The 1,126,290-nt window shown below is 36.8% G+C and overlaps 130 protein-coding genes, 6 long non-coding RNA genes, 2 other non-coding genes and 1 pseudogene across 231 annotated transcripts; 67 read left to right on the top strand and 72 right to left on the bottom strand.

Annotated features, from left to right (window-relative positions):
* Positions 1-17,286: 17,286 nt before the first annotated feature.
* LOC141914385 (protein PAXX-like) lies at positions 17,287-18,487 on the top strand. Its single transcript, XM_074805604.1, has 2 exons — positions 17,287-17,658; positions 17,841-18,487. Exons 1-2 carry the CDS (start codon positions 17,429-17,431, stop codon positions 18,220-18,222), a joined length of 612 nt encoding a protein of 203 aa, XP_074661705.1. The 5' UTR covers positions 17,287-17,428; the 3' UTR covers positions 18,223-18,487.
* A 436-nt stretch (positions 18,488-18,923) lies between these two features.
* On the bottom strand, positions 18,924-49,320 carry LOC141905624 (MAP/microtubule affinity-regulating kinase 3-like). Of its 2 annotated transcripts, none has more exons than XM_074794588.1 (21): positions 48,715-49,320; positions 48,149-48,298; positions 47,971-48,024; positions 46,637-46,685; positions 46,466-46,531; positions 44,195-44,265; positions 43,897-43,953; positions 42,567-42,702; positions 42,374-42,474; positions 41,717-41,836; positions 40,764-40,863; positions 38,534-38,646; positions 38,077-38,269; positions 36,492-36,655; positions 35,521-35,675; positions 34,771-34,824; positions 34,063-34,077; positions 32,876-33,019; positions 31,887-32,123; positions 23,318-23,398; positions 18,924-22,661 (listed from the first exon to the last, which is right to left on the bottom strand). In XM_074794588.1, the coding sequence occupies exons 1-21, from the start codon at positions 48,805-48,807 to the stop codon at positions 22,346-22,348; spliced, it is 2,469 nt and encodes an 822-aa protein (XP_074650689.1). In that variant the 5' UTR covers positions 48,808-49,320; the 3' UTR covers positions 18,924-22,345. The 2 variants fall into 2 exon arrangements, with proteins under 2 accessions (XP_074650689.1, XP_074650680.1); XM_074794579.1 differs by lacking the exon at positions 40,764-40,863 and adding an exon at positions 39,820-39,919.
* A 2,211-nt stretch (positions 49,321-51,531) lies between these two features.
* On the bottom strand, positions 51,532-54,964 carry LOC141910673 (organic cation transporter protein-like). 4 transcript variants are annotated; one of them, XM_074801397.1, is made up of 11 exons: positions 54,878-54,913; positions 54,487-54,752; positions 54,225-54,409; positions 53,917-54,147; positions 53,645-53,841; positions 53,276-53,524; positions 52,999-53,133; positions 52,576-52,661; positions 52,377-52,497; positions 52,061-52,133; positions 51,532-51,970 (listed from the first exon to the last, which is right to left on the bottom strand). In XM_074801397.1, exons 2-11 carry the CDS (start codon positions 54,611-54,613, stop codon positions 51,683-51,685), a joined length of 1,692 nt encoding a protein of 563 aa, XP_074657498.1. In that variant the 5' UTR covers positions 54,614-54,752; positions 54,878-54,913; the 3' UTR covers positions 51,532-51,682. The 4 variants fall into 4 exon arrangements, with proteins under 4 accessions (XP_074657498.1, XP_074657490.1, XP_074657504.1 ...); XM_074801389.1 differs by having other exon boundaries at positions 54,487-54,964; XM_074801403.1 differs by lacking the exon at positions 54,487-54,752 and having other exon boundaries at positions 54,878-54,932.
* A 103-nt stretch (positions 54,965-55,067) lies between these two features.
* LOC141906916 (activator of 90 kDa heat shock protein ATPase homolog 1-like) lies at positions 55,068-58,169 on the top strand. Its single transcript, XM_074796398.1, has 9 exons — positions 55,068-55,434; positions 55,709-55,788; positions 55,874-55,984; positions 56,071-56,156; positions 56,316-56,436; positions 56,650-56,732; positions 56,826-56,969; positions 57,054-57,158; positions 57,366-58,169. Exons 1-9 carry the CDS (start codon positions 55,355-55,357, stop codon positions 57,588-57,590), a joined length of 1,035 nt encoding a protein of 344 aa, XP_074652499.1. The 5' UTR covers positions 55,068-55,354; the 3' UTR covers positions 57,591-58,169.
* An 8,835-nt stretch (positions 58,170-67,004) lies between these two features.
* LOC141904587 (conserved oligomeric Golgi complex subunit 3-like) lies at positions 67,005-72,601 on the top strand. Its single transcript, XM_074793204.1, has 20 exons — positions 67,005-67,169; positions 67,401-67,603; positions 67,686-67,851; positions 67,921-67,995; positions 68,081-68,173; positions 68,264-68,392; positions 68,484-68,602; positions 68,729-68,855; positions 68,946-69,037; positions 69,390-69,495; positions 70,388-70,421; positions 70,502-70,662; positions 70,747-70,930; positions 71,017-71,129; positions 71,207-71,296; positions 71,475-71,595; positions 71,702-71,919; positions 72,014-72,220; positions 72,313-72,411; positions 72,490-72,601. The coding sequence occupies exons 1-20, from the start codon at positions 67,014-67,016 to the stop codon at positions 72,523-72,525; spliced, it is 2,529 nt and encodes an 842-aa protein (XP_074649305.1). The 5' UTR covers positions 67,005-67,013; the 3' UTR covers positions 72,526-72,601.
* A 799-nt stretch (positions 72,602-73,400) lies between these two features.
* LOC141915024 (uncharacterized) lies at positions 73,401-96,063 on the bottom strand. 11 transcript variants are annotated; one of them, XM_074806389.1, is made up of 33 exons: positions 95,932-96,063; positions 94,625-95,428; positions 93,419-93,552; positions 93,223-93,295; positions 92,850-93,147; positions 92,579-92,753; positions 92,240-92,485; positions 91,893-92,146; positions 91,682-91,793; positions 90,921-91,076; positions 90,260-90,415; positions 88,460-88,615; positions 87,408-87,554; positions 87,079-87,225; positions 86,802-86,957; positions 86,540-86,695; positions 86,245-86,403; positions 84,475-84,570; positions 83,059-83,157; positions 82,906-82,974; positions 82,732-82,827; positions 82,562-82,654; positions 82,415-82,477; positions 82,026-82,091; positions 81,452-81,535; positions 80,833-80,913; positions 80,440-80,463; positions 79,355-79,522; positions 78,792-78,881; positions 77,981-78,055; positions 76,975-77,016; positions 76,805-76,882; positions 73,401-75,454 (listed from the first exon to the last, which is right to left on the bottom strand). In XM_074806389.1, the coding sequence occupies exons 2-33, from the start codon at positions 95,379-95,381 to the stop codon at positions 75,407-75,409; spliced, it is 4,554 nt and encodes a 1,517-aa protein (XP_074662490.1). In that variant the 5' UTR covers positions 95,382-95,428; positions 95,932-96,063; the 3' UTR covers positions 73,401-75,406. The 11 variants fall into 11 exon arrangements, with proteins under 11 accessions (XP_074662490.1, XP_074662493.1, XP_074662494.1 ...); XM_074806392.1 differs by lacking the exon at positions 77,981-78,055; XM_074806393.1 differs by lacking the exon at positions 78,792-78,881.
* A 293-nt stretch (positions 96,064-96,356) lies between these two features.
* On the bottom strand, positions 96,357-110,508 carry LOC141898167 (dnaJ homolog subfamily C member 13-like). Of its 5 annotated transcripts, XM_074784022.1 has the most exons (52): positions 110,369-110,508; positions 110,115-110,194; positions 109,784-109,859; positions 109,555-109,698; positions 109,280-109,468; positions 109,139-109,192; positions 108,907-109,049; positions 108,661-108,820; positions 108,475-108,566; positions 108,290-108,387; positions 108,063-108,214; positions 107,803-107,975; positions 107,627-107,726; positions 107,441-107,548; positions 107,203-107,358; positions 106,923-107,101; positions 106,768-106,843; positions 106,586-106,681; positions 106,362-106,481; positions 106,149-106,271; positions 105,914-106,058; positions 105,764-105,830; positions 105,336-105,558; positions 105,141-105,242; positions 104,947-105,051; positions 104,652-104,854; positions 104,275-104,560; positions 104,039-104,193; positions 103,754-103,955; positions 103,549-103,664; positions 103,381-103,459; positions 103,173-103,305; positions 102,898-103,082; positions 102,625-102,816; positions 102,309-102,488; positions 101,956-102,123; positions 101,748-101,861; positions 101,610-101,657; positions 101,179-101,295; positions 100,809-100,832; positions 100,213-100,266; positions 99,982-100,111; positions 99,809-99,900; positions 99,630-99,729; positions 99,471-99,545; positions 99,182-99,382; positions 99,015-99,096; positions 98,709-98,925; positions 98,434-98,613; positions 98,197-98,337; positions 97,863-98,103; positions 96,357-97,788 (listed from the first exon to the last, which is right to left on the bottom strand). In XM_074784022.1, the coding sequence occupies exons 2-52, from the start codon at positions 110,186-110,188 to the stop codon at positions 97,697-97,699; spliced, it is 6,762 nt and encodes a 2,253-aa protein (XP_074640123.1). In that variant the 5' UTR covers positions 110,189-110,194; positions 110,369-110,508; the 3' UTR covers positions 96,357-97,696. The 5 variants fall into 5 exon arrangements, with proteins under 5 accessions (XP_074640123.1, XP_074640124.1, XP_074640125.1 ...); XM_074784023.1 differs by lacking the exon at positions 100,809-100,832; XM_074784024.1 differs by lacking the exon at positions 101,610-101,657.
* A 125-nt stretch (positions 110,509-110,633) lies between these two features.
* On the top strand, positions 110,634-114,183 carry LOC141913193 (uncharacterized). The gene is made up of 3 exons (XM_074804667.1): positions 110,634-110,721; positions 111,368-113,331; positions 113,417-114,183. Exons 2-3 carry the CDS (start codon positions 111,417-111,419, stop codon positions 113,713-113,715), a joined length of 2,214 nt encoding a protein of 737 aa, XP_074660768.1. The 5' UTR covers positions 110,634-110,721; positions 111,368-111,416; the 3' UTR covers positions 113,716-114,183.
* A 1,056-nt stretch (positions 114,184-115,239) lies between these two features.
* On the bottom strand, positions 115,240-116,094 carry LOC141914814 (NADH dehydrogenase [ubiquinone] 1 beta subcomplex subunit 3-like). The gene is made up of 2 exons (XM_074806123.1): positions 115,892-116,094; positions 115,240-115,553 (listed from the first exon to the last, which is right to left on the bottom strand). Exons 1-2 carry the CDS (start codon positions 116,020-116,022, stop codon positions 115,385-115,387), a joined length of 300 nt encoding a protein of 99 aa, XP_074662224.1. The 5' UTR covers positions 116,023-116,094; the 3' UTR covers positions 115,240-115,384.
* Positions 116,095-117,088: 994 nt separating this feature from the next.
* On the bottom strand, positions 117,089-119,636 carry LOC141913921 (nucleolus and neural progenitor protein-like). Its single transcript, XM_074805144.1, has 10 exons — positions 119,579-119,636; positions 119,004-119,097; positions 118,695-118,846; positions 118,469-118,545; positions 118,247-118,369; positions 118,097-118,174; positions 117,921-118,014; positions 117,761-117,846; positions 117,505-117,662; positions 117,089-117,408 (listed from the first exon to the last, which is right to left on the bottom strand). Exons 2-10 carry the CDS (start codon positions 119,092-119,094, stop codon positions 117,233-117,235), a joined length of 1,035 nt encoding a protein of 344 aa, XP_074661245.1. The 5' UTR covers positions 119,095-119,097; positions 119,579-119,636; the 3' UTR covers positions 117,089-117,232.
* Positions 119,637-119,742: 106 nt separating this feature from the next.
* LOC141910635 (uncharacterized) lies at positions 119,743-140,825 on the top strand. 3 transcript variants are annotated; one of them, XM_074801333.1, is made up of 18 exons: positions 119,743-119,814; positions 126,223-126,508; positions 128,100-128,171; positions 128,821-128,946; positions 129,026-129,097; positions 129,178-129,286; positions 129,490-129,641; positions 129,943-130,110; positions 130,716-130,832; positions 131,232-131,376; positions 131,457-131,717; positions 131,814-131,960; positions 132,295-132,466; positions 132,548-132,624; positions 133,938-134,074; positions 134,184-134,352; positions 134,651-134,740; positions 135,544-140,825. In XM_074801333.1, exons 2-18 carry the CDS (start codon positions 126,278-126,280, stop codon positions 139,146-139,148), a joined length of 5,850 nt encoding a protein of 1,949 aa, XP_074657434.1. In that variant the 5' UTR covers positions 119,743-119,814; positions 126,223-126,277; the 3' UTR covers positions 139,149-140,825. The 3 variants fall into 3 exon arrangements, with proteins under 3 accessions (XP_074657434.1, XP_074657452.1, XP_074657443.1); XM_074801342.1 differs by lacking the exon at positions 119,743-119,814 and adding an exon at positions 123,287-123,310; XM_074801351.1 differs by lacking the exon at positions 134,651-134,740.
* Positions 140,826-141,220: 395 nt separating this feature from the next.
* On the bottom strand, positions 141,221-143,700 carry LOC141909735 (vacuolar protein sorting-associated protein VTA1 homolog). The gene is made up of 7 exons (XM_074800334.1): positions 143,517-143,700; positions 143,257-143,351; positions 142,816-142,943; positions 142,658-142,733; positions 142,430-142,550; positions 142,111-142,350; positions 141,221-141,982 (listed from the first exon to the last, which is right to left on the bottom strand). Exons 1-7 carry the CDS (start codon positions 143,623-143,625, stop codon positions 141,834-141,836), a joined length of 918 nt encoding a protein of 305 aa, XP_074656435.1. The 5' UTR covers positions 143,626-143,700; the 3' UTR covers positions 141,221-141,833.
* A 279-nt stretch (positions 143,701-143,979) lies between these two features.
* LOC141903397 (cryptochrome-1-like) lies at positions 143,980-148,087 on the top strand. The gene is made up of 12 exons (XM_074791511.1): positions 143,980-144,466; positions 144,949-145,105; positions 145,228-145,367; positions 145,464-145,606; positions 145,693-145,868; positions 145,970-146,076; positions 146,149-146,289; positions 146,371-146,538; positions 146,675-146,815; positions 146,902-147,059; positions 147,146-147,339; positions 147,425-148,087. The coding sequence occupies exons 2-12, from the start codon at positions 144,967-144,969 to the stop codon at positions 147,553-147,555; spliced, it is 1,638 nt and encodes a 545-aa protein (XP_074647612.1). The 5' UTR covers positions 143,980-144,466; positions 144,949-144,966; the 3' UTR covers positions 147,556-148,087.
* A 705-nt stretch (positions 148,088-148,792) lies between these two features.
* Positions 148,793-154,288, bottom strand: LOC141903206 (transcriptional adapter 2-beta-like). Of its 3 annotated transcripts, none has more exons than XM_074791265.1 (15): positions 154,065-154,288; positions 153,877-153,936; positions 153,391-153,491; positions 153,252-153,292; positions 152,962-153,012; positions 152,811-152,864; positions 152,387-152,490; positions 152,188-152,260; positions 151,956-152,106; positions 151,788-151,867; positions 151,590-151,661; positions 151,428-151,498; positions 150,719-150,892; positions 150,157-150,219; positions 148,793-150,071 (listed from the first exon to the last, which is right to left on the bottom strand). In XM_074791265.1, the coding sequence occupies exons 1-15, from the start codon at positions 154,170-154,172 to the stop codon at positions 149,949-149,951; spliced, it is 1,326 nt and encodes a 441-aa protein (XP_074647366.1). In that variant the 5' UTR covers positions 154,173-154,288; the 3' UTR covers positions 148,793-149,948. The 3 variants fall into 3 exon arrangements, 2 of the variants coding, with proteins under 2 accessions (XP_074647366.1, XP_074647380.1); XR_012619061.1 differs by having other exon boundaries at positions 149,998-150,071; positions 151,415-151,498; XM_074791279.1 differs by lacking the exons at positions 148,793-150,071; positions 150,157-150,219 and having other exon boundaries at positions 150,639-150,892; positions 151,415-151,498.
* A 263-nt stretch (positions 154,289-154,551) lies between these two features.
* Positions 154,552-157,757, bottom strand: LOC141900135 (dihydrolipoyllysine-residue succinyltransferase component of 2-oxoglutarate dehydrogenase complex, mitochondrial-like). Its single transcript, XM_074786900.1, has 11 exons — positions 157,658-157,757; positions 157,407-157,443; positions 157,215-157,295; positions 157,053-157,124; positions 156,809-156,973; positions 156,484-156,731; positions 156,305-156,402; positions 156,018-156,216; positions 155,852-155,935; positions 155,588-155,755; positions 154,552-155,502 (listed from the first exon to the last, which is right to left on the bottom strand). Exons 1-11 carry the CDS (start codon positions 157,751-157,753, stop codon positions 155,368-155,370), a joined length of 1,383 nt encoding a protein of 460 aa, XP_074643001.1. The 5' UTR covers positions 157,754-157,757; the 3' UTR covers positions 154,552-155,367.
* A 246-nt stretch (positions 157,758-158,003) lies between these two features.
* LOC141900124 (ER membrane protein complex subunit 1-like) lies at positions 158,004-164,361 on the bottom strand. 2 transcript variants are annotated; one of them, XM_074786877.1, is made up of 22 exons: positions 164,245-164,361; positions 163,700-163,827; positions 163,538-163,609; positions 163,231-163,336; positions 163,024-163,149; positions 162,678-162,915; positions 162,362-162,592; positions 162,057-162,155; positions 161,876-161,972; positions 161,677-161,793; positions 161,530-161,585; positions 161,299-161,445; positions 161,028-161,192; positions 160,768-160,932; positions 160,543-160,677; positions 160,362-160,452; positions 160,170-160,283; positions 159,960-160,072; positions 159,664-159,874; positions 159,362-159,446; positions 159,126-159,274; positions 158,004-159,047 (listed from the first exon to the last, which is right to left on the bottom strand). In XM_074786877.1, exons 1-22 carry the CDS (start codon positions 164,352-164,354, stop codon positions 158,887-158,889), a joined length of 2,916 nt encoding a protein of 971 aa, XP_074642978.1. In that variant the 5' UTR covers positions 164,355-164,361; the 3' UTR covers positions 158,004-158,886. The 2 variants fall into 2 exon arrangements, with proteins under 2 accessions (XP_074642978.1, XP_074642987.1); XM_074786886.1 differs by having other exon boundaries at positions 161,299-161,430.
* Positions 164,362-164,458: 97 nt separating this feature from the next.
* Positions 164,459-167,279, top strand: LOC141902032 (polycomb protein eed-B-like). Of its 2 annotated transcripts, XM_074789678.1 has the most exons (12): positions 164,459-164,597; positions 165,008-165,169; positions 165,265-165,357; positions 165,447-165,512; positions 165,584-165,709; positions 165,789-165,870; positions 165,954-166,045; positions 166,161-166,291; positions 166,394-166,502; positions 166,587-166,739; positions 166,831-166,904; positions 167,002-167,279. In XM_074789678.1, exons 1-12 carry the CDS (start codon positions 164,517-164,519, stop codon positions 167,135-167,137), a joined length of 1,305 nt encoding a protein of 434 aa, XP_074645779.1. In that variant the 5' UTR covers positions 164,459-164,516; the 3' UTR covers positions 167,138-167,279. The 2 variants fall into 2 exon arrangements, with proteins under 2 accessions (XP_074645779.1, XP_074645771.1); XM_074789670.1 differs by having other exon boundaries at positions 166,394-166,739.
* A 275-nt stretch (positions 167,280-167,554) lies between these two features.
* Positions 167,555-177,504, top strand: LOC141904109 (tuftelin-interacting protein 11-like). 3 transcript variants are annotated; one of them, XM_074792637.1, is made up of 18 exons: positions 167,555-167,583; positions 172,734-172,781; positions 173,131-173,243; positions 173,330-173,490; positions 173,604-173,692; positions 173,822-173,879; positions 173,962-174,174; positions 174,308-174,461; positions 174,597-174,759; positions 174,842-174,964; positions 175,055-175,202; positions 175,289-175,473; positions 175,563-175,759; positions 175,844-176,062; positions 176,166-176,372; positions 176,444-176,589; positions 176,681-176,752; positions 176,969-177,504. In XM_074792637.1, the coding sequence occupies exons 3-18, from the start codon at positions 173,135-173,137 to the stop codon at positions 177,143-177,145; spliced, it is 2,421 nt and encodes an 806-aa protein (XP_074648738.1). In that variant the 5' UTR covers positions 167,555-167,583; positions 172,734-172,781; positions 173,131-173,134; the 3' UTR covers positions 177,146-177,504. The 3 variants fall into 3 exon arrangements, with proteins under 3 accessions (XP_074648738.1, XP_074648724.1, XP_074648730.1); XM_074792623.1 differs by having other exon boundaries at positions 174,299-174,461; XM_074792629.1 differs by lacking the exon at positions 167,555-167,583 and having other exon boundaries at positions 172,684-172,781; positions 174,299-174,461.
* Positions 177,505-177,776: 272 nt separating this feature from the next.
* LOC141907115 (charged multivesicular body protein 2a-like) lies at positions 177,777-180,123 on the bottom strand. The gene is made up of 6 exons (XM_074796688.1): positions 180,017-180,123; positions 179,617-179,790; positions 179,167-179,346; positions 178,875-179,005; positions 178,447-178,508; positions 177,777-178,355 (listed from the first exon to the last, which is right to left on the bottom strand). The coding sequence occupies exons 2-6, from the start codon at positions 179,788-179,790 to the stop codon at positions 178,207-178,209; spliced, it is 696 nt and encodes a 231-aa protein (XP_074652789.1). The 5' UTR covers positions 180,017-180,123; the 3' UTR covers positions 177,777-178,206.
* A 4,161-nt stretch (positions 180,124-184,284) lies between these two features.
* Positions 184,285-184,810, bottom strand: LOC141909703 (uncharacterized). The gene is made up of 3 exons (XR_012619802.1): positions 184,762-184,810; positions 184,450-184,527; positions 184,285-184,331 (listed from the first exon to the last, which is right to left on the bottom strand). It is a non-coding gene; the product is annotated as an uncharacterized LOC141909703 (long non-coding RNA).
* Positions 184,811-199,061: 14,251 nt separating this feature from the next.
* Positions 199,062-200,053, top strand: LOC141905376 (uncharacterized). The gene is made up of 2 exons (XM_074794223.1): positions 199,062-199,144; positions 199,245-200,053. The coding sequence occupies exons 1-2, from the start codon at positions 199,084-199,086 to the stop codon at positions 200,051-200,053; spliced, it is 870 nt and encodes a 289-aa protein (XP_074650324.1). The 5' UTR covers positions 199,062-199,083.
* A 47-nt stretch (positions 200,054-200,100) lies between these two features.
* On the bottom strand, positions 200,101-202,346 carry LOC141905366 (cystathionine gamma-synthase-like). Its single transcript, XM_074794212.1, has 9 exons — positions 202,206-202,346; positions 201,823-202,027; positions 201,327-201,620; positions 201,081-201,250; positions 200,894-201,005; positions 200,711-200,824; positions 200,498-200,632; positions 200,305-200,420; positions 200,101-200,232 (listed from the first exon to the last, which is right to left on the bottom strand). The coding sequence occupies exons 1-9, from the start codon at positions 202,217-202,219 to the stop codon at positions 200,166-200,168; spliced, it is 1,227 nt and encodes a 408-aa protein (XP_074650313.1). The 5' UTR covers positions 202,220-202,346; the 3' UTR covers positions 200,101-200,165.
* Positions 202,347-203,573: 1,227 nt separating this feature from the next.
* LOC141905670 (kinesin-like protein KIF6) lies at positions 203,574-208,752 on the bottom strand. The gene is made up of 22 exons (XM_074794641.1): positions 208,618-208,752; positions 208,368-208,437; positions 208,071-208,180; positions 207,905-207,979; positions 207,669-207,816; positions 207,473-207,582; positions 207,243-207,372; positions 206,896-207,014; positions 206,713-206,800; positions 206,483-206,626; positions 206,209-206,399; positions 205,988-206,093; positions 205,756-205,897; positions 205,386-205,628; positions 205,139-205,297; positions 205,005-205,055; positions 204,831-204,909; positions 204,609-204,744; positions 204,398-204,523; positions 204,203-204,312; positions 203,996-204,087; positions 203,574-203,894 (listed from the first exon to the last, which is right to left on the bottom strand). The coding sequence occupies exons 2-22, from the start codon at positions 208,425-208,427 to the stop codon at positions 203,878-203,880; spliced, it is 2,436 nt and encodes an 811-aa protein (XP_074650742.1). The 5' UTR covers positions 208,428-208,437; positions 208,618-208,752; the 3' UTR covers positions 203,574-203,877.
* A 223-nt stretch (positions 208,753-208,975) lies between these two features.
* On the top strand, positions 208,976-215,151 carry LOC141909035 (epithelial cell-transforming sequence 2 oncogene-like). The gene is made up of 24 exons (XM_074799369.1): positions 208,976-209,024; positions 209,330-209,525; positions 209,614-209,649; positions 209,752-209,991; positions 210,078-210,215; positions 210,285-210,381; positions 210,478-210,722; positions 211,008-211,141; positions 211,250-211,376; positions 211,452-211,567; positions 211,647-211,831; positions 211,917-212,006; positions 212,138-212,320; positions 212,406-212,509; positions 212,593-212,655; positions 212,785-213,054; positions 213,135-213,271; positions 213,434-213,502; positions 213,594-213,815; positions 213,891-214,047; positions 214,124-214,189; positions 214,293-214,387; positions 214,479-214,651; positions 214,747-215,151. Exons 2-24 carry the CDS (start codon positions 209,412-209,414, stop codon positions 214,875-214,877), a joined length of 3,192 nt encoding a protein of 1,063 aa, XP_074655470.1. The 5' UTR covers positions 208,976-209,024; positions 209,330-209,411; the 3' UTR covers positions 214,878-215,151.
* A 3,896-nt stretch (positions 215,152-219,047) lies between these two features.
* Positions 219,048-266,404, top strand: LOC141914836 (neurexin 1-like). Its single transcript, XM_074806159.1, has 3 exons — positions 219,048-219,474; positions 265,867-266,013; positions 266,316-266,404. The coding sequence occupies exons 1-3, from the start codon at positions 219,048-219,050 to the stop codon at positions 266,402-266,404; spliced, it is 663 nt and encodes a 220-aa protein (XP_074662260.1).
* A 1,833-nt stretch (positions 266,405-268,237) lies between these two features.
* LOC141914830 (neurexin-1-like) lies at positions 268,238-275,760 on the top strand. Its single transcript, XM_074806147.1, has 3 exons — positions 268,238-268,336; positions 274,709-275,498; positions 275,753-275,760. The coding sequence occupies exons 1-3, from the start codon at positions 268,238-268,240 to the stop codon at positions 275,758-275,760; spliced, it is 897 nt and encodes a 298-aa protein (XP_074662248.1).
* A 9,560-nt stretch (positions 275,761-285,320) lies between these two features.
* Positions 285,321-326,272, top strand: LOC141908495 (neurexin-3-like). The gene is made up of 13 exons (XM_074798584.1): positions 285,321-285,428; positions 309,775-309,992; positions 311,332-311,437; positions 316,493-317,263; positions 317,411-317,530; positions 317,663-317,841; positions 318,051-318,222; positions 321,666-321,788; positions 322,444-322,558; positions 322,662-322,764; positions 323,317-323,346; positions 324,383-324,561; positions 324,704-326,272. Exons 1-13 carry the CDS (start codon positions 285,326-285,328, stop codon positions 325,332-325,334), a joined length of 2,850 nt encoding a protein of 949 aa, XP_074654685.1. The 5' UTR covers positions 285,321-285,325; the 3' UTR covers positions 325,335-326,272.
* Positions 289,759-297,610, bottom strand: LOC141908506 (uncharacterized). Of its 3 annotated transcripts, XM_074798594.1 has the most exons (16): positions 297,466-297,610; positions 295,128-295,296; positions 294,876-295,028; positions 294,677-294,780; positions 294,333-294,554; positions 293,447-293,558; positions 293,269-293,358; positions 293,098-293,184; positions 292,927-293,013; positions 292,756-292,842; positions 292,585-292,671; positions 292,407-292,505; positions 292,167-292,330; positions 291,964-292,083; positions 291,200-291,286; positions 289,759-291,051 (listed from the first exon to the last, which is right to left on the bottom strand). In XM_074798594.1, exons 2-16 carry the CDS (start codon positions 295,228-295,230, stop codon positions 290,737-290,739), a joined length of 1,917 nt encoding a protein of 638 aa, XP_074654695.1. In that variant the 5' UTR covers positions 295,231-295,296; positions 297,466-297,610; the 3' UTR covers positions 289,759-290,736. The 3 variants fall into 3 exon arrangements, with proteins under 3 accessions (XP_074654695.1, XP_074654704.1, XP_074654713.1); XM_074798603.1 differs by lacking the exon at positions 297,466-297,610 and having other exon boundaries at positions 292,407-292,490; positions 295,128-297,455; XM_074798612.1 differs by lacking the exon at positions 297,466-297,610 and having other exon boundaries at positions 290,966-291,066; positions 295,128-297,455.
* Positions 297,619-299,187, bottom strand: LOC141908524 (uncharacterized). Its single transcript, XR_012619614.1, has 3 exons — positions 298,953-299,187; positions 298,130-298,380; positions 297,619-297,650 (listed from the first exon to the last, which is right to left on the bottom strand). It is a non-coding gene; the product is annotated as an uncharacterized LOC141908524 (long non-coding RNA).
* Positions 307,501-308,648, bottom strand: LOC141908531 (uncharacterized). The gene is made up of 3 exons (XR_012619615.1): positions 308,619-308,648; positions 307,693-307,776; positions 307,501-307,536 (listed from the first exon to the last, which is right to left on the bottom strand). It is a non-coding gene; the product is annotated as an uncharacterized LOC141908531 (long non-coding RNA).
* A 1,473-nt stretch (positions 326,273-327,745) lies between the features above and the next one.
* On the bottom strand, positions 327,746-334,663 carry LOC141914820 (uncharacterized). The gene is made up of 11 exons (XM_074806134.1): positions 334,657-334,663; positions 331,115-333,220; positions 330,915-331,030; positions 330,774-330,832; positions 330,533-330,687; positions 330,053-330,215; positions 329,229-329,420; positions 328,867-328,954; positions 328,697-328,783; positions 328,519-328,600; positions 327,746-328,431 (listed from the first exon to the last, which is right to left on the bottom strand). Exons 1-11 carry the CDS (start codon positions 334,661-334,663, stop codon positions 328,421-328,423), a joined length of 3,066 nt encoding a protein of 1,021 aa, XP_074662235.1. The 3' UTR covers positions 327,746-328,420.
* A 1,667-nt stretch (positions 334,664-336,330) lies between these two features.
* Positions 336,331-338,205, bottom strand: LOC141914811 (uncharacterized). The gene is made up of 6 exons (XM_074806122.1): positions 338,175-338,205; positions 337,797-337,970; positions 337,487-337,622; positions 337,032-337,195; positions 336,764-336,936; positions 336,331-336,529 (listed from the first exon to the last, which is right to left on the bottom strand). The coding sequence occupies exons 1-6, from the start codon at positions 338,203-338,205 to the stop codon at positions 336,350-336,352; spliced, it is 858 nt and encodes a 285-aa protein (XP_074662223.1). The 3' UTR covers positions 336,331-336,349.
* Positions 338,206-338,264: 59 nt separating this feature from the next.
* LOC141899220 (uncharacterized) lies at positions 338,265-338,813 on the bottom strand. Its single transcript, XR_012618614.1, has 3 exons — positions 338,791-338,813; positions 338,536-338,694; positions 338,265-338,381 (listed from the first exon to the last, which is right to left on the bottom strand). It is a non-coding gene; the product is annotated as an uncharacterized LOC141899220 (long non-coding RNA).
* Positions 338,814-342,431: 3,618 nt separating this feature from the next.
* On the bottom strand, positions 342,432-351,563 carry LOC141914801 (alsin-like). Its single transcript, XM_074806111.1, has 30 exons — positions 351,552-351,563; positions 350,931-351,207; positions 349,235-350,851; positions 348,967-349,154; positions 348,688-348,878; positions 348,562-348,604; positions 348,310-348,481; positions 348,137-348,219; positions 347,881-348,053; positions 347,487-347,652; positions 347,268-347,399; positions 347,040-347,168; positions 346,888-346,958; positions 346,735-346,801; positions 346,468-346,661; positions 346,326-346,391; positions 346,146-346,238; positions 345,889-346,058; positions 345,696-345,805; positions 345,524-345,601; positions 345,290-345,438; positions 345,011-345,202; positions 344,798-344,921; positions 344,567-344,724; positions 344,368-344,490; positions 344,000-344,176; positions 343,805-343,909; positions 343,657-343,720; positions 343,397-343,579; positions 342,432-343,316 (listed from the first exon to the last, which is right to left on the bottom strand). Exons 1-30 carry the CDS (start codon positions 351,561-351,563, stop codon positions 343,275-343,277), a joined length of 5,349 nt encoding a protein of 1,782 aa, XP_074662212.1. The 3' UTR covers positions 342,432-343,274.
* A 623-nt stretch (positions 351,564-352,186) lies between these two features.
* Positions 352,187-353,836, top strand: LOC141914793 (uncharacterized). Its single transcript, XM_074806099.1, has one exon. The coding sequence runs from the start codon at positions 352,187-352,189 to the stop codon at positions 353,765-353,767; it is 1,581 nt and encodes a 526-aa protein (XP_074662200.1). The 3' UTR covers positions 353,768-353,836.
* A 1,842-nt stretch (positions 353,837-355,678) lies between these two features.
* Positions 355,679-361,061, top strand: LOC141899506 (kinesin-like protein KIF9). The gene is made up of 20 exons (XM_074785870.1): positions 355,679-355,836; positions 355,997-356,098; positions 356,203-356,368; positions 356,448-356,601; positions 356,690-356,867; positions 357,007-357,090; positions 357,173-357,265; positions 357,354-357,566; positions 357,843-357,920; positions 358,010-358,078; positions 358,556-358,660; positions 358,809-358,864; positions 358,945-359,196; positions 359,283-359,450; positions 359,542-359,627; positions 359,717-359,839; positions 359,919-360,098; positions 360,198-360,301; positions 360,392-360,496; positions 360,581-361,061. Exons 2-20 carry the CDS (start codon positions 356,003-356,005, stop codon positions 360,689-360,691), a joined length of 2,421 nt encoding a protein of 806 aa, XP_074641971.1. The 5' UTR covers positions 355,679-355,836; positions 355,997-356,002; the 3' UTR covers positions 360,692-361,061.
* A 570-nt stretch (positions 361,062-361,631) lies between these two features.
* On the bottom strand, positions 361,632-364,730 carry LOC141910613 (protein phosphatase 1 regulatory subunit 36-like). The gene is made up of 14 exons (XM_074801310.1): positions 364,572-364,730; positions 364,180-364,244; positions 363,998-364,090; positions 363,776-363,909; positions 363,616-363,679; positions 363,215-363,313; positions 362,999-363,139; positions 362,868-362,910; positions 362,558-362,784; positions 362,441-362,470; positions 362,274-362,354; positions 362,124-362,189; positions 361,904-362,043; positions 361,632-361,779 (listed from the first exon to the last, which is right to left on the bottom strand). Exons 1-14 carry the CDS (start codon positions 364,605-364,607, stop codon positions 361,709-361,711), a joined length of 1,290 nt encoding a protein of 429 aa, XP_074657411.1. The 5' UTR covers positions 364,608-364,730; the 3' UTR covers positions 361,632-361,708.
* Positions 364,731-366,397: 1,667 nt separating this feature from the next.
* LOC141915220 (uncharacterized) lies at positions 366,398-373,495 on the top strand. Its single transcript, XR_012620926.1, has 9 exons — positions 366,398-367,435; positions 367,520-367,688; positions 368,360-368,744; positions 368,824-368,952; positions 369,042-369,253; positions 369,343-369,553; positions 369,643-369,855; positions 369,934-370,091; positions 370,198-373,495. It is a non-coding gene; the product is annotated as an uncharacterized LOC141915220 (long non-coding RNA).
* Positions 373,496-374,518: 1,023 nt separating this feature from the next.
* Positions 374,519-399,216, bottom strand: LOC141915397 (dystrophin-like). Of its 3 annotated transcripts, none has more exons than XM_074806909.1 (26): positions 399,091-399,216; positions 390,726-390,886; positions 388,998-389,154; positions 388,532-388,661; positions 388,073-388,227; positions 387,777-387,911; positions 387,333-387,463; positions 387,147-387,241; positions 386,944-387,004; positions 386,460-386,521; positions 386,270-386,344; positions 385,983-386,187; positions 385,535-385,620; positions 385,293-385,450; positions 385,027-385,199; positions 384,828-384,939; positions 384,506-384,642; positions 381,906-381,974; positions 381,750-381,794; positions 379,789-379,845; positions 378,695-378,761; positions 378,513-378,604; positions 378,145-378,361; positions 377,911-378,049; positions 377,657-377,776; positions 374,519-377,559 (listed from the first exon to the last, which is right to left on the bottom strand). In XM_074806909.1, the coding sequence occupies exons 1-26, from the start codon at positions 399,178-399,180 to the stop codon at positions 377,426-377,428; spliced, it is 3,063 nt and encodes a 1,020-aa protein (XP_074663010.1). In that variant the 5' UTR covers positions 399,181-399,216; the 3' UTR covers positions 374,519-377,425. The 3 variants fall into 3 exon arrangements, with proteins under 3 accessions (XP_074663010.1, XP_074663011.1, XP_074663012.1); XM_074806910.1 differs by having other exon boundaries at positions 388,073-388,221; XM_074806911.1 differs by lacking the exon at positions 379,789-379,845 and having other exon boundaries at positions 399,091-399,215.
* On the bottom strand, positions 399,182-418,021 carry LOC141914785 (dystrophin-like). The gene is made up of 16 exons (XM_074806087.1): positions 417,926-418,021; positions 417,660-417,827; positions 416,331-416,954; positions 416,048-416,220; positions 415,637-415,787; positions 415,374-415,549; positions 414,925-415,069; positions 414,606-414,755; positions 414,361-414,507; positions 413,954-414,161; positions 413,501-413,691; positions 413,135-413,249; positions 401,604-401,815; positions 400,808-400,962; positions 399,218-399,280; positions 399,182-399,185 (listed from the first exon to the last, which is right to left on the bottom strand). The coding sequence occupies exons 1-16, from the start codon at positions 418,019-418,021 to the stop codon at positions 399,182-399,184; spliced, it is 2,778 nt and encodes a 925-aa protein (XP_074662188.1).
* Positions 418,022-418,607: 586 nt separating this feature from the next.
* LOC141915399 (uncharacterized) lies at positions 418,608-420,153 on the top strand. The gene is made up of 4 exons (XM_074806912.1): positions 418,608-418,665; positions 419,055-419,175; positions 419,268-419,342; positions 419,701-420,153. The coding sequence occupies exons 1-4, from the start codon at positions 418,635-418,637 to the stop codon at positions 419,957-419,959; spliced, it is 486 nt and encodes a 161-aa protein (XP_074663013.1). The 5' UTR covers positions 418,608-418,634; the 3' UTR covers positions 419,960-420,153.
* On the bottom strand, positions 419,983-426,695 carry LOC141914778 (dystrophin-like). Its single transcript, XM_074806074.1, has 24 exons — positions 426,523-426,695; positions 425,944-426,179; positions 425,629-425,867; positions 425,323-425,505; positions 424,965-425,210; positions 424,794-424,881; positions 424,460-424,710; positions 424,216-424,369; positions 423,916-424,088; positions 423,466-423,795; positions 423,208-423,383; positions 422,966-423,116; positions 422,702-422,857; positions 422,455-422,619; positions 422,069-422,224; positions 421,830-421,991; positions 421,605-421,733; positions 421,328-421,501; positions 421,056-421,211; positions 420,838-420,975; positions 420,503-420,685; positions 420,243-420,395; positions 420,044-420,146; positions 419,983-420,002 (listed from the first exon to the last, which is right to left on the bottom strand). Exons 1-24 carry the CDS (start codon positions 426,693-426,695, stop codon positions 419,983-419,985), a joined length of 4,095 nt encoding a protein of 1,364 aa, XP_074662175.1.
* Positions 426,696-427,014: 319 nt separating this feature from the next.
* Positions 427,015-431,643, bottom strand: LOC141915400 (uncharacterized). The gene is made up of 3 exons (XR_012620955.1): positions 431,510-431,643; positions 427,794-427,873; positions 427,015-427,154 (listed from the first exon to the last, which is right to left on the bottom strand). It is a non-coding gene; the product is annotated as an uncharacterized LOC141915400 (long non-coding RNA).
* Positions 431,644-432,135: 492 nt separating this feature from the next.
* On the top strand, positions 432,136-439,273 carry LOC141901162 (mitogen-activated protein kinase kinase kinase 2-like). The gene is made up of 16 exons (XM_074788269.1): positions 432,136-432,246; positions 432,602-432,673; positions 432,777-432,883; positions 432,964-433,004; positions 433,110-433,215; positions 433,306-433,470; positions 433,830-433,973; positions 434,155-434,249; positions 434,362-434,438; positions 434,795-434,869; positions 435,230-435,385; positions 435,478-435,626; positions 435,736-435,861; positions 435,945-436,074; positions 436,161-436,335; positions 436,572-439,273. The coding sequence occupies exons 2-16, from the start codon at positions 432,670-432,672 to the stop codon at positions 436,804-436,806; spliced, it is 1,785 nt and encodes a 594-aa protein (XP_074644370.1). The 5' UTR covers positions 432,136-432,246; positions 432,602-432,669; the 3' UTR covers positions 436,807-439,273.
* A 1,713-nt stretch (positions 439,274-440,986) lies between these two features.
* On the bottom strand, positions 440,987-443,034 carry LOC141905876 (death-associated protein 1 homolog). Its single transcript, XM_074794958.1, has 4 exons — positions 442,871-443,034; positions 442,649-442,748; positions 442,462-442,516; positions 440,987-442,365 (listed from the first exon to the last, which is right to left on the bottom strand). The coding sequence occupies exons 1-4, from the start codon at positions 442,932-442,934 to the stop codon at positions 442,240-442,242; spliced, it is 345 nt and encodes a 114-aa protein (XP_074651059.1). The 5' UTR covers positions 442,935-443,034; the 3' UTR covers positions 440,987-442,239.
* Positions 443,035-443,183: 149 nt separating this feature from the next.
* On the bottom strand, positions 443,184-446,397 carry LOC141905460 (rab-like protein 2A). Its single transcript, XM_074794330.1, has 7 exons — positions 446,230-446,397; positions 446,085-446,114; positions 445,257-445,336; positions 444,862-445,053; positions 444,663-444,760; positions 444,421-444,504; positions 443,184-444,332 (listed from the first exon to the last, which is right to left on the bottom strand). The coding sequence occupies exons 1-7, from the start codon at positions 446,331-446,333 to the stop codon at positions 444,249-444,251; spliced, it is 672 nt and encodes a 223-aa protein (XP_074650431.1). The 5' UTR covers positions 446,334-446,397; the 3' UTR covers positions 443,184-444,248.
* A 480-nt stretch (positions 446,398-446,877) lies between these two features.
* LOC141905356 (uncharacterized) lies at positions 446,878-448,925 on the bottom strand. The gene is made up of 3 exons (XM_074794202.1): positions 448,882-448,925; positions 447,337-447,773; positions 446,878-447,126 (listed from the first exon to the last, which is right to left on the bottom strand). The coding sequence occupies exons 2-3, from the start codon at positions 447,654-447,656 to the stop codon at positions 446,946-446,948; spliced, it is 501 nt and encodes a 166-aa protein (XP_074650303.1). The 5' UTR covers positions 447,657-447,773; positions 448,882-448,925; the 3' UTR covers positions 446,878-446,945.
* Positions 448,926-449,514: 589 nt separating this feature from the next.
* On the bottom strand, positions 449,515-463,762 carry LOC141914767 (myosin-IIIb-like). Its single transcript, XM_074806063.1, has 35 exons — positions 463,648-463,762; positions 463,101-463,208; positions 462,009-462,207; positions 461,746-461,921; positions 461,551-461,655; positions 461,376-461,475; positions 461,201-461,277; positions 460,716-460,861; positions 460,571-460,636; positions 460,223-460,313; positions 459,980-460,138; positions 459,545-459,661; positions 459,359-459,463; positions 459,185-459,268; positions 458,881-459,031; positions 458,720-458,771; positions 458,526-458,624; positions 458,272-458,374; positions 458,043-458,169; positions 457,745-457,958; positions 456,620-456,915; positions 456,353-456,441; positions 456,140-456,269; positions 455,949-456,070; positions 455,593-455,858; positions 455,409-455,520; positions 455,169-455,331; positions 454,915-455,073; positions 454,634-454,833; positions 454,345-454,539; positions 451,772-451,812; positions 451,578-451,691; positions 450,271-450,372; positions 449,913-450,023; positions 449,515-449,587 (listed from the first exon to the last, which is right to left on the bottom strand). The coding sequence occupies exons 3-35, from the start codon at positions 462,142-462,144 to the stop codon at positions 449,515-449,517; spliced, it is 4,281 nt and encodes a 1,426-aa protein (XP_074662164.1). The 5' UTR covers positions 462,145-462,207; positions 463,101-463,208; positions 463,648-463,762.
* A 784-nt stretch (positions 463,763-464,546) lies between these two features.
* Positions 464,547-467,358, bottom strand: LOC141909938 (akirin-2-like). The gene is made up of 5 exons (XM_074800626.1): positions 467,275-467,358; positions 466,393-466,624; positions 465,740-466,075; positions 465,443-465,514; positions 464,547-464,865 (listed from the first exon to the last, which is right to left on the bottom strand). The coding sequence occupies exons 2-5, from the start codon at positions 466,571-466,573 to the stop codon at positions 464,855-464,857; spliced, it is 600 nt and encodes a 199-aa protein (XP_074656727.1). The 5' UTR covers positions 466,574-466,624; positions 467,275-467,358; the 3' UTR covers positions 464,547-464,854.
* A 1,564-nt stretch (positions 467,359-468,922) lies between these two features.
* Positions 468,923-469,957, top strand: LOC141914757 (kappa-type opioid receptor-like). Its single transcript, XM_074806051.1, has one exon. The coding sequence runs from the start codon at positions 468,923-468,925 to the stop codon at positions 469,955-469,957; it is 1,035 nt and encodes a 344-aa protein (XP_074662152.1).
* Positions 469,958-472,688: 2,731 nt separating this feature from the next.
* LOC141914749 (extracellular serine/threonine protein kinase four-jointed-like) lies at positions 472,689-473,966 on the top strand. The gene has a single exon (XM_074806039.1). The coding sequence runs from the start codon at positions 472,689-472,691 to the stop codon at positions 473,964-473,966; it is 1,278 nt and encodes a 425-aa protein (XP_074662140.1).
* Positions 473,967-476,836: 2,870 nt separating this feature from the next.
* Positions 476,837-477,534, top strand: LOC141914740 (ciliary microtubule inner protein 1-like). The gene is made up of 3 exons (XM_074806027.1): positions 476,837-476,877; positions 476,994-477,078; positions 477,280-477,534. The coding sequence occupies exons 1-3, from the start codon at positions 476,837-476,839 to the stop codon at positions 477,532-477,534; spliced, it is 381 nt and encodes a 126-aa protein (XP_074662128.1).
* A 1,566-nt stretch (positions 477,535-479,100) lies between these two features.
* On the bottom strand, positions 479,101-481,359 carry LOC141904578 (nuclear migration protein nudC-like). Its single transcript, XM_074793193.1, has 10 exons — positions 481,257-481,359; positions 480,966-481,043; positions 480,526-480,744; positions 480,265-480,315; positions 480,063-480,188; positions 479,919-479,987; positions 479,712-479,837; positions 479,520-479,603; positions 479,318-479,436; positions 479,101-479,211 (listed from the first exon to the last, which is right to left on the bottom strand). The coding sequence occupies exons 1-10, from the start codon at positions 481,326-481,328 to the stop codon at positions 479,160-479,162; spliced, it is 996 nt and encodes a 331-aa protein (XP_074649294.1). The 5' UTR covers positions 481,329-481,359; the 3' UTR covers positions 479,101-479,159.
* Positions 481,360-481,584: 225 nt separating this feature from the next.
* Positions 481,585-487,932, top strand: LOC141915176 (26S proteasome regulatory subunit 10B). The gene is made up of 2 exons (XM_074806644.1): positions 481,585-481,656; positions 486,505-487,932. The coding sequence occupies exon 2, from the start codon at positions 486,571-486,573 to the stop codon at positions 487,747-487,749; it is 1,179 nt and encodes a 392-aa protein (XP_074662745.1). The 5' UTR covers positions 481,585-481,656; positions 486,505-486,570; the 3' UTR covers positions 487,750-487,932.
* A 1,191-nt stretch (positions 487,933-489,123) lies between these two features.
* LOC141915254 (uncharacterized) lies at positions 489,124-491,563 on the top strand. The gene is made up of 10 exons (XM_074806759.1): positions 489,124-489,137; positions 489,214-489,313; positions 489,390-489,506; positions 489,587-489,681; positions 489,771-489,892; positions 489,982-490,205; positions 490,446-490,556; positions 490,637-490,693; positions 490,978-491,090; positions 491,178-491,563. Exons 2-10 carry the CDS (start codon positions 489,262-489,264, stop codon positions 491,334-491,336), a joined length of 1,050 nt encoding a protein of 349 aa, XP_074662860.1. The 5' UTR covers positions 489,124-489,137; positions 489,214-489,261; the 3' UTR covers positions 491,337-491,563.
* A 2,329-nt stretch (positions 491,564-493,892) lies between these two features.
* On the top strand, positions 493,893-497,065 carry LOC141914732 (RAC-gamma serine/threonine-protein kinase-like). The gene is made up of 11 exons (XM_074806015.1): positions 493,893-493,965; positions 494,057-494,182; positions 494,256-494,367; positions 494,454-494,543; positions 494,656-494,791; positions 494,951-495,013; positions 495,082-495,273; positions 495,357-495,482; positions 496,406-496,620; positions 496,732-496,819; positions 496,899-497,065. The coding sequence occupies exons 1-11, from the start codon at positions 493,893-493,895 to the stop codon at positions 496,977-496,979; spliced, it is 1,302 nt and encodes a 433-aa protein (XP_074662116.1). The 3' UTR covers positions 496,980-497,065.
* A 1,839-nt stretch (positions 497,066-498,904) lies between these two features.
* Positions 498,905-501,429, top strand: LOC141905249 (uncharacterized). Its single transcript, XM_074794071.1, has 11 exons — positions 498,905-499,040; positions 499,137-499,310; positions 499,497-499,596; positions 499,691-499,807; positions 499,893-499,987; positions 500,066-500,187; positions 500,297-500,520; positions 500,642-500,752; positions 500,846-500,902; positions 500,978-501,090; positions 501,271-501,429. The coding sequence occupies exons 1-11, from the start codon at positions 498,918-498,920 to the stop codon at positions 501,427-501,429; spliced, it is 1,395 nt and encodes a 464-aa protein (XP_074650172.1). The 5' UTR covers positions 498,905-498,917.
* Positions 501,430-501,738: 309 nt separating this feature from the next.
* On the bottom strand, positions 501,739-504,136 carry LOC141905257 (abscission/NoCut checkpoint regulator-like). The gene is made up of 11 exons (XM_074794085.1): positions 503,994-504,136; positions 503,740-503,861; positions 503,603-503,653; positions 503,343-503,512; positions 503,166-503,263; positions 502,915-503,074; positions 502,534-502,806; positions 502,342-502,439; positions 502,135-502,248; positions 501,954-502,063; positions 501,739-501,872 (listed from the first exon to the last, which is right to left on the bottom strand). Exons 1-11 carry the CDS (start codon positions 504,045-504,047, stop codon positions 501,800-501,802), a joined length of 1,323 nt encoding a protein of 440 aa, XP_074650186.1. The 5' UTR covers positions 504,048-504,136; the 3' UTR covers positions 501,739-501,799.
* A 92-nt stretch (positions 504,137-504,228) lies between these two features.
* LOC141914955 (large ribosomal subunit protein mL49-like) lies at positions 504,229-505,348 on the top strand. The gene is made up of 4 exons (XM_074806306.1): positions 504,229-504,340; positions 504,665-504,845; positions 504,926-505,056; positions 505,147-505,348. Exons 1-4 carry the CDS (start codon positions 504,245-504,247, stop codon positions 505,297-505,299), a joined length of 561 nt encoding a protein of 186 aa, XP_074662407.1. The 5' UTR covers positions 504,229-504,244; the 3' UTR covers positions 505,300-505,348.
* A 421-nt stretch (positions 505,349-505,769) lies between these two features.
* On the bottom strand, positions 505,770-510,411 carry LOC141903820 (polyribonucleotide nucleotidyltransferase 1, mitochondrial-like). Its single transcript, XM_074792156.1, has 23 exons — positions 510,247-510,411; positions 509,883-509,943; positions 509,722-509,799; positions 509,539-509,644; positions 509,291-509,452; positions 508,990-509,103; positions 508,716-508,902; positions 508,572-508,623; positions 508,435-508,492; positions 508,271-508,358; positions 508,096-508,198; positions 507,947-508,017; positions 507,828-507,864; positions 507,648-507,714; positions 507,473-507,562; positions 507,235-507,398; positions 507,088-507,159; positions 506,914-506,977; positions 506,667-506,834; positions 506,477-506,583; positions 506,345-506,400; positions 506,181-506,259; positions 505,770-506,091 (listed from the first exon to the last, which is right to left on the bottom strand). Exons 1-23 carry the CDS (start codon positions 510,387-510,389, stop codon positions 505,930-505,932), a joined length of 2,289 nt encoding a protein of 762 aa, XP_074648257.1. The 5' UTR covers positions 510,390-510,411; the 3' UTR covers positions 505,770-505,929.
* Positions 510,412-510,677: 266 nt separating this feature from the next.
* Positions 510,678-514,973, top strand: LOC141911726 (RAC-gamma serine/threonine-protein kinase-like). Its single transcript, XM_074803139.1, has 12 exons — positions 510,678-510,746; positions 511,177-511,363; positions 511,447-511,572; positions 511,658-511,769; positions 511,851-511,971; positions 512,059-512,190; positions 512,329-512,394; positions 512,477-512,668; positions 512,749-512,877; positions 513,031-513,245; positions 513,338-513,425; positions 513,501-514,973. Exons 2-12 carry the CDS (start codon positions 511,195-511,197, stop codon positions 513,747-513,749), a joined length of 1,599 nt encoding a protein of 532 aa, XP_074659240.1. The 5' UTR covers positions 510,678-510,746; positions 511,177-511,194; the 3' UTR covers positions 513,750-514,973.
* Positions 514,974-515,388: 415 nt separating this feature from the next.
* LOC141911912 (apoptosis-stimulating of p53 protein 2-like) lies at positions 515,389-522,262 on the bottom strand. Of its 2 annotated transcripts, none has more exons than XM_074803021.1 (11): positions 522,248-522,262; positions 521,238-521,391; positions 521,049-521,156; positions 520,763-520,812; positions 520,412-520,685; positions 520,080-520,264; positions 518,602-519,987; positions 518,337-518,470; positions 517,989-518,155; positions 517,543-517,742; positions 515,389-517,411 (listed from the first exon to the last, which is right to left on the bottom strand). In XM_074803021.1, the coding sequence occupies exons 1-11, from the start codon at positions 522,248-522,250 to the stop codon at positions 517,364-517,366; spliced, it is 2,709 nt and encodes a 902-aa protein (XP_074659122.1). In that variant the 5' UTR covers positions 522,251-522,262; the 3' UTR covers positions 515,389-517,363. The 2 variants fall into 2 exon arrangements, with proteins under 2 accessions (XP_074659122.1, XP_074659116.1); XM_074803015.1 differs by lacking the exon at positions 522,248-522,262 and adding an exon at positions 522,119-522,239.
* A 218-nt stretch (positions 522,263-522,480) lies between these two features.
* LOC141901857 (AP-2 complex subunit sigma) lies at positions 522,481-524,139 on the top strand. The gene is made up of 4 exons (XM_074789382.1): positions 522,481-522,618; positions 522,891-523,040; positions 523,123-523,296; positions 523,979-524,139. Exons 1-4 carry the CDS (start codon positions 522,616-522,618, stop codon positions 524,078-524,080), a joined length of 429 nt encoding a protein of 142 aa, XP_074645483.1. The 5' UTR covers positions 522,481-522,615; the 3' UTR covers positions 524,081-524,139.
* A 3,136-nt stretch (positions 524,140-527,275) lies between these two features.
* On the bottom strand, positions 527,276-535,288 carry LOC141914724 (uncharacterized). The gene is made up of 8 exons (XM_074806003.1): positions 535,132-535,288; positions 533,740-533,825; positions 532,548-532,644; positions 531,717-532,272; positions 531,248-531,440; positions 530,909-531,127; positions 530,719-530,800; positions 527,276-530,622 (listed from the first exon to the last, which is right to left on the bottom strand). The coding sequence occupies exons 1-8, from the start codon at positions 535,258-535,260 to the stop codon at positions 528,136-528,138; spliced, it is 3,849 nt and encodes a 1,282-aa protein (XP_074662104.1). The 5' UTR covers positions 535,261-535,288; the 3' UTR covers positions 527,276-528,135.
* Positions 535,289-536,276: 988 nt separating this feature from the next.
* LOC141900390 (ras guanyl-releasing protein 3-like) lies at positions 536,277-561,823 on the top strand. The gene is made up of 18 exons (XM_074787273.1): positions 536,277-536,299; positions 540,815-541,465; positions 550,383-550,538; positions 551,350-551,568; positions 551,887-551,992; positions 554,695-554,805; positions 554,913-555,044; positions 555,401-555,551; positions 555,894-556,067; positions 556,258-556,475; positions 557,400-557,577; positions 557,856-557,936; positions 558,013-558,114; positions 558,223-558,338; positions 558,414-558,552; positions 558,631-558,781; positions 559,222-559,508; positions 559,680-561,823. The coding sequence occupies exons 3-18, from the start codon at positions 550,394-550,396 to the stop codon at positions 559,848-559,850; spliced, it is 2,481 nt and encodes an 826-aa protein (XP_074643374.1). The 5' UTR covers positions 536,277-536,299; positions 540,815-541,465; positions 550,383-550,393; the 3' UTR covers positions 559,851-561,823.
* Positions 561,824-563,732: 1,909 nt separating this feature from the next.
* Positions 563,733-610,206, bottom strand: LOC141914780 (hyccin-like). Of its 2 annotated transcripts, XM_074806072.1 has the most exons (13): positions 610,099-610,206; positions 608,615-608,692; positions 602,791-602,895; positions 601,664-601,690; positions 600,029-600,163; positions 584,061-584,105; positions 571,221-571,301; positions 569,351-569,446; positions 569,128-569,249; positions 568,890-569,045; positions 568,372-568,459; positions 566,663-566,828; positions 563,733-566,474 (listed from the first exon to the last, which is right to left on the bottom strand). In XM_074806072.1, exons 2-13 carry the CDS (start codon positions 608,660-608,662, stop codon positions 565,957-565,959), a joined length of 1,587 nt encoding a protein of 528 aa, XP_074662173.1. In that variant the 5' UTR covers positions 608,663-608,692; positions 610,099-610,206; the 3' UTR covers positions 563,733-565,956. The 2 variants fall into 2 exon arrangements, with proteins under 2 accessions (XP_074662173.1, XP_074662174.1); XM_074806073.1 differs by lacking the exon at positions 601,664-601,690.
* A 223-nt stretch (positions 610,207-610,429) lies between these two features.
* Positions 610,430-612,049, top strand: LOC141914967 (large ribosomal subunit protein uL10m-like). The gene is made up of 5 exons (XM_074806318.1): positions 610,430-610,471; positions 610,706-610,899; positions 611,021-611,190; positions 611,278-611,414; positions 611,680-612,049. The coding sequence occupies exons 1-5, from the start codon at positions 610,450-610,452 to the stop codon at positions 611,898-611,900; spliced, it is 744 nt and encodes a 247-aa protein (XP_074662419.1). The 5' UTR covers positions 610,430-610,449; the 3' UTR covers positions 611,901-612,049.
* Positions 612,050-612,418: 369 nt separating this feature from the next.
* On the bottom strand, positions 612,419-615,328 carry LOC141910286 (death effector domain-containing protein-like). Its single transcript, XM_074801020.1, has 4 exons — positions 614,984-615,328; positions 614,090-614,275; positions 613,758-614,012; positions 612,419-613,629 (listed from the first exon to the last, which is right to left on the bottom strand). The coding sequence occupies exons 1-4, from the start codon at positions 615,249-615,251 to the stop codon at positions 613,472-613,474; spliced, it is 867 nt and encodes a 288-aa protein (XP_074657121.1). The 5' UTR covers positions 615,252-615,328; the 3' UTR covers positions 612,419-613,471.
* A 258-nt stretch (positions 615,329-615,586) lies between these two features.
* On the bottom strand, positions 615,587-623,591 carry LOC141914716 (uncharacterized). The gene is made up of 11 exons (XM_074805992.1): positions 623,456-623,591; positions 619,822-619,904; positions 619,595-619,738; positions 619,313-619,504; positions 618,203-618,267; positions 617,993-618,101; positions 617,682-617,779; positions 617,427-617,602; positions 616,325-617,349; positions 616,138-616,207; positions 615,587-616,042 (listed from the first exon to the last, which is right to left on the bottom strand). Exons 1-11 carry the CDS (start codon positions 623,589-623,591, stop codon positions 615,789-615,791), a joined length of 2,352 nt encoding a protein of 783 aa, XP_074662093.1. The 3' UTR covers positions 615,587-615,788.
* A 234-nt stretch (positions 623,592-623,825) lies between these two features.
* Positions 623,826-630,231, top strand: LOC141902604 (serine/threonine-protein phosphatase 2A 65 kDa regulatory subunit A beta isoform-like). Its single transcript, XM_074790421.1, has 17 exons — positions 623,826-623,915; positions 624,179-624,269; positions 624,445-624,545; positions 624,728-624,869; positions 625,055-625,145; positions 625,248-625,395; positions 625,488-625,643; positions 626,055-626,169; positions 626,339-626,495; positions 626,604-626,703; positions 626,945-627,067; positions 627,152-627,212; positions 627,635-627,789; positions 627,994-628,136; positions 628,628-628,725; positions 629,004-629,050; positions 629,143-630,231. Exons 1-16 carry the CDS (start codon positions 623,832-623,834, stop codon positions 629,030-629,032), a joined length of 1,794 nt encoding a protein of 597 aa, XP_074646522.1. The 5' UTR covers positions 623,826-623,831; the 3' UTR covers positions 629,033-629,050; positions 629,143-630,231.
* A 337-nt stretch (positions 630,232-630,568) lies between these two features.
* Positions 630,569-662,437, top strand: LOC141902516 (uncharacterized). Of its 16 annotated transcripts, none has more exons than XM_074790360.1 (19): positions 630,569-630,671; positions 639,377-639,652; positions 639,915-639,941; positions 640,568-640,597; positions 642,653-642,888; positions 643,184-643,304; positions 645,126-645,248; positions 645,608-645,712; positions 647,160-647,309; positions 648,610-648,792; positions 649,229-649,401; positions 649,525-649,584; positions 650,545-650,583; positions 651,254-651,543; positions 651,638-651,818; positions 651,901-652,005; positions 652,088-652,737; positions 653,160-653,371; positions 659,144-662,437. In XM_074790360.1, the coding sequence occupies exons 1-19, from the start codon at positions 630,620-630,622 to the stop codon at positions 659,155-659,157; spliced, it is 3,027 nt and encodes a 1,008-aa protein (XP_074646461.1). In that variant the 5' UTR covers positions 630,569-630,619; the 3' UTR covers positions 659,158-662,437. The 16 variants fall into 16 exon arrangements, with proteins under 16 accessions (XP_074646461.1, XP_074646398.1, XP_074646413.1 ...); XM_074790297.1 differs by having other exon boundaries at positions 643,184-643,448; XM_074790321.1 differs by lacking the exon at positions 630,569-630,671 and adding an exon at positions 633,620-633,802 and having other exon boundaries at positions 643,184-643,448.
* A 500-nt stretch (positions 662,438-662,937) lies between these two features.
* Positions 662,938-666,032, bottom strand: LOC141905901 (tRNA (uracil-5-)-methyltransferase homolog B-like). 3 transcript variants are annotated; one of them, XM_074795002.1, is made up of 13 exons: positions 665,922-666,032; positions 665,381-665,545; positions 665,216-665,270; positions 664,969-665,130; positions 664,776-664,872; positions 664,614-664,684; positions 664,380-664,529; positions 664,206-664,300; positions 663,916-664,130; positions 663,622-663,723; positions 663,394-663,519; positions 663,194-663,293; positions 662,938-663,072 (listed from the first exon to the last, which is right to left on the bottom strand). In XM_074795002.1, the coding sequence occupies exons 1-13, from the start codon at positions 665,975-665,977 to the stop codon at positions 662,949-662,951; spliced, it is 1,518 nt and encodes a 505-aa protein (XP_074651103.1). In that variant the 5' UTR covers positions 665,978-666,032; the 3' UTR covers positions 662,938-662,948. The 3 variants fall into 3 exon arrangements, with proteins under 3 accessions (XP_074651103.1, XP_074651094.1, XP_074651113.1); XM_074794993.1 differs by having other exon boundaries at positions 664,776-664,879; positions 664,970-665,130; XM_074795012.1 differs by having other exon boundaries at positions 664,776-664,879; positions 664,970-665,130; positions 665,914-666,007.
* Positions 665,994-667,950, top strand: LOC141905917 (chromatin modification-related protein MEAF6-like). The gene is made up of 7 exons (XM_074795024.1): positions 665,994-666,168; positions 666,476-666,591; positions 666,758-666,845; positions 666,930-666,963; positions 667,095-667,347; positions 667,461-667,483; positions 667,580-667,950. The coding sequence occupies exons 1-7, from the start codon at positions 666,082-666,084 to the stop codon at positions 667,582-667,584; spliced, it is 606 nt and encodes a 201-aa protein (XP_074651125.1). The 5' UTR covers positions 665,994-666,081; the 3' UTR covers positions 667,585-667,950.
* Positions 667,951-668,377: 427 nt separating this feature from the next.
* On the bottom strand, positions 668,378-671,198 carry LOC141910732 (osteopetrosis-associated transmembrane protein 1-like). The gene is made up of 6 exons (XM_074801479.1): positions 670,780-671,198; positions 670,278-670,395; positions 670,074-670,192; positions 669,156-669,308; positions 668,912-669,077; positions 668,378-668,818 (listed from the first exon to the last, which is right to left on the bottom strand). The coding sequence occupies exons 1-6, from the start codon at positions 671,113-671,115 to the stop codon at positions 668,622-668,624; spliced, it is 1,089 nt and encodes a 362-aa protein (XP_074657580.1). The 5' UTR covers positions 671,116-671,198; the 3' UTR covers positions 668,378-668,621.
* A 3,407-nt stretch (positions 671,199-674,605) lies between these two features.
* On the top strand, positions 674,606-677,123 carry LOC141914697 (small ribosomal subunit protein mS31-like). Its single transcript, XM_074805980.1, has 8 exons — positions 674,606-674,714; positions 675,154-675,312; positions 675,384-675,575; positions 675,685-675,731; positions 675,817-675,880; positions 675,992-676,062; positions 676,383-676,526; positions 676,879-677,123. The coding sequence occupies exons 1-8, from the start codon at positions 674,635-674,637 to the stop codon at positions 677,121-677,123; spliced, it is 1,002 nt and encodes a 333-aa protein (XP_074662081.1). The 5' UTR covers positions 674,606-674,634.
* Positions 677,124-677,300: 177 nt separating this feature from the next.
* LOC141898650 (baculoviral IAP repeat-containing protein 3-like) lies at positions 677,301-685,958 on the top strand. 4 transcript variants are annotated; one of them, XM_074784682.1, is made up of 9 exons: positions 677,301-677,363; positions 681,411-683,311; positions 683,519-683,697; positions 683,772-683,898; positions 683,988-684,137; positions 684,307-684,450; positions 684,564-684,659; positions 684,756-684,812; positions 684,891-685,958. In XM_074784682.1, the coding sequence occupies exons 2-9, from the start codon at positions 681,415-681,417 to the stop codon at positions 685,070-685,072; spliced, it is 2,832 nt and encodes a 943-aa protein (XP_074640783.1). In that variant the 5' UTR covers positions 677,301-677,363; positions 681,411-681,414; the 3' UTR covers positions 685,073-685,958. The 4 variants fall into 4 exon arrangements, with proteins under 4 accessions (XP_074640783.1, XP_074640800.1, XP_074640776.1 ...); XM_074784699.1 differs by lacking the exon at positions 677,301-677,363 and adding an exon at positions 680,328-680,395; XM_074784675.1 differs by lacking the exon at positions 677,301-677,363 and adding an exon at positions 680,339-680,452.
* On the bottom strand, positions 677,364-681,018 carry LOC141898671 (uncharacterized). 4 transcript variants are annotated; one of them, XM_074784726.1, is made up of 10 exons: positions 681,000-681,018; positions 680,109-680,282; positions 679,446-679,704; positions 679,275-679,334; positions 678,973-679,189; positions 678,780-678,887; positions 678,453-678,669; positions 678,294-678,373; positions 678,046-678,180; positions 677,364-677,737 (listed from the first exon to the last, which is right to left on the bottom strand). In XM_074784726.1, exons 2-10 carry the CDS (start codon positions 680,263-680,265, stop codon positions 677,609-677,611), a joined length of 1,362 nt encoding a protein of 453 aa, XP_074640827.1. In that variant the 5' UTR covers positions 680,266-680,282; positions 681,000-681,018; the 3' UTR covers positions 677,364-677,608. The 4 variants fall into 4 exon arrangements, with proteins under 4 accessions (XP_074640827.1, XP_074640818.1, XP_074640835.1 ...); XM_074784717.1 differs by lacking the exon at positions 681,000-681,018 and having other exon boundaries at positions 678,046-678,195; positions 680,109-680,812; XM_074784734.1 differs by lacking the exon at positions 681,000-681,018 and having other exon boundaries at positions 680,092-680,802.
* Positions 685,959-686,130: 172 nt separating the features above from the next.
* LOC141902468 (beta-1,4-N-acetylgalactosaminyltransferase bre-4-like) lies at positions 686,131-693,674 on the top strand. 4 transcript variants are annotated; one of them, XM_074790205.1, is made up of 8 exons: positions 686,131-686,298; positions 688,090-688,434; positions 689,238-689,295; positions 689,795-690,027; positions 690,350-690,537; positions 690,682-690,804; positions 690,946-691,041; positions 691,705-693,674. In XM_074790205.1, the coding sequence occupies exons 2-8, from the start codon at positions 688,147-688,149 to the stop codon at positions 691,838-691,840; spliced, it is 1,122 nt and encodes a 373-aa protein (XP_074646306.1). In that variant the 5' UTR covers positions 686,131-686,298; positions 688,090-688,146; the 3' UTR covers positions 691,841-693,674. The 4 variants fall into 4 exon arrangements, with proteins under 4 accessions (XP_074646306.1, XP_074646315.1, XP_074646333.1 ...); XM_074790214.1 differs by having other exon boundaries at positions 688,001-688,434; XM_074790232.1 differs by having other exon boundaries at positions 690,960-691,041; positions 691,705-691,842.
* A 194-nt stretch (positions 693,675-693,868) lies between these two features.
* Positions 693,869-699,377, top strand: LOC141902280 (dicarboxylate carrier UCP2-like). Of its 2 annotated transcripts, none has more exons than XM_074789934.1 (7): positions 693,869-693,953; positions 695,449-695,692; positions 695,792-696,008; positions 696,091-696,334; positions 696,441-696,641; positions 696,752-697,034; positions 697,144-699,377. In XM_074789934.1, exons 3-7 carry the CDS (start codon positions 695,883-695,885, stop codon positions 697,277-697,279), a joined length of 990 nt encoding a protein of 329 aa, XP_074646035.1. In that variant the 5' UTR covers positions 693,869-693,953; positions 695,449-695,692; positions 695,792-695,882; the 3' UTR covers positions 697,280-699,377. The 2 variants fall into 2 exon arrangements, with proteins under 2 accessions (XP_074646035.1, XP_074646044.1); XM_074789943.1 differs by lacking the exon at positions 693,869-693,953 and adding an exon at positions 694,559-694,609.
* A 2,255-nt stretch (positions 699,378-701,632) lies between these two features.
* LOC141906092 (glutamine-dependent NAD(+) synthetase-like) lies at positions 701,633-707,126 on the bottom strand. Of its 2 annotated transcripts, XM_074795285.1 has the most exons (18): positions 706,990-707,126; positions 706,754-706,814; positions 706,177-706,293; positions 706,032-706,085; positions 705,812-705,953; positions 705,644-705,732; positions 705,283-705,400; positions 705,078-705,209; positions 704,913-704,987; positions 704,584-704,708; positions 704,355-704,506; positions 703,958-704,262; positions 703,773-703,879; positions 703,553-703,684; positions 703,398-703,467; positions 703,151-703,276; positions 702,521-702,697; positions 701,633-702,302 (listed from the first exon to the last, which is right to left on the bottom strand). In XM_074795285.1, the coding sequence occupies exons 1-18, from the start codon at positions 707,072-707,074 to the stop codon at positions 701,913-701,915; spliced, it is 2,457 nt and encodes an 818-aa protein (XP_074651386.1). In that variant the 5' UTR covers positions 707,075-707,126; the 3' UTR covers positions 701,633-701,912. The 2 variants fall into 2 exon arrangements, with proteins under 2 accessions (XP_074651386.1, XP_074651394.1); XM_074795293.1 differs by lacking the exon at positions 706,754-706,814 and having other exon boundaries at positions 706,990-707,080.
* A 93-nt stretch (positions 707,127-707,219) lies between these two features.
* LOC141911010 (uncharacterized) lies at positions 707,220-710,577 on the top strand. Its single transcript, XM_074801952.1, has 2 exons — positions 707,220-707,282; positions 707,476-710,577. Exon 2 carries the CDS (start codon positions 707,483-707,485, stop codon positions 709,676-709,678), a length of 2,196 nt encoding a protein of 731 aa, XP_074658053.1. The 5' UTR covers positions 707,220-707,282; positions 707,476-707,482; the 3' UTR covers positions 709,679-710,577.
* A 171-nt stretch (positions 710,578-710,748) lies between these two features.
* On the bottom strand, positions 710,749-718,882 carry LOC141914612 (tyrosine 3-monooxygenase-like). The gene is made up of 11 exons (XM_074805893.1): positions 718,808-718,882; positions 714,681-714,980; positions 713,499-713,691; positions 712,755-712,843; positions 712,596-712,663; positions 712,447-712,497; positions 712,216-712,361; positions 712,000-712,135; positions 711,789-711,915; positions 711,477-711,706; positions 710,749-711,308 (listed from the first exon to the last, which is right to left on the bottom strand). The coding sequence occupies exons 1-11, from the start codon at positions 718,880-718,882 to the stop codon at positions 711,095-711,097; spliced, it is 1,629 nt and encodes a 542-aa protein (XP_074661994.1). The 3' UTR covers positions 710,749-711,094.
* An 825-nt stretch (positions 718,883-719,707) lies between these two features.
* Positions 719,708-722,086, top strand: LOC141903058 (dehydrogenase/reductase SDR family member 6-like). The gene is made up of 9 exons (XM_074790938.1): positions 719,708-719,986; positions 720,169-720,247; positions 720,346-720,442; positions 720,533-720,641; positions 720,820-720,880; positions 721,384-721,497; positions 721,575-721,633; positions 721,711-721,803; positions 721,896-722,086. The coding sequence occupies exons 1-9, from the start codon at positions 719,906-719,908 to the stop codon at positions 721,947-721,949; spliced, it is 747 nt and encodes a 248-aa protein (XP_074647039.1). The 5' UTR covers positions 719,708-719,905; the 3' UTR covers positions 721,950-722,086.
* A 315-nt stretch (positions 722,087-722,401) lies between these two features.
* LOC141905290 (annexin A6-like) lies at positions 722,402-730,844 on the bottom strand. Of its 4 annotated transcripts, none has more exons than XM_074794125.1 (25): positions 730,114-730,844; positions 729,494-729,574; positions 728,947-729,065; positions 728,565-728,594; positions 727,895-728,003; positions 727,516-727,653; positions 727,004-727,108; positions 726,851-726,928; positions 726,673-726,736; positions 726,342-726,436; positions 726,096-726,221; positions 725,936-726,020; positions 725,779-725,861; positions 725,574-725,639; positions 725,385-725,486; positions 725,151-725,229; positions 724,931-725,040; positions 724,576-724,722; positions 724,305-724,509; positions 723,887-724,071; positions 723,641-723,799; positions 723,374-723,550; positions 723,080-723,248; positions 722,895-723,004; positions 722,402-722,818 (listed from the first exon to the last, which is right to left on the bottom strand). In XM_074794125.1, exons 1-25 carry the CDS (start codon positions 730,198-730,200, stop codon positions 722,696-722,698), a joined length of 2,832 nt encoding a protein of 943 aa, XP_074650226.1. In that variant the 5' UTR covers positions 730,201-730,844; the 3' UTR covers positions 722,402-722,695. The 4 variants fall into 4 exon arrangements, with proteins under 4 accessions (XP_074650226.1, XP_074650235.1, XP_074650250.1 ...); XM_074794134.1 differs by having other exon boundaries at positions 724,305-724,506; positions 730,114-730,843; XM_074794149.1 differs by lacking the exon at positions 727,516-727,653.
* A 2,325-nt stretch (positions 730,845-733,169) lies between these two features.
* LOC141901136 (fos-related antigen 1-like) lies at positions 733,170-736,372 on the bottom strand. The gene is made up of 4 exons (XM_074788238.1): positions 736,103-736,372; positions 735,445-735,804; positions 735,255-735,362; positions 733,170-735,055 (listed from the first exon to the last, which is right to left on the bottom strand). The coding sequence occupies exons 1-4, from the start codon at positions 736,205-736,207 to the stop codon at positions 734,633-734,635; spliced, it is 996 nt and encodes a 331-aa protein (XP_074644339.1). The 5' UTR covers positions 736,208-736,372; the 3' UTR covers positions 733,170-734,632.
* A 573-nt stretch (positions 736,373-736,945) lies between these two features.
* On the bottom strand, positions 736,946-738,744 carry LOC141907933 (trafficking protein particle complex subunit 3-like). Its single transcript, XM_074797687.1, has 5 exons — positions 738,608-738,744; positions 738,353-738,450; positions 738,040-738,139; positions 737,773-737,955; positions 736,946-737,610 (listed from the first exon to the last, which is right to left on the bottom strand). The coding sequence occupies exons 1-5, from the start codon at positions 738,647-738,649 to the stop codon at positions 737,491-737,493; spliced, it is 543 nt and encodes a 180-aa protein (XP_074653788.1). The 5' UTR covers positions 738,650-738,744; the 3' UTR covers positions 736,946-737,490.
* Positions 738,745-738,984: 240 nt separating this feature from the next.
* On the top strand, positions 738,985-744,343 carry LOC141913751 (lysine-specific histone demethylase 1A-like). Its single transcript, XM_074804976.1, has 17 exons — positions 738,985-739,275; positions 739,375-739,567; positions 739,650-739,783; positions 739,902-739,980; positions 740,204-740,296; positions 740,502-740,608; positions 740,751-740,832; positions 740,918-741,155; positions 741,239-741,329; positions 741,414-741,548; positions 741,769-741,842; positions 741,921-742,069; positions 742,149-742,244; positions 742,360-742,562; positions 742,714-742,956; positions 743,063-743,144; positions 743,241-744,343. Exons 1-17 carry the CDS (start codon positions 739,069-739,071, stop codon positions 743,483-743,485), a joined length of 2,451 nt encoding a protein of 816 aa, XP_074661077.1. The 5' UTR covers positions 738,985-739,068; the 3' UTR covers positions 743,486-744,343.
* Positions 744,344-744,609: 266 nt separating this feature from the next.
* Positions 744,610-768,627, top strand: LOC141907964 (protein F37C4.5-like). 5 transcript variants are annotated; one of them, XM_074797714.1, is made up of 11 exons: positions 744,610-744,838; positions 745,578-745,824; positions 748,372-748,589; positions 751,210-751,339; positions 752,796-752,879; positions 754,770-754,909; positions 755,620-755,667; positions 760,482-760,692; positions 763,601-763,840; positions 764,095-764,328; positions 764,615-768,627. In XM_074797714.1, exons 1-11 carry the CDS (start codon positions 744,618-744,620, stop codon positions 764,822-764,824), a joined length of 1,983 nt encoding a protein of 660 aa, XP_074653815.1. In that variant the 5' UTR covers positions 744,610-744,617; the 3' UTR covers positions 764,825-768,627. The 5 variants fall into 5 exon arrangements, with proteins under 5 accessions (XP_074653815.1, XP_074653797.1, XP_074653805.1 ...); XM_074797696.1 differs by having other exon boundaries at positions 760,482-760,725; XM_074797704.1 differs by lacking the exon at positions 760,482-760,692 and adding an exon at positions 757,867-758,104.
* Positions 768,628-768,849: 222 nt separating this feature from the next.
* Positions 768,850-768,921, bottom strand: Trnaa-cgc (transfer RNA alanine (anticodon CGC)). Its single transcript has one exon. It is a non-coding gene; the product is annotated as a tRNA-Ala (tRNA).
* Positions 768,922-775,260: 6,339 nt separating this feature from the next.
* LOC141914540 (achaete-scute homolog 1a-like) lies at positions 775,261-775,791 on the bottom strand. The gene has a single exon (XM_074805798.1). It carries the CDS (start codon positions 775,789-775,791, stop codon positions 775,261-775,263), a length of 531 nt encoding a protein of 176 aa, XP_074661899.1.
* A 2,108-nt stretch (positions 775,792-777,899) lies between these two features.
* On the bottom strand, positions 777,900-779,210 carry LOC141914455 (achaete-scute homolog 1a-like). The gene is made up of 2 exons (XM_074805700.1): positions 778,439-779,210; positions 777,900-777,956 (listed from the first exon to the last, which is right to left on the bottom strand). The coding sequence occupies exon 1, from the start codon at positions 779,208-779,210 to the stop codon at positions 778,449-778,451; it is 762 nt and encodes a 253-aa protein (XP_074661801.1). The 3' UTR covers positions 777,900-777,956; positions 778,439-778,448.
* A 7,469-nt stretch (positions 779,211-786,679) lies between these two features.
* Positions 786,680-791,673, bottom strand: LOC141914731 (uncharacterized). The gene is made up of 11 exons (XM_074806011.1): positions 791,095-791,673; positions 790,645-790,951; positions 789,253-789,434; positions 789,067-789,174; positions 788,903-788,996; positions 788,742-788,791; positions 788,586-788,667; positions 787,789-787,874; positions 787,511-787,705; positions 787,334-787,429; positions 786,680-787,031 (listed from the first exon to the last, which is right to left on the bottom strand). Exons 1-11 carry the CDS (start codon positions 791,140-791,142, stop codon positions 786,843-786,845), a joined length of 1,437 nt encoding a protein of 478 aa, XP_074662112.1. The 5' UTR covers positions 791,143-791,673; the 3' UTR covers positions 786,680-786,842.
* Positions 791,674-794,682: 3,009 nt separating this feature from the next.
* Positions 794,683-797,530, top strand: LOC141905427 (UDP-N-acetyl-alpha-D-muramoyl-L-alanyl-L-glutamate epimerase-like). Of its 2 annotated transcripts, none has more exons than XM_074794292.1 (2): positions 794,683-794,842; positions 795,555-797,530. In XM_074794292.1, the coding sequence occupies exon 2, from the start codon at positions 795,559-795,561 to the stop codon at positions 796,957-796,959; it is 1,401 nt and encodes a 466-aa protein (XP_074650393.1). In that variant the 5' UTR covers positions 794,683-794,842; positions 795,555-795,558; the 3' UTR covers positions 796,960-797,530. The 2 variants fall into 2 exon arrangements, with proteins under 2 accessions (XP_074650393.1, XP_074650402.1); XM_074794301.1 differs by lacking the exon at positions 794,683-794,842 and adding an exon at positions 794,966-795,375.
* Positions 797,531-797,704: 174 nt separating this feature from the next.
* LOC141914693 (UDP-N-acetyl-alpha-D-muramoyl-L-alanyl-L-glutamate epimerase-like) lies at positions 797,705-800,425 on the top strand. The gene is made up of 2 exons (XM_074805958.1): positions 797,705-797,729; positions 798,657-800,425. The coding sequence occupies exon 2, from the start codon at positions 798,661-798,663 to the stop codon at positions 800,059-800,061; it is 1,401 nt and encodes a 466-aa protein (XP_074662059.1). The 5' UTR covers positions 797,705-797,729; positions 798,657-798,660; the 3' UTR covers positions 800,062-800,425.
* A 383-nt stretch (positions 800,426-800,808) lies between these two features.
* Positions 800,809-804,934, bottom strand: LOC141907672 (protein OSCP1-like). Its single transcript, XM_074797396.1, has 10 exons — positions 804,757-804,934; positions 804,262-804,416; positions 804,019-804,186; positions 803,669-803,749; positions 803,480-803,583; positions 802,904-803,029; positions 802,586-802,664; positions 802,243-802,373; positions 802,027-802,105; positions 800,809-801,887 (listed from the first exon to the last, which is right to left on the bottom strand). The coding sequence occupies exons 1-10, from the start codon at positions 804,866-804,868 to the stop codon at positions 801,783-801,785; spliced, it is 1,140 nt and encodes a 379-aa protein (XP_074653497.1). The 5' UTR covers positions 804,869-804,934; the 3' UTR covers positions 800,809-801,782.
* A 6,717-nt stretch (positions 804,935-811,651) lies between these two features.
* LOC141914328 (small conductance calcium-activated potassium channel protein 2 pseudogene) lies at positions 811,652-813,091 on the bottom strand (annotated as a pseudogene).
* Positions 813,092-830,382: 17,291 nt separating this feature from the next.
* LOC141915006 (protein kintoun-like) lies at positions 830,383-836,957 on the top strand. The gene is made up of 3 exons (XM_074806365.1): positions 830,383-832,129; positions 834,526-834,681; positions 835,010-836,957. The coding sequence occupies exons 1-3, from the start codon at positions 830,426-830,428 to the stop codon at positions 836,003-836,005; spliced, it is 2,856 nt and encodes a 951-aa protein (XP_074662466.1). The 5' UTR covers positions 830,383-830,425; the 3' UTR covers positions 836,006-836,957.
* Positions 836,958-838,283: 1,326 nt separating this feature from the next.
* On the top strand, positions 838,284-852,465 carry LOC141914248 (uncharacterized). The gene is made up of 8 exons (XM_074805545.1): positions 838,284-838,577; positions 847,235-847,292; positions 848,247-848,600; positions 849,408-849,776; positions 849,881-850,162; positions 850,247-850,603; positions 850,797-850,890; positions 852,201-852,465. The coding sequence occupies exons 1-8, from the start codon at positions 838,575-838,577 to the stop codon at positions 852,463-852,465; spliced, it is 1,782 nt and encodes a 593-aa protein (XP_074661646.1). The 5' UTR covers positions 838,284-838,574.
* Positions 852,466-854,283: 1,818 nt separating this feature from the next.
* LOC141912560 (uncharacterized) lies at positions 854,284-856,629 on the bottom strand. The gene is made up of 3 exons (XM_074803840.1): positions 856,248-856,629; positions 855,931-856,024; positions 854,284-855,516 (listed from the first exon to the last, which is right to left on the bottom strand). Exons 1-3 carry the CDS (start codon positions 856,396-856,398, stop codon positions 854,346-854,348), a joined length of 1,416 nt encoding a protein of 471 aa, XP_074659941.1. The 5' UTR covers positions 856,399-856,629; the 3' UTR covers positions 854,284-854,345.
* Positions 856,630-857,494: 865 nt separating this feature from the next.
* LOC141914147 (adenylate cyclase type 10-like) lies at positions 857,495-869,242 on the bottom strand. The gene is made up of 31 exons (XM_074805448.1): positions 869,069-869,242; positions 868,472-868,660; positions 868,225-868,362; positions 867,867-868,013; positions 867,463-867,668; positions 866,971-867,172; positions 866,791-866,841; positions 866,449-866,531; positions 865,978-866,166; positions 865,724-865,842; positions 865,561-865,637; positions 865,084-865,267; positions 864,678-864,902; positions 864,360-864,558; positions 864,168-864,257; positions 863,745-864,028; positions 863,293-863,497; positions 863,017-863,194; positions 862,089-862,751; positions 861,793-862,012; positions 861,317-861,545; positions 860,971-861,114; positions 860,647-860,825; positions 860,236-860,389; positions 860,011-860,102; positions 859,815-859,933; positions 859,572-859,668; positions 858,990-859,105; positions 858,785-858,902; positions 858,492-858,696; positions 857,495-858,159 (listed from the first exon to the last, which is right to left on the bottom strand). Exons 1-31 carry the CDS (start codon positions 869,127-869,129, stop codon positions 857,674-857,676), a joined length of 5,649 nt encoding a protein of 1,882 aa, XP_074661549.1. The 5' UTR covers positions 869,130-869,242; the 3' UTR covers positions 857,495-857,673.
* A 211-nt stretch (positions 869,243-869,453) lies between these two features.
* On the top strand, positions 869,454-871,388 carry LOC141913735 (ubiquitin thioesterase OTUB1-like). The gene is made up of 7 exons (XM_074804975.1): positions 869,454-869,595; positions 869,752-869,804; positions 869,981-870,076; positions 870,152-870,270; positions 870,456-870,540; positions 870,630-870,824; positions 870,941-871,388. Exons 1-7 carry the CDS (start codon positions 869,553-869,555, stop codon positions 871,133-871,135), a joined length of 786 nt encoding a protein of 261 aa, XP_074661076.1. The 5' UTR covers positions 869,454-869,552; the 3' UTR covers positions 871,136-871,388.
* Positions 871,389-871,956: 568 nt separating this feature from the next.
* Positions 871,957-877,410, bottom strand: LOC141915521 (putative lipid scramblase CLPTM1). Its single transcript, XM_074807087.1, has 14 exons — positions 877,230-877,410; positions 876,534-876,749; positions 876,088-876,246; positions 875,861-875,978; positions 875,580-875,662; positions 875,216-875,339; positions 875,008-875,110; positions 874,750-874,897; positions 874,564-874,657; positions 874,282-874,472; positions 874,094-874,189; positions 873,825-873,960; positions 873,283-873,450; positions 871,957-873,154 (listed from the first exon to the last, which is right to left on the bottom strand). The coding sequence occupies exons 1-14, from the start codon at positions 877,317-877,319 to the stop codon at positions 872,955-872,957; spliced, it is 1,926 nt and encodes a 641-aa protein (XP_074663188.1). The 5' UTR covers positions 877,320-877,410; the 3' UTR covers positions 871,957-872,954.
* Positions 877,411-877,767: 357 nt separating this feature from the next.
* LOC141915520 (menin-like) lies at positions 877,768-886,998 on the top strand. The gene is made up of 5 exons (XM_074807086.1): positions 877,768-878,527; positions 879,471-879,623; positions 879,943-880,168; positions 880,590-880,814; positions 881,590-886,998. The coding sequence occupies exons 1-5, from the start codon at positions 878,044-878,046 to the stop codon at positions 882,632-882,634; spliced, it is 2,133 nt and encodes a 710-aa protein (XP_074663187.1). The 5' UTR covers positions 877,768-878,043; the 3' UTR covers positions 882,635-886,998.
* A 205-nt stretch (positions 886,999-887,203) lies between these two features.
* LOC141913314 (uncharacterized) lies at positions 887,204-889,649 on the top strand. The gene is made up of 10 exons (XM_074804813.1): positions 887,204-887,304; positions 887,404-887,706; positions 887,788-887,895; positions 887,973-888,121; positions 888,271-888,441; positions 888,535-888,644; positions 888,738-888,849; positions 889,082-889,209; positions 889,305-889,452; positions 889,556-889,649. The coding sequence occupies exons 2-10, from the start codon at positions 887,413-887,415 to the stop codon at positions 889,578-889,580; spliced, it is 1,245 nt and encodes a 414-aa protein (XP_074660914.1). The 5' UTR covers positions 887,204-887,304; positions 887,404-887,412; the 3' UTR covers positions 889,581-889,649.
* A 534-nt stretch (positions 889,650-890,183) lies between these two features.
* LOC141908030 (histone deacetylase 8-like) lies at positions 890,184-893,321 on the bottom strand. Of its 3 annotated transcripts, none has more exons than XM_074797812.1 (10): positions 893,169-893,321; positions 892,827-892,879; positions 892,599-892,735; positions 892,108-892,249; positions 891,902-892,026; positions 891,676-891,753; positions 891,498-891,606; positions 890,926-891,098; positions 890,650-890,850; positions 890,184-890,487 (listed from the first exon to the last, which is right to left on the bottom strand). In XM_074797812.1, the coding sequence occupies exons 1-10, from the start codon at positions 893,313-893,315 to the stop codon at positions 890,465-890,467; spliced, it is 1,188 nt and encodes a 395-aa protein (XP_074653913.1). In that variant the 5' UTR covers positions 893,316-893,321; the 3' UTR covers positions 890,184-890,464. The 3 variants fall into 3 exon arrangements, with proteins under 3 accessions (XP_074653913.1, XP_074653922.1, XP_074653931.1); XM_074797821.1 differs by having other exon boundaries at positions 891,914-892,026; XM_074797830.1 differs by having other exon boundaries at positions 892,827-892,955; positions 893,169-893,194.
* Positions 893,322-893,400: 79 nt separating this feature from the next.
* On the top strand, positions 893,401-895,060 carry LOC141913113 (PH domain-containing protein DDB_G0274775-like). Its single transcript, XM_074804572.1, has 3 exons — positions 893,401-893,518; positions 894,052-894,311; positions 894,378-895,060. Exons 2-3 carry the CDS (start codon positions 894,114-894,116, stop codon positions 894,591-894,593), a joined length of 414 nt encoding a protein of 137 aa, XP_074660673.1. The 5' UTR covers positions 893,401-893,518; positions 894,052-894,113; the 3' UTR covers positions 894,594-895,060.
* A 31-nt stretch (positions 895,061-895,091) lies between these two features.
* LOC141913099 (tumor susceptibility gene 101 protein-like) lies at positions 895,092-898,897 on the bottom strand. 2 transcript variants are annotated; one of them, XM_074804560.1, is made up of 12 exons: positions 898,792-898,881; positions 898,350-898,401; positions 898,185-898,269; positions 898,011-898,076; positions 897,753-897,916; positions 897,500-897,641; positions 897,182-897,415; positions 896,813-896,940; positions 896,648-896,740; positions 896,432-896,565; positions 896,248-896,350; positions 895,092-896,060 (listed from the first exon to the last, which is right to left on the bottom strand). In XM_074804560.1, exons 2-12 carry the CDS (start codon positions 898,374-898,376, stop codon positions 895,968-895,970), a joined length of 1,269 nt encoding a protein of 422 aa, XP_074660661.1. In that variant the 5' UTR covers positions 898,377-898,401; positions 898,792-898,881; the 3' UTR covers positions 895,092-895,967. The 2 variants fall into 2 exon arrangements, with proteins under 2 accessions (XP_074660661.1, XP_074660654.1); XM_074804553.1 differs by having other exon boundaries at positions 895,095-896,060; positions 898,767-898,897.
* Positions 898,898-899,481: 584 nt separating this feature from the next.
* On the top strand, positions 899,482-907,982 carry LOC141914061 (ubiquitin carboxyl-terminal hydrolase 37-like). Its single transcript, XM_074805365.1, has 23 exons — positions 899,482-899,661; positions 899,750-899,909; positions 900,013-900,232; positions 900,496-900,546; positions 900,676-900,741; positions 900,849-900,929; positions 901,112-901,261; positions 901,370-901,510; positions 901,794-901,931; positions 902,087-902,225; positions 902,395-902,567; positions 902,720-902,785; positions 902,864-903,001; positions 903,173-903,325; positions 903,417-903,513; positions 903,597-903,728; positions 903,989-904,054; positions 904,133-904,228; positions 904,348-904,408; positions 904,488-904,600; positions 904,722-904,791; positions 905,056-905,194; positions 907,180-907,982. Exons 1-23 carry the CDS (start codon positions 899,482-899,484, stop codon positions 907,223-907,225), a joined length of 2,676 nt encoding a protein of 891 aa, XP_074661466.1. The 3' UTR covers positions 907,226-907,982.
* Positions 907,983-909,619: 1,637 nt separating this feature from the next.
* LOC141914747 (uncharacterized) lies at positions 909,620-917,092 on the top strand. Its single transcript, XM_074806032.1, has 2 exons — positions 909,620-909,717; positions 915,493-917,092. The coding sequence occupies exon 2, from the start codon at positions 915,494-915,496 to the stop codon at positions 916,253-916,255; it is 762 nt and encodes a 253-aa protein (XP_074662133.1). The 5' UTR covers positions 909,620-909,717; position 915,493; the 3' UTR covers positions 916,256-917,092.
* Positions 917,093-917,676: 584 nt separating this feature from the next.
* LOC141914748 (uncharacterized) lies at positions 917,677-921,693 on the bottom strand. 3 transcript variants are annotated; one of them, XM_074806033.1, is made up of 4 exons: positions 921,604-921,693; positions 919,272-919,401; positions 919,006-919,123; positions 917,677-918,635 (listed from the first exon to the last, which is right to left on the bottom strand). In XM_074806033.1, exons 1-4 carry the CDS (start codon positions 921,644-921,646, stop codon positions 918,531-918,533), a joined length of 396 nt encoding a protein of 131 aa, XP_074662134.1. In that variant the 5' UTR covers positions 921,647-921,693; the 3' UTR covers positions 917,677-918,530. The 3 variants fall into 3 exon arrangements, with proteins under 3 accessions (XP_074662134.1, XP_074662135.1, XP_074662136.1); XM_074806034.1 differs by lacking the exon at positions 921,604-921,693 and adding an exon at positions 921,019-921,144; XM_074806035.1 differs by lacking the exon at positions 921,604-921,693 and adding an exon at positions 919,632-919,760.
* A 2,148-nt stretch (positions 921,694-923,841) lies between these two features.
* LOC141908942 (uncharacterized) lies at positions 923,842-927,593 on the bottom strand. 2 transcript variants are annotated; one of them, XM_074799252.1, is made up of 10 exons: positions 927,495-927,593; positions 927,042-927,253; positions 926,149-926,273; positions 925,980-926,060; positions 925,809-925,894; positions 925,501-925,725; positions 925,312-925,386; positions 925,078-925,229; positions 924,162-925,003; positions 923,842-923,873 (listed from the first exon to the last, which is right to left on the bottom strand). In XM_074799252.1, the coding sequence occupies exons 2-9, from the start codon at positions 927,236-927,238 to the stop codon at positions 924,208-924,210; spliced, it is 1,737 nt and encodes a 578-aa protein (XP_074655353.1). In that variant the 5' UTR covers positions 927,239-927,253; positions 927,495-927,593; the 3' UTR covers positions 923,842-923,873; positions 924,162-924,207. The 2 variants fall into 2 exon arrangements, with proteins under 2 accessions (XP_074655353.1, XP_074655345.1); XM_074799244.1 differs by having other exon boundaries at positions 923,848-925,003.
* Positions 927,594-930,226: 2,633 nt separating this feature from the next.
* LOC141915152 (uncharacterized) lies at positions 930,227-934,731 on the top strand. Its single transcript, XM_074806568.1, has 5 exons — positions 930,227-930,365; positions 930,550-931,055; positions 933,837-934,047; positions 934,128-934,374; positions 934,486-934,731. The coding sequence occupies exons 2-5, from the start codon at positions 930,550-930,552 to the stop codon at positions 934,500-934,502; spliced, it is 981 nt and encodes a 326-aa protein (XP_074662669.1). The 5' UTR covers positions 930,227-930,365; the 3' UTR covers positions 934,503-934,731.
* Positions 934,732-936,338: 1,607 nt separating this feature from the next.
* LOC141905637 (claspin-like) lies at positions 936,339-943,086 on the top strand. Of its 2 annotated transcripts, none has more exons than XM_074794607.1 (21): positions 936,339-936,472; positions 936,613-937,082; positions 937,176-937,284; positions 937,363-937,474; positions 937,567-938,364; positions 938,447-938,559; positions 938,644-938,873; positions 939,137-939,245; positions 939,419-939,657; positions 939,736-939,887; positions 939,980-940,222; positions 940,385-940,501; positions 940,593-940,707; positions 940,898-941,034; positions 941,127-941,300; positions 941,390-941,511; positions 941,606-941,730; positions 941,901-941,967; positions 942,502-942,548; positions 942,642-942,797; positions 942,882-943,086. In XM_074794607.1, exons 1-21 carry the CDS (start codon positions 936,406-936,408, stop codon positions 942,984-942,986), a joined length of 3,807 nt encoding a protein of 1,268 aa, XP_074650708.1. In that variant the 5' UTR covers positions 936,339-936,405; the 3' UTR covers positions 942,987-943,086. The 2 variants fall into 2 exon arrangements, with proteins under 2 accessions (XP_074650708.1, XP_074650700.1); XM_074794599.1 differs by having other exon boundaries at positions 941,895-941,967.
* Positions 943,087-943,593: 507 nt separating this feature from the next.
* On the bottom strand, positions 943,594-949,966 carry LOC141904687 (armadillo repeat-containing protein 2-like). Its single transcript, XM_074793319.1, has 20 exons — positions 949,871-949,966; positions 949,023-949,308; positions 948,771-948,843; positions 948,519-948,687; positions 948,278-948,398; positions 948,086-948,162; positions 947,795-947,890; positions 947,545-947,717; positions 947,352-947,457; positions 946,977-947,149; positions 946,852-946,902; positions 946,632-946,777; positions 946,426-946,525; positions 946,155-946,295; positions 945,881-946,055; positions 945,676-945,798; positions 945,405-945,518; positions 945,173-945,305; positions 944,933-945,093; positions 943,594-944,836 (listed from the first exon to the last, which is right to left on the bottom strand). The coding sequence occupies exons 2-20, from the start codon at positions 949,238-949,240 to the stop codon at positions 944,667-944,669; spliced, it is 2,520 nt and encodes an 839-aa protein (XP_074649420.1). The 5' UTR covers positions 949,241-949,308; positions 949,871-949,966; the 3' UTR covers positions 943,594-944,666.
* Positions 949,967-950,883: 917 nt separating this feature from the next.
* Positions 950,884-953,187, top strand: LOC141914641 (popeye domain-containing protein 3-like). The gene is made up of 9 exons (XM_074805898.1): positions 950,884-950,970; positions 951,071-951,155; positions 951,319-951,554; positions 951,649-951,838; positions 952,044-952,166; positions 952,264-952,369; positions 952,452-952,604; positions 952,680-952,875; positions 952,966-953,187. The coding sequence occupies exons 3-9, from the start codon at positions 951,329-951,331 to the stop codon at positions 953,046-953,048; spliced, it is 1,077 nt and encodes a 358-aa protein (XP_074661999.1). The 5' UTR covers positions 950,884-950,970; positions 951,071-951,155; positions 951,319-951,328; the 3' UTR covers positions 953,049-953,187.
* A 19,457-nt stretch (positions 953,188-972,644) lies between these two features.
* Positions 972,645-975,955, top strand: LOC141913983 (popeye domain-containing protein 1-like). The gene is made up of 3 exons (XM_074805255.1): positions 972,645-972,955; positions 975,021-975,135; positions 975,455-975,955. The coding sequence occupies exons 1-3, from the start codon at positions 972,645-972,647 to the stop codon at positions 975,953-975,955; spliced, it is 927 nt and encodes a 308-aa protein (XP_074661356.1).
* A 2,911-nt stretch (positions 975,956-978,866) lies between these two features.
* Positions 978,867-979,916, bottom strand: LOC141913902 (FMRFamide receptor-like). Its single transcript, XM_074805148.1, has one exon. The coding sequence runs from the start codon at positions 979,914-979,916 to the stop codon at positions 978,867-978,869; it is 1,050 nt and encodes a 349-aa protein (XP_074661249.1).
* A 531-nt stretch (positions 979,917-980,447) lies between these two features.
* LOC141913825 (FMRFamide receptor-like) lies at positions 980,448-981,638 on the top strand. The gene has a single exon (XM_074805020.1). It carries the CDS (start codon positions 980,448-980,450, stop codon positions 981,636-981,638), a length of 1,191 nt encoding a protein of 396 aa, XP_074661121.1.
* A 1,896-nt stretch (positions 981,639-983,534) lies between these two features.
* On the bottom strand, positions 983,535-988,759 carry LOC141912794 (origin recognition complex subunit 3-like). The gene is made up of 19 exons (XM_074804194.1): positions 988,655-988,759; positions 988,366-988,408; positions 988,187-988,266; positions 987,961-988,102; positions 987,375-987,538; positions 986,845-986,937; positions 986,589-986,749; positions 986,302-986,461; positions 986,109-986,222; positions 985,894-986,027; positions 985,634-985,700; positions 985,429-985,545; positions 985,273-985,352; positions 985,046-985,182; positions 984,866-984,960; positions 984,512-984,745; positions 984,015-984,131; positions 983,853-983,920; positions 983,535-983,720 (listed from the first exon to the last, which is right to left on the bottom strand). Exons 1-19 carry the CDS (start codon positions 988,679-988,681, stop codon positions 983,615-983,617), a joined length of 2,139 nt encoding a protein of 712 aa, XP_074660295.1. The 5' UTR covers positions 988,682-988,759; the 3' UTR covers positions 983,535-983,614.
* Positions 988,760-991,271: 2,512 nt separating this feature from the next.
* On the bottom strand, positions 991,272-1,000,735 carry LOC141915228 (nuclear receptor subfamily 2 group E member 1-like). The gene is made up of 6 exons (XM_074806692.1): positions 1,000,587-1,000,735; positions 997,345-997,425; positions 996,987-997,148; positions 993,186-993,595; positions 991,804-992,050; positions 991,272-991,522 (listed from the first exon to the last, which is right to left on the bottom strand). Exons 1-6 carry the CDS (start codon positions 1,000,732-1,000,734, stop codon positions 991,272-991,274), a joined length of 1,299 nt encoding a protein of 432 aa, XP_074662793.1. The 5' UTR covers position 1,000,735.
* Positions 1,000,736-1,006,803: 6,068 nt separating this feature from the next.
* On the top strand, positions 1,006,804-1,011,777 carry LOC141905070 (coiled-coil domain-containing protein 83-like). 4 transcript variants are annotated; one of them, XM_074793816.1, is made up of 11 exons: positions 1,006,804-1,006,899; positions 1,007,164-1,007,295; positions 1,007,387-1,007,471; positions 1,009,128-1,009,296; positions 1,009,405-1,009,572; positions 1,010,038-1,010,129; positions 1,010,204-1,010,272; positions 1,010,354-1,010,475; positions 1,010,715-1,010,851; positions 1,011,079-1,011,275; positions 1,011,390-1,011,777. In XM_074793816.1, exons 2-11 carry the CDS (start codon positions 1,007,183-1,007,185, stop codon positions 1,011,549-1,011,551), a joined length of 1,314 nt encoding a protein of 437 aa, XP_074649917.1. In that variant the 5' UTR covers positions 1,006,804-1,006,899; positions 1,007,164-1,007,182; the 3' UTR covers positions 1,011,552-1,011,777. The 4 variants fall into 4 exon arrangements, with proteins under 4 accessions (XP_074649917.1, XP_074649934.1, XP_074649925.1 ...); XM_074793833.1 differs by having other exon boundaries at positions 1,006,812-1,006,889; XM_074793824.1 differs by having other exon boundaries at positions 1,006,820-1,006,903.
* A 327-nt stretch (positions 1,011,778-1,012,104) lies between these two features.
* On the bottom strand, positions 1,012,105-1,015,735 carry LOC141908897 (mitochondrial pyruvate carrier 1-like). Its single transcript, XM_074799174.1, has 5 exons — positions 1,015,595-1,015,735; positions 1,014,915-1,014,918; positions 1,014,733-1,014,829; positions 1,014,337-1,014,469; positions 1,012,105-1,014,170 (listed from the first exon to the last, which is right to left on the bottom strand). The coding sequence occupies exons 1-5, from the start codon at positions 1,015,669-1,015,671 to the stop codon at positions 1,014,113-1,014,115; spliced, it is 369 nt and encodes a 122-aa protein (XP_074655275.1). The 5' UTR covers positions 1,015,672-1,015,735; the 3' UTR covers positions 1,012,105-1,014,112.
* Positions 1,015,736-1,015,937: 202 nt separating this feature from the next.
* Positions 1,015,938-1,019,617, top strand: LOC141908890 (cleavage stimulation factor subunit 2-like). Its single transcript, XM_074799161.1, has 11 exons — positions 1,015,938-1,016,058; positions 1,017,206-1,017,284; positions 1,017,556-1,017,725; positions 1,018,097-1,018,131; positions 1,018,218-1,018,325; positions 1,018,416-1,018,535; positions 1,018,620-1,018,688; positions 1,018,764-1,018,962; positions 1,019,038-1,019,174; positions 1,019,266-1,019,343; positions 1,019,438-1,019,617. Exons 1-11 carry the CDS (start codon positions 1,015,968-1,015,970, stop codon positions 1,019,552-1,019,554), a joined length of 1,203 nt encoding a protein of 400 aa, XP_074655262.1. The 5' UTR covers positions 1,015,938-1,015,967; the 3' UTR covers positions 1,019,555-1,019,617.
* A 494-nt stretch (positions 1,019,618-1,020,111) lies between these two features.
* On the bottom strand, positions 1,020,112-1,026,666 carry LOC141902019 (AFG1-like ATPase). 2 transcript variants are annotated; one of them, XM_074789659.1, is made up of 12 exons: positions 1,026,496-1,026,666; positions 1,022,682-1,022,932; positions 1,022,489-1,022,555; positions 1,022,240-1,022,341; positions 1,022,029-1,022,159; positions 1,021,832-1,021,931; positions 1,021,613-1,021,754; positions 1,021,453-1,021,523; positions 1,021,278-1,021,378; positions 1,021,056-1,021,196; positions 1,020,837-1,020,953; positions 1,020,112-1,020,665 (listed from the first exon to the last, which is right to left on the bottom strand). In XM_074789659.1, the coding sequence occupies exons 1-12, from the start codon at positions 1,026,506-1,026,508 to the stop codon at positions 1,020,516-1,020,518; spliced, it is 1,386 nt and encodes a 461-aa protein (XP_074645760.1). In that variant the 5' UTR covers positions 1,026,509-1,026,666; the 3' UTR covers positions 1,020,112-1,020,515. The 2 variants fall into 2 exon arrangements, with proteins under 2 accessions (XP_074645760.1, XP_074645753.1); XM_074789652.1 differs by lacking the exon at positions 1,026,496-1,026,666 and adding an exon at positions 1,023,415-1,023,721.
* On the top strand, positions 1,023,824-1,025,852 carry LOC141904963 (hsc70-interacting protein-like). Its single transcript, XM_074793614.1, has 2 exons — positions 1,023,824-1,023,920; positions 1,024,133-1,025,852. The coding sequence occupies exon 2, from the start codon at positions 1,024,143-1,024,145 to the stop codon at positions 1,025,301-1,025,303; it is 1,161 nt and encodes a 386-aa protein (XP_074649715.1). The 5' UTR covers positions 1,023,824-1,023,920; positions 1,024,133-1,024,142; the 3' UTR covers positions 1,025,304-1,025,852.
* A 1,670-nt stretch (positions 1,026,667-1,028,336) lies between the features above and the next one.
* On the bottom strand, positions 1,028,337-1,035,347 carry LOC141900314 (actin-histidine N-methyltransferase-like). The gene is made up of 15 exons (XM_074787148.1): positions 1,035,198-1,035,347; positions 1,034,934-1,035,026; positions 1,034,578-1,034,720; positions 1,034,392-1,034,464; positions 1,034,194-1,034,304; positions 1,034,018-1,034,098; positions 1,033,628-1,033,692; positions 1,032,611-1,032,669; positions 1,030,955-1,031,069; positions 1,030,628-1,030,802; positions 1,030,478-1,030,544; positions 1,030,219-1,030,304; positions 1,029,970-1,030,133; positions 1,029,649-1,029,867; positions 1,028,337-1,029,575 (listed from the first exon to the last, which is right to left on the bottom strand). Exons 1-14 carry the CDS (start codon positions 1,035,283-1,035,285, stop codon positions 1,029,694-1,029,696), a joined length of 1,494 nt encoding a protein of 497 aa, XP_074643249.1. The 5' UTR covers positions 1,035,286-1,035,347; the 3' UTR covers positions 1,028,337-1,029,575; positions 1,029,649-1,029,693.
* Positions 1,035,348-1,035,445: 98 nt separating this feature from the next.
* LOC141904921 (basal body-orientation factor 1-like) lies at positions 1,035,446-1,040,535 on the top strand. 2 transcript variants are annotated; one of them, XM_074793545.1, is made up of 13 exons: positions 1,035,446-1,035,621; positions 1,035,752-1,035,817; positions 1,036,458-1,036,589; positions 1,036,675-1,036,798; positions 1,036,883-1,036,948; positions 1,037,035-1,037,178; positions 1,037,253-1,037,333; positions 1,037,434-1,037,504; positions 1,037,769-1,037,982; positions 1,038,122-1,038,393; positions 1,039,024-1,039,176; positions 1,039,495-1,039,683; positions 1,039,955-1,040,535. In XM_074793545.1, the coding sequence occupies exons 1-13, from the start codon at positions 1,035,572-1,035,574 to the stop codon at positions 1,040,073-1,040,075; spliced, it is 1,683 nt and encodes a 560-aa protein (XP_074649646.1). In that variant the 5' UTR covers positions 1,035,446-1,035,571; the 3' UTR covers positions 1,040,076-1,040,535. The 2 variants fall into 2 exon arrangements, with proteins under 2 accessions (XP_074649646.1, XP_074649655.1); XM_074793554.1 differs by lacking the exon at positions 1,035,752-1,035,817.
* A 406-nt stretch (positions 1,040,536-1,040,941) lies between these two features.
* Positions 1,040,942-1,048,051, bottom strand: LOC141903772 (equilibrative nucleoside transporter 1-like). 6 transcript variants are annotated; one of them, XM_074792098.1, is made up of 14 exons: positions 1,047,723-1,048,051; positions 1,046,551-1,046,753; positions 1,046,365-1,046,446; positions 1,046,106-1,046,266; positions 1,045,737-1,045,831; positions 1,045,456-1,045,506; positions 1,044,977-1,045,062; positions 1,044,618-1,044,767; positions 1,044,475-1,044,505; positions 1,044,087-1,044,196; positions 1,043,331-1,043,442; positions 1,043,145-1,043,230; positions 1,042,822-1,043,021; positions 1,040,942-1,042,215 (listed from the first exon to the last, which is right to left on the bottom strand). In XM_074792098.1, the coding sequence occupies exons 1-14, from the start codon at positions 1,047,723-1,047,725 to the stop codon at positions 1,042,104-1,042,106; spliced, it is 1,482 nt and encodes a 493-aa protein (XP_074648199.1). In that variant the 5' UTR covers positions 1,047,726-1,048,051; the 3' UTR covers positions 1,040,942-1,042,103. The 6 variants fall into 6 exon arrangements, with proteins under 6 accessions (XP_074648199.1, XP_074648173.1, XP_074648181.1 ...); XM_074792072.1 differs by lacking the exon at positions 1,044,087-1,044,196 and adding an exon at positions 1,043,901-1,044,016; XM_074792080.1 differs by lacking the exon at positions 1,044,087-1,044,196 and adding an exon at positions 1,043,901-1,044,016 and having other exon boundaries at positions 1,040,942-1,042,070.
* A 128-nt stretch (positions 1,048,052-1,048,179) lies between these two features.
* On the top strand, positions 1,048,180-1,053,017 carry LOC141904098 (WD repeat-containing protein 43-like). Its single transcript, XM_074792564.1, has 16 exons — positions 1,048,180-1,048,366; positions 1,048,801-1,048,947; positions 1,049,196-1,049,317; positions 1,049,392-1,049,512; positions 1,049,590-1,049,729; positions 1,049,821-1,049,920; positions 1,050,027-1,050,091; positions 1,050,204-1,050,372; positions 1,050,450-1,050,668; positions 1,050,825-1,050,965; positions 1,051,087-1,051,205; positions 1,051,314-1,051,377; positions 1,051,465-1,051,578; positions 1,051,687-1,051,756; positions 1,051,980-1,052,035; positions 1,052,130-1,053,017. Exons 1-16 carry the CDS (start codon positions 1,048,187-1,048,189, stop codon positions 1,052,280-1,052,282), a joined length of 1,980 nt encoding a protein of 659 aa, XP_074648665.1. The 5' UTR covers positions 1,048,180-1,048,186; the 3' UTR covers positions 1,052,283-1,053,017.
* Positions 1,053,018-1,053,419: 402 nt separating this feature from the next.
* Positions 1,053,420-1,059,217, bottom strand: LOC141906230 (WD repeat and HMG-box DNA-binding protein 1-like). The gene is made up of 25 exons (XM_074795475.1): positions 1,059,079-1,059,217; positions 1,058,784-1,058,895; positions 1,058,511-1,058,662; positions 1,058,311-1,058,419; positions 1,058,128-1,058,225; positions 1,057,948-1,057,996; positions 1,057,764-1,057,856; positions 1,057,548-1,057,654; positions 1,057,387-1,057,471; positions 1,057,245-1,057,301; positions 1,056,968-1,057,175; positions 1,056,673-1,056,839; positions 1,056,413-1,056,597; positions 1,056,248-1,056,329; positions 1,055,877-1,056,163; positions 1,055,666-1,055,774; positions 1,055,408-1,055,584; positions 1,055,181-1,055,318; positions 1,054,867-1,055,102; positions 1,054,673-1,054,791; positions 1,054,436-1,054,515; positions 1,054,187-1,054,327; positions 1,054,015-1,054,100; positions 1,053,802-1,053,937; positions 1,053,420-1,053,717 (listed from the first exon to the last, which is right to left on the bottom strand). The coding sequence occupies exons 1-25, from the start codon at positions 1,059,153-1,059,155 to the stop codon at positions 1,053,502-1,053,504; spliced, it is 3,306 nt and encodes a 1,101-aa protein (XP_074651576.1). The 5' UTR covers positions 1,059,156-1,059,217; the 3' UTR covers positions 1,053,420-1,053,501.
* A 237-nt stretch (positions 1,059,218-1,059,454) lies between these two features.
* LOC141903502 (suppressor of cytokine signaling 5-like) lies at positions 1,059,455-1,066,946 on the top strand. 3 transcript variants are annotated; one of them, XR_012619078.1, is made up of 3 exons: positions 1,059,455-1,059,589; positions 1,059,840-1,061,621; positions 1,064,171-1,066,946. XR_012619078.1 is itself a non-coding variant. In XM_074791626.1 (2 exons), exon 2 carries the CDS (start codon positions 1,059,863-1,059,865, stop codon positions 1,061,270-1,061,272), a length of 1,410 nt encoding a protein of 469 aa, XP_074647727.1. In that variant the 5' UTR covers positions 1,059,455-1,059,589; positions 1,059,840-1,059,862; the 3' UTR covers positions 1,061,273-1,066,946. The 3 variants fall into 3 exon arrangements, 2 of the variants coding, with proteins under 2 accessions (XP_074647727.1, XP_074647735.1); XM_074791626.1 differs by having other exon boundaries at positions 1,059,840-1,066,946; XM_074791634.1 differs by having other exon boundaries at positions 1,059,459-1,059,476; positions 1,059,840-1,066,946.
* A 430-nt stretch (positions 1,066,947-1,067,376) lies between these two features.
* LOC141901481 (kelch domain-containing protein 3-like) lies at positions 1,067,377-1,072,666 on the top strand. Of its 2 annotated transcripts, XM_074788757.1 has the most exons (12): positions 1,067,377-1,067,433; positions 1,067,854-1,067,991; positions 1,068,412-1,068,606; positions 1,068,866-1,069,039; positions 1,069,253-1,069,368; positions 1,069,456-1,069,527; positions 1,069,887-1,070,100; positions 1,070,208-1,070,294; positions 1,070,422-1,070,530; positions 1,070,611-1,070,684; positions 1,070,771-1,070,849; positions 1,071,096-1,072,666. In XM_074788757.1, the coding sequence occupies exons 3-12, from the start codon at positions 1,068,453-1,068,455 to the stop codon at positions 1,071,157-1,071,159; spliced, it is 1,143 nt and encodes a 380-aa protein (XP_074644858.1). In that variant the 5' UTR covers positions 1,067,377-1,067,433; positions 1,067,854-1,067,991; positions 1,068,412-1,068,452; the 3' UTR covers positions 1,071,160-1,072,666. The 2 variants fall into 2 exon arrangements, with proteins under 2 accessions (XP_074644858.1, XP_074644849.1); XM_074788748.1 differs by lacking the exon at positions 1,067,854-1,067,991 and having other exon boundaries at positions 1,067,381-1,067,433.
* Positions 1,072,667-1,073,132: 466 nt separating this feature from the next.
* On the bottom strand, positions 1,073,133-1,075,360 carry LOC141912159 (vesicle transport through interaction with t-SNAREs homolog 1B-like). Its single transcript, XM_074803376.1, has 7 exons — positions 1,075,168-1,075,360; positions 1,075,010-1,075,068; positions 1,074,306-1,074,416; positions 1,074,139-1,074,216; positions 1,073,760-1,073,933; positions 1,073,536-1,073,597; positions 1,073,133-1,073,456 (listed from the first exon to the last, which is right to left on the bottom strand). Exons 1-7 carry the CDS (start codon positions 1,075,265-1,075,267, stop codon positions 1,073,363-1,073,365), a joined length of 678 nt encoding a protein of 225 aa, XP_074659477.1. The 5' UTR covers positions 1,075,268-1,075,360; the 3' UTR covers positions 1,073,133-1,073,362.
* Positions 1,075,361-1,079,077: 3,717 nt separating this feature from the next.
* On the top strand, positions 1,079,078-1,081,746 carry LOC141914788 (trafficking protein particle complex subunit 6b-like). Its single transcript, XM_074806088.1, has 6 exons — positions 1,079,078-1,079,303; positions 1,080,036-1,080,097; positions 1,080,203-1,080,320; positions 1,080,408-1,080,491; positions 1,080,573-1,080,666; positions 1,081,545-1,081,746. Exons 1-6 carry the CDS (start codon positions 1,079,217-1,079,219, stop codon positions 1,081,574-1,081,576), a joined length of 477 nt encoding a protein of 158 aa, XP_074662189.1. The 5' UTR covers positions 1,079,078-1,079,216; the 3' UTR covers positions 1,081,577-1,081,746.
* On the top strand, positions 1,081,213-1,081,285 carry Trnak-uuu (transfer RNA lysine (anticodon UUU)). The gene has a single exon. It is a non-coding gene; the product is annotated as a tRNA-Lys (tRNA).
* A 529-nt stretch (positions 1,081,747-1,082,275) lies between the features above and the next one.
* LOC141914939 (uncharacterized) lies at positions 1,082,276-1,085,190 on the bottom strand. Its single transcript, XM_074806290.1, has 4 exons — positions 1,085,119-1,085,190; positions 1,083,621-1,083,782; positions 1,083,330-1,083,443; positions 1,082,276-1,083,194 (listed from the first exon to the last, which is right to left on the bottom strand). The coding sequence occupies exons 1-4, from the start codon at positions 1,085,163-1,085,165 to the stop codon at positions 1,083,053-1,083,055; spliced, it is 465 nt and encodes a 154-aa protein (XP_074662391.1). The 5' UTR covers positions 1,085,166-1,085,190; the 3' UTR covers positions 1,082,276-1,083,052.
* Positions 1,085,191-1,085,385: 195 nt separating this feature from the next.
* Positions 1,085,386-1,092,499, bottom strand: LOC141903865 (3'(2'),5'-bisphosphate nucleotidase 1-like). Its single transcript, XM_074792221.1, has 8 exons — positions 1,092,321-1,092,499; positions 1,091,823-1,091,924; positions 1,091,443-1,091,550; positions 1,091,255-1,091,303; positions 1,087,974-1,088,120; positions 1,087,385-1,087,399; positions 1,086,699-1,086,844; positions 1,085,386-1,086,608 (listed from the first exon to the last, which is right to left on the bottom strand). The coding sequence occupies exons 1-8, from the start codon at positions 1,092,435-1,092,437 to the stop codon at positions 1,086,336-1,086,338; spliced, it is 957 nt and encodes a 318-aa protein (XP_074648322.1). The 5' UTR covers positions 1,092,438-1,092,499; the 3' UTR covers positions 1,085,386-1,086,335.
* A 3,835-nt stretch (positions 1,092,500-1,096,334) lies between these two features.
* Positions 1,096,335-1,120,311, top strand: LOC141910927 (uncharacterized). 4 transcript variants are annotated; one of them, XM_074801824.1, is made up of 14 exons: positions 1,096,335-1,096,410; positions 1,106,959-1,107,390; positions 1,108,903-1,109,162; positions 1,109,420-1,109,520; positions 1,109,605-1,109,721; positions 1,110,137-1,110,287; positions 1,110,918-1,111,118; positions 1,111,823-1,111,939; positions 1,113,762-1,113,984; positions 1,114,083-1,114,190; positions 1,114,265-1,114,314; positions 1,114,402-1,114,428; positions 1,115,413-1,115,484; positions 1,115,728-1,120,311. In XM_074801824.1, the coding sequence occupies exons 1-14, from the start codon at positions 1,096,341-1,096,343 to the stop codon at positions 1,118,653-1,118,655; spliced, it is 4,857 nt and encodes a 1,618-aa protein (XP_074657925.1). In that variant the 5' UTR covers positions 1,096,335-1,096,340; the 3' UTR covers positions 1,118,656-1,120,311. The 4 variants fall into 4 exon arrangements, with proteins under 4 accessions (XP_074657925.1, XP_074657929.1, XP_074657936.1 ...); XM_074801835.1 differs by lacking the exon at positions 1,096,335-1,096,410 and adding an exon at positions 1,101,901-1,101,936; XM_074801840.1 differs by lacking the exon at positions 1,096,335-1,096,410 and adding an exon at positions 1,104,133-1,104,173.
* A 657-nt stretch (positions 1,120,312-1,120,968) lies between these two features.
* LOC141900059 (mitochondrial ribonuclease P catalytic subunit-like) lies at positions 1,120,969-1,123,622 on the top strand. 3 transcript variants are annotated; one of them, XM_074786773.1, is made up of 8 exons: positions 1,120,969-1,121,072; positions 1,121,241-1,121,997; positions 1,122,145-1,122,334; positions 1,122,425-1,122,469; positions 1,122,582-1,122,822; positions 1,122,902-1,123,038; positions 1,123,196-1,123,388; positions 1,123,473-1,123,622. In XM_074786773.1, the coding sequence occupies exons 2-8, from the start codon at positions 1,121,265-1,121,267 to the stop codon at positions 1,123,608-1,123,610; spliced, it is 1,677 nt and encodes a 558-aa protein (XP_074642874.1). In that variant the 5' UTR covers positions 1,120,969-1,121,072; positions 1,121,241-1,121,264; the 3' UTR covers positions 1,123,611-1,123,622. The 3 variants fall into 3 exon arrangements, with proteins under 3 accessions (XP_074642874.1, XP_074642882.1, XP_074642890.1); XM_074786781.1 differs by having other exon boundaries at positions 1,120,973-1,121,072; positions 1,121,253-1,121,997; XM_074786789.1 differs by having other exon boundaries at positions 1,120,999-1,121,072; positions 1,121,279-1,121,997.
* Positions 1,123,623-1,126,290: the final 2,668 nt, after the last annotated feature.

Raw genomic sequence — 1,126,290 nt, 5'->3', positions numbered from 1 at the left:
GGATATAGAAAGCATTGATATTTTTCAAAGAGAGGAAAATTTCTTGTAGATACTTTTAGACAAAACCATACATATACAACAGACAGAATATGACTTTTGTGGCAGCACAGCACCCTGATGAACAACAATTTAAAAGAGGTGCGTCAAGTACCTTCTTCACAAAGGGCATTAAATGACAAAATTTAGAGACAGTCTGTATATAGGCCTATGGCCTTCTTTGATGGTAGATAATGATATGATATGATATGATATGATATGATATGATATGATATGATATGATAAGTATTTCAGCGCGGTGCAAAAGTGTGTCGATTTAAAGTTCATCGCTCTGACTGAAACTTGAGTGTCCCCAGTCAGTAATACCATACCTATTTCATCATCTGGAGGTGGAAACCGGTGTAACATGAACAGACCCATGCCAGTAAGTGAATTATATCTTTTTTCAGTTTCTATCGGTCCAACCTTGAAAGATAGAAGCAAATCTTTAGATAGACGTATCACATTCAAATGACGTCTTTACAGTGTATGTATATATACAGAATTTTCAGCCGCGTATTTTCTGTTTCAATGAAATTAGGATTTGATGCGGAAAGAAAAAAAGAAATGTGCACTTCTCTTATATTTCACTGAAACTGGCAGAGAAGCTGAAACTTACTCTAAATCCATATTTTTCCCATGGTTCTTTCACCTTCACTCTAAAACTTGTGACATTCTGAATTTGAAAAATAAATATATATGCAATGAATAATGAATATTCGAAATTTCTAAAAATTTCAGGTTTAAATTTCATTGAGTGTTCCTCGCTAATTGTTACTTACCCCACTTAATTTCACCTTTCCTTCCGACGGAGAAACGATGGAAATTATTTTTACGATGTTTGATACTTCTATTTTTCCCCAATCAACGACGTAATAGGCAAGCTGATTATTTCCAAGGTTATCTGGAGGATCCCACCTCAGCTCATATAGGCCAAACTCTATGTGATTCAACGGAATGGCCTTTCCTCTCGTTATGCCATCAGCGGTAACTAATAGACAAACAATAAGAGATGTGAAAGAAAGAAATCATTTTGAAGAACATCAAATAAAAGTATATTTTGTTGTAATTTGAGTACTTACAAGGAGGTTTCGATGGGCAGCCCAAGTTTGGGTATTTTTCTTCACAATCTAGAATTGGAATTTAATCAGGTAGCGATTTCAAAAATAAGCGAAACTAATAAAACACCACAGAGCTTGTGAATAGTTTTTTTTCTAAATTTCAGTTTCAAATACCTGTGAAATTGATGACAAACTTATATGGTTCTCCGACTTTTCCACATTTCGAAAGAAGACGAATCTAAAAAAGATAGATTTTATGGACATTCATCGTAGAGGAAGAAATGAAGATCGGGTTTTGTTTGACCTTTACCTCTCCGGTGTAAGAGCAGTAAAGACCCTTCAGACTTAAAACCATCATTGGCTTTCTAGTTCGCTGAAAAATCATAGAAAGAAAAGTAGAACTCATTCGTAATCATTAGGGGAGATAAAGAAGAAAATAGAGGCAAAAGTCTTCAAAGATGATGTCTACGATTAGAAATGTTTGTTCACTTGGAAATATGTAAGATTGTACCAACCTCTTTTATTTCGACAATTGGGTTTGGAAGCCACGGAGAAAGCGAGCAAAATTCGGTGTTGAACTTCACAAGCGGTTTTGATATGTCCTTGTACTTCCAGCCTAAAGTTATTCAAGAATATTTAGAAATACGTCAGCAAAAGATTTACAACCAATTGAATTGACATCACCTAATGTAACGATATTAGAATGATTACCTTTTGGTAGATCCCAAGTCACCTCTACTTTAAAATCATAATCTAGATATTCCGGTTGTTTTATTTGAACATTTGTAATAGGACCGGGTCTCACTGGATCAAAATGACCTAAATTAGATTTAAACCAATATATAGCATATATAGTTGTTATCATAGATAAATTAGAGATTAATTTGCCATTGATTTGGATTTTATTGTTACCTATCCAAGCTTCCGAAAAATTGGAATAACCATAGCGAGTGACGGCCATTAAGCGTAAACTACTCTCTTTACAACCGTGTATCGGGAAGTTCATTTTGTACGTACCAATAGGCTAGAATTGAGAAAATAAATCTTTTACATTTTGAGATAATTTTTCCGCGGAATAGTGTTATCAGTTACCACCAGATCGAAGCACGAGTGCAAGAATACGTCATCATTGCATCGTGCCAAACACGCTGCGTACATCATGATATGAAACGATTACTATTTCACACTTTTACACAAAACTTACCAAATGAAAAGCATAATATAACTTTTTCTGTGATGGTAACTTCTCTATAATGTACATTATGTAGTCTTGGTGCGTATTATCGACGTTGAAAGTCAGTTCGGCATCTCCATGTGCGTCTTTTATAACTTTGAGGCCATACGGGGATTTTGGAGCTCTCCCTGTGGGAATGATAGATAAATCATTGAAACAAGTTTTTACAGGCGTTTTAATCGTTACGTTAAATGCATCCGAAACAACCAAAGAAAGGACGAGGTGACCTGGTCATATGAACACACGATGAACTCCGAGTTCTCTTGAGACAATCGTATTATCAGCGTTGCCGGGTTGTTTGTATTGTTTTATCCGCAAGAGGGTTGCCTAATATAAATAGTAGCTACTTAGATTTTTAGACACCCTCGATATAGGTGACTCACAACTCGTACTACTCTTTTCAGGTATCGTCGAAATCAAACACTAAAATAATATCCTACTGCGTTTGACTCGGAACCAAGCCAAAGTGAGGCATGTGAAAATTAATCATTTCCAAATGCGAGAAGAGAATTCAAACGGAGTAAACTTTGAAAGAGAATATTCAAAATCAATGTATATGTATATATATTGTTGTATTCAGAATAGATTTAAATCTATATTTTGATGACGGTTTGATATTCTTTTACTTCAACGCAATCTCCGATACTGAGAATCTCAACGTTCTAGAATATCATCGCAACATTAATCAATGAGTGAGATAAGATCATAATACGTAGATATTATTTCACACGACATGCAGGGAGAAGCGAGATAAAGCATGGAGCCATACGCGAAAAACTTTGGATAGATTTATCTCCACTCAAATCTTCCAGCTGTATTCCATATCAATAACAGCAAAAATACCTCTTCATGTATTTTTGATAATAAGGAATATATTCGGGTTTTTCGACATTTATCTTTGACACAAAAATGTTTTATAAAAAAGTATTAAGTAAAGTATGATATCACATATGTACCTGGATCTTTTATTGTAAAGTTACAGCTTTCAATGCAATCTTTAGTTTCCTGAAAATGAAAAATATTCAATACTTAGATATCATTTAGAACTGCATATTGGATACAGAAACGAAGACAACGGCTGCTTGTCTCAGACCAAATTTAAAGAAATTGGCATTTAATTAGTAGAATGACTTTTAGTCTTATGTCATTAGTAGTGGGAAGGATGGGCTCGTCGTCGTAAAATCTATAACTTTAATCCAATCAGCTCCAAAGCTGTTCGCACTGATCTAATTAATGAGAAATTAACCTTTAGGTTAATTACTCACTGAGATACTCATACGAATACGTCACTCACGTGGCACATCGACGGTCTATTGCATCCTTACTTTTTGGAATCGGAAAAATAGTGAAATTTCATTTGTTAATGTTGTATGTACAAAATAAACCCCCTCCCCGAATATACGCTTACAAATCTCGAATATCATAGGTATCAGAGTTTTATCCCGGTAAGGTTTCGGGTTTTCTAAGTACACATAACTTTCAACTGCTGGTATTAATGTAATACATAAGGTACATAATTAATGGGATTTAAAGTCTTTGCTTTTTGTAAATCATTCTTCGCAGATATTCTCTGCGACCCAGCATGCACGGATAACGGACACTTCCGGATATTATTCTAACCCGAATAGCCACAAGGAAGCCGGGATACTTGGCAGTATTGGCAATATAACCCTGGAATGGCCTTCGTGTCAGTCACTGCCTTCATTTACATAAAGAATTGTCTTAGTTTACCACAGTTACGGGAGTGGTAAACTCCACACACAACATTTAATCATCATTTTGTTGTGCACTACTTGATTGATTTCATTCTGATGAACATTGGCATTCCTCAGCGAACACTTTGAGCCAAAATCCACGTCACATTCTGATTGGGATAATACGTTTTGACAGAAATATTCGATGATTCGGAAAAATTATCCTGTACCAAAAAATGATTTCTGCATAAATGTTCTAAGCATAGTGTCTACCTTGATTTACAAAAATGGTTGTACAAACCAGAAGTATCTATCTAAATTTTAGAAACCCAATGCGTTCAAACGCTCATTGAAATACCGGGCCGGCTCCGAAATTCAAAATATCTCCGTGTAGTTCGTTTTTTTAGAAATCCCCATCATAGATACGGTTATAGTTAGTTCAGAAAAATTGGGCAAAATAGATTAACAACAATAATATCTTTCGCAGACTTCTACATTTATTCTGAAGTCGACTGAGGCAAGGAAAGAAAATACTTGTCACTCATTAGTTCATCTGTGGCTGATCAGTTGTATACTGCTGTCGATTTTTTATTTTAACTTCAACGTAACTTCACTTGAAACAGAGCTGTAATCAAACATACAGATTCACTTTGGATTTGAATAACGGCTAACAAAGGTTCAAACGTCTGATAAACTTTCGATAAGTTAATTCTACACTGAGACATAACCCGATCTCTCTATGATTCTACCATCTAAAATGATTCCTTTTGAAAATAATTATACCAGGTGGAATGTTTAAATAGACTAATATTGTCTGTTTTATCTCCCTAGACTTATCAATTGCGGGATTTTTATTCAGTTAAATGCATCAAATTCCTGAGTAAGATTTATACAGGTAAGATGGCGGTAAGGCTTCCTCAGCGGGGATGTGCTATCATCAACTTCAAGAAGAAAAACAGTCAGATTTCCATGAAAAACAAATAGATGGAAAAAAAACGTATAATAAGCAGTATACAATATGCATTAGCGGTTTTCGAGTTTTTGTCGCTTTTTTATTAGTGTAAATCTCTGTGAAAGGAAGAATAGCGTAAGAGTTTCTTAAAGAGATACTTTAAGAAAAAAGGATGGCACTGATTTAAGATTCTCAAACCTTCTTACGGCTTCTCTCTTATTTTCTGATTTCATCCAATTTTATAGGAATAATGCAAAAATATATGTGCATTAAACACGCGAGCATAAAATGGCGTCATGTGAAAAAGGAATTAAAGATAGGGTCAATGATGATGAGTGAACGTATAGGGCTTATCAGAATAAGTACGATAATTCAGAGAGCTCTGGTAACATGACAGTTTTCGTGGTTTGGCATACGTTAGTATCACTAATCTTAACAGCAATGCGGCATCTTCTACAACTTTAACATCGTGTTGCGCTATCAAGTTGTTACAACAAGAATTAGAAAGTAGAGTTTGCCTGGTTGAAACTAACAAAAGGTCTCAAGTGAGCTGTAAACCTGAAGAGAATGCAGACCTGCACCAGTTTATAAGATCAGGGTGTTCCCTCCGCAGTGATCTCAACTAAAAACGATTTCGTCCGCTTTTATATTACTTACACAACGTTTCATCCAATCTTTTTCCAGATTTTTTCGACAATTCTTGAAACAAGCATCGTCCTGAAATTAGAAAGAAGCATATGAAAATATATTCAAATGGGATAAGATGACTACCAGCTTTTATCACCAGTTTTCTCCTCTAATTCATACCATTTATATGGTATAGTAAAGACTTGTTGAATCTATATTCGACGTGATTATTTGGTGCAAAGGAAATACAATGCGACATCCATAGTTTAATCTATTAACAATGCGAACCATCATCTTGTCAGCTCTAACCAAAATATCAGTCGCTGTAAGAATATTAGCGAGAGAGGCTTATTCTCAGGAAGAGTCACTAATGGGCTTATGAACCATGATAATATAATTGCACACTGCCATTGGCGCGATGAACCATTCGATTGAGTTGGATATTTTTCACCTTTATGGAACACGTAGCGACGTGAAAGAGACTGGTATCGCTAATCACATGTTACGTCGTGTACATTGCTAGGGGGTGTTGTACGAGGCCCGAGGGTACGAGCCTAGCTGACAGAATCAGTGTCGTTGCAGTGACATGATTCAACCTGAGCGATTACACACTTAAGCCAAATGATTGAATCACTTAACGAGACACTTGAATACCATCCACAGACGAGACCACTTCACTCTCATACGCCAAAACATCCATCAAATCGGAAGTAATAAACATTATGTATCTTTGATGGATATGAAATTCTATTGTGTATTTTGAAATTTTCATGCAAGGTCGAGAGAGTTGAACAATCATGATTAATAATAGTTCTGTTTTATATCCTAAACAATGGCACAAATAAATGGTATGATTTTCTGATTTATCAAAAGTCGGTACATGTAGAGTATCCGATATTCAGTGAGACAGAAAAGTTGTATTTTTGAACTGAACTGATGAGAGAGAAATTGATATGGATGTGTGATGCATAACTAAAGAGAATGAGGAGATGTGAGCTCGCTCATCCTTCAGACAACAGGCAGTGATTAGATTGTGACTGATTTGATTGTGTGATGAAGATAGTGAACACTGAGATAAATATCACCACGGTCGCTTCTACCAGCGCCCGTCGCGATACCTGGTCCGAGTTGCCGAGTAACGCCGCGCAGTCACTACCGACTCATCGACCCAAGAAAATGAGAAAGCAAGTTGTCACATGAGAATCCTACAGTTAATTACAAATGGTAATGAACGCGGGCTGCCATCACAATAGACAAACCACTGAGAAATTAGTCAAGCAATACCCGACAAAATACAGCTCAAATGATATGTTTATGAAAGCGTAAACAGGCTTTACGTTTGCTTGGCGAACCTGTGCTAATACTGTTTACCCAAAGATTACCAAGATGGGCCCTAAGGGTGGTGAAAAAGACGTGGAATAAACGCCCGACGATATTTTTGTCGATAATTTATATTAATTACTTGCGCGACATAAAAGATAAAAGTACATGAAACAACATTTATGTTGCGTAGATATTTGTGATTGAATGGTTAAAGGAAATTGACACAGGTGTTTGAGAAGTAAAAACCTATTGAAACAACCGGGTAAATACAAAGATTTATCTGTCTATGTCTGGACCACGAAAAAATGAACCGAGGAATAAAACATTCTTTACTCTCTTAAAGCCTTTGACTGCAAATCATTTTCGTAAGAGCTCGGAGTATGCCCGACTGTATAGGCCTTATTACTCAAAGATTTCTACTTCTTCTGATTACTACGAAGATCTTTCAACGTGAGAAAGAACATTTTTAACAGCGGAAATTCCAAAACTTGTGAACTATTTCGTTGTTTACTATACATTTTCCAGGTAACTTGCATGACTTGAAGACAAGACTGACATTGGAGAAGACAACGCAATATTAGTTGCACCTGATACCTAGCAGTTTATCAGAACAGGCTTAAGATTAATTGAGCTACTTGTTTTCTTAGACAGACACGCGTCAGTAGAAACGGCTCTATTCCAATCCGGAGATGGTCAATAGGTGAACAACCGCAACAACTCATAAAAATGATGGATTGAATAGACATCCCCCGAACAGTTACCAAAATATAGAATTACTGTCCTACGTCAGATTAAATAATTCCCTACCATTCCATTCACCGAGACGAACGAAAGGAAATGTCAAAAACTTTTGCAGATGCATCGCATAATGTAAATAACAACCCTCGTTATATTATTCATGGAATTTTTGATCCCGTTTCCAAGAAGAACAATAGATAGCAAAGGCTTTAAATTGGTCACCACCCACGGGATAGGTGGTTATCATTTATAAATATGTTCTTACTAAATGAATTATGAATGAAATGTTAAGAATTCATTATCGAGTGGGAGACAGGAGGGAGCGTATTCAACAATCCTAAAAAACTGCAATCCTACACATCTGGAAAGTGAGACGATATTTCGAGAGATGGAAGACGCAACGCCTCCCAAACAATGCGAAATGATCTTTGTCAATGCTATCTTCACGTTAAGAACACAATTATAAGAACGTATTCGAAAAAAGCGACAAATTAATATCGGAAGGCCAGTAAAGGAGTGTTCTAATCGATACGTTACTAGCATTTTCATGAATTTTTACGCCAGCCGTTTTCTCTGTTAATTAGTCAATGCGCAATAAATGGCCCCCGATGATGAAGGTAGACCAAAGTTAATTTAATTACAACTCTGTGCATTACAAATTCAGTTAGTTAATTACGTTACTTCGGGTAAACTGAAGTCATTCCGAGTAAAGAACCGATAAAACGCATCAAACATCACCGCACTTAAGAAGCGCTTCGTATCAGGCTTTCAAAACCGCCCAGTATTAGTGAACTTGTGACAAAGGTTTCGAGCAAATCAAAGATACGCGGAACTCAATATCAAATTTTGAAAATAAATATCTGTGGAGGTATGCTCGGATGTGATAGCTGATCGGTGACTTCACGACTCACGTGGTCGTTTGGTGACGTCATTCTCAAATTATATGTCTTTACAACTACAAATGATAAACTTTATCTTTATTGCTCATCTGTAACAAATTGTGGTAGAATTTATATTTTGATTACAACATTTCCAGGTTCCTCAACTGTGAAAGCGCAGATGTCGAGGCACCGATATAGTATATGCATATATTGTCGTGTTAAAAACAGTATACGTATATACGTGTGAAAAACTTTATCGTATCGTATATATACATCTTTATTTCGTAGATTAGACAACTCACACATTTCGTCCCTTTCTAAGCTTTTTACGTTGAGATAAATTCTAGCGAATGTTTCATATCAAAAACAGTTCGAGACACTTCGTATTTACCGACAGGTATGGGGGGCTGATCTGAAACGGTAATATAAGCCATTACATGTAGAACCTTTAATCCTTCTGACAAATGATTGATCTATGCCAAAATGATGACGTACACAATATACTATACTCTACTATACTATCGCTAGTAAAAAACGTCGATTTCCCACCGAACCAGAAACAATTCTAAGTATGAAATTAACTTCAATGATATGATTGAAAATCTCTTTCCTTTGTATTCAGGAGTTTTCGACTGATAGAACAATGAACATTCCAAACATAATTTTTCTTCATAAAAAACCTTCTGTATTTATTTTATGAGAGAAATCGATGGAGATTCAGATAGAATTCTTCATTTAGCAATTTGACATTATACGTACTAACCCTAATCTCGATGCATTCTGCCCTGCATCAGTTTGTGGGAATTTTTCCAAACCTTCGACCAAAAAGCCTCTCAGAAAATGAAATGCGGTATCATATCTTAAAAGATATCCAACACTGCAGCTACAATAATACTCTACTCTAGTAGAAGGGAGTAAGAATAAATCAGTATTATGGGCACGATAACTAAAATTAATTCACCACTCAGAAATGTGTTATCCAAACGGAGATAAAACGTAGAACTGCACGAATCCACTGATATGCCGTCGGGCCACCATGTATGTCGGCTTCTCTTGTAGTTTATGTTTGACGAGTGGAAATATACGGAGAAGAAAGATTCGAATTGAAGATTTCTCAGGAAATTGTAGAATTCCCTGAAATCTGACCGAAATTGCGATCAACATATATGCAGAATAAAAGGTCTTATTCTCACTAACGAGTTATCCACCGCTAGTCGGGGTCATAATTCTGATACATGAATAAATGAGAGGATTTTATTAGTGGAGTTAGTACTCCTAATCACATTTTCGTTCCGGTTTTTTTTTCAATCATCTTTAACGTATTTTATCAAGCCATCATGATGCAAGAGAAATACGTTAACTGGAAAACTGGACTGTGGATAAGGGTTGAATGATAAAAACGCCGGTTTTCAGATACCTATTTTAATTTTCCCAGTCATATGATACCGTCTGCAGTTGTTTTATAGAGACTATAATAAAGATCGGTGTCCAAGATATACCGCTGTTTATCCATTTACTTTATCTCAAATTAATTCCCGCCTGACAAATCTGATATACGAGATCTTTCATTTTACAGAGGATATGATATCCCACGTCTGAGGTTTTTTCAGTGAAATTTACAGAAATAAATGTCTGGCATTCGCGTGAAGCTTTTGAACTTCTATTATCTTGAGAGAGGAAGACGGCTGGTTATGGTATATGAAATTGACTTACAACAGCTTATCCTTGTTTCTTGTGATAAATATATACATGTATTAAGTTATTTTTCATCATCATAGATCTCATTACAACACGACTGTCAATGAAAGAAAAGAAGAAACCGATATATGTACGGACGAATAGAAATAAATTTTAGAATATGCTGAAGACCCGACGATGATCCTTAACTTTGGAAAACCACGAGAGACTTGAACATTTCGAAAACCTACGGGAATCTTATGACTCTCAGTTCTAGGTAAGGTTTCACGGTTAACGTGTTTAAATCCATGTGCGCAAGATAGTTGTCTATTCGTAGAGGTGGTGATATCACTAACCCGGTGGAGAAGGCACGGGTATTTTGAGGTAAATACTCAATAGGCCATCATCACATCTCCACATCATCCAATAACACACGTAATACGTTACAGCACAACAGACGATTGTTGCCAAAATAACAACCGAGTTGAAAAATAAAAAGAATAAATTTTTGGAACAAATTTCTGGTATATTCGTATATTTCCTCATGCTTTGCGCCTGATATACGATCTAAATGGTGATCTAAGATTATACAGTTATGCATATGCATGTAAATTCTTATTTTCCGCAGGTATTCTTGAGGTCACATTCTCTAAGGCGAAAAATAGAGTATGTTGTGTATATTTGATGAAACGTTATCGATATTTCAATAAAAAAATTAGGCATCGCAAGATACGATAATCATGTAAACAATATAATGTACCTGGCCCTCGGGAAACTTTACCCAAAACCTCGTGACACAAAAATACCAAGACCATGCTCCATCGAAAGTATCTTGGCATCCGCCAACATGTACAGATATTGACATAAATGTCTAGATAAATATGAATTGCCAAAGTATAGTTCTAGCATAATATTGAGGTTCCCTTTCGATGTAGCGTGGCATACCTGTTGTTTTGCTTACAACTACATACAACTTTGCATCAAAAAGGTACAATAGTACGACATAATCTAATACAATTTGCCTAAGTGTATATATCATGTATAGGCAAACTCGCGTTTTTTTAGGCAAACTCGCGTTTTTTGATTACTGACGCTTGTGTCGCGTGGGCTATTGCATAGCACGTCTTCAATACACAATCGCATTTCTAACGATTATTTCAGATTTCCAAACAAAACTGCTAATTTTCTAAGTTCTAGATTTCCAAACAACATCTCAAATAACAATTATTTTTCTTGGAAAAAATGACGTATTAATTATCGCTATTAATAGATGAAGATTATCCTCGCTATAGTACAGGGTATTTTGTATAACTCGAGACATGTTTTCAATAGATACCCACCGACTTTACCGTCATTAATTAGAGCCGAAGATCGCATTTCAAATATTTTCCGGTGGCGGTTAAAACGTTGCCTATTCGACTATAAAATAATTCAGACAGAGAAAACTCGTAAGAAACAGCGTGGGGTAGTCAAAAGAAATCAGTAGGAGGTGGAAGAGTTCCGCAGCTTCAACAACGTCTGTGATCGTATGCTGGAGACTTGATTAATGAAAAGCCTAAAAATGAGACAGGAGACCGGCTTGTTTCTGATTTCAGATCTGGTAAACTCATTCTTAAAAGTCTACAATACACCACTCAATCAAAACTTCACCAAAAAAACTTCGAATATGTATTCACATATTCTGTTGCAGTAAGCTTTTCTTCAATAAATGTAGGTTAAGCTTAGATAAGCTTGACCACAAGGAAATGTATCGTGTTTTACGCATCCTTTAGTAACCAATAGTTACGGATTCTGCAGTTCTTTGTTGCCGATCTCGCTCCCATCCCGAATTTAGAAAAAAATGGGGAATGTGAAACGCAATGTACAAGAAAATCTCGTCTGATCAGATGACAAGTATAAACCTCATCTTGGTTAATAATTCACGTATAGATAGTTGAAAGGATTTCTGCAGTTTGACTGTAACCACCATGACGCATACTTCATGCGAAACAGTGTTAAACGAAGCCACGCAAATTGTATCGTTAGAATCATTAAACAATCGAGATCATAATTCAGCATTCAGCAATAATATGAAATAGATTAGAATAAGCAACACCTAAACATGTTTTCATGAATTATAGATATTTCTAAGGGCAACGAATGCTTCGGTTTTTCTCTCAAATATATCAGTCTTTTAATTATCATTTTCATAATAACTTATTTGCCCGCCCGGATTGACAGTGATCGGGTACAAATTTGCTACGCGTAAAATCGAGTGCATTACATCGCATTATAATGTAGATCCTGAGTTGTGGTACGGATGCACCTGCTTCATTCAGAGATCGGTTATCGGTGCTATAACTTCTCATCCAGTTTTAGAGGTGTTGACAAAATACTGATACAACTGCCGTGATCAACAACAGAAACACAACTTTCTGTAACTATTCCGGTATGGTAGAGCTAGAACGTATGCCAACAAAGGGGGACCGCTGCATTGGCCTACACTTTGGCCGACAGCATGCCGGGTGGTAGATGATAATATATGGGTGACAATACCGAAAAGCTCTCTTCATCGACATAGCTTTCTTAAATTTTCACGAAATATAGTTGAAATAATCCAGAAATGGGGGTCCGTGGTGGGTTTAGACTAAATTTATTATAAACAATTCCTCACCGACCAGAGGATCCTCATCTATCAATGAATTATTGAAAAATCTGCGCCAAATATAAATATGTTTATCATGGACTGATGATAACACAAATCATTGAAATGATTAGTTTCCTGTTGTATACACACGAAATCCTGATGACTGAATTATGATATCCCGCGATAGGACGTGTTAGCGTATTATTCGGCAAGTTAAAACATAACATGAATCTTCCTCCAGCCAACAGTTATAGAATGATCGTTACACCAATTTGTAAGTTAACATCAGCCAAAAATGTGTAATTTATTAACAAGAACCGGAGTTTACAGAGCGACCCTTTCAAAATGCTTACTGGTTTATAAACCTTTCTTGTGCAAGCATGTCCATGGTATACCGACACAAACCCAGTGACTAGAAATCGACTTTTTATTCCATATATAAAAAAACAGCGCATGAGTTCCGGCGAAACCTACTGCTGAGCAAATCTTAACCGGCAATTTGCACCTTTCGATGTTTTATCAGATTTTCATGCGTGGCCCCAACTCCCTACTAGTATTATACCGGTAGGATAGATTACGCAGAGGCTGTAAACAGCCTATATAACCCTGATAAAAACTCAGACTGGAGCCATACTCATCCAACCTAGCTGATATCGACTTCATTTTATACCACTCACAAACGAAAACCCGAATGACCATAAAACTTTGGCCTCGGTCAAGCAGAATACTAATCCCTATGCCAGAATAACTATTCCAATATATAGATATCTATATAACAAGCCTTATCTATCAGATATTATGAAAGAAGTCTCGAAAATACAGAATGTTTTTTAAAGGTTCGCTTTACGGTGGTGGGAAAGAAAAATGAACCGCCGTTTGATTCATCTCGAGTACAAAAAATAAGAAAAACAAAAATATGAAATTACAGAATCTTACCATAAAAGAGAATCATAGACAATGTATAGAAAATAGCAGTTTTGTGTCTAAGATTTGATTCAAGGTAACTGGCGAATTCTTAGAATGTGGCTATGAGATCTGAAAGTGGGATATATGAGAGAACATATTGTAAAGAATATATGCCCACGTGTGACGACGAAAGAGATATCGCAGTAAAGACGCGGAGGTGAATCTTTCTCTTTTCAAGAAGGATCTTCAGTTCCACATACACTTGATCTCTACTAGACTTGATATTCTAAGAATTTCTACCGCGATAAAGTGTTTAGATCACACTTATTTTTTCCGCGAATCTTTCAAAAATTGTCTTCTTCAAATCATAGACGTTCTCTGCGATCTTCTTAATTAGAATAGTGAAATAGGAGGAAACGTTTTTTAGTTAGGGAAAGAATAAAACCGTAAGTCATATGTTTAGTTTCCTGGTAGTTTTTGTCTGATACTGATGGCCTTCTGGTTTACTCAATAAACAAAAAACTAACGGTGTATCATCTGAAACCATGTTTTTCTATCGGGGTCGGTTGTGCCGGGTAGAATTTTCCGAAAGACTATAGAACGTTAAATTCTGGAAAAATTGTTAAAATGAGATGAATGCTGTGCCGACTGTCACAGACGATGGACGTTATAACGTCAGCAGTGTGAGAAACAGATAAAATGAGCGGTGAAAAATGTTCACACAATTGATTCACGATATTTCACGCCGGAAATGAACGCTTAGCTGATTTCCATCTATATTTGATCAGGTTACAACGTTTAATTGGCGACTTGTCCCATAACCAAAGAAATATAGGCGATGTGAAATATCTCAGGTGTTACATATAGATTACGATCAGATTTGAATTCAGTATAATCTCTTTCTCTTTTTCTCTCTCAAAATCAAATCAGTAGGCTATATACATGCGTTATGGGTTATATAATCAAAGCCATAGTGCTTTTGTTGTCTTCGCGTAGATTTGTGAACTATTTTTTCTTGAAATTACTAGCACGCAAGGAATTTTCAATGAAACCATTCACTTCTTTCAAAAAATATTTTTATTTTTGTATCAATGCATAGGAATATACAAGGGTCTCGAGAATTTTTTTTTTAAATGGAAAATTTCTATTTCTTCGTTGTGAAAACATTCCAACTTTTCGGGTTAGGATCACGCGAAACGTAGAGTCATTTGGTTTAAGTGATTTCATTATTTTCCTATCGGAGCCGCAATATTTCGGGGAGTTTCTGCTGAGTAAGTGTCACGGGAATAAAACGACTAGGCCAGTACATTATCACTCTGACTAACTCAACCTGAAGTAACCACGCGACAATAGAACTAATTATTCAAACTATCAGATTAATGATAACACAATTTCTGTACCTGGCAAAGTCGCTAGAGAATGAATTCATGTGTTTTTACATGAATTCGGATTGATATACAACACCGTCGACGATGACGTAGCTAGTGTCGCGGTTGGTAAAAGGCATAGACAAGAACACTCCTGCCAACCGAAAAACGAAACCCTTCAAATCATTTTCATTGTCAGTCCGTTCATTCGATGACTGTGGGCTTCATCAAAATTTACAAAAACGTTTTTGTTTTAAAACGTCAATTGATTTCATTTTGGAAATGTCAAATGTTACGTATTGAAAATTCATCGGGATTCAACCGTGTTATGTTCTGCGTCTTCTCTTCTCCGTTCGGTGATTTGTGATTTCGTGCAGTCGGACAAACGGTAAGAACCGCCGCAGTTGATCTATTGGTAAACCGATCAGGTATACTTGCAAGGGAAGAATTCTGATGTCATCGAAAAATCAAATCAATATCTGATGAAAGAGAGACAAGCCACGACAAATTATTACAGCAGAACTGAATGAAACAACCAACTCACCTGACCTGTCGAGAATGAATAAGTAGCTTTCTCAAAAAGAGAAAAAGTAAAAAGGTAAACGGTAATCGTCGAAAATGAATTACCAAATTTCCTAACGTATAAATCTGTTTCACAAAGATTGGAGAAAATATCTTTTCAATCAAGTCCGAAATCAATGCTTTGTTCTTGAAAAAGCTAGACTCTTTTTCATACGTCATTTATCAAAGCAATTAAGGAAAACCCATTACGATGCTAGTATACATTGTAGTATATATTGCTTAGCTTCTCTGTTCCGTTTAGAAAATGCCCCATGGTCGAAAGATTGGATGAAACAACTAATGTAACTTTTGTTTCAATTCCTGTTTACCGCGCGTAAATCTGATTGAAAATCAAGGAATAAAGAGTTTAGAGATTAAGCTTAAATCAAGTCAAATCGATCATCTTATCGTCACAATTCTTCAATCATGGCATCATAAATTAACATGTAGACCGACAGTTATTTTTCGCTTTTGGGAATCATAAGTTTGTTTCCTTTATGTTTGACTGCTGTTTGTTGATTTTGTCTTACCTTTTTTAGTTTAAATGGGTGTCCAGAACCCGATGCAGTTTTTGTATCCAAAGTCGTGCAAGCGGCCCGGCATCTTAGCCGACAGATTCTGTTTCGATAGTTCCGGTTCAATCCACCTTTCTGGATTTCCAAACTATCAACGGGTCCATGAAAACTAACAAACAAGACACAAATCCAAAGTGTCAAAACGTTCATCATTGTGTATAGCGGTGTCCATTGTCATCTGTAGAGTCAGGTTTGGTAATTCTGACCATTTTCAGTGTTTTTTCCTTCGAATCAATGCGACAACAAATCGTTTTGCGAGTTATACGGTTTTATTGTGTTAATTCTACACACAGTTGAAACATGTGCGGGACCTGAGAAAATTTCCAGATTTTACAGGAGATAAACACGCATAATATTGTTCATAGATAAAACTCCTGGAAAGTTGCAAACCAAAACTTGCGCGCACCCAGGCGGTGATGCAGAGCTTGTGCGTCATCGGAAAGTTGTAAATTGAGAGTTGGAGGAAGATGCGCACGCGCGTCTACGAGGCTGAATCAACCTTTGATAGTGATTAGAGCGAGATAAATAATCGGCTAATTCAACACAGCAAACTTAAGTTGATTTAGCCATCACGCAAATCATTTTTTAATTCTCATATACAATTTAAGACAATGATCATGACTTATTCGAATAAAGAAAGGCCGATACAAAAATTCGAAGCAAATTAGATGATTGTAGTTGGTCGTCTTATATCTTTATCCTAGTATATATCCTTTACTTGCTGCTGATTAAAAGTGCAAATTAGCATGACTTTTTCTTTGCTATTTGCATATATATATATATATATATATATATATATATATATATATATATATATATATATATATATATATATATATATATATATATATATATATATATATATATATATATATATATATAGATATGTAGTTCACGATAAAAGAGAAAATTTCTTTGTTATGTTCGACATATAATACACTTATTTATTGATTGAATTAAATTTGGATTTGGATTTTGACAGCTTAGGGGCGCCACCAGCTGGTAACGTATTGCGCAATTACAGATAATGGCTGCTGTTTGGTAAACAAAACGGGTCCGACTGAAGTTATTGAAGCAAATCGATTGTTCTTATCGACTCTAAACCGAAAATACCATTGACACTATCGTCTCAGTGTGATACTCTACATCCTCAATTCATATCGATATATAATGGCTTTGAAGGAGTCTTTAAAAGAAGCAAAAGTAGACGATTTAAAATATGTGATTTCTGAACCAGGAAGTAAATATTTAGTCTACTCGAAATCTGATTCAAATCAGTGGATTCTGGGCGTCAGTGACGGGGTTGATGTGTGGAGAACTGAGCTGGACAGTGTGGAAATTGATGCTTATATGGATATGGCGCATATCAATACGAAAGAAGCGTATTTCGATCAGTTCAGGTAGGCTCTTAAGTTCTGAAAGGAATGGCCTATATGACTATGCTATAAAAAGCAACGAATCTGTATCAGTATCGATAGTTAGTTGAGAGTAGTCCTAATTAGGCACCTGGGAGGAAAGGGCTCCAGTTGAGGATGGAACCCCCTGTGAGTTGTTTAGATATATATCTAATTGTCATTTTCAGGCTGTGTTTCACAAATGACAAGGTAGCCATACTACAAGTTGGTGCGAAGATCGTTTTAACAGTTGGAGTTGGGTCATCGGCATTCACGTTTGATCTGTTTGAAATGAAGGCAGCTGATAAGAAAAACGAACTGAAAGATTTACTGTTTCATTACGTCAAAAAATCTAAAGATCTAGAAAAAAATATGGCCAATTTAAATCAACGGATTGATTGTTTGCAACAAGCGGTCGCGGCAGCGAAGAATTCAGGAGCTTCCGGAATGATAGACTTAGACAATAGAAAGGGCAGCCCTGTGAAACCGAAGCCTAAAAAAGTTGGAATGAGTGTTGTTAATCCGAACAGTCGAAAGAGAAAAGCAGCTGGAGGCGTGGCATTCGATTGAATTGACTCATAATTATAATATCAATATTATAATTAACATGTCAATATTTTGATTATGATGAAAATGTAGTTTATTAGAATTCTTAAAAATGTTATTTAATCTACTCTTCGTTTTTACTTTCATAAATGGAACGTTGCAAGGACTGGATTAGCTGGTCAGGGCTAAGCCACCTAATTTTGAAGCCAAATTCAAGCCCCTTGTGAACCTCTTTTTGACACCATAGAAACTGTTACAACAATCTGTTTTAGTTGATGTGCACTATAGTCGTCAATACATGTCACAATTGTGATTTTTTTGTGTTGATTTTGTAATTCAAATAAAAAAAACATATTTCATACATAACTCTTAATTCGTTTTTGATAAATCTTAAGTCATAGTGTGTTATATTGCAACTGTTGGAACCAATGGAAAACATGGCGTTATAAAATATGGTATTTTCATCGAGGTTGGACGAATTTGTTCTCTGAAAAATGTCAGTGTTAAGCGAGTGATGGCATTAAAAACGATGACATGTAATGGACTTAGACTGTAATTATTTTTTAGAGGATGCACAACGTCAATATATTAGGCTAGTATGTTAGACTAGTTGCAAAAGGCTTTCAATACTTTCCTGTTCAAAGATGACATCACTCGAGATGGGTAATTCCACAGAGAAAGAGAGAGAAAAAAACTCTAAGACGAACCGAAATAATCTTATCCAAAGCTTTAATATCTTATTCTGTTTTACACATGTAGTATTTACATATATCAGATTTCATACACAAGAACCCTAGTGAAGTCTGGTTATCATAGAACAATAGTAATTGTTGCGTGATGATTGTTGCAATAGTAAGATATCACAGCAAAAACAATCAATCGCACATGTACCGATTAATAACCTATGTTCGATTGTCCGCAGATCATCTTTCGAGCTTGCACTTTTAACAGAAAATTATGGAAGTATTGCATTATTTTCAGAATTAACTCAAAAAAAAAGTTTTTAAAAGCGAGAAAAAAATACACCAACTTTTTCCACAAGATCAATTATGATGCAGCCTTGTTCAGGGCAAAATAAATCGCAAATCTTAAACTTTCACTACTTGCAATAAAACTATGAAGAACTTAACAATTATGGAGGCATTCTTAAAAGTTTTTTTTTAGAAAACAGATTTCGTTTGATTCGTATTAAATACCTGTACAATATTTAAGGGAACAAAGCAAAAATTACTTTGACACAAGAGATATACATTAGTGTGTTCTATGGACATTGAATGATTTGTGTTTATTCGACTTCAAATTACAGTACACAATTTGCATACAACTGATGATGCATACAAGATATTTTCTTCACTTAAAACACCGATTGGTCAGGTGCTTAGGTAAACTATTAGTTAAACACAGCCTATTCATATGCATACCGGTATATCAACCAAATGAAAGACCAACAACAACTATTCAGATTTTTGCTGATGTATTAAAAAGAAAGGTAGTCTATTTTACGGCATGCTCATAAGATGCTCGGGCTTGTGTAGCTTGTCATCTCATGCGTTAAGCTTTCAGGTATAAAATTTACGTATTTACCCTGATCGAATATGAAATAAACATCATAAACTTTGCTCTCACGTCGTGATATTATATCCTGCTAATGTAACAGTGCTACGAGAAATGTTTAATTATCTTACTGCATTTGAGAATTACATTGTGCCTATCAACTGAAGACACCAATGCACAATATAGCGAGGTATTCAATAGTGCGCATGTATATTCATTTAGTTGCTTACGAAATAATATATAAAATATTTCATTACTTTGAACACATATGAAACAGCTATAAAATAAATAAGTAAATGACATCATATGCCAACTGGCAGAGCTATCTGATGAAGACATAATCAAACTGTTATTACACCGGTCTCCATGAAAATGATTGACCAGATGACATCAGAAAATTGATTAAAACTTTTAACGGATCTGTGTATAAATAATAATTATTCTGCTCCCCAAATATCAGTCACTCCTATCTTAGTCAATCAAGGTTTTGACAAATATACATACAGATAAATATATGTATATACATATATGTATATAGATATATTTATATGAGGGGAATCTTTTAAAATTGAAATATTTACATATATGTATATATTTATATAAATTTAAACATACAGTACACCGATATGCAGAGATGCTTTCTGCTCGGATGAAACAAAAGAGCCCTAATACCAGGTGAGTTAGTAAGGTATCGAGTGGGAAAGGAATGGTCATAATTTTTCATTATCAAACTTCAACAAAACATTTCATAACAGATTATCGTTCAGGGGACAGTTGCTCGAAAAATGGTTAGAGTAAACAAGCGCAGAAAGATCGAGTTAACAGGTAGACGCATAGTACGGTAAAATTGCAATTTCGGTTTCCGCTGCGGTATTTATCTATCAGTTAACTTAATCAACTCGTGAACATCTGTCCCTGAATCTTAAACTAGAAAGCAAGATCAAAGAACGTATCGCTTTAAACTGAATTATGGTTTCTCGAAAAGAAATCTATTGAATTTCAAATTTTCTCTTTATCTACTATCCGACTTTATACATGATCGAGATAAATATTACAATGTATTTACATCATAAACAACTGCGGTGAAACACATACGGAGCAACATCTTATCATCATTCCAGGCAAAAATACATGATTATTATTTCTTTTAAAAACATCGTCTTTATACACTATATGGAAATAAAACGTACGAATGTAGTGAATTTAAAAAATACATGTATCATAGTTGCCATATGTACACTTTGTTCGATGCTGTTCTATCAGATACTGTCAAACATATTTCACCTTCGATTTTTCCATTACAGATCAGTTCTCACATTATCACAAGTAAAGAACTCAACTGTCGTCGCACACCGCTCTCGGATATTGTAGTTGTTTTATAGATAATGTTGCTGAATGAGCCATTTTGATCTAGATTACAGAAAAAGATCTTATGCACAGCATTATCAATCGATCAGATGGAAAATATGAAAGCTAGGGTCTTGTTAGTGCATAACATTCTATGAACTACCGGTACTAGTTAGATCAGTAATCAGTGAGTGACAATCACCTGAAGCTGAAGCTTTCAAAATATGAAACTAATCAGATAGGGTATTCAAGGGACAAACATTACTTTACAATCAAAAGGGCAATAAGGAATTAAGATAACAATGGTATTAGAATTTTTTCTAACTTTAAATTGCAAGGTCTGCCAAATCTATTCATACAACCATGCACTCTTAAAACAATAACTCAAGAGTTGGCTTTTAGAGTACATGAATCCGCCATAGATTTAAGCAGGTAAACTAAATAGGCCATTAAAACTGATCTTAATACCAGAAACACATTCAGGTATCAATAGGAGGGCTAACAGTTGTTCAGTAGATCCAACGAGACACATAAAACATGTGGTATATTAATTGATTTCTCTCCTATCGGCTCCTGAATACAGAAATAAGCCACATTCTTTAAGCATAAAATATGACCGCAATGGAAGAATCATTTTCATTCTCATTGCCATCATCATTTAAATTAAAATAAATTAGATTAGTTGTTTTAATATACTGGTATTTTTCAATTTTTTGTTGAAATTTCGAAATTTCATAACATGTCTCCTCTTCAACGAAAAGTATTTTGCAGAGCTTTTAATTTTTTAGTTTGAACGACAGAGGAGACACAGATATGACTGTTTAAGAATAAATTTCAGCTCCTAATTAAAGCTACAGTCGGTGTTTGAATACTTAATCGAATGAAAATCACGAACACCAAAGATAACCTTACAGGGGCTAAAAATAAATTCATCACACTCCCTACCTGAAAAATTGTACAATTTTTCAAGACACATAAAGAAACACATTTAATAATAATTTATGACTAAAATCATGCGTTTGGTCCAGCAGTCAGTTTACTCAAATGATGATTTATGCAATCAACATTTCACTCAATCCTGTTGTCAGTCCATTCAGTGGTCTACAGCACCATTTTAAGATCACATAAAATTTTCACAACAATAGTCTTCGATTCGTGTTTTGTTCTTGTGTGAATCGGTGCTAAACTGACCCTTAAAAATGGGTTCGAAATAACACGAAATTATCACATGAATGCAATCTCGAGATCATAGTTTCAGTTCGTTGGCTATTTTTGAAGCTATATTCTTGAAACCCATAGAAGTGCCGGAGAGTCTCTTGAATCTAACCCCGTTTAAAGATAATCGAGGCAGTTTACAAACTTCCATTTCCCACTGAACGATATTTTCGCCTTCACCGTGGCAACAGATGAGCAAGAATCTCTCCTGTTGACGAAACTCGACTTTGTTATGTTTGAGAACTTTCTGGATTTCTTTGATCATATCCGACGGCTCCATTGCACTGGTTGTTTTCATACTCCAAGTGAAACGTAACGATCTCGGTTTTGTCTCATCGACGGATGGCCTGCGGAGAAGCAAGACAGGAAAATTCATTAAATGGCATCAAGCGTCCGGGAGTATCAAGGATTTGACCACTGAATAAAACTCTAGTACAAAAGCAACATTCACTATCAATCTACACTACATTAGCAAGCAGATCATTGGCAGAAAGAGGCTGAAACAATAGCTACAAACATAAATATAGTTGGAGAATCTTTAAACATGTCAACTAAGTCGTAGAAAATTATTTTCTATTTTGATTTTGGTTTGATGGATTGTTTATCATTTAGGTGCGAATGATGTTAATTAGCCAGGTTGTCAATTTTCTATTCATTTCCTGAAAGCAGTGATTTGATGAAATTTGATTCGTCTTAAAATTGCAACTACAGCGCTATCAGTGATTGAAAGTCTAATCTATGAAAGGTAGTAGGCCAACCTGAGTAAGTTACTTAGATTTTTTTTATTCAAATTGAAAAATCATTTAAGATGATGCAATTTATTCAGACTGAAGGGTTTTTTGCAGATAGATTGGTATTGAAAAATATGTATTAAGAAGGTAGACACGAAAAAATGAAAAATCAAAAAACGTTTTCGTCAATTGATCAGTTAGTAAATATTAAAGGTTATCACAAGAAATGAACTATTTGCAATGGTGAAATGGTTATATGTTCTCCAACTTACCATTGCTTTTTGAACACTAGTTTACCCTTTTCAACGGTATACTGTATTTCGTCAATACCCTCGTCAGTGTCCGCATAATCCCTAACATGGACAATTGTTTTACATTACCAGATATAAATCATCATATCAGCATTAATTGTTTTGTGCAGCAGAGATCGTACGAGGAACTCATCAAAGCCATGAAGAGGTTCACATTTTGTCAGCAGCAAAAAAAGAACATGCAGTTAGGCAGCGATTGAATGACAGTGAGTCCGAAAGGAAGCGACGTTTAGCGAAATGAATTCAGGCTTTCATGAGAACATCGTACAACATCTAATCTCTCTCTCCAACTATAGAATATTATGGTAATAATTATCAAATCATATACATATGTATCACTTTTAATTATCAAAAATGCATGGTTTTTAATAAAGGATCACATGCTGGTCAATAATGGTGATTCGTGACCATGCAACTTAACATGTATGCCAGTTCACACGTTTGAATTCAAAGAGCAATAGCACTTGGTTCGGTTTCACTGTTAGATAGACTGAGATTCAATGTTCATTAAGTCGACCACCGATTCCTTTATAGTATCATTTAATTGTAACGAATTGAAGTTACGTTTTAGAACGAGAGGTTAAACCGATAGATGCACGTTGAAAAAAGTGAAGAAAGTCAAAAGTTTTGGCATTAATACTTAAGAAATTTGCCATCGTAAGTTAACGCACGAGGACAACAGAATCACTCTCGCAAGTAAAATGGAAAATGTTTACACTAGAACATGCAAAAAACCTGCTGAAAAGAGAATGCCTGAAAATTTGACTTCCATCAACTACTTACCTGTAGTCTCACACAAAAGTGAGTCGACATCTGATGCAACGTGACTGAATAAAATCCTTCCACGAAACCTCAGAATTTAATCCGAAACAAGATGGACCTAAGAAATACTGCACGAATTGTTGAGGCCCTATGTTATCGACTTACCTTCTAAAACTTCTCAGGATCTGGAGATTGAGACTATTGTTTGGGGAGGGATGCGCGAGGAAATCTTTTTGGGACAGAGATGTCATTTGAAGAATAAACAGCAGGCAGCAGACAAAACAAAGCACACAGTCACACATGATGCTATTACGTAGTAATTCCTATTTCTACAGACATTGAACGATGTCTCGTGAAAACATTTGACCACAGTATGGAGCAACCATATGCGTGTATGCAATAATTACAGTAGAGCGCAAAATGCACTATATCACATTCAAAAGTTCAGAAGATACACATACTATATGTTTATCAGTAAAACCATTACAAGCCTAGATAATTGTACTATGGTTTGGGCACAAAGCTCATGTGGTCAAAGTTTTTCTGATTTTTTTTTCAGCTAATGATAGTGCCGGGGTTCGAGATGATCCTTGTAGCAGTCCTCGGTTCTAATAGGTTCAAATAGATTCCGAATAGCAATACAACTCTATATAAGTTCATCATGAATTTCACTTGTCAACAACATCTAGACTAAATTTGTTCTTTTACAACTCAATAACAATTACGTAATGTTTTATAAAGAGTTTCATGTTTTTATTGCGACCAACTCATCATCATCATTATTATCAATATCATATCATAACCATCAAAAGTTGTAGCACTAACTCAAGCCTAATACGTCCCCCAATAATTGGTAAGAAACCGGGGTCTGAACGTGAAGGTATTAATTACCGGCAATATTCATTACCATAATTTTCTTTAATTACTTTTTACTGGCAAGGATTGTATAGTATACGCGCCAAGAAAAAAAAAACTTGCAATATACATATCGCATAATCTGTTTAATATCGAAACAGAGTGAAACATAATACAGAATCTAGGCATTCACAATTAATTACAAGTGCCAGAGAGATGAAATTAAATGGGCAAGCAGCATCAAATACATGGGACATATGTACAAACCTTTGTACAAGTATCTTAAAAGTTTATTTACAACATCGTATTATTACCATATAAACTTAACATCAACAACCTGCACAACTCTAGTACGCGTTCGCACGCACCCGAAGGAACCAAAACTCATGTAGAATACAATCTTTTAAGAACTACCTAGTTGAAATTACTGTATTTTAAATGGTGCCATACCGTAGTGAGTATATATATATATATATATATATATATATATATATATATATATATATATATATATATATATATATATATATATATATATATATATATATATATATATATATATATATATATATACACACACTACATAAGGGGATATCAACAATCACAGTTCATTCATATTATCAAATTGACTTTTGAACCTGCCAGAAACTCCTGAAAATACCTAGATTCCATTTTTCTAATTTAGAATAATTGTCTTTAAAAAAAATAATAATCACAGGCAGAAGCACTAGAATTGATATCGCTCATTGCTTCAATGATTTCATCGAATCATCGGATATTACTGACTAGGAAGAGTTATTCAAACCCTCACAATTCAAGAGTAGATTCTATCTAAATTGTGTCATTCTATAAATCTCAAAAATGTAACAAACTAAGACATGAATATGGCACAAGTAACGGATAACTCTTTCAATTCATTAGCGTTTTTGATATTTCCGAGCATCATTCCGCGATCACCAGAACGAATGAACTTAATGCGTCTACTTGGAAGTAAATTACCGGTACTCGAAAATGAACTAGCCTTACAAAATTACTTCTGAGAGATAACCTCTAGAATACGTCAGTAGTAGATTACAAAGGTAGAGAATTTAAGGAAAATTTGAGGATGCAAACCATCAGTGATTAGACTGCGAAACGTAGGACAAAACTACTTATATATTCGATGTAATTTATGGATGAATCAAGATATCTGAAATAATTACAAAGGTTTCTAATTTAAGACTCGGAATGAGAATGTTTTTACCTTTATATAGTGTACATCTTTTGATTGATAATGCACTACCATCTGAAAGAGGTATGTTTAATACAAGTCAATGGAGACTAAGAATTGTCATTTTCCAGGCAGATGTTTCATCAATAAAGACGGTCATAAATCATCGCAAGAAACAATTCTTTTTTTACAAACGTTCGATAATTTATATATCCTAGTCGAAATGACATTTCTATCGTACACAGTACATTTTGTGCCGTAGCTGCAAAATATTCGCGCACATACTTAAGCTTTTAAATGTTATTCATAATGTTTCCAATAGCTTATAGAGTAAGGATAGAAGGCAAAAATTAACAAACTAAAGCACCATACAGAAGTAGCAAGGACCTACAATTTCCATACAAAATGCTTTATTGAGCAGTTAAGTAGATAAATCAAAGATGGCCAGAGAATCTCCATCCTAAAAATTGTTTGTCTCACCTATAAGAAAATAATGGGGAATTCGATCCTATGCATTTTTTAATGCCTCAGATGATAACTATGTTATTTTACAAGAAACAAATACCAGTAAGGCTTAATTCAATCATAACCACCAAGTAGAGCCATTTAATTTATGTATGGCAACACGCAACGATACATGTATGGAAGATTGCGAGATCTATAATTTGTAGTCGAGGACTATTCAATAAACCCGGCAATTTCTAGATTTTGCAGAAATTCCTCACAGGCTTCATTAATTAAACTTTATACATATACTTATATATAATACAATTGGGAGTTCCTTGAACACCGAGCAATAAGAATTACAATATATCACCTTCATGTTTGTTCAAACACTATATATGACTTCAAGAAGCACATTCACATTCGAATGCTTCTTCATCCTCGCATGATTCGAAAAAAACATTCTCATCAATAAATAATTAAAAACGACTATGGAATTACGGTCGGTAGCGCCATCTGGCACAGCAAATTGTAGAATCATCATTACTATTGATAGTTAGGCGAAATAGAAAACTGATAAAACACTTCTAGAGAGTGTTTGCAATCAACAGTGTACATTATGAACATCATCATAAAAGGCAGTACATTTTTCTTGCTGGCGAAATCCATAAACGAAAATGCACCAGAGCTAGAACTCATACTCGATCGACTGTATATCAATACTCGACATTTCCATCGATTCGTTATAATCACTTATAATAGAAATAAATTAATTCAAACAACTGTCAAGACTGACATGGTATAATATGGTACTCCGAGTACGTAATGTTGATAACTACTAACATTATGCAAATTACAATGATTACTAATATGAATAAAGCCCTGAGCAAGAAAAATGGCCTTTTACAAAACACAAACGTTACTGATGTCACTATATAATATAATATCTACCGTATATAACATATTCATCTATTACAAACATCTCATTAATTCTTTAAAAATAATTGCTATATCTAATCACAGTTTGAGTTCATTCGCGATTTTTGACGCAATATTTTTGAATCCGATCGAAGTTCCAGATATCCGTTTGAATCGAACTCCGTTGAGAGAAAGTCTCGGCAGTTTACAAATTTCCATCTCCCATTGCACTAAACTATCTGTATTAGGGTCACCGTGGACACAGAGTAATAAGAATTTTTCCCTTTGTTCATAATCGCAATTGTTAGCGTCGAGCACCTTTTTAATTTCCTTAGTCATCTCGGTAGGATCCATCGAGCTGGTGGTCTTCATACTCCAGGTAAAGCGCAATGACCTCGGTTTCACTTGATCATCTTGGGCCGACCTGCGGAACAATTTGCTGCAAAGTGAGAACAACGGAACAATAGGAAATGGGATATCATTCTCTCCACAGCGTTTTCAAAAATATGATTAGTAGAACAGAAAAAGAAGGAAGTACCAATGCGTATAATGAAAGATGTCGGTTACTTGAGGTTCAACTATATAGTTTTGTATGGTAGACTCGGTGGTATTGGCGCCGTAAATATTTCCGGATATTGAGTAGGCATTCAAATATGGGATGGGAATTGTCGGGTAATATGTTTGTTAAATTCTCCAACTAACAAGTGAACAAGGCAGAGTCTACTGTACCAGTTGTAAAGCAAGAACGTACTGAAGTACATAAAATATATGGAATATATGTTACCTTTAGTGATATTTGTTTATGACAATTAATAATATGTACATGTATTCTATAATCACAGTAATTCATCGATACATCAACAAAATACACATTATGCGAAAATGGAAAATGATCTACGTTGATTTGAGAACATTAATTTGAAAGGTTTGTTAATCAGTACTTCCCTCTCTTACTGAATGCATGAGACCATCATGTAGAGCCGACCGTGATGGTCACTTGTAGTCAGAAATTTCCATTTGAAAGTGACAATTTTTCAAAGTGTAACAGGCTAATTTCTATATGAAATATTCAATCAATTTGTTTGATTCTAAATGAATATTTCGAACTTTTTTCGAACGTGGAAGTATTTGAATACAGTGAGCTACGTGTATGTATCCGATATGGTTCCCTAGTGAAATAAAGACTGAATCTACGAGACGATGTTTCATGCAGCATGCCGATTAGGAACATTAATTAATACGATGCGGCGAAAATAGAAATTTCTGACACAGTGAGGACGAACACGCTCACATATACGCTCCCCATTTTATGACCCAACTTGATTGGTATGCTTAATCTAATTCAAAAAATTACAACTGTGGAAAGGAAAGATGAACGGGGCAGTGGGATTGGATGACATGAGGCATGCATAATCAAGATGATTACATCACAGGCAGCAGGGATATTACGGTAACTTTTGGACAAAATTCATTTTCACGAATTTGGACGTAAAATGACCTTGCTGCCTGCGACTGTTTGCAAACGAATCACATGAATTCAATACGAAATGTTCAAATCAAACATTCAACGAGTCGAGAACAGACAGAGATGTTTTAATGTTTCTTCGATTTTAAAAAGAGTGTTTAATGGCTATTCCAGAATACTCCCACTGAAAGTAGCATGACATTCTACCTATATAAGCTATATATAACACATAAATATCGGTCACAAGTGAAAAATATCAGAACTCAACAACATTTTCGCCGTACAAAAATTTATTAACGCAAGAAAATCACATCAGCATCGTTGTTGCCGTTGTTAATAATGATACAATACTCTTCATACAAAACCAGTGCTTCAATAAAACGCTACCGCACGCATTACAACTAAAAAATTTCACTCCATAATTCAAACGGAACTCCTAATTTACGCAAAAAACCCCCCCGTTAATCTCCACGCGTCGAGTTGACTAAATGAAACGCCTGTTGCATTATGAACCGAGGACTGCTGCTGGCTGTTTGTAGGTGTAGTAGGGGGCACGGTTGGACAATGATTGACATTCAGATTTTGAGTGAAATTCGACAATATATAGATAATACGCATATATATGTATATGTATATTTATGTATATGACACCGAGATTAGAGTAATATAAAAACACGGAGAAACAAATGGATGTGAGTGGAATTCCTGCATCTGACATTTAAACAATACCTGGTTGTATCTCGTTTCATATTCCGCATGTGATGAGACAAGTTAAGTTGTTGGTCACTGGATGGGCGAGTTTTACCAACTGGACCAACATCCCTAGACCCACCGTTAGCGGTATTAACCCTGCAATTATCATCCACAATACTTTCGCTCACAAAACAAATCATAGAATCATATATACGCACAAAAACGCATGACAGACATTCGATTATTTGAAAAATCGCAAAAAAATGTGTTAATCGTTGTTAAGTGGTGATAAGTCATACCCGATGCAGCTAATAATAGGGAGAGGATCGACATACCAAAATACAGTTCAGGATTTATTTGGACTTCTGTGAGAAAATCTAGAAAGAATAAAGTCAGAGCACCGTATTGGTCAATATTCAGCACATGCCCTCTATTGTATTAATCTAGAACTAAACCAGGGCTACCGTTGTGCAAGGTTTTCCGGTGAAAGAATTGTATATCTGGTTTTGTAGTGACTGCCTGTCAATTTGTGACTTCTAGCACCCAACTGGATCTACTGGAGTCTTTCAAGAGCTGCCATTTAAGCGAAGATGAATGAAAGCCTCTTGTACTTGGATAATCTATGAAATATTGCAAGACACAAGTGACCTATCATACTTCCTCAAAGCTAGCTGCCAGGTAAACTCCTACAGTCACATTCACAATGCAATAATAGATCATATTCGAAACATGGAAAAATAGTTCTAAGTAGTAATAATTCGAAGCCGAAAAAATTGAATTCAGATACAAAATAAAAATCTTCAGCATAACAAAATCCACCGCAGGTGATTTTTTCAAGTGAAGTTCATCATCATCATCAATATCAATTTCATAGTAAAACATCGAGTCGTTCATTATATATTCAAAACTATAAATAACGCATGCAGATGTCTAATATCAAGGCTAACTAAACAACTGTTAATAGATTAATTTGAAATGTCTTTCTGAAAGCTTTCTAATCGTACATAGTTGAACTAAAATGACAAAATGATGGTAATGATGATGGATGGCAGATTTCATTAGTTCGTCTAAATTTCAAATCATTAAACTGAATCGCATACTAATCGTCACATTCCAATCAGCTCTCCGGGTGTTCTCGGAACGATCGCGGCTCGTCGGCGAAACATCTAACCGGACCCGCGTAACATAATAAATAGCGCATGCATGTTCCATGATAAAACGAAGAATTTCAATGATATGAGTGAATGAACGTGCTAAGCAACAGAAGCTCAAGAAACAAACCAACAACTGACTGACCCACAATGCAAAACCATCGTCTGAGCAGAATTTTAAGCAGGCATGCACCGTGGATCACTTCGAAAAAAAAAATGTTACAATATCGTCTTCTACAATGAGAGAATGCATGTGCTTTCATATTCCTACAATACGGTACAATTGACATGCACTTCAGTGGGAGTGCGACTGGAATAGCCTCGACACTTTTTCGGTAAAAGTTACCAAATTTTCTAAAATCATCTATGCAATATTTGCATTTAGTTATCTATAAATATATATATATATATATATATATATATATATATATATATATATATATATATATATATATATATATATATATATATATATATATATATAAATCTACTATATTTACATATACATATCGCTCTGTCCTGGAAAAATGAGGGTCGAACTGATCTTGGAGAGGTGAAGTATCCCCCCAAAATGATAAATCATCATACGTAGCAAAATGAGCCGAAAGAATAATGAATTCAACATGCCAAGAGACCTCTTTGAGCACGAAGCACTAATAGCAAAACTACTACGTCATTAGTTCTTGTATTAGTACTAATAGCTCTTCTTCAGAGTTCCGAGGTTCACAGGCAATGAATACACGAGCTTACTGAAATATGTAGGGAGTTACAATACGACTCAAAACACATTTAACTTCAGCTGAATGTACAATGGAATGAATTTCAATCCCTTAAGGGCCGCATCTACTGTCACCAGACACGTAAAATGTTAGCATGTTAGATATAACTAGTTTCTACAGAACAACTGGACACACAACTCGATCGCGCGTGTGCCGTTTCACGAGAACAAATCTATCCGTGAAAGTGCAACTCGTGTACTTTCCAAGAAAATTTGCTCGCGTAGCCGTTGGAATAAGAGTATAAAATACATACCTGCGAGTTAACCTTTGTGCTATTTTATTGATGATTGATGACCGTGGATTACCCATTGCCGACGTGTCCTGCGTGTGCATGGGTATACTGCTCGGACCGTTAGTCGGTGCTGGACTAGCATGACGCCTCGCCGTCGGTCCGTGGTACGTTTGACGTTCTCGTACATTTCGAGAGAAATTAGGGTTAGTCGTTGGAACAGGCGAGACTTGTAATCCTGAGGTCTTTACCGGTGCCGTCCTGTGTACGAAAGCAATGCATACCATTCAAAGTCAAGCAATAGTGATAGATAACAGTTCAGTTCCGAATCCAAATCAAACATGTTTAAACATCTTTAATCGAATAACTTAACTTGATATGAGGATTGAAACCGAATGACATGTTTGAAATGGAATCAGCAAAAATGTGAAAAGTCAGATCAAATTGTAGATATTGTAAAGCATAAGTGTTTGTGATTTATTATTTGAACTGAATGGCAATAAAAATCCAAAATTACTTTCATTATTCCAAAATCTCATGCACAACGAGAACAAGGAAATGAAATTAGTCAACAATTAATCACGATATACTCTACTTAATATATATGAAATAGTGAATAAAAAAAAACTACTAAAAACAAAACGTAAAAGATTATACCGCTAGTGATAGAAATTAATAATGTACGTGTACAGTTGAAGCCTAGCAAAACCTCATTTGAAATAAGGAATCGTATGAAGGATAACACAGAAGAAAACGGTCACCATAAAAAAAATTTCAAGCAGAAGCTAAACAGTGCAGCTGCCAATTCACACAGTCAGGTCTTTATCATTATGCACCAAAAACTCAAAACTATGCAGATAAAAACCGCGTTTCGAAAAAATGTAAGTTTAATCAATCGAAAAAAATCCAGATATAAAAAACGTATTGAATTTTGTAAAAACGGATTTCAAAGATTTTTTCTGCCATGCAGTTTTGAATGGTAGATATAATTTTTTGTAATACAAGGTACATACGGTGGCCTGAGCGGATCCACAATATCATGCAGGGGTGGTAGGTCTGTTGGACCCGTTTGTGACGTGCTAGCTGATTTAACGTGGCCTTTCCTCATCGGCCTCTCAATAGCAGAACTCGGAGTACTAGTGGTGTGTGGAAGTTGGCTGCGTTGGGGAAAAAAAGAGACGGGTTGAACAATCAGTTTATACAAATTAATAGGGAAGTAAAAGAAAGAAAAGATCGATATTATGAACGTGTAATGTAATGAACCATAGACCTTTCATATATTAGTGTCCCTACAGATCGGTCATTTCTGATATAATGAGTGCCCAAGTTTTGAAGGAGGACATTTCAAATTTCAAGGATGTACCGTTATCACTTTCATATTACAGTTACTACTGTAGACTCCTAAATCGGCACTGTTTATTTCAGTAAACAGGTAATTCAGAGCTTATGTATACTGTTTTTTATCCTTTATACTACCAAACTCCGATTCTAATTTGGTAACCGCCTAATTGGGTAAAGAAAAAATTCTGGTCCCAACTGGATATAATTGCCTATTTCTCAGAATAGAAGGAATGAAAAATAAGTTATAATTAAAAGGAATTTTTGGCATTTTGCTCAAATTAAAGGAGATTCAAGCACCTTTGATTGCTATTTCTGTTTAGAAGGAGTTTTCAAGAATTCAAGCAGTCGTAGGAGTTCATTCTAATCTGAAGCGTTAACGCCAGATTCGAACCAAAAATGAACATTGACACGTATGCAGATAAATATGATAGGTCATTGGTCATTATCATTCAGGAAATCGTATAATATCCATCTATGTACGCCTTCTGCCAGAAACTAATAATCAAACATTATGATCGAATTAATTTCTGCCATCATGCATAAAAGCAAAATGTACGCTATATTACAGACATATGAAATTAATCACAGATATTCATGCTTCATGTCATCTGGATATACGGTTTGTTCCTCAATTATTTCATTTATGAAACCTGTTATGAAACATGCTCCAGACATATTTATTGCGAGTACAGCATTGTTATATACTGTATTCTCATCTCTTCAATGACCATGCATTTTCATAATCTGATGATAATTTTGCTAGCTACTATAAAATGATATAGCTATCCATTAATGTATATCTATGTATATATATGTAAATGAATATATTAGACAGTTAGCTAATAAAATAAAAACGAACCGGGAATTTTTTAATCTGAAATAGTCATTAAAACAGTTGATTAATAAAATGATTTCGTCTGGTCTCCATTGCATTTTGCATTATTACTACTAGAAAGAGTGAGGTTAGTTCGACTAAAAATCAACGATCCATTGATTATTATTGATGAAGTGCCAGGTGTTGTTAAACAATGACGAATGAAACCAAACCAAGGACAACTAAATAGACCAAAAATATTGCCACATATAAAAAGTATCCATTTATCAGCGCAAATCAGACAAGGCTCACATCCCCACAGATTAGCAATCAGCTTAAGGAATATTCAAGGATCTCTTCAATTTCTGTTCGACGCATTGCTGCACGATGAATGAAATGGAACATTCGATGAAACTAAACTAGCCAGAAAATTTCGCTAATTGATTCGAAATCATTGTTTTTCATCATACGCGCAGCAATCCTGTTCGATAAAGGAGCAAAAGCGTCGAAAAGCGTCGAAAAGCGTCACACGGGACAAAATTCTGACGATGCGATATTTGACATATCCACGTACTGGCAACAATTAATGCATGAATATATACATAGTATTAGTAAAATATTCGGCGTGAAAAATAATTGATCACGTCTCATCACAAAACACATTCCATGAAAAAAAATACCCAAACCCGGAAATGAAGTCGTGATGCAGATAGGTTTTTTGTTTTTGTGACGAAATAATGATGGAGAATGTACCTTTCCCTCATATTGACGGGACTGTGCGGGTAGTTTCTGGACCAGTTGCCATGGCTAAAAAAATAAAATTCAACGAATGAAATGGGGCCCACCAATTTCGCAAGTTAAAAAGCCATAGTGTCCATCCCAAAACTGGTCTCTGAATGATTGTTAATCGAGATGAGTAGCATTATGATAGTTACTGTCTACGGTGACAGTCAAATCTACAGAAACTGAAAGGTGAGTGTTTTTTTCGAAATGATAATTCAACTTAAAATTGAGACGATTCTCGTCGCCAAAAAGTGGGACGAACGTCTTCGAAAATATTTGCAAAACTAAGCTTGAGAAAAACTTGAAAATGGAACGAAAACGTGAAAGATTTTTTTACGAATTAAAGTTGAATAAATCATATCGGTCAAGTAAGTATTGGCCATGTATGGATAAGAAAGTCAAGTTAGATGATCTTCGAAATTATGAATCTATTGTTGTTAAACAAATTGAATTCATGCGTTTTAAGAAATGTAATCATGACTCTAGCCATTATCAAAAGGTAAACGGTTAAAACATGACTCGATGAATGATGTTATTTTCGTGATAAGGCGCGGCTAATCACTTCACTTCAATTTGCAGATGAAAATTTTCACTTGGCGTAATAAACAATCAAAATAGATCATGAACTAGATAACGAAGCAAGCTCACTATAGATGAATTAATATACAATAAAAATCGCTAGTTATTTTGCTCTGAAGAGTGACAGTTTTTTTACGATACCTTCTCATATCTTTCGGTTGCGGTGTAACACTAGTTTTAGTCGTCGGTTTCTCCAACGACGACGTTTTGCTGTCCGCCGGTGTAAACGTATTACGACGTGTCGGGTGCTTCTTCGGAATAGATGATTTTCCTGGACTAGCTGCGGATGAGGGTCCCTGTGGGTCAGAGACAGGACTTATAGGATGATGAGGATAATTACTATATGCCTGGAACATGCAGCCGGAAAAAAACTACAACACTGACGTTTCACATACGGAGCACAAATTAAGCACGCACGAGCTGTGTCGCCATCACAGGACATTATTTTAGAATCTATGATACATGGGAAGGAAGGGGTTAATGATAGTTACGGTAACTGTGAAATTAATTCATATCTAAGGAGTTTGAACATACAAAAATATGCTTAACCCCAGACGTTGACTAACTTATACAGGTTTTGTTCAGAAATTGCCCAATTTAGAGTTAGGCCCGCTACACATATTCCTATCTCGGCTATGCAATAATCATTGTATAAATAGTATAAATGGCAGAAATCCAACACTTATATAGATAGAAAACTTATCTCATTCATTCAGATGAATCAATAATTGTTGGGAACAATCTAACAGTACATTTAATTATATCGAACAGTTCACAGGTTATGGGAGATGTAATAAAAAAGGATTCACTTGCAACTAGACAACAATACATATATGAAATGGCTGAGTTCCAGGCTTACTTGAAATAAATGATGTTACATGAAAACCCAGCATCAGATTTAAACAATTTATCAGGGTTTGTTGTGTTTTAAGTAAAAGCCCTATGATAATTCAAATACAATGTCGACAAAAATGAGGAACCAATCATACGCTAAACTTCTTCAGAGCCTCACACTGAGCATAAATTTGTGTAGGAAATGTAGCTTTTCAGAGATATTTGATCATACTTAATCTTCAAATGTTATTACGCATATAATTAAGAATGTTGTGTACCTTAGTAGGATCGTGGCGCCCTGAAGGTGTCGAGGAAGACGACGAACTTCTGTGCTGATGTGACCGTGATGTCATTGAGTTTTCTTTACCAGTATCGATCACAGGTTGTTGCTTCTGGTATTGAGGTGCTGTTGAGGGATGCCGGTGACTGGATGACGACACAGCTGAAATATCCGAACGAACATAAACAAATTAAACAGGATTTTTAATGACATTTTTTATCACGGAGCGACCAACCGGTGGATTTCTGAAGCTAGAATGACGAACAAACAACTTCGTCTTTATAAATGATGATAATTTCAGGAAATTGGAAGAAAGAAATTCTTAGGACAAATATGCGGCGTTCACACGAGATTCTGAATTTACGAAGAACCGTACTTATTTTGTGCCGAATTTGCTACGCTCGTCCCGCATATATTGTTAAAAGTGAGCATCAAATTGTGCAACTACAACTGCCTTTATATCAACTGCCGGGTCATAGACGAGTAAAAATTGCCATGTGTGTGGATAAATGACACTCATGCCCCCCGGTTGAATGTAGAATACTACAATACACGGCTTGCTAAGCCCCGAATCCACATTTACCGTACAGAAAATACGCAGCCAGCTCAGTATTGTACTGAAATCGGGTTTTTGGTACAGAATCACTTTCCGCGCTTTATAAGCCCGGTATTTCAATACGGTACGGAATAAGCCGTTATTAAGACTCAAATAATTCAACAGTGTGACCGCTACGTATCGTACTGAAATCCTCGTATGAATGCCGCTTCATTCATCGTATCGATATCAGATATCATAATTGAGGAAGCGAACTGATCCACACTTTTAAAATGGTTGGTAACTCTGTCACGATGATATCAACTTTTAAGAAATCAATCAATTAACAATGTAGACGTTCGCCCGCAAAGCCAATGTCTTTTAGTCCAGAGCAACCAATCAGAAGAAATAAGACTGAGCAAAGCAGAAGCCATACATCATTCAAATATATACAGTTTGGTGAAAATGTGTAGATTAAATGAACAGATGAAAGCATGATGCCGAGCCTAATAACAATGGTGATTTTATGTAACACGGAATAAATAGTTGGTAGAGAACTATGATTAATTAAACACATGGGCATATCAAAAGATATCATAAACAATGTCGGTTCAAACAGACAGCTTTCAGTAGTGACTGTGTTAGTCTGTGTACTCTTGGGAATTTAAAGTGAATTAGTAACAGTTCTAAAAGTACTTCTCAATAATGACACCTTTGTTCGGATCAAAGTCTATCGAATATCAGATCGAAGAGTAGACTTCAATTACTATAATAATCAAGCTAAAACAATACCCGCAATCATAGCCTCATGTATTATCAGCCAGTGTTTAGAACTATAGATTTTCGCAAATGACATTCCAAACATTTCATGAAAGTTTCGAGCAACAAATAATATGCCATGCAACGCAGGGACTTGTAAAACCCTGTAGCAATTTTCAGCGGATAACTAAGAACCTTTTACCCTTTTACCTCGAATGAAATGGAATCATGGTTGAATGAATGACGGATGGGAGGATAGTGACGAGAAGCAGAAAACCTGATAGCTTACAATTTGACTCACCACTGGCATCACCCGAACTCAACCGACGCGACGGCTTCGGAGCGCCGGAGGACGCACTTCTCGGCACGTGACCTTTACTCGGCGATTGCGTGGAATTTCCAGTTATGTCCGTATTTTGTCTCGGCTGAAGCTGCTTGAGGGATAAATTACTACCTGAACGAGACTCACTTGGCACATCCAACTGAAATAAACCAGTATAATTCTTAAATACAACAAAACCTTCTTCGTGAACACCTCTCTAGAGTGAACAGCTTCCATGCTGAACACCACTTTCTCGAAATCAACCAAACTTTTCTAGATCATTGTCAATTAAGTGAACCCTCTCTACAGTAAACACCTTTTACACTGAAGAACCTTTGCCGGGAACCCAGTTCTCACTGTAGAGAGCAGTAAATTCTAACGAATCGCTAAATTAATGCTATCCATATCGATCTACAAAACAAACCTCGTGATTTCTTCTTCCTAGTAAGAGATAAGTTGCGGTCACATCGTCGTATTTGTTCTGCGTTAACGATTCTTCGATTTCTTTCCTCGAGAAACCCATGCTCACCATTACATCTACAATGCAAAATTTCGTCGTTTACAAATCTTCCGAAGCCCATAAAACACTGCTTCAAAAACCGCAACAATTCATAAAATAGCACAGTTTCTTCTTAAGTGAATGGAATCATTAAGTAAATACAATTTTCATAAATATCTGATTATCGAATGATGCAATTAAGCTTAAGTTTAGAACAAATGACTTCCTCCAAGGATGTCACGATCTAATTAAATTTACAGCTTCCTTTTAGAAGCTAGAAGAAATTGTCGGAGTATAATTAATGTAATTAATCAAGAGATGACAAGAGGTAAATAAAAATGAAATCCCATTAATCTTCTATAAAAAGCATGAAAGTGCGACTAGTCAGTTGAGAAAATTTAAGAAGATTATGACATCTGAGTAATACATTTTCCTTGATATAGGATTTTCTTAATTTTAAAGGTATGGAATCTGCTAATTACAAGATAGCAAATCCAAACCTATCACTGAACAAACATACAATGGTTAGGTGGAAAATAACTTTAACAGATGCAACTACTGAAAGAATGCCATTCAACTTGGGATAAGTATATTGATCTGTTAAAGCTAAGAAGATTAAAAATTGTTTAATGCATATCAAGATCTTGTGTTTTTGGTTAAACTACTACTGATAGTAGTAAAATGTTTGTACACTAGATCAATCTGAATGAAACCAGACCAATGGTTAGAAGTAATAAATAAATTACGAAATGGTTAAAAAATAAAGAAAAAAAAAATAAAAAGGAACTATTATAGAACGCAAAACAGTAAGCATAGTATAACATCAATGATATGAAATCATAGATTAATACGCTGGCCACATTCACTATACCTCATGTGTGCAGCCAATATATCTATATATGAACAGATTTAGGGGTCAGAACTGAGGGTAGTAGTACATTTAATTAAGAAAGGACTGGTTGTAGGTTCGTAGTATTTCCGTGAATATACCAATATAAGGCATAGATCATAATCAATATATAAATATATATATATGTACAGAACCAGAGGACGAATGAGGCAGATTTTTATGGCAGGCTCGAGTAAATATTGACCAACCAATACACCAGACGATATTACCTGATCGGAATCAATGTTAATAGAAGCAAAAAATAGTAGGCCACCCATGATTGGAATACAAACTCTCAATTCACCCATTAGACAGATATTACCTATCCGCTTAGGTTCAAATTGGTTACGTGGCGGCTCTTTGAATGGCTTTAATTCATTATCTTCGCAGCCTAGATTCATCCATCGGTCTTTCATAGATTGCTGGTGGAAAACAAACACTTGCATAAATATATAGGATGATATATTGTATCAACCCTTTTTCTCGGACCATTGTGGATGTACAAAATTCGGCGATTGTGTACAAGACTTGAAATATCAAGAATATTTAGCTCCCACCCCGTCCTTCCAAGAAGTTCTAACTCGAAGATCAAAACTAACCCCCCTCCCACCCATTGTATGGCGTAGAATCCCAAACATGCTTCCACAAATCATCCTACTGTAGAAGTGTTGAAGATAGAAGAAATAAAGGAAGTGTGAGCAAAACAAAATTGACACAGTGAAAGAAGACAGTATCATTATGGTGAAGACATTACATAAGCAAGCGAGTGCACTGGGTGCCCAAAAATACTAAGCATGCTAAGACAATTTGTTCAAACACTGACAATGATTTTTATGATTTTGATACATTGATCGTAAGGATTGATCTACACGCAAATGAATGAATGCTATAAGACAACTGATCTGTTACTATCCACCTGAAATGGCTACAGAAACGATTTTCAATATTCAGAATCAATCAACCAGTGTTAGGGAATGCCTCTCAAAAAACATACTTTCAGCATCACATCAAATACGAATAAAGCAGTGTTTGAACATAAAGCCTTCAGTTAGACAACTACGCACATTAAGAGGTTAGTAATAGCTGAAAATCTTGATTAACAGGTTTCTAAGTGTGAAATTTTCCCTCAAAGTAGGATGTATGGAGGGTACATCATGTTTACACTACAAATGGCAAAATAGTGTACATCCATAATAGTCACACAACAAAAAAAAAAAATACCAAGAAAAACATTCTGCACTGTCTGTGCTATCAATGTGGGGTTACCTATGCGCTGGGGATCGCTAAAATCTTGGGTAGGTTCTATAAATGGTTTTAATTCATCCTCTTCGAACCCTATATTCATCCATTTGTCCTTCATTATATTCTGCACAGAGCGGAGAGAAAGAAAACATTCGGCAGTGTTAATTAACTGCAGTACAGCAGAACAAGCGCACAGGTTTTTTTTTCATTAGCTGATGATGACATCGATGGTTAAACGCACGAACGAGATAAAGAGGAAATGAATTTTTATCGTGAACCGATCAGAAATTGACAATCGCATCACGTCGATGAAGAGTATTAGCTTAAAATATTAATAAAGCTTCAACATGATTAGAAATATGTCGCAGCAGCGAAGTTTGGGTTAAGTGCCATTCGCAATTTGTTACAACTTAATTTTCAAGAGCCGATGCATCGATCTAGCGAAGGTAGAATCAGCGGCTTGTCAAACATCAACCGGTCACTACATTCTTAAGTGATCTCTTCAAATCAATATTCAATCTTTTTTCATGTTAGCAATTAGCAACTGCTGAATGATTAACAGTGAGAAAAAAGTCAGAACACGAAGGTGAGGCGAAAGTAAGAATAATGTGCAGAACAATTTTTTTTGAGCGGTCAAATTTCTCAGCGCAAAGGGGGACAAGGAACGTAGTACTTCTTGAAACAGTAGCAATGTCAATTCCCCATAAATCTCTCAATTCAAACAATAATCATACAACATATATTGTTATAGTAGTAAATCAAGGCGACCCTATATATTCAAAATGAACCTGAAAAAGAATCCGTTGTCACAATATGTTACAACATAAGTCATAATCATGTAAATTCACAAACCATATATTAATCTCACGATACATATTTCGCATGACAGATTTATAGAAAAAAAATTGCAGCTTAAATGTTGGTTCAATTTGAAAATTCGACATATTCTTTACTATATAGAATCAAAATCAACTTACTTCCAAGCTACACCGCCGAGCAGGATTTAAAACTAGAAATTTCTTGAGTAAGTTCTCGCAGTCTGTTGACATATAAAATGGTATTCGATATTTTCCTCGTAATACCCTTTCTCTGAGCTCCTGAAAACAAGAAATAGGAGATTTATCGGACACTGAAAGGTTTGCACGTGTATACTGGCGATGTCAATGAACTAATTCACCCAGCAACTTCAAAAACAGAAATAGGACCTATGAGATTATCGGACATAGAGAGCTTCGCGCATGTGGATACTGGTGATGTTGATTAACTAATTCACCCAGCAACAATTCAAGCCTTAGCTAAATACTTTGTCGAGAGATCGATGATCAGTAACCAGTAACCAGTTGACATGACAATATTGCCTAACTAGAGGCAATCAGATATAGCAAGTATCAAAATTCAAGTATTTACGATGACTGGATGCTAGCACATTGCATCACACGCAATTAGAATCGGGTTTAGTCTAAAATCAATGTGAACAGTCTAGCATATACTGACATGGCTCATATACAATAATGTATGTCACCCACCATAATACATTAATCCATTCATTAAACATACTTCAATATTATGTGAAACCAGAACGACGAACAGCCACTTCATAATTCCAGCAGGAATAATTAACATTACACGTTTACCTTTAAATTTTGCCCATCAAAAGGTAGAGAACCGCTGACTAATGTATATAAAATAACGCCTAAACTCCACACATCCACTTCTGGGCCATCGTATTTTTTGCCTGCAGAGAAAACCACAATAAATTATGCGCGAACTCAAAGGCTATTTAATCGTAAAAACATCTAAGAATATCTCTTTAAGAAAATAACATACCTTGAAATAACTCTGGCGCTGCATATGGAGGACTACCACAGAATGTATCTAATTTGTTCCCTGGAGTAAATTCATTGCTAAATCCGAAATCGGCTATTTTAATATTCATATCTGCGTCTAAGAGTAAGTTCTCAGCCTGGAAAAAGCCACAAATGACGCATTTTTAGACACGATTATCATTGTTACGACAAACACTTCCCTAGAAGGCTCAAAAACAAGGCATTTCTTTGTGCGGTTGTATTTATTTTGCAAATCGGATATAGCAAGTAATTTCGTATTTGTTTGCCTTCGACATTTCAAGCAAATCTGAACAAGCTGTGAAATATATAGGACGTGGGTGATAATAGAATAAACATGATTTTTTCTCAAGTTAAATTAATTCTTTTTTTGTCATTTTAACCACTCTTTCGAAATCGAACTGCCTTTCCGCAAGTAATACGTGCGCTAGACACCTAGTCATATTCATTGATTAGGAGTTTAATGCTCCGGATTTCCATTGTGTGAAATGTCTGGAAGAATCATATAGGCCTATGCATATAGACCAACTGACATTCATACGTATACCCTGTTGTACAGGGAAAAGACAAGTCAAAGCTCGGCGAGTTGATATATAGACTATCGTACATATATATATAGCACCATATTCAAAATGACTTTAAATATATACATTCACAACCAATTTCGACCGAACAATTAGAAATTGGTGATCATTACTGCACGTTCGAGTAGGGAAGTACTGTCCTTGCGAGATTAAAATCAACAGGTCATATCAATAAATACTACACGTATATATATACGACAGCATTAGCTGTATAGGCCGGAGCGCTTTTATAAGTATTCTAATGCAGCTGTAACACACACAACAATCTGCCGATATCGATATCGCGCAATTATTTATTGAATGAAACATACATACAATTTTAAACCCGTTACAAAATGAACCTATAATTTCGATGCCGTGAAAACGTACTTGTGCATAATAAATTTCATTTCACAAATACGCGATAGTCATCCATAACACGATAATCATGATTAGACAAGCCATCTGACTTTATGTATCAGTTGCCATTTCTCTTCTCTAGTAGGAATTTATTACATTGTACACCGAGTCCCTAAAGATCAGTCATTCCTGGATATAAGGAGTTTTAAAGGAGAAAACTTCAAATTTCGAGAAGCGTCTGCATCACTTTCATATCCCAATTAATGTACTCCTCCTGAATTCTCGACACTCACTCAGATATTAATTATTGCTTTCATGGGGATTTTTGCTGTCTTAATCTGACCTGCATCGATTTGATACAATTCTGAATATAAAAAATCTGATTATTACCTTTAAATCTCTATGTACTATATGTTTTTGATGACAATACTGTACAGCTGATACTATCTGTAATAAAGGTAAATAAACAAACAATGTAGACATCAATAGGAATTTCCACTACTGAGAATAGATGCATCAGATGTTCTGACGCATTTCCTGCTAACTCAGTCAGTATAGCTATGTATTATGTTTGTTGCACACGCAAGCCATTTTACATAGAATATCATCTTTGATTCACTTCGGTTTTCATGTTATTGGATAAATGTAGAATAGGGGAAAACAACGTTGTTGTATCAATTCGGCTTACCTGTCTAAATTTGGCCCGAGCTTCCTTTTCTTTCATTCTTCCGTGGGCGACCAAGTAATCAAATACCTCGCCTACAAAACAAGTGCAATTTTCAATTAAATAAACTTGTAATTCTGTTCCTTAATTAATTGACAGTAGAAATACTGGCTATTTTTTAGTAAGAATTGTTTCGTCTTCAGGCAAGATCAATAGATAGAATCATCCGAAGGCAAGATTATCGATCAAATTCATACAGTTTCATCTAAAATTATCATATTTTTGAACAATCAATGACAAAACTTCCTTGTCAGCCAGCTGGTTATTTCAGTACAGTACATAAATAACGAGGGGAGCACAAAGTCAACCATCATTCCACCAATAGAACCCTAGACGTAATTTAGGATAAAAGCCTAGTGCTAATCACACGACTAATTTTTCACCATCAAAGCATTTATAAAATCTGGGTGACACAGCAGCATTTACAAATCAAATGATGATCAATACTTCCATGTGTATGTGCGTGCAATTATATATCTGAAAATGTGGGCTAGATAACTAAGCATTAATTGTATTCTTTGCATTCGATAGCAGGGAAAGCCCATGTCAACAAAACACGATAGGAAGGCGATTTAGAAGCTAGCACGACGTTACTCATTCCGCCAAATAGCGAAGAGATTACTCAATCAAACAGGTTTTATTCTTGTGAGGAACACGGTTCGATATATATCTGTCAGGTTATGAGGAGAGAATCCCACAATGATAATGAAAAGTCCGAAAATGAAACTTCGAGATAGTAGTTTATTCAACGTTTCGACTATATCGGAATCTTAATCAACGCATAAAAGAGCATAAATTAGATGTAAAAAACTTTAAACCTGAAAGCGGAGTTGCTAGTCATGTTTTTCAGACTTCACACAATTTTGATTTTGCTAATGCTGAATTAGTTTACCCTTGCAGCGATAAAACTAGAAGACATATTTTGGAATCTGCATTAATTATTGAAAATTCGAACAACGTTGTAAACCTTAATAATGGTTTTTCACCCCATAATAAACTTATATCAAAATTCCTCTGTAAACTGGTTAAACTCAACACTTGATTTCCACTTTGATTATTTGTTATTTGTTCTCTCATCAATTTCGTCTCTGACTTAACTTGTATTCACCTTTGTTTTAATTTAAGCGCCCCTTAGTTTGTCTTTCTTTTTACTACTGACTTAAAGTTTCATTTATATTTATACTCACTATTGTTGTTTATAATCACCCCTTAGTTTGCTTCCCTTTAATCTATTTTAGCGTGTAACTGTTTCTACGTTAATTTTCCTTTAGTTTGTATCATCTCTGATTACTTGAATTAGTCTCTTTGTCCCTGGATTGTATATATATCTCATAATTTCTGTAGTATCTCATTATTCCTGAAGATGACTATTAGGATATAGTCGAAACGTTGAATAAACTACTATCTCGAAGTTTCATTTTCGGACTTTTCATTATCATTGTGGGATTCTCTCCTCATCGCGTCAACACGGATATAGTGTTCTACCAATCGTGATCTGTCAGGTTATGTCCTAATTGAGAACCCACAGTTCCAGATGCTAGTGAAAATTTGACGCAGGCGATCAACACACCCTAAATAATTTCAACTGTAGTCTTAAACATAACCAACAACTTTCCACCAGACACGCTATTGCAGCAACCTCTCAAGAATGAAGAGGCTATGAGTATCATGACCGCAATATGATTCAACCACTTGGGGAATTATACAGAAATGGTATATAGACAGTGTTCCTGATATGTGAAGGAACATTTCTGGCAATATAATGAGAAACTAACCCCTACGGATCAAGAGATTCAGAAGCAGCTACATCAATAATTGCCTTGAAAATTTAATTACGAGTTAGATATCACATCAAATGAGGCAGTACTAACATTGATACGACACGCGAATGAATGGACTGAAGTGTTTTTTCTCATCAAAATTTCACCAGACACGAGGCAACAACACCTCTCACTCTCTCTCTCACTTTCATTCCATGATTAAATTTAGGGGATACTCGATGGAGCGTTTTATCAAGTAATACCGCCAAATCAATCGACTGATCAATTTTGGTAACGGCAGTGTACGCGAAATACTCATTACGCTCAAACGAGTATATTACCCCAACAGCTAACGGAACGGGATTTAACAATATTCAAGATACACCTCCAGGGTTGAATAAACTCCCACTGTTCATAATCACATGCAGTAATGATAGCGTCGATGATGTGGGTGGAGCTGAATTTAGAGACTTACCCCCACTGGCGTATTCCATAACTAGATATAGCGTTTTCTCTGTCTCGATTACTTCAAATAATTTCACTGTAAATAAAGAATAGATTTCATTACAATACACAGATCTGCCATTGGAAACCGTTATCATAGTTAATCTCTGAATCGTTCTACTAAGAAAGATCATTTTCTTACCTATATTTGGATGGTCTAACAATTTCATAATTCTTACTTCACGGAATAACTGAAAACGAAATCATCAAATCAGTTAATGCTGTTTACTCTTATTTCAAGAATATCAATCATCTGCAGTATACATTCTTATCTTCATTAAAAAAAAAAAAAATATCCACTGAAAGCTTAGTTTTGATAAACCAGCGAGAGCTAGTTTGGCTGATATCAATGATAAGATGTAGCAGAGGTAACCTTGTACAACGGTGTTCCCCTCTAAGGTTAAAGGAAGTCATAAATATTCCCCGATTGCCGATATATAAATCTATATAAAAGTTCTAACAAATCAACTATTTTAGTACACCACCCACCTACTGCACTGTATCGACAGCGAACTGAACCATCATAAATACAACCTATAACAACTGTTGAGGATATTATGTGAAGGCCAATGCACGCCAAGCCAGCGCTGGTAGAATACCTGCTGCAGTCGAAACTGTTTCTATGGTGACCAAAATTAGGATGCCATACTAAGATGTGTAACCATAAATGGAACAGTATAAAATGAATGCTTGGCCTGAAGATTGCTGATAGTTCATTGTACAAATTCACTATGAGAACGATGAAATTAAATAAGATTCAATCATGAATTCGCTTATTTTTCATACGTATGTGTATTTGAGCCTGAACTAAAATTGCACATTAAAAGCATCACCATACAGCTAAATATCCTAACTTATACTCAAAACTCCCCCAGTTCGTTGCCAACTTAGCTGATCGGTCTTGGTGACAAAACCACTGTCTGTTATTACTTCACACCCAAACTATATCAGTGCTCAAATTCAACTGACCTACATTCGTGGCATTTATTTTGTTTTTGTCATAACTTGAATCGTTGGAAAATAATAGCAAATGCTTCAGTTTTAGACCCAAGCCATGCAGCCAGAAGAATCAAAATGCAACCTCAACTACCGAGACCAACACCTGTTGTATGGAAACCTATAGACATTCATATGACTGATATACAACTACGCCTATCTGTAAAGCCTATGTATACCACGATGGGCCGGATAGTGCATGAGTGAGTCATATCACGTAGCAGAAACTCAGAAATTAAACCACTACATCTTATTCTTACGTACTATACAACGACTTTAATATCTGAAGGTCATTCACCTAGATGGCTTTCAAGCCTTAAACTGAACCCACACCAATTAACTGTGTCCCAATTACGAGACCTGAGTCCCAATTATGAGACAGTCTTACAAAATTATTAACGCCAGTAGACTGGCTATCTGGCTGACAAAAATCATTCTTTTGACACCTCAAAAAGGGATTGAAAGAAGACTACAACATACCTTTTGTAAGCTGGAAGGATTTAATTGAGTCTTGTCTATAATTTTGATTGCGACCTGAAATTGGAAAAGAACGTTGCCTTAGAGCCTTATACAGGTTGAACACTGGTTTAGTCGAAGGTATGTTGCCATAGTAGATACCCGACAAATCAAGTAAATTTGGACATTTCAAAACTCCTACCTCTCTTCCAGTAGGGACATGCTTGGCTAATTTTACTTTCGCAAAATTTCCTTTGCCTATCGTCTTGATCAACCTGTACTTGCCAATATGCGGCTCGTCCGTTGTACGTCGAGATGTAATCCTTGGGTTTGCGTTTATATCATCAGTGCCCTGAAAACATCAACATGAATCATTATTCATCGTGGACGAAAAGCATTTCAATTATGAACTAAATTATAACTGTTCGAGTTAAAGCCGACAAATTCTGTAAATGGGTAGGTTTTATTAGCATAACGAGCCGATGAGCAGCTATCACAGCTTTTTCTCAACTGGTCTTAATTTACTGAATGTTTCAGAATATTGCGAAAATGATGAAATTACAAATAACTATTCCTGTTAATACATATGTTAAATCTGGATTACTCATTATAAACTCGATAGATTTCATTGGTCTAAAACAATCAGAATTAAACAGGATTATTTGTATTCCAGGAGATATTTTCTGGAAGCGAAACCAAAATTAGTAGAAGTAGCCTAATTTGAAGAGCTTCAATATAAATAAGTTAATAACGCACTAAACATCTTACCCGTGAACTAACGCGGACTCTGTGATCTGTTAGGGTCTCGTGAACGGTCGTTAAAGGAGCGTGTCCGTGCGCTCGGGTAGTCGCTGATGACATCTCGACAGTCTAAAGTATGTATCACAACTATCTGTGTGTAGAGAATGTCAAATCTTTATCCAAGATGGCCGACACGACGTCAACTGTTGTTAGTCTGTTACGATGCTGCTGTATCGAGTATGGAAGGGTAGATTAACGATGAACATCGATGATCCTGCTTCCGAATTTTTCAAATGAACACTTTAATAATCAACAGACACTGCCGTCCACGAACGACTCGAATAACTGCTCAAACTGATTTGATTAGCGCCGAGTTGACACCCGATTTTTTGAAAAAATTTAGCCCACTCGGGTCGATTCGGCGCCGAAAACTCACGTATTATCTAGCTTTTTATTATATCCGTAGGCTAGATGTGCCTCTTTTCTCCACCCGGTAGTATCCGATGTCATTTAGCTCATTTTCGCTCGCGCAGTACGGCAGGAAAGATGTAAAACTCGGCCGGTTTTTCGAGCTATTCATGAAATTTCTTCATCAAGATGGCGGCCGATCAACACGCCAGGGCACGAGCTGTGCGCAAAGCATTCTGATTGGTCAATATCAATCGGCGTGACGTCATTGATAATGGTAGCACTACACACACTGACCCTTGTAAAAGGTGGACCCGGACCCTAGGTAGAATTTATCAATGTTGCAACCAGTCTTGCAGTTTTGCTCCCATATGCAAAAATAAAGAAAATCATTGATGATGATTTTTGTTGATTTTTAGTAGGAGATTACGCCAAATGCTGATAACCTTGACATTAAATCATAACACCACCTAGCGGATACTTACGCAATTATTTAATAATATTACGCGATCAGCTGATTGTTCATTCCCTCCAAAATGATAAGCATATTTTCTTAACTCGTTGTTTCAGATTTATATTGCAACAATCACTGTTATACCGCCCGACAAAAGTGAATCAGACGAAGAAAAACGAATTTAGAGTCCACAAACTTTTTGTATTGGAAAAATTCATCTATAACCGATTTGGATAAGTAAAATACGCCTGAAAAGATGCATTATTTTTTGCCAAAGCAAATTTTGACTACCGTAGTGTGTTTCTGGTCAACAAGTGCAGTTTTTATAGAATTGGCTGAAAGCATCTAAAACACTTATATTTTCAAAATTTTCTTGGGGTAGCACTTGACCCTCAAACTCCTGGACCATTTTACCGTTCCAATTTGGACCGACCTAAAATACTGATCCGCTGGTCCGTTCTATGGCTTAGTAAGAAATGTGTGTGCGTGCGTGCGTGTGTGTGACAGAAATTGGTTCCATGAGGTCCGTTCTCGACTACGGATAACGCGCTGGCGTCATCGCCTTGAAAAACGCAAAATGCCACTGTGTTTCAGACAAAAATGTTTAGAAAATCGGAAATTTATTCTTAGGTAATTGCATTGATACTGATGCCATGCGGTTATTCAATCTTTCACATTCACTTAGCAAATACTGGAAAATTATTATTGGTCGAGACTGAGAAAGTGGCCATCATCTGATTTAGGTTCCAGCCTTTTTGGCTGATCTGATTCAAGGAATTAATCGTTTTACATCTTCGTATCAGCCTCTCAGTATTGCATATCGTTTTGTCGTTGATTGTTTTCATCTGTTGCGGTCTGTTTGCAGCACATTTGCGTGTGGATGATTTTCTGGTTTTGGATGTCTTGACCTGTTACAGCGGAACCTCGGTTCAACGAACTTCACGGGACTAGAAAATCTGTTCTTTATAACCGATAGTTAGTTATATCCATTATGAAATTAATTACATTTTCTTTCTGGGACGAAATTCTATATTTGTTATATCCGATGAACCGTTGTATCCGAGTTCGTTAAAATGAGGTTCCACTGTAGCCTGGATCATTGCAAGGACTTTGAACTCCGTCCTAGAAATGATTTTAGGCGATACGCATTCGATGTTACAAAAAATTTTTCGATCAATTTTTATGGGTTCACTACCGGTACTGTAGCCGCCAACACCATAACAGAGGATATTCGTTGTCCAGTATTTTCCGAAACGGGCCTGGATCTGACGGACGACGGCTTGGGATTGATTAGTATGCTCGATTCATCGGGATGATCACCATTTCATTGAATAGACTCGGCATAGCTCATGGGGAAGTTACCAACTCACTGCAAGTGAATATGACTCTGAGGAGAGCGGCCAATTTGGCTGCAAAATATGATTCAGGTCTAGTATAAAATATCGTACAACTATGGGGCTCTTAGGATTTTTATTCAAGTTGCTAGTTTCTTTTCCCCACAAAAGAACGTGTATACAAAGGCCGGTAGAACTAACGTGACAAAAAACTAACTTACTAAATAAATTACTAATAACTAAAGTTTATCGACGCCTTGAAAAATGGATCTCCGATCTATAAATAAACAATTTCACAAAAGATGCGTCTGTACGTAATACCTTGATTAATACATCGAGTGTATTAGGGGCTAATGATGCCGCAGGCCCTTGCCAATTGGTCAATGGCGGTAAAAAGTGTCATATCTGGAATATAAAATGCCCTTCTAAATTCGGAATTCAATGGAAAACTGGTGCTGGATCCGCCTCTGTAGCCCCGATATTGATGACGTAGTGCACATTCACTGATGAATTCATCATCAAAAACTGTCATGGAAATTCATTAAATAGAAAATAAGAGTCATGAGATTTTTATTCTATTACAAAATAAACATTAATATTGTTATCCTGAAATGCCAATATTGATGATGTAATAATGTACATTCGACTCACAACGCATACCGGCAATGGTTATTACGGCGTTATCAGTGACTCGAAACACTGGACAAGAAAATGAAAGGAACCAATTAATGACTAACAGTTATATATTCACAGATAATTTTCATCATGGAATTCTTTTTGTCTACAATACGCGTATATGTCACGAATTGGCATCGTACGTTATGTCGGAATTACTTTGATAAGTTGGATTGACGATTTCACTTTCTTGTGTCGCCGTTCCTTTGCTCAATATTGCAGTGGTTTCGGAAGAAACGGAATAACTACTGAAGCAACATAAAAATGGATTTTCTTGTTTCCATTCTATCACTTCCTTTAAAGTTTGTGGCAATGGCGTACGCAAAGTCTCCGGCATATAAAGCGCCAAACCTCCGGCGAAGATGGACGTTGATCCGAACACAACAGCCGGCACCCATGGTATTATTCGAGCCTATGAAATTGGGAATCAATTTACAAAATTACGCACATGATGTAGAATTATTACAAAATTGTTTTCATATTTGTGCGTCAATGTACTTACTATATTTACCGAAAAAGGTGCCAACATTGCACCTACGCGGGCTGCAAGGTTCGACGTCCCCATTCCGAAATTCCTGGAGATAGATGCATTTAAGTACCATACAAGTATAAGTATAAGATAGTTGATTAAATTATTTTAACCATTTACACTTCAATCAAAATAAATTTAGATTTGAATAGATCCTTACTTGTTAGACTTGAGTGATAGGTCTTATATACTCGATGAATATTTTACAGATTGGCATCTTGTGGTTTGTTGGTGGGCCAACATGTACCGATATGTCAGTAATTAACATGTGATCCTTACGAATCCCTACCTAACATTCGTCGGGAATATCTCTGGTGTGTAGATATACATCGTGTCAAAGGATGCAGTGATGAACGTTTTACCAATCATGCTCAGTGTAACCAACAAAGGCTCCAGATTAGTTCCATTACCTGCAGGTTCAAACAAAAAAAGAAAAATGTACGCGCCAATTTTCAAAACTTATTCTAGACGTTGGAAATGACAATTACCGGTTTCCCTTGGCACAAAAACTGAGATTATGAGCACAATGCCAGATATAACGTGGAACGAACATAATGGCACCCGCCTACCAAACCTGATTCAGAAAGAAACGCCATGAAGTTTTAAATCTGGTTTGGAGATTTTGATTAACATTTCAATACAATTGTGTCAATTCATCAATTTGAAAGAATTTCTGTATACATGTATATATATATATATATATATATATATATATATATATATATATATATATATATATATATATATATATATATATATATATATATATATATATATATATATATATATATATATATATATATATATATATATATATATATATATATATATATATATATATATATATATATATATATATATATATATATATATATATATATATATATATATATATATATATATTGAATCACCTCTGTAGGAAAAAAAGGCACACCAAAAGTGCTGGAAGCTCGATCAATGCATTTAAAAAGAAGTTCAGGTATCTATTGCCCGTTAACATCGTTGTCGTGAACGATAAACCAAAGTAAACCAAAGAATTAACAAACCTAAATAAAATGAAAGAAATTTATACATACAGTAAAAAAAATGAAAGAACTTTATAATAAGCTTCTGATAACAATTTCATCTATTTCTTTTAATTCCCCAGAGAAATAATTTTCAACAACTTAACACGTTTAAAGGTCTTACCATAAGATAAACATAATGAATACGTATTTCCTAGAAATTGGATGCCGTAAGACTTGACATATATCGTGATTGGAGGCATCGTCGATCGCCGAACTTGCATCATTCGATCCGGACCGTTTTTTACGAGAATCGGTTAAGGGCGACAAGTCCAAACTGATTCTATTGCATTTTGCAGCTTGATTAAGAACTCTAACGGCTTCTTCCGTTCTATCATTCGCGACTAGCCATGGTATTGATTCCGGGCACAACCTGTAAATTAATTTGATGGCTTTGATCTAGGAATACATTTGAAACGATGATATGATTTTAAGATAAATTCCAAAAATATCACTATATACTATAGATAATAATTTCGACCATTTTCCGTACCAGTAACCTGATAGTGTAACCGCGGGTATGAGACCAAGGGCGAGTTGAAAATGTCTCCAGTTCCTAATACAATACGCCAGAAGTAACATAACCATCATACCCGAGGCAAAGAACACCTGAGATAAAGAGCCAGCAATTGTTCTACGAGATGCAGGAAATAGTTCAAACATCAGTAATATGCCACTGAACAATACACCCTGAAAAAGTTTCATTTTTTAGTCGAATGTCGAATTCCTATTTCGAAAAATCAGAGAGTCAATAATTAAACTTACCGCTGTTGAAATACCCTGCACCATTCTCATTACAGCAAACATAAAATAATTAATCGAAAAGGCTGCAATAACTGAGGCAATCGCAAGAATTAAATGACTTATCAAAAATATCGGTTTCCTTCCGAGTTTATCAGCTAGAAAGGTCAATGTCAGTGAACCAAGAGCCATTCCAAATATGAAAACAGTCTGGGAGAATTCTGCCAACCAGCCATCACTACAAACTAGATTCCACTGAAAAGTTTTAAAAAAATGTTAGTCAGAAAAAGTCGGGAAGACAGGGAAAAATTGAACGTAATCGGGTGTTTTGCCTCAGTAACAATCGAAGTTCCATATGAATAATCGTATTTCCAGCCGTTATTGCACTCTATGGTTGTGTTGTCTTCAGGTGATGAGGAATTATATATTTTACAACTGTCAATAGTCCATTTGCCATTCTTTATCACGAGAGGAAGAAGGCTTGAGTTTACATTACAATGATGTTGCGGCGTGGCTCCTAAAAATTAGCATTACCTAGATTAACCATATCATTTGAGAATTATTGCAACACCTGTTTAAAAATCATACACGTACCTATGAATATAGTCGACAGAATTTGCCAGGTAATCGCGCCAAGTGTGCTAGCCGCAAAGCCACAGTATAACAAAATCTGCCACGGGCCAAACCTCCCAAGATTTTTTAAAACCTCATCAACAACCATTTTACCGCTCGAGTTCCGTGCGCTGTCACGAAAAACTCACTCAACGCGACGCGGTTTTAACCCGGCTAGTATATCTGCCTGTGCAAAGCGACTCGTTCTAATAAAAGGCTCTTTATAGGGCATAAAAACTTCAATGCGCCTATTGTCAAATAACCATAGACTAGTTAGTTCGAGTAATGTATGACCAATGGCAAAAGGCTGGTAGAGAAAAAGTTGTCTAATATGACCGATTATGTTATGATAGATTATACCTAAATTACTCACATTATTGATATTACAGGAATATGTACTGAGCTAATTAGTTAAACCCGAGCCTCCAGTCGTACGGCAATACCAGGCACACATACGCGCCGGCCGGGCGCCGCTAGAATGAACACGAAGTTATCACTGGCATGTGATGTAGACCCGGTAGGTGCTGCCCCCATACGCCTCCACAACGTGCCGAATTCATTTCCGGGTTACAATTTTCTGGAAAATTCATGTAGAATTCCGTAAAATAAGAGTAAGATACGACATCGACTTTTATTTTCGTCATTCCCGACACTCTGGCTGTAGTATCTAAGGAAAGGCCCAGTATATCATCATCATCAAGATCGAGGAAGGAAAGTTGAACTCGTCAGATAAGAACAGGAGAATAATTCCCACCACCTTGTCCTTCTTGGCTTTTATTTTTTCTGTAACCCCGGGCGGTAGCCACATCATCACACTACAAACAAATCCGAGCAGATTACCATTAGTATCATGGCGAAGTGGGGTGAAGGAGATCCACGTTGGATTGTAGAAGATCGGACTGATGGAACGAATGTAAACAATTGGCACTGGTATGTTATTGTATGTTGTCAAGTAATTATACCCTCCTGGTAGTGGTAGAGTAGTGGTAATGCATTCAAAGTCTTAACCTTTTTAACTTGTGCCCTGCTGTTTGAGTTTCTTGACATATCAAACCACCCTCATGATGGCATTAACAAAATTGATACCCCTATTATCAGTAAAAGGGTTATTTCACTAATTCATGAATTAAATCAATTGATTTTAATTGTAGAGTCCAATCTTATATTAGTGATTGACTAGAAACAAGATGTCGTTACTTTTCAGGACTGAAAAAAATGCTTCAGGGTGGTCAAAAGATAAACTCAAATCACTGCTGATGGATCTTATTATAGAGACAAATGAAGGTATAAAAAATCCCATGAAAAATCGGATGTTTTTCCTAACTTTGTCTTAGATGATAACAGCAAGCCTTTTTTTACTCAATTCCAGGTAAATGTAGGATTAATGAAGTAGTCAGCATCGATGGAGAGGCAGTAGCAAATAATAGAAAGGCTAAATTAATATTCTTCTACGAATGGCATATAAAACTAAATTGGGAAGGTAATTTGCGCATAAACTCAGCAGTCACACATTGGATTTAAATGCTGTGGAATACATAAGATAAAAAAATAACTCTCTATTTGCAGGAATGTTGACTGATAGTGATGAAAAGATTAATGGAACCATTGAAATTCCAAATTTAAGTGAAGAAAATTCTGCAGAGGAGATCGATGTAAGTGATACAGAAACAATTGAAATCATGCTGAAAGAATTGACTTGTTAATTCAAAAGCCCCAGAAGCCAATTAGTTTTTGATAGTGGTTGATGATTGCCACATAAGCCATGTGTATTTCACAATACTGGGTCTAACTTCTTTCAATTGATTTAACAGATAAGTGTCTCGACCAAAGACAACAGTGATCCTGCGTATACTCTTAAACAGATCGTTCATCTAAAAGGATCTTTTCTTATCAGAAATCAACTAGCTAAATATATTACTGGGCTTAAAGAAGGTAAAATTTCAATTTACTCTCACAGTGTACCGGTATATACAGAGGCACATCTAGGAAGATTTTAAGGCCACTGTGCATTACACCATTGGTGTTAAGATTTATTCATACCACCCCCTAAATCTGCCCTAGTGTATATTGTACATATGTAATCGTATGGTAGCAGTGCATTCATTTTCTGATAAAATTAGATGAAAGATTGTATTTTATTTATAGAATTTTCGAAGGGAATGATACTTCCATCAAAAGATAAAACAACCAATAGTAATGAACGCAAAGAAGAAAAGGCTCAGGGAAAGGTGAGATGAATCTGCATGTTGGTTCAATGATGTAATTAATGTATGTGCATTTTCTGTAAATTAAAAAACCAATTTCATATTACGGCTACATAGGAAAATGTTGCGAAGAAAATTCTCAATCAAGCAGTTGAATCTAAACCGACTACTGGCGTTAAAATATCGACCAAGAAATTAACCACAAAAGTCGACTTCCAATGTCCACCTCCTCTACTATATAGATCACTTACTGAAGAAGAGGTAAGTAGATTAAATACACAATGGTTGAATCGATATTTTTATGTATATGAGTTTGTGAATGTAATTAGTTACTTATTATTTCAGATGGTTAATGCATTTACGCAAAAGGCTGTCAGTGAATTCAGGTGCGAAAAAGGTGGACGATTTTCATTTTATGGAAACACAATATCTGGTGAATTCACTGAACTTGTAAGTAGAAAACTGAATGCGTCCGAGTTCAAGCAACTGTTCTTCACGTGCGCTGTGCAACTTTTGCTGGAAAATGTATTATGATATAACTGATACCTAAATGAAAGCTCATTGGATAGAACTGCTCGTCATAACTGCTGTATCGAATGGTGGTGCCTAATCATATGCTAGTTGGATATTGAACTGTCGTAAATCTGTCTATTGCAGGTTTTGAACGAGAAAATCAAAATGAAATGGCGTTTGAAAGATTGGCCAGCGGCGCACTACTCGGAGGTGACGCTCACGCTAGACGACCGTGACGGATCAACGCAATTAACTCTCACGCAATCAGGAATACCGGCGACCGATTTCGATCGTACGAAAGACGGCTGGAAAAACTTCTACTGGGATCGCATTCGACAAACATTCGGATACGGAGCTAAATTGTTTTGATCGCGTGAGATTAGTTTACATACTTTTGATCTCAAGCAGATAAATCTGAAAGTAAAATTAACACGATGAACAATGAAACAGTTATGATTGCGTAATACTGCCTGTACTTTTAACTTTATTCATCAATAGATAAATGTGATCAAGGTTTACATACTTTTTCTGTGAACATTTAGTTAAGCTTTTACGGTGTGATGACAGCATGTCTTTACTATGTTATGATCTGAATCTAAGATGATGTCACCTTTACCTGATGTCACCTGGTTTATTATGGATTATGATTGATGCCAGCTGTGACTAAAATAAATGCAGTTCTAGAGTAAGAATATCATACAGTGCACAATAGTGTCCAAATAAACTTAAGCGCTGAATAAGAATTTTACCAGTGTGTGTCAGACTTGAATCTTGGGGTATTTAAAGTCAGGGTATATTGTGCTATGAATTTAGGAATACTTTTTTGAATTCATTCATTAAATCTTGAAAAACGTGTCTAGGAAGTGAATATGAATCGAAATATTGTATTGAGTGAATTTGTTTTGTAAAAGATTATCAGAAAGTACATAGTGAATGAAATAAACAGAAAAGAAGAAATTTATTTTCCGTTGTTGATTCATGTATTGTCGATGGATAAGGAGACGGTTTTGTCTAAATCGAGGACTTTTGCTTACACGTAGTTACCGTACAAGAAGAATTAAAGCCGTTATTCTGCAACAAAGGAAGAAAGTTTCCCGCTAGGGGAAGTGCAAGACAATTGAAGACGCTCTAAAGTCGGCAGACCAACTGCGTAAAACGTTTCGTAACTAATAAAATTGTGTCTGACTATTTTTGGTGAAAAAAAAACTCGTATCGAAAATATCACTAACCGTACACGTCGTAAGAGGTCCACCATCATGAAAATACAAAGGACAGGGATGCGGGCCTGATTTGTCGATCGCGCCTTATTCCACAGTTCTGAATTCAATTTCGACTGCACAGTGAAACTATTGGAAATAACTCTTAATAAGAGTCAAACCACGGAATCCATTTAGAGTCAGTTTCAACTCAGAATTGGGTTTTGAATGATACAACACTCCATTCAAATCAGGCCCGCACCGTAGTGTGAGGAGGAAAGTGGCGGGAGGGTTAGATTTTTATTTGGAACTGAACAGTGTTCTGGAGCCCTCCCCCCAAAAAACGTTGAAAATGTGATGCTCACAGGTATAACTTTTGAGCGATCCCCGTTGATAACGCGCGTGATATCAACGGGAATCAAAATAAATGAAAAATTTGATAGAAAAATGCCAGTCGAAGTGAACTAAAACCGAGTATCTGTACCACTTTAATTCATCGATTCGGGTCGATGGATATTCATGCTTAAATATGTATCATAAATAAGAATTGTGAAGAAATCATATTCCAAGCAATATGATTTTCTGGTTTTCAGTCGTGTCTTAAATTTGTTAGCGAAATATATGTTTAAGGCATTTTATTTGTTTAGACGCAGTGATTTTGAATACTTTCAAAATGCAGACAAGTCCAGAATTATCCTATATTATCAAAACGTTAGCCAGGGTATCAACACGCCATACATGCAATCGGTAAATTTCGCCTCCGCGGCTGGAGCCCCTAGTGACGTCATAGCGTGACGACGGGCGGGCATGCGCGTAGTTTCAGCATCCATAGTAACTATAAAGACTCGCTTCAGTGAAGTTAGTCAAAGTTGCAGCTCGACTAAAGTGCCGTTGTTAGGTGACTTATAGCAGAAAATTAAAGAAAATAGTACTTAATACGAATAAAACAAGACGCATTAGCAAATGTAAGTATGTGGAAATGAAGATCATTAAGTTTTTAAGTTGTAAATCGTGTTTAAATTGATTCAAAATTTCATCGAGAAATCATCTCGCAAGCTTTTTGTAACTTAGTTACGTGTTTGTGGTGGATTATGTGAGCGATTTTAGTGGTGTTTTCGTGGCAGTATCATGCCTGTCTCAGTCTTCTAACCAAATTGTGTATAACTTTTAACAAAGCTTTAATACGTGCAAGTGATTCGGGGGACGCCAAGTCCACTTTCAACATCAAAGATACAAACATCATACATTCCGAATTGTCTTTTGATTTATGTAACTATAAGCTGGAGAAACTTTTTTCAAGTGTTTTCAGAATGTGTTTATGGATTAGGGGCCCTCATCAGATGCAGGTCTAGGCGAAAATTCCTAAATACATATTTTGTCTTTTGATACGAATCCAATTCCTGAGTTGATGAGATAGATAACATACGGTGGAATTGAACTGTTTTGAATGGGATATTTATTACTTAGCTTTTTTTCATCAATATTAACATAAACGACATATAATATCTACTAGATGATACATGTACTTGTAAACTTAATTATTTTTAAGTAAAAACAATTAGAAATGAATAATAAACCTGCCAACTCTTATTTCTATTTAATTATGAGTTATTTCAAGGGTCTCGAGTTTAAGCTATCCGGTTTTCAGAATTGAATATGTACCCCTTACGTCGGTGCTGCAATTATTTAGGCATCCTGATTGGGGTGTCAGCATAAAATATATTATATTTTTCACTGGGTATGAGATCTTCAGTGATCTTCATCTTAAATATTGATTATTGAACATTGAGACGGAAGATTTTTGAGATGAGCATCAAACTAATGACAGAGGAACGGATGCCGTCGCCGGAAGGAATTGTTTTCCCACATTTTTTTTTTAAAGATAACTTACGAAATATTTTTTCTCTTGGCAGTTGAAAATTAATTCGCCCCGTCATTGTTTCATTTAATGCCTAGCCTACCATATTAGGGTGTCAGTTTATAAATATTTGACATCGCGTTGGGGATGCAGTAGGTCTATTTCTATTGAGTGGACGATTTCGAAAGAAATTCGAATACTGTCTTTATCAACCAAACTATTGAAAAACTGGGCATATTTTTTCCGCTTCACCGTCTTCAAAAATGATACGCATGAATATTTCTAGATGCCTGTTACTCGCGTTTTGGTAAAAGAAGCCGAAATCGGCTATGATATTGGCGATGATGGTGTGGTTAGAGTTATCCGCGACGACAAGGGGAAAACATGGACGACAAGTAGAGTATTCTCGCCCGACCAAGTTGTATGGAAAAGCATTGAGGCAGAGCCTAGCCCGGTTACTCCTTCCGATGCTGGTGATGCTGATGTCGCTGATTTCGCTGATGTCGGCGATGAAGACTACAATGCAGATGACGAGCACAGCTTCCATTCTGACAAAACCTACGTGGTAGAAGCTGCTAGTTTGAAGAGTTTCGGAAGCAACATAAGCGATATTTGCAGCGTCATTGATATCTCCTCTTCGACGGAATCTCTCGGCCAGCCAGACGAAATTGCCATGTATGCGCCAGTTGTTCGCCGAATCTGCAGACCTCTGACCCCAACCGTCACGATGATGAGAAGACGACAATTCGAGCGAAGACAATTAGCTTTCGAGATCACGGCCTCCGAAATGATCGCCGAAAATGATGACGAATTTGAGCGATTCTACGACTACGACTACGGACCCGAATACAAAATCACTCCAGTGAATGCATTTGTAATTGAGGAGCCGAGGAGGAGAACCAGCAGATTCAAGAAAATCAAGAAATTCTTCAAGAAGATGTTCGGATGTTGTTTCTCTTCCAACAGCGTAGATATTTTATCATGAATCTGCTCCGCGCGGCGATGGATTGACGGTTCACAGGCCTACTTTATGTAGGTCTAACATAGTCATATTATAGCTAGCTATAATATGTCTATAAAAAGCACTGAACTGATACTTTCCGATTCAACTTTAATATCTCACATCTTTTCGGCCGAAGTTCAGTGCAATGTGCTATGGCTTCTGGTACGCGAAGGATGTAATGTTTTTGGATATTTCAGAATTCTTCCCGGGTTCACTTGACGACTTATCCTGACGATTCATGTGTCCGACTCAATCAGCACCGGTCCTTACTTTGCACGATGGAGTGAGCAGATCAGACGGCTTTTCAAACTTATTCACGGGTGGTTGTACTACTGCACTGACTACATAATACAATTTCCCGTTTATCAGGTCGTTCATGTGCAAATTTCGGCCCAAGGAACGGCTATCATCTTGAGAGTCTTAATTGGGCGAATCTCATCAATGAATTGGGCACACCTGTACCTATGTTGATCGGGTGACTAAAAAATCGCCTGTTTGATTTCGAACATCTTGGACTTGGACGACCAATCAATCGCTCGATCAATATCGTCTGGTATGTCCACTGCATCAATTAGATCTGCCAAATATGGATTCGTGGTAGCCAATCATTGGCACCGAAACTGATACATTGTCGAGCGGGGTCACCGTGGGAATTGCACTATGTAATCTGCGCGGGAGTGCAGCATTCCGGTGAGTGGGCTCGAAAAATCGCCTGATCTACTCACTACATCGTATGACTGGAGGCTCGGTGGCGATTGAGTGGGGCACATGACTCGGCTTGCAAAAATCGTCATGTGTGTTTGGCCTTAGCACAATGGAAATTCCCGACGTAGCCAAATCTGCAAACCAAATCAGATTTTGGTCTATGGATCGCTTTACTGCCCAGTCACGATTCAACCTTCTATCAACATCCAGTGAACGAGCAATTGAACTGACTGGTTCTAGAAAGTGGGTGGAATTTCCTGCTGTGCGCAAAATCAAGAATTCTCACAAATTCTACCAATTCCTTCCCTGTTCGTCTTGAACCTATTTCTAACATCAAATATTTTGGCTTCATCTTTCGCCCCAGAAGCCATTCACCGAAAAATTATATTTCGATTCGCTTCAATTCTGCGAAAAATTCAAAATTCAAAATCAAACAATAACCGTCACTCCATCGCCAAATCGCCAGCAAGATCGTCAACCTGTCCTTACCCATCCAACCGAAATGAACATTTCATTACACTTTTTACTGATCGTTTCAGATTTACAGCTTATTTCTTAGATTCTTGATATTTTGATACCAGTTATTGATGGGTAAGGTACAAAAATTTGCCAAGCCACAAGTGGTATTTCTACTAAGACGCACTGTACATATATTTTCTTCTTTAAAATTCAACTTATCTTCTGATTTTAATCGTCATTCATTGCCGGTACCAGTATACCCCCATATCATATCTCATTACGCCGAACTTCTTCTCATTGTGTTATCTTTATTAATCTGTTGTAACTATTGAAACTACTTGATACTGGTACTACTATTTTAACTGTGAATTTGAAAGTTAATTGTTTCGTATGATATGCAGAGTAATGGCAGCTCTGCATTATATATCATACCCCATGTGTACAGTGCGGACTTAAGTAATTTTTTTTAAATACCAAAAACATTTTAAAACTGTAAAAATTCAAACAAAAAAATCTCTAAAATTCAAATATTTCCAAAAATTAAACTATTTCTCTGATGCACCCTTTTACACTGCATCACCTAGTTTTACTTGTGTTTATATCATAAATAGCTTTTTACACTGCATCTCTACCTATAAGCTATAGTTTTACCTATGTTAGTATCTTTGTTAATATTTTTGTGTTATATCAACAACCACTCCGTGATCCAAACTCCATGTGCATGATAAATATTACATCAAAAACTAGGGCCAGTTTAGGTTGTATTACTTATGTCTAAATGAGAGAAACCGTCCTAAAATCGTTTCCCATAAGTTTGGATCACCGACTCAAATGTCTCAAAATTACAATAAGGCACGAAACATCTATGATTACAGAATAGTATCTTCATTCATTCATTAGATGATTGCCTTTTCTTAGAGCAAAGCTTGGTACCATCAGCCGGGTATCGTTATTTTAATGTCTTATGAACGAGGTGTTCAAAATGAAAACAATTATGTAACGTTTATACATTTGTGTAAAATCTCAGACGACAGAAATACTGAGATGGCCACACGATATTTCATGCAAATGAACAAACATATTTGATGTCACATTGAGATCTAACTATAATTATGTAAAGATCCTACGAAAAGAAGTATTATATGATATGTGAGTACGTAATGTAAAAGGGGTAATTTTTCAAACCACGGGCCGGTTTATTACATATCTACCCGCGATAGTCTCGCGTATCATACATGACTCAGGGATTATGATGCTCCACCATTTGGAGACCATTTTCCTATGTTCCGAAGTGGAAAAAGTCGTCGCCTTGAAAAACTAACTAAAGTGCTATATGTGACGCAACGATCATGTATCAGGAGGAAACTGTCTCAAATTTTCTCGAACTCACGTATCCACGAGTTCAATAATGATACGCAACAAAATGTTTTCCTAATTTTGCAAAGTTCGCAAAGCTTAAGATCATGTATTCGGAATAAGTTGTTCATGAAAGTAATCAAAGTACTAGGGTACCCTATCACACTCTATCAGGAGCGTGACCAATGTTTGTTAACTTGTTTCGGCATCCATCATCACAAATGATGTACAGTACGCAATGTATGTTGGGAGGTGCGAGAGACCTCCCTGGTCTGTCTAAACCGATAATAATGAAATTTCGTACAAACTTACGTATGTGTCCTCGAAAATCTAAACGATCGACTTGTAGAAAAGTATCAGGTGATCCATACATCGATGGTAAAGTCAATACTTATATCTAATGGCCAGTTTTTGTGTTGCTCTCCGAGACAGAGTGGGAACACTCATTCAAGGGTTAAGTATGGATCACAAGCATGGGCATGAACGCAAATACTTAGATTTTCGGGTGATCTCATGCATTATTTATGGTGCAGTGGATTTCACGAATAATGTAAAATATTGCAAATAATTATGTAAATTTGGTGCAGTTATCCTGATGTATTTACATATCTGTACAGATCGCCTGCCAAACGCGTGGTCACTTTCAAATCATTCTCCGAAATAATTTGCAAATAATTAAAATCACAGCTTACAGGTAGCCTTCTTGTCATCATACACGAATAGTGGCAATTTCAAAAGCAACCAATGGATGTTTTTCAGCCACGTTATTTGTACATTGATACCTGATCAGATTACGCCCCATCTCTTTCCAAAATTTCCGGTTTTTTTTCTTACACCCGCCACACCGCTCCTGCTTTATCAAATGCTTCTTGCGCAATCTTTAAATGATTGTTTTTCTTTTTGACTAATCTTAATCAGGTTCATGTAAAAACTAACTGGTAGTCATTTTTGTCATCATCCATGAGCCATTTTGAAACTTTACCAATGGCTGCTTGACGGCCATAATTAAACTTGCAACAAAATTCCCGTATTCAAAATAATACACATTGAAACTTCCCAATCTTCCACCTATCACAATAAATAATCAACTTGTGTCAGAAATTCTCCTATCTAACTTTCCAATCAAACTGAAATGAAACTTTGGCTCACTGATGTTCATTTATCAACATAGGCTACGTAGTGTCTGGTTGTATGTCAGCCTTGCCTTGCAATCTATTGTTTCATATCCATGGTTTTCGTTCTAGATCCCAACAATCCTCTTCCGTCCAAGATTACCCCAATCTATTTATCCCAAATCCGGGATTCGTACATCATCATCCATATAAAACCCACTGCTGGTAGCTATCTGGCCATTCCTAATGCACGGAGGCGTGTGTTTCCATTTAGAAACCTATATCGGACAGTTGATTCCTGTTTGTAGTCAGCCCCTCCCCATCCCCGCATTAACCTCAAGCACTTTATCAATCCCAAACTTCCCATCTTCAAACGATTTCTTGAAATGAACTTTCTTTCTATATACCCTCCCAATCCCATCTTTACTAATACTTCTATACGGGAATCTATCAACTGGTACCCTACCGGTAGTACCAAATCGGCTCGATTGTCTCAAGATCGACGGCAAAATTCTGACACTGCAATTTTAGCCTACACATTGAATGAGGCAAGAAGTTCCCAGGGTTTTTCAGATGCGGGCCGTGGCTCATGCATTTATCATTATAAAAACCCTGGGAACTTAAGCGAACGAGGCGGTTCCCAGGTTTGTCATCAAAGCATTGCAAGCTTTGAGAAACACTGGGAACTGCCCCTCTCCCCCCATTTATTTCTGGTGGGGGGATAAGCTTTCATATAGGATTTTTCAAAGATGCGAGGGCTGAGGCTCACGCATAAATTTCTTGAAAAACCCTTGAACTTGCCCATTCAATGGGTAGGCCGTACCCGGGGCTTAAAGAGAGGCCCTGGGTACTGTTATCCTCACCGCACAGTGGAAAACAATAGGACTGCGGTAATAAACCTCAGTCCAAGCCCAAACTCCTTCCCTCCTACTAATGCGCGTCGTATTTTGTGCACATTGAGAGTTGGGAAGGCGGGACAGCCTTGCAGTGTCAGGAATATATGCCGTCTTAGACTGCGATGACTGCCTAATGGCAATACCAGTAGGACTACTAGTACTGGTACCCAAATCTGCCACCAAATATCACCACCATCCTCCCTCCTCCAATACCCTGATACCACAATCCTCCACATAGCCGATCTACTAATAGCCCGACCTCCCTGACCACAAGATCCTTTACAAGTTACTAGTGTCTCCAGATAATCCGAGATGCATTCGATCCTCAGTTCGGTAACTCGTTCCCGCACGCTACCTGGTCTACCAGATAGACTCACCGACCTCCAAATACCCCGAACCTTCGAAACTTCATGGGTCTCAACCTCCAAATATCGTTTTCCCGGAAATTCCATCCATATTTACGTTTATTATCAAAATTATGACTGTACGTAATTTTATTTGTCCCTCCGATATACGGGATATACGCTTTTTTGAAACCCAACCCATTCCCTTTTTTTCTAAATTCCAAATTCCTCAGCCTATAATTAGTCGACGCGTTTGGTACGGCCCAAGATGATACTTCCCACGCACATGGAAAACTGTACTATCTAGATTCACGAAACCAGTCAATGTTTAGACAGACTTCACTTCGTAAAAAGATATAATACTTTAAAATTGATGGATGTCAACAAAGAGTTGTAATAGGGAAAATACTCTGTAAAAAGAAATGATACTGTAAAACTGACGTCAACAAAGAGAATGGTCAAGAGCACGCTAATCGGGAATCTGCATGATGGTAAGTGATTCAACTTGTGCATTCGCTTTTTTATAATTTTGATTTAAAAAAGATTTTTAAGTATACACTATGAAACATAAATCCAGTCGGTGAGAACTTTGCATTCGCATTTTCGCGCCAATGGTGCGTCAGTCCGTTCTGAGCGATGATTGGCGCAAAGTTTGTGATGTTCAGTTTCGAATCCCGTAATTTGCTATTTACAAAGCAATACATCGAAGGATAAAATTTTCTTAAGTTGGCATCCTATTTCGGCAAGTGATACAAATTTAATAGGTTTTTTTCTAAAGGACGATATTTGCGATGAAAGACAATTAGCCGCAAGCGAATCGAAGTATGCACCGGCAACCGAGTAGGAACCGGGCCCAAACAAAAATGGCTGACACGTTTACAATTTCGAACAAGGTTTTGAGAGAAAAACTCTCCGCCTGGGAAGCCAAATCGTCCCCTAAAGCTCCGTTGACTGAACGACAGAGACACGGAATCTTGGAGCTAACTGGTCACGTTGGAAATAAACAATTACCAATTGAGGTAACATAATGAGGGCATTTAATAGTCGAAAACTGTTAACATATTAATATTTTTACTTCCGGGTTTGCTGGCTGTCAAATGTCATCACAATCTGTAATGTACGTTCTGTACTGTGGCATAGGTCTGGGTCCTGGAAAGTGAATCTTTATTAGTGCTTTATGCTTTCTAACTAATTTTCTATGGAAATCAATCATCCATATCGTACTTGAACTCAGCATATTGTAATTTCAGTTGCCTCTTGATGAATTTCCTGGTGTGCCGAATCTACATTCCAGTACCACCAGTGGTACGACAGGGTCGGAGGACGATATCATAGCAAAGGGATTCGCTGCTTTAGAAATCGAAGAACAAACGATAGAGAATGCCCAACAGTTTTTCCTCTGGTATTCGAAAATTGAGGACAAGGTGAAAACTGAAGATGATTTGCAATACGGGTAGGATCATATATATTTGACCAACAGCTTGTCCTCTATGAACAACAAGTATTTTAATTTGTCTCTTTCCTTTTTCTTGTAGTTTTTATTTGGACCAGTTAGCTGATTACGGAGAGCAGTGCGATCAGATACTGAATGAAGTTACCACTGCATTAGATCATCTGCAAGAACTGATGAATCAATACGTACACGTTTCAACGAAAACGAATGCGCTCCACGAAGCTTGTGAACACTTATTGGATGAACAGGTAAAATGTTAGAAATACTTTTCATAGCATTTTGCGTACCGAGTCTAAACCTTTAATTCTCTGTTTCAGACGAAACTAGTCAACCAAGCTGAGACCATCCAAAACAAGTTGTCATATTTTAATGAATTGGACAAGATTACCAGTGTAAGATATCTTCTCGGTACTTTCCATCATTTTTCACGGCATTTAATAAGAAATAAATTACCAAAAAATGCTGTATTTTTCACAGAGACTGGGTGCACCTACGCTGACTGTGACAAGTGATTCATTTGTACCGACTCTATCCAGGATTGACGAATGCATAGCTTACCTAAACAAAAATGTAAGTCATTGTAACCATCAATGTAAACGACTACAACACCAGAAATGAGATATATTTGGAACCGATCTTTTGTGTGATTCTTACTTTCAGCCTCGTTATAAAGAATCTCCGGTATATTTGGCACGTTTCAAGCAGTCACTGTCGAAAGCATTAACGCTCATTAAGACTCACGTCGTCAACATCCTTCAAAATGCCACTCTAAACGCGATGCCACGGAAGGTAAATTCAATCCTCGATGGCTCAATCTGAGGATGTAGGTACAATCTTGAATTTAACAGTCCTGACAACTGATTTAATCTCGGATTTCTAGGATATAACTGGTACGGATGATAACGCATTCACATTATTTTACGGTAAATTTCGGACAAACGCTCCTCGGGTAAAAGCCCTGATGGAACAAATGGAACAACGTAGAGGTGTCAGCTCAGAGTAAGTAGTTCTATAGTTCTCCACAATCACTCCTTTCATTTTTACTGCCACCTGAAAGGCAGACATCCCTCATAAAATATCTGCTGCCCCTCCCTCGTTACTTATTTCATTGGGCGCTTATTTCAGGTATGAACAGCTATTATCAGATTGTCACCAGTGTTATTTTTCTCAGCGTGAAACATTACTCGGTCCGAGCATTTCTCAAGCCGTCGCTGAATTAGCTACTAAACACAATAGAGATCACTGCGCACTGGTGTGTAGAGTCTTCTTAGAATTTCCAAAAACCCTGTGGAATTGTTCAGCAAAGATACACAGGTTATTTTCTATTCTTTTATCTTGTCAGATGCGAAGTGGCTGCGCATTTTTGGTGCACGTTTGTGAAGACGAATATCAACTTTATAATCAGTTTTTCACGGAACATACCATGCAGCTAGAGTGAGTTAACATCGATATTAATGCAGCTATCAACCTGCTGTCTGTACACACCTCCCTCAGGCGTTCGACAGACATTCACCATTTTACCAAAACATGTTCGTCCAGGCATCGCCCCCTGTGGTAGTACCCCAGACATTTTTCTTTGAAAATGAATAAGGGTGTCATGTCTTAACTATGAATTTTAGACAGACATTCATCATTTGTTAAAAATATGTTCATCTAGACTTTGTCATTCAAATGGGGATCGTCTGAAGGATTGGGTACAGACAGCAGATTGACAACTACATAAAACCAGCGTTTCGGTCCATTATGCATCAAACCATGAATAATCTTTCCTATTATCTGTTTGCAGTCATATGTTACAACGATTGTGTACACTGTTATATGATGTGTTTCGTCCTCTAATTATTCATATAAATCACCTCGAGACTTTATCAGAACTATGCAGCATATTGAAGGTAAGATAATCGTATATGATAAAGTACTCCATATGTAAACGCATTAAATCAGTGATAAACATTTACAATGAAAATGAAATAGCTAAATTTACCTGCAGATAAACTCATTGCTATCTCCCTGTCTATTTGGTGGTTGACATGTAATTGTAGTTCTACATTTCAATTGATAATTCACTTTTAATTTTTTTGTTATAATCACCTATTAGAATTACATGTACATTGATGTAATTTTCAAGTCATTTTATTTGCTTAATTCTTAACACTTCTTGTTTTTCTGTCACTTATATAAAAAGACGTCTTTCTCCAACTTGGAAACTTGATTTTTACCTGATTTTGCTTTACAAATATCTGAGTCTCATCCTTACAGATGCACAGCGAAAGTCAGTCCCCATCTCCAGATCTTTCTAGGGTATTAGTTTTAATCAAAGTTAAGAACAAATGTGTCATAAAATCCAAATAATTTCTAGAGAAATTTCGGAAGTTTCATCAAATTGTCGTCTAGTTAGAGTTTGGAGTTTATAGCACAGAATACCACATGCCCCTGGGTTTACTCGTTCCTGTGAAGTTCAGCATGCTAGCCCTCACTAAATGTTAAATACACTGTTTATGTTTATTGACCACCTCTTTCACTTAATGGTACTGTATGAATGTATCGAGATGTATATGTTCAATATTTATGTCAAGGTTGAATTATTTACCCCACGTAGGTAGTTGAAATATTGGGTTTGTCTTTCTTTTAAGTTATGTACTTCATGTATGGTTACGGTTATAAATTTTTTCAAATAAATGCTTGCCATTCTTTATTCATTGTTGAATAAACGTTTCATTTTGTTATGAAAACCGTATTTGCATTTCAATTGTCAACTGACAGATCCAGAACTTTGTCTTGTAGGTTGAAATGTTAGATGAACATGTTTCTAACAATCGTAAGTGTTCATAAGCGATGAGGTTACGTTCAATGATTTTCAATTGCTATTAGTAAATAGATTCTTCTTGTTATTTCCAGCAAATCAACTGACTTCATTCGAAACGATCTGCTCACAAATGCTCGAAGATGTTCAAGAACGGCTCGTATACAGGACGTACATCTACATCAAAAGTGATATTCTCGGCTACAAACCAGCAGCCGGTGATCTGGCTTATCCTGAAAAACTTGAGATGATGGAAGTCAGTATAGTGGAAGGAATTTGAGAATGAATCTAATTCCCGTGATATTTTTTGTTACTCTGTTAACTGTTTATTTCGTTTAAGAGTATCGCTGAGAGTTTGAAAAAGGACAGGCAGCTTTCGAGAACGAATTCAAACATGTCTCTGAATAGCCAAGAAGTTGCCACGATCAATGCTAATGCAGCTGAAATAATGCCGGAGGTTTTTGAAGAGAATGGTACCAGTAATCTAACGAATGGTCGATCTAGTATAATGTCTCCTGTATCAGGTTAGTACGAATCACTGACTTTGAGTCCGATCTTTGGTTTAGATAAAACCATGCTGAAAATAACCATGTTTTGATTATTTCTGTAGATAGAGGATCTGTGAGTAATATGCCGATGTCACCTGCTGACCTTCACGGCATGTGGTACCCAACTGTTAGAAGAACGCTCGTTTGTCTTTCGAAACTTTCAAGATGCATCGATGTAAGCGATACGATTAAGGCTGCGAACTCGACTTTTTCATCTTTATGTAATATCTATTATCTTATTCTCTTGTGCAGAAAACTACATTCCAAGGTCTGTCTCAGGAGGCTCTTAGTTTATGTGTTCACTCACTAGTCACTGCCAGTCAAACAATCACTAAACAGAAGGTAAGTATCAATACAGTAAACCTCACCTAGCTCGGACAAACTGGGACTGGTAAAATTGGTCTGAGGTTAACGGAGTCCGAGTTAAGGATAGGGGAAGGAAGTCAGAAAAATTAAAATGATTCCATGTATTCCAAAATGATAGCATGTCCGAGTAAGTTGAGATTTGTCATTATTTCAGGCTGTTGTGGATGGGCTGCTATTCCTAATAAAACATTTGCTCATACTGAGAGAACAAATTGCGCCATTTCACATCGACTTCGCCATTAAAGAGACATCTCTAGACTTCAGCAAAATCAAAGGTAACGAATAAATCTTCCGTTTGTTTAAAAGAGCACTTGTCTAGGTTTAATCGAGAATCGTATTATTTTCATATGGCTTATATATGTTTTCAAATTCTAATTGAAGATGCTGCTTTTGGACTGATACAGAAGCGGTCGAAATTATTTGCGATGAATGCGACGAATGCTTTACTGCAGTTTCTGTTAGAAGGAACGCCACAGGTGACTGAACACCTCGTCGACTCGAAACGTGACGTCGACAACCAGCTGAAGAAAAGTTGCGAGGAATTCATTCGAACCTGCACCGATATGTTTATAGGTCCACTGCAGCAGTTTCTCAACAAGGTAAAAACAGCGATCATGTGAGAATAATGCGGTGAGGTTATTGAATTTTATTTTTACTGGTTTTACCGGTATTTGCATTCTTTCGTAATTCTAGGCTGTTGTCATCACGCAAATGGCTAAGGATAAAGATGCGCCTCATGTTTCGTTGAGATCTCAACCTTTCGCCAACCCAGAAAAGCTTCACGATGTCGTAGCTGAAACTTACAAACTGCTGAAAACTAAAGTGCCAATCATTGCTCGTGCGATGAATCTTTACCTAGCCAATAAGGATACAGAATACATCCTGTTCAAGCCAATCAGAGTAGGTTTCGGTTCATCCTGATTCTGAATCAATTGAAGTGCGGTAATTGAAGAACAATATGTAATTATGTTGCCTTTTTAACTCATTTTCAGTTGAATGTCCAACAAAGTTTTCAACAACTCAATACGTTGATAATTGAACAGTATGCAGATGATGATGTTTTAATAATTGCAGCTCCATCAAATGACCAGGTATCTTGTGCTTCATCATGAATTCATGTCTATTGAGCAGTGACAAATTCCTAATTGAAGTCTCTTCTTCCATTACAGATAAACCTTTTGCTGACGACTAAAACCGGGAATTAGGAAAACAATTGATTTGGTGCTCGGGACTGTGCTAATCTAATGCATGATTGATATGTATCTATTGTATATATGGGAATACATCTTTATTTATTAAAAACAATGCCATTGCTGTGCTTTACTTCTTTGTAGTATCTATATACAGAATAGATTATTAACATGTTTGAATGATCGTCTATCTAAGGCATTGACAAAACTTCCACTTTCTAACTTCCATAACATTGTGAGAAAATGATAGTACATCCGTCGCCCTCTCTTAAACAAATCTGGAACAAATTTACTCTTTTAGAACTAATTCTATTATAGATTGTAAGTTGAGTAGTTTCACTGCCGTCCTAAGAGTACGAGAATTTTCTCGGAATCCGGCCCGCAAATCGGTAAATAGTTTGACCAGTAAGCCGTACGGAGACTTTGGCAAGCGAGTATTGTGTTAGTTCACGTTTTCCCCGCTATCGTTATACATAGGGGCAGCACTAGGCGGTCGAGGTATTTTTAATATGTCGGGCTAATATTGTTTCAATTGCCAATTCCATCAATGCTAATGCCTTGTTTAATAATATTTTCCTTTTGACTTTAAAGACACTTCAATGATTCCAATTCATTTCACCCAAAATATTCTTTTGATTTTGGTTAAAAAGTTTAGTATTAAATCATGTGTCGGCTACAAGGTAGGTCAATAGGGATTATTGTGATTATTCATAAGCACATGTCACTGACTTTTTCAGTTCCATACTAAAAGTGTTAATAAGGCCTTACTACTACAAACCACCGGCTGTGGACATTGGGTCAACATTGGCAACAAACTAGACATGTAGACTAATTTCTCCAAGGAAATTGATGAAAGAGATGAAAATATCAAATAAAGGAAAAGAGACAAATTTACTGCAGCAGTATTTTATTGGAGCCACAGTTTTCTTGTGAGGCACCAAGAATCAATACACTAACAATGTATACCCCAGTGTAAACTCAGTCGACAATGGTGTACACAACATAGGTGTGAACACAAGAAAATTAGTATCACCAACACCTTATAACAGAGATAACTTTTAAAGGGGAAATCTTATCACATTTCCTTTCACATGTTGAATTGAAAGTAAAAAATTAAATCTTTAACAATTTGAATGAAATGGCTTCTTTAATGTGAATGGAACTACGATACATGGTTTTTTATAACTATGCGCATAGGTTCGTTCACATAAATGAAAATTGGAACCCAAAAAAGACTTAATTGAAATCAGCCAATGTATACAATTATATTTCAAATTTGGACATTGTAATATAGAGAATTGTAATGAAGAATGCTCAACTATTGCACGTATTGAAGACTTTTCCTTAATATTTTAACCTACATACGCATGAATAAGTTAACACAAAATATGCTTTTGAGCAAAAAACTAGTCACTTCATACTTCTATTAATGACTTGAGAATATCGTTCAGAACAATTAACACAATATCATCGAATACTTAGAATAAATCACTAATAGAGCCTCATGTTATTTTTCATATAGCACGTCTCTGGTGATAGTAACTCAGGCAGGCGTGTACACAAACTAAATGGTACAAATCGCTGTCGTAAATTGCCGCTCAAATATAGCGATGATGGCACATCTACAAACCAGATAATATCAACTGAGTGATACGTTATATTACGAAGAGCATTTCGCACATTATAAATCGACTTAAAAAGCAAAAACATGCAATGCATTGTTATCAACATCATTATCATTATTATAGTAATCACTGTATTGAATAATATTTGAGACCACACATCAATGCATTAATGTAGATATCATATCAATCATCATTTCATCAACGACTAATCGATGTACATGTATTTTCTTATATCATTTAACATACTGTTCAAAATAAATGCGTTTAAATAATAACGGATTCAGCAACACATTTTTAAGTACAGAACTTCGTTTATGTATGTATACACACGTATTTATATATGTATATATCTATATACCACAGAACATTCATATTTCCCCTGACTGATGTAAGGGTACTGCGATCATTCCCTTATTTTACTCAATGCGTAACTTTGAACAACACTAACTTTTCCCAGTGATACATATAACACAATTGAATTCATTTACGTACACTTTCGAGGCTTTAATTAAAAACAGAATTATATACCTGGTTGTACTCTTTAATCTAGCACCAGTAAATCATTTACTTTCCTAAAAGTTTCCACTGCAGCATTAAATACAATCAAATAAGGACAATTTTTTTCAAAGCAAAGTTCATTTCACTGGCTGCTTATGAATTGTCTACAGTATAATATTTCAAATTAGAGTATATATTAGAATTTGTGTTTGCAAAGGTTGAGTTAGATCAAAACGGTGATTATGATTTATCACATCATTATCATATTTCATCACTTCAATGATGTTGGCTTGGTAAATTCGCTGCATCTCGACTTTATGCATAGATTAATTAATACAACAATGTTCTTGAAACATGTTAATTGTGAAATGTGAAAATTTAGAGAGAATATGGGCAAGTCCTAGCTGTTACAGATAGTTTTAGGTAGTAGCCACAATTAAAAGAGCACTTGTCTAGGTTCTAGCGTTAGAATATTATTAACTCATAAGTGAAACTGTATGACTTGTCAATCATTGAGTTGATTATTTCACAACATTACTGAATCAATGACAGTTCAAAAGAATATTAGCATATAGAAACTTAAGGAGTCACAGACAAGTTAGAGGTCTTTTCGTTTTAAAATCTCCATTAAAACATTCTGTAAAATATCCAAGGGAACATCAACGAAGATTTGTCAGTTACTATTGTCAATTTCATGGTCAACAATAATCCCTGATTGGTCCACAGATCTGAACTAGTCAGAGGATGACCTTCACGTATACATGCAGTTAGTTCTACACTGAAGTACCGCTATCATCTTTTTGGGCGCCGGCAGAAACAGCCTGGAAAACAACAATACAAAGAAGAAATATTATCGAATCATGCAGAACAGAACTCATTTAATTTCGATAAGAAATATTATCAACATTCAGCGAGCATTGCAACCTAATCCCTAAAAAAACTTGACGATTTGGCATGCAGTGAACGAAATTATACCATTCTTTGGTACGAATTATGACAAATTCAGGGAAACATCTGTAAATTTCATGATCTGTCACCTGTACAAAACTTTAAAATGTGCAAATAAAAGTAATATTCGTTTTCTTACGACATAATTAGTATAAAATGAAAAGGTTTTTCCTTGAAATTTAAATCAACCATTATCACTGCTCTAAATAGTACGTATTCACTGATAATAATAATCCTCAACCAAAACTTCAGCCTGGCTCATTCTCAATAAATGCATATACACATACACAACAACTACTCCCATAATAATAACATAATATATCTAGATGGCAGTAATACTAAATTTACAATACACCCCAAAAATGTTGTCCCAGAACAGGTAACATGGCTGCGCAGACCAAAGGAAACATCACCGTATAATGCCAAAAACTGCGTGAAAACTCAAGGCGGAAAATTGAACTATGATATTTTAGCCAGGATATAAGTACCTGTCGAAGTCCTTTCATTCTATGTATACATAGGCAATATAATAAAGTATATCATTAAATACTTAAGATTTAGAATCAGCAGATTGATGATAGATTTTGTCTAATCAGCAACCAGTTTGATTGAAAATCAAAATTCAAAAATCTATGCGCGCAAATTTATGTTTGTAGAATAATCAATTCAGGAACCACACGACACCACACAGGCAAATAAATAAATAAAGGTAGACAAACTGTACTAAATACTGTTCATACGAGACTTTGATTCCACATTTACAAACAGAAAATCTACTGAACTTTTCATTCTATTTTTTCTTTCAAAGCCAAGATTCTATCAGGGTTATAAGAAGATATGTAAGATAGAGGAGGTCTATTGCAGTTTCAGACAGTTCAAGGACTTAATGAGCCTGTTCTCCCAGTAAATTCATTCAGTACATTTCCTGTTTAACTTATCAAAAATCTCATTACCCTACGACGCCAATTTACGAAACTGCGGTGACAAAATGACAAAAATACACTTTAAAATCGGGAAAACAAATAAATCACACATGCATCATGACAATTTATGGTTTACCAGCATTCTCTTTATGAAACCAAGAAACAAAGGAGGAATATTAGCAAGGCTTTATGAGTAAATAATTGATCAGAAATTAATAAAATGGTTTATATGCTTTGACGGGGGAAAATGCAAAATCAGGAATTTAAAATTTTCTAATAGAATTCACATATTTTACTTACCAGTTTTTGTGATAAATGTTTATTATTAGCAATTTCTTTTTCTAATTGCTTTTCCTGTTCAGCTAATTTATTCCGTAACTGAAATGAAAAATATTTAGAAATCATTTAAAGAAATGCCAATGAAAGTAGCCTATCATCAGCTTTACTAGTTTTTGAAATTCCTTCCTTACCTCTTGTATTTCTTTTGCTTGGGAATCAGAGGACACTCCATTCTGAAAATCACCGATTGACTTTATTAGACGATTAAAAATCCTCCAAAACATATCTACGGGTACTGTTTGTGACACCTCTCCTAATCAGTTGATATTTATGCATCAATTAGTTCAAAAAGACTTTTGAATGATTTTTCATGAACTTGTTTTTGTCATCACTTATCAGCAATTGTTTATGCTCAGACGCTCAGAGATATGACTGTGACATCATCCCCTATTCATTTGCATAACAAAACACAGTCGGCATGTTCAACATTTCTGTCATGGCAGCCATTTTTCAACATCACGTGAGCATATTTTAGGTAAACAAGCACTGATAGATGAAAATATAAACAAGTTTATGCAAATTCATAGCTTATTTCTCGATGCAAAATCCTTGAACACACTGATGCATAACATAGACAAATCTACTGATAATCAACGAAATAACAGATCGAAAAATCGAATGGAGAGTATGTGTGACATACAGTAGGTTGCTTATCTAATAATAATCTACAATCATCGAGATGACAAAACAACAATAATGTTTTTCTTTGTTAACAGTTTCTAATGCTAAAATCAAGCTTGATATGAAATAAAACGTAACTACAACTCTGTTGGCTAACAAAAAAAAAACTTTCTTTTTTAACTAAATATTTCAGGTTGAAGGAAAGGAAGCAAAGAATAACAATGAATAATGTCCATGAAACTAATGATTCCAAGCAGTTGAAATGAATAGGCATGCATGCTTATATTTTCTCATGAACAACTATTGTTTACAGAAATATGCAGAAAAGATTTTGAGAAGTACTGGTAGAACCAGTTCAACTCAATGAACAAGGTCCTATGTTCTAGATCTCGAGTATAAAACCATGTTTCATTGGTGATGTTAATCAAAATGAAGTTAGGAACAATCACGAAAAAACAACGTTAGTATAATAGGTAATAACTGTCAAATTTGGTTACGTTTCCAATATTCTACTACCTGATCCCCTGCACCTGAAGTTGATGAAGGGTCGACAATTTCCCAATCAGACAGATTCGCAAACTTTTGTATGTCCTAGAGAGAAAATCATGAGAGAATATTGCATCGTATGATAGAAGCAATAATGTGTTGATCAACTCAGCCGTCATTCACCGTTTTGGTGATGATAATGAGAGAAATTTCGACCAATCAGATCTCATTCATTTTCTCTACAGTTCATTACTAATAGACAAATAGATCCAAATAATTCCCCTGACTACCATAGCCTAATGCCAACCCTGCACCCTACAGGTAGTAACTACATGTTACCGATACTGCCTACACAGCTGAGAACCAAAATTAGAGGGAGGCAGACTATTCCCTGCTATTGTATATTGTACCGACCAGTAGATACAGGGCTGAGCAAATCATGGGTCAGTGAAGGTAGCCAAGAGGTTGAAATGATTTGATGATTTGATGATTAAGGTATTCAAGGAGGAAGTTTCTCACTAGACATATGAATATGAATAAATGAATGAATGATTGATTCATTGATTGGTTTCAAAGATGATTAGCACTAGATATATTAGATAAATCAGCATGCTCTAGAAATCCAGTTATAGATTCAAACCACGCTATATATCAAACATCGTATCCGGAGTTTATCATATTATCAAAGGAAACACCAAACAAAGCCAAACAAACTATGTTAAAATCAAAACCGATTACCAGAATTATACCTCGATTACAACATAAACCCCACGTCCAAGGTAACTAATGTCTTAAATGTAAATCTGGGTTTATTTTTAAATAACATTAGATAATACTAAACCTTTTCATCTTTATCTTTGTCTTTAGCTTTTGACCGAAATAGACTGAGTTTTGGAAGCGAATCTCGTTTCTTTTCAGGCTTTTTTTCCGACTGGTAAAGATTACAAACGATATTTTAACATCTACATACATATCTACATTATCAATAAGCGTTAATAGACACCTAAACACACAGAAATGTATTAATCGTAAGCTATCTAAATAAAATATTCAGATAAAAGTTAATTTGAAGCGTATTTGACGAAGCGACATCATTCAAACGGAAGTTAATGTTTATTTTCATTTCCAACAAGGCAAAATTAGAGTAGTCTATATACATAATCAATAAGTGCGAAATGATGGCGAAGCAGTAACTACTAGGGTTAAACACTGAATGTACATTTTTGTTACACCGTACGACGCAATGTTTCATCAATGGAAGTTCAATAGATATTCAATAATTTGATAATGTGGCACGATGCACTGATAAAATGCTATCATGCGTTTAGAACATGATCATACATTGTATGAAGATATATTAGAAATGCGCATTCCTTTTATAGCACGAGATGATTCTATTTTTACCTTCAATTTTTCATCTAGTTGAGCTTGTAATTGCTTGACATTCTCCTGTTCAGCTTTTAGGGCATCTTGCCCAGTAGTTACAATGGAGTTTAATTTAGAAGTTTGACTAGCGAGATCGGCTTTCTCCTTTTTCTCCTTTTCCAACTCAGCTGTTAACTCTCCTAATTTCTGTAAGAAACAAGAATGTAATAAAACATAAGTTACAAGAGGATTTATTTCACAATGAATTTCTTTAGATGAACAGATACAAGGTCATGATAAAACAGATGGTCGATATATTAGATTTAGAAGACACACTGATTAAACACCCAATATCCAGATTAGCAATTATCCTTCACAATAGCATATGTATTTTTCTCGATATACACATAATATAAAAAATATATATAAACTGGTATATATTTATCTATGATCTGATATTTCAGAAGATGAAATGAAAGTGCCACAAACATCTATCATAAACAACACCTATTTCCTGTCTATTTACACAATAAACTTCTCAGATATAAAATTTTATATGCATATTCAAAGAGTGTTTTCTCATAACCAGAACATATCAATAGTGATATCTGTTCCTAAATTATTCTATAGGCCTACAGATTTACTATAATCATTTTTTCTATCTTTTCACGGAATCTTATATGACATCTATCCTTTTTATCATTCTTCGTTTATGTATTCTGTATCATGCTTGTGCGGCTACAATGCTTTAAAACAATGGAGGTGCTAGAATATAATTCAGACTAGGTCTCTAAAGACTCATGCAAGACAAATTTTAAGTTTTTATGTTATTTCTTCTATACATTTTTGGACAGAGGTATAATAATCATGTTTATCTTTTGTTAACACACAAGAAAATAGCAACGATTTCACTGGGGAATTTACAGTATGTTAATAATTGGGAGTCAGTTAATGATGCCTCAAAGGCAACGTTTTAATTCCGCAAAAAGTAGCACAAATGGAAAAGCCAACGCAAGCAGACTTTCTCTACTACTGAGATGAAACATCATCAGCAGAACGAAAGTTAAACTAGAAATAAAACAACAAACAAAATCCCATTTGACTGAACAGCCATCCACCCTTACCCTTTCTGCCCGTATTGTGTCCCGCTGAAAGGCAGATATGACATGATAATGTATGAACAGATAAGAGAGCAAGACTGAGTTAGTTGTAACTAAGAGAGTATATCAAATATACCGATCTGAATTTAGTATTTCACAGAATATGAAATAAGAACGTGATCTAAATATAATCTGTGGGCGAATTAATACTCGTTTAAAAAAAAACAAGGATTATTTATAGATGTCAAGACAGGAACATAACACCCTACAACTAATAACAACGTAACCTTTATAATTGCAACCCACTCCACAAGCACATTTGTCGGACATTCTATCACAAAGCACCGCAACATCATACGTATACAAGTATATTATATAGTAAACCTTCCAAATATATGGCTAAACTTCAGCGCTTACCTTCTTCGTAATTTCTTGACTAGCAAGACTTTCTTTTAATTTTTCTAATTCCAACTTGACGGAGGATAAAATTTCTTGCGACTAAAAAGACGAAGTTGAATTCAATGCTATTAGAACGAAATTCTGACAGTTCATGAATTTCAATCACTTAATTTGGGTATCAGGACAATTGCCCCCCGGACAACTGCCCCCCGCACAATTGCCCCCCAAATTAAATCTTTTTAATCTTAAAGTAACACAGATATTTACTTCAAATTAATTAGACAAAGTGAACTAATTCTAGCTATTTACTCTAGGACTGCTTTAAAATTTTTGATTGGCAGAAGTAACACTAAAACTAATTCCAATAAATTAGCCAACGTTAACTAATGCACTAATAAGTGAACTTACTAAGTTTCCTTTAATTTGGTAAGTGAATAAAAATTACACAAGGACTGATTTAAGGTTTTTGATCTGCACACAAAATCAGTAATTCTATATCTTATAAATCTATATTCAATGATATACAAATGAATTTCTAAGTAAAGTATTTAGGTGGTGTTAATCCAAGTCAAAAGGGATTTTATTCGGGGGGGGGGGGGGGCAATTGTCCTAGAATCCTTAATTTGTTGCCATATACCTCATGTAATTCTACTTGTAACGATTCTTTCTCTTTTTCAGCGGTGGCCAAATCAGTTTCAAGAGTCTGAACTTTCACCTCCATCTGTAAATTCAAAAACGAAAGATAAGATCGAATTATGTCAAAGTCAAGAAAATAAAAAATATCTGAAGAGGAGATATTAACATTATTCAAAACTTGTTTGAACAAATCATGCATTGCGAAAGACTCTAAACATAAAATATTCAGGATGTGAAAAAAACGTAAAATATGTCTTCAAAAAGTCTAAAATGCCATTGTTCATAGCTGTATGAGATATTGGTTTGGAAATATAAAGGAGGTATCACCATATTGGAATAGGGCCTATTATAACAAAGACTTCATAAAAATTCTCATATTTCAAATATACAATAAGCGAAAATGGGAAGTAGTAATCCGAAGAAAAGACACTATGACACTACATACAACAAAGTTGGGACTACAAATGGATTTGCAGGAATTCTTATAAACCGAAGCAGGTTCTAGTGAAAGCATGAAAACAACGATAATTCTTTAGTTCCCGTGATCCATAAATTTGTGAATATGAGTTCATTACCTCATCAACAATATGCGTTAGACTTTTTTCAACGCAGCGATACGCGAAATCCAAATCATTCAAATCCTGAGCGAATCAATCAATCAACAGAATGATTGCAAAAAGCAAAGGCAAACAAAGCAGCTTCTTAGAAAATAGTGAGATTAAGAATTGAATTGGCAAAAAATCAAACTAGCTAAATGCACAGACTATCATTGCGAATTAAAATATCTGTAAGACAGCTTTAAATAAACGAAATTCATTAAGCTTTCTATTCTCCATTATAGAGATTAACAAAAAGAATATTTGTACCGACAATTGATGGTCATGATTGTTTAAAAACAGCAAAATCACAACAATCACAAAATCATAATAATAATGGACTATAAGAATTCATAATGATCACCTACCTCTTCTCCTCCACCCCTGGCTTTTCTAAGTTCATTTGTAAGTTTTTCAAATTGTTCCCTTGTCTGAATAAAAAGAACAAATCAAAATGTCACTTCCAAAATCACATGTGTTATGCATTTCAATGAGCAAGCATTCTTTGAAACTACCTTAGTTAATTCACTCTCCGTGCCTGTTAATTTACTCTGCCATTTTTGCTCTTCTGATTCTACACTGGATTGTAATTTATTCAACATTGACTCCTGAAAAATTATGAGAAGATCAGTTAAATCTAAGCAGATATTCATCGTTCTTTGGAAAATGGACATTATATACTTACTGTATCAGAAAGTACTGATTTATAGTGTTGTACTTGAGATATCAGTTTACCCTGGGCATCTTGAGACTGTGTTAATTCCTGTTCTAACTGTACGCTCTGAACAAAAAGAAAATAATGTTTCGTTAAAATTCTGTACAAAAATATTCAGTATTATATATATGTGGAAGTACTGACTTGTCTTCGAGCATATTGGTTGATATGTTCTTGTGCTTTGGTCTCAAATTCTTCCCACCATTCGTCCTCCTAAATAAAGATGAACGCGATGTGACATATATTGTCTCGTAAACTGAGAAAGGCAGAGCATAACTCAAATCGAAGAGGTCTTACATCATCTTGTTGTAAATCTGTTGATATTGAAGGAAATATTTTTTGTAGTTTATGGCGAATCTTTTTGCTGTCATCAGCTCGAGTGCTCGACGAAGTCTCCTGTAATATCAGAAAAAAATACCATCAAACGTTTCATATCACAATTAGCCCAGTGCTATGGAATGGGCTATCATTTCTTCATAACTTTCATTACAATTGAACTGTATTATATGTAAGATACTTAAAGACCAATTAGAATAAGATCTTATATTTTGCCAGCACTACTAATATATAGACCAAGGACTTAATTCAAAGATCCATAGTATCGGCAAACGGACAGCATGTCATGAAAGCGTGTTCGTGTAACCGCGCGGTATAAAGGGTTAAAGCATGAATTCAATAGAAACAGCTGACACCATAGAAAGCAAGTATAAAACGAGATTATAGTAAAACTGCGTTCTGAAGCAGATGTTTATACCACGGTGTGTTCGGCAGGACGATGACTTGACAAAAATATTTAGCCGCATGATTGATAATATATTTGATGATATAACATATGTATGAAGGTGTATTATACTGAAGCAGTCAGCACTCATGCATGTCTAAGACTTTTCAAAGTTATCAACTTTTTGCTAATCTCACTGAATTAACCCGGGTCATCATATTCAAAATTTACATTCTTCGTTAAAATAGCAACGCACAATGTATAGGTTATTCACTTAAAAACTGGACAGTCGACGAACGATAAGCGGAAATTCTACGAATGAAAATATGATGTATGAATACGTAGTAAGCAGCCGCGTTATATAAGCCAGATATGAATTAATGAAGCCTAACACAGGTTTATAATGAGCCTGTACCTTCACTACTATTTGACCTCGTTTAAGCTGCGAAGAGAGATTGAAGTTGAAATATTCATACAAGTACACTTTAGTTATCGAATCGGCAGCATTTCTTTAAGGAGCGGCAAATTTATCGATGCCGAGTAATTAATTTCTAATCGACAAATGAATTCCTATTCAATATACAACTCGCCACAATATTGATTTACACAAGAATCGAAACAATTAAAAGAACAGTAACTTAAGTGGCTTCTATTAAGTAACTAAATCCATATGAATATTTGCAAAAATACGCTTTGTTCAGTTCACCAAGGTCGGTTTATATATATATATATATATATACATATACTTACTGTTATATTCTAGTAAAGAGAAAGAAGTGAGAGTGCGTTAATTCTCATTAAACAAGAAAAAAAAATAATGATTGCATCTACAGTAAGAGAGAGTGTGAGAAGACCAAGGAATCAACATATTTACCGAGCAAAGTGATGCTCTAGACTGGACATGTTACTGATGGACAGCGTTTGAATGTGATAGTAAAACCCACATAAAGAAATATAGAAATTAGATTGAAATTTGACTGGATCATACTTACTCTTTCTCCTCTCAGCGCATCTTCGACCTGTTGTTGTACGTTTTCATTAGCGCTGTTCAGTTGTCGAGCCAAATTCGTATTTTTATCTTTCAGCTCCTGTAAAATTTCAAGTTAACTTCATAACATATAGACATACATAGTCTTTTAACCCAATAATTATCTATAAAATACAGGCAGCTGATGACATTCACAGGACCACGCAGCGCTATTACAGATAATTCTCGAATCAAGATCATGAATTTCGAAATAGGTAGAAGAGCCGAGTGAGTTTTGTTCTAGACAGAAATACTTTCCATGAACACTTAACTTCTCTACCATCATTCCAGAGAGAATATATTAAGTTAGGAACGATCATGCTCAGAATTTTTCTATGAGCCTGATATCAGAATCAAATTCCTTTTTCCAAATTACTGACCCTGAATTCAGTGGCTTCAGAAAAATTAACATTAGTATAAATCACTAAGTACAAATTGAATTCATCTTGATCAGAGCATGCAAAAGCAATACAATGCGATTAGTAAAATCATGATTATCTGAAAATCACATGCAATCAATTGGAATATGAAAATACAAACTAACAAGGTTATTGAACATCAAACCCACTTAATCGAAGAAATTATTGAAAATGTTTAATCCAGAACAATATTCATTAACTGGTAAAAAATGATACGGATTAAGTGGGCTCTTGGGCTTTATGGATAGAGGGTTACCGGTATCAAAAATAATCAAACACACTTCATCTGAATCATGTCGAATACAATAGACTACGCTTATATCATATGACCAGGACTGGCAATGTCCACACGATATAAGTACAGTATCAGATGTGTAATAGCTAAACTGATATCTATTTCAACCTAATGAAATACGGAATACAATATAAATGTTTCTACGATATACGCAATGATGGTTTAAGCCCGGTCAACTGTATTGATCTAATCAGGACATTCACAGTCTACTTGTTCTTTCAAGAATCTTTAGATCTACGGTAACAGAATTTTTACATCGGTACGATCCAGATAAAGCGGGTTTCATTACGGAATAAATTGATTGCTGAAATAACTGAATTATATTAATGACAATTTGAAACGAAGAGACAGAGCAATCATCATGCATACAGTAAATCAATAAAGCACAGTTTGCGAAGACCCCATCAATTTTTCAATTGAATTACTATCGCCTTAAAGAAGAATTCCATCATCCAAATAATCATTGAGTTCAACCCCGTGATTAATGATAGATGACATATTTATGTGTGTCTATATATAGAGCGTCTTACAGCAGCTTCGAGTTGAGATTTAACCGCGATTAACTGCGAACGAAGATCTTTCACTTCAGCAGTGGTTACTGATAATTCATCGCGTAACCGATTCACGGCCCTGTCGTTATCGCTCGTACTAGACACTGTCTGAGCTTTGAGCAATAGTTCGAGTTCCGCGCTCAATTTGTTAAAACGGCCATGAAACTCCTAAAATTGAATTGATGGCGGTACTTAAATAAGCGGACAGAAAGATGCAAATTATTCTACAGAGAATTGTTCTGTCTGCACAAAAATTCACTTTTCACAAATATATACATTCTGTTAGTAAAAGCTATAGGGTATTTTTCACAGCAGGATATCATGCAAGCTTATCCGAAATCATAACTTGTCTTCAATTTATAATTGACGAATACATCCTAATAATCAAACTGTGAGAAATTATTTCAAGCAAACACTGGCTTTATAAGCAAGTCCGCAATTCAGCAAGCTCTTTTCAAGAAGCGGCTTACTTCATTTTCAGAGGTTTTAGATAAGATTATTTCACTCTGATTATCGAGTTTATCTCGGGACTCTTGCAGTTGAAGCTTTAGTTCAGCTTCCCTATTTTCGCTGTCAGACTTGACTGTATATAATTCTGTGGACAAATTCTGATATTTTGTGCTTAATTCCTAAAAATAACACATTGTTCACAGTCAGTTTCAATTTGCTCTGGGAATCAAACCAGTCAGTTCAACATAATATTTTCATTTTCAATCAAATTCGATCCAATCACGTTCATATCATTGTCTGAATATTGAAGCTTACTTCATTTTCAAGAGATTTCGCTTGAATGGTCTCTTTCACACAAGCCAACTCAGTTTGTGCTTGTTGATACTTCAATTCAATCTCATTCACATCGATTTCCTTTGAATTTATTACATTCAACTCATCCATCAATTTTTTATGTTTCTCTTTCAATTCCTAGTTATCAGAAACATTCATAATTAGACACTGCCAAATACACAACAATATTGAACAGCGTTTGTAGAAAAATCTACGAATCATAATTCGGCCAAATTAATCTTACTTCATTTTCTTCACTTTTCGATGCTATAACTTGTTCTAATTGGGAAATTTTCTCTTCAAACTGAGCGATCTTTTGCTCGCTGTCATTATCAACGGCACTCGTTGATTTAACGGAATTGTATTCAGATAAAAGCTTTTCATATTTTGCATCTAACTCCTAAAATAAAACCATTTTCTTTCAAAGCTATGTGCAGATTCATGCGGTACTTATATAACCGCTTGTATATACACTTTAGGCGTATGATTAATTCTTCATAGTAGCAGTTTTCCTTGCTTACAGATTTTTCCAGGGACGATGCTGAGATTTGTTGCTGAGACATTTCTAATTGAGTATTTATACGATTCAACTCATTAAAAGCTTCACTTTCTCGCTCTTTCATTGTTCCAATGTCAACTGTTAAACCTTGGAATTTGCCTAACAATTCCTACAAGGAATATAAGCCGAAATTCATTCTGAACCAAATGTAGTAAGGACTTAATACTTTTCATACATAAATAGACCTAATCCTAATGCTTATCAAAATCATTGGAATAGAAAATTGTTATGAAGTAAGGTAATATTATATCATGCTTTACGGCAAGTACAGTTAGCATTCAATACTCTTACAGTATTCTCTTCATTCTTAACAGCGAGCTGTTTTTCAACGTCATCGAGTTCGGCTTTGGTTTTATTCAGCAACTCCGAACTTTTCAACTCATTAGTTCTCAACGAATCGAGTTCAGATGAAAGTTTCTGGAATTGGTCCGTTATGTCCTGTAAGAAGAATGCCAACAAATGAATATCTAGGCTAGACTACAGTTGTTATCCAATAGGCCAACAGTAAAAACAAGTATCTGTGAAAAAAGAACTAAGACAAGCTTATATTGAAACTATCAAACATCGAATATTGACCTAAAATATAAAATAGCGAGAATTTTAGACACAAAAACTGAAACTATATTAGAAAAATTATTGCTGAAAATATGTCAACAAAATTATCTTGCATCTAACTACAACAACAATTCAATATCGATGTGAACAGCCAAATTTTCAACCATTTCGTAATCGTAAAAATAACTAAATAAGAGACCTAAAATCAAAATCAAAATCGTTATGTACAGAAAAAGCTCTGTTTGATCATAAGCAGCTGTTGAGAACAGAAACTTAAACTGAAGCCATGTGGATGGAACATAAAACATGCGTATGACACCTATGTCTCACTCTTAATTCATGGCTTTTTCTCTTCGCTTCAACTTGAGCCTTGACGAGGCTTCGTTTCATTTGTTCCAGCTCTTCGACAACCTCGAATGAAGCGCGTTCCGACTTTGTCGAGGCGAGCTCTTCATGTAGATATAAATACTTCTGGTTCAATTCCTACATCATAAATAAATAGTGGCTCTTTTTCGTATCAAGTTCCAATATGACGATAACTATGGTTTGTTGGGGATATGGGCAAACAATGATAGTATACAAAGTTAGTACACAAAGTGCTTTTTAGTATCGGGGTAGTAGCAGGGAATCGACATTAAAATATTATCATAAATCCAAACCTCAACCCACAATCCAGAGGACCGAGAAGTGAAAAAGTACTAAGCACGAACAAGACAAATCAATGGGTCAGCAGTAGAGAGGGTATACTTCTAGAAAATATACATAAATAAATAGGATAGGAGCCTTACATCGCTTTGCATTGTCTTTGTTTCCAGTTCTAATTGCAGTCGAACCAATTCAGACTTGGCCTGAGCTAGATCATGCTGGAGATCTGTCACCTTGTCATGGGACTGGGTCAGAGATGTTAACTGAGCGGATAATTGCTGGAACTTTTCGGACATTTCCTGGAGGATTAGAAATGTTAACTACTAGTCAGAGCAGAGAATTAATTACACATGCACAGAAAAATGTTCTACGCTTTAACAACTACCGTTCACAACCTTATGCATTTTTTAATCTTTTAAATTAAGTTCTTTATCGATAATATTAAATGAATTCCAAATTCATAATTCGTGCGATGAAATTTAATATTCCAACTTAAAATTAATCTAATCATATCACAAATGTGTTTTAATTCTATATGACATGCTAACGTAGGCTATATGTGAATGTACGCTAGTGCTATTGCGTTAACACGTTATGAAAGCTGTTTCAGTGCAGGATACATGCTACATGCTTATCCTTACAAAGCTTTCTTTATCGCAGCAGCCTTGCATGTCTTTTTGGATGTCACGTAATTCAGAATGCGTCTCATCTAGTTCATGTTGCACAGCGTTAACAAGTAAGTGAGTTTTATTTAAACAATCATATTCATCTACGACTAACAATAGCTCCTACAACGGAAAAACAAAATGAAACACCGAATAGCGTGCGACGACAACATTGATACTACTAAACTGAAGCTGAACGGAAGATTTAAGAAATATCCGAGGGTTCCAGCAATTACATGCAGTCAACAGCCACGGCAAGAGGTATCAGATATATGGTACTAGTTTATAATTAAGACTTCAAAGGATTAGGAAGGGAAAGAGCTGCCAACTTATACATGCCGTTTATGTCGAGTTGAATCAGTACCAAGTTGAAATATGGAAGATTCTCAATCGGTAATCAAGGGACAGTCAATCGATTCTTTTCAGTTATACGCTGAACATATAAAATCGATATTCTTCAGGCTAACTGGGAATCAGTTGGCAGCTCTGGATATAGATAGTTTAACTATTATGCAGTTCACCAAAAAAGGGGGAAAAATTATCTACACTACTAAAATGAGAAAATCATCGTCTGTATTAAATGTGTCTGAAAATGTTAGTGGGTGCAACATGTGCATAGACCCATCTGCCACTATTAATGTTGCTCAAAATTCACAATCGATAGAAATATTTACGAAACTAAAATCCATTTTGACAGCTAAAAACTATAGGCGCAATACACTAGGAACAATGTGCATCATCTTCAATCGATAGCTGTTGAATAGGATATCAGTGAATACATGTTAGAAACTGGTAGCTAATCATCCATGAATGAAACGGATTTAATTAGAAATTCATAGATCCATGGACCACATGCCCTTCAGCGAGGCTTCGAATAAATTGAACAATTTTTAAAATAAATTAACTCATATATACATGTATCAAATTAATTGTCTCGGTTAAAACTTCCGACGCGCCAAATATAACGTTAAGCAAGCATTTTAACAATAGAACACTGAAAATAAGCCCGAGATATAATATCATGCGGTTAGTTAGTGGTTCAATACGAGTTTACCCAAGTTTACCAAAATATAAGATAATTGGTGAACCAGCTAACTCATCAATTGAAATATATTACCGTAAGAAGCAAAGCAAACACATACCAATGTTACAACAAAGTTAACCAGCAAATTGGTCATCGATATAGCCAATATTTAATAGTGGAATTCTGATATATGATCGATAAGCTGGGAAACCGAGTTCATAGTTAAAGGAGTGAGTAAAACGATGCCTGCTTACTTCATTTTCTTTATGTTTATTTTCCAGTTCTTGACGTAACTGATCTACGTCTAATTTACTTTTAGCTAATTGCTGTTCCATATCAGTGACTTGTTGGTGAGAACTGGACACTGATTCTAAATCGAGCATGGTTTGACGATGCTGTTCAGACAGCTCCTACAAATAAAATTCCATTTAGAAATAGATATTCAACCATTGTATATATTTACACTTTTTATATCAATTAGGAAATAAAAGTCAGGATGAAGACGACATGCGGGTAATAATGATTCATCTGAAATTGACTGGGCCCTGTTTCAGATCGAAATTTGAAAGGAAGAAATAATTCAATACGGTCAGTAAATAAGAATAAGGTCAAAATTGAAGCCACCAAAACGGACAGAGCGAAGAAAGCCGATACCGAAGCATAAACTGCTCTGAACGAAACATTCATTCATACTACATTCATTCACCAAACCATTCTAGGATATTCTAAGGAGGCTCGTTACTTAATTTACGACATAATAACGATAATATATCCAGTTTAATTGACAAATTCACGCCGTTAACACAGTATCGACACAAATATAACAACAATGAATTTATGATGTCTGCCTGATAATGACAGGATGAATGTGCGACGATGAAAAAGCAAGCAGACAAAACGCAGACGAACTCTTACATTATTTTCACGTTTTAATCTCTGAATGTGCTCCCTTAGCTGGTTAAGATCGCTCTCTTTTTGTTCGAGTTGCTGTTGAATTTTCGGCGATTCTTCAGCGCGTTTTTCAGCCTGCGATAACGCATCCATGGCTTTCCAATTTTTCTCGCGTAATGCCTAAATCAAGAACCGACGGAAGATTGCCAAACAATGGAGAACATTTTACCAAAAAAAAAAGAAATCAGATCGAAACGATGAAAATTGCTTGAAAACAATCTAATTCATTTTTCTTAATATAATATATATCTTATGATTACCGGTATGTAATTTTTTTCTCAAGAAGCTAATAGAAGTAATGGCGGCTAAAGGGTTAAATCTACTGTCTATGTGTGTACATTTCTAAATGATTAACTAGACTATTGTAGTACATAAATACATATAGGAATATTTCATTCATTCATACACTCAACATTCTATACTACACTCAGATCAAAGGGGTTTATTTATTTACATAAACCACCGTGACACCACTGCTGCACTCATTTACCCTCACTTAAGCGTAAACATGAAGTTAATTGCACAGACTGAAAAATTTGGTTAGAATAACAGAATAATTAGCGAATACCAAACTCAAGTCTCGAAGTCTCTTGTCAAGCAATTAGATAAATCCAAACATATCATCTCAAAGTTATGACTTTCGACATTTTCCTTTGTTAATCCGATACTTAACAGAAGACCTGAGAAAAGCGTCATCTCGTTCATCACAATCTACTGGTACTCACATTATTTTTCTTTTTCTGGTTTTCTAGATCGTCTGATAAACGCTTTATTTCTTCTATTTTTGCTGATAAATCTGACTCCAACTTTGAGACCTCTTCCGCTTTCTGACCAACTCTGTCGAAAAATAGAGAATTCATTTATTGATTCCGACTCAAACAACAAGTCGATTACCCCCATCCCTTTAAAAAGAATCTTGGATTTACGCAAACTTACATTTTTTCATGTTCAGTAACTGATACTTTCGGAATATCTTTCTCGTTGGTAACATGACCATTTACAGCGCCAGTAGGTTGATTACTAGGAGCTTCTTGACCTTCGCCAGACTGACGTTCTTTTGTAGTCTGTAACTGAGTTGCCAACAATGTATTCTCCTCTTTCACAGACTTTAATTCTTGATCTCTGCATTCGATATCCTTTGAGATGACAGTAATGCGAGTTTCTAAATCTTGACGTTGCGAGGTTGCCTCCTAATCATACATCAAAATATCATACGTAAACATTTCTAGTCTTTATCGGCACTATGCTCTAATAAACTCTCACTTCAAAACAAATTCAATTACCTGCACTTTAGCTTCCAAAATTTTAATTTGGTTTTCCATTGACTTCACCTGGCCTGATTTATCGGTTGAGGAGTGTTCTAATTGTTGGAACTTATTTTTCAAATTCGCGAACTCAGTTTCAGCCATGTCTTTGCTAGTATTAGCACGGTCATAATCTTTCTTCAAAGCTCCAACCCGAGCCTCAGATTTTCGGAGTTCTTCGCTTACCTCATTCAGTTTGCGGGTCAAAACAGATTCGGAATCTTTCTATAATCAGAATCAGAAATACAAATTTATACTCACCCATCAATATGGATTTTGATTTAAGACATCATAAGTAGAAATTAGAACTAGTTTTACCTTTGTATTATCAAGGCTTCTAATCTGTTCCTCATATCTGTGCAGTTTCTGTTCCATTGACCTTTTCGCGTTTTCGCTAGTGTTCAATTTCATCACGTTGTTAGACAATTCAGTGTTGACAATTTTCAGTTGTTGTTGTAAACTGGCCACGTCTACTGCAGGCATAGCATTCATTCTATAGGAGATCATCGCAAAAGAGATGAGAAAATTAGTTTGTTCGTTTTTTTAATGGTTAGGCTATAATTGAGAGCTAAGATTTTCAAAAACTAACTGTGCTTTGGCAGCGGCTTCTTTCAATTGCTTATTTTCCTCGCTCAGTCTTTGAATGATCTGAGCCTGTCCATCGCCCATCATCTGACCGTCCATTTTGCCCCGAACCTGTGACATTTCCAAACGATGCTGTTCATGAGTTTGTTGCATGCGCGAATGTAAAGCCTGGATCTCTTTCTGTTGGTCAGCGATTTTTTCCTGCGACGATTTCTCTATTTGGCTGTATCGAGATTTCTCTTGGGATAGCTCTTGGCGCAGCTCCTTGATACGAGAATTTGCCGACATGGCCAACTGTTGCTCTGAAAAACAATTTTCCAAATTTGAAACATGATACCTATCAAACACAGACATCAAACAAGCCGCCGGTTATATACCTTCCTGAAGTGACTTTTCTTTGTCTTCCAATTGTTTTTTCAAGATGTAAACTGGATCAGTCTTCTGGGATTTCTGTGAAAAAGACAAAAAGTATGATCTACTGGGTATTTAGCAACACGTAAGAGATATGGAAGTGTTACTGATTCCACTGCTAATAAATTCTATATGTGCGAATGAAAATGTGGGCAAGCTCACCTTATTCCATTCTGCACGTCCTCCTTTAGCCAAAAGAATGTCAATCAGAGTCTGTACTTCCATTTCAGTAAGAGGAGCATTTTTAATGATGTTCAAAAGATCATTTGTATCGGTTGCTTCTTCAACGTTCAAACCTGGAATCATTCGATATGATAATCTGATGACGAAAATGTATAATGAAATGAAATATTTGACATCTATACCCGCTATATGGGATTTTTATAAACATTTCTTCCCGCAAAATATGTTGTTCCATGAATCATTTTCTTCACTCAGTGATAGCAAATTAAAGGGTCATTAAAGGGTAAAATATTATAATATTCAGACCATAGCATAATTTCATATTTCACCAGTTCAGATGAATGAGAAGGGCCGAATGAAACACATCTTATAGAAGTGACTAAATGAAATAAGCATCTGTTAGGTGAAATATCCGTGGACAGTGTTTTATATCTAGATTCGAGGCATTGATCCTCAGAACGAGTGTGGTATCACCAACACCATATGATGACGCTCAGAGGCTATTGATTATTATATATATTCTTTTTTTGTCAATGACTCCAACCAGCTGTTGAATAGCTCTCACACATACATACAGACTAAGCCTATAGGCTATATCAAACTAAAACAAATGAATAGAGCCCCCACACATATCTATGGATCATGTGCAAGTCATTAAAAGATCAAGAAAATATACATTCACCCAATAATTGTCTGAATATAACAACAAGCAAAAAGTCTACGTGTTGAACTTAAGGCCTTATACCCATATCAATATATTTTTCGATGTATCAAGAACTTTATCACAAAGAAATAACTTAAAGTAATGATTACGAAGACAGACAAAAGATACAATTCAATTTATTACTGACATATGATCAATAACTATGAACTCGCTATCTTGTCGTATAACTTGAAATGGGCCGACCAGCGACTGACTATGATCTAAGTGATTGATAGACGGAAGAGCATTGTGTCAAATTTTCAATAGAAAGGAATTGATATCATTAATTGGTGGTCTAGAATGTCAAAACTTGTTTTCTTTCATCGAGGGCCTTGTATAAGTACTACACAAGCTATGGAGATCAGAAAAAAATTGCTATTTTCACCCTTTATCATAAAGCTTAGATTTTGAACTGGTCGTCCCAAAATTTAACTGTGTTTTGAATCAAATAGGCTAAATAGTGAGAAAAAATCATCTCCTACCTTCATTTTTCTTGTTTTTTCTTTTTTCTTTGACTGGTGCTTCCATTTGAGGAGGGGCCTCGGCAGTCGCATAAGTAGATTCAGTAACATGAATTACTTCTTCAACCTCAGCCTCGGCCAATATCTCGGCCTTTGTCTCATGTCTGACCTCCTGGCTGTTGTTAGATGAACCAGATTTATCCTTGCCTTTCTTGCCTTTTCTATGACGGATCGCTGGAGAGGAATCACTTTCACTGGTCGATACGTGACTGTATTTGATTTCCAGCTCGTCCTTCGGCATCTGTTTCGGGTGAAAGGTTTCCGGAACATCAACAGCATCTGTACTCGGCGAACGCTCCGAGCGGTTATGTAAGATGGATTTGGTTTTCTTAGATTTCTTTCCCTTCGGTTGTTTCGGGGGAGCTTCGGAATCGATAATTTCTGGATCAGGTTCGATTTCGAGCATCTTTTCTTCTTTAGCAAGAACTGGTGCTTCTTCGATCTTTTCCACCTTTTCTTCTTTCTCTTCACTTTCCTCTTTGTTCTCTCCTTTCTCGTCCTTAGTCGCAGCCTTTTCCTTCTTCTTGATTTTCTTTTTCACCTTGTCCTTCTTGTCTGTTTTCGTTGGTTTTTTGATTTGAGCCTCTTGCCACCTTCGTTGTTCCGCCATAACTTCCTCATAAGTACGCTCCCGCATACCACAAACAGAAATTAAGTAAATGACAACAGCAGAAATGACAAACACTGCTCCACCTATCGCTAAACTTTGGGTATCCATTTTAGTGTATTATTGATTCTTGGTAGGCCTATAATAATCAAAGGTCCCTGCAATTGAAAAAATATAAATCTTTAAAATAGGCCTAGATTTGTAAGTTTATTGATCACCTTTATTATTCAAATGAAGCAAGATTATCGTTGAAATGATTAGTTTCAATTAACGATGTAATTCATAATAGAAAGATGGGACCAATCTAAACATCTCATTTTAAAATGAGGCTAAACTATTAAGTCTTAAGTACCCGTCCCAGTCTAACCCACTGTCTGTGCACACAACATGTACTTGACTTCGTCTATTGACAAATTCAGGGTCAGGGAGAGTGAAGGGTGGTCGAATGGTAACCGCACTCTTTGAAGCTAACCGCTACTTATACAGACATTGTATAAGTGCTGCTATACCACAATGATGACACACGCTGCCCCCCAGCCCAGACCCAACCAAACCCGGAAGTAAATTTTTAATCATTTTTCACTTTCGATTCACTTCCTAAACATGAATACAGCGGGATTTTATAGATAAGAACTACAGAAATATCGGCCCCGTAACTTACAGATTATATCCACGAGCACTATTCAGCCTTAGCGGCTGCCACCGTGGTTAGATTGGTCTCAAAAGGCAGATGTTCCACTGAAATTCACGATGCAATGGTCGCTGCTATCTACACGTCGTCATATCTGTAAACGCGATTCTGATTGGTCAGTTCGGTGCACTGCAAGGCTGTTCCATCAACTACGCATCATCTTTCAATATTGTTTATTTCACTTGTTGAAAATCATATTTACTCGAAAGCGAGATTAAATCATATTGATGGAATTTCTTAGTCATTTACCAAAACGTAATAATAAACATGGATAAAATTCCAAGTGGAAAGTCGTAAACTTTCGAGCAGTTTACCGATCGACTAGTTCGCCATCTATCGCAATTAAGACTATACAACCACAAGAAAAACAAACATCAAATTATTTTATACTTAATTTATTTGTTATCTCTAGCATTCATTAAAATTATACATATCTGTACATAAGCTCATAGAAGAATCGGTTAAATGTGTTTTAATCATGTGTATTACTTCACTATTTTTACAAATGCTAATTGACAAAGCAACAGTTGAATGGAGTTCTAAAAATCATCTAACTGGTCAGACTTCACCAGCGAATAAGGCATTGAACTATAGATGAATAATTGAAAGCAGTTCTATAATTCAACAATACTATCATAGTACATGTGGGGAGAATGAGGAAAAGATATCTGCTACATTTTCATGGAGAATCGTATCACGTTACAATAGTTACACAATGATTACATCGAGATATGTTGATATATAAGATCAATGTATAAACCAGTACATGTATTACATTCCACCATAATGTCCCACACAAACTGGCATCTATCAATTCGAATCGCCGAGACAAATGGCAAGTCATTGAGCCCTCGGAAAAATGTTTTACATAAAGAGTTAATAGAGGTACTGTTATACTTCTATGAAATGGCAGTAGCACAGATAAGATGAAAAAGCACATATTCAACAATAAATACATCACATGGTATGCACAGATTCATTCATTAATTCTTTCAACACCTCATTATATACATAATTCTGATAAATCTGTGGCAGCTCACTTTGTTTCATATAGACCACTTAGTCCAGCATTTAAGTATCTAATCAGCATTTGATTACTGCTCAACTAATGTCAAAGAGGAGATTTAGTTAATATTTCACTTAGGACGGAATCTACATTTTTCATCCTGGAATTTGAAATTTGAGTATGTCTCATGACTGTCTTCATAGAATTATCAAAGCAAAAGGTTTTTAACCTACAGAATGATAGGTTTAGTGTGATTCCAATGTACTCCATTGATTTGGCACATAAAAGGAAATATCATTCAATCAAAATTGTGATGTATGGGTTAACATTTCCCTTGGTAAGGTATATGGTATAATATTATGCATCGAAATGCACACGTCTAAACACCCTTGAACAAAAACCATTTCATCCTGCATATAGATAGCACGCTATCTTAATACTTACATAATAACAATTACCAAGATGACTAGAAAGAAAATCGAAATATCAAGAACACTTGTCCACTTACAACCTTGGTGTCCAACAATAATCACATCTATACATAAATCACATTAGTAAAGAATCAAATTTCTAAAAGTAAATCTAGACTGTTTTTAGTCATCTGACCTTGAGAACATACATATCACGCTAATTTCCAGTAATCTGACCAATTAGTTGGTGTATGTTATTGTATAGCAGAGTGTAAGCCATTCAATTAAAACTATCTAAACAAATGGTTTTCTAGATTGGTCATTGCATGAATGGATCTGGTGGTGGTTTTTTCGGCATCGCATTAGACGTTGTTCCAGCAGTTAGATAACCAGCTACACCTGGAGTTCCACCTGAAATAACATTCAGTAAATATATCAATTCTGTTTGTCCTGAAGTAGACAGGCTTTTGGTTAATTAGCATTACCTGTTAGATATCCGGCAACTGGTGCGTTTGGAATATACAGATCATGTCGTTGATCTTTATACTCTTTCCAGATTGTTGATTTGCTAAGTATTGAAGTCACTTCTTCACCATGCTGCAGTGAATTCTGCATTGCTTTCAACGCTTTTACTATCTGTGCTTTAATCGCTGCAGGACTATCCAGTCTCTCCAATCCGGTTTCCAGTAAATTCAACAAATACTCTATCATATCACACTGTAAAGCCTGAGAGAGAGAGAGAGAGAGATAAAAATTTCTTAATACAAAAATTAACACCACCCAACCAATGATACATGTATTTAAAGAGAAATTGCTGACCTGGCTGACAAGCTCATCGTCACCGGTGTCAAACATTTTGTGCAAAGCTTCGCAAGCCTTTCCAACCGCATCTTTTCGCATCTTCATGGCTGTTTTCATCGGAGCGATACATTCAGAGGAAGCCATGCTCGAAATGCATGTCTACAGTAGAAAAATGTGAAGAATGAAGCGTCACAGTTCAACTCAATTAAGGGAACTTTTAAGGAATAATGAGCAATAATAACTATTGGGATCTACCTCGTTTTCCACCAACTGCCTGATTAATAGTACAGCCGAGTACGGGATGGCAGTGTTTCGAGCGGTCATGGCTTTAAATATCTGTGGAATGTAACCAAGTTGAGGCACAGAATCCAACATGGTTTGTTGAGCAATAAAGAAACTGACTAGACCCTGCGTGACCATTTCTAAGGTTTCCCCCTATAAAGAAACAAACAGAAATGGATGATAATCAATTGCGACTATACCAATATTTTTCTGACACTCATGATTTAACTGCTCTGGAAATGTCTTACATTAGGGCTTGGAATACTGCAAAGCTGAGACCATCTTTCAAATAGTTCTGACAAAAACTCTTTAGGTCGACGTAGTACCCATCCTGGATTGGCGATGAACAAGCGAAGGAAGACTCCACCTATGATCATTTCTGATTCGTTGTCAGAGTAAATTACCGAGAAATTCTCTTTCAAATTCCAACGGATTTCAGGATTATCCTTCTGTTTCATAAAATGCCTGTAAAAGAAACAAACAATAAATCAAAAGATGTGTATTGCAATTTTATTCGATAATAGATCAATGAAAACTACTGATCAAATACATACGCATCTTTCATAGTTTTTACAGTATTGCATACTTTCTCTCTAGTTTCCTCATTCCAAATTAGTTCAGGGTTTTCATGAGTACCTGAAATCAAAGGCAATTCGTAATTCATCTGCCATACAGATGGCAAATAAAACAAAACAGATATGCATGTTAGCTAAAACTGTACCTTCAAACATATGTACACTAGCCTCAGGGCTATCTCGCATAGCATCCATGAATATGCCTGGAAGGAATTTTGACATGAGGATGCGAATCTTTGGACCAACGAGTTTGTCAGCGAGGACTTTAGCGAACAGTTCGGCAGTCTGTTCCCGTATGTTTGGATTCGTAGCATTGCAGAATAAGTCAAGCAGATAGATGAGAGCACCTGAAAGCAAATATTCGCAAAAGTCATAAATTTCAAAGAGAATAATCAGAGTTGAGACAGCGTAAAATGCAATGCCATATTCTCTTACCTTTATTCATTGCCTCTTTGACAATTTTAGTGTTTGATGTGAGAGGATAAAGAGTTTCAAGAGCAAGTTGTCGACCTGCAATGGAAAAAACACTAATTAAATAAGCAATTGAAAATCAGTGTCAAATAGGCAAAGAATTTCAATCATACATCTACTTACTAGACTGGAGAGTTTCTAAAACTAGCAGCAAATAAGCCAGCACTTCAGATGCAGCAATATCATTCACACATTCCTGATTACAAGTTACACTAGATAGCACCTATAATTTAACCATGATACAGTAATACAATGAGGATCAATTGAAAATTCAGTCGCTTATTCATCAACCTGAAGCTTACCTCTAAGGAATACTGCTGTATCTTATTGCAGCCAGTCAGCCGCAGCAAGGAAAACAACAACTTGAAATGACCAATGCACTGAATCTCAACTCCTGAAAAACAGAAAAAACATTATTTTCATACAAAGATCCAAACATAATCTTATGATATAGTGAATAGTAGTAGGCAAATACCTGAATTGTTTTTAATGACATTTCTCAAGGCTTCCAGCGCCATTTCTACATGAGTGAGACGTTGATTCTGTGATTGTTGTGTGGCTTTGATACAATCCTGTTGACTCAATGCCATAAGGGAATGTAAATACTGGAATAGCATAAAAAAATGCGTGTTCAAATTAACCTTTGATATAACGGCCTAGTTTATGGCAAGTAAAATGACAGATGACTTATGATGCATTAATTTACCTGTGCTTGTGATCCAAGGAAGTCAAGTAAATCAATTGTGAAACCTTTAGCATTCTACAAATACATGTAAAGATATTACAAATGAAAATGATGATATGTTGGACAAGGTTACTCAATCACAGTTCATGGAGGTAGATGAATTCAACGATATGTTAATGAAATGTAAATAACATGCAGTTAATTGTTAATGTATCTGAAATAAAGTATTTTCCGGCATGTATACATGTACAGAAAAATAGTCTGCAACATGCAGGATTAGAGGAACAGTAGAGAATCTACACAATCCTGAACTGGAGTGAATAACAGGAGTTATCAGTTCTATCATGGACATATAAACTCTAGTTTATATGTCCATGGTTCTATCCACCAATGTGTACAAAGCTTAAACAAAGTGACGGGTGATTTATGTACTTTCATCACAACTAAAATGACAAAACAAGTGCATAACCTTTCCTATGAGGAGCCATAACTTGGTTAAATACATCCTCCTTTCATATGAAGGATTAGAAGAAACATCTGCACATTATAATGTGAAAGAATACTGAAAAATATTAGAATATCATTCCACACCAAGAAAAACCTCTATAATACGCTACCTGATTTTCAGATTTCCTATCATTCTAGAAAATAATCAAGTACGATACTGACTTTCTACTATATATACAACAATTATCTCATACGATATCATATATACTATATATACTATATACATCAATAAAACGTCCGAACAAAAGAGAATAATCATCCATTTCTACACAAAGTTCAAAAGGAATCAATACCCAAGAACGAGAATCATAACACGACAACAAATAACAGACCAGAGCTATCTAGTTAGAAGAGAGCGTTTTCTTACTGTAGGAATTTCCAGGTCAGTCTTTAATTAAATGGCATATGAAGTATGGTTATTATAATCCACAACTTCTACGTTGTATTATATAGTAGTACCAGTATAAGGTTTGTTCTTACCTCCAATGGGAATGTAGGTTGTTCGTTGTAAATTCGAACAAAAATTTCTCCGATTATCAGCTCCTTCTTATGAATCGAATATTCAAATTCGGAACCAAATGATGGATCACATTCACCCTGAGGAAAAAGAACATACAAAAGATTGATATCTGAATTAAAACTAAGATCTGCACGGTAAGAATTATATTGGCATGAAAATTATTCTTTAACACAGAAGCAAAATGAAGAGTATCATGCCAGCAGTAATTATTCAAACATAACAATCAATCCTGAAGCAAGAAGTAATAAGTGAAAGTCTTCAACAATAATATTCAATACACTCAAATAGAAAATCCGCATGTTTCAAAACCAAACAATAATAATGAGTATTCCATCTAGAGTATAGTCCAGTTCATCATGCATCTCGTGAAGGTTTGAAAAAATCTAGATACCAATTCTTTTTTAAATTCGGTCATCCAATCCAAGCCGTCATCAAAAATCTGAGAAAATTTCATTGAAATATGAATTCACAACCTATCCCATCGTTCGCGAATCTCTGAATCAGTGGCCACACTACTCATTAAACCTACCGTTCGTATTTTCTGTTGCTGTTGATCAGCGAGAAACTCAGTCAGTTCCATACGAGTCATATTGTCCCAAAGTAAATATGGGTTTTCTGTATTACAATTGAGTATCTTTAACAACTGAAAAACATTAAACATAAACCAACGTAACTAGATGTGCATGAATAATCTTTTGAATATGGTATGCATATATATGCCATTTATGCAGACATACCTCTGTTGGGTCGTCTGCAGACAGTTTTCGTGCGAGATAAGGAGTCAACATAACAGTCAATGACTTCTTCACGGCAGGGTTGTCCGGTGTAGCGTCATTACCTTGTAAATATCCCCCAAGTCGAGCACAGGCTCGTAAACTCAATCGAGCTAATTTATTTGCAACTTCCTGGAAATTAATAATTTTACAATTTCAATCATGTTTCCAATCTTATTCATTAGACGGTATACCCTTTTACTCATTTTAGCTTTTGACTGGTGAGGGATTTTATTTTATTTTTCTCTCTTTCTATCTATCTACTGGTATCTAGAATAAGAATTTTCCTTTTGTCATGTGTTGCATTATGAGTTTACCTGTTGATTAGATTCGTCACTTTTTTCCACACCGCCTTCCTCCAACGTATAATCATAGTTAAACAGAAAGAGTAATAGATGCCACAGAGCTCCAGCTTGGAACAGATGTGTCTGAAGCCAAAAATCAATGCAGAATGCTCCAATGCATTCCGTAACAACTGTGCATAATCGTTGTAGTTGCTGAAGATAGATAATTCAATCATACATTTGAATTAATCATTGTTCTTCCATAACAATTAGACATGTCTTACGAATTTCTAATCAATTTTTGCGCTGCAGCGTTAACTGAGTAACTGGGCCCAGATTACTCCCTTACCTTGAAGTATAAACAGCGACACAGGTCTTTTATGATTGTAGGCAATTCTTGTATACGTTCTCGACAACCTTCAAACTGCGACGCCACAGCATAACATTGAGCAATCTGTATACACACTTGGACTGACGTTTCTTCGTGTTTTGTCGATTGTCCCAGCACTCCTACGCACCGGGCAAATCCTTCTTGTAATAACTACAAGATGGAAACAAAAACATTATTGACTTTCAAGAAATTAAGGAGACGCAGTTAAATTGAAATATGGGTACTATTTACCTCAATACCATCCTCTCTTCTCAGTTCCTCAGCATTGAGTGCCGAGCAATTGACAGTATGATAGCACAGTTCACTACTAGCAGCTAACAGTGACGTCTTTTTAGAAAACAACTCTGAATCATTTGTCTCCATTCTGATAGTTTTAATCAACATCGGATAACCGGCATATTTATACGGTTCCAAAGCTATAATAGAATGAATGCATAAATATTTAGACCACCATGGAAATTTTTCAGAAATTGGCAATCAAATAACAATATACCGGTAATACTTACTATCTTTGTATCGACTAAATAGGATGCTTTGAGCTTGCAGAATCAGCAATATATTCATCGGATCTGGACCATCAGTCAATTTAGCTTTACTACACAGAAATTCATAAGCTTTGTTCACTTTCTCAAAGATATCCTGAAGAAGGCGGAAGAAATTCAAGCTTATATTTTGTTACCGACGTGGCTACACAATGCAAGGAACATTTCTTACCCTGCCATCTGGATTTTTGTCTGGGTGATATTTATGGGCCAAACGGAAGTATGCTTTACGGATTTTACCCTCATCATGACTGAAAGATGTAACATTATATAAAATTAAAATCATAACGAATGAATAGGTTATTATATCGCTGTAGGTGAAACCATAAGAAATACTAACCCTCCAGGAATTTTAGGCAAGTTCAAGGTTTCGTAGGCATCTTCAACAGACATCACTGGTGGTTTCTTTTCAACCTCTTTTTTCCACGATTCCAGAATGTCTTTCAGCAATTGAACCTAAGAAAGACAACAAAAATAACCCACCCAATATGTGTATAGCTGTTAAATCAATCACCATTTCTCTTTCATAATACTAAAGATCTTACCGGTTCTTTGATTGGCCAGTCTGGGAACTTTCTGGTATCGCACAGATGGCGTAGGTAATAAATATTGCAGAACAGTTCATTTTCCAACTGTGGAAAGCTGATAACTGGAATCGGACAGTACTGGTACAATGCGCGAGTATTACTCTGTAAACGTGGGGTAAAGTCACCAATATGCGCCGCGATCTTCTCAATCATTAAACGCCTCAAAGACAGATAATAAAACGATAAATGCACCTGACCAGCTATTCATGTCGTTTTCAGGTTCGTATTCAAATCAGTACATACCTCATTTCACTGCTCCAGATCGCTTCCGGAGTATCGAATTCACCCAGAAATATTTCAGCGAATTTCTCCGCGCTGTAATTCTCTAAGTAGCAAACCATTGCTTCTGGTAAGATATGGCCAAGTATGCTGCGTAACATAATGTCAGAAGATGAATTCTGGAAAAATCAAAAGAATGTATAGCAGAAAAGGACATAGGATATTTGTAACTCTTAAGCAAGCATTTAAGTTATGGGTACCTCATCTGAGCGGAATGCTTGTCGTAGATGGGTATATTTCAAGAAGTGTGCAATGGGCAACACGTTGTGGCCTGTATACATCATAATGAAGTAGAAGATGCCCGTCAGGTAAACTCTTGGCAACGTTGGATTGTCTTGCATGATTAGATTCAACAGTGTCGCCACCTTCTCGACGAGTACCGGGTCGAACGTCAGCAGAAGCTGGACGACGTGCGGAAGATTGATCGAGTCGGAAAGTAATCGTTTACACCGGGGCAAAGGTCTTATCACAGCTCCGTCAGAATCTCTACATCAAAAAATGATGAAATATTGATGAAACCAACAGAATGAATGATAAGAAAAGCATAAACCGAGGCCTAGTGTGCAAAATTACTTACCTACTAGGGTAATATTCGCATATTCTAATGAGCATATTCAATATGAGGGTAGCTAATTCGCTTTCATTCATTACAGCCTGACCAGTAGCCAGGAGACACCATTTCAACTGCGGTACAAGATGCAAAGGTCGCCAGCCATCCATACCTTGAGCCCAACATCGCGTTTTTGCATGGATAGTGCCTTCTGCCCACAATTCTTTCATCTGTTGAACCGATAAGATAGTTACCGGTACCGTTATTGACGAGGGGCAACATATGAATAAAGAGGTCAATTAAGAATAGAAGAGCTGCGTACCTCCTCAAAGCTGTATGGACCGAGCCGTTCTTTTTCCTTGTTTCCATAATACCATTCTTTTTCACTTTCCCGTCTCATATCAGTGCCAGCTTCTATCACATTGGACTGAAAATTAAATTCAATGAACCATTCGTTAAAATGAAAACTTTATATTTAAACCAGTATTTGCATCCAGTATTAATGAAAATAACTACCTGTAGAGGGCTAACAGCTCGTGAAATATGTAAATGAGCGAGACTCAATAAATCAACTAATGTTTTCATACCATTAGCGTCCATCAATTCTTTCACATTTTTCTACAAATGACATTCAGAAATTTGTATAGAAACTGCTAAACAAATACCGGTACAGAAAATACATGACTCTGGTTTGCATTTCCACGTTATTACCTTATTCAGAATAAGCTTGTTGAGGAACATAACTAAACGATCGCGTTCAAGTTTATCCGAACATCTTTCCAGCATACCAACGATATACTTCGTATCATTAAAGGCACCGATTTCCTCATGACATCTACCGTACACAATACCCATCGCGTGGAGACACATACACTTCATATTAACTTTAGGAGTCAGCAAGAAGCGGTGATACAGATCGTTGAAAAATTCATACCTGAAATAATGAATCAGAATAATATGAATCTGATCTGATTTAATGAAGGAATCTCAGCAGAAGGCAATTTCAAATGATTTAAATTTTTTCTAATCATTCAATTTATTTGAGATTAAGTCTTTTAGTATAATTTTATGCCTCGCATATCGCGGAAGTATCATATGCGAGGTAATTTCAAATGATGTTTTGTTCGTTAGCAACTTACGATCGTTTGATGGCACTGGTTTCTTCCGTTTCATCTTCTTCTAACAATAATCTCAAATAGTAATCGCCTGAACAAAGAATTATTCAATTCACAAATGTTTTTCTGAAAGCATGACGGCGTGTTGTAAGTTCGTACATCATTCATACTTACCAATTCTAATTTCCTCTTCAAGACATTTGTATTGCACTTCAAATTCCTGATGATTCCACGATATTTCCGCATTGCCACACAGATCCTTATCGACGTTGAAAGCCCTGATTTCATTTTCTAATGCGTCTTTTAATTCCTCTCTAGTCTGTAACATAATTTCAAAGAAACAATATCGAATTAGTTTGAACACGCAGAAGATGAGGAATCATCTGGAAATGGAAAGAAATTTCATTACCTTGTAATTCCATATAAGATTTGGTTTCGAATGGTCTCTATTCAGCTGATAGTAAAACAACAGCCAGTTAGCTTCTGCTTTTATTCGTTGGCGTCTTTTTCTGAGAACAATTGGCTTCTCTTCCTGTATTTAAGAAATGCAATCAGCAATTTATTGCACATTGGAAAGAATAATTCAACATTTTCAGACCACAACCATAAGTTATAAGAATACCTGTTTCTTTTCCAGGCCCATCCTCGTTCGCCAATGGACCATGACATTTTCAATTTGTTTTTCTAGAGCTTTCTCAATGGCGCGTAGGTGGGGATTGCGTTTGTTTTTGTTCTGATGATCCTGTCAATGAAATTCGATATTGAAATTCTTCTTGACATCTCGAAATAGGGAAAAGATCAAGATCAACAACTCGATCTGACATTGAACAAGATACAGAATCTTACCACAGCCATTTTGAGAGTATCTCGAACTAGTAAGCGATCTTCTTCGTGCTCAGGAACAGGATCAGTGGAGTCGAGATAACTTAGAAGTCCGCTAGGCTATTCAAAATGAGAAGAGCACACATATCTAGAACAAATTCAATAATATCCTATGTTTGAGGTGTATGAAATTGAATCATACATACCAGAATTCGTTTGAGTAAACCTAGAGCAGTAGGATGACCTGTGACCCATAATCCAACCAAGTGACGGCTCAGCTGTCTGAAAAACAAATCAACTAATTAGTTATGAAAACCACGATTGATTATACGATGTTGGTTATTAGCCAGCAGTTACAGACCTGTTTGTTAGCATTCTACTATCAGTGCTTTGCGTAAAGAATGCAGTGTGTAGATGTTTAGGTAAGGCACCTTCAGCAAGCGCTAGTTCCTGCATACGAGCAGCTATCTCAGCATTGCCTTCTTCTATTATAGCTCTCATTACCATACCTGCACCTTTAACAATCGCCATCGATGGGTGCTGAAAATTAACGAAATCAAATGCATATAAACCATGAAATGTGCTTTATTTTTTATTTCTGGTCATAAACCCCACATTGATTATCGGATACGAGATCTCACCTGGAATAATCTAAACATTGCTCGACCATCATCAGCCACCATTTCCAACAATGTATCAAAATATGTACCGTCAGTTGTTTCACTATACGGAGCACATAGAGCGAATGTTAGGAAATCCAACATAGCTGTTATGACCAAGGCTCCAGAACCACGCATCTATCATGAATATAAGCAGTCAATAGTACATCAAGAAATTATGAACAAGTTTTACCCGGATGAAATAGTGTGGATAACTTACGACGTGACCGCGAAACATATCCAAGAGATTTTCAAGGAATTTCTTCGATGACATCAGAGACGATTTGTTCATTTGCTCTTTTCGTAAATCATAGTTGTCATGCATAGGCTGAAATGAATATACATTTAAGTAAGTATAATGCGAAGTTATTAGAAAAGATATTGAGATCATGAGCCGGCAATATACCTGCATTAAAGCATTCAACATATCTATAGCCGCATGGGTAACGCCGTCGTTGTTACGTTTCAAAGCTTTCACAACTTTTACACCAACACTTTCCCGCATTCTAAAAAGAGTCAGACGTATTAATTTCTAGTTTTATACGGTGAAATTGACTATAAAAATTCAGCGCAGAAGTCTACCTCGGCAAAGTAGTAAATGCATTGAATCCAGCTTTAGAAGCTACAAGTCGACGCAGGGCATGAAACTGCGCTTCTAGATCTTCGGAATTGATCGAATTTTGATCTCCTTGCCTCTCGAGCAGTGCTATTAATGTACCGTTGATCAATTTCTCCTTATTTTCAGAGAAGAATCCCTACAATTTCAAGCGGATCGTTAATGAATTAAAAGCCTGAAATAGAAGAAGCTGGGCCTAATATATTTCTCATTAGATGATACGTGCATCTTGAGTGACAGCGTGCAATAATCCACTATACGGTATATTACAGTTAAACCGATGCACGACTTCATTGAAAGTCATATTTTCTGGCAGCTGTTGGAAAAACTTCATATGTTGGCTTTCAACTTCCTCATCGAGCGGTACAGTAAACGGCCCTGAAAGGACAATAGAATTGAATGAAGCATTGGAACTGATAAATGATTTGGTCAGTGTTTCAGTGAACACATTACCTAGTCTGAAACCTCTATTGGTTAACTTCATGACCACACAAACATCCCTATTACCAGAAGCTCTTACACCATCTAAAACTGACGCAATCAAAGCATCCCTGAAAATTGGGAAAAATGTTATGACACGGTCATGGCTATATGAACTGGCACAAAGGTCAAATTTTTCCACTTAACAGTTTACTAACCGATCTGTTGATGTGTATGTACGCACAGCTCCTTTTACATATTCTACACTAAATTGTTGCGGATTATCTTTATCACGGATTATCGCAAATATCTGAAAAACAAACATAAGTTAAGCAAAATCTATTTTGAACAAACAGCTTCAATAACTATAAGTTAAAACTTTCATCACGTTACATAGAACTTACATCACAGAGTGGTTTGACCGTGGTGACGTTATACGTAGCTGGATCTCGCTCGACGAGACAGGTTTCCGATAAACACAACGTACGTCGCACCGGGTCTGAATGTCGTGGGCTGATCTTCTGTACAGTGAATTCAGTATATGATGTCAAAGCTTCATCAGTGCTAGAAACACGCAGTCAATGATAAATGTAACATGAACGTACTTAAGAAATCATACGTACGGAAGGTGCCGAGATTTTAAATGTTACCTGTATTTTCCTAGACGGTGCAACAAAAACTGGTCATGAGAGATCGGATCCCGCCTTTGTTTAATAGATATTCCTACATACGCTCCCGCAGATTCGATGACAGCCTTTATCAACTCATCTCGTTTTTCAAGGGCAAACAAATGCTGGAGGGAAAAAATAGATTTCAATTTCGAGTGACAACCTGGGGAGAGTATAAAATAAAATATAAATGCATTATATTTGATATTCTTACCAAACGACTGAAACCACCGTAGATGACAGCTATACCTCCAGGATAGTCAGACACCTAGAAAAAAATTGTTTTTTTTTCAGCAGAAAGAAGCAAATTGAGTAGGCCTGAATGAAAGTATTTTGGTTTTGAACGAAATCATACCTGAGTCAACCCCTCCATGTCTTTGTAATCATATGAACACAAAAGTCTACCAGTAGATGGGTCTATTTGATCTAAAGAGCCCTGATTTACTTCCAGAATTACGGGAACGCGAGTTTCACTCCAGTGGAATTTGTATGAATTGTAGCGCTTGGATTGGGCGCCTTTCTCCGCAAACTGAGCCCTAAAACGCTGCAAAAACAATTTCACACAATGATATGACGGGAGAGTTTGATGAAATCATTAATCAACTGCAATTTGTTACCTTTCCAACTTACCAAAGCTTCAGTTAAGACATCAGCTCTGTGATCAGTTGAAAATCTCATCTGTTCAACTTTTTTACGTCTCATCGTAATCAGAAATTCATTATTTGCTGGTGCTTTCGTATTGGGCGCTATGTTTATGAATTCGCTGTACGCCCACTGAAATTGAAAATGACACATAAAATATCTGCAATTGCTGCACGCTGATGTGATAATTCTGTTCATGGTTTGACTGTAGACTGACCTGATTTGTGACTTCTAATGTTGAAGGGTTGTACGTGGTAATGCCTTTGGTACCAACGGAGAAAACTCGCTTGTATCTAAAAATAGATTGAAACGCTGTATGATAGAGGGATGTTCATTCGTTATCAAATGTCAGCATAATTGGTTATTCCAATAATATCGAAAATTTTGTCTTTCAACAAGCACATTCTAACAGAAAAATGTGGTCAAGGAGAGCATATCAATCTCAATTTTATTTGCACTTGACTGGACAAATTATTCAATTAATTGACAATAATGAATAATATTCGAATATAATGTAAATAATATTAATATTCAAATCTAATACTTACTTTCCTCGCCATGAATGCTTCGTCACAAAGTAACAAGCCACATCTGTATTATCTTTCAGTGTAACATTCGCCATTTCTTACTAAAACATAGAAACGTCAACGTGTATTAGAAAAAGTAAATTAGTTTTGTTGTCAAAACCAAAACTTCTTTCATGACTTTTACTTTCACTTCCGCATTTGATTGCAGGAAATAACTTTTAATTCCTCGCTTCTTCGACTTTGGAACGAAGTCACTTCTCAAATTTAATGATTACCATTTAATTTAAACACCGCGAACCATTAGTGATAGGTCTTTGTCATCAATCCACTTCGAGGGGATTTATTGTGGAGTTTTATTTCTGACAATTGTCGAGTCTCGAAAATATTTCATACGTTTTTCGCCGCCATATTGGCTATCGACTCCCACTTCTCGCGAGAAATCACGTTACTTGGGTACACCGGGCACCTTGCGCGCACTGAGCAGTACTGAGCGTCGTGTCGCTACGCTACCCAAGTCACATTAGTTTTACAGTGCCGGACTCGCGGGTGTCAGAGGCGGTAGCTAGAATTATTTTTGACTAGTCTCCTATAATATGGATTATTCTCTTTGACACATATTTATCGCGAGGTAAACTCAATATAAACATTATCTCAAATTAAATAAGTAATTAATTGGTCAATCTAGAATTGAAAATGAATTGAGAAAACTAACTAAGCATACACATAAAAAATTGGACAGTTAATTTTGAAAAGTAGTTTTAGCTTATTCCTAAACAACAGATCTAGAGAAATTGTTATAAGAACCTCCATAGACGTGATTTTGTAAAATGTATACATTGTATAGAAAAATACATATTTTTGATTGATTCTGAATTATTACATTCATTTAATTTGAGGAATTATTTTGAGAATGGATCATTAATTCATTTCAAATATATGCCTGAATATATATTAATATAACCCCAAAATATTAGACGAGAGGGCTATTGAATCTGCTTCCTTACTCGCAACGGAAAGATTTCAATTCTTTCAATCTATACAGAGATTATTCCATCTTCAATTGAATAGTCTCTGCAATGGAAAGAACGGCTTTCCGTTCCTCCGAGGCATGGAAAACAGATTGCCTCTACCTTAATTTCAACCGGATCATCTTTACATTTTGTCTTTTATTGCCACGGCACGTCATGCGTAGATTAGGGGCGATTTATGGTCCTGGATATTTTTCACAACTTTCACCTATGACTGACACATATCATATGCTCTGATTATTTCAGCATTAGTGACCGTTAACCGCATAGTCAACTAATTGAACACGCCGTGAAGATGGGTGAATCGGTTGATATTTTCGCGCGTCTATTCCGCATGGACGGAAATATGTATTGCTTGAATCTCGGTGAATGCAACCTATTGACAATGCCGAAAGACATTTTTGATCTTCCTCATTTGGACACGCTTTATTTAAACGATAACTCCATCGAAGAAGTTCCGGATGATATCGGGAAACTGCAGGAACTCGGGATTCTCAGTTTAGCAAACAATCTTCTCACCGAATTGAACCCAGTTATGTGCGATGCGAAAAGATGTACGGCATTGAAATTCCTCCGAACTCTCGATATATCTGGGAACAAAATAACGAGTTTTCCTCGCGACATAAAGAGACTTGAAAATTTACAGCACATATTTGCAGACAACAACAATATATCGGAGTTTCCGGAAACTTTATGCGACTTGGAGAAACTGCAAGTTCTTCTGCTGAACGATAATGATATCAGAGAGTTACCGAAAGAGGTGGCAAAGCTCCAAAGAATTGAAATCTTTGGTTTAGATAATAATCATCTGCAGTTCCTACTACCAGAGATTTGCAAAATTCAAGGTCTCAAAAGATTATTCTTGCGAGGGAATTCTATTACTAATCTACCGAAAGAGTTCGAAAATTTCACACAGTTGGTACAATTACAGCTGGACGACAACGAGTTCGAATTTATACCGATTCAGATATTTTGGTTGGAGAGTTTGGAAGATCTTGGAATATCCAACAATCAAATAAGAGAACTACAACCTGAAGTGAAAATGCTCTCAAATTTAGTAACTCTCGGTCTCAACAACAATTTATTAGAAAACCTACCGAATGAATTGTGCCAGTGCACAAAACTTCAAGTTTTAGGTTTGGAGGGCAATAAAATAAGAAAAATACCTCAAAACATTGCCGAATTATTTGATCTGCAAGAAATCTACATGGGTAGCAATGAAATAAATGAGATTCCAGAAGAGCTAGCTTATTGTTCGGATATCAGTATGCTTTACTTAGGGAAAAACATGTTATCTTCGGTACCACTTGAGCTCAAGAATCTAAAAACAATGACCACGCTTATTTTGAATGACAATAATATCGAGCACTTCCCTATTGCTATCTGCTCATTAAATCAGTTAGAAATACTCCTTCTTCAAAATAACAAATTGTTAGTTCTACCGAATGAATTTTCTGAACTGAAGAAGCTGAAAGAATTGAACATTAGCGGGAATCTATTCGAGGAATTCCCGACGTGTGTGACTAGTTTGAAACACCTTCAAGTACTGGACGCACACGGTAACAAACTGTCAGGAATCCCGATGGAGTTCTCACGATTAGTGTCATTGGAGATTCTGCGACTGAATGAAAATTGCTTCGAAAGTTTCCCGTTCCAAGTATGCGAACTTTCGTCTTTAAATACGCTGGACATGTCGCGTAATAATTTGATGAACGTACAGGATGAAGTGAGATCGATGGTCGGTTTAACTTCTCTAGATTTGTCTCACAATGACTATGAAGAATTCCCGATTCAAGTATGTTTCATACCAAATTTGGAAACGCTTATTTTCGACCAAGAAAATGGTTCAAAAGTTCAATTCTTGCCCGAAGAAATTGGACTTTCGAGCATAAAACATTTACATGTCCAAAACAACAGTATCGAATATCTTCCGAACAACATATCAGAGGTGAAGAACTTGGTTACGTTGGTTGCCCATCATAATTTGTTGCGTTCGATTCCGGAATGCATTTGCACGATGGATAAAATAGAGGTTCTGCAACTGTACTCCAACGAACTAAGAGATTTACCCGAGAACTTTGACAATATGAAAGGTTTGAAAGATTTGCAACTGCAGGACAACCCGCTTCGCAATCCACCGATGGACGTGTGTGTAAGTGGCGTCATGCAACCGATTGGCCTGTTCATTAGAAAGCATGTAGAGCGGGAAGGTAACATATATATATAAGAAGAAACGTATTAGAAACCCAAATTTGTCTATGTCCTTTCATTTATGCCGTTTCTTTTACGTTTTAGATTTATTGCTACAGAAGATGTTCGTAGAAATGTCAACGTTTATCAATAAACACGATCTGCGCCATTTGATGAGAAAGTTTCGCTTTGAAGACGATAAAATCGGTGAATTGGAGGAGAAATATAAAGGAAATGCGAATCTTAAAGAACGGGTGATCCAGGCAATGAATTACTGGAAAAAATCAAAAGGTCACTTGGCATCAGTAGATGAACTGATCCGAATCACTCACATCGTCGGGTTCGAGACTCTTTCAAAGAAACTCTACGCCATCAAGATATTTTCGCAAGCAGTAAAACTTTAGATATAGCCGGTTTAATTGTGTTGAATACGCGTGCATAATTTTGTGCTTTAACTTTATAGAAAGATTATCAACCTTTCCATTCAATGCTTTCGTCGTTCTGTGATTCTTTTTTATGTATTTGCTCAGCAAAAAGCTAAACAAAATCATTGAAGACAGCTTGAAATTTGTGCTAAGCCTCGATTCTTACAACAAAAACCGGCTCGTATGAACTAGTCGATCCGACAACTTGTTTTGAACTGTGAATGACGTTTTGTCATTAATGTCTTTTAAAAGTCTAATAAATACGACCATTCAAGACAGCTCGTCAACTGCAGATTATTATATTTGCTAGCTTCGCTTCGAAGACAAATCACCATACGCGTTAGAACTAATCACGTGCTTCACAGTACGTGCACCTACGGTTGAAATGCTGCAAACGTATATTTGCATGTACTTCTATATAATAAATCTAATGCAAATTTATATATACATGTGAGAAAATAGAGTGATTCTTAATGTTCGAAAGATTGACAAAATTAGTGAAAATTGTGTAGCGAAAAAAAGTAATATATGCAGTTAGATATTCAAACTTTCATGATAATTTGCTTATATGTATTTCACTAAAACATCGTGAAATGTCCTCTAGCTGTGCCTACAAATACTCAATAACATTGTAAAATTACATTTATATATAGGAAATAAAATATTTTTTCTCAGTTATGATGTTGGTTTTCGATGAATGAAAATGTAAACGGGACTTTTATATTGGTTTTATCATAGACTATGTGTCTAGATTGTTTGACTAGTGTTTCTTATGGCTAAGGTCGTAATATATGATATGAAATCGTTTTTAGTTCGCTATGACGGATCTATCATTTCATTCTGGAGAATGTCGTTCGTGACTTAGTGAAAAGACGCGCGCGCGCAGTGTAGTGACACTCAACATGAACATACGTATTTAAGCGCTCGTAGTCATGACAGCATTGCTACGCTACGTGAATTTCATTTCCGCTCCCGACGGGATATTTCTCGATCCATTTATAAATGGATACCAATTTAGGCTGTCTAATCTTTCTTTTATTTCGTAGCGAGCGATATCCCCTAGCGAGGGTTTATGGCGCATCCCGTAACTCCTCACTCGCTCAGCCGTCTATTTTCCTATAAAAGAAAGCGTATCGAACATGATTCCAAAAACCTTTTAGAAATTCCCTGTGTGGTTTTCTCCAGACAATTAATTTTCTATCGGTTGTTTATTTTAAGTGAATTTTCTGTTATTTTTATTCGTGTAAGAAGTTGAAAGAAACAGAACAATTGTTTTCCTATCTGTCTCTGTCCCCGGTTTCTGGAAATATTGAAATAGAGACTTTCTTTCAATGAGATTTGAATACAGAATTGAATATTGAAGTAAGATTTGCAATCATGTCGATATTTTACCGTTTGATTCGGTGAGTCACGATGATTGATAATCTACAGTAAACCTTGCGGTAACAAATCCTTAAGCAAGAAAAAAGAACAATGAAAGATTCTTTTAAACAACAGACTGTATTATTATCAATGCAAAAATTACAGTTTCTACTTCATTGTTGAGAGACACAATGCAACCAACTACATTAGAATGTCATTAAACTACAATATGTTACATTTATCAATATGTACAGGTTTTCATTGATTAAACTATTTCTATTTCGTCCTAGTGATGTCCACTGTGTGGATCCGGATTTCTACGTCGTAGCACTTCCTCAATGGCAATAGTGGCTAAGAATGCTGCGAAACCATAGCGGAATCCTCTGAACACTGATTTGAATGCAGCTCTGTGAGGTGGCATATAGTTTTCCGGCATGTATCGCCAAACTTCATTCCTGAAATTAAAAAAAAGTAACATGAATTGATTGAGTCCTATTACAAGACTTGAGGAGCTGTCCTTTTATGAGCATGGGTCAGAATAACACCCACATCACCATCATCATTGAAAAATATTCCACATAATGTCATTTTATTTCTTTAATTACATAATTAGCCCTATAATCTCAGTACCGTAGATTGTCTGAGAATGTCAATATAAAAGTCAAGGACCATGTCCAGATCCAACTGGCAACCAACAGTCCACACTGCACACTAATCACAACCAGTAGACTGGGCGGACTGTGGCCTAAGTCAAGAGTAGTAACAGTAGTACATGATGTAGGTAGTAACTAACCTTATCCATGGATCTTTCAGTCCTTTTGTGGCTAACAAATTCTGCACATCTTCGAGTTCTTTGATTCCATCAATCTTGTACATTCTCCAATCAGGTATTTTAAATTCATTGTGACCTGATCCCGAGCCCATCTTCTGATATTTTAGACTTAGTATCAATTTTTTTCAGTAAAACAACTTTTTAATAGGAAGTGAAGGGTCAAACTTAATTTGTTTAGGTAAAGCTGTAATAAATTCGGATGAAGGGGAGATCACGATCAAGTAAAGGGTGACTCCTAAAATGAAGTGACACTCGAAGTCGATTGTCCCAAGGTCGTTGCCTTGTAAGAAAGATTGTACAATTCTTATTGTATAATAACACAGAAATGTCTGAAAGGCTGGCTAAAGCAATCCTATATTCTATTGGATTAGCTGGATTGGGGGTCTTCATGTGGAAAACGATACCACCGAGTGAAGATAAAATTAAGAAGGTGAGGTAAAACCCATATCAGTCAGCAGTCCACAATACTAACTGCCATACACCAGCACTCACGAGTCACGACACAGGTACTTGACACAAAAGGATTTGACCCCAGTATCCTAGGTACTATATATAAAAAGTCTTTTTGTATATAGTACCTAGGATACTGGGGTCAAAATCCTTTTGTGTCAAGTCCCTGTGCCAGCACTAGTTACTACTGCACTAGTTTGTACTAACAACTAAGTAGTAGCAGAGTCTACAGCACAGGACGACGACAGACGAGCCATTTACACGGCGGGTATTAAGCACAAATGAGGGATTATTATTCATTGACTTTCAAGATTTGTCCCGTCTCTCTGGCTTGATAGTGTTCGACTCACAATCAAAAGGTTCATTGGGGGTTTGAATCCCTGCGAAACCATGTTATTTGGGCAGGACATCAACTTAATCACAAAACTTGTCTGATTAATCAAATGGAATAAACAATTGACGTGTTGTCCTAATTTCAGGAATATGGCTCTACTGGTACATCAACCTCGCCACAAGAAATAATCAAAATCATGACAAAAAGAGATCTGCAACCAAGACAAACTAAAGACAAGTGAAATTGAATATAGAATCAGTGGCAGTAGCTCAATTCACCTGTGAATGGAAGTGTGGAAGCAGCAGGTTGCAAACCAATAACAAACTGTGATAGCAACATGTTTTCAAAAACAATGGATGAAAATTATAATCGACTTTTATTTCAATAAAAATAACAATATTTCATTTTTCTTGAATTCATTTTTTCCTGCAGAATTTTTTGAGGTCAGCTCAAAAACATGTTTCAACTATGTCAGAATGGAAAGGCACTGATGTATGGCACTGAGTAGATTTTGTTCATCATCGCTTTACAGTTTTCTGAGTCTTTTTCTTTGACTTGTTGGTCACATCAGTTTTCGATGATTTAGTAACTTTAGCCGGCTTCACATGCGTCATATGAATTTGCATATCTTTCTTGCGTTTGTTGCCTTTCACTTTAACAGCACCCCTCTCGGCCATCTTCCGTGAAATAGCAACTACAAAAACAGAAGAAAGGATACATTGTTACAGCGAACAAACCAGATCAAATTGCTAGAGGATTAGATTTAAATAGAAAAAAATACAATTCATACCTCCAAGATCTGTATTTTCTGGTAAAAGATGCAAGTTCAATTTGCTGTTCTTCTGTGTTGCTTCGTTTAATGGTGTTTCCTCCTTTTTGGAATCTTCACCAAATTTCTTCTCCATACGGTCAATGATATCATCAATATCCATATTTTCAACATTAGTCCTAAAAATCAGAGACAATGAAAAAATATGTTCAAACACATTCTATGGCCCTAAAAGTTTGCTGCAATGAGATTTCACTGTGGAAAGATGATAAATTACCTGGTAGAACTTGGTAGTTTTGAAGGATCACAAATTTTCTCCACCCATTTGTCAAGAGTTTTTGGAATGTCTACACCAGTGGGAAGCTTTCAAAACAAAATCATTAGTTAGGAAAACCAGTAGTGGCATGGATGACACATATTTTTGTAAAGTAACTTACCCATTGCGTTGGTTGATTATGGATATTGATAAGTTGATCATGAAGCTGCTTATACAAATTAGATAATTGAAGTGCCAATGCTCGAGTCAAAACCCTACAAATTGAAAGTCATCAATGGAAAGCTTGAAATGAATAACTGAAAAAGTCAAACAACTGAAGTCATTATGGTTTATTACCATATTCTTGCTGTTAAACCACAAAACATTAAATTCTTCAAGATGAAGTGACCGGGATGCAATCTCTGTAGTGAATGTCTAACAATACGTTAAGGGAATTGCTACAAATATTTTCTGAAAATTTGAATGAATTTTTTTTTGTAAGGATACATATAACATCTTTCGCATTGAGAAGATGCTTGAATCAGCACCCTTACTGCCCCCATCATTCGTGTCAGTAAGTATTGAAACATGTGTTTTGATGGTAAATGCACTTCATTTGCATTACTTCCACTAGAAATGAGTTCAATAGTTATTAAATAATCATTTGGCAGTGATCTTTAAAAATTAAGCTTTATTGACCAAATCAACTGTGTTATTTTTCTAACTTACCTGTAAATGCATTCTTTGAAATTTTGAAAGATTCCCTTCAGTTTCAGTCCATTGAAATTGTTAATACATTTCTGAATCTGAAATTAGGACAAAACAAATTTTTCTTGACTGCTCATGACTAATAGATTTGCATGAAGGTTTATTAAATAAACAGTGAAAAGTATTTTTATCACAGGTGTATATCTTATTTTTTGAATTCTTAAGAAATATTCAATTATTTCAGTACCTGTTTAAGAGCTTGAAAGTTTTTTTCCCTTTTCATCTGATTTTGGAGTCTGTACAATATTCGCCCCAATATATACATTTCAGATGCCAAACAAGAATCTTCAGACAAAATTTCAATGCTTTTTTCGATAACATCCAGGATTACATCATAACCTGCAAAAATATGTAATAACAGTAATTCATATATGATTTACTAATAATATTATACTCATAATAAAGATTAATTCACAAAATAAACTAATTGAAAAGCTCATAATACACCCATATAAAAACAAAGTTTCATCGACAAATAAAAATTGAGACCACTCACTTTTTCGAAGTTCATCTTTTTTCTTCAAGTTGTACAGTAATGATATAGTTGCTGGTGCTGGAATAGTATTTCTGTTCCAAAATTCTTCCATGATCTAAAAAAGATAATCAATTTTATTTAGAAATATTAATGTGGAATGGATTTTTATATAATTTTCTCTCCATTTCACGAATATTATCCTAAATGCACTTGAAAATGGTAGTATATACTTAATGACCCGAATGTGTGAGTGGCTTAAGAATCATAGGACCCACAATGCTTAGTGTTTGGCATTGAATTTTTCAAGGTAGTGATTATATTTACACCACACTCCAATAACATCCGAAAAAGTGGCGTTAATTCTAATCCGATCTTTACCCGAATCCTTCGTGAGAATAATGTAGTATCAAGCGGTGTATTTCGGTAATTAGGATGATCAAACAACGCTCGTCAAGGCATGATATCGATTGTAAAATATAAAATAGAAACAACTAAGGCCTAAAATAGTTTAAACAGAATGGCACGTATGGTGCTTATAAATTATGACCGTCGTTAAAATGTGACATTTAATTGTAAAAAAATATTCAACGATTTACCAAATATATTTTATTTTGAGAAAAGTTCTACCACCGTAAAGTAAGCGACCGTTTTCACTTCCGCATTAGGTAAACTAATTACCGAAATAGGTTCAGTAAATCTCTTCTTTCAAAGCGGTCGTTCATTTGATAGCTGTCAAATGTGAGTCAGTTTATGGTTGACACTCGTGTTCAAGGGATAAATTAGCTATTGGATACTCATATATCAATGATTTTGGATGCTACACATGATGTGGGTAAGCAGGCTACGATTTGTGGTTGGTTTGTTGGTAGAGAGGGGGATGTGATCTGTCCCTGTCTTATGGTGCTGTGTAAGCGTGTTATTATAGAATTTCAAATCGGCAGCAGTTACTCGATCCTCCGCGCGTCGTCGTCATCAATTGTTCAAATTTTGTAATCACTACTTGATTTTGTCATTGTTATTCATATCGGTATTCAAAGCAATGCCCAGGCCAGGTGATATCATTTATACTAAGTATTTTGGTTTTTTATTTTAGCGTTGATTTTACACAAATGTTATTAATATATTTTTATTGGTTCTTAACGGATTCTGGGATATCATTTTGGGCTAGATGGCTCACAATGAGAAAAGAAAATGAATAAGGCATAGCAAATATAAATTCTCTTATTAATCTTAAGTGATTTCAGTTTGTTTTGTCATTAGGCCAGTTATCTCTAAAACCTTATATTTGGATCACTCTGGGTCCCTGGCTGCGATATTGATATCAAATAATAATGCATGGACGGGCTAAGATTGATAAGTACTGGTTGTTTTAGTGGTAGAGAAATCAGACAAAAATTTTGCCGCAGACTTATGCTATAGGGCCTCATAGCCCTACAGTAAGCTATAGGTCTAGTCATGTCATTGCTGAAGGATATCTAACAATTTTTTGAATTGTAACAGTTTTACAATTAGCCTATTGCAATCTTACTACTTATCAACAAAAATTCAAGTTTACCAAACCAACTTTACCACCTCTGACTAAGCCTATAGAGAGATGGGACAATTTTATTGCCTGTATCAATTTTTATTCAAATTTAATTTTGATAGATATTGGTTACACTATGTAGAACTGGTAAGAACTGATAAGCACGTGGCTATAAGCTCTTCTTACGAGCTAGACACACCCTTGAATATAACCCTGAACTATTAATAGACTTACCACCACTTCGGTTCATGTAGGTACACTCAAAGGTTATTTGTCGTGCTAAATCATTGATTAGTTCGAATTTCTGAAAAGCCAAGACCTTAGTCAATTTGATATCAAATTATATTTTCCTCAATATATACTGTAGCCTATTATCTTTGGTATTTATTGCTGGGAGGCAGTCAATGCACATTCTATGAATTTACTATTTGTTTTTGTTTCTCCGGGTTGAAGTAATTGTTTACTATGGAATGCAAGTTCTATGTACAGTACACTAAAATATCTGTTTTAGCTGGGAAAATTGATGAGTCTGGCTGTTTCAACATTTCAGCTAAAAATATTTTTCAACTTCTCGGAATTTACTACACATCGTTTAGGCCTTTTCGATGTAACATAGGCCTATTTCACCAAATTTCTTCCCGAGAATTCTGAGGCTACTTTCATGGCAGTCTGGTCTAGACTTGCATTTCTTCTTTACCTTGAGCACAATAGACATTCTTTCTGAATCTTATTCAACTGTTTGTGTCTAGGACAAACGTATTAGAAAAAACATTTCCATCTGTCACATTTGATTTAGTGAATATTGATCAGAAATCATTAGGCGAAAAACATAGACAAAACATTTCCTTGTAATCGGTATAATTTTAATATTGCTGATGTTGTTATGTATCAATTTTTTCTATTTGGGTGTGACAATAGTGAGTTAGCAGTGGAAAAAAAGATTGTTATTGTTAAGAATTTAGACCTAAGGGCATTATCAAGTTTTTCCATAGATATTTTGATGGTACTCGAATCTAATGATTACCAAGATCAATTTGAATTATAGGCTATACCTCGTTGAATAGAATATAGGCTAATGTATCATTGGTTTTGGAAACATGTTTTAAGTCTTAGCTACGTAAATAAAACTGGATTCCGTATTTGGTTTGAAAATTGAATTATGGAGTATAATCAGTGTCTGGAAACCTGTATCTGTTGCACAGTACTGTAACAAGGTGTAGTCTAGACTGCCTCTATAGGCCTAGGTCTATTGTTATCATTCATGTATATAGCTTTGTATTGATTATCTAGTATTATAGGTCTTATTTCTTCATCATTACCGAGTTAACCACTTGATCTGTTGATATCATGAACCTATTGAATATTTTTTCCATGACTAAGAATCCGGAAATTATTCTTGTTTATGAAGAAACAGGGATCGGGTGCAAGATTAAGTAGTTTATGGGAAGAACTAGATTACTACTTTAGGGAGAACAATGCCGCTGGTATTACTACGGATATTACTATTACGGAAAATGACTAAGCTTATATCGAAACATTTTAGATTTGAGAAATAGGTTTTATAATTGAAATGCGAAACCACAACCAGTTTACAGTTTAGTAGAATGTGAACATGCTCAATATATAGATATGTAAAAATAAACAGCTGTTGCCTCCCGAGGCATTAGATAAAATCAATATTCAATATTGACATTTTGACCGCTTTTCAGTTTTGATTAAATGCCGTTCGAGCATTCACCCAATTATACAGATTAATCTCTCAGTTTCTTGACTTGACATTCAATTCAGATGTTTATTGTTTATTCTAGTAATGGCCTGCCTGAATAAGTTATATAATTTTCGCACATATATGTTGGCCTATTATAATATTTCAGTTTAAACATTTCACACTCAGTATTGATAGAGTCATAGAAGTTATTATATAGCTTGTCATTGCATTAGATATAAGTAATTTCAAGTTACCGTAATGAAATGGGTAAGCAGAGTTTAGATGTTGTATTTCTGATCGCTGCCAAAACAGCTGCAATTCTATATATCAATTAATTACTGTACTATTCCATGTTGTTCATGTCAACTGACATACTTTAATAGTGAAACCAGTGTATGAGTGACAGTGTCGGGTTTTAGGAAAGAAAATTATTAAAAGATATCGATACCTTGACATTTTCGTATATTGCTCATTCTGAATACCCCATATAATAACCATCTAGGCTATACATGATATGATGTAGAAGACTTCTACTTCATAGCAGAAACCACTGACAGTTTACAAAGCTCAAAACCTATTCTCTCTTCTAGTCATCGGGAAAAAATTCAGGTTGAGTGGTTGGAATTTGTTAAACAAGAGGATCCTCCTGAACTTTCACGGCTTAGCGTTTTTTTTTAATGTGATTAATCAGCCACGTGCTCGCGCAGAAAAGTCTTCGCGTCGGGTGAATACGGGGTCCTTAGGTCAAGTGATATGTCGCGCTGACTTTTGTCTAGCGATCTGTCATTTCGTTCGTAGTTTACGTTTTTGAAAAGGTGTCTTTATAGTTCGGTTGAACATTTTTTCGCGACTAAAGTGTCGCTGTTGATCAGTTGTGCAGCTAGATGGCAGGTCGAATACCGTACAGAATCAATCACAGACAGAATCATTCGGATCAGTGGGTTACAGGTAAATTACTGATATCGATTCTCCCCGCAATTCAACCGTTATCAAACTAGGCTAAGTGAATATTTCAACAACTGTATAGTCGTTGAATGAATTATTAATCCTAGTGTTTATACAAACCGCGGGTATACCAATACGGCAATCTGATCTGTGAGTATTGTCATATCTTCATTAGTTTCTGTCGGGTTTATTTTGTAATTGCTTCGTGACAATTGCCTTATCGGTATCACGCGACTCGCATGGAAACCAGAATTGCGGAGCGGAAAGAACGGAATGCGGAAAGCGGAATTGATGGGATCAGGGTTAGGGGATGGGTTAGTTAAATTAGAGGTGTGCGAACTGGCTCGCCGGCTAAATCAAGCAAGGCTGTTACATCGATGAAACATACCCATATGGTTTCCATAGGTAATTTTCAAAATTACCTTTTAACGAAAACATGTTTCATATATTTCGCGAGTATGAAATAATACATTAAAGCTATGCATTGAGTATATTCATTTTATGCCGTTTTATAACTGAAAGGTCATTTGAATACCGTTTATATATGAATTTGAGTTTGAACTCTTGACGCTCTAGATATTTAGATTTATTGACATCATGCTCTGTGGGTACTAGGTACTGGGTGACGCTCGTAAAAAATTGATTATCCAGTTTCAAACATCAGTTCACGTGTACGAGGAAAGCGAAGAGAATGTACGAGGAGAGCACACGCGTAATGGATATGAATTGAAAAGCTATTTTTGCACCTACGGCATGTGGAGTCATAGTCCATAAAAATACACCTTGTTTATGCTGCGGTGAATTAGGCGGCTGTGTTTATTAATTACCATGACGACATATTATCCATCTTCGCACTAAAAACAATAACGAACGTCAAACACTTGTCAATTTGAACGTCAAACACTTGTTGATTTGACCACCGGCTTGCATTTGTTTATTGAACCGTGAAATAAAATCGAAAATGCTTTTAGCCGAAGATTCTTAATTGGTATGTGATGGGGCTTCTAGTACAATTGGTTGCTTTGAATTGATAAGGTTGATAATGATTTTTTTCGAGAGCGTGCGCAGAGATGTTTACAGGTTTCCTTTTTAGGCGCGGACACACTACATTAGAATGGTCTAAATTTGACCCATTCAAAATGGACCAAGCGTTCAGACTTACTAGCAAAATGTCTGTTCCAAATTGGTCTGTTCCATTTTAGGCCGTTCCTATTTGGACTGACTCTAAAGACCAATCCAGGTCCGTTCCAAATTTTGGAACGGACTAAAACTTGATCCAGGTCCATTCTAAATGGTAGTATGAACTCAATTGTATTTAACTCGTCATCAAGCTGATTAATATAGTTTTCAGATATCATGGGACATATGATTTCTATATTGCCTAAGAATTAATGTAATGCTAATGGATTATTATTTATCTTAAAATCTGTCAATTGCGTGCATTGCTCGCGGAATACTGGGGTATTCGTTATTTATATAATCATTTTGAAAATGTACTAGAATTAACCATAGATTGATGTGTCCAGATATATGATGAAATGCAGTCATCAAAGTTTTTGAAATAAAAAAACAGCGACTCTTCGCAAAATCTCGCGGGGCCAGTCATAACTGTAGCCAATTCACCTACACGTATGTGAACGCGCATTCTGATTTGGCCCGTTAAAATTTGGTCCGTTCCATTTTAGAACCATTCCATTTCAGTCTAACCATGGACTCTGAGTCCATGGTCAAACTAAGTGATAGTGTGAACGCGGCTATTGAGTCCATGGTTTCAGTACGCGGGGCTAAGTCTGAAATTATTCACTGTACTCTGTGAATGTTTAGTGCAGAATGTGTCGAGGCCTACACCATGTAGAGGATTAGATTTGGTCATTGAATGAAAATACATAAATGTCCTTTAAGCGGAAAATACCTTCGAGCTACGCATACTTTTGTGGCATTCTTTCAATTCGGCATGCCTGTCATTTCATCCGTGTAAATTATTTTCGAGTTGTCTTTTATTTGTTGATACCCGGTACCGGATTTACCCGGAACAGAACTAGATTTGGTAAATTGTAATTATTTGATTTCGCATGAATAGATATTTACACCTTAGATAACATTTTGATGTACGTATTTGCGTTAGAAGTCGTCTTCTTACTATTCACATTGAACATGACATGTATTTTCTCCACGGACAGGTAGGACAAAAAACCTGTTTTTCGAATGAAAAAATTTGTATTCATTTTCATGAATGGGATATGAATATCATGATATACCGGTACTTTTTGAATATTATTCATCAGGGTTATTATTCGGAAAATAATATTTTCCTATTGAAAAAAAATTGTTTTAGATAACCATTCAAGTAGATTTCAGGTTAGTTGTTATTTCTATCAACTGTAGTACAGTATAGCGGTTGAAGCGATTTATCAAATGACGTGTGTGTCATTACTGTTCCCAGGTTATTCTGAAGTTCGGATACATTGGTTAGCTGGTGGTATAAGCCATTTCCATGATTTGGTTGGTGGAATTGAATCCTGCTGATGGCAGAGTTTCTTGGTCAACATTTTCTCTGACTTTTTCCCATAAGGAAAAACTTTTTAAAAAAACTATGGCACTGAGTGGAATGAGTTATCCTAAAATTTCGGAGAAGTATCCAGTGCAATTGATAGCTATTGACAATCTTTAGTTGTGAGATGCTAAATTTAGGCATTTTAGGTAATCTTCGTGACATTTTCTTTATTTGATAGTAATCGCTAATTGTAATCCTTTCATTGCAATTTGAATTGAGCTCTGTTTGCGTTAAATTCTTAATTTAGATCACAGTTTGATTAGATCAGGTAAATGGGGAATGTTGTGCCTTTGGGCGCCTGCTATGTTGTTAATGATAACTAATGAAAGTCTCTCATTCTATGGAAGTGTGAGAAATACTTCAGACTTTCATTCATATCATGCGTTGTAGAAACATGCTGAATCAGGCCCAAGTTTCTCGAAAAGGTTTAACTCATAAATAAACTCTCGAGAACCTAGATCAGAGCCAGCCTGGAAATTTGATTTTTCATACTCTTCTATTTTTCCAGCCTTAACCGTTCGAAGATCGCGCAACAATCTCGGTGAATATCAGAATGAAACTCGATGATGGATCGAAAAGCGAAATTCAGCCTGAGAAGATCCACGTCGGCCGGTCAGCTGAATGGTTTAGAAAAGAAAATCACTTCAAACGGCGATGTAAAGATGACGAATGAAATTAATCAAAATAGTATCGCGATGAGTTGCGAGGGATCGTTCGGATATGAACAACCCGAAGGAGAAGCGGCCCCGGGTACGGTATATATTCGTGTATCTTTACCCGATCATAAAACACAAGTAAGTGAAATTTCAGCCGTTTATTTTCATCAGCTTTTCCCCAAACTACACTTAGAATGGCGCCTGAGTTCACATGATCACAAAATTCACCAGTTTGGAATCAAAAGAGTCAAATTAAGCCTCGTAGCATTGAGACTATAACAATATAATAATACATGTATATTGAATTCGTTCATTAACTCATACGTTCGTTAAATTGCCTAAAGGCCATATCTGAGCATCAGATTTCCAAAATGTTCTTGGGCTAGAGCCCCGGATCCCGTTCAGTTCCAGTCAAATTAAAAACAAAGCCACCCGCTACAGGGGCTTGAAACGTGGAACTCCGTTCTGTATACGGATTGAGCTAAAACAGTGAGCCAGAGCTATTGTTTATGTACATGGTTAAAACAAAAACGATCAATGAAAGGGTGCTGCCAGGTGGAAGTCCTGTAACATTTCCTCGTATAGAAAATGTGCATATCGCTGTAATGTTTCCGGTGAGAGTAAAAGTCTCAATAAGTTTCGAGTATCCACTCATTTACCTGTCACGTACTTCACCTTTTTGAAGTTTTCATGTCGATGTCCAAAAAAGCTTAACACGATATCTGAACCCGGTGATAGTATGTTTACCTACTTCTAGCAATTTGGAAATATCGTTAGGTCACTATAACGATACCATTTCACAAATTTGATTGATAATATTATTGGCATAAATTATCATATTTGTTAAGTGGTTTCTATTTATCCTTGGCAAATACAATTGATATGATAAATTGAAATTGTATCAGAAAGGTAGCTTAACAGCCATACCTTGACGTAATCATTTGTAATGATATTCAGCGACTTAAGAGATTGGATATATCGAATACCCTATATTTTGATATATCCGATAGGTGGTATATATCTTCATTCTATTCCATTAAGTCATTTGGTACATGAAATTACTTTATGTCCTTTTAATGTCTCAAACTGATAGTTGTTTACGCTGATATAATTTCAGTTTGTCTCTGTTCTATTTCGTATGAATAATTGATGCAATTTATTATATCAACATTTATCTGTCGTGTAACTCATAAAATAGTACGATCATTCAATTATACCGATCATGATTTATCTGCCGGGAGTCATAGGCTTGTTTGTTCTTTTCATACGATGGGTTTTTACGATGTTCGGGACCTTTTCGATTTTCCGGAGGGAAACGGAGATGCGTTTCGTAAACATGTTGTAAATTCCAATCCACCTGCAATTCGTTACTAACTGTTGCCAATGATAAACCACCTTGTTACTGGTGGTGGTTGGAATTTATTTTACAAGTTGGCAAATAGCCACTTCTGTGGGAATTGTACCTGGGAACTACCAACTGACCGCACATTTTCCTCCTATATCTGTGAAACCTGCGTAATAAGGATAAGTTTAATCTGGATATTCATATCTAATTCACCATTATTCACAGCCCACTTAAAGCTATATACTAAGCCTATGTATATCTCGGACTCAGATATACATTTCACATTTTTTGCATTTGCATTAATTTCTCATGTCTAACCCTCAAACTGAATCTATGGTAGATGAGTTGTTCCATTACACGGGTGGATGTTTTTCTATTTTTCAGAGATGCATCCAGTTTAAACTCGACGAAACAGTGTGGGTTGCAAAACAAACTATTCTCGCGACACTCGCAAAAGTAAGCATCCAGAAATATTATTGCACCTGATCTATGACAGGTTCATTGTCATACATAATCCCTTTTCATAACAGAAACCTACATGGTACAATGCAACATGTTGCAACTGTATTGAATCCCGAATAATTCGGTAATTTATTCAATTCCCTAGTAAAAATGGTTCATTACACTAAAAATACATACATACAGTACAGTGTATGTTTTGATTTGTGTTTTTTATGCAAAGTGTATATGGATGGTTGGTACGTGGAAAACTGATAAACTGACATTCAAGCCCTTTGTTCAGAAGATTCTTAAGATAGCCAGAAATCAATCGATGATCAATATGACTGGCTGGCATATATTTATAGTTTATTCCGTTATGTACAGAAGCATCATTAGACTTCTTATTTACACCATCAACCAGTCACATAAACTATAGAAATAATGCTATTACAAGGTGCTAACAGAGAACTAATAATGTTTTTAGATGCTGTTTAGAATACGGCTATGATCATTACAATATTAATGATGTATTTTTCCTTCAATTATTACCGGGTAGATACCCTGGAAAACATGTTAAGAGATGACATGATGAAAAAAGATTGGTAACAGGAAACTGCATAATGATCATTACATTCGCCTGTTATGAACTAATTTTCTATCATAGGACCTGAAAGATGGGTTAAACTATGGCCTATATTGCCCTCCGATGAATGGAAAGGCAGGAAAGTTTTTAGATGAAGAAAGAATACTCAGCGAATATCCTTTGCAAGAGCCAATTGGTTTTTTGGAGGTTTGTTATTCGATTATAGAATTACGTACATATTTCATGGGAAAGAAGAATATTCACGTTCTTTATTTGGTAATTTCAGTTCAAATATAAACGAAAGGTGTACCGAGTAATGCATGTGAATCCAAGAAAATTAAAACAACTGCATACAAAGGTAAGCTAATATAATACCATATAGAAGTCATGTGTCTACTGCAGCTGTTGTCATTCGAACGATTCGTCTTATCATTTCAGGCGAATTTGAAGCAATTCATGGACTGCGTACGTCATGCTCAAATTGACAAAATAGTGAAATTTTGTAATAAAGGATTGGACCCAAACATTCATGAGAGTTCGAGTGGAGGTTAGTCCAGTTGTTATGCAGTACTTTTTAAGATACCGCTTTTAGAAGTGAAAACAAGTACACGTGACGTTATAATTTCATGCTGTTGCCTGCGCAGTATGTGACTTTGAATTGTTTTAATCGATTTAACAGCTGGAAACATATTAAATCCATGATGACAGAATTAGTGTTCAATATTGACAGTTAATCGTATATTTTTACAGAGATTCCCTTAACCCTCGCTACCAGCCTTACGAATCCTAAAGACGTAATTGTTGCACTAGTCAATGGCGGGGCTCATCTCGATTTCCGCACGAAAGAAGGCATGACAGCCATGCATAAAGCAGCTATTCGAGGAAATCTAAAAGCATTGAAGGTAGAGATATATATATATATATTCATGCGTAATAACTTGTTGTACATGTACCGATGCATTAGATCTACGGGTATCGTAGATTGATTTTTTCCATATGAAACGATGACAGGCCTGAGTAGGTTACAATGGATATCTATTATTTATTTGCATCAATTAAAATGTTTACGCACTCACTCACTGTAATGACAACACTAGTGAAAGCGCCTATAAACAATCTATCTATCTTTAAAGACAATATCACATGTATTCGTTACTGAAATGATTCGAAATTACATGAATAGTCGTCGTTGAATATTTATAGGCATTATTGGAGTTGGGTAGTTCTCCGAATTATAAGGATAAACGCAATTTAACTCCGACGTATTATGCGGTGAACAATGATACACCTGCGCTGGCGCTTGAATTACTGTTACATGATCACGGCACGGTGGATAGTCAAGATGAACAAGGATGGTCGGAAGTACATCAGGTCAGATTGTCGATAAACACAGCATTGATTATCGATTACTTGTATCCGCAGTTGTTTATCTGTCAGTAACAGCAGATGGTATATTTCACTCCGTAAAACAGAAGCACGCGATGATCTAGAGAGATAGTTCATCTCCCGGAAATAAGCCCTCTCCATACGAAAAGAAATAATCATTCACTTCCTGGGATTAATTCACATGAATTAGAATTAGATTAATAAAACAAAACATAATTGATGTAAAGGCTTTAGATTCGTAACATTAGTCGGTACTTCAACTTGGAAAGCCAAAAGCATATTTCAGGCACATAATTCAGTATAATCTTTAATGTAACAACAAAACTCCTGTATGAAACTCCCATTGCTCAATGGCAAATACCATAACACAAAGTAACAGTCTATGAAACCCTGTAATAGTCTCTAAAACGTGATTTCAAAATCCAATTTCATTCCTTTATACAAAAATAGAATTGAATTTACATCAAATAGCCCTGTATTTCCCGACTCATTGTAGTTTGGAATTTTCAGTTTGATATATATATTTTTTTTTTGACATGTACAGTTTAACGTTTGGTCAATGAATTTTATTTATTCGTATCAAATTATAGGCTTGTCGATTTGGTCGAGTGCAGCATTTGGAGTTACTGTTGTTCTATGGTGCGAATATGAACATGCATAATGCTAGTGGTAATACACCTCTTCATGTTTGTGCTGCCCATAACCAGGTATGTATAGTATCACACTGAGAATGGAAATCATTGACATTCCTGTGCGTTATGTTTGATGGCAAACGGGGACAAACAGAAACTACATTCTTCATCACATGATTTTCGAATTGATTTAATAACACTTCTGCTAACTAAATTTGATTTATTGGTAGTTTAACATTAAACATTGCAATTGAATAACTGCATATGTTATTGTCGATTAATGATTTGACTATGCAAGTGCAAATGTAGCAGATGTCAATAACGTTTTAGTTCGATAAACTTTCATATTTTAAGGGTATAAAAAAGGGTAATCTAGGGGCTTATTTGACTTATCTAATATTATTTAACATATTTTTATCAGTTAGGTATAACTACCAGGTTTTTGATATACTCTTTACTATTTCTATAAACTAGGAGTCTTGTGCCCGGGTGCTTCTTTTTCGTGGTGCTAATAAAGACTATATCAACTTCAGTAATCAAACAGCCTGTCAGGTGGCGGGCGTAGTCGGCAATTTTGAATTGGCCGATATAATTCGAAAACATCAACCCGATGACATTGGTGAGTTTTCATCGGGTAACTCGAACAATAATATCGAATCTGCATAAGTGCGGTGAAATATATTTTATTAATCGTTTCAGTGCCTTTCAAGGAAACGCCTCGATACAATGAAAAACGACGCATGCAACACAATTCAATAGCCTTAATGCGTAGTCGTAGCGAGTCAAGACTTGATGTTCGCATGCTCGCTGATAGTCCTGACAGTCCTGCCTTATCAAACTATAGCCTTCCACAACATTATCGCTCCCTCACTAATTTATCGGATGATAATTCGTCGATGGCATCGTTCCAGATGTCGGAACATCGTCGAGCCAGTATCTGTGGTGCTATGTCGTTATCAGGTAAAGACCCATTCGGTTTTTTTTTTTCAAATAAATTGTAAGGACGTATAAACGAACAAATGCTTGGAATGATTTCATATTGTTAACGAAATTCAGGTATGAATTCTGATACGAATAGTATATATGCTTATCCAAGAAAGCGCCTGTATGCAGCTTTACCTGGGCGGACGTTCGTTTGTGTGAAAGATTACAAACCTACTGAAGATGGTGAACTTACACTCGTGAAAGGGGACCTTGTTGAAGGTGAGGTATTTGTTCTGGGATGTTATTTTAACAATCATCAGCAAGAAGACAATGAAAAGATAGATAACTGGGCTCGCTGAGACATAACAGAAATAATTACTGAGATTACAGAGCCACTGATTAGTGGCTATATGTAAAACATGTAGTCGACAATTACAATGTAATTTGCAGGATTAAGATAATTACATAGATATATTGTTTGATGAACTACTCAGGAAAAACTAGCCCAGTCCTGATCCATTTAGACACGCAAACCATGTAGACATAGAACTGAGCAGTTTGTATGATATCGTAGAAAGTAAGGAAATGTTTTCAAAATTTTTTAAAAATAAAGTGTTAAGCGTCGGTGAACGAGGATTTTGGGAAGGTAAAACAGGCAATCGAGAAGGATGGTTCCCTAGTGAACGTGTAGAAGAGGTGAAGTTGAGAGGAATTAAATCGGAAAATTTAAACACTGATGCCGTTATCACTAGAAGGAATACTGTGGCTACTCTCATGACTGAGGGGTAAGTTTCGAAACACTGTTATCTGTTCTCAAAATTCTACAGTTCACAAGTCGTAAGTATTTTGGTATTTGTGCCTTTCAGATATGGTGATTTCACAAGAACCGTTGTATTACAGAAAGGAAAGCAAGGATATGGATTTGTTTTACGTGGTGCTAAAGGTAAGATTTCCATCTACGATTTTCGGGTTGATTTAAAAATTCAATTAAATGCTCATCAATTCTTAGTTTATTGGATTTAACCTTGCGATTACTGGTTAGTGCATTCAATGCATTTTCATGTGAGTTCAAAAGCTGAAATCGAAAAAATAGACATTGCATTCCAAAAGGGGAGGGGGTAAATTCCCCCATTCACACCTCCCTAGTATTGATCGTTTGTGAGTTATGATAAATCTGTGGAATCTTGTTATCTCATTCATTCGGAACATCCATTGGGAATTATATCAGTGATGAATTATCTCCTGGAATGCGCAGATAATTGAATAAGTACCTCGGTTGAGTTTTATGCATTATTGATTATATGATATATATGCTGTGAAAATAATCCTAAATAGAAATAAAAAACTTAGTCCACAATCAAGAACGATTAGGCCTGGTGGAATTAGTTTAATAATAGATTTGTTTAACACATATATTGCATGCCTTAAAATGTGTACTACATAACCCAGTATGCAACACTAATCTTACTACACATTAAAGTTAGGTTGTCATAAATATGGTTTTTGTATCTATGAATTATGAAAGCAGCAATTCCTATTCGGGTTTGAGCATTTTAATTTCAAACAGCTCGTCATCCCTAAAACACCTATAAACTTTTGTTGGGTGTTTTTTTTACGATGGATTATTGTTCCCTGTGGGGTAAACAATGAACTTGATAGAAAAATTGTTGTTTTCAGTTTACCAAAAAAATCAATGTAAAAAATTACTATCAATAGAATTTTAAAAAATGTTCTCGTAGTTCTGATTTCATATGAACTCGAAGTCTATAACCTGTTCGTTACTACAAATGCTTATAACGTCATTTTAGTTTTGGTGCAAAATAATTTTCTTTTTTTTGAATTGATTACCAGCGTTGTCTGGTCTTCATGCGTTATGATCAAAATAAACTGTGAAAAATATTGCATCGTTATTGATTTATGTGAAACTGATTCTGAGAACGTGCGTAATTTTATTACATCGCTGATGCGTCAGTAATCAATGCTGTTAGTTGCTCTTGATCTCCTACTGAGAAAGTGCTCGTCTGTATTTCACGAAAGCTTTTAGTTTAGTTAAACGAGTTCTATATTATCAAAATAATGGGAAATATTCCATCAGGATTCAATGGAAGGAAAATACTTTTTCGGAATAAGTCTAAAGGAGAATATATATTGCACCCTCCTGTCATTCCTTGTCCTGTGTGCGCAGGTAAATGCTTAAATTGATTTGTCTGCATTGTGTTCCACATTTCATGCAACATTTACGCTTTTTATTTCCAGGTAGTAAATCAGGACAGATGAATATAAGCAACTTTCAGCCGACATCTGATCTTCCTGCTCTTCAATACCTCGATCGCGTGGATAAAAACGGAAATGCTGACAAAGCCGGTTTAAAGCAGGGCGATTTTATTTTGGAGGTATGAGAGTTTAAGAAACGATCACAGGATATATTTATTTGTCATAGCCATATGGATGTACTGAGTACCGTTTTTATTTTGCATCTTCACTGACTATGAATATTTTTAGATTAATGGCGAGAATGTGGTCAGTGCTTCCCATACACGTGTTGTTAGTTTGATTAAAGAATCTGGTGATGTTTTGGCGATGAAAGTTTTGTCGAAAAACAAAGAGAAGAAATCGGAGAAAATCTACGGTTCTACGAAAAGCATGTTTGGCACTTCGAAGAAAACTAGAGGTAGGGCTTGTTTATATCAGCGGTACATACTTTAGATAGAATAGTTTTATTCAAATGACGATATGAAGGATTCCACTGTTTCAACTTAAATGTCGTCTGCAAATCACAGCCATAATGTTGTCTCTTGTAGTCCGTAGATAATTTCTATATGATATAGTTGTACATCAATGAATCAGTAGTAATAGAGGTGGAAGTTAACGTAGAAAGCATTTCGATTAGAATTGGTGGTATCAGTATCTCGGTGGCAAACATGATGGCGCACTGAATTATGGTTCGGTTTATTACATTTTCCTTGTAGCCCCTCTTCCCCCAAAACGAAATCCCGATACACAACTTTCAGTTGGTAGAGCACGCTCAAAATCCATGGTGGAGGGCTTAGCCGAGCTAGGTAAGGATTTCATGTAACATTCAGATTTTCTGCATTAGCGCATTAGATGAATGATATATGCCAAAGATATTCATAGGTATATGTAATTGCATAGTGATTTATGGTGCATTCATGCATGCAAATAACGTAAGATAAAGCACTGTAGACTGTTCTACTTAATCACTATTTTTTATCGTAACTGCATATTTGATGAGTTCACTGAAATAGATAAATGCTTGGTTTTCAATATTGTTTGCATGGTTCATTAACAGCACAAACTAGCTATTCTAAAGTTATGAAGTGGCCATCATTTCAACGGAATTATTCCAAGAGTAAGATAAGCACATTTTGACCAATTCATTTCTGGTTATTTTGGAGATGCATATATTTGATATGCTTTTATTTTCATTATTATCATGGGCTAACTAAAACGGACTGTAGCATTTCATTATTACATTCATTCTGCTCTTGTTTCTGAGACTATTTCTCTAATTTTAAGCATTTTATGGATTTAAGACCTCACTGATATTTTGGTTTTAATCATTTATAGGTGATCCTATCATTCAATTGTTCCTTTGAGGCTTCCTGAAATTTTCTTCTCTGCTTGCTTATTTATAGGCTACAAGTAGTAGTTGACATAATTAGAATAACTGCTGGCTTCTTGTGATTTCTTTGTGAAACTCTGTCCAACTGCTTAGCTATTGATTTAAAATCTTTTAAATCACTTCTAAGCATGCGTTTTAAATGAATTGGAACTTGATAGGGTCTTCATTTGAGTAGAGCTTTTAAATAGAAATGATGAAAGAACCTTCTTCTTTTTTCAGAGGAACTTGATCGTGCTATTGCAGAACATGACGACTCATCACTCTACGCATCGTACGGACTTCAGGATCCAAGTGGAAAAATTGCCTCTATTAAAACTCGTCAAAACCGGAACTCAACTTGCGATGTGACAGAACTATTTTTGCGTAACCAGCCACCCGAGGATGTTGATCTGAATAAGAGCGCAGCAAATCTCGAAAAGCCAGTAATCTCAATGCCACATACATATGCTAGTCCGGCTGAATTGAAAGCTCAATATAAACTCAAACAGGAGTTACTGCAGCGAGCCAGTAGCTCCCCGAATTTACTTAATGATAATGACTCAGGTGTGGAATGTAGCCCCGGTAGTAGTTCAGCCAGTGCTGCTGAACTCGTCGCTAGTCAAAGTGTTGTCCTGGAAGCTATTGGCAGCATCAAGGCTTCTAATGATAGTGTCTTTATTCAAAGCAATGGGCCCATATACGCTGAGGCCCAAATACACGCGACGGAGCGTCGTAGGAACTCTATAACCTTACAATTAACGAATGATTTTAATAGGCGTAATCCATCACCTCCAGTTCCTACCTACTCTGCACCGAACGATGAAGAAATCTCAATTCCTCCACCCCCTTCTCACCCTCCTCCTCCACCACCAACTCGTAAACCTCAAATGGAATTTGTCGAAATCAATACATCTAACACGTCTGATGCAATCTACATGAATGTCGGTGAATTGCGTCTGAAGCATGAACCGAATCCTTATGAGTCTAGTTTTAGGCCTGGCACTAATGCTAAGTTTAACACAGCCCCGGCATTCAAACAGCACCAGTCACATACTAAAGTGAGTGAAGTCCATTATGCAGATCCGCAGGACCTAAAGAGGGACAGTCAAATTCAAAATATGGATAATTCTTCATCGCAATATGCGTCGCCGGCTGAAGCTAATCGATTTGGAAGCGTAAAACTTCAAGGTGAAAAGCTTTCTCATTATTCTTCCTCAGAACTGCAAGGCGTGGCTGATAAACCATCCGTAACATTTGCTGATGCACGTGTTTACGATACAGCATCAGAATTTATGGAAAAACATCCACAGGCAACTTTGTTGATAACTGATTCAAGCTCTGAAGCTGTAGCTCCTAAAAATGTGCAGAATGTGATTGTTCTTGATGACAACAGTGAATCAACCACTGACCAAACTTTACCTTATTATCTCCCTGAGCCTGACTATGATGCAACCGAAAATTCTGATCAAGAACTAAGAAGCAATATAAAAGATAGAAATTATGTTATCCCTGTAGAGAGTGTCACAACAGAATGTAGTTCAACGGACTCATTGAAAAAAACTGATGTCCCATATTACTATTGTTTGAAAAAACGCCGTAATAGCAATGATGACCGGAAAAGTAAAGAAGAGGAAAATACAATGTCAAAGCATTCGATGAATCATAAAGACCAAATTATAAACTCGGTTCATTCTCATCCGCTGTTCAAATCAAAAGATGGAACGCAACATCCAGATTATTATGATAAAATTGTTCAAGAAAAGATTCAGGCAGTGTCTAATCTTCAGCAGGTTAATTCTGTTCATGCAGAAGTTAAGCAAACCAGCAATAATGGATCAATAGTCACTGACAAAGTTCATAGTTTTGAGTTTGAAACTGCTCAGAGAACATCTGACTCATCTTCAGATTCAAGTCCTGTTAACAATCCGAATAAAGTGGTAATGTCTTCAACCAGCAGTTTTGCTGAGCAACTCAAAATAGCAGCTGAAGCACGGGAACGAAGAGCACAGGAACATGAACGGAATATTCTAAGTCAAGCGGAAAAACGAAAGCAATCAGTTACAAATGATGTGACAAATCCCCCTCCAGTCTCCATTAAGCCACCTGGTTCTCCAGCGAAAGATGTCGAAGAAAGTCATAAAATATCAATCAATTCAAAGCCAGATCATGGAAATGAGTTAGCTGCGGCAATCTTAAAGCGGCATCGCAAAATGTCAGCAGATTTTACTGATGGAAATACAATTGAAGCAAAAATTCTGAATAATCGACAGTCGAAGAAACAAGATCATTCAGAAGATCTAAGACATGCTGTTGAACAGAGGCGTGAATCACTTTCACATAAACCTGAAGTAGCAGTTGCTAATCATATTGAAGAGAAATTAGCAAAAAGTGCAGGAGCGACAGTATTCAGCTCTGTCACCATAGCATCTACTCACGCACCTGAAAAACAGACAACAAAAGTCGAAATCATTCCAGTCGTATCATCACCTGAAAGCGAAACTTCCAAATCTAAAATTAGCATTGTTAAAAAAACCAATGAGGAGGGTATTGATAAGAAAAAAGTGGATATTAACGAGTCATTTACAGCACGTGCTGAGCGTTTACGCCAGGAATATCTCATTCGTAAAGGTTTGAAATTACAGAACCAAACAAGCTCAGATAGTGATAGCAGTACAGAAGATCCTGCGCTGCCAAAAACTAAGCCAAAGCGATTTGTCTTACAAAAGAACAGTAATGGAAAAATGAGCTACATAAGTAATGATAGTGATACTGATGCCAAAAAACTACCTGCATCTCCTGATGCACAAGTTATTCATGACAAATCACAGAAGTTGTGTCCTGCAATTGTTCAAAACACTGAACAACAGCCTGGAATATTGTCACAAAAATCTTCTGAGTCTGCTGGCGTGAGGACGCTTATATCGGCATTTCAGGCAATTGAAAATGGTGGTTCCGAAGAAAATATGGTATTGCCTCCTCCATTGGCTTATGAAGATCTAGGGGTTAATATCGTTCCACCACCACCAGATTTCGCACATTCTGGAGAAGATATCAGTGCTTTCTGTGTCCCTCCTCCACCATTAGACTTTGCGAACAGTGATGACTTGAGTATCACTGATGATATGGAAAGCGTTTTATCAACACCATCTTTCTCTAGTGGTGACAGTGTTGACGGACATCTACAAACATGTCAGTCGATAAAAACTGAGAATATTTATTCAAATGAACCAACGGAAGTGAATGTAAATAGCGGTTCTTCCTGTGTTACGAACAATAAGAAACTGTCGCCATATAACGGTAGTGAAATATACGAGGAAATCTATGCACCTCCGCCTCCTGATTTCAAAGATTGCGAAATGCAACATCTATACGAGGAACTCCACACTAATCACGGGGCTTTTATTCCACCGCCTCAAGAATTTGATGTTAAACACAGTGTTAACAGGTTTAGTTGTGATAGCGGAAAAGTGCAAAATAAATCTGAACAAAATTTGTCTGCTCGCGAAAATGTGATAAATGTTGTTAATGTAAATAGAAAACTTTCCCCTGAAATTCCATCCACGAAGCTGTCAAAATCTGACCCAACTCCATCCTATACAAAACCTTTCAGAGTTCGTCCAATTCGAGCGTGGACCACTGCAGACGTCTGCGATTGGCTGGATAGTTTATTTTTATCTGAATACAATCATTTATTTACGTCTAATTCAATAGATGGTAATCATTTAGCAGAAATGACTCGTAATGATTTTATGGATATCGGTGTCACACGTGTTGGTCATAGAATGAATATGGAAAGATCCATCAAAAAAGCGCTTTTACGTCAGGACCAAGATTTTGTAGTGTAATACATTACATTATTGTGGTGTTATGTACATTTCATTTTATTGATAAATGTAAATTGTGTTATTTTCAATCATACGATTCTCATGATGTAGATTATTTCAATATGTATAAGGTATCCTTCTAAAAGTGCTGAGAAAAGAGATCTTTCGCATTCAGAAATATGATTAAGGTTGTTATAGAAAAATGATTATTGTACAAGGTTTTACGTGAAATTGCTGTATCATTTGTCCTACTTAATCTATTTTTGATAAACGCTCATCATGAAATATCTACACATTTTCATGGTGTGTAATAATTTTAGAAAAAAATCTCATGTGAAGAATTTATGATATTTGTATTCACTGATAGCATCTGCTGAATTTTCTACCGATTTATTGAAATTCGATGAATATTTGACGCGAGATAACACGAATATCAATATATGTCTAAACCTGTATATTTCATTATAATTGCATCAATCTAGTCTGATTGTAATTTTTAACCATGGCTTACTCGACGACACGTTTTTATTAAAAATGTGTTAGAATTTGGAAATGTGGAAAGATTTTGTACCTTGGTATTTTGAATATTTTGTGTGTTAGTTCATAATGCCAGTTGCAGCGCAATAAGATTATTCATTAAATTACCATTGACTATTTTCAGGGATTTTCTCTAGTCAGCCATGGACGACTTATAAATCTGATAGATCCATGATTCGAAGAAGTTATACTGAAATACTTTGGTTCCTCATTGTATGTAAAACAATCATCATGTTTGATTTAGGTAGTGCTGCATTTACTGTTCTAAAAATCCATACTAGTGTACATACTTAGTACATGTTTGGTTTGCTTGCCATTTCACACCAGTGCCGTATTTGTTTGTTTTCAATATGTGGCAAGGGGAGTATTATGTTTCACACTTTTATGTAACTCAACTGTAACTCTAAATACACTCTTAATAATTCTGAATACAGTGGAACCGCAACCTTTGATGTTAGGATTGATTGGTTATTACAGACCTAGAATTTCATCCTAAATATGACTATTTTAATAATTTCCTACCCAATATAAACTACAGTAGGCTCGGCTATAGTCAGTTCTTTAGGGCCCGTAAAAATGTGTCTGATTTGAGTTGAATGTTATTTATTTCTTAAATAGTGTTACGAAAAATATTTAAAAAAATATGCAGTTGAATGGTTATCCCAGTTGATTGGATCCCACTTAGGCGGAGTCTACTGTACATGTACATGTTACAATGAACAGATTTGCTGGTCCCCTGACATTTGTAGTAACGAGTTGCCACTGTATTCTATATTTCGAGTTAAAGTAAATGTTTTAATGCTCTTTCTGATAGTTTTTGGTGATGAAATGGATATAAGGACTTGCTCAAAATCATTTGTTTTGGATTAGTTTCTCACTCATAAGATGCAATATTTGAAATCCATCCGATTCCCCAGTCGACAATTCTTATAGAAAGATATAGAGAGCATAATCGATTAATAACTTATTAAACAAAATATTTTAACTAATTTATTCTAATGGTTTTAGGGACTTGTAGTAATGTCATGCATTATTTACAGGATTTTACCAGTATTTTTCGACATAAATGTATGTCCCTTCTGAAGGACCACACTGCAGTGCATTGTAAAAATTGTATAAATGGAAAATTTCTTAAGTTAATTTTATAGAATAAAATGTTGATTTCACAGCATCATAGAAATGAAAGTCCAAGTTTTTCGTTTTAAATTTCAATATCTTCAACATGTAGATGCATCAAAGTTCTAAGTAGTTTCATTAGGTCGGTTTGGCTCAGGACATGATAAATCTTCACCATTCACTTGTTTGCTGTACTGAAGTCCCAAGGCCAGTACCTCTCATTTTAGATGCTTGGCCTGGTAGTGGCCAACTGCCGCAGTGACAGTAACACTGATGATGTTCCAAGGATTAATGGTAAGTACAGTGGAACCTCGTTACAATAAACTTCATCGGACCAGAAAATATGTTCATAATGACCGATATTTTGTTATATCCAGTATGAAATAAATCAAGGACGAAATTCTATATTTGTTATATCTGATGAATCATTATATCAGTTAGTTATATTAATGAGATTCCACTGTAATTACAGTATAATCATACAGGCGACAAATTTCAAAAACCCAATATGTCGACAGACCTGTGTTATAATATGTACATTTATTGATTATCAATTAACTATAATACAAGATCAAAATGATGCTGTACAAATCAAGACAACACTGTGGACTGTGCAAGTTCAATTTATTGTAGTACCAAGATGGAACTTGACAAATTTCACAGGAATTGAAAATCTGTAAGTTACAACTGATACTCATAGAATAATTTGAAACAAAGTCCATATCATTTGGATTTGTAGATGGTTTAAAAGGTATGCCATAGAAAATTGATATGATTCATACAGCCGATAAGAATGACAATCATCTAATGATCTTTACACATTGAAATGTACAAAATCTACAAATACGCTACATACCAACTGAAAGCTCAACAAAGAATGATGAAAAGATAATAGAATTACATTACTGGTAACTGAAAATATAGTCCAATCAGCTTCTTTGTACATTATCGTAGTACATGTAATAATGAGCACAATTTAAAAGTTCTGTAGCTGCTCAAATCAAAATAAGAACGTACATGAAGTATATAACAAATGACTTTTTGTCAAGTTACTCAGCTATCTTGACCAGTAGTAATTAACCGTAGAGCTTTATTTAAATTATCGACAGCAGTAGCAGAATCCTCATATTGTAGAGCGCTGCTAGCATATTTACAGTATTTCATTGCTTGCTGGTACTGATGTGGTGTTAACGAAACATTTCCTACAATACGCAAAATCAAACAAAGAATCAAGATAATTTCCAATTAGCCTTGCTAGCCTTCCCATTCAGTAAGTAAGTCAGGTTTTTACAAAACATGGATCAAGTGTCATCAGTAAAGCATATCTTACCGGCTGCAGGTGTTGGTGTCCATGTTTGTGTACTGGGAACAGAAGAGGCTGCACCAGCTTGCGGTTCTTGTGGCGTAGATGGAGGAGCATGAGCACCAGGTGGTTGAATCTGCCCAGCATTAACATTTACATTTCCCGGTGGAATGAGGTTAAAGCCGTAACTTGCAGGTTGAGTCATATCACTAGGATTTGGCTGGGTTTGACCACTGCTAGTTCCTGGCTGTGGTACACTTAACATAGCTAAAAAGTTTCAATATGAATATAATGAACAGTATACAGTATTTCAACATTTTTCTAAATAAGTACATCACCTACTAACCTTCATCACCCCCAAATTCTTCTTCATTAGCCATTGGACCGGGAATTGGTATCGTATTTTCCTTCAAACATTTATTTATGTACAAGGCTTTCCATTTCGCGTACTTCCTTTTATGTGTAATCTAGAAATAAAATACAAAACATTTGACAGACTGGAAATCAATCAAAAAGTGTAAATATCTTACGATTTAGTCACTTTATTAAAGTGGATCTTCATGCTGCAGTATACCTCTTCACTAAGTTCTCCAAATGTAGATAGAACATCAAAAAGTAAGCCAGCTGTGTAGAATGACTTGACAACATTCCTATTGCAAGAAAATAAATTTATCATTCATTTATTCATAATTAAGATGACAATATAGTAGCCCATATGGATATATTTGTTACCTGCTGAAACGAGATGCTCTGTCTTCATTATCAGCAAATTCGAATACTTTCAAGGCATAGTTTTCGACGTGTACACCGGCAACAACATCATTCTGCATCACTTCCTCACCAGCTAATTCTCCTTTCATCTGAAATTTTTTTGTAACAGGCGAGGTAGCATTCACGCATTTTGAGGTCGAATTAGACAATGCATGGGTTCCCCTAGTCAGTAACCTGACTGTAGTTTAGTTTCAAGATCGGATATTTTCACAAACCACAAGCCCATCGGATTATAAAAAGCTTACCACCAATGATTAGGTAACTAACTAGGGTTCCCCCACAACTGTTAGTTTGCGGACGGAACGATGTCTAGATACTTTACTAATTCAAAGGTACTCTAGACATGAAATTACTCAGCCTATGCTTGTGATTTTTGTTTAAAATTCTGCGCAGTATGAATACCTTTTCTAAGACGTCCATGAGCTGGTAGATAAATTTGCGACATTCTGGTTTCGACTCAGAAATTTTTAATGCTTTCTGTACTGCATAAATACGACCTATAATTAGTAATAAATCCAATGAAATAAGCAACCTTACCACAATCAATCTATGAAATACTAAATTAATTGACAGATCAATTAAGTCAACAAATGTCAAATTTGCATTATTATATAAATTATTTCTTTCACTTCCAGATTATTACTTTTTTAGTATTAACTTACAATAATACGCTACAACTGTTTCTGGTTCTTCTAATTTAAGGAGTTCGTTGGCAGTTTTCAAATAATGGCTTATCGCCTTTAGAGTAGGGGGGACGGCATTGAGGGCCATATTCCTCTGGGATTGGGGCCTGAACTTGTCAAAAGTCGGCTCTCAATTCGTGAATTTCTACTAGGCCTACACGAAGTGCGATCGTAATTCACGAGCTTAACTATTTAACGAAATGAACCGATACAGTAACTTGATCAGTACGGGATAAATCATTACATGTAACATTGATACCACTCTTTCCTAACTTAGTATGGACAATTTGCATATTATTATTGTTTATAATCGTTTTATAAATCTTTGAATACATTTGTTCATCGGGTCAATAAAACTGAATTGAATTGATATCTGATACTGAAGGTCGCAGAATTTTACTTCCGCATTTCTGTCAAATTAAATTTAGGGCCAATCAATAATTTTTTTCTTTGTCCTATTTTGTTAATTCAAAGGTTTGTTCACTGGTACAAACATTTTTTAACCCCCAGTATCGTAATAAGTACAACATGAATAATTATGATAGAAGCTTTTTACAGCATCCCCACGACACTGGATTGATTAATTCGCTTTTTTGTTGATTGTTCAAACTACTGAAAAAAGTAGATAAGATGAAAGTCCTTTAGATCGAGGATAAAGAAACGTGTTACTATGCTTTATTTATTCTTACTCCTATAAATAAATAACCTTGGACTTGGTTGATAAGCACTGACGTCACAAATAAAAACAGATCAACTTGTATCTGATTTGTCAACAGATGTTAAGGCACTAAGGGATGTTTACTTGCTGCTCACCAAGTCAACCCCACATCACCAGTGACCCCTGACAGACATTGTAATATAAGTTACTGTGTCATCAACTTTATCCATTTCTAATCTCTTCGATAGGATATATTCGTTCCAGCAGCAAGGTAAGTCAGTATTTTTTTTAATGAAAAATGAATCAAGAGAAAGTGCACAGATTGTATAATTCTTACAACACAGGTTTTATTAGTCTGAATATGAGGCAATGCATGGGTCTTTCTTTGGGAGCAACAGTGGGATACAAGACTGAGGTTTTATATGAAATAAATTACAAATGTTCACGGGGCCTGACCCCAATTTTTTAAAGAAATTTACATCCATATAAGTTGAATTTTATAAGTCAGAGTAGATATTAACTAAATTTTTTCATTAAATTAACTCTTCATTCATAGTTTTCGGGAAAAAGGCTGGAAATCTGACTAATTCAAAGTCGTACAGATTTTTTGGTCCCAAAAGATCTGACTTACACGAGGTTTACTTTGTATTTTCAACGAAGATATGAAAATTAAGACATTTCAAACATAAATGACAGTGTATTTTGTTTTGTGAAACTTTTGTGAAGCAGTAGTAGTTTTTCTTCATTATTTAGATCAATAAAGCGACTAAGATGAACAATGAAAAGAATGTTATAGCTATACACTGGTTTCGTCATGGCTTACGACTTCATGATAATCCATCTTTGCTCTCATCTCTGAAAGACTGCTCAGAATGTTATCTGATTTTCATTTTCGATGGTTTTGTGGCAGGTAATGGCCGAAATATTTCACAATATATTTTGGATTTAAAATGTTATTCAAAGATAGTTCTAGTTGATTAAGTGTGCAAGATTTTAGTTTGACATGATGATCTCATCTGAATTAACTCACAGGAACAGGAACCTCTGGCTTTAATCGTTTTCGTTTTCTTCACGAATCACTACAAAGTCTTGATGAAAGTCTCAAAAAAGTTGGAGGGCGTCTTTATGTGTTCAAAGGAAACGCAGTAAAGATTCTTAAACAACTCTTTGAGGTAGGCCAATAAGTCAGTAGATATTTTGCATTTGAAGATTATACATGTAGCCACACAGTTGGTTATATATAAGTAATTTACTGTACTTTTTTTAAGGAGTGGGACATCACTCGTTTGACATTTGAACAGGAAACCGAACAAATGTATCGCCAGCGTGATAATGAAGTTAGGCGGCTCTGTAGCGACTGTGGTGTTGAGTGCGTGGAGAAAACAGCACACACCCTCTGGGATCCTTGGAAGTAAGAAAAACATATTGTTGTCATAGCAATATTCGATGTAAGCATTCAGAGGCCCTGGTTAATCTTTTTTTACTCAATCATTTTAGGATAATTGAAGTTAATGGTGGAAAACCACCGCTGACATTTGCTGAATTCAATGATGTTGTTGAGATGATTGGTCCTCCACCAAAACCTGTTGTTGATCCAGACTTCTCTGGCATTTCTTTGCCTGTTCCAGATGACTTTGATAAAAGATTTGTTCTGCCATCCCTCAATGATCTAGGTTTGTAAATTAATTTGTCATTGGATGAATTTTTTTTAATTACGTGCAATGATACCAGTTCTCATATTCTAACCCTCCTAAATTGATTCTATTGGATGTAGGTGTTCAGCCAGAGGATGAGAATCAATTGAATAGAAAATATGTATGGGTTGGTGGTGAGACCAAGGCGCTTGAACTATTAAAATCTAGACTAGCCCATGAAAAAAAGGTAATTATGCCCATGAAAAATTGTTAACTTAGTCTTTTGGCAGTATGGTTAGAGTATTTGATTGACTTTCAGGCATTTGAAGAAGGTGTTTGTCTACCAAATCAGTACAGTCCGGATCTTGTTGGCGCACCGTTGAGTATGAGTGCTCATCTGAGATTTGGATGTTTGTCAGTACGAAAGTTTTATTGGGCAGTTCATAATTTGTTCAGCAAGGTATGTTATCTAGCGTGTGAGTGATTGATTAGGCCCTAGTGAATTTTGCTGTAAAGTTTGGTTTAATTCGATTATTTTCAGGTGACGGATGAGGTTCCACATCTCGGAGTTACTGGTCAGTTGATGTGGAGAGAATACTTTTACACGATGTGCGTCAATAATGAGAACTATTCAGTTATGAAAGATAACCCGATCTGTCTTAATATTGAATGGTCTGACAATAATGAACATTTTGAAAAATGGACACAGGTAAATAGATATTGTACTGTCACACAAAAAAATGTACTGGAAAGCGCCAATCTTTCAACTTCAATTTTCTTGTTAGATAGCAATTTCTCTTTTGGTAACTAGCCAAGATTTCTCGATAACAAGTTTTCCTTAACAGGGTGAGACTGGTTTTCCATGGATTGATGCTCTTATGAAACAACTAAAAGAAGAAGGTTGGATTCATCACGTTGGTCGGCATGCAGTTGCTTGCTTCTTAACAAGGGGAGACCTATGGATCAATTGGGAGAGAGGTCTTGAGGTACTCTTATGTACAATTCATTAATATAATATATTTTTTAGTTTGTCAGCGTAAATGAAATACTTGAATCTATGTATAATTATTAGGTTTTCTTGAAATACATAATTGATGCTGATGTTGCTGTATCTGGAGGTAATTGGATGTGGGTCTCTAGTTCGGCATTTGAGAATGCATTGCAGTGTCCACGTTGTTATTGCCCAGTAAGATACGGTATGGCTATGGATCCCACAGGAGAATTTGTCAGGTATGCAGGTTGATGTTAATTTAACTGTTATTACAAATAAGAAGGAAATTTGATGTCTATTTGTTGACTATATATAACATTTTCAGGCGTTATTTGCCAGTTTTAAAGGATATGCCTCTGAAATACTTATTCCAACCTTGGAGAGCGCCGCGTGCTGTTCAAGAGAAGGCTAACTGTATCGTTGGTGTTGACTATCCACAACCAATGGTCGACCATAAAGCCGTCTCCACAGTTAATATGAAGCGTATGAAAGAGCTAAGAGACTTGCTTCATGAGAAAGGTAAAATGAAGATTCATCTACCAATTGAGGTTTAATGTATCTGGTCATTTATCTTTATTTTAATTAGCTTTATTTTTCTTTTTAGTGCCACCTCATTGTGCCCCATCAGGAGCTCAAGAAATTTCAGAATTTTCATGGCTTGGTAGATCAGAAAATCGAGTTTGTACTGGTGGATTTGATTGTCAAAGAATCCATGTTGACAGCAATCTTGATTAATCTTATTTTTTGTTTTGATGTATACCACATATTTCATTTGTTGTAACTGACCATAACAGTGGCAGGTTTTTGACGGCTCTATATTGATTTCATGTTTGTTGTTCTAATGCTGTAGGACTGTGAATAAACGTTGATGAAAACATATATATGACCAGGGAAGGACTATTAATAGCCAGTGGTATTAATTGTGGTACTTTGCACCTAGTGTGCAACATATTTCTTTATCTTAAACAACACTGTTGGCATTACTTTTAATAAGTGATAAAATTTTTTGTTCAAAATCATATGCTCATGTCCTTAAAATGTTTACAAAAGCTTTTTTAAAAGACCAATATCAAGCATATTCGACAGTCCTTATGTATTTTGCTGTTGTTTTTGTCGAGTCCTATAAATAATTTTGACAATTTTACTCATTAATCAATTATCATGATGACATAATCTCTGGTCAGTGTATTCTCCGTCCCCCTGATCAGTATTGACAATTTGTTGTGAATATTTTCTTGTAATATTCTGATCTCTTATACAAATGAATCTGTGTATCAATCTCTATTGGAAATAGAATTATTTTTTGTTGTCATAATTACGTGTGTTTTCATCACTTTGTGTCGTAATGACAATTGATACAGAGCTGTTTTTGGGAATTGATAGTAGCTTCTTTTTGATTTACTGCTACAGAACACTGAATGCAGAGACTTTTCTTGCCGATCATGTCCAACACATTATGAATTCCAGGGATAAAGCTTGTTTAAAATTACGGTAACAGTTTTTATTGCAACTTCAAGCACCCCTTTGTAGCAACAATGATTTTTTAGCAATTTTACTAGTACTGGCCAGATTTTTAACTTTTGTCCAATGATCGCACTTGCCATCTGGTGGATATGTACCATAGCTAACATCAGTTCAGCTATCAAGAGTACGCATAATTGCCTTTGTGGACCTTTAAGGATGTGACAAGTACTTCAAAATTGGTCACTGGATCTTTCTGTGCTTGATACAGCCTGTGGGTGCTCCGGATGCAGAAGAATAGAGAATGCATACAAAAAAGAATAATTCAGAAATGGAACATCTGAAACTCAATGCCACAGCAAAGCATGCTCTACATTTGAGTACAATTTTTATCACCGAAAGAGCCGACAAAATTTCTAATCTAGAATTGCTGCAAAATATCCAGTAAATTGATAAGACAATATAAACATGGGAGTGATGTATATAATTTTATTATTTATAAATTATTTTCTTCATACAAAAACTCGTACTTACAAAATCTCCATTCACCCGACGATCATACAAATTTTTCAATAATATTCAGGTATGTATTTTATACATTTCTGAGAAAAAAAAACCTAACTGCCATCGACCTGACTGCACACATGTATCATCAATGAATGGGCAGATAATTACTTATTGCTTAAGTATAACTAATAATTAAACAATCAAATCTGCTACAAACACCAAACTACTAGATAAGAATAGTGGCTTAAAATATATATACATGATAAAGCAAGGATGTAAAACTAAAGGAAATTTCTAATAAAGATATTCCAAAATTAAATAAAACCAGATCGTTTTTCTTAACGGATCAAAATCCAATCAGGTAGACTTTAAATCTAAGACTTATGAAATATGCCGTAAAATAAAATCATTGCACAAAAGAACAATTTACGTACATCCAGTCATATATCATCAGCCAGACAATGACAGTCATTCTCGCATGATCTTACTGTACATTCAATTAGTAAGACTAATTCTGTCTATTTACAAAGTATACCCTTTTAATATATATATATATATATAATAATAATTATTATTATTAAATGCATCTCTTTGAAACATAAACAAGATTTTTTTATGTACATGAATACATGTAAACCAATATGTCTGGTCACACGGGAGAGCTGTTTCATTCAAAAACATCAATCAAAATAAAGCTTCCGGTACATAGCATCCTAGACCAGCTGAGGCTCTGTTCTTTAAAATCAATATATCACTGTACAATATAAAACTTTAACAGGTTATTCTCTTCAATCTAGAGATTTCGTTTTCAATCTCAAAGCCTCCGTTAATGTGAAGTACAATAACAAGGGTTCCAATGCCAGACACTGATAACCTCCACACAATCATGAAGGTTTCACTACTACAATACACAGAGGAGATTCACCATGTATTTGGTGGGATACAACATAGGTATTAATCAACAGCTTATAGCCTGTATTAGCTGTAAATGGAATGAATATTTGATCTCACAATCTTCAATCGCTAACAATCACAACTTTCATGTAATATTCAGATCAATTGCTAGTTATGAAGAATAATGATGACAAAACAAGAATGAAAACAAAATCACGAGCAAGACATCGAATACTTATTACGTATTAGATACTATATAGAATAAGCTATGCAGCTCCAATCCAGCCCGCCTCAGTAAGAAAATTGATGATCTTAAGCCTATGAGACTTTTCCAGTCCTGAAGGATAGCGAACTTTAACAGGTACACCCTGGCGTCTTTGGAGGAAGTCCTGTAATAAGGACAAAATGTTGCTGCAAATATGTCCGAGTGATTTTTCTCTCATTTATCAATAAATGTACTGTGAGAAAACTCACCTTTAAAATACACGTCTTAACAGTAACATAACTAGCTGGTTTCATTCCAATGGAGCTACATAGCTGCAAAACAGTGGAAATGCATTGTTTACTTTAATTCTTTTTAATCAACCTAACCTACCCATTGACATTTAAGATGTAAATAAATGGAAGAAAAGAAAAGAATGTCATTACTTGACATTTACACCCTGGAAAACTAAGCTAACTCATTTACACACATATAAACTTTGAAATACTGTGGTACAGACTTTTTCATATAATTCGAGATAACAGTTATCACTAGTACAGTAACAGCACCATTTACAAAATCATTACAGTACAAAGAACATAACAGTAAGTAGAAACCATTAGGTAAACTATACAACATACATATATATTGGTTCGAAATGAACATCCTAAGCAATACAAAGTATCAAATATGTTTATTGACAAATGAACAGAGAGATTCCCCAGGTTCTGTATATACTAATGCTGCAAACATTAAACCAACACAATGAGCTGTAAGTATCGGCCAGACCAATCTCTGCCGCCATCCATATCTCAATGACTGACCACTACTCACCTTATGTTCTCGGGCAGATAACAATTCAAATCCTGGCAATGTAGACGGATCATGAACAAGCTGCATTTCGCTTTTTGGACTTGCGTTTCCTCTTTGTGAAGAAGAGTTTGCGTTTTCTTCGTTTGCGGCTTTTTTTGAAACCATTGATGTGCGTTTCGTAGTTGCCATTGAGACCTACAATGGAATATTGCCATCACAAATTTAGTCTCATTAAAACAACAGAAAAGCAACGATTACTGTAAAACACAGAAACACATCACACAAGAAACCATTCAAATCATGCAACCGATTTGTCCCGTGTAAATTATTTTTTGAACAAACTTTTAAGGTGGAATTTCAATTGGTATTTTTTGCATGACCAGGCATTTGGTTTTAAACACAACAATTTGACATGACTAGACAAAATGAAAGGAAGAAACCCCCTCATATCAATGGAATATATGTACTGGTACATTATAATTAACATTGGAGATACATGATATCTCTATCTGGCTGTTCATACAGGCATACCATGCTACTTCAAATTTAATTAGTTTCATGCAGTTATCCTTCATATCCTCTCTAGGAGATGCACAAAACTTCCTCCGTTAATTAAGAATAACTAAGACGATGCAACTTACTTCACTATTGACAACTTGGGGAGTTTCTTCTTTCATCATATATTTATCGTGCGAAGAGTAAAAAAATAATACCTACTCCCATTACATACCATTTTCTTCTTGTTGGTCGTATCTTTTTTCTTATCACGCATACATCGCTCCACATCATACTCGTGACAATCTGTAAATATACAGCCCGATCAATGAAGGCGATCGATGACAAAAGACAGAGACAGTGGCTGAATGTTTAAGTTATGCAAGAGATGTCTTACCTTCTAATTTTGTAATGCCATTTCTTCGATATTTCTGAAGTTCTTTGATTTTCTGTTTGATCAGTTTCTCTTCTAAAATTTCATAAAAAGATGCTTTCTCTTTAAATGGGAGACGGAAAATTCTTTTATCAAATCTTGAATATTCAAATACATTAGTATTACGTATTGTTTCGAGATCCACTAACAGGATTAACTTACTGTCTAAATTTTCGAAGTATTGTTCTCTTTCTGCAGTTGAGAGAACTTGGGAAAAAACCTGCAATCTTTGATGAAGATCCCTAAGAAATCAAACACCAAATGCTTATGAATAATACGGTTTGTCTTTATGCACATATGAAATATTGGTATGCTCCAAATCAAACTTACTCTTTTCCAGGTTTTTTCTTCGTAATTTTGGTAGTTTGCTGCCTATTTTGGAAGAACTGTGATAAAAGCCCGTGCTCTCTAGCTATAGTTTTTCGTCGCTGTCTCTCTTTTAGACGTTGTCTATATTTATCTACCTGAGCTAACTTGAACACTGCAAAAACGTAATATTTTCGTCAAAATCACGCGCAAATATAATTTTCAATTTAACGTAGCATTGTTATAGCATGTTTACCCGTGTCAATTTCATCATCTTCATGGTGGAGACACAGTCCACTTATTTCACTTTCTGCTGCATTGTCATAATCCTAAAAGGCATAAGATAATCATAAGAATATGCCATAAGAATACCCTTTAAACCAAAACATTCAAAGCATATTTCAGCATCTTTAATGAGATAGGAAGAATCAATTTAATCAAATGCAAGCACTTACTCTTTCAAAATCATCTCTATATGGCATGTAACCCAGTTCATGTTGTTCTTGTACTGTTAAATCAGCCGGCGGAATAGGTTGATTGTGACTAGGAGGTGAGAAACCTGTTTAAAAAATAAATATCATCGGTTAACCCCTGATGCCTGCCTGTCATTGGCTAGAAATGTCTATCTTTGCCTCAGCAAATTCATCGTTTCAGCTAATTATGAATATTATGAAGTAGTACTCATTATGAAGCAATATATTCTCTGAAATAGCATAATTCAGTCGAAACTTCTCAATTTTGATGTCCTATACACCAAACTCAGCACTGACTATTTGATTTTTTATGCCATTGGCACTCAAGAGTTTAAGTAAATAATCCTCGAACACTTTAGAATGATGCAAATAATCAGCTGGCGATATAGGATTGAGTAAACTGTACCTGGTTCGGCTGTGTGGTCTACAATACGTGCTTTGAATGAATCCGGAAATGTCACTAGCAAAATCGAAACAAGAAAGCAATTACTAAACCATAAATTCTCAAGTATTTTCATTACGAATAATTCCAATCTTATTGCAGAGTTATCTCCTACCTTGTCCAATATTCCCATGAATGTAGAGCGCAATGTAATGATTTTTGCATTCTGGCGAACAAGAAAAAGAGATCTTCATACAAGTTTCAGAAACAAGATAATATACAGTTTAAGCTCGTAATAACGCCATCAAATTTGGCTTAATAACGAATACGGCAATATACATAAAGGAATTTTCATTAAATTTGAATGGCATTTGTTCTCAGATTGTTGGCTTTAAGTGAGGACTAGCATTAAAAAGGATGGCGTTATAGCAGATTTTGACTGATGTATTAGTTCATGAAATTTACCTTCAGCACTTTTCGTTTCCACATGACTTGAGATATCATTCCTGAAAATTAAGTTAAGAATTGTAAAACAAATGTCATTACATTAATTCCTAAAGCAAACAATTTAATAGACTACTAATTATATGGGAAAATCACTAACCAATTTCCAAAGCCATATTGTTCAACAGAATCAAGCAGCAGCAGTTCTTCACCAGCAGTCCAATTTATTGATACACCATAAATAGGAAAATCAAGATTGTCCTAAAATTAATATGAAAATCTTTTTTATTATACAAACTTGATACTTTGAACATATCAGGTAAGAGATGAATGTGAGGTTTATCAATGTATCTATTATAGAAATCAAGTGATTCAGTCAATCAATGCTCTGCTGACTGGTGTGGGGAATTCCCACAATCATAAGCACCGTATATAAATCATTATTATCATCTCAAACAAATTCCATTTTCTAAATGATTGAATTAGGAATATACAAATATGACTGAAAGCTCATTGGATATCAAACAAACAGCCATCGTTAGAGTAGTTTTCATTCATGAAAATGAGTTTTGGTAAGGATTTGAACTTCATGATCTATATGGTGGTCGTCGGAGGGAGGCTCAAAACGGGGTAGTAGAAGAATTACCAAAACTATGTAGTCGTGATCCTTTTTATGGCTACCAAATTCTGCACCACACGCGTAACACTGAAAAAGATGATTATATTGCCTTTATATTCTATAAATTCCTGGCAAAACCAAAATACAATCGGATGGCAGGATAAATTATATCATGGGTGCGATGTGAGGCTCACGACGGGGTGGTAAAAACGTACCGGCAAACAAAGATCGATGTCTGGACATTCAGCGCATCGGATCCTTACACCTTCGACAAGATTCTGACAATACGTGCAATAGTTCTTCGTCATTCTCCAATCATTCATAGCATGTTTAATTTCAACAACCGACCATAATTACGAAGGCGAACGCCCGAAAAACGTGCTAAATATCGACATTATTCTAGCGATATATCTTCAGCCATTTCTCTCGCCTCGGCTCGACGCCATGACGTCACTACTACTCCCACAATTCAACTCGCCTACTTCCCGAGATTTAGCGTCAACAAAAGCACGTGGCTAATTTGAATGCCATGCATGAACATTAAACAAAAATTCACCAAATCTCCTGCGTTTAATAAAGATTCCATCAATTAACTGCGATGCGTAGTTAGTTACCCAATCGCCTAGCTATGCAGGTAACGGCACTAAAAATGCAACCAAATGGACTTTAAAAAAAAATAAACAAACAAAACTTTATAGATCAACAAATTTATTATGGTTCTATATGATATATAATACATTAAATTGACATTGTTCGAATGAAACACTCATCACGCAGTACAGGATGTTGAAAAGAGCCTGGAATACTTAATGGTGATAAATAAACTTCAGTAGTTGGAATGCAGACCGATTCATCCAGATTTCATATGCCGGTATTCCAATGCTGCATTTGAATTTTTATATATACATTTTCTGGCACAAACTAGACAGTGCTTGATGGCGACAGGCCCAAAGACTAGACTAGATTATTCATCTTATTTACTGATCGCTTACTGTGTCAAAATATCTGAGCACATTAGTCTGAATTACCCCACGATCTTGTCATCACTCTGGAACAAGGGCTAGATACTTAGACTACAGGAAATTAATGAATTTATTTTAATAGTTAACGATGAGAAAGCAAAGAAATTACCTCCCACAGTCACAAAATATACCACAGAGTTCGGCTAATAAAACCAGGCTCTTGTTCTAAGGATTAAAGGTGAATTCAATAAAGTTCAATGTAATTAAATGCAGCTTTAATTACAAGACATACAGTATATAGACACATTAATAATAAATTATGTTTCACAGTCAACACACCTCTCTGAATCTCTACATAATCTACAGGAACTGCAGATCACAGTTTAAAAACAATCGATCAATTTAACATATAGCGAACACTCAGTTTTTCACGTGGAAGAAAATACAGTCTGAGTGGCGTCCGATTCAGTTCAATTACTGATACGTATTATAAATAATAATTCCAAACATAAAAACATTCTCTCCTAATAATATACGCTTATCGATCGAACTATCTTCAGAGATCCATGAACATTACACGCGGATCCTCGACTGCTGACTTGATTTGTTTTAAAAATGTGACAGCCTCTCGTCCGTCTATTAAACGATGGTCGTAAGTCAGAGCTATGTACATCATTGGTCTAATAACAACCTGTAAATACGAATACAGTAAAATAACACGAATAAGAGTTAATAAACTTGATGAACGAGAAGACAAAATTTACGACTCGACATACCTGCCCTTTCACGGCGACTGGTCTCTCAAATATACCATGCATTCCTAAGATTGCTGATTGTGGAGGGTTAATAATAGGCGTTCCAAACATCGAACCAAACACGCCTCCGTTGCTGATTGTGAAAGTGCCGCCATCCATATCTTCGATGGCTAAACTACCAGTACGAGCCTGAATTAAATATCAATGAATCAATCATTATTCACCAAGAAACAACAAAAACAACCAATGATTCTACACAATGGAAAATGGGTTACGAGTATTTACTTTTTCTCCCAATTCGACGAGTCCTTTTTCTATATCGGCGTAATTCATTGATTCTACATTTCTGAGCACTGGAACAACCAAACCCTTAATCAAGAGAGAATTCATATGAACTAAAGTTTTCAAATACACAAAACAGTCAGTACATGTCGAAGTAGTTATGTTATACCTTAGGCGTAGCTACAGCAACACTGATATCAACATAATCTCTGTAGACAATTTCACTTTCATCTATCACTGCATTTACAACCGGTTGATGTTCAAGGGCGTAAGCCGAGGCTTTCAGAAAAGCAGACATGAAGCCAAGCTTAATGTTGTGTTTCTTCTGGAAACTATCCTTGTATTCACTTCGTAGCTGCATGATATTACTACAAAACAGATGGGTTTGGTTTTACAAATAGTGTTGATATTGTCAAGGAGTTTGTGACAATGACGAGCTGAGCTTTGTAAACTGACCTCATGTCTATTTCGTTGAAAGTCGTTAACATCGCGCATGTATTTTGAGCATCTTTCAAGCGCTGAGCAATTCTCAACCGCATTCTGTTCATCTTCACCTGAAACATCCAGTATACAAACGATCAAAATCAAAGATCATACAGAAGTAATTCGATTTATAAAATGATTTGATAACTCACCCTAGTTTCTGTCCTAGAACCAGAAAGTTGAGTTGGCGCAGCGGCTGGGGTAGGTTTTACAGATGAAGCTGGTTTCGATGCAATGGGTTGCTGGGGTATGGGTGGAACAGGTGGAGGGGTAGTAGGTATTGGCCCGGCAGCAGCAGAGGCAGGTGCAGCTGCTGTTGGAGGCGGGGGTTGGGTTGCAGCTGCAGGCTCTGCAGGGGGAGCTGCTGCCGCTGCCTCCTTGGGTTTAGCAGCCGCTACACCTGAAAGATAATTTCACAAATCTATCTTTACCACATTAATCATTCCATTAAACAAGACTATTTGATAGCTTTTATACCTTCAGTGTTCAGTTTGAACAAATCATATCCAGGTTCAACACGGTCGCCATCTTCTACAAGCAACTCTTCAATAACTCCAGCACTCGGTGCAGGAACGGGGATCGATGTTTTATCGGTCTCAATTTCACAAACAACTTCATCGACTTCTACTGCATCTCCAACTCCTAAATATTCAGAAATAGTCAACTTCAATTCGTAGAAAGTCAGTCATCAAATAAGACTGGAAATTGGTAAATTGCGTACCTTTCTCCCACCTAACATCACCTTCAGTAACAGACTCGGCAAAAGGAGGCGTTTTCACTACATGGACTTCACCTGAAGAAGATTTTTATCAATAGAAATACCGGTATCTAAATTGAAAGTTTTATGAATGAAATTCAGAAAATTTACATAAGTATTACATACATAGCACAATTGATGGATGAAAGTTCCTCTTAAATGATATCATATGATGTCTACCCAAAGTTTCATTACCCTGTCTGACAACTGAAATAAAATTCAAGACCAAAATTCAAATCAATTCTTCATTCACTAGGCAATCCAAATTTAAAGGCAAATCATTTTACTAAATTTTATAGCCTAGTGATTGTTGCATACCTGATGATATTAGCCCTCGCTGTATACCAACATCATTCTAATAAAAGTCAAAATAAGGATATCCTTATAAGATATGTCTGTGACAAGAACGAACAAATATTTCATTTCACTGACGTAACGAACGGATAAAAAACAGACTATTTTTTGTTGAGCGGCATCAAATAACTTGAAATTTAACAATATCAGACACAACAATTAACATTAAAATGATACCAAATTGTTATAACTTTTTGTCTTCATTGCATATTTACCTTTTTCGCCGCCAGCGAAAAGCCTCTTATCGAAAGACGGTTCAAAACACGGGAAAGTTTTCGCGAGGACGAAAGAAGGGCAGCCATGATCACCATGAAGCAATCTGCGCGTGCGCAAACTATGTAGGGTTGGATTAAAACTGTAGCCCCCCAGTTTTGATTAGAGGTTCGAGTCCCGCCTATCATTTCGCTATGTTGTATAGCGTTCATTTTCAGTATCATTTAAAATCATCCTTAAATCTTTTGCGATCTTTCCACTCGCTGAATTCATTCTAATGGGTAATCATTACTTACTCCAAAACAACATCAATCAAGGCTAAAAATATTTTACAAGTACAATTCAGTGAATAATTTATTTCATATAAAAAACATCTGCAATTGGACAGCCCAATCATGTGTAACATTTACACACTCCTGACATCATAATTTACATCAATCATTAAATATACACAAAATTACATGCATCAGAGGAGAAAGTACAGCAAAGTGACCATGTGTATTATCGTCCAGAAAATGAGACATATTATACACAATTCTCTTTTAAGAAATGAAAAAGTTGAGTGAAAAATCATATGTAACTCCTCAGTGAAGAATCCAGTCAATATAGACAACATATACCCGTACCCTTCCACCAATATCATGGATTTAAACTATCGTAAAGCACACACAATGAATGATTATTGAAATTAAACATTCCTTAATTTTGACCCTTGCAATTATAAAAGGATTGTCAAAACTATAACGGGTATATACTCAGCAAGGATGGGACGAAAGATTAGAGCTGCAAAAAGATTATGATTCAATTAAATATTACCCAACACGTGGATATTTCTTTACTTGGGTTTCTTTACAAGTTCTTTCACTAAAAATGGATTTAAAACCAAGAAAAAATGTCCATATTCTGTGGTTATAGAAACCAAACAAATGCACAGACACTGCTTAGCCTAAACAGTTCTAAGGAACATAAAACATGCAGAAGATGTAGTTTTTTTTAAAGAATGAAACAAAAAGTTTATGAATGTTCCATTGAATTCATCATGAAATTAGAGTCTAAATCTAATGTTTAGAAAACTCTTTTTTTCTAAATTTTTTCTAAAACTTTTGACAAATTTTAATAATTAGCAAACAGCTATGAATACATTCCGTCGGACATGGTACACATTATATGTCAGTGGATATAACAAAATTACAAAAGAATCATGACCAAGAAAAAAAATAATTCAAGTACTTCATTTCCAATTTCTGTTTAACGCTTTTCTAACGGCTAGTTTTTGAGTAAGAATGGAAACTATAATCATACTCATTAAAACGCTACTAATAAAGAAATAATCAAAGTCATCCTTTAATACATCATACATTTTTGACGGCGCCACTCTGGTGAAGAATAAATCTGAAACAGAGATAATGAAGATTACCTAATGTTGTAAGATAATAAGATTTGTTTACCACCGGCGAGTTTAACGCTTACCTAAACCACTTGCCAAGACTAGACATGTAGATTCGAGACCTGCTGGTGCTGTGTATATATCCCTAACATTGTACATTGATAAATTATAATTTATTACGTTTTCAGTCATGACTGGTAGTTCTGGAATGTATGGTAGCACGCCTTCTTCCCTGAAACACCCAGAAAAATAAACCATGATTCAAGTGAATTTACATGATGGAATAAGAAAATATAATTTTATTTTTCATTTGTTTTACCTGTGTTCAGGGGTCGGAGTGACAGGCCTCCTGGGGTCTAAAAATGCTTTCGGCATTTGAAGAATTGACCCTATATTCAAAGCCACTGCAATATGAACACAATCAATGATCAAAACTACATTGAAAATGTGTAAATGAATATAAATGTACAGTTGAAACCGGATTTCTCATCATCAGATAATTATTTTTGACTCCCAATTTGCATCATCCAATTCAATTTACTAAGTGTAAATTATTGTCATTGGACGAGTCGTCAATAGAATGACTTTAGTGTTTTTGACTGCATGTACATTCGTACTTACTCAGAATATGTTTGTCAGTAATGCCTTTTTCTGTAATAGTCACTGTCATAGTTGACACTCCTGTTGGTAAAATGTAGGCTTGTCTCATCGTCAGCGGCACTGGTGGTGGACTGAATGACGAAAATGCTGTAGAGTTGCTTTGTTTGTTTCCTTCAAACAACTCCAGCACCGTTATTTCGTTTCGCCTGTTTTTCTGGTTCCAATAATTGTACTGTAAATAATAATGACAAAATGCATCCAAAGCAATCTTTACCATAAAACACAGTTTGTCATTCTGATACTCATAAATAACTTACTATAACAAAGTTTTCAGAGTGAGCTATGTTTATGGGACCCATAACTCTTTTATGATTTACACTGAATACCACATTTCCGTTTACAACATCTACTAAATACAGGTTCAAAAATCCTGAAAATCAGAAAGAAAAATTAATGCAATGTTAACAATAACAGATATGCATAAAGGCCTAGCCTTTTCTACTCTGATTATGGCATTCACACCATACCTTGTTTAGTGCTCTCATCAATGCCTTCAGCTGCGATGACTACTGCATTAGGATTCAGATATTTGTACAAGACACTTCTGTCACCAAGTACTCGTCCAAGAGAATGTACATGCTCTGCAAGAATGAAATACCTGCGGTAGTAAAGATACAGTTTCTTGTGTATTGGAGAGCAAAAGAAATCCATTTAGTTACCTGAAGATCGCTTTGCAACAACGTGTGTTATTTTCTGTCTTTCAGAACCCAGATTCAACCTCCACAGCTCTTCTGCATTTATCTCCTGAATCTATCAGGTTGAAAGAAATAAAGAAATGCCGATGCAAATGGTTTTCTCTATCAACAATGAACGAAATACTTGAAATATTCATCAGCAAACCTTTCTCTTGCTTTTTCTCTTTGGCTTGACGCCGTATCCTACAATCAATCCGGTAGCAGATTCAACAGTGAATAAATAAATAATGTTCGACTGGTCAGCAACTTGACGTTTCATTTCTTCGGGATAAACATGAACCTACGCATGAAAGAAATGAAACTATCATAACGAATCGTCAAATATGAAACAAATATGAAACAAATAGAAATGATTTTCAATAGCACTTACTTTGAGGTTCGTATCTAGAAATATAATTCCTCTGAGGAAATGTTCATCAACTTGCGCAGTCAATGAAACCTGCATAGCTTTAAAATCGAACACCTTCAGACCCTGCTTGTTGATCGATTCACCTGTTATTGGGTCGAACGTGAATACTGCGCTTTTACCGCTCAACTAAAATAAGGAAATATGTTTACATCTTACCAATTAATTCATACATCGAAATACAATAAATTGTCAATAACTGCTAAAGATGGAGAAGTACGTACTTTGTCAATACCAAGGATTGTGGCTTGCGGAGGATGTGGAAAATGGGCCGTAGTTCTCTGTACAAACAGTGGCATAGTCGGCCGTCCATTCCTCTCAAAAGTTCCAAGATATGGGAAAAAATGCCGCCATACAAGTTTTCCAGTTGGACTGTACATGCCATACACCTAAGGCATATGTATTTTATGCAGTATGATATTATGCAAATTCTCATTTAATTCATCTAAAGGCAAATATTCAGCAAAGAATCTACTGGACAGTAGTGAGCTATACCTTTCCTGCTGCGGAGACAAGAATGATCATTTTATGGAGACTGAAATCATCCCGGGTCATATCTAATTCATCATCCTCATCAGTTTCATCAACACCTTCGTGATGTTTGTGACTGTGAATTTTGTGCTGAAGCTGTTGAATAAATGTCTGAAAAAGATGACGACGAATGTATCTAACATCTAGGTTTGCATACTGATAAATGTGATTGATGATTTCAATACCAAATCATACCTTTACTTGTGAAAGTTGGGTACAAATTCTTTTGAAGAACAAACTAAATACATCAGCTAAAGAAACACGTAATAAATACTAAATAAATAGATCTCGTAACGATGCATGACAGTTTTAAAAGTTTAATTAACATGGATTTGAGCAAACCTTCATGAGACCCGAATTCATCTTCCATTTTAGCTTGATTTTCCGATACTGGAAGATCGACCATTTTAGCGCTTATAACAGAAGCTAGACCTTCTTCACGGGTCCATGTAACTTTACCTAAAATAACAAACCAATAGAATTAGGGCGTGATCAGATTAAAATCAACGCTGCTTATATCATATCATGTCGAAAGATTTACCCGATTGTTGTAACATTGTAATAGAATGATCTTTGCATAAGATGAGATACTTATAACCAGTGCTGCCATCTCTTTTACGGAATGACAACGTATGGACCTGAAAAATCAAAAATTGCCTTAGCATAATTTTCATTAAAATGTCGACGTAGGCCTATCAAAAGATGAATTCGATTATCTTCACCTGTTCCGGGTCACCATGGTGACTAGCAACATGCAGCTCTTGATTGAAAGACTTAACATCCTCTCTTGATTCAAAGTCAAATCCAGTCACTTTAACAGACTACAGAACAAACATGAATTAAATGAATGTTACTCCAGGTAATTCAAACTTTACTACAATAGGACCTCCATAAAATGTGACATTATCGTAATTTTGCTATATCAATGGGATCATGATCTGACAAAAAATGAAGTAGATACTGAGATTCTTATACTGAGTTGTGAGTTGGGAAACTGTATTGATGGTTGTAAGAGTAAATAGAAAACCTCGGCTGAAGTCCTGCGAAGTGTAAATATAACATCCGTATCATCCTCCGTCACGACTTGAACCGCTAATGCATCGGGCAGATCTTTAACCAATGTAAGTTTTCCATTGTTCAGCGTAAGAATTGAGATTCCTTTTGACCATTGGATCGTTATCATTATGCTTTGATCCGAAGTCTTTAGCACGTTCAAAGATTTAACTTCATCTTCAGAATGATCGCTGACTCCTAGTTCCTGAAATTCAAAATGAATTGACACATCTTTTCTTTACAGATTTGATACATGATCAATGTCATTGAGAATGATATCAACTGCTCACCTGAAGTGGGGTTCGTACAAATGCGTTATAGAGGATCTGGTTTTCCACGCAAAACATCTCACCCTCAAACATCTTACACTTTGAATTAGCAGTCAACCATGGGTCAGAATGTGGTTTCTGAGATGTAAGTTGCCCTTTTTTATTGTATGTTACAACATACACTTCAGATGCTGAGGAAAACCCAACCACAACAAGATCTTGACTTTTACTGTCAATGAGCTCATATTGTACAGATTCACTGAAAATAACGCGCACATTCAAATTAGATTTTACATTACATTCATTTCTTAGCTGTATACATTAATCGCTAGGAGAAATACATAGTACATGTATAATATGTAAGTACCTTTTTGGAAGGCTAGCATCCCATACTTTGTGTCCATTGGAAAGACCAAGTATAGTAACTTTAGAACCATGCAGAACAGCAACAGAATCATCAAAGCTTTCGACACCGAATAACGCTGCTGAAGATCTGTAAAATATTGCTCAATTGATCAATAACTCATTATTCCAAAATGATCATTGGTGAGTTAATCTCATTCATTTTAGATACCGCTTTTTTGCATTTTCCACTTCAAGACGATATTCCCAATTAATGTGTCCCGTCGTAGTTTGCCAACTCCGTACGAATGTACCGCCTCCATGTACTGTTATCAATGCTATAATAGAATAGATGAAATTGTAACAAATTTAATGCTGTGACCAAAAACTTCAGGAAATCTATTCATTTGTTTATCCGATTTTATCATTGCTGGTTCCTTCATCAGAATTTAAGTCAGGGGCCTTATGGTATTTATCCACCGGTTATTTTTTGAGCAACTGGCCCCTGAGTTTTAGAGTAAAGTAAAGGTTATAGATACCATTGGCATTTTGAACATGAATCATCGCATCAATTCTTCCTTTATCTCCATCTTCAAGTAGAGATCTCCATCCTGTACAATAGCAATTAGAATATAACATTCTGAACTAAACATCAATATTGAAAAAGGATAAGTGATATAATTATTCACATAAGTATTCACCTATTTGTCCATTTCTGGCGTTCAAGGAGGCTAAAACATTTTGTTCGGTAGCTACTAATAGACTTCTTCCTGTTTGACTAGTTTGTTCGAATGTTACAAATGAAACTTTTCCAACATACTGTTGACGCCTATAAATGAAATTTGAAAAATTGCAATTAAAAGTAAGAACAAGCAAAATGGGACAAATTGACGAATCATAATTATTATATCATAAATGCTAAAAAAAAGTGGTGCCAGGCCAAGGGCTAATTAAATTAAGCTCCTTCATCAAATACAAGACTATGCTAAAAAGAACAGACACTGATGCCAGCGGTGGTAATATAGTTGAGTAACAAGATAGGTCGGGCAAGGCTTATATATGGTACGGAATAGTGTCGAATGCCTCGATAATTGCATATTGGAAATAAAGCGCATCTGAATATAAAACGGTTCATTTCGGTACTTAGGAGTTTTCAACGAGAATGACATGCATACTGCTGGTCTTTCGATCGACTCCAGGAGCAAATATTAACTCAAAAAAGCGTCGAATCATATAAATTTCATACCAATCAAATTTCCCAGCTTGATCTTCGTACAAACAGTAACACAGGAGCGGAAATATCGTCAGAATGAGGAGAAATACAGAAGGTAACGTATGCCAGTTGGACGCTGCCATTTCGATTGCAGCTGTACTAATAATTCAATTCCGGTTATCACGGCATCATCGAACTCGCGCGATATCTGAAGCGTGTGGAGCCAAACATTTTTACACGGACAGCCGCTAAATTTAATTTCATTCTTAACTCGGTTTCTGCGCGTTATTTCTATACGATAAAATATGGAATCAGATGAGAACAATCCCGTTAAAAAAGGAAAAATTGAGAATGTTGTAAACCAAGAAATTTCAGGGGATGAAATGGTGAGAGGAAATTCCGATAGTTGCACTAATTATCTACACAAACCGACCGAATCCTTTTTAGGCCCCGAGTTGAAGTTGTTTAAGATAAAGAAAATAAGCAAATGAACATGTCTTGGTTCTGCCCACTTAAACCGTCTATGGATAGAAACTCTGAATAACTCCCGCCCTCGTCTCATATAAGTTATACATGCCACTGAATAATTTTTGGATTTAAAAAGAAGAAACCTACCCTCGTCTCCCTGGATAATATAAAAATACAAGTTTAATGAGGTATTTTTTATTTTAAAATACCTCATTACAAAAAGATTCGCCCGCCTTGTCGTGTCTAGAAAAGAGCTTTGGATGAGAAACAAGGTATCAACGTTGAAGGGCATAATCAAAAGAATTTTACTTATACTTATGATCTGTAGGAAGAGTCTGGTAGCGTTGAAAGTACGTCCAATCTGTCTCAAGATGACACTAGTTCTCGCAGCGGTACTCCTACATTGTTACCTGGTAGATCTAGAAAGCGAGGCAGAGGATTGATTTATAAACAGCCAAAACTTCAATACAAATGCACGAACTATGTGAAGGTATTGCCTAATTCAATCATTAATTCCAAAAGGAAAATATTTATTCTATCTGCTATTTTTCACTTGCATGATTTTGTATTTTTTGTGTCTTTCAGGAAGATCATGGTGCACCATTATTTGGTGTGAAAATCAACTATTACAGCAAACCTGGGGATCCTCTGATTTTCGCCACTGTTGGAAATAACAGGGTATGATTTGAAATCAAATTCTGGAAAAGCAGGGTACCTAGTTAATTGAACATGTGGTTTGCTCATATTTTATTTCATGATATTTTTAGACAACAATTTATGAACTCTTGGAAGGAGGAAAAATGAAGTTATTACAAGCCTATGTGGATCCTGATGTATCCTTTATCATAACCTCTAAAAATGCGCTGAATCTGCTTCTGAATAACAATTGCCTTAACATACAAAGCCAGAAGAAAGTTTTTACACTTGTGCTTGGACATATGACCAAACTACTGGTCAACCTCTTTTAATCATTGCTGGTGCCCGGGGTGCAATACGGGTTATTAGCCCATTAAATATGCGTTGCATAAAGGTTTGTAATCTTAAATCTTTAAAGTTCTGTCAAATGTTCAGTAAAAAATAGTTATCATGACACGTAATTTTTTTTACAGCATTTTGTTGGACATGGAAATGCTGTCAATGAACTAAAGATTCACCCTAATGACCCGAACTTACTCATATCTGTCAGCAAAGGTAATCAGATGAATAATTTCTAATGATTGGAGCTGGGAAATTAAAAAGGAATATTCTTTAGTCAATCAATGTTTTATTTACAGATCACGCCCTGCGTTTATGGAATATCAAAACCAGTATTTGTGTAGCAGTTTTAGGAGGTGTTGATGGACATAGAGCTGAAGTGCTCAGTGCTGTAAGTCTTTGTATAATTCGTGAATCTACATTTGCCGACGGTGCAGTATATCAATTGATATACATTGTATCAATCGTGTTGAATTAAGCTGGAATTATGCTGATTTTCTTTTTAGGACTTTGATCTTGAAGGTGAACGTATTGTTTCATGTGGAATGGATCATTCACTTAGGATATGGCGTCTTGATAAACCAGAAGTGCAGGAAGCCATTGAACATTCTTATACCTATGATCCAAAAAAAGAGGAGTAAGCTCATTATTCGTTAATTATAGATTTTTTTTTGCAACATGTATCAATCAACATCAAAAATATTGCGAAGAATATTGATATATTTGTCTTGCATTTTAGCAAATCATTCAAGACCGTACCGGTTCATTTCCCTGACTTTTCAACCAGAGATGTTCACAGAAATTATGTCGATTGCTGTCGATGGTTTGGAAAATTGATTTTGTCCAAGGTAGTGATACATTTCATTTATCGAGAGATGATTAAGTTCAAAAGTAAGTTTGAAATGCGCTCATGCTTTAGAATGTCTTTCCAGTCTTGTGAAAACAAAATAGTTTGTTGGAAACCGGGGAAGATGTTTCAGGATTCATTGAAACTAACAGATCCGTCTGTTACTGTGCTACATCAGTTCGAATACAAGGAGTGTGAGATCTGGTTCATGAGATTTTCTATGGATTTCTTTCAAAAGGTCTGTTTGACGAAGTTTCCATCATCAATATCTGTGCTTTCTATTAATAGACCTCTGTATGAATCGATATAAGATTTCTGAATTTTTTCAGATTTTAGTTGTTGGGAACCAAGTTGGACGACTTTATGTTTGGGATTTAGATGTAGAGGATCCTACTTTTTCGAGGTAATCTAACATACCGGTTACATATTGATTTAATGATGATCAGCATTAGTCTGCTGTCTGCGTTATTTAGTATCTATATATATATATTTGGTTTCAGATGTACAACATTGATACACAGTAAATGTTTTAGCCCTATTCGTCAAACACACCTCAGTCGCGATGGTAAAATTATCATAGCTGTATGTGATGACTCGACGATATGGAGGTGGGACAGACTAGAAAAACAAAAATAGTCTTCTTTACTAAAGGATGAAGAGTGTTAATAGGAGTCTTCAAACCACCGCCTGTAGAATTTGTCTTTCATTCTAGCATGTCAAATTGATTTAAAATTTTTTGGAATGAACATAGACCATTTGCATTTTTAATGTTTACTTTGATTGCTTTTAATTCGTAAATAAATGTATATTTTTGTAAATATCTTTGTTATTTGTTCGGGATCAAGGATATCATCATCAGATCTCGCTGTGGAACCGCATCAGTTGAATCTATATATGTCGCTAGTTTTGGCGCTGGCCCGACAAATCGGGAACCTGCTAGTAGGATTCGAACCAGAGTTGTCAGTTGTTATACTACCGTACGGTGCTGCCACCAGTTTGTCAGTCAAACATCCCGCTAGGTGGCTGCTCATCGATTATTTACTTCCGCTGTATAAAAAATTAAAATACGTCCAAAAATTATGCATATGAGTTAAACTGCAGCGTCCCGTGAGAGGACCCGGGCCTGTGACGGGACATGGGTCCTCTCACGGGACAAATGTAGAATTCTTACATGAAACGTCGATTCCAATGCTAGCGGTTTCGAGTCTCAATATTCTTATGTATTCTGTCTATAACGGTTATGAATAAATAAATTCAACTATCGATTGTAATTATTACATTTTCCATTTTGATTTCATTTATAAATACATAAAGGCCTACCGAAAAATTCTTATTTACTGCAGGGCCAGGGGGACAATATGGGGATATGAATGCACGTTTTTCACGCAGGATTTTACAACGGAACCCGCGATTCAAGTTACCGTCCCGTGAGAGGACCCGAATCAACACACTGTCCCGTGAGAGGACCCGATTTTAAATGCTGTCCCGTGAGAGGACCCGGTTCAACACACTGTCCCGTGAGAGGACCCGATTTTAAATAATGTCCCGTGAGAGGAGCCACTTTTAAATGCTGTCCCGTGAGAGGACCCGATTCAACACACTGTCCCGTGAGAGGACCCGATTTTAAATAATGTCCCGTGAGAGGACCCTATTTTAAATACTGTCCCGTGAGAGGACCTGGTTCAACATTCTCTCCCGTGAGAGGACCCTATTTTAAATACTGTCCCGTGAGAGGACCCGATTCAACACACTGTCCCGTGAGAGGGCCCGATTCAACACACTGTCCCGTGAGAGGGCCCGATTCAACACACTGTCCCGTGAGAGGACCCTATTTTAAATACTGTCCCGTGAGAGGACCCGATTTTAAATGCTGTCCCGTGAGAGGACCCGGTTCAACAAACTGTCCCGTGAGAGGACCCGATTTTAAATACTGTCCCGTGAGAGGACCCGATTTTGAATACTGTCCCGTGAGAGGACCCGAATCAACTTACTGTCCCGTGAGAGGACCCGGTTCAACACACTGTCCCGAGAGAGGAACCGATTTTAAATAATGTCCCGTGAGAGGACCCGAATCAACTTACTGTCCCGTGAGAGGACCCGGTTCAACACACTGTCCCGTGAGAGGACCCGATTTTAAATACTGTCCCGTGAGAGGACCCGAATCAACTTGCTGTCCCGTGAGAGGGCCCGGTTTCAAATAATGTCCCGTGAGAGGACCCGATTTTAAATACTGTCCCGTGAGAGGACCCGATTCAACACACTGTCCCGTGAGAGGACCCGATTTTAAATAATGTCCCGTGAGAGGACCCTATTTTAAATACTGTCCCGTGAGAGGACCTGGTTCAACATTCTCTCCCGTGAGAGGACCCTATTTTAAATACTGTCCCGTGAGAGGACCCGATTCAACACACTGTCCCGTGAGAGGGCCCGATTCAACACACTGTCCCGTGAGAGGGCCCGATTCAACACACTGTCCCGTGAGAGGACCCTATTTTAAATACTGTCCCGTGAGAGGACCCGATTTTAAATGCTGTCCCGTGAGAGGACCCGGTTCAACAAACTGTCCCGTGAGAGGACCCGATTTTAAATACTGTCCCGTGAGAGGACCCGATTTTGAATACTGTCCCGTGAGAGGACCCGAATCAACTTACTGTCCCGTGAGAGGACCCGGTTCAACACACTGTCCCGAGAGAGGAACCGATTTTAAATAATGTCCCGTGGAGAGGACCCGAATCAACTTACTGTCCCGTGAGAGGACCCGGTTCAACACACTGTCCCGTCAGAGGACCCGATTTTAAATACTGTCCCGTGAGAGGACCCGAATCAACTTGCTGTCCCGTGAGAGGGCCCGGTTTCAAATAATGTCCCGTGAGAGGACCCGATTTTAAATACTGTCCCGTGAGAGGACCCGATTCAACACACTGTCCCGTGAGAGGACCCTATTTTAAATAATGTCCCGTGAGAGGACCCTATTTTAAATACTGTCCCGTGAGAGGACCTGGTTCAACATTCTCTCCCGTGAGAGGACCCTATTTTCAATGCTGTCCCGTGAGAGGACCCGATTCAACACACTGTCCCGTGAGAGGGCCCGATTCAACACACTGTCCCGTGAGAGGGCCCGATTCAACACACTGTCCCGTAAGAGGACCCTATTTTAAATACTGTCCCGTGAGAGGACCCGATTTTAAATGCTGTCCCGTGAGAGGACCCGGTTCAACAAACTGTCCCGTGAGAGGACCCGATTTTAAATACTGTCCCGTGAAGGAACCCAATTTTTAATACTATCTCGTGAAGGAACCCAATTTTAAGTACTGTCCTGCGAGAGGACCCGGTTCAACACACTGTCCCGTGAGAGGACCCGATTTTGAATACTGTCCTGTGAAGGAACCCAATTTTAAATACTGTCCCGCGAGAGGACCCGATTTTAAATACTGTCCCGTGAGAAGACCCGATTTTAAATACTGTCCCGTGAGAGGACAGGTTTCTACCCGGCCCCGATTTAGTTACTTGAGTCCTTCGCCGTTAGTTGGCTGGATCCACTGTTCTAGGATTGGTAGACCTAATGAAATTGTCCACTTTGTCAATGTTGAGTCCCATGTTCATAATGATAATGTATTTTTGCCATATATAAAAATTACAAGAAATTATTATTTCAACAATATGCGTACAATGATGACTGGATGTAAGAAACTGATTTTCCTATTTGAACATTTTGAAGAGGTCTTCGGCATCGATTTAATGGCAGCAACCAGGAATCATTGATCATAAGGCGTCTCAAAAGAAACTGATTTTCCAATTTTTAGAATGGGTTTATATACAAAGTTTCAGGTCGTTTTTAGTTATGGTCGATTAATAAATAGTGATGCATGAATGGAAAAATGAGTGTTAAACTAGTACACATGTAAACATACTCATGAAAGTAACCGCGTAAAATCCCGTCTCCGAGCACAAGTTACAGCTCATTAACAATGGCATATCTATACAATGGCATTTAACAACGGCATATCTATCTAATAGGCATTTATCGGGCTTCTCTTTCGGCGTAACTTTGTAAACAGTACCATTCACAAATCCATCAACGGTGAAATATGTATCTTAATAACCCAGCAACGTCAGTGGGTGAAAACTGTTCAATTCAAAACACATTTATCTAGTCACATAAACTAAACAAGTCGATGAAAGGTAGAAGCACAATCCCGAGTAGTTAAAAACGTTCGAAGTTAATTTCCCGCGATTATGTAATTTAACTCAAGCTTAATGTCAAACTTAACCAAGAACTAGTTTTTGTAGAAATCGTGTTGAAATCGAATCGGGTCCACTCACCAACTTGAATTGGGTCGGTGAATAACCGGGTCCCCTCACGGGACAGAATTTAAAATCGGGTCCTCACGAGACAGTGTGTTGAATCGGGTCCTCTCACGGGACAGTAAGTTGATTCGGGTCCACTCACGGGACAGTATTTAAAAGTGGGTCCTCTCACGGGACAGTATTCAAAATCGGGTCCTCTCACGGGACAGTATTTAAAAGTGGGTCCTCTCACGGGACAGTATTCAAAATCGGGTCCTCTCACGGGACAGTATTTAAAATCGGGTCCTCTCACGGGACAGTGTGTTGAATCGGGTCCTCTCACGGGACAGTATTTAAAATCGGGTCCTCTCACGGGACATTATTTGAAACCAGGCCCTCTCACGGGACAGTATTCAAAATCGGTCCCTCTCACGGGACAGCAAGTTGATTCGGGTCCTCTCACGGGACAGTATTTAAAATCGGGTCCTCTCACGGGACAGTGTGTTGAATCGAGTCCTCTCACGGGACAGTTATTAACTCTCACGGGACAGTTATTAAAATCGGGTCCTCTCACGGGACAGTGTGTTGAATCGAGTCCTCTCACGGGACAGTATTTAAAATCGGGTCCTCTCACGGGACAGTGTGTTGAATAGGGCCCTCTCACGGGACAGCAAGTTGAATCGGGTCCTCTCACGGGACAGTGTGTTGAATCGGGCCCTCTCACGGGACATCATTTGAAACCGGGCCCTCTCACGGGACAGTATTCAAAATCGGGTCCTCTCACGGGACAGTATTTAAAATTGGGTCCTCTCACGGGACAGTGTGTTGAATCGGGTCCTCTCACGGTACAGTATTTAAAATCGGGTCCTCTCACGGGACAGTGTGTTGAACCGGGTCCTCTCACGGGACAGTGTGTTGAACCGGGTCCTCTCACGGGACAGTAAGTTGATTCGGGTCCTCTCACGGGACAGTGTGTTGAATCGGGTCCTTTAACGGGACAGTATCTAAAATCGGGTCTTCTCACGGGATAGTATTAAAAATCGGGTCCTCTCACGGGACAGTGTGTTGATTCGGGTCCTCTCACGGGACAGTGTGTTGAATAGGGCCCTCTCACGGGACAGCAAGTTGAATCGGGTCCTCTCACGGGACAGTGTGTTGAATCGGGCCCTCTCACGGGACATCATTTGAAACCGGGCCCTCTCACGGGACAGTATTCAAAATCGGGTCCTCTCACGGGACAGTATTTAAAATCGGGTCCTCTCACGGGACAGTGTGTTGAATCGAGTCCTCTCACGGGACAGTTATTAACTCTCACGGGACAGTTATTAAAATCGGGTCCTCTCACGGGACAGTGTGTTGAATCGAGTCCTCTCACGGGACAGTATTTAAAATCGGGTCCTCTCAGGGGACAGTGTGTTGAATCGGGTCCTCTCACGGGACAGTGTGTTGAACCGGGTCCTCTCACGGGACAGTGTGTTGAACCGGGTCCTCTCACGGGACAGTAAGTTGATTCGGGTCCTCTCACGGGACAGTGTGTTGAATCGGGTCCTCTCACGAGACGGTATTTAAAATCAGGTCATCTCACGGTACAGTATGTTGAACCGGGTCCTCTCACGGGACGGTATCTAAAATCGGGTCTTCTCACGGGATAGTATTTAAAATCGGGTCCTCTCACGGGACAGTGTTTAATGTTTCGATTTGATGATATCATTGATCTGAAATAATAAAATTACGAACAAATTTCGATTATTAACATGTTCTTAACATTATTTTGAGTGTATATAGTAACCGATCGAGTGCAGTTTCTTTCGACATTTCGTCTATGAAATGCAAAGTTTTCATTTTCCATCGGGACCTGTGACGGGACAGGGATGTCCCGTCACAGGCCCCAGGTCCTCTCACGGGACATGCTGCATAGCTGCAGTTTAACCTGTTTCAAATTATGATATAATGATCATATAAACCCGTGCTTTCGTAGAATATCAGAAATTAGGTATAGCTTAATTTTGTTTTACTTTCAGGAAAAGGATTCATCAAAAACTGCCTCTGGCAAAACCTATCAATTCTGTCTAATAATGTAGCTTAAAAATTCACATCTTCGAACATAAATAATTAACTCTCATGTCTAAAACGTCTCACGTCTTGTAACGAACTTATTTAAAAGCTAATTTTTTTAGACTTAGGTGGAGAGGGCCCAGTAGTACTCAATTGATACAATTGAAGACCGCCTACACAACGTGGTGTGACCCTTTCTCCTTCTAAACCTGTCAAAATTAGTCATTATTCCCTTCAACAATGGTCATTCTTTTTTTTCATTTTGAAAATGATGTGAACTGTTGAAGAATTATGTCATCCCCTGAAGTCGAAAGGTTCGAAATTACTCAAAACGATCTGGACAATGAATTCAACATAAACAGAAGACAATTTCGTCAGACTAAACATCAAGCCACTTACGGTATATACTCATTTTTCTCATAAATAGATGTAATTAGGTCTATAACAATCCGAGAATCATAATTTTAACTTGTCTCTTTATGTCAGGAATTTGGGCTGATGAAGACAGCGATGATGACCGAGTCGGATTCGGAGGCAAGAAACGTGGCGGTAAAGACTTCACAGCGCCGTTAAGCTTCATCAGCGGTGGTTTTAAAGATCAACCGAAAGAAGAGGACGAAGATGAAAAAGAAGACAAACCTAAAAGCGTAAGAAAACATCATCATGATCTCTTTTCTAATGACATAGCTTTAGAATTATCCTCGAGTTCTAATCCATCTTTTCAAGGTTTTTATCTGATAGTTTGAATTTGTGTTTTTAGGATTCTAGCGATGAAGAGAAAGCTTCATTTGGTGGCGCTAAACAGAAACCTGTCAGAAGATCAGCATTCCAACAAGGCAAAGCTGATAAGTAGGAAATCTTTTCTTTTGATCTATGCATTTGCTAATGACCACTTCATTCTGATTACCTTCTTAGTTATTTTATGCAATCTCTTTGAAGGGCCTTCGATTACGGTAAATGAATTTATTTACATTTTAGGGAGTTTGGGCAATGGGAAAAGCACACAAAAGGAATTGGTCAGAAATTGCTCGCAAAGGTAATTTTTCTGAAAATCATTTGATTACTAATGTTAAGTTGTTTCTACGGGAATACAAGGAACCTATTATTTTCTTTTCTAGTGGGGTTTTGAATCGGGTAAAGGTCTCGGGCCGAGTCACCAGGGTATCGCCACTCCGGTAGAAGCCGTTAAAAGGAAGGGTAAAGCGGCAGTTGGATTCTACGGCACGGAACGTTCAGAAAGGTCTCTCATCGATTTTCCTGTCGAAGCAGATTCCGAAGAAGAAGAAGAAAAAGAGTTTAAACAGAAGTTACATCAGTGGAAAAAAGGCGATGTATGTATTTCATAAAATAATCTATTCAGAGCTGACTTTGAAATTTATGCTCAAACTTTCAAATTATTATCCCAATCCTTTAATGATCTCGAGGCTTGATTTTCAAAGTTAATTCTCAACTTAGGGAGATAAGAAGAAAGCAAAGCCAAAGTATAACTATAAAACTGCCGATGAACTTCTTTCCAATGATGGCGTCAGCACTTACAAGAAGAAGCGACCAGTACAAAGTGAACTGTCAAAGGTGAAAGTGATAGATATGACTAAGAAAGAACAGAGGGTTTTATCTGGTATGTTAATTTCTATTTTACTTCCAGAATCCAGTACCACACAACTGCGAGTCTAAAATTGATTCATTCCCTGGGAACTAAAAAACAACTGTATTTCATAATAATTCATTTTGAATTCGCTGATTGTTTTTAAAGGTTATCACGCGATTCATTCAAGACACGACCGACCTGAAGATGAGGAAGAATTGTACAGCGCATTACAGCATGAGCGTAGGGTGTTCGATATGCCTGAACTGTGCCATAATCTGAACATGTTGGTCGACATGTCAGAGGAAGAGATTATTGATAATGATAGGAAGTAAGTTCAGTATGAAAGAATAGATAGTTAATTCGTTAAGTTCATGCCATCTACATAAATATTTGTATTGAATGGGTTTCAGGTTGAAACATGCTAAAGATATGACGGTGAATCTGAAATTTGAACAAGAAAAGTTAGAAAAAGTACTGGATAATGAGTCCCAACAAATCGAAAAATTGCAGAAAATTTTGAACATCGTCGAAGCGTAAGTTTCTCGAGGAGAAATCATGTTTTGTTACATCTTCACAGTTGAAAATGTTTTGCTAATTTTGGAGGTTTTATTTTCAATCATTAGCTGTGAATCGAGAACAAAAGCAGGTTGTGAAAATCCAATGACAATGTCTGAATGTGCGGAACTGTTTAAGGACCTGCAGAACGAATATTATGAGGAATATAAGATTTATAATTTATCCATGTTAGCTACTGCTCTAGTCACACCAATGGTGAGAAATATATGTTCTAAGAATGAAAGTTACAAGCAAAATCTTACAAATTGTTGATTACAGATAGCAATATTTCTATTATTTAGGTGAAACGGGAACTGAAAGACTGGCAGCCATTGGTGAATCCAAGCTGTGGCATGGAAAGTTTTCAGTTATGGAAGGATGTTTTACAAGATGCTAGTGTGACATTTTCACACAGTGCTGAATCTATGGATCCCTACGACCGATTAATGTGGGAAATATGGATGCCTTTTGTCAGACTAAGTATTCGGTAAGACGCTGTTGCGATCAATAGCTCAATATATCTGAGGTATACATACTCTTTTGATAAGTAAGAACTGATGTGTTTTCTATTAAAAGCGAGTGGAATGTCAGAATTTGCGACCCATTAATTGATTTTCTGGAGAAGTGGATACCTTTGCTACCTACGTGGATCATGGAAAACATTCTTGATCAATCAGTATTTCCGAAACTCAATGAAGAAGTTGATAACTGGAATCCACTAACCGACACAATGCCTATTCATGCCTGGCTTCACCCATGGCTTCCACTTATGGGTACGTAAAACATATATATTAAACCATCTGTTTATCATCTATAACGTTCGAAAGAAAAGTATATTATGTATGAATATTTTTCAGGTGATCGACTTGAACCGTTATACGGACCAATCAGACACAAACTCGGCAACGCGCTCACCAACTGGCATCCGTCAGATCCTTCTGCTAAACTTATACTGAAACCTTGGATTCCGGTGTTTGGAAGATGTCATACTGAAGTGTTTGTATTAAAACACATTCTTCCGAAATTAACTCTGTGTATGCAGGAGTTTATCATTAATCCACACCAGCAAATGTTAGGTAAGTAGAACTACCCGGTAAATCCTTTTCGTTACCTGTAAGTTATTTGGTATATATTCTTCTTACATGCTGATATGTATTATCATTATTCTTATTTTCAAAGACCCCTGGAACTGGGTAATGTCATGGGAAGAGATTATTCCAGCCGTGCACATGATACCAATGTTGGAGAAATGCTTCTTCCAGAAGTGGTTGCAAGTTTTAACAACATGGCTTACTAATAATCCAAATTATGACGAAGTAACAAAATGGTATCTTGGCTGGAAATCTATGATACCTGAAGAATACCTTGCACATCCAAATATCAAAGGTAAATGAATTGTCGTTGAGTGAGTTGGTGATATTCTCATTCATACTTAGCATTTATTTATCAATTTACAGAGATGTTTAATAAGGGCCTTATGATAATGAACAGGGCTGTAGGATCAATGAATCAACCAGGTGCTAGAGAGAATATAGCGTACCTGACTCATCAGGAACGAAGACTAGGTTTCGAATATGCTGAAAAATCAAGGGCTGCACCCGAGGTACATTTTCTTATTCTCAAGGGCTTTGTTTCAAATCATTACTGTATACATTTGAATGGTTATCGTTTAAATATTCTATTTATGTTTTCAGCAACCCGCAATGCAGACCACCCCAGTTGTTGAAGTTATTCCAGAGACGTTTAGAGAACTTATTGAGCAAAAGGTACACAAAAATACTTCCAAAATGATTTATTTTCCTATTAGTATTAAGAGTAGGCAATGGTACTATTACCTTTGCCTATCTGGTATATTGATTATCATTTATTTACTTTGATGTGCATTCATTTCCTAGGTGTCTATTTATTTGTATCTGGGCCTCAGTTAAGATTGTAAAACTGATAGAGATTGAAGTATATACCGGTATCTTGTCTCCTTTCAGGCGCATGAACATGATCTGGCATTTTATCCAATACCCAACAAATACTACAAGGCGAAACCAGTATATCAGTTTGGTAGTGTGACAATTAGTATTGATAAGCGCGTTGTGTTCATGAATGATGGTGGAGGACAATGGCTTCCCGTCTCGTTAGGGAATTTGCTGATTCGTGCGAGGTGAACAATTCACTCATAGAGGATTATAGTGCATTTATTCGTTGTTTGTTGTACAATAGTGGTACGCCACACCGCTGAGCAGATTTAGGAACGAAGTACGTGTCAGAACCGTCGCCAGTAAGATGAAGGAAAATCTGATGCTTGAAATTATATTCAACTAATAAACGCTGATATCTAAACCAGGGACTAGGTCCTCATTGAGGAATCGTGTGTACTAGCACAAATCGTGGATCACATATCATTGTTGTTGTCTATTTCATTATAGAAGAATAATGTAGCATCTCGAATCATTCAATGTTAGTTTCCTGGATAGATCATTGATTGTATGATACTTATAGTAATATAGTTATAAAGCGCTGAAAAATAAACTAGTTCATCGAAAACACTGTCCTAGTGTAATTGATGCGTTGAATTCTGAGATGGACAGTAGGATATAAATGTGGACATCTAGTCTGAATACCAGGGGCCAGTTTTATTGACTGGTATTAACTTTAACCTGGGGGCTAACCCTTCGTGTTAAAAGACAATAACAGTCTATAAAACTGGTCCAAGATGATTTGACTAGTGGTACCCAAGAACAGAACAGTAACCACTTGATACTAGACTATCCGAATTGACTAGTCGATATTGCGAAAGTATATGTACATATTTATTATGTTTATCAATTTACAAACTACATGTATTTTCAACATATAAAACGTATGATGCTTGACTTTGCAGCAAACATTTCTTTACAAAGAGATAACTATGAAACAGCCTCAGCAGATAACATTAGACACGAATCATTGCCTTCAATAATGAATAAATATACCATCAACTACATACATGTATTATGTAATCTATTTACAATATATGTATATAAGTTCAAACAAGATCTTCGAGACAATCATCATAACTCTTTCTCTGTGATTCGCCTTACAACAACAGTCATATGGCTGTCACATTATAACTAAACACAAATTGTTAAAAAGCACAGAGATAGTTCCCTTTCAGACAATCTGTGAAGCTTTGATTTTTCATCATGTACGTGAAGAAGAATTGTCTATCGCACTTCCATGGATTAATTCAAAGTCGGCGAAGATTCTCTAATCTCGCCTCCAAATCAGCATCCGCATCGCTTACTCCTCCAGTGGCACCTCCTCCTGCAGCAGCTGCAGCAGCTGCCGGTTGTTTCGATGCTGGGGTCGCAATTGTTCCACCGGTCGTTGGGATATCTATAGTAAACAATATTACCGATAATTACCTAACTTACCAATAAGATACTAATATGAAAGAATTTATTATGACTTAAATGAATGTTTTTACCTGAGAGCTGGTCAGCCATTTGTAGACCTAATTCGTCTAATACTTGTGAGACAATAGCATCGCTAGAATGAAGCATGAAACACATTTAGACTAGTATATCCATTGTTGAAAGACACTCATTGTTGGTAAAAAATATGATTAATGCGAAATCCCACAATTGATGACTAAAATTCAAGAATTAAAAATTCTTTTGAATACATGAAAATTCTGCTGTTTTCTAACAGGTGGAATGATGAAATACATGTACAGTGAAAAAGTTGTGAGTAAGTGAGTAGGTGAGACTCTAGACTCTTATCAATATTCTGGAGCCAGTTACCCTAACTGTTGGTAAGTTTCAAGTAATCTACACTCACAACTCTGTGTAAGTGGTACCGGCATTTTACAGATAATTTTTTCAAAATCTGTCATCGACTAAATCAATCTCTCACCTTTCATCTTCATCATCCTCATCTCCCATTGCATCATCTATCGCGTCATTCATCATTTCCTCTTTCATGTCCATGATCTCCGATTGTTTTTCGAATTCCATCATGATCTTCTGTATCTGCGGTAGTTTCAACTGAAAATTAAAAAAACATAGATGGAAATGAAATTCTGATAGATAAATTCAGATGATAAGGCTTCAACGAAAAGTTTTACCCACACAAGATTTGGTGTCAACCGAATGAAATAACAAAACCATCACATGAAAGTAATGAATCCTCTTGTAGCAATTTTTACCTGTTTATTCATAGTTTGCATAGCCTTTGTGACACCTTTCATAGCCTGGGCCATGGTATTATTTGACCTAAGTGTCTGAATCTTCAATGAAACCGCTTGAATATTAGCTTTCATCAGAATGAATTTTTTCACATAACGTCGAGTTCGCACCAAATCTTTAGCCATGATCTTAACTGCATCCTAATTTAATTAAAATTAAATAATATATAATATAATAATCAAATAATACAATCATTTTGTATATACCATATATGAAACAGAATACAAGAAAAAAATAGAATAAGAGAATTTGATTTTGCTCTTATCTAGAAATGTACTTTCAGTACTGTTTGCTGAATCCCTGGATCTCAAGACACCAATCAATTTTTTCCGAGGCAAGGGGATTCTATGCAGTTGGAGCGACAGTCATCGCACACAATTGTAATTTTCCTTCTTATAATTACTACTTACCATTTGACCTTCTTTTGCCATCTTTTTTATATCATTGATGACCTTTTTCTCTTGTTGTTCCATCTTCGACCGCTCCCGGTCCAGATCTCTCATCGCGCGAGTCAACAACCGCTGGTTCTGCCGAAGCATTTCCTCCGGCGTTTTCTTGCGCCCAAATAACCATTCCAGTGGCATCTTTCCCATTGAAAATAAGCAAAAATATATCAGATCTTGAAAAGAAGTTATTTCAGGAAGCCACCGCACATTGACATGTCAAAAACTTAATTTTTTTAAGTTCGGGCTGGTAAATATATTCAATTCTGTTTACTTCTTTCTGACACGCAAATCAATAGACCCATTTATGGTTTCTAAATCTAATCCTTATTTCTTAACTTTGTAATCTAGAAACTTCTCAATTTACCTTTACGGTTCGAAGAAACCTACAACTACTATAAAATTCAAAAAGGAACTGTCAAAATTTATTTTCAGTGTTGGACTGTTGACACTTCACACTTGGATGAATCATCAATAGGTAGCGCCACGGTCCGGTCATTGAATTGAATTGGTCACGCGAGTGTGACGAGTCTGAGTTGACTGTGGGATGCGAGTAATCTGGCATATGCTCGCATGCCACAGTATACCCTCGCTTGCCAGGGCCAAATTCGGTTTAGTCGACTAGTGGTCGGAACTAATAACCGAATGCCCTTGATTTTCGAACTATTTCCGGAATATAGTTCCGACTAACGGACATTCGATTTCGTTTAGCTCGACTATAGTCGACTAACTCAGAAAACCGAAGGTGGCCCAGGGTTAAGGCAATTAAACTCCTTAGTGGCTCTCGTGGCTTGAGGTTCTGATAAAATGTGAGTTAGTTACCTAATCGTCGGTGGTAAGCTATCTATAATCGGATGAGCTTATACCATTATATTGTCGTTTGTGAAAATATCCGATCGTGAAACTAAACCACAGACAGGTTACTCAGACTAGATAAAATCATGGAATTCATGGAATTCGTCAAGGGTCTCATACGACTTTACGAATTACGACTTACATTTTACGAGTTACTACTTCCTTACATCACTTCGTTTTACGATTTACCGAGTTTTACGAGTTGACTACTCCAAACCTCACGGCCCGGCCGCGTGTGATTCAACCGGGACGGCTTCGTCTTCGATAAGTTTCACAAAAGTTATACTAAGTTCTGTCTGTTCATTTAAACAAGTTTATTGGATTGTGTTATTGAATTTGTAAATCTTTCTACCGTATATATAATAAAATCGATAAATTTTGGTTTTCCCTCTGTGGATCCCGGGTCGCGGTTCGAACCCAGTAAAATTACTGCTCTGAGTGGTCCTGATGATGATGATGACGTACCGGGGTGTCGCGGGTTCGAACCCAGTAATTACTGCCAGATACAGATTCAGAATGACCCTGGAACCAGTAACCGGCTACCGGTTCGGCTCCCGATTCAAAATGCGAAGCTGGCTACTTATTCGATTCTATTGCGGACAGCGGGTAAACATAATTACGTAACTATGTCTGCTGAAATGAGTGCAACCTGACCTCGGCCACCAGGCTAATCGAGACGTCTGAATTAACACCATGCGTAGAACGATTTCCTCCCGATTGAAAATGATTTTCAATCGGGAGCCGAACCGGGAGCCGGCTACTGGTTCCCGGTTCCCGATTCAAAACCATTTTAAATCGGTAGCCGAATCGGGAACCTGGAACCAGTAGCCGGCTACCGGTTCGGCTCCCGATTCAAAATGTTTTTGAATCGGGAGCCGAATCGGGAACCGGGAACCGGTAGCCGGCTTCACAGGGGTAAGATTTCTACGTGATCGCCGTCTATTGGAATTTGGCTAAACCGGCTAGACAGCTTTTGTCTCACCTGACTCTACTTCAATGAATACACGACCTGGAGAATGCGAATACATACGAATACGAATACTTATTACACTCCATTTGCATGGTATGGAGGGCCAGTATTTTAAAACATAACAAACGCATTTACAACATACATTTACATACTACCCGGAGGGATCTAGCCTACGTCCAGACCTAATTTCATGAATTTAGCCAGCTCTTAAAGTTGGATTTTTTAAAACATCAAGGTTCTGAAAGGTATTTGAATTTAAGTAGTTTTTACGGAATTCTGCAAGTAAGTTAGTCAAAAATGAAATGTAGTTCGTCGCCTAAAACGTACAAGTAAAATACTGGTCACTAAGTCGTCATCAGGTCGATGTATATAGTTTTCAAATCTAATATCCTTCTTATATCCTTGCCTAAAGTTAATGTATAAGGGGTTATTATTTAGCCTAAATTCTGTCTCGTGCGTGCTGGTCACGGAATATACGGAATTTCTTTGGAGGTCCTCGAGTTTACCGTGTCAAGATTTACGAAAGGCCGTAGTCATAAAAAATTGTCTAAACAAATAAGTCAGGGCCGCGGCTCTTTCAGAACCTATCATTCAGATACGAATTAAAAAAGATATCTTGGAAAGAATTGAACTAAAATTAATCATTGATAGACGCTTTACGCTAATGTACATATGATAACGTCCTAACATTCATGATAATTTTACAAAATGAACAGTGGAGGTTTTCATATCAATGTGCTGAAATCACACTGATGGTGGATTTCTATGCTACTACAGTTTAAAGATGATTATATCCACCAGATGGCGAGTGTGATTTTAACGGATTAAAGAGAGTCAGTGAGACTGTTCAAGTTGTCTAGTCAGTTCAGCCAAATTCCAATAGATGGCGATCATAGAATCATTGATAAAGTAGGCAGTACCGGGTTCGAATCCAGAAATTACTGCTTTTGATTTCAGTGGTACCGATGCTGAATAGAGGATGAAAAAGGTGCCCCGGGTTCGATCCCTGAAAAGGCGGAGTAGACGTATTCTGGCTTGTTTTTCGACGCAAAAGCGACGTTAAATAACGCACGCAAGACAAACATTTTCTATTTATTCCGCATTGTTTTACAAACTTGTTAACATTAACAATTGCATGCATTTAAATCCAAAATGTAAATAACGTTGGTCGTCATAAAATGCAAGCATTTTCTCTTTTCAGAAGTAAAACGCACCCGCCATTTTGAGAAATTTTTGGCATGGTAAAGCATCAAATTGAAACCCTCGCACCCACAGGGACAAAAGGATTTTGACCCCAGTATCCTAGGTACTATATATAAAAAGACTTTTTTATGTATAGTACCTAGGATACTGGGGTCAAATTTTTTTTTTGTGGCAAGTCCCTGTGTGCCCACCCAGGGCAAGAACCAATGAATCCTCGCATGCCAGGGAAAGAATGATAACTTCGCATGCCAGGATATGAATCCTCACACGAGGCCTACATGAACAACTTTATCTGAGCACTAGCTAGGGGCCAGTTTCACAGATACAATCAACTTTTTAACTAAATTTGTGAAGAAATTAATGCGTTGCGGTCTCGCAAAAGGCCAAGTAGATGATATTTCTTCATTATCTGTTTTGTTGTTCTTTTCAAGTTCATATATCTATGAAACCGTACCCTACTAGGTAGGATTTGGTTCTTGATGCGGAAGGGTTTCAATCAGTTTTAGATGCTGCAGTTTCGCACACTTCATAAAACTTCACTTTGATTCAGACTTTTTTCATAATATATAATGCATGTTTGAACGCAATTGGTATGTGAAGCTGGACCCTCGGTTCAATTTCTTAAAAAAACTTCAGCAACCCAATTCGAGTTTACCGCCCCAATGAATGAATACTTTTTGAGTAAATTATTTCTATGAAACTGAACCAGTGGGATGTGACGCGCTGCGTGTGCGAAACTGCTGGCGTCTGTATTCATAAATAGAACAACACAGAAAATTCATCTTTATTTCAAACAAAACAGCAGTAACGTCAGTTCGCACAAATATTATAGTCCCATAATAAAGAAAACATGTCGATATTTCGACATTTTGGATTCATTGATTGTGGGACTTTACAGTCTTATAAAATATGTCCATTACACACAGATCACACAAATTTATACATTTACAAATCCAAGTTTTGGTTTCATTGATTGACTTAAAATATGTCCATTTACATTATACATGTGTATCATACAAATCTAATACAAAACCAGACCAATGAACCTGGGTCCGGAGGTACAAACAATTACAAACTAATGCAGTTACAGGGAGTGCGTAAATTAAAACCCACTTTACACAAACTTAAAATGATTAGAAGACAACATTTAGGAGTCTCTCTAGAGACCATTGTCAAATCTGAAGAAACAACTAAAACAGAGAAAAATAGAGAGGGGAAAACAAGTTAATTGAGAAAAGTAAAGCTAGCAGGTGTTAAGTGCTTAGGTTGAGAGGTTTTGTTAGGCATAGGTTGTTCTAGTTATTTCTTCATTTACTTTTATTATTTTGATTCTGATTCTTGATAAATAAATTACGCCTTTAATCTTTTGAATTTGCATATAGCGGGGTTTAAATCATATATTCTATGCCCGAGTCAGGCAATTTATTAGCAAAAATTACGCTATTGTTTTTATATATATGTGATACGCAGTCTACGAAACCATCACTAACAGAACAACTGTCGCCTGCCCACGCCAGCACAATATAATGCCGGTAATATATTTGACTTTAAACTTTAAAATTGCAGATCTCGGAAATAAGTGGCAGCATATCGATCTCCAGGTAGATGGCTGGTCACTGTCCATGTAAAATGGCATATTGGTCCCCACTTCTTCCTAAAATAAGAGAGAAAACTTGCATCTGCAAATATTACGTTGAAAGTGTTCGATTGAATTAACAGTCAAATGGGAATTGTTTTCATGAAATATTTCGGAAACTAGAATTTATGATTACCTTATAATTCTAGATAATTCAACACCATTATTCAATCTTTGATCAGTTTTCAAATTGTTCTATTGGATAAATTTCATGCTGCAATAAATTGTTATACTATGAAAAGAATTAGCAACGTATTTAGAAAACTATAGCAGTCAGAAATTGGGGCTAAATTCTATAAGAAAATCAATCATTTTCAAAATTGTGTTCAGCAGAATTGATTGAGGATTCAGCGTCGGCGGCAGAGAATCACACAAAAATTCTGTACAGAATAATTGATTGTTCGAATATTTTCAAATTAAGAGCACAATGGAGTGATGAAAAACTCACCATCTCTAAGCTTGTATCGGATTAGCTCAGTGCCATCTAGCAGGATTTCACTCCCATGAGTCATAATGTCATGAAGTTCAGAGAACTGATCTGAGAAAATAAACATATATAAGTAATTGAACTGTTAAGTTTTATAACAAGCTAGAACCAGGTACAGAGAAAATTACTTTCTTAAAAGAATAGTTTTTTAAAAGAATAGCTGAACTTCTTCACTCTTTGAAGGTGAATATTCTTAATTTCTCCAGCTCCAATAGTGTTGGGTGTATTGCAATCTGGAAGAGAAAATCATGCCAGAAAATGGTTGATGAAATAAATAGAAACTGCAATTTGTTTGTGTTCGATTGACAGAAAACCCACCAGGTTAATGAGTAGTTTATCACAATATTTTGAGTGTATTCAGATTTCTGAAGTGTTTTATGGTAGCTTTAAACTGCGTCCTCTAGTAAAGCGTTGATATCTGCCAACATTGACCGATCAAACACATCATTTTCTGGACTTGATTTGAAGATCACCACAAATTACTGCAATAAAAATTAATATAAAACTCACCACTTCTGACTTGTTTGATTTGTAGAGCGCAATGTTTACTGCAAGTTCAGCTTGATTTTGGGCCCTTGAATACACAAAACTTGTATAATTCTGACGATTTGAAATTTGACCAGAATAGAAGTGATTGAAAATTCGCCTTCTCTGATTGTAGCTTCTAATCAGGAAATGAGTTTATAAATTTACATTCAAACAGACACTAGAATCTGTAGAGATATTTACTGGTACCGTTTTTGTTTTGAGGATCTAAAGTGATGTCCATCTTTAACAAATGTGAAGTGAATTCCCAATGTTTACTGTTCACAGATTCTGTCAAGGGTTCCACTCATTTCAGCTCCTAAAAACAAATGTTAGAAATTGTCAGTTAAGGTGTTATGAAATAAGAGCAGTTTTACACCGAATCAAAAACTTACCATTTTCATCAATGTTTTAAACCAGCGGTATTTGAGATTGACTGTTGGGTCCCAAAACCTCCATAGCTCTGTTCACTGAAAATATGTATGCAAATATAAAGATCTTGATAATTCCAACTTTGATCAGGAAATAAATGAGTTTTAACGATTGAAAACTCACTTCAAACTAAGCTGTGATCTTTGAGTGATTGAATGCTGGAATTAACATAAAGAGATAAACTGCTGCTGCTGCTGCTGCTGCTGCTGCTGCTGCTGCTGCTGCTGCTGCTGCTGCTGCTGCTGCTGCTGCTGCTGCTGCTGCTGCTGCTGCTGCTGCTGCTGCTGCTGCTGCAGTGTGTATCTCATCCTGTAAATAAGTGTAAAACAATAACAGAGACTGTGAAGAATTCTGTAGAGAAATTCATTACCAGTTTTGTACTTAACTTTTAAATGAGCCCGCTTAAATAGTAGATTCTATTGCATTTATTTCATTCTGAAAAGAATAAGAAACAATAATCAGTGACAATAGAGCAGATATGTAACATCTCAAAGTTATTAATCGATCAGACAGAAACAGTACAGGATTTCTGTAGATTAAACTGCTGTACTTATTCCATACTGATTGAACAGTTACAGATACATGTAACATTGTGTACAGATACAGAGTACAGATCACTGCATTACTTCATCCTGTGATTGAACAGTGATTTAATCTTTTCTCATCTTCACTAGATTCCCATCAATCTAACTAAAACATCAGAACATTTCAACTCACCTAACCTCCCAACCCGACCCTCCCGGACCCCATCCCTCCCGCCCTCCCTCCCGCCCTCCCTCACACCTTCCCTCCCGCCCTCCCTCAACCCTTCCCTCCCGCCCTCCCTCACCCCTTCCCTCCTACCCTCCCCAACCCATTCCCTCCCTCAATGCCCTCCCCAACCCATTCCCTCCCTCAATGCCTCCCACCTAGCCCTCCCATCATGACTCCTCAACTTTCTTGTCTCCTCCTCAGACACCGCTCATCTGTAGAATAACTACAAAACGATTTGCCATTTTTCACTATCGTATCAATTTCATATATAAATTGAAATCCTTAATCAATTGCATAATTGACGGGACTCACAGATACTTTTCTACAATTTTGGAGGCATTCAAATGATCATATGCCTAGTGTGGTCTTGAAAATCACATGGCTTGAATTTTAGATGATTTCTTTATCAATTTCATCAAATTCATTCAAATTATTCCTATTATTTCTACTCCCTCCAATAAGTATTCACAATATATCTCAGTTTCACGACAAGTTGCAGCAGTCGTCTGTAAACAGATTTCATTTCATCAAATTATGCGAGTTTGAGTTGTTTCATGTACAAAACATCAAACCAAACCCGAGGAACTTAATTCAAAATGTTGTAAGGAGGGGGAGGTATACGGAGGGTTCACCCGAAAGAAAGCCCGAACCAAACCTCCACACTCACAAAATGTTGTGAGAAGGGCAAACACAAACCAAGGACATGAATGATGGCTGAGATCAAAACAAATTAATGCTATTTATGTTGCTTTACGAATTCAACGTCGTCACTCTTATCATGAAACCGTTGTGGACCAATGACAGTTAGATGAGATATTTCTATACTCTCTACAAGAGCTAAGCAAGTTGTTTTATGGAATCTTATTCATATGATTTATTAATCATTAATTATGAACTGCTGATGTTTACAAAATATATACGTCATAAATAATCCGTTTGATTGTAAATTTGATTTTCTTCAAGTTAACACTTGAACCCAGTGGAACAAATCAAACTCCAGCCATTTTCCTTCATTTGCCATTTGTCATTTTTCGTTTTTACTCTTTTCTCTGGCTTTTAGCGCTTTTAGCTCCTTTAGAGTCGAGGTAGGAATAGACCCCTGTCCGCCCTCTAAGCGTGCAGGACACTAAACCTTCGAATTGCTCTCGGACCCCACTCTTTATATCAGCATTTCATGCTGTTTTATTTTGTTGTTAGAAGCTCACGCATTCGCTTTATATTTTTTCTTTTCATATGGCTTTTCCTTATTTTGTCGTCTCACTATAACTTTCATCAGTTCCGACTGGGATCAAGTTTAATCTTTTAGAGACAAACAGCAAAAGATTGTGTTAGTTGCACAACCAGCAGCAGCTGCAGCAGCTGTACCAGCAGCGGCACTAATACAGATGAATCTTTCATTAACTACGTCATTAGTTCCACATAAATCATTTCATTCTCAAATACAGAGGTGAAGGCAACAGAAATAACTTGTACAACTTTTCATTCATGGCCCTGTTTTGGTGACCAAAGAGTTAAAATTGGTCCACGGCCCTGTTTTGGTGCCCAACGAGTCAAAGTTTGGTCCACCGCCCTGTTTTGGTGCCCATGGTTCTGATTTGGTGACCATGCAAGGTAAATATAGCTCATGGCTTTGGTTTGATAACATGAGAATAAATTTGGCTGATGGCCTTCATTAAAGGTTAAGTCAGTTTTATGGCCCTGGTTTGATAAACAAAGTTTGGTTCATGACCGTAGTTCAGTAATTGTATATAAAGGTTGCACTAGAGATGAATTTTCATACGTGGAGCAGTTTATATGAGCACACATGAGAAATTGAGCGTTGCATATTTTGAATAAGAGAATTGGACTAATCACTCATCACTAAGTTAAGAATTACGTACATACTGAATGTGATAATTCACTAAATTGAGTCTACTGTCAAATAATACATTGATCGAAGTCTAAAAGCTATTATAAACTGACAAATTGATCGAGCACTGATCAAATTTTAAATAACTGCGGAGGATGAAATGACTTTCATAAAATGATAAGATCGTGAAAAATGTCAAAATACACTAGATACCACCAATAAATTGTAAAGTTTATTCTCAGAAAATGTGTCCTATCTTTTTGAAAAGGATTTAACTAATTATTAAGGATATCTATGAATAGTGATATACTGTGCCATGTAAACTGCTGAAGGTAAATGAAGTGTGTCTGAAAATCCATAGTGATTACAAAACCTATTACTATTCTAATGAGTTCTATACTCTTCTTCAAAAAATGAAGAGTAGGTCTCTGTCTAAGAATCTGCAGAAAAGAGAGGAAGCAGCGATGAATGTGACTGCATCTCGACTCTCATCAACAATTTTGTAAGTCGTCCTGTACAGTAGATAAGATAAAAACCCACTATTTACAAATTAAAAGAATTCTAAAACCATCCTATACAGTTGTTTAACTAGAACCAGTATTTACAGCCATTTCTGAAATAGCAAATATGAAAATAGAATACATCTTTCTGCTGGAAATGTATCAGTAAACCACCAGATATCAACAGTAATTATTACGTATGATTGTTGTTTCATTGAATTTTGCATTAAGCCAATATTTGATCGGAGCCAAGGAGCAGAACTTGTGATCATTCAACACATTAAATAATGGCCCTAAAAATTGAAACGTCCCAATTCAAAAATTTGGGGGCAATTATCTCATAACGATTGAGAGAAGTGACGGTGAAATTATGCGCGCACTCACCGGGGATCGAACCCGGGTCTCATAGAAATAACAAGGTCCAGTAAAATAGAACTAGTCCAATTGGCCGATGGTTATACAGCTTGTCACGCATAACAACTGAAACATGACATGTTGCAGTCACTTGTAGCCACACGACTCGTTTCATAATGATCAATCCTTTCTTAGAATAATAAAAAGATGAGACACATTTTCTGAAATATCCTCAACTTCAAGACTATTGACTTAACCACCGTACCCGACACTAAACCACCCCCCACCTACACCCTACACCCTACACTACCTAAACCCCACGCCCATACCCCTCCCTCCAAAGTTCTACCACCACCCATTCTCTCCAGCCAACCTCAGCACTACCACCCCCACCCCTACATCCCACCCTCCCTCACCCGACATTACCAACAATCAGCGACGGAATAGTTCGCCACCCCGCCGCGTGAGCGCTGCGTAATATCTAAAGTGGCAAAAATCTTATGGGGACCATGCCTTTAATTTTTGTGTCAAAATGGAAATTTGCACTAAGATTTATGTAAAAAAGATTGGAATTGTTTTCCTTAGGAAAACTTCTTGATCCAGACGGCATCAATAAGCTGAAAGATACCCTGAAAGTTGCAACTTCAGTGCTAAATGGAAGTGACTCGCGATTTTCTCCCATGGACAAATTTATATCGATCAGCATTCATTTTTTCTAACTAGGGGTGCAAGTAGTATGGTAGTCTTTCATCGAACCGGAATCTATAAAACAAGATAGAGTATGCAATATTCAGTTTCCACAAACTGCAGGCCAGTAATAGGGATTTTTTAATTCCAGCTTCCGTTTTTCAATGAGCCGCATGAAATATTTTAAACGCACGTGTATTGTTGATGTCGCGCATTGTTGGTAATGATCCCTCCCGCCCTCCCTCACCCCATCCCTCCCGCCCTCCCCCACCCCATCCCTCCCGCCCTTCCTCTACCCCTTCCCTCCCCCCATCCCTACGCACCCTCCCCAAACCCCGCAGTTAGATTTGTTGAAATGAAATGATGTTTTAGTTAGACGGATGGGAATCTAGTGAAGATGAGAGAAGATTAAATCACTGTTCAATCACAGGATGAAGTAATGCAGTGATCTGTACTCTGTATCTGTACACAATATTACACATGTATCTGTAACTGTTCAATCAGTATGAAATAAGTACAGCAGTTTAATCTACAGAAATTCTAACTATAGATTGTCACGAAGGAACATGATTGATAACAGTTGTATTATTGACATCAGGAACCAGTTTCATATTGATGAGAAATAACATTTTAGTTGATCGCAATTTAGAAAACCTTGATACCCGCTTACCGAAATAACAATCCCAACCATGAATTAATCCTAGCCAAATATTCACTGATATTAAGAAATATGAAATGATTGAATAAATGCAACAGGTTTCTGTGATCTCATTTCAGAACATGGTTTAGGCCTATATCATTCACTATAAAACTGGTCCCTTAAAATCAAGTCAACAACCGATAAATAAAGATGTAACTTATCTTGAATTTCCACCTATAGTGATTCCTGATGTCATGTGCTGAATCAAAGTCTGATTGTGAAACACTGATTCCTTCTAGTTGTCTTATGCAGGATCCAAGAGTGATTCCTGATGTCATGTGCTGAATCAAAAAAAGTCTGATTGTGAAACACTGATTCCATGTTGTCCTGTGCTGAATCCAAGAGTGATTCCTGATGTCCAGTGCGAAACCAAAAATGTCTGATCGTGAAACACGATTCCTTTTTCAAATTGTTCTATTGGATAAATTTCATGCTGCAATAAATCATTATACTATGAAAAGAATAAGTAACGTATTTAGAAAATTATAGCAATCAGAAATTGGGGCTAAGTTCTATAAGAATATCAATCATTTTCAAAATTGTGTTCAGCAGAATTGATTAAGGATTCAGCGTCGGCGGCGGCAGCAGCAGCAGCAGCAGCTTCAGCCGCACTTCTTTCCGGAGAATCACACAAAAATTCTGTACAGAATAATTGATTGTTCGAATATTTTCAAATTAAGAGCACAATGGAGTGATGAAAAACTCACCATTTCTAAACTTGTATCGGATTAGCTCAGTGCCATCTAGCAGGATTTCACTCCCAAGAGTAATAATGTCATGAAGTTCAGAGAACTGATGACTTTCTGAGAAAATAAACATATATAAATAATTGAACTGTTAAGTTTTATAAAAAGCTAGAACTAGGTATAGAGAAAATTACTTTCTTAAAAGAATAGTTTCTTAAAAGAATAGCGGAGCTTCTTCACTCTTTGAAGGTGAATATTCTTAATTTCTCCAGCTCCAATAGTGTTGGGTGTATTGCATTCTAGAAGAGGTTGATGAAATAAATAGAAACTACAATTTGTTTGTGTTCGATTGACAGAAAACCCACCAGGTTAATAGTAGTTTATCACAATGTGTTGAGTGTATGCAGATTTCTGAAGTGTTTGATGGTAGCTTTAAACTGCGTCCTCTAGTAAAGCGTTGATGCCAACATTGACCGATCAAACACATCATTTTCTGGACTTGATTTGAAGATCACCACAAATTACTGCAATAGAAATTAATATAAAACTCAGCATTTCTGACTTGTTTGATTTGTAAAGCGCAATGTTTGCTGCAAGCTCAGCTTGATTTTGGGCCCTTGAATACACAAAACTTGTATAATTCTGATGATTTGAAATTTGACCAGAATAGAAGTGATTGAAAATTTGCCTTCTCTGATTGTAGCTTCTAATCAGGAAATGAGTTTATAAATTTACAGTCAAACAGAGACTAGAATCTGTAGAGATATTTATTGGTACCGTTTTTGTTTTGAGGATCTTAAGTGATGTCCATCTTTAACAAATGTGAAGTGAATTTCCAAATGTTTACTGTTCACAGATTCTGTAAAGGGTTCCACTCATTTCAGCTCCTAAAAACAAATGGTAGAAATTGTCAGTTAAGTTTTTATGAAATAAGAGCAATTTTACACCGAATCAATAAACAGATAGAATAATTCATACATAAAAAAAGTTCCTGCTGCTGCTGCTGCTGCTGCTGCTGCTGCTGCTGCTGCTGCTGCTGCTGCTGCTGCTGCTGCTGCTGCTGCTGCTGCTGCTGTTGCAGTGTGTATCTCATCCTGTAAATAAGTGTAAAACAATAACAGAGACTGTGAAGAATTCTGTAGAGAAATTCATTACCAGTTTTGTACTTAACTTTTAAATGAGCCCGCTTAAATAGTAGATTCTATTGCATTTATTTCATTCTGAAAAGAATAAGAAACAATAATCAGTGACAATAGAGCAGATATGTAACATCTCAAAGTTATTAATCGATCAGACAGAAACAGTACAGGATTTCTGTAGATTAAACTGCTGTACTTATTCCATACTGATTGAACAGTTACAGATACATGTAACATTGTGTGCAGATACAGAGTACAGACCACTGCATTACTTCTTCCTGTGATTGAACAGTGATTAAATGTTCTATCATCTTCATTAGATTCCCATCTGTCTAACTAAAACATTTCAACTCACCTAACCTCCCGACCCGACCCTCCCAGACCCCTTCCCTCCCGCCCTCCCTCACCCCTTCCCACCCGCCCTCCCAGACCCCTTCCCTCCCGCCCTCCCAGACCCCTTCCCTCCCTCACCCTTTCCCTCCCGCCCTCCCTCACCCCTTCCCTCCCGCCCTCCCTCACCCCTTCCCTCCCACCCTCCCTCGCCCCTTCCCTCCCGCCGTCCTTCGCCCCTTCCCTCCCGCCCTCACTCGCCCCTTACCTCCCGCCCTCCCTCGCCCCTTCCCTCCCACCATCCCGGACCCCTTCCCTTCCTCAATGCCCTCCCACCTAGCCCTCCCTCAATGCCCTCCCACCTAGCCCTCCCTTAATGCCCTCCCACGTAGCCTTCTCCTCAACTCTCTTGTCTCTTCCTCAGACACCTCTCATCTGTGCAATAACTACAAAACGATTTGCCATTTTTCACGATCATATCAATTTCATATATAAATTGAAATCTTAATCAATTGCATCATTGATGGGACTCACAGATACTTTTCTACAATTTTGGAGGCATTCAAATGATCATATGCCTAGTGTGGTCTTGAAAATCACATGGCTTGAATTTTAGATGATTTCTTTATCAATTTCATCAAATTCATTCAAATTATTCCTATTATTTCTACTCCCTCCAATAAGTATTCACAATATATCTCAGTTTCACGAAAAGTTGCAGCAGTCGTCTGTAAACAGATTTCATTTCATCAAATTATGCGAGTTTGAGTTGTTTCATCTACAAAACATCAAACCAAACCCGAGGAACTTAATTCAAAATGTTGTAAGGGAGGGGGAGGTATACGGAGGGTTCACCCGAAAAAAAGCCCGAACCAAACCTCCACACTCACAAAATGTTGTGAGAAGGGCAAACACAAACCAAAGCCAAGAATGATGGCTGAGATCAAAACAAATTAACGCTATTTATGTTGCTTCACGAATTCAACGTCGTCACTCTTATCATGAAACCGGTGTGGACCAATGACAGTTAGATGAGATATTTCCATACTCTCTACAAGAGGTAAACAAGTTGTTTTATGGAATCTTATTAATAAGATTTATTAATCATTGATTATGAACTGCTGATGTTTACAAAATATATACGTCATAAATAATCCGTTTGATTGTAAATTTGATTGTCTTCAAGTTAACACTTGAACCCAGTGGAACAAATCAAACTCCAGCCATTTTCTTTCATTTGCCGTTTTTCGTTTTTACCCTTTTCTCTGACTTTTAGCTCCTTTAGAGTCGAGGTAGGAATAGACCCCTGCCCGCCCGCTAAGCGTGCAGGACACTAAACCTTCGAATTGCTCTCGGACCCCACTCTTTATATAAGCATTTCATGCTGTTTTATTTTGTTGTTAGAAGCTCACGCATTCGCTTTATATTTTTTCTTTTCATATGGCTTTTCCTTATTTTGTCGTCTCACTACAACTTTCATCAGTTCCGACTGGGATCAAGTTTAATCTTTTAGAGACAAACAGCAAAAGTTTGTGTTAGTTGCACCACCAGCAGCAGCTGCAGCAGCTGTACCAGCAGCGGCACTAATACAGATGAATCTTTCATTAACTACGTCATTAGTTCCACATAAATCATTTCATTCTCAAATACAGTGGTGAAGGCAACAGAAATAACTTGCACAACTTTTCATTCATGGCCCTGTTTTGGTGACCAAAGAGTTAAAATTGGTCCACGGCCCTGTTTTGGTGCCCAGAGTCAAAGTTTGGTCCACGGCCCTGTTTTGGTGCCCAAAGAGTCAAAGTTTGGTCCATGGTTCTGATTTGGTGACCATGCAAGGTAAATATAGCTCATGGCTTTGGTTTGATAACATGAGAATAAATTTGGCTGATGGCCTTCATTAAAGGTTAAGTCAGTTTTATGGCCCTGGTTTGATAAACAAAGTTTGGTTCATGACGGTAGTTCAGTAACTGTATATAAAGGTTGCACTAGAGATGAATTTTCATACGTGGAGTAGTTTATATGAGCACACATGAGAAATTGAGCGTTGCATATTTTGAATAAGAGAACTGGACTAATCACTCATCACTAAGTTAAGAATTACGTACACACTGAATGTGATAATTCACTAAATTGAGTCTACTGTCAAATAATACATTGATCGCAGTCTAAAAGCTATTATAAACTGAAAAATTGATCGAGCACTGATCAAATTTTAAATAACTGCGGAGGATTGAAATGACTTTCATAAAATGATAAGATCGTGAAAAATGTCAAAATACACTAGATACCACCAATAAATTGTAAAGTTTATTCTCAGAAAATGTGTCCTATCTTTTTGAAAAGGATTTAACTTATTATTAAGGATATCTATGAATAGTGATATACTGTGCCATGTAAACTGCTGAAGGCAAATGAAGTGTGTCTGAAAATCCATAGTGATTACAAAACCTACCGGTATCACTATTCTAATGAGTTCTATACTCTTCTTCAAAAAATGAAGAGTAGGTCTCTGTCTAAGAATCTGCAGAAAAGAGAGGAAGCAGTGATGAATGTGACTGCATCTCGACTCTCGTCAACAATTTTGTAAGTCGTCCTATATAGTTGATAAGATAAAAACCCACTATTTACAAATTAAAAGAATTCTAAAATCGTCCTATACAGTTGTTTAACTAGAACCAGTATTTACAGCCATTTCTGAAATAGCAAATATGAAAATAGAATACATCTTTCTGCTGGAAATGTATCAGTAAACCACCAGATATCAACAGTAATTATTACATATGATTGTTGTTTCATTGAATTTTGCATTAAGCCATAATTTGATCGGAGCCAAGGAGCAGAACTTGTGATCATTCAACACCTTAAATAATGGCCCTAAAAATTGAAACGTCCCAATTCAAAAATTTGGGGGCAATTATCTCATAACGATTGAGAGAAGTGACGGTGAAATTATGCGCGCACTCACCGGGGATCGAACCCGGGTCTCATAGAAATAACAAGGTCCAGTAAAATAGAACTAGTCCAATGACATGTTGCAGTCACGTGTGGCCACATGACGTGTTTCATAATGATCAATCCTTTCTTAGAATAATAAAAAGATGGGACACATTTTCTGAAATATCCTCAACTTCAAGACCATTGACTTAACCACCGTACCCGACACTAAACCACCCCCCACCTACACCCAACACCCTACACTACCTAAACCCCACGCCCATACCCCTCCCTCCAAAGTTCTACCACCACCCATTCTCTCCAGCCCACCATACGCACTACCACCCCACCCCTACATCCCACCCTCCCTCACCCCACATTACCAACAATGAGCGACGGAATAGTTCGCCACCCGCCGCGTGAGCGCTGCGTAATATCCAAAGTGGCAAAAAATTTTATGGGGACCATGCCTTTAATTTTTGTGCCAAAATGGAAATTTGCACTAAGATTTATGTAAAAAAGATTGGAATTGTTTTCCTTAGGAAAACTTCTTGATCCAGACGGCATCAATAAGCTGAAAGATACCCTGAAAGTTGCAACTTCAGGCGCTAAATGGAAGTGACTCGCGATTTTCTCCTGTGGACAAATTTATATCAATCAGCATTCATTTTTTCTAACTAGGGGTGCAAGTAGTATGGTAGTCTTTCATCTAACCGGAATCTATAAAACAGGATAGAGTATGCAATATTCAGTTTCCACAAACTGCAAGACAGTAATAGGGATTTTTCAAATTTCCAGCTTCTGTGTTTCAATGAGCCGCATGAAATATTTTAAACGCACGTGTATTGTTGAAGTCGCGCATTGTTGGTAATGATCCCTCCCGCCCTCCCTCACCCCATCCCTCCCACCCTCCCTCACCCCATCCCGCCCTCCCTCACCCCATCCCTCCCTCACCGCATCCCTCCCGCCTTCCCTCACCGCATCCCTCCCGCCTTCCCTCACCGCATCCCTCCCGCTCTCCCTCACCCCATCCCTCCCGCCCTCCCTCAACCCATTCCTCCCGCCCTCCCTCACCCCATCCCTCCCGCCCTCCCTCCCCCCATCCCTACCCACCCTCCCCAAACCCCGCGGTTAGATGAGTTGAAATGAAATGATGTTTTAGTTAGACGGATGGGAATCTAGTGAAGATGAGAGAAGATTAAATCACTGTTCAATCACAGGATGAAGTAATGCAGTGATCTGTACTCTGTATCTGTACACAATATTACACATGTATCTGTAACTGTTCAATCAGTATGAAATAAGTACAGCAGTTTAATCTACAGAAATTCTAACTATAGATTGTCACGAAGGAACATGATTGATAACAGTTGTATTATTGACATCAGGAACCAGTTTCATATTGATGAGAAATAACATTTTAGTTGATCGCAATTTAGAAAACCTTGATACCCGCTTACTGAAATAACAATCCCAACCATGAACTAATCCTAGCCAAATATTCATTGATATTAAGAAATATGAAATGATTGAATAAATGTAACAGGTTTCTGTGATCTCATTTCAAAACATGGTTTAGGCCTACATCATTCACTATAAAACTGGTCCCTTAAAATCAAGTCAACAACTGATAAAATAAAGATGTAACTTATCTTGAATTTCCACCTATAGTGATTCCTGATGTCATGTGCTGAATCAAAAAAGTCTGATTGTGAAACACTGATTCCATGTTGTCCTGTGCTGAATCCACGAGTGATTCCTGATGTCCAGTGCGAAACCAAAAAAGTCTGATTGTGAAACACTGATTCCTTGTTGGCCTGTGCTTAATCAAAAATCCCATTGAACAAGTTGAAGTGATACCTACAATAGACAAACCTAGGATTGTTTCCTTCCCTTAAAATAACTGCAGAAATATTGAATTTAAAATTCAAACTTACAAATTTAATTGTTCGCTCCAATCTGCAGTTCATTGATTCACGGGTTTTTCTATCCACACTTTAGGTTTTGCATCCAGAGTTGAACATTAAATATAAACAAGAAAGTAATGAAGAAACATGAACAGTCTAAATATCATATTATTTCAGAAACTGATGAAGAGTACATTTAAAAGATGAAATAAACTTACACTGTTTTTTCACTGTTCGATGTAATCGGTCAATAGAATCATTTAAGAACAAATTCATTACAACACACTGAGGTGAAGCCCATTGTGGTCTAGAAATTAGGATGGAATGACGATATGCTCGACTGAGCGCCAACAGGCAACATGTGCACCGTTCTACAGGATGTGCATCTGAAATGATTACCCACAGTATCTGAGATGGAATATTTTTCGCCATTTAAACAAATGTTTCAAACACTTACCAAATATTGAAATAATGATTTCAGGGGTCTGAAAGTTGGGTGACAATGTTTGTAATTAGGTGAGGTTTTTGCTTTTCGTTTTATGATAAAGCACGCCATTTTGATATTGTATTGCGTCTATCTCAGATTGAGATTGCCGCGCCGCCGCTAGACTGGTCGCCTGTCCAATTACGCCACGGCAACCAGTCTATTGTAGGTCTCGGCAGGGCCAGCCTCGCTTGCCAGGGGTCCGGTATCACTCCCGAACTCGCTTCAATCAGCCCCCTGGCCTAACGAAGCGTGATTTCATTACTGGCGCTGCGGCAGGGCTAGCCACACGGCTTCTTTTTTCGATTAGATTGGATTTTCATAATCCTAGCAATATTTAAAGAATTTATTCTTATGAAAACCACGCTATTTACCAATCTAATCATTTGTTTCGCGTTTTCTTGAATTTTCAAAGTAAAGACTGTGTTAATGTACGAAAAGTCAAAATGATTCTTTAATGAATAATTTCGAAGTGTTTTGGACCGCTAGCGGACTGCTTTGCAAAGGGAAATAAAGGCTTATGCCCCAGTGATGCGAGACGCAGAAAGTGTGGCTGGCGAACCGGGCAGCGGCTTCATCCGGTCTGATTTGTCTTTTCGTGGTCGTTTTCAACCTGGAATGGAATCAAAATCCAGATGAGGTACTTTCAACGCCCCGTATTGATTAAATAGCACCTCACTCAAGTTGCAAACTAGTGAAGAGATGTCTCGATCACTATCCCATCCTATACGCCACGGGGCGGAGGAGCTTAATTTGATATCGTTGATCCCGGTCTTATGTTTTCAACAATTTCGAAATTGAAAACACATCGCTTGGTGTGCATACTGCCATCCATCATATCGTTACAAAATTAGTTGAGAAACTCGGCTAAAACTTCGATTTTAATTTTGCTTTGAAAAGCACATATGTTTTATCATCCAATTAAAAATATCTTTAGATCGTATCGGAAAATTCCCCACATGTTTATTTCACACAATGATTACCGTACATAGATATATGAAACATGGTATCCTTCAGTCTTCGCAAAACAATAGGATCATTGGCTTTATTTTTATTCATATCAGGTAAGTGCGATCTATCTTTCGGGATGATGTCTCAATAAAGGGGTATTTACCAAATTTGTATATCCATCGCTATAACTCCTGCGAACATCCACGATTTCAGGATTAGCTAGAAGGGTTCTTGCATCAGGCGCTACTGATGACATCGAATTGCGTTTAGAACTTGATTCACCTGAAAGTGGTGATCCGTCGACTGACAAAGACAACAAACAAGACAACAACAATCAGGATGATACAGATGATACCGGTGATACTCACGATAAACACAATTCCAACAGTGATTCCGATGCTCATAAAGGAAAAGCCGAAAACGAGAGTGATGAAAGTCCTGATGGTAAAACAAAAGGAAAAGCCAAAAACGAGGATAACGGTTTGAAAAAGACCGATTCCGCTACTCAGAATGGAAAAGGAAAAGACGATAGCGATAGTACTGATGATTCTACAAAAGGAGAAACCGACAATGATAACGACACCGACCAAAAGCACAATCCCAATAACAGTAATTCTAAAATTCACACCGGAAAAGCTAACGGTGGTAATGAAAACGGCAAAAACAATACTTATACCAGTACTGCTCCCCTTATCGGAATTAACAACAATAAGAGCTCGGTAAATTGTACCACCAAAAATGGCACCGCTAAAAACAAAACTGTTTCGAGTAGGCCTACAGCTACTACTCCCCTCGTTGGTATTGGCCGACAACATAATTTGAACACGACGAATTCCACCATCCACGGAAAAATGAAAAATGATACTGGTACCAGAATTACCGCTCCCTTTATCAAAAACGGCCAAAAACACTTGAACTTTACCAATTCTACCATTCAAAAAGGAAAAGTCAATAGTGGACATGGAATAGAAATAAATGTATCTTTGTTCTTATTTTGTTGGATAATTTTCATTTTCAACTGACAAGAAGGAATTCTTATTCTTTATTTTTAACATGACAAATAAAATGATATATGGGAGAACTCAAATTCATGTCAGGCTTTCGTGTTCACTTCAAGTGTGGGTAATATCTTCATTAGTCAACCTTATCAAATGCTTGTATCAAATCGCGTTCCAAATCTACCGGGTCCTCAATTCCGACACTGAAATGATTAGAGACACACATTACCGACGTACTCGGTCACATATTATCAAGGTGTAAACGTCTATCCTACCTGAATCTCAGCAGACCTGGAGGAATACCTGATTCCGGGTGGGTCATTGAAACTGGGTGTTCAATCAGCGATTCCACTCCGCCTAATGAAACAGCCAGGTGTATCAATTTAACGCTCTAGAAAAACGAGGAAAACGCTTATCGTCAATGTAGCGATTGGCGTATTGGTACCACATGTTAATACGGCCACTTACATCCACGACCTTTTCGGCCGCTTTGAATCCTCCTTTCATTTCGAATGAAATCATTCCGCTGAACCCATTCATTTGTTTCTTAGCAGTTTCATGTTGGGGGTTTGTCTCTAGTCCAGGATAGTTTACTTTCGAAATCTTATGAACATAAAGATTTCCGAATATCATTTTGCGCCAACAATGAATGAAAGAAGGAAAGTAGGATTGTCTACTTACTTTTGGATGTTTTTCCAACATTTTTGCGAGGTAAAGAGCATTTGAACTGTGTCGTTCCATACGCAATGGTAAAGTTTTTAAACCCCTTATCAAAAGGTACGCATCAAAAGGGCTCTGAAGTTGAAAAATGGTTATTGGTATCCGGTAAATATTTTTTTAAATGTATTGGATATATATATTTACCAAAACATTTCCCAGACCGATTGATAGTATTTTATTTTGTTTCCAAATTTCCTCAGAAGCGAAAGTTATGCATCCGGCAACTACGTCGCTATGGCCCCCGATGTATTTCGAACTGAAAGACGAGTGGTATTCGGTTAGAGAAAATGTTATCAAGATCTGGATAAAGTTTGTAACTATTCGATATTACCAGCTATGTATCACGATGTCAACTCCATGTTTGATCGGTTGCTGAATGTAAGGTGACGCGAATGTTGCATCAACTGCCGTTAGTATTCCGTGTTCCTTGCCCAAATCAGCAAATTTACCAAGATCAGTGACCGTAACCATCGGATTACACGGGGTCTCTCCGTAAAGAAGCTACAACGTATATTCGCAGTCAGTAACTCAAGAATGGGCTTTTCCCAAGCATCTAATTATTTGAATAGACTTTCACCTTCGTATTTGGTTTTATCTTATTCCTGTAATCCTCTATACTATCGCCTCTCACCCAGTCATACTCGACGCCAATAGATGCCAAAAAGGTTTGGATGAATGATTCGACGCCGCTGTAAATGGGATGGCAGGCTACGAGATGGTCACCAGGTTTCAGACAGTTGAGTAACACGGTGGTAGATGCGGCCATGCCACTCGACACGACCAAACTTCCTGCTCCTCCCTCTATATCGGCGATGATACATTCTACCGTGTCGCACGTTGGATTCCCAAGTCGTGAATATGTGTATCCAGCCTATAGCACAAGAACGTATATAAACCCAATGCCTAGAACCAAAAATTCATAGAGACTAGTCTTTATGAATTTTTGCTAGAACCCATTTTCGCAGTTGTCGGTTTGGAAATAAAGGAATTTGTCTTTCCATCCGTGAACCTCACGGTGATGGTTAATTAACTAATTTAACTAATGAAACTCTTTTTAGATTGATAAGTAAGACCTTATTTGTGAGATCTACGAATTCCTTCGAGCTATTCATTCGGTATGTAGCACTATGGTATATTGGTGTCGCAAGTGAATCAATGGGCTCGGTCTGTCTGATCTTCAACCTGGACGCGACCGCTATCGATTCAAGAGATGCATCGCCTAATTCCCCAGCCTTCACATTTGACTGGGCAGGAAAGAGATCCCAACCGCTCGAACCACTTGAGGAATTAAAAAACTATCGTTAAGTTGATAACTTTGAAAAAAAATTACGATTAATGGTAAAATGCATGGCATATATTCGTATATATCAACGTTTGAATTACCGAAGAATTTTATAAGCCAGAACATGGTATTGTTTTGAATTGGGTTAAATGTTGAATACGAACACTTACTTACCTGTAAAGAGGCATTTTGAACACTAGTAGACTTTGAATACTTGTAAGCCTTATCGTGTGTCTAAAAACCAGTGCCGGTACCCATGCTGATAAGAAATTGTCACATGAGTGAATTCCAAGTAGTTTACGAAATGGCTGCAGTATGTATGTATGGTGTCAAATGCCAGATCAGAATCGGGTTTTATCGAACAAGAATTAGTTCAACAGTTTGCATCAACATTTATATTTTGAATAAATAAATGGAGAAATATGCTTAGGACAAGAGTACTAAAGGGCGTCAAATGTCTATTTCATTTATATATTTAAATAACCTGCACAGAATATGCATTTTAGTAGGAGATGGTATTGTTACAAATAGAGCAGAGCCTCGTTAATAGACGTGTCTACATTAATCATACGTATATACATATAGCATATATACATATAATTGTAAATTGCATTTAATGGGACCCCATTCTTTACGCTCTATCTCGGGATCGAATAATACCTTCTCTATCTGTACATAGCTACTACTACATGGACTCGAGATTGGAGATTGTCTGTACCCGCAGATGTGAACGACCATCGTCAAAATTTTTGTCTTCAATCTTGTACCATTAACAATATCTTATTTCATATTTACAAAGTACATGTATAAACCGGTGTAAGTTAATTTTAAACAAGACCTTTAGAGATCTCATCGTGGAAACTCGTATCATATTTAATTCCCCCTCGTTAAACAACACAGAACGTTCGCCTTAAGAATATTTGTGGCCTTTTCATTCTGCAGATGAAGAAGAATTCTCTAATCGTATTTGCAAGGATTCATTCATGCTCGACGAAGATTATCTAATCTAGCCCGCAAATCGATTCCTCTCCGGCTGCAGTTGATTGTTGTGCGAGCATCATGTATAAGTAAGCATCAAGACCTTTTTAAGTCATGAAAGCTATTTTCCCGAAAACAACTTTTGGTTTGGACCTAAAAGTTGATTTTGGCACGTTGTGAAAACGATTAGTCGATTTCAGCGATTTTTTAGTCATTCATTTCTTACGTACGCATTAGGGGAGGGGGTACGTAAGTGCAATTACGGTATATGAACAATTCAAATTCTATGCGTACGTAATCAATGAATGATCCCTTTTAGCAGAGGTGCTCTAGTCCCAAATTATCTTACTTTGAATACAGTTTTCTCAATTTTCCTGCATTAAACAGGAAGATGTATACTTGAAACTGAGGCTCTTATCTGACACCAAAACATACTTAATAGAAATGACGAACAACAATTTGACATATTTCCATAATTCTTATCCGATGTCAATTTGAAACGATCTTCCTTTTCACGTTTGCATAGAAACAAAACAAAAATAAAGAGATCTGTGTGACGGAAAGAATTGAAGAATTTATTGACAAATTTTCCATGTATAAGTAACATAATAACATTAGTTTTCATTACATGTACATTTTAGCCAATCATATAGCACATCTTATAATCAACTCCGCCTTTGCCTTGAGGAGTTAGTCTAGACCCGCTTCTTTAATGTCTCTTTAACAAATGACTTTTATGCAGTCAGTGACCTTTACCAAGGTCTCTTTTTCATTTACAGTTTCAGTTAATTCCATTTTGTAGAAAAAAAAACAAATGCACTTCGTGCCACACATTTACTTATAGAATACTCTGCATGTAAATCCACAGCTACCTGTTTCCATTAGCTGAAAAGAGAAAAAGTTAGTTTTAGTTTTAATCAAAACTGGTTCGAACTACTACAAGCTTGAAATTGATGAATTTTCTTTGATAAGTTGATATGAAATACCTTGTCTGAGAATGTTCTGTCTGGCTTTAACAAATGCCATGATATCTGCATCAGCACGAGGATCTCCAGTCATCGGAATCGACGACCTTGTACTGGAAAATATCAAAGGTTAAAATCTTTACTTCATTGATTTTTTCTCTCTTCTTTTACTTTCACTCTTCTATACTTTACTTTTTCTATCAAACGAGCACTAATGAAATGCTTTACCTTTCTAAGGAAGGATTTGCTGTATTTCCAGCAGGTTTTGGCAATGGTGGTTTCGATAAGTTCCTGTAGCTGCTTAGACTGTACGTTGATGCCTCACTAGAAATTGATGCCTGAAAATGAATATCTCTTTTCAGTTTTGTTTGTAATTCATCAGAGCCTGTAACAAACATATAATGCATTACAGTGATCACCTACCATTGATGAAGACATAGATAAAGGTTGTGATGGTAATCTAGATTGTTGTGATGGAGTTAAAGGTGGTGTTCTCCAAGCTGATTTACTACGTGCAGGTGGCAATTGACCTGACTTGCTCTGATTAGCCTAGAACGATAGAGAAAGGCTCAGAACAAACTACTTTTATCACGTAGTGTCCTAGTGTATAGTATCTATATTAGCTTCAACGCACCTGGTTTTGAGATACCTGCTCGGCCCACCACATCTCGAAATCTTTCATCATCTTAACCTTCGCTTTTTCTAAGAGGTGCTGTAAATGTTCGATCTCCGTTTTCAAGGTTTTTAAATGTGTAAATCCACTCTTGTATCTGAAAATTCAATGCATAAAATATGAACTACTGGGTATCCTAAGTTTTTTAAGAAGGTATTGACTCAAAATTGATCCCATACTCACGTTTCCTTACACGTCTCAATTTCAGCTCTCATTTGATTTTCATCATCATCTGCTTCATAATTATCCGGATCGACTTGGCCTATAATCAAAGAGGAGTAAAAATGATCATATAAACATTCTCTAGCTTGCTATACGTCTCCATAATGATATCCACACAACTGTATTATTCATTACCTTCCATAATTCTTGACATTCTATGTTGTTCTATCAGTCCTTTTATATGATCTGAATAATAAAAGCCGATCAAATCAAGTATGCAGTGAGGTTTAGAATATCACTATATGCAAATGAATGGATAAATAACTCACTTATGCGTTGTCTTGAATTGTTCACTTTGGCACCAAGTTCCTTAGCTTCAGCATAACGTTGTTTTAAAATGTGTTTCGTATCGGCGATATTTTCATTGTTTTCGTAATCGCGTCTAAATATATCAAATGCTTCTTGACGTCCTTTCGATAAATCCCCCACTGTAAAACATTAACGCCAGTATCAATCCTATACATGAGAAATCAATTTCACAAATGTGTCACCGGTTATCAGGGCACATGCACTTACAAATTCTATTTTTCGTGTGATCATCAAGTTTTGTAAGACTTGAAGTTCTACTAACACCCGTACTTGAACTAGCTGATGATCTTCCATTTTGTTTTCCGAAATCCTCAGCGGACGGCGTTTTTTGTAATTGGTTATCGATGGAATTCTTTCTGACATGTGAATTACCGGGTTGTGTCTGGCCGAGTTGCTGGATGGCATCAGCCGCCCTTTTCTTTTCTTTCTTCAGCATATTTACAAGAATATCTTAGCGGTTATAATCAAGAAATATACAACATTTTCTTTGAGAAGAAAATTTTGATTTCAAAATATTTGCATAGTTTTTCCCATTGCTTATACAAAAGGTTTCTTTAAAAATAAAATCAAAGGATACTGATTTCGTTATCTCGTTGCGTAACGAGCACTTTTAGTTTACTGAGTTCAGCATCATTCAGGTAACTATTGTCTACAGGTTTAGTATCAACAGTCTTTTCAGTATCATCTTTTGAGGGCTCAGGTCTGGTCTTAACCATTCTCTAGAATATGTTATACATGTACATTTCATACAATATTTGTTATTTCAGCTTGCTTCAATAAGCTACTGATCAGTATCATCGACAACAAACCTTGAGAATTTTGTGACAATAACGCATTTTTCTGACATCCATTCCTACGGATACAACAGCTTCAGGGTCATTATCATCTAAATATTGTTTTACAGCATCTTCACAACTGCAAAGGATTTAAGTAAAATTTTACATTAAAATACATTTTGGAGGAACCATTCTAATCCACAACTATAGAGCTGGTTTCTGATTACATATGCCCCTTGGTGGGACTGACTCACAATTTCATATCTTCTTCAGTAAGTTCATCTGTTCTTTGTTCACCGGTGGCGATCGCTAGCTCCTCTTTCAACTGCTGAATCTCTTTTTTCAACCGCACAATTACAAGTTGAGGATCCAATTCTTCATTCAGCAAAGCATCATTCTTAATTAGAGCTACTCGTTGAGCAAAACGACAAGTGGATATTGACTCCTGAGTTGTAAAATGATTCATAGATAATGCCAAGAAGACAAGGCTCAAGTCTCTTAAAAAATTGAATAAAAGCATGTACATACATCAATATTCCGTTTTTCGACAGAACAAGTTGCTATCATAGTAGTCATACAGTTACCACCTAAACTGTCTCTCAGTACTGAAGTCATCATTGAGTTACGATAGGGAATATGAGTTCTGCCCTTCTCGGACAATGCAACAATCACCTATAAACCAAAGAACAATCGATTAACATAATTACTGTAGTGAATAATCATACTTAACTGAACAGATTACATGTGGAGTTACTTACTTGTTCCAGAAAATGAAGAGAAACATTGATATATTTAGCTTCAGTCAGTAATTGTCCTCCAGCTCCCGTCTTAGATACTCTCTCAGATCTAAAAATTATAATTACAAAATGTCTCATTTTTCAAATTGATATTAAAGTTATTGGCCACTTAAAAACATTTAGTTGTACGAAACGTTGTCTTACCCAGCCAAATCAACAAGATGTAGTTTAGACCTTCTTATCGTAGCAGATCCGTGTTCCCTCGAAGATATGTGAATTGTGAATATACAGTGTGACCGGGTGGAGGCTTGATTCATCGGGGTCTGAAATAATTCCAACAAAATTATAAAACAATTGTGGATATGCAACTTATCAGAAATGCAAAGATCATAATGGTACATAGTACAGTTTACATAGCACATAAACCTGATGCAGAAAGTTACATTCATCCCAACGAACTGAATACAAATACTAAACCAGAAACCACAACATGCCAAGTAATGAAAGAATCAACCAACCCAAAGTCTATTGGCGATTTATTCAGATTGTACCTCGGCAATCATTCGGTTTGTGTCACCGGTAAACAGCAAGTTCAGCGCATCTTCTTCATTGTTGGCTTGATGCATGGACATGTTTCGTAAATGAATGTTCTGATCTGAATCTTCCATTAATTTCACTTTCCTGAAATGATCGCACGAAGAGAACGACAAACAAATACATCCCGTTTCACAGTAAGCTAAATGCAAACTCTTTCAACATCGCCTATGCTAATAGAACATACGGTAGATCTTCTAATTTGGTACATTCGTGTTCTGGATTCAGCAGGTCATATCCAAACTCGTTGTAGATCTCCAAATAGGATATTTGAGCCGTGAATTCCCAGTCTGGTTTCTGCATAATCAAATACAAATCACACAGTACTAGTACGGTTTAAAATATAACAATATTAGACCTACTACTACGGTACTAAGACAAACCTTTTGAAACTCTTGATACATATAAGAAAGAACTCGAGGGATGATACCGCGGTCTTCATATTTTTCAGGTCCTCCAGTTATAGTGAATGTTTTACCACTACCTGTCTGACCATACGCAAATATAGTTCCGTTGTAACCAGCAAGCACACTAAAAGTGAATGAGAAAGTGAATGACTGGCAGACATCTTAAAACTGATTCTTTTATTACTCTTCAAATATTGAAAATAAAGTATTACTTGTCTAGCACTGGTTTCGCTACATGTTCAAATATAGAATCTTGTTTTGTGTTTCGATCGAAAACTTTTTCGAAACTGGAAAGAAGACATGAAACATAAGAAAATATGCCGAAGACATAAAATAATTATGGAATAAAAAGTCTGGTTACGTGCTCTGTCTGCCTACCGAAACTTGTACTTTTCCTTCTTGTTGTTAACCAAGCCCTCGGAAGAAACTCTTGGCACGAAAAACTGAAGCCTCGGATTTCCCTCTGAATCTTCATCGAGATCATAAACCTGTACCGGTAATAAAGTTAAATCAAAAATCAAAAAGACGTTACTTAATGGTGCAGTCGGTCATCAAAGGATTATAATGCTTTAATAGTTTGATCAGATAAAGGACAAAAATTAGCTATAACTGGTCTTAAGTCAAGGTACACATGAAACTGTCTACTACAATGATCCAGGTTATATCTGTACATACCCCAGTTTTCTGTTTAGTTGGCTTTAGTCGGGCAAATATCTGAATTGTTTGTTTAACCATCTTTAAATCACTGAAAAATATAGATACGTAAAGTTATACTGCATGACACCTTTTTAGTTGGTCTCATAAGAAATAAAACAAACTTGATACTCAGGAATTACTGACAATAAGACTTCATTGAAATTGGATTGATTTCAGATTTGAATATATTTCCTTTCAAAAAGACATAACAGTTCTCTTTACAACTCACCGATCATTTGATAAATATAGCGATTGAATCACTCTATGAAATATCTTAATCTCAGGGAAGGTAAGATATCAAATAAAACAGTGTAAGCTGAGAATTTAGGATTCGTTTCGATAATTTTTGATTATGTTTACAAGACAGACCTCCATCATTTAAAATTAGGAATGACAGAAACGAAACAAAAGAATGGAATATTTGTCATATGGAACTAAACCTGTAAATTTTATGCGCTATTCATAGTAATATATATTAAGCAATTTTTGATTTTTTTTTAAATATCTAAAAACTACTTAAGTGCTAAAAAATACTGCAAATAACGTGAGCCTCGTTCAGGTAAGAGATTTTCAATTTAGGACTGACTATTGTTTACATGTAACTAACGAAGCTTTCTCACTTTTTTCACTTGAAATGTAAGAATTATCCCATTTTCAAGTATATTTTAAGTTCCATAAATATGTTAATCTGGTGAAATGATAATATATCCATTGATGAATTGCTGTTTATATGGATTGGAGCGCGTTGATATTGCTAAATCCATAAAACGTGCATTTGTTAATTCAATCAAGACCAATATCAATGTATTTTATTTGAGGAACATCTAATGTCAGTAGTCACAGATTCTCGTCATATTTATTGCTAACCCTTTCCGATATCAAAAACAGGATGAACAACCTTACATCATTAATAAAGTAAGATTTATTACAATTTTTTATAGGTGGTACTTAATTTGAACTGGAGGAGGAACGCTGCAAACTTGAATTTGCATTATTCCCATTGGCAAATTGGTGTGGTGAATCATGTCGGCAACTACAAAAAAGAAAATGGCATTGGCACCTCCCAAGCCAGGCCGATTTTTCAAAACACAGTTTAGCACATGGACACCAATTTCTCATAAACCATCAAATGAACAGGTAATGACTTGACTGATTAAAAATGTCTATCTTTGGCCCGCTTAATGATTACAGTTGATTTAGACTCATACTTTATGTACATTTTCAGAGTTTTGTCGAAAGGACTGAGCTGGTTACTCATTGGGTAAGATCTTGATCAAATTTCAGCATTTGTCATGAAGAATGATTTAATTAATTGACACATACATAATAGTATAGGCCTAATGGATATACTTTTGTATTGTAGTTTGATCTGTGGACTGATTCTCAAAGAAAGAGATTTCTTGATACAATCATGCGTCATTGCAGCCGAAGCCAGCTCATCTTCTTAACAAACTGGTTCCAGGAGAGGGTGCCACTTCGTCATTTGGATTTCACGACCGTGTTACCCCAATTTCTGTCCTTGTATATATTTTCGTTTCTTGATCCTCGTAGTTTGTGCCGAGCGTCGATGGTCAGTTGGCATTGGAAGTTTATTACAGAGCAGGTTGGTCTTTCAATTTGAGAAGTTTTTTCTTTGTTAGTTATTTGAAAGTTTGTAATTTACGTACCATATTTCTATTCTTATGAAAGGATAACATTTGGATAGAGAAATGTGTTGTAAGAGGCTGGTATTTACCATATACACCAGGAGTTTGTGAATATAGTGCTTGGAAGAGGCATTACATCGCTTGTGTGCAATCTCTTGATAAACTGGGACCATCAAAAGATGTAAGAATAGAATAAGTGAAATTTCATTCAATAAATATTCACAATTATTATGTAGTATTTTCGTTGTAGATTTCAGCTCTATACGGTCGGGATAATGAAGTAGATGAAAAAATGAATAAGAAAAACAGTAAATTAAAGAAGAAAACCATGAGCAAGAGTGTGAAACGTAAGTAGGCCTACCATTTCAGAAGAGAGTAGAGGCATTTAAGCTTAGATCGGTTTCTATTATTTTCATTCATCGAAAAATTCTTCTGATTTGCAGATTGGATGCAGCAGTCTCGCCCTCCGTGGATGGACCCTGATAAGAAAGCAATGGATATATCTGATCAATCGCTATACCGTGATGCGCAACTGAATGATTCCATACAAATGGATTCAGTGAGAAAATCTGCGACAAAAGATAAATGGACAACAATCTTGAATACGTTACCAGAAAATGATATTGAACATTCGGTGTATTTTGAGATGGAGTCTGCACGTACTCCTAGACCAGCTGTTACACCCAGAGTAAGTTCATTTCAGTAAACAATAGAAGAATATAACATAATCTACTGTGTTTGACCCGGTAACAAGCTAATTTGAAGTATTTAGGCTTAAATGAAATAATTTCTCCTAATCGTCTGGGTCCCTTTTGTAAACTACTATTAAGTTTGTAATCAGTTCATTTCTATAGACTGTTATTGTTTGCTTCATCATGATCTTTAAAAAAGTAATTTACAGTTAATATAGGTGGCCGACCTGATGAGAAACAATGGATCAATTTTTTAGCCTATTAGCCAATATTTCTTTCAGTCTCGGAAGGTGAAAAATATGTCAAAATTGAATTTAAGCCAAATCATGGAGATACAGAATCTTGAAGAGAAACGTTTACAGTGCCTTATGGATCAACCATGGGAACCGCCGAGTAAGAAAATCATTCGTGAAAGGTAAATGGATAAAGAATTAGCATCATGTTTCATATACATGACAAATGTAGAGCTGTACTGTTATTTCATTTCTTACTTTTTACGAAAATGGTGTACATGTATTTCTAGAGCGAGCCTTGCTGGTGGTGTTACCTATGGACATGTACATAACGATGTTTATAATCACGCTAAGAACTTTCCAAATCTGAAAAATCCAAGAATTATTTTCATTTCTACACGTGTTCCTGCTGCAGATGTAAGTGAAGTTGTGATGAGAGGTGTGCTTGTTTTCATATGGAAATCATAAACTTTTTGAAATTGATTATTTCAGTTGCTCATGGAGGCTGTCCTGTCCGGGGTTATACCAATAATGTATGACTATGCTGCTACCACTCTTGAGTCATTACTTACTCGAATGGATATTGCTCTTGATGGAAGATTAGCAAAGTGAGTAATATTGCAATCATGGACAATGTTGAGTCTTTTCTTTTTAAATTTCTATATCATCAAATGCTACTATTTGTAGGAGTGTTGGTATACTGACACATTTCGAGGAACCTGGAGAAATAAGATTAGTGAATGGTCATACATTGGACATAGATACTGTAAAAGATCCTGAGTTACGTGAATTCTTTGAAAACATTACTATGCATACCCTTCCTTCTAATCACGGTGGACAAGTTGATCTTTTCCTGCCATTAGGATGTTGTGGTAAGTATTGGTGACGTTCGCTGTGAATGTTATTCATTTCATGGTAAGAATTGTAATAATGAGACTGAATTTGTTTGATATCTAGAACCAGGCATGGAACTATTGTTACAGCTGCAAAGAATTACAGGTTCTATCTTCACAGTTCCTACTGGATATCTTGGCAACTATAATCACAGTAAGTTCATGCCATTATAGCTTGTCATAATTTCTTGTTGAGATGAGCTAAACTAAAATATTCAATTATGAACAGACCAGCATAGATAGTAACAGAAGTTGCTCACTCAGTTGTTTCACTGATGATTTCAGTAAATACAGAATGGTTGATAAAGCCTGGAGATGTTCCACCGCCAGCTCTATATTTTGCCACCCAAAAGTTGAATTTGTGGTTAAGTTTTGCTGATACTGTCCAAGAAGCAGTGCGAGTTACAAGGAAGAATCTTCAGCCTTATTTCGATCAGAAACACAAAGATCTCTTGTCTAAAGTCGTAGGTATGTCATTATCGTACTGTAATCGTGGAAGTGTTCACAAGGTATTTCTTATGTTCTATTCTATGAAATATTCTATGGTTTTCAGGCCAAGTTGTGTTTGATGTCATGGTTAAAGATAATATGCAAGCTATGAAATCAACAACTGACCTTGTAATAGAAGGTCTTTCAAAATTAAATGACCAGAAAAGAGTAAGAGTATACAGGATTTTTCAGTTTGTAATAGATGCTTTAGAAAATCATTTCTGAAATGTAACGTTCATTGTTTTCCTTAGGTAAAACCAGTTGAATTCCTTGGAAATTATCTGTTGTCAACATCTGGCTCATTTGGATCTCAAGTAAGTCAGAAAATTTACCGGGGTCAATCTTTTTTCTCCGACCCCACTGCAGACACATGAATGCATAGGTGCATCATCCATAAATCCTTGGTAGAGAGTTCAGATAATTGAAAAAAAAAATCATTACAGACTATGGAAAATTCAGCTTCGCTGAGCAAAACAGACAAGAAAAGATACGAAGATGACTTTGATGATGATGATGATGATGATGATGATGATGATGATGATGATGATGCTATAGAGGAAGACTTAGAACAGAGTGAGGATGATGATATTCAAGAAAACATTGAAGAGGACATAGAAGAAGAACCGATGCAAGAAATTCGCAAATCAAAAACACAACGAGTGACCAAAACCATTCCTCCGTCCCCTAAAAAGCAGTCATTTCCGCTTCCTGAGGTAGTATTTACATGTATGATTCAAGTACCGGTAGTTGCTTCACATTAGGAGTGATTTTATATGATTTTCTTTTTATTTAGTTGAATCTGTCTCTGGCTGATCGGCGTAAAGGAGTTGCTTTGGAAATTCATGACAGCGAGCTCGACTATATGAAAACATTGGACGCTCTTCAAGAGGTGTATGTACAGCCCCTCCATACTGCCCTTTCATCAAATAGGTATGTTTCATAAATCATCAGAACTTTTGACCGTATGATTATAATGATAATGATAATAGTAATAATAATAATGATAATTAATTCGCTTATGAAGTAAAATAATGAAAATACAAAAAATTTGTTGAACTTGTGAGTATGATAATTTTCATTCACATGCCACAGGGCCATCATCAGCGCAGCAAATATTCAGACCATATTTGGAAATGCTTTGATCATCCTAGAAATAAGCAGGTAAAGGATTCACTAAATATTCCAATCATTCACATTAATCTTTAGTATACTTTCATTTGTTAATGGCAAAAACTTCCTTTTTACATTCCAGGAAATTTGAAAAGGAATTGTACAACAAAGTAAAAATGTATAGCCCTGCTCAAACACTCGGTGATGTTTTCCTCAAATTTTGTACTCAACTGAAGGCCTACACAAACTATATCAACAACTACCCAACAGTATTAACGACTGTAGAAAGAACTACTGAGCAATCACCTAAATTCCGAGCATTCCTCATGAGAAATGATAAGAGCCCTTCTACAAAGGGTCTCTCGTAAGTGAAAATTCGAATATATTTGATTCTAGTATATAATCAAATTTGTTGTTCATGAATGTGTCAATCTTGCAGATTACAAGACATTTTATTATTGCCAACTCGAAGAATAGCTGAGTATATAGCACTGTTGCTTGCATTCCAAATGCACACACCTTCAGAACACGCAGACAGAGGTGATTTAGATCAAGCCTTAGACTACTTGAGAAAGCTCAACCAATTTATTGCAGATGTAAGTATTGTTATATCGTACATCTACATGTGTTTGTATTTTAAGTTATCAACTCAAATATGTATTTGTATTTCAGAGTAAGGATCGATGTCAAAGAGAACTGCAGATTAAAGAATTGGAGAAAACAGTCCGCAATTGTCCAGTAAGTCTAAAAAACCTAATTTGGACAATCATACCATAATTAAACATCTCATTTATGTAAAGTTTTTTGGGGAAGTTACATAACTTATATGCTCTTCTTTCAGGTTTTATTGGAAGGTAATCGTCATTTGATCCATCATGAAGATGTCGCAAACTTGAGATTACCATCACAAGATTTAGAAATATCTCCAGAACTCAGGTTTGTTTATATCTGCCGGCAAACTGTTATAGATATTTAGTTCATTAATTGATGATCTATTAAGTCAGAAAATCTATTCTCTTTTCTTCAGGGTTTATCAACATACAGAGATGCTTGGACTATTCCTCTTCAATGACGCTTTAATGATCACTAGAAGAACTACCAAACATTTCCCATTCGATCGATCAGTTGAACACTTGTATCATTTCTTAGACAGCGTTCCCCTTACTAGGATAAAAATCTCTGACATTCCTGACTCAAAATGTAAGTACATGTAAATCGTCTTTTCTTTAAAAATTTTTCTTCAAAAGTTTTAAAATGCACTCGGGACTTAACTCTTCATTGATGTGAATTTCTAGATGTGAAAAATGCCTTCCGAATGGCAACTTCAAAGAGAAAATGGTACTGTTCAGCGAACACTTACGAGAATAAATTCAACTGGGTGAATCTAATGGAAAAAGCTATTAGGGCTGCAGTTGATGACAAGTGAGATAGAAAGTAGCAAGGGATACCAACACACTGGTTTAAGAATGACATGTATAAAAACTAGCGTTAAGCCTACTCTGATGTACCGGTATCTGTCCCGATAATCGACTATTGGTACTTATACATAAAAGACTACCTTCATGCTGGTGCACAATTGTTGATATAAGATGTGTTAGGATTATTTCAGATATGATATTTTTTATGCTTGTTACGAAGACTTGTTTATTTGTAGACTAGTACCTATAACTATGTTAATTGTTATTTTGGAGATCTGTTCATTTGAGCCTTTTGGCCTTAAAACAATTTATTTTGAATCTTTTTGAATATTTTCGTTAGCTATATCAAAAACTACTTTGAGTTTTTTCAGCTTCAAAAATATCTGTGATACTATTTTGTAAGTTTATTTTGTTTCGTCCATCCGTTTTTATTGCCAAAATATCTTAAGCCTATATATCATTATGTTTATGTATACATAAAACATTTTATTAGTTTAAAGATTAGTTGTTTATATGATACATTAAAATAATGAGAAATAAAACTGTCAAATATATATTCATTGAGACTTGTTTTCTATTCCGAGGATTTTTTTTAACTTCTATATTTCATTATGAACGCATTTGTCACTGATTTGTCATTTCGACCGGAAGGTGCTGCCGTCATCGGTTTGTATCCGGAAGGGATTCCCCAATGGCGGGAGTCATGAAACGCGAATTCGTTGAACCGTCTCCGTGTCAACAACAATTCTGTGGATCGTGAGTGTCAACACCCCAAACCTCGTGCACGCAATTTGTATTGTACCTGTATTGGTCGATGGGCCTAAAATAGCCTATATCCATCGAAGTAATCGCGAACCGAAGGGGCACCCGACGTGGCGAGCGCCAAAACGGCGTGGAAGCCACCACCGGGGGCAGTGGCACTGGCAGTGGGCCCTCCCCCAGACAATTTTAGTGTTCTCCAAGGCTATTAATTTTCTTTATGAAGAAAGATTTTACTAAATTTTGAGGAAAACTGACGAGGAGGATTCAATGAATCGTGAAACATTTAAATATATCCAATCGATGGCAGCAGGAGCGCAGGATCAGAGAGTCCGACTAGGTACTGCAAAAACGATAATGTGTTAAACCTAAGAAATTGATCAAAATGAAGTTATTTTATATACAACTCTGATACGAGCACCTGTGGTCCGGTGATGGTCAAAGATATCAGTCGTCCGAATTTTTCATTGGGTAGAAAAATATGTGATTTTCTTGAAGAAATGGGCATAAACGAAAGAAAGAACGAGGGAAGCCAAAAGGCAGGCAAAATAGCGTTTACTAAAATAATGCCGCTTTGGCAAAATATCCACTTCCAAAAATTATACTGATTTCTGAGATAAGCTTACCGATACTGTGTGTCAATAATTTAAAAACATTATATATGAAATACTCCACACTTGCAATGATCGCTAAAGTGTAAGGACTAGGGACTAAAGGGTAGAATCCCCTGATATCACCCCCCTCTTTAGATCCAGCCACCCACGATTCAGACTTAAAGTCGTATAGATTTGTCACTTCAGACATCTCTAACTAAACTAATCTGATTCTCTTGAGCTCCTTGTCAATTGATTTTCTATAATTTCTTTTCTGAACTCAATTGTAATTGATCAAATGTCTAAATTGTGTTCGTTGCAAATGAAATTAAAACGATTCCTCGTGACAAGTTTGGTTCATTACTTTCTTAATTTGGTTGTTGTTTATTCGTTATTGATTACCGGGGTCTCTGTGGGACCGTATACTACTCCCCATTCGACATATGTAGGTATATACCGGTGGATATGTTTGAAGAAATAGGGCTTATTGTATTTCTGAAAAATTCATTTAGATTCATTAGAAGTGTCTCGATGCTTTTAGTTACTAAGCTTAATGCATGCTTAATGGACACAAAATTCTAAGAAACTACGACTGTACTCATTCTCTGTACCATGATTCTAATTACAAAAAGCTGATAAAGTATTATTTTTTCGGTGAATCAAAAAGATTGTCATCGTTGTTCGGTATATCCTATCTAGATGGAAATTTATTGAATAATTTTTGGTAAAGCAAAAAATCTAAGTTATATATTACACACGTTGTATTTTATTTTCTATAATAAATTTGATCTTTGAAAACTGATAGTGTTTTTTTCCAGCGCTGGTAGAATTTTTGTTTTTTGTTTTGTTTCTAAAACAGATTATCAAAAGTTAGAAATCCAGATTCACCGCTGCACGTGTTCTAACGTGTTCATTACCTTCGTTATCAATCCATGACTGTAGCATCCATTGCTCACTTGTTAAAGAAAAAGATATCGAATACCCGGAGGCAGTTTTTTAGACGTGGAATGAAATTTCATCGAATTGCTGCCAGGTAAAGGTAATCATTAAAAAAGATAATTGATTTTGACAAAGAGAGTTTGGTGCGAATTGAAGTGAATTTTTCATTTCTAGGTAATCATCGAGCGTCGAACTCTTAAGTCAGTCTGCACGTAATAATAATTTAATCTGAAGTAACGATAGCTGGATACGATTCATTCTACATCTTCGCTCTTTGATCATGGTTGCTCCCAAACGAACAGAAGTTGATTCGACAATTTCGAAAAAAGTCTAAGACTCATTTAGATTGTTGGATATGGCACTTTCGGGAATTTGCTTCAGGCAAGCTATTTGATTTACTTCTACTCCCCTGTATTATCAATACTGCGTTTTATCGATTGATGGTCATCACTTTAAACAACATTGTCTACATGAATATTAAGAAATTTCAGTCTAAATATCAAATGTAGTCTCCCATAAAGAAAAGAAATCTTTCTTTTATATCGATAGAAATCATTCGCATACCGGTACATACGTATATTGTACATTCACGTATATACATATAATGTGCAAAAATGATTTGATGAGCATGACTTTTCTGTATCCAATTTTATCGGTGATGGTTTCATTTTGTTTCATCGATCATGGATTTTATTGTGATTCGCAATGCGTCCGTGTCAACGCTGGCAGCTGATGGCTCATTGCGTCGGGTTTACCGAATGCTGGCGCTACTGTTGTCACCTTATGAAGCTAACAGATGCGACCGCATGTCTGTCATTTAGCCATGATAGCGCGCAGTAAGTGACGACTACTTGTACTACATTTATTTTTCCTAACATCGGAGTAATAATTGGATATATACGAGATTTCGTTAAGAGAATGCAATGATCGTCTTCAGTGTAAATATGAACCTTTAACAATATTTTTATTTCGACCTAGTCTCGGTCTATTCGCGTTAAAACTTTTTTATTTCACATTCATCGCACTTTTTCCATTGTGTTAAATTCTCATTTGATAGTTCATTAAAAATTGATAAGAATATATGAGATTTCCGTAGTTTTAGAATTAGATTTCGTTCGCTGTTTCGGTTATTTTGATTTTTTTCGCAGATGAAAACACTGAGGTAGAATTTGCATCGCGGTTTATCGGTGATTTATTTCCATACCCTCGATTAAACTCGATGACCTAGTAAAGCGAAGTTTAAAACCATACATAATATTTGTTGAAATAATCGTGCGCCTCCGTTTTTGTTTTTGAGCGGATTTGATAACATATACACCGGGGTAGGTCTATGTTATGTGTGGAGGACGCGGTAACACCTGTCACAGATTTAAATTCAGCGGAATGTTTCGATTCCCATATGAAATTGTTCATTTCTCAACTGAAACCCCTCGTGATTTTGCAGACGTTATGTTTACGTCATGAACCTATCAGAATCAAGTAATTGATGTTAGCGTTTACTAGTATACGCATCTAATACTAATCCGAAGGGAGATATGCATGGATGATTTTTCATTTGAAATTGATTATAATGGACTTTTCGTGTACATTTAGTAATTATTACTTTTCGTGATATGAATAGACCGATAGACCGAAAAATATTATCTATGGACGAAGTAGTTTTTCATATTTATACGATGGATTTATTTTCCGATAATCATTATTTACGGTGTTACTTTCTGTTTTCAGATGTTTTCAAGTGGAATTGCTTACAATTGAGTGCTTCTTGAAATGTGACAGATAAAAAGGTACCGTATTCGCCGTTCCCTTCGGATTTATCGCCATTGGATTATCATCAAATGACGAGATAGATTTCTAGGCTGCATTCGGTGCGTAAATTGCAGCAAAATGTGGACTCTGGCATACTTTCTAATTGCTTTCGTCGTACCATTCAGCTATTCCATAGATTTGGAAGGTTCGCAGACTTCGTACGCTAAATATCAAAAATGGAATCCTTGCGCGAATGCTTCTTTGAGTTTAGAATTGAAAACACGCCGCGCGAATGGCTTGATTTTGTACACGGATGATGGCGGAAATTCGGATTTCTTCGAGCTGAAGATGGTACAAGGCAGTATACGCTTACGAGTGAATCTCGCTCGTGGTGCTACTATTTTGTCCGCTGGTTCTAACATGGATGACGATGAATTCCATAAAGTCGCGATCGTTCGAAACGACGACGAAATCACCCTGAAAGTTGGAAAAGGTCACATCGAAAATGAAATAACAAGAACCAAAAAACTCCAGGGCTATAATCGCTACCTTGGAGGAAAGACGCGTAATAGCGATGTCTATGTGGGGGGATTGCCATCTTCTTTCAGCTCCCAACTGTCTAAGCTTTCTCTCCCATCAGCGATATTTGAGCCGCATTTTCAAGGGTCTTTAAGAAATGTACTTTATTCAAATTGTTCGTCGAGGCCACGCATCCCCGTAATGCTGGAGCATGAAGGATTAAGGCGTTATGACGTTGACGATTGCCAAAACATGAACCCCTGCATGAATAAAGGATTATGCATCAGTACTGATAATGGAGCAAAGTGTGATTGTTCTTTAACTGATTATTATGGTGAATACTGCGAAAAAGGTAAATATGTATTTTGATATAAAGACATTTAAAGATTTATTAACTTTTCTAACCTGATTCTCTTTCCACTGTTTTGACGATATACAAACCGTTCATATTGTTTTGAGACGCTCTAACTGTTCGCAAATTAAAGGAAGATTTTTCTCCATTGTTCAAAAAACGAAAAAAGAAAATGACTTAAAAGCTATAGTTGGAAATCTTCCAAGCATGTTTGCTTTTCATAAATGCGAATAAACTTCCCATTTGCGATGACTTGGCAGAAGGACTTTATAGGCAGATGCTGTTCTTTGATATATTTGATCTTCTGTCTTTAATTACTGTACTTCGAAGATTCCCCGGGTATAAAGCTTCCGGATGAGCCCTTTTAGATGCTGATTCATCATTGAACCTTCGTCTTGGAGATTTCTATTGTCTCGATCTGTTGGTTTGATACGACGCGGGCTTCAACTGCTTCACCAGACTCGCTCATCAGAATGGTTCACTAGAATTCGTTACCCTTAAGAGTAATCAGTTGGTAGGTTACTTCTGAAGTCGGACCCTTGGGAAGAAGTGGTGGTGGTGACGTTAGAGGCTCGCTCATCAGAGAACAATCTGGCATCGACAGTTCAGGGATTTGAAGCAATCGATCTTAGTACTGGCAGGTGGATGTGTTGGCGACCAGTTTATTCCATATTGGGTATCGGATTGCGATTTGGCGAGATATTTGCATAATGTTCCGCGACAAGTTTGACGAATTTGATCCAAGTGTGTTAAACAGTATACCCCTATGAAATGTAGTATCTACGTTACAGCCAAGATGTCACATCATCTCAGTATATTCCTCATCAGAAATTCAGGTGAACCTTATCTTTGCCTCGTAATCCGCTTCATACAGGGTTTGACCACTGTTGCATGTAATAACTAACATGCAGTGTTGATTATTGAAACAAGGAAAGCCAATCACTGCAGATAATTGCATTTCCACATGATTCTCTGTCATAGTAATGTAAAGTGCACAACTGCGACAATAGACCGACCAGTATCACGTCTGCCCAGACTTTCCAGTTGCTATTTCAATTGATCGATGATACATATTCATACACTATACAACCATGAGAATGTCAGAGGTCTGAAGGTTGTGACATATTATCAGTTGAAATTTACAAGGATTGTGGTGGAGTCAGTGAAAGCAAATATTTGATATAGGATGATTCGCTGTCTGTTTGGATATGGGATATCAGCGATCAGCGAAAAAAGGATCGAGTCTTAAATCTTCAGCATCGAAGCGATTATACTAATGTTTTCTTTATATATTCTAGCCCTTTAGCCCACAGGGACTTGACACAAAATGATTTTGACCCCAGTATCCTAGGTACTATATATAAAAAGACTTTTTTATATATAGTACCTATAGGATACTGGGGTCAAAATCCTTTTGTGTCAAGTCCCTGTGCTTTAACCCTTTCATCAAAAAGTGTTTCGTTAAGACTTTCGGTGATACCGGTACTTAGATAGATTTATATATCATGAACATATATCCGATAAAAATTCCACATACTCCCTGTATGAAAATAGAAACTATTATGAAGATGCTTTGCATTAATCTCTCAGGAATATATGTATATATGTATGTAGAAGTATGGAGGTTTATACAGGAATCGGATGACAAGGGACGAAAAAGCGGTGACATTTTAAGCAGCTTCACTCCGGTGCAAGGTTACACCAGTTATTGATGGTCGTGCCCTGATTTATCAATTACCTATAATATGATTACTGATCGACTAATTGACCTGTACAGGTTAGTCGCTCATAAATCCTACACAGAATAGCCATTTGCTCGTAAATCACGTCTGTATATTCTTGTACAGCCATCAAATCCGTCAACTGACTAAAAATAACGTTCATTATGTGCGTGGACAATGGACACGTCGCGGTGGCGTTTTAAGAACTCTGGAATCTATGTTTAAAATCATTTCAGTGAAGATTAATGACCAGTCTAGTAATAACATCGTCACAAATCAATTGATATAAATTTCAAACTAGCCGTTTTTCCATTTATTACCATTAGCTATTATATCATGTAATCATATTTAGTCTATAACTTCAGTATATCACCATCATAATGTTGAATGTTTAAATTACACGCGAAAATTTCTCTTTATACCTCTCTTTATATGGGTATTACATAATTGAGGCCAAACCGCAATAAAAGGTTTTTTTTCCTTTTATTTACAACAGTTTCAAACACTCGCCCTTTTTTCTTAACATTTTGAAACATTTAGCATTTCATATCATATAAGACCATCATTTACCATCAAGGCCTAGGTACAGACATAGAAATTTGACCAAATGCTAAATTGACGAGTTGAAGGATCCCATTATTCGATACAGTCTGGCATAAGTTGGTGGTCGGTTCAGTTACATGTATCCATTCCGTCGGGGCCTGAATATAGGATACTGAATTAACTAAGGGTAAAATAAGACCGATATTAATTTTACATGTATCAAAAATAGCTCTTGCGCCGTACATCCTCCACGGCAGTTAAGCGACGAAAAGTCTAATAAAGGATGACGACAAAATAATCTGAAGAGTTCTTGGATAAACAGTTTTTACACATTCTAGTAATGTGCTAGAAATATCGGTCTACACCCGACATCAGTGTTTCATCGTGCATATAAACAAATTGATAACTCTATCGGTAATTGGGTAATGAAATGTAAATTGGCTGTTTTATTGCTGCGCACAGTATAAAGGACGTAATGATTTTTTATTATTCATTATACTCAATATAATTATGGCATCATATCAATTTCATGCTTTTGTTGTTCTTTTCATAGCTTTCCACGCGCTAATTGCGTTATTTCTATCTCCTCGTATCCGTAAAGCTGGGCAGAAAAGAAAGAATGAAACTGATTTGAAGGTCATTTTTGTACAAAGATGAAATTGATGTATTGATGTCTTGTAATCGAAAAAGAGGTTTGGTTATGATAAAAAAAGGAAGAGCAACCTCATCAAAGCGAATTGTGGTATATTCCCAAGTCCAGACAATTAATGTATTTGCTTATTTCTTCAATGCCCAGGTGCTATATTTATATTTAAGAAATGACAGTCGTGTTGTCCGTATGATTGCATTTTCTATATGAAAGTTGACCAGTGCCCGCATGTGGCCAATACTTAGGCGTGTATATCATGTGCAACGGAGATAAAAATTCCATATTTTAGGCTTTATAGTTCCCACTGGTCCAATGTCTGGGCTTTTTATTTCAGATTAATGCGAGCATAAATCAATGGCGTTAGATAGTTAATGGTTGAGATTGGAGATCCTGACCATGTAGTACTTGGGGAGTATCGATTCCGGGTCATGCCGACGCAATGCAATCGTTCTGTAATCATATTTGAGGCTTTCAGTTTTCGTCTTAGTCAATCCTTCCGTGCGAACTAAGAACATTCTCAATGTATTCGTTAACATGAATGCGTAGAAGAGATGTGCCTTTCACAGCACCATATTCACAGTTGTGGATATAATGAATGGGGAGATTTTTATGCGCGACCAAGTTGGTGTATGGGGATAGAATTTTGTTGAACGGAATATTTCAATTGGTGATAACTAGTTGTTGATAAGAATTTTGAAGAACTATTGACTGTACTTTCCGTGATCTTTCTTTTCTGTAAGGCGGTTGGAAAATTGATTTTTCATTTCAGACGGAACCCTTGACAAATAAGATCAAATTACTGGTGAATCTTGCTGTATAACAAAGTGGTTCGTGATATAGTGTATTACAGGGTACTACCGTATGCCTAACTGCGCACAGAGACGCCGTGATTGAAGTTCAGATAATACGTGCATCTTGAATAGTACCCAGAAGAACGTCTCGATAATATTGGAATCGATGAAAAAACCGAGCTGTTCCTTTAATAGATAAATGGCAAGTGGACGCTGTTTTACAAAGAATCTACCAAACACTTCATCAATATCGTTGACTGTGAACATAGTTTTCACATTATTGGTAATTCGTAATGTATTTCTAAAAGTGGCTATCAATTTTCTTTAGTTAGGCTTTACCGTAAAATGAAAAGAAAAGTTTTGCAATTTTGTAGACTTTCCAATTTCAACCTAATCATTTTTGACTTATTCATTCAGATCTGATTCATTGAGCATTGAGGGATGGGAATGAATTTTTTATGGTTTTCAACATACTTGTCACCGTTAAGTATGTTTGAACCGAACTGAAGTGTGCTATCATATATATTCCCGTCACATAGACCAAGGCTCTTAACATTTTCATGTGATGATGCTTTCCGGTGATCATGACAGATAATGACACTAAGCGTGATACCAATATTTCTCGTTCGGATATTGTTGGTTCACCATCTCTAACCGACATTCAGCACTTACTGTAGCGAATAAACAATCGGTAGATTATTTTTAACACGGAACGATTAGTTTTTTGTTTTCGCAGAGTGGGTTAGTTCAGTTCTAAATCATAAGGATTAAGATACATTTTCGAGGACAACAAACCCCGTGAGAATTATACATTTTTAAAATATATTTAAGCTATCATTTGTGAATATCATGACAGTTGTCTGTTGTATATGACGATTTATCGTCTTTATTATTCTGATTCGATTTTCTCTAATCATCCGTCGGTATTTTCTACAAGTTTACACGGCCGATTATATGTCAATCCGTAAGTATGTATGCATGAAAGTATCTGGGGAGACCTCAAGTGTTAAAAGGGTACATGCATTAAGTAGATAATTCTCCGGCAACCCGTCATCAATTATATGTGAAGTACCGAGGTATCATCGTCTGGTCGGATGTTTTATTGATGGTCACTTGATGAGCAGAATTAATCCTAGTAAATCTGTGTGATACTGTCTTTTCTGTATTAACAACGTTTCGTGTTACACCTGTACCTTGTCTCACGAAGTATAAATGATTCATATTTGATTGGAATGAATTATCAACTTCTTTCTTTGTAATCTGACGCCGGATTTCTGAAAATCACAACCTTAAAGCTTTTTTTTCAACTTAATTATACAGTAGCTCCCTTTCGTCGAAATTCCAGATCTTAAAACTCTCAGCTATGATTTAAAACCCAATTTAGCTCGTTCTTCGCTAAAAGATAAGCTGAATTATCAATAATTTGAGGTAAATATCCTACAAGGCAGGAAATGATATTCATCCCTGTGCATATATGAACTTCCAAAAACGAATACAAGTTATACTATATGTTTGTTTTGAAAATAAAGACACACTTCTTCAGTTCATTGTTTCAATTTGTGAAGCCTACAAATTAGGAGCCACCGTCACAGACATCGCGAAATCGATTTTACATCAGAAACTGAATTAACAACAAGACGTCGATTTAGTTGGGATCTGATATGATGTGATATGATTTATTTTCAAGTAAGATTTTTACAAAATTAATGAATAAGGAAATGTATTAAAGATGTAATAACATTAAATGAGGGACTGCTTTGAAGCAACGTTTAGCTTATACAAGAAAGCAGCCCTAGAAAAGAGGAAAAAATATACACAAGATCTCACATATATATCAATTTTGTGTACTATTGGAATAAGCTAATGGCCGCAGACATGTTTGTATCAGTGTAACGTTTTCAGAATATATTATGAACTAGATTAACCGATATTGTCGGATTGCTTTTTGCACCAAACTTACAGCTGTTTCAATTATTCACATACATATATAATATACTACTAAAAATTGGCCACCGAGTTTTGTTTATATCATCTTTTTGCTGAAAGTTATGATATCTTTTTGCTGGAAGTTATGATATTCTACTGTCGCGCATTTTTTTAAATCATATAATCGTACAGTTTTACGGCAAAAATGCATAAATGGGTATGAGAATAGTAAATAGTGGCATAGTGACAGCTTGGCGTTACCGGGGTAGGCTCAGTTTTTCAAATGCATATGATATTTGTTTGCTGCATGGTAAATCGTGTACATTTCTGTATATCTGAAGATTTGGAACAACGTAATTATGACAATCTCTACATCTGTTACCTGGCGCGTTGTGCGTTCATGAAAAACTAGGTATATGAAGCATGTTTAATGATTTTAACCGTACGAAATACAATAGAGGGTACATCAAAGTTACTGCATTGGATATGATACAATTGAGTCGCAGAATATCGATTAGCTACCGGTTTTCAAAAGATGTTAAAGAGCCGTATCCCTTGATGTTTTCGATTTCGAAGCTATGAGTCTGTAACGACCCAAATATCCCGTGTCAAAGTAGTACATATACATATATAACCGAATAGATAATCGGAGTCATATGTACAGTAATTACTTGGATACCGATCTGTTATGTTCAGTAGAAAATCTCCCCGAGATTGCTCAACTTGGTTTTTTCGTGTTCTGCAAAAGAATATCACTCTTGTATCCTTGTTACGGTGAGGAAATGTGCTGTTTAGTGGTATCCATTCATCATTCAACTGCGAGATATCTTGCAGTTGTCTTGATTGAGTACGCTAATTAGTATTCCCGCCGGAGACTGCTTTATCATGTCAGAAGACGAACTTGATCTCTGTCACCGAGTGTATCATCACAACGTTTGCTTCTTGTGATTCTGATTCATTTGCGAGTATTTCAAAATTAAACTTCAATTCACAATGATTCAAGTGGTAATTTGTCTCTACTTCATCGTCTCAGTTTTCTTCCGCGTTTTCAATTACAAGTAAAAGGCATCTTCAAACTCCATTTTAGAAAAAAAATGAATAATCGAAGACTATATGTGGCATAGGAATGCGTGGTTCGATGTTTTGATTCTTGAATGCGAGTATTTCCGCATCAAAAAGTTTCGGAATAAAACAGCGGAAATCAATATCGGATATTGGAGGAGAGACGCGGTGATCATCGGTTTGAATGTGGATTCACTCTGTTATATCCACGCGGAGCCAAGAAGGCCAGTTGATCAGTGAATGTGGGATTTGTGGTCATTTGCATTCAATCTAAGAGTTGAGTTTGCAGCACGCACCGCTAGGATTATAGGTATTCCCAGGGAAGATGGCCATTTCATTGCCTCTGCTTAGATTTTTCACCTGATTAAACAGTGGTGATGGATGTTGGTCACCACTCACGTCAGACCAAACTTTCCGCGGCCATTCCATCTAATCCAGAATTGATCAACAGTTCGCTTGACCTTTTCTTTTTCTAATGATAAAACAACTCAATTATTAGTAAGCGTCGAGCCAAACCAATGCGTTTTGGTAAATATCTCACGGTATCACTGACGAATGTTATGATAAGCATATTTTAGTAGGTAATTAGATAATGGGTATGTATTATAGAAACTGTGCGCGAAGTGCGAGTCGTGCAAACTGAAGTAGTGTTCGGTACACGAGGGAGGATTTATTTTGCAAATTGAAAGTCATGGCGTGAATACGCAATGTTTGTCAAGTAACGTTTTGTACTTCGCTGAGTTATGTTTTCTAAATAGGGAATGATGAAGATAGAAAGTCGTGGTAATCTTGATTCTGGCTCGCCGTGTCGTCATTTATCAAAACTGCAAAAGAAACGAGTAATTTCATTCTTCGCCGTCGCGTATGAATGGGATATACGTATGTCTGTAGTCCCTCGACGCTGATGAAAATTCCGATCGACGAAGCTTTAATCGAATATTTTTCACAATTTTGACACGTGTGTGAACATTTTGAATTGAACGATGAATTTCTCGATATGATTCAGGAGATATTGAAATGAATCCGTGAGCTGCATGCAGCAAATGCTGCAGATTGTATTTCAACTGTCGTTTTTATGAATGGAAAACCGAATCGAATATTCCATCACTGATTACACAAATCATGGACCAAGAAATGAGACAGGTTTTTTTTGTAAATCGCTTTTACAAAAATCGTAAATTACATGTATAGATACTCTACTAAGTCTTGGAAGTATCGTCTTATTCTAGATCGTTAAATCCAGGTTATTTGATGCAATAGCGGTTGGTTATAGCAGATCAAGAATGGCTGTTATTGAATTCGCCTAACGTGTGATTTGTCTGTCCCCATCGCTTGTCTGCGACTCGCTAATTAACATTGGTCACTGCTGGTCCCGAAATAGACAGTAATTATGGTTAAGTGTACACTATACTCCGAGGAAACCTGATTATCGGCCGATCAGTTTCCATATAGGATATCTCCTTCACCTCGTATCCGCTTATCAGTTGTATACGAACGTTCGGTTCATTAAGTGAAAAGCGAAAAAAGATGGAACGGCAAAGATAAAGCTGCCATTTTCTCTCACTGAACAGAAATAAAGTTCTCCATCCTCGGGATTGGATTACCCAACCTCACCGTAAGCTATACGTTGGATTTGGATTATCATTCACAAGTTAAATGAATTTTATTATTTTTTAATTCATCCGAATTTCAAATGGAAATGTCAGGTAAAATAAGATATCATGCCTCCATCCACCGGTAACTCCATCCTAGATTTTCTAAACCTTTTATCTCAATAAATATTTGGGCTAATGTATCATTTTTACTAAATCTGATTAAAATTCTTCACTTTCCGAGGTTCATTCCAGTCGATTAACAGAATGCCAGGCTGCTGTTTCCATGTAGCAATTAGTCATCTTTATTAATTTTGTCATGGGTGAATGATCATTAACATGAACCTAAATCGCATTAAATCTTTTCTGGCGGCCATGGTTTGCTAATCTTCTAAGAGGTTTATGGATTTATGAGACTGGAATGAGAAATGCTGGCCCGAGGCATAGGCTGCGGCGAGCATTTCATGCAAAAATCAGGTATCCAATTGGAAGAAAGGATCAATAGCCAGCATCCAATCGAGCCTCTCCCGGTGGCCAGGTGTATTTTTTACCAAAAGCAAACTACATGTAGTAGGAACATCCTTTGGACATTCAGCTGACAAAATTGATTATCACCGTATAGCTGTGGCTGTACACGCCGATACCAGCAAATGAAATGTGAACTTATTTTTCATCAAGAATCTCACGAATTATTTACATCCGCGTGATATCTGTGTGGTAAAACTGCAATCTCAGATTTCAGTTTTTTTTTTGCTTCGCGGAACATATTCCCAGTGAATGTTGATCTCTAATTGTTGCATCGCATGCTCCGTTGTGACTAAATTGCCAAGTATAGCTATAATGCTGGTAATTTTACTACCGTCTTGTGTTTAACGGCGAGTCGGGCAGAAAGGGTTTCGTTGATTTACGCTGCATGTTGCGACACTGTAGGAGAGTAAAAGATCCTGCTAATAATTCAATTTCCGCCGTGTGTACAGCTCCTTCGCCAGACAATTTTCGTTTGACAGAAGACAAATCTTTACAAACTGTTCATGCAATCCAGCAATTTGTAAAGCCAAGCTTGTTCTATTTCGTATATGTTCTTGCAGTATTTGATACGAACGAATACCTCCATTTTGTCATACATGATAAAATAGCCAAAGGCCTCAACTGATGTTCGCAGACGTGTATTCTCTTAGCGTCGTGACCATATACATGTATTTGGCCATAAATAACTAATGTGGAATCCCCAAAAAAGACTTCATCTTCAGCTTGAAAGCGAAGTATCAGATTTGATTAAGTTCGGTATACTGTGGGGCTATCGAATGAAGCCTCATGTTGTAGGTTGGTTTTCACTTAATGTCTATACACAAATTAGTTTCGACAGTATCTTGTGTCTAAATTAAAAGTCCCTGATGTAATATATATGTCTATGTCGGTAACAAGAATTCGGTTCGAGGTGACTGATTGAGATATGATGTTTTCCATGTTGAAGATGTTGTGTGGTGTGTGTCACCTAGCTTCCCCAATGCCCGTAGGAGAGATCATTCCCTGTTTGCTCAGATGCATCTCGCAGTTAGTAATTCTGTAATTGACATTTCCGTGCATGAATTGATGAATTATTTTCAGTTTAACCCCCATCCCTACAGACCAATTTCATCGCGAGGATCTGACAATCTTCGCCATTTGTCAAAGAAATGATGATTCATTTTATACAATGACTTCAATAGTCCATTCGTCTTTTCTGTGATCCCAATCTAAACCAGATGACGTCTGGCAGAAGACTTATGAAAATTGGATGACTGTTTAAAGTTTATCCATCATTAGGATGCGCTCCCGTTTAGGATATTGTTTGTCTCGAGTCGATTTTACGTGTTGATCAAGTCCGTGCTTTTGTAACTCGGCACCAAACCCCTGGAGATCCTAAACGATTTTTCAGTTTAGATCTGACCCATGGTAATAACGCGACTGAAAAGAACTAGCCCGGGGTAAAGTTAGTGCAAGTCTATAAAAGTTGGCTGAGATGTCTAGTCCTGATGGAATTATTTTCTCCGACCTGATGGCCCACAAATACTATTAGATACAATAATTAGTCCAATAATGGTCAAGCATTATCCGCTAAATGGTGCTTCTTTTCTTAGCTACGTTGATTATCATTCTGCTGTAGGAATGATGGCTGTTCTACCTCAAGGTTGGGTATTCGATTACTGACAAATCTGCTGAATCGATTAGGTCTACAATTGCTGCAGGGGTAATGCGAATTATCTTGCTGTCCTTTCCTCAGCTGAGAAATCTAGATCTGTCATTGAGTAAATAGCATTGCTACCAAACTGTTCAAATATGTCAAGCTAGTGCAGTCGATTCCGGCTGAGAATTCTTGCAAATTCTTCGTTGTCCTGTTCTAGTTGTAAATATATCACTCGAATCAAGGTAACCTCAAAACTGTACATTTTTGGTTAGATACACTTTCTTAACACGGTACGAGTAGAGAGTAAGCAACATGAGTTGTTAGTTTGAGGATACACGATGCTCGATGTTTCATCTAGATGTTTTTCGCCGATATTTCACTACGTACAATGCTACGATGTCACATATTAGTTTCGAAAAACCGCACTGACAGTCTCCCGCAAGTAAAGGATAATCAAGCAAAGTAACTCGAACTCTAATTGTGTCTTATCTTTCGTTGATGACTCTTGTAATACACAGAGGAGTTTTTCTCATCAGGAGAAACCTGGCGTACGCAGGATAACCTGTACAAATAACGAATCCAGTTTACCATCATTACCCATTTTGCCTACACGAAGCGATTCTCAACCCCGAGTTGGAAAATCGTCATTTCCAATCTTAAATCATACAGGACTAGTCCAAGTATTGAAAATGCTCTATTTTTCACACGACACGTTTTCGTAACTTTTTAGCAAGTTGTATGCAAGTTTAGCTTTTTGACGTTGAATGGCTGAAACATTGTACACAAATACTTCAAATGATACGATATGCAGATAATAAGGTTGTATATACTTTTTTGAAAAAATGTGATCATGTATATTTTGATCATAAGGTAATTATTCCCGGCTCGTTGAATTTTATTGGGAAAAAGTCATTCGGTACTGGATCAATATCGTAACGAAAGTGATTGTCTAAAGTACCGGGCAATAAAATTCACGTAAATGGTACCCATCCTGTGTGTTGACTGTTAGCAAGTTAATCTTTCAATCAATTATTGAACCATTAATCAAAGTTGAACACAAGCAGGCTATATACTATACAAACATGCTTAAGACGTTGATAAAGCAGTAGGAGATTTTTGTAACGCAAATGCGTTTATTGATGCCATCGGTTTAGAAAAAGAAGAACATCCCAGAAGGAAAGGATAATATGTCAAGATAGTACAGCCTCTATCCTCCTGGACCACCTTGTTATGGAATGATGTATACACAATCGAAATAGCAATGATAAAAGCATAAGTCTTCTTATATCAGTCTAATGTAAATATCGGGCCATTATTCACAGAGCTAAAGTTCCAAAAAGCTGTCTTATTCCGCAATAAAAGTACCACTAACTAGCTTCCTATGTTGTCTTTAGATTAGTTGCAGAAGCTTTGGTTTATGTCAAAAATAAGCACTTGAACATTGTCATGGAAAAGTCTTAGGTAGGATGACTTTTCCTTGTAATATTTGCATTGCTCTCGTGATGTGTTTATGGAGGACGGCATATGCCATTTAGTATCGTAAGTGGTAATACTGGAGGAATTGCTGTTAAGAACAGATCAAAGAGCACTACGTATGCCATATAGAATCACAGACCTCAGCCTGAAGATGAAAACTACCAGTCACTTAATTTTCACCCAACAAACACGGGCATGTCTTCTGCGCGGACATCACGCCTCGGTAGCAGGTGCTTACACGTTTTTGAAGATGAATATGTATAAAGGCATAGCTGAAAATACATCGGGGTGTGGGCAGTGCCTGATTATTTTTTACAAGCCTCTAGGAGTAACAGTTTTCTGTAGCCAATCAGTAGATGTTGTCTAATGGAAGTGTGGTATCTCCGTGTGATTATGGCGAGGTCTGAGGAAATTAAGTTTGCCTGGTTTCAGGGCATATGTCATTAGCGTCTAACAAACGCCACCGACTGCAGTTGCAGGTGATTGGTATGCATTCGGCATAGTGTGCAAATACATTCAACTGATTATTTTCTATTAAGTTTATCCTTGACACTTCTATTTCTACATATTTGGTGTTCGATTTGAATATACATCTATATCGAAGACGCCGGCAATAACTCTGATGGCTGACAAGGAAGAGGCGAAAGACAATCACCGCAATTCCATTAGTATGGAAACAAGATATCTCTTATTTTTACAGAATTGGTGGCGATGGAGTTCTAATGTCGCTATCCATTTATTTGTGAAAATACTTACTGGCAAATACAAAAATCCGATAAGTTATTCTGCAATGATAGTAATCTAATATGAAATCACCGCGCGTGTATCAGGTTGATGAAATTGTCCCGCTGGATGAACAGCCTACAGAATTCTGTTTCAATTATATTTAATATCAATAACCGATAATTATTTCTTTTAACATGTAACATACTCGTATAATGATGATGATAATCGTCAATAGCATCAATCATATTGTAACCCTGCATCAGTGCCACACCTTGACACGCAATCGGTATTGGAACAGTAGTAGACCAATTTCAAATCGCCTTTTCAAATAAATCTAGGTATAATCATTGTTTTGAATAACTATGTACCGGTATTGTCTTTCGGTGCATTTTACATAATTGATTATTAACGATTTTTGATAATAGTTTCGAAATGAGTTGTATCTGTATTTCACCGCAGGTCATAAAACTAGTTAGCGATCGTATTAGCAAATGTTCACGATCTGATGCAGCTTCAACAATGAGTAAGATGCGCACAAAGAAAATGCTGAAAGCTGAAAGACACATAATAAATTCTTATTCGAACTTTCCTCGCAAAGGATGTATTAATTTTCATTCGTTTCTTATGAGATAGGTTTGAAGATTAACATTACGTGTATTATTGAATAAAGTTAGTCGCTAAAGTAATAATTTTGAACTATCCCTATGAATTTCAATGTTATAAATATCATTCGATTTTGTAAGATGTTGATGAAATCACGTACGTGTGAATAATCTTTACGAATTGATATTTTCGCATAGCGGTGCAGTCTATTTTTAAGAAATAGCAATATGGAAAGCCTGTATAATCTTACCTATCTAGGGGGTTATTGAGCGCATTGATTCTAATTCAACAGCGAAATAGTGTTTCACAGTTTCAATGCTGCGAACTCTTTATTGAATTTTGCGTGAAATGAAGAGCTTAGGCGAACAAATTTTCTATCTAAGGTGTATCAGTCTTCATTTCCGGCCGAAGAAGTAATAAGCTTCCTGTTCATTTCATTCATATATTAATGACTCGAGGCTTTTAGCGCAGCGTTCACACGAGCTCCCATATCGTTCGTGAGATCAAAAAATTCATCGAAGAAAAATAGTTTTTGGCTGTCGCGTATTAATCTACGGTTCATTTGCGTACATAAAACTGTCTTTGAAATTGACGACCTATCTAAGGGGACCTATACTGCGCTTTTTTATTCAGTATGATCTAGTAGCCATTTATGTATCTATCCCGCTTGTGTTTGATGCTTTCAATTATCGAGCGATTTCCTGCAGCTGAAGAATGTGTTTTGTCACTAGAACGTACAGGATGGGAAATGGCGAAAAAACTATGGCACCATCAAATGTTGTCTCGATGCAGAAAATGTCTGAAAGAAATTCTCCATTGATCGATACAGGTACAACGTAGACAACTACTCCCCGTAGATGTATACAGCTCTCCCTCGACGTTGATCGTAATATAATGCGAATAGATTTATTGTTGTAACCGTTACAACAGTTTATCAAAGCCAGATGGCTATAGTGCGCGTGGACCTGGTTACCACCGAGATCCCGTGTGAACTCGCGTTTCATAATCTATAACACGTGTATTATTTTGTTTCTAACTAGTTTAAGACTGTGCCTGTTCTCTCGTTTGTATATTTTAATCCTTTTTATAGTAACATTTTGACAGTTTGTAACATTCTCAACAGATTGTAATCATAATTAGTTCCCAGCCTGATTTTGTATAAAAGCCGCAACAAATATCCTGTAAAATCAGTTCATCTATGCAAGCCTGACTGTACACATCTCTCCGCTAAATAAATCGCTATAGTCTGAAGAAAGTCTTAAAGTTAGTCATTTCATGACGAAAGGAACGGCTGCTTCAAGGGACAGGACGACGACTCTGCCTTGCTGCTTCAACCAGGGAACGTGACTCTGGCCGACTCGCTAAATTTGCTTCTGTCTGGTGACCCGCCTGGCTTTGCTTCTGCCTTGTCGACCCGCCTGGCTTCTGCTTCTGCCCGGCCTTTGCTTTGCTTCTGTCCGAGAACCTATACAGTCCTCCTCGCTCGCTCCCTCACTCCCATCGCCTGTCATTGGAGTGAGCCCGAAACCCCGTGGTGTTGGACCGAGAACTCTCCCAACATTTATTATACCTCGCTATTCTAATGAGTTGCTTACATAAGTTTTCATCATTTTAATTCGAGATCCTGGCATGAAAATAAATTTTCATATCAATAATGTAACCGTTCTGTTTTGAGAATGTCTTCTGCTAAGTTCATCGCGAGAGATAATAAAACTACATTACGAGATCGAATAGCGTGGTTAATAAATAATGAATCTTTGCTTCGGTGATATTCAACTTGGGATTGAAGTATTAAGATGATCCGGTCGAGTTCCACTGCTGTGGTTCAGATTTGAGATTTGTTCGGGGTAAGCCGCTATCAGCATAAATGCGATGGATTTCCAGCCGTCATCACAGGTTTGTTTATTAGGTTATTGAAATTGTGAAACCGTTCCAAACTCGTACGATTGGATTTATCAGTACATGGAGATCAATAACTGGGTGACGTTGCGGTGATTGGTGAGCACTGATACATCTGACTAGAACATGCTAATACATATCAGCGTGTTTAAATTCAGATCTGTTCACTCCTTTTTTTAATATGTAACGATTTTCAAAGTTAGTGTTATGTTTGAGGCGTTTTACAAAGTTTTTAATTTTTTCATACATTATTTATAGGCAATCATTGCGTTACAAAACTCTTGAAAAAACTCCGTTAACTAGTAGTTCCGATTCTGTGGAAAATCTATACATATTACGCCCGGGGATATAGGGGAATAAAAAACCTAGAAAGAAAATTCAGGGGCGTTTCCTGAATATTGTATTTAGTGTACTTGAATGAGTGGAATGTCATTCATGTGGTGGTTGGAGAGAAAGGTTTATTCAGAAGTTACACGAAGCCTGTTATTCAACTGTGCGATGAAACCCACTTATCGCAGTATCAACTGGAATATACTACAGAATGTACTACAGCACTACAAATCATCATGTATCATGTATCATCATGTATCCATACGCGTTACGCACAACGGAAGGAAGCCAAAGCGACTTTGATATCAACCGAGTTTGATATCAATACCTGTAAATACAGAATGAGGTGACAAATCTTGATTTACCACATATATTTACCTCATCAGAAATTTATTTGTACGAGTTGAAATTGACTTTCACAAGCCATTTCAAGACTTTCTGCAAGGACAGCTCCATCTATCAGTTTCAAAACATGAGGGTACACAATGTAGATCCTCACCAATATTTTGTAAATTTCAACCACACTTCAGTAATTCCCAATGCGACTTCTCCATATTATATTTCATCATCGAAGATAATCATAATCATTGAAACTTAAATTAACTGATGATGAATTTCATCCATTCGTTTCAAAGAATATCCACCACACTCACTTACCACTGGTAAGTGCTTTATAGTGAAAAAGCTGTTGTGATTATATGCTACCCGACAACGGATAAGGAAAAGGAATCTACTTTCAATTCCATTACAGAAGTTCTTATTACCTACTGTTCATTTGTCCATCACTTTTCATCAGTTCGACATTGGATCAAAGTTCTCTCCCGAAGACGTTACGGTATTCAAGCTGAAATTAAAGCTACTAATTGGTTCGATGTTTCAGATCTAAGTCTTGAAGAATAATGATCGACAACGTCGGCCGATCAACTCCCACTGGAGTTGCCACTCTAATCACTGCATTTTCCTCAAGTTTTACATTTCATTTTCCCTTTCATTTGTCAATAATTGATGAGATCGATAATTCAAGAAGTGCAATATGCTGTAAGATCAGATCTTGATCATTTCTACACGCCTCGGTCCAACCTCAGCCGAGATGGCATAAACGCCAATATTGATGACGTAGTGCACATCGCCTCATACAGACTCCTACTAGGTATCAATGTACATATACGTTATTGTAACGGTTTTTAGGGCGAGATGAACCAGTTCTCTGATATTATACGTGATGCACTGCCGTCATTATAGACCTCAGGTGTGCTCTATAAAAAAACATGTAATTGTGAAAACCTATTCCGACGAAGGTCATTTCAGTACAGTTATTATCAAACAATGCACCCGTTGATGAGACTTGCGGGCAAATACAGATAGACACCGTATTGGCAAATTGATCACATTCTCAATTCGTCCCGACAATTATCTCTGCCGACATATTTGTATAATTGTTGTAAATATTGAGTTTCAATATACGGCGAACCTCATTTAACAAATCAAGATGGAAAAGATTGCGATTACTATCGGAACGAGGTTAATAAGTTCATCGAACATTCACACGTTTTTGCTCACATCATTGGCGACCTTAGGCGCTCGTTAGACAACTGACACCAAACTGCTTAAGCTCAATTATTCGTCGAGAAAGAACACAAGTCAAAGAGTTTTGCGGGAGTTTATTGCATTTTCCGATTGAAACCAACATCGTAGACGTGCTTCCTCAATTGTAGTTAAAGTCATTAGTTTCGTGTGTGATGTCGAATCACGTGTTCGTTTAGCGATCGCTCGTGGCAGTTTCAAATGTCGTTTGTGCCTTCGCGAGCCGAACTAAAAACCTTAATATAGATTTAATTAGAGGATTAAGGAATGAATTTTTGAAAGTCTTTATCTAATGTCTCTTTCTGTCTCTCTCTCCTCGTAGTGACGTCGTGTCTGATATCGTCACTAACATACAGCGTTTTATTGAGTAGTTGAATTGCATCAGTTTAATTGTAATTACTCTGGTTGTGGACATTGCACCCCGCGGCATTCCATGCAATTAGTTTGAGAGAACATCAATATTCTAAGATGTAAAATGATACCTATGAACAGTAAAGTCCACAGATGGCTGGACGTTTGTGAATATCGTCTATCTGAAATTTTGTCCAAACTCCAGATCGTTGTATTATTGAGTATATGGCGTTCGTTGGGTTGGCATTTTCTGCCAGGCTCGTCAAACCAAACAAGTCACACGAATATTGGAAGTTGGCGATTAATAATATGATAACGGAATATCTATCACGAAGATATCATAATTTTGACGTAGGTAAAATAAAGATCCCAACAAAATATTTATAGAGCTCGTCCAAATATTCTGCGAGACCTTTGAGGCACTCGTCAACAGGATTAGTAATGTGATATAAGGATCACCAATTACAAAATCTTATTGCTGGAAAGCATCTATTGAGATGAATACAGAGTTGTTATTGGCAACTATTCATTCACTGGTGTTTAAGCTATTAATTTTTCAGAGGTTTTTTGAACATTTCTGAATAGAAGAATCGGCCGTTTATCGATGGAGAAAAGTCTATAGAATATACACGCATATCACTCATTAATTAGTCGATTGACTTGAAGTAGCCCTAGATTTCCAGCAGATAATACGTTTGTCATTAAATATCGAGCTGCTTTTTTCTTTATTCAGGTAAGAGGAGGATATCTGTGAATTAATGGCTATTGATAATTGACTAACATAATTTTTTTCTTAGCAATCTGAATGCTTTTTGCCGTCGTTGACACGGATGAGATCATCAGATATAAAATGTGTCTGGATAACATGTATTTCTTTTCTTCACTTGTCATTTACGAGGCCCCTTGAGTTGGTGATATAAATGTTACTGGATGGTTTTATTCAGAGCTCACCCGTGTGCCAATGGGAAATCAATCAAATATACATTTGCTTCCACAGTTGATGTTGTTGCCGTGTTCAGGATTTCTACATGATGAACCCTGTCAGTCGGTTTAACGATTTTTTCCCTAGTTCACCCCGAAAAGGTCTTCTTCGTTCAGATGAAAATAATTATTTTGTTTCATTTCCGTTGAAATCAAATATTGAAAGCTCTGCCATTGCCTAGTCGTTATGTATTTTATCTAATACTATCTATTGAACATGTATATTTTTAAAATCATCTAAAATTGATTCAGTCTCCACTCTTTGAAATGCCTTGATCGCAAAAAGAACATGATATGAAAGATGTTAATGATTTGTTAGTTCAGCGTAACATCGGTTCCTCTTGAAACATTGTAGAATAATTAGTATAATGACTCTGTATGAAGTACATTCCCTGTTATGATAGATGTGATAGTAGAGAAAATGGTAAAACTTTATACTACCATCTCTGTATAGTTAGCTATATGAATATAACCCCTTGAGGATTTGTGTTTGATGAATTTCGATTGAACTAATTCCATCGGAATTATGCAACATCATGTTATCATTGAACTTTCTTCATGGTTGCTTTCTAGTTTTCAGTCGGTGGGCGAGCTAATCTAGATTTGAATTTCATGCTTATCCGAATTCTCGGCAGAGAATTTTACGTTCGACTAAATCCGTCAGATATTTATAAATGCGGGGTATACCTTGCCGTCATACCTTCGCTGAAATTTCATTCACGACGCTTAATCATGTGATGCCATAAAAGTTTTTTTCAATTTTTCAAAAACGAAGGCAATAACGAATCGCTTCACGATTCCAATAGAGAATATTTGACTTGTTGGTATATACGTAATGTGTACTATCGAAGGCCAGTGGTCACAACTACTTCATCATCATGATCATCGCCGACCTGAAAACATCGAGGAACTTATGCATTTTTCAGTGATATCAACTGTAGTAACATTGTCTACTGTAATATAGATAATGCTAGTTACGCAAACACTTTCCGTCTACTTATTGTTATTTTGCGACGGTCTCATAAGTCCCTCAGGTACACAATGCGATTATGTATGTTTGCACTGTGACCGCTTTATTCGCGTTATGTATAAACTAATACCATCAGATGAGGGATATTTCGCTTGATGATGTATTCATCGTTGACAAATGTACCGTTTTCAGGGAATTCTCGGGTGGTGGTGGTCTATCTACGGACGTTAAATCGGCAAACATATCTTTTATCTCTTCTTATTTCCAACCAGTATGTAATTCATCATTTTATCTATTCCAAATGATATTGGCTACTATCTGCGTATATATCATCGAATTGTTGGATGGTATGGAAATATTTTCAAAGACTTGCTATGATCGTGAGACTTATTTTCCTCGTTGACGAACACGCGTATAGCGGTAACTACGCTTCATTATTCAGCTTGAAGCAGCATTATCTCGACTTTTTATACACTCGATATCATAAAACAAAAATCCGCGTAGATCGAGGATTCTAGACAACTGAGACACAGACATGGAAGGTCTATACTAAGCGCTGTATTTCTCGTGTCCGAGAGTGGTGTACTTTATGCCATATTGACTCGCCATTAAGTTACCACGATGTGTCATCTTATTGACAATATGGCCATACTTTCGAGCCAATGATAAGAATGTAACCGCACGACACCCCAGAAAATTGTCATAGCGAGAAGCTATTACAGTTTTTATCGTAACTTGGGGCCCGGTATGTGTTCCGACCATAATTTCATCTGTCAGTCGGGGACAAGTAAATTTCATTATGCCGACTAACACGGTTTGCATTAGATGAAGGTAAAAACCGCTGTCATCAACAGAATGACGTTTTGTGAGCCATGAATGGTTACTACTTGAGTTTGTTGAAGCCTACAGCGATAATTAATCAACAGCGTACGCAGAATTAGCATTAAGTGAGTCTTGATCAGCAAAAAATCGCAGGTCCGAGATATGGCCGGTAGTCACATAAATAACTTCCAACCATCACGACAGGAATGACTAGAGAACTATCATCTCTCGCAAATGCCAGGCATTTTCGCTTGGAGATCGATATGAATTCAATTTTGGATTTATCAAATGTTCATTTTCTTTTTGAAAATCAAACGGTCGATGAATTTTGGGTGTTATACATTTCTGGGTATTGCTCTAGAATATGAAACACTAGCGGGGCGTGATGCGCGCTATTCATCTATATTTCGATTCGAAAAAAAAGTTTCGCTCCGAAGTCAGAAATGCAAGCTGGTCCTCGCGTGCATGCGTAGCACCCTGCTGCTGCTGCGTTCGTAACCGTATTGATCGTGACATATTTTATGTTAAAAAAAGCGATAAATCAAGGACTAGTATTAACTGCCCCGCCAAACATTGTAAAATTCAATTACTCTTCCTGATTCAGAGCCAGTGTTTACTTTATTTAATCCAATATTGCTGCCGTTGCTAGAATTTGAATACGGCGTATATCGTTTCATTGAACTGTTCTCGTTTCATCGTCTGTGAACATTTTGCAATCATTCATGTAAAATCCTGATTGATGATTTTGTTAGATAGTTTTTCGGTGACTGTTCTACTCGAACACGACTGTATTCTTCGAAATGAGGGCGATGTGACTGTGTTTTTTGCGTAATTAAAATTACATCAGCGTGCGCACCGTAACGTCGTTTATCATCGGCAATGATTCCAGTTAAGCATCGCGGAGACAAAAGGAATTAATGACTTAATGAAACAATTCACCTGTCGCGCTAATTCATCGGGTACACCATGCATCAATGATTAGCGAAGACTTAGCGGAATTTAGTCTTCTTTTATTGGATGCTACCGATTCAACGATGCGGAGTTTCCATGGAGATTTTTGCGCCATGCGCCCGTCTTTCGCCCGTGAAAGATCAAGATTTCAACTTCTCGTCGACTCTTAGAAAATACTTAACACTTTTTTCGGCAATGATTACGTCCTCGAAACAGTTTTACACCGATAAAAATCTGTATTGTTTCCGTTCAAATACTTTCGTATAAAACTAGAATCCATCGATTTTAGTTGCAGAGTAGTTGAAAATATTTATCATTTTCATGCTGCTGGCAAATATAACAAAAAAAATAGTTTTGATTATAGCATTAAGCGTATCGAAAACGTTCCCTGCAAATTCAATCGTTTAAAAGCATTAAAGATCTAGAATATCCAGTTGGCATAGCTACAGGGACTGATAAATCGTATGAATTTCACACTTTTACTCTTTTATATTCTAGAGAGCAATATGTCTTTATCTTTTCAACCGTATAATATGCTCTCTTAAAAAGTTGTACTTTCTGGTAGATAGAAAAATAGATTCTACTGTAAGTGCGTTTTATCACAGTTGATTTTCATATCATATGAGCTAACAGCAAACGTTATTCAAAGAAAATCAGGTCTTTTCTACGGTCTTCGGATATATGATTGATATGACAAATAAGACAGATTGTGACACGTAACATGCAATTTAATGCAAAATCATACGGATTCATCTAGAAGAGCCAAAATAACAGTAACATTCACCGGCTTTGGACAAAATCCATCTATTATCTTTAGCCCTTTTATGGAATGTGTTGCTCGGTATTGGAATATTGTGTTGATGATGAGAAATCAACTGTCAGTGACCATAAATCTGATCGACGGGGTTATGCCAAACTGTAACTCGTATTGTTAACGACGATTCCGACTGGACGACAACCAGTAACTTCCCCAAGTATAGCTCTATTCACAGAATTTGTCTGAATACTAAATAGAACCCGTAGAAGCAGTATAAAAGCCTTTTTCGATTGTTTGCAGCGCGTTGTGACATTTTCGAAACTCAATGAATGAAGTTGTATAAATGCGGGAATGAGATGACTTTCGTACAGGGGGGAAACGTTCGAATGACACTTGTGAGATTTCTTCATGTTACGTTGAAACTGATTTTCCATTAGTCTTATGACAATCAACCAACAGACGACATTCACGCCGAGTATTACAGATAATGCTCTTCGTTTAAAACATCTGAAAATTGCCGCTTCCTATTGAAAATGAAGTCAGTTATACTTCGTCAAAAATCACCACTAGGGATTTCTAGTGACGTCATTTGCGATATCTGTTTTGTTGCATTCGTTCAATTCATCATCTTTTATAACGAAAAGGAATCCGCGTGAACCCGGTACACACACTCGCATTCAGCCACCAGTAACGCTTTGTGAAACAACTTACAATAGATGTGTTCGGTTCTGGGTGCATTGGAAAACAGATACGGATGATGATGTTGCTATCATATTCATCGAGAATATTCTAGCTTATCGTGGAGAGATTCAGATTGAAAGTGTCAACCATTAATGTGACGATGCATACAAGAACTGAAAAGCATGCACTCAATAGTGTGCGAATCCAAATGTCTTCGGCGTGCATTTTCGGAAATCCTTCGAGTGAGCGAAAGAGGAGACCCGTCCGAGGGCTAGGAAGATCATTTCTAATGTTCAATATATTATCAGACGGTGCATGAGATCAATGGGTCTTGTCCAGTATACATGCATAACTATGATATTGGCCATTAGTTTCTTCTTTTATGATGCTAATGTCGTTAGATAGTAGTTTCGCGTATATCGTGATCATTGTCCATTGATCATATCAACATAGTTAGATGGAAGGATGGATATGGATGGACATTCTCCAAGGGGTGATTCTTCCAAGGCTTTTCGATCATTTATATCATGATGGGTTTAACTCAGCCACACCATCTCACGCAGAACTAACATAGGGAAATCCATAACATTTCAGTATGTCTTTTGGAAGTATCTAATCGCTGATATCAAAGCTCATTATTTTTAGTTCGGAACTAGAAATTTAACCCAATGACAGTATCTTGATCATACGTGAGATTGACCATTGACATTTTCATCGGGAGACATCCTACTTCAGTAGAACGATTATTTCTAGACAAACAAAGGTCATTATGGGTAATGTTCAGGAGAAGATTCAGAGAATTACTGCCACAGGTTACGTCTGAAACTCGCGCTGTATGAGAATCATATATCTCAATTTGCTTGATTATGGCAACACACCTTTAGCCTTTGCGTAGAAAAAAATGACATACAAGATCACCGAGTTTCTTTTGAATTTTTATCGAAACGTGCAAAAATAAAATGACATACAAGATCACCGAGTTTCTTTTAGATTTTTATCGAAACGGGTGATCATATCGGATTGTCCATATTCAGTGCTTTGAATAATGTATCTTATGAATGAATCTTGGTTCGTTTATGGGATTGTTTGTCGTATTTTTTTGTTGTTGTCGCATCTCTTGATGTGAGCTTTATGTTCGTATGCGCCATCCTGTTCCACGTCGCGTGCGATGTACCATACTCAATCTTCCAGGCGAGTGATCGACAAAAAGCCGCGCTTTGTTGTTCGCCTTCGTTCCTATTGACTCTAGCTATATCTAGGAAGAAGCTTCGCCAACGCGTAGCATTATGGATTAAAACAACAAACCGTAGGGTGAAATTAAACACATAAAAAAAACGACTGGCATACGAATAATGAATAGTGAATGAAAATAATGTATGTTTTTTTCAAACTCAGATTATTGGTTTAATTCGATCATACTCTGAAATACCGCTCCGAGATGCGTAATTTATTCATAGTTACCATGGAGGTAACGTCAACATATTGCCGAACATGGTGTAAATAATATTCTTATGTGCTGGAAATCGTCATTTTCATAATTCGACACAAAGGCGTGAAATCAGAACTTGCTCATGTATACATATTGCAATAAATCATTGGAAAGAAATCGCATTTCCTATACGTCACTAGCGACTGCCAGTGTTGATACTGGCGATCATTACGTCTTTATTGAATTTTGTTGAAATTTACCCAGTGTCTATTTGCCAAATCTCATAAAGTCATCATCTCTGTTTATACAGAACAAATCCTACTAAACAAACGGCATGAAATATGTCCAGAACAACTGATGTCTACTCGATATATGGATTTTGAATATACTATCCGTAAAAAAGAATGACAATGCCGATGAAATAAATAGCAAATGGCCTCTTAAAGCCAATTTTGCTTGGTTTTAGTGAGATTTTGAAAAGGTATTTTTCTTCACTAAGCAGCTTACGGGGCACTGTTGACTTGGGAACCTGAAACCAATCAGAAAATCTACGCTTTATCTTCAGTCAAATTTATCTAGCGCCGTCGTTGTTCTGTATAGAATGTCAAATCTATTTCCGTAGTCAAGTCACTTGATCCTACAATTTTTTCGACCGCGATATTATCTGAATAAGCATAGCTCTAAAGATTCAAAAGCCGCCATTCTGAAGAAAGAACGTCTGAACGTCTAAAAAGTAGATGAGCAAATCACGCAAGGCTGATTATTTGTATGTGAAGTAACCAACTGAGCAGTATTTTGAACGTGTTGTTGTCGATAGTGAGCTGCCATTTTACAATTCATGTATTCATGAAAATTTCTGCTAAAACAAACATCGGACTAGAAAATCGCATCTCGTGACTTAACGTCTGAAGTACGAATCCATTTAAATACATCCAATGGATCGATGAAAATAAGTTTTAAAGAAAAAAATGTTGAATGAAATTTTTCTCGAGTCGCATAATATTTGTCTAATATCTGTGTCTATATGTTTAAAGTTTCTACCGTCCAGGATGATGTCACATGATGAAGTTTAAAAGATTCATCTGCTAATGGTTGTTCGGTATTAGGAATTCACTGAAATTTAGCGCTGTCTTACGTTATCCCGCACGGCATGATGAATGGCACACGTGGTCCATTGAGCGATCTCTTCCTGTACGCTGTTACTGTCGAAGCGCCCACTGGGATGGATAAATTAAACTTCAATTCATGGCATGATGTTCGTGAATGAGCTAGTGATCCTATACGTCTCTTTGGACATCTTTTACTCGGCTTTTTCATTTCGACTTCATCGATGCTAAATGGCAACTCGGTCGCATTACTGAAATCACGAGTTAAAGTATATTGAGACCGAGGAAACTGCGCGCGACTTAAATCAATACAAGCGGAATCAACTCTATATTGTCATGTGTCGCTGATGGCTTAGAGTCGTCGCGATATCTTGTGAATGCAGGTTTGCCGTTTCTACAACGGGAACAAGAATTGATGATCGGTTTCGTTTAAACGTCTCCAAGCGTAGTAGATTTTATGGTCTTATGAAAATGAGATAGACTTCGAGTTTCGTCGAAATGAAACGATCAAGTCATCACTCGATTATTTCACACTATAAATCTTTTCCAGAACCGATGCGAAAATTGTTGTTACAAAATGCTAAAAATAAAATAGACGTAACTTTTAAAAAATATATTATAATCTGTCAATTCTTTTTTAGAACCAAATAACATCGAGTTCAGTATTTTACTATATTGATCATGGTGTCCGGTAATTCACAGCATTATGTAATTTGTCCCTCCCTTCGCAATTGATTTTACTATCTAATCTATATGAGTTTCAAGACTTCAAGACTGTTTTTTTTCCATTGATCAAAAGGTATGGATCTAACAGTTACAAAAAACCATTATAATTTATCGTAGTCTGAATATTCTAGTTCTTTTAACAATTTTTCCAAAAATAAATATTACTCAAATTTTCATAGTAGAGTTCCCACCCATTCGTTCGACCGTTATTTCACTTTGATTGTTAAGTGAATGGTAGCACTTATTTCAGCATTGTCTACCTCTGTTGTGGTTTAACCTTTTACAATCGTTTAAGATTATTATATGATACCATCAAAAGTCAATTTAGAAATCATTGCCACAAATAAGCCTTGGGCGTTCTTTATTTCATTTCGTGCTGCAAGCGATTAATTCAACGCAATTGTGCTATTGATGTAATTTGAACTGGTTTTATCGAAACATTTCTTGTACAAGTTAGCAATCGATGAGGTAATCTCGGGGGGCACGTATAGGCATTATACCCTATTTCACAAATAACCCAAAAAGCAGCGTAAAAAAACTAACAGTTGTCGGACTAATATATGATATTTTATGGTGAAAGTGAACGATTATCTTCGGGCGAACTGAGTAAGTCACATATTTGATTGGAACATAATTATTTTACGATGGGCAATATTGAAATTTGTTGTTAGACGGAAAGTTGAAGTATTTGTTCAGCAGTCATTTTCTAATTTTCAGTTATCGATTGCGCATGTATTATCTCGTTCATTTCTTACCAGAGGCACGACGTCTGCCTAAGACTTCAATTATTTCGGTAAATTATTTCGCGGCAGAAAATTCCCGGCTTTTTAAGTTCGCGTAATAAACACTCAAGGTGCATAAACAGAACAATTCGATGGAGAACCGAAGCTTCTCTGCTAAAATGAGTATCGATTTAAATATACGTCGTCTAAATTATTATCTAATCATTATTACCTAAACACACGAAGAAGGTACAAATTTGAGAAGTTGAGTAGCAATTTGAATTCATCGACTTTGAGATTTATGTAAGTACCTTAAAATTTATCATAATAAATCATTTATTATAAATAATTCATTTATCTTTGTTATAGCTTGTAGCTTGTTGTTTGAGAAGTCATTGAAACCGCTATGCTTTTAGATTCTATTGTCTCAGCAAATGGAGTTATGCGTCGAAAACAAACAAACCAGAAATATTTTGATCTCATCATGGGCGTATTCGGTTTTTCTATCGCACTCGTACTTAATCGAAATGCCTATTTGTTATTATCCTAGCCATCTGAGGGTATCCAGGGGAATGAACTAAAATATCCAAATATTTGTCTGGTTAATATTTCATCATAGTTTCATTATGATGAGCTAAGTACGCTAATACCAGTATAAACAGTATTGTCTAACTAGATTTCAAATATTCCCAAATATAGTATATTATTTTTATCCGACATTATTTATTCAATAAGTTTTTTTCAAATAATTATATACAAGCGAGCTCGATGGGTAGGTTTCTACGTATCCCGTACAGTACTGCCTCTGGTTATTCGTACACACAATTACTTTCCACACCTTGTTTTTATTGAAAAATGACGAATGTGGCTTGCACGTAAATTTGATTTATAGAGATTTTCTGAATAAGTTCTTGTCAACCTCCACAATAACATTGATTTCTGCATAGGTATGACTTTTCACGGGCATCAGTTATTTTGAGCAGTGCGTGATTGCAGACGTTTGCATGTTGGCATGAATAGAGTATTGGATAAGACATTGCATGAGCGTCGCGGGAGTCATTTCTTGAATTTTATTTGTCAGGGATCCATCAGACATTACGCTAGTGTATATGGCTCCTTGTAGTTTCTATCAGTGTGTTCTGATATACAATGTTCTGCAAGATGGACTATGTATCGGAGCTCCCAAGGGCGTACATAATACAAGACGCAATTTGTTTTAGTTGTTTTTGTGTCCGGTCCATGTTTTTATGCTGTGTGATAAATAATCCTCTGTATGTTACGACCGGATCGACTTTGCGTACCCCGATATATGCTATTGCAATTTGGTCTTTGATATTAGTTTTCACAAAAACAAGATATCTTATATTTGGCATTAGTTTTTTATTGATGACAGTTGGACATAACAATGCACCCGACAGTATTCACAGCTTCGGTTTTAGTTGGTATCATAGAGATAATCTCTGTGGGTGGATCGTCTACAACAAACAAATTGTAATCGGTAAATCTGCATGATTCATGGGTTTAGTAAAGAAAGATTTATTGCGGTTGATGAGCAATTTGAGTTATCCCGGCGATATACTGGTCAAACTAAAAATTCTCTATGGATATAGACTAGATATGATTTTGGGCATCGAAACTGTGAACAAAAAATTAGTTCCATAACAAAATGTATTTTCCATTCGTCTCCAATAAATGCACTGTTTTATACATATCTTTCATCGGTTTTTGTGTCGTTCAAACTTATTGTAAAGCGCTACGTTGCAGACGAAAATCTTTTTTTTCTCTGTTGAAGATTGATTAAATGACTCCCTAAGTGACTGGTAGTACTAGATTAGTCCCCACGTGCCTCATTTCCCGTGCATTAAACGTTTCATCATTGCAGCTTATTCAAAGATGAGCCTCAATGATTCACCGCTAGGCAGCGTACTCACCTGTTATGTAACTGTATTTTTCAAATATATATCTAGCTTCAACGGCAAATATTGCCGAAATAAGAGATGAAATGTATGAAGTGTATACGTCACTCTGACTATCGGAAATCCTATAAACTAAATTAATTTTTATAATGATTGACAAACTACTGATGGGGCAGTGAGATACAGGCTGGCATAGCAGCGCATCGAAATCGATTTCTGAAGAAAGTAATCGATGAGTTCTGGTGACGGAATTTGGCAAAATGCAAATTTTAGCGATTTCTTAGTAATTTAATCAAGACCCCTCTTAATCTAATAATTCACCTTGGTTGTAGTGTGGACATAGCTTGTCCTCACAGTGACCGGTTCAGCCTTCTGAGGCTCGTTAGGGTAGGTAACCCTCTGAGTCAGACATGTTAATTCCATCATAATAAAATGGCAAGTAATCTGACAGATTAATCCTTGCATTTGTTTTCGAGCACATGAATCTGACAAATTTTGAGCCGATGATAAAACTTGGTTCTGATCCGCGCGATCTTGATGATCGTCATCTATGTTCTTCGCGTATCGTATTGCGTTCGGTGCCATAATTTAAATGTAAATGAGCCGGGAGCCTAAAGTGGTGTCGTCTTTCCGTGCAACTTTCCTCTCAGTGCAATCATTAGCATCACAAAGTGCGGCTTTGATGTAAAAATGACTGTTATTTGGAAGTCAACACGCCGCGCCGATGTTTTCCGTGCTTCACACCTCCTTACGACGGTGATATCGGAACCAACCTCGGTTCAGGTGACAGTATGTAAGAACTTTAAAAACGCCTTTGAAGTCGTAAATTGGTTAGAATAGTGAAGTCGATGATGCCGTGAGGTTTTAGCATTTCTAATAATTCTCTCCGATGAAAAAATCTGGGAACAAATTTTTTTTCAAAAGAAAAATCGCTGCTTTGAACGGTGCGAGAGTTGTTGATTGGCGTTTGCAGTCGCTCGCACTGGAACCATCGATCTAGATGGAAATATAAGCAGTCTTAATCTTTGAAATAACATATCTGCAGATCTCGCTACTTCTGACTATGAAAAGACCTGGCCACTAAATCATCATCAATATGGAACCGTAATCCTGGCACCTGTCAGCTAGCTGATTTTAAGAAGTAATCAGCGGGCATTATTTATGTGGCAAGATTTAGAGACTTCCCGCTAATGTCACAGGATGAAAAACCCTGGCTTCGAAGATATGACTAAACACGGCTGATGATTTATTGCGTTGCGAGAATGTATTGGTATTTGCCAGTATTTAATTTCGAGAAATTCGCCGCCGAAATTATAGTACCGCGCGAATGAACCAACAGGTTATCATTTCATTGACTTAATTAATAATATGATGAATTTGACGGATAAGACGTAACGATATTTTACTGTTGACTTCTCAGTTAGCTAGATGAAATACAAACAACCGTGTTTAGGGAGTCTGGTTTAATTTGAAGGCTGATTCATTAGTTGGCTAGACAATATATCATAATCAAGCTCTTCTAGTAAGGCCTCGTTTATTTTTGCACAGTGAGAAAAGGAATTTGTACGGTAGCATAGGGTATCAAAAATCACGGATTGTTTCAATTCGTGATATCCGACCGCATGATCCTGATCGATGTACTGTACCAATTTTGTATGTATGAAAACTGTTATCGGGTCGATAACCATTTTTCTTACCAATTAGTCTCGGAGATTGCTATGTGATTTCGTGCACCTTTCGAGAATAGGTGCACGCTGACTTATACAGATTGGTTAATCATTGCCTAGGACTAAGTAGTTCTTATCCCTAAATGCTTTGGACCGTACAGAAAAAAAATCCGGTCAGAACCTGATTAGCACGTTGGGCAGAATTCAGGTTTTCCAGTCGTCGTGATTTTGACCGGACGATAAGTTATAACGATAACGGTATCTAGAGTGGTTTTCCGGGGCTTTCTCCGTCACATTACGGAGACTGAGTGCAACAGCAATGACTGTTTACGCATGAATTGCATGCGATGAACAATTGCGAAATCATGTTTCATACCAATTGCCAGATTGGTCAGTGCTGATTACTCGCGCAGCTTCGAATACCTTATTAAGATGAAGCGCATAAAAATGATACTCGTTTTCTAATGATTTCTATTGAATTCAGTTGCGCTGACACAATTTCAAATGTAGTTGTTAGATTGTATTCGATCATGCGAGCAATTTCACTGATAAATCAGTCGCCAGTTACGGGATAGGTGGCATAAATCACGAGTCATCGATCACGCGGCTGCTCTGCGGATATTCCGCTGAAAACTTTTTCCATATAAATTGTGTCGGAATATTTCTAATCAATTATACAGCACCGACAAACATTACATCCATACACCGAAAACGTATAAAGAGCTGGCTTTGATATATCAAATCGGTATTCAGATGTCGAACTTTCATATTCTGCAATATCTTTGAAAATGTTGTCATCGCTTGTAATAAACCTCTTGTCTAAAGGGTGTTTTTCTTGAAGCGACAATAATCTGTCAGCGTCCTGTAAGGTTGGCCAATAATTAGCTCCTTAGCCATCCGGCAAAGCCCTTTAAGTGGTGTAACTGTCTGTGTACAATGGTTGATATATTGGCTGCATTTCCTGATTATTGATGTACAACCCTCTAGTTATCTTGGCTTGTTAGAACATTCATTAACTCATTTTATTCAAGCGTGAGGACAGACGGGTTTCGTAATTTACGTTGAAATCTATCGTGTGTTGTCCAACGCTGGGTTCCGGCGATTCATTTATATCGATATTTTGGGTGGGTCTAGTTAATAGCTTCGATTTTGCGATTGATATTTGGGAAGATTCTGAAAATGAGCCAGGATATATCGTCAATAATGTCACCTTGTAAGAAGCGTCTTTATATCGTTGCTCGTTACATGATTTCCACGATTGAATGACTGAAAATCAAATTCATTTTTTATCGGATTCAGATAACACCTCTTTTTCCACTTCAATCACCCGAATTCGATATTTGTTTTATTAGTAATAATGATATTTTCAATGATGAAGTCGTTATTTCTTACAAAAGTCCCGACTTGGAAAGAAGAAAGCAAATACAAACACATATGAAAAATCTATATTCACATGGAAAAAAACGCATTTACAATCTGAATAATTGCTGGTTGAATACATTTTTCCTCTATTTGTGTATTTTATCGGAAAGTCATGGCTTTCAATGTATATAGGCTACTTGGATGGGACCTAAATGGCTACATTCTCTTAGAATTTCCAATTGATCTAAATATATTTGATTCCGATCGTTTGAGTAGAATAACATAGTTACGCCCTACATTTTCACGGTATTTTACGTATTCGACAGCATGGACAACTTCTGAAAGATTTTTAATGTTCATCGATGTGGTTTGTGGGTTTGTGGATTTATTCAACTTTGAATATTTAGTAACACTGCTGATATTCACCATGTTACAGAACAATCAATACAGTATGTAATTACAGTGCGGGCGTTTTGTAGCCAACTCCGAGAATTTTCTGGAAATTGTCTCAATATCTTTTGGTTATTTGAATGATAAAGGAAAATCTATTTCTCAAGAAAAAGCTGACAATGTACGTTGGATTGAAGTTGGTCGTTTCTGCTGACAGTCTTCGTTTTGATCGAAACTATTTAGTGGTGCCGTTAAGTCAAGGGTCAATTCCTTACTCATTTTATTCTCCTGGTCGATATTTGGTGGAATTGTTTCTATAGCTAAAGGCAATATCTAACCGACCTTGGAATTTCTAGCTCTTGAATGTCCTCGAATGTCTCATGGATTGTGATAGAAGTTAATGCGAACCTTTGCAGTCGTATTACTTTTCCAAACTAGCCTATCGTATTGGTAATGTATTTTTATTTTCAATCAATATAATTTTAACAAATTTTTTTAAAAGTAGCTGATAGTTCTCTAATAGTAGCTGATAGTTCAGTCGTGATGTGTCATTCAGAGTCCTCAGTGTCAGTGATGTTTGTTTCCTCTTTGCCATTTATAAATCATTATAATGGGTCTGGTATATGAAATCACCTCTATGCAGGACACGCTAATTATCAAGATTACTGCACCAGTCTTCAATGGAACATGTAATGCATGCTGAGTCAGTCTTTGGAGAACTGTCACGTCGTTCCCACAACAACATTCATTTTGATGATAATTGCATGGTTAGTAAGTGGACAGATACGTCGCCATCAAAATAACCAGATTTAATGACTGTAAGATGTCCCCCAACAACGAAATATGAAAAACTTGTCAGCGGGGATTAACCACTATTGCAACTGGGGACAGTCACTGATAGTTATAATGATTAGCAAAAATTGCTGAGGCTGAACCATTGCTTTTACTGTAATTATTTGGAATTTGCACCGCGTCAAATGGTTTCACCGCCTAGTCGCGAAACAAAATTACTTCTATTTAGTGTTTGAAAGTCAATTGCACCTCCAAAATCAGAAAATCCGTCTTTATTTGGAAAAACATCTGTATCACCATGGTTACCTGGGATTCAGTATCGACAGCAGTTCAGTTTGGCCTTTCACTCCACAATCCACAATTACAGAGAATGCCTGAATATGTAAAATTTAGTGGAACCGAAGAATTTGCGGATCGCTAATGACGTCAATACTAATTCATCAAACTCATGTTATACAATGATGGTTGAACTACAGCATTACTTCATCAATAATGGTGCCTCTCAGAGTATTTTCGTCCCTAATTTAGACAATAATCTTTCGAAAGTTCTAATCTATAAAATCTTGGTTGACGCTATTATAGAAAGTTTCTCAACGTGTTATGTTATTCGGTTCTTGTCGGTTAAGACAGTGTCTACTATTTTTCCACGAGATGAAAGCTAACACCTTGGCATTTAAAGCCATTTAAGTTTCTCGCGCAAGTTTTGCCGGCTTTCACTTTAACAAATTAGTGTTAAAGAAGAACTATGCTCTTTCGTTTCCATAGTAACTTGATATATCATCTTTACGGTGGCAATTACCGATGATATTGTACGTATTCACATGTCCCTTTTTTATATACTGATATTTCGTTCCTTTTCTGATAAGAATTTCTGCTCACGAATCATTCATCTGATTTTTACAGTCAACCGCTATTTCTCTTCACTATGTACGTTTCTATGTTAACTTTCTCGAAAACAATAACAGCTTTCAGAAAATCTATATACGTCTCGATATTCGTGTATAGGTTACGCTTGGAAGAGACAGCGGCTGCGGTGATTGTGACGGTGCTGCGCTGCAGCAAGTTTTCATGAAGACAATGTGTCGTCTTCCGATGTACTTGGTGACTACGAGGATGATTTTTCCTCGGCGGGAAACAAAAGCTATATCACGATCTATATTTACAAAGATGACGAAGATGCGATACAGTCGAACATCGATATCACATTTTGTTGTATTTCTTCCATATCCCGGTTGTTTAAGCCGTGTCAACTAGGAAGTCATTACTTTTCCATAGACCTCAGCAGGGCTCGCATCGATATTACAGTACAATAGCGTGGTGAATATTGTGGATTGATCTATCAATCCCTATCGATTCGACTGCATGCGATCAATTGGTGTAAGCATACCTCTAGAGGGGCATTGATCATCGCTTGATCAATGGGATGCTGTTGTCCCGATCTTTGGAAAATTTTTCACCAAGTGAGAATGTTGTCAATTTTCAATTAAAGAGTAGATGTTCCCCGGGATCATCTTTGCCAGCTCTCTTCTTATACCTACATTAGAATTGAGCTTTAGACTGTATCATCGTCAGTACGCGCATTGAAAATAACTCATTTCCGTGAAAACTAAGTGTCTCTATAAAAGTCCATCAAAGTGAAACTTCAAAGGTGGAGATTTCCCGTTTTTGTATATATGTCTTCAACTGCGTCGTCATCTCGTAGCCCTAGATGATAACTTACTTGAGTTGTGGCCATACACGATTGTTTAAACATATCATAGAACAATTTTTTTCAGTAGGTACGTACTCCCTCCGTATACTTATGCGTTACTAATTATTCACCTAATATCCTGAGTGATACTCCTACTTGGCTTTTATAAGCCATTCGATCCATCAAGTCAAAACTTACTTTCTGTTGGTGTCAGCTTTCCAAACAGTTGTAGATAGATAGTCACTTGGGAATTCTTGATTCAATATGCGGTATGATATTTATCATTACAGCCAACAGATTTATTGATAATTTCAATTTTACTATCTTTAATCTTATTGATTTTGTTACCGCTGTGCTATCCGATGCAGAATTTCTAGAATATATTGACTTTGCCCTTGAAAATATATACTCAACCACGTCACTGTTGTTAAAACACCAACAAACTAGGAGAGAAATACTATCAAAGTTTTCCTTTACAACATTATTTGCATGCGATTCGATTTTCTTCAATGGATGAGCAGTTTATAGGCACACCCAAATAACTGATGCCACGCGGTTCATGCCAATGATTGAAACAATAACCGAATGTACCAAAGCCCAATTTTAGAACAAAAAGCGTCGTGCTTCCTCCGGCTACTGTTCGAATTATTTCCTCAGCATCAATCAAAACATTAAGTAAAACGGATAAAAATAATATGTATGAATCTATTAGATAATGAATATATATGTATTTCTATATCATATTATGATAAACTAATACTAGCACAATATTTTACTTGAGCTTACTAAGCAAATTAATTGCTCTGGTAAATATCCAGTAGTCATGATTGTGCTAGCCGACAATGTACATTAGAACGTGGATAAATATATCCTGGACAGATGGCTGTGTATCTGTTGGTTAGATACTTATTACTTGTTTCAGACAAAAATTGCGGACAACCTAAGACGTTCTATTTCCGGTTCATCAAATGCGTTGCAATCTTCGGTAGATCAGATGTTATTGTCTTTAGGTCGGTGGTTGACTAGTGTTTTATTTGACTGGAATCGATTTCTGTTTATGATATGCATGATTTTTTTGTTGATTTCTTTTAAATAATTATATGGTCATTGGCATCAGCTCATTCACTTTAACTGCAGAATAAGTGCGAATTTTCTGGAGTGTTCTGTTTTCAAAGTCAGTTTCTATCTGATCGATCACTGATCAACGTAATCAATCTATTGTCACATGTAGGTATTCTAACCGTTCAAATGCGACAAAGCATTGACATATTGATACAGAAAGATGCTTTGTTTCTTTTTTTCACAAATCAGAAATAGAAACCCGGGTGATTTCAAAGCCACTAATCAGATTCAACTTGCCCTTCAATATTTCTTCTGAATCCATATTGCATTATTGCTATGAACTGCATTCTATGCATGGTCATGCTAGTAACGAACCAAACGCTTAGAAAGCTTCAGGGTTCTTCGAGAAGTTGCTGAAGCATTTGTTTGAATAACAATACGATAACTATCTGAAAAAGAAAGTTAATCAAATATCATATAGGTATCCTGCAGTTGTCAATTGTGATTATGTCTGGGTTTGAGAAATTTCGTCTCTATGTGCTTCAGGCCAGTCATTATCATTGTGTAATTGCCTACAAATATTGCCAGAAACAAATCTCGCTAACAAAAGACATTGCTCGCCACCATTTCTTTATTGATCTCTCTCCTACCAGCACGATAAGTGACACTCTCAGATATACATAGCTGCTTTTACTGGGTGAATCTTGTTAAGAAGTCTTTCGAATCCGATCTAGTAGTTTTAAACAGGATAATATCAATATTCAGCGAAGGGCTAGATGGTGTGATGTGAAGTTCATGGGTATGTGAGCACTCAAAGTTAGATCCACAAAATGTATGGCTAATTTCAGATTTAATTATTACTATACGTATATCGCTACAAAATCCCAGCACTCCTCGTAAAAGTGATCAGGTTAAATGCATTACCAAGATCGAAGGTGTCAGGAAAGAATGTTCACTTTATCGGAAATTAATTTCCACCCCATGCTGAAGGTAATTCTTCCCCTGGAGGTTTTCGTAGCAGCTCATCGGCCTTATGCTTATTTAATTAACAATGACTAGATGGATTCAATTAACATTGCTGCTCAGCCATGCATTAAAAACTGTTGAAATTTGCTACTTTTCCGATGTCTTTCGGATGCAGTTAATTCCACACCCATTCACAATTGTGTAGAATTACGAGTCATATCCTTTGATGTCTGGAAATCTAGTTTCTGCGATGAACCAATCTTCCTACATCTTAAGAAGGTTCATTTCTACTTGGAAGGTATGAAATAACTTACTACATTTGGCATAAGTTTGGGCAACTTCATTTCACATGGGTGTGTGAATCATGTTGTTTATAGATTGAAAAAATGAAGACAAGAAAATTGGAAGTTGTCTGGAGGCAAGTTGATGGTTCGATTCGAACGAAAGACAAATATCTTGAAACTAATATACATACATACATGAACACGGATTCCTCAAACTGTGCACATTGAGGCTGTTGATGAGAATGATAGAACCAAGTTCGTGACAAACGAATGCTGTATTTTACTTGTCTAATATGTCAAAGAATAAATAATGCAGGTATCTTCAGCGATTTGAAATGTCACTTTGTTTCACATCTGTATTCTTCTTATTTGTCAGTGTCTTAGCATAGTTCGGTTCCTTTGCATTAGTAATGCATACCTACGCTTATTCCAGCTTTCAATACCTTTTGTATTATTGCTTCTTCATAAATAGGTAAGTGTTTGTTTCTGTCATAATAGTGAAATCTCGTTGCAGTAATTAACAGTGGGTAATATCCTGAATTAGCCTCGCGTCTCCTTTTCATTATCTTTGTTCATAAGACAATGCTATATCGGGTATCCTTCGCTGGTCGAGGTAGGATTCCTGGTTGCTCTTTGATACACGTATCCTTCGTCGCTGGCATGTCATGTGATTAATCTGTATCATGAATATTTCACCGGATTCTGATACTGTGTCTGATGGTTCCATAATGACTGAAGTAATCTTCGGATAAATTTTCAACATCCAAGACAAACCTTCGGTGCGCGTCGAGATGTTTTATTTCCCCGTTAAACGGCGGGAACGATCCCACCGAGACTTCTTACGCTTGAAAATAAATGTCTCAATAATCTACCGATAGCAACCTATTGTAACCATATTGTCCCAACATACCATTGTCTTTCAATATGTATTCCGATGCGTATCCCTTCATCTATTTCCATAATCCTGGCTGCAACATGATGTACATACCCCTTTGATCCAGATCCTCTTGTACGTTGCGTAGGATGATTCGGCTCATTTTTAAGCTGTTTTTACTCATCGAATCGAATTGGATATTGACGATCAATGCAGGTAATATTGTGTGTACACACGACACAATCGTTATTGACGACGAGGGAATCGGGGTATAAATTGATGCTTAAGTTCACGTATTGTTTTTCTGTGTATAAGCTCGTCGCTTTTGAGCTTTTTAAGAGGCTGAAAAATTTACCGGTACTAGACAACGATGTGAAATCTTACGTTTCATATTGCACACATTGCCTTGAAAGCATCTCGGATAAACTGGATTAGTAACTGAATAGCATTTAACTTGGATTTGTCGACGTAATATTATCATACCTTAAGATGTTTTCCATCTGACACAAATGATGAGTACTTAAGACATGACATTTGATGTTCCGAATGAATAAGAATGAGATAATTCCACAATCAGATGAATGATTTACCAGCCTGTCTAACACAGTTAGCTCTTGAATCTATTTTACTTTCTGATTATCTTTTCAACTAAATCTGATGCTTTGATATCATCGCGTCCCCGGGGTTCTCGAGTCGACTTTGATAAAATCAGTTTTAAAATTCATGTGACACTTCCCCCAGTTGCGTTCTGCTATCAGTGCAGACGTTATTGACTGAAGAAATGGCAAGAATTCTCACACTTGCAATCAATCTGATCGTTTTAGTGCTCTGGATTTATGGCCGCTGGGTTAGATCTTGTCGGAGTAGAGTAGATGTCAGGATGTGCTAATAAATTAATTTGGAATGACATATATCCAGTAAAATAATATACTAGTATCGCTTGTAGGAGCAATTTTGCCGTGGGTACACATCATTTGGAAGTACTGTAATTGCAGATAACTCATGTTTTTATATCTTGATGGTATAAAACGGTGTCATCCTTTATACGCCATATGGAATTTTATGATTTTGTGCTCCAAAACACAAATACAGCTTCTCTCATAATGCCACTAGATTTTCCGAATTCATTGAATGAAATTGAAAAGATGAACGTGGACGAAAAAAGCCGACGAATCTTAATTCATAAGCTGAACTGATAGGTTGCAGATTGTTGTGTTACGCTATCATCTATTGTAGAATCAGGATAATTCGGATAAAGGGGTTTATAAGTTTTATACATTTGCACTATTGATTGCCGTTTGTTTATCCCTGGTTGAATCGAAGGAGATAAGAAGAAAAAAGTTGATGCGAATGGAAGTTGTGTTACGCGCGGAAATCTATTTCCAGCTAATTTCTGATTTGTATGGCTTTATTTACCCCTGTTGCCAGTCACACCTGTCACATTCATCAACATCCAAAGCATGTAATCCATTGCAGTAATCAATTGAACTTCCCGGTGCTTCAACCGGCAGACAATTGAATGAGCCTGGTGCAATAGTACGCCATCGTGCGTCTGAAAGTTATGCGAATTGTGAACAACTGCATCAATTTCCTTGGTCTCCACCATCGTTTATCTGTTGCTTTCATTTATGATTTGGTATTGAATCATCAAGTCTTGCCAATTGATAATCAGGTGTTTTTCAACCGAGGGCTAACTTTGCCACTATCAGATTCTTATGCTTTTAATTTATCAGCTTTCAGCTACATTAACTCTTTTAATCAGAATCTTGAGCGCATCTAGCAGTTTAATGCGATTAAATCGTCTTGTATTTCATGTAATAAAGCTCATTCTGCGATCAAATATGGCTCTCATCAGACTGTACACAACACGCAGACATAACGACTAATCCTACAGCCGTTATTAACTGATTTTCTATTGCGTATGTATCAAACATGATATCTTTGCCTTAAACTTATGACCTTTGGTCGAGAAAAAAAAAACTTTTTTTTTCTGATACTGGTTTGGTTGGTTGTTTTACGGCAATCAATGGCGAATTGGCGGAACCAATTACCAACATGAGACGAAATCTGTGATGTGAATACTATTGAAGCTTAAGAATCTCGTAGCCCTACTGTTGCTTGTTAATTTCCTTCGCGTTAGTTCCATGAGTTTGGCTTTTAAAGTCTTACTGTGTGCAATACAGTAGGTTTTTTCTCCACGAATAGTATGTATAGATTATTTTGTACTTATTGTGCCCAGGGCCCAGTCTTTACAACTTTCTTTTTGATGATTTATACGTATATATAGGGATTTATAGGGGTTAAGGTAATCTTCTATCGGACGATTTTCCCAAGGCTTTATTCAAATCCTCGCTAAATATTTTATGTCATAATGATTAATTCTTTCGTTGAGAAAACAAGCAAATAGAAAGGATGATCTACCTTTCAATTTACAAAATGAAAAAAAATGGCATTTAAATTTTCGCCGCCAGTTTTGTTCATCTGCCATCTGATCATATGTATCTTGAGAGTTTGTGCTTCAGAGCAATTTCATCGTCAGTATTCTCTCATCGGTGATAGATTCATATATAACTATGTTGTATTAATGAGAAGTGGGCATGCCTCGGAAGTAACGACCGGCAAAATTAATATGAAATGTGTTATATTTTTTTCTCGCAATCATTGTTTAATGCATGTCTAGAGACCTGTGTATCATCAGCGATAATTGATCGAGAACCTTATGATTAATAAGTTGGCCTAATGACAATACACTTTTTCGCACGGCAAAACCAGAAAACGTCATGCGAGCTCTCGCTATTTTCCGCGACGTTCTCAATATCATAAGATCGCGTGTTAATTCATCTTTCTAATCTGCCTAATAAATCATAAACCTCGCACTGCCCATGAGGTGTATATTACAATGATCTATTGGACATTGTGGTCGCCGTTTAGAATTTATCGCCCAAATGGCGTATTTATCACCAACGTTAATTAGCGCGCGCAAAGTGCACGCAGTCGCGACGTTCGAACGAGTCTTTCAAAAATTGAGAGAATGATGATGAATTGTGGGAGATTGGTTACCTTGGAAACGAGTGTAAACATCCATCACTTGTCAAACATAGCTATAAAACGGTGTTTAATCAATCATTGTTTTATAATAGATGCGATTGGTTTCCAGTGACCCCGTTCTTGCATTACCTGCACCTATCGCGCGCGATCAGAAAATTTGATTTGGCATAAATGATTAATCACGCATAACTTGCTTTCAGAAACGGCAACGAAGGTGACCGATAGAAACAAAATGAGATTGACTCGTTTTGGGACTCCATTTCAAAAGTATATCATCTACCCTGCAAGCTATGATCTTCATTCAGACTTGTAATTGGTGTCATAAACAACTGGTAGATATTTGGTTTAGATAGAATCTCAGATCGGTGCTGACTAGTGTTTCGTCATCGATTTGTAGGAATCTTATTATTGGATATCAATGTAAATCAACTGAGATGTCATGTTTTTCAATAATGAACGTCTATTAGTTCTTACAATTCACACGGCACTGCCTTCCTTAAGTATTTTTCATTGCATCTGAAGATGCGTGGCAATCCGAATATGATGATCCGTCGAATTTTATAGTGCAGAAAGTGCCGTATAGTTACAACTGAGCTATCGGTTTCTTTTCCCCTTTATGTTATTTCTCGCATCGATAAGTCTCTATTTATCTATAAGTGACGAATATGAGCTTAATAAAGCTAATTTGTGTACTTCTCTGAGCTTGTTTTTTTTTGTCTGTGTCGGCAATCCTGTTTATCCTTCTTGTATAAGGTTATTTCCGAGATTGTATCAGTCATTTCCAGTTGGCTTTACCGAGAGAGCTAATCTCCTTTCTGTATGCTACGGTGACTTAATCGTTTGCCTTATAAAGCTCGGCTCACACGAGATGATTATGTTCGAAAAATCTGTCTACGCATTAAATTCATCTGTTAACACGTAATTGAAAAATGTCTATTGCCTATTAAATTTTGTTATAAATGGTGTTGTTGGCGCAGGTTTGTCATTACACACTCTGTCGTTGCCTAGGTTTTATTAGTCTTTCGACGGTAGCTTGCTCGTCGTTGATTTCAGAGCCAGAATCCATAAAAGATCGAAAGCTATATGTTAGCGTAAAGAAGCTAATTAAAGATAACGATGAAGTTTTAAGTCGTGAGACTTTGATTATCATCAAAAACGCGTAAATTCGATAAAAACAAAGAAAACGAAATCCAATCTTACATTCAAATTTGAACCTTGAAATGAAACACGTTTAGCCACTTGGATTCTCCATGGATGCATCAGATTGATGAATTTATGCAGATCTTATTCATAAGCAAAATCAATTTCAATTTCTAGAGTTTGATTTGCCATTTAAACTAATCATTCTGCAGGAATGGATGTAGCGATTCTTCAATCGAATCATCCCTGAAATTTTCACTTTGACGCGCTTATCTATCAACATTACTATCTTCAAATCTGTACCGTTTCGCTTTACACGAATTGTCCATCCGGTCTAATAATACGTTCGCAAGGTTATTCAAGAAAACTTCTACGAAAATGAACCGCACCGCGAATTGATTTATTTTCATATTTCAAATAGAATCTATTATCGTATGAAATTAAAGCGGAACGAGATAGCCCGGAGTGTGAACTGAATAATGATGCGGAGACTTTTGTTTGTAGTGCGGTTGTTTAGTTATTCATCATCAAAGATTATCTCATCATTGCTTCTTTGATTCCCTACTACATGCAGTGTCGTGTAATCTGAATTGTAGATGGATGACGCTGAATTCAGAATTACCTATCCATTTATATCGCCTTTATGTCGCGATGGCATGATGTGAAAAGTTTCTCTGAACAAATATCGCTGAAGATATTGTTTATTTATCCTACGAGTAGATCCATATAATGAGATACGGTTAATACTAGGTATGTTTAATTACTTTTTTATTGCGAAAATCGCGTGCAGCGTAGGTAGAAATGTTCCATTGCGAGATCAGACTGGAATATACTAATCGATCACCAATCATATCCGGTAGAAGCCGCTGAATCGTACATGATGACGGGATGAATCGAACTGCAAAATTGCGGACTAATCTAATGATCTCGTGTGTGAATGTAGCCTGACAGTAGCTTACTTGTCCCGTTCCATCCGTCTGAAGCGCGATGACCACTGGTCTAAGTAGTAAACCCACTCCTCACGCCATCGCTTGAAAAAACGTCTCGCTCGCAGACCGACTGCGGTAATGCGATAATTCTAACGAGAGAGTAGCCCGCCGCTATGAGAGTGCTTTGAGTTGTATATGAGGATGATCAATTCGTTGATGATAATGTAAGCAATTAATGGATTGAACGCGTGGAATATAGAAAAACCTGCTGAAGCACTTCGACTTCAAAACAATTCGTCTGCTGTCGGTAAACTTCGCCGTCGATCAAGCAACGATATGATAGATTCTGAAGTTGGTGCGCTATCGTTTCTTGTCAAGCTGTGACTTCTGCTAGATTAACGATGAAAATTGTTTGGTGAATGATCCGGTTCTTTATCAGGTTGTTCCTGAATGCCGTCAGCCACAAGTCATCTTTCCACTGTACTGTGGCAGTGATCCCTCGACTGATAAGAAATGAGAAGAAGCCGAATGTCAAACATAAAAGACTTACCCGCCAAGTGCCTTTTCTTTGAGTGATTTTCTAATTAAAGTGTGAATAGGACTCATGTTTTTCTATTCATTGTCTATGTATATTACATCTTTGTTAGTGCGTTAAGAGATGCGTTTGTCAATCCTTATAGAATTCAAGTGCAATTCCCACTAGAATTCATTCACAAAAACATCTGTTTTATGTGATCGCGCACGACATTTTATTAATTTGAAAATGTGGTTTAAAAGACATCTCGACTTACAGCGGTAACTAGTTCTATTCCCATTTGACCGATAACTGAGGAAGATATTTTGTCAAACTGATGCATCAGACAGTGTCGGCATTGACCAAACTATCGCAATCACATCACATTTTTATTCCAACATAGCATTAGCTAGCTCGCTATCAGCTTTATCTCATTTCTCATCTCGGTCCCTGGTCAAACGCTGTCTTTAATTCTTTATAATGATCGATATGTCAAGGTTTCGTGTTCGAGAAATATTAAGCTGACTCAGAAAGGTCAAATGTTCCAATCTTATGTGTGGTTTAACGTTGTAATTGGGTCTTTGCTGAAGCTGCATAAAATACATTCATAGAGGGAAACGAAATTAGAATATGCCTGACTTGTTTTATGGATTACAACGTTATTTCCTTGTCTTGGTCAGACATGATTCAAAATCACACTGCTTAGTTGTTGGCAATGTAATCATTTTCAGTGAGATATGAGTGAGTGATATGAAAGTTTGAGTTAGTTAATAATTACACAGATTTGTACCAATGGTATATGACCAGTATGATCTAATCTCAACAGATTGTTATACATTGCAGTTTTATCCTCACCCTCTAATTGACTTCAGTTGGACTGTCAGTGTTATTTCCTTTGCATATTCTTCGGAGACTTGTCAAGATATTTCATTGCTCGATGATCTGGAAATGACATGGTAGGCTTAATGAGCATTTCATCGTGAACAGAGTTTTTGTGTTACTCAGCTGGAATCTTGTGGAAAACTCAACATTGACAGTTTTCCAGTTGAGTCAATTATATTCGGTGGCTAATGATAACGCTCCCTTCATATCCACGTTCTATTCAAATCAAAAGAAAGAATACGGCGGTGTATGCAAATTGTGTGAAGTTAGCTAAGAACGCTGTAAGGAATGCTGCAAGGTGGAGATTAGACGAAGGAAATTTGTAAATCTCACAGTGTAACTGTTAAAAAGAACGTTAATACGACAAAAACATGCATCGGTTGCCCCCGGAAGCATCGTTATAGTTACTGATGCTCGGTCCAATGTGCTTATTTCAAATGTTAACATTATGTATGTCGAACCATCTACTTAATCCCGGATGAGTACTTGCCAAATATTGCATCTCAGAAGTCATTGGCTCTGAGAGCAGCTTCACCAAATATGACCATTTAAGAATGCTTCGATGACAAAAATGTCAAGTGTTGTTTGCCTCACGGTGTCGAAAATACGACTCTTTACGAAGAAAGGATTGATGGATCATTTTCTTTATGGAAGGAATGCCCATATCTGATCAGCTCTCATGTCCTATTGACTTGGAAAGCAATTTTCTAGGCTGCTGAGCGGCTGTCTTTTGAATGAACATATTGGTGGCCATTGCTACTGGCAAATGATCGTTACTCTGCATCGCGTTGCTCATAAGTCTGATAAGTGTGGCTTATTATGCGTTTTATGTCCATGTCATCTGATTTGTGGGACAACCTCTGCTATGTTGGTCTTTTCATCAACACTGATCAACTTTTTCCAAATGGATGCAATTCGACTGTGTTGAGCCAGCGTTCAATTACATCTGAAATGATTCCCGGCTAGGGGAGGTCTATGATCGAAATTATATGCATCGCCGATTCGCTGACCTCGATGTACACAGTTTTCAATCGGACTAGATCATCTTCCCTGTAAATCTCGGTAATCTCAGCGCTGCAGAAAGACGCTTTGCATTCATCAGCCACTGGCATGTAAGAAAACCCAAAATGGTAGCAATGTATGGCTCGTTAGTACTGTGGATATTTCCGATCGCGAACCCGTTTCTTGCACATGGAAATGTAGAATGTAATGTAGTAGTGTCCATTGGAAATGCACTCGATTGATGCTATCTTTCAAGCAGCACTTACTGCCAGACAAGTCCCCGATCACCCAACATTTATTTTGCTGTCACTAACGCCAAACTGGGAAAAACTGTGGTTGGTAATCAGGTCGTGCTTCGACTATTGATTTACGGATTTTCTCTTGATTTATGGATCTAATTGATTTGTTTCCGAGCTGAGAACAACATTTGATACTGCTGCGCAGGATGATTAAAATATGTTCAGTCATCCGTCGTTTTTGAGGAGATGTATATTAGCAAAGCTGTTGCCAAGTACTGAGCCATAATCTGTCTCTAGTGATGACTAGTTTTGTCTCTATATCCACCTGTCAGATAACTCCTCTACTCCACGTTTTTTCTTAATGTGATCATTACCGTCAATCCGGTCATGTCTTCTCCCGCTGTAGCTCTTAGATAAAGAATTACAGTAAATACGCCCATCATTGAGTTACTGTTTAATCTATTATCGTCAATGATTTCGTTTCGATTTCAGCCTCTCAAACAAATACGAAACGAATTTATTCTTTAAACAACAAATAACTTCTCAGTTTCACTCTTGTGGCTGTCAACAACTGATTGGTGCATTTCTACGCGTTGATTGATCACCCATCATTACTTCTGAGAAAATTTCCAGTTGTCACCTAACCCCAGGGGAAATGTTTCTAGCTGAAAAAAATTGATATTTTTGGATATTATAACATCACGCCGCCGCCGAAATCGTCGATATATCATGAATCATGAATCTATGTATTTTGTATTTTTCAGAACACAATCCAACCGTTGCCACATTTGACGGTGAACAGTACCTTATTTACAATCTTTCAAACAAAGGAGATCCGATACTCAGCACGAAAGATAGAATATCGCTTTATTTCAAAACGCGCCAATCCAGTGGTCTTCTATTTTTCACAGGTAAAAACAATATACGAATAGGACACCTTTTTTGTTTGACTTATCTGGCAGCATTATTTGGTGGGAAGAAAGTTACCGACTGCCTTGACGCATGAAGCTGTTAAGGAAGTAAAAGATAGCCCACTAAAGCATGTGCTTGAATACTAAGTTGTGTCTGCAAACACCACTTCACACTATCAGCATCAGCTAAAGCATTCTCACTTGAATATTTAATCCGAAAGAGTAATGTGACAATTTGCCGATATTCCTATTAGATTTTGCCTGTGCTTTTAGCACAGTTTTGTCATGTATTTTCCTCTTAGATTTATTTCTGCGTAATTTACGCTCATTTAATGAAGATCTCTGTCACATTAACTGTATTTATACCGTTGCATTCGGTTTTAACACTTGAACATCTACGAATCTAGATCCTGATAAGAATTTATTAGATACCTTTATGGAATAGGGAGACCTATCGATTTAACGCGACCAGTATTTTGTCTTATTCTGACAGGGTTTGTCGGAGATTATATAAATTTGGCCCTGAAAGATGGAGCCATCATACTAACCGTGAATCTAGGCTCCGGAGCGATGGAATTGGACGTGTCTCCAAAAAGACGAGCAGATCGATTCGATGATAATAGATGGCATCATCTTTTAGTTACCCGGGAATCGAAAGAGGTAAGTGCTTAAATCCTCAGATCAAAGCAGTAGTTTTTCTACCGATTTAAATATTATATAATGCATTTTCCGGGATAAGAAAATATTTGTCAACGTTTGGTGCAAGTTCTTATAAACAACCTGCATGTCCATCTGGATAACATGCTAAATCGCTTCTGGATAGGGTTTTCACTTGGATTGATTTCTGGTGCATTGCTAATTTCTTTTGGGTTGATATCAACAGTTAACAAAAGGACGTGGGCTCTGTCTTGTAAGTATGGTTTCTTTGATATGAATTTGCTCCTCTATTGGCTTATTTGAATGCATGATCATATAACTAAATCCTTTGCCTTGCGTGTTTTAACGATATTCTCTAAAAGAAGCTTTATTTTCGTCAATGTTTTTATGATGATGTCGTCAATTCTTAGAAAATGATTTGTTGTTTCTCAATGTGCAGTGAATCAGTTTCATGGATGGTACCACCAAATACTTATTGATTTCTAAAGTCGTATTAAGTTCTCCTATTGTTACAAATATATACGTTGCCATTTGTATGTAAAATACATCTCCCCTTATGGGGAATAAGCCCTCCAAACATACCTAAGTGTCTTGGGAAAATTGATACATTGTTCTTAACTCCCATATCGGATTGTGTGCGTTTTATCATGACATCTTATATCCTATTTTCGACAGCCTGCCTCATGAAATATGTCCCCAACAGACCTGATAGAAATCGGGAAAACCTATGATGCATGCAGGTCGTCGCTCTATCGCTTCTGGTGGAATGGTGTGATTGCTTGAATGACTAATAAAAAAAGTAGAAAGTAGATTCGAATGTCCGTGCGAAGTTGTTGGTTGCAAAACATTTTTGAGCGATTGCGTGAATGGAATAACGATATTTTTTTGAATTAACGATGTGGTTCCAAAAAAATCGAGTGATCAGTGTGTTTATGCATGTCGCATGTCGTACGATACTAGATCGTAGTAATTATTATAACTGTAGTACGGTATCGAAGAGTACACACATCATCATCAAAGACGTCTTTGAGGATGTGTTGTAGTGAAGCGTCGTATCATCTGAGTTCAGAATCAAGAACACTAGCCAATTAGCCTCGTGAATAAAGATGGCGGATGACAAATATATAGAGAGCTTTTGATGAGTGGATGTTTTAATTAGGTGTTCACTGAAAGTCTTTACATGCCATGTCACAAATTCCCCAATCAGTTATAAAAATAAGATAATCACCTCGATAAATAAGTGATCATTTCCATGACAACGAGGCTAAATGCGTAAAAACATCTTCGTCTTGTATCTGCATCATAAAAACAAAAAAGACTTGTTCTTACTTCCGGAAGGTTTGACTTTTTTTTCATTCTTCTACATGTGATTATTCTTATCAATGTTCTTTTCCATTCTACACTAAATGCAATGACCTTCGGGTAACTACTATAATATTTGTCCGAATGACTTGACTTACGGTTCGCATTGATTGCTTCTATATGTTTTTATTTGGGTACGTTATAGATCGCTGCCAGCGTGGATGATAAATTTCGAAGTCAAGGCACAACTACCGGGGATTATACAATGTTGTCCAGCAATGTGATGACAGTGGGTGGCTCGGTAAACACTGCAGGATTACCCGGTGCAACAGTGCGAAACAACTTCAAAGGCTGTTTGAAAAAGGTACGTCTTTCAAGTACAGATATTCATCAAGTTCACAGCTTGTTTCTAGTGATAATGTAGAGACACTATACTCTTTTGCAAGTAACCATTGATTCTCAATGTTAGGATGAAATACACAAGTTGATGAAAGACTATAAAGGTACAGATGACATTTGAAAAGACACCAATTGAAAGATGTGTCGATTTCGAAGTATTGTACTTGGAATTCATGCCAGTGTCATCCTTGGCCTCCTTTCTACGTCTAGTGTGTCATTTCATTTCACACATGGAAAATTTAACTTGAGCTTCCTCTATTTCGTCTGTTCATTCTTTACATTGTCTTTTTTCCCATAGCAGCATGTATTACTTGTGCTATAACTGAGAAATATTACTGCGGCAAAAGGATATGATATTGATTTGCTTAATAAAAAGCCCTGCATTGAATGAAATAAGATTCTATTCATACAGGTCCATCCCTAAACTTTTAAAGTACCGATATTTTTTAAGATTCATATGCATAAATAAAACTGAGTGAAATTCGAATAAAAATTTTGAAATAATAAACTTGACGCACAGATATTCTACGTATTTTTCTTAGTAAACTCGAATAAAAATACTTGAAGGAAAGTGGCGTTATTGGCCAAACCGAACTGTTTTATTTGAGATTAGGTTTCGGTTCCAACATCAAATATCCTTCGCGCGGAGAAACCTTTTTATTTGTGCACGATGTTTAATCAACTTTTTCAACTGCTTGCTCAAGGTAGTTTCGTTTCCCAGACAACATTCGATTTTCAATCTCAATTCTTGATTGGTAGAGAACCGTGGCGTGCTACCAGAAGAAACTGAAGAAATTGAAGAAATTTGTCTTTGTATAGCATTGCAAGCAACGTTTAGAAAACATCTCGAGTGTTGGCGCGTGGTAGGCCTATCTAGTTCTCTAACCATCGGTTTGGTGTACGATGCCAATATAGGACTACGGTACGCTCAAGTCTTTTTGAGATGTCAGACATCTTCTGTGAATGCGGAGTCTAAAATGTGATCGTGTTCTATAGTATAGATGGCATCTGTATCTGAGCTGGTCTCATTCAAATCCCTTTCGGTAGATGTCGTAAGCTAGTGATTTGCACAGAAATCACCATGGAAACCAGAAATATTGGGACTGGCCTTCTTCCCTATCTCTACGTAAATGGCGTAAATGGTACTGTCCTAAAGATAGTTTGTAATTAGTACTACGAATGTGTGTGTGTGTGTGTGTGTGTGTGCGTAGGGCAGGGGGTATTCGAAATAGGTTTCAATTTATCATTTTCGCTCACAACCATCATTAAGCCAAGTAATCCCGTGGATAATAAGTTGGTCTACGCGTAACGGTCAATCTCTTTTTTATTCATTCCTAGAGATCTGGTTCGGTTTACAAATCCCTATCGTAAAAGCTGATTATTACAGTAAAACTTGCTCCAAACCTCCTGATGATATCTAACTTGAAGGATACATAACTATGATTAAGCAATTGATTATTTCTATATTCTAGAATTTCATATTACAACAACTTCCGACAGACGCAGAATATCAGACTTCTTTTCAGAGTTCACTTGATTCCTTATTCAACCTAATATATGATGTTTACATGCACTACTATCATATGCATTACTAGTTCAATAACTATAAATAAGAAAAATAAGAAATCTATTCAAATCGAAAGCGGTATGATAGACTCAAATGAAACAATCAACCCAGTTTGCACAGCAGATTTATGGTCGGGTATACCATTTTTTTCTGCAATAAGCAATAGCGCGGATTTCAGTCATGCCCAAAGGATCAAGCGAGCTGAAATCATTGCATTTACAATTTATCGTAGTTTTTCTTTTTTGCCTAAAACCACACAGTAAATTGCCATACACAGATTCTCGCAATCGGAGATCGTATTTAATTTGTGCATGTTACACATGATAAGGTCTTCTATTTCATTCAGTGGTGGCCGTCTGCTAAAGCATGCGCAGAAGAAATTGAGCAACCGAAACAAATGAATGAGAAAATTTATTCTTTCATTTTCTCGAAAGATAATGAATTCCGCGCGGTGCATTTCTGCCGCACTTGATGGTGAAATACTGCTGTGAAGAGTTGCCGTTTTTCACTCATTTCAAAACGCTGGAGTGATGTTATGTCATAAATACTTGAACTAATTTTCACGAGTTATCATTGTCAACACTCTTGAAAATATTCTCGAAAGCTCTATATCGTGTTCTTGTGTTAATTCGATTTACGAGAATTCGTAGCCCGGCGAAACCTCTGAGGTTTAATCGGGTAAATATCGTATTCAGATTTAATAGCATAACAAATTGTTTGCTTCAAGGAACGTCTAGCACTTTCTAATGTCGTGGTAAATACGATACCCTTAGGATGAGTGTTAATGCATCCAAGAACTAACTATTTGCTTTATGGAAGATTGGTTGGCACTAAAATAAACCGGGGAGTTTGTCACGATGCTATATTATTTAGATCATTTTCCAAAATAGAAACCCCAGCTTCATCATTAATTGACTAAATAACGTGAATCATTTTTATGGTACGTCAACATGCTTTTACATGTGTTTCAACGAACACCAGAGAGCAATATGAATTCAAAGATTGATAACGCTTAATACAGTGTGAATATATTCACCTGATGTCGGGCTATTTATTATATTTGAAGTATTAACAGTCATTTCTGAAGAGAGTACCTATTAAGTTGCGCGAGTTCGGTTTTTAAATGCCACTACATTTTTATGATGTTTATCGAATAAATCAAGCATCAATAATACTGCGCACATATTGCCTTTATACCTTATTTCGATGGAAGTGACAGGTTAGAATTGATGATATGACATTTAGCCATGTTCTATTCCTCGACCCGAGGTGTGTAGACCCGGAGACCCTTAAGTAATGTTTTGTTCGTGCGTATCGATGGTTATTGAAATGTCAGTAATTCGTTAAAAAGCAACGCGTTCTTTTGTTTTCTTCTGTTAATGCGCGATCGAATCTTTCACTCATCATTACGCACGTTGGCTAACCATTGGCTCGTTTGAGTCCGTTATTAGATTGTGTCTAACCAACTGGTTCAGAGATCGCCACTCCGCGCAGACTGTTTTGTGGCGGTTATTTTTTTCTATATTGGTCATTTAGTTTGCGCTTAGTGACAGTTACAGGTCATCAATCAGTTTAAAGTCAGAAATCTCGAGCAGCTTCCGGCGATTGCTCAGCACCGAAAAGTTGATACGTCATGTAAACTATTTTTTGATCGAAAGACGCGCATGATGAATATGACACTCATGATATGAATTTTTGTAAAATATACCCATAAGCTACGGGGTTATGGGTGGTTCTCAATGCAATATTGGTTTGATAAAGGAAATATATTTGAAGATCAACATTACAAGGTAATCATTGTTTTGGTTAACAAACAAAAAATGTACAAGTGTATCGATGCGAAGTTTACATAGGGGGTTTATAATGATTTCGTTGTTTGAGCATAAATCTCTGAACAGGTAGTTATGAACAAGATATATTGAAAGCTGTCTATATTAGATGCATACATATTTACATTACATTTTAATGATCACTAATATTGCCATCATATTTTACATACTATAACATAGCACACCTCGAAATGAATTGATTCAAATTGTTGAAGTTGATCATTTCAAATTAAATCGGATGGTAATCCTTTATAAAAATTTTTTATTGATTGATAATCTTATAATTTAGATTAAAGGGGAAATCCGTTTCATTGCCAGTATCGAGTGTTATTGGGTTTTTATTTTCTAGATGCTGACATGAAAAAAACTTGTTTGCTGCTAGGCATACTCAGAGAATACTTTTAATGACAACAATAATTCATTGATAATTCATAGAATTTAAACTGGAGGGAGAAGGAGTAATGTGCAATAAGGTTTTATAGTGTGGTGCATTGACTGAGGCAAGTGACTATTATTTTTGCTAGGATTCTTGCCATAATATATAGTCCGCTACAGCCTGCTATAATTGCAGCGTTTGGTCAGAGACACGCAATCGATCACCAACATGACAGGCTCCGAAATTGAAGGATTTATTGTATTTTGGAAGCAGGGATGACATGGTTTGGGCATTATTCATTTATTGATTTCGAGGCGGAAAATCAAGGCACAAAGCATCGCATTCCTGTTGTATCGATGCCATAATAGCTGTATACATACGTATTATGATAATGAAATGATAATTGGTTCTTATTGAATAGAACAACAGACCTTTCCTGCATGTCAAACCTGACATTGTGTGCATCTCCGAAATCCATATTTTTCATGTTAAATGCATATATGTTGCGTAGGATTTTTTTCAGATGTATCCTGAGAGGGATACAAAAAGATATTCTCAGGTGTTTATGATTGCACAGGGAAAATGGGAAAGAATAAGCGGCCTTGTTCACAGTTAAGACTAAACTCATTGGTACATAAAGATATTTAGCAAACCAATACTATTCAGTCTTAGATTTCGAGTAGGACTGGACCGTGGAACTGGATCCCGGATTACGATATTTCCAATCAGTATTTACCTCACACTTTTCTAAAGGGTTATTGCGTACACATGTTTAGTGACGTTTATTCTAAGAGATATACTCTCAGATGAGGTTTTATTCACCCTTTAGGATCGATAGGATCGTTGCATCTGTGCGATCTATTAATGTAGTTGAGCTAATTTATATGAAAACCTGGTGGTGTATGTATTGTCTGTCTGCCTCTTTTTATCCATAATTACATTATGTATACTTTCGATCAATCGTGCTTTTTCCTTTTATCAATCAGATATGTATCCCGAAGCATGAAATAATCAAGATATTGAGTTTTGAAATACTGATATATCTATCTATCTTAAGGGCTTATGCGGTATAGATGTTTACTTGCAAGTTCCATGCTTTTCGTTCCACATGGAAGTTTGCTGTTCCATCGCCAATATATATCTAATCACGGAGAAGACACGAAGAGAGTCATGTTTATGACATGATAGCGAAAAATAAAAAAAACACTGATCGACTACATGAAAATTGGGCTCAAGAGGAGTGTTCGCAACGGAAAGATTAGTTAGCTTTTATTGAGTGCGTGACCGCATCAATATTTTATTTATGCAGAAATTAATTTCGGTACCAAATTCCACTTAGCATGGTCATGATCGTAGTCTGGGTCAGCTGGTATATGGTCGATATCATAAAGATTCAATAACGAATAGTGACTTACAACGACCATGAGCAGTTTGCTAGACGCGTAATGAACGTTGAAGTGGTCAACTCTTCATCTCAGTGAAGAAGTGCGCGCGGGCAACAAGTACATCTACTACCCAATTTTCGAGCAAAATTCCCTAATGAAACCACGTTTCCTTATGGGATTTCTCAGTCCGATGCTGCGGAGGAAACCATTTAGAAATCTTGAGGAAATCGCCATGTCATCTAGAAGACAGATGTCGACCAGACAGGCATTAATCAGACATTACCATGTGTTGTTTTGTCGACGAATGGCCGTAGAGAATTACGGTCTCATTTCCTGGTGCTAAATAAATCACGGGTTTAAAAACATAACATCTTCCTTTTTAGGAAAGTATGCTTTACACCTGTCAGTTAGACGATGTTCAATTAGATTTAGAAATTTATCATCAGCATCCAGAGCGTGTCGCCTTCCTTTCATTTCCTAGTCTATCGTTTAGATGGTAAAGCAAGGGTTTTGATTGCCACTAGCAATCCGTACTTTTTTTGATAGATCTAAATAATAACGTATGCAGTTCTAATACCGGGAAAGATGATCTATCATTGATGACGTCATCAGTAAAATTAAATGCAAATTCCAGTATGAATGAATGGATTGAAGGTTTCTCCGAGCAGGCTCGGCTCTTGTGGGAAATTTTCATTCACGATCGTGGCCTGCGTAAGATGATGTATGATCGCGTGGAATTTGATGGAATAGTTTTTGAATCGTGAATAATCTAACAGAGAAAAGTTTATCATTGTTGTCAATGAGTACGTTACAACATTAATTACTGTGACGAAATAAGAACAGCGAATGAATTGGCAGAAAGACCGCGATTCCGCTGGGGATTGATTTATTGTGTCGTGCTGTTCGAAGAAGTATCCAGTAACTGATTGATGAACCGAATCAATTTAAATTTGTTTCATTTTTGAAAGCCTAGAAAATGTTTACAGTGCATATCTATCATCATTTCAATCATTTCGTCTATTCGACAGGGTGGGGCAACATTGAAATCATATGAACATATTGATCTGTGGTCTCTGTTTCAAGTAGTATTTGGTCAATATTTATGCACCGCTTTCAGAAATATTTATTGCTTCTTCCCAAATATATTTCTAACATGTTCTTTATATGTATATACTTGCAGGTGATGTACACTGCTGATAGTTTGCAGTTTGACATAACGATGCTCGCTGAGAAAAAACATGATCTCATCCAAACCCACGGCGATATTCAATTCAATACGTGTGTCGAGCAGATTATAGCTCAACCGATAACATTCACTACCCCTGAATCATATATCAAACTCACACCCTGGGAAGCATCCTACTCGGGCACCATCGAGTTCCGCTTCCGTACGAACGAACCAAATTGCCTCCTCATGTACAATAGCGGTGCCGAAAGTTTGTCCGATTTTTTCGCCATGGAGATTTTGGACGGGTATCTGTTCGTTATCTTAGATTTGGGTTCGGGGACGGTTAAAGTGAAGGCTAGTAAGGGCATCGTTAACAACGGCATGTCCCATCACATTCATCTGAGCCATTCAGGAAGACGTGGTACCGTTTTGGTAGACGGCGATGAGGTCATCTATCGCACAAAAGGAAACAATGATCGTTTAGATTTAGGTGGTTATATGTTCGTCGGAGGTGTCGATGATAAAAGTGAGGCATACACCATCCCGCATTCCGTTTGGGCAGCCGTCCTGAAAAACGGCTACGTAGGATGTATCGAAGATTTAGTAATAAACGGGGACAAGGTCGATCTAGCTTTGCACGCTCGGCAACAAAATGTCAACGCGGTCGTCGAATACTGCCGATCCATGGAACCCCAATGTCAGAGTAAGACCTGCAAAAATAAGGGTGTCTGCGCAGAAGGTTGGAATCGATTCATCTGCGATTGTTCGTTGACTGCTTACACCGGAGAGGCTTGTGAAAAAGGTAAGACGAGATGTCTTCGTATTAAAACATTAATTCGTCGGCTTTTTTCCGGCTTATGTATTTAGACTTGATAATGATGATACCTCAAAACCCTCGCAAGAACCGTTCTGAAATGAAACATGTTCTCGGGTAACAGACACACGAGACGCTCTACCTCAACTGGTTTATATCGTACATTATGAATGCCGTCGGGTTTTCGAAAACATGTACTTTGCTGATGGGCATGATAATATATATGATCATATGATATGCAGGAATATAGCGTCTCCCGCAAAGCTGATGGTAGAAGCTATTATCTCTTTTTTCAACGATAGAAAGGTGTTAGTATTACAGGTTCGACGTATAATATCCTACATTCTGCACAAGTGACGAAAGAATGACGTGACACATTACCATCTACAGTAAATGTCAAATATAACTAACCTCTCCTAATCATTCTGATTATAGTTCTCTCAAGAATCTAATGAGAACTTTTCTACATATTTATATATAATGTACTATGTTACATTCGCTGCTTCCATCATAAATTGATTCTCGAGGAAATCTATGGACGCGATCATAAAAAAATTGGCTTTCAATCTGTTGGATTATCTGATAACTAAGACGTTGTACGCTCAGATTCTACCGCAGTCTTTCGCGGAACGACGGTTTGTGACACATTGATTTCTTGTATATAACGCGTGGTACTGAATATGTGGAAGCAAGAGAACCACTTCATGATTTGATCTATGCCTTCATCGAAAACATTTGAGACTCCAAGATACATACGTTTACACTTTGGTCAGTTACAATTACAAACCTATGAATGTTTGGTATTTCTCATTAAGAGAATCATTGGTAGATGAACTTAAATTTCAATCCCTACCACTATTGTTAAGGTTAGCTGTCTTTCGTCAACGACATTCAACTGATATTTCTAGATAACTTGATGATTTGGTTTTTATACAGTTTCAGTTTCAGTTTAGTTAAATTTCTCCACAAGTTATGATAACATTGCACAGGGCACAAAAATAACGCAGAAATTACAGCATGACATTTCGTTGACTCAATTTCATGGACTGTAAAATCTCATTGTTGATGTTGAACGTCCGGAGTTTACGTAAGGCATGTGGTCATTTTGTAAAAACTGAATTGATTTTTACTTTGTCATGATAATCTCTTCCGACTGCCTTTTATGAGATCTGCTTTAACCAGTTGTTTATTTTCCTGATAGTTATCTATAAATGTATCAAGAGTCCGTTAACTGGTCAGTCTCCCATCAGCATTATATCGGACAATCTTGTCTTAGACTAAAACCTTGATAGAATCGACCAGACCTCCCGCTTCATTTAATGTTGTTGGTGATAATTTGGTTACTTGATATGCCTTTGAGAGTTGTACACTAATGTCATTATCCAAAATGTTATGGGTATAATAGCTTTAGAAGTCCCTGTAGCTCAGATAAATGGAATAATCAGTGATTTTGCTCTAGTGCTTTTAGTTCTACCGGTAGTTAATTTTCTTCTCAAAGTTCGACTGATAATGATGTTTTTAACTATTCATATTAGTCTTTTTTTCGATTCAAAATGGTAGAAACGAGATGTGACGATGTCAACCAATTGACACGAGCAGATGCTACTCATGGAGCTGGTCTAGTAAAGATAAGCATCATGGTAACGACAAATTGGAATGGATTAAATGCGCGCATCTGTACTGTTGGGATTCCATTAATTGAACATGGTGTAATGAACTAACGTTGATTACTACGTGTATGTGTTGCTATGTTGAATCCTGAGTCACGTTCAAGTTTATTTAAGAACACCATAGTTGTTCCTTGGAGTAATCATTTCAAATGATTACTCCAAGGTTGTTCCATATGTGGAGAGCGTTAGCAGCTGTGACATTTATAGATAGAATTGTCTGGAGGTTAACTACTTATTCAAAACTTAGTTACATATAGATTTTTCTTATTAAGACAAGATTTTCAAGACTCCACGAGGACTTCAACTATAGCAACCATTAAGTCTTACCACTCGATACATAATCTATACATACTTTGTTTTCTATACATTCTCTTTGAAGTTCAACCTTCAGGGACTCGTTTTCTAGTTGTATATGTACGCTCATGTCGATGTAGCTGTTGCTCCTATGATGTACACTTCATCGTCGATTTCACGAAGCTTTGAAGAAAATAAGAAGTCTTGATCGCCCGGATTTCGTGACTGATTTGTATTCTAATAAAGCCCGCTTGTTGGTTGTATAACAGCAATTACCAGACAACCTGGTATTGTAAGGATCAGGCTGATGGTGTATTACTCAAGTAAAGCCTCATACACTGAATACTTATTGCCTAGTTTGCTCAAATAGGTCTACGAAAATTACCCAGCAAAATCCAAGACATCTTTCTTCAACTAAGTCTCAGATAATCATTATCAATTACGCTTGGATGAAAACCTCACCCAGCATGCCTCAAAAGTTTGGGTTTCTTTTTGGGAATTCAAATCGATACATTTATACAAGGATAGTTGCTTTTTATTTGCCCATCTTTCTCCGAGATCACAGAAAAAGTCAGTTGATGTTGAAAGATATCGATTAAAACAGTTTGACAAAATCAAACCTAAATCAATCAATCAAAATGAACGATTCTTTATTTCAAGATCAAACACAGTCTAACATATACGCGTGATATTCTAAAATTGAAAAATAACATTAGTGCGACAATACACATTCCAGTTGGCTTTATTGTAAGTGGTTTAATGCAGTCACAGAGTTATGCGGCGGATATTTGCTATTAAAAGTTAAAACTCCATTACGTTCTGAAGCAGTCTCCATGGTGTTTTGGTCTCATGAGTGCTAACTAACGTTCACCTTTTAATACAACAGGGCTAATATGCAGGAAATGTTTATTTTCAGCGATATTATTGCGTTATTGACATATCGACATTTACCACGTTCAACATCCCTGGAATATCAGGTATCTGAATCCTTGTCTGAAAAGGGTTCTTATATAGTGCTTACTACTGATCACCGAAAGCTGAAAGCTTTCGAAACCGTATTGGGTAATGCCATTTTCCGCTGTGTTAAAAAAAAACCAATGATTTGTACCATTGGTGGTGGTGAAAATGATTCTTACATATATGGTTAAACCCCTTCCTATTCATACATGCATAAGAAAAAAATTGCGGCCAATTTATTTTTTTGCCCTGAAACGAATACCCTTTCGTTCATCTACAAGTATTGATTGAAACGGATCGTTATATCTGCGCGCATCTTTCATAGAGCCTAACGATGATCTCTAGCCCTCGGTTGTCAATGCGTCGAGTCTCGATAAGAGAAAATCATACCCTAAAACTGTCTACGGAATTAGATTAGATATCAGTGGAGGAATGAATTGAAGTAGTGCACCGTGATTGCTGGTTGTGATCAGTTCAATCAGCGACTCTCTCTTGCTATAAGTGGCTTGTTGTGGCAGTTAATTTTGCACAGTTACAAGTGGTATTCGTTAATGATATAAAAGCGTTCGACGGATGCGCAGCGTTGAAAGTGTTGGTTAAAAAAATTTCAATTTCCTCATTCGCAATATTTTGAAAGACTAGGTCTGGAATATCGAAATAATTTGCAGGCGAAAAACTTTTCGAAATGATGAATTATCTTCACTTTAAAGCCATCAATTCACTTTGACAAATCGGCATCCATAAGACAACCAAAGGATCATATAGAATTAAATCTTCAAATAAAATGATTATTGATAAAACTGGATTTGTGTTTGCAAAGTATTTCACAAGCAACTGACAAGTTCATCGATCAAAAGTGCTGCGAAATCACAGCTAAAAATTTGCGATGTTCATTCGATGTTTATAATAAGCCGTGACTTCGATTGAAAATGTTCTACAAGATTGGCTGAGATTTATTTTAAAGCATTCTCGTGGGAATGTCCTCGTTGCTGCGTTCCTCTTTCGGCGATTTTAGGTTGACAGTTATGTTATGATCAATATAAATGTCTATTTTTCCCGATGATAGAACATTCAATTGGCAAAAACAAAGATGTAACAGTACTCAACAAAATACAAACAGTTGAAAATCTCTCAGTACTGATGCTTGCGTTTTTTTGTAAGCTGGTTGTTAGGAAGTCGTAAATAATAAAATTGATAATGTAGCATTAATTCCAATAGCAATCAAGTCTAGCCTTAGTTTCGTTTTATTATTCTTAGTCAGGTTATACTTGTAATAACCAGTCATAATTGACTGTGTCTAACGGATTTGCATGGTCGTGGTCTAGTATAAAATATTCATTGGCATGAATATTGTTCTCTCTTGGTCTAACGATTTCGATTCGATCCGATGATGGCGATGACGCGGTGACTTTATACTTCAATGGCTCGCTTTTTCATCTGGAGCACATGAACCAGCATTTTTTTCTGGTTTAACATGAAACACTGTGCGTCATCGCCATTTTTTATGTTCTCATCCTCTTATATCGTTACATTTTGCCTCGATACATAGGCGGTTATACGTGTATATTGTATAAAGAATGTAGTTTTGATTTAGAATCGTGCTTCTTGCCCTGTAGACTTCTTAAGGGGATCGGACAAAAATAGGAAACAAATGGTTATTGTAACTTAATATTAACAACCGTAGAAAATTGATTTGGTTTATGGAAATCCTTTTTTATTGATTTCTGAATAAGGTTTCAAATTCCTTCTGATGTTCAATACAGCTGAAAACAATTCGTATAGGGGATAGCGAGGAGGCACGTTCTGCCTGATACCAACAAGTGTGTTCTCTGCATGCATTCCTGCGGTGATAAATTTCCAAACCACGTTTCACAAAGTCATATCAATGGAAACATGATAACTATATTGATAGATTATTTGGAATCATAATAGAAATGCGGATCTATTCTTCAGTAGCTTTGTTGAACCCGTATTTTCGGTCGCGTGATAGAAGCCAGTAATTTCCTATGATGTGCCAGTCTGAGTGTTGGCCATTATGAGTTGCGGTTGATGTACGTTCATTGCGTAGTCGACTCAGTCATTCATATTTCTGCCAATCAAACGATGATGAACTACTACGAAAATGGCTTCACTTTTATACGCACATGACATATTCGCAGTGAAATAAACAGCCGCAAAATATTCGTTCGCTCGATAAAATTTTTAGAACACGACGGCATCATCCATTAGGAGGGAGTCTATTGATTCGCCGCTTCCCTAATGGAAGATGTTAGCAGGAGTATAGTTATAATCGTACTAAACGAACCGCGGTGTTCATTTAAAGAATGGAATTTAAAGCCATACTCAAATAATTTCGAAGCGCATAAATATGAACTATGACGCGTATAATGAATTCCTTTTTCATTTGTTTTGCTAACAAGTGAATATCATCTATTCCAGCTGCGCTTCTGATCGCGCTTCCTAGCAACAACTGCAGCTACTTTGGCAAGTTTAATTGCTGAGCCAATAAATCAATGCTCATTGATACTTGAGTTTCCTCAAGAGTCGTTTGTAAATAATTTTTCACTTGCAACGATTTTTGTAACCGTCGCCAATGTACACGTGGGTGATGACGCAACTTGTATATACTAACTTCGCTGTTGACAGCAGCAATCAGAAAGTTCGCATCAAAACCCGAGTCTTAGGCGCGTGCACTGAATTAGCTGTATTTGCGATGTCCCGGGGGTTGAGGTTCAATGATTTGAGATATTCAACTTTAATTCGTTCATGCAATGACGTTATTGACGAAAAATAAGAATCCAGTTCGTCATTTCGTTGAAATACCCCTGGCAATAGTTCAAACAAATCGATTCATTATCATTTTCCCGTAGTCGATGAAAATAAATCAAATCAAACAGTTGTTTGTGCCGTGGGATAAAAAGATGTCCTTGTAATGAATGATATCCGCGCTAATCCATGTTGCTCTGACCAGTTACTTATGTTATCGAGAAATTGTAATACGATTAGTTTGGTGGTGAATCAGTTAACTTGATATATAACTCAGTGAGAGTGTCTATATAGATCTTGTCGTGTACATGGATCTGTTGCAGTTATGTATGCATCCTTATCAACGACTGAAGCTTCACCCGAATCGATTGAATTGGAAGGACATTACATACTGTCCAACAGATTATCAATAAATTGTCTATTAAGACTCTCGGGCTTTCTTCAAGAGTAGGTGAAATGGAGAGACTTTGCGAGCGTTCGGGATCCAAACATTGCAGTTTTATAAATTCGTAGAATGTCTCCGACTTTTTCGTTCTCATTCACTATGCATCGCTTTTCAAGAGAATCATTCAGTTGGAATCACGTTTTAAGTCGACTTGTCGTCGAAACAAATTTCTGTCTTTTTATCACAGCGCATATATAGGTAATAGAATTAGCGAGCTTCTTAATCATATTAAAGCACATTTCACAGCATAAGAGCTTTACCTGTTTCGTACTAACTTCGGCGCGCTAATGTTATTAGCATATTCTGCAATCGGCTCATTGCATACAACCGACTGGAGACTGATCAATTCCTCAGAGGCAACAACACCGAACTCTCAACAACACATTATATCTACATATGTACTGTATGATATGGATCATGAAGACGCAGTAACCATTTCAAATCCATCAGTAGACGAGTGACCATATATGATTGGCTATTGAGATTGATGGTATTGCTGCCAGTTTCGTCAATTATTATTTTGAATGGTTGGTAGACACTTTTTTAAGCTTGATTGATACCTACAAGCGACGGCCAATGATAATGAACATAAAAAGAGTCACGATTTAAGTGTGTGCTTTACTCTTGTCATGATGAAGTGAATGTCTACTTCAGTAGTGATGAAGGAGGATGTCCATCCGAGTGAAATCCTACTTGTGTTGGGAATATTCTGATAGCCACGATCAGTTTTGATAAAAGCTTCCAGAAGCTGAATAGAGAAAATGCTGCTCGTCTTTCCCTATGTCGAACTTGAAACTTCATCAAAGCCGAGACTGATTTCAAATATTTCCTCCTCGACTTAAATCAAAGATCTTTCTTTGACACATCTCGTTGAAAAAACAATTACAGTTCGTTCCCCGCAGTCGGCTCAAGTGTTAAATCATCAATTCTACCCCCTGCCCTTTCGCATGACTCAATAAAATCATTCTTGATCTCTGACGAGCATTTCCCTTTTCTCGTTACAAAGAACGTATAGAGGCTTTTTTTCGTAATATTCTCCGTGGCAGAGCTATCTGTCTTGAAAGTTCATGATTCAAGTCATGGTTGGCTGACTTTGAAAGATCACCACCACATTTCGCTACTCTACCAAGAGTGGAGTGGCTTCTCAATATACTCCTCATTACTGGCTCTACTGAATTTCCGATGTCTTAGTTCGGTATATCCGACAGTAATGAGCAAATACCATATAGCCAATTTCAGCCTGGTATCAGAAATACGAGACCTAGAACAAATAGTCCGATAACTTTAATGCAACCACTTTTCCTCTCAAACAGATGGAGTTTTATTTCTATTTCACATCTGCTCTGATATTTATGACAATCAGATTCATACGAGTCTGATACACTACACCTATCTGCAGTGTGACGTCTGTAGCTTCCGCCTCCTCAGTCTTCTGCCATCAATTCCAGTCACTTTTTAATTCATGATCAGCTTCGCTATTAATCTCTTCAATATTAATCTGCGTTTTTAATGTAAAATTAATAACAAGCCTTGAAGCCTTTTAAGAAAATCCTCAGGCGGGTGCATGGCGTTTAGAACGACTTTCAATAAACCATTTTACAGTTGCTAGCCGCCATTTTGTTTAGGTATTTTGTTGTCCTGCATTGTTGGATAATTTCTTCTCTTTTCTCAAATCTATTTGTCATGTGTGTTTTATCACATTTCACCAGTCTATAGATGGATTTTGACAACTTTGGCAGCATACCAACCGCGTGAATCTCTAGTTTTCAGTTATGTACAATTCATTTTTAAAATTTGCAATATTGCGAAATGAAATCGATATAGAAAATACTGTGGCCGGTTTTTGCCACACGCTTACTCCTGTAATCAATTTTCCAAGATATTCAAACATTTCAAGAACTGAGCGCATAAATTTGCTGAACGTTGCAAGGACTTATTTCAGTCATTCTACATTGAAATTCTATAAACCAAAATGATTATATCAGTGTGGCAGTTACTTGTGGATTAAGTGGCGTTTTTTACTGGAGATGAATATTTCCTTGTCAGCCGTTGACATTTCGTGCTGCCATGGGATTAGAGGATATGAGTTTCAGTATCACATATCAGTATCTGAAAATAATGAGGATATGATAATTTTCATAGCTATTCAATTCATCCGTGTTGCGTTGTCGATGCTGTTAGTTAGACCTACCGTAGCAGTTACGGTCTCTTTTAAGTATCATTATTCAGGTGAAATCAATAAATAAATGATTTCATCCAACGCGTGCTTAATCTGTGGCAAATGGAATACGCAGGAGTTATTGGATTTCCAGCTACATACATGAACCGACGTAGACCCGTGTCAACCGCGAGCTCAATGGGCTTGCCCTTAAAATTTAATATCGTGGTCTCTACGGATTGCGGGTCATTTGCATTGTCGGGAACTGCGCAAAGGTGATATTTCGCCTGAAATGATTGCAATATATCTTATTTAATTTCAATGCTGGTTTCCTGAAGTAACGCTGCCATGATACTGATCGCTGCGGAACGAGAAGCAATTCGTGTGAAATAAAAACCCATTACTGCGATGTTGATGAGAGAAATAGGACGAGGTTTCAGCGAGACTTTTAGAAACCTGCCATTTGGTACTTCAATTTTTCACTAAAGACCATATGTTAACCAATCGACAAACAGTGAACATTGCCACTACAGTAGCGAATGGCGAACGGTTTTTTCTTATCAAGTATACAATTAAAAATGACGAAAGAATCCTAGAAAATGTTATACATGGTAACATTCAACATTGTTATTCCAGTTCGAACTTCTATTTGACCAGTAACAAGTTATAGACTCTCGCTTTATAAAGAGGAATTCTCAGTCACGTTCCGCAAACCAGACCAAATTGTTATTATGTATACAATTGGTTGAAAATGTATGCTTTTGCAATGGATCCATACTGAGATGTGAGGTTCTAAGGACTAACTTCCAGTTTCGCGTTTGAAATTTATTCAATATATAGAGTCGAAACGTTTTTGAATTGTGTGGATCAGATTTTTGCACACAACTATGGAGATATTTCAGGAATAGTTTATATCACTTGCAATTTGTTGATCTCATTATGGACGATGTTTTTCTTGCTGTAATGAAGTTTGTTTGACAATTGGATAAGTGTCCTGTGCTAGAAGCTGTATCATATGTTTAACTGTCAATTACAAAATTAGCGGACATTTACATGCAAACTATTTTCTAGTGAAACACGTATCTCATTAGTCTAGCCTGTGTGATTCCCTCTTGTCACTGCGCTGTGGAGTAGTTCAGTTGCAGCAGCGTGACTGGTTGGCAGCAACTACTAGGAGACGCGCAGTGTGCCTCGTCCTCCAACGAGTTCCAGATATTTTCGGCGTGGATTTATTATGGAAGCTATGGGAATCTATATTAAAGCCTATTAGGAAAATAGTATCAGATTTTCTCCGGAAATTTGCGCTGCGTTTATGAGATTATTAACAATTTACAAGACAAATATTTTGATTGATGGATAAGACAGTTTCCTGTCTGTATTGAGATAGATATTACGGCTACTAGTTGTTGTCTTTCTCCTAAAACGTTTCATTCAGAATTATGTATACATATACGTATGTGTATTATGGATAAGAACTTTACGCGTCAATTTGTAAATTTGTCGAATTAAACATTATTTCTTCGCGATGAAGATGAATTGCCAGTGGATTTTAGAGGTTAGCATAATTAGCTACCTAATTACAGGAGTACACGGTTGGATGAACACTTTAGATCCACATTACGATCCTGGTAAATATTTACTTTTTTCAATTTAAACCTACTTTACAAGATAGTTGTTCATTGAAACATTCAAGAAGTCGATTTGAAACGCATGTTTTTGTAATAACTTCGCGAAAAATGTCAATGAAGAGTAACAAAAAATACATAGATAAAAGGATTTTCTAGAAAATCATTCACGATAAAGTGAAGAAAAATGACAAATATTGAGCAAACTGTTCTTCATGAGAAAGAGTTTGTTAGCTAATTACGTATGATTTCGGAACAAAATTTGGCAAGGATAGCGTTGAGTACATGACGAAAGTGACTGATGAATTATCAGCGGCAAAATTAAAAAAGGAATTGATAGTTATAGCAATTATATTCCATTACATTCCGGGAAACTGTTATTGGCAACAACGTTTTAATTAACGCGTAAGAAAGCTCTCTGTATGTTGTAGAAATGCTTTGAAGCTTAAAAATAATTGATTCGATTGGAAATTCACAATAAATGAACATACGACGTATTCTTACATCACCTGTTTCTCTATGGCAAATCATTCACTTGTACTCTTAATGTCAAAAGCTAATTTAATTAATAGGAATATAGTGTGTTAGATCGCTGAAGTCCAACATCACAACATTTTATGAACTCGTTTATTCTCGGATATGTATTTTTGTTGTTAGTGTAGGCGGTTTTTTAACGAAATATACGTTTCCTCGTGGTATATTCAACACGAAGAAATAACTCAAATTTGTTTTTAAGCTCTTTGTTGAAATTGAGCTCGTATGAATTATATATGTCACACTTTGATGGAATTTCAATAAATGCAACCTTTATACAAGCAATTAGCGCACTCCTAGTTTCAAATATTCGGTTCAATGATTTTACATCGTTTTGTGTAGTTTTTAGCTAGTTATTAGTTCATGCAGTTTTGAAATATGAATCTATCTTTTATTGCGCGGTAGGTTAGGTTTAAGAATTGTTCTAGTTTTTAGAGAACTTGTTATACGTTGCGTAATCAATCCAGTCTGGTGGGAATGAAATATTCGAGATGCACTCCCAGAAGTGAAGGACTTAGCTAATGATCACTGAAGCTGTCTCAGACCTTCTTGAATGTGACACCTGCTAGACTAAAGGTGCTTCAAGAAAACCGTAGATCTAGAAAAAGATGGCTGCCTCGTGAACCCCTTTATAACATCATCAAACTACCAACTCATAAAAGTTACATATTTGGAAAAATAAGATACTTAAGTAGCTCATGGATAATGACTTTACAACTATGCTTAGTTACAACTGAAGCGATCCTTCTGTAAGCAGTAATGTTACTGGAATAACATGTCTTTTTTAAAGTTTCCTTCTTAGTAATAAATACTTCACCCTCGGGTTAGTATTTGTATTAGTTATGAAAAGTGAAAGGAATTGATTTTCCAATGCAAAATGATATGACGATAATGATGGATTTATTTATATTCGTTGTTGGCTTATGTATGTCTGGTTGTCTGGTTAGCAGAACATGCAATGTGTATTTCCACTTGAATATACTTGATGCGATATTTATCTGTACTTTCAAATGAAATTGGTGAGCAAATATAATCCTGAGCATAAAACTATCAAGTGCTGATGTATAAACTATGCAAACATTTATGCATTAGTAGTTTGCATTAAAAGTATTGTGATTAACCATAATATCTGTCATATATCTACGTTGTCTTCTAATCGAATAAGTATTTAATTAAGGGACGTGTGTTGACTGACAATTTTGATATAAAGCGGTTGGATTCTGTATAATGTATCCAGCGCAGTCGACAGCCATATTTGTATGTATTTATATTATATACTCAGTAAACATGAGATTGCAGGTTTAGGAAAACAACGTTAAATTCAACACTGTCAAAAACCGGTGATGATGAGAACGTGGTATGCATGCCGTTTCTATTAGAAACGTAACTTGTCTATATTCTGGCACCGATCTGCAATGAATATCGTAGTTTGTTTTAGAATAGGCTTCAGGCTTTGTCTGTGTATTGTCACTTGTTTGATTGTGATGAATGATTGAAAGTGAAATAAATTCCAGTGATGGCTTTTTATTTGGGTTTATCGCGATAACTGCTGTCCATTGTGCGCAAAATAGAAGAGGACATCTACGCAAATACTATGTGCTTGGGATTTTATCGTTCATGATATTTCTGCAAACAAGAATGTATAATGTTATGATAAGCCGTCTGTATTAGTACTGTAGTACTGTAGTACTGCAGTACAGTGCTATGGCTATTGAAAATTGAAATTGAATGGCTGATGATTCGAAAAAGCCAATCATAAAGTTAAGTTGACAGCAATTCGGTTGTTATGTAGCCACACCTGAACCATTCGTCTGTGAGTTACGTGTGTAATTAAACCTGAACTCCCCTTTGTGAGTTAACTTGGTGGTAATTGATTGTGAGCAACATGAAATATGCATCATGGTTAGATGTATAAGGATTCGAAAGCTGCTTATAGAGCATGCTGCAACACATTTGAATGTTTTGTCACCATTCCGCAAGTCCATATTGATTACTGCTTCGGTGGTATAATACCTGACTTTTTGATGTGTAAGTTATAACTTATTCATGTAATTTACAAACATACTTGGCCGATATAGATTCCTTCGTAATTGAATATTTAAGCAGGGCTTGCCCAAACGTAACATTAAAATCAACCATCGCGTCGGGTAGCTGAGAAAATAGTGAAACCAGACCTGAGCTGTTAATGGGACTCGGGACTTACTAATCAGACCACCGGGTATTCTCAAGGAGTTCTTTGCAATGTTATGGACGGGAATATTGCTCCTTTGATGGCGTTAGAAGAGGTGCTACTTTTATAGGTCTCTAATATGTACTGCAAGTTCAAGGTTGTGTTCTTGCAGGAAAAGTGTAATTGATCAGTTCTATGATTACTAAGTCCCCCAAGACCTTTCCATTCAATCAGTCACGTCTTGTAGCTTTTCATCCTTTCCTCTATTGATGAAATTCACCACACGGATTTTTCCTACCAGTAATTAAACATGGCGGCCAACTTATTGGCAACAACAGTGTTTGCCGACTCGTTGGAATCTAGTTTTACTGGATCTTTGAGTTGTTATTTATGCATCACAGATATATTTTTTCTTACCGCGAGTGGTTGTTTTGTTTGCTGTAAGAAAAAAGCATCTTCATCTGTGTATTTGTACATTTTTCTCTCTGAATAGCGAGTGTCGACCTTATCGGGCGAATTGGGAGACGAGAGGCATTGTGTTTGTTTGAACGACAGAAAATCTGTCAGTTCTAAGATATTGTAAGTCAATTTTTCCAAAGACTTCAGCCGCACAAAGAGTGTGAAATTCATGGTTTATTTTCAACTAGTCAAGAGTAATGAAAATATTGATAAGGAACGTTGAAGTTTTTAATGTACTGAAGAGAGAATCTTTCAACAGAAGAAGTGCTGTTGGTAATTAGTCAGTAGATCTTATACATTTCCAATGAAAGCTTGTCATAAACTACTAAATCACAAGGTGTCTATGGAATATGACACGTATCCTGTTTATTCGCAGAATACTGAATTATTGATGAGGTTTACTTTAAACCGATAGAAAAAATGGGCCATCCTCTTTATCGCTCCTCTTTAAAACGGTTTTACCGCTCGCATTAGCATTTAACACGTTCTGATGGCTTCAAACGATAAACCCGAAAATCTAGCCGCCATTTGATTTCCGTAACTTGATTTATCGGTTATAATTGGCAGCGACGCATCCTTGCGACCATCCACATCCGGGAGTGAAATGTGACGTGGTTGCCAACTGCTGAAAAGTCAATTGGCGATCGATGTCTGGATGTAAGTTCTTACACACTCTGTCGCCGGAAGACGAACGCGTTACAAATCTAACGACCAAGGGATCGGTTGTAAATGAAACGTAATAGCGATTTGTCACATGATGATATATCATTGAAGTACTTGTTGATGATGATAATCGCGCCGAACGAGTACACACCGGGCGTGTTTCGCGTCGGGATACATTTTTTCCTCGTATTTACTCAACTCGTTGTACGAGTACACTGTAAAAACTAAGAACGTATCTTGAACACTACTTAGAACATTTTCAGTTGAGTAGAGTTTTGGAACACTTAAATCATGGAACACTTGTGGGAACATTACGAGAACTCCTTTTGGGAACATACTCTTAGAACTCTGGAACACCAGTGGGAACACTGCAAGAACACCTTTTGGGAACACACTTGTAGAACTCCGGAACACCTGAGGGAACATTGCAAAACTCAACACATTCCCGGCAGAAAAACCAAAAAGATGAGATTAATCTTGAAATCCAAAATTTTATTATTTTGAATTAAAATTGTCAAAAAGGAAGTATCAAAATTCTTAACCAATGTATTTGGCCACAATAAGCGTAAATCAAATACATACACGCTCTTTTTAAGAGAATGCTGCCTTTTAATAGCTGCATTAGCACATGTCATTCACATGGTAAAATATATATCTGACTATCTCAGTCAGCATCACTAAAAAACATAATAAAATGTATCTGGTTTCTTTGTGCACAAACTCCATTGAATCAAAATCCTTAACCAATGTATTTGGCCACAATAAGCGTAAATCAAATACATACACGCTCTTTTTAAGAGAATGCTGCCTTTTAATAGCTGCATTAGTACATGTCATTCACATGGTAAAATATATATCTGACCATCTCAGTCTGCATCACTAAAAAACATAATATAATATATCTGAACAGTTCAGCCTTAAGCGTGAAATAAAAACACAATCAAAGAAGAGCATATATAGTTCAAGCAAATTCAAAATTCTGCCGATTTTCCAGGTTTATTTCTTTTCTGAATGCGCATTTTCTAGTTCATCTAAATGATAATATCTTCACTCATCCAAGCCAAAGTGGCTAACTTTTCAATCATTGATTCATATCTTTGAGAAAAATCACTTAGAAAATCCCTTACATATCCCCTGAAATGAAATTCCTAACAGTTACCGCCTATACAGAAATGTAGTTTTATAGCATACAGTTTTAGTGAAAAATTATTATTGAAGATGAAATTTGACCCTGAAATTAAAGATCGCCTAAGTGGAGCAAATGTTGTGGCCTTTTAAAGTGAGTAGGGTCAGGATGAATGAATTAATGAATGCCTCGTAGAATCACACTGACCCTTCTCACTTTAAAAGGCCACAAAATCTGCTCCACCAAACTGATCTTTTAAATCTCACTGTCAGATTTCAATTCTAATATTGTATTTTTACTCAAACTACTCATTAGTTTACCAAGGCTGGATTTTCCAGGAATTCAACTACATGTATTATTTAACTACATGTAAAATGGCTGAATAATTTGGCCGTTCTATTGCCTTTACGACAATTTTCTTGAAATAGAACTGCCTGAAAGAATGATAGGGACTCCTTGAAAGGTCTCGGATAGTTCAGGTCAAAAATGTAGTACAATACCAGTGTTGCCAGTAATGCTAACTTGATTCCGGATAGATCTTTGTAGGTGGTACAATCGATAAGCACTGTTCCGATAGAAAGAAAATATTGCGCATACGATACCCCATCACCAACCACAACAATACTTGGGAATGCTGAATTTTCTGAATTGCTGGTCTTTCCAAAGTCCACTTCCTAAAAATACCAATACTGTAACCATAAAAACATTGTATGAGATTTTGACTATCCTTAAATTCAAGTCAGAGAAATGTTTTAAATACCAGAAATATTTTAAGTACCAGATATTTTCATAATTAGCTCAAGCTTAGGCAAATGAACTTACGTCAACAACGGAAATTATACAACGTGAATAATTGTAGCTTGTTTCCTTGTGTACAAACTCAATCAAAGCAATCTGATGCTGATCCTCCTAGAATGATAAATACGTAGGTTTAGAATACATATACTGTATAGGCGCGTTTAGACGACATTATTAAGATGGGTCTAAATTAGGACAGAACTAAATCTGTGTGTGTGCCGTGGAGAGAAACTGGTACTAGGAGCCGGTCTAAATCGTACTCTGCAATATCAATTCAATTGTATCGTCAGCAATTACTTATCAAGCCTATTAATATAGTTTTAAGATTTCATATAATTTCTTTACTACCTAAAATTAATGTGTACGCTAACGGATTATTATTTATCTTAAAATCTCAGCGTATGTTGATAGTTGAATAGATATCCCTATAAATTGTTCTGGAAAATACCTAGAATCTATTATAGGTTGATGTGTCCAGATATATGGTACACTGCGTCAAAATTGTTCAAATAAAAAACTGCCAGGGAATCATAAATCTATGATCATTTACATAAATTTTGGGGTAAAATACTCATGGCGACATCCTGTGGGCCCAGTGCGGACCGATTTAGACCGGTCTAACTAGTTGTCGTGTGAACGCAGCTATATAGATTTAGCCATGTGTTGAAACATGGACAAAATGTTGAAGCTTACAGATGAAAATAGCAGGATTACATTATCCAAGCAGAACTCTTCAAAGTGTACTTCGTAATTTAAAAAATCAACATCAATCGGGCTAGGCGACTTACGCTAATATCTCCATTCATCATAGCCAAAGTGGCTAACTTTTCTAACATTGATTCATATCTCTGAGAAAAATTATGTAGAAAGTCCCTTGCATATCCCATCAAATGAAATTCCTCGAAAATCTAAAAATATCCAAAACAAACTTTACAACCAAATAAATCTTATTTGATGTGGAAATTTCAAAATCAAAGATATTTGCACTCACATAATCTAAATGTTGAAAAAATTTATACTTTTGCATGAAGAAAAGTATATCGCCTGAATTTCTTATTTCCTGTCGACGCTGCGCTAGTGTGGCCTTCATCAGTTTGAATATCTTTGGTCGGTCCAACAATCGCTTTTCTCCTAACATAGCAAGGTCAGCTTGGTCTAAGAGATTAAAGAAAAGAGGCATCTGAACTCAATTCACATTAATACATTTCATATACTTTGGAATCATTCTTACCACTATTTGAGACTTCAGAAGGACTCAGGTCTTCAGCTAAAACACCAACGGGCGACGGAGACTCCTGACTCAAAGCACCGCAAACTAAAAGAGACTCGTCTGTTTTAATATCATACCATAATCTGAATAGAATTTCGTCAATCATATATACAACTAAACCATTATTTCAGATAACTACCCGACGCTTTAACAGCTTCGCAAGAACTCCAGTCTTCGTTTAAAAAACCAACAGGTGACGGAGACTTCTGACTCAAACCACGGCAAGCTAAAAGAGACTCATCTAATTAGATGCGGTAATTGGATTGGAATTTTATCAGGAACAACAACGAACTATTCATTTTATAACTACCTGATGCTTTAACAGCTTCGCAAGAACTCCAGCCTTCGTTTAAAAAACCAACAGGTGACGGAGACTCCCGACTCAAACCACAACGACCTAAAAGAGACACATCTAATTAGATGCGGTAATTTGATTGGAATTTTATCAGGAACAACAACGAACTATTCATTTTATAAATACCTGACGATTTAAGAGCTTCGCAAGAACTCCAGTCTTCGTTTAAAAAAACAATAGGTGACCGAGACTCCCGACTCAAACCACAACGACCTAAAAGAGACTCATCTAATTAGATGCGGTAATTTGATTGGAATTTTATCAGGAACAACAACGAACTATTCATTTTATAACTACCTGATGCTTTAACAGCTTCGCAAGAACTCCAGCCTTCGTTTAAAAAACCAACAGGTGACGGAGACTCCCGACTCAAACCACAACGACCTAAAAGAGACTCATCTAATTAGATGCGGTAATTTGATTGGAATTTTATCAGGAACAACAACGAACTATTCATTTTATAAATACCTGACGCTTTAACAGCTGTGAAAGAACTCCGGTCTTCGTCTAAACCACCAACAGGCGACGACGGAGACTCCCGACTCAAACCACGGCAAGCTAAAACAGATTCATCTGTTTTAATATCATACCATATTTCATTAATAATACATACATGTACGACTAAACTATTATTTCATAAAATTACCTGAAACCTTAACTGCCTTCCTGTAACTACTGCTAGCTGACGTATTATCTCTCTTCTTTCTGTAGTGCCGAATGTGTCTCACTTTCATACTTAACGATTTCTTAAAAGCCACCTTAATCAAACAAAATCTAAGCACAATAGGACAGGTGCTAAGAAGACCTAGTTTGGTCATATGATAGACCCTTCTATTTCACATTCTCATATGAAATATGAAAGATCTACATGGAATATTATATCAGGTAATATCAAAATTGTGCATTTTCAGAAACCAAGATGGTCACCAGGCGGCCATATTGGATGATATGATGACCTTGTTTGGTCATATGATAGACCATTTCATTTCACATTTCAGAAACCAAGATGGCCGCCAATCAGCCATCTTGGATCCAATTAATACAAATATAAAACTCCTCCGAGATGTTTTGGTCATACACAATATATGTGAATTTAAAGCCGATTGGCCAAAAACTGTGGTCTGTAGAGCGTTCACAAGAAATATGACACACGCACGCCAGACCACACTAAGACCCAGGGCCGGTTGCATAGTCACGGCTTAGACTTAAGACCAACTAAGTTCTATAGCCAATCTAACAACCTAAGATCACTTCTAAAATTTAAGACAACTTTTGGACTTAAATCAAAACTGTGCAACCAACCACAGGGACTAACCGAATGGCCTTCGGCCAAGTGGGCTAAAAATTATAACATATATACCGGTATTTAGTCTTTTTCCTTAAAAACATTTCAGGATTTTGCTTCGATGAATCCAACTTGAGATATGAACTATCACTTTTCATTGAAATTCCAAGTTTTAGATTAATATGCAAATAGTTAAAGGTTATAATATAATATAATGTAATTATAATATCATATAATGATTACTTACCCAAGGCTTTGTAACTTTACCAGCTGAGATTCTGGCCAAATTGGGATATCTTTTTATGAGTTCTTGGCATGCCTCTGTATATTGTCTTGATGTCGAGATTCCCTCGGGTCTCTTGAGTAAACCGTATGCCATTTGAGTCACACATTCATCCCAAACGGCGGCAGCAGCTGATGCAGAGGCTGATAGCTTATCCACCACATCAGCGCTTAGTTTTGGTAATTCCTTTAAATATTGGATTTTACAGGCTTGCTACATGACCAATTCTAAATTTGAGGGTTATTCGAGGGATTTGAGGGGCTGTAGGAACCCTGTTATAATTGATAGTATATAAAAGATATACTCACAATTGATGCCGATTCCTCCGAATCAATGAAATCAGACCTTTCTGAGCTGATGTCAGTATCAGTTGACGAAGATAAATCAGGTTGAAGAGTACTCTTATGGACGTCTAATAAAAGTTATAATTGAATTATAATTAGTTAAAACAACTACGATAATTTGATGATTCACCATTTCTAAGAATATATACGCCTATATACTCACCATAATTGATCAGAGTTTCACCAGACTTTAATATGAGGAGAGTCGTATCAGTTTGTGAAATCACCTCAAACACCTCTTCGTCGAAGATCTCAGTTCCATCGCTGGTGTACACTGACGGTGGATCATCTTCACTTGAAGATAACCATTTCGTAGCTAAACAACCAAAAATATTGTTATACAAGATTAAATAAACCAGTATATTTACATGAACTTGAACTTGAACTACATAATACCAAATATCGACTTACATACCTTTATCTTTTAACATTTTTAGTGATGACGCGATCAAGAAAACTTTGTTTCCTGCTGAATTTATGCACCGATGAAGTGTGGTTTTGTTGTCGACCGAACACATATTTTAATAAAGCTGACACTGTCAGTGTGAGATTGAAAACCTTGCTTTTTCAAACGGACAGTTTACCTAAGCAATAAGAAATATTTCCACAAAAATTCTAGCATTAAAGGAGTAGTCAGATAGTTGGATATACATGGAACCTCGTTATAACATCAGATATAACGATTTATCGGTTATTACAAACTGTTCAAAATGGGATAATTTGACCTCCTATAATTTTTCATACTGGATTCAAAATATATCAGTTATAATGAACATATTTTCTGGTCTCATGAAGTAACGAGGTTCCACTGTAGTTTCTGACAGACACACCACATCCAGTGACCTAGCCTTCTATAAAATCTATAAAAACAACAGCAGTTTACAACATTACGAGAGGACTATAGCAAAGTAAAACATATCTCTTATAACCAAAGCATTTTTGGGGCAGTACCCAAGGGAATTGGAGATCCTGAACAGACAAGATCTTATTTCTACTACAAGAGTGATCCTCTCGAAGCTCATAAGCATTGAGAGTGTAATCATACCTCTCGACTAAAAACCTATCAAGTAGCAAGTATTTCTCTTCCTGAACAACTACAATCTTAGTAATCTTACAAAATACGGGATATTCATCTTCATCGAATTCTAAAAGGAGAATGTTGTCAGGCATGTAAATATGACCATGTACGACGATCTTTGGGCTTATCATCAAAGGACCTATCTGCAATCTATGTGTTTCACGTACTAAATATGTCATTATATCATTGAAATGGTCTTCGTCTTCATGCATTATGTGCCCAAATTTTATGTCATCTTCGTCATTTAAGAAACACATGGATCTTTGCCCATCCGTCCCGAGTTGCTGAAGACAAAGCCACTGCTGGTGCTTTGTCGCAATAACTAGAGCAATATTCTTAAAATTGTTCCATTTCATCTTTTTGAAAAAACCATGTTTCCCTTCGAAGCGCATACACCAATGTGTGCGCAGAGGACCATATTTTCGCATCTGATCCCCCAAATGTACCATATAGTGCAATTTGGGCGTATAGCTCTCATCGGGATAAATCTCTACGAATTTTCTGTTGTGTACTGCAACCAATATATCTATAAATGCAATAGTTTCATCAGATATAATAGGGGATAAACTCAGAATAGTTATCTTTTGAAGACGTATCCAGTTACTCCAATACTCATCTCTATCATCTAGTATGTTCATAGCGTTCAAAATGAATGGCAAATGATACATTAATATCCGCATAGATTCAGACGTTTGATTTAGTTTTCCATTACCAAAAAGAGTTTTTCTATCTATGGGTTGAGGTCTATCTTTCATTTCAAGTTCAGAATAGCTGTAATTTGCTATGCAGTTGTTTAGAACACTAACATTCATGTTTTTATCAGATACCATATGTCGAAGACATAATTTGGTCTCATAATTGCAAATTCCTTCCAGTAGTACATGCATGACATCCATAGGAAAACACTTCGTTATCTGGAAATCATTGATACCTTGCAACACAGAATCATTATTTATCCCATACTCACTACTCATTAGAAGCCTATCAGCCCTACTAAGTTCTTTCAGGTAATTACACCTCTCTCTATGTTCAACTTCTTCTCGCATCATGCAGTCAGAGGGACAGAATATAGCATTCATGTCATTCTTATGAATATCACAAAGTCTGCAAGGCTTGCTGGCTCCACCAACCCCTTCTTTAAAGCCAGCAATTTCATTTGCTGCAGGCGTATCTCCAGTGAATGCCAATAAAGTCCCATTAGTACGATATATGCCGGAGGGTAAGATGAATGTGTACCCATCATAGAGAGTGTTTAGATCATCAACAAAATTTTTAAGAAGCTTTTGAAGCCTGTCCCTGTGACCAACAATATACTTTCTCAGTGTAACAGCTACAAGATGAATTACTGGCAATTTTGATCGTAATTCAGGTGGAATGTTGCATACAACTACATAGAATATGATTATTTTATGCAATTTGGCATGAGTTCCAATCGGATTGGCTAGCTCGAAATCATCACAGTATGCAAGAAGGCAAAGTGCATTCGGGTTTTTTTTGAACAGAGGATGGTTTTTGAAATAAGTACCATCGCACATGTCTCGCATGTATTGATCTTCACTAGCATGACTTATATTGGCACAATTCTTTACTTGAGGTATACTCAAAATTGATTTAAGAGTTTCTAATAATGGTATAAAATAGCCAAGAGCAGGGACTTTCTTGAAAATATATCTACCTTTAACCTTGACCTTTTTGAAATAATGACCTAACACTATTTCCACAGGTTCAACCAAAGAGAAATTATCTCTAAAGAACTTGTTCTGCATATAAGTACTTTGAAGCCCAGCAAATACATCCTGTTTTTCAGCAAAGTAATGAGTAATCAAATTCTTTTGTTCTTCATTCAGTCCAGGAACTAATCTAAGAATATTATCACGAGTACACTCAGAAACAATTTCAGTAAACTGGCTGACTGTTTCAAGCATCTCACAGGTTGCTCTTGCACTTATTTTATGGCCAGCTCTCATTTTTAGAATGAATTGCCCAGCACTCATTTTCAGTTGGTCAACTGCTGCAACATTGAGTTCATTTTGATTTTGTTGAATATCATGTTCCACCAGGCCTAAGTCAGGTCTAGGATCATCATTTAGGCCTATTTGGAGATTTTGCGGTTCTGGTAGGTCTATGTCATCGGGTTCATGGTCAACTTCTTCCCTATGGGCATGGTGGCGTTTAAAATGACTACGATATGAAAAATAATTATGATAGGTGGCACCACAGGCATCACACGTTATTTTGAAATGTGGATCATTTCTATGTTTTCTTAAGATGTGATTTTTAAAATCATCATTGCTTATTGAAAAAAAGTTACATAAGTTACAAGTATAGACCATACTTACTCTCTACTGTACTGATTCTACAACGATAATGTTGTATTTATGACTTGATATTCGATCAAATAATAGGCACAAATATTCTGGATCAGGTTGCACTGTCCTATGTTAAAAAAGCATATGGTAAAGTGGCTATCAATCACTTCATCGCTGACGTCAAAATTCAAATAAGAGCAAATTTCCAGTATGCGCGTAAAACTAGTAATATCTTGGAATGCAATATATCGTTGCATGGGCATGGCTGAACGGCAAAGAAACTGAAAAGAAAAATAACACAGTTTCAGTATATCATCATGCCAATAAAATGCACCGCAGCTTTTATCTTTTTATTTAGGCCTACAGAGATGTAAACTATCATACCCGTAAAGGCCTCGAATTATAATTTCTTAAGGCAATGAATGTGGAATTTTGGCGACTGTTCGTTTTTAGCAGACAGCTTAAGCTCAACGACCTTGAGAAAAGTCAAATCAATCAAATTCACTTTCTTGAGCGAGATTGTAGCTTTAGTTCATAGGTTCGATCCCTGCCCTGATTAACAGCGCGGAGTCACCGAGGAAAATATTTTTTGGTATAAAACTTTAATTCACAAGGCAGCGGCCGCTAATAATTGTCTGAAAAAATGTGGCTTCACTTAGCTCGCAGTTATGGTGGAGGCCTCCGCCAAAAGATTTTCTGCCGCATTCATTCATTGCATTTATGGCGCATCGTGGCGCGTATTAGGCCTACGCCGGCTGTGAAATGCACTGTTTGTTTAGGCCTACATGATCTGACATAATTACTTCCAATGAATGCCGATTAATATTATAAGATCAAGAATACAAAAGCTTACTAAAGATGATTCTCCACAGTCAGCGAGGTGCAGTGAAGCGTGCTAGAACGCTTTGAAAAGTCACGTACGCTCTAGTGGAGTGATCGGTGTGTTCTTGCCGTTCCATAGCCGTTCTCAGCGTTCATCAGAACGAGCTTTTGCACTTAAATCAGCTTAGAACACTCGATGATGTTCCAAATTCATTAAAAAGTGTTCGGGAACACCTTATTTCAGTGTTCTCAGTATGTTCACTGCGTTCTTAGTTTTTACAGTGTACCGGCATGTATTTGTATAGAAAATTAAGTGCCAGAAATCAACAAGGTCTTAATGACGAATCGATGGAGGTGCTCCATCATCTGAGTCGATGATGTATTCAATGTCCACATCTTTCAACGCTTATCTCGCTTCTATCGCAATGACGGTTTCCAAAAATTACCAGATTTAGGGCGCTGAATCGTCGATATAACGCGATCAATTTTTTTTCCGACGAAGGCTCTGATTTTCCTGCCAGTGCAAGATCAGCCGATTGTTTCCGATGCGAATGCAGATCCCGAATATTCTCGGCTTACATTCTGTATATGGTACATGGCAAAGTGCTCCAGCCGTGCGCGGATGGTTTAAGCATTACTGTCACAAATTCAATAGAAACCCTTCTCGACCTTATATTCACAAAGTATATTGCTTTCTCATGATGTCATTTCGACAGATTTGCCGCAGCCCTAGGGGATGCAATAGTTTGCTTGATTCATAGATTGATTTTCGGAAGATACACATACATTAAATCTATCAAATCGCTAAGCCCTAAGAAAAGCCTTGAAAGATATTTTTGAAATAGCACGGTTTCATCCGTACAAAATGGATGTATTTTTGCTATCTATTGATCTTCTCACCTACGTAATTTGTATTTTTCTGTTTATGCCGGTGGCTATTACATCTAATTACACCTTATCGTAATATCCAGTTTCTGCTTGTGAAATCGGCGTTTAATTTCATGTAAACATGTATCTGATACAATGGTTGATTGGGAAACTGATCGAATGTTGGCTGTATGAAATTTCTGAATTCCTTCGATTGATTTTGCCATAATTTTCTACAGTTGACGGTAGATCAGTCATTTGAAGTGACATTTAGTAAGATAAACTGGGAACCAACTTCATTTTATGTCTATCTGATATTGCTTCAAGGATGAACCCGTGGAATTTGCCAGTCTCAAAATTACTTACGCCATGAATTTAAGGCCAGATGTGACGTCTGGTGGAATTTGAACTTGTGGATATGCTGTATAACATTTCAGAGTGACAGTCAATTAATTAACTGACCTTTCTAAAATACTTGATCTATCAAATTTACCGCCTCTATCCTGCTCATGGTGCAATTTTGATAGTAATTTTCATGCCAAAATATTTGGACTGAATTGCAATAATTGCAGAAATTTATGATATCTTTCATATGTAATTCTAGTTTGCCATTTGTGTAATCATTCTGGTATTTCATCGAGCTCTTGATCAATGAGCTGTTGCCAATTATCGTATTAATCACAATGGTGGAAAGTCTACAAAAATGAATAATCACAGTTTGACCACTGCGTAGTGAGACACCGTGTACATATATGGACTTGAACAAGCGGCGACACTTATACAAATGTTGTTACGCTGTTGGGGGTCCGGGAAAAGTAAAAATGATCGTTGTTTTGAATAGCAATGAATTTACAAGCAGTGGTAGGCCTTTTCGGCGAGTAATAGAAACTTTAGGTCACAAAAATTGTGGATGTTTCTAGCGTGGAAGAAATGTTTCACGCAGAGGAAAGTCTGATCACAAATAGCGATCATAATATCAGTTAAGTGCCAGGTGATGAGAACGTATTGAAGAAACATATCCAGTCTTACCCGTTATACGTAGTGACACAGAAAAAGGACGGATATTGGACATTATTCTGTTATAGAAGAAAATAGAATCGAAAGACTATGGACAGAATAAATAGAAATTTTCGGAATGCGAAACGAATGACATCCTGTGCTTCCTCTTGGACTGGCTCCCAATAACTGTGTATTTAAAAGTGTCTGAACAGTTATGACTACTTAGAAAGTTCACTTCTCGGGTCCTGAGAACGGAACTACTGTTTAGTCTTTTGCATACATTAATAATCAGTATATTTATTTGTCTCAACAATATGGGCCAGACAATTCGATGTTTTCGTTGTTCATCACATGACACATACTTTTGAGTACATTTTCTTTATATGGCACAGTCAACTACAAGAAGTAACAAAATCACCTCAAAATGTTTAGAATGATTTTGTTTTATTCATTAATCATACCAGTAAAGGCCTGAATTGAATAAGAATCAATGTCTATTTTTTCTTCCATTCGTATTTCAACTTCGTGAATCATACTCAAAACTTTCATATCTCAAATATGGTATTTGGTCAACAATTATCTATGATAAAATCGTTGCCGTCACGACCTCCTGGGTATTCATCAATCATTACCATAAATCATGATATGATGGCCGACTATTTGCTAGCGTGATATACATTAAAAATGTCCGGTTTCATTGGGGCAAATGCATATCATCGCAGCTCTGTTTTGTTGCTATTTACTACTTTCGTAATGATAATGTTTGCATTCGTTATAGAATCGTCGGTGTCAAGTTTCGGTTCGGTAATAACTTTACGTCGAACAGAATTAGTCAGAAAAGGCGACCCATTTGGGAATAATCAAATGATTCATTTTCATATTTCTGAGCTATTCAAAACTGGTCATTTGCGCGCTTATAGTTCGTCCACCTATCGGCCCTTGCTGGTAACTCGGCATGGGTTATTATTACCTTGAAAAGAAAATGGGCTAGATCAAATCTTGGTTCCTGTGCGGCAAGTCTCAAATGTGCTTTGAAGACTATGCCTGCTCACGACGAAAATATCAAGGGAGTACTAATAACTAGTTCCATCATATAATGATCAATACATTCTCATCCCTGATACAAGATGCTACATACTGATAATGGCTGGCAGTGGTTACTGTTTGTATCCATCAATAATGTATCCCATCCGACGATGGAAAAATGTTGAGCTGCGTTCTGCGATTCGCTTCGCAATATGCCGGAGCTCATGTTCTCCCCGATGTCCAGTAAGTCTTTAAAAGCCATTCGAAAAGTCCTTCTGGTGCTGTATCAAAATGGATCCGACGTCTGGTTGAATTATGATATTGCCATCGTCATATCCTGGAAAAATTCGGTATCGATACTATGCGCCTTCGGCAAAAGCATTTGACTGCTGAATTTGTTCACCTATTAATAATATAAATGATGTTCATCCGAGTTCAAATTCGTTCCTATCTTCATTAAATCCATACGTGGAGAGATATAGCGTGACGTAGGGAATATGAGAGGCTTAATTTTTTGGAAAATTTTGATGCAGACCAGGCCCTTCATTTTTGATAAGAAAAAGTCCAGAATCCGTTGTCATATCCAATGGGTTCTTGATTTATTATTGCGTAGCGACTTTATTATCCGGACTCCATTATCGGACATGTACTGAACATACACAACGTTTTATGAACTGACCAAGAATTACTAACTGTAAATGTCATTACGATGTATTTCTCATTGATTGTATACGAGATATAACACTATGCAACCGTACTTGACGTGGTTGGAGAAATTCGTCTGAAGTAGTATGCAGATCACTCGGCCGGTATTGGTTAGCAATCATTCTGTACAAAGTGAACGCGCGGTACCGGTCACGATTTTCACATAATTACACGACCGCAAGAGTGGCTACTTATTGCTGTAATTCCAATCCTGTTGGACGCTTGATTTTTCAAATTACCAGCGAGCTGATTAGTCAACGCACATTATTGTGTGTAAGCTATGATATTCGGGGCATACGGGTGGAGATTGACGAATAAAACAACCGCTCGTGCTCTTCTTCTTTCTGTTCAACTATTAATAGAAAATCAATGCGGCTTCAGATGGTTGCAACTTATTTACAGCGACTTTTAATCATCCGAACTGTGTGCACGACATGGAGGAAAATTGATAAAACTTCATTCATCGTCATGTTATACAGGCCACCATTTGTGATGGAATACACTTTCTAATTGATATCTCTAGTCATGCATCGAGAACTTTGTACCCATAAGGTGCTGCAATGCCACAAAAATGTATCAATCCTATTTCATGCATGGCTAATCACATAGAACAAAATGATATTTGCAGTGAACCTATCGGGACGTCAGTTTTATAATGCCTGACTTAATTTCTTGTCAGTGTCTAGTGTTGTTTGCCACTCTGCCACTAGCAAAAAAGCATGTTTCTTTGCCGCGGTATTCCGGTTTATGGATAAAATTATGCAATAAAAACCGAATGACACGTTGCTTTTTGCTGCAGTTCGGCAAATATCATTTCTCGCATCAAACAAAAAAAACAGATTATATTCATCAGGAAATATGGAACCACTGATCGTTTTGTATATATACTCCATTTACGTATATCCCAACTCTGAAATTGGCTTGTGAAATCGCATTAGAACACAGAGCATGCAAATGATAATGCAATAATCATGCTTTCAGCACTTACAATGCGTTACTTAAAGGATGTTCTTTACGGCTTCTTTTCCTGTTCCTGGCAACTGCCGAGTCGTTCCGCTTTGTTCTTTCAAGGCAAAATCCGCAGCTTCCATCTTAATCTTTCTCCCTCCGTCATCCGATGTTTGGCAGTAATGGGCTGTAATTCGTGTGTAACCTTATATGCAAAGAGCCGCATTCTTTGTCCAAATAGGCTTCGCTGGTCTTGCTTAATGGTTCCGTCAGTAAATGAAACCAGCTTCTTGGTTGTTAAACACGGCTTTATCAATACTTAAAACATCAATTGCCTCCGCAAGATGTTTGTATATTTTGTGAAGATGTATTCGCTTTTAGCTGACTTGGATTATGAAATTAATTAAATGCACTAGCTGTCTTAAGATAAACATGGGCTCTTGTTCTCGGCGGAAATTGAGCCTGAATTGTCGTCGAAGATGAAAATCAATATCTCAAACTTGTTAAGGCGATATTGACTTGGAAACAATTCATCAATTGGCTTACCAAACTTGCTTTCATTAGACAGATTGATATGAATAAACATCCGCCAGGATGTACCATCACTAGACACGTACTTATTAGTTGCGCAGTTGTTGGCAAGGAATATTATAAAGTTGGGGTAAAAGGGTAGTTATCACATAAGAAAATCGCAGTTTTGGCCAATCTGCATTAGGACTGGTTATCCTTGACAATTGTAGCTCAATGGAATTGTTACCAAAGGATATTTGTTGATTTTAGCTGCTCTGTATGAACCATGATTATTATTGGTATGCAGTGACTGTGTGTAATTGCCTTTCGTGAGATGCTGACAGTCCTATCTCGAGATTGTTGAAATACTGCAACTTTATCTTCATCGCATTATTGATCTTCAATTGTCCCTCCCACTGGTCGACCAGTATTCCCTGCCAACACGAATATAATCACTTGTTAGCGGCAATACTTATCGAATACACCGGCTTTCAGATTCTTTCCAAACTACTACTCGGTTATAGCGCAAGGACGATAATACGAACGGTTGGCGTGTCTTGCCGTTGAGGTAGTTTCTTCAGCGTTGTGTACAACTAGCGGAGACAACACCAACATAATTTAATTATCACCTGAAGTAATTCGTGTTAACACACGTTACCGTGTATCTGCAACATTGCGTCACACTTGTCCTATCGATTCATATTACAAGCACAGACATTAATGCTTGTCTTTATATAGACGTCATCTTGTTCTCTACAAAGGGTATAACGTGGATGGAATGCTGATGGCATTTTCCCGCGGTAAGCCCATCTAAGCAGCGTGTCATTAAGTTTGATGAAACTACCTAAACAGCGATAATGTTATCATTCTGCAACAATCCGCCATCATAACGTACCATCATTTATAGTCAACTAATGAGGCGTGAGATTCAAGTTTTGCAACATTGATTTATGAAATAACCACAGATCTGCCTATATCACTTAATGACATTGTAATTATACTCTATTCAGGCGCTGGTTTGATCAAAATGTTGTGCGAAATCTTAGCCTTATTGAATTTTATGGTATCAATATCCTGCAAAGTGCGGTGCACCGTTGTCGGTTTCCCCATAGTGAATTCAATTTTGCTTCGCATGTCCTTAAACTTCAGGCGGTTGATTGAATCAGCTTACGAAAACTAATTTCTTCCAAGTACACGCAGTGGTTGGTAAAAAGCGCCTCCGCCGAACAAACAAATTTCCGTCAAATTGTGAATTTTCTTGAAAAATTTTCTTAAACAAAATGCATCAGCCCTTATATCACGCAACCAAATGAATACTCTGTGCAAGTCAAATTAATCCGCAATTTCCTAAAAAAAAGCCTCTCCCTAGTAAATAATAAAAATTTATGTTTAGTTTGAGGTTATCACATGGGACTTGTTTTAGGCATTGGGGAATGACTGCAGTGATCTCTTTTGATGAATCATTTTTAGAAGATTAGTCTTTGAATTTAGATTAGAAAATGGTCTATGGCGGCTAAAGGATTTATGCGAGCTTTAACGCCATAGCGAATATTGAATATTGTTTTATTGGAATATTCTAAATAAGTAACTAGTTACTGGCTGTCGAAAGTATCCCCGATAATATCCATAGTTACCTCAATAAATGGTACTTCATTCTTATGAATTCTTTATTATATAATGTCCATCGTCGATGGTCAGGTCACTTGTTTTATCAGATATACATGGCCTAATATATAGAACATCCGAGCAACAGCAATTAGTTTTGGGTAGGGAAATTTTGACTGATGAAATTGTCATGGTTTTTGACAAGATGATGTTGAATCGTTACCATGGACTGGCAGGCCAATCACTGATACAGCTGGTGATCCACGTCTAAGACATTTATTGGCTCAGTTATTTGACATTTCATCAAAGGATAAGGAAAGCTATCTGTGCCTCGATCCGCCGGATCGGAAAACTGATTATTTTCATCATAGTGATTAATATGAGCTACTTATCCATAACATCTGTTCCGCTAACCTTTGTGTTGTAGGATTTTCCCAGGTACACCGGTCAGCAGAGAATTAAGAAGCGATCATAAATGAAAGAATTTCCAGGGTTGCTTCCTCTACTTTGTTAGGCTACTACTCCTCTGTGACACAAATCTAGTTTTCGACATTGCGTGATATCGTTGAAATATACTCCTTCACATTCTGTCCGCATAAAACCTTGGCAGCGTGTGAGTTGAGCGCAGCCTGCTTAGTATTCATCGCACAAAAACACAAATTAGATGGTCACTCAATCTATCCCATAACTAGCTTCTTACAGTGTAAATTGCTCTCTGAGGGCTCATATACGTATAGAGAACTGACCAGTAGATGGGACCTGGCGACAAAATGCTATCACTTCATCGACACCAGATCAAGTTGTTGAAAAAGGGGCTCTCAAAAGACATGATAAAATCAATTTTAAGTATCTCGCAGAAGTCTTGACATGTCTTTCATGCGAAAGTGCTTCTCGGCCATGTCAGTTTAAGTGTCATATAGAATATGCCACCCAGTAGACTGGCATATATTTCATGCGTATATTGACGTTGTTTTATAAATCAGTTGCATTAATAACTGTTTGTTTTGAAAATGTACGTATAAATCTGCGCGATCGGATACAGGCTTCTCAAATATTACCTGTCAAAACCAGATTTATTGCATTTGAGCATAGATTACACTGTGTTTTTCCAATAGAAATGAGACCGTATAAATAAATACAGGTCTAATATCGTTTTTTTATTTTTTCTATCTGTATCGATTATTTTGTCATTTTCGTAAACCCGCCAGTGATGAATTGCATTAATTACAAGTTGGTGATTTCGCTTCGGCGTGGAATCATCTGCTTCGAATCGGTGATATCGCGTTTTATAACATCACTCGGCGCTGAATCCTGTTGAGTAATTTGTTGTTGCCGCTGTGGTGGCACTATTTCCAGTGCAAGGCGACCAGTGAGATACGTTCGAAGCAATTTCACCACGAATATTTGATGTAAATCTAACGCGACTCTCTCGTGAAGCTCAGCTGTTTTGAAAAGCAATTTGTTTTAGGCCCGTTGTTATATCTTGGCATCGCTCTGACTCTATTATTTGAGATTGATTTTGTTTTCATTTCGTCAATTTTTTTTGCAGAATAAGTTGTTTCAGATTGTTGTTTTGATATTAGATTTGACATTCTATCATGAATGATGGTATATTGATATGGGGGCCTTAGCGCAACGGAGCACATGTAAATTCAAAAGACATAATGAATAACGAATGAATATCTTATTTTAAGTTACTGAAAATGCGGTTGTCTTCGAATGAATCTTAAGATACAGCGGGGTTTGCACGTGCTGAAATGAAACAAACCAAGAGACAAAACAAATCACATCAAAATATGAAGTGTAGTGAATTATTAAATCCAGTTGAGTTGAAAGATTGGTGATAGTTTTGTCACCTTCTTCCCCGCGGCCAGTAGTTTCATTTCTTGAATCCAAGTCATGATTTAGAGATTTTCCTTCCCCGATAGATTCCATCTGAGCGAACGTATTTTTCTCTTCGATAGTTAAGAAGGCAGACTGACTACATCGGCAGATGTGACTGCTGATGGATATCTTTCGTGTTTCCTTTTGTTTTTGAAAAATGCAGACAGTTCAAGGTCGCGTTATTTCATTATCAATGACTATGATGTAAAGAAATGAAAAAAAGATACGGCGAGATTGACGATGTTGAGTCATTTGTACTTCATTCATTTCGCGGCCTCGAGCATTGTTACGGAACAACGTGATTAAAGAATCTGAAAAGATGAAATTCAGTATTATTGCATCTCGTGAATTTACAAACGATGATGAATTCATATCCCAGCGGTTTAATGAATTCATCGTCACATCTCGTCATCATCGTGGGAATTCTATATTTTAATTACCACGAATATGTCAATTACAGCGCACGTCAGGTGCTAGTGCGTACACCTTACTACGTTACTAATTACTTAATTACCTCCCGTCCTACGAGGGTCTCCCGTAGCTCGCAGTCATGTGCCATCATTAGTTCAAATGAGTTAAGGATGTAATGTGGTTAGTTCTAATGGGAGTAACGTAGTGAAGAATAATCACTAGTTTTTATTCCAACTATGGTTGCGTCACTACTGCAGTAGTTGAGGAATCCACTGGTAGCAATCGAGGATCCCATCCACCAGGTTTGCAAGTCGTAGTTACTTGGACGGCTATGTAGAACCGATAGAGGAGGATTTAGGGGTGATCTCCGGGGTCCGGACTCCTGTCTTCCAATTGGGGTCGTCCGTTTGTAACGACAGAGATCGTTAAAACCTGTAGATTTGACACTCATCCTCACGGAAATTGCAACCTTCCGTATGTATTTCTTCAAAAATATCTAAAACCGAGGGCGGAACCACGCGAAACCCCAATAGAGGCTTATCTGAGAAATGCCTTTTCTTTTCTTCTGGACCTCGGCCTTCCAATTTTCCTCGATCCGCCCCTGAACCGACCATTATTTGCGCAACTTGGTGATTTGTCGGTACCTCATTGTTCGTGGTATTTGAATAGATGATGCTGTCTTAAAAAAATCTTGATGAATTCACGTAATGACAAGTATAGAATTTTTTTATTTACCACTTACGAAAATTTCTCTGTTTCGTTAGAGCGGATACACTTAATGCTACTTGTTTGACACGCTGTGGTAATTGTGAGCTGGTTAGAAAGTTCTTGTGATGTTACGTGAGACATCATTCGTGATAGTCATTATCGGTTGATTTTTTTCTGGCAAGTTGGTTAAACATGGCTGCATGTATATCCGCCGCGTTTGTGTAACGCTTTGCCACAGTGATGTCGAGTGATGAATCACTGAGATTAAGAAAAAAAACAAGATGCAATCTTTCCCACTTCAGATACAACCATCAGTCGTATTAGATGATGCTAAATCCATCAAATGCATCAACCATGCTACAGTGACAAAAAAATCCTCGCGAATAATGAAACGGGTTTTCATAGATGGAGGGATTCCCCGTGTTTCCACGACGATCCTATTAACATATGCACAGATGCGACAACACCGTATAGTACACATGAACGCACAACCTTTAGTTAATTACCATCGTTTGGACTTAGGTGATATTTGTGCAAGGACGCCAAACCGATGGCACCATGGAAAACATATTCAACTGAGGCTGGATAGTAAATGACTTGCCCACATCCATTCCGTTTCACCGAGTACATCATGGCTTGCTGCAATGATCGGCCTTAATATGCCATGGCACGCTACCATCTGAAAGCCATTAGTCCATAATGACAACCTAATGTTGGCCATCAGACCTTCGATATTATTCGCAATTGACAAGGCAAATTTACTCACACTGAATGTGTTCTATTCTTTGTTATAGACCCATGGGTAAAAGTAAAATATTTGCATTACTACTATGACTATTTTACTGTGAAAACACATTTCCACCGATCATCTGTTGCTATTCATTTTGATGGACATTAATAATGGAGAAACTGTTCCGGCATAACGGTGTATAAGCCAATGTTTACAGCGTATAAGCTGGTCCCCTCTACTCATTCACCGTATTTTTTCTAATTGCGAAAAAGATTTGGATATTTGAAGCCATCTACTTTACAACCATCTCGCTAATTTGAAACCGATCACATCACCAAATCATTTCCTATCAAATCTAATGCTAATTTCTCAGCGAGTATGTGCTGGGAATTCTCGATTTCTTTTCATGCGTGAAAACCTATTTTAATTCAAGAATCCATCATCATCTCCTATTTTTCAGCTGCTGCTACTCTAAGCTTTGATGGAACTCAATATGTGCTCATTTCAATGCCAGATGAGTCTCAAACGGAAACTGAAGATGTCATGCTACGATTCCGCACGAAGCGACCGTCTGGCTTGCTTTTCGCGACGACGTCAGAACGTACGAAAGACCGGATGGAATTGAGAATTGATAACAGCAGAGTTTGTCTTGAAATTGATCTGGGAAGTGGAAAGAAGGTAAAATTCATCTCGAGATTGCCTTATACATCCCGTTAAAAATCAGGAATTGAAGTTTCTCAGTAAAGATTGAACTCTACTGATGGTTAAACCCCAGATCCAAAGATAGATATCTAATTAGACGAGAATTTACACAATATCCGTGTATGATGATGACGAGAGAAATCCCACAATAACAAAGCCAAAATTGAAAAATTCTATATCAGAATGATTGTATTTGAGGAGCGACGTTTCGGCTAACAACTGTTAGCCATCATCAGGCGTACTGGATATCTAAGTTTAAGTAGTCCCTATCCTTCTATCTATCCATTTTCTGCCTACTAAGTTCTTATGAAACCTTTACTACATAAAACTACGTGATACTCTATTGTCTGGCGATGAATTTGATGTATTACAATCAAGACAAAATACAGACACAACTTTTTACATTCGATAATAAATAAGGCGCGTTCTCAGTAACCACCTATGAATAACATTTCCTAGGGCATCTCTTCATTTCGGTTATTATCGAATGTTTTTTTTTCTAATTCTTTTCAATTCAGTTTTATTTTCAACGAAGAGAATTGTGTTACATTGCGCTCGAGGCAGTGGCTCCGCATTGATTAGTTAAACATTCGTTTCCCAAGCTAATAGCATATTGTATTCATTTCATGACAAATTACACCATATGATTATCACAAACACGGGAGTTTGTGATTGGAAATGTATCATATTCTATTTCTTTTCGTTATTATCACGTCTAGTCGTCACGAATCGATCTTAATGCGTTTCTAATTGTTCTCCGCATTTTCATCAGTTAACTATAAATCTTACGAGAAACACAGGCGCCGCAGACGAGAAAAGGGCGGACGATCAATCGATGGAAAAATTATTTTTAGATCCATTTCGAATATTGAAATGTTCAAGTAAATACGCCAATTAACCTTCCACCGCGGCGTTGATTAATGAAATCAATCAACAAGGCATGCGCTAAGCTGTCAAGCTATTGGCATCGTAGAAATGAAATTCATTTTCATTTTGGAAACTAATTTAGAAAATTGAGATTTTTAACCAAATGCATTGGTTGAATATCTAGAAGCTATCATCTATCATTTCATGACCGAAATAACTTCACATTTTTTACAGATAAGTGATCATGCGATATAGATTTTTTTTTATCCATGGATGGTGACAGACATGTGTAGAAATAAGAAGTAAAAACAAACATAATCGATGTGATCCTACAGATCACAGCAAATATCGTATTCTTGATCACAGATATAGACGTTCTATAGAGATCAAACTCTATTGATATGTTTGCCTAAGATAGCGTGTACTTAGCTTAAAGAATATTTTACAGGCTATCTGCGTCGGAAACCACGTGAACAACGACAAGTGGCACACTATCAAAATCCTACGTAAAGCGAGGTCCATTAAATTACAACTGGATGGTGAAAACCGTAGAGGTAAGACTTATCTATTCCTCTATATGATACTAACCATTACATACATTACTGATTCGATTCTATTTGGACGTCTCTTAAGTCTATCTTACAGCTGCGCTGCGGATTAAGGAAATGTAGCCCTGGAGGTTTATAAATTATTGTTCTTCATTTCTTTATGGTCGGTATGGAAAACTATCACTATTACAGGCGCATCCGAGAAACTTTATGGCGAGTAATAAATTTCGTGCGCGTCGATGGCGAAAGACTTGCGCCGCAATTTTCTTCCTAAGTTATCTCAGAAATCCATTAATTCTGAATTGAAATTCCAGTGAAAGTTGCATAGAATGTTTGCGTTTTATTAGTTGTGATTTTTATCTGATTATGTCATCACTGTTGCCGCTATGTAAATCGTATTGGATCCTATGGTTTAATATGCCGCGGATCCCCTCTCATAGTGAAATTTATTGCTACGAGAAAAGAACCCTTGATTGAAATTCCCATCGGATGAGAACGTCTCTGGAGCTGGCAATTTAGATTTTTATCGTATTCGCAGTATGCTGGCAATAAGGAAACATCACCTCCCACTTCATTGCTAAAGCCCGGGCCAATAACCTACAATGACACTTGTGATTATCGAGAAAGCCCTTGCGAGATCGGCCAGCTTATTAACTCCTGATGATCTTTGCTTTCAATCATGGTGTGAAAATAACGAGCTACGCCCGTGACGTCTTGGATTGATTGGCCACCTTGGGTCATGACTAATCACATACTTTCTCGGATTTCTGAAAGGAAATCGTTTCGATTGGAATGGATATCGTTTCCGATTTTTTAGTCGTTTGGTATTAATCACTTGTCCGCTCTCGAGTTCCATTCAGTATTTCTACTCATTCGGTCAGTATATGTATGAGAATTGTTGCTCTAATATCAACTTTTAATTTCACCTTTCAGCACAAACTCCCGTCAAATATTTGAATAATGTATATATAAATGCTGGTATATAAGTAGCGCGGGTCTTAAGTCATTCTAGTATTTTTGGTGATGGTATTCTTTTTGGGTTGTGGAGGATGTGATGGTGTGGCCAATTCGGAACAGTTTGGAAAAAGAATATGTTTGATAAAGTTTCTTCTTACGCGTTTGATAATGTGTCTTGTCAGTGTTTAATTGAAGAAGCATTTTCTGTTACACCGATAAAGAACTTTGAAACGAATTATATATTCCTTACTGATGTATTTTATTCACTTTTCATTCTAGCTAAACTGCCGAAGAAAGTTGGCATTTTGATACATATCTCTGCGATACATGTGGGGTCCTATGTTAATGTATCTCCTGGTAAATTCCTTGATATTCTTTCTTTTTCCGCTACTTCTTGTCTGTTTTTGCATGCAAGCCAGCTATCATGGTCACATGGCATGCCTTGGCCAATAAGTTAACGCCACGTTCTTTTTCGAAGTGAAATTGCATGCCAAATTTCCCCAATCTCCGACACCACGACACCACTCAACGATTGCACAGAAGATGTGCCGGTAATATACGCTCATCTCGGGATCTCCAACACCTTCCCCTACCAACCTCTCCTCAATTCATTTTATTTCTTGTTTTATATAACACTTCTTATTTTACCAATTTGCTTGAGAATTAATGTGCTCACCAACTACTATATTGATTGTGTAAAGGTTTTGCCTCCCAGCTTCAAATTCTTGTCTATTTTGTAAAGAATGATTTGAAATTGATTTCTTTTTAATCAAACCATGGCAACCTCCTCTGGTCGATTCGTTTAAAGCTGGGAACTACGAGAGCGCCTACCTGACTTAACTTCTATTATAAATCACGGGTTTCATGGTTTGATTTGACAAGTTTTACGCTTTGAGATCGTTATTTTTGTTCCGTTCGTCGAGTCATATTTGTAGTGAATTTCGTTTTTTTTGTTGCTTATTTTATCCAATTGCATGGCTTTCCGGAATAATAACAACAAAATGGCTGCTCGTGATCATGATAACAGTTGCATGTTTACGTAAAATGCTGCATGATCTTCTGCGCTTGCATGCTGGTTTGCATTATTAACTGACTAATATACATTCTCGCATTAAATATGCAATTGAAGCGTAGGAAAAACTTGACGAAAAAAATTTCAGAACTAATGAAGTTTATTCAGAATATGCGTGATACATTTCGTTGCGATTCTAATGACGCGTCAGTAAAAATTATAGTTTTAATTTTGCACAAAAAAATAAAGTACCCAACAAAAGAAATGGGTTAATTTATTCAAAACATGTTACTGAGTATTTCGGCATTAGATCATTTTCACCACTCGAGGGACTCGATGTATTCGAATGCGTATCGGCTGACAAATTGTAATTCTTGAATGTGTTTATTGACTTTCTCGAACCAATAAATCATTCCAAAGCAAATTATCGGCTAGATGAAAAATTCGTGGATGGGAATCGAAAATAAATGAACCGTGATTGAAGACTAAAAGTGCATCACGTGTACATATATACATATATACACGTAGTTAGTCAAGATTTATTGAAGCGAATGAATCTCAATCTATTATGAAACTGGCTGAAATTGCATATTCTTCGTGTGTTTTCTCTATTCTATTTATGCATGTTGTTTTTCTGAGTGATGTGCGTAGTGCCGTGCATGAGTAAGCATGTAGCATGCGAGTTATTCTTTTATATATTTATCGCATGATCATGGTTGCATTGCAAATTAATTAACGCCTGATCATCTATACATGATATATACATATAAATATATTGCATGCTGGCTGGATGGTGATATGAAAATCATAGGTCATCATTTTTGCGATGATAACGTAGGGTAATGAGTGCTTCTACTAATACGTCTTGCATGTTACTAACTTTAGACGAAACTTCTTCTTGCATCACTACAAAAAAGAGACTGGTTTTCAGTTTGTGCATGGTCAACTGATTTTTGCATGCGTGAATTGCATGCGTTTTGCCTAAAATGAATTGCCTTCGATCTCGGTTTTCGTGCTGAAAATATACTTCATAGGAAACGAAATTCCCTACTCGAAAGAACGCAAAAACCGCCCAAATTATGTCACTAGGTATCACTAAAATTCTATTTCACAGTTTCAGATTAACTGATGCATTTGTCTCCGATGGTGGCGTCATCGTGAATAAACAACCGATTTCTTTTCTTAATATTTCATCAGCTGACAAGGTTTTTCTGATTCTTGAGCTAAAGAACTCGGAATAATAACCATGCGGTGCATTGTTTCTATACATTCTCATCATCAGCGACGTTTACCAGTTGGATGTATACCACGGCATATTTCATTAATTTGTTGAGTGAATCTTCATTAACCTAACGCATCTGCTTTAATTTCCTGTGAATTGAATCCTTATTATTGATTTTCACGGCGTTGTTTTCATCGTCCTTTACATTTTCTTCGATATCGATAAACTCTCGATTCATCATCGATTTAAACTTCGATATCGTCTGTTATTTCGGTCTCTAATCTCACACGAAGTAGTTTATTTTTTCAGGTAAACTCCCATCAGTCGTTGAATGTGAGATGGCCCGTAAATAATGAAAACAAATGCGTGTTGTTTTATCTTTCTTACCCAGAATTTCCAAATCAAGGCAGACGGTGATTTTTATTCCGACGACGCAGTACGATAGACTACCCCAGCTATGTTCGCATCCTGACCATGCAAGTTGACTGTGGGGCGCAAATGATGGATAGTAGGAGCATACAAATTACTCAAAGCTTCCATTACGTGGTGACAAAATGCTGATGTTGGAAGTCGTCCATACTAACTGAAATCTGTTCTCCCATTGACTTTCAGAGATCGGTAGAAGCATGGACTTTAAAAACGAGTTTAGAGTCCACAATAGAAGGCATTTAGGCATCACATTCATATATTGAAATGTTTGTAAATGATGTTAATTTGTTATTGTGAAGTTGTTCAAAATTGATATGTGTAACGCACAATAAGTCTCGAGGCACACACTAAAGTGATAGGTTTTTACGAAAATAAATCATCTACTGCATTACGTATTTTAGCAATAAATTGTCATCGTGCATGCTTAGTCGATGTCTGTGTAGATGAAAAAATGAAATATCATGTTTGAACTATCAATGCAACCATGTCTGATTATAATTACCATCAGTATAACATTGTTATTTTGCTTATTGAATATTCATCAATGTTCTTAGCGTCTTACGAAGTAAAAAGGTACATACACTATCACAGCGAACAATGCTAAACACACTTGCTGAACTATACGAACGTATTAAAGAAATTCTTGCATCCACAAAATTCGGTCTTTTTAGAATTAGAATTACACGACAAACTATCTATAATGAATCTATTTTTCACAAATGTTGTGCTGTAAATTAAGTGAAAATCAGGGTAGTTTTGGTGTTGAAAACAAGACTAATAGATTGTCCCCTGAATATATATGTATTGATTCCACATAAACACCGACAAATTTGAAGATTAAGATCTTTTTATTCTAATAAAACAACGTCGGAAGACTACAATAGTCTAGACATAACTGGTCAGCTTTCTGTAAAACTGGTGTTTCCTTTTATTTTTTCAATGACAACATTTTTGCAGTTGTCTATTCATGCATGGTTAATTCAATAATCTGTGACAACATTGTGCTTTTAGAGTTGTAAAGGCAAATCGATCGAATGGATTTTCAAGTTTTCTAAAGAAAACTTTTCATGCTTTATGTATTCCGGCAGTAATGTATCCTTAAAGGGTATTTGAAAATGGCAGCAGCTCAAATGACTGTATCAAAGGCATTTCCTGATGATCGAAAGTAATGGATCTATTTTAGGTCCTAAAAAATATGTATAAATGTCAGAGTTCGAGAAGAGTTGAAAAACCATTCAGCAGTGTTTTGGAAACTTCTGACTGTTGGAACATATTCAGCATTGTTTCTATAAGAGATTCTTAAGAATTACTTCTCTAGAATGGACATTTATTTCTTCCATTTCATTGTTATGCTAAATGTTCGTTCCAACCAAAAATCAATTGTATGGTTATGAAAATGTCGTGAAGCTCAGTTATTCAGGTGTTGTGAAATATTTTTCAGAAACGATGTCCGGGGATGCACGTATTCTTGAAGCGAAGAATATCAACATCGGAAAAGTAAAAAAAGATCCAAGAGGCAAAAAGTACACGACATTTTTGGGATACATGCAGCAGTTCGTGTTCAACGGTAACCAGTTCTTCGAGTTGGCAAAGGATGGGAAAATAAAGAACATTGAAATGACGGCGAAGTTCGGCAACACTGGAAAATTAGTTCAAATGCCAATCACGTTCAAGTCGGCTACTGCATATGTGAAACTGTCTCAGATCAATATCTATGCAACTTTTTCACTTTATTTTCAATTCAAAACTACTCAGCCAAATGGATTACTGTTTTACAATGCCGGTAAAGGGTATGACTTCATCGCTATTGAGATAGTTAGCGGGATACTTCATTACGTCTTCAATACTGGAAGTGGTACGAATCTGGTGACCTCGGCAAATACACATCGAAGCCCTTTGAACGATAATCAATGGCACGATGTGGCCATCCTACGACCATCACTTTCCAAACAGATATTACGCCTGGATGGCCAGTCGTCGACCTTCACTACCGCAAATGACCTAAGCGCTGTACACTTTGATCTCAGTGGTCCTCTATTTGTCGGTGGTGCTCCCAAATCGATGTTTAATGCCTTGCCCAAAATGGTTGCCTCGAAACAAGGCTTTCAGGGATGTTTAGCGTCGTTGGATTTTACCGGTATAACACCTGATCTTATACAAGATTCTGTCATCCCTCGTGAGTTTCACCAGCTTATAGCCGAAGGTTGTAATGGTAAGTCCTTCATGAAATGACATCAAAAGCGAAATTTTTAAGTTAAATCCATCTTCACCTGACATACATGTGCTAAAGTAAAATGACTGAACTGACTGAAAAGGTAATTTGAAATGTTATAGTTCATTGGCATATATGTATATTCAGGTCCAACCACTCAGTGTAGCCCCAGTGCTTGTGATAATAATGGACGCTGCGTGCAACAATGGAACAGTTTTACTTGTGACTGTGACATGACGTCTTATACTGGCCCAACTTGCTCCGATGGTAAACACTCATTTGAATCATTTCATTCTTACTGTTACGCATTTTTGAAGTTGTTTGGACCATTTTATTATAACGTAACAACCGCATTTAGAAATATCATTCATTTCTTAATTTACTTTGTGTTAATTGCAGAGAGTATTGCTTACAAGTTTGGAAATCGTGGAGGACTGATCATGCTGAATTTTCCACAAAGCCAGCGACCAGACACAAAACGTGACCAACTCGCTCTAGGATTTATTACTGAAGATAAAGATGCTGTTCTGACTCGAATTGATAGCGGCTCTTCTGAAGATTTCATTCAAATGGAAATTGTAAGTTCCTAGTGACGTAGTAAAAATGTTCCCTTAGAAGATTTTTATTTTTCGCTCGATTTTTGCGTAGGTTTCTACGCAGTCGTCGCTGCGAGCTTTATCTTCATAAATACAACTCCGGTTGCAAAAAGGGAAAAATTCGATTCAAAGATTAGTGTTAGTGTTAGTACATAAGAATTTTTGTATACATCCCGATCATCCGATTTTAGGTAAGCGGAGAGATTTTCGTCACGTACAACATGGGAACAAATGACCACCCAATTGGGGAATTTTTCACGAAAGTCGATGATGGAAAATACCACGTAATTCGATTCACTCGTTCTGGTCCAAATGCAACTATCCAAGTGGATAATTTGCCTGTCCAGACAAAGCATCCCACAGGTAAGGATGGTCTTTTTATCCTTTCGTAGAAACAATTTTCTTCAGTGATCCTTTGGGTCTACATTGACGAGATATTTATATGTGATCATCTTTATTTGTAAAGTTGACAACGACATCCACAATCTTATATAAATGATTGAAGCTCAGGCTAAGTATTATTTGTATTCGACATCATTGTAATGACAATTGATATACCTGCTTTTCCAATCATTGTGCCAAATTCCGAGTAACTTCGATTGGCTTGTATTTCTTGAATTAAGAAAACCTTCAAGAAAGCAGTCACCAAATGGTAAGTCCCATATTGAATGTCAACAACCCGCCACCACTCTTCTGACCATTGTTTTACTAAAACTAAATAATCGAAAATCTTTAAAAGTTTTACTAATCAATAACTAAATCAAACTGGACAATTTTGGATATGAAGACGCATGCTCCATGCAATTCACTTTTTGTAAATTAACCTCTATAGAAATTGTGTATTTCGTATAAGAATGAATATCAGACTTGCAATTTGTGATTCTGTGGTTGCATTTTTATGTAACTCAACTAATAATTTCTTTTTTGCTTTTTTGTAAAATAACGCTGGCATTGTAAAATCGGAGAGTAAATTATATAAGTTAAAGGCACCAAGCCTCTTTGAAAGAATCAATATATTCATCAAACCTTCTGAACTATTGAAAATATTCTTCCAAACATCAAAAGATAATATTCATATATTAAGACGACGAAATTTTTGCAGTTGTTATTAGAATTTTTGTTCAATGTTCAATCCAACTTTTTAACACGACATATTTGGAAACCATATCATGTGGTTGGATTTAGCAATATCTATTTACAATCAACTGGCAGTAGCTCTCATCAGCAAGGTGGTTTTTGTGAATTAGTTGATATTTCGGTAGGAGAATTCTAAGACTGTACTCCAGTATACTCATATTTTAGCTGCTGCAACCTATCGTTCTTATTTCGTATTGCTATTCCGAAGAAGGTCTTCCACTTTTATGGATATTTTCGGCCCCTGAAATCGGGAACTTTAGAACAATTGCTGAGCCATAGCAGTCGTATACAGTTTCATGACGATGTTAAAGAAATCTTTTCTGTAATATGAAGTAGTCGTTTAGAATAATGTATAGAATATCATCTATCATGTAGGACTTATGAAAGGCGCCACAGGTTTTTTTCGAGCATATCATCTAAGATTTAGTTAATTGTGGCTTGTTATTAAGATCATTTATTTGGTGACATTTAAGCGATATTTGTAAATCGTAGTTGATGTATGTATCATCTGATGGCTGAACTACTGTTGTGTGAAAACAAGATACCTTCACCCGATAAGCTGAGCTAGTGGGGTTTCCATGACAACCGTCTCCATCAAGGAACTACGAGTATGTCGTCATCACATCGTGGGATCAAGCGGAATTTGCCAGATGATACCATCGCTCTACCTGGTGGAAATTTGTGAATGCCGGATATATCAAGATTGATTCCGCTAATTATTTTACCAATAGAACAATGTAATTCATACCATAATGTAAGACTATCTATGATAGTTATAATATGATAAATAGCTGGTGATGGTGAACTTTTCTCTATTTTGATTTATACGTCATAAGGGTCGTGAGATAAATTAATTTCTGTGTGGTTTATGCTTTTTCTATAGAATTTTGAAATCCTACAGGAGATGCTTACTTAAGCGAGACAATGATTTGATTCATGTGAATTTGAAACTTTGCTATTTCGAAAATGTTCTTTTTGAATCATTCCATTTTGAAAATCGTCCATCATCTATAGTTTCCCATTTGATAGGAACTAATTTGACGCATTCCGCCACGAAACTGAAATGCATTTGATGAAAAAGCCCATCTATCAATGCGCATCTATTTCGTAACATCAACTGAACTGTTGTGATTAAAAAACTGTCAATGGAACACTTTCTTTTTTAACGAACGGATAATGTCTTACCTGGAAATATTTGAACACAAATGGCCTCATTTCGATTCCTCTTGAGACTGTCAAATAATTATGGCTTCAAAGTAAAAGTAGCGTCTGAGGGGTAATTTGTTTTATGGAAAAGATGGGAGAGCATCGTAGTAAAACATTAAATCTGCTCAGCCATTTGGGCAATGTTGCAAAATGTTTTCTCCTTTCATCATTTGATGGGAATTAACTATATTCCATATACTAGCAGGAACTTGAGTGGTATCTGTGATAGATTTCCTGCATTATCGATAACAGACTTTTCAATGAGTTCTGCTGAAAGGGGCGCACAAAAGTTTGACCCTACTTTACTCTCGCATCTTCGTAGATATTGGCTGATTATACGTTTACGGTTCGTTTTAGCTCGATCGAGGAATTTTGAGAGTTACTGCCTGTTGCATAGAATTCTCTCCTGAACATGCAGCTATATATGCGACAATTTTATACACGATGAATTTGAGACTAGTCTGGCGTCATCACGAGTCAAATTTTCAGAAAAAAAAATCATCCGTTTCCAATTCATATTTTCATACCGGTACCTCAAAAATCTGGCTATGCCAACCTACGAAAGAACGATTTTGAAAATGATTTTCTAATTCCTATGTGATATCTGTAAGGGTTAAGCATTTGTTCAGAATGGGATTCTAAATACATATACATTCATATAATTCGAATTATGAAGGTCATATCGTATAATTGATGATCGAATGTGGCTAAGATTTTTCGAGGTAGATTTAACGGCAATAGCTTTGATTGTGAACTGTTTGCTGGCATCAGACTAGTTTGCCCGATAGTTTTGTGTAATTCTTTTTATTTAGTGTTCACGTGGCTGCTGGACGACAGTGTCCAGTCATCAGGTAAAAATAAAACACTTTGCCGAAATACCATCATCAACTTGTATTATCAAAACTCATTATGCTTTACGTCAAATATTTATTTTCTTATCGGATGTATGCTATCAGTACATTCATATATCATTCTTCTATACATAGATTGTATACGTTTATTGCGCACATAAACTTCTAAAAATAATGATGATTTAACAAAGATTTCGTTACGGTATCGTCGATATTAGTCACTAATTCAAATCTAAATTCAATATCAAAGTCACAACTAAACTCATGGGTTGCTCGGGTTTTATTCGTGTTCACAATTATATTTTAATTGCGATTAAGTAAGTATCGCATATTAAATCTTCACTTGGGAGACAGATTTGATCATTCAGTTATCATTTCCGTAATCCACTAGATTGCGACTAACAGGCATGATTTGGCTATTGATTTGACAAAATCACTTTTTTCAACTAAACAGTTACCATCAAAGCAACTAATGCACTCAAAAACATTATAAATGAAGGGCTATTACTTTCATTAGCTATGTTTTTTGTTCGTGAATATTATTCATATTTGTTTACTGAAATATGGCTGGTTTATCAGAGAGTTATATAGATTCTACTCATTTTATTGTAGGTCGTCAATTGAACATATTCAACGATCAAGCGAAAGTGCACATAGGTGGTCTGAAGCCTAAACGAATCGGCCGCAGTGCCCGAAATCCACAGATATCCAGACCCTTCACCGGAACCATCGCTGGTATTTCTTATTTTTCCATCTTTCAGAGATGAGAATGTAAAAAGTTAACTACGAACTGGTTGCAGTTCTGAAGTATTTTTCCTCTTGACTAATGTGTGCATAACAAGATCTCAGTCGTGCTGTTTATCAATTCTTCTATCCTTCCTGACCTTCAATCGCTTTCAACAACTATGAACACCGTTCAATTATTAATGTTCAGTTCCTGGTTTTATGGATAAATAATCATCTAGGATGAAGTGCTGACATTCCCATTAAATTATTTAGTAAACTACTTCACATAATAAGCTTCGAAGCCGGTTCGTTATTTCGTGTAAAAGCTTCAGTTTTTACCGTGTAAATCATTTTGTCTGGTAATGTCAAAAATCCCCCAGAGCGCTCGCCGATGATACCTGTTTCACTTCCTAGCTATTATTCATGTTCTCTCAAGGCATTTTTGATCCTTTTAACGTTGACAACTAATGACAACATTAACAATGAGATGTTATTTTAGCTACGCGCTATTCACATATATGTCACCATGTGTCCTCCGGCTTGACTTTGAAGAATTTACTCTTCACTAAGAAATAATGACATATTTCAGGAAATACTTGATCGACTCAGCTGCAGAGCGTAACATATAAAGAGGCTAATGTCCGTGTGTTTTTTTCTTTTTCAGGACTTGTCCTAAATGGTTTGCGAATATTAGATCTTGCAGCGAAGAAAGATCCGCGAGTGGTGATTGAAGGGGAAGTCGAATTGCAAATGGCCTTACCGGGAGTCTGGTCAACAAAGTATGTCTCCGAGAAATTTGTCAAACAGCTTAATGGCCAAAAAGGTCAAAGCGTTTTAGTATTGAACATGTTATAATAAATCGGGATAAAAAATCTCTTTTAGTGTGACACCCCTGACACCTACAAAACCGGTGATAGCTACTCCCGATCCTAGTCGGGATTCGTCGGCTACAGTCGGAATGCAGAGCACGATGGGACTTCATAAGGTACATGCAAATTCATATCCCTGTTTCGATCTTCAACAATTTATTTACATGTTTGTTGGGAATCTATCATTCGAAAATATGAAACTATTTCTAAATAACCGGCAATGTTAGCATGCTCTTAGTGATGCAAATGTGTTTCATCTTCTGAATTATTATTTAACATAGCACTTTTTACTAGAATTGCAATAGTAAAATTTTAAACAATCCAAAGACTGATTCAGTTATTCAGCTACATGAAGAGTAGATATATACATTATATAGATCCGAGTATGTGATTATGAATGTAACAAAAGAAAATATCTTCTCATTCGGAATCGATTGATTGCTTGCACCCGACTTGGGTATACGAATAGAATGTAGTCGGCTCTGTTTTCGACCAGATGTTTTTTTGAACACTTAATTGCCAATTTCCATCGTGATACGATATTGCAATGAAATATCTCTCCCAAGATGACAATTCTGTTTCTTTGGTGGTGGTAATCTAATTATAACGAACAATGACTTGGCTTGTGTTGCATTGCTCTGCATGATGTATTCTGCTGTGTTTTCAAGGAGGACACCAGTACGGGTTACTTCAGTCAGGTAAAAATGAATTTGGTCGTAAAAACATCATTTCTAATCCATACTGCGCTTTGACAAGCTTCAAAAACTGCTTTGTGTGTGTATTGTCTAAATCGTTCTACCGTGCGATAAACCAGGCTTTCTTACATAATGAATCTTATCGGGTTAGATCATGCATGCATGACTGCCTTCGTCCAACAACGTATACTTGAGAGTTTCGAATTCGATCAGTGAAATTGATCTTTTCAGTAAAAAAACCAATAATAAAGCATACATCTATACATCTGTTCCTTAGACTAGACGAGCTGGCATGATCTTTGTTCTTCGTTCTGCGTAGTTGTTATCTTCTAAACTAGCGAAATTCGTTTTCGTCAAAAGCGGAATATATACGGCAAAGCATGTCCATCATTAGTTCCGCGTTGAAAACCTATCATTTTCCATCGTGGTATTATTCATTTGAGTTGGTTTTAAAACATTAGAAAATAAAGTTTACGATCTAATCCATTAACACGATGAACGCAGTTTGTTTCAGGCATGTCTAATACATACATGCAGTAAAATGTTGGTTTTATTTTTGCCGTAGATTTTGTCAAGAAGTTTTGTAACATCAATGGCGTTATTCAAACCAAACTGATTTAGGATAATACGAATAAATCATCCTTTTAATGGACGATTTATTCATATTATCCCAACCATTTAAATGCAAATTGTGTAGACACAGTATAATTATGTTTCATCTACGCAACAATGATTTTCACATATTATTAGTTAAAACCAACTAGGGTTGTACTGTATTTATGATGATTCACACTTTATGTATACGTGTACACTGCAAGCACAATAATTGCTGCAGATGTCATTTCATCTACACAAACACGGAAATCTAATTTTGGTGCGGTACGTTATATCAGTACACGTCAAAAATTGTGAATCTTTTTTCTACAATCTCGGCGTATCGCTAGAGTTATCCTTGTCAATTAACCTATCTTCCGACATGTTTATGTTCGCGATCAGCTCAGAATGTGATATTAAGAAGTGTTTTTTGATTTACTTGCAGACGACTCCGAAGCAAGATGGAGGCACCGACGATATAATATTCTCCGGCGCAGGCTCTGGTTGCCATGGTGATGACGAAGATGAATGTGACCCAGGATTACCTGGCGATAACATTATAACCCCGATTGTGAAAATCCACACTACTCCAGCCCCACCAACAACCATAAGCACAACCACGAAGTAAGTATTCGTAACGACATCTTAACGATTTTATCCTTTTCTTTGGTCAAGCTTATTCTTAGTTTTCGAGCAGAATGTTTAAAGTGGTTCTCATTTTGTCGATGATGCAATTCAGTAATAACTGATTACCATTCAATCCTAGTGCAACAATTCTGCAAACAACGACACTTGTGAAAGGCTTTGGCTCCGGCCTCGGACCATGCGACGATGAAGAAGATTGCGAAGAGTCCGGCAGCGGTGAAGTACCCATCGATACTTCACCTCAGGGAACTACCGACGATATTTACATTTCGAAAAGCAAAACGACCACCGAACCGCCGGCTCAAAATGGAACGGGTTTTATTTCCACTATTAACATGACCGAAACTCCGCCCAGGAAAAATCCTATCAACGGTATCGTTGAAGAAGATAATTCAAAAAATCCGAACAGACACGAACTAAATATGCCAGTAACCACTGAAAAAACAATCACCCCGACCGCAGGCGACCCGAATGCGGGAGAGACTACCGGTTCTATGCTTTCAAAAATATTTACTTTGCCCGTTATTATCGGGATAGCTGTAGGTAGTTTAGTTATATTACTCATAATCATATACGTGTTTTATAAATGTAAGGGCAGAGACGAGGGCTCGTACAAAATAGACGAAAGTAAAAACTATCGAATAGAAGCGAAGCCGCTAAAAAGTGACGCGCATATTAATGGCGGACTGAAGGCTGGTGTCGCTCCTACGAAACCATCAAAAAAGAAGGATATCAAAGAATGGTATGTGTGATACTGTGTTCAATTCGGTGCTCAATTAGCATTTTAAAATCTCACTAGTTACGGACTAGTGTATACGTGTGTATGGAATAGAAATAAATGCTTGTGCTAGCGCAGCCCACGCCGGACACAGCAAGTGAAACTGCCAGCTTGAAATTTAAAATCTTTTCATTGAAAATTGGTTTCGGTGCTATCGGTGTCAGCTTAGGGTCGAGATAGGCCAAGTTTCATCCAGATGATTACTATATCATAATACTGTGAAATTTATTCATCATTAATTATCGGTAGCTCCTCTTCCATATGGATTTTATGAGACCATTGAAAGATGGAATTGACATCAAGGTCGAGATACATGTATTGCATTTTATGTCAGCTGGTAACATATGGAATACGAATGACGAAATCAACTAGATTATGAAAAATATCACGAATTAACGTGACGATTATCATAATTCATAATAAATCTCGTGAAGTATATGTGTATGAACATAGAACCGAACAAGGTGTACGTCGCTATTGAAGAGCTCTAAACAATTTCGATGAGAATCAATGAATTGCATTTGTTGCACGTTTTTAAAATATTACGTTTTACCGTGAAGTAATGTACTGGATACGGAATATATTAGTCCAAGGTACATGAAGTATGGAGGAATTTGAGAATCAAGCGGTAAAACAGGCGACAGGCAACTTCGGTAGGCAGTTTTTTCGCATTGTATACCAGCAGAAGATATTTTTTTCCGAGTGGCTATGATAATGGATCGAACCCGGATGTCAATTTGAAAAATGTACTTCAAAAAATATGATGACTGTACATACATGATGCGGTGTGTAGTGTGTCTGCGTGTAAGTGGCTCTATAGATAGAAAGAATAAACTCAAAAAATTAAAACAGCGCAGATTGCTTTACATGTTTATTAATAAAATATAATATTACAATACTGAAGACAAACATCATGTCTTACAAAAACATAGGCAATTTGATAAGCATACTGTGAATTTTATGTACATATGTCAGTAATTTAGTGAAAATAATGATTGTAGATCAATGAATTAAGAATTAGATTTCGCTGCAGAGATAAGTCGTGTATACAATGTTTTATTCGTATAAGATCTTATGTATAAATCAGCTCAGCTTCACAGTCCATTTTCACAATGCTGATAAATTTCGCTGTATATTGCTCCTTATCAGAAGAAGTGTATAGAATATTCGTTTGTTAAGTTTGCAACACTACGCAGATTAAGTATATTGTTTTACAGACTTTTCGTTAGATTTTTTATTTCCATTACGGCATCGGAATATGGCTGTATAAACATGCGTATATATTGGTAGTTTTTCTAAATTTCTTACCGACCTAGTTTGCTGCATGCTACATTGCAAAGAAAAGTCCTCCAAACTTTACCAGGAAAAATATTCATGAAATAGTGAGGACATAAACAATATATCTATATTACACATTTGATCACAATGTTATTCCTGTAAGTTTGTTCCAATAAAGTTAGGAGTGATTTGTACTAATAATCAAATTACTACTTTGCTGCTTTATCACCTTTTTGTTTCGTTGATAAGATTTTTTGTTACCGGTAGCTTGTAAAATGTAAAATATGGTTATCTTTTCTATTTTACCAAAGTTATTTTTACAGAAGTTTTGATGTCTTGTAAATATATATCTAATATTATAGTTACGCTATTGACGAAATGTTGTAATTACGAAACGCAGAATGATAAGATAAGAACGTGATTCTGAAATCAAACATAGGTATACTGAAGAGCTGAAATAAATTCAACTCCCATTGTAATATTTGTTATAACATAGGGAATCGACTCCCGTAACAACAGCCTAAATTAAATGGGAGCAGGAATTTCTCAGATGAATTTGAAATTTCCTTTTTTCATTAAAATCCTCGCCTTAGATGTTTGACATGATGGTAAAATTGTAAAAAAAGGTGGCGATGCTGCAAACAAGTAATTACCTCAAAGTAAGTTATAGCTCTAATAGCCTGAATATACTAAACTAAAATCTCTCTAATTGTTACAGTGAAAATTTGTCATATACGATATTTGATGTAAACCTGTGATCTTTACTTGTAGACGAATACCATTTGGTGGTATATCGATTGTCACATTTTGACTGCAGCGGGTGGTACAAATAAGTCAAAACCTAAGTCCTACCTGATTTCAAGTTGGATGTTAAGTGTTCTGCAGTGCTGAATTATCATTACAATATACATTATTTCTACAGGAGTCGTAGGATCACCACAAAAGTTGTTAGTAACGTGTATATAATCTGCTTTAGTTTTATAGCTGAATAGTAAAAATCGTCGGAAAAAATATGTGACTGCGCTCACATTTGTATAATGCTAAGGCTTTTTATGAAATTCCCATCATTGTCTCGAAAGTGATGTAAAATAGTGTAAGTGCAGAATTCATAACATTTATGAGCAATAAAAGATGTTTTATAGAAAAATACCGGTCTTTTATTTATTGAGTCTGCTACGAAAGTTGTCTAACAGTTGTCTTTTCCTTCGTTTGCGACAATATAACTAATTGATTGACTTGATTACGAAAATACTTAAGATACATTTACTTGGATGTCAACTAAAATATGATACAAATTCTTCTAATTGGAATGAAATATTATGATTGAGATAAAATGGAATCGACAAAGTATACCTTTAAGAAATATATAAATACATAGATATGATCAGTATTACTGAATTATTTCATTCGCATTATAAAAATCATGTGAACAAGATATAAATAGATAATACTATAAATTATACAAGGATGGACGCGTGCTATCATTAAATATCTACGTAGCAAGTGCTTGAAAATAAATATAAGTTTTTAATTTTTTCGTGATATGTTTTTAGTACAAAAATGTCAGTAGGAAAAGTGGAAGGAAATGTTCTATCACAATGAGTTTTATCACTTCAACTGGTGTGTATTGCGAGTAGGTTGCTCCAATACGAATACATACGCATGAATGAACAGCAAACCACTAATTCATCAGGCCCAGGATAGGCAATTTCCTGATGGATCTCTGATCTGAAATGGGCCGTCATTGACGTTTGCCTCGCGTTACAGTAGAAACGTCAGTTTTTAGAAGAAAGCTGAAAATGTCGGAGAAAAAGCTTTTTAGAAGGAAGCAACGTACTAGGAACATGGAATTTTTTGAAAAGATAGATTATTCGACTTACTCATTTCACCAGACGGTTGATACTGTTCGGCGCTTTGTGTTCGCTGGCGCGGAGAATCCAAGTGAGCCCTAGGAATGCTTACCTATAAAAAAATATAGTATATCAGTATCGTGCATACCATACTACCAACGTCTTTTATGAAAGAAATGAAAAATTAGAGACTGATCCGATAGCTTACTCGAGATGAAGAATCGACATGACTTAAATTAACGGAGAAATCTTTCTTGTTTTCGACCATTTCGTCCTCTACAAAACCGTTATTCGCCTAGAAATAAAAAGAGCTGATTTTACATCATATCAAAATTAATCACTAATTCGAACGAGTCTTTATATGACTTAATTACTTACTAAACCGTTTTTCTCGCGATCGTCCACTTTAAGTAAACGCAAATCTGCCCTGTGACCCGCGACGACTTGCTGCATCTCCATGTCAGATCTTAAACAAATACATTTATACCGGTATATACATGATGGCATTACTTATAAAAACGTTATGACGATGTAGCAAGTTATTAGCACAGGAATACATAATGGATATATACATCACAAATTCCATGATAATCTTATACGAAAAATCATTCCGTTGAAAAGAATATACTTTTAGCCCGATAACGCCCCGAAGTAAAGAAATTGACATTATACAGCAAGGAAGTGCCAATCTTGATGAAAATTCTTTTAGCTTGTATCATAAGTTTAAAGGGGAATCTCACCGGTGGAATTTCGATTTGCTTTTTTTGTTTCGTTTACCGCGACAACAAATGCAGCAACAAATCAATGTCAGTATAAATGCAGCTACAGCGGATCCAATTCCGATAACGACTACAAGTAACTCGCTAAACTGATCTTGAAGATCACATCTAGCTCCGTGATACGTGTAAAAATGTTCTATCCCCTTTAAGCAGCTGTAAATAAATAATGCAAAAGAATTTAAACTAGAGGTCCATGGATACCATGCCCACTTGGTGAAATGCTTGATGATGTAACGATTACAATATTCAATGCCCCTGGTGAACGAAACTGACCGTGATAATAGAACATGTCATGAGCTACAATTTGGCAATTTATCATGGTTACAAAATATGTTATTCCAGTATTTAACACCCCCTGTTGAACATACAGAAACTAACGTCCTTGCATCTTCAAAATCCTTTGAAAACCTCAAAAATGTATAAAAATTGCTGATTTGGCGAACAAAAATGGCCACCAGTAAAGTCATCTTAAATCTGATCGGGTCACTTTTTGGGCTGCCGGTGTGTCCACGGTACCGGTAGATACATGTATGAATCCATTGAAGCGTCTCCAAAACTCCCCCAATAACTGGATATACCGTCTACGGACGAATGGACGACGGATGAAAAGTGAACGCAATAGCCCACTTGGACTTAAGGTCTCAAGTGGGCTAAAAAAGCGCCGTTTTCATAAATCCAGTGTTTAAATCTTACGTTTAAGTTAAAATGAAATGTATAATTTCACTTTCACTATTCTGCCTCGGTTATACTTTTTTAAAGAGCTATCATTAAATCTTCATACTAACCTACAACTAGGGGTAGCCGTTGTTTTGTCTATTGTACACGTTCCTTCATTCAAACAGTAACCGTCACATGCGAGAACGCAGGATGGAGAGGAATTAATATCTTTGCAGACATACTCTCTGGGACACTGAGCACCCCCGCAAACAAGGTCAACTGATTTTATCCCTAAAAATTTCACAATGAATTTGAAAGAATGTTATCGCACATCAGTAAGTAATAACCTATAAATGAAAAAATTGTAATCTGGAGATTAGTTCAATCTTTAAAAAAATCAGCTGTTGATAAAGTTGTCATAGTAACTATGCAGTGATAAGATATATCGTATATAATGGATAATTCATATATATTACATATATACTATTACAAACAGACCTAAAGTGAACACACGTGAATATGAATTATGAATAAGATAGATCGAGTACATAATCTATAAGCGTCTCTATCAAATGTAAACTAATTATTATAACGAGCTGTAGCCTTACCCATTTTAGTTAAAGCGATGGTAGCTGGCTCATTAATGTTCAAAGCTGTTGAGTTGATCAACAAATTGACAACTTCACTTTCTAGAACCTTCGAGTTCGTTTCCATATTCGAACGATCAAACACAATAATGTAATCAACGATAATGCTTCCATTTCTGAAACAATCAAGGAAACAAGATATGTAGAACCAATTCATTAATTATCAACATTTAATGCTGGATTTCTTCTTCATCAAACATACCTCAGAGAAATAATTCGAACACCGAAAAAACCTTTTAGGTTTTGAAAAAGTCCTGTCAGCTAGAATAAGAGACACACATCCAGTCAATGTGTATATTCACCGAAACATCTGATATTGAAAGAAACAAAACTGATGGCTTACCTTATCCTGCGTAGTTTGTTCAAATTCTTTGTATACTGGGCTGCTGCGATTCAGCATTGAATTGTTAAAAGTCTCATTCAATGATAAAGCAAGTCTAACGTCCATCATAGGTTGCACTATATAAAAGAAAACGTATATCCATTTGAAGTGAATCCAGAAAATGTGACTGTAACATGGAAACAATTAGCTACCAATCTTACCTTTTGGAGTTACAAAAGACGTCGTGGAAAATAATGAGGGAGTTGACGATGGGGCTATTGGTCCAGAAGTCGACGATGGGACCATTGGTCCAGAAGTTGACGATGGGGCTATTGGTCCAGAAGTTGACGATGGGGCTATTGGTCCAGAAGTTGACGATGGGGCTATTGGTCCAGAAGTTGACGATGGGGCTATTGGTCCAGAAGTTGACGATGGAGCCATTGATCCAGAAGTTGACGATGGGGCTGTTGATCCAGAACTTGACGATGGGGCTATTGGTCCAGAACTCGACGATGGGGCTATTGGTCCAGAAGTCGACGATGGGGCTATTGGTCCAGAAGTTGACGATGCGGCTGTTGATCCAGAAGTTGACGATGGGGCTATTGGTCCAGAAGTCGACGATGGGACTATTAGTCCAGAAGTCGACGATGGGACTGTTGGTCCAGAAGTCGACGATGCGGCTGTTGATCCAGAAGTTGACGATGGGGCTATTGGTCCAGAAGTTGACGATGGGGCTATTGGTCCAGAAGTCGACGATGGGGCTATTGGTCCAGAACTAGACGATGGGGCTATTGGTCCAGAACTAGACGATGGGGCTATTGGTCCAGAAGTCGACGATGGGACTATTGGTCCAGAAGTCGACGATGGGACTATTGGTCCAGAAGTCGACGATGGGGCTATTGGTCCAGAAGTTGACGATGCGGCTGTTGATCCAGAAGTTGACGATGGGACTATTGGTCCAGAAGTTGACGATGGGGCTATTGGTCCAGAAGTTGACGATGAGGCTATTGGTCCAGAACTTGACGATGGGGCTATTGGTCCAGAACTAGACGATGGGGCTATTGGTCCAGAAGTCGACGATGGGGCTATTGGTCCAGAAGTTGACGATGCGGCTGTTGATCCAGAAGTTGACGATGGGGCTATTGGTCCAGAAGTCGACGATGGGGCTATTGGTCCAGAAGTTGACGATGCGGCTGTTGATCCAGAAGTTGACGATGGGGCTATTGGTCCAGAAGTCGACGATGGGACTATTGGTCCAGAAGTTGACGATGGGGCTATTGGTCCAGAACTCGACCATGGGGCTATTGGTCCAGAAGTCGACGATGGGGCTATTGGTCCAGAAGTTGACGATGGGGCTATTGGTCCAGAAGTCGACGATGGGACTATTGGTCCAGAAGTCGACGATGGGGCTATTGGTCCAGAACTTGACGATGGGGCTATTGGTCCAGAAGTTGACGATGGGACTGTTGATCCAGAAGTTGACGATGGGGCTATTGGTCCAGAAGTCGACGATGGGACTATTGGTCCAGAAGTCGACGATGGGACTATTGGTCCAGAAGTCGACGATAGGGCTATTGGTCCAGAACTTGACGATGGGGCTATTGGTCCAGAAGTCGACGATGGGGCTATTGGTCCAGAAGTTGATGATGCGGCTGTTGATCCAGAAGTTGACGATCGGGCTGTTGGTCCAGAATTTGACGATCGGGCTGTTGGTCCAGAAGTTGACGATGGGGCTGTTGGTCCAGAAGTTGACGATCGGGCTATTGGTCCAGAAGTTGACGATGCGGCTGTTGATCCAGAAGTTGACGATGGGGCTATTGGTCCAGAAGTTGACGATGGGGCTATTGGTCCAGAAGTTGACGATGGGGCTATTGGTCCAGAAGTTGACGATGGGGCTATTGGTCCAGAAGTCGACGATGGGACTATTGGTCCAGAAGTCGACGATGGGGCTATTGGTCCAGAAGTCGACGATGGGGCTATTGGTCCAGAAGTTGACGATGCGGCTGTTGATCCAGAAGTTGACGATGGGGCTATTGGTCCAGAAGTTGACGATGGGGCTATTGGTCCAGAAGTTGACGATGAGGCTATTGGTCCAGAAGTTGACGATGGGGCTATTGGTCCAGAAGTCGACGTTGGGGCTATTGGTCCAGAAGTTGACGATGCGGCTGTTGATCCAGAAGTCGACGATGGGACTATTGGTCCAGAAGTTGACGATGGGGCTATTGGTCCAGAAGTTGACGATGGGGCTATTGGTCCAGAAGTTGACGATGGGGCTATTGGTCCAGAAGTTGACGATGGGGCTATTGGTCCAGAAGTTGACGATGGGGCTATTGGTCCAGAAGTTGACGATGGGGCTATTGGTCCAGAAGTTGACGATGGGGCTATTGGTCCAGAAGTTGACGATGGGACTATTGGTCCAGAAGTTGACGATGGGGCTATTGGTCCAGAAGTTGACGATGGGGCTATTGGTCCAGAAGTTGACGATGGGGCTATTGGTCCAGAAGTTGACGATGGAGCTATTGATCCAGAAGTTGACGATGGGGCTGTTGATCCAGAACTTGACGATGGGACTATTGGCCCAGAAGTCGACGATGGGACTATTGGTCCAGAAGTTGACGATGGGGCTATTGGTCCAGAAGTTGACGATGGGGCTATTGGTCCAGAAGTCGACGATGGGACTATTGGTCCAGAAGTTGACGATGGGGCTATTGGTCCAGAAGTTGACGATGGGGCTATTGGTCCAGAAGTTGACGATGGGGCTATTGGTCCAGAAGTTGACGATGGAGCTATTGATCCAGAAGTTGACGATGGGGCTGTTGATCCAGAACTTGACGATGGGACTATTGGCCCAGAAGTTGACGATGGGGCTATTGGTCCAGAAGTTGACGTTGGGGCTATTGGTCCAGAAGTTGACGATTGGGCTGATACAACAGTTAATGTGAAAGTTGTTGAGATAATGAAGATAATGAGATGAATAATGACTGTTCTTGAAAACATCTTGATAAGGTTGTATAAATCTGCAAATACAAAAGAAGTTAAAATTTATTGAGATTTCTTATTGAGTGATAGATGCATACGTGAATACATACGTCGGAATCATTACATTTTCAATCTGCTAAATTAATCATCGTCCCAATACAAATGAGATATTGCAATATGCGTTAAACTAACATCTGCATTATACACCTTAAGAGCTCGGGTAATATTGGTCTTGGAATAATAGGCGTTGGCAATATTTGCTCTCGTAAATGAACTATCAGTGCAGCACATTTTAGTTACGGTTGTACGTTTCTTAACGGCATTTCGATTGCTGCTGCATTTCCAGAAATAAAACCAGGATAAGATAGAATTTCATAACTTAGAGCAACGTTTCACGTATCAATAATGTAATAATTTCATCGGTAACAAACATTTCATCATTAAACGTTTGCTTTCACAGATACTACAAGGCTCTGTAAAGCCATTATACTCAAAAGTAACAGTATTTCAGAATTTATATTTTTCCCCATTGAAATGTGTTCTACCATTTTTGATTCAGTTCGTGGAAAATATATTCATTAAACAGGAAAAAAGATTACAACACAGCGACTTGCAAATATTTTAAAGTATGTTTCATGTATGTTTCAATCAGCTTCATGAAATAAATCAAATGACTTACTTTCCTACGTATATTAATTCCAAATTTCGTTGTGTATTTGTAACTTCCAATTGAGATTACTCCTTCGAGTTCAAATGACTTGGGACGTTTCACGAGTTGCTATACCAAGCATGGTTCATACACTGAAATGTGTGCGGTGCCCTGTGTGACGTTTACTAATTCAACCAATGGTCTAACGCCATCTTTGAGACGGGGAATTTGCGCACTTAATATCAGATGTTGACTTGGCGGCATTGATAAACACGGAACTCACGGCCTTTTCTGATAAGATTAGTTCATGTATTTCCAATGCGTAAAAATTCTGCTTCGGGATATTAGGATATTATACAATGGCAAAAATCTTACATTTAAAGGTCGGTGGATACGAAGTCGTTTAGATAAAATCTTTTTATGTATTCCCGTTCATTAAATATCACATTACAAATACAGGCGTGTTCAGACAACGAAGTGTTGATTTTGGATTACAATTAACGGAGAAAGTTTGCATATTTGCATTCTCAATTTAAACATCTATTGAAGGTCGAAGAGTATGAGAACAACGGCGTCTCTTCTACATAGGATTGACTCATTAGGAGAAATGTGCACGAGTGGAATTTCGTCAAGTGGTTTGGGTGTGTGGTCGATGTCGGCCATAGATTAAGAACCGTACTGTGTAAAGTCTGACATTAGATTGTGATTCAAAAATATATGATTTTGACATCTATAACCTTGTATAGACAGTGTAATCTATACCAGGAAAAATGTAAATATCATTTTTATTGTACTTCAGTCAGTCTACTTGCGCACGTTGACTGGTTGTTCACATCTGATCGGCATCATTTTGCTCAACAATTACGCAAATTCTAAACTATACAATTTTGTTAAAATCGTTTGTATCGATCGTCCCTACGTCATGTATCAATAATCCACAGGTTTAGATTGTTGTCGATTAGCAGAAATTCCAACGTTTCCAAACATTTCATATTCCATTTGGGGACGAAAATATTCACGAGACGAGAAATAAAGAAAACATGTGATGGCCTAATTTATTGCAGTTCACAAAATCCAGTGGTCCTCATTAGGGATGCGGTACAGACGTATTCTGAATAACTGTAATGAACCGATGTAAAATGGCGAGACGTTGGTTGTATTCTTTTCAATATACTCAAAACCGTATCTAATGAAAAAGTCGTAAATGGCGCTTCAAATTACGTAAGTTTCTTTACCGATATTCTCATAGTCTCCAATAACGTTTTATGTTATATCTTCATTCTACTTCTTTGCTTTTCGTTTTCTATTCAAGATATGTGAATCTTATCATCTTTTAAGTTTGCATAACCTTTACTTCGATGTAAGATATATGTTTACTTTACAATAAAGACATTTCGAGGACTTCAAACTCTATACACTTATATATATCTTATATTTATGTTTTGGGTTTGGCTCCAAGTGCAATGACTGTATCGTTGTTTCTTAGAATATACAGTGAGGAATGTGTCCATTATTCTGCTGTGGGTTTCATTTCCTATAAATACACTTGTATTTGGCATCGAGTGGGGTCTTGACTGATGAGTAAAAGCTATAGCACTATAGAAAGGTCGTGTTCGATTTTTTTGACAGCCCCACTGAGTGGCGACTTGGAATAATTGTATCGGAATGAAATACAGTCCGGTACGTGGCGAAAAAAAATCCTCTTAACAACAACACTACACTTGAGACAGCGTTAAACGAGTACAGTTGAATTTGAGAAATAAAAGGAAAAAACGTAATAATTCGAATATAGTAACTGTTTACGTGTATTGATTGAAATTTCTGCAGTTTACATAACGCTACAGGCAGTGGTTCGCACGTGATTTACCGGGTAGACAAATTCGCCGGTGTCATCGTCGAGAAAGTTCGGTAAATAGTGATCAGTTCGAGTCGAGGCGCGGTTAGGTCCACCTCGAGACCGGTAGAATGTCAGAAATGACGAGACGTTTTCCACATCATGAACCGGTTTCTGTGGAATGAAGAAAGAAAGTTTTGATATCAAGATCAGAGAAGGCTCACATGATGAGATTGTTAGATCAGAGATGGCTCACATGAGTTTGATTTTATAGCATTCACTCGCTCTTTTTAGCTTTTTAGCCTCCCCTCCATATATGCAATGATTGTTCAATTTAAGACTTCGGATTAAAGCCAATTCTTTTCTCGACTACAAAACCGACTCCAAGTCTGGGAAACCAATACTCACCAGATTGGAGCAGCGTTTTGATACTTTTGCCACTACATCGTCGACAGCGACGTCGGTATTAAACAGGTCCACTCGGAAGTCAACCACTTTGTTGAAATCTGGATAAAATGACATAATATTTCCTTCCGGGGGATATGGCATTTCTTCCACGAGGACTGGTATTATGGGTTTCTCTGAAAGAGAAATTAGCGAAATAGAAATAACTGAAATTACACATTTAGTTCACTATCGTTATCACATTCCATAGATATTTGAAAATATAGGGCACCTTTTGATTTAACGGTTATCAGTTCTTGAAGTTTCTCATCGCAGCTAATGTAGGCGTGGGACAGTAGACATATGATTATATCGGAACGGTCAATTTTATCTTGAATTTCATTAAGTGTCATGTTCCACTGTGATAATTCCACAATATAACCAGACTGAAATAATCTGAAATATACATATTTACATTACATGTGTCCATGTAATCATCTTTGAATTGTTATTAGTAGATAGATAATCAGTGACACGATTTTATCCGGGTGGTAGGTGCACCGGCGAATGGAAAATTGGGCGAAACGTGATTCAAAATGTCGATGCGACGTTAGGGGCTGTCCATAAAAGACGCCCACACAACATTGCTAAATTTTAGAAGGGAATACCACTCATTGTCACCACTATGATATTCGGCGCTTAAAAAACTAATGCTACCTTATTCCTATCTAATCAATGAATGCTTACTGGGTAAGGATTGAATAAGCATTTCGGGTGTCATTAGAATCGTCGGTATGGCAGATAAAGATCGTATATTTTGGTTGTCTGTCAATTCTTTGTACTTCATCGACGAGATCTTCGACGTTGTATTCGTCCTTATATTCTGTGAAATATTGCAGAAATTATGATACCACCTGTTTTAGATGTGTTCTTCTTATTAGTTACAAGTTCTTGAAGTCAGAAGAATGTCACATGATTTAACAATCATTTAATGAACAGTTATCTAATCATTTCTCCATTCTATATATTAGTAAACTTTATTATTTTTCATTCAAACCGTCTATGAAATCTGTGTGCTCCAACGCGTCCATCATAAGATCTGTATCAAAGTCTACAGTGTCTTGTCTACTGATTGTGCGGTTGACCTTGTATTTCGCTTGTTTCGTCCATTCCGACACGATATTCGTTTGTAATGGACATTCTGATGGAGGCATCAGAGTAACATGTTCACCTTAATGAATTGTATAAAGAAAACATTAATTTGTCCATGACGAATTAAAAGCTATACGTGTGTACATATAGATATCAACTTATAGAAAGAAATGAATTCTTGTGAAAAAGGTGTAACCAAACCAAAATGTACCAAGACTGGCTGTTCTATTTTGGTGCTCCTTTTACATTGCGACCTTTACCCGTCGGAATGGGGTTGATTTACCTTCATTTCTAAGGCCAAACGTCGGATACATTCCCCCGGCTTGGATCCACACGGGAATGTGATATATTACTTCTTTGTCGTATGTAAAATACACCACAACGGTTTGTTCCTCCATACCATCAGTGTCCAGCTTCTCAAAGAATATCACGCCGCATCCGACCACGGTCTCACTTTTGCACATGTGTCTAGTCCCTATCTTATAATTGGCTAAAATGGGATGAGAAGAAAAATAGTTACGATTGAGTTGCCGAGTATCTTTGTACAGACATAATATCTGCTAAAAAGAAGACACGCTTGATATATACTTTATAAACTAAGATTATTTTGCAATAAGATCGCACTGCAGTAAGGACCTACTTACAACCGTTATACATTATTTCGCCGGTGTCTGGTCTCAGAGCTATGGTTCCCGAATCAAAGCCTAGTACGGCATGAGATTGGAACATGGATCCTGATAGCCCAACGGCGGGAAATGAGTTTCCTTTACAGCCAGAGAAATTCACTTCGAAATACGTTAGATCTAAAACAGCGTCGTAAAGGGAAACGAATTGATGAAATCAAAATATTTAAAAAAATGCTTCTAAACACGATCAAAGTGGCATTTTTTCACTCTTACCCGAAATTCTAAATGGTTTCGATCCTTGTGAATTGTAATAGGAATTATTCGGTTGTTTATCTTTGATATGTATTGACCGCACATCGCATGTTATACAAGGGTGAGAAACCCAACAACGAAAATCGAACTGAAATTGCCATAAAATATCTATCATTTGCCACGTGTATAACTTAGACCAGCACAATTTGATTAATTTTAAGCATATAAATTCCAGCCCATAAATTGCATGAATCGTAGAGTAACGTACAAACTCAATTATCGGAACATCGGTAATGAACAGCATATCCGGCCACGTGACGAATATGACAGTTTCATTTTCTGTCGGATCGAAAGTTATAGATGGATAGATTGCATTCCCGGCTTGCGTCGGTAGTTGTATTCGATATTTTTGACCTCCTGGCTCTTTCATAAATAGCAAGACGCATAATTCATCGGATAGAAATTCTAAATAACATCCAACTTCATCGCCTGCAGAATTTATAAATCAGAAAATTAAAGCGATCTTTATATTAAAAGTAGCGCCGGATGGCATTCAAAAACTATATCAAAACGATGTACAATATTCCAAGTGGAATCGCCGGACAAGGTTATGTTTGATATGCGTTTACCAAGTTTTATTATTATAAATACGCAAATATGTAATGTAAATCTGTCGATCCTCACCCTTTTTAAGTTTTTCAACTTTTTTCTTGATATTTTTTGTTTGTAAATAGCCATCCTGACCGGAATATGCACAGCTAGTATCTGTTCTACCCAGTTGTTTACCAGCACTCGGAAAGGTCTTCGGCGATACGCCAACATTTATGCTGCTGTCTCCATCTTGTGAAAAGTTAGAACGCATCTTTGAGATAAATATTTCGTATTTTTTAGTTTTAACGATAGCACGTAGGGAATATTCCATACCTTGATCTATGATTTTAACCTTGAAAAATGGCATATTTTCTGTAAATTTTAATTTGACGAATTGCATCAGTGGTTGAGATAGATTCGATCTCAGGGCTATTTTCCTCCCGCGATCTTCCTCGAAGTCTATAACTGATAAACTCGGGTCAAAACGCAATTCCTTGTACATATTCAGATTCTGAGCCCACCTTGTCGCAGTCATTTCCGAAATAACAGGTTCTTCTCCATCCATAATCACCCGTACTGAGTCCCCTATAATAAAAAGATCGTAGTAATTTGTGTATGTCGCAAATATTTCCATACTAGACGAGTTCGTTTACCTTTTGTACAGAATCCTAACGTAGGGTAGAAGCCTCCTTCGTGTTGGTGAATACACTCGTGGTAGAATATCTTGCCGTTTTTTAAAAAGTATACTAATACGCATTGCTCTTTTCGATACTGTTCACTGTCGTCTGCTAATTGATTCAGATAGATGATACCGCAGCCGATACTGTCTCCGCTCTGACATCGCAAAGTTTTATCTTGAAAGGCTGAGCCCCCAGTGAGGACAGTAAAAAAGATTTTACTAAGAATTCGTTTGTATGAAAGATTATTTTCTAGATCTTACCAAAGTTATGATTTGTTCCGAACATGACGGCACCGTCATCGCAATGGAAGCCTATTGAAGGGGCATGGTAACCAGGAGCAAAATGCCGTTCCGCAACGGCTGGAGTGAGGCCAACCACCAGACCTTTACTCTCAGAAGACATCGCGGCAATATCAACCTCAAAATAGGACGTTTCTAAAGAGCAGCAAAATACATTGATTAGCAGTTTTTCCGTTCCTTATTATTCGCTTTTAAGTATAGAACTATAGGCCTTGTCGTTGAATTTATTGATATTTCACTACGAAAGTAGCGAATGGAATCATTTTGAATACTGTAAACGGTCAACCAACCTTCCGTAAGTGGTCGTGGAGACTGGATTGTATATGCGTGTTTTTCGTCTTCATATTCAGTGAGTATAAATGTTGAATTTACTAGATCTTTCCCTATTCCACGACACCCTATCCACTGAGTTATATCACACTGGAAATTCAAAATCTTCATGGCTTAATGTTTGTAATATTTTAAAAAAAAACTAACGATGTTTCATTCAAAACTGACATTGTCGACATTTATGTTTTCAGTTGCATCGACTGGCCATTGTACGGCCAGTTCGACAGGTCCATTTTCAAATCCAATCGTTGGGTACAAATCATTAAACGGTAAGCTGACCCACTGTCTGAATGTTAGTTTCCCGTTCTTGAAGAAATTCACTAATGTTTTCGTTGCGTCTGTATCAAAATATTCTGCCAAACATGTGATTCTATCGCCTGAAAATGGGACGCCTCATATATATTTCATTACACTTGTGTTCAATCGGTTTTCAAGGAAATTTTCATAGCAGAATTCAATTTACCTTCCCCGTACGTCTGGTCAGAATACATCCCTGAACCACCATTGAACACGCCTCCCGTATCGCTATGATACCGGATTGACTGTTTAATAGTCCAAGTTGGATGACCGATGTAACATTTCGCAGTTAGACCAAATAAAATATAAGTACCCTTCTGGTTTGAATCTAGAAAAGCATTATTCACAAAATACTATTTCCGAATATCCCCAATTCGTCGATGGAGTTAAAAAATGTGCATCGAAACCTACCTTGTAATTTCTTTATGGTCATCGAGTAGAATGGGTGACGTTCGGATAGAGGTTGCCCGGTATATTGTACCAGATTATTCATCAGATTTACCTAGAGCCGTACAGTTAGTTACAAGCATATAACGAAATGATTTCGATATCTTTTCACGTGAGATCATGATAAAAACTATTTTCACAATTTCAGATCTTAGGAATGATGAGCATAATTAATTTCGGGTATATCTTTCATACAATACGAATGTTTTCTTACTATTTATCTACTCATTTTACCTCTAAAGAGCTCTAGAGAGCAATTTATTCTTGTGTTGTTACCTTATACGCAGCTGATGTTGAGATTGCATTTCCATTATTTTCTATGCGAATATTTTCTGAGATGACGAATGATCTATAATAATCTTCAGCGATTGATAATCGGCCATGCGGGTAAAATGAAGGGGACTCCATATCTCGTGCAGCGTTTCACCTATAAACCTATAAAGTGCTAATATTATACCCGAGAAATCATGTATTTTGAAACAATTTCTAATTTCTTTCCAGACCGAGCATATACGTGTATAATGTCTTACTACGTAAGTGTAGACTTCTATTTGAAATTCTTTTACTCGATACTTTTAGGTTTTTGCGTAATCCAATTCGGTTGATTATATTTTCCGTATCTTGATAGTCAAACACCGTTTTTATTGCAATTGCTTCGTGTATACCTTTGTGTATTACTCGAATATTTCCAAAGCCATGTTGATAGAATATTCCAGGTGGTAAAATGAATGATCTTGCTCACATCATATATCAAGGCAAGTTAGAGAAATGGTCTATATCGGTTGTTATACTCTATTGATCGTGTTAATGATCCGTATTGATAATTTTTGACGGTGAGACTGATTAATGAGATGACTCGCTGCGCTTGCTATTATGTAGATATAGCAGAGGTTCATGACTGTATCAGCATCGCTAAATTGGCCCAGTGAACAATAGCATACAGAGATGAAAATCATGCGTATCGATATTTGGAAACGAAATGAACACAAATAACTTTTGAAGTAAAAGTGTAGAATTTATTCGTCTTTATTATACTCTGTTCAATTTCTGCAACGTAACAAATTAAGAACTAAAGTAGTTCCATAATACCGTTCAAATACCGTTATGGTTTATATTTGACATAAGACAAAAGATACCGTACGGTATCTAACAAGATTTTCACCGAATTAAAGCTTATTGGACAGATAGAAGATTCTAGGCTTTACAAGCAGAAAAATCATCGTGTATCTTAAAGATTCACATAGTGAACTGGGCACTTGTGAATTAACAATTTCAATTGCAACTACTTCATGTACCATATAGGCCGCATTGAAGCATATTTCAAATATGCACGAAACCTATTACAAAATCTCCTCTCCTTTTAACATAGAAAATAAGTTTAATTTGTCAATCAACATAATCAAAATCGATGTAGCAGGTTTTTTTTCATATCAGAACCATTCCATTTATTCATACACTTCAATAATCCGATCACGTGTAAATGATAATACAATTTCCATCATCGATGTAACAATTCTAAGAAAGCTCCTGGATATATCGTTTAAAACTAAAACATCATATTATATTCATCACATGACGATGTATATGAAAATTCTCTGTCAATAAAATGCACAACTCAGATACCTAATAATTTGTGAATAATCAAACATGAAATCGCAATAATTTCATAAGGAGTTAACATTAAACGTAGTAAATATATATATTCATTTATACATGTTCAGCTGTTTAAATGAATCTCACACAAATAATTGACACAATCAAAACTAGTAAATTGTACCCATAAAAACGTTACAATGACTTTTAACATGAAAGTTTATCAAAAGTTCTTTTTACAATGGGATATTGTGACGAAAAGAGGTTATCACAGTAGAATCTTTTCATTCTGTATTTGGAAGTAGCTTGCCTGAAACAGATCAAAAAACATTATTATCTCAGATTCTAAATAGTGAGATTCGAAATATCTCCGTGGTCAATGATCCGCACCTTGAGCGTTGTAAACATTATGCCCAGTTCACCGAGTTCAAGATGGCTGTCCATGAGATCATCGATAAAATGAATTTCTGCACCGAGGTGTGGAATTCTCGCTCGTACGACGACGTACTGGAAGACTGGGAATAATTCATCCATACACCACAGAAAATCTTCACTAATCGCTTTTTTTGCCGCCTGGAAAGTTAAACAAGATTCATAAATGAAAAATTCGGGGATTCAGACATAATCATGATTAAAACTATGAAACTTACATCATTCAATGCGTTAAAAGTATTCCTTATGGTTTCTAGTTTTTCTGCGGGGCAAAACGCTGTGCTGTAATGAAATCAACAAGTGTATTCAGCCAGGTTTTCATGGAGTGGCATCTAACTGCCAACTTTCAACAATCAAAAACCATACCTTAATTGCTGAAGATATTCAACAGCGTATTTATAAACTTGTTCCCTAACCATTGAAACTCTTGATCTCGTACTGAAGATGTCATCGCTTACTTCCCAAAATTTCCTTCAATGAACACAAAAACAAATAACAACATTTATCCGAAGAAATTATTCGGTTGATTTAAAAAGAATTATCTTTTGATCATGTACTTACTCGTCAACACCGAGATAGGACAATAAAGCTACATCTGACTGTTTATTCAATCTCTGAACTCGCTCCCAATAACGTTCATCTTCTTTCTCATTGTACAAAGCATACAATGTGAACAGTGAAGGGTATATTTTTGGTAATAGAAATGTGTAGAGCATACCAGTAGCCGAGATCACCTCACTAATTGATAGAAAATAATGAAAATATAGTTCCTTTCCAGCCGCAAAATCAAGCTCCACAAACAAGAATACAGTAAATCGATTAGAACAAAGCAGCTTGAAAACGAATTTGAAATCTTTCTATTCTTTAATTCGTTGAGCAATTAAGGCCGTCAAGGTACAAAACTATATACAATACACAGCAGAACCTACCAGCCAATTTCTTCCTCATCACAAATCAGACGCAATTCATCTTCAGGAGTTTCAACATGTTCAAAACCTTCAGGATAGATCTGAACTGGGAAAACATCAGTCGGAAGATCAGGAAAAAGTATCCTAAAATCATACAGTTGATAAGCAAACAGAAAGTTTCAGTTGTTGGTAGAAATTGTGTCTTCTGAGATTTACTTACCTGACAACTTGGTACATGCGTAGAATGTATGATTTCACCTCTAAAACAGCGTGGTGAAGTAAACGAGGATGAGATCCGATACCGACATAAGTTGCTCGAAAAACGTCGACAAGACTGCCCATCAGTTTCCCGAGTGGATGGCATGGAGCATTGAATGCCTACAGAAAATATATATCACAATGTATAGATAACAGAAGCTTACTAAAATTGCTTTAAATCTCATAATATTACCTTTCCAAGGTATTGCAAGATTTGTTGGTAATATTCAGTGGTCAGTATTCCAAGATTATGGGGAGGTATCTTTTCTAAATCATCACTCAAGCTTAATGAATGGGACCGACTTCTGGCAGAAAGCCTAGAATACATACCAATAGTAAAAATTAGAAAGGAAACTCTACCAAGGAAATCGTAAAACCAAGCATTCATATTCACTTTGTCCAGTACCTTATCGGCGTTATTGGTGTTTCTTTTTCTTCTCGACTTGTTTTCCTACCAGCTGCTAACATCACTGCCACAACTTCCCATGCTTTGGTAGTATCTGGCTTTTCAGATGGCTGACATCCAAGCATAGCTTGACAATGCTTGATAATGTGAGACCATTTCTGTTCAGGAGGCACAGCGATTTTTCCAAAATAGCTGAAAACGGTTACCAGTAAATGAAATTTTATCCTTAGATCGTGCATATTTATACGACTGATCTTTTTAGAAGACCTAATAATTTACCTAGGAACAAGATCAGGCATATGACTGAATCCTCTTGGTTCATTCAGAGAGCTTGTCATCTTCACATTTCCATTGAACTTTAAAGCATCCGGCCAAGTTCCCGAGAAACTACCATCCAATACGAGGCCATTAGAGAATTTCAGACTACCCTGAAAGTATGATGTTAAATTCAATACAGGTCAATGGGTTATATATATATTTATAGGATTCAGTCAAATGTCAGAAAATACTCACTTTACCAACGAGCTGAGTTCCAGCTTGAAATTCGCCTTCATAACAAGAGTTATCATCCGTAAGCATGATTCCATACCCCTAATAGAAAGAATAAGCAATCATTATTTTTCATATGTTGCGGTAGAAAGTAAGTACATGATCTGGTTGTAGTCTGCATGATGATTATACATACACATAATTTGTTGTTTACAAAGTTTCCTTCATAGTACATTCCATCAAGTGTAACTATAACTCCACCACCATGCCGGTTCCCATCTAACCACAGTCCCATGTATTTTTCACCTGAATAATGATCAAGATGCCGTTTTTATAGCATCGACAGCACTTCTGGATGCCATGTTTCCCGAATAGTTTATCAGTATTACCTTTTTGTATGTTGTCCTGAACACCATAACCATTGAACTTATCATTACTCCATTCACCTATATAAATGGATGCACTATCCGAGCCTTTCAGGTTTCCTTGGCGAAAAATCCCATGGCCACAACGTAGTCCATTCTTGAAGTATCCATCATATGTGCTGCTATCCCAGTATCTAGAAGACGTATCAGATAATGATGCATTTATCTCAACAGATGTCTCTAAGGGGACATAACAATGTCTATTATAAAGCGCATACTACCTAATACTTCCGAAGCCATGCATTTTTCCATCTTTCATAGTTCCATCGTAAACTTCAAGAGCACCTTTTTTCGGAGTAATGAATGTTCCAGAACTGAAATTGCACAAAATTAATCAAAAATCTAAGTACATGTATATGGAGTTATAACGTACCATTCAGTTCAGTTGGAGATGAACCTACCCATGTGGAGAGCCATGTTTGAATCTACCAGTATAATTTCGCCCATCAACAAATGATATTTTACCTCTGCAAAATTAAGAAAAATTTCTACCTATCGAACTAGATGAGTTAATAAATGTTAACTTATCAAAGCAATATTTACCCGCCGTGAGGCATACCCAGCAGCCAACTGCCAGTGTAAGTGGCATTTTTCAATGGTCCCGGTTTATAGAATGTGTGCTCAGCATTTCTATTTAGTGGAGGAGTAGGATTACTGCTTTCAGTAAGTGCTGTGTATCCTTTCTGATTTAAAACTACTTTTAATACTGCAAGGTTTATAGCTTTCAACCAATCTGCCTATAAATGAGGTAAAATGGTTTGATCAAACAGGAATCATCCCACCATGTATTAACAGGGGTGGTGGTATTACCTTTTCCGTAGCAGATGGAGCCAGTAATATAAGTCGTTCTTCTGGTGACTTTAGACAGATTGCATTCCTAGAAAAATCATAATCGAAAACAAATAATAAATCTATATTCTTCAAGGTTCGCTAGTAATATACAGACAGCTAATCCAAACATACTTGCGACTATCAGATTCTGGTAATGGTTCAGTCCATAGAGTGGCAAGAGGCAAAACTTGGTGACTAGAATACTGAAAGTGAAACACAACAATGATATCCAATAGACTGTATGAAGTAGAGTTACGGCGGGAAAGACATATGAAATATATTACCTGAGCATGGACAAAGATATCACTGAACAGAAAGAAATAATGCATAGCGAATCTGCCAGCATTATGTAATGTGAGTGGAGAATTCTTGCTGTCCTTCAGAAGACGCCTTCCAGGGCACCGTAAAGAATCCTATGGAAATGAAATTCATATTCAAAACATCATATTTTGAATGCATATTTCACACTGACATAATTTCTTGTGATGCAAAACATATTCATATACTGCTACCTTATATTTAGATGGACAGACATCCCAAAATATCTTCGTAGTTTCAGCAGCAGTGTGCTCTTTCTTTGCTGCATCTTTAAGAGCATCCCATAACAGACTAGCTTTGCTCAGCAGATTGTGAATATCAGTTTCCTATAAATACGTGAGAAATCGAGTTGCTCAGGTTTGGCAAGGTATAAAGCAAATTGAGTCTACCAATTTTCATCTTTGAATTCTAACCTTTGGAAACCTAGTCGAAATTTTAGCCAGCAAACGATTATAATGACCTAGCCTTCTCAGCGGAATTTGCATAAGACGTCGGAATGACACTCCCATTGCAGTTCTATCATACTTTCCTTCATCGAGCAGATCTTTGAAAACGTCTTCCAACTTTTCCAAAAACGATCTACCCAAAGATTTCAACGACAATAATTAAAACAGTTCTTTATGCAACATGAAATGAAGGCCTTTTAAGCGGACAACTTTCCTACACGCTGAATTTTTTGTTGCTTTCTCTAGATGAGAATTTCTGTTTTCTCTGAGCAAGAAAACCAAAATTTTACGCACCAGGAACCTTGATTTGGCCCAAATCATCCACCAGAAAATACAGAGCAGATGTAAATTCTCTATTTACCCGGTAGTTTTTGCAAGAATTTCAAAAGCACCCATTGCCAAACAATCACCGAACACATGAGAGAACTCTTTGAATAATGAGACGACATTTTGATGAGCTGCGACTAGATTTATCTTCTCAGGTAAAATAGCACCTTGAACGCATGCCGTTAGATCGTCGATATTGAGCCCAACCTGAGATAAGATGAATTAAAAAACTACAATGCTATTCAATTAGATGAACACCCTTCACATGTATATAAGAAAGGTTTACTTACCATATAAGTCACTTTCTCAAAATTATCAAACAGTTTTGTTAAAACAGTACCATCACTTGTTTTCTCAATGGAGCTGTAGTTTTCTACAATTAGGAAAATAGATTCATGACAAACATTCCTACTAAATTCTAATTTTTCGAAGTACATGTACACTGTATCATCACACATTTTACCTATGTTTTTGAGTGGTTTAATGACGGAACACAAAATTTTTTCCAGCTGATTATAGAAGTTACGCTCGGATGCAGCAAATTCGTGATAGACAGCAGTTTTAGAAGTTGAACTGACATCTAAGATACAGGCACAAAATTCATTTCCGATGGAGAGTTGTTTGATATAGCCAAGCTGAAAGTAAAATAATCATCCAGTTGAAAAATTACATAGATTTGATACTTAAATCTAAAGTTTCATTTCCTGACACATACCTTTTTCAACCCGGATATCTTTTTTGGACCCTGACTCTCTGAGCTGAAAGCAAACATCATTTCCATAATTTCAAGATACTGTTTCGAGGGTATGTGCAGTTGAAATAAGTTGGAATAAGAACTCACCTTTGTTTCAATCCCGTATAGTAGACATCTGGCTGGTAACTGCTCGTATAACAACTATATACAGATTCGGTTGGACCTGCTTCAACATTCCATACCAGTGACTTTTTTGGCAAATTCACTTTCCAGGGACTTACCGACATCGAGTCTTTGTGACCTAGCTGTCCAGCTTTATTATCGCCCCAGGCAAATGTCTGATAATGAAATTAGAAAAGAAAATACAATAGTTAAGAAACATAAGAAAACATTTAATGAACATTTAATCAACTTTGCAATAATTACCTTGGATGTTGCTGTCAAAGCTAAAGAATGTTTAGATCCGGCAGCTATCTTCGTTACGTGGCGGTTTCCGAGCATTTTAATACAGCACGGTTGAGGGCGATCAAGTTGATCACCATGACCTAACTGACCATGCTTTCCTGTACCCCAGCTCCATACCTCTGTGTTAAATGAACTTAGATCAATGGAGTCTGAAATATTCAAATTTAAATCTATAATGTCTACGCAATACCAGTAAGAATTGTGTAAAAAGACAAACAAATAGACCTACCATTTTCCTCCCTTGACGTTTCAGCCAAAATTTGCTTAAATTCCATAGCTGTTTTTAGTGACACTTTTCTTTGCGGAGTTTCAGTAGTACACACATCATCTTTGTTCGTTTGAATTATAGACATCGAAGCTTCAAGGATATTAGTCATGAATGATGTCTCAACCGTATTGGTAACTAGTGGTGGTTGTTCAGCCACAATCGTCCGAGATACCTCATCATCGCTGGACATTTTCTCAATGACCTCTTCGCTTAATCGACTTTCACTTTGCTTGCGACTTTCAACCGGCGAGTTATCATATGAAGTGCCGACTTTATCGGTCAGTTTAGGGAAATTCAAGAATGGGTCGATTAACGGTGAACCTTCTTTGTCCGATTTCAGGTCAGCATCGACGTCGGTGTCGTCATTATCTTTCAACGATAGATCTAGCGAGTACGTATTCACCGACGAAGCGTCCTCATCGGCATCTGGCGAACTGCAGGTGATCGAAGGTTGTTCTAACGATTCCTGACTACTCGAAGACTTCGACACAGTTTCCAGATCCGCCATGCCTAGACTGATACCGTACTTGTCCATCGACGTACGTATATTCGAAACTACCTTCGCCGTAGCCGCCGAGACGTTGTTGACCATGACCGTCGGCTGTTTGACGTTAGTCCAGAGCGTATCGAGAGTTTGGCGCAATACGTTACTAGGTCGACGCTCCAGTCTCGGCGAACCAGGCACGAACTTACACGAAAGTTGCTTATCTAAAAAATTCCTCGCTTCGGACACGTTAACAAATGACATTTTATGCGGTATACTCAGGTTACGCACCTTTTTATCGCGTAATTGTACGACGTCTTTCATATCGCGGTCTAAATTTTCCGGTCGTTTTCCGGTCTTCGCGGTAGGATCACATCTCGATCGCGCGTTATCGTCATTTTTCGCGCTATCGGCGGAATTGTCGACATTAGCACCCGTGTCGAAGGAGTTACTGTGAAATTGAGCAAATGTTTCGTTATTGCTACAATCGGGAGATAGATCGCGACTAAGAGAACCCCCGCTTGCACTGGAATCATCTATTTCACAACCGAGCGGACACTTGTGTTCATCCGATATAATACATTCGTCGTTGATATCGACGAACGTGTAAATATCACTGTTACATTTCGGGCAGACGGTTTTCTTGAAACTGTCTTTTCGGCGTTTTTTAGTTTGCACATTCTTACGCACGAGCGCCAAACTGTGTTCGGCGCCGGCGGCTACGGACAACACTTTATACCCGGACAAATATTCGATCTTTTTCGGAACGTGAGTTACTTTGATTTTCGTCAAACCCAACTGGCTTCCGGAGCCCCACGACCATACCTCACCGGAAACGTTAACCCCTAACGTATGCGTGTCACCACAGGATACCTGTTTGAAAGGCGGGTAACGGAAATGTTTGTAAATGCAACTCGTTTCCGTTGTTGACTGTTTGGTCGGAATCTGTACCAAGGTCGGCGAGTTAACATTAGCGGGTTCTCCGAGCGCACACTGGCCATCTTCCGAACAACCCCAACAATAAATTCCGCCATTTTTCTTGCTTACGGCGGCTGTATGTAAACGCCCGCAACAAATATCACTGATTTCCAAATCTAGAAAATAGTTTCATTTTATGAATTACCATACGTTAAAGATGGGAAAGATTGAAAAAAATTGGTCAAGGCCGCTCACCTTTTAATGAATCAACCAAAACAGGTTTCATACGATGAGTATCTTCACGGACACCTAAACCAAGTTGCCCGTGACTGTTCGATCCTGAACAGAATACTTGTCGATCGACTGTCAAAAAACTAGAATGACTCAATCCCATAGAAACCTTCAGTATGGGACGTTTATTGAATATACTAGTAGTCGACAGTTTCACATCATTGTGACTTGTCCAGAAATAAACGCTGCCTTCTTTTTCATCTTCATCACTGACAATAGAAAAACATTGACATTTGGAATTCTAGCTACATCCTTGTAATCTTTATTCAGTCACTCACTGTAGGTTCAACGTTTTATTTTTCATATCAAAAATAGCCATTATCTATGTTTTAGAACCACCGATATCAATACAGTGGGTTAAGAGGAAATGTGGGTGTTTGGTAAATATCGCGTAAACAGTTATTCACACAATACGCCGATAAAAACATTTTTTCCGTGAATTCGGTCTAAATCTCTAACTTCTTCATGGTAGTTGGTATATCTAATAATATCAGCTAATAAGGAAGAAAAATTGCCGCTAAGATTCATGATAAACCAAATGAAATTGGCTAGGAAGTAGACAAGTACTGTATATAGTATATGTACATCTATATACATGTTTATGTACTGGTATAGATGATATATGATGAATTTTCAATTGAAAAATTTAACAATCAATTCAATCATAGAAATTCAAATCTACAACGCTTTGAAAGGTAGTGATAATGATATAGAGCTGTAATTTTGTGTCAACACCTATTCTGTCTGGAATTAAACTTTTCTGACCCAAATATACGAGAGAGCGCACGAAAAACCAGTTTTTCCCATTCTGTTCATTATTCAAGTATTACAACCGACTAATATCAAACCAATATGCATAAATAACTCGCATTAAAAACATTCAAAATTTCTGAATAAAGAGTCTTTGACAAGATGAATCAATGAAAAATATGTATATTCCTTCGAGCGACGTTACTTTCAAGAATTCGTACATGAATTCTTTCTAGCAACGGGCACAAGAAACTAGGACTTTAACCGGCAAAACGTCCATGATTTATGTTGAATCATCATCAATACTTTTGCCGTTAGCTTTTGACCAGCCATTTACGTAAGTTTCAAATGATATTTACGAATATAGTTCAGCAGAGACCAGCATATGTGTAATAGAAGGTTTGCCTTTATTCCTGGATTTCACTTCAGACATTTTTAGTCTAAATCTTATGGTGCATGTTTCAGTTGGGATGAATGAGCCACAGGCAACCTATCTATCCTCGGGATCAGGAGGTTTTTCACACGGATCAGCCAAGAAAAAAATCCGATCTCTATCGAACAAGAAAGGAGGCAGGGAGGAACACCGCTTGAACTCGACGGACGCAGGCAGAACTAGACGACTTTATAAAAGCAATGATGAAGGCAATGGTACAATGGAGAACAATCCAAAAAACACAGACGGGTTCACAAATAAAAGCAGCAGCATGGGTAGAAAAAGGGCGGAAACTAGCGAATCCGAGATGCACTCGAGTCATAGTTGGCGTCATTCGCAAAACGTCCCCAATAGACATTCAACAATTCTACAAGGAAGCTACATTTACATTCCCGGGTACGAAGGCAAGGCAGTCTATGTTGATTCGAAACTATCCGGAAAACGAGTCGTCTCGACGTATAAACCACCGAATAAAGCGAACGCGATCAGTTATTTCGCGATCAAATTCGATCAACCGATCGAAAACAGCTACCAACCGGGTGACGAGATCAGCGGAAAGGTGATCTTAGACGTGCAGTTTCCGATCGCGGTTCGCGGAGTCGAATTCAAAATAACCGGCTTCGGGTCGGTGACCGTGAGCAAAGAAGGCTTCGTAAATCATCGGAAAAAAGAGTGCTACCTGACGAAAAAGAATCGAATACTCGGACACGGAGATAACCGAGCGACGATGATAAACCCCGGTCAGTACGTCAGCCGGTTTAAATATAAACTACCGTCGGATATTCCGGCGTCGATTCTCAGCGAAGACGTCGTCAAAACATCGATGTATAAACTAGACGTGTCGTACGTGGCGCAAGCGATAGTGTACGACGACACTGTCATCAAAGGTAATTCCATCGCGAAAGGTCGTAGCGGGTATATAGTCGTGGCGAAGCCGATCAAAGTAATTGCGAGCGCGTTCAAAGTTGTCAATCCGAAAGAGATCGATACGAACCCGCTACCGCTGTCTCATACCGAATACTTGAATAAAAAAAGCAAAAAAGATACGCCGGCAATTTTCCTCGAAGTAAGCAATAACGTTGTCCATGCCGGGAAGGAAATCCAAATCAGTATTGATTGCGATAAGGATTACGCGAAGAACGTGCAGGAAATCAACTTGGAACTCGTACAGACAGTTACCGTGCCGAATTCTGGATTTAAAAACTCAAAGGTAGTACACGAACTGCATCACGACGTAAAAAGACTAGAAATATCTAAGGAAATCGCGACGTGGAACATACTGTTCCTTACGCCGGTAACCTTAGTTCCTACTTACGCGGAACTACCGAACTTGATCAATATCGGCTACAACTTAAAAGTGAACATTTGTTTGCCGAATAAATGGATGATTATGCGAATGCCATTGGAAATCTACAGAACAGTCGGGTTGCTGAATGATACCAGTTCATCGGTTCCCGTATTCAGATCAGTTCGAAGATTTCCACGGTTAACAAACTCTCTCCATAAAGAAGGAATGGGAAATGGATCGGCGTACAAGAAAAACGATGTCAAAGTCGAAGTGACCTATGAAAATGAGCATGGCTGTAAAAAGGGTGGTGCGCTGTCTTGCATTTCATAAAACAATGTATTCTCGAGTTTGTATGTATTCATCTGACATTTTATGTATCCTATGATCTAGGATCCTATATACGTGTAATATGATAACTCCTTATGTATAATAAGATAACCAGTCACTGATATACAATATTACGCATTATTTTGCATTACCGATACCGGTAGATCAAGGCACTTTCTATTTTAAACTCACATGCAATGACTATATCTAAAAATGTTATCATCTATTAGATTAACATTTAGGAACTATTTGAAACCATTCCTAACTAAAATATTGACACAGCACCTATGAATACCTTTTATTTAAGTATGTAGGATCTCAATAAAGTATCTATACAATGTTACTTCAATTGAATACTTTGTACTAACGATTCTTTTGATAAAATAAACATTATCTTATCTGATCTGATCAGCCCATTGGCTGAGTGTATATAATGCAATATCTATAAATAAAACTGCAGTTAAAGGGTTCAATTTATTACTTGCCTTCTTTCTTCCGCTTTCGAACAAGAATCATCGGCCATCTTGTAGTATATTTATTTCTACAGCATAAGCCTGCAAACACGATGATCATTGTACCATTATTTTAGCACAAGCCAACATTAGAATTACTTCACTTTTTTCAATCATGAGGGATATGATTTTTCTTTGTTTGGGATTGCATTAGGAATGAATCCACTTTAGGAACAGCATCTGACTGCTGGAACGACCCAGTAGAATAACTTGCAGACCAAATGGAGGTGTACCTGACCTAATACTTTAATAGGCCTACCTAATATACACATAGCACCAGCGACATGACCAAAACTGCAGTCTTATGATGAATTGGCATGTGATTCAGATCATCTTGACTGCTGTGATACAGGCCTAAAATGCCCATGGTGAAAATTTAATTTTTACCTAGGTGACTGATTTGGTAGGCTTAATGAGAACCAGGCCCTCAGATAGCATAGAAAGTGAAATTGGGATACACTTCAAGATAGGCCCTATAGGCATATTCAAAGATACAAAACTGTAATAGGCCTAATAGTATTGATATGGTAGCCTAATCAATATGGAACTATGAGTTTTTACCATGTGCAAATTTTGACTCAGTTTTCTTATTTTCTCAATGAAATGTACAGGCATTTCAAGGGGGTCACAAGTTGAGGCCTCATTATAACGTCAAAAATAATTAGCCATTATATCATCGCACAACAGTAGATGTAGGGTACATCTTCGATAATGATTGCTGATAACTATGACTATCAATAATCCACTTTTGATCTGACAATCTATGTCCAGTGTGTATAGATTTACAAGTAACTCAAAATGTAGGAATTATATTCAATCATAATGAAAGTAAATCCCTTAAGACACGCTGCTACATCGCCATGGCCCATATATTGATAATTGCCGAAAGTGAAAGTTTGGTCTAGTAGTAGGCCTAGTAGACTAGGTCAGTTAAAAAGTGGTACCGCTCACTACGGCCTTCAGAACGAATTTCAATTAAAGAAGAGGTCACTATCAGCAGCATCCTAAATTGTAATGAGTGTGCGAGGTCATCTCATGTGTCTTGTGATGCGACACTTGTGACCAACAACCATCATCATCGACATCATCATCAACTTCCTCAACATCAAATTGAAAGGCATAACAGTAGAACAAGTCAAGAGAGTCCCCAGTTAAGCAGCTTACCTCTCTGTATATCTAACTCTTCATCTACTAGCTAATTCCTCAAGGGATATTACTCTAGTTTCCAGAGTTATCGATGGAGAAGAAGAAGAATTTCATGTCAAATAAAAAATTTTGTTAAAAAAATAAAATATTTTGACATTTCATTTACTTCCGGGTTTGGTTACAAGCAAAACACGGATTTGGAATTCATAAAGGAATTAAATGCAGTTCCGCATTTTATGGATAACCATCACTTGACAACAGCCCGTAAACAGAATTTACTTCCGGGTCGATTTGTTTCTAGTGAAGAAATGTATCGGTAAATTAAGATACACGAATTAACGGTGGAGTCAGAGAGGGATTAAGAGATCTAGTTTTATATCAGGCATCAAGACTTACAAGAAATTTGCTTAAAACGTATGTAGAATTGACAAATTCGATGAGAGACTAAGGAGGGTAAATAATTAAAAAGTCTTTTAACGGTTAGGCCTAACTAAAAATAACTGTAGCTTTTCCTTTTTTCTATATTTTTGAGCCAGTTTTTTTTTAAATGAAATCCTACGCGTTGTTCTTTTAGAAAATCATGAGTGCACGTACGAAGAAAGTGAAGGTCTGGGTGAGAACTCGACCGACTTCAAACTTTGCGCATGGAATGATCGACCTCCAAAAAGATGGAAAAGTGAGTATACGGATATCTGACATCCTCTAATTCTCTAGATTGTAGTCAAATGCAGTAGTCCTGTAGTTAGATTAGCTGACATTTTATTTAATCATTTTTGGCAGACGATCAACATCCATTGCAAACGAGATGCGAAGAAAGGTGTTGTGAACAATCAGATTCTGGATTGGTCGTTTAAGATGGACGGACTCCTTCACAATGCCAATCAGGAACAAGTTCAAGATACATGTGCTCGTGACATGGTTAGTGCCGCTTTAGACGGCTACAATGGTAGGGGCACAGTATATGATTTTAGCTTCTTTCTTTAATATAGAAAGCAAAAGGTATCTACAACTTAGTAATTTTGTAGGAACGTTAATGTGCTATGGTCAGACTGGGGCTGGTAAAACGTTTACTGTCACCGGAGCTACAGAAAACTATAAACATCGTGGAGTCATCCCGAGATCGTTGTCACAGATCTTCCGAGAAATTGATGACCGGCCGGAGAGTGCGATATCAGTCAGGTATATTTCGGATCTTATATAATCAGTAAATGTAAAATACTAACATAGCGGAAACTTACATAACCTGTATGATTTATATGTTTTGCAGAGTTTCATATTTGGAGATTTATAACGAGACAATGTTTGATTTGCTGTCCACGTTACCTGAAAGTAATAATCCAATATCGCCAATGGCAGTAGTAGAGGATCAGCACGGTGTATACGTGAAGGGGCTGTCCTGTCATCTTGCGCAAAATGAAGAAGATGCTCTGAATCTCTTATTCGAGGTACATATTATGTGTTCACTGTAGCATCCTCAAAGATTTATGTTAGGCTAGATGGAAATGAGATCAATTCCAACATTTCTTCTAAGATTAATGCCAAACGCTGTATAAATCAATATAAATTTTTCTTTCTTTCTTATAGGGTGAAATGAATAGAGCTATTGCCGAACATTCACTCAACAAAGTTTCATCGAGATCACACTGTATTTTTACGGTTTATATCGAGGTGTGTACCTGGTGCATACCGTATATATGGTGTTTTTGGTGATTGAAAATGTCTTACAATTCATGCATATTTCTTTTTTCAGAATCGTTCAAGAGTTCAATCAGATGCTAAATACACAATCTCTAAGATAAATTTTGTTGATTTGGCCGGATCTGAACGACTGAGCAAGACGAAGGTTTGTTTTTGATAGCTGCTAATTGCACATGACTAGATTTTACTTTTTGTTGAAGTATGCTCAAATAGAAACTTTTCCTGTCTTGTAGTCTGAAGGCAAAACACAACAAGAAGCAATGTACATTAATAAATCTCTGACGTTTCTCGAGCAAACGATTATTGCTCTTGCTGATAAACGCAGAGAGCACATTCCGTTCCGACAAACGAAGTTGACTCATTATCTCAAGGACTCCATCGGAGGCAATTGTCGTACAATACTGGTCGCTAATATATGGGGAGAAGCAGCGCAAATAGAAGAGACAGTAGGTGTTGAATTTCTCATAAAGCGGAACCTCGTTACAGCGAACTTCACGGAACCAGAAAATATATTTGTTATAACCGATAGTTTGTTACATCCAGTATGAAATACATTGAATTTCATATTAGTTAAATTGTTGTATCTGAGTTCGCTATAACGAGGTTCCACTGTATCAAACAATGTTGTTAAGGGTCAAAAGCTACCTATATAAATGACACGAAATAAAGACACTCACTAGTTCATAAACTCTGCAAGATAGGCCTATATCCTTGCATTCCAGATTTCGACATTAAGATTTGCAACAAGGATGATGTGTGTAGGAAGTGAACCAGCCGTCAATGAGAATATAGATCCAGTGGTGAGTATCTTAGTTTTCGAATTCAATATTATGTTACAACGGGATTTTGAATATTCTGTCACGGTCGTCTCTATCATATTCATTTGTAGATAATGGTAAAAAAGTTAGAAAAGGAAATATATGCACTGAAGCATGAACTAGCAATGCATGATACTCTGGTAAGTCAACTATCTATCTAAAAGTCATAAGTCCTAGAGTGCTAATGATTATCATCATTACTGATAATTTTGTCCTTTTTGAAATGATTTGGTTTCACGATAAGATGATATAAACATAAAAATAAATATCTGATTTCTACAGGCTCCCAACTCAAATAAGTTGTTAGTGGTAAGAGACACTGAAAATCAAATTATGTACACATTTCTTATTTCCAGACTAATGGCATGTTTCACAATAGATCGTATATTGTCTGAGCAACATGTTTTTTAGTGCTTTGTGTATTTAGTATTCTGGTTTTGTCCACTTTGTAATTGGTTTACATTGGTGAAGTACAGTTTTTATGAAAGCACTATAGTACATGTACATGTATTGATGCTTTAGCTTAATGTTTGTGGCTTCTTCCACCATTAGTATTCGTTGATTTTGTCTATTGATGATAAAACACTTATCAAATAACTGACGATTTTTCATTGCAGAATAATCGTAGTCAAGTTACATATGAAGCGTTATCTGAACAGCAGAAATATGACATCCAACAGCAGGTGCAGAGATATTTAGAGGGAACACTTGAAGAGATTGATGTGAGTTTTGAGTTATTCATTCGTGCAAATGTTTGAATAATCTGCTGTTATGTATAAGAATATTGTTTTCACACTGTGAACCAAGATAATAAGATGTATTCCCTTAACGTTATATGCTTGTTTGCTAGAGGTTTATCTTTTCCTTCAGATTGTTAATATACGTCAGATACATGGAGTGTTTGAATGTTTCAAAGAATATTATAAGTAAGTGTTCTCCTCGTTTAACATAGGGTTTGAACCAATTGTGAATATCTTACTGATGTATGGAATTTCTTCTCTTTCAGTTCTATTGAGAGAGAAGTTGAAGAGAGAGTACGTGAGAAGTATGCTGGCATGTTGGAGCAAGCGAGAGCACAGGCGATAAGTGCTGGCTCCCAGAAAGCTGAAACTCTTGGCGATGAAATACAATTTGTTGGTGAACCTGATAGACAGAGCTTTGGAGTCGGTGTTGCTCCTAGAGGTGCGAAAGCTGAACCTACTTCCGTCATTAATGCCAAGAAACGTGAAATGAAGCGAAAGTCAAAAGAAAGAAATAGGTATTTAGCATGGTTATTTTGACGAATTGTAAGATTGTGACACTTTCTTCACTCCATAATGTATTTCACACTTTTAAATGTTTCAGTCCACTAGGAACAAAAGGTCCGAGCAGTCCGCCTGCAAGTCAAAAAGGAGAAGGTGCTCCAACCCCACACACTCCATCTGCTGGAGGCGAAAAAGAACTGCATATGGAAGCCACAACTCCAGCTAGTTCAATGGGTGAGAGAACAGTAATACAACCTCCGAGACCAAGGTAATCTATAATTCAATATATACCAACTGATGAAATGGAAGACAATGTTTGGATGATAGTTTGCATGATATTTTCTGTCTCCTCTTTATAGCACTCCTCCAAATCGAACTGCGGCATTTGAAGAGTTTAGACAAGAACGAGGCAGTGAGATTTATAGAATTCTTACTGAAAATAAAGGTTAGTTTTCATGTCTAAATGAATATTTGATTGCAGCATGCTTCATGATGTCTCGTTAGTATATTCTACTGTAATTGTTCAACTTTTAGATATTTTTGCTACAAAGAAAAAATCATACTCTCAACTGGCAAGACAGATAAATAACACAAAAGTGGAAATTGACAACAGTAAAATGCGTCTTGAAGCCTTGAAACAAGAACGCGAAGCTAATGGTAGGTTCCGCTAGATTCAGGTTTTCAATCAGTAGCATCAGTAGTTGTTATATGTGTTCTCGTTTACCGTTGTGTTTAGGAATACTTCTAAACGATGATGGAGAAATAATCATTACTGAAGAGGAATTCTTGGAGATTAAAAAACTGAAAGAATTGAAACATCAGTACAAGTCAGACTATGCTGAACTAAAAGACCTTAAAACTGAAGTGCAGTACTGTCAGAAATTGGTTGATCAATGCAGACAGAAACTGATACAAGGTATAGAAAAGATAACTACCATATGCGCATTATATCCAATTGAAGTACATTTGTCAGTTAGGGAGCTCGAGAATGAAAGTCTAATTTGTTTTATTTCAGAATTTGATAATTGGTACTCTGAGAGTTTCTTAGATAACCCTGATATTCAGACGAGCGCAGAGCATGGGTTCGGTACCCGTTCTGGAATACTACCCCAAACAATGGTAAGGTAACGTGTAGTTTGTCAGCAGCGACAACTTTAGACTAGCTTTTGTAGAGGGGCCATAAAAGTCTTTAATGAATTGTAATTATAGATGGAAGATGATGGGGAGAAATTTGACCGTTTACAAATGGAATTAATGATGGAGAACCCGGATTCAGTGCCCTATTATAATGCTAAAATGAGAACACAGCGAAGAGTAAGTCAATAATATCTTCCTTTAATGACAATAACAGTCTTGAATGTGTTTGATGGGTTCTTATTTTTCCTTCTATCTTTTTAGAAAACCTATGAAACAGCTATGTCTCAACCGCAGTCTGGTATGCGTCGTAAGCCAGGTACACCAATTATATCCGTTCGAGATAAACCTCCTACCATGTTGCAAGTACAATAGAACATTCTCTTCTTAAACTTTGGACTCATGATATTTTGATCAATTGTGGATATGGGCACTTTATGTATTTGAGGTTAGGGGTGTATTGGAAGTAGATCGTAACAAATATATCAACATATCAAAAACTGTAAATACACAGCCTTAACCTATATAACCTAAATATTAAATCATTATATATGTTATTAACTGCTGTGATTATGAAGCATTAGTGATTTCGATATGAATATTTCCATCTATGTTAGAACCGGAAAATGCTTCCTCTTAAATTTGATTTTAAATGTCCATGTCTGTGAATTGAGCTTGGATCAATAATAATACTTCCGTCCATATTTGTATTCTATTTATTTTCAAAGTTTTATCAATATTATGTGTATACATTAAGTGAAGATTTGTTACTGATGAAGTCTAAAATTAAATATTGTTATCAAATTAAATCACGTTTTGTTTGTTTTTGTGTTAGATAATCTTTTATCAATTATGTATAGTCCTACATGTTTATCAAAAACATCAGAATATCTGTATTATGACACCAGGATCAACTGCAAAAAGGTCACATGCTTTTTCTACGTGACTAAACCATATTGGTGGTCGAAAACGCAGTAGATGAACGCAGAAAAGACATGACTGACGCTCAAAGTCTATAAATCCTCTAATTATCATCTGTTGTGTATGAACAGTCCTCAACACTGGTTGAACTATGATGTCACCTGCAAGACGACCGTTAAACGATTAAAGACAAATCCTACATCAAAGAGAAAAAACTTTTTCTTCAAAAATTATCATGATGATGATGATGGAACCAACTAATTAATAAACGATATGCATAACATGTTTAAAAACAAACGATACAGATTTATTTTACACAATAGAAATAGTTTGAATATAGATTATAGGGAAAATATCACAACAGGAGATTCTTCATAATCAATACAAATCAAACATCATAATTGGACGGTGTATAATTAATCACATATAAATCTATTTATTTATGTTTAAAAGAATTTTTCGACATTATTTTCAATCATCCTCTTCATCGCTGAGACAAGCTTCGGTTGTCGTGTGAGTAACGGCAGTTCCAGCTCTGAGATCTACAATAAAAAGATTCGAAATTGTTAAAGGTCTGCATAGGATTTAACAGTGCTGATGATTGACAGTGCGTAGTATGGGATTGTTGTTGCCATTACAATATTATGAATGATCCATAGAATTTACCTGCTTTAAGTTGTGAATCCATACTTGACCCACGTCTGTCAGTTCCCTGTCCTTCTTCATCTTCACCATCTTCCATATCCGCTCCTAATGGGGCAAGTTGCTGGTTAAATTGACTAATTGGTTCACCAATAATTCCAGCTCTAAAAGTACAGTATACAGAAATGTCTTAACAGTATATATGAAGCACATATTAAAACTGCAGGTTGAAAGCTTTACTGACTTGAATTCATGTCTATTTATTGGGACTCTGATGTCATCAATATGATCTCCATCATCCTGTACTGTTCTGAAATAATAGATAGACAAAATGCAATTCTCAACTTGTAGAAAAGCCATTCAAAATTGATACAGAAACCCGAAATCTACTGACATGTCAGATCTCTTTTGAAACAACCACGAAGCTTCCTCTTTTGGAGATGGCAGTATTGATACAAGTGCTGGGGATCTTTGACTGAAAGTAGGAAGGATGTCAGATTATGAGTATGTTTCTTGAGACGAGGGCAATAAACTGACCACCAAGAATGATTATGAACTTACTGTATGATACTTTTGATAGCTGGACGTTTACTAGAAAAATCAAAGAACCTATGCTCAGTACTTCTCCATTCATCATACATTGCATTCAAAGATTAATAAATTCTAATGCAAACTTACGGATGTAATCGTCTGTATTCAGCAGGGGTATTTTTATTATTCTGCTGCGCAGCAGTTTTCTTCTCCAAATGCTTTCTTTCATCGGCCGATTCGGGAGCATTTTTCACACGTAGAGCCGGATTAAATGTGTCTGAACGCAACATTCGCCCAACTTCTTTTCTAATACTATCAAATTCTTTTCGTCTGAACGTAATCCACACAACATAGGAAATGAATTCGTACAAAGTCTGAAATAAACAAGGCATTTAATGACATTATGAATATTTTCCAAATCCAATTCAGTATAAAATCTAATGAACCTAAATTATACCTCATACAAATCTCGATCAGTATATGTAGCAGAAACCCGTGATCTGAAATAACAATTAAAAATTCTTTTTGTAAAAGTTTTATAACAAGGGTTTAGAAATCATGCACGAAGGTTTTAAATACACTACTTACAAACCACATGCCATGTGGTGATATGGTTCCAGGCCTAATCCTAGTATAAGAATACAGTAAGCCTTCCCCAGCTGTTTCTGAGCGACTTCCAGTTTGTTGCAAATTTCTTCATAGACCTTCAGTTCAGCTGCACTAGGTTCTCTAGCAAAAATAAATAAGTTCCCAAATTGTTGATCCTAAGATTTTTCTGCTGTAAAACATTGAGCTCTAACTTACATATTCATAGGGTTGGGTTTGTTATCCTGCGCGATTTTTTCAAAATAACATTGATAATAACTGAGCATGTAGACGAGGAACTCATCAAATTGAACCGTACTGAAAAATAGAAAACACAGAATTACTAGGTGAACTTAGGTTTTCGTAGCTAGTCAACTAGTGGTCGGAAATATAGACCAAACGCACTATAGTTCAGTTGTAATGCATTTCACAGTGTCGGCCATCTTAGAAATAGGTCCCAAGTATATGTAACCATGCTCAATGCCGTAGTCAATCATTTCTGGACTGACATTTTGTTTCACTTAGTTTGACTATAGTCAACTAACTAACTCCAATAACCGAAGTTCACCTGTAGCTACTAAAACCACTGAAATCATAGTAAATCCCGCATTTGAACTTACTCATAAAGATCATCAAAAACTGGTGAGACTGACTGTAGATCAACGAGCATATCATAAGCAACATCTAAAATATGCAAGGAAAGATAATCAATAAGAGCCATCTAATAGACGTTAATTACTTTATCAAGGTCTATTCAACTGATTAACTATTATCAGTCACCTTTCACTTTCTGTAAAGAAACAACTGTTTCTTCCTCTCCTGGTTTTGGTTTTCCTCGATTTGCAGATCGATGCAAACCGGCTCTGGCACCCCGCAAACCTATCCCCGTTCGACCAGCTAGATTTGGAGTTACTCTGGAAGCAGATTGTTGAGAAAATTTCAATTTTGAAAATGCAAAGGTGAATCTATGAAATATCAAATATCAGTCTTGATCCTAACTACCTTTCTGTCATTTTCAATCCAAACTCCTGCAGAAAGTGTGTTCCTCCTTTTGCTCTTTTCTTCTTTTCTTGTTTATCTGCACCAGGATTGTTACTTTAAAAAAAAAAGCAAATACTTTATAGCTGCGATGTCATCATCTATGATTTCCATAGACACTTCCCATATTGAGGCCTATGACTTACCTTACATACTCTAGTGTATTCGATTCTTCTTTCCATATCCATCGTCCATTTTGTGGAATCGAAGGCTAATAGAAGATGCGCAAAAAATAAATTCCGTTTATGATAGGCCTCAACTTACTCAACTTGCTTTACTATTTAGGCCTATGTAACTTTCACCTGTCTCTACTTTATCGTTTTTTACTCGAAAGTTTTTTTTATTGTAAAATTTAAGAGTTCAATTAAAGTAAAAGTTCTAAAAATGTTGTTCTACTAACGTGTCCGTTAACTAGGCCTACTAAAATTTTAAAACTTTAAATTAAAGTTCGCATTCATTCATTTTCAGTTTCTTGCACACGCCCTTTTTTATTAGCTAAAAATCGAAACTTTAAAATTGACCCCTAGTCATTACTCACGCAGTCGATTATTTGTTCAGCTTCTTGTTTTGGCATCTTTAATCTGATAGGGCCGGCCAGGTACTTATTCCATATTCCAAAGTATTGTAATAAAATATTGTCAATTCTAGCGTTCTTAGCAACACTTGTCAACCATCTTGGTAACCGCTATAACGTGGACGCTGGAATTTTACAAAACTCGGCGACGAATCTTAGGGGCAGCACTATACGGTCACTTAGCGGATCGGATTATCTGTGTAGTTGATTTCAAGACTTAACCATGCAGATGCACCATCGTGTGGTCCGACCATCCACTTAAGTGGAACCATCATGCATGTCCACCTCTGCAAACAAATCCCTCGGTTTCCACCAAATGCATCATAAAACCGGAAAAATTGAGCGTACACACTCAGTGTAGACACACACAGTGACACCCTCCTCTATTCAACATCAGGACTTCTTAGAATAAAGATCAATATTATTACTGGATTCGAACCCGGGACACCCCCGTACATTCTCTAAGAATAAAGATCAATAATTACTGGATAATTCACAAATGCGTCGCATCCATGAATGCGACCTACTATACTTACTTGTTTTCAGAGTTGTTGATAGCATTCATACGCGCTATTGAATACGTCACCGGCTAACCACGGTGTACACCACAAGCATAGGCCATTCACCTCAGCTTACTCACACTGTGAACATGCTACTGTGGATTCTCCTTCTGGCGATCTTCGCTGCGCTCCCGCTCCTGCTCCTGTTCCTGCTTCCTGAGGAACGACGTCTTTATGTTTTATGTGTTACTGTTCGTCTCCGTATTGTCCTGTACTGTTCTGTGTTAATTAATCCGTTCTATTTTTCAGCATTTAATCCGTTCTATATTTCAGGGCCGATTTCTCTCTCGATTTTTGATATTTTATGGAATAAAACTAATATCCGAAAGCGTTGGCTCTCCTTCGCCGGTCACGTGTCAAGAACGGCAGGTAAGAGTCGGCCAGGAAATGATGTCCCTACGTGCCCTCATACAGGGAACGCAAACTAGGACGACAATGCCTCGCATCATTATCCGCCTACAGTCTGTACTGAGTGACGTCAATGACCGTCGAATCTATCGGATTGCTAGGGGTAAAAGATTGAGTGGTGTGATACTGGTCACCCTTCCGGCAGGACTGTAGTTGTGTTCCGGCAACTAGTTAACCCTAGTTCTGGCCATTTGTCGCCTTGGTTTTCCGGCAGAACTTCTCTCCTGAGTTGTTCTCCGGCAACTAGTTAACTCTAGTTCTGGCCATTGTTGACCTTTGGTTTTCCGGCAGAACTTCTCTCCTGAGTTGTTCTCCGGCAACTAGTGTGACTCTAGTTCTGGCCATTGGTCGCTTTGGTTTTCCGGCAGAACTTCTCTCCTGAGTTGTTCTCCGGCAACTAGTTAACTCTAGTTCTGGCCATTGTTGACCTTTGGTTTTCTGGCAGCACTTCTATTTGTTCTCGATCGGCAACTAGTAAACTCTAGTTCGACTCAGTTAGCGCTACTCTCTTTTGTCTTTAGCGATCTGGCAGATTCATCAGTTATTGATGCCGCCCGGCACATCCTGTAGGTAGGTGATGAATGTGAGGTGTTGGAGCCCTGGTTTGCGTTCCCCGCGCGAAGGCACGTAGGGACGAGTGTTTCCTGGCTGACTCGACAGTTGTCGTTCTCGGCACGTGACCTGCGAAGGAGAGCTGAAAAGCTTTCGGTCATTTGTTTTGTTCCGTACCAGGTTTTCATCTCCGTTTTCTCTTTTCTCTCATTTCAGGTTACCCATAAGAAGGCGATGACGAAGATGCCAGGAAGACGACGAAGAAGAGATTCAACCGCCACTGGGATCTGACGACAGCCCGTGAAGACATCACATAAAGCTAAGTTGATTTATTATTCTTTGGTTATCATCCGTGGCCTGACGGATAGCTGCTAGGGAGATTGGGGGTGCCAGTGAAGTTCGGCATCTCCATCCAATATCTAACAGCAAATGACGTCATTGGTTCCAAAATTTCCAATTGTGTACTTCGATTTTTGCGACAAATTCTGTAAATTTGATCGCCGATCACACAACTATATCTGTACTTCGATTTCCGAATTCAAAATCGAACCGTTTCACTCTCAGCAGGTGTAATGGGTTTGTAGTAACTGTCTACACCAAACACTGGAGTGTTCTCCTAAGGCCTCCCCCTGAGTCCTCTCTCCTTAAACCCCCAATAATCATCATACCTCTGTCGTCTCTGATTTTTCTATTTCCAGGTCCGCTCCAACTCCGTCAACCCGACGTCGAGGCATCGCCGAATTTCCAATTATGTACTTCGATTTTGAAAGAAGATTCTGTAAACTCGACCGCTGATCTCACAACTATATCTGTACTTCGATTTCCGATTTGAAAAAATTAGACAAAATTCTCTTTTACCTTGTAAACTTTCGGACTACATGAAAAAAAGACCAAAGAATTGTATAAATTAGACGAATTATTCAACCTTGTAAACTTTCGGACTATTTAAAAAAAGACCAAATATTGTAAAATTATCGAAAAGAAAAATTATGTTAGATTGACCGCCGATCACACAACTATATCTGTACTTCGATTTCCGATTTAAAAACTTAGACAAAATTCTCTTTTACCTTGTAAACTTTCGGACTACATGAAAAAAAGACCAAAGAATTGTATAAATTAGTCAAATTATTCAACCTTGTAAACTTTCGGACTAATTTACATGAAGAAGACCAAATATTGTAAAATTATCTTCAACCTTGTGATATAGTTATTGCCAAAATCTCGACAGGGCCGATTCAAATCAAACTCAAACAACCACCCAACTTAGGAGATCCTCGCCGATAATGAACCCAGCAATCGTAAAAGGTAACTTGATATACATGAAATTATTACGATCAATTCTGGATGAAATATTTGTATTTACAGGATATCTTTGTTTTCTCATTTCAGCTACCATCAATCCTATATGAAACTGCTGCGCTTGAGATCAACAACTCGTTTAAAATCTGCCGATTGGAGAACAGCGTAAAGAAGCACAGAAAAGGCCAATTTGAATCCAATTCAACAACCGACCTACTTACGAGATCCTCACCGATAATGAACCCAGCAATCATAGAAGGTAACTTGATATACATGAAATTATCTTATATAATCTTATATAATGATACTGAATTGTTGTACCGACTGCTCCGTCGTTACTGGATGTATCGCCCTGAAAATTTGCCCGGTGGTAGATCTAGTCTTTTATCGCTTGGTTTCCATGGAAAATGTATTTTTGAATTTATGTGGTGGGCCATTTACCAAATTTTTGTAGTCTCTCCTACTGTTCACAGGGGGCGCATGGGTCTGCTGGCATAGCCACTGACTGATATAGCCACTGTTGTCACAGCTGATACAGTACAAGTTACTGCTGAGCCGGGTCATGAAACAGTTTTTCAAATGTAACAGATGATAGTAAATGAAAAAGCAATGAACCCGCTTACTTTAACCTATGAGGCACTGCTGCCTCCCAGGGGCAGAAGAAATTTTCAGTATGTGATTAAGGGCCCCAGCATCCTCGGGCACAGGTCAAGTCGGTCCCGAGATTCCGCGTGTTCTCTATGGGCACGGGTGATCACACCACATGATAGGCCACTTTAAAATGCTCATACTCAATTCACTTGCAATGAATGATAAGTTGGAAAGTTCTACGTTTAAAAATCACCCGGTTTCCACGGGCTTTCTACTAGTTTCGATTAATTCTGAATGAAATATTTGTATTTACAGGATATCTTTGTTCTCTCATTACAGCTTAATCCTATCTATATGAAACTGCCGCGTTTGAGATCAACAACTTGTTGAAAATCTGCCGATAAGAAAACAGTGCAAATAAGAGGCATTTAATTATCAAAATCTACGCTCCGGTCCACATTACTGATCTGATATATATCCGGCATCTTTACCTACCGTCATTAGTCTGAAACAGTGAGGAACTAATGCTACTGCTACAACCAATTATTGGGGGTTGGAACTAATGTCCAATAATACACTAAAAGACAACCAAGGAGAAAAGCTGCAGACTCAGTTGAGACTGAAATGATCTGACGACAGCCCCCAAAAACACCATAGCATTGCATTCACCTACCAATGACAAGGAGACGATCTGAGCCGATACTGAACATAGCAATCGTTAAAGGTAACTTGATTTACATTGAAATTATTATGATCAATGCTATATTAAGAATTGTGTGAATATTTTCTATTAATCATTTTAGCTAAATCACATCTAAAAGGAAATGTTCAGCCTAAGATTAACTAGTCGAAATCTACTGATCAGAACCGCCAACACAACTGGAATTGAACTCATCAATTCTAGCCGTTAATGAACTCGGCAATCTTGAAAGGTAGGTTGATTTACATGGAAATTATTATGGTCAATGCTATATAAAGAGTTGTGTGAATACAGGATATTTTCTTTTTTTACTCGTTTCAGCTAAAAAATCACATCTATAAAAAAAAGCTCAGCCTGAGATTAACTAGTCAAAAATGTATGATTAGAATAGCGAACAGACGATTCCAACTTGAATTGAAATCATCAACTACCACAGAAGTCCAACTTGAATTGAAATCATAAACTACCACAACAAATTTAACTCATGAACCAACTTAGACAATCCTAGCCGATACTAAACTCAGCATTGAAAGGTAGGCTGATTGACATTGAAAGTATTATGGTCAATGCTATATAAAGAGTTGTGTGAATACAGGATATTTTCTTTTTTTACTCGTTTCAGCTAAAAATCACATCTATAAAAAAAGCTCAGCCTAAGATTAACTAGTCAAAAATGTTTTGAGTAGAACAGCGAACAGACGATTCCAACTTGAATTGAAATCATCAACTACCACAGAAGTCCAACTTGAAATGAAATCATCAACTACCACAACAAATTTAACTCATGAACCAACTTAAACAATGCTAGCCGATACTAAACTCAGCGTTGAAAGGTAGGCTGATTGACATTGAAAGTATTATGGTCAATGCTATATAAAGAGTTGTGTGAATACAGGATATTTTCTTTTTTTACTCGTTTCAGCTAAAAAATCACATCTATAAAAAAAAGCTCAGCCTAAGATTAACTAATCAAAAATGTTTTGAGTAGAATAGCGAACAGACGATTCCAACTTGAATTGAAATCATCAACTACCACAGAAGTCCAACTTGAATTGAAATCATAAACTACCACAACAAATTTAACTCATGAACCAACTTAGACAATCCTAGCCGATACTAAACTCAGCATTGAAAGGTAGGTTGATTGACATTGAAAGTATTATGATTAATAAAGAATCGTGTGATTACCGGATATTTTTTTCACTCGTTTCAGCCAAAAAATCACATCTATTAGAAGAAAGCTCATACGAAGATCAACTAACCAACTAGAATCTACCGATTAGAACAGTCAACAGAACGAGTCCAACTCGAATTGAACTCATACAACAACTGAGAACTCCTAGCCGATACTAAACCCAGTTATCTTGAAAGGTAAGTTGATTTACATGGAAATTTATTATAATTAATGCTATATGAAGATTTGTGTATTTTGTAAGATATTGTATGATAATTGGATATCTTCTTTTACTCATTTTAGCCATAAAATCACATCTATAAGAAATAGCTCATACTAAGATCAACTAACCATCTAGAATCGAATGATTAAAGCAGCCAACAGAAGATTCCGAGAGTGAAAATAATTTAATGATTTGCATAGCCTAAATGTTCAAAAGGGAGAGCGTAGTCAGTTAAACAGTTGCAACTTTTAAACGCAATAAAGGAAGTTGGTACGTAATTACTTTGGACTCCTAAACTCACCCAGCAAGTTAATGGGTTTTGAATAAAGATGTTTTGAAAATGATTCCTTGGCCAAAAAGTGAAGGGCCGGGCCTTCAGTACAAACTGGCTACGCCCCCCGAATATCATCACGTATAGTTAAGGAAACCATATAATATTAGGCAGTGTTCTGTGTACAAATAATAAGTTGATATATCAAAGCGTTGATTTATTTTTTGATGCCATAATTTTAAGGCCCGTTAAAGCGATTTGACTAATGAGTAGAATATCTTGATTTTCACATACAGTTTAGAATTGTGCTTCCATGTAGGGGATCCTAGCTAGTTATATGAAACTTATATCGTAGTACATTGTATCCACAGAGGTATGAGAGGTAATACTAGGAATAATGTAATATAAAGGAATAAATAATAATGGCCAGCAATAATTTTGATCGTTTTAATTTTGTTTATAGCTGTTTTAACTTCTTTCATCATTATTCATATCATTAGGTTGAGTGGCTTTCATACTAATGATCACTTAACTTCAAATCGGGGTGTTCAATAAGGAAACTATTATTTAGGTGCAGCAGTGAATTTTAGCACTTTTTTTAGTGAGCCCATAATCTCACCGGTAAAAAATTCCTGATGTAGATAGTAATAAATAGTACAAAATACAGAGAACATAATTTAAAAAAATAAACAAAACTACATAACAAAATAAATAATATAAAAAAAACAAATAAAACTATAAGTAATAAAAAAAAAATAAACAAAACCAACAAACAATAAGTTAATATAGGGCTCCGTCATCAGGAATTTTTTCCTATCAACTTAATCTAATTATCAAAGGTTCTTCTTTCATAGAACAACCTTCTCCGTGTTTCCCAACCTCTTGAGATCTTTTCTGTTGTTGTTTTAAGTGTTCTATCGGATCAGTTAGTAATAAACAAAACAAATAACCATAAACCTTAACTAAATCAAACACACTAAAAGATAACTGATTCGATAGAATGCTTCGAATAGCTGATGAAAGATCACGCGTCCTTTTACCTATATATCACACCCTATCACTGCTGTAACTGTTAATTGTTTTAGGGATGATATCTGGGAGATACATTTTACTCTTTTTTAGAAAGAATGTTAAACAGCTATAAACATGATTAGTTATCAATCGTAAAATTATTGTCATGTTTTCCCTGAAATAACATTGAATTAAATGAGTGAACTGATAATGTTTGAAAATCTTTAGTTAAGACAAGGTGCCGTGAAAATTCTAGTTGTCTAGTAAAAATGATGTTAATGAAAATGAAATTTAGAACCTTAAGTTAATACTAAGCTTTCCAGGATGACTTAGTAGAATTTGTCTCTTTTATGTTGAGCTGTTTTTAAAGTGCAGTTCATTTGTTTACTAGGAACTTACAAGATAATTCCTCGATTAAATACCTGTCATTTAGCAAGGTGTAATTTTGTTATGAGGATAAAACGACACATACGTGTTCATTATTCATCTTAAAACTTTTCGATTGGTCAGTTCAGTTTATAGCAACCATCAAACTGATGTCCTATCAAATAAAGTGGAGCAGTAGTTTTTATATATGAGGATATATGAACAGTGTTGATTAGTAATTTGTCCTGTTTTGATTGTCAGTTTTACAATGGCTATATATAGTATATTTATTTTTCATACCTCATGCATGCAATGTTGGACAGGTTTTATGTGCGCTATATGGTTATAGAGGATCCAGTGCTAGCCAGCTGGCAGTGCTTAGAATTAAGGCACTAGACCATTTCAAATATCGAAAAAAGTTGTTGATAATTGTAGATACTTTAGCAATCAGTTATTTGTAATTTACCTAGCTATATTCATATGGATAGTTGAACAATATCTATATCATGATACTCAATATATCATAATTAAAAAACCTTCAAAATACTTTTCATTAAACGAAACAATGTGGAGAAAATAACGTTGATAATGTTTGAAAATCTCAGGCAAAGTTGGCAAAACTCTAGTTATCTTGTAAAATAATGTTATCTGCTTTCCACAGTGAATCTGTTGGTTTTATCTATGGTTTTAATGCTTTTATGTTTTTCGAATACAGTTCACCCATTTGTTAATGAAGAACTTACATGATAATTCCTTGAATACAAAGCAAAGTTTGCAAAATTTCAGTTTTCTTGTAAAAATAATGTTAATGAAATGAAATTAGAGATTGATTGATTTGAGAGTGTATTTGTTGTTTAATGTCCAGTTTTAATCTTTATATGCTGGAGATATGTTATGCAGTTTTTTGTACAAACAGAATATCTTAAATCTCTCTTACATTGTCATTTGAATAGTTGATATATGATTGAATGCTTCATATTTCATGAAATAACCAAGTGTCACTTATGCCCGGTGACTTCATGAATTGTCAAATTAATAGTCTTAAACATTCAGACTAGTCCCAATTGTCGGTGTTTTATGGATCAAAGTTTACAATTCTTTGTGTAATTTTGTTATTTTCCTTTTGATTCAAATTTTATGAATCAGTTGCAGTGGAAATGTTTTTGGTGAATAAGACCTTGAAATACCTTGCATGATGTAGTAGCATATGTGATATTAAAAGCTAGTAATCTTATATTTTGGATAACCTAAGTCATTAAAAGGCTAATTAATGATGATATCTTGTTTTTCCTGATCGGCCGGGTCATTTCATAAATCATTGAAATTTGTAATCAGTTCATTTCTATCTGCCGGGTCTGTTATGGTTAGCTTGATCATGATTTAAAAAAAAAACTCAGGTAAGGCCTAAGGTAGATCAGCGGCCGGCCGGGTCAACTTTTAAGAGTAAAAATGTAAATCAGATTGATTACTGAAAATCTTACGCTTTCCAGAGTATTTGGCCAGGTTTATCTCTGGTTTTAGTGTGGGGAGCCATGGACTCTCAGTTTAGAGTACATGGTTGGGCCATAGACTTTTGTTTTAGAGTCTATGGTTGGACCATGGATGTATAAACTCAAGGTTATAGTTTATACCTCCATGATTGGATTGTTTTTGAAATCAGTCCACGTGTTTGAGGAACTTAAGTTATAGTTCCTCGAGCACAAACCTGGCATTTTGTATAATTGTTGTATGAGAGTGAATATAATTGTTTGAAACACTTTTTGTTTAGTTTATTAGCTACTCTGAACTTGATTAGTTCACCAGTCAGTTTTGATGCTATGTTCTGCCGATTCTTAAGATTGACTATGCTCGGATTTTGCATAAACTTACACGAACTGACTCTGGCAGTAGACTCTCTTTGGTTGCCAGAGACGATTCACGTTGAAAAATCTGCTAATGTTGAGCATAGCGCAATATCAGCACAGGACGGTGTACTGGGCAGCACGTCGATTTCAATTTCCTCAGTATCATTAATTACTGGGTTCAAACCCGGGACACCCCTATACATCCTCTATTCAGCATCAGGACCATTCTGAATCAGTATCAGTAATTACTGGGTTCGAACTCGGGACATCCCTATACATCCTCTATTCAGCATCAGGACCATTCTGAATCAGTATCAGTAATTACTGGGTTCGAACCCGGCACATCCCTATACATCCTCTATTCAGCATCAGGACCATTCTGAATCAGTATTAGTAATTACTGGGTTCGAACCCGGGACACCCCTATACATCCTCTATTCAGCATCAGGACCACTCTGAATCAGTATCAGTAATTACTGGGTTCGAACTCGGGGCACCCCTGTTTATCCTCTATTGGCGGGTGACGGTAGAGGCCTAGTTAGTTACCTAATCGTTGGTGGTAAACTTTTTATAATCGGATGGGCTTAATCCGATCATAAAACTAAACCACAGACAGGTTACTGACTAGGTCGAGGCCATGAAAGTTAAAGTTTTTCAAAACAGAAACATACCATGAAATCTAAGCTATTTTATACCATTAATTGATGATGCACAGACTGCAATTTACCAATCAAAGTTTAACTGAATTCATAGTTCACTGCATTCCTCGACATCAGGATAGGATACTATTATATTAGAATTTTGATGAGAATGAAAAGAAAATCGATCCAATTTGAGTAATTAAAAATCAAAACAAATTAGCGCCTTCATTTATAAGTTAAACACTATGTTTATTTACAAAATCTACAATCAGTTGGTATGAAAATCATCAATAATTTCACAAAATGTTGGATATGATGAAAGTTAATATTTTTACAGTAATGATTACAATTGATGGTATAATGATTAAAGATGAACGGTTGGAGACAGGATGTGTACTGCTTATATTCATTGATTTTGATGATATATCTCAATATTTTGGCTACAAAAGCTGATTATACGTGTATATATTACATTGGTTAGAAATTATCTCAGAATAAGAATACAGTGACAGCTCAGTTTCAGAAACAATGAAAACTTTCTAGATTTCATCAATTTGGTGAATTTTCAATTAACCTTGTGAAACTGAGCACCGTTAGAGAAATTACCCTTGCTCTATGCAGTTTATATTTATGTCACTAATTACTGTATTTCCAAAATACCAAAGCAGCCTGGCTGCAGATTATAAATAAACTATTGCTTCGTCGTTCGTATTCTAAGCCATTTTTGATGTATCGAAAATCGTAGGGACAGAAAATATTTCAGAAATGACAGTTCAGTACTCGTGGGATTATCAATGGCAATGAAGCATTCGTATTGGAATGGTTTATTCATACAGCACTTTTTAGGCGCACATTTTGTAGTAATTTGTGTCTATGCACCAATGATAGCTAGCTAGCACATAATACCGCCTTGGCTAGAGGAAAATTGAACCAGCTTCAACAAGATTCAAACGAATTCCCTAAACCATGATTGGTTGCTAGTACTTCCTAAAAGCAACCCAGTGTGGAAGGACTAGTTCTTCTGTTTGTTTACATTTCCATATATGAATATCTTTTCATACATCCAACAAATGTACCTTTCACAGCATGAAATAATAATGATAGGTAGTTGGCCAAACAAAAATTGAGAGAGGCTCAAATCATGTCAAATATGTTCCAAGAAGAGAAATACGGATAATTGATTTCCATTCAGGAAAAATAAATATGATAACACACCAATCAATTTTTCATCTCAAAAAATATATCTAACATCCAGTAAAACTATCATGTACAATGATAATCTCGATATTCTCATGTTGTTATATATCTCTGTATAACACCTGAGAAATATAGCGAAAGCTTAGAAACTGAAGCGATATGTAGAGGCAATGATATTAAATGCTCAGTATTAACAACTGACCACGAAAGCTATAAAAGTATAAAATAGTCAGGGGCCTGTTTCACTAAGTAAAATGATGAACTTATCATCATGACTTAAGACAAAAATTCAAGTTAATTTTGACTTGAAGACAAAAATTCAAGTTGATTTTGATTAGCTTAGTTATATTTCACCCCGAAGCGAAGTCACGAAAGATATTCGTAATAGAAATAAATTATCAGGACTTGTATCTATGAACTGGCATTCTAAAAGTGAAATAAAATTACTGGCATGAAAATTTATCACAGGCTTAATAAGATAGGAGCTGAAAAAAAATTACAGTAGAATGAAATCAGAAAATGGTTAAATCAAAAATCAATGAGACAATGTATCTAGCACCTTCTCAGCGGTAACATCAGTATACCGTAAGCTGTTTATCTAACAGATGTTGGTAAGAAAAGATTACAATCTTAGCACTTATATCATCGAATAAAACCATCCAGATCTGTATACCCATTCAGTGTATGGATACATATTTCTTTTGTTCAGGGACGATTTTAGAGACTTAGATATCGTTATTCTTTGAAAAGTCTAGTCAGAATACGCATATGAATAATTTTGGGCATGGTGAAGTCTCCCCAGTAGATTTGGTGTTGTATGTTAGGAATGAATGGTCAGAGATAATTCTCTAAGTTTATGTTATTCTTAGTCCTCCAGACTGGAAGGGGGTCTTAATCAAATGGCACTTAATCATCGTACCTGGCATCATGTTTGCACTAGGAGAAATTCCAAGCACATTAAACATACATAGCCAGTATTCTGATCCAGAATGGGCTACAGCTACTAACTATCTACCAGTAGGTAATATAAATGCAACGCTCACACATGAAAAATGAATTTGATTGTCAATAAATGACACAGACAGACATAAAATGACATCAGACAATAGTGACATGAATCGAATACTGCAAACACTTTTTCAGTACATTGATAAAGCACACATTACTTTTAAATGCAGGCTACATTATTCTAGCTTGATCTTTTAACAACGGTTGGCAGTGTAAAATAGACACATTTCTTTGCAAAAATATGCTGTCTCTTGTCCTCCATTTAAAAAAATTCTAGTAGAAATTTGAGGTCAGAGATAACAGGGCCCAGTTTCGAGGGCTGGCTAACAGTTCAATCCCAGGTTTTTCGTAGTTCTAGGGATAACAATGATACCCAGTCTATGAAACCAGCTCCAGGTGTTCGTTACTTCTGTTTCATGCCATTATATCATTTGTCCTCATGCTTAATCATAACCAAACTTGTAATGATTAGACAAACACCGGTTTTCATCTTTTAATCAGACATTGATCGACAAACTGCTTATTTTTCAAAGTAACTTCACATTGATAAATCACAAAGTATATAATGATTAGGAATATGCGACTAAGATACAATTACGTAGCTAATGTTACTATTTTTTCACTGAACAAGAAGATTATGTTTTGAACAGCAGAGTTATAAATAATTCATTGGAATTTTGAAATTGTTAACTGAAGAATGGATCTGTAATATCCAGGACCAGATAGGACAGAAAGTTCATTATAAGGAAACTATAGAAGAGATATATCCATTTCGGTAAGCCCTGTGTGTTTATCACTTAGCAACAAATAACTGATACATAAATTATTCGTACATATATCTATACACATATATATAATCAAAATAGCACCACCGTCAGATAAAAGTCCATCTTTCATTGTCAATTTCAAAAACGCTTCAACAAACTGTCAACAATTTCCAACTGGAAACAAAACGAGGCCTCCCGTCGGATCACTTTCGTATATTGCGTTCGTCTTCGTAGTCATCACTTCCACTTCCTTCCTCGTCAGTCATTACAGTCACTAATGTTCCTACAGCGCGACCTACTTGCCCGGCCATGTGGAATAGATTGCCGACATTGCTTCCTGCAAACAACAACCACGAAAAATTAAATATCAATCATGAAAGCCGATAACACGGTTTTCAGAGATTCGGAAAAATAAAGGCTTGCCTAATGCATACCTTTGATACCAGTGCTTTTCGCAGGTGGGGGCGGGGGTGGCTGCGGAGCTGGATCCATTGGAAATGTATCGCTTATTTCCCTCATCATTTCCTGTAAACGGATATCATCGGATTTTCGTCCTAGATGTAAAAAAAAAAAAAATAAAACCATCCTATAAACATTGTTACGCGGTAATAGTTAAATGTGATTTACTGTCAGAATCAGGAATACTGCAATAAATTCAGTATAATGTTTATTATTGCGGGAGTCTTACCATCGCCGTGACCGTTTAAATGGACCGGTGACTCATATATGAGTTTCGTTCGAGGTGAATTTTGTAATGAGGTTTGTGACGATGAAGGAGTCATGAATGGAGTCGTTCTCTGCGATGAGGTCATTGATGCATGTTGAGGCTGAACAAAGATGAATAAATAAACGCATATGACGTAACGAAAATAATATTTAATTCATGCGAACAGAGACCGAATTAAGTCAGGAAATTAATTACCTGTTCCAGTAGTTGTCGTAAACGCTGTAACTGTGCTTCTAGTTGTCGATTGTGGTCCTCTAAGATTTGCATTCGCGCTTCCAAACGTCCCTTGTGTTGCCGTAGTAGTTTAGCCTCGGCTATCATTTCGGCGTCGCGACTCGAAGGTTCCGAATCGCCCGTTCGCGCCGCTTCTTCCTCGCTCTGACGTAATCGGTCGTATTCTTCTTGTAGTTGTCTGAAAAAATCAAACGTCTCCCGCATAAAACATGGATACTTATTGGCTTAAATATCGACTGTTCTCTGGTATCTCAAGTAGACATTCATAATGTCAATTTCTATAAGACACATATCGTGCATATGACACAATGCGTATCCATTTCACTTACTTATTTTCCTCCTCTAAATCTTTTATCATAGTTTCTAATTCTGCCCTTTGATCAGTGTCCAGTGACATCATGATCTGCAATGGACTTTTCAACTGAAATAAGAATGCAACTAATATGAAACCAGGAACCTTTCACATTCAGTAGATACCTTCAGTACCAAAGGTGTCAGGTGAAGAACTTACCGTAAATGATTTTCCATCTCCTGTTAGGCTATGGCAGTACTGAGCAATAAGGTTGTGTTCATCTTCCCTGAAATGAGAATGCGATAATTGATATAGAAGGTTATTTACAGGGTCCTAAACGTAAAAACAAAGAAGCCCCTGACACTTGACTCAGAATGGGTCCTATATTATAGCTTAGCCAAAACTTGTCAACTGATTTTGAATGCGAACCAATCTAAGTTAAAAAAAGATAACTTTAGCGGCTACTGTCAACAACTTCTCTATAGATTTATTTTCCGTACTGTACATCGTTCGACACGATGTAACCATGACAACTATAGATACAATCATATAAAAATATCAAAGCCCGGTAGATATTTACAATAATAGTAACAAAACCCGAAATTGAAACATGAGTTTCATAACGATCCAGTATCAACTAAGATACTATGATAAATAGTTCCATTATGAGTAATTGGATAGAAAATGACAGACACATTTATAATCTATGAAAGTTAAAAGCTTTAATTCATCATTTTCTATTGTCACGGTAAATTGAAGGATTGAAGGTTATATTTTCTGCGCTAACTGATTATCTAAAATGAATGCTTCCTGTATATTCACATGCCAGTTCATCATATAAAACACCTAAAACGCATTACTCGAAACAACTCTATCCAAGTGCAAAATGCAATCGAACACATGAAACAGTTTGAAAACGATTGTAAAAACAATTTTCATCTTGCCCATGGCTAAGAAAATTTCCATAGCGACACACAAACATGGTGTTTCTGATGAACCCATTGATAATAATGCTTTAATGAAAAGAGCTTACCAGTGCATGCCATATGATAAAACAAAGTAAACAAATAGAAATATACAAGTACACATGAACGTGATAAAATATTCATAAATCTCAAGATGGTTTTTCGAAATAGGATGTTCACTATAGAATAAGTGATTTACTCCTTTATCATTAATAGGAGTTAATAGTGAGATAAATCGGTCCATGCACTTTAATACAACAGTCAATAATAGCATAATCGATACAGATCAATTGAAATGATGACACATATAGAGACACGGACGTAAAATCGTTACAATTTTGAACTTACATCGGTAATGGAGTGTGCTCGGGAGAACTATCGATAGGATATACAGTCACGATCATACTAGAATCAGGAATAAACAACGGAAAATCGAAGCAATTTTAGAGACAACATCACAGTATTCATTCATACAATACGCAAGTATATATCGATCATATTCGACACGAAATGAATCGTAGCGATTGATGATCGGAATGTAAGCCAATAGCAATAACACAATCACTCCATCGTATTCAATTATAAATGGAAGAGCACCGGGAAATATGTATTATTCTTGCTAGTTGGACTGTCTGATATAATTATGAACATCTAGTCGGTAATAGTATGAAAAGGAGATGGTTCAGTATTCATCCCTAATACTATGCTTTATTCATGGATTCTGACAAATGCGACGACATAAAAATGTTCTAGACATAGCACCGTATCTCGGATATCTGGTGTTGAAGTGCCCTGGCAAACACTACGGCACTAATATAAAACGCTGCAAAAACCATATGCCATCAAAGTTTTTTTCCATATGTTGAGAGTAGCGAAATTATGTAGTTGTTTAATTAACAGACAAGGAGCTTCAACAAGTCATCAATGCGAAATTGAGTGATGAAGTGCGCAACTTGTTTCAAAAACTGTGAAATCCAATCGCCAATCCGCGTGTTGATTATGGATTTTTTCGTGTTTTTGCGATCCAGTCGGAATCTCGCGCGAATAATTTGGACCTTCGCGATGACGTTGAGTGGATATGCAACGTCCTGTTCTCGGATGACAAGAAAGATCGATAAACTAATATCTACACACATACATGTACAACGAAATTAATGAAGGAATGGCAATTAGAATGTGTAAACGATCATATGTATTCCCGAAAGAGCGTTATCGGCAAAGCAGACGTGACTCAAATAAACGCCGAATGGTCAGTGCAGCGGATAGACTGCAATGATCAAATCAACTGCTCGAATGAGTGTCACTATATCGCGCTATTAGTCAAAACGATTCGATTCATTTGATGTGAATGTTTTAATTAGCAAGTCAAAGTGGTCATCAGAGCGCTTAAACTTAAACTGCCACGACTGATAAAGCTTGTTATGGTCAGAGTCTGGTTACTCTGGTCTCGGAGTAATCATTTGTCAAATGATTACTCCAAGCTCTACAGATACAGCCTTCAGTACCAGGATGTAGCATCTCCTATGGTAAATTCAATGTAAATTGTAACCTATATTACTCTCAATCGGATCAAATCAATCAGTGGTCAAGAAATTAGAGTAAAGCTGCACGGTATTTACCGTGGCTTTACCGGCATTTATTGAAATTAGTTCTCTGTTCAGACCCCAATGGAAAAATGCGGAAAGCCGCTTAAAGACAGCATTAGTGTGCAAATAAATCACTGGCTTTTTTATGATTTGCAGATAATTTGTTTCCCATGTTGAGCGATAAGCCAATTGATTAATCACCTCGACGTTTGATGTCACGATCGCCCGGCGCCAGTAGTATTATTACATTTTCGTGTTTTCAAGTTGTAAGATATTTGTATTCTAATATAATACCGAAACAAGCAGAAGACGAAGTGTTGAATGTCAGTAAACAGCAGCGGTGGTGAAACAACACTGATGACGATGACGATGAAAATTGCGTAGACAACATCTCTCGCTCGTTCGTAGAAAGCGAAACTAGCAATTAATAGCGTGTGTCAGTAGAATACCCGGAACAAACTCGCCGAGTTAATTTTGCTACAAGCTCGTTATAAGACTTCATTAAACTGTACAATGCACAGTGAAGGGTGAAAAGTCTCATAAAATTGGTTTTTTATTGAGGCGAATTGCGAGTGTAGAGCCATCGAAAGCGTGGTCGTATCTCCGATAATTAGAGACAGTAAGGAATCTAATAAGAGTTTCGACGAAAAGCAGCCTCGTATCCGAAACCCAATTTTATGACATGCGTTTTTCGAGAATTCGAGAATATAATTATATACTAACGAATCTGGTGTAGAACTCAGCTGTCTTTGTTCGACTTCAGCTAGTCTGAAATGAACAACAGAAATATATTAAAATTTCAATACAAATCATATAATTTTTTCTTAGACGTTTAGTCAAAATCAATACGGCAGTTGCAATGGAGTTAGATCACATTACCTGGTTGCATAGAGCTCTAACCTCGAGTGCATATCTTGAGTTGCATTGTGTTGTGGACTGGGTGCTGGACTGAAATTACACAGGTTAGATAATGGGTATGAAATACGAGATGATTTTTGACGAAGTTTCTTTCATACTGGGTATCATCGGACATTTCAGTAAAAACGGAAATAAGTAGAACAGCGACATTATAATCTAATAAATAAAGCAATAGTTTAAAGCAATTCCACAAATGTCAACGCCCGCATAAGTTTTTATTCATCCACCCTGGCCCTTTGTAGCTCATGGGAAATTACCAAACAACCTAGGGGTATGATTACATCATGAATTTGTGATGAAGTGGGTAAATTGGTGAAGGCTACATCACACGCTCGTTACAGCCAACATTCGTGATTAGATTTCGATTGCCATGTGGATGAAGAGTTGCTCACCGTCAGCTGGTGGAGCGCAGATACACTTGTTGACCACAACAATCAACCACAAACCGCTTCTTTTGGCGAAACGCTATCAGATTTCAAATTAACAAATGATAAATCATCTGCTCCAGACTTGTAAGCCATCATACCAAGTTGAAACGTAATACCAGGAACAAACAATGCAAATACCCTTCAAAGGATAAAAGCAATGTCAATGGTCAAATGATTCGCTGGGTCACTGCATTGAATGTGATAATCAATTTAAGCTAAGTAGCTTTCAACAAGATTAATCATTCAACCTGAAATATTGCAGTGTTTCGTACAATTTTTGCTGCTTCCACGAAGTGACATTTCGATCAAATTTCAAGGCTCAGTTTTTTATCCGAAATTAGCTCTCTGATGATGTCATTTTGTTACGCACGCCAGCTCGATATGAATTCCATTTCAATTTTGAACCCGAGGCCAATACTATTCCATACAAAAGGCAACATCAAATAGAAATATGAGGTTGTGTAAGTTGACACACCCACCGACCAGCCATTAACTGTTCAAATATGACTTCTTTTTAAATGATTTTACTACGACCAAAGAGCGTAATTAATGAATTTATCAGTTTGTTTAGCTAACAGAGCACGATTAGTGTGTTTTCTCAAATGTCTAACTAAGCGGTTGATAGAAAATCGATACCAGAAATGACTATACCGATACACCTTTAAATAAATCATCTTCGCTTCGGAAAAAGCCGTGGTAAATAGCTTCTTAAAACTACTGAGTAATTCCCTCGACAACAACAAAAAATAACCTACGTAGAAGGCTGAAAGACTTACCTATCAGACAAAATAAGAACGACATGAGGTGAATTTTCAACATTATTATCAGGTTTAACTTCCTCATCGTTATTGTTTGTATTACACAATACACCACCCATTACCATCGTTGCAGATTGTTTTAGACAACAAAGCAGGGCAGACTGCACGCTCGCTCCCGGTACGTCTGCGTCGCGATGTTTTCAGTCGAGTGTGGCCAGACGCGAATATGACAAACTATAACACCTTAGAGACAGGCGACCGAGTACGCAGCCTCCTCCATTGCAGTATCATCCATGGTGACTAATCAATACTCATCCATTTCAGCTATACGGCAGATACATTATACTCTGTTCAGAAAATTCGTCTAGCTTTATCCACGTCGGATTACTCACACTAGCTACCCAAAAATAGTCTAGCTGCATGATCCAAATCAATTAAATGTTGAAAATTCACTTCAATACATTCATGAATGTTTAAGTCGCTAGTCTCTTTACAGAAAGCCTTTGAATTGGTTGAAAATGCTCTAGAGTCTAATACTGTGCATTTAATAAACATTGTCTGGGAATAAATTAATGAAGTTAAGCGGCAAGAAAATAATACCCAACGTCAAACACTCCCTTGAGAATGCATCATTGAATACAAATCTTTCGAATCTTTCAATCTACCGGTTTTAGAAATACAATTACGGTTGCACCGTCCGCATTTTAATAAACTAGCTTCTTTCAATACGATCTGAGAACATGAAGAGAGATAATCAAGCAAGGAGATTCAACGGGTTCTATCAAATCCAAAATCAACAGAATCGCGATTTCTTACGAGCAAGTATTATGGAAAAAGTCTTCATGCAGCTACAAGAATGAAGTAGTTTTCAATTCAATAAATCATCATCGTCGTTCGTTCATATAACGATATTCTGAATGCTCGTTAAAATATTCGCCCAATTCTCGAGCCTATAACGTCGTTATGAAATCGTCCCTGGAGGGCTATTTACACTGAAATGCCATAACTTATAAGCAGTGCGTGAAGAATAAATCACTCGCTTTATTTCCACTCAAAACACTCAAATAATACACCCCGGTATGACAGATAATAATGCACTACATCATCAATATGATCAATACATTCTATATGCATCAACTATAAATTACATTAGCAATAAAATGTGTTGCTAGATGAATGTATGAAAGCCACCATTAGTTTGCATAAGAATCATTTGTCAGCGTTGGTGGCAACTGAACTTAATCAACATCAATTTTCATACCGCGCTGAAATAAGTTTCCTCACGACAAAATTGCTTATCAATGCGAGTTTTCAAACTTCATCGACCGAAATCGTCTGCAGAAATGGGAAAATAATGCTCATTTGTCTTCCTTACCTTTCAATAGCATCTCCTTCAAGCACTGTCTGAACAGGAAGGTATCCCAACCTAGGATGTTTCTTGAAATAACGTTTCGACTTAAATTTGTTCTTCATCACCTTGGTGAAATCTCGCATGTCTTCCCCAGATGTCGTCTAAAAAGAAAAGATGAATTTCAAAATCAAGATTTGCAATACATGTATATAGAAAGAACTGATCATTGGCAAAGTCCGAACATCAATTGTTTTATCGTTGAATGTTACTGAAAGATGGCAGCACCAGCAATTGTGGCAAGTGAAATAAATAATCTTCTGTTGACTATCGTGTAGAAGTAACTTACCGTTGTGCAATATTCTTGCATAGGATGCGTTAGTTTATGGCCTTTGGCCTTGCAGCCAGTAAAGAAGCAGTTCTGGCACATGTCAAAGTTGAAACATTTGAGGCATCGATACCTATATAATTAACAAAGATGAGATTGATAAAATCTATTTAAGTCTACACGGATACACATACACAACTCGAGGCTAAATCTTACTTACCTCATACCGATGATTGGACAGGTTTTACAAATATTGCACTTTGACTGATGTTTAGCAGTTTCAGCAGCAGCCATTCTATGTAACACTGGTAACCAGACCATCGACTGCGGTTCCATTTTCAACCAATCCAAGAAATCAGACGCTTGAATATCAGTTCGTCCACGGGCATGTGCCTGAAATCAGCCAGTTGATTTCACATATATTAAATAGTACAGCATTAGATAGTAATTGTTCTTTCCTCAAAAAGTTAGAAACAATACGGATACCTTCTCAAAACAGCTCCGTACACTCGGTTCGATGTTACTGCCTCCGAATGCAGCTATTTCTCCGAGTTGTCGCGGGATTTGTATACAATCATGTAATAACAGAGCTAATCGTCTCTGATCCACAAATCCATTAGCATCAGCAATTAGTCGAAATATAACTGAATTGAAAAAGGATTGATATACTTGTTGTTTGATGCCGAGCACAGCGACTACGAACTGGCGTAATACATCGATATACTTACATCTAAACTTATCCTCTAAATGCGCTTTACATAAAAGAATGATTCCGACTTTAAAAGATAATACTCTTATTCGACCAGTACGTACACTGAAAATTTAATACATCTACATCAATTCATCTATTTTTGATCTTGAAATAGGGATTGTCCCTGTTATTCATTTGATCGGTAGATTTGGTTTGATTGGTAGATTTGGTTTGATTTGTATTGATTTGGTGTCCATTACAAACCCACCACACCAGCCGGGAGCAAAACAGTGGGTTTGAATTTGAAATCAGAAATCAAAATACAGATATAGTTGTGTGATCAGCGGTTGGATTTACAGAATTTTTTGTTTAAATCGAATTAATTGAACATTTTAATAAGTTTGAAAATAACTAAGAATATCTAGTTGGAATGGTTTGACTTGTGATTCACTAGGTATCTTAAGAACTGACGTAACATAACTTACGTGTCATATACATTGAGTAGCCAATTTAGCACCAAATCAGTACATAAAGGTATGTTTATCAAGTCTGGATGTTCGGGACCGATTTTTTCGAACATCGTTACACAGCAATTCATCATCTCGATAATGTCCATAAGTTTATCATTCTGGGCACGAAGTCCGTGAGATTGGAAACTATCTATTGCCACATTCATGCCAACCAAGTGTACTGCAATTATATACAAAGTCATACATCATAAACATGACCCGATTAAATTAACAGGGAGCGGTGACTGATTACGACAACTCACAGCAGATTTTTTTCTGTAAAGTCCTGAGTTTCATGGCAGTTCGATAAGCAGAAAATCTCACACCATTTAACTCAGCTGGAAAATTCAAAATTGAAAAAATGATTCACTATTATGCGATGTTCATAATGGCTTTGATACAACAACTCGAATTCGTTCGTGCTACTTTTGATGGCTTCTAAATTCTACTTACAAATGGCACTCATTAACTCAGTAAATAATGGATGATCCCAATGAGTAGTTTCTGTAGTATGACTGTAAAAGAGCATACATATCATTAGAATATCGATTCTGATAAAGACATGCTGCCCTCTTGTGTGAGAGAACTGTACCAAAATATGACATTTTCGCGGCAGTAGCTTAAAAATATTCATAGACATAAATGGTTACATTATACTTAATTGTATCTTAAAGCCACATTGATTCAACAAATTTGACAATCAATATGAATACACTAAGACTATACATGTACTTCGATAACAAGTAACATTAACATAATGTCTAGAAATAGTCACAGATTTAATTTCTTATTCCAAAAATACAAAATATCAAGGCAGATCAAAAACTTGAAACCACCTGACGAATAACGGTGTCAGAAACCCTCAGACAAAAGGGAGGAACTATTTATTCATGAGAGTTTCAATTACATTTTCGATGGCACTAATTTGGAGGCTTACTTGATGTAATAAGGCACTTTGTTCCCCGCAATGGCTCTTTCCCAAGGATGATCAACAGATGCTGAAACCGAAGAAGACTACATCCAATCATTGACATCTCAGATTACCTTATTACACTTCCTAATGACTTATTCATTAATGGGCTAAGACTATTTGAACTTTGTCGAGTCGAAATGAGCAGAAGTCAATCGAGACGAACTAACCTGATAACAAATGCTGAGATTCTGGTCCAAAATCTTTCAAGGCATTATTCAATTCTTTTAATCTATTGTCTATATCTACTGTAAGAGTTCGCCACCTAGAAGAAAGTACAACAGATGGAGGATTATTTTGGTCAAGTTCATACGAATGGAATGAAAATAGATTGTGCAGGCGGCTTAACTACTTACCTACTGTTCAGATCTTCTAGTTTATTCACATTTATATGCGATAATACTATATGGTTATTTTGGAATTCGTTGGCTAGATTATTGACATGGTCAACCTGCGTTTGCAAAGGAACAAATTTTTGTTGGAAGCTCTGCAATATAGAAACATACTGAAGTGTTGAGTGTTGGAAAGAATTCTCTGTTATAGCTGGTCTCAATGAAATGACTTCATTGTAAATGTGTAAAGCATCTTAAGTTGTTCGACGCAGCAGTTTTACCTTGGATAAACATATCTCATTTGTATCGAAATAATCAACCATCTTATGGAATTTTGAGATGGCCAAAGTAATCTGAACAATCATTTTGTTAAGACACGGCAATTGATTTCATGAATCAAAACACAAGCACAATTCTTATCAGCGCTAGGGGTCATTGGATTCATTCACACTGCTCGAAAAAATTTACCTTTGTTCGTTTAATTTCGTCGTGTAGATTTTGTATCACTATTTCACCAACTGGTTTCCACTTATTTCGGTCTTTTTCGGCAGATGTGACATCAACGCTGAGATGTTCAAGAGCATCTTCGAGCATACCAAATTGCTGGTGAATGAGGAATGCGAAAAAATCCATATTCAACGCGGAGATGAAAATGTCAAGAGTTTAATCCATTAAGTGATTGAACTTGATCAATATTTTATATCAAGCTACAAATTTTAACAAAAAAGACATGCAGATACATGTACTTTACTTAGTTTACAAACCTGAATATTTCTATCAATTCTAGCTTGCCATTCATTTGATTTCTGATGCACTTCTGCCCATTTTCTGTTTAACAAACGGACGTGATGTCGGATTTTTCGAATGATATGTCGCGCTTCTTGTTCCGGCGTTAGTTCGATGGGAGCCATTTCTGATTCTACAATATTCAAACGTGAAGGTAAATGCGAAACAATATTGGAATTCTTCTTGAATAAACTAAAGGTTATTTGGTTACAGTTAAGTAACCGAAATGTCAACTAGATCGTATTACGAGGATTGATGGCATCATACGACGACATGAGAATCAAAAACAGCACAAATCAAGAAATAATTAAACCAATACAAAGTCCTCAAGAAGAACTAGTCGTGTAATGAGATTGCGAAATGACTCGATCAATCAAACACAGCTCATTTACAGTCAATACATTACAGCCTAGAGGGTTGCGTAGATATGGCCTTACCCGACTGACTCCCCTCTCCACTGTCTGAACTTGCTCTTTTATCTTCTTTTTCGTCGAGCAGATACATTCGACCCGTTTCGAGTGTATGTTCCACGAGAACACGTTTCGCTTCCAGAGACAGTTTGATCGCCTGGAAAAAAATAGATCCAACGTCTATAATACTAAATACTCATTGATACAATAACATTTCGCTTAAAAACAATATTGAAGTATGTAAGAACAGCGAAATTTCCCTAAAGCTAAATGCGAGAAGTCTCCTCGCATATATATATAACAGCAACTATTATGTGGGTAATACTCATGTTAGGCGACTTTCGGCCAGACAGAGCCCTCTTATGACATTGCTTGCTCCATTAAGGGATTATTTGACGCACTTTATAAGTATCTCATAATGTTCAGTGCGTATTATTAGCCAAGTTCCGGCATATTTGCACCAGAACAGTAAACAATCTTCAATATACCGTACCTTGTGGTCTTCATTCTGCTTATAGACAGAATTCAAGTCTCCCGCTATTGGCTGCTGTTGTTGCAAATCTTCTTCCTTCTGTAGCAGCCATTCTATTATCTCTTTCAGCGTTTTCAAAAGCTGCGTCCACTGCTCAGCGTTCGTCTGTAGCCTACTCCTGAAAATTGAGCAAACACCAACCATCAGCTACCATAGATAATTGTACAAATAAAAGCTTTGAAGTACAGGGTAACCAAAAGCCACTGGCGTGTAAAAGGTCGCTGCAAGAACAGTACTGCCACTGGGGGTAGGTATCAAATAGAAAGAGACGAACTCTGAAGAGTGTTCTGTTTCAAACAGGATTCATAGGAAACGCAATCTGCGTCAGTACATCATCACAGAAAACATGTACAAAGAATCAAAACAAAATCAGGAGACCGTTTTGAATTTCAATTCTCAGTTTAGATCAAATTTTGAAAAGAATTTTGAAAAAACCGACGTTATGTAAGTCTCTGGGGTGGTATGATGAATTAACCATTAGATAGATTTCCAGTGACCGTCTTTTCCCGATGAAACGCGGGCTTATCCACTAACTGAAGCATCAAAGAAAGCATTTCCTCTAATCTAATATCACCACACCAATCCATCAAAACCTTAAACAGTTGACACAGCGAAAGCACTTAAATACCCATCCCGTAAAATAGTCGCGACAGCATTCACGCTTATGAACCTCCTTCGGTAACCGGTTACAAAGAACACAATTATAATTGGTAAAAATGAACGACGATCAACAAGGAGTAATCTGCATGTATAAGAAATCATTCAGACTTGATTCAACTCATAGAGCAACATCGTCGGTTCTCATTTCACTGATTTAGTGCTCTTTTATAGTCGTTTACTTTAACGATTTCTCCTCAAGTAATTTGTATACGACAGCTTACAATTGTCGGTTTTGATTGCAAGAATTAATTCATTTCCGCGGAAACTTTCGCTGAAACCACTAGCAATCGACGAAAACGAAATGAAGCTTTCGGTCGTCAAATCTGCAAAATCTCGATTCTAAAGCCAAATAGAAGTATCGAGTAGGGAATCACACAATAATAACAAAAAAATAATATCAAGTCCGAAAATGTCCGGAACAAAGAGATTAATCAAGTTATCAGAAGGTTTCTGATTAGCATTTTGGTTCTGGATTGTATGTATATTTCATAATTTCTGTTGTATCTCAGTATTCCTGATGACGACTATTAGAATATAGTCGAAACGTCCAATAAAAACTACTAGCTAAAGGAAAAATTTTTAAACTTAATATTATCTTTGCGTTATTATTGAGGGATTCTTATCGTTATATCGTTACAACACTGATATAGTGTTTCATCGATGGTTTGCTAGCAGTATTGATCGTTCTTTTCCGAAAGCGCCACTAATTGTGCCAGGTCATATTCAAACCGCGCTTCTGACAAGCCATAAACTTGTACGAATTTCCTGTGACAATAAATATTTCAAGATCTTAGTATTGACAACAGTTCATCAATCAATCTTCTACATCATTGATGAAATGACACCAGATCTCCATCAGATCTTGGGGGACGAATAAGTCGATAAGCGACCGCAGATTGTGTCAGCAACTTCAGAACAAGTGGTCTAATCACAATGGTATCAGCTAACAGATGCACCGTGTTGAACATATTAATCCCAATTCTCCAATTCGAAGGCAGTTTTTTGTTTCAGTCATCATCATAATCTCACCTTATTTCAATAGATTTGGTGCGTAGGTTCATCCAGCGATGATTCATTTCATCCAATCTTCGTTTCAGGAATGTACTGTCTTCTTTCATTTGGAGTTGACGACCCTGTTTATTGAGCGACTCAAAGGCTTGATCATGGGCCTCAATCTCTGCCGCAAGATCCTACAATACATGAAAACAGAAACAACCATGAAACAAACATGTCCATTTCCAGACAATAAATTGATGATCTTCTATTGCAAGATGTTATCAAACTAACACAACAGCAAGAGCGATGAAAAAAACTTGTTTTTTGATTTGTACAATTTTGCTCAAAAACAATGTTACACGAAATACATGGATTTTCAAAAACAGTCTATAGTGTTCGGGAAGGTGGATACAAAGGATTGAAAACAGATGACGTTGCTAACAAAGTTTTCCACTTTTCCACAGCCTCGTGCCAGGTGCAATGGTAAATCCATATCGGTTGGATATACCACTAGTTCACTTCAGCTCACTGGTTGCCTTGAAGAAATAGTTGGCTGAAACCATCTGGATTACTTTCAGCTACTTAGCATACTCGAGACAAAGAACGGATTAGGGAAATAAGACCGTATAATAAATAAATTAATATTCTTCTGGAAAGTACCAGAATTTTTTTCCCTTATGTTTTGTTTATGAACTCGCTATTCAAAACAGGACGTGCGCCTATCGATTTTCATCGGCAAATACTTCCTGCAGGAAAAACAATTTTTAATATTTAATGGAAACAAAACGTTTTTTCTCGTCGGCTGCTTTCAAACGATCAGCGCGACATATCGAATAATACACGAAACACAGCCCGAATTTACTTCACTCATAAAACCGACGACGTAAGTGAGAGGAGAGCGAAAATCTGAACCGTGGATTTCCATCATTAAACACTTTATAACGTCGGGCGCCGGTGACACGGAGATTATTGACCGGTGACAACAAAATCAATTCGTCTGCCGCGGTTTCGTTTAAGGATGGATAACTTTAAGAACCGCGACGACGACGACATGTTGTAACGCGTCTGACAACAGCGTTTTGACAAACCCCGACTCACGCGTTGGTTGTCGTCACTGTCTCAGCTCAGGAATTTTTCCCATTTCTTTGTCGGATGCAGAGCGCTGTATCAGTAAATTACATCAAAATTCAATTATTTAGAATAGCGGAGACCCAACCAGCACCAGACAAGGCAAGCACAGTTATATGGTTCAAAATCTTTTTCTGTCTCGACACCTCGTTTTCAGGGTGGCCACTTTTCACCAATTTACAAATTCCCTGCGTTTTCCCGGATTTTCCATGTTATAACACAAAACTCCTCGAGCAAATCTAGGGATTTCTTGGTTTAAAATGTTGCAATTTATTCAACTGCTATGAATCACATATTGATTAAGAAATAGAAATGCGTGGTCAATAACATATCAAAATTCCCAGGAGTTTTCCAGGTCAGTGGCCATCCTGTTTGTGGAATAATTTGCCTACTTGTAACCAACCATAGGCAGAGTCTTTTTTAACTATGCTCAAAAAACCCTTTTCATTCAAAGATATTTACGAGTACACACTGTTATTAAAAAAAAAACATATATTTTGTAAAAAAGCTTTGAGATAACTTCATCATTATGTGAAAATGAAACGTGATTCAATTCCAAATTCAATCGGAAAATGAAACTTCATCATTAGTTGAGTATTTGACACGGTTTTTGTTCGTTAAAAAGTAATAGAATTGCAGGATCGGGCGAGTGCGCGTTAAAGAGTAGCGAATCAGTGAAATTGGGCAGCATTAAACGGCTGAGTTTCCTCGTGAACCTGCACCTGAAGCTGCAATCTCACGTCACGACTATTCAACAAGAAACGCGGAATTGTTTCGTGATTAGTATGATTCATCCGTCCGATGGCAAAAACCTTAAGAAAACGTTAACAGCAATTAAAAGCGGATAATTCCAGTTTTCACGTGCAGCCGGTCTCTTATCAGTTACATCAGTTGATTTCCAATATTTGCCCAGGGCGAAGTCTGAATCATTTACTCGTAAAAAGCAAGCCCCAATGATGAAAGCCGCGTTTCATTACTCAGCCTTTTTTTCTACAATGCGGAAATATTTGATTGCGAAAAAAGCAACGCCAAGATGAAACAACCTCAATGACATCGCGACTTGTTTAAAGTACAGTTTTCTGTGACCGTGGTAATTGTCAACATTTGAAATTTGTTGAATAGAATTCTTCAAAGCAGCAGCAGTAGCCCATATGTATCACTTACCATAAATAAATCAACCATTCTTCTTTATTCATAAGACAACCATGAAAACCACATTTTTGAGTTTAAACATTCATTTCTGAACTACAAGCTTAGAATCACGATTAGCTTGATTATTCCGGGCTTATTTGAAGCAACTCTACCGACAACTAGAACATTCGACCTAAACACTCCTTAGCCAAATTGCTGATCTTTTCTCGTGCTTAATAAGAAATGAAGCTATGCGACAACCGTGTGACATTTAACAACTTAAACCAAAGAAGAAGTCTTTTATCTCGAATATGTCACACAGAGACACACACAGACACGCTGTGTGATAAGATGGTGGTTATATTTCAAATTACACAGCCATGAGATGCTCCTAGCTAACGACAATCGGGTTCAAATGTAAGAAAGATTCTCGTTACCTATGGCAACCAATTTTCCTTGCCAACAACATCCACGCGCGTACAGGAAGGACTGGTCCGACCACTGTTGTATGTAAGAGCTTATTAATCTATTCATCTATCACAAGTGTGCCAATGATTTGAGTATATAAAATCGACTTGTGATCATCGGACTGGGAAAAAAGTTTACGTTGACTGTGTAGTTATGTAATTGACAATGAATGATTAATGCCTTCTTGGCGAGAGACACACACGACGAGCTGAGCTCTGTGAGCTCTCTATGAGCTCTCTCATAAACGAAGACCATCGATTGTAAAAACGCATGGATTCAGGAACATCGACTGATACATAAACTGTGTATATATCGATCGGTATTAAAAATGGGTGACAAAAATATTTTCAATCGTAATACAGTCACGCCTGTATGAATAATGAACCGAATGTCTCCGGCGTGTGTGTGTGTGTGTGAGTGACAAATTTTTGTAAAAAAAAGTATATCTACGATAAAAACCAACACAACTGATAAATTGATAAATAATATATACGACACGCAAGACGCATGCGGCAGCCAACGCTGTCGAGCTGTCGGTCGATGATGATATTTTGATAATGAAAAAAAAAACGTGAATGGAAACAAGCATATTTTTCATCGTTAGTCAATAATTAACAGGTACACACACACACACATGGCGACTACACTCACCTTCATCAGTTTTGTGATCATTTCTTGCAGGCGGATATTAAGGCCTATCATAGCCTCCGAGTACTCAATAGAAGCTATTATGGTCGTTTTGGCATTAGCTACAGCCCCCAACACACCAAATCTATTGCACCCATGTTTCGAGCGAGCGCTGATGTCGTACCCACGACGCTAGCTATTCCATCGCACCAATACCGGTACGCTCTATACAAGCACGCACTGCCTGGATATGAGCTACACCTATGCACATGCGTCTAGCAGCCGTTCTCTGCAAGAATCAATCAGTTTCGCTCTATCCACACCTTACAATATCAAACACGGTGAAAGACCGGCGTTTTCTTAAGACTCGTGGCTTTTAAAACGAATAAACGCCGGATTTTTTTGTCAGGCTAATTTGCGAAGAATGCGAGCCATTACTACAACGAACCAGCTGTTAGGAAGTTGCGCATTACCCGGGTTGTTCGTTCTGTAGTCAATCAGTGATGGTAGCTTGATTTTCACACATTTTTTTCCGAAGGAGGAAGATCACATAATGCGGAATTTGTATGATCTCCGACTATGACAGATACATTAATCCCGTTGGTATCTCGGAGACAGTTTGGTTCCGAGTCAAATTAATTCTAATGAAAGAGATCCGCAAATGAGAATTAAGGCTTAATGAATTTACGAGTCAAAAGTGGCTTTCGCGATCCGGGCGAAACGAGAACTAATTGGGCGCATGGATCAGTTCTTAGTAGTCTTCATGATTCTCGCATTAATATACCGACAAGGCAAAGAATATAAAGCTGGATGATAATAAATATGGCCGAACATAAAAAAGTTGGTACGCTTTTCTTTTCCGGAGCCACGAATTAACCCCCGGTGACTGTATGACTAAGAAAACCCGAACAACTGAGCTTCAGAATATAATCTTCCGACTGCTTTTAACATGGCGCTTATACAAACTTACAAAATCCTTCCGCTTCGAGAGAATAATCATTTCTTCGGGAGACTTGAATCTCCCGTCGAGACCCGCCGAAGAAATACGATACAAGCAAAACATATGCAAAACAAGTTATTATCAGGATAAAAAGAAATGAGATATAAAATGTAGATCTCGTAGTAATCACTCCAACATCACACTGAGCAGGTTACATGTGAAAACATCTATGTATTGAGTAATAGAAAATTCTGACAATGATATAGGTGATGATTTTGTGTTGTCCGCACATCCTGCCGGGGTATCATCATCGGTGCTTTAAGCCTTCGAGAATGATTGATGGAGGAATAAACTGCAGAAGTCAGTCGAATTTAATTAGAATTAGGGCTGCACTTATAACCTCTCGATCGATCGCTTGACACATATCTCATCAACTCAGATCAATCAGCTATTCTATGACGAAAGAAAATGTTATTTCCATCAAATTCGAGATTATATTTCTTGTTCATTATGACGATGTCTTTCCGATATGTTAGACATTACAGTCTGGCCAAATTGAGGTTAAAGAAAAATGTGATGAAAACAATATACATGTAAATGTAGATGTTAATCAATCTGTTGCATGAATTTGAATTTGAATTTGAATGAAAATGCAAACGTTCAATGTTTTACAGGATTTGTAGCTAAATCAATGATTGGGCCATGAAATAGGAAAATGCCTTCAAATCTAAAATTCATTTCGAAAGAAACAACCACTTTATATTTTGATTAAGTTGTAACCGGAAACACACAATAGAGCGCTATAAAATCTGCGAGTAGAAATTTCCTGTGATGACATTGAGTCGAAAAAGGAAGTACATTTCGGAAAAGTAAACACTAATCAGGGCCTATCCTAAATTTTTCTAAAAGTAAGCATATTTCAGAATCTGTTAATCTCACTACAAACCCTTTAGACAGCCTCTAGGGGCTATTGTCAGGTGGGATTTTACAGGATGGCCACTTACTGCTCATTTACAAATCCCCTGATTTTTCCATGTGATAACACAAAATTCCCCGCGTGAATCAGATAAATTTCTAGGTTTAAATTGTTAAACTTCATTCAATCACGTACTTATCAAAAGCGTTATCCCAATTCCCCAAGTTTTCTGGGTCTTTGTATAATTGGTCAAATTCATCAAGTTTTCCCTGATTTCTTTATAGATTTTTCTGATTCCCTGAGTTTTCTATGTTTTCCAGGTCAGTGGCCACCCTGTTTTAGTGGCATTCTAAATCATCTCTGTACTGCACCAGTGTCACTTGAATATGGTTTGTAAATTATGAGGTTGGAGAAACAAACATAAAATGGATCAATTTTGCTCTGGTTCGCTGACGAAGAAAGGGTAGTAATCTTATTAAATTGTCTACAAATCTTTTCCGAATTGCCGAGTTGCATGCGATCTTCTCTCAAACGCACGCAAAACATCATTAATGATGCAAAACATTCAACACCAGCATATTCATCAAATCAGTTACATTATACACGAAAGACTTATTCGATAAAACGGTTTGAAATTCTTGGAATGAACGTCTTCGTGTACGTCTTACGGCGAAATTCAAAGCAATTTCTGGAATTTGAATCTTTTCTTTCCGATGATCGCGATGAAAACCATTAACGACGGATTCGCCTCTAAATCATTAGCAACCACTTGTTAGTCGCGATGAAACGCGTCATAATTGATAATCGCTCGCACGAAATGAAACATTCGTCGCAACCTTGCGACGAATCCTCGTTACATCGATAGCTGATCGAAAATTCATCGTCGTCGACGTCTTATTAAACGATACCCAACGCGAAACGAACAACGTTCACCCGCCGTTGAAAGTTTGACAAGTACGGATTACTGACCATCAATTATAAACCGTACAACGTCGAGTAAATGCTGCAAAATACAGCATACGCTGATCCCCACGGATTAACGGCGAACCATTCATCAAAATAATTATTTCGGAAACAAATTCCACGTTGCGATCGCCGGAATCCGACGACGACGGACGGAGCACGGAGCACGGTTTTGTCAGTTTTTTGCCCGCGGCAAAACTGGCAAAACTGTCCGTGTGATTATATATCATAGAACCACCGAGTCGACTGATTACTGATGTTCGGCGCTGGTCTCTCTGAATCGCTGCCGCCGCGGCGCTAGTAATACCACCGGAAAGCGAATACATCAAAAGATCCTGTCGACAGTCAGACACACGGAGAAAAATATGGTCTAATCTAGACGTGATTGCTCTAATGTACGATTAGTCAACGGTCTAATTGACGCACATGCAAATACATAAGAATCATTAACCGAGTAGTTATCAGGTATTGATTAATGCCAATAGTTAATTGAATCTTATATAGTGGGGTAAATGTACATCAGAAATCTTAATTTTGTATTCCATGGCATATAGAAAGCCTTGACTTGGGACTCGTGAGTTAATTGGTTGATGGAATGTGGAATTTCATGAAAATCAGTAAATAAAGCTTAAACTATCCAAGAGGAGTCAGGGAAGCCATAAAGATCAGGATCCATCACCCCAGCCTATACAGAAATGGGGTCAATACCAGCTCCCCCTTGTTTAGGACAATTTACTACATGCATGTGCATGCATAGATTTGGATCTTTTCTACAAAATTGTGTTTTTTTCAACGTTTAAAATTCAACTTTGACAGTAGACGCTGTTTAATATGAACTACTTTAATATGGATTTTGATCTAATCCAGATATCTTTAGCAGATTTCTTTGGAACCGATTCAATTTCATTGGTCCCAACTAATCCAGATTAAGTGTATATAATATAATACAAAAATGTTCATTCTAAATTTTCTATATCATCCTATACAATATATACCAATGAGCAATAGTTAACAATATATACATAATGATTTGACTTGACCATATCATCTCTTCTAGATTCAAGATATCAGTAACGAATACAGGACTGTGTGAAACTGCACCGTTGTCATGCAAGCTATCGAAGTACTTCAGTCGATTCATTATTTTATAACGCGAGGATAAGGAGACACAATTACTGGGAAAACTATTATCTCACACAGATGTTACAGATATTCTTAAACAACTGAAACATTGGGATAGACATAAGTAACACTAGTTGCATGTAAATTCGCCGTATGGTTTCGTTAATTTAGATTTCGAAGAATAATCTTATGCACTGTACTGTATAGTAACGCCACCTATACTGTATGAACACTAGTACCACTTTTTTTGTAGCTTGGAATTCGAAACGTAGCACGTAACAACAATTCTATTGAGAAAAAAGGCCGTAGTTTCATACTATCAATTGTTGTCAGTTATTTTCAGAGATACAGTCCATCATAATTAGACGAAGCACTACACAAAACCGACTCCATACCAGAAAAGCCGTACAAGCTCGGTTAATATAAGTTTCGTGTTGTGGCACTCACCTCGTAGGTGTAATGTGAATATGAAACTCATTAATGTGCCACGCGATGTAATAAATATCATGTACGACATATACAGCAGATCATTCACATATTCCACCCCCATTTTCTACCTACACGAAACTCTTAATCTACGCCAAACGCTTTCCGATTTCTTGATACATTTCTCGAAAGGTCCGATTTCTCGATCTGTCAAGCGATAAAGTCAAGGCCTCCATTACTGGATTAAAAAGTATCTCATAGCTCGACAGATCACATCTGTATTCCACAAATAGTGGCAACTCGAGCAAAGGGCCTTCGTGTAATTTGTGCCGAAGCCTTCTGTGTATTTTGCCGGTGACTGCTGCATTTACATTTACCGGGAACAAACAAGTGGAAGAGATGATAGCGAAGCTGCCATCACCAGGGAGCTGGTTTATCTCTACAACGATGTCCCGAGCATTTATAGCTCTAAATCTATGAACCACAATACCAATACCCGAATGCATTGTATCATTACACACCTATTACCGGACCTATCGATCAAACTCCTAAATATCTCCATTTAAACAGCCAGCTTCTCTTTTCCAGGAATCCGATCTATCGGTTCTCAACTAACACCGTCATTACATACCTATTTCTACGCATAGTAGTAGCACATTGATAATCGAAGGACTCACCTTTTGTCGAATCATCAGAATTTTCACTCGGTCCTCCTTTTCCATGATGCTCGGACGTTTGACTTCGTCTTCGAGGGCCGCGAGCTTCATCTCAACTTCGGCGATCCAACGCACGAACTGCTCGAACCCGAGGTCGTAGTTCTTAATCGAAGCGAGCGCATTCTGAAGAGCCTTGCCTCGAGATGAGACTCTGTATGAAAACGAGCAAAATAAAAACGACAAATCAATGATCGACGATATTTTAAAAGCGGCAGATTTCATTTGATTTGCTCGCTGAAATAATTGAATTAACTCGAGTGACAGTTCCCTCCTACTTAACCTATTCATGACAAAGGCTTCTTCTCATTTGCGTAGGTGATCGGTAAAATGAATTTAGCCTAAGATTGAAAACTTGCGAGCAGCGTTCCGTCGTCGACATTAGTTCTGCTTAATTTATGCATCTACGAATTACGTCCTTTGATGTGGAATAAACGGTTTTATTTCCTGATACAGGATATTGTTTTAAATCTGCATTTCACTTCTAAGAGAATACCGTGAAGCCAAATTATGCAGATATGCATTTATGTATACGAAACGGCATTTATACTCGCGTAAACATCAGTTCTCGATAATTAATCAATTTGATCGAATTACCGCGCCGATCACTTTCTATTATGATGCCGCCGACTGTTGCTTTTTGAACGCGAGAGTCACATTTATAGGCTTCATCATCACGCGGCGTGCTGCATGCGCATGCATTGAAAACCTGTAGGTTCATCTACACGATGATCAAGCGATTTGCAAAAAAAATTCTTCCCTGCTCATGAACGAAAATGGTATCATTCGAGATATTTTCGAGTTTTTCAATTTCGGTTGATGCAGAGTGCCTCGAGGGAAAGTGTTATGTGTATGTGTGCGCGGATTGATACGTGACCCTTCCTGGTGACGTTTTAATCAACCCATACAAATGATCAACCATTTCAAATTAAATATGAGAACAGCGAGCGATGAAGCCATTTCTGAGAAGTGTTTAAAAAACCGCAAGTTTTCAGAGGAAACCGATCCCGAATTATGACAAATTAATACTTATTTCTATTACATGATTTGAGCATAAGCATATTCTCACATCATGCGTGCTTTCTAAATATGAAATAATATATATTCATTACTTCGGACTATATGGAGTTAAATTGAATTATCAGATATATAAAATGGGCTGGTAGGCATCAACAGTTAATGCTAATTCGCTACGGTGGATACCAGATCTACATCCAGCCCTGAACACTGTCAACTAATTTCGATAAGTGACTTAATTGCAAATTACATAGGGTGCAAAAGTGCAGCATTTAAATAGATAACAATCATCATTGTTAGTAATGCTCTTCAATATTCATAGTAACATCCATTACATTATTGTGCTATCATTATCTGAAATGTTGATGATGTTAAAACTAGGGTTGGGCATTATTTTTGTGAAAATAATTAAGCGATTGTAAGGCCACAATTTACTTGACTCCATGAGACCGGCTCTAAGAAAAATGACGGCATACGTACAACAGTGTCTTTCATATATCCGCCGCGGGCTAGTTGTCATTGCTATATGATAACAACCTACATTATCTTAATACCTATGATCTTCTGACTAATAAGGCATTTTCCGAATCATCAAATAATCAGCTTTCCCGTAGCGCCGACGACGTATCGCTTACATCTATGAGACGACATGAATATTCCTCACCTGTTCTGCAAGCTTGAGAACTTTGCGTTTATGTGATCAATGTTTTGTTTTATCTTGCTTGGATCATCTTGCTTGTATTCATCGACCAGTTTCTCCGCCATTCTGTTCAGGCCTTTCACCGTGCGTTGTCGTTGGTCTATTTCCTCTTTAATTTTCTGAAACGATACCGCGGATGAACTCGGTCGTTATCGTCGAATTCTCGTAAAAACGACGAAATTTATCGTCGTCCCGCGAGAGATGATCGGAGAACAAACAAAATACATAAACCGGCACACCGAAGCATCGTAAACCGATTGAGACGTTTCGGTCGCGTGCACTTCAGATGAAATTACTGCGTCTGAACTGAGACAATCGAAGCGCCTAGCATCGCTGCAACCGGTCATTTTTCGACGAGGAGACATTCAGCGCATCCGTCAAACGACGTCTCTAAACCCGAATCTATTGTATCGTTTTTTTTTTTTAAGTAAGACTTAATATATAAGGACAAACGAGGCCTAATGGTGTCGATTCATAAACCTGACTCTATTAATCAATTTCTCGCACATGATCAATCATAAGTAAATACGACGTTAACTCCGATGGTTATTTTCGAAGCCGTACATTGACCGCGCGTCGACAATACGGTCTGCGTTTATCAGCGGCTACGAGAATCAGTTCCGCGCCGAAGAAATTATTCACATATTTCTCGATGGATATTCGAATATGGACGACGGGTAAAACAATCCGAAGAGAAAATGAGCACTGCCAGCAATTTACCGCCGGGGTTTAAGAAAAAAAAGCGCTGTCGATATCTTACCTTTTGTTCGAGTAATTGTTTCTCGACGATTGATGCGGACTCGCCGACTTTACCGTAGCCCTGCAGCTCGTCGTCGACCTGACCTGCCCACCGTTCGAATTCAGCTTGCATTTCTTCAAACTGGCGACATTCTAAGAGCATATCATCGAGTTGATTTTTTCGTATTTTCACCTTGTTGTTCGAGTCCTCCCACGTTTCGCGCAGTCGCTCGACTGGAAAATAAAAGGCAAACAGCCGCGTTATTTGCGGAAGAGCGTCGAAAGTTATTTACCGTAGCCGTTCACGGCTAAAAGCTCTACTACTTTTTTGCGCGATTAATCGCAGCTACGAAGCGGCTTTAACCAAAAATTCATGCTTGGAAACTAATATCAGCGTAGACGATTACAAATCCATCAGGTGGCTCCGCGCTTTACCACGCAATCTAAACTAAAAACGTAACAAAAACCGTGTGTAATCAAGCAAACCGCGCAATTGGTGACGATATTTGTATCTAAGCAACCGTATTTGGTTGCTTCTCGATGAAATCGGTTCGTCATTCGATGACTGACGAGAAATTGAGAAACCTTTTACAACGAAAACTAACGGCAAAAAACTTGCTCGAAAATCGCAATAAGGAACGCGCGTCGGCGACGGTATCGACGCGGCGCGCCGGCTTATCCTCGACGGACCCGGACCGTTAGAACGACGAGCTCAACAGATATCATCATACTTACGAAATCTATCGTTTTTAAAAGAATTAAGCAGCTCGTTTATCTTATCCATAATGAGAAAAAGTAGCGGATAGTTGAATTGAAAGTGAAGAGCCAGCGAAGCCTGGACTGATATTCCGTTGTGATATTCCGCTACGCTCACTGTTGTTAGACGTACGCATCCAGTAATTTTGACACCATGCAATAAATGCCGACGCATATATATATATGAATTAGACGCTCCAATCATCAAATGAACAGGGACCTGCTTATTTGCCCATTCGGCCATTAAGTTAGGTACGAAGCGCAGTCCCTTTAATACCAGTAAATAATTTATTGTCAAACACGATCGGCGAGTCTATAGATGATCCGCGCGGTATAACGAGGGAAACCCCGGTACCCCTGGGAGGCAACGGCAACGCTTCGCCTACCAATGTCAGCGCTCATTTGTTCGCTCACAAATTCTAACGATATTAAAAATCGTATTCTATTTTAATTATAAAAAAAAAGCGGCCGGGTAGAAACTTTCACGCGATGATTAATATCGTGAAAGCGATGTAACGATTGATATGCCACGTAATCTTCGTAGAAATGTGTCAAATTTGGAATTTCTATTTTAGAATTTTTATATAGTGGGTTTTCACATCAATTCTATTTCCCCGCGGTTCGTCGTGCGAACGTAACTTTCCGCCATTTTTCAACTTACTGAAATGAATAATGAACCCGTTTATCGACAGACCTATCCCGACGACGTTCAAAATACACAACTCTGCCATCGATCAAGATAATCATTGGACGAAATATATGGAAAAAGAGATATCTATAAACCATTGTACGCTACAATATGTATACGAACTGCTACATTGGCAGAAGCGGATCCAGGGTCCAATTTTGATTGCTTCACCAATGAAAAAACGGGCCCTTTTTCAGAAAATACTCAACGCGTACGATTGATTGAAATTTTGCCCGATAAGTCATTTGAAAATTCATTTCAAATTCATTTCGAATTTTTTCTGTCTTTCCAAAGAGGGCACTTCGGATATTTTGAGTGCCTCAAGCGAGGTATGTGAGGTACCCCGAATCCGCCCCTGATTGGGATGAATCAACCTACAATTTCAATTTTATTATCTAAAAGATGTGAGGTACACCTTTACTATCCTTTACTCATCCTAACCCCCAATCTTCACCTTATCTTTATTATCGAATACCTTATCAAACCATACCCAAACCTAGCATGCAAAGAAGTTATCATATGAATATGAATTTCGCCATCTACAATTCAATCTATATACACGAAACAGAATTTGCTTTGTACGAGGGATGATGAAAAATTCTCTTTAAATTTATGACGCTGTTGAATGCTACGAGAGACTGCGCAGATTAATTCTAGTACAGGTGCAAATATCTACGCACACGAACGAGCAAATGAACTGACAACATAATCAGAAGTTTCAAGATGGCAGAATTCAATGAGAATATAGCATGCGTAGTCGAGCGATGAAGAGAACATGAGACTGTCTCCTATTAAGCCCCGATAAGCTAGACTTACGTGTCAGATCTTAAGCGATCATATTTCAAGTGAAATGTCTCGTATATCCGAAAATTAAAATTGTCTCCTTCACAGCATTAACGAGCTTACTGCCATGGTAACACATGAGACTGTCGCAAAAACAAGTGTTTTTCAGTTTCTTCAACAACAGCTTGAAGATAGTTTGACGTTCTTGCCGTAGTTTAACCGCCAACAACTCAACAAATGTGTACCGGGTATACACATTTTCGATCGTCGCGCTTAGTAATTTTATGTCTGAGAAAATTACAGAAAACTGCACATGACCTCTCACGAAGCATACAAACGTTATAGGGACATTTTTGCTCAACAGGTGGTACGAAACAATCCCTTATCATTATGGCTGATTAATTCGCTATAATGAGTACAAATGATGGAAAAAAACTTACCGCGACCCCCTTCGCAATTAGAATAAGTAAAACAATCCCGTAGTATATAAAGACATATCAGTATATGATTCACGAATGCTATCAATAGAAATCGAGCAAAACTATTTGATCTGATGTAAAGATGTTTATTATAAACTATGTATACACGGAATAAAAAGTGTTGCCACATATATGAAAATATACATATAATATCAGATCAACATACCCAACCTTTTAGCCCCCCAATTGTCTGAACAATGATTGTTTTCATTTAAAAGGACAGACATGCCAGACCATTTTTTAGTCCAGTAAATGGTGCCGGACTGTCTAATCGCCCGAGTTATGAGATCTAGAACTGATGTTGCTCGAGCCGACCGGCGTCTTATCACAGATAAGCCCTAAAACGTCAAGTTACCCGTGATTAATGCTGAATACTGATCCCACATACATTTCCTTTCACCAGCAAAGATAATAGTCATCACACAAGATAGCTTCATGAAATCCTATTGACGGCCACTGCGAAATGACTATCCGAAGGCTACTCAACACCCAACTATCTAATCAGGGTTTTTTTTCCCAGAATACGGAGAGCCATACACGCAAAAACTACAATTACATAGAAAATCAGTAGTTCTAATGAGCAGAGACAAAATTACGTTTCCCACACCGGTATTAAGATAACCTTTATATTCCGCATGAGTAGGAGTAATTCTAGAATGATTTGTTCTCTAAAATAGTCTACTATTGCCAGGTTACTGATAATTTGTGACGCATTTTTTGGGAGAAAATCCAAAAGAACGTAGAAGATACTGTGACTCAAGTAGAGATTTATAACACCTCCCCTCAAAATGCAAGTGACATCCGAAGCATATAGCGCAACATCATTCATACACCCACAACATGATGTGGCAATGGTTTATAAAGAAGATAAAAATATATTTATTTTCATAGATGAAAGAAACATTAAATAAATATATACATGATGAATATAAGATGTAAGGAATGGTCGATTCTGTTTTCAGAATGTGCAACCTACGTAAAAAAGCGTCGTATTTCTCAAGCGCAAGTAGTTCTAATAATTGTATATTATCCTTATTCTAAGATAAGATATAAGCAATGGTAAGATTCTGTTTTCAGAATGCGCTACCTACGTAAAAAGTGTCATATTCTTTAAGAGCGAGTAGTTCTGATTCTGATTTTTAATCGTATAATCTCTATTCTACATACCTCAACGGACTTCTCGAAGAATCGCCAACAAACATCGGTAAATTATCTTTTCATTCAATTCACAGATCGATGCTACTACACTACCAATGTTTCACATTTTCAACCGGTGTAACAGAAATCTACATCGCGGTATCCCGTTGAAAAATTCGCTGCGAATTGCGACAGGGCGTCTTACGCTACGACGACAAGCCGCTTGACTCGATTATTCAGAAAAACTTGCAAATGCATCTAAAATCCATAACCGTACACACAGCGGGAGATGGAGAGACCATGTAACAATCACCGTATCCTCAAACATCAATGTCACCATTTAATGGCTACGTAAAACCTATCGGCTTTTTGTAATCGAGCCGGGAAACGGAGTAACTGTAACAAAACAATCTTTTGATTAATCTAAAATTATCTATTTTTTTCTAGTCGGCGCTCTCGTTTGTCATTTCGATTTGAACAGCGGATAAATTTTAATTATGTACTCGTCGTCGTATACCCGATCGTCGGTTCGTGGAACATAAAATTCAAACTACTGTCGCATTTTAATGGTTTCTCTAGGAACAAAGTAATTACATCGACATTACAAGTCCTAAACCTTTCGGACCGGGGGACAAATACCAACACGCGAACTGTTGATGCATGATTTTATTCCGTCATCGCGAGCTGAGAAATTATCGGAATGCGAAAGAATAAGGAAAATATCGTAATGTAACCCCCGAAAGAATCCACCAGCAATCAACAACACAGCCGGGGAATGAAAAAAATGTTTGATCGCTGAATATCACCAGGGCTATGACACAGACCATTGGCCAGCTCCATCACGAGCCTGATTGAATACGTCTTCATATCAAGAAGCGTACTTCAGACCCATACGTCAACGACGCCGTGACATTGTCTCGAAGATTGCGAGAGCATTTAGCCTTCCCAAGGGCACGTGTGTTCATCAGAGTGTCTTCCTCGGAATCATCTCTTTCAAATTTGCTCACCTAAACAGATTACAGACCTTAGTGAAGACGAACAGAAGTCAATCAACTAGAAGCATTTAGAAGACGTTCAGCTCTGTCTAAAGCGCATCATACATAATATCATCGATATGTTATTATATTCATTTCAATACGCGGAATCCTATTAAATACTTATGAAGCCATCTTTTTTTTCGTAAGTGTGAAAGCGCTCTTTCCGCGCCCCCCCGGAACCTAAGATACGGGTAACTATGGCAACGACACTTATGGTGAATTGTAAAGTGATGAGATTGAGGAATTGAAACTTTTATCGCGACGAAATGAGATTTGAAAAATGAAGCCCTCAACCGTGTGAAGTTTCTAATAAATTTCATTTGTCAAGCTTTAAGTCAGTAATCGCAATCGGCGACATTTAACCAACGGATTTCACAAATCAGAAATGATGATTGCCTGAAATCTATGAATAAGAAGTCGTCGCTATTGGCGAATCAAGTCGTCAAATGATTTCAACGTTTCTGAGAAGAAACTTAAACTAGGTGTGAAAGATAATTTCGGACCGGCCATTAGCATTTGATTAAGCCGTTTAATAAGTTCGGGCACAGCCGGGCATAAATTTGACCATTATCGGCGAAAGCTCGACGGTGCTCTGGTCGTAGTAACTCTTACATCAAGGAAACAGCACTAGTAAGTACACTATTGCAATTCCACTCATCGGCTATGACCGTAAAACAAACATCAAAGCCAGTTAGCGTATTTCTCGGTACCGCAACCCCCAATGGCAAGTAGGAAATTCTCGATAGTTGTTTGTTCATCAGAGTCAGCGAGCAAGGAAATGGTTCGGGCAATAACTTACCAATATTTTTTCCGGCTACCTCAGTTAATTAGCGCGAGAATAACTTCAAAAGTCAAGTTCGAACAGTTAGGAGTGTGTTACAAGTGACAATACACAAATACCGCGTGGGTCTAACAAATGTAAATATATTCAGGCAATATTTCGTTCCAACCATCGCAATAAATATATTACCACCGCCATCACTTTCTATCGAGTAAAATATGTTTTTTCGATAAGTTTTTTGATCAGCCGGAATCGTATTTCCAGGGAACAGCAGTTTCTTCATCTGGTTATGAAATTTTCAGGAAGCCTTACCGACTGATCATATTTCTCTACATGAAAACTGTTCGAGGGAATATGAGCTCAGGTGTACTAGATGCACTGAAGAAAAGGGAACGCAGATATTCAGCAGAATTATGTGTACCAACTCTACGTATGATATTAGTCTCTGAAATAGAAGCTATCGCAACTGGCCCTTAGCTCGGTCTTCAACATAGATTATGTTCCTGAGTGTTGTTGCCTTAATTCTATTAACAGCCTGCGCACCTATTCAATCGCAACTGAGTGAGTTTCGCAGGAGATGCGAGTGTTCTCGCCGTCAGGATGAGGAATTACATCAAATCGATTGTATCCAACACGATTATAGTCCCGAGATTTGTTACATAGATTGCCTATGGCGCGTGATAATATGTTTTCATGTAATGCCTTTAGAACTGATTCATGGCATCACGGAAGGCCTGCATCTCGAGAATGGCGTATCGCGCGATATTTTTGTCGTTTGATGTACAGAAAATATAAAAATACAGCTGAGAGATCGATAAGCATGAAACTTTGTAATTCTTACATTTGCTCGCATTGATTGTGTACAGGCTGTGGTCATTATTCAATCTAACAACCAGCAGTAAATAAAACATCCCCGGGTTGTGAACTAAACAATCGTTCGATCACAGATGGATCATAAACTCGCGAACAGGAGGCAAGTTTTATAGTTCCGCTTCTGATCGGTAATATGAGGAAATCGAAGCCACCCATTGTCGAGAACGACCGAACAGGTTAAAGTAATTGCTAATGTTTTTCCGTCGGGAACAGTAACTCAAAACCTCCACCTTCATCAAATATCAGCTACGTAGGTTGCCATGAATTTCTGATGGTTTCCTAGAGAACAAAAAAACGTGTTGCATCTTCGTCGCCAAGACGTTGTTGTAATATACCTTTTCTCCCAGTGAGCACATCAATTAACGAATCGAATGTCAAACGCAATGTCAACATAATATAGGTTTCTGTAACACGAGCAAATTACGACATTATGCTACTACGCTAGCTACTGGGAATTAACTGATCAATTTATGGATTTCGAACGATATACTGAATATTATCGCCGAACAACGCTGGAGTGATGTTCGAGCGTTAAAGCACTTACGATTCAGGAATTCAGAAGAGAGACTACGAGTGATAGAACGAACGAACCGAGATGAGAGCGCCGCGCTGTCACAGCCGACACAAACCCCTGCTAACAAAACACCGATATACGAGCACGAGAGAAAATAATCATGGTTACCTTGGTGAAACCGAGCCAACAGTGGACAACTGTTTATCGCCGTGAAAAAGTCTCGTCGCTGTAAACGCGGGCGAAAATTATTTCATAGTAATATCCGGCATTCACACGGATTCGCCGCGCCATCGTCCGTATACTGTCTGCGTATGTATTATAATGTTGTTTTTACATAAAGTGTCCCACAAGTGTCGTCAATCTTCGATCTGAAGTCAGACATCTCTTCCGCGACTCTCTCGCTCTCGGAATCTCGCTTTATAATCACGAGTTGCCGACACGAGCTTAGATCGATTAACGACGCGCAATCCCCAGATAAATCCGGTCACCTTTGACCCGAAAACGCTCGATGTTCATTGACTATGACAATGTAGCCGCAAAATGCAATCGCCAGGAAATCTGAACTCGATGCCGGAGCCTGAATTACATCTGATTGCGGCGTCGTGCCGTGTGTGTCAGCTCGGTGAAGCTCGGTGAAAACAGCACGGTACGCAATCCTACGACTAACGGAATAACAATCCATCCGGAGACCGCACTAACAGGATGACGTTGTTCTTTCATGAGCACTGATGCATACCGCTTCAACAATCACTCCGAAGACTGCAACAACCCGGTTACTGTTCGCACCCGCGTCGATTATTGAACGACGAGGACGGACGACGTGGACTCTGCTTCGAGATGCCGTTCACGCGATAATAAGAATCTATAGTAAAATTCTTCCATCAATTACACTTATAGATGATCGTAGTTCGGTGACCTCGAATGCTGTAATCACCGGTCGATATAGCGATCTCTGAAACGCGGATTACCGACAATCCGAGATTTATTTACTTTCCGATGGAATGTCCGTCTTCTGCTTGAAGCTATGAATCCACCGCTGAAGAAGGCTGATTACCGAGTATTGAATGACATTAGAGAGAATATTGGTGGACAGTGGTTGCGGTGGCGGGACTGACTATTGCCTGAATGCCGTCTGTCAAAGACGCTGATCAATTCTGGCAAAGGAAACGAACTATGCTCCGAGAAGATAGATGATTCTAGGCGGGAAAAGTGCATCAAGCGTGGCTAGAAAATAACCATTCATACTCGGATACGCATAATTCTTACCGTAATCAGCTATAATAAGCCAGATTATAATCAACTATTAAAGGAATACAACATTTTTTTTGATATAATCGCATATCAAGTAAAGAACCCATTGACAAGCAAATTAATCTGCTTTATAAGATGGTTGGTTTTTACTTACCTCCGTTATAGAACCCAGGGATTATAGTCCCCCAAGTAAAATCCCAGACAGTCACCAGGTATTCCATCATAGCCTATCACTTCGACAACTATAGAATCGAAACTTGTATCATAATCCTGCTTGGTTGAATGAGCTAGCCTTCGAAAGTTTCTTCAACAACATTGTTTTCCACGTAGATATTCCGTTTATTCCATGCGAAAAGTCGTGAAAATATGGGTACATATCCTTTTTCTGAATTAACGAACTGACGATGCAAATCCTGCTCAATAAAGTGAGAAGTTGCACTTAACTAGCAGCTGAAGAGATTAAGCGAATATTTCCATTACCAACCAGGTAATATACTGTTTGCATAGCTTTCAATACTACTAACAAATATTCTAACAGCATTTGTTGCGAAAGGGGGCCCAGCCATCTCAAAATACATGGCGTTATGATCCGTTATATACACACAAAATAAACACGTCTGGGGTGGAGTTCCAAGCAGCATCCACAAGTTCCGAAGGCATATACCTGGCTGGATAGATACACTACTATACCTATAGTACCAGCTGAACACCTGTAATCTCACTGGATCTTATTTTAGTTGCAGCAACCTTACGAACATATGGAGTTCTTCTCAGGCAATGTTGTTTCTAGTTGTAGACTTTGATAGTTACACGCACTGAAGCATTTTGCGCATCGTCGTAAGTATCAAAAAGTGTAATATATAAAAGCGAGTGAAGATGACAGATATTGCAATCTTCAACGTACGACTACATCCCGCAAAGAGTTCATCAAAATCCATGTCAACACAAGTGCTCGCAAAACGCAAAGTCAAGAATATTCACAACTCCATTTTAAGTCACTCGCAATGCGATATCAATCACGCATAAACCTAGGATTAGTGTTCGTGAATTCAATTTCAGCAAAAAGAAAGAAAAAAGTCCTTTTACTGATGCACCTGATGATGTAAGAGATGCCAAATAATACTTTAAGATTTGTAACAATTACCAAACTAATAGCCGAGGTACTGTTGAATGTGTAAAATACCGAAGTAACGGTTCAGCATTACAGGTGCCGAGTAAAAGGGTAAGGAATGTATGTTTACTGTTAACAAGAACTTCTGAACTGAATCAACCGTCCATTAAACAATTGAAAAACAATACATAGTAGGCGTTAACTATCAGAAATAACTCATGAATGCTGCTGATCCACCGCAATTAAAAATCCAAAACATGCACACGATGTTTCTGGTATGTCCGACGGATGAAACGGATTGACACGAAATAGGAAGAGATCAACCGAGCGCTCGTCGGGTTTGTTTAATGTTGATACACCGTAGTGTTTGCTTAAATCGGCAAAGGTAGCTTAACCATCTGCTATGCAATTAAGATGGATGCATAAATTTCTAACGGGAGCTATCGTCTATGGACTTCGATTTTGAGATGTAGGAATGGATGTTTTGTAAAAACTGTTTTCATACGGGACTCGCCCTTAAGAAAAATCTTAAGAAACTAGGCGGCAGTGGTGAGTAAACTTAACTGCAACAAAGCTGGAAGTCAAATGAATGATTCAATTGATGAAGAACTTATCAATGATGAATGGTGCAGATGAGATATATCGAGAAAGACCACACATATTCCCATCGGAACATTCCTCACGTATTTTCTCAAGGTCAAATTAACCGAGTTCAGCAGATGTATATAATAATACGTCTATATACGACGACGGCTACTCGGAGAAAAGACAATGATGAGTTCATTAATTTGTTACTGGCTAGAAATCATTGTGGAAATCAACGACAACGCGAAATGATCAACAGCGCATTGATAATGAAGATACGATATGTCTGGAAGATTTTTCGCTCTGTGTATATACGTCGTTTTATTATTCATAACACGGACTAATATCAAACCGGACATAAATTTGAGTCGCTGTAAACATATCAAGTAACAAATTCATACCTACTTAAGTCAATACAGTCGATATTATGAGACAGTTTTGCGCGATAGATATATAAAATATAGCAATCATGTATGAAAGTTTGCTAGGTATTATTCGAAACATAGGTTTCATATACATAAATCAATAGATACATCGTCGTCTAGCCGTGATTTTTCTTTCACATTCGGAACTGATCGAATCTGATGACGAAATTAATTTTGCGCGGCGAGGGTCATCTTTTTTTCCAAATACAAAATCCGGTGATTAATCATGAAACGGGATGAAACGTAATTGTCATTACTCTTGATTAATTGCAGTTTTATCAATTGACAATACATGTCGTTGCGGGTACTTTTTCAGGCGAAATCTCCTCAACGATTGGTAATGTACCGACTAGACCAAATTGTCATCGTAGGTGTACACACGCAATGTTCACTATATAGTCGAACTAGTGATTAGATTGAATAAAGAACAGATTAACCCACAACTACAAAATCGCATTAACCTCGCGCTCCGTAAATGAAATTACGACGCATTCACCACAGATATATATACCGGCATGTGTCAATCTAAAACAAATAGTGCAGATTCTAAATGAAAAAAAAAATATGCAAAAACATATATGATTTCAATGAAATGTAAATTGATCAGTAAATCCGTGCATTCGTATAATCGAATGTCTTGTTCGAAAAGCCAGATCATAAAATGAAACTCCAATGGGAGTGAGAGAAACATAGTTGATAAGACGTACGCCGTTTGATAGCGCTTATCAAAACGACTCAGTAATAATACTACTTGAATACTGGTGGTTGATAACATCTCTTTAAGATGTCTAAAACGCTCAAACGGCAACGGCTAATGTAGATAGTTGCCGACGTTGTCATGGAAACCGTGAAGAAAAACGCTATATTTCCAGGCATAAACAACGGCCGAAAAACAGAAACAAAACACACGGCAGACCGACGAGGTAGAGTTCGGTGCCATCTATGAGACTTTCTGATCATTATCAAACAAACTCGTTTAACATAAAACAATTTTATCAAATAGAAGCCTGCGAAATGAACAGCAAAAATATGAGTTAAAAACTGCATGGAAAAATTGCCATTTTTTCCATATTGGAAATAGCAATTTCTCGTCGAGTTTTCTAATCTTCAACGATAATATGAAATCGGCTTACCTTTCTCTGAGAAAGAAATTTGTTGTTTGACATCAGAGTCTTTCATCTTGTCTTTAACAGATGACATTAATCTTTCCAGCGCCGGTTTTCGACTGTCAACATCAGCTACTATTCGCTAAAAATAGAAACATTTAAATCCAGAAATAGGATAGAACGGATGAACATAGAGAGATATACTTTTCTTCATTTCTTCAAGAATTTTTGTTTCAGGAAATGGTTTCATAGTCCAGATTTATAGACGAATTGAGTTAAAGAAAACCAGCCCCTGGACCCGGTTCGGAAGGTCTGGATAAACTGGAGTTACTTTCAAGACCGGGATCTGGTCTATAAAACTGTCCCTTGAAGTTTATTGCTTGACCAACGTACCGCATGTTTGGCAGAAGTTTCTTCAATATCAGAAATGTCTCCGATATCAACACGTTGAAATCGTAACTGTCTTTGCATGATGACGAGCCAGTCTCGAAGTTCACCGATTGCCGAGTACATGTCCGTATACGATTCTTTCTTCTTTTCATCTTTATTCATGTCGACTGGTGACGCTACTGGCTTAGTTTCTTCTGAAAAACAAGTTTCTCAGATCAAACCAAGGAATTTTAAGAATGTACATGCAGTAAATCCATGATAAACCTCACAAATTGCAGATCTGCAACAAAAGACCTCATTGGATCATTATATTACAACTTGCTGCTAAATAAAACCACTGCTTAACACAGATTGCCCAAAAAATAATTCTCCAGGCTTCAATTTTACTTAATCATTCAGTATATTAGAATACTTTAAGTGACAAGTGCATTTTTAATAACTCAAATTCCTTCATACCATATTTCAATTTTGTTTCCGCCTGTTCAGGACTATCATCAACTATGCTACTTATAGTCATCCAACCTTCGTTAATCATAGCGACCTTTTCTCTAATGTCAGAAGGCATTTCTAGTTCCAACTGAATGTATTCTTCCGATAGTTTACTGTACGTGTTGTTAATTTTGTCAAACATCTTTTGGTATCGACGCATGTCATTGCAAATCAACTGCAAATTAGAGAAAAATAAAACATATGCATTTATCATACAAAAACAATTGCACCAGCATCTGTGGTTTTTTGTTAAAATTAAACCAACAGTTCTAAGTCTAATTAGTGTGCTCATTGACAGCATGAAATAGTAACTATAAGAAAATTCAGGTTCCAAATACTCCATTGAATAAAGAATATCGACATCGCTTTCTTACCTTGGAAGCACTGCCATTACATTTCTGTAATTCCTTGTTGGTTTTTTCGATCCATGTAGAAAGTTCATTTATGTCTACCGTGAAAGCTCGACAGATGCGTAATCTTTCTTCAACTTTCTGACATTTTTCGGCTAATGCCTCTCTCAGCTGCATTCAAAGTCATTCAGTTCAAAAAGTTTCGAAATAGAAAACAGCAAATTCAATAAGTAGCACTTCGGGAAGGTAAAAAAGATCTTTGTACTTACGAAGGTGCAACGATCGTGTAAAGTGTTCAACTCGGTTTGAGTTTGAGCATGATCGCCTTGAGACAGAGAACAGCGACCAAGAATCTTGTGTCCCAAATCGTTAACCGCATTCATATGATCAATATGAGCAGTTAAATCAGCATCGCAATCCTTATGAATCAATAAAGAAACATGTCTGAATTATTACATAATTTCAAGATAATTGGCTTAATCGCGTGTGCATCATGTACCAGTATTAACCGTATGATCTATGAATGATGGGCATTAATCGAAATAATTTCGCTACAAACGTATGGTACAGAAAAGGCAACTAACTGACCTTTAACTTGCTGTATAATTCATCCATATTCTTCTCTTCAACTGGTCTAATAGTCTCTGCCAATATCGTCTCCAATTCATCGAAGGTAAAGAAGATTTCATGAATTGCTTTGGAGAACTCTGTTAGGTATATCTGATCTTCCAGCCTGCACAAAATTTGAATTATACGGTTATATTTCTTGGCAGTTGACCCGCCGCTGGGGAACTCATGTTCACCACATGAATCTGATATTTCTATCTTGATTTAATAGGAAAATGTATTGGGAATCAATTTGAGTAATCCAGCAAACCTTTCCATTAGGCTGTTTATAGCACCAGACACTGGCATTAGGAAATCTACGACACAGTTCTGTGAAATCAATTCTAGCACTGTCAGCACTTTTTAATGGAGGTGTATTGTACAATGTATATATTAAGGTCGCAGTAGAATAATAATAACTCAATAATTACCTTGTTTTTCTGTCATTTATCTCTGAACAGACAATTCTCCATTTCTTGCTGGTCGCTTCGAGTTTCTCCGACAATACGGCCGCATCAGGAGCGGATAGATGCTTGATTATTTCTTGCCCGACGTTGTTTACTTTACTGAGAGTAAACTGATGGATACTGACACCTTCTTCGAGGTCCTGTTACACATAATGACAATAGAAATGCATCAAATCTTTAATTATTTCTTTGATGAACATGTTCGTACATCATGACCCGTTATGTACCTTTTGGTAGTTCTGAGCAATGTCGAGACACAACGAACCATCTTCACGTCTGCTCAATGAAAGTGTATTTTGGGCTTCGTTTAACCAGGAATTCATATCATTCATATCGCAGTGGTAATGTTGCCACTGTTCGAGCGCTTTCGTCAGCTGACTATGAAAATAAATAGGGAAGAATATTCACGTTTACAATTCTTATTTCGATGAAATTCATTCAAAATGTATTCACTTTTTCCATCATAGGTAGTTATCAGACCGTAAAAAGCTGTTCAAACCATGAAATGATAAATGAAATAAAATCCACAGAAATTCAAGATGAACAAACAAATAGGTCTATATCGAGAAAGCTGATGATTATCAATGGTTTTATAGCCAAATGGAATGGTTTTATAGCCAAATATATCAGCTGCTTACCTTTGTCTGTTATCGTATTCATGACACAAGTTTGTCCACTCATTCCTCAGTTTAACCATGATGCTATTCAATGATTGCTTATCTTCCTCAGAAGCATTATTCAGCAGCTCGTCGACTCGACTTTCGGCGCTAGTCACAGAATTCCCAACTTCATCCATTTCCTCTTTGACAGCCTGTAGATAACGAACGAACATCTTAAACTTTATCGAAGTCGAATTAATGTCTTCTTTCGCTTCGAAAATACGACCACAAAAACTACTTAAACGAAGATTTTAGAACTTACCTTTAAACAATCGTCTTGTTCAGAAAACGCGTCGTAATCTCCACGAGAAAGTTCCGGCGAAGTCACGAGCGTCGAACGTAACGAGTTCACGCGCGATATCAAGTTTTCCAAATCTTCGTTGTTATCGAATCTGGCAAAATCGGAAAATTCGCCCGAGGAAAGCGGCGACAAAACTGCGTCGATATTTTCCGTGGCGGTAGGCGTTGATTCCGAATGGCTGGTCTCCTCCTCAGCAAGGACTATCTCATCCGATGATTCAGTGAGTGTGTCTCGTAGCACGACAACCGGTGTCGATTCGGAACCGTTTCTACTACGAGAAACTACAGTTTCTAACGAATGTCCCTCCGATTCGGCATCTTCGTCATTGATAACATGCGTCGGCTGTACCGCCTGATGGTAATCAGTAGACTTCGCCGACAGTGTCGAAGCATCGACAACTGGTGGTAGCGCGAACTCCTCCTCTGATGATTTCAGGTAATCGAGGATGTGTTTCCACTGGTCGTTGAGATAAGTTAAATTTGAGGGTGAAGTCTTTAGACGTACGCCGCGAGTCTCTAATTCCGATGCTTGCTTATTAACGCTATCTATTCTGGTCTGATGATTTTCAACGGCATCGAGTACATCCTAAAAATACCCACAACACGAATACACATCTCACTTCAACTCAAACTTAAAAAACGCAACAAAAACTTTACTTTCAATTGCCATAAAAATCATAACTATAAATATCTACATAAAGAGGCTTTATCAGTGCAACTACTGACACAATTCGTAGCCATTTCGCCGTAAATTTTCCCCAAACAATTATCGGATGAAACATAAAAAAGCTTACACGGAAAAATCAGTAGACGTGCATGAAATATTGATAACGATAATAAGGCAGATTATGAGAAACTCTCTACGACAGAGAGCACTAATCGCTCCTAATGAGATTTGATCTCATCATCAATTACATTTTCTGCGGAGAACAGCCAAAAAATACGGCGTTGGTCTATGTAATAATAATTGGATATCATCGATCAATATTCACTGGATCTCTCCCAGATACTACTAGACTCATATTTTACAATTAGACATTCATATTGTTTTTAAGTTAAAACTTCATGGAGTTTTCGATAAACGATTCCTGGACAAGAATGTAGTTCTTTTAATAGGATATAAAAAAATTTCGAGCCATTACAAATTACATATATATTGCCTTAGTACATTCACAATTCAATAACATGAAATGTGTATTAAATAAACCTTTACTCAGACATCAAACCTAGAAATAGTGGAGCAACAAATAAAAGAAAACCAGGTGGATGAAATCCAATGGAAATTGCTTACCTTAATGGAACCATCGGTGTCATCATCCGAATGTAAAGTTTGTTCAATGGAATCGAGTCGTTGTTGAAGATCTTCCACGTCTTGCGCATACGTTTCCCAGATCAGTACGATCGAGTTTAGAAGTTCCGAATGGTGCTCCGCGTCGGCGTTCGTTTCATTCCACTCGTGCTACACAAGAGAAAAAGACAACATTTCCTATCGTTTTTCGTTATCCGCTAAAAAAGCAACCCGCAGAGAAGATCAATAAGACGCAATTATCGATATACAAACATTGCACAGTTTAAGTATTCATCAGTATTATAACAAGTCGCTGTATTATGAGCTTCTTGGAACGTAAATAAATAGTCAGTACATTTCTTCATATTTTGATCGAGTTACTCAGGATCTGATAGGATGGAATTATTCGCATAACCACGCTTTGGCACCTCGCGATGAATAGTTTTTCTTCGTAATACTAATGAATTCTATACGAATTCGTTGAGCTATACTAATTCTGTTTAGATGGACAAATGAAGCATTCATAATCGCTCGGGTTTTTATGGGGAATTAAATAGGATGTACTTTTTTCTTAGAAACTGAATGAATTGCTAATTGGAAAAATGCAATTCCGATGCTTATTTTAGATAAAAATATGTCAAGCGCTCATCCTGTTCAAAAATTCTCAAGACATGAATAACTCAATTCCAAAACTTTTAAAACAGCGGAACATGAGTTGAATCTACTCGCAAGTATGATAATCAAAAGCTCTGGGTATTCTATCTAAATGATGGGAATCTAATTTTTAATCGTTTGCTGAAATATAGAAAAAGAACATAATTGTATAGCCAGCATGGTTGGCGACCTTCAAAGGCTGGAATAAAACCGTTGAGTGCTTTATTATTGGGTATTCATTTAACGATATAGATACAGCTGCTCAAAAACAGTTAAAACTCCCAGAGTACATAGGTAGTAAACATTCATTCATCGAACAGTAAAATGCTTGTGAGGATACTAATACTATGTGCAGGTAGGTAAATTCAAGACGTTCAATAGAAACAAGTTTTTCGCTTTAAGACTTTGATGGTCTATCTTACATTATAGTCACTCATTTTCACATCATCATTCGGCTATCTAATTTGTTGGTACGTCTTTATTTTGAGTCTAATCAGTTTTAAGTTTGTCGTAGTAAAAACATATTTATGGCTGCTCAGAATTTCAATTCGTTAATACTGTTGATAATTCTGTTCCAAAAACAGTGTGCCTATACTCTAATGTTTACCATAACTATTCAAACTTAAAACGTTTAAATTTAAACGTTGCGAACGTTGAAGCTGCCGAGATAATTATTACTAACAGCTGTCCATGAAATCCAATACTTCAAAGAACTTCTGATTTCCATCTCGTTAAAATTTTCAGCAATTACACCAGCACTGGGAATATTAGATTATAAGAATTGGTGCGGACAGTACAACACGGGGTTGTACCCTAAAAATGCAAATGGTTGTTGTACCTGCGCGGACCCCATTGAAACGTGTCGGTAATGATCTGTCGTTTAACATTCATTGCTTCCTTTTATGCACCAAACCATTCCCATAAAGTAAACTCAGCCTTGTAATGTTGTCATTTCAGGAGCTGTAGGAAACCGGCTGATGCTTTGGATGAGGCATGTTTACAACACGATCGCTGCGTTCATTGCGATAGAACGTAAGTCGAATCATTCAGTTTTCAAAGAAATCCATAAAGAAATGGTATTCTAACTACCTATAAATCTGCTACTAATACTACTACTACTAGATCAAAACCATTATTAACCTGGTCTGGATAAAGTGAATTTGACTGTCTGGCCAAACTACCTGATATTTCCTATCACTGTAGTTTTCACCACAAAACTGAGAGTGATTTGACATCAAAAACAGTAATTGAACTTTAAATTATTCTGATTTTGAGAGTATTTTGATATATCTGAGTGGTTAAAAATTTTAAAAGAGTAGAAACTACTCCCAAATAGTCATCGTAGTCAGGTCTGGACTGAACATTGATTTTGATTTTTGTATCTTTGCAGTGAAATTCCATCGTATCATTTCTGCTACTGCGAACGTCTATTTGTGAAACACGCCAAAAATGCTTGCTACGATGTGTCAAAATGGTCTACGAGAGGGTATTGTCATTTATACAAAACCGCTGCAATATTTTTTTTTAAATACAGACCGTGCCTTTGCAAAACGAAAAAATGCAAAACGAAAAACATCCTGAAACACATATTTGGTAAAACGCACAAATATTGCGGAGTGAAATATTACAGAAAATGTCCACCTGAATAAATCTGAAGCGCAGAATAGGCCTATCAATAAAACCAATTCCTACCTTAGCTTTTTCTAACTTGTGTTGTATATTTTCATCTGAACCATCGATAGCGATATCTTCGCTATTTTCCGGTAGTCCCTTCTTTACTTTTTCAGTAATCCTTTGCATTTCACCTTCTAATCGTTCCTTTTCCTCATTTAATAGCTGTAATACGAATCAAGTTGAATACTTACATCATTTTGTACATAAAGATGAATAAATGTATTTGAAAATAATCATATAACTTTGGTAATAACTTACAGTCTGGTTCTTTACGACTTCAGAAGGAAGATTTTCTTCTTCAATTGAAGTGATGTGAAGAGTTTGTTTAAACGATGACGAAGCCTTCATGAAATTCTCCATTTCGATATCTAAACTATCCAAGCTATAGTCATCGTCATCGGAAGTTTTTCCCTAGCGAAATAATAAACAACGTAATGACAGCCTCAATGAACTGAAATAATACAATACCCCATAATTTTTCTCGTTGAAATAAAAGGCCGAAATGTAGTGTTACGTACCTGTAAAGATGTCTTCTTAGACTGAACTAAATTGACTAAAGAAGCCCATCTACGTTTAATGTCACCGACCTGTTCCTGAGATTCGACCAGACCACTCTCGTCTGCCATCTCTTGTAATTTATTGAATGTGCTGCTTAAACTTTCGATATGTGGCTGGTGCTTAGCAACATCCTTATCCGCATCCTAGCAAAAACCAATGATCAGGGTGTGATAATAAGATTCCTTGTTGTTGCTTATGTAACTATTTATACATACAATGTTTTATGATAGCAGTAATGAGAAATATGTAGCGAATATTCTAGTAATTATCTAGGGTAACCTTATTAATCTATTACCTCAACAATGCTTAACTTTTCTTCCCGTTGAAGAACTTTCTCCCAACGATTAAGTACGTTGCTAATAACTATGATATCTGCATGCATGAACTTGGATAGCTGGACAGCGTTTTCCAAATCAGCTTTTCCTTGAGTGACCTGTAGGAATAAACGAGCTCAATCAGAGATTCAAACTAAAATATCTAATCACATCTGATAATATAAGAAAGATTAACCACCTGAATTCCGAGTTTGTTGTAATGTTGTTTTATAGCTTCTATTTGTTGGTTGAGTTTTTCTGGAAAGTCTACCTGCTGTTTATCGACGATTTGACGTCCAGTTTTAATTACGTATTCAACATCAGGTTTCAGTTCGCTCATCGAATGATAAAATGTCTGTAATACGTATAATGACTTAATAAAATAATGAAATAATTAATGAAATAATTTAGAGCCAGATTTGACGAAATGAAATATTTCAGAAATAACTCTAAACTTCTAAATTGACTTACTAAGCAATGTTGTAGTTGAGTTTCAACATTTTCAGGGTCTGTATCGATCAGATCTATGAAATGCAGGCGTTCTTCGATATCGTTGAGAGTCCTTCGCACAAAATTCAATTTCAGATCGAAGTTGGCCGGACGTTGAAACTTATTGAACATTCCCTTCACTTCAGAGAAATGTTTCTGCAATGAACAAATAATGTAGATGCGCATTAGCCTATGTATCTATGAGTAATGATATGAATAAGGAAGAGGATAGCAGATAAAAATTGAGAGAACTACGTACGGATGCTATGTTGATTTGTTGTTGTAACCTCGTAGAAGCTTCTGCTTTCCCTTCCTGCTGATAAGTGGCGACTTGAGCATTCAGATCAGAGAGAATTTTCTCTTGGTGAGTGAACTCACGCAGCAACGTCTGCAACCGAGAACGGATACAAATTCGTTAAAAAGAAAATTATCTACATTTACAAAACATAACTATTCTGAATACGCCAATACATGAAAGCTCTACCTCAGTCACGTCAGGAAAGTCGGCTGCCAAGAAATCTGCATCCAACCACTCCCGTAAAGACAAGGCAACATCGTTCGTCCATTGCGACATTTCGATCAACTGTCGTTCAATGTTCTGAGAAGTTTTCATAGTTGAGTCTAAATACGTGATGCGCTTGTGACCCTGAAATGATTGAAATATTAGTAGAGAAATATCTGGACACATATTTTTACCCGGTAATCAACTAATCATTCACTTACCTCAGAATTTGTTGAATTCCACTTGTTGAGAAAACTCTCCCATTCCTTTTTGATTGTGCCAACCATTACTTTCTTGGCAACAAGAAAACCTACCAGTTCTTCCATACGTAACTTGTTTTCATCAGTATGATTATGTATCACCAGATTTTCGAGCTCCTACAAATTCCATAAAATATTACAAGATGTTAATATTCAATTCTTCTCAGTTGGGTTTCACCAAAATTCTAGTGCTTTTAGAAATATCTAGCTCATCAATATCTAAATTGCAACTAGAGAAAATCCTAAATCAAATTCTTTATGAAGTGAAAGTAGATATGAATCCTAAATCAAATACTTTATGAGGTCTCTAGGTTGTATCATTTACGACAAATTCCTGGACTACTTACATCAAGTTCTTCAGAAACCTCTTCAGCATCAACGCTGTTACTGTTTCTATGTATGTGTAAAATGCGTTGTACACGGCTAACCCAAGCCACTTCCTTACTGAGCAAATTCTTAAACTCTAACCATTCACCTTCGCCGGTCACATATCGATCAAAAAGTTCTTCGACCTATCAAGTTACGAACAAGTTACTGGGTAATGTCATTCTAGAGGTTTTCGTACAAGTAGGTTTTAATAGTATACAAACTTACTTGAGTGCAGACATCGGCCCACTTATCTTTAATGCTGGACATTCTTTGATCTAAATCTTTATGCGTAGCCATTACAGTGTCAGCTAACATCGACCCATAAATCTTTTGGATACTCTTCATTTCATTATCTTTCGCGGACACCTCCACCTTTAATTTCTGCAATTGACAGAATTTGACTTACTCTATGCATAAAACATTCAACTAGCAATAAGATAATTGATGAAGTCCGTCAACGAGGTGATTCTGTGAATAAGTGGATTTTACCTTCATAGCTTTCGAATTAATTCCCAGATCATGACTGTCTTCGACGACATACTCTTTGCTAAGTTGAATTTGTAGAAAACTATCCAGCCACTTGTCCAGGGCACAGATTTCTTGTTGTAGCATTTCTGTTTTCTCCAAAGCCATCCGTAACCTTTGTAAAAAAGTTCAAAAACAGATAATACATCAGTTCATGAGAGAAAGAATTTATATCTGTATTGACAGAAGACTTTTTGAATGCGTACTTGTGATTTTGCTTTTTAGCTAATGAGACAACCTCTTCCCATTGAGAGTAAAGCTGAGATACATCTTCATCAAGCTGTTCTATGAACTGTTTGTTCCCACTTGAGACTAATTCTGACATCAACTCTTTGATGTTATCGACATTTTTCTGCAGTTGAACAATGTCTTCTTGGACACCCTTGATTAAAAAGAGACAAAATCGTGTATGATGAACAGACGGCGCCTACTTTAAGTTACCAGTATTCATGGCAGCTACTCACATCACTTTCTTGCAGTTGAGCTTGTATCGTTTCATTATCGCCATAAGACACCTCTGCAGCGTGCAAAAACATATCCATTTCGTCCATCCACTGTAATAATCCCACCGTTTGACTCTGAAGTTTCTCAAGATTCTGAATGGCGGTCTGAAATTTCGTCATTCGCTCATCGATTGTCGTGTTAACGTTTAACCAACGTTTTTCGATTTTTTCCAAGTCGGAGGTGAATCTGTCCTTTTTTTCCGGAAACGTTGCGCGTTGTATCATTTCCTCAGTAATCGACTTGATGTAATCGACAGTCGATACATGTTCAGAGATGTCATCTTGAAGTTCCTTAAAACAGAAAATGTAACCCAAGTCATATTCCCTACCATATTCTACTTTCATCTAATCGGGTACGAGATCAATTCAAATACTCATCTCGATACCACTATAACAAATCCATGATAATACCTTGTATTGTTTATATTGTGCTTCAAGAATATCAATATCATTGACTTCGAAAGATTCTGAATCAAGGACTGCTTCAATATCAGTTAACCAGGTGTGGAAAGCATCAACAGCTTCATTAAAGGCACTGGACGGAGTTTCATCAATGGACTGAAGTAGACTCTCTTGATAGCTGCCTATAGACATAACAATTCATCAACTTAAGATCATTCAAACTTTTGAATCTCATAATGACAAGAGGCTTCAACCAAATGTCTATTCATCTATTTGCATTGATATCAGTAATTAAAATAGTACTCGTACCTATTTTATTAAAAACTGCTTCCCACTCCTGCAAAAAAAGATGCAGGTCATCTTGAAGCTGCCCCAGATTATCAGCAGTATCGGGAAGTTCTTTCACCTGCATTCGAATCTGATCAACTTGTTCTTCGTGTGATTTCATTGATTTCAGTTTATCCTTTCAAACAAACAAATGAGATATGACATACCTATACAACTGACGAAAAGAATGCCGTGTTTACGAATCAAACATTAATTATAGACTTACCTTACAGTTTTCCAGCTTAGCAGTTATTTCTGATGCATAGTCTTCACCTACAATTCCGGACTCAGCAGTGTCAATCCATTTCTGATAGTTAAGCAGCACTTCTTTCAGCTGAATGAGATCTTCAAACACTTTGGACGATCGAATATTTGTTTCGACTTTCTTGTGCGTGTTATCAAATAAAGAGCAAACCTGACTCCAACGTTCAGACACTTCTGCCATTTTAGCGACTAATACATTATTAGCTTCTTCATCTGAAAAAAATTATTTCCAGATTTATTTACCAAGGTTATTTAATACACGAACACTTGTATCTATTTTGCATTGTTAACTATACCAAGTGCATTCTCTGCAAGTAAATTGGACCATTTCTTTTCGAGAGCATCAAACTTCGACTGTTGCATAGTTATTTCATTTTCAATATCCTAAAATGATATCGTTGTTAATGAATTGAAACATTCATGAACATTACCAGATTCTAAAATGTTTAATTTATCACAAAAACTACCTCTATCAAAACCATTTGCTCATCGAATGTAAGCTGATCCTCGGGGTTTGGAGCCTCGGAAGTCAGGAGTTCTAGATTTGATTCAGTTTTATCCAGCCACTCCTTGATCTCTCCAATTTCAATCTCGAGTTCACCTCGTAGATGGTTCTCTCTGTTTGGATGAGTTGATTGATTACTTTCATCAGCAGTGACAACAGTTTTTGTTTGAGCAGCGAGTTCAGAAAGATGAATGTGTGATTGAGCAATCTAGAAAATTAAATTCATAATTCATTCCATCTAGTTTCAATCAGTAAACATAATTTATTGGTTTTTATCACTCATACAGAGTTTACTATTAGCAGTAGTAGCTATGACTTACTCTTTGACTTTGATACCCCATATGATGCACAAGTGCCTCCCAACGACCCTGTAAATCCTCCATTGTAGCATTGAATTTCACAACGAATTGTTCGTTATGGTTTAAAATTTCAACCATATCCTGACAATGTTGATTTATCAAATCAAATTTCTTTAATTGAATATCCATACTTTCCTCAGCAGACTGCAATATTTGAAAAACAAAATACTAACTTGAAGCAGAATACATAAAATCGATACCGGATCATTCCTTGCCAATTTTTGATGCCACAAGAAATTAGGCACATAACTACTACTCTGATCTCACCTTCAACTTTTTCAGTTGACTAACAACTTGTGCTGGATCACCAAGATCATCGGACTTCATTTCAGCCAGCATCTGTTCTTTAGCAGTTAACCACTCATTGAATGACTGAAGTTCGCTATCATACTGTTGCCATTTACCCAATAATTCTTGTAACAGCGTCCAACGATCTTCAGTCCACTGACAAACACTAGACCACCGAGTTCCTAAACGTTCTAACTGACCTTCGAAATCTCCATAATCTAATAACATAATACATAATTCAGTACAGATTTTTATAGCATAACTTATTTTTCTTTAGAAAGTCGTAAAGCTTACCTTTCTCAGAATTAGAATCATCAACAACGACAACCATATTTTGAAGATTGTTCACTCTATCTTGCTGTTCGATCAATTCATCCTGTATGATTTTATGCTGATCAGTTTGTAGTTTCAACGCCTGCAGGTCGGAACCGATTGTTTCTGCTTCGACGATATGCACTTCCATTTTCGTCAACCACTGATCAAGAGAATCCAACTGTCTTTGTTGTAGATCCATTAATGTGTGTTGTAACCTGAAATAAACAACAACGATTTCACAACCATGTACATGCTTTCACAGCGAACACAATATAACTATCAATATTGAAATATCAGATTGTTTTGATCAAGTTGCTTCGCTTCTCAATTGACTACGCTATAGAACATAGTGTTTATAGTGCTATATGAAGCAATAGCATCTGACAAGAATGCCACATATAATTCACAGAGACAACTCATGCTGAGTAATTAATTACTTCACAAAGGGTACGATGTCAATACAACACTAGGAGGCCTACACTCTGATATTAAACTACACCAAACCCATGGTCAGCCCATTATTGCCATATAAGGCCTCTTACCGAACAAATAACTTACTTTGATTGTTTCTCCATAGCTTTTATTCGTAGTTCCTCCCAACGATTGTTCAATAATGCCATTTGAATTTGGATTTCTGCCTCTTCATCATGGGATATTTTAGAATCTTGTATCAGTTGATTTCCTTCGTGCAAAACATTCGCGACACTTGCCTGGTGTTTCATGAGCTCCATCATGAAATCCTACAATGAACAATAATTGCGAAGAATCATCAACAATTCTCGAGTTGAAATGTGATAAGTATGACATGACGCGCACACACCGAGGAGGGTTAAACAGGTTCAAACAATCCCAGCTTTCTAGGAAAGTGCCCTTCCAGTTATGGATTTCGTAAAATGAGGATTATGTTTAAAAGCCTAAAAGTGCTCTTTTTCAGAATGCTATTTCAATATTGACATTTGTAGGTGAACCATTTCTTTGACTTACTTCGTGCGTTTGGAATTTATCTTTGACTTTTGAAACGTCTTCTTCATCAGAGGCATCATTCTCGTCTTGTAACAATTCCTCGGCCTCTAGAAGCCATGTCAGAATGCCGGTTAATGATTCTTGATACGTATCCATGTTGTCGCTGTAGCTACTATTATTACTGCTTGAAGAACTCAAGGGGTTGCTACTGAGAGACATCTTTCAGCCTTAAAAGATCGAAAACAGAATGAACACTATCCACGATGAAAATGGATGTATTGATATAAACAGATTAGAATCCATAGAACTAGCGCCGTTTTACTTTCACAGTATACCCGTAATTGTAACTAAATTGATCCCAGCGCAAGGCAGAGACGACTTTACATAGATAGAGCTCTAGATAGATTGAATTGATGGTCATACTATAGCATGGCACCATATTGAAAACGGATGGATTGTGTAATCTTCCATCAACTAATTATATTTCATATACTTCATATTATGGGCGACCGACATTCAGGTTAAAACATCTGACTTCATATCAGCGAAACATATTAACATACAACTCAATACCGTATACGCATATCTGACAGCAACCTGGATTTAATCATATTGCTGTAGGTCTCCACCCAGAGGACAATAGATGCAACTTAAGACCATTTGAGTAAACATTCATATCAAAATAGATACTAATCTCTAAAAGCTGATCAGTAAATATTTCTGACATGACCGTCAATCGCTTCCTCCATAGGCCAAGTTTCCCGAACAAAATCATGCTTTGCTGTCTGAAACCAGCCCTCAAATTTGCTCTGGCAGTTTTGTTTTTTTGTTTCACAACTCTGGATGAATCAAAAAGGGTAACTTACCAAAAATATAGTTTTAGATTGGAGCAATCAAGATTTACATTGCTGTAGGTATATCCAGCGAGTCCATATTAGCACCATACCTGAAACATCCAATACATCAACATTTTAAGATAAAAAGAGTTTAATTCGAACAGAGATTAGAGATTCCAGAGATTAGAATTTGAAAATGTGGCAGTTGATCATAGTTTTGGATTCCAAACTAGGATAAGGGGCATAAATCTATGAAATTCTCAACCAGTTCACTAAAGTTCTGGATATTATGCACTATTTTTCATAGACAAGTGTTTCCATAACAAAAACTAATTATTTAGAGTATTAGAACCAATTTTACAAAATCGTCAACATTCATTCTCACACTTTTTCTCTTCGTTTTCAACAAAAAGATCTTATTCGAAAAGTACATTTCCCTATTTCTCACGGAAAGCCACAATGCCGAATCAATACGATCGAGTGAACATAATAGAAAACAAGAAAATCCACATTCCGAAAGAAAAACGCAAGGAAATAAATAATACCCTGGCCTGATTTTCTCTGCAGGCTAGATAAAGATTGTAACGTGGATTATTGAGAGCTTTGACAGTTGGCGGTAGAGTAAGTGAGACCTTGTGGGAGAAAGACATTCTTCTTGGCATAAATCAAAGCTAAAACATGTTTCCTTAAATGATAAATAACGTCGCTATAACCAGGCTCCGCTGTCAAACACAGCTCTACACTTAATTAACTAACGATCATTGCATAGGGATAAAATATCGGCGACATTCTTCCTATTAATTGATCTAAAGGGGTTTTTTAAGTACACTACTTAAACTTATAAATAGATTAATGAATAATATGAGCTGCCGAAGAATAAATAATACTCCGACAAAAATCTGATATTACACCGCGTATTAATTACCAGTATGAACGAAAAGGTGACTATTGAAACAGTTTTTCGTGAGAAATAGTAATATCTCGCAGGAGAAATCCGCATACCGCGAGGATAGATTTTGTAAGTATATTGTAAACAAGCTTAACGCTTACTACGCGCGAGTGATTTACTTATTTTTCAGCCGCGCCGTCGAAAGAGAAACATTTGTAATAAAACTTCTGTACTTCACAGCAAACTGAAAAGTAGATACGCTCATCCCCCGGTCGCGCGGGTGTTGTGTTGTGTTGTCGAGAGAGAGAGAGAGGAAAACTTATCCCGATTCTGACTTTCATAAACATGTTATACAACAAATCCTCGCCGAGTAAAGAAGCCGGTAATGCAATAAGGCCTGCAGTAGAGAATGTGTTGTACCGGTAAACAAAATCCTAACCTTGTATGATACTATATAGACTCATACAGGATACAGGCTACCGATCCTACCTGAATTCTAAATAATTATGTACCTTTATCAAAAGCGTATCCTTGATGTAAAGCGTTTGTTGCGGAGGATGAATTGTTTGAAGTGGCTTTTTCAGAATATTTTATTCGTAATGAGTTACGTAACCCGATATATCTACTGTAGTAGACATAACTAGGATGAAGTTATTACGCAGTGATGAGAGGCAACTACTAAATATAAATAAACTGTATATTCCGTGAATATCAAAGTTCACGTAATCCTTGCGCCGACCGTAATGAATTTACTCCAGTTTTCGAACATTCCGTAAAACAAAAATATCATGAATCAGGAACCGGAGTTAACTCATCGAACTCTCGCAACTGTAGAACTGGATCCAGGCGGGACAAAAGTTGTCTTTTCTCGTTGCTTTCATTTTTGTCTCTATAAATACCTCGACTACCGATGTAACATAAAGCTCCCCAGATGCTGAATCATAATCTCCGTCAGTCCAGACAGACGTGATAATAGCGAGGAATCGGCAAAATTTACATTCATCTTCGTGACTTATTCTATTACTCATAAAACCTGACGCGAATTTCAGGACATATGGATTCAGACTACCATTATATTCTTAGATACTTGAAGTTGAACACTCTCTTATAACGCCAATAAAAATCTGTTATTACCATTATTAGAGTCTGTCTGACTAAACACTCCTCGTGAAAATTACTTTTTTATTGGAATCGCCGATTTCATCGTATGCTATCATCAATTACAGCCCTGGATTGGGATCATGGATTGATTTTTCATATATCACAGCTATTACGAGACAAATAGCTTTCGAATGTTGTCTAATCTAATAGCGGAATTCCATCCATTCGTTCGCAATAACAACACGAATGCATATAAAATACACATGGCATTGCTTCTTATAACTGTAGGAAAAACCTGTAACAAATCAATGAAGCAGCCACTCACGCAAAGTAAATATGGGGAATATAACATTATATGTACATCTAGCAAAAAGAGTAATGTTATAGTGACAAATATGAAGGGATCTATGCTACAGATTCCATATGAGTTTAAGTTTTAATCTTATAATTCAATTCTAGGGCCCTAGAGTCAAATCCTGAGCCACAACGGTAGAACTGAATGCCATGAATTAATCGAAATGGGAATTTCAAGCCTACAATCAAAAAATCATTTTTACTTCAGATGAATGACATGCATTTCTATAACAACTACTTTTCTGTAATAAAAAGCATTGTAGGATAGAACAAACTTAGTTTAGCCTAGTTTGGGCATAAACATCCATGGTTTGGGTCGTCCAACTATTAAGGTCTACAGCCCTTGAGTCAAATCCTAACCCAAAACAAAACAGTTGAACTAAATGCCATGAATTCAATTTGAATACATGGATGAAACTCAAGCCTACTACATAAATATCATTTTACTTCAGATAAATGCCATTCATTTCTACATCTAAATGGTTTTTTGTATTTTTCTATGATAAAAGCAAATTGGCTAATTGTAGGATAATCAGAACAAACTGAACTTAGAATATGGAGAAATGAATACACCATAGAATTGGATTAATTATTAACACTTGACACAAGCTAGATTGCATATAATTACAGTCGCTACTTATATTCACTAGTGTATTAAAACTATCATGCTGCCTACACAGCCTAGCTAAATCGATAAATCTAAATTGGTCCCAAGGAAGTTGAAGTGTCTGTGATTGAAATCAGCAGGGGTGTTAAAATATAGCAATAAGGTGAAACATAATTCTGCAACTGATGGAGGATGAAAACAATTGTGCCCAATGAGGAGTTGTGAAGCTAGTTTTAAGACGTCCAAACCATTGTAATAGTCTCCGGGTTTCAATTCATGTGGCAGCAGTGCATGCAGAACATTTCTAGACTAGAGGCAGTTAATTCAAGCCCAAAAATGATATGTTTTGATGAAAATAGTAAATCGCTATTTAAGTCACTTATCAATATCAATGCTGATTTCAAAATGCTGGAGGGAGGGAGAGCAGCCAATTTAAGACAATTTAGTACGCAATTTTATCCTCTCTCTCCTCTGTAGTGTACGCTACTTTGTCTTTAACAACGATGTCATCAACAATTACACAATAGCAAATAGCATAATGAAAAAATAAATTCAATCATATCTAGGCTAGGTCTATATACAATTAAAGTGGAGTGTGAGGGCTCGTTTGAAATAAAAACCTAAAAAAATGAACTAATTCATTAAACATTTATTTGTTTTCACACTTGGAGTACAAATAGTGTGTAAGTATATAAAACTGCTTAACGATTTCCATTCAGACTATTCGACGAGTCGTCGAACCTAAAGCGGCGTTTAAGTATTTTGGCAATAAATGAGATAATTGCGGAATGTTACCTTATCAATACATTCGACTGAATAGTCCGGTGCGTATCGAATAGGTGTTATAGTTCCAGTTAACTATGCAATTGATGCGTGACAGCTTAGATAGCACGAGCCATTGTTTCGGGTTCGAGGTGTTTATTTCTGAGTTGCGCATTCTGTAAAACCATAACATGAAACGTTCATTGATAACAAATAGTTAGCAAACAATTTTTTGTGCTTTTATTTCAAGGAGCTATATCTTTCTAAATATCTAAAAATATTAAGATTATCTTATTTTTTCTAAAAAGTGTAATATGATGCAATATCAAATTTCCAAAAGCCAAGTATACGTGTGATCGTACCAGTTACAAGTTTATCTTTTCTATACTCAAATAATCTGATAACGAAAGGATAAATGACAGAAATTTATGGTCTCTGTCTAAAACCTAGTTTTACAGTTATCCTCGATTTAAAAAAGTATTTACTGATTGAGTTGTAGTAATGTTGTATTATTTTAAATCCTAAATGCCTCATACATAAGTATGGACGAACCGGTAAAAAGTTTGAACTTTATCGGTTACTTGATTGCAATCTGCTCGACGCGACAGGCACGGTGCACTTAAACGCCACTCGCTTATCATCGCCGTTGATCGAGAAGTGAATGACATGGCGTAGTTGTCACACTTTTTGGTGTAAAAATAATCAATTTATTTTCCATTTTTGGTCGTTGTTATCATGTCGCAGCTGATATTTTCGATCTTTACTTGAAGGTAAGTCATGCATGGCGTCAATTTCTAATTAAAGCTGTTGCCGATATCTTTTATATCGCTTCGAATTCTTGCAAGATAGACAATTTTTTCACACTTCCAAATCCTGCCATTTTTGAAGAGCTATCTTGTCCGTCAACTGAGTATATCGTTACAGTACTTAGAATACTCTTGATATTAGATGCCTCTTCAAATCTTTTCATTTTGTATGTGGTAATAGTCGAGGATATGCTTGTGAGGCTCATTTGAATCTGTATGTAAATGCCAAAGCGAAGTATGCTTGTTTTAGTTTACTCCATGTGGCTCGTTAATATGTTGTGTACATCATTAGTTCAATTCGGTCATATTTTTCACGCAGGAATTGCGTCGTGTGAAGAATGATATTAATATAACAAATGGCTGTTTACTCAAAGTGTGAAATCTAAAATGGGTAAGCAAATTATTTCGTACATAATTCACCATCTAGCTTGAATAACTTGATTACTGTTAATAAGAAAATAACTATGAATATATCGACAAATTCTGTACCTTAGATCCTCCTGATATTGAAGTTTGGAATGATATAAAGGATGGACTAACCAAAGGTCTCCGTCAAGCCGGGGGTCATCGAAGAAATAAAGAAGTTGGTCATGGGATCCACGTAAGTTTTGATCATTCCATTTTGATCATATATTTTGACACGTTGTTACAATATGTGTTCAGAATTTATTTCTGTTTCAGAATGAAATGCGAATTAAATGTGAATATTTGGAAGAAAGGAGGTATGATATAACATGAAAATGTAGTGATTTTTAAACGCAGAACTGACTTGAACCATGAAAATATGAAATAACCATGAAAATGTGAAATTTTCTATTTATAAACAGAATCATACAAGTACCTGTGCCAGTCAAATATGATGAGTTATTGAGTAAAGTGAAGCAGTACTATGGATCTGCGCTAGGGATGCATTATACCATATCTGATGGCGAGGTAGGTTCCATAGACAAATCGATTATCAAAATCAATCTTTCGGCAGATAAAATGATCAACATTCTCTGTATTTTTAACTGTATTTTTCAGTGTTACATTCCTATAAAAGGCCAGCATGAATTAGAGCAGGCTGTTAATTTGTGGGAAAAGGGGGATCACAAGAGAAGCTTGCGCATTCATTTGAGTCGTGATGAGGTAAACTCGAATAATTCACCCACACCTCCTGGAAAATTAGGTGAACTCTTCAGTACAACGGTAAGTTGACCCAAAAAATTGTAGGCCAGTTGCACAAAAGGTGGTTTATTGATGTCTTCAAAGTTTAAACGTTGATGCTATAGTATAAACTGTGGTTAACATGAATCAGTGTTTAAAGGCTCCATGTACTAGCCAAAAAATATGTATGCAAGTGTGCATCAAATTCTGCTCATGTGTATGTGTGTGTGATGGAGAAGACAACAGAAACAGAAAGAATTCCTTTATATTCAAATAAGTTTAACTAGGGTGGTGAACAGTCACTTGAAGATGCTGCAAATCTGTAGTAAATCTGGTCATATGATGCATTCTATGCTAAATGGTTAGAAAATTATGGAATGTATTTGATTGCTGTTTTACAGTATGAAGGCAGGTCAATCGGAACGACTCATGATCGTTATTCTCCCCCTCCGGGCTCAATACCCGCCCATGAAGAGGGGCACTTGTGCCCAAGTAGTTCGTTCACAACAAGCGAAGGTGAATTCATTCCTGAACATTCAGAAACAGTAAGTCAAACTTATCCCAATCTTTGCATTTAACAAATCCAATCATAAAAATGACACAGGCCTCTCTGTTGTAAAGATATGACCTACAAACTTATTAATAGTTAAGACTTGACTGCTTTCTTACCAATTCTTACCAATTTTCTCATTTTCATTGCGAATACGTATCTATTCAATATTTCAGGTTCGATCTCATAATGATCATCCTCTGGCTGATTCCAACGATAGTTCTCTATCTGGCAGTAGAAATTCTCTCGATAGCAGCTACGTGAGCAATTTGTAAGTCCCGAAATCTGACAACAACGTTCTATATTTCTCAATTGCTTCAACGATTCAAATATCGATCTTGAACAGGGACTGGGACGATACGTTTCTTGATATTCTCTTTCAGAGGTGATACATATCCGATGAGACGTAAAAATTCAGGGCGAAGTGCTACATCAGATACGGCGTATGAGGATCCGAAAGGTATTTGCGTAAAACTTCATATTTCTGATTCAGGTCACTATCTGAATTAATGAGAACTTTCGTGCTTTGAAAAATCCAGGCCATCGGTGTATCAATAATGTAGTCATAAAATTCTGTGTGTGAATTAAGACAGAAAGATGTTCTTCGATGTTATGCACCTTTTACAGTTTTCACACTTGATAAACGTTTCATCGGTAGATTTCTATCCAACAAGTGAATTTACCGATGATGTCTGAAACGCATGATACACTCTGTTCTGAATGTGAATTCATCATAAATGTCATTGATACACACAAGTTACTCCACAAAGCTTATTATAGAATGTTGCAGCGCATGTTTGATGTTCTGAATTGTAGCTCAAGAACGTGAATACAGTAAAGGTGGTACTTATCCGACCAGACTTCGTCCAACTACAACTAAAGATCGTGAAGGTATCAATCTGCACTCATGATTTATCTATTCATTTGAATTTATTTCTAATCATATCATCGGATTGCGTAGTTTTCTTGTGTTTATTAATTTGATTCATTTATGTGTTCACCTAATTCGAATTATGTTCTGTAGTTAGTTGTTGATGTAACAATGTTCTATATTATATAGTTGTTGAATATTGTAAAAAATGCATACTGTAATGACACCTCTTTATATTTTTGATGATTTTAGTCCGTCCATAATCATTGAATTTTCTTTATATGCAATGCGAGAAACCACCTACTCGCACTTTTTAACCTCATTGCAGACTATTGTATGAATAGTTTAGTTTCAGTTCTGCATATTTTTCTATTGAACAGGTAGCAAAACATTTCCAAGAGGTTGGGGTCGTAATCTAGAGCAAGGGACATTTTACAGCCCTACAGTCGGAAGTGAGCGTTCGCTCAGTACTAGTAGCAGTAGTAGTGGCCTTGCACAAGATTTTGATTCTCCCGACGGGCGAAGGAAAAAAGAAAGTAAGCATCGGCATAACTGGTGGTTGCAGAATTGATATGTGTACGTGGTAAACATGGTCGTAACAATCATTGTGGTAATCTTGTAATTCTAGCCCCGCGTGCTCCCGTCAACTGGAAGAAAGGTAAATTGCTTGGCGCTGGTGCATTTGGTCAAGTATTCCTTTGTTACGATGTGGATTCTGGCCGAGAACTGGGTGTTAAACAAGTTGCTATAGGTGCGATGAGTGCAGATATTTCGAAGGTTAGTCTGACGTCGATGTATTCAACTCAATTGACGTTCTCTTGAATATGAAAATCCAGATTTTGTTGCGGTATACATTACATAATCTTTCGAATGAATAAATTTATAGGAAGTTCGTGCCCTTGAGTCAGAAATTCAGCTTCTAAAAAATTTACAACATGAGCGTATTGTGCAGTATTTTGGAACCCAAAGTGACAAAAGCTACTTGTCAATATTCATGGAGTACATGCCTGGAGTAAGTACTACTCGTTGATAAGTTTTTCCCTGAGATGTGCAGTGACAGTCCTTAATTATGAGTCATATTTTTGATTTAAACAGGGTTCTGTGAAAGATGAACTCCAAAGTTACGGTGCTCTAACTGAAAACGTTACTCGAAAATATACTTCCCAAGTTTTACAAGGAATCGTTTATCTACATAAACACATGATTGTACATAGAGATATAAAAGGTTATTTTGTCGTATTAGTTTTAGAAATCGTATGCTATTAGTATTACTACGGGTTACATCATGCATAAACCTTGTTTATTTTTCAGGTGCAAATATTCTACGTGATTCATCAGGCAATGTAAAATTAGGTGATTTCGGGGCTTCCAAACGATTACACACGATCTGCACATCCAGTAATATTAAATCAGTAACTGGCACTCCGTATTATATGTCACCTGAAGTAATTGGTGGTGAAGGTTATGGACGAAAAGCTGATGTATGGTAAGTGAAACTCAACTCTGCCCGACTTTCATTGAGAATTTGGTGTAGTAATCTTAGTAGATAGTAAATTTTTGAAGTCGCAGTTTCAATTCGGAATTCGACTCTGATTTCAAAATAAATCTATATCCTTCAATGTTTTAGCTCTAAGGGTATTATTCTATTCATTCCATAACTGGGAAATTGGATTATTCAATTTATGGTTGTCTAGACGATTATCTGTAAATTTCATTTTTTAGGAGCCTGGGTTGTACAGTGGTTGAAATGCTGACAAAATCTCCACCTTGGGCCGATTTCGAAGCCATGGCAGCAATATTCAAGATAGCTACAGCCGACCACCCTAAATATACATTACCGGACTACGTGTCGGATATTGCTAAAGCTTTCTTACAGTTGACTTTTATCAAATCCGCTCACGAGCGACCAACCACGGAGCAACTTTTGTGTCACCGATTTTGCAACGAGTTTACATAAATGGGCGGTGAATGTTAGGCTTATTAATCCATCATTTCGGGAAATGCTGGAAATTGGTCTATGCACAAAACAAAGCAAAACAATGTAATGCAATTGCCATGCGTTACAGTTAAAATACGTCCTGCTGTCCGTTGAACTCGGTGCTGCATTACAAGTTTGATTTTCGGGTGGGAAATATGAGGATTTAAAGAGACATACACTTCGTATCGCAAGCGTGAATGCAGGTCATTGTTTATGAATATTCTTACTAATATCTGCTGTGACTTCTCGTGAGGCAGAATTACATTCCATTGGTGTCTGTTTCAGTCGATTGCCTGTATCGGTTCGACATTCGTGTACATTCGGGGAAGCTGTTGGAACGAGAATCGTTTTGTCTCTTGATATGCAATTGATGCAAAAATTCTCTGTTATGAATGAAACGATTTTGTTCACTTGCTCATTTCAGAACAAATTCTACCGGAGGATAATCTTGCAGATATCATATATTTTTAGTTCGGCTATTTCTGTTTCAGAATTCATGTACAAAGAATGTACTTTACATTCTAGTTTCATGCATGTTTTCTTGTTGCTTAGCTTTCAATTTTTCGTGAAATCTGAACTCAAAATATTACCTCTTCTGGTTTGTTTTCCTTTGTGAATAAAATTCCCATTTATTTTGCAATTTCCACTTAATAGATGTATATTTTTGGCCAAAACATATAAATTGATCATTTCATCGCGGATCTCGTCAATCAAATCATGTTAAAAAGAAAGTAGATTTCGCAGCACGAAGCCTCCGCGTAAAATGTGTAAATAATTTGCATGTTAATTTGTAGACTATTCGGTATTGTGGAAGTATTGTTGAATAATTTATTAATTACTTATTTGTTAAATATTGATTAACTAACTTATTGGTGAATATTATGATATTTGTAGCTCACGTGGTTCTAAGTCATGGATAGATAGTTGTCGATTCTCTGTTTAGAGTGCGATTCATAATAATATTGTTTGATGATTATATTGTTTATTCGAGGTTTTGATTTTTGTTGAAGATTAGGTGCAATATTATGTGAATGCTGAATCATGACTTCAAAAAAAGTTTTAACGAGATGAAAACATCTGGATACCTAGATAAATGAATTTCTAGTGAGAACCCGCGTTTTGAAAATTGACAGACATGCATGCCGGTATTTATATAACTATAGATTTTAAAAGGGGAAAATTTGCCAAATAAATTTACGTATATGAATATGACCTGTTTTCCTATTTCCAGCAAAAATTGTTATGAGTGATGTATATTATTATTCTAAGGTAGATAGGTATTATCAATATGTGCTCTGAATATATTTATCTGGTTTTAATCAGTTCATCAGGATATTTTATATATGAGTTGATATAGTTTTGAAATATATATTGACGTACGAAATTTTAATATGTACCATATCTTAATCTTCATACATCATTTTAATTACAGTAATCTAGCTTCAACCTTAGTTATATAATCCAGTTCGGTAGCTGTTAAAAATGTCATTGCGCTTTAATTAAGAAGAAAAACTTGGTAAATACGGTATAAACATATTCGCTGGTTTGTCTAGTCCGTCCATCCTTCTGAACATTCCATGCCACAAGTGGCCATTTACAATTAAGCCCCAAACCGTATAGAATATTGAAAATTGTAATTATTGATACAGTAACTGTGCTCTTTGAAAAGATCTTGGTACACGTGATCTACAAAAGAAATGAGTAAATTTTCATGTCCAGATAGGAGTTGATAGTTGATAGAGAAATGGTTCAGTAGTAGGATTTCTTTTCATGCATTTATGGTTTAGATAGCGTTTTAATTAGTTATTGTCAATCGGGAGCCAGTTTTGTAAACTTTCTTGAATAGCGCCTGGCCATTAGGATAAGTGTGGGATCCCCGGGTGTTAATTTCATACTCTGGTCGATGGAACCTACCCCTAGTTAATCTCAAATTGCTGAACAAATTAATTGAAAATTAGATATGAGAATATTCAAAATTAATGAAGGATGTTATGATTGAAAAGGATGTCTTATTTTATCCATAAATATTTATCTATTGTAAACTGTGATCATGTACTTTTACGATGCAGTCATATAGAAAATAGTCCCCTATAAGGCCGTCCTTTAAGAATTGGAATCATAGGAGGGTGATAGGAATGTGACATGTGTTGAAAATGTGTTTATTTAGGAACGTACTCTACACTGAATCTGTACGTATATAATGTATGTGTAGCTAGGTTTATATTCTATTTTTTGAGAATATTATCAGTTACATGCGGAAACTTCTTTCGGACAGATTTCCGGTTTATTGAATTGTTAAGTATTTTCTCTCATAATTTTGATGTGAAATTATTATGGTTCTTGTTCATTTGAGCACCTGCAATAAAAAGTTGCAACATGTTGTATGATTATTTATACGTATGTAAGCACACAGGCTGTTTGTCGGCCGTGTCACAGGACACCATGAATTGTGACATGAAAATATGTTCACAGAAATATTAGATATATATATATATATATATATATATATATATATATATATATATATATATATATATATATATATATATATATATATATATATATATATATATATATATATATATATATATATATATATATATATTTATGTATGTTTTGATGTTCAAGTATACATGTGAAATATTCATTCACAACTGCTTTTTGTTACACGGAAGATTTTGCAAAACTTATGCAACAATTCTAGATTTACATCATAACAATGAAATAGCATACTACACTCCTCATAATCCTTATCAGTGAAAACTAATGTATTGAATATATCATAGGAAATTCGTCCAACCTCTGCCCATCTCATAGTGCTTTTACTCTAATGGTTTACCATAAATATTTCCTTGTGCATGTTCACAAATTAGTGGTTATAATTTTAATGGGAATAAGTAATATGGTAAATTGAATGTTTAATCAATAATCATATTTGTCCAGTTCTAGTGTAATGCGATAACAGTTTTAACTCTTGCTACTTAATCAGTTAGTTATTACTTGAAATATTTTATTACTATTGGGGTAAAAGATGTAAATGCTAAGTGCATGGTACGAAGCTATATTAAGGTTTGGTAATTGTGTTGAAACTCTGTTTAAAGTTTAATGGCTTTGATAGTACAAGACCTCCTTGGATTTGATAATGGGTTTCGTAAATTGATTCTATGACTTTCTGTAGGATCTCTGTGTAGTTTCGTGTTTTACATGTAGATGAAATTTTCACAAATATAATTCACGATTTGTATCATGTATCTACTATAATAAGATTGCATTTGTAAAATATTTCGCTAAATTACCAGGAATTCGATCATTCATGATTTAATGTTTGAGTATAGATTATATTTTAATCTAGATGCCAAATATATTTAATTATATTTATGTGAGTGCGACTCATTCATATTGATTATTATTATTATTATTTGTAGCTCTTGGTTGCTTTAAATTTCAATTCTCCTGATTTAGTTGAATGTTTTGATTGTTGTTATATCGATGGTACTAGAAATACATTTTGCTTGCAACAATGCTTTGATAGATGCTCTGAAATCATAAATCAAATTTACAACAAAAAAACCCAATGTATGTCTCGTCTTAAATGCGATGCATAATTTTCGATTGCATAACCTTGGATACACATGCCAAATGTTGTTAAATACAAACTCTTGTACTTGTTATTACAAATGTACTGTTTTGTAAATATAAGCAACTTTTTATAATTCAAAAATCGGCGTAGTCTTATTTTTTGCTCTGAACTTTAGGCAAGTGCGCACAGGTTTCGTGGAATTTTTTGTTGTATTGTGAAAAATTAGATAACTGATATTCTCAAAGCGAATTACACAATTCAAGAAGGGTTGTTCGAGTTTATGAACAGATACTTGAAGAAAATAATACCATGAAGTCAGTTTAAAATGTGACATCATTCATATTATTTAGGTCATAAAAATTGGTCAAATTCAGTTCAGAGATAATGGATCTGCACTTAATCTTTTGTTGGAAAGAAATTGTACCTGAACTGGTTTAATAAAACAAACCCTGAAGAATGCAAAAAGTCAGAACTAGCTCAATAGAACAGTCAAGAATATTTGACATAAACTAAAGAAATAAAGGCGTTTTACATATTATTTTTGTTTAATTTTATTAAATATTAGAAAATCACATTCATATATTGAAACATGATTCTTATTCACAGAATGCATCAAGAATGGTCGCTGTAAAAGAGAGCATGTAGAATGCCGGTTTAATGGTTGATTAATTCTTCCAATATTCATCTGTATTTCATAAAATGGTCGCGTTAAAAATTTTTTGAAAGAGCTGTAGTGAGGGCAAAAATAAAACATCAAAGGCCAATTCAGGAGGTACCCTAAACAAATAATCTACAACTAAGCAGCATGGCCAAATCCATTACCGAATAAATGCATCATTATATTATTGACGTAGATCTTCATTGATATTCAATACAAATTATCCCGTTTAGTGAAAATTATGATCTTGTATTCAAATATTGAGTGTCAATTTAATTACGATATAACACAAATCCCTTCACCAAGTTAAGATACTTCCTATTATTAAAATAGTTACATCGTATCCGATGTCTATTCCATTTTGAACCTACTCTCAGATGTTTAAGTCCGTTTGCCTATTACTAAGACAGCTTCAGCCAAGACCTCTTCGGGGAAAAACCTGAGAAATTGAACTAAATAGGACAAATATTGGGAGAAAATACAACCAAAAGGTGACAATAATTAAGAATTTGAAACAGCTACCTGCTTTCTGAGAGCATTTCGTCACAACAGCAAATTTTTATTCATGAAAATATCAGAAGCTTGTTTCATGAAGTTTATCATGATTATTCATTTCAGTTAATGACACAATTTCTTATATTCAAACGCTTAATTACATTGATACACTTATTCTAAAATAAATGATATCCAAGACAAAATACATAGCACAAATCTATCTTGTTAAGCCAAATGATGCGAAAAATACAAGAAATTCCTAAAATGATTTTTCATAGATTGAATTCATACATGTACAACACTACATTTGTACGCAGAAACAATTTGTTAAGCGTCTCGATCGAAACACATGGAATAAATGGTAAAACGCTTCGAAACATGTGGACAGAAATGAGCACAAATCCAATATGGCACCAAAAAGATCATATTATACACTTCTAATAATGTAGACTTTTTAAATAATAGATAACTCAACAAACACCAAAACCCAATGTTCAATAGCTATTTGTCATTTTGCGTAATCAAATTGTTGATTTTGATTTCCGATTTAACAGAGCGCACCGCGCTCTCAATATCTTTTGCTATCCAATATATTAATGATACCCCCAATTACCAAACAATTACTGAAAATCAATTACAAGTCCAGCAACTCATTCATATACGTAGATTTCAACGACGTTCACATTTTTCCGGATGGTTGATGGATGACGTGATGGCGTTGCGCGTTGTGCGGTTTATTATCATGCGTCGGTTGAGGTTTCTCGTGATAGGCTTTTACCGCAGCTGGTGGAAAATCTTTATCTCCCTACAACAATGATTAACAAGAACAGAATTTATAAATATCACTCATCATTTAATGCATCAGTAATTCAATTAGATAAGATACAAAACACATCGTTACCTTAGTTACAGATCCTGCTATCACTAATTTCTGTTTATGCATATCCTCATTAGGTCTGCAATACATGCAAAAAGATGAAATATTCATATAAGTATATTTTCTTTCTTGTGAAACTGCTTCCCCTGGAGACAGCTAGAGGGCTGGTCACAGAAAATTACCCCGATCAGATTCATAGTATAAAACTTACGGCAGTCCAAATTCTTCTTGTTCCTCTTCAGTCGGTGGTTTGGGAGGTTCTTGACTAGATTTAACATGGTGTCTAGCAACTCGCATTCCTCCAGCCTTCACTGGAAAATTATTTAGACAATGCCAAAGATCATGAGAAATTAAACCAGAACTGGCAAGCGAGCTCTGGTCTGGAGCAGTAGTTAGTAAAAAATGAAGATAAATTTGATGTGGTTTATCTTACCAGCGGGTGCATGACCTGCTTTCAGCTCAGCGTCTGGGGCTTTGCTAGATGCTTGGTCAGCCATCGTTTGGTGCAAAAATAACTGAACAATACGATAAAACTTTAAATACTACGATTTTTTGCTGCCACGTACAATCAGTCAACAGTAGTAGCAGTATACGATCCTACACATAACATGCATGCACTAGAACCAATCCGTCAAAACCCGTAACAGCACACAGATAGGTTTGTGTGTGTGTGGCTCGAATCCTAAGCGTTCCATTTTTTTTCAAATAAAAAATAAAGCATTGATTCATATACTATTTACCATTTATTCATCATCACTTTTAAGTACACATATTTTGACAAGGGTTACACAATTACAAAAATAAACATATAGACTTTTTAGCATAAGACAAGTGGACCAGTTAATAGTTGAAAAAATACGTGCTGCTGCAAGTTCTGACCAAGGGATGAAGACTTAATATAAATAAACTATAATCATTAACTAACTAATAATTCAATGTTATCTACAAAAAACCTGCCTGAGAATTAGAACACACCATTCTAATTTCAAACAACACTTGATTTTGTCACAATATGAAGCTTCATTCATTTTCATCATATGCAAGTCTTTTTCTCCTGTTTGATTTCGGACAAACCTTTGTGTACAATCGATAACATATTTGATCTCTTTTAAGACCCCACTGATAACATCTCCTCAGTGTATGATAATAAATAGACAATCCCCTAATAATTCCATCTGTATTCTTCTCTAACACGCAATACAGTACACAATACAAGGAAGAAGCCGCACAGAAAGTATCTAATCATACATGTATTATACATTTACAACTACCAGGTCACTGTACAAATTAAAGCTTATGTATGCTAGCTGATCAATAATGGATGATAATTTCCATATTTCATCACAAATCAATACAAAATCTATTTGGTCGTCTGTCCATTCGTTATGTAGGAATAATATCAATTACCAACATCTAAGTTACAGAAATGTGTGATATTAGATGTCATACATTCCTCAAATAGTCAATAACTTAATAACCACATACATTCAACAACGATTAACATTCCGGATTATTGTAAATTAACTATAGGTAAATTTCTTTTAATAGCACATACGATATTAGGAAACAATGTTTCCCAGTTCGGCGGCAAATCTTGAAGAGTACACTACACTGGTTTCAGGTCTATCCATCAATTCAAAGACAGGCTCCGATTAAAGACATCTATACCTCTATATATGGTGTCTACGAATTCGTAGTGATTAGTGATAAACGTTGTCGAATATGGATGGAATGTCACTCGCACTTCACTAAACATGTGGTGCTCATAAAATGGAAGGTATCTAATATTGAGCCTAATTTCTCGACTAATTTCAACTGTTCGTCAACCCCTTTTGTAAATTTTCAGCAGCTGATTCACTTTCTTCTTTATCTTCCTCGACTTCTAAGTCAAAATTCTAAATGAACAAAAAAAGTAAATGCCATCAATTGAGTAACATTTTGACCCAATAACAACATACTGGACTTTGAAAGGCTATCACTCACTTCTAATTCTTTCATTACTTGATCGATGAAATCTGTTGAATTATTTTTGTAAGACACAGCCAATTTGATAGCATTTCTAAATAACTACAAACAAAAAATGCGCATAGAATTTTCAATGATTTTTCTTGGCAATGTTCAGGTTCATCAGAGAAACTAAATTGGTCGAATATGAGCACAAAAGTCTTATCATAAGTACAAAATTTATTTTCATATATCCAGCATGGCAATATTGAATTACTTACGCGGACAACATTGGTACCATCTGATGCAGATACGAAACAAAATGGCATCTCATGTTTCTTTACAAAATTAAAAGTTTTGTTCGTTATATCATAGTCAACTGAAAGAAAAACATTTGATGTATAAGAAAATAAAATTGGCTCACAGCAAGATTTCTACTTTTCATCTGAGTAATCCGCGTAGAAAGGCTCATAAGGTTACCGTCGATTTTATTGGCAGCGCACAGGCAGGGAATATCAGGTCTATATTCTCTTAGTTCCTGAAACCATTTGGGAAGATTTTTATACGTGACTTTCCTAGTAACATCGAACACAAGTATACAGGCGTGGGCTTGATGGTAATAAGATGGGTGCATGTTGTAAAATCTCTCCTGACCAGCAGTATCCCAGAAATCTGAAAACAAAATAGAATAAATGAGATCGGCAAAAAATCTGAAATGGATTCTTGGTAAATTTGATTGAGGCTGCCGTTCCAGGCTGCAACCTCTGCCTCAACTTCACAGAGAGTTAATCCACTAAATATATTATTTAGATGTTCTTTTTAAATTACATAAAAGCAAAAATATAGAAGGCCAGTATGAAAATATTAATACTTACCAACACTTATTTCTTCATCGTTGACTTTAGTATTATAGCGAAATAATGTGAGGGCAAATGTGGACAGCTGCTGAGGTTTACTGACGTATAGTTAAGGAACTCTTAAAGAATGCATCATACCGTGCAATATTATTATTAATCGCTGTGGCTATTCGTACGGACCCGTAGGAATTACTCTGGAGGCTATTCGTACGGGACTAGGATCTGTACGCTAATAACTGTCGCTGATTGGCCGATTAACGCCGCGCATGCGTACAGAGGTGCACGACTTAGAAAATTCAAGGAAAGTGTGGAGAATAGAGTTAGAGAAAAATAGCGGATAGAGCGAGACTCGAACCCGGGCCAGTAAACTACTAGCGCAGCATCATACCACTAGACCACCGAGCTCGCTGACAGTCGGTCGAATGTTTTAACTACATATAGCCTCACCTTACCCTAACCCTATCCCTTCCCGTACGAATAATTCCAGAGTTATCCGACGGGTGCGTACGAATAGCCTACGGAATTATTCGTACGAGTCCGTACGAGTAGCCACGAATATTAATAGTTGAATATTAATACATTTATAGTAGCCTAGGCCTTTTCTTCAGCAATATTCTAGCTCAAAACCAATGGTTTGCTCCAAGGATTATGGGTTCAAAAAGACTACACTGTAGAATTTAACAAGCAAATCACGTGCAATTCGATAATGAAGTGACATTCTTGACGTCTTGGCAACCATCAGAAACGCGTTGGCGCGTATAGTAGTGGATCCGATCCGGTCAAAAGAAAAGCAGAAAAAACCACTCATCAGAGATTTTTCCCCGTAAATTAAAGGTAAAAGGATACTATCCATCCATTAGAAATCTCTCGACCAGCCTAAAGGTAATAACAAGAAAACAGAATATCAATATGAAAAGCTCGAAAAATGTGAAGAATAAATTTGATTTGAATTTTAATTTGTTTGTCTAAATTTCATCGTTATGACACTTACTTCGACTTTCCAACTGCACTATCACCTAAACATATCACTTTCACCCTGTTTTCACCCTTATCCCCGGCTTTTTCATAGTTAGGAGTAGCTGGATCAGTCTCCATAATTTACTAGAAAATGAATGTTAATACCGAGTATCGGCTTGTCAAAACAATTTGATGTAAAGGTTCATTCATAGCCAGCAAAGGCCTGTTAGAAAGTTAACGCTAAATACCGGATCATTTTATCGTTGTACGAGCCGGGCACCGGGATGCGGCAAAAAAAACTGAGAATCCGGTCAATCTTGTTTCATATGGGGTTATGGATATTTTGTTATTCCTCAGATCTCATCCAAAGAGTGAAAGTTCTCAGAGTAGATTTAAACAAGACCTGTTCGATAGCGAGGCCCGACGGCGACCGGAGAGGCCGCGCATCCCGGCACGGCGGGCCGGGCCTCGGGGAGCTTTAAACATCTTGCGTTTTAATTCCGCATTGGGAACTGAATGAACACGAAACACAGTTTAAAATTGACTTCATGTTTCACAATTTATTATAGAATGAACGATTTTACAATCCTGCTAGACAAACATATAGTTACTAAGCCAACTATAATTCAGGAAAAAAACTTCCTATATTGCACGTAATGTATCTATCTAGATTGAATCTCATTAATTATTTATGGTCAAAACTGTTTTATAAAGGACGGTAAAATGTCTAACTACAAAACACCATTCAATTCACAAATTCAGAAGTTCCCGTGAAGGAGACGGTTTCAAAATGCTACGAAAATCGATTTGGCTGATTTCATTTGTCGGCGATTTCGCCGCCTCGGGATCAAAGTTAGTTTTTCTCAAATGGCTTCGGTAATCCAGCTTTCCTTTGCTTTCTCCATCACCATCATCGTCATCATCATCGTATCTTAAACAAATTGTGAATGCATAGGTATATACTAAACGAGCTCGGAAGGCAATAATCGGTACAATTTGGATGAACACGGTTTATTATCAAGGGCCTCTCTTAGTAAAATGCATATTGTAATTATTGTAATATATTGCATTCAAGATTTTCCACTCTCACTGACAAATACAATAATTCATATGGCATCTATTCCTATAAACCTTTACTTACGCTGGTTCGCCAGGTGTAACCTGAGGCCCTAATTGTTTGGTTACTTGTTGCTGGACCTCATCTGACAGGTAATCTTCGTTCAAGAATGCGGCCATTGCCATTAGTGCGTGCTGTTGTTTGAAGATTGATTTTCCTATTTTTCGCCAGTCTCTATAGCGTTTTTCCTGGTCGTCGTTTTCCAGTTGCGCCGCCAGCTCTTCCGGTGAGACATCCAACGAAACATCGTCAGTCACGTAAGAAGATTCTTCGTCTATAGAGTAAACATTTTGTACACTACTAGTGGGTGGGCCATCACCTCCACTGTTCGTGTTATCTTCCATATCTTGAAACGATGTTAATATCTCGAAACCATCGAATCCCCGTTAACAGTAAATGTACTTCTTTCCAGTTAAACCATTTACATTCAGATCCACGACACTCAATATTTCAAATTACGTCTGCAAATCGAAACAACAATTTTTTGGTAATCGGAAAATTTCATTGCAACGTTCTACGTTCTTAAGAAGCTTATTTCTTAGCAGTACGGTAGCTGGGTACCTTACGATTAATTAAATAAAGGCAATTGATCAACGCTAGAAATACCCATAAGGTGTGTAAATATTGAGGATAAAGCTTAAAACCGGTAACTATGGTAACTGACAGGTATTTTATATTTGGTTTATCGCAATTTCCACAATGCTCCGTATGAGAAATACCAGAAATTATATCAGAAATTATTCCTGAACTCAAACCGGCAATGAAGTATCAAATATTTTCCATGGAATGTTTGCGTGTAGTTTTTTTTTTTCTATTGAGAAAAATGTCGTAATGTCAATGTATAATAAATAGTTTTTGGATAGTGAACGATAGTTGATAATCATGCAAAAATGTCTCTAATGTAAATCGATGTTTCTATTTGTGTGTTCTTCTAGAATATTGATGACTGAAAATAATCATTTGCGTCTCTCATCGCGCGTAATAGCTATTCCCATTGATCCGGTCTACGTATGTTTATCCCAATGGTTCACTAAATAACCTCTCTCATGAACTGAACGAATATGATCGCAATATAGGACAACGTGAAATTTGATTGATTTTTAGAAATCTGAGAGCTCGAGTTTTATTCACAATGATAAGAATAGGAGCAGACATTCATAAAGAATAGTGTTTATATCTTTTCCAACGCTTTGCGAATGCGTTTTGATGGTAAACTTAAAAAGTAAGAAAACCAGAAAAAATACCTATCTTATCACATTATTCGAAATCGTTTATCAAATAAAAGTGAGTGCAATCTCGAAAATTCTTCTCGAAATGAATTCCATAATTGTTTCCGGTTATGATAAAAATGTCTTTGAATTGCTTTCTGTTATACGTATAAATGTAAGCTATGTGGAAATGTTGTAGTGTATGAAAGATGTATCTAAACATCACAATAAATCTTAAACAGCCGATTACAACAAGTATGTATATGAATTATGAAAAAAGCAACGTTTTCGGTTTTAGAAACAGAATGATCATGCGATTAACATGCGATAAGACAACGAGTTGACATTAGTACATACGTACCCAGTATGGAATACTCTTTAGTCGCTCTCTCTCTCTCTCTCTCTACGGAGCGCGCTCGGAAACTGATATCGACAAATGAATACACCGCCTGCAACCGTGCAAACCAACCACGCCCTTTAGATGACGATGTTGATAGTATTGATCGCCGTACGAAAAAAAAATCCTATATGTTCAATGAACCCTGTAAATATTCCCAGAATTTCTCTTTCCGCGCTATGAATAGTTATTTCATATTGAATTGTTGCTGCAGGTTTAAAGAATAATGAAAAAAGAGATTTCTTCCATGACAGATCAGATAGGTCTGGACAGTGAAACTGCCTCTAATTATCGTATTGCAGCATATTGGAGAGGTAGGGTGCACAGAAATAATTATCGTACTCTCTGAAAACACTTGTAGAGCAGACTCTTGCGATCTCGTTAATGCTGTGCTCTCCATTAAAGATTTAGTTCTCGATGACAGAAAATCGAATATTCCGCTTTAATGCGAACAAAGTCGAAACTCCCACAAGCCACATAAAATATATACAATAACCCCACCATTGTATAACGACAATTTTTAATTTTCATATTTGAATAACACATAGAGATCTAATGTTAGAATAACAAATATTATAGTATTCATGAATATAAATGCTAAAGTTTAGCTTCTTGGTCAAGAAGTTCAATTTGTGTGACAGCACCAGGCGGAAAAGCGCGTGACGAAACCCTGAAAATATACAAACATATGTTCATCCACATTGCTTTATCAGATATATGATGCGGAATGCGATACATGGAAATTGGACTAGAACTAAAAACGAATGCAGAAGGTAAAAAAAAACAGGATACCGAGGAAACGATTGGGAAAATTTCTACAAACTGAAATTGCAAAATGATAAAACACTAGCTTTTGTCGTACCTATGGAAAATTAGTGACAGAGAGCCTCCTTCTGTCAGGCAGGTCTATTAAAGAGAAATTCGATTTACATCAATAGATATTCGTCTTTCAATGACTGGTTTCATTTAGATGCCTAGCTTAATGTCATATTCACCTTTTAGGGAGACCAGATGCATTCTTCTGCGCTGATCGAAGAGGCGCGTCCCAGGGTAAGCTTTGATCGCTTCCACTTTTCGTCATTTTACGTTGTTGGTAAACCGGCTGACTAAAAAAACGAAACACAAAAAGGCCATTCACACACATGCACTACTGCAGACATTTCGATCACCCGATAATGAGCCCTTTTGATGGTCGGTGATCATTTTTCCAAATTACTCATCGTTACTAATCAATCCAGATCAATGTTTACTCGTAAAATACTTCAGCAGTACGAAGGCGTTGGCTATGCTATGGCGGGGATATCTGTGCAGCATAAAAATAACAAAAACCCTTTGATAAAAAATAACTCTTACTTTGCAATGAATTTTGAGGCTGCTGTTTGGGCAATTATCGTTCTGTATAAATCCGATACCTCCTGATAGTTATGAAGGACACGTCCTTCCCCGTCACTCTCCCTGTAATAGAGCAACACAATGATGCAACTGTACGAGAAAATGGAAGCAGCCACGGTTGTGTCAAACTTGACGTTTGCAAACCGTTGGATCGGGTTTGCTTTTTTGAGAACGTTCGATGTTCGATCTTTATTACTGATCGTGACACGAGCTGGAAGGTGTTTCAAATTGAATTTGAATATATTAGGCTTAGTCGATTGTGTTGGAAAGATTGGAACTTTGGAATATATTAGTATATATTGAGGAACATAACATTCGTTTACTTTCTGTCAAAATTGATCTCGTGTGTTTGATAGTTGTTTTGAGATTTGGCACGAATTCTAAGTCAGTTTTCATCATACAAGGTCTGTATTAGCCCACTTCACGTAAGTAGCCATGCAAATTTGCGACGTCAATGCGACGCAGCATTGAGACTGTGGTTCTCATACATGTGCCACATAATGTCTGACTTTCACACTTGCAATCGTATACCCGTACGTGCAGTTTTGGAATCGAATGAAACACGTTGGACAAAATGATCTGTTGTGAACCTAGGTAGCTGGTTAAAGCAACACCTGGGTTATTTTGTTTATTTTGACAAATCCTAGAGAATATATATCTTTAATAACCATTTTTCAAAAACCTAGGTGCCCTTATTTCCATGGTTACTTAATAAATTGATTTTCAACAAAGTAGGAAACGGTGAAATTGTGAAATTTCCTGATATAAAGATGCACCCAGGGGACCCGGGAAAACGTGTTTTGGAAGTTTGACTCGCAATTACTTAAAAATTAATAAAGATAATTGAAAACGGTAAAAAGTATATAAGACCACATATAGATGGCTATTGATCCTGAAAATTTCAAAAATGTAGATTAAAATTTGTAAGAATTACGAACTTTTGAATGAGCTGAGCAATAATTCAAGTTGAATTATCGGGAAAACGATATCAATGCTTATAACCTCACCAGCGCGCATTGTTGCATTAACTTTATGATTGAGTAACATAGTAAAAAAACTAATTATCAGCTGAGTCAATCAATATTTTCACTTTGTTTCTATCTTTATCCAATCCAGAGATATGAACGAAATAAAAATATTAAACGGGGAAAAAATAGGGACAAAAAATTCAACAATGCGGACCCGGCGGGTACCCAAAAAAATGGCGCCTGGAAACTGTAAAAAGGCTTATTAAGGTAAAGTCAAAAGCGTGTAAGCAGAAAACTTACCCGGCTGAGTCTGGCAGGTAATTGTAATTCCAAATACGAGGCATGGCATTGGGTGTTAATGCGATGCGGTCATAATACCCGTTTTCAATTGGACTGGCGGCAGTCTTCGAATTTCTGTTCGAAAACAAAAGTGCGAAAGTCACGGATATATCGTATCAAATGCGCGATGAAAATGCGTTTAGAACCTTACTCACTTTTCACTTGGTCGTTTAAAGGCACTGTTATCAGCGATGATCTAAAAATGAAAGCAAATATCTATCGTTATTCAAAGTGATCAAATCTCGATTATTTTTGCTTTTCAACTAGAGATGTATGGTGGCTACAGTTACAAGAATACACAGTACATTTATACAACATTGATAATTAAACGCTTTGCCATTTCTACAACATAAACATTAAAAATTGAGAAAAGAATAAACTTAAAGGTAAGCAGCCTGATAGATTATATACGAACGAACAAGAATCGATGCAAAAACCAGTACAAAAACGCCGAAAAAAGTTGTTCAATGTTCGAATACAGTTTATTTCTAATAAACAACAAAAATCAACGAAATAATTACGAAAGCACCATAGCTAGCCCTGCAGAATATCTTATAGAGATACCTTTTCGTTTATTTCACGTAAATTAAGCATCAGTTTTCTCATTCGTTTTATTCAACGATACACTTTTATCAAGAACCACACATCCTTTAGGTTTTGGGCGAGTGGCCGGTGGCAAAACCTTTATTGGTTTAGGGGGAGAAATGGGTGATTTCCTCATATTTTGGTTTGGGATTGGTTTTAACGACGGAATCACTGGTGGCATTGGCGAAGTTGGAGTCGCGTGACCGGTGAGTTTTGGAGGGGTCATCTTTTTAGGTAAAACCCGGGGAGGTTGTTTTGCTAGTAATTTAATAGAATGTGAAGGTGATGGGACTTTCGGTGATTTAGATGGGACACGTTGAACGGGCTGAGAAAACATACTTATCGCAGTTTTCACCGATGATAATTTCGAAGGTTCGTCTTCACAATTGACACTTTCATAGGATTGGCTTTTTGTCTTAAATGCATTATCTTTTCCAGGAATTGGGGAGACGTTAAGAGAATGTTGAAATGATTTACTTTTCGACATTGATATTTCCGTTGTTTTTTGTTGTTCTATGGTAGACGGACTACCACAGTCACTAACTCTAGTTTCTGCTGTAAGTTGAAGGTTCGAAGGTTTAACTGGTGCTTTTATGGGCTCTGATACTAGTTTCACATTGCTCTGTGATGTCTCCCTGTAGGAGTGGTTACTGAGCTGGGTTTCTCGTTTAGCTGATGCATGCAATGATACGGTTAAGTGAGGCGGACTTGGTCGCCTCATTACTGGCTTTATCGTATTACCATCTACAGCATCAGGAATTACTTTGACTAAGGGTTCATTTGAGGGGGATTGATTCAGACATTTTGGGTCTTGCCTTGACCTTATATATAATGGTTTATCTGGCTTTAACGACTCAGTTGATGAAGATGGAGTCAAACGTTTCAATACTGGTTTTGATTCTACAGGACTAGATTTAAGCGCCTCAATAGATGGGGACGGGCTCAAGCGTTTCGACACTGGTTGTGGATTTTGCGTAGATTTAAATGACTCAGTTGATGAAGATGGAGTCAAACGTTTCGATACTGGTTTAGATTCTATAAGACTTGATTTAAGCGACTCACTAGATGGGGACGGGCTCAAGCGTTTCGATGCTGGTTTTAGATCTTGATTAGATCTAAGTGACCCACTAGATGGGGACGGGCTCAAGCGTTTGGACACTGGTTTTGAATCTTGAAATGATTTTAGTGACTCAGTAGATGGAGAGGGACTAAGGCGATTTAACGCTGGATTCGCAAATTTTGATTTCAACAAGTCAGTGGATGGGGTTGGATCTTGATTAGATCTCAGTGACTCGCTAGATGGGGATGGGCTCAAGTGTTTCGACATTGGTTTCATATCTGGACTATATTTTGACGAATCAGTAGATGGAGATTGGCCCAGGGGGTTCAACACTGGCCTTAGATTGGTATCAGGGGACTTTTGATGATGTGAATGTTTTTCTGAATTAATCAGTGATTCATCTGAAGGAGATGAACGTCTCAGCGATTCGCACGACGGAGTTGGACTTAATCCTATCGACGCTTGACTTTTCTCATTCAATTTCGATTGTTTTTCCAATTTTATCAAGGACTCGTTAGAGGGAGACGGGCTAAGTTTTTGCAATATTGATATATCGTAGTTACTCGCAGACGATGTTGAAGACGATTGTTCGTCTGCAGATTCATTAGATGAGGATAGACCAAGTTTGAAAACCGGTTTCGCGTGACTCGTCTCATTCGACGATACTGATGAATAGTCTGATGTCGACAACGATTCATTAGAAGTAGATGAACTAATCTGTTTTATTTTCAACTCATCATCAGGTCTCTCTTCATCTACCTGATCATTTTCGGTGTCCATTTCTCTTTCACTATTGATGTCTAATCTGAATTTAGGTCTTGGTATCGCGAAGCGTGGTGAAGACCAATCTGGACGAGTTTCTTCTTTTCCAAAGTACGTATTCTGCTCATCTAACCGTGTATTTTCCTGTTTCGACTTTTTCTCTTCTTTTATCTTTGATTTTGGCTGTTTTAACTTCCCGTGTTTAACGCTGGCCATGGAATACGCTGGGCTTTGCGCTGCTGGAGGCGGAGCTTGTGGCGCAGAATTTGCTGTAGTGCCGTAGTGGACGGATTCAGGACTTGGAGGTATATTGAAATGTACCTTGTTATAATAGTTTGCATCTTCTTTTGTCCATGGCGTTTTAGCTTCGCGCCACTTTCGTAGATTCGAACGATTTTGAGTATTCGTTTGAGAGTTAGCACTGCCTGCTTTGACAGGAATTTGTTCAATTTCTTCATTCCCTGTATTGTTGTTATTGACCATTACGTTATGCAAACCATTAGCATAAAGTTCGACCTGAAACAGAAGTAGTTTTATCAGAACCATTTACAATTTCATTAATCAATCGTTCAATCATCAATTTTCAGAATGAAGTGTAATAAGGAAATACCTGTTTGCCAAAATACATAGCTTGCGTCTCTTTCTGGCATTTATACATGCATAAATGTTGATAGATAGATCTTGTTCTCCACATTCGGAAGTTCTTCTGCAACACTAAAACTGCCTTGTGGAGTTTGGCCGTGTGTTTCATCTTATCAACTTCCTTTTGACGAACTTGCAGCAGCTGTCGGCCCTTCTTCCCTCTCCAAGCTACAAAAATTAATACCAACTTATCATATCAGATATGGATGACCATCTAAAGTTCGAGTATCTATACGTTAATAATGTTACCTGCTTGTATCACAGTTGCGTTTTCGTGGTACATTTGACGAACGGCCAAATACTTGCGGCGTTCTGCGAAGCCACGCATAGCGCTTTGAATTCTAACAGCAGATAGTTCTTTCTTCTTCATAGCACTGTATTGCTTTCTCGCCAAAAATCCACGAATATCTGAAACGTACAATACAAGTAAACCGTTAGTTTATGAATTTTGATGCTGGTCAAATGGAAAAAAAACTAGTTCTCGTTAATTTATCATCCCGTACGCTTTTGAATAACTGGAACGCTACTGTAGATTCTTTCCTTCATCACCATGAAGTGTCTAACAGCCAGCCACATTCTTACATACGATTGAACAACGATAATTTTGTTCTTCATCTCTTCGTATTTCTGCGATAATTCCTCGATGTGGTAGTACTTCAGGAAAACCTGGCGCAAAGAAACATCGAAGCTAATTTGTACAGGTTGATCATTGGAGAAAAGTATTTTTCTGACGTTCTATTTACCTTAGTTTTACCGACCGCCCAATTCTTTAAACTCAACTTCTTCAATAAGCTCACGCAATTCTCTTTCGTCACAGCTACTGTTGACGTCACAGAAAACCCAAGTATATAATATCTGTAGAGAGAACCGAATAACTTTAAAGAATCCTATTTTGAATGAAATAACTTCAATGATTTTTCTTTTTACCTTTTAATGAACTCCGAAAAACTAAGTCGATGTGAGTAACCCTGTCTTCGTATTCGCGTGGTTTCAAGTACTCCTGTATATCTCAATTGTGCCATAACCTTAGCGTCATCGAACTTGCATGGCGCATTTTCGGAATTCGGTCTGAAACATCTGACGAAATGTGGTGTACCAGTAACCATTTTAGACAAAAGATCCATCAACGAATATCGGAAATAGGTTGCCACGGTCTGTGTACATCTCGACTGACTGGCATAAGATGAATTCGACTAAATATAGAAATCCAAGTAAAGCATATGAAAAATGAAATGATCATGCAATAAAAGTGGATTTATGAATAGTATGGTAGAACGACATACCCGCTGAGTACCAACGCTCAAAGTGAAAGTTGATGATGCTACAGTACTTCCTGGTGATGTTATATTACTTGAACATGTACTCGATGATGCTGAATTATTCAGTGAACTATAGGCTACGCTTCCTAGAAAACGAACAAAAATTCTTAAATACTATCAAATCACTCAAATCGTTATTCATACGCTTTACGAACCAGTTTTTGTGATAGGATTCTGGAATAAAGTCCTCAACAGCGGATTGTCCGACATTCTCAACAGTTGAACGATTTCAGGAGCCAGGCGATCGCGATTCTTTTCCAAAAACCCATTGACGTCATACTGAACCTAGTGTTAATGAGATGATGAACACTTTTCATTTAGTTTCCTAAAAGATAAATGCTCCTCGCCGTCAATTAACGATAACCTACCGATCCGGCGTAGTGTTGTATAATGAACATTGGTCGGTCTACGCGAGGTCTCGAATAATGTTTGTTCTTTATGTTCTTGTGGAACTTTGCTGAAAATAATATGTCGGAATATTCATCTGCATAAGAATCGAAGAAGATATGCAAAAACTCCATAGACATATCTTTAGAATAGCTCACTGCCTCATTTTCCATTAGTTTTCGGCTACTTATCTAGACAAATCTTCATCAACCGGTGGAATATGTTTACTAAATTGAACGTGAACTAACCGACAAGTGTATGATCAGTCGCTTTCGGGAAATGACTTTCCTCGTCGAGTAGAGCCAGTAAACCGAGTGGTTTCAACAAGAACATGTCTAAAACCGGTCGGTTATCAGTGAATTCAATATTACTTCCATCGACTCCCTCGTTTTTGTATTCCTGTAATTCCCAGGCGAATATGTGCTCGTTGAAATAGTACTGAATTTGTTCGTTGGCGATGTTGATGCACAGTTGTTCGAATGAGTTCTTCACGAAATTCTCGAATCCGAAAATGTCAAGAATTCCGATAGTGGTACATTCGTCGCTAGAAAGAAACGTGACATAAACGTATCATAACACAAATAGAGATCCTTGATATCTACAATGTATCACAAAACAATCAAACGACAACCATTGTACAGTGTCCTTGCTAGAAATTTCGCAGTATAAAAACATCATAGGATCCAGTTCCACAGTTTCAAATAAGCCTAAAAATGGACTTCGAACTTAAAGCCGATCACAGCCTTGAGTGGTATGGCTTGATTGTAGTACTGAACCTGAATTAGTTTGCTGGGATGTGGAGATATGAAATCTAAGTAAAATGTGAATTAAACCGATAATTTGACAATTTGAACCCATATTTCAAATAGATAATTCATAGAAATGTGAAATGTGTGATGCCTAATCAAAAACTTTTCTAGGTGACAAGAAAAAGGAAAATATTTTCTTTGAAAAATGCATGCCTTAAGAACCAATGAACGACGAAAAATGAACTGACGACAGCAAAATATACAAGAAAAATCCTTAATTAAACGTGTGGCTCAATGCATGCATATTACTCGCTCACCAAGCTGTGTCAGATAATAGTTGATCCACAGTCATGTCTTCAACTTCGTCGAGCTCATTAAATAAAGCCGTATACTTGCTATTCAGAAACGCCAAAGTAAGAAACAAAATTTGAACATGAATCACTCGAAAAAAAACCATAATAACTGATGTTGCGAGTGTGATTGAAGAAATTCGGCAGCATGCTGGAATCCTAACAAACCCTTTGCGTATAGTACCGGTAAATGTGAGTTTCTTACCACGATATTCATAATCGTGTTGAAATTTAGATGTATGTATCAAATGAATATAAACCGAAGTCTACTTACTCCTGTCTTGCTTTAGGTGGTTTCAGTAGAAGGTTTATCTTGTAAACGATCCAGCTGAATATTCTGCCATACAAGGCCTTGGCCATGGCATCCCTGGCGTTAGCTGCTTCTTGTACGGTGTTATTTCTGACGATCGTTTCTCCCCGAGCTACAAGACCTGCCGTCGTCAATGCTTCGACCAAATCGTCCCCATTTATACCAAGCAGATTAGCAACTAAAAATCAAAAGGATGAATAGCAATAATTTTACCTATAACCAAGAAAAAAGATATATGAATTGTGGTATTTCATGATTTTACCTGTTTGTATAACCTCGACATTAGTGACTGTGCTACCGGCGTTTGCAAACTTCGACTCTTTAACCCTGAATTTTATATTACCGATATGTAGGATGGCAGCAAGGATACTATAAACTGAGTTAAGTTCCTAAAACAGATTAGAGAAAATAAGTTTTTTTACATGTACGCACGTATAGATGAGAATTGTTCATTTTGAAATTATATCTGTTTCAGAGCTAGCAATATATACCTGTGGTTTAAACCCAATGATTTGAAAACCGTGTTGAATAGCTTTGAATTTCACCTTATTGATGTTAACTTCTACAGTAGTCAGATCAGCGTCTTTTATGAATCTGAGAAACGAAATTCAAGTCAGAAAGAAACTTTTATTTCTAAAATTCTCCCAACGACCTCCCAATCTCTTATTTATCGTTGAGGGAATAATCTAGATGCGCCAACTTATCAAATCTTTTGAAAAATATAATTTACTCAAAGGTCGCGTACCTGTATTGGTCGTAATCTCGTATCTTGTAAACATTTGCCACGTCTTCATACGACAAATACGCGTGTATATAGTACATGATGTGGAAGTTTCTTTCTCCGCTGGAAAATAAACGAATAGTTTAGCAATTTAGAGTTGCAAAGAAGAGAAGAAATTCATTACGCAAATATCGTAGATCTCCGAACTGAATACGTACTGCGATTGATTGATAACGCGAGTCTTCTCCAACAGGTATTCCGATAGCCGGGCTGCAAAGAAATATTAAATAATTTGCAAATAGAAATCGCTATCGTTTGTGCTATCGTGATGTTGTATTTTGCAATTAATATTAGACGTTTGATAAAAAAGGTGACATACCTCCTGTTACTTTACCACTTGCGGTGAACGTCATCTCCAAGTATTTTCCAAATCTACTGGAATTATCATTGATATTAGTCCTAGCGTTACCGAACGCTTCCATCAATGGATTCACTTGTAGGATACGATCTTCTAGTGTTCGATTGTCAGCCTTTAAGAAAAAGTAAAATCAAGATCAGGAATGAATGTGAAAACAAAATCGATTGCTTTCAGACCAGTTTGGCACCGATAAAACGCCCCACGTGTCAAGTCGTTGACATTTTTGGATTGTGACATTTCGTTCTGCATGTCAACGAGTATTTACCTTTCCAAGTTGTGTGAGTTGTTGAATGATATAGTTTGCATTCTGAGTTTTCCCTGAGCCCGATTCTCCACTTATTACGATGCACTGAAATATTTTCATTCAAACATCAAACATAAGAAATAAAACTCTATCATGAAGCGCTAATAGAACTGATTTGAAATTAAAAAAACTTACTTGACTTTGATTGTTGTGGACCATAGTCTGAAAACTTTGATCGGCTATCGCAAAAATATGTGGGGAATTTTCGTTTTTCGATGCGTGTTGATACATCTTCGAATACTTTACAAAAAGAAAATAGCAACATATGCACGGAAAGAATAAGGAATCAAATGAATTTTACTTGGTGAAAATATAGATTACCTCATCACTATAGATGGTAAGGGGTCGAAATGGGTTGACAGCTAATAGAATATCACCGATATATGTGTATATAAGCGTTTCTTTAAATCTATTCCGTAAATGAGTAACTATGATATCCTGTAATCGAAAGCAAGAGAAATCAAGGTCAGATATTCGGTCATTTAAAAAACCTCGGTGGCCGATATAAAAACTGTTTCCTGTCGATCTTGGAACGATCGGTGTGAGAGCAGGCCGACAGCCTCGGGACATCAAATATTCTCTCTTGAAAAACATACCTAATTTCAAATACATTTATCATTTTTGTAATAAAAACAATTCTTTATGTCATCTGGGTATGGTCACATCTACAACCAATGTTTAGAATTCCCGCGCATCCCTCGCAATCTTCCGCAGAGCGAATAATGAATCATTGGGAAACACAACGGCATTAATCACCTCATTCAGTTCTTGTAACATGGCTAAATCGTCAAAAGCGTTCGGGCAATTCTTTTTCGATTTTCGTTTAGACTTCAGTCTGCCGTGTTTAGTAGTTGTATCAGGTTCGTGGAAAACTCGACCCATGCATGACATCATTTCCTTTATTTCAATGACAACCTATGAATCGAAAGCATTTTTAAACCGCTTGCTAATGAGAGATTTAGATATCAAACTGTTCACTGAATGAAGCTGTATACAAACCATTTGTTTGGAGCTGATAGAGTTCTTTATAAACGGATGGTCGTACAGGTCTTTTACAAACGGTCTACGTTCAAAATCTTTAATCAAACACCTACAAATTACCGAATAAGATTTACTGATTTGCCCTATTTCATGGGTGCACCAAAACAGCTCATGTTAAGATCAATTTTCATGTCCTCAATTTTGAAAATTTATTTAGTAGTATAAGTTGACTTTAGTCGGGAAATTAGCCTCAGGACCACTATGGGACTAAGATCGATTTTTGCTTACAGGTTATGGCAAAAAGGTGTAAAAATAATCTGTTGCTTTCAATCTATTGGAAGATCTAGTAAAATCTCTTGAACGTACGTTTTTATGAAGTCAATAAATTCCGGTGACCAGTCACTTTCATTTTTCACACTGGGCGGAGGGTTCCTTAAAAATTGAATAGAAAATGAAGTAACCACCAGGCTTTAAAACAGTCAGTGCAATGCGGGCAATAAATTCATCAAACCTCGGTATTCTGAATAAAGCTCGCATAGGATGAAGATCAGTAAGAGGTGGTTCACCATCAGCTAATTCAATAGCGGTTATACCCAGAGACCAAGTATCACAGCGGTAATCATATTCATATTCAATTTGTTGTTCGCAAGCTACAACCTGAAATCAACAACACAGATAATCGCTAAATCTATGAACCAGAGGAATTGAGTTGTAAATGTATGTTACCTTATCCATGGATGAACGATAGCTACCTATACTTGTAGATTGCCAAAGGATGTAAGGGGCCACCCACCAATTTTCATTGAAAGCCTTGGGCGATATTTTTGACAATTAAGATAGATCCGAACATAGTCTATACAAGATCAGTGGGATGAAAAGAAGTCAAACGTTTAAATCATGCTTCGAACAATTCAATTCTTAGAAATGCTCTCATTATTTCAAGGGGCCAAAACAATCAAGAAATATATGTTCGTTGTTCGTCAGTTCGAAAATTACCTCCGGAGCCATCCAGTACGGTGTTCCTACAGAAGTATTGCGTCTACCATGCGTTGTTTTCAAGTGTCCAGATACACCTGTTTTAAGTAGAAAATTAGTAGACAATCTGTTATTTCATACAGTTAGATTATGAATTTATGAAAAAAATGGCATAACTGGTTAAAGAAAAACATACCGAAATCTACCAGACGAACTTCGGCATCATTCGTAAGAAGAATATTGTGGCCTTTGACATCGCGATGCATTACTTTATTCTTATGCAGATGAACTAAACCCTGTAATAATGATATAATCTAACTTCCATATTCGGTGCATTTCAATTGCTCGACGCATGAGGTCTTTTTACTTACATCGATCGTTTCACGAATGAGATGAGCAATAACTTGTTCTGATAGCCGACGTTCTGCCTTAATTTCCGATTTCGCCAAGTCTGTCACTGAACCCCCACCGCACAGCTGGAAGATTTACATGGATTTACGCCTTTTAATTTCAAAGTTGAAGTAGATATTTGTGCTTCATTGGACAATCTTTTTTCCAAAAATTACCTCCATGGCTAGCCATAGTTGTACATCGGAAGGTTTGTCATTCCTCTTCAAATATATACCATGGAATCGTGGTATGTTGCACCTGCCACCTAATTCTTTTAATATGCGGTATTCCTCCTCGATTTCTTCAACAACTTCGTGAATTGCCTCCATAATTTTCACGGCCACAATTTCCGCTGCAAAAACAGTTTGATGTGCGATATCTTGATGTATGAAATTGTTTGAACCTAATTCTCTGCAATAATTGTATAATCATTTTTTACCCGTTTTCCGGTTCTTTGCGCCGAACACTTCGCCATATGTTCCTTCTCCGATTCGATCGTCGAGTTCCCATGTTTGAAGAGGTTCGGGAAGCTCCTCGAAGTTAATGATTGTACTGTACTGATTGAAAAAGCTCATAGTTGTTCGTAATTTTCACTGGCAAATAAGTACGTCACAATTGATTTACCCCATGATCGTCATCTGAAAATTGCGGAAAATTGTATGTTTGTATTGTCAAATGAATCAAAAACGGAATTCTTGTGATATACTGTATTTCTATCTCGTCGAGAGTATGATTGGTACAGGGGCCAGGGGCGTGAACCACACGGTTAGAGAAGGATCATTCAAATCAAACGCCAGGTCCGCGTTGGCGGTGCCTTTGGTCGTATCGACCTCGGGGGTCTTCGTACGTACACGAGAATATGTCGATGTTGACACATCACGTCGACATTGTCAACCTCATATCTATCAAATCACTGGGTTGATCAAAAATACATCAAAATCAACCCTACTTCAACTAGAGTGACGTCATTTAAATTGATGATTCACTAAATTACGAACCATTCCGACTATCATTGAACCACGTCTGGGCTGCAAATTAGAATCATCAAGTGGTTTATAATGTAGACACTGTGATTTCGATCCCATCGGTGGTTTACTGAGTATTCGCACATATATATTAACGCGGGATGTATTTAGAAAATCTGCATTTGGTAACATGTGTGTCTATGAGCGAATATACGGTATACACCATAAATATTTCATTCGCAATATCGGCAATATAGAGCATCGCATATCGACCCGAACATTGACGATTAGTGACCGCCCGCAAATCTGTCCACCACACTGGACATTGGCATCTGCATTCCCCGATCAATCATTCGATTCCGTATCCAGAATCATGCCAAGTTGATCAGTATATTTCTCTCATCGATTATAGATAATGGTTGATCGGAGAACTATTTTCCCATCTGGAAACCGCTTTCTCTCGTATTACAACCCTATAATCCATCGCCCATAATATATACGAATAATGTAAATAATGTAAGAATTCTAGATAAAGGCAGTATTGGTTATGTGGTAAATGAACCTACCTTTTTCGATCACTCATCAGCATTATCAGTAGTCATTATTAGCTCGGTTTAATTAGACTGGAATCCACTTCATGTTTGCCTGATTGATTATTTTGCGTGTATTCGCAGCTGATGCAGTTACAAAACAATTACAGAATAAACCGACGATAGAAGAGTCTGAAATATCGACTGACAGTACCCTTTAACGCAGCACTGTTACTATGGCAGCGCTGGGTGTGGTGTGAGAGGTGTGATGTTTGTGGAATTTAAGAGCACCCACCCATGCACCGACCTCTCCAATCTAACATCAATACGACAATTTACATATCAAATCAACCTCTATGAGGCAAGCAAGTGCCGTCTCTTCAAAAACTCAAAAACCAAATCGGACCAACCCCGTGGGTTTCAAATAGAAATCTACCCTCTAAAGAAACAAATGCGCACGGCTTTCCTATCGGAAAACAAAACTCTAGTTTATTATTTGCACGCTAAAATGTAACAAAAAAACACTATTTGCAAGAAATAAATTCCACGATCTCTTATAGCAATCGATACATAATCAACTCACCATTTCACTCCTTCGATGGAGCGTCAAAAATTCACGAAACAAATATTCTATACATCCAGTTTTCTTCAATAAGATTATCATTCACATTTATGACAGACATTTTATATAAAACGACAGCTTATGCTTCGTCTATAAATGTCGCATATAGTACCCGGTACATACTGTGCAATAAGCAGTAATACCGGAATTAATTTATGATATTTTAAACGTCGCGCAGCGTAAACATAGGCTGCGTATGCGTTATTGAAAATTCCATCGACCCACTTTTAATTCAATTGAATGCGCTACCGCCTAGTGGGTAAATTTGCGCATATCGATTATCTACCATACCATGCATTTTTTCCTGGCTTCACTTAATTATTTGAAATATTTTACGGAAAATCCTCGTTTTATGACGACCGCTGAATGCAAAAATGATTTCCCGCGTGCTTGCGGATGCGCGAAGCGGTGCTTTGACGTAACGATTGACCGCGAAAATATCAACCAATCGGATGATCCGATAAACGCGTGGTCAGCGTTTGACTTAGGTTCGAATCCCAGTTGAGCTTTTCTTTCTTCGTGCAATGGCCGTTGCGCGCGTGGTACTGTCAGTTAAAGGTTAGTCCATTAGGCTAGCATCTTCGGCAACATTAAACTAGTTCTAGAATGTTATAGTAAACTGCCGGTAACCGTTAAGTATAATGGTATAAGAGGGTTTACGTTACTGCAGCAAGCTGCGCCCGGAACGAGGGAGGGTGCTGGTACAGGAAAAAATGACGTTCGTCGGATTTCAGTACGACATCGAAGCAGGTGGAAGGTGTCGTTTACTTCATCTGGTCGGAGCTGCAACACCAAGCATTCATTTTTACCTCATTTTAGCAGAAGCCCGGACTTAATAATAATATATACCGCAAGTCATCTTTAAAAGGACATATTTCCAATTTATTTATTAATTTTTAAGACACAAGTTAATACACACATCATTTACTGCTCATTTTACATATACTATTAACATTTTGCATGAAGGTGATCGCTTTGTGCGATCATTGAGTTGTGATCTGTTAAAAGAATTCTGTACAAAGTAAGGTTCCAAGGATTAGCTCCTGAAACTGTTAGTTTAAATTAAATTAATGTCAATCATCTCATGCTTTTGCTTTTATAATGTAACGCTCAATACAATATAATAATTCACTCTCATTCATTCTTTCCCATTTTCGTGTTTTCAAGCCTAAGATACATCTGAAATGAGAAAAAAAATCACAGATTAATATGAATATCAAATCCAATCAGTATGTAGCATTATGTCTACACAAGAACTGCTATCTTTGATCCCGAGACTGCTTGGATTCTCTGGTACTCTAGTGTCTACCTGACAACTACCTACGTGGGCTAATTTAGTATTTCATTTAATAAACATCAGTAAGCAAGAGGTGATCTTCACAGTAATACTGGGCCATTCATAACACGGGCAGTTGCCCCCTCAGAAACTTTTGGAAAAGTACCCTTTTTTTCAAATACTATTTTCATATCCAGAAGAACTGCCTTTCTGATTTCTCCGCCCCTCCAAAATTCAAATGCTAGGTATGGCCATGTGACAGTCCCGAGACTATTAAACCCTACCACATTCTCAGGATTTTAATAGTCTCAACACTAGATTCTGTGTAGAGTGTAATAGTTTGTGTAGACAGGGCTTTGATCAAAGTTTTCCAGATATCGTTTGTCAGCTTGTCATTGCATATCTACACAATAAAACTTCTAATCCAAATTTCTCATGAATTGCATCATTATGAAATGCTATGGATGGATAAATACTTACAACTGGCCGGAGTCTCGTTGAATCTCCTTTGGATCTGATCATGATTGAATCTTAAGAATGCTTCGTATTGTTCTGAAATAAAAAATTTACGACATTTTTACAAGATGAATCAATCGACAACATCTGACTGTTTTCAGTTTATCTAACTCGAGGCTCAATTGTTAACCAGCAACACTTGTGGTACAAGATTGTCGGTATCAATGAAATAAGATCCAAACATTGTTCTATCACAGGGATATGAGGATGAAATTTGGTAATAGGGATGATATTCACATGCGGTCACTCTCCTGCACTCACCCGATAATTTACATCCAAGAACTTTGTCGTAATTTTCGCGTATTTTTTCCTCTTGATCTTTAAGCATTCGTTCGCAGAACATACTGACTTGTCGGAACGTGAACAACGGAACTTCCTTTTTACTCGGTGAGAGCGCGTTGAAGAAATTTGTTTGCGACTTGCTGCTCGAGCAGCTAGAGTCTGAATTGTTGTCGTCACTGTCATTTCCGTCCATGTGCAACTGGGGAAGTGTTCCACCAGAAGTTGATGGTGAAATAGCCGAATCCGATGGAAATGTCAACTGTTTCCTTCTGTGCATTCGTTTTATTTCAGCAGCAAGATTTTTAGCAATATGTTCTGTGAGTTAAAGCAAAAATATACATGTAGTATTTATCATCCATTATGCAAAAATAAAGAACAGGCTTCCTCGACTTGATTTATATTACACTTAAAAGCAAATGACTTGTAATTGAACTGACACAGTTTTATAAAGAACCTAACTAGTTTATAAGAGGGAGAACTGGTAAGACCACGGTTGAGGTCACCTTTCCGCATTTAGCTAGTTTCAAATGATTGTTCTAGTTTAAAAAAAATTTGATCCACTTGGTGAAAGACCTATGACTCAATGAACATTGAAATGTTGTTAGCGTTAAGAGGTAATTTAATAAATGTACCTCTAGACAGCTTTGGAGATATATCTTTGAACACCGATGTGGTCTGATGTAGTTTTGTTGGTGGTGTTTGTGGGGAAATAGTCATCGGCATGCATCTTCTTCTCTTCGGGGATCTACTTGAAGGACTATGGAGATGATCGAAATCATGATTTCGTTTCAGCGAGAGTGTAGCACAAGCCATGATGGTTCCTCGTCAAAATGGAGTACTTTACTCTTGAGCGTTTGGACACAACTGAAAAAAAAAATTCCGGCATAAAAACGCGAAATATTGAAAAAACGGAGAATTATCCAAGAGAAAAGCGTAAAAAAAACCCAGGATACAAATTCCAAACATTGCACCTCAAATCCCTCTGGATCTAGTTAACCGCCAGAGCTAAAATAAGATATGACTGATCTAAGGCCCCAACACAATCCTTGCCCTTAAATCTAGCCTTTAAATTCAAACCTAACCAGGCCCGGGGACTAACTTTCCTAATCAACCATACTCAGACCTCAATTTTGTAGATTTCATTATTTAATACAGCTACCTATACAGGCTATAATTTATTAGTAAATACTGGGCTGGGCTCGGTAGCACTTTTTAATTTTAGTTGCAATTTTGTAGTAAGTTTAAATTTTTTTATCAGCTGTTTTCAGTAAATTGTATCCTTAGGAATAATTACGTTTAGCCTGAAGTTTAGGCAAAATATTCACTTCCGAAATTCGACCAATTTGAATAAAATATCAGCTGTTTTGTGTAAACATGGCCGAGAATGGAGAAAGGCGAATCGGAACGAATCTGGGGGACGAAAAAATGCTATAATGAAGCGAAACGACGCTTTTTAAATGATAGTAAACGCATCGTTAACTTGCTATCTACCTAAAACGTGAGATAAAAGTTACCTGAGGTGGGTTAAATCGAGCTAAAAAGTCGTTTGAATTCGAGAAGACAATTAAATTGATTACAATGAGCGAGAAACAACCGGAAATAACGGACGATGATCGAAGCGCCATCTACAATTTACAAGTATTCACCTGCCAGGGCCACCTTCGGTTATCTGAGTTAGTCGACTATAGTCGAACTAAACGAAACCGAATGTCCGTTAGTGGAACTATATTCCGGAAATAGTTCGAAAATCAAGCGCATTCGGTTATTAGTTCCGACCACTAGTCGAATAGATACGAAAACCGAATTTGGCCCAGGATTTTACGCAGACATCTTAAAAGATTCGCCCGACCGGCACCCCGAATGGATAATCAACACTTATCAAACTTAACCATACGCCCGCCACATTTACCTGCTGACGGTACGGGATTCCTGGACCGCCCATGGCATATGCAAATCTTGCTAAAATTTGCCGATTAAATTTCTTCATTTTTTCTCTAATTATCGTTTGTGAACCCTCTCCCAGGAACTTCATCGACTGTCCAAATTCCGTTTTGCTACCGCGCAAAAACGAAAAATCCCATAGAGCAAAAACGAAAATATTCGTTTTTGCTCTATGATTGTTCGTTTTTGCGTCATTAAATTCGTTTTTGCGTCCTAGCAAAAACGAACTTTCGGAAGGTCCGATGGTAATGTGGTGAGGTATTCTTCAAAGCCCCATTCACTTTTGAAATGTTTATAATATATAGATGTGTTAGAGTTGTTTAGGGATTCGTGCCAAAGTTGGATAAACTGATCTGTTACTGTACGGTGGAAGCAAAAATATTTAAATTTGGGGTATTCTGTGTATACCATATTTCGCCCAAACCATTGGTTTCTAGAACATTTCTTACGAAGTCAAGCCATTTACTAGTGTTTCTGTCAGTTAAAAAGTGACGGTACAGGGTTTTATACACATACGATAATAATTTGTTAGTATTCAACAGGTTTCTCCCGAAATTAAGCATTCTGCTCTTAATGGTAATTGAAAGAGGGAATCGTCCTAGTTCACCGTAAACAAAAAAACTTGATGTTGATCTTTTTAATTTTAACAGGTACTTGAAAAACGTTAATTGGACTCTCTCTAGCCGGTTCAAATTTAGAAAACCCCAGATTTCACAGCCAAAAATTAGGACGGGAACCACCATACTGTCGAAGAGTTGCATTGCTAGGTCTATTCCTAGTGAATATTCCTGAACCTTTTTCAATACGAAAAACATGGCTGCTCTTGCATGGGTTTCTATTGAATCTATACATAAAGATAAACTTCCATTGTAACGGAAAAATATACCTTATATAAAATATACCGTATATATGCATATTATATACAAGATATACCGCTTTAGAAATTGCTGCTTTTGTTGCGGCAAACTGTGATTAAAGCGTTTGTATCATCCGGCACCATTCACTCGCTACGCATAAGGTAAATTATACGTTTCAAAACTATGGCAAACAGATTTGGCAAAAAGAGGTGTACGAGACGTAGTGTCACATCAGTGTGACGTCTCACGTCAGTGCGAGGGTAACTGCAGAGCCTCACATCAGTGGAGCAACTGCTTTACAAGAGACATGGTTACAAGAGACATGTAGGAGACAGGAGACCACAGAACCACTTTCACTTACACAATGTCACTGATAGTGAATGAAACAGACCCTGCGATGATTTGTTGCGGTCGATTCTGTGACGGTTCGGGTTTTTACACATACGGTGCCGTAATGACCATAACGCGTGCTGTTCTTTATACAATCGGTTTCGTCTCTAACTGCCTCGCGTTCATTGTGCTACGACTGATGAAGCTAAAAGGTAGCAGTATTCTATATTTGGAGATGCTCGCTGTAGCTGATACTGTCAGCTGTCTTACCGGGTTGTTCGGGCGCGAATTGGTAGTACTGTCCCTAGAATACCCGTTCGGGTTTATTCGCTTTAATCGTATTTTTCAAGAGTATTATCGTTACATGTTTCTTCACGTAGACGCCATCTTTCAGATGACCACGACTACAAGTCCGTGGTTACTGTTTGCCCTAAGTTTAGACCGCTATGTAGCTATAAGATTCCCACTGTACGCCAAGAATATCTGCACGATTCGAAATGCATTTCGTATTTCTGCTGCGATTTGGATTCTAACTTTCATTTTCGATTTACCGACAATTTGGGATGAAGAAACATTCGTTAAGAAACCCGGTCAGCCTTGTGAGCATGTTGTACAGAGAAATTTCCTGCTTCTCAATAAACAGTATGCGTTTTATTATGATTTTTTATTCGGTAGAGTTGTGTTGAGGTTTATACCGGGTTTGATTGTTTTATGTTGTAATATTCACATGGCTATGTTGGTTCGGGCTGCGGCTCGCCTGCGACGGAAACTTCAACAAATCGACGTCAATGATGAAGATTCGACCAATAGTAAACAAGGACAACAAATTACTCTGACCATATTAGCTTTAAATGTAATATTTATGGTTGATTACGGGATGTCTTTAACAAACACAGTTCTGCCGGCGATTTTACCTAACGGAGTGACATTTCGCCCGTATCATTCGGGCCAGTTATTTAACGCTGTCAATTCGATGATGAATCTATTCGTATATTTGGGAATTCGAAGAGGTTTTGGAAAAACGCTGGTTTGGTTTTTGAGTTGTCGTCGTTTAGGAAAGCTGGTATGAAGGGGTGGGGGTCAAAATAATACATGGGCTCCAATACAAGAACTAATTTGTGGCAGGTTCGAATCTGGTACATCCCTGATCTCTATTCTCCAGATCACTGAATCAGTGGCAATAAACCTGGTTCAAACCTGGGATACCCATGTTTATCCTATTCCGGTAGATGGCGTATTGAAATATAGTAGGCCCCACATTCTAAAATTTCTAAAAGTATAAACCAGAAATTAAATAGTTCAGCAAAATTCCAATGGCGCGATAAGCGATATACTTTTCGATCCTTGTTCGCAGTCCTGTATGTAGCATCAATATCGGCTGGGACCGCTATGATTCAGCATCAAGACCCCTCAGAATCAGTAAACAATCCGAGTTCAAACCTGGGACTCCTATCATTCAGCATCCAGGACCCCAGAATTTAGAAACAACAAACCGAGCTCGGACCGGTTGGGACATTTATGTTTATCCCGTATTCGGCCAGGCCTCAGAAAGAGTTACAATGGACCGGGTTCGAACTTGGGACACCCTATTTATCAGAGGAATCACTTTGAATCAAAGCTATAAGATGGGATTTTTAACCTGGGGAAAATACAGATTGCAATATGTTCAGAGGATCGAATAGAAAAACAAAATGAAATCCGGGATACACGTCCGTTTTTGAGTTCATAATCATCACATAAAATTTTATAACTTTTTGATTTATCAATTATTCTCTGATCACGAAGAAGTATGATGAAGTAGCAACAGGAGCCTCAAGTGACCAGCCAATCGACTGATGAAGGATCGCGAAAGCAAGGGCCCCTACTTAACCTTAATTAGCAGGTCTTGGCACCAACGGTCAACAGGTCACTTGATTTGACGTTATAGGTACGAACACGCCAAAACGCCAATTAATCAATGCTAATTATATATAATTCCGAATTATCATTATCACAATTGTTGCCCAAGTTCCGGGTTGTAACCTGAATTTCAGTTGGAAGAATGATGAGCACAGATAATATCTATAAAATGGAATGAAATTGTACCGAAATGTGCCGTTGTTAGAAAAGATCAAATTATCTAGACATCGTTTTCGGTATCTTAAGATATGACAATCTAGGAAATGTTTTTTAGGAATTACAGTATTCGGAGTGCAAACTAAATATATAAGTTTGTAAAGCAAGTTGTCAAAATTGCATAACGCAATCGGAGAAAGACTTGATTTTTCATAGAAATGAAACCCACAAAATTGATCAACAATTAGATTACGTGTGTATATGGTAATTAAATCTAGGGAGAGTATTGAACAATGATTTTCTTGGACCTGAATATTTTTATTGCCATGTAATATCTACACCGGACATTCGTACATATTTCGAGCTATATATGTCTGTCTGTCTTGATTCGAATGACTATGTGGTTAAATGGGTGCAGAAAGACAATTCAATTAATCATGTAGGAGGGCAAGGAGCGGAGTCCCACACCCCGTCGTGCTGCCGTCTGTCCCCTGAAAACAATCATTCGTTTACGGTTCGTGAAAATTGTCTATCGTCGAAATAATCCTTTTGGTATTCGAAAGATTTACGACATTCAAACGGTGAAGATAACTTTTATTTAATCAGAAAATGCTTCTCAAAGATTGTTTTCAGTCTACGTTCTGTGTATTATAGGCATCTCTAATATTATTTTCATACATTTAGACTGGATTCGATTTCTCAGATTCTAAAACGTGGAGTCCATGGTTAAAATTTGACTATAATGATTTTTTATCTTAAAATAAGGATTGTCTCTGTTATTTAATTGATAGGTAGATTTCGTTCGGGGACTCTAATGATTAAGGCATACGAAGTAAATCAATTTTCACCTCAATGATTACTTAACCAACAAACATGTAGAGTCGAACAGAGGAGATTTTTATCTTCCCGAATAAGAATTAAGAGCGAATTATGAAGTTATCCTCAGATATACGTTAATACCACTGATGAAGTGACGCGTGATTAATTCTTACGATATCGAACACAACTTCGACGATTATCATTTCAATAATCCGTTATTTAGCGCAAATCAATCCCTTATAGTGTAAAAATGCTCTCAAATTCCTCCGAGGCGTTCATAAGCCGATTATATAATTAATATCAACAATGTTCGCGAACGACCCACTTCTGTCGAATTTTGATCAGTTATAATGTTTCTGATAATGTCCTGTCAGCCTAATTACAAAAATGTCATAAATAAACGCTTGTCAAAATGCCATAACAAACCAAACCGTAGTCACGCCCCTAATTAGCACCACATTTGTATAATGTTTGCAATGATGACACAGCGGGACCAAACTAGCCAATGGGGGAACAAATTGCGGATGACGTTTCGTACAATAGCCACGATAATGCAGAAAACTATTTATTTATAACGTCGACACTGGCATTGATTCATGTACTTCCATTCTGCATGGGTAATCCTCGAGCCGCCATTATAACGAGTTTGGTTTTAACTGTGAAATTGCTGACAAGAGACTTGAATACCAAGCTTGGGTAATGATCATGAAAAGACGTCCGAGATTGACAGCTCGCAAATAAAAGTAAGAATTTTGTTACTTATTCGACACTAATAATTCGCATAATCTACCGACGACTTTCGAGTATACGTGCGCGGAAAATCATGGCGTCCTGATGTGTTTTGGTCGTTCGAAAAATCTGCAAGTAATCGGGAAAAGGGAAACATCGTAGCATTTAACAAGCGTTTTGCATTTCAATACTTGAAAATGTTGAACTATCGAGTACTTTTAACGATGGGATTGTGTTTCTTTCTCGGAACATTACTGGGAATGATGATTCATTTACCTGGCGTGTCGTTTCATTTAAATCAAATGGATTCTTCGACAAACCCGAAATTCGGCGAACTTTATCGTTCACAGCGAGCAGTTCTAGAGGATAGTTCCAACACAGAAGCGCCCGCAGAATTAGACACCGAACAAGAAGGGCCTTCTATTCAGAGCACGGTTTTTGTCGGTAAGAAAATGATCCACAAAAAGGACTTGTTCGGATTGAATGGGGCTCCGCAGCATCGTATGAAAGACATACAAGGCAGTCTAGTTCAAGGGTGTTTTTGGAGCGATGAACTTGAGAAATTCGTTCCTCGCGGATTCACGAAAAATCACCAGATTTCGTGGAACAATCATTTACAAAGTACGCGAGTCGTGGAATTATCAGAAGGTTGCGGTCGAATGCAAAACCGGCGTTTGGTGTTCGAAGATGCGTCGAAAGCTTGTGCGAGATACCGAATAAACATTGACCAAATACAGGGCGAAATATTCTCCTATTATTTGGCACGGTTGCTAAATTTGGAAAACGTTCCCGCATCGACAACCCACAAAATAAATGTGCGCAATAAATTGTGGAAATCGGTAAGCACGGAAATCGCTTCCTCGCAATGGAGCGACGAAAAACCTTTAGTTTTAACGCAATGGATAAACGATCTAGTCCCTGCTTATATACCAGTTTATTTTCGAGACAATCAAAATCAGCTGAATCCGAATGAAATCAGTATTTATAACAAAACTCTAAGCGATCTTACTGAACTAGTGCAATGGTCGGATTTAATCATTTTTGATTATTTGACCGCAAATATAGATCGCGTGATAAATAACGTTTTTAATAAACAGTGGAACAGTAATATCATGGAAAAACCTGTTCATAATTTGGAGAAAACGCGAGATAGTGGACTTCTAGTATTCATAGACAACGAGTCTGGATTGTTTCATAGTTATCGTCTGTTAGAAAAATATTCGCCCTATCACGAACAGTTATTGAAATCACTGTGCATATTTAGAAAACGGACGTCAAAACGGATTAAAGAATTTGCCGAAAATGGCAGAATAAGCGAAGCTGTGTGGCAATTATTTAAACGAACAGAACCCGAAATTTCTGCAAATCTTGTGCCGCAAATACCATCGAAGAATGGTAAGATACTCCGAGAAAGACTACGTAATGTGTGGAGACATATACAAAAATGTCAACAAATGTATGGCGGTTCCTTATAGTAATAATTTATTAATTAAACTGTTGATTTATTTGAAATAGTCTCAGAGTTAGTTCTTATTTTTAACGTATTGAACATGTGTTGTAAGGTATATATCGAATTGGGAATAGGCATTGAACATCAATATTTTTTTCACGAGTGGAAAAAGGAGGATTGGACGAAAAAAGATTACCAGTTTATTCAGATGTTTGAAAGTAAGGTATCATGTCAAAATCACCCTCATGCAGCTAAACAGTCCGCTAAATTCTTTGAGAAAAATATGATTTCTGGCTTCAAAAATGCACACGTACATGTGGAACACGAAAAATGATCAGAAAAGATGAAAGAGTTTATATACAATGTAATTATTGATACAGAATATTATTCATTAATTGTAATCGTTCCTTGGAATAATATTTTGAAAACACGTCTTTCTCAGACATAACAAGTTACTGACATAAAAAATAAGTGGTATAAACAGCAAGTGTCTGGTCGGAATAAAAAATTTAGTTTCACACATATTTTCAACAACTTAATACCTAATACCACATGCTAGAATATTTTTTAACAGAACAATCGCAAATAGCCATTTTAAAGAAGCGAACTGGTGGGTTATTGCCACCTTTCCCTGGATTATAATCTATATTTTACGAACAATTACAAAAAATAAAAACCACGCTCGCTACATGATAGAATATAGTAAATTCCAGGGGGTCAATCAACGTCTCAGAACGCACGACAACCCTAAGTCAGTCTTCATTAAAACTATTGTTTCTTGGGGCTTAGAAATTTCGTGTTTCTCCCACTGCTTTGTGACAAGCGTGAAAGCACGAAACTGTCAAATAATTTTAATGATGGAGGCAGACCTCGGAACACCCGTTGAGTGTCATTTATACCTGCTCGGGCGTTCAATAGCAATAGGCACTCAGTACATATCCCACTGCTTTACTTTAGTCAATCAACTAAGCCCCCAGGATAAGGCCACATTTTACAAAAGCATATAATAGTACATAATTATTCGCCCCATCTATTTATAAAGTTCACAATAACCTTTCCCTAATAGAAATATACGTGTAAATGCTTGGTCGCCGGGTGTCCTAACCAACAGACATGTCATTAGAAATAGTTTCGTTATAAGACGATTTGGCAAATAAGATTTGGCTTTCTTATAATGTATGTAGTTATAGTAGTAGCATAGTAAATTAAACTTTTCTTATATCAACGTTTCAATTTGAGTCATTGACTTTTTAGTTTGTCAATATTGGTTGCTTGTTTTAGAATTAATTTAGGCACGTGCGGGAAAATTAACCGTAGTTATAAATCGTTAAAAAGAGAAAAATAATTAATTTCCAAAATCGCATCAATCGCTGATCTTGGAGGAAATTGCTTCCGAAACCAACTTTCCCAAACCCTGTCAAACCGACTCATTTGAGAACCCGCGCATGGTTGTAAAGCAAAACTGATCAAATTTGTCACAACAATTGTAAGATATTTTCGCTGTCGAATAACCTAAGGTCATTTGTTATAATCGTATGAAATCTTTTTCATTCGCAAATGATCGATTATGCATCCGAATTCAGCGTTAATAATATAAATATTATTCAATTCAACTGACTGACCCTAAAAATAACGACTGGCTAAGAAAGGTTTTTAGAGTTACGAACCAGTTTATGGTAGAACATGCCCTACCAACCGAAAATCCGCCGACATATATATCACATTCACTAATTAGAATGATTGATCATTTGAGCCCGAGAAAGTGTTATAAACATAAACATGGGAGAAAAGGTGTCACTTCAACTGTTTTGGAACCATGGAAAAAGAATTACATACATCAAAGAAAATCTATATTGAAAATTCCGAGAATTTCTTAACGTAAGTAGGCCTACGACCAAAACGGTTGCCATATCTAAAGGAATTCTTTACATAAGAACGATCATCAATCATTTCAAAATAGGGCCTACAACTACATTCAAGTTTTGTTCAATTTCTGGATATCTCATTTTAACGTGTATTTCAACGACAGATGTGTTTCCGAAATGTACGACCGACTAAACTGAATGAGTAAAAAATCCCTTTCAACAAATCCACCGCGGTTTTGACGTATAGATGAAAAGAAACTTGTGAAAAACATTGTCACCATCGCGTGATGAATGAAGAAAATAAAAATATTAGATAATATCGTTACAATAACAAGCTTAGGCGTGAAAGGCTGTTGTAAGCTGATATACCCAGAATTTTTCAAATCATATGTATATGTTCACCGATAAATCACCATACAAAAAACCTAAAAATCTTATTCATCGTAGAGTCACGTTCTCTTTTCAATAGCATAATATCAATTTTATGCTAATAAGGATGCTCAAATGTTGCGAATAACAACAATGTTACACAAAACTCAATATCTGACACAAACACAAACGTTGCCAAATTACCTATAAAGGAATAAAGGATATAACTGTGATAATGTTTATGCCAAGATTGAAGTCGAATCTTGACCCCGACTGAGCTGTTTCCATGACGACTGGGATACCTGGACCTCCTCTGATAATTTCATATTACAGCAATGTATTATCGCTATTATTCCAATATGTGGCCGATTATGCAATATTATATGCGCATATAAGCCACTCCCAGATATAAACGTACAATCTATCATTAAAACCTAATATATATTTTTTCATTTGAATAATATGTGGTAATCTTGGGAATGTGTTATTCTGTACTGGTATCCCTTATTAATGAAAACTCATTTTTGGAAAAAATTTTGAATCTTCAGTAAAAATCAGACTATTCTGACCGCATGAAAACGTAGTATGTACCCCAGTAACCTTAGTAACAGACATGTTGAGCGGTTTCCTGGGGGATAATGCTGTGTGAGGAGCGTCGAAAATGGGGAAACATCTGAATTTTGTGCACAATGATGAAATCTGGTAAACGTTAATGCTACTTCTGTTCGTTAGTCATTTTTTAGGACGGGAAACCTTTTGCCAATTCTAAAACTCGTTATATTAGAATTTCACAGTTTCTCAAAAAAAATTATTCGTAGGAAAGATCATGTTCAAACTGAAATGCAGTCTCAAATAAAAAAGTGGCCAGAAAAATGGGGATTTCTAACGGAAGAATATCGTAAGGTAGGTTTCTCTTCAAGAATTTATCATTATTCTACCGAAATTGTTTTGTTTCTGTCATAACCAGGGCCGTACCTAGCCTATTTAAAGTTGTTTTTTTAGGGGGGGGCCGAAAAAGGGCAATTGGGTATAATATTTGCAAACAGGCCACTCTTCCAAAATTTCGGGTAGGTACGGCCCTGCTTACACAATCGTTAATTCTAGATGAACAGAATACTACAAGGAAAGCCACCAACTCCACGACCGTCTTCTGGACAGAAATGCACGTCAACGATTCCGCTGAAACTACCCCCAATAAATCAGCGAAATGTCACTCGTTTCCCGCAAACTACAGCGCAAGAGATAGGCTGGAAATCGACTTGTCCCCCGAAAAATTTTAACAAATGGGGCCAAACAAGACGAGCTACTAGAACGGGTTTGCTGAAAATGTTTAAATGGCCTAGGGAAGGGATTGAATAAAATGTCATATTTTCTCCAAAATACTACCTTTCCAGCTGCTTTCATAGTCAATAAACTTTCGTTATGATATACATGATATGTCACTTTTTTATACCCTCCAAAATCATTTGTGTCGATTCATTAGTTTTCATGTCGGTTTATCTTAAATTGGGGTTCGAACCTCTTGTATGCTCTCACGCGGATTTGTTGCCTAGATACACGAACGCGTAAACTTCCGGGTTCGTTTTACTTCCGCGTTGGTTTTATTTGTGAAGTTTTATTACCGTAAGTATACAGTATATGGGAGTGTTTATTACGATTATCATGCTTAATTAACGTAACTTATCCTTGGAATATAATCAATGTAGCCCTAAATTTACTTATGAAACGCTTTTACGTGGAAAAATATATTATCATATTGCTTCATTTGCAAAATTAAACCAACAAAAATGAATGAATCTTTCTAAGACACACAATGCAATAATGTGTCTTTAACTGTCTTTCACTTAATCCGTCAGCCTGTTTGTGACAACTTTTAATCAAAACCTCCCAAAATGGCATCTGGAATAAACGAACATAACATGGCGAGAAGGAAAGAAACATTTTTGCTGAGAAAGGCCCATTATCAAAAACAGATGGAGGTGAGTTTTGGATGTAACTGGTGTCACTCATTGATAAGATGTACCTACATGTTGTGGTTTATTCTTTACTCTGTAAAATTTGTGCATATTTGAACAGAAAGCAATGAAGGAAAGAGAACAATCTATGCAAATTGATGCCATTTTGAACAGCAACAGACCTAGATCTTTCGGACCGAGTCACCCAAATAATGTTGATCAGTAAGTCAACCTTCGTTCGTCCTTTACATACTGGTAAACCATGGTGAACATTTATGCTGAATCGTGAATTGATTCTTCATTTCAGACAAAGGCGAAAAGAATCCGCACAACTCCAAGATTACTCTGCCAAAATACCACAAAGATTCAATGTAAGACTTTTTTCTAACTTTTGGACCTAAAGATTCAGATGAAACTAACTCTGCACTTGCTTGATTTGATATAAGTGTCAAATTCTCGTTTTTTCTTGCAGTCGAGTGATTATCTGAAACAATGGTGAAATGAATTCAATATTTTTGATGACGAGGCTTTACATTTTCTTGATGTGTGTGTTCAACAACTGCCGCTAAAGCTATTCAGTCTAGAGTTGGTTTTCTGATGTTATTTTCCTGTAATTATCAAATATTAGATAAAAATTAAATACACAACACTTCGCCGATTGCTGAAGAAAATAAATAACTGCTGAAATTTCTGAAACTGCTTTTTTTCTCATATTATGAGTGTGTAAATCTGATGATTTGAATGTAGTGATTTTTAAATTTGTTTTATTGCCTTATTGAGTGATAGACATTTTTGTTGAGAATTTTGTAAATAAACGATTTTCAATTGCTTGAATCATATCATCTTGAGTTTATCATTTTTGGAATTCTCAGCAAATAAAAATACCATTAGATTTTCCATCCAATGAAATGCCCCAGTAGAAAACTTAGCAAACCAATCAACAAACAGGTTAACTAATACGTTTAAAAATGTAACATACAGTACTTTATTTGCTCAGCACAGCTTTGAACATTCAATTCACAAGCGATTTTAATTGAATTTTGTTTGGGAGAAGTCCATTTCTGGGTGCTGTGCCATGAACCTATAATAATGTGAAAAGGATTTCAGTTACCAGAACATTGCAGATCAGTAAAATAACTCTCAAAATTATATCTTATATTTGTGAAAATCAAGCAAATATGACTCACTTTTTCAACATGTCTTGCTTTTTCTGTTCATCGGATGTTGGCTTTCCCATTTCTTTTTGCCTCTGATCAAACATCATCTTTTCAACCATACCACGAGTTTCATCATCCAAATCTGAGAGCTGAAGACAAGGTATTCAAAATTGATATAAAAATGTCACACCATACTTTATGACTGGCCCACAAATCGTTTGGATTTTCTTACCTTTGAATTTTCGGGCTGTACTTTCTTTGTATTTATAACTGGATCAGTTGTAATAAGTCGGTCCCACCATTCCATCTTGTTCACCTGCACATGAAGAACCAAAACATAAATGTGTAGTAACAGACTTTATAGTTTAAAACAACTAAAAAGATAATTTGTTGGTGACTTGTCTGTTGTATTAAACTTGAGTACCTTTTCAAATGTGATGTGGACTAGCTTTTTGTCTATGATCAACCAGTTACACTCTTCCACTTTCACAGGCTTATGTAATTCACAATCTATCACTGCTGGTTTTCCATTTAACTTCACTGATAAATGCTGCAATAGATTGTTCAAAATGTATTCCCAACTCGTTATAGTTACTTCATTGTGAAACTCCTTCAAATTGATAGAACATACCTTCTTTTTTATTTCAATTGCTAAATCTTTGCTTCTCAAAGGGAATGGTACATTGAATGGAATCTTGAGCTAAAATTAAAAAAAAAAACCATTTGAAAGTAATTCATATTCAAACTTCACTCGAAATACAAAAAGAGAACTCACGTCAACTTCTTGTAATGTTTGGGTCCAACTGTAATGTTCCAAATCAGCACCATTTCCAGAATTTGGCTTCATTTTCTTCTTGTCTTCTTCGGATTCTTCATCACTTCCTTCACCGTTTTCAGCAGCCTAAACCACACACAGATAAATTGATTATTCAATCAATACTCCCGCGCTACAAGAAAATAAATACCAGATAACCTACCTTTTCTTTGTCTTCGGGTTGTTTTGAAGACGGCATTTCACCCTTTTTCTCCTAAAATTCGTTAGATGAAAAAAAAAGATGGCAAGATTACAGAAAATGAAAGGATGTCATTATCTTAAATGATCCCAAATAAGATCATGAAAACATTTTCATCAGTTGTTTCCTACAATAGAGATTTCTAAGTTATCTTAACGTATTCTATGGCGCTTACTAAAACAGTACACAAATGCAGTTCTTCCTTTCGATAGAATTCATACATACAGTGTCAATCTCTTTCTGTAATTTTTCTGCCTCCTCATCAGTTAATTCAACAATTTTCGCTTCTTGTTTTTTTATCTCCTCATATCTCTGTTGTTCCTTTTCCGCTTCTTTTTGAATTCTTTCCTTCCTCCTTCTTTCTGCTGCCTCACGTTCTGCACGTTCTTTCGCGGCTCTTTCTTTTGCAAAGGATTCATATTTCTTGAACTTCTCGTTGATAAGCTGAAAGATAGCAGGAATGAGCTACAAAGCAATTGACCCGTTTAGACGTTATGTGTAATTTTCTTTAGAAAATATTAATCTCAGCCACTTAAGAATGCCTTAACCCAGTGAAAGAAGCAGTCCATCAGATGAATGACTTAAGATGAAGGAAAATCAAAGGCCCTAATTGGTTTCGGTTTTGAGTGAAAAGGTGACTAGATTGAAAAGGGATTTAATATTACCTTCTCAGCTGCATTCTCATCACCACCGACATAGAAATCAGTCTTTCTTGCAAGAAAATTGAAAAGTACATCCAATAACTGAAAAAATGAAGCGTTACGAATTGGGTTAACTTACACTTAACTGGCAAGCGAGTACGAAGTGGGTGGAAGCGAAGAGCGAGGATCGGAATGCGAAGCAATTGAACTCCTCTTCATTCGTATATTTACAGAGGTCGTCGTCGAATGTATAACTTTTTTTACCACTTCCATAAATACCTGGTATGTTATGAAACACTTTAAATAGTTATTTACCTCCTGGACACCACCTTCGCACTGTTGGGCCATGCCCAACAGCATAGCGTCGAATCTTTCGGCGGACGCCATATTTTTTGAAAGATAATTTGTTACGCATCAACTGTAGTCAAATATTCGGAATCAATTCAATTATTTCTTTATTTACCATTTTCACAAAATAGAACACGAGTTCAGTCCAACAAAGAAAAGTAAAAAACTGCTTAGGTACACAGGAAGAGAAAAAGGAAAATTAAGTAAGGAAGCAGCATAGCTTTAACTGTACGTAGGTAAGGCTGAAATTCAAAATTGTTACACCTGTGACAAATGGTAAACATATTTGCTTTGTGAAGCCATTGCTACATTACTCAGCTAAATATTTTTTTGGATTGTCATCAAAATCAGGAATCATCTGTCAAAGGTGTGTGTATTAATATACAATAAACAAAAGGTTGAAAGCCTGTTTTGGTCGATGGCTAGTGACGTCATCAAGATCGCCTTTTTGTTACTCCCAAAGCTAAACAACTCACTTTTAACGGTTAACCGCTGAATTTGAATTTGCTGTCAAGTGTATTCTTGCTGGCTGTTGATTAAAAGATTGTGAATCATGTTTTCCGAACGTGTTAAGCTTGTCTCCGGACCAGTTGGTGGTAATATTGGTTTGAAAAAAGAGGTAGATTGCAAGATTATAAAAAACTCACTGGGTAACACTAGTGAACGCCGCGAGCATCGCCATCGTGCACGGTGGTGCAGGTCGCGACCGCGCGGCGGCAGGGCTTTTTAATTTTGGCTTTTGCCAGTTTTGGAGTCTTGTTATTGCCACCATGGCCACGTTACCACCACACTCACATTGTCGCTAAAATATGTCTTTAAATTGAATTTGTGAAAACAATTTTTCAAAACTGGCCATCTAGGTTTTTTAATACCTTGATCTCTTCTTTACTCTGTGAGCTTTTTGGAGCCTGACTTTCCTTTACTAAGCAGAGATGATATGACGCTTGGTCCATGACTATAAGGGAAGGTTCCTCTAATGCTGGAATCAATTGGTCCTCGAGCCATGTTTCGAATATGTCTCCTGAAAAGCACATAGAATATGATTAGTTGCGAAATTGATGATTGATGTAGGCTGTAGGCGATCAGCATTTTTCATACGACTATTAGAGAGTGATATTTTTGATGGGTATACTTTTTTGAGATATCAGTTGTCACACAATCAGAGCAATTTATGCTATGGAAGGGCTGGCTGCTCAAAGGTTGTTTTAAATCAACTTTTGAGCAACCGGCCCTTGGGCCTAGTTTCACAAAAGTTTCGGCTCAACTCCAGAACAGGTAAAAGTAGATCTGCGCAGAATCTAATCACAGCGGACTGGTATTTGAAATTAATCCGCATGGACTGTATTCGACTGATTCTAACCGTCGACCGATTTTACTCGTCGACAATGTCTACAATCCTAAATGTCGACCGATTCTACTCGTCGACAATGTTTGCAACCCTAATTGTTGACCAATTGTACTCGTCGACAATGTCGACAACCCTGATTGTAGACCATTTTTACTCGTCGACAATGTCTACACACCTGATTGTAGACCATTTTTACTCGTCGACAATGTCTACAACCCTGATTGTCATCCGATTCTATTCGTCGACAATGTCTACACACCTGATTGTAGACCATTTTTACTCGTCGACAATGTCTACAACCCTGATTGTCATCCGATTCTATTCGTCGACAATGTCTACAACCCTGATTTTCGACCATTTGTACTCGTCGACAATGTCTAGAATCCTGATTGTCGACCGATTTTACTCGACAATCAGGGTTGTAGACATTGTCGACGAGTACAAATGGTCTACAATCAGGGTTGTAGACATTGTCGACGAATAGAATCGGATGACAATCAGGTGTGAAGACATTGTCGACGAGTAAAAATGGTCTACAATCAGGGTTGTCATGTTTTCAACGAGGACAATAATTCAAACTTAACCAATAGGACCTTTACCAGATATTTACCACCAAAACTGACTGAGCTAGGCAATCTGATATGCTCTGAAGCCAAGTTGAAATAGACATTAATATGGATATTGAAAACAAAGACTTAATAATATTTACCATCCATTTGGTGATGATAATCTCCAGAACCATTTTTTGCTTCAAAAACCAGGTTTGCACCTGGCACAAAGCCATTTCGACTTCCTGCATCTAAAATGATTAGGCGTGCACCTTTACCATTTTGCTCTACTCGTCCGCAATCCTTACATGGTGGATGGGAAAAGTTGGTCATTCCTTTTTCCCAATTTTCTGTCCATTCGCCTGTTGAAGATAATAGTGATTCCAGGTTTAAAAACAGGTAACATACAATGTACTTTGTCTTAGCAGAGATAAGATGCATGTGAAAAATATGGGGAAAAAATTTCTGAAAACTTAATTTTTGTATGAAAATTTTTTTTCGAACATTTTTGCCTGGTAATTTCTTTATACAGTCAACCCCGATATACCGCCCTCCCATTTACTGCCATCCCCGCCTTCTGCCAGGTTTTCTCAATGTAATATCTCATTACCAATACATAGTAATACACCCCCGATACACCCCCTATATTCTCTATACCGTCAATATTGTTCTGCATCGATGTGGGCAGTATATCGTGGGGGTTGACTGTAGTTTTACTTGTAGGCTGTATATGTTCTTCTATCTGTGGGCTCTAATGCTAAGTTATTCTACTATTCAACACCCCCTGGTGACCATATAGAATAACTAAGGCTAAAAAAAATTGATACCTTGTTTCTCCGCTCTGCTGAGCTTAAATGTTGACCCGGCCGGCCGCCTATCTACTTTATACATTACTTTTTTAAAAATCGTGATCAATTTTACCATAACAGACCCGGCCGCTATAGAAATGAACTGTTTACAAAATTTATTATATATTAATTAAATATGCCGGCCACCTATCTACCCTATACATTACTTTTTTTTAAATCGTGATCAATTTTACCATAACAGACCCGGCCGCTATAGAAAAGAACTGTTTATAAATTTCATCATATTTTACAAAAATGACCCGGCCGCTGCGGAGAAACAAGGTATCATTTTTGTTTAGCCTAACTAAAAAGTTTGTAGGCCTATTGTATGATTTTCTATAGGCCTGAATGTATATATTTACTCGATTTTATATAAGGTTAAGAAGCAATGTATATGCACTGGTGTTTATAGTGCTCTATTTCAGGTTTTCTCTTTCAGGAAAATATATTTTGTGAATAGATTACCGCTTGATTTTTTATGTTACAGGTTACTGCAAAATCATCAGTTATTGTGATGCGTGCCGATGTCTCTGGATGATTCTGACCATGTCTAGAACTTCAACATCCTTGACTTATCATCAATTGGCAGCAGTATACATACATGCATGTTCAGAGAGTGTATGAAGAGAGTGTATGGACACATCAACCTCGGTTCAAGGCTGTCCCTGATTAAATTGTATAATCCATATATAATATACATATAGATTGGTCCCATTTTAACTTACTCAACCGCTTGAATGTCTTGTTTGTTATTCGTAAATTTTCACTTATTCATTGATTGTTTCTGTAGAATTTTATATGTGATATATAAACGTGGAAAACCAGGGCCCATTGCACTAAGAAAGACACTTGACATTTTTTTGGGACAGATCTTTCTATATGTTTATGTCCTCGAGGCATCTGAAGTTAAGAAAATTCCCTTTGAAAACTGGAAATGACATAATGAAATAAGTTGTGGAATGTTTAAATTCGACAAAATGAATGTATTTTGCATTCCTAAGGCCCTATATATTTACTGCAGTTAGTCCTGTATGTCTTTTTTATCGCAATTTACTGTGGTTTATTCCTGTTTGTCCTGTATGTCTTTGTGATCGCGATCGCAATTCATTGGTTGCATTGTTTACTGTTAGTCCTGTATGTCTATCGCAATTAAGTTAGTCCTGTATGTCCTGTATGTCTTAGTTAATCGCAATTCATTGGTTGAATTGTCTACTGTTAAAGCTGTATGTTCTGTATCTCTATCGCAATTTCATTGGTTGCATTGTTTTACTGTTAAAGCTGTATGTTCTGTATCTCTATCGCAATTTCATTGGTTGAATTGTTAACAGACCTCTGTGTACATGTAAAAATAATTAAGGTTCTGACAACAGGTTTGTAAAGTAATCAGCTATCTGTTTTGTCTATCGTTGCTTAAATTGTTAACTGTTGTTTTAGAGTTCTGTATGTCTTTGTCGATCATTTTGTCTGCACTCAGGGGCGGATCCAGCATTTTGAAGGGGGGGGGGGCAAATGAAAGCAACAACAGATGGCTATAAGCCATTCCAGAGCAAGCACCGATTACGCGAAGACCCTCCCTAAACATTTTTTGGAAAATAGATGCAAGCAGGTGCATTCTGAGCATTACTTAATAGAAAGATTTCATTCGGTTTTTAGTCAGTAACGCATAGATTTGCGGCTACATCGGTAATAAATAGAGGGTCGGATCCGCCACTGAATAGCTATTGTTTTGTGTAGGATTGTATCTGTGAATTAAGTAAAGTTACTTACTCCAGTCTGATGTTATTGCTTATTGCTCGTATTTTATTGTTTTAAGTGTGCGAATATTTGTCCTAGATTTATGGAGATCAGGATGACGAGGGTTCAATTTGAACCAACAAATAAACAAAAACATTCAAACCTCAAATTAATCCGTTTACTTGTCTTTATTTTTGGGGAACATTTTTTTACCTAGTTCAGATTTGATAACACAGTAGTCGCTTGTTCCAAAGCGATGTGCCGTTGAAGACAGACCTGAAGGTCTTTGCCGACAGCGATGCTATCCAGGATTTCAAAGGATGTGAAGAAGGTGCATCTTCGACAACCATAGTTTGCAGTTTTAACAATTTAAAACAATAGATTCATTAACAACTTAAAATTTAAAGGTTTAGTGGACTCATGTTTAACCAGGGCAGGGATTTCTCGCAACCGTACATGATATATACATACACTAGCAGTAAATACAATGTACTTCTAACCCTTATAAAACTTAAACTATTATTAGTTATTTTACAATTATTAAATGGCAACGTTTAAATGCGATGTGCGCTCAGAGCGGCCGTAGTGATTTTGGCGTATTGTGGGATTCGAACCGCTCGGAATTTGTACTAGTGACGTCACTCGCCATCGACCAAAACAGGCTTTCAACCTTTTGCACATTACTCAGCTAAATATTTTTTTGGATTGTCATCAAAATCAGGAATCATCTGTCAAAGGTGTGTGTATTAATATACAATAAACTATTTAATCGACTAGAAACCTCTCGCTTTTCGTAATTAACCATGGCTACTGTCGATACCGTGCGTGAAAAAGCTCTAACCGACTATCGGAAAAAGTTACTCGAACATAAAGAATTGGAAGCTAGATTGAAAGAGATGAGAGAGCAATTGAAAGACTTAACAAAGCAATACGATAAGTCTGAAAATGATTTGAAAGCTCTTCAAAGTGTCGGGCAAATAGTAGGCGAAGTGCTGAAACAGTTGACGGAGGACAAGTTCATCGTGAAAGCTACGAACGGCCCTCGTTATGTCGTCGGTTGCAGAAGACAGATCGATAAAGCCAAGCTGAAACCAGGCACTAGAGTTGCTCTAGATATGACCACCCTTACGATCATGCGTTACCTGCCTAGAGAAGTTGATCCTCTCGTTTACAACATGTCGTCCGAAGATCCCGGCGATATCAGCTATTCACAAGTCGGAGGTTTAGGCGAACAAATCCGTGAACTGCGGGAAGTCATCGAATTACCACTGCTCAACCCGGAGTTGTTCCAGAGGGTCGGTATTACTCCGCCTAAAGGATGTCTGCTTTACGGTCCACCTGGTACCGGTAAAACCCTTCTTGCGCGAGCCGTCGCTTCTCAACTGGAGGCCAATTTCTTGAAAGTCGTTTCAAGCGCGATCGTCGACAAATATATCGGCGAGAGCGCTCGACTTATCAGAGAGATGTTCGGCTACGCACGCGATCATCAACCGTGCATCATATTCATGGATGAGATCGACGCCATCGGAGGCCGGCGTTTCTCCGAGGGTACGTCCGCCGATCGTGAAATCCAGAGAACCTTGATGGAACTGCTCAACCAGATGGACGGTTTCGACGCACTCGGTCAAGTGAAGATGATCATGGCGACGAACCGCCCGGACACGTTAGATCCCGCTTTGTTACGGCCAGGTCGACTCGACAGAAAGATCGAAATCCCCCTGCCTAACGAGCAAGCGCGAATGGACATTCTTAAAATCCATGCGGCACCGATTGCTAAACACGGCGAAATTGACTGGGAAGCCGTTGTTAAGTTATCCGATGATTTCAACGGCGCCGATTTGCGTAACGTCTGTACAGAAGCCGGTATGTTCGCTATACGCTCCGAGCGCGACTACGTCATCGATGAAGACTTTATGAAAGCGGTACGAAAAGTGTCCGACAACAAAAAACTCGAATCGAAATTGGATTACAAACCAGTCTAAACTCGATTGGTTTGAATAAAACACTAAATGTTTATTCTGTTCATATTAGTCCGTGCATTATCATAAATCTAAGCGAGCGTTTAAGTAATGAAGAGACTTGTTTCTGTGGTTTCAAAAACATGCATTGTTGTGTATCCTGTATGAATTAATTCCAGTTATTTGTAGCAATTAAATTATATTATAGCTGAAAATGTTTTGTTGTCCTATTGGTTTTTATCAGTGGATTCATTCACGTGAAAGGAGTTTCTGTTTTTGTGTCATATGTGGAAATGCAATAAGAATGCAACAAAAAAACTAATAGTTGATACATGTACAGTATACTCTGCTCGACTCTGATCCAATTAACTCAGATGAATACTGGTAACCATTCAATTCTGATGTTTGTTGAAATTTTTGGGACACTACGATATACTTAATACCCAATCGGAGTCTACTGTGTAACAGACCAAAGTCTTTGAAACATGAGAAAATGTTATGAATTTTCTGGCTTATGAATTCTTAGGGATATCTATATGATCTCTGAAGTTAGAAGTTCCAATATTTAATTGTTCCAATATTTAATTGATAACGATGTAATCGGCTCTGTGCATGTGGTAATCGGGAAAATATTATTTCAGAGTTGTTGCATAAGATAATTCAATTGGTAAGTTTCATTTAAAGTATTTATCCCTTCTCAATATTCTTAGACCCCTTGCACTCCGTGTCTTGTCTTCAAAATTTTCCACACCAAACATCTGAAGTCCATGCATGCAAGCACTATCTTTTTCTCCCCTAACTATTCATATATTTTATTCTACTTACTATTCATATATGTACAGTCAAACCCCAAAATACCACCCACATTGGCAATGTATGATTTTGGCGGTATATCAGAAGATAATTTAAACTAGTTCCAACACAACAAAAAAATCTGGCATTGTTGGGGGTGGTAGCTGGTTGACTGATCTGGTCTGCAATTTCATGTTTATTCAAATTTAGTATAGTTTATTCAAATAGTTTTTTTATCTTTGAATTACAATAGGAACCACCACAATAGGCTAATGTGAAATGGATCAAATAATCAAGTTAAAGGAAAAACGAGATTTCGGATCATTTCATTCTTCCAATGTTGAAGAACTGATACATTTATCCGAGGTAAGCATTTAATTGCATTTTGACCTTATATTTGCAAACATCAATTTCAGAATTTTCATAAAATTTTGAATCGTTTTTAGGATGAATATGAACCCCCATTCAGACCTATCCCGGTGAAAGATGTTGCCTATGCTGCAAACTTATCTTTTGGTAAAGAAATCAAAATGAGATGTTTCTATTTGGAGCCAGAATTTTGTTTTGTAAATCACGGTGCTTTTGGAGCTGCTCTAAAACCTGCAGTTGAAGATGCTCAGGTGAGAATTTTTCTGTAACCTTGATAAACTTGGATATTTGAATATACTTATCATTCTACTAACGGTTTTTTTAAAGGCCTGGCAAATCTATGCAGAACGACAACCACTGAGGTTCATCGATAGAATGGTTCTACCCCTCGTAGTACATACTACGAGAAAACTGTCGAAATTAATAGGTAAATTATTTCATTCCTTATGTGTATTGTGCAGTTTACGCATTCGATTTAGTTTGATGAACTTATTGATTTCAAGGCTGTGACGCGAGTGATATTGTTTTGGTGCCCAATGCAAGTACTGGAATGAACGCCGTCATAAAAGATCTTGATTTCACATCTGAGGATACGATCTATCATCTAAACATCGCTTACGGTAATTACATGTCCTGGTAATATTACCCCATTGGTGATATTACATCCCCAAAAAATTACTGAATATCATCTTTTTGATAGGTGGAGTTAAGAAGATGCTAAAGTATATATGTTCAAAAACTGGCGCACGAATCCAAGTTGAAAGAATTGATTTTCCTATTGAGAGCCAACAAGAGGTAAAAACTAAAGAGCTATGGTATATACATGCAGACTATGGAAATTGTCTTCGTTTGTAACTTAGTGTTGCTTAAAAATTGCTTTTCAGATAGTAGATCTTGTGGAGAGAACTCTGAAACCTGGAACTAAAATTGCCGTATTCAATCATATTCCAAGTAACATTCCTGTCATCCTGCCCATTAAAGATTTGATACATATCTGTCGTCAAAGGTATTATTTTCAAAGTTCATGATGAATGGTTATCAGTAAATTACTGGGAAAAAACGGCACATAATATTCTTGTGTATTTTTGTATTCAGAGGTGTGCGTGTTCTGATAGATGGAGCCCATGCTTTGGGTACACTCCCTTTAAATTTACACGAATTGAACCCTGATTACTATATTTCGAACTGTCACAAATGGTTTTGCTCGAGCAAAGGCTGTGCTTTTCTGTACGTAGCGAAGGAACATCAGAATTCCACGCACGCTCTGGTAACATCCGCTGGATATGGATCAGGTTTCACCTCTGATTTCATTTGGGCTGGTAAGAAATATAGGAGACTACTGCCTGTAGTGATATCGCGTGGTATACAGTAATCCGTGGAAACTAGTGGAATAATTAGAGTTTTTATATCCCTACTGTTACTGTTTTTCAATGTGAAAAAATCCGGTAACGTATTGCAGATATTCTACTGTGCATGTTTATTCATGAACCATGAGGAATTAGATAATGAATTGTAGTCAACTACGTGTATGTCTGTTTATTTATGTGTATATGTTACAGGTCTGAAGGATGTGTCCCCTTTTCTGTCTCTGCAAACTGTGATCGACTTCTGGGAAGCAATTGGTCTCAACAAAGTGATGACGCATAATCATTCGCTAGCTATTGAAGCAGGTAATTCAAATCGGTTGTTCTTGTTGTCTTCATAGTCAACTGAACGATATAAACGTACATTCGTTTTTTTTTCGTTTCAGCGCGTCTGCTTGTTAAAAACTGGCGAACGCAGCTCATCGCTCCGGAGGAAATGTTTGGTAAGGAAAAATAATAATACCTGTTAAAACTCATGTAATACGGTAGACTCAGCCAATGATGGTAGTAGCGCCGGGACCAGGAAAATCTGACCGCTATAGATAAATACTGATATAGATGTTCGAATTTTTTTACATTGGAAAAAAGTAGGGAAAGAAAATCTTTTTATTATCCTACCGGTTTGAACGGATGACAGAATGGACCGATACTACTACAGGCGGATGCTACAGAGGAGTATGATTGCTACAAGCTTGGCAATGAATCCATTTATATTCCATTTCAATAGGTACGATGGTGAATGTGCAGATTCCTCGCAAGATCTATGAGAATATCAAAGAGGTTTCATATGAACACGCTGAATATATAGGAGATCAACTTCATTATAGATTCCAAATTGAAGTATGTAGAACTAGTTGATATGCTACATGTGCGATGAAATACATTCAATGTTGTTTATTGGTTCTGATAATATTTTCAATTTTGCAGGTTCCGTTTAAAGTTATCAATGGGGAAATCTACGTACGAATATCAGCTCACGTGTATAACGTTATAGAGGATTATGAAGTACTAGCAGATGCAATAATTACTTTGATGAACGAAGATGCATTACATAATAAATTCATCCCTCTTAATCACATAAAGTAGGCTTGTATGGGTTAGTAACTCAGCAAATGTCTCAAAATTTCAAATTTCTGTTTAGATACATATTTCCTTTCCATATCTACTTTCAATCACTGAAATGTTAATTTGTGCAATGCTTTTACATATTTTCATATATGTTGTTGTAATTTATTTTTTGCAAATCATTTATAATCGCTAGAATGCTAATCACGGTCCGCTCTTTTACACATTAAAACAATTGATGTGGTCATAATTTGAAATTTGACGTTTGAAATAAATAAAATGGTAATACACATGTATTATATCAGAAACAATTAATTGTTTCATTCACTTTATCTGTTTATAAGGAGGATGCTCCATGCGACAGATGAGAAATTCAAACCAAGAATCAAATATCATAAAGTGGATTATGATATGGAGATCGAAGAGAATAATTAATTTGAGTCGATAGTGAAACTACTAAGATTTCACTAATCATCAATCATGACATAAATGGATTTAAAATATTCTAGCGAGATGACCTTATGTCAACGCTATACTTGACCCGGGACCTTCGCTAGTGTGAACTCATCCTCGCTTGCCAGGGGTCCGGTACCGTCCGTCCCACCGTGTTCGCGGAGCGTAGTGGGTTCGAATACCTTCTTGGCGGGTGAACCTGCACAGTTGCACGTAGGGTGAACGTAATTTACTATTCCCATGCCAGAGTATGAATATTTAATCCGATTAATGGATTATTTCACGCTCATTCGTGTCCATTCGCAGGTTTTTATTTCATGTCGCGACTAGAATACGTACACACATATAAGACGGAACTAGTAAGGAAATAATATACGATCATCGAAAATACTCGGAGATCCACACGATACTATACTATCACGATAGGTATGTATATGTAGTTGAAAAAAATCGATCAGAAATAGGATTAATCTCACAAAGACTGGGCAGGCAGAAAACATACGTAACAACAATATCTTTCAATTAATCCGTCAATTGAGGATGTTGCTATATGGTAAATTATTGGAAAGTTTTAGGCTAATTCTATTATGGTTTCGAGTTTTCGGGATATTAATGAGTTACCATTTAAAAGATTGTAAAATATTCCTATAACATATCAAAATACAGAATAAAACTCTCAGTTTTTTCTAGTAAATTAACTTGAATATGTATAGAATCTGGAAGTTACACAATCTCATCAATTTTTGGGGGATAAGAAACTGGCAGAATTTTCGTATTAGAGGCGATACTGTTTGAGAACACGTTTAAACACAATACGGGATACTGATCCAATGGTTTTCGATGAATGAGGAAAGTTGTTCCAAGTTAAAGGGGCTGATCACACTTTCACTGAGAATTTCTTTCTCAGTTGGTTGTGAATTAGTCTACTTTCAATGTACAAAACGGTTTCGAGTCTTATATTGGTGAAAATCATCATTTAATAAGAAATAATAAGTAAAATGAGTTAAGCAGTAGTGAATTCTTCAATTTAAAGACGATAGAGCACAATTGAAATTTAGTTATTGCCAGAAAAGGTAAGGATACCAACATTTTTGAAGATGGGGCAGTGTGATCCAAAAAGGCAGCTTTTAGTATTAGCCTGATTGCACATTTTGAAGTAGAATTGTTCTCGATTTGTATAGTCATTGCCCAAAAAAAAATTGTCATATTGTAGATGCGGTTAGAAATGATTCTATCGAAAACCGAAACGATTCGAAGACATTACATTATGTTTATTGAGAAAGGTCATCTGTTGAAGACCGAATTTCCCCCAAATCTTTGAAAATACCGGAATATATTAGAAATTGCTATTATTATTATAGAAATTGGACAACCATTATCGAAATTGCACTTTAGACTAAGATTGATTATGGGGTATGTAGATAAGAATTCAATTTCTCTTTGCTTTACATCTAGTTAGGTTGGTGTATCGGATTGATATGGAAAATATTTTGGATTTAGAATTTGGAGGCAATGGTAAAAATCCTAAGGGATTAGTCGAGTGTTTATGTTTTTATGTACATTTTGGAGACAAAGACAATACCGGGCTCAGTTCGTCACTGAGATGGAGTCTTACTTTACGGACAGAGTTAGCTAGAAGGCAATATTCGACGGTTAGGTTTCTTCACAAGATTTTCTTTCAACCGGAAAAAAAAATGTTCAAGCAAATATCCGTGTAGTGTAAATAATGGAAGTTTGGCCACATGTTTTGAATTAATTCTCGGATTACTGGTAATGTTGTAGTTGCCAATATCCTTTAATCCGTGTAATTCAAATGATAACCTGTATACTGCTGTTCACGTTCGATTGCATTAAACATGTATAAATATATAAAGGGATAATAAAGTCTTTTTAATCTATGTTGGTTCTCCATGAGAAGCCTTTGTTTGCGCTGTCGTCTTAGTTTTGATCAAACCTGTTATGTATCCCAAAATTCTGTTGTTTCTAGCTAAAAGGAGAGCGTACTGATAGTGTATATAGACGTATTAACTTGATGGTGATAATTTAGACTTGTTCGTCATAATTGCTTTAATTAGTTGAAATATTCCTAAAAAGAACGAGACGGACGAGGCTGAAATAAACACAATGGCGACAAATGAAGCCGTACTTCAAACACCACAACTTAAAACTATCAAAGAAGGTTGGCTAACTAAAAGAGGTGAGTTTTTCCTTATTATATATAATTTCAAATTAGTTTGGAATTTTCATTTCTTTAAAAAGGAAAAATGATTAAATTTGACATTTTTCAGGAGAGTACATAAAAAACATGCGTCCAAGATATTTTATTCTTAGGGAGAATGGAACCCTCTACGGATTCAAAGAAAAGCCTAAGCCAGGATCACTCGGTGAACCTTTAAATAACTTTTCAATCAAAGGTGAGGCTATTTCATTTAGGTAGTTTGAAGAATGGTCGTGGAGAATTTTCTATTGATTATAAATGTATTGCAGGATGCCATGTAATGAGAACGGAAAAGCCTAAATCAAATACATTCATCATCAGACTATTACAACTCACAACATATGTAGAAAGAATGTTCCATGTCGAAACAAGCCAAGAACGGTACTGTAGTATTCACATTTTTCAAATCGCATGTTGTCATATCCTCATTCATGCTATATCCTTATCAGCGAGCGTCTAATTTTCAGAGAGGAATGGATTCTAGCGATACAGAAAGTTGCTGATTCATGGAAAGCGCAGGAAAGAAATGCCAACGGGCAGATGAACAGTGAGGAACGACCAAAGTCTCCTGAATCTGAAGTGGTAGGCATTGATGACTGTTTAATAATTGCATCGATGAATTCAACATCAACGTCGATTAGATATTTCATTTCGATATTTTCGATTTTTTAAGTCGCTGGATAGCTTCGAAATGTTGAAAGTGCTGGGAAAGGGTGCATTTGGAAAGGTCATGCTTGGTCGAGAAAAGTCTACTGGTCATATCTATGCCGTAAAGCTACTGAATAAGTCAGCAATGTTCGGCGAGGTAGATATAGGTTTAATTTTGATTACCTTTATATACCTGTGGATATTCTTGTGACAGTCACAAATCCTTACTTTGTCTTAAGAATGGTTCGGAAATCAAAATTCTAACAATTTTAGTCTATCTGTCTAATCATCTCTATTCATCTACCATTTTACGTAGGATGTAGTTCCAGGTACATTTGCTAACAGTCGAATGTCACAGATAAGGCACCCGTTCTTAACAGTAGGTCTTTCAATTACTCGTTGAAGAATATATATTTCAATTTGCTTATATAGATATTGCTTTTTTAGGAATTGATATATTCGTTTCAAACTCAAGATCGATTGTGTTTCGTGATGGAGTACGTTAACGGTGGAGAAATATTCTTTCATTTATCTAAAGAGAAGGTTTTCTCAGAAGAGAGAACTCGATTCTACGGCGCTGAAATCATTTCCGCTCTAGGATATTTACACGACCACAACATCGTTTATAGAGACTTAAAGGTATATAAGTATCCGCTGGAATATCGCATTATTTATGTCCTTTTGTTTAATCTTGATGTTTTGAAATGTAATTCTTTTTCTAGCTTGAGAATATTCTGCTTGATAAGGATGGTCATATCAAAATAACCGATTTCGGGCTGGGTGAAGAAATAAGTTATGGAACCAGTACAGAAATACTCTGCGGTACTCCGGAATATCTAGCCCCAGAGGTAACAATTCCCTGATATGTGCTTCTTCGGTGGAACCTTTCAAAATCCAGTGTGGATCACCCGTTTAACCTTATTTTATAACTTATGTCCACGCAGAAACAACACAACAATCTATTTTCGTTTATGCAAATCCATATTTGATGGTATCGTTTAATTTTTCTCAATGCTTATATATCAAGACTTGGTTCGATTAACTAAAAAATACAAAGAATACATCTACTTAAATTTCAAGTTTAAAACACATAATTGTTACATAAGATATAGGCTATATAATACATGATTTCAATAGACAATCACTAATCTAATTATTCAAATAAAACATCGAATGCAGAATTAAAATATGAGTTCTCTATAGGCCTGTTTATTTCTTTTAAACATTTAATCTAACTCATTAATACAAATTACAGAACAATCAATTGATATATCAAAAAATCTAATAATTCTAGAATAAAACACATTCAGAATAAGATACCTAAAATCATAATTCAAAAGAAAAAAGTGAATATTTCTTACCGAGTTTTAGACTGATCTAGCTCTTCAACAATAATGCAATAATCCTGACACAACTTGCCCGTTTGATAATCTTTGCGGCAATGCCACTAAACCAGAATTCGTGTGATTTAAATATCAGGAAAGTACCCACATTATATGAGTAAAAATCACCAGTTTCCCCCTTAGATTTCTCTGTATGACTACTGCTTATTCAGGGAAAAGACATTTACAGAAGGACTTATCCAACAGGAACTCAACCACAGAAATGTCATTTCAGTGCTCAGTAATTACAACAAAGTTAAAATCCAATATATAAAATAAACTAGATATCGCTAAAATAAAACTAATACTACACATTTCTCAAAAAAACACCATCTATTATAAAAACATCGTTTTGACAGTCAACATCCATATTTGATCAACTATTGCAGGTATTGGATGATAATGATTACGGCCGAGCTGTTGACTGGTGGGGAACCGGAGTCGTTTTATATGAAATGATGTGCGGTCGTTTGCCATTTTACAACAGAGATCATGAGATTTTGTATGAATTGATACTCACTGAAGATGTAAAATTTCCCTCGAGACTCAGTGATAATGCTAGGAATCTCTTAAGCGGATTTCTTCGTAAAAACCCAAAGGAAAGGTTTGTAATTTTGTCTACTAACACATTGTGCTGCCAAAATGCTTTCCCGGATTGTTTCATCAAATAGGACGGGACATCAAATTATTCTTTTCATATATTATTTGTAATCAGATTGGGTGGTAGTGAAGAAGATGCCAAGGAAATATATGTCCATCCTTTCTTTGAGACACTTAACTGGGACGATATAAATCATAAGCGCGTAAGTTATTAAGATAAGAATTTTTATATTTCATATATCAGGCTAATTGGTATCATCATTCCAAACGATTTTATTACAGCACGACCCACCGTGGATTCCAAACGTTACCTCTTCAGTTGACGCAGTTACAGACGAGCTAGTACCCCTCACTCTGGAATGAAAAAATCAAGAGATGCCAATCCCTCATACTTTATCATCGATCGTGGAAGACACGTGAACGAAATATTGAGGATCGTTTAATTTCCACTTATTGGCACTATATTATTTCAAAAAGTTATGTGTTTTATTTTTTGTATATATATATATTTATATTCATAGCAAATTTGCTATTAATACAACGAAATATTCATTTAGTGAGGAACAGTCGTTTTCTTTTCTTTTCTTTTGCATTATGAATTGTACGTCATTCAAGAATGGAACGATAGATACGGATACGACATTATCCTTATTTTCAACACTAGGCTCGAACCCGGGACCTTTCTATAGTATTTGTATATGTATCTGCATCTATATCGTCCTATTGATAGCCACCATCTTGAAATGCTGTTTTGGTACATCACCATTAAATGCTAACCTACTACTCGCATGCCACTGTAAGAATATTACGTATATATAGTTGAGGAAGTTCATATGTTTGCCACTAAAAATGTATATAGGGGTAGGACTTGACGGTAAAGATCTTACACCATTACGACGTCGGGCAATGGATTTCAACTGTTATTCTCGTCGATAAACTGAAAGCCTGTTAAATGTATCATTTACCAAAATCCTGTAACAAATATAAACTGTATAGAACTGGTTTCAAGAGCCCGCTCTGATATGAAAGTCTTCTACGTAACTTGAGGTACCCGTGCCAATCGTCAGATTATAAACTAATTAAAAGTTAACCTGGATTGTTTAGTCGTGGCCATTCGTGTCCATATCGGCTTTTATATCCTGTCGCGACAAGAAATCGTACATATTTATAAGACATAACTAGAACGGTATTGTTAAAGAACTGATTATTTTCATTAAACACCTCTATTCTCAACGATTCAACCAATGAAATTTGAATTCAAATTCAAGTCCTTACTCGAATAGTGCAAAGCTTCACCAAGGAATAACGTTTTCAATCGACATTTGCCTTTTCCTAAAAGAATAGATTTAAAGGACATTCTTCTAGACAGGTATCTATTATGTTTTCATCAAACATGTATATACATTTTACCGTAATTTTTCCTAATAATGAAAGAATATTATGAAGCGAATTGCTCTAATTTCAATGAAGAATAAAGTTATAGAATTAATCCCACGAAGCTGTAGACCGGCATCCATGCCGCGTTCCAATCAGCAGATTTCCGGTGGAAAATGAGATGCCAGAAATTGTCATGATAATTCATCATCATTTATCAAAGAAATAGCAGAACAAACCTTTTTCTTGTTAGTGTCAATGGTGACAGAGACCACGGACAGAATTTGACAGGGGTATTAAGAAATTAAAAGGGCATAGCAAAAGCGGTTCCACAACTAGGGGGACCAGGGGGCTAGTCTAAATTGTTTGAGGTGACCTCAAAAATGTTTAGGAATAAATTTTTATAAAGAAATATGAATTATTCCCTCACGACAGTCATCAAATGGCCTTGGAGAACACCAACATTTGAAAATTTTCAGCGCTCGCCACGTGCCCTTTGCGACTATTTCTGTGCCCTTCCAGTGCCCTGGGTTCAACTTCCATAATCCGGGCTCCGCCCTAGTGCACGTAACTGTTCATTCGAGCAAGGTTCCACGCAGAGCAGAGTGAGTGCCGTTGGGTCTACGAATAACCTCTTAAGACATAAGTGCATTCTAATGCAATTTCCAGGCACTAGAGTTTTATAAAGGGAAATCTAAAAAATCTCCCCGACAAAATTACCATGATTGCTTTTTCCAAGAAGGGCACTGGAAATTGTGTGACGGGAGCACGTGCTCCTATCTGGGTCCAGCCCTACATACTGGAATTTTCCATCACACCACGAGGCCAGCAGAATTATATGGAAATTAGAGCAAAGCCATTTACCTAGCCAATTAATAGAGATTATCTATTAACATATATAAACTGTATGGTGACAGCCGCTGAGCGATGATAAAGGAAACAACGCAAACGCACGCAGATACAGTTTCAAAAGAGAGCACGATGAAGCAGAAAAGAGATTTCGGGTCATTTCATAGCTCAAATGTCGAAGAGTTGATTCGAATGCCTGAGGTAAGTTACTGAAATGCATTAATGGAAATAAAATCATATAATTGTTATATTGTTTCAGTCGTACACGTACTGTTTTCGATGATTCGGTATTTCCAGAGCGAGTATACACCCCCATTCAGAGCGGTGCCGGTGATAGATGTTAGCTATGCCGCAAATTTATCTTTCGGAAAAGAAATCAAAGAAAAATGTTTCTATTTGGAGCCCGAATTTACTTTTGTCAATCACGGCGGTTTTGGAGGCGCACTGAAACCTGCCATGGAAGATGCTCAGGTAACTTCGGGAATGAAATGTTCAATCCAGGGCCTTAGCGGGGGCAAGGGTGAATTTTTGAAAGTGTCATTCTTGCAAATATTATTGTTATATCCAATAGAACTGTCCTCCTTCGGGTCCCCCTGGGTACGGCCTTGGGAAACATTAGCAGCAACAATTTATGGAGAATTCTTTTTATACATGTAGGCCTGGCAAATATACGCAGAACGGCAACCGCTGAGGTTCATTGACAGAATGGTCCTTCCTCTCATAGTACACAGCACAAGAAAACTGTCGAAATTAATAGGTAATTAATTAGAAGTGAAAGATGATTAGCAATTCACTTGTTTTTGTCATGGAGCAGATTCGAATTCAAACGATGAAATGAAAATTATATACAGGTTGTGACGCGAGTGACATTGTTTTGGTGCCCAATGCAAGCACTGGAATGAACGCTGTCATAAAAGATCTTGATTTTACATCTGAGGATACGATCTATCATCTAAACATAGCTTACGGTAAATACACCCAATATACCAATTTGTAAATAATTCAATGTCGACCCCAGGCCCGCCGAAAAAAACGAAAAGTCTCTTTCGATAGGTGGAGTCAAGAATATGCTGAAGTATGTACATTCGAAAACTGGCGCGCAAATCCAAGTCGAAAAAGTTAATTTTCCAATTAACGGTATAGATGAGGTATACAGATAGTAAAATCAGTCCAGAGATTGAGCTTTAGAGGATTTCGATTCGTTAATTTGATTGGGTGTCTTGTAGATTATTGAACTAGTGGACAATACGTTGAAACCGGGGACTAAACTAGCCGTATTTGATCACATCCCAAACAACATCCCGATCATTTTACCTGTAAAGGAATTGATCGAAATTTGTCATCAACGGTACGGTTTCAAAAATTTTCATCGTTTAATACTTTTATGTGAATTCACAATTACCTTGACATAGAAATGAAGAAAATATGTGCCAATTGTCATACTGTTTAATTTTCAGAGGTGTGCGTGTTCTGATAGATGGAGCCCATGCTTTGGGTACACTCCCTTTAAATTTACACGAATTGAACCCTGATTACTATATTTCGAACTGTCACAAATGGTTTTGCTCGAGCAAAGGCTGTGCTTTTCTGTACGTAGCGAAGGAACATCAGAATTCCACGCACGCTCTGGTAACATCCGCTGGATATGGATCAGGTTTTAGCTCCGATTTCATCTGGACTGGTAAGAGAAAAGGTCTAAAGAGATTCTCTCCCCCACCCCCCACCCCCTTCCCTACCTCACCCCCTCCGTCCCCTAGATAGCACGTATTATCTCCAAGACATTCATTTTCTTATTTTCACAGGTCTTATCGACGTTTCGCCCCTATTGTCCCTGCAAACAGTGATCGACTTTTGGGCAAGTGTCGGGCTCGACAAAGTTAGGAAGTACAATCACTCGCTAGTGATTGAAGCAGGTAGAAACGTCTTGTAGAAAAATATCTATTTCCTCCGTAAATTCACGATTAACCAACGATGATTCCTTTCGAAAATCCTGGTTTGAAATTTAGCTCGCCTTCTTGTGGACAAATGGAACTCGAAATTAATAGCACCAGAAGAATCCTTTGGTAAGTACCGATCTCGATGCAAATTGATTCTTCAACGAAAAAAACAATTACTGTACCGCAACTTTCATTTCACAGGTCCAATGGTGAATGTGCAGATCCCTCGAAAAATTTATGAGAATATCGAAGAGGTTTCATATGAACATGCTGAATATATAGGAGATCAACTTTACTATAGATTCCAAATTGAAGTGAGAAGAAGTGCATTGAATATAAATAAATACTTTTACTTTATTCACGTCCATTTTCGATCGACATAAAGAAGATACATACTATACAACATGTATTCAAACACGGCATCAAAACATTTGAAATGAATTGGAACCGAATGACACATAGTTTTAATTTTAAAATTCTCTTTCATTCTGTAGGTTCCATTCAAAGCTGTCGATGGGGAAATCTACGTGCGTATCTCGGCTCATGTGTATAACGTTATAGAGGATTATGAAGTTCTGGCAGATGCAATAATTACTTTGATGAACGAAGATACGTTATATCATCATTTCATCATTAATAGAAAGGAACTATAAACACATTATTCTTGGTTACACTGATCTCTAATGTATTCAGAAAAGTAATAAGTTATAACTAATCCGAATCTTCAATCATTAACACTGATGTGCTGTTGATGATGATGGAACAAGTCTGTTTATAATCTAGAAATCAATCGGTTAAAGTTATATATCTGAATGAGAGCCAGTAGATCTTCAAAAATAACAACTTTATTATTATCATGTTTTGGTAATTAATCTACTTGAATAGAGTAGGTAATGAATTTGTCAAATTATACTTGTGTTCAAATATTGCTGATGACCTCAATTAATGTGCCGAATGAATAAAGCGAAGCAATCTAACAAATGTATTGCAATTATCACATTTAATCTAGTGTCTTGAGCGGATTCATGTAGCTCCACCTTTCTTCGTATATGGTTCAGATCGATGATCTCGTATTTCGTATCGGCTGTGTCCTTCCCTGGAAAACAAAATACTTATTAACCAAAAACTTATTCGCTAAAACTACAATCGAAGACAACGGTGTATACAGCGTACAAACCTGAAGCATCTTTTACAGTAAAGGTCATTATCACAATCACGACACCTTAAAACAGCATCTTCATTACAAATGCAGCACCAAGGAAATTCCTCCTCATCAGCATTACTATCCTATAGACATAAACATACAACGATCATACCCAAAAGAGTTCATACATACATACATAATAATGTTAACTTACCGAAATATTTAGTTTTTTCCGAGCGCTGGTAGGCCTACTACCAGAACCTGTAGATGCAGCTAGATTGATACCAGAATTAGCCAGATCTTCATCTAATTTATTTTCCTCCAGCAGCTGTTATTAAATGAACGTGAATAAAAATGATTTCATTGGAATTCTAGACTTTAGAACGGCAATATGACAATAATAACTCGGGATTCAGGAAACCTTTTTGATCAATCTCCTCGTCGCTACTTCTTCATTATCTTCATCATCTTCACTACAATAATCGTCATCATTTTCCTGTCTTGACTCAGCTGATTTTTCTAGAAGCAAAGGATTTAACGTAACATCCAATATTCTAAAGAATTATTATTTACATCTATAGAATTCAATCCTTATCAACAAAAAAGTACTTACCATTCTTATTATCTGATCCTTGTTCTTTCAGTCGCTTCAGTCGGTCCATGATCTGTTGGTCTTTATTCAAATCCTCGATAGCTTTTTGAGCATCCATATCCAGCTCCATGGCGGCTTGTTGAATATATTTATTAAATTCTTCGAGTCTTCTCTGTTCGTTTTCATCTGCGTTCTCCGAATTCACATCGATTCCATCAGCGAGTTTAATGTTTCGCAAGAACATGTTTTGATGGCTACCTTTGCGGTTGAGATTATTAGCTAAATCAGATGAATCTACCGTAAAAACATAATGAAATAAGAATACACTTTAACAATGGATTCTTTCACATGGAATTATTCAAATTTAAAGATACTGTTGTCATTACTATTTGTTTACCACACCTTTTGGTTTAGTGATATCATGTTTTGAATTATGTAAACGGGCAGATATTTCATCTTCTGGTTTTGGTTGTTGCGTTTCTATTTGGACTTCATCAAATATTTCATCCAACAAATCAAGTGTTTGCTCATATTCCCCTTTCTTATTTGGTGCCATATAAGTCTATAACCGATGTATAAAACAAGTAAGGATAAGAAGGCTGCTAGGAAATTCATCGCTATTTCTAGATGGGATGAAAAGAAAATGAAATTACCTTTTGATCAGCAGGTTGTGATGAAGCAGTTGGTTCAACACCTCTTAGTCGTGCTAGGCGTTCTTCAATCGCATTTTGATCAGGTATTGCAGGCTTATCTACATAGATATCAACAAGAAATCATGACAATTGTTCAATTAAAGATTAACAAAATTGAATGAAAAGATATAAACCTACCTTTCTTTATGTCTTCTGTCAGCCTTTCTAATCTTTTTGCTATTTCTAAATCCGGCCCTTCTAAACCTTTCGACCATCCATATTCATTTTTATACATATTCGTCTTGCTTCCACCGCCCGCCATCCTACCACTATTTGGACTTGAAGGTCTTTCATTTGTAGCAGCCAATCTGAAAATAGCTTTACACTTGCTTTCAGACAGAAAACTAAGTAGAAAAATTATTTTGAAATAAAAGGTGACCTAATACAGGTCTACTTACTTTTTCAAAGCTTCTGGGGGTGAGTAGGATAGTGGCTTTGGTTTTACTTTTCTGCAAAGACGAATTGAAGGTTCATGTTATCAAGAAGCATGTCATGTAGGCTAGTTTGTAGTCATCTTAAAGATGGAATCTCTTACCCAGTTAAGATGTTGAAACATTTGTCACAAACAGAATGACTTTCATTGTTTAACTTTGGGATGGGCAGCTTATTCTTCAGACACTTGCTGCAAAATGCAAATCCACAGTTCTTGCACCCATGCTGGAAGAAAAAGCACAGTCAATATTAAAAAAAATGGAAAAAAGGTCTTCCTCATCCTGATGATTGATCATCTGTTTTCTTTTGGAAGCAGGCTTATTCAAATTTTAGACTCAGTCAACTAATCACACGCACCTCTTTACGAAATATACTAAAACCTGATGCGCATTGAAAACACTGGCCAGACATATTTCATTTGCTTCGCTTTGCCTGCCCTGGGCTTTTGTGTGGTTCTTTAACTTTAGCAGCACAATCCCAGTTGCAGCTGTCAAATTGAAAGCGCGACGACCTTGGTCGAAAGAATAAATAGACATTATCCCTATTTCACGGTTTTGGCTTTTCTAATCCTCACTTGCCAGGGTTGATTCAGAGACTGCCAAACCAACATGTCAGCGCCCATACTATCTAAGGCCTCGTTCTTGCTGTCGAATAGATATTTCGCCTCTGCCACTGTTCGAGTTTCATCGACATTGTTGAAAAAGGTAAAATGGTCTTGTAGTTTTCCATTCATGTTTTATGGTTAGGATCTTCCATTGTATAGTAATAATATTTAGGATTAAAGGCATATTTGTGACTAGTCTAGTACCATGTCCATTAGTCTGAATACCAGTCGTTGTTACGGTTCCGTTGTTTTAGGAACAACGGCTAGGTACTAGACTACATGTCCATAGGCATAGCCGTTGTTCCCCAAACAACGACTGGTATTCAGACTAATTTGTGACCATCATGATGGTGACTTTCTGCGGTCATCCTGTGGCTTGAGGCCTCCTTTACTGGGAACTAATGACATTTTTGTTTTCATTCAGTACACTCAACCATGTTGTACATACAGCTCCAGTACCAATCAGCAGCCGCCTGCAACTCTGAACATCGAAGAAACATCCAAAGACTGGATTCACGTTGAGAGAATTCTCCCTAGAAAGACTATTCCTGAGCCGCCAACTCACGAGTCGTATCCTACCCCATCCGGTTGGGTTCCGCAGTACGGTAAGAGCTAAGCCGAGGTTTTGGATCTTTTTAAAATTTGCTATCTATAAATCATGCCCCTTGAATCTATCTCTTTTCAGCGAAACCAGGGGATTACCCTTACTTTGTATGCCGATCAAAATTTCACAATTTTCCAGTTTACCTTGATCAAAAGGGTCATGACTTGCAGAGAAAACTAACTACAGTAAGGAAAATAGAAGGAAATATTTGGGTAAGATGAAGATAATCTGATAGTCTGCCAGCCTCTCTCAAACATTAAGCTTATTATGTAATGTTGCAATATACTTTTCTTGTTTTGCAGGAATTTGAAAAAGATCTTCGAGCGTTTCTTGTTAATTATTATCCACAGAACACTTTTATTTTTACGCAAGTGAATGAGATTTGTCGCCTCATTCGACTGAAAGGAATTCATCTGGATGCCATCACAAAATTCCTCATCGAAAAAGGATTTTGAATCTAGAATTACCAATTTAGTGAATCATATTGTAGATTTGTCTTGTTGAATATCAATAAATATCACATTTCGAATTAAATATCTGCAGTCCAAGACTTCATTATTATTAAGGCATCAAGTTTTTATCAGCCTCTCTTGGAACCACTACTTTCTGCTCAGTTTGAAATGGAAATATGGTATTATTGGCTCCAGCTTACCAGCATTTTAGTGGAACCTCACTATCTCTAAAATATGGCTGCCAAAGTACTATGAACCACCACATTTATACCTGTAGTCATTAATAATCAATATCGGTGAATAGATTTTCGGGAAAAAGACATTTGAGATCAATATGACAAAATTGACACACATGTAATCTAAATTTAATGGAAAAAGTGCGCTGTATCCAACATCTGTTGAAACAAACTCCCTTATGACTCCTTAAGAGACCTGACAAGAATCACATTTGTAAACATAACACTTTTATTCCAGTAAATCTTGCACAAAACATCAGTATTTTCAAAGCAGAATGACATAAATCATATCCCTGCTAGGGCTGCAACTGTATGCAGCAATTGTGACTGCTGTTCATCAAATGATGCTGAAGACCATTCTCGTTTAAATATTTGCACTATTCAACATGAAAATTGGTCAAGAGCCAGGTTTTTTACCTAATGCTTTAATCGTCTTAGAAGCCGATGAAAATAACACTTTACGAGAAAGTCTAATTTTTCCTGAAGCCGGATCACGACCGAAATATTTCACTGAAATTTCCTGTCCAACTTCAAATCCTAATGCACTGGGATGGTTTACCTACAAATAAATGAGTTTGAGTTTTAACCAACTGGTAATAAGATAGTGTCAAGTGAGCACGAAGAATGTACTGGTGTGCTAAAACCTGCCTTTTTCTGATCAAGTTGAGAATTATGCACTAATACTGGTTGTATTTTAGGATGTAACTGGACCATTACACCAATGTCTCTGCAAGTAGTGAGGGTTATCGCAAATTATAACATGGTGTATATTTTTTTAATGATTTTCATATGAAAGTTTTCGATCTACTTACTTCATTTCAACTATTTTCGCGGAGTAAATCCCTCCAAATTCTAATATCGGCTCTTTCTGAAATATATAACATTTTCAGCATAAATTTTCTAAACTAAGTTTTGTTAGAATTAAATTGAAACTGTTAACGCACTTCCTCTGCTAAGAGTTCATCAATTATTTCTTTTGCTTCATCCAAGGCTTCTTGATTTGGTGCAAATATATCAAAACTCGTTTCATCAATCGAATTCACTGACACGCCTGAAGATGTACATTCAGTCAGTTTTACAAAGTAATCAACTAGGCATTATGCATATGGTACCAAAATAATTCATAATTCATACCTGTTGAAGATCTTAATTTCTTCAAATTGTATCCGCCTAAACCAACAAATCTGGCTCTTTTATGAATTGGAATAACAATCTTTTCAGTCACAGGACTGTTAGATCTCGTTTCATCCCTTGGCTTATCGAGACAACCATCCATTATGTCCAGGATTTTTATTCTACCAACTGAAAAGAGAATGATAATTGAGATGGCAATCAATTACCTATCTTGCTTCATTTTATCATTATCAATTCGTACACATACCTCTTGCAGCCATAATAGCTTCTTCCATAATTCCAATTGGTACCCCAGACAATTTGATATCAGCCTAAGATATACAAAAATTCTGATCATGTTCCTAACCCCCTTATATATACTACAAAGATTTTTCAAATCTTCAGGCTAGAAGATGCATTAATCATTACCGGTATACTTTACCTGGAGTGCTGTGATACCATTTCTGGTACCTGCCATTTTAAAGTCCATGTCGCCCATATAATCTTCGATACCCTAGAAATTAAATAGTCGAATACATAAGGACTCCTTACACTTACTTAAGGTTTTCTACAAAAGGCTCATACTCACTAATATATCAGTAAGTATTTTGTAGTTCTGAATCCCCGATTCATTATCAGGATCACTCTTTGTCATAAGGCCAATCGCTATTCCAGCAACTGCCTCCTTCAATGGGACACCAGCATCCATTAAAGCCAGGCTACCACCACAAACAGAAGCCATTGATGATGAACCTTTAAATAATAACTAAAGAATTGATTTTAAGTAACTGGTAAGAGAATCGAAATAATTACAATATAACACTAACCATTAGATTCGAGAACTTCACATGTTAATCTTATAGTGAATGGAAAATCATCGGGCACAACTGGACGCAATCCTTTCTCAGCAAGCGCTCCTGTAAGCACAAAAAAATTACTACTGTATATATGTATAACTGGATGAATACATGATACAGCAGTATACATACACTAAATACTTACCATGTCCTAATTCTCTTCTACCCATTCCTCCTAAACGACCAGTTTCATTAGTGGCATATGGTGGAAACTAAAGGAAATATCAATCAATTTTTTCAAATCAAAATCATGTACATAACAAAGAAAATAAGGAAATTTTATCAAATAAATTCTGAAAATTGATATCTCAATTAAACAGCCTACCTCATAATGTAGCATGAAATTCTTTTCTCGGCTTGCGCTGTAAGAAAATCAAATTCTAGCAAAATTATTAGTCATTAGGCAATGAATACCAGTATTTACATGTATTTTCACTAACATACCCTGTGACCAATGATACAGTGTCAGATTTGAATGCAGAATCAACTGAATCAAACGTTGTAGTTGAAAGAACCTAAAAATAATCCAATTATTACAGTGAGCATCTGACTATGAAATAAACCAATAAAATGCACACAATTAAATGAAATACTTGAGTTTGTCCTCGCTGAAATAAAGCTGACCCATGTAAAGGTTTATATAGATCAACTGCGCAGGATATATGACGCAAATCGGTGAACTTCCTTCCATCACATCTGAAAAATGAGATTTATTACATTTACTGTAAATCAGGTAAACAATCGATAAACTCGAAATACTATTCATACCTCATATCTGTTTCAAATACCAAACTCCTAAATACATCTTTACATATATGATCGAATGCATATGAAGTGTCCACCATAGGATAATTTTCTGAAATTACAGTTATATATAACAAACAGTACAGTAAATAACCATTTCGAAAATAGATCTGAAAGGTTTATTCTACCTCGAAGTTTCTCAGAAACGGACTGTTTAATATCAGCAATCGCCCTATCACGGGAAAACTGAAAATAACATTTCAAAGCTTAAGATCACAAATATCTCATCACAAAAATCCTAATTCTATGTTAGAGCGTAGCTTACTTTGTCATGAGAATAATTGCAGAATACTTCTTTAATTTGAAGGCCAGCCAAGCTGAAAGTAATGAAAATATAACATTGTCATATTATACAAATTATACAATCCTTATCATTACGTTAAACTAAGAAAGATCTTTCGTTTGGTACCTTTTCGTAATTTTTAGAACTTCTTCATCCATATTTGCCATCTTAATATAGGTACGTTTTGATTTTCCATTTTTTGTTTGTAAATCTTTTATTGTATCGATGATATTTTTTGTGTATTTCACGCCAAGCTTTAAGGCAGCAATAAAATCGCTTTCGTCTAATATATCAGCAGACGAGTCTAACATGACTAGAACAAGTAATGTAAGAATACAGAACAGAATTGGAGCAAGAAATAGATTTCAATTTCATCTTCATACTTAGATAGATAGTTTACCTATATTATCATCATCAGATGCAGCTAAAACCAGATTCAGGCGGCTTTTAGAAAGTTGCTTCCGTGTTGGATTAATCAAAAGTTCCCCATCAACTAAGCCAACGCGAACAGCACCTAAAAAAATGGATCAAATGAAAATCATGAGGCAAACCTTAAGGATCAACTGAAGTATGAATAATAAGGTGCAAAATAGGAATCATGCATAGAATAGATTATTTTCAAGTATTACAATCGTGATAGCGATTATTTGCTAAGTTTAAACTAAGAAGAACAGAAGTTTATGAAGCTTTAGTACTGTTACCTATTGGTCCATTCCAAGGAATATCGGACATAGCTAGAGCAACTGAGGCAGCATTGATAGCCAGTACATCTGGATCATTGATACCGTCAACAGCTAACTGATTACACATTACTTGTGTTTCATACAAATATCCCTTTGGAAACAAGGGCCGTATAGAACGATCTGGAAAGCAAAATGACAGTCTTTCAATTTAAAATGTCTTCTCAATTCCATATCGACAGGGAAACAGGTAGCATCAAAGTACAAACCTATCATTCTTCCACTGAGAATTTCTCTATCAGATTGGCCTAATTCTCGCCTCAGGTAGTTTGTTGGAATGCGTCCTGCTGCAGCAGCTTTCTGTCGGTAGTCAACCTAGATTACATAATATACATGTAGGCTGTGTGTCCTAGAACCACTCAAATAAAATGTCCAAATAATCATTTACAAACCGTTAGTGGCAGAAATCCAGCAGCAGAGGATTTGGTAGATTTACTCACAACAGCAACCATTACTGATGTATGACCTAACTGTAAGTGAAATTTTCAGAATGGGATTAAATTCTTGATATGAATCAAGGCATACACACGTAATCTATTATGTGAATACCTACTTGCACAATTGATCCACCATCAGCCATTCTGGCGAGCTTACCACAGCTAATATGCATCTCCCTAATGAATAGAAAATTATGCATACGTATCATCTAGCGGATGAAAAATACTGATTATCTGAAAGCTCTTGTATCAGTTAGGTCTTCATGATTTAGCCAAGAGAATGATTATGATTCACCCAATTGCACATTGTTATATTAATAAATTAGCCATTTTTACTTGTTCTTGGTTGTACATTAGGTTAGAAGGTATGGTACTTTACTGGAATATATGGCAATAGTAGCCCGGCGTAGCCGCTTCCAGATTATAAGTCCAAATCCGACTTTTAGTGTGTGATTTGTATGATTTTCAAATTTTGCTTACTGATTTCCCGTATTTACGGCAACCTGAGCTTCATGTCGAGTCTTCCAAGCGCTTTGACAGTAAAAATGCTTTGAGTATGACGTATTTTGACAGATGACATGCCGTTTTGATCTTACAAGGCGGCAAATCGTAGGAATATTCATACTAAAATTGCATAACCAGGAAGTGAGTGGAGCCATTATCAACTTAGCGTACACTTGCCTTTCTACCTAAAAGACATGTAACGTACTCTCCGAAACGATTCACTCTAATTGTTGTGCAGTATACATTGATAAGCAAAAATCTGATTAAATACATATCAAAATAATAAACTGCCTTATACTTTTATCATTGTTGTAGTTGAATTGGTTTTACAAGTAGAAATAAAGTCTATTCCCTACATCGCCGGTTCGTAATGGAGTTTGACTTTACGAATAGTGTTCGCTAGAAGACAATTTTCGACGATCCTGTTTTCGTCGTAAAGTAAAGAGATTCTTTTTTCAACTGGAAAAATTGATGATGTAAAAACCATATAGTAATTACTGGAAGTTGGCCACATGCTCTTATTCTTTATTAAGTTTTACGCCAATTCGATATTTTCTAGAAGAGAGCATGAAACAGTTTGATTTTACTTAGCAGTGGTGTACTTTTCTACTAGCTAGCTGGCTAATGTCACTGACTACTTATCGTTTGAAAATAGTAAACAACCAGCCTACCTGTACAATTTTATTTTTTCCAGTTTAGGCCTAAAAATATTATGTATTGCCTTTTTATTACATGATTATGATTATAACGTGTTATAACTGTGGGATAGAGGGCCTTTGCTGTTGTGTTGAATTTATCATTCCGCTGTGGTGGTCTTATTTTCATTCGTACTCTATTAACACTTAATTACCATGTGGTCTGAGTACCATGGTGATCATCTACTTATTACGTCAATGCGTTAATTAGGTGAGATCTTCCATAAAGATGGAGACAGACCAGGATGAAGTAAACACAATGGCGACAAATGCAGCTACAACAACTACACTGCCAGGTGCATCATCCAGTACTGACAGTGAGCCAGTACCAATGGATCAAACACCACCACTACCGAGGACACTGAAAACTCTAAAAGAAGGTTGGCTAATGAAAAGAGGTGAGTTTTTGTATCATTCGAAATAAGTTTGGATATTTTCTTTTTTTAGAATGAAAAATATATGAACAATGACACTTTTTCAGGGGAACACATAAAAAACTGGCGTAAAAGATATTTTATTCTAAGGGAAGATGGAACTTTCTACGGATTCAAAATGAAACCGGAGGCAGGATCGCTCAGTGATCCTTTAAATGATTTCACAGTTAAAGGTGTGATGCTATTTCATTTTTTGATAAAACAGGCTTATGTGTAGAGTGATGCGTTTGGTTGTGAAAATTGATTTTCGTATTGCAGATTGCCAGTTAATGAGAATGGAAAAGCCTAAATCAAATACATTCATCATCAGAGGATTACAGTGGACAACGGTTGTAGAGAGAATGTTCTATGTCGAAACCAGCCAGGAACGGTACGATCATATTCAAATTTCATATAGAATATTGGCATCTCATTCATACTATATCCTTATTATTCTATGTATTATTTCCAGAGAGGAATGGATTCTAGCGATACAGAAAGTCGCTGATTCGTTGGCAGCACAGGATAGAAATGTCAATAAGCATATCACATTGAACAGAAAAGAACGACCTAAGTCTTCTAAATTGAAAGTGGTAGGCATCGATAACTGTCTGTTTCATGATTTCGTCAATGATTCAACATTGATGTCGATTAGATATCCTTTTGATACTTAATTTTAGTCGCTGGATAGCTTCGAATTGTTGAAAGTCCTGGGAAAGGGTACCTTTGGAAAGGTCATTCTTTGCCGAGAAAAATCTACTAGTCATTTCTATGCCATTAAGATACTGAAGAAGTCAGTAATTATTGCCAAGGTAGATATCAGTTTCGATTTAGTTAGCTTTATATAACAGTAAGGCTTTACTTACTATTACTTGACAAGTCGAAAATCCTTAATTTGTCTTGAGATTTGGTCAGAAATCAAAATAAAACAACTATTTCCGTAATGTTAGGATGAAGTTTCACATACATTGACCGAAAGTCGAGTGTTGCAGACTACGAGGCATCCATTCTTAACAGTAAGTTTTTCAATTATTCGTCAAAAAAATATTCAACTTCCCCCAAACATTAATATATCTGTGGTTTTGAATTATTTTTTAGCAATTGAAATATTCGTTTCAAACTCAAGATCGATTGTGTTTCGTGATGGAGTACGTTAACGGTGGAGAATTATTCATCCACTTGTCTAGAGAGCGGCTTTTCTCGGAAGATAGAACTCGATTCTACGGCGCTGAAATTATTTCCGCTCTAGGATATTTACACGGCTACAACATCGTTTATAGAGACTTAAAGGTAGGATATCCGCTAGAATATTGCATTATTTATGTACTTTTCATCAAGCGTGATGTTTTTGAATGTATTTCTTTTTCTAGCTTGAGAATCTTCTGCTTGATAAGGATGGTCATATCAAAATTGCCGATTTTGGGTTGTGTAAAGAAGAAATGTATTATGGAGCCAGTACAAAAACATTCTGCGGCACCCCGGAATACCTAGCGCCAGAGGTAAAGATTCTGTGATTCTTCGGTGAAACCCTTCGATCCTGATTTTGATCAGATTTCAGGTTCACTCGGTTTTGAAAATATGCAAAACATAATTTCTTAATCCACGTTCTTGTGGTTTTATTATTGAAAATTTGTTGATGATTTTTATCGCAGGTATTGGATGATAATGATTACGGCCGGGCTGTTGACTGGTGGGGAACCGGAGTCGTTTTATATGAGATGATGTGCGGTCGTTTGCCATTTTACAACAGAGATCATGAGATTTTGTTCGAGTTGATACTCACTGAGGATATCAAATTTCCCTCGAGACTCAGTGATAATGCTAGGAATCTCCTAAGCGGATTTCTTCGTAAAAACCCAAAGAAGAGGTTTGTTATTATTTCAAACCCCGGAATAGATCATCAAATATTTCGATTCATTAAATTGATCTTTGAATGTTTTCTTTGAAATTTCTTATCAGATTGGGTGGTAGTGAAGAAGATGCCAAGGAAATATATGTCCATCCTTTCTTTGAAACGATAAACTGGGATGATTTATATCATAAGCGGGTAGGTAATTGAGGAATTATTACATTTCTTAATTCAGGCTATGAGAAATCATCATTTTGATTGATTTGATTACAGTACGACCCGCCGTGGAAACCGGGCGTTACCTCTCCAGCTGACACAAAGTACATTCCTGAAGAATTTGCCGATGAGCAAGTACAGTTAACTCCTACAGAAAAATCAGAGATGATGATACCTCATACTTTATCATCTATCAGGGAAGACACTTCTGATATGCCGTATTTCGAGACATTTTCTTTCCACGGCAGTCGAACAAGTTTATGCAGTTACATCAGCACGTCATCGAGTATGAATGAACTGTTCTGAGTATTGTGCTCGGTTCCATGTGTGTTTTATATGTAAACCGGTTGTGATAACAATTTCCTAATGATGATCCAAACATTTTATAGAACTATGGTAAAATGATTTTGGAATTGGCGCTGTACTGACAAACGGAAATTGCTGAAAGTTTCAACCTGATAATTGTTGTATTGTAATTTCAAATACGAGGGTCTTGGACACTACTGTGCTCAAACTTAAAAGTATCAATATCAAATAATTATGATAATGTTATAAACGATTACAAAAATGGTTTTTAAAACTTTTATTAAAAAAATATTTTCAAAGTAAGGTTTAAGGTGCACCTTAAAAAGGTTTAAGGTTCTTGTGTGTGTACAATATGTCTTTGAAATATATGAATAATTACATTAGATTTGCACTATTAAATCCGTTATTCTCTTTGAGGGTATCTGGTTTAGGCAGTAACTTTACTAGATGTTAAGGTGCACTAAGTTCAGTGCAATAGAATAAATGACAGCGTTCGTGAAGAGACTTGGCATCCTAAGTTAATCTATACTTTTGATGGTCCTTAACTACGGTATGTCTACTTGATTGTGAAGGCTTGATTTGATACATGACTTAATTTTTTTCCAACATGACTTCATGATAATACATCAGATTGTAAGCATATCTATATTTATGGTGGTTTTAGTCTTGCATTCAGAGTAATCGTGTAGAATTAGTGACGACTTGTTGCGTAGGAGTACCGGTAGTATGCAGTATTTTTAAGGGTCCAGATTTGACATAAACTCTAATAAGGAAGTGTTGAATGGAAAATGGATCCCGATACTACCGATAAATATCTGTATCTACTGATGAATACAGGAATTATAATTCGAGTGGGAAGGTCTCTATATTTGTTGTAAAATATTTCGTGACCCAAAATGTGAAGAACATGTTTTTCTCGTATATGTCAATCTGTAAAATCCTCTCAGATTCACGTAAACGAATATATAAGTTATAATTTTAAGTGTGAATATTAAGTCTTTTAATTGTGTTCAAAAGAAGAATCTACACAATTTATATAAAATGCATACTTAGTGTGCACGAAAGTGTTGAAGGCATGTCATTTACTAGCGATGAATATTATGTTAACTAGTGTAGATATGAAACTATATGTACATAAAAGATTCATTCAACAGCTTTCCTTTATGTATTATTATTGTTCTTGTATGTATGTATGTATTTATATATCCTAGCTGTGATTCATAACCAAATAAATGAATGTGTAGATAAAAAGTGATTGCTTCGTATTTTTCCCTATGTGTTCATTTCAAAAGATGCACTTTTCGAGATATCTATTATCTCTGTATTTCCTGGGTCAGGTTTGGATTGCGACTAGCACGAGTCATCTTATCTGATGATATGAACTACGTATGGCTGGTCCAAAAGGCACAGCTGGCCCATGCCCATCTATTCAGTAAGATAAGCTGTGCAACCTTCCATCATAGGCCGTCCCTAACTTCAAAATTTACCTGGCTTAATGTATACGGTAAGTTGAAATAAAGTTGAAATATGACTCACTGAAGATCTAGCCAGACTAGTCTATCATACATCAATGGACCATCAATAAAAAAGTTCAAGACAAATAACTGACGATAATTTTTCACAAATTTATTAATTCGCATTAACTAGTATAAAATTACAGGGTATAAAATCATATATGCAATAGTCATTGTTTATAGTGTACTTTCAATTCATTGGATGGAATTATTGGATGGATATGTGTATAATTGAACGGCTTACGATGTGAAAAGGATGGATACACTGAAAGAAAAATCTGATAAATAAAAATGAACAATAGGATATGGATAGACATTTTGTACCTGTTTGAATATGCTACAGGTTAAGAACTATTCCATATGTACTGAATCGTAGATATGTATCAACTGAATACAGATTTTGTCAGATATGCAAGAAAGAAGGCAGGTTCTATGTCTGATACGGCAATGGACATAAATAAACGTGCAATAATCTAATTCTTGAATGTCATTTTTCAAATTCGATCTTACTGTATATAAATAATTATGCAAGCAAAACAAAATCAGGAGGGCAGTTCGATACACGTGATATGTTAATAGGTGATTGCTTAAGTGCAAGTTGATATGATTACCGCAGTAATTGAATTAGTGACTGCTCAATACTGGCAAAACAACCAAACAGAATAAACTGATAAAAGATGCTCAATTTCAATACCAGTTGGCAGGGGTGAGATTGGACGATATATAGTGGAATTTTCACACTAAAATTTCAAGGAATCATAGTCTATAAAATTGATATTCCAAAACAATACTGGTAGGCCTAAATTTGCAGGAGCACAAATGATACATACATGCTCATAGCGCATCAGTGCTTCTTACGGTATAACAGAAAGTATATTTAGCAGAAAAGCACATCGAAATTTTCTGCAAACAAGATTATGTAAAATTTGTAGATTTTCAAGTTGTTTCACTATTTTTCACAGAATTTTCAACTTAACGAATATTTCTTTTCACATTTTCACATCAATCTCACCCCTGTGTTTGTTATAAAATTGTATAGGTACTAAATTACAGTTTTTTCTTCTGTATTTACATGTACTTATGGTTATGTATGCAGCTATTTTTACGACAGTTATAGACAACATGGATAACATACATTCATATACCGGTGAATAAAAGTAAGATCTATGATTCAAAATTAACATTAAAACAGAGAATGATGCTTTTGATAAATCAATCGATTTCTCAATAACATGCAACAAAAATTGTCAAAAAAGCAAAATGGTAACAGAAGAAACAAAAACAAAATTAAGTAATTTTTTCAGATGAAGAAACACAAAATTGCACAAATAAAACAACTCTTGAGACGGAATCCAAAAATAATCAAAACATTTCTGATTTTTAGAATGTTGAAATCAAAAATTGCACGACATCTATAGTGAAGAAGGTTTAATACATAATTGATGTAATAACATAGCAGTATAAATATATGTAACACAATGAATGTACAATTTTTAATGTGGAAGGCACAGAACATTTATCATATGAGTGTATGAAATCATCTAGATCTGTGTATTATTTTGACCAGACAAATGGAATCGTAATCACAGACCATTTTAGACACTGTCAATGATACAGATTTGACAAGTTAACTGCGATGAGCTAGTCTATTAGCATTTGGCCAGTGTTTAAACGGTCTATAATAGCAGTCAATTTTGATTCCATCTAACATTTATAGGCAATGTGGCAATGCCAAGTACTGGGTATGTCTCCTATCAGTAAATAGTAATGGGGTGAGGAAATGAAGATAGATTGTCCATTACCCAGTAACTTTATAAGAGTTGTTGTTTCGACTTCAACTCCAGAATAGGTGAAATTGTCTTAACCCTCACACCAAGTTACAAGAATTTCGGATTAGAAGTGGACAACTCACCTGCCCCAATCATCCACACCAAATTTCATGGAAATCAATCAAGAAGTGCAACCTGTATGGTACTAACAAGAATTTTAAGATAGCCACCGTGACTTCCCCATCGGGGAGACATAACAAGTTATAACATGTATCATTGCCTTTAGAACTAGAATTCAACAGAATATCAAATTCTTTCACCAAAAGTGAAATTAGCACGATGTTTGATCTTCTTCAGGTCGAATCACGCGAGGGTATAACTGAAATAATAAGAAATATCCATCGAAAAACATTCTTACATGAAACATAATTGGTAACATGGATTGAATTCACTAGATGAGAAACTTTCAGCTTATTCTAACTTCAACAAATCCAAATGCTTAAAACTTACCCCGATCAAATTTCTAGGTATATAACCTTCTCTATCTTTGACTCGAGCCCACCACCACCCACGCTCGGTATCATTGACTTTTCTCAGCACGATTAAACGATCGTTTATATCAAACCGTAGTTCATCGTCGTTTTGTGGTTTATACTCGTACAGACCATACACTGCACCGCAGTTCAGAATACCCATCTTCTCTTGTACACCTGAAATGCATTTTGGTAGATAAGTTCATCAAATTAGCGAAATAACGTCTAATCACACCTACAATTACCATAGATACAGGGCAGTGGAACATGAAGATTGAGATAAAAATCTATCAGAAACTTTCATAGTTTGATTCCTCCCATAAAATGACCGAGCTTTATAGGTACCTAAATATCTGTATTAAGCAAGTACAGGTACTAAACTCGCATCGGAAATATAGAATTAGTATTAACGACTGATCTTACTGTATAGATATTCAGAACAGCCATCAAAACCATCTTCATCCTCTTCACATTTCTCAGCTGCTGTCTCCTGATCACTGATTGTCATCGCAAAAATACAGGCACCGTGTTCAACAAGGAATTTGACCATAGCTAAATTGTTACAAGATGCTGCACAGTGCAAGGGAGTCCTATAATAAATCAAAACGAATACAAATACTTATCCATCTATACAGTCACAGTTATGAATCCTAATCAAACTGGATTGATGCACTTCAAAGCAAGGTGTACAAATCATACGTATTTTGAGTAAATTGATTTTGGTGTTCGTTTCAATATCTATATAAGGATTAATTGAATCAAAGCTCTTACCATCCGTCACTGTCAGCGGCATTCACATCACAACCAAACTCAACCAGGAATGTTACGATATCAAAATGACCAGCACATATTGCATTGTGTAAAGCTGTTATACCTTCATCATTTGGCTGACTAGGATCAGTAACCTATAACAATTCATTAAAATTCAATGAGAAAACATTTGAAATCTAGAAAAATTTTTGAATTTAACCGATCCATTATACACCATAATTCAATGGTTTTCTTTCCTAGCCGCTATCATCAATATAGTTTTTACCTCACGAGCTGTTTTCATCACTAATTCCAGTTCACCTTCTAATGACGCGTCGAGCAATAGAGCGTGAGGATCGAAGCTAACTCTCCGCGAAGACCGATCGGCATCTCTCGCTTGATTCTTCTTACGCAGTATCACCGGAGCTGCGCGTTTACATTGTACAATAACACCAGCCGCCGGTTTATTAGAGTTAGTATTTTCAGAATTGCCACGTTCGTCGATGGCGTCTTTCTCGGCTTGTTCTTGACGTTCGAGCCGAACTTGTAGAACTCTGTTCAACTCATCGCTCTCCGTGGACGAATGCCTCCGTCGCAGGTGACGTAACGAATTCGTTTTATGACTGAATTTATCAGCGTTTATCGTACCACCGGGATGAAACTCGGGCATCGGGAAATCGTCATTTTTGTCTGATACGTCCGTATTATCAGCGGTGGAAAAATCGGTGGATTCTTCGAATTGCATGGGTTGAACTTTAGCCGTAGGACTGGTCTGTTTCTGTTGCAGCGATTTATTTTCAAGCGGTTTACTAGGAAACGATTGATAAAGCTGATTCAATGCTTTGTTATAATCGCCCAGAGCTGACGATCCCAGGCGTTTAGTGTACATGTTGTTGATTATGTTTTTCGGCGCGTAGCGAAACTTCGATTTTTCTTCCGCCGACGAGGTTTTAGGTGCATTCACATCAACGCTCAGCGAAGTATTTGGCGTGCTCGTTGTTGGTCCCGATCGCGACGAATCTTGCCGAGAATTACTCAACGACGAATCAATACTCAACGAAGCGGTGGAATCACCCGATCCCGTAGGGCTCGGTCTGGATGGAATAGTGGTCGTCATGTTAGTATCTATCGTTGCTAGTGAATAAACCGGTATCGATGCCTTTACCCGTGTATCTGTATTATTGGATATTCTATTAATCTGTGAAGATGATGTCGAACCCCAACCTTTCGGAGCTATCAGGCCGGTATACTGCGGTCTTCCTGCGACTGGTTGTTTCACTAAATAAGCCTTTTGACTCTGATTGGAACCATCATCAACTGGCTTTTCCGGCTTGACCGAATATATATCTTTGATAACAGGTTGAGTTGGCTGCAAATCAGCTTGGTCCTTCTTTTCATACGCTTTATTATAAGTTGACGCATTATCAACTGATGGCACGTCTTGTTTATTATAAGGCTCTACGGTAGCAACATTTGAATTGACCGTCCAATCTTTATGAGGTGGTACTTGAATATGACTTTGTTGTTGCTGTAATTGACGTTTCTTTTGCAATCGTAGTTGTAGTTCTTGTATACGTTGGTCGATGACTGAAATATCATTTTGTCGTTTGCTCAATGTTTCTCGACGTTGAATCAATCGGACATTTTGCTGCTCGTTCAATCTATTTCGAATCTGGAAAGAAACAATCGAAAATTCTTTATGAGAATCATATAATTCTAAATCTACCGCATTCAATTTCAATTAGCAATCATCAGATCACTTACACTCAATTCCTTTTTTAGTTTTTCCAGTTCCATGAGTTTATTTCCATTTATTCCGGGACTCTGATTTTGGTTTCCCCTACGCAGGTCATCCAGCTGCTTTTTCATGTCTTCAACTTTACCCACTGCCAAACTCAATTCTTTTTCCTTTTCATTAAACAAAGCTTTTATCGACTCTAGCTCCGAATCTGTCAATAAATGAATGGCTGAGATTCAGAGATTGGTACCCAGTAGTCAATCTAGGGTACAATGATAACAGGCGCAAAATTTAATCTAAGGTAAAGTATGATACCTGTGGAACAGTGTCCCTCTTCCTATCTGACCCCTCTACTTACTCAAATTAGTGTTCATCATTTTTTGCTGATCCACCTGACCGCGCAACGCCCGAAGTTTCTTCAATTTCATTTCCTGCGCTTCCACTTTCTCACGTAACTGAAACAACCGTTCGTTTTCGGCAGAAACCTGTTGCTGTTTTAAATCTTGTTGTTTCAGGAATTTTAGCCTTTGTTCTTTAGCGACCAGCATGTGTTGTTGCTTGTCGATTTGCTGTTGTTGCATGGCAGCCATTCGTTGTAATTCATGTAAACTCATACCTCCATCATCGGGTAACTACAATACAAACATCAGTCAGTGCTCAGTAAATACTCAAGCCTACTCATGTCAGTGCAAAATGAAATTTTACTCACATTAGGCGAGTTATCTCCGTATCTTACAGCATTCTGTTTCGGTAAATTATCTGAAAAATTCATACTTATCAATTTACTGTATTTCTATCAAATCCTAATTGATTCAACTAGCACGTAGAAAATCATTTCTAATCGGGATTTCTCAAAAACTATGAACCATTCCTATAGAGTCAAGTTATCCATGGAACAAATGTTCTAGATTAAGCCAACATATTAAGAACATGCCTTCAAAGCTATCAAAGACCTATTATTAGCTTGCTATAACGAAATTCAAAATTTTCCCTACCGTTTGAATTTGGTACTTCGTTTCTCAGGTAGAAACGCACTTCATCTCTGTGTATACCCCACTGCTTGAGAATTTCAAACGGCTTTTCATTATCACTCACTGGTCGTTCTGAAAATATGCAATTATCATACTAGCATATATAACCATAATTAATGATTAGTTGATAAGTTTCAGATTCTAATTACTCACCACAGCCTCTCCACAATTCAACTACGCGATAATTATCATTTGGACGCCCAGGATCTTTACAGCACTGTATGATATCAGCGAATGTTGTATTATTGTTAATCGGCACTTCAGCAACACGTGAATTTGAACTGTCCAAATACACTTTCAGAATAACCTACAAAACAAACAAAATTTCATTACATGTAGACCTACAGACACGACTATTGTGGCCCAATCTATCCTTAATTGAAAAACCCTAGGTCTAAAAATACCCAAACACTGTTGCTAGTTTTTAGTTTGTCCCTGCATGGTTTATGAAACAGCAGATATTCTGATGAACCTGTCCAGAAAGTAGTCCAAACTCTTCGGACAGACGTATTACAACTGCTTTTTCAAATTGTTTTCCACAAATAATCAATCCAGAGGGTTTAGACCAGGGTAAGGGTTAATTTATAAATTGAGTTAGACAAAAGTAGTAAAATCGTACATGATTAGTATACGGCGCAATTGGATCCAAGTATTACGCTAGTGTACTTCAGTAATAGCATGTGCAAATCCTAATTTTTGTGAGAATTTCTTGGACAGTATATGCGCGCTGGATAGGCACAACTCAACTTTGTCAAAATAGATCGGACAACCACCATCCAGACGGGTCCATCATCTGTGAAATTGATTTTGAAACTAACTTACTACTTCAAATATAGTTTTTTAGGGTATCAGGGGCATGTCAATGAAGGGTGCAATATAAAACCCTTTACTACACTCTACTTTTTTTTCTGATTTCTACGAAAAAGGACTCGCCACGGTTCATTGACTTCGGTTGACATGAATCAACATTTCGATTTCCCCTGGAGTAGCGAAAAATGTTCGAACATATTTGCCAAATTACAAGACTATCTAACCTGATTTCTGTACACTGTTGATTCCATAGCTTAACCGAATCACAATATAGCAATTTAGTCTACTCATTAATGCATTAATTAGTATAAATTAGTCATAACACACAACACTTGTCAGAGAAAGTGACATACCATGTTTAAGGTCGATGTTCATATTCGCAACTCGGGGCAGGTTCGAATCCCGATTATTTCTTCTAAATAATTTGGCATTTTTTCTGTTAATGAAGGTTTATTTATTTTCTAAATGTATTTTACTATCAAATATCACGATTCTTACTCTTAAACCATCTGAAATTCTAATTATAGGGCGAAATTAGGCCCTAAAGTATTTTTCAATTTTTCGGTTACGGGTTGACGTAGTTGTGGAGCTGATTTGGGGTGTATCAACTTGGAAATTTTATTACTAATTTCACGTCCTAATTTATTAATTAACGCCTGAAATATAAGCACAGTTGACATTCTATTATCTTCGTGATAAACTATTTTGCCTATATTTAATTATGGTAAGGAAAAATAAACCCTATAGTGTATTGATTCTTGATGCGTAGGACAACAAAAACCTAGTCAATCAAATTCAAAGTTGAATAGGCCTAAATCATGTAGCCTACTTTTTTATATTATTAGACTATAGTAATAGAGTTTTTATCAAAATTGACAAACCTGGATCTGGATTGCATTTTCAGCTGGCATACCTACCCTAACATCTGTCTTGGTGCTTGCGGCAGTTTATTCTAGGCAGAGTAAAATAGGCTACTTGATATTGATTTATTTACAGATCCGATTTATTCTTATCCAAAATCGTGCTGGTAAGACTAGACTTGCCAAGTGGTACATGCACTTTGACGATGATGAAAAGCAGAAATTGATTGAAGAAGTTCATGCAGTCGTCACAGTCCGAGATGCAAAACACACAAACTTTGTCGAAGTAAGCTACCATCGTCTTTTTATGTCATGATTGATTAGAGTTTCACCAATTGTCCTCTGAAATGATCGTCCATCTTTTGCAGTTCCGTAATTTCAAGATCGTTTATCGACGTTACGCTGGTCTGTATTTTTGTATTTGTGTCGACGTTAGCGACAATAACCTCGTCTATCTCGAAGCGATTCACAATTTTGTTGAAGTTCTCAATGAGTTTTTCCACAATGTTTGCGAATTAGATCTGGTCTTCAACTTTTACAAGGTATGTTGATGATTATTTTCTGTGGCTAGAATTCCATTTCTAAGATATTTTCAGCTTATTGATTGTTGTAATTACCTAGGCTGTATCTTAATGTTCTTCCCATATTCAATGATATCCCAGAGCAGATTCCTTTCTGCTATAATTGTAGAGAAAATCTGCAGAATCAATTGTTCTGGTTATAACTTTTTTATATTGGGGAAATAGGAACTCCTTTCAAAATGACTGGAAGACTGATATTTGATCTATATGATCAGTATTTAGAGTTAACAAGTTAAAAACTGTCGGACAATAAATGCTTTAATATCAACTGAGGGCTTTTACTTGTTATTCCTTTAAAACTAACCATAACCTATCTATATGCAGTAATTTGTGTCGTATTTTATATTTATATACTATAGACTAATTTAACATATCAATTTAAACTGAAGAAGGGTGGTTGAAACCATCCGAAAAATGTCTTGTATTTTGTACTTTTTAGTCTTCAAACAATTGTGGGATTTTGCTTATGGAGCAAACCTGTTCATTAATTAACTGGATTAAACAGACTCAGATTAAGTGGGTTTAACCCTATATAATAAGGCTGTGGTTTACTATGTATAAATCATATAATACTATTGTTGAAAAGATTAAAACATTGTCTATATTGTATTTTTCTAAATGGTTACTGTTTTGTTTTCTTTAGGTATACAGCGTTGTGGATGAAATGTTTCTGGCTGGTGAAATAAGAGAGACTAGTCAAACAAAAGTGCTTAAACAGCTACTTATGTTAACGTCGTTAGAATAGTGCATAAATCTTCATTGTAAAGACGCTAGCATTTAATGCATTGAAAAAAAGGCTATTTACCAACACCTCACCCGTAAATCAGCTTTATATGATCGGATTGCTCGTGCTCCCCTTTGTTCGGGCTTTCAGTCAAAGACAAGTCAGACTCCAAATGAAAAAAGAACATCGACTTAACTTTGTAAATGTATGGAATGTGTATGATGAATAATATGGCTGTCTTATGCTGAGATATTATATAGTAGTATATCATAAATAGATATTAATCTGTATCAAATAATGAATTACTGTTGTATGTTTATTCATGTTTATGTAATACATTGTATTATCAATGAAGTCGGAATCAAAGCAGTAGCAATGTACTCATGAATTATAGTGTCTATTGGATTTGTCAGTTTGTGAAAAAACGGCTCCATTCTTTAATTATTGCGAAGCATTCCTAAACTTTGTTATATAGCGGTAGCTATGATGTCAGTCTCCTCTCTATAATGGTCAGGTTGTTTTTGAACGGCTAGTTGTGTGTAAAGTGATGGGATACTTAAATATTATACGTAATAGCTCCACATCTGTCGTTTATGCAATGATTTTACTTTCTTATACAGAAGATGAATAGCAAGCCTGGATATTACCGGGTTGTCTAAACAGTTATTCAGGAAAGACAGCTATTTGTCCGACATTTTACAGCAGTGTGAGAAAACAATATCATGTTATCGCTCATAATTGTGAATTAGATCTCCACGAAAAGACTGGTAGTTCTTTTGTCTACTAAGCAATATTTGTGCCGAACTAGAAACTGCTATTTGCATTCATGCTTCGTACTTTTACAATCGCATTGAATGATGTACAAAAGGAGGCAGTTGTTTATTAAAGTCTAGTACGCGCGCTTGTCAAAAGCGAATGTAGGGGAATTTTGCTTGTGTGTTGGTTTTGTGAACCCAGTCAAATTGAAAGATGCACAAATATGAAATAGACAGACTCTTTGTAGGTGATCTGTGAAGGGTGGAAGTGCGTTCAATATGGTTTTGTGATGAATACCCAGTAATCCCTGACAGTTATATGTGATGGTTACTAGTGTCTATAATATACCTATTATTGAGAGCAGTTTCTCTGAAATGTAAACAGATGACATATCTGTATATTCGTACCAATTGTGATAGAATAGAATATCACTTAATTAATGTCTCCCTTCTGCATCTTAATACAACTCCTATCATTTCAATTATACATCTTTCTTTCGATTACAAAGCAATCTTTGTTATCCAGGATATCCGATGATAACTCATCTAAGAGTTTACAACAATGCAGTTTCTCAATTTGGTTTTGATAGCTCATTAATTTGTTTGTGACCTTAAAGGAGAGGTCTTCTTCTAATTTGATAGCTTCACCATTTACCTGATATCCTCATTCTGTTTCCTTTTCATACCTAATTGGAAATACCAGACTATTCAGCCTTACTTGATTGCTCTTAGTTGTGATAGTTAAAATGATAGATGTTTAAGCTGTCATTAATAGGTATTTTTATAAGTACCCTGGTAATTTTCATTTTCATTACATATTTTTTTAATGAGTTGAATTTTAAGTGTGTATAACATTTAAAGATGGCCATTTTGATGAGATACAAAATAATTAATGCATGATATACATTATATAGTGTGTAAATGATTGTAAACTTTGTTGTTATAGTGAGTACATGTAAATGTATATATATATATATATACCTTTGTCAAAATATATCATACCTAATATATATAATTCTTATTGTTACATCATGAATGACAGGATTTGGAAAGTAATGATTCTTTTGTCTACATATCTAACGGGCATTGAGCCACCTTCAGCAAATTCCTACTTCAATTTCAAGAATTTTGGTCTTTTGACTTTAGTTGTCACTAGGCGGGTACAAATACCGGTGAAATTCCTCGAGAGAACCGTTGGTTTACAATGAAATTAATATCAAAATTACCAGTTATCTTTGTAATATGAAGCGTAAAGGAATGTTACTCATCCTTTGTTGTAATTGAATAATGGGTCTCATTGTGCAATTCAGCGGCCGCTTTTCCTTTATTGCTCAACCCGATCATAACATCGATTTCCACAGTAGGCCTATTTACCAAATATCATCTATGAATGAATAAGTACATCCTTATTCAAGAATTTTGTCTAATACTATACGTGTAGTTTTGAAAAAGATTTCAGTAATGAATTGACGGTTTGGAAAAAGCACGTAGCAACAGAGAGGATGAAATGACAAATATTTGTGTGGGTGTCATCATGTACAACAGGAGCGTGTGTTGTGCAGTATGCCAGTTCATGCGTCACAGATTTTCTAAGAAATAATCTAGATGACTTTGCTTTGATAACGTGGGAGATTTATGTTCAAACAAGAGGAATTTATTCTTAACAAAAAACAGTGTATCTTACACTTCAAGACCATAAATAACGAGCAAACATTTTAAATCTGTCTGCTCATACAGGACATGGTCGATGGTATAAGTATATGAATGAAATTCGAAACATTCAATCGAGAGAAATAATCATTAGTTGTGAAAGTGATGGTCCGTGAAGCAAATGACTAGGTCGGAATCCTAGACAAATGCTAATTTTCTCGAATATAACTTAGCCAAATTTTGACGTTTGAATTCATTATCATTCTCACAGGAAATGAAGTGATCCAAGCAGATGGACATCAATAGATTCACACCTATAGAAATGAAGGCCTCAAATTTAGAAAGCCTAATTTTCCAGTCTATAGTTAGGCACATTGAATGTGAAGCTTAAAAGCATCTCAGAATAAATGACCACATCGAAGACTAGTGATAGTTAATTAAAGGGAATGAATGTAAATCCACTAATTTGAAGAAATTTCAATATCCTCAATGTAATTGCACCATATTCCTCTGTCAAAGATGTTGGGTCGGGAATCAATTTGTAGAATGCTCAACTTCAGCTGCTCATCGTTTAATCCTCAATAAACATCCTTTCAGAAAAAAATAATTTCAAAACTGCCAACCAAATTATTTCTCATAATATACATATAATTTAATATTTCTTTTGTTCATCTATTTTACAATCAATAACATACATCTTATATTTATCATAATAATAATAATGATAGAGATTTAATTGAATATAATCTTGTAATAATAATATAAAGACAATATACATGACAACCATGTACATAAGGATTGAAAGGCATAACAATTGTTCGACTGGCAAATCACACTAGTTATCACTGAAATTAAATGACTGATTGACCTAAGGCAAGCGTATATTTACATGACTACTATTTAATATCAAAAATACGATATTAATCTTGAGATCAACGAAACGAAAATCGAAAAATGTCTCATCAAGATTAAATCCTATTCCGATGACTCAACTACGAGGTGGAAATAATTGAAATCTGATTTAAAGAATTATAAAATTTCTCTGCATACACTAGAGAAAGATGCGAAATCAAGTATCATCTATTAACGTTATTACATTCCTGTTTCAAACTATTATAATACACTTCTCCAAAATATACAAAATCAATGCCTACAAATATTCACTAATTCATGCATATAACTGAGTTCTAAATCTAATCCGAAATAGTTTTCATTACATTTCTTTTGATCTATTTTAACAATTTTGTTGGCCAGAGTGGCACAATACTACTTATAAATCTTTAATCATAGTAGAATTATCCTAGATAGAAATATTCAGTCTGTACAAAGAGCACACATTTCTAGTTCATTTGAAACCCTCTTGCACTCGTCAAACACTCAAACCAACATTCACACATAAATATACAATTATCGCTACAATTAGCCAAAAAATTCCATCATTGATTTTGAACCCGTTTCATCAAGCCAGTAATTCTTACAAGGCAATTTATACATGTATGTATATATTTCTATGTAATTAAACATTTTAAATACTCAAGCTTTTTTCCTATCACATTTCAAGTATTGGTATGGACGAATACACTTGGATGGATGATAGTTCCTATTCTGTATAAAATCCTACACATTCTAAACTCATCACCTAACCTAGTAAACTGATTATCGTGAGGTACATCAATACAACGACAGATCTTCTTTCACTTGAGTCGGAATCGGACTGTTTCCGAGACACTTGCGCTGGAACACTGGACGCACGGGCGAGGTCGGAAATTTCCGCGGCGATTTCTGAAACAAAAGTCTCGGAGAATTATGCGGCGAATGCAGCCGTTTCAGCGGTTTCATCGGGGAACCGGTGCGCTTCGACGTCACTTCCCGCAATCGAAAGTTTTTTAACGCGGCGTGCTTCGTACCCAGTTTACGCGATAGCAACGACTGAGTGATATCACTAGCTAAAGCAACTTGCTTCATTTTCGGCATTAACGGCATTATCGACATGTTTTGCTGAATGTTACTTAAGTCTCTCAGGCCCGATTCCTGTCTACTAGAACAGTTCGTATTCGGCGGTAAGCGCGCGACTGGTTTCACCGGCGTACATAATTTCATCAGTTCGTCGTAATTCGGTCTTTTAGCACATGGATTTGAAGGTTGTACGTTCTCTTTCGATTCGCCGTCTTCATTAACAATATTAAACTTGGATTGATGAGAAGCGGCGATCGATCGAAGTAAACACGTATTAATCGGTAAATTAGCTTTAGCACGAGCTTGCGCGTCGGTTCGATTTGGCGTCGGCGAATTTTTCTTGATATTTTTCAGTTTTTCTCGGTACGCCGCCGCCTCTTCGGTCGATTTAGCGAATATGGTTGGAATGCGCACGGGCGATATACCTCGTTTACGAGTAATATTCGGTCTCGCGGAGAGCCTCTCTGATACGTCGTTGTTGTCGGAAGACTTCGACCTCTGCGAGAACACATTGATATTTTCTTTCACGTGACCGGCGGCTTGTAAGTTCATGACGCTTTCGTTCGTAGCCTTGTCGAATGACGCGACATTGGCGAAAAGTTTTTTCTTCGGACTGGGAGGATGTACGATTACGACGTCGATACTGTCAGTTTCGCTTTGTACCGGCGTTGGTGGGCGCGAGTTCATATAACCGGCACCCGACAACAACTTCTGCGTTTCCGACGAAATCTGAAGTTTCGGTTCCTTAATACTGGGTCGCCGCGCGATTGCTGCTGATCTGGTTTTACTTCGCAACGTTTGAGAACGTTTTATCTGTTCTCGAGTCGAGACGATCGTTTCCTTCACCTGACTCATCATCGAATCGGTGTTACTTTTAATGGCTTGTGAATCGTTTGTCGATGAAATTTCAACATTTTCCTTTTTATATTCACGCGATTCAGTGTTTTTCTTCGATTCTTTGGATTCGTGATTGCGACGCGCTCTAGCTTCTTTCGAAGAAGAGTGAGAAGCAGCAACCCGTTTCTCTCTAGGTTCTCTTTCTCTGCGTCTGCCACTACGCAGCACACGCAGCTCGGATGGGTTTTCAATTTTAGCACATTTTTCTCTCAGTTCAGACGAATCAACATTTTTCACGGAGTCAATTTCTGAATTGCATACAGTTTTCAACAGGTTTATACAGTTTTCTGATTCGACGCATTCAGAAACAAGTTTAGATAACGAACTTTCAGGAGTCAATGACGTCAATATCGGTTTCGTTAAGACAGGATTCATAACTAAGGCTGCAAGACCAGAGGTATCGGCTGATTTTGAATCGGAATTTGCAGTTTCAGTGTCCATTGCAACGGCACCACATTGTTCATCAGAATTACCAGCATTCGAACTTGAAACATAATGAGGCAGCAATTTCGAGGTGCTATGCGAAACAATCGATTCAGAATCGCAGATTTCAGCGACGGCTTCCGAACTGTGTACGGCATCTTTCGGCGACGAGGTGCGAATCGGGTGGCCACTCACGGTGCTCTCCTGTGAACAACTAACCAGCGAATGATTAGCAGGAGAAACATTAGTGGGTTGACTCGATTGCGCGGATATACTCGACAATTCGCTACCACAAGGCGACGCGTTCTTATCGGATTTGCTTTTTTCGGATTCTGGTGTGGCCAGTTGAACGTTGATTTCTAAACGTACGGCATCTTCGTTCGAATCGATCGACGATCCGGACGTCTGAATCGGACGTTCGATGCTGCGACGAACTAAACCACTACGTTCGGAGTTTGGTTTGCCTCGTCTGAGCGCGCCGCGTGGCAGAGAGCTGTCGGCAGAGAACGCGCGTTTATGAGGGTTCCTGTTCTCGACGGCCTCCGATCGATTTATCATCGCATCGGGCATCGATAGTTTATCGGCGTGGCATAAACCATTCGCGCGGTGATGACTGTCTAACATCTGCATGTCGACCATTTTCACGCATTCGTTGTCGACGCCCATTACGCCCTGCGAACGAGCCCGACGAATTATTGGTAAACCCATGAACGAACTACCCGGCGAACTCGGCGTTTTCTTGTGTTTCTTGAAGAAGCTGCCCATGCGCTTCTTCAAACGTGACCTCGACCGACTGAAGCTTCCGGCATCCGAACCGCTGAGCGAGGAATCTTCACTGTTTCCGGATAGAATCGAAGAACCACCCGTACTCGTCGGCGTAGACTGAAAATTCAAGAAACGGGAATAAAGTTATTTTCAATGAAACAACAGACACTACATGCGAGTCACTTAAGATTCCGTAAATAGTGAATATCTTACCGGTGCTGAATTTTTTCCACTGGATCGACGGAAGATATTACGTTTGCTACGAGGTGAACATGATATTTTCCCCGATGAATATCTGTAAATTATATAATAATCAAAAATTAGTTTTTTGAGGTTAAAAGTTTTTTTTCCTAAAAATCATTGCTTTAACTTATCATTAAGTCTTATCACAAATTTTGCTTACCTCTTATTTTTCTTTCTGAATGGACTTGGGAATCGTTTTTTCTTCGCTGAACTCATTTTCTGATCGCTCGACGGTAAAGCCGTAAACTGCATCGGTGAGTCGGGTGAAACAAACGCTATCGTCGGAGTCAATGGATCATCACCAGATTTACCCTTATTAGCTGCTGGAGTGAAGTTGGCCATAACTGACTGCTGAGGTAACTGTTTCAATATAGCTTTCCTAAAAGTGAATCATTAGTTGTTAGAGTTAGTTATGATATGATGACTACGAGATATTTCTAATTCCTCAATATGAGGTACTTCAATAGTCATTTCGAGTGTAAGCTTCATTGTAACTTACTTTTTTGAAAGAGAAAATGGAATTTCTTCGCCAGCTTTACGTTTTCGAACAATGGGAGCGGCAGTCGGTAAATTGTTCGACAGGGACTGATCAGACTTCACAGAGATATCGGACTTGCTGCTCGTTATTGAAGAGCTCGAGGTTGTTTTATTGCGCCACTTCGATAAACTACTGTTTATGCTGTTAATCATTCCTAAACAAAAAATAATAATAAAATATGAATTCATCATCAATATTCACAAATGAACGCTAGGCTTTCGTGAGTCCGCATACATTCGTACAATATCTCACGAACTTCCTTTTGATCTTTCAACACATGTTAATCAAACTTAGCAGGGAGTGAGGAAGTTGGGAAAATTGACTTCGTTTCGTCGTTAGAGCACACGGAAGAATAGGTGAGAAAAATGTGAAAAGAGACAGCAGCCACGCTAACTACAAACAGCGGGATAACCATGCGCACAATACAAACCTTGTAAAGACCCACTGCGACGTTTTTTCTTCCTCTGCTTGCAATCAGCCAACGAATCGGAACACAATTCATCGCCGGAGAATCCAGCCAGACTAGACATCATGTTCATCTTTTCTAAAGTTGAACCCTGCACGCAACCGATCTCGTCGGCGTTCTCGATCAACAAACGTATGACTTTCGTTTCGGCGTCTAAAAGTTTCTCGTCAAACGGCGCGGCTTTATCAGTTCGGGCGTGATTTCTCATTATATTCGGCGTTATCACCTTCGCCAAGTTCGCGGCGTCCATCTTATTGCGATCGCAGTTCGCGACGACATTCGAAAGCAGGTTGAAAATGAAGCGAAGCGCGCTGAGGTGTTCAATTGGTAAAGTCAGACACAGAAGAAGCACGGCTTCGACGTGAAGATCATCTTCGAGTTCAAGACATTGCAGGAATGTGCTGTGTAACGTATTTGTGATGAGCGGTTCGGGCAGCTCTCGGAAAAACTGTTTGACGAGATTAGCGACGTCGTCGACTAATCTGACTTGCGACAGGTGTCCCCCATTGTCGATAGTTTGCTGGAAGAAAAAAGTCAAAAATGAAATTTAATCAGAGGAAATGAAATTCAATGAAGATTAGCACATTTCCTTTTTTTCATACAAAATCCACCAGCAGAAACAATGAGTGATAAATAAAAGCGGCTTAGACTGAGTCAATAAGATTATATTTCAGATTCTGCTAATCCGTGGGGGGGGGGGATTTGCAATTAATGAGATTCTGGTTTTTCTTTTACTATGAATATTAGTAATGCGACACTCGTAATCCGTAGCTATGTAAATCAACAATTTCTTACCCGCAATTCCTTCTGTCGACTGTGAGATCCAGCTTTACGGAATATACCTTCAGATGTTATGTGTTCATCGATGTAAGCTGCGGCTTCTACCAAAAATCTATAATTGAGAATTGAGAATAATTTTATATTAATGAATCATATAATTATATCAATCTGAATTTTTCAAAAATTGCTTCTATGAAATTTAGGATTTTGAAACTCAATATTCGGGATCATTGAGTTTATGAGTGGAGGCTTTGGTTTTAGTTGATGCAATCTTATTTGAACACTTATCACATCCATTATGATTTTTGATGATGTAATTTAACCTAATCATCACCCCAGAACGCATCATAAGGGCATGAAATGAAATCTATTGAAATTTCAAATTCCGATGGGTTATTTTTGAAAATCGGATGCACATATGCCAGGTGTTGGGTGTCATTGAAAATTCTCCAAAACATGGTGAAGTAGGGCGACAAAAGGCATCCGAGGCCCTTCCCTAAAAATACCTATAGGGGCATTCAGTTTGCAAACAATGGTTCGCGCTCATGAATTGATGCATTCGTGTGGGTCTCAAGCCAGACAGCAAGCCTGTCTTGTGCTAGGTCAATGGCTATAGTTCACGAGATCCTTCATGAATGAACTAAAATGGCATGAATTGAAAATTTCGAAAAGCATTGTAGATGTTTGCCTGGGGATGTATGATTTGCTACCAATCTTCACAGGGCTCAATGATGGCCCTCCATTCATCAACAATGTCCTATGCACCTTTTGGGTTATAAATAACAGCGCGCATATAAGAGAACCCATTTTTTCAATCAAGACCTCGCTGAGAAAAATACAAATGCCATCATATCAGATTTTTTTATGTCGAATAATGAGACTTTAGTCGCTAGGTAAACTGAATTGAATAGAACGCGATTACACCTATAGCACTCGAACACTGTGTAATGAAAACACGGGTTGTTAATGGGATAAGTGCACCCAACTACACGCTGACCACGCGAACAGTTTTAAAAAATGCTATTTTTCTCAATATGATTGATTAGAATGATCCAAGATTATACACGATTGATCTTGGAGCCTAAATTCTATCTAAATTGCGAGATATGAAAATACGTGCATGTTTTGGAGGAGACTATTGCAGATTACTTATTATTCGGATATCTGTCTCGAGGAGTTAAGAGATCAGGGTGAAATATGTTCTTACCGTGGTACATAGCCATATCCATACACGTAAGCCGATGGGACGTTTAATAGCGGGTTACCGAATATAGCGCTCTGATTAGCTTTTTCCTGAAAGATATAAATACGACGTAAACAATTAATTAACAATTTCAAATTTCAAGGACCATAAAATTCATCAGTGCAATGACTACATCCATCTAGGGTTTTTACTGATTTCATTCGGATTCAGCTGATGAAAAATGCCATTGCAAATAATAAGGGATTGTTAGAAAAAAAGAACATTGTCATAGGTTCATAACTATAAATGTAAGAGGCTGAATAACATGCTGGAGCCAGTGGTGTTTTAAAGATTAACCGATTTAACATTGCATTATTACAGTGGTATTTTCGTAATTGACAAATTAACTTAGTGAATTTTAGTAGGCTACTGGCCCCAGGGTTAAAAATGAATAGCAATCATTGCTTCAAAGTCATGAAATTTTGTTTTCAACAATAAATTTCATCACGAGGTCTCACAAAATTTGGTACACTATACCAATTCAGGGGACTTAGCTGTAACCAAAAAGAGTTCAATACACTTTCCATGGATGGAGGAAAATTAGTCACTGGTTTCAACACATAGGCCTAGTGTGTACGACAAGAACAGATTAGTAATTAGGCTACATGTAAGACACATGCACCTATGGGCAGTTAATTGATTTGCGGTAAGGTTATGGCATCACTACCTTCTGTCAGCCTAATAGGCCCTAGAATAAGTGAACTTCAGTCTGATCTTAGTTAAGGTTTTTTTAATTTTGATACAATGTATAGGCCTATGTGCTGTAAGATTTTCAAAATTGGTCAGGATGTAACATAAATAGGCCTATTACATTTATACACAATGTAATGAATTATAAAATATTGGCAAAGCTAGTATAGGTCCTATCCCACCACAACCGAATTTACATCAAGTGTTTCCATCGTAATAGTAGGCTGTAATGTGGGATGAAACAGTTACAGGTACCAGTATAGGCTATAGGCATACCTACTTCACTTGGTCGAGTACAAACTAGGCCTTGCTACAATGATACTGGTACTGGTACTGGTACCAAACTACCTCAAGTAGTACTAATAGGCCTTGCGGAACTTTTATTTACAGGTCATTTGTTAGAGAATTTAACAATTTATATACAAAACCGGTCAATGAACCAGACACTAAAGAGTAAAAGACTGGATCCTGTATCCGCAAGTGTCATTTTTCCCTCCAACATAAAATGTGAAATAAAATTCTGACCCAAATCTTGGGTCAGACATTATGTGGTTTTCATAAAGGATGACCTAGGTTCTCCGTGTCATGATGTCCGCTACCTATAGCGCTATCAACATACCGGTAGACCTAACAAAAGAAGAATCGTAAACAAAAATGGCGACTCACCTGAGATTGTGATTTTTGTACTCCTTTTGACTTCTTATTTTTCGGCAATTCGATTCCTAATTCCTTGATCTCGCGTTCGGCAAGGGCCTTAAGTCCGTGTAAATCGTCGAGCTCGAATACAGTTTTCATTTTGAAGCGTTTCGAGCGATAAAACCTTGAATCCTGGAAAAAAATACGGAGTGTTTTACATGTCGTGCCGCACGGTTAGCTGTCCATTCTAGTTCTGAGTGTACCACTGTTTGAAATAGGCGCTACATGATCCGTACGTGTGTGCGTGACGCTGATTGGTCAAAATCGGCCCTATACGATCGATACATAAACGCGCCGGTGATTAGTTGAAAATCCAGGTCAACCCGGAACGAAGCGTCCAATCAAATTAGCCGCATCAGGTGCGTGTCCGCCGCGCGGGACTCTCAAAACAAGTGTGACTACGCGGTAGAAATACTAAAACCTCGAGATCTAATCTAAAGATGAACTTATCAACTCGAGTCATGGGCCTAACTGTTAGGCCCTAGATTATACTCAGTAGAAAGATTTATAGATCGATTCACTGTTTGGTGATTTTTTAATCCCTAATTGAATTAATCTTATTTCAAAGTAAACTGAAAAAATATAAAATCTAGTAATCAAAATCTAACACCATTCTGTACAAGTAAAAATATATATCAATATATTTAAATTTTCATTTAAGCTTAAAAGAATTCAGCCTTGAAAAAATTCGATAAGATAATTGCCTTAATTCATCTATGAAGTCACGAAAAAAAGCATATTCGAAATCTTCGAAAAGTGATTCCAAATGATAGTTCGTAGAACTACAGAATTATATATGTATACTTAAAAGTCTGCGCCACCATACGATTAGCGTTTTTATATCTCAGTCGGGTCGACCACTACTCACTCGATAAACCAAGGGTCTGCTCTATAAACGTATTTCGTTGCGATATATAAATATATCGCAAACTCAAGTGGCATTTTGCCATTTTCACAAACTGAACAAAAAACAACGGTCATAACAATCGAGGAAAACAAAGGCGTGTGTTTGGTATTGATAATTGGCTAATTGGTGTATGCGATAGGTCGCATGGTGGCAGCACCTGTCACAAAAAGCACATGCGTTTATTTACGTGTTATGGTTGAGGGCACACCGCAGCTTAAGCAGACATTTCAGGTAAAAGATGAAAACCGTGTGTATTTTAAGCGATAAATTCACAATCACATATTTATCATCTATCGATCCATCCAGATGAGAATAGTTGATAACGCTGAAACCATGGACTGAACTCGTTTAACTGATGAACTTTGTGAAAAAATTTGATTGAAAAATTGTGTCATTCCAAATCGCAAATGTACTGTAGTAAGGCTCAATGTTCAACGTGGATTGTTGTCATTTCACAAGTTCGCAATTATATATTATATATTTAGTCCCAACACAATTCAGAAAGGGTAAAACTCTGTTCTGTCAGAACTGTAGTAGGTTTAAACAATTAGTTTGAATGTGTGAACAAGTATTCCCTTAATGAGCTGAGATGTGTGAATGGTTATTGTCTAGCCAGACTGATTAACTAACTTGCTCTTTATAATGAACTTCGCTAATTGGTCAGTATAATGCTTTCTGGTCACAAGTGGACAGTTATAATTGCTGGACATTTGGCACCTAATTTGCACTAGCTAAGGCACCTGCCTACAATTGTTTTCACAACTTTGATCCCACCATGATTTTTGCTCTAAACAAGGTTTTCAAACAAATGAGATCATAATTAGCAGTAAAAAAACCAAAGCATAGTTCTGCTCTGAGAGTTCTAGAAATGGCTGAAGTGATAACAGAAATTCAAATTTGTCAAGAAACAAAAGTGTGGGGCACATGATGCCTATTGTACATTGACAAGTAATTTTGTTGTTTTGAATGGTAAAAATAACATATCTCAGTTAGCATTACACACACTGACCATGAGTCTGTATTTGTTAACTAGTTGATTATCATTTTGGCAGCATGCAGGAGATTATTTTTTATTTACTGTATAAATAATGCCATCTGCCTATTTCTCATTGTACATTGTCTTGAGGGAAAATGACTTGACTAGTTTCAATGCTTGTGTGTTCATGAGTGCACCTACTAGTGAAGTTATGCAACCTCCACACTGGAGGTGTGATTTGGCAGGTGATGTCCAGGGACTAGGACATATGTACACAAATTATGCAGGATGCATCTGTTGATTTCTCTAATTTAAATAAATTTCAAATTCAAATGTTTTTTAATTTTTTTTTGCATTTTTATCACTTTTGGAATCATAAGTTGAGTAGACCCTAGTTATGTCTAATAGACTGTGGACAGAATGGTTTTTTAGTCTCCAACTATTTTGGAGACAAATTGGCTAGTTATTGCAAGTACTGAGTACTGTGGCTCTGGCCGAAAAGAAATTCATTGTTCCAATGTCAGCAGTTGTGACCCTGCCTTGTGATTAAGCTTAGTACTGGAATTAATGATTCTTATTTTAACAATGTTCATTAATGAAGAGTTTATACTCGTAATAATCAATTGTCACTGGTGTGATTAGCAACTATTGAACAGAGTTATAATAAAGGCGGTCATGTGCATCGTTTTAAAAAGAAATAACCAGTTAGACATTAAGATGATTAGTGGATCACATGGGGGTCTATTCCTGTCTGTGATAATCAATATGATAGACTTTGAACTAAAAAGATAATACTTATATCTATTCATGCTATTACATTTCTGTGCTATGTATTATATATAAGCTGATGTCAGTGCAATATGATGCAATTATCAGATACTTTTCTTCTGTTTCTGGGGCCCAGTTACTAAGTACCTAATGTTGAGTATGCACTAACAGTTATTTTCAGTTTTGCTATGCACATATGGGCATATGTACCTTTGTATTCAGGGTGTTCATTTCTGTCAACAGTTTCTTTGGTGTAAAGAGTTTTAAATCAATCTGTTACACTTTATAGAGTTATTTATATATCATATAGTTTCCTAATCTTTTGAGCTTTTCATGGGGATTAATTAGTTGCTTTAGGCTAAACTTTCTCTACATTTTTGCGCCCAATATTTAATCCAACATCTGTTCTGTATTTTTAGTCGGCATTGAACCAAGAATTGGGACAGATTTAGAAGAAACATTGGGATTTTTGCGAATTAATTTATGAGAAGAGTCAACATCAAGAACCTCATTAACGTGGAGCTAGAAAATAGGTTTTTATTGCATAATGCATTGTTGAATGGATTCATAGATTGAAGAAGTCCTATGAGGCTATTGGAGTTAACTTCGATTTATATGAAGTTGAGCCTTGGGACAACTAATGTGGTCTAATGGGCACATTCCACCACTTCATTTCACTTTTCAAGTGCTGAAGTCATCTATATTCATTCAGGCAGCCTCCCAATTATTCTCCAGTGAGGTGTGTTTGGTCAACTCAAATTTTTATGCTAGGTTGGATATTTTGTTACTAAAGCTGAAATGTGAATCCGAGTGTCTTGAATGATAGGATGTTACTCCCCAAAATAACGTACAAAGCTAACAATATAAAGTTAGGACTAGTTGCTAATTTATTCTGAATTCCATAGTTTATATCTAAAAGATTAAAAATTTTTCAAAATTATATTTATTTGAATATGATAAGATCCTGCTTGTCTAAATTCATTTCTACCGTTATTTGGGGAAATTTTCTATAATTAACGAACCCCCGGAAATTTTAATCCATTACTGGTGTGGGGGGCACAGGCTCCAAATTCTATAGACTACCATTCCGCATGCAGGCAGCAATGAAAAAATCAGTCTTCCTAGACTGAATTCTTGTTTTCATCGTTAATCTATTCTTTTCTTGAATTAATTCTTTTCTGAATTCGTGTGAAAAGCCATCCCTACATTCACATAGATAAGAAATCAGGCAGAAATCTTTTATCTTTGGAGTGGTCTTTCATTTTCCAATTAAATTTGAGTTGCCTTGGCAAATAGTGAAATTTGGGGAAGTATTAATGATGGTTCTATATGTCCCTCAGGGTTATTCTGTCCGAGGGCTATATCATTGATGAATAGAATCCACTTCACTGTCAGTTGCTGATTGATTTCTTGTGTATAATTTTCTCATCACTCTGCTTATTTTTTGTATCATTGCACAACTGTTTTACAAACATGACTTTTAATGGTTCATCTCTACAGGCAATAGAATACCTGTGACACCAGATTATTTCGAATTTCATACAGATACACATTCTACACATTTCTCAAATTTCAAGAAATTTATATTTGTTCCCATATCTGTTGAAGTCACATTACATGGTTTTTTATTACCAAAGATTCTGGTGATAGTATGTCCATTCACGCTACAGTATCTGTATTTGATTGCAATTCTATTGAAGTATTCGTTCATCTTTCCACCATCTTTCCAGGGTTTCATTACCGATACACAATGTGTGTAACTTCATTGTGTCAGAAAATGTTCATTTTGCGATGATGAAAATATATGAAACCTTTTTATTTGAACTTGAAGAGATATAAAATTCTCACCAATTAATGAATGCTTGATTTGTTGTGTATATAGTGAAAGTTATTGTAAATAATTGCTTTGATATATACCACTTAGACCACTCTGTTCTTCACAAATTTCATAAGATTTCCTCCCATATTATCACACTTTTCAATTAGTTGGAGGTAACATGAGCACTTTTCAGTTCTAAAATAACCCTTGCACCATTTAGAAGACAACTAAATTGCTCGTCTGAAGTGTTCATACATTCTTGTGTCATTTGGTTATCTAGGTTTTCAAGACATCACCTGGATGCTCATGCGAAACAATTGTTTCCTATAGATAGCACAATAGCCAGAGGAAACAAAATTCTTCCTCTTTCTGACAAATCTGTGAAATTATGTAAAATTAGAGGACAGATTAAGTAATCTTCAATTGATGATTGTGTGAGATTTGAAGATGCACGAGGTCCACTAGAAGTGAAGTCATGTAGATATTTTCACACATGCGCACACTTTTCTAGTCATGAGCTCGGAAAAGATCAATGCAGAAAGCATCCAGGTGAAAGCGAGAAACTTAACAACTGCACTCTGATTTGATCTACTGTCGATAAACATCATTCTTGAAACAATAGCTTCTAAGCATGAAATTGGGATCGAAAATAATGTATGTTTCCATTGCTCTATAGATGAATGAATGAAAAGTGTTTATATGACCAGAAAGATGGTCAGTCTTTGCTTTCTGGACATATATAGTTTATGTATCATAGCAAAATTATGAAGGTTTGTCGAGATATAGCTGTATCATTGTTATTCCTAGTATCTTGGAGAATTGATTTTCAAACATATACGGTAACCAGTATCCGATCTTAGATGAATAATGTAGACTTAATTATAGATGTTCAGGTGGCTTTTTCTAATAATTCTTTCATGTTCCCCAATTCCTTGAAATAGTCACACCCATCTATTCCTTGTATGACGCTTGACTGAACTCATCAAGTGTTCCAGCCTGAGATCAAAGTGGGATATTTTGAATCTGTGCAGGCTTCTGTTTTGCTGTTCTCAACAACATGCAATACCTGTTATATGTATATGTTATGTCATAGCTAGAAGCGTAAGTGCTTATGCTTCTATGGTGATGTAGTTTTACAACTATTGTTTTTCTCTACCCCCTCTCTCTCTCTCTCTCTCTTTAGAACGAATTGGTAAGAAACTATATCAAGTGAAATGCTAAATCATGGATGACAGTTCGGTGCAACTGAATGTCAGGTTTTCTCTTAGCCCTCACTGGAGTGGCTGTTATTTGCAGAAACATGGCTGTCTCGCAAGATTGATCACTACAAATGAACAGATCTGATTAAAGAATCAATATATTATACCGCAAAAACGACTTCAAACAGTTGCTATATTCATTATTACTCTTGCAGCGACGTTTTCTGAATGGTCACTCTCGAACCAGAGGCTGTTATCGGAATCGGATAAAGTCCTCGTTTTTAGACGCGGTTACACTTTTCTGGATTATTACGCTCGTCGTCACCATCCATTGAAGATGTTGAGGAATGGATTGTCATCGCAGTTGTTGAGTCTTTGAACCGCGAGGCGAGTCTGAGAGATAGATATTCTTACCGTATCGGGTCCCAGTGGTGTTCAATATCGCTATGTATGTGTACATCTCTTACCTGCTGGTAGCGTGAAAGCAGGAATTGCCATGGAAGCATTACTACTCCGGTGTGTCACAATGTGACTGACTGGACAAGAAAAAATTCATTCCGCGTTGATAAAACTACTACTGCTACTGATGAAGAGTTGCTGATTGATTTTGCATAAACGGAATTTTCTACTGAAAGGTAAAAAGTGTGTTGTTGTACAATTATAGTGTAAATATAGTTAAAAATTTAGTTCAGATTTCACTTAACCGAAACAATATTTTAAAGATGTTTGTGCTCGCTTAACAATATACAATAGAATTTTAAACCGCTTCATCATTTCGAAAATCGATGTAGGACTTTCATTCAGATTCCTATATGAAGTGCTATTTATGTCTCTCATTCGAATACCAGTGACATCACTTTCTTGATAGTGTTGAAATGTGTAATCTAAATGCACATTTCATGTCATTTGCTTTTCCTTTAGTGCACATCGGTTAGAAATAGCTGGTGATTTTGAATTTTCGTGTGGAGCTTTAGATTTCATGTCATTTATATTCAAATAATTCTGCTTAATGGTGGCGTTAACTTAAAAAACTTGCATTACAATACTCAAATCATTGGTCCTTGGGGATTTAGTAGTTATTTACTTCCTCATTCTTTTTGGATATCTATTCAGAAACTGAATACGGTTTCCACGAATTTGTTGGATAACGATGAGTAGGATATATAGATAACTGTCTAGCGAGCGACACAATTTCTGGATTAAGTGAGAGATTTTGCAAAGATTGTCATTTAGCCTTGAAGCTTCAAGTCAGAATGATTAGTCAAGCTACAATTTGTAATCGCTTCCAGAATGTGTTTTTAGAATTAGTATCGGTACAAGACTGTTACTTGTGTATTTGCGAGGAGGAAGAAAACACATTGTGTATATCTATATATATATATATACTGCATTTACAGATGATCTAAAAGATTTTAACATTGTTCGAACTTTCCCAAAAGAAATGTTTGTTCATCTGTATGTATTACCCTGGCTTTGAAACGCTGTTATTTTTTTTCCTTGAAATCTATTGAGCTCTTTATTATCAGGTGTTGGTCGAGAATGTTATTTCATAGGAAACATACCCAAGTTTCCTGTGCTTCGTTTAGCAGCAGTAGTAGGCTGTAGTTATTGCGAAATAAATGGCAGGTCACTTGACTGATTCGGTGAAGCTAGGGAATTTATTGATTTTCTTCCCAATTATCAAATGGAGATGTTATCGATTGATTCTTCTATCAATGAATTGCTTTAGGTTATATATATTATTTTCAGAAATTGTGAAAGACGTTAATATATGATGAGGCACGCTTCTGGTTTCTTGCATATTCAATGGCAAATTGTCTGCTGAAGTTAGTTTTAACCGGTGCTTTCTCTCCAGTTTTAATGGGTGTGAAATATTCAGGACGAAAAGGGCATTCACTGTTAAATTAGATTAGGAAATGATCATTTGATTGCCCACTGTAAAAAGGTTTAATTGGTTTGCGAAACCAATTCTATTCCTTTAGCATTCAGGAAATTCTCCCCCTTATTTTATGGTTGCTTTGGGTGATGAGCTTCTATTGTATGTGCCTTACAGATTGGTGTCTGGTCTTGCCTTTGAGTGGAATGAATTTAGATATTCATCTAACTTGAATTCTAATTACTTCCTATACCTGCCCACTTATATTTGAAGTCAGGTTTGATATCAGTTGATTCTGTAAACACCAGGATTTCAGTTGTGTAAACTGCGGCCATGATCAGCGGACTTGTCGGGAAAACCTCATTTGATATTACGCATTTATTGGGTAAGCACCAGTAGTTAAATAAATAAAGAGTTTTCTTTAGCAGCCTGAACCTGTTTGATCAACCTTCCTGGTTTATAAATAAATATGCTCCTGACTCCCCTTGTGTGTTATAAGAATTGATCCGCGATATAGATAAATTATCTACCATCAGTTGAACTTTACAAGGTGAAGGGTATCATTTGACCCGTCGAATACTGCTTTATAGGTAAGGTACCAATGATTTTTCTTTCATCAACTTTTAATTTCTTAAAATGCCTTCGGAACATCCATAGCATATAGAATTTCAATTCGAAAAGATTTGTAGCCAAAAGCGCAGTATCAATGAAGTCTTTGTACGTTATTCATTATTTGATTATCGCATTTGATATATATGGTCTTTAGAATTGAGAGAAAATTGATACCATAATTGCAATGGGAAATTGCAATGTGTCTCGTGCTACATCGAGGAAGTGTGTCTTGCTGACCATCGCTGCTGGGCTTTCATTTTTGGATTGCCATCTGTCCCGACTTTCATGCTAGTCAAGCTCATGTTTGAAAATTCTGGACAATGCGATATGGGAACAGCGACCATCATTTACACGTGGCTTTTTCTTAAAGCTGCGTCTTCATGCTCGGCTGTAGCCAAGAGGGTTTAAGATGAATGAGTTTTGGCAAGTTATGATTTTAAACCTTCTATATAGCTGTTTTCTGTATAGAAGGAATGTTCTTAGACCATGGTACATCACTGCATGTGTTTGGTTCTACCTCGGAGTAATCATGTTGACAAGATAATTACTCCAAGGATCAACATTTGCGAATGATGGCCCCCCATATTCTCTTGTCTGAAACTTACAGTGTATTGAGCTGTTTTCATATCATTTTAGACTACAACAAGATGATATGAAAACTGCTAGATAAGGTAATGAAGTTGTAATCAGTATCCACACCGATATGGATATGCCACAAAGAGTTTATTTGTCTTCCAATTTCTAATGACGGAAAATCTGAATGGTCTCTTTTTGAGCATGCTTCTGAAAATCAAGAAAGTCATTAATCGCTGGCAACAAGAGCCGACTTGTGCACTGCCTTAGCCTTTAAGATCTTTTACTACATCGCTACAGCACGCAAACAACTTGTTCAAATAAAGCCTGAAGCTGACATTACAAGATGGCAGAGCCCATATCCCAATTAAAATGCCTCTTCATAGCTGGCAAGTTTCTTATTGTTTGTTGTATTTTACGCATCGATGAATTTTTCTTAGAGAATATTGGAAACTGGTCGTCAATCCGGACCATATCTCAAGGATAACGCAGGACCAACTCAGCGATCAGAAATTATATTTGTCAGCGGTGAAAAGCATGTATACAGTTTTATTTCCCGAGTGAATAGCTTACTGTACTCAGAAAAAAGATTAGCTTTAATTTTTTTATCGAAAATATGTATATAAATGTGAACTGTAACAAGATTGTTGTTAAGTGATGTCTGTTATTTGGATGAAGTTCATGTTCAAGTTATTCTGAGATTGGCGTCGAAAATGAATAATGGAACAGAAGATAGGCATGGGGTTGATGTTTTGAAAAATATTGTATATCTTTAGTAATCGCCGGCCTGATGCTTGTCTCACTGTGGAGGTATTCACGACCAAACAAAACAAATGACGAATGACGCAAAGTCAGTTTTCATGTTTCTATATTTAGAAACGTCTTTTTATTGATGTATAGTTCTGATGGCAATTGATTGGGACCAAGTATTTTCTTTGTGATGTTGCCATGGTAATTTGGTCATCAGGAATCACTCAAGTTGAACTTAGCAGTCGCGCAAGATTGGCTATAGTCTGTACATATCAATCAGTGAAAGATGCAAAATGGGATACCTTGGGGGATGTTACCGTTCTGTGATGGAGAAGGTGCTGCTCCATCACTGTAAGGTGTGACGTACATTACTGCTGCCATCACAACATTGCAAACTGTGAAACAAGCACGCGATTTGATTAAAGGTCGGTTTCTTGGGGGCATTTTATCATAAATCTTCCCACGGGATGTGAACGGTGTCATCTAAACCCGATAATTCATTTAAGAAATAGCTTCATTTTACGGGAGATAAACACTTCGTAGACAACGTGTATGTACACGTGATATCATTGTGTATCGTAAAATAGAATTGTCATTAATTAGTGAAAGCGAGTTTTCGATACGCGATATATATTCCATCAGGCCTGTAACTCAAGCTGATGTCAGGTAATTGAATTACACCTGTAGCTAATGAGATTTTCAAGTCATTTTCCTCTACTCGACACTTGGAACATCACTCCAGACTGATAGGTAGCATCAAAAGTATTGAGAATTTGTTACAATGACGACAATGATGACATTAAGGCTCGGCGCATTGTCAATTATTAGAAAGGAATATGATTCAATGAATGAATTGTCATATTCATATGACTGATTATGTCTCAAACCTAAACCGCAGACCAAATCATTAGTTTATTCAGTTATTCAGAATCATATTGTTGTTACTAGAAATCATTTGACAAGGGTATTCCGAAATAATCATTACATTATTCATATGTAAACAGAACGGTTTCTTTCCAGGAAATGATTGTGGCCAATCTTGTTTCACTGATGCATTTCATTTGCTCACTTTGTCTTGACGCTGATTTATCTGTCTAGACAGTATGTATATCATTTCTAATAAGTGATTTGCATTAGTTGATCAGTTATTGGCAATCAAGATTCTATTCACAAAACCGAGTCCCAATGCGCTTCCGTGCCTCATGAGGAATTTCGTAATAGACTTGATTATTTCTGGGCAGAAATGATGAAGAGATTCTTTGCTTCTTATTGCGGATATCTGAGATCTTTGTCCATACCTATGTATTCTACAGTTATGCATTGTGTTACAATTATTAAGACAAATCCTCGACGATATTGAAATCTATGGTAAAAGTTTTTCAATCTCGAGTTTTTTCCTAATCTCAAACAAACTCACCTAAATTGTAGTCACCCATGCAAATGTCAGAGTTGATGATGTCAAATAGAACTGTTGTTCTAAACAATGCCTATAATGAATGGCTTCCTTTTCAAAGATAATTGCCCTCATGACCAAGTGTGTGAACACAGTGGGTCCATGTGGCTGGACTGTGGCCAGTCTTGTGCCCATATGGGGATTAACTGGGATGGATTGTTTCGTTCTCTCTAAGTCGAACAAAAGAATGTCAAAGAATGAGGTGGATTATGTGGCATAATTCTACTTCTGACAAAGTGAAAGGCATCAATAATGATTTCTGTGTTCGAATTTTGTGATCATTATCCTCAGATTTGAATATAATAGATTCATTTACATTGGTCTATGATTATCATTTCTTGTCATAGTTGAATTGTCAGAAACTAGAGATCAAATTATAGCCTCCGTTAATGAATAGGTATAAAGTAGGAAATAGGGCATATGTTCGTGAAATTAAGAGAGAAATTCAAAAGATTGGGAGTCGAATCAACTCATTTTGTGGGAGGAACTTTGCCTGCAATTAATCCTCTTAACTGTGACATTGCATCGCTGGTGAAGTAGCTATGAAAAGATATTTTTCAAAAATTCTATCATTCGTTTGAGCTTCGAAACGTTGTTTCTCTGTCATCATCTACCAGTGATAATAATTAGCAGGATTCCTCGCTAATAGGCCCTACGGTAATATTCCATGAATACATTTTCTTATCATTATCTTTAGTATGAAGTAACGGGAAGCATGGGTTTTAAAACATTGCAAAAGAGCATTGTATTAGTAAAACATATAGATACTGGCAGTTCTTGGTTGTTTCAATCATTTTCTGTCAACTGGAACATGGGCCTGGAGAAGTACTAAAACTAACTCAATGGAGCGGCTTTATTTTCAGTGCTGCCAGAACAGCAGTTTTCAAAATACTATTTTTAAAAACATTAGGCCATTCGCAAACTGCAGGCATCTGTATGCATAAGATTCTCCGACATGGCTGGAATTTCTAAGTATACTGGATCTCCTCACTTAAACGTAAATGGCTTAATGAGTTACCATCGTGAAGTGGTAATATTTCATCGTATACTGAACGATGTAATAATTCATCCAAATTAATTGAAACAATCCTGTTAATTGAATTGAAGTTGATAATGATGTTGTTGTAATGTCTATCATATTTGTTTCAATTCCAGAGTTTCTAACAAATAGGAATATATATATATATATATATATATATATATATATATATATATATATATATATATATATATATATATATATATATATATATATATATATATATATATATATACACGTATCGCTGATTAAGTGTGCATGGTTTCTCTGAATCTTTTTATTATTCAGCATATGTAGTCGGGACTTCTCCGCCGGGATTGAGTCAAGATAGGAGAATTGCTCGAAATATTGAAATGAGGAGAGATCAGGGTATTGATTTTGTTGCTAGGCAACGCCGAAATATGCCCCCTCATATCGGTTTATGCGAAGGTGGTGTATTGGTTTAAACCACGCAACCAAATCGCATTTAATAGGACGATTTGTATGGCAGTGCGTATTAGTGGCTCGGTGATGAGAAACATTGTGCATTATCATAGCAGAGTTTCAGGATTTATCATTAACGCTTTTGCGGTGGTATGCTTGGTACTGGTCGATCAATGTGTTGCACAACTATCCAGGCTCATGGGAGTCAGTGTGCTAATCCATGCTTGAGGACCATCAATGCGCAAGTCAATTGCAACAAAAGCAGTGACATTAGACCTAAATGTCCACGAACTCTTGGCTCGCGCGGTCGGTAAGATGCGTAGATGATACTCAGAGGTTTCTCAGTAATAACCTGGAAGGGGGTTGTCATTTCAATTGGACACTCATTATGTATACCTATAAGTGCATATGCTAAATCCAGTTTTATAGTCTATGGTATAGAATGATAATCCAAAGTGAGGGAAAGACTCGTATGCTAAACCCAGTTCGCCTTTAAGTTTTTTTAATAAACTTTTTAAAAATTTGGAAATATATAAAAAGTTGATACGGAAATGAGTTCCCCTAAAATATATAAGGACAGAGCAATTTATCTCATCTCTTTAACTTTTGCCATGGTGTCTCTAAAGATATTCTCGCACTTCGCCATCATTTATGTACCGGTACCATCCCTACATTTCTGTCCTAGCATGCCCGGCCCAGCTGCCTCATGATCGGGAAAATTTAGATGGAAGAACCATTGATTCTTTGATGAAGGTCGACTATAAATATTGCGCTATTAATCCAGAGAAGATTCACTTCAGTGCACTGTGACAGCATTTCACTGCAACATCATTCATCAATTGACATTTTAATTTCATCTCAGCGGATATAAAACATCACGAGCAAAAGTGTTTTTCTACAAATTTAGAAAGCTAAACTGAAAGATAATAACAAACATGATTAAGCCGGCTGCGACGTAATGCGGGAATTAGTTTTTCGAGCAAATTCCTGTTCGTTACATGGAAAAAAAACTCTAAAATCTTGAGGTGGAAGACTTCATGTAGTTTTTCCTAAAGTGAAAACAATTCAGATATGGAGAATGGCGATTCACTGATTATCAATAGATTATTGATGTCTCCATGTGTGCAGCAGTTGAAGTTGTGATTATAAATGAGAAATCTCCGATATCAAAACAGCTGCACGGTTATATTCTCTACTATGAACAGCTATTACAGCTATATTAGATTTGTATTCGGGACTCCAGTCTTATCAAACTACACCATCGTATATAACGCTGAGTAATACTATCACTTATTACATTTTTGTCTGCTAAGTCTTCTAGAATAGTGCACCAACACTGAATTTGAGAATGAAGAATTCAATTATAGCAAGTATCAGTTTTTTCTTCGTATCGGGCACTGTTGCCATATTTTGGAATTTCAATTAGGTTTCAGGCTACCTATTTGATGCTGTTGTGTCACTGCATTTGAATTCAAGCATGAAACAGTGATGCATATTTGACTGCGGGTTTCTGTGTGAGAATCATTTCGTTTATTTGGATAATTACATCCATATTTGTTTTTGTGAATGTCAATAAATCTCGGGTAGTTGCAGCATATGGCATTTATTTCGTAATGTTTATAGGAATAGGTGAATATCAACCAATAATTGAATATCTGTCGACCATTGTTAAATTATCTGAATTATTCATAGATCTTATCGAAACATTTTGATCGCAATATTTATTTCATAAATGTGAAACAGAAATATAATGAATTGAAAGAAAGTGTAAAAATTGTCTAAATTGCGTCGCTCATGTGAGAAACTCTGTCTGCTGTAACTGATCGAGTTTCAAGAAACCCGTTTGATGTTTCTGTATTTCCTGCGTATCTCACCTAGGAATTTTACACAGGTGCATATTGTGCTTTTGGTTATTAACAAGACATGTCACTGAAATGGTGCGAAAAAAATTGGACTAGGTTTATTACAGTAGAGTACGTGTGCGATTGCGCAGACACAGACGAAATTACATTGATTTCATTTTCGTCACCAACTTTAGTAAATGAGATCAGGATTTGAAATGAGTTGAATTAGAATAAACCGAAGCCAACCTTTCGATCGCTGGGTAGTGAATATATTTTAGATTCGATTACTTTATTTATTGAAGTGTAATCATAATTCTGTAAACCGCATCATCGGTCCTATCAGCCACAACGCCAGAATTATTAACTGTGTGGAAGGTCAACTGAAAAAACTTGTTCACAGCCTTGAACCTTGATATATTTTGAATGTTCGAGTAAGAAAGAAATTATAGAATGACATTTCAAATTGAAGGTTTCAAGATAACAGTTGTAATCTTTTGACACTCTCTGACAACATCTGTTACATCGGACAATTACTGATGAGAATAGAGTCACATATGTCTCAGAAGACATTGAGCCTCTATCACACACAAGAATTATTGAAACAACCAGGGACGTATACACATATATAAACCGTGTCATGTTCGGTTTATGTCATAGATTGCTTGTTTATTATAACCAGCCGATTTAAATAATATGGATGTTAAAAATGTGCCTAATTGGACAGAGGATGTGTGCAAAATTGTTTGCGGAGTTGGTATATAATTCATTTTGTATATATAAGTTTTGTGTAGTGGCCAGACATTAGTACTTAAATGTGACATTGGAAGTATATGTATAGGCCTGCTGGTCATGATTAGGGAGGAGTCATAGACATTGACGTTAGAACTAATGAACGTTGAAATTGTTTCTTTTTTATGAAGCTTTGACGGACGTGAGTCAAATATTGTTACTGGTAACGATTTTCATTCTTTCACTCTTACAGGGCATGTAAATATGTCTGGTAGCCCAAAACATCAGCCGATTCATGGAGGCAATAATTCCAAATCGAACAGTCCTAAAATATCCAGACAACGAATTGGAAGTCCTCTGAGATCGCTTCGTTCATCCAGTCAAGATGAGAAAATTGGTCGCCATTCAGGTATCGGCCAAAATTGTCAAATGGCGTCTGGTTACATCATCGCTGAACACTGTTTTATTCCGTACAAAAAAGAATTCATATTTCAAAATTTGTTTTGCAATTCATATATGCATTAAAGTAGCTGTGTGTTATCTCAATTAGGTGGAATGGTTTGTTTATTTCTGATCAGCATTACCACTCATAAATTTTTACAGCAATTTCCCAGAGACCATTACATTAGCTCTAATTAATGGAGCATGCACGGCTATCATTGTTAAATTAGAATGGTTCTGAACTTGATGCCCATGCGTTGGATGAAATGAATTAATATTGCACGGGACTGTGTTATATTGATATTTATACCAGATATTGCTGATGTTACATGCATTGTGTTGATGATACAGCTGACAGACAGACCACGTTGGAACATTATGTGGCCATCTGTTTAGTCATATATAGTTGATATGTTTTGCACAAAATATACTATAAATTTCGCCAGTTTTAAACACACGATTACGATTATTTCAAGTAACGATGTAAGTAATCTTCATAATGAATTCTTTAAAAAATATCTATTCACAAATTCGCCTTGTCATTTAGACAGATTTTTGAGCACAGATGTGACCAGATTGAGGCACTAGAGATTTCATGCTTGTGTAACTCTAACATCTCAAGGAAATCATACAAACTAGTTGCATACGACCAGATGCCATCTTGTATAAATGAATATAATCAATTTTCATGTTGTTTACATTTGTGTAATGTCATGTAATTTATAAGCCTAGGCAATCTGCATTGAAAAGTATTTTTTATGTTGAATGGTAATTTTCAGATCATCCTGGTAGTCCGAAAGCGATGAAATTTCCGAGAATGGACACGATACCTCCGCGCATGGTCCCGTCAAATACTTCCCCGCAGTTAAGTCAAGGTACAAGCAATGAAATAGGCATGGATGTGGTTTATCTTCCCGAGGATAGACCTATCATACCCGGCTGTACAGTCCGAGCTGCAACCATCGAGAAATTATTAGAAAAACATATGGACTGCTTCGGTTAGTAGTTAATCGCAATTTCAAAGAATGCTTTATAAAAAAAGAAAAAAAGTTGCGTCTCCACCTTATGAGAATTTACAGCTAATTATGTGGTCTAATTTGATAACTTTTTGAAACTGAAATAAAATAGTGAATTATCCTTATTAATGCCATGTTCATATTCATTTTGAAGCTCGTATTTTTTAAATCTCTTGAATATTCTTGGCTTGTTTTGCTAAAGAAATTTGACAGTATTCAGCAAGATGCATCTGCTTAGTGAGCTTCTCAACTAATTTTACCAGCGCATGTCATGACAAATCATATTAATTTGTTTTACAGATAATGGTGGAAAGCTCGCTGCTGATACGGAATATCCACATGTCCTGTTACTCATGCATAAGTGGTTTATATCATCAGAGGATTTAGCCCAAAAATACATTGATCTATATCCTTTTATGAACAACCTTTCATGAGTTGCAATTGGCCGCATATTTTCCATCAGAGAGCGTGAGTCATATATGAATGATTTTTTTTATTCTTGTGTTGTTTGATAATGATGCTGTTGTGAAAATCGTGCTTAACGACAAGGTAGCCGCTACTAATCAAGTCATAGAATATCTTGGTTATATTCAATGTTGACTAGTTCAGCCAGAGTACTGGAATGGTTAAATGGCAATATGCATAGTGCCAATCCTTTTTTCATTACACTCTAACATCATTAGGTTCTTCGCGTTGCAGAATCTCAATACTGACATAAAATAATCATTGGATTAAAAAATTCTCGCTCAGTAGAGAATGTGTTATATACACTGTTGCTACCACCTGCTCGGAATCTATAAAGCCTTTTGGCCAAGATTCATTGTCGGGAATTTTTTCCTGGATGACTATCTTTTTTTGTGATACTGGTACATCGATATTGAATATCAGCATAAGTTGTATTTGAGTGCTGCATTTGACAATTTCTGTCAATACATGCAGCGTCCTTGGGTGAAGTACGTTAATATTCCAGAGCATTATTTGTATATTCTGTTAATTTTCCGACATGTTCATGAATTATCAGGACCTATTCTATTTCTGTCACATTACCAGTTTTCATCGAGACAATATTAGAGTATTCAAGCTCCTTGACTCAGGAAAATCTTAATCTGCCATAATCTATTTGGCTAGATATCTTCATCTAACATAATTACTGCTTTCCGCCAAATATTGTTGTTTTATATTAGTAGTTAAACTAATCTTATTCCATAGCGATACATAACACACAAGATTCTACCTCCTGAAAATGTAAAAGCCTGGTATTTTCTCAAAAATTCAGCAACATGTTCAGTATAGTTTACATATTTGACTGACAGCGTTATTATGTTATTTGCTTGCATTAATTAATTCCCTTGCACAGTTGTTATGACCGAGTGCCCTACGTGACGATGCCTCATTTTACTTCAGACAGCATTTCTTGCTGAAATTTATTGAATCATGATATTGATTTATCGACAGACCAAATTCTAAGGATTATCTGTTCAGATCTGGTATTATTCTGCAGTGTTGTCTGTTGCAGGAGAAAGAACCCTATGGATTACTGTAAAGGTCATTTGTCCATTGATGAAATATATACTCGCAAAAGGTCTCCATTAGTCCATTAATCAAAGACTGGAAGATTTTATGCAACTTTATATATAAATATTACCTTGTATGACACAATCGCTAAATCGTGACATATATACAGTTGGGATTTAGCTATTGATATAGCAGGCCTGACAACTGCAGACGTGTGGTATTTACTAATTTATTGCATTTTAATTAGACTAGCATGAAATACAGGCCATACCTATGGGAGAGAATTAGAAAGCATTCAGTAATCCAGATAATCTCATTATGAAAGGTCTATCAACATTATGTGGAGTCATGAATAATATTGTCCACGCTACAGGATGAACCGTTAGTTCTCAAATTTTTATTGGTACTGGAGGCTGATTAGTCATGGATATTTCATACAAAAATGTCGATAAGCTTATTTCTCCTTTTAGCCCGGGGTTCAGAGATGCATCTGTAAGAAACTCATGACTTTTCCACTCGTGTGGCTCTCATGCGCTCGGAGCCAGTTGTCCAAGCAAACTTAGTAATTATGAGGAGGATGTTCACGCGGGATCTCCTTAGGTTCATGTCTCTGGTCAGTTCAAAAGCTCACATCCTTTACTTTGAAAGTCGAGATGATAGGATTGCAGCGTAGCAAGATAGGATTATTGGATTTCGCCTTGGTTGAATGGTGATCTCTCTTGAGTTGATTTCTCCAGAGGTCCATAGATTCTATAGACTTATTGTATGTATGATACATAGGAAATTTATCTGTTTTGAATATTTGAAATCATCCTTGTTAAAATATTATTTGTCTGATCTATGGAACATGTTACATGAAATAATGTTCTCGATTTTCTGAGCCTTTTGTAAACATTATATAAGTGTGCGTGGAAGCACATTGGAAGATTTGATAATTTGATATTTTATAATGTAAATACCGGGTACACCATTCAGCCTAGTGACCTGCTGTCTTAGCTTATTGATGCTAACTGAGGGTGTTAACAATAACAGGAACTGTCAAAAACTTTCTTTTTATCAATTATGCAATTCATGTTAGGTAGAACTCCATAAACCACCATAGTGTCACATCCTTCCAATAATGATACTTCAAGCTGGGGGAAGAGTTCCTGGTGTCTCCATGAATGACAATCTCAGCATGGTGTATAGTTGGGTATAAGGGGTGGATTAGTGTTTATAACATAAAGTTATATAATGCCTAGGGTAACACTGTATCCAGTGGCCACATCTATAATTTTGTGGAAATTTCAATTCCTTTTATGGTCAATCACACAGTAAGGTGCAAATAGGTGTGTTATACCTTGTTTATTTTGGAAACAAACTGTTACTGGGCACTCATGGACCTGATATGTATTCAACCATAAATCAGGCCAGTAGATGGAAACACTGTATTACTGGTTATAGTGGATACCCTTTGCCTGATGGATAGGGTTTGAAGTTGACCCCTTGATCCTGTTGAGGCACCCACACAATGACATTAACCATCATGAGTTTTTTTATTCGCCTTTGTTTTATCATTAGGCAAAGTTAGTTTTATGTCCTTAACTTAGTTACATTCAGTCATGCGGACAGCATCCCGTGTGAAATCAACATGTGTTCCCATCGGTACCCAAATCATTCTTGCCCGCGAGTCCTTTACAAAACAAAAACCTGTTACGCTGTAAGGTAAAATCATCATTCCGATTTAGCAATAAATTGAGTCAAAAAGATTTCATAATATTGATGCGAATTTGACATACAACATCGGCACATGTTTTTCTTTTCTAATATAGATATTGGATAGATCATTTCCCAGTGCATTTTTTCATGGACAGTCAACTTACTCAGGTCATTTCGAACTTTGTACAGAACCTAATTAAACTGCACGAACTTCAGTTAAAAGAGCTGGTGGATCTGACAAAAATGTAAGTTCTTCTAATTCATATAACATGTCTGTGTGCCTGGTTGTGATAATAATGGGCAAAAAAAGCAGAAATACAAACTATATTGCTGCTTATTCTCATGAGATGAGAAATGTAGTGTAGTGATGATTTTTTTACATAAAACATATGCGACTTGCCATGTTTCAAATATCGGTTAATTTCCCTTCGGGAATAAACATCATTAATATTGTATTAAATTCAAGCGCCGCAGTGACAAGTTTGATCATGTGAATTGGTATCACATGACACATGGATAGCACATCATGGACCTGCCCCTCTTTAGAAAAGACAGTTTTCAAATAACAATTTTGTAACTCCTTCAATCCGTTCATTTTCAGCCCTTCGTATGATTGGATGAGACACATTTCTGTTCGGAATCCATCGCAAAAACTTTCCCAGAAGACTTCGCTAGTTTTTAACCATTTACAACCGAATGAACTTGCAGAACAGCTGACATTCCTCGAGTATAAAGCATTCCGCAGAATAACGGTAATTCATAAATTCAGCATATTCCCATTATCTTGAAGTATGGAAATTATTTCAAATAGTCTCAATCAAATTAAGGTGAAAAATTAGATTTGTTTTCTTACAGATAATAATGTCAATGTTAATGACATAATCTGTTGATTCAGTTCAAATAAAGTCCTTAAATTTCATTCAGCTTTGTGTCTAAATTCATAATGTGATTTTTGCTTTTGTATCCACTGGTTAAAACCTTATTGAGTCAAATTTAGTTCATTTTCATTTATTGAGTAGACTATCATTCAATTATCTAACTTAAACTGTGAGATAGGGTTCAGATATATGACTGATTTTCTGGTTTCTCATCAGTTTGCAGATTTCCACAACTATGCAATTCAAGCCTCCCTGAAAGATAATCCTAAACTTGCACGGTCTATATCATTATTCAATGGACTTTCACAATGGGTACAATGTATGGTGCTGAGTAAGACTACCCCACAGGAAAGAGCCAATGTTATGGTGAAATTTGTAAACGTAGCGAAGGTATATAATCATCTTTGTATGATATCCAATAAAACTTAAGATTCTCGAACGCAATTTGTAAAACAACACTTATAAATAGTTCTCATTAAAAACCCATTACGTGTGAACCATATGCCTTGGCATCATTCCTATATATATTTTTAGATACTTGTTTACTGCGTTGAATGTTCGGTAAACTTTTCTTTTTCAGAGGTTGCACCAACTACAAAATTTCAATTCGTTAATGGCTGTCGTTGGTGGACTATGTCACAGCGCCCTAGCCCGACTGGCTAAGACAAACGCTTGTTTGCCTTCGGATACACAAAAAATTCTCAATGAATATACAGAACTGTTGTCTTCCTCAAACAACTTCAGTAATTATAGAAAAGCCTTACACAATGCAAGAACTGGTTTTCGAGTGCCGATTTTGTAAGTTTTAATACAAATGATATATTTTGATATTTTCACCTCAGTCACCCATTTCTATTCCGATTCCCTTCTTTTAAGTCATTTTCTCGCTGTAAGACGGTCTTACAGCACTTCTACTGCAATTCACTGTGGCAATCATTTCTGATGCTGAAATGATTAGAAATCCGGAAACCCAAGTAATGTCATCATTGCCTCGTGCAGTTACACTAATTTACTGAATAGATAGTCTGACATAGAGTTACATTGATAGCTGTATACCAGTCTCCACTCTTCTCATCGAAGTACCCGGAGCATCTAGGAGATGACATGCCAATTTCTGTATGATAATTTCTGCCTAATTTCATCTAATGCTTTGTAAAACGATTTTGCCATAGTAATCCTCAAATTTCCACAATATTTTTCTGGAAAACAAACTTGAATGCAATTTCATACCAATGTCAAGATTACTATACTTGCATATAGTATTTGAGAATATTCGACCTTAAGACCTTATTTGTATGTATCTTCGTGTGTATTGATAAACAGACACTGGTATTTGTTTATTTGGCGAGCTTTATTTGGGGATTGCAGAAGTTCAAGAGGTTTCCTTGAGTTTGTTTACCAGGATCTTGACTCACTGTTAATATAAATCAAACAATCAGAAATAATACTTGTGAAAATATATATTAAAATATTTTGGATAATGAAACAAAAGAAGGCTTTCTATAATACAGCAGTTTTGGGATTTCTTTCTTAATTCATTTCTATGGTGTTAAATATTGCTATTACATGTACATTGTTCATCCATCAAATGTAAATATTTGACCAGAAGGTCACTGAAGTCAAAGTATCCTTAGGAATGTTGTCCTTTATGAAGGGTAGCATCCAGGCCTCATTGAAATTTCAAATCTAAAACCAGCTTACGGAAGAAGCTTAATTTTTCAGAGGTGTTCACTTGAAAGACCTTATTTTATTACACACTGCCTTACCAGATAAGATTGGAAATGGTCTTGTCAACTTCCGAAAAATGGCTCAACTATCAGTGACTTTCTCAGAACTAATGCATGTACAAAACACTGCATTGAATGTTGATGTGAATATGGACCTCGTTAGTACTCTCAGGGTGAGTTCAGCACTTTATGACTAATATTGGTTTGAGAAATATTATCTCATGGTGTAGTTATTAAGTAAACAACTCTTGACATTAGTTTGGGACATTCGTAAAAATCCTTTCCTAATTCAAAATTTAAAAACGTGAACAACGTCTGTGGGAACTGACCGCTTTAGTTCCAATATCGTAACTCAGGTGGCAGCAAATCCTAAGCAGCAATTTGCAGTTAAAGGAAAATTCTTTTAACAAATGACATCTCATAAAAACTGATAATGCTTCTATTTTTGCAGTTATCCCTTGATCTACATTACACTGAAGATGAAATCTATGAATTGTCACTAGCAAGAGAACCAAGGAATTCTGTCTCTTCTGTGAGTTAAGAGAAATGCTTTTTCTTCTGATGCTCTCATGCAGATTTCCATTCATCGATGATTATTAATTTTTTAGCCTTCAACTCCTACAAAACCGGTAATGTTTGGTGACTGGGTCGCCGGATTGACCCCGCCTGATCCAGATACAATCAATAAACATGTCCATGCAATGGTTGAGGTAAATATTCTTTACAGAATATTCAAAGAATGAATTTGAATTGTGTGTGCCCGGGGTCTTGAACTTTTCAACTTGTCATGCATTTGATTGTGAATTTTTACATCATAGGCTGTATACAAAAATTATGACCATGATAGAGATGGTTTTATTTGTCAATCAGAATTTGAGGCGATTGCTGGGAACTTTCCATTCATTGACTCATTCTGTGTTCTTGATGCTGATCAGTAAGTTATTTAATCCAGGAAACTTTTCAGATAATTGTGTCTTTCGATATATGCATTTTAACCTTTTTTTTCCAGAGATGGAATGATCAGTAAGGCGGAAATGGAAACGTATTTCATCCGTGCTAACAGCCATGCCCTAAGAAACAGCTTCAAACATAACTTCCACGAAACTACCTACTTCAAACCAACATTTTGTATCTTATGCACTGGCTTGGTAAATAATTTGCTTTCATATGAAGCCGGAAATTGAGGGATTGCTAAGAAATTAAAAGTCTTATATGAATAATTTCAGTTATGGGGAATAATCAAACAGGGTTGGAAGTGTAAAGATTGTGGTATTAATGCTCATAAACACTGCAAGGATTTGGTTGTAATGGAGTGTCGGTCAAGAACGAGTGTTGCTTGTCATGGACGAACAAATTCTGTCTCAAATGATGAAAAAGGTTTGTATACCATGTATAGCGTTTTTGCATGGGATTTCAATTCCAAAACATTAATCTTAAAAACTTGCATGAATTCCGGAAATCTATATTATTTGTATATACATTTGTGATTATTGCACAAAAACACAATTTCATTTCTAATTTAGTTTTTAGACTAGGATTTGATATTAGTGACACAAATTTCCATTCGATGCTTTTATTCATATTTTGATTTACAATACAACGAGGCTGCAGGGAAAGATCCCATATCTCGATGAGCTAGTTTGCTTTCACTATTAGTTCAACATTTAGTAAATGGTATTTTAGCGTAATACGATGATAATGCCTACTGTAGTTCTCCCTTCCATGATTTAGCCAATTCTCAAAGATGAAATAGATACGTAGGAAAAAGAGCCTTTGAATTATAGCCAGCTTACCTTGGTTGTTGGGTCTTTTTGCAGCCTCCGGCACTTCCACACCACCAATTTCACAATCCGGTACTTGTAGTTCTCCCTATCGGCCAGTCAATCGCAATGTAACACTACAGAAAAAACGGAAGATGTCTCAACGGTTGCGGCGTACACGGGCTACTCGTGCTGTCCAAACCGATGTCAGTCCAAGCTCGTCACCGTTGTGTGGTCGTGCTAATACTAACATGAACTTACAGGATGATATTACTGAAGATGTGGACAAATCACCTGATGATACAACAAAAGCCCTCTATGAAAAATTGGTTAAATGTAAAAAGGTAAGCATGAATTTCATTATACAGTCATATGCATGTTCCTTCTGTAACAATGGACTTTTCATATTCATTTTCATTTTAGTGTTGTACATTTACTGTACATGTATCATTTACATGCATGGAGATTCTGCTGCCCTGGTCTAATATATCTATGTATCTATTTGTATATTTCAGCATCGGGAGGGCCTTTTAGCTGAAAATCAAACCCTGAAAGAACAGATAAGTGCTCAAAATGACCAAATTAGTACACTGAAGTCCCATATCGGTGCGATCAGACAAGAGACAATTACATTCATTCTTGATCAAATGGACACACTTAATATTCAGCGCGACACTGAAGTTTAGAAACATTGGATGTGGTGTTGTAAAAACTGTCATTATGCAGCTTATAACATATTGTCTAGTCATTGATAACACTGTTATGATGTCAAAACAGACAAAGTCATTCTGCTTCAAAGGTTGTTACTACTTGAAGGAGATGTGTCGTAATTGTAAATTTTTTACACAACATTGTCACTAACTCCAGCATTGATGATACAATCCTACAAAGAAAAGAGACATATACAGGCGTACTATTCATATTACTGGTTATCTAAATTTTATATCAGTTTTGCTGCCTCAGTTTAGGTTTTAATCATGAAAATGTGCCTCACTCTGGTGCTATATATATACAATAGGTTTATTCATGATTTTAATGTTTTGTCACTTGAATGAAATTATCATACCATATACCGGTAAATTACCCATTTCAACATTGCAGCCTTGAAGGATCTGTGGTACCTTGATGCTTAGGATTAGAATTTCAAATAACCCAATATTCAAAGTTGGGTATGAATTAATGATGAGGCAGAGCCTTGAATTTGTACCATGTTGCACATTACAGTGTTCTTTATGTTTGGCATTGACTCTAACTCGAAATCTCTAGTGTATAAAGATTCTAGTCTGTTATTTGCAGCCGACTTTTTAGGTTGCATTGCATTTTCAAATGGGGCTGATAGAAAAAAATACACAACTACCTGTGAAACATACGTTGTACTGACAGTAGGAATGACATGCTGTATTCCTAACAATCTGTGATGTCTGTTGAGATTCTGTTAGTTTCCTTATCCTGAGAAAATTTTCGCATTCCCATTATTTCCTGTAAAATCATCACTGAGCGCATAGTGCAATAGATGGCGTCTATGTCTAACTTGATTTTCTTGTTGAAATTCATCATGTATGTATATCTGCTTTTATCTGCTTCATCACCATGTAGTAGTATTCTTCTCATTCTAAAATTAGTGTTAATGGACATTGACGAAACTGAAAAAACTGCACCTCATAAAGATTCTTATTTTCGAATTGTTTAAATATCATATGCGATGCGTATCTTCAGACTCGACATATTTGATGAAATGTTAGCATAGAAAATGATGAATTTCTTCAATATTGATCAATCTTATTATATTAGCTTATGTGACATTTCGCCATGGGAATGTTATTTGATGGATCCTTCCTCTAGTGTTATCGATAAACCTTAGACGCTGCATTTAGTGCCTGCTCTTCTTGATTATGGCAGTTATTCTACCATGATTACTCATGTTTTTATACAATGTAGAAGCATCCATTTTTATCTAATAGGTATCAAGGATGTTTAATCAATTGCTGTTGTTCTAATAACCTTGAATGAATGTGTTTGCCTGCAGTTTCTTAAGGAACTTGAATTCTTGGTACTGAGGTTGCTCTGTCTAATTTTGATCAATAATTAGCGGATGTAACTAATGTTGAGGCTTCCCAAATAGTTTCTCTTCATAAAATTCACCCCTCCAAATGGAAAATGTCAGTGAATAAGTGTGGAAACCGATCAAACTTATGCATAATTGGCATCAACCATTGCCTATTGCTCTATTGTCAATTGCCTGAAAGTTGTCCAGCTACTGATGACCTTTAAGTTAGATGGCTGTATTCTAAAAATGCTAAATTCCCTTACCTCTAACGATCTGCTCTTGTTTCCTCAAAAAATGTGTTCCCAATGTTATGTATGTCGAGTCTTATACAGATCAGTAAATTAACGTTTCGAAACTGCTGACATGCATGAACATAGATGAATTTATATTGATGCATTCCACTGAAAAAAACTTATAGTGCTTGTCCAAGGTATTCTTGTAAAGTGTGCCAAAAGTTTAAAAATCGCACAAATAAGGAGATTATTTTATATGATAGATGTATGTTTCTGGTATTGTGTAATTGTTGTACAGATTTGTGGTAAATTATTTGTAGTAAATATCAATATGTGTCATTATGATGGCTACATCTACTATAAGTGTACATACGAGTTTGTAAGATATACAACAGATAAATTACAGTTAGTGTTCATGTTCTAAATGAATTTTAAAAAAACTGTTGATTTTGTTGATTTTTTTATTAATTTTATTGTATACTATGCTTTGTTGAATTTTAAACAGTTAATGAATACAAATGAGGAGCTGTTCTTATAAGTAGGGAATAATAAAATATATAGACAAACTAAAAAGAACTTGTTATTCTCGTATGCCGTAGACCTACACATTCCAATGGAAACTACCTGGCATATCTAACAATTATTTCATCCTCAGTTCAGCTACACTTATCCTAGGAACAATTATTCATTAAGTCCAACTAGCATTTGTCTATATTCTTAAAATGAAAAAGATATGAATTTTTTTGCTCAGTAACACTATGAATATTTACATCAGGATATAGCTAAGTTTTTCCATGTTTTCCATGATCAGTCCGCACTGCAATTACGGGTATGTACATATGATAGACTGGGATATCTACATATGATGGATTATGTTCACAATGTGAATCTGAATGTGTCACGAAAAGGTCACCCATTATTCCTAGCTAAAGGTAGCACTTTTTCATCAGCCGCAGGACATTTTCTTTGTTCTAAAAGGAATAAGTACCTGATGACATCTATGTGCCCAAGGAGCAGAGAGCATGTGATGGAGGATAATTGCTGAATACAAGTTATGCACTTGATAGGTTCGAAGTTGTCTTCCAGTTTGAAAATAATGTAATAGACAAAATCATAATTGACATAACGATTTACGTTTGTAGTACCAATTTAACTTTCAATATTCATTGGAATAATTATAATACACAATACGTCCCTACACAAGAAGTGTAATTCCGGAAAAAGAAGAAAACTTAATTTCAGCGTTTGTAAGTGTCTGATTAGTAAGATCAGTACAAAATTTAGAATAGTATAGTGTATTTCAGGTTAATTAGATTTCAGGTTCATTACTTCCGCATACATTCAAATCTAAAATACGCTGGTATATCACAGCAGAATACACTTTCTTCGATATATATCGACTGATGATATTTTATAGATGATACATTCCTAATAACTGCATATGATGAAATCATTTCAGAGATGCATATGCTTCACTGATAATGAAATTTCAATACTCTAAGACGCGTCCAGAAATAGGACAAGTTTCAAAATGAAATGCTTAATTTGGACCTGTATTTTGCTAGTGACAACTTTTTCACTATGGACAACAATACAAAGTATTGTTTTGCGTTAAATCTTTTTTGTGAAACTGATACAATCGCAAGATACAATCTTGATCAATCTTGTTAAGACGGAACAACAGAATGATATAATGAGAAATTTCATAGGAAGATGAGAGGGAGGATATTTACGCGCTAGCTTATAACTGACTGAATTAAAACATCAAAAGTTGCATTGTTGGTAATTGAAAATTGGAGTTCTTGGAATGTTGAAACTTGTTTGTGGCCAGAGTTAGATGGATGGAGCATGCAAGTCTTTATTGATCCGTATCATAATCCATTACCTCTGCCGATGTAAACACCTGTGTCCCATTGCATTTTTCCCATATGCTTTGATTTCTCACTGAGCATACCTTTCCACTCAATTAGCAACATCGCTTCACCTGCTTCTAAACTCTGCTGCTTAACTTTGATGAACGGCTGCTAAAAGGCCACTCTAGCCTTACAAAGAACCAGACTGCAGTTTCAGAAGATTGGTGTCGTGATAGCTGTTGTCAAATAAGGGAGAACCACCATGTCCATTGCCTCTGTATAATTAAGATGATATTGATACTTTAATGGCATTTTACCCTTCAACTAGACCAGTAGTCTGCAGTCGTTAGATTATAAATAATTTAGAGCTCCAGCCGTCAATTTTAATAGCTACAAATTTGAAACAACAAAGATTCATATTCAACAATTCATATCCTTTTTTATTTCTCAACAATAAAGACTTTCTCAAAAATTTACAATCATTTCTGACAAGTATATATATATATACATCTCCATTCGGAATAGTTTGCTATATCCGTTAACATTGCAGCAAAGCTAACATAAAGAAATGTTTCCTGTCACTCGTAAAAACCACGAATTAGCCGAGAGTCAAATCAATCTCAAATGTGTCAATACAATTGAAGTTGTCAAAAGCTACATAGTTAAATAATTCGTCGAGTCTTATTGAGATTATATATGATAATACATTATCAATAGTTGTAATGAATACCATAGTAAAATATGATTTAATAATGGAAGTGTTGATAATTTTCAACACTAAAAATGAACCCTGTAAGACTAACCACTGACCTAGTACGAGATCAACAGAAGGTATTAGAAAGATACTTGACGTGGTTCATAGTGATGCCTTCATACGATTATCATACCAAACCAGTAAAACCATATTGATTAGTGAATTAGCAATATTTGATTCATAGAACTCATGACTTGAAAGATTGAAAGAATTTTGTCTCGCGAGGAACCAGTGAGGAAGGTAAATTAAGTACTAGTCACCTTATTCAATCCTGATTGAAAAATCATCTATGAGGCAAAAAGCTACGAATGAATCAATGAATGAATTGCATTTATTTACAAGCAAATCTCGACTAGATGATTGTGATGACAAATTCCATGAAATTATGAAACTCCTATTTACGTCGACAGTGTCAGACTTGTAATTGTCTAATCATATTTAAGTGATAAGTGAGACACGAAACAAGACGAAAAAGTGTATGGAAGCAAAAATCATATTATGGTAAACCCTACAATAATAGAAATACATGTAGTAGCTCAGTTGTGTGCCTGTGGATGAGAGTGGTAATATCATTATTTATGATTGGATTTTGTACAAGGTTTTGGCACTTGGGGGTATTTTTTCAGTCACGACCCACTACTAATTTTATTTTAGCAGTACACGGGAATAAAGAAAAAAAAAAGATTACAATTTTCTCTTTGCGTTTTTTACAAAGCCGATTATAGAGTGAATCAGGATCGAATAAGGCTGACTAACTGGAAACGTGGTAACTCGATGTCGCGCGATCAATAGCACAAGACAACATCGTGTATGGCATCTTCGTTATTCTGAATGATTTACAAAATTGTTTTAAAAAACCTGGCTACACATAGTGTACCAAATATTGAAGAAACGACATTAATATAACACTTCTGGCTAGGATAAACATTACTGAAGCTTATTGGTGAACCCCACAGAGATATAAAACATGAATATTATCAATGAAATAATCATTTTCATATCGCATTATTGTATGAATGAATGAAAATAATTTCAACTATTTCAATATGCTTGCAAGATATATATATATACAACGAATACAAGTACGTGTGAAAACTTAATGCAGTAACTGTAACAAAGCTACACTATGTCATATCTTTCGTTAAAATAGCGAAACCATGTATAATTTGACAACAATTTCTACATTCTAGATTCCCTTAATTAAACCAAGCAAATAATAGCGGCAACTTTAATAAATAACTCACTTCAACTGTATGAAGTTATTGAATATATATGCATATATCTCAACATGTTATAAGAACATACACGATGACTAAAGGTAACGCACAGGACTTCGCAAAATCACAACACACCGAATATGACCAATGAGGAGCAATGATCACGCTACAGTCAGAGATAGGACTAATTCACGGAGGCCTATCAAAAATACAGTATCTTTACATTAGACAATGATAAAATCTTTTCACCCGTTTACTCCTATGAATAATTGCACATCTAACTAGATTTGAGAATGGAATTCTCTATATTTCATATTTCTGTGGCTAAATTCGATTTGCTTTAAATTTTCCAATGTAGATAAACTTAGAGGGTTAGATCATTCACGAAAATGTTACGAGTTATTTTGTGTTTGTTTTTACAGTTGCTGCCCTGATGTCGGTGGACTTAAACCATGGTAACCTATTACTGGTACTCATAGAACATCGGATTTCCTAAATTAACTATCAACGCAATGTTTCATATTTATGTTTGTTTTGGGCGTAAAAAATAAGTCAGGAATGTGGTTACCGCTCAAAAATACATTTCTAACACCTGGAAGCACCTGCTATCGCGTAGAGTACTAACGACACAATGCTAATATCATAACGCTAAGCTACATTGTCGACTTCAATTTCCTGCGAGAATTGTCTACACCTCAGTATTTATTGAGCTTGAATTAGGCCTCGTGAATGAATTCCTGTGATCGCGGATATGTGTACTTTGGGTGTGTTTACTATTTTCGTCGGGATCTTGTAGCGTCAACTCGGCATTAACGACGTGATCATCAGTCATCCGCGATGATGACTGACTGTCAGTATTTCGCACATATGTTTTCAGCTCGACACTATCGACGATGCTTGAGCGAGTTTGTCCCTGTAATACAGTCACTGAAACACGCTTATTATTCTCGCTGTCCTGAGAATTATCACCATTCACCGACGTATTCAGCGAGACGTGTCCTTTGCCCTTGTTGTCTGAATCCTTCTTCTTTAGCTTATCGGTTTTCTTCAGCACGGACTTCAGAGATATTTTCGGTGGTCCTTTACTTTTTTCCGATTCGTTTTTTTTCGGTTCATTTTCATTATCATCGGACATGATATTAGGCGGTACTATATTTGATGATATAGGATTCGTATCTTCTTCATCCGAGGGAACAGGAATATCATCTGAAATATTAGAAAGCATCGATAATTAATTGAAAGTTACATAAGCGATGACACAAGACATGAATTTACTGAAATTAAAGTGCGGTAATACGAGTATATGACTAGACATTAATGATGTAATATAAGCCTTTATTAGATTTTGCACAGGTAATTGCATATTCGAAGGGAAATAATGACTAATGGCGTACCTGGCAATTTCTTGGCTCTGAATGATGCATTTGTAATAGCAGCTTTGTTGAAACCGGTCGACGAAGATGAAGGGGTTAACGATACGCTGATTCCCATCGGATCACTTTGCATATCTTCACCTTCAGTTGGATGATGCTTCAGGGAATTGCGGATGGCATTGGTGACCTACAATGACAAATATCCGGGCAAATGTTGAAATATAAGAGAAAACTGAATCATCGACTGATCCGAGTATGGATTATGAAAACTCTTTCATCATTATGCGGATTTCCACATTGCTAATGACGTCAAATGAATTCTAGGAAGACCATCCATCGTATGATGTTGGATAAATGATGAAAACGTAGCTAAGTCATTAACGCGGCTACAGTGGTTTGACAATGTCAATTTGTTTTAGCCTACAGTAATATAAGCCTTATGTATGTATACACATTGTGGTTCTGTTTCCTATGATGATGAATACACATGGGCGGATCCAGGCTGGAAGAAAGGGGGGTTCATCTCGTAAATAAAGGGCACTTTATAGTCAACAGGGGCGTTTCCCCTAGAAAATTTAGGCTGATTTTTATGCAATTTTAGTGTACATTAGATAAAGAACGGTGCAGGAGATACGAGGCCGTGATTTTTTAAAAGGGTAGTAGCTCAGAAAAGGGGGTTCGAACTCCCCTCTGGATTCAGCCCTGATACAGACTAGCCTAGTCTACTTTGGGTAAGGAGGTGGAAATGAATCACACTCCCTGATCTGTGCATACCGCACTGAGTTCACACCAAGAAAGGCGAGTTCAATTCTCATTCGACTTTTCCACTCATCTAGAGAAGCGAGAGAAAATCTGCACCACCAATGGTTCAGCGTTTAACTAGACCTATTGAAAATTAGTCTAATAGCTGTGGACCGTTCCAAAAACATTCTACGCATCATTTCATATTATGCAGGATACAATCATCGCGTATAATATCAATCATGTACGGTTGATTGAGCCACGTCGTGAGCATCGTACACATGTACATGTAGTGAAGGGTCCTCATTATTGCCATCGCGCGCCGTGATTAATGAACGATGGAAAAGAAGCATTACACGACCACCCGTCAATCATACCGACTGAATAAGCCAAGCGTAGATAAGACAATAGCCGGCTAATTGAGGACCGAAATGTATAGCCGCGCGCGTGAACCGGCGATGAATAACGACAACACGGATATACGCGCGGAATACTGATGCCATGAGCGCGCATCGTCATCGTCAAGTGACATCGTCACTGATTTCAACTTCAACCCGGACTGAATCAGCGCCATTATTCATTAATAACGTTAAACATGATCAGATCAATATTTACAGTTAACTCGCAGTTCGCGAGTACAATTACAAATAGCAATCAATTCGCGGCGAATGCACGGATTGATGAATATTAATGACGTATTAATCTGCAACAATATTCATATGTATAATCAACGCTCGCCTTATTGCCAATTAACTTGAGGGAACTGAACAAGCAACAAATGCGGTGAACGACAACAGCAATTTCGAAAAGTACTGTAATTAACAATCAGCTGCTGGTCACATGATGACAGGACAGCGGTATCTATCCGGCTGGCTGAGTATCTATGGTTAATGTATGCAACATTCGATAATGACTAGAGAAATGAATTGCTGTGACAAAAGTCAGGACGTACTGCAAGATCTAAGAACGTGCAAACGGAAATTACTTACTAGTAGAACATCTGCAGCTAATTCATAAGACGCTCGTTCGTGTATAGCATTCACTGCTTGTATAGCTAAACGAGGATGCGTGTTGAACCTATAAAACATATATGATAAAATGTTATCGGGATTGGTTAACATTAAAAGCGACCGATACGTTTCGAAGCGAGTTCCGAATGTGTACAAAGAATGGGTGAACTGCGAATGAATTTCTCGGCTTAAACGTGACAATCAAATCTTTGGGGGAAACATTCATGAATACTTCAACGCGAGGGTAAGAGATTTGCAACCAGACGCCGAGCATACAGTTAAACTGCCGGCTGAATACATCCTGAATCGCAATTAGAATTGGAAAACTAATTCTCATACATAATCCGGTGCTGAAAACGGCATGTAAATGATGATCGTTTTAGTCGAGGCGAACGTCGACAAATAAATCATTGCGCAGAAATACTTGCCCACTTAGCGCGAAGCATCGAAACTTGACTTACACGAGAATTATTCATGAACCTATATAAAACACTTACATCACAAAATAGAGTCCGGCGAGCATCTCGAGTAGTAGGTCAGTACCGACAGTGATACGAAGGTCTTCCTGAAACGAGACTCCTTTTCGCAACCGGGCGCCGCTTGGACCATTTACATCTTGAGTTCCGAGGTTCTCGAAACCAGTGTGAGCGATACTAGAAAAAAAAAAGGAACGAAAAGCGCATTAACACATCGGAAATTCCAACGATGAATATTTATATGAAATAACAAACTCACTTGAGACAAGCTTTGCATAGTGTCTGATGAGAGTCTTCTGACAACGTGGCAATATTATTATTGTAACAATTCAGTAGGAATGAAATCACTGTCAGCCGATTTTGTGAGTTAATACGCTCCACCTGGAAATGAAAATACAATATTACCGGCATTATATAATATTGCAGTTTTTCTGCCGCTGACTCCGAATGTTCAGTTCAAGCTGCAGAATGCGGCTATTTACCTGAGGAAATGGCCCATAGCTAAATATCCGCTGTTGGTTTTGATCGTGTCTCGATAAAACACTTTCTGACAGTGACAGCGCTGACAAGCTGTAAGGCTGCAAAACAAAATATAAAACAAACTCATTATCCGAGGGCCCCGCACTTCATGCGAACGAAAAGCGTTCTAATGCAAACACATTACCATCATGCGATGAAATTAGAACGTTTTGTTCATTGAATTATGGATTTATCATTATTGAAAATCATGAATACGAGACAAAGATTGAAATACAGTTACGCAGCTGTGCCTGGAACACGCAACAAACTCTAAAAATAACATTTTTTTCTGATTCAAGCTCCATCTGATTGATATAACACCTTTCGTCTAAATCCATATGCACCGAAATTCTATATGGAAATATTGATCGATTTTTAAGGCTTAGACAATAATATTGGTCCTATTGTTACTATTTATACAAATACATACATCAATATATAAATAAATATATATATATATATATATATATATATATATATATATATATATATATATATATATATATATATATATATATATATATATATATATATATATATATATATATATATATATATATATATATATATATATATATATATATATATATATATATATATATTACGGTACATATATTTGCGTAGTGGTACACAAGTTAATAAAAATTGTCTTTCCTTAAAGCTGTTAATGCCACTTAGGTTCTGAAAAACATTTATGCCGTAATTGAATACGATGTTTCGGCTAGAGGCGATTCGTCGCTACTATAGAACAATCCTCGTTACGACGTGTCTAAAACCGGCATGAAAATGAAAAGTATTTAATGTGCAAATGTCATATAATGAGCCGGCAGCGTGGAAACATTAATAGCATGCCGTGAGTGCAATCCAAAGCGCACGACATAAACGGAACTCGGAATCAATATAAGAAACGACGCGGAATCAATAATTTGCCGGAGGGACCAACGAAGCAAAAGATGGATTCCATTCTATCAATTTACTTCAGTTATTGTGACACTGGGTGTGGCGAAATATATTCGCGATTGTTTTCAGATGACTTCACGCTGATTGGTTACGTTTCACCCGCGATTATGAACTCGTAAGACTCACACACGAGCGAAGTCACTTCCTTTCAACGGGGGCAGACAGATCACGATAAGAGAATAGGACCGAAATACGAGTTGCAAATACGTCTCTCGGAAAGCATTCCTCCCTCCCTGACTCCTGTAATAATCAAATTTATGAAAAACTCCCCCAATGTATACATTGGAATACTTTTTGGACCCCGGTTTACAACTTAATAATCACATCTGTACAGTCATTAAACCATATTCGGACGAACTAGGTGTGGCATCATAGGTAAGGGTCACTCAGTGCTAACATGGTGATTATCGTATTTGATACGTACAATAACTGTTACCACTGTTATAGATTACTGATTAAAATATTCTAATTACCCCCGGCTAGCTAAAACGAGAGTATCGAAGTATACGAAAACTTCTACCAGGATACCATCGGGCGAAGTCTATTTTGTGTAAACAGGTGTCGGTAACCATGGATAAAATTAATCAGTCGCCAATCGGAAAAACTGCGTGCTGATTATTCATGGCTGCAGACGTACCATCACCAGTGATTAAGATTGCCCTGGAAAATTCATTAACCACTGATGCATTCACCTGCACTATTCAATTAACCATGATTGAGTGATGAACGTTTGGCACATATAAGATGAGCGCGACCAAATCCGAAACTACGACGGAGTTCTTTGTCATCGCTAGTTTTTCAAGATCTGAAGAACTGCATACAAATGGTTTCCGAGCTATTTCCTTTTTGGCTGAAAATCGGATCGGAACTCACCTCATGGTAAACAGACGCCTTGGATAAACTTGGAATGGTGAAAGAATAGATCTTTTGACTGCCATCGCTGTTCACTATTTCCTGCAAAGACATAAATATTCTAAGTAAAGATTTTGATCATATACAGCAATCATACATATCATATGCAACAATCATGACATTTCTGAAATGAATATTCCACACGACAAGTGTAGATGATAACATGGTAAGCACCTCTATATAAAATGCGTATGTGAAATAATCGCAATGATAAAAATCCCACAGAGAAACCATTAATACGTTGAAATAGTCGCCGTATAAGCTCATTGAGCGTGTACTTCATCATATACAAAATTATCGCTGTAAAACCGATAGTCATATATATATATATATATATATATATATATATATATATATATATATATATATATATATATATATATATATATATATATATATATATATATATATATTCATTTACTACACATTCGGAATCAGCAGATGTCAACGTACAATGCTTTTTTGCATTGCATTCGTCCAATTAAATCATTCGATTCATAGAATAATCGTCTTATTTTTTTCCACTGAATTCAATCATTCAAATTATAGAATAGCCATCTTCTCTTTTTTGCAAAAAGGCTGATTAACCCATTTCGTCCCAACATCTCAATACAAACACATACCAGTACCTAATGCCAATGACAAGAATAAATTCCGTTTAGAATTTATTTATTGCCCTCGCAAGACAGTCGTATCTGTAAATGTAAACGTCGTATCTCTATGTCTTAAAACTACGACTACATTTCTACTCGGCTACAGCACTAAAATACACATCGGCTGAGTGGATGTTTGTACTGGCTGAATGATCTTGGTCACTTATTATGTAGATCTAGACAATTAACTTGTCAACCACCGAGGCAGGATAGATAGGCTTGTCGGTAGATTGCTACATGTATGCAAACTGTTTATGCATCGGGGAGAGAGAGGGACGAGAGAGAGAATCGCGAAGTCACTTTTCCCACTTATGTTGATTTATGCCGATAAATCTGTCATCATCGATCACATGGCCAATAAATGCTCGGGCCTTAGAAATGAGTTAGAGAGGATACACTGAGATACGGAGGAGATGAGATATCTAGAAGGAATGAGACGGGGAAGTGAAGGTGTTAAGGGAAGAGTAAAAGGGCAGAGGAGTTACGGATAAAGCTGAGAGGAAGATAGTTAGAATGAGGGGAGTATGAGTGGAGATGGATATATATCGGGAGACAGCATGCCAGCAGTCATGCGCGCTGTGCCTCAACCCATCTAGAACATATAATAACCAATATAGATAGTAATATCCATTGCCAGCAGGGTCTCATTAGATATAAACCGTATGAAATGAAATGAGATGATGCCATAAAAAGAACCCGAAGCAATTCGACAATATTAATAATAATCCGGTGATAGCTAGGTATTCCGCAGACCTACATGGTTTCTCTAGATCTTGCGGGTAGAATCTAGCATCATGAAACCCTCCTGGTATGGAATTCTATCTCTCGACGGGGATCGGTTTACCGGGCTTGAACGTTTTTTTTTTTTCGAAAAAATTGTTCTCGAAAAAAAAAAACGATTACTCAGTATTGAGTTCACGATTTGAAAATCGCTATAAGCGAAGAGAAAATTGTCGACGACAGCAAAAAATTAAACGGCAGCTGTAAATGAAATACGCGCGCGCGTTTTATTGAATGTGACTCAAAAGGTCGAAAGGAAAAATGGTTAACTATAATAGACCGCACCCTTAATGAGTAGAAATGAGCGCTATCAGCACATCAGTGGTACAACTGCTGATAAAGCAGGTTATACTACCAGTAGTCATCCACTAATGAGCCGACGAGCACCAAATATGTCTAATTAAATCTTATCGCCTCCAGTACACATCCTTAAAAAGACATCATCACTATTTCACGGATATAGACCGCGTGAAGCATCATCTCTAGTTGTCGATTCGGCTTCCATTCTCCCGGTAGCGTCCGATCGAACGGTAGCCAGAATTTCACCGGGGTATATCGTATCGTATCGTCGATGATTTGCGGTGTAAACGACACATCAGTGGTACAACTGCTGATATGTATATTAAGTTACTACCAGCAACTACCCACTGATGTACCGGCAACACCTAGTTTCGATCAAACCGAAACGAATTCAGCACCGACTCCATCCTTTTTCCCGATTTCGTAATCAAATTTCTCGAGTCTCGCTAATCGCCACAGGTCGGTATTTCGATAAAGACCGCATTGCGATCTATTGGTCGACCTATCTGGATAGTTGAGGCCACCGTTCTCAACTTATAAGTTCAAGATAACCACGTCAATGAATAGTCTCTTGAATTCGGCATTGAGACACAACCTACATTTTTCCTCTATCGCAATTGTTATTCTGTATTCAAATCAGTAGCCTTTAGAAGCCGATGCAAATCATTTGATGACAAATCTGTAATGTATAGACTTCACATGATGACTATTATACTCCTCATTCTCGAGGGTTTGGGTCAGGTTCATCTTTGAAAGAATAACTTCTAACGATATCCATTCTGTTGATTCTGTTGTGAAGATCAGTTGGGAAATCTCAAACTACAAACATACATACTCACTAATATTCTAAGGAATCTCTCCAAGTTCTCATTTCTATGCTCATACTCTGCGATGGGTTAGCCTCCAACTGAAGCTAAGACCACTCAGTGTAACTCCCACCACCACTCCTGGTATAACCTGGGCCAAAAACATTCCAGTGAACCTAGCTATATGGTCAAGTCTAGAATACCTTGAAATAATGCAGGTGAAGGATATAAGAAGAGTATTTTTCCTTTGTACTCATTATTTCTGGATAAATACCGACAAACAATTACCAATGGTTTGAAGTGACCCAGACATCCTCTCATGAATGCCCAAGAATCCAATTTGCCTTAATTCACCCGGAAAATGGTCGAATGGAGCCGATTGTTCGAAATCCTATACCAGGAAGGTGGCAAGTCACCATTAACATAGCGTCTTTTCAGAGCTTTTTTCTCTTAGGTCGAGTTGAAAAGGAATCATTAGTTCAAGCTGATCTAAGTTAAGGGATCTTAAATGCTTTGGTATAATTACCCATCCAACCCTAACTAGAAACTACATTCACTTTACAAACTGATCACAACGCCAATAATTAACTACATTCATTCATCAGAAACTCATTACTTTCACAAAAACTATCATAGTTGATGGTAGAGTTTTTAAACAGGCACAGTTCGATCAGAAACTTCTCCACAGAAGCTATCAGAAATTGTCCGGAACTTCTTAACAATCAACCGTTTGAGATTACAAGTATGTTTCTGTCATTTGGCAAACAACTCCTATTGCAAAAACAACTTTCCACAGCCGAGAATATGACGACGCACACAATATGAGAGCACGGTTTCGTATCTGAACCGCCATCAATATCTCAAATTCAATTGTTGTCAGTGCCGGGCATATGAATTTCGCATTAGAAGCCCGTGAGGATTGAAGCTGACGAGATTTATCCAGTATCAGGTATCAACCAAGAACCAAACTATTGCTTCGAGTGATGAAAGTGTGTATAACTGGTTTTGATGTCGACTTGTCTATTAATCCGTCTATTTCTCATTAATAAAGGCTGAAATTAGAGTCGTGGCACTCAGCTTGTAACATAAACCGAAGGCGGATCTAATCGGCTTTTTCTCGGGTGTAGAATCTAATGCGTCTCTCGTTGTCGATGTAAAACATAAATGGAAGCTCTACCTTCGTGAATTATACACACGTTTTTTGCAAACGCGACACTAATCACTCTGAAAAATGCCCTCCCCATTACGCTCTCCGGCAAAAACGTGCTCGCGAAAACTTTGTTAATCAATCCCGGCGAAACTTTTCATCCAGCGCTATCAGACATCGCGGGATTAAGAAACAGCGTATTCGCCCGGTGTATCTTTTGAATTCCGTAATAGTCGAGACATTACTGAATAATCTATTTCAGAAAATAGTGTTCACGGCACTGAGGGACTTTTACTCCGCGTATTCTAATGATCGAAACATCTCTGAATTAATATTTCATACCTAGTTACACTACCCCGCGAGAGTTGAACGTCTTTAGTCTCCGTAACCCGCTTGAAACTTGGTAAATCTAATACATATTCTCGCGAATACACGGGAATCTAAAGCCATTTGCGAATTTTCAATTAGGGCAATTCAACACAAACACTGTAATTATTATGCGCATTTCCAATTACGAGGCAAACTTATTATGCCACTAGAGTGACAGATACTTGATTCAATGCATTTTTATTCCTCTCTCTTGCCGGGGTGAAATGTAGCTTGTATTCAATTACTATGCGGGAAACATTACCAGGGTAAGAGAGTTCGCCGAGGCCTTTCATTTCTTTTTGCGGGTCTTCTTACTTGCGGCGCAGTCATCGCATCGTCGTCGATTTCTTTTAGTACGTTTAAAATGACATTCGGCGGAAAACTTTGTCCCTAACGTTTCAATGGAATATCACACGACGCCTTATAAACAATTTCACAAACGTTTTTCGGCACGCAATTTGTGTAAGCGCGGAAAAACGAAGCCACATCATTCAGTCTCTATTCACTCGATGTACCTCGTTTAACAATTGTGATGACTCTCGTTCAAACGCTGCTTGTTACACATTTTGTTGAGTCAATTATTTCCCGTCGTTAAGAAAGAAATCTACTCTTGAAATTGAAGCCATTCAAATTCATGACGCGTACTAAAGCCTGCAGCTTAAGCAACTGTCATTTGGTCGGTCGAGCTTTTTTCTTCAATTCACCGAGTAAAACTCTATTATTACTACTATTACTACAGAGAACTGACAGCTAATAATGAAGTGGTTTAACACTTTCAGCTGTTAATGATCAGACTCGTAATTCGAATTCTGTGATATTCACAAGACATATTTCCATCATATCAACCATTATAATGAACTCTAAATAGGTTAGCACGTGCAAGGGTGTTTTAGAGGGCAGTTTTCAAGGAATAGAGCAAACTCTTTTGGGCAGAAAAAATAATCCCGAACATACGTAATCAAAGCAATTCAATCTCATGAAAGGTAAATCAATAACAGAGCTTATAAGCTGGTTTGTCACCTATAAAAGTATTTCAATAAACAAATATCAAAAACATAACTCAAACTGAAATAATAGAATCCATGGATTCACAACATTGCCCGTTCGTCCCTATGATAAATTCTTTAGAATAAGATAATCTAAAACTGTTTATAGGTCATATTTGGTGTCACCTGCCAGGCAACGAAACCCCGGTTCACCCTCAGTTGGGGGTTGAACATCAATGTTAAATCGCATTCCTTGAAAACATCGACAACAATTCAACCCTATTATGAGCCGATCCTATTTCTGGTCGGCTTTTCAAATCTCATGACTAAAGAAACAAAATCTCCGCATTTCCTTTTTATCGCTCGTGTCCTGAACCCGATCTCATTTAAATAGAATTCATACTGAATTCGTGAGAAAATTGACAAAGCAACTTTCTATAGATTTAAATAAAAACAAGATTGTCAAACGATTTGTAAAAACCATCATAAGAAATTTAGATTTGATGTAATAGAGAACCACAAAATTCTATCAAAAACTCCAAACTTCCATTAACTAAGGGGGAGGATTGAATCGGATGTAAGACGTTCAGATTTCATCTAAAACATCTGATAAAATATTGCGACGAATCGAAAAAATTCAATTTTTCCAAAAGTAAATTAATCACTTACCACGACGAGTAGAATATTCAAATAGTGAAATAGTACGCCATTGTTTTCAATGAAGAAGAGTGAGACCGACAGCCAGCCGTTGCCATACAAGTATCTATCTATTCCCGTATATGTCCGGTTGGATAGCAGCGCGGATTGGCCACGGTGATTCGTGATCCCTCGCGCTATCGCTATCAATCGACGAATAGTAATAAGGCATACATGAACAAAGGTAGTCGTAATAGCGCGTTCGGGTTTCGACTGCGTGCGCGCCACACGGAAGGGTGACATAGGTTCGACGCTACCATTGTCGCGTCGCGGGTGAGGGTAGGTAGCTTGCCATCGATCACCAATTAGGAAGATGCTCAATGAATCGCGCATGATAACAGCGCTATCAATGGATGCAAGTGCCCGAACTATTTAAATGTATTCCGTGTCAATTCGCTCGTGGTCGTAAATGAATTCTTATAATTCCGAATGCGACATTAAGCCAGATCTAACCGACACAATCAACGCCTGGTTATAATTGAAGGTGCATAAAGGGTCACGTCATGTCTTATCATTATTTTTCGACATCTCTTTTTACACGTTTTTTGCATCGCGTTCTATTAATTACGGAACACGAACATGAATTTCTCCTCAACCGGGGATAAAACGGGTGGCGGGTATCTTAAACGAAGCCGACTGATCCCAGACCTTTCAAGCATTTGAGAAGCATTTGCGAAACGAGTTTCAAAGAATATCAAATACGCAGAGAAAGCCACAATATCAATTCAAACAACTGTTATTGCTTTTTTCTCATGTTTCCAGGTGGAATCCTTCCACCCAGAGTTTACGTAAGATATTTTGAAAAAAACAATAACAGCTGTAAGAATTGATTTTGTGGTTTTCTCTCAATGAAATTCATCGAGACTGGAACTAGTCTAGGCCTATGCCCCTTAATCTTTGAGTTACAAAGCTCAAAACAACCAATACATTGGCTCTAATTTGATGATAGAAGTCAATTCCGCGATATCGAGTTTGGTGGAAATACAGTTTGGCTGAAGTGATGGAACTCTGAGTCAGAAATAGATATCATCCCTATTGAGATATCTAAACAGAGAAAACAGAGAAAATTTATTAAGTTATGCTGTTATTCAATTATCACCGCGACATGTTTTCTGTTTCTAAGCAGAACACCGCACGCGCACGCGCATATTCAAATATCTCTGAAATTCATTTAAATTCTTCCCCGAAGAAAGATTCGAGAGCAATTGATTCCTGAATATTACTTTCATTCGAAACGTTACAACAGTAAAACAGCCCGAAGGGTCGTTATAATTTTCAATAAGTGCGTTTGAAACGAACGTCTTCGAAGCGCGTCTCGCTATCGACGACACCGCGAAAACTCGAATATACGTATTAAAAATCCGCGCAACGAGCCTCGGGGAGAAATCTGTAAATCTAATGAGTCGTCGACCTTGAGCTCGACACTTGCGGTCACAAACGATCGTGATCGCATCGATGACGATTTTTATGTTTCGACGCTCTAAATATTTGGACAGTAAATACTGTAATAACACGCGATACACGAGTGCTGCTCGAAATGAAAAATCAAAATGGCTAATATGCTCGTGATTTGGGGGGCGAGAACAAATATTTTCTCTATTAAAATTACAAACTGTGTTCGTTATGTTTGTTCAGTCGATTCGCGCTCTTACTCAATTTGTCATTCATTGTCATCCATTTGTAACTTAAACATTTTATTCCAGGACGCGCGCGGCTCTCAGCTCTCTCTCTCTCGCTCGACAAATTTGCCCGAGCTATCCGCCAGAAAAGCGCTGTTTGTGTGTAGTCATGGCAACGAACTGATTGCCTCGCTAACTCATTTCAATGCAGATGCCATAATCTAATGTAAACTGGAATTCAATCAGAACGGATAATTTGAAAGTGTAGCCGGCGCAGCATCATCTATCTTGCATAATCAATCGCTTGTAAACAAAATACTGTAATACCTCGGCAGCTAGTATTAAAACTAGTCACCCTATTTGAGGTCGGCCGCCGAGCGACTTAATGTAAATTTATTCCATTTAACATCACAATTTCTACGAGTGCGGCGTCCGCGCGATTGACGCATGGATGAATTCGTATCAATGAAATCAGTTCGAACGCCAACAGTCAATGTTCGGTTGATTAAAAAAATGACAACTGAAAAATGTACGCGATAAACAGATAAACAGTAGCCGATGCTAGATATCATAAATTTCAAAAATCCACGCGACGATGTAATAGCTCCGATGTTCGACGTTTGGATTGAAATTCAAAATGATATATACATATTCGAAATCGGAGGGATGTAATTGATAAGCACGTGCATCTGACGATGGATGACACCTCGAAGGTAGATTCCCAAGGGGACCTGCGTGCCGGTGTTGTATGACATGTCACTCCTCGTGTCTCGGAATTCGAAGCGCGATATCCCGAGGGTTGTCGTAAATTCATCAACGCGGTGAAAAACGTTTGAAATTACGCCGAAACGCGGGATCGAGTCTACGTGATATTCCGGTTTCGAGGAAAAGATACAATTCCATCTGGATTCACGGGAGAGAACAGGAGAGCTGCTCAATCACGACTGAGATGAATTAATGATAGTATGTGGAATTATGCTGTACATTGGCTATTAAATGAAACCATGATCGCATGAGCATTTATGACCCGAGCTAAATTGAGCCTGTGCCAAATTAGGCCCGAGCTAAACTGTTAGAACTGGTGCCAAATGGTTCTGTGCCTATTTTGACACTGTCCCAACTGGGCCAAAACCAAAAACGTCGGACCAGGCCTGTGCCAAATTCTAGCACGGTTCAACTTATTCTGTGTGAATCCTTAGTGGTTCTGAAAGTGACTTAACTACAACAGAATTTTGACTTAGTCCTGGTCTGGGTCAGTCTGACCCAGGCCAAAATGGCGGAAAAGAATTGACAGATTCAGATAAAGATTTTGAAGTCTGGATAGATTCAAATGCCATTGATGCGACTATTCTTTGTGCTCGGAGAAGATCTTCAATCATGGTAATGCAGCTTCTAGACTGAAACATCTTATATAACAGAGACCCCTCAAAAACATTTCCTGAGTATATAACAAGTTTATCGTCATTGATTTAGTTTTCTTTTCTAACTGATACAGATATCCATTAATGGGTAGAATTTCAAATATTTCCCAGGGAAGTGTACTCCTTCCATCTCGTCCTTTGATACCGGATATCTTTAAAAACCTCCTCCCAGAATCCAACCCGGGAGTTCCTGCATCCAACGACGATTTTTAAAAATACTTTTCCCATTCTACTCACTACGGTCGTTGACGTGAATACAACTAGCACAACCTAATCTCGACTGAAAAATAAATGACCAAGCTAAGGAGTCACACACTCACTTGATCGGACAGAGAATAAATAAGAAACCCTTCACCGACAGTAATACTAATACATCATCAGATTACACACATCCCAGGCGTAGTAGTACAACTATTTACACCCGGTCTCCGAATCAGGAGGAACGACGCTCACTTGCGCAAGATTCAATAACGTCAAGTACCTACACGAGCTCGGTGTAAGTTGATGTGATTAAGTTGTAGAATGCGCAGACCACAACCGACAGAAAAAAATCACCCATCGGTCGATGAGAAAGAATGCGAGTGAACTTATGCCATGCGCGATGTTATCGCAATCAGTCAGTCAGTGAAGGGATAATCATACGACTTTCCAATTCAGATATTAGGAAATGACGGTATTTTAACACGTTTAAGTAGGGAGTAAACTGATATCGAATCGAACGCTGTATTTTATGAATCTATAAATTCCGCATCGCTTCGGGTTGGAAAAAATGGGAAAAACGAATTGTTATTATATAGATCGATGGGTTTTTTCCCGTCTGGCGTACCGCCTTCTGAAATATTTGTACCAGCTCGCCGCGAAGTAAAGTACTCTATTGAACTGAAGCTTTCATGTCTTATGCGGACGTTATTAGTACTGCATATACCTCGGTAACGGTGAATTCCTGCCCTATCATTACGAACTGACGCGATGTCTTTGAGCGCTAATGGTTTTTATAACTCGACAAATGAGTCTTGATAACTCCTCGAGATTTCCCTCTTTTTGCTGATTTCTGGCAAATAACAGGAGGTCATTAGATGGGTAACATGGCAAATTACGCTTATTGGAAGAGAGTCGGCCAAGAGCAAAGAACAAGAATAGGTGAATTCAATGCGATCGACGCAGACTCGCCGGACTAAATCAGGTATTAGACGATATAAACTGATGGCATGCCCGCGTAAATCCATCGCGTTCAAGGCTGATATAAATCACTACTCGAGCCGAAACTGTCAAAACCATAATAATAACTGATAAGAATGTAACGCTTATCGAGTAACAAGATGCAACAAACACTAAGTTAATTGCGTTCATTTACGGAGTTCAAAGAGTGGCGATATATCCCGCGATCATGCGAGCGTTTTTGACACGAGGCGAATTTGGCCCGACCAGGACCAGGCCCGAGCCAAATATCAGATAAGGTCAAATAATTGCGCGTGTGAATTGGGTCTGGAAGTGACTCACTTTGCATTGTATAAGCATTGTTTAGTATCAGCATTGTTTAGTATGGAGTGAGTCGTTTACCTGCAAATGCACTCTCTAATTAGGTACGAGCCAAATTTAACTTGGGCCTGATCTGGGTCAAATCATGTGATGGCGGCTATAAAATCTTTAGGCAATATCAACGGTAGACAGTTCAAAAACTCTATTGGTTACATTGATTTGACATGAAATAAATTGATGAAGTTAAACGACTTTTAGCGAAAAACTGGACCCTCATTTACAATTACAGCTAAATCTAGGCATAGATAATGATTAGTATGAACATGATCATCCTCTTATGAATTCTATGCCCCGGCAAATGTTTCACCTGGAGGCAAATTTAATATCTGGTCGATAAAATATATCAGATATCAGTCGATCGGTACACGTCAATAATTGTAATGAATATGATGGGAAAATGTAGAGCGCTGCCGTCCCAAAAATCTAAACTGCACATGACATAAAAGCAACCGCGATATAACCAGTATATCACGCGTGTAATGACCGAATGAAAAATGATTCCGCATTTTGAATTGTCGAGAAATTAATGTAGTTTCTTATAGCGCCCTTGAGTGAGTGGAATTTGTCATTCACTGCCCACTAACAATATGCGTCACGAGGCAGAAATTTCTCATCCGCCACGCACGCACGTCGACGCCATCACTAGAATCAATCAGATTTTTCTCCGAAACGAAATGCCCGACGACGACGGTTTCCAGCAGCGGCCGTCGAGACATCGACCGTGAAGGATTGCGAATTTAATGACTGTTTACAGCTGAATAAACCTACCTCTAAGCATGAAAGCATTTCAGAGATGAAATATTGAATTTCCTAAGTGCGATTGCTACCTGTCTCTTGAAATAGAGTAATTGATTCCCTTACAGTGTTTTGCACACATTTAGGCTTACGAAACGCGTTCGTAATTGGAATCTGATCAAGTCGACTCTCGGAAAATCCAGGAAAAATAATATCCTGCGCGTAATTAACGCAACCATGGTGATTCCCGAATCAGTGCGAGCGACTACGCCATTTCACCATCGGCGTGTACAGTAATCCAATGGACTGAAAATCCGCGATATCTACCCCGAGTACGAGTTTAATGAGGGACAAAAACCAATATCTCTAAAAGCTTTATGTTACCGTTTACGCACGGCGTGAGACAGACAAGATTAAACTAGATTAAACTATAGCGGAATTAAACGGATTGGATCTTTCTTTGAAAAGAAAAAACAAAAAACGTCGCAAAACAGTCGGGAAAAACAGTCAGGACGTGAGTCAAAATTCAGGGCTGCCAACCTCCTTAAAGTGTGATTAGTAACAAATTGAAATTTTTTTCAGTAACATTTCATTGAAATATGAAAGAAAATGTACAAACTAATCAGTAATCAACAGTTAGACTCTCAGTTACATCTCTCATATCTTTGAACCCATCGAACAAATCAAATCAGTTTTTCTCGTCATAGAATAGAAACAAATGCTGAACATCAGGAACAGTTGGCAGCTATGGAAATCTTAATCGTATCAACGAAAAAAAATTCGAACTATTTCCCGATAAATATAGACTAGGTATTTGAGTCTGTCTCCTGGAGTAGACACAATTGATATTATTTTCAGCGGAGTCGATCAATAACGATCAATTTCGAGAAATTCTTCGGGGATTGGGACTCGAATTTCACATCCATTACGACACGCCCGGCTCCCTCCTGATCAACAAACATACAATCAACGCTTCAGGCCATTTTCTATCATCAACCGCGGGAGGCGCAATTTTTATATGAACCATGAAAGTATCAACGGTATCTCAATCAAGCGAAAATGAGCCGAGAATCTGTCCTCGTCGATTTTATCCGACTGTTTTCCGTTCGTTCCTTCGGTGGCTCATCTTCTAATTATAGCGTGCGGGCACACCAATTAACAGACACTGTCTCTACACGAAACATCGGCAAAACAACCGCTTTTGAAGAGACGAGCTCGGCAAAATAATTACCGAACTGATTCCTTTGTTTGCAGCTTGTTAAATAATACGTCCTTTGATTCAACTTCGGATAAAAGGCTACTTTATGTTTCATTACTGGTTACAAGTATCGTTTTTTATCTCGGGCGCCGAGCCAGTTTCGGAATCCTGTATGGAACCCGGTTCCAGTTTTAACCTAAGCCAGTTATGTAACTTAATTACTTGGAAACTGGGTGCCGAGATATTTTGAACCTTTTTCATCGCAATGAAGAAAACATCATTCAACAATAGAACATCTAAAATCTTAACGAGTCTTAACGAGTTATCGAAAGACATTTTTTCTTAGTATTGACGGCAGTTTCAACTATCAGACATTTCAAAGAAGCCTAGGTTTAATCGCACATGAGACACAACACCGAATCCCTGTGGTTTAATTTTATCATCTATGAACTTTTTTTCTTGAGTTGTCCGTTGCCTGAGAGTTGAAACGATACCTGAACACCATGGGATCGCATTTCAAGAGTTTTTAATTACGCGTCAGTCGTTTCTTACCAGATTATAGATACCGAGCAGCAGCGCTTCGACACCCGCATAATTCTACAAAGACAGAAAACATAGAACGGGCATTATTAATAATTCAGTGTCATCACCATTGAATAATAATCACCACACCTGATTCATCGCTGAAAATGATTATACACGGGCGTCGCGGTGTAAAATACGTCGACGACGCATACCACAAAATACTCCACAGAGATCCATCTTTGTGGCTTATCGTTTCAGCAGCCGAATCGAACTTTTAGATAGAACAGATATGAAAAAAATCCCGTACCCCGTTTTCTACATACAAAACAGTTTGAATCGTATACAGATGTATTTGCTGCGACCACTCGAGCATTTTTGTGCAGGGCCTAATTTCGCCAAAACGTGACTGTGCCTGTTTGGCCCAACCAAATGCGTCGGACCAGGTCAGGGCCCGGGTCAAATTTTATTCAAATTTTAGCCAGGGTCGAATTTTTCCTGTGAATTGCAACTGGTTCCGGAAGTGAATTGCCGTGTAAAGTATTGAGTAAATGTTTTATCTATGAATGCGCTGGCTTAATAGGCACGGGCCAAATTTGATTCGGGCCTGATTTTGTGAATCACTTCTGGAATCAGTCGGAATTCACATGCAAAAATTTGACCCGTGCTAAAATTTGGCTCGGGCCTGGTGCATGGTCCAATGTTTTTGGTTGGACCAAACAGGCACGGGCGAATTTGGCACTAGTGCGAACAGTTGTTCCAGGCTTAATTTGGCCTGGGCTGAAAATGCTGGCGTAATTATGGCTAAAGAGTTAAAGCCTTTGCGCGATAGAAATCTCAACGAAAACAGGACGGTTTATATACTGAGTGAACACAGTGACAGTCGCGGGCAACAAATGATACAATTTGCATTTCTAAACGATAGATAAAGATTACTTGATTGCGATAGCTAATAATTGTGAAACGCGATTAATATCTATCTCGCGACGTTATTAGCTGTCGGGATCGCGAAGATTTTCCGATCGCCGAGAAAATTAATGACAGCGACTTAATTACGAAATGACAGGCCGCGATTTGATAACGGCACGACATATACTACGGGTAGAGGCGATGTAGAGCGAGGCCACTTCTGTATAAGAAGAAAAAAAGACTTTCGTATGAAGTATTCGAAGAGAAGAGGCCAATGCAGCCGACCATACAGCTATCAATTCAAGGCATGCTTCGAATACTGCGGAAATGTGTGATTGAATTAATGAAATGACTGTTAATTACTAAAATTCCATTTGTTTTACCGAGTGTGTGTGTACTCCCAGTGAGTGACAGTGCTCGCCGTAATCTTTTGTGACCAGGCAGAGCAGCCACGTACCCATTCATCCATCTATCATCCCCGCATGGCATTTCCATACCATCATACAGCCAACATAAATAGGGAATTTAATCCAGAAATTGAATTTTGCCAAGGAAGTGGAATGCAACCCCAAGAGATGCCGACACATCAACATCTATTAGCTGAGTTGATGGGTTTTAACCCTCCGAGTGTCAAGCTGCAGTCATCGACAATTTCTTATCGTCGTCAACTATCACACATAGAACATACGAGAACATTTGAAATATCACGATTTGAGGCGAAAAACAATTAACGCGAAATAATTCTATACGCGTCATAGTAGTTCGAGCGATATAGTGCACCAGAGGGATGGATTTCATATACTAGGATAATCCTTTAACTCCCGGGAATATTTCAAAATGTTAAGTTATTTCTATAATTTCCTCATAGTTACTTTGGCTGTTATGAATGTATCCCTAGGGTTCAACTTAAGATATCCAGACCTGTTTTGAAGACTGGTTCACACTATGAGGAAAGATTTCAAAATTCATGCATGATGAAGTTATGACCAATAGATAAGGACCTATCTCTAAGGATAGAATCAATACATAGAGATTGCTTTTTATAGTCATGGCTTAGGTGACTGGTCTTAAACCCAAGTCATGACTGCAGCTGGCCCCAAGCTTACACAGTTGTGGCTTAGATTTTAAGACCAGTCTAAGACAAGCTTAGTTCTACAGCTACAACTGAAGATTAGCCTTAAGATTTAAGACCACTTTTGGATTTCTGCCATACATTTATGTACTTTTGGTAGACCTTAATGTCAGAAAAAATTTGCAAATTATTTCTGCAATTTTTCTTAGTTTACTCAAATCAAAATTCAATCTAAATTAGATATTTTGTCCCATCTATGAACCCAACTGAATACCTTCATATCATAAAGGAGTCATTTAGTCCTGAGAGGCAAATTAATGCTTTAATAAAAGCGCCTTTATTAAACACAGCAATTCGAACATTTCTCATAGTTTGCACGGTTTGTCACCAGCTACAACTACCCACTGTAGTACCGGTAGACAAATCATAATCAACCACAGTCTAATGGCGATAGATGAGAAAATGCATTTACAGTAAAAACGAAACTGCGTCAAAAAACAAAGATGATTATGAATAATGACCTGGCTGTAATCATTTGTAAACGAACTAACATACAACTTGTATACTATAACAACGATAATAATAATGATAGCCCCAGTGAATCTAAACTTGAAGCTAAAATCGATGATAAATCGATAACACCGGCTTATAATATCAATAATGAAGATATTCTGATTTAGACTCTTCGTATTGGATAATGGTATCAGATTTTGATGTGTATTTAACCAGTAGGGAGCCCTTCAAATGAAGTAACTATATAAGTCCAGTGGGTGTGGCCGGTACAGAGACTGTCAAATAATTGCTTCATCGATAATACCGAGCTTTCTATTATTCTGCTAGAACTTTCTTCCACTTAATTTGTTGTTCTTCTGGTGTAAAATACGATTAAGCAGGTTTTATTGGTAAAAGAGTTATCCCCCCTACTGGTCAAGCGAAGCCTCTGTCATAACTACGTATTATATGTACTAACAATGATAAAACCATGGCAATATCTCACAACATTTTCTGGTATGAATATGCTCCTATGTCGAGGAAAAGCAAAAACCTTTGTTTGAACTGGTGAAGTTATCGAAATCATAAATATACCATATTAGTTCCACAAAACCACAAGTTCTAGAAACCAGGCCCAGGAATTAAGATTTTTATCATATAGAAATCCTGTTCCCTGGGGCCGGTTGCATAGTCATGGCTTAGACTTAAGACCAGTCTAAGACCAAGTTAGTTCTATAGCCAATCTAACAACTTAAGACTGGTCTTAAGATTTAAGACCACTTTTTGACTTAAGTCACCACTGTGCAACTGGCCCCTGGGTAAATAAGTAGTATGCTAGATAATCTTAACAGTAACCGTGATATAAGCAAGTTTCCATCATAAAAATCTCCTTGAGTTGATCTATTTGTCTAACTTCTCGTTAAGCTGTACCTGGACTGCAATCACATTGTATTCTTAACGATTCCAAGAAAGGCAAGGACACAATTTACAATAGATTAGTAACTGTTCCATCACTCACGTGCACGCACGACTCAAAAAAGTGAGTCACAATAATGTGCGAAATGCTGGGGCGTAGTCATTCTCAGCAACAAGCAATTATGGTTGAAAGCTATCAAAACTCGATCTATCATCCTCACAGAATTCTCACTGAATTTCATTAAACTTGTAAACTACGAGAATAATGAGGCGGAATAAGTGACTAGACCGAATTGAACGAAAAACAAAAGATGCGAAATTCAACTACAACTTTGAATAAGGCAACTTCGAAGAAGAAAAATAAATACGCAAAGATAAATACGTTTTCATCGCGAGCGATAAAACCTGGGGCTGATTACAATGACTACGATCAACTCCAAGTCTGGGGTTAACTCAATTGACAATTAATTAATCAATGATTTAATCCCCGGGTTAAAGTTAATACTGGTCTATAAAGCGGACCCCTGGACTTACTACGGGCTTGATGAAGTAATGAAACTGCCAGAGTTATTTTCCCGAGTTGATTCTGACTTGATAGCAATCAGGTGATAAACAAAGCTCATTTCTCTATTTGGAAGCAATAGATGACTAATATTACATACATTCACCTGCCCCTGATAACAAACATCGTCAATAATATCTGACTATTCCGACTATAAACAAACAATCAATGTGAAAATATACTCAACAGGTGTACAGCAATGGAATCATTCTTCTTTTCTTTTTAAACGAGGCATTCAAATACACAACACCATCAATCGAGATCGATAATATCTAATATCAACTATGATGATCATCCTGTCAAAGGAAACTGTCACGTAACTGTCATTATATATATATATATATATATATATGTATATATATATATATATATAAACATACATATATACAGAGATATATGTATACAATGATTTACCTGTTTTGCATAGAAATCTGGTTCGTAATTGACGCTGGTTTCCCCCAGATATGTCGAATCTTACGCGAAGACTCCGCCGTGTTACCGTTGAATTCAGCGTATACGTGCCGGCACGTCGCCGCGAATTCAATCACGACCGCTTTACGACGCCGACAACCAATGAAATCCTCGTCGACAACCAATCAGCGGTCCGAGTATTTCGTCGACCCCGACTACGAAAAGTTCTTCGAAAAATTATAATCAACAAGATAATAATAAACGAAGCTTCATTTACGTCCGGGGGCGAAACTATGCCGCGTCACCGACAGTCCCGAAATCTCGTTTGAAAAAGAAGTCTTATAATCATACTTTAAGTTTCATTTTCAGATCGAAGAAAAGCCATCCGGGAATTCTTTACTTTTGAATTCAGCGACGAGATATGCTAAGAGAATATAGTAAATGATCTAAATTATAATTTTTCCCCCATGCAGCCGGACTCGTTCAGAATTGTCGCGAACAATTTATTAAAACTAATATTGTGATTATACATCTTTTACAGGCTGAAGCGTCTTATGCGAAATTAAAGTGACAATCTTAGCTGATTCGTTCGTTTCAATCATCTGAATGCACTAATCTCAATTATTGCACCCATTCAGCCGCCGGTACATTGCCTGTCACCCAGCTATCAGAAAAATTAATGGTTTTGGCTGTTGGTTTTAGTAGATGATAGTGATGAAAGCGGAGAATTTGTCACAAATGTTGCAGTGCACTAGCGTGATTTGTCATGGTTAAACTGATTTCAGTTAATTCTTATTCTTTAGTCAGTCGTCGTACTTCCTACAGTACCACACCACTCGAGGGGGGGGCTTGGGGGCGGCCTCGAGATGAGTTTCACCGCGTTGTGAAATGTTGGCCGATTTTCATTTTTACGTTCAGAAATTTCATACAAAATCGGCTGAATCGGCTGAATCGGCAAACTCAGCCGACCGCGCAGCTGATTACTATGTATCAAACGGCGTTGCACTTAGAAATTCTCTTTCGCGAAGTTTCGTCTCATTCGTCGTAAAGTTCGAAGACGAAAAAATGAATGAACGATTGTCTTCGCCGGGATAACCGGCAGTTAATCACCATCTTAGGGGAAGACGACAGAAAAAGCCAAACGAAAGCTAGATAGAGAAGACAATTATAAATATCTGAGCGTGCAACCTTTTAAGGGCTTTGTCTTTCAATAAGATCAAAGCTTGTTAATGCGCCCGATAGTTTGAGTACCAGGGAACATTGATGGTCTTCCTCTCTACATAACGGATACTGTACATACATCAAATTCCATCATAAGCAATTGAACTTGATGTATCCATGGTTACAAAATAGGCTTAACACGGTACAAGTGGAATATGCGATTGCAGGGGTTCTGTCCAGACTTTGTCATTCCCATGTTCAAATCTGCAAATAGATTGAAGACATGACAAATCTCTGGGTGGACATCTTTAAATCGCTAGCTAACACAGACCTGGCAACAACAAAGGAAATGGCGCGTTCATAAACCTAGTAGTTTTTGATAATGGCAAATTGGTTGATACGGCTCAAAAGAAGTTCTCATGATTTAAAAAAAAGTACCCCGACGAAATTGAAAGCAACCTTCGACCAGAGAACTTATTATCAACTTGAAGAAAGTTGTTCGAAAATGTGCTTCAGAATAAGAAGCAAGTCGCGCAAGAGCGCTTCAGTTATCGGAAATCTTTACCTGAAACAGAAGTCAACGCAGAGCTGATCTTTGTTCAACACAACAAAACTAAGTACATTCCTCTGTACCCAGACCGTGATACGAGCTCGAACAAGCCTTCACAAGAAAAACCATACTGACATTATTCCAAAATTGGAGAAAAAATAAACTTGACATTTCTAAGAAATGCCATCGATAAAATGCAACTAAAAAAAATCTTTTTAGACTAGAATCGTCATGGTTAAGGCAAGAATCGTGTATCATCGATACAGTGTTGGATCTCAATCGAGATCAAAGAGGCAAATTCATGTTTAACTAACCAATAAATGCTTAAGTCACAATGCTTTTGAGAAATCCTAAATACCGCAATACCATTCCAACTTCACTCGGCGAATGGTAAGATAAGTACATCGATCTGATGTTATTATAAGACAGAACGTACCGCTTGCCTTCAAAGTAAGCATAAGACAATCTTAATATTGTTCATGAACATTCTTCATAGAACCATTGAAATTCTATTATTCAGCAATCAACGGATTTGAGAAAGCCGACACGTCTCTCTCTACGGCTGGTTCCTAGGCGCCGCCGCAGAAATCTTGTTACATTTTCGATCGCTATTAGTTCGAAGACAAAAATCTATCGCCATTAAAACCTAATCATATTAGCTTCGTAAAGCGCTATGGTCGTGTTTCTAAATAGCTCGACATTTACGCAGCTCACAATGTTTCCACTAATTCAATCCGGTGAAAATGTACGCGATCGATACGCGACGATGACGACCTTAAGCACAACGGGGGCATCATGTTTTAGACCCCTCGGTTATAGATATCTCAGAAATCCAATCAAGGCATCTAATGATTTCCTTTACTTTGTCGTCTGAGCCGCGCGTGATTCCTCAGATTTCTTTCATAGCGGGACCATGATCATTCATCGATCAGAACTCTCGAGCGTTCACTGTTTCTGCTCGGGACAAGAGATTTATGAATGATTTTTTCTATATGAACCAAATCGGGAAATGTAGCAGGTTTGTAGGCTACAGCTGGTCGCCTGAAATTAGTCTGCAGGTATAACTGACCTTTTTTGCGAAATATTTGAGGCAATTTTAGCCCCACGGATAAATCTTAATAATAAACCGTCAATCTTAATAAGACAAGATGCCTCCAGATCAAATTCAGGGTATATGCAAATTTTTTTTTCAAATGAATTTCAAAAATGTTCATCGAATCAAATTCAAATGGGGCACTGTTCACAAAACATGAACATTGAAAATGAGAACTATTCCATCTAAATGAATCTTAGTACCTTCCGGCGAAATATCTCATGTGATAAGAAACATATCCTCTTATATATCTATGTGCGATTGACGCGCTAAATTGGTTTTTAGAATCCATCCCTTCACCACCATTCTTATATTGGTTTTTTCACCTGATTGCACGAAACTTGAAAATCAACATGAAACCAATATATTTTGCCCGGCTGAAAAATCCGCTGAAAAATACTTTACAAACTTAGGTTTAGTGGCCTCATAAGGTCTATTGGTGCATGTATTTGAAAAGTCATGCAACAAATCTACTAGACCTGCATTTCTTATGGTAATATTTTTGGGGATTTTTCTCCATGTTACAAGTCATGTATCCACATCGCCTAACTGATTTTGAGGTGACTTTCGGTGTCTGGAATTCTTGAAGAAAAACAATTCTAAAAAAAAGATGTCACCGGACATTATCTATACGTATCAGATTATGATCATATCAATAATTCATCAGATTTTGAGCGCACTGCTCGATTTCCAGACAACCCATTGTCGAATTCATGAGACTAAATGTTTAAATAATGATTAAGACATATAGTACTGGTGACCAAATCAAGTATTCCCATCGAGGGAAGACAATGAATCAGGCAACAGATATCAGATTTACGCGCTATACCGTTTCTCAGAAACGACAACTTTTTCAACATTGCTCAAAACATCGTCTTAACTAAAAAATCTAAAAATACGATAAGCAAACGCACATCATCGACGAGGTAATACGGCATAAAGAAAGTTTCGCCGAGTCGTCATTCTAAATTCAGAAACGGAATCCATTCCCGACGAATCAATTCGTAAACAAACATTCGCCGATTGCGAACGTTTCACACGACTTCAAACGGCGTTTCGTCTATATTTGGACGTAATATCGGCGTTCGCTCGCGACGAAAATCGCACAACAAATCAATCACGCATACATCAATTTGGACAAATTATTAGTTCAGGTTTCATTTCATTTAAAATGAAAGACAAAACTGAAGACCAAACAGCTGATTTCTGATTTGAGCTGTATATGGATTAAGTGTGTTTTTCAGCGGTTAAGGGTAGTTCTAAATGGCTCCGCACACGCTAGCCTGCAGTGCTGCTATTATATAGTGTCCATATCGATTTCCCAATTTCAACATTCGCCGCGGGGCAGGGTGGAGCCGACTTGTACATGCTTGTTGTAGTCAACTTCCAACAAGTTAATGCTATTTTTTTAAATGCTAAGGTTTCTACAATGTTATATATACATATATATATATATATATACATGAAATATTAACTTTTGTACTAAAAATATGCCGTATTAACTCGTGGTCTGCGCTACATGAAATGTTTAGAAATTTATGCTGCTGTAAGCACTACGACGGACATTCTAGAATTTATGCATCCGCCTTTAGAAAAAGTGTATATATTTGAGTTCTCAAAACTGATTGCAACGTGACTGACAGCAAACAGGCGCGCGCGTTCATTAAATGTTTTTTTTAGATGCAAAAACAAGATCGAGGGTAGTTGCCCCGAGCCCAGAATATTCACGTCATTCAAATGCACAGAAATTGAATACGCCAATAGTTTTATTAGAGTGGGCTGTTTAGTTTATTACTATAGAAATAAGAAATGCAAAAAAAGGCAAAACAGAATTTTCTAAATTGTAGCGATAAGTTTTCAAATTGTTTGAGGCTACGGTGAATTTGAGATTTCGACATTTGGTAGCATCTAATTCGCTCCACGATACATAAAAATGCGATGAATACGCAAAAAACCGCATGTTTCGCTAAACGACACCCCCAGTAAATTTTCTATGCACTGCAGAGAAATTCAATGCACTAATGAAACTCTCGATTAGTATACAGAGAATTCAAAGCCTGAAGCTATTACAACAATATCGTCAAATTCATGTCATCTTGTATTTTGTATTTTTTTCATACATAGGTTTTTGGTGAAATTGATCATTTCTAAAACAACCGTTTGAATTCACGTTCAAGGCATCCTTCAGGACTCATGTTGGAGATATCAGATTTTTCATCCGACTATTAGCGGCAATTATCAGGTTCGAAAAAAATACTACAGGCATCTAGTTCCCTTCTCTGAATTAAGGGTGGGGATAAATAGTCTGGCCTTCCTGTCTCGTATCAGATGTTCAAAACAGCAATAGATCTTATTTCTAACTCGGTCTTAGCAAACAGATGAAACATTGCGGATTTACAATATTCGGGCTTACGGAATGAAACCATTCTATGCACAAATTCAAATGAGAATCGTAAATGCAAAACTTATACAAAAAACATTACATGTTACACAACATCTCTCCGTAAGAGCATCGCTATGATTGTGGTTAGTTTATGCACAGTGAAATAAATCGAAAATAACGTAGGCCTAGAAATGAGTGATAAAAGAATTTTTTGGTATTATCCCAGATAGGACAATGTTTATGTAATCGGATATGTGAAGGTCATTATCTCGCTTGCCTGTCCTGTCAGTCGGACGAACGAACGCGACAGTCCCCGTCACTCAAAGGGAATATAATTATCACAAATTCCAGCGGGGAAGTTGCTGCGTTAACGCAGAATTTATCAGCCTCAATCATAACCGGTCATGTACACTCGACTGCTCACCTGTGAGGTATTTTGTGATAATGCACATGTCTCAAACGATGCATGTTCAAGACTTTTCGCCACTAATGGCATTATATATATATATATATATATATTGAAATGAGTACATAAGTACATGAGATCAATTCCATTGTAATCCATTAATCCATTAAGCCATCGCGTACATTATTTTCTACGCCGCTAATGGATATCTGTTCTGTGTTGTCTGACCTGGAAATTAGACTCTCAGACCCCGAGTAAGAAAAAAGAGAATGCCGCCAGTCCAATACGCTAACGATATTTAATCGATTGATTATCCCTGGGATAAAAATCAAAGAAACGCATCTCTAGCCGCGATCGCACGAGCATTTTTGGCCCGGTACAACCGTTCACACGGGTGCCAAATGGGGCCGGGCCAAGACATTGTGCCAGGCCCTAACCGAATTCAAGCATGGGTCAAATTTGTGCGCGTGAATTGCTACTGGTTCTGAAAAAGGCTCATTTAGCTTCATTTAAGCATTGTTTAGTATCGAGTGAGTGGTTCGCGTGTAAACGCGCGCTCTCACTAATTAGGCGCGGGCTAAATTTGACTCGAGCCTGAATGTGTAATCGGTGTTGGAAAAATACCGAAGGATGACTGAGAGGAGAGTAATTAACTGTACGTATGAAGTACCGGATTCGGAAGGAATAAAAATGCTGCACATACTTTCACATCATAATTGGGCATGCTGTTACAATATTTGAGTAGTTTCCATGGCAACGCATCAGATCAAGATATGCTCATCAAGACAACGATTTGATCGATTTGCAAAGCTTGTCATATGACCAACAATCATAGACGCTAACAAACTCGGGGGCCCGCGCCGACAACTGCACTTAATCTGCGAGATGAAATTCCACGAGGAGCTCGATCTCCGTTGATTGAATTTCATCATTATGTGCGGTGAAATTTGATTTCACGAAACGACGACGATGGTAACCTCTAATGCCCCGGCGAGATATATATATATATATATATATATTACGCCGTTTCTAAAATATGTCACAATTCGATAATGACTAATCCGAAAATCCGATCACAATATCGAATGAATTATCAGATTATCCGAGCATTATCATTTGAATATATATATATACATATATACATACATATATATATATATATATATATATATATATATATATATATATATATATATATATATATATATATATATTCATAAAATCTCTGAAATTCAAATGATAATGCTCGGATAATCTGATAATTATATATATATATATATATATTTATATATATATATATATATATATATATATATATTAATATGTATTTATAAATAAATATATATTCAGCAGATCGCGAGATATATTAGTCTATGTCAAAATGAACGCTAAAATGCAAAATCAAGTTTTCTATCTGTGGTACTGTGATGTCTTAACAGAAAGAGTGCTACGACGCATGTAACCGTGTCCGGCTAGCTCATTGATAGGAACGTGAATAGCGATTATTTTTTTTGAATCATAGAAATTATCGATGTAACCGGTGATGAGACGGACGACGACGACAGCGGTGGTAGGTTCGGTTATACCGCGTTACCGATACATGTTTACTGTAATCACTCTTTCACGTAGATGTAATTTCCTTTTACAGGTTGCAAAAAGGAAAAAATCGATCATGATTCAGAATCATTCGTCTGTGAAAATACATCCTCGGCGACTCCGTTTTAACCCCTTCTCAGCCGTTAGATTCAGGAAAAAATTCACGGAAAAAATCCACCCAATGCTAGGTGGAATTAGAAAATTTAGAAGGCCGGGGTCCAGAGAAAAGAAAATGCATTCTCAGATAAAGCAGCCATGTCAAAGAACTAAAGCGGGGTCTTTCCATCTAGGGTTAGATCCACCCTTAAAAATGCAATTTCCAAGAGGATTGTCAAATCTATAGGTTTTAACCAATACGAAAAAGGCAACCTCAATGGGAAGGCAGGGGTCCGGACCCCGGAGACCATGTGCTTCTGCTATTTCACTATCAGATGAAACAAGAGAACATAAGCGATACGTTTCAAACAAAAATGGGTACAAATATTTTGTTTACCATCTCTCAGAAATCCTTCATTTATGTAGAAATCTCCATATCTAACATGGATGGGTACTGGTTTATATAGGATGAACAAATTAAATGAGTTAGGTTTTTCCCACCACATATGTACATACTTTCTGGGTTCTTTTGTCGACATGAATTTTCTAGCATCTATTTTTTAAACTCAAATTTCTCTTGCGGTGTAATTCAAGTTCCTGTGTCTTTGCAAGCACCTTCACAAACATTAGGATCCTTGATGAAACCGTCAACAGCCAATTTTGTTTCAGTGAGTGAAACATCAAAGGAATTTCCGAAACGCTGTGATTAGCTGTATTCCCAATTGAGGGTTAGTTTCAACCATATCTATTTATCTAATCAAACCGAGCTCCAGTACTGGATTTCAGGAGTGTATGAAAAATTTGACGAATATTTGATTACAAAATCGGGGATCAGCGTGTTTCTTTTTCAAATCTAAAATCATGAAAAACTGCGAGGAGAAAATGTTGCTGTATCGCATGACCGTATCATATCAAATATAACAGATAAGCCAGATTGATTTCCTTTGAGCATCTGAAAAAAGTTTTGACTTCAACACAGCATCTTTTTTAAAATGAGCTTACGTGAGGTGACAAGCCCAGAAAATCAACCCGAATCACGGAAGTCATCGGGATAAGTACCAGAAAGGGGGGGGATCGAATTTAAGCAGATAAAAGCACTCCTACTACATCATGTACGTACAATAACTGGACTAGAATTTTCGATGAAAACACCAACGTTTCAGGTATAGCGTCTTAACATTCAGTAACAATCTGTCTCAATACGGTTTCCTGTAATTTAGTAATTACATCCTCCCAAGTTCCGCCAAAGCAATTTCAACTGTAGAAGGGTGCAGGAAATTTACGATATATTATTTTGCTGATTGTATGTGTGACAACAATAATGTCCCTCGAGAGATGCCACATCAATGTCGGAGACAGCTTTACTTCAGTAGGATGCCTTACATAGCGGTGGATCCTCCTTACATGAAGAAACCTGAACTTGAAACAGACGAACGCTCTTTCTCCCGGCTAAAGAAAAAAAAACAGGCGTCTGCGTAGATGGCTTTTTTGGCACCAAATAAAGAAACAACCCATTTTTCATCATTGGCTTACGCTGTTCGAATCTGGCTAAATCTAAATTATCAGTAGTTGTTGCACTATTCTTAAATTCTAGTCTGGATCCCTTGATGCGCATACGAACGGAGAATCTATTACAAAAACCATATCATCTTAAAGCCTTTGGATTAACTCCAGCGAAGAGTAACAAAAAACTACGAAATCATAAGGCGAGAAGAAAAGGTCACCAGTTCTGATAAGCTGGATTTAGAAACTTTTTTCTCAATAGTCGATAGCTCGACAAAATCTCGCTTTGATATTCAGCATACTGTCATGGGTATATCATTACAACAACTGCGACACACTTTATTTGTTGCTTCTAGTATTCATGACACAACGAACAGTCGAAGTCACATTCATGCAGAGGTAACATTTTCAAAAAGATAAGAGCACGCCAGCCATAATTATCAGATGACATAGCCTGTACTTCACAGCAATAGTAATATTAGAAGTTTATTACTTTTTTCCTAAGGCAGCCTGGTCTCTGGTTACAAAATATCAAATTCCTTCAAATCTAGCGGCAACCAACAAGCAAAATCACTATTCAGCTGCATCAAGTTTCCATGACAACAAACTTAAGTAACAATAGAGATTCGTCTTCCCCGGGTGCCTCGCGAAAGGTAAGCTGATTCCAGTGAGCCATCGCATGATCCGAAGCATGAAAGAGAAACCTAAAATATCTCGAGTGAAATGAACGAAAAAAAAAAATGTTGTTCGCGAGATCGAAGCGTCTCCATTCTCTCCATTGCTCTCAGTAAACTAGATAAAAGTTGTTAAAGTTTCGAGAGATTGAGGGTCTTTTTCTGTCCTCGATTCATTTCCTTTAAGATGAATCACTTCATTTTGACGCGTTTGATGTTTAAACACATTTTTTCAGGCAATCTTTGATCAACGTCGATGACGCCTTGACCTAACATCAAGTAGCCCTAGTGTTTGTACTAAAGTCGTATGTCATGCTTTTAAAAGTGCAAATATTGGAAATTGTAATCAATTAAATCTTTTCAATCTAGAGGAGGAAAATGATTCTGTATATTTAGTTTCATTTAGCAAAGTTATTATGTTCCTATGGGATTATGTTCCAATACTCTGTATAGTGTACATTACATTAAAATGCATTCGTACACTGACATTTTTCATCAATAAAAAAGATGTTTAAACAACAACAAAAAAAGAGTTTTGACAAAACGATATCTTTTCCTTTCCCAGTGAACTACCGCGTGATCTTAGATAGGTAACTTCGATTTCCTCTCATCAGAAACTTCACCACCGAAAATCAGCGGCGTTGGTCACCCGATCACGTTCGTCGAGAGTTGGCTGGAAAAAAAAAAAGCCTAAGCCGAAAATTGCCGTAGAAATATCTCGATAACAGTATATTAATCCACCTGCTTTTTTTCCGCGCTATGGGAAATTGAAAGGATTAACTCCGGGAACATTTTCTGAAGCATATCATCTCCGATCATGCCTTTCTTATTGCCATGGTAACTGATACTTTCTTCCCAAGTATCTATGATAGGATTTAACATCACAGTGTATCGATACCGCTGAAGTTGGGTCGAGTGGAAAAATTTGATGCCGCATCTACGCCGAACGAGATCAGGCAAAACCGGATGTAGCTGAGCTAATGGCCGGCTGGATATCTTCACAGAAGCTTGGAAAAATGCTCAATAGGTGTAGCAGCACTTATCATGGGCAATCTTTTTCAATGACTCTAAAACAGTTTCCGATTCGTGAATTCTTAACCCCTTCCCGTAGATCTGCATTTCTTGAACGTTTAGTAAAAATAGAACAAAAAAAAGTAATCATTTTGCAACCTTTGTTGCTCTTACTAACGCCAACAGTAACTACATCAACTAAACAGCATTCTTGACGATTAGAATTACTATCATAATCTTTACTATTATTGTCTTTTCATTATCAGTTTTTAGGTTTCGTCCCCTCTTTGAGTACAGCCTTGTTAGGCTTGGGATGAACCCTTGACCGTTTTTGTACATTTATGATTGATTCATATTTGTGTATTTGTTTTCTCTTCCGTACAGTTCTTTCAGTCTAAATAAATTTCAGTTCAATTCAATTCAATTCGAGATACAAAATATACATAATATATATAATAGATGTATATATAAACCAGACTTCGATGTCAAAACGCTTCCTTCAATTCAAATCGATAAATCATTCTGAATTTCATTCCTCACAGGTTGAAATAGATTTTAAAGCGTTTTAGAAATGTGCCTATTACATACGTACATGCCCAGTGGCGAAGCTTGTCATGAAAGTTGTCAACAGTTAAGAAATCTCGCTGCGAGCATAAATACATGTAAACACAATATACGACGGATAATGATAAAATTAGACAAGAAAATCAAACTGAAAAGCAAGTTAATCATAGTAACACACGCCTAATTATCTGGGTGGTACCGAATACAGTCCAGGGCTTAAAAATGAGTAAAACCTTGCAAATTCTGATCAGCATCAATATCAACGATGTTTAAATACCGGTAATGACAGAAATAGATACATACATACATACATGAAGTCATAATTCGTGAAATAGCTCTAGGTAGTTAGATTCAAAAACTAATTAAAGTTTCTAACCAATCATTAATTAAGAATATCTTTTTTTGAAGCCGTATTTTCTATGTTAAAATAATGTCTATATACATTGATATCTGGGACGCGTTATATAAGGGATCTGTGTGCACTACGTCATCAATATTCGTGTTTCAAAATAATGTTTACGTTCAGCGGGGAAAGCCCAGTTTCTATCGGTATCAGAGCCATAATGATTAATCAGCGGCTCTGATCTACACTGCTCTTACCTTTTTATTGTTGCGACTGACAGCGAGAAGGTAGCTATAAACTAAAGCTGGAATGTATTCTAGTGTAAACTGACGTAATTCTGGTTCAGGCGAGCGGTAAAATTCGAACAACTGATGACAAACGGGATCGAGCACCTGAAATAAAGACATCAGTTTTAGTAATATCGAATAACGAGTAGGAAAAAAAACCACACATGTTCGTGATTTTTAAACACGGCGGCAAATATGGTATTTTCGTGTACGTACAAAGTGAATATTTATGTCACAACGTTCCCAAAAAGGTCGACAAAGTTCTACAAGTTTCCCGTCCCTGAAAAATACCTTCGTCAAGACGACGAATAAAAACTGCTCGGGTATCTTTTTTGAGACCGGTCTCTTGTAACCGGTCCTTTTTTTTCCCGATGATGCCTTCACTCACACGGCGGATCAATTTTCGTGCGCGCGGTTTCCACCAATCCGCAATGTTTTCATTTTATTTTGTAACGTTTCTATGACGACCGAAAAATCCATACCAATTTTTCAGCGAAAAATTTTCGGAGCGGCGAAAGAACGGAAACAATGGATCAATACCGAAAGCGTAGCGGAGAATGAGGAAATGCCGGGGCTAATAGCTAATCCGCAGTTTCTTCTATAGAGACCAGATTACGAATAATAGCATGTCATCAGCTTTATATTTCTTACAAATTTCAGAGCCAATATCATATGACTTAAGTGCAAAATTTATTAAACGTCCTACAATGGCTTATTTCCTTCTCGGTAACTCGAACAGAGATTCCATAATACGAATCCATTTTGTGTCAACGCTCCGCTGCGATGCAAAATGCTTTCATTAATATTCCTCTGCGAAGCAGATTATCATGAAACGCAAAATCGCAGTCTGGACGGGATGGAGAAAAAAAAACCTATTTCGAAACCCATTAGCGACGTTAATTAATTTTTGGGCTATAAAATGATGAAAAGAAATCCAGCGGAAAATCTCTGTTGTGTTACACTGCCTAAAAAACCCTTTGTACCTTCAAACGAATGGGCGAAGATATCTACCCAAAAAAAGAAAACGACAAGTTTTGTAGCAGAAAAAGGGCGGATGTGATGATTAAACATACCATAAATGAAAAATGGCGACCATCGTCATTGGCGTAAATCGTTACCAGGTATAATATACATGTTAATGAATAGGATGTGCCTTTCTTACACCAGGTATATGAATAATGGGAAGGAAAAAAGCGGATTGTCCGTAAATAGAGATGATGCGAAAGGGAAATTTCATATTTCACCATCACCGAAAAATAAGCATTCCCGAGGATCAGATAGCCATCGACGACGACGACGGCGGCGGCGACTACCAGCGCTAGAATCAGGGAAAATTGATTGATAATGACGAAAACCTGTCAATAAAAATAATAATCAATCGATCAATAAATAGACTGACTGTAACAGCGAGGAGCGTGTATTATCTGATGAAGAAGCTCTTTTTATACATAATGGTATCCAGGTTACTATGGGTATACACATCCATATATATGTATTTTGGATATATAGATATGTATATATATTTCTAATCAGCGAATAGAGGAGAATTGTCAGGAGATGAGAGTAGAAATGCGGTGTAACTATTCACCATTAGTGTTCACTTACTTGCTGCATATCTGCACCTAGTAGTTCCTGCAGTAAACAAGTATTACAACAACAATAATATCATGTAATAGTTATGAGGGGATAAAGCTCAACTAATAATACAATTAGCTACAATAACTGTTATGAAAATCATATCAAGTGTTGTTAATTGATTTTAAAATGTTCTTGTTATAAGCTTCTCCTCGTACAAATGTGGTTATTGTGGATTTCTCCTGTGGCAAGCGAGGATCCACCAGGTGTGCTAGTAGTAAATTAAACCATTTCTTGAACATTTCACTCAAAATCAAATAACATTTTACTACCAAGTTATAAAGGCTTAGATTGGTACTTCGGATGATAAACTTTGGATTTGGGAGCTTGGAAATTTCAAACTTATTGCCACCAACTGTTAGTCCCCAGCCACCAGTTCAGACATTTATGGGAAATCCATTGTCTTTTAAAAAAAATGTTATAGTACTGAGTCATGACAGGTATCTATAGCAAGCTCTCATTTAGGCCCCACCAATCAAGACTGAAACTCCGGTCTCAATGTCCATCATCAAGCATAAATTGTATAGATATTTTGTCTTTGGTTTTTATGTATTTCCGCGGTGTGTGTCGGTGCAAGAATTCACAGGTGATATCTATTTTACAGAGTAACTACGTTATATCACAGTAATCCCTGCTTACACCTGATCTTTACCATAAATATAACCTGATCCTCCGTATAAAGCAGGTAAATTACTGTTATAAAAAACATAATTGCCAACGGATCAAGACTTGATCATAAAAATACTGAGCCTAAAAGCTTTCCACAATTTAAGAAAAATTAATTTTTGAGGTTTTGTGAAAGCCTACATGAGGTTAGATAAATATCGAGTAAATGAATTATATGACCATTTACAAATAAAACCAAGTGTATTTCAATACAACAATGCAGAGGCATATTTAAACATTATACAGTATTTTGGAATTTTTCATATGACAGCTTTTTCTTGAGGATAATTCATAACCGAAAATAAAATAAGCTAAATTAAAGACAAAAATCGGTGATGAAATTGTAAATTTCCGATTTTGCCAATCATCATCGTCGCATTTCATGTTATCGGTATGGATATTTCACCGCAGCGCAAGTCATGCATACATACCTCATGTCGGTAGTCGTGCTGAAATAAGCTGTATAAAGACTGACGCAGGTCCTCATTATGTCGAACTGTATTTGCGTAAGTATGCCCTTCAGCCTCACTCAAACCCTGAAAATGAGATTTCAAAAATATCATGACTATATCTACTCAAGTTCGAAGGTAACAAGCTCTAGACAGTGAAAGTGACAGGTATTACGACCAGATTGTTAATGGAATGTAGCAGAAAATATTTTGTAAAATGGCGCGGTAACCCGGATGAGTTTAATCCAGTTTTTGAACAAATCCAAATGTCATCGATAGCCCACATGAATTTCAATAGTCCAGAGTGATCCAGATTAAGTTGGCATCACCATACCATTGGAGAATCATGTTATGTATTGGAATGACAAAATTGACAATAGTCATTCACAAAACGATATTTTTCCTAATCGGAATAGAAGTGAACGTACAGGTGATGACGCAGTTGACATGATGTGTATCTAACAGTGTAGCTTCAAGTGAAACAAATTCCCAGAACAAAGAAAACTACAATGACTAAATCAACAAATGAAAAAACCTTTTTTGTCAAATCGCAATCATGCAATGCCAGCGATAATATACAATACTGAAAATTGAACAGTTGCTTTAGGGGGTTTTATTCAATCAGTTCTTTCTGAAGCCTAAAACATATCAACTTGTTACGAGTGCCTGAAAGATGAACAATATCTAATATCCAATGAATCTATTTTCAATTTTTATCTGGTTTAAACGTCACAGAATAAACGTCCCACAGAAATGAATAAAGATTTTCTTTTCAACTAATTTTAGAAGAGATTATTTCTAATTTTTCTATACTGCTATCTGGTTCAAATGTCACAGAATAAATCTCACAGAAATAAATGGAAAATAATTCTCATCTCATTGTTCGAATCATTCTCTTAAAGATTTTCTTTTGAACTAATTTTAGTATAGATTAATATATTGAAAGCCTATTCGCCTCTAGGATTCATATCATCAAGCTAAAGCTGCAAACTTATAAAAAATATAAGAATCAATTTAACTGATAACAAATAGGCTTAAATTGCGTTTCTGCCAACTCCTCATATATCCAGGATGAAAAATAAACATGTTTGATGATGGATTAAGAAAGTTTTGGCCGTATTTATTAGGTGTTAAGTAGCTATCTATAATCTCTGTTCTGGCTTTCAGGCGGTTAATGTCGCATTAAAACTGACATTAAAACCACAGCAACGCCGAGCGATGATCAGCGCGATTATCACATCGCAGAAAAAAACCCCAGACAAATGAAACTTTCTCTCTAAAAACGAAAAAATCAATTTCACGCGACTAATCAAAGCTGTAAATATTATTAATAGCGTCCCTTTATATTCAGCTAAAAAAAAATCAAATCCAAGCAAACACCGGTGGCCAATGATAGCAGTCGAATAGGTGTATAAATTGAACGATGAATAAATTACTTCCCACTTCAATTAGGATGAAATACCTATCGTATAAACATACACTCCTCATTGAGAATTCAATAAGTCTTTCAGGCTCGTTACCATATGGCCAATATCATATCTCATATTTTCCGATCATTTTCAGATGTCTGGTTTTCATACCGATCTTCAAAGAGAAGGCTATCTTATTTTTTCCGCTGCCTTCAGAAGGTTGGCAGGCCACTAAATAACCGATCGTACATATATACGCCGTTGAGTCAAAGGCCGCGGAATTCATTGTCTAAAGAGAGCTTCTGGTCACGACAGCCACCAAGCCAATCAGCTCGTAGCCCGCAGCTGCAGCCATATTTACCGAATGTCAATAAAATGCTGCGGGCGCAGCACACGATTTGATGAGCAATGGTCACTGATCGATGTTCTTGAATGAGATTGTGCATCGGTTTGGAATCAGGTGAAGAAATACACATCATCAACCGCATATTCATCCACTGCGCTATATATCGGTTATCTGCTCTTACAGTTACCAAATCTGCCATGCAAATCTTTCATCACCGCGGAGTACACGCGGAACATCACTGGTGTTCCACTCAGATTGCTTTTAATACTTGACCAAAGCAGCCATGACAGTTAAATGAAATCAATCGGTGATCGCGGAACGATATCTCAAGACGTAACGTGTATATAAATGAAAGCGATCTTCCGTCGTTTCGAGTTGAGTCTCGAAGATCTCGTAAATAGGGCTAATTTGGTATTTGAGATGTCGTGCGAGGTATTGCAAAGAAACGAACGAACCGAACACGCATGCAATCAACTGCCCGTTGTCTTCAAACACAAGAACAACGTTTCAGTTCAAATTTGATCGCCGGTTGCCGATCCCGGTGAACGAAAAACTTTCAACAAAAAAAAGTGTAATCACGAATGCATGGTTAGTAAAAGAAAAAGAAACAGCATCCAAATAATTAAGGATTAATTTACTTCCGAATAAAGGCCTAGTTCATGAGTCCTCTGAAAATAGAAATAAATGCAATTCATAAAGAATGAAATGACTACAAATAGTAATTTTTCAATACGCTTTATGATTCTATAGAGAATACATTACACATTTTCTACTGAACAAAGTAATGAATACTTTTTGATATAAATGCTACGGAATGTACAAGTAATTCTGATTAGTTCGTATTCCCCCCTGAAGACGGATGAAATGAAACCTCCCTCGAGTCATAAATACATCACTGACTCCTCAAATCTGACTGAAGAAATCACTACTAGATAAGTATTTGCTAATAATCCCGGCCGGAGTGTGTCATGTTTAGCATGCACATCAAGGAATGTCAGAGGACACTGAAATCAAAGAAAGCCTATCCTATACTAAAACCAATGTTTTCAATACGATCGCTTCGAGTTTCATTGAACTTTAGAAATCAGAAATTATCGGATGAATAAATAAGAAAATGATGCATCGAAAAAACCATGCATATTCATGAATTCTAAAAATCTATCGACCGATCAACACTTCAAACTGGAACGCTGAAGCACCTGAAATATCTCATCATCATGATACTTAGTAACGCAGATTTTTGTTAGTTTCCACGCCATGCCAAAGTTTACAAACCTGTATCTTTTTAAACCAAGGCGTTTTACACCTGATAACGTATCTCTGGAAATAGATTCATCTTTATACTAGTATAATACTAGACACAGAATTCCAGGTAATACCGAGAGAGAAATATGTATATGGGCAATATATATCCCGGGAAAAAATCACTCAATTTCAGTAAGGAAGAACTGATAAATTCAATTCAATTCAATATTCTATTCATCATGAAATCGTACACGATTGTGGATGATAAAAAGAAAAAAAAATTTACAAAAGAAAAGATGGTGTATAAAATTTGTACACAGGATACAAATGAAAGAGAAAAAACTAACACTTATGCAGGTTACCAAATTTAAGAATATTTACATGAACAGAGGTGGATATAGAATTAGACCGCTTGTGAGGCTTTAAATCCTTGGTCTACAAATTTGCCGACATTTCTATATGAAATCAGGGAAGCACGGATCGTCGCAAAATATGTGGGCATCGGGATCGGATGTTTAACGGCGACGTAAATTTCATTTCATCTAACATTTAGCGAATCAAAGACAGTAGACTTTGTCGTCTTAGCAGAAGATCAAAGAGCTTAGTGATTTATCCCTAGTCAGCTGTTCTTTTTACGAACGAAAACGATCGGAACCGAATTCTGAGAAATGCGAGGACACGCACGTTTATCGTAGTGACAAACGATAATGAAAATGAGCGCTTTAATTCCGTTCTAGTTCAAACTTTACTTTACTTTAATACCGAACACGGAAGGTCTTTTTTTTGGTTTAAAAAATATCGTTTCACACGGCAAATCTGTACTTGTCGTCATCTAGGTGGAGTTGACTTCCATTGTACGATTGCAGATGAAAGAGGCAAAAAAGTCTCCGACCGATATTAGTGGATGACGTATCAGAAAATTCTTGAAAATTCCATATATCTTATATATGTGAAAGCACAGCTATAAATACGTTTCCTAAATCTGCTCATCCAGCATAAAACATAGGTGCATGACGTCAAAACTTGTATTCCTCGAGGCTATTCATAGAATTGAATAACAGTGAATACGTCGTACACATGTATATATATAAATATAGGCATACATATATCTTTCATCTCAAAATGCGTATATATCTAAAAAAAACATACATATATACATTTAATATTCGACAATGATATAAATGGAAACTGAATACTATTAGGCAGTAATGAAATGAAAACACGATTTGCCAGGCATAATCACTGATGGATAAACGCAGGTTTTACATCAGCGAGGCCTTTAAAACCATGTATGGATCGCTAGGTTTTAGAAGGGTGTGGTAAATACTTTAGTTCAGACATTGAAAAAAAACATGGATTTTACAATGCATTCAGCTTAACTATTTTACAAAGCTATCTAAGTGTTATTTCCAAATTGTACACATCTCTTATGTTTCAGAAAATGCTGAATTTCAGTGAGGACCTATTTGCGGGATTTGTCCAGTTCGTGTAATACGTAGGTTTACAGTATTTCAAAAGTTCTCAACTAATACTTTGTTGGATACTAGAGGACGACACCTCCCTTTGTCATCTAATCTCGATGTGAAGAATAAATCTAACATCACCGGATTGAATGTGGCAGCACCTGCCAATACCATCACCGATCTGAGAAATTTATGAATTTATATTGTGGGTGAAACAACTATATATATGATTATTATCCAACTCTATCTAGTCTCGATTTTTGATAAAAAGCTACTGTGTGGGGCAGTGAGTTTAAGCGAATAAGTCCCAGTTCGTTCACATCATCTACATTGGCGCATGGTTTCATTTGCAAATACATATTTCTAAATAGATATGGAGAAATTACAACTTCCCCGTAGCAGTCAAACTCTAAACTGATGCGCCATCTAACAGTGAAAACAAGCAACTACCGTACAGCTAGCTCATTGTATTGTTCCGAATTCCACAGCTAAACAAAACATTGAAGTCACTATGTGATCACGCACATTATGTTTATAATGGAATTAATGTAGATGGGGCAGGACTAATATTTTTACGTTCTGTATATTTCATGTATCAATATCAAACTTGGAAGATGAAACATAATACCAAAAAAAATGAGTTCCCACTATACGAAGTAACTAAACTCAAAATAAAAATCATTGTACCAATTCCACAACAAATTGTTGAGGTTTAGAATTCAATATGATAACTTAAGTGTAAGAAGATCCAGTTTCACAAAAAGGATTAAGGCCTAAATAGATTTAAGATAAACTGAATTAATGAAGAAATTAAATCGATTTAAGAGTTAAACCTTTTGGTGAAACTGGGCCCTGATCTTTGAAATGAGCATTAGGATAGAACTAAATATTGATTTATAAATATTGTCATTGCAAAAAATAGAAGTCCAGCATTATGAACTGAAAATCAAAAGATTAAGGATGCTCCGCTTATGTGCGGTTGTTTAGGGTTACTGAAATATGCTGCGTGTAAGCACTAGTGGCCGAAAAGACATATTTGTAATTTTTGTGAATTTATAATTTTCATGATTGAAAAGTGAAACCATCATTCTTTTCCTATGAGCAATTGAGCATAGCTGCGATTCATGCAATTACTTTATGGTTAGAAACTGGTCGAATGTGTTTATTAGATTTCGAGATGTCAGTCACACGTTTTTCCAATGTAGTATAAAAATAAAGATCAATAGGGCCTATATATATTACACACTAACTCAGTAATCTGAAGACCACACATAGGCCCGCATTAAGATATACATATAATACATCAACACATATCTGTTTGATAAAAAAACAAACCTACAAACCTTATATTCAGCAAGCCATTCTTTTATTCTAGCATCAGGACTACCCATTTTTAGTAAAGCATCACAATGTCAATAGTCCTATCAAAACAAAAGAAAAAAGTTTTAACAAGCGAATTATCAATAACTCATCAAGAGAAATAAATGATAAGAATAACACTCTGCAAGTTTGAAGATGGCTTAACTTTGTAGTTAATCAACATCTAAGTCCTTAGATTCTTTTAACAATGCAATAAAGATTGTACATATTGCAACCAATAACGAAGGCCAATCAGGCCTATATGACAGGTTGCCTCGGTTGTTTCACGAGTCTTTGTTGCTAGGTAGCCAGTGTTGGTTTTAGGGGGGTTTCCCAGCTCTCAAGTGTCTGTGTTTTTACTGATTCTGGTAATAATTCGTCTTCATGAATTTGTCTAGATGTTTTGCCTAGCAGAGCCTATCTAGGCGGACGGTATATGATTTTTCTTAGATTTATCAAGCATATAGATTAAATGGATAGGATTATAAATTACATTGATTGCTATTTCCTTTCATTCAACTTGCATTTTTGGAATTTGTTTAGGCATGGATATATGGGCCTTACCTAAGTATGGATGATAAGTATTTTCTTCTAGAACGCATGATTGATATTTGAATTGTTCAGGTCTGGTTAAGGCTAATTAGGTTACATGAATCTGATTGAATAGGTACCCTAGCAAATATATCTAGCAATAAGTAGGATTATCAATATCAATTGGCCTGTAATTATTGTATTAGTTTCATCCAGTCCTGAAAGTGTCTGGTTTATGGCACTCCCTATACTACTATGTGCTCGAGGGTCCACATGAACCTTAAGGGGGCGCATTAGCAATATACCGCTGGCGCTGTATGTATATAGTTAGAAATTAATTCTATAATCACTTGTCTCCTGAATGGCTTTCACTACATCAGTGTTTTAAAAAATTTGATTGATAGATCATGTCCGTAATCAGGCATAGTGAATATGTATTAGGCCTATTTCAAAACCAGAATAAGCCCACCCTAGGAAGTGACAGAACTAGAAGCGACTAAGCGACTTTAGTCAGAGCGTGCTCAGGTCATAAGTGACAATCAGCAATCAGTCACTTTTCGCAGTGAATAGATAAACACACTCTAATAGTTTGAAACACCCTACAGCTCTAAAAACAGCATACACTACATACACAGATGATTTGAACCTGTACTTTCGTTTTACGAAGTGGCTATTCGTACGGACACATACAAATAAATACGGACACGTCTGAATTTTAGTAGGCATAAAAAGCAAGGCAACCCAATGGCCACGGATGGCACAAGAACTTGTCATTGAGCATGTTGAGTGTATTAACATCCATCATTGCAATTGGAATGGAAGGAGTGGAATCAATCATATAATGCCAAAGCTAGCCCAGGGGAATCGCTGAAATGAAAATAACGCGCTGAAGTTGAAGAATAAAAGCACTAAATGTTGATTACATAAACAACAATACCCTATTTTACATGACCACGGTCCATGGAGTGAAGATTTTGACAGGGTCAATTGGGAATTCTCGAATTATTGATTCTCCAGTACGCGGCGCCGCATTATTTACTTCCGCGTTCATGAACTCGGGAGTTAACTCAAATTCAAATATATTTATTTCATCGTTCACGTAAACAATAAGATTGATGTTTGAGTATTTGTGTATGACAAACAAATGCTAATACACAATTCCCAGCACCGAATCATTACTACATAAATGCGGCATAAAAAGACTGGGATAATGGGCCATAAACAATGAGGGATTCCTCCGATAATTTTTTGATAAGCACCAACGCTCCAGCGTCCTTCTCAAAACAAAATGGCAGCTTCCGTTTGCCGGCGTAAGTATCAGATTTTATCAAGTTTCCGTTTAATTTTGCCGTGTTAAACTAAGTATGATACACAAGATTTTTCAGATTTGAGGCAAATTGAAGCGTACATTTAGATAAGAGTATTTAGAATTTTGTATTGTCAATTCAGTTGATAATATACACTTGTTTTGTCGCAGTTTGTAGACTAGGTAAACACTAAAATGGGGAAATGGATTATGAAGTATTTTGTGTTATTTACTATAGGTCCTTCTTTGTTGAGCCACATTTACCGTCAGGAAATAACAACAATACGTTACAAATCGAAGATAAATGTTCAGAAACCAAGACCGAGGCATCATGAACGAAGAGTTTTAGAAGCTGTTACCAGGCCAATTGTAATTCCTGAAATAATGAAACTTTCCGAAACTTGCAGTTATGGAAAACAGAAGGAGCTGGAGGTATTTTGAAGAAAAAATTAAATATGATGGATTCGGGCAATTCCAATCTGGTCACTATCTATCATGGCGCCTGAAGTTATTGAATTGCTATATTAATTCTGCAATTATTATAAATTTTCAGGTGAACCTGTTCGAAGATTTCCTTGTGCGAAGGTGTCAAGAGCTGTTTGATAACAAAATGGTATTGGTGTTACATGCTCAAGCTATGTCGAGAATCGAATATAAAAAGTTCAATGATTCATTGATGGATCATGGAATTAATGGAGTTTATTATAATACGAAGGTTGTCCTGTAAGTGCTTATTACGATAATAGTGCCTGAATTCATTGTGTACACCTATTCTATGTTGCTTTAATTCAAACTTATTGCTCATTACAGACGAACAATTGCTAACAGTAAATATGAAAACATTTCACCATTGATTCTTGGATTCAACTATTACGTATACAGTAGTGAAGATAAAGTTAAAGATCTGGTCAAGGTGTTGAAAAAATATCCCAAATTCCACATACTAGGTAAAAAGCATTTTGCAAAAATTCGGGTACCCTTGATTTTGTCTCAAGTAGAGAAATAATTTTAGTCCAATTAGTCAGAGTTAATGTTGGCAAGCCTAAATATTCTACATTTAATGATTTTTGAAATTAGGGTAGTAAAGAATTATGAAGTTATGTCAAATTGACACAATTTTCCAGCCGATTCAATGCAACGGAACGAAATCATTCAGTTGTTAGTAATATCAGATATAATACTTTCATAAATTGAAATTGTTGTTATTTCCAGGTGGGTTACTTGATGACAAGTTGTTTACTCAGGAAGGACTACTTAGATATGCTGCCTTACCCGATCTCGATGCGATGAGAGGTCAAATCGTTAGTATATTGAACACTGCTGCTGGAGGAAAAACATTACAATTAATGAACTCTCATCAAGGAACATTGAGTATGAGTTTGGATCAATACGTCAAACAATCATCACAAGAAGATTCTTCAACAGGCACTTGAGGAAGTTGTTTCAAAACTAGGAATACAAATTTTGTTCATATATTGAAACATGTAGTAGAGATTGCGTGTACTATAGCCCATATTCTATTGTGCATCTACTATTTTCGTTGATAGTTAATAAAATGAAATGAAAAACTACTTGTACAGCATAGCTAGCAGTTTTCTAAGGATCGATTTTGCTTGCCATGAAGATTCATCTAACCGTAGTGTGGTAGTGGACCTCGTAATAATGACCTTAGATAATACGATTTATCGGTTATTACATCTTTTTTCCCAAACAGGACTATCTTAATAATTTCTTTCAGGATATAATGAACATATTTTCTAGTACCCGAGTTTGTTGTAACGAGGTTCCACTTTTACCCCTAATTTCGGTTGTGAGGATCACCGGACTCCGTAAGATCTGATCAATTTTTTAGCAGGCAGAATAATGAATGCTCAGCGTGTAAGAGGCTGGGCCTTCAACCTTCAATTAATCGAATAATGATACGTTATTGTTGTATACAAAAAGACATTTATTACAGCACAAGAATTCAAGAAACGTATTAAATTTTTTACATCAACATAAACACAAGAAATATAAGACTGTAGACATCAACGGTAATTTCATCTACGTCTAAATAATTACCAAAATCATCTTAGAAAAAAAATGTTTCTCTTGGACCTGGGTAATAATCAAAACATAATAGTAACAGTTTATTTTATTTACAAGATAAACAAGACACATATATACAGTTTTGAGGCCTTTGCAGCAGAAATTGAAGTGTATAATATTAATAGACCTCTTACTACTTAACTTTATATCGATTATAAACAAAACAATTGAAACCACTTGGTTTTAGTGCTAATAAAGAGGAACAATTACTATTGCTGTATTATCAAAGAGGGACCAATTCATCATTAGCGATGTTAAACATTACCATTTTATCAACGCCGGTCTGATAAATATATTTATATACAAATTTTAGTACACTTGGCAAGTGCCTTAAAAAAATTATTACACTACCTCTAGGAGGATGAAATCTCTTAATTGCTGCCAATCAAATTAACTAATCCAGATTCAAGTAAGTTTGAAACCAGTTCTTAGTTATCATAATCCGACTTTAGAGGAAGTTTAGACATTTGAAAATGAACTGTTTTACTCTAACTCAAGAGTCCTGGTTTCTATAGAAAACGTAATTTAAGTGTAGTACAATTCATAAACTGTTTCTATGCGGCATGTCAATATTCAAATCCCTCCTATATTATATAGTGTTACTTGGGTTGAAAAAACATCGCACTTACAAATATACATACAGTACTTTGCGCATTGCTTATTTCTGGACAATAACTTACTATCAGTCATTCGCCGATGCACTTCAAGCAACATTATTGATTTAATTTGAAAAATAATAAAACTTTCTTAACTATAATTGCATTTCATCCCCAGTAGCATAATACTCTTTCGCATTTATCAGGAAATGGAAATGAGTAAATGAGAATACTTCTTGAGAACATATACCAGTATGAACATGTGCTGCTTGCTGGTTATGAGCGTTTAAGCCTACATTTTCAGAGCCCCATTGAAAACATCAATTATGAGAATTTTTTGACGGCGATGTCATGTTGTTGCACTTGTGAATATTTCTGAGGTTTGGCAGCAGTTTTCGTCGGCCCGATTCATAATCATCTTCATCAACGTTGACCCAAAGCTGAATATCTTCTTGGCCTACTGCTTGCTTCAATGATTCTGAAAATATGATAACCAAAATTCATTCAAAGACTTTCATTGACTACCATGAACCCTGTTTACATCATTGTCAACTAAGTTTTGACTATTGTCAAGAAGTACGCTTCATTGAATGAAATTTGTCTCACCTGTAATGAATACTCCTTTCAATGCCTCCAGTAATGAACCATTGATGTAATCACGCCAGAATGCATCCAGATATGTCAATTCAGAAAACTTTATATCACAAACTATAGAACCTAAATCCCTGGATTTCAGAATCGTATTTGCCTGGTCAAATTTCTCGAATTGCCTCTCTAATAAGTGTTCTTTCTGCGATACAATAGCACCCTGTAGTGCTGATTCATGTTGACTGCACTCAGCCCGTACTCGCAAACGAATATCTGCAAAACATTTCTTCCAAATATAACGAAAACCCATCGAATCAACATGAAAAGTTTGATGTTACAGCTTTACTTACCACAAGTCACTCTTTCTTCAGTAGAATCCGATACGGACGAACCGTCCGATGTCTTCCTTCGTTTTCTATGACTCCAAGGACTTCTCTTTCGGCGTTTGCGAGAAGCGGCATCACAATTAGAGCAATAAACACCAAATTTTTCAGCGTGCATCGATTCAAAGTGTTCCTCAAGAGGGTCATTTTCGACTGAAAGACGCAGAGGAAAAATTTCAATAAGTAACCTGGGGTGGTTTAACAGGTCTGGTCAACTGCACTATAAGTACGGTGTTACACTGGGTGGAAATTCGAGTAGGTCAGGTGATATTGCCCATCATTGGGATAAACAGTTCAGTGACCAAAATATCAACAAAAGTATAGAATTGTTATATTCTCCGGACTAAATTAAGGTTAGGTCTAGTTCCAATATGCAAGTGTTGATCGATTATACCGCCCTCTATATATCATTAGATGTACTAATGTAGGGTTAGGTTCCATTTTAGGGGGGGAGAAAACGCCCCAAAAGGGTGAGAAATTGGTACAGAGGGTTAGGATCAGAGATAGCGATAGTTAAAACATTCAGTGGAATTCCATGAGCTTCAGTGGTCTAGTGGGGAGACGCTGCGCTAGCAGTATAGTATGCTGGCCTGGGTTCGAATACCGCTGTCCGCTCCATTATCTCTAAATCTAGCTTCCACTTTCCATGAATTTCCCAAGTCGCACACATTTGCGTATGCGTGGTATGGGATAATCCAATCAGAACGCACCGATGATTGAATATTGGAACTAGCCCTGACCCTAATTGTATCGATTTTGAATCCTCAGGCCCTTCTGATTAAATTATTTTAGGATGGCCCATGGGGTCGATATGTACCATAATACCTCACTTGGTGGCCATTTTCTTATCCTTATGCTTACCAATAGTGTTTTCATTTCTACTGGCGTATTTGATCAGGTCAGGACGTTTCAGACTTTTCAGGAGACGGATTATATGGAAGAAGTTAGAGTCGTCGCATCTGCCAGCTTTCTGTAGGGCCAACAGAAACGTAAAACCATCCGCTATTTCTCCATCGTGCAAATCCTGCGGCAAGAATGTGAACGCCAGTTGTCTTAACACATCGAAGTCCTTGGCGGAAAGACCTAGTTGGTCTCCAATTATCTTAAATACGTCACGTAAAGTGCGCATCGTCGAGCTGGAGTCTAATCATACACAATTTGATGGGTTTTGGAGCTCTTACTTCGCTGACACCGTGATAGCGCTGTGAATCAATTTACTGACAGCATTCACCAGGTGGCAGCAGTTGATGGTTACCTTCTCTTTTCGTAGATCAGCTGTTCTACGAGTATTCAGAACTTGCCCACCACCAAATTATATCTGTCCACGACTGATAATTAGATTTTACTAAAATTCCAAGAATCGCCACTGTGCTCGAGAATAAGATGGAATATGATCTACCTGCTATACATGTATCAAAACCCATAAACATACACTGAAAACTCTTAATATAATATGATGCCAATTTATTTACATCACTAAGCATAAGTTATAAATTGTACTTTTACAAGGTCTACAGGAATTCATTGAGATTTAACAGGTTAAACGAACATAATTCAAACATGCCACTTTCCTCATGATTCATGGTTTTCCTTAATTTGATACAGCAGATATGCTTTTTTAACAGATTAAAACATTCATTAATATTCATTGCTAGAGAAGTCTACATTATTTAGGCGATTTCTTCTTTTTACTACCAGGCGTCGAGATCATCTTCGGTGTAGTTGTTTGTTTTTTGTTGGCTGGTGTCCTTACAAGTGGTGACTGCACTTTTGGGCTATTTTTCATGCTATTCAAATACGATTTCTTGATTGTAACCGGTGTACCAGCTGGAAGAGGCGATTCTTTCAGTATACCATTTCCGGGCTTTGAGACTGGACTGAATGCACCCGTTGTATTCAGGGGGGTACTCTTTCTAAATGCTGGAATACAAAATTAACCAATATCAGTCAATCATATCAAACTCTATCCCGCAACAAAAAATATATATCATAAAATTATGGTAAGAAATAAATACCTTTGACTGTAACACTGGGCTTGAAGGCAACTCGTTTTTCAGATTCTGGTGTACCGGTAGCTAGTAATGACTGAATGAAAAGAAAAACATGTTGACGGAAATCAGATTATATAGTATACACTCAACCCTAGCCTACTGAGACCACACCACATAGGCTTGAGCTGTTTGGAGCAATCCAAAAGCTTACCTTCACTGCTGGACTTGAAACCGGAGTTTTCTGTTTTGGAGTTGCTTTTTTCACTGCCTTCTTAACAAATGCTGGAGGTGCCTTGGATAATTTATCAAATGTGATGAAATCCTGTTTCGGAGTTTTAGTTAAATTCTTTGTGGTAGGAGTTGTTGATATAGAAGTTTTATCTTCCTCATTTCTTTTGACTGAACTCTTAGGAGTTTTAACTTTCTTAATACTTTTTGGTTTCATTTCTACAGCATTGGATGTATTTTCTTTCGTTGAAGGAGTTGAAGGCTGGGTTTTCATCTCTTGTTCAACTTTCTCCGAGTTTTTAAGAGCTTTTTTCCCAGACTTTGGAGTTTTCTGCTTTTTAGATCCAAATTTATTTGGTGTAGATTTATTTTCTTCATTCTCAAGCTCCATAAAATCCATTGCTCGCATTCGATTTTGTTTAAAAGATGACAGTACATTAACTTCAGAATCATCTTCAGAGCTTTTCTGGTCTTTCAATGGAGCTTTGGGAGTAGCAGCCTCATTCTTCTTAGCTTTTTTACTTGGCGTTTCACCTTTTTGACTTTTTTTACTAGGTGTTGAGATTTCTTCGGATGATTCGGCAGTCAAGCTAGCATCACATAGTTTTCGCTTTTTTCCGTGAGTTGCCTTCTTTTTCCTTGACGCAGGCTCGGCCGATGATTCTGTTTGCTTCGGTTTTTTAGGGAATATGACGACTTCATCAAGCTCTTTATTCACGTAAACATTACCATTTTGCTGGTTATTTATCACAGTATCATGACTAACAGTATCATTATTATTCTTTGATTTATTCTTTCTACCTTTCGTCGTCTTTACTTCCGATTTGGGCGCATCTTCTTTGGGCACCGAATCAGCGCCTACCAAAACGCATTCTTCACTATCACCAGATGCTGATGCAGCCTTCTCTTTTCCTTTTCCTGACTTTTTACGTTTTGGTTTTTTCAATTTTTCATTTTCACTATCATCATCATCTTCAGCATCAATGTCAATTTCATCATCACTTTCATCTAAAAACCAAAAAAAAAAAAATAAATGCGCATCATACTCTAAGAACATTGGACAAAGCGAATGACCTAATACGCACCTAATTTTCTCTTTTGCTTATTCTTTTTTTTATCGCTTTTAGCTTTATCATCTAACTTCTTTTCAAATGCATCTAGCCTCTTAATGGCAAGCTCATAATCATTGCGCGTCAAGTCGTTATCTTCACAGTCAGAAATTTCAACAGATGGGAAAATTCCTTCACTCAAATTGCGGAATCTGTTGACGAAGAGTTAATTTATATTTGTCAGCAAAAAATTAATGAGAATAATTCTCTTTCCAATGAAAAATAACTTACTTTTTTACAAGTTTATATATTAGCTTTCTATGAACGCTGTTACATTTTTTATTGCTGGCTATTCCAAACAGACGATCAGCAAGAGCACCATAATCCACCTGAAAAAAATTCAACTAATGACCTCGTTTGCAGGTTTAAAAACAAGGGCCATTTTTGGTAAGTGACCTGGTGACACAAAAGAATTTATTTCTCCCTACTAGTTCACCCTCAATCAAGAATTAGGAAATTGATCTTCAAAAATGGATATTAATGGAGCCAGGTTTCCATGGAAAATGGGAAAGAGAAAAGGATTAGTACTACAAATATTGTACCTTTAATGTCTCCGGTTCGTCGGTGTTATTTTCATTAGTTTCAGCACCAACATCAGATTCTTTCACAATAGCCATGAATAGACCTGCGCTGATCTTTCCGTACAACTGCCTATTTCCCAATGAAAAGAATTTACCAATCAATTTACGGAATGGTTAAGATTCAAATCAAGCATGCATTAACAACAGCAACGTACTTAACACTTAACTTACATTTTAACGTCTTTCAAAAGAACACAATACGGATCAAGAAATTGAGCAACTTGATTGGAATCGATCTGCAAATAAAAATTGAAATTAACCATAAGACAAACAGCAAAAATATAGTCCGTAGGTCTGGCAAGATTTAACAACTAGGGGTCCAGGGACACCATGCCCACTTGGGAAGTGGTTTCAAATGCTCAACATTCTAACAATTTCAATATTCAACGCCCCCTGGTGACCATCTACAAGACCAATGACCTTGTAACTCGCCACAATCATAGAATACGTCAGCAGCTGCGATTTTGTAATTGATTGTGATAACAAAATATGCCCCGTTACCAATTTAATATGGAAATACTAAGTTATTCTACTATTCAACACTAGTGACCATATAGAATAACTAATGTCCTTTAAAATCACCACAATCATAGACGATGTCATGAGCTACAACTTTGCAATTGATTGTGGTTACAAAATATGCGTAGGTACGAATATAATATAGAAATACTAAGTCATTGTATTATTCAATGCCCCCTGGTGGCCATATACAACTAGGGGTCCAGAGACACCATGCCCACTTGGGAAGTGGTTTGAAATGCTCAACAATCTAACAATTTCAATATTGAAGGCCCCCTGGTGACCATATAAAAAAACCAATGACCTTAAAACCCACCCAGAAAATGTCAGCAGCTACGATTTTGTAATCGATTGTGATAACAAAATATGCCTGGTTACCAATTTAATATGGAAATACTAAGTCACTTTACTATTCAACGCTCCCTGGTGACCATATGCAAAACCCAATGACCTTGAAACTCTCCACAATCATAGAACATGTCATGAACTACAACTTTGCTATTGATCATGGTAACAAAATTTGCCTAGGTACCAATCTGATAAGGAAACACGAAGTTTTTCTACTATTCAACGCCCCTTGAGACCATATAGAATAACTTATGTCCTTGAAACTCACCAAAATCATAGAACACGATATGGGCTACAACTTTCCAATTGATGTAGTAACACAATATGCTTAGGTATCAATATAATGCAATAGCCCGCTGGACTAAAGTCCCAAGTGGGCTAAAAATGTCTAATGACCAATAACAACTACCGTACCTGTCCAACTGCGATAGTAGTCAACTCTTCCCAATATATATTCACTAAATGCATTTTGAGACCGAGCGGATACGAGTCATCATTATTAATCAAAGTTTTCTTCAGAATGTCGAGGAACCGTTTTATTTCATCCGCTTTCCAACCTTGATTATTGATCATTACCAGTGCTTGTTGGAAAAACCGTCTAAACATCTGCATGAAATAAAATAAAATTCGATTCAATAATATAAGCAACAAAAAATCATTAAAAAAATGCTAATGAAGGAACATATTTCTTTTTACCATTAAGAATTTATCAAGTCTCCAGCGATCGACACCGAACCATTCTCTCGCCTCGGTCTTGATAAATGATTCGATGAATAAAAATTTTTGATCCACATTTTCTACCGAATGTATCAAACTCGCTACACTGTCAGCCAAATCCTCCTGCAAAATTATCAATAAAGCTTTTCATCGAAGTCAAAATGAAAGTTTTTCTGTTGCTGAGTTTTGTGTTTTTTTTCACCAACCTGAAGAAGTGGTTTATCCTGCATCCACATACAATAATGAAGCCCTTTCCATATCTTGATGAAATCTTCTTCTGTAAATGGATCTGCAAAACAAAAAACGTTAGTTAATCATGGTACGATGTGCAAAAATTATAGCTCTTTTTCTTTCGTATCTAGCCACTAACTACCTAGTTTTCAGGATCTTGTAGATTGTGTATGCATGCCTCGGATATTGTTGGATAAATACAGAGGTAAGATCCTCATTTTAGAAAGAAAACTGATCTTTCTAGTCAAAAGAACATTTCAAGAAAACACCAAGCTCATGAAATATTTTTCCTCAATGTATGTCATGTCATTCATATTTTAGGTATTTTATTCAGCGCTGGCCACTGGAATGGAGGAACCATTATAAAAAACAATGCTATTTTATTAATCTCATGTCTTACAGGGGCAGATCTAGGACCTTCTTTCACTGTATTCTGAATTTAGAAGGGCTCTTTACAGTTTACGATCCCCGACTCAGTAACAGGTGCCTGTGTGGCATCATTTAGGCCCCTATTTGATAAAATGCAGTAGTTGTAGCTATTCAAGATACTGAAAGAAATCTGTTTATTTTTTTCAATTGTTTATTTCCAAAATATGTTAATTCAATCCTTTCAATCACCAGTTTTCCAAAACGATTGGAATATGTCCTGGATCTGCTCCCGTCTTATCTCATTTCAGTATCAATACCGGGGATGGATGTCTTAGTCAGAGTGTCACTGAGATGATCTACATGAGGAAGTACAACTTACTGAAATTATATATTTTTAATTTCCAGAAATTTTGTGTAACAAAAAAATTACATAATAAAAATTCAGGTATGATGAACATGAAGATTCTAAATTGATCAATTGACAAAATCCATGCTTGAGCTACTGATCTGTTTTTGCCTCCACAAAGAAATCAAGCATCGACGTCTGCCTGAATTTCCGTTGTTTCAATGCGAAAGTCTCAATTTTCATCAGTGCAGAAAAGTGCTCATCCTCTGTAGCAGTACGTTGACTTAGATACAATTTCAGGGTATCGACCGCTTTTATTGCATCGCTTTTTGTAACATGCACAGGCAGTGGATCATCATCGTCTTCATTTTCACCAACAATGAACTCAGGTTCAGTTTTTATGTCTAAGGCAACATGGTTCATGTTCTGCTCATCAGTAAGGTGTTCTGATGTAAAATCGTCTGCAGCATTATCGATTGCAATGTAATCCTCCATGGAAGCATTCTAAAAAACAGATACCAGTAGACATCACAGCTTTGAAATAAGATGATAACGGTATCTGCAGTTACGCAGGAATATGGAAATAAAGATTCAATGAAAATTCAGATTATACAGTGGAACCTCGTTACAACGAACTTCAGAGGAACCAGAAATCAGTGCATCGTAATCGATAGTTCATTATTTCCAGTATCAAATTAATTATAAACATTGTCCTATTTAGGAGGAAATTTAGGTTTGTAATAATAGATAAATCATTATATCTGACATTGTTAATGATGTGGTTCTACTGTATTCTATGGTCTGTGGCATAAAGGTTAGTTTGAAACGGGAGCATTTGACTAACGTACCTGTAAATCAATATACTGAGCTAAGTTATCCCAAATATTTCTGAACTCCCTCGTGTCAGTCGAAACCCGGTCTTCATTTCTAGTGTTGGTGAAAGAGTCCCATAGATTTTGTAAATGTTGATCAGCGTTAGGTCTACTTTCAGAATTCGTGATGGAACCTAGCAATGGGGCAAATCCAGTGACTATAAAACAGTTTCTAATTGTAGTGGTTGTTACTTTCTCCCATGCCAATTTCATTGCGAACATTGCATCCAATAGTGTCCATGTAAATCCTGTCTCTTCTTCAAAACAAACCAACCGCTTTTCGCATTGTCTATGCCTGTAATGAACCTTCAAATCTTTAACTATGCCGGCATCCATCGGCTGCAACATTGAAGTTGTATTCACAGGTAAAAAGAATACCTCGATGTTTGAAAAGTTCTTCAGGTATTCTGGCGGGTGGGAGCTACATTTATCAAGTAAGATAGCAACATTTCTGCTTTCAGTACAAAACCTTTGATTTAATTTACAAAGAAACTGGACAAAAATATCTCCCGTCATTGATGCATTTTCATTGCTCATGTATTCTAAGGGCACTTTTCTTACTTTTCTAAATGCCCGCGCATTCTGGAATTTACCAATCGCTAGAAGAGGCAGTTTATCAGTGCCATCCATATTGGCTCCAACGAGAATAGTGATTCTATTCTCTGGTTTTTTAGCCCTTTGGTATTTCGTACCAGTTTTTTGTGGGGATTGCCCAGGCAGCATCTGCCAAAACAGCCCAGTTTCATCGAGGGTGTAAATATTCTCAGGTGCATATTTTCTGAGAATTCCTAACAGGCCGTCTTTGTACCAGTCTTCGAGAACTTCGTCACTAATGATGGCAGCGTCCCCGCATTTGTTCGCTCTACTGATACCGTATCTTTTCTTAAATCGTTCGATCCACGATGCAGATATCTCTACGTCATCCCCGTAACCGAAATCCTTAGCGAAGCGGTTTGCTTTAAGACGGAGAGTTTCACCAGAAATGGAGATTCCAGGTTCCTGAATTGCATCTCTAAACCAAATATATAATGCAGCGTCTACGTCGCTGAATTTAATGTTTCTGTCTCTCGTGACAGTCCTTGAATGTATAGATTCAGTCCTTTTTTTCTTGATCATCTCTTTGCTCTTGATCCAGTCGGATAGCGTTTTCGGATTAACATCGAATTTCTTGGCAATATCCTTTTTTTTCATATTGAGGTTTTGTTCGTAATACGCGATTACTTCCCTCTTCTTCTCAAAGCTGTAAGCCTCGAGCTTCCTTTTTTTTGAAAACTCCATAGTGTTGCAATGACTGCATGCAATCAGTGTGCAATAAAAGATAACCTTTTCGTTTATATCAAGCTCAACGACAATCACTGGTTTGTTAATCGGTAGTCCGAGTGAAAAGGTAGATATATCCGTTGTATGTCGCAAGTATACCTATAGTAATCATCAGTTTTGACGTGACCATTTCTAATCTTTCACCCACTAGAGAAGTCATCAAATACAGGTCAGTTCAGTTTTGTAAATACCATTGCTTATAATTGAAAAGCAAGATTGGGCAGAATATACTTCATGTAAACTAAAATAATCATCACCACCCGTAGTGGCAGCCAACTCACTGTCGTCAGTCAGTCAGTCAGCATTCTATATTGTGCAGCGACGCAGTACAGATTACAAAGTGCCAATAAATACTAGAATTGTCAACCTTGATTTGAAAATCTCCACAACAGTTCACAGGTCAGAGAGGGCTTTTGCAACTGTTGCAGGGCCACTTGCTGTATAGTATCCTCCAATTAATAGAATTAAATAATGTGCTTGTCTATTTGAATTGTGGCCGAGGTAGACGACTCCGCGTGAAAGGATGGATTTTTGTTTTAAAAATGAATTAGACTACATTCATCTCATATATGGTCCCTCATATATGGGGCGCGCGACAGTTCAAGGCAAGCGGAGTCTGCGGTAAAATGGAACAATAAAATCTTGAATTGAATTTGCGAAGTAAACGTTTAAATTCACGGCTTAAAATGAAACGACACGCACTTGTTTTGGATTGAGAACGTGCTGACAGCCACTTTCGTAATTTCTTCAGGCCGCGATCACGAATCTTTTTTACGTTACCGGCCAAATTATGCGCTAATTGAATAGCGAATTGTTGATTCTTATCCACGTTTTCCATGCTGACTCTTAGATGGCGCGACAGTCGCACATCAATTAAATTCGATTTTATTGCTTTCAAAATCAAATAAGCAGTAATTAGAAATATGATTATGTAGTGAAACGAACTAATCGCAAAATATCATCAGATACTAAAAGATGAATCCATTTTGGCTTAAGTAGAGGAAATCATTTTTGTATCATAGCGGATGTTAGTAACTCAACTCCGCTACACCGCCGTCTAACCCACTTAAAAGAAAAAATGGCGACCAGTGAAACTTCGGGCGACGACTCTCTCTATCCAATTGCCGTTTTGATCGACGAGCTTCGCAATGAAGATGTTCAGGTATGAAAATATCCATACTCCATACATTATATAACAATTAAGAAGAATATTGGAACCTCTTTTAAGTTCGTATAGCTATAATTAACCCGTTCAAAAACGCGGAATTTCAGGTATTTGAGTAGTCTGTGAGTAAACTGTTAAGCTGTGCATAGCGTTATATACTAAATTTAATGTCTTTATTTTAGTCTATCATGAGTGATAGTAAGTTCTTTTTTTGAAGGTGAATTGTTATGTTTATTCCCTTTTTCTCGTTAAACTTTCAGCTACGGTTGAACAGCATAAAAAAGTTGTCAACCATTGCACTTGCATTGGGTGTGGAACGAACAAGGAGTGAACTTATTCCATTCTTAACTGGTGAGTAGAATTATGTCTGAAGGGAATGATAAAGCAATCTGACTCTAGTAGTAATACTAACGACACAGCATAAATAAACTAGCAAGTATTCGGCTGTTATTCCACAAATAACAATCTGTTTAGAATATCATATTTTTTCAAATATTATTTATTTCATTCTGTTTTATTATTGCAGATACAATCTATGATGAAGACGAGGTTTTACTTGCTTTAGCAGAACAGTTAGGACAATTCACAGCTTATGTTGGCGGCTCAGAAACTGTGCATTGCCTTCTGGTAAGTTTACAGTCTTAAAACTTTCTTTCACAAACCATGACGACTTAACAAACTCATTTAAGGATAGGTTAGGTAACGTTATGTTGTAGAAAAGGTTAATTGGATTAGGGATTTGAGATAGTAAACGCTTGCATAAATGTTATACAGAATTTAATTCATGTATAATGTTTTGTCTAATTTAGGAACCGTTGGAAAGTCTGGCTAAAGTTGAAGAGACAGTTGTGAGAGATAAGGCTGTTGAATCATTGCGTATGATCGCACCTGAACATTCTCCAGCAGATTTAGAGAACTACCTCGTACCGCTTGTCAAAAGACTCTCAGCTGGTGAGCATATAGATTTCTTGGTGTGTCCATGAGAGATTATTAGGCTAGCCATTCTCATCAGTTTAAAAGTTGTAATTTTGTCCATTTGACTTGCTATTCCAATGCCCTTGAGGTATGAACAGCTAGATAATGTTCAAATAAACTCTGCTACTAGTGTTATATATCTCAACTGTTTTGACTTACAGGTGATTGGTTTACATCAAGAACCTCAGCATGCGGTTTATTCAGCGTCACATATGCTCGTGTGTCAACTGCAATCAAAGCAGAACTGAGGCAGTAAGTTTGTGAAACACATATTTTCTGATCTCATTTGTACCACATTCATTCAATTAATCTTGATAAAAAGTGATATGATTCATCTTGTATTGTGTATTTCAGGCATTTCTGTAATCTTTGTGGTGATGATACGCCAATGGTGCGAAGAGCTGCGGCTTCTAAGCTTGGCGAATTCGCCAAAGTAATGGAGATAGAGCATTTGAAAAGCGATATCATACCATTGTTTGCGTCACTTTCTCAGGATGAACAGGTTTGTGTGAATTAAAATTCCCAGCGTATTTTAACAATTTGAGACTGTTTTGTAGGCAATGAAAACTTCCTTTGCGTTTTTAATTTTCACAGGATTCTGTGCGTTTGTTAGCTGTAGAATCATGCGTTAGTATTGCTTCGTTGCTTCCCATCAGCGATAAGGAGACACTTGTAATGCCAACTATTCTTCAAGCGGCTGATGATAAATCGTGGAGAGTCCGCTATATGGTAGCTGACAAGTTTACTGATGTAAGTAGTTCATCCTGTGGGGTACTGGTGCACCAGTTATCGCACCAGATGGTGCCACTAAGATCAATCAGATGTACTCGATCAAAATTAGTTCATTTTCAAATAATTATGATCTCAATTTCTGCCTCTTCAAATCCAATAATTAGGCAAATCACACATCAATTAAAACGCTGTTTAAAGTTTTCAGTTCATATTTGACACAATTTCCATACATAATACATATATTAGAATCTGAGATATTATCGTTCAGTTTGAATTGAGTTAAAGAAGAAATCCAGTATTGATGTCGTAACGTACACCTGTGGATTCTGGCAGAATTTAGCATGCTGTAGTAGTGTTATCAATACCCCATTGTACAGTACATATGCTATGCTATACAATGCATTGTGCGATTGTCGATTCTATTTTTAGATCCAGAAAGCAGTTGGACCAACTTTGACGGGACAAAAGCTTGTACCAGCATTTTCTAATCTGTTGAAAGATATTGAAGCTGAAGTAAGATCCGCTGCGTCGAACAAGATCAAAGGTACTCATTTATTGTATAAATTGCATTTAGTTACCTTTTGGAACGGAGTATGTTATGATCCTTTGGCCAAATTGCTGAAATCTGATTACATAGTCAAACTTTCTTTCAGTCCAATTGTTGGGTGTCTGGACATTTGTACTTAATGCTCAGTGCTTTTGTCTTATTTTAGATTTCTGTGAGGCATTGCCCGAAGAGAGTCGCGAAAGTGTTGTTATGACGGATATTTTACCATGCGCGAAAGACCTTGTATTGGACCCGAACCAGCACGTAAAATCTGCATTGGCTTCAGTCATTATGGGCTTGGCGCCTCTTCTTGGCAAGGAGAAGTATGTGTCAGCTAATTTCCTAGGCAAATGGAAGGAGAATAAATGAATATGTCATGTTAATGTATGTTATCAAAAATATATGTATTTTGATATGTTATGTATTTTCAGTACTATTGAACATTTATTGCCATTGTTCCTGAATCAATTAAAGGATGAGTGTCCTGAAGTTCGACTGAATATCATCTCGAACTTGGACAGTGTCAATCAGGTAATGTAATATTCCATGTGATAAAGCCTCTGCTTAATTTGGCTTGTTTTGGACAAACAAATCCATTTGATATTTTGAGAAATCTAGAAATTGCAGACTAAGTACCTGTCTACTATAAGGAATAGTTAAAATGTTTATATCAATTACATGCAGGTTATACTCGGTCGTGTATACATGTGCATGTGTATTGCGTATGATCACATCAAGATAATATTGAAACCTGTTTATTTTTTCTGTGCAGGTCATTGGTATCAGCAAATTGTCAGATAATTTATTACCAGCTATTGTTGAACTTGCTGAAGATCCGAAATGGAGGGTTAGGTTGGCTATAATCGAATATATGCCACTTTTAGCTGCACAATTGGTAAATTGAATATAAAATCTGATTTTTATCATGTTGACGTTTTAAGATAACAGTGACTAATATGATGATTCATTGATTTGATAGGGTGTCAAGTTCTTCGATGAGAAACTGAATAGTCTGTGTATGAGTTGGTTAGTTGATCATGGTAAGTACTAAGTATGTGATAGCATAGATCTGTAAACGGAACGACTCCTTAAATCACCCTCAATTTGCCTTGGCGCAACTATGAAATTCTGCATCGCACTCACCGATTGCGATGAACAATAGGTTCTCTGTAATATTTTCGTTAACATTTTTTCCACGATCATTGAGGAGAGCGTTCTTCCAAGATTTAATAAAGTTGAAGAGTTTAAGGAAATCATGAAAATTATAAACAATATAGGAAATCTATCTAATGGGTCCTGAAATCTATCTGAGGCCGCTGAAACATATTACCAGCGCTGCCTAACGGATTTTGAGGAGTGGGCCGTTCTGTTAGTTTATAGCACTATGGTAATAGTCTATGATTGCTTACATTTTCCAATTTCGGATATTAATACATTCCTTGAAACTTATCTTCGTCCATAGTTTATGCAATACGTGAAGCAGCGGCAATCAATCTGAAGAAACTCGTGGAGCGTTTTGGTCATGAATGGGCTAGTGTTGCGGTGGTGCCGCAAGTAACCGCAATGGCCAAAGATACAAATTATCTACATCGGTTAACCTGCCTTTTCTGTATCAATGTAAGTTGAAATTCAATGCCCAGTCATATATTAAATCTTTATACTTTCAACTGGTCCTTCATATTCTTTCTAATTGATAGAGCATATCCGTGTTAGGTGGCCAAATAATGTCGCAATTATCTCGAGACCTGAAGTGCTGGTCCACTTCTCAGTGCCAAAGATGGCAGAATTTTTAATCTCTAAAATCTATGTATTTCATCGTAGGTATTGGCAGAAGTATGTGGCCCGGAAATTACTGCCAAGTCACTGGTTCCCACAGTTATAAATCTATCTGGCGATACTGTTGCAAATGTTAGGTTCAATGTCGCAAAAACTCTGGCAATATTGGGTGCGATCGTTGATTCCTCGTAAGTATATGACTCCCTTCATTCACTTTGTCCATCCGTCTGTAGACTCTAGTTTCTTTCGAACAATAAGCTTGGTAATCCTTAACCCATGTTGAAATGTATCCTATGATAGTGCTAACATCTATCCTATATCAAGACAAGAAGTTTAAAACCTGTTGATATTTTCCTTAAAAAAAACATTCTCTAGACAAATGGGAACTGATAAAACTAGGGCGTTACATTAAACAATCAGCAAACCATAAAGAAGCTAGAGGCCAAAGAATTGAATAATCACTGATACTATGTCAGAATAGGGGGAATCTTACCCCGTAAACGTTTGCAATAATAGATATATTTACTCATTAGAAACTGAGATTTGTTCTGTTTTTACTACTAAGGATCTTCAATTATTTAAACTCTATCCGAGTAAACATGGCACCCCCGGTTTAGAATGGCTTTGTTGTTCCCTGTAGTTGTTTTGTATTTATGTATCAATAATTCTTTTTCTCCAGCATTTTGGAATCTTCATTCAAACCAGCTCTTGATAAACTGAGAAGTGATACAGATCCAGATGTGAAATTCTACTCCACTGAGACATCAGAGTCTTTATGTAAGTTTATAATTTTTAGGTTCCCTACGACTCCTTAATTCCTTTAAAAAACTCCTTCCGAATAGAAAATGCTTTTAAAGGTGCTTGAAACCCCTTTGATTTCGAGCAAAATGCCATAAAACTCCTTTAAAACTCCTTCAATTTTGAGAAAATTGGACCAGGATATTTTTTTACTTAATTAGGTGGTTCTATTCTCATTGGAATGAGTTTGACAATAAAAAGTCAGATGGTCTATTTCGCAAATAAAGATTTCAATAGCTTGTTTTTATATTTTTCAGCACTGGATTCAAAATTACCTGACCATTAACTTATTGTTTTGTAACTGGTAAGGGTCAATAGCAATTATTTTACTGATGATGACACCATTTGTATTCAAAGCAATATTCCTTACATGCAGTATCGATGTCTTTTTTTCAGTCAATCACACCTTCAAGAATCATCATGTTTCAATTTGTTGTTGCTGGCAACGATACGAAAATGTTAAAATTCAATATAATATCATCATAATGTGTTTTGAGAATTGGACTGAAGTCTGTCAATATCATCATTCCACTGATGGTTTTGTTCCCAATCGACCTCATCTGAAGACACTTATGTTTTTCATGTCGCCGAAATTTGTCCAAAGTTCTCATTTATGTCTAACAATTTGAAACCATTAGAGGTTGATTCCGTATACTGACTTTGTGTTTTGAATATGGTTAGTGAACAAATGGAGCTGTACTTGTGAATAATGTGAAATTAGATATGTTAACTGTATTATTGATATTGTGTGTTCTTTGAACTGCAGAGGATTTAATGATTAAATTTTCTTATGGTAAAAATACTGATTAATTTGTTTATACAAGAAAGAGCATTCTTTTACGAAAGATATATTGAAATCTGAAGCATAGCCTACACAGGACCCATTTCTTAAGTGAATGCAACTTAAGAATGGGGGTCCTGGTAGCTATATATCAAATAAGGTGCCTTGAGCGATCTGGAAATTGGTGAAGTCTTGTTTCGTATAAAGTGTCTATTGACAACCAGCACGTTGTGAGGACTTGATTTGTATTTTCTCTCTGGTTTTTTATGTGATATTCATTCAGTTTATTCTAGATCATCCAGATATATTAATGTAAATGTATCATCGTCTATTCATATGCTAACAACAACCTGTATTAGATGAAAATATTTGGAACGTCTGTCAACAATTTCATCTGCAGCACATCTCTGTTGTGTTAGAATAATAAATTGATATTCCAATTCAATGTTAGAATTTAAACCACCATTGATGTGAAGTTGTCCTGATAGGGTTATGATAATGAGCTCTGACAAGATTTGGTTATGAATTAAAAAGAAAGGTTACTTAATACGAGTATTCATTGAGAAATTTTCCCTCCACATTGAAATGATATTAGTACATGTTGTAGAAGAATACTGATCATGTTTGTACTGTAATAATAAACCTTCAATATTAATTTAAAGCAGTAATAAATTTGGAAAGATCTGATTCATTGGTTGTTGTCATACTGTTACCCTTGTCATTTTTACTGATTTCCTCACCAGGAAGAAAGAGAATAGCCTTGTATTCCTACAGAAAGGAATTAAGAATCAAAACTTTTTCTTATTGATTGCTTATAGAGGATCCTTTGGGAGTTCATCTGTCCTATCGAAATTACATTGTCCCAAAGGATATACTACAAATACAGACAATTTCGATGGATGTGTTCAGTAATAACAGCTACTGAATTGAAGATCATATCATACGATATATGCTAACAGATTTGATAAGATATAACTTTATTTGTCCTGAACGCAATTAGTGTAAGGATAATTTATCAAATAGTCAATGAGGTGGCGCCATCTGCTGTCGGATATTAAAAACACGCCCCGATGACGTTTAGCTGATTATAAGATGGCGGATCTACTGATCCCATCGGATACAGCGGAGCCCCCGATAGAAAACGGTAATACTACCTTTATCTTATGTAAAATTCCTGCAAGAACTATTAATTAGCTTAAAGCACTTGTTCATATACCGTGCTAGTTATTGGTAACTGAATTTTGTTGTGCGTGGGGTTTTGAATGTTTGTCGGAAGAACAGCGGTGAGTGTCTGTCACTCGACTCGTGTGTGATGATGACTGATGATGATCACTGGGTTTGGTTTTTGGGTAGGGCGATTAATTCTAACGGTTAGTTAGTAGCTATCTGGGTGTTGTACTGCATTGTTTCCAGTGAATTATGATAAATTATTCTTTCCTACCCATTGTATTAGCCATCATTTCTAGACCGGAGACGGAGTGAGTGCTAGCATGCAATTAATTTTTTTTCCCAAAAAAAAAGGTTCGGCTAACCTGTGGCTGTAACCTAGTCCTAGGGGTAGGCCTAGGCTAACCTCTAAGTTTGTCAGGTATTCAGAGTCGTTGCATTGGATAAAGGTTATCACTGCCAAAAGTGGTTAGAATAATGAAGACGTGTTAGGCCTACCAGACCGCCCCTGTCAGTCAGAGATTTCGCCATGGTGTAGGTATATTAAGCCTAGTTCAGTTGACGTGAAGTTAAATAAGCATGGTCATCATGGTAGATAGGCTATCATGATCTAGGCTGGGGCAATTTATTGCCTTGCCTATTAGGCCTAGTCGACAAATTTGGCATATTGTCCTCTCTTAAACTTGTTCTAAGACGGAATGACTAGTCTATAGGCTAAGTAGGCCTATAAATGCCAGCATTAAGATCTGCTTATTTTGGTAACAGGTAGGCCCTAGGCCTAACAGGGGCTGATCTAGGTGCACCCTCAAAATATGGCATAGCAAAGAGGCCTAATTGAAATAGCTCCCTGAAAGAAAGCTAGGCTTAATCATAAAAAAATGAACTCAGTTTTGGAAATACAGAGAAAAGCTTATGAATTCAAACTTTTTTAGCTAGGCCTATCAGTTTAATAAGGCCCTATGCTGTAAAATTTCTGGACATTATTTTTTGGGGGAGGTCTCCCTGCGCCCTCGGATCCACCGCTGTGAAAAGCTAGGCCCGTGTGAAATTCATACCATAGCTATAACTTATGAGGCTATGGCCATGGAGACCAATGGGGTATGCATGACACTAGACACGTCGCTCGCCTCTTGTGACGTTTTTTAAATTTACTCGATAGGCCTGTGATAAGAGAACTCGGGCTGATAAATATTTCAATAGAATATAGTGTAGGTGGTCTATATTGATTTAGGTGCTGAGAGTGGCCACGTAGAAGCAGAATAGCATTATTGGGTTTTCTTTCTATGATTACAAATATCCTATAGGTGGAGACTGCATATTTCATAGTCAATCAATTTCATGTAGTATGCTTCTGTCAGAATATGTTAGATTTTGAATACGCATAATGTCTATAGTTATGAACAATGCGCTTTGTATAGGGCCTATTCTGCGAAGGCTAAATCAGCGTGATATTGCAAAGACTTGAGTCACGCTTACTGTACCACGTCTAGGCCTCCAATAAATAGCCTAGAATTATCAACACTCAAACCCATATTGGCGCAGTTGCTTAATTTACAATCTATGTCATAATAAGGCCTAGGCCTATGCAGAATATATCATTCATGCCTAACTAAGTAGGCTCTATAGCCAATTAACCATAATCTAGGCTATCGTTTCCTATCAAACCAGAACCACAAGAATTTTGTGATGTAACCAATTTCACTAGGTTTTGAGACCTTGGGAATTAAATCTATGATTAATAGATATTGATGCCTTGAACTTGATCAGATATTTGCTCAAAAGCTGGATTACGTTTTTCATGCGAATGCACACTAACTACCCACCAAAGATGAGTTCAGGCCTTCCTTTCAATATTTGTCTTATGTAATGAACGTTGTTTGACTTGGTAAGGGAGATACAGACGCCTGGATCTGCCCTCATCCTTTAATTTCATCACGTTATGTGACGAGAATCGAGATAAGGAGCATCTAGATAAGGATGTGTAGACATGAAAATATGATCGGGGTGATATTGAAAAACTGTACCATAACGCCATCATCCCGATCGTCGCTATGGTCTATTATTATCATGTGTGGTAGCACGTCTATAGATGTCTTAGGTAGATCAGTCGTTTTTCCCATTCGCGTAGATTGGCTAGCGAAATCTATACCCGGGGAAGGATGCTTCGGGAATGGAAATCATTAGTTATTATCTAAGTCGACGGTAATTGATCACGAGGTCCTACTAATTTCAGCGCAAGATTATGATAACAATTGATCAACAAATAGCTACCGAATATCAATGCGCATTACAGTTAGGGAAGGGGATTGATGTGATAACTCGAGGGTTTCATCATTCACTCATTCAATTGGAGTTTGAAAGTCAAATTAGGGTCATTAATACCGATAAAAGCATTCGCCGGATCATGAAGATGAATAGCTATAGAGGTGTTTTGAATCGTAAGTTCAAATCTACCCGGTAATGTGGAGAATGGTTACCGAACCGTAGTCCACGGAAAATGTTCTAATGAAGTGAAAAACAAATATTTACATAGCAGTGATAGGGGTAGCAGTAATGAGGTAGTTGGGAGGTGATAAATGCAAATCTATGTCTCGTCTCTCGTACCTACAAGAACCTCGTTATCGCGTTGAAAAACCATGTGAAAAAATTCAGTCGATACCACATGGGATAAAACTGTAAGAAAAGTAACATTCTCGTCTAGGGATAGGGATGGGAGACATGATATTGTCTACTGTGAATAAGTCGCAGGTTAAGTCATTAAGTCATGATTCAGTTGGACCGGTCAATCGTGTATTCTTCTTTCGCTCTGTATTGACAATCATCGATTATTGTGACATCTGTACTGTTCGCAGTACCTGGGCCTTGCCTCGTTCAACTCTACCAGCTGTGTCCAGGGAACGGAACCGTATGCCTTCAGTGATATCATACACACAACGATGTTCGAATTGCGCCGTCGTGTTTTCATCAATCGCTTCTCTGATATACGCTCGTTTTCTCGTTTTGATAAGTAGAAAAATATCGCGCCAAGTTCCGAAGGGTTTTCATATGTCGGAATATATTTTCTATCGTAATTGGCAAACCGCGAGTAGATGACAATGACAGTGATATGTGAGTATTTATATTCGTATGAATATATATTAGCATATCGCGCGGTATTAATGAGTATTATATTTACATCCGTTGCTCTGTATGAGACCTTACAGGCCTACACGTCAAGACATAAGGTTTTTTTTGGGGGGGGAATACAATTCCTATGCTTGGTGGTTCCCTTTTCATTGTTTGATGATTGATGGGCTTCATACTACTTACCGACTTTATCTTCCAAGAGGTATTGCTAAGAAACGATAGATTTAATCCAAGCTTGGACCTTTTCGCTACATTGGTTCTAGATTTTCACAGTGATTGCAGTTACTATAGTTGAAGCATACAAGTAGTATAGAATGATTGGAATGAATTCTTCATTTTATAGGATAGCTCCCTGCATTGCCAGGCCCATTGATTCATGAAATTATTTCGTGTGGTTATTGATATATCAGAAAATGTCTAGGTCTGACCTTCTTCATTTACTCGAGAATTCAATAAACCTGACTGGGATAAAGAGTGATGGATAGATACCGCTTAGCACGAATTAACATTTCCACTGCTCATGATGATGGCACATGCTTATCCATTAAATGATATGATGTTGATATTTCAACGGAATATCCACTAGGGTTGAAATTTTCAATAAGCTATTGAGCAATTGACCTGTTGGTAAGAAGTCGTGATTTTATTAGGGTAAGTGGGACTCGAGACTTTAAGTTTGGTACAAATGGGGCTTCAGATTTGACTCGCAAGTTTGTAGGAGTGTTAGACCTGTTTGTTGAAATACTGTTGGCATCTGGCTGCTATTACTATAGAAAAAAAATATTTTTCGTTTTCATTTCTGATTCGATAGTTTAACATTTAATTATGGAGACTTTAAAACGAAATGTAAGACATATGTGTGTATCATATAATTAGTACTCGCAATTGGCAAAATATGGTAGTAAATCGATGAAGGCTTATGAACAGATGTTTCCTCGCATTCATTATGCCGGCGTTATTTCACCAGTGGTTCCGGGGGCCTAGTCGTCATGTGATGATTCATCTACATATTTGGGAAAAGTTCGTTCGTGTACAGATAGAAGATCCATCCATAGAAATTGTACGCTCGGCGTTGTTAGCACAGATGTTGTCAAAATAGGTGTTGTCAAACCGCGTATTGACTTACGCTACAAGTGTTTCTGGATATAGTAATATTTCAATTCACAAACCGTTGACGTTTGGAGTCCGATTTCGAGTACCAATTTATAGAGTCATTTCCATCTTTCTCAAGGTCATCGCTCAAATCCGGTGATTTCGGGTACATTTTCTCAAGGTCACCAGGTCGATACTAGTTACTTTGGCTGGTATTTCATTATTCATCTCGCTGCTGTAATCAATGTATAAAACTATTACACCCCTTGTACGCGGCAATCAATTCGCAGGCTATGAATATTTTAGTCGAGCATATGTATTGTTGATAATAGTTGTCAAGTGGTATACTATTCTGTTGTTAGTTCAGGAGGATATAAAGACAGGGAGCCCTAGGTACAATCCTCCTGTCGTAGATACGGTTTTTAATTCGGGATTTTTGTAGAAATGGGTGAGTTAAACCGACTGAAGAGAATTGCTTTTCGTTTTCGTCAAGTTTCTGTTTTCGAATCCGGTTCCTGTGACGTGCTAGAGATCAGAAGCTTCTGTTCAGATACACACACGCATCAAATGACTTTAGTTCGCCGTTTGTTCTCGGAGAGCCGAAGACCTTTGCGCTTACGGCGGTTATGATCGTGTCGGGGTTTATCAATCTCGAGCGATCGCATCGATTCACGAAGTTGCATCACCAGAAATCTCGAAGACACCGAGCTCGGCCGCGTGCGGAGACAGTCACTACTCGTGCTCTGTCTAAACGAGTAAAAACTAATTAATAGCAGAGTGATGCATCGCGCGTGGAGGCTACCGCCTGTAGTACGGCGTTAGCCTGATATTATCAGTCAGTTTTCTGATTGAAGATTCGACATGATTTATCGCATTATTTTTTTTTTCAAATCGTGTGACTAATCGAAGCGCGTGAATTCGGTTCCATTCGTCGTGAGCGTTCCGATTGATATTAAAGGTTTTTGCAGTGCATTTGCTCTGTAGGTTTTGTCGACAACTCATTTAGATAATTGTCAGTACTATAATAGATGTCATACTCGAGACGGACAACGCGGTCGTAGAAGTGACGACGACGACGATGATGTATTTTTAGACGAACTGGTTTTAAGCCGACAGCTAATATTGATTTCAGTCATCTCTCTGCGTCGATGGATATCGGGGTGGCAGGGTCTCGATGACTGTCGTTTGGCAATAAAACTACGAGATGAATAATTGATTGAGGTACCCCTGCTGGTGTCTGCAGATTGATGATGGGTGTGCTCGGCACTTGTTCAGCCGGGTGTGCACCACTTTGCCTCGGCGTTTATCACCATATTAGCGCTTTTGCGGTTCCGTTAATTAGATTTTAATTGCCTGAGCCTGAAACAGGAGTCGTTTTGATTAGGCCTACCCTACCTGGATTCTATAAATAGTATCGACTGGAACATTTCCTTTCAGCGCGCGGCGTGGGTTACATGGCTTCCTTTATAAATTAGAAATGATTTTAATGTTGATTCGGTCCTGCAGTCCTGCAGTAAGCATCCGATTATATTGTTATATCATTCTCCATTCATGTATGTGATATTGAGAGGTGTCAGCTCTCAGGGGGTCTATCACGCAGGCCTGCATTCGCGTTGTTGAATTCTTGTGAAAGATTATTACAACAATCCGTCAGCGATTAGTGAAATATTGTTTAAGACCCCTTTCATTCATACTGTAATAACGTGTGTTTGTGTGTGACAGACATCATGGGTTGGAGGGGCGGGCGTTGCTCACAGCTTCTGGCTACAGCTAGTAAAAATCCTTTCAACAAGTGTGACCATTGTTCCTCGATCTCACTCTGACTAGTAAACTCGAAGGTCACAGGTTTTTGAACGAGTACATAAAAATTGATTTTCTAGTTTTTTGTCTAACATTCAGTTGCGTGGCTATGAATCTCCGATAAAGAGTGAAGATTTTGTGTTTACTCTGCTGAGAGGCGAATTATACAGTAGTACCGGCAATGTATTGAAATTGTTTGTATAAATTACAGTACATTCACTTTGAATAAATAACCTGTTTACTAGAAGAAGGTGTCCAGTGCTTGGTTATATTCACCAGTAGCTATTACGGCATACGTATATAAACAGTTATTATTCGGTTTGAATAGTTTAGTGACTTGCCGCACTTCACATACACGGAATTTAGATTCTTTGACAGACGAAATCAGTCAAGATATAACTATGCGTGAGTATACTACTTATTGAGTTTGAGTATCGATTTCATGCGATTTTTCGATTTCAACCGACTTTTTAAGGATGAAATTTTGAAGCGTCGGATGAATTTTTCTCTGAGACCATCTTCATGAAGTATTTTATTTGATCATTAGAAATTTTATCGGGATTTTTTCTGCTTTGTTTCTTCGAGTCTTTAAGACTTTCGTGCTTATATTTTTTCCCCGGTTTCACAAACTAAATGCAGGTAGTTATCAAATGAGTTTATCTTCAGGTTTAACTGCCAAGACTTTTCATTGAAACCAGCCCGTGGACTGTATCCTGTCTAGTATGTAATAGGTTCATAGTGTTTCGCATATTTGTTATTTATGCTATGCTAGCTAACACATTTTACAACTAAGCCTCTCCTATATCTCGTATCTCAGTCAAGAAGTCTTTAAACGTTTTTCTGTAAGTCTGACGTCACCGCGAAGACTGTAGAAAATGCTTTTTGTGATTTCGTGAAAGCAGTGCTACCCGATACCGATAACAAACTTCTTCGCATAAGTTACATACGTATCGTCAATTTTATGAATGTTTGATGTAATACTGGTGGTTTATCATTGAGTAATTCCGTTTGTTTGGATTGTTCAATACCGCTGCATTGATTGCGTCGTTCATTTACTCAGAATTCATTAATCACGCCGAATATATCGAGACGTTCGTCGTCTTCGCCATTCGATTCCTGGCAGATTTTAGGCTTTCGCGGAATTTGTAATTGTTCGCGAGAGTTACTTTGAGTTATCGGAAAAAAAACCTTAGATCAACACCTGGCATTGATGGCAAACATCCAGATAACCACATGCCGAAGTACCTGTTCTGTTTCATCTTATTCTTGGTATTTACGTGTCTGAACGCATTGCTTCGCATTCATAGAACATTTGGCTCGAGCAGTGGTGGTGCCATCGACTCCTGGCTATTTGGATTGATATTTTTCGTAATGGTTGTTTTTATTCCCGTTTCGTATCGGCACGGTAAGTCGTGGTTTTCTCACTTTTCATCAATTGTCCCTTCGGTCTACTACCCTGTACTCTCTCGTTACTGCGTCTGTCTGGCTTTATATCGGAATAAAAAGCGAGCCATTCATTCACTCTTTCATGAATAAATATACCGCAGTCTTCTATTCGTTACAGCACTTTTAGCGACTGCTTTCATCTAGTTTTAGAGAAAGTGGTTTGCGTTTCTTTTATTTTCAAGCAGTTTTTTCCGTCGTCGTTCGCTTACATTAGAATATCCATTAATGTATCCGTCAGTTTCGTTGATATCCGGAGATATTACTACGACGCGCGGTGTCCATGTGGAATTTATCCATTTCGAGGAGAGCCGTGTACTCTACCTGTTTTCGATGGTAGGCAGTAATATGCGCCATCAATCACTGGTTCTACCTACTGAAACTAATGTGCCGCTGTCTGGCTCGAGAATGCCAACTGCCACTGTTGCGATCGATTTATAAAGTTATAAATGACACTGACGAAGTAATAGCTTATAGCTCATTGTTGATTAATGTCTTATCAGTCTTCGCACTTTATTAGTAATAATGTTCAGAATCTACAGGTTGATATTAAGACGAATGGAATGCCTTGTTCGAAATTTTTTTATTCAGAGATCTACGTAAGATAGACTTCAGTTTTGCAGGTGCTTCTTTAAGCATTCCAGTGGAATTATGTCATAATATAATAATAAGCCTATTCCTCACAGCAGCGAGCAAAGGAAGGCAAATAAGCCGAGCGGGATATCAAGGTGTAATTGTAACCAACACTTGAGTTTTAATATCTTTGATATATTTTCTAGGGGGATGATTAATTTCGCTCGGGGTCATCAAAATCGTTACCAACTTTGATTTTGATAATTTAGCCGCGATTATATGGAGATGATTCGACCCGGGCCAATTGGCACGGATCAGGCTTGAGTCAAATTTGGCCAGTGCCTAATTAGAGAGCGCGTTGACACGCAAACCGCTCACTCGATACTAAACAATGCTTAAACGAAGTGAAGTGAGACTCGCGCAATAATCTAATTCTAACCCATGCTAAAATTTGTCTTGAGCCGGGTCCTTTGTTTTTTGGTCGGGCCAAAATGCTCATGCGATCACTGCTTTTGAATTCATATTTGGTACTGGCAGACTCGCCTTTGCCTAATTTTGTATGGAATGGACACTGAAGAGATGCTTTGCCACGGGCGGGTTCAGTTTTTGAAATGGATTTTTACGTTCGATATTTGTTATATTTTACAGCTCCGGAACCAGATAACACCGCCACTGACGCGAACGTGACTGACAATACGAATCCTTCTCGACAAACAGCCGAAAAAACACCGGATATTAACGATAACCCCGATCAAACGGATAATAGACTCGGTGAAAACGATGCGGGTACTTTAGGGATTAACGCGGACAAAGCCGATCAGTCGGGCAGTTCGGGAAGTCGGCCGGATTCCGCCGGATCGGGAAACGCAAATACAAATGCCAGGAGTCCATCTTTCAGACCTGTCGGGGATTCGACTCAATCCAGTGAGTATATCATTCTCTGCGTGCAGCATCAGCAGCAGCAGCGGGTTCATTATCGATACTAGATCAAACACATGTATAACATTGTTCACCTTTTTACCCTGCGTCTATTCCTTATTGTAGCCAGGCGTATCTTCATCACGTGTTTCGACCTCTATCTAAAATACAATTGGTAGAATTTCTACTAGAATCATCTCCGATTTGAATGTGAAATTTTTTTGATATCTCATTGTTATGAATTTTGTTGTATCTTACTATTTTCCAGCCCCTCCAAAATCAGTTGTTTCGCCTGGTAAGTCGCATGTTGCAGTATTCATACTATTCTTGTTGTGGTTATGGTTTGACAATATTTTCCTCAGTTACACTCATACGCTCCAGTGCTGGGTGATCGTACAGTACAAACAGCAATAAACATTTTATGTTTAATGAATACAATCAAATGTTTATTATTCAATTTGGCCTACTATCGCACCAAATATGATCATAGATTTGTGCTAATTATGAAATGTTAAAACTGGATGTTACCTATTAAGAGAGCTACGTATTGTCAGTGATTTTCATATATTGATGAACTGCTGATAAGATTGCGTTAGCTCTTTTAGCATGAAAATTTAGCACGTGCATCCTCCCTCCGCGGGAGTTTGAACCTGATGGCATTGCCAGACTCAGCCACGGCGCGAAACCCTGCCACAATAGACCGGATGTGCGCACTCGGTCTAGTGTGGCAGGGTTTTGTACCGTGGCCAGTCTCGATGCCATCAGGTTCGAATCCCTGCCGGCGGAGGATGAGCATGTGATGAATTGTTTATTTTCATCTGGATAGTGGCATGCTACAGTTTATAAGCTATGAAGGGAAGTCCTTACTAATAAAACTACCTCAATACGCTGATGATGAGAGATTTTACTGTAAATTTTCAGGTGTTAATAGATCGTTTCGATCTCCGTCAGGTATGTAACTAGCCGAAAGTCTCCATTCACCGCCGGGACTCAATATTTTTAATAGACCGTTACATTATTCACCCTCGCTAACAACAAGAAATTGGTAATCTTTGTGTGACGCTAAAAAATCATGTCACCTGACATCAAATTTTGATCTAACATCACCAATATTTAATTTACATACGCTTGGTCATCAATGGCAGCAATTTTGCAATCGAAAACTTCAGAATAAGCGACAATAGCCATGATTGTCCGCTAGCCTTATTTACTACGAGAAGATTGCTAAAATTACTCTCAATTACCTTTGCCCAGAAACTTAATTTTCTCCGTACCGTGCGTACTTTTAGACATTCATTTATTTCATTCTTCTTCGTTCCCGAATTTCCTGCCGATCATATGAATTACATGCTTTGAATTGCAGCTGTAAATTTGGACAATCATTGCTGCTATAGAGTATTAAACAGTCGGTATATTGGTGTCACGTGATGATGAGAACTCAAGCTAAATATCACCAGTACTAACATAGATTTTAACCGTTTTTCACGTTTCAGCTGGTGGTAGATACTGTATATTTATATGTATTATTGTTTACGATGAATGTGGATTTTTGTTTCAGGATTTTGTGGGTTTCTTACGTTATATTAATATCTAGCAACCCCGGGTTATAGTGGATTCATCTTGGATAGGCCTATATGTATTATTGTTACTGAGAATGTTGTGGCTGGGATATTGGTTTTTCGCAATATTCAGAAGAACTTTATGACCAGTAAGATACTGAAGCCTGCGTTATTCCTTAGCATAGGTTTATTATGGTCTTGCATATGTCCTATTATACGTATCATTCGTAAGACATAGATAATCATCTGAAAAGAAAAAAACAAACCTTTCATAAATGCGGAGCAATTTTAATTGTGCTAAACCAGCCGTCCACGACGCATGAGGCTGTTTGACCAGTTACCATGGTGACTGCATCTTTGCCGTGTGTTCTTGAAATCATGGCTCCTCGGTGTCATAAGTTTGAATGAATACAAAAATTTTTCGTTTATGTTGCAGTCATTCATAGCCTTATATTTAGTGAGTACATACGTGGTTTCCGCTTCGACTATATATGTATTACTGGCATCAACTTGCTCCTGTCACTTCACGTCTTTCTATTCGTACATAAGATGCATAAAATATTCACTTTTTATTCAGGTATCATAAATGATGTAGTTTTCCATGCCGCTCTCGCATATCTATACTACAGATGAAGCATCATATTTACTGAATCTGACCAGTATCTGAAATATTCCCTTATTTCAACTAATCGCTGGCCTATTTTTGGCAAATTCAAGTACTGCTATTAGATTTAAACCATCGATGTCCTATATCGGCTCCAAATTCATACGGAAATGTTGTTTGTCCTGCTTTGTAACGACGAACTATGTACTCGCTTTATCATCTTTACTCATTCATTCGTGATGAAAATGTATCGTGTGATGGATTGCGTCTTGAAAATTCAGACTGCATCTCGCAGTGTTTTCATTTAAAATGCCATCTGAAATGAAATTGTATACTCGAGTTTAGAATCCCTTTCATGAAATACAGAGACAGAGAGCAAATAAGTACGTTATTTGAAAAAAGTACCGTTATTTGAAAAAAGTACTGTTTAAATTGAATATCATGTGTCAACGAAACAGAAATATGAATTCAGTTTTTTCAAAGGTCAATTGATAGTAATGTCAGGTAGAAAACTTAATCTTTTTCTGCGTCAAAAGAATTTGCGATTGTCTATTTTAGAAACATGTGTCACCGTCGTCTTATCTAAATATATTTCAAAATTTAACAATACGATAAATTTTTTTATTTATAAACTACACCCACGTGATAGTACATATCTGTTGATTTTGAAAGTGATATCAAGAGATAAGGTTTCTTTATTGCGAGTAAGGTTTCTTGCCAAGTTGTCAAGTTTCTGTCTACAATTTCTGCCCGCCCACTTAAGAAGAATTCAGTAGTCTACCGATGATTATCATTTTCATAAGATCTTTGTGTTTTCTATTTTTGTTGACCATTTTCTTGTAGAATCGGCGCAGAAAGCGAAAGAGCGCGAAGAACGCGTTCGCAATCTTCGAGAAAAACACGACGAAGAACGCAAACGTAAAGTGCAAGAATTGAGAGAGGCGCAACGACTCGCGCAGGAATATCGCACGAAACAACAAGAGGAAAGGAAGCGTAAGATCGAGGAACTACGTCGACGAGATGAAGAACGAAGGTCGGCCGTGGAAGAGCGACGCAAGCAGAGATCGGAAGCTGAAAGGGTAGGAGATGAATATCCGCGTTATCAGTTTAGATTTATGGGTCTTTCAGTAAATTTCATAGGCCTAGATGATTTATTAACTTCAAACATGTCATCTTACTGCACTGACTCACTGTCGTAAGGTGTAAATTGATTATGGAAATAATGGTTAGTTCATTTCTTATCGCCTACCCTTTTGCAGGACATTAGAAGGTCAACCTAGTTCTAGTGATAAATCTGTATAGTGCAGATACACAATATTCACTGATTCATATCAATTTTTTTCTAAACGTGATATAACATTTTTCGTATTTCAGGATAAACTCGAGGCCCTTTTACGTCGATCGGCCGAAAGAGAAGCGAAGCTCGAGTCGATTCGAGGTCGACGAGGCATCAGCTACGTGGTTGCGTTCGGCAGCGGAACACCGAGGGATATCTGTGAGCCGTTAGACCGGTCTCGTCGATCATCATCACATACCAGCCTTGTCCGACGGACCGGGGATGATGCACATCAGCGTTCGCACCGTCGCGCAGCATCGGCGTCTGCTGCTGTGCGACGACGCTACACCGCGGACAGGAATGGTATGTGGTGGTTATCTAACATACTAATCTATTTGCACTGCAGGTTCGGGACGGGTGCGCGCGCCGAAAGTCCGACCGTCGGGACAGTTTTGATCGGGTGATGGTTCTGCCGGGGACATCCGGTGGCCAGATTGCGGGTTATTTTAGCGTGCATGTTTCGATGCTTGTCTAATCGCGTAGAGTATACTGATTGCCTGCATGAACGCAGGTTCCATAGCGATTACTGCATGGACTTCTGATACTAATAATCATAATCATGAGACAAAAAGCCTAAAGCATGAATATCAGAATGCATGACTATGATTACTCTTTTCAATTTCTTCTTGACTAAAAGCAATAAGCGACTGTTCAAGTTGCCGTGGACGAGGCATTTAAATTGCTTTTTGCTACATTTCTGCTATTAGAGGGTTTTGCTATGGGAGTGAATTCACCGGCATAGATTGATTCTAATGAAATATTCCAATATACCGTTATTGATCACTTCAGTATACAAAATTTACCATCGATCATTTCACAGGTGAGCCTTCAGGCTCATTATTCTTAAATAGCTTTGGAATTTAATACGGCAATGATTTTGGTGTTTGAGCGCGCTTGAGGCAATTAATTGCAAATCGCTGAGCAAACTTTCTTATCTAGAATCGAATTCAGCATCCAAACTGGTCATGATGATTAACTTTTGCACCGAATGAAAAATGCCTAGAATTTTCCGAATAATTTTTTGCACGTTGATTTATCCCGAGTTCTCTGATATCCATTTGTCACGGAGAACTGTTCAACTAATCAAAACCTGTTATTTCCCGGTTGATTTTCCCGGTACCTTTCCCAGTAATCGCCTGTGCTTCAGGTATTACCGATTTTCCATGTTCTTTTGCACTTTCAGTAGTTAAAGGTAACAATATTAACACAACGTGTGTCAAATGAGCAGGACTTGGGTTGAAAATTTCTATTTAATGTTTTTTTTGGTGTTTGGTCATATTTTTGGGGTAAGCCCTGCTGTAGGTACTAACCAGAGCTTTTGATTTATAGCGCATATTATCGCTTGGTCTTGATTGAATATTCGTGAAAAACTGGATGCTGTTTTGAGTTCAGATTTTCATGATTCAGAAACTAATTAACAGTAAACGACACACGTTGAATTTAACAAATTATTTTTATGATAGTTTTTATCTATTTTCTTTGGATTAAATGATTGTGATATTTGTTAGATTCATTCAATCTAACGAATCAGTTCTATGATTTTTCAAACCACTTGCTAGGGTCTTGAACTGTGGCAAGTGCGGAGATTTGTACATGTATATGTGAAGCATGTTCACTTTCTCTTGCTGTACGTACATGTTTATATATATATATATATTTATATATATATGTATATTTATATAATATGTGTTATGCTCAATTTCATCTTAAAGAATGTTGGTTGGATATATACGTCACGCAAGATACTATTGTTTTGAATTCCGCAATTTCTCCAAAAAATTACCAAAATCTAATGAGGTTTTTGTTAGATATTCACGCACGCTATGTAGATTAGAGCCAGCCAGATGGATGTTCCCACCATGCGCTTAAGCAATATAACATCAGTAGTATCCTCCACCAGTGGATTTTGCATGGCATATAATCACCATTATCCTGTATATCTCGTATCCTTATGTGCATTGTGCTCTTTCATATTTGTAGTCAATGAGTCTGGGTCGCCCTCAAAACGACTTTCGGCTTCATGTTCCGTGTTGTCCCGGAACCGAAGCATCGACCTGTCTGCTTCATCGAAGCAGGTGTCCAGATCGAGGGATAGCTCTCCTGGTAAGAAATACTCCTCCGCAAAGTCTCACTGCGCCTCTTTACAAGTCTTCTTACTACTGGTACATTAGGTCACACTATCTTTTTATATTTTTTGTCACTTAGTTCACATCAAAACTATCTTAATATGGTTTGTTTTTTTAAAGTTTTTTTTTCTGTATTCACGGCCTTTTTAGCCCAAAGTTGAGTTGATGATCGATATTGTAGATATGTCAAATGTCAAGCTTCTGAGATTGATATATACTGCAATTAAAATGCAAACCAATGAATATTGTTTAAGTGATACAACTGATTTCATCATTGTAGTGCGCTAAATTTTTGTTCTATGTTACTTCATCCGTTGTCGGTTTCCTCCTCTGTAGGAAGTAGAAAAACTTTAAGCCAATCTACTAAAAGTTTAAGTAACATTCGAAGTCGCCATTCATTGCCACAATATAATTCTACGAATTTGCTGGCGTGTAACAGAGGTAAGCTTTATGCTACTCATGTAGCCCGCTTCACCAATGGAATATGGAAATAATGCACCCTTATTATTTATATCATTTATTTAACCACCGAATGTGGATTAACCAAATATTCTTTTTGGGGTTCGTTCAGGGCACGTTTTCAAAGATATTTTCAAATCACCATTCGTTTCTTCACGAAAAATTAGCAATGGAATTTGATTGCAGAGATGTGTGGTTTTGGGTTAGGTTTGTTTGGTTATTTCTCTGGTTAATTTCCTCTATCCGAACATTTCGTTACATTTGATAACACATAACCTTCATATTTCATATATTGCTAACCTGCTACCAGTGAAAAATCAAATTATATCTGTATTTCACGATTATTATATCTCATTTCATATCGTCCTAAATTAAAGTTTACGCATTATATAAACGAACATCTTTCAGTATGTATTATGTATATACATTATGTATTCATGAAATTTCCTTAGATTCATTTTTATTCAGTTCCCTTCCCAGAAAACCATATGTACCAGCTATGTATGTCGAAATTTTTCTATGAATCTCGTAATGAATCGATGAAACATAAATCTTAATACATGTATGTATATGAGCACATTACTCTTGAGGATCGGAGGTGGTATCGTGAAGGTAGAGAGCGATGTATCCAATTAAATGCCCCCCTAACCTAGCCCTGCTTGTCAATAGAGTCGTGTGTAGGTATTTGAGCCTTACTAATTTCAGCACATACCGGTACTTCAACAGAGTCGGTTCAATCTATAGAACAGTTTTAACTTGAGCCCTGGGGATGACTAATCGGGTCATAGTTAAAACTGGTCTATAAAACACTGACCCTGAATTATTTCAATTAATGCATGTTTTATGTTATGAATTTATTTGAAGAAATTGCAAATTTGCAATTTTTCATGCTGATTGTCGAAAAAAATGATAAGAATCCGTGCATTTTCTGAAGTCTGAATATTTATAACCTCGAATCTAAACAGATTGTTAGTGATATATACCAGCTTGCTTGTTTACTGTTATATATTCATAGTTATATCATCATCTATGTGATATTGATTTAAAGCTGAATAGCACATGTGTGTGGTGAGTTCATTAGCAAATAATTGTTACGCGTTGGCCTGTCTATCGGGCATGAAAAAATGCACAAATTACGTGACAGTGTTTGTACCTCATTAGTCGGCCATCTCGCTCGGGAGAGAACCCGAATGTAATTCGTGGCAGATTGGTAGACATACCCACAGGCTATTTAATCACTCGGTGTTACCATTCGATGTAAAATACATTGTCAGTGTGTAAAAGAAAAGATTGTTGAATTTTCAGGAATTACTTTCTTCACTGCACAAATTACTTGCAGAACGCTTGCGATTGTGCATCGCATATTACATATATATATATACGTAACTTGTCATTCTTCTATTCGTATGCCTGATCAATCATAAAACAGACCCAAAAATGGAAGAGATCAAAGTAACCTTTACGGAAACTCTGAAATTGACATCAGAGAAACTGAAAAAGTCCACGGAAAAACTCGTAAAGCAACCTGAGCCTGAGAAAAAGACAACACCAAAATCTCCACAGAAATCGACACTTAAGGGTATGCCGTCATCATCTGATCTAATCATTGTTGTTCTGCTTGCCTCTGATTGGCTATAAATCACCAATCCTAATGTGTCCTATCATGGAATTTCTGTTGAGATATACTTTTGATTTTCGAGATACTGAATGTTCTCTTGATTTTTCTGTAATCCATCAAAATTATGTATTAGTTTTTCAGCCACAAACCATCTACATTGTACATGTGCTTTTTATGCTTTCACAATATCACATTTATGTTGCATACTCCATAGACATAATATGGCTACATGTTTTGTCTATGCATTGATAAAAATGCCAATAATTTTGGCAGATAAGTGTTTATTATCTATTTTTAATAATCTTTTTGAAGGTTTAACCCACAAATTGTCAGTAATTGAATTGCTTTATGCCTAGTGTAATCTTTTATGAAATCATATCTTGGAGATTTCCTTATCAATGAGTAATACTGGCATGCAAGCGGATAACTGTTTTAGCTTCTCTTAAAAGCTGTGATTTTATAACCAGCAGCGATTTTTCCTTATTTATGAAATCTTGCTGTGATATGACGCTGGAGGTTAATACTTTGGTAATTAATTAATGAATGGCTTGGCTAACTGATAGTTGGCATAGAGATATGATGTAATATACATACAGGCTGTAGCAGTCATCATCTTGTTCATGTATTTTTAAGTAACTGCACCCTTTTCGGGGAATCGCATTTCATGTATTTCTTTAACCATGGCATGTGTTATTTTGGTTAGAATAGTTTGAAAATTTTAGAAGCACCCACGCATCACTAACTCCTGCATGATTTACTTTCATGTAGACATTCAGTTGGTCATTGGTCATTTCGAAGCCCACTTTCTCTGAAATATATTTATGAAGATAAAGAGAAATTACTGAATAGAGAATATCCTGTAAACTTTTTGTCACAACTCATACTACTCGTAGACCTTATAATAGATGGTCTATATGTTTTTGCTAAAGCCTCTCCCTCTAGGGTGATTTGGCTTGCCTCTTGCTTAGTTCGATGTTCAACCACAATGGCAGCACCTCGCTTTGAATGTTTGATGAAATGCTTCATGCTTCAATTCATTAAAAAGGTTTAATTATCAATACGCGAATTTGATATCATTAAGCGATAACTATTAATTTTTAAGTAATAACTGCTGTTGTGGTCAACTCTTGGTATTGGGTAACATAATATGTATGGTGTTTGGAATTTTAAAAATCGGTTAAGGCCTTTAGCTGTCTTACCTATAGGGTATATAATTGGGTCTTTTCATAGTTTCTGCAACTGCGACTGCAATCTTTTCTAGCCACCCGGGTTAACTTAAGACGTCCACCTGGCAACCAATCCAACAATAAAACAACAAACGCGAATGATAGTCCTGTACGTAAACCTCGACCTCACAGTATTGCTGGCAGATTGCCAACCGATACACCTCCTACGCCGCCAGCATCGACGCGAATGAGTCGTAGCACGGTAAAAATAACACCAGGTACGTTTCTCTCGTGACAATGTACGATCGGGATTCAACGTTGACATCAAAAAGACATTTTGTGTCCTCTTTATCTGTGAATTTGGGCAAAACACACGATAGATCATCTATCTACATGTCTGTAGAAGTGCATGGACAGTTGTTAACTATCATTGTTGTTCACTGTGTTTTTAACGAGGGTTGCTATGTGTGTTGTCACTTGATATTTCACGGATCTGTTTTAGACTTCGCTACTGTTCACATCTTCACGCTTGTGCGTATTGTCATCGATGATAACAATACGCATAACTCAATGTTAGATTCTGGTTCTTCTCAGTTTTTTTCCAAAATTTAAGATGAAAATGACGCTGCTCTTCGTACTTCGTTGTACCGTTTACGAAATTTCATTCTTGCGTAATATAACGTATGCTTTGAATTTTCATGGTTGAATTCACAGTTTCGAGATCGAGATCCTCGGGAATCACCGACAAACAGCTGAAAGAGAAAAAAGAAAAGGACGAACAAGAGAAAAAATCATCGCCGCGTGTTTTTATGCCAAAGGCTATTGAACGTTTATCGACTCCAAAAACTGCGAAAACTCCACCAAAGAAAGAGGCATCACCGATCAAGGTGAGGTTTACAAACGTTCTCATTCTTAATGATATATCTTTCTTTTAGTGGCTCCTATTGGATGAAGAACATAAAATCTAGTTTCAAGTGAAATTTGAATTAAAATCCGATGTCTTTTTCTAGCCCACTAAACAGAAATCATCTTCAGTGAAACCTCAGTTCACTCTTCCTCTTAGTGATTCTGTAAGATTTCATGTTGTACGGATGTACTCATTTGCATGGTGTTTATCTTGATGAAGCCAATTGTTTCATTAAACTTCACTAAACTTGTGGCAATGCTCAAAGGACCATATACTCTAAGTACCTATTGTCAAGCTTTGAGAATTTGTGATCTTTTTCAATGAATGGTGAATGTGTTCGTCTCTGATGATTTATTGGTTGTTGAAAATATGAATTGTGGTCACACTCAAAATGTGTCTTATCAGCTTGCATCGATTGTTATGTTATTCTTTATTTGACTAGTTAGCATATTTCTTTTAAGTTTTCATCGGTTATGTTAATCTGAGCATTTTGTGAAATTGAATGGCTCAGCATGTCTTCGCAATTACTAACAAAATCCCCCTGTTCGATCAATCCGCAATAATCTTTAGAAATTTGTGCTTTCCTCGCAGGAGAAAGCATATTTTCAGAAAAAACATACACCCAGGCCACCGGTATGTACAGTGTGGTGAATGTGGTTCTGGTATGGAGTCCTGATTGTATCTCTTATAGGTTTTTAATGCATGACGTCTTTGTTTACTTTCATCACAATTCAATACTCTCATTTTCACTTTATCATGGTACCAGGTATGTGGCGGCTTGTTTACACGTTTTGTATAAGAAATGTTGGTATCGTGGCTATATTGAAATTTTGTTTAAACTGGGCAACTAATCTTATAAAAACCACAAAGATTTTCTCTAAATACATGTATGATTACCTATGGCTATTTGTTATCAACTTCTAGGTGTGTGTGATGTCTGTCATTCTTGTATTAATTGAGTTAATTGATACGCTACACATACTACTGAACTTAATGTGAAGAATCTTCTTATCTTAATAATGCCTTTGAATGTCTTTTACTGCTTGTTACTATAATGAGTTAAATCCTATTTTGATATTGGTAGAATTTTGTTGATTGTTATTATTTATTGTGTGCTTTACAGGGTCCTATTAAAGCTGTCCCAATGCCCATTCTTAAGAAGGTCAGTTTAGGCAGCAACATTTTATATGATGGATGGTTTTGGAATCTGATACATTCAGCATGATCCTTTACTTAAGTAGATACATTTCAACCACCTGGTAAAATTCTTGTGCTATACCTTTTTGAAATAAGCAAGTATTGTCGATTCAAACTACTATAGTGCTGAATTTGCCAGGCTTTCATCGAGGATTTTGGGTGCACGATCCTGACTGTTACTTAAAATCATCTTCCCTTATGTTTATCCTGTATATATTTCCTTTATATCTGGTAGAGCATGACTAATCCAAATGTAAATGGAATATTTGAAATCGTCTTTATTCATATCAACTTCTGAATGTGTGCGAATGGTGTGTTGAAATTTTCTTCTGAATACTGGCATTTTCCTATACAAAGCCAAGTTGAATGAAATGAAAGTTTTGAATGAGGAATGGATGATCAATGGTGCCCTGGTGCAGGATGTAATCACGGGTTTTCTTTACAATCCAGGGTCAGGTTTCACAAAATTTTAAATTCTATTTAGGTATAGTTGGCATCGTAGTTATATAAGCCTGAATATTTTTTCAGGTTAAATATTTTTGTGGAGCGTAGCCCCAGAAATGGTATTTGGTGTACATCAAGGGTTTCATTTTTTAAAAAATAATATTTACATGAATTGTATTATGTCATTGCAGACTCCTCAAAAGTCTCCAGCTATAACAGCCGAAAAGGAACCTCCACCTAGAGTGAAATCAGTTTCAGCTGTTACAAGTACAACTATCAAAGAAAGTGATAAACTAAAAGAGAAAGAATCACTGGCGAAAGATCTCGCTTCACCATCATCAGCTGAGGGGGAGGGTGCAAAATCAGCTAAAGAGGCGGCAGCTGAAGAGTATAAGGCTAAACTTGCTGAAAAACGACGTCAAGCTCGTCTTGAAGCTGAACGTAGAGCTGAGGAGGAACGCCTTAAAGAGGAAGAGAGACTGTAAGATATAATCGGAGCAAAGCTTTTATTAAAAAAACTTAGAAAGCCAATTGAAAATAATGCATTCGATAAATGTACATATGTTGATTTTTAGTCGCCTGGAGGAAGAGCAACGTCTTAAGGAAGAAGAAGAACAGCGCAGATTTGAAGAAGAACAAATGCGTTTAGCAGAAGAGGCGCGAAAAGCAGAAGAGGAACGCTTACAGAAAGCAATTGAAGAGGCTGAGAAAAAACGACAAGAAGAAGCCGAGAGATTAGAAAATGAACGGAAAGCAGTGCGTATATCTATCTGTTTGCTTTTGAAACTTTTATACCACTTAAGTATGATAAACTAAAAGTCAAGTTTTTCTTTGTTAGAAAGAAGAAGCCGACCGCAAAGCTAAAGAGGAGGCTGAAAAATTGGAAAAGGAACGCGAAGAACGCAAAAAGAAGGAAGAAGAAGAAAGAGCTGAAAGGAAAAAGGTAAATCACATTGAATGAATTGAATGAACGTATTGAGACTTAACTGGTGAATTTATTTTTAAATCTCTTTATTGCATTTCAGCGTTTGGAAATGATCATGAGACGAGTTAAGACAGATTCTCCAGAAGCCAAAGACCGTGCGCTTAGTCCGTCACCTACACATCGACCAAACAGCCCTTCACCTACTGGTGATGGCCCCGAAACTACAGCTGAGGTGCCAAAATTCAAGTCGGCACTGTTACAGAATCTGCTCGGAAAGAAGAAATTGTCGGGCAGTAACTTAGCTGGATCGGTGAAACGGGATGATGATAGTACTGGGAGTAATAGTAGTAATAATAGTCAAAACGATACTGTCAATGGAGAAGATCAGAATAGCACTGCTGTTGAAGAAAAAGCTACTGTAGACACTACTTCAACAGTTGCAGAACAGAATAGTATTAGTAGTGATCCTGAAAAAGTAAACAATGAACAATCTGTCGATGCGCCTTTAGAAGCAGCTCCCTCACCTGATGAGGATAAGGATATAGACACTAAAGAATCGTCGGTATCTTCTGATCAGAAACCAGTGCCAGCTGAATCTGAAGTAGCCAATCAAAATGTGGAAAGCAGTAGTAGTGCCAATCAAACTGTTGTAGATAGTAGTCATAGTAGTAACACTGTTAATACAGAAAATGGATTATCTGAATATACGGAAGATTACGATGTGGATAATCCTGCTCTATTAGATGCTAGGTGAGTCATTTGGCTTCATAAAGTTTGTTTGCATGGAGATCAAAGCGGGCTGAACTAGTGATTGATTTTTAGAGACAGTTTGCATGTGAATAAACCCCCCCATGTCTAGATAATGATACCATCTTTAGCTGTAAAATATGTCATTATTTACACTAGCATAAACCCTTGTTTCGATTACTGAATGCGAAAATATGCTTAAGAGAGATAGCTTCCTTGAAACTTTGTACAACACATTTTCATGAACTTTAACATGAAAATGTATGTAAAGAGTTTTACTGTTTGTATTTTCATTTGCCTCCTGTTGCTTTCTGAATACTGCTTATACATGCTAGGGAAGTTTGAAAAAAGCGTGTAAACTCTTGTCTATGTATGGAACTAATAGTTAATGCTTTCTGTTATTTGATTGTTTTATTTTGTTGCAGTCTTTCTTTAAAATTAAACCTAATGATGACTGGAAGTGGAGGTGCTGGTGATCTAGCCACCGAACTGAAGTCAAGTCCGCGACAAGAATTTGAAGAAGTGATTGATTTGGACAATAGTAATCAGACAAGTTTTGTGAATTCCAATACAATTTTAGATCACTCTCCAATTATTGCGTTTGAAGAAAACACAACATTAAAACAAGAAGTCGCAGGTACTGTTGCAACTGGAACTTGTGCAACAACTGCTGCAGATAGTGCCAATGAAGAAACTAAACGTGCTCAGATAGATAGTACTAATCTCAATGATAGGAATGTAGAAAATATTCCTGAGTCTATTAGTGAAACTCAGCTGACCAAGTCTGATACTAATACCTTTGCATCAAGTACTAATGCTAATCTTATTCATGGGAATGACCAATTTATTAGAGATCACAAAAGTGAGGCACATGATCCTGATATGGGTTTAGTTTTATCAGAGAAGGCTGTTGAATTGATTCAAGAGGGGGATGAAAAAGGCATTCAAAATCATTTAGAAAGGCATGAAAATCTAATGGAAGTAGATGATGATTATGATGATGATGATGATGATGATAAGGATTGTAAAAGTGAGGAGGGTATTTTGTGCGGGGAAGATGAACAAACATGGGGTTTCAGTCAAACTGAAAAAGATATCAAAGTTGTAGAAAATCAAAGAAATTATGGGGAAGTTAGTGATGATGATGCAAAAAGTGAAGAGGGAATATTATGTGGGGAAGATGAGAAAACTTGGGGATTTATGCAGTCAAATGAGGGAATGAATGTAGAAATCAAAAATAAGGGTGAAATTGAGCAGGCATTTGATACTGCAATAGGAGGTGGATCTGCTGTCGATCATAGTAAAAATGAGAAGTTACAAATGGAAGTTGATGACATAAACTTCGTATCATTTTGTAGTGAAAAAGGGTTAGGGTCTTCGGAGGAAGAATTGCTTTCAATAGAAAAAGGTAAAAACAAATATATGTTAAGTGAGAGTCTTGAAAACTTAACTGACTTGAAATCTCAAGTTGTTGGGCTTAGTAATTCCCAAGAGCTATTGGATTTAGCTGAATCGTCTATAGATACGAAGTATAGTGGCCCCATTGATTTATCTGAAATGGCTGGGCAGGGTATAAAAGTAGAAACTGTATCTATAGAACACAAAACCGAAGATGAACAATCAAGGAAATCGATAAGCGATTTTGAAAATATTGAAGCCCAGTTCCTTGAGAAACAGCTTGAGAAGAAAGGTACTGATTCTCTTGATTTAAGTAATGGCAGTGGTAGTCAGTCTGATTTTGATAAAAGTCTTGAGCATTCTAATGCAAGCGAAGTATTTGAACTAGTTATCAATGAAAAGCACACAATCGAAAATTTAGAAAATTCAAAAATGAACCAAGATTTGCCTGAAGATGAACCCAGAAAATCTTTATCTGATATGCCAATTGTGCAGATTGCAGAAAATATTGTTGCTTGTAGTATCAAAAACGGTATTGCTTTAGATAAGTCAATTCAGGATGATAGAGATGAAGAGGGTAATGTTGTAGTTTTATCAGATAGCATCGGTGAGGAGGAAAGGGGGATGGATACACTACTTATTATGCCCACTGAAGAACGACCTGAGAGTGGTGAAGAGAGTGATGAAGTTTTTGTATCCAATGATAAATCTTCACATGCAACATTTTCAAACAATAGGTTAAAAAGTGTAGATGAAAATGAATCGGACGAACAGTGTCCTCGAGTATATGGACGACAGGCATCTGAGGAAAAGAGAAAATTGTCTAGTAGTGAGAGTGAATTAGAAATTTCTGGCTTGCCAGACCCGCAACCAATGGACCTATCTAGTCCTGAAGATGCTGCCAATAGCATCACAAGAACTGACAATTTGAACGAAATTCCTCCTGAACCTGAAGTTTGCTATCCTGATGTTCAGGAACCTCTTTCTATTGATAAACATGCTGAGGGTCAAAGTGCTGTCAATTCTTTATGTGGGGAAGGAATTAATGTAAATGTTTCTGTGGCTGCTATGGGTGACAATCAGTTATCTCTGCTATCTGAATCCTCTGCAGTGTCTGACAACAAATCTCCCGAAATTGACAATGATGACAGTGTTGATAGTCTTCTAGGGGAGAGAATTAATGTGAAAATACAACATAAAAGCATTAGTTGTGGTTCCTATGAGACATCAGACACGGAATCTGAGGATGAAACTAACAATGAGTCCACTGATCAAGATGAGGACCATCTGACAAGCAGTGCTGGAATAGAGAGTACTGGGAGAGATAAAGATATATATGAAGGTAACCTTAATGAATCTGTTGAAGAGAAACTGTACCCATCCGATGAAAATAACATTGAATCTGTTTTGAACAGTCCTGCGAGTCAAGAATTAAAAGAAGATGACTATGAGCAAATGCCAGTTGAAGATAATGATTTACCAGAGAACACCAATATGTTGGTCACTTTTGACCATCCCGTAGTAAATGACAATCATGATCTTCTTCGTCCTGAAACTGATCAAAATTCTTCCAAATCAGATACTTGGAATGACTCTGATTCAAAATCAGGATTAGCCCTTGCTCATTGTGGGATTGAAATTGGAGTTGACAATGTATGCCAGAGAGACTTTGAAAACAATTCAGAAGATTTTGTTTACAATACAGTCATGGAGGCGAATGAAATTTCTTTACCTGAACAAGAGGAGAAAACTGTTACTGAAACTTTTGAAGTTGAAAAAGTTGATAATGACCAGACAAGTGTTGATCCATTATTTTGTTATAATTCTTATGAATTAATGACGACCACTGAATTTCCAACCTCCAATCTTGATGTACTTGATTCCTCAGAAAATGTAAATGCTGAAAATGAAATAACTGATGGACAATGTCTTTCTGACATGATAGAGAAAGAGGAATCTTCGATAAATAGCGATGATGACAGTCAACTAGCACCTCTTGGAACACATCAGAAATCTCCAGATGCACTTGTTGATATTGATAATTCTGATAAAAGTGAAGATGATAATGAGGATTTATATGAAACTACCGAAGTAATAAGTGCTCCTACTATGATGACTGAGGATGCAAAACAGTTTGAATCTCAAGATAATGACCAGTCCTTTCGTGGTTTACAAGAGGATCTGCATTTCAATCGCAGTCAGCATCTTGATGCATGTAATGAAACAACGGTTTCGGACCTTAATGTAAACAGTGCCTGCTATGAAGATGAAGAACCTGAATATGTTGAAGATTTGGAAAAAGTTGCTGAAAAGGTTGCATCTCGTCGTCTATTACCTTTGGGAGCCAGTATGGAAGTTCATGTATCAGACGAAGATACCTATGAGCAACAGGCGGTGATGATGGGTGATATAGATGAAGAAAAAGAACCAACACAACCTTCCCTCCTCATTGAGACTAACATCTGTGATACAACAGAACGAAACACTGATGAGAACTTTGTCTTTCAAGAGCACTCAATAGAAGAAAGTCAACGATACGAAGAACGCAACGGAGAAGATACTGCTCATAGAGTGCAATTTGATTTATCTCACACTAATGATTTAGGTGATACACTCAACGTTCGACTCGGAAATTATTCTAAAGATCCACTTTCTAGGTTCATAATCACTTCACAAAACCGTGGTAATTCACCATATCCATTCGATAAAATTACTGACAATTACGATTCTTCTAGTCCAGAACCTACTGCTGCAGTCAGTCATTCTCCAGAAAAACTTGAGACAGAATCATCCAATGATATAATTGATCTGACTGACCATGAACCGGAGATTATCGTTTCAACACAAGTAGATGACAAACTGTCAGAAGTTCAAGCTAGTTGTCCTGCACATAGTGCAGATGACGGAATATTGCAAACAAATAATGAGTCAAGACTAATTGACGATGACAAATTAATTGATTATGAAAGTGAGGGAGATGACTTCATTTTTACAGAAAATGCCAAAACAGAAATTGAGGAAGATGAGGACATTGAAATTGAGAATAAACAGAAAATTGACAACTCTCAGAGCAGCCAACAACCAGATATGGCCAGGGATGGGGAGGGCCACGATCCTGAGGTTGAAGTTTCCACTTTAGGTACAGATCCAGTTTTAGTTGATGGGGATATTCCCATTGAAAGTAAAGCCTTTTCGGATATAGCATTGTTAAGTTCTGGGGAATTGGATGATAATGATATCATTTCACTGAAAGGCGTAGAATCATTGAAAAGTACATTCAGCGCTAATAATTTGTTGGACTCATCAGCAGAATTAGTTATAGATACAACCAATGATGATGAATTGAAGGATGAGTCTGGTGATGAAGGTCTGGCAGGTTCCGGACACTTTCAAGTCACTAACTTTTCGGGTGGGGATGATTTCAGTGAGGCAAGCAAAGAAGAGATAGATTATTTAGAAGAAATTCGACGACAAGACAATTTAGATTCTGATTTCAAATCCGATGCCCTTCAAAGTAGTTCGGCTAGTAGTAGGTTGGATAGTTCTTATGGTGAAAAGGAGTTGGATGCATTTGATCTATCGGGAGGAAGTGGGTCACTACAACAAGTAACTCCTCGTAGTTTCACTAGCAGTGAACCTGAGGATATATCTTCTCGTCTCAGGGACAGTAATTGTAAGGGTAGATTGGGGAATAGCTTAGATGGGGAAAAACAGGCTTTGTCAGTTAATGTTGGACAAAATGAATATTCCTATAGTAGCGAAGAAGAATTAGAAAAGCTTAGTGCTCATGATGATGCTGGTGAATATGAGGATGACTTGGATGATGTCAGTGATAATGATTCTGCCAAGCATGACCAGCCAATGCAACAGCAAGCCTCTGGGCAGGAGCTATCATAGGCAAGCATTTATATCTAAGTGTTAGCTTTAAGCCACACTATGCTTGATATATAAAACTTAGAGCTTGAATTGTCACTCTTGTGTTATTTGTTGATTTTCACATCGAATCGCTCTCTAAGTTTACTCCACTATCACCCTGCTAGCCTTGCCTGGTGTGTTAATTTTAAGAATGGGTTCAAATCATGTACCCTACCATATGTCCTCTTTAATCAAACTATTTATAGATAATTGTGATTATTTTAAGAGGTGGGATTGTTAATGAGAACATTTGGCCATTTTATAGTGCTTTTAATAGTGCATCAGATTGATTTCAACCCATTTTGATTTGTAGACATTTAGTTGTTTTCCCTTCATGTATAATATTCTTACTACTAAGATATTGATACATTCCATTATAGTCTAGTATATATAGACATACCGGATTTATGCTGGACCCGTATTTTGCAACTTGGCTTTTTAGTGTTTGAATTTCAAAGCTACTCAAAGGACGGTTATTTCTTTGGGAACTTTGATATAAAATTACACACCGTAGATTGATTATGAGAAACATTATCGATGCTGTGGGAAGTTAGCTGCGCCATCTTGTTGCATGTCTAATCAAAATTAATGAATTTTTGTTGTGATATTTTTCTTTGCAGTTTAGTTATTGTAATTAGTAGTGTTTTGTATATGTTGTTAATGTATTGGGTGTGTTATGTGACCGCCTGTCAAGATTTCGAGAATTCACACATTTTGTAGACATCACTCTCTTGTATCACTGGATAAACGTGAATATGTTGGCACTATGTGTAGAGTTGTTTCATGTAATATTTGATTTCTGCTTGTTTTAAATGATCATTTTGCTTTGCGTAGTTTATTAAAACTGGGTGATGATAATATAGAATAGCAATATTCTAGGCCATTATATTTTTGCTTCAAGCTTACTAGTGATAATTGCCCTTACCTGAAGCTGCAACCTGCTAACTGATAGAGTATTTAATTCAGGGATTACCTCCTCCCACCCAGTGGAATGCTACCAAATTGGATTTTCATATACATTAAAAAAAAGATCTCAATCTTATATACTTATACTCAGTACTAACATGCTTATGAAAGAATTTTTTTTACATTTCAGATTTGGCATCATGAAGGCAGTTACTACTAATTAATTAGCAATTCTATGTTTGCCTATCACACCGAAGGTACTTGTAGTACCTGGCCAAGTGCTGCCACCTGTCACCTATGTGCGCGACTTCTGACCAAGAAGAGACGCGGGCGGTGGCACATGGACAACCGAGCTTGTTTATGGTTTCTTCGTCAAAGGTGATATCTTCCGTGAAAATCCTCATAACCTTTCTGTTCTGTCAGTACGACTAGTGATATGTAGGGCTTAAGTGAAAAAAACATTTAGGTTTCGTCGATTGTGCAGCGCAATGAAAAAAAAAGAAGACAGAACTGAAGGTACACATGTAATGATGAAACGTCGGATGAGAGCGTGAATGTTTGGAACACGATGATATATTTTATAATGTTTCTGCGTGAGTGATGTCACAGTATCATTACTATGTATATCTATGTTGAAATTGTATAGAGTATGCCTTCTGTGTGCTACCAATATGATACCAGGGTAGATGGGATATATACTTTTTGAGTAATATTTTTCTCCTCTCCTGGATAATTCCGTTTCGTGTAAGTTTGCACATTGTAAATGCTTTTTATAAATCTAGGTACTCTTGCTGTGTAGAATTAACTGATTGTGTCTATACAACTGTATTATGGTAGTGCTTCAAAAGTAAGATTCAATACAAACATGGCTCAAAATGAATAACTGATTCCAGGCAAATGGTATCCTGCTCAGGTTGCATCCACTGTCCTTTCACCTTTTTCGGTATCGAACCCTTTACAGTCAGAACTTTGAATAAAAAATGAGTTTTTATTAGAAAATAATGGCGGGTTATATTATAGATTATCAGTAGGAATTACTCAGTAAATCGCAACTACTGATTTGATCAAATTACACACGGTGAAGGGTTGATTTTTAGCAGTCTAGGTTTTCGGTTCCAAAGATTTCTGCTACAAGTAATACAAATCTTTGGATTATGTTCTGTATAGCAGTTCTGGATGATGAGTTACTTGGGGAAAAGGACAAACATAACTCTGTTGTATTATAATTATTTGTGTACCAGTTGTGATAGCTTGACATAATGAGATATGTGACCATGCAGGGCCGTCGGATTGGGGGGGCGGCAGGGGCGGCCATAGCCGTCCCACTTTGTTGCTGAACTAAAAATAATTTTTTTCATGTTCTTTCCTCTCGTAATGAATATCATGATTTTCATAGCCAGATTCACTCAGAATCAATCTCAGAGCTTGGGAAAATCAAAAAAAATTTGGGGGAGGACCCCTAGACCCTTTTGAAATACAGCTGCGCGGCAATCACATACTTTATCAGATCATCAAGTTAAACAATAGCCGCCCCACTGAAATTTTCCTTCTGACGGCCCTGCCATGTTTGGCATATCATGCTGTTTTTTTCTGGTCCCCGTTGAGTAGTTATGTAAACCTGAGCAGGATGAAAAAAAATTAAACTCCCATTTGAATTATGATTCTTGTGTATTTAAGTGCTAGATAGAGTTCAACATCAAATGTAGATGATTTCAAAACTAACCGCTTCAAAACAAACAAATAAAACTGGCTTTGTAGAGATTGAGAACTATTGTAATATTTCATAGCATTTTGTCTTCAACTTGTCCACCATGACACAGTTAATTAGCTTTATCCTTTGTTAGAAAAAAATCTATTAACTTCTCTGTGATTTTCTACATCACTGTTAGTGTATTTTACGAAAATGTTTCGTGTTCATAATTATATTGGATAATAATCTATGGAATATTTATACATTTTTATGCCGATTTGCTACTATCTGTTTTCCGGCTTGCTACTATTCATGCGCCATCAGTAAAATCATGTCAAATATTCTGCTTCTGTGAACATTGGATGAACCTGAAAGGTAGGTTGTAACTTGCAGAAGCAACGCCTTTTCAATTCTCACAAGCGTTTCACATTCATTTAAAGTAGAAATTGTAGTGACATGGAAATGTATAAAAATCAGTATTTCTTGAGGCATTTTCATTATTTGAGGAGTAAGCTTTGGATGTTCAACACAGGATTACGTATATTTCAAACCTTTGAAAAAAGTCAACCTTGCTTGCAACAAAAAGATGCCAATATTAGTTAAAAAATAATAATCAATAGCACCAGATTTTATATCTCTTGAAATGTTTTATACTTGGTTAAGACCTCATGATAATGGTTTTTAAAATGCTTTATATTGATTTCAATTTCATAGTTTTGGTATTAATCATTTCGTATCATCATTAGATAATAATTTCGTTCTCAAAATGAAAAATGAAATCTCGAGTCCATTTTCAAGTGTAAGACATGACGTGGATGGGCACTGTGATATATCTATACACTAACGAACATGTTTACCGTGGGAAAATCAATTTGTCATTCCAAAAAAAATACTTTTGACATTTTTTTCAGCTAGACCATCATTCATTGTTTTTATGAAAACTTTGGTGGTCGTGATTGTTATTTTTAAGTGAATTCGTATGTTTAAATAAATGCTAAACAGTGTGCTTATGCTACACATATCCGTATTTGCTTGCCCATGACTATTTCCGATGACTTCATCTATAAATCCAAAATTGCTCTGTATCCAGCGTTCATACTCTTCCTGAATCATTGACCAAACCTGGTAAAATTATCAATTAGTTGACCAAATTACGTCATTAATTACGATAAATTTATACGTAGTTGTGCTTTTGGATTTTTTCACTATTTTCAGATTAAGAATTTGATGAATGATATATGGGAGAAGCTTTGTTACTTGCTGTGGCCCGAGCATAATGGGTTGTGCTAGATATTTGATGAAAGCATTACTTTAAAAGATTAAATTCCGACAGAAATTAATACAATCAATACATATTGTTATTTAGTCCGGTGTACTTATGGAAACACAAATTTTCACGAATTATTTGTTTTGGTGAGTTATCAATGATAAATTCAGTCTGTTATTCTTGGTAATTGTTTTTAAAAACCCTCCACTGTTATCTCCAATCCAGTCTGTTTTGTGTTGTTCAGTAAATATTTTTTTGTTCGCTCGATTGGAATAACTCGTGTATATTTTCACAGATTTCTATGTATTGATGCTAGAATTAATTTATTTCATTCATTGTAACATGAATTAGTTCACGCAATCTTCAATTATCAAAGGTCATTATTTGTGATGGCATTTGATAGTTGAAGGTTTCGTCGTTCACCACAACCAGTTCTGGTCTCTTGTACAGGATATGTATGCACATTGTATATATTATGAGCTGTAACTTAAGTGTATCAGCAAGAATAAACAAGTTTTGCATTTAAATTTAATTTCTACCTTGGGTTTTAAGCTTCTTGAATTGAAGATCCTTTTACAATGGACAAGTTGTAAGAGATACCGCAGCCAATAATTGATATTGAATGGCTTTTTGTCAACTTCAAAATATACAGATGTATATCCCTAATTGACAAGAAAGGAATACCATACTCGAGGCCCCAAAGACAAATGGCTTCAAACGGATGGATCTAGGAAATATGGAAGGCCGATGTCTAGCAGAAAAGGAAAGGCATTTCTTGGATAATGCTGCCATTGTCAAAGGTCACTAGTGGGGTCCCACCCTTAGTATTAAGATATGGTACCCGGTATGTAGAAATACTTCAGAAAAATATGCAAGTTCTGAGAGGATGAGTGTCAAATTTGCATGTTTTTTTCTATCTTTGCCTCGATACAAAGGGCAATGGGTATTGAATAAACACAAATTATATTGAAACTAAAATAAATTACCGGTACACTCGTGTCTGATTATATCAATGTAGCATTTATTTGGTGCTAAATATCATAATCTCTCAAAATCGATAATAATTTCATAGTGTTGAGTGTGAGGAAACAAATCTACTCCACAAGATCTCTTCGGAATGAAGGGTGTACCAGGAAGCCTCTTCTTTCCTGGGTGACATAAACTGAAAGGATAAGACGCACTGTACTATTAAAAATAGGTAGAAATAGCTCCTATTGCGTAAGTGTTTAATGATGAATATTAATGTGAGCATGAATTTGAATCATTCGGGGTGAGTTTCTTACCTTACGAAATTAAGAAAAGCATTGCCATGAGGTTTACAGCACACATAAACAATACGTCGGATAGCATCACACTTCCTCAAACTTTCCATGACATCCATAGCTAAAAAACAATTTCTCATGAATCAGATGAATTTCATATTTCAAATAGGCTTTGCTTCATTATGTGATGATAGAATGTGATCCTTTGTACATCTACTTACTTAATCCAGCTCGCGCTGGGTTTAAAACAGCCACGACATCATCACCGGGTTTAATTACATGTTGCCGTAAAAGATCTCGTAAGAAGTACTTCGCTTCACCATGATAGTATTCAGCATTGGTTACCCCTACAAACGTTAAGGAAATACCACGATTTAAATTTGTAAATAGTGTCCAGAGCTCCTTTGCATAATATTTCTAACAGTAACAATAATCACAAGGCCACATACCATTAATCTTTGCATTCACTTTCGCATTTTCAACTGCTTGGCCAACAATATCAGCACCATAAACTTGTTTGCAATGTTTAGCCATCAATAAACCAATAGTACCTACAAATTTAAGACAGGTCAAGAATTACCCATAAGGAATAGTTAGCAAAGTATATCTCAGAAATATTAACGAATCTAAGTCTGCTTTAAGCGGAGATAGTTGAAGAAATCAAAACTGCCCTACAGGCAATGTCAGCGCAGAATGCAGTGTCAAATACAAAGTATAACTCATATGATACAATTAGGTCTTACCTGTTCCACAGCATACATCTAATACAGTTGTATTCGGTCCTAGTTGACAATAATCTCTGACTCTTTCATACAACACCTCAGCAGCTTCAGTGTTGATTTGAAAGAAGGCATCAGGAGATATTCGAAATTTACAATCGTGTAAAGTTTCTGTGATAGTTGGTTCACCATTGAGCAACCAGAACGGAGACTCTTCATGTGTTTCCCGTACTTTTGTACTGTAATGAAATATATAGAATTTAGCAGAATAGTCTGTAATAACTCTTTATCATTTATTGTGTTCTAATCAGTACCTCACTTGGAAATTTAGGGACGCTATGTTACACTCTTTACCAGGACCATCGACGAAATACTTCTTGACTTCGTTTGATGCATTTTTTACATCTATCTAAAAAGATGAAATAATGTTGAAAATTCAAGATGATAAAGATGAAATGACTGTCCTTCTTGCAAGTGAACAACATTACCTCTGAAAGATTTTGAGGATGAAATCGAAAGGAAACTAAAAGTTCATCATTTCTATTAGTTCTGGCTGAGGCGCGATGCCAATGTCCACCATCATAAAACATGTAACATGGAGCGAACTTGCTGTGGTTTTGTAAAAAGTTATTCAGATGCTGAAGTTCAAAAAGATGAAAACATAAAAAATTACCATCAATTTTATTTTACCTAGCAAGAATCATCTGACATTCGATACCTACATTTGAAAATAATTTATGACTGCTTTTACATACTTTCAAATTCTTCATTTCAACGCAGGTTATATGATGACCTTCGCAAAATTATATACATGAATGTAGTTTCTTTATCATCACAAAAACACAGGAAACAAGTGAACTTAAGGATGAACTGTTTTCTCTTACCTCGTCCGCTACCAACAAAATGCCCAGCAATCAGTTTTCCCTTATAGTCTGGCCCAATACTGAATTCATCTTTATTTCGATATTCATAAATTTTTGGCTTCCACCGAAAATATTCAAAGATACGATTAAAATTAAATGTAATTTCGATTTGTTAAATTTGGTTGATGAATGGCTCTTAAAGCAAAGTTCTTACCGATGGTTTGAATGTCTCAAATGGACAGATGTATTCATACTTGCCATCACTTATGACTGAATTTTTGGCAAATATTTCTTTTAAATCAGGATTTTCTGGATGCGAGTTCTGAATCACATTGTTGATTTTACAAAGCACCTTTCCACAAAGCCTTGCCTTCTTCTGCAAGACAATTACACTCTTATGTAAAGCAAAATATATTTCTTCAGTGGTACAGGTAGAATTAAGGATAAGTTATTGATATTGCCTGAAGTTGTCTTTCATATGGAACATCAATCAAAGGAGTCACTGCTTTTTCTATCCTGTAATCAAAACAATCATTGGTTCTATGAAATTAGATACAGAGTAATAATTCTTTATCATTCATTTTGTTCAGTTCTTCTAAGATATTTTTAAACAGGTAATAGCTTACAATTCATACTGGTTATCTTCTGTTATTGGAGGGTGGCGCTTTTTCATTTTCTTTCTACGACTGAGATACCAAAATCTGTGGTAGTCATTATCTTCATTTTTTGCGCTATTATTTTCAACTGTTGTTGATGATGAATCCAGGCAGAAATGTCTTCGATTACGAGATCTAGATACAAAACAAATTATCCAATCATATTTCCAAATAAACACATCTGTGTATGCCGACTAAGCTTTAATTAGTTACTACAAAGTAGCCTACAATGACAATGTATGCCTAAAAATCTTGATTTTCTCTATAATGGTTAGAAGTCTTCCAGAATATTAAAGACTAGGGAAAACATCCTTCAAATTATTTCATCATCACTTAAACTATCAATCACAGATGGGATCATGCATCGGAATAATGTTCAATAATTTCAATTTAAATTGAAGTTGATCATGTACTAACGTTAGTAAACATGAGAAAAAAGAGATTTTAAATTAATCAATTGGATGTAAAATTCCAGAGATCATTAAAAAGAATTCGAATCTAACTTATTCACCCGCGGAAATATGTAAATAGCACCCGTATTGTATTAAACACCGTTAATTTCGACATTTTTTGTAGTTCAACAGTGTTTAATACGGAAGCTTATGGGCGCTGACATTTTGAATTTCGCGCCCTCTGACGCTAGAAACGCGAAACTGCAGTAAAGCGCCAAGATGAAAATGGCCAATGCCCGTCCCGCTCAGGCGACTGATACTCGCAACGAGCTAGCCGAATTGGTCAAAAGAAGGGCTGAAATTGCGGTAAACATAATTATCTCGATATCTAATCTATAAAAGGCGTAAAAAACGATCCGGAAAATGCCGAAAATCGTGTTTAATCGAAGGAATTTCAGTTTTTACTAAAAGGTCAAGGTCATGTGTAGAATGTAATGAATGAACTGTTTACATTAGTTTCGCATTTTGACAGATATAGATAGATGCTAGAATTGATGAAATAGTTTCAATTTGACAAAAAGTAATATATTTAGTGTCTTTATTCGTTTGTTTCGATTTCCCATATTTATTTACCATCGATTTAAATTTTTGTGTCATATTTTACAACAACCAGGAGACGTTGGCGAATTTGGAACGGCAGATATATGCATTTGAAGGAAGCTATTTGGAAGATACGCAACAATACGGTAACATAATCAGAGGCTGGGACCGTTACCTTACGAATACGAAGTAAGTCCAATATTTAGGAAGTGGGTTTACGAAAATATTATTTTAACTAACAAAGTGAATATTTATTTTCAGCAAGAGGCTGTCTAAAATAGTCATAGGCCTTTTTACCAGGCCTTCAATTGACGGTAAATTATGATATATGATATTTGTTTCTCAACTTTTTCAGAAACACGAACAGTAAAGCTGACAAGAGAAATCGAAAATTTAAAGATGCCGATAGGTTATTTTCAAAATCGTCGGTTACATCAGCTGCTGTGAGTAATCGTTTCTGCATTGTTGGTTTAAATGTTGAAATGCACTAGATCATATTATCGTTTTTCTTTGTAATCTTTCTTCAGGCGGTGTCAGGGATTGTGGAAACTTTTGAAAAACGTAAGTTGAAATATATATTTGTAGCCATTCGAACCTAAAATCTAATCGATATTTATTGCATCAATGTTCAAAGTATTGTACTGAACAATCTTATATTGATCTCTTGATTATCAATATTTTTACGTCCATAGATGAGATGGCTATTAGTTCTCCACCGAGCACGATGAATGACATTTGCGACAATGCAGAATCTCCACAGAATCAGGACGGTTTGAATCTACTCAATTCATCTCAAGTCGTCGCTGATCAATTATCAACGCAGAATAGCGATAACAACAGCAATAGCAGCACGGGCAGCAGTAGCATTCCTACCGTACCTAATCACTCGGGGAAAGTCAACAAATCAGCAAAATTAAAAAAGAATAAAAATAGGAACAGGCATAGGTAGGTTTCAATAAAGAATTAACAGCGCCGGATCAAGCGAACTAGTTAATTTGCTATCACTTCAACAATCCCTTGACTTAGTTCAAATCTGACTTCATCTATATATTTTTTAGGGTTGAAGTGAAACTAAAGAAAAGTGAGTGTAATTTATAATCTATTTCAATGCGATCGTGTAGTGTCATACGTATGTGTTGTGTTTCAATATTCTTTTATGCTATCATTACATTTGAAGGATAAGGAAGTCGGTTTACTATGGAAACAGATACCTGTAGTAGCTTCAGAGATGTTCGACTCTGGGCGTTACTTGAATAAAGAGACTTGGATCTTCACGACACAATCATTCGCAACATACGGTTATCTTCATTTCCAGTTAGTTGCAGGAATATATTTATTGACCTTGAAGTAGTCCTGAATTTTGAATAAATAAGATGTACCGTACATAGATGTTATTTTAATCAATGTTTAATATATCTGTCTTATCATGTGTGTGCAACAGTAGCATTCTCATTGTATGTAAATACACTTGTTAAAGGAATAATATTGTAATATCATGTGCAGCAAATGAAATGGAACAAACTGTTAATTTCTGTAAATAAAATCTAATGATGCATTCTTTAATTTAGATAATGTGTTTATTCTTTTATTTTTGACTGGATTTATGTTGGAATGAATCTTGGCTGGAGAAAATTCAGTGCAACCTTGTCATAGCGAACTCCGATACACCGATTCATCGGATATAACAAATAAAAGGATTTCCTCCCAAGACTATTTGATTAATTTTAAGTTCGTTGTAACAAGGTTCCACTACATTTATTCGTGGTAGCTCCAGTACTGTTTGGGCAACTCTGATTTTATGATGAAAATAATCTACAGTCTGGCTTGAGGGATTATTCATAAATGAATGCATAAACCGTATAGGAATGATAATCGAAGGGCTGTTACGGTTTACTAAATATAGAAGGTTAACAGTTGACACTGCTTATTTCAGTTCATGAAACAAAAACCAACATCAATTTGTGTAATTTTGGGTTTTTATTGTAAAACGTTTATTTAAATGCCTACACATTTTACATTCAAACTTGTATAAATAAATCAATGACTTAGATTAAAATGATACTAATATATACATACAGTAGTACACTTGAATAAGCAATAATTAATCATTTCAAATATTTGAAGAAATTTCATACAACCCTCAGTAGCAGTTGGTTCAAAATAAGCCCAGGACTTTCAATGTGATCACAGGTAGGTTAGAAACTACATATTGATTGCAGTCATGAATGCTCTTTTATTTCATTCTGTGAGTTTTGAACAACTTTGTTTTGTTCTGATTCTTGACTTCCATTAGCGCCACCTTGATCATCGTCTTCTTGTCCCGTAGGCTGTGAAAAATTGTCTTGATTGTTTTCATCCGCCAGGATGGACGATGCCGCGCCGTAATTACAAGATCCTCGACGCTGAAGTCGTTTTTCTAAGAGAATGAAATAAAGATTCTAATATATACAATACAAACAGAAATGAATTACCAGTTAATACTAACTACAAGTACGACTTATCAACTCACGTTTTAATATCTGTTTCTGCTGTCTGGAACCGTGTAGCTTGGTCCCGACATAAAATGCAATAGGTAATAGACAGAAGAATCCAGTTAAACTGATAATCGAAGCCATATCTTTCTTTTTGACTGTGCACTGAAAATCAGCGCTCCAAGTGTATCTTGTATAATTCATCTGAAATATAAATGATAATTGAATGATAAGTAACTACCTAGTGAAATGATTATACAATTATTGATGGATAAAACCTACTGTGTCGACCATATCCATGCATACTGCTTTCTTAAACTTCTGTTCAAGTTCCTCGTAAAATTTATTCAGTTCATTATAAGGTTTCCGACAGATATCACACGCTGAGTGGTTGTATTTTCCATTCTTTCTATCGAGTTCATATTCATGGGCCAACTAGAAAATACATATACAATTCAAAACCAAACCAAAACCTAATGTCATTTGTTTCAATATACATGTATATTACTGATGTCAACTTTGTTTGAGAGGACACTAGGTGGCCTAGCTCAGTCCAGTTTTGATGGTACATACCTTATACACATTGTTGAATGACCAGAATAGATGAGCAGTTGAACTAAAACAATGTTTTTTAATCCTTTTAACACTGTATTGAAGGTTTACTAATTAAGTTTGAATGGGTTGACCAAAGAAAAGTGACACCATGATTTGAATGTTGTGTTTCCATCCCATGATGGAGACATATCGTCAAACTTTATATGTTCAAGAAAATGGTGTCTCTTCTATAATGCAAACCCTTTCACTGAAAACTTTTTGGAAATCCTTCAATACAGTGTAAAATGTATGAGAACTCTATGTTTTTATTCAACTGCCGGTCCAATCTGGTCATATCAAGACCTGCATCAGGTAGGCTATGTACTACTAAAACTGGCTGAACTAAGCCACCACAGTTGTGAGTTAGAGTTAACTCTGAGTTAAAGTTGGTTCATTTTCAATGGGTTAACTCAAGAGTCAAATCTTAACTTATAACTGTGGAACTGGACCCTGATGTTCATCATCATCATCATCATCAAATTCACGGACGGAAGGAGGCCTGGTTGTGGCCTATTGGTGTCCGGCTCGTTATAAAGTTAAAATAGCAAAGTTAAAATAGATATTACACTGTATTTTCTTTACATTAACAACGATGAATGTAATTACCAGGGCAGTGTCAGACGACATATATCGTTTCATACATTCATCCGTTTCATTGACCAGCATCTTAAAATGAGTGAAATCATCAGTCAACTCATACTTCGGATTACTTTCATTGAAACAGTCTGAAATTCATAAAACATTACCGCTATTTTGTCATATTGTTCAAAGATAAGAAAGCTCAACATTGTGTGGTATTCTTAAACTTACTGCTACAAGCTGACTCTTTCCAGATCCGTTCAACAAAATCATGCGTTTGTCCGACTACATGTACAATATCTGAACGAAGAAGGCTATCATGGCAGTTCACGTATTCATCACCAACTACCTATATTATAGAAAATGAAAGCAATGACAGAATGCTTATTCCCCATAAAACCCCTTGAAAATTAAGTACTGATATAACAAATCTAGATAATCTGACACAGGGACTTATCACAATTAAGAATGTATGGGTCCAATGATTATATCAAAATGTGCCAAATTTTTTTGGGAGAGGACCCCAATTCCCCCTCAGGCACATCCGACCATTGGGACAACAGCCATGACTAAAGTTCCCTTTTCAGAAGGTGCTGCACTCAGCCTGGAACTGCCCCTGGTATCCCTGTATATAAAGAAAAGCTTTTTTTTACATTACAGGGATACTGGGATTGGTCATTCATTCAACATCAAGTCCCTGTGGTGCCCTATGTTTCAAACATTTATTACGTACGTCCGTAATATTTTCGAAAAGTTCAGCCGCTGCGTCATACTGCATTTTACAATTTTCGCACAGTGTCAGCGGTCTCGCATGTGATAGCAAACACTCGACGAGATTAGCAGCTGCTTTCCCGTAAGCTGTCATGTAAGCGCGGCACTGCGTCATAATGTCATCGTTGATGATTTTGTCAGCCCGACCCAGGGCGTTTTCTTTTTTTGGAATGAATGCATCGCCATCGTTGTTGCTAATTGAATTGCTATCTATAACCAGCGACAAGCAAATGAGATAAACGCCTAAGAACAACTTTAACCACGCGCAGCAACTGCTCTGCAAGAACAATTTAGCCATCCTGTTACGTTACGGTCCGCTGCACCCGCCGAAATCTCGTGTAAACGGCAAAAGGTTGAAAGCCTGTTTTGGTCGATGGCGAGTGACGTCACTAGTACAAATTCCGAGCGGTTCGAATCCCACAATACGCCAAAATCACTACGGCCGCTCTGAGCGCACATCGCATTTCAACGTTGCCGTTTAATAATTGTAAAATAACTAATAATAGTTTAAGTTTTATAAGGGTTAGAAGTACATTGTATTTACTGCTAGTGTATGTATATATCATGTACGGTTGCGAGAAATCCCTGCCCTAGTTAAACAGTAAGTCCACTAAATCTTTAAATTTTAAGTTGTTTAATGAAACTATTATTGTTTTAAATTGTTAAAACTGCAAACTATGGTTGTCGAAGATGCACCTTCTTCACATCCTTTGAAATCCTAGATAGCATCGCTGTCGGCAAAGACCTTCAGGTCTGTCTTCAACGGCACATCGCTTTGGAACAAGCGACTACTGTGTTATCAAATCTGAACTAGGTAAAAAAATGTTCCCCAAAAATAAAGACAAGTAAACGGATTAATTTGAGGTTTGAATGTTTTTGTTTATTTGTTGGTTCAAATCGAACCCTCGTCATCCTGATCTCCATAAATCTAAGAAAAGTATTCGCACACTTAAAACAATAAAATACGAGCAATAAGCAATAACATCAGACTGGAGTAAGTAACTTTACTTAATTCACAGATACAATCCTACACAAAACAATAGCTATTCAGTGGCGGATCCACCCCTCTATTTTTACCGATGTAGCCGCAAATCTATGCGTTACTGAGTAAAAACCGAATGAAATCTTTCTATTAAGTAATGCTCAGAATGCACCTGCTTGCATCTATTTTTCCAAAAAATTTTTAGGAAGGGTCTTCGCGTTATCGGTGCTTGCTCTGGAATGGCTTACAGCCATCTGTTGTTGCTTTCATTTGCCCCCCCCCCCCCTTCAAAATGCTGGATCCGCCCCTGAGTGCAGACAAAATGATCGACAAAGACATACAGAACTCTAAAACAACAGTTAACAATTTAAGCAACGATAGACAAAACAGATAGCTGATTACTTTACAAACCTGTTGTCAGAACCTTAATTATTTTTACATGTACATACAGAGGACTGTTAACAATTCAACCAATGAAATTGCGATAGAGATACAGAACATACAGCTTTAACAGTAAACAATGCAACCAATGAAATTGCGATAGAGATACAGAACATACAGCTTTAACAGTAAACCATGCAACCAATGAATTGCGATTAACTAAGACCTACGAGCAATTATCAAGTTTGATAATTGCTCGTAGCTAAGACATACAGGACAAACAGGACTAACTTAATTGCGATAGACATACAGGACATACAGGATTAACAGTAGACAATTCAACCAACGAATTGCGATTAACTAAGACATACAGGACTAAACCACAGGACATACAGGACTAACAGTAGACAATTCAACAACCAATGAATTGCGATTAACTAAGACATACAGGACATACAGGACTAACTTAATTGCGATAGACATACAGGACTAACAGTAAACAATGCAACCAATGAATTGCGATCGCGATCACAAAGACATACAGGACAAAACCACAGGACATACAGGACTAACAGTAGACAATTCATTAACCAATGAATTGCGATTATTTAAGAAATACAGGACTAACTTAATTGCGATAGACATACAGGACATACAGGATTAACAGTAGACAATTCAACCAACGAATTGCGATTAACTAAGACATACAGGACTAAACCACAGGACATACAGGACTAACAGTAGACAATTCAACAACCAATGAATTGCGATTAACTAAGACATACAGGACATACAGGACTAACTTAATTGCGATAGACATACAGGACTAACAGTAAACAATGCAACCAATGAATTGCGATCGCGATCACAAAGACATACAGGACAAACAGGAATAAACCACAGTAAATTGCGATAAAAAAGACATACAGGACTAACTGCAGTAAATATATAGGGCCTTAGGAATGCAAAATTCATTCATTTTGTCATTTGTAAACATTCCACAACTTATTTCATTATGTCATTTCCAGTTTTCAAAGGGAATTTTCTTAACTTCAGATGCCTCGAGGACATAAACATATAGAAAGATCTGTCCCAAAAAAATGTCAAGTGTCTTTCATAGTGCAATGGGCCCTGGTTTCCACGTTTATATATCACATATAAAATTCTACAGAAACAATCAATGAATAAGTGAAAATTTACGAATAACAAACAAGACATTCAAGCAGTTGAGTAAGTTAAAATGGGACCAATCTATATATATTATATATGGATTATACAATTTAATCAGGGACAGCCTTGAACCGAGGTTGATGTGTCCATACACTCTCTTCATACACTCTCTGAACATGCATGTATGTATACTGCTGCCAATTGATGATAAGTCAAGGATGTTGAAGTTCTAGACATGGTCAGAATCATCCAGAGACATCGGCACGCATCACAATAACTGATGATTTTGCAGTAACCTGTAACATAAAAAATCAAGCGGTAATCTATTCACAAAATATATTTTCCTGAAAGAAAAAACCTGAAATAGAGCACTATAAACACCAGTGCATATACATCGCTTCTTAACCTTATATATAATCGAGTAAATATATAGGTGACTAAGTGACGGTCATTATAGGCTTCTACGTTCACCATGGGAAATGAAAATATTTCTAACGTCAGGGATTCATTCGAAACCCGATCAATAATATTCTATACAAACTATTTAGGAAATCGGATCACAATGAAAACAAAACCACATGCCACTGGGTACCCACTACTGCACTATAGTATACTGCCTACGGCTACTGCGACTGGTGGTTCGGTTGGCAGAAATTACTTGTTAACATGGGGGGGGGGGAGGGGGGAAGTAAGCGTGGATGAAGACAAATTAATTTAGCCGAGTAAGTAGCAAGCAAGTAAAGTAGTGGCAGTACAGTAGACCTAGCGACAATGTGAGTGTGGTGGTAACGTGGCCGTGGTGGCAATAACAAGACTCCAAAACTGGCAAAAGCCAAAATTAAAAAGCCCTGCCGCCGCGCGGTCGCGACGCCTCGCCTGCACCACCGTGTACGATCCTCGCGGCGTTCACCAGTGTTACCCAGTGAGTTTTTTATAATCTTGCAATCTACCTCTTTTTTCAAACCAATATTCCCACCAACTGGTCCGGAGACAAGCTTAACACGTTCGGAAAACATGATTCACAATCTTTTAATCAACAGCCAGCAAGAATACACTTGACAGAAAATTCAAATTCAGCGGTTAACCGTTAAAAGTGAGTTGTTTAGCTGTGGGAGTAACAAAAAGGCGATCTTGATGACGTCACTAGCCATCGACCAAAACAGGCCTATAAGATGTTGACATGTCAAGGTCGATCGACGCTATCGCTTTCCCTATTTGTCGGATATGGATTGCAGAATATCACGCCAGGGGGCAGCACTTGACGGTCGAGATCCTCAAACAGTCATGGCGACGTTTCTCTTGTGTCGCCGCACTAGTTCGATATTAAAACAGGTTTTCACGGCGAATGCTGAATGTTGCTCTCGGTAAGTACGCACACATTAATTCTGGTAGAATAGAGATAAATTTACTATACATATGGGTGTCGATCTCATCCATGATTTCCGCTGAATGAATTTAACTTTCTTTCAAAAATACACCGCTCAAACCAGAGTTCGGACCCGGTCGAGTGAGGTTGTTAAATAAACGTTTTCTTCCAACCCTGGCCTACCAAAATGTCCTCGCTGACCCAGTCAAAACGTCAAGTGAACAAAATCATATTTTTATCCAACTACATGTAGGGCTAGGCTTAGGCTAGTCAGTAACCTGTCTGTGGTTTAGTTTCACGATCGCATATTTTCACAAACCACATATATAACGTTGGTATAAGCCATCCGATTATAAAAAGTTTACCACCAACGTCTAGGTAACTAACTAGGCTTAGGCCTATGAGTATTGTGTAATTGCTATTTTATCATTTTGTAGAGCTGCTACTGCGTTAATTCCCATTAATGATACCGGACGCCGATTTTGTTCATCATCAAACGATGACAACGATAAGAAACCTGAAAAGGAAAAGAGATCTAAAATTGATCTGGCAAAACCAAAGAACCGCATAAAGGTTAAAGAAGATTTGAGAATATCGTAAGTGGAGAAAATGCATTCGACTCTTCAGAAGTTATAAGCTCCGAATACGATGATAATTCTTTACATAGGTCACCAGAAATTCTGATAGATGTATCTCCTGAATTACTGCGTTCGGTGAAATCTGTATCAGAAAAATTGGGCGGAAACAGAGAACAAACTGAATCCGATCTACTACAGCAGTTGCGAGCTCATTCAAAGAAAACTGAACAACGTAAACAAAGATACTCTGAACCTGAAGAAAAAAAAGCAGTAGACATGAGGTGTATAATCAATAATCAATGGACAATAGCTTTTAATAACCGTCACAGTTATCCAAATTCTAAGATTTACATTGAATGTAACACTCACATTATAGGCCTATATTTTCAGTTCACTTTTTGCCGGAATGAAAGTGGAAAAGGAAGTAAAAAAATCTGGTCCGTATTTCGTATTATGATGATATTCATTGTACCGTGAAAAGTGAATATATGTAGATTTCTTTGAAAACGTATTCATTCACAGGTAAAGATAGTTTCCTCAGTCAGAAATCGTTTAACATTATGGAACAACAATCAAAAGGGCAAAAGTAGGTGTCAAGGTGTAGGTGTAGGTGTAGGTGTTGTTAACCCCTTATCAAGTTCATGAGTGTTGATAAATTTTAAGGTACGCTGTTGTAATTTCTTGAATTTGGTTACAGGAAAACATTGTTTGAAGGAGCTCGTCTAAATATATTTGAGGAATCTGTTGCCCATGCTAAGCCTACAGAAGGTAAGCTGGCGAATTCAATTCTATGAAGAACATGTGGGATAAATTTTAATTTAGGCTGAAAAAATTGATACCTTCGTTTTCCTTTCTGCTGAGCTTAAAAGTGTGACTGGTCGCGTATCTACCTTGTACATTTCTTCTTTTTGTAAACTGTGATCAAGCTAACCATAACAGACCCGGCAGTTATAGAAATGAACTGATTACACATTTTATTGCGATTTACCAAATGACCCAGCTGAAAACGAAAATCAGGGTATCATTTTTTTAAGCCTTACTTCTATTTTAAATATTACTTGATGCAGTATGATTTTCACTTGTCACAGGTTCCACAAATCCGATATTTGATAAAGCTGAAGAAAGACAAGTGGAAATTCTCCTAGATGTACCTCCTTGTAACGCATTTGAGGAGATGATTCAGTGGACAAGACAAGGAATCTTATGGAAATTTCCAATAGATAATGATCAAGGTAATGGTTTTACTGTATACCATCTTGCTAGTACCAGAAAGACTACAATTGTGGAAAACACAGGAAACGAATTTCTCTCAGGGAAAACATAGGAAAATGGTGTTTATTTTGTTTGCATATTTTCTCCTGCAAATTGTGTTTTATGGTCTCCATGCCTGTCATGATCCATCAGTACTCAACAATCTTCTTTTCATGATATGGTAGATTTTAAAATTCCTAAAATAAGTATTTACTGAAAGTTGGAATATTTACTCGGCTAGCTGGGTATCAATGTAACAACTCTGGTCTATCCTACTGGTCTGTTTATAAGATGCCAGGAAAACAGTAAAACAAGGTTTCATTTTCATTACAGGTCGTGATGAAGAGAAAAAATGCAGCTTTAAGGATCATATATTCCTCGAAAAACACTTACAGGATTTTCCCAAGAAAGGACCGTTGCGGCATTTCATGGAATTAGTGTGTGTTGGATTATCAAAAAATTATTGGATTACCGTGGATGAAAAAATCGATCACATAAACTGGTTTAAAGATTATTTCAAAGATAAAATGAATTTACTTCAGTTTGATGAAGCGAAAACATCTCAAATAAGTCAATAAAAGATTTCATTTTGAATAATTGAAGGTTAGTTCTTACAAAATAGATTGTGTTTATAGGCTTATAAGACCATAAATTGTCCACTTGGGTTTCCCCAGATCCAGAGTACACAGCAAATACCATGAAATACCACTGTCTGAACCAGGATATACTGGGTAATAAACCCAGATGCCACTTCCTGATTCAGTAAGATCAATGGCATAAGAAACCTCAGAATGCATGTTTCATGAGAACTAAGAATAGTAAGTATAGCATATAAATTTTATTTCAAAATTTGCAATTCTTTTGAGTAATTGAAGAACAAAGCTATAGATCTATAACTATAGAATATGAAAAATACAAACTTGGATATACGATAACTTTACATGGAAGCCAATGTGCATTAATATACAAATAAGATAGATGTTACTATTAATCAGACTGACTGGCTTAAAAATCTAGTCGGCTGACCGGTTGTATAAAGTTCTTAAATATCACAAAACAACCATTATTGACTTTTAGATGAACTGTCAGACAATTCATCATTGCTTAATAATGGAGCTTTCGCATCTGTATTAACTGAACCGTATGAACGACGCTGATTGGCTGATTTACTGGATATTGATCGCTGGTATACCTGCAATAGATAATACATAGCAATTCAATGATTTGATCATTCAGAATTCAAATCATCTTCAGTTGTTAATAGATACTAACAAAATTTGAAGGGTACCTATGTCAAGGGTATGGAAGACTCCCTGGACCCAGTTCCACAGTTGTTAGTTAAGATTTGACCCCGAGTTAAAACATTGAAAATGAACTAAGAGTTAACTCTAACCCACAACTGTGGAAACAATATCTTGTGATAGAAGGCCATTCTAGACCATATTTCCCAAAACAGTCTGGTTCCAGTCTGATTAATGAATAGAGATAATGAATGCTTACAGGTTTGCCAGCACCAATAGCATGAGCTACGAGAATTTTCCTCGCTACATCGACATATATATCAGTTTCATCAATTATCTCTTCTTGCAGCAGTTCCTCAATGATATCTTCCAACGTGATTATACCAACAACTTCCTGAAACGATTGATACTAGAAATATAGCCTATTCACAAACAATAGTCCACAATTTATATTTTCTCAATAAATCTACGATCAGCAAGGTTTTCCGTCCAGCTATGGAAATTTACCGATTTTCTAATAGAACCATCCTCGGAAGCTGTTTCAACTTCACCTTCCTCTGGTCCACGCATTACAATGGATAGATGGCCTACAATATTATACATGCCGTATGTTTAATAATTTAATCATTATTTAATAATCATAATCTTTAAGGCTACAATACTTACTTTTCCCTGTTTGGAATTCATTGAGTAAATCGAACAAAGGCTTTGTATGTTTAACGAATGGAACTTCTCTGAAGAAGTTACGATCCTTGACTAGTGTTGATACCGGAATTTCATCAGCTGGATTCAGTTTTATCAGACATTTAATCAGTAAAATTCCAATGACATTACTTTGATCTCTGTCAAAAACAGGAACGCGGGAATGTGATTTATTCAGTATCTGGAAGTATTATTTCATATTTATGTCTTAGTTTTCTGAAGATTCAAATCGACCAAGTGCAATACGATATAACTAAAGTGTGTCATGTTTGCTAAAGGATAATTTTTCACCTCATCCATCTTTGTACCATCCATCTTATCTTGCAGATCAACCATATAAACATGGTCCAATGAAACCATAGCATCTTTCACTGTCTTAAACTTCATATCAAGGGCTCCCTGAAATAAGATATATTTTCTATAAGAAACTATTCAATGTGATATTCAGGTATGCCTTACTTTTCTTAGTAATTTTTTTTTTTACCTTTATGATGCAAACTTCATCTTCAGTAAGTTGCTCAGTAGCCTGTCCATCTATTGGACTTTCTGAGTCATCCGAGCGTGGCCCATGAAGTCCAACGAGAGCCTTTAACTCAGCGCGTCGGAAAAATGTCCCATGTTCTTTACCGAGCAGACAGTCCAGGAATTTGGACAAAGGCCAGGCTATCACAAATAACAAGGCCATCAAAAGGTACACCAACCTGGATCAAATGAAGGCATGAAACTTTTAACTTTCATCTTTTATTAGAAATACACATTACTTCAAAAATAAGGAGCATTAGTTACCACGTCAATGAAGAACCTATCGCTAAACCATATCTTGTACAAAGCGCCTGAGGAAATACTCTGAAAGAGAAAGGAATTTTTTTTTTTTGTTTATTCTGTAAGCGCCTGAAAATATCGAACCACTATGAATGAAATAGGATGATAAGTCTAAGAAAATATTCAAAGACTTACTCTCCGAATAAGAGAACTGCAGATACACTGACGACTATAGCAGTGACTGGATCACTGACTCGATCCAAAAATAGAGGCATAGCTTCGACAGCAGCTGCGTTAGCTAACAATAATGTCACTAGTAACAAGTGATGTCTTCGTACTATTGGTAGAATCTTAGCTGCTTGTTTTTGCTGTTTAGGGGTGCCGCTTTCTTTCAAAACCATTAGACTTGTAGTATCAATACTGAGTAGACCCATCGTTAATCCGGATACAAGTCCTGTAAATTACAGAAAATCATGACAATTGTTAAACAGTTGGCAGAGCTAGAACCCACCCACAAGGATCGAGTAAGTCTGAATACCAGACGATGTACGGGTTCCCCTAACTTGGAACGACAGTAACCAAGAGTGAGTATGTAGTCTAGAGGCTAGTAGAGCCCGAGTCAATTTTCTCCCTAACTGGAAACTGGTCAAACACTCATTAGATTCCTAAATCAGTGATAATGTCAATGATAAAAGTTTTTTCTCTAAAGAACCTATGGACATCGTATGAGGTCAAAGTATATATTCATTTGTTTGGTGGTGAAGTATATTGACAAGTTTCGTCATGTCATCTCGATGACAATTGAATAATTAGTGCGTCGCAAACAAATAAATAGGTTTACCTGGTTTACACACTAACCTGCAAACAATACAAGGCCTGTATATAGCCCGATATATATCCAGAATAAATTATCCGTGTAATTCAGCTTCCTTTCCGGTAGTGTGAATAAGGTACCGTTACAAATAACGAAATCATCTTGAACCGAACAAGTTTCATTACGCCCAGCGGCCTCCATGTTGTACCAATAAAATCCTGATTGCATTTGATTTATTTGAAGATGTCTTCGACACCGAATGATATAGCATTCAAGGACATGGACAAAAAATAAATCGTTTCATTTTTAGTGGCCAGTATTTGGAGACTAGGTGGGGCTAATGTACATTCTCTCATGTATATAACCTTATACAGATAGTATTTAATAGGTAAACATCAAATATAACATGTCCCTTATCTCCTAAGAGCAATTTATGGTGCCCCTTTTTGTAAATGTATGAATGATTAATGCCATGGCAATGGATGGCCAAAAGCAAGCCAATATCAAAATAGGGTGTATCATAGCCAGCCGCGGCGCTAGTAGTCTGTACATTTATTCTATCATTAGTGTGGGTTTTCCTTATAGCTTTCACATTTATCGATGTAATTTTGGAGATTCTTTTACTTATCAAACAGGTGTGGGTACTGTTCTGTTTTGTTCTTTCAAATGAGCTGTCAATCTAATTTAGTTTCACAAAAAACCCTCTTTTTAAAAATTTGTAAGGTTAATAACGAAATTTATTTATCAATCTCTGAAATCAAGAGACACAACGTTTCAGACTCTCTTGAGACCATCGGCTTTTAAGCCTGTTACCTATCATTTCTCCACAACTGACCGTGACTATAAAAGCTATTTATTTTTTTCTATAAATTTTTTAGGACATTTATATTAATGTGTTCAAAAGATTAAGAGAAATATCACCAAAAAATTCATACCTGACCAAAATAAATAGACTTACGTATCTAGCCTCCCCACTGTAACAATGTCTGGTATTCAGTAGGCTATTGTACTATTGTGTTATACAAAACAAGTTATATAAACTTAAACTTTTTAAGCCCTTTTCAATGAATATACTGAACCTTTTACTACCTAGTAGACTGGGCCTGATTTCAGGAAAACATCTTTTTAATTAGTTGACATGCACTGACTATTAGTGAGTAGTACCCTAGGTACTCAGTATACATGAATAACATCGTACGGCTATCTGAGTTAAACTGCGTTAAATGATTTTGGGTGCTCTTTCTGTATAGGGAATTTGTTGGCACAGAGCTAAGCTTACAATTTTTCCTTACTCTGAACTCTTGGTAATGGGTATTATAACCTTAACATATCATTTATTCTTACAGCATCATGGTTGAAAAAGAAAAAGATCCCACTGGTGCTGCTAGTTCAAATGATGGAATGAAACCTGAGGAATGTGAACCAATTGAAGAAACTGATTCAACAAAAAATAGAAATTATCATATTATAGGTTTACTGCCTTCGCCTTTAAACTTGTATAGGGGTATCAAACCACTTTCCCTGGGTCTTTCATTCTTTAATGAAGTAAATCCTGTACGTATGTCAATGAATGAAGGAATGCATAGAATGTTAAGTTTACTGACAAGTTTTGGTTCTCTGATCATTTTCTTTCAAACTGAAGTTAATACATATAGTAGCACTAGTGAACTTCAGAAATTAGGAACTAGCTTTAAAAAACGACTTCAGTTAAGAGTATTTGATGAAGATGAGAGTGATGAGGATATCTATACGGACAATACTCATGATGAAGATGATGTTTACGATGATGGATTACTAATGAAAATTCTGAACTATCAATACAATTCGAAAGAGGATTGCGAGAAGTTGATCAGACGACAGAAGACCTGTGATGTTGAGTTGACTCAAGATAAACAGGAAATTTGGGAAATAATCAAACGACGACGGATAAAGTTTGATGAGGAAAATGGTAAAAACCTGCCAATCAGTGATGTGGTGCGTCGAAAAACCATTGTGAAGAGTCTCTGTACTGAATGCACTCCACCTGCAACTTCAATATTTGTATATCCGTTGACTTTCGAAACCTTCATTGAGAAATCTGTACACGGACCGCCTTTATTACCAGATGAGAAATACCAGTTAGAAATCGTGCGATTGGCATCATTTTCCCAGTGGCCCATTCATTCAGCTGCCAGGCCAGTACTGCTGGCTGCTGCAGGCTTCTATGCAAGTGGATGGATGGATGAGGTGGTTTGCTTTTGTTGTCACGGTAAAATCACGAACTGGCAGCCCGGGTGGCTACCGATGGATGCGCATCAGCGTTTTTACCCTGATTGTGATTTTGTATGCGGTCACTGCGAAGACAATGTCCCGTTTGATCCTCCTCCTCGGCAAATGGATGAATTCAATGAAAAGATGAACGGGATGTTACAAAAACTCAGATCAGCTACGCCCGGAAGTAACCGGGACGTGTTATTCATCCCTCAGGATAATAACGTACCTGACTTATTACACAGCATTGAACATAATCTGGTTATTTCGAATCAAGCTGAACCATCAACTTCGCCAACAGTGTTGTCCAGTCAAGCACGAGAGACGACTCTGAGCCAGTCGAGACAGCGGCCTTCTCCAAATTCGGTTACTGGTGCTACCCTTAGATACTATACGCATACATTTGATGAGGATGGAAAAGCGAAAAGTATACCTCAGCAACTGAATGTTAAAGAAACCTCATCGGTAAATAATCCTGAAGGACAAGATATGAAATCTGAAGCAGCTCGTTTGAGAACGTTTAGTTCTTGGACGAAATCCTCCATTTTGACTTCTGAGGAGCTGGCGAAAGCTGGTTTCTATTTCATTGGCTCTTTAGACAGGACAAAATGTGCATTCTGCAGTGGCATACTTCGTAATTGGGTAAAAGGAGACCGAGCGATGATTGAACATAGGCGACATTTTTCAACATGTCCATTCGTTCTTAATCTAGATGTTGGAAATATTCCCATAAAAAGAGATCATGAAAATCTGAACGTTTCTCAACCAGAATCGTTGGCAATAGTTCAGCAATCACTGGGTAGATCCGCTAGCAGCGTATTATCAAGAGGCACTGGATCTCAGTCATCTGTAGATCCTCGTATTGGCCGCATTCTGGAGACACCAAAACATCCAGAATATTTACAACCATCTGCTCGTATGGAGACATTTCACAATTGGCCAATGACTAATAGTCAATCACCGATGGCTCTTGTTGAATGTGGATTGTATTATTCAGGTATGTGGAAAGTGTTTTCAGTCTTTTAGATACATGTATAACCAGTTTTTTAGATATATACATGTATAAAATGGTTTGCATTCATCAGTTATTTGTCCACCAAAGTTCAATGTTAGTGGTTAAACTTCATATCTGCTGATATACGAATACCAGTATCTTCTAATTTACTGACCCAGTAATCAAATTGAATTTTTGTTCAATTTCCAGGTCGCGCTGATAACGTACGCTGTTTTTTCTGTGACGGAGGACTTCGAAATTGGGAGCCTACTGATGACCCGTGGATCGAGCATTGCCGTTGGTTTCCACAGTGTGGATTCCTTCATCAGCGAAAAGGTACAGATTTCGTAAAAAATGTTCTCGATCAATATAGCGACCAAGCATCAGCAGTAAGTGTCCTTTCTAACTCTAGATAATGAAGAGAATTTAGATGAGCTTTTTAATTGTAATTTTATTTGAACAGATGAATGAATATCTTGTTTCTGGAGGGCTTGATATTCCACCCTGTGATTCATCAGCAGCGCAGCAAAATGAAGATATCTTCCCATACATGAACAATGATCGTGCATCCGATGCTGCGGTTGAACTTGGTAAGAGCAGAGTCTTCATTTGATGAAAGTTTGTATTTCAGGTTTTTCATCGCAACGGCTTATTTATTAATATATTCTTTAAATTGCAGATCATTCTGAGCATTCTAACGTAGTGTTTCGTGTACAAGCACGTGAGATCCGTGCACGTTTGGACAGAGCCATCGTGCGCCGGGTGTTAGATATGGGATACAACATTGCTCTTGTCAAATATGTACTCTGTAAACAGCTAAGAGAAACAGGTATGTCAGAGTGCCAGTAAGTCATTGGTTTTTAATATGCATTTACTGTTTAGAAATTAGGATTCGAGTCTCCAGTACCCAACTGATGCTTTGGGCACCATGAAACTTTGTATATCATTCTTTGCAAAATTATTCAATGGTTGATTAATTTCCCTCAATTTTTTAACAGGGGATGATTTCAACAGTGCACAACAGTTACTGGAGGCTCTTTTTGAATTGGAACCATTGGTGATGCAAAAAGGTGTGTCATATTTTGAGCAGCGAGTTGAAGAGGAACTAGATGATCGTCCAAAACAAACGAAAAAGAATACCGGTAAGTTAGATAATGTTAATGCAGTGATCAGTCCTCCCTTAAAGATTAAAATAAATGGGTTAAACTGTAGATGTTATCTATATTTTGAACTGATAAGTTTACCATCTTTCAAGGTTCAACCGCTAATGAAAATTCCAAAACAGGTGGTGGAAGTAGTGAAGATTCAAACAGAAGTGTGCAAGCTGGAGATTTACTGAATCATGGAAAAGGTATTTTGATAATTTGCCTTTATACATATTGTACAGTAACCTCGTTGCTCCTGTATTGTAGTATGACGTATGATGTAATTCATTGTATTTTAATAGTTTCCAAAGAAAAAGCAGAAACAACAGTTGTAAAAGACGTACACAAGGATGACGAAAGTTTGTATAACTACATGAGCATTATTCAAATTCTATTCAATTTCTGGGTTTTACATTTTAAATGTTTGCTATTTTCAGATGATGAAATACGGAAGCTGAAAGAGGAATTGATGTGTAAGATCTGTATGGATAACAAGGCTGATATAGTTTTCCTACCATGTGGCCATTTGGTCTCATGTCGAGGATGTGCCCCAGCTATGAAAAAGTGTCCTATCTGTCGAGCTAATATTCGTGGTACTGTGCGAACCTTTATGTCTTAGCTTAACTAACTACCGGTACATGCAACCCCAAAACGAGGGTTAAGGTACTTATAGATGAAGAATCTTTTAGTAGAGGCACAATAAGATAGCAGATAGTGGTGGGATAGGTTGGTGTACCTTGAATCTAAATCTCCAAACAGATAGTGGAGGTATAGGTTGGTGTATAAAACAACATCTGACTGCCCAAACTGGGATAGAAACAGATAGTGGTCAGATATGTTGGTGTACAAAAAGTCTGAATGCCCAAACAGATACGTAGCGGTGGGATAGGTGGTGTACACTCCCTAACAAGCCAGTGGAGTGATATGTTGGTGTACAGAGTGTCTTAATCCCTAAATTGATAGTGGTCGTATAGGTATAAAACATCTGAATGCCGAAATAGATAACTGTGGGATAGGTCGGTGTTAAACTCTGAATGCCTGAAAAGATAGCTTGCGGGATAAGTTGGCAACCATATAGTCGCCATATGGTCATATGAATCCCCACCATGAAAGATTGAGATGTGTGTGAATAGGTGCTCTTAAACCCTCAGCTTCAGCATGTGCGCATTGTGTGATTTTCCTTTACCCCCTAGATCTTAATCAATATATCTAATTATGATATCGTAAGCAAGTCTGATTTCGAGGAACGGTTGAAATGTATAAATTCAGAAAATCATTATCATTTTCAATTGAAAATTCCTGGCTACATACAGGCTGTGGTTGAATTACTGTGATAAACAAACTAGCACAAATTTTGACATCTTTGTCGATGATGACATAAAGCAGTCTTTATAATCAATATTCAAAATCGTCCAATTGGATATCTCGTAACTTTTCTCTTAGAGACAAATTCCCTTGCTTGATGGCTTAATAATTCTTAATGCAAACCAAGTGATGAAAATAAACTGGATTAAATGATAAATAGATTCGTTTTCTTGTTTTTTAAAAACTTTTTGAGGAAATAGGAATAACGGATTCATGAATTTGCAACCGATAGTGAGGGTCGTCAGCGTTCCCGCCCCGCCAGTATCATAGATTCATTTCATCTGTTTATTTTGGTAAATAGGATAATGAAATAAGCTCGCTAGAGGGCGGTTTGGCCGATTATTGAAAATACAACTCTTGAATTAAAGCCCTAAAATATCCATATTAAAGACATTTATTTGGAGAAATGGGAAGTAATATTCTGCAGGTGAAAGAAAGAGAAACTCGTGCCAAGATGAAATAAAGTGGCCTATCAAGCTAGTAAGTAAAAATACTGCATAGACAGGGCCTACTATAAAAAAAAATTGTAAAAACCTACTACTACAGGGGGCTTGTATCAGAGTTGTAGGTAATGTAAACACGATAATCTGTTAATCCAATGTATAAAGTATATATAAAATCCATTCCAATGAGGCGTGATGTCATTAATGTCATGTGTAACGCCTCATTAACTCCCTATACAATACAGTGCACACACACACCAGCATGAATGATACATGTGATCGAAATTAAGCATGTGCTCTTTTTGTAGGAATGAAAGAAAGTAATTTTTCATAATTTAGTGTTTATTTTGAGGTTATCTCTATGCTATCAGCTATATGTGTGGCGTGTTCACTGAGAACCTAAAAGTGTCACTGTCAGTGGTAAATCAATATCACATCCCATGTGGTTCACGTGAGCTCTTTAGTACATGGAGCCTGTGAATCGGCCACTTTAAGGACTGGGTGAAGCCCAGGGTCGAATCACATACCGGTACATGGTTAGGTTACGACGTAGCCACCCATTATTGTAGGACTATTGACACCAAACTTAGGGTTGCTTTCATTTGGAAATAGCCTTATATACCGGTAGTACTATATCAGCTGTGTATTTGATACAGACTTAAACATTTTAAATAAGTCATTACCAATATAGGCCCGTCGCAAGGAGATGGTAGAAATTGATTTCCTTTCCAATGCTGTTACAACATTTATCTCTTGCTATCAACTTGTTTTAAAGAATTTAAGAAAATCATGAAATGAGTACTAATCCAGTATACTCCCTCGGACATGCATCAATTAATCGTGTGACTGGCAACCTCAATGTTATTGTAACTTGCATAAAAACCCTCAATCCATCGCTTTGTCTCCTATAGTAAATTGCTTTAAGTGCTAATATAGTAAGAATGTATCTCGCATAACCCAGCTTTTTGTCTCCCCACCAGGGGGAGTTTATATACAATTTGATGTTTTAAAAATCCAACTTTTTAACTGGCTAAATTTATCAAATTCGGTCTGGATGTGTATAGATCCCTCTGGTAATATGTAAATAGTATGTTGTAAATAACATATGTTATGTTTTAAAATACTTTTATTTCCTGTTTCTTTAAATAATTGTTAATACTGTTTTTCCTTGGATGGAGTATAATGAAGATTCGTGGGCCTATTTGTATTCTTTTCGATTGATTACACATATATATATATTTGGGACTAGGGGAATGTATTTACATGCTTTTTTCATGATATTTGGACACAGTTTGAAGGACCTTTTTGCCGTACGAAGGGTGAGGTCTAGGACATGATTCGGAAAAGCTAATTTACTGAAATTTACTTATACTGTGTAAGAAAACTGTTCCAATCATTATTGATTTGGCGATCTAGTTTAATTTCTCAATATGCTAAGTGAACTAGGCCATCCACTTTCTTAACTTAAGATCATGATTTTAAAAAAGTTATGTACAGGATAGATACCAGGTAGGTGAAAATATGAAAATTTGGAATTTTAAAGATGAATTCTAACTTTTCGGTTTCATGACTGTGGGACTTATATTTAACTCTTTCTTTATACATTTAATGGTGTAGTACAATTTTGCCCAAATTTGAAAACACTGTATTGAACAACAGTTTCTTGTAATAATGCTTATTATATTTGCACACTTGAAATGTAAATTTGTTCGCCGTTATCATTTTTATTTACCTTTCAGGTGAATGCAATTTAAAAAAATTCAAGCTGTGTACGCATTCTACGATATATCTAAAATGCATAATAGTGTAATGAAAATTTGTCTTGCAGTATTCCACTGCACCTGATGTCCAACTGCAGTGTTCATCGAACATCGAATGATGAAAAATGGTTGGTCTCAGTTGCTGCATGAACTGTTTTTATGAAAGGAGATTACGTTTTGTTATCATCGTCGTTCTGACGCTTATACTTCTGCAGTATGGAGTAAATCTATTCATATTTAAGACTCGATCGCCGTTCACTAGTTTGTCATCGCACCTGAATATCAATCGGTTTTGGAATCAACAAACCTCCCGAGGCCGAAATGACGCTTCTCTTCGGAACTTCAATGGCAGCATAGGATACAGTACAAAAATGGTGACCCAAGATCTGACGAGGAACAGGGCTTCAATACATGTATGTATATCGGTGTTATCCTTTAAAAATAGGGGCTACGCCACCTGATGTATCCTCTATGGATAAATATCAGGGGGCATTCAGTACGTCAGGGGAATTTCATAGTCAAAGATGATAGATATATTGCGAGTCAAGTTATCTATGACTGGCTCCTATGAAAATAACATGTATAGTATTGGTTAAAATGTGGGTTTATTAAATGGCAAGTGATATTTTGCCAATGTGGCATTATTCCTGTTAACGCTATATTGCCAATGGCACGTTCTGATCGGCTAATTGACGCCGCGCCTGGCACTAAGGTGGGCGACTTAAGAAATTCAAGGAAAGTGTCGAGAACAGAGTTAGAGAAAATAGGAGCATAGAGCGGGATTCGAACCCCGACCAGCAGATTACTAGTTTAACGTCTTTCCATCGGACCATCGGGCTCACTGCTGTTCTGCCGTAAGTTTTAACTACATATAACCTCACCTTATCCTAGCCCTATCCCTAGGGATAAAAAACGGACCCTAAACCGCATCCTAACCCTCTGGACCCTCAAGACCCTAACCCTAACGAAACCCTAATCCTAAACCCAATATAATGATTTTATTGTTATATGTTATAAGTATATCTTATTATATATAGCCATTGGTAAAATAGCGTTTACTAAGATAATGCCGCATTGGCAAAATATCCACTTGCTTATTAAATTGTTAGAATTATGGAAAATATGTTAATTTGTATACAATGGATTTTGTATTGGAAACAAGATGATTTGAGAGCATTGTCTATAAACGCCATTGAATTATTAAATTTCTTTGTAGTCACCTGCAGAAAATACAACTGGTATTTCTCAATGTCCAATGTTACCACCTAATCTAGGTAAGCTGATTCATGTGTTAACGTAAACTTGTTTATATTCGCTAAGTGATGATTATTCCTGACTACCGGTAGGTAGAACCTTGTGGTGTGCCACAGTCCCACAATCAGAATGCCGATAAAGTTAAGATATCGAAACAATGAAATTCATTTTAAAATCTGAATTTTTTGGTTTTTCGCTTTTTATTCCTTGATAACTTTTTTCTATTTTTTGAACAACCGAAAACTCGGATTTTAAGATAAATTTTATTGTTTCGATATTTTAACTTTTTGGCTTTCTGATTATCGTGGAACTTAGAATTATATTTTTTCCTGAACCTTGAAATGATTTCCATAGAATTTCTTACTGTTATTATGAATATAATCACTTTACTCCCAGTGAATAAGTTAGTAATTTTGATTAATGGGGACCAGACAAAAGTGTAAATAAATCGTTAGAGCATTTATACAACAGAGTTCAATTAATGCATGCTATATTTTTGTACGTTATCATTGTTTGTAGTTGGTAGAATACGCGTCAAATTGGATAAACCAAGCTTTCTTGACTTGGAGAATAAACATCAAGAGTTGCAACCTGGTGGCCACTGGAAACCAACAGCTTGTATATCGAGGCATCGTGTAGCAATAATCATACCGTTTAGAGATCGCCATGAACACCTTCGGATGTTTCTTAGTCATATGCATCCATTTCTTCAGAAACAACAGCTGGATTATCAAATATTTGTTATTGAGGAGGTGAGTACAGTGCTAACCATCCCTTTCTGAAAAACATTCTGATTTTTCTATGCAATAAAATACACGTGTATAAAATATGAAAATATTTGTAAATAACAAATGATCTTAAAAAATGTACCAATGCCCATATCAAGGCAGTAACTGGTGTAAATACGTTCTTTTTCAAATAGAATGGCAATGGATGATAAATCTTATTTTGTTGATTCGCTAAAACTTTCATTTCATTACTTTGTAATTGTGTAAACTGCTAGGGATTGTATATATAAAACATGTTTCATGTCTCAATTAAAATGAATACAGTACGTGTATACAACTTTTTCAGATGCCAGGCATTAAATTCAACCGGGCAATGTTGATGAACATTGGATACGTAGAGGCAAATAAAGTCTATGACTTCCAATGTTACGTTTTTCATGATGTTGATCTTCTTCCTGAAGATGATCGTAATATTTACTCATGTCCAGAGCAGCCACGGCATTTATCAGTTGCTATCGACAAATTTAATTACAGGTATTTATGAAAATATACATAGTCATGTAACAATTTATGTGTCAATAGCAACCTCATTATTTTGACTTACCAGGTATAAACCCTCTATTCATCAGGTATTAACCCAAAGCTGATTGCTTTTGTTCTTTTCATTTCATATTTTAGACTGCCTTACACGGACATATTCGGGGGAGCATGCACCCTTAGCAAGGTGCACTTTTCCAAGATCAATGGATTTTCAAACAAGTATTGGGGATGGGGAGGTGAAGACGATGATTTGGCCTACAGGTAATAAGCAGCATCATACCACTAGACCACCGAGCTCGCTTATAAGCATTAGTAGATTGTGCTGCCACTGTTGGCCAAAAATCGCACTAAAATTAATCTATCCTCATTTCTTTATCATATATTTTGGTAAACTTTTTGTAGGGTTAAACACGCAGGCTTGAAAATAAAAAGATATCCTGTCAATATTGCTCGTTATAAGATGGTTTCTCATAAAGGCGGTATTGCAAATCCTAAAAGGTTTGTTTGTGTTTTCATTCTTGTACGCAACGTACTTAAAATTAGATGGAACTTCATGTTACAACAAGAAAATGTATTTCTGTCATATTGGCATGATAGTTGAGTTTTAATACATGAAATCATGTGTTCCTCAGAAAATTATGTGATCAAATTCCCTTTGACTATCCAACCCAGGTCAGACAGGTACATATCATCTTACAGGGGTCAAAAGCCCCGTTTGACCAGTTGACAATTTCAAACTTGTTGTTGTGTGACGTTTATTTGAACTGGTGAATAGTCGTATGATACTGAAAGTCATATGCTATTCATTCATGCCTTAAATTAGTGGGCACTCAATAGAAATGTACTGTAAGTACATAGGTGAACCAATTTGAAGGAACAGTGATTTTGCACCAGTTTACAGAGAATCCATATAATATATGCAAACAATATATATATTGTTTAAACCTGAAAGACAATGGATGATATGACTTTTACTTTAGATAAACAATTCAATTGATATCTTAAACGTGATTAGATAAAACCAGAGAGAAATGAATGAGTTCATTTAGAATGTCAGGTTAAGATTAAGTACGTCTGAATTGATAAAAAAGAAATAATTGTTCCCTCCATTTCATTCTTTTTTTTATACCACATTTGAGTTAAATCACCGTTTCGTTCTAGATGGTCACTGCTGCAAAGAGCATTCACACGCTTTTCGACGGATGGTTTATCAAGTCTAAAATACAAAGTCGTAGCCACAGAATACAAAAAATTATATACGTTGATTAAAGTGGAAATCAATGAAAAAGACGTGTGACGAATGAGATCTCCCTATCTGCGTTCTATGTCTCAGAACAATGTAACAGTCAGGATGAGCCCTCTGATACTGCCAGTAAAATCGTATCGAAGTCATCGCTTCTGCAAATACCGGTTTTGCATTCAGAGTCAATCTATTTAATGTATTTTCTTTTCTTGTTGATCCAAGAGGATTTAGAATTTAGTCATGTGTTTTATACGGGCAATACCATATTAAACTCTTAATATTGTTAATTGTCTCATCTAAATTGCATTAGACACCGATTTGCATCAGAGATTACTCATAAATAAATCAAACGTATTGCTTTGAAATGAAAGAACTCATTTCCAGCCCTGTGTTTTTGCTTTAAAATGAGAATGATATGAAATCAAAACGTTCAATTCGATTTATCGCTCAATGATTACAGTATAGATTGCAATGTGTATTTTTATAAAAATGATATTTTGTCAAAAGTTTTACACAAGGAGTCGTAATGAGACTTTTCCGTGTCTTTAGGCTTACGAACTATTCAGTTAAGCACAGTAGATATTATTGTAAATTTACATGAGATTATACACAAAATTTATACTTGTCATAAGTTTTACTCGAGTTGTATGCCATCATGTGAAAATAGACTTTTCCATATTATCTTGAATTAATCAGATTGTTGCCACGCTCATATTTTATGTGATTAGTATAGAAGTAACCTTATCAAATCAGAAGAATAAGTGAGCTATGGCAAATTTGATTGCCCAAAAAAAATTATAGTTAAGCACAGTAAATATTATTATAGTAGATTTACATGACATTATACAAAATATTATACAGTATGTACCGGTTATGTATATGAAATCGTTGTGATATCTATCTATGAATCATTTGATGCATGTCTTCCTAACAAAGTATTTCTTCCATTTAAATCATCAATCAATCAAAGTCAGTTATATCGATTTACTTTCGCTTTCTGATCACTGTTGTGCAATCTGTATAGTAATGAGATTTTGCTTTCTTATCAGTATTGTGCAATCTTTACAGTAATGGGATTTTTGCAATGTTTCACATATAGAACATACTTAACTCCTTTTGTAGTGCACATACATGTACAAGGAAATTCCCACCTATTCGAATTTTGAAATTTCAAATATTTTTGTTAATTCCGTCTACCTTTGTGAGACATGTTCCACAAGTGTCGGGGATTTCGTAATTCTAGCTGAATAGAATCAAAGACCTTTATTTAGAGTGTAATTGCAACGGGTTTAATTTTTCAGTAACTTTTAAACGTATGATTTGGTTTGATTTGAGATCTGTGTAATTGTGACTGATAGTGATTTCACTTTGTTTATAAATAAAAATGAAAATAAAAATGTGGCTTGATTCAAAACATATGTATTATATATAAATGGTGCTAGATTTTATTGATGAATATACAAAATGTATTGTTTTTAGTTTATACCAGATATTTATTATTCTTCTGGTGACTGTTATATAAAATCGATCAATGACTATCAATCAAAACCTTTAACCTTAATCAATTCTTCTGAAAATTAAGCATTTTTCTTTCTAGATTGTATTTTTTTTGTAGTGGCAAATGTACGTGTTTCTCTTCTCGAAAAGAAAAAAATCTCAGCCTCTATATTTCTTTGAGGGGAAGGGCAGATGGTTTGTTCAGCGTGTAGTGTTTTAGGTTTTTGCCAGTTTAAAGCTATCCGATGATCAATGATTGCTCAAAAACGAAAATTCTTCCTTCTATTCTAGTTGATAATTCAAAAATTTATAGCATCGCATATGTGAGAATTATCGATTAAAACTTTGTGTATTTTCTGTGTGAAAATAATTATCTATGCAATCCTAATAAATTGTCACAGTTCATGACACGTGTTTTTTCACTTAGCTTTGTAAAATAAGTCAAAAGTTTGAACTTATGATTTTGGATCGTGGCCAAGTCGTCGCCATGACCTTCGTCGATACGAGGGGTTTGACCAATCAACGGAGGTAAAACCGCTCACGCCTTCGTTTCTAGCAATTTCATTGGTGTATATTTGCCTATGTCGGAGGTGTGTCGGCGCAGCTGTTGTGTTTTTATAGTCACAACACATCGTGGGACTTCGCTAGTAAGAAAGATGCAACCATGGAGGTAAGTCTATTGAGACTTTTGATGATTATTTTTCAATCGTAGGCCCAAAACTGGGGTTTTCTCTACCTACTCGGTTATAGCCTTTTCTATATTGTTGGAAATTGACTTCCACACACTCACTTATAGCCAGCGTATTGATACGAGTCGAAATGTTCCAAAATGGACTCTGACAATGTCAAATATAAATATATAGAGACTGCATGAATTTAAAATCTATAGTTTTGCAATGGAAGAAAAGAGTTGCCGCGTTTAAAAAGGATGTCGGATGTGACGACTTTTTGTCTTTTACTATCGATTTTGACAGATTTAATTTTTCTACTAAAATGAAAATTAAATATCTGGAATAATGCGCATATTGTCAGTAATCTGACTCTATGTATGATATAGTTTTAAGATTGGATATTGACACAATCCTATCAGATTCTCAAAACTACCACCAACGATTTGATTATAGTCGCTAGTCTATTGCGTATTGAATTGACCCACAACCACGCTATTTTTGACATTAGGGATTCCTTAGTGAAATCCCGAAATGACGTCAATAGCCATGAGCCAATCATGGGACTCATTCTCGTCACATGATAACCTTGGCCGGATTGCGTCAGCTGATCGATTCAGTGACGCATTCTCACGGAAATTTTCCACAAATTGATCAGGTTCGTAAATCCACAACTTTTCGCTACTTTTTTAAAGTTTTTGATCGCTTTGCTTGATGTTGAATACGTTTAGAGTTTTATTTGATATTTGTGAATACGTATAGAACTTATTATTTAAGTTAATTGTCGAATACTTGAGCTGAAATGATGAATTTATCTGTAACTTGATGATTGACTATTGACGTGTTACAGCTGAGCTGCTCCCTATATCCCCCATCCCATGCAGCATGTGTCTATGTGTCTTATGCCCCTCAACTACATTCTTAACAACTCAATTTTGCAATTTATTTTGTGTATTTTCCAATCTAATGTTTTCAGTCACCACCTACAAAAATAGCAAATTTTCAAAGTTTTCTGGGCTGGGTACTCAAAAAATTGCTGCCATATAGCCATATAGGCACCTTGTGCTGGTGATGAGAACTGTAGAGTTGTTGACTTTAGTTTGTATTAAATAGTATTTATCTAAGAATTAGTGGATATTATGCTGGTGCAACATTGCTTTTGATGAAATGTTGTTAGGTCGCCCTCTTGACTTTTGAGAAAACTGATATTAATAAATCACTAATGTTAACGTTAGGCCTACCTCTAGTTTGCCTGGCTACTGTATGGTCAAGTAATAATGTCAATGGTTAGGTTCACCAGGAAGGGGTCAATAAATTGATAAGAACAATGGCACCTGGTCGTTCTGCAGTTTTAACCATTGTTCTAGTAGTTATGGCAACATTGACAGCCATCGAGTAGAACACCACTGGGATCGGGTCAATGAAGCGCTAGCATTGGAAATAATCAATTGTTAGCCGGCGTTTTGTATATGTAATATGGTCTTTATTTCGATATAGGTTTGAAAGAATAGATGGCCGCTGAACGGAGCATGAATCAACGGTGTAACAGATCTGTTGGTTTCCTATCAAACCAGTGCTCAAGGACTAGTCGCAGTATTATTAGTAGTAATTGTGATATGGATACTCAGTGTGTATTCGCTGAATTGAGTGAACGTTTTACGGATTTTACGAACTGTTCGAATAATAAGAGTATCCTGTCGTTATAGTAATACTGCTGGCCAGTGTTATGCAAAGTTGAAAGGTATGGACAATATTCGTAGCCACTTCGGCCACCATGATTTGAATTTCTATCCATAATTCAGCTGTGATCTAATTTTAACTTTATTTTGTATCTTTTCAGATTACGTCATATTTATCTATTTTTAATACCCATCGAGTTCCATTTGAAGCCCATTGTTTAAGTTATTTGTTATTAAGTACAAAACATCAAAATGGTTGGATTCAAGCCTCTAACTGAGGAGCCTACCATAACTGTGAAATTTTTCAGTGCTGGTATTGCTGCCAGTACTGCCGATTTATTTACGTTTCCCCTCGACGTTGCTAAAGTTCGTCTACAGGTTAGTGTTTATAACAGACGCTTACAGATATTTATGGAATTGCTTGCATCGTATAACTAACGAAATTTCCTTGCTTTTTCAGATCCAAGGAGAGGGCTGTGTGTCCAATGTAGCTGTTGAGAATGGTGCAGCCGCGCTTGAATCAGCAGCAGCCAAAGTGAAATATCGTGGCATGTTAGGTACAATTGCCACTATAGCGAAAGAAGAAGGCTTTTTTGCGTTGTATAATGGTATCGTACCTGGTCTTCAGAGGCAAATGTGCTTTGCTTCAGTTCGAATAGGTCTTTATGATACGGTTAAAGGCGCATATTCAAGCGTGTTCGGAGGTGAGTTTAATTTAATTCTGTAAAAGTTCAACCAAATTCTCGATCAGAAAGCCTGATGAACATGCTCCACACTGTGTGCTTGATGCTGTGCTCGTCTTAACTTCAGGTGAAACATCCCATCATACTAACATCCCACTAAGAATCGCGGCAGGTATTACCACTGGCGGCCTGGCAGTCGTGGTCGCTCAACCTACCGATGTCGTAAAAGTGCGATTCCAAGCGCCTGGTGGAAAACAACGCTACGCCGGATGTATGGATGCCTATCGTTGCATTGCCAAAAAGGAAGGTCTCAAAGGCTTGTGGAAAGGTAGCTGAAATATTTGAATATCGATATTTATAGATGATTTCCCAACTGGTCCCTATTGGAGATATACTTTAAATATGTTTTCTGTAATTTGTTTATTTCTGTTCATTAAGGAGCGATCCCGAACATCACGCGTAATGCAGTTGTTAACGCAGCTGAACTGGTGTCTTACGATCTTGTTAAAGAATTCATTCTACACAGAAACCTAATGCACGACACTTTACCTTGTCACTTCACATCCGCATTCTGCGCCGGCTTCATTACAACGTGTTTTGCGTCGCCAGTAGATGTTGTCAAGACAAGATTTATGAATTCGGGACCAGGAGTCTACAACGGCGCTATTGATTGTGCCCTTAAGATGTTCAAAGAAGGCGGTCTTGCAGCCTTTTACAAAGGGTAAATAGAGACCGATAATAGTATAGTTTATCGACAAAAAAACTACGCTGCACTAAGGACTAGCAATTTTGTGGTCGTCTGATAATAATTGTCACTTTTGTTTTTGCAGATTTGTCCCAAATTACATGAGACTCGGTTCGTGGAACATACTTACGTTCGTTCTTTTCGAACAACTGAAACGAGGCATGTCGCACTACACGAGCGACAGCAATAGCAATACGGGTGGTGAAGTAATGTATTCGTAAACTCCTCATCGGATAAGATCTGAACTCTCGTGATACGTCTGATCAGCAGTGACTCGCGGAGTCGTCGCACGAGTGTATATTTCAAGTACCGCGGAATGACCAAGAAAAGCATATTTATCAGAATGATGACGCGCGTGCGCGTGTCATTATTGACATCGATTTGCGCAGAGAAAAGTTCAAATTATAGATGACCGATCATGATAACATGAAAGAGATAGGACTCTTAAACACTGTGTCTAAACAAGAGAATGTGCATATGCCTTAAATGGACATATAGACTCTTATTCATAAGTTCAACGAGATAGCGCTAGTGGCTGTGTACTCGTGTCTAGGTCAAACAGACACATGATTGGAAGGTACTTGAAATTGCTAGGTGAATTCGGCTGTAAATCTGTCGTATCTTTAAATACATCTGATATAAATTTTGGGGCCGATTTTGTTTGTTAACATCATCGAGGTCAACTGCTGTCTAGAAAATGATCAATTTATTATGTCCTAACTGATGGAAGTGCTTCTTGCATTTAGAAGATATTCATTATATAAACGTATGGGTATTCAACATATTATGATATTAGTCTTAAAGTATTTCAGTAGTTCTCGATCGGAGAAATAAAGAGTTTCATCCGTCTGACTATTGTCATGTTATGTTCCCTTATTCACAATGGAACTATGGGTATAACCTCAATTATAATCATTACATCTCCTCATCACAATTCGTTTCATCGTCATTATCTTCATCATCGTTTGTTTGTTAGAAATAGTTGGTTTCTAAAAAAAATTTCAGTTTTTTTCACAATTATTTACTTCGCTGGATCATCAATTCCATTTGTATTAATTTGTTATACATGCTTTTGGTCATCCAAATGATTATATACACTTAAAGTAAACTAGGGCAAAGGGAAATTGCTTTCTCTTATGCTTACTATGCTTACTATAATGTACACTGGGGTGGAAATGAAAACCTCACTTTTGAATGCTGATTGTAAGATATGAATTTGATATTTCAAATGTATCTTCAATAATTAAGATAGTATTACGTTGTAATGCTATGATTAAAAATGCTCCGTACTTTTTCATCCCAAAATTGGATCTCTTTGTAAATACGGTAAACATGTGCGAGTATGAAGAAATGAAAAATGATAAATATATGTGGTCCAAAAGCGGGATTCCGATCTGAGCTAATTTGGGCATTTAACAGTTTTCAAATTGTGCATGCATTTACACTTGCGTATGAATTCATAATGAAGAATGAAAGTCAGGGGTAATGCTAACTACACATTTTAACTTGTATTTTGTTAATCGCTAAATGAAGGTACTTATGATTCTAGAATCAAAATGTGTCTTTCATGTTAACTCACTGTCATAATATGTTGTGTTTTACCCGTGACAGCGAAGCTAAGTTGGTATTCGTAACCTATTGCATCATATTTCACACCTATTCTATTTTCATTCGCTTACTTGATTTACCGAATGTTTTATTTTGAATGAAAAATCATAATAATAATATGAGGCAATAATCACATTCCCTGTAAATGTGATCGCAATGTGATATACTTTACCTTATATGTAGTTGTAGTAATGTTATATCTCAAACAGTAGTTCATTTCTTACTGAGGCTATTGCATTGTAAATTGAAGTTGTGGCATTGAAAATCAGTCGAGTGAGGTTAACCCTGAAAATTATATTTAAGATGGGTCTTCCTTACATTACATGTGTATTGTCACTGTAGTGTTATTATTTCAATGGAATTTGTACACAAAATACTCCTGAAATAATGTATTTAGATTAATGATTTAGCTAGTTGATTGCACTGATACTTCTGGCTAAGTCTGTAATATAATGTAATAACAAACCAATTTAAGTGAGTGAGTCTAAACACGTATATGTCCGAGGTAGGTCAGGAGACTACAGTAACTAACATGGTGCAAAACTAAAGCCCCGCTTTGGTGCTGAAAATGAATATACCATTTTGTTGAAATGGTGGTTCCAAAACGTGGAACGTTGAAAAGAACTCTGTTTCTTTTGCGATGCGAGTTCTTTCAGAAACTCTTGTCAAAATTTGAGTTTCAAATGGAATAAAAATATTTTGAAAACCCTATTTCATTGTTTTCGTTATTTCAAAGTTGTCATAAGTGTCATTCAAAGAATTTTTGTTGAGCTTCTGGAGGAGAGGATGTATATTTCACTCGGTATTGAATTTGGATTGACTCCTCAGGTGGATAGGCATGATTGACTAAAGAGGTTTTATCCATCTTGGGGTCAATTACCAGTGTGGCAGTACCAACTCCAACGAAAATCTGTTGCAGCTGATAATCTGAGCTGATTATTGTAATAACGAGACTGCGTGTTATATCAGCTGTTGCAGTCATTGATCAAAACGCTTAAATTTCCTACAGCTATATGTATATATACCAGCCTGGATGTTTACATTTCATTTCATTTTATTGTATCTTTGTAGTACGAAGTACAGTATACACACACAGCAAATAAAATTGCTGTCAATTTGTATGTTTAGATGTGGACCATATGACAATGGACTGAGTTATGTGTAGTCCCCCATAAATCTAGAATCAATAAGCCCAAAAGAGGCCTGATTTATCATGTATTTGGCATATATATTATCATAAACAGCCCTCCATGTGTGATCTACCGATTTATATCAACTGTGTGCTATTAACGTATATATCAAGTAATAAGTTTTGGTCGCATGGGCTAGAAATATTTTAGAATGAAAAAATACAGTTCAGCAATAACAATTCTTTAGTGGCTAGGACAAAATGCTGTATTTACTGAATATGGTCTTCTGCATTTACCCTGTAGTCAAGCTGTCTCTGTACTTAAGTTTCATGATCGGATATTCGCAAACCACAAGGCCATCCGATTATATAAGCTTATCATTGTCCAACGATTGAAACTAACTACAATTTACCCGGCCAGCATTAGCAAGTTTTTCCAGCAGTGTAAACCTGCCTACCACTTTCTTATGTTGAAAACCTGTTTTTACGTCATTATTTATATTCATAACAATATCACTCAACAATCGTTTTCTTAGAATCGATAAAATGGCAGTATTTTCGAGTCGTTACATACAATACAGCCTTGAGAAAAGAATTACGGCGGAGTTTTTTAAGGTATTATTTACCATAGCCTGAGAATAAGGCATGCTGGGTTTGTAGCAAAACTGGCACTTGTTGACTATCAAGATTTTTTTCATCGCGTTATACAATACAACTTCGATATATACGTAAGACATCTTTGCCCTTGGAAGAACCTTTCTTGAACTTACAGAGGTATCATCTTTTCGATGAAACTTACTCGAATTTTTACTGCGCAAGAACTTTCCTTTGATGATGCAGACAATTGCCCCAGGTAGAGGTGTACGGTTACATCGTGTAGAAGATCCTCGTACGCATTCGGTATTATAGATTAACTAGGATATTAATTTGTAGACAATTCATAGACCGTGATAACGTTTCTTCGATAATTTTGTTTTGATGGTTAATGTAGCCTAGACAAAAACATGTTTATCGAACCATAGATAATTGTGTTAAGTTTTTATCAAAAGATAATAAAAACCATAACAGATTAGATATATGAGGTTGAATCGTTGACCTCAGTCTGAAACCCGTCACACTTGCGTTGTTTTTGGTGTGGAAAACGAAACGCAAGGGCAAATAGCAGTAAGGTGAAGAGACTTACTGTTCAGGAAAGAGAAATTTCCATTTGAGATTACAGCATATTAAAAATGTATCGACAGCTTAGGGTGATTTATGGTAAAATGGAAGACTCTTCCCAAGTCATCAAAATTAGATTTTCGGTCTCTCCTAATCGAAATACGTAGTTTAGATACGCCTCTGAACTTGTTGTTAGCGGACTGTGATTTCTAATGTAAGCATCAGCTTAAAATGAAAACAGCTGAATGTTATATCTATGTAGATAGGTTGTTCTATGTAAATCCGCAACATATGTGACAACACTGTAGTTGTACCAATTAGTTTTTGGACCCGCAGTCCGCGGTCCATCAGTCCTCAGGATGTTGTTTACCTATTTATAGGGGCAGATTTAGGGGGCGGTCTCAGAGTTTACCCTTTTCGTCAAAACGGATGTAGTTAAAACCTGCAAATTTGATACTCATGCTTGGAATTTGCATCTTTTTAGGGTGGGACCCCGCTTGTGGCCTTTGACATGGTTGTTTTATCAAGAGTAATGCCTTTTCTTTCAATCGGACCCTGGACTTCCAATTTTCATGAATCCGCTTCCATGGTTGCAAATAAAAATACAACTTATATAATATGTTTTATCGCAATTTTATTCATACATTATAGATGGTATAAATACAAGTTTTCCGATGAAAATCACAAATCTGAATCTACAAAAAGTCTAATACCAAAAATTCTGTATACTGGCATATATGCTAAACACTAAATCTGTAAATATAACGATTTTTCAGAATCTCCTCTACCACATGTTCCCACAAACATAAACATATGTCACACAATAAGAAAAGAAATCTGAACCACATGGTTTCATTCGATAATTGACTGCTGCAAATATAATCGATCAGCGTATAACGTTGAAGTACAAAATACTTCATAAATCCAACCATGGACTCGAAATTGAACGAATCCTTTGATCAAACGAACGCATAAGTCATTTTCCTTCGTTTTGAAGTTTCAATCCGAGGAGCATCGAGTAAAGGTTCGAGTCCATGGTTTGCATCATCCATATCCATAGTTTCGATAGAGGTATTGTTGTCCATGCTGCCACGGGTGGTGAAATTGTTTATGAATTGATTGTCTGTCTTATGCGGTTTCAAATTTTCCTTGAGAGCCAAATCTTTGGCGACTAAAACCCCAACGGGTTCTGAATTCTTCGTAGACATAGAGGTTTGTGAAGTCGGGTTCGATTGTTGAGCGGCAGTGCTCGCATTGTTTTGCTGTGACATTTTTCGAGCGAGTTCAATATTTGTTTCTTTCACATATCCACGCGTAGTGGTTTTCTCTTTATTCTCTAATTTAGTGACCTGTAAGAGAAAGATAGAACATCATTTCTCTTTCACAAATCTGATCAAATATAATTATTAAATCGTTAATTTCATTGTTGACGAATGTTGTCATAATACATTTTCAAAATTTCAAATATCGGGCAAAATTAATTTTCCAGAGAACGACTCATTTTCTCTCATTCAAGCTTTTGATTTTTTTGTCGATAATTCTGGGGTTTGTTGTGGATATAACGTACCACGGCATCGATCTCTCTGAATTGCCAGGGCCAACGAACGTTATATAAAAACTGACGTAGATCAAATCTGTTATCATCCGGACTGTAGGATTCGGCATGATAAGCCGGAGTTATCGTCGTCATTTTATGTCGATTAATCGAGTAATTTCGGAAGAAAAACTTGACTTTCTCCGCCACCTGTTGAAGAAAACAAAAATATACCAGTTTTTATGGGTGAACCAATCATTGTTTACAGCATATACCCATTGACTGACAATTTTAGCTTCAGATTTGGACACCTGTCTTGGTAAATTTCATTCATAAAATCAGATATAGCATCAGTTACTGGCATCAGGCCAGATCATACAGTATTTCCAATACAAATTCAGTACCCAATTTCAAAAACGAAAGTTAATTCAGTGAAATGTTTCTATCTAAAATGACGGTGGCATCTGTCACCATTGATTTTTAGCTTCAGTCTGACATACTTTGGCGATGGGAGGGGGTGGCGGGATAGTGTTGCGTCTGATTAGGACCAGATTTTCCTAACAACAATACAAACCAATAGAAATTTTTTTGCTTTTAATTTGGACTACAAATTTGTGGATAAAAACTTGAACAAATTGATGTTATTTAACGACATGTAATCACCTCTTTCGGAGAAAATTGTTTCCATTTATGAATGAGTTTACAGAACATACTGTAGGGTCCACAGCAGGCTTGTTTTCTCAAGCGCCCGTAAGTTGAAAGTTCCTCATAAGTCATACCCATGTCATCCTAATTCATGATATATAAAAATACAGTGGTAAATTGACAAAATTTTCACAAACCAGTAAGTGATTTGTCTGCTAGAGAAAATAGTTATCAAATTGCTTACTAGAGGGCAGCATAAACTTACTTCATCAGTTTGAGCAACCTGTCCTTGAACAAGAGGTTCTAGTTCAGCTGAAGGAGTTGCTGCAAATATCCTAAAACATATACCTAAGAAATTTAAAAGCTTCTTCATCGGAATCTATCAAAATTAAAGATAAACATGGTAACTTAATAAGTAACCTTTCTAAAGACTTGAATCCAAATTTCTCAATACAATGATGTATGAATGCTCGAAGATCCGTCTTACTAATGCCACCGATAGGATTTATATCAGCACTAGAACAGTCATATTTTGTCATGTATCCCCTCAAACTGTTGAAAACATAGAACAATTAGATAATGAATTAGGGCTAAGCATTGTCAACATGAAGAGTTATAGTGCCAATCTCTACTTACATACCCTTCATCAACATTCGCAGATCCAAGCACTAAAAGTCCACCAGCTCTTCCTCTTGCCCATAATGTCAATTGGGCGAACAGGTATGCTAAAATCATTCTAACTCTGGCCTAAACAGAAGATAAATCATAGAACAGTTTACTACTTCACATATGAAGCATGCCAAACGAAGAAATCATTAAGTGTACCTGTACATTCTGTAAGGCTAGATTCTCCCGTAATCCGCCACCGTGAGCTTTGAACTTAGGCATAACATTGAATGCTAATGTAAATATTCCTATAACTGCCTTCACTGCCGAATCAATGTTGACGTTCATATGAAAACTACCGATTTCCTCGGCTAATTCTGATGCTCTTGAACGAGTATCCTCGGAACTATTTGCTGACCCCATGTAGCAAGTAGTGAACAGTTGACTGGCTAGTTCTTTAGGTTCGGTCGGAATGTAGTTCACATCTCCAACCAGTCGCTGAGCATCAGCGATCACATCTTCATCTAAAGAGTCAAAATCATCAATAAAACTTCAAGTGTCAATATCACATATCTGAGGTAAAGGCATATGAATACAATACTATATTATCATTTACCTCCATTTCGCGCTGCTTCACAAACAAGTCTACACATTGAAGAAACAATACAAGCAGAGCTAGAACTATCGATTCCTCCACTTAGTGGTAGAAAGTATCCGCCTTGTCCACTCCTTCTGATGTAATCCCAAAGCCAACAGGCAGGTCCCATTCTAAGAAACATTATAGTTGAACTTTTAACTGTTTCATAGACGATTTGATGGTGTTCTAGAATCATTCATTTACTCACTCAATTTCTTCTTCCGCAGTGTGAAGGTTCCACTGTATAGGCTCAGTTGGTGCTAAGTCAATATCATCATCATTAGACAAGGAATATTCAACCCTGATGCGTGGGTAGGCCTCTGATTTTGTTGCCTGAAAAAAAAACAATAAATTTTCTACTTACTAGTATAGACCTATAAACCGTTTAGCCACATTAACATAATGAGATTTATTTGATGTTGATCTCTTTGACTAAATTTTCATGACTAGCACCAGATATCCAAATTTTCCAACCTGACACTACTGATTTCAACTAGGCCTACACTCATTCATATTCAATTACTCGTTCAAACATACTTCCAGAGATCGTCCACGCATTGAATTTCGATACATTCGAACATCCTCCAAGTCAACAACAGCCGTTACAACTTCCTAAGCAAAATGTGAAATCAAATTACGGTATGAATTATCAAAGGATGCATTTTTTGGCAAACAAGGATGTGAGATGCATTGTATATTTACCACTTCTGAGAGTGAAAATTGCGATCCATGGGCCACAAATTCACCATTAATCGCGATATTAGAGGAACCATCAAAATAAAGCCTTGATCCATCACAGCCCTTCTGGTTAGCATACATATAGATACCTCCACACTGAAAATACGAAAATTCTTCCTTCTTATATCAATATATGAATATTTTAGGAGAAATCTCTGATTTTGCCTACCTTAACAGTAGCAGATGTAATAGTGTCTATTCGATAATTGAGTTTGCGAAGTTGATGGTGACTGCCACTACCATTCGTAAATATCTCAACTCCATCAGCACTCATATCAATATGTGGACTAGAATAGAAATAAAACTGTTAAATGGTGCTATAGCCTTTTATATACCAGAACAAGATGGTTGCACCAATAAAGCACATCATCAATTCAGGCACGGCTCATTTATGGATTACACATTTTCACAATTCATTACTTGAGGAATTGTATGTGTAATTTCAAAACATATATCAGAATTCGTTAACAGCATAATAAATAACAATGATTGACAGCGCAATATAATCTTTGAAATAGGCATAGTACTACCCTCTTGATATAAAAAGTTCTTCACAAGTTTCCACCCCTATACAAGTATCAATTGTGGCTATTACAGCTTCGCCAAATGGGACTGTTTTCTGCAAGGGTAAATTTAGTTTAGAACATTTCTTTCAATCTAAGTCAAGATTTTGTATTCTTTCGCTAAGGCAACTTAACCTGTCCAGTGATTTCTTGAATCATTCTGGGAAGATAAAAATCTTCAATCTGTTTTCTCTTCTGCCAACCGCAGAACCATCGTGGCTCTCGATAGTTACCGGCATCTGCTAATGCAAGTTTTGGACGGATCAGCAAAATCTTTCTGTAACAAAAAGAACATAAAAAATCCAAACATTCTGCTTTATAAAAGGTTCAATTTTTCAATGCTGAAGACACTTACTTATTTAAGAATATCACTCGACAATTGTAGGCAACATTCTTGTGCATAACAGGCCTATAAATAAATAAAGTAGAAACCATAGAAGGTGTTTGAAAATTTCATAGAAGTTTTATTTCTGGGGTACCAAAATAATATGGATGCTTACATGCCAACATCTACCATGATTCCCTGGCAAAATGGGTGTTTAACAAGATCGGCAAGAACTTGGAAAGAATGGAAAAATGTGTCATTCTCGAAGAAGTGATCTTCACAACTGTATCCACTATAAAACATGAACAAGTTTAACTCATATCAGTGAGGACTTGACATCAGTGAGGTCCACATGTCTAAATTAATATAGCAGCATTAATTAAGTGTCAGAGGCCTGACCGACAGAGCTTAGGGGTCATTCATTTATTACGTCACATTAGGGGGGGATGGGGAGGGATCAGTGCAATTGCGTATTGTAATGCTTAATGTATACGAAAAAATGGTAGATTTTGCATACAGAGGGGGTTGAAAATTTCAAATTTTATGCGTACGTAATAAATGAATGATGCCTTAATCAGCCCAGGTCGGAGGGGACAAGGTATGCTAACCATTCATAAAAAAACTGTATCCGTGTTGCGATAATATTGCATAGAGAATCCCACAATAGGCCTGATAATAAAAACTAAGATAAAGTACAAAAATGGTCAGATTCCTGAAAAGTTAATCAGGTAACTAACTAGGATCAAACCTACGTAATTTCTAGTTCGGGCCCCAATCGATATGCTGCACCTTGCAATTTTGCTTCTTCGATGCCTATAAAACAATACCAAAAATATGACAATATCAACGCTCTTGTTGTTATCTTTAAGGCGTAAATATTGGTGACGAAGAGTGAATCAATGAGTAATTTTGTAAGTGGCTTTCTCACTCATTCACTTCAGCCGGGCTGGAGGGTAAAAGATATAAACTTTTGTTGTTTGTTCAGTACTTTTCAGAATTCTTCTTTTATTTCCATCAAAGTCCATAGCCCACTGGTTCAGTGAACATGTTGCTAAAGTTACTTTACGCCCCATCTCCTCGAAGTTCTGCCCTGTTGAGCTCTGTGTCCTGTGTCCTGATCGCCTATGACAGTAGTACTAGTAGAAATAGGAACATTCAGCGCCACTAGTAGAACGCAGGGTAAAACTCATTCTATTGCGCGCGACATTTCTCAAGGTCGTTGCGATGTAAAAGCTCACCAAAAAAATCTGAACATTTAATTAAAAAGCTTTCAATTAATTAGTAAGTGATAGATTGCTTGATAAATGTTAGCTATTTCACAAATGTTGCTCTCTTCACCCTTGGTTTCTATTTTCTGTGATTGTTCGCAAGTAATTTTGAAATGAATGAATATTGTTGATTTTAGTTCAACTAATTAATGAAAGTAAACGATCTTAAACTAATCGAGTTATTTTACTTTCAATGTTCATTTCAGATTCTAAATGGATCTTGGAGCTCTTTATTTAGCCGTGGAGGCATCTGATGTAACGAAAGTACGGGAACTGTTAACTCGGCCTGGAATCGATATCTGTCGACCATTGAACTCTTACTGCGAATCTGCGGCTTATTTTGCCGTACGATCAGGAAATTGTGATATCGTTGAATCATTTTTGCGGCACGCATCATTTTCGGCAAATGATGAATATTGGTCGAGACTTCTCAATCTCGCAATTGACCAATCACACTGGTCAATGCTAAGACTATTGTTCAACCATCTAAGCCTAGTGGAGAACTATGTTCCACCAGTCGGAAATCAACTTTTTCATGACGATCAAATTCGATGCGTTATGCGCTGCAAATCTAACAAATTATCTGATGATGAAATCAATGTATTGACAATTCTTGATGAATATGAAGTCGATCTACATTGGACTCTGTGCCTGAAATCTGCATTTGAACAACAAAATAGTGATTTAGCGCATTTCATAGCCGATAATGAACGCTCTTACCCTATCGATTTTCCACGTACAACGCTTAGTTTATTATTGTTACACGCGTATAGAACTGGTAACGCTGAATTGTGCAAAATCATCTTAACGCATGATAAACTGAAGGGTATCGTTCCGACGGAGCAAATCAAACTGATGTGCCAGAAATGGCCGTCGTGTAAACCGGATGTCGCGAAGGTTTTCCTCGTGAATAACATTACCGGAGAACTGTGTAGGAATTTTCTGTATACGGCGTGTATATTAGGACATCGAGGTATCGTTCAAGTTGCCTTACCATCGAAGTCTTTGAAAACGGCCACTGATATCGTTCCGTTGGTGCGCGACGCGGTTGAGAACGGGTATCTAGAAATCGTTCGAATTCTACTCGAGTCATTGCTCATCGATGGTGAAGAGATGATGAATTTGTTATCTACGGTGTTTAGTGTAGCCGCTCGTAGTTCCGATAAACATATGATGGAATTATTGCTAAGTTACTGGCCACAAACTATTGTTTCGATAGCCAAAGCGCAGACTGGTAAAGCGTTGATGCATTCGGCCGTTATCGGTGGAAAATTAGAAAACGTACTTTATATTCAACAACTCGGCGTCGATGTAAACTTTGCCGATGGCAATCGGAAAACTGCTTTACATTTCGCAACTCTACTGAAAGGAAATAGCTTGCAGATTGTCAGTACGCTCTTAGAACTAGGAGCGAAAATCAATGTGTTAGACTGTCATGGGCAGTCACCGTTATCTAACGCGTGTTCAAAAGGTGATTTAGACGTTGTAAGGTATCTCTTGTCGAAAGGTGCTGATCCGTGTTTAAAAGATTTCAATTTATTCGGTTACAATTCTCCGTTGTTGGCCGCTTTCCAACATTTGAAAGCCGATAATTACTACGACCAATCGAGACAAGTAGAAATAATGAAACTCATCATCGAAGCCGGGCTTCGTGAAGGTGAAAGTTTTCATTACGAGTTCAGTCACGTCATCATGGATGGGTTCACCACAGTGGAACCTACGAAGAATGCCGACAATAGCTTAGGCAGTATATTTAACCAGGACGTAAATGAAATCACGGATGTTTACGATTTCTTCAATCTTGGATACGCGGGAAAAGCGTGGCGTCAATTCGAACTACCTTTAGTGAAGTGTTTATTCGACAGCGTACCCGATACGTCGCCTTGCGAAATATCGAACATGCTCGGCGTCCTGAAAGATATTCACTCACTCGACGCTGAAACCGGATGGACTTCGCTCGATTACATGAACTTTATCGATATCGTTTTCGAAAAGGTCGTTAAGTTCGGTAAGCAATCCGAACTGCCAGGAATTATCGAAAATTTCAATATCCTCGTAAATTCTTGGCGTCATAATCCGTATTTAGGTACGCATGTCGGAAAGAAACTATGCGGACTGTTGGATCCTGATGTTAGTATTGATCTCGGATTTTTGTGCGACGAAGACTTCGGAAAAGATGTTTTATTATTGCTGAAAAATTGCGGTCTCGTTAATCAGGTCAGGAAATTGGTGAACAATTCTCAAGCTGCGGTTGTAGATGTCGCGTTGGAAGAACCGCTGAGTTTACAAGCGTTGGTGAGAATCAAACTACGCCAGCAGATGTATACGAATTGTGGAAATATTGAAGCTAATATTTCACGATTGACATTGCCTTCAAAATTGAAAGATTATCTTGCATTTGAAATGTGAAATATGGATTGTATGATTTGGAAGTAAGATAATATTTATGCATGGTAATAATTTCTTCCTCATTGGAATTCATGAATGACAAATCTCAAGCATGCCAGACTGATATATGTATACCGGTATATGTATTCGGAAAATGATGAGTTATGCCCATTTTTCTTGTATATTCTGTGTTGTAGATAAACTTTAATCCAATTTTAAATAACATTTCTTGGGATAAGTGTATTTGAAATAATGAAATTCTATTGTTGGAATATCAAGTTATCAAGAATATTTCATTTAAATTGGTTTTACAGTACGAGGTTGCTTTGTGTGATATCGATGGCTGTGGAAAGTCGGGCAATGTATTTTGTGCAATACGTAACTATGCTCATCGGAAATATTAAAGAAACCTGTCAATAGGATGCCACCTTGTGTTAAAAATGTGTAGCGTGCAAGTGGTCTGCATGTCCTGCCTATCGCCACAATCTCTGGATTGTTTTTGTTGTTTTTAAGACAGCCAACATTTCTTCTCGGATTGCCCCATAGCCTCTGGAGATGGAATGTTACGATTAAAGTTGGTCTTGGTGACAGATATTCCCATAGAAACAACATTATTGACCATGAGTATTTTTCGTAATTGTTTATTGAACAAATGATTATCACGTGATACATCAATGCTTAACATTTAATGAAGTATTTTTTCTTTTCTAATTCCGTATGATAATTAAATATCTAGGACAGTAGTAATTGTTTGGCATTATATTGCTACACATGGATGAAACTAATACAAGGACAGTTCTTAACATGTATATATCAACACATTTGAAATTCTAGATCTAACAGAAAGGTATACAATTTACTGTTTCATGTATATTTCGTATTTGTATAAGTAATCTTCTCTTGTTCATCAGCGAAAGTTATGTTGATAGTATATGAAACACTCTTTTTGAAAATAAAAAAAGTATATTTCAACCAACTAGTCACTTGAAATTGTTCGCAGTTTTTTTTAACAACTGGGATATCGATCGATTATATTACGGTACTTCTAATATGATAAAGAATTTCTTTTTTGAAAATGAAATACATGTACATAATAAAACTGTCTACAAAAACAAATCGAGGAAACAAAAACCCGTTACCTAAATCCTAACCCATTTTCTCCTGAGAGAAAATACTTGAAAACTGAAAACAGGACCGGATCATACTGATAATAAGCTACCTACGCACGCTAGAGCTATCAATCTGGTAAAGTTTAGCCTCGTGAGGTCAAAACTATATTACCTTTCGGTCGATTGCTCCAGAATGCGCATAGATTTGGTATAGAAAAAGAAAAAAAGAGGAAGGTTTGAAATTTGTCTCTTTTATACATCACTTAACGCTTGGATGATTTTTTCTTGGCAAATGATATTTGATATTTCGCCCGTAAGAAATCTACGTTTATGTTGTATTCACAACTTTCGAATGCGTTTCGACGATTTTGTCGTGTGACAACAAAGACATACGTTCGATCACTCTTCGCAAATGACCGGTTTCTTTTTGCAGTTTTTCCAACGTCTGCGAAATGATCTGCTCATTCGATAGAACGGTAATCGTCTGCGTAAACGGGTCGTAACTCACCTCAAACGGTCGGTTGATGGACTGGGCGTAATCCCTAGAAAGAAATGCATACCAATGTAACTAATCTCTAAGAATCCATTCAAAATTAACTCAAATCCTAAATATTCCGATTCTTGGGAATAGATGTGTTATTTTACAATAGACAACTCAGGAAACAAAGATGTTTTTTATATACACATGTGTGTACTTCCTAGATACGTACCTCATCTTTTGTTTCATCGAATCAAATGATTCAGCTAGGAAGTATATGGGTTGATAAGTGAGATCTTGGTATTCTTGGACTGCTGTGGTGACTGGATCGAATGGTTTTATTTCCGGTACCCCGGAGAGGGCGTGCTCCAGTTCACCAAACGATGATAGGAGACCAGCCCCTATTGCCCGTGTTTCGCCATTTTGTTTACAGAGGCCGAATTCTACGGTGAACCAATACAGCTGGAAATCATCAAGAATGAAATTCAAAACGACGAAAAAACCCCTCGTGAAAGCTGGAATATTCTTTTTTTTATAAACTTACGGTAGAGAACTTTTCGATATCCTCGTCCGATACCCCAAGGCTGGCAAGACCTAACTCTTGGGAAAATTCGGCAAAACTAGGAACGGCTAAGAGAGGAATATGCCCAAGTAATTCATGAACGCAGTCTCTGCAAAATGAGTGACGATAGAATGAAATGTTGTTGATTTCTATTCGTTGGAAACATTTGAAGAAAGGATATTACTGAACGTACGGTTCTGGTGAATGGAATGGCCTAGAACTGTGGCGCACATATTGCGTACATTGGAACACCCTAAATGCGAGGCTGGCTAAGAAATCTCGGGCTGATAATAATCCCGAAACCGGACGTAGTTGAAATCCAGTTCTTTCTGAAATAAGTAAGCGGGAAGAGGTAAAGAAAAACGGTCTGTGACATTAGGGTTAAATTTGTCAAGAATCGGGCACTTACTCTTGAGAAAGTTTGACACAGTCTCTAATTGCGGAATGTTGTCTGGGCTGTAGCCACATTCTTTTTCTAACAGCTCGAAAACCTCGATATGTTCTTTACAGGCATGGGTAGGAAATAAGGAAACAAGCTTTCTGTACACGCGTCCCCTAGAGCAATGATGAGATATTTTTAAATGCAAGTTTTCAATGAAAGTAAGAAATATTTATGCAATGCATAATACACGTCACATACCATGTATCAATCTCATCTGGTGCGTACGTAGTTGATGGAATTGGAAGCCCACTGAAATTGACAAAATGAAGATAATTCGGATCATAACTATTACCCAAAAACTTCATGCACTTCCAAGTGAACGCCACAGTGTCCCCAATTTGACTTACTATTTGTAACAAAATGCGATGTCGGCAATTTCTTTTCTTCTCTTTCTGTATTCTTGATCGCAGAATCCCTGCAATAAGAATTCAAACGAGTACTCATTTTTATCAGTTCACTAGAAAATAAAAAAACACGAAACATAGAGCTTAGACATCGCCACATACCGGATGGTCTGTATCTAGTTCCGGTTCGAATTTTGTAATAAGATGAACGCAGTCGTCTAAATCGGCTATGTATTTTGGAAACCAATGTTCTAAAAACACAAATTGAAGAATACACCCATTAGCTAAATCAAACTTGGCGTAGATGATATATTTCCATGTATCAGTAAGGAAACATTAGCGATACGATTATTGACTATTTATATGATGTTTTTATAATCCCTATAAATCTAATGCTCCCGTCAAGCGCCATAATCAGAAGTGATTGACAATTTATGCTGGTCTCACACAATGAATGTGGTAGTAGCTTTAATGAATAACGTTTCATTAGTGGACAATGAACGCCATCATTCGAATCTACGGCATAATATTCATAAGTATATAATTGATGAATGCCGTTTATGTAACTGGAATTTCTAGATTAACTTTCGCTATTGTGTGACGTGACATGATGTTAACTACGACTTCTATTTCAATGACATTATGTCTGAAATTCAGGCATTTGGAAATATTCAAATAACATTATGATGGAAATAAAATCAAAAGTTGTCCATTATTCTACATATTTCATGATTGCATAATTATGTTATATTCTTATTCATAATGCTCAGTGTTTAGGAGCTCGAATTCACCACCATCGCTTTCACTGTGGTCATTGTGCCGTATCACGAAATATTTCATGGAGCAACCAAATTAAACCCCGTTAGCAATCATTTTTCATTTCATCTAGATCTCCTCCTGCTTTACCTTTGGGTACTTCTGATTCCGTTTCAGAATCTGGAAGCAGAGTAACGTGTGATAATGCCGAACTTCGACGCAATTTGTTCAACAGCGCGATCAGATCTGACTTCGTCGAATCAAACTGGATAAACACCTCGAAATTATGTTCGTCATCACGACACTTTCTCGATTCCACGTGGTGTAACTTGTACGACGGTGACTGAAATTAATTCGGATTATACAAATCAGCTTTGGGACCCTTTTACACTAACGGCATACGTGTTACAAATTCTGAATGAATGAAAAACGTAAAAAACATTCTGCATTCCGTAGGTTTCAACAACATGACGGGCGATCCTTTCCAAATATTAGATTGTTGAAATCTACGTTAAACATCGCTAAAATATTCGGTATTCGCCGCTATGTTACTTTGTATATATTTTAATATTTTTGTCACTCATAGTCTAAAATTGTAGACCTTGTATTTGTCAAAGAAACGTTTGTTTAATTTTTTTCTATTTTATCAATCTAAATCGGGAAAATGAACGAAAGCTATAAAGGATTAGCTCGGGATCTTATTATATCTTATAGATTTATACATCTATATAAAACCATAGCATAAATTAACGTAAAAATTTAATGTCCTAAATCGGAAAAATAATCTATTTAGTACTACACGCTCATAGCTGAATATGGACGGAAGTATGGAAGTGGCCTTTCATGTTGGGTATGAATAAATGCTTTACTAGTCACACAGAAATTCTATTTATACTATTTCTATTAAAGTTGCTGTTCCAGCAAACTACGATTCGATCAATCAGCCATCACAATAATGTACTACAAGCAATCAGAAATTCCTTGTGACGTCACTTCCTTCGTTCGATGCGCCTAGAAGCGAATTCATGTCGCCAACAATTTTCATTAAACGCGTAAACGATACAGTTGAGGAGATGGAAAGAAAAAAGTTACTATATTTTGCTGGTCATTAACACATCAGCTCATGCAATAATGCATAGCCTAGTTCAGATTGGGGATAATATAACAGCCATTCCAATATTGAATTATTAAATAGTTTTCCATTTGTATAAATATGTAACATCGATTAACATAGATACCTTATTGAAACAGTTATGGTCAAAGCAAGTGTTCAGATCTTCCTACACCCACGCCATGAAAGCTTTACCAATGGAATTGTCACATATATCTTACCTCGAATTCCTTCAGCACCTTAAGAAGTACTTGCATTCCCTCCTTGAGACCAACGACTAAGTTACACGTCTTTATTTCCTCGTCTTTACTCTTGCCCCAGAATATATCGTCATCGGCTATGTCCTCGGTTTGCAGAGGCCATTGAGATCCTTCTTCCGATATCGAGAGCGTCGGAGATTTCGTGAAGCTCGGGGATTTCGTGAACATGCTAAGATGCTCCAATTTTTCGAATTCCACATTCGACGCTGTTTCGAGTTTTGCATCGTCGATCAAACTTCGGTGTTTGAATTGCTGAGCATGCTGTAATAGTTTAAAAATAAAGTCTAAAACTTTGGCTTTTATTATTTCTACATTTTCATTTATCATTGAAAATTCGTGAAACGCTATGGGCAAAACCGTTGAATATCATTCAAGTTTTTTTCCAATCTACACGCGTTGTTGTTTTGTCAAACGATTCATTGGTAACTAACTCTATCAAATCTTATTAATAGCTTTTAAAAGCAGTTCATAAAAGAACCATAACATTGTTTCATTAAATTAGTAAGAATTGTGTATATAACTAAGGAGCATTGGATACGAATACATATCACATCTTAAATAACACTATTTACAAGCCCATCTAGTTATTTGCAGTAACACGCTCATTTTGTCACCGTGTCTATGCATTTTCATCCCGCATACACGAGACCATAGTTTCATCATTTATTCTTGACAATTATCAGAGCATAAATGGAAAGCAAATGGTACCCCGCTCTGTAAATAGTGTGAGTACACTCATATCTGAGATTCCATTAACTTCTTGCAAATATATCATTCAACTCGCTCCCAAATGACCGAACGTTCACTAGTGTCGAAAGTATAAGTTGTTAAGACTTATCCCACTCGTCAATAGCCGCGGATACATTGATGTCGTGATGGAATCCGTTATACTATGCTTAATCCGTCATTTTCATCGAAAAAAAACCGATGACTTCAGCAGCGGTTTTCCGTTCTTTTTATAAGAAAATCTTATCAAAATTCGATTTCTAGCTTAATAATTTATGATAGAACGATCCATTATGAAGGCAATGTTTAAACGAAAAAAGACGATGTTACGTAAAGTTTCAGTTAATTGACGGATAGTAAGTGGATATTGCTGTATGGTTTGGTAAATATAATGGAGACGGCGTCTCGTCCAACCGACATTGAAAGGATATTAATAAAGGTGAAAACAGATTTGCCCTCTTCCCCGTGACTTGGCAACCAGTACGACTCACTTATACTCATAATAAAAAACCTTTTCGTCCGCTAATTAGACAGAATTCGCTTCAGGATATTCTGCGCGGATACTTGAATGCATTAAGTATTCGTGTTAAGCGGGATAAGAAAAATCGGCGTGCTTCTTAATAAAACTCGCCGATTTTCTGCTATAGCTTCATCAGAGCCAAATTTCTTTATGAAACAGAACAAACAGAACTTGACGATATATTCGTTCATCTTAAAATGATTTTGCTAGTACTTCCAATACAATAATGCCATAAACGGAAAAGGCGTATAGTAGCCCGAGCGGAGTAAGATGAGGGCGGAGTGTTAAATCCAGATTAGAGAAACTGTACTCGCATGTATACAACTTCTACATAAAGGTGAACAACTTCGATTCTTTTAGGAAATTTAGGAAACCTTTCCCCTGCTGTGGAGGAACTGTGGTCATATGTGTTTCAACACATCATGGATACTGGATATTTATGAAAGACAAGATTACCAAACAAATTCTTATCACTGTAGCCACGTAATACCAAAAATCATTTGAAAATGCTCTACATTGTAAATAGATTTTCATTTATAAAATTTATCTTGATTCATAAGATAGATATAACGTCTTTGCGGAATATGTTTTCTACTTCAAATGTTACTAATGAAATATGAAGCTACGGTGGCATTTATTTCTGAACAGGTGGTCTGCTGTTAGGTTTACGCGCGTTGAATTTATTGGAAAATTGAAATGAAGTACCCTTTTCACCCGAGAATTTATTACATTTGTCATCGAAGACGGTTAAATTCTGGAATCCAGCTGGAAACAATGTTGTCTTCTTCAATAGACTTTTGCAATACACACATGGGGAACTTGATAAGAATATAAGCCACCATTTCCCCTCATTTCTTTCTTTTGTAAAAAGATGTATCAAGGAATATACAGATAATCTGGCTAAGAATATTAAGCTTAAGTCTTAGAAAATAACAAATTCATAGCTATATTCGTCTCTTCGCGCTGCCTTAATGATATTAATCGGTCGTTCATATAAAATTGTCGCACCCGAAGGCATTTAAATTTCGTACGATTTTACGACAGCCGACGGTGTCGCAAATTGTAAATGGTTTCTCTTATCTGGGCTATTACACGCATTAATTAGACGCAGTGCCGTCACACGTTTACCCCGGCTGAGCTGTGTTTGAACTTGAAGGGAGTTGTGAAGTCCGTGCGTCGATAACAAGAGACTTAATTTCCGAAACGTCACTGGGTATTTATTCTATTCGGAGGAAACTGTCGTCGGTCTCTCCACGGGCTGCATATCGATGAAAAATGGGGTCTTATATTTTGTTCGTTAGCATACCTTCACGTGGAGCCGAAAATGATTACATTTTTTACGACGTCGTATGTCATCAATTTCTGTCCGAATTGAACGTAATGAATATTAGAAAGGATGATAAAATGCTTTTAATCTATCTACCACAACTTAATTAACCACAGATCCATTGAAATGGTTGTGGAAACAATATTGATAATGCGTATCAAAACGTTTATGCGTTGAGGAATTCCCAATGTTCAACATGAACTTTTAATGTATTTTTGATGGAATTACATGAACCTATTTTTGTTGCCCACCCTTTGATAGAATTTATCACCGAATTTGGGGAGTTGTTGATGTATATATTCAATGAACACCATTCTATATCGTGGGATATGGCAGTTAACTGAGTACCTCTAAGAAGACGGAAGCTTCATTTTACGTATCGGCTTAATTTGCCTTTTGACACCATAATGTGATACACAAATGCGGATAATCGTAAAAGCAACACATCAATCCTATTTCTAATCTTAACTCATAAGATTTAAGTGGATTTAAGAAGATTTGAATAGTGTGTAACCATGGCCACGTATCGATATGGTTATTTCTATCCACGGCGTGGAAATTAATCTTTAGTATAAACGCGAAATGAATACGCGTAAAAAGTGCGCGCGCCGTTTTCCCCCGCAAAATGGGCAAATGAATCAACGTAGTTTTGTCTCGTGAAGGGAACAATATGTTCTATTTGTTGACCGAAAGCTCGAATAGTGGCTTTCATCCGATGATTTGTTGAGTGGAAAACGTAAAAACGTGCAATGTGTATTTTGGTTGTTGTTTTACTGTACACATTTTCGGTGGAAAATATCCGCCGAATTAAAATGATAAATTCTGGCTGACATTTTTGTCACCATAAACAGTGATAAATTGCTGCGCTTTTTATTGAAACATTAATTAGAATGCCAATGCGCTCTGGGATCACTTAATTCGCAATATCCGCGATGTTAATGTTGTAATAAGGCGTAAAATCACAAAATAGTAATTTTACAAAAAATTTATTCGAAAATATGTCTACAGCTGAACTTGCAGCTTGTATTGTGCGGTGATTCGTGTCTAATCTCATATTCACTCTCTATCTATTTCACTAGAGTGAAGAGAGATGGTAATAAGCACCCGAAATATCTTTAATAAATTCTTTAATAAATATTTTAGTCAATTTAATATTGTGAGATTGTACGTCTTAATTATGCTTTGTGTGAAGGTTGTGGCCAACAGAGCTTCATTCCATAGTTATGCGTCCAAGTTTACGTTTAAAACAGCAATTCTGATATAAACTAGCGCGTTCGCTTTTACAGAGAATGTGCAGAGAAAAATGTGCGCTGACTTCTAAAACTAAAACTCAAAACACGCTCAAGAATTGCAAAACAATGAAAACAGTAAGTTTAAATGCTTAAAAGCAAGTTTAAATGATGTTGAAAAGATAGAAAGAAAAGTTATAAAAAGTGATGCATTTACTTATAATTATAGCCTTCATTTACATTGCTTCTTAAATTCTTCGTTGCAATGTATACTTTTAATAATTACCTCTAAACTGAAGCTTTTTTGGAATGTCAATCGCCTCTTTTCCGTTTCTACTTCGGTTTGTTCAATTGCCGACATCGTGGATTTGATAGGTGTCCGTCGTGCGAGTTCAGAGAGAGATCAGAAGGAATAAAACTACTTTCGCGAAGGTCCCCGTCCGTCTGGTTACGCGTATAATTTGAAAGTCAAGCACCTTCTGCGCGAAACGTGTTGATTGCGATGACAGTTACCGTTAAATAAATCTCTTGCGGTAGCGATCACTCCCTCACTACCTTCTGGAAAGGCAATGATTTCAATGCGGTACCACGTCAATAACCCGAGTACTGGCATTATCAATCGATGAATGATGATCTAGCTAAATTAATATTTATTACCCTAAGTGATTGCAGAATGAACAGTAGTTGTTGGTAATTGTGTTCTGGGATCAGTATTGGTGTAAAACATTAATGCATGTTTCGGTACTGCAGTCAATTTTACAAATTAAGCCGACTAATTAGCAAGATTGAGACATCGTTAGCCAGAGAACTACCGGTCTTACATGCATCTCTTTTATTTGCGAATGCTTGAATAAATGAAGTCGATTCTCTTTTGAAGTAAGCGATCGGTGCGACGGGTATTCGAAATCAGTGAGTTGTAAAACTAAAATGATGAAGGCTGAGTGATTCTGGTCGATTCGGCTAATGAATAGAAATAGCGAAAAAGTACCTTACATTCAATGGAACATCCAATATTAAATGCCCTAATCATTAACTGTATATCATGAATTTAAAAATCTGTATATCATTTACGCATATCATGTATTACTGTATATAATGAATATAAAAAATTTAGAAATTGCATATCACCGGGCTCGAACCAACAGTACTGTGGCTATGCTGGATGGGATTTAACCGGAAAATTTACTTCCTGGTTTCGCTTCCGGCAGCGCAGGCTGCTCGTTTCACTCTGGGTGTTTTGGAACTTGGCCCCAAATTATCGTCATATGACCAGGAATAGCGCGAGATAAGAGCTGGATAACTTTGCCAGGAACTAGAATACCTCAGAAAAAAAGTCAGGTACGACGCGGGAAAGTGTTGTCACTGAAAGGAACGGACTATAAGAATGAGTGGAAAAGGAAGGCTATCGGGAAAGGTTTGCTTCCTGTCAGCAGCAGCGCAGGGTATAGGAAAGGCTACAGCTTTGGTGAGTATGAAGCCTTAGCCATGATGGACATTTTGGGTAACCATGACTGCACTTGTGATTCCTCGGACAGCCCTAATAAATCAGGTGCAGTCGTAACGTTTTGAAAGATGGGGGTGGAAAGTGCTGTGACAAAAGAATGAAGATTAGGTCTAGATTTAATAAGTTATCTAAAATGATTTTAGGCTTTTGCAAAGGAAGGTGCTAAGGTGATTGCAACAGATATTAATGGAAAACTACTGGAAGAATTAAACGATGTGCCAGGTTAAGAAAATGTCGCTACTTTCAGCTTTTATTGGACAACTGTTTGGAGTTTGTTGAAAAAAACTTATGTTAGTTTTGTCGGAATTGTCCTGTTTTAGGTATCTATCCAGCCATTTTAGATGTAACAAAGAAAGAAGACATTGTTAAATTCTTCGCTGATATCGATCAAATTGATGTATTATTCAACTGCGCCGGGTAAGCGTATATTTATATAGGAATAGATCTTGTTTAATCTTGCTTCATTGCACATCATTTTATATCCTTTATGTTTTCCTTTTGTGACAGATACGTAACTGAGGGTACAATTCTAGACAATACTGAGGAAGAATATGATTTTGCGTTCAATTTGAATGTGAAAAGTGTCTTTAACATATGTCAAGCTGTTATACCTAAGGTAATTTATTGATCATCCATTTATAAAGTACTCAATTTCTTCCTTCTAAACATATTTTAAGTGTTGTGTATGTGAGGTATTTGGTTTACTTCCTTTCCCTCCTGAATATATAAGTTAGTTTTTGATAAACAGTATCCTGCGCTGTTTCAAAATTTATTCTGTTTTGTTTCGTTTGCAGATGATCAAAAGTGGCAAAGGAAGCATCATCAATATGTCTTCAGTAGCATCTAGCATTAAAGGTATGACACTGTATTGTTGCACTTATCACATTCGACCAGCCTTAATATGCTGAGTATTATACATATTTTTGCTTGGTTGAGATGTCTGGAAGATATATTTTAAATTTGACCTGTTTATATAATCTAATTGGAACTGACATAGGTAGGTTACTATAAAGATTGTATTCTAAGAACATGTGCTGGAATCTATAGAGGCTGCATTCATTGTAAAGCGTATGACATCGTGGCTGCTGAAGTAGCAAGGCTTTCGTTCCCCCAAAAAATGCAGAGAATAAGCTTAATTTTGGTGTAATCTTCTATTTTTCACATTAGTTAGCTCAATATATTTCTAAGTAATTATCAGCATTAATAGAATATTGACATCCACTCTGGAAGGGGCAGAAGATATTTTATGGGGCTGACTGATTTCAGAATAAAAATGAAAGAGGTGGCGCCATCTAATACCTTTTGAAATCTAATACACTGAAAGTAGTGTGTATGTTGTTGTTGTTTTTTTCATTTAGGTGTAAATCGCCGCTGTGTTTATAGCATGACAAAAGCTGCTTTAATAGGTCTTACAAAAACTGTTGCTAGTGATTATGCCAGGCAAGGTATTCGCTGTAATGCAATCTGTCCAGGTGTGTATAAGTTCAGAGTTCCTTCTGTTCTGGTGATCAAGGGAATTTAGAGCTAATTTGAAACTTTGATCTTTCAGGAACAATTGACACACCATCACTACAGGGACGTATCAATAACACTGCAGATCCAGTTGAGGTAGTTATCGCAAAATGGTGTTTTCCAGTTTTAACTTAAATTGTCTATTGAATGTTTCATTTGAATAATTATATTAGACTCGTAAGAATTTCTTGGAGAGACAACGAATGGGAAGGCTTGGTACCCCCGAGGAAGTTGCTGCATTAGCTGTTTATTTGGCATCTGATGAGGTAAATAGGATAATCTTGGGTTCACCAAAGATATGAATTACATGTTTGATTAGTTGTTGATTTGTTTTTTTTTCGTTTTTATTTTTATACAGAGTTCTTTCACTACTGGTACTGAACAGATCATTGATGGTGGATGGAGTGTCTGAGCTGCAATCCATAGTAACATACGTATAATGGTGCTTGAAATTAATGAGAACTAGTAAAACCCAGTTTGATTATTCCAATTATTTTCATAAAAATCTATAAGCTTATTATATTTTCTATTCTTTTAGGTGAATTAGTGTGAATAAAATTTCTTCTTATTTTATAATGATATATAAAATTTAAGTTCGTTGTTCCTTTTTTCTTGACGTTCAGTGACAAGAGGATACTGTATTTGGGGTTAGGAGAGCCAATTGAGAGGATACTGCCAGAATGCAGAATTAAACCATTTCACATAGTCCATGATGTTCGTGACATGATAATATCGACATTGATAAATACCTGATACTTTGCAAATGTTCTCGATGTAACAGCAAAATGAATTAATTGCAAAATGTGCTGAAATTTCAGTTCAATTTATTGTAGAAATCTCATATTATGCATCTGAGATCTTCATGAAAATAAAACTACATTACAAACTGAATGCGTAGCAAAATATTGGTCCAGTCTCTGGCATAACAAGGCTTGTCCGGTGAACAAATTAGAATAAAACTTGTATAACGAATATATGCAACAACTTTGACACAAACTTATCTTCTTATACTTTGGCACTTCTGTTTGTTTACAATATAACGTGTTATCCTATACCGATAACAAGCAACTCGCAATTGCGCATATGAATTGCAACAATTCGTACAAAAGCGAATTGAGTCAAGCATAAAACGTATATCAGGATTGAGTTGGCAAAAAGTTATTTCTGTATTAGTCTTGTCAGCATCTTGCCGTAATCTCCGTTTATTTCATCGCCTATTGCTGACTTCAGTGATTCGCCATATTTCTCTTCATATTTTCTTGCGATGGCGGACAAATCAGTCTAAAAAGATTCGAGTGACAATCAAGTCAAGGAATCGAAAGGACTATTTTTCATTTACTACTTTTTCTTAACTTACATCCATGTGTTGGATTATTGTTTGTACAAATCTTTGCTTGCTTCCAACTTCCTGTATAGCACTATGTAGTTGATCGGCGAAGAAATCGTTTTGGTTTTCGATCAGTTCGACTAAAAATAGATGAGCTGCTTTTTCCGTAATCTGTCAAGGAAAAAATGAATTGTGGCCTTAACGGCATAACTTACGGACAGTTACGTATGCTGACTTCTCAGAAGAATTGAAAGTCTTTTCTAATTCATCAGCGATACTGTTGCCAGTGAGGTTTTCATAAGCGTTAGATGTCGCCTTTACTTGTTCGGCGTTATGACTGGATAGCACTTTAGCGATAGTATCAACATTTTCCTCCATCAGTTCCTATCAGGGGAAAATCAAAAAACGATAAATCGTGGGAGATAAATCAATCGACGATTGGAATAATGTTTCATTCCTGAGTCACCGAAATGAAAATTTACATTCTTCTAATAAAGCTCGAATTTTACCTCGTAAATTTCTTCGGCGTCTTTTTCTGCTTTTTCCTCATCAAACCGAGACTTTACACCGAAATCTATGCAACTGCTTAACAAGCTACTTAACAGTTTACTTGAATTTCTATTGACATCACTCAGTAAATCTGTTTTGAATTGTTCATTGTATTTATTGATAAGTACTTTCAACCTCTGAAATGATGAAAATGCATCGATAGCTTTAGAAAAAGGTGTAAGTATTGTCAAAGTTTCGAATAAGGTTTTTTTGGTTAGTCTACTTACTTGGGATGTTTTTGAGCAAAGGATTCCAATTAGTTGAGTCTCATCGCGTAATTCATCATGGATAGTTTTTATTATATACCGGTCGGATTCTGTTAGTAATCCAGTCAGCAACTCTGCATAATTATTCGGAAGTTCAGCTTTCAGGTCTTCCAATAAATCCTGAGCGAAATGAATATTGAAAGAAGTTAAATGTGTAAGAAATGATAAAATCTACGTTGAATGAATAAAACTTGGTGATAGTGAAACCTGATTGTATCTATCTTTGTAGATCATTTTAAGTTCCATGCGTTCTTTTGAGTTTTTCGTGGTGAGAATTTCTCCAATCATATCTTCATCTATCCCCAGACCTTGCATCGCATCGTATATTCTCTTACAGTCGTCATCAGGTATTTCCTCTTCAGGCGTCTCTTCGATTATCTTCTCATTTTCAGCTATGGCAAATACGTAACATCAAAATAGAAACTTCAGATTTCATAGACCGGATGCGTTAAGAGTGTATGATAACAAAAAGCACAAAGAAAAATTTGAATTATTTGAAGTAGAAATTATATAGAATATATATTTTGAAAACAACGCCGTTTCGACCACATCATTAGCGGTCATCAGCTACGTATCTGTAAAATTAATATATCAACTGCATGGTTTATGTATAAACGATATTTACCAAATCTCCTAACAGCCGTGTCCGCTTCACCATACGTATCATCCAATCGATTAGCATCTTTTGTCGCGTTTGATTTCTTTTTAACTGGTTGATTTAGGGGGTGGTGTAGATCTTTTTGTGCATACTGTTGTCTTGGTTTTGCTAGCGGTTTTTGTTGTTTAGGTGGATTTATAGTCATGCCGCCAAGTCTTCTCGGACCCTGCTGCTGAATAGAAAAATTTTAAGTTATCAAATAAAATCTTCCGCAAAAAGTAAAAACTTCTATAATTACCTTTTTGTGAGTTGCAGTTTTTCCGGACCTGTGAACAATTTCTATCAAAATTCGTCCGAGCTGTGATTTGAAAGTTGCAATTATCGTATCGGTCAGTTCCACTTTATACTTCTCGCGATACGCTTGTTTTACCGCAGGCATATCACCCTAAAATGAAATGCAAATTTTAGATGGGAATTTCTATGGTGGCTGATTCGGGAATATTTATTCTCGTGTCAATATGTTTTATCGCTATCAAATTTGTTTTCAGATTTATTTAATGTTTGAAAAATATCAGCGTAATCCGAATCAGCCACCATAGGTTTCAGATAATTTCTGGAAAGAATGGATGTACTCGACCAGTGATTTTGCTAACCTCTGATGCTTGCAAAAGTAAGGTGATGAAAAGCTTCCCGCCATCTGGTTTATTGGCCGCTTTGAACAAGTTTTCGGCTTTACCATGGTTACTGGCCTTTATTTGGGTTCCTGTCGTAAATAAACAATAACATTCCAGATAAATGATGCAAATAGCAGAAATAGAAGAATTTGCATAAATGTAGATATTTCAGATATTTCTATTCATGGAGAAGTATTACCTAAACTGCTGACGGCTGTTGCGTACTCCTCTGAGCATTCAGCGGCCACTGTATCAGCTATCGCGTGTCCATCGGAAACCTTTTTGGAAGATTCAAACAAATACGGGTTAAAATTCGAAACTTCACTCCGAAAGAAAATCCAAAATACTGAAGTGCGTAATCATAGTTTTGTTTTATTGAACACCATCGACGAATATCAACCGCTAACTGAAACTGAACTTAAGTCCAACTTACATCTTGGTACGTTTCAAAGGTCAACAATATTTGCATATAGCTTCTTAATTTTACCACTTTCAAGAACGTGCCAGATTCCGAATACCAACAGTCCTCATCTCCCTAAAAATGTATGAAAATTGTTTCATGTTTACAAATACATAAAGTTAAGAATGACTAATTTTCAGGCCACAACTATATGTAAGTTACCTCATACAATTCCTTCGCATCTTTCTCAGCAAGGATCGGATCTGGATCGGTACTGCTTACGTCTTTCTGCAAAATGTTCCGCATGACGACTTCATCAACAAATCAAGTATTTTATATAATTCAGACGAGGATTCGCCAAATGGATCTTGTATATCATAGTGATAAAGATATATTATATATTTCTATTTACATGCGCACTTTTTACCTGAACGAGTACTAACAACAGATTTCTGATATCTTCATTTTTGATATATTCTTTCACATCTTCTTCCACTGTGTGCTTGAATTCTGCATCAAAAATAACTTCCGAATGAAGAAAACAACAAACAGTCTCACGCATAAATCAATTAAATATTTCATACCTCGTTTATACACATTTTTCAAGGATAATAAATCGTGTTTCCCTTCTGCTATTACAACGCCGATGACTTCATCAATTTTCTCAGTCTACAACCACGAAACAAAGATCGTAAATGTATCAGTATTCGAGGGATCATTCTCTAAAAGAATTTAGATACCGACCTCAATAGCAGTATTCAGCTTTTCTGCTGTTTCCAAATGTGATTTACTGTTACTTTCTTGCAGTAAAGCATCTATCAGCGCAAAATATTTACTTCCTAAACATTCTTTCAATTCTTCCCCTAATTCCTAAAAAAAACATTGATCAAATGTCGAGTGTCATTTTATTAGGCAATAGTTGATTTTCAATGTATATGTGTGTGCTTACACATTTTTGCTTTGACAATACGGAATTGTCACTTCCCTTACCAGGTCATATAAATATTCAAACTTGTCAGATATCTGCATTCGTTGAATGTAGGATCGTTTGGCAAAGTGTTTCAGTAATGTCTCCTCGGGATCGGCTGTCGATAGAATAATAAAGTGATATATAATAGATACCTCGAAAAAGTTATGTATACCGCAGTTCATTTCATTTGGGTAAGACGATAATTGTATGAAATGTTGAAGGGATATATATCAGCGGCGTGACGCATTTTATTGGAAAAAGCATGGACTCTAATATGACGTTTTGCTTTAGAGTCCATGGATAAACCTATCAATCTTCATTTCCTTGTCGCTCTTGCCGACTAGCACTTACCTAAATGTTTCACTGCTCTGAATAGCTGTTTTGCATCCAAATCAGCTTGCGTTTTCTTCTCGTCCTGTAAACGGTTAATACGCCATTAATTCTGAAATCAGTATAGCGCGCGTCTCGGCAGACGATAGCTCCGAAAAAAATCTTCTAAGCTTTTTATTAAGCCTCGATCAAAACTCACCTTAACTGCTTTCGCTGGTTTTTCTTTGATTTGAGGAAACCTCGGTACGTTAGCATTTCGATTGGTCCCCGTCTTATCCTAAATACGATCAAAAGAATTAGCACAATCAGCAGCAGGAAGTTCCAAAAACCTGGAAACACGGGTCATTGCTACCTGTTTTGTTTTAAGATCTTGAGATCCTGCATATTCTGACACTGGGCTTGGTGAACGTGAACGATCAGTTCTCTGCCTCCCAGCATCTTCATCCTCACTCAAAGACTGAAAATAGATCCACTATTTAGACTTCACAATATTTTGCCCACGAGCATTAGTTGCCAAGGATATACAGTTACTACAATTCTGGGCTCAGTTCGTCGGTGGTTGAATCATGGATTGAATAAATATTCATGACTGTTTCCTGGTTGGCACAACTTTCACACGTTCAATTTCCTCTTTTTGTGTGTAGTTGGTATCAAATTTCCAACTTGAAAATGGAAGATCGAATTTCCGTCATAGACCGTAAAACAAAAATAACCGTGATATGTTCAAATTGAGTCATTTCGCTTTTAATACCGTTCATGTCAAGCCCCAAATCTGCTGTTAATTTTGAAAAAAATAATTTCCACCGCGCAAAAATTCAGTAAATTTGCCCCCAGTAAACTCTTCAGATTGTAATGCTCTTTTACCTCCCAACTATCGCTGTAATTCCCATCCCTTCTGTTACAATAATCGTGATAGCTGATTGGCTGGTGAGTTGTAGGGAAGTCTTTATCCCCTGTTGCAAGCATTCTCTTCACTTTCATATGTTTTTTAAAAGATTTTTCCTGCAAACGAAATGAAACTCGATACATATTCAACGCTTAAAGATTTTTAATCAATTCGGTGTTTGACATGTTTTCGATAGCAAGTCATTCACTTTAAAAACCTCTTCACATCAGGGGGACAAACACATTCAGTACTTATTTATAGCTTCGTCGCTATAGCTACATCACGGTATCGCTACTGAAAGTAACATACATCATATCGGATTTTTAAGGGTCGATTGAAATATACGAAAAAACCTACCATTTCCTTCCTGTTGATAATGGGTTTCGCATTTTCTAATTTAAAGGCAAGTCGTTGATTTTCGGAAACAATTTTCTCGAGCGCTTTTTGTCTGGCCGGTTGGTTTAAACTGTAAGAATATATCAAATAACCATATTATGTATGGAATTCCGCAATTATGCAAGTTCTATCCACACGCGTTTCTGTTGATATTCATAATATATCTATTTGTGACAAAAGCTGATTTATTCCATACATTTGTACAGTTGCACCTCGTTAAGACGATTCTTTTAAAAACGAAACTCGTTTATTACGATGATTCCCAGCATGTCCCAGCTAACATATTCATATCAGTCCAGATTTGGATAATACGATGCCCGCCAGATGATTCGTATTAACGAGGGTCTACAGTAAGAAGGTTTTTGGAAAGGGATATATTTTCTACTAATTCTTAAGTTCATTGAAAGCGGCTAGGCAGATTAAGAAAAAGCAAGAACAATATTGCCCCATAGACTAGTTGCTTTGCAGATAACGAAAATCTTTTCAATGAAATATTAATGAATAATGTCGAACAGTAAAAAGCGTTGATTTGCTACATTTTGCGGCAGTGAATACATGTAAAAAAGTGATATATACAATAGTATAGAAGGCGTGTATGTATAATACGTATATACATGAGATTCTGTATTACCTGTACGCCGGGACATCAATTGAATGTCGTCTAAAAACGAGAAAAGTTGTCAGAAATAACACCAAGGAGTCCTTAATTACAATATCGGTGCTTTCACCGTTTCGTTACGCGTTGATTAGGAACTCTATCAATTATGAACTTAGTTCCACACGGGGAAAATGAAGAAAAATGTTTGATGTGATTAATCATATAGCAATCATTCCGTTCATTGACTTCGATAGACAAAAAAGAGGGACAACTTATGTACTTGTTATTCAACTTCAACATTTTTAGAGATTTGGACAACGAACTGACCCCCACGAAACCACGAATAGAGGAGTGTGTGGGTAGGAAGATCGCCCATCACCAATATCCTCAACTTATCATATTCTTGCTTTTCTACCTTTTCTGCTGATAGTCATTCCAGTGATCAATTCTAGCTGGTTTTCTCATTATATCTGTCAATTTATGCAAAAGTAGCTTGTTATGTTTTTCGACTAGGGCCTGTCTGTCTTCTTCCATCTATGAGAAAAAAAATGCAGATTCATTACTAGTGGTTTTATTACGTCGTGAATCGAATGAGAGGATCTCTTTCATCACATTATTATGTCTCCATTCACTCAGGGCTGTTCATAATAGACTATACCGTTTGGTGACTGGATTCCAATATTTGTTTTTACGATGTATAATGTCACCATTATTTGCCGGGTTTATGCCACAGGATTGCAATAGTCAAATGAAATGTTGATATTTCCATATTGAATACGGCAGTGTTTGTATATTCACCATCGATTAATGATCTTATTAAACAAATGCCTGAAATATCTGTTGGATAAATTATGATCTACTGGCAGTAGTACTTTACGTGATTATTTTATATATTGTACTATCTGCTCTATGTAACTACTGGTATGGTACTGATCGGCTGGTATTAATTCGGCTGGTCTTACCTGAATTTTTTTCAGTCTCATTTCTAAATGTGGATATCGCTTCGGGGGACTCATGTCTAAAGAGCCTTTCACATGGCGAATCTTAAACAAAGATTATCGATCATATCGTATAGAAAAACAGGAAAGAAAGAACAAATGAGTATTAAAAGTAGAAATGGAAAATGGGGGAATATTTAATTCCATCGATAGCTTGTTCCGAAGATTGCTTATTTTTATCCTTAATCTCTATAACCCCACGGCTCAATAGCATTTAACCTATTTTACTATTGTAAATGCATGAAAAACCGGCTCAAAGCGACTTCTAGAAATATAGCTTTTTCCGCTTGAAGAATATTTCTGAAGGAAACAATCTCGCTATAACATAGCGAATACAAAAAATAGCTTATATAACGACGACGACGACGACAACGCTTGTACCAATGAAAATGAAATATGTCCAAGGTTTTTTTTAGGCCAGCTGGCCAGAAAAATAGGATGCCGGACATATGTCACAATAATCATCAAATACTTTTACCAAATTGTAAAATTCGACAGATGTACCCGACATATAGAATCCCGTGACTGATATTTATAGCTCTTAAAAGAATATGCGCAATATTGAAAATACTTGTCCTTCTTACCCTGTGAGTGTGTTTCTTCAATTGGTGTTCGTGCCATTTTCGCGCCAAATACTTGTTGCACGGAGCGAATGTTCCGTTTTGATACATCGTCTGCGGTCGGACTTATGTTCACAGAAAAAAACCGCCAAACTGACGTAACCTTCTTGTTCACTCGTATGGAAACATCCCTTTTGAATAATTGAAACGATATATCCCTGTTGTTGCTGGTATCGCGCGAGCCTACGTACGGAAATGTTCGCTTATCGCTTCACTAGTTGCTATGTCAACTTCAGCTGATAATCCGAAAGCTTCTCCTCGAGCGCTAAAACGACTGTGATCACCTTGTTGCTTCCGACGCGCTTCCTTCTTCGCCGCATTACATTTCAAAACGCTCCCGTTATATGTATAGTTTACAAGACTTCGCGTTGGCTATTACAGGCGAATAATTAAAACATTTATAACCGGGCCCCGAGAAACATAAAACAGCGTGTCACGAATGTTGTCGAACGACCTGTATGTAATCATTGAAGTGAAGCGTCGCTTATTGTACTGGTATATCGTGTCGCTTGGTGACGACAACCTTACAGTACTACACTCGGAACTAGATAATTATCACCCTCGAGCTTTAATAGTTTAAATCATGAATTAAACCGTTGATTTACAGATCGAGAATCAAAAAACTAGACCGAGTTATAATACATAACGATCTTTTGGGTCTTCCGAGAGATTTTATATCGGGATTTTTGTTGGCAAGACCCAAACAACTGCTTGAGTCGCATTTGAAATAATGATTTCAACGTTATCGTTGATACCTTTTCAACATCGTAGTGGAAAAAAACAAAAACAAGTCGAACTAAACGAAATGCGCATATATATCGTTGTTTACGCCAAAAGCTTCGTTCGTGTCAAACCAGTAAGTTATGGAAAAATATCTAGCAAGTTGGGATTTTTTCATATAGTTCTTTTTCTAACAAATGCGTATGCATGCACAAAACGTTAGTAAACTAATGTTATGTGATTTTCGAGCTGCAGGGTTCTTTTCGAAATTAACAATCAAGAAAGCACTAGTGTCCTTGCTGTGACGATAATGTATAAAATCCCACACTAATCATGAGCAAATGAAGTCCGAAATGTTTCTTTGTTAAAAGTTTATGCAATGTTTCGACTGTATACTCTGATAAAGTCACCTTCAAGAATACTGTAGATGATTATTAGGATATAGTCGAAACGTTGAATGAATTAACAGCTCAAGGAAATGCTCCTGGAAATGACTATTAAGATTAAGTCGAAACATTGAATCAACTATTGACTCTAGGAAACATTTCGGTGTGGGATTTTGCTTACTTAAACAATCAAGATTTAGTAGAACATGGTCCAATCGGTTGAATATTGCATGTCGTTCATTCCATGAGCAGTGTACACGTATTGTGCTAATGGAAAATTCGTGCGATTTGCTTCGAAAAAGTTAATAGGCGCATAACCCTTTCCGAGTGCGGTGCTGTTTCGGGTTGCAAAATACTGATGTATTTTGTCTACTTTCAGTGAGACTCCTCATGTTCAATCCGCTATCAAATTTCCATCCAAACTATAGAAACAACTGGAACTAAAAACGTTCTACATTTTCCAATACTTTATTCTCACAAAAATGCCTAAATTAAAATGACATGAACTGTATGATTTATGTATGTGTTACATATACATATATATCAATATGTACAAAAATAATGTAATAAACTTGCATAAAATGACATCCAGCATCTAGAACGCGATCGATGCTTTCTTTTACGATAATACATATATGAAAATGATACCAGACACAAGATCGGAGGGTTTCTAGTGAGCCAGCATTATTACACAATCATCGTTGCACACATTATTTCATGTAATGGCGGAAGTAATACGAGTTCAAAAAACAGCGTCGTAGGAAGCATGCAATAAATAGAAAGACTACCGATTTTATACACCCGGAAATATTCATTACTTAAACATTCATTATAAATACGTGTTTATCATAATATTCAGAAACTAACGTAACCGATAAAATCTATTCAAGAAATAAATATACTAATTCATAATCATTAAATCACAATAAGGTAAATTATTGGCAAAAAGTTAATCACAATGTAATCAATTTTAAGTAATTCTTAAACTAATGATATTAAAAGAAAATCTTAACTGCTATTGACAATCAATTTCGTGATTTATATCGATGTACTTTACATTATCGAAATTTGGGATTGCGAAATAAGACCACAGAAATTGAAGGGTTTCTCGGAAAAGTCTTGAAAGGTTAAAGAAACGTCACAGGAATCCTAACTATGCACAGGTACAATCTAATGGAGCGTGGGTGTTCAATACAATACGCGGTTTGGGTAAATATAGACAATAGGTCCATATGTTATAATATGTATACAGCAAAGAACATACCATTTCAAAAATAATTCTCGTAGTGTGTGTAGAAAACTTATGCAAAAATAATTTGTATCGGTATAAAAAATGCATGCTTTAATAGTCAGTATTTCATCATCATGATATTTTCATCCATATCACAAGGAATGGCAGTAAATATTCAAAAAATGGATCCATCGAAAAATGCATAATTCCTCTTTTAATAGTAGTACGAGAGCAAAAGTATCAGTCAGTTTCTATTGATTAAGAATGGGGGCGTAAAAGCTATCATACAGTCAGTTGCCCAATACTCTGCAATTGGAGAATAGTTTCCTTGTTACGAAAAGCCTTTATTGGAAATCGATATCAGTCTAGGGGACATTGATGTACGATGTCCTGAAGAAAGTGAAGATTTGATCAAAGGCTCAAATCGAAATTATATACAGTAATCCTCACCAAACTCGGACAAACTGGGACCGGTAAAATTGGTGCGAGTTATCCATCGAAAATACATTAAGAAGTCAGAAAAATCATTTGGTTTTTGTCCCGAGTTGGTCGAAAATCCGAGTTGGCCTTATCCGAGTAAGGCGCGGTTACTGTATCAGTACGATGCGTGTAATTTTTTTGCTAGCTGTAACAGTAACTTTTCAACTTTTTCCTTAATATGAAGCAAGAAAAAAGAAAGATGATGAGATTTTTTATCCTTCATGTTTTGGAATGGCAGAATGTTCTATTACAAAAATATGCACTAGGCTACAAATCCTATATTGCATAATATCCATACATTTATGAAATACATACCGAATCGGTAGATATGTGCAAATGAGCTAAGGCAAGAAGTTCATTCACTTGCAAAAATAAATTACAATAATAAAATGCGATGATACAATTTTTTTTCTTTGTTTTTTTGTATTTCAAAATGCTTCAGTGTGTTTTCTGATTGAACGCCTACAAAAATGTCACCAATGAGCATGGCAGTATAAATGTGTATAAAATATCCTATGAAAAATACATCTTGTCGCGGTGATCATTGTAAATGAACACTCAAAGTTCTAAGGAATAATACATGTACATATACATCAATTAGTCTCCAGCATATATACCAATTATAATGCCCAGCATAAATTGGAAATATACTGCGATTTGTTCGTCGTCCTGGGAGAATGTCAGGACACGGCTTTCTAGAAGATTAAACAAGACAACGAATACACTGACTTCGAAAAAAAAATTGAAAAAATCTCAACAAATAATATATATATGTATGTATGTATATAAAACAATTGCCTATACATATACTTTATGTACAAATCAAGGGAAGCACAGTTTTTTCATCAAATATCAAAATCAGTGCAGGCAAAAATCATAGCACAGACGTTTTAAGTCTTAATAATCTATGATCTTAGATATCATACATGTTTGCTTTTCCCATTTTTTTGATTACTTGACAATCAAATTCTATTGCTACAACGGCGCGATGAAATTCATGACGTGTTAAAAATTGAGGATATAAAAAGCACAATTAATTGCATATACCATTTCGCAGGCTATTTTACTAGTTTGATGGTTTGATGAACCGATTGAAAATCATTTGAAATTCGAATTACCTGAATGCGATATTATAAAATAACTTCCAATTCACTCAAATCATTAATACATATTTCAGCAGATTATGTACACATAAACAATGACATTTGGCGTTATGTTATACATCATGTTAATCAAGAGAAAATCTTATGAAATATCAGAGCATTTTACATCTTGGAAGACACTATAGCACTAAGCACAAGCAAAATCCCAGATGGCAATAGAAATCTAACCCGCTGTGATTTTATAGATATTGATTCTCTAAATCAGCTTCATTTTCTGAGATTTTACTATACTTTTCAGTTGAAGGATTTTAATAACTGTGAAATATACATCTAAAAGCTGGTGTTTTTTTCAGTCATTGCACATCGAGTACTAGTCTGTTTTTTCAATAATAACAATTTCATATATATAAGGCTAATGCAGAAAGATCTTGCGAATGTTTGACATCTGGCCCGGCAGGCTCTTACATCGACAACCAGTTTTCTGACGAGATCAAACGAAATGCATCATGGATGTTTAGTCGTATTTTCAACGCGCGAAAATACGCAGTTCATACTGATTTTAATTAAAGCGAAATCAAAGTCGGTGAATTCAACGGATCCGACGATATGTGCTCGGAGTTTTTCGTAAGTTGACCGGCGCAAGACGTCGTTATCAACGGTGTCAAACCGGTGTGTCCATCGACGATCGAGTCCAAACCGAATGAAAATATTCCATTTGATGGCGTCGATATTGGTACGCCCAAATCGCCGGCATTGTTTGTTTTTTGCAGAGGCAGCGACATCGGTCGGGTGTTTATATTACCGCTACACAGAGAAGATTCATCAGCATTTTCGCGTTTTATAGTAACACCTGAAACAGTTTGCGATGTGATTTTACACAACGGTTTGTGAGCCTGCAGAAGGAATTCTAGCTGCTCTTTCTGTTGTTGGAGGCCTTGTATTTCGTTTTCCAAATCAGATTTTTCACTTTCCAAAGCTTCTGTCTCCTGTAGAACACAGAAATAGAACAGAACGTTAGTTAATGATTTAGATGTCATGCATTTCTTGGTGATCAAAGTTGAAATTCATTCACATTCCAATGTTGAGACGCTGGTTAAAGTTCAAGTCCGAACAGCATTTTTCTATTGAACTTTGATATCTAAGTGACGAAAACAAATTTTTCTAGGCATATGAAAAATAATTTACCTGAACTAATTGGTTAGTATGGTCGACTCTTCTTTGTCTGCATTTTGCAGCAGCAAGTTTATTTCGTTCTCTTCTCTGAAGTCGGCGTTCCTTCTCTTCAACCGGCAACTAAAACAGGAATTGCAACATAAAATCTTTGCATCCAATGTAATACATTTTGCAACAATTTGCTTATTCGAAAGAAACCTACCCCTTGAAGATCATCATCTTTTTGACGTTTAGGCGGTCGACGACTGGTTGAAAGGTAACCGGGAGTATAAATATCTTCTTCTCTCAACAAATCTCGACCTTTAAACTTTTTCGCTGGTGTAGAACTGGTCGAACTGGTACTTGATGAAGGGAACCAGTCTGGATCGTCTTTCTTCAGTTCACGTTTGACGCCATGAGGCTCTACATGCGGTGGTACGAACCCACTTTGCATGTGGCGATCTTGTAAATTCTGACCAGACTGGAGCTCTAAAAATGTTTGCTCAATATTCGAAAGAGTTGTCGGCGTAAGTGTGGGAGTCGTCAGAGACGTTATTCCGGATACGTAACTCGCAGCGGTGTACTGCAAAATAAATAAAATCAAAATGAAGCAATTCAGAAAAACTAGCTTTAGGCTAAAGCCAGATTATAGCTTAGCCTATTAGGAATTAAAATGTAATATACATTATTTTCTAATGCAACATTAGACCAACTTGTAGTAATTGTATATCAGGCAATAGTCTGATTCTCTCTATCTCTCTAGGTCATGTGATCAAGACTAAACCGCAATAAGCAAGAAGCGGCAAATGCCTGCACACTACTGACGCCATGTTTAAGTAACAACGCTGAAATAAAGAAGAGATGGGATAGGCAGCTCTTACCGCTGTAGGAGACGGATCTACACCACTGGCCATAGACGATAAAATATCAGCGACCGTGTATTTCGAATCGCTCATTTCTTGATGGTTGCTCTGCGAACTGTACATCGTGACGGTTCCTGATATTATGTTGGAGTATTGGGTTCAGTAGTTGACTTAGTCAGGAAAGTCCTAACGATGACTCACGCGCTGGTACGGTTCGAGTCGGCTTTTGTTGCGCAGTGCTAGGAAATACAGAGATTCTCTCCTGAACGTTTTGAGGGAATACCTCTCGATGTCCCTTATATACCGAATGAGTCACCGAATGATGAGGTCATGTTTCTAAATTTAGCAACAGCACGTGATTTTCGACGCCAATAAACATCGCGACAATAAATAACCACCAATCAGAATGCTTCAACCTGACGTAAGCAATGACGTCAGAATATCGGTGACGTAGCATTCTAGGAAAAGCGGAACCCTTTCATGTTGCGCGACAGAAACAACAATCGAGCCCGACACAATTTATTTATACAAAGTATATTTTTTGGTCTCACCAGTGCAAGTCTTTACAAATTGTTACTTTCTTATAAAATCATTGAATCCTTTTTGAGAATAAATTAGCCGAGAAAATTATGCACGGACACGTTATTGGCTCCTGTTACTTGCGTTAAATTCATGATTGCTACTAATAATAAACAGCTTGTGTCTTGCTGAATGATCCTCCAAATTACTTCATCTTTATGTCATTTGTCATTATGTCATGATGATGGATGTCAAATTATAAGCACCACAACGCACTCAATTAAAAAAACAATAGTAAATTTTCTATAAAACAGTTTTTATTTAACATAATTATATCACAAATATAGTAGATAATGCATCATATCCGACTTAGAGGTGATAATCAAAATTCATGAGGACAAACAAAAATTCTTTTCTTTTAGTGAAATCTAAAAAAGGCTAGTAATCAATTCAATTGTGCCTAAAATGCTTAATTCAAATTATCACTGATAAGATTTTTATTATAAAATTCAACTAAAACTATACACAATCTAAACTTTTATAAATCGAAAAAGTATCAATTATTCCTAATGAAATTGGTATCAATCTGATGAGAGAGTTTTTATAGAAACCCTGTCACCTACAGATATTTATCACCAAACGAGCCGGACACCAATAGACCCCTACCAGGCTTCCATCAATGATATCGATGACGATAATACATTCATTTAAAGCAGGCTCAAATTAATTCTAAACTTAAGGAGCCCACTGTTGTCCAAATCGGTCCAACACTAATCTGTGATAGCACTCATGATGTTGAGTTACAGAATTATTAGGTGACTAGTTTGCATTATGCATACAACATATGCAGTTAATAGAAAAATCCAGTACAAAGGAATGATAATTTTTCAGTCTTCGCCGGCAGGAACTGCGTCTTCTAAACGTTTGATAAATTTCAGTCTGATTTCTGTTATATTATCCCCCTTCAACTGATCCTGCACAAATCGTACATCGACATCCATTTGAACCTGGAAATACAGTAACATCAATTTTTTTCAAGAATTTTTAAATTTCTAAATATGTATTGTGTGCCTCATGTTTCTTTTTATCCATTACACTAACCATTTTGTTTAGAAGGAGTTTTCAAGGAATCAAGGGGTCATAGGGACCCTCTTTAAACGAATACTCACCATCTCGAGCGCTCCTCGAAGAACCCCACATAATAAATTTGAGTAATTGAGTCCACTGTGTTTATCATTTAATTCTACAAAGTCAGTTAATGGATTGTTCTCGAGCAAAAGGGAGAATTCATCACCAGCTGCACTCCAGTTAGCGATAGCCGGGGTGATGCCTAAAAACATTTTGAAGCCAACCTGAAACGATATAGAAATATGATATCTTTATATATCCAAATGCTATGCTTGTTCATTGTAGGCCTAGCATTTTGTGTTACAAACCTTTGCGATAACATCGGCGGTTTCACGGAAATCATGACATCGTCCGGAATTTGATCGCGCCAGAAAATCCTCAATCAAACGAATCCCAATATTATAACCCCTGGAAAATAACATCAAAATTGCTGAGTATTTTGTTCAGTTCAACCAGCCAGCGCAACTTACTCATAGTTATAAAATTCTAGATTCGTTCAGACAGGATTAGTTCTCTTTTAAGTACTTAAATCAATAGTCATATATTGTAATTCAACACAAACACAGAAAACTCAAAATAGCTCAAAACAGTCATCCTTTAACCTTTTCTTCGATGACTCACATTTTATCAAGCTGTTTGTTGACTTCATCATCATTTTCATAGTCTTTCATCAATTGAGCCACTAGCGCACCATAGGTTAATGTAAATAATTCAGCACTCTAAATAAAAACAATTTATCATTTACAATAATTACAAAAATCTTTGACGACTCGGTACACTGACAATGGGAAACGTTTTGTTTTGGTAATTAGCACGCAGGGCCGAGAGTTATTTTAGTTTTTGCATCATTTTAGATCGTAATTTCCACGAACTTACAACTTTTCTCGGATCGCCGTATCTATTTGTTTGTCTTGACATGTTTTCTGGATTATCCTGAGTTAAGAACGGCGACAAAATCAAGTTTTATCGAATAATTCCGCACCAGGAAGTAATTTACGTCGGAAAATAAGCGGACGATTCAATCCAATTCAATAATAGCGTTCACTACTAGTCATAGACGTAAAAACGAAACGAAATTCTATGATTTGATAGATATGTAATGATACATGTAAACATTTATTTATGATATTTTTTCTATATTTTACACTATTTAAGTATAACATTAATTATTGAAAATCACTTTGAAATAGGTTTAATAATCGCCGATACTCTTCGACATTTCATTTTGACGATTTTCTATTGTGGTTACTTCGGCAAGCTGCAACAAAAACTGGCTTCATCTTTTGTTAGCCTCCTACTTTTCCTACTTTCACGCGAAATTATTCCCATAACTCCGAATGTCGAACAGCGTTCCGATTTCACGCCCCACTTCCAGTTCTAATCAAAATAATGCCGGGTCTAATAACAAGGAAGAAGAGGCCAAGAAAATGCAGCAACAACCTGCCGGTAAAAGGCTGAGTCCTGACGCTGACAGCCAAAGCAGTGTCAGTGATGGAAACGATGCTGATGCCCAAAGTAGAAGAAGCAAGAGAAAAAAGGCGAAGGTTTTTAAAGTTTTTTAAGACCTATACTTAACCGCTATTGTCTTTTCTTGATCCAGTAAATAAAATGTTTGCGATATCTTTAACGCGTTACATTTGCAGGTCGAGTATAAGGAGATTATGGAATATGCCAACATATCGGATGATGCAGCGGAAAACTCGGATGGAGAGAAAAAATCGAAGCCTGTTTTAGAAAAGCCTGTAAAAGAGGAAAAACCAACCCCAGTTGCACCGCCTGTTGCTGAGGATCCAGTTGAAAGTGAAAATGATGATCCTATGAATACATTACTTACTGGTAAACATAAAAACCTACAAACCTACCTTAAATGGTGGAAACTGGTCCTGGTTGTATTTGTTTAAAAAAGGAATCTTTTCAGGTTTAGAAGGAGCTGCTTTTCAAAGCCGATTACCTCATGACAAACTCACTTCGCAAGAGGCCTCGTTTTTCCCTGATATTGCACAAGGTTCCCCACAAACTCAACAAGTATTCCTCTACATCAGAAATCGCATTGTAAGTCGTATTTGAAGCCACTCATACATTTGAAGGTTTGAGAATTCTATGTATAGGCCGATGTATGATGTATAGGCCTATATTCGATGCTATGATCATTTCGAATTTTATCTTACAGTTACAATTGTGGTTGGAAAATCCCATGCAACAGCTGATCATAGAAAACACATTACCAAACATTGATCCTCCATATAATAGTAAGTACCGGCATTCGAGCAAATTACTATCAAAAGTACTTCTAAATCTATGAGATATTCAGTTATATTCTATTGTTTCAATAGTTTTTGAGAAATCCCAGAAACCACACTCGTATGATGTCATAAGAAAAATTTTATTCACCTCTTGGAAAAGGTGTTATACAACTTAATGCATTAACACGTTTAATAAAATCATTGGTATATGTGGTATATGTATTATCAGGTGATGGTCCATTAGTGATGAGATTACATGCTTTCCTTGATCGTCACGGCTATATCAATTTTGGAGTATTCAAACGTTTGAAGCCAATACCAGGTGAGTAGGGATATTTGAATTCATTAATGATGCTAATATTAACTCGTCTTCCCTTGGCTGGGATTCGAATCTGACGGCATCACTGCACTCTGTGTCAGTCTCGATGTCATCAGAGGGGATCTCTGCCGAGGGGATGATGATGTTTACTTAGTACTTGGAGCTACCGGTTTGCCAAAATCGTAACCCAAAATTTTTTATTGATTAGTTAAGAAGATGGGTAAAGTGATTATCATTGGAGCAGGAGTGTCAGGACTTGAAGCTGCTCGGCAATTAACGTCATTTGGAATGGAAGTTGTGATACTTGAAGCGAGGGTAAGTACCACATTACCTTCAGTTGATCAGTCTAGCGATCGGATTGTAACCATTTCTGATTTTTGATCCACTTGTAAAAACATAGCCATTCATGCATTGTCCATAAATTTCAGAAGTGTTCAAGTTTATACTTGTATTTCAGGACAGGGTAGGCGGTCGAGTGGCAACGTTTAGGAAAGATAACTACATAGCTGATCTAGGGGCCATGGTTGTGACGGGATTAGGTAAAATTGCCTTGTCGCATTGACTGCGTTTTTAGTTTTAAGAAATTAAGAGAAAATAATCATTTTCTCACAAAATCATTCACAGGTGGAAATCCTATAACCGTATTGAGCAAACAAGTGAATATGGTTCTGCATAAGATTAAACAGAAATGTCCCCTCTATGAATCTAATGGAAACACAGTACCAAAAGACAAAGATGAAATGGTCGAACGCGAATTCAATCGATTATTAGAATCAACGTCATATATGTCTCATCAAATGGATTTCAACTTCATCTGCAGTAAACCAGTCACTTTAGGGCAGTCCCTGGAGCTAGTCATTAAGTATGTAAAATATCGGTTCTATAGAGTCAGTATTGCGTTGCGTAGTCGATGGTATTTTAAAGTGAATATCGATAATTCTGTAGATTACAAGAAAAACATGTTAAAGAAAAACAGATCGAATATCAGAAAAGCATAATCGAAATGCAAGAAAAACTGAAATCTTGTCAAGATGAGGTACGTTTATAATTTGATTCTTACATTCGATTGAATCTGATTTGAATGTCGATTGTCAGGAGACATGAAATGATTGTTTTTCAGATGGTCACACGTCGAGAGAAAATCAATGAGTTAAAGAAACAATATCAAGAAGCAAAAGATGTAAAACAGCCTCGTGACATCACAGCAGAATTCCTCGTTCGTAGTAAACTCCGGGATCTCAATGTTGAATGCAAGGTAATTTCGTCATTTTGGGGAAAATATAGGATACAGTAGATTTTGCCATTAAATTCTTCCATATTGTTTTGTTATTCGTTTTACACTGAAAATTTCAACCTTATTTGATATTTTATGACGACCTAATCAGTATCAAGTTCAGAAAGGTCTGCTACACTCTGATTAATTTTCAAGCATACAGCATTTTCACGCATTTAATCAATGATAAAATTCTTTCCAGGAATTTGACATCTTGGTTGAAAAACAGAAGGAAATAGAAGGAAAATTGAAGGAATTAGAAGATTCGCCTCCGAGGTGAGAATGGAATCTGTAGTAATATTAGCTCATTCTGTTGAAATGGCTGAAATTTTGAATAAATGCTCATGATTTCAGTGATGTGTACTTGTCATCAAGGGACCGCCAAATACTGGACTGGCATTTTGCTAATTTGGAATTCGCTAATGCCACACCTTTATCAACACTGTCATTGAAACACTGGGATCAAGATGATGATTTCGAGTTTTCTGGAAGTCATCTAACAGGTATCGTATCTCCAGTTTTCAATTGCGTTCGTAAAATTCATGTTGACAATTTGGAAATATATTTTGTTTGAATATCTAGTGAGAAATGGTTATTCCTGCGTACCGGTCGCACTATCCGAAGGTCTCGATATCAAGTTAAACACCGCTGTGCGACAAGTCATCTATCACGGAAACGGTGAGTCTTAAAACCCCTATATCGATGAGAATAGGAGCTCTATGAAGGGGTAATGATGGATAGGATTTGAGGATAAAGTGCAGCAGAATACAAATTTCAGTTGTTATCATTGCAGTTGTTGAAGTTGTTTGCACTCATTCCCGAAGTAACACGAACGCGATCTCCTATAAAGGCGATGCAGTATTGTGTACACTACCTCTCGGCGTGTTGAAGGAAACCCTACGCGGCAATGGAGTAAATGCAGTGCAGTTCATTCCTCCTTTACCCGAGTGGAAAACATCAGCCGTTCAGAGAATGGGTTTTGGGAATCTCAATAAGGTAAATGTTTTTCATAACTTGATACTCATTAATTTGTACGTATCTATTTAGCAAAAAAGATTGCCTGGTAGATAATGAGATTGCTGGCTTCTTGGAAATACATTTTATACACCTATACTTATAACTTGAACTCTTATTTTGTGTTTTATAGGTTGTTTTATGCTTTGATCGAGTATTTTGGGACCCTAATGCTAACCTGTTTGGTCATGTTGGTAGTACAACAGCTAGTAGAGGCGAACTGTTTTTGTTCTGGAACCTATACAAGGCTCCCGTATTATTGGCTCTTGTGGCAGGAGAAGCAGCTGCCATAATGGAGAATGTTAGCGATGATGTAATTGTTGGTCGTTCCCTGGCCGTACTGAAAGGAATATTTGGAAATAATGCAGTTCCACAGGTCAGAATTCTTAACAATCCAAGATAAACAAGTATAATTTTGGTATCAAGTTCTTGTTCTCTGAGCATCTTCTGTATTGCATTTCTTGGATTTTAATCGTTTTCAGCCAAAAGAAACAGTTGTTACAAGATGGAGAGCTGACCCATGGTCTAGAGGTTCATATTCTTATGTAGCAGCTGGCTCTTCAGGTAAAACTTATCAGTCCTACTTCATACAATAGAATTCCTTTGGCCCTGCAATTCTTTCGACTTGAATAAACTGTACGCGTTGTTGATATTTTATAGGTAATGACTATGACCTGATGGCTAGCCCTGTTTCCTCAAATCCGCCTATTCCAGGACAACCTACAACTTCAGCTCATATGCCTAGACTGTTTTTTGCGGGGGAGCACACTATCAGAAACTACCCTGCAACTGTACATGGTGCATTGTTAAGCGGACTACGCGAGGCTGGGCGAATAGCTGATCAGTTTCTTGGTGCTCCATATGCTATGCCTCAAAGGGCACCATTGGCTACACATATGCCTTGAACTATTTCCTGAGTATTTGAAAGGACCTGGTAAGATTTATGTAAAGCCAATAGAATCTGTATCGATTTCTAGGTGTTGTACTCTGTACGCGTACCTGTGTTATCAATATGTTATACAGAGTCCTGAGTTTTAATACCTTATGATCTGATGAGCATTTATGATATATGTTCATTATTATTATTTGAATAATTTGAATAATAGTAATATTTAGATTATGGGCACTTATTTGATGCAAGCTAAAATTGAATGTTGTAAAAAGTGATTACCTCTTGTGAATTAAAACTGAATGAGTATGAATAAATGAACAATCATATAAACTTTGTGGACTGATCAGTTGGTCATGTGAAAAGATATCATAATACAACGCCTTTGTAAAATTGTAATCTTTTACTTGAGGTTCATTAAAGGGATACTGCTGTATTCATTTTGGAATTGTAAATTATGACTATTTAGTAGTTATTCAATATTTCATTTGAATTTAAAAAAATTCTAGAACTCATCAGCTGAAAATGAATGAATGAAGGAATAAACATTTGTCCTCGCAGAAAATGTTAAGACTCAAACTGGATCAAGTTCCACATTTATGAGTTGATTTGAACACTAAAATTTGACACTCATAAGTCTGAAAATTCTTACCCAGTTCTGTGGAATTGGGTCCCAACAAGGTTACATTGCAATAAATTAGATCCAACCATTGAATTAGTTTTGAAAAGATCTAGTTCAAATTGATGAATTAATTGTCATATATGAATATAATGTGTTGTAATTAAGCATTCTATCCCATGTGTGGTTTTGTACAATATTTTGTAATTAAATCCCGAAAAAAGAATATTTTGTAGAAAAAAAAATAAAGGCGAAAGTCATGATTTGAAAATCTATGATTATTATTGTATTATTTGAAATGGATTTATCTGACCAGTCTGTCCTGAATTTCGATACCGCTGTCACTGCTTCAGCAACCACCAACATCATCATCACATTACGTCACGTGCCTGTGATGTAATGATATTATAGATGCGGCGCGCAGCTCCCCTGTTGAGCGTTTTTCATGCAAATGATGCTATTATAATATCTTGCGAAAACGATGCCTTGGTCTCCTCGTTCTTTCACTGAGCAGTTGGATAGCATCAAAATGGCGACACTGGCTGAAGAGGAATCGTACACCGAGGAACAAACGATGGATTTGGTTGATGCCAAGAGCGTCTACGATGCTACCCGGTGTCCGGTAGAATATGTAATTGTATATCTGGACAGGGCAGAGGTGTGCAGGCTAATTAAGGCCCGATTGCGGAAGGGAGAGAATGAATTAATCGTGAAAAAACTGTCGCCGAGCGTCGATAGGGATTCGATACGGTGAGCATGTTTATTATTACAACGGTGGGCGACGCCTATTTTACGCTGTACATGGGAGGTGGTGGAATTACAGTCTACGATAATGAAAATAACCTAATTATTTACAATGTGTCACTATTTTTATATATCATAAAAATACTATCGATACCTTGTCTTCGGTAATATTCTAAATAGAATTTATACCTGTAAAATTTTTGATACATTAAAGATGAATGATGAAACGGTTGCTCTGCTGATTTGAAATCTCAATAATTTGGTTGTTGAAAAAGTTGTACACTTTGGTGGATGGTAATACTCAAATAAAATGGATAGATTATTGCCAATTATTACAAAAGAACATGCATGGCATAGGCCTATGTGAAGTTTTTTTGAGTTGATAAAATACTTCAGATATATCATATGCCTATAGATTTAAAACCTGGTTAGGCATATGATCATCAAAATATTTATAAAATTATACCAGATCAATTATATTCATCCAAATTCTGGTTCTTCAAATCTAAGGTACATTTGCACTTGAATGATACACATGAAATATCCAAATAAGGTCAAAGACTGTATCAAATTATCACTTTGATATTGTGTTTATGGTCAACTTCATGAACTTTTTGTGAACCTCTTATTTGCCTGAAATAAATGTTGCAAAGGAATTTGTTTTGAGCTTATCAAAATTGTCTAGATAGATTGCCTTCATTAATGAGTCATATTAGATTTAAAGGATTCCGTGTGTAATTTTCAGGGTTGAAGGTAAGGGGCCTGCTACGATCCTTGAAGTGATCTATCACTGTAAACCCCTGACTGATGAGGAAGATGAGGCCGAACAACGCCATTCCGATTTGGTTGAAAAATTGCACGGCCTCAGAAAAAATAAGGAAGCCATGGAAGCTAGGAAGAGTAGGCTACTTAAACAACGCGAGGTCCTCGATGGGTTCGCTGATAATCTACTCAAGCCACCCTCTGAAGATAAGAAAGAGAAACCCGACACGGTAAGGATATAATACTCGGCGGTACTCTGGGGATTTTGTCTGTCGTGAATTATTTTAATATCCGACCGACCAGATGACAGACTAGGATTCATACGCGATAACATCTTGTCATTTCCTTCTCTGCGTATTAATTTTTGATAGCCAATCACCCGTGTAACTGAAATTGATCCATTGATCTTTCATCCCCAGGTAAATTAATAATGGTTTTTTGATCTATTGACGTTCGCCGTTGAACTGAAGAATTTTCAATTGATCTCGGAATGTTATTTTTACCGATGAAATGAAATAATTTAATTCTGGAAAAGATTCGAATGGAAAAACTTCACGTCAACATCACCATGGTGACAGTCTGAAGTGTGTTGAAATTTTAATCAACTTTGATCATTGATAAATAAATTGTGAGACAGAAAGAACAGATTCCTGGCAAATGAAATTAGATCTCTCTATAAATCTCATGTCAAAGGGAATAATTCAGACCCTTGCATAACTTCCATCGATGTTCATGTTTTTTGCACTGGCACAGATGAGCCACAGTGATCAACAGCAGGATTGTCGCAGACATCGCTGGCTCCTTCATTTTAGATGAAGACAATTTGATTTCACATAATCGACATCTGTTCGACATTAAGAGACATTTTCTGCTGATCTTTCAAATTCTTATTTTGTCATCATAAACTTGTCGGAGCCATGCTATCGATTTGAAATACAAATCATACATGTAGTAACCTAGGGAGTTGATGTATGTTTAATATCGTGAAAGTTTAGCCTGAAGCATTTTATATCTCGGGTTTATGAGATTGATTTTCCCCCACTACATTATCGTGTATATGTAATACACACAACTTGTTGCGATTTTTTTTTGTCGTCAAATGCTAACCGTGTATATTCACAAGTAGTTCTCATACATACAGAATATCTAGTTCATCGCTTTCACTAATGTATTGCTTTTAAGGTAAAATTGATAGAAAACAAGTCTTATAAAGGCAACGAATAACGTACCTCTATAAGAATAGACTCTTTTCTATACTTGGAAACTAAACTCATTACCATAAGTTCTAAAGCGCATTATAGAAACGAGGATAACAACATATATATCTTAAGTGACATCATTGAGTTTTTCAATTCTAAAGCCACGAAACTTTTTCTGAGAGATAGGTTAGACTAAATCGGTCAATTTTTACTTTCTCGGTACCCAGTTGTAGGACACGACGAATGAAACTATCATTCATGCTGATGTATGATGTTTACCGTGTTGGTATTCAGTGAGGAACCCTGGGGTGTGATTATGCTAATGATCCAGCGGTAGGCTTGCCGTTAATATACGTTCACTGATACGGGCATTAATTTTTGAGGAAATCGCTATAACGGTCAACAGATAGTTACCATGGTGATGTTTGCCGTTAATGGTATAAAAAATGAACCATTCTCTTGTCAGTTGAATTTTCCTCGGGAAAAAACTTGCCTACGCGCCTACACCTTGCGAATTAGATTTTTCGATATAATCCGAGAAGATCGTAATCATTTTCCCAATTTAAATTTCTAATCAAATATCTGGAGGATGTTCTTATGGGGAAGGAAGGTCTCTTGGCAAGGTTGCGAGATGCTGTTATTCCATTGAGATGTTTCATCACGGTGAACTGTCTTAACGATTGATCAACCGTGGTTCGACTTGTGTCTTCCGCGTTATCCCGGGAATGCAAATGCCGAGATTGGCTTAATAAAGACTTCACAGTTCCGTGAGCTTAGTACGAACATGAATGGGTCCCGCTGGGGCAAGATTTTCAGTCACTGTCTGGTACGGATCTTATCAGTGTTAGATTGATTGATACCTTCAAGTAGTATTCACACCTTATCTTTATCTTTATGGAATAAGGAATGAGCGTTCAACCAGCTTTTTCGAAATGAATTTAATTGGAAATTTTAGAATCATGTTTGAAATAATGAATCTTTCATTTGGATACCAACCTTTCGATATAGAATGCCAAACCAGCTCCTCGGATTCAAAGATATTCAACAGATATCTTTTTGTTCTTTCAAATCTGTATCTTATTCATTCAAAAAAATACCATATAACAATAACAAATTCATCTTTTAAAGTGAACATTTTTAATTTTCTCTACAAATATAGAAAGTTAATTTGTCAAGCCGGAGATGCTTTGAAAAGTAATAGTAAACTTGAACTGAATATATCTATGCTGCTTCATTATAGTGAACCAATTGAGACAGGGTTCTCATTGATTAGAATAAACCCTAGGGTTTAATTACTGAATTTCTAATAACAGACTTGCTTTAATCAGGAGAGTAGCGTATATAACTTGAATGATTCATTCGCACTTGTTGGTTGAATTGTTGATGAGAGGATTCTTACAGTACATCCAGACTCACATTCAAAGACATTTCTTAATGAATTCTCGCTAAAGTGCGCGATAACATCCTAGATAAAACCAAGTGTGGGTCCTGAAAAAGTTGATTATTGAATTCATTATTAAATCCAGTTTGTGGCTAGTTGAAATAAATTTCTTTCTTATTCATTATTTCTCAATCAAGGAGACGAAACCTTATCAAGTTCAAGTGCCGAACACCCTCGATGGAAACCTTTTGGAGGGTATGGTCGGTTTCTTCGAATTGTACGAGAAACAAGCGACGCGTCTGGATGAGAGTCTGCACGAGTTGGGAATCGAAATGGAGAAACTCGAAGAGAAAATCAAGAAAACGGATGAAGCCGTTCGAGTGGCCGAGAACTATAGAGATGAGCACATGGCGAGGTAAGAGGGGGTTAGGACAAACTGCCCATATTCTGCAAAAAGGTCCACATTTCAAAAATTGAATAAAATCTTGGGCTTGTCCTATGTACTCCCGGTCCAATAGGCCTATGGGTACTTGAGGACTGGCATTGAACCCCAGAACGACCAGTGAGCATATTACGAACGCCATTTCAAAAAGGTCCACCTGGAAGGTCCGGGTCGTAAGGAAAACGAACTGCCCCTAAAATAAGTCATGCGACGAGCCTGTAAGCAATGATTGTTGAGAAGTTCCTGAAACCAGTGACGTTGCTATTTACCATATGTTGAATTGATTTATTCCATCAAGCTGTTAAAAAAAACATTTTTAATTGTAATTCATATCTTTCTCGTCATACAACTGTCGGCCTAAATTTTAGGGAAATAAAACACAATATTTCGTAATGAAAATGAGATGTCCGAAACGTGGGCATTTATGAATATTAGATGCTATCTATGCATTTGTATCTGGTTGTATAATTGTTCTAGGCTGTTGACATGATTATTTAGTAGTTTATTGTAATGATCGCCTAATTTATCGTAATTAACTATCTGAAAGCCCTCATATCTGGGTGAATCCTGACTTTTGTGAGGAGGTTTTGACCTCCAGCCAAGTACTATCTAGACGAACTGAAATTGTACATATTCAATGCTCTACATTGTATGTATCAGCATTCCTCATATGAGTTTTAGCGGATACTTGCTTTCGTATTTGATCATGTACCTTATGATAACTTCTCTTCGATCTCGAAAACGCACATGTCATATATAAATGATCGGTTGATATCCGATGATGGACGTCCTATGATGAGTTATCGTGGAACGGGTGTGCGTAATTTTGAAGCGAAACCACCATCATCCATCCTGTCCATTTCATTAAACACTCATTCCATCCATGACATTGCCTCGATTTCGATCATGTTTCCGTTCTTCGAGTGGGATTAATAATGCATGGGATTGAAGGCGTATAGTGTATACATGTTAATCGTTACTTTACTTCGAATGGGCCATCTGCGCGACGCAAGATTTATTTCTTATTAGATCATTGTCATGTCCAGAATGCAGTAATAGGGTCGTTATTGCGATAATAAGAAATGATCTGCGGCTATTAATTGAGTAATTAATTTTTTCGGATGCTGATGGCTTTTTCTGTTTGCAGTTAGCCGTTCGATAAATGACGTGGGGGTTTCTAAACCAAATAGATACATGATGAACACATCGGGCCTTGTTTTGCTCAAACATCGGCATTCTTGTTTGATTCGGTAGCACCTGTGAAAAAGTAAATAATCATCGAACATTTTTTTTCGCCGGCTCTCGATATCTGTTTACGCATCCACTTCACAACGATGTTACCCACAAGAGACAAACAAATTGAATGACGGAGCGCGCACGGCGCTTTCAATATATCGGTGGTGGTCACACGCGAACTAGTGTCATAACGATCACAATTCCCTTCAGTACAAACACAGTTCGCCGTGGTTGTATCTAATATGTAATGACTCACGATGATGATGCTCGAACTTACTATCGATCAATATCGGTAGAAAATCACAGAATGTTATGGATGGACACGAATACACGTACAGTTGTGAGGTGTCGATCAATACGACATCGAAATTAGTAACTGAAATAAGTGAATGTGTAACACAATCAAACGAGCTTGTACGCTAACCTCTACATCGCTGATCATTTCCCTTCGTTCTATTTTTCATACGGTGCTTGTTAAACTTAACAGCCATTTGTTGAATTGATTGAACGCTGATCTTTTCGACAGGTTCCTTCGATAGGAAGACATTAAACTACATTGACTGATGTCTTTCGCGTCTGTCTCGTTCAAATTTCCAATGTTTCTCTTATCTGATTGAAAAAAAAAGATCTTGAATGTCCTCGCGCCATTTGAGACAAATAGCTTCTATTATCTCTACGGCAGTAGATATGTCTCATCATAACAAATTGTTACTGTAATATCATTGATTGCACAGTCGCTAATAGCGTTTCCCATTTTGTGAAAGCGTGATTCGTTTGAAATCAGGCTTTTCTCGTCTTCGATTGTCGATGAATCATGATTCATGATTACTGACTCTGTCTCCTCGACTGTGGCTGATCCTTACGTACGTTCAGTTATACTCATCTTTTAGTTCAAGGTTCCGATTCTCATGAACACTGATATATAGCCATCTGAGATGAATATTTCATAGATTATATGGCGTGTTTCGCGTGTTGATGGTGTCTTAAAGATAGAAATAAACAGCTCATCTTCAAGTGCCATTAGCCATTAATGAGGCAAACATAGACATTCCCCAACAGTGAATACGATATTTATGTCATTAGACTGGCCACTCGTTTTATTTCGATTGTTATATCGAGGTTAAAAACTTTACTTGTACATCCTTGATCGGACTTCAAAGTTATGAATTTCTAAGACTAACAACTTAAGATCTGGAATTCTTTTCAACGAATATATCTGAACCTGATTTGAAATATTATGTTTCTTTATCCCTATATGATGGGGTGAGTTGGCCCCACTCACGTATATATATATATATGGCAGGGTATTTTATGGAAAGGGAAATCAATTATTCATTTATGTTTTTTTGAATTTCAGGGAGGTGACGATATTGATGGAAGCAGCTGAAGAGGGTGAGGTAGAGCTGTATTTGTCGTACGTAGTCACGAAGGCGAAGTGGTCGCCGAAATACGATATTCGCGTATTCAGCGGAGATAGTCGCATGAAGGTAAGAACAATCGTCGTCATCATCTATAAAAATACGTTCCATCCGTCTGTCTGTTGATGTTTTAGGAAGCGAATTCTTTTTTTGGTGATCAGCTGATGGTAATTTCCTCTTTAATAAGTATCACTTCATCTTCGGATATACGCTGAAAATGTACACTTGAAAAAAAAAGGAGAGTAATTTCGCAGAACTGTGACGATGATGTAATAGAGTTCCATCGATGACTGAACACTATTTTCTCTACCTGAAATATTAACCAGTTTATGATGTGTGGTATTATGAAAAATACGAAATGTCTATACCACTCATTAATGCTTCGGTTTCCATTCATTTTCCTACAAATTGAGGCCGTCGCTCATCACTGATGAAGATACACTACAATATAGACCTGACATATTTCATATCAGCGCTCTACGAGTTCTTTATATTCACATTGAAGGTTCGTGAATAAACAGCAATATGAAAAATCAAGGGTGATCGATGATCGATATTCAATCATAGAACAAGTGGAAGCGTCTATAGTCATAAACATCATTCGCCAAAATAATTGATGAATCTTTGTTGCATTAAGTGAAATTTAGCTTTTCATATTGAAATTTGCTATTTAGTGTTGGCTGGGTATTGAATTAGATAAAGTAAATTGAATTGATATTAGTGAAATATTTTCTTCAAGCAATTCTGCTTCGGGGCTAATCCAAGACTTAAAAAAAAGTACGTTCCCATAAACAGCTGGCTGGGCGGTACCTGAAATACGGTCTGGTATCCGAACAGTGGGGATGCATGCGCGATATCTCTTGATGCCGCAGTTGAGGATCGAAACATGAAAAGAAATTGCTGAAAAGGTGCTTTTTAAGACCCTGTGGGTGTGGAAAACTGATAAAGCTTTGATGCTTGCCTACTCCAGCTGATTAGATTTTTTGAATATATATCTATATACTTGATTTCAGCGATGTATGCACATGCATGCTGTATATGGTTAGTTTCGTAAAGCACACCACCACCACCTTGAAGAGCCTCTTAGAATTTGGACTGAGTCAAGAATGCTTAATCAATATATTCTTCGTTGAGCAGTTATCGTAAAAGTGATTTTCGTAAATGTAAATGTGATATTGATGGTTCTATGATTTGAAGTTAATTCAGTCCAAATTCAGAGTCTAATTTTCATTTTGAGGCAGATATACAGAAGTTTTCATACTCTCGCTGGCAAATTGGGACGAACGTTGAAATTGTCCCCGAAGCAATGATGATGGGTTTAGTGCTACATTATGCGATTGAAGGCATTTAAATTGCGGAAGCAATGGAATTTTCAGAACATGGAACCGTCATTTCATAAATATTGATAGACCTCTTTGATGCTAATATGATGGTTGTTGATAGTATCATTAGTGCCCGAGAGTCATTTTGTCATTGTTTCGGAATAATTGGATTAAGCGATTTTGTATATATATTCTATTGCCAGTTGCCAATTTGTTACATGATAACCCAGGCAGCGTGGGCCAATTACAGTGATTTTGAAAATATCAAAACCGATGCACGGATGAAGGTAACATTTGATCTCCTCCTTGCAGCCACACGTGTGCTCGCACGTTCAAACCAGCGTTATTGACCTGCATGGCCGATCATGTTCTGTCCTGTCTGTCTCCAAGCAGCTTACACACGCTGATCAGTCTGATCAATGGGCTAAATCCATCATCAATTGTAGAAACTACCCGTTTACATATTACTGCTGCTTATATCTCATGTTTAATCGCGACCCTCTTATATCATATCAGTTATTCCTAAAATAGAAATCCATTTAATATATATATATGTATATACATATTCATAATTTTAAATGTGCGTGGTTTTTTTTTAACGGAGGTTCCAACGATCAATATCGTAATTTTGCGTTACTTTCGTCTTCATAAAATTCATCGAATTCGTTTTATCATTTCATCGATCATATTGAAAGGGAAGGATCTATGTACATGTAATACGATGTCACCAGCTGATTATAGAAATACGAATGATTTTATGTACGTTTCGAAATGTAATAATCGTTAACGAGTAGTAGATTAATTCATATCAAGCTTTCTGATAGAAGTCCGTGGTCCTAGAATTGAACTACGAGAGCTTCTTCTTCGCGTGGCTTGGTTACAAGACAGAACTGCTCTTAACACATTTCTATACTAATAAAATGTACCCGGTTGTAACGTTGTCTGATATGAAGTGGCTGAGAAGGATGTATGCCATAGCGCATATATCTACATTCTCAAGATATAGATATAAGTACTAGTCATTTCCTTCGATGACAAGCATCCTCGCGTAACCCGAGTTACTGTACTCTCGTGTCACCGCGTTAATGTCATTTTATTGGTTTCGTCAGTTCGAGAAATGACGAGAGGCAAACATCCGCATTAGACGACGTTGTTTCAGCGCTTTATGAGAATGGTGAGAGAGAAAGAGAGAGAGACAGATAATATATAGTCAATTTATGGACCATCAAGCTTCTTAATCTGCAGATGTGACTGCGGTGGCTGCAGCATATCAGCCACCATCTTCTACCCCAATTCAGTTACCCGCTTCCAAGACAGTTTTTTTTATTGATGAAGCTACTCGAAGAATCATTATTATTCTCATTACTAATTAACTGTTAATGCGTGTATTTACCGGTACATAATACAGTTTTTTCGTTTATGTTAGTATTTTATTTATTCATATTACTTGAATATTAATTACTAGTCAATTAATAACCATTCGATTGTTTGTGAAATAGATATAAGCCTTCATTATATGCATCCTTTGCTTGCTTCCGATGAATCTACCGCATGGTATTCGGTATAACAGCTGCTGCAGTCGACAAGTAGAACCGAATCTATTTTTTACTCGATGTTTTATGAGATTTTTCATTTACAACCGATATTCATCTGCGTAGAGAATCAATTTAATCATTTGCTTTTCCGCAAAATTTCCGATCAAGGCTGTGTTTTAATACCGCTTAAATTGAAGGCTTATACATCGTATAGATACTTTAATGTAACTAATAGAAGTTTGCATGGTGTTCTAAACTGTAAGAAAAAAAAACCAATTCGTAACAATGGATAAGAATAACTGAATACCTTGCCGTCTTGATGCGCAAATAGTTTTTCATGAACTTCTTTGCAGCTGCAATAAAAATGACGTAACTATAAATTTGAGTAAATTTACTGCAAGAACAGCTTTGTGGCTTCATTTCCATTTAGCACTTTAGCTAGGAACGCATTGGTATTTCTGTAGTGAATGAAAAATGCAAATGGAATGCAAAAGAATGCTGAATTTCTGCATTAAATTTCCCGGGAATCAATGCATAAATATGGCTCTCACTGGATGATATGAACCATAACCGTACGATTTTTCAATATTTACCGATGATGTGAATAACTCAACTCGTATTTCATGATTTTATGTTTTGTAGATAATTTATTACGGCTTGATTCAACAAGCCACCGGTGAAGACTGGGACGACGCCAAGCTGACTCTATCGACCGCGATGCCTAGCGTCGGCGGTACGGTTCCCGATCTCGGAACACAGCGCCTGTTCTTCAAACCTAAGTAGTAAGTATAAATGATTCTGCGGCGCAAACAATGTTACCTCAGTCTACGGGTGCAGGGGGCAGGGCAGCTCGCTTTCACGGAAATAAAACAGTGCCACAAATATTTTGATGCATTAAAGCAAAGATCTAGATGGATGAGATGTGGGAATTATCGCGTAATAAGAAAGTGTGTTATTATCCGGAAATGTATGTATAAAATACAGTCTGAATTTATCACACTGTGGATACAGATGCTTCATGTAAATATGTATGGTGGAGGAATTTTTCCTGCAAAAGCTCTCCGGAATTTTTTCAACTTGCATCGCAGGTTCTAAACACACCACATGTTTGAATTTTTTAATCGATTTAAGTGCATCAGCAGGCGTTTCTAGAAGGCTGACTGCAGTAGAATTCATTTACAAAAAGATGATAATGATTTAGGCTTAAGATGTACCCAGACCGATCCAAAGAAAGCCAGTTTCATAGTATTGGGTTTCAACTTTAGGTTTTTGTGTTATACGATCAAAATATTAGCAAAATTTAAATCATGAAACGAATAATTGTACCACAGATATGTTTAAAAAAGGGCCTGGAGATCATAATCAATGATGGATGACTAAGGCTTTTATCACGGGGGAAAGATGACGGAGGCGCTCTCATCTCCCTGGTATTCACTGCAGGCTATACGTATATATAGTTATATGACACGAAACTAACAAATGCATGTTTCAGTAATGTTAGCGAAGCCCTAAAACATCTTGCGACAGCGTCCACATCCGGGTAAATGAACATTTTATCATTTTTTTAAAAAACCGCTTCAACTAATTATAATCTCCGGCTATCTTAAACTAACCACGCATACCAGTAATTACCACCGGTCCCCGCGTCCCGTGCAGTCCCAATTTCCATCATATTTATCGTAAGATCAGCATTTCCCTTCGACACGGCAAACATTTGATTTTGCGTCGATTATTGGAATCTGGTGACGCGCGAAATCGTGGAAACTGTTAAATCGATGAAACTGTACAAACGTAGACAGTTCACGCCGACTATAATGGCGGTGGTGATGGCTATAAATTGGATGGCTGCGTTACCGAGCGCAGTCGCTCTAGGAGCTTACCTGTCTCCCGTAATTCGCGTTATTCATGTCATGTACGACGACGCCACCGACTGTTCGTCGCGTCGCCATGGAATTCTTTGCATTACTCATTGCTCATTAACTGTTAGGTCTATTTCGGCTGTGTTGACGAAACTTCGACGGGAAGCTGCGAGGCATTATCAGCGATGAATGCGACGCTGCCGTCAAACATGCGCGCTGTCTCTTCTTTGTTACGACTTTTGTAACTTGATCGTGTTACATGATGTCGGATAGAGATTAGCAAAAAACAAATTCGTCTCCTTACGTAATAATGGTAGCATCCTTTCAGGAATATCCGCGTGGCTTTCTATGGTTTTTGAGCTCGGAGTTATGCAATTGTATAAGGTTTTGGGTTTCCGATTCATAATTGATTAATTCACTGGTTTCGGATACATTTCTCTTTGATTTAACGTGGAAATTGAGTCATTTGTCTGTAAAATTCACTACATATACATATCTTACTCTTTATGTTATCGTCGAAACTCTTTCACTCGGCAGATAATACATGAAATGTGCATTATGATTAAACGAAAGGCAGGACATGTTTTCTCATGCAGCAGTGATTCTGCTAATGTATATATATATATATATATATATATATATATATATATATATATATATATATATATATATATATATATATATATATATATATATATATATATATATATATATATATATATATATATATATATATATATATATATATATATATACTATTTGATCCGTGGCAGTATTTTTACTTGCCTGAAATGCTAAAAGAATTGCCGATACGAGCTCTCAAGCGAAAATATACATTAGCGAATACCCACTAGTCATATTTTTGAAAAAAGATCTAAATTGGTTAGATTATACGACCATGTATTGGCTGCGCGTTGGGGTAATTGATCAAGTAATTATTAACGTTCGTGCGTTTAGTGCGATATAATTAATCTCGTACTGATCACGTTCGTAAATCTGTGAATTGATCGATACAAAGAGTAGAGTACATCGTTCATCTGTCCTGGCAGGGATTCAATCCTGATAGAATCAGAGATTCGGTTGTTCCCTGATTCGTAGGTATGTCAGCCCTGGGTTCCTACCATGGCCGGCTTGGCAGGTGTGTGTCATCGAGTTCGAATCCCCTATTGAAGGATTATTTTCAAACGATGAATCCACATTTTCTAACAAAAAACCTTTATAATCAAGTGTCGAGTGATACCTGTATTTTGTCATGATTCATTATGGGGAGTGAAATACCATACATTTGCATAAGATATGATTAAGCGTTCTAATGAATCGTTGTATAATGAGCTCGCTAAACGAAAGCTGGTACAGAGATGCCATGGACATTTATTAGAAATAACTATTTACTTATACCATCGATTTTCTGTCTTGAACATATTGCCCGCGTCAATAGCCTCTGTCTGTAATGACTACGGCTTCAATGATACCAGATTTTTCCTGGATCGATTATTTTGCCAAGAACGTCAATAAGTTATCTATCAGTCCAATTCACAATCCGTTTCGAACATCTCTCTCTCTCTCTTGCCACCAAATTCCTGATAGTACATAATACCTTACAGTTCATTCATTAGAATACTTATTCCGTGGTATAAGATTCGATGAGACAAAAAAGAATTCTCAAGATATCTTCAATATGTGTATCTATGATAACCATCTCTCTCCTGGAAAAGAATGCACTTTTATCTAATATCTAGTCTTATCGTCTTTATATGTTTTCATATCTATACCATGTGTATAATTACATTTACCAGTTTATATAAGTATATAACTTCAATGTCTGAATCTATATATGATCGTATGGATATTACCAACTTATGAATTATTGTTTTAAACAGCGCATCATTGACAACTGCCGGGATTAATGGTCTCAATGAACCTATGTCTCCTCGGTCGGAGAAAGGAAAGAGCGTCAAGCAAAAAAAGAGGCCGCAGAGCGCATTGGTGTTGGGCACCGCCTCGGGCGAGTTCAGTCGCTCGTTCGACGAAGCCTTGACTCTGCCACCGCCCGACGATGGCAAAAAAGAACAAAGCTTCAAAGATACGTTGACCGAGTACCAGGATATGCCACTGGAGGTCAGAATCCCGAGAGAAATTTTTGGGAAAAATAACCCATAAAACTGACTTGGTTCCCTCTGTGATGGTACCTACACATTGCTGCGTGTGTTTACAATGCGCTCATAGCACTAAAGATGAAAGGTTATATTTATGCATCGTGTGATTTTGCTCTGCATCGTGTGTGTTTACCGATAACTGATTTCTATTTCAGAAATTTTTACTGTTATTACACAAACACGCTATAAATTCATCGATATTCGGTGGGAGTTTCGTATCGATCGTCGGTGTATCCGTAGCGCGGCGAACAAGCGCTGCAATCGCTGAGAACAAAGAGCTCAGCGATATGTCATTGAAGGCGTTGTTCAGATTCAAAAGTGGCTCATCATTGGTTCGATGTTATTCGGCGTCCTTCGAAACGACGTTCATTCTCGGAAATGATGAACATACGCATACCTGAAAGTGCCTGGCCACATCTCTGACTAATCTAAAGAAAAATGAAGGAATCTGATTGATTTTAATTTGTTGAATCATCATTAATTGCCTTTCGTTGTATGGTATTTGAGAAAACGCGAAAAAATGCCGTGAATCATTGCACTGGCAGAATATCTATGGTCTTTTTTCCTGGTGAAAAATTCTGATCTAGTGTATGCTGTCTAGTCCTGTGTCATGTCAATAATACATCAGCTAAATTAATCTATCTCTAAATTGCCCATTCATTTGGTAAAACGTGGAACATCCAGACGTACAAAGCAGACATGAGCCAATTGTGAGTCACTCGGTTTTTCAGTACAATTCAAGCGCTTCCTGATACCTTTTAATTCCACCCCTACTCAGTATAAATAAGGTATTTCTTGACAATGCAGTTACTGCAACAAGCGAGGTGCTGAGTCAGTAACTGCTGTTGATGTCATATAAAGACTGTTGCTATGGTGAATTCAGGTTCAATTGCTGGGGAGAATGACGGGCGGTTTGTCCACCGGTGCGTTTATGTACGAGTATAGGGCAGAGCGTCGTCGAGGGTCGGGACGAGGGCTTGATTTATTGCTGATTGTCATCGTGCGGCGTGCAAGAAATTCTATACCATCAATTCGCCATAAATCGGTGAAATATTGCAAATAACCGCTAGGAAAGGAATCACGGATTTCCATATTGATTTTGTCAATAAACCGCCGACGGTTTCAAGATGATATAATCGATACAGCCAATCTTTGAAGAGAGAGAAGACTTATTCAATTAGTCATTGAGAGAACATGTTACAGTTAGCCATACAGGGCTACGTATCTTCCTAAATTCCGCCGTTATTGAAATTGCACACAAAGTATTACTTTTTTTTTACTTTTCCTAATTTGCTCTCAACTTCGCTAGCTATTATATATTATATGGTGGCATGTTATACAACCACTATTATCATTATCATTATCGCTGCTGTTGCTGAACTGCTATATTTTTTCTCGGCCAAACTGTGCACCACGAACTATCACAACTCTGTCTCTCTATTTCCCGCTGCTTGGATTGAATGTCATCGTATTTATTATGATTTTTCGGTGTCGGGATTTCATTTTTTTTTCAATGCAATTAATAGATAAAATCAATTGTTGTTTTATTGTGATTATTATTATTATCATTATTATTATTAATATTATTATAATTATTATTATGATTATCAAATATTTACATCAAGGTGTCAATATTTCAACGATATTTCATTTGAATATTTTGAAAAACTATATCTTCGTTTTCAGGGTATTTTCCGATTTAAGTTGGTAGATGTTTTTGATGAACAGTTTGATAAAGAACAAGCACATAACCGACTGCTCCTTTCATCTAGTTTGGAATTATAGCCTACAGCGTTTTGAATTAGTGCTTGAATAAATTCAATCATTCATTCTCAGCTGAAGTTTCAAATCGCTGCTTTTCAAAGTTACATCCAGGGTCACAGATGGGGAGTTGATGAAATCTTATCGAGCAATCGGATTTAATCCGGTTTAGTGCGTTCATCCTGAAGGTTATTTCTCCAGACTCAGTAGCATTGTTTGTGCGAGTACCGATTTAATCGAACATCTACCTTCTTAAAAAGTCGCTACTAATTTTTATGTTTTTTTCAAATACTCGTATTCTAATAAAAAGCCCCTTTTAAGTAATCCGTAAAACAACACTGGCAGCCTTACATGTACGCCTTATCGTGAAATATATTTGTTTCAGATTCATTACATTTTAACCCTTTAATGTGCTGTTTTTACGCAAGACGACGAGTGATAAATCGAATCTAATTTCTCTTCGCTACATGTTTTACCGACGGAAACGAAAAATGAATTTCGTGCGTAAAACATGATGTTCGAATTACTCATTAACTATGCATGTAGCTTCAATGCGTGCCCTTCTTTTCTTTCCAAAGCGATTCGCCCTACGCTACGCTGCGACGAAATAAAACACGAAAGCCCAACAAGAAAGTCGGCCGCGCGTGGTCGTTCCACGCGACGAAAGACGAGAAAGCGTTCCTCAAACAATACGGCTTGTTGTCGGACGAGGAGTCGTCGGCTAAAGAAGACGAAAAAGACAAATCGGAAAAGGACGATAAAGATTCGTCGACGAAGGAAAAGGAGAATGTGAGCTTTGACCTGGATAACCCTCACCTTGAGGTCAGAGTTGATGCAAACATCAGCACTCATTATCACATTCGTATATCGCTCGCTACGCCACCATAGATTAGAAAAAATAATGTTGTTGTCAGTAGTTAATCGTAGATGGCGCTTTGTTACACGCAGATTGATCAGTAGTAGCCCGGGCTAGCTTCGAGTATCGAGTAACAAACCCCCTCCCCCGCCGGAACAAATTACCCCCTACCCCCTCTGTTTTCTAGAAATTACCCTCTCCTCTTCCGCAAGAAAATTCACCGGCAAATGCTTTTAGTTTATGACGGCGTTGTTGTGCTTTTCGTGCTGTGTTTTTTATTTATCTGAGCTTTGTTGAAACTCTGTAATCTCTGACTACCCTCCCTTCCTCGATGATATCAGTTTGTTCCTCGCTCACTTCCTTCAATGTTACATTTCATATCAGTTCTCAATTCAAAAACTCAAGCAGATACTGTTGAAGTCTTTATTTTTATATAATGTTGAGGTAACCATAAAAATATAAACTGTATTAACCTAACTATACTACAAAACTGTTTTCTATAGTGAATACAAAGAATGATTTTCTACCCGCCAATTCTTATGCTCGTACAACTTGGATATCTCTGAAATTTAATTGCGTTAAGAAGTTAGCCTTTCTGCTGATCAATTTGAGGTGTCATTTTTTTTCATTCAAATATCTCAGTATAATGAAACATACATAGTGTTAAATTTCGATATTTCGTTTCCGATCTAAATTTCGATATTATTTTCGTTCTGGATGTCGTATTGTGATATTATCATTACCGTATAAGTTTAATTTGACAGTTTTCTTGGTGGCAAGCATGCATTTTGTATTACACACTCGAAAATAAGCTCTGACCTCACAAATTAAGTGTATTGATTACTAGAAATTGTGTTTTCTTGAACAGATTATCAGAAACATTGGGCTCTTTGTCCTACAGAAATGCATCTTGATGGAAAAAGAATGAATTTGAGGGGGCCTTTTCAAGGGGAGCCCGATTTTTTGTCTGGGAATTTTTACTTTTTTATGTAAAAGATGTTTTCCTAGTTCGACCATTATGGTAACTTTAACTGCACAACTAAGTAAAATTTCGATTTCCTCAAATATCCCTCAGTAATAACGAGGGCATGCTCGTTATTATGTCCGATTTGTTCTTGCTTTGATAGCCATCTTTATAGCCGCTGCTGATCGATGTCAGGAAATTGTGTAGCGATAAAAAAAGATTCTTTGTGAATATTTGCACTCGGTAGATTGCGGCGCATAGCATTGATGTCAGTTCGCGGAGTCGACGTTTGAGAGAAGCTTTGCTCCTTCCTCCTCGACGATGTTTTCAGTTGTTCCAAATCGGCTTATGTCGTTTGCGTTTTAGATCGATTGTTTTTGAACGGTGTTTTTCATTTAATCTAAAATCTATAGATATTCAGTTGATTCAACCTGTAATAATTCCACAACATCCATTTCACTGAATTTTTATATATGCTGAATGATTTTCTATTTCCATCACGATGCAATTTCTCTTCTTAAAGTCTCATGAATTTTGTATATAGTTACACCATAGTCGCGTGCCCCTGTAATCTGCTAGTTAATAATCTAGATGATATGAATTCAAATCAACATTGGACATAATTCCATTATAGTGATTATAGTGCACAATTTCCTTTCTCTATTTCCTTCTTCAAACTGTGCATTATTTATGATTACGTTTCGACGCATAAAATGACTTGTTTTAATCAGCAAACATGACACGTACATTCTCCTTACGCAGCCTTGAATAAATGATGGTCCAATGAACAGGAAAAAGTGTAGATATATACATGTATATGTACCGATATGCGACTGACATGGAGAACCTTTTTTTTTTAATTTTTAGGGTAGATTATTAGGTTACATATGTGCCTTTTCTTACTTTTACTTCATGCATATTTAAGTCAAATCAAGTGTCAACTTAATGCTTGATTTATAATCGGTTGTTATTTTGTGATTGGCATGAAAAAAAGTTTTTGTGATTTCGTAGCTTTCAATGTACTTGCCTTTGTCTCTGCACATCTATATGATAATATTTATATCTATCTATACTTATATCTAGACTAGCGTAACGAATAATTACTCTCGTTAACCTCTATGTGGCAGCACAGTCTAGTGCGTAAGCGCCACACGATCACACAATCATTGGTTGGGTAGAATTCGATTGGGATAGGGAAACTAAGAGTGATAATTGAAAAGTATTTGATGTGGATTGTGCCATTGTTGTAAGATAAAGCGATGTGTGGGTACCACAGATGAAGCCATTCAATTTTTAGAATGTCTTTCTTCGATTTTCGTATTTTTGGGCATTTACATTAAGCTATGCGCAGTTGATGAATTCAGAAGTGGAGGTTGAGATGTGTAATGAGAACCTTTTATACGAGAAATTCAATTTTGCTGTATTGCACTGGATCTACCGGTGGTGTGAAATGGGAGTTATAACCGATGGAATGATAACATTTTTGAAGTCGTAAACATGTTTATGATGTCTGTTCATCGAATTATGAGTGCACCTCCCAGCCAACTTGTAAAATTGCCAATTTTCCCAGACCGCACGTCATATTAGTCTGATAACTAAACCTGTCTGCATCTTAATGTAAATGCCTTGTAGTTTTGCATGCTAATTTAACTGAAAATTTCATCATTTTCATAACTAACAATTGAAAATCAGTCTATAATCTCTGATATATAATGTTTATCTCCAATATCTTTTGTATATAAAATGAAATGCAATTCATTTACATTATCTCAATACTTCCACTATAAAAACTAGATATAATTGTGCCAAACCAAAATGATGTTCAGTCGGAGTGATTTCATTTCGCTGATAATTATTGTTTGATTACGTTTGAACAGGTAAAAGAGAATCTGACGAGTACCACGTACGAGGTCGTCAGACGTCACTGTATCCCGTCTGATAACATAGCGCATCGCGTGTCGATCGCTATCATCGACCTGAATCCGACTTTCGAATACGAGACGGTGCCGAAACGTTCGCCGTACGCTTACCTTCGAGCCAAAGTGAAGAATACATCCCCTTACGCTCTGCTCGCCGGACCGACTAGCATATTTCTAGATAATAACTTCTGCGCAAAGGTAAGAAAGAACTAAAGAACCCTCAGAAGCACCTTGCATGTAACTTTAACCCAGGGGCAGGTGACTGATGCACAAGGTGTAAACTTGTTGTTATGATATTTATGTGGAAATAAATCATATGATGAAAAAATATTTTTTTGGAAACTAACGTCCTTTGATGACCTCTTTTATATCATTCTGCACCCATTTAGGGTGGAATTTCAATATTTTCAATGTTGACATTAGATTGTTTCTCTTCGTTCAAAAATCAATAGGCAGATATAAAGGCAGTCGCTCCGCAGGAAGATTTTACTTGCTCTCTAGGAGCCGACCACGCGGTGCAGATAGCTTATAAACCTCTTCATAAATATCGTGAGAGTAGTGGAGTCGTCGGTAAGAACCTGATCATCACTCATAAACAGACGATCGATGTCAAGAATACGCACAACGAAGCTATCAAAATCCTCATTATGGACCAATTACCTCTAGCTACTGAAGAGAAGATCAAGGTGAGCTAGCAACTATGAAAAAGGTCTAGAAGATCAGAATTATAGGGTGACAAAAATGGGATGCCTAATTCATGTATGATCAATACCTCCAAAACATTGTGGCGTTTATATAGCTATGTCTGTAATGAAGTATTGACATAAAATTGAAGATTAGTTCTTTATTAAGCAAATCATTGGGAAATTTGGTGATATCATAGCAGGATTTGTTGACGCTTGTGATGATGCCATTGCGTCAATTAAACCGAGTATTAACCAGGATTCGATTATTCTATTTGAAAACCATTAGGTCACTTTGGTCGAGCCAGTGATTAAACATCCGGAGAAGTACGATCGATCCAAGCAAGTGAGATTAAACAAATTCAACAACATCGAATGGGATCTCGAAATTCCAGCTAACGAGTCGAAGGAGTTGACGCTGAAATACACCGTCGAACATCCGACAACTGAAGAAGTGGATGCTTCGGTTCTACATCTACCCCATCCACACGAAGTCTAGTCATTCCACATGTTAACAAGAGCGAAGAAGAATATTATTCGAAACAAGTTATTGTCTTCCCTTGTGGGACACGAGATTTATGGTTTAAGGAAAGAAATAGTACGCGTGTAGCCTTCAATATAAGCTTCTAATATAGAACAAACTTGAAATGAGTGCATTTAAATACAAGGAGGAAACCCCTTGAAAACAACCAGGTTGTACATTAAAAGATATACGAGACAATTAGGAATTGCAAGTTACACACGGTTATTATCAATCATAACTACAAAGCTGCTTAATGAGATGAATTATGAAAGAATTGTATGTTTGTACATGTATATATATATCTATATATTTTTACAAGTACTTCTGCTGATTGAATTTCAAACTGGCCTCTGTTATGCAGTACCGGATTTTAAGAATCGTAAGGATCTTGGTGCGATATTTCTAAGTCGGATTTTATCGATTTGAAGGATAATCTCATATATTTCTAAAAAATTTTCCAAATTTCATGATTTTGAAAATTCGTTATGAACTTATGTATGGGCGGAAAAAGTAACTAGATATTCTTATATCAGGAAATATTTATTTGGATAAAAATCGGTGGCTCTCCGTCCAAGAAGGATTGACAGTTTACTGCATAGCTTGGATGTTTGATTTTTAAAGCGATGATTACGCAGTTTTTTGCCATATTGTGTGAGTTCCATCTGTAAAAGTACTGCATGTATGTTGATATCGGTATAAATCGTTTAATTGAAAAAATTCGCATTCTCAGGGCAGCATAATATACCATCATGATACGTAAGATCTAGGGCTTTTAGAATTATTGTGACGTGTATAAGATCATTGTGTTGTCATCATCGAATGAGACATTATCAGTTGTCGAGATAGGTTACGTTCAAACCTTATGGTGGTGATTTGTCGAGCAAAATCCATCTCGAGAATAATTTTCATGTTCGAAATATTGTACTTTCCTTAAACGTTTATGACGCCGTAAACAACTTAAATTTCATGTGTCTGAAATCAAGAGAAAACAATTTCGTGTGTAAAAGTAAGAAGCTCCACGTGAGCCCAAATAATGTTGTCAATTACATGTGCTTTTAAACAGAGCATTCGGTGTACATTTGATATCCCAATCCATGCTATATCATATCAGAATTCATTTCTGACGTTCGGTTTCGACTAATAGCAGGACTGGGTGTATGTACGCATGTATGTGTGTGCTTTTTTGGGTGGATGGTTTGCTATTCGATGTACAACTGGGAAGCACTATTTCCTGTATAACTTAAACCCCTCCCTCTGAATGTTTCCTAGCAGTGAACGGTGCATCGCGTTCTTGGTTTCTTCACCACTGAAGTAGAAAAATCGATACTACGATGTTGGTGACCCAAGAAATGGCTGTCGTTTCCATAAAAAGGAAATGCTCTCAAAAACTATCAATTCACAGTCTATATTCATGTTGCTTGTATTACATGTTGCTATGTATACTTGAATGTTGAAAATTTCTGGCTTGAGAAGGTTGTTGAATTTGTAATCATCGATTTAATAGAAATAAGTCATTTCTACTGCTTTTATGGTTACTAAAATAAATAGCAGTTTCTTTGCTATAATTTTGTATTACAATAATCAAATTTGCAAACAATTATTTACAAGTATTGAGTGATGTATAATTTTTCGAAAATTTTCAGTATATAAGATAAACTTAAATGGCAGCGAAAGTACTTATATTGTATATATGTAATAGCCTGCAATATTTTAAAACACAAATATATGGAATGGAATTATAAAAGGAACATCTGCATTTAGAATTAAAATCAAAAGATTTTAGATCAAAATTTTTCATTCATATTTCTCATGAATTTCAGTTGAAGTAGTTGGAATTACTTACTTGAGTTGATTCATTACCTATTCAGAATCTGGATAGATTGTGCACGATTCATAATTATTCGGTGAAATAATGAAGGATTTCTATTTGAGGTTGATGTGTATTTTGTATCATCATTTTGATAATCTAGGTAGCTAACACATCAGTAAATTTCGATAGTGTGAATATATAATATGTTAACGCGCAGCACTCGCATGGTAAATGGCTGAAGACGAAGTTTCGAAAAAAATTATTTTTGAGATTAGCAGCGTCACTAAATGGTGCCAAGTATTTGTTGTCATTAATTGTATAGTCTATAGATTGTAGCCTCTGCAAAGCTTTTATCCCATCAAAGATTTTTCAGTGAGTACCAATAATTTTTCTAAAATTGATATTCACTGTGTTCAGCGAGTTTTCACTGTAACTGAGAGTAATTTCTATACCTTCGGTAATAGTGTTATAGGGGTACCGGAGGTACATGTACTCTGAGATCATTATTTGTGAAGATCTTATTTGTTCTGCTTTTTGAATCTCCCTCAACAGCTAACATATTGGGACCAGCTCATCTCAGAAACTTGACGTGGGTTTTTTTTCTTAACCTATGGACTCTTGAGTCCTCGGTTTTACAATAAATATGGATAGCTTTGAATACTTGCCTTAATTATTGTAATCAGTAGGTGTGTGACTAACAAATTGTTTGGGTTACATTACACTGTTCCCGAATCAGTTTACTGACCTTATACACCTCATTCTGTATAATAAATACAAAAAAGTTTGTGTGCTACACCTTTATTTAGTACTTTAATTATCTTAACGTCTTAGAATTTTCGTACGCTTTCTCAAGGGAAAAATCTAGTCACAATTTGATAATATTCTTGTAACGAGTCAGAAGCTACAGCCATGAAATACTTAACCTCCGTATGGAATATGGATCGAATTTTATTTTAGTTTGTCAAAAATGTTTTAGTACCGGTATATGTTACAAGTGTCGATAGAATTTAGGCCGTACTGTTTTTCGTATCGATTTTTTCGCCTAGGGTTGAATGGAACGAATGAGTGGGAACATGGTTTTTGCCACTGGAGCGGGATGGCAGAATTTTTTACTGAAATATTTGAGACCAATATGCCACTTAAGTGGAAGGTTGCTATGCAATCTGTTCGTGATGGAACTGTTGAGTCTGTGACACAGAGGAAAAAATACTCTTGTTGTTACTGAATTATTCAGTGTGTACACATAGCTGCTTTTTGGTGCTATGCAGTTTTTCTACTTACAATTTGTTACATGTACGCGGAACTCCGACTTATAGATTTTATGATTATATTCTATTATAGTAGTACATGACTAAAAACACTCTGGTTTCACAAGATTTAGCATAGTTTCCAAAACTTTTAAAAACAGATTTCCTGCATACTTTTCGGCCTTTTCTTGCCTCTAATAACCAACAGTAAAATATTTTTCCTGAGATTTTGATAAAAATGTATTTTTGGGCTCATGAGAAGATTTTCATGTTTGGAAAAAGATATCTTCAAATTCGACGAATCACTTTTCCGTAAAAATGTCTCAAAAACCGAAGATATCATAGTCTTTATTTACAATAGAGATATGCGTTTTTGCAAAAATTGCTTTTAAGTTTATTTGGTTTCTCTTGTAAAAATTTCTCAATATTTTGGCATAGATGTAAGTTAGGGAGAAAAGCATATTCTTTTTGAGGTCTTTTTAACAGCTTTTAAATATAAGGGCAGTTTTTTTTATACAACAGTGCGCCGGGCGTAAGAAGCCAGTTCTATTTAAATACCGATGAAAATGTTGAATTCATGCACAAAATGATTTTGTTCATTTTAATATAGCACTTGATTGTATTATAGTATAAGTGTTAATTCCATAATTAATATAATGAAATATAAATATACATATACATATATCTATATATATTGTGCTAAGTTTTATGTGGTATAATAAATGTGCTATATATAATCAAGATATAATTCTTTCTTACTTCGGATCGTTGAGAATATAACGTATTAGAAACGACTGTAATACAACTGCCAGTCCGCAATCGTCCATTGACGGCTTGATCAATTTTAAAAAGAGCGCCCTAATTGTCGATATACGTATTATTATCAACAGAACTGAACGTACATAAAACAACAAAATTTGTGGAAAAATAATCTCAAAAAAATGTGGAGATGCCGGGGCTCGAACCCGGGGCCTCTCGCATGCGAAGCGAGCGCTCTACCACTGAGCTACATCCCCGACTCTGACAATTTTGGCATGTCGCATTTCTTTAAAACCAACACACTGGCGAGTTGCCGCTGATAATGATTTGATCGGTGATTTGATGCGGTCTTACATCATAACAATGTAAATTTATTACCAATTCAGTTTCTTCTTAGCATCTTAGTAACCTACATTTTAGTCTAAGTTCATTTTTTTCAATCTTGTAGGTTAATTGTAGATATTACACACTCTTTTCTGAACTTGAACTTGAGCATAAGTATGTTTCTTTTTTCGAAGTCGTTATTTCGACTAAGCACGTCTATTAAGTCGACATTTCGAGTAATACACTCGAAATTTTGAGTTTCGACTTAGAAGAAAAATCATGGCAATGGTTCCGTAACAGGTTCGATGCCCTAGACACGTACGAAGCTGCAGAAATCTTCAAACTTTTTCTACTGTCACAAAATTGTTGGCCTTGTACACCCTACCTCCGGCCGGCAATCCCTCTGATGAGATAGATCCTCTCAATGGACCTCCGAGCCAATTGTCTTACTGCACAGCGAATTGGCTCAGGTCTATTCTGTCTTACCTACATCTGAAACTACCAGGACATATGAAATTGAATAAGTCCATTAGGTCTCTCAATAAACTGTTTCTTGAGTGTTCCTAAATTTGAGAATGATTATGTAATTTGGGGTTTCCGATGGTCACTCGACTTAGAGGCGGGAGAAACATGTCGGTTGCCTAAAGCAAATTACCCGTTCTAGTTCGAATTGTCTATTATCTGTGAGTACCGGTGATAATTTGACTAAGAAAATAATCCTGCGGATTTAGATGAATTCGATCGGCATTGAGTGGCTTCATAACCATTGAACTTAGACGTTAATGGCCACCATTCACCAGTTGATGAATACCCACCCGGTCCGAGCAAATCTTCTCAAAGAGTAGGCCTACGTGGCACCGGAAGAATATATATCCGATTTGATTCCATACACATAAAAACGATACGGAACTTATAAAGATCGTGCGTATTTGTTATCGCAACGATATTTTGCTTTTAATTGAAACTGCATGGTCGATCGCACGGTTGCAGTCTTGTCTAATGCCGTATTGTCTAATTGAATGAAAAAAACGGTACTGAAACAAAATTCAGTGCCGGTAACCGAAACTGTTCAAACTAGATTTACGTGAGCAATTATTATTTGAAATAGTTCACCTTCTTCACAAGGCGCGTTCAATTCATGCGAGAAGATCCCAAGGCAGTCGAAGGGGAACGTCATCCATTGTAGATGAAAAGAAATTCCTATCATATTTGGTAATTTTAAACCGGCGTGCGCGGGATTGAAAGCTTTCAAACTTGTTGAATATTGTGCACGTAGTGCAGGTGTGAGTGGACTACTGAGATTTTTGGGTAACACGATTAAAACCCTTGAGATTGTGGGGCATTTTCCAATCTTACGATCTACGTCCCTTGTATTGTGTTTCACGGGATTCCATTTTTGTCTTTAAAACCTTGTCCCGGGCGGATTTTGATTTCGCTGCAGGCTGAAACGCTTTGATAGGCGCTCGACGTCGTATAATGGGTTGTCCAATATTGCGCAAGATTTGAAAAATCTGTTGGTTAATTCAGTTATTTCTGACATAAATCTTCTATGCTTGCGTGCGTGACATAAATAACGATTAAACGATTGTTCTTAATACCTTAAGATTTGCCAAATTGCTCACTTTGGAACTATTTTCCCCAGAAAGCGTCATATGATGTGAGAAGGTATTTGAATCCTTACAACTACTAACTTGTGCGTTTATGTGCATTTTATAAAAAAGTTAAAAAGCATGGTTGCATGGTTGCATGGTTGCATGGTAAATCAAACCATTCGCCTTCACGCATTTGTAGAGCCGTAATTTTTCCCAAACATTGCGGAACCCGATTTAAAGAAAACGAGAAAATAAAATCTTAGCGGTTCACCGCTCAAACGTCTTCGGTCTCACGAGCGAAGACGGCCGAGAACACCCGAATACGATTTCTGGAAAAACTCGTGAGAAAAATTTTTAAACCTTATTTGATGACAGTGTTTTGTTGAAGACAATAAAGCAAATCTTGTTGACCCTGGACCGGACCGCGAGAGCACGAGTCGTGTTTTATACTATTTTCTATTGAATTTGGGTTTGGCACGCGTCAGTCTATTCAGTACGTTAAACCAGGCAATTGCAGATTCCACGTTTGATATGACTGGCATTTTTTCGTCGACTACAATATATTAAATATACTGCGCACTTCGACAAAAAGGCGACGCCCACCTTTGAAAACTTGAAAGAATCTTCGCAGAAGCTGTTGGTGAGAACGGTTTACGTGTTATTACGGGTTGAATACCCCTCCTGCGAAATAATCTTGGGAAATTGCGTCTATGACGATGTCATAAAGAAGGTGAAACCGCAATACGATACTTTCTGTCTCTATTCGTTATTTACGATGGATTGTGGATGTAGAACTATTATACTTGAAAGCCTCGGCGTTACCTGTACCGGGTAACCTCCTAAAAAGGAGTCCATCACTCGACTAGAGTATACACCGTCAAACGAGTGCTACTTGATTCAATGTATTACATATTCTTGACCGCGGTGAATTTTCGCTACGATAAAGAAACACGCCATTGTAAACAATGGTCCTCGATTTTATATACCGGTTACTTTTTTGGTATCAAGAATATAGAATATCCGATCTATATGATAATATTTGGTCATTGCGATCTCTGTTTATCGAATCACGGTCCTTTCCATTCCACACTGTGTCCCGCACGGCTGACTGGATCGTATATTCTGATTTTTTGAAACAGTTATGCTTATACAAAACCATCGTCAAATATACATCATATTTTTTGGCATCATTTTTAACAACGTATTAAAGAGTTGTTTTAGAAGAATATACAATTTTGATTAAGCTTCAGTAATCAGACTGATTACTCCAAGGATTAAGCTTATGGGTCCTTATGGAATAGACTAAAACCACTCAGATTCTGATTCCATTTTATAGAGAATCAACTCTTCTTAAGAACCATGGACTCTTAAACGAAGAGAGTTGGAGTTTTAGAGTCCATGGTAGAGCACTGGGGCTTAAAGCACGCAAGGAAGTCACTGAAAGTCTGCCCAAATCCATGAAATCAAAACCAGATACCTCTATCCGATACCAACAGATTTTATTTCGCTAAACAAGCCAACTAATTTTTCAGTATATAATATATAATTTACATTATTTAGTTAGATTATCCATGTTTATTAATGCGTAATTAAGAATAACTACGTAGTATAGTTCAAACTATATAAAAATGAGGAAGACACTGCAATAACTTACACAATCAAAGGTTCGCCATCATAATGAAATTCGGCAACGTTCGCCTATTAATTCTTCTTATATTAAGTAGAATCGAAACAAATACAGGTTTTGTTAATTCGTAATATCCTAATCATAATCGGATAATTTCATTCACAGAAATCATCATATATAAATGTACAAAATATATATTATCATATATACAAAGTGTGCAAGAGGAAAGACATATAACTTAGAGTCTGTATGTATAAGGCAGAACATATAGCACAGTAATAATATTCATTGTCTTCTCTTTTTATACACGATCACTAAACGTGTACAGTCTATTAAAAATATCACAGTATATGGTCGGTGGGAACATTTATCTTGGTCATTTCATAAACTCGATAGGGCATCCCAGCGGCAAAGCGTCATCCCATCACGCGAATCCGATCGTTGCCGGGTCACGAAGACCGTCCCAAGATCACATTTCTACAATAGGTTTCGGATTCTGCAAAGAAAAAATTTGAGCATCTTTTAAAAAATCGACATCTATAGACTTCCGTGTGCATCCGCGGCTATTGTACTTATACACATGTATAGGTCTAAATTTAACTTGATGAATGAGGTATAGAGAACCAGTCTCCTCACAAAATGGAAATACGCCCGGTCGTGTAAACAATAGTGGGCTAAAAAAACTATGAGCAAAAAAGATTAATGTAGCGTCTACTATAAGGGCACTCTGGGTATACTCTTTGAGACTGCCGCGAGGACCGAGTTCAATTTTAGCATAAAATAATGCCATATGACCCTTTATCATCATCTATACATAAAAATAGCTATAGCTTAGTATATATAATGGTCGAACGGTCAAATAGGAAGCGTCTATAGAAATATTGAGCGTGGATATCAATGAACTAGCGCATAAACTATTCCGCTAATTCTTCGATACCTATACGAAGAGATTAACGGGTTTTGTGCGTGGAAATTGGATCTGTGAGAATGCATGTATTTTCGGGCCGGCGGATTTAGGGACTTCGCGGGTGATAATGATGTGACGGAGATAATTGGATAGTGATAATAGTTTACTGAATGGCGATAAATGATCCGTTACCCGATAGTAAATTTTAATTCGATTATAATTTTCATACGTAGCTTATGTGATTCTGAAATTGTCTTTAAGACTCGACTTCTGCAATTTCCACAATTCATTCAACGATTTTCTGACCATTCATCCTTATTTTTTCATTCATATTGCGCGCGCATGGAATTCCCGAGTCTAGTGCCATTACGCGTTTTTTTCGGGCGCTGGTTCGACCTAATTTCGGCGGCTTCGAGGTTAAGAAATTCGGTTGAGTCTTTTTCGTGAATGAACCGAGCACGGCGCATTGTTCCCCGGGGACGAGTATGAATGTTTCCTTTAAAATTTCCGTCGTAAACTGCGTAAGTGTCGTGCATGAAGAGCTGACCCTGCGTGACCTCATTCTGTTTGCGCATGATGCTTCATGGCACCATGTCTACAACTCTCGCGATGGAGTGTTGTAATATCACCGCATGAAACGGAAGGAAACTTATTTAGTTTTTTCCCTATCTTTTAAGTGTCGCGACCAATAATTCCTTTCTACGCATGTAGTGTTTTACTAGAAAAATGCAATTCCGCGTAGATATATATGATGTATATACATATTTTCAATGGAAAAGATAAATCGTTTTTGGAAACTTTTTTTCATCGTCGTAATAAAACTAATACCGAGAAGTCGACAGCTATCGGAATTATAGGCGATATGTTTGCGGAAGTAAGGACGCGTACCGGGGTAACAGATGGTGACCAACATGGCCTAACACTCGAATTTCCGTGAGGACTCAATAGGGCATCTGTGATGGTATTTGCCTATTTAACGACGGCATGCTAAGGGCGACATGCGCAATTCTATATGTTATTGAAACCTATATGATGTACTTATTTATGTTTAATTATGTATGCACGCTTTTGGCGAAGGATTACAGAACATCGAAATTAGACTAGTTACGACAGAGAACAATACATTCATAATAGCCTTGTATCAAAATGAATATCATATAATAAATGTGATGAGAAATATCATCTGTATGGATCGTGATATATCGAAAATTAGCAGGTCTATATAAGAGTACCATACGTGTCTCGGGCCAGAGCCTTGCGGCTATGCGAAAAAATCGGTTGTATTCATCGTTTTCCCATGATCTCCTATTATGATAGAAGAACATTGACCTCGTTTATACATTGTACATCCTTTACAACATGAGGATTCGTAGCCAAATCTATAACCGAGAGCAAAAACACGAGATCAAGTTCTGCAAACAAGTTTCCCAACGTTGTATTTTCACAGTTGAAAAGTAATTTGAGACCACAAGCCCGACCGGCGGGCACCCCGGTTGCACAATAGTTGTTTCAATACAGACAGAATAGTTATTTACCATTGACGGAAAGCAATTTACAATGAAGTCGTTAATTGCGACGACAAGAATGCGGAAATATCTAACAGTTGGGCTCGAGCAACATGTTGAGCCCTTCCACATCGTTGCAAATAATTCAAAGTCCTAGCGGTCATTATAAAGTGAACTCACTAGGACAGCCATCTGTCATAAGTGTGTTACCTCAGATGGGTCATTATCCACCCGCTAAATCGCGTGCAGGCCCTTCATCAGTGGGCGCTGTCATTTCCGGTGGCGAGATGTTATCTCTTGCCCAGGCAAGATGTGCCAAGATCCCTGAAGGCAATTTGTAAGTTTTAATGTCTTACTGAAAACAATATGCATTGTTGCTTAATGAATTACGCTAATTACGCCTAAGATTGACCGTTAACGGCTGACTGGTAAATGTCAATACACCAATTTCCGGCCCCAAAAGAGCAATCTTATTTCAACAGGACAGTTCGACTGTTTTCTAGAATTTTTCTAGATATATCCACCAAAACATGATCATTTCTGATATTCGCACCTCGCAGCATCGACCATTCCCCGCTAAACATATCCCGAAGCATGAACTAGATCAGTATAGATTACTGCAATACTTACCAATACTATAATCATTGAAACCAGCTGGCAAAATCCAGTAACTCGTCATCTTCTGGCGATGTGACCTGGTGATCGAATGACGAATCAGAAGCATACCCCGGCGATGGCAAACTTTCTACTGAGTGAGGAGGCGAAATGTCTTTACCGGGTTTCGCTGCAAGTCCCTTTACACCGTCGTGTTGGTCAGTCAATATATCTCTAAGATATTTGATATAGTCCACGGCAGATCGAAGAGTTTCTACTTTGCTCATTTTCTTATTTTTCCCTGCTTGTGGCACGTGATCTCTTAAAGTTGCGAAGCCTAAGTTGACCAGTTTCACGCGGTTTCTTTCTCGCTCGTTTCTTCGTGCGACGGCCGCCCTTTTGACCGCGGTTTGTGGAAAATCAATTCGCCTTTTACATCTTAATAAATCTGGCTCGTTGTTTTCTTTCAGTGACTTTTTTGAAGATTTTGATGACGTTGACAACGTTGGTGACACGGATTCTAATAGATTTAAATGTCGATCTGGAGTTAAAGCGACGCTAGCTTGCAACCGATCCATTTTAGTTACCACTGATGCTAGTTAAAAACTCAGAGCGCATCCGTCAACTGACCCGAAATTCGGAAACTAGACTTGACACGATTTCACGAAAATCGTATTCCCCGCGAATGACACACGCGCTGGCGGTCTCACGATAGGCCCGTCGTCACCTAAACCACACCCAGAACGCGTACCGCCATGCCAATCACGCGAACAGTTCCCATTCGCAAGCATCGCGCGTGGCTTTCACGAACGACAAATAAACTCCATTCATAAATCAAGAAGTGGTTTTTATTAGTGCCCAAAATAGGTTTCCGAATATAATAGCGACCGTCTATGTAAATGCATAAGCCTCGCTAAAACGAGACAGGGCGGCCATTATTTTGTAGAGGCATTTTTCAAGAGTTTTTACCTGAATGACACAACAAACGATGGGGAGAACGGGACAGAAATATCGATCATGGAAATTTCGAATGATGCGGCCGGATACGAGTAACGTGATACACAAACACACACTTTATAGACTCAAAATGTTGAATAACTTCCTGCAATCCATATTTTTGTGGGGGCAAATATAATGTCTAGCCCATATCTATATATGTAATAGAATGGGAATATCTAATTAGCAGGCCTGATGATGAAATATCCACTGTGAGCCACTTGGCTAACGGTGATGTATCAACTATCTTTTATAGATCATTGATAGACCTGATGAAATATATAATAGTCAATAATAATAGTCGATAATGAGAGTAATCAAAAGGCGGCAGCAAATGACGGAAACCTGTTAGACCATGCATCGCGGGTGAAATAATGTGTCTAATTCGTACGATGCTGGTTGAGGTGCATTTCACGTTTATTTTGGTTCTATCCTTGGAATGTAAGGATCTCTTTTTTCAAATGTTAGAACCAAGTAAACCCAAAACAAACTGTTCGTCAAGCCGTGGGATCTACTGTGAGGTGACTTATCCCCTGATTCAGTCCGATTACTCCAAGGTCCAACCAATATTTATCCTTCAGTTTGGCCGGGATTGGGTACGATATGAGAAACCGCTTTGCCTTTAGAAACCTTTCTGAATCGGAAAGATCACCATTTTATGCGTTATATGGAACTAAAATACATAATTGGTGTATTCCTAGTGATGTTGAAGATCATTTAAGTATGCCTTTTACGCCTCTACGCCGGAGATTTGGACAATAATCTAACATATCGTGAATATTGGTCTTAATGATGTTTATACGGGTACACAAAAAGCTTGCAGAATCAATTACCAGAACTCGCATATATCTCATTTGTTTGGAGCAATCATTCCCGGAAGATGATAGAAAACATCAATAGACCCTATTCAAACAGTGGGTGAGTGGAATCAAAGGAGTAATATAAACAGTTTTACAAAATCTCCATTACCGTGACGAGTCTTATTATCGTATCCTTTTGCTTCTTTTGCAATTTCAACTAAAGAGAGATCGACCATGGACTCTAAAACGAAGGCTGGATTGACCAACTAGGGAGCTCACGCGCCTGCCTGGCCTGAGCAGAGGGTAGGTATCGACGCTGTCATACAGTCGTTACGGCCTGGGATTGCGCGCGAGTCATCAGTTGACATCAATAAGCAATGCAGATAAAACAAACTCTTAAATCTATTTTCAAATCATTTATTCATTTCATCAATACTTAATCAGATAAATTACAAAAGTCGCTAGCTAAACGCGTGCAGATAAATATATCTATTAATCACCTCGTACATTTTTTTTACAAAAAGAATACAAAACATCTAATGGCTCATGAAAGCACTACACTTTCTATATATAACAATAAAATCTTGAACAAATGAAAAAAAAGTTTATCAAAACTTGCAAATACTATCATTCCTACTAGAGCAAAATATTATATTTAAATGCAATCGATATACTGTTATAAATACAAATCAGACGTTTCGTCCGTTAGTTTGGACACTTCGACCACTGTATAAAAATATCTTAGAAATACTTAGGTGGAATATCATACATAATAGATACGGTATAAAGATATAAAATGATATAAATCGATAAAGTGAAAAATATGAATAGAACTTATTGCCGGAGAGGTTGTTGATAGATCATTAGCTGGTCAATATATACACTAGATGGCGCTGTCGGATGTTTCTCTCAAATTGTTGATTGTCCTTATTCTTCTATCGGTTGTTCTGAAAAAATATTTTTATTTCTATTAAGGAAATATCATCCAATATAAGTTTCATTCGAAAATGTCGCCTACATAAACAAAATAAGTTAAAGTAATTTCCACGATTGAGAATTATCTTTTGTGACTCTCATTCGAGTAATATTTTCATTTGTCTATTTTTGTCACGCGTGATGAATATCATCGCCATATAACAGGTTCTTTTCATTCTAAACGGAGCGATTTCAAAAGATGTACGTACGTAAAACGCGTGGCATTAGACAATATATTATTTTCAAAAAGACGCCCTTTGTGCCCGTGACATAAGAACTTAGGCGAAGTGTTACTCATCGAACTGTAAACAATTTGTTTTGTTGAGAAGTACTTTTAGAAATACAGAAATTCATTCGAAGTTCAAAATGCTGAATTATTAGTGAATACACAGTTTTAAGGTTATCATACGTAACCTTGTGAACAGTCGAACTGATGTTTGACTTATCTGCTTACCTTTTAGATTTCAATTGAACCAGCTCGAGAAGTCCAATAGGTCATCTTCGTCCGCCAAGAAGTTATCAGTATCCGACGCAGATTCGGACCCAGGTGAACTGACGGACATCGATGTCGGCGACAATGGTAACATCGCTGGCCGCTGGTATGCCGTCGTCTGGACCGGAACTACTGTTCCTGCACGAAACGCTGCGTCAACTGCGTCATTTTCGTCGAGAAGCTCTTGCATGTACTTGATATAATCTATTGCCGATTTCAGAGTGTCAACCTTGCTCATTTTTTGTTTCCTTTGTAGATTGTGACCGCCGCCGCCGTTGTTGACGGTTGCTGGTGATGAAGAACCGTTGTTACTCGATCCTGGTAAATGTTGTCTGAGCGTGGCGAATGTCATGTTAATCAATCTTACTCGGTTGCGTTCTCTTTCATTCCTGCGCTGCACGGCCGGTGTCAGTGGCTTAGTCGGCACCGACCGACCGGAATTATTATTGAAATCGAGACGACGTTTACAGCGTAGTAATTCCTTATTTCTCACTTTCTTGTATCTTTTCGAATCGGAAGATAAAGGCGTCGACGTCGGGGTCGTGCCGGCTGATGAACCACCGACTGGTGATCCCAGCGTAAAAGCAGCGTCGCTTCTTTCGTTGAATCCCGGGAATTCACCAGTACCGTACGAGTGATACGGGTAATACTGAGCCGGTGCATTGTGTTGCATGCGCCTCGGATTTGTTGCCAATTGAGACAACGTAATGCTCAGTATATCTGCGGCTTGCATACTGCAACTTACGACATTTGGTCACCACACCAGTTGACAGAATCAAATTAACTGAGCGGATGCCGTTCGACCGAACTTATTTACGTGTTCGGTGCTCCTGCTCCGATGTGCTAATGTGTTGCTGGAACAATTCCAACTTGTTGTCTATGAGCCGTCGCTCTTTGAGTACGTTTGGAAGTATTGCTATCTTTTGTTTGGTGGTCTGATGTCTTGTTTTTTGGCATTCTTCGTCGCACAAGAACGACATTGTTGTGTTGTCAAGAGGTCGCGAGCGCGACGCGTGTCGCTAGCCAATCACAACAAGCATCGTGCCTGACCTAACCCTCTGATGACATACATTACGTTTTAAAACGTTTTTGAAATCTATTCAAAGCCTTCGATAAATAGAGATAAGGATTTTTTTCTGGATGCTTACTCAAAGAGCGACGCTTAAAGACACCATGAAAAGCTTGGTTACACAACAATACTTTCAATATAGACATGGCCTTTTTGGGTCAGAATCGGGAGAAATCCCTTTCATAAATTTCACCGCTATTATTTATAGCTTAACGCAGCATAAGAATATGTTAACGAAGGCAACAAAGGATTTTGTCGATGATTATCATCTTCATGAGTTTGAATTACATGTTGGGCGGTATCGGGTCTTGGGAATAGCGAACTAATGTAGACGCAATCGCCATTACGTCAAAAAGAAGCCATTAATTACGGCTGGAATTTGATTTAGGTGACCTGTTCCGAAAACAATGACGTAAAATACGTCCTTAGCAACCACGCCTGTTGCATGCGCGTGGTTAGACATTATTGGTCATTAAAAGCGTATTCATTTCACAGGCCATAAAAAAGTCAGTAAAATATAAAAGGGCATTTCGCTTTGGTTGTTGACGCAACACTTCAAGTCTGACTTCATCACGTTTTAAATCTTAAACTCGCCGCTGGTCAAGACCAGGGCAAACAAATACATGTTCAAAGATACGGTACTATATTTTGGAGCAATAGCCCGGTACACTTCGAAAACCTCAGCGACGTTTCACAAACCCTCATTGATCGAGCCATGGACTATAAAGCTTCGTTATAAATTCCATGATCGAAGGAAGGCTTCTAAATTTTGACATTGAAATCAAAGGAAAAGTATAATCATTAGAAAATATACGATAAGTAGGCTATCCCAACATATAACAGTTGGTGAAACACTACGTCCGTGTTGTGACGATGTATAGATAATCCCACACTGATACAACGAGAAAGATGGAGTCAGTCAATAAATCATTAGCTTTTAGGAAGCTTTTCGGACTCGATCTTTCTCTTTATATCGGTTTGGGATTCTCTATATGCCCCAAAATATCTATAAAAAACGATTCGAAGAGATGGAGATGCGGATGTGTAATATGAACTGTTTTCCCGTGTGTGTAGATGTAACGTAGTTGTCACACACGAGCGGTATTGTGATTTTCGTGTCTTCACAATCTCAGCGAGATTTCGGATCATCGTGTTAACACAATCATGAGGGGAGTTATGTTGAACTGCAAGAGACACTCGATGCTGATTTCGCACTCTCCACAAACAAAAGAGACAGGACCAGGGCAAATTAACACTTGTTCACGTACGGCGTAGTAGTTCCCGTGTCACACATTAGCACGTGTCCAAGTGGGGTTGAATTGCGCTGAATGGGTTGAAATTTTAGTTTGAAATATGTCCGTTTGATGTCGATTGAATTAACTCGGAGGAATGATATTTCACAAGCACGCAGGTCTAATAGATTATAAATTATTCGGGGCCAATTATCTTAAATAGCACCTTATCTACGAAATCCATCTGAGAAACTCAACTAATGTTTCTCGTCATTTGATTATTGGTTCAAACCGTGTTTTAAAAACTCACGTGGTAACCAATTATACTCGGTTATCGAATGAATGCACGAACTTTTTTAAACCACGCGCCACAACAAATAGTTCGTCTAATTGTATTCAGAAATACAAAATATCCCCAAACTAACGGCGTTACGTGAGCCGTGATTTGATTGTCATTGGTCTTTCATAGTGCTGTAATTGTCATATTTGAAAAAAATGTACGCCTTCGGCAATTTAATTATAATGATATTGCGGATCGTGCCCGAGGGCAATTGCATCACTGGGTACATGGATCATAGAAAATATATCCGCTACACAAAGACTCAATAAACCTATTATTCCGGACTCATTTAATGGCTCAATTCCGATGCCACCAGTCTTGAAATATATTTCATTTGTTGCACGTAAGAGTTGCGGACGCACTAACCGCACAAACATACCTCCAGTAGCCGTTCTCCCTCAAATTCAGGAGCCATGTTACCGGGTCAGTTATATTAAAATTTAAAACCGGTCATAAGATTTACGTACATAAGTACATACGAGTCGTGACTCTGCGCAAGGGCTCGGATTATTTAGATTAGAAATCAAATTATTGTACGACCAAAGTAACTTAATCAAAGGTTGTTCTACGGTGACTTCCTGATATTTTTACTTTTCACGCAAAACCGCGCATGAAGGCAGTCTTTAACTGAATCGAGATATTGTCATCGCGCTATATCACAACAAAGACATGGTTTAGAGAACTCACGTCATTCCATCCGTGGTGCCTCTCTTTATATCGGTTACATGTATTGGATGACGGGAATCTATTGACATCAACTTATTATCAAAAAAACTTCTTTTATAGAGAGGGGAAACCATGAAAGATAGCGGACAAAGGAATCTAGGGCGAGCGAGGCCCGGCACGCGCCCGTTACGCAGTAAAGTGTAGCCAACCAGCTGCAGGTGACGCAAAGAAATTCAAAACAATATTGTTTACACTCGACAAATCCTTAGTTCTTTTTCATGATGAATATCCTGAAAATCTCACGTGAAAGTCTTTAAACGTTTTTAGCTCAATAGTGGAATAATAAAGGAACTTCGCTTTTAGCTTTTGTTTTCTTCACTGATATTTTCATCGTCTGATATCTGGCCATCTGGGCCAAAACAAGAATAAATACAAATTTATTAGACGATCTAGTACCAGTATCAGTGAGAATTCGTGCCCTTTCAGTGTAAATATATATGTGGGCCTTCATTGCAACGGATCGACGGGTGCGGGGTTTACTTATTGTGATCGTTTGGTTTGCCGAAATTCCGTGTGTCAGAATTTGGAGTTATTTAGTTGCAACAAGATTGCACTTTGATTTCTTGATTTCTTTATATACGAAATTACAATTGGGATTGTATATCACATTATATGCAATGGTATTCTGGGAATATATTGAGAAGTTTGTATATTGTGTGTTTTGTACCAGTTGCAAAACTTGCAAATAAACTCGAAATAATTCATAGTAACTATGACCAAACGTTATCGAAATTCACTCAGGAAAAAAAACATTATTTTCCATTCAAATCATACATCTTTTTGATAGATTAATCTAGGTATTGTAAATGAAATACAGAAGCGATAGAATACAGAGAGCGCACATCCTCGTTACCGAAAGCAATCACCGAAACACGTGAATAGGAAAGTGATAACTGGCAGACGAACTGACGATCAGGAAGTCGACCGGAAGTCAACTTAAATCGACACCTTCCGAATTTTCACCTGCCTCGACAAGCACGTCACTCGCAAGCGCCACTTAAATCTCGCCACAAAAACACCGACAATGCATTCGAGAAACATTTCAAAACAAATCAGACATTTTACGTGACTGTTAGGTTTACTGTAATGTACTTATGAAGCGATGACGTGATAGCGACCAATTACATTATATTAACTCATCAATTCTGTCATTTAATAGATTTCTGACACAAGACCTATCTCATCGATGGATAGCGCTCTTCGCTGCAGTTTAATTTTCCTGTCAGGAAACACGAGGAAATAAAAGAGGCCCATTACGAGTGAAGTGTGCAGGATTTAACATGCACAAACGTAGGACCGACTGACAGAATTCAATTAACGTTTATTATAGCACCTGTCACGATAAAAACAAGCGGAAGATATTTTACATTAAGTATATCAACGAAAACTGGCGTACATATCTTATCGCGTGCATCTCGATCCTCAGCTATTTTGTGTGGTTTTTTTTTTATCCTAAGAGAGGGATTGTTCTTCTTTTCTATTCGGTTGGCAGACTTGATTTGATTTTGTGTCCCTTACACAACCCACTGGAGCGAAACGAAGGGTTTGATATTGAGATCCAAAATCTAATCATATACAAATACATTTGGTCGAATTAGCATAATTTTTTGTTTAAATGAAGTACATTGATATGGACATTTCAGTTCAGGGTAAACTACAAACCATCTTCCATCCAGCCTGAACTGGCAAGCGACTGATTTGGCTTTTCAGCAGCAAGTGTTGCATAGCATTTTGCCATAGTGTGTATTAATTTCATATCATTGTTTTCAATTAAATTCGGAATTTCCTGTTCACCGGTGCCAAAAGATAAAAAAGAAATGCCCCTCTTCTCAAGAGCCTTTCGGAAACCGAAGCTGAAAAAGCCTTACTAACTTAGTTCGTGAGCTTTTAATGAGTTAACCTATTTGGTATATCCGGCGGTGCGGACAAAATAATTAATGAACGGTGGTTGTTTTGACAGGTACTTGCTTAATTCATCAGCAGCTTAAGTGACGATTGTAAAATATGAATGCTAATACACGTGCCTGGTGTCTGGCACGCTATCCACCGATACTGCATCTCGTTGGCGACAACCAAATAATTTATGCATACATTTGCATAAATCCTATAATTTATTGTAGAAAAACATGGAGACCACCACTGTAAAAACCGCATTTTCAATGTGATCTTAATCAAGAGGACATCTTATCCTACAAATAGAGCCTTCTATATTTTATACATGAAAAAATAATTTATCTGAATCGTTTAACCATTTTCAAATTGTGAGCCATTGCCAAACAGAAATACGTAGCATGAGATTATGATAATTGTAACGATAATATTGTAAAGATTATATCAAAACTGTTACACAGAAGCCCTTCGTTCTATTGTTTTTTCTTCACCGTAAAAAATTGAGTCTGTTTGTTATATGATTATGTAACATCAAAGGCGACACGTTTGTATTTTATTTGTGATTTCCGATGAAATACCACTAATTTCCGGAAGTAAAACGGCATTGTCCGACCGTCAGCCCGGTTACCATTGCTGGTGCGGATGGAACAATTTCCATACATCCGGTTAAAAGACTCGGGGACAAAATCGGACCAAACGACTCGGAAACGCGTGCCGCCGACAACTATTAATTATCAGTCACGAACCAGCCACGTTACCCGGGGTATAAACACTTAACTGTTTATGAGGCGAAATTCGCTAATGGCGCGATTTTATTCATAACTATTTTGCAAGAATTCTTAATGTCCGCGTTGCTGTACGGTTGCAGTGACGTCCAGTTCATCAGTTTGATGGCTTGTATCGGTTCAGATGAATGGTTATGCACATGCGGCTGACAAGTTTGATTGCGTTCTATCGTGTGATTGGTTGCGTGCTACTGCGAGATCTGGAAGAAGATTAATTTATTACCGCCAAAATGAAGATGCGTCGCAGCACTGTGCGAGATATATAGCCCTGGGTGGCAGCACAGCTTAAAATATTATCATCTGCACGCCTTTACTGCATGTTACACTCTCATAATCTCTGATTTGAATTCACCGAAGTTGACGCTCGCTAAAAAACCATCATTTTTCATCTTGTAATTAATATACTCAAGCGCTCCGACGCGTCGCAAGGAGTTTCAATAACGCAGTTTTTTTAATCGACGGAAATAAGCGACAGAATGCAAAGTTTGTTGGCTCCGGGTTCGCCAAGAAGTTGCATGTTTTCCGAAATGCTGGATAAACGTGTCGGTTACATTTCGTCCCAAATGGCAACTTTCGCTCACGGAGAAACCAACAACGAGTTCGCCATAAGCGGTAACAACAACGGAGGTTCGTGCATGCACTTAAAAGAAAAGGACGGCTGTGCGATGAAAAATTCGATGAAATCTAGTGGAAAACAATCAAAAAAGGAAAAGAGAGGAAAATCAAATTATAAACATATTCCTCATAAAGAGAAAGCACCGCATTTAGTGGCAAAACGGAACGCCCGTGAAAGACGGCGCGTGCAGGCGGTCAACAACGCATTCATACGACTTCGAAGACATGTGCCGTACGAAAACAAACACAAACGTCTGTCAAAAGTGAAAACGCTGAGGGTCGCAATCGATTACATAAACAAACTGAAAGAAATGATCAAAGATCACGATGTGATGAACATGCAGCGATTACCGGTCGAGGAACAGTGGTCTTGTTCTGAAAATCGAACTGTCCGCATGATGGAATTACAAACAACCAAAGAAAATGCTGTCCGCTGGATTTCATTCGAAAATGTAAGTTTTGACATGAATATGGACTCTTTTCTCATTCCATTTTTAATTAGAAATCTTTATTATAATGAAAAGATAGATGTTTCAATATTTGTTTTTGTATTTTGAGAGTTTACGCTTGTTTGATTTAGGCCACCCGTCTCTCCTGGAAATGAATTTTTCCTACTTCTTTTGATTCCATCGTAGAACAATGCACCATGTAATACATACTGGCTTAACTTACAGATTGTTATAACATCTTATATATCGGTAATTTTATTTTATCTGAGATAAGTTGTTTTCTTGGCAGACGGTTTTTTGCACTAGGCAAAATTCATTTATGTATAAGTTACAAATAATATATGAACATTTTGTACATTTGAATATTGTGCTGCCTGAGTTAATAAAGCTCAATTTTAAAGTATCATGAAGGTGAAAACTAGAATTATAGAAATACATATCTGAATGATGTTAAATATTTCTTGTAATTCTACTTGAAAAAAGAAATTATGAAAGCATTTCTTTTGTTCTGAATCGAAATTTAGGTTGGTTAGCTTTCAATTCTAATTAGAAATATTCTTGCATTCCATTCGATTCCCATATTCATTAAGATTTTTATTCGTTGTCTGAAAATTTCAATCCTTCTATTTTGCAGGTAAATATGATGAACAGGAGAACATCGCCGATTCCCATTTTAGATTCTACACTGCATTTCTGACTGTTACAGAACTTCTATAAGACTTTCATTTAGTAAACTGTTACGAAACCAGGATTGTTGCGTTTGTGTGCCCGTTTCGCGATTCGTGTTTACGGAATTATCAAGTGAGGATAGAACAAGATTTTCTCAACTGTCTAGTCAAAAGTCTTGTGAGCATTTATATAAAATACATAGCTTTATCGAACGAAAGACCCGAATTTGCAATTCAAATTGATGGTGAGCCTGCAGGTTGTGGACATTTTTCGTTACAACATTTTAAAAAGAGACTCCATCATAATTTCAAATCAGTAGAAACTAAGAATATCAAAAATTTGTGAAAATACATACACATACTGTCGAATGTATTATACTTATTTTCTATAATATATTATCATTATATATACACTATTTTATGTACACGAAGCGTCCCCGTGCGGTTGGCTTAGACACGTTTTCGTTTAGACGTCTCATGTCGGCCACGCGCGTGGTTTTTGAATCGAGTTCATTTTTTGTGTGTGCGTGGCATTTTTTTGTTTACACGGGACAAATATTTGAAGCACGTGACGAAGTCAGATCATTAATCTCATTCGGCGACGATATTTCCAGACGTTTCCATCGGATTCTTGCATCCGGCGCAACATCCACCAGATGCTGCCACTGGCTGCGGTCGCGGCCGGAGTCTTGATATAAAGCGATACAGCACCTTTATTTTCGGCAGGACCTCGTGCAAGTCTTCCAACATATAGATGAATTCATCTTTTACGACGTGGCTCTGAAAGGACCGTGTCAACGATCAAAAATGATGAATTGAATAGAAAAATGGCTGTCTGGTGACAGAAGGACTCTACCGACAATAAAATCAACAATGGTTGTTACGGGGAGGTATCATGTTCAGTTTTAGAAGAGATTATTTATAACCGAGGGGATTTCAGTTAGATCCCTTCATCACGTCTCGTTTTATTCAGTCAGAATATGAATATTGATTAGATATCAAAAGAAATATCACTCTTTATAGTAGAAGAATCAATGAATAGATTGATTTTGTATCTGAGATGATCTTCTACGTGTACCTACCCTTAAATCAAGTAACTGTAATTGAGATGAGTCATTTTTTAGGAGTGCCGCTAAAAGGGAGTTTGCAGCAATATGATCAAATGCATTATCGCTGATCTGCAAAAATAATTTCAAGAATTATTATCGCTACTTGAGCATTTTCAAAACTATATACGCATTGGCGGATGGCCTTTTTACCTTCAATGTTTCCAAAGTATCATTTACTTTGATTGCCTTAGCGATAGTTTCAGCTGCTTCGTTATCCATGCGATTACTTGTGATATCGAGTTCTAGAAGTGTTCGGTTATCCATCAGAGCCTTACCGATAGCTACACCACCTTCAGTGCCAAAACCATTCCATGCTAAATTCACCTTCTTCAGCCGTACATTTTCCTATAGCAAACAATTAAGTTGAAATTTGTTTTGAAATTGCAATAAGATGAACAAGGTGTGTTATCGGGTTTGTTAGTGTATACCTGCAGTCCCTCGGCTAATGCGATTCCTCCAGCCCTACGAATGTGATTCCAACTTAGATCCAGAACTTCTAAGGTATCATTTTGAGCTAGGTAGAAGCGTAAATCATAACATTTAAAGTAATTACGAATACAATTTTTTTTACTTCAATCGATACAGCCGGTAGTAACAAAACAGGCAGAGAAAATATTTTTTTTTCTTTATATTTTGTATCTATCACCTGACTCTTATTAGAAGAAGCAACAGATTCCGATAGATGTTGAGTGTGAAGCCGATCCTCAGCGACACTCCCAATGTAAGCAGTAATTTCACAGAAACCGAAAAATGAACTTTTCACACACATGCGAACATCTTATCAGAGTTTATTGACTTTTTATCTCTATACAGCCGGTAGTAACAAAACAGGCAGAGGAAATATTTTTTTTTCTTTATATTTTGTATCTATCACCTGACTCTTATTAGAAGAAGCAACAGATTCCGATAGATGTTGAGTGTGAAGCCGATCCTCAGCGACACTCCCAATGTAAGCAGTAATTTCACAGAAACCGAAAAATGAACTTTTCACACACATGCGAACATCTTATCAGAGTTTATTGACTTTTTATCTCTATTTCATGCGGTATATCATATGAGATTGGCTCGTGGTGGTGACACGTGGCAGTTTATGTCATTGCTCATTGAAAGACTCAATACCGTCATAAAAGATGCGCGACAATATACCGTATTCTATAGACATGAATACGTTTTTTTCTTATATAAAGTTAGAATGTGAACACTCTTTGTTGTATCGGTTCATTACCTATGGCTTCTCCGAGTTCTTCGCCGGCTGCATCTCCTAGTTCATTGTGACTCAGGTCTAGTTCTCGTAATGCTCGGTTTTCCTACAAATGTACGAATTAGGAGGTTTTTCAAATGGAAAAATTTTGGTAATGACACAGGAAAGCTGAGTGCATACCTCTAATACTTCAACAAATAAATCTGCATCGCTGTCTATGAGATGGTTTCCTGAATTGAGAAAAAGATTAACTTCAATTTCAAATCGCAATCAAAGGGTCAAAACCAGGACGTTTCAAATGCTAGAAAATAAATTTAACAATTTTCTAACGTTTTATTTACCTGAAACATTGAGCTTCGTAATGAACTGATTAGCTTTTAACGCCGTACAGAGTTCTTCAGCGCCGTTACTACGAAGATCGTTTCCCGCTAAATTCTAATCAAGAAAAATGAAGAATTTTATATACAGATGTATATTTCATCAGAACAAGGCTGAATACACTTACTAGTTCCGATATATAACAATTTTCTAATAGCATTTTTGCTAAATGTTTCACCCCTTCAGCTCCGACAGCATTATCTTCGAGATTCAATTTTGTCAAGGTTGTATTTATCTGAAAGTCATAAACTTTTCGATCATGTCTGATGTCTGATAGATGGCGTAATGGTTTACGACTTGTCTGAATATTTACCATCAATGGCTGGGACATTGCCTCGGCACCAACCGGTCCACAGCAGTAGTGCTTTATGTCCATTGTTTCCAGGTTCATCTTTTTGATAAAAGGAGTAATCGGAACGACCCCCAGTTCTTCACACTTTTCAATATACCCGGTTAAACCGCTGAGGTCGACTTCTTTTTTGTCCGGATTAAAATCTGCAGTAAAGGGAGAAAGACAAGAAAGAATAGCTAGAAAATTAGTTCAGAGTCCTTTGAATGTAGTTCGATTTTTTAATAATTCAGACATGAATTAAGTACGACATCGGAGTAATCAGTCCGATTACACCAAGGTATGACCTAGACAGTTCAATATTCAAGTATGGGATATGAAAAAATAAAGATAAAGGCTCCAAAGTAGATAACAGTGATAGGTTAAGGGGTCAATAGATAAGCTGCTTAGTCTTTGGAAACAAAATTTCAAAATGTAATTTCCATAGTCCAATATTCTATTGTTTTCTACTGTCGATCTGGACTTTGGCGGTTTAACGTATAAATGCATTTATGTTTCAAAAAGGTTATTTGGTAGGCCTGTAGATGAATATACGTACTTCGCTTATCAGAATCATGACCTTTTCTCGAACTACCTGTACAACCCTGAGAACATCGTTGAATATAGATTGTGATCACAAATGAATACGATTTAACGTTGGTATTTTTCTATTATTTCTGTACAAATAAGGAATATTTTCAGAATAAACTTAAACGGTTTTTGGCCGGAATTTATTCGTAGTAAATTCAATTCAATTCGTCTGCCGATCCGTGCACTAACGATTAATTGATCCTGAGCACGTACAATGGGCTTTACGCTATTATCTTAATCCGTTTTATAACTGGTGTACACTCTATCATGCGTACTTCAATTAACCGCACTAAAGTCTATTTGTGATTTAGGTTCATATCATATTATGGCCATATTGATTGAATACAGCATGACATGTGAGAGAATATATATGTAAAGTTAATGATCAAATGCATTTGATTTGATCAAAAATCAAAGCAAGTCAAACATATCTATAACGCATTTCAAATGTGTAACGCAATTTCTTATCACAAATGATGATATTGCGAAATATAAATACACAGATATTTTTGCACAAGTGAGAAAATCTCGAAACGGACCATAAGATAGAAATTGAAATTTCATCTTTAAGAAATCTAGTCGAGATCCAATGTCTTGCGATTCAAAAAATCAAAAACCCATTTTCAGGACGGAATTCAGGACCCAGTTTCACTGTTTGATAACTGGAAGATCTAATCTTTACTGAATATGTCGTTAAATGTAGTTCATGTCTGTGGAACAAGGTCCTGCACTTTTTCATTCATGAATCATCGATATAAATATTGAGGAAATCGTGTTGTCACGCACCTTCGCATTCTGACAAATCTGTATCGGCGTCCGAAACTTCATCTTCGTCGAATTCATTCGGAGCAGACGGCACTACGTCATCAATTCTCGACTGTTCCTCCTTTTGTGCTTCTCGCACGAAATCAATTTCCGTCAAAAATATATTCGAATCTTCATTATCAGAAGTGATGTCATCGGCATCGTTTACCGAATCCTCCGATCTGTGCCGATTGTTTCTGGGAGTGGTGGAAGACGTCCTTTGGAATTTTGCCGGTGAAATATTCCCAGTTCTTGGATAATTCGGTGAATTGCCGTACGTACGATCTACCTAATTTCACGAAAAGAAAAACAACAATTTTGAGAAATAAAAATACATTACTTGTTATTTTAGTATTGATGTTTGCTATGCAGAGATGAGTACAGAAGTTGCTGCTAAACACTTAGTAACGACATTTATGTACTAAGATTTACCTTCTCTGTTTCTGGAGGGACATCAAACGTTGGATAATCCGAGGCCATTCTAACCAGAAACACCAAGCAAATCGATTTACACCCTAGAACAGTAATTTTATATTCCAATTCGCCACCGAAATATGAATTTGTTGATTTCCGTCTAATGAATATCTTAATGATATCTTTATTAACACGGGTAGCTCTCTCAGTACTATAGCTACGTTCACCGCGGTTTTCAGTCTTGCGGTGCTTAGACCGTGATCAATACAAGCCACCCGAATGACAATAATAATCCCCGTCGAGAAATAATGGGCCTGTTCTACCGTTTATAGTTGATTGCAAACGCAAATGAATGGGGATTTAAGAAAACAACAGCAACAAGCACACTGAGATTAAAATATATCGTACTGATAGCTCTGTGCTGTCAGTACTGGCGCGGTTGTAATCCAATCCCCTGATACAAATCCACGTTGTTACGGAGGAATTAAAGACGGATTTAATTCCTTGGTAACGTGTCTACACTCAAATGATAGAATCATATTCACGATTGAAATATCATGAATGGAAAAAGAATAATCTGAAAATGATTTACCCTGCAAAACATGTAAATAAGTTGTAGAAAGAAGTGACAAAACATAGTGAACACTTTTTTATTCATAAGGCCATTTCATTCTTTTCGCGTCTCCGAGCTCAAGCAGAATGGAATTTCTGCCCTTATCTGAAAATGTAAGGAAAACGTCAAGGTATTTTTTCCGACATTGATAATCACGTAGCACGTAAATGTGCGCCCATTTCCAAAGCAAATTTCATATACATTTTTCCTTTTTTTAATGGAAAGATATCTTTCCAACGCGGTATGTCTAGTGGTATTGTAAAACCTTAGAATATACTGACAACGAAATTGTCTAGTGAAATAATATTTGAATATGGATTGCCTCAAATATGAAACAAAACAAAAACTCCTTATATCGGAATATTTTATGAACAGGTGTATATAATATAACTGGTTTAGCCGGTGTATTCAAATCCAATTCCTGTATTGCGACCACGTATACGTTGTATAAGATTGGCCAAAGATCAATGAACTTCCATTGACGTCAGATTTGATGCAGTTACAACGTTTAATCAGTAACAATGTATCGATGTATAGTTTTCAATAAAGCTCTGCAATATATCACTTCGTCAGTGAAGTTACTAGTTGCTATAGTATCAACGATACATTTCCTTCGTAATGGTTGGGTCTTGACAGTGCCAGAGATGCAGGCTTCAATATTGGACATCGAAAAAATGTATGCCACTGCCAATCTTGGAAAAGCCTTTTATGCAGTTGGAAAGATAATCTCGATGCATTTTAATACCTTTCATGTGAACTTTTCAACTGCTCTTATTCTGTTCTGTCATTATTGAATATTACTAGGCATACACAGGGCACGACCTTCGGTGACGAGGGAGATAAGAATTTCAGTCACAGTTAGAACGCATTTTTGCGCGCCGGATGACTGACATATTGGGTTCTAATTAATGGTACGTTTATATACAGGAACAGAACCATTGATACTCATGGATAACTATGTATTTGGTAATTTTTGTGAATTTTATATTTTAGATCGAATGAATCATGGCCGTTCTTTTGTTGAAATCTTACAATCGCGCCAAACATCAACTTAGCATAGTGTATGGTGTCGATGATCTACAATTTACAACATCACTGTGGTACCACGATGTCAATTTCTACGAACTGGAAGATGCATACGGAAAAGAATACATGGATAGGGTGTATTTCAATGTTGCTGCGTTCGAGATGAACAAACTGCAAAGTTTAAAACCGAAGTTTATCGACCTGGGTTGTTATGAACACTACCATACGGAAGCATTCGAGGAAATGTGGCTAAAACATTTCATGGGTGCTTATGCCCAATGGTTGTACGAGAATGATCTCCCTGATTATAAAGGCCCAACATTTTTGAATAAACCGAATGGTTCCACTTCTGTGCCAGTTGAGATGCCACCACCTGATGGGCCCGAGATACTGTCTTTGAACGGTGGAGGTAAAGATAGTCTGCTATGCATGACGATTTTTGAGAAGGCTGGAGTCGAGTACGGCACGCTTGGTTTTAGCGGTACTATTTACGGCACTTCACCTTTGCAACTTAAACTTATTCGCGATCAAGTAAATAATTGCAGCAAATCGCACAAACACCATCAAATATCAATGTACGATGACTTCTTAGATTGTCCGATTGTCCACATGAACGATTTCGGTGTAAGAACATTAGCAGAAGATGAAACGCTCCCTGCTGTTTTTGGATCACTGCCCGTCATTCTTCAATATCGATATCGCTACATGAACATGGGCCACGAAAAGAGCGCCGAATACCCGAATTTAATTTGGGAGAAGAATGGACTACCCATTAATCATCAATATTGCAAGAGTCAGAAAGAAGAAATGATGTTTGATTCTTACATTAGAGATAACCTGATTTCCAACTTCAAGTTCTTCAGCATTCTCAAACCAATTAATGATGTATTGATATTCAGCATGCTGAATTCATTTCATGCTGTTCACCTGCCTTATACTCATTCGTGTAACGTGGTGAAACCATGGTGCAAAAGATGCGCAAAGTGTGCCTACGTTTGGTTAGGATACATGGCATATCTGCCGACGAATCTGGTCGACTCGATATTCAAGGAAAACTTGCTGGACCTGCCCGAAAATCAAGTATACTATCGCCAAATGCTGGGTTTAGGGAAGCACAATGCGTTCGAGTGTATTGGTCAGATCAAGGAATCCAAATTAGCCTTTGAGTTGTGTAGACGTAAGGGATTGAAGGGAAAAGCGATGGACGACTACATCAACGAGGTTTGTCAGAACTTCGATAAAGAATCGGCCGTGGAAAGGCTGACAGAGGTCGACACCGAATATGATCGGATACCATCTGAATTCGCTGAAGGCGTCATGGACCTCTATCAGAAGCAGAAATTAATTGCCCGAGAGTACTTTAGAGAAATGCTGAAATAACGAAACGCAGGGATCAACGGCTCGAATAGAATAGATAAACAATTCCCATTAATCGATTCCAAATTGATAACCTGTGAATGTCAAGTGCATATATAGATGGCAAATACATAATACTTATGAAATGAATAATTCTGGTGTTAATAATACCTTTGTTTTACTATAGATATTGAATTTTCTAGATTTAGTGCGGGAATTTTGGCCTGCGGTGCTTAAAACGAACAAGCCATTGTGGACACGGCCCGGCTCTCACTATCAGTCAATCCGTGGTACACAGGACATCATAACCTGGACCAAAATGCCGCAATTCTTTACAGCAAACGAGGACACAATTTCGTTGTAAACGTATATCGACATTCTGTTTGAATTAAGATCCAACGATTATTGCTCTCCACCAACAAAATGGTTAAAACAGATTTATGCAGTTTACGAATAAATAAAAAACGTATGTGATTATTATACGTGCACGCACACTGCTGTGAATTAATGAACTGATAGCCTATGTCATAAATCGACGTGGTTCCTTCTTGCAAACAAGAAGACCGGTGACCTTTTTTAACGTTTATCCAAGTAGGCATGTCTAGTGACATAAATAGGCATACCTATTACAGCTACTAGCAATTATCTAACAATTAGATAATTGCTCGTAGATTACAGCTAGCGCCACCATGTATTAAACGGCAAACTCACTGCCAACATCGGAACATTAGCTAATATTGTAGTCGACGGGATTGTTGCAAGAAGGGGAAGGTATGTGTAAAGAACATTTCTCGTGCATGCATACTGGGCACATATCTACATAGTCACACATACGCTTGAATAGTTTCACTATCGGATATTTCTTTGGTTCATATCCGATTTAGACATCGAAAGGTTAACACAGCAGGCCTGTCTAAACATCTCTCCCGCCAACATCATCAGGAATGATTAAAATGTTTCGGCATCATTTTATTTGTAAAATCAACTATATTTCAGAAGACGAATATTGGACATAACCATAATTTTGTTTCAGTTACATCGTCAAAAACAATTGGCTCATTCAGATTCAAGATGGATGACCAGATGGTCTTGTTTCTAGCCTGAAATTTGGGATTACATTGGTTGTTAGGCTATGCTGTATATGATATTCTATGTAATGAGGACAGGGATTAATACGAATAATTTACACACGGATTTCATTATGTCGATCTATATGAATTGGTACATTTTTACTAATGCCACTGCTATAGGGGATGCATAGGAGGGAGGCTGAGAAACCGAACATCACTTACCTAATAAACTAAGTAATTTTTCTTATTGGGAATTCAGCATTTTGGGCGGGAGACAGATGTGGCAGGTAATTGGGGGTTAGCTGTCCAATATACAAATACAATTATAATGCGTGTATATTGCTTTCATGACCTTATCGTCAAATATATATTGCAGAACATGAAATTCAAAATATCTGGATTGTCTATTTCAGAATCATGGCTGTCGTTTTGTTGAAGTCTTACAATCGCGCCAAACACCAAATTAGTATGGTGTATGGTGTTGGTGATCTACAATTTACAACATCACTGTGGTACCACGATGTCAATTTCTACGAACTGGAAGATACGTACGGAAAAGAATACATGGATAGGTTGTATTTCCATATCGCTGCGTTTGAGATGAACAAGTTACAAAGTTTAAAACCGAAGTTTATCGACCTGGGTTGTTATGAACACTACCACACGGAAGCATTCGAGAAAATGTGGCTAAAACATTTCATGGGTGCGTTTTCCCAATGGTTGTACGAAAATGATCTCCCTGATTATAAAGGACCCACGTTTCTGAATAAACCAAGTGGTTCCACTCCTGTGCCAGTTCAGATGTCACCACCTGATGGGCCTGAGATGCTGTCTTTGAATGGTGGAGGTAAAGATAGTCTGATGTGCACGACCATTTTGGAGAAGGTTGGAGTTGAGTTCAACACGCTCGGTTATAGCAATACTGTCTACGGCACTTCCCCTTTGCAACATCGACTTATTCGCGATCAAGTAAATAATTGCAGCAAATCGCACAAACATCATCAAATATCGATGTACGATGACTTCTTAGATTGTCCGATTCTCTTCATGAAAGCTATCGGTTCAAAAACTCTGAAGGAAGATGAAACGCTTCGTGCGGTGTTTGGATCGCTGCCCGCCATTCTTCAGTATCGATATCGCTACATGAACTTGGGCCACGAAAAGAGCGCCGAATACCCGAATTTAATTTGGGAGAAGAATGGACTACCCATTAATCATCAATATTGCAAGAGTCAGGAAGAAGAGATGATGTTTGATTCTTACATTAGAAATAACCTGATTTCCAACTTCAAGTTCTTCAGCGTTCTCAAACCAATTAATGATGTATTGATATTCAGCATGCTGAATTCGTTTGATGCTGTTCATCTGCCTTATACTCATTCGTGTAACATAGCGAAACCATGGTGCAAAAGATGCGCAAAGTGCGCCTATGTTTGGCTAGAATATATGGCATATCTCCCGACGAATCTGGTCGACTCGATATTCAAGGAAAACCTGCTGGACCTGCCTGAAAATCAAGTGTACTATCGCCAAATGCTGGGTTTAGGGAAGCACAACGCGTTCGAGTGTGTCGGTCAGATCGACGAGTCCAGATTAGCTTTTGAGTTGTGTAAACGCAAGGGATTGAAGGGAAAAGCGATGGACGTTTACAATAATGAGGTCTGTCAGAAATTCGATAAAGAAGCGGCCGTGGAAAGGCTGACAGAGGTCGACACCGAATATGATCGGATACCATCTAAATTTGCCGAAGACGTCATGAATCTGTTTCAGAAACAGAGATTAGTCGCCCGCCAGTACTTGAAAGATATGCTGAAATAAACAAGTATATATCGTATAAGATTTAATAGTCAGTTTCTAAAACAACATTAACCCTCAAATTTGTCGGTGGATTGCATCTTGAATGTTACTTACATATTACAAATAATTTGTATCATATCTAATTTGAATTTATTTAGATTTTAGCTTTTTGATTAAAACTTTTTAGTAGTATCTTCAAAACGTTTTGACTTGAATATAACGATGTACATGAAGAAACTCATTGCAATGTCGGTGTTGAAATCAAGGAAAAATTTATACCGGGAAGTTTGGTGCGCACCATTAAAAACGAACATAGTCTGTGGGCACTTCCATGGCCCCGCTCTCGATCTCGGCACAAAACATCAGATGAACCTGAGGAAATGAGGACCTGGTTTCATTTTAAACGTATTGCGATATATCGACATTCGATTTTGAATCATAGATTGAATATGTATTGCTCACAGCGAAATGAAAATCCGATAGGTTTAATGCAGTCCACATAAATATATAAAGAGCATTGGCCATTATGATTATTAAAAGTACACACACCACTGCTGTGAATTTATGAACTGATAGATTATAGTAATAAATAGACGTGGTTCCTGTTCTAAAAAAAGATATGGCTTCTTTGTTAGCGTCTTTCTCAGTAAAATAGGCATAAAGGCATGTATATGCAGCTAGCGCCACCATGAACTAAAAGGACTAACTCACTACAAAGGTCAGAACACCAGACATCTATATATAGAGCTAGTACCAGTAGGCAAAGGGAGTTTAGTTGGAATAAAGTGAAGGTAGGTAAAACAACGTTTCTTTAGCACGCATATAGGACCCATATAATCAGACATACAATTTATTTTCACGGATCTTTGGTTCACTCCAATACGGATCACAATATTAACTCTGATGCCTATTACACAATATTGCTATAGCATCATTTCATACGTATTAATAATCTTCTCTATAATAATGCAGTGTTTTCGCTAGGTCGAATTTAAAGCATGGCGGTGCTCAGAAAACGAGCGCCAAAGGCGCGAGCCCACTTCAGGGACGTGGACGGGGGCACTCCCCCGGAAAAAAATTATATTTCAAGTGCTCAGATGCGTTTTTCCAGCATTTGGGGGCCATATTCAACTAGTTTGAATTCGGTAATTCAACCATGATTTAATAGTTTCGATTTAGTTGGGGGCTATGGTATATCCAGGAACGAAAGGTTACCTCCCGAAACCCTAACCTTTCCATTGTATTCAAGTCGTTGAGGTAACTTTTCATCCCTGGATGTATAAAAAACGCAAGTGGGTCAACCAGATTCAAGATGGCCGATAAATGGTCTTGTCATTTCTAGCCGTAATGGGTTTACTTGGATCGTTAGGCTATGCTCTATACATGCGTTGTATATGTGTGTTATTTCATGTAATAAGGACATGAATGAATACAAGTAATTTACAGATGGATTTCATTTGATATGTCAATCAATCCATATGGATTTGGGAGGCTTGACGCATATTGGGCAGTACGATCCATATAATTAACAGACGTACGATGAACTAAATTTTCCAAACCTGGCAACTCAACATATTTGGCAGAAGGCCGATGTGGCAGATAGTGAGGGTTGACACTACAATATGTACAATTATATATGTTGGTGTGAATACCGTTTTTATCGTCAAAGGTATATATCACAGAACATGAATTCATGAAATCTGGATTTTATATTTCAGTATCATGGCCGTTGTTTTGTTGAAGTGTTACAACCGCGCCAAACACCAAATTAGTATGGTGTATGGTGTTGGTGATCTACAATTTACAACATCACTGTGGTACCACGATGTCAATTTCTACGAACTGGAAGATACGTACGGAAAAGAATACATGGATAGGGTGTATTTCCATATCGCTGCGTTTGAGATGAGCAAACTGCAAAGTTTAAAACCGAAGTTAATCGACCTGGGTTGTTATGAACACTACCATACGGTAGCATTCGAGAAAATGTGGCTAAAACATTTCATGGGTGCGTATTCCCAATGGTTGTACGAGAATGATCTCCCTGATTATAAAGGCCCAACATTTTTGAATAAACCAAGTGGTTGCTCTCCTGTGCCCGTTGAGATGTCACCACCTGATGGGCCCGAGATGCTGTCTTTGAACGGTGGAGGTAAAGATAGTCTGATGTGCACTACCATTTTAGAAAAAGTTGGAGTCGAGTACGGCACGCTTGGTTATAGCGGCACTATTTATGGCACTTCACCTTTACAACTTCGACTTATTCGCGATCAAGTAAATAATTGCACCAAATCGCGCAAACATCATCAAATATCGATGTACGATGACTTCTTAGATTGTCCGATTGTCCACATGAATGATGTGGGTATAAAAACCTTGCAAGAAGATGAAACGCTTCGTGCGGTGTTTGGATCGCTGCCAGTCATTCTTCAATATCGATATCGCTACATGAACTTGGGCCACGAAAAGAGCGCCGAACACCCGAATTTGATTTGGGAGAAGAATGGACTACCCATTAATCATCAATATTGCAAGAGTCAGGAAGAAGAGATGATGTTTGATTCTTACATTAGAGATAACCTGATTTCTAACTTCAAATATTTCAGTATTCTCAAACCAATTAATGATGTATTGATATTTACTATGCTGAATTCGTTTGGTGCTGTTCACCTGCCTTATACTCATTCGTGTAACGTGGTGAAACCATGGTGCAAAAGATGCGCAAAGTGCGCCTACGTTTGGCTAGAATATATGGCATACCTGCCGACAAATCTGGTCGACTCGATATTCAAGGAAAACCTGCTGGACCTGCCTGAAAATCAAGTGTACTATCGCCAAATGCTGGGTTTAGGAAAGCACAACGCGTTCGAGTGTGTCGGTCAGATAGACGAGTCCAGATTAGCTTTTGAGTTGTGTAAACGCAAGGGATTGAAGGGAAAAGCGATGGACGTTTACAATAATGAGGTCTGTCAGAAATTCGATAAAGAAGCGGCCGTCGAAAGGCTGACAGAGGTCGACACCGAATATGATCAGATGCCATCTAAGTTTGCTGAAGACGTCATGAATTTGTTTCATAAACAGAGATTAGTCGCCCGCCAGTACTTGAAAGATATGCTGAAATAAACAAATTATATCATATTATACTACTATCAAAGGGTTCAATGGTCAGTTTTTATACGACATTTAACCTCCATTTCGGTGGTTTGATTTCAAATAGTTTTCATTATTTATTTGTAGCTAGTACGTAGCCTATATGTTTTGAATTTTAGTTTTGGTTATTTAATAGAAAGCTTTATTAGAAATATGTAGAATAAAATATAATCATATACGTGTAGAAACTCATTGAGTCGGTGATAGAAAATAAGTCGAAATCATTAGCATAATATTGGACACTAAAGGCATAGAATGCTGCATGTACAGTTAATGTACATGTACTTGTATAATGTATACGGGTTACGAAAATAGCATATATATAGAATGCGACAGTTGGGACACAGATGTCAACCTATTTTGAATAAATATATACCGTATTATACACATTTAGTCTTTACTCCGAAATTAAAATATCTGGTACGTAGAGCACTTCTTCAAAAATTACCGATAATAGAAAATCATATCTATAGCCGAGGTAAACCAGAGATGTTCATACATATTTAAACTTGATGGAAGATGGTATGGTCCATAGGATTCTATCTCTGTCGCGTATCCCTTCTCATTTTCCTGCAGTTAGCCGACCCCTTCAAACATTCAATAATCCTCGAAGAGATTCAACGAGCTGAACTCCGAAATTCTTTACAATGCAAAAATCGATTTTGCGAAAAAAAGATCAAAAATGAAGACTGATATTAGTATTTACAACAAAATACGTGTTCTAAAATCTTCGTAACTTATAACAAACAATTCAAGGTGCAAGTTCATACAGAATCAACAGTTACACATACACATTCTATAATAAACTGATCACAATAAAGATGTTGACAGAATCGTCGAACCATTGTCATGTTTTAGCAAATTCCGTTTGGACGATTGGAAAGAATCTCGCTTCGTTTCCCCAAAGAATCAACCAGCAAAATTGAAAGGTTTGGACGGAGTTTTTGATTGTTATGAATGTAATATCTCAAGCGTTCGAGTAATGAAAACTGAAACTTTACACCACATCAAGCATCAACCAATTACAGCTGACCAGACGCTGCCCGGGATGCATGAACATGTATCTAAACACATACAATTCGAAATAAGATAAATGCAGGTTCCTTTTCGTAAATTGAACCATAATCAGTTAGAATTGTTAGTACACCACATTAGACGGGAGATTAGCGGTGGAAAAAGGTGGCATCTTCTAAGCACCAAATATGCAATCTAGAACATTTTAACATCCAAGGGTCAAATTTAAACATTCATTTTCAAATGTCGTCTAATATCTATGTAAACCTATTATCAAAACAATGGACTCTAGAAAATAATAGTTTATTACATTTACAATTTGACTTATGCATTAGTCGTACATATGTAGAACATGTAAATGTAATTCTAAAATTGAAGGACGAGTGCAAGATGAAACGCTGGAGCTGAGGTCTTGTCGATGACCCGAGCCATTTGCGATCACCTGTTTGCAATATCATCGTTGACCAGGGGGGTAGGAATAGACCCTGTTCTATATTTTCTAATATCCAGTCGTACTACATTTTATACACCGCATACAGTAACATGAAAAAGTTAACATCGTTTTACAAGATATTTCACATAATCATGTACTACGTTGTCATAGATAAGAAAACGAGATCCAGGCATGAGGGCAGAAAACAGAGAAACACACATATTTTCATTTAGATTTAGATGCAATTTTAAGCTTTATCCAACAAGTCCAACAGATCATCGTCTTTTTGTTCGCTATTGTCATCATCGACGGCTAGTTCACCCATAATTCTGTTCAACTCTTGATTTTGTACCTGATAATGTAAAGACAAAATGGGAATCAGAGAATTAGTGTCTTCAGGGCAGCAACATGCTTTACAATACAATACCGTGTAACTACATAACTACAGATACAACAATCAAGTGCATTATTGAATTAAAAGAATTGCTGACCATTTGAGCGTTGATCCGTATCACTCCGGATGCTTCTTCTACAGTAGGTGACGCCGACGCAGCGAATGAAACTGCATTTCTGAAATAAAGGTTAATATTGAGATAATCGTTTTGAAGACGAACTCAGATTTACATCATTTTGACTATTAACTTGTAGGACTTATTCCCGATGATGATTTTCAATGATTTGATCTAAAATTGATTCATTACACGTACTCTTCTTCTTCATCTGTACTAAAAAGATTCAGACGGAATTCTGTTCGACTACTACGTTTGTCTCCACCACCGATTAAATGAGACAATAGATCTAGCTGGGCCTTGGCAAGAGGATTTGGAGTGTTTGCTTCCTTTATGAATAGAAAATCAAATTTTCACCTCAAGAGTTAATACACATATAGTAGAGTGAACGCATGAAATTCCGATCATTTGAGAAATCAAATCAAGGGATCAAGAATTATCATCTACATGTATTTTGAATCTAATCAGTATACACTTCGTATCTCAGATCAAAATGATCGTGTTCTTTAGCTAAACTTTTACTACAAAATAACTAACATACCATATCCGAGATTTGTGACACAACTTTGGTATTGGCAGGCCCAGAAAGCATCGTTTCAACTTGTCTCACAACATTGTACCTGAAAACATACTTCCTGCCATGAATTCAATAAGTTGATATGTTATATGCTCTCACTACATAATGAATGCAATTTGGCATTTGGGGATAAAATATTCACACAGCTTCAATGACATTGACATCGCGTATCCAACGCCATTAATATTTCATGTTGCTGTTTCAGCATATTTGATTTGATATATTTAGGGACCATTAATTTATTATGCAAAATGAATCGTCTCTTATGTATTCAGTTCATACATGTTTGTTCCTAATTTTGTGACTCGATCTCCGCTGATGTCATACGAGCCTTCGCTCGATGAGTTCACATAGTTTCCACCAGATGAAAATGGCACTGTACAGACATCGCCATTATCATTGAATAACCTAGGAGAGAGAAACAAAATATCTGAAAATCGCAAGTTTAAAAATGTAACTCAGTGTCACAAAAATATCAAACTCCAAGGTTAATTTCATTTCTTCATTTATTTGGTTTTTCTTAATTCGATAAGAAGTTACTGTAATCATTTTCCTGAAAGTATGAGGAACTGGTTCCAACAGACAAACAAATGTGCTCTATGATTCTCTATAGATACATGTAGCTTTAAGCTAAAAAGTGAAACCTTGTTTCTCATTTCTGCTGAGCTTAAAAGTTGACCTGGCTGGCCTATCTACTCTGCAGATGTTAAAAATTGTGATCAAGCTAACAATAACAGACCTGGCAGCTATAGAAATGAACTGATTACAAATTCTTATTGGGATTTATAAAATGATCTGGCCAATTAGGAGAAACCAGGTATCATTTTTTAGCCTTAGGATATAAACAGCTATGCATACCTAATGGTACCAGGAATTTCTGTGCCCGGTGGCACTAAACCGCTAGTAGGTAAAACAAAACGTCCATTTGCATTTTGAACTTTATCTTTTAAGAAAATAGACACCTAAAAGATAATTAGTAACATGAAGTCTCCAATGGAATTGATCATGCACAGAATTGCCTTGCCGCTTTATTTTCAACTTGCTTACCCGAATATGCATATCTTGGAAGAAGCTAAGAAGAGTCTGTCGAATAAGCTGGAAATCACCGGACGAGAGGGAAGCATAATTCTATTATAAAAAACAAAAACGTCTATTAGTCTGGTCTGGTTAACCTAAGCACCCGGTGGTCCTTATAAAACTCGGTTTTGGGTTAAGACTAAACGTGACCGAAGATTATTTTTGTTCTTTACATAGGTCTAATTCATTCATGGACGGTTTGAAATTTTGTTTATGGTCACACATTTCATTAAATCCAATCTTGAACATCTCATGGATCACCTTGAAGACCCTAGCACGCATTTTTCTAATATCAGGTAGCTATTTCGACGGTTTATTACCTGAATAAGAAGCCTGTACACATTTTCAACTTGTTGTCGAATGTTGTGCGAATCATTCACAAAAGCACGAATCGAATCCATGTGGTTCAAAGTTACGAGCAAAATCTCTTTCGGTTGCAGACACAACGAAACTTGATATTTGAAAGCCATTGTCATCAGGTCATATAACTGCAAATTGAAATTCAGTGATTAAACTGGAATTTTCAAGCGAATATAAGTTTAGCGAGTTTTTGAAATGCAGACCTTGTCCATACTGGCAGAATTAAGACGCATTATAGATGCATGAGCAAGTCTGTCAAATACTGTTCTCAATGCCTTCTTCGAGTAAAGTTCTTGAGGTTTAAATAGTTCTTCCATAAAACGCTTACTGAACATGGTACTAACAATATCATGCATTACTGAAATTGGTAATATAAAAGGGCATGTATAAAGAACCACAAATTTTACATTGAAGTTCAGATGCCTGTTTCTTCCCAAGTCAGATCAGGCTGAGCTTTTCAGATTTCTCATTCCTGTTATCTGTAATTTTACATTATTGCAGTATCTGATGTCAGCATTTAGTAATTGTCAATGGGTGATTCCTTTTCATGGTTCTCATTGAATTTAATAGCTAAAACCACCAACTTAAGTTTTTAAACTTTTTTTTTAGCTAATCAAGTCAAAAGGGAACTTCCTTCCATTCCATCAAGGCCTCCTGTCAAAAAAGATCTATTTTCATTAAAAAATACGAATGATCACCTCTTGTGGCCTTTTCACCGGGAATATTTTGAGCTCGCAGCCTTTGATCCAAAATGTACATCATCTCACCACCGAGATTGATGAAAAGAAGTGGAAGCGTTTTCAAAGACATGGTTGCTTTTTGAGTTTTGAAATAGATTTTTCGAACCCGGAAATGAATAATGATGGTTGTAGTAACAAGAGGCGAATTCTGTAGATGACGGAGCTACAGCCGCCGTAGTCTCCGTAACGCAGTCTGCATTGAAACATAAAATGAAAATTCCAAATAGTGGCGCGACGATTTCATTTGGCGCGGCAAGATTCGCGGACGAAATCGACGATGGTTTCACTCGAAACAAATGTTTTGGGAATCTTTAGTAAGATCATTAAAATGTATGTTTCAGTTTTGGTTTTTTAGTAGATTGGCCCCGGACCCTATCAAAACTGAAATAAGAGGACACCGGTAATGATACCTAGTTCGTGATTCAAACATATTTGGTGGCTGATTCGGGCCATACTAAAAGAATTTTCTGTACGGCTAAAGCGACGATAAAAAGATGTCCACATTGGCCGGTTTTTTGGTTTTCGCGCGCGAGAATTCAAAAAGTTTGGTTTTCTCGCGCGAGAAAACAAAAAATGGGCCATTGTAAAAAATTTTTATCCAGCATCTAGCCAGTCAGAAAAATTTTTCAAACCAAAATGTTTTGAATTCTCGCGCGAGAAAACCAAAAAATGGGCCAATGTGAAAAATTTGTTATCGTTGCTTTAGCCGTACAGAAAATTTTTTTAGTATGACCCGAATCAGCCACCATACAAAGAGGCCTAGTGCAAACTTTTAGTTTTTTTTTCAAATATTCATCTCCCATAGTCTCGGACTGGCTAGAAAAGTAGGCTATTTGATAACGCTGACTCAGTGGAGTGGCTTCAACAATGATTTTACCGCATCAGCACAACAGATTATCCAAAGGGCAAGCACTTCGATATTTTTCATCCGGATATCATTTATTTATCGACTGTAGTGTCTCTATCAGCCTCCCCAGCTCCCACGCTTTAACGTACGAAACGCATTAAACAACGAGTGACTTCTGCGTTCAAGCTGCTTTTATTCTGCCTAGTCACACATTATTTCCGCTGACGTTGTTTTTAGTCTCAGTACGTGGACTCGACAGATATGTCGATATAAGTGTTAAAGCAAATGAAGCGATATTTAACAAAACGTCGCAACGGGACTTATCATTTGGGAAAATCATTACGGTTGTTCCTGTAGCCTGCCTCAATCGATTTTTCTACAGAACGACGAGTAATCATTCTGACGCCACGACGTCAAGTGTTGTCTCATCACAGAGTCTCCAGCCCAGTTGCACAGTTATGACTTAAGTTCATGGTCTTAAATCTTAAGACGAGATAGATTAACTATAGAACTCAGTTGGTCTTCTGTTTTTAGATCTAAGCAATGGCTGTGCAACGGGGCCCAGATGACAAACGCCTATGTCGTTTCTTTTTAAATCGGGCAAAACCTCAACCGGACCCGAGAACACGTTGAATCTCCTTCCATACCCTGAACAAATATCATCATTTTTGTTTGATCATAACGATTTTCGTATAAGAATAAGAAAAAGTTTTGAAATTTTGTTCATCTTCTATCATCATTATCTTTCACATTCAAAATAGAATGTTACTATTCTATATCGTCAACTGTCGAGTCACCATTCCGGCTTATGTACAGCAGTATAGGCCTGTATTACCCCGATACCCCGTCGCCGCGTTTGCCGTCAGGATGTTGACCGATCGACGACCTTCGTCTGCAGGTATCGACGATAAAAAACCTAATAGATTTTCACTGTTGTGCGTGACAAAAATGTCAGTCACAATGATAATAGAACACTAGCAATTTTTGCCTCGTGTAATTTAGGCTTAAACGCGTATAATGTAGCTTACCGTGTAAAGTAATTAATGAAAGCGCGCCAACTTTCAGAAACGGCGAAGTAGAATATAAGATATATATCTTATTAGCTTGTGATCGCATTTTCATCTTCGTCCTCAATTCATCGTGCGCTATGAACAGAAATATTGGTTCATATCCCCAAGTGCGATCGCCGGGAAGTTTTTCATATTCTCTCTCATATCTTATATAGTAATTAGATTATTTTTACGCTACCAAAAGATGTCTTATATATGTATCTACTTCTTTCGTGTGGAATTATAGAGCTATGAGAATACACGCGTCCAGAATTAATAATACAGTGAAAGCCAAGATATTGCTCTCGCCGAGTGAGAGGCAGATACGAGTGAAAAATGAAAAACAAACAGAAATGATAAAGAGAGGGATGTGTACAAAATTGCAGTTTTGGATGCTTCGTATCCTCGATCGAACTTCGCTAGTTAGTCATATAGCTACTTTAATTAAGTAGAAGGCATAACCGAATCGACATTGGACAAATGTTAATTGATTTTAGGCTGTTTAAACTCTTTATGCGGCTTCTAGAAGATTGGTATGTGGAAATTAAGTTAACCGATACACTTTATAGTGAGACATACAGCGACCATGTTCAATTGAGAGATGTTGATTTTGCCTGAATGCGTCTACTTGAAATAATGTGTCTTGTCGTGATTTGTGTGTACATTTCATTAATTGAACTAATGTAAGCATCCAATCGAATCTAACTAGACTCGGATGACAAACGTTACTGATCAAGTCAAGGAACCACAACAACAGGCGAATCTAACTTAATTTTGCTGAGCCGTTCCGTCAAATTCAATTTCTTTTTAAAAAAATGTGTAAAATCAAAACCGTGGAATTATATACAATATATACGAACGCCATGTAAAAGTGAGATGACTAGTCACCAATATTCAACCCTATATCCATTCTTTTATTCGTTGAAATAAAATAAACATATCATATGGTATTCACAGAGTATTATTGGTTGTCATCATTGACGGTGGACAAGCAAAAACGCGTCTACATAATTTGAACTTATAGTTGCAAAAAGCCCACAGGACGATATCATTTTACAAGGTAGACACTATTTATTAGTGTCTTCAAAATATGTACCAGGACGCACAAGACTTTATGGTATACTTGCTATCAGTTTATCACACTGGTGCACATTTGCCAAGGCAAATGTTTTACCGTACAACATATCGAATGGATATTATATGATTAATCGGGGAAACGCATTGCAAATAATGACATCTTTGAAACATTTGAAAACGCCGGAAATCATTCAAACTAACGCGAACGTAAACAACACATTATCGAGATATCGTCCTGTAAGCATTCAGTCAAAATAATTTTACAGTTTCATTGAGTATTTCACAGCTGATTAAGTACATCGTTAATCAGATGTTGAAAAGACAACGGACGTACAAAAATACCGCAGCTGTCATTCACAGTTCACCGACCACGCTGTATTTCTCATTAATCGTCTAGCTTTCGCTTTCAATCGAAATTAATTGATAGATTAAATAGAAAAACAAAACGAAGAAAATGTCTGACATCATTGATTTACAATACGGAAACAAAGAAAAGACGTACGTTCATGTGACTGATTCTGATAAAACTGTCAAACACCATCGCATTATTTCATACTATATATATGAACTCGAAAAACATTATACACAACAAACTGTTAAATATATTTCCATCTAATTCTAAACGCAATTAACAACAAAAATTAAATTCACCAAATATTATCACAAGCGTTGGTTAAACTTGCACTATTTTACCGCTGCTATATAGTTTTTTCTTCCGTTTAATTGGACTTTTAAACATCCATTTAAAATGATATAGCTAAATCTCAATACGTATGTATTCTACACCAGAGACCATTGTAACCTTTTCCTGACCATGTTTTGTTTGTTCTTTTCATTTAGAGTATCGCTAAAATCTTTCTATGATAATCTATATAAGCTTATTCGACATTCGAGGAAATGCACTCGCAATAGGAATAGGCTTATCCCATATACAATTCCATCAACCCTTTATTTCTCAAATATGTTATACATGTATATATGTAGCTTAATATTGGGTATACACAAAAACACTCTACAATGTAATGCCAACCATGTACAACCCGAATTTGTGTATATTTTATGACTACAAGCCTGTGACAGACTAGGCGAATCATTCACCGCATAAATCGCCTGCGATTTGATTCGTCAGACCAAGGTTGACGCATTTAGGCGAATTCTGTGCCAAGTCGCACTCGCCGTTCAAATGATCCCAATATGATTCAGTACGTATTTTTTGCCGGATTTATTCGGTGGAGGTGACACACTGGGCGAATTTGGCAACGATTGAATTTCGGCGATGATCTTACTAGCACGTCTAGAAAGTTTGCGTCCCTCGACACACTTTGTTGCAAAATTGGGCGAAAATCAATCCGCCGAGTAAAATCCCTTCGTCTGTCACAGGCTTAACGATATATGCGAATATTATCGACAAAACGTTCTTTTCTAATAACGCATCTGATCTTTTTTTGCGAAGATAATTGTTAATAATCTCTCAATATTTATGAATATTTGCGTATAACACAATAATTACCTGTAACACCCAAAACACGAATCAACACTGATTATATTTTACTCTCTTTATCATAATTAGTTAGGATGGAATAGGTTTTGTGATGACGATGGAATCTTATAGCATGACGGTGGACTTCGCATGCGTTATGATACCAACAATATATATATTATACATTAACAACATTTGTTTCGTGACGTTACGATATTTCGATGATGCGACTAAATGGTCAACCAAACACAACGATGAACACAACTTGGGGTCTGGTTCAAGAGTCTAAAATCTTATTATGGTCAAAACTCAGATTTTGGACACAACTTATCCACGGTTGGTGTTATCAAGTCTCAACTTTTGATCTGGTTTTGTAAGATTTCTGGGCACACGTCGATTTTGTATGAGTGTTGTATATTAGTATGTAGTTATTCACTGTTACTTTATTGATTCATTCGAATACTACCATATTAAGACCCTAAAGCACGCGTCGATATCAACTTTTTTCACTGGATCGTCACATCACTTAAATCAATTATCAATCAATTATCCGATCCATGAACAGCGTGAATTATCAATCGAAAATTGTTGGCAACGTGCAAGGGAAACAAATAGAAATCAACCTGAGAAAAATCGTTAAATTGAGCATTTTACAGCGAGTTTGGTATTACATTTTGGAATTTCTTACCGGTACTCTGATCAGAAATGAGGTATTTTCGGAAGAGAAGAAAATATGATACTGCGATAGAATTTTCTGATTTAAACTCTTGATTGTACATGTATTTCGGTGAAGGCCTAGTTTCGCAAAGAAATTAAACGGTCATAAACTGAATTATAGTGAAGTTAAACTTTTTCGCGAAACCGCGGCCCCGGAAGTATAGATACTATGCATTTAGTTATAGAAGACTATAATCTATATTCGAGCGTATTAACAATGCTTTGATAATCATAGCTGACTTTTCGAAGTAATGAGCAACCAGAAGAAAATGAATCGAATGTATTGACCAGCGGTCAATATAACATTGTACCATCATTAATGAGTTGCCTATATGTGATTATTAGAGTTCAGCATGATATGTAAAAACAATTTTATTTCCTATCCCGGATCACCGCTTTCCCTTCCCGTACGTTCGTTCGCCATAATTTGATTTCCTTAATTAGGAAATGTGTATCTTGGCAACGTCGGCCGCGCAGAAAAATTATGATTCTTCTTGCGACGAGCAAGCGAACGCATCATATTCAATTTTCTATTCATAAACCGCGTTCGTAAATAAGCCCACAAACCGACATAAAACCCTCCCCGGAGGTTTTAGAGTTGTCTATGAAATATGGGTTCGTTTCATTCGAAGTAATTCTGCATTTCTAAACCTTCTGAATTTATTGATGTTTATTATGAAATATTACATCATTTGACAGCCAAGGAAATATTAGAGATCAACTAGTTTTTGTAACGGCCGGAATGCGAATTTAATTCCAATTGGTTACAAACGATACCAAATAATGAATCCAGCTTATCCGCTATCGCGGCATTCAGTGACAGAATATTTGAACGATGGGCCCCGGGCGGGCACCGGGGAAGTTACGCTGGGTTGTTTTTGTCTAACAGCGACAATTTGCCAGCCAATAGTTCAGCTCCCGTTTTAGTGAGTGAAACTTCCGTGCGAAATGATGCAGTTGTTGCGGAAGAGACCCAGTTGCCATGGTGACAGGAACGAACATGTTCCATTTTGTTGTCACTTCGATTGGGTTATTCTTGTTCAACGTGTATCGCATTGTACTGACAATAGTATATATATATTTGAATGTGGATGTAAATAGGAAGTGTGAAATTAAAAATTCAACAATCTTTCGGATAAACGCAATTATAACTTATCGTCTAGTATATTTTGCCTCTGACGACTGGTTTCGTTAATATATCAAAAATAATGCTTTTCCTGGAAATGAAATCATGGTAAGATAAAGTATGCGACGACTGTAATATGTCAAACGGATCTAAATGTATCTATATATTTCATATATTAAAGCGCGCACGCACTATAGCGAATACTGCCCCGTACAGATTCCTAAGGATTTAGTTTGGTATATTCTTATCCACCTGAACAGTGGAGCGGTCAGATTCAGACACTATACAGACGAAGAGAGTGAACTTCTCGAAAACCGAGCTGTCACTTTTCGCACGCAGAAACATGATGAGATCCGCATTCATCGTCCACTATCATTTAATCTAAATTATCTACACTAATACTGCTAAAAACCAATATAAGGTTTCCCAGAGCTATAATCTAATGCGAATGCCATGAAACAGCTTTTGAACTTTACACGGTTGATAAACTAATGAGACGAAGTTCACTGGTATCCTGCGTGAGATAGTATTTTATGTGATTCCCTTTAAGATTTTAATTAAGGTTTTCGTTGCGAAGCCGTCATAATTCTATGGAGTTCATTAAGCTTGCTGTCAATGAGTTTGATGTTTTGATCCATTTGATTGACTCTATTGTTCATTTCAGAATTTTTTTGCATCATGTTCGCCATTATCTGATGCGTACTATGCTGGCTGCGTGCCATTTCGACCATGGTTACAGCACTGTCCATGAGGCGACGTTGTTGAGTTTTTACCTCCCTAATAACGTGGATAGATTTGATCAATTTTCGTTGATGATAGCGAATTCTTTTTTCGTCGGCGGTGCCGTATTTCTTGTGTTTGTAAATCAGCCATCCTTGTTTGACGATATTTGCCGCGGCGTGTTTCTGCTTCTTGTCTAATTCGACATCGATGACAAAATTATGGACGTATTTCTCGGCACGGGAGAGTTCAAGTTTGCGAGTCAAGACGGCCACCACCAGTGCCGTGCAACCGGCGCCGAAGATTCCGGTGAGTACCGCAATACCTCGGCCGCAGTTTGAATTCGGTACGATGTCACCGTACCCGACCGATAGGAAGGTGATCGCGATTATCCACATAGCGTTTAGAAAGTTTGTATGCAGTGGATCTGGCATTTCGCAGACGCGCAGAGCCCAACTAGCCAACAGGAAGAGAACAACAATGATAATAGTGAGTACGTATTCTGGGTATAGAGTCATCAGAGATTTGAAGATGAACCGAAAGTTGAAGTTAATACGATTCAAAGCGCCCAAACTTTGCGAAGAAGCGTCGGTGTACAGCTTGCTGTTTAACATGATACCACGGCAAACCCATTAACACCGCAAAAACATCGGTAGCGAGAACATGACGTCAACCTCGACATACTGATATGATTTCAGTTTCGTAATAGGGTTCGTCACCGTGACGACTACGTCATAATTACCAGGTAACGGATGAATGCAACATATCAGCATCTCAAAAATGATCTTGAATACTCGCGATGAGCTGATCGCCAGTTTCCAATCGTCCATGCTATTGTCGACCATGTAGAGCCGAATGTCGAGGTAATGGTACCAACCTACAAAGCCGATTAATATAGCCGTCGAAATAGTAATGAAAGACTTCAGCATTAATGAAACAATGCTAGATTTGTACTCTGACTGATTTCTACTGGCCAAACACAGTTCCGTTTCCAACATCATTAGAGCTATTCCGCCGAGCGCAAAGCCGAGCGCCAAATCGCAAACTAGTCTCCGCTTTACGAATAGCTGTTTACGTTTGGCTAAACGGAGGCCGACATTTTCGAAGCGGTTTTTCTTGTTCTTGCGCCGCCGAGCGAAACGTGACGGCGCCGGAGTCGAGATGGCCGGTGGATGCCCGACCGCAGTTTCCTCATCCTCCGCAGCTTCTGTGTACTTCTTGAAGCCGCCGTTGGCAGCTACCAACGGAATTCCGGGGTCTTCTATGATAGTACTCATTTTCAATCACATTAAGTAGTCGTGAACACCAGGCTACTGTTCGTTGCCCTGAAAAGATATGACACAAAATACTATTAGAAATTATTGTATTAAAATTGTGCCTTTTGGTTATTTCTTCAGTTGAATTTCATCTTTTATTTTGAAGTCGAACTCAAAGGTCATTTTAGCTGTCGATATATCAATCAATGGAAAGACTTTCTATTGGCATGGGTCTTGGGGTGACGACTAATGAATATCGAACAGATTTTCGATCTTTGTAAACTTATAGAGTGTACTATATGTATAATCCACGATCCAGACATACGCATATCTATAAGTCATTCGGTCATTGTCTTTGCATTACGAAGCACAAGATAATCCTTTATCTTCTTTGCTTTTAGTTCGCTGCATTCGTTAATTATTTAACCTCTTTTATGGCGTTCTTCTGTCAAACGGAGAATACGCTGTGACGAAAGGACAAACACACACACACGCACGCAAGAAATATTGCTCAGTGAGTGTGAGCTTCCATCACCCTTGCCATATATACCACGTTCAAGATGCCAGGTAGAAATAACGTATGCATATGCAATACTGTTCCCAATGCAACACCTAGACCTATTTATCGTTAGGTTTAACTTAAAGAATAAGAATTTAAAGTTCATTTCAGTTTATTCAATCTAGTGTCAACATTTATGACACAATAAAGATGGTCAGTTTGTAAGTTATTTCGATCTTTTCATCGAAGAACAGCTACATGGTTACATCTGTGAACAGATATTTCGTATATTTCCTCTCCCTTAACACAATTCCTAGATTAAATTCCATAATCATCTTTGGGTAGTACATGTCATCAGGCAGTGGTATTAAGTGAACCTGGCGCAAGATCAAACGTCAGGGTACCGTATTAAGCCTAATCGGCGAGTGTAAAAGATGTACCGTACCAGGCAAAAATCGCTGCATCAAATCTATTTCCTTGGCGGAAATGCATGATACATATAATCATATGCTCCATTATTTGGGTTATATAAAAGAAGAAACAGCAAAAAACGAAATTCCTAATTATGTACTTCGATTCAAACAAAAAATTCTGTAAATTCGACCGCCGATCACACAACTCTAAAATCTAAAATCAAACCCCCTGCTCCGCTCTTGGCAGATGAGGTTGGTTTATGAGGGAAATGGACTCAAAACAAATCAAACCAAACCTACCAAGCAAATAAATAATATGGACAATCCCTATATTAAGTAAAGAAAAGGGTAAAAAATAATTGCTATTTGAACTGGTAAACAAACAGAAAGGGTATAACAGAAAGAATATAGAATGAAACTAAGAAGTTTTTCCACGCAGAAACAGTTGGTTATTTTCGCATTTCAAAAACAGTAATTATATTTTCGATATTTTCTAATTTGATAGTTTGTTGTCTTATCTAACGATCGAATGTTACAGATATAAACAGAACGAAAGGCAGGGTAGCAGGTGCCAGTGACGGGGTTCGTTTGGTGGTTTAATCAACAAACGCCTACTCTTAACGACGTCTGAGAGCTAATTAAACCCAGCACAATCGAGCTCGCTGAACGGTGTGTTTCATCAATTGAAAATAAAAGTCCAACATTGTCGGATCAAGTAGTAATTCAATGGAATTATCAGAAAATAGTTAATTTTCAAAGCATAATTGAGTTTTTTAACAATACGTTCTGACAATATATTTTTTCATTGTTTTGGCTATGTATTTTTGAAAGTCGCTTGATGAAAACCAACGCTGTTTAGATTGCTCGCAGCGCTGATGAACTTTCATTTTGAGTGGCGTTTTTAGCATGTTGCCCCTAGTGTGAAAGGTAGACCTGATGACTGTAGTGGTGGAGGATTTGATACGGCATGAAGCACAACGACTAACATAACGATTTTCGCCACAACTGATTCACCAGCGTTATTATCGGCTATTCGGGCAAACTTGACAAATTAATGAGGGAAGGTCGTCATAAACATACATATATACGTGATATGAGTACAATTTCATCTGCGAATCGAGTCTGAAATTGCGATAGATCGAAGCATATATGTCACGATTTATAACTGGTTTCGAAGGTAACGGCTGATACACGTTTCAACTCTAGTGTAATAATGTGTTCGATCGTTGAATATCCGAAAATCCCATCATCGTTTGTATCGATGACATTATTACCAGACGATAAATAATGTTGACATCGCTGGTACCCCGTATACACGCTGAATTAACGATATTTTTTCGTTGTACGCGTAACCTGTCAAAAGTCATGATAAGATTGCCCCTACGCGCTCTACTTAAGTATCTCGCTCTATCGTGATTCAATTTGCCTAACGCCAAAATACTCTCAACTCCGCGCTAAATGCGTAGTCAACTATATACCCTTTCGGGGTAAGGGGTTGGCAAAAATAAAATGATTAATTAATTCATATCGAAGGGCCATCTTAAAAAACTAAGAGAAATATAGTCAAATGAAAAAGAAAAAAATTAAAGAATCCCGAGCAAAATATTTCGCGATATTGTCTGTTTATAGTTGTATATGGGCGTGTGTTCAGGTGTGTAAACCCGAGAAACCGGGATTTACCTGACCTACCTAACTCAACCCAGCCTCCCTGCTTTACCTAACCTGATTTACGACCAAGCATAACCAACTGATGTTACCGGTAACTCGTGACGTCATACCGAGCGGCTGAATATCATATCACAAAATTATGGCGTAAGATATATGTGCATATTTTCAGACTGAATTGCGGACATTTATTTTCTGTACATAATGATATAGTATATAACGTATATACAATTATCCGATTTCAGAGAAATTCTTTCATAAACGTAGCAGTAGTACGTAGTAGTAGTACATGGTAGTAGGAGTCGGAACTCGTATTGAAATCACCGCAGCTACTTGTAATTTTTCTGGTATATACATATCATACATGGAACGTATCGGTTTTGTGTTACAAGCCAAATAGAAATGTTCTATAATTTCCGCGTTCAAGTCATCTCGTTATATTGCTACGATATCTCATTTTAAGCAGTCTATTGAAAACATATTTCATGGTGTATATATTTCAAATAAGATGATTTATCGGAGTTTAAGGTGGCAAAACCATATGTTACATCTAATTCTAAAGGCTTCCCGATGAACTGAAAGGGCTTATATGGCATATGCATTACAGTTTCTTGATAAAAAGAATAAAGAAACAGCTCCGAAGTATTTGGAAAGTATAGCTGATGAGAGATTTGTTATCTATACGGCTAGTATATCTAAGCATGTCACAAAAAAAAGTTCTGAATAAATTAAATTTTCACAATTACAAATGAAGTGTTTTCCCGGGAATGGAAGAAAGCTATTCAAAAATAATCTTGCAAAATCTAGTTTTATTTTGAGGTCTTAATGGCGCTCATTCTGCAATCGAATTCCTGGTTCGGAGCGCGCGTGTGTCAATAATGAACAGGGAAACTGAATCAGCCGTCGAGTCGGTTACAACCAAAGACGATTAGGCACAACTTATTCACGAAAGCTGGGTCTGACATATTTCAGGATTATGATTATGGGGAGGATGATTTTCGATGTTAGTTGAGCCGAATATGTAACGGCGAAATCTATGATCGAGTCGTAGAGCTCCGCCATATAAGCAGTAGGATGCCAATACATAGAGAAACCAGGCGCAGATCCAAGGGGAGGGAGCAGGGGAACATTCGCCTTAAACTGTCAAATTGCCCTGAAATTTCACGTGAAAATGAACAATATTAAATTGATACCTAACAATGTTTAAATTCATAAGCTTGTTTTCTGTATTTTCAAAATTGAGTTAATAATTTCCGATGAGCTTTCTTCGGAGTACCCTTTTTAATTATATGATATGCCCTATTTTGGGGTGCACCCCTCCCTGAATCAGACCCTATAGATCCTACCCGGGAAACCTATGCCCAAAGTCGTTACTTTTTACTTAATTGGGTCATTGCCTATATCTATATCAGTTTTGAATTTGCAGCTGAAATAATATACAGAAACTTATCTAGAAAATAATCAGCCACGATTTTCGGATCGATGATAAAAATATGAAATTAATTAGAAAGCGCTGCAGAGTCTCGGCTTCGTTAATCCACAGTTATAGAAGAAGATGTTGATTTTCATTGGTGGTGAAATGATCAATTTTTTATATTTCGAAAAGCTTTCTCACAAGCCTGTAGTGATGATGACAGTGACATTGATTTCAGAATTCTCGTCGATATTTTCATCACGTTCTATTTTCTCTTTCAAAATCGATAACCACAATATCATAATCTAAACGACAACAACGTCGACGTTGAAGTGGGGCTTGTACTTCGAAATTAATCCAAAGTTCTGTGTTCTTTTCTTCAAACTATTGACAGAACTTTCAACAGATAAAATCGGACATCCTTAAATCGGATGAAATGCACTTATTGATCGCCGATAAAATGCTGGCGCCGATTAATCGGACCAAAGATTTCTTTCGAATGCGCTTAAATAAAATCATCATTTCATTATTGAAATCCCCTCTAGTTTCAGATTCATACTGAAAAGCTGATGATTTCTACCCACGCTCGGTGAATGCGTGCATTGAAGATATAATTCTCGATCAGTCAATAGCTGTGATTAGTGTATACCGTTTTCTAGATCTAGCAGGCTTTATTGAAAATACAGCTGCTTGTTAATCATTCGAACAAATTAATTTCATGTCGGCGACGATCTCAATTCGTCATTTTTATACGCGTTAAGAGCAAATCCATTTGATCAAACGGTCGTTTCAAACTTGATATTCGACCACTAGTAAAACGATTAATTATTAGTTTTCCGTCATAACAGACATATTTGAAACGATTCTTCTAAGAAAATAGATATATCCAAAGGCGATTGTTTATCAAGAAACCGCAGACTTGCTGAACTCCCCACGACCTTCACTGGTTGATCGAAGATTCCCTGCACCGGAAAATGAGCACAACTAAAACCATATTTCTGATTTTGCCTGTTGATTAACCAAGCGCTATTTATTAACATCCTTTGCGGTTCTTTTCAGACAGTAGCCAGGGCCAAATATATAAATAGAGTGATTTCTAGCTCACCCCAAACAACTTCATTTCGATTTTTTGAAAATTACCATGACCCCTTATTTCTATAGACAAGCGTATATCATATTTACCGTTATTGCCAACGAGAATTCATTACATTTAATTCTCCTTTCATAAGTCCACTTAAAAATTTTGGGTGGAGCATTGATATTCATGAATCATGTAAGAACCCCTGCGTTGTAGTTTTTCGCTTATCAGCAAAATCCGCGCTCTGACAGCTGTCTCCGCGAACACAAGAACAAGAATGATAATTTGCTCCTATCAACATCATTGCAGCTGCGCTCGGGAGCGTGGAATTATCATGTTTTATTCCGTATTCCTATATTGTTCGATCGATTGATTCATTAGAAATATTTGTTAACCCATTTACATCGATACTTGATAGTCGATTTTTTCTTCCAATTGATCGCGAATGTCGACGAAACACGCAGGTGACGTCACGCCACTATAGATAGGCCTATAGGAAGCCGAAATTTTATCAACTTATCTATTCGTCGAAGCCAATTGTCCAGCTTTCAGGAATGTGCACTCTTTGAGTGGTAAGATAGAAAATATGACTGTTTCCATACTTTTCAACATGTTGCATCCTTGGTTATGATTTACCCGCACAAGCCGACACTGAAGGCGGATGGAAAATGGTTTGCGTGTGAGCGCGCTCTCTAATTAGGCACGGGCCAAATTTGGCTCGATCCTGACCCGGGCCAAATCGTTTCCGTGTGATCGCGGCTTAATTTGAAGTCTCCAACATGGTAGAATTAGTGATTTTACCCTGGTGAGATCATGGAAGGAGGAAAATAGATAAATAATCTTAAACCCAGCGCTGTTTGGTAAATGGGAATGAACGTGGTTACAGCAACCGACGATGAATGATATTCAACACGATTAGATTCAACATCATTGTCCACTTTATGTTTACGTGCGACCGGAGATACGTATATATAAATAATTCACTTTATCAAAGCAAACTGAATCACATCACGACCATGGCAATAGTTGATTAATAAACAGCATTAATATTCGTTAATACGTTCGATCTACAGAGTTGGTCAATATTATAGGTTTACTGACTAAGTTGGTTATTACGAACTTGTTAGGAATTAAAACTTCATTTATGAAAATTTCATTAATGGGGAAAATTGATAAGTAAAGTAGAGATTTACTTTCAGCACAGTCATCGCTCAATACCACGTGATAGATTTGTGTCCGATTCCAGTTGAAAAGTCAGACATTAGCAAGTTTCCTTCAGTATAGCTTGTATAAAGAATATATTCACTTCTAACAGAACATTTTTTCATTCTGGATTGATTGTATGATCTTCTACGGCTCACCCTTCGTTTACGATACTCATGGAACATTATTCGCTTCAAATTTAATCATCAATATTCTTAAGGCTTCTCTGAGTTTAAAGCGGTACTCGCAAATATTGTTGCCATTCACCAGAATCAGGGTTGTCTGTTTCGGTACGCTTTGAACAAAATATCTAAAAACGTCCCATGATGAAAACGTACGCCTACGCTTTGAAACGTCTTTTGCGAACGAAATAAACATTACGAAGCTTCGGCAATGGGAGAGTTTTCTACTTTTCTCAGAAAAAAACATTATATTTAACCCACGTAAGTACCAGTTATCAAGCTCCGAGAAAACAGTAATTGGATATACGTTTATGAAACTTGCGCCATCGTTTTCTATAACTGATGTTTCTTATGTTAGTTAGCATTCTCGTGACACGTTAGTTTCACGGGGAAATCATCGTTATCGAGTATGAGTTTATACCTTCGTGACATCGGCCGTAAATATCAGATGTCAAATTATGAGAGATTTTGAGTATTTGCTTATCAAATGTACCTGGTTTAACATCGACTGTGCAACTGATTTACAATCCAATACGTGCTGTCTGTTTGTTAATTTCAGCTTCCATCAAAAGTAAATATGCTTTGTTAACTGGTGATAATGAGAATACAGCTCAAACGCATATCATCGGGCCTTGCAGAAAAGATGGCTGCCTCCATTAACGCTCATATGACGTCATCAAATTGCCAAGTGACGCTATTCATTAGTTATAAGCTCAGTTAGAAGGGGGAATCTAATTGACAATTAATTAGATGTCACTACAATAATTAGTGGTATATATCGCAGGGGATTTTACACAGAGGCAGCCATACATCCTGATGTGAGGTATGTTTCACAAATTCTGTGACTGCTTTTGGTCTCTGCACTAACGCGCGGGTGGAACAATTTTCCGTAATTAGAAAGGTGGGAGATGCGGTGATATCTAAACGATTAGAAATCTTGTTTCGTATCGAGTATCAAGCTCGCCTGCTGATTTATTTCCCCGGCAATATCGGCGTCGATTTTGTCGAAAAGCGCGGCGCTCATCGGAATTCTAAAATATTCGATTGAAAAATCTTGAGGTAATTCGAAACGCGCCGAGTTTGCTCGCGCCTCGTCGGAGTTTGTCAGCAACCCGAAAGATCGCGGGAATTCGCCGTTCAATTTATACGGCGGCTCATCAATATCGCTCAATCGGCTATCAATGTCACTAAAATAGGAAAGCAGCGAATTCAAGAGGACTCCGAGAGGAATGCTTTAAACGTTCGTTATCGAACAGATTCGCTCTGTGAATGATGTGTATACCAACACACAACAGTGTATTATTCAGATTCACTCTTCAGAAACTCCTTACTGTTCAAGGACATTGACTTCTTGATCGGGGAAAATAACAAGATATCACAGGTTCGTATTCCGATAGAAACGAATGGTTTCTTTAACAGAATTTGAAAACCAATGGCCATATTCCTGAAATCAATTCTAGTAACCGGAACTTGTTTGTATCAATCGCCAAAACGCCCTAAAATGAAAATCTTAGAGAAGATTTACCGCGACAGATTTTCAACTATCAGACGTCGCCATGTACAGCATATACTCTGTATAAGAGGATTGCCAACGCGTTTACCGCTTGAGGCAAGTTAGAAGTGAAGGAAATACATCGATCTTAAATTTGCCGATCAAGAGGTTTCGGTATAAACTTCTGTATTCAGACATCTGGCTTCAGTGATTTTAATGGTAAGTTTGCTGTCCTTGGGCGTTCGTCGATAAGCAAATATAGACTAAATGAGTTCGTTATTGGCCTCCAAACTCATGAATATTCACGTGTGCGTACGAAATTTCTTACGTATTTTGATCGTATTATACAAGAAACTAATTCCATTTCAGCGGTAGTTTAAAATTTACGTATAACTACTACAAGTACTGCGATTGGTAAAGTTGTAAATTGCAAAACGTAGCTGCCATGCAAATTTGAGTGATCGTTCTGGTCGGAATTAACCACAAAATACGTTTTCCAATTTTTGGAGATCTCGCTTTGGTTAAAAGATGAAAATGACAACACATATTTGTAATATAGTTATTTGTTAATATAGTTAGATTTGAACAAAAAATTTTGTATCGACCGCCGATCACGCAACTATGTATACTTCGATTTCCGATTTCAAAATCAAACGCCCTGTTTCGATCCCGGCAGGTGTGGTGGGTTTGTAAGGGACACCAAATCAAAACAAATCAAACCAAATCTACCAATCAAATAAATAACACGGTCAATCCCTATTTTAAGATTTCTAAAAAGATGAAAATGACGATTTATATTCACCAAGGAAAAAGCCACGTGTTAATTTGGACACTCCATGACATGAAATGAAATCTCCTGAAGCCAGATGTGCAAATGAATATCCCATATTTACCTTTATTAATCTCATCCTACATACGATATGATGACATAATTGTATGAGGCGCGAATATTTCGCTGGCGCTCGAAAATCCAACAGTGGAATATATGTATATTTGCACAGATGTCGTTCAAATGTGAAGTTGGATGGCGGATTAAACGGAAGGTCCGTCGATACTCTCTCACTTATAGGATACCATACACAGTCACACACGACTTTAACTCCGATCATACACACACGATGGATCCATAATTCAGCACACTCGAAACGGGTTCAAGTGCGGTGAAATGAAGATTTCTATCGTCAAATTTTACGTCACTTAAAAGCCCGACGACATTATAGTTTTTGCGATCCATTAGAGATTCGTGATTCAAGTATTGTCATATGAGAGGATATCATGCTAGGTTTTAATACTTTTTGTCGAGCACTTCTTTATTTTTAAGTTTAGATATCCTCACATATCTTCGTGCATTTATAGTTGATTCAAAATGGTTATTTTCTGGCACCACAGACGAAGATCCGTAGACAGTCGTCATAAAAGTAGGACACGAGCACCAGGGAATCATTCAGGTGCGCATCTGGACGCAGAACTCCAGAAACGCGAATGTCTTGTATAATCTAATAGACTTGTCGTGTAGATTCGTTAATATTAATTAGCTAATCCGTCGCGTCAGGTATCTCGACGACAAGCTTTTTTAGACATGGAGAAATTTATCTTGTTGATGGATGGAAAGCAAGCAACTCGTCTTAAAACCTTACATTCGCAATATATTCATTGCTGACGCAACTCAGACGACTTGGCGAATTCTCAAAAGCCACGCCAGAAATTAAATCTGCTGATGAAAACGCGTGTAATGAATACACGGATAACCTCCTATAAACCCATCTCTTTGAAAGGAAATATGTTCTTGTCGTCGCGCTATTTGCCTTCGACGATCGTTTTTGTATTCATGCCTTTGAAATAATGATCTTTAAAGGCTAAAAATACATTTTCTTCGGGCTTTTCATTATGTTGCGAACACAATATTATCAGATTACGCGCATCTCTGCCTATAAAATTATCCATATCGATTCGAACGTATTCTTTTAGTCAATGGTGAAAACTCATTAGATCAAAATTATCATCAGAACAACGGCCACGACACTCGCATCAAAAAGTACTTGTACTTATGATTTCCTAGGCCGGATGAATATCATTTCCTAATCTAATATGTATGAAGGCTGATTAATTTCATTGAAGATCCGATATGTATAAGGTAATAAAGGTAATGTATAAGGAAGACTTTTCGGATATTCGTGTTTGAGTCAAGAATCTTTATAAATCTTGCATAGCCGCGAAATTGGCCGTTTAAACAATGCATTAACAACTCATAAATCCAAAATGTCATTATTGGAACGTGCGTGGCAAAATATGAATAATAGATGCTACCGCGAAGTCCCGTGTAGTTTCGCTAGCAATAACAAAATGTGTTCCAAACATAGGACATTAATAGAAGCAGTCACATCCATACGTTTCGTACGAGAAGATTTATGAATGAGACGTTGTTTATTTCTTTCCCTAAAAACCCGAACGTAACATTCGAGAAAATAATAACACGTCTCTCCAGCCACGAGGGTGATTATTATTGTACCCAGCGGTTTATTCCGTTTACCGCAACGCCGTGAAAGCCGGTCGTATAACGATACGCACTGGTAGAGCCACGAGAGTCAGCGCCTTCGTTTCAATCCACCCGGGTAACTACTATTTCAAGCCATAAAAGGCGTTAAATCGCAAATTAACGACACATTTACCGAAACTATTGCGAAAGTTGCCGCGTGTGTACCGACATACGAAAATGAACTTAGTCTGAAAAATACAAGCACTAAAATGCCCCCTCGAAATATCGAAACACGCCGAGTTGGGGGAAAAAGCTACATTATATCATCATTCTATAATTAACGGGTGGCCTCTTCGTATTACTGTAAAGAGGAAGCTGAATGAAAGTGTATCTTATCCGACTGCGAATGATCGACGGAGCAATTAATAACTGGTAGATTTCGCCCGAGTATTCGCGACCGACGGGTAATTTTATTGCCAGAGTATCCAGTCGTGCAAAAATAATAGCCGGATATTGGCGAAGACGTTTTCTCCAATTCAGAAGCGATCATTAGCGTTTGTGCGGCGCTGAAAAAACACCCGATGCGTTGAAAGCATTTTATGCCCTCGTAAAAAGACGAGCGCATCGAAAAAAATCATCTCAGTTCTATATAATTACCCACTTAAGAACGATTGGAAATAAATGTATGAAATGTCGATATGGTTGATGTTTAGTTAGCTATGAAAATAGAACAGTATTTTCGGATGATATTTCATCTATTGATGAGTATATTTACTCATTTCGTTTCTATCAGTTTTCATGTTTGCTTAAATGTCAAACCGGCGGTAATACACCGCGTGCGCATGCGCGTTATTAATTCACGCGGATATGTTTCTCACTTCGCTTTGAGAGACATTTTGAGAAGCATTTATTGCCTCCAGAATTTCGTTTTTCTATGATATTCAATTAAAGTCTTGCGTTTTGAGAGTCGGTGAAAGAGATACACGGATACAATACAAGATTCTTATCCCCGCCGGGGCAGCTGTGATGATTAGGATTTGGTAATAGATCATTTCGTACTAGAATCCGTACTGAATGCGATGCAGATTTTTAATTCAGAATGCATAGCGTAGCGCTGTAGTTCTACGTATTTAAAAACATCTATGCGGGATATAGCTGATTTATTAAATTATGACAGTCTGTATTCTATACGAATTCGTCCCCTGGGGTATCACGGCAGATGACGCAACAAGAGCTGTTTACAATTTTCCACGAGACCGGTTAAAAAATAATATGTATATTAAACGCGATGGGAAAGGTGGTAAAATGGCTCGAAAGCACATCCAGGTTTTTTCTTCAAATGTAAAAAATGCATACAAACGTTCTACCCAACGCGTATACTTGGCGGTAAAAAATTTCCGTGTGTATGTCACTTTTACTCGTAAAATCAATACACCGTTTATGGTATAACCGTAATGGAGACCCTAACCGGAAAACGAATATGCAATTAATTATGCATCGTATTTTGTGTTATAAAATGCCATTGTTCATTAGGGATTTGATTTTTGAATAATATTCTGAAAGAATCGCCGCTGCGTTCATATCGGAGGTGTACAAATTAAAACAACAGGCAAACACGGGTACAGTGAGCCTGACTTAAAACTAAGTTCGTCATCATCGAAATAGATGTTGAGTAAGTCCAATAGACCTTACCAATTAAAGGCTTAACAATGAGAAAAATATCGGCATTTAACTTTGTAAACAACTTTGACAGAAATAAATACTACTAAATCATAATTAGGCTTTTCAAATGTAGATTTAAGGGCTGAAATAGAAATTGATTATCAACAGCTTTCTAGATAACATTGATGATTATCCAACTCAGATACTTATGAAAAAGTGCGAAAAAGTCTGCAATTTTATATGATACAATGAAATAAAAATCAAGTGAACAAAATAATCGTTTTGAGACCACACTTTGATAACCATGAATGTAGAACTTCCGATTCGGTTTAATAAAACAAATAGGCAGTAAATTAGCGATATATCCAAGAGATGTACATGATATAAAACTATGACTGCAATGAAACGGCGAGAATCTAAATCCCCAAATTCTTACTTGGTCATCTGAAACGCAAATTCTCTCTCCCTCTCTCGCAAGAGTATTGACTAATCTTTTGTATGAGTGATAGCCGACGTGAGATATCTTTAATCGTTTAACAATTTCATTACTAGTCACTAGGGATAAATATGACACCATCCATCACTGATCTGCGTATCAGTGGACTAGTAATTGCTCAGAATTGATGGTTGGAATATGTGTTATTTTACCAATACGACAGCATACAGAGAGCGATAAATAATACGTATTTAATTTGACAAACGGCTGCACGATCATCTGTTACGTTGTTTATACTATAATTCACATACCTTTATATTGCAATTAATCCTCTCGATAGTTTCTAAACTAATCCTCACTGTTTTTACAACATAATTCGCGGTAAAAATCTTCAGCGAATTATCTAATTATTGTTTTTACTGCGTTCCAATTTTCAATTCGTGAATTAATATTTCTACTGCACTCTAATACTGCATACTCGACTGGTGACGACGACGACGACGAAGTGCGTTCAGTCACAGATTCAAATACCACTGATCGACCACTGCGTCGAAGATAAGGGCGACGGCGTTATAAGATGAGCAACTTTCTCTGCTCCTTCAGCAGTTACACTGAACGATTGATTTTCAGCCGGAATAACGCTCCTTGCAATTGGAATTATGGGTAGCCAGTCACTTGATATCGTGTCATCGAAGGCTATAGTCGCCCCTTTATCGAGTCATTACACGATAGAATGAGTTTTATTACCGTTGACAGACGTATCGCTATGCGTAATGGCTGCAGACTTGAATTGCTGCCGCAGTGAAAACTCGACGATCAGCTTCACCCAAACTAGTGGTACTTATTCAACTGAAACTGTAATCGTGTGGGTCGTGACAGAACGACTATCGAAGCATTCGAGAATCGATAACAGCATCCAACGTTAACTTCGACTGCTAATGGCGCAACACAATATGTACTTATTAAATATTCAGCCATTGTCCAAGTTTCATTGATGGGTGGAGCGCAGTTCGTTTGTCCAGTAGTTGACGAAGACGTACGTACTGTTTATTGTTTGCTGCATCGACCCGCGCCCATAGGTCTCGAAGACCCCGACACGATGCGCAGTACGCCAGCTTGCTTACAAGTGTTGATAAATCGGCAACACCCGGTACCTAAATTCCCTGAGCGATGAAGGCAAATATTTCAGAACAAACAGTTTACTTGGTGACAGACAGTTACGCTATTTTCGAGTCATCGGCCCCAATACGTTTTCAAGAGTACAAGTTGTAGCTTAAGTCTGATCACATGGCATAAAATGTCAGATTTACTAACGCCAACACGGTAATTTACCCGGCCATATTTTGGCTTGTCAAGTGAAGTTATACATATATGAATGTGGTCTTGAAGTACAATGCAAATAGGAAGCAAAACTTGGTCAATAGTTTGATGATGCGAATGATCGGTTTATAGCCGTGTGTATATGTATATGTATAGATTCGTTTTCGCCAATTTGTTTTTGTTTTGCTGTTTTCGTGCTATTCGTCACTAGTTGTTAATGTTAACGAGGTTCAGGATGCTGAAACAATTAACGTTCATATAATGCACATATACTATACCGATACAACGGCATTTACAATTTCCCGAACGTCGCCTGCACCCCTTGTGCGGCGTGTGTAATGATCAATGCCTTCGGCTTCCAATTTCGTCTTATGGGGGAACGCATTAGGTAAATTGATGGTTCCAAGTCAGTTGTCGCATCCTCAGCGAATTGGTGCCGTGACTTTTACACGTGCCTTAAGATGCAGATGCAGGAAAGTAGGAAATTAACCAGCGGGGAACAACCGCGGTGCTAATTTCGTCCGCTTCCATTCAACAAATTATTTATAACATTAGCCCTTATAAGATTCACTTAGATATATGCTATTAACCTCAAAAATATTATATGTTAGACTACACGTGTATAAGATATGTCATCTAATACCATCAATGATGTAATTTCATATGAACAGCTTTATTCAAAGACAAATTGTATACAGTTCCGACCAAAAATGTCGAGAAACGGCCAAATTCGCGCCAATTTGAAAAAATTACAAGAACGTGTATGCATGCATTTTCAGCGAGAGTAACCGCTGAAGTTTCAACCGGCACGAAAAATGATGTATCTATTGTCGGCCACATGACATCAATTTTTCTAATTAGCAATCATAATTGAGAGACGTACTCGTAACTATCATAATGCTCGCTGAGTCTAGTTTATATCATAGTGAATGTTATAGTCGTATAACGACCTGAGATCATTGCTTAGTCGAGAGATCCATGTTTAAAAGCTTAAATGATCAGATTAAGTGATCGTTTTGTGACATAAAAACTATACTGTGACGTCTCTGTTAGTATCAAGAGTCTCCATGATAACGTTCGTAGCACTCAAGTTGCGTCAGTTGACATTATTGTTGTCCTGAAATGTGATTGCGCCTATCCAAACTAACTTCATTGCAAATCGACTAGCGTTATTGACATGAATTATGCTATGTTGCATTACGTGTTATTTGATTTATTATATACATGTGCATATACAGCAAATCCCATTGCATCCGCTACATATACATGCATATATACGTCAGCCTTCGAAATCCCTTCTTTCAATTAATAATGCCAATTTGGATTTGGAATGATGGCAACCGCATTAAATATGTATCAGCCTATCGCATTTCGGCTCGGCATTTTAAGAATCCAAAACGCGTGTTTTTATACATTGAAATTCGCAAATGCATAAAACGAAATCAAACAATGCAGTCACTCGGCTGTTTAATTGATAGAAATCTGGAGAACAAATTGATCAAGAATATGCATGTTGCAGTTGAAACTAAAGCAGGTCGAGTCTAATATTTGTCGTTTTATTTGCTTGATACAACTCGACAATGTTCGATTGCTTTTATTAGTTTTAATTCTTCTGACGAAGTTTGGAAAGTTCATCAAAAGTTGGACCCTGCCATTAACCTAACTAAAATGTAAAAACAGGACTCAACAGCTTTTAGCTAGTGATGCTGATTACAACCATTTCATTCTCTGTGGATTAAAAACAAAATACTAAATCCCAATAGGGGATAAACTTATAAATATCATGGCTAAAAACGGATAAATAATCTCCTTTGGGCTGAGAGCATGGACAAAATAAATGCTATGTGCGCTCAAATACAGTACCGGGAATTAGAAGTAGTAACAAGTTTGGTATATTGGATTGTACGTGAAAAAAATGTCAGAAAAGTTCGATAATCACTTTTTATCAGATCGAGTCGTGTCATAACTTGGTATATTGATAAGAAGCGACGAAAAAACATAGTGGTTACAGCGGCAATTTTCTGTTGATTTGGACGAGTAGGCTCTTCGCCGAAATCGAATGATAGGAAAATGTCCGAGCCATCTCGTCCTTTCGTTCTAAAGAGCCGACGCAACCAAACTACGTCTGAAGTACAATTGAACCAGAAATTCGAGAGCCGATGTAATATATTGGATGGAATGAGATCGCGCTCGATATCTCAATTTTTGTACAGAGATATTAGAAAATCGCCCGCTGTATCTTTGCTGTATTATGAACACCACGAGATGAAAGCATTTGAAGTGGCCTGAACTATGAGCGTTGATACACCAAGTGTCATAGTTATAAGCCATCAACTATCATGCGGCTGGAAAATTTGTTCTACACATATTCTAAGGCGCATAACGCATATCTAACAATATTGAAATAATATAATAATAATACAATGAAAATCTATAAACACATATATATATATATATATATATATATATATATATATATATATATATATATATATATATATATATATATTATATTCTTTCATGAAGTAACTTAACTGATCTTATAAAAGTTAAGACGTGAAAATGCTCATTGAATAGGATAGATATACGAACCGGTGAGATAGATTCATAATTAAACCGTAGTTATGGCGAAGCCGTTCCATATCCACCAAACTGCGGATCGTAGGTCTACTACACTTGGATTTCAGATTCAACTCTTTAATGACGTATGAATTGATTTTAAACTTGCAGCGAGGCGCATATGGCGCTCCACCACTGATCGTGGTAAGCGGTCGATGATCGAAAAGTTTCGCGTTTCAGTACAGATGGCGTACGATCGCAAACTTAGTTCTCTCGATCTTCGGAACAAACATTTCTTCCACCCACGCACCCCCACAAGCTAAATTTTCGTCGGATAGATTAATCATGTTCCTTCACCTCTAAGTGACAATACACTGATAAACGCACGAACAGTTTCAATAAATTGAATCTCAGCAGCATTTATGTGTGGTGTCTGATTGGAACCAAGTAAAAGAACCCATGCAATACGCACGCAAAAATCATGTCGCAAAAAACTAACTTCGTTTTTTCCGTCCGTTTCTGTGCGGTGATTTTCGTTTTTTTGCGCGGCGCAAAAACGAAAATTACCGCACAAAACTACCCAGTTTAATCGAAAAAGTCAAAAAGCTTTAGCATGCGATGTTTCATTAGCCACAAGTTCACAAGAGTCTACTGAAGAACTTGGATCCGTTTTCATTTCATATCGATATACATGAAACAGGTAAATAAAAACAAGTATTGAAATTGTTTCTATAATTTCACCTAACAGGCACTGACCTTTTCAAACGAAAGAAAATATCGTTCAATCGCGGCCGAAAGTGCGCAATTTTCGTCGATTCGGCAATCAGTGTTCAATTTACCAAATGCAAATTCAAGTAGCTTTATTACACCACGTAAACCCGGAAGTGATATCTCGCCGAGTCTGGAGAATGTTCTAGTTCTAGTCAAAATAATAAATACCAGAGATAAACAGCGACATGGCGTCAACGCAAAGCATGCCCAACAACGAAAAACCGTTCAGTAATTTAGAGAAACTCGACTTGTCATCGGGTGAAATTCAAAAACTAACTGACGCTTTCAAAAACGAAGAGTTTCGTAAGCTTTTTGCCGAATACGCGGAAGAAATATCCGACCCTGTCAACAAGCGTAAATATGAAGAAGAAATTGCCGAAATGGAAAGAGACCGGGGCATGGACGTCAAGTTCATACACCCGGATCCTTGTTACGTGTTGAAATGTAACGACGGAACTCAGAAGATTTTCATCAATATTTGTAGAAATAAAGACATCGATAAACCGACCGCTTCGAAACAACGAGACCCGAAAGGAAACTACGGACTGCAGTGGTCCGTCCCTCATTCATTCGCACCGCCCCGCGAAGACCTCGATTCTTCGAATCAGAAATGTCAAGTCATCGATATCGTGTTCAACCCGGACGTGATGCGTATGGCGGAATCGAACGCAAGTTTCAAAAAAATGTGCGAGGACATCGCGATCGAAGGCATCCAACGACAGTTCGGTATCAAACTCGACCCGAAAAATGTAAAATCTCCTAAAATGAAGTATAAAGGTACTCCGCAGGCAACTGTTATACGCAGCAGATCGGCCAACGGTGAAGTGAACGCTGATCCAGAACCTACCGCGAAAAAGGACAATCTTTTTCCGTATCCTTACGACGAGTTGACAACCGCTGAAAAAGCGGCAAAACGCGAAGAGACAGAGAAAATTAAAGGAAATACCGAAACATCGAAAGAAAATGGCGGTGCTATCACTCCGAAATATTCCATCGTTCATCGGTCGGGTATCGAAATGCACGAGTTTTGTAACGAACCCCTCGGTAAACGCGATATTCGTCCGAAAGAACTCGTCGTTTACATCGAACTTCCGCTGTTGAAATCTGCGGCCGGCGTCGACTTGGATATTTTCGAGAAACGTCTCGTCCTGGAGATCGAATCGCCCGCTTGGTACAAGCTCGATTTGAAACTTCCGTACGCGATCGATGAGAACAGCGGCACCGCTAAATTCGACAAGTCAAAGAAACGACTAGCGGTCACTTTACCCGTGATTCCACTTTCGAACCATGACCTTTCATCTTCTTCAACTGCCGAAACAAACAGTGATGAAGCGATTGTACAAGATCAACCTGTCCCGGCACCTCTTATCGAAGTTCTAAGTTCTTCGGAACAAGTTTCGGAACCATCCCCTGCTCCTGTTAGTCGTATTAACGGTACGACTGAGAACGAAATTGTCGCGGAGAAATCAAATTTAACGACGATCGAATCTCATGCTCCTGCGACCAGTAAAGATATCTGGGGCGATGCTGATGTTTCTAGTACCGCCGTTATCCGTTACTCGTTTCCCGGTTTCGATTGTAATCAGGATTTACAAACGGTCAGTTATGTTTTACACGTGAAAAACGTCGATCGCGATTCGGTGACGAAAACGTTCGATCAAACGGAAAAACGCTCGACGATAACGATCAAATTTGTTTCGATCGGTTCCGGGGGTTTCCCCGTCTATTACAGCTTCTGCGCGAGGTTCGCCGAGAATTGTCGCGTCGTTCCCGATCAATGCAGCGTCGATCTGTCAAATGAGAACGTGGCCGTGTTGCTGTTGAAAGATAGAAACTGTCGCAACACGTGGAACTCGTACGAAGTTGGCTCGAATCTTGACAAACTCGAGGTAGGAAAATTGATCTTAATATCCTATGACCTATAGGCTTATTAAAAATGTATCGTGAAAAATCTTTCATTGAGTCTGAAGATCTGGTAGATTTGTAAAAGATAAGGGTACCAGTTGCTCAAAAGTTGGTTAGAGTTAACCAGTGGATAGTTGACATTGTGATAACTAAAACTTCAATGCATTTATCTGCCATTTATTTGCCGGTTATCTTCAACTAACTTTAGATTAGCAACTTTAGGGCAATAATTGTTTAGTGTAGTCAGCGAAAGTGGGTGAAAATCAGTTAAGTTGGAAAATCAACGATTGAAATAGTGCATTTTACTTTTTCAAACAAGGGAGCTGCAAATTTTTACTTAAATATATTTGTGTGATGAAAAAAGAATTCAGAATTCTTAATTTTCTATTTCGCCATTTAATATCAATTTATCTAGAAATCTTTCATAAGATTTTGCTTAGCTGTCATAAGCCGGATGTATTTTTTTTTCAGTGTCATCTGACACAATATCTAGGCACAACAGGGAAGTTATCAATCGATTATGTAAAAGTCTATTCACAACCTGCATCAAACCAGACGCACATCTATCGATATAAATTTAGAAAATATCAGTATTTTAGATCTGTATCGTCGTATAGCAATATTCTGTTACTAGGATATTATAAATGCAGTTGTCAAGAACTATTATGATGTGTGTTCGGCTGATTGGATGATCAATACGTAGTTAGAATCAGTTCTCTCTCTCATCTACCTGGTCTGTTGTTATTGTAGTACAGCTTGCTACACTACCTGCGCACGCTCGCGCTCCTCACAGAAATCTAGATTTCATAGGCGTAGCTGCTGTCTACTCAGCATCTGCGAACTGCACACAGTAGAAACGAAGCAGAGAGCTGAAAACAAAGATATCTATATTTTTGCTTAAAAGTCCGTCCTTTTGTAGTTGAATTTTCGAGTGGTTTAGACGTTTTGAAATAGCGAGTTAGATTTCTTTTATCGTCGTAAAACCAGTCAGGAGCTATGAATGACAACATTGCCGGAGTTGAGCTAAATAATGGATAGGACAAAGATGACAGTATGCTAGTATTCAATGTAGTAAACACTCGAGCGTTAGAAGTGTTAGCGTATATGTGAACTCTTGATAAGTTTTTAGCATGGCTTTATCATCAGCAAAAGTTTGGTCCATGACTCGATATCAGTTCAGGTTTATCAGGGCTTTATTTGTTGAGATTGTGGTGATATTTTGGAGAAACTTATTATTTCCAATGTGGGTAAGTAGGCCAAGGTTAAGATTCACTGTTGACGCAAGTTTTTAGATCGTTCTAATCACTAAGAAGAGTTAAAACTGTTCAAAAACTTTTGATCTATTGGTTCAGATAGGTAGTGAGGGTGGGTTTAATTGTTGTGTTGGTTATGGATATAAACTGAAGTGGATAAAATGTAAGGAACTGATTCGTCGAAAAAGAAGTAAGATTCATTTATCATTTTCAAAAGAATTTGCTCTTATCGCAGCCGTTAGTGCCGGTGAACGACGCCGGGCATTACTGAAACCTGTTGCCCATCGTTCGAATCTATATACATACAACACGTTGAAAATATAAGCTGATGACATTATCGATCAGAATTACATCAGACACGAGAGCGGTTTCAATACCGACACTCTAGAATCTAGATAGAAACATTGAGAACCTACTGGAAATAATCTAGTTTTTTCGAAGAGTGCAAAATATTATAAGTATGGCACCAGTAAATAAGGTGAGCAGCGCTGAAGTTTAGATCTTAAAATTTAAATTTAAGAGTTATTAATCGGGGTATTGGGACAAGATTTCTTAATATGCGAACAACTGTTCCCATTATGCAGGGATAAATAAGGTGTTTGAATTTGGTGCGATAGTGACCTGTCCCTGCAAATTGACATTACAAATATATCCATATCTTACGTTAGTACCCTTGATAAGAGGTTGATAGGCTTTATGAAAATATCTAGTAGCTCAGTTACATTATTACTGTATATTGATTACAGGTTTATGTTGCTCTATGAGGGCGTTTACCAGTACATGTATTTTTACTAGAACTTGTATCTATATGAATGTTACATTACGCCTTTTATTTTTTTGTGTAAAACGCCTAGTTCTTCTCTTATACACGAGAATCTATTTCGCGAACAGCTGTATTTCTATTCGCAGCTGCGATATTATCTATGATCATCTTTCGAGGTATCAATGTTACCTAGGAAATGAATCCATCTTTAATGATTAAGGATGATGATACAGCTTGAACACTAGTTCTCTTAATTAGTTACCTTTCATCAGCAGGTATCTAATCTATAGACTAGCTGTATTGTCTAGATCTCATATGTCCCCACTCTCACCAACATTGATTGTTACATTGTTAAATTTTCCAGGAGAAACTCTTCCTCACTGACGCCAGCCTCAGTAAAAGTCTGGATGAACTAGAGGCCGATGCGAAACAACATTCCCAGTCGACGAAAGATAATGTGACGTTACCGCACCTTCACGTCACGAAAATGAACGAAAAGAAGCTTACTTTTCGCATCGGGGTTCGTAGATTTTGAAGCCATGTTTTTGGGAGGAATGCTTGGTATAGCATGTCAATGATTAGTTGTGGTGCAGTGCCCAAGTTGTACAGTCCTGATGTACCTGATGTGTCATTCCAAATATGGTCTTAATTCATGACTAGTCATTATTAGCCTGGATTAAGTTGTAAGATAAGCTATTGAACCAAATAAGGCTTAAAGCCTTTACTGATCAATTGGCCACTGGTTTCTGGAATCCTTGTTGGCAGAATTTATTGGTTCCCTGAATTTTGTGGCTTGAGGGAATGAGATAAACAGATAATGTTCGATAACGAATGATTTTACTTTTCAGAGTCAGTCTGATGACGATGTGCTAGATGATCCAGAATCACCAATAAAGTCGCCCGATATTCAAGTGATCCATGATAAAAAGTCTCCGTCTTTGCACGGAATATTAAAACCGCGCAGTTTAAGCATGTCGGAATCGAGCGACGAAGCGAACGCTCAGGGAAATAAATACGTGCGTTCGCAGAGTATGCCGTCGTATTCGTCGGACAGTCCGCGCACCGGTAACGAGTCCGACGAGTGCGGTATACGCAAATCGGTGTCGTTTAACGATCACATCGACACGACTCGTTTCAAGCCGAACGCCGCCGTCAATTCGATGAAAACGACGCTGAAAAGTAAACGACGCCGCATGCGAAAACGCGAAGCGAAAATCTCAGGTCGCCAACGCCGCCACAGCAGCTCCGAGTACAGTAGCGACGACCACGGCGACGATAACAACGCGAATCAGGCAGCCAGCGATTCGGAGAAAGACGACACGTTTTTACCGGACGAACGGACGAGCGATATAAACAGCGCGTGTTCTTTCGATACGATCCATGAGGCGAGTCCGGTCCCGGGCAAACCGGCGGCCGTCGACGAGTTATCGACGAAGGTCGAAAATTGCGCGACGACGAAAATGGACGAAAGCCGTCGCGTCGACGAGAGCATGGTCGACGCGGACGAAACGAGTAAATTCGAAGAGGAGAACAACGCGAAGAATACCGGCAAGAAACCGAACAAGCGATCGAAATCGAAACGAAAAAAGGCCACGTGTAATAACAATAACAACTTGACCGCCCCGAATGATAAACCGAGTGATGAAGTAGACAGCGATGACAAGTCTAACGTCGATGAGCCGTCAGCTGACAACACCGAGCAAGTTAATAATACTGCGGAACGTATTAAAACGAGCGAAGTGGAAACCATGTTGAGCTGGGATGAACCAACACCAGTGGAAAAGATGGAATGCCCGATCGAATTCTCCAATTCGATCATGTTTGATCTCGATACCGATATTTAAATGACCGAGCATTAATTTACCATGACTTAGTTTTCATGGTGCATAGTTCATTAGAATGTAAAGCATTATGTTTATTAGCTTACAAGAAGGATGCAATTTTATGGTTGTTTTTTCAGTTTAACGGTGGAATGATTTCATCATGTTACGTATGAATATGCTGATATTCTTTTGCTCAGATGAATAACTTTTTTTCTTTTTCAATTTACCGCTTGCATAGATTCCGGGTGTGAAAAAAATGTTTCCAGGGGAAAAGTAGACCTTTGATGTACTACCGGTATGCTATATGAAATCGAACTAGTTTATTCTTGTCTGAGAATTATTTATGTGGATTGAGAAGTTGTCTTGTTTTTCGTATTGATAGATTCCTCCTCATCATTTGTGTCATATGATATTTCTGGATTATTTATATATAGCCTAGAGAGGTTACTGAACAACCTGTAAAGCCGTGTGTATATATTGATTGTCTATGTATATTCGGTTTACTATTATGTAAATTATATTTCACTGCCAAGTTGTGGTGCGGCGATGATAGATGTGGTGATGTGTCAGAAACACCGTTGCAAACTTTTGGATCTGATAGATAGATGGCAGCACAGTGTCGACGCGCATGCAGTATTTTCATGGCCAGTTCAGATACTTAGCGATACAATGCATGGAATGCACGTTTATATTTATATATTTAGAAAAGTTCATTTTGTAATGGAATGGAAAATGAATGCCATTTAAGACACCAATGAACTTAATATTTAAAGAAAAAAATTGACGATTCATTGAATGATTTTTACGATTTTATCTCTCGTATAGAAATTCTTTTTGAACTCAAGATTTTGATGACTAAGCTATATTCTTATAGCAGGGCAAAGGGTTTCCTATACAAATTGAGACGAATTTGTAGTTTACTATTTTTGTATCGATGTTTCACTTGTTTAGGTCTTAAAGAACCCCAATAAAAGGTTGATGTTAAAACATTGAATATATTCGTTATAAGCTTTTTGTCTCTGAAAGCTGTAGAGGATTTTTCGAAACATGGATATTTGAGGCTTTTCCAGAATTGAGCCTTTCAGGCCTTGAAGGGGGTTTCTGGGGTAGCGAGTAGTGGTGCCCTTCAAAAAGTCAGTGCTAGTAAATTAGTGTCAAGATTTTTCGAAATTTGGATACAATTTCTGTTTTTTGGAATTTAAAAAGTAATCATTCGGCAAAATTGTTTGTAAATACAGTATGTTACTTTTGAATATCGCAAATGAATATTAAAAATTCGATCATAAATGGCACGTTAAAGTTTAGCTTATCGAAAAAATCATATCTGTCCTTTTTCAAAGGAAAGTGTCTTTTCGCGCTGAAGGAGAGTCGTTGCCCCGAAAAATAGCTCGGCATGGGCCTGCCTGTTATGAATAATAAAACATTTCGAAGAAAAGTCTAAGTAAGCTCTTGATGAATTGCATCCGTGACACTTCCATCTGTACTGGACTGGTAAAAATTAGAAAATTAATGGAATTCGCACCCGCTGTGCCGATTTCTTGCTGAAAACGACTGCACAAATGAGGTATAACTATAATACGACCCATAATTTGGATAAAGGCGGAAACAACTTATTTTGCGGTTGACGCAAAAATAGTCCGCATACCTTCGGTCACATCAATGAGGGGAAAGGTCAAAATGATTCATAAATTCAGAAAATAAGAATCTGATACTGTAAACCTCGCTTTACACGAACTGGGACCGGTAAAATAGGTCCGAAGTCCGAGTTCAGGATAGGATGATTTCGTTTTCGTCCAAATTAGCCGTGTTGGCTGTGTCCGAGTATAAAGCGAGGTTTACTGTACAAACAATTTTACAGAAGAATTGTACTTGACTCCGTTGTCCGAGGATTAGACAAAATACCGAGGTAAGTTTCCCGCAAAAAAAAAACGACAGGAGCCCTGAAAACATTTATTACTAAAATATCGACTACATCATCGACGTGGTATCTATCAACTACGCAACGACTTCTTTTTTATCAATCATAAATGGAAGTGACAAGCTATTTGATTTAGGTTTATGCCAACAGATCATCATGAATGTCACCACCGCCGTTTATCAATAAAGCACCAACGCAACCCCCATACAAAAACGTATCATTTTCGAAGAATTGATAATTACCACGGCACAAACCTTGCCAGTAGTAATCAAACGTGATTATTTTGCTAGTATTTGCCCATTCGTCAACAATTGACCTACAATTGAATGTTTCTGCTGTGAATAGGTAGCAGCACTATTACCCGCTCGGTTTCATCTGTTTCTCTCTCCGCATCTGCTCTTGCCGTTCTGCCGAGTCTTCGTCGATTTTTCGCGCGCTTCATCAATCGACTCCGATGTCTCGTTTCTGATTTACAGTCGTTTCGCGCGCGTGGCGATAAAAATCTTCTCTCGAAAAACTATGTAATTTCGTTTTGGAAATTAATCTGGAATGATTTGCATTCGTCGACAGAAATTTCCGGAATATCTTTGCAATCAGCGTGGATTTATTTTGCGCGTACGAGCTGCAAGAGGAACCTGGATTACTACGATATCATCAGAATAGACGTGTGACATGGTGAGTATCATGAGTTCGAAAGGTACAACGCAATAGCAAAAAGATGCAGTATAATATCCCATGGAATCTATAAATGCTCTAGCTAAGCTAAATCAAGTATAATTTCTTCTGTCTAAACCTGATAACCTAGATATACGCATTAATTTTCCCTGGAACGTTTTTTCGTTTAGTATTTTTATCTTGTGATATACGGCGGCCTTGGCAGATTACTGATGCATTATTCATATTGAGAAAGGGCCCCTTGTTTAGAAGGCGGGGGCTGACCGAGATACATGGTGAATAAAAACCCGCATTATTCATTTCCTCCGAAGCTTTCCAACTTAGAAATGTCCCCTGTAGCAATTCTTCAACCAGTTTCTCTTTTCGATAAAATCTAAACACTTCAATGATCTATTTCTGTAAAGTGGCTCGGCGTTGTTGATTTTCCGCTAATTTTTATATATTGTCGAGGGATGCGTCTGCATATCAACAGGAAATATCATGCGGGTGGAAATATCGAAATAATTCCCTATCAGAGAATAAAAAACTTGGCGACAAAGGCATTGAAAATGCGTGAACTGCAGTTGTCCCCTTTATGTAACGATGAACAATAAGTCACACGATACAATATACGCCAGACTTTACAGAACGGATTATTTCCAACAGGCTTCGTTCTTTATAAAGATTTTCATCGACAATAATCATGATCACGATAACCAGAGAGAAGCGATGCTTCTCGTATTGCGCGTATAGGCTGTAGTAGCGTGGATTGTGTTTTATTCATGACGGCTATGCGTTTAACGACAAAATTACAACGATATATTGATTCTGATGTAAAATAAAACAGATACGTTGTCTGCGCTCTTCAAAAACAATCTAGATATTAAACGACATTGCAAACATAGTTTCATATCCAAAAGGAATTGGTATCACGAATGACCGGATGTTTGGTACACGGCAAAATAAAAAAAATATAAGCAGCCGAATTGGAAGACTTCTACGAAGCCATCCGTACAAATAGATCTGCAATCCGTAATCAAATACTAAGTCCTTTAATGTTTTGATTTTCATTTAAATCTAATTTTGCTTATCTCAGTAAGTAGTCGACAGCGATGTCTGGAATGGCCAATGACGCGAAAGTGGTTCGGTCCCTGTCCATTAGAGGTTTATGTGTTTGCCCATGTCATTTAGCTACTTATATTTGATAGAGTGATTTACTGATGAGGTCTGCAGGTCCTAACTACATTGTATGTATAGCTGCGAACTCAATTAATCCATATTTATAAGTCAGTATTATGGATATCACCGGTACTACCGGACTTGATTTAATGGGTTACATGTCACCAGCTCCCTATAAGGTGCAAGATGCGCGTATTCTCGCTATGTATTAAAGCATTGCTGGTAACATCCTTTTCCAACTAACTCGTTGATCAAAATTGATATTTAAACCGCGAGTCCTGTGTCTAATCAAATTGAATGTAATTATACGGCGTTGAATAAGGTTCGGTACTATAATTGGATTCTGTCCTAAATGGCGGAGACCTTGAAATATACGGCTTCTGTCAAAGTGTAGAATCGATGGAGTGCATCTTCGTCCATTCATAATATGACTCACTCGACAAATTTTCTGCACTCTTTTCCACCATTAGCTCCGAGTGTGACATCAATTTGACCCTTATCTAGGTGACATTTTCTCACCGATGTGACACGAATCTAGTCGTCCTGAAAATCACAATTGAACTGGTAAATCTGTAAGGGTGCATAATACTTCACTTTGTCTTCGAGTTTCAAATCGATGCAGAGGCCATTAGATGCTAACGCTAACGGGTGATCATTCAAAGCTGACGAAATTAATTCCAACTGATCCCTCAGATTTGTAAACGACTGCAAGCAATCAAGGGTTGGTGTTAGTCCGCACCTATAATGAGGTCTGGTGATTTTCCACCTCGGGACGAAAACCTGAGACAATTATTGACCAAAAAAACTCCCAGGGATCCCCCTTATGATTTATGATTTCACGTTTTGATTTTTATCCGAGATGACAAATTCCGATTTCTTGGAATGGCTACCTCTGACTGTCGATTCCCTCAGGTCACCGCGGAATCGAAATTTTATGACTCGTCTGAAGAAGATTATATACGTCATGTTTGAAGATGGATTAAGGAAAGTACCGAAAACGACGCGGTCAGTTTACTGTTTCAAAGTGACTCATGGTAAGCCACCGCAAAATCTGAATCGTCGTTTTATATGGTGGCTGGTTATTTGACAAGATGCATCCGACGATAGCATTGGATGGTAATTGATGCCACTGGTATCGGCCCGATGCACCGAACTTCGCACCGATCTTACTACTACTACTAGTGACTAAGGGGTTCCAATCGATAGAAAACTTCGACATCTCTAACATAACGTGAACGGATAAATCAGTTGGCGTCGAATGGAAATTGTGAATCAGATATGGTTACTCGTAGCACGAATATGCCCATAAAACTGGCGCCCCAGTGGACCAAACATAAAAATGAAGTCCCAGAACCCATGCTGAGGTTAGGGTTGACGAATTGGCATGGACCATAATGTAGAAGCTTATATAATATATATAATAATTTAGTAGACAATTTCGTGACTCATAATCAATGCCCGACTACATTCAATGACATCTGAAATGTACATCAAATTCCAAGGTCTGGGTGTGCCTGGACGGTAACCTGAGCATGGTTTGTGCTACGCAGACGATGTAACTGGCCGACATGTTTGTTGACTTCACGATGCGCGTCGTCCCAGGATCCCGTAGTTTAATGGTGGAAATCAATCCTGAGCTCTCAAATATGACAACGTCCCTGTAGACCATCGATTCTCGCGTTTCCCAGGACGTCGTTGACTGGACCACTGCCAGGAGGATCTACCATGGGACATTATCTCAACGTCACCATGCTGGTTCAAAGTGGCCCCGCTCGAAAGAATCTAATGCTGCTCATAAAAATGACAAGCGGCGGAGAATTCTGATCTTTATTTCCACTCGTGTTTCTTGTTTCACACCTGATAACCCTGCTCCAGACCTGACCATTTAAGACTGCACAGAAGTGCTCGGTACATTAATCATAAAAGCTATTAATTTTTCATGTCCGTCGTCAATTAATGCTAAAAGCATGTTGCTGCAACGCTCCACCCGACGCTAGATTCGAGTTTGAAGTTATTAATGTGTTTAAAATACGTGCTATTTCAAGTAAAACGCATTCAACATGGACTAAGATCGACCTAAGATCGAAAAGGAAATTGTATTTCAAGATATCTTTTAGCTTTGTAAATACAAATAAAAACTCATAAATTTATTCAATAAAGTATTGAATGGTAATGATGAAACTACGTATCATTTTCAGGAATTGAATCGCATGAGGAATTGCGAGACGTAATATCTGTGTGCATTAATAACGCGTCATAAGCGTCGAAGGCACAAAATGCATACGCACACTCAAGGGAAATGTCACAGTGTTACGCAGTACAAGCATCGTAACCTTCGACCATTAAACCTGTGCCCTGAAGCAACTACTTAAATTTACCATGTTACGCAAGAATTCTGAAACGAAGCCATCTTGATTAATTAATATCCCAGCCATTCGAGTCGTCACAATGGTTTGCTCTAGCTCGTAATCAAGGAACTATTATTGCAGGTTTTAGCGCATCGAGTAAATTAGCACTGCTCCAGCCTGTTTTGTATTCATCGTCTCGCTAGTCATTTCAGAAGACTTCGTATAGTCTGCAAATAAATGACAGAAAGACGGACAAAAATAAGACCCACTCGAGTCTTAATAGAATAGAGCGGTATGTTATTAACGGTGGATGCGATGACTACATAGCAGATTATCACATCAGTTCTCAAAGGAGCCTGCGGCGAAGTTATAACAAACTAAGATTTCTGACATTACGTTGACCTTTGAACCACAGCCAAAATCTATTCTTTGTCTGTAGTATGGTTTTTCGGATAATGTGAAATGTCATCTTCAGGATGTCTCCGGTTCCGCACCATTTTGACAGCGGAAACGCTTGGAAGTCGGTCGAGCAGTGCACTATTCACAACGCGTATCCAGGGCGTGGTCTCTATTCTTAATTTCTGAAGATTCTCTAGGAATTTAGATACCTCGTGGTTTATCGATATCTATACTTTGTAATTAAAAAACTCCATAAATGAAAAAGTACGTCGTAAGGTGGTCGTTGAATAGATGGGTGCCTAATTGACAATCCGATATTTGTCCTTTGGTTGTTTTGGTTACAGGATCTGATGGATTTTGTCCGCGTGTGAGCTGCAATTTCCATCGGTACTGCTAGGCGATCTGTACCCATGGTTGCTATAGAAACCTACTCACAATATGCGAAACTGTGCATGTTTCTGTGAGCTCCCATTTGCGCCTTCGTTCTTATTATGGCTTCCTGCGCGTTCGATATTCGCGTTTTACCTTGAACAAATTAGCTTTAATTCCGCGTACGAAAATAGATGTTAACGTTTGCATTTTCTGCATTTCTTTCTAAGTCTCAAGTCGACCGAACGAGGCCGGGTTATTGGGTACCAGATCTGAGCAAGCGTAGTAAACCAATTTTTAGATCCTGATCTTGTCGTTATGGAAACAACGTTTTGCTATGAATTCTGGTGACGGCTGGTCATCGATTTGCTTTTCGAGTAAATTTGCGATAAAACACCAGACTAGCATAATCGAATATTCCCATCTATTAAAGTACTATCATCTCGCAAGGTTTCATGAGTAAGTGGCCTTTGCAATTCCTTGAAGGCGACAATTGTACTATTTACCACTACAAAGTGTCAACAGTTCGTAATGACCCGACGCGTGAACTATTATCTGAAATTAGAGTAATTCGATACCTATTTTCTCTCACTTAAAGTGGACAAAGTTAACCTTGCATGGCGCCAAGTTTTGTTCTACTTATCACAACGTCATCCTTTTGGCCAATCCCATCCAAAACGGCATTTCGCGCAGGAATTGGGAGCGAAAGACAAGGGAAATTAATTTGAACACGAACTTCATTTTAGAGTCCATGATTTGAATAAGATTTACTGTTGTGTCACCAGTGAAAAACCATGATCAACCCTAATTAATCATCAAGAATAAATAAAGCAAAAATGCATTTTCGGAATAAGTGATCGTTAAAACGTTTGTTCGGAAAATTGTGGCAAGAATCAATGGCAAGACGTTATAATGCTATCAAACGTCTTGACGGTCTCGCTATTATCAGGATGACGAATGAATTGGATTTAGAGCGGTAATGGTTTATCAAACAATAGATTAACGATTAGTGACATTTTAAATATTTACACGCGGATACCCGGTCAGACTGGAGAGATGAATGTCAAGGAAACCGCATCAAGAGGATCAATACCCACGAATATCAAGCTACGGACGTTTTTCGTGGTTAGTATCATATCAGGTGCCCCGATAGACTCGAGTCATTGCCCTAACTGAGAATCATCAATTATAGGCATAACCATAAAACTGCCATCAAATCGGTAACAACGCATTCATACATCAATCCGGCGCAACAGTCCTCCCGCTGTATTCAAACGAACATAAAATTCCCACAGGCTTTTCCCGTTACTATGGATACAACGTAGAACTGTTTTGTCCAGGTATAATGCAGTCCTGAAACGCGCGACCTGGGCAACGAGCAAGTCTCGACTGCTGGAAAGATTATTGAACAAAAGTTATAAATGAAATTGTTTTCTCCGCGCACGGGATCCCTTATTAGAATTTAATCTGGAAATAAACGATATAACATCAAACCTTGAAGGCTTCGAGACAAAGATATCACCTTCAACTTGTTTTATAAATAGCACGCCGACGATATTTTGTTACCGCGGATGAATTGGAATTTAATAAATGATGACATAACAATATCCACATTCATTTGATCGCAATAGACACCGCCCTGCAGCACGTAGGATATCAAATAGTTCTAAACACTAAACAACGTCTATAATGGGGAGTGCTTTGTTTGAATTTGTCTGAACATTCCATCGAGCTGAAGTATAGATTTAGCAGTAGGCTGTTAAAATGTTAAGAAGATAAAAAACGTTTTAGTTGGAAATATTCTTACATGGAATACCAATCAATGGCTATAGATTTTGACTAAAGTCTAAACGTAGTTTGAAGGCGTTTCCTGCCAATCCTTTTCATTGCCGTGATTTCTATTTGGCGGAGGCAAATTTACGATAAAAGACACATTCATTCTCTGAGAAATAAAAGAATATTTATCGCTTTACTATGGCGTTCGTTACGAGTCATTCATACGGCTTAATGCTTGTATAAAGATCTAAATGTCGTGATGCTGAGTACGAGGGAATGCATCCTTTGGGACGGTCGCAAGATCTAACGCCTTTTCGCTAGATTATCTGCCTCTAAAAATGTACTCTTTCAACTCAAGGGGGTTTTCACAACCGTGAAGTTGAAAATCCTGAGTCGAAATGACTCAGGAGTCTAAATATATATTTAGATTAATTTATATTTATTTAGATTAATCATTTTGTTATATCGCGCGACAAATGATTTGGACGAACTTGATTTTTGCCGAGAATATGAAAGTATTTGAAACATGTTGCAAATTACGAAATACACATTACAAGAATTATAACAGTAAACGGCACTATATTCAAAAACCTCGATTGAGAGCGAAAACAGAGACTTAGATGTTTTACTCATCCGGTAATGTTTTTATTCATAACTGTATAATTCTTATAGCTACGTCTGGTATCGATTTAGCAAGCGATTGATTTGTTATAACTTCGTTTACATCGTAATATCGGCGTCAATATCGATAAAGCATCTCATATATGTATATAAAGCATATACTCATCTCGGTAATGCAACGGTATTTTATAAAGCTAGGACGTACTTTGAATATTGATAACAAATTTTTACATTCTGTATCATCAAATGGAATATCCTAAAGGTTTAGAGAATGTATTAAATACTTGCGTTTAATGGTTTGAAATGACATTTGAATTTGATTCATATAAGGAATGGCACGATTTCCAAATACGTTTCCGTAATCATCAAACATTCCAGCCCCTTCACTCTAACGAACTCCATTAACAAATGCACTTATTGTTTGGTAAAAATTTCTATATTTGATCTTTTATCCTGAACTTCGTATCGAAAATAAATTTCTGGATTTTGAAAAAAATATTCGTAATACATATATATGATATATATGTATTGTGACTGAGTATATCCGATCGAATTCAGTCCAAGTGTTTATTGAGCTGCCTGAATTGATTGACCGATGATAATTTTCGAACGAGAAACCCGAGCCGGTTCCAGCAAACAACTCAATCAGTGGCAGCGATAGGTCGTAAAAACGAAAATAATCACGGATTGCACAAAACTCTGTCCCCGATATCGTGATTGAAGCAAAGATGACGAACGAATCGATCTGTGCCGAAAGAAGCGAAAGAATTTGTGGAAAATTGCCAAAACATACATTCAATAGTTTTTTTTTATACATTTGTAGACGTATGTAGTCACTTACAATATGAAATATGAAAGTTGTCAAGTATGGCGTTTATTTCGTATCTTTTCGAAGAAAATAATGTGCACTTCTGTAACTTGATATTGTTCTTTTTTCGTTCTTGCAAAAGTGTTAGAAAATATATCTTGAAATTTCAGTATTGCATTTAGTTATTCCAATATATCATATAGATTATGATGAATACATTTACATATCTCATGTATTTCATTTTTAAAATATCAAAATCTCAGCCAAAGCATAAACAAGTACTTTTTATGCCATATATTTAGCATTAAGATGCATTTTTGTGACGTACTTTGCCTTCCACTTTAAAATGTGGCCAACAGGAAGTGTGTATATTTGAAAGCGGTTTCCGACAGTAGTCAAGTATCAAATAGCGGCAACAGAACCTATTGGAAAGCTATTTCGAGGATTCCACGAACTTTGCCACCACAAATTAGCTCGACAGCATTTTTCGGTAATGGTTCACCCTGTGACTGACACATTAGAACATGTTGTTACTGTGACTAGTACATAAATATGAATATTGTACTTCATGTCGGGAAGCGAACATATACGTATAATATCACTTATTGTTATACATGTGCATCGTTACTGTCAATATGGCGGGGATTTTTTTCAAGTGTCTCTTGACGTACAGGGAACGCCATATAAATCTACCCGGTAGACTGTTGACCATGTTATTAAGGCCGCGTATAAATAACTCGGATGTGATGGCCCAAAATAAACGTAAATATTGCAGAAAATGTATTTATACAGGGTTAGGCCCAGTTGATAAATGTCAACGGGAAATGTTGTTCGTAGCCACTTAATATCATGAATATATATATATGCATAAAATCCCAATTGAATTATGATCGATTTTTTTTCCGTGGACATTATGTCATTTTTAATTACAAATTGAAACGTCATAAATCTTTTCGAATTTTCATACGTTTTGTTTTTATCTATGTATATTTGTACGCATGTTGAATCGAGTAAACCGAAATAGTTTAGAAATCTATTGCGAAAGTGGCAGAACTAAAGAATAAGCGAACAACAGTTGTGAAAAATCAATGGTATCTTCATTTTACAGACAACTCGTAGTTAATTAACTTAATCCCGTTTTCACCTGGAATGCATTTGTTTTTATTCGTATTTTACAGGTTAAAGTTGCCAGTATCGGTGTTGTTCTAACAATACTAATCTGTCTTCGACTACGAGGTAAATATTTCAAAATCTCGATCGTAGATTTACACGAACGCTCAAGTCTTACACGCGACGCCCGATAGCTCGAAACGCGGCAAAAATGCATACATTTATTTATGCATATACATGTATATATTATATTCATATTTCCGGAAACATCTATCCGCGATCACGGCGATCTCAGCGGATTTTTCGCATGAACTCTCGTCAGTCTATCTGATGAGACAGGCGCAGATTCTAAGCCGAATAATAATCGCAACGTGATACAGGATGCTGAAATGGAGGCAACTCGTCTGGTTGCGTATATAGAGCCGTTATACCGGCGATGATTCGTTTACTGTAAGATTTCAATAAACCTTCACGATAAACCAATACTACGTGATGTTTGTTTTGAAGCTCTTGTCGGCTTTTGGAAACGCGCGACAATTCCGATTTGAAATCGATATATGATCATGTTTAAATTCGAAACCACACAAACCCTAGAACAAACAGCAGTCGCCAGCAGAACGTTAATGAGGTGTCACGCTGTTGTAATTAATGACGTGACTTTGAGCTGAATGCTTATTTGTCCGTGAAGGCATCGGAGCTTCGGTTAGGCGGTATAGGAGCTGACATTTTGTGATCAGTGCAGCTCATTGTGAGAAACGAAAGAAGATGAAACATCTAGACATTGTGTCCCGGAGATAGATTCTCTGTCTAAAAGGTTTATGATCGACACAGATCTTAAGACACAGTATGGTATCGTTCTTGTCTTATCACCACGCACAGGGGTAAAAGTAGAGTAGGCACCAATATAAGCAATGTAAAAAATGGAAACTTGTCCCACTTTTCACTTTCCAAAATTCTCAAACCGATGTATTCTTTCTGAATCAATCTTAAGAAATGTTTGCTTTTTTATAGTCAATTTATTTGTTCCTGTCGGTTTTTTTCTACAATATTCAAAATTCCCCATGAATCTTATCATTTCAGGTTTGTTCGCGGTGAAATGTTTAAGTAGTCACTCTAAGGTGGAGATCAACAACAGTACGCAAACTCAGGGCTCTACCGTTATCATAACATGCACGATCAAATCTCGGACGCCGAGTGTTTGCGATTCGAACGTTTACTGGAAAAATCACGATCACAATTTGACGATCAACGTCGATTCGGAGTCGTGTAGCTTCGATAAATCGAATATCTACGATGAAAGTCGTCTGAAAGTTGAATGCGTCGGAGACTCGCTTTACAGGCTTTACATCTACTACCTGAACGCGTATGAGCATTCCGGTACCTGGTCCTGCGGAACTGGCGCGCAGGTCTTCAGCAGCGTCAAAAAATTATCAGGTAAGCAAATTAGAACCATACCCTTTATTTGGAATTATTCAGAGATTTCAATGAAAGAAAGAATCTGAAAGAATTCTTCTAAATCATAAATCATATATCATAAATTCTTCTAAATCATATTTAAAACGAAAAGAGTCCTTGGTACAACGCGTTCGAGTGCAATCAAGATTGGTATGTTTATCATATCTTACGCTCTCACTACTGACATCGAGCCGGGAAACTGCTCTGAGATCGCTTATATATCATAACATAAATACTAATTATTTTGATCACTAATTAACAAGTACATACGATTATCTGACATGAGTGTTTTATTTATGTCAACGACACTCTATACAATAAGTATATACTGTTGTTCGACAATCCATACTTTGTCAAAATTGTCCACAGTGCCCCGTAAACTAACTTCTCTCAATTATCCACAGTTGCATTTATCCGACACGTAATCACACTAAAAGTGCCACATAATGTAAATCAATTCGACACGTGAATTGCCGTACATATATATATGTATATGTATATATGCTGAGATTGGTGTCTGGACCGCATGCTGAAAAAATTGTTAGGTGCTAAATTAGAAAAAGAACAATCACCAGGCAATAATAGGTCCAGCGTTTTTGAGAACTATGCCCTTCATAATGCCAAACTTCGTCCATAAAACCAGCGAATATTTGATTCAATTAAAGAATTCATCGAATGATAACAGAATTTATCTAGACTAATCATGTGAACGTTTATTAATTAATTACTAGAATATTTTTCACAAAATGTGAAATACGAACATGATGAATGTATTTTCGTTTGCAGTGTGTTGTCCTCCGGCCAAGCCATACATGTACAATGAAGCATTTGGGGATTTACTTGGATCTATCACTCCAAGAATTCCAATCATTCGAGTTCTACTTAATCATTACGACCGTATCGTCTGCAATGCCTACAAGAAGACCGGACTGAATTGGCCAGTACTTCCCATAACGTATACGTGGTCACGGCTATCCAATGACGGTCAACCGTTCCAGGTGTTCCGAGACGAGGTTTCCAAGGCTGGCAGTTCTGGTTTACCAGCGTCAGAGGTTTCAAAAACAACTTTAGGCGGTAGGAGTGGTAGATTCATTTGTCAAGCCGCAAACAGATACGGCTCGATCGAAAGCGATCCGGTGCAAATAGACATACTTGGTAAGTCGAATATCTGGATGCACTGAGTGCTCTAAAGCACGAGAAAAAGATTGATGTAAGTTTGGTTCATTGTCAGTGATATACGTGTATTCTGTTTTTGATAGGTAACTATCTAAAACCGATCGCGGTTAAAATCAATTTGAACAAGAACCCGATAGACGAGGGTGAAATTCTGATTATCACGTGTACAGCTGAAAACGGAAATCCGCCGCCTGTTCTCTTGCCAGACGGACCTTTCAAATTCAGATCCGTCAACTACTCGCTCGACGATAGCTATTTCGTATATTCAACGGTCGTTCATAAAGACGCGAACAACCACGCTCTCTGGTGTAAAGCGGCCGAATCGGTGGGCAAATCGTCACCTGCAGTTACCATCCAAGTTAATTGTAAGTTAAATTTAAAAATTCCGATAAACAAAAGGATATTTGTTGGGTTTTTAAATTTCACTCTTTTCACTTTTTATCTTTCAGATCCCCCTTCAACGGTAGTTCTTTCATCGCCGTCGATGCCGTTGGAAGAGTACAGATCGTTTAGTAATTTACCTGTTTCAAAAAATGTCGACAAAGTTTTACTGCGCTGCCAAACGGACAAAACCAGCCATCCGAGCGTTATTGACATTATCTGGCGCAAGTGGCCGCCTGCTGAATATGCACCGCGGATAATAGGTGGCGCTACTGTGAGTTTATACGACGGCACAGTATCCAGTACCCTCGAGATAACTATCAGCGAAAACGAGGCTTCGGCCGAGTACAGATGTATTGTACGTTACCGCAATAAAGATATCTTAAGATCAGAAATAGTTATCATTTCTCCAGAGCTTTACACAGGTTTGTTCATGAGTTATCTTAAAAATCGGTCTAAAATATTTGAATATGTATGAAGATATTTTTCCTCTATTGGATTCATGTAAATTTGATGTTTGGGTTATCATGTACACCTCAATTTAGATTCTGATTAGTTTTTCCCAAGAATTGGTATACAAAATTTGCCACTTAATTATTGTTGTTTTTTATTTTTCAGCCTCTGCTCCGAAAATTCAACCTGTGGTCAAATCCATAATTCTGCTGAGTGTAGTCGCCATATGTATTTTATCAATTTTTTCGTGCGCCATTAAGTAAAAACATATTTTTATGATTTTCAACAGCATGCAATCCGAAACAATACTCATCGTATGTATATTTATAATCACTTGAGCATGGGATTTGCGAAACGATACATCGTTTTCTAATACTACTCTACTTCCGGTGCTATATTATCTACTAGTTGCCGGGTCGCTGCACCGCTTGTGAATGCTACAAACTGAAATCACCGTATCTCGTTTTTAAGCTTTAAACAGCTTTGAAATTAGTTCATCAATTGTTTATTTTGCGAAATCAGAAGAGGCACGAACTATCTGTGTCGCAAAGTTCTTGACTCGAAAAAGCTCACTGCATACGAACCCAGGGAATTGTTCTCAACGAAAGGCATTGAACCCGTGTATAATTGTCGTTACGGCAATGAATCTGAAAAAGTAGACTTCAGAGTAAAAGCTTCCAAACAATCACAATCTCGCGAATGGATAGATCACCAAACACAGAGATGAACAAGATCTCTGGATGTAAAACCGCTATAAAAAAACTCATCACTGACTTAAAGGTCTGGACAAGAAGGTCAAGGTTAAGAATAAGACCAGAATCTCAACCCATTCTAATCTGATCTAATGAAAAAAGATCTTTGGGAATTTTTAAGACTAAAGCTCCGAGAAAAGAGCAAAGCATTTTTTTCAAAAATCACAAAAAATGGCGCCTGACACTTGGGCATACCCAGGCCTTAGATAAAACTGCGCATGCTTATTCACGCATATTGTAACATACATGATATATATGCCATGCTTCAAATCATGTAACCATCTATAAAATTTGTAAAGCTCATAACCTTCCATTAATGTATGTATTTTAATATCCATGCTATGCATAATAATATAATGAAAATAATATGTTGAATTTTTTCCGGGCATTACATGATCACGGTATTATACACAACAACTTAGATAAATGACATAGATTTTATTTTTGGAAGTCGTGAAACATGATTGTAAATAATCACGCGTAAATTATTGAAAAAATGCGATGATGTAGTTTCAGTGTATTGTTACACCATTTCAGTATGAATAAGTCGTGTAATGCGTGGATTTTATACTTAAAAACTAATAAATCCTACATAAAAATAGCTATTCACTCTTGAAAAGTATATGTAATGCTGTTTCGAGCTTCGATCAGGAAAAAAAATTAATGTATGTCATCAAATCGAATATGTTAGTAAGATCGCTATTGAAGAAATCATGTCATTTGATTACTTAGTATATCAATCGTGTAATATTGTTTTTCATCATATATATCCCACGGACTATGTCTATTGAAATATGTTCATCGTATCATTTTACAGCATTATGGCTTTCATAAAAACTCAAGAAAAACCGGATGGCGCGATCGAACGCTTGTTCAATGCTTTCGAGAGGATGCTTATTTTTTGCGAACGAAAACGATCGAAACGTCCACCGCGGGAGAATAAACGACGGGTTCAGTCGCGGACCACTAGGCGGCGTCTTGGACCGGAAGATATTTCTCCGCCCACACCGATTATCCAACGGAAAGAAACGAATACCGATACAAATCACATCGTCCGAACTACGAATGTTGTGCCCGTATGAGCCGGGTTAACGAGGAGGAATCAACAGGAAAAAGCGGAAATATCATTCCTTATCGATATGCGAAGGAAAACGTATCCTCGCTTGCCAGGGATCGATTGTCACCGCCCATGCTCGTGCCAACACAAACCCTGGCCGCAGACCCTGGCCAGGGTTTGCGTTGGCGTGAGCTTCGGCGGCAGCAATCAAACCCTGGCAAGCTAGGGTGAGGAAAACGTAGCACAGTTATGGAAACGTAATTGGAATGTAAATTGTGAGAGAAGATACGAATTGAAATTTGTTGTTGTCGTGAATGTCTTGTTATTTTTGTAAATTACACTTTATACACCCTAAAAATCTCTTTTCCTATAGATATATTCATAACTCGGCGTGTGCCTTAATTTCAGCCGAGTTCTATATCCTTATAGAATATATAATCGAAAGAAAATTCAAAAAGTTGGACGATTCATAGCCTTTTGCAAAAGTTGAAACGCTTTTTTCTATTTCCGTGCAGGGCTTTGACTATAATTTTGAAACGGCATTCAATGAGAAAAAGTTTGATTCCGTAAGCTTGAAAATCTTGCTTGGCGCATATCCGAATATATATCCCATGATTGCATTTAGAATTTGTAAATAATGAAATAGACGTAGAAGAGAGTATCTAAAGAATAGTAAGCTAAGCTTTATAGAGTACGTTTGTTAAAACAGGTTGTATTGCGTCAGTTTAGTTTCAGCCTTACACCTTGCTCCCTCTTGAAATGTATCAACACTCATTTTATTGAAATAATTAGTGATCTAGCAATCTGCCTTATGATATAACTTGTGTCATTTCTGTCTGAAAATTACTATCACGATTTATATGATATGAATAATATATTATACGCCTAATGATTTAGTTTTGGAGGATTAGGCTTTTTGTTAATAATAGTTAATATTTATAGATAACATTTTTAACGGAGTTGATATATTATCATTATTAACCATTTATGTCGGTTAAATGTGTATATACCACAAAGAAACAGTGCAAACTATGAGAATGAGAAATAAAATCAATCAAATCCATAAAGGTCGCCCATGAAATATGTACTTATGAATTGATACAATGCCATTTTGTTCAAAAAAAATTCTTGTTTAGGACTTCCGAGCTTGATGTTTGCTTACAATCTCCTCATGCCATCCTCAAATTCAAGGTGATATCTAACTATTAATCGCCATGTTTCCTTATTAGAAACTGGATGGAAGATTTTCAATGAATGATCTTAGAGGGCATTTATGGAGATGGCAAACTGTTCTCGCGACATAATTTAAATATATAAATCTACGCAGGTATTTCCTCACACACTTGTATAGGTAAACCAGCGATACTAAAATATTTTGCAAAATTGAACGAATGGACCTCTCGGATGTAATACAATACATTTATATGGGCGACGAGTAACTTTGATTTTTAGGTGTTATACGGTGTAGTTTTTCATTTAAATGTAATTAATGAATGTATGAATTTGATGGACTATTAATGAAATATATATCCAATGGAATACAGAAAACGCACAGCCCGTTACCGTACACGACTGCATTGGATTGTTTGAACCTTTATCGACTTCGACATTTAGATAAAAAAAACTATTATTCTACTTCGATGTAAATGGTAAATGAGATTCTTAAAAAAGTTAAACGTATGAAAAAAATAAAATTAACGATGATGAATTGAATATTTTGTGTTCTTTGTTTTTTCTCTTTACATCGGAAATGAAATTAAAGACGTGGCATACTCGAGACGAAAGGTCTATACAAATATAATGAGACGACCGAATTTTTTTTATCGTTATATTGTTCTAATCATTATTATATTTTTTTCATATTCATTAAATTAAAACATAAACATTTTGGATGAAAACAATCAATTAACGGGAAGTGTGTTTGTAATTAAGGTAGTTCTTCAAGATCGACGGTAATGGCAGACGAGCAATACTGTCGTCTGAACCAGCAGCTGATTTCCGAATAATCTTACGGCAAATGTCTTGTAGATTTAATTTCTGGGGTAGTTGTACGACCATATAGTCTACTAGCAGCGAGCTATCGGCGGTCTTTGACACATTTTCGATGATCAAAACGCTTTCTGAATATTTCGAAAAGTGAACCACGTTATCTATAGTGAACCAGTCGACGTTCGATTCCGGTTCCATTTGGTCGGGTTTCCACTGAAATTTGTGTCGCCCGATAACATGATTGACGTCAGCGGCGTCCAAAATCACGACTTCCATTTTCATTTTCCCGCCGTAATACATCCCGAAGCCGCCTCTGGTACTGTACGAATTCAGGTATACTATATATCGTCCATCTGGAGTGTACCGGAGTTTTTGCTGTTTGCTGAACAGCGATTCGAATTTGGCATCGAGCAGAGTTGTGGAATCCGTGACAGAGATTCCGCGCTGTTTGTCTAGATTCATAAGTCCAGTTTCGATGACGGGCACGTGATCGAAACGGTATCGTTCCATGGGAAGTCGTATCGTAACTGTTTCAATTCTCTTCGGGAAAGTCAATGTGAAACACGAATGACCACTGCTCGGGTCGAACGCTATACTCGGATCGCCGCAGTCCTCTTCGTAGTTTTTCGTGATGCAATGAATCGGCGCAGAACAGAAATCACCGGACACGTCGTAAAAATAAATAAATGCAGTATTATCGACGCATCGATTCAAGTTCCACGTGTCGGGGTCGAGTAGCTTCCACGACACGGCTAAAATTGACTGATCCGGACTCAAATCTAAACCCAGCAGCTGAAATCCGACTAACTTTTCATTCAAAGCGACGTTTCCTTTTCTAGGAATTTCGAGATCCCCGCAAAGAGATTCAGTCTCCAGGTCCATCAGCAAAACCACTGAAACCATGTTATCGATTAAAGGCAAGGATTTATTTTTGCTGCAATAGTCAGGATGCGTGGCTGTTACGGCGACGCTGGCTTTTGGATATTGCACGAGTCGTTTCTTCTCTAACTTCAAGTTCCAACCTTCATCGACCAGTGTGGCAAGGGTCTTGACATTTTTCAAAGAAAAGCGAGTTGTTAAACCATTTCTGAATAAGAAGAAAAAATTAAAACATCAACAGATTAATTAAGATTAAGAAAAATACCAGTTCTACAGAAGGGAGGTTACCTAAAAAGATAAAGGATTTTTTTCCGGAATATGATCAGATTGAACCGGATTTGGTCAAAGTTACATAACTTTATCACTTCACACAATTGTCTTATCTTTTGCACTTTAACCATGAGAAATATCGATCTCCAATATGTATTACACGATAAGCAATCACGTGATAAGTTAATTGTGTTAATTTATTTTCACGCGCGTCATTGGACGTGTGCCATGCGTGTGCTAGAATGCGTGTTACGACTAGAACTCTGAATCTTCATTTCCAAATGAAATGTTACGTATGTAGATCGTCCAGATAACAAATGGTTTTCAAAAAATTCAAGGTCATAATAATTACCTCGTGAATTGCAAATCAGTCCCCATAAAATCAACAGTCACATCTTGCTGAGGAATGCCCTGCTCAACGGACTCTGGATCAAAGCCAAAACCATCTAGAATAAAATAACCAGGTCATATGAACAAAAAACATACATATAGGATACAAATGACGACATAGTAAGCCTACACATAAAAAGTAAGAATTGAAATAAAATTTGAAATAAAGAATCCGGCAATTACAGAAGTTTAGTTTGATGGCTGGACGCCCATTTTGTTCGTTCAATAGCAAAACACACACCCCTTAATGATTTCTTAAGATAAGATTTTGATACATACCAATATTTCGTTTGATGTTTGTTAAAGTCTGTCGCTTTCCTCTGAACGCGGGTTTCAGTTTATTGGTGAACGGCGGCAACTGTCCGCCGAGTAGACGATTCAAATGATCTCTCGGTTCACCGGGATCGCCGTCGTCCATGCCCATCATCATCGTAACTTTCTACGCTGAGCGATCTGTTTCGTTGACAAGTCTAATGAATTATGTTTATCCAAAAGCTGAATACATCGTTAAATACTCGTGATCTTGGCAACTGTCCTAAAGTGGGAGAGTTGCCAGAATCATGTTATCGGTAAGCGTTTTGCACAATTCACTCTCACAGTGTCCAGATAATTCCGGTTTCAGCATTGCTGACTGTTAAGTAAACCTTTGAGTCCTTTCGTACTGACAAGAGTTGATATGTTTGACCTTCTAATAGGCAATATCTACAACCTTAATATAAAACTGATAAGTATAATTTGATTTGTGAAACACTGGTTCGGACCGATTTTCAATACTGTGACGAACACCAGTGAACTCGATTTTAATGAATCACCATTTTTAACATCTCGACCTTCATTCTTCGCAAAATAACGAAAATTGTCCAGGGCAATACTGGTCAAATAGAGATCAGACATGCTGGGTTCAACTTCGTGCCAATAAGTCGAGATTGTCTGTTTATTTTCAATACGGGTGAAGACATCACAGTTACTCATCGAATTTGAAGGATCCAAACTTTACCGAATAAAGTGGGTGCCTACTACCTAATGTCGTTGGTGGTAAGCTTTAATAATCGGATGGATTTATACTAAATATCCGATCGTGAAACTACCCCACAGACAGGTTACTAAGGCATATTATGTAGAAACCATAAAAATACGGACCGTAAAAACATAGTTTAGAAGAGGCTGAACTATCTCTTTAAGACAATGATGAATACCACGAATTTCAACAGAAAATACGCGAGCAAAACTCTTTATCTCAAGTTCAACAGTCAAACGGATTACAGATTTTTCTAGCCCTCATGATCATTCAATCCCTTCATCGCGTCAGAGTAGATTTTCTAGATACCTGCATTATTTTCCTCAGAATGATGATAGACCCGTGAATCAATATTACTTAAACATATCAATTGCTCTAAAAATACTTTTTATTTCTTCGACAAAAACAACAGAAATAACGATAACAAATAACAATTAGAAAATAAACATGTTGTGCCAGTTATCAAATTGAGCGGCACACTTTTAATTAATAAATAAAAATATGTAGATAGGTAAAATCAGTGAACTTAAAAACAACTTTATTGACAGTTAACATCTATCCGTAAAATAATGAGCTTTTTATCTTCATGAATACATACATGCGCATACGTAAACTAGTAAATTGTTATTCAAATAGAATTATGTCATTGATCTTGACAAAACAAAATACTTCGGATACAGCTTCGATTTAAGCGTACGTTTCGGTGTTCAATTCAACCTCGCGATAATCTTCCTCGTCGATACCCTCGTTTTCTTCGTCATCTTCTTTGATCGAATCGATGTTACTTTTGGCGTTGGTCGCATCTTTACTGACGTTGTAGCGTTTACTGCCGCTGACGTCGAACCAGTGCGGCAGAGGCAACGAGTATTTGATCAACGAACCGGGGATGCTCTGAGCCACGTGGTGATCGACCATACCGCTATCGTTGTACATCATCCAGAACGAATGCTGCACGAGATCGTGTTCCGGGTCGAACCACACCTGTTTGCAGTGCTCGGCCCATTCTTCGTCGAGGACGTTGCCGGTTTTTTTGCTGCGGTTTATCGAGCGTAGTAGGTACGCCTTCGCGATGCCGGTAAAACCGGTGATCATGTGGTAATACGAACGAAGCAGGTACATACGCGGTTGAAATACGGTGAATCGCTGGCAGATTATTCGCAATTTCTCCATCAACTGAAATTATAGGAAAAAATCGAAATTTTACTTATAACGAACCTTTCATATCTAGAAGAGGCCCATATATTTCAAAAGAGAATTTCAAAGGAATTAAGAAGATTTCAGTTTCAAGCCAAATTAGGCGTTCAATGGGAAGCTAAATAAAATAAATATGAACCAAGGGTTTTAAATTTACTTTTGATGTCAAAAACATCATAACTTCAAAATAGTTTACAAAATGTGTATTTCAAATAGTGTGTATTATACAACACTCCAATCCAAACAAATCTAAGAACTTTGGTCACATCACGGGCAAGTCGTGAATATAAATACACTGTATATCAGCTTACATGTAAACATATTGTCTTCCACTGATTGAGGGTGGCGTCGTTACTATTGAGAGCGATAAACTGACTCAATCGAAGCAACTGACATTCTATGATTTTGATGAAGCCGTGCACGGTGGTCAAACGCTCAAATGAGTCCATCATATACAGATTGGCCATCTTATACCAAAATTCAGTCGATTCAGTCGAAGAACTCGTTCGTGAGTACCTACAAAGCAAACAGAAGTTAGAATCAAGCTTTTAATCTGACACTTATTGATAGATGAAAATATTTTTGAAAGTTAAAAGATAAATACCATAAACATATCGCTGATGCTAGGTAGAATTTGACGAGTGGATCATTTGCTAATGTCGGGTCATTCATAGCTTCCGTGGCAAAATTCAGACAATCCTCAAAACTTTCCAGCTGGAAGCCTGAAATAAGAGATGTTGATATTGAAAAAATGGAATATAGGTTAAGTGATTTCTTTGGACATATCGGGATGGAACTTTATGTAAAACCTGCTTCTAAGAGTAGATCGAGACAGCAGCAGTAGTAGTTTGCCAATCCAAGGCGATCATTAGCCTCTTCTGCTATATATTTCAGCTGTTCTAAAACTTCCACGACGTCAGTTGTCCTAAAATCACAAATCTAAAACTTACAACCCACAAGTTTAAACCTTTTAAATGATACCGAACAACCCTCATCTGGAAGAATGTTCAAATTATTCTATGTTCAATACTTTCAGGGGCAGATCCAGACTGTATTTTCAAATATTGTTTGAATTTTTGATGCCCTTTCAAAGGTTAGTTTGAAATTCTGTTGATCCACCCGTTGGCACCATATCTCTGCTTAGGGGGAAAAATGGTAATGAGAAATACACCAGAATTCACAAAATTTGAATGAAATTCTCGAAATTTCTTTGGCCCCAACTCCTCATCCGCTTTGTGCCATTGGTGTCACAAAGGCAGGGATCGTGTCCACTTTGTTATACAGGTGCCCTTTGAAAGTGGAAATGCCCTTATTTTTCCTTCAAATACTGTCTGGAAATAACCCTGAATCCGCCCTTGAATTCGTTCAAATAAGATGATAATAATGCATACTTTCCACTGAGTAGAAGTGACCTAACCAACATAGGGAGAGCTTTCAGACGGGTTTCATTGTCATGAACTTTGCGACTGATTCTCTCAACGTTGTACCCTGAAATATTATAAAAACACACTACGATATTAATCTTCTTGATTAGAACATGTTTCCTTTTGGTGAACAAATCTCATGTAAAAAGGAGAAATCAACTTGAAACACTCTTCTGCTCCTTGCAAATGTACACCAACCCTTGTTCTTACCAGACTCGCATGCCTTCTGCAGTTCACCCAGTACCAAATGATTTATACAACAAACAGCGTGCAGATTTGCAACAGCGGACAAATCATCGGGGGTGAAATCATCTAAAGTGTTCATACATCTGAAACAATGAAAATACGTTGAATGAAACAAATGAAAATGAAATAACTCAGAGCTACAAACAATTTACCGTAGTACCTTCGTAGTGCAATGGCTTCATATTTACGCGAGAGGTTTGTCCATCTCAGCCATTGACAAGCTTCCATTAGAGCTGTGTATGCTAGAATTTGCTATAGTTTGTTTGGAGACAAAAAAAAATTTCATCAGATGAAATCGTAGACACGAATTCAAGTTTAAGAATTCCTTTCAGTCATCTTTTAAAAAGCTGTTCTTTTTGTAAAAAAGTTTTTTCAATTTCAATACCTCTCTCACTATGTCGCCCACTAATTCAGCGAGGTTCACTTGCTGAAGAGCAACCATCATCGAGTTCAAAGGTTGATTTTGTAATCGGTAGGTTTTGTAGAGTAGATGAAGACATCGAACTTGTTCAACTACTCGTTCTTTCTGTTCAAAATCCCTTCATACAAAGAATTATGAGCCATTAAAACCAAAACATCCTACATGCTAAGTAGCCAAGACTGATTTTAACTCAGTCAATCTTAGCTTCATCTTAGCTTGAGTCTTATTAAGTCAGTAAACATTTTTTTATAAATTCTCTTTTTTAAATGTAGAGCCCTCTCATCAACTCTGAATGCAACCAATATGTTTTTACAGATTTTTCGATTTTAGGGTCCCTATGGCATACCTTCTCCCCTGATCCTATGGCATACAAACCTAATCAAGTCAATATCTGGCTCCCTGCCTTTGATTCGGCGTATGATCTGTTTTACTCCTTCTTTGATAATACGACCGAGAACTTTAGCGTTGTTATTCGGTTGACTGTTCTGCATCAATTCTAACGCTTTAAGACAGTTCTCTTTAGCCTCTGCATACTGACCCATGTTTAGGAATGCCTTTGAATGGAAGAAAAGATATTAACGTCTAAATTTGAAAATACAGTGACAGTTTATCATTTCCAGGGATTCACCCAAGAAATCAAGAGAGGTAGCATCTCTAATCTACCACTACCCGATAAATCAGCAATAATCTAAAACCAACCTGTCCAGTCAGGATAGCAAGCCGCGCTCTTTCCTCAAGAGTTATCTGAGTTTCAGTGACTTCCGAAACTTCTGTAACAAATGGATTGTCACCAGCTTTCACGGCTTCAATGATTTTATGAGCTTCTTCTACATAGGATTTAGCCTTAAATGAAGATTTCACTATACAGGGATCAAACACAAATCATTCAGTTATAGAATTCAATACTGCCTTCAATGGTTGATGAGATTTAAAGCTTTTTTTCTTAAATTGAGAATCCATATGTGATGAAACATATAGTTGTTTCCATCCCAGTTTGAAAGCGCCTGTTTGTAAATAATACGCTCAACTATGAAATAAACAGTACCTGAAGATTGTTGAATGTGGCTATTGCTGCTGCACCTGCCTCCGACATGAAGTGCACAGTCCTGCCGACATTACCAGCTGAACGCCAATGACGAACAAGCTGAGGATAAACAGACGCTAACACTTTATCGCATTCGCAAGCCCTCAGGTCGATATCGGCTAAAACCTCTTCCATGTCCACTGATGTTGAGCTAGACATATCTTCTGGCAACTCTTCAGGTGATATGAAACTATTCAAACAATATTCATAGTAGTAAAACTTTATACGAATTTACTTACTACCTGATAACTACTGACACAAATTAATCGCTTCATAAAGTTACATTCTAATTTTTCAGTCTCACTTTTGATGTGACGAGGATACAAGGATATCGGTATATTATTCATACAGCAGACAGTTCTATAAGGTTGGACATGGCAAAATTGACACATCATATACTGAGCCTAAGATTTAGAAATACTAAGCATATTTCCTACCCTAAAAACATCTTCAACGATAATCGTCGTAACTTTACAGCTTGTATTTGATTTGGGTTCAAAAGTCCGGAAAGTTCATAGCCGTTAGAAACTGCAGATTCCTCGCCTCTCACTTGGAATATGTTGCCGCCTGAAGGCAAAGTCTGTTGTTCCAGTAAGTTTACACCGGATGAAGATGCTGGCTTGACTTTATTTGCTTGTAAACCTCGCACGATAGACACTGAAACATAAAATTGATGTGAAATTTACTACTAAAGAATAGATAAGTGCAATGCTTTGATTCGAAATATTCTTACTTCTTTTTGCTCTTGGCGGCCGTTTAGGTTTCCACTCCATTGTTCCTCTGCGTTCTTTCTGAAAATTACGCGCCTGAGCCAGTGGACCTCCGCTCCATGAAACAGCCTGCGCTCTCTTCGAAGCGGCTACCGTGTTTTTTGTCGGCGTTTGAATTTGATGGTAGAACGGGGCGTAGTAAGCCGGCATCCAATCTCCGCCGCCACAAGCTTCGCATTTATGCGCTTGCGATTCTAGAAACTCGGCACAACGAATGTGTAGCTCAGTTCGCTGCGCTTCTAGGAATATTCCGTACGCTGTTTCTTGCATTATTGTTGAGCCGAACTGCATTATTTGACAATCGGAACGTTTCCCATCTGGATTACAGTAACAAGCGGTATCCTGTAACATCGCTGGCAAGCCCCTCTCCTGCAGAACCTTATGTTTACGCGAAGCGGCCGCATATCTAACCATTTTCTCTTCCAATATTCGTCGTTTCGGACTGGCACATTCCAGAACACCGGTTTTCATAAGACGTTCAATGGTATCTGGTAGTTTTGGAAGGTAGTTGTCAGGTAGAATGTATTCTAACATCCGTCTACTGATGTACTCGCCGATGATCGCAGCACATTTGATAATCATTTGATCAGTGATATCTAACTGATCAATTCTTGTAAGTATCAATGCTGAAATTTGAAGAGAATTACTAGTTGCAAACATAGAAATGCAAAGTACTTCAATGCTGATGTTTTAGTGACAAAACAGATACAATCAACATTCAAAATGAGGGAGTCTATTTTCTAATTACTTCAATGAGGATAATTTTCCTAAGCCTAAAAATTCTTAATTTCTATCATTTTTTCTTAACTGAAGACTGTGATAAAGTAATCGATAGCTACTTATTTCATATTTTGAGTAACTGGTAAACTTTTCTGAAAACTCGGTATATACCTTTCATAGAATCGGGCACTTTGACACCTTCAATATGAGCTGAGGATTCAGGATTCAGTATACAGACTTTATTATCGTCGATTTGTTCAATTGACTGATCATCTTTAACAACTGCAGCGTCATCCGATCTACGATGAAATACCACATCTTGGGCTTGGAACGACATCGCATCATCTGACTATGATAAACGAGAATTGAAATTGAATACTTACTAAATTACGCACTGAGTAAAATAACAAATTCATACCAGTAGTTTCTTTTCTCAAATTCACTTACATCTAATGCTCCTTTCCTACTTCGGCGAGCCACATCAAAGCAGCCAAAGTTGATAGGTATTTTTTCGATGAATTCTTTTTCAGGTTCAACCAGAGACTTATCAGGCCTTGATGTCTCGATCACCTTAATAACTTGTTCAAATAGCATTTCTCGCAGTAGCTGTTCACACCAGGAAGGCACACCATGACTCCTTGACTCTATAATTCTATAAGGTTTCAGTATAATAGAAACTTTCATCACTTTCTATGTATTTTTTCAACATCCTCATAACGCACTGGTAGGCATCTAGATTTCTCCTTCTCAATTGCCGAGTGTTTTACAGAATGACTTAACATTTGATTAAAGTTTCATGAGTATTGTACTATCTAGAGTTATGAAACTTTAATTTGTTGTGTGGTCTCCCTTGAAAGTGGGCATTAAGCAAAGGGAATGTACCTCATGTTTTTACTTACTTCGTAATGAATGCAGGCAGTCTTGAAACACCTAACATCTGACACGCAAGCGCGGGGAGATATCGCTTTGGCAGTCCATCTAACTGTACTACTTCGATGGTCTTCTTATTCTTATGATGTAATTCGGCTGCAATCGGATTGTCGTGACCACGAATAGGTCGACAGGTGAGAAACACAAGAGAATGAATATCGCCACCGAGAATATGAATGAATGACCAGGTCTCTGAGTCTATATTGTGAGCATCGTCTAATAATAGAACTACAAATCCATATATCTTCGTCATCTGAAAATATTTAAAATAAAATCCCATTTTAGCATATTGTTAATGGAATATCGGATTATTGGTCTCAAAGTTTGTCCCTATTATCTTCGAAGGATAAACGGATATGCTGTCTATCTTTTTCCAAATATTGTTCATTTACCATAGCTATAATATGTCGTATTAGATCCTTCAGTGCTTCCATCCTATCATCATCTTTCAAATGACTATTATCGTGCTGAATTGTTGGGAACTGTAGATAGAATTGAATCAATCAAAAGATAATCCATCTCTAGACTCAATTTTCAATCATAAGATACCGGTACGTTTCTTTCATTTGTTTGAAAATACAAACCTTTGTTTCTAGTATGTCATTAAGCAGATACAATTGCGGTTTCACGAGGGGATAATTATCGCTGACAAGTTTTGTGATGACTTCTTCGCGTTTTTGGTGATCCATCTGATAGTTCAAACCGAGTAGATCCATAAGTATTGTTTTCAGCACATTATACGGAGTACGACTGTCATTCATCAGAACAGTAACCATGACAACCCTAAAAACAGAAAATACTGATGAACTGACTATGAGCAATAAAGAATATCATTTTATATGAGCCATTTAGGATCACAGAACTTAGCTCCAGTCATAGACTGACGCAGATGATGAACTTACATCCAATTCCTTTCAAGCGCAAAATACATGATTTGCTCGAGCATTCTTGTTTTCCCCATTCCTGAATCGCCTTCTAACACGACAAGGTGTACATTAGCTTTAGGACATGGTTCGCCGGGCTGGAATCCATGTTTGGCATTCATTGCATCGATGCAAGCTTTCATCTCTTGATCACGAGCGAGTAATGGATATTCATACTTCTTTACTTCTAATTCATCATCAAGTCTAGAAAATAATTTCAGTGTATATAGAAAATATCTTTTCATTTTCTGTTGTAAGTTTGCCGGGTTTTTACTGGCATTTGGCAACATCTTTCACTACTTTCTCCTCTAACAAGTTTTTGTTTGAATCATTTCAACAAGTCATTTATCATTGAAATGTCACATCACAAATCGTTAGTACTCACGCTGTCGGTCCAACAAATTCTAAAATCGTTCCGACATTTTGCAGACCTTTCATTTCTTTAGTGACAAGTTCATTGTAGTAGTATTTCGGCAGTTTAGCGTGGTGGTACGTGTCGGTATCACAAGTTACCTTACCCGGGTAATGCATCATAAGACGAGCTGCCATATTGACTTTACGACCAATCACTGAAAATCCATCCAAATTATGATATGTAAGAATCAGCTAGATAATCTAGCCATAAATCAAATTTAATTAGCAACCTTATCTAAGCACACCATCTCTAATGAAAAAGTATTGGAATTGGCTATTGGCACATGTATTGTAAGATTTATCTATATGCAATATTGATAGTAACCTGTTCAAATTAAACCCATATTCATGGATAAAATGTTTGATATATATTTGCCTCCAAGTTGGTTCATAGGACAAGAGATTCAATGCACGCAACAGAAAGTAATGTACCATGCATTATTAGTACCTGTGTATTCTTGACGATGGGGATGTCCAACGACACCACAGAATGTCAGACCAGTTGTTACACCAATCGAGGTCAGTCTATAACAAACGCAATAAAATATCTTTTCTCACTTAGAACGTATTCATATTTTGAAAGCCATTCAGCACAAATCAAAACAACTCACTCAATGCCGATAACATTTGTGCAAGCGTCCAACAACTTCATAGCGGATTCGAGAGCATGGGCGCTCTCGTTTTCATGTTTATAACCAGGAAATCCGAAAATAACGAGAAAAGTAAGACCCTAAAACACATAGAATAGAATGATGATATAATGTATCGATCTTAGATATCTGTATCACAATTTAGATTCACATGGGAGAGCAGTACCGCATGTAAGAACCAAAGAGCTTAACAATGAAAATATCATCTCATTTACCTTGTCAAATAAGAAGACCTTATTCAAACAGCCATTCAGTGGATTAACTTGTGAGTAGATGAGTTGAAAAGTTTCTTGCAAAATACGACTCTGATCTTCCTTCTTCATCGGTTCAAGTACAAGATTCATAAAAACGATTGATACCTGTCTCATCTCTGATAGATATTCTAACGGCTGGTCAGCTCTTAGCTGGAAAATATGATGAAAATAAAGATAAATCATTGACTTGAGAAACAGCCTTTAGGCTTGGGAATGTCCTATCAATTATGTAGGACATTTGCTGACATGTCAACAATTATATAATATTGTACATTGGTGAATGAAATTATGATTATCAAAATATCTTTTTTACATTGTGATGTTTTAAGGCAAATATTATAAAATATTCCAAACAAAATCAACAAACAGTTTCAAACAAAGGGATCCAACGAACAAAATTATCGAATTTAACAAATTTACAAACGCTGTTACTTTGTTCAGGACAGGTTTTGTGATATACAATCCCATCTTCTCATCAGAATCAGAACCACCTCTTAGGAAAACAGCATTTCGTACTAAGAAATACATGTAGATCTTGAAATAACATCAAAGAATTCAAATCTAGATGGGCAACTCAGACCAGACTACACAAATCTCTAGTTTTCACCAAAAATTAGACTAATTTTACATTCTGATTTTGAAAGTATTGTGTTATTTTTGGGAATAGTTAAGCCCTTGAATAAGCCCTTGAAGGGAGCAGGAACTACACTCAAATAGTAATCATAGTCAGGTCTGGGGCATACATGTTAATTGAGCTAAGTAAATTTTACTGACCTCTCACTTCTGGATCCTCTAAAATGATATTATCAGCGCTTGCCAGTACAGCTGAAAAACATTAATTAAATAAATTATTAATATAATTAAAAACATAGGGTGGTGAACGCGAAACCATAATTTGTAGATTTTTCATGTAAATATTAAAGAGCATTTCAGTTATCGATGGCAGGAACTCACAGGATGACACCGTTTCTTGCAGATGAAACTCCAGAGATTGCGATCGACCGACTATCAGAGATTTCCGACCCGGGTTCCGTCGAAGAAACATCAGTTCCAATTCTCGACTGGATTGTATGTTAAACTGTTGAGTGGCCGTTTCAAAGTTCACGGTACGGAGCATGACATAATTCGGGCGAACATCTTTTTTCAACCCCAAAGCCTAGAAGTGAAGACGGATTGAGTATGAATTATGTCCAGCATTTATTTTTCAAACTTGTTTTTGTTAAGTGAAGTTCTTTTCCCGGGCCTAGTTTCATAAAAAAGAACTCTTTTATTGATTTCATTTCTTCAACAATTCAGTTCATCTTAAATTGATTTAGACATTAAAACTTTATGTGAAAAACCCTGGCATTTTGGAAAAGGACTTCAGTGTTGAAATATCCACATAACAATGTCAAGCAAATAATGTGTCAAAGGTGTTCATTTTATCCCCTAAACTCCCTCACTTACTCGAACGTGTCTACCATCAGCTAACACAATGTGTGATACAATATTACTATCACAATACGCCCACGAAGCTGGTGATAGCACAACGTATCCCGACTCACAGAATTTCTCCGCCAGATTCACGTCTCTGATTGCTCGACCAGTCGTAACGTAATGTCGGAAATCATTATTGCCGAGATACGTCAGGCATATTTTACCCGCGGATATTCCTGATGAAAAGAAGAAAATCAGGTTTATGGTAAAGTTAACCTTCGGTTTGAATTTTCTAAACTAATAGCCACTCAATCAAGATTTTGACTTAGTCCAGGCATTAATCATAGTTTACATGTAGATTTCTAATTGCAATATCTCAATGCCCAAATGAACTTAACTGCATTGTTATTTTTTCTTTAATTTCTTAAACGAACCTAATTTCACTTTCAGTTTGACTCCAATATCCGTATTCCATTCACCATATCGATCTTGAATTATGATAGCGCATCTAAGCACTTGCATGACAGTGTTAGCGAGCTGTTTATCATTTTTAACAGGCCACACTGCCAGAATAGCATCACCTACAAGCAAAAAGGATGGACACTCTTTTTCAGGATTATCGACATCATTAGAACATAACACACATTTAGACAAAGTGGGATTGTATAATGTGACTAAGGGATAGGGATAAGGAGTTTTTAGCATAGATAACCAAAAGTTGAGCTCTGCAGCAAAAATGAACAAATGTACTAGACCCGAATCATGCAAAACAACTGAATGATAATGATTTACCTGCATATTTTAGAACATCTCCATCAGATGAAAGAATTTTCTCTACAATAGCTCCTAGGTATCCATTTAAAGTTTTGGTTAACTGATCGGTTCCACTACTAGCACTCAGAGTATACCTTTCACATAGAGCTGTAAAACCTACAATTACAATTCATTATCAAACAAAAACAAAGGAAAATCAGATGGTAATACAATGTACTAAACTTCAAGTTTTGCGCCTATTCATTCAAAGAAATTGCAAACAAACCTGATATATCTGCAAACATAAGAACGCCCTTTATTCTTTTGATGTAGGGTGGTGGTTCATCGAGGTTTGTAGAAACAACACAATCCGGTATGTGGGTGGAATATTTATTTACTACTGGAGTACTCGGCGATGAATTATTATGATTAATGAGCTCTTTCAGAATCGCTGGTTTTTCCTTCGACGATTTACCTAAAAACAATTGGTAGTCGCAAGTAATAAAATTGCAGTGGTTTAATTTCAGAGAATATTTCACAAAGTAATGCCCGCGAATGGCATCACCAGAATCTCTTTAACGAGGCGGTATATATAACCCTGGAGTTGGACGAATATTAAAAGATATCAGAGAATACCTGAGCTGAGTCAAGCAAGGAACAAAGTCTTATGTTTGGTTTTCCATCCAGAGCCGGAGGAGAGGGGGTTCAAGTCTGACTCGGTCGGTGCATGTTCAAAAACTAGAACAACATGATCATCGGCCATAAGTTTGGGCTTCACTTCAAACAATGAAATCTTCAAGAATAATTGTCACAGTGACTGCCAGAGCAGTGCCTGGTCTTTGAAAACCCGCAGAAAAAAAAGGAAAAACAGGTCAATTTTTACCTCGAATAGCATTTAAACCACCAACCGATGGCAAATTCGGCAATTCAGTTGACTGATCCATATTCTTAAAGTATAACACTATGATAAGAGTTTACATTGTTGAGTAATCACACCAGTTAGACTGTAGATAGAGCAGGAAACCAGTATAATACGTTGCAGTAATGCTGAAATTGGCCGCCATTTTAGCAGACGAATAAAAGATTCGTTACAGCTGCATCGATACAAAATTGCTATTTTCGATTCGCGCTTTAAAAACCCAAGGGCCTATGTTAGAGAACCAGAATAAGATCAAAATTATTTTTTACAAGCCAGAAAAAAAAGTTAAACATCTCTGTTGGCGTAACCATCGAAGGGATTCGATGTTAATTGGATTTATAACAGCTACAACGATACAAAATTGTCATTATTGACAAGCAGCGCCATCTATAGTGTACTGAAATCTATTTCGTTGAAAAAATACTAGAAAGAACCTATTTGTGACACCATGAATGAATCAGAGGAACAGGATGAATTCGTTTATAACCCAGGTTGAATGTTTTTTCATTGAAGTCGTACTTAAAGATTTGTGCGCCGAAAAATCACTTCATTTGTCATTTCCCAGACGCCCAGTCGTACTAATTATCAAAATGAAACTTCCTATTTGTGTTGTCATAATTGTTTGTTTTTTACCATTTTGTATTCAGAGTGCAACTACGATGAATCAACTATCGCACAACAAGAACAAATTGATAGAAATGTAAGAAAGTCATGTTGTATGCATGAAATACTGGAAATATTCAGTGTAAATTCATAGACATAGATATCAGAACAATTTGTTATTTGACAATATGTGTGACAATATATCATTTGGCTGACATCATCGCCATTAACTCTTCTTAACAGTTTTTTCAGCATTCAAATTATATTTTTTAGATTGCTAAAGAACAGCCTTTCATTAGTGAAAAACTGAAATTCAGTGAATTAGATGATGAGTATAAAACTGATGCTGTGTACCTAGCCAAAGTAAAGGTAGGTTTGAAAACTGGAAAGTTGGCATGAAGTCAGATATTAAAAGTCCTAATTGATTCAATTTTCTTTTTTCAGGAATTGAAAACAAAGTATTCATGTTTTAGAAGAACACGGGGTGATGGCAATTGTTTTTACAGAGCGTTTGGATTTGCTTACTTTGAATTGTTGCGACAAGATGTTGACGAATGCAAAAGGTATTATGTCTTTCTTGTTTTCAGTTCATACCCCTTATTGCAAAGCTTACTTTCAATCAAAAGTATTTTGAATTTGTTTTACAATTAATTATAATCAATGTCACTAGATGTTATCGAAGAATGCAAAAGGTATTATGTTGAAAGAATGCAAAGCTTACCTTCGAAGATAATTTGCTTTTTTACAGGTTTAAGGAAATTATTAAACAGAATCAACAAGATTTGATAGATCTTGGATTTCCTCAGTTTACGTTGGATGATTTTTATGAGAATGTATGATACAAAATTCACTGATTTTCTGCAACGCTTACAACTATCGGTATGATCTATTAATAAACATGGCTCCTGCTTCCAATTTACAGTTCATCGACGTTCTTGAGAAAGTTGAAAGTCAGTGTCCAATCGAGGAATTACTACAGATATTCAACAATCAGGGATGCTCGAATTATTTAGTCGTATATCTTAGACTACTTGTTTCCGGTTATCTACAGAAAAAAGAGGAGTTCTTCACTCACTTCGTTGAACATGGGCAAACTGTTAAAGACTTCTGTGGAAAGGTCAATTCTAATGAGTTCATTTTGAAAATTTAGCAAAATCTCATATATTTAGATCGATTAATTTGATCGTTTTGAATACACAGTCGATGAATTTGTTTCATTGAATGATTTTTCAGGAAGTTGAACCAATGGGACGAGAAAGTGATCACATTCATATAACAGCGCTTACGTCCGCTATCAATGTACCGATTCGCGTGGAATACATGGACCGAGTCGGAACTAACATCAATTCACATGACTTTCTCATCGAGCAAAATCCGAAAATCTTTCTCTTATATCGACCTGGACACTTCGACGTGTTGTATCAATGATTATTGTAGTCGTAGTTGTAAGCAATACATAATACTGAATGGTGCAGATTATTAGAAACTTTACGGTCGGTGTACACATATTAAAGATGTATACTGGTCTGCTTTTCATCAGTCTTGACATACGGTCAGTCGGCATTTTGTCGATTTCTGCAAATAAAGTAGTCGTACATTGATGTAATATATGTCCGGAGCCAAACTGTGGAGGAATATTACGGAACAGGAATTTTTCACAGGATAATAAATCAATACTTTTTCTGCTAAACTCTTGACTTGTTCCATTCAATAAGTTTGAAAATTCAGTGGAGACACTTCAGCCTATCCATTTTCATTTGTATGGAGGTAACATTAAATTCAGTAGCGCTGTTTTAGGGTGATTTCCTCCTTTGTTTTATTTCAAACGTATGCTGTAGGGCGGCTTCAGTTGTAGCGTTTAAAGCTTTTAATGATTGTTATTGCAAATGTGTTATTGCATAAGTTTTGTCTCCATTTATAGTCCGCACTAGTAATAGTTTACAGTTCTATGATTTTCATTAATATAGATAGTACAGAGCGGATAATAAGCTGAAAAGCCTTCAAAGGACCAGTCAATGGATGATTAATGTCAAGATATCTTCCGGTGACAAGCTATGGGCTTAATTTGGTATGGGCATAATTAAAGAATCTGGGCAACAACTTACTGGAAAACTATTATACCTCCAATCAGATTCTCCGCTATCAAACCACTTCAGAGTCAACAAAAGCATCTGACCATAACTTCATTGTCAACAAAAGCATCTGACCATAAATACAGCACAATCGACAATACTACTAATTTTTCGCACAATGTGTTGAGTTTCGTTTATTAAGCTAACATAAAGTACATTTTTGTCTCCATAACATAGTGCACACATCCATCACTCATAAATTCCTTATAAATATGCGGATACCATTAAAAAATCGGATTTAATTAACAATTTCATTCATGTGAAAAACGAATTTTTACTGCACTTAGTACAGTGAATGAGTCATCAAGTGATATTCTCCAGTCATAATCAATTTGTTTCTTATATACAAGACATAAAGGAGTATTTTGATTGAAAAACAAATGTAATCCATTGAATTGAACATGATCACCATTCGGTTGGCATTGTTCATGTACCAAATAGTCACAATGATCACGTTATTAGAGACATCAGAATTTAAGATTCTGAAATTCAAGAATCTCCAATCTACTAAATGCAAAAAAGTTAATAATTAAACCGAAGATTCATAATGAAAACGAAGATGAATGTAATCACAACTAAAATCGAACATAAATTAAAATTAAATTAAGAAAAATAAAGAGTAATCAAGTTGAACTTAGTTCCCATTTTGCAATCACAATTTTCATACTATACCATATAGAGGTACCGGTAATAATATTTTCTTTATCAATGCAGTGAACTGGATATTATTACCGTATTGCTTTTGCAAAACATAGATTTACAACGCTTATCAACATTAACTCCAACCATTTGAGTCTTGTGTTCAGATTTATTACTGGCAAGTGTTGTTGTGATTGATATGATATTTCCTTGCGGGTGAAAAAACTCTCACTCCATCAAATGGCCAATCAATTCTACCAGTTATGAATTATCTCAACAGCTGTATCTCTAAGAAAATTTTGTTCTTAAAAAATACACAGCTTTTTGTTCGCGTCCACAAAATATCAAAACTTAAGCCATACTGAAGTTGTATCAATATAAAAAGAACCAAAGTTAAGACTTAAGAATTTTACGAAATGAATCCTGGAATAAAGAGTATGAAGAATTTTGAAGGTGAAGTATTTTTTCCAGCTATTCTAATCATTTTTTTTCTCGGTGTCCGGCTTGTTTTCGACCGAAGCTTGCGACGATTCAGCATTTTCACCATTATCTATCGGTTCCGCGGGTGCTTGGCCATTCGAATCCAGCATTTCAGCTGATGTACCGAACTCATTCATACGCTTAGGATCAATCGGATATATATATCGTTGGTATACATAAATGAAAAATATCACATCTGCAATAAAACAATAGACGTCATTGATTTATCCGTTGAACATTTAGATGCGACCAGTAGTTCAGAGAAACAAAGCAATCCGTTCATCAATGATTCAATGTAATCAATGCTTTATTGATCATACGTACCATCACGTAAACATCCTATTCTATACAAGGTGGGCATCTTTATAACAAAAGCAAATATATCATCAATGAATGTGTTGAGAGCTTTATAGGTAAGCATTCTCCAGGGTAGATGAGCTACGGACTTCATTTTGTAGTTGATAAATAACTGCGGCGTCATCATGATGAAACCTGCAGAGAGAAAATACCTCTATTATCAATATTTATTGACCAGGCCCGTGCCGAGGGGGGTTCGGGGTAGCGATCGAACCCCTTAATACCTACTGTAGTAAATATATTCTTCAAATACTTAGAGTTCAACTTCATCATCATATGTAATGCATCATCCCCTGGCAGAGATTCGAACCTGATGGCATCGAGATTGCCATGATACGAAACCCTGCCACACTAGATCAATCGCGATGATGTCATTATTAGCTAACCAGATATCCTGTTTTATTTTAGCCGGGTTTTCCCATTTATAGTTCTTCCACGAGCGATTATACAACGAGTAATCTGATTGGTGCCGCAAGTTTTCATGCGGTAAACCTGTGTACAGTACTTACCAAAAGTTAAAAGGAACCCATAAAGCAGGCTCAACACCCATGAATACCAGCTTTTATGTTCCTGATAGAACAGAGAGTAGACAGAGTAAGCTACTAAGAGTGGGAATAGTAACCAGGATAGATAACGGAACGCCAACTGAAATAAAGAGACAATATCATTGAATAAATAGATATTCTTCTAACAATTCTAAATTCATCTCATAAGTATTCCCTGGATTGAATATTTTGACAGACTGATCCTAAAAGCTTAGTATACTTCATTTAGTTACCTGATCATACTTCTTCGTTTGAGATTCAGTGTAAGTAGACTTATCAGAAAATCTGATTCTAGGAATAACACCAAACCATTTGTTTTCTCGATCAACCTTAAAAAGAAAAGCATGCAACATCATCCAATAATGTCTCATTTACGAAAACAATTTCAGGCCATTCTAGTCAATAGAATAAAGCGTTGTACCTCAATATTGATGACCTTTTTAATTTTCCATAATTCGATAATGAGACCGACGAAAACACTGATTCTCACGACAGTGTTGGTTTCATTGTCCAATACATATAGCACCACGATCAATGACTGGAAGACATTGAAAAATACCGAACGCACAGACAAGCCTTCCAATGACTTTCGGTTCTTCCAAAACTGGATGTCTAGAATACAACAAAATCGTTATACTCCAGAGATCTAGAGCTAATAATACGTTCATCTCGGTGATTAAGAGTAATTTTCACAATGACTCACCATTTTTGAAAGCAAGAAACTCAAATACACTATGGACAATGGATACAATGATTGTTAACGCAAGAAGATAAGGATTTGTTTCCAAGAATGTTCGCTGAAATACGACACAATTTCTTTTAAGTTTAATACCAACATAAAGCATAAGAATGATCGTTTTGTTTCAAAAATAAAAACTTAAACTCTTACCTTCAGCGAATCCTGGTCTTCATCAGACTCTTCAGGCATAAAATCTTCCCCAAGGAATGAATACCATTTTGATCGCATTCCCTGAGCTGCATACATTTGCCAACGGAACAATGACATTGGTGAATATGTCAATGTCATGTTCAGTTGCCTAAAACAGAATTACGAAATAAACTCATTAATCACAATATAAAATTGAGGTGCTATATCTACAATATTCCAAAAAGTTCATTTCAACGCATATCATCCCTGGGTACCTACTTGACGGTATGGTTGACTGGCATATATTCAGAGTTCATATTCCAGTAGTCATTGAAGTACAGAATAGGATAGTAATTCATTTGTGTTTCATCAAAATCAATGACTGCAAGAAAACAATTTTCAAGATTTACAGCGGCAGATCTTAATTCACAATCCAGTTAAGTAAATAGTATTGATACCGGGTAGGTCATTAGGTACCAGTACTTACATTCGTCCAGTGGTTGAGGGATGTGACCTTTAACCCAAGGTGTATGGTCGTCCAGTAAGTTGATGGTCATGTTTGGATGCCAATGATTAAGGATCTCGACGACCCCGGAATCATTCTTATTTTTCTGGGAACAAAAAAAAACTTTTATAGCACAACTTGAAACAGACATCAGTAAAACTTTGTATCAATGATATACGAGACTCAATAGTACTTGGATTAGGAAGGTTAACTAGATTTATTTGAAGTACTAAACACTAGAAGCAAAAGCTCATACTTCAAATGAATCTAGTTCACCTTGATGTACTACTTGTCTTTAGATTCCAAAATGGTTCCTCCACACGATTCTCTTGATGAAACAACTTACAATGAGATCAGGATGAGCATCACTAGTCCCTGTTAACAGGTTCACAGTAGTGTGGAACTTTCTCTTCTTATATCTGTTCACCTCTGTAATTCAAAGCAACAGAACATAAAGAAAACAAAGCTTATGTAAATACATGTAACGTATAAGACTATCTACATTTCTGGTATTCAACAGGAGAGGTTCAATAAATACTTAAACCAAAGCCCGAAAATTGGCTACGGATAAAGATTCTGTAAGTAATAAATTGATTGCTTTTTCATTGATTTTGTAAGGATACATACGTTTTTTCTTGTAAACGGTTTCTTTCTTGCGATATTTGGCTTTGTCTTCTGGATCAGGAGACCGTCCACTTTTGACGAAGTAAACATGAAGATATATCGATCCATTATTTTGAAGCCCCTTAAGTAAAAATACATAAATTTGTTCAAAACAACACATAGACTAAAAGTTGATAAGTTTTTCATGAAATTTTCAAGACCTTTCAATTGATGTAGGCTCAGAACTTTACCTCTGGTGTGGGTATTGTAAGACTTTTTACAAATGATCCATCTTTGTTCGGTCCATCAGTCCAATCACCATACACAAGTCCAGTTTTCTTCCACAGTAGTGAATCCTTGTCCTTGAATTTGCTGAAAATTTCGTCCTCTGACAGGTAAATGTACATATCCTGTAAACGATAAGACTAATTCGTTAGGCTGACATGCGACAATAGACAAAAAGAAATCTGTAAATAGGCCACCTTCAAAGACAAGGAAAATTAAATTTCAGTCCAATAAAACAGATCATCTTTAGATTGGAAAGGAGGTATCATTTTGCCTACTAACTACATGAAACTTTTAATTTGACAAACCCGACCAAGTTGTTAGTCAAGGCCTATCCAGTATCATCAGATCATTTCTCCTGCCAGTTCAAATTTCGAACTTGTTATGGCAAGGTTAAATCAGGCTTGCTTACCATTCCGACATGTTTGTCAAATATGTTTTTCGCTTGTATAGATGGAGCACCGGTTTTTGCTGCCGCAGTAGAACTATCATTCGTAGTTGCAGGTGTCTTACTTCGGAATAGACTGCTGATGAAATATATTACTGCCATCCTAACTATGAAACTTTTGAACATCGCCCAACCACCTTGACCTTGTTGTTGCTGCTGTTGGTCTTGCTGTTGATTGACCTACAATAATATGTTGAAATAAACAATTTGAGTTAACGAAATGGATATTATGCCAGAGCGACATTATTTCTAGGGTTAGGTTTAGTCCTAAGGCCTATTAGCATAGAAATTTAAACTGCAATTGCGCCAACGGTAATGTCTATAGGTCTGGGTTTTAGTATTAATTTACTGATGAATATTTTTTCAGCGCTCTCCTTGAATTTATGTGATAGACACACCGCCCAGCCTACTCTGGTGTAACCACAATCAGAATGGGATTGGCATATTGGCAATCAATATAATGCAGCTTAGTCTTAGCATTTGCATCATCTGCCAAAAGTCGACTGGTAATTCACGTGTTTTCACTTCTTCTAATAATTTCTAATGAATTTGGGAGATTAAATACAGACTATTTCTACCACTCGTTAAGCGTGCTATCGAGAGACCTGGCGTAATAAACGTTAACCGGTTGATACAACGGTGTTCATCTTCTGAAGTTACCTGTCCATTTTGATCGTTTCCTTCATTAGCTGCTTCAGAATTTGCGACAGAGTTGTCCGAGTTCGCAGATGCGCCGCTTTGGTCAGCCATTTCCGCGTTGGTAGATATCTGAACTGCGCGGAGGAAAAGTTGTGCTCGACATCGGGCGCCGTATGGATAATAAACATAAACTCAAAATATACTGAATGAAATGCCATTTTATCAAAGCCTGACAAAATGAAAATTATCTTTCAGATTATTTGTCAGAACGTTAATATTATCTAGAGACCATATTTCGGTCGTAATATAATATAAGTAACGAACTGTAATCAATATTTTGAGTTAAATGATTAAAAGATTCTCATATATTTTCAATGCACTAATTAAGACATCTAGAATAATACGAATACATGCTTAAAATCATTGTGTGGCATTATTTTCCTTCATTTCAAAACATTATTTCCTTTACGTTTCATCAGCGTATTCATCATTTTTTATATCGTGTCGAGGAACGGCGCCGCGCGTACTCCAGATATCGATTAGACGCGAGTACATCGACGTCATGCTTCAATTCATAATTACACGTCAGTCAGTCAGTCAGTCACGACGCAGTTAACGCAAGCTTCTATACCAAAACAAATACAAACACACGTGCGGCGGCATTACACACGCAGTGACAGTTCGAGGATAGCGTTCTATTAGACACGGACAGCTTTCAGTTCTCGTTCGAGAGACGGATTTACTGACAATCTTTATAGAATAAGCGGATATACCAGGATAACCTGGTTAGTGTTCGCGTTAAAAAAACGCTGTCAAGCACTATTATGAGCTGTGGATGATGGCGGCTTTTCGTGAACGGTGGCGATCGTATTTCCCGTTACGAGATACGCGGGCTGTTATAGATCTATTCGAAGATCAGCTTCGTGGTGGTTGTGCAGATGATACTACCGGTAATGAACAGCCAGATTTGACACTTCTATCTCTGGTTTTGGGCACTGTCGAAAATGCATTGACTGTCAACAGATTTCTCCCACCAGCCCTGGTAGATACAAAGACCAATGCGGTGGTGGGGGCTAGTGATAATACTGTGAACGCATTTCCTACCATCGATTTGGAGCCCATTGAAGCGCTTTACTATAAATTTGTAAGCCATGTCAAAGGTGCCGTGGATCTGTCAAGATATCCTTCCCCCTCGGGTTCAGGTGGTACAAACACAGAGTTTGTGAAACACGTATCCGATGTTATCTGGGGGAATTTATCGAGAACATACTACAAGGATAATAAAGCCCATCTGCAGACATTGTACAGCTTCTTAACGGGTGAGTGTATATGGTATAGTTGTAGGCCCTATTTAGTGTCAATGTCATGTTTCTATTCGCGCGCAAGTTCAGATGACTAAAGCCTTTATGGCTCGATTTAGCATCTTGTTTGTCAATGACATTAATAGATTTGGTGAATAGATCTAGTATGAAACATGCTTTACTCATGGATACATGTGACTCACACAACGGACTCCTCCATGCAGCGGCCAAGCTTCATGTGTATGTGTAGTCGCTATTATCATATTATAATGTTAAACTGCGCAGCTGAAATTCCCTACAATATTCTATGCATTATTGACGTAGGAACACATTGGTAAATTTACATTCATGGTATCAATATTATTTCCCTCAATTAGTAGTAGATACTTCTAACAAGAAGTTGATATGTTATAGCAATTGATTAAGGGATAGGGCCCAGTAGAGGCCTGTAAATAATTATTTATTCAGCAGGTAGAATTTGGATGATTATCGATTCATGAATGATAGACTTCATGAATGATTCAGTAGTTTTGTGTAGTAGGCTAACAGATAGGGCATTAATCAAAACTATTTGTTGCGTGTCAATGATGTCAATCAACAGGTTTTACCATTTACTTACCGGGGTAGTTGAAAATTTATAGTCAAACCAAAATATTTTAGCAAAATATATTCTAATTTTCTATAAAATGAATGGCTACTTTGTAGCGAGAATTTCGAAGTAAGCTTCTGTAACAATTTTTTGCATTTCACTTTTACCTGTTAAAAATGAAACTTTGTAATAACAATTACAGCTACATTGTGTAAATTTGCAATTGCAATTGATTTGCAGTTTCTGCAACATTGCAGATCATTTCAAATGTGGTATACATGCCACTGAGTAGGTAGATAATGATTTACTACATTTTATCTGTTAAATAAAGAGTGGTTTCGATATTATTGAATATTTACTTATTGCTTTTAGGTAATAAATTAGATAGCTTCGGTGTCGCATTTGCAGTTGTAGCGGCTTGTCAGGTGTTGGGCCATGATGATGTCCACCTTGCCCTCTCTGAGGATCATGCATGGATTGTTTATGGCAATAAACTTGAACAAACACTTGAAGTTACTTGGCATGGTAGGTAGTTTTTAGAATTATTTGTTCTCTTATACACCACCACAATGATGAACTGCAGGACCTATATGCAGAAGGGCTGAATAGAGTCAACGCATTTCAATTTCTTAAAACTCTGGAGTTGAACTGTAACTACTGAAACTAGATTGATACCAGGTCCATGTTTCACATTCATGGATTAACATTTTCAGTTGAATTTTTTAAAGATATTTTTTATTGACCTTCACAATGAAATCAAACAAGAAAATAATTGTATGCTTAAAAATCTATTACATGATCACTCCTCAGCATTTACCAATTACTATCAATATTATTATTATAGGTAAAGGACTGGAGGACAAACGTGGACAAACCATCAATGACAGTGTATCTGAAAAAAGTTGGCTGTATTTAAATGGAAATCCAGTAATTTGCACTCGAGCAATGGAGGTAGCTGCCATAGTTTCTGGTATCAATCCGTCAATCACAGCCAACCATGACAGTATCGAAATGGCTTCTCTACAACACGAGTTACTATGGCTTCTTTACGATAAAGGATATCTAAAATTGTAAGTATTTCCTGGTAAATTTCGTTATTAGATAACTTTTCTGCATCATTTGTTATTTTTAGAGACTGTCTGCTAACATTCAGAAGATTTAAGTTTTCTTTTATGTTACGCAGAAATTATTTATCCGTTTATCTCATGATTTATTTGAATTTATATTTGTACTGTGACATCATCGATTTGGTTTAACTTCATAATTTAGCAATACTGCACATTTAGTTGCGTGTAAACTGTTCAGACACCAATGAATTCCTAAATTGGAGGAAAGCAACCTGTGGCCATTGAATTGTTGTAGATACTGGAGCGAGGGCCATAAATGCATTTCAAGGGGATGCAATAAAGCTTCACAACCCACTTGCTCAGGTTGTCCTTTTGGAATACCTCAATCAATTATAGCTCTTTTGACTAATTTCATTTTTATCAGATATCCAATGGCTCTTGGAAATCTCGGTGACTTGCAGGAGATTAGGCCTGGTGTGAGGAAGGTGTCTGCAATCTCGCTGTTCCAGGAGGCTGTCGGCGTAGCCATAAAACAATACAACAATCATCATGTATACCCGCACACGTACATGGGTGGATATATGTATAAGAAGAGTCGATATAAGGAGGCATTTCGTTCGTGGGCTGCAGCCGCTTCAGTTATCCAAAAGTAGGTTTATTCAGCACTAGTATCTAATCGCATATGACATTTTCATTCAAAAATACATTATATATATATATATATATATATATATATATATATATATATATATATATATATATATATATATATATACATACATACATACATACATACATACATACATACATACATACATACATACATACATACATACATACATACATACATACATACATACATACATACATACATACATACATACATACATACATACATACATACATACATACATACATACATACATACATACATACATACATACATACATACATACATACATACATACATACATACATACATACATACATACATACATACATACATACATACATACATACATACATACATACATACATACATACATACATACATACATACATACATACATACATACATACATACATACATACATACATACATACATACATACATACATACATACATACATACATACATACATACATACATACATACATACATACATACATACATACATACATACATACATACATACATACATACATACATACATACATACATACATACATACATACATACATACATACATACATACATACATACATACATACATACATACATACATACATACATACATACATACATACATACATACATACATACATACATACATACATACATACATACATACATACATACATACATACATATATATATATCCATGTTGTTTAATGTTCTTAATGCTGTATATAATTCATTTCAGCTATAACTATAATCGAGAAGATGAAGAAATATACAAAGAATTTTTAGAAATCGCAAATACACACGTGCCTAACATTGTAAAGCTGATGTCTGGTGGTGAAAGACAAACTCTTTATGCGGCTAAAGTGCCATTTCTCCTGGATCCGGAATGTTATGCATTTCTTTTGAAATTTTATGATGGGATTTGCTTATGGGAGGAGGGTAGTTCGACACCTGTGTTGCACATAGGCTGGGCTCAGCACTTTGTGTTTTCGCTTTCGAAGTTCGAAGCCAGCGTTCGTCAGAACGTCAAAATCGAAGCGGAAGGCGTCGAGGAAGATGAGGATGACAGCGACGAAGATTCGGAAATTGAGGAGGAAATTCCTGTAAACAAAAAGAAAAACCTGAACGCAACTTCATTGTCGGATAAAAAGGAGAATGTAAATGGCGATCTCATCGAGGACCAGATTAAATCAACGATTATGGAACTAGAATCTAAAGTAGCTAGTGAATCACAAAGCGGTGTGATGAATCCGAACATCGCCGCGCTAGCACAAGCGTGTGGAGAGTCAATTCTCAATCCTGAATATCTAATTAGTGGAGGTGAACCTTTCACGTCTACGGCAACAACGCCACCTCTAAAAACAACAACATTAACACCGATTAACCCTTTAATCAGCATTCACGATAGCCGCGTAGATTTAAACGACTTTCTGAGTTCGAAATCAAATGGCTCGCAATTCCCGGGACTAACGATGGATTCGATGTTAAAAGCAGACAGTCCGGCCGGTATGATGCTTCTACGCGCGCCAGGAAATACAAATAACAATACGATCATCGCCGAAGAGAGCGCGACTAAACTCGACGATAATAAACCGACAGTTCTGTTGCGCAGTCAGAAAATGAAAGGCCTGCGTAAACTACTGTCGAATAAGAAATTCAACGCAAGCGCAATTAAATTGCAGCTGACCGCTCAGTCTCAAGTATCGATCAAACACACAAAGAGAAATGGCGAACCGTTTACCGGAGAATTCACCGGTTTACGTAAACGCATTCGAAGGGAGTGAATCATTCGTTGTATATATTATAATTAATTACGTATAGAAAGAACTGCCATTTCATACTGATCTCGGTGTTTTATTTATAAACCTGTAAAACTTAGCCATTCCATTTGTTTTACGAGCTATGACAATAGTAAGAAAACTTGGCGAATATATTAGGCAATGAAATGTACAAATGTTGATATCGTTATCTGAAATGCCAGAATGTAATTATTTTAGACTTTTTGTACTGGGCGTTCCTTCACAAAAGTTCAAACTCAAACTCTACAGTATTGGTTTTTCATGGGCTGTTTTCTAACTGTTCATGATTTTCCAAATTTCTTAATCGGTCTTATAGATAAATACTGAATCAACAATCAACACAATAATGAAAAGTTTTACCTTTTCATGAGCCCTGTAACATGTGCTAAATTGTTGATATAGATTCAGCTTCAAAATGGGCTGAATATTCAGTTTCAAAAGGGAAGTCAATTAGAGAGCTCCATTACTTCATTAACGCAATTTTAAATTATTATCCAATTATGTATCCAGTGTTTACTGGGAAAATATTAAATTCTGTGTCGTTAAGGAAGACACATATTCACAAAACAGCATTTAAGAAAGATTTATGTTAGCTTTTAAGGGATCCAGTAACATGTTCTGATTTGTAGGAAATAATGGAACGAATTTTTATACATCAATGTCTACATTGTAAATATGAGACAGTGTAATATTCCTGTAGTTGACACAGCCGGAAGGAATTTTTTTGATAGATACTTCGGTATTTTTCATGATCAGATGGTTTTTGGGTGGTGAATCTAGTTCACGAGGCAGTCATTCTCGCTATCATTAGAGATGTTTCTTTTTTATTTGATGGAACAAAGTCTGAATCAAATCTGAATCACCTGTTGTATACCTGTCATGATGATTCATTCTCTATGTATATAAGTATATATACTGACTAATGGGTCTTTGGAACTGATGTGTCATAAGCTTTTAAATCAAACAAAGGCATGAGGCTTAGCTTCACCATAATTTTGCTGGTTAATGAGTCCAAAGTTAACTCATATCGTTTTTCTTTTGTAAAAAGAAAGAATTGGTCATTTTTACTGTTTTTGCTGTTATAAGACAAGAGAACGCTGCCTCTCTGATAAATGAAACTGTTTCATTTGAATTTGATTCAGGGATTGTTATTGCTGATGATATCTCATGTATCATTATGATGTGATGGATTCAGGGACTCCGATGCTGCTTTTATTATTTATTTTGTATGTGTATATGACATGGGAAAGGCTTGTGATATTACGTCGGATATGTGAATAGGACTGCCATTATTCTAGGAGGGGCATTGCAGATTGTTCTCAATGCTTTATCTATATGTAAATGTACATGTTGTACTTGTGTTGTCTTAAGAATATTTCTTGTAACTTATTCTAATCTTCAGTTTTTCACCATTTTGGTAATCTAATTGTACAGTTCAAAAATAAGTAAGTCACTATTTCGTTCTATATACTAGTACATAATGTCTAGAATCAGTTAAAAGGAGAGAAAGAGTTGTATGCACCAGTATCTAATAGCTGAATGGTCTCGTTGCTAATGACCATATATGCCATTATCAACTTAATGGTGGTTTAGATGTTTTATTAGGAATCTAACTTGAATCAAATATTGGATTTTATATCTTTTCCATAACCCATCCTAGTATTTCCGTAACCTTTCGTACGACTTTTTTTTTCGTCTCTAAACTTTTTAGTCTGATTGATTTGAAAGTACCGGTACTAACGTTTAAAATAACTGAATAATAATTGAGGGAACAATCAACAAACTGAAAAATAATTGTACATTATTGCAGGGAGGCATAGAGGTATCTCATTCTAGCATCCCTGGTTATTGTTACAAATGTATACAAAATGAGTGTTGTCCGGTGTATTTTAGATCGGGAAATGTGGTTCATTCTCCCATTTTTACATCAATACCCGGTGAAACACTTATGATATAAAGAAACGGCAATTTCCATCTTTATTGCTGTTGTATGTAAGTATATGTACTACACATTATAAGTGATTTTCGATGCTACGAAGATATTTAATGTAATTCACTGTTTGAATTATTGTTGTAATTGTAAATATTAGTTGATCAATTCGATGATTTTCTGTCAGTTACTAAAAACTTAAAATGTTTGTTTCGCGAAGGAGTCTTGTAAAAGTCCTTTGAATATTGGTAAGGACTTGTTGATATTAAGGATATGAATGCACTTTTAAAGTGTCAGGTCGTTACAGTTGAATTTTCCCTGTATGTTGCTAATGATACAATGAACAAATTCTAATTTCTAAAAAAGAAATCGATTCAAAACGAAAAAAAGTGTAAATTTACGATTTATTGTGTATTTGTGGTTGTGATATTTCATATGTATAATTTTTTACACAAGTCTGGTTCGAGGAGAACAAAGTTTGGGGGAATGGTTTTGCGCAAGGAAGGTTTTTTAGCGGTCAGCTGGTTCTGATGATGCATGTATTTTCATATTTTTTGAGTCGTGGATGGCGATATCGATGGTTCGTCGGCTATGAATTCCATTATTGGAATATATTGAGAATCGTGTTTTCATTGAGCTCTATCAGAACTATAACCATGTTCAGAAATGTACTTAACGATGCAAAGTGGGCTTCCTCGTACTGATCGGGTGTGACATTTGTGATAGAAACTTGATGGATATTGTTGTGTAGTCGAAAGTGTTAGATCTTTGCCCATCTACACTAGTACGTGAATGAATCAAGTATCTCTGTACAGCTCAATCCTAACTAATTCGTGTGATAAGAATTGTTGTGATTATCTTTCCGTTTGGGGCTTCGACGAATTTAAAAAAGAAAAATGAAACTGTTAAAAATTGCTGATTTGATATTTGCGTATCGTGTTGACGAAATGTTTTAACATTTCTGAGCAAAACGAGATTGTTTACATGAATTGTTTTGGTACTGACTGCTTGAAATATTCAATGTGCTTATAAGACGAAAAATACTTGTTACAATGTTTTCATGATTCTTGTGAGGTGTACAGAGAAAATGCCTTTTTTCATTTGGGGAAAGCATACAAGGTATTTGTTTCATGCATGTGTAAAAAATTGAATGATAATCAATAGATTAATAGAAACGTTAAGATTGATTCTTGTCAAACCTACCCGGCGTGTATATAATGAATGTTATATAAGCCTGCCCCGCCCCGCCCCATTGGCAATATTTTTCTTTTTAAGAAATGTGACGGCATTGAATGTTTTTCACGATATGATATTATATAGATATATTTTTATCGGCATTTATTGATATCCTATAAGTCGAATTGTTTTATTAATAGTGGGGCAGTTAGCCCGCGAACAATGTGCTAAACATATACATGTATGTATAGAAGAGAAAACTCATTATGCAGTGAACTTGGGCTACCACGAGTATTCGATAATTCTGCGAAGAAATTTACGGTTCTCTGTTTAAATTGGACTCTAGGGTTTAAGAACATTGGAGATGAACCAATTTCCGAAAAGCCAAATTTAACATCGTTAAGTGAATCTGTTTCGGTTGCCATTGGTTTTGCAGTTTTGATAAAATACATCGATATTTGGATCATTTTGTATATGTGCTATGTTTTACGTGAAATCTATTGTATATGTATATAGAAATTTGAAAACTGTCTCATTAAAACTATTGTTTTATGTTATTTTCGAGGCTTGTTACAGCATACTGTGCCAGAGTGTCAGGTGTCTGAACAATTTCTTATGTTGTAATCATGGACTCCCTGTTGTTGTCATCTCAAATTGAAGTCACACTTGGATTCCGCTTCACAAATTGAGGTTGATAAGGTGTTGAAAGTAAATAAGATTAGCCTGAAACGTGTTACGTGCATAAGTAAGAAAAATATATAGTTTTTTCAAGCCTTTGTTGTAGTCAAGGATTTACTGTTACTGTTGCTGTACATATGATATTTCAAAACAAGACTAAAATTCGCTTTTGTGATTTTGATTAAAGGTACTGTCGAAAACTTGAAACTATCTCTAATGCAATCGTTGTAATAGTCGATGCTTTGCAATACTACTGTATACGTGGATACATCATTGATAAAAATAGTGCTTTGTAAATTCGCCCGGATCATAGAATCATGGCAGCAACATATATCTATATTTCGTGGAGAATATATATATATGTGTATTATCCCGGTGGTTAAAAGTGATCAGACAATTTCTTCGACGGAATCTGATCACTGGAAATTATACTAAAGCACACTCGAATCGCTTTGGTGGTATAAAAAAATGTATGTGTTAAAGAACATAGAAACACGTTTTTCATGTACACGACGTATGAATTCACCTGTGACATTAAATTTCATATCGGAAATAAATAAACTATGTGTCCAAAAAATCGTCCGGTTATTTATGTCGTATTTGATCTGATTTATTCCTCCGTATTTTCTACTGATTTAATCTCTGGAGTGTTTTTAGTGTACAAGTCCTCGAGACAAATCTCCATTCATCCACCGAAGATATACGACAATAATTTGTCGAGGAATTGACTTTAAAGCAAGGGTAAAAGTCCAGACTTGGTCGCTATCGTACAGTAATATAATATACTGAGGTCGTTGTTGCCGGTTTTTGGACTTGCATTCTTTCGGATATACTGTTGTACTTGTTCTGTCGCACGGTAACTTTCATACAGGTAAAACATTTTGCAATGAGCTAATAACTAATAAGAGTATATATAATGGTATAATTCGAAATGGTTTTAATCAATGATTTCATGATTAATATATACTAGGACATCGTGATGGCGTTGGTTTGCACTGTCTTATTGGGCGTTTTAGCAGTGCCCATTTTATATTTGACCAAATGTCTCCTGTCAAAAGAGGTAGCCCCCGTCAACGGCGTATATTCCCAGCCTGGACCGTGGTACACGATTAAATTTTGGATATTCTACGCAATATTCAAATTACGTCACTTGAAAAGCCAACAGTCTAGAAATAAGAAATCAGGCCACGCTGGGTACGGTATGAAATCCAGAAGCAATATCGCTGATATGGACAAAGTTCAAATTCTTCCTGATGTCAAAGAACATCCTAAGGTTAGTATAATTATAAACATTGTATTATAAAGAAAGAAAAAATCATCCTGGGAACGAGATTCAAAATGATTTCTATGAAAGGCAGTTGATGCGGTATATTTCAATGGCGGAGATGGAAAAGGTACTTTCGTCGTTGCTGCAACTGCAAGACGTCAAAATAATCTCATCCAGACAATTCTTTATATCAGGGTAAGACAATCTCCGATTGCCTTTAACTGCTTCATTCGAAAGTGGAACTGCGAATATATGCTCAATTTCACTTGTAGATACCAGACATTGGACTATTAGAAATTCCTAGTCTACCAGACACGCATCTAATTAGTCCTGTGGAGAATTCTTATTCGGCAGGCGGACTACTGATTGAACCGGTGGAGCCAATGAAAACATGGAAAATATCGTTTACTGGTGAACTAAGGTACCCGGTGGTATACATATTAGCCTCAATGTAATGAAAAATGACATCTCCAGTTTGCATTGATAAGTTGGCATTATGCATTCACCCTAACAATTTGTAGAAGTGCGCTAAAGACCCGATAAGAAAATAAGTTATCATCATTATTCTAGATTAACTAATCTTGAAGGTGAAATCAGCTTCGTTAAATCATCTTTTGAATTCGCATGGACTGCATTGCATGAAACGTATTTTGATTTTGATACCGATCTCCACTGGGCGACCATTTGCGATGCCATTGCCAGAGAAAAATGGTCTTCGGAATTCTTCAAAGGTCTGAAAGAGTATGTTCAACCAGTCAAATCACAGACCAATCTTCAGCTTTATGGCTAGATTTGTATAGGCTTGAACATTGATCCTTAATATTTTTGTTTAAGGGCGCACCAGACGCATTATGAACAATTTGGAGAAATAAAGGGAATTATTGAGATGGAGGGCTTCGAAAATCGACAGATATCGGTAAAAGGTGTACGCGATCATAGTTATGGTAAGATTGAAGTGATGATTAATGTATGCGTCTGAATCACAATTTCCTGTAAAACGATCCGATCCTTTCACGCGCTCTATTCTTTTCTTCAAGGTAATATTCGAGATTGGTCTGATTTGTATCGATATGGAATACAGTATTTTCACTTAGCAAATGGCTCGTCAGTCTGCATTGGAACCATTTGTTTTCCGATTACATTCACCAGGTGAATGGGTATATCCCACACAACTATATCAACATTTCATCTTCGACTTGTGTAAAATGAATCTTCAGTAGATGAAATTACCCACTGTTCGCCTACACATTTTAAACAACGAAAATTTAAACACTAATTTCATTATTAAAACAACAACAGCATTTCGGACTCACATTGTGTATGGAACAGTGTCAGGTATAGATTTGTTTTTATTTTTGTATAAAACTCGAATTTGTTGTAGATTGATAATGGGTTACGTTGTGCAGCCTGATGGCAAAATAAATGTAGTAAGTCAGTCCGATTTTGAATTACATAAATGGGGAGAAGATGGAACCCCTCCCTTGTTGTTCAACATCAATTTCGTTGCAGGTACGTACATTTGGCCGAAAGATTTCTTTTCGGAAACGCGAGTTTGTTTTCTCACGTGAAGATTTCAATGTCGCATTCATTTTCTCTTTGTTTAGGAGGGAAAAAGTATAGTATGGAATGTCAACAAGAAGATGCGGCCATATTTTTCATAGGACACGATAGAGCAGCCCGCATTCACGAGAGATTCTGTAATTTCAAACTGAATGGTGTTCGCGGTTGGGGAATTAGCGAATGGGATTACAGGTACCAATCGCAGGCCCTTCAAGTAATCATTCAATGATTACTCCAATTTCGGGTAATATCTGCTACATGATAAGTTTAATCAATATGAACTTTTTCATTTCAGAAATATCGAGAAATTCCAAATATAACACTGATTTGTCTATTTTGAATATGGCAACAGACAGAAAAATAAACACTCCCATCCATTTTAATCAGCAAATTCAGTTATCGTACAAGTGCATCCGAGAATTTTGCCCTGAAATTCCATTCCTTCTTAATCTTTGCAATGACCCGAACGGCTAAAAACGATCCCTCGTTTCTCCTATCGACCGGGACATTTTGTAAACTGCCATGAAATATGTAATCAGTTCATTTCCAAAACTACCGGGTCTGTGCGAACATGATGTTAAAAAGATGTACAGGCAGGGTAGATAGGCTGGGTCAACGTTGAAGCGCAGCAGAAATGAGAAACGAGGTATACATTCTTTCAGCTCAATAAACAACAGGAAATAAAGCACAGAGAGGTTTAAGTAATGTAATAATTTAATTTATCAAATACCCAGCACATACATGTTCATATGGCAGCAATGTAGAGATTCAATAATAAACAGGAAAATAACAAGAAGTCTAAGTACATACATGTTATGATACAGTACAAGAATTACGTTTTATTTTTCTGAAATTTGAAAGTACAAGAATTACGTTTTATTTTTCTTAAATTTGAAAAGATGAATTTTAACATTAAGGTCTGGAATCAGAATCAGTAGTACATGTAAACTTTTAACCGCTAATAAATTATTTAACAATTGATGTAATTAATGTCTCATCATTGAATACAGACAATCTAACTTATAAATCCTGCCAAAAAACGATTCAGAATTTAAAAACTTGAGTGTGAGTTTTTTGAATCACTGATTATCACAAAGTCCATATGGCATTATTTTGTGACAAAGTCTATACTCAACACAGAATCCCAAGTGGCATCCCATCAACAAACTGTATTCTATGGCCTCAAACGAATACACTAGTATCATCACCTTACTTCATCTAAATAATCTTGAAAAATATGAAAAAAAAATGTTTTCAAGAAAAGGTAACAACTCTCAAAAATAGACAAAAAGTGGGTGTTTCAGAAATATATTCAGAACGTTTACAATTTATGGATAGGAAAAAATAATCTATTGAATTGAGATTATATGGCTATTTTTTGCTACTCACCCAATAACTTTGTCATAAGTTTGGCAATATATTCTTCGCTATTTCTATCAGTTCGATAGCCTTTTTCAACGGGTAAAGAATAATCCGGTCCATATTCGGTGAAATACCTATGTTCCGGTATTTCTGAGTCTAAATCCACATCGAGAATCAAACTAGTTAAATACGTCCATGTGCGAGCCGTATTAGGCAAATTATATCCTCCTAGAAAAAATTTAATCAGTTATTTTCCAACTCATTCTCGTAAATAAAAACAAAGATACATGCTACTATACTGACCTCCTCCGAGTAATAACAAAGGCAATCTTTTTTGTAACAAATATTTTACGCATCGACCCAGCCCTATAGGAGTCAGATTGAAGGAGGCCATTGGATCACCAGCGACCCCATCAGCACCACATTGACATACAACAGCACCAGGATTAAACTGTTCTATCACTTTGCAGATCAATCTAAAAAACGATTTTTCCACACTATGCATCTACACATTAAATCATTCAAATTGAAAATATTTCCTGTTGAAGAAGAGATCTACGTCGTGCGATATCATAAATAACATAGATAAAGCAGACTGCAACTTTACTCTCTATTGTTTAGACCATATCAATTTAGAATTAGGAGAAGTTGAAGGGTTTTTTGAAAGAAATCCTTTGTAGAATTCACTGACTTCAATTCATATATTGGTAAGGAGTTGTCTTCAGGACCCGGTTCCACAGTTGTCAGTTAGAGTTAACTCCTAGTTGATATTAGTTCATTTTCAATGAGTAAACTCTGAGTCAAATCTGAACACAGAACTGTGGAACTGGGTCCAATATTCAAAACTAGAAGTGGCCAAGATAAGATTGTCTTACCTTTTAAATATCTGGAAATATTGCTCATCATCAATCCCATCCAACAAAGGCACATTTAGTGAGTAAAACCTTCCTTTGCCGAATCCAACATCGGTTAAGCTCCCTGTGCCTGAATTACGGGAATGAAAACATTGTATAAATCAGGATAAATTATGAATAAAACATATTCAAGTCTCACCTGGGAAGAATCCGGGCGAGAACTTGTGCAAAGAAATTGTCATAACTTTTGATGTTCCACAGAAAGCATCTTCAACACCTAATGAATAATAACAAAGGAAGATTTTAGAGAAAATTGTATGAAAAATTGCACAAAAAGTTTTCTCAATCCTTTCAAAAGCGGTTAGAATCATTTATCACTTATAGGTTAGCTTTTCTATGACATAAACTCAAGCTAAACACTAAACTCTTGTAAATACCATCTCCATGATGAAGATCCAAATCGATGTACAAAACTCTATCATGCTTCTCACGAAGTTCTAAAATTCCCAGGACAATATCATTGAAATAGCAGTAACCAGCAGCTTCATCTCTGGAAAAAGTACACGATAAAAAAGTTTCCTATAAGCTCAAAAATGTTCAGTAGTTCACGTGCCAATTTTTACATTCATACTTTTTTGCGTGGTGCCATCCACCAAACCAATTCATGACAACTTGATATTTTTTCTCATTAAGAAGTTTGGCCCCTAATTGTGAGGCTCCAGCTACCATAGCTGCGTATTCATAAACACCTTCATATGCGGGACAATCATAGCCTAGAATAAAATCAAAATAGTCAATTATTAGGGTGACCTCTTTCCGCCCATTTACAAATGCCAATTTTCCCTGATTCTTCCATGTGTATACACAAAATTCCCTGAGTGAATCAGAGAAATTTCTAGGTTTAAAATGTTAGATCATTCATTTTCCAGTGAATCACGTACCGATCAAGAAACATGTGGTCAATAGCATTATCTGAATTCCTGGAGTTTTCCAGGATTTTTGTAAAATCTGTCAAATTCTTTGAGTTTTCCCTGATTTTTCTGGAGTTTTCCAGGTCAGTGGCCACCCTGATTATACGGTAACTTCGTCAAAAACTTAAACAACTGTGAAAGATTTCCTTACACAAGCCATATTCATCAGCGGTTTCTGCACATTTTTCCAGATCACCATCTGCTGACAACTTTTTCACAATATCAATATAATCTTTCGTGTGAAAACAGCTCAATTCCTCATCACTAGCAGCTTTAGGTGCAATCACACTGAAAGAAAGGAGAGATCGGAAAGAATTAGTTTACCACCAAATGCTTACCTTCCTTCTTAAATTAGCACAATATCAAACATGAAACCTACTCCATCTTATCAAGTAACTTGTAGGCTTCAAGCAGGGTATGTACCAGACTAGCCTGAAATTGGAAAGACAACAGACTTGCTTGCTGAAACTGAAACCTGGCTATCGATCAGAATCAGTTGAAAATCAATCTAAAAAAGTAAAACACGCCGTGTGTGACATTCAATCAAAGTGCATTGGCAATCAGACAAAAATGAGCCAATGAGGAGTCATGGGTTAGGTAAGCTTATATGTGAATATAAATAATTCATACAACGGGAAGTCATTGAGTAACACAACGAATCAGAATGTCAAAAGCATATCAATTAACTTTATTTAATTTAACTTTAATTTATCATCCATACCCGATATGGCACTTTTATAAATTGATCGGTGAGGTTCAAGTAGTCAGGACTATAAATATAAGCTGCTTTTAGACCAGTCGTGTTCGATTCGGTAAATTCATGCGAAGATAAACTGTCAATGCTTAAATTTTCGCCTTGGTTCGCCATTTTGAAAATAGCGCCGCTCCACATTCCGGGAATGAGTCCGAGACCGTCTTCTAGCTTTTCTTTACGGCTTTACGCAATGTGTCAAGGTCGAGGGGAAACTTCCGGGTTGAGGAATTTTTGACAGATATATGTCAAATTTTTTTCCTCTTTGACCATACTCGTATTTGATTATTGAGCACCCCATCATTTCACAAAGAACTTAAGTAAGTGTAGTATCTGTCTGACTGAGATCGTAGAACGATGCGGATGCAACCACTTGTTGTCTGACTGAGGACTGGGACGCGTGCCATTAAATCAATCAGCAGCTAAAACTAGTCTAAAAAAAAAGTAAAACTAAACATGCTAAAAGGCCTACTTAATTAATACACTATCAACAAAGTCCACTTTCTCGATTTCGAATGAATAAACTCCGAGGGTATATCCGTTGCTATTTATTCCATCTACAAATCCATTGCTCTTTATTCCATCTACAAAAACATATACCCATTGATATAAGTATAAGAACTCGTTTTTATGAACAACCTTTATCTGGAACGCGTATCTGGAATACCTGAAATTATGGTCTAGCAGTTGTTTGAGGAATTACTTCAGAGCAAGAAGGCACCACTGTTACTAACCCTGAACAGCACCCCTCTCTCACCCACATGTATAAGCTTACTGATAACATGTAATAATTGGTCAGCGTCGACGTTCCAAATCAAGATCCAGATCCAGATTGCGTTTCTTTACTTCACAGGAAATAACAGCCACCAGCTTTTTATTGGGCCAGTTATCTACCAGTACTCGTCTTAATATAAAATGAATGGAGATACCACGACACAACCCGAGACTGAACAAGCTGAGGTACAAGATTCTGAAGAACCCGAGAGTCAACAAGTTATACCTGATGAATACAGTGGATGGTTAGCTATGAGAACTAATATACCGCGTAGATGGAAAAGAAGATGGGTTCATTTGAAAGAATGTCAATTACAGTATGGAAATTCAGAAAATGAGGTGAGTCAGTTGATTGACTATTTCAGTGTTATTAAACCGGATCTTTATTCGCCGATTTATTTTCAGCATTTATCGAAACATATCGACGTCACCGGAGCGCAAGTAGCGGAATCAAATATTGATAAAAAGAAGAATGCCTTTCGCATGAAGCCTCAAGACAAAAAGCGACCGTATTATTTCAATGCAGAAACTGAGGACAGTAAAAAACAGTGGATGCAAGCGATCTGCTATGCTGCTGTTGTCAAAGATGGTAGTCACTCTCAAGCATGTTTGATTCAATAATCCATTGTGTTTGTCTAAATGGATGCAGAGTTGTTCAAGGTTAATGATTACAGCATGCAGCTTGATGTGGGTATACAGTTCTAAAGCATTGCTTGCTAATGGCAACCCTTTTCCCATTGCTGCTTAGCCTATGTACAGGTTTTGTTGTAGCTTCTTCAAATCAAGAAAATTCTCTTTAAACGGGGCTACTAAATGTTGCCGCCCAGTTCATTCTGCTGGAGTTAGGCTACAAGCCTCTTGTCTTGATGATTGTCACGATTGTATTTACATAAATTCTTTTAATAATTCTGAATTGAGATTATTACGCCTGAAAGTCGTAACAAATCTGGCCGTCCATCGATTATCGAATTCATCACCGAAACATTCCTCATGGTGCCTATCAATCCATGAAGTGTTAAATACATTTATATTATTCTTGATATTTATTGTTCTCGCTATCTTATAAAAAGAAAAGAAAAAATGTTATCTCTGAATTGATATTACGTTGTTTGTTGTTGGCCTAGAGCAAGTACGGGTAAAATAACTGAGGGAGGTCGACAGAAATAAGCTGCAAGAAAATCACGTTCCTATGGATGAGACTGTAACAAGATTAAGACTGTAATTAACATCTGGTTTATTTGCCATTCATAAAATACATGTAATACAATTTTTTCCATTTACTCTACATGAAGTTATCGGGTCACAAGCTGATAAATACACCTGATTTGACAAGCAGTAATCAGTTGATTCCACTTAAGCACGGGTCAACTTGAGAAAACTGAGTCTGCTAGATCAAGGTCCAGTCAACTGCATTTTAATAATATAGCTCTATGATTCTCCATTTAATAGTGATAAATAAATGAAAATAAAATCCTGCATAGATTTGAAATCTCAAGAAATTTTTGCAGGAAAACTTGAAATTCCTCGATTACAATTGGAACAAGTTCAATACTCAAGTTTTGCAAGTAAATAACGCAGTTTGATGATTCGCCTTCGACATCAAATTTAAGCTTTGGGATCATTCTTTTATTAGGTACGCATGAAATTTGATTTTTCCATATACTTTAAGCATTACGGTACACAATTGCACTTACCCTTCCCCCCTCTCCTAATGCGTACGCAATATATGAATGATCCCTTTTCTCAAAACTAGACCTCACTAAGATTCAAGAATAATAGTACAAAGCCTGCGTGATCGTCATAGACGCTATGCACACAGGTACAACGAAATATGTACACAAAATTGCAAAAAACCTGGTCTGAATGTTTATCCAACGGAAGGTGACAGTTGGTGACTACGGTATTTGATATATTACAAATACATGTACAACAGTTTTCAATTCATCAATGTTGACAACTTCAGTTGTCACCGAGACAGAATCTTTAAATTCCAGTTTAGCTCACTACATCCGGTAGACCTGCTTTTTGCCTACACTTCGAGATTAATGCTCGCAACATGAACTGTTTTCTAGATAATTCTCGTACTTTCTGAAAAGAAAAATACACATCATTACTATTTACGAATAGAAACGAATTAGAAAGATGAGAATTTGCTGGCCCTTAATTCCCTATAAAACAATACAAATCATATTGGTTTTTAGAGCCTATTTCTTTAAGTTTAAGGCTTGATATAAATTTATTTTTATCATATAGCATAAACAGTAATTATCATCACCTTCAGAAAAATATCCAAGTCTATCACTTCTCTTCTTAATCCTTCTCCGAGATAATATATTGCATCCTCGAGAGCTTGTTCTTCCGCAAAAGCATTTAATAACCTACAGAGAGGAAAAGGTGGGCGTATCGATCAATTTCTACCACCAGGGATCAGAAGAAAAATTATACTCGATGAAACCTACTGTTTATATATAGGAGCAGTCGTAATTACTGTTTCATCAATATCAATATCACCGGATTGATCCATTTTTTCCAGCGCAGATCTCAGCTCTGATGATTTATCGTTGAGAATTTGAATATTACGTTCAACATCACCCTAGAAATGTCAGACATATCAGACATGTTTATATCGAAGGGCTTTTTTGTGCCAGACTTTCAGATATTACACGATGGTTTACCTGCTCTTTTTCAAGTTTCAAGACCATTTCATCCAGTTTGTTTTTATTCTTATTTAAATCATCTTGAGTTCGATTCAATGCCTCAACTTCAGCCTATAACATGTAGAAATATAATGAATATCAATTCCGAAAAAAATCTGGGTAAAAAATGAGAAAATGATTTACTTGAGCTTGTCCAAATATTTCCTTCAATCTCCGTCGCATTTTGTCTTCTGTTGCAGATAAGAGTGAAGCTTTCAATTGTTCATCAGTAATTGAAGGTTGGCTGTTCAATGGCGCATGCGATGCACTACCTAAAATATTCACAAAAACCGATTTCTACCTATGATACAACTACAGTCAATTACTATAATATTTCTTACACATTTATTCATATATCGACGCTGAATAGTTGAGTGATTCAGATGCAATTAACACAAGAGATCTTTCCTTAAAACAAAAACATTTCTCGAGTGCGAAGCTGAAAACTTTTCCAACTAAGACAAAATTTGTCCAAAGTTATATGAAGGCTAGCTGTATTTCTGAACTTCATACCTGTCATTGCTGCAGAAGTTGGAGCAGGATATCCCGGTCTATAAGGAGTCTGATTAGAAGTTTGGTATGGCGGGTATCCACTACTTGGCGGGTACCCACTACTCGGTGGATATCCGGATGCTGGTGGGTATCCACTACCATATGATGATGTAGGTGGATAACCACTTTGTGATGCTGGGTAAGGATAAGATGCTTGTCCGCCGGTACTACTAGGCATCGGCATAGATCCATAACCTGCAAATATCAACATAAATTACTGGGTCTCGGAAAATATGGCAAATTCCAATTTTAATCATTTATTTCAAACGGAAAACTGACCTCCCATCGGATAAGGTGGTTGACCCGACATACCAACAGCAGGGTAAGGAGGTTGTGCAGCTGATTGTTTCGCGAAAACTGGACAATCCTCACCAAATATTACAATTAACACCTGCACTAATCCTATCAAATCTGAAGCCGGCTGAAATCAGATCTAATTTTCAGTATCATTGAAATTAGAGCATAGAACAATGAATGACAAGTAAAGAAATCGAAATACAGTCCTAATACGGCAAATATAATCGTCACTTACATGTTTCCATTCAGTAAGGAAAGGCAAGAATATACGACCATTCAAATCAACGTGTCTACTCGGTTTGATTTGCATATTGTGGGTCGGTTTCACAAATGCTAGAGGTGGGTTGTACGGATGTGTGTCCATCAACCATAAACTAATCGGTATATTATACGAATTACCTTTAGAAAACAAAGTAAAACGTCAATCATTCGTATACATATAATCACAAAATTCTCAATATCCAAGATGAAGTATATTGAAGAGTACACGCACCTCGATAACTAACAGGAATTGTACCTTCCAAGTTAATCAGTTCTTTTCGTTCACCAGTATTAAACGCTGCAGTGGAATGAATCAGAGAATAACAAAAGAATAACACAAATATACATAAGAAGTCTGGACTGGTATAGACTGGTATGGACTAATTATCTTTCGCAATTTACTTACTGTACCACCCTGTCTTCGGTCGCAGGTCTGTATATTGTCGCATCATACTGTTTATATCATTTCTAGCTTGATCTTTGTATTTGTACTGGAAAAAAAACAAATCTTTTTTCTCATACAGTCCTATATAAAATGGATTCAGATTGTTACTGATTTAATTGTGCCCACCTTCCCCAAAGCTCTTGCCCAATCCATTTTGATGTTCGAACTCTGTTAACAGCTGAAATTGATAGAATAAAAGTAATAAAATGAATAAGACCAGTCCAAGTGCTTAGTCTTGAATAAGCATCATTGATGATGGAAATTAAGAAGACTGGGCACTATTGATTCCAAGGCATAATCAAAAAACTTTTGACTGCTCCTCTAGGGCTTGTTTAATGCATCAATTCTTTATCACTGAAATGGTTAGATATTACGGACAACCATGAGATGATCGATAATGAATACTGATATGCAGATTGTAGTAACTGCTTAGCCTTCAAATATTCAATAAAGTTTAAATTGAATTTTGGTTTGAACATAAAGTATGAATTAATTTGAAGAAATACAGTATCGACTGATAAAATATGCATTGGTCTCACATACCAGGACATGTGTGGGAGGTAATTACACTGTTATTTATTTGGTGGTCACGAATGAATGTAAATGTCAAATGAGTCACTTCATTTTTGGTGATGTTTGGGTTTTTACTTTCTTTTCCTTCCGCATTGGATAACACGAAACTTCGGCTTTAAAATAGGATGATCATTCGGACTCCGCCTTTTGCGATATATTAGCGCTTATGAGAGAAAAGACCAACTCTTTAGTCTTTCTAGTCTATTGATTTTCGATCTTTTCTATTGCCTTTGAATATCATATGAAAATAAAATGAAAAAAGTGAAAGAAATATATAAGGAATCGAACCCGATGCTCAATTTCCTTCCCTGCTCCCTTGCATTGAAACGGACTGTCATCAGAGCGGTGTGCATTAAAATTTTGCGACGTTTTTTCCAGCTCTCTCTCGTTAAAAAAATTTGTTATAACTCGAACGAGGACTCCGTAGTGTAGGCCTGTAGCCGACCTGACACATACGTATGGTTGCTCCTCAAAGAATCCAATACTGACAAAATTTATCATTGACATAATTGTATTTGATTCAATTTACACAAAAAAACTACCGACGACCAAACACAAGCAAAGAACTAAGAAGATAGAAAAGTAAAATTAGTAAATAGTAGGTAGGGTAGCCTTTGCTCCCAGCTCAATGATGTATGTGGCATAGGATTTAGCTTAGGATTTGGGTTAAGAGATATTGGACATAATGACGACTCCATCAAAATTGGAATGCCAAGGCGTCATAAAAGTTAGCGGATCAAGGTATATAGGGGCGGCTACTAAATACAACCAAGGGACTTTATTAGTAACTTATGAACAAGGAATACCATATTTGGAAGTGAAGTTGTATGGCACCAGGATATTAGAGGGCAGGAATAAATTTAAGGTAAGGTCTTGGGCTATGCAATAAATGACCCTTGACTTGTGGAGACCTATCACCACTGTATGGCATCTTCTCATCCTCTCATTTTCAGTTAACTGCAGAAAGAATTAGAAGAGTGACCCTGAGAACAGATTTTTTGCGCGTAGAATTTTTTTCTTCTATTACAATTGTCCTAAAATCAACTAACGCTAAACCGAAGGAAGATTTGAAGAACTATTTAGAAAGCATTAAACATGGAACTTCACCTTGTCGTAAGTTCTTGGCATTACGTTTTTTATCACAATTCTCTAGAATTACAATTGCAGCGATTCATGGATTGGGTATTTACTGTTCAGCTTGTACTTTTTGCAACAGGAACAAAATTGATGCCGTTGAAGTCGAGTACTCCACAAGTCGTTAATGAAAGAAATATCGAAAAACACGATTATACCGATGATATACCGGTATTGGATATGTTTTGTACTTCTTCAACAACTCCACTTAAGAAGGCTAGATCAGCTGGTAGTTTGAATAGTTACGATCAGGGACTGGGTATCGGTAATATATCGACAACTTCTCCATCCAGTTTCACCAGGTAGGTTGAAGGTTTAATTCTATTTCAGCTAATTCTAGGGAGAATACAGAAACCGATTCTGCAAATATTTGAAGGTTATACCTGGATTTAAGTTCTTCAGTATACGTTGATGCACAATGTTGGTATCCTGAATCATATTCTGACTGACTTCGGGAAGAGGGCATGTCCCAGAAAATAGCACAAAGTGTGAAGACCTCCTGAGCCAGAATTTAAGAAAGAACAGTGAGGACTGATTAGTGAAATTATTTTAGATCTAATTCCAGAATGAAAGATAGTCGTTGTAGAGAACTATTTGTTGATGGAGATCATGATAGGTAGGTCTAAACTGATCAGGATGGCCACTTACCAGGGAAAAGTCGGGGAATTTTGTATCAAATATTTTTTTGATCTATCAAATATTCAAATCTTTTCGATTGCATAAACGCGAAATCATGTACTTTCAGCACAAAAGAAAATCGCATTGATCTAGATGAATTCAATCCATTTCCCAATGATGATCAGGATATTATGTAAGTATTTTGAAGCAAGCATGAAATGAGCAATGAGATTAGCAAATAATTCATATTACCTCAGAAATTTATATTTGTACTTGTCTGTATTGAAATTATTTATATAGTTACGTGCAATCGGCATCTGTAGACAAAATGAATAGATCTTTACCACTGCCTGATAAAACTGATGAATTCAAACACCTCAGGTAAATATAATGGAATTAATGTTCGGTAATATGATACATTGTAATAGAATCATGAAAAACATTGAATTTTGGTCGATAGGTTTCCCAAAACAAGTCCACAGTTTCATGCAGAAATAATAGGGCTTTTATAATTTTTACCAACATTGAGGATTTCTGATGATAATCATTCCGCTGTATTGCAGTCAAAATAGAGTATGTACTGAAAAGAAAAAACCTGTAGATTTCTTGAAAAAAGGTGCAGAAAAAGCTTCGATACAGACTACAAGTTTTTACAAAACCCAAGCTGGTTCATCTCCTATGCAGTTATTGAACAGACAATTAGTTGGATCGGGGTAAGTCAGAAAATGATAGTTCGTTGAGCAATATCTCTTATCAAAGAGATTAAATTTTAGGTTTCACTCAACTGTTGGTTAATAATAAGTTTGTGCATCGTATTTCAGATCTAGTTTTAAGAGGAAACCTGGCCTGCTACCTGAAAATCCGAGAGCGAAAAAACCTTGTACTTTCAATCGTGGCAATATCTATTCGATGAATCATCGAAAAATTGACGGCTATTTAACTTCGAATACTAAATTGCAAGGGTTTGTATATTCATTGCGGAACACTAAAAACAGCTGTGATAATTTTCATCTTGTCAATGAGTGTTTTAGATTAGTGAACAGTCAGTCACCAGTGCATCTGTCTATTATTGAGTCAAAAGGTTTTTGAATTTCAATATCTTGATTCAAGTGTAAGCCTAAATTCACATTGAAAAAATGGAAAACCTTGCTGCTGCATGCTGTAGTATATACATCAGAGGCATCTTGAAAATAGACTTTGTAAGAGTCTTTGAATATTGATGAATTTATGTATATATTTTTATAGGTTCTCAAATCTGGGAAACACGTGTTATATGAATGCCATTCTGCAGTCTTTGTACTGTTTAGATACATTCGTTTCTGATCTTATACACAAACCAGAGCCTCACGTACTTGATCTAATGTCCAAAGATTCACTGTTTGTGTAAGTAGACATGCGTCGTTTCCATCATCCAAACGATATATATATATATATATACCGGTAATATATTATTTCATATTCATACTGGTCATTTGATAAGACAGATGTTTTAAAAGATTTTTCATAATAAATCAACAATCGTTAATTTGTCTTTGTAGGAGAATGATGCAACTATGGAAAGTTAAAGATAAAACCTCTTCAAATGGAAATATAGGCTCATCAATAACTGAGTGTTTGGAGAAAGTTAAATCGGCTATATCAACGTCGGCAAAACGTTTTTCTGGTTACAACCAACATGTGAGTGTTGTACTCTATCCAAATCAACTGAAAGACCATCGTTACTCATCTTAAAAAACTACCGTAGTCACTTTCTCAGTTGGAAATGAACTGATTCAGATACAACCGTGGAAGTCCTACTCAGTTTTACTGTATCTGAAAATTTAAAGATTAATTATCTCTCATCCAGGATGCCCATGAATTCCTGAGTCAAGTGCTGGACCAGTTAAAAGAGGAGGTGCTGAAAACAAACGATAATGAACAACCAAGTCCGCAGAAGGGACATCAGTCTTCATCAGATATTTTAAATCCAACGATTTTGAATTTTGAATGTGATGTTGTAGATATTTTCAAGTGCAATAGGTACAGTATTGGAAAATTGTACTAAATTTTTGGAATAAATCACCCAATCATCCTGAATAATATATTGTGTTTAGAAGCACCATAAGATTTTGCCACAAATAAAGTACCAGGGTACACACTATTATTCATAAAAACACACTGTCTATTTGTAGGTGTCTGAATACGGTTGAAACATGTAATAAGTATTATGACTTTTCTGTAGAATTTCCCAGAAGAAGGTAGGTATACCTAAAAGTGATAACCAAACGGAGCCCATTGATTATTATTTTTTCACTTTTTTTTACTACTTCTAACAGAGATGGAAAGCAATGCAGTTTACAAGATGCTCTTTTGAGCTTCTTCAAGAGGCCTGAAAAAGTAACGGACTATAATTGTGAAAACTGCCATGAGAAAACAGAAGCTAATGTTGAGCATCAAATAACGAAAGTTCCAAGGTACGATAGATCTAAGTTTTAGTATAAAACGGACTCAATTGACATGGATATTGATGGCGTACAGTATTTCATATTTGTCTGGTTCTCAATTTTACCGAGTTAAGTCCATAACGCAATATTATAGTTAACCTTGGTCTTGATCCAGACCTTCAATCAATGTTTGTTTTACAGAGTTCTCACGATACACGTGAAACGTTATTCGTACAATACAATGTCAATACGAAAAATTGGAAAACCACTCATCATACCGAAGTTCGTAACATTATATCCCTTCAGCGATTGTGACGCGAAAGCCCCATATGCCATCACTTCTACAATTAAAAGGTACAGTCAAATATGTTGTCTCTATTGGTGTCTAACTGTGTGTGTTGTTGAGTTGAGTTATTTTGCAGAGAGAAGTTTCTTTGTTTTACAGCAGCAAATTTCGAATTCCACTGATGAGTCGCAATGATGAAAACAGAGGAACTCGAGATGATGTTGATGGTCGAGATTTTAAAACGTCTGATCTAAAAGTAAGCTCTAATTTATTATTTGTATCTAGAAGTATTAGGGAAATTCGATTGTTGATGATGGTTGATGTTTATTCTTGATGAAGGAGGTAGAGAAAAGTGACTTCAAGAAAGCGATCGAAAACAGTAAAACTGATACGGGAAGATCATCCAGTTGTTATGATGAAGATTTGAAACGTGCTCTAGAGAACAGTATCAGAGATACCGGACCACAGAATGTAAGTTTCCCTTTTCTACTTCACAAACATAAATCAATTTTGATAATCTTAAATGCAAAAGCTTTTTCATTTGCTTGATAAGCAATTATCTTATTCTCATTTTTTTTTGTAAGATTGCCTTGAGAACCAAATTCGGCTTGGAACTGTTCTTAAATGTAGGCAATTGGCCCTGTTTCTATTCTAAAGCTCATATTTTGATGCTTGCAGTCATGAAAAATGCATAAAAACCAGTAATAATTTTTATCTTTTTCTTAAAATAGGTTATACATTTGGATGAAGAAGAACAGATGCGATTAGCTCTCGAAGAAAGTAGAAAGGACTCCCTAGTGAGTGACATTATCAAAAATCTGTTTGTCACAGTAATTTGCTTAAAATCCTGTTGGAATTTATGCTATTTTTTTCAGTGGTCTGAGCCAATTTCTGTTGGTCAGAATGTACCATTACCTGGAGACGAGAACAGATCAAAAGATATTAACGGTGCACCTACCTCCCCCATAGCGGTAAATAAATCATCCTACTGCCAATAATATTTTACTATAAACTGAATAGTACAAAGCTGATACTAATTCGAGTCAACTGTACTGCATACTTCTTATACTGTAGTATCATTGATTTGTAGATGGTTGATTTAGACGATGAGGAAGAAGCGATTAAAAAAGCAAAAGAGTTGAGTCTGAGAGGTATGCGCTAACCCTTTTCATTTCAATGTATGCGACGGACATTCTTTCGAAAGTTAGTAGAGAAATTTCTTTCTTGTAGAAATTGAACCTTTGGAGGGAGCAGTGCAGAATGAATGCATAGATCTGACGTATTTGGATGAAATTGACGGCATTGAAGCATTTATTGATCAAAAGATAAAAGAAAATTGTGAGGTACTACATGCATTTGCATTTGCTGAGGTGTCTGAAAGGGAGGTTGCGTGATATATGGCAGATCTCCCATTCACATATGAATACAAAATTTGAAAATGATTTGCATACACTTTTATTTCAGAATAGTGAACTGCCACATTCATATACACTGATGAGTGTCGTCAGTCATAAAGGAGACTCTTCAAAAATAGGTACCTAGATATAGAAAGATTTTAATTGAATAAAAACTATGAGCTATTTTGGTTAATAGATTTATTCAATAAATATGCAAATATCCCTGGGTTTGGTTGAGGTCATGAATTACATCGTAAGAACTGTTGCTTCTATACCCTTTCAAATGAATAAAAAGCAGTCCTTAAATTTAAGCTTGTATTTTGTCTACCTGTAATTCAAGGCTGCTCTGGGTCTAATAAGTCACTCCATAATTCAATCATATGTCCCTTCAACGGTTTCAGGTCACTATATTGCGGACGTGTTTAGCATCAAGAAGAATAAATGGTTTTCTTACGATGACTCGTACGTGAAAGAAATCAATGAAACAGAAGTTCGTCAAAAACGGGAATGCGATGGTTACATTTTCTTCTACATGCACAAGTAAGTACATACTGCTAACTGGGCTGGATCTTCCAAAAATAACTCTCATAGGTTGGTATTGGTATTATATTTTGGTTTCTTAAATGTTTTTGGTAAGCACAATTACTAAACATAACTAAGTTATGTGTTTTTCACGTTGGTTCCATGCAAAAAACAAAATCAAATTCGATGCTGAAACACCTCAATTGTAGCTTGGTATATTGTCTTCCACTTTAGAGATATCGTAAATTGCTATGCGGAAGAAATGCGATGTAACATTATACCATACAGTTATCAGTTGATCTCCGTTATTATTAGATATCGCGCTCATGTATTCCGAGCCGCTGTAGTCCCAAACGATTCTCGGTTTGTCGAAACCTTTCTTTTCCCCGTTGTAATGCACGTGCGAAATGCTGCTTCGCCAGATGCCTTTTTCGCCAGATGTTTGCGATGTCGTCAACAGTAGAATGTTATTTTCATCGATAGCAACGAGACCATTCGATATGAACCGATTCCTGGTTTCATTGAAGAATCTGTTTATTTCTACGACGTGTGTGAATTCACCTTCATTCGTAACGCGATACAACTTGACTCGAGTCGGCGATTCCGAAATAACTGCGTAAGCGCAATACAGCCTTACAGCGAAATATTCCACACTCATAATTTCAACTGGCGGTGCGTTGAACGGCAGTGCTTTAGTTCCTGTACCGAAGGGTACATGATATGAAGCAATCAGTTGTTTATTTAGAATTGTATCGGAATCCAAGGGGTATGAGTTAATTTTTCCGTTTAAGTGAAAATTGATCCGGTTTTCAAGGAGAGAAATCGAGACTTGATCACTATTTCGGCAGATGACGCTCACATTCGTTTCCTTGAAGCTAAAAAATTGGGCATTTTCATACCTTCTTAGAAAGATTCCTCTTCTATCCTTGATCAGTACTATCATTCCGAATACCTCATGATAAACGATGCCGAGAATTGCTTCAGTGTTTGCGAGTGTTTTTCTGCCTCTGATATTAAAACCATTCACTGACAAACTCCACACAATGAATTCATGTCCATCCCGGTGACTTGAAACCATCCACGTGAGGTACCTGTCGTATGTGAAAAGAGTTGGTAGCTTTACAAAAGATTTCTGCATAGAAGAATTTGGTGCCTCCATGTCCGAAAGAAGCATTCTATAAGGATATTGTGTTCTCAACTCGGGAGTTGATTTACAATCCCTTCTGTCATTATTACAATGTTGAAGCGATCCAGTCATATCAGCGATTGAGAATGCAGTCGGAACGAATTTTATTCTTCCCCGGATGATGTTTGTAAACCGAGAAGTAACTCTATTTTCAAGGAAATTGATCACTGAGTTCTTGATATCGGTAGCCATCGATACGCTCGCTTTTGTTTCGTCGATCTTTTGGAAAATTTCTGAAATCTCCTTTTTGATTTTGATTGCTCTTTTTGATTGTTCGTTTCGCCATGTTGCGACTTCTCCGCTGAGCCTGATGTGGTATCTTTTCAACCACTTTTCCAAGATATGGAATCTTTCTCGTAGATGTTTCATCTCTTCGTGAAAATTAGCACTATCATTTCGCAACATTCCGTCCGCTATGTTTATTTGTAATGATAATTCTCTCTCGTAAGAACTAATAGTGATCTTGGAGTATTCAGTCTGATTACTCCAAGCAGTGACAGATGCTGTGATCACCAGCATACATACATACATCTCCATTTTTCTGGCCAAATTTCAAGTATCGACATAACAGTTAACATTCCAGGGACTTGGGGGGCCATTTCAATATTCAAATTTCGAATTGGTTTCTTCAATAAACTATACTTGTAACCTAAGTAGATTCAGATGTATCCCTAATTGGAAGTTAAGTCAAGTTTTGAAACTGATATTGTGTGTACATTCTATACAAAGTATGTGACTTAGTCTATTGATGGTATTAAGATTATCATGACCTTAATTTAATGTTTTCTTTGATACGTGTATGTATTTTGTATTGTAGTGATACGGTATCATATATCAAAGCAGCCTACGCAACTAAATCATGAGAAGTTCCCTGTGAAGATAAGATGGAACTGCTGACAATAAGTTCGTCTAGAGCTGGTATCGACTGATTGAGAGTTGCTTAGAAATGACGGAGATTGTGATTGATTGAAATACATCACTCATATATGTACAATCATTCTGATAAAGAATACAATCATTTTGATGCAGTACAATCATTCTGGTGCTAATTATCATGATATTATCGAGAGTTGCATTTACCGGTGCATAGATTCGCGAAGAAACGGTTCTGATAATTGATCTGAATCTTAATCATTAATTTTACTAGTAATTCATGAGGAAGTGTTTACTTTCATTGATGATTTTTAAACGTACGTATCTGAAACATTGACACATTTCATCATGGTTATCATTTAGTGTGATTAACACCTTTTTCAGGCGGAGGGGAAATTTTAAGGGCTGAAGTGTTGATCGTTATAATAGATGGTCCATCGTTCGAAATTTCCCTCATTTGGGTCAAAATACCTCATTTGTTCTATCCTATTAATCGTTAAATTGGATTTTTTTGTGAGAAAAGATTACGAGTATTCAAAAATTCATAAAGAACTTTATGAATTGTCGGTGTATTGTATATTTTGTGTGGAAAATTCAGTCGTTAGAAAAATCTTCTATATTGTTAGTACGCAAAGAAAGTCAACCTTCTCTTACAGCTGCTAAGTATTGTAAAGTTGTTGTTTTTCTTGAAAAGAATAAGTTGAACCATTTTATCTCTTGCACTGAACGGTTTTGTTATTGGACTGATTCCAGATTTTGTACATTTTATTTAGATATTTCGTTATGTGAAATTAAAGATTTGATATTGAGAATTTGGCGTTTTACTTCTTTTTTATTCTTGAAATATACAAACTCATGACTCATTCGATTCGAAAACTTCAGACAAGTTGACTCTCGGCAAAAAGACCTTAAAATGATGCACCCAAATCAACAAAGCTATCACGAGGAAACAAACGCCGCAAATGATGGACACATTTCTCTGAGATACAATATGAACTCTAGAAAACAGATAACCTATATGGCAGGAATTGAAGGAACCCTCACTATTCAAAATAGCGAAATGTTTTAATACGGAAGCTACCTCAATTCATTCCCGATTGAGTTGAAGTTGATACCGGTCTTAGAAAACAGGCCCCGGCTTTCAACTTCACCGATGGCTCGAAAACTTACGCGGTGCATGGACGTATAAACTAGTTTATACGTCCATGCGCGGTCATATATGTTGAGATAGAAGAAATTTTAAGAAAATCTAACTACTTTTGATCTCGAGGTCTCCGATATTTTCTACGTCAAGTTCTCGTAATGATGTTCGCCCTACAGAGTTGAGGAATAATTAATACTATCAGTAATTATTCTACCGTAATCGTTGATAACAATAGAGGTTTGATCACTATGATCACTTGAGCATCTGCTGTATTGTTACAGATCCTTTGATCTTAATTAACACTTGAAATCGAGAGTAGACAATTATTTCATGTTTTGTCCATGTGCCCTTTAATATAGAACAGATATCAACGATTTACATCCCGCTTATATTTCTACCCGCTCCACTCTAAATACAGTTGCAAAGTTTTTGAAAACCCTGATTATTCACAAAACCTGGATAAGTACCTACAGAGAATTATTTCGAAGAGATATCAAACTTCCAAAACTTCAGATCGAGATATCCAATCACTCCCTTTTCTGTTTTGTTTTTAAGTTCTCCATGCCATTTATTTCGTTCTCATTTCATTCCAAATGCGCACGATTCTGGAGAACCCTGTCTGTCTATCATTGTATGTTATGTTATGTAAAATTTCTCATAACATTTGTCACGACGTTGCTGATCACAAAATTGAGTTTTGATCTCTAAATATAATTCGTTTTTAAACTTATGATTTTTTTCTATATACTTAAAGAAGATATCTATTTTACTAATTCCCTTAAGTAATTTACAATCGTTCATTTATTATTTCAGTTAACCTCGATGCAATTAGAAACGCCCGTACAACAGCTTCTGTATATTTTCACACAAAAACACTGCATAAACAACTAATGAATTTAAGAAATAGAGAGGATGAATTTTTACACGGATATCGTAATTGCTAGTCTTGCATTATGATAATTAATTTACAAAGATTGACATTGTCAACTATACAAAACCGTTGTATTACGGGGATATGCCCATTCATGAAAATTCCTTTAAAAACTGACTTTCTGTATCTAACTTCCCAGTTCCCTTTGATGATTTTCTAAGCAACGACCTAAGTGCTTTAATTATACGGCATAATTAAACGCTTACGGCTTTGAGAGTACAGTAACAACAAGACAGACAATGCTCAATACGCTTTCGTATATATACGTAAATCGGGTCCGGGCGAACTGCAATCGGCATTCAGTACCAGACTGTCACACCTACCGCACTGTCACGGGATCATTCCACTACGACAGATTCGTTAAAGACTCTTTTTAGGAAAAGGAAAACGAGAAAAGAAAAGTAAAAGTAAGTAGGAATAGATATCCGTGTATTGCGATTTAAATCCCAGGACCCAGGTTCCCGAAGATCTCAGTGGAATTCACTTGGAGTTTAGCGATGGGAGTGAACTAAATTTGACTAATACCACCCACTCTCCTGACATACTATTTTTTTCAAAAATTATTTCAATAATTTTTAGAATCAATTTCTACGAAAGTGATCTTTATGTTTGTTCTCAAGGTGATAAGACCTCGCCTTCGATTGCATATCAAATTCGGAAATATTTTTCTGCGGGATTCTTTACGCTACTTTATTCGATTAATGGTTGAAAAAAGATTGAAAAACTTTATTAACCTAAGATTATCATGATGTTATATGGAATTTCGACGTAGTAGTTTCACTTTTGGTTAAATGATTTGTATACTCATAACAAGATTTTACGCTTCAGTAACCATTGTAAAACAGGTCCGCGAAACACTTGGCGACAAGTGCAGTACTGTTCCCCCGACTCGGTCTAGCGATTTTCGAACATTGACTAATCTACCACCAGAACAACGCAGAAATATATATGATATTTAATGCCTTGAATTTAGGTCGACTTGAATATGATATAAAATACATCCAAAATATACAAGCTTCCCGTTTTCCTTTGTTCACGAACGATTTATTTACTTAAAGTAGAAGCGGTGCGTCTCACACCTGAATCTGAAAGTTAGTATGGAATCTAGATATACGTATCATAGATAAAATAAAAACTTATTCATTCACGAATGATTTTAATCGCGTATATATGTTTAGAATTCCATAAGAAGAATCTTACGAAGTGTTTAGAATATTATTTCTCCTCTATTCTCTATATAATTTCAATACATAAAACACTTTGAATGTCGATAAAGATAAGTACGATGAAATTTGCCGTAGGATTTGAGTTGTGATGGGAATGTCGCATTTGGCGTTGTAGCCATGCGGTAACATCATGCGTAGATTCCCGCGTTCGCGTCGACACCACCACACGCGTTCAATTCACCATTACTGGCGCGCGTTCAGAGTCTGCAGAGATTATTCAAGTGAATCGCGGATTTATTTTCTCTGGATCATTTTTGCTGTTTGTTACGAAAATATTTTACGAGGTGAGATGCCTGAACGTAGTTGTTCTGGAATTCTGATTAGATTCTGGAATTCAAAAATAATTGAATGCCTTGATAAATGCCAGCTTCTGTACGTACGAAGCCTTACTTTATTAGAAAATGACTAAATAATCTTTTAAGCAAATACACACAATAAAGATAAAATCGCCATCCTAAATAAACTAATTTGAATCTAAATAAAAAGCCAACTAAAATGTGACAGAGTCATAAAAGATAACTTTCAACAAAAAATTAGTTGACTGAAATTCACGCTAAAAGAACTATATAATATTCTTGATACCTTTCTGAAAAAGGGCACTAGTATACGAAATATTTCAGCAAACATGAAAAAGATCTAGCAGAATGTAGAGGAAAATTTCTTTAGTAGCGGAAAAAATTCCCTAGCCCAACCTGAGTGTGTCCATACGTGGACATAACTTATGTTAATAAGCGCACCAAATGCTTCCAAGCATAAAATTCGTAAACCAAAAAGAATAATTCAACCATTCTCTTTCAAAACCGTTCTTTGTAGCGAAAACATCACGAACGCCGAATATATATCCATGAAATAATTTTGAGAAAATAATTCTAGGCGTTTTCCTCTCTTAACTATGTATTACGCGCCATATTGAATTTTCTCGACCCGTTTGAAAACTTGTTATTTTCCGTGCGAAAACACATAGATATCATCTTTCAGCAAAACTCAGAACTGAACTACGGTACTCTATATATGTTTGCTATTAACCAAATACCCTATAGGTTACGTAGGTTGTGAATGTGACATATATTTATATATATATATAAACAAAATATAATTACCATCATCAACATAAATTAGTTGGATAAAGCTGTAGGCAGACATTATTGACACAAAATATCGAGAATAAAATAATGTCAGGCTATTGCAAACCAACCCGCCTTATGCATCTTTGTACATAATTGAAAGTTGAATGATTCGTTCTATGCAGTGATATTTACGTAAAATCGTTTCGTTTGAAAGTTTTTGTCGATGTTTATTTTGTTACAAATCGCAAAAATTTATCCGAAGTCATTTTCTCTCAGCGTACGGTTTATAGAAAGACTCCATTACGCATGCACGAATCAACGGAACCTCCATTGCTTTTCGTATAGACAGTTCTACAGATAACATCATTGGGCGTTCTTCGAGAGATTAAAGCTATTTCTTTAAGTTTTATCGCATCTACTGCTTGATAACTGGTTTTCTTCTGAAATGTTTTTTTGCGTGCATAACGATGCCATATATACGGTTGCATCCGTACGCAAAATAAAACATTTTCTGTTGTTTGCATAAGGCGTGTTTTATGGTTATCACGCGTTCTAGGATCGTAGAAAAATTCTATTGAATTCTACGTCGAATGTTTTATCATCGACTTAGATCGCTTAACGATGATATTATAATGGATTTACTGATGCGGATTTATCGCTTGAGCGCAAAACGAACGTCTTTCCAGATGATTCAGAACCGAACCGACCGCGTCGTCCCTAAAATCCCTGGATTTACCGCATTACTCAGAGACACGATCAAAATCGATAGAGCACGTTTTAATTAATAACTACGAACACATTTTATTCAATTGTGGCTTGATAATAACGATAATAAGGACCAATTCTCTCTAAGTTCAGTTTGCTTCCGTCGTAAATAATTTACACTACTTCAATTTAGGCGCGAATGTCGAGGAAACGCGTGTAAATATGTAAATGCACTATACTAGCATTCTCCCATGCATTTCCATTTACCATTAATTGTACTATCGTAAACTTTGAACCATAAAAGCAAGAAGCTTTCGTTATCTGTAATAGTTAGTGAAAAAGGCTGCGATTTTTCCACGAATTGTACGAATATTTCGTCAACTGTGTACGCAGTATTCTCTTTGAGCTTAAAAAGGGGGTCTAAAAATTGATAAGATAAAGACAACATTTTACAACGTATTTCATATAGGCAATACAGTATGAAGACATTATACCGCTTGTTTTCATATGCCGAAAAAAATGTACCACGCAATGCTAGGGGCGATATAGGTAGATACAGGAAGCGAGGGGAACATCTCGGGTTTCGTAATCAATGATCGTAATATTTTATTGTTTCCCATCGGCGGCGGTGTGTCATTTGAACTGAAATGTAACCTGATAGTTGTAACGTGTTTTAATCTATATAACTGCACCTAGATTTTACATACATCGGGGCTATGTTTCGAGTAAATGTATTTCTTTTAATTCTAATTCTACGATATCTTCTATATATTATAGGAATCTAATTCGAATTTGGATTGTACCTCCATTTAGAAATACATAAACTAATTTTGAAGTAATTCGTTCGAAAAAAACTAAATATGTATGGCGGGCTCTAAGGATTGGAAACACTGAAAATATTATATCTCTGAGTCTTTGAAAATGCAGGAAATGACTTTTATTTTGGCGGATTTTTTTCTACGGTTATATTCTAATGTACATCACTGAGTATATACATAAAATGAGTTACCACGTAAATATCGAATCCATAATTGGTTCGGTCTCATTTTATGCCCACTATGTAACTATACATAGAACGTATAAAACATTCAATAAAATATTAATACAAACGTTAAGTACTATACTGATGATGTAGCATCAGCCCTATAAAGTTATGTACGCTATGCGCCAGCCGGAACAGGTGAAGGCGTTCAAGAGCAACTCGAGGGTTTGTTGCTATAGAACCAGCTTGATAATAAAGCTCAAGTCATCCCCGATATTCAAACTGTTCGATATATCATATTCTATTTGATTGCATATTTTCTGCACTGTTCTTATCTGCATAAAAATCCTTATTTTCTTTTTCTTCAAAAATGCAGCCATGTCTCTCCATCAGAAAAGTCCTCACAGTCTTCTCACATTTCAAAAGTCCTCATCTTCTAGCATTTCGTCGCGTACGTGTGCATCAATTTTCGATGTTGGCTGTGCGATGGATATTGACTTTTGAGAACGGCGATATTTACCCCTGGGTTCAGCAATTTCCTAGGTGTTAACACCAAGGTTGCATCTCGTAATGCCCGGCGTTTAGAAATAATGCAATTACATACGTGCGACGCATCGTCCGTGAATCGTCAACTATCAGAATCAAATTATTCGTGTAGCCCGTGAGCTGTGATAAATGTATCATTACTCAGTCATCTCTGGGGTAATCAACAAAACAACTGACTCTCGCGCAAAAAGCCAAATTCCGTGACATTCCCCTATTAGTGTGAAGCGTGAAAAAGATATTTCTTGCGACCATCAGCGATGGAGAGCCCATTGACTCATGGCAATCGGAAATATAGCGTGGATGTTATGGAAACTTTTGCATTTTATGACTTGTTCCATTTTATATTAGCATATCGGGATTCAATTTCCGAATAGATTTACTTCATAAGATCCGAGGCGATTGAGTAGCTAATCCGGATAATTTTGGAACCATTGTTTTATGAAATAGTAACAGTTTACTGAATCCTGTTTCATTGACTGATTTTCGTGGTTTCATAATCTAAATTCGATTAAAAGAATAAGTGAATGGAGGGTAGCCATTCTCTAATAGATAAAGTTCTGTAAACTCGTTCGTGTACGTGAAATCGACTCGTCGATGATTCGCTCCGCGCGGATAGGTTTACTCTGAAAACACAGGCGCTTTCTCTTGTCAAACACAAACCGACTCTTCGTTAACGAGAAGAAACTTATAGACTTGTTTACTTAATACAAACTTGAAACTATTTCTTGTTTGTTGTAACTTCTACCAACATATCATAATCATTATGTAGCCTCAGATCATCCCAAAAGCAATCTCAAATAGCCAGGAGGATAACGTAAACGTCATCGCAAACGTCATCTCAACGACCATGCGAATCATTTTGGTCAAAATAATATTCGAAACCTTTTAGAGTTTGCTTGGACTGCAGTTAGATACGTTGCGTAAGTCAACACCGAAGCATTAGATTATTCAGAGGTTAATCATGAATTCGTGATGGCCTCTCATTACTTGACCGTGTACCTAATATGATAATGGACATTTGTGGTCGTTCTCACGCGATATTTGAGTCGTATGCTAAATATTCACTGCGGTCTAAATCAATAGATCCAGTTACTTAAACACATATCATACTGATGTCCAATTACTGGATTTGTGACAACATAGACCATAAAAAAGAATTCCTTTTTATATAGACATGGTTATGCGTACGCAGAGCAATTTTAAAGTCAATGTTTTTTTTCTTAATTAAATATCCATTAATTGTAAGTTACATATTAAGGTTATGGATTGTAAAATCGAGAAAATCTTTGGCCAAATTCATCGTCAGGGAAAGCTAAGGTCCTCTCAGTAATGTCCGCATTTCGCCATTCGGATTTGCCTACTGGGTAAATACTTTACATCGGCGCGCATTCGCGCTAATGGATTCTAAGAGTCAAATGTAACAAGCTATCGAAGTTGTTGATTCTTCTTACATCTACGCATCTCTCTTATGCTGATGTAACCAACCATAAGATAAAACTCCAGCGTCTCTACTAAAAATACCCCATGTTACTTTTATTCTGAGATCTGTCGAGACTTCCAGGCATATAGGCTATAATGTGGCTTATGATAACTACAGTTATCTGCTCTGATGAGAAAACTAGAATATTAATCTAGGTTTTATACATATATTTTCAGGATGTCAGGAATAGTAAATCTAGATGAAGTCGTCGAGAGCTGGGCATGGGATATGTTTTACACTACTGCCAGTGATAAACAGAAGAAAATTCCAAAAGACGCTTTGGCCTTGAAGATCAACTGGAAAAAAGTAAATTTCGTTCACGAAGGTCCCGATTACGAGGACAACAAAAAGTCTTCCAAGCCGCAAAATCAAGTATTATTTAAGTCAAATTTCACCAACGAAACCGAACAAGAGCAAGACTATTCGTTCCGGACGGAGCGAGTCACCAGATCCACGTGCGAAGTATTTTACGAAAAAGGTTACAGTATGGGTTACGAAATGAGCATAACCCTGAAAACTCCGTGTGAGGTGTTCGAAGCAAACAGCGGATTCCATCGGGAAATAAATGTTAACAAATGCGAAGGCGAAATAGTAGAAGAGGAGATGACGTGGGGCGTGGATAACCAAATACGAGTTCCCGCCAAACACAAATGCGTCGCCGAATTAGTGATAAGCGAAGAGCAGTTCTCATCGAATTTCACAATTATTACGACGTTCGAAGGACAGGTTCACGTAGTTTTCACAAATATGTCTGACAATAATTCATTCGTCAAGGCGGTTGATGGCGAAATAGGGCAAATATTCAAAGATAAGGGTAAAAAATATCGTTGTTTTACCGTAGATGGCGGTAAAGTATCAGTCGAAACTAAGGGCACGACGAAATTTCGCTACGGCATCGAACAACACGTACGAGTTCACCAAGAACCTCTAGATTATTGAGAAATCGCCGGCATCTTGTGCTTTACAATTCAAATATTATATCATTAAATATTATTGCGATTATCGCGTTATCAGAAACAAAATCAAAGTTTCTGGAATAGCGAAGACACTAGTGCGGAAAGCCTGGTGAAATTGATTTATTTATGAAGCCGTGTTCTATTCTCACCGGATCGAATTTAAAGAAGACATCATTCTTCGCAATCGCTGAAACATGATGAGGATTAACTGATAAAATGGATAAAACTGGCGAGCTGACGAGAAAGATGAGTCATTGAGACTGTGACTCTCTCGATACGGCGCGCGGTGAATGAAGACTGCTGATGGAAAACTCATTGTCAATTCATTATTGCACCTTTGATCAGACTCCGCACCGGGGAGTATTCCGTTGATTCTGATCTCCTGTGATTAACATACCTTAATCACGACAATCATTACACATCAGGACACGGTTACTCTCAGTAACTTTACTTCGCCCATTTCCCACAGTTGTAAACATTCAGTTACCTAAATCTGTAAATTGTGTAAAATATTGTAAAATGTTCAACCGAGGATTGGGTTCGAGAGTTAGAATCTGTCGATCATTTCTTGGAGTAATCAGTCTCTCCAAGATTGTTTGCTCCATCTTCAAATGTTAACAACCATGATTCTGGAACAATGCTTAGCAAACTAATGACAAATCTACGTACGGTGTATATAAGTATCTATGTAACGCTTTCGTGCTAAATCAGCATATTCATGTAAAATATTACTTCTTAGAGGAGAACAATGAATTGAAGAAAATATCATAGTGAATTCTTACGATTTATTTCACGTGGTGGTTCCAATCCAATCATTTAGAAAGCTATTCGGTTCCAGTGTTACCACAGAAATACATTTTCCAATAAGAAATCACATGATTACAGAGATATTAAAGTTTTAGCATCTTAGATATTCAAATTAATCTTGATCAGCTTCTTTTGATGATCATTTCTAAGTCATTCATTGTTTCCATGCCACCACAAAATATAGAATAAGCATAAAATAATCCAAATAGAAGTGAAGTTTTTTTTATTATTTCCAATTAGTTTAAAACAATTTAAGACTAAATAAGGGTGATAAAACAGCTAGATTATATCATAATAACCAAAAAATCATCAGAGCCTTATGAAATCAGTAAACTTCCAAATAAAGTAGGTAAACCACCTACTCACCACTTGTTTCAGTTAAAATTCCTAGTTCTGTGACAATTGAGGAAAATCAGCAAATCTTAATTTTGCAAAATTCCTCATAACTGCTTAAGTCTCTATTGACAATAACCCCAGGATTTAAAATGAATTAAAAGGAAATTTTCCGAGTTGAGCCTAACCAAGATAGTGGTGAAGTTTACTGTATCGTGATTGTCAATGATTGATTTATTCTTTTAAATAAAGCGGATAAATACAAGTGCTATATTCAACAAATAGAGATAGAATCAACTAACATTCTTCTAAATCAATTCTTAATACTATGTAGATTTTTCAGTTGTTTCATGTCCTCTACACGATAATCCTATTAGGAAATTTGAGATATGTTCAGAATCAAAATTAATTCAATTTTACTTACGATTAAATTCTACGTGTAATTCAGCAACCTGCCTAATCTAATCAATAAAATATCTAGGTTAGATGAGAGTCTGGATTAAACTGATCTCTTTTAAGCCAACTGATGTACAGTTAAGTATATTAAGTATTGCCATTATTTTATGAAAATATTGTAATAAGAACTTCTTCCTACTGCTATCTATTACACTAAAAATTGAAATATATAGTATGTATATGTATGAATGCAGATCAGTGTGTTGAACAAAGATCTTCTACATATAAAATAGATCTAAATTTTAACTACTGAGACAGCTTTTTTTTTAGTAAAATAGTGGTTGAATGAACAGAAACATTTCTTAATACTGTAACTTTGATATTTTCAAGTGAAATAAGCTGTTGAACAAGCAGGAATCAGTTGTACAGTTGTAGGAAAATATGTCACACAAAATAAAGTTTGGCCCCAGGGGGTCAAACATAACATAGGATATGCTTCGCTGAAATAATAATAAGTATTTCGTTCGTTGACATCTTGGCAAACATAACGTACAATTGCTCCAATTTATATGCAAGATTCACTGCAAATACGCTAAAAAAACATGCATCTTTGATGGATTCTGCTCTTTGAGGTACAAGAAAGGAACACTTTTATCACAGTCACAAATCACGAATACATTTTTCATATGCTTGTATTGCGTCATCACCGATCCCGAGTGATTTTATGATGTTGTTAAGCGTTCCATATCGACTCCTTGACTAATTGCGCCGGCCCAAGTTTTTTCCTCGGCTTTCATCAGGAATATCTCAACCTTTGCCTTCTTACACTATACATAGAGAAACACGTACATGTATAACAATATAGAAATACATGTTACTAATTCAGTTCAGTTTTGCTAAAATACTTTATTTAGTTTAGCTGAAAAGAAACTGAATGTAATCACTTAAGGAAATAATCTCATAACTTTTCATAACTAGGACTACCCATCATATCCAGGGGTCAGTTGCTCAAAAGTTGGTTAAAGACAACTGGTGGATAAATACGATAGTTACAATGAAGCTTTCATTATCACTTTGTAAACTACTCACTCGTAGTTAACTTTAACCAGCTTTGAGCAACTAGCCTCAGTTTGTTATCAGTTAAGAAATTAAATTTCATAACTTTTCATAACTAGGGCTATCCATCGAAATACCTACTTTGAAATGGCTCTTATCTGCTTGTATCTCCTCGGGTAGTTTCCATAGAGCACCAATATTTTTAGTAATTTTCTTACTTTTTTCTTTAACTTCAAGTGAAACCGCTAATCTGACGGACCTGCGAATACAATATATAAACAACGGTCACAAATTAATCTTCATTCAGTTATCATCATTAACGTTCTCAGTCAATAATGTTAAACTATGAAATATCTCGATGCCCTAAAACAAGAGGGCCGCAAGGTATTACAAACCAATCAACTTACAGCGAGTCAAATTTGATATCTGGTTCTCCATTTGCAAATCTGGTACTGCTGCCGATTAACACTTTCTTTTCCTTTGCGTCGGGAATAACTACTGTCATTTTCACCAAGTTGTCTTCATCATCCCAGCTTACTGAAACAAAGTGAAAGCTAGCTCTGTTATCCTAGTATCTTTATACATTTAAGACAATACTTTGTGGATAGCTTTTTATTGGCCAAAAGGGCCTGGCGCAACATTTTAAGCAGAATGTTAGAATCCTATATCGCATAGCAACAGCCCACAGGGTCAGCTACTAATGTCTATTTATTAATGGATGAGACCTGTTTTTCTGGGATATTTTGCTTACTTTTTGGGATACATACCTCATTTATGTCTTAACAGAATGCCAAAAGTCGCGGACAACAACTGAATATCCGATATATTTCCAGTTCTGTACCAATTAGATGGATTGGCAAAAAGACTCCTTAAGTCCAGTTGAATGAGAGAGAAAATCCTCCATTTTGTGAAATTTCTTGAACTTTTACATTGTCACCATGCCTACAAAATGAAGTTATTTTTCTTGTGGGGTCTCAACAACTAAATCAGGGTGGCGTAGGCATGGTAACAATGTTCAAATCCAAGAAATTTGACAAAATGGAGGATTTTCTCTCTCATTCAACTGGACTTAAGGAGTCTTTTTGCCAATCCATCTAATCGGTACAGAACTGGAATAATATCGGATATTCAGTTTTTGTCCGCGATTTTTGGCATTCTGTTAAGACATAAATGAGGTATGTATCCTAAAAAGTAAGCAAAATATCCCAGAAAAACTGGTCTCATCCATTAATAAATAGACATTAGCAGGGGGCGCTGAATGTTGCGCCTCGGTAATGTCTATTTATTAATTGATGAGACCTGTTTTTCTTGGATATTTTGCTTACTTTTTGGGGTACATACCTCATTTATGTCTTAACAGAATGCCAAAAATCGCGGACAACAACTGAATATCCGATATATTTCCAGTTCTGTACCATTTAGATGGATTGGCAAAAAGACTCCTTAAGTCCAATTGAATGAGAGAGAAAATCCTCCATTTTGTCAAATTTCTTGAATTTTTACATTGTCACCATGCCTACGAAATGAAGTTATTTTTCTTGTGGGGTCTCAACAACTAAATCAGGGTGGCGTAGGCATGGTAACAATGTTCAAATCCAAGAAATTTGACAAAATGGAGGATTTTCTCTCTCATTCAACTGGACTTAAGGAGTCTTTTTGCCAATCCATCTAATTGGTACAGAACTGGAAATATATCGGATATTCAGTTGTTGTCCGCGATTTTTGGCATTCTGTTAAGACATAAATGAGGTATGTACCCCAAAAAGTGAGCAAAATATCCAAGAAAAACAGGTCTCATCAATTAATAAATAGACATTAGTCGGATGATGGCTTATGTGTATGCATTTTTCCAGCGAATGCAGGTGATGATAGTAAATCTAAGAGGTGAATACTAATAGGAAAATTAGATTAAATGGATAGAGTGAGGAACAGGACGGCTTCACCACCATGGTTCACCCAGCACTGGCAGCGGTTGTCTCCACCAGTGATCTCCGTCGCTCTACGATCCTAGTGTAACCAACCACCCAGACGCGTGCATTCAAATTCGCTGTACAGTTGCCGACCAGAATTTGGTCGGCTTTTTTGTCCGTGTTCAAACTGCGATATCTCAGCAAATAAACAACCGATTTTGATGAATAAACTATCTACACTAACCTTTATGATGTCTTACGTTAGTTCATTATATCATTTTGACGATAAATCTGATTTTAGTACGATTAAATTTAAGATACAAAAATGATGCGCTGTTTAGCGACGAGACACGCACCGCTCAAGTTGTCTTGTTGCTAACGAACTACAGTGTTACAATGCCTAGTTTCAAAGTGAAAAAATGGTGTCATTTTTGCTATTTCTGTATTTATATCGCATCAAGCACAGACTATGATGAAGGAACCTCCGAATGAATATAATAATAAGAAAACTTAATGTATGAGGTTTGTAACGATAGTTTATTTTTCACAATCGGTTTAGTGAAACCGGATTTCTGGTGGTTTAAAGCTGCAGTGATCTAAAAGTATCGAGAAAATGTCGTTCGCATCTTAGTGTCTGTGGTACATCAGACACTAAGATTCTTGGTGAACACCATGGATTTGGATTTGTGGAAAGAATTTAGAAAGTGAAAGTGCCACTCCCTCCTACACTTTTGCTGCACACAAAGGTTCTAAACAATCCATCTCTATATTTCATATTTCGAGGAACCTTTTTTGAAAATCTGCACTTAATATCAATTGTTCTTATTACCTCCCATCGGGAGATCATAATCGTTTTCTTCACCACCGGCCATCGTATTGTATGGAAGACCTCAGACGACATACAAGATATGAGATATAACATACGAGATATGAGATGCAACATACGAGATACGACATATGACATACGAGATACGACTTATTTACAGTACGGGTGTCCGTCCGCTGGCGCCACCGCAGTGTATGTTTTTTCAATATTTACTGCATATAAATCGTTTAACATGGTGACGCGTACAGTCATCGTCAATTATATGAAAACCAACATAGTCAACATTTTATTCAAACCAGAAATAGATTTATTTTGGATAATGGACACCTGGACCGGACACAACGATATTAGGCCATACCGTGAACACCCTGGACTAGGCACGCCGCCGGCCGTTCCTCTCCCGCGGGCGACGAAAAGTTTTTCAAATCACAAAACTAAAAAGATATCAAACTGTTCAAGTTCATAATGTTATGCTATTTCTTGTCTTCCTTTGGTCTGAAAACGGCCTAGTGTTCAGGAGCCGGGGTTCCGGTTACTCAATGCCTGCAGAAAAAATAACTACTGTTCACCGCCCGCCGTAACCGCCTGCTTTTCTGCATCAGAAATCAAAATTCTAAAAAAAACTCCGCAGCCGGAAATCCCGGCCCCCTTGTACCCCTCCTCCGCTGTTTGACACCCCTGCCTGAGTTCTTGAATCCCAAACAACCCGGGAACCCGTACATCGCCCTGGTATCCAGATTAAGAACTCCCGTGCTCTCTCTCAAGGTTTGAAATCCCCAGCTAAATTCCATCCCTATCGAGCTACCGGGGCAGACTGGTGAGTCCACTAGACCAGCCATTGAGAGTCGAGACTGGCCAGTTTTCGCTAACCGTCAGGGCAGTATGCGGCACTGTCTTTCTGAAGCCATAGTCTGGGGTCCTCCCCTGAAAATTTTTTCAATTTAGGTACTTGTGTATTCTGAGGGCTTTTTGGCTATCTTTCTTTTCTGACATCTTTCATGAAAAGGGCCAATGGCTGAATCTGAATAATTTTCATAATCGGAGAATCCAATTTAAGATCATTCTTATCAATTATCATGACCAGTTTTAAAACTGTTTATTGACAAAAGTACAGGAACCACATAAATAAGTCTTCAGCAAAACACAACAGCTCTTACATTTGTAGAGATCCATGGAAATATCAAGTAACATTTCTTTAGACAGGGGAATTAGCGGAACACCGGAACGTTGCTCGTATGGTGCGTTTGCACCCGTCGCAAAAAACGTCGTGATAAATGAAATCAGCTGGACTAGGGCCAGGAGCTGAGAGTGATACAATGGAACTCCATTCTGATATTTAATGAATAATTCATTCAATAGATTTATGTTATCTTTAGTATTTTTAATTCATGTCCATGTTTCAATTCATTCGTTGAAATCATAGTACACTAAACACAGATTCCGCGTGTGTCGGACTTTTTTTTAACTCTTTGGTCATCGGCATTCGTAATATACATACATCTTTCATTTTTCATCGAAAACCATCGATCGAACGGGAAGTTTAAACCCTTGACTAGGCGCAATTCTTAGTGACCACCAATTTGAAGGGGGCATGGCTAACTCTTTTTGAGGGATTTTTGTACACTCAAAAATGGAATTTGAGGCGTTTTTGGTGGATTTAGGGGCTGTAGCCCCGTATTTGGAGCCAACTCGAATCACTGGACCATCGGTGTCTCACACTAAGAGTGGCCCAATGACGTCACAGCGAGAAGCCGGTCCCCGGGAGTGGTTGATCGAATATTTCTAAATGTTTTTCGTTTCAAATGAAACGTTTTTCGCATATTGATATTCATAGTTAATGTATACGCCACTGCCTGCACACGTGTCGTAGTATACGCCGCAACGCCGAGTAGATGTTGAAAAATACACACTGCGGTGGCGCTAGCGGGCGGACACCCGACCCGTACTGTAAATAAGTCGTATCTCGTATGTCATATGTCGTATCTCGTATGTTGCATCTCATATCGCGTATGTTATATCTCATATCTCGTATGTCGTCTGAGGTCTTCCATAGTATTGGTCTTTTTTGTTATGCTGGTAGTAATCAATAAACAATGACCAGGAGACGCTGCCATCTACAGGACTCCATCGGAAATAAAATATCCCGAGACGTTGTCAGGTTCGAATCCCAGCTACTTTGAAGACTAGCAATAGAATCCAAAAATCAAACAAGAAGATAATACGATTGATAAATTAATTCATCTCCATCTTTATATTTGTTCCCATGATCTCAGCTATAAAAAAAATATAAAACATTCATCATTTAAATTTCTATGATGATATATACACAGTCAACTGCCATGCATCATGCTCATTTGCAAAACAACTTGATAATTATTCAATGATTACTTTGATATCATTTTCTATTCCAAAAATTAATTAACTCGGTGATACAGGCACACATATTTTTCAATATTTTCATAAATGCAAGAATCAAAAGAAATGCATATCATTCTCGTTAACTCAACTAAACAACGAAATTTTCAACAACACATGAAACTTTCAGCAAGTCCAAAACTAACTTCACAAAATCCAAGCGAAGTCGTCAACAAAACAATTATTCGAATGTTATTGAGAATCGTCCCCGGAACAATTGAACACAGCCATATTGCGGCGTTTAAACACTCTTTTAACTGGAGGCTCCGACCCACTATTCGATCTAGAACGCACTTCAGATTTCTCTTCACTAACAGAATCGCGATGGTCATCATCTCCAATTTCTTTCGACGACGCCAACAACGAATTTGATAAATTTACTTCGGCAGCCGAAAAAGATATTTCTAATTTCGACGAATCGTCATCAAAAGTGTCATTTTTCACTTTCGGTAGCGATAAACTGGAATTAAAAGAATTCGTCGATTCTCGCGAACTGTTCAACTCCTCAAAAGAAGCGTCCGAGTAGCTGACGTCGCCACCCGTCGATTCGGTCGTTGAAATATCTGTCGTTTCAGTGTCTTCGTTATCGTCGTCATTATTTTCGCCTTCGTGGACGGATATTTCGGCCGGATTTATAATCAGTTTCGTCGGCGTGACGATGAAACTGGCAAATTCTTCATCGTTGTCGTCGGGTACGTCGTCGTCGTCCTCGGTTATCGAGATTTCTCCCGGGTTTGAAACGATGTCCGTCAAATTGTAACCGTTGCTTTTACCCAAAAATACCGAATTAGGATTCGTTAAATTGAGCATCGCACAAATTAATTCGGTTTGCGGATTCAGATGAATCGCAGCAGACGCAACTTTCACATGCGGATTCTTAGGATCATAAGCAGGTACAGTCTTCGCGAAATTTTCGGGGATAGTGAAGTCATCGCCAAAATCTTCTTTTATCGATGAAATCTCTTCTTCCGTCGGAGTAAACATCCACCTACGATTAGAACATATGATTTAGAAACGGAAGCGAAAAAGCGGTGCTAAAATCGAAGTATTAGGCACGCATACCTTTCATCTGAACCCGGGCCCGGCATGTAGTTACTCTTACGTGTTACATCAAATAAGTGATTGGTTGATTTGAGAACTGCTAACCATTCAGGATCGAGTTCCAATTTCAAGTCCTTTACATTGACTTTCTCATCCCGAGGAAAATCAAATACCTAATAGACAAAGATAATAATTGACAACCCAGAGATAAATAGAAATGTGTGTTTGATTGAATCTTCAATGTTATCTATTTACCTGTAGAAAATCTCGGTTGGGCAGGCACTTATCAAGGGCTAGAAAATTAGTTTTTTGTGTCGACTCATCATCATTCTGTAATCAAAGTCAAACGATGAAACAGCAATTTCTGGATACGTGTATACATCATTTTTATTTCAAAGGCCCTTTCACAAATTTGTATCTCAAAGATATTGGACATTTACTTACTTTATGTTCTACAACAACTGGGAACTTCACATGAAGGTGAGCAGAAAACCAAAACGTTGGTTTGAGTTTATAAAGTAACTCCGCAGCAGCCGGACTTCCTAACTGATTACTTTCCACTTCTTCTCTGAAGAAAGACTTTTTTCGTAGTAACTGGTTAACGTTTCCATAGTTATAAATACCCCTCGGCCAATCGTGAGACATAAGAATATCAATTGGTGTTCGTATCTATAGAAAGAAAATGAATAAAAAAAATTCACCAGTGCATACAATCTTATCAATGATGATAATGCGAATTTCGTAACAGTTACCTGCTTCAGTCGGAAAACTTCAATATTTCGCACGTGATAAGCGCTTCTTTTGGAACTGTTATCATACGGAGGACGCTCGAAATGTCCTGGAACGATAAGAACAATACAAACCAACAAAATTACAGAATGAAAATTCACAATTTCTCAAAAAGGAACTTCAAATATTCATACCTTTGACGTAATCTTGAGGCTTGAATATACCAGACAGGCCACCAATTCTGATTCCTCCAAATCGAATAATTCCAGCATAGCCTTTGTACCAAAGAAGAAAGTAAATAGATAGTAGGTTTTGAAGACATGCTAAAATCCTTCTCTGCATGAAGTGAAATATATATAATACCTAAATAGTAGATGTTAGGTGCAACCCAGCCACCATAAGGTAACTCTTGTAAATAATTGGAAGCTTCATGATTTCCTCCGATGAATACAGTCAGTATGGGCGCCTTTTTCTCTCCCGAATAATATCTAAAATTTCAAAATATAATCTATTATCTATTGAGATTAAAGCAATACATAAACTTCGTCAGAAATCCAGGCGCGGATCTAGGGAGGGGGCCCGGGGAGCCCGGGCCCCCTCCCTCCTTTAAGTGAAGATCTTTTTTTTCGACCGACCGCCCGCCACTCGCTTAATATTAACGCCACGCTGTGCCATGGCAGTCGAGTTCACACGCACCGGAACATCATGGAACCGTTCAGGAAGCATCCTCGCTTGCCAGGGGTCCGGTATCACTCCCGAACTCGCTTCCACCAGTTCGGCGAACAGCTTTAGCGTAGTGGGTTCGAATCCTTTGACGGGTGAAGATGTTCAGGAAATGAATTGCTGTGATGGATATACGCAGTTTTAAATGAAAATTAATCCCTTTGTTTTAGTTTATCAGCAGCAGAAAAGGGGAAAGTATTTGTCATGAATTCTTGCCTCAGAATGCAGGAAATGGCCCCAAAACAGAGTAAAATTTCAAAAATTTTCTGGGGGAGGACCCCCAAAACCCCCCGCAGGGGCTTCGCGCCTCGTCGCAAAGCGTAGGAACGTTTTGCGCCTACGTCGCTCGGTGTCAATACAGTATCATCATAGCTACATTTATTAATTGCCCCCCCCTAAATTGGGCTCTAGATCCGCCCCTGAATTCCTCAGTCAACCCTCTAGAATAGACATCCTAACCCTATATTTATTTACAGTAGATTCCTCTTAAATCAAATTACAAATTTCATATGGCATTGGCTTCTATAACTCACTTGTAAAAACTGTTCATTAGTTGATATTTTGGTGGGACTGCCATACACTGCAGGTCGGCTGTATTACGAACTGCCTGAAAGTCACCACAGCATAAAAGCAAATCGACAGTGATATTCTCTTTCTTTTCAAGATAAGCGATCGTATCGTAGATCTTATCCAGTTCTCCATGAGCGCAGCCTTCAACCGCGATTTTCATTTTCAATTTTGAAATCTGATAAAGAAAAAAATTCTATGATTTGTTACCACAGATTGTTACTTTTACTGTAAAGCTCTGTCGGATCACTTATCACAGCCTCGTGTTTGCGTTGATATACAATAAAATATATATACATGAGAAATAAAATATATTTGACTTTGACTTTTGGAATCGGTATGTCTTCTCTCTCGTCTGTTTATGAGACTCAAAAGCACTGAATGCAGTTAACTTTTATCGTGATACTGCAGTAAATTACCTTTTAATTATCCAGTAGCTTTAAACTTGTTTACTCGTCGCTTAAAAGAGTAATTATGATTAATTTAATTCATTTAAGAGTTGTAAAGTTTATTTTACTTCCTGGTTTAGATAAAACATCGGTAACAGAGTTGGACTACTGGATCGGACCTTCATGTCATTACACGTCATGTCGCGCGTTTTTTGTCCTCATGCGCGGATTGAGGTGATAACGATAAATAGATATTTATAGTAGTAAATACTATAACATTTATAGTAATGAATACCCTGTGGATCAGTAAAGGGTACTGATGAAGAAAATGGGTAAGACACGGGGAAGGCCTAAGCTTCCAATTATTCGCCTAGCGAGGCCGCGCGCCGCCGCTCCTACACGCTGCTGCAAAAATTAAGAGCCTAATTGACTTTAGAGCATGGCGCGGCGCTTCCTTCGAAAAACACAGATCAAAACTATTTTATTACGAAGAAATTTATTAACATCAGAGTTAACAAGACATTTACAATGCGTATTTATTACATTGTTACAAATTGTGAGTCCAAATTTCACTACAAAGGTTCAGATTTGTGAGAGAACGTCACCGAGATTATTTTGGTCATTGATACTCAGTCGGACAAATCAAACAATTTTTTCGAGTGTGGTGATCAAATCTGTATCCAGGTCATTTCGAGAGAACATCATTTCATCGGACTGTGAGATGTTGTAAAAACTGCAGATCTTAGCAGTGCGGTTGTAAGAAATGACTGAACAAGTTTCAAGTTGTTGACACCTGAAAATACACTTGCTTCTCCAATCTGTTGTGAATTTATTGAATGGTTGATGAGTTCTTAGAGCTTCCCCCGGGTAGTACCCATACAACACACCAGCCGCTATTGGAAAGAAGAGAATGAGTAACTTGAAAGTAACAAATGTTGATAAACTGATCTTCAATAGATTTTTCAAAGATTAACATAGTAATACCCAGTTCTTGTTTTGTCCTTACAACAACAAAAAATGAAAATCAAGCAGTTGAAGTTATTAACAGTAACATGGAGCAGTTTCTTCTTCTGTAACTGTCAATTAAACAAAATGGAAATCTATCTCCGCCTCTATTTTTTTAAGTGAACGTACCTGCTTTCGGGTCTGGAAACGATATCAAACTTGTGTCGTAAGCATGATCACCAACGTGTAGGTAAAAACGAAACGGGATGGTCAAGTGAAAAACTCCGTCGGTCGGCTGAATCAAATCACCTACATTAAAATACCGAGGACCAGCTAACATTTCAGCTTTTAAACATGACATCGTACCGCAGGATGTCATATTGAAAGTGATAATATCCGATACCGGAATGGTCGCGTGCCTGCCATAAATTCCAAAGACGTCGTCTTTTTCCACTCTTGACCACGAATCCTTCGATATATTAACGTGATTGAACCCGGGTTGGGAAACTATTCGATGTTGCGCAATCAGTTGATATTGTGGATATGCTTCTTGATTTCCTACGTCTTTCCTCCATACGCAGATATACCACTCAGACTTCGGGGATATGCCATTGTGGTAAAAGTCGTACGAGGTTAAAATCGAGTTTTCTGCTATTTTCGCGGTCGGAAAAACCAACGCCAACGCGCTTCCGAATGACTGATCTCCTTTGTCAACACCACCAAGATCCAGCGTCAACACATCTAACAATAAAATTTCAAAAAAATAAACTGTTTTGAATAAAAAGAAAATAAAAACATTTTCAAAAACATTTTACCTAAAATTTTTCCTAAAAAAACCAACAACACAGAGTGATGATTTGTTTATTTACCTCCCGCTTCATATTCCACAGCAGACGCTCCGTGTAAGAACACCGATATCATCACTATCAGAACAACTGATTTCATTATACGCGGCGTTTTTAAATTTCTGAATGAAAAATACTCTCGGTGCGCAATGCGTTTGGCTGACATCTAATCGCTATCACTAAAATGATTATGGCTTCATTGGACTTCATTGAAGCTGGTCAAGTATTTGCTTCTGTTACCGCTGGTTGCTTGTGTCCGGTATTTGATGTGGTATTGACCGGGCAAATGCGACTGGAATAGTTAGCTTAGCAATTGGATAGTGTTTGACTTCAGCGCTTGCTGGATCCGGTTCTAGAAGTCACGGACTTGAAGCGGCTTCGAATTTCAACGTGTTCAATTTTCCGATTAACAGGACGACGTATATCGACTATCATATATAATTCATACCTGTGAATCTACTAGTTTAATTCACTTTATATTGGTTATATTCTTATCGAATTTAATCAGCCCATAAGCGAAGTACAATCTGCGATTTCAATATTCAATATTTGACAATATTGGCTTCCTTTTTGTTTATCTAGACTTCATCTTCTACGCGCAAAGAGTCTGTAATAGATTATTAATGCGTTGTGTAATGTAAAGGCATGAATCTATATGGAAACATACCATCGTTCCGTTGATAAATCTCATCTAATCTATACCGAGTACTAGTAACTCATTTTGGTAATTTTCTGATAATCCTAACGTCGGATTGCTACATAAAAGCTTGTTTTGAGGAAGTATATGTTTGCATAGAATTACCTTTCATAGGAATAATGAATATGAATCATACAACAAAAAATTCATTTGATGGGACCCTACTGGTCGTCAGACTAACGATTAAACAAATGAATAAAGAGTATGATCCACTTCGCATTCGTACTCTGTGGGTATCGCCGTGGCGAAGCACACATTTATGAGAGGTGCCCTTGCATCGGAGGTGAGTCAAGTTAGTGGGAATTTCACTACAGCGCGTGTAGTTGTTGGAATCAGACCAACTCAAACGCATGCGGTGATGGAAAAACTTTTACGCTGGAATACTTGGGTACGCTGCTAATCTACTTCAAAAAGGTAAATAAACATTTTCTCGCAATCGTATGACTATATTGAAAATGTTCAACGTTAAACCAAGAAAAATTAAGAAATAAGAATATTAAATAAAGAATAAGTGTCATAACATTTAAATGAAGAATGAAAAGTATATTGCGTGTTTGTTTCGCTATTTTTATTGAAATTAATTATTGTCTGATTTCAGATGAAATCCGACGAAATGTGTGTCGATCAGATTTCCAGTCCTCCAGAATTTATTCAATTCTTTCCGGAATTATTAGTGATTTTACAACAAGTGTGTCTGGACGCGCACTGCACGAACGCGCCGAAATGGCTCAAACCCATCGCTGACTTTTTGATAGCTGATAAAATGAACGCTGAATGCGTCCAACAACAAGTAGAACTTTACAACACACAAAGATCGTGTCCGAATCAAACATTAATAAACCCATTTTGTACTAAATCGTGGACTACCAGTGTCAGGACTAGTACATCGATCCAGGATACAACGGTTACTGAAAGAAACTGGGTTACGACCCGGTCGAATGAAATAAAACTTTGGACGGGAGGGGGTTTGAATACATGGTGGAGCTCGCCGTCTGTGGGGCCTCTTCACGAGGAGCGCAAGCTACAGATCAGTATTATTGTGGGGTCAGTTGTGGCTGGAGCTGGATTCTTAGTGATGTTACTGGCTGGTATTTTGTTTTACAGGTAAGATATGAAGTTTTCTTTTTTCTTCGTCTCACGTAACGATTTTCGATGAACATGCATGGTATTGAAAATATCAAGGCTTAAATGACGAACTCATGCATGAAGATGTTTTGATTTTCTTGGAATATATAGTTTTCTGGAAATTTATCAGTGTTAAGAGGATGGTTCTAACCGAGAATAAGTTATCAATTATGAAATATATATCTAAAGTTTCATTTGCAGCTGTTCTCCAAGGATGAAACACGCATAAAAATAACTATTGCTTTTCATTTTACAGGTGCAAATAAACTAAACACTCTTTACGCTCACTCGGTTTTATCAATGCGCGTAGTTCTTATCAGCCTTAACTCAGTGGTCCTTTGATGATATAGGTGTTTTTCAAAAAAAATATATCGAGTTATCTAACAGGTACCTGGACCACGAAAACATGACATGGTGTGCAAACAAAAGCGGTGGTTAGCCTATCGGTTGTCGAGAAAAGTCGAACGGGAGAAAACATCTGAAATTCTCCCTTTACCCGCGATTCCTTTGGTTATAAAAACAGGTGATGTGTATACTACGGTTCTGCATGTTGCATACCGAAGTTACTCATTCGAACGAGTGGAAAATCTTACTACAAGATCGAGGGACCGCGAGTGAAAATATCTCAGAAATATGTTCAAGAAATAGAAAAACCTGTTGATAAGATATGGGCGAGTTTTTATCAGCTCCATTCATCTAGTCATTCGTATTTACGATATGTTTGCTTTATTTTTAACACAGAGCAGGAAGGGATATTTCATCCTATGAAAAATATTTATCACACAAGCGTTAGGATAGTATATATGTACGTGTCATCTATTCATGGAAAGTTTGTGGTTAGTATACTAAAAACAACACAATAGAAATAGGGCCATATCCCAAAATATATCTATCTAATAGAATAGGTGCTTATGCCTTCAAAAGAAACGTCCGCCGTCTTTTGTCCTAAGCTCCATTGATTCTACTTATTACTCATATGTTCAGTTTCTCTGACTACGCTAGATCAAACGTTTTAAAAATGATTTCTTATTAGTCGAAAACACAATCATGAAAGAATCCGGCATACTCTGTTCTTCGGTTCTTTGATTTTTATTACACTGCTCATGAAAATCCCCTCAACGCGTGCCATTACAATCGAAGGCTTTGAGGCAAAAAAATCCTACCTTGTTTCTCCTAATCGGCTGGGTCATTGTTTGTAAACTGCAATCAAATTTGTTATCAGTTCATTTCTATAACGGCCAGGTCTGTAATTGTTAGTTTGATCATAATTTTTATATATTAAGGTCAACTTTTAAGCTCAGCAGAAATGAGAAACAATGTATCAATATTTTTAGCCTTTTATTAAAAGAGGAAATACTTGCGTTGAATGTGACTGACATTTTATCTTTTCGTAACACTGGGTGGAAACAGGAAACAAATAATTAGAAAACTACATAGGATGCACGATCCATGTACTACTTTTTATTCACTTTCCAAGGTTTAATTCCTGCGCAGTCAATGGATATGTAAAAGCCTATTTGGGAGTAGGAAGGAGTGAATGATATGGGTCTTTACAAAAATTCATAAAGACTGAATTTTTGGTCTTTATCAATATTTAAAACATAGGCCACATTCTAAAACTTGGGAACCGGCAACGGATCAGATTGACTAATCAATCATTGCACTTCATTCCGATCTTGCCGTAAAAGCAGCTTTCTCAAGAGTTTAGATTAGCATTAGTTGCAACGTTATTGATCAAAGTCAATCATTGGGATATTTTCTCCGGTTAAAGTGTTATAAAACATATAGCCATCTGTTTATCGGAACGTTGGAAATTTTGCTTGAAAATAGCACAAAAACAATTTTCTTTCAGCTATTTAGTTCCTGAAAACTAGTTACGAATGTAACAACCACCGGAAAGTGTTCAACACAAATACGCCTGAAAAACCTGACGTTCATTTATGTTTATAGTACTACCAACCATCTGCATAATATTTCTTTCATACACCACGTCGACTAGTTTGTAGACCTTCCTCGATCTTGTTGGCAAACCACCATGAGAAAGTGTGTCTGCAATGTTCTCATAGAGATGGGTTATTACCTGGGAGCTTGCTGTCAATGGCACTATTCAAAATATTCGTACGGCAATTAGAGCCAGTTTACGCTTTTCCAGCAAGTCGAGGATAACGATCTTTCCTTGATATCGCCTGGCCTTATGTTCTTTCGTTCTTCCACCGTAGACTCTATCGTCTAAATCCATAAAATCTGAATGGACTTTTATCTAACGGAGAACATGTAGGCAGTCAGTTTCTCCAGTGCAAAGAGAAGAGGTGTATGTTCATCTTCTCGGAGTATAAGCATTCTCCGGTTACCGGAGTGTTGACGCGATAATTTACTGCAAATAGATCCCCCAGTAGTTCCAATCAAAAGCACGATCATTGCTTGAACGGTTTCCTCTCTACAAAGTCTAGTGTTTTCTAGCGGGTGCGCTGCAAAAAGCTACCACATAGACCAACTTTCTTATCAGACTAAAAGTGTACCTGTTAAACAAGTTGGTGTTTAGCTACTGTAAACCCGTGGTGGCCTTGTTTCTTTTCTCACCGAGAATTTGTTTCTCTTCTGGTGTTAAACTTTTTATTCATTACAATCTACATCTAGATTTTTATACCGATATAACGCAGTACCGTAGTGTAGGAACTCGATTGATTTGTCGAATATAGATACTAATACATTTTGAACCATGATATCAGAAACCGACAACGCATTGTCCGTACATTCCAGAACAAAACTGAAGAATTGGTGGAAAAAGTTGTACCACGACCCGTACATGGATGTGACTGCGCGCAGCGATACGAGCAGTCAAACTTGGAGACTCAGTCGCAGTAGCACAACAACTACTCAAACATGGAGAAGTAGCACGACAAGTCAAACCTGGAGATTCAGTCACAGTTCGTCACGTTCCGATGACGAGGATGAGGACTCAAAAAGTGTGGTAAATAACTCAGGCTTTGTGAAGAATTTTAATTTCAAACTTAATCCCAAATATACTCTGTATTGTTGCTCTTTTTGCAGAAATCCTACCAGAGTGGACCCCTACCGACTGTCAGCAGTATAATAAGTAACGGCCAGATACCAAACGGTAGTTTGGACAGGAAATTTATATCCAAGCGTCCATTAGAGGTTCGCTTTTCTAATGCAGCATTCCACAGAGATACTAACTTCGGAACGTTCGATACTGGAAGCATATATTTTGACTGCATGGAAGAACCAACAACTCCGACTATGATAACATTTTCAAATCCCACTTACGGGTCACAAGGTGAGGAGATACATGCATTTCTATGTTCTGCCCGCAAGTAAAAGCGAAGTGAAGTAGATTTGCTATAATACTTTAACCAGTTCCTGACATTTCTTCAACTTCTGTTTTCAGACCTCGGACAGGTGTAATAATGTAATGGACCATACTAAAATAGCGGCAGCAATCAGTAATAATATGGCATTAAAAAACAATCCATGAAATAACGTGTGGATTTTAATAGTTGAAGATGCATTTACTCTGGACTAATTTTTTCGATATCGAAGCAACGTATTGAGAAAGTAGATATTTTGTGGCACGTTTGCAATTCGTATTTATTGATTTTGGTGAATACTTCGTGGCGTATATTATACAATTAAAACTGTGTTATATTTCTTTTATTTATTTTAACGAATCGTGTAAATATTATACAGATCATCAATAAATTATATCAAAATATGTATTAGATATTTTATATTTAGCTGAATCGATTGAAAGAGAGCAGGATAGAGTATAACTGATCACTGGTCAAGGAAAGTTCCATTTATAGATTAGCATAGGTCTTGGAGTTCTTTCGAAGCGATTTTTGTGAGGCGTTCGGAATGCTAAATAGCTAAAACAAACTAGTAAATTAGTATAAATTGCTTCGATGAAAGGTCTGAAGATAGATCGATAAGCTACTGCAGATAGTTATAGGAACAACATTCCACCTGCCCATGTCGTCTGGTTGGCTGGATGGCTGACTCACATCTACGCGTGGATCTGATATTCATCCGATTGAAACCAGAAATCAGAATCATTTAACTACTTGAATGGTTCCATCTAAATGTTCATTTTCGTTTGATATCGTTAGAATGGTAGAACATCCGTTTATAGCTCAAAGAAACATCAATAATAATCTGAGATTGGAGGCCAGCGCTGTAAGACTTTACGATTAAAGTACGCTCACGTAGCTTGATGCATTAGTACTGATAGACCGTAGGTTTATAAGTTTATAGCTGGTACAATTAATTGGTTTATCATACTCATTAGTGAAGCATCGACTATAGTAAACTGGTTTCAAGTCATGAACCATCTGTTCCAAGGAAGCTATTTTTACAAGTTCAGTTGCATAGTTTAGCCGAAAGCGTATACAATTTCACGCGTGATTTTTATGAGAGAAACAAATACAAAGCCCCTTAAAAACTAATCAGATCCAAAACCGTGAATATTTTTCATATCGTGGGGACGCTTGATCTTTTTTTTGCCTACAGCATAACGACGAACTATCTTTCGATTAAGTAAAAAATACATTATTGCATCGGAAAAAGAGTTCAAGAAGAAACGTTACGTAACATGTCATAAAGGTGTTTGCTTTTTTTTCAAATTCCCCTGAAATAAATTTGATCGGTGCTGCTCTTCTCCGGAAGCATGCTTCCAGCCACTCGCACATGTGGATCCATCTGATTGCTGCAAGAAACTTGTTAAGATATAAACAAATGGAGGACTTTCTACATCTTGGAATGCGGTTCAAACTACTTATGAAAGCGATAGTTTGTTATGACAACGCAAGATAATCACTACATATCAATCTGCTCTCAAGGTTGCACAAGGTGCATTATGATCAAAATACGAGGGAAGACTATGTAGAGTTGAATGAAAATATTAATGAGCAGCCGGGCGGTCAGGCGGCGTTCTGTCTGAGTGTTATTGGCCTTTGGAGGAACCTTGTCCTTGGGCCCACGACACAACGAAAATGATTCAAATTGAACAATAGCTTTTCCTGTGTATTTGATACAATTACATTACGGTTGCAATGGTTATTCCTGTAGGCCTACTGCGGCTTCGATTTGTATTGGCACATGAGATCAATAAAGGTTAATTGAATTGAATTGGTTACAGATACAGCCGATGCCCTTCTTACGGAGCTACCCTCTTATTGCCTGGATGCGATACTTAGGACGACAAATACATTTCCGGGTTCGCGCGAGATTTAACAAACGGAAAAGAAAAGAAACATGCCTAAATTCTGACTGAATATTAAATCCCACTCGTAAATTATTGACTGCTACAGTGATGGATTCATCAATATTGAATAGTGATCTGTTTGATGCGGAAATTGAAAGTGACGAAGACGACGGAGGTGAGTTGTTCTTTGAATCGGACAATATTCTCGCTGGGTCTTCTTCGGACAGTCACTCATCAGAGCCCTCATCAGTAACTGGACTGTTGTTACCCGTCAGATCAGCTTAACTAAACTGGCATGAAATTTACTATTTCCAGCAGCACCAGGACGACCAGCAAGTGAAGATAATTCTACAATGGTGACGGAGGCAGATGTTAAAAATGACAAAACTGCTGATACCGCTGATATAGACAGTGATGATGAAGGTGAAGAGGAGAATATATGCCGGAAAAGAACTATAAAAAGATCAGTGATCATTGATGATGATGATGATGATGAGGACGATGATAACAGCAAAGATGATATGATCAATTCTCAAAATGATAACAATGATACTGCTGCTGCTGCTAATGAAGATGATACTGAGGATAAGAATGAAGATGAAAGTAAGGCGGATTCAGATAATGAAGATACAGGCGATGCAGAGAATGGATCTGCTAGAAATGTTCGCAATGAGTCAGACTCTGATGATGATAATGGAAATAGTGGTTCTAATTCTGATAGCAACAGTGAAAAATCAGAGGATGAGAATGAAGAGGAAAAGATCGGCAGATGGACAAATTCCAAGGTAGCAGCATATGTTGTGATGGTTTTCTGATTTTGAGTTTTAATATAATTTTGAATAAAGATGGTAGTAATCATGGTTATTTTCGTAATTCAGGGTGCAGGAAAAACAGTCAAGAGGGATCGTCCTCAGCAACGGGCTGCTGCAAAAAGGAGTATGGATGAAATGAAGAATATCCACAGTGAAACACAGAGAATGGTCCGAGGTATCGGGGGTATCTGAAAAGAAATTTTTAGAATAGCTTTTGATAAGGTTTAGTTATTCAGTTATTTTGTTCTTGTAGAGGGTGAGTTAAGGTTGCCTTATCATCAACCGAAACCAAGGTCGCTGAGCGAATTTCTAAATCGACGGAAGACAAACATCAGCGTGTTACGCCCTACATCAACATTTATCAGGTATTGCAAGTATAAGATTAAATAAAGTTATTTGATTTTTCCTGAAAACTTTTGATTCATGTTGCCCAATTTGTATTATTAATTAATTCAAGGCAAATGTCTAAGGATACCCCTTCAAAACCTCCGAGAAGAAAAAACCGATCGCAAAATTCACCGGAGGAAAGCAAATTACAGAAGTATCGATCGCAGGATTCTTCGGAAGAGATAAAAATTGCAGCTGAATCCATCGATGAAGGAGTTTGCGACGTAAAAACTCAGTCACAAGATTCGAAGAATCTGCACGATAAATTTGGTTTGGACGACAGCGATGATGACGAAGAACTCCCCGATTTACAGATAACTGATTTAAAAATAAACGCGATACCGGAAAACGACGATGTGTCTTTAAATGTCGAGCGAGCAATAGAAAATGAACTACCCGCTACTCTAGACTCTGGCTGTTTAGTGAATACACAGTGCGCAGAAATAGCTAGTGTCTCTCAGGAGACTGACTCGGACCCTGCTGTAGAATCAATCGATGAAAAAATTCTAACTGGGAATAAGTTATCCGTATTCAATGGTGCTGATGATTTTGAAGAAACTGATCTCGGAACTAGTGCTCAAAGCCAGCGAGCTGATAATATCAAAGAACCTCTTACTGACATTCAGTTGAATACCGATCCTTCGCCGAAATCGATGAAATTATGGTCGAAAGTGAAACAGGATTTATCCGACGATATTATCAATTTAAAACCTTGTATCGGTTTGGCTGTTGCTGACGGGGATTTTATAGATTTCGACAGCGAGGGTGAAAATGATAAACCAAAATCGGGTGTTGGATTATTGAGAGAAAAACTGATGAGGCATTCAGTGAAACCTTGTCTGAAATCCCCTGCGCAGGTGAAAGTGCAGTAAGTTCAACAACTAACACTTATGATAATCTCTGTATAATGAAATGACACTTTTCAAAAGCCTGTCTTGGCTTTGTTTCAGTATTGTGAAGAAGGAAATCGATGAAGACAATAATAAAGAGAGTTTGCACATGGAAACTATGACAGTTCCATTAACTGTGGAGAAAGAAAATGATCCAGCACTCGGAAAACCAGGTAGGAATACCATAATCAAAAAATGATTAATCGGTGGCTGATAGAAAAATAATTTAAATGTATATCATTTTCATGCCCTGTCAGGAGCAAAACTCGGTTGCCTAAAGGTGCAGCTGAAGAAAGCAATGAAACTGAAACGTGAAGAAGCCTTGAAAAAGCGCATGGAATCGTATGATATGGAAAATGAAGAAGGATTTGACGAGGAGGAAGCCGAATTAACTGATCAATCTGATACAGACGGTGAAGAGGAAGGTGAAGATGACCATATGGATGATGAGGAAGTTGAAGCGGAAGAGAATAATGATAATGATGAGGTTTGTGTCATGATTTTACTTAGTACCTTTAGCCCACTCAGGGCGAAGCCATAGTGGGCTATTGCATTCACTTTGTCAGTCTGTAGACAAAACGGAAACAAATTTTTCGGTAAATTACCATATTGTACTATCAATCCTAAACACATGTGCATTTTCTGGCCCTTTCCCAGGTGGAATGGTGTCCCTGGACCCCTAGTTTAAGAAGTTAGCAGCATCTCCACAACAAAATGGATCAAAATTTTTATTTTTTGTTGAAAAATTAGGAAAATCCATTTGCTGATGATGAGGCTGTAGATGATGATGATGTTGATGATGCACAGAGCGAGTCAGAAATGAATCTGAAATTAGACAGATCTGATGAAGAAGATGATGGTAAAATAATTTTCTAAGAAACTCTGTCCCACCCTGTTTCAAATCTTAAGTTAAAATTTGAAACCATGAATCTCTGATTGATAAATCCAGTGAAATTGATAGCTTGAAAACCACTCGACCATTGCCGTGCAGTGATATGTAATTGTCATGATATATAAACATATCACTTTCAGAGGAAGAAATCTCGAAAAACGCACCTAAGTCTACTGGTAGCAGTAGTAACAAGAAGCTGCTATCATTAAACTTCTCGAATTTGTCAGAAAAGATACAAGGCAAATATTCTGAAGATTCTAGTTTAGAAGAAGAGAATCTGCCCGATTTGATCGTTGTTTCTGATAAACGACGAGCTAGTCCTACTACACCTGATATGTTTACTCAATTCCCAAATACGCAAACTCCTCAAACGCGACAGGTGAGCATTAAAAACTCAAGATTTCTGACCTGATTGTCAGTTTTGATATATCATAGTCGCTATAATTTTTCTTTGCAGAATGAAGACAGTTCTTTTAAGATCCCGCCTCTACTCACTTTGCCAATAGAAGATTCGCAGGATTTATATTCAGATACGCAGAGTGAACGTTCTTGCAATCAAGTCAACTTATTCATAGAAGAAAGTCAATCTCAGCTTCTAGATGAAGATGGGTAAATATAACCGTATCTTTTGTGTATTATTGATTGGGCCTGGTTTTTCCTTGCCGCCTTATCATACCGATACATATTCTTTGTATTTCAAGATTTCTGAAAGTTCCTTCATCTGCTAAGAAGCAGAGCAAACGCCAGTTGAATTTGGCAGGATTAGTCGATTCTTCGTTGAAATCTCCGGATGCTAGTGACGAGCTGCTCGGTTTGTGTTCGGGACAGTTTTCAGTTGCTACTGGTAAAAGTGCATTTGGGCTGAAGAATCTAGTCAGTGGAACACAGAAACAGCAGGATTCAATGGATGAATTGGCTGGCTTGTGTTCAGGGAATTTTACGAGGTAAATCTATTGATCATGATGTAATTCAGTCCATTCAAAGATTAAGGTTGTCCTATAATTTGTGAAGCAAAGGAAACTTTCGTTGTCCGATGGGAAGATCGATCGATTATAATAGGCATTCCTGTAAACAAAAGATGGACTTAAGTATTGTTTCTTTTCTAGTTCAATGTCTACGCAAAAACCAACTGAAAAAACTAAGCGACCGTTTGATTCAACTCAAAATCCTGATTCATTGGATGAACTGGATGGTTTGTGCTCAGGGAAATTTGTCCCATCGAGGTAATATCTTTTGCACAATATTTCCATCCCTTGTCACTAGCTTCATCCCACTAGATAACAGTTAGGTACTGTGCTCTTTCTTTCATGGCAGTTTTGGAAAAAGTTCTCAGGTAGAAGAGGAAGAAGCTGATCTAGAAGATGATCTCGATTTACGGCTGAAGTCTGATGATGAAGATGGTGATGTATCAGATAATGAAGATCAACAGGTAACTGTTCAAACTTTTTTCCCCCAGTTTCTTAGACTGGATGATTATTCAAATAAATTGTACCGGTAGTTTATTTCTGAAGGATCACAACTGTTGTTTCTGGGTTGTAGTTCTCTTGATTTTTGTTGAGGAATAAGTTTGATTCGCAATTAAACATGCCCTTTAAAAACGAATGACTGTCTATATTCAGGACAATCTGGACAGTGACGAGGAAAATAACCCCAAAAAGAGGAGATATGATGATGAAAATGAAGAGGAAGATGAGGATGATGTGTTAGATGAAGAATTCCCTCCATCGTTCACAGGATTCAAATCAAAGAAAAAAGGGTAACAACCTAAAATGTTGATATGAAAACTGCCCATTCTGTGAATAATAGTGAAGTATTTGATATAGATGCATAACTTCTGATTATTTACAGGAAAATTCGCAAAGAATTTTTAGAACAGGAAGCAGAGCTGTCAGGAAGCGAAGCCGGTAGTGATGAGGATCTAGATTTAGATGAAAAAGATGATGTGATGGAGGCCGAAGCAGGAGATGCTGATTTCGTAGGCAGTGAATCACATTTACGCGATCAAGTTGGACGTGTGCATTTGTAAGCAACTGATTTATCGACAGAACTGAGTAACTGGGATGTTTGGAGTTGAATTATCTAAATACTGAATTTGAATTTTTAATCAATAGAAAATCGTTGATCGATGAAGATAAACGGCAGTTGAGGTTGATGCAAGAGATGTATTTACCGGATGGTGACTTACACTCGGATGGAGCAGGCAGACAGCGAAGATTCGCTTGGAAACATTTAGGTCAGGTAGCTCACTCAGAAGACGCCTAGAATTTTTTTAAGATAGATACATGTATTTAAAGAACATATAGGAGTGGCTTCTATATTTGTTTCAGATGATGATTTATCTCAGGATATGTTCGATGATGATGGTAATGCGGAGTTAAGAGATGACGATAATGAAAATGAAATCAAATGGAGGAAAGAACGATTTGAACGAGAAAAATGGCTGGCAGAACAGGTACGGGCTGTTGGTAAATTACAATGCCGTGTTTGATGTACACTATCCTTTAAGTCAAAATTGTCATGCAAAAGGGGTTACAAGTAATAGATATTACATATGTGGACCCATATAGATCGAAAATCTTCATGTACTTCAATGAATAATTATTTCAACATTTTTAGAAACAGGATGATGTAGCCGAAGAAAGCAGTCAATTCTTGAAACTTAGCAGTAGAATTCTGCAAAAATCATTAGGTACATGACTCTATAAGAGCTTTAGGTAACTTTCTAAAAGCGGAGCAGAGTGCGTTAGGGCTCAGTACGCCGTACAGACATCACGTCCCGCAGTTAACAAATCGTTATCGATTCACTGTTGAAATATCATTGTGTTATATCTGGATTGAGACGTGATAAACCCAAAAATCCTCTAAAGCGTGACGCTGACAACCAGCCAATGACGGTGTCAGTAGAAGGCCTGTACGGATGAACCAGTTTGGTTACTACAATCAGCTTATATACATGTAGTTAATGGACCAAAAGTCTGTGTAAATCGGCTCCGAAATTAAAGCGCAGTCGACTGTATATCAGTATATCAATACCGCATTAACCGCGATAAAAAAACATCTAAGTCGTTACGTGTTCGTCTATTCCGCAAATACTCGAGACACGCTATTCCGCGTTCCGCCCCCTGATTCCGCTCCACTTTTAGAAAGTAACCAGAGCTTTAACACGGATGAATTCTCTCAACTAATCATTAAATTTATTTTCAAGTGGTTTTATTATTTTCAGCTGACAAAGAATCAAAAGAGAACAGCCAGAAAGCATCTGGATTCAGAGTATGTATCCTTTTAATCCTTTAATACTGCTGTGTTTATACAATAAAACTGATTAAGTAGTTGTGATTTATTTTCCACATTTTTTCGTTCTAGGCTCAAAGAAAGGGATCTTTTTTGAGTAGAAACAAAACGACTTTAGCAAAAATAGCCGAAGTAACTAAACCTATGGCGAATCCGGGACAAGCTGTGAACTCGCGTAAATTTGTATTTTCTGCTTTATCACCCGATGTCAAAACGCTAGAGAAAAAGGTGTGGTATTCCGTTTGGTTGAATTTATGATCCTGTAAGTTAAGCTCGATTAAGTGAGCAAATATTGACATTTTCTACTTGCAGAACCTATCCAGATCAAATACTGTGGCCAGCACAGCTCAACCTCCGCGCAAGAGATTAAAGTTAGAACATTCAAAGTCAGCAAACAGCATATTCAATCATTTCTGAGATTAAAACCACAAAACTGAGGTTAAAAGATTCGTCGTTGGATTTCTATCGAAATTATTTCAAGATTGTATGCATTCATTAGTATGTTGTAATTAGTATATCAGAGCAATATATTGTTATATTTTATACAAATTGATGTCGTACATGTACATTAAATTCTTATTTTTTGGAGTCTGTTCCAACCATATTCAAATGCTATACAGCTATCTGCTTTTTCGTTGTGACTTTGCTATATTGAGTGGCGAACGCAATAAGTTATTTACTTGACTCACCCTTGAAGTTTTCATCCTCTGATTAGTACAAGTCTCCAGCACAGATGGGCAAACAATGTTGTCACATGCAAAACTTCTATATTCTACAAGATTGAGTGCGAATTGGACTGTCTTGACCAAAAAACGAGCTGAATTGAAGTTAAGTAGGACCAGAGGATCATCAGCAAAACTTTTTCATCTATTCTATATTGAAGACTGTATCCTATGCCTTGCCCAGAATAAAGCCGAGTCACTTCAAACAAACATCGAGGATTTTGAAAAAATGAGATCTTTTGAACAATTCCCAATGATTGAACTGAAACGACATATCTTAACTACTAATAAATTCTGGTTTATCTTTACTTAAACTATATGCACAATTATTGATAGAAAATAAATACACTTACATCACTCTCAAATATTAAATATGTAACAAACTATCGATAAATTTCTTCATTCACCGCATTTAAGGTTTTCAGCTCATAGCTAAAATTAGTTAATGGAAGCAAGCTGCCATTGATTTTCTTTGAAAATAAAGAGCTGTATCATTTGCTTGTGCTCATTAACTGCATACGCAATCAGTCGGTATATAATGATTTAAACCATAAAATATATCAGCATCATAACAACAACCTAATTATCATACTGTGGTGGACGGATGAAAATATCATTACAGTAAATAATATAAAGCTAAATCAATTTCAATGCGCAAATAATTAAATCTCGAAGTGCACACAAAACTTCGAACATAATCCTCACGTGGCTGGACGGGTCGACATGATAAAACTAAGTACTGCTAATTAAGGCTATAAATATAATAAGAATCGAGAGAAAAGTGATGAATAATGTTTCATTTGCATCCACTGAAAATCTCACTTGCAGGGACTGCGGAACTTTTATACACATATTCCTATTCAATTGGCAGGAAAGAATTATACAATCTTGGAAGTAAACATTTTATATACATTGTATCATTCAGAAAACATTACACGAAAGACGTGAGAAATAACGGCATTAGGGACCGAATCTATCATCATTATATATTGATAGTCTGGACGGCAATATAATACAGATGTACCTTCATTCCTATAATGTCAAAAAACACAACTCTAACATGTTTGATAAACAATGTAATACATACATGTACGTACGTAATGATTACATAAATTCCTTATTTATATAACTGAGATCAGTACATTGTATGGGAACAACAGACTCGTTTCTTAATGTACATGACCATTCAAAAAGCCACAAAAAGCCTGCCTGACCTGAGGTCATCTACGTGAATTTCATTGATAAACATGCACACAATACTCGTTAAGAAAGTCTGAGAGTGTCTGAGAATAGATAAATAGAGCAAATATCTGTGAATCGAACAACATGTGTGCACAATAAACATGACAGCATTGTATATCAAAATAAGTTAAAATCAACTCGGGCCATCTAACTCTTCAAATTTTGATTGGTTGAGTTCGATACGTTGCAGTAGTTGATTTGCCACAGGACAGAAATCCGTCTGCCAGACGTCATGCAGATATTCAAACATCACTTCATCGTTCAGTTCTTCCGAATTACAGTTCAAGAAAGCTACTTCTTCATCTGAAGAAGACAAAGAGATACAGGCATAAATTGCTTTTGAAAACACATTTTGTACTTGCAATATTTCAGGTTAATACATCACTCGATTAAACTCACCTAAATACTCTACTAGCACCTCGGTCATATCCATGGACTCTTTTGCACCGAAACAATCATTTGTACTTTTGATTTTGCTACTGTAGTTCCATAATATCTGACAAACCATGCCCGCGAGTTGCCAGTCATTCTGTCCGAAATCGCGCAAAACTTCAACGAGCCTGAAAACACAATGAAAATATATAAGAATAAGCGCTTATTCATTTACAAAAAATAGAAGTTTATTATTCAATCTCTTACTTAGCAATTCCATTCTCTTCCTTCAATGTCGGTCTTTTGTCCTCATCTGCCATTAAATTGATGAGAACTCCGCAAGCTGTGTAGACGACATCACGACTGCCCGAATCAAGCAGTGCAATCAACATTCTATCAACTGTAATTATAATGGTAGTTGTTAATATAAAAGATCCGCACCATTTTTCAGGCACCAGTTCTCCCGGGATTTGTTAAATATGAGTGAGATCTGCCTTACTTTTGTGCTGGGTAAGAAATTGCCTTATTGGTTTTAGTCTTGACAGATTTCCAAATACACGAGCGGCCTCAACCATTCCTTCGATATGATCGTTCAAGACTAACTTCACCATTGCTGCAAATAAAACAACGGACCGACACATCAGTTCAAATAGACCAAATGTTTAATTCAAATTAATTGAAAATCCGGATTGAAAAATCCGAATTTAGCGAGTTCTACTATATTTATAAACTAAAACACTACCTCCGGATTTTAATTAAAGCTCACTTACATTCGGCTATGTTCATCTGTAAACCTAAATTCTCCGTATCAGCGTACATGTAATATGTGAGATTATTAATCGCAGCAGCTGTGTTTAGCACTAGTTCTTCGCTGTTAGTCAAATCCTTGTTATCTGAAATCAGGAACAATGTCGATGAGGAGAGATTGATTAGAGTCCAGAGCGTTAACAATTAGGGGTATCGATAGATTCTTACCTATGATGTATAACAATAATTGATGACAATTAGGATTCATTGCTAATGCAGCGCCCACTTTCTCATTGATAGAAAGATTAGCAAGCACTCGCACTAATTTCATCAGCACATCTTCTACTTTCGTCAGATCTTTCTTATCGGTATCACTCGAAGCAGCAAATTCAACAGATGACAACTGAAATGAGACAAGATAACGCCCACATTTTTCTCGAGTTATCGATTGATTTTTCAGGAACGATTAGAAAACCGACTACGCATAGAACTATACGCGTACCTTTTGATCGAGATCGATGTATGACTTGAACACATGTAGAAATGATTCGATCATTTTCGGCTGATGGAACAAGGCGAAACGCGCTTCATCATTTTTCGCGGTGAGATTTCCGAGGACAAAACTTAACCGTACCACCACATCCTAAAATGAATATTATCAATGTTTGGCTTTCCTTTCCAACCAGATCTGGTCTTGGATAAAGTAGGTCTGAATGGGCTGAGTAAATACAAAATGTTAAATTTCTGGTAGCAATATACTCGAATCAACGTACCTCTTTTTTGTAATGCTTTGTGAGGACATGCATCATTGTTTTGTATGATGTCGTGCACTTAGTAACGATACTGCAGCAGTCTGCATGTAATGTTAGCTTACTGAAATCGTAATGAAAAGTTGTATAGCATAAGTAAAGAGAAGTAGACTCATGCGAAACTCTATACTGATGTAGTATAAAGCTGCCATTTCCTGCAAGATGTTTACCTAAATATACGTGAAATATGCAGAACGATGTCACTATCGTGTGTGTACGTGTCCAATACATCGAGTAACTCCTCGATGATATGACAAGAAATGAACTTCTCGCGACTAGAATTCGTATCAGCCAGATTTCGCAAGCACGCGACCATCTGAAAATTTAACAAATAGTAGAGAGATCGCTGACGGAATATAACCGAAGACGATGTATAAACGACGAACATACCTGAACTAGTACATGCCCCATTTGGTCACTGGGATGGTTTGATAATGAATTCTGAAACAATAATTCATGAACTGTAGAAGCGAATAGTATGTAAACGAAGCATCATGATCGTCTAATGAACTTACAGATTTATTCACAGATCTTAGTATTCCGGATAGAGCCTCTATTGTACCCAATTTAGCTAATGTTTTTAGTATTGTACTGTTTCCCGACAGGAACTTTAAAGCACCGATAGAATAAACCAGCGCATCGCATGTATTCGATGGATCACTCTTTTTTACAGTTGTTACCAGTAAATCTGAAACAAAAATTACCATTGAAAATCTTTGCTTTTCGATTTTACTGCTTTTAGAATCAAGTTTTTGAAAAATGTATTGTATATCTTTTACATGTACAGTGTATTGTAAAATTCAGAAGTTGTTCATCCATGTTATATTGTATCGTTATATTTTAGAAAATAGCGTTAACCAAATAAAAACAAAATCTATCATTATCATTACCCAATAATTTCTTATCTTCGACAAAGAGTTCATCATTTTTATCATCTCTGCTGACTTTGAAGACCAGTTTACAAACATTCGTCAGATTATTACCGCTAACATGAAACTGAAGTATTGAAAAAGTACGTTTTAAGAGACAAAATCGAAATAAAATCAGATACGGACAGAATAATTACGATGATATATCACTCACAGCAAAAATAATCTTCGCCAATAGTATGAGAAGTTTAGGCTCAGGAACATCGAGTAATTTGAAGATATGTTTCAGTATAGATGATCGACGTATACAGTTCCTTCCCAGAAGATTTTTACTTTCAAGAATCTGATACAATTGATTAGCAAGTCCTATCAACTTTTCCGCATCCCCTGAAGCAAAAACGAGAATCAATCATTTTTCTCATTTAGGAAGTTATAGGAGTTTTAGAAAAATGATTAACACCTACCTTTACTAATCATCATTTCTTCCAATAATGGTTTAATTTCTTGTTGAAAATACACATTCTGTTCAGGATTAGTCTCATCTTCGAGTACAGGTGAAGCTAATCAATAAAAGAAACAACATAGATAACCTAAATACTGTAAACACCTCATCTATTGATATTCTAAGACATATCGAAGATATTCAAGACGCATTTCCGAAAATATTTCAAGATAATCAGAACATTTTCCATAATGCTATAAACTGTGTTAATACATTATGTATAGCTCATAATTCGAATGCAACAACATTTTACCTTTAACGCTGGTAGCGGAAGAAGTGCGACTGGATGCAGCATTTTGAGAATCACTAACATATCCACTTTCAGTTCGTCTGCAGAAAATGATAACAAATACCCATCACATTTAAATACACTTCAGGACTGGTAAAACATATATGACGCATTCAATAACAGTCAGAGGCTTTGACCTAAAGTGGAATCATTTACTTTTTATCCGGTTTCGATGAATTTTCGCACCCATCTCCTTCCCCTCGTTCGTCTAATAATAATTTCGTTCTTTCTTTCGGACCACTGTGCACTCGTCTCTCAGTGTCTGGTTGTTCAACGACTAAAAATACAATTATTTGACATTGTTTGATCAAAAGTTTAACACTTCAGATTGCCAAGCATAGATTTATATCATTAGGCAATGAATAGGTATATGCTGATTGAGTGATACAATGCTTACCAGATTCAGCTTTCCGAGGAGATTCCTCTGCAAGGTTTTCGATGCTATGTGATTGGTTTAAACTGGTTGGACGGGCTTTCTTGCGTACATTCACTGGACGGTTTGGGTCGACGGGAGGTTTCGGACACAACAATAACGATTCAACATCAGCGGCGGCGACTGGTTTTTTCTAAGGATATTTTAAGAAAATCTATGGTGAACAACGATTGATTGATAAAATCTGAACGAAAGAATACAAGATTTCATACATACGTGATCGATTGGACTAAGACGTGTACCGGATACTGGACGCGAATCACTTCCATCAAAATGATGAGGTCCCAAACTAAGAAAAAGATTTAAATCTCACTTGAAAGCTTTATTCTACACATTTCTTAAAATGTACATTGCCAATCCATTTTCATTGAGCGAAGCCAATATATAAGTGCCTTCACAGTTAAACAAGTCACATTTCATCATTTTTTGAACTTCTATTATGAAAGAATGATGATAAATATCACTAACCTAAATGCACTCGGTGGTCTGGCATCTTTGTTTCTGTTGCTGCTTGTGCCAAACAAAGTACGGTTTTCTTCTCGAGGAGTGAAGGGTCGATTCGTTCTCACCGATCTTAATGAAGTTCTCGCTTCGTTGATTATTTTCGAACTAGTCGGCACTTTCTCCGAGGGTTCATAGAATGGTCTGTCACTTTTTGTTTTCTTCGCAGCGCTTGATTTGTCCATTGGGACGAGTTGTTCTACCGAATCAGTAACCAGAAATCAGTGCTTATTAAAGATGAACGCCAATATGTCTGAAAATGAGGGAATACAGCATTTTTTGTGAATCTTTTGAAAAGGTTTGCCAAGACCTAAATCACACCTAGTGAACCCAAAATCATGAATGGGACCAGTAAATACTAAGCGTGGTCGCGTCACTTATGTAACTTGTAGTACAATATTTGATGGGCAAACCAAATTCATCTCTGAGCTTATCCCTCTGAACCTACTACAACACCCTTCTCCTTGACCTTTTCAAATCTAATGGCCCAATGCTAACAACAGTCAACACTAACAGTAGGTATTCTCAAGCATTACCTTGTGTCCTCACAGGGATCATTCTAGAAGAATTGGAGGTTTGGAGCTACCTATTTTTCCTAATCTACGATAACTCTAGATACAACCTAACAACCTTAGTACGGATAAGTAGGGGGAAACTATCTGCAAATGTCACTCGTTAGCCTTTTAATGTTGGTAATTAGCACGGCCGAGACCCACCGGGATAATTTTGTCTACAAATACCGATGTAAACAACTACTATTCGAGTGACGAAAGTGACTATATATTAAACAAATATCTCAAAAGACCTATATTTACCAAATACAACTTTATGTAGTATCAATGGGCCACTGTGTAACATAATTTATTTACGAATAACAAAACCAGGAAATGAATATTTGTTAGTGTACGAGATATAGGGTAAAGGGTGGCTCCGAGAATATCAAAATCTATTCGTGTTAGACTCTACTGCCGCGGCTGGCATCGGGGACTAATCTGGGCGAACGAAGTCAGCTCAATTATAAGCCCTGTACTCAATATTCCGCAGAATTACACTCGATTATAGCATTTCAATAGTCTTTCTCCAATTCAGTTTAGAGTATTTTGTATATTTTAGAGATTTTCAAATTCGAATAAGTGCGACCAGCGCCGCGAAAGATCTCCATTGAAGAGCGTCGTCGTGAAGCCGCCCGGGTGACCCGGCCAGGCGCCGGGGCCCGGCTAGTTAGTGCTTTAATCACTCGACGATTTCGGGGATTCAAATATATTCGGCCATGCACTTGCAACACTGATCGCACCTGCTATGCACTCTGCTCGTCGAATTGACAACGGAACGGATAATTTACCAGAAGTTTACCTCGTCCTCCGGCCCCCGGGCGCCACACGCAGGACCTCTGGGTCCCGTGCCAGTGCGTTTCTCGAATTGCCGCTATTTTCAACGAAAGACGCCAGGCTCATAAAAAAAACGAAGAATATATGTATATGTGAAGAAAGGGATTATTTCATTCCTCTTCTGTATCAATCATCGCTATTTCTAACTTATTAGATGATTTGTAGTACCGGTATTGACGGTGAGATTCCTTGAGTCCCAGCGGCTGAGTTTTCCCGACCAGTCATCTGGCACGTCTTTCTCAAGTGTTGTGAACAACATGTGAACATCTCAGCAAAGACATTCGAGAAGGTAAAGCTGTCACTGAATGCTGAATTGCGAGGAATTGTTTTTCCATGATGCACATCTCCGAGGATTGATGGCAAGTCGATGATGGATGAACGCGCGAATGTTCAGCTGCTCCAGAGAGCGACACCAAGCGAGCGGAATCTGTAGTGTTACTGATGGAGTCAGGAGTATCAGTGCTCGCATCATGAGGATGTTGCAGTCAAAATCAAGATGTTTTAGACATATCTAATCCGCAACTCGCGTAGGTATTGGTATCTTATTGGATAGCTTTTTAGCTTTTAAGTAATGCATTTTGTCTGTCAGTTGATATATCGATTTATGTTGGTGGCTTTTGGTTTTAGCACTAGTAGTTGCAGTGGTAGTTTTCCTGGTGATGCTGATACAACGGTGCAGTACAGCGCTCTAAACGCTGCAATACTCTATAATGTGAGTAGACGGCTACAATCAAATATCGGATTTTCAGTAATCCACATTAAACTTTGTTTGATATCGGATCGATATGTTTCTTATCGTTATCAATCAACAGTCATTCAGTCTCGAAATCAGTTCTTGAAATGTCTACAAATAAATCAAAATTATATTTAACCAGACCAGACGAGATGGAACATTCGCATACTCTGAAACCACATGACGAACTCAACCATTCCTTGCATAATGATAACCCCTGGGAACATGAACTTATTGGTGCCCATTTTACGGGATGCCAGGGATGGCACTCTGCGAACCACGTCGTATTTCAAATTGCAAATGTTGCTTGCCTAATCGCATACCTGGCACCTCATGGCGTTTTTGGATCGCTTCTACTCCACGGAGGGCTACTATTTGGTAGGTTATTTGACATCTCCGTAACCGTAGCTATGGAAATGTAAAAAGGTAGATGTAAAAGATAAATCATTGGAGAGTTTAATTTCTTATCCAGGATTCTTGCTGTTCTGCACATGGGCGTGGGTCGTTCTCTGTGCGCCGGATATCTTCTCCTGGAATTTTGCATTTGTTCTGCTCAATGCAGTGCAGGTGTTTTTCATTATGTATCGCTTAAAAGCCATAAAGTTCGTGCCCGAAATCGAAGAAATTTACACAAATCTCTTTCAACCGCTGAAAGTATCAAGGTAATATAGCTTTGTCTTACTAATTTAGTCTTGAATCGTAAACTTGAATTGTAGGGATCGTATTCGGGTATTACGTCAAACTTGCTACCTGCTGATTTGGACCTTTTTATACGAAAATAAGGTTGATATATATTTTTTTGAATATGATTTTCTTCTATCACCTGTCTAAGTCAGCCACTTTATAATTGCTGGGTTTATTTGGCAGGAAATTAGTGAAGAAGTTGACGTGCACTGAAAACGCGACAGTATTGAGCATGTATCCCGGGGAGTGTTACGCCACACAGGGTGTCACTAGAACAGACAGACTTGGCTTGTTAATTAGTGGAAGGTAATCATCAGCGCATCAGATTTCGCGTGTATCATTAGTATATCAATTAATGAAATTATCGCATTTCACACACGCCTGCGGGAATCTTCCGTTACAGCGTTTCTGTGATGTCAAACAACCAGTTTCTCCATCATATTCACGAGAAACAGTTTCTAGACTCGCCCGAATTCGAGAGCACGACAACAGGAGAAGAGAAATATCAGGTACAACCGAAAATGAAGTACTTAATCAAAGACCATTGATTAATCACAATGCAAATAAATTTTTGATAATTGATTTTCGAAGGTGACGATTATAGCTGTTGGACCATGTCGTTACATGTTATGGCAAAGAGATGCTCTACAATACCTGTTTATCAAAGAACCTTATCTAGCCACAATAATGGCTACTTTGATCGGGCGAGACATCACTAACAAACTGTACGCTTTGAACGAAAGGGTAATCATTCGAATGTACGGAAAAATACAAAATTCCGCCAAGTCCTTTCGTAATTGGGAATTTTTTTCGTTGCAGTTAAAAAATCGTGGATCGCGGATTGATGTTCGATTGCCGAGCGTAACGGCTATGATTCCTCCTGGCGATAGTAGACGCCCGTCAGTGTTCAACAGGCGGATAATCTCTATGCATCAGAACCAGTCGTACTCAACAGCGATTACTGTCGCCGATAATCCAGAAGAGTTGGAAGACGAAGACTTATTCGACGAACTAAGTATAAAGCTCAATGTTCCCGTTATGCCGTGTATATCGCCTGCGCGAGGCCAACGTTTAAACAGTATTTTCTACTTTTTATTTACTGCAGACGAAGAAGGAAAACCGTTCCCGACGAAATTTACCAATGGAAAACCGAATAATTTGAACAGAATTACACAGATTGAAGTCTAAATACTTACGGGAAGTTCTCTCTCCTGCAATAAAAAAAACTTATTAGTGAACGTTGTAAACTTTTTTGTTGCTTTTTTACCACTGATACATCGATGGGGTGATTCCGTAGTTGTGAATATATTTATCAATAAATCATCTGTTTGTGGAATGTAATAAAATCAGTACAACTTATTCTTCTCATTGGATCGTTAGTTCTGACTTTCATAATTGTTTCCGCACACAGTATATGGATTGATTTGAGAGGCACCTCTTGAAGTCAACTAGACTTACAACACCGGAGTAAAATAATTTAATTATCTGGCTAGTCCATAGTAACACGTGGAACTTAGTCCTCGGAGATCTCGGTGAATTCCAAATACGGTGGTTGGTATTCGGTTGAAAATGATTAATATGTTGCATTATGACCCTCCCACAAAGAATCCGACTGCGATAAGCTTTCGCAACAACGATCACTAAGTTGGGGGCCTTTCCGATGAGATACGTGTACCAAAGCTAATAACCGAAACTAAAACAATATCGGTTCCAACCGTCTAAGTAGCCAATGGCATAATTAACGTCATGGGTTCACCTAATCAATCATTTCTACATCTGACCACGGTAAAATACATATCATACGACGTACGTAATCAATGATATGAAACTGTACACTTTGCAAGCACCGCGCTCAAGTAGCATTTGACTTGGTAATAATATCGTTATGAGGAAATCGGCTGACAGTAACGAATTATATCCTGTAACCGTAAAGCAATTACATTGTAGAGAAATGGCGAATTACGGCAAAATATTGCGTTTTGTTTGGCTAAATCAGACGAGTTAAACCCCCAATGCGGATCTTGTGGCTTCGAAAAAAGCTTTCCCTTACCCCATAAAAGCTTATAGTTCTCATAAGGGAATGGTACTATCAAGGTTATTCTAATGAACTGGTACATTAATACATTTTTGGCAAGGGGAGCTAATGTCTTTTTTTTAGTCACCAGAGTTTGGCCATAATGGTTCCTTTATAGTTATGCATATTTCATTAGTAGTGGGTTCAAGTTGTAGACCCTAATCTTTTACATCAAATAAACAATTTCAACAAACTTTCCACTTATCATCGGATGGGAAAAAGGATTAAGAGAAATATTGCACAAGATACTTTATCTGAAATCGTTTTCCAGTTTAATGATGCATCCGTATTTGTCTCATCAATCATGATGCAGGATAAATAATTCTATAGTTTCAATAATTCATTTAATTCCAATTAGATAGCAACAAAAAAGTACATTGAGATGCTGTATCAACCGCAGAGGACAATTATAACCCCTCCCATCAGAGACGTATACTTTTGTAGATGTAATCATGTACAGTTTGGTTCGTCTGGAATAGTGGCTGCAACTGGTTGCAGTTTGGAGTCGATACTCATCTATCTCTCAGCTCTTACCTTTCAATTATCGCAGAATCGACGATGGAAAGGTATTTGTCGTCAATTTTCAGTTGATTTCCCGATGATGTAACGACAAATTACGTTGGTGAGGTGGTTGTTTGGCAGATGGAGGTTTTTCGACGCGGGTGTATCCCGAGGCCACACGTTCAGTCGCACAGTGTATCTGATTACAAATCGATTCACGAGAAGCCAGCGAGAGATCATGCTTCTAGAAGCTGACGAGCGCTGTATTTCGAATGATACTTTCGACGGCAAATCAACGATATATTTTACGGAATAGATAACTTATTCTTGGATAACTGTAATTTCTGAGGTAAGTCCTGACGACTGGTTTCTTGTAGATATACTGACAATTATTAGAATGTTCTCGTTTTTGTCCCACCCGTCTCATGCCATGCATAGTTAAAGCATGCCGGTATCTGTTTAGGTTTGAATCCGAAGCGTATAGAAAAATCCAGAATTAGTTGCTCTTCGAAATGTGTTACAAAATGCGTTTCATTTATTAATTGTAATCTCAGTTTCGTTCTAAATCTTTCGTAAGAAAAAGGACTGTTTCCGCTTAAAGTACTGTAATAATTCTACCGTAATAGTGCTTTTTCCTTTAGCGTGGATAATGCGAACTGAATCTATTAATTCTGAAAAATAAAACATAATTCTAGATCCGATAAATAGAAATTTGATTGACGCCGATTTAGAAAAAAAAACAATTTATGATGAAATGTGCATTCAATTTATTTGGAGCAGAATTGAATGAAATCTTCCTTATCTAAAATACCTGTATCATCGGAACATTGAAATAGGAGAGCCACTTGATGTAATTAGTCCAATGAAATTTATCTGAGTTTATTGCAAAAAATCCCATTTTTAACATTCTCATTTCGTGTTATGAATTCTCGGAACATTAACAAATATCGCTTCTCAACTATTTGTCAACTGTACAGTTAGCTCTATGTTATTTGATGAGGACTTGTTATGACAAATGCATTAACCCATAAAATGTGTCCAAATATCCTTCTTTCATATCGGTGTCCGTAATTGACTCGCAAAACAAGTTTGTTTAGAATAACCGATGTAATAGTATGATCGGTTTTTTTTTCACTTGATCTAAAAACCGCATTGAGGTTTTTTAGCGAAAGAGATAGTGAGTGATCTGGGGTGAGAGGCTAGTCGAAAAACTATAGCGATACGTAGGCGTTACACATTTCATCTACCCCTTAATTGACCTTCATTTAAATTTTCAATTTCATTACTTGATGTCCCTGCCTTTAATATGTACATATATATATAAAGAAAGAAATATTATCAATAAGTTCGTTCACAAATGGCGACGTTTTTAAGAGTGGGATGGGATAGAGTGGTGGTTTTTGCCTAGCCCCGCTCTTCGAAAGGAAGCTCAGGCTTTTATGGCCAACCCTTCTCTTATAAAAGAAAGTTCTGTAATGGTTGATTTTTTTTTCTTTTCTATGCCCACTCTCCGTGAGCGTTGGCTTGTATACGAACCAACCGAATGCTACGTCAGGACGTCATTTACATTCGCTCATCTGATCTCTTCCATGATTATTTTATAACCGTGATCATCTTAAACCGCGATCATTGCCATAAACACTACTCGTATTACTGCCACGAGATTTCAGCGGCATTTCTTCGAATCCCCCCTCTCTATCAAAATTCGTTCTGCTCGTAAAGCAACACTTAGCCGCCTAATTAAATGCAAATCAAACGCAAAAAAACGTACCTAGAGCAAATAACTATTAAAAGGTACACGCGTTTATCACCGTGGCAGAATAACAGCACAGTCTACGCTGTTGTCATGACAATCAAGCAAAATCACCGACTAAATAGACCCGAGATATTTTCCGTGTATACTGAGTGACAAAGAACTTAATTTGGCGAATTTATACACGAATATTCGGTATAGATCAAATAGTAACCAGTCAGTTCCTAATTGATGAACAGCTATCACTTGGTGCCATTTTCATTTAAAATCTGTTTCTTTCATATACCGTATATATATCTTACTGATCATATATATCGAATGGGCGTATACTGGCTATAGTAAGTTATAATGAATGAGGTTGTAACATCAATCTAAATCTTTTGTGTCGTGCGATATCAATTCACATGTATTTGTTTAACCACACCCAATGTTGGGATTATACCTGATCTCCGATGGAAGATGGCTGAGTCGAAATGCGACGTTTTTAGTTACCTACATTCATCGAGGTAAACCCTGATGTCAAATCTCAAATCAACTTGTTGCGCGCAGTGGAAGACAGATTTCAACGTCACATGGCAGTGACGCACAATCTCTGCAACCGTCGCAGAGAGGTCGAGAGCTTTCCCGGGGGCTTCAGCTGAATCTAACCGAACACTCCGTCTGATTTATCCTTACCTGCCTCTTATAACTCATGATAACCTGACTTGTGCGTGTGTGCGGATCGGTCCGTAATTAATGTCTTTTTTAAGCGACGATCTGTCTCGAGATCGCTGTAGAGTTCTAGAGATCGTCACTTCAGTTTCGATTACTTTATTTGATTAGGCAGTCATCTTTCTTCGTTTAATTTCACTAAAAACAGGTTAAGATTGAACCGATTCAACATATTTAGCAGCAGCAGCAGCGGCACTTTATTGCCGAGCTTTAATTAGGGGGGTTGCATTCTAATTCATTCACGATTCCCTCAACCACAGATGTGAGTGCGTGGGTGTAATCCAAGAAGATCTGATCGTTTGGTTTTATTGACACAACTCTGTCGCATTGAATTGAGCTACATCGATCAAATTATATATATATACAAAATACTCGGCGGAGATGCAATACTGAATTCATTACGCACCCTCTAGGATCTTGTTCACAGAACGTTGATCACGTATAATACAATTCTTTTCTCGTGCCTTTTCTATTGTGTCTAGGGTTACCGGTACAATGTAACGGGAATTCGACTCACGACGTGCTATTGGATTTTTCTTCTTGGATATTGACTAGATGGCCGCGGAAATAAATAAAAATAGCCCCCACCTTCGATCACTGTCGTGAAGAATGCTATTTGATTGCAACCTCCAGTGGCTTATCCATTAGGAGATCCGTGGAGAAGAGCTCATCCGAACCGTGTAGATGAAAACAGATCGGAAAGTCATAAAATTACCTGTACTGGGACTCTGCTGTGTTGTGAAATCGAACATCATATATATGTACGTATATATGATTGATGAAATCATAGATAAAAAAGGTGATGTTTAATTTTTCCGAATTCGCCCTCGGGAGAATTTTGTGTTGTGCAGTCTCTAATGTATGGCTAATGGTATTGCAACAAAGAAATCTGCCTAGTTTTATGAATATCGAAAATTTGAACTTAAACTCTGCTTATCGAACAACGGAAATTGATGAGATAAGGGAATTCCTGAGTCGCAGCAACTCTGATCCGAACCCTCGTCATCATGGCTGAATTTGTACACAGCAAAGTCTTTTAACGCTCGAAATCTCAATTTGTCTTTCCTGATATATTTTCTGGTGCATCGACCGTAGAATGCAGGCCGGCTTCGTTACGCAATGTAATGAACGAAAAAAATGATTGCGCTTCGTTGCGTGTGTGACATAATCGAAAGCCTCACGGCGACATATCATTACAGTACTACAGATCCGGCAGACGAATACGACGGCGGAGACATTTCACAATTGGTTATTGGATTTAAAACTAGACTCAAGCGAAACAAAAATGAACCACATGATGAGTTTTCGTTTTCAAATAGAACTTCGGCAATAAACACGTTATATAGGACTCTATTCCAGTGGCGCTGCTTAGAATTTGATGAACTTGCAATAGTTTTTCCTGCCGTCAATTTCTTATCATAAATAAAGATCAAACTGCGGCCGTGGGACCAGTAAAGGCACTTTTATGTGTAGAACATTAGTTTAAGGCGTAGCTATAAAATTGACATGTCAATAGTGGTTGATACATAAATACATGCAAATTGAATTGAAAAATGTATGTTCTTGAATAAAGTTTCATTTTTACACTCGAAATTATGGATTGGTTTGCGATGAAATTAGAATTGGTGATATCGAGACCATAAAACGACCCTTGAAAAACTGACATCTCTAGTTGATTTAATGACTTTTAGGCAAAGTGATGTATGTGGCAATTAGTAAGCAACAGCCTCGGTCGTCATAAATTTTCACATGTCAAAGAAAGTTACACCCGTAGGCGACTGATCAATAGAAAATATTACAATTCGGTGATCGCTCATCGAAAAAAATGCGGCTTATACGGCGGGTGAGATATGAATCGAACTTTTCTTAGTCGTTTTAAAAAGAAATCTTATTGCGCTAAAATATTTAGATTCCTCGGAATGATATAATAGTAATTACTTATGCATGATAAGACTGAGTGTTAGTATAGTGTTTTGGGTATTCATGCAGTAACGTAGGTGTCAAGGGTGCTGTTAAAATTCGCTCAGTAATTTTCACCAAGTTACGTGTTGAATATGAATTGAATGCTTTTACGACTTGAAACGAATTGCCGGTAATGTCTTCTTATAAAACTCTCGGTTTTTTGACGCATAGATGCATAGAAATAAATTATCTTTCTAATGAACTGTGCGGTACACGTTAAAAATAAATTGATTTGTAAAAGTAGTTTTTGAGGTCAGAAACAGCCACTCGCTTACCCATTATATTCGTTATGGAGAGGTAATGGCCATAAACTCAACTAAGTATATACTATTGTACAGTGATGACCACCACCACACCTAACTTATAACGGAATTTCCCGTGTATAGGAAATTTAATTTTGTTTCTATCAGACGCAATGAAACATGTGGCTTTGACATCGTATATGCCGCCTACAGATGATAATCATCGTATTATATATATATATGGGGCATATAGTTAATGTTTCGCCCAATAAGTTGATTTACGCGCTATACGATCGTATCTTATAGAACACATTGTCAGATCGAATTTATCTCAACTTATTCGCCTTCTCAATAGTGACCGGGCAGGACAAACCGGCGACATGATGCTAAATTGTGTGTATATGTATAGCGCTTGAAGTAACCGACACGAAAATATGGCATTACATAATATGAGAAAAAATGACTGCGATTAAAACTGTCATCTCATGTATACATTACGCAATAAAATACTCGTAATATACATTTTTCATGATTTGTAGGTGCTTTTTAAATTCATGCGCTACGGGCGAAAAAACAACATCGAAGACATTCACCCTAAAAAAGCTGCATCCGTAGACACGTTTCGGGCATTATTATCGAGAATCCTCGCAAAATCCGCTTAATCACACATCTTCCGCTCGCGTTACTGTACGTAAGCAGCTTTTCTTTGGAGAAGTATCAAGATGGCGGATTTGTTACCAAAACTCAGCCGTACGAGTTGACGTGTTTGATAACACCATTTCCGGCACACCCGACCAGCATTACTCCCTCGACAACACGTTTCGACACAAAAAAGGCTAAAAAGCCAATGCCGGATGGTCCTTGATAGACTGCCAATGTCCGTATAGATAACTCTATAAAGACGGACTCCTCGTTTACATAAGCGCTGAAAGTGGATAAGCGTATACCAATTAATCACACGTACAGCCTAACTCAGACGACTGGTAAAAGCAGCCCCGATACTAGTAACTAATAAGGTCAAGTTTAAAGGACTTCTCAGAGCCAACTGCTTCGATTTTTAGCGTTAATTGAATAATTTTACCGGAGTGTTTTACTCGGCCTCTTTTTGTCGAGCCGATGGCTGATGACGGCGGTCCATACTTAATGATGATGCCGATAAATTGTGCATATAGCCCGGGACCATAGGATGAGAATGCGCGGAGGAAATGATGCATTAACGTCGAAAGAAAAATTATCCGCTATTAATCTAATTAGTTCTAGTGTGCCGGGTAGATGCGCACAGGGCCCTGGCGGGACGCATGGTCCGACAGTCACCGGATGTGATGTGATGGCACATATAACAAACGGTTAAAAACAATACCCCCATGGAATCGAACCGACGATGGCCATATGTATATATCAACCGCGATAATCACAAAACTCAGCCAGGCTGAATATAAAATGTGCAGACCTTACACGCAATAATTAACAACGAATGTATATATCTGAAATCTTAGAATGAGTTTTCAAAATGGGCTGCATGATATATCATTCATTTTGTTACTGAATTAGTGTACAGTATCAGTATGCATATTTTTCAAATCCTGAATGTGAGATAGAAAAGATGATTAGATTCGACATACAAATTATACTATTTCGTGCTCTGCGCGATGTTGGTTTTTTATGGAGCATAAAAGTAAACAATGTTTTCGTTCGGCGTTTTACGATTATAATCCGTCTGTGCGTTCACGTTTTCCATAGTCTAGCCTGTTCCGTGGCGATTAAGATGTATTACTAAGTTCGATTCAGATATCGCCGATAGCACCAGTGTCTGGGCGACTGTTTGTCAATTGATGAATATAACTAATACTTATGTAGATTGGTTTCGAGTTTTGCTTGTAGTGTTACTTCATGTCGCTAACCTTTACTTTACCCTGATGAAGACATGTATCGAAAATTAACAACATTCACAATTGCTCCCCGCTAATTGAGTCTCTTAGTCTAAGGAGACTTAGATAAAAGGATGTTAAAACCCTTGCGCTATTCATTTCATGCCGAGCGATATCTCATGCATCAACATCACAAACTATATCACACCGTATATTCTCGCAGGATGGGGGCATGTGCCAGAGGTAAAAAACTACCGTGTTTTGATTGCGATTCAATTACGAAAAAGTTACGCTTAAATAATCATTTGTGATTAGTTGCATGATACGATGAAAGGCTTCATAGCGTGACTAGCAAATTAATAGATGATTTTCGCTGTAGCGGCTTGAATCTGCATTAACTCCAGATATTTTATCCGACAGAGAGGTGCACAGCGAAGGAATTGATGTAAATTTGTGACGTTCATTTGGGCGAATAGACACGGTAGGGACATCATATATTGATGACGTAGTGCACATCCTCTTGAAAATAGTTGTTGAAATTTATCGAAAATGAAATAAGGGTTATATATTTGATTACAGATTATGTTTTTATATATCTGATTAGAAAATAAACGCCAAAATTCACAATATTCATTACAATTTTGAAACGCCTATATCGATTACGTAGTGCACATCAACTTACACAGATCCCCTTAAATAACGCATACTAGGTATCAATGTATATATAAACATTATTGTAACGGTTTTTACGGCGTCAAAAAGTAAGATAGCCAACAAACACACATTTTCCGGATATGCTCTTTTGTGTGGCAGTTGCACGACGAAATTGACCACTTTCTCTAAGCACAATATCTGTTGCTACGTGAACGGCGCGCTTGAGTTAACAACAAAATTATTAATTTTCCTTCGTCGGTATCTCAGGTTATCGGGAACCGTTGTTATTACTCCCGATCTGTTCAATAGATTGATAGATTGATTGATAAAAATTCATATTTGCATTACGCCAGGAACGTAATGCAATAAAACGCTTAAAATCTTTTCTACGTAAAGATCTATACTTCTACACGGTCGAACTATTATTGGAATCTGAATGAATGATCAGCATGAATATGTGGGAGAAATTAATTTTACATCCGTTTCAGACAATTAGGTATCGTCATTAAGTATTGTATACAAGAGAATCGTTCATCAAATCCAAATGATTGCTTCATTTTTGCGTGGCTGCATTTACATGTAATAATACATTCCTGTGTATTATACTTATGTTAGTAGTTCAGCAACGATAAACTGGGCGAGGGGCGGGCAGAACGGGAAATTCATTTTTAGCTCGCCAATTTTGCCATTTTTCCTTGTTTTGGCGTTCGGCGTTAGCGTCTTCATTCGTATAAAGAAAATTCAGGTTATGTTCCGAATCAGCTCCCATATTCTTGTTTGAAATACGTATTGACATTAAAATTATTGTTTGTAGCAAGGATCGTTTCATGTATTCAACCCACCCCCACCCAGACAACAGTCTGTTTACATCTCCATGAACTGGCTTATTTTGTTATTTTGGATACTTGGATACAAGATTTCCCGACGGAAATTAGCAATTTCTTTCAGAGCAACTACGAGCAATGACCCATAGGTTCCGGCTGTAACGCACGATAAAAAATACCCCACCCATTTAGCAGTCAAGTAAATCAAACAAGTTAATCCGGGGATCAACTTCGATTTCCCTTATTTCAGATCTATTCCTGGTTAGGTAAATCTGACTTGTTTCTGGGCCACACTCTAAGGATAAGACTCAAATAATCCCGAGCTGCATGGCCATCCGAAGTTATGATCCATTACTCGTGGTCGCCATCAATCCTTACTTGTCATTTCTTTTTGAGAAATAGTGGCGTACGAAGATTATATTGTGCGTTGTTTGCTAATCCGCTTGAGTAAAAAAAATGATAGGTATTCAATAGCGACACACGTCACGATTAATTCCAAGTTGGTTAGAATATCCTTGTTGATCCTGTTACGTTATGATTTTTTTCGGCGTGTGTATATGTGTTTCGTGACGGTCGAGGAATTTCAGTCGCATCAAAATAACGCCACCATCGTCTTATACTAATGACAGATTCAACCAGGGAACTTCATTCAAAATGAACCCCACACGGCTTTTCTGCATACTCGTATCCCTGCAACCACTTCAGACCGACCCGTCGTCAACTGAATTATCCGATATTTCTGTGTCCGTGACGTCTTGTTTCCTGGTTCTATGCTTTGCTTTCATGTCGACAGTCGGCTGATACATTAGGCTAACGTTTTTCTCTTTGAAATAACTATGTTCCGAGTGTCTTAATTTCTAAGGTTAAATCGCCTTTTCATGATTTCGTCCGCTAATGTTGGTTAGAGGCAATTTATTATTTCGCATAAAGAGCCAATCTATTAGCATGTTCGATCGCGAGTTTGTTGCTTTTTTTAGGGTCACACACTGCAGTTCATCTACTACGAACGAAAAGCAGACCGCATCTACTAAGCGCAAGACACTTTCAATCGAAGCTTGCAAATATATCCTGAAATTGAATGCAGTTCCATTAAGAAAACACGAAAACGAATTAGACGTGCATTTCCGATCAAACACTAACCGAAGCCAAACGATTGAAATATACAGGGAATCCCTGTATGCTAGTGCCGTCCTTTCGAAGATTGCATTTGCAATCTTAACAACCAGTTCCGAATGATTTTAGAAAAATGTATCAGGTTAAGTCTACATCTGATGGGATGAATACGTAAAGGCTTTCAACTCGCGCAAAAGTGGTCATAAATCGTTTAAGCTGTAAGGCATTCACTTTTTCTGTAAAACATGCGGAGCGTTCAATAAATATGAACAGTAGACAAAATAAAATCAAATGTATCAAATGATGAGGCATTGGACCTGGAGGCTTGTGAATCCTTCAGCGCTTAAGTCATTGAATACTAGTACAAGGAATCACATGAAAGATTCTTGTGATTCAAATGAACCATAGCTGAAAACTTGGGAAGTTCAAATTCAAATGATAGATTGAAATTTGTTACCTTTAAAGCCGTTAACTCCAAGCGATCATCAGCTCAAAATCCGATTTATCAATTACTTAGCAACTTTATGTTGTAGCATTGCAATCGCTTTATTTGTATCATTGCGTCAAAAAGTTGCATAGTGCACCCCATAATTATTATTACAGTACACTCCTCCCAAGTCGGATCCGATCAACTCGGATAGTGTTTGATATATTATTTTTTTGTGACACTATCTAAGAAATACATAACATCCGACTCGGATATCACTCAAGTCGGAAACAATTTTACGGTCCCAAAAAATCTGACGTGAGCGAAATTAAGAAAATCAAATTAAGCTAAGCGAATAGATAAATTTCAACAGGTCTTCCCGCATATCTTGTGATACGATATTCGTCAGCCTTGTGTGAAGCATTAATTTCTTTTGGACATCTGCGCTATTTGCTATTTGCTGTTATTTATTGTAATGATAATATAGTCTCGACAAAAAACGCAATGCTCGAAAGTAATTTTATCAAAGATACTAACTTACGACTCTGAATGGCAGTGATCAGCGATCCCAAGAGAAGGATGAAGCCATCTACGCAGTGTCTTGGTATCGAGGCCAAATTGCGATTGGAACTAAGACAGTGGAGCAAGACTTCTATTGTGGCAATTTCTGTGGATGTTTTTAAACTGGTGCTATCCCCGGAGACAGCGGTCCCAATTCAATCGAGTGACAATTAACAATGATCCGATGTAATGAAATTAACTGTCACTTTGAAGGTCTAATAATATTGTCAGACGAGAATCTTCGCGTAGAATCAATCAACTCACCCAATTTGCCAGTGAACGGTTTTGTAAGCAGTTTTACATTTCGTTACGAAGTAAATTACGCAGTAGCTGGATCCAGTTTTTGCAGCACCCGCGGGATGATTTAACACTTCTTTATTATGACAATTTGTATCTGGCAATCGGTTGAAATTACCGCAACGAATCTGAATTGACGAGTAGTAACTCGATCGTAAATCCTCCGCTCGTTTAATTCAATGTCTAAATTTCGCTGAGCCAAAAACGAAGTTCTTAAGTTTACGAGCGCTTCGAATAAGCGTAACGAAAAAAAAATGAAACGAATGAATTCCTTTGTCATTCAGTTTATCCCTGCTTCTCATTCTGTATCGGAGTAAAATAAAGTTTATACAATGTGGGATACGCCGACGTTTTCAAATGATTAAACGAATGTGTGGAAGATAATAGATTGATAAGCCCCGGGGATGAGTCAAGAGACGCAGGCTCCAGACGTGTGTGGAATCGAAGACAGAGATGTACGTATGTTGCGGCAGTCTTTCGGACATTGTGAAATTCCCGTCCATCACAGACTGGCTGACAGCGCGTAAACACAATCTGAAATCCAACAAGATTAGAACCAGCTTGTAAATATAAAAATCATTCCGTATACAAACCGCTGCGTATCGAATAACGACTCGGCGATAGAAAGAATTATTTACGTACAGAGTAGAGTCCGTTTGTTCGGGGGCTTATCGTTTATACAAAAGAAAAAACATAATGAATTGCCTACGACAATTCCTCGTAGATTGAATATGATATCTGTGTATGACGAAAAAACTTGGAACACACGGCATATTCATCTGTGGATGCATTATCTAGTTTATACGTCCATGGTTTATCTGAGTTGTTATCACCAAAACAGATGAATATTGAAAAAATTCGGCATGCAGGTTGAATGGAGAGAAAACTGGCATAATAATGTCTCACAAACTGAAAGTCTTATTGTCTATTCGTTGAATGGAACTAATTAATAACGACAGAAACACTGCCGGAATCGACGATCGATTCGTTGGTCACTATCAGACGACACCGGAATCTAAAATAATTACATTGGGAATTAGAGGATAACGCACAGGTGCAGTCGCTTTGATTTTTCCTGGACTTTCAGAAGCTATTCCCTGTCTCGTTGTCGGCCTGCGCGCCGGGTCGATATTAACGCATTTTTGTCGAAATCGAATTTACCGAACGGATTTCAGGCGATATTATCAATCCCAACGATTGATTTGACGCCCGAAGAGTAAAGAAAAAAGTTACGTAACGATGGGAAATGAGATGCTATAGAAAACACTCAATCAAGGGAAAACAAACATTAGATTTTCGGCGCACATCATCAGCGGACTTCTATGCTCAAAACGGGAAGCAATTCATGTCATAAAATATGATTATTTATCGGCTGACAACAAGGGAAGTAGATTAATTTCAACCGCGTCCCTTGCAGGCGAATCTAAAATATTCATTTCAATTTGTGCGTGTCGGGAATAGATGCGTATCAGGAATGTTTGATGGCCGTGGGGAGTAAAAAACGGTCAATATTATGCGGATTACAGTTTTCGTAATTTTTGAAACACATTTGAGCCGCCTCTTTCGAATGTCACCAGTTTGTCCTTGGTTTGGTCTCCTCTTGCACGAAATACAACCATCACAGAGAGAATCGTCTGTCAGATTATCGGCTGCGCATATAGTTGCGTGCGAAAATCTGGATATTGATAACGAGCAGGAAAAATCAAAAGTTATCACTCAAATCGAATCAACACTGATACGCGTCTCGCTGCCAATTTTCAGCCACCAGCTTCAGAATATTCAATAAGTGGGAGAAATGTATTTTTAGAAGTCGGCTTATATTTGTAAAAAAAAGTAGTTGGCACCATTCCGAGAGCATTTGTCTCCAATGTCGCTTTCCAAGAAAATTGACGGTGTCTCGATTCGATTCCTCAGAACGCTAAGATATGGTTACATAATCGTCAAAGTCTTCTTTCTTGGAAGTGTCTACCAGACATAGCAATGTTACGGGAGTTACATCTTTTGAAAATGTAATCTACCGAAAAATCGGATGTCATAAGACACGCAGATCTTTCAATTCATTAGAACAAGAATTAAAACACTCAATTAATCCGAGACGATTTAGGAATTTAAAAATATTCTTTAATGATTTAAAAATATTCTTGTCCCTTCGACTTCGACGTTTCAGATACAAACTGGCATTTATGAACCGATTGATGATGGAATCATGACGAAATCCACTTATGTTGGTGGATAAAAGTGGATCGATGTTTTTTTTAGAGGAAGAAGATATTCGAATACATGTCTGAATCTGAAAAACGTTTTCGTTAATTTGTGAGATTTCTCTTAAAATGGTTGAATGAAAATGATAACGATTGACGCTATAAAGAATTAAGGCAATCATGTTGCGTGTAATATCAGGCGTAAAACAACGGTGCACTTGGTGGCGATGATGGAATATTTACCTTTTTACCAATCTCGGCAGCTGATATAAGCCGGGTTTACTTCGATCGCTATGGGTTCTCTTGGTGCAAATACGTCTAGTATTCTGGCGTGATTATGAATTTGATACGAGCCCGATGAGGCGGGAAACATCATTCGTCAGCACAGTAATCAGCCTAACGGTGTTTGGTCGCAAAACAAAAGTCATCTAGTCCAAATTTCATTTATGACAGGATTTTTTCAGGTCTTCAATTGCTAATTGCCCTTTCGAGTATATAATTTCTTAATACGATTTTTTCCTATATTCTTTATGCAGCCTATTGGATGCTATTAGTTCTATTTACATCATTTCTGTCATTGCTATATCATATCTTTATGGAGATTTCTACGAATGAAAAACCAGCGAATGTGATTACCTATATACCTAAGTGGATTTGAACTAGCAATCTGCATGCGTGGCCATTATTGAGTGGACTGACTAGATTGCGCTATTTCCCTCGTAAAAGTAGTTATTTTCGTCAATTATTCGACGACCACACACAAGATTCTTGTCCGGTACTATGTGGGAAATAAAACAGCTGTCGTCGTCGCCACTACGTGTAACGTATAACTCTCATCGTCCGCTTGGTTCTTTGTTGACTTACTGACATTCTTACTTCCTACTTTACATCGTCTTATCAATATGAGCATTATGATATGTTTATCTAACGAAAATGTTAGTGTTCGGTCAAGCCGTCCACCGTGCCCATATTTCACTTGTTTCCTTCGTCAACATCGTTAGGCTGAGCCATCTCTTGATCCAAATTAGTTCACTTCCAAAGATTTGATCAACCTATTGAGTCAAATCGTCATCTTTCTTTTATCATTGGACACTCGAACGAGATCCTCAATTGCAAGTCCCATTACATCGGCGCCCAGCACCCGCCGGGGTTATGTGGGGGCTGAATCGGCTGGATCGGTTGTCTTTTTTTAAAGAATAAATTTTTAAATCGATTGTCAAATCTTAACAAGAGGTAATTCGTAAAATTTGATCCCGAATAATACAATCATTGATAACTAGATCATTCTTTATTCTCAACCTGATAGAAAGGGCCATACAGTTCAGTTTCGCTTTGATCCATACAGTTCAGTTTCGCTTTGATATGTACAGCTTCGTTTTCCTGTTGTCCGCTGTCGTTTGCTTTGTATTATCGAGTAGGATTCGCTTTCTTCATTTATGCCAGTACACGATTGCCAGTCAGACAACTAGGTGTAAAACGATGCCTGTACCTATCAAAGCTCGTCGTATTCATCGTCAGTTTTACGTATTTACCGAACGAATTAAGAATGCCGGATACGACATTTATTTATGCATGGCAACACGATTTTCATAGCCATTGCCCGGCAGGGATATATCAATATTCGCAAATAACAAACGCAACCTAAATCACAAACTTAACGTTGACTTTTATGACTTATAGGACCACATCCAGAGTATTTTTCTTTCAACACCAAATACGTTCGCATTAGTGTTTGTCTTAGCGTATCATGCCTCACAATGAATATCTTTGTATTCTTTAAAGGAAACGTTTGTATCTGATTTTGACCATCGCGATACCCAATCGATATGGACATTTGAACAGGATACTTCTATATCAAAGAGTGAACTTCAAAGATATTTTTCTTTAAACTCCGTATAAAATACTCGTTTTTAAGGCCTGGGATAGTCGTGTGTTGATAGAATTGTCCAAGTTTACGCTTGTCTTCATGGCTTCATTTACCGAAGCATTTCAACAGAAATACAAATATTAGCACGCGGCTTCGTTCAGTATTCGTCATGCTGATCGTCGTTATTCTGCGACTCGAGGGAACAACGGCCAAGTATCGGTTTGATACGGACTACTAAAGAACATGAGCAAAGTAGATATCGGTATACATATAGGAAAAAAGGCCGCATAAGTCCTTTCTAGCATAGATAAAAATGACCGACACGACGGCAATAAAACATCAATTGTGATGCGGCTGACGATACAAGATGTCGGAAAATATACACGCGATCTTACACGACACAATCAGTATGCATTAGTTGACTTTCTTTGCAAGCAATCTATTTGCCAAAAATGGTCAATTCTGATGTGCGGCACGAGTTATAATAAGTACCGCGGAGACAATAAGAATTTTTCCACCGGACAATATTCGTACATATATTCCGTTCCGCGCATGAATACATTATTTTGAAAAAAGTTTTGAATATATCATTTTGAATGTATAGTAGGATATGCATACGGAAAATTATTCTTCGCATATTTTAGGAAATGAAGTGTCGTAGAAGAAATAGGCAAGAAATAGGCAAAAACTCAGGGCCTAGTTTTATAGACGGGTATTAACTTTAACCTGGGGCTAACTCAATTCGTTTTCAATTAGTTAACCCATGGAATAAAGAAAATACCAGTCTATAAAGTCTGGGTCTGGGGCGGATCTAGGGGAGGGCGCAGGGGTGCGCCCCCTAAAAAGTCAAGTTGCCCTGAAAGTTTATGGAAAGTCGAAAAATGTTAAACTGACCTCAAAAAGTTTAAATCCATGTTCCCTGTATTTCTAAAAATGAATCATTGTTCCCCGATGTTTCTAACTTTATGATATACCCGATTTTGGGGTGCATCCTCCCTAAATCAGACACTATAGAACTACCTGAAATTGTACAAGCAATAACATCGATCAACCCATTTCTAATTGGCCAATTATTTCTGTATTACGGATCGTGAAGCCGAGCAGATAATAATAGACAGCAACTAAACGAATCTATCCAGACGACACATTATTTAATGTAACACGTAAATGGTAATTGGGATCGAGATTGCTATGTGTCACTCTCGAGACGCACGGGCGCATCATACGCATGTATCTTATTACACTATGTCTGAAATATCGAATTGCGAAAAAAATACTCTTTTATTAAGAACAAGTCCCGCGTCTGACCTCGCTGAGATAATGACGTGCGCTTACGACACCTACTCTTCAATGTTGAAGGAAAGCAATTTTGCAAAACGCATTCTTAAGTCAGGAAACGTTTTGTGAAATAAAGAAGTTTCCAGTTTCTAGGCGCCATTTTGTGGCGTCCCTGGAGGTCTATAGTTTACCCCCTCTTTTGAAAAAATTAGTTTTGATAGAATATCAATTAGCTTTGCATTCCCTTGCTTGATAAACTTAATTCATAAATTATTTCAGAGGAAATTAAATGCAGGTTTTTGTTGGTAATTCTCAGGTTTTTTTCGAACGCAACATCGAGAGCAGTGACGATATGAAGCAAGGACCGCATACTTCATCCACGCGTCAAAAAATTGCGAACTTAATTCATTTTGAAATATCCCAGTATCGGTTTAAGCTACAATTCCCATGTTTTCAGAGGTTACAGACCGTTATTTGCAATTTGGGTTTGCGGTTGAATTTGTTTTTGGAATATCTCTCTTGACAACAGATCTTTAACCGCTTGAGTTTGAGATTACGCGCACCGCCAATTCACTGAACATTGAGATTTGATTTTTCGCAGCAAGGGGACCTCGAGGGACCGCCACAAAATGGCGCCTAGAAACTGGAAGCTTCTTTTATTACTTTCTATCGTATTTCTTCAAATCATGTGCATGTACTCAGTAGAATCAAAAATTCTGACTATGGATTTTTTTTGTAAAAGTTGACAATGCTGATGACGGAAGTACCATAGGAAACAAAAGACTCTCCGTTCGTCAAAGGTCTCATCACAGTTTTTTGTATCAAATCATTTATTGTCACCGTCAGGGGAGTTGACGCGATAAAATTATCGCCCGACGAAAACACATTACCGAATAAACATTGGCTTTCCCCTATGCAAGTACTGATAAAGAAGTATTTTCACAAAGCTATGACATACGATAGGACATATACATATATGTAAATGGCTTTTTTCTTACTTCGTGGGCAAAAATGGAAATGTTTGAAATAGATTGAGCAGGCCTGTGATAGTTACGATGTTGTCAGAAAGTTATGTTGGCTCATATGTCGTCGTCAATGTATACAAATTCATTGCAGCAAAATAAACAGCTTCGTTTGCCAGTGTCAGCAACGTTTTCATTTCATATCATTCAGTGTTATTTGAGTCAGTCCTTCAGGCATGTCTTGCTACGGGTCTGGTGTTAAAAATGCTTTTTTTCATAACGTTCCGAGGACTTCACTGCAGGGCATCGTGAATCAAAGACTGATTGAGTGTGGCGTCTTGTGTAGAATGTGCCCGCTAGGTTCTGTTGACTACGAACGCAGTCCAACTTTTTTCTTGTGAGGATGTTAATGAAAACGCGAGGCGAGCGCTTGGGAAATACATGTAGTAAATCCCGAAAAAAATACGCTACAAATGTAGGACGCTTTGCGACGAACGCAAGACCAGAAACTTCGATTGCAATTATTTTCATGCCATAAACCCTTCCGAAACTTAGAATTTCATCGAAATGCTTTTAACTTCAAACGATCAAAAGAATAAGCGATCCTTTGATGTTTGCGAAGAACACTGGCAGCGTTAACTCATCTTTCATATTACTGCTTCTTGGTGCCGTTTGATGTATCCTTACTTTTTTACTCATGTCACAAGGCCTTTTACGGCATAGCTAATCCATATACATATGACGTCACAATGATAAAGTATCGCATCCACCGTATTGTTATTTATAAAACAGGGTGGGGACGTATCAGAAAATTTGCTCCACTACATACGTACTGTATCATCGCATGGGATAAACTGCTTTCGTCGAGTTTATTTATAAAAAAATATCTATTAACGGTATCTTTCGAAATCTGATATCAGTTCGTAATGCCCTTTTCTGTTTCTTCGTTACCGGAAATGAACTGAAGCGAAAGTTTTCGCGCTAAGATAATTTCTCCATTTATGACACTGGTAGAATAAAATGCAGATGGCAGAATTTACTGATCTAACATCATTTAAAACTAACGATACAATTTTAGTATTTTCATGACTATATTTGGATCGTTTGTCATTTCAGTGGTATTGGTAAAACAACTGATCGTAAACCAGTACGCCGATGTGATGGCATTTGTGGTTCCACATGTTATAGTAACCTCATGGATCACGTCGTCGTAGAAAACAAAAACGTATCCCATCAGAATGAAAGCGTTTACAAAACAGTCGGGATCGATGGGCTTTTCGCATCGGCAACAGCTCAGTCATACATCAATTTTACTATTGTGAATGGCTCAAATCATACGTCGCATAACGAAACAGACCAGGAGACATGCGAAAACTGGATAGTTACCCAACATACTCTGTATCAAATCGGCAGTTTATGCCTTGCTTTGGCTTTTTTGGTACCTAACAGATTTAAATACAATGTGATGCTTGTGCGCAGTTGCCTATCCATGGGATCGTTGCTGTTGATTCTATGGGGAGGCATGTACATGTGTATGTGGGACGTGATGAGTTGGAATCTCGCGTTTTTCGTCATCAACGTTGTGCAGTTATTTTACTACGGGCGTCACGAGTATCCGGTAAAAATTGACCCCGAACTAGAAAACCTTTATCAGTTTTTCAAGCCATTCAAACTGCCGAAGAAAATGTTTAAAGAGATGGTCAGTTCTGCTCGGATAACGACTTTAAGTAAAGGTGCTACATACGCTGAGGAGTATCGATCTCCCTGTAATCAAAAGCTTTCAATACTATTATCAGGCAGGTAAGTCGATTCTCTCATTGACCGTGGGGAATCTTATCTCTTCATACAGTTGTAAGCGACGTGAATTGGTAACTTTTTGTCGAAAGTTTACGTTCATTGCGGTTTTTAAAACCAGTGAAATGAATCAACAATTTTATTCATGAGCTTACTTTGTTTTCGATGGTTTTTTTTATAGATATTCTATTTCATCACGTTTTCACGTTGTTGTTATTTCTCAGCAGTAACAATTTTGATCGGAGTTAGAAAATAATTCATCCCACTAAATTACCATTCGTAATGTTGATACGTTTCGCCCGAGGAGTATGTTGTTTTTGTCATTGAATAGATATCTATCGAGATTGATTACTAATGTTAGATGAAGATATTCGAAAATCGTTTTGCAACGCGTTTTATTTTGTGTATATGGCCTGCCCTGCGTTAGTAGCTATTTTTGAATAACAAATATAATACGCGAGGAAAATAATCTATAAATAGCTTGAACATTCAAAGCAGAAAGTGAAAAGTGACATTTTATAATTGGTATCGTGATGCCATCCACGTCCTCGGGCGTCAGTTCCGAGTGGGAACAAATCTAGCGTCTACTGAAAAACAAGCGGGGTCTCATCTTATCATACTGAAGGTCTCTTCGAAGTACTTGTGTGTCTTATGAATAATTCAATTGATTTTCATAAGAACACTGCAATCTGAAGTGAATGAGTGATAAAAATTTTCGAGAATCTGCTAAAACAAAAATTGCTCGTGCACGTCCATTAACCTTCTGTGACAAAAAATAAACTTGCGGTGTATACGTGAAAATCCTTTAGCATTGCTGTACTGCACTGAAGTAGCTCAAATGTTTTTCAGTTTTCTGCTAGAATCAGTTCCTATTCAAAATGCGAGATGCATAAATTCTACGAGCCAAACGCATATATTGTATACACCTTACGTTGTTTATAGATAATGGCTTCGGAATTTTCCCTTCGACTATCTTGAATAACCTATTACTGGCATATAATCTGACAAGACCAGCAGTGTAGATTTGGTTCTTCAGTGGTATTCAATATTAGATGTAATCCGTATATACGAGCTGGCTTTGACAAAAATAGCGAGGTCGATGGTCCACAATCACGTATTTTACGACAAACGCATTAGGCGTATTCAATTTAATTTCTCCTCGATCACTGTTCGCTGTCACTCTTGATATTTCCAATAACACCTACCTAAGGAAGGAAAAATCGTGCCGGTGCCAATCATAAATACCAATCATAACTCAATCAAATGATAAGGAGTCCCGTTAGTAAAGTAGCGTCTCGTCCAGCAAAATTGAGTGCCGTTGCTTAGCTTTTTATCTCGGCGGAGTTTTACGCGAAATGGATTCGAAAAAATGATCGAACAAACAGCGTTCCCGCATAGTCTGCCCGAGATTTTTCCACATTTGTGACTCCTTTATTGGGTGTATTTTCCGCCATGCGTGCGATGGACAAAATGCGTACGAACTTTGCGCATCGCAATTTCGCTCGTGTGCAGTGGGTTTAGTTCTACGAAAAGCGCCCTGGGGACATGATACACACATTTTTCTTTTGCAGTGTTTTTTTCTCTTTTTTCTCACAGATAATTAATTTCCATTAGCAATTTTTCACCAACTTTTCTGTGACATAACCAAAAATTAACGAAAGAAGGTTTTTTCCGCAAAATCCAAATTCTGTGGCGTCCTGGGGATATGAATCTTAAAAAAAGGTGGACGAAGTTTCTGCGGTGAAAGTAGTACATAGTTCCTCGTATATATGAAGTGAATTTTCTATAAGAAAAAAAACTCGCTAAGAATTTCAAAGAATGTCCCCTTTCTTATAGATCAACCAATTAATATTGTCTCTACTTTTGGAAAACGCAGCCCTGATTTTCTTATTTTTATGCATTCACATATAGAAAATATACAGACTTTGTCACCTTTCATTTTTCCTACAATATTCAAGTCAGTTTTTTTAAAGATAGAAATCAAATCCTTCGTTGATCATAGTTTAATTTTCTCAAGAAAGATCTTCTCATTGCCTCGTATCGAAAATGAACTGCTGATTGAATATTACAGAATGAAGGTGAATTGCGAGAGTTTGTTTCTGCATTACATAGAAGTAAATCAGTACGTCGATTCACCTGAATATGAAGCCTATCAACCTGATCTAGAAGAACAAGGAAATTACCAGGTATACACAATGCGATTCCAGTTGCATCGCCGATGAAAATCATTATGAAATCATGATTATAAATCATGATTAGTTGATATCCATCGTTTATTTTACGTGTCTCATTTATTCATCAGTCAAATAACTCATAGTAACAAAACCCACAGACAATGTTTGACTGTAGGGTGTTAGAGAAAAAATATATGATCCGTTTGCTATCGAAAATCTAGAATGACCCTCAGTGAGAGATCAAAAGTTAACATTTATTCGCAATCGCTTCATTGCATTATCATTGAATCTGTAAACTTTGCACATATATATACATATATATTTATTTCAGGTGACAATTACTGCTGTTGAAGATTGTAGGCTATTGACCTGGAATCCACACGACTTCTGTGCATATCTAAAGTCGCAACCATTCGCCAAGGCGCTGATGACAAATCTTATGGGCAAAGACATTACTGTAAAACTGTACCAAGTACAAGAGCTACTACGGCACCCACTTAACGAGGAAGACGAACGGAAACGAAGCTCTTCGGATAACATGTCTCCGCTGTTGCAGCCGCGACCGACGCCAACTTTCCGAAACAGTATATCAATTCCGAACATACCGACGAATTCTTATCACCACACCAAGCATAGGTTCAGCATTAATGACATCACAGGTCACACTTATAAGCCATGTAAGCAACCGTGGGACACTTGGGATTACACCACTAACGAACGCGTCAAAGATAAATGTGATCATTTGAAGCCTAGCAATTACCATAGTGCCTTTAGAGAAGAGAAGCCTAGCTACTTCAATGTGTACTATAAACAAGCTTGCAGAGATACATAGGCGAAATATGTGTTTAGAGCCTGTATTAACCAACCATTCCCTAAATCCAAAAGAATTAGTTACTATTCTGTTGATCGTGAGTATAAGGCGATCTGATTTTTGGTTCCTCAGTTCAACCCATTGGATTTAGAGAAAATCGTAGTATTAACGACCTATAATAGTATTAATAGCTTTCCTTTTCATTATTTCTTTTAAATAAGTTTGTACATAGAATGAAACATTTTTATCTGTTGTAAATGTCGTCATATGCAAATTACCCACCAATCAATTCACGCCGAATATTCATTTCATTTCGTTATTTCGTTTCGTAAACCAGCGACTTTGAGAGTTAAAAACATTTCATGATATTTTGCTAATCTAATAACTTCGCAATGTTGCACATTGCTAATATTGCTACGATGTTTTTAAATGTTTCGCTGTACATGTAGGCTACACATAATGGTAGATACCCCTCGAACTGATTCATAGATAGCTGGATGATGGATAATCCTGTTAGCGCGATGTCCACTTGTAGTGTAAAATATGTACCAATTTGCTAAACGGGCCACTTGCAATCTGTCTATGTCTATGATCGTAACGATAATCTTCGGTCTTTGATTTCTAAAAAAGGCTACGTAATGTAGTTCAGTTTTGTATACGATGATTCTGTGATATTTATACCTCGATTGAATAAATCTATGCAGATCACCTAAAAATAACGGTTTTTGATACATTGTATTAGATTCGGCTAACGATCATAGAGCCGAATAATTATCAATTTCATAGTTTAGTATGATTCAAAGGTTCAAATGGGCCCCGTGAGCTCACCCAGACCCCTTCCTGCTAGATATGGCTTATCTAAGTTGTTGGCTCCTTACTGAGTTCTACGAGCAATTATCTGAACTTGCTCGTAGCTGAGTTGTACTCCGTGTGGCCAATTGCTGTTAAGAATGTATGTTTGCAGATACGGCAACTCATTTTTCTTAATGATAGTTAATGTTCAATGTGCATGTGAACCCCTTGCTTCTGATTGAGATTCCAGCATGTGTTACCTCCCATTACATGTCCGTCCTGCGACTTCAACGGTAGCAGCATAAGAAAAGGTAAACTTTCTATGTTATTTCACGTACTTAGTCGCTAGTGCAATATAATAGTTTCTTTCAGCTATGCAGTTGTCCTAAAATCTAAACTCGTCTATATCGTCTAACGACGAATTAAGTGTTTTCACAAACAAACGTTTACAAAATATATCACATAAAAATGATTCCCGTGAGGAACTAGATCAAATTTGGCGAGTAAATTCGATTAACATGTATCTATTTACAGATGAATTATTGAATTGATACGAATAAATTCTTCGACCCCTCCTGTTTTTAATCTATTCGTACAGTTTATCTTTTCATTTCAGTTTCGCCGCCGCTGACCAAAGCAACCTTTCATTTGGAACCGGAAGGACCGTTCAAGACATTGAATATCAGTCGACCGGCATCTCCCTCGCTAATATCATTCGAAACACGACTTTAACCTTTGATATGACTCCATGGCTACTCTTCAGCCGTGGGAGCTTTTATAACAATGACCAACCACCATCTAGGTCTTCAGACATTTTGGAGATGCAAAAAGACGTGAATAAAGGACAATCACAAACAAGTTATTTCAGTGATAGCCAAAATGCACGTAGGAAACTTCGTTTAAAAAAATACTTCAAATTTAGATCACCATTGATCCAATGCTGATAAATCAAAACAGAAATTCCCAAGATTGTGGTTCCAATGTAAATGTGTATAATCTTTTTCTGGAGATAGTATTCAACTTTATCATGATTTCCAGGTTAATCTCTCCGTAAAGAAATTTTTGAATATTGATACGAACACGAAAATCCGGAATCTACGTCGATGTCCGCGTATATGTATATACATGTGTAATTTTACAACAAAAAAATAATCTATCGCGCTTTGCGTTTAAATGTATTGTTTGTAGCGCAGAAAATGAAAAAGAGTTAACAGACGAATCTCCCATCATTGAAATATAACCGATTTTGCAAAATATCATAGCGAATCTTTCGTCAACGAGAGGTTCACCAATTATCGATGTAAGCCTATATCGATACAAGTACTAGGGAATTCTATAATGAAGTAAACACTTTATTCGATTGAACCACCTTAACCAGTTAAAGTAGCCAATTTTTCGGATGGCCATAGAGATTCCGTCGTCCATAAAATGCATGATCGCTGTGTACCTGCCAATACAAGCTGGAAATTCTAAAAAACAATAAACAGATATGATCGACAGAATAATCTTTTGCAGCATTTTTTCCTCTTTATTAGGACTATCGAGATTTTTTTCGGAGTCGTTTTGTCCGCCGAACAACGACAATGAATGAGATGTTGATAATAATGAGAATTATAAATGGTGCTTAAATTTTCCCCATCGGATATAGAAAATGTTTCATTCAAGGCATTGAAAAAACTCAACCAAATAGTTAAATCATATTGACCTCATTTTAGATAGCCATTACCACAGTATTGGAATACATCGAGTATGAAATACGACCAAGGCAATTGAATGAACGTTAAGTAAAACGGATTTTCGTTTTCCCCCTCCAGAAAAGAGTGTTTCAACGGAAAGAAACGACTATCAATCATCAATGCTCACAACAACGACTGTCATATTGTGTAATGTTTGAAAAGTATTATCCTATCATAAATAGTTGTGGTAAAAAATGAAAGTAAAGTAAGAAATTCCAAGTTTTTATTCTTCGATCGTTTCGGGTCGATATTGTAAGTTGTTGAATGATTATCAGTACGACACGTCTCAATATTCGAAACTTGAGTTAACTATCGTGATTACCCGGCTATTATCTACCGGTTATTATCTTCCTATTACTATTTGAAAATTGCCGACTATCGATGTGAACTCCAAGACACCGAATCTACGTCGGTTTCCGCGTACGTTTGCGTAATTTTACAAAAATTCGATGCGCTTCGTATTTGAACGAATCGTTCGTAGCGCAGTAAATGAGAAAGTTTACAGACGAATCTCCCATCGTTAAAACGTAGCCGATTTTGCGGATGATCATAGCGATTCTCTCGTTAATGAAAGCTACGCCGATAATCGACGTTAGCCTATCGATGCAAGCGGGAAATTCTAAAATGAAGTAAACAGCTACGATCGACAGAACCATCTTAAGCAACATTTGTTCCTGTTTATTTTGACTGCTGGCGGCCACGAGAGTTTTTCGCTGATGTTTCGCCCGCCAGACAACGCAGATAAGTATGATATTACTGATCATTAAAATTATAAACGGAGCTAGAATTGTACCAATCAGATATAGAAAGTAATTAATCTTATCTGCAAGGACATAGTCGTAGACAAATATGTTGTATGTCTTCGGATTTAACCAAACGGTAAATGCATACTGGCCTCGTTTTAAACACGGCCAATTCCACTGTATTGGAATATTCTTAGGGAAAAAATAAGACCAATGTAGAACAACGAATGTTAACGCTAGGAATAAACTTAGACAGATTTTCGTTTTTCTCCTCCAGAAAACCATATGTTTCAACGGGAAAGAAACGACTATCAATCGCTCGATGCTCACAACAACGACGGTCCAATTGCGTAAAGTCTGAAAAGTATAAAATAACGGCAGAACAGGCACGATTATTTCCTGGCCGAAATGCCAGTCGTCAAATCTTAGAATGAGATCGCCGAGCACAATGTACAAGTAAATAATTCTGAATGGATACATCAGAAAAGCGCAGCTTATGAATAAAGTGTCATATATAGCCAAAATCTGAATAGTATGGTAGGTCGGATTTTGTAGTCGTTGAAACACGAGCAAACTGATTACATTGAGGAAAATACCGGCAACAGTTAGAGGTCCATACACGAATATGTATAAGTAAACGCTCAACTGATAATCCCATTTAATGGGAGGTTTCAGTTCATCACAAGACTTAAATGTAGTGGTGATATTCATTGCTGTCCGTTTAGAATATAAACCAGTATTAAACCTTTATCACATTGTTGCAATTTAGGAAGATAGAAAAATCAGTTTCAGATTGACCAATCAGAAAAGACCTCCGAGCAATTTATATTTATTAGTCAATATAAAAAATCCATAACTACGGAAAAAATCTGTGATTCCTTATATCCAGAATACATACACTGATCGACACGCACGGAATTTTTATATTAGTTAACTTTTAGATTACGATGACAAATATCATGATTTATCTTAGGAAGGGTATCTCATATGATATCACTAATCTGTTGGCTCTGCTGTTCTAGCTGTACAGTCAGTACGATAATTCTACATGGTCCGCCTTTCGTTGATCCATCATTGTGAGCTGAAGTGACAGTAGATGCAATTCTTTCATGATGCTACTTATTTTCAGATAGTGATATGAAATTTCAATGCAATAAAAATGTTACTGAAACCTGTGTTCGTATGTAAATCAATGTTGTAAATGATATGATAAAGAAATGAATGCTGCAAATTATGCGAAGGATGTTGAATTCTATCGATCTTCACGGGTTCGAAAGTTATTACTATTGTAAAAGTAATTGGGCTTTCAAATCTCTTGAATTGCATCATTTAAAGAAGCTGTATGCATCGTTGGCAATGAATGTCACTACTACACTTAAGTCTTGTGATGAACTGAGACCTCCTGTTAAATGGGACTATCAGTTGAGCGTTTACTTGTACATATTCGTGTATGGACCTCTAACTGTTGTCGGTATATTCCTCAACATCATCAGTTTATTCGTATTCCATCGACTTCAAAATTCGATCTACTTCACGATACAAATTTTGGCTGTATATGATACATTATTCATAAGCTGCGCTTTTCTGATGTATCCATTCAGAATTATTTACTTGTATATTGTGCTCGGTGATCTTATCTTAAGATTTGACGACTGGCATTTTGGCTGGGAAATCATCTTGCCTGTTCTACCGTTATTTTATTCTTTTCAGACTTTACGCAATTGGACCGTCGTTGTTGTGAGCATCGAGCGATTGATAGTCGTTTCTTTCCCGTTGAAACATATGGTTTTCTGGAGGAGAAAAACGAAAATCTGTTTAAGTTTATTCCTAGCGTTAACATTCGTTGTTCTACATTGGTCTTATTTTTTCCCTAAGAATATTCCAATACAGTGGAATTGGCCGTGTTTAAAACGAGGCCAGTATGCATTTACCATTTGGTTGAATCCGAAGCGATACATAGTATTTGTCTATGACTATACACTTGTGCATCGAATAAGTTATTTCCTATATCTGATTGGGACAATTCTAGCACCATTTATGATTCTTATGATCAGTAACATCTTACTTGTCTTCTTTGTTTGGCGAGCGAAACGTCTGCGAGCGAAGCTCATCTCCACTGATAGTCAAAATAAACAGGAACAAATTTTGCTCAAGATGGTTCTGTCGATCGTAGCGGTTTATATCTTTTTAGAATTTCCAGCTAGTATTGACCGGTTTCGGGCGATAGTGCCTTTCATGAACGAGAGAATTGCGATGGCCATCCGCAAAATCGGCTACGTTTTAACGATGGGAGATTCGTCTGTAAACTTTCTCATTTATTGCGCTACGAACGATTCATTCAAACTCGTAGCGCGTCAGATGTTTTTGAAATTGTACCGCAACATATTAATGACGAAATCGAATTCTGAAAACGAACTTGTATCTGGCCACTGAATCTTTAAAAAGGTCGGGTTTTTGCGTTTGATGCTACATTTTCTTCTTCGCCCATTTCATTACCGGTTAGACAGTTAGGTGAGCAATATTTGCCAGAAACTGGTTAAAGATGAGAAATGAAAAGGCAAAAAGATGCGCATTCAAGTGAAAGTCAGCTGCCTGCAGCAGGCAGATCGATTAGGCGTCTACATTTTCAAGATCAACTGAGAAAGCTATGTGTCCAACATTTTTTCAACCTCATTCCAAAAAAATCCTAATTGCATTAGAATCAGCTGAAATTTGTTTCGGCCAGTACAGGAAAAGCTTAATGCAGTAAAACCATTATTGGGACGGATGAAATCAATCCAGCATTATAGGAATCATACATACGTACGTTAATTCGCGATGAAAACTCGTATTTATACATGTCAGTTTTTAATCTTATTTCACTACTACGGTAAAACCGCTGTAACCAGTACTTTCCTGTCCAGAATCTGAAGAAAAGTTAGCTGGCGAAATGTTTGCGCCCAATCAGAAATCTGTAAGTTATCACGCTTTTTGTTCACAAACTATGGGAGACGTTATTCACAGCTATTATCTTCCATCATTACAGCATGGAAATTACCGAATATCGTCAGAATCTGTATAGCTTACAATATTTGAGTAATTTTGCAAAATTGCGTCGCGCTTCGTATTTGAACGAATCGTTTGTAGCGCAGAGGAAATTTACAGATGAATCCCCTATCGTCAAAACGTAACCGATTTTGCGAATTATCATAGCGATGTCTTCGTTTATGAAAGGAACTCCAATCAACCACGTAAGCCTATCAATACAAGCTGGAAATTCACAAATAAAGTAAACAACTACAATCGATAGCACCATCTTAAGCAGGATTCGGTCATGTTTAGTTTCACTTCCACGAGCACCGAGATCTTTTCGTAGACGTTTCGCCCGCCAAACAACGAAGATAAGTATGATGTTACTGATCATAAGAATTATAAACGGTGCTAGAATTGTCCCAATCAGATATAGAAAATAATTCATTTCATCCGCAAGTACGTCGTAGACAAATATGTTGTACGTCTCGGAATTCAGCGGTAAATTAACGGTAAATGCATACTGGCCTCGTTTTAAACATTGCCATTTCCATAGTATTGGAATATATCTAGGAAAGAAATACGTCCAATGTAACGCTACAAACATTAATGCCATGAATAAGGTCAGATACATTTTCGTGTTTTTCATCCAAAAAGCTAAGTGCTTCAAAGGGAAAGCAACAACTATTAGTCTTTCAACGCTCACAACAACGACTGCCCAATTGCGTAAAGTTTGAAATGTGTAAAATAACGGTAGAACAGGCAAGATAATTTCCCGACCGAAATGCCAGTCGTCAAATCTTAGAATAAGATCACCAAGCACAATATACAAGTAAATAATTCTGAATGGATACATCAGAAAAGCACTGCTTATGAATAAAGTGTCATATATAGCCAAAATCTGGATTGTATGATAGGTCGGATTTTGAAGTCTACGGAATACGAATAAACTGACGATGTTGGAGAAAATACCGACAACAGTTAGAGGTCCATACACGAATATGTATAAGTAAACGCTTAACTGATAATCCCATTTAACGGGAGGTCTCAGTTCATCACAAGACTTAAATATAGTAGTGACATTCATTGCTACCGATTGAAGCCTTCTGAAACTAAATTAATGCTGAATCCACTATTAAATGAAATTGGTTTCAGAATGTCCAATCAGAAACAATCTATATCATTACGAACCTAAACGAATCGATAAGCCTCGAGCATTTACGAGAATTTCATAATTTACATAAGATATTACAAAGAGTACGTACTGGTATACGTCAATCATTGACCAACACGCGAACAAAAGACTTTCACTTCCATTTTTATTGCATTCGGAAATATCACAATCTATTTTAGAAAATCATTTTTATCGGGCAAAATCTTGATGATGAGAAAACTGGTTTTCAACATCCACCCCATGTCAGGCGTGCTACGTGATCGGTTTTTCGTTTCGTCGGTTTGATGAAACCCAAGAACTGTAACTCAGACACGGCTCTGATGAATCGAGCTCTGAAGCAATAATGTTAAGGATAAGAAAGTGTGAAGTCAAAGCAGAGACACAAACAAATATATCTACCGGTATTCTGAAATATCATCAAAATTAGAACAGGTCGTATTAAGTATTTTCCCTAGAAAGGATACTGTAAAACTGGATCAGGCTTTTTTGCGTTTGAGGATTCCTCATCTCCACTGATGATAGTTATAAATGCCTGAAACAATATACAAAAGAAGCCTGTCAACTTTATTCAAGGATCTGCGGGAAAAATAAAGAGGCGGAAAGGCACAATGTGAAAGAGAACAGACCTGCAGCCAATCGTATAGATTAATGAGTCGTCCACATTCCAGGTGCAACTTGTAGACAATACAGATATCGGGCAGTGATAAAGCGATGTGTCCACCATCACATTTCAGTTCATCGTTCTTCATTCAAAAACAAAATCAAATTTCGTACATGTACATATATACAGCTGGAGCACATTAAACTACAGTAGGAGTTTACCCACTATATCCAGATCATTAGACCATCAAACCCGCTTAATCCGGATCAGTTGGGACCAGAACAAATCCATCCAGTTATTGAGAATCGAAATTACGGGGTAAACATCATATTTTACCTATGAATGATATCCGATTGGATGAAAATCCGGATTACTCTGATCTAGATTAAAGGCGTTTGACTGTACATACTTTTTATGAGATACTGATTAGGAACCACATTTACATGCTACACATACTAGTCGATTGTAATAAATAGTTACTGTCAAATCTTTTAATTTCATTAAAATTATCGTTTAATTTACCGGGAGGTAATAGTGAGGATTGCCGAGGCCTGTATGGATTGAAGCTCGAGGTGAAGCCGCAAGATGGCGTTTAATGATCGACGATTGATCGTAGTAAAATGCCTCGTAAAGAGTATAATTCCTATAACAGACGAGATGTTTTTGAACGAGGTTTTCGACGAAAGCGATGCCATCATTACGAAGCTGTTCGTAGACAGTCAATTTCTTTTTCTTCTTGTGCATTTCTTTCAGTTTCTAGAATGAGCAAAAAGAGTGTTTAATCGGTGCAAAATAAAGCACAGACAGTAACTAAGTGAACTCCAACCTTAGAAATAGTTAGATATATAAATGGTTAAATGAATTGAAAGTGCGAACCTGTTTTAAAGTGCTCATATCGGTTTTTTTAGGTAAAGCGCTAATGTCATTTCCTTCTTCTATGTCATTAATATCTTTTCCAACTTCAGCCAAATCTACAAGCAAAGATATAGAGGTTAAGCCCGGGAAGTGGCTCTGAGGGAAATGGTATGTTATGAACTATTCACTAGTCATAATCACCCTCTATATTCTCAAGTTTGTGAACGATGTTCTGTAATTCTTCATATGCCTGTTTTATTTCGTCCGGTAGATCCGATTCTTCCAGACGCGTGATACATTTCTTTAACGATTCTAGCAGTTCATCTCGAGACATTGTCCTGCAAAAATTTACACCGACAATATAGTATCCCCTTTGTGCTACATATCAGTAGCAGGCAAAACCAGAAACAAAAACAGCATAGAAATACCTGAGCAACGTCATGGAGTCCTGAAACTCTTGCATCTCGTAAACATTGTTTAATAACGTTAGACAATAAAGTTCTCGCAACTAAAATGAAAAGAATCAAAATGATTTAATGAAGGTTTTGTTGATTCTATTTGTCATACTAGCAGTACAAATTCACCTGTTTGCCCAGTGGTTGTTTTGGAAGGCCTGATGTCAGAATATTCAAACAATGTAAGACCGGAAAAAAACACCGATGGTAAAGATCCAATTCCTCCGACAATTGCACGATAGTATTCTGGAAAATTGAAGAATGAACAGCCATATGTAAAATGAAGTACCCGGTAAACGAATTGGTGGGCAAATATAATCCCAAACTGACAAACCTTAGTGTGTGTACTATCTAATAGTAGCAACTGCCTTTCCTTCATTGACTTAGCATCCTCCACAAGCCTTAAATAGAACAGCCATTTGATCAAATAAAAAATTTATATTCTCAAATTGTGAGATTTTCCTTTGAATGTTTTACAAAATGTATGACTCAATGATTGGCACTCCCGTTAAGCCAGTTCCTACTTCACAAGGTAAGCGGTATTACTGTATTTTCATTTTATTTTTGGACTAGGCTCTAGGGCATGATAATTACTTTCGATATGAAGTCAATGCTCTGATATCATCAAGTTGTTTATCCGTCATCCTTCTTACGATTTCCTTCGACTTCGTTAGATGACAGCAGATAATGCTTGCTGGATTCGCAGAAAAATGTTCCATCATTGAAAACTGAAATATATTTTTTTCTTTTAACGGCAAATTAATTGTTGAATTTCAGCAAATGAAACCGATTTTTCAGCGTTTATAGACCTGTAATCCGGTGAGGTAATTGTCCACAGAAAAGTCGTGACACAGAAATATATCTAGTAACAACTGAAACACTCTAGCACCAAGTTTGAATGGATATCGGTTCGTCATAACAACCTAGAATTAAAGAATCTTGAAATATACATCAGGAGTAAAAAGAATTCATCTTTGACTTTGGAGTTGAACGTGAACTTACTTCGTTTAACATTTGTTTGAGATAATCAGTAGAAGGAGGAGCCTGGAATTTCTCTAGACATAATAATGAGGAGACGGAATGCGGTAGAAGACGATGCACTGAAGATACTGTAGTTGCGATACCAAAAACCAATACGATAGGGATTTCATGTAAATGATTACTGCAATAAAACAATATCACTTTACGACTGATATAACTAATCCAGATACTAAGTTATTTTTCAAGAAAATGGGCTCTCTGGGAATTTATTACTTATCAAGAAGTAAACATGAGTTTATGACAGTTACCTGCAAATCATGAGGAAGTCTTGTAAAACTGACGGTGTAAATGCTTCCAGATCTTCGAGTACTATGACGACAGGTTTATAAGAAGCATCTGACCTGGTCGATGCTATATTTCCAGCAGCAGTTCTCTTCCTGGGGGATTTACGAGGAGATTGATCTCTCTGCTATGTTGTTTGAATTAAAAAGGCAAAATTTAAAATGCAATATCATTTTTCAGAAAAAGTTCAATTTCAAATAAACAGTTAAACAAGCCACAGACCTTTGAAGTGTGCATGTACCAGCTGGCCACCACAGACATAGAACTGCTAACATGTTTAATCTTCACATCGCATTCGTCCTCTTCATCTGAATTCTGCAAATAACATATCAAAATGAGACTTAGATTTCTAGAAAAGAAAAAATTATGGAAACCATTGTTATGAAAGCCATCATTTGTTACAACTTCCCTAATCAAAAAAACTTTTTCTCAAAATCTGGCAAATTGTGTTTCAATAGATTCTTATGTTGAAAAACTTCTTTTTGATGGGATTGACAATTCAAGAGAAATACGAATGTATGATAAAGAAAACAAAGCACTTCAGTTCGTAGCCTATGATTCATAGTACCGGAATATTGGATAGATGGCATCAGTGAATCAGCCAAACGTATTTCATCGACCATTAGTAGCATGAGTGGAGAGCACAAACATTAGGTGCTATTCAAAAACAGGATTTCTTTCATTAACTTTTTAAATGTTTAAATTAAACATGTTAGTTTGGCATTTTTAATGAGTTTTGGTGTTTTACGTACCATATCACTTCTGCTGCCCAGAAGCTGTGAAATAAGTTTCGCGAGTAAGTTTTTCACTTTCGTCGAATCTTTCGATTGTAAAACCACGACATGTGAAGAAATTTTCTCTTTGATCGCAGATATCATATGTTTAAACATAGCTGCATGATCTGTCACATTCACTCCTAAATTGAAATGAAATATTAGAAAATAATCGAAATCCAGCAAAAGAATAAGCATAAAAACTAAATATCTTATTTTTATATCTTATTTTCACCTTATCAAATGCAATTATATATAGCTGATACACATTCAATTCAGTTCAATTCTAATGTCTTACTAGTTAGTACCCCAAGGCTGTACAGTCAAATTTTAACTGATCACATTAGAACTAAGTTGAGATACTGTCAACAGAGGTCTTGTATTTAATTTTTGTTCACATAGGCCTATGCCATGTTAGTTAGTCATCAAAGTATGACTTTTACTCCAGTTTCAGTGGCCTGTGCTTGATGGATGGAGGTATTATGGGAAGTATTGTAAATGGTCTATAAGCTAGAGGTAAAGGTAAATCAAGTGATAAATGTCAATAGTCTAATAGTTCACCTACCAGTAACCAACGCTGCAGTAGGTATCTCTGGTATGCGCTGATGGCTATCATGCTTTTGCAACAATGAAAATCCTCTATGCGACGACTGGATAAAATCAAATAAATCGCCATAGATTTTTGTCATCAAGCTTGTCTGGAAATCCTAGGCAGAGAAATTACAAAAACGAAAATAGAATGATGGAGAAGTGAGAATTACTTTGATCTGTAGTTGGAATATTGGAAGTACCTTTATGTTAATTTTGAGCTCTGACCAAGATTCTTGGTATAGCGTTTCTCTCTGTTTCTGCCCTGGATCTCTATAGTTCTCTAACCAAAACAACACAATCAGTTTTGATAATGATAAACCTTAGTTAAGATTCGTATTTGTTAGTTTACACTTCACAAAGCAAATTCTACCATTCTTACCTAATACTACAGCCTTCTTTTTACCCTTGAATGCAAAGCAACCCTATACGAAATACAAGAAGTAAATCAAATTAAGATCTCCTATCTATAATAAAGAAGTAAAATATAATTCTCATATACTAGCGGCATTTATGATTCTTCCCCGCTTTTGACTGACAGGTGTACAAGAGTCCAGCAGGGTTGAGTAGACCAATCGACAAGGAAAACTATTTTAATCATTACAAATATACAATTGACAAAGTTAAACTAATGCATCCAGATAATACAGAAGTATCAAAATATATCAGACCTTTGAAACTGAGCCACTTGTAGACATGGTAAAAGCTATAAATGCGGAAAGATTGCGGAATTATTGTGTTTGACAACAAATTTCATTCATGAACTTGAAACTTCCGCGTTCGAGTGTGGAGAACCTACTCACTTGCCAGGGCGACTTTCAAAAAAGAAGGAAGTCAGTAGTAACAAAACACAAATAGATACACCGATTCTTTAAAGACAAATATCATATGAATATATGACAGTATCGTTTTTATCTAATCGTTTTATAGATTCATCACAGATTTAATATTTGTATATTTTTGGGATTCGAGTCTAGTAAAAGTTGCAATCACGCCGCGCTATTCGAGGGATCGGGAATATGTATATGGGCACGGACTCTGCGGGCTACCGCCGGAATTGTTGAAATCGATTTCGGGCCTGATATCTCACACATCTAAATTTCGATTTGAGATAACCATTCCTTTTTGGAGGCTGTAGCATTCGAAACCAATTTTTTCCTGAAACAGCCTACTTTCATTCTTTCATTCAAAATGCGAACACCGAGCAAACATGGTCACGAGTTTTAGTCGTAATTCGAATCAAGGGCCCGCTGCTCGGTTTTGTGGTCTTTTGCAAATCAACAAACAACCAAAGCAAACAACTCTAACAAGATCATGATTGTTGAAGTCATTAGAATGACTGATGTCATTTGTTGGCATCAAGATGATTGCTTAACTCTCAAAACCCATCACCAAAAACCACCTCGTTAGACACGTATTGCCTCCGAACACAGCGTCTACCGAGGGACGTTTTGGCGGGAAAGTGTCGCGAACTGACACGTTACTGACTACTGAGTGTGCTTCCACTCTGGAAACGAATACTGCAAATTGAAATTTGCCACCGCAAGCTAAATAAAGCCTAATAAAATATACATGAGCGTGCCATTTGAAGAACTTGTCCTTTCACTTATGAGAGAACTTCTGTGTCTACTGCCGCAAATGATTTGCCAGTGAGAGTCCTATTTCGCCGAGAGAGCGAATTTTCCGCCTGTTTGCCACTGACTGAAGATAACCCTCTGAGAAGTTCGATAATTTCTAAGCCGAGACAGAACATATTAAGGTAAATTGTTTGGCAAACATTTAAGGGCATAATGCTCACATCTCTCTTCTAAGTGTCTTTTTGAGGGAACGGCTGAAACGATTTGCTAATAGTTTGATCCTACCGTCGCATTACACGGCCAAGCATCAAATGTATGTCGCTTTCCCACGTTTAACGCAGCAACGGATGCTGACTGCAGCCACGATTTCATCTTCCTCCTCTGAGTTATCATCGATTGCTTTGTAGTGGTTCTTTTAGCGGCAAATTGATCTTTCTTCATCGGCTTTGACAAAGACAATCACGGGATCTCAGAAACTGTCCGAGCGCAGTCCAACACACACTTACCTTTGATGTAAAGTAAACATTTTACCGAACCTTCAAATATCACTTTTCGATTGGATAAATACTTCATTATTCTCTTATTTTCACTAAGAAAGAATATCCTCTAGTCATTTTTTCGTATGATACTTGATGCGCTATTTTCAAAAATCGAATATTGTCCTCGGCTTATTTATCATATGTGCGCGGCTAACAGCAGTTGCAAATCATGTTCAATTTATAAAAGAATCTAATTATCCCGGTAATTGACTATACCACCTAATATATTGATTGAAATATCAATCCTAAGTAATAAGCTGACGGTTCATTATGATGTTATATTTTCTTAACTGGGAACTGCATTTCACATGTGTAATAAGAAATAGCCTGGTTTTCTTTCAACTGGTTATTTTTCACTTCTCAAAAATTGAAGATCTTCTCATTGTTAACAAACTCTTCGCTCTTCTGGAAATCATGGCTATAGTTTAAATCCAAGTCTGTTTAGATTTGCCGTGTCGAAATGCTTCTTCCCATAAATGTAAAATAACCGCACCCGTCTCGAGTAAATGAGAGATTTTTGCACAACCAGGAAAAATTACATGAATTTCAAAAATCCAAAATACAGTCAGTAATTTTTTTTCATAAATAACAACTCAATAATTTATTTTCCATATATACATGCGTACATAAATCTAATTTATATATTACATCAGTACATGATATCAAATTCTTCTACGTAGCTTCTCGTGTCCCTTAATGATGTTTTTGAAGGGTTTTTTATGAATGAGCAATTCAGCGGTGTGTACGTGGACCTCGTTGATATTCATTTACAACAGCCGTGATTACAAATACTTTATACATAAAACAATGAAATAAATAGATTTGTAAAATAAATAAATAATGATTATTAACATTTGTCAGATATAGGTTTATATACAGCATGTCATGCAATGCTCTCAGCTCAATATAAAGAATTCAACCCGTTTGAATTTAATTAAGATCTCATGCTCAGTTTTAAATTCGTCACATCGTGTACAGTTCGAATAAGCAAAATTATATAGTTTCTTTATTATGATTACTGCAACATCGACCACTTAGCTTTAACATGTCGACTATTGGAGCATATGGAGCCAAATCATTGGAAATTAACTTACGATTTCCGTTATCAAATTGTACTCATAATTTTGCAGTGCTTTTTGTATAAATTAATTTGTTTTCGCTCCTCCAAGAAACTATTGTAACTTGTCGCTCTGGTAAATATCACAAATAAGTCGGTCGATTGGGATTTCGCCGATTGTCTCTTTGAAGAACAGTCTTTCTATAGCGTTACAGCTTATACCCCTCAGACACGGAAGTATCAGTAACAGCTTACCGAATCTGGTCGCCTGATGTGGATAAACCCGACGAATATAATCGCCCAATATCACCTGCGACTGATCTTGTAAAGTCTCCACACTACTCGGATCGCGAAGACCAAAAGTCTCTGCAAAATAGCCATAAATAGGAATTTAACATTTAGTATCAATCAATTACCAGGGACGCTAGATCAGCACTTTTTAACTTTTGACTGAAAAGAAATAACTTTTACCCTATACCCAATAATTTTGTAATGATTGAGATGATGATATATGGCAACTTTTCAATATCAATTTCAAAATGCATGGATTTACCCTAGGTCTCTAGCACGGGCACATAAGAGACAAAAGAGCCCTGCGAATTACATAAAAACAAATTACAAGCGTGATTGAAAAAATGAATTCTTACCAGGTCTAAATATGATAATGGCTTTAAGGCAAGCATACTCGGTGATGTCGACGTTGAACTGTAACAATCTGCTGACTACGTCTTTAATGTAGCGAATATCTGATAAAAATGTCGCCATTTTCTCGCTTCCGATGTGTTCTCGGGAGACGTTTGCGCAGTCGAGTATACTCTGTACTTCTAGGGGTACCCTCCATTGGGCCAGGCTCAGAATGAATAAGTCCCGCCACGATTCCTCCAACAAGATGATCTAAAAAATGAATTAGAAAAATATGATGTACACGGATTCTTTAGACGTCGTGTGAATTTTACTCCAATTTTCAACTGAACAAAATTGAACTAGAACCCAGTAAATTTGACACTAATTTAGTGTTTAGAGTTGAAAGATTACAAAGTTGGTACTGGTCCCAATATATGATACATTTATCAAACACAGACTAGACACTAAACTGAAGGGTTTTATTACATGTGTTTATGCAAAGTGAAATGCTAATCCATCAATTGTGATTATTGTTGTAGTGAATGATTTGATGTTGTGATTTTGTCTGAGGGAACGGACAGACATCTGATTGCGTATTCTTGTTTTAGGTATATTGTATTGGTTACAATCAGACAATAAGTAATTAAGAAGGACGCTTAAGATATTATACGAAGATGCTCTTGATTATGTTAACAACCATTCACTCGATTGGGTGTTGATTAAGTGCCATTCTTACTTCGAGCGAGCCGATGTTCAGATAAGTGAACGAAGAGCGAAGATTTGTTAATTACATTCGCATTGATTACGTCGTGACCGGGGCCAAAACTAGTTCATATTCAGTATACGATTGGACGAAATGCAACCAACTATATAATAACTATCGGTCTATCATTCATTGCGTAATAAAATCTATGGTCCCCCGATGTTTCAAATCTATTCTCAAACTCCGTTGTGGTTACGGCGCGTGTGCACCGTTTATCATATTGTACGTATGTTATTGAGAATTTCCCGAAGGATCTTTGCCAATTCTGAAGACAATTGTGACAAGCGAAAGTGAATCTCAGTGGGAGATCGGCGGCATAGCCACCCACGTATTTTCTAGCGGTCGAACAGGTGGAAAAATTCATGAAATGACGTATACTACAACATGGTTATATATACTGTTTTGCCGTTAGAAATGACGTGGATTAAAAAGGTTGCAAATGAAAGAATAATATAAACCGACGGATTGAGATGTTGTGCGTTGAATATCGATTTCCTATGGGTAAAGTTTCAAAATCGAGACTAGGGATTAGTTCACTTGGCCAAATAACCAAATCAAACAAAATTTTAACTAAGAGCCCATTTTTACACTTGTTTAGACAATACATTTTGCCTACATCGTTATTGCCTAAAATGTGTTTACCTGATCTCTACTTGGTAACGTTTTGAACGAAGGTACGTGTTTGATCCATCCGATAATTGCAAACAACATCCGAGCAGTCACCTCTTGTAGCGATTCTCTGGCGATTGTTGGCACTTGAAATGCTGACGGTTCACTCTGGACTTTTGGCTGTTCGATGCTCGGTAAAATCTGCAACGGGCAAGTTATCGGCGACTCCTGATACTGCTCGGCTACGAGCAACGTTTGCAGAAAAGAAGCCGACAAGATGGGCTCAGGCGATAGCGTTGATGATGGTGACATGTCCCCACGGCACGTTAAACTCAGATCTATAGGACTTTCAGCCGATTTTGAAGAGCCACCAGAAGAAAGCATTTGCTGAGAATCATTTGATTTGCTTTTAGGTTTTCGAGGGCCTCGTTCATGTTGCACAGCTGAAATGATAAGAACGAGAGCTATTTTTGAAATTTCTTGCACCTCAATTTCTTTCAAAGGTCTTCGTTCAGCTTAAATACGATCTACAAGATTTCATCTCGATTAGTAAATCCAAGATCTTACGAAAAATTGCCCCGCATTGGAAAATCTATTGAAAATTTTATACCATTTGGAATTTACTCAGCAGATGTCGCCAATCATTGTGTTTGCTTATCAAACAGTTTCGTGTCTTCGGGTCACAGGTGAATTGCTCGTAAATTCATTTCTTTAAAAAGTCGCATTTGATGGTGAACCATGAAAAGCGTGGCGAATCCCGAATGTTGCCTGAAGAAATCAATTTAACCTGGCAACTGCTTGATTTCACTTTACCAATTAAAGTGTGCAACCGTCATCAATCCTTTCATTATGTTTCCAAGTTGAATTTAAAAAGATCAATGTCACTTATGATGCCCGGCGGCAAGAATAAAATGACGACCACATGTTTCAAAACCACAAGCAGAAATTTATATATCTGAATAGCACTGAGCCTTGAACGTCGAGTACAAAACGTACTCAGGGAGAATATTTTTTTTATCCAAAATTAGCTTATTTTCTCAAAAATGAAATAATATGTTCATATTTATAAGATAGTCTAATCTTAATCAAGACCAATGATTAAGATATATATTACGTACGATATCAGAAAAAAATTGTTTATCAAATCAGTATACGGTCCCATAAGAATACCTTCAAATAACTAACTCATTATTCGTTTAAAGAGACAGAAGCATGCATTTCTTGCACAGCCAATTGTCGGGCGATGAACAGCCAATTGGTTGCATGGATTATTACGTGAATGACGGGGCTCTTATAGATTTATTGTCACTAGAAACCACACGCATGTCAGACGGTCTTTAAAGTAAAACTACATCATCAATATGTGACAGGAGATGTTGATGTCCAATGAAACTGAACTCTCCACGCGCGCTGACGAAGAGGCTCTGTGATAAACTGGTTTGTCGATACAGTCAAAAGTCTCTCTGGTTCGAGGAGGATTTCGAATCGACCCCGGGAATCGGTCGTTAAGTTTCCGTGTCTAGAAATCAATCGGGAACTCTCGGTTTGAAATATTCTATAATTCCGACCGGTTTCACCGCCGTACGGATAGGCTGTGTGTCGTCAGGTTAGGCGGATATTTGTGTTTCCCATAGCTTTTTTTTAGATCTGGCTGATTAATTGCGGGATATTATTCTGAAAATATCTATCCAAAACGATATTATTTCTTGAATTCGATTAACACAATTGATGGATATACATTTCCATCATCTAAGTTTCTACCTGCCACCTTATCATAATAATAATAATTTTTAAGAAATATTTTTTTTCGTTCGGAGAACAGGAGCTGCGTGCTACACAGCCTGCCCTTTGTCTAATGTATCATTTTCCACGTCAGTCATTTCTGGCGTCATTAGCCGTAGTCATTCAGCTTCGTTAACTTGTTCGGGAGAAAAACTGGCAACGAATTCTGGTAAATGAACATCTCCTCTGTCGTGAGCGACTTAACTTTTATTCCTACCGTCCTTATCCGGTATAATTTTCCGCACAATGCGACCAGCTGTATTTTGTTGTTAGCTTTCCCACTAAAGAGCGTCGTCTGAGCCACTGTGTTGACAGATCGTGGTACGCCCGCTAAAGCACGGCTCATCATGGGCGTATTTCGACCATGGTTACATTAAGTCACAGATTAAGAGATACATGACAAGCCAATAGATCGGTATCAATTCATGTGATTGAGTTAAGAAGATTAGATCTAAAGCAGATATGGAAGCCAAGAATCCAATGAAAGACACGAACGTCGATATCAATTGTAAACTTGGACGGTGCCCCATGTACAAACTGACGGCACGTAACATATTCAATCTATTGTAGGAAAATACACGAAATAAAAATCTGATAAGCTTAAGAAAATAAACCCGCGTAAAAACGGTGCATCTCGAAGTAAACGAACAAGCTAACGCAGTAAAGATTGACAGGTAAAAGGCAATGTCACACGGCAGCAAATCTAAATTGAAGCTTTTGATTATCATTCGCAATTTGGCGCAATGTCAAATGCCTGTCGCTCGCCTCATTGAGCTGAACTGGTCCAAGTTGCTTAGATGATCTTGTAGTGTCGATCTGTCAAAGATCCACCAACTTGTCACTTCCGCTCGAGTTATCCCAGCTATCGAATTCATATTTACCATTCGCAGTGAATGCAGCGTGCCAATTTTCCACCAGTTTACACCAACAAATAACGTTCAGCCATTTTATACAATATATTTTCATGTTACATATTTTTACCGATCGTCGACATTTAGGCAATTTTTTTGCCAGATGAAATCGATCTCAGAAAGAAATATAGTTTTCATAACCATGTCCCCGCAGACGAATGGGATCCATCTCATAAGCTGTATATATATGTTTATGAAAACCTTCCACATAATATCAGAAAAATAAATATGAAATTCTTAGAACGGTTGGTACTCTAAGTGTATGCACAGTATAATTAGCTACAAACTTTAAGCAAACATGCTGGCTTTTTCACAGTTTAATTGACAATCCTTTTCGAATAGGAAACCACTGAAATGAACAGAAAAGTCCACGCGCACGGGTGCACGTATCCCCTGCAGACGTTTTCTTCCCAGCGCGCTTTTCACGGATATCAATAGGTTGTGTTCCTTTTTTTAGGAAGACGTCAGTCGCCACGCGGCATTGTCGCGTCTTCGGTACACGGCTCAAATGTTTCGCTTTAAGACGTTTAGAGAGCTCGTCAATTTCAATAAAACGACGGGGGGATATTTCGGAGCCGTTAGGCGTTTGTTCTCGGTGCATTAAATGATAAATTGACCTGAAATGAATAATCAAGATGAAGGCAGACGGACAGCATATTGCGTCTTTTGTCGCCAGTACTTGTAAGGGCACTCGAATATTCTACAATAGAAGACCCGCGAACGAATCCAATCAAGTAAAATTGTAGATTCTAAGTTTGATGTAATTTACACCGCAAAGGATTCCCTCCGGCAAGATCCGTTACATTTTAAGTTCATCGAGATCTCACAGTGATCCGACACACAAATTAGCCTCAGATTCTATTAATATTATATTTTCATTTTTGTGTGAATTTGGAAATTTCTGTATTACTGCAATTACCAGTTCCGTTTTATACATTTCTTTCAAAAATCGTCGCTAGTTTCAAAGCGGTGCGAGAATGTAGAAAACCATACGAAAAAATATGCATTCTGAAACTGACCGATACATGACCACGAAAAGACCGACATTGAAACTACTAAAAAGGATATTAAACCTTTTATACATCGGCGGGAGTAGTTTAAAAGTAGCTGAATATGAAAATAAATGTAAATTCTAACGTACCGTCTTTGTTCATATCGGCCTCAAAACACTTCTTAAGACGACAGGCTCGACATTGATTACGATGTGTTTTATCAATGGGACATCTTCCCTTTGAATCACCTTGAGCTTTGCACGTGTAAACACGGTTGCGATGAATACTTCTTTTGAAGAACCCGGAACAACCTGAAAGACAACACCGATACCGTGACAAAATTTGAAAAAAGACGAATCGAGTCTTCATTAAAGAAATCGGGTTTTTTATATTATTGATGATCAATTGTGAAATCAAAGTAACGCATTAAAAATTACATTATTTTGCGTATAATATGTGGTTTGCCGGCATAGATTACGTCGATCGTACGAATATTTTTTCACTTACCATCACAACTGTATATTCCATAATGTTTACCAGAACTTCGATCGCCACAAACCTTACACGGAATATCCAGAAGGCGGTCACCTAAAGAATCCAAACACAGAATCATTCATCATGTATTCAATTAGTTAGTTACCTAATCGTTGGTGGTAAGCTTTTATAATCGGGTGGTCTTTGTGAAAATCTATGATCGTAAAACTAAACCGCAGACATGTTACTGACTGGTATTCAATACGAGTCGAGTAGCCTACATAGAAACAGTTTAGAAATTCAATTAATGATGAATATATGGACGTGTTAATTCAGTCTTTAAACAGAATGAAGTATCAGTTCTATACATTATGCTAATCGAAACGACGGTTAGAAATTGAATAATGATGAAGCGATTTTCCTGGTTTATGACTTGCTGCTGCGTTAGCATGCAATCTGACCAAGTCATCCGTCCACATATTTTCCCCTTACCCACACATTACCATCGCGTGCAGGAAAACCGCGATTCGATTACAAATATACTCGATTTCCTCGCCAAACGACTCACTTGATTTTGAATTGAGCGTCTACATATCGGATTTGCACGTGCGAGTTTAGAAATATTGGTGTAACACGGAGAAATGACAGGTCTAGAAATGATCGATGGGGATATATTTGAATTAATTCGTTAACTGCCATTAGATAAGCAAAACGTTTTATCTCTAAATCAAATGGATATAGAATTCTATATTTTCAAAATCGAACGAAAAACTTAAAAATTTCCAAAGACCTATCTGAAAGCGGGAATCTTTTCTGAGTTTTACTGAAATTTCAAATCGATGCTAAGTGTATCATGAAATCTTCGAGTGCCCGTGAACAAATACATTCGCACGATGCGAAAAAAATTTGAGAAACATGCGCCAATCAGCTCTCGAGATGACTAGTATTAATCCGCGACAAGTCACAGCTCAGAGAGTGCCGAGAAAAGTAGTTCGACTTGATCGGATAAATTCTATACTCCCCGGGAAGTCAGTGAAGCACTATTATCACTGTATCAATTTTAATACCTTCCTCAACTGCGTCAGTTGCACGTCGACTGAATAATCACAGACGCCTAAAACGGCTTTATACCGTTTTGTTTTGATAGTTTCGAGCACTTTCGAGAGCTGCATAGGCGGAAAATGCTAAAGTTTTAAATCGCAGATAAGTGTTTTTTCAATTAACTTGTAGAAGATTTCAGTGGCGCTAATAGTCGAGTACTCGAGAGTATAAATTGTTCCAATCGTTATCGGCTGTGTAAGTTGTTCAACTTTCAAATTTCAGAAATTCCAAATGTTAAAATCGATTGGATTTTTACTACTTTATGTCTTCGTTTACTAAAACTAAACATCGAAAAGATGTAATAATGTCTAGTTGTTCCAAGTCCCTTATTAGTACAAAATAAATTTTGGTGCAAAATTAATGTATACTCTCTTGTGATTATTTTCTTTGCTTTATGATAAATCTAGTAAGAGATTCATGCATTATATTTAGTTTAAAAAGTATAGCATATAAACATGGTTTTCTTTCTTGATAAAAATGCTAAGTATGGACTTTTCTTGATCGACTGTACAGAATAGCAATGCAACGTATACATTTCGTTATCTACAAGGAACAATTTGAATCTTTTCTGTAATTATCGAACTTTTCCATCTATCTTTTAACATACGCTTAGGTTTCTCCCTAGATCAGTTGGTTATCATCTCGTAGGAGCTGAGTTTTTTCCATCGAAGACTCCTGGGACTCGGAGCAGACGTTATTTTATCCACTTATATGAACGACTGTGACGAGTCCGATTCATTAAACTTGTCAGTAGCATTGCTCATCAGTTCATAATAGCCCCGGGTTGGCAAATGAGCAAAAGTCAAAGAAGTGGATTTGTTGAGCTCTCGAAGGAGTTTAGCTTTTCATTAACTGCTCGAATGGTGTGCTGTAGAGTGAAAGCTGTCAGTCGGACGACCCCGACGCCGTAAAATGTATTGTATTCGCAATCTCCCTGGGAAAAAATGTCTTTGCAACAACTGTTATCGATGGAGAACATCACAAATTAATACATGAGTGACGATCATGTTATTATTTTTACATGTTGCATAATGATGCTTTATTGCCTTTTGATAAGCAATATTATATTTCACTTTCCGTTAAGATTTCGTGTAAGAGCGAGACGAGAAAACTCCGACTTTGGCGTCGCTATTTTCGTGTTTTTTTTTCAATCCTTTTGAAATTGACTAGTCGCGATTATTTCCCTGTATCAGCGGAAGGATTGGCGATGGAACTTTTCTCCGAGTTGACGATAAATGATCCCAAAAATGATGCGAAAAGGTAGTCAGTCTTCTCTGTGGTCCCTTTTCAACCGTGCAATGATAATTAAGAATGCTGTCTTGTGATGTTGTTCAGCCAGCAGTCATCAAAAGACGACATCGATGTAAAATCTTAATAAAAAGGGAAACCTATCTCACCTCGTGCTCATCCGAGCGGACTGCGTGTCCACTTTACCTTAATGGATGACAAATACTGAGAACGTTTTGTTCATTGACTTGGATGTATCAGATCAATGCCACCAAACGATGGTAAACTCTATTGATCGGGTTTTCTCCTCAGCGGAAAAAACCGCGGTCGGTCAAAATCGAGAAAGTTTTCTCTCGTGTCCATCATTCGTAGAGAGATAGAGAGAGAGAGGAGAGCGCTCGATCCATAAAACGCTGAGAACCTCGGCAAGTATTGAAAGTTAATAGGATTAGCGAGTTGAGACACGATACACGACTTAAGTCAGATGAGATTTATTTCAAATCAATGTCCGCTTATCTAACAAGTAGCTTTGACTTCATCGGTTTTTTTTCAGTGTAGCAGCAAAATATCGGAAACAACCGTAGAAACATTTTGAAAAGCGATAAGATCCGGTCGAAGAATAACAGCCATTGGAAAATCACAGAGAGGAAGTAGAATTAAGAATATGAGTAATTTCCAATATTTGTGCGTGGCTCCAATTTAGTGAATGATTCCCCATAAATGGAAGAGGTTTTTTGAAGTTGAAAAATTATTTATACTTTTTACGCACCGGTATATTTCAAGAAGCAACTATCAAAAATATATACTATCGTGAGGACTATAAATAACTAAGAATTTTAGTGAACCTTCATCCGATAATCACAATAAGTGACTTAAGGAAGTCCCCGAAAATAAATCGTTAGAAAAATCAGAATACAAAATTTGTAAATGTATTTAGCTCTACTTACTTTTTGCCGAGCCACTTGGAGGGAGTTGCGTAGCGATCATCATCGTCGGACTAGAACTCCGGGACATCATCGACTTTTCCAGCGACACTGTTGTTAATGACTGTGGTTCGGACGTTTCGTGTCCAATCTTCGCCACGGACAAAAGCATCTGTAATGAAACCAGTCCCATGAAGTTGACAAACGGCTATTTCATGTTCGTCGGCGAAAATTAGTCGAAAACCAGTGAAAGGCGGAGACGACAGTTTTCCGGACTTAAGCGTAAAATCAGTAGGTCATTTTATGTTGGCGGCGAATTTCATTAGAATCCCGAAGAAATGCGCTAACTTCCTTCATACAAAATTTATAATGATGGTGTTGATGAGCGTGCTACTTATAAAATAAATTTCGTTTATCACCTTTTGTTGCACAAAATTCTTTCTAATTAGAATTGCGCGCAGTTTCGCTTATTGCTAAATGTATAGACTTGTATTAAGGAAATATCTCAGTAGAAAATGCCCATAGGCGAACAATCCACGTCGGAAATGTTACATGGGGATTTTGAAATGATTATGCAAGACTAGTAACCAATATCTGCGGGGCCCAGTGTCTCATCATCGTAGTCAGTTAATGAAAAGTCAAGACTCGCGGCTTACAGAGCCAAAATCTGTGCGTTCTCACGACAGATAAAGAAGATACAGCCATCTCATTGAACTTTGCTAAAGGAAGTAATACTAGCGCAATAATTAGTTCCCCTTCAGCATTACAAACACATACTTTCCATACATGTTACATTATGGTCAATGGCGGGTCTTGAAGTCGATATATCGTCATCAGACAAAAGTCGCGGAAGAGTTGGGATCAAAGTTGTCAGGTGATGATGTACCCAGCGGTAGTCGCATTGTCCACTGATTACTGTCACACCTCGTCTATATAAACAGAGTAACTCATTAACTTCAGAAACCACGCGAACCCTTAGACATCTTAATCGACTCAAGTGAGAACAGTGTGTCCTCGAACAATTACTGACAAGTCACAATGGTGGAAAGTCTGTTCGTATTACGATTAATGTATTCTGGTCCTATGAAAGTCTGGTCAAATATATTGTATTTTCTATGGATTCATGCTTCGGAGGAGAGTGTAATACCTATTTCAGACCCTCAGATCCCGCTGACTTAGGATGAAGATAGTTGATAATGTTGAAATGGAAATCGGAAACATGTAATAGATATATTAGATTTTTTTTAGAATTGAAACTTTCCATGGAAACTTTCTTTCAAATGTTGGTAAAACCATCCAACTATAAATATTGAGAAACTTCGGACAGTGATTTCCCTCGGGGCGTGTAGCGAGTTCTGGGGCATCTAATGTTCTACAACTGCTCGCTTTTAGTTTATCAATATTTGCAATATCAATTAACGTATGATTCCCCATAATTCACCATCGGTGTCTTAACGTTAATAGGTGAACACTCCTAAAATCACTTTGCCATTATAGCATTATGGCCATCATCATATCGCTCGTGGTGTTGTAATATTGACGAGTTGAGATGTTTCGACTGGATTGTCGTGAGATAAGACAAGATAATGGATAAATCTGCCCCTCTTGACCACGGCTCGTTGCACAGATTCGGTCAAATTAGCATTTTATAGGAATCTGCCGTTTCGATGATGTTTGTGTCATATTTATACCATTAATCGCAACTCGGTCTTGTCCATTAAGCGATTTGTATTGACGCCGGCGCCATCAGATGAAGTTAGACCTTTGGGAATGTGCATCCGGCTGTATTTAAGAAGGCACTAAATTCCGATGATGACAATTACACGAGAACATTGTCTCGTAACGAAGAGTAACTGATAAACTATCTAGAATCATTTGTTATTACCAAAAGAGAAATATCGCAATGAATGTTTGCATGAATGAAATTTCTACAATGACTTCTGGGGTTGATGTGGAAGATGATAGCCAGTTATCGTGCGACTGCGTGGCGTTGTTTTGTCTTTAAAACGCTTGTTTTAATGAAACGAAGCGCAGTACGAAAACCGTAATAAAATCATTGCATAAGATCCGTAACGGGATGATTAACCAATTAATTAACTTGCTCTCGACACTTATCTGATTACAGAATTAACTTTTTGCGCACATATCTACTACCAACAGGAACGATACTTTTCCTAAGGGAGGGTAGACAACGCTAAAATTTTCATATAAATACATAAATCATTTCTGCGACGATGTATTTTCTTTTTTAAAGAAAACGACCGAGGATGGTTCAACTAATTCACAAAAAGTTGTGCCAACTGGAATGTGTATTTTGCTTCGTTATCAAATCAGTGGTGGCAAAATTATTAGAAATATATTTATTTGGCAGCGAAACTTTGAGCGTTTTTAGTTTTGTTTTTGTGGAAAACACGCAAGTCACCGAAAATGAAAAGTGGACCGTTCGAAATAGATGAAAGTTATTGATAAATATATTAGCTCCGGATTGATTTTGGCGGATCGCAGCGAAATGACTAACCTGTACACGGATTGACGTTTGTCACGATGGAGGTTTCGGAAACTTACAGTCAAATTGTCAATCCATTGATTAACATTATAGCGATTTTCCAAACAGCCTCCGGTTAAACATCAACTGCCATTTCACAACATATCCTCCTCATAGGTTGTTGGTGAATGATTCCAACTTGGTATGTCAGGGAACATTAATTGTAGCTGAATAAACGTTTGAATTGCAATGAATTAAGATAAACTATATGTTTCAAGTCTATGGTAACATCGAAATATTTAATTAGCAATATGACTGGTAGTATTAGCAGTATTATTAGCAATTGATTTAGATTATGTTTTGGACCCCTTAAACGTGTGTCATTGCAACAAATTTTGCTGATTGGTGAGTTGTGTAATATCAAAATGCATGAATATTTTGGTAATATTAATACTAATACGACCGGGTAAAACGAGTGCCCTTCAGGCCGGTCAGATGTTAATGTTTGTAAACATGTTAACAACTTTAGGCCGCAAACGGCACACACCAGTTTTCGCTGTGATTCCGACGTGCGGCTGGAACAATAGCCACAAGCGGGGACGACCGACGTGCGACTTCACTTCACAAAATGCGTCTTAATTAAAAGCTCGCGGCAGACTCTTAAGAAATTTACAAAAGAGAACGATAGTCTTGCATGAAAGGGACGGAGTTTGACGTGGTGGGCTATTGTTCAGGTCGAGTGCGACAAACGTTCAAACATGTGTTCAACGTCAGCGAGATGTGAGTGTTAAAATCTCATTACCATCAATATCGTTATTGTGTTCGCTTAAAGTCATCGGACACAGCAATTAAGTCATCATGAATCAATTTGCACGAAAGCAAAAAAAGTCTCACTCGGGATGTAGATATAGTTATCTAGAAATGTTGTAATATTACGTCCATTGAGGATCCATGATTCTCTGCATTTATTTCGTTAAAGCCGTAAACGGGAAAGAAATTGAATTCCATAAATTCATTGTTGTGAACAAATTTACACATCTATTCACAACATGTTATCAAGAATTCTTTGAATAATTATTCCTGAAATAATCAAATTTGCTAGATGCGAGAATAAGTAGAGTAATATCATGCAAAACGAATTTTTTTTGTGAACTAATTCTACGAACGAGGGAGTGTTCCGAATGAGTGATGTGGAGTACTCCTTTTTTCGCGTCCAGTTTTAGGAAAGGTTTCGCGTTATACCGGTGGCCAAGTGCGATTTGAAAAGACAATGAAATATTCACCAAACAATTTTCTCTGAATTTGCGCGGGTTTAGTTTACTACGATCTTCGAAATTAATGAGCTGTGATTGTGGTTTTAACTAGTTAAGAAAATAAAGCGCTCGGCGTAACAGCGTGGCCTTAGGCCAAAGACTCTTCACGATGACAAACTGTATCGCACCAGATTTCCAAATAATCGTGTAAATCTCAAAAGAGAGTCAAAAGCCATATGCTACCCTACGGTTTGTCGACCAATAATTAAACGACCACTGCGGGAAACCATCGCTCGCCAAAATCTCAACAACACTCTTCAAAATGTTACAAGAACAAAAACGTCATTGACGAAACGTTTGAAATCCATTTATGAAGATGCGATATTAAAAGGTATCTCAGATTACAGAATTCGAGAACCTTTTTGAATAAGGGTGTCGCACAATCCCGCGTGTGATCGCGTGTTCCGTACGGCTTTGAGTTTTCAATGAATTTTCATAGCGGTAGAAAATGATGAAATTTACAATGACCCAAAATTCTATGTCTTAATAAAACAAAAATCTGTTTCAAAATGTATATGACAGTAGTAATTTCATACGAAGGTCGTGAAATGAATAATTGATGTTTGTTTCGTTTCTTAACAGTTTTTGACAGAAAAAATGAGATTGAATACAATAACTGATTACGGAAATACCATAGCCACAAATTTTCAAGTATCACGTATCCTTTTTGATGAAATTAGTTTCGTCCTGGGTACTTGCGAATTGGTACGTAATACACGCTTGATTCGGTTAATCAAAAGCATAGCACTTTTTTCAGAAAATCTACTTTCGATTTCAATTATTTCCCAAATAGCTAAATGATTAGATATGCAAATTGTCGATTCATTTCACTCACCTGAAATTTTTTTCTCTTTTCTTATTAATTTCCGTAAAATCGTTTGCGAGGAAATGAAACGGTGTCGTCGTCTTATTCGACAGAAAGGCAAACGTCTTCACTGGTGTCTCTTTCAGAAAGTCGCGGGTATTATACCCGGGTTGGAAGTTTGAGAACTAAAGCAGGTGGGTAAGCAATGAAGCCTCCGGCTGCCTGATTGGTCCAGGAGCCATCGACCCAAACGCGCGATCAATGCGAAGGCAGAAGACATCACCGGGAAGTTCCTCGTCATTGAATCCGTGCAAAAGGGGCTTAAACTTGAATCGCGAGTCATTTTCCGCACCGAAAAGTCTGCGGATGAAAAATTTATGAGAAACAAATTACAAGACATGGTTTCAAACAAACAATTAGCACTCACTTTAAAGAAATCGGATATGTCATTAGGAGATCAAATCTAGCGGCAAGGTGGGGCGAACGATCACGTCGGAGTGATTTATTAGGCTAGCGAGTTTAATCTTCGACTTAGATTCGAAGAAATTTACTTTGTAATTGCACGAGATGTGATCTTTAAATGGTAAACACGAAAACCTCAATTCGAGTAGTAAGGAGATCCAAATCGGTTGACGAACCTTGAAAAATATGTTCTCCATTCGTTTCGCATTCGTAGAAATTAATCAGACATCCGTATAAAATGAAAATAATTAAGCCCACCGTATAATCTTTCTTAGATCTAATATATGAGATATACAACTGATAATCAACTTATTCAACTAGTTACATTTAAGGTTCATTAATCAGGAATAAAGAATATTTCCTTTTGTATAAACTCGTGGATATTTATAATTAAGGAACCTTTTTCTTTCATCTGTAAATATCAAAGGTTTTGCGTTGAAAAACGCAAAATTGTTTGATTGCATTTCAAAATAAAACGATGGGAAATATATTTATATGAAATATTACGGAGAAACAGCTAAGAAAATCTTTCATCTAGTTTTTCAAGTTTCGGTGATTAAGTTCTGAGACACAGAAGTTCGCTTCCAAGCTCATTTGCTGACGTGAACATTTAATGACGCATTGAGATAAGATCAATTTTACTTCACCAAAACATTGACTATTTCGGCAATGGAGGTAAGCCTGAACCCAGACAGTTAGTTACGTTAAGAATCTTGAGTCAAAGTTCGTTATTTTCAATTACCGGTATAATTCGCAATTCTACTCATGCCCTAGTGTAGCCCGCTGTGTGGGCACGTATGAACATTTTCTGCAGCACCACGACTACCTTAGATAATATCAATTAGATTTGTTATTGACAATGAATAATACATTGGTATTCCTGAATGCGGTATTATTGTTGTACATAAATCAGGAAAAAAAGAAACACATGCAGGATTCGAAACCAGAACACAGCCTCACGCGAAAATAAAAATCCACGAATATGGTAAAATAATCTTATTGTTACTATTATCTCGAATCAGAATGATACGATTGACAAAAATTGATAGAATGTCTTTGAATACTATTCGTCATTCCATTTATCTTGGTGACCGCATAATTTTTTCTTTTAGTATGAGCTACATATTTTCAGCAAGTAAAAATAATGTCCGGCTGAAGATTTTGATAGGCGGACATTCGGTGGTTGGCACTAGTAAACAACATGGCGGCCGTAGTTTCGATTTTTTGACAGATACACAAACAAACATTTTGTTCTAGATAGGGTAGATACACGTAGGTTTGTGCTCCTGAATTGAACACAACCAAGTTTTTATTCTATTAAACAGTATGTACGCTTAATTTAGGCATAATATATTTCTTTATTAACGACGTGACGCCGTTTTTGAGTGGTGAAATATCAATTCAATTTCAATTAATATATATTATCGAAGTATGATAAGATACAGTATTGGGGCCTAGTTTGCGAGTATAATTGTACTGGATAGCCTCGTGTGAATGCAGCGTAATGGAATTTTTTTTTAAATATTTCTGCCTCAGGCGCTGACAAGGAAAAAACATGGGGAAAAAGGGTAAAGGAAAGAAGAGTGGAAAGAAAAAGAAAGGTGGAAAAGGAAAAAAGAAATCCTCTGAGCCTGAAATGACCTTCAAAGAAGCAATTTTAGCCTATCAGTAAGTTTTATGACTTACCCCTAAATTGTCAGGACATTCTTTCCATTTCCCTTCATTGGTATTTTAATCAATTTTCCATTCTGTTTCCTAGGATTGGAATAAAAGAAGGTCAAATTCAGGATATTAAATATGAATTACGAGGCATGGAAGAAAAAAACAAGCGTCTTCGAGAAAGGGTAAGTTGATATTTTCATTGAAGGTCTGCGAAGGCTTATCTATGGGTAGTCTGTCAGATGATCATATGGATCCTGGGAATAAGTAGTTGTTGCATGGTATGGGCTGATAAAAAAAATTTTCATTAAGGCCTAACAAATCCATCATGAAACTTTATTTGAAAAAATTGTTATTAGCTAAGTATATGGGCAAAAAGAAACGTTACTGGTTCAGCCTTAATTGTCGGATGTTTTTGGACTGAAATTTGTCCGACCTAAGAGTAGGCCTAATATTCGAGTTAATTTATGGGCACCAAAATATTTGAAAAAGGGCCTATCTGAGTTGAAAACATAGGCCTACCATTATTTGGCGTTGGTTAGATTCGACTTGAACAGAGTTTACTGTGCATCATGAATTAAATCACGAAAGGTTACAATAACAACCTCGCTCTTCTCTTACTGTCTCTGAAAAAATGCACATTAAGTTAGCTATGAGTTTGCCTATCTTTGTCTACATGACATTCTGTTGTTAGTTTATTGGGATTGTCATGACGTTTTTGTCTCCAGTCGCCTGAGGCTGGGATAAAGGCAGGTAACACTTCGTCCACAGTTCATCATAGTTCGATCTGTTATTCACACGTTCTTCAAGATCTATCGATTTTCAATTGCGGTCATTATTTGCCTTGCCCTGCTCCAGGTCCACTCTGATTCGTTACGATTTTGGTTATTCATTTGATAAATCAGTATTGTGTCATTGTTTCTGAAGCCATTGAAGACTTTTAAAAGTTACCATATTCAATCCAAATGCCTTGAGAGTGTGTCTGAACTATTCTAAAATTGGCTAGTAGCAGTCCTGAAATTGGCAATGAAATTGTCATTTCTAGGTAAATCATTTCATAATCATTCATCCTTAGGAAAACGTATGTTACAGTTGAATACATATTCACTTGTCATGTTTAACGCCACTCCTTTTTGTACAATAGTTGCTTACACACTATTGTCTTTTCCTTTGGATGTATTTTGGCAAACTTTTAGCTCAGATAATCTACCCTGTATCTATAGCCAAGAGATATAAAAGTCAGAAGAGTCCAGCGTGTTTCTCAGCTGAGATAACAGCTAATGGTGTCGTTTTCGCAGAAAACTGATACGTCGCTGTAGGCATGCGGATTTAATCATTTACAAAACTGATATTGATGAAGAAGAAGTGTAAGGGTTTCAGATAAGTCAGACCAGTGTTGTCTCAGCCGTGTGGTTATTTCTCCGCGTGACCACAGGCAATGTTATGGACAAACAGAGCCACTAGCTTTTGGATCAATTATACAGTGTGCGTGATGCAATATCTTGTCGCTGATTTCTGAAAAAATGCTTGTCTTCCTCTTCCACTGAATGGAAATTCTGATAAAGAATTTTATATTTCTTGATTTTATATATCATTTATGTTCGTGAATTAGAATTTTCAAATTTTATATTTTGTCATCCATGGGACCTTGGACCTAGAATTGTGAGAATTCATTAAACGCCTCTTGAAAATTCAAGTTTCAGAGGATTTTCCTCTAAAATCATCAATATTTCATGCTTACTATCTTCCTATAAGAAACTACCAAGTAAGTCTGATACATGGTTACAAGCTATATTTTCTTGGTTGTTTATCGATAAACCATATTCTTGTTTTTTCGATAGAATGATCGGCTGAAATCAGAACAAGTCTATTATATCCAGCATTTAATGCACCAGGCGAAGGAGTATGAAAAACAGTTAGATTCAGCTGAGCCTGTAACTAAAGATCAAGTAACTGTAGTTATGAAGGAAAAGTGGGTAGCTGAAAGACAGGAAAAACAAGATCTTGTAGGCAAGTTAATTCGAGTGTTTGAGTAATCTTTAAAAGCCTAGATATTACCTCGCCTTTGGGAATAGAGTTAACTTAGTTCAAAAATAATTTTATGATCTTGTTCTGTAGATCTTCACGCGAAAATCAAGGAACTTGATGAAAAAGTGGCTGTCCAACAGAAAGAGGTTGAGTATTGGTCGGATTATAAAGAAACCGGTCAACACAATCGCCAGACACAAATACAACTGTTAGAGAAAGAACTGGAAGATATGCACCGCAGTTTTGAAGAGATGAAAAGTAACTTATATTTTTTGCTCTCAAATATATTTCGACACTCTGGGACTAGTTCCACACTGGTAGATTTTGACTCTGGGGTTATAGTCATTTGAAAATAAACTGATAAAGTCAGATTAAACCTGTGGCAGAATTGTGTCTTCTGAAAGGGATTAGGGTTCATCTATTTACACAGTACATGTATTATGAAAAAGCTAAACTTTAGATCTTTTGTGAACTCATTATTTCCCAGTAAACATTTTTGTTATTCATGTATACATTCTGTACAAGAATATGTGCATACGGTAATGATGAACAAATGAATTAATTTCTCAAATATATATTATAAACTTAAGTATAAATACAAAAAAATGTTTTGATTGATTACATATTGATTGAAAATTTCAATATTTGAGCAGGACATCCCGAGCCCTAAGAACTGTACCTAGGGGCCCTCTAATGAATGGACACCCTAAACTTTATTTTCAGATCATCTTGCACGTACGTTAGACGCTGCCAAGTCCGAGATTGAGTCGAAAATGGAGAATGCTATGGATAGCCAAAAGCACTACGCATCGGAGGTACAGGATGAAGGAATTTTGATTTAAATACACAACCTATAGAATTCTATATCACATTTTCGATCAAATTTCAGAAAGCTATGTCCAGACTAGATAAGAATAGTAAACAAGAAGTCCTCGATAACGACTGGTTAAAAAGGGAGGTGCGTATAAATCAGTCATGGAACTAGTTTCTTGCTAATTTCAAAGAAATGATCTTGATTTTCTATCGATTCATGTTTTAGGCTGTAATACATCGTCGAGATTATGATGAACTGCGAGTGATCGTTGAAGAATTGGAACGACGTAATTTGGAGATCATGAGCGAATTGTTCGAATGCAAAGTGGAAGATCTGAAGATTTCAAGGTAAATTTAGCTGAATGAAAGAAATTTGTTCACCTCATTGTCGACATATGTAAAATTACTTATAATGATGATTGAATTGAAAGCCCACTTAGGGCATAGCCCTAGCGGGTTTATTGCATTGAATTATCATCCATTCATTTGTCAAGCATTTCACCAAGTGGGCATGGTGTCCCAGGACCCATAGTTTGAGATGATATCTAAGGCCCAGTGCTAATTTGTTTTTGTTGTTGTTCTTACAGAGCATTTTATTTGACTCAGTTTGAGGAGGATGAAGATTTGGAGCAGCCAGGAATTCTTGAAATTGATTTGTCGAAATTAGAAATCACACCAGTTCAGTCGAGCACTAGTTTAGAGGATGACGAAAAACCTGAACCAGGTCAGCAATTTCTATACATGAACATACAGCTTTAAAAGTTGTACTTATTGAATAGCCAACCGTAATTAACTAGTGCACAACTGAACTTTTCTTTAGTACGGCCAGGCATTTCATTTTTCGTTTTATGGATTTTTGTAAAACAACAAAATAAAAAAGCCTGGCCTAAAATCAATTCATGAACTGCACCTTTTGGTTATGAAATGACCTACATTTCGTTATCTTCATAGTTTCAAAACGAAAAATTCGCCCGAAAAGTGCAACTCAAAAAGCTGTCGAGGATAAAGTATTCAGTATGATAACAGCTGAGCAGACGGATGATGATGAAGAGGAAATGGAGGATGAATGTGGCATAGTCGAAGAAATGCTTCACGAGAAAAGCGATCTTTTAGATAATTATTTCAACTTCGACGATGAAGACTGGAATGTAAGTAAATTCAAGATGAAAATCTGGACGGATGAAAACCAGTTTTGCTGTATCAATTCAGAGATGATGACTGAAGATCAAGTTTCACAAATACTTTCTTGTTCTCTTTATAAGGATTACTTACAACTGGGACCATTGGAATTGAAACTACTGAATGTTGTTGGTGAGAAAATACGCGTACACACGCCGATTAAATTGTCAACAGATGAGATTCGACTAAAAGACTGTAATCCAGATTCTTGGCCGGTTACAGCAAATATGTTACATAACTTTTAATTACCGAAATCTTAATTTTTTGATACCATAAAGAGATTTCTTCAAAATCTAAAGAAAAGCTGTGATACTTAGTCACAATTCTTAGTCAGATAATAAATCCGTCCACATATTCAGGTTTGGTGCAGAACTTAGAATGAGTAGTTTAGAAGAATGTACAGAGTTTCATACGTTGTTATCACTGTTTTTCTGCCTTCTGTTGATTGTGAAATAAATTGTGTGGAAAATATTCGAAACAATGTCTGGTTTTCAATGCATTTCTACTCCAAGAATCGGACGATTCAAGATAAATGCATCTTTTATGTATTCACCGTTTTTGTGTGCAGTAGGGACAAAATCATGAAAGTGCGGAAGTGGAAGTAAAGTCTATTAGCTCATATCTGAACCTAAGCGAAGCATGGATGATCAAAAATGATCTTCCAATGTGTGAACAGAGTGGGTGGTACTTACTGGATATTGTGATATTTGTGAAACAACAACTCCAGAAAACAAGCAGATGAATATGACAAATGAATGAAGTGATCCAAACACTAGAAACAAACATTTCTATAGGCAGCTTATGAATTTTATTTTATCAAAAGTATTCATTAAACTGATTTTCTATGATTACAAATAATCGAAAATCACTGGCATTAAACTGCATTTATATTCTATAAACCAACTGTGAACTAACCCATTGGTACCAGTTTGATAACCCAAGTAAGTTAATCCATAGGGTTAATCCTTAGCCTAGTAAAATAAAACAATAGGAATTCTGTTATTTAAATTTGGATAATTCTCCAGGGATAAATTCAGTTCTTGTTTATAAAACAGGGCCTACTGACTACATATGGAACAATATAGAATAGTATGAACCGGTTAGAACTAACTTATTGAATAGGTTGTGCACAAGAAATATCTGTATATATTATGACAATGTGGTATTTTAGACCAATAAGCCCAGTCAGTTGAAATATTGCAATTAGCGTGTAGACACTAGAATACTTGATAAAACTGATAATCTTTAAAAACACTTTAATGGACGTATCATCAAGTCATCAAAATACTAGCAGCTTTTTTGTTTCATTAGGTAACATTAAACCCACTTTCAAGATCATATGATTACGAAGCATGGATCGGTGAAATAAGAAATATCAGGTTCTAACCGAACCAAGGGAGAGATAATGAACCAATGGCAAGATAAGTAATATCTGATGAAATAAGTACTGACAGATTTTATGTTATTTTTCTCATAAATTATCTCCTCTATATACATTCAATAATTAACAATATCTACAACTGTAACCTGTGTACAATGATTAAAACAACCAACATAAATATGACTGACCACTACAAAAGACATATTGTACCATCAAAAATGTTATCATTAGAAGTAGACATGGCAAGGATTTATCGTTTGTGGCAAAATATGGTACATCTACAGTAAGCTTTAAAAATACACTAAAAACAAGTCATTTCCCCATTGTCACAGGACGAAAATATTTGCCAGATACTGAGATGCCATCTATGTAATTCATCAGCTTGCTACAGATGATTTAGGATTCAACCATATGAAAGACATTGACTCAAAAAGAAGTAATCATAGAAGAAAAATATAATACTTAGGAATTATTTATCATTTTTTGCTGAGTTTTATACATCAATTTAGAAAACTAGAACTCACAACTCATGCTAGAAGAGCATCTGAATAGAAATCCATGGCATTCAAACTACAGTCAAACCTCTTTTAGAATGAATGTTGTGGGTAGTGAATCATCACTCCATGTGGATTTTTTATAATATCCGAATGTGCTTTTATATGAATACATGTATCTCAACCAGGACATCTGGAAATCAATGTCATCATGGACAAATAATCTAGGCTAGGCTATACGTCCATGATGTAATCAACAAGTTTATAATAAACTGAAATAAATTTCATATTTAATTGAATCATATCAACGAGGTCCAACTAGTTCTTCTATCCATGTTAATCCAGTTTGTGCGAATTTAACTTAATGATAATTAATTGACAATGTTTGAATCATTACTTTGAGTTGAATAGGTGTACGCTTAAAAACTCTGCCAGCCAGCCTATTTTATAACCGGGGACAATGTCCTACACAAAGCAAACAAATCACAAAAAAACATGAAATTAGGTATAAAATTACAGAAGGAACAGCACCAAACAGTAGTCATAATTGAAATTAACTTGGCTTGTCTACCCTAGAATATTTTTATTCACAGCTATTAATAGTTCTAATTCATATGCACCAGTATTTCTTAACAGCCTAGATGTGTGAAAAATGGTCTTTTTAAGCCCATGTGATGAAAAATCGTAATCAAATCAAAACACTACCCTATTATCAACTTTTTTCTAAAATTTGCAAATAATGTATTCAAATAGTATCAAATTCACCGAGGATTGACCACAATGATTATAGGAATAATTCAAACTACAGGAAGGGTTAGATCTAGATTTACAATCTAGAGTCCCATGCGTGCTTTGATAAATCTGTGCATATCCTGATGTCTAACAATAACATTTCCTACTGAAAACTACCGAATATTAGAATTCCTAATCATCATGCTTGACTGTACTTCTCATGTATCTTAGCCTTCTCTTCATCATTGCAAATATAACTGAAAATACGAAAAACACTTTCATAAATAATACTAAAGAATTTGTCTGGTTTTTCACTGGAATCCGATTTAAACTGAAAATCAGTAAGATTTAGCTTAACAAAACTGGGCTTTGGTTCAAGGGAAAGAAAAGTGCTGGTATAATATCTTTCCATAGAATACTTACTGGAAATGAAAGCACCTTGCACCTTGTGTTAATTGAGCAGTTTCGTTTGTAAAATGGCAAATAAACAGGAGCATATTCCGAGGTTGAACTTTCCAAGCAAATCTCATAAACAGTATAGAATATATACATAGAGCTGAATAAGAAAATTTTAAAAATGTTGAGTCAGATGAGGGTCCAAGAAAAAATTGCGACAAAAAGTTCCATCAAATCATAATGCCTGTTGGAAAATGTTAGATTGAAGTATATTGAACCAAAATGGACTATCAGCTATCAGTTTGCTGCCTGTACCCACTACCCTCAAACAAGGTGGGTATGACTAAGACAGACAACTCCATTAGCCTTGATTGTGCACTTCTGGCACTATCTGAAATTTAAGGGTGAAATTATGAAGCTTACCTGTCGTCATTTTACCGCTGATTATTTCAGGATTTCGTTTGACATCAGCTATAGCTGCCAGTGGTAGACCCCAATTTGCAACCGGACCCCAAAAATGCTGCAATGGAAAAATTAGCAATGACTATGTAAGAATTAGTACGAGAATAAACTGCAGGTTGCGGACAAAAGTGATCTATACTTACAGTACTGTTTAACAGCAGGAATGTACATGGAAAGAAATGAAAAATTGATAGAAAATCTTGAAAACACATAATATCACAGTTTACGATAAAGGACTGAGCGTGAGAAAATTTTACTGAGTCTAGTATCAAGCTGTTGTGACTAACTAGCAGGCAGGAACCCTGTGAGAACAATTGGAACTTAAACTATCAAGAGTTTCCAATCAGGACAGGGCTATTAGTCAGTAACTGGACTGTGTGGCTTCGTTTCATGATCAGATTTTCATAAAAGACAGATAGTCTATCTGACAGAAAGCTTCTTATGAATCAACACGATTAAGCCAAAATCAGTCTATCTATACCAGCATGACCAGTCAGTTTTCATGGCCAGTTACCTCTTCTCTACATGTCACAACAGGCCAATATCTCATTTCTGAACAAAAAAGAAACACGGCAGGGGAATAGCTGATAATAATAGCATCTGTCTAATATTAAATCACAATCATAGGGTCTAGTAGTTGAAATTTGGAGGTGAATATTGGGATGATCTAAGCTACTATTCACCCCCAAAACTCAACTACGAGTCCCTTCGATTGTAATGAATCATACAAATTCAACGGGATAGACACAGACTAGTTTTCACAATAATGTTTTTACTATTTTTTCAGATCTGAATTCTATAAGAATTAAATGTCAAATTTTACCTGCATAGATATGACCTAAAATCTTTACTCGTTAGATATTTCAGCGCGTTACCGATGCTAAACCGACTGGCTGCCATAATTTGATCGATTATTTATTTCACTGGGCCGATGAAAAGTAAAAAGTTGACAGGTGGACCTTGTTTCTCGGAACGCAAAAAAAATGATCGCTTTAACCAAATATGACAAAAGGACAGCTCCGACTTCATGAAAGGTGGAACGATATATAAAACTGGGACGGATAGAATTTATCAAATCAAAATATATTCTTCAATTCACTATTGAATTCCACGGCTAGATCGGTCAATTTACTTTACACTTTATTTTCTCATTTACTTTAGATTCTAGGAGCCACCCCGCCTGGCCTAGAATCAAAATGGCTGCTTTCGGTCTGAGTAGTGGTGGTGGTGGTGGTCAGCAATCTTCGCCTCTTAGTGCGACTGAGCGCGCTCAAAGATCTGTATTCGGTATGTATGCGAGTGATATGAAATTCTATACATCCATAAAACCTTTGTATATCCATCAAAAATAATGAATTATGTACGAATTAGAGACGTAAACCTTATTCATTCTCAATAGGGAAGTAATTTTTAATTTGTTAAAAGCGCCATCTGGTGGTTACAATATAATATAGGTAAATTCTAAATAATTCAGAAACTTGTTGGAATATTTTCTGATTTCTGTATGTATATAGATTTTAGATTTAATGATATCTAACAGCATCACACTCAAAATGTGACATGACAAGTGTTTTTGTTCCAAAACTGTATATGCAAAACTGCTTCTGACATTCAACTTGAAAGCGTTTGCTGTTAAATGTACATAAATGTATGGCCTCAATGTATCAATATGCTTAGTTGTAGCTAAGTACCATCAGGTACATTGAATCAGGTACATCAGGTTCAGTATAAATACAACAGGTGAATGGCTGGATAGAAGGCAAAATACATGTACCATGTACACTAGTTGCACATATCAAATGTAAAGACTTAAACAGCTTTAGAGAATGTGGATTCAGACGTGATTTTCTTAGATGATGAGAATTAGCTGGCAGTTGCAAAATGATGCTTTATTGGTTGAAGAAATGACGGTTGACAAGAGTGCACTCGATATTCCGCTGCTCGGGATAAAAGTCAGAATCTACAGTAGAAATTACGGCAATGGAACCAAATATGGTGGATTGTATTTGTATGGAATTACCAACCAGTACATTGGTTCAGCCCCAGCGACATCGAGAAAGACGATACATCATTTCCAAGAAATTTGTTTATTTTACTAACCTTATAGTGAACCCACTTAATCCGGATGATAAGAAGTTCTCTGTTCTATGCATGTGGTAGATCTTGATAGGTCTGGAAGAGATTTGCAATTGTGTTCATCCAGATTAAGCGGGCTTGATTGTGTTCATTTTCGAAAAATTTGTCAAAGTAATTCTCAATCTCATTTCGTGTGAGCTAAGTTAGATTTAAGATTTATGTTGTATTCTAGATATAGGCATATATTTGTGTATCTTTATTATGAATTGTGTAAATACATCATTCTTCTTTATGACTTTCTGAAAATAAAATACTGTTGAGAACCTGTGTACTTGATGCTTTTGATTCATTTCTTTAGTTGGAAATATTCCCTATGAAGCCACTGAGGAATCGTTGAAAGACATCTTTTGCCAAGCAGGTCCTGTTGTTAGTTTCCGGTACGTATAACGTGACAATCGAACCCTCTGCAGAAAAAAACAACTTCTTTATCGTGTTGTATATATATAATATATATTACTATTGATGAATAAATATAATACTTGAAAAACAGTTTCGAGGTTTGCTTTTCGTAGTTGATTTTATGGTTCTCGGCATCACTACAATCAGTTCGTTACGCTTTCTTGCTCAGTAGTGAAAGAAAAACCTTAAACCAAAAGTAGCTTTGTGATTTTCGAAACTCATTAGAATTTTTCTTTGCTTTATCTTTAGAATCGTCTATGATCGAGAAACCGGTAAACCGAAGGGATATGGATTTTGCGAATACCAGGATGTCGAGACCGCTCAGAGTGCCATGCGGAACTTGAATAACGCTGATTTCAACGGTCGACCATTGCGTGTCGGTGCGGCAGCCGGAGAACAAACCAAAGATGAAAGCAAAAGTAAGTTGTACATAATTGAGGATGAAAAGTAAAGTCTAAAATGATTCCTTGAGCTTTTAGTTAGTTCAACGTTTTGACAATATCATAAGGGGTCATTCGCGGCGGGGTCAGTGCAATTGCTTAATGTATATGAGAAAATGGCTGATTTTGCGTACAGAGGTCGGGGGGGTTGAAAAATTCAAATTTTATGCGTACGTAATAAATGAATGATCCCTAATAGTCATTTATCTGTTCCTGACTTAGTAAGTGTGGGATTTTCTATATTATCATCACAACATTGACAAAGTGTTTCATCTATGGTTGTAAGTCATGCATGTGTATCGCAGTAGATCAGAATTAATTCATATTGCATAATATTTTTTATCTTATAGCCATGCAGCAGGCTATTGGAGGACCAGTCATTGAGGTAAGCAATTGGATGCATTTCTCTTCTTGCCAAAAATCATCAGGAATGATGTATTTTTATTCATATTGCTCACTCTATAATTTCAGAGTCCATTTGGTGATCCCGTTGAACCGAAGGAAGCTCCTGAAGCGATTTCTAGAGCTGTCGCAAGTTTACCCCCTGAACAGATGTATGAACTGATGAAACAAATGAAGGTTGGTAGTTAATGAATCCATTATTAAATGACCTAGATAAAGTTTGTCGTATGAAAATTTCTATCAATTCTCGTTTCTGGTTTATTCTAGCTATGTGTTCAGAATAATCCAACTGAAGCACGGAACATGTTACTGAAGAATCCTCAGTTGGCATACGCCCTGCTTCAGGCTCAGATCGTGATGAAAATCGTCGACCCTCAGGTTGCGATGGTGAGTTCAAAATGTAAAACTAAAATATACACAAGACTATCAGTGGTATTAGGATAGGAATTACCTGATGTTAATTAATTATAGGCAATGCTTCATCGAGAGAGAGATCAGATACCCCCAGTTCAAGTTGGAGATACATCAAATACAGTTACTGTAAGTATGCCTTTAAAGACTTTGTCTATTAGTTTTAACAAGAAACTTAAGAAATTTGTAATCTGGTTGTTGCAGTCGGCATCAGTGTCACAACAGAATCCGATGAACCAAGCTCAAATGGCAATGGCAGGACAACAATTGATGGGCATGCAAGGTATGCCAAATATGCCTGTCCAACAACGACCCAATACTATGAGTGGAGGGATGCCTAACATGGGTGGACCTGCGATGGGAGCATCAAGAATGGCACCCGGTATGCCACCTGCAATGGCTGGTAATTATGCTCAAATTCTGTCATTTCTTGATTAAATTCTGTACTTAGTTGACTTATGAGTGTATTTATGTTTAGGTTTCCCTGGAAATCCTGGCAATATGCCATTCATGCCTGGAATGGGTGGTCCCAACCCTGGAGGACAGTCAGGTGGAGCTATGCCTAGTGGACCCGGAATGCCTAATTTCAATAGACCACAAATGAACAATATGTCGGTAAGAACCAAAATATTTCAGTTTAAATATCATCAAAGCTATCATTTCCAAGTCATTTAAGAAAAATTCAATCTTAACATTCATTTTTAAGATGCCTGGCGCCCAACCAACAAGTTCAAATGCTGGTCCAAGCGGTAATGCAGGAATTTCATCACAAGATCAAGAGAAGGTAAAATATCTTTTTCAGCCTGTCTTACTATGTAATTCATGTGTACATGTATCATCTTAAGTCAGTAAAAAGAAACATTCATTTCTGTTTCCAGGCTGCATTGATCATGCAAGTTCTACAGCTATCAGATGAGCAAATTGCCAGGTTACCTCCTGACCAACGACAAAGCATTTTAATTCTTAAGGACCAGATTGCAAGAAGTTCTACATAAGATATTCCTTCATTTCCTCGAGCATTTCATTTTATATATCATTGATGTAAATAAATAATGTCATTTGTGTACAATATGATTATTTTGATTTTGATTGACATCAAATGGATTATTTTGATTGACATCAAGTGTTGGTTATGGTGATTAAAATGGCTGGGCAAATAGATGACTGGTGCTTCCTCAGTCTAGTAGTGGAACCTTGTTACAGCGAACTTCACACTTGACCAGAAAATATGTTGTTCATAAATAACCATTAGTTCGTTATTTATCAAATTGTTTTACTTGGGACAAAGTTCTATATTTGTTCGATATTTGTTATCCGATGAATCGTCGTATTGGAGTTTGTTGTAACGAGGTTCCAAAGTAGTGTCAGTTGCTGGTTCATTTGTGCGCAGTTGCTTCCTAGTCTTGAACAAGAAAGATATGAAGAGAAATATTGGCAGGACAAGTAGATACAAAAGTTGTCGACTCCATAGACTTGCATAGGATACAAAGCAGTTCCAGGTGTTAACGAAGCAAACGCTCAATATTTTGTTCAAACATAATTTATTCTTCGATAACAAATTAGTAAACCGCTAATGTAGATCCAGTTCAGGTTTTACTTAAGATATGCTAATATTTTACATCAAATTCGTCTTGATCAATTGGAGTAAAAGACACGAGGTATTATTTTTACTGTAACTTAAGAAGTTAAAGCCTAGATTAGCACCTGGTATTTACATATCCTTCAGATCAATGAAGCTTTTACATCTTTCATGCACTAATGATACATTAACATAAATATTAGTTAGTTTCACAGATATTTCAATACATTCACTTTTTGTGTACTCTAAAAATTCCCGATAAAAAATTGAGTGCCTTGATACAAGGCAAAACAATGATTACCAGCTGCCAACATGATTGAATAATATACACGCTAAAATTTAACAACTCAATAAATATTTCCTAAAACTATTTGTTGTCAGCAGTGCTTTGATTTACCAGATTTCTTCAAATCTCTCAGTTCCCAGTACATCTGTGTTTGCATTTCAGTCAAACGTGAAACAGTGCGGTCAAATGCGAATAACTCTTCTTCTCCAGTGAAGATACTGCTCTTTGCTCTTTCATCATCCTGTGTTATACAAAATATCAGTTGGAGTGGATTAAGAATACATCGGAATGATCACTATCAATTTCTGTATTGTTTGAAACCCAGGAGCTCGATGGTAAATGCATGTACATTGAACATGGTTTACATCTAAGAAACAACCTTTAAGCAACAGAACCTAGCATGTTAACCTACCTTTGTAATGCCCAGATCGGCCATTAACGTCATATGATCTTTTTGCTCATCTTCCGAATGTTCACCTGCGGAAAACAGTTCATCAGGAACCGCATCGGCTGAACAGACAAACCGTACCTAAAGACAACCATTCAAGCAATTTTTAGATATAAACAGTACAGTCTGCCAGATTCATCTGAACTCATAGTTGTGGCTGCCGATAGACAAGTGGTGACTCACTTTACTGTCGTAAAATGTATCTACGAGGGTGATGAACCGCCTTGCTTCACTGCGTTTGCTCAAATCCATTTTTGGCACGTCACGTAAAATCACGGTGTCGAATTCTTTGCCAATTTCGATATAATCACTGGCTGCAAGTGGCTAGAATCAAATACCAGATCAATAATAATTGCAATTTAGGAAATGTCACGATGACAATCTGATTAATTAAGGTTTACATACTTGACAACATAACTCGTCGAACGTACAATCAGCAACTTTATCGCAAGTAACGGGTATTACTAATTTTCTACCCCAAACATTCAATTCCTTAGGACCGATAACTGTAAAACAAATGAATATCACGTTAATATTCATAGTAGAGAATTTATTCCTACTCGATCTATAGTATACTAACCTCCACTGAGTCCATGCGCTTGTTCTTGAAAAAACGTATCCAATTCAGCGTTCGCATTGCACTGAGATTTTCTAGTAAATAATAATGCACACAGATGAATAAGGATTCACAAGCATTTAGATCCCTCACGACCCAGGGTTAAATACGATAAATAACTTACACAAAGTATGTCCTACCCGACGCTGGCATTCCTAATTTACGATAATCAATACCCGAGTCTAAGCTTAACACCTCGCAATGGTCTTTCAATTCTTTGATGAATGGCACGAAGTTACCTCTCTGTAGGCCATTTTTATACAAATCTATATATGCACCAAGGAAATATTAATCGATCTTCAAGGGTATGAAACAATTTTTCTTTTAGCAAAAGAAAACCTACCATCAGGATGTCGATTGGACGTGGCCATCACTACGACACCATTTCGAAATAGTTCAGTAAAAAGCCCCTTTAAAATCATAGCATCTGCGATGTCAGTAACCTGTGGAGGATGAGTACAGGTAAGCAAACTTAATCTGGATCTGCTCAAGTGTTGTTGAAGAATGTTGAGACATTTTCAACTTTGAAAGTATTGAAACCTGAAATTCGTCGAAACATAAAAACCAAGTTTCTTCAGCAATAGTTTTAGCAACAGGAGGAATCGGGTCGAATCTAGTTTTCTTCTTGCGATCGTGCTCTTTAGGTATCGTCTTCATAATCTTGTGAATTCCTGAAATTCGACGGAAGATCACAATCTCAAATACATCAAACTCGAGAGAACAGAGGGGCAATGAGAGGAAAATCACTTACGTTTATGGACATCTGACATAAAAGCATGAAAATGTACTCTTCGTTTGTTTCCAATCGCGCAATATGTATAGAATATATCCATCAGCATCGTTTTACCAGTACCTACAGAAAGTATGAATATCAATTTCAGTTAAAAACAATATTCTGACAGTAATATTTGAAATAGGCTTATCTAATATAAAATTTTTCAATACTTCTTTCCATCTCATTCATAAGAAATGCAATACAGTTGAAATAAGATCTCCATACCTACAGATCCGTACAGATAGAGACCTTTAGGTGCATTGTGTACAATGGGGACCTCTCTTTTGAATATCTGTAAAATGAAATAGCTACTTAAGGAAGTAAACATGAAATGATTATCATCTAGGTGTATAGTATTGAAATCCATTAGTACTTCATTGCTTACATGCACATGAAAACAGATTCAGCAATATAATACCTTGTTAAAAATGCTGCCAGATTCATTAACATTTGGCCGATATCCTTCAACCTTTGATTCCAGTTCATTCAAATGCTGGACTATCGTTCGTTGATATTTGTCTTCCGACAGTTTGCCAGATTTCACCATGGAATCGTAGTGTTCCAGAGACGTTTCAAACCGTTCATCTTTTACTATCTCAAAGCTGCTATCGGAAATTCCTAAATTGTTGTTATTAACGGTTGTTCCAGTAGCAAGGGATGTAGAACTTCCTAATGATATACAATAAAACATACATTCAATTCAGGATTTGGGTTTGCCTATTATACTGTTATAACCCAATCCATACTTGACTTGAATGGTATCATCCATACAACATCAACAATCTACAATAATTTTTCAATTAACATTTACATTAAAACTAACAATGCCACAGTGGTGTTGGAAGTGCAGCGGTGAAAGCTGTCAAAATATTTTCTGAATAACGTTTTCTTAATGAATACCATGTCCATGTTTTTTTGACGAAATTGAAGTAAATTTGCCGCAGCAACAGTCATGAGCACCTGTCAAAAATTGGCAATTGGCGGCGGCAATCAAAAATTGCTTCCAAAGCGCCTGTGCCAGTACGTTTATAAACCCCAAAATTTTTGATCCACAGAAAAACTGTTCCATTCCAGACCACTCCAGATCGAGTGGAGAGACAGATTTTGGAAAGAACAAAACCAATCGATTCATCCACAATTTGTCAACGTACTTAGCCATGTTTTCGTTGGCAGTGACCACAAAGCTCTTGCATTAATGTTTTTAATGCAAGTAATGACAAATAAAGCCATTGGCTAATTATGGATTAAATGGCTTGGATCGGTTGGGGTCCTAACTTTCAACAACCTTCATGACAACCATTATTGCGTCCCCACAATATTTTTTTTCTCGTTTTCGGTTACGAAGTGCAATTTCCACCCCTGAAATTTTCGGCCAGGCTAAAATGTGTTTTGCTAAACATGTCGAATTTCATTTTAGGGTTCTACGGCAATTCGCTATTTTAGATACTTGAAGATATTATATTTGTAATTATTCATTCAGAAATTGGATGATAAGGTCAATCAAAAACAACCTTGAAAATTACGTGTCGGTTGGAACCTTCCAGAATTAAGAATCGTTACAGCGGGTTCGTTTTTCGCGTGTCGATTCACCCATTGCTGCAGATTCTCATTTCTAAAGCCGTTTTTCACTCGTAACGCACGGTAATACCACATTTATGTAAGTAATTCCCGAAAATGCACATACTATGCAACATATTTTTTGCGTATTTAACAATGATTAGAATCATGTGAATGCCCGATAGATGGTGCACAAAACGTACAAAATAAATTCGTAATTGGACAGTGATAATTTGTTAATGTAGCTGTAATAATTTTTGATGTTTTTAGACACTGTTTAATTAAACGTGCGAAATTTTTTGCATTTTTTAGATCTGGAAAAATGGCCGGTATTGGAGTAAAAGAACTTGAAGAACTGAAGATGTTCATCGAGATGTGTCGGCTAAACCCTGATATTCTGCACAAGCCAGAACTTTCCTTCTTCAAAGACTACGTGGAAAGTCTTGGCGCAACCATTCCCACTGCTGCAAAGAAAACTGCTTGGGAAAGTCACCAGACGAAAGCTCCAGAACCCGAACCAGAGCATGTTTCAGTAGAAAGTGAAGAGAGCGACATCGATGTCGACAATGAAGGCGTCATCGACGACGAACAGGATGTGATCCAACCGATGGGTGATGACAGCAAGATGGCTACCGAGGAAGAGCACTCTCAAGCTATGGAAAAAAGATCAGAAGCGCAAGTCTTCATGGCTGATAATAACATCGAGGAAGCTATTAAATGTTTAACCGAAGCGATTGAATTGGACCCTCATAGCGCGCCGTTATTCGCTAAGCGCGCTAGTATGTACGTCCGCTTGAACAAACCGAGCGCGGCGATTAGAGACTGCGATAGAGCTATCGAAATCAACAGCGATTCGTTCATGGCGTACAAGTGGCGAGGCCGAGCGTATCGTCTGAAAGGAGAATGGGAGCGTGCAGCCGATGATCTGTGCATCGCTAATAGACTCGACTGCGATGAAGAAGCGATCGCTTGGTTGAAAGAAGTGCAGCCGAATTCGATTAAAATCAAAGACCACAAACACAGACGAGAAATGAAGAAGAAAGACAAAGAAGATAAAGAAAAAAGAGAACGCATCAGACGCGCCCGAGAAGAAAAAGATCGAGAGGAGACCCGCCACAGTTCTGGTGATGGTATGCCTCACGGTTTTCCTGGTATGGGTGGAATGCCAGGTGGTATGGGTGGAATGCCAGGTGGTATGGGTGGAATGCCAGGTATGGCCGGTATGGGTGGAATGCCAGGTGGAATGGATTTCACAAAACTTTTTAGCGATCCAGAATTGATGGAGGCATTCAATGACCAAGAAATCGCCGCCGCATTCCAGGATGTTAGCCAAAATCCAGCAAACATGGCAAAATATCAATCCAACCCAAAGATCATGAATGTTCTGACAAAATTAGCAGAGAAGATGGGATTTTCTGGTGGGGTTGGTGCTGATCAAACTAAACCGAAACCACCACCTCCGTCTTCTGAAGATGTCGATTAAAATTCTAGCCCTTTTTGAAATAAAGATTTTACTATGCTCTATCCTTTTAAAGGAAGAATTTGATATCACTCGCGAAAATTGGGGACAGATTAAAAAGATGGCATTGTTTTAGACAAATTATACAGTTTATGAAATGTGTGATTATTTTGTGCTGTACTGACAGTTCTTGCCAATGGAAGCTGCTTGAATATGATGGGATATATTTTTGTTCATTGATTATAGATCATAGTATCACACTACATTATTATCAGAATGATTCACAGCTTGGAAAAATAATCGCAATTGATATGTATATATGATTGGTAAAAAATGGTATTCCACAATGTGTTAAACATTTCTTTGTAAATGTGCTAATGAAAAATTGTGTCTCATTTGTTAATTATGCATCGTCTTCAACAATGAATTTCTAGATTTAGTTAAGTATACCCCGGTACATGTATTATGATGTAAATAAGGTTTCTGACTTTTTGATTCATCCGTAAAAAAAAAAACTAAAAAGCTGTGGTAGTCAGTCCTTGAATATTTTCGTTTCATCTTCTTTCCGATGTAATTATGTTAGAAAAGAATAAGAAATTCTCAAATAAAAGATTTTTCAGTTATTTTCATTTCATGTCCTGTCTAGTTGTTGTTTCTTATGAGAAATTGATGGCTGATGGGTCCTATTTGGACAGATCTCTAGTTCTTATCAACTTACAATCGGTTACCCTCGAAGTAGCATGGATGAGAACATTCTTTAGGACTATAAACCATCTACAGTGGAACCTTGTAACAGCGAACCTGATAGTTTGTTATATCCAGTATGGAATCAATTAAATTCTCTTATTTGGCATTTGTTCCATCTGATAATCGTCGTATCCGAGTTCACCATAACGAGGTTCCACTAATATATTGTAACATGATTTCTCAATTACCTACGGACACACTGATAGATTTGTTGGGAGTCGGCGTATGAGGATTTTCCTTATGGAGTAGACTAGTTATACAGGTACATGTACTGTACATTCTTATCAATACGCACATCAAAAATAGATTTTCAGGTCCCCAGAAGAAGTGACTATTGCTGAGACAAGACGTGCAAGAAAAGAGAATTACAAGGATTTAATAAATTATATATAGATATATTTATTGATTCATTGTGGATCAAGCATAAATAAAAATATGGTACAAAAGATCTATAGAGACAAAGAATTACTTAGGAAAAGCATTTGTCATCTGAGAACAGATTGAATTCCTTGGTAAATAATCTTCAAAGCTTCTAACCGTGGTTTAAATGTCTGAAAAATGAACAAAATAGTACACTTTGTACAATCAAAATTACTGTGACCCATAAAAATTATATGCCCATAAGTTCTTTTTGCAGTTGCTTACCGTACATAGAGGTTTAATTTGAAATATTTCTTCCTCATCTTTATATATCATCACGAGAAAATATTTTATTTGATGCTAAGAATAGAAATTGAATAAAGTGATTATGAATAGTTTTTTTCTTCACTTTTCACCAAGCACATTCTATCCATCTTTCATCAAGAGAAGACCTAGATTTAGGATGAAGGTTTCAACTCATCATAATACCGCGTCCTGAGGGAAATTTCAGTAAACTTACCATAGTTATCACTTCAGTTATAACAATGTCCTTTATTCGATGTATAGGGATATAAATTGTCTGTTTTTGATAAAAGAATCTCCATGTTGTCAGTTGGACACCAACAGATCTTATCACAAGTATCGATTCTGAAAAAAACATAATTTGAAAAATCCTGAACTTCCAAAAAATCCCTTGAGATATCTCGTGAGGTATGAGCATTATTTACCGGCGGTGTGTTGAAACGCAAGCCATGTAATCGCCAGAATAGCAGGCATACAGTAGAAAATCAGATCCTGCAGAAAAGATAATAAAGTAAGTCTAAATTGTATCTCATTTGATGAAATTGTAGCATCACCTGACATTTAAATCTAGACCCATGGTACCTGAAGTAAGCAGTAATACTTGACAACTGCCACTGATAACACGAATAGAGTCAATATGCAATACCATCTATGTTCAGCATTTGCTCTCCTGACTAGGAACTCTGAACAACTATCAATTGCATGATGTTTAGTTTCCAATATTAAACCATCGATATGATATTCATATTTATCAGATTCTTGTTGTAAGCCATGCAATACATTTCCATTATTTGAATGAGTTTGACACTTCTTCATATTAGCAGTACATAATCATGATCTGAAAAAAATAATCGAAAAGCAGTGATGGAATTTATCAATATTTACAAAAATACATAACGTCTTTATGTATTTTTGATATTAAGCACGGGGGTTCATCAAGAGTTTTGTAGGTAAACTACACTGTAAAAACGATAATCTGTTAATCCATTAATAATCATTTTTACAGTACCTACAGCTCTGATACGAGCCCTGTGATACTAAGGCTATAGGTTTAGGTTATACATGTTTTCATCAAAGTGGATAGGAAAGCAAACAGGAAAACAATATGCCCAAAATTAGAAAAGTAAAAGAATCAGACCCCGGTCCCCGGACTACTTTCATTTTTGTGGCCTACAATGGGGTCACAAAAATAAGTTTTTACCTCAGTTAACAGCCACCACGTATAAGAAACTAGGAAATATAAATAATGCAGTCAGAAGAAATACTCCTGGTGTCATTAATGTTCTTAATCAATTGAATAATTGATCAGTCCAAAACGTTACTTTGACAGCGGTCGGCGTCCTTGAATCTAATCTAGGGTTTAGTCGTATTCGTTACCACCGAAAATAAGTAATGGGTAGCTCCGAGAATATCCAAATCTCCCGAAAATCGTTAGTCTACATTACTGGGGCTCGAACTTAAGTAACAGCATCAATGCTGCGCGGTAGATCCGATTCATGACTTGAATAGATACAAGAAGCTTAAGTAGATGTTTTCTCATCAGGAATACTAGAAAAAACATTACAAAATTCATTTCTTTGGATCAAATCATTTATTTGATTTCTGAATTTATTTGCCAAGACTGCAAACAAGTAGAATACTACGCATAGACATTGAATTGATACAAATACAAAAAGTTATCGAACAAACTTTTAATATTTCTAAAAGCATGCAACTTTAGCAAAAACAACTAGTAGTAAATGATATAAGCAACAACAATCCATTAAAAATTTCTGCAATAAATGTACAACTTCTTACCTATAAAATACCCGGTAAGTAAAAACCTGGATAAATACAATATCAATATGTCCAATAATTAGAAAATAAGAAAACATAAAATAAAATGAGAATCATTTAATTTGAGATAAATAGGACATTTTATGAATCGAATGAAACATTTCACCACCTGATTTGAACTACAAAATATCTACTCAGTAGTAGGTTATCATGTATTGCATTCAAATAATAGTACTACGGTAGAACTCACTTAATTTTTTACTCCAGATTTTTATTCCGGATGAAATAATTTTTAACCTGGAACCATGTAAATTATTGATAATTCGGATTTTACTTAATTCAAAGAAATCTGGGCAGTCCCTAGTTATCTGAATTAAGTGAGTTCTACTTTTCCATGTCAACAGGTTTTATCAAATACGTGATAAGATTTAACAGGAACATATTTACAAAATCTCAAACATTAAGTCATAATACCCTTCATATACCCTATTAATTTGAGTTTTATCAAGCACCATGTATAAAAGAGACTGTACTACCCGGAAGGGTCCAACCGCATCCTGAAGTACATCGGAACCTGTGTCATGGGTCATTTCAACTTTAGACTGTAGAAATTCTTTTAGAAAAATTTAACAATTTCAATCTTGCTTTTCACTATTGAATGGCAAGTTATTAGTCATGTCGGCTGGAACAAATTGTGTAATACTGGATTATGTACCATGACAACACTAGACTATACAAAATGATAAAGATGAAAAATAGATTCACATTTTTTTCCTTATCGATAAGTACAAATTTTGATTCAACAACTACAACAGACACAGATCAGATATGAATTTTGATTGAACTCTAGAAATAGACCGATATAGTACATATTTTGATTTAACTTTTTCACAGATACAGATAAAGTACAAATCAACATCACATCACACAACATTCTGTTAGATCGATAGCTTGTAAAGACTGTCCTCCCTTAGCTAATAGTTTCTGCATGCAGGTTCGATCATAGTTAATTGGATCAGTATAAGCTCTACTGACTGACTGTTCAGGACCGTTATCTTTGTCCACTGATACATCAGTTTGTGCATCGATATGTGCAGATTCTTCTGTGATCTGAAAAATATGAAATAAAACCATAAACCATTGTCATTGAAATATTATTCAATATTAGGTAATGATAACTTACAATTGAAGAAGAATTTGATTCTTCTTCATCAGAACTATCATCTAGTCAATCACCCCCACCACAAACTTCAACACCAGGAATTACTTCTGCTAATATCAGCTTTTGTTGAGCGGCAAAATTAATCGTTTTCTTCAGAATCTGCCTTTCACAAAGGGTCAACTGAATGGCTGATCGACCAGACGGTGATAGATCAGGACTAGATAAATTCTGTTCATCCTCCTTTAAAGTAAAACATGCTTTAATTTTTAATTCAGTCTGACAAATATCGTCTTAATAGAATCAGTTGTTCTTAATCTTATTCTGAATATATTCAAAACCTACCTGAACAGATGAAGGATATGATTTCATGAGAAGTGCTGCTCGAGTTTCGAGATATGACCAAGCTTTCATTTCATTCTCTTTTGAAAGATTTGAATGAGGGTTTTTCAATTTCTCAAGGAAATCATGAATTTCAGTACCATCACCAAGATATGAAGACAATGTTGCTAGGGATATACATGAAGTACAAAATTTCAAACAAAATATGATTCATAACAAAATATGCATTCAGAGAATGTTAGCGAGGTGTACCTTCATCCATAGAGAAAACTCGCAAAAACACCAATAAATCTATTCCCACAGGGTTAGGGCCATTTTGTAGACAGAAAGATTTCGACCTGAAATAATTTAGACTGTAAACCTAGGCTCGGTTTCACAAACTAATCTAATGGCTAGTTCATCGACAATTGCCAAAAAGGCTAGCTTCAAAAAGATGAATTTGGGTTGGTAGGCAATGAATGCCATTGAATTAACTTTTGGGACTCATAAAAAGTTGCATGATGGAACTTACTGAGGGACATCACACTTCATCAATAATTCAGTTTTCTTTTTATACAATGCATCATTTTTGCTTATACCTATAAAGAAATTGAAGCACATTGTGAATAGTCCACCGATAAGTTTTAATTACACCTGTTAATGTAACAACTTTCAAAATTACCTAATTTTATAGATAATTTGTCATACAGATTGTCTTCATACACAAATCCACTATGAATAAGTAGTTCACTATTAGATCTAGCACCGTAGAAGATATAGATTTGTTCATCCAATTTGAAATCTTGTAAGGCATAGCATTCACTGCAATCTTTTTCCAGGCTGTAATCAGTAGTGATCTGAAGAAAATCAAAGAAAGGAAAAGACTTCATTTTAACACAAATATAAATGACCAGTCTATTTAAGCTAGGAAACTACACGGTCCGGTTTAAAACTTAATATCAGTACGCTGAGAAGCAAATGACCTTGTTTTTATCAACCTAATACCTACCTCACCGTGACAATGATTACTCATATCCCACAGTGGTATGAGAGCACTGATCAAATGGCTGCCATCTTTAGAAGGGATTTGATTCTGTCTTGTCATCACAGTTGAAACAGCCCACCTAAGAAATGTAGCACAAAAATCATACATCAACACATAGGAAACTAATTGTTAGACACGCACAAGCTTTTGATATAAGATAAGTGGTTTTTGAAGATGTAAGATTTTTAACTGAAACCAGTTAAGTTACTGGTGTCCTTGGTTTGAATCCAGATCTATTATTAACTGATGAATGGTCCACAAATGAAAATGTCCAGCTTTCAGACCAGATCAAATGATTGGTTGATTATATTATATGCCTCTGTATCAGACTAGCCAGTATCAACCCAAACAAACATCAACTTTAACATTTCTGATAAAAAAGAAACATTTCTAGACAGGAAATCAAGCAATTACACTGTCTGACACAATATCGATCACCTACAGGGCTAGTAGGTGTTCCAGCACTTTGAATTTGTCCGGCTAATATTTACCCATCTACCCGACATCGTAAGTCAAATTCATTACATAACTTTCTGTCGTAGTAAACAACAAAATCTGCGCAGTTACATTTTTCTATGAAAAAATTTTCAAAACATCTAGATCATGCAATCAGATGGATATGTTATCAGTCATGAGGCAGCAAGCATTTCTACTGATCAAAGAAAGTAAGTTAAATAAGGGGCGGAAGTAATTGATTAATCAGAAATGTTAATGCCGAATGATTCAGTCTAACAATTCTTTCCAGGAAAATGAATTACAAGGGGAATGAAATTTGGTGGATATTATTAGCGATTATAGAATATCAAACAAATGCGGCAAGATTTGGTAGTAGAATGGTATTTGCTGAAATAGAACATTTTGAAATAGACATAAGCGACATTTGGAAATATGGAAATGTTTTGTCTCAAACAGCAGATTCCAGTGAGGATGTGAGAAAAGTTGAAAATCAGGAAAAACAAATGGTTTTTTATGAAGTTGATTCAGACGAATCGAAATACAGACATGAAAAGCACCATGTAACTCGAATATTTCAGCAGAAGAAGCAAACTTCATACATTCAACTGCTGAGAATTGGAAATAGTGAAAAAGAATCTGATAAAAACACAAGTTTCCAAAATAGGAGTGCATTGTCGAGGGAATGGACAAATTTTACAGCACCCAAGGAAATTGAAATTATGGAAATATCCAGCCAGAGGAATAATTCCAATGATGAACTTTTGGATAAAACCAACATTGGTTATGATAATAAAAAGTGGAGCAATTACCGATATCTTTATCCAACTTACAATATAAGTTCAATCAAGATAACTGAAAATGTTGAAATATGGGAGAACAATATAACAGTTCATTCTAACTTTTCAACAACAAATAATGTTACAAGTTCAAATCCACGAAATCAGTTCATAAGCAGTAAAGAAATGATAATAGCCACATCAAGCATCAGTGTTTTTATCATAGCAATTATTATTAGTACACTACTTATATACATGTATACTAAATATGTTAAAAGACTAATAATCAACAAAAATGATAGTCTTGAATTAGATGATCAAGGCATGAAAACTTGGAGAAATCCATGTTGAGAATTCTTACTGCAGTAACTGTAAGGTGACCACTTACCTGTAATCATCATAACAGAACTGTTTTCGAAGAGGGAGATCTTTGGCACTTGGGTGATTCTTAAAAGACATACAACTTATCATTACTTACAGACTACCACAAGGGTAAATAACTACTACAATAAGATAGTGTTGTAACCAAATGTTAATGTGGACAGTTAGTCAGAGATATCTAATGCTACATAAAGGAATATCAATGAGTCAAGGGAATATCTTTTTAGAAGAAAAACATATCGGCGTAGTAGTTATAACAAAATGGATAAACCATATGCATGTCAAGTTTTTGAAATAAATCTATCAGAATGATAATTGAAATAATTTGTTTGAACTGAAATCATTAACCTTTTGCGAAGTAACCACAGCAGATAAGACTGACAGAGCACCATTGAGAAGAGACAAAAAATTAACTTCAGAGATAGAGGCTTAACACCACTACTGAGTAAGACATAGAGCGAGAGAGAGAGAGAAAAATGACTCAGATAAGAAAACTCAAAATAGATCCATTACTCAACCATCACCAGTAGTAAAACATTACAAACCACAAGTGTACAATGTACAGTGCACAGTTAAGTATCAAATTAAGTTAGAATAAAAAATCAAATCAAATTATGACAAGGTTGTAATGGCATGTACTTGGTTTTCAACACACTAAATTCATTTGTTGTCATGACAGGTACCTACTTACCATTAAAATCAAACAGAATTCTTACTACGGTACGTTTTTGAAAATTGTGAGTCCTTTTTTGACCACAAGTGTAGTGATATCAACGATCTTGTATGTTGAATAGTATATAATCATTTCAATTTGATTGAATTAAAAATCAGAAACGAAGTGCTGCCAAATATGTTAAGATTAATTTTTAAGGATTCATGTTTCGCTTTCGCACTCACCATGAACTAATTATAAAATGGCTGCAAAATAACGGGCAACATAATGTCACTAATGAAAGTAATGAACTAAAAATAAGAAAAGCTAACATCAATGAAGAGATATTTCTGAATGAATATCAGTGCCTACCTGAAAAACCTGGTAAAAATATGCATATTGTCTGGCAATATTCCGATATTGAGCAAGGCATTCACCTGATAAATATAAGAAAAATTTCAGAAAATTTGATACAACATGTACCTTGTTTATCCTTTCTGTTGAGCTAAGACCGACCTGGCAGCCTATCTACCTAACTTTGTACATTACTTTTTCAAAAATCATGATCAAGCTAACTATAACAGACCCGGCAGCTATAGAAATTGACTGATCACAAATTATATTGCAATTAACAAAAGTGACCCGGCCGATTAGGAGAAACAAGGTATCATTTCTTATAGCCTCTGATTTAATTTTTTTATGAGGACTATCAACTAACAATTCAGCAATATTCAAGATCATAAGTCCGGGTTAACTACTTACTAAGAGTAGGGGATCCTTTGAGCAAAACAAGATCTTCTAATGAGAAATATAAAGGGGTCGTATATTCTTCGGGTAATATATCTGATGAAATGGAGTTAAAGATATCTAAAATTCCATAAAATTCAATGAAACGCTATCTAAAGAGTATTGTAAAGTTCTGATAAACAAAAGGATACTGATATAATTTCTCCAGAATGAATTCTTTAAGTTCCTTTCGCATAACAAATGAAGAGCTAATGCGACATTGGGCATAATCTGCAGTATTTTATCTTGTGATATCAGCTGACCTAGAAATAACAAAAAAGCTCCTTAAAACCATTTTTTTAATTCATTGTAACTATTTTGAAATTCTGTTTTATATGCTTATTATTTACCGAGAACAGATGCTTTGGCTGAGTCGGAAGTAATCATCATTTTACGAGGAATTTCAAGAAACAACTCTGCACTCTAGAATTATCAATAATCAATAAATCAAAATTATTAAGTTATATTTGAGACGAATAGCGGAAAGACAGCTTCACTCAATGAGGCGCCATTTACAATCCTTTTTTTAAACTGACCTTTATATCTCTGGTTGCTTTCAAGCCATACCCCTCCAGATCAAATTCAGCTATGGACACAGCTTCCGTGTTGAAATTGTTTTCACACCATGACAGAAATTCTTTAAGGCTTTCCTCCCTAGATTCTTGAATAAGCGCTTTACCTTGAAAAGAAATCCACTTTAAAACGCTCCGCAAATTAGTACGAAGTTGAAGACTCTAGCCCCCTTCCTATTAGTTAGTTACCTACATCGTTGGTGGTAAGCTTTTTATAATCAGATGGGCTTATGGTTTGTGAAAATATCCAATCGTGAAACTAAACCACAGACAGGTTACCGACTACCTTCCTATATAAAGCTATAAATGACAAATTTTACCTTCTTGTAATTTCCTGATTTTTTCAATGATGTCTCTAATTTCAAGATGATCATTCCAGTCATTTGACCCATTATTAAGAGGGTTGCTGCATTCTAGAATTAAATGATAAACTGAGGAAACGACTGGGTTGGCAGGAATAGGTGTGAAAAAAGTACAGACCAGCGAGGATCGAAGATTTCAGACCGTCTGCAGAGACACATTGTGAGTCATGAGTGAGTGAACCTACTTTCAGGAGAGAAACTAAACTTTTTTGTCGAACTTACTTTCTAACAAAAGCTGCACGTGAGTAGACAATGCTTTTGTGTTCGCAGTGATTCGATTTGCTCGACCGGGGTGATGTTTCTTTCCCATATCTTTCAAAAAAAGCAACAGCCCAATTTAAATACCGTGAAACTTAATACTTCTATTTGCCATAATCGACGAAAGCACCGCCTAGCCTGGTCAGTTTACGTTTTAAGTCCAATTCCGCATATTAGTGTAGACTGTTTACTGTTTCCATGGTAAACATGGCGATCAGCTGTCAAATTTAGTTTCCGAGTTTACGTGTTATTTTATTAATTTCATCGATTGCTGAACGAAGTCAGCATTCTTCGTACGATTAATTGATCTAATGTAACAAAACAGTCGCTTGTTAAAAATGCCTAAAAAGGGCAAGAAGGGAAAGGGGAAGAAGGGTGGAAAGAAGGGGTAAGTTGAAAAAAAATCCAATCAAATTTCTTTTTATTAGTTAGAGGTAACATTAACATTATAATTAGCAGGCCTAGCTATGTTTGTGCTCTCTTTTTTACTTAACTGACGATCTATTCATCTTAACTAGATCTTCATCGACTGTCAGTAGCGATAACGAAAGTTATGGCTCTGACGTTTCTTTCTCAGGGATGTCGTAAGTACTTAAAGAAACTGGCACATTTTGAACGGTCATCCTTATTAAAAAAAATATGTAAAATATGACTCTAGAAGGTATTTATTACTGATATAACATGATTTCAAGTGTTAAAATCGATAAGGAATAAATAAATATGCTATATTTCATTTCATCTCGGTTCGTCTCGGTTCATCTCGGTAAAAGACGTCATCTCGGTAATAAGGATGACCCATTTTGAATGTACTCAGACCGGGTTGCTCTCTGTCCTAACTTTTTCCCCACCTCCCTGATGTGGTGAACATACCCAAATCAAATGCATGGTTTGAACAAATAGATATATACTCAATGTTTCACGTTTCACAATGTTATCACAGAAATGCAGTGTGACATACGTTTGTGAAGCAAGTCTTTTATTTAGGTTTCAGATGAATTATTCCACCAACCAAATACTCTAAGCTTTTACTTTATGTTAGACCTAAATAGTGAATGTCAATTAGTTTCGTATTTAGCATGTACTTAATTATCGATGTTCCTCCATAAATCCATAATGATTACATTTTCATATGACAGATGTTCGATTACCAAAGAATTATTTCTAAAATCTTATCAAGATCCCTCGCATTTAGAAAAATCTGTTTAATCTGTTCGACTTTTATAGGAAGGGAGGAAAGAAGGGGAAGAAGGGAGACAAGGCAAAGAAGGGAGATAGCAAGATAGCGATTGCGAATGCTAATTCGAAACTATGGGAAACTAGATTGAACTTATTGGAACAGTCCCGTCTTGAATACAAGTAAGTACCGGTACTGAAAATCCCACTTATTCTTGATCAAATTCACTATCTCTTAAATCAATAATCAATAAAATTTGTTTTTCAGGGATAATTCTCGACGTCTGCTCCTTGAAAATGAAACCCTACATACACAAGTTCAGCAGACGGAAAAAGACACTATCGACGTCGTTACATTCCTTCGTCGCAAAGACCAGGAAAAAGATGACCAGGTTATTAATCATCGGGATAGGCCTGATAGATACTTTTAGATACTTTTTGCTGTTTTTATGTATGTACTTATGTATCAATTTCAGATTGAACAATTGCAACAACAAATGAAAGATTTGAGACGTCAAACGAAAAAGGAAAAGCAAGATATTGTGAGTACCAGTTTACCGATACATGTAAATCAAAGGCTTTTTTTTATGTACTTCATTCATTGTTTGTTTGATTCATTCTCTCTCAGATAAATGAGTTAAGTACACAAATTAATGATTTGGAAACTCAGCTTAAACAAAAGAATGATGAAGTGTCGCTGATGCAAAGTGAGTTGAAACTTGTGAAAGAATTTCGCAGGAAACGAGCAGCAATGCAGAAGGACTTGGACGAGGTAAGTTCATTGTAAAATGATATCTGTGTCTGATGATTTCAAATTGTTGTTTGATTTCAAATCATAAACTTTAGATCAAAGAAGGAATGTTTTTAGCAAATCGTGATCACAAAACAGAAATGACTAAAATGGAGCAGAAATTCTTTGAAGAGAAGGTATGTATATATCCACTACTTAGCAGGCACATTTTGAAATAGTTATTTACATCAAGGCTTGAAATACATGGTCTGAAGTTATTTTGATTTTCTAATATAGATGAGATTACAGCAGGAGGCAAATCAAAAGATTGCTGAATTGGCTGAAAAGGCGCATACAGAAGCTATAGGGTAAACATCCCCAACATTTATTTCAACACTAGTTAACAATCATTATCAATTTTGGTTGAATATTTGCATTAGATGCAAGATGTCTGTGATATTCCATGGTCAAAATACAGTGTTTCACTTAATTTGTGGCTTTATGGCATGATGGAAATGCACTCTCTTATTTCATCAGATCTAAAGTATAAAGATTTTCATCAGCCAAGGGGTATTGCTAGTGTAGCTCTATTCTTATGGCAAAACCAAAAATTTTTCTATTGCTTTTCATAGAAATTTGGATGAAACGACTCGATCGGTCTATAAGGAAAATGTACGTATAACAGCAGCCCTTGAATATCATATGAAAGAAGGAGATGAACTGAAGACCATTAAAAAACGTCTTGAAGAAGAAAACACGGAACTCAGCGAATACAAGGAACTAAATGAAATGATGATGCATGAAAAGATTCGTGAAGGCAAAAACCAGAAAGAAAAAATCCGTCAGGTAGGAACCAACCCTATGATCATTATGAGTGAATTTAAAAGCTGTTGTATGAATCTTAATGGTGAGACTAAGGGATGTTTAAGGGGATTTTAAGGAGGCAGTTCATCTCAAAACCCTTTCTCTATTTACAATATTCTAGCTCGAAGAAAAAGTGGAAACGCTCGAAAAAGCGCTCAGTCATGCCGTTCACGAATTTGAGGATGAAAAAATGACCATCGTGCATCGAGGCAGAGTTGAAACGGAATCAACGCACAAGGAACTGGCGAAACTTCAACGCATGGTTGAACTGAAAAATAAAGAAATGAATAAAGTCAAACGTTTAGCACGGAATATTTTAGATCAAAGAACAGAAATGGAACGGTTTTTCCTTGAGTCTCTCCAACAAGTCAAACTTGAAATCGCAGCGAACCAGTAAGTCATCTGTGCCCAATGCTACACCAGTAATTTTTTTCATTTTGTCTCACTACATTTTTCTTCATATAACAACTTTTTAAATACATTTATCTTGTCATTCACTACAGTGGAAATTTTCTCTTGCTGTGAAGTACGCTTTGCTTTTGGTCTCACAAACTAATGTCCTGTAATTTTTATCACACCTCTAACGTCTGCTATTGTCTGCTTGTTTTTTCTTAAACAGTGCCAAAATCAGGGGGTAAGAATATGTATACTGACTGTTGTGTATTTCTATTTCAGTAGAATTCGATGTACTGAAATGTTAGTGTTGTCAGATTAATGGTTGTTTCCACCTTCCTGATTGGGCTATTCAAATTTTACGTACCCTACTGGTCATTACTGCATATTAGTATCCCATACCCTGACCTAAGACCAACAGTAGTAGTAGTATTTTGATCAGTATATGTATAGTTGATATCCTGGTACCCCATTTAAGTGCATGCAGTTTAATGGTTAACAATGTACACCTTGCAATATACCACTGAATATGTAATCATTGGTTACATCATCTAAAATCATCCAACCTGCCCCATTTAAGTATACATTATTACTGACTTTTTTCATATGATGATATTGTGATTGTTGTAGAGCTCAGTATCGTAAGGCTGCACAGGCGGCTTACCAAGAGAAAATGCTTGCTGCACATGCAGGTCTTGGCGAATTCCCGAAAATCCGAACGTTTAATAAGTCAGACACCAGCACAAATAGTGTATTCAGAGATCTCGAGGCTGCAGAACGATTGTGAGTATAAACTATACATAGGTAGCTGTTTTTATTATCATTTCTTAAACAACAATAATAAGCTTAATTATATTCCTTGATATCATCTATTCAGGAAGAAACTAAGGTAGATAGTAGTAGTTCAAACATTCAGATTACTTTTGATCAGTTTTATCGTTCTTTTCAATCTTTCATTTTTCATGGATTTTGAAGTTTTTGCTTTCATGGTATTTGTCAGTTCTTAATTTTGTTGAAAAAAAAATTACTGAGTTGAGCAAGTAAGGACTTCACTGTAGCATCATTGATTTTGCTCATCAATATATAATTTAATGTATGCAGGGTTGACTTATCAAACAAAGTGGATATCAGTGATTTGACGTGGGAACAGAAAGAGCGTGTTTTGCGTTATTTGTTCGCGAAGATGAACGGTGCACGAGATAAGAACAGCAGCGCTCTTCCTCCTATTCAAGCCAAACCCAACATCGAACCAGAAAATACTATTCTTAGCATCAAAGACAAAAGTGAAAGGTATGGTTAGCTTTTTCAATCTTAATAAAAATTATTTATTCTTGAGTGAGTTTGAAATAATGTTATTTAGGTTGAACTGATATTTTTAGAATTTCTGTTGTTATCTTAATGACTGTGGGTTCCTAATTTTGAAATAACTAATATTATCTTCTAAGACCATTTATAAAAGATTTTTTCCCCTGTTTAAGCAATAGAGCACAGAAATGTGGTATATTTTCAAACTATTAGAATTATGAATATTCCTTTGGCATTTTCTCCATATTTGATTTAGTGGTGGTGATCAAGGGGATCAAACGTTTCTGACTCAAGCTCAAGTGGATGAAGTCGGCTCCATCAAGAAGCCTATAATACCAGATATTCCAACACAACAAGAATCGGAACCGGTAGCTTAGCAAACAATAATGCTGAACCAAACTGAGATTATGAACTTGAAACACAAACAGGAGAAGCTGTATTTATAGCTTCTGAAGCTGGATTTAGTGATGGTTGCTTTTGTGAATGTACTGCGACCAAACAATTCTTGGGTCCAAAGTATTTACTGCGCTATAGAAGCAGTAAATAGAAATAGATTGTCAGTAAAAGGTTATTTTATTATGTTCAATTTTTTTGTCTGTTATTAATGATTTACCGACTTGTAAATTTTTAACTTAAATATTTTATTGATATACATGTACCTTGATTAGGAAAATGAAAATACACCCCATATCGCATCATTTATCTCTCTGTATATTTACTGTGATAATTTGTAAGTGCAAGTGTCCAACTGAAACTCCATCAGAAATAATAAATGATGGGGACAGTAGATCTTTGATGATTATTTTTTAATCTCCAATAAATTCAAGTTAATTGTACAATGCATGAAAATGGTTATGAATTCTTTTTACTTATGAGGATTTCCGGAGTTCATGGCAAAGCCGAGATAAGGCATCATAAGAATGATCTTATCAAAGGAAGTATGACAAATACGGTTAGATTACAACTATGACATCATAAGACCTAATTTCGGTACAGTAGAAGCTGCTTAATTCGAATCATTTGGGACCAACAAAATTCAAAAGTCATGTTCTTGTATATTAATGAACAAACGGACTGCAAATAATATTCGAATTAGACCAAAATCCAGATTAAGCCGATCCGGATTAAGCAGGTTTTACTGTATCTTGAAGGTTGATGACTCTAGAGAAAATCTCCATCAGTAATCCTAGTCCATTAAGAGGATAAAATGGCACAAATTTCAAACTAAATCACATACATTTGCAATATTTCTTCAATAGTTTATTATGGCACCGTGAATACATACACCAATGATTTTCTTAATAAAACAATTTGTCTTTTACCATTGTATATTCATTTCAATAATTCAGTCATAAAAAGCTTGTCAATAAAAGAAAATCACTCAACTTTCTTATTATACCATTATACCAGTTAAAAATAAACTAGGATAATATTCATATATTGCACTTTTGATTAATCAAGCTTTATAGATAACAAAATATAGACAGGTTAATTCATGAAGAATGCCAATATGACTCTGAATTAATGCAAGGCCTAATTTCACCCATAAACCCAGGGTTAAACATATTTTTACAGATTTACAGGCGGTTGGTACCCAGTTGGTTTAACAGGACTGGCCTTACAAAAGACGATTACATTAATTTCTATTCTTTAATACACCAGTTCGCCATTCTCAAAATATGTACAATCCAACTAAATAAACTCTATATTAATAATTAAAAACTATTTTACATTTACAATATCACAGGTTTATGGCGCTTTTCAAATAGCAACTACTATAACTATCTACACCCCAGAGTTTGTTATAAATACGCACATATATCTACATCCACTGTACATGCTTTATCTTGAAATATCAATATATCCACGAATACTTTACAGTAAAACGATGGTAAATATACATGATGTAAAACCTTCCTCTTTAAGACCAAAAATAAAATGATTTATGATTAAAACTGTCTCTCAGAATACAATCGCTGTATAAAATATTAACTGGTATATGCACTAGTATGCATAGAAATGAAAAAACAGTATGTAAAAAATCCTAAATTTTTCAATAATCCTTAAAATCATTTAGCCTTTAACGTAACTTGCATGTGAGTTATATCATTGCAAGAAAACCAGCCATGTAAGAATTAAGTACTGACCCTGACATGTAATTACTTAATTAGCGCAATAGCCCGTAGGAACTTAAGTCCCAAGTGGGCTAAAAACTAGATTCCTAATATCAAAAATCAAGACTATGAATTTTTGCTAATATTCATAGCATTTTGATGAGTCCCATAGATATCACAGCTCCAAATGCCAGACCGAGTGACAAAAAGAATGACATCATTGAGCCAGCAGTTTCCGCATCGTCAGGATGTACCCGGCTACAAAAAAGATTCGATCGCGTAATCAGCGAATCATACAAGTTTTACCAGGCCTACCGATATAACAGAACCAAGCGCAAGTCCAACTGATAGGAAGAATGACATCATCGAGCCTGCTGTTTCTGCATCGTCTGGGTGAACATGGCTGTAAATATCACACCAAAACACAACTATTACTACACATGAATCTGCTCACAAAATTGGAAAAATAGTTTCAAACATGGACTATGTTTAATTGATCAATCAACAATGAGTTCAATAAGTTTGCAATCCGTTACCAGAAAAGTTGTGTGACAGTAGTTTTAGTAGTCCGGAAAGAAAAGCGTGCAGAAGACAGGAAGTATGAAGTGCATGACTCACATATAAGACAACACAGAACAGAATAAACTGATGATGAGGGATTTTTAGAGGGTTACATGCAAAGATAAAAACATTTAGTGAATGCAAGACCAAGATGAGACAGCTAGGCAGTGCATTTCATGCATCGATAAGAGCAATTCGAGATTTAGTTAAAACCAGATTTTAAAACAGGATAATCTATTGATGAGATAGAAATACATAAATATAGGGTGATGACCACTAATAAAAAAATATGTAATACTAAATCTAGTAAAAAAACTGGATTTTTTAAAATCAATTCTATTTCTGTATATCTTCTAATTCAGAAGTGCATCACAGAAAGAAGTACGAAGAACATAACATTAAAATAGATTCACAAGTTTATTCATTATTCAGCGGATGTATTACTTACCCAGGAGCAAACATCATACATAAAGTACCGATGAATCCATTACTGACTGCAAACAATGCAATGAATACTATTGGGTAGGCATCATTAGAGAAGAATACTGGTAAACCGTGTATCCGAGGTTGTACGTTACAGAATAAAAGCAACGGAATGAAACCGAGACGCATAAACGTAATGAGTGGAATTCCGGGTCCTTTACGGAACTGAAATAGAAAGTAACAATAATGTACGTAAAACAAACTGGTCAAGAGTTCGAGGTAACACCAGGCTAAACTTATCATTTTCAGAAATTGAATTTTTCAAAATTGCCGTAATGGTCCACTTACAACATGTAGCCATGCTGCTAATGTACGCCCAATTAAATCACCAGTATTGAACAGGAAGAAACAGATTACTGGGGTAAAATATAGAGCTGAAAGACACAGACAGAATAACATTACTTACACCATAATGATTTCATTTATCAAATGAATAAGTATCAGGAGCAGTATATTAGAAGATGCGGTACTTACTAGCCCACTTAGATTTGCCATAGTTTTCAGAAACTATAGCCGACAGAACTCCTGGGAATAAACCTAAAGTGACTGAAAATATTATGCATACGCTCACTGCATAGAACCATATCTGAAAATAGATGATAAACAATTTCTCATAATTAAATTGTAAAATGTCATTGAATTTTGAAGGTTTCAATGATTACCCATGAAATAGTATTCATACATAGAATTTAAAATTGATTACAAGCAAAAAGAATGATTTTCAATCTTAGCATCCTGCAGGATACACAGCAAAAAATCAATTAAGAATGGTTAACCAATTCATTACGAAATGCCTATCCTTCATCAACGTGGGCTTTGATATCATCAATCAATGTCAATATTCTTTTATTCTCTCCAATATACCAGTACTGGTACTTATCATATTAACTTGCTAACTTCGAAACGAACTCCCTCTCAAAGAACTGGCAGTAATAAAAGGGTTACATTAAATCAGAGTATGTGTGGGTAGAGGAACTCTCTATACTGTTAATAAATCAAGAGCCGGGTTAGGTCGAAGCGGTTGTGTTTTAGATTAACACCTACCCGACGCCAAACCATAAAATAATTTATCTTTCTATTCAGTATCAATGGAACAGAAGCCTCATTGCTGCCCAAATCAATAACGGCTGCATTTTTGTCGAGGGACTCGTGATGTGCAACTAAATTAATCATGTAGAGAAAAGAAAAAAAGTTCAGTGCCATGCATGTGTATGCAGGAAGGGTTCGTACCTTTTTAAAGATTACATGAAACGGAGACGGGTCTTTCTTAACCCAAGGGCTCGGGTCTCCGTCGTTTATAGTTAAAGAGTCAAAACTAAGATTAATACATCGGTAACACCCTGAAATATAAATGAAAACATAGCAAATGCATAACAAGACACCCTAAACATGAAGCTACTGTTCACGTGCTGAATATAATTGACCCAAAAGAACTATGTTCTTGATTCTATATACAATGTATAAACATTTGACCCATCAGGTGATATGAGGTCACTTGAATGTCTGAGTTCAATGATAAAGACATTATTGAATGGCCTGACACTAATATTGAAGTGAAGGAGAGTAGGAAAGTCGTATTAACTTGTGTTGATTATTGATTAAGAGATAAGATCCTTACGGCACTTTTCTGCGTGGAACTTCGCAAAATGCTGAAAAATTTATAAGAATCTGATCAAAAGAAATGACATATACATATCAATTTGCTTTTTAAAATTTAAATGTAAAATTTGACTAAATCCTTTGTGATTGTCAAATACTCACCGAGACTCCCAAAGCAAGGTAGGACATCAAACATATGATAAGTATCACTGTGGCCGTCAAAAAATATCCGAATGCGCTATCAATATAGTCATCATTACCAGCACTAATTGCAGCTATATTCGCCAAAGCTGCCAATGATCCTCCCAAAGCCTGTAGTTAACATTTGATAGCACTATTTCAGTCGAGAGATCAATTACAATTTACAGAATTAACCTACATCGGCAATCTGTGGTTTACTTTGCTAGCAAACATAATGAAAACAGTACATTATCAAATTAACCTAGCTAAATTAATTGATATTTTGTTTGTACATTTTGTACTGAACTTCTATATGATGGCAAGAATCGTAGATAGAATACCTGACCACCCATAACACTTTGCAGATATCTCCTTGGAAACATACTTGCGAGACCAAATAAGCATCCCTGCATAATAGCACCATTTGCTAAAAACAAAATAAGACGTTTTATTTTTTCAAATTTCCCACCGAAAAATTATCAATATAAGGTGCATCTGATAGGAAACTCTTCAAGTACATTTTTTTGCTTAGAATACAGGGTAGAGAATCCAGATCTGGTAATATTATTTTTACCATACTGATGAAATTGGAGTTATCAAAGGACAGAATACGTACATTGTATTGGGATATGACATTTAACACAATTGATATAATTTAGTAGTCACTACACGTAACAGCGAAGCCACAATTTTGATATAATGATTAACAGATTAGGGTCACACATATTCTATAGAGAAATATAAAGTCCAATTTAATCCGCAAGTTAGCAGTAACATATATCTCAAAGCTGTGAACCACTTCTCATGTACTGGTACATACCATTTAGAATAACAACTGTGCCTAGAGTTACACCTAAGAAAGTCTCTTGCCCTGAAAAAAAAGAATAGCATCATTAAATAGATAACAATAACCATAGATAAAAACACTATATCCATGTTGGTAGTCAAAACATCGAACAACTACTAGCTCAAGGAAACATTTATGAAATTCATATTATTTTTTCGTTACTATTGCGGGTTTTCTACATATCAAATAGATAACACTTAAAAATCTACTTAATTATCACTCGAGTGTTAATCGAATGATATATCTACTCTTACATTGATCAGTATCTATCTTGACGAGGACGATTGTAAAACCAAACATGATAATCATAATCACTATTGACGTAACCATTCGAACTTTCAACCTTATCCTAAAATTCAAAACAATCAAGAAATTTCATATAATAGTTAGTAATGTTATATGAAGACATGGAGATCTATTAGTAGAATGATCAAAGAGTAATTAGAAATCATCAATGATATTCAATGTTACTAATCATTGCAACTAACAATAATCTATTTTTCTTGTTCTACATCGACACTTTCCAATTGAAGACCATCAATTTATTCTAACTTAGCACAGCTTAGATTAATGCTTCAAGGTGTATCAAAATACCAAAAACTCCAAATCCTAGGAATATGTACCTTTTGGTTAACGCAGTATTGAGAAACAGGAATAAAATATTTGGTACCATAGCAGCGATGGCTAGATAACTTTCAAACGATATTTGAAGATTGTTGAGCATGTCTGGATTTGTAGCATTTGCTACTGGAATACTAGTGTTCCTGAGTTTATAAAGGAAATACTGAAAAAGATGAATAAAATTTTTGAATGAAATATAAAATGATCACATGAAGAATATAAATGAAGAATCTAAAATATTTCATCGATATATATACTTACTCCTTTGGCAGTGCTAAAAAAATTCCATGGTAACAACGTACCAATGCCTAGTACATAGAATAGTATATACACCAAGTGAAATCTGAAAAACTCATGAAATAGTATTTTCAAATGGACACAAATGGTAGAGAAACCAAATTAAATAGGAGATGCCAAAGTTTTTGAAGAAAAAATGCTCTGACTGACCTATCTGGTGGTCCACCTTTAGGTTCGTAATCATCAGCAGGGGCTAATAAAGGGTCACTCTCACTTGATCGGCGATTCGTTGGTATTGCAGGTTCGCTGTACCGCCGAAAGCCTTTCTTCAGAGGAGTACTGGTCGCAAAATTCAGTTGCGCATTTTCATCGAAAGCGTCGTCTTCAGCCATAGTATCATCGGTGTAACCCATCTGAGATAAACGATTCAACAACGAATCCTAAACATTGTTATAACAAAGATCACTAAACAAACGGTTGAAATTTAGTGAGCTAGGTGAACGCCCAATTTATCCGTCATTCATTCGTTATCTGCCAATGTTTTCACCCAAAATTTAATTTCCCGATTACATAAACTTAGTTCATAGACAACTAAAATGACTCAGTTATCTGCCACCTTCAATTATCCATATGGGTACCACCAAGAGTGCCGGATAATTGAGGGTCAACTGTATTGAATATCCAACATCAAAATGAAAGAACAACAACTAAAAGATTCAAAGAAGATTTCAACTAAAACTAAACACGAGAATTGAGACTTTGACTTTAAAAATATTCGAATGCCCAATCTCTTCGCAAGAAATCATGAAGCTTAATGATCATTGAATTTCTGATTATTCTAGAATTTCAATATAGACATGTTGTCAATTTCCTCATTCATCCTTGTTTAGGTGCCTACCTCTTTCCATTTCAGAAGAGGGCTATATTTAACAGTACAATCATTCTTAATATCAAATTTATCCTCGATTTTCCTAAGCGACATAATTCTACAAATCAGTTGCGTTCCATGAATTCAAATAAATAACAAATGACAAATTTCAGAATCGCTGTTCATATTTCAGTCGGTACACAGCAAATCAAAGTTCAAACTTCACAAGTTCACAGCAATCTTTTTCGCTGCGTTGCTTGCAGAACAAGTCAGAAAGATCTAAACAGTTGATTGGAATCACCTCACAGCGACAACAGTCAGCCAACCATATACTGAGGGATTCCTAGCCGTATTCTGTGCGACACAGACCAGCTACTGTTGCGCATATATATGGATGCAGCAAGTACAACCAGAAACACAAATGAGTTAATTTTGAATGTTGGATAGAGGTTTTTTCAATTGAAGTCATGACAACTTATCAGGCCCAGACCCAAATATAAGCATTGTTACTTACCATAACCTGTGCGTCGTGTGTATGATTGGCCAAAACAAGTCATCAACATGTGTCAAACTTGACATAAACAAAACATAATTAATTCGCAATACGGTGGATAGATGGCGTCGGTTCTGGTGAAGAAACTTCAAACGTTCGGCCGCGCGATGATGATATTTGCTGTATTTTCAGCTTCCTCGATCAATTCTGAGGTTGTTCTACGTTTTTCGATTCGTTGAACGTGTGTCTCAAATCGAATCAGTTCGGTTAAAACGATAAAATACGCATAAAAAGCTTCGATAAAACCATAAAACTTGCTCTAAATTTCAGAGATTCGAAATCTTGTGACTTCTGCTACCGGAAGTGAATAATGAGGTCAGCGATAAAACGCGTAATCGGTATTGTTTTGGAAAATTGTGCCTTTTCCGTGTTTTATTGTGTACGGTAGACCTCGCGCAGGCGCGCTGTGACCCACGTGTAGTAAAATGGCGTCGAAGGTTCAAACTTTCTCGCCGAATGGAAGTTATTTCGCCTATTCAGGACCGGACGGTGTACTGAAATTATGGGAAACGGCAACAGGAACACTTTCACAAGAATATACCCCGAGTGCGCATTTAGCTGCCACGTGCACCTGTCTGTCGTGGACGACGTACAAACGATCGAAAGTAAGATCAGATTTCGATTCGGTTGTTGGTTGGTTCCAGGCAGGTTGTGTGGTTTGTCGTATATCGCCTCTTGTTGACTGTACCCGGCTAACTTCGCTTTTCTAAAATGTATCACTAGATTATAGATGCCCACATTATAAAAGCCTGTTGATAGTAATTTACTAATTGCTGATAGATATGCACTGAATGATGTTTTTGTGAATTACTGGAGCATGCTTGTTGCTGGGCTGGGTGGTTGCGTATTCACGAGTTACGAGTATGTTTTTCGGAGTGTCGACTTGTGCTAGAATGAGACGATGTATCGTATGTGCGTAGAAAAATTTGGTGACAATAACAAACATTTTTTCAAGAATACTTGAAGAGGGTACCATTTCAAGGCCACTAGTTGTCACCACTCGGTCATCATTTGAAGCTAACAGAATAATTTGTTTCAGGATACTCCTCTAAGGAAGAAAAAGAAACGGAAATCATTGGCAGAGACACCAGAAGTTGTTACTGATACTGATGTTATTGCTTTAGGCACCATAGTTGGAAACATATTCTTATATAATGTACAAAAAGCAGATGTACAGAGTCAGTTGGTAAATATGTTTGATTTCCATATTTCTGTCCATTGGAATCTAATTAGTGGAATCTAATTAGTTGGTTAATAAGCTACTTAAGGGTTCTTGGCCCCAATATAGCGGGGAATTTTTTACCAAAGATATCTGGATTTATTAAAAGAATTCTGGATTTATAACATATGCACTTGGAAGAACAATTGGTAGAACTATCCTTCCATTATCTTGCGGTATAGTACAAGTGATTATTTATTGATTTGGTTTTGCAGAGTGAAGGGCACACAGACCGTGTGAATTCCTTATGTTGGAATTCTGAAGGAGACACTTTATATAGTTGTTCAAATGATAACCATATAGTAGAATGGGACATATCTACAGTAAAAGTAAAAAGGTAAAGCTCATCCTTGTGAATGATTCAAGTTCAATGCACTTCAGCTTGCTAAGATCATCATTGTGTCATTTCAGAAAATGGAAAGGCGATAAGGGTCCTATCTATTCACTATCTCTTACATCGGATGAAATGCATTTATTAACTGCCAGTAGGTCAATTAAATTATGGGACTTGAACACTAAAGAGGTGTTAAAAGTAAGTTACAGCTTTAGGTTTGAAGTTTTCTAAGTTTTGAAACTCATTAGTGTCTTATTTTACTGTCTGAATTTTAGACGTTTACTGGACACGCTAGTGAAGTATTCAGTTTATTAAGCGTTCCTGTAATTCCAAGCAGTGGAATGACGAATGGTGCAACAGTCAACGGTACATACTTTTTATCTGGTGCGAGAGATGACCGACTGCTTAATGCTTGGTAAGAAATGGAGAGGAAGTTTTGAAAGATCTTTAGTGGGGATGCTATTCTACGTATATGTATCCAATTTCTTATTTGTGATTGTTTACAGGCATGTGAATTTATCATCAAGAGACAAGAATGCGACTGCTTCATTTTCATTACCTGATGAACCATCGTCAGTTACTATTTCCAATCATGAGAAAAGTCAGGTACTAATCTTTATCCTATTTTATTAGTTTGAAAGTATTTCAAGTGTGTAGATGTTATCAAAATCTCTCATTCTAAAAATGGTTTGGTTTTCGTTTAAAATTTCAGTCTCTTTTAATGACGGCAATCACAAATTCTGGTCAGATGGTTATATACGAACATGTGCTAAATGGGTATGTATGCTTGATTTCTATATTTTCTTGATTTCTTCTATTTCTTAATGTCACAAGTATATAAGATGCTTTTTGATGGTGTAATCTGATTGTAATGATTTCTTCATTCTAGGAAATGTAAAAAGCCCATTTCGCCCAAAGTATCTCTACAGATTGCCAGTAATGGTCAAGATGCGATACCTGTCCCAATTCCAATCCTAGCCGTATATTTATGCGGTGACAGGGTTCAAAATGTTCTCATAGCTTATGGCAACTATCTGAAACCTGTTTTCGAGAAAGTGGTATGTATCTCGGGATCAAATTGAGCGGAAATGTTTTGTAGTTCCTTGTATTGTACGGTAACTTCATTCCATTTTAGCCATACAAAACAATGGAATCCGATGTCTGTTTGATAAGGGAAACGTCAGTGAAACCAAAAGAAGTAACTATGCACGATGTAACGAAGGTGAAAATACCGGATACATCGAACGAAATTACTGTCCTAGCTCCTGGTCATATGGCGCCAATGGTCGCTAGTTCATCGGCGGAAGCCGGTAAATCAAAACAAAAACAGAAAAAGAGGAAAAACTCAACTGAGGTAATTTTTGAAGTAGTTTATATGATCAATTTCTACAGTTGTGGGTCCAATCAATTGAATAGTTGATGATAAACTCTGGTATCAAACCTAACTGGTATTTTGCTATGATTTATTATTAGTGGTTCCTATATCATATTTCTCAATTTCGTTTTTCAGTTAACGATTGAAGACAGATTACATGCGCTTGGAATGGATAAAACTACTGGAATTTCTGATAAAACCCATCCACCTAAAGTAGATGCGCTCGCTTTGCTCCTAATGCAAGGTTTACTTAGTCATGATAGCCGAATATTAAATGTAAGTACAGTCTGAAAATCTTAAGGGGAGTGAATTTAGAATTTATCCATAAAATGACTTCTTTTCAGGAGTAATAGCTTCATATAACGAGATTTTGACTTCTTGTGTTGTTTCCTTGCAGAACGTTTTACAAAATAGGAATGAAACATTGATTCGAAATACGGTAAAGCGACTGTCAGTTCAAGCCATCGTCCCGTTAGTGAAAGAGCTGTCAAAGAGAATGCATGGACATTCACAAAGGTAATAGGATTACCGCCATAAACGGTTACTAATCGGTTTGTCTTTTTAGTACGGTACATGTATATGTCATTCATAGAGTAGCTAACACGGTTTCTTATTTGATTATAGCGGGCAGGTTTTGGTGACATGGGTGAAAATGGTGCTCACAATCCATGCGTCGTATCTAATGACTGTAAGTTAATTTTTCTCTTAGTGAAAAAACCTTCCGAAAATACCATAGTTCAATTCACAATCCAATACGCTTTGAATTTGTTTGTAGGTACCTGAAATAGTGGAAACGCTAAGTTCTTTATATCAAATGATGGATGCCAGAGTGTCCGTGTTTACCAGACTTTCGAAATTACAAGGCAAATTGGATCTGATGCTATCGCAAGTAAGTTGTCATAAGAAATGTTCTTGTTTTTGGAGCTGAGACATGGGAAAGCTTTATATTTTCAATTTGTAGTGCCCAAGTTTCATATAGCGCGACTTGTTATTACAGATCACATCACAGGAGGAGGAAGAAGACGCAGTTTCTATGCAGCAGCCTGCGCTATTAGCTTATCAAGATGGTAAGTAAATAGCAATATTCCTTCATAGTCTGTTCGTAAAATAAAGCATGTCTATTTTTACCATCTTCCTCTAGCGTTTCTATACATTTTGAACTTTCACTCTTGCCCTGAAGTGAATGTACTTAAACTTATCAAACATTCTGAATTAAACTGAAGATCTCATTCTATTTGTGTATATGCGTAATTAGTTTATTTTCATTCTTCGTATTATTGTGATTTTCAGAAAGTTCAGATGAAGACATGGATGCTGAGATGATGCAAATGATTTCAGATTCTGAGGTAAAACCAGCGTCGGTTGTTGATTTCAACAAAATGGCTGGCCGTAATGTCCACCTGTCAAACCTATGTTTATATAAAAACTTGTGCATTGTAGGATAACTGGGATGAATTGGATGATGATGATGATGATGATGATGATGATGACGACGATGATGAAGATGGTAATATGGATGATGAAGAGGGTGGTGATGATAATAATGTTGAAATGGAGGAACACAATTCAGAAGCTGGTTCAGATTCTGACTGAAATTAAGAACTCCTTTACTGGAATATTGCTTACCAATTCGGTAGCCATCAGCTCGAGGTGGCTTCAAAATAATGCTTGTAATGTGTATACTACTACATCCGGTCTATACAATTGCACGGTTACTATTGATGATTCATCCAGTTGTTACAGTTGTATGATATGTAAATAGCGCACAAAATATTTGGGATTCATTCTGCTTTGTTAAAATTCTGCCTGGATTCGGTTTTAGGAAATACTGCTAGAGAAATAAACAAAGTATCTCGCCTTCTCTCTCAATGCGTGTATATATTTCACAAATGTACAGAATTCCGAGAAAAAAATGTATATTTTCCAAAAGAAACTTATCGGCTACCAGGAGGCTAGAGGAGAAATAGCAGCGCGGAATATCTTGGGCATATTTAATGAATGCGAATCATTTGTACCCATTTAATGCTAACAAACAACATAGGTACATGGTATATCTAAAAAAATTCAAGAATCTGAAAATTATGTGACTTAATTATAACAAATGAAAAGTATCCTGGAAATCATTTTGGTGCGTAATTTATATTTTAGTTGTGGATATTTCATCAGGTCCAGTTGCCATTGAAAGGTCTATGTTCCTTGTACTTTACTATGGGGTATGCTACAAGGCGTGGGTTTATTAACAAATGTTATGTGAATGAAAGAAAAGGAGTGTTTAGTTGTAATGATTTTATGCATTAAGTGCTTCTGTAAAAAACTATAACTACTAAATAAACTGTGATTTAATAACATTTCAAACATGGTTCTTCTTTGATTCGATGCAGTCTCGCATAGAAGTGATTATTCTTTGCCAGTCAGATGTTCCACCTTTCATCGAATCAAATGACAACTACACGTACCTTTGCTATATGCTGCATAAAAACCGAGAATTCTGAAAGGCCCGTTGAAATTCTCATGTGTATATCTGGTATTGAAGCAGGTTCCACAGCATACAGTACCACTCCAAATACGGAGAGGATATCTTATGAAGTTGGAGGCAATAAAAACCTATGGAGTGAATGCTTATCCCAGATGTATATTCCACTAACATAACCAAAAATAACGCAGTGTGCATTATACATTATATTTCAATACTTTATTCTACATAGTACATATATATTGTATATTGACAATCTGAAAATTTACAATTGCAGACAAATTAAATATCTGTGCACAGACATGAACATTCGAGACCATAACCGGATTTATCCAAAGTCTATCTTTTGTCAAAAGCAAATCCTGATAACTTTGAATTCACGCGCTGACTGAGAGGTTCTTTAGGTTCACTTAATGAGTCTTTGGATTTTTTCTTAGGTTGATCGTCGACTATCTCGGTTTCTATTTCCTTATTCTCCATGTCATTATCTTCCCTCTTTCTTTTCTTTGTGTCTTCCTCAGTACTATTCATGGATTTTGCTTTGTCCATCCACTCCTATATTTTGGAAGACACATGGGGATATTCCAGTATTAAGAACAATGCAAGAGAACATGAATCTGAGAGAAAAGATGTGCCCACCTTTCGTTCATCTTTGGTAAGTTGACGGAAACTCCGAGCAGCAAGTTTTGTCAAATCATCAGCGGACAAATGGGGGTGCTCTTCTTCCAAGGAAGGTCTGTTCTCATCCAACCACAATTGAAATGCAGAAATTGGTCTGAAAAATAAGATGATACTCTAGATTGTTGTTCAACTCACAAGCAGAAATTTTGCATGAAACTTTTTTAGACTAACTTCTTTTTTTCAGTATCAGACGCATTGACCTCGGAAGCTGTTTTATCTTTGGCTTTGGATGAAAAAATTGTCATTTGCGCACTGGGCTAAAAATCAAAGAAACCAAAGATCTATTAACAGATGATTGAAACTATCAGGGACTCTGTCGATTATAACATTACTTCAATTGTACCTTTTTCTTGATCATTTTCTTATGAACGATTAATGGTTCAGAAGGCTTTCCAAATATATTTTTAGATGCAGCTTTCTTCTCTGGTTTCATATTGTCAAAAACACTAGTGCCACGGGTTGCTGATTCTTTGGGTTGAGACATCTGCAAAGTATTGGAATTGAGTACCGGTAACCACAGTTGTAGTAAGTTTAATACATTCTCCTGTACACTATCGTTATTTTCTAAAACCTAAGTAACATCCTACCGTACCTTAAATGGGTTTTTTCTGGAAATTTGTGAAAGAGTAGGTTTCAGCTCTGGCTTCTTCTCTTTGACCATCAACATGGGGGCTGTAATTGAATTGAATGAGATATATAGGACCAAGCAGTCATTTTGAATGTGAAATACAAGTCAAAAGCAAAAGTTTGACATTATGACATACGGTAGTAATAATAATAGGAAATGTTTCAAATTTCATTGAGAAATACTAACAATAACAGTACATACCAGATTTAATTTCTTCCTCTTCCATTGTATCTTCAAGGTTTTCATTCTCCTCTTCTTCATTACTAAGACCTTTGCCATAGCCGTTTCTGCTCGACCATTCACTATCGACTGTATTATGTCTGCGACAAAAAAATAATCAACATAAGCAATAAACTGATAAAGTTCAGACTAGAAATTATCTAAAATATTCTTACTGATTATCAATGCCAGTTCTGAAATTTTCGTCATCGTCATCATTTGCGTGTGCATCTCCAAATAATCTGGCTTCCTCCTCTTCACCTTTCCGCTTGGCAATTTCACTAATTCGTTGGGCTAACATCAAGTGCCGAAGGCGACTAGCGTACTTGATTGCTAATTGTACCGTCTGCTGGTCAGGCATCAAATCACAGATTTCTGTAGCGCGGAATTCTCGGTCTGATTTACAAGCCAACTAAAAAACGTATCAAATATTTGCATGCAAATAGAAGCAGATACGATATTCTGTTCTATTGGGATTCCTTTCACTCACTGCAAACATCTTCATTAAACATTCTCTATCGGTAGTTTCAGCACTTGATTTTCTCATAGTGACCATTTCTTCATCTAGTCCTAAGGACATCCATCGATCTAAATGGCTACTGAATAGCTGAGATTTGCAGTAGGTTTCCTTCAAAAACAAATACAACTAATCATGACATATTCATTCAGTTGGTACGATCATCATGCCTAAACGCCAAATTTTCGAATTTGTCATACCTCGAGCCGTGACTTTTCAGTTTCCAACTCACAAAGAGGAATTTGAAATGGCAGGATCTGTACAACAGGTCGGGGTAACATGGTCGGAAAAGTGCTGCCTTTACACAATATGCACCGCAGTTGTGCTGGGTTTTCTAACACATCGACTAGCCAATAACTATCCGAACGATTTTTTGTCTGAAATGGAAAGAAATATTACTAGTATTGATCTGGAAAATTAAAGTAATATATTGAAGCAAAAACAGTTGTAGAACTTACATGATCTTTGAAGTTTGCCACTTGTATCCAAGTCAAACCAAATTTCCTGTTTAACATTCTCACAACACCAGCAGAGTCTACAGTAAATGGTGTACGTTCCGCTGAAAAACTTTTTAACAAAACAATCAATCAGATCTTCAGAGTTAATGGTTATTAGCTATTAATTCTATGTGTAAGGATTGTCATGTATCCATCAGCTTAATTTGCTTACCCGATCCAGCTTAGGGTGGACTTTGGACTGATGGGTAAACCTTCCCCAATCGGTAATGGTTTGGAAGCTAGACGACTAATTTGTAAAAGTTTAACTCCGAGATTCTGATCGCCTGGCACACCTTGTCCTATGTGGAACACAGTCATTAGTTGATTACCATGGGCTGCTAATGTCACGATCGGTCCCGGTGTGCTAAATATCTGACACTGTATTCCACTGATTGTGAAGATACGCACATGTCTTTTATCGGTTCCAACTGCTATCCAACCACTACCCAAAGTAATACACTGCAACACCATATTTATGAATAGATTATCAGATAAACGTTTGTAAACAATATCTGTATTCAATATCAAAACTGTTCAATATACCTGTATTTCTTCACCTTTGGGCATAGAAATAGACCAGTCTCTTGAATTATCCCATGAGGAGAAGTGTAGACAAACCAATTTACTGTGAAAAGCAAAAAATATCAAACAGAAGTTCAAACGATGCACTTTTATACATTAAGACAGTACAATGCATCTTATACTTACCTCAGTGTTTCATCATCACTCACACATGCTAGAATTACAGCTTCTTTCGACATATCTGCCATTGAATGACCCAGATCATTTGACATATGCATAGCGTGATGAGTAGCTGTATCGTGAAATTCGATATCTATCGAATTTTCTTCGTTCGTTGAATATTGTCTGATTACGCCGACAGAATTCCATACCTTCAGTAGAATGTCAGAGGCATAAGCACAAATTGATTCCAAGTTTGCACCCAAGAGGTATTAATATGTGATTACCATGAATCTCTGTGAAAGACCGGCTGATGTCGATGCAGGTTGAAAAGGCCGCTGTAAAGGTGTTGGTTTGTATCCATCAACTACTACTGTTTTGACTTTCTCTTCAATTACAGGTTCAGAAACATTGTCTGCTTCATCTTCAGGAGCCTTGAACAAGCTATCTACATCTATGACGAAATAAACATTCCAATTCAGAAATTTTTACCATGCGCAGGTACAAGGTACAAAAAGTGCAATATATAAAATCAGCTGGGTGAAGCAGACATCCCAGCATTAACACTTTTTAATACTTTACCCATTGAATTTTCATCTTCTGGAAGATATTTTTGTTTAAGTCGCTGCAAAGAAACTACGCTCGATGCATCGTCATCATCATCATCTTCACCATCTGCATTTACAACTTTCTTCCCTTTACTCAGCGATGGTATGACCATATTGTCATCATCGTCATCATCTTCAGCGAACAGACTGGCATACTGTTCAGCAGTTAATCCTTCCTCAGCCTATCAATTAAACAATATCTTATCAATCGAATAAATCTAAAGTTTTCTAAAAAGGTATCTTATACTTACTTCATCTTCATTGTTTTCACTATCAAATCTGATATCCTCCAAAATTCCAAATTGACCCTGTTCAAGAAAAAGCAAACTCATACAAAATATCAGCAGCATGATCTATGCAAACCTATAATTGTGGTCTTATAATAAATCTTACCTCTGTATCGCAAAATGCAATTTCTTGATTGCCCTTAGGATTCCATTTCAAAGCACATATTGTCAAGTTTTTAGGATGCCGGTCCCTATGAACGTATACAAAGAATACTCAAGAGTGAAATTAGATCTTCAAAATCTAGATAAATAGTAAATTATACGAACCTCAACAGACACTTTCTTGTCTCGGTACACCATATGAAAATACCTCCATCGTAAGTAGCCGCAGCAAGATATTTTCCACAGGGAGAAAATGTGGTAATAGAAATTTCCTACACATTAATATATATATATATATATATATATATATTGGCATAATAAATACAAATGAAATCTCAAATGAAGGTGAACGAATTTTCAGTTTCAATTTTTGAAGATTACCGTTTTAATTGATGTATCGGCATAAAACCTGAGATTATCCCAAGTATCGCGTTCGTAAAGTCGTATCTCTTTATCAGTGGGAATAGCCAGGTACTGCAATAAAATATGTATGATAACATACCACCAGCAAATAGTATTTTTTCTTTTAAAAGAAGTTTTTTTCTAATCGAAATAAAAAACACACCCTGCCACTTTTGGGTTCCCAGTCCATTCTGCAAAGACCCTTTGATAGGCTGAAAAAAGATGACCATCTTTTAATGAATTTTTACTGAATGCCATTACTACATACCAGGGCATTACATGTGAATCTCTATTATTGGAGTCCTTTATCATTTTCCTTTCTTATTATAGTATAATAACTTACCTAATATCACTGTACTTAGGAAGAAGATGCATAGTTTTCAAACAAGATTGATCTGCCAGTCTCCAAACCTTTACGGTTCCATCACAAGATGAAGATGCCTAAAAATCAAAATGGAATTTCAATGAGATGTTGTGCAATTCATTGCCATAAATAGTGTAAATTTTCATTGAAAATTTGTCATACCAAATATTCTTCTTTCGGATCCAAAGCTATGCTTAGAATGGGTGCATCATGACCTTCAAATGTTTTGAATTCCTTGTTTGCAATGTAGACCAATTTGATAGCGAAGTCACTGAAAAATTTGATTGAAATGTATTGAGTTCATCTCATCGTAACCGACAAAAAACATCCTTTTAAAAAACAACTAATTCACAGCCCCATACCTTGCACCAGCCACCAGTTTTGTTCCATCTTTATTTATGCAAATTTGCGTAACAGGTGAAGTAAATCTGGCTATGGTGCCATCAGGATTTCCATCTGGGAATGTATGTGCTTGGATGACATTAGATTCAGTAGCTGCATAAAAATGTTTATCCTGAAACGGCAACAATTCACGTAAATAAATTAGAAACTCAGTAGGCCTAATAAAGATTGAGATTATCAATTGGATTTCATCCTCTCTTTCGCAAAACATCAGTTGTTGAGGAACGTCATACTTTAAACGCAACGGCGAAAGCTTTATCACCAACTCTGTACGATTCAGCATCATCGTCTTCGATACCAGCCCATACTCGCACATCTCCATCAGCGCCACAAGTAAAAATATGACTGCAAGAAATTTACGATTCAAAAATTCAATTATTCAGGGCTGATCATTCAAATAGGATACATACGGATTTTTAAAACTTCCTGCAGAATAAATATTTAATTTGAATTTTATTTGAAATCACTTCCGGGTTTGAAAAATCATTGAATTATGATCAATTAAAGCATTGAAATCAAACTACAAACCTTCCCGGGTCGTTATAACATAAATCTGTGTGGCCTTCGCTGTGGGCAAACCGAAGAGGCTTTTTCGTCGCTGCCATCTGATCTTTTTTTTATCGTTTTAGTGACAGAATTCGAACGAAAATCTCATCCAAATTTCCCGCAACTAAAAATCTCCGCAGTAAATGAATAAATAGATAATAGATTTTCTAATTCGGTAAATCCTCCAACGCGCGATGAATCAAAGATTTCAATTCTTTCCATTATTTTACAACGGTTTTATTAATTTTCTTTATTTTAGCCTGTATTTTCTGAGCGTTCTTAATTCATGAAAATGTTGATTAGTTACCGCATCACGTGTCACATCCGGCACTCAACATTTCATTCATGAATCAGGGATCGGTCGTTCATGGAGAAATATCGTGAGTAGTATTTATTTAGCGCTTGTAACAGTTCGGCGCGCCAGAGATTGCGACATATTTCGCTTAGCGTGAGAAATAAGTGTCTGTAATGTGCAATGAACAGTGATTTAACGGTATTTATCTCTTTGGATAACGATTTTTCTAGCTTGATGGAATATCTTCAAAAAGTGTGTTATGAAGATAGCCTAATAAATTGTGTAATGTAGGCCTAGAGTACGTGTGGTGCATTTGTGTCATGTATAGATTTGGTGTGTGCTGAGTTGCGTAAACAGATGAGTCATGCAGCAGTGATCTGCCCGGACTTGTCTCATCCAGCGCCAGTTTTAACTTTTCCCGTTTATTTACTTTCTGTTTATATTATAGGTTAGCACTACTATTGCTTAGAAATGTCTACGAACAAACCAGAAAAGGATCCCGATTCGGGAAGCTCCATCGATTCGTTACGTGATCAGATAATATCGCGAAGAATGTTCGCGGATATCGACGAAGAAAGTTCCGCCGGCGATGAGGCGTCGAATTCCGACGATAACGCCATCGCTTCGGAGACTAGGTCGAAAAAAATGTATCGTTTCACGATGTCTCAAAAGCGTAAAAAAAACCGCGGCGAAATTAAAGAAAAGAAATCGTCGTCGAACTCTTCGAGCGGAAGCGGCGGGCGCAAATACTGGTTTTCTTTTAAATTTCGAAAAAGATGGACCAATCGATTGCGGCGAAGTAGCGGCTCGAAAAGCGCTCCGTGTGATTTAGCGAGCGCCGATTCTCAGTTGAGTTTGGACGCCGGCTGCGTATCGACATGTATGGGCATTAAAAAAGTAGATGAACATTTTCCGGGCTCCGGTATTTTATTCACAGCCACGTCGTCCGACGCGCTCGAATCTCGTTCCTCGGACGAAGAATCGCCGGTTCACACCCCGAAGGTTAAACTCAAGAAAGCGAGCAAAATGAAAAAATCAAAATCAAAATCTAAAGCCTCGACGAGTAGACTGTTAGAAATCGCGAATTGCCCCGCGGATGATTCATCCGATCATTTATGCGCCGTTCGCGCCCGAGATTTAGAAAACGGCGTCGAAATACCGCCGAATATCCCGTATCATAGCGCTCTAGCCGGCGCGCACGATTCTAGTCTCGGCTCGGCGTTTCAGAGACAGTGCGTCATGACAACTACATATCCGAACAATGGTAGCCCTTTACACGGGGCGGCTTACAGCAGCGAATCTCAGATTAGCGAGTACGGCAGTTTAACCCCGCAAGGCACCTATATTCCGCATACCGTTCACACCCAAGTAGACTATATACACTGCCTGGTGCCCGATCTACAGAATATCAGTAGTTGTAGTTTCTACTGGGGAGTCATGGATCGGTACGAAGCCGAAAAACTGCTCGAAAACAAACCGGAGGGCACGTTTTTATTGCGTGACAGTGCGCAGGAGGAGTTCCTGTTCTCGGTGAGTTTTCGGCGTTACGCGCGGTCGTTGCATGCGCGCATCGAACAGTGGAATCATAAATTCAGTTTCGACTCGCACGATCCCGGCGTGTTCTCGTCGGACACCGTGTGCGAATTGATCGAACATTACAAGGACCCGAGCTGTTGTATGTTCTTCGAGCCGATGCTCACGCTTCCGATGAACCGGACTTTCCCGTTTCCGCTGCAGCACCTGTGTCGCGCGGTGATCGGCACGCATATAACGTACGACGCCATTAATTTTCTGCCGTTGCCGAAAAAGTTGAAGGAATACCTGAAATATTATCATTACAAGCAGAAGGTTCGCGTTCGCCGATTCGAGGTTCATTCATAACCACGTGTAGTTTATTGTATAGAGTATATGGTATGTATGGCTTTAAGTAGGATTGTTCGGAATTTATTTTCTTAGATTTGTATTGATCTATCGTTCAGCAATTGCATTTGTGAAATTTTCTCTTAAATTCAGATGACACGTCGCATAAAAAATTCCCTGGAATTGTGTATAATTTTACCGTTGTATAGTTGCGCAATCTACCGGTAGTACAGTTAGTAGTCGAGCCAAAAATATCTCATTTTGTAGCATTGCGTCTTACAAGTATTGTATGTGCATTGTTGTTTATGATATATTCAACCGGTGTAAGAAAAATCCTAACCAAATTTTTGAAAACTAGACACCTCACTTAGTAAGTTTGAATTTTCAGTTTTAATCATTGATATGACAAATGAAATAATCTTCTTTGGCATGTTCTCCCTTCTTTGTATGTTAATTCGTTCAAATATCATGAATTTTTAAAAGTCGGTTTATTTCGATTACAAAGCACTTGTGATACAAAGCTACGAATGTGGTTTTTCGTGTCATTCTCTCTTAAGTAACGCATCTCGATGTTGCCACCGTGAAAGGAGCGCCTCAGACTGATGGTGCAATACTACGCCAATGCTGGCTTTTTTATGGCAAGTCTATTCGTTGTCTTGTGACTGGGTTTTATTGATTGCCACACAGCAGCAACTTGCAGTTCACAGAATCGCCCACACATGTTAAATACTGTTTTAGAAATGCTGCACATCGTGCACTTATTTCCTTATCCATCCGTGGTCATGAATGTTGCTTCGAAACTACCTCAAATGAGTCCGTTGACTTTCCCTTATTTAATGTGTCCCTTGTAGCAGGCAGGCCTATTAACATATTACATACCGGTATATCTGTTTATTAGCTTGATAATCATTGTTACGCATAATGATGCTAGTACCTTCTACTTATTAAAAGTCCTCGTGTAAGTTTCATCTCGACTATGATGTGTACGTAGATATTCACTGTGGAATAGGGACATCTTAAGAAGGAAACCTAATCATGAATTTATCGAATCCACAAAGACGTTTCAAACCATTGTTTAGATGACGTTCATGAATCCTTTTCAATTTACTTGAATTGCTATAAAATCTTATTAGAGTTAGAAGATTTAATGTACATTCGTTTAAAGATTGGTAGACACTTTTGAATACCTTTATTTGGCGTTGGTGAGAATTTCAAGATATCAGTAGTTCCAAAATGATGAAACTTGCCATGAATATTTTCAGCACTTTCTGGTTGGTCTTATTTCATTATTTTGCACACATTGGCAAATGTATTTTAGTACGTATATATGTATGTATATATATAAGTGATCGTGCCGGGCAAAGTATTCATTGATAAAATACTGTTGAAAAAACCTATACCTAGGGATGGCGTGATGAAATTGTGTAATGCATAATGAATAATAGCTGATGGGGATTGTTCTTATACAATGTTGTGTTGTGTTTTATTTTATCGATCTATGCCCCATCATGGGAGTGTCAGTCGTTGATAAAAACGGAAAGTTCGTTCAGATTCATGTGTTGCTGAAATTGTACGGTTAATCCCTGTAAAGATTGATTTGTAATCACAACTCTCAACCCGGCATAGGTTTCCATGGCGATAGGGAGTGTTCCTTGAAATGATTCACTATCGCGCGCTGCTTAACGGTAATTTGCAAAATTGCAGCGTTGTCATGGAAACCAGACAAAGCCGCCCATTTGACTCATGACAATATAGCAAATATGGACTAAAGAAATGAATATTATTCACTCAAAGGGCGATGTATACGCTTTAGAGATCATCTCTAGGGGATAAACCAATAAAACCTTCCCAATTAAATACTTCCATAATTCATATCTAGCTTGTGTAATGTTCTAAATGATTATTACATCGTTCGTTGATCATCTGTAATGGTATTTGTGGTCAATCAACTCGCGAAAACGTTATCAAGAATAGATTATCATATCTAGATTAATCGCTCCGATGTGTACTAAGCGCGTTTTGTATTTTAGTTGCTGGAATTGTCATTAATGAGTAATAATTGGAATTCATACAATCGCTAGAGCGTTGTGCTATATTAGAAATTGGCCACCGATGTCTCCGAAATAACCTCATTCAGCCACCCAGATAGCAGTAGCTTTTATCACTTTGTTAATGTAGCAATTAGATCTTATTATCAAGACTTATCTGCGATCCAGAAATAATTATCACATCAATGAGAGCATAAACGCCTATAGATTATTGGATGACAGCGCTCTGTTGTGTGGGCTAACTTAGGAGGGGTGAGGTTGTAGTTTGAAATGGGTCGATGATTGTTGGGAAAACATGCAAATTTTGAAAATCATTGCTTAGTAATGCTTTTTGAGCTATTTCTGGCAATCAAAGGAACTGGAATGGTTGCGCCCCCGTGCTTTGTACGAGCCCGAAGGACTTCTCTTTGATATATGAAATATGAAATTAGATCTGGTATTCAGTTTAGAGAATGGTGGCTTTATTACTTTAAAACTATATGTTGTTCAAGATAACTCTGCAGGGAGAGAAATTATTTTGTCACGAATGATCAAATTTCATGCTTTTCATTAATGTTTTCCACTAAAGACTAATGGTTCTGTACCCGAGGTCGTGTTGTTCAGCCTGATCTGTATAAATAAAAACCATGGGTGTTTTTAACCCTGCTGAGTGCTACAAGTCGCTATCAACCAGTCCAATCAAAAATTCATTTAATGTCTTTTCATACGTAGAATTATCGATGTGTTGAACGATAAACCACTTACATGTGGCTTTAGTCTGTGTGTAGTTGTGTCTTGGCTACTGATAGTTTTTTCTTAGGATTAATTATTTACAATTCTTTTGTCTACTACGTGTTACATTAAAAGTTTGTAACTGTTACTTATGTTTTAGATGTCTTACTAGAGATATGATGGTATTTTTGTCGTGCAAGCGATAATTAGTTTATCACACAGTACCGTGAAGGTGTGTATGAGTCATTGCTTGTCCATTCACAAAGGGTGTATATCATATTATGCAGACTAAAGAAAGAGTATACAAACTGAAAAATATTTGTATTTTTGTGTATGAAAATTGCTGGAGAAAAAGTATGTACCAGTACGATGCATCTGGTGCATTCTTTAGGGAGTGCACACATTTTTAAAACCAAATTAATTGACGACGCATGAAGCCTTCAAGTACATCAACTCACAGAGGTTTTTCGATTGACTTGGTCATGGGAAATATTGATAATGCCAATATCGGCTCCCACTGAGCTGGTCATTTTTGCCATCAAAATGTCAAACAGGGCTTATGTGCAGTGGTCGTGATGTTGTGATGTCAAGATAGGAGAGCGTCTTTGAAAGTAGAAACATATAAAATTATGGCGTTCAGTTTTGTGGTTGCACCTTGTAAAATATGTACATGATTTTATCAGTAAATACTGATGATATATTTGCCTCATTATGGCATGTTGTAAAAACTTTGTCTTGCTTTTGGTTTGATTACTAAGATTCGTAAACAGTCAGATTCCTAAACTTGTTTTTGATATGTCATCAATTCTTGTGGCAATTCTGTAATGTAATTACTAACAATAACGTACATCAGATATTCATATCAATTGAATTTAATGAGAAAGAGTAGTTATTAAATGTTGGAAGCTTTGTCTATCATTATCATCCTATGACCTCAGCTACATAATCAAGGTTATCGTCGATAACCAAATAATTACATCACTTGTATTATTATCTATTCTAGAAATCCCCAAAAGTGTTGAATTTTTTCTACATAATAAAAAAAAGTACTCTATCTGTGATACAGGTGCGTGCATATTGTGGACTTTGTGAAAAAAATTGTTGTCATTTTTGTTCACTTTAACCTATTTTGATAGCATTTATTATTGTAAAAGAAAATTAAGTTATTTTGTCATGCAGTCTCTTTTGAATACCGGTAGGTTGAAATTTATTTACTTTAGTTTATGACACGGTATTTCATATACTTTGCATGGAAAACCTTTTCATCGAAAAACCATTATTTGTATTAGCACTTGAAATGATATGTTATATTAAGAGCTACTCTGGATCAAGCACTCTTCATTGCATGAGGATTCAACAAATACACAAAAAAATGACTAAGAACTTAATTCTTTCATTCGAATTATGGATAGGTCAAAGTCAGATTTCTAAATGAATCTTTTAAAAATTCCCACTGAAATATTGGGAATCCATTTTGGAAAGACCTTGGATGGTTCTGATCAATTCCTTTGATTTTGATACATATGTACACCACATGTAATCAATGATGCCATTTTTCCATTGATAATCAATTGATGATTTTTTTTCGTGCACCATTGCAACGCAAATTTTAACAACTGAATTGATATAAAGTGTACATGTATATGTTTTCTCTGCATTGATAGAAAGTTTAATTCTATTCTCTGTTAAGCTTTACTAAAGATCATCATTAGTTAGTGTTAATTCTATTGCATTTGGTGTTATAATGCATTATTTACGGCCAGTTTGTCATCATTAAATATAACTTTATTGTAATTACTGGTATATAATTATTGTATGTTGAAAATTGTAAAAGCCACTTTCAATGCAATGTTTGGTGCTTCCCTCATTCATAAGGGAAATTAAAGGGTGAATATATGTCGTCTTGGTAGGAATCTTACTTTTGCACGAAAGCAATGTTCAGATATTTTTTAGGAACAAAAGTATTCGCACATTTCAGTCTTGGAATAATGAACTGAGGCACACCAAAAGATACACCGTTGTTTATACACAACGTTGCGAAGTGTTTTCACTGCTGCATTCTGTGAATGAACACCAATCTTGAACAGCCCTGAAATAGCTAGCCAGGTGTATTCATGTGCCTACAGACCGACGGTACCGAGGTGTTATTTTAAAAACTCACGAAAATGCCAAGTGTGTGGTAGTTAGTTCCAAATGACTTTAAATTGAATGATTGGCTGAAATTAACATCCTACACATAGTTAACAGAAGAAAGGTGAATGTCTTTCCAAAAATATCTTTGTGAAATTCATAGAATTAAGAGGTTTTCCCAGTTGACTGTTACAGAGTGAGGAAAGCTTATTCATCTATTTTCTGCAACAGATTGATATGATTTCTAATTCGATTATAGATTCACCCTTATAAGTATAAAATGGCCATGGATGATGTGAATAATTCAAAGAAATTGATTAATGTAAACCGTACTTCCAGGTACATCTACGCTTGCTATTTTGACGGTTCAACAAATAAAAGAGAACGTTTTATAATTTTGCGTCTTTGAAATCACGGAGAGCCTTTTTTATCGTACACTGAAATATAAAATGAATGGAGATGTGTGTACTCAGGGAACTACTGGATAACATTAGTTTGGGTGCATGTATAAACTACTATACAATTTTAGACATCAATTGATTGCTTGTGACAGTGAGGTATAAAAAGCATTTTATCATGTGTGCCAACTGGTCCATGCTTGTGACGAGTTTTGGTATATATATTTTCTTGCTTGATGCGGGCTATGAATCATTGGCTTGAATGTGAATATATTATAGATAGTTGATTTCAATTCTTCGAATTTAGTGTAATGATAGATTTTGCCATTGAGGTTAACAATGTAAGCAAATATATATTTGTGTGCTAAAAATTGAAAATGATATACAATGATGATCCTATAGGGAAAATGAAGTAAAAGTGAAATAAATTTACCTTGTATCCTTAAAAATGTCTTAAGACTTTAATTTTTCTCCTGATAAAAAAGTTCATCGAAGCTGATATAGGAGAGGATGACAAATATGGAAAAATGAAATTACATGAAAATTAATATATGAATATCCAAGGACATAACACATATGCAATTATAATTAGTACCCATTTGCATTTACCAGTGCTGAGTGACAAGTGAGTTCAAGTCCTGTTGGCTGCTTACAGTGGCCGGCAAAACTTCAAAAGGCCGTCCCATCGTCAGTAATCCAATCGGATTAGTCTTAGGGTCCTAAGATCCAAACGAAGTAAAGCAAAATCTAACACTTCTTTGACGGTGATCAGTAACAATTATTGGGACTCGAACCTGATTGACTAGCAAACAGCCTTTGGCATATGAGTGTAAGACCAGTGCTGACACCCGAGCTGTCAAAAATGTTCCCACTATCATGAAGAAACGGAGAAAAGGTTTGATTTTATGGTTTATATTTGGAATATGAAGTAATATGTTTACGGATATAGTAAAACAGTAGAGATTTTGGCGTCTAGAAAGAGTAGGAACCAATGTTTCGGGTTTGAGTGCGATGTCAATTCGTCTTGACTTCCATCAATTCAATTTCAATTCAGCGTGCCAGCAGTCCAACTTCCAAAAAGATGTAAACAAAATATTGATATTTCACTGATTTAGAATTTTGTGCCCATTCTTGCTTTTTTCTGATATTTAAATGCCTGAACATTGAAAACTCTGAAATTGGAATTTCATGAGTGTCGCTAAATTTGAATAATTGTCTGTTGAGTTGACGATTTCAAGCCCAAGGCAAGGCAATTTAATTATTTATCGCACAGTGGATATTTTACCATATACGGCTAAGTATTTTGCTTTTTTAGTACATCGTCACTGATTGGCTGGTTTGCGCCACGCATGCACACAGAGGTGCGCGACTTTGAAAATTCAAGGAAAGTGTGGAGAACAGAGTTAGAGAAAATATAGCGGATTGAGCGAGACTCGAACCCGGGCCAGTAAAGGTCAGGGTCATACCACTAGACCACCGAGCTCGCTGAAAACCACCAGCATGTTTTAACTATCTATAGTACCTCGCCTTACCCTAATCCTATCCCTAGGGGTGAAATGGAACCCTCTGGACCCTCTTCTCACCCTCTCGACACTAACCCTATCGAAACCCTAACCCTAAACCCAATATAATGATTTTATTGAATGTACGGTAAAATATAAGTAAATACTTTGCCGTGTACGGTTAAATATCCACTTCGTATTTATTTAGTTTATTAGATAAAATAGCTTCGATTGTGGACAAAAGTCTGTGGTTTTACTGCAAGAAACAGGAATAATCATGGCAGTTTGGCATCAGACGTAGCATAGAGAACCTGTACCTGAACCTGTCTGAACTATATCACTCATATACGCATACTTTATTTCTATTGCAGGCAGTAGTAAATTTCACCGTATTCTAGTAGCCTAGAGTAAAATGTTTGTCTGGACAGTGCATCTAGAAGGTGGCCCGCGAAGGGTCAATCATGCGGCTGTTGCTATCGAAGAAAAAATATATTCATTCGGAGGTTATTGCACTGGAGAAGATTATGAAAAAACCCGACCGATGGACATCCATATTTTAGACTCTGGTTTGTTTTGATCTGATTTGGATATTGTAGATTGATTGACAAAAGAAGCTAACATTATAGGCCTATTGTTGAAACACCCAATTAAGTCGGCTCATTTGGAACAGATTATCAGCTCAGAGTTGCCGCTTTTCTCGACTTTCCGGATAGGTTTTTTAATTTCCAATTTGAGAGTTCGGATATTTGGGAAATTCATTTTCAGGGCTGTGTCAGTGTAAGCCAGATGAAAATGTAGATTAATAAGGTTTTACTCTCATTCCAGTTTCGTATCGTTGGAAAAGTTTACCGATACCAAACAGAAAAGATCCCCACTATTCAGATGTACCGTACCAGAGATATGGCCATACTGCTGTTGCATACAAAGAATGCGCATACGTTTGGGGTGGTAGAAATGACAGCCAGGGTGCTTGTAATATCCTTTATTGTTTTGATACAGGTAAGCGATAAAACAGTAGCGTACGACATTGCCTCATTTTTACCATGTTGACCCAAATGTGATATAAGTTGAAAAAATTGTGTGTATCAGAACAAAAAAAAATTGTGAACGTCCCCTCGAAAATTTCGTTAGGTGTCGCTATATCCAGTCATTTCATGTAACACTTCCAGTCACGATTTTGGTTGTTTTGTTCAATGAATTACTCATTTGCAGTTGCTTTAAAGTGGAGTAAAGTTTCAGTGTCCGGCACTATACCTGGTGCTAGGGACGGCCATTCTGCGTGCATTCTTAATCATAAAATGTACATATTTGGAGGCTATGAAGAATGGGTAAGTATGAATGTACATGCAATAGGCCAAACATTCTGAGATGGATATCAGTTGATTTGTTTATTCGTAGTTTGTCATTTTTTTCAGCTTGATCGTTTTTCCAACGAAGTACATTCATTTGATTTTGCCACAAAAACTTGGATGAACCTACACTCTGCGGTAAGTTCTATTGACATATTACTAAAATTTTGATGTATTTAGACATTATTTCTTGTACTTGAATACGGAGCTGTTGCATGGATATTGACATAAGTGTTGAGTTTTTGTGGTACCTTAGTTCATTTGACTGCAATCGAAAGTCCAAAGGCAAAAATCGATTTTCTGTTAGGGAATTTGATCAACTAATTTGCTCAATCTAATTAGACTTCAATGAAAATACCATTCTTTATGACAAGTTTGTTATAGTTTTCACTGATCCCAACAGTAAAATTATAAAGGAATCACTGTAATTCTCATGAAAAACATATTTTACTGTAGTTCAATTACCAAGATGGATGATGAAGGCTCTTTCATTACAGGGATCCCCAGCGCAATGGCGAGATTTTCAATCTGGTTCAGCAATCGGTGACACTATGTATATATTCGGTGGACGAAGCGATAGAGCCGGACCGTGGCATACAAACAATGAGGTCTACTGCAATAAGATACAGGCGTTTCGATCTTTAAGTCAAAACTGGTTCGAACCGGAGACGACCGGACAAGCTCCTTTCGGTCGAAGAAGTCATTCCGCCTGTGAGTAGTTGAATTTTTAAAATATTGCTGCCAAACTTGCACTCAAATAATGATGAGTTTATTATGGTACATTCATCCGTATTCACACTTATGGTTTTGTTTTACAGTTGTCCATAATGGAATGATTTATATATTTGGTGGTTATAACGGCTTGCATGATTTGCATTTCAATGATCTTTATCGCTATAATGCTGGTTAGTGTGATTCATTTGTATCGATTTAATACATTTTTTTCGCGAAATACAACGGCGTACTCATTGAATAAATAAACCTGAATATATACTCTTTACTTTTACATTTATGTCTTGTATATCTATTTAGAAACCAGTGAATGGAGCTTAGTTAAAGTAAAAGGACAAGGCCCTTGTCCTCGTAGACGTCAGTGTTGTTGTGTTATTAAGGACAGAGTCTTTCTGTTTGGTGGAACGAGGTATGTATATCATTTTCAAAATTTAGTTAATTCTCATAATTTCGTGGCTGAAACTTATTTTTACAAAAAATTATTTTCAGTCCATGTACTGACTCGTCTGAAGGTACAGAATTTAATCTGATGGATCATTCGGATCTGTACGTTTTAGATATGGGTAAGTTCTTACAGTGAAACTTAGGAAGTCTTTATCAATCCAATTCATGATTCAAATCACTTGATAGTTCTTCGTTTATCTTTCAGCCCCCAGTCTCAAAACTTTATGCCAGCTAGTTGTTTTAGAGCATAATCTAGATACTTCCAACTTACCTCATGATATCAGGTACTGGTATATTTTAATATCTTCTGTCAGAATGGATGCTATTTGATAAAGATCACTTATTAAATCTAGAAAATTGCACAATTAGAATGAAATGGTACCACAAGGTATTATATTTGATGCTGTTGACCGTTTCATAGTATGTTTCAGTCAGAATATTTTTTCATTATAATAAATGGAGACATTGACTGAATATGAATCGACATCAGACTTATAAAAAACAAATGATTGTGTGAAATTTCTCTTCAGGTGGGAACTGACTGCTATGACTACGAATAATACAATTAGTCGTCCACTCAATTCATCTGGTTGATCAAAATCTCAGACGGTTTTTGCTGACGGTGTGTCAGTTGGAATTCATAATAATGTTCAATCCCTGTATGTCTTAACATTGCAACTGTTTTGCATTTGGACGTGTATATAAAAATTAATGCGGAATATACTGGTATTTGAATACCTGAAATATGACTCGATGGGATCCGATGATATACCGGTTGTAGAAATTTACTCGAATTATTTGATAGAAAATCAACACTGTAGTTAGATATACGAAGCAGATAGATATTTATCTTTTAGTTATGTTGAATATGAAATTTTTAAAGTATTGTCTTTTCATACCCGGTGCGTGATTCATCCAAAATTCATAGACAGACCATGCTCTCACTGGGTCCAGGTTGAGAGCTAGGTTAAGGATCAGAAATGGAGTAAGTCTGAAAAACAAGTTCAGGATCGATACCTTTAAGCAGTGTATCACTCTTTGAGCACTCCATGCTTAATTGAATATATAACAAAGATTTCGATAGGTTAACATAATTAGATTTTGTTTGAGGACTACTCTATGCTCTTATTATTATTCTGTGTTACCTTATTAGGTACTGTTTCTTTTTGATCATGGAAGCATAAAAACCAATTAAGTTCATGTCCATATTGTGCAAGATATGACAAACATACTGCTGTTGCTCAGTTCTCAAAGTCTTAATTGATGTTTTATTTAAACTACTAATATTTGAAACTATGACGAATAGATAAGATGTACATATACCAGGTATGTGAGGTACCAGGTATGTCCTCCACATATATCGAAGCAAGAGATCATGAGGAAATAATCTGAAAAACTTATTTTTTGGAGAAATCTCTTTTCTGATGTGTGTATAAATAAGAATGTCTTCATAAGAATGTATGCGGTCTACTCCATTTTCTTCTAAAAATCAAGAATATTTTGTTTAGTTTATGCGCATGTACTCAAGCACATGTACGTCATGTTTTAGTGACAAGAATTGATTATTCTCAAATTCATAGTTTGGGACGTGGAAAATGGATTGTAGCAGTAATACCGATATTTTAGCGCATATTTCATAGTTATTTAACAAACTATTTGCTATGTTATTGCTCTGATTGAAAGTTGTTGATATCGGATAGATATTGGTGATAGTGTGAATTATTTGCATGGCTTTTCATTTATTTTCTAAAAACTTAGTATCTATTTATTCTGCATCGCGTGCCCATTTGAAACTAGCCAAGTATGAAGCTAATGTTGATTGTGTATGGAGGGCAAATCATTTATATGCAGGCTTTTCATTTCAAGTATGTACAGTTATTTAATCTACCACACAATGTCAATTATACGTATTTATTTTCTTAAAATTTTCAGTTCATAAAAGTAACCTATTGGTAGATAATGTATGGAATATAGATATAGCTAGATTGTTTAAGATATATTTGTTTACATACTAGCATAATGTTTGAATGTATTGATCTATCCTATTAATGTGTCACAATTGATGACAAGATGAAAATATTTTATGCAAATACATTAACACAAACCCAAGAATTTTTTTTTTCTTCTTTGAGCATTGCATACTATTTTATGCAGATCCAACTTACTCTGCTATCCAGCAATCAATTCCACTCCTGGTTTATGTATACCTGAAGATTATATTCATTCAACATGAATTACTAAGAGGTTTTGACTGGTCAATTTCTATTGATACGCGCAAGTTGTCCATAGATCACCAGATAAGCCATAAATCCTCAGCAAAATGAGACTGTATCGATTCAACTGGCAACCACTTTGAATTTGGGGTTGATTAGCTTTTTAAGACCGGGTTCACAGGGGTTAACTTGAAGAAACAAAAACACCTGTCGAGTTAGTCCCCAGGTTAAAGTTAATACAGTCTATAAAACTGGGCCCTGACAAATATAATGTCTCCATCCATTAAATAATAAGAGAACATATCTGATTTTGTTGATTTATTTATTTACATAAATCTATACAAATGAATGACTATTCCATAACATCAATTTTTCCCAGTTTATACAATTTAGCACCAAACTTCATTTGATTAGCCCATATACAAACAACTTCAGCTTTCATGAATTGTCTCCAGTGGTCCCAAAATAAATAGTTCCGAACATGTGTTTTATCATTCGGTCATATATCAGGTTTAACTGATCTAATTAGTGTTCACAATCAGTTTTGTCTTGTTATCACAAAAGAAGGATGCGTAGAGATATGTTTATTTGCTGAACCACTTGTAGTAGACTAATCCTCCTAAGATAGCTACTTCTAAAACTATCAATATGACGAGTATAACCTTATTGGTGATGATTCTGAAAAACAAAAAATTTGGAAATGAAAGAAAACAGATAAAACTGATTGTGTGGATATTTTTTATACCGCACAACTCACCCCATGGCCATTTTTCTTAAAATTCTTCTACTTTTAGATAAACCTTCATCGGTTTCATGGAGCTGAAAAATGGAGAAAACAAATTTATAGGTAACAAGACATGTAATACAGCACCCAGTCCCACAGTCATTTAGAGAGTTAAATTTGAATCTAGCCGATACAGTGGAAATTCATCCTGACTACATTGTGATTGGGCAGAGATATTTTCACACATTTAGGCCTACCCTATCTTTCGTACGCATCAGTGATTCTCTTTGATTGCCTAATTCATCGATGATATCGACGCCTATCTGATCAGTTTCAGCTGATATAACCTGAGCTCTCCGGATTCCATCTGATGCACGACTCAACGCGTGAGTCCCTTGCATTAAATGGGCACGTTGTCTTCGTTCTTCTGACTTAGAATGGAATAGATTGAACAATCAAGCAGAGATAATTTATATTCATCCACTCAGTTACGATCTATTTGGACCAGGAAAATTTGAGTGATATTTGTGTTGGATGGTATAGACATGAAGGGTCAACAACTTTTTAACATATATTCAAGTTTTTAGAAGGTTATGTTGGCTGAATCGGACTGTGAACTGTCACTCATGAACATACCTCCCAACGATCAGTTTCTGAACTATCTCCGAATAAATTTGTTCTGTCAGAACTACCGAAGTTGCTCTTTGCTTCTCGCTAAAAAACAAAAAATAATGTATCAAATACAATTATCGCATCAAAAGCGGAAAGATGGGTGTTGTTTTCTGCTGTTGTTAGATGTTTACCAACTGTCTGGAGGTTTGATCAATATCTCGTCTGTAGCCGCGCAATCGACTCATCATTTGGTTCCTGTATACAGCTGGTGCCTTCTTTAATTCTGTTTCCATCGACTGGATCTGTGTGAAATACCAGTAATCATTGCTTGAATTTACAAACCCTTCCACACCCAATGCAAGCATTCTATAGGCTAGGCCAAGCTCTAAATATGATCAAGTTGGGAGATGATTTTAGAGTAAATTGTAAGGATAGCTAGGGCATGCAACACATGATTGTCTGGTATTCAGGAGAATAGGTAGGGGATAAATCAGTAATCACAAATCACAAACCTATCTGATTTTGGAGCTTACCACCAATGATTTGGTCACTCACTAAGGTAGGGCCAAGGTAGTTAGTTACCTAATTGTTGGTGGTAAGCTTTTTATAATCGGATGGGCTTATATGTGGTTTGTGAAAATATCCGATCGTGAAACTAAACCACAGTCAGGTTACTGACTAGGGCCAAGGGTAGTTTCATGCAACTATTAATGCAAAACTGTTTATGACATCGACATTGCACAATTCATTGCTTATTGTTGATTTCCTTCTTTTATCTTTTTTCAGTAATCCGAAATGTATATGTTCAATTCGGTATGCTTTTCACGGTTTTTCATTTGAAAGACTTTTTTGGTAAAGTGGAAATGAAATGTCATCAATAAAGGCCTTCTCTCACATGTAATGCAGCATCTTCCAATAGATTTTCAGCTTCTCTACATAATTTCTTTCTCTCCTCTGTAATATCAAATAAATATATTCATCAAAATCTATTTGACGTTTGACAGATCATCCTCTGGCAAGCGATGGCGGGGAAACCCGGAAATGTAAACTCACCTCCGGATGCGTTTGGTAATTTCTCATTTATTTTGTGGTTCAGTGTATTCCTCAAGAGATTGAAATCATCTTCTAGCTCTTCGAGCTTATGCGATGACATTTTCGTTGTATTTTGGGGGGATTAGCGTTCGTTTTAATCCAGAGAGTTGCAAATAGTATCTAACAATTTGATTGATGTCTGTCTGCAGAGTTTCCAGAACCTGTCATGTCAGGGCCCAAGACCTGACATGACAGGTCTGACCTGTCATGTCAGGTCCCGAAAAAACCCAAACTCATGACAATATTTGACGAAACAGCGAAATATCGACGTGCTAGACGAATGGAAGAACATTTTGAGTTGAATGAATATTCTGACCCGTCGTTAATATCGAAAATGATTCAACAATAACGATAAGGAAAATGTTCTGACAAATAATTCATTTGAAAGGTTGATTTATAAGAAGAAAATATTTATGTGTAAACTATGACTTATTTCTTTATTTAAGGGAAAAAAATAAGTTTTAATTTAGTAGATGAATTAATTAATGTAGAAGTAAGAGCACATTATAAGAGAATATTTTCGCCAGATGAATCGAGGTCTTGATATTTCGTTTCCGCAATAAGACACTGAAAATTATCTGCTCACTATATCACAGTTCGGCAACACTCCTCACTGTCATCAGTCATGAAGTCTCACTATTTATATTCATTGTCTTTATGATGTACATGTAAAAGAGCCGAATGCAATATAGAAACTGATTTTATTGAGACTGATTTTAAATCTACTCATCAATTTAAAGCATGAAGTTTTTTTTCAATTTATACCAGTTTTAATGCAGACCTGTCACCTCAGGTCCCGAGAAGCTCTGCAAAATGGCGCGAGCTGCCGTGTGAGGTCTCACTTCATAATTATTGTTTTATAGTAACTTAAGATTACCTATATCCATGGTAAGCAATTTATATTATACTCTTTACTATAAAGAGACCATAAAAAATAAAGTTTTCCTTCATTTCATCAGTTTTAATGCAGACCTGTCACCACAGGTCCCGAGAAGCTCTGCAAAATGGCGCGAGCTGCCGTGTGAGGTCTCGCTTCAAAATTATTGTTTTATAGTAACTTAAGATTACCTATATCCATGGTTAGCAATTTATATTATATTCATTACTATAAAGATACCATAAAAAGTGAAGTTTTTTCCATTTCATCAGTTTTAATGCAGACCTGTCACCACAGGTCCCGAGAAGCTCTGCAAAATGGCGCGAGCTGCCGTGTGAGGTCTCGCTTCATAATTATTGTTTTATAGTAACTTAAGATTAACTATATCCATGTTTAGCAATCTATATTATACTCTTTACTATAAAGAGACCATGAAAATTAAAGTTTTCCTTCATTTCATCAGTTTTAATGCAGACCTGTCACCACAGGTCCCGAAGACTCTGCAAAATGGCGCGAGCTGCCGTGTGAGGTCTCGCTTCAAAATTATTGTTTTATAGTAACTTAAGATTAACTATGTCCATGTTTAGCAATCTATATTATACTCTTTACTATAATAGAGACCATAAAAATTAAAGTTTTCCTTCATTTCATCAGTTTTAATGCAGACCTGTCACCACAGGTCCCGAGAAGCTCTGCAAAATGGCGCGAGCTGCCGTGTGAGGTCTCGCTTCATAATTATTGTTTTATAGTAACTTAAGATTACCTATATCCATGGTTCGCAATTTATATTATATTCATTGCTATAAAGAGACCATAAAAATTAAAGTTTTCCTTCATTTCATCAGTTTTAACGCAGACCTGTCACCACAGGTCCCGAGAAGCTCTGCAAAATGGCGCGAGCTGCCGTGTGAGGTCTCGCTTCATAATTATTGTTTTATAGTAACTTAAGATTAATTCTATCCATGTTTAGCAATCTATATTATACTCTTTACTATAAAGAGACCATAAAAATTAAAGTTTTCCTTCATTTCATCAGTTTTAACGCAGACCTGTCACCACAGGTCCCTTGAAGCTCTGCAAAATGGCGCGAGCTGCCGTGTGAGGTCTCGCTTCAAAATTATTGTTTTATAGTAACTTAAGATTACCTATATCCATGGTTAGCAATTTATATTATATTCATTACTATAAAGATACCATAAAAAGTGAAGTTTTTTCCATTTCATCAGTTTTAATGCAGACCTGTCACCACAGGTCCCGACGACTCTGCAAAATGGCGCGAGCTGCCGTGTGAGGTCTCGCTTCAAAATTATTGTTTTATAGTAACTTAAGATTACCTATATCCATGGTTAGCAATTTATATTATATTCATTGCTATAAAGAGACCATAAAAATTAAAGTTTTCCTTCATTTCATCAGTTTTAATGCAGACCTGTCACCACAGGTCCCGAGAAGCTCTGCAAAATGGCGCGAGCTGCCGTGTGAGGTCTCGCTTCATAATTATTGTTTTATAGTAACTTAAGATTACCTATATCCATGGTTAGCAATTTATATTATATTCATTACTATAAAGATACCATAAAAAGTGAAGTTTTTTACATTTCATCAGTTTTAACGCAGACCTGTCACCACAGGTCTCGAGAAGCTCTGCAAAATGGCACGAACTGCCGTGTGAGGTCTCGCTTCAAAATTATTCTTTTATAGTAACCTAAGATTAATTCTATCCATGGTTACCAATTTATATTATACTCTTTACTATAAAGAGACCATAAAAATTAAAGTTTTCCTTCATTTCATCAGTTTTAATGCAGACCTGTCACCTCAGGTCCCGAGAAGCTCTGCAAAATGGCGCGAGCTGCCGTGTGAGGTCTCGCTTCAAAATTATTGTTTTATAATAACTTAAGATTAACTATATCCATGGTTAGCAATCTATATTATATTTATTACTATAAAGATACCATAAAAAGAGAAGTTTTTCCCATTTCATCAGTTTAAATGCAGACCTGTCACCACAGGTCTCGAGAACCTCTGCAAAATGGCGCGCGTTGCCGTGTGAGGTCTCGCTTCAAAATTATTGTTTTATGGTAACTTAAGATTAACTCTATCAATGGTTAGCAATTTATTATACTTATTACTATATAAAGGTTATAAAAAGTAAAGTTTTTTCCATTTCATCAGTTTTAGTGCAGACCTGTCACCACAGGTCCCGAGAAGCTCTGCAAAATGGCGCGAGCTGCCGTGTGAGGTCTCGCTTCAAAATTATTGTTTTATAGTAACTTAAGATTAACTATATCCATGGTTAGCAATTTATATTATATTCATTGCTATAAAGAGACCATAAAAATTAAAGTTTTCCTTCATTTCATCAGTTTTAATGCAGACCTGTCACCTCAGGTCCCGAAGCTCTGCAAAATGGCGCGCGTTGCCGTGTGAGGCCTCACTAATTAATCAGTGTTATGTCTAATTTATCTATGTCAACTTATAAGCTTGGACCTAAATGTTTTTAAATTGTATGTACACTTGGTTAATTAATTATATTGCGAGTAATTAATAATAATATATAATAATATAGGGCCTAATCTTAATGAGTATAATGATTGTTATTAATACTGATTATGATTACATAAGGCACTACTGGTATCATTTTGCCTGATCTTGATATTTTTATGTTTCGTGTTACAAAAAAATAAATTAATTGTAAACAATTCGTTCAATGTTCTCCAATAATTCACAATCATTCCATCTTTATTATTATAAGGCGATATAGTTCAACAACTATTTATAAACGGACAAACATAAATTCTTAAATGAATTTATAACACATCATAGTTTGTTTTTTGTTTTTGAATAATATATTCAGAAAGCACTACGATATGTTCTTTGTGTTCTTATCGGCTATGATTTGTTGTAAATCCGCGCCTATCATATCTTCTAATCGCCTATCATCGGTTCAGTCATAACAATTTTCATTTTAGCGAATCGACCTGTCACCTGAGGTCCCACCTGTCATGTCAGGTCTTGGGCCCTGACATGACAGGTTCTGGAAACTCTGCAGACAGACCTAAATGATTTACTTCCGGGTTCGAGGTCGCGCGCCTTGGAATAAGTGTGCCTACCACCGAAAACAAGAGGGAAAATGGGTGAAAATAGCGATGCGATTTATGAATATCTTCACATGGAGATAGTATCACACGTGCTACGTACTGTTCGGAAAGATGAAAAGGTATGTAGATTAGTTATTTATCGATATAAGTTGTTGCAATGGTGAATTTAATCGCTGAACCCCCAAATAATACTGTATGAACCGACCAGTATTTGAGATGGTGGCAGCACCTGACAGACAGTAGGATACGGTTTGACAGTACGTATATGCGGTGTGTACCGTATTTGAATAAAGTTAATTATTATTTTGTACCATTAATTTCTTAAGATAAATTAAATTGTCAAACAGGATAGGCCCTCTCTTACATGAAGAGTACTTAAAGAGTGATATGTTTCAACCACAGGGGCTCCGTATCAAAGTAATAGATTTATGTAAAATCGATAATCTGCTAATCTGTTAGCCTAATTGGTTTCAAACTGCCAAGTGGGCATCATGGACGCCCATTTATTAGGATAGATGTTTTCCAAAAAAAATGGAAAGGTGATGGGAAAAAATAATGAATAAAAAGAAATGTTTTCCATGCCAGCATTTTAATAGGGAAGGAAAGAACAGTGAATAGAAATGAAAAAACTATTTTTTTTTCAAGTTTTTCCCATATTGGGTTTGGGTTGGAAGGATTGCAGAAAAATAAATAACTAGATCAATAATTGAGACCGCATGATTTTAACTAAATTATGTTTTTCCCAGAATTCCCAGAGCTGGAGTGATCTAAAAGAGCCTAAAGGGCTTAAGTTTTGAACTTATGGTGTTATTAGGTTTAGTTTTGTAATTCATGTACTTTTCCCTTAATAGGATGTGTACATTTCGAAACTTGAATCTATGGGCTATCAAGTCGGACAAAGACTTGTCGAAAGGTAAATAGAAAAATTAGATTCCCCAAAGTGTTTGCTGATGATAATGAATTAACTATTAGCTATTCAACTTCACTGACATTAATATTATATCTTTTCTGTGCACAGATTTACTAAGGATTGTCCCAGATATAAAGATGAACTCGATACTATGAAATTTATATGTAAAGACTTCTGGACTGCCCTTTATAAGAAACAAATTGATAATTTAAGAACAAACCATCAGGTGATTCTACCTACCTATTCTATTTGAATATAAGGCTTGTTGTTTCTGTTGCAAGTTGGTGTAATGACTTTCTTTTACTGTTTCTAGGGTGTTTATGTATTACAAGATAACAAATTTAGATTACTTACTCAAATATCAAATGGAAAACAATATTTGGAAATGGCACCAAAGGTACATTTTAAAGATCCATGTATCCAGTGAGGGTTATATGCTTAACGAACCATGTATAATGAAATTTTCATAATTTTTCAGTATTTGGCTTTTCCATGTGGTTTAATACGTGGGGCACTAGCTAATCTTGGAATACATTGTGTGGTGACTGCAGATGTGACGACCATGCCTGCTTGTAAGTTTTAGATTATATCTCTTCAAGAAAATAATTTAGCAGAATATGAAATGATATTGATGGATTTGTCCCTACACAATGAAATAGATTTACCATCATGAACAGAAGCTGAATATTATACCTATAAATAAGTTTTGTTTTCAAGATTTCAAATTATGTTTATTTAAGTGACATGCACGTTGTTTATTAGTCATAAACAGAAATACGATTGAGATATGAAAAAATACCCTAGAATAAAAACTATTTTGGGCCTTATCAGAATGAGTGTCATGTTGACCATTATTTCAGTAACTTAACCAAAAATTTCACCATCCTATGATTAATCAAACCTCCTTTCGAAGACTTGGGAATAAATGCTTGAACCATGGAATTCATTTTAGAGTCTTTGTATGGCAGTCATTTGCCCACTCTAGTGACTTGTATTGTGGATGTGGCTTGTATTGTGGATTGTACTTATGGATTATGTATACTTGACACTTTGCCAACATGTGTCGCTTAACCCTGACGTCAACGCTATTGATAACTATCAATGACGCTTCACTATGAGCCCGGTTAGCTCAGTCGGTAGAGCATCAGGCTTTTAACCTGAGGGTCCTGGGTTCGAGTCCCATACCGGGCGATGATTTTTTGCATTTTAAAAGATTTTGTTCTTCTTTTGAGAAAATATATTGATTTAGAAGGAATTATATTAATTTTCAAATAACAAATATTTTCAAAAACATCAAATAAAACATCTAACTCGACTATAGAAACAGAACTAAATTTTTTCATATGGTACAATAAAATTGAGTGATTTCTTTAGAGAAATAACTTCTTTTCCCTCTGTTATTGGTAGGGTATATATATATTATTTTTAATTTATGTCTTAATTTTTGTAGGTAAATTCCAGATACAGATTCAAAAGATATAGGGAAGATAGTTTATGGTGAAATAGCCGAGTGTTAAGAATCTGTATGCAAAACAATGCATGTGTGCCTTCTTCACAAGTCCTTGGCGTAAATCCATTGCATCGATTCGTTACTCTTTCTGTTACTTTAAATGTAAATATTATTTAATGAAATCTTGTGTAAATAAAGATAAATCCATATGTAAAATGATGAATGAAATCGCTTTTTGTTTTGTTACCTATAACTTACTTGGTAGCTCACTGATACTGTTGGATTCACTACCAGTGCCAAGAGACTAGTGGGTTCAGTCCAGTTGGCTACCTAGTGCGCGGGCAACACTTTAAAGGCCACCTCCCTGCTATGTTTAATGAACAATCCAATAAGGAAACCAAGATCCGAATGGCGTAAAGCAAGATAAAACAAACCAAATAGTGATAGACAACTTTCTTGTGATCCTGTTTTCTTAGTTCTCCAAAGTCCATTATTCATGCAAAATGAAGTGCCCCTTAGATCATAAAAAATTAACCCTGCAATAATCAGAATGTCGACATGACCAACCCAACAATTGAAAACACAATTCAATATAATTTACTTAAGTTTTTATTATTCATGGCTTGATGTACAAGAAATGTTGAAAATATATTATAAAGGTAATTGCAATAATCCATTATCATATTCCAAACGTGAAGCAAACTGGTAAAAATAAAAAATATTTACAATATGAGCATGATTATGCCAAATACATTCATAGTGAAAATTCATTCAAATTTCTAAGTACCAGGTAACTTTCTTATTCCTAAGTTACTAAATATACCAGGACCATTAAATAAATACATTTTACACAATTCAATCAAATAAACTAAGTAACTAAACATTCAATACAATTCATTTAAATTTCTTAGTAACTAAACATATTTGATACAATACATTCAATTTTCTAAGTAAACACGTTTTGTACAAATACAAGAACACTGAAATCACAGATGGAGCTATCGTTACATCAACCTCTTTTTTGTCTCTGTAGCTCAAATTTGAGCATTATTGAAAGATTAATAAAAAATACAGCACTAATGGCTAAATGCAGTGATGCAAACTATTCAAAAATAGTATATAAAGCACTTCAAGATGTTAAATGAGACTTGCAAATTCAAACAATAGCCATGATCACACAAAGTCAATTTGGCCTAGGTCAAACTTTCCCGGACCAAACCAAAGTCAAATTTGGCCCATGCCGTATCAGAGCGTTCACACGTAAATCACTACAATGCTAGATACAGAGGTAAGAGAAGGGAGTCACTTAGTTCCAGAACCAACTAACTAGCATTTGCAGGGAAAATTTGACCCGCGCTAAAATTTGGCTCGTGCCTTGTCTGATATTTTTGGTCAAGTTAAATCTGGACAGACACGGACCCATTTGGCACCAGTCTAGTGTGAATGAACAGTGGTGGCAAGGGTAAAAAAAATGTCCGTATGATTGCGGCTAATATATAAGAGCACTGTTAGGTTAAAATTCTTGAGCTTCGTCGTCTTTTAGGTTTATCTTTTTCTAGCAACGAATTCTTATCACATTTGCTACTTTGACTGGATTTTCTTTTCAAAGTTGCTTTGGATTGCGGTGTGTTCGCTTTACAAGGACAAACCCTACAATTACACAAAATACCTGACTCAAGAATTACATTCCTGAACTGCAACAAATGGAATCTATCAGCCTAAGTAGAATTCTGTATCAAACATTCAATTAAATAGAACTACTTGAATGACATTCTATAAACTCACCTCAAATGATCTTTCACTTCCCATTCCCACATTTCCACGCAACAACCGCTATTAGGACACGCCCTCACACCGAGCTGGATCTGTAATTCAATATTATCTTCTGGAATGTCTGGTCTGAAACATAGAACAATGGATAATTCTGTACATAATTGAGCGCTATTATAACAGCGGTAATTATAATGATATACTGGCAAGTTCAGGTCAGACTGCCTCTTAAGATAAAAGGAATTAAGGAAGGCCTAAATGGGCAAAATTCGAGTCTTTCGATCTCATTTCTTTCATTACACTAACCTTGATATAGGAAAAGCATCTTCCATTTGACATGAAGGGCATTTTCCTAATCCCCTCTTTCTCGAGCCACTGTGATTGTACAAACATTCATCGCAAATCTTGTGCTGACATAAGCCAAATACCATTCTCAGACGAGGACTCAAACAAATCATACAACTAAACCTACAAAATCAAGTATTTCAACAAAATGAATATTTTGTATGTGGAGCTGGAGACAAAATGTGACAGCAACCTATTACAATCAGGAGTAATCAAGTAATGGCACCCGAGAGCTTCTACAGTGACTAATGTCTATTTATTAATTGATGAGAGCTGTTTTTCTGGGATATTTTGCTTACTTTTTAGGATACATACCTCATTTATGTCTTAACAGAATGCCAAAAATCGCGGACAACAACTGAATATCCGATATTATTCCAGTTCTGTACCAATTAGATGGATTGGCAAAAAGACTCCTTAAGTCCAGTTGAATGAGAGAGAAAATCCTCCATTTTGTGAAATTTCTTGAATTTTTACATTGTCACCATGCCTACGGAAATGAAGTTATTTTTCTTGTGGGGTCTCAACAACTAATCAGGGTGGCGTAGGCATGGTAACAATGTTCAAATCCAAGAAATTTCACAAAATGGAGGATTTTCTCTCTCATTCAACTGGACTTAAGGAGTCTTTTTGCCAATCCATCTAATTGGTACAGAACTGGAATAATATCGGATATTCAGTTGTTGTCCGCGATTTTTGGCATTCTGTTAAGACATAAATGAGGTATGTGCCCCAAAAAGTAAGCAAAATATCCCAGAAAAACAGGTCTCATCAATTAATAAATAGACATTAGTCACCCTGCTGACTGCCATTTGTGGACGCCAATGGACACAACATGTGAACAATACGTGTGACGCCGCCTGTGTAAATAAGGTCTCCTACAGTAAGTAAGATGACTACTGGTTACTTCTTGACTTTTCAGGGGACTGAGTCTGGAAAAGTGGCAAGTGCCCACGAAACGAAGAAATGAGGGATATCGATAAAATGTGGACTGGTCTGACTCGGTGACTGGTGCGCCAGTTTCCGCGCGCGCAGTTACTAGTTAGTCACTGTCAGCAGGGCCAAATTCGGTTTTCGTATCTAGTCGACTAGACTGTCGCCGTGTCGGAACTGATAACCGAATGCGCTCGACTTTCGAATCATTTCCGGAATATAGTTCCGACTAACGGACATTCGGTTTCGTTTAGTTCGACTATAATCGACTAACTCAGATAACCGAACGGTGAACGATTACGATTAGCTTTATTGACCAGATAATACAAGTTATATAGGTATACAAATAATAAAGCAATTACAAAAGAGTGCGAAGGTGGCCCTGCCCAGCCTGTGTGTGTGTCCGACTCTAGTCATAGTGTGGTGGTCAGTACCAACCAGCAGATCCAGATCGTCGACGACGTCGTCCGGCCGCGGGAGGAAAGTGCCAAAAAATGTTTCTATCCATAACTAAGTTATCACTTACCTGTTTTCGAAATTTATTTGAGCCGATTTTAGAGACGGTCTAGGCATAATTTCTTAAAATATAACGCGAATAATGAACAAAAATAAACAAAAAGAAATTTACAGGGCGCGCTTAAGTGTGGAGCTGCACGGGGGCAGCACCGGACGGAATGCTTGGTTGCGGGCCCGGCGAGATACGAATTGGCTAAATTTTTCTCAATTAATTTAAGTCTGCTTCAACACGAAACCACAAAAACAATAGCACATAACTTAACTCCAACATGCGTACTATTTGATTTATCTTTATTTTACTCTAGATACATGGAATGTAAATTGATCTAAAATCTAGTGTTTAGTCGTCTTTACATAATAATAACTAAAAATCTGAATGGGGATTCATTCAGTAAACAATTTCATATTTTTTTCAAAAATTTGTCTATGGCAAAATCTACGCTTACGAGTCTCACATAGCAATTCACTATAAATATAGTTAAAATCACTTTCCATGAATTTTCCTTATTTCCAACACATACCTCGCTTAATAAATTAATCAAATTAAAGACAATGAATATACTGCTATACAGCGCTATTAAGTAAATTCTTAACTATCATCAGAATATTCGAGCAATCTGTTGGAAGCACCATTTTAAATAACAATACATAGTATGGCAACAGACTGACACTTATTTATGATCATTATAGAAGAAAGCAGACACTTTAAGACAGTGAGTGGAAAACCAGCCTTCAATCTTGGAGTAATCATTTGAAATGATTACTCCACGCTTCAATCGTTCAAGCCGAGGCCTTTTTAAAAATTATACGCTTCAATCTAATCTTAAAGCCTTTTGGCCATGGTTTCTTGGTTAATAGATGTACAATAGTAATTGTACCGATCAATGAAAAGCAGGGTACCGCCTACTTCTGGCAATCTTCATTCAGCTATACATGTATACATGTATGTTCTTTTTGCCAAATTATACATCATCACATACAAAGTACGTTAGTCAAAATGCCATAGCAAACTTAGCACATGTACATTTAATTCATTGCACAGTTCTAAAAAACGGAACATTTTTTCAGCTGTTAGAACGATTTGTTGCTAATTATGAACATCATCATTTGTGCCCATTTCATATAATAAATGGGATCTTTACAGGCACGCAAAATGAGTGGACTTAGATACAGTTGAAAAATGCTAATCCTCTAACTAACATTAATTGCTTCGATTTCAGGCCTACATTATACCGACGTTATTACTGGTAGGTTGTCTCTGACGTGTTGCGGTATACGGTCCTGATACCATTGGTGTTTATCAGCATCAAGTGTTGCCAAAACTCCCCCTGAATTTACATGCTGAATTTCTTTGTGATATTCGATATCGTTGCCGTGAACATCAGTCAGTTTGCCGCCGATGGCGTGAAGTACGGCCTCCGGGGCGCAAGTATCCCACTTCTTACATCCCGGACTAGCGAATATGTAAGCGTTTACCTTTCCTTCGATCAATAGAAGAACCTGGGAAAAGTAATTCATAGATTATCGAAATACCAGAAGACCTACTGATTACTTCAATTTTTTCAAAAGCCGATTTTTACGAATGAATACCTTATGACCAGCGCCTCCAACCCTGACTACTTGCGTAGGGTTACACGCTTCAATCGAGTCGACAACATTTTTATTTGAATGCGATCGCGTGGTCGTGATTATGTTTTGTCCTTCTGGTGGAGAATTCCGCTCAAATCCAAAAGCACCTGCAAACACAGACAAAGCAAATTAGGCAATAGAACAGAATTACTACCTTTTGAAGAAGATAAAATATGGTGAACTTGGTTTTAATTGGAAAACTTAAGAGTATTCAAGTGAACACACAGATTGTCTATTTTTGGTATTTAAGTAATGTAACCTTTCAAAAAGATTAGAGCGTGATCACTTAATGATGTAACTGATTCATACATCAAATAAGTAACATAACATGTAGCTATAAATTTTTTTTAGAGCTGACATGCATATGAACCAAAAAATATAGAGTAATTTTCATATCACATGCATATTAAATGAATAACAGTAAATTTTCTGACAGAAGCATTAATCCTTCATCACTTAATTTTTGCTAATTAATTGTTGAACAGGAGCCAACCACAATGCGTTAGTATTGAAATCGCTTTTATTATCAAAGCAACTGACCAAGCATGAGATGGCAACTGAAATCTAAATCTTTTGAGGAACGATAAAAGAGAATGTTAAAATATAATACACGCGGACGTGAAATATCCGCATAAATGAGAAATAACCTTTTTCACCGCAATCTACAATGAATAACACGTCAAAATGAGCGATTAATTTACTATGGGGTATCTTCAGTGTCGGTTCTATAACAGAAGCCTATTCCTGGTACTAACATACACAATATAGTGTAATGATGATACGTAATATTAATACATCAGTATTGATCATTAACCCAATACTATCTACAGGGTCCCATCAGATCAGTCATTCCTGGATGAGAAAAATTTCAATTTCGAGGAAGTGCCCGCATTTACCCGCACGCTAAGCATGCACCAGGTACACTACAGGCCCGTGCCGAGGCAAAGTTCCAGGCATCGAATGACCCCCCTATGTTTATTTAAGTGCTCTTCAAAACGTCAGTGTAGAAGATTTTTTGTCAAGATTTTTCGGAATTTGGATACAATTTTTTTGGAAAATGAAAAGTAATCCATTCTGAAATGATTTATTCAGGTGCCCGGGCACTTCAAAAAAAGATGTCCTCTTTGCAATAGGAAAGTGCTCTATATCATGATAAAAAGTGCTCTTTTTCTTGAAATAGAACTGCCCCGCAAAAAAGACGATGACAAGTTAAACACCGGTATAGCAATAACTTACCTAAACCAACAACTGCCCATATACATCGACCAGTAGCATTAGTGACTGATTCTTTCTGGAATTTGTAAAATGGTTGATATATAACTCCACCAACTGCTTTACCCTTCACTGCTACACCTATCAGTACTGTCACATGATCCAACAATCCTGCAAAATATGATTTCAGAAGTCCTAAATATGTGGCATTTAAAGCTTTCTATCTTCCGTGCGTGAACAAATAATTCCATTTTGCTTTAAAACTTTTGGCTGTTTAGAACATTAGTTTCAAATGTAGCCTGAAATAGCCCGTACTTATGTTAACAAATAGATACTCAAACCGTCAAAAATGTTTAAATCATCGAAAATTTAATCTGTTAAATGAAATCAGCGGTAATCTCTAATTCTGCAAAGAGATTTTTTGTCAAAAAAATAGTTATAGAATTTTATCTAAAACCATGATGTAGGGGAAAAGCGGATTCCATACACAAGTACTCAAATAAATTAGTAAGATGAATACAATGCCAAGGTCTACACCTCTCAGTCTGGGATTTCATCCAGAGATTATAGAAGCATACAAGTTTTAGTATCTACAACATGGCGAATGGGTTAAACTGCTTGATACATTTCCCTGGCAACCCTCGAGACAGAAAGCTCCTTAACAAGAGGTAGCCTCGGTAAAATCAATGTATAGCTCAGACACCGCTACAGAATACATGAACTACGTCAAGAAGGAAGCCTTCAGTCTATCCAATTCTGTGTGACAGGAATCATAGCAGATGCAACTCTACGCTGTACATCTATTTCCAATCATAAAGCAAAACCTGTTGAATGGAATTGTTTCAAACAACTCCAGTTTACACTGGCAAAAAGGCGAGTTTTACCGACCACGAAAAAAGGATTCTCATCGAACTGATCGACAAACGTCGCTGGATTCTCGAATGTCGAAAAAACGATGGCTCGACGTTGCGCAAGAAAAACCAAGCCTGGGATCTCGTGACGATCGAATATAACAATCAACCGTTCGTCACAACAAGAGACAGCAAACAATTAAAAAAATGCTGGGATAACATGAAAACTCGCACGAAGAAGCTGTACGCGGTCGAGTTGGATTCGTTGAATCAGACAGCGCCGACTGCCACTCCTGCGGTAGCGGACGCGGCGGAGAAGAAATCGGCGACGACCGGTCACGATCCGATCGGACGCAAAATACTAGAAATGTTATCGACACCAGTTGAACAATCTACAGAACAACAGGATGAAGTAAATGATCTACTCAATCCATTACAAGGTATTCTATATATTTCGACATATATTAAATTAACCCCACTGGAAAACGGATGAATTTTTCCTCATTTTTGCATACATTCAATAATTACAGATGTAAACCCTAAATTATTCGAAGTCATCTGAAACTGAAATACCCACTTATAAAGTTGAAGTTCATAAAAGTTCATAATTCAACTCTTAAAAAAATATACTAAAAATTCTGAAGTAAAAATCTGAAGTACAAAAAGTACATTAACGCCAACAATGACAATCGCACTAAGACCAAACGAGACAATAAATTTTTGCCTTATAGTTTTCAAGAAAACTGGATTTTTTGAATTTCATAAAAATTTGTAAGCAGTTCCATCACCATAAAACTGTACTCAAAATATTTCAGTTAACCATTTACATGTAAAAGTATGATTAATAGCAAACGTCTAGGTGACAAAGTCGGTTTTGTATATTTACAGTTCAAGACACGATTGACACATCCACAGCAACAGATATCCCGGTAGCTATGGCAACGTGTTTCCCAACAGTATTTGGAGTATCATCATCATCATCATCATCCAGAATCAAACTTGAACCAACCGAAAATGACATATTCATGGAAGACTGCACAGAACAGCAGCCAAACGATTCGAGCATCAACCGAAAAGATAATAATTCTGTCTACTCGATGGATGATCATCAGTCGCAAGGAATCAAGTACGACCATTTGAACAACAACGAAATATCGCAGTCGACTTTGATTTCGTCCGGTTTCGCTGGACAACAAACGTACGTTTGCTCCGAAAAACAATTCAAACGAATGACGAAAGGACACGTGAAGACCCCATACCCGATAAATCTGCAATACACGACTACCAAACAGCCATCGTTGTTTCCGGCGGAACAATATTTCAAACGCGGTAAAAAGACGATCGTTTCATCGCCGAAACACGTGTACGGCTTCCAGAAACACGAACTACACGAAATGCAAGTGATGAAAATCCGTAAAGAAATGAAATACGCGCGTAAAGAGCATAAACAACGTATGAGACTGATGTATTTAGAAGAGATGGCTCTTCAAAAGAAACTTCATGAAAAATGAAAGAAATATATATTTCTCTTTGCTCTCCATCATAATGTTCTAAATCATATATGGTTGATGTAAGCTATCAATGAAAAACATTGCATCATGTGTCAGTTTTTTCTTCAGATTTCAAATTTTACTCAACATACCCGGTACACAAAAAATAAATAATGTCATATTACGGTCAGTTCAATCATCAAGTTTCATTTATTTGTGAATTGAAGCAACAGAGGACTACCAAGTTCAACAGTTGACTCTTTCAAGTTGAAAATTGAAAATAAACCCAGACAAAAATGGACGTAAGCCTAAATACTATAGCCTCGAGTTAAATTTTAGTAGCTCCTGACTATCAGAGGATGAATGGCAGAGTTTTTTGAATGAAAAGATACCAACTCAAGTTAATACCGATATATCTGTACTGGGCAAAATAATCATTGCAAAGTTATCATTGAAGATCGCACGTTAATGCATTATTGATGTCGCACAAACTTGTGTCGAACATCGATCAAAACTGTCGGAAACCGTTGCTCGTGAAGCTCGGCCTCAGCAGCTGATCAATAACTCACTCAGTGATGCATGTTAAATATGCGTCTGCTGTGAACTGATATTAGCGTCGCGAATGATGGGGATAGAGAAAGGGTTCAATAGATATTTGATCAGTCAGATTATGAGGATTTTGCTTATAGTAGAAGTGAAACTGATGATTAAGATATCTATTAATAACCGCCAGATTCATGTATTACATCGATTTATCTTCAGTAAAGATTATGATTTTTCAGTTAGAGATGAAAGAACAAAATATCATTTTTTGGATACCGGTACAATATCAACTGTAAAATAAAGTATTTTCTTAATTCATTTAGCACATATACTGTAGGCCAAACTTTAAATCACATATTTTGATATGATTTATCTCGGACCCAATAACGGAATGATTTCCATGAATAAAATTATACCTTACCTTGAGTATATTCCGATGTTCCATCAAGAGGATCGACCCACACAACAACCTACAAACACCATAGAACAGACAAGTTATGTTGAAAATATAGCCCAATTATTGTCTCCATATAGGCCTAGTGCCTCTTGAATTTACTATTCTTTGTAAATCTTCCTTTTTTGTAAAATCAAAAATCTAGTCCAACTTACATCATCCTGCGCAACATCTTTCAAATTGTCTGGACATGATGAAGTGAGAACAGAATCATCCTGACTCGTTTCTATCCAATCTGGATTGACATCACCTTCCAAGTCTTGCTAGAATATCAAAGAAGAGATTTTGTTACAGATGATCCAAGCAATATATTTTTAATCAAGGAACAACTCTTAAGTGTTATCATAATTAATTTCAGAACTGATCAGACATGCAAATTGGGATCCAGCGTTAGAATTAGAATACTATATTTCTATTTTATAAACAGATTCCTTAATTCAAATGTAATAGAACTGTGTCCAGGGGTTTTGACGATTACAGAGGAAATTTTCAAAGTAGTATACATTGACAATCCAAATATATAAGATAGTCCTACCTCCTCACCAAATACACACATTCCTGGGAACTGTTTATTAAGTGAAGCGATTATACATCTCTGTGCAGATCTATCCGCTTCAGTTTGAACATCATTAACACCCTAGAAAATATAAAAAAACATTATCAGTATCAAATAATGAAAAATACACAAATATGCACAGGGACTTGTCACAATTGATAGTAAATGAATAAAACCAGTATCAATGACCAACTCCAGTATCCCTGTATAATAAAAAAAAAAACCCTGTGACAAATCCCTGTGCAAAAATGTAGGCCAATAAACTTGAAAAATAAAAAATGGCATATCTTGATTGGGTACAAATACAATGTAAAAAAATTGATTTTTGACCAATGAAAAAATCTTGAGTTTTTGTATATGTATAGCTCATACGTTTACAATGAATAAATGAAGTCAAGTGATAGCAGAAACGGAGATGAATAAATTATTTTTGAATTAGACTTGACAGATGAGATTCGTCTTTCATATTTTACTCACCTTTTCTACGATACCCAGCTGCCCTTTGCTCATGACATCTCTGATAATTTTACCAGCTCGGTGTGAAATAGCGACCGAAGCCGACACAATGCGGAGAACGAGAGATGACGTCGACATTTTGTCAAAAACGATAGAGACAGATTGAAGTGAGACGAGAAAATTGCACAAGAATGAATCGATGAATTTGAAGAGCTGTGAGATTCCGTTAGATGGCGTATGATCTCCCTCACGTCAATTTAAGACCTTACGTTGTTAATACTGAAAATTATTAAACTTAACTTTTTGATTATCAAATTAATTTAAAGGCCTTAAAAGAATTATGTAGTGAATTCCATCGTTAATATGATAAGTTCGAGGTTGTTGATTCGCATGACTACTCAGGCGTGTGAAAAATAAATCTGGGATTCGAACACGAAAGGTAAAAATTCGGTTGTCATTGATTGTGGAGTCGTTAGCACAGTGCCTCACAATTTAACATAACAAGCCAAGATCGAACTAGAATTAGAAAAACAACTTATGCTGTGCTGAAAAGATTCTCCAGTCAATCTCTACCCGGCCGGTTCTTATTGTAAAACAAATCCGTAAGAATCAATCCCAAGTTAGGTAACCATATCATGGGACCGCAGTCAGTCACTCCAGTCTCCATTCCATCCATATCCGATCTCCTCTCTGACTCTGTCCTGAGACTCCGGCTAAGAATACGAAATATTTGAATAACGACCTGTTGTGTGGCTGCACTGATGCCATTCCATAGGCATGTTGATAACGTGGTGGTGTTGGAACTGTAGCGACGTGGCAAAAAGGCCACGCCCACAGCAATTATTTTTACAGAATGTTCCTTTCTGCTGTTTTTTTTACGGAATTGAAGTAAATTCGCCGCAGAAGATTAGATACTGTCAAAAATCGGCAATCGGTCTGGCAATCAAAAATGCTTCCAACGTGCCTGTATAATGGATTATGATCTCTCCGCCATGACCACTCACTTAAAGTGGTCTACTTGGTGGGTTTAGAATCTCAATGTGGTGGACGGTCACTTGTAGCTTATGCACAGTCAATCAAACAATTCAATCTTCGTGGTAGACCCTATAGCCACATTGGGCCAGAATTATAATATTATTATAACCAACCTATGATTTAAACCAAGATAAATTCGATTCTTATAGTCGGCTGAAGAAATGATGCTGTTATAAGCCATAGGGCCTACCTACCCTAGGCCTAATACGTATAGTTTGTAGGCAATTTCGAAAGGTTACTGATCGTGCATTAAATCATATATAATTGCAGTTAGTCTGACTCACGGCCTTATTCTTTGACCTGTAACCGAATCTCATTCGGCATTAAAATGAACTTTCTCCTGCCCCATTTGACTCATATTTCCTGCTTGGCGCAACATACTTTAAAGTTTATTCAGGAAATTGACAAAGCCTCCTCAGGGGATATTTGTGTTTTAACAAACTGTGGGGAAAAGTTTATCACACCGTAAGTATGCGTACTAATTGAAATGTTACTGAATAGTTATTCCTAGAAGTTCCCGGTTGTTGTACGTAGGCTAAATCGTATTCTTAATTAATCATATGCAGTTACTTCACACTCATGGAATGGAATCTATTATAAACATTCAATGCATGCTACTAGAATGACGGACCAGTGTCAGTGATCCACGGCAATACCGTTCATAGAACTAACACCTCAATATTTCCGTTCAGATTTAAGCAGGATTGATTTCATCGACTTACAACAACTAATGTTATTTAACATCAAAGATATTTTGTGATCGGATATTCAGGTTTGAAATGAAATTGGGTTAAACGAAAGTGAGAGTTGGACTTATATGTCAACCTGAAGTATTGAGAAGTGTATTGTGCGCTTGTGTTATGGAATGCCGTTTACCTGGAATAATGTAGGAGTATATTAGGTAGGGCTTGTCGTATGCATAGATGAGGGTATCTGCAGTGACGCTGTCACAGTGTCACAGTGGTGTATGTGGGAATATTGACTGGATTCAGTTGGATTTTGAAGCTGTGTGCAGCTGAGTATAACCGAAATATCACTCGGGGATAAATTGCCGCGGCAGTTGCGGGCATCTCGTCGATATATCAGCTATAACAAACATGTCATTGAAATAGCTAGTCTTCTGTGTAATAGTTAGTATGCGACTGTGGAGACTATTTTAGGATATACTGAATCATGAATATCAACTGAAGCTGGAAACTTTAAATATTTATGGAACTAATTGTACTCATTTATCTGCGTATTGATTGGTAGCGTCGTTGATGAACTTGCATTCCTAACTATATGTTTGTACTCGAACTATTTCTATTTAGTGTGGACTGCAATTTGAGAATGTTGTGATACTGTTTTGAATTGTGTAGCAAGCGAACGATGAGGATTGTTATTGGAGATGTGATAGTTCGAAATTTTCTGCCGATTATTATCAGTGCAAATTAGCTAACACGTGTTACCAGGGGAATTCGACGATGTAGCCGGATAACAATACAAATACTTAGTTTACTTCTTCTACTGTGCCTTGGATTATATGATAAATATTGATCTGCCTGAGACTGATACATGGAACCATGCATCTTATTACGATGACGGCCACAACAATATAGAGATTCAAGGACATGTCAAAGTTTGACTAGAGCTACTTAACCACATACGTAAAATCCATCGACGCAATGGCCGAGAATGGATCTAATTTGAAGGGTGTTTTCAAATCAAAAAGCATGCCCAGTTTACGATTTGAAAAGGGCAGTCGATTGCGCAGTAGTCTTACTAAGGTAATGAATACGTTACATGTATAATCGATTTGATTACGAGATTAGTTCTCTATTCCTCAATGTTCCGAATTCTAATTCGCGCTGCTAGCTCGATGTCATCTGGCGCGTATTGAGATTAATGGGACGGTTTTAATCAAGGTCTCTATCGATTTATCATTATTTTTAGTCGCGCATGTGCGTTGTGTTGTTGTCAAAACGATGACTCATTCGTTTTGTACATGTGGCAGAATTTACATCAGCCGATTTTAGTTAGAGGCGAACTCAGTTAATGGTTTAGTTTGAAAATCCCTGTCAAAAATTAATATATGTGTTGTGTGGGTGGGTTTTATCTAAAATTATGAATTCAAATATTGCCTACGTATTTCTGTAATCTAAGTATACCTGCGTAAATTTGAAATATTGAAAAATTGGAATGAAATTATCAATGTATAAGTTGAAAAATACCGCCATGAAAAAAATTTTTTAATCATATTTCGCAAATTGTACGCGTGGTGAAAAACGAAAAGCAGCACAACAGATGTTTTCGCTGTCTATCCCTAGAACGGTCCTGAATGTAATTGATTTATTTTATAATTCATAACATGCCATGCATTCAGTTAGAATACGGCTATATGGCAGGATTTATGCTATTACATCTCTCTGAATATTAAGAGGAGACCGTCTTGAACATGATATCTCTTCGTGAAGATGAGCCATCAAGGATGCGCGACGAAAATGACAATATCCCTAATCATCATATTGTATCTTGTGAAAGTATTGAGACGAAAAAACCGACAAAAGGTTTCATGTCGCTAATTTTTAAAGCGAAAAAGGTAGGACTGTTACTATCTTTTAAAAATATGAGTATCTTGTTTCTCGACAATTGTTTCTCAACAATGTTGGTCTCAGCTTGTGATGAGAGCTCTTGTTTTTATTGGCTTGTTCTACGCTACGTTACTCGTGTCGTTGACACCATCACGTCACAAAACTATTCATCTGACATGCGATCCTCAATAGTCCTCCTCGCGATGTGATGTGACTTTTTTGCCTTTGTGACGTCCATCATCGTCGGTTGCCCGGCGTCAACCTGTTGCCTTAAACCTGTACCCTTTTATTTGTTAATCAATCATATTTGCATAAATTCATAACTGTCGCGCGTTACAATGCTTCCCCTATACGTTAGTTTTCATTCCGGTGCTGATTTGTTGCTGATTTATATCGAGAAATCGCTTTTCTTTCTTCGTAGGCCTGGTCGAAACTTATGGATGGAAAATCAAGGAGAAATGGTGTAAAACCCTCCGAACAAAGACGTCAAATAAATAATGACAAAGGTTAGTGCCTTTAGATAAAATCTAGCGAAATCGAGTTATTGAAGACTAAAATTTCCCTCTTTGATGTGTCTTTATGTCATAAATTTAAATCATAATTGATGTTCAACGTCGCCTTTTATAAATCCAAGTACAGTTCACATGCGCAATTGATTTGCATTGAACGGTTAATAAGCCTGTATAGTTCGGACTGAAGTTTTGAATTCCTCGAAGCAAGTGAACGATGAATTTGAAAACTTTCTTGAAGTTTAACAAGTCGCGGGGTAAACATTTTTACATAAGATCGGCAGGAGTATACTGCGTGTATGTATAGCGTTGGTAAAAAGGTCCAGCTGTTATAATAGTGCCTATGATATAACATCCACAAGAACACGGACTTCAGCGCCGTTAACCACGTTTGATGATTCGGAGCAATCGGACTACACCAAGTGCATAACTGTTTATATCCCTAAGTCATAATCTAAGTCTTTCTCGTACTCTTTAAACGAAGGATATATTGAGGGTAAGATTTGAAACGTTTTTTTTTTCTGATTATATTCATGGTTTGCATGTTTTTTTAAAGATTTTAGATGTTCAATTAAGTCGATGTTTTGTTCTTAAATCCGGTCTTTTTTATTTTTATGACTGAGCTCAGTTCGAAGTTATTTGAAAAGGACTTTGAGACATTCTACCGCGTATTTGTTTGGACTTTAGTTAAGAAACTGTAAGCCTGCATCATATTACTATTCAAGTTTTCATTTATATCTTTTAACAAATCTCTCTTTCTTGAGAGGTTTTCCATTATTTGTGTCTAATTTTATCTCAAAGCTATGTTATCTATATGTTGTAAAATGAATATTCGTAATTTTTATGGCTTGAATCCAGAATCACAGCGTGTTCATTATCAAAATATTGACAGCGTATAAGTAAATATTGTTCTAGTTTCCGAGTAAATTAGTTTGAAAAATATGTCTGCTTATCAAGGCTCCTATTATGTAATATCTGTTTCTTTGACATCGATATATGTTTATGTTTTGACTGTTTTTCTATTTTGACCGCAAGGCGCAACCTAAGAGACCTCTTTGCATCATATAGCAATTGTTCATCTCTAGAATGTATCGCCACATGGTGTCTAAACTCCGCACTAAGTTGCTGTGCCTTGAGTTGATTACTAATTTGACGATGGAAAATAGGAATCCCAATTTTCTGATCAGCTTGTAGCCATCATTTCTAGAAAATTCACATCTTATTGTCAATTACTAATGGTACAAAAAAGAAGCACCTAAATCACATAATTTTGGCAAAAATATCCCAGTAGTTTGTAAGGGAGGAATATTAAATCATCTCCTAATTTCTAGTGCGGTTTATAGAAATGACTTAGTGTAGTTTTTGCATTTAGTAAAACACGTGTATTAGTCATGTTCTACACATAGAAATTAGCTTTTTTTTAACAAAACACTTCTAGTTTTACCTGCGGTTTGGTTGTGATAGTAATGGAAACCCTAAAATAAGTTCCTACTAACAGTTCTGCAGTAGCGTTCTCTGTGAGTATGTATATGTTCTAGACGTAATTAGCTGATTTTCACCAGTTCAGATTCGAGTCAAAAGTACAGGTACTTTCTCTAACTAATGGATTACTTTTACGGTCGGCTAGTTTCTGAGAATTCAACTATTCAAAATCACTTATTTGAGAGTATGGCGTTCGCAATCAAGATGGATGTTTTCATAAATCATTTACGGTTTCAGATATTGATCATATGTCTGGTTTCAATGTGGATTTAACAAGTCGTAAAAGCAGTTTAGCACATGTAAAGTCGAAAACAGTGATGAGTAGGCTTTACCTTCACTCACTCGATCTCTCTTCAACTTATGACTCACGAACCCTTTTATATTTACACCAAAACCAATCCTTCATAAACTTAAACCAAACTTGAGGTTTTTAAATGCGTGAAGTGCAGCAAAAAGAAAATATGGTGTGGTTTTTGTGGCTGGTTTGTTGATAGGTTTTTGATGGGTTTTTAACAATGCTGCATGAATTTAACCCAATGACAGTTTCACCCGCTGTAAAAGGCCTACATATTTCAGTAAGATGAACCATGGATTCTAAGAGTCCATGGATAACCTGAAATTAGAATTGTTGCTCTCCATTTACAGGGACGATGACGATATAGAATGATCTTTATATCGCCAAAAAGTTCAAGAGAAGTTGATTGAATGAGAATAGTAATTGTTATCTGCTAAAAAGGCTTCATAAATGTATTGAGATATTTATTTAGTTAGTCTCTTGTTTCTACATGTAACAATCAATGTAAGGTCATGTTGGTATTGCGGTATTCATTTTTCAGGGAAATCAGAATTCATTCGAGGAAGTATCGGAATACATTGTATAATTGGTCAGCTGATTCATCCAATGTACTCAATGCTCAATATTTGCATTGGAAGAAGTTTGGATTTGTAGTTTATTTGAATTAGGCATTGATGTGGTTTATAACTAGGATTATAAAGGGCTATTTGATCTTTACAATATTTCCTAACTAAACAAGGAAGTACTTTTCGCAAATGACAGTTTTTTATGAAATGCATTTCCATTGTTTATTTTCCTACGAAGATTTTTGAGCTAAGAATAGTTTGTGAAATTGTGGCCTGGTTCTCATCAGAGCTGCCTTTGCCCTTTGAGGCCCATTCATGGGTTATGCAGTTTACACAGGGTATTTCTTATAGATATAGTGTTCAGAAAATGCCAGCAGATACATTTGGAAAGAGTTGAGACCTTGTTTAAGGGGTATAAGGCATATAATGGTGCTCCTATTGTTGAGAATTGTAGAATTCTACATTTTTCACTTCATGTAATTGTTCTCTTCCTAAAGAGTTTAGGTGTAAGTAGTACCTAATCATACGTAATTGGTTTTCACCTCTAGACAGACATTACCATTTTTACTTTGGGTCAAGGCTTCCTATTTACAAGTCAAAGGTGTCTGAGGTTTTATTTGTGCCTTTAGTCTGCTTGCTTCTGTGATTTTGAACACAAAAGAGATGAATCTCCCAAACTTAAATGCGCCTTAAATGTTACCATAAATCCATCTGAAGAGGTTTTGTTCATTTGGAAAAGGTAGGTGCAGGTCAAGCAAAGTCCACAAATGTTCCCGGGCACAATGATAGCTTTGTGAAATATTGAAGTGGTCAGGGATAGAACATCATATGAACAGATGGACTATAGGTAACAGATTGAGTGATGTTTGTTGTGGTCAGTCAGTAGTAGGCTATAGCTAACTACTTGATGTCGAAACTGTCTTACTAAAACTTCATTTTCTCAGGATTATCAGTGTCAGTGTATATTCATGAACAAAAGGTAATTACGAAAAGTTATTTTCTGACCCGCCTACCAGGATCTCGATATTTAGGATGTCAATGAAACCAATGAATTGTAGGCCCAATAAAGAAGTTGGTCAAAAGAAGTCACTCAATTGCTTTGGTCTTTAACTTCATGCTTCACTATGTGTTTTGAAACCAATCACTTTTATAAATGGATTGTAAAGTATAATTTTTTCGAGGAGCGGTGGTGATGCTGAAAATGTTTTATCCCTTGATCAATTGTGGCTGAAACTTTCATGGCAGTATTTACATTATTCGAGATTATGTGAGATATTCATAGACAATTGATCGAACAAAACGTTGTTACGTGTAGAACAAGTGCTGCGTCTACACGTAATGAATTTGTAAAAAATATCGATGTTTTTACTATATGCAGATGTGTTCGCGTTACGTACAAAACAACTCAAAGAATCTAAACATTATTGCGAGTATGAACTCACAGCTCATAAGCATAACAATCACTTGATCTCATTGTCAGGATTGTCAGTACCGGGAGTTTTATGTGCACATGTGTGTGAGTTTGAGAATATCGATTTGGAATATCGCATGTATGCAGTTGAAGAGTCCCATTATGCGCCGCACTATTGTCATATCTCTGAGATCGTGAAATTCCAGAATTCGTAACAAAGGAAATTCAGAACTCAGACTCAGCAGCAGATGATAAAATCATCATTGCTACATTGTTTATAATCTCAAAATTCGTAAATACGGTTGTCCTGATTTCTATTCAAATTGGTCAGTTCATGGTATCCATGTATATCAAGACAATTTGGTCAATATATTCTTAGTGCATGCTCGTTGTTTTGGCCAATAGGCTTTATCCTTTGCGTACATTTTTCCGATAATGTTTTATCATCTTCCAATCCAGACGAAGTACCTACATCGGGCTCATCTGTATATCAACTTAGCTCGATACACTATTGTTCTCGCGTTGATCTGCTATCTGTGCGTTATTTATTTACTTCCTCGGTGCAAAGGCGAAGAAAAAATATCATTGGATGTTATGTAGAATAATGATGGCAATTATTCTTATATCATATACTTGTTGTCAGGAACGCTTTTTCTTGCGATTCAATGCTCGCTCAGTTCATCACACGTTGATGTTGTACCACCTTTAATTGAGCTCTTCAAGTGTATCTACGCCAGAGTTTTTACTTGAGAGAAATTCGAAGTGGTCTGTAACGCTGAGGATAGAAACCAGTATATTACAACCACCTCAATCTCTCTTCTCTCTGGGGATATGAAAGTAACATAATTTCAGCGTTCACCAGCTGTTCTATTCAGAGGTGCTGCAGTCAGAGGGATCTATCTACCTCTGGAAAGTTTGTTTGTTGTGTGATTCATTTTCACCGTGGACTGTGGAGATTCAAAATTGTGTCATTCAGTTGAAGATTGGAGTCGTCGCTGGATTATCAAAACAATAGTATCTGAGATCATTATTCGTTGACATCATCGGACGAATTGTCAGATGGCTATAAATATTAGTGATGTCATTCACTGCAGGCTTTGCCCCACTGACAGAGAAATGTGTGCACAGTACTGCTGCTGACAGTGTAGGTAGGTCAGTCAGTGTTAGCCCGGATTGTCACAATATAAGCATCGGTATTTCGCGTTACGATCTGAATCATTTATTTGCGGTCTTACGGAAGCGGTAAAGACCATCCTCATCGGATCATGCCTCCTCCTCGAGAGCTCTGTCCGGCACGATATGTTCGTCAGGAAGTTGGATTAGTCGGGATAAGGTTACTGCCAAATCAGGAAATAGACGCTGTTGCAGGGCTATTAAGTGGGAGGGATGTTTAACCTTGATTGGCACTTTGATAGTCGCTCGTATATGACCTGAAAATAGGCAGTAATATCCTCGGCTTTGTTGCATAAAACACTTTGAAGTGATACGAAGTGGGATTTATTTTTACTCGATCTAATAATTGCTCGACTATACAGGAGAGTCAGTTTCACTCACCGCGCGGATCTCATAACTTCGCGCAAACTCTTCGACAACTAACGTTCACCCATGGATAAACGCTGCGGTATCGTCGTGTTTATTTTCGCACGATTGTTTTAAGAAATGAAACTTTTTGCTAAATCGTGATGTACATATATGAAATATGAAGATGGATAATTCGCCTGAGGATAACGCATTCGTTCCTGGAGCCTTACGATGGGAGGAATTCTTTGGTATGAATTTCTTTTATTCCATAAACCGATGATAGCAAACGAAATACAATACAATAATTGGTTTCAAAAATTCTTTTTGTTTCATGCAATAAGATTTTGGTCAGTGAAAAGTCGAAATATTTTGAAATGATTTTTAACTTTGGCAGTTTTATTCCTATTGTTTTCATGTATAGATACATTAGGTGTATGACAATATGATATGTATGGTATTCATCATTTTATGCGGTTAATCCACTTTTTTTATTCATGCTGTATACTTATTTTAGTAAATACCTACTTAAAAGATTAATGGTATTTTTGTAGTTTGCGCTGGATTACGTTTACGTAATACGTTGGTATGATCGATTCTACTCACAGCAGTCAATTATTAACTTTTTGTAACGGGCAATTAGTTTCAGCACCGCGCGTTTAGCATTTAGTAAGAAGCGGTGTCCCTTGATAGAATAGTTTCTGAGATAGGCCATCTGTCACTTGTCTGAACACCTTTAGCTAAAAGCGTTCCAGCTCTTGCATTCTGGAATTGGGCTTCTGATTCCTGTATAAACTCAGTCCATCAGCAGAGCTATGAAATGTCCTTATTGTGGAGCCAACTACATCTTCGAAAAAGATATAATGATGGATTTCATCTCATAACTTCAAGAGTTCTTAGAAACTAGGACCTCAGTTTTTGGGTTCATGGTTTCGGTGTTTAGTATATCACCATGGTGAAAGATTGCCCTTTCAAACACTTACAACATTCTGCCTTGCTGTCTGGCTTCGCATCCTGTCACAAAAGCAGTTGAACTTCTCTAAGATTGAGGTAACGACCTCAATTTTTCTTTTCTGACCTTCCGTGCGTTGCTTTTTTTAGATGCAGGGTTTTTGTTCGAAATCTAAATGCATGATTGGCACATCAACTTTTTTTCTGACAAAACTCTGCACATGTTGTGATAAGTGTATCTGGATTTTTTCTCCATCAGTCTTGCCCTAAAAACCTAGGACTTTTAATCAAAAAGATATCACCAAGTACTTAGTGAACTTCAGTTAGCTCCTATGTGTTTTCACAAAATTAGTTTTATATTTCGGAGATTGTCTACGTTCATCTTGATACTCAATAACATTCTTAAACTAACACAGGAATATTTATGCTTTTTTGATTCTTCGTTAATTTGCCTTTCAATGTATACATTCGCATACAAATTACGAAATTCTCTTTGAGCTTTCTCATGAGACTTGATTTGTTTTTTTCATTAACATTCTTTCTTTCTATAAAAATCGTCTGTTGTTTTAGGTTAACGAGACGTTGTTGAGCAATTAGAAATGGTGTTGATTGATGAGAAAATTTCTTTTTGCCTGATTAATGTATATCTGTGAAAAGAAAATCTATAATTTTGGCGTAAAAACCATCTTTACGATACCCTGATATGTAGGGATAGTCTAGGGATAAAGGCTGATCGTGTCTGTAACACTGGAACTGGGCCTAGAGTTAAGATATTAATGAAACTTGCCGCTGGAGGCTCTTGACTCTTATTACCTTAAACTGTAGTGATATTTGACAGTATTTCCATGGTAACATTGATAAACTACGGTAATTTCTCGTAGCCCTTTCAGTCTTTTTTGCCTATTGGTTGCACTGAGTATATACAGTCGTTTCATTTTTTTTAACATGGTCTGTCACTCGGTCTGTATCCTCTATGTAATTTTATGATAATGGTTTTATGCATTACCCCGGTCTATTATCAAAAATGGGTAATTTTCGCCAACCGTTGCATAATGCCCAATTTATCAATATTATATATCGCAACTATAACTTCATTTGACAGCGAAATAGTATGTTTATATTGTTATCTCTTTCCGGTAACTAAAATCTCATAAAATATCGCGATCGCGTGTTTTGAAACTTTTTCATTCTTTCCTATTTTAGAATTTATCGTTGTGACCTTATTTCCATCTCCTTTTATTCCGGGAGTCATGACGCTGCATTTTCGGGGCACGTCTTTTCGAGTGATTCAGCTATGAACGGGTTAATGCTCTATATTTTGTAATGAGATGGAGTCTGGGGCTTCGGGGCTTGGAAAAAGGTATAATACACATAGCACTAGCAGCAGCAACGTTGCTATTGATTTTCTCATCCCCGCTGTGAGCAGCAGCAGCCAGATTCTGAGTTGTCTGCGTACAGCTGCACACATCTACAGTGTAAGGAGGAGTGCATGGTGCGTATGGAAGCTGCTTTAGGCTCGGGATTAGATACATTCAAGGTAATCTTACTTCAAACCGGAATATTTCTTTGTCTCGCTAATTTTGTAAATGCATTTCTGATTAATGCATGCGATCGTCTCAGATTTGTGGCTCCAGATCGTATTGAAAGATTACATTTTCCTCGGGTTTTCGTGTATGTAGCTCGAATTATGGCAGCCATTATGAATTTGTGGTTACAAAGTACTGTGTAAGAATAACGTTAGACGCCATCCAGGTGCCGTTTACCGTGGTTGCTAGAATTTGTATTTTTTCTTTTCTTAAATCGACCTTTATGTTCTCTTTCAAAGAGTGGTGGCGATTTTCTGGGAAAGTTCCTATAATGCATTGCAAATGTATACACTGAATGAGTGTTATTTGCAGGTGTGACGAATCACTTGTTCTTGGCTTCCTCACACATCTTGTAGATGTATGTTGAGATTCTCATCCCATTTGAAAATCCATTGAATCATAGTGGAGCAAGTACCCTGTAGGTAACTCAGGTCTGTGATCGTGTGTGGCCAAAATATCGAGAACTTTTAACTCAACTTGTCGTGACCTGGTCACATTAACTGTGCCGCTGAACTTCGTCCGTGCTCGCTTGATAATTGATAGTTGTTCGTCAGAATTTTTTGTCTATCAAATGATTTAGGTAATTTCGCCTGGAGTCCGTCAGCGCATCGTCAGTCATTAACCGTGATTCTACAGATAAATGAATGTTAATTTCTCGGCTGGAAATTTATGAGGCTTTGTGTTCGTGATGCATCAGTAGTGATTTTCAGGAGTGCGGGTAATAATAATTTCAAATGTAAAATGTCCCCGTTATCTCTGTTCTGCCGGATGATTCACTTTTTATTTTTTTTAAAAGTTGTTTTTGTTTAGTCTTCTGAATTCTGCTTAGAACTCGTATGCCTCCGACTAGAGTAGGTCCCCTACTCGTGTTCAGTGTAATGTTACATGAGTAATTAGTTTAATCACAGTATCTGCTTTCATCTATTGCAGTATTGGCATTTAATATAAACCAGCAGGGGACTTCAAAATTGAGAGTCTCATATTCAGACACTGTTCTCTTTGTTTTAATAATGATATTTCATGGCGATATGTGCATTAGTCCCTGTAATTATTGGGGCAAATAGTCTGAGATGTCTGTAACTTGTCAGGATTTATTTGTGAATGCGAATGTCTTATCTACATTTGTGCCGACTTCTTCATCTAGAAGTCTGTGGTTAGTAATTGTTATTAGTGAATCCTGTTCGAATTTACACAATTGATTGCTGTGATTAATCGTATTGATGGCACTGCTTCTTACTACTTCTGGTAGTCTGAAAGGTTGCTTAAAGATGTAACCAATAGTATTTTTCCATTTGGCCCTCAACTTCCATAGAACCCACGTGATGGCTAGCCCTTTCATTTTCACATCCACCCCTCTGAAAATAAGCCACCCATTACAGAATATCTTCTGCCCCTTAACAGAGTGGGTGTCAATATTGTATAATTGCTGATAATTGCTTTGAAATGTATTGAGCTAATGTTTGAAAAAGAAGATTACACCAAAATTAAGCTTAATTTTCTATATTTTTTTGGGGGATTAATATCCGTGCTACTTCAGCAGCCATGATGTCATACACCTAATAATGAATGCAGCTGTTTAAGATTCTAGCATTTGGAGAACACTGCACCCCCTGACATTTACCATAGTTTCTGTTGCCAGATTTATCATGAACAGGGCATTAGTTTTTATAATGCCACATTGCAGTTTATCTTATCATCACAGCTTTCATTTCCCAAAACATACGCTATAATTCTAACTTGACATGAGGCAAATGTCACCATACACCAGTTCATATATGTTGTTCAAACTGTTAGCTTCACCACGTTCAACAAATATAACTAAAAGACTACATTGAAAGCACCCCGAGTCCATTAAAGCTATGCGTCATCGCCAACCAATACTAAACCATGAGCCTCTGATGCACCATTTTTCATCTGTTGCGCATTAAATGCTCGGATGTCAAATTCGGATGAAAATTTTTCTTCACCGAGAACAGCTCATTATGTGATTACATTTGTGAGTTCACGTCACTAATTATTGGATTAACATTTGGTTCGGTTCTTTTACGAACGACGAGTTTAGAATTTCATCCTCTATATTTGAAATGGTAAGATTATCATCCCGATTCTATAAAATGCTTTTAGAATTCTCCCCTGGGGATGATTCTGAGCCAGCACGTTATAGTACCGGTGAAGGCTCAAAGTCCGTGGGCAAAAATTGGCTTGTATTTGTCCCAAATGTAATCGTAGGCTGTTGTGTAAAAATGGAATGCTCATGTTGCAGTTGTTTGCTGGCATGGAAACAAGGTATTTTTTCCATCAATCGCTCTTTGTGATCGACACCGTGGGGTTTTGTTTTCGGTATTCTAAATCAATATCGATGAAGAATTTTTTCTTCTTTATCAGTAGGATATATGTAGGTTCATTGGAAGCAGTGCGTACGATGTTCTGCGCCGTAATTTGCCCGGTTTCTCTAACAAGATGCTCGCCGTTAATCGGGGCAGGGTACAGCAAATCGAAAAATGGCTGTGCACCCGGCCTCAGTGTTTGAATATCTTGGTGGACAATTGAATTTGTATTTAAACACCAGTTTACATAAAGCATCACAGTGAAGCTACTGGCCTGTCTCAAATAAGAACAATGAGTCTCGATGATGGCCGCAGTTGAGACATATTTGGACAGGTGGATCGTTGGAAAAAATACATCTTATCGTTATTGACTGAAGATTGTTAACAAAAGCTTTTTCTCTAATTACAGGTTCCTCAGTTGATTTGGCTCCTTCCCTGCTGACTTTGTACGATGACTACGGATTACACAATCACAACCATGGAATAAAAAACTCGCCTCCTCCGCCGCCGCCGCCGGATAACAGCTCATTTCTGTCTCGGGCGCCTGCGAATTATAATGCGGATTTATGTTTGGTCGAAAATCGGAATATGAGTGAAACGGGTGTGTTAACTTCGACGTCTTCGGCTCTGATAAAACCGTCGTCCTCGACAACGACGACGACGACACGGACTAATGGTGAATCTTTGTCGAGTAAAGTCAGCGTCCCGTCACCGGTGAAGGTCACAGATCCAGCGGTCGCGTTAGTTAGCACGGCGAAGCGTCCTCTGAGTATCAGTTCGACTTCTTCGTCGACTTCTTCCACATCGTCGCTCAATCGATCGTCATGCAAGAAAATGGCAGGTAGGTTCACTTTTTCGGTTTACTCTCGATCTTCGAACTATGCTCGATGAAGGACCACAGTGGCGTCACTTACCTGGAAATTGGGGGAATAGTCGGGGGATATTTTTTATTCAAACAAGTAAGGGAACAGTGAGGGAAACCATGCTCGACGAATGATGAATATATTTCTGAAGAAGAAACTCATTGAAAATGTTCATCCTTTGCCGGAAATATATCTATCGTTCATCAGCTTCATGCATTTATGCAATATTGATTATGTTGTAGTAGACTTGATATTCAATCAATACTATTCCAGTAATATATCACAGACCTCATCATAAAATCACAAATATCCGAGATCTCGAGGTCTTGACAACCATTTGGCAGAGCTGAATTCTTTATTTCCTATATCAAGTACTAAATCGTGTTGATATTTATTTTTCGATACAAAATGTGACAAGTGTCAATTCTTTGTTTTGATTTCTCCTGATAAGTGTGTATGTGTGTCTATGTCTATATACAGACAGACAATATGGAAAATTAGGAATATCAAATAAAAAAAACTTCCTTTGCATAGTCAAGTTCATTCAATACTGCCCTGGAAATGTGGGCCATCAATTTTCCCGCATTCATGGCCGGGATTTGACGACGTAACGTTATTTGATCGAGGAGCATTATTCGAGATGAAGTGTTTACCAGAATTTTATGAAGAATAAAAAATGGATCCGCTGCTGTAACGGAGTAACCGCAGCACTAGAGCTGACCCACTTACAAACACTACTGCGGGTTTGTTTTCAACTGTTTCTGTTTTCTTTTGAAACACTTGTAAAGTGTAAAAGAACACACATCCAGCTGCTTCTGAAAAAAGAAGTTGCCTGGTTGTCATATCAGATGTGTTATACCGTGGACTCTAAGGGTCCATGGTTATACCAAACTTGTTACTATTATGGGTGAATATAGAGGAGTATGGACTCCCTAATCATTCATTAGTGCCTTTTTCCACTTAAACGTCAACCTTGGAGTTATCATCTGAATGATTACTCCAAGTGGTAAATCACTCCAAGCAATATCATCATATCACCAACAAGCTAACATCAGCTATTACTCAGATATATGGTTTCTACGTTAGGTACCCATAACCTTATTGTCACCATCACCCCCTGGAAAGTCCACATATATTCCATCTGTACCTAATCAGTTGGCTGTCTCTAGTTAGGGTGGCCACCATTCATTACTCAGGTGTGAATTTGATAGGGAAAATGCCCATTTAGCATTATTATCACTTTGCTGCATTATCTTATGATTAAAACCATCCTGGAGATCTATCCCATCAAAGTTATTATACCTGGACAATATGTATGGAACACTTTGCACATGAATCATGTACATAAGGCCAAAGTCAAAATTTATAGGAGGGAATATATGCATTAATGCAATACTATCGTGTAAATATGACACACTTATCTAATGGAAGGGAACCTACATCAAATATCAATAGCTGGGTGTCGTAATAACTGTGATGATTATTTTCAGGTGATCCCAGTTCCAGATGTCAACTGTCGCCTCCGTTTGAACGGAAAGATTGCGAATCTTTCGAGGACATGCAATCCGACGATGATTTACTCGAAGGACAAAATGAAGATGCGGCGCTACTCGACGAATCCGATTCGATACTCGTCTCGCCGCAGAAACTCGAAAACTCCGAATCAACGCAGAGTATCATGGACCGAGTGGTCGCTGAAGTGCTGGACACTGAACGCACCTACGTCAGAGATTTACAAGAAATAATCGAAGTAATTGAATTTATAATCATTGATTTTTAGTTTCAGTCCGGTTGCAGATCCGGGAATGACTTCCAACCATTAGTGCAAACAGAAAAATGCGCACAGCAAAATATCCTCCCTTTATTCTCTATTCTTAATAACTGATGCAGTCGGTGGAGGAGAATTAAACGAATTTTGTGATCGATAGAAGGCACCCGATAACTAGACTGTAGTACTTACTGCTGCAGAAAGGAATACCGATAGTCAGATGTCTACATATTTTTCAGGGATATTTGAATTTTTTCACGGAGTCTGGGAACGACCTGTTCCCGGCCGAAACCTTACAGGAATTATTCGGAAACATAAGAGAATTGCATAACTTTAACAGGTAAAAGATATTTGAATTGCTCGATGAACGCTTCGATTTTTATTCCCTACAGTACTAGGTTCTGATATTCGTTTCTATTTGCAGTGGATTTCTGGAGAATTTGGAGCTATGCGAAATTGACCCGGTCAAGGTGGCTAATTGTTTCGTCGATCATCAAAATGGCTTCTCAATTTACGCCGACTACTGTACGAATTATCCGATGTATGTATTATCAGCCAGAACAGCTATGCTTTTAATTAGATGAAATATTCATCTCGAACTCAGTGTGGTGTAAATACACGGAAAAACACGAGTTAGAGGAATGTTTCAGCCCGCTGCTGATCTTGTTTATCGATTGTAGAAATCAATGAAGTCAATTGACCGGTTTTAAAGTGTACAAATGTATGCGCATTGGTGGTACATTCATTGATTAATACAGTGGAGGCGATACTATTAATGTTCAAAGTATTTGATTTCACGCCATCATTCACCCCCCACACATTCAACATGATATACCACACATTTTATACTGATCTATGGAAAAAGCATTGATTTGTTTATACTGATTGCAGAATTCAGATGATCAACAATTCAGATATTTGTAAATTTACTGATTCTTGATCTATGTTTTTTCCAGGTCTATGGCGATGTTGACGACTTGCATGAGACAGCCGGAGATCGGTGACGCTTTTAAACAACGACAAATAGCTCTGAGCCACGCTCTTCCACTCGGCTCATACCTCCTAAAACCTGTTCAGCGTATTCTTAAATACCATTTATTGCTGCAGGTATGCTTTAAGACTGAACTACCCACCGTAGGATATACACATCTCGATTTTTTTCAAGACCTGTCTCGTTTCGCGCTTATTTGATTCATATCGCCATCGATTTTCTATCGCGACATAAATTTGTCATTTTGTCTCTTCGAGATTTGATCGTTTATCATATAATTGTCTAAAGGGTTGACGTTTGTTACACAATCTATTGACTTTTATACGAACTGCAAATGTTATTCCAAATATTGCCTACGCATTACCGCAGTTACTTCGACAATTATTCGTATATAAGCTATATGATATCAAACATTGATTGCACTTTTATCGATGTTTCTTCGTTCAATAGCTGCAGGATATGCACACCATCTATATTCATCATACAGCAATAACTGCGTACATAAAAATACATAAAATTGAGGCGTGCTGGAAATATAGGATGGTCGCCGAAAATAGATTAAAAAAATTCTTAATGTATATTTATGAATGAATGCGCGCAAAGATCAATGTTATCTGCTAACTCTATCCTCCCATACGGGATCAAAAAGATATCGAATAACACGACGGCATGATGAGATATTGTTTGAAAAGAATTCGCTCTGATGTTTTTCGTCTGTAATTTTTTTTCTTTCTCTCGCTCTCTAGAATATGCTGAACAATGTAGATGAAAGTATGGACGGATACGAAACGATCAGCGAAGCTTTGTCGGGCATGACGAACATGGCTCGGCATATAAATGAAATGAAACGTAAACATGAGCACGCCGTGCGAATTCAAGAAATTCAAAGTATTCTTTATCAATGGCAGGGAGAGGATTTAACCACCTACGGGGAACTATTAGCTGAGGTACAGATTCATTCATTCACCAATAACAAGAAATACCCCATCTAGACGATAAGGTTCCTTGATAATATCTGAAATTTATGATACCCTTTTGGTAACTGTTAACCAAGGATTTTATCCTTTACCAGCAATCTCGAACAAAAGAAACCCCATACCTGCCATACCCTTTCTAGTTGATAGCATTTCTTGATAATTTCTATCAGATATGATTCCCTGTGTTGTTGTTACCTGACTCATTCATTCGTTCTTCATACATCAAGTGGAAATTTTCCGTAGTAAATTTTTCGAGCGATCAGTTAACGCCAAATATTTTGTTTATTCAATCCGTAATTGATCACACTTCGAATGAAACCGATATGAAATACCAGTATGTTTAATCGCAAAGCAGGGCCGCCTCTATAAAACGTTTGTTTAGGTGCAGTATGAAGTCTACTTGTCTGCATATGTGCCGTAATTAGTTAAGAGTTATGAATACATTTAAGTGCTCTAAAAAGCATGCTTCACTGATCGAAAGTAGCTGCTGTTTGACCATAGATAAAAACTGCACTCTCTTGTTACGAAGAAAAAATGTTAACCACCACCCAAGCAAGCGATATTTCTTTTAGTGCTCCGGTTATTGCCAATTTCGCTAAGGCATATCCTTGAAGGTATCACTGTCACTGTTTGGTCTATCATCGATAACATGGTTAATTGTTCCCATGTTACAGGATACATTCCGAATGTACGGAGCCAAAGCTTATCGCCACCTGTTTCTATTTGAGAAAACTCTGCTTATCACAAAAAGGAAAGAAGATGGATCGTTGAGCTGTAAGGCTTGCATTATGGTAGGTATTTTTGAAACGTCCTTAATATCTTTTATCGAAAGGGATTTAAGTGTATTTATTGTTTGTTTTTTTACCCTGAAGAAGTTGATCGTTGGAATGATTAGATATTACGGAACCCCTTGAGTTCTTCTTTTGAACATGGCCTTGCATTAGGCGATACAGAACCTTTCAAAGAACTGTTATGAACTCCAACAAGTAAAGTCAATAAGGAAGCCATTTCTCAGTTTTTACATCCTTGTATATAACATTTTACAAGAAAAAAACAATTTATGCACTACTTGGACTACATTGACCTACTCAACTGCTGCATACATGTGAAACTTGGAAATATTTATTTTTCCGATAAACTGTATTTGTAGTACTGAACTGCCACAGCTGTTTTTACAGATTACATAACCACACCAACCCTCTGGTGAACCATATACCTTTGAACTATCAGTCTTGCCTCAGGTTTGAACACCGCACAGTTGTTCAATAAAAAAAAATCAAACACTTCAGATGATCAGGCCCTTAAAAAAAAGCGTATCAGTTTTCTAACTTATGGCGCGTGCATGACATAAGCACTATCTGTAACGTTGCATAATGAATCATCACCCCTTCACCAGTGCAGTTAGTAGTAGATGTTTCAAAATACTCAGGCTGACTCCCTCTCAGATATATCAGTAAGATTCTGTAAGAGTGGATAAATTTGATGGACTAGTATAACGTTCTGTTATCTTCTCACCTGGCGATTGATGAAATCTTCATTCAGAAACCTGAACACTTCATCGATGTGGGTTTTGCAGCTTTTCTTACAGTTTTAACACTGATAATCGACTATTAACAGTCATAAAGTGCTGAGCTATCGAAACATTCATGAATATATTTGCTCGATCTTGGCAGTTTTTGTAACATTACTACCTGTACTGACCGTTTTAAAACTCTAGTTATTGATATCGCTTCAGTGTTGTGAAAATAAAAAAATGTTTGTCAAAGAAGGCTCTGAAATTAATGATTAATGAACATGATTTCCTATTCTTCTTTCTCTCACTTGAGACTTCAAAAAACTGTTTGTTCGATATCTTCACCGATCTCTCTCTCTCTCTCTAAATGTATAAATAGCTACTTAGCAATATCTTCCGCTCTAAGTTCCTAAAATAGAATGCGTCGCTTCAGCGCTCTTGTAAACTTGTACGCCGGAAAAAAATGAAAACACATAACCGTAAATAAACTTTGCTCCTAAATCATCGTACTTTTAATGTATGTATTGATGCTTGTCGGAGATTTTTTATACTTAGAGAATTTTCTCCATTACAGTAAATCAGGGTATAGATAGATTCGAACGTGAAGATGTTTGACTGACTTTCTTATCGCTATTGGCTGTCTACTACTACATGTTCTATTTGCACCCAAACATGTCGCCCCCAGATAATTGTGCGGTACATGAGTCATTGCAGTTGAAAGTAATTAATTTGCTGGTGCTTTGTTCTGTATTGTTTGCTAGCTAGTTTTCAAGATTTTTCTAATGAAACTTCACGCGTCGATCTGTGGCTCGTTGAATATTCATACCGTATGTATGGTGGGTTTCACTATGTTTTGCCACCTGCCACTTGAAAAAGAATGGATTCATGATAGAAGTGTCATCAACTTGTACTGAGTGAAAGGCATTGGTTTGAGCCATCAATTTTCATTAATGTCACCAAGATTCATGGGTTTGAATCATAGTAGTTTCTTGGCCGATGCTTTCATAATCTGGTCTATCCATTTACAGCAGTAGTAAAAGGGCAGTGCTAGGCACTTTTAAAACTGAAAGTAGTATTGTATCACTTTCTTCTTTTTTCAGTGTTCAAATCTTATGTTGATCGAAAGCATTCCAAAAGAACCCTTGAGCTTCCATGTCATTCCATTTAATAATCCTAAAAACCAGTATACGCTACAAGCTAAGACGCTAGACCAGAAACGTCGCTGGTGTCAAGAAATTAAACGTCTTATACTTGAAAATTACAACGCAATCATACCTGACAAGGCAAAGAAGTTAGTCATGATGTTGGGTGACATAGATGGAGGTTCGTAAAAAATATTTCCATTTCATCCAGTAGTCGTTGTGGAGAATATAATCTTATTGCTAAGCTTCTTTGAAATGAATGTTGCTTGTTCGTTTTAGATAACCGAAACATGGAGAATATTGATCCATCTAAACACAGGCAACACAACGCGCCTGAATATTTAGACAAACGCAAAGGCAGGAGAAAGTCGGGTACATTCATTCCAGGTAAGCTTTTATAAAGGATTTGCACCCACATTTTCCATTATAGAATTTTCAATTCTGTTTCTCCTTGCTTCCAGATTTTCATATTTTACGATCGCAACGAACGAAGAAGGTGCTAAACAGGAAGGTAAGTCTTTTACGATAAGCATCAGTTGATCATCATACGTTTAAATCTTATACATTCTGTTTATCTTCAATACCTGTTCCCTTTCAGTCCGATGTTTTTTCAAGTCCAAAAGCTGTAAGTATTTTTTTCCCCTTCGTCAATATGCTTGCACCTGTGAACCTGTACCTTGTAATTCATTCTCATTCATAAGAGTATCACGTAGCTTATTCATCCTGTAGATCGTAATTTTGAAGTGTGCTTGATGTTTACTGTGGGAAACGCGATCATATTATAGCCATATGCACAGTATTCAATTATATTATACCGGTAGTTAACTTTTATCTGAGAGATTCGATTGTATAAAAATGAAAGCAGTTGGAATATTTGAGATTTTTTCAATTTGTATATCTTATGAATTGCAGTTGCCATTCTATTTTTGCTCATATTTGCTGAAGGTACCATTTAATCGTTAGTAATCCAGCCTTCTAAATTTCTGCATTAAGCACTGAAATAAGAACTCAAATTTGGTGGTATTTTATATCCGTTCATTAATTGAATTTCATGCACGTTCTCAAAGCAACATCTAAGTTTTGACTTTAAAAGTCATCGAACTTGATTTTTGTTAAAAGCATGTCCGAGTAATACACTTAATGTTATTTTTCTAATTGTGACTCATTAATTCTATCAGCCATATTAAGAAAAATAACAAGTTAACATAATTTTTCTCTCCAAGTACACTTATCTACTTAACCCACATTCAGTTTTTACTACAACCACCATCTGAAGTACAATCATTAGTAATTGGAACGTTCTATTCCAATCAATTAATTTTTTCGCTTCGCAAGTCTGAAAGCAGCTTGCACATGCACATTTTCCTTTATAGGCTCTGAGAGCCATTTATATTTTCTCCATATTTACCTCGTCCTGAGTGGAAACTGATTTAGTATATTTCACTCGATGATTTACTACAAATTTTGTCACTGTTGTTAAGTTTGATGGGTAGTTCCCCGTAAATTGTAACCCCTCGAATATGTTTTCATCATTTTGTGTGGTTCGAGTAAAGTTGTTTTTGTACCATTATGTGTAAAGCATGCTGTCACATCATTCTCATTGTTTCAGTCACCACCAATACGTCGGAAACTTAGCACTGGAGATATCCAAGTGAAACTTTCTAATGGCGAATTTGTTAGGGTATGTGCATGTACACTTGCTTGGCTTTCACCAATTCCACATTGTTCTCGGTTGTACTCGTTTCATTTGATCATTTTGACGAAAGAATAAGTTTAATATGATGTGAAAAACCTTTTCACCGGTTGAAATGAATCGAATTTCGTGGAAAAAACCTCTTCAGTTTGCATGCAGTTATGTTGGGTTTAAAGTATGAATTCGTAATTTTTATTTTCTGATTAAAATAAATTTATTTTATTATTGCAGGAACTAAGCAATGGAACTCCAGGCCGTACTAGGAAAGTTCGTCAGCCCCGCCCTCGAAGTCGTAGCGTCGATTATGGCGGTGAACTCACGAATCTCATGGAAAAACATCAGGAAGAGGAGGAAAACGAAGACCAAATTGAAACTTTGAAAGAAATGGATAATGAAACCGTCTACGAAGCCTGTAATCTTCCAGCACGAGCTGAAAATGAAGACACAGCTGAAAATGGAATGTACAGTACTCTGAAAAGACGTTTGGCTCAATTCGCCAGACGCGAGAGTTTTCGAATCGCGACAGAACTGAATCGCGTCGACTCGAAATCAATCGCCGATCGAAAATCTCGTACGAAGCATCGCTCGATGCCGAAACGCGATCAGCAACACCACAGTTCATCGGAGAGCATGGACTTAGATTCCGATGATAATACTGAAAACTCATCGAATTCGAATCAATCGAAGCAGCGCTTCGACGATGACTACGTAACGCTGGCTTATAAAGATGGCCATTGCGAACTAGTGAATCCGCCGGATTCCGACGACGAATCGTTGTATTTAAACGTTCAGTTCGCGCGATCGAAAAAGAGCGGCGCGAAATCGGAAGAAAATCTCGGCGATTATATCGATCTGAGCGAAGCCCGTGAAATATTACGGGAGCATTGTAGTTCGAGTTCACTGCCTTCGTATAATAAAACTCGCACTAATGGTCAGTATGGTGATGCTGTTGATCAGTTCGAATCAAAAGACATTTCTTACAGTGATATCGATGATGATGACGATGAAAATGATGAGGATGGCTTCGCGTTGTTGGAGGAAGAATGCAAGTCATTAACTCTTCCGAAAAATACGAATCCCTGCGGAATTTACGACAATCTGTTGTTTGGTGCTGCTTATCGCGAACATATGATGCAAATTTTGAGCAAAGGCAAGCGTGCAGACACAGAGGACACTGATCCGTTGGATACAGATGACGATAAGTTTAAACCCGGTTGTCGGCGATCGGTTAGTTTTGATGAAAAAGATCTACCATGGTTAAAAATAGGAAGTATGCGAATAAACAATAAATCGTCACCGAACAGCGACCTGAAATCCCCGACAAAACAAAGTGTTAATCGCTCACATTCATTTTCCGGTAAACGTGATTCGAGCGAACAGGAAAGCAAACCGGCGAAACCGCGACGTAAAAACTCGATTACTTCGCTCAGTGGATTAGCCGAACTGTTTGGACGAGGTTCGTTGAATCATAGTCGCGAATCTTTATCGGGAAAATACGGTGAAAATCATCCGAAAAAACAACTAGGAGTTCATTCACCAACTTCTCCTCGTGATGTGTTGTATAATATGTTAACGTCTTCTAAAGACAGGTTAGATGTTGGTAACATTAATGCTAGTTTCTCCGACGACCACATTTGCGAATCTTTGTCGTCTTCGCGATCGGAAAGTTTATCGGAAGATTTACCGGTTCCCAGTGCTAAACTTACTGACCGAATGGTGCTCAGTGCCCAGTCTAGTCCTATACATAAACCACACATCGGTTTGAGACTCAGTAAAACGTCACCGTTTAGTCTGTCGTGGAGGAATGACAATGATAATAAATCAGTGCCTAAAACGAAAAGCGAACTGTGGAACGATTTAGAAGAATATATAGCGAACACTCCGGATACGCCGCCGTTACTTCCAAAATTTCCTGTTGACATTCAGCCGGGTGAATCAGATTGCGTAACAACATCGAGTGCTGTATCAACTCCATCCAGTGATGTTAGCAGTCCTAGTCATTTGCCATCTACCGAGAATTTAATGGGCACTCTTAAACACGCGGTCACGAACATTAAAACTAAAATTTCTCGCAAGTCATCAAATCCACCTAGTCAATTTCACAAACGTTCTGATAATAAGTCGACTGAAGAACTAGATAAGGTCAACTCCGATAGTTTGACCAGCGCTGAGGAGCCAAATGTCGCTGGTATATCTGACTGTACAGATACTGATGGACCAATAGTTGAACCAAATGAAGAAGAAACTTCCGAACAACAACGAAAATTTGTATTTCAATTAGCACGCTCTTATAGCAGTCGAATAAAAAAGGACAAAGTTCTACCAAAAGATGCATTAACAAAACATATAAATTCGATGATGAATAAAGATTCGAAAAAGTCCAAACCAATTGAACTGGGTTCAACATCACTGACACGTCAGCGGCCACCTAGACCGCAAAGATCGTATGCTAATAACTCCCCATTAGCTTCTTGCGTTGAATTGACCTGTGAAAGAATAGCGGAAATGTCTTGCAAAAATGCTGAATCATCCAACTCTTATTCGGATGTTGATTCGTGTAAGGAAACTGGAGAAGAGTACATAAAAGGATTGCAGAATCTGGCATGTCATAATTCTAGCGGTTCAGATGCTGGCGACGAAATGAGTCGCCATGATGATGACCCAGATTTCAGTCCTCACGACGCCGGATGTAGCAATGGTCAGGTAGTGGGAAAGTATCAGGGCATAACGATACGCGACACCGTAAGAATGATCGAGCAACGAAATTATACAACTAAGGTAAACACGGCCAAGCCGCCTTTGCCCGTTTGTGAGAAATCGGGAACGCTGCGCAGAGAAAGGGGATCGATGATAGCTGAAAGGTTGAAGTCTTTAGAAAAGAGTAGCCAATCAACGCTGTCTGGTAGTCCTCGGTTAAGCAGAGCGAAATACAGAGACTATGGAATCCGATTCACGAGTGGTGCGATGAGCGACTGCGGTGGATACGACGGACACTCAAGTGATGCGTCCGAAGATCCGGGAATGATGTCTGATCCGGGGACGAATCGTGACAGTCAAGAACTCGACGCCGAAACGCTCGCTAATATGCGCGGATTAGTCAAGCAGTTGGTGACGAAATTTCAGTCAGATAAACCTCCTCAAACTGACGAAGAATGTTAAACAAAACTTTTTCGTAATCTTCGAAGTTTTTGATTCGTTCTCAAGTTGCATTTTTTATTACCCAACAATTGATGAAGTCATTACAATATAGTGTATTTAGATAAGACAATCATACATCGAAAAAAAAGAGTTTGTAGGTTATTTATTTTTATTTTAAAGCAATGACATCTACTGAGATGATTCAGAAAAGCTGTTACAGCAGATTATACAATCACTTTATTATGAGAATAAATACAAATTTTTTTAAATTATGTGCCATCATTCTTTGTAACTGTGTATGCTTGCATTGACTTTGATTACTGCTGTACATCAAACTTACATGTTTATTCTTCCTTATGCAACTTAGTTTGAATTGACATAGGTAATTTTACCTCTTTCAAACGTGTATGTGTATGTTTTCCACTGCATACCGGTACTTTCATTTGGTATACATTGTGAACTAACTGAAATATGGCTGATCAGAATATGTCTGAACATTAGTGAGCATTGTACTGTATGTAAGCACGGTTTTTCCATATTAGATAACTGTATCAATAATGAAGATATTATCATAATCTATGGACGAGTTGCGAATAATGTGATTAAATGACCATCTATATATTTTTTATAGGCATGTACATCATTTGAATTCGTAAAGCATGTAAAGCATTGTGACAATGGGTTATCAATTTCAGTACCCGTAAAAGATACTTGTTATTTACTCTTTGTTTAAGTGAAAGCTTATTTTGAAAATTGAATTTCAATTCTGATTATTTATAACATCCTATAGCAATGAACGTCTTATGCATTTTTCTTAGTTTACTGGGCTGTGCTCTAAGGGGGTAATCTTGAAAATGTTAAATTTTGTTAGCAAATAACAATTTTGACTATGCTGTTGTTCGTAATTTGAAATAATTGTTTATATATTATCTAAATCATGACAAAGTTGCAAAGATTGATTGATTCAATCTACCACTTCAAAATATTTAAGAGTTTATAATAGAGTATGATTTGAGACTATATGCAGTTACCTCTATGGTTATCACCAAAAATACATAAAAATGTAAAGATCTTTATGTATTTTTGTTATCACTAATATTATTTTCCTGTTGTACTCGCACAAAATCTACAAATTAGTTTTCTGTATCCCGGTAAATTGTTTTGCAACAATTCCTGAATATTCTATTATTATATAAGAATTATGACTTCACATTATAGCTTTATCTAGTCATTTGACTGTTGATGGTGTATGCGACACATTAATCATTCATCAAATTAAATATTCATGTGGACAAATTTGAATCCGTTAGTTAAAATTTGTTTAGGATAATATCAAGACTTTTTGATTTATTTCAAATTTTGATCAAATAATCAACTAATGTACTAAAGCGGTAACCTTTAACATCATTCATAGATGGATGCAATGAGCACAGTGTTTGTATTGCACAGTGTATTGCAAAATTTGCCTAAAAATGTAAATACTTAATTATAATCTATAGTTAGAAAAGCTAGCCTTTCTGCATAGCATAGAAATTTGGCTCATATACATGTGTACTGTGTAAAGTTTTAATGTATGTACTTATATAATAATTTTAAGGTGCTGTTTTATCGTACTTATTAAATATGTTTGTGATAGATTGTCGAACAAGAAGTCTCATTTTCAATAAAAGGAAAATATTGTGCTTATAAATTGTTTCTTTTCTATTTCGTTCCTTTATGCCCCGAAATAAGTGAATGTCATAGATTCGAATCTAGAACCGTTCCTATGAGCCAGATGTCCCACCAAATATTCTGCACTACAAAATCCTTCAAAACTCATCTCGTTAATATTAGTAGTTACAGCAGGTGGCGTTTATCAGAGGAGCCTACATTACTTATGACAATGTCTTATGACGTGCACTCAACTGTCAATGAATGGGATGTCAAATGCCTGTCAAAGTGATCCACCCACAGGGACTTGACACAAAAGGATTTTGACCCCAGTATCCAAGGTACTATATATAAAAAGACTTTCTATATAGTACCTAGGATACTGGGGTCAAAATCCTTTTGTGTCAAGTCCCTGTTGATCCACCAACTGTCAATGGGATTAAGCACGTGTATTGTGTTTACAAGCACAGTAGCACACGCCCACTTACCAAATTCAATTCAGTACTTTATTGGACTAATTAATCAGCTGTTGTTTATTAAAGTATTATACATAGTGATTTAAACAGAGGAGAGAGTAACGGCAGAGACAAACAATAGATGACAAAATAGCGAAATAGATTTATAAGAATAAGAAAAACATGAGTTTAACCGCGACCAATCAGCGCGCGATACTGAAAGTATGTGGAGCCGTCGTCGTAGCAGTCAACACAACACATGCATGGAATTTCGGAATTTCTTCTAATAATATTCATTTGCTGAGTAAGCCAGTTATCTAAGGCGTATCATTGGTAAGTTATACATACAAACTATCTAATTTAATTAGTTTATCGATGGAACAACAGTGAATAAAGTATGGAAATGCATTTTATTCGTAATTTTTGATTGTGCCTGAAAATTGTGCTAATTACCAAACAATACCAATAATGTCTAATAGTAATATTATATACGTTTAAAAGATTTTTTTCTAGGGCATTGTTACAATGTTCCTTACCAGACAGATCTCAACATGGATTCTAAGGCAGGGTGTGCCTCTGACGAGATTCTGCAAGAAAACGATGCCCTTAACTGTTCAATTCAGCATCGCTCGGCTAAGGCCTAGATGGTACGCAACAAACAGTGTCCTACGTGAAAATTCAAGAAAAAAAGGCTATGGAAGTGCATCTCATCGCAAGTCATCTCCACCAAATCTTCTAGCATCAGCATTTCGTAATGAAGAATTTACAAATCTGTCAATCAGCATGGCTGATGAGGGGGATAAATATATGACAATTGATGAATGGACTAGCATTCAGAATTTGGTCAAATCGCAAAGAATCCCTGAAATACTTCGTACTATTTGGCCCACTACATTTATGATGTATTTCGGATCCCTGAGGCATATTGCGAGAGGGAAATCTTTGAAGGAATTCGTAATGGCGCAAACCGATTTGCCCGATGTGCACATAACATTCCTCAGTAAATATATGGTGCTATTAAGTATATCAAAGTTGAACGAAGTAGATGAAATTTTAGAAAGTTATGAACTTCTCAAAGAAAAGACACAAGTTTTCGATATAAATACGGCATCTGACGTTATCAAAGGACTTTCAAAAACTGTGCGCTGGAAAGACTGTTTAAGCATATTGGAAATGGTGCGATTTTCAAGTACGCCGACTGCATCTCAATACCATGAAATAATAGACAGTGCTTTCAGAGAAAACGATTTCAAAATAGGTTTGTATTGTTATTGGAATAATGCAATTGATATCTTGTAAGCCTCTGTATCCATCCAATACCACTTAATTTTATGAATTTAGACTGATCAAGCCAATATTGTGCGTGTACTTATTTATGTTGAACCACGCTAATTTTCGTTTTCAGGTTTTGATCTGATGGAACAAATGGCCACTGATGGCATTTATTTGAGGTCAAACGTACTATTGACATTACTAGAATCAGCCTTGCAAATCAAAGACATGCAACATGTGGAACATGCTTTTAGATTATTGAGGAAGTATGAATGGTACCCATCATCGGATTTTGCAAACAAGTTGGTTAATAGCATTTCAAGGTTCATATTCTTTGTCCTTATTAGATCTGAAAAATCAATAGTTCTCTCTCTGTAATGTTGTTCACACTTGAAACTTGATATTTTCGCTAGGATTTCTGATGATTGGAATGCGGAACTGGCATCAGTGGATAATAGGTAAATGAGAATGTGAGAATGTGCGATAACCAATATTTTGTGAAATCCCAGTGAAACTTTGTATTGAAGCTGAGATCACTGAAGTAGTAGATGATTTGTTATGATTTTTAAGGAGTATTTGCTTGGCATGTCGCCATAAAATGGAACGATATTCGTTGAACCAGGATACATTTCGACAGCTACAAGACAGATTTTTGAAGAGGTCAATTATTGGAAGAGATGTTTTTTTGAAAAGCAATCCTTCAGAGTTGGACGATTTCAAATCGTTTCTGGAAAAGAAAGCACCATTTGACATTGTCGTTGATGGGTTGAATATTGCTTTTAAACATTGTGGACGACCACTTTCCAGTGTTGTAAGTCTGAATTACTGCTGAAAGGAATTTGGTAGTTGGACATGTATTTTGAACTTTTTGTCAATGTTATCTATTTCAGTTGCTAAAGTTGGTTATATATTTTTCTGAAAGACAGAATAAAAAGGTGTTGGTTATTGGCCGACATCACATGCAGAGACAGTGGAAAGAAATGAAACAAATTGAACAGATCGCTGATGTCTTCTATGCCAGTAATATGTACATAACTTTATTTCTCATTTATTCACCTTTCGTAGATCATGGTACCACAAAACATGTTTAGTTGCTGGAAATTATCTTTCCCCCATGAAAAGATTCCAAAAAATATCTATCCTATTGACATACACAGTAATACTCCTGTTGTTTCATCTTCCAGATCTCAGGATGATCCATTTCTTCTGTATGCGGCTTTATACAGCGGAATGAATACGAATATTGTAACTAGCGATGAGTTGCGAGATCACCGATTTTTACTTGGGCCCGAACTAGCCCGCGTTCTGAAGTCATGGCAAAGGGCTCGACAGATAGAATTTCTTGGAATGCGAGGGAGAGACTTTTTAAAACTGGAGGTAATTTGACTGGACTCTAGATTGAATAAAATTACTTAGTTCTTTTCATGCCCTAATAATGATGGACTTCAATTTCTCTTTCAGTATCCAGTGAAACATGTTGTATTAGCGCAACAGAGTAGCGACTCATGGCATATTCCTTTTGACGATGGAAGTGATAGACCCTCCTACAAAGAATCAAATTCATGGATTTGTATACAAAGAAATGAAATAAAAAGATGATGTTAAATGAAATGATTTACTTTTATCAATTTCGAATGGGATATTTCTATCTAATCTATCTATACACCAATCTTCATCGCACGTAGGAGTCAGTTGCAGACATGGCTTAGATTAAAGACCATCTTAGTTCTATATCCAATCTTACGACTTAAGATCAGTCTTGAGATTTAAAACCACTGTCGGATTCATGGTATTAATAGTGTGACTCAAACTAGGCCCCAGCTGCTTTTAAAAGAGGACCTACTACAGCAAGTGGAACATGAAAATTTTGTTGGACCCTGACTATAAGCTTATTCACTATTTTAGCTTCCATTCCCTATTTTAGCTTCAATGAATTGTTATTTTGATACCCTAATACGTATTTTCATATCAATGAGCTATTCCGCGCCGAATTTCGTGTTATTAGAGCTCGTCGCTCGGCCCGCACGCGTCGTCGTTTCAGGTGACGGTTTGCGCTTTCTATTTATGTTGTGGTCGCTGTCATTTTTAATGGCGGCCGTGACTACATGACGCTAACTCTTCTGTAAGTTGAATTCTTGAAATGCTGCTCGCTTTTTACGGCGCTCCATCACATCACAGCACGACCGAAAACCGAATAGAAGTCATGCAGTAACATGTGGGATTACCGACTAATAATTGCTTCTGGTTGACGCTGTAAACATGGCGCTTGAAAGTTCAATTTTGGAAGATTTACGGGAACTTGAACTCGAAGAGCGCACGATCAAAGATCTCAAGGTATATTTGTTGTACGCCGCAAATCCGCTACCAATTTATATCTTAGAGAACCGCAGCTAGGCCTAACAGTATATGCAGATATCAGCATAGAGAAATTAAATGTGATAACATGATTGCAGTGTCATTGAGGAGTGAATGAAAAGTTGGCCTAGTCGCCAACAAAAACATGACAGTTGAAAAGCCAAATCCAACTTGGCTTGTCAAAATGCCTCATTGGCATTATTTTTGGCCTACTCATTTAAGAGTGTAAAAAACCAATCCGTCATCATGTGCCTGTTCTTTGTGGATAAGAAGGCTAATTAAATTACATTGAAGCCCTTGTTCGTCAACTTAAAATAGTAATTCACTATAAATTAGCATTTTTTCCTATTTTTACTCCCAAAATTTCTGGTTTTTGTTTTGAGTAAAAAGAATGGATTTTTTTTTCGTTTTGCAGACTCAAGAGGAAATTGAAAAATTAACTGTAGATGAACAATTAAATGATATAGAAAGATCAATATTTCTTTTGAGGTAAGATGTTTTGGTAAGCAGTTAGTTGAGCCCAAAATTTAGCATCTAGTTAGAGTTAGGCTATGTTTACGGGCACCTAAGCTGCAGTTTTGCATTGCACCAAACTGGTAATGGCAAGATTCTCATTTATGTCAATTTCTACTTAGTCTCTTAATCAACATCTATTTTTAGCCTAGTCATCAATTACACGTCGATTGTCGATGAATAGGTTTCATAGAAAGAAGCAAGCAAAACCAAGAAAAACTGTTTATATTATTGCGCTGCCAATTTGCGATATCAATAAAAATCGATGGCAATGGCGATGAGTGCGTGACGATATACGCCGTAATCTTAGTTCATTAAGTCGTTCAGCTACCTGAAGGGCGGATGCGCATTGTAAATGCATAATAGAACACTTGAATTACTGTCTTGCGTGGAATTTAAGATTTCGTTTTCCATAAGAATATTCTAGTAGTAGATACTTCCCACGGTTTTCTTTGAAGAGATCTTATCTTTGATCAATTTTGGAATTTCCATTCATTGGCGTGCATAGCAAGGTTTTCAAAATGCAGAATGGGTCCATTTCCATTGTCAGGGTATAGATCAGTCATTTTCATGTTTAACCATTGTTTTAGCCTCAAATGTTAAATTAACTTAAGCAGTTCCTAAATTCCTAAATGGACATGTAGTTACTGGAATTGTCTTGAGTTTTGTGGGACCTTCCAGTCTATGCAAGATCACATGGAGACAGGTTCCCTGGGATTATCAATCACTTTCCTAACTAGCTTCCACTGTAAGAGGATTACCAAGAGCTTAATGTCAGTTAGCCTATTGTATTTTGCATGTTTGGCTACGATTATCCAGTTTTAGTCTCTGTGAAATGCTAGAAACAATTTCTGGCAGGCGACAGTTTTTATCATTATTCACTGATTCCAATAGTCGTGAATTGCTTGGCCCTATAATATCTCTGGCGACTGGAAAATGTTTTTGTTTGGTGAGGATCTTAAATATTATTATCTGATTATTGACGAATGATTTATTCAAATCAATATTAATTTCTTTGAGGTATTCATGGTTGACTCTAAAGTACATCGATCTGTTGTGATGTATGAATGATACCATTTAGGCCTATCGCATGCACGGTTAAACACGTTTTGAAAAAACAATGAAATGAAAAGGAATTTTTATTCTCACGCTACCCGTCAATTATCAAGAACTGGTTGTCGTGGTCAGAGGGTTGTTAGTACCGGGTTGATTGAGAGATGTCAATCGGAAAATGTCACATTAATATTGATAAATGATTTTGCTTTGATTGCTTCATTAGGATTCATTCAACGCCTCTACCTATAATGACATTTCTTTTCAATAACGATTACAGATTTCATTTGGTTAAATGTTTTCTGTACCGAGTGAGATCTGAGCATCGCGGTAGTTTCCCCTTTCAAGCTGGCTAGTG

This window comes from Tubulanus polymorphus, chromosome 1 (genome assembly GCF_964204645.1).
Source record: "Tubulanus polymorphus chromosome 1, tnTubPoly1.2, whole genome shotgun sequence".
Lineage (NCBI taxonomy): Eukaryota > Metazoa > Nemertea > Palaeonemertea > Tubulaniformes > Tubulanidae > Tubulanus > Tubulanus polymorphus.
This window is presented reverse-complemented; position numbering and strand designations above follow the sequence as displayed.

What these genes read in the sequence shown, in the direction of transcription:
- LOC141914455 (XM_074805700.1), bottom strand. Translation starts at nt 779,210, where the DNA reads ATGCAAGCCGCAGATATACTGAGCATTACGTTGTCTCAATTGGCAACA.
- LOC141915397 (XM_074806909.1), bottom strand. Translation starts at nt 399,180, where the DNA reads ATGAAGCTCGCGGCCCTCGAAGACGAAGTCAAACGTCCGAGCATCATG. An exon ending in TGTCCAATCATCGGTATGAG is followed by an intron (nt 384,940 to 385,026) that starts GTAAGTAAGATT and finishes TTAATTATATAG; the next exon opens with GTATCGATGCCTCAAATGTT. An exon ending in CTGAGTTCTACACCAGATTC is followed by an intron (nt 379,846 to 381,749) that starts GTTAGTATATAA and finishes TCCTGATTCTAG; the next exon opens with TATGATCGTGACTGTATATC.
- LOC141915521 (XM_074807087.1), bottom strand. Translation starts at nt 877,319, where the DNA reads ATGGCTGACCAAAGCGGCGCATCTGCGAACTCGGACAACTCTGTCGCA. An exon ending in ATGCTCATCCTGATCTCATT is followed by an intron (nt 875,340 to 875,579) that starts GTAAGTTGTTTC and finishes TTTTGTTCCCAG; the next exon opens with AAAAATAAGAATGATTCCGG. An exon ending in GTTTCTTGCTTTCAAAAATG is followed by an intron (nt 874,473 to 874,563) that starts GTGAGTCATTGT and finishes GTTGTATTCTAG; the next exon opens with ACATCCAGTTTTGGAAGAAC.
- LOC141906916 (XM_074796398.1), top strand. Translation starts at nt 55,355, where the DNA reads ATGGCGAAGTGGGGTGAAGGAGATCCACGTTGGATTGTAGAAGATCGG. An exon ending in ATTCTGCAGAGGAGATCGAT is followed by an intron (nt 56,157 to 56,315) that starts GTAAGTGATACA and finishes TTGATTTAACAG; the next exon opens with ATAAGTGTCTCGACCAAAGA. An exon ending in CTGGTGAATTCACTGAACTT is followed by an intron (nt 57,159 to 57,365) that starts GTAAGTAGAAAA and finishes TGTCTATTGCAG; the next exon opens with GTTTTGAACGAGAAAATCAA.
- LOC141914749 (XM_074806039.1), top strand. Translation starts at nt 472,689, where the DNA reads ATGTTGAACTATCGAGTACTTTTAACGATGGGATTGTGTTTCTTTCTC.
- LOC141913099 (XM_074804553.1), bottom strand. Translation starts at nt 898,376, where the DNA reads ATGGATTGGGCAAGAGCTTTGGGGAAG. An exon ending in GGGCAAGAGCTTTGGGGAAG is followed by an intron (nt 898,270 to 898,349) that starts GTGGGCACAATT and finishes TTTTTTTTCCAG; the next exon opens with TACAAATACAAAGATCAAGC. An exon ending in AAATATTTGGACAAGCTCAA is followed by an intron (nt 896,741 to 896,812) that starts GTAAATCATTTT and finishes TACATGTTATAG; the next exon opens with GCTGAAGTTGAGGCATTGAA.
- LOC141914939 (XM_074806290.1), bottom strand. Translation starts at nt 1,085,165, where the DNA reads ATGCCTAGACCGTCTCTAAAATCGGCTCAAATAAATTTCGAAAACAG. An exon ending in GATGCTTTTCCTATATCAAG is followed by an intron (nt 1,083,444 to 1,083,620) that starts GTTAGTGTAATG and finishes TCTATGTTTCAG; the next exon opens with ACCAGACATTCCAGAAGATA. An exon ending in GAAGTGAAAGATCATTTGAG is followed by an intron (nt 1,083,195 to 1,083,329) that starts GTGAGTTTATAG and finishes GTGTAATTGTAG; the next exon opens with GGTTTGTCCTTGTAAAGCGA.
- LOC141911726 (XM_074803139.1), top strand. Translation starts at nt 511,195, where the DNA reads ATGGAGACAGACCAGGATGAAGTAAACACAATGGCGACAAATGCAGCT. An exon ending in AAATGATTTCACAGTTAAAG is followed by an intron (nt 511,573 to 511,657) that starts GTGTGATGCTAT and finishes TTCGTATTGCAG; the next exon opens with ATTGCCAGTTAATGAGAATG. An exon ending in TCGTTTATAGAGACTTAAAG is followed by an intron (nt 512,669 to 512,748) that starts GTAGGATATCCG and finishes TTCTTTTTCTAG; the next exon opens with CTTGAGAATCTTCTGCTTGA.
- LOC141914780 (XM_074806072.1), bottom strand. Translation starts at nt 608,662, where the DNA reads ATGGGTAGTCCTGATGCTAGAATAAAAGAATGGCTTGCTGAATATAAG. An exon ending in AGCACGACTACCGACATGAG is followed by an intron (nt 601,691 to 602,790) that starts GTATGTATGCAT and finishes TGTTTACTGCAG; the next exon opens with GAACTACTAGGTGCAGATAT. An exon ending in TGCTCGGTATCTATAATCTG is followed by an intron (nt 571,302 to 584,060) that starts GTAAGAAACGAC and finishes ATGTCTTTGCAG; the next exon opens with GAAATAGTGAACAGCGATGG.
- LOC141909938 (XM_074800626.1), bottom strand. Translation starts at nt 466,573, where the DNA reads ATGGCTTGTGCTACACTCTCGCTGAAACGAAATCATGATTTCGATCAT. An exon ending in ATCTCCAAAGCTGTCTAGAG is followed by an intron (nt 466,076 to 466,392) that starts GTACATTTATTA and finishes TTTAACTCACAG; the next exon opens with AACATATTGCTAAAAATCTT. An exon ending in TCTTGGATGTAAATTATCGG is followed by an intron (nt 465,515 to 465,739) that starts GTGAGTGCAGGA and finishes TTTTTATTTCAG; the next exon opens with AACAATACGAAGCATTCTTA.
- LOC141915152 (XM_074806568.1), top strand. Translation starts at nt 930,550, where the DNA reads ATGAAATCCGACGAAATGTGTGTCGATCAGATTTCCAGTCCTCCAGAA. An exon ending in GCTGGTATTTTGTTTTACAG is followed by an intron (nt 931,056 to 933,836) that starts GTAAGATATGAA and finishes CGTACATTCCAG; the next exon opens with AACAAAACTGAAGAATTGGT. An exon ending in ATGAGGACTCAAAAAGTGTG is followed by an intron (nt 934,048 to 934,127) that starts GTAAATAACTCA and finishes CTCTTTTTGCAG; the next exon opens with AAATCCTACCAGAGTGGACC.
- LOC141905917 (XM_074795024.1), top strand. Translation starts at nt 666,082, where the DNA reads ATGAAAATGGCCAATGCCCGTCCCGCTCAGGCGACTGATACTCGCAAC. An exon ending in AAAGAAGGGCTGAAATTGCG is followed by an intron (nt 666,169 to 666,475) that starts GTAAACATAATT and finishes TACAACAACCAG; the next exon opens with GAGACGTTGGCGAATTTGGA. An exon ending in AAAAATAGGAACAGGCATAG is followed by an intron (nt 667,348 to 667,460) that starts GTAGGTTTCAAT and finishes TATATTTTTTAG; the next exon opens with GGTTGAAGTGAAACTAAAGA.
- LOC141904098 (XM_074792564.1), top strand. Translation starts at nt 1,048,187, where the DNA reads ATGGCGTCGAAGGTTCAAACTTTCTCGCCGAATGGAAGTTATTTCGCC. An exon ending in AGAGGAAAAACTCAACTGAG is followed by an intron (nt 1,050,669 to 1,050,824) that starts GTAATTTTTGAA and finishes TTCGTTTTTCAG; the next exon opens with TTAACGATTGAAGACAGATT. An exon ending in ATGATAGCCGAATATTAAAT is followed by an intron (nt 1,050,966 to 1,051,086) that starts GTAAGTACAGTC and finishes GTTTCCTTGCAG; the next exon opens with AACGTTTTACAAAATAGGAA.
- LOC141914061 (XM_074805365.1), top strand. Translation starts at nt 899,482, where the DNA reads ATGACGACTCCATCAAAATTGGAATGCCAAGGCGTCATAAAAGTTAGC. An exon ending in GATGAATTCAAACACCTCAG is followed by an intron (nt 900,930 to 901,111) that starts GTAAATATAATG and finishes GCTGTATTGCAG; the next exon opens with TCAAAATAGAGTATGTACTG. An exon ending in AAAAGAGTTGAGTCTGAGAG is followed by an intron (nt 904,409 to 904,487) that starts GTATGCGCTAAC and finishes TCTTTCTTGTAG; the next exon opens with AAATTGAACCTTTGGAGGGA.
- LOC141912560 (XM_074803840.1), bottom strand. Translation starts at nt 856,398, where the DNA reads ATGATGATGGGCATGGACGACGGCGATCCCGGTGAACCGAGAGATCAT. An exon ending in AAACATCAAACGAAATATTG is followed by an intron (nt 856,025 to 856,247) that starts GTATGTATCAAA and finishes ATTTTATTCTAG; the next exon opens with ATGGTTTTGGCTTTGATCCA. An exon ending in ACTGATTTGCAATTCACGAG is followed by an intron (nt 855,517 to 855,930) that starts GTAATTATTATG and finishes CTTCTTATTCAG; the next exon opens with AAATGGTTTAACAACTCGCT.
- LOC141915399 (XM_074806912.1), top strand. Translation starts at nt 418,635, where the DNA reads ATGCTTGTGAGGATACTAATACTATGTGCAG. An exon ending in GACCCCATTGAAACGTGTCG is followed by an intron (nt 419,176 to 419,267) that starts GTAATGATCTGT and finishes TTGTCATTTCAG; the next exon opens with GAGCTGTAGGAAACCGGCTG. An exon ending in TGCGTTCATTGCGATAGAAC is followed by an intron (nt 419,343 to 419,700) that starts GTAAGTCGAATC and finishes GTATCTTTGCAG; the next exon opens with TGAAATTCCATCGTATCATT.
- LOC141914693 (XM_074805958.1), top strand. Translation starts at nt 798,661, where the DNA reads ATGGCCGTTGTTTTGTTGAAGTGTTACAACCGCGCCAAACACCAAATT.
- LOC141913735 (XM_074804975.1), top strand. Translation starts at nt 869,553, where the DNA reads ATGAATGAATCAGAGGAACAGGATGAATTCGTTTATAACCCAG. An exon ending in TGTACCTAGCCAAAGTAAAG is followed by an intron (nt 870,077 to 870,151) that starts GTAGGTTTGAAA and finishes TTCTTTTTTCAG; the next exon opens with GAATTGAAAACAAAGTATTC. An exon ending in GATGTTGACGAATGCAAAAG is followed by an intron (nt 870,271 to 870,455) that starts GTATTATGTCTT and finishes GCTTTTTTACAG; the next exon opens with GTTTAAGGAAATTATTAAAC.
- LOC141905356 (XM_074794202.1), bottom strand. Translation starts at nt 447,656, where the DNA reads ATGGAAGATAACACGAACAGTGGAGGTGATGGCCCACCCACTAGTAGT. An exon ending in GTTACACCTGGCGAACCAGC is followed by an intron (nt 447,127 to 447,336) that starts GTAAGTAAAGGT and finishes AATTTGTTTAAG; the next exon opens with ATACGATGATGATGACGATG.
- LOC141907672 (XM_074797396.1), bottom strand. Translation starts at nt 804,868, where the DNA reads ATGTCTTTGAAAACGCTTCCACTTCTTTTCATCAATCTCGGTGGTGAG. An exon ending in ATTCTGCCAGTATGGACAAG is followed by an intron (nt 804,187 to 804,261) that starts GTCTGCATTTCA and finishes TTCAATTTGCAG; the next exon opens with TTATATGACCTGATGACAAT. An exon ending in GAAATTCCTGGTACCATTAG is followed by an intron (nt 803,030 to 803,479) that starts GTATGCATAGCT and finishes TCTCTCTCCTAG; the next exon opens with GTTATTCAATGATAATGGCG.
- LOC141915176 (XM_074806644.1), top strand. Translation starts at nt 486,571, where the DNA reads ATGGCTACTGTCGATACCGTGCGTGAAAAAGCTCTAACCGACTATCGG.
- LOC141910673 (XM_074801389.1), bottom strand. Translation starts at nt 54,613, where the DNA reads ATGGTTGTTGATGAGGTTTTAAAAAATCTTGGGAGGTTTGGCCCGTGG. An exon ending in TGCCTTTTTTTCCTACAGAG is followed by an intron (nt 52,662 to 52,998) that starts GTGATTCAATAT and finishes TTTCTGAATCAG; the next exon opens with GTTTGGTAGGCGGGTGCCAT. An exon ending in CACCTTTTTCGGTAAATATA is followed by an intron (nt 51,971 to 52,060) that starts GTAAGTACATTG and finishes CCAATTTCATAG; the next exon opens with GCTCGAATAATACCATGGGT.
- LOC141901136 (XM_074788238.1), bottom strand. Translation starts at nt 736,207, where the DNA reads ATGTACAGTTCGCAGAGCAACCATCAAGAAATGAGCGATTCGAAATAC. An exon ending in AAGATGATGATCTTCAAGGG is followed by an intron (nt 735,363 to 735,444) that starts GTAGGTTTCTTT and finishes TTCCTGTTTTAG; the next exon opens with TTGCCGGTTGAAGAGAAGGA. An exon ending in ATACTAACCAATTAGTTCAG is followed by an intron (nt 735,056 to 735,254) that starts GTAAATTATTTT and finishes TGTGTTCTACAG; the next exon opens with GAGACAGAAGCTTTGGAAAG.
- LOC141910613 (XM_074801310.1), bottom strand. Translation starts at nt 364,607, where the DNA reads ATGCCAAAACAAGAAGCTGAACAAATAATCGACTGC. An exon ending in GGATTGAAAATGACAGAAAG is followed by an intron (nt 363,910 to 363,997) that starts GTAGTTAGGATC and finishes ATCTGCTTCCAG; the next exon opens with AGTAACTCCAAATCTAGCTG. An exon ending in GTTTTTGATGATCTTTATGA is followed by an intron (nt 363,314 to 363,615) that starts GTAAGTTCAAAT and finishes TCTATTTTTCAG; the next exon opens with TACGGTTCAATTTGATGAGT.
- LOC141914820 (XM_074806134.1), bottom strand. An exon ending in AGCAAATCGAAATTCCACCG is followed by an intron (nt 328,955 to 329,228) that starts GTGAGATTCCCC and finishes TATTTGTTTAAG; the next exon opens with ATCTGACATGGAGATGCAGC. An exon ending in ATCGCGAGAAAAACGGTTTA is followed by an intron (nt 328,784 to 328,866) that starts GTAAGTAATTAA and finishes TTTTATTTCTAG; the next exon opens with GCGAATAACGGTTTTGTAGA.
- LOC141913193 (XM_074804667.1), top strand. Translation starts at nt 111,417, where the DNA reads ATGGGTGAATCGGTTGATATTTTCGCGCGTCTATTCCGCATGGACGGA. An exon ending in AAAGCATGTAGAGCGGGAAG is followed by an intron (nt 113,332 to 113,416) that starts GTAACATATATA and finishes TTTACGTTTTAG; the next exon opens with ATTTATTGCTACAGAAGATG.
- LOC141914747 (XM_074806032.1), top strand. Translation starts at nt 915,494, where the DNA reads ATGTCAGGAATAGTAAATCTAGATGAAGTCGTCGAGAGCTGGGCATGG.
- LOC141905249 (XM_074794071.1), top strand. Translation starts at nt 498,918, where the DNA reads ATGATAAAGGAAACAACGCAAACGCACGCAGATACAGTTTCAAAAGAG. An exon ending in ATCGAAATTTGTCATCAACG is followed by an intron (nt 500,188 to 500,296) that starts GTACGGTTTCAA and finishes TTTAATTTTCAG; the next exon opens with AGGTGTGCGTGTTCTGATAG. An exon ending in ACTATAGATTCCAAATTGAA is followed by an intron (nt 501,091 to 501,270) that starts GTGAGAAGAAGT and finishes TTCATTCTGTAG; the next exon opens with GTTCCATTCAAAGCTGTCGA.
- LOC141898167 (XM_074784022.1), bottom strand. Translation starts at nt 110,188, where the DNA reads ATGGCGAATGTTACACTGAAAGATAATACAGATGTGGCTTGTTACTTT. An exon ending in AGCAACAGAAAATACGAACG is followed by an intron (nt 101,658 to 101,747) that starts GTAGGTTTAATG and finishes AAATTTTCTCAG; the next exon opens with ATTTTTGATGACGGCTTGGA. An exon ending in TGTCATTAAAAACAATTCAG is followed by an intron (nt 99,901 to 99,981) that starts GTATTTGCCTAC and finishes TCTGTTTTTCAG; the next exon opens with GAGTTGAGATTCAGTGCATT.
- LOC141906230 (XM_074795475.1), bottom strand. Translation starts at nt 1,059,155, where the DNA reads ATGGCAGCGACGAAAAAGCCTCTTCGGTTTGCCCACAGCGAAGGCCAC. An exon ending in TGTTATAACGACCCGGGAAG is followed by an intron (nt 1,058,896 to 1,059,078) that starts GTTTGTAGTTTG and finishes AATTTCTTGCAG; the next exon opens with TCATATTTTTACTTGTGGCG. An exon ending in CCGATACATCAATTAAAACG is followed by an intron (nt 1,057,655 to 1,057,763) that starts GTAATCTTCAAA and finishes ATTAATGTGTAG; the next exon opens with GAAATTTCTATTACCACATT.
- LOC141899506 (XM_074785870.1), top strand. Translation starts at nt 356,003, where the DNA reads ATGAGTGCACGTACGAAGAAAGTGAAGGTCTGGGTGAGAACTCGACCG. An exon ending in ATGAGAATATAGATCCAGTG is followed by an intron (nt 357,921 to 358,009) that starts GTGAGTATCTTA and finishes ATTCATTTGTAG; the next exon opens with ATAATGGTAAAAAAGTTAGA. An exon ending in GAACACTTGAAGAGATTGAT is followed by an intron (nt 358,661 to 358,808) that starts GTGAGTTTTGAG and finishes CTTTTCCTTCAG; the next exon opens with ATTGTTAATATACGTCAGAT.
- LOC141915254 (XM_074806759.1), top strand. Translation starts at nt 489,262, where the DNA reads ATGGTTCTACCCCTCGTAGTACATACTACGAGAAAACTGTCGAAATTA. An exon ending in TTCGCTAGCTATTGAAGCAG is followed by an intron (nt 490,557 to 490,636) that starts GTAATTCAAATC and finishes TTTTCGTTTCAG; the next exon opens with CGCGTCTGCTTGTTAAAAAC. An exon ending in ATTATAGATTCCAAATTGAA is followed by an intron (nt 491,091 to 491,177) that starts GTATGTAGAACT and finishes TCAATTTTGCAG; the next exon opens with GTTCCGTTTAAAGTTATCAA.
- LOC141901481 (XM_074788757.1), top strand. Translation starts at nt 1,068,453, where the DNA reads ATGTTTGTCTGGACAGTGCATCTAGAAGGTGGCCCGCGAAGGGTCAAT. An exon ending in TCGAAGAAGTCATTCCGCCT is followed by an intron (nt 1,070,101 to 1,070,207) that starts GTGAGTAGTTGA and finishes TTTGTTTTACAG; the next exon opens with TTGTCCATAATGGAATGATT. An exon ending in TCTGTACGTTTTAGATATGG is followed by an intron (nt 1,070,685 to 1,070,770) that starts GTAAGTTCTTAC and finishes TTTATCTTTCAG; the next exon opens with CCCCCAGTCTCAAAACTTTA.
- LOC141905070 (XM_074793816.1), top strand. Translation starts at nt 1,007,183, where the DNA reads ATGGGGAAAAAGGGTAAAGGAAAGAAGAGTGGAAAGAAAAAGAAAGGT. An exon ending in ACAAGCGTCTTCGAGAAAGG is followed by an intron (nt 1,007,472 to 1,009,127) that starts GTAAGTTGATAT and finishes TTTTTTCGATAG; the next exon opens with AATGATCGGCTGAAATCAGA. An exon ending in TCGACGATGAAGACTGGAAT is followed by an intron (nt 1,011,276 to 1,011,389) that starts GTAAGTAAATTC and finishes TCTCTTTATAAG; the next exon opens with GATTACTTACAACTGGGACC.
- LOC141914740 (XM_074806027.1), top strand. Translation starts at nt 476,837, where the DNA reads ATGGGGAAACATCTGAATTTTGTGCACAATGATGAAATCTG. An exon ending in GTGCACAATGATGAAATCTG is followed by an intron (nt 476,878 to 476,993) that starts GTAAACGTTAAT and finishes AATTATTCGTAG; the next exon opens with GAAAGATCATGTTCAAACTG. An exon ending in TAACGGAAGAATATCGTAAG is followed by an intron (nt 477,079 to 477,279) that starts GTAGGTTTCTCT and finishes CGTTAATTCTAG; the next exon opens with ATGAACAGAATACTACAAGG.
- LOC141914748 (XM_074806033.1), bottom strand. Translation starts at nt 921,646, where the DNA reads ATGGCCGGTGGTGAAGAAAACGATTATGATCTCCCGATGGGAG. An exon ending in GATATCAAATTTGACTCGCT is followed by an intron (nt 919,124 to 919,271) that starts GTAAGTTGATTG and finishes TTGTATTCGCAG; the next exon opens with GTCCGTCAGATTAGCGGTTT. An exon ending in CAGATAAGAGCCATTTCAAA is followed by an intron (nt 918,636 to 919,005) that starts GTAGGTATTTCG and finishes CTCTATGTATAG; the next exon opens with TGTAAGAAGGCAAAGGTTGA.
- LOC141900124 (XM_074786877.1), bottom strand. Translation starts at nt 164,354, where the DNA reads ATGGCAGCGTCCAACTGGCATACGTTACCTTCTGTATTTCTCCTCATT. An exon ending in TTCGCAGGACTTCAGCCGAG is followed by an intron (nt 162,156 to 162,361) that starts GTTTTCTATTTA and finishes TTTGTTCTGTAG; the next exon opens with TCTGTTAAAGTGACTGGATT. An exon ending in TTGTCTCCGCAGCAGGAAAG is followed by an intron (nt 161,193 to 161,298) that starts GTATAGCTCACT and finishes CATATGCCTTAG; the next exon opens with GTGTATGGCATGTACAGTCC.
- LOC141905376 (XM_074794223.1), top strand. Translation starts at nt 199,084, where the DNA reads ATGGTATCCTTCAGTCTTCGCAAAACAATAGGATCATTGGCTTTATTT. An exon ending in TTTATTTTTATTCATATCAG is followed by an intron (nt 199,145 to 199,244) that starts GTAAGTGCGATC and finishes CCACGATTTCAG; the next exon opens with GATTAGCTAGAAGGGTTCTT.
- LOC141912794 (XM_074804194.1), bottom strand. Translation starts at nt 988,681, where the DNA reads ATGTCTACAAGTGGCTCAGTTTCAAAG. An exon ending in TCAAACAAATGTTAAACGAA is followed by an intron (nt 986,223 to 986,301) that starts GTAAGTTCACGT and finishes CTTTAATTCTAG; the next exon opens with GTTGTTATGACGAACCGATA. An exon ending in CAAACTTGAGAATATAGAGG is followed by an intron (nt 984,961 to 985,045) that starts GTGATTATGACT and finishes CTTTGCTTGTAG; the next exon opens with ATTTGGCTGAAGTTGGAAAA.
- LOC141913902 (XM_074805148.1), bottom strand. Translation starts at nt 979,916, where the DNA reads ATGAATATCACCACTACATTTAAGTCTTGTGATGAACTGAAACCTCCC.
- LOC141915024 (XM_074806389.1), bottom strand. Translation starts at nt 95,381, where the DNA reads ATGGATACCCAAAGTTTAGCGATAGGTGGAGCAGTGTTTGTCATTTCT. An exon ending in AGAAAAGTCACTTCAGGAAG is followed by an intron (nt 93,148 to 93,222) that starts GTATATAACCGG and finishes ATTGTTTTTCAG; the next exon opens with AGCAACAGTTGGCCATGTCG. An exon ending in CTAAAACCTCTGAAAATGAA is followed by an intron (nt 84,571 to 86,244) that starts GTAAGCCGCTTC and finishes GAAATTTTACAG; the next exon opens with GAGCTGAAAGATAAAAATAC.
- LOC141903865 (XM_074792221.1), bottom strand. Translation starts at nt 1,092,437, where the DNA reads ATGTCGACGTCATCTCTCGTTCTCCGCATTGTGTCGGCTTCGGTCGCT. An exon ending in TGTGTGTATTTGGTGAGGAG is followed by an intron (nt 1,091,551 to 1,091,822) that starts GTAGGACTATCT and finishes TTGATATTCTAG; the next exon opens with CAAGACTTGGAAGGTGATGT. An exon ending in AAGATGTTGCGCAGGATGAT is followed by an intron (nt 1,091,304 to 1,091,442) that starts GTAAGTTGGACT and finishes TGGTGTTTGTAG; the next exon opens with GTTGTTGTGTGGGTCGATCC.
- LOC141905427 (XM_074794292.1), top strand. Translation starts at nt 795,559, where the DNA reads ATGGCTGTCGTTTTGTTGAAGTCTTACAATCGCGCCAAACACCAAATT.
- LOC141898650 (XM_074784682.1), top strand. Translation starts at nt 681,415, where the DNA reads ATGGTTGAAAAAGAAAAAGATCCCACTGGTGCTGCTAGTTCAAATGAT. An exon ending in ATAGCGACCAAGCATCAGCA is followed by an intron (nt 683,698 to 683,771) that starts GTAAGTGTCCTT and finishes TTATTTGAACAG; the next exon opens with ATGAATGAATATCTTGTTTC. An exon ending in CGATGCTGCGGTTGAACTTG is followed by an intron (nt 683,899 to 683,987) that starts GTAAGAGCAGAG and finishes TTTAAATTGCAG; the next exon opens with ATCATTCTGAGCATTCTAAC.
- LOC141902032 (XM_074789670.1), top strand. Translation starts at nt 164,517, where the DNA reads ATGGAATCAGATGAGAACAATCCCGTTAAAAAAGGAAAAATTGAGAAT. An exon ending in AAGCCTATGTGGATCCTGAT is followed by an intron (nt 165,513 to 165,583) that starts GTATCCTTTATC and finishes TAACATACAAAG; the next exon opens with CCAGAAGAAAGTTTTTACAC. An exon ending in TATGATCCAAAAAAAGAGGA is followed by an intron (nt 166,292 to 166,393) that starts GTAAGCTCATTA and finishes CTTGCATTTTAG; the next exon opens with CAAATCATTCAAGACCGTAC.
- LOC141914716 (XM_074805992.1), bottom strand. Translation starts at nt 623,591, where the DNA reads ATGGAAAACGTGGATAAGAATCAACAATTCGCTATTCAATTAGCGCAT. An exon ending in CTTTTGAAAGACGTTAAAAT is followed by an intron (nt 618,102 to 618,202) that starts GTAAGTTAAGTG and finishes ATTGGGAAATAG; the next exon opens with GCAGTTGTACGGAAAGATCA. An exon ending in ATATATAAACTTGTAAAAAA is followed by an intron (nt 617,603 to 617,681) that starts GTAAGTTATTTT and finishes CTTCGTCAACAG; the next exon opens with ATTCCGCAATTTGAGTGAAG.
- LOC141907115 (XM_074796688.1), bottom strand. Translation starts at nt 179,790, where the DNA reads ATGCCACTGGAATGGTTATTTGGGCGCAAGAAAACGCCGGAGGAAATG. An exon ending in TGGCAAAAGAAGGTCAAATG is followed by an intron (nt 179,347 to 179,616) that starts GTAAGTAGTAAT and finishes TAATTAAATTAG; the next exon opens with GATGCAGTTAAGATCATGGC. An exon ending in GAGGATGATGAAGATGAAAG is followed by an intron (nt 178,509 to 178,874) that starts GTGAGAGATTGA and finishes GCTTCATTCTAG; the next exon opens with CGATGCTATTGTCTCACAAG.
- LOC141901162 (XM_074788269.1), top strand. An exon ending in GTGAACTCTTCAGTACAACG is followed by an intron (nt 433,471 to 433,829) that starts GTAAGTTGACCC and finishes GCTGTTTTACAG; the next exon opens with TATGAAGGCAGGTCAATCGG. An exon ending in GGCGTATGAGGATCCGAAAG is followed by an intron (nt 434,439 to 434,794) that starts GTATTTGCGTAA and finishes TCTGAATTGTAG; the next exon opens with CTCAAGAACGTGAATACAGT.
- LOC141915228 (XM_074806692.1), bottom strand. Translation starts at nt 1,000,734, where the DNA reads ATGCTTTTGTCCGTGGCGAAGATTGGACACGAAACGTCCGAACCACAG. An exon ending in TCCAAGTGGCTCGGCAAAAA is followed by an intron (nt 997,426 to 1,000,586) that starts GTAAGTAGAGCT and finishes TGGATTCTTTAG; the next exon opens with GTGACCGCCTTCTGGATATT. An exon ending in CGTTACCAAGTAGAGATCAG is followed by an intron (nt 992,051 to 993,185) that starts GTAAACACATTT and finishes TTCATTTTTTAG; the next exon opens with ATCATCTTGTTGGAGGAATC.
- LOC141905366 (XM_074794212.1), bottom strand. An exon ending in TCGTAGATCTCACAAATAAG is followed by an intron (nt 201,621 to 201,822) that starts GTCTTACTTATC and finishes CTTGTGCTATAG; the next exon opens with GCTGGATACACATATTCACG. An exon ending in CCAGGTCTGCTGAGATTCAG is followed by an intron (nt 200,233 to 200,304) that starts GTAGGATAGACG and finishes TAATCATTTCAG; the next exon opens with TGTCGGAATTGAGGACCCGG.
- LOC141914811 (XM_074806122.1), bottom strand. Translation starts at nt 338,205, where the DNA reads ATGTATCCGACGTTTGGCCTTAGAAATGAAG. An exon ending in GCTTATTCAATCCTTACCCA is followed by an intron (nt 337,196 to 337,486) that starts GTAAGCATTCAT and finishes TGTATATTTCAG; the next exon opens with ATTATTTCAGTCTGGTTATA. An exon ending in CAAAACGCTGCTCCAATCTG is followed by an intron (nt 336,530 to 336,763) that starts GTGAGTATTGGT and finishes TTCATTCCACAG; the next exon opens with AAACCGGTTCATGATGTGGA.
- LOC141911912 (XM_074803015.1), bottom strand. Translation starts at nt 522,145, where the DNA reads ATGGAATCAACAGTGTACAGAAATCAG. An exon ending in GCCGCTGACAGTGACGGATG is followed by an intron (nt 518,156 to 518,336) that starts GTAAGAGCTTTG and finishes GATTTATTATAG; the next exon opens with GACTCCCTTGCACTGTGCAG. An exon ending in CTGTTCTGAATATCTATACA is followed by an intron (nt 517,743 to 517,988) that starts GTAAGATCAGTC and finishes AATGCATTTCAG; the next exon opens with GTGTACAAGAGAAGATGGGT.
- LOC141908890 (XM_074799161.1), top strand. Translation starts at nt 1,015,968, where the DNA reads ATGGCTGCTTTCGGTCTGAGTAGTGGTGGTGGTGGTGGTCAGCAATCT. An exon ending in AACCAAAGATGAAAGCAAAA is followed by an intron (nt 1,017,726 to 1,018,096) that starts GTAAGTTGTACA and finishes TTTATCTTATAG; the next exon opens with CCATGCAGCAGGCTATTGGA. An exon ending in TTGGAGGACCAGTCATTGAG is followed by an intron (nt 1,018,132 to 1,018,217) that starts GTAAGCAATTGG and finishes CTATAATTTCAG; the next exon opens with AGTCCATTTGGTGATCCCGT.
- LOC141898671 (XM_074784717.1), bottom strand. Translation starts at nt 680,292, where the DNA reads ATGCAATCAGGATTTTATTGGTACAACATGGAGGCCGCTGGGCGTAAT. An exon ending in AGGCCTTGTATTGTTTGCAG is followed by an intron (nt 679,705 to 680,108) that starts GTTAGTGTGTAA and finishes TGTAATTTACAG; the next exon opens with GACTTGTATCCGGATTAACG. An exon ending in GCAGTTCTCTTATTCGGAGA is followed by an intron (nt 679,335 to 679,445) that starts GTAAGTCTTTGA and finishes TTTCTCTTTCAG; the next exon opens with AGTATTTCCTCAGGCGCTTT.
- LOC141914540 (XM_074805798.1), bottom strand. Translation starts at nt 775,791, where the DNA reads ATGGATCGGTTGCAAGCTAGCGTCGCTTTAACTCCAGATCGACATTTA.
- LOC141903058 (XM_074790938.1), top strand. Translation starts at nt 719,906, where the DNA reads ATGAGTGGAAAAGGAAGGCTATCGGGAAAGGTTTGCTTCCTGTCAGCA. An exon ending in CTGTAATGCAATCTGTCCAG is followed by an intron (nt 721,498 to 721,574) that starts GTGTGTATAAGT and finishes TTGATCTTTCAG; the next exon opens with GAACAATTGACACACCATCA. An exon ending in TTTATTTGGCATCTGATGAG is followed by an intron (nt 721,804 to 721,895) that starts GTAAATAGGATA and finishes ATTTTTATACAG; the next exon opens with AGTTCTTTCACTACTGGTAC.
- LOC141914830 (XM_074806147.1), top strand. Translation starts at nt 268,238, where the DNA reads ATGTTGTCCAGCAATGTGATGACAGTGGGTGGCTCGGTAAACACTGCA. An exon ending in TCAAAGGCTGTTTGAAAAAG is followed by an intron (nt 268,337 to 274,708) that starts GTACGTCTTTCA and finishes ATATACTTGCAG; the next exon opens with GTGATGTACACTGCTGATAG.
- LOC141913921 (XM_074805144.1), bottom strand. Translation starts at nt 119,094, where the DNA reads ATGGAAGAATTTTGGAACAGAAATACTATTCCAGCACCAGCAACTATA. An exon ending in TTCAAAGAATGCATTTACAG is followed by an intron (nt 118,370 to 118,468) that starts GTAAGTTAGAAA and finishes ACTCATTTCTAG; the next exon opens with TGGAAGTAATGCAAATGAAG. An exon ending in AAACTACCAAGTTCTACCAG is followed by an intron (nt 117,663 to 117,760) that starts GTAATTTATCAT and finishes TCTGATTTTTAG; the next exon opens with GACTAATGTTGAAAATATGG.
- LOC141905670 (XM_074794641.1), bottom strand. Translation starts at nt 208,427, where the DNA reads ATGGTTAAACAAACAATTCAGATATTTGCCCGACTAAAGCCAACTAAA. An exon ending in AAGGAAAAGTACAAGTTTCG is followed by an intron (nt 207,980 to 208,070) that starts GTAGGCAGACAG and finishes TCTTCTTTCCAG; the next exon opens with TTTCGAAAAAGTTTTCGATC. An exon ending in TCACACGAAAAATAGAATTT is followed by an intron (nt 205,298 to 205,385) that starts GTAAGTGCATGT and finishes AATGTTTTACAG; the next exon opens with TGGGGGATTTATCGAAAGGA.
- LOC141900059 (XM_074786773.1), top strand. Translation starts at nt 1,121,265, where the DNA reads ATGTTCCTTACCAGACAGATCTCAACATGGATTCTAAGGCAGGGTGTG. An exon ending in GACGACCACTTTCCAGTGTT is followed by an intron (nt 1,122,823 to 1,122,901) that starts GTAAGTCTGAAT and finishes TATCTATTTCAG; the next exon opens with TTGCTAAAGTTGGTTATATA. An exon ending in GAGACTTTTTAAAACTGGAG is followed by an intron (nt 1,123,389 to 1,123,472) that starts GTAATTTGACTG and finishes TTTCTCTTTCAG; the next exon opens with TATCCAGTGAAACATGTTGT.
- LOC141902280 (XM_074789934.1), top strand. Translation starts at nt 695,883, where the DNA reads ATGGTTGGATTCAAGCCTCTAACTGAGGAGCCTACCATAACTGTGAAA. An exon ending in ATATTCAAGCGTGTTCGGAG is followed by an intron (nt 696,335 to 696,440) that starts GTGAGTTTAATT and finishes TCTTAACTTCAG; the next exon opens with GTGAAACATCCCATCATACT. An exon ending in TCTCAAAGGCTTGTGGAAAG is followed by an intron (nt 696,642 to 696,751) that starts GTAGCTGAAATA and finishes CTGTTCATTAAG; the next exon opens with GAGCGATCCCGAACATCACG.
- LOC141915006 (XM_074806365.1), top strand. Translation starts at nt 830,426, where the DNA reads ATGGCGTCAACGCAAAGCATGCCCAACAACGAAAAACCGTTCAGTAAT. An exon ending in CGAATCTTGACAAACTCGAG is followed by an intron (nt 832,130 to 834,525) that starts GTAGGAAAATTG and finishes TAAATTTTCCAG; the next exon opens with GAGAAACTCTTCCTCACTGA. An exon ending in AGCTTACTTTTCGCATCGGG is followed by an intron (nt 834,682 to 835,009) that starts GTTCGTAGATTT and finishes TTTACTTTTCAG; the next exon opens with AGTCAGTCTGATGACGATGT.
- LOC141914757 (XM_074806051.1), top strand. Translation starts at nt 468,923, where the DNA reads ATGTCACTGATAGTGAATGAAACAGACCCTGCGATGATTTGTTGCGGT.
- LOC141902468 (XM_074790205.1), top strand. Translation starts at nt 688,147, where the DNA reads ATGGTTGGTCTCAGTTGCTGCATGAACTGTTTTTATGAAAGGAGATTA. An exon ending in GGAACAGGGCTTCAATACAT is followed by an intron (nt 688,435 to 689,237) that starts GTATGTATATCG and finishes ATTTCTTTGTAG; the next exon opens with TCACCTGCAGAAAATACAAC. An exon ending in AAATATTTGTTATTGAGGAG is followed by an intron (nt 690,028 to 690,349) that starts GTGAGTACAGTG and finishes CAACTTTTTCAG; the next exon opens with ATGCCAGGCATTAAATTCAA.
- LOC141914612 (XM_074805893.1), bottom strand. Translation starts at nt 718,882, where the DNA reads ATGTCGGCAATTGAACAAACCGAAGTAGAAACGGAAAAGAGGCGATTG. An exon ending in AGGTGCTGAAGGAATTCGAG is followed by an intron (nt 713,692 to 714,680) that starts GTAAGATATATG and finishes AATTAATTTCAG; the next exon opens with TCACCGTCGTACAAGTTACA. An exon ending in CCAGATGAGATTGATACATG is followed by an intron (nt 712,362 to 712,446) that starts GTATGTGACGTG and finishes TCATTGCTCTAG; the next exon opens with GGGACGCGTGTACAGAAAGC.
- LOC141915520 (XM_074807086.1), top strand. Translation starts at nt 878,044, where the DNA reads ATGATGGCGGCTTTTCGTGAACGGTGGCGATCGTATTTCCCGTTACGA. An exon ending in ATTGTACAGCTTCTTAACGG is followed by an intron (nt 878,528 to 879,470) that starts GTGAGTGTATAT and finishes TATTGCTTTTAG; the next exon opens with GTAATAAATTAGATAGCTTC. An exon ending in ACTTGAAGTTACTTGGCATG is followed by an intron (nt 879,624 to 879,942) that starts GTAGGTAGTTTT and finishes TTATTATTATAG; the next exon opens with GTAAAGGACTGGAGGACAAA.
- LOC141904578 (XM_074793193.1), bottom strand. Translation starts at nt 481,328, where the DNA reads ATGGCGTCCGCCGAAAGATTCGACGCTATGCTGTTGGGCATGGCCCAA. An exon ending in ATGAGAATGCAGCTGAGAAG is followed by an intron (nt 480,745 to 480,965) that starts GTAATATTAAAT and finishes GCTATCTTTCAG; the next exon opens with CTTATCAACGAGAAGTTCAA. An exon ending in AACCCGAAGACAAAGAAAAG is followed by an intron (nt 480,189 to 480,264) that starts GTAGGTTATCTG and finishes TGTGTGGTTTAG; the next exon opens with GCTGCTGAAAACGGTGAAGG.
- LOC141902604 (XM_074790421.1), top strand. Translation starts at nt 623,832, where the DNA reads ATGGCGACCAGTGAAACTTCGGGCGACGACTCTCTCTATCCAATTGCC. An exon ending in TTCGCAATGAAGATGTTCAG is followed by an intron (nt 623,916 to 624,178) that starts GTATGAAAATAT and finishes TTAAACTTTCAG; the next exon opens with CTACGGTTGAACAGCATAAA. An exon ending in CCTCTTCTTGGCAAGGAGAA is followed by an intron (nt 626,496 to 626,603) that starts GTATGTGTCAGC and finishes ATGTATTTTCAG; the next exon opens with TACTATTGAACATTTATTGC.
- LOC141900135 (XM_074786900.1), bottom strand. Translation starts at nt 157,753, where the DNA reads ATGGTGATCATGGCTGCCCTTCTTTCGTCCTCGCGAAAACTTTCCCGT. An exon ending in GCGAGGGCTAATATCATCAG is followed by an intron (nt 157,296 to 157,406) that starts GTATGCAACAAT and finishes ATTTTATTTCAG; the next exon opens with TTGTCAGACAGGGTAATGAA. An exon ending in TTCAACGAAATAGACATGAG is followed by an intron (nt 156,217 to 156,304) that starts GTCAGTTTACAA and finishes TCTGTTTTGTAG; the next exon opens with TAATATCATGCAGCTACGAA.
- LOC141914767 (XM_074806063.1), bottom strand. Translation starts at nt 462,144, where the DNA reads ATGAGCTTTTTCAATCAGTACAGTACAATCATTAACTTCGAGGAGCTT. An exon ending in CGAGATTACGACCAATACAG is followed by an intron (nt 458,375 to 458,525) that starts GTACGCGACCTT and finishes TTCGTTTCTCAG; the next exon opens with ATTCATAAAAGACGCTGATC. An exon ending in TTTTCGGAGTTCATTAAAAG is followed by an intron (nt 455,521 to 455,592) that starts GTAAAAAGAAAA and finishes TTCTCTCTACAG; the next exon opens with ATATTATATACTTGGGTTTT.
- LOC141911010 (XM_074801952.1), top strand. Translation starts at nt 707,483, where the DNA reads ATGGATCTTGGAGCTCTTTATTTAGCCGTGGAGGCATCTGATGTAACG.
- LOC141914836 (XM_074806159.1), top strand. Translation starts at nt 219,048, where the DNA reads ATGTGGACTCTGGCATACTTTCTAATTGCTTTCGTCGTACCATTCAGC. An exon ending in CTACCTTGGAGGAAAGACGC is followed by an intron (nt 219,475 to 265,866) that starts GTAATAGCGATG and finishes TGTATTTTTCAG; the next exon opens with AACACAATCCAACCGTTGCC. An exon ending in TGGTCTTCTATTTTTCACAG is followed by an intron (nt 266,014 to 266,315) that starts GTAAAAACAATA and finishes TTTTCCTCTTAG; the next exon opens with ATTTATTTCTGCGTAATTTA.
- LOC141913825 (XM_074805020.1), top strand. Translation starts at nt 980,448, where the DNA reads ATGTTGAATTCTATCGATCTTCACGGGTTCGAAAGTTATTACTATTGT.
- LOC141914778 (XM_074806074.1), bottom strand. Translation starts at nt 426,695, where the DNA reads ATGGAGCTCATGAAACACCAGGCAAGTGTCGCGAATGTTTTGCACGAA. An exon ending in CTCAACTGCAAGAAAGTGAT is followed by an intron (nt 423,384 to 423,465) that starts GTGAGTAGCTGC and finishes TTTTTAATCAAG; the next exon opens with GGTGTCCAAGAAGACATTGT. An exon ending in CTCAACTACAACATTGCTTA is followed by an intron (nt 421,212 to 421,327) that starts GTAAGTCAATTT and finishes TACGTATTACAG; the next exon opens with ACATTTTATCATTCGATGAG.
- LOC141913113 (XM_074804572.1), top strand. Translation starts at nt 894,114, where the DNA reads ATGAATGGAGATACCACGACACAACCCGAGACTGAACAAGCTGAGGTA. An exon ending in ATGGAAATTCAGAAAATGAG is followed by an intron (nt 894,312 to 894,377) that starts GTGAGTCAGTTG and finishes ATTTATTTTCAG; the next exon opens with CATTTATCGAAACATATCGA.
- LOC141912159 (XM_074803376.1), bottom strand. Translation starts at nt 1,075,267, where the DNA reads ATGTCATCGCATAAGCTCGAAGAGCTAGAAGATGATTTCAATCTCTTG. An exon ending in TGGAAGATGCTGCATTACAT is followed by an intron (nt 1,074,417 to 1,075,009) that starts GTGAGAGAAGGC and finishes TATTTCACACAG; the next exon opens with ATCCAGTCGATGGAAACAGA. An exon ending in ATCAAACCTCCAGACAGTTG is followed by an intron (nt 1,074,217 to 1,074,305) that starts GTAAACATCTAA and finishes TTTGTTTTTTAG; the next exon opens with CGAGAAGCAAAGAGCAACTT.
- LOC141901857 (XM_074789382.1), top strand. An exon ending in AACACACAAACTTTGTCGAA is followed by an intron (nt 523,041 to 523,122) that starts GTAAGCTACCAT and finishes CATCTTTTGCAG; the next exon opens with TTCCGTAATTTCAAGATCGT. An exon ending in TGGTCTTCAACTTTTACAAG is followed by an intron (nt 523,297 to 523,978) that starts GTATGTTGATGA and finishes TGTTTTCTTTAG; the next exon opens with GTATACAGCGTTGTGGATGA.
- LOC141905460 (XM_074794330.1), bottom strand. Translation starts at nt 446,333, where the DNA reads ATGGAGACTGATCCAGCTACTCCTAACTATGAAAAAGCCGGGGATAAG. An exon ending in AGATTTCTAATGGATGGATA is followed by an intron (nt 445,337 to 446,084) that starts GTATCCTTTTAC and finishes ACTATACGTCAG; the next exon opens with TAAACCTCAGCAGCTGTCCA. An exon ending in CGATGAAGAAATAAGTGTTG is followed by an intron (nt 445,054 to 445,256) that starts GTAAGTATTAAT and finishes TTTTGTTTTCAG; the next exon opens with ATTTCTGGGATACTGCTGGT.
- LOC141904109 (XM_074792623.1), top strand. Translation starts at nt 173,135, where the DNA reads ATGTCATCCCCTGAAGTCGAAAGGTTCGAAATTACTCAAAACGATCTG. An exon ending in CTGCTCTAGTCACACCAATG is followed by an intron (nt 175,203 to 175,288) that starts GTGAGAAATATA and finishes TCTATTATTTAG; the next exon opens with GTGAAACGGGAACTGAAAGA. An exon ending in TTTGTCAGACTAAGTATTCG is followed by an intron (nt 175,474 to 175,562) that starts GTAAGACGCTGT and finishes TTCTATTAAAAG; the next exon opens with CGAGTGGAATGTCAGAATTT.
- LOC141914785 (XM_074806087.1), bottom strand. Translation starts at nt 418,021, where the DNA reads ATGAAGAAATGTACTGACTATTTATTTACGTTCCAAGAAGCTCATAAT. An exon ending in ACACCGATGGTTCCATTAAG is followed by an intron (nt 416,955 to 417,659) that starts GTAAGCAATTTC and finishes GGGTATTTTTAG; the next exon opens with GATGTACTCGATGCCGTTGA. An exon ending in AATTTCTTTCTCAGAGAAAG is followed by an intron (nt 401,816 to 413,134) that starts GTAAGCCGATTT and finishes TTTATTTTCCAG; the next exon opens with TCGAGCGACTGCGCGAAACG.
- LOC141905901 (XM_074794993.1), bottom strand. Translation starts at nt 665,977, where the DNA reads ATGTCGAAATTAACGGTGTTTAATACAATACGGGTGCTATTTACATAT. An exon ending in CATATGAAAGACAACTTCAG is followed by an intron (nt 665,131 to 665,215) that starts GCAATATCAATA and finishes ATTGTCTTGCAG; the next exon opens with AAGAAGGCAAGGCTTTGTGG. An exon ending in TTTTGTTGGTAGCGGACGAG is followed by an intron (nt 664,685 to 664,775) that starts GTAAGAGAAAAC and finishes AATTTTGCGAAG; the next exon opens with GTCATCATATAACCTGCGTT.
- LOC141904921 (XM_074793545.1), top strand. Translation starts at nt 1,035,572, where the DNA reads ATGCCTAAAAAGGGCAAGAAGGGAAAGGGGAAGAAGGGTGGAAAGAAG. An exon ending in GTTTCTTTCTCAGGGATGTC is followed by an intron (nt 1,035,818 to 1,036,457) that starts GTAAGTACTTAA and finishes CGACTTTTATAG; the next exon opens with GAAGGGAGGAAAGAAGGGGA. An exon ending in ACCAGGAAAAAGATGACCAG is followed by an intron (nt 1,036,799 to 1,036,882) that starts GTTATTAATCAT and finishes TATCAATTTCAG; the next exon opens with ATTGAACAATTGCAACAACA.
- LOC141914248 (XM_074805545.1), top strand. An exon ending in CAGCGTCAAAAAATTATCAG is followed by an intron (nt 848,601 to 849,407) that starts GTAAGCAAATTA and finishes TTTCGTTTGCAG; the next exon opens with TGTGTTGTCCTCCGGCCAAG. An exon ending in TTCTCCAGAGCTTTACACAG is followed by an intron (nt 850,604 to 850,796) that starts GTTTGTTCATGA and finishes TTTATTTTTCAG; the next exon opens with CCTCTGCTCCGAAAATTCAA.
- LOC141903820 (XM_074792156.1), bottom strand. Translation starts at nt 510,389, where the DNA reads ATGAATATTCCTACGATTTGCCGCCTTGTAAGATCAAAACGGCATGTC. An exon ending in TCCTTGGAATGGACCAATAG is followed by an intron (nt 509,104 to 509,290) that starts GTAACAGTACTA and finishes CCATTTTTTTAG; the next exon opens with GTGCTGTTCGCGTTGGCTTA. An exon ending in AAATACTTACTGATATATTA is followed by an intron (nt 507,160 to 507,234) that starts GTGAGTATGAGC and finishes TTTAATTTCTAG; the next exon opens with GGTATCGAAGATTATATGGG.
- LOC141903502 (XM_074791626.1), top strand. Translation starts at nt 1,059,863, where the DNA reads ATGTCTACGAACAAACCAGAAAAGGATCCCGATTCGGGAAGCTCCATC.
- LOC141902516 (XM_074790289.1), top strand. Translation starts at nt 653,617, where the DNA reads ATGGGTTTAGTTTTATCAGAGAAGGCTGTTGAATTGATTCAAGAGGGG.
- LOC141906092 (XM_074795285.1), bottom strand. Translation starts at nt 707,074, where the DNA reads ATGGGGCGTAAAGTAACTTTAGCAACATGTTCACTGAACCAGTGGGCT. An exon ending in TGCGTGGACGATCTCTGGAA is followed by an intron (nt 704,709 to 704,912) that starts GTATGTTTGAAC and finishes TTTTTTTTTCAG; the next exon opens with GCAACAAAATCAGAGGCCTA. An exon ending in TGAAGCAGCGCGAAATGGAG is followed by an intron (nt 704,263 to 704,354) that starts GTAAATGATAAT and finishes TTGACTCTTTAG; the next exon opens with ATGAAGATGTGATCGCTGAT.
- LOC141910635 (XM_074801333.1), top strand. Translation starts at nt 126,278, where the DNA reads ATGATGGATCGAAAAGCGAAATTCAGCCTGAGAAGATCCACGTCGGCC. An exon ending in TACCCGATCATAAAACACAA is followed by an intron (nt 126,509 to 128,099) that starts GTAAGTGAAATT and finishes TCTATTTTTCAG; the next exon opens with AGATGCATCCAGTTTAAACT. An exon ending in ACATCAACCCGATGACATTG is followed by an intron (nt 131,377 to 131,456) that starts GTGAGTTTTCAT and finishes TAATCGTTTCAG; the next exon opens with TGCCTTTCAAGGAAACGCCT.
- LOC141914814 (XM_074806123.1), bottom strand. Translation starts at nt 116,022, where the DNA reads ATGGGCTCGGGATCAGGTCACAATGAATTTAAAATACCTGATTGGAGA. An exon ending in CTGAAAGATCCATGGATAAG is followed by an intron (nt 115,554 to 115,891) that starts GTTAGTTACTAC and finishes TTTTAATTTCAG; the next exon opens with GAATGAAGTTTGGCGATACA.
- LOC141900390 (XM_074787273.1), top strand. Translation starts at nt 550,394, where the DNA reads ATGTCTGGTAGCCCAAAACATCAGCCGATTCATGGAGGCAATAATTCC. An exon ending in GGTTTTCGAGTGCCGATTTT is followed by an intron (nt 556,476 to 557,399) that starts GTAAGTTTTAAT and finishes TTAATTTTTCAG; the next exon opens with AGGTGTTCACTTGAAAGACC. An exon ending in CAAGGAATTCTGTCTCTTCT is followed by an intron (nt 557,937 to 558,012) that starts GTGAGTTAAGAG and finishes TTAATTTTTTAG; the next exon opens with CCTTCAACTCCTACAAAACC.
- LOC141900314 (XM_074787148.1), bottom strand. Translation starts at nt 1,035,285, where the DNA reads ATGGGAAAGAAACATCACCCCGGTCGAGCAAATCGAATCACTGCGAAC. An exon ending in GTAATCATTGTCACGGTGAG is followed by an intron (nt 1,030,803 to 1,030,954) that starts GTAGGTATTAGG and finishes GATTTTCTTCAG; the next exon opens with ATCACTACTGATTACAGCCT. An exon ending in CAAATTATCTATAAAATTAG is followed by an intron (nt 1,030,545 to 1,030,627) that starts GTAATTTTGAAA and finishes ATTTCTTTATAG; the next exon opens with GTATAAGCAAAAATGATGCA.
- LOC141904963 (XM_074793614.1), top strand. Translation starts at nt 1,024,143, where the DNA reads ATGGCCGGTATTGGAGTAAAAGAACTTGAAGAACTGAAGATGTTCATC.
- LOC141914147 (XM_074805448.1), bottom strand. Translation starts at nt 869,129, where the DNA reads ATGGATCAGTCAACTGAATTGCCGAATTTGCCATCGGTTGGTGGTTTA. An exon ending in CTGCCTGCATTCATTACGAA is followed by an intron (nt 863,498 to 863,744) that starts GTAAGTAAAAAC and finishes GAAACCTTATAG; the next exon opens with AATTATAGAGTCAAGGAGTC. An exon ending in CCACATTCAACAATCTTCAG is followed by an intron (nt 861,115 to 861,316) that starts GTACTGTTTATT and finishes TCTTCATTTAAG; the next exon opens with GCTAAATCCTATGTAGAAGA.
- LOC141914788 (XM_074806088.1), top strand. Translation starts at nt 1,079,217, where the DNA reads ATGGGTGAAAATAGCGATGCGATTTATGAATATCTTCACATGGAGATA. An exon ending in ATTTGGAAATGGCACCAAAG is followed by an intron (nt 1,080,492 to 1,080,572) that starts GTACATTTTAAA and finishes ATAATTTTTCAG; the next exon opens with TATTTGGCTTTTCCATGTGG. An exon ending in TGTGACGACCATGCCTGCTT is followed by an intron (nt 1,080,667 to 1,081,544) that starts GTAAGTTTTAGA and finishes TAATTTTTGTAG; the next exon opens with GTAAATTCCAGATACAGATT.
- LOC141908897 (XM_074799174.1), bottom strand. Translation starts at nt 1,015,671, where the DNA reads ATGGCAGCCAGTCGGTTTAGCATCGGTAACGCGCTGAAATATCTAACG. An exon ending in CAGCGGTAAAATGACGACAG is followed by an intron (nt 1,014,470 to 1,014,732) that starts GTAAGCTTCATA and finishes TTTCTTATTCAG; the next exon opens with CTCTATGTATATATTCTATA. An exon ending in GCAAGGTGCTTTCATTTCCA is followed by an intron (nt 1,014,171 to 1,014,336) that starts GTAAGTATTCTA and finishes TCGTATTTTCAG; the next exon opens with TTATATTTGCAATGATGAAG.
- LOC141910732 (XM_074801479.1), bottom strand. Translation starts at nt 671,115, where the DNA reads ATGGCTAAATTGTTCTTGCAGAGCAGTTGCTGCGCGTGGTTAAAGTTG. An exon ending in TGTCGTCTGACACTGCCCTG is followed by an intron (nt 669,309 to 670,073) that starts GTAATTACATTC and finishes TGTATTTTCTAG; the next exon opens with TTGGCCCATGAATATGAACT. An exon ending in GCAGAAACAGATATTAAAAC is followed by an intron (nt 668,819 to 668,911) that starts GTGAGTTGATAA and finishes TCATTCTCTTAG; the next exon opens with AAAAACGACTTCAGCGTCGA.
- LOC141914955 (XM_074806306.1), top strand. Translation starts at nt 504,245, where the DNA reads ATGTCAGCGCCCATACTATCTAAGGCCTCGTTCTTGCTGTCGAATAGA. An exon ending in CATCGACATTGTTGAAAAAG is followed by an intron (nt 504,341 to 504,664) that starts GTAAAATGGTCT and finishes GTTTTCATTCAG; the next exon opens with TACACTCAACCATGTTGTAC. An exon ending in CGGTTGGGTTCCGCAGTACG is followed by an intron (nt 504,846 to 504,925) that starts GTAAGAGCTAAG and finishes ATCTCTTTTCAG; the next exon opens with CGAAACCAGGGGATTACCCT.
- LOC141914732 (XM_074806015.1), top strand. Translation starts at nt 493,893, where the DNA reads ATGGCGACAAATGAAGCCGTACTTCAAACACCACAACTTAAAACTATC. An exon ending in AGGTTGGCTAACTAAAAGAG is followed by an intron (nt 493,966 to 494,056) that starts GTGAGTTTTTCC and finishes GACATTTTTCAG; the next exon opens with GAGAGTACATAAAAAACATG. An exon ending in AGTCAGCAATGTTCGGCGAG is followed by an intron (nt 494,792 to 494,950) that starts GTAGATATAGGT and finishes CATTTTACGTAG; the next exon opens with GATGTAGTTCCAGGTACATT.
- LOC141908495 (XM_074798584.1), top strand. Translation starts at nt 285,326, where the DNA reads ATGAAGATGAATTGCCAGTGGATTTTAGAGGTTAGCATAATTAGCTAC. An exon ending in AGATCCACATTACGATCCTG is followed by an intron (nt 285,429 to 309,774) that starts GTAAATATTTAC and finishes CCTATTTTTCAG; the next exon opens with CTGCTGCTACTCTAAGCTTT. An exon ending in CTTCACCGGAACCATCGCTG is followed by an intron (nt 321,789 to 322,443) that starts GTATTTCTTATT and finishes TTTCTTTTTCAG; the next exon opens with GACTTGTCCTAAATGGTTTG.
- LOC141904687 (XM_074793319.1), bottom strand. Translation starts at nt 949,240, where the DNA reads ATGGACAAATCAAGCGCTGCGAAGAAAACAAAAAGTGACAGACCATTC. An exon ending in ACATCGATCTCGATCAAAAG is followed by an intron (nt 946,056 to 946,154) that starts GTACGCGTATAG and finishes GTCTCATTTCAG; the next exon opens with TTGTCATCTGTTGAATTTGC. An exon ending in ATTTCTTACCCAGCACAAAA is followed by an intron (nt 945,306 to 945,404) that starts GTAAGGCAGATC and finishes TTATAATTACAG; the next exon opens with TTGATAGAATGTTGATTGCA.
- LOC141902019 (XM_074789652.1), bottom strand. Translation starts at nt 1,023,493, where the DNA reads ATGGCTTTATTTGTCATTACTTGCATTAAAAACATTAATGCAAGAGCT. An exon ending in GCCAACGAAAACATGGCTAA is followed by an intron (nt 1,022,933 to 1,023,414) that starts GTACGTTGACAA and finishes GTATATCATTAG; the next exon opens with GAAGTTCTACATCCCTTGCT. An exon ending in ATACATTTTACGACAGTAAA is followed by an intron (nt 1,020,954 to 1,021,055) that starts GTGAGTCACCAC and finishes GGTTGTCTTTAG; the next exon opens with GTACGGTTTGTCTGTTCAGC.
- LOC141907933 (XM_074797687.1), bottom strand. Translation starts at nt 738,649, where the DNA reads ATGTCAAGACAAACAAATAGATACGGCGATCCGAGAAAAGTT. An exon ending in AACAAACAGCTTGATAAAAT is followed by an intron (nt 738,140 to 738,352) that starts GTGAGTCATCGA and finishes GTTATTTTCCAG; the next exon opens with GGGTTATAATATTGGGATTC. An exon ending in TTCGAGGAGCGCTCGAGATG is followed by an intron (nt 737,611 to 737,772) that starts GTGAGTATTCGT and finishes CTGTATTTCCAG; the next exon opens with GTTCAAATGGATGTCGATGT.
- LOC141914731 (XM_074806011.1), bottom strand. Translation starts at nt 791,142, where the DNA reads ATGGCCTCGGATTATCCAACGTTTGATGTCCCTCCAGAAACAGAGAAG. An exon ending in TCCCTCCAGAAACAGAGAAG is followed by an intron (nt 790,952 to 791,094) that starts GTAAATCTTAGT and finishes TCGTGAAATTAG; the next exon opens with GTAGATCGTACGTACGGCAA. An exon ending in TATTTGTTGAAGTATTAGAG is followed by an intron (nt 788,668 to 788,741) that starts GTATGCACTCAG and finishes GTACATTTGTAG; the next exon opens with GAAAACCGAGCATTACGAGA.
- LOC141910286 (XM_074801020.1), bottom strand. Translation starts at nt 615,251, where the DNA reads ATGCGCACTTTACGTGACGTATTTAAGATAATTGGAGACCAACTAGGT. An exon ending in TGAAGAAAGAGTGACTTGTG is followed by an intron (nt 614,013 to 614,089) that starts GTAAGTAAAGCT and finishes AATGTTTTGCAG; the next exon opens with ATATTCGTTTGCGAGTACGG. An exon ending in GAAAGGAGTATTCATTACAG is followed by an intron (nt 613,630 to 613,757) that starts GTGAGACAAATT and finishes TCATATTTTCAG; the next exon opens with AATCATTGAAGCAAGCAGTA.
- LOC141903772 (XM_074792072.1), bottom strand. An exon ending in AAAGGTGGACCACCAGATAG is followed by an intron (nt 1,046,447 to 1,046,550) that starts GTCAGTCAGAGC and finishes TGAGTTTTTCAG; the next exon opens with ATTTCACTTGGTGTATATAC. An exon ending in TGTATGATGTTTGCTCCTGG is followed by an intron (nt 1,042,216 to 1,042,821) that starts GTAAGTAATACA and finishes TGATATTTACAG; the next exon opens with CCATGTTCACCCAGACGATG.
- LOC141908030 (XM_074797812.1), bottom strand. Translation starts at nt 893,315, where the DNA reads ATGGCGAACCAAGGCGAAAATTTAAGCATTGACAGTTTATCTTCGCAT. An exon ending in CGCTGATGAATATGGCTTGT is followed by an intron (nt 892,250 to 892,598) that starts GTAAGGAAATCT and finishes ATTTTATTCTAG; the next exon opens with GCTATGATTGTCCCGCATAT. An exon ending in ACTTATGACAAAGTTATTGG is followed by an intron (nt 890,488 to 890,649) that starts GTGAGTAGCAAA and finishes ATATTTTTCAAG; the next exon opens with ATTATTTAGATGAAGTAAGG.
- LOC141909035 (XM_074799369.1), top strand. Translation starts at nt 209,412, where the DNA reads ATGTCGGCAACTACAAAAAAGAAAATGGCATTGGCACCTCCCAAGCCA. An exon ending in AACTGGGACCATCAAAAGAT is followed by an intron (nt 210,216 to 210,284) that starts GTAAGAATAGAA and finishes TTTTCGTTGTAG; the next exon opens with ATTTCAGCTCTATACGGTCG. An exon ending in CTGGCTCATTTGGATCTCAA is followed by an intron (nt 212,656 to 212,784) that starts GTAAGTCAGAAA and finishes AAATCATTACAG; the next exon opens with ACTATGGAAAATTCAGCTTC.
- LOC141913983 (XM_074805255.1), top strand. Translation starts at nt 972,645, where the DNA reads ATGGGATCGTTGCTGTTGATTCTATGGGGAGGCATGTACATGTGTATG. An exon ending in TCAATACTATTATCAGGCAG is followed by an intron (nt 972,956 to 975,020) that starts GTAAGTCGATTC and finishes TGAATATTACAG; the next exon opens with AATGAAGGTGAATTGCGAGA. An exon ending in AAGAACAAGGAAATTACCAG is followed by an intron (nt 975,136 to 975,454) that starts GTATACACAATG and finishes TATTTATTTCAG; the next exon opens with GTGACAATTACTGCTGTTGA.
- LOC141908506 (XM_074798594.1), bottom strand. Translation starts at nt 295,230, where the DNA reads ATGTGTTCGGTCGACAACAAAACCACACTTCATCGGTGCATAAATTCA. An exon ending in AAAAATGTTAAAAGATAAAG is followed by an intron (nt 295,029 to 295,127) that starts GTATGTAAGTCG and finishes TTGGTTGTTTAG; the next exon opens with CTACGAAATGGTTATCTTCA. An exon ending in CGAAGCTGTTAAAGCATCAG is followed by an intron (nt 292,672 to 292,755) that starts GTAGTTATAAAA and finishes AGTCTCTTTTAG; the next exon opens with CTTGCCGTGGTTTGAGTCAG.
- LOC141914967 (XM_074806318.1), top strand. Translation starts at nt 610,450, where the DNA reads ATGGCAGCTTCCGTTTGCCGGC. An exon ending in TATAATACGAAGGTTGTCCT is followed by an intron (nt 611,191 to 611,277) that starts GTAAGTGCTTAT and finishes TGCTCATTACAG; the next exon opens with ACGAACAATTGCTAACAGTA. An exon ending in TCCCAAATTCCACATACTAG is followed by an intron (nt 611,415 to 611,679) that starts GTAAAAAGCATT and finishes TGTTATTTCCAG; the next exon opens with GTGGGTTACTTGATGACAAG.
- LOC141905624 (XM_074794588.1), bottom strand. Translation starts at nt 48,807, where the DNA reads ATGTCATCAGCGACTACCCGAGCGCACGGACACGCTCCTTTAACGACC. An exon ending in GAGTCCGCGTTAGTTCACGG is followed by an intron (nt 48,299 to 48,714) that starts GTAAGATGTTTA and finishes TGATGTTTTCAG; the next exon opens with GGCACTGATGATATAAACGC. An exon ending in TAGCGATCCCCAGCGCATAG is followed by an intron (nt 38,647 to 40,763) that starts GTAACCCCACAT and finishes TTTGCATTGTAG; the next exon opens with ATGTAATGGTGAGCATGGGT.
- LOC141903397 (XM_074791511.1), top strand. Translation starts at nt 144,967, where the DNA reads ATGAACAATGAAAAGAATGTTATAGCTATACACTGGTTTCGTCATGGC. An exon ending in TTCATAATTTGTTCAGCAAG is followed by an intron (nt 146,290 to 146,370) that starts GTATGTTATCTA and finishes GATTATTTTCAG; the next exon opens with GTGACGGATGAGGTTCCACA. An exon ending in AGACTTGCTTCATGAGAAAG is followed by an intron (nt 147,340 to 147,424) that starts GTAAAATGAAGA and finishes TTTTCTTTTTAG; the next exon opens with TGCCACCTCATTGTGCCCCA.
- LOC141913314 (XM_074804813.1), top strand. Translation starts at nt 887,413, where the DNA reads ATGGCGTTGGTTTGCACTGTCTTATTGGGCGTTTTAGCAGTGCCCATT. An exon ending in AGACAATTCTTTATATCAGG is followed by an intron (nt 887,896 to 887,972) that starts GTAAGACAATCT and finishes TTTCACTTGTAG; the next exon opens with ATACCAGACATTGGACTATT. An exon ending in TTCTTCAAAGGTCTGAAAGA is followed by an intron (nt 888,442 to 888,534) that starts GTATGTTCAACC and finishes TTTTTGTTTAAG; the next exon opens with GGCGCACCAGACGCATTATG.
- LOC141908942 (XM_074799252.1), bottom strand. Translation starts at nt 927,238, where the DNA reads ATGAAAATCGCGGTTGAAGGCTGCGCTCATGGAGAACTGGATAAGATC. An exon ending in CTAATGAACAGTTTTTACAA is followed by an intron (nt 926,274 to 927,041) that starts GTGAGTTATAGA and finishes TTGAAATTTTAG; the next exon opens with ATATTATTCGGGAGAGAAAA. An exon ending in AAGTTTTCCGACTGAAGCAG is followed by an intron (nt 925,726 to 925,808) that starts GTAACTGTTACG and finishes TTCTTTCTATAG; the next exon opens with ATACGAACACCAATTGATAT.
- LOC141910927 (XM_074801824.1), top strand. Translation starts at nt 1,096,341, where the DNA reads ATGGATGGAAAATCAAGGAGAAATGGTGTAAAACCCTCCGAACAAAGA. An exon ending in GAATTGCATAACTTTAACAG is followed by an intron (nt 1,109,521 to 1,109,604) that starts GTAAAAGATATT and finishes TTCTATTTGCAG; the next exon opens with TGGATTTCTGGAGAATTTGG. An exon ending in ACGGGGAACTATTAGCTGAG is followed by an intron (nt 1,111,119 to 1,111,822) that starts GTACAGATTCAT and finishes CCCATGTTACAG; the next exon opens with GATACATTCCGAATGTACGG.
- LOC141907964 (XM_074797696.1), top strand. Translation starts at nt 744,618, where the DNA reads ATGGCGACACTGGCTGAAGAGGAATCGTACACCGAGGAACAAACGATG. An exon ending in GCGGAGATAGTCGCATGAAG is followed by an intron (nt 751,340 to 752,795) that starts GTAAGAACAATC and finishes TTCTATTGCCAG; the next exon opens with TTGCCAATTTGTTACATGAT. An exon ending in TGGATAACCCTCACCTTGAG is followed by an intron (nt 760,726 to 763,600) that starts GTCAGAGTTGAT and finishes ACGTTTGAACAG; the next exon opens with GTAAAAGAGAATCTGACGAG.
- LOC141913751 (XM_074804976.1), top strand. Translation starts at nt 739,069, where the DNA reads ATGTCGAACAGCGTTCCGATTTCACGCCCCACTTCCAGTTCTAATCAA. An exon ending in ACGTTTGAAGCCAATACCAG is followed by an intron (nt 740,297 to 740,501) that starts GTGAGTAGGGAT and finishes TTTATTGATTAG; the next exon opens with TTAAGAAGATGGGTAAAGTG. An exon ending in GAAATAATGCAGTTCCACAG is followed by an intron (nt 742,957 to 743,062) that starts GTCAGAATTCTT and finishes AATCGTTTTCAG; the next exon opens with CCAAAAGAAACAGTTGTTAC.
- LOC141905290 (XM_074794125.1), bottom strand. Translation starts at nt 730,200, where the DNA reads ATGTATCAAAACGGAACATTCGCTCCGTGCAACAAGTATTTGGCGCGA. An exon ending in ATTGATGTCCCGGCGTACAG is followed by an intron (nt 728,004 to 728,564) that starts GTAATACAGAAT and finishes ATATTCTTACAG; the next exon opens with TTTAAACCAACCGGCCAGAC. An exon ending in TGTTGTTAGTACTCGTTCAG is followed by an intron (nt 725,640 to 725,778) that starts GTAAAAAGTGCG and finishes AACATTTTGCAG; the next exon opens with AAAGACGTAAGCAGTACCGA.
- LOC141914793 (XM_074806099.1), top strand. Translation starts at nt 352,187, where the DNA reads ATGAATGAGCCACAGGCAACCTATCTATCCTCGGGATCAGGAGGTTTT.
- LOC141914697 (XM_074805980.1), top strand. Translation starts at nt 674,635, where the DNA reads ATGGCGACGTTTCTCTTGTGTCGCCGCACTAGTTCGATATTAAAACAG. An exon ending in CAACAATCAAAAGGGCAAAA is followed by an intron (nt 675,881 to 675,991) that starts GTAGGTGTCAAG and finishes ATTTGGTTACAG; the next exon opens with GAAAACATTGTTTGAAGGAG. An exon ending in TCCAATAGATAATGATCAAG is followed by an intron (nt 676,527 to 676,878) that starts GTAATGGTTTTA and finishes TTTTCATTACAG; the next exon opens with GTCGTGATGAAGAGAAAAAA.
- LOC141914724 (XM_074806003.1), bottom strand. Translation starts at nt 535,260, where the DNA reads ATGAAAACTGTATTCGAGCTCGACGATTTACACGGACTTAAGGCCCTT. An exon ending in TACAAAAATCACAATCTCAG is followed by an intron (nt 533,826 to 535,131) that starts GTGAGTCGCCAT and finishes TATATCTTTCAG; the next exon opens with GAAAAAGCTAATCAGAGCGC. An exon ending in CCATTTTCTCTTTCAAAAAA is followed by an intron (nt 531,128 to 531,247) that starts GTAAGTTACAAT and finishes ATTCACTTTTAG; the next exon opens with GAAAGCTATATTGAAACAGT.
- LOC141914385 (XM_074805604.1), top strand. Translation starts at nt 17,429, where the DNA reads ATGGCTTTGAAGGAGTCTTTAAAAGAAGCAAAAGTAGACGATTTAAAA. An exon ending in GCGTATTTCGATCAGTTCAG is followed by an intron (nt 17,659 to 17,840) that starts GTAGGCTCTTAA and finishes TGTCATTTTCAG; the next exon opens with GCTGTGTTTCACAAATGACA.
- LOC141909735 (XM_074800334.1), bottom strand. Translation starts at nt 143,625, where the DNA reads ATGGCCCTCAATGCCGTCCCCCCTACTCTAAAGGCGATAAGCCATTAT. An exon ending in AACAGTTGTAGCGTATTATT is followed by an intron (nt 143,352 to 143,516) that starts GTAAGTTAATAC and finishes TACTAATTATAG; the next exon opens with GTCGTATTTATGCAGTACAG. An exon ending in GACACCAACACCTGCAGCCG is followed by an intron (nt 141,983 to 142,110) that starts GTAAGATATGCT and finishes TGCGTATTGTAG; the next exon opens with GAAATGTTTCGTTAACACCA.
- LOC141905637 (XM_074794599.1), top strand. Translation starts at nt 936,406, where the DNA reads ATGGATTCATCAATATTGAATAGTGATCTGTTTGATGCGGAAATTGAA. An exon ending in GGGAAATTTGTCCCATCGAG is followed by an intron (nt 940,502 to 940,592) that starts GTAATATCTTTT and finishes CTTTCATGGCAG; the next exon opens with TTTTGGAAAAAGTTCTCAGG. An exon ending in ATTCGCTTGGAAACATTTAG is followed by an intron (nt 941,512 to 941,605) that starts GTCAGGTAGCTC and finishes TATTTGTTTCAG; the next exon opens with ATGATGATTTATCTCAGGAT.
- LOC141914801 (XM_074806111.1), bottom strand. An exon ending in AGATATCCGGGTTGAAAAAG is followed by an intron (nt 348,482 to 348,561) that starts GTATGTGTCAGG and finishes TTTTACTTTCAG; the next exon opens with CTTGGCTATATCAAACAACT. An exon ending in CATGGCTTCGGAAGTATTAG is followed by an intron (nt 346,059 to 346,145) that starts GTAGTATGCGCT and finishes TACGTCTTCTAG; the next exon opens with ATACTGGGATAGCAGCACAT.
- LOC141905257 (XM_074794085.1), bottom strand. Translation starts at nt 504,047, where the DNA reads ATGTCTGGCCAGTGTTTTCAATGCGCATCAGGTTTTAGTATATTTCGT. An exon ending in TGTTTCAACATCTTAACTGG is followed by an intron (nt 503,654 to 503,739) that starts GTAAGAGATTCC and finishes TCGTCTTTGCAG; the next exon opens with AAAAGTAAAACCAAAGCCAC. An exon ending in CACAACCTGCTGATCAAAAG is followed by an intron (nt 503,075 to 503,165) that starts GTAATTTCATTT and finishes CATCGGTTATAG; the next exon opens with ACTTATATGGCACCAAATAA.
- LOC141905876 (XM_074794958.1), bottom strand. Translation starts at nt 442,934, where the DNA reads ATGGCTGACCAAGCATCTAGCAAAGCCCCAGACGCTGAGCTGAAAGCA. An exon ending in AGCAGGTCATGCACCCGCTG is followed by an intron (nt 442,749 to 442,870) that starts GTAAGATAAACC and finishes ATAATTTTCCAG; the next exon opens with TGAAGGCTGGAGGAATGCGA. An exon ending in TAGCAGGATCTGTAACTAAG is followed by an intron (nt 442,366 to 442,461) that starts GTAACGATGTGT and finishes TCATTGTTGTAG; the next exon opens with GGAGATAAAGATTTTCCACC.
- LOC141904587 (XM_074793204.1), top strand. Translation starts at nt 67,014, where the DNA reads ATGGCTGACACGTTTACAATTTCGAACAAGGTTTTGAGAGAAAAACTC. An exon ending in TAAACGCGATGCCACGGAAG is followed by an intron (nt 68,393 to 68,483) that starts GTAAATTCAATC and finishes TCGGATTTCTAG; the next exon opens with GATATAACTGGTACGGATGA. An exon ending in TCCTGTTCAAGCCAATCAGA is followed by an intron (nt 72,221 to 72,312) that starts GTAGGTTTCGGT and finishes ACTCATTTTCAG; the next exon opens with TTGAATGTCCAACAAAGTTT.
- LOC141903206 (XM_074791265.1), bottom strand. Translation starts at nt 154,172, where the DNA reads ATGAATGATTGGAGAATGACGAAGAACTATTGCACGTATTGTCAGAAT. An exon ending in CAATATGGCTTTGGAAATTG is followed by an intron (nt 153,293 to 153,390) that starts GTTAGTGATTTT and finishes CTTAATTTTCAG; the next exon opens with GAATGATATCTCAAGTCATG. An exon ending in AGACCACACAGCCGAACCAG is followed by an intron (nt 152,491 to 152,810) that starts GTACAGTTTACT and finishes TTTTTTAAACAG; the next exon opens with GTTTCTCACCTCCTAGTCAC.
- LOC141914641 (XM_074805898.1), top strand. Translation starts at nt 951,329, where the DNA reads ATGGAACATTCGCATACTCTGAAACCACATGACGAACTCAACCATTCC. An exon ending in GGCTTGTTAATTAGTGGAAG is followed by an intron (nt 952,167 to 952,263) that starts GTAATCATCAGC and finishes CTTCCGTTACAG; the next exon opens with CGTTTCTGTGATGTCAAACA. An exon ending in AGACTTATTCGACGAACTAA is followed by an intron (nt 952,876 to 952,965) that starts GTATAAAGCTCA and finishes TATTTACTGCAG; the next exon opens with ACGAAGAAGGAAAACCGTTC.